The 1,153,433-nt window shown below is 42.9% G+C and overlaps 1 protein-coding gene, 1 non-coding gene and 1 pseudogene across 2 annotated transcripts; 2 read left to right on the top strand and 1 right to left on the bottom strand.

The window, feature by feature from the left end:
* The first annotated feature begins 256,684 nt into the window (after window positions 1–256,684).
* On the top strand, window positions 256,685–256,757 carry Trnaa-cgc. The gene has a single exon. It is a non-coding gene; the product is annotated as a tRNA-Ala (tRNA).
* A 64,104-nt stretch (window positions 256,758–320,861) lies between these two features.
* Window positions 320,862–320,979, bottom strand: LOC124614607 (annotated as a pseudogene).
* Window positions 320,980–624,375: 303,396 nt separating this feature from the next.
* LOC124612850 (glutamate receptor 1-like) lies at window positions 624,376–1,126,523 on the top strand. The gene is made up of 21 exons (XM_047141279.1): window positions 624,376–624,456; window positions 827,480–827,641; window positions 899,778–899,905; window positions 918,116–918,245; window positions 952,724–952,856; window positions 1,006,680–1,006,800; window positions 1,021,977–1,022,141; window positions 1,030,268–1,030,474; window positions 1,048,594–1,048,701; window positions 1,049,357–1,049,470; window positions 1,056,297–1,056,417; window positions 1,062,702–1,062,796; window positions 1,078,537–1,078,861; window positions 1,078,943–1,079,021; window positions 1,108,635–1,108,833; window positions 1,110,831–1,111,075; window positions 1,117,737–1,117,845; window positions 1,117,985–1,118,122; window positions 1,123,258–1,123,332; window positions 1,125,801–1,125,925; window positions 1,126,151–1,126,523. The coding sequence occupies exons 2-20, from the start codon at window positions 827,533–827,535 to the stop codon at window positions 1,125,873–1,125,875; spliced, it is 2,676 nt and encodes an 891-aa protein (XP_046997235.1). The 5' UTR covers window positions 624,376–624,456; window positions 827,480–827,532; the 3' UTR covers window positions 1,125,876–1,125,925; window positions 1,126,151–1,126,523.
* The last annotated feature ends 26,910 nt before the right edge of the window (window positions 1,126,524–1,153,433 follow it).

Genomic DNA, 1,153,433 nt, shown 5'->3' with positions numbered 1-1,153,433 from the left:
AGTTTCAGTTAAATTTCAAAAAAAAAAAAATATTATTTGCAATGCAGTTCCTCCAAGCCGTGGGCAACAATAAGAGCAGAAATTTGACATGCAGTTATACTGAGGTAAGAATTTAATTATGATTTTTGCACAGGGCCAAAGACCGGTATTTCGGTTTAATTGAGTTATCATTATCACTGAGATTTTCTTATCACTGAATTGACTTTCATTTTTTTGTGAGGAACTTATACTTGGGTCAGATTGCGAATCTCATTTTTTTATTGTCATTAAATTTAATTGCTAGAGAAGTTGCGCTCTGGTCCCATTACTATTAAATATTGTCTTTTTAAAAATTTTGTGGGGAGGTTACAAACTCTACACAAAAACCACGAGCCTTGGTACTCAAGTGAAGACCGTAGACCACTGCTTTGTCTGTGGTGAGCGGTAGTCCTTAAATTTGTTATTCTCGGCACACTCTTGACGCAGTGGATTTCGGAATACTGAATTCCCTAACGGTTGGAAATGTGTGGTAAGGTCTTTTAGTGTCGGCGCAAGGCACCACACTTGTTAGGTTGTAGGCTTCAAATCGGCCGCGGTCCGTCAGTACACATCGGACCCGCGAGTTCTCACTGTCGACGCTAGCAGACCGAGCGCCGCCACTCGGCTAAGGCCGGAGCTGGCGAGGCGAGCGCATCGCTGCCGTTGCGCGCTTCGCTTACTCGGCCGTTGAGAGCTCGTGAAGAGGTTTTCTGTGCTGTGGGCGCTGCGGAGAGCAAATTGTCGTGCGTTGTTTTGACAGCGCGTGCAAATTGTCGTGTTCCGCGCCTCGCAGCATGGGAAAGAAGGGTGCGCAGAGGAAACCTGCCGCTACGAGGGGTCCTTCGGTTGCGCAACTCACCGCGTCTGCCGACCGTGCAAGGAACTCCAGAGAAGACGAGTCGCGGCCTGTCCCCCCTTTGTACGTCAAGTGCAAAGGCGGGTGGACAGCGCTGTTCGACACCATGACGAACTGCGCTCGGAACGAGGTGGTCTACGAGTCTGTCGATACAGACTCACTGATCTGCGTTCGAGCCGCAAACGTGGCCGACCACAGGGCGATCAAGGTCGCAGTGGCCGACCACATCGTCGACGCGCCGCCGGTGCGTGAGAAGGCACCTTCCGTAGGAAGGATGAAGACAACTAAGGCACTCCTCAGGCGGTTTCCTTGGTGCTGTGATGAGGCAGCGGTCCGGGAAGGGCTGCTGCGAGCCGGGTTTGGTAATGCAGCCGCAAGGTTGCACAACCCAACCAACAAGAAGAGGGCGCCGCTCTATGCCGTGACCGTGCAAACGGTCGACGGCGGGAGCGACATCTTCGACTTGCGGAAGTTGCTGGGCTTCCCGGTTACGACGGAGGCTCTCCCGACCGCCATGGATCCTCAGCCCCAGTGCTTCAGGTGCCAGGGCGAGGGCCATGTTGCGAAGTATTGCCGCAACGCGGCGCGGTGCGTCAAGTGCTCAGGTGAGCACGACAGCCGCGCCTGCGATCGCGGCAGCAACGCTCTGCCGACTTGTGTCCGGTGTGGCGGCCCGCACGTCGCCAGTTGGCGCGGTTGCGCAGCTTTCTGAAGCCGCAACCGTGGCGGGGGTGGCGAAGCGGCCGCGGCCGCACCGACGCAGCAGCAGAAGAGAAGACGACGTCGGAAACGGCGTAGGGCGCAGAACAGCCCGGCGCAGCTGAGGGACGGCGCAGCAGCAGATCCACCTGCCAGGGGCGGGGACGGCCGCTCGGAAACGGGCAGCCAGGACGCAGCTCGCTCTCCCGTGAAGAGATGTGACCTCGAACTCGGCACCGCCGTGAAGGAGGCCACAGCAGCCCTCAAAGCCGTCATGGCAGCGGAGAGGGCTGCCTTCGCAGCCGCCGTGGTTGCAGAGAAGGAAGAGGCCTTGAGGCAACTGCGCGCAGTTTTCGCCCAAGGCCTCAGCGCAGTCGTACCTGCGAACACTCCTGCGACCTCGCAGAAGGTCGTTCGCGCGCCCATCCCAGCTTTTGTTCCAGCAGCACCGCAGGTGAGAGGCGCAAAGAAGACAACCGCCGCCCCAGAGGAGCCGGTGGCGACGCCGTCCGCTGCAGAAGCCATCATCGCGGGAGTGCGAGCGAACGGCCTGCATTTCACCGACGCTTACGCGGCACAGCTCACCAGCCTGATAAAGCTGCAAGAAGACACCTTTAAGAAGATGCAGCGGAGGGCTTAACGGCGGCGGATGCGCTGCCGCGGCGCCGAACTTTTATGTTACAGGGAGGAAGCCACTGCGGCCGGCTCAGGAGACTACAAGCGAGCCCAGCCGCAGCACCAGCCTGACCCAGCTAACGACCACGCAGCACACAGGTAACGTTGCACGATACCTCACGCCAACCACCCCTCACCTTGCATGCTCTGTCGCAGCTAGCAAGCCGCTACTGCCCTTACCACCCGTCCTACTGTCGCAGAGGTTTTTTTCCCTTGGCGCTGGCCTTGGCACTTTTTTTCCTCTGCTCTTAAAACCGCTACCCTTCTATCATTTTCGACCACTACTATCTCCTGATGGACCATGTTAATGAGTAGCCGTACCCAGACGCATGGATAACATCACAGCCTGCATCCTGTGACGCCTGATTCAAAACTAACATGCTTACGGAGGTGACAGTAGAACTTTTGTGTTGGTCACCACGTTGGTGCGGGCGTGGAGGGGCCCCATCCTTTATAAAAAAAAAATGGTCTTACGAGACAAGCTAGCGCACTGCCCATTTCTACAGCCGACTTTAATAGGAATGGTTCACTTGTTATAGCTTCAGAGATCTCATTTGCAGAGACGCTAGTTAGCATAGCCTTCAGCTAAGTCAGTAGCTACGACCTAGCCAGGCGCCAAATACTTGATCTATATGTGTGTGAGGCAATCAGAATTGTAAAGAAGTATTCGCAGTTCGTTGTATAACTGCACTTGTAAATATTATTGTTCAAAGTCAAAAACAACGTTCACCGCTGATGCTGAATTAAAGCTAAGAATTTAATTGTATTCCTGTCTACTAACTTTCTAATCACCTAAGATGTTCCAGATACATCCCGTCAAGTGTAGTTCATTGATCCTCACGTCAGCCTACGCGATCAACGCGTTCAGTTAATGGCCACACCTCGTGATCAGACTAAGAGTCAAATTGCATGACTCAGCCGGGTCACCCTTTTTCCATGAGGCCCATAGTTCCGCCTCATACAACACATCTTATGGGCCCAAACTCCTGAAGTCATCGCTCCCTAAGCTTACACACTATTTAATCTACCTTACACGATGGACGAGACAGACACACACACACACACACAAACACACACACACACACACAAACACACACACACACACACCCATGCCCGAGGGAAGACTCGAACCTCCGACAGCGGGGGGGGGGGGGGGGGGGGGGGGGGGGCGGCGAGGACCGTGATAAGACGCCTTAGATCGTGCGGCTACCCCTAGCGGCTCCCTAACGGTTACTGAAATGAAATGTTCCGTACGTATAGCACCAGCTACCGTTTCACGTTCAAAATCTGTTAAACACGTCTTGCGAGCACAATCAGGTCGTGCACTTTTTACCCGAATCAAAAAATGGTTCAAATGGCTCTGAGCACTATGGGACTTAACTGCTGAGGTCACCAGTCCCCTAGACCTTAGAACTATTTAAACCTAACTAACCTAAGGACATCACACACATCCATGCCCGAGGCAGGATTCGAACCAGCGACCGTAGCGGTCACGCGGTTCCCGACTGTAGCGCCTAGAACTGCTCGGGCACTCTAGCCGGCTCAAAATAAAACAGAGCAAAGGCAGAATAGTAGCGATTACCCCACATTCCTCCGGAGGCATGAGAACACGGGCAAGACATATCGATGACATTGTACACGAAAGTTTTGTTCGTATTCACATAATAAAGGTAACGAAACAAGCCAGACGATATCAAAAAAACAAATTGACAGATGAGCAAGGCAACGAGTATACTAACAAAAGCAAAAGCAAGATGTACGTCATAGATTAGTTTACTGACCTTTTCACGGCATGAGAGTTGGCAAATGGAACAAGTATGAAAATAGAGATATTGCAGAATCAGCGTGGAGCACGGCTGCGGACTTAAATGGCCCACTTATAGAATTTTACGACCATTTCTAGTTATTAGCCGGTCCTGATCTCACTAAGATATAATATACGGAGTTATTGTCAGACAACGATATTCCTCCGCACTTCACCCAGGGCATCCATTTTCTCATCCCGAAAACACAGCTTCCGGTAGACTACACAATTTCAGAACGATCACGCTTCTTAACAGCGATTTTAAAATTATGACTCACCTCTTAAAAAAGAATATAAAACCGATGCCCTCTAAGATAATTGGTTGTTACCAAACAAGTGCTGTCACCGGACTTTCAATGTTAACAACCATCGCCGAATGCAGCGACTTAATCGATTTAACTGGATATGTAGAACTAAACTGGCACTAGCCTTCCTAGGCTTTGATAAGGTTTTCAATAGAGTCACAGTTTTTTACTACAGGCGATGAGGAAAATGAGGTTTACAACTATTATAAAGCACTGTATTTGCAGAACTACTTCCAGACGCAAAACTAATGGGCAACTCACTTCAAATATTACATTTCGGCGAGGTATTCTTCAGGGATGTTTGCTGTCTACCACCTCGTATGCAATAGTAATTTAGTCGATAGTCTGATCCTTCTACAACAATCATTAAGGATTACGGTCTGAATACGAAAACCTTATGTGAAGCATATGCCGATGACTTAAGCATAATTTTGAGTTTCAGCTAGGAACTTTACTCCACTAAGAGAATCGTTCAGAAGTATATTCTTGCTTGCGGCGCCATAGGAAACAGACGGATGTCTACTCTTATTAGGACCGAACAAGGACTATATACCACCCACGTGGCTCCCTACAACCGAAGTCAGAAACCAGCTCTGAATGATCATCACTGCCATCCATATGGCAGTTAAACTGTTCAGAAAAAGATATCACACGCGTGACTCTTAGAGATATCTGGAAGAAGCTTACACCACATCACGAAATCCTTGTTCACAAAGACTTAATTCTACGGTAAAATTTGCCACATAGCAACAACTTCACTCATCCCCCACACCGTCGCTCACAAACTGATAGCCAGTGTAAGTTGGTACTTGTGGAAAGCTAACGTTTTCGGCTAGCTTTTCACACGGGGGTACTTGACCGCCATAAAGGAGGTCTCGAGCTAAAAAATTTGCAAAAACAATTCACAGCACTGGTTATAAGCACAACCATCAAACTTTCACAGTACGATCTCCAAAACTTTGTTTGTCTATCTGGATCCTGTGCATAGGCGATTCCAGTGAAACTTGCACGGAAGCACATCAACGAACACACAATGCTATCTCACTTTATCGTAAATACGCATCTGTAGAAAAACGGTATCCGGCAGAAACAAAACTTCTGCTTGTAATTGGATTGAATATATGGAAAAAAAATTCACAATGCAATGTGTGATGACAGTCACTTCGATATCGTACGATGTACTGAGTGAGGTCATCTCCACTGAAATAAAAGGCATGACATACCAAATTAAGACGCACGCCGTACCGCACGGGGTGACAGCTATTGGACACGTTAGCGCACGTATTTACCTGCTGAGATGAAACAGAAATCTGGACATGGAATAGAAGAAAACTCTTGTGACTAGAACGACACGATTACATAACCACACATGATATACTTCGCCCTGACTGGAAACTCTACCCTTACGCTACTCTTAATGACTACACTTGCTTTTAAGGCGATTCATTCATGGCCTACATCTGATGAGCAATTTCGTTCTCTTCATTCAGCGAAGCTTTCATTTTAGTTTCACAAATGATTGTCGCCATGAAGACGCAGTTATTTTCAGTCTAGCAAATGAAATCAATTGGTTTTTACCTACATTCTGCGGGAAATTATTGTCTATTTCCAAAAATTTCAAACACATTTCGTTTGTTTCCAGTTTTCAGAAATATTTCAGCTGTCAGAAGCCATATCTGAGAGAACTGTAGTAGAACCGGTTGTTTTCAGGAATCAATCTACCCGGAGGGACTCAAATAATATAGAATATCAAATCAATTACCTTTCAGCCGTCTAAATTGTTGTTTTATTATGCTACCAGTTTCAGCTTAAGTTGTCGGTGGCCCACGGATACCAGGCATTGAACGCCGGCTCCTAGTTTGACTGGGTCAAAGGTGTGAATCCTCCTACACGTCCGCCAGGGGGCCTCAAAATGGCGTAATATACCGCCGAAACAGCCCAATAAAATAACAATGTATACGTCTAAAAAGTGGTTGATTTAACATGCTATACTAAACAGTCGACGTCTCGCAACCGTCTTTGAAAAGATGGACATATAGTCAAATAATATAAGCCATTTTCCTACGTTAAAACATCGTTCGGGTTGTCGCTGTTACGTGTGATTATAACGTTCAGATAGCATTTACAGACAATATCGTCAAAAAAATTTGTTATTTTTGTTGTAATTAAAATTAAAAATCATTAAATTTCAAGATTTGGTCGCCTGATCGAAAACGCTCTGTTACTGGCAGGAGTTTTGGTTACGTCATAGACTAGAACGAATCAATATGTGTATTACAGGAATGTTACCCCAAGTTACCATGTTTTTAAGTAATTTCTCTGCAAACAGGTCACCTGTTTAGCGATGGATGACACATTTACAACATCTATCTAAGAATGGAATGGTGTTTTGTGAACGATGATAGTGAGAAACTTCCGAAAGTTTATGCATTTATACTCCGCCCATTTAGAGCGGCGATGTGTGCAAAGACGGACATTCTCTTCCCTGCTCCATGCAATATAATTAAACTCGCTTAAAACTGAGGAACTGCAGGACGTTTTGCAAAATCTGGAAATCTGTGGTAACGACTATGGGACCAAATTGCTGAAGTCATCGGTCCCTAGACTTACGCTCTACTTAATCTAACTGAAACTAACTTACGCTGAGGACAACACACATACCCATGCCCGAGAGAGGACTCGAACCTCCGAATGTGAGGGGGGGGGGGGGGGAACCATGACAACACGCCCTAGACCGCACGGCTACCCTGCGCGGCCAAAGTTTTGCAAGTGAGTCCGTATCGTATATTTAGGTTGTCAACTATCAGTAATGAACTACGACCCAATGCACAATAAAGTTGTTCTTGGTAAAACTTGGAGCTGATTTTCTAGCGTGTAAGACAGTTAGCAGAGTTACCACACTTTTAGAAGCATTTACGCGAAATACGAAAATAGTGTTAGCAAGAACCCATTGTGGCAGTTGTTTCGATGGTGGGAAGTAATATACGGGATGCTCAATTTGTCACTGAAATATCTCGAGAACGACACATTGGAACCAAAAACCTTGTAATTAAAATTTGTTCGTTACTTGCGGGGCCCCCTCATTGACACCCGCCCCCCCCCCCCCCCCAAGCCCGCATGCTATTTGCTCTTTCCTTTCGCAAGCGTTGTCTGTTTGTCCTAGATCTGAGTATCCTACTTTTAACACGCTGTACAAAAGATTTGCTTGTCTACCTGCATCTATTGCGCTACAGTGGAAAGAAGGCTTTCAACACTGAGGCGTACAAAGACATGGCTGAGTCCGATAATGAAGGAGGATCGACTTAATGGCTTAGCACTGTTTAACACTCATCCTGGCTTTGACTGTACTATTGATGATGTAATTAACCAATTTGCCAGGAAGAATAGGCGTATACAATTCATCATTTAAGAAAGAGAATCACAGTTGTAGTTTTTTTACATCATAAGATGGCTTCGTCTTCTATATGTGTATAATCAGATTAAATAAAATTTTCTTAAACTTTGCATGTGACTTGATTATTTTTTATTACGGCAAAAGTAAAGGCAGCTCAAGTTATCTTTTGCGCCCCCCCCCCCCCCCCTCCTTGTGGTTTTTCTGTATCCGTCACTGACTGATGGGTACATCCAGCGATGCCAAACTGACCCCCCCCCCCCCCCCCCACACCACCGCGTGTTTGGGAGCCGGAAGAGGGCACTTTTAAATCTTAAATGGAATCTCTCATTTGTTATTGCAGATTCGGTTTCTATGGGAAAAAGTACATCAGTTTTGTCTGAACGTTTTTTTCAATTCGCGACAGACGGCGCTGTAACCGGAGATATCAAAATGGCTAGAAAATCATGCGTTTCAAAATGCTGTCCATGGTGCGAGGATAGGACAGGCAATTATTTCATAACATTTAATGGGACTGCACTGCGTGTTATGGTAAGTCGTAGTTGCTAGACAGCCACAGTGGGGTGTCGACATGTCCTCTTTTCGTTTTGTCGGAGGAGTACACCTTTGAGAAAGACTTTACCCCTTAAAGGTTACGAAATAATTGCCTGTCGTACCCTTGCAGCGTGGAGGTGGAAGCTTCATTCAAGTATCATTGGACAACATTTCTAAATATACGATTTTCTACCCATTTTGATTATTTCGGCTATACCGCCGACAGTCGCGAAACGAAAAAAGTATTTAAGACAGAATTTATGTACTTTTTCCGTAGTATCCGAATCTGCAATGAGAAAACTACGTTCCCATTTCAGTTGAAAGTAGCGCCCAGTCCCCCCCCCCCCCCCCTTCGCCACACACACACACACACACACACACACACACACACACACACACGAGTTGGGGGTAGGGGGTCGAGCTTGGTAGCATTGGCTGTCCCCTTCTGAGATGAACATTCAGGGTGTCCACAATTAGTCTCCAACATTTTAATATCCTATATCTTATTTCAGATGGTGGACCTGTGAATCCTGAAGGGGGCATACAGAGCAACTCAACAAGTTTGTGGTGTGCAAATTTGATACGCCAAGTGGCCGTAGTGAAGCTGCAATCAATTGTTTTAGCAAAATGGAGGATATGAAGGAGCGTGCACAAGTGGTCTGGTGGTATGCAGAGACAAAATCGGCGACCCAAGTGCAAAGAAACATTCGTCGAGTTTACAACAAAGCGCCCCCTCGTTCAAGACTATAAAGAACTGGTGTGATCAGTTTTTGGCTACTGGGAGTGTTACGAAAGGGCATGGTGGTGGTGAGCCTGGGATCAGCGAACATCGTGCGGAACAAGTGCGGCTGTCATTCGAACAAAGTCCACAGAAGTCAGTGCGACAGGCAGCACGAGAACTTCGTATGAAACTTTCAACAGTGCACAAAGTGCTTCATCAGCGATTACGTTTGTACGCATATAAAGTGCAGGTTGTGCAAGAAATAAAGCCTGATGATCGACCAAAGCGAGAAGAATTTGCATGTGTCATGTTAGGTCGCATTGCTGCGGACGAAGCATTTTTATCACGCGTGATGTTTACTGACGAGGCAACCTTTCACGTGTCAGGGGCTGTCAATAGTCACAATGTGCGCATCTGGGGTCCGAAAATCCACATGCACCTAGGGAACACACGCGCGACAGTCCGAAAGTTAATGTGTGGCGTGGTTTGATGATAAATCGCATTGTTGGGCCATTTTTCTTTGAGGAGCCGACTGTGGATGGAGCCATCTACCTGGACATGTTGGAACGATTTGCCGTGCCATAGATAAGACCTGCAGCCAAATGTGATATTTCAACAGGACGGTGCACCACCACATTAGAGCCTTGATGTCCGAAAATTTTTAAATGACACATTCCCGCAACGATGGAGTGGCCGTGGAGGTCCAGTTCCTTGGCCGCTACGTTTGCCCGACATAACCTCCCTCGATTTTTTTTCTTGTGGGGTTATGTGAAAGACCGAGTATACGTTACACCAGTAAAGGACCTGCAAGACTTGAAACAGCGCATACGAATTGTCATCAATTCTGTCACAGAGCAGATGCTCCGCAACACATGGCACGAAATCGATTATAGGCTTGATATTCTTCGCGCTACCCGTGGCGCCCATGTTGAAGCGTACTGAACCGTCCACCTGTGTATGAAAACTTGATGAGCTGCTGTATGATTTCCCTGTATTTGTTCGTCAATAAATTGTGTTTCGTCTCAGATTTTATGGGTTCAGATGTTGGAGTCTCATTGTGGACACCCTGTATTTTAATTAGAAATTGTTGTTTGGATTCGATGTGTAGTTTTCAAGATATTTTAGGGTATTGAGATAAACTGAACACACTACTAGATACAGCCTCACATTAATCTTATTCTCAGAAATGGACAACTAAGGAAAAATGCTTTTAATTTTCATACAAACAATCCACATTTTTTGGAAAACATTGCTGGTGCTGAAGGTATCGCATAGCAACACAGTACAACGAGGCGTAGGACGATAAGGTTTTGAACGCAGAGAGATATAAGGCATGTACAACACGCAGGTAGCACAAACGTAAGTGTTGTGATTGTCGTGAGTAAAAACTAACGTCAGTGTCTGAATCAGACTTACTTAATCTTTACGTAAGATGATGAAACTTTGAGGGCTTAACTAACAAGCATCTTAACTGGACAGTACGAAGAATAAAAAAAATTACAATAAAGTATAAAATCTGTGGTTACGTTAATTAGAAAGCTTCTTAAAGGTGATACGTGTGAACAGCGAGTGTGAAAATGTAAGCGTACGTAAACAGCAAGAAATACACAACAATAATCTGTTTCTCACAGATGTGGTGAATTTTTGTAATTGCGATTTGGTTTTAATATAAGTGGACTGTTGAGTTCTTTTTACAAATAAATTGACACATTCCTTCAGGCCGGATCTGAAGCAGCAAGCAACAGATGGATATCTGCTCCTGATCTTCTACAATCTACAGTTTTTACAACTCAGCTGCCGAAGGGTTTACGGAAAATTATATGTAACAACAATTTTCATTGATATTTTAATTTCGTTGAGAGACGCTGTTCTTTCTTGCAACATTGGGACAGCATACCTCGAACGTAAATTAACGTCAGCTTCCGAGTGTAGGAGATTTTAAATTAAGTTAGAAAACTTGTGCATCGACGTGGTAGTATTTTGCCTGTATAGAGCAACCACATTTTACGTGTCTTCCCATTCTTTGGAACACTCAAACAATTTTTTGGAGTTTTGGTGTGTGTATTTGTACAGTGTGGTAATACAAATCATTTGCATTCCATATTACGAAACTTTAAGTTCCGCAACAATATATCACTTACTGTACATGAGCTATAGGAAAGTAGGAACAGCGAGGTAGCCAATGGAGCTTTCAAGTTATTTGAATTTCATTTACGCTCTTTTTTTATTGTTTCTGAAATTCAAGAGGAAAAAAGCATGTTCTGAGCATAAAATGACGTGATTAACCATTTAAGACGATTTTCAGAAAACAGTTACGTACCTTATTCCGCTATGCGAACCGTTTAAGTTACTATACTGACATAGTTTCCGGGGAAGATTATTCATTTAATTTTTGTTTTGACTGTCTTAGAATTCCACGTCAAGTAGCGGAACAACAATGCAGCTAAAGGAACTCTCCGCTGAAGGCTCCTTTGAAGTGCGAAAGGTTGGGCTGTGAGTGCAGGTAAAGGAGGTCCAAAAGAAGGAAAAAACCGTTGGTAGAGCATTTTTCCCGGTAAAGGCACACAGTTTGTCTTCATTAAGTTTCATATCAGCGGTCACCCTCTACAAGGTGAAAAATTCCTTCCAGAAACATATATCCGTCTCTCTACGATTGCGACATTTGAATATCATAGAGAAATTTTGTTCTGAATAAATAAATAAATAAGTAATAAAAGTTTAACATAGCATTACCTGGCGAACAGTAGTCTTACTTTGTTAATTGTTTCTGCTTCTCTGCTAGTAAAGTATGAAACCCACTGGACCAGCTACCAGTATTTCTAAGCATCGATATTTGGGAGTATTTAGTTATTTTCAGTAAGGTCAATCTGGTCCCACGTCGCCTAATTGGATGTTTATACTGCGTCATATTACGCCACTGTGCATATATAGTGTGGTATAATTCTTTATGCAGCCTCTCTATGGTATTACCGACAAACCTGAAACTCACGTGTCGCCTTGTTCACATACGTCAGCTGTACATCGCATCAGAACACGTGTCTCGCTCCCCCGTCGATAGTGGATGTAACTGTCGTCAGGCCAAACATTCGCGAAGGACTAATGCAAACAAGCGGCGAAATTGGAACACGAGCGTTCGCTGAGCAAACGCATGTTAACGCAACACGTGGTGGAAAGGTATTTCACATGCGCACGCATCCACAACACCTGTTGGGAAGATATTTCACTGGCACACACAGTCTATGCGTTTGGCATCCCTCTCGCTCCAGCTATTGACTATCGATTCAATGCTTTATATACACGTTGCCCTTCTCGGTAACTCTTTATTTTTTCGTTGCAAAATGGCTTCCTGCTAGACAAGATTTTTTTGTACAAGCTTCGATGTGCGACAGTTTAATAACCCCGTTACTATCGAAATAAACAACGACCCGTTCTTCGTGTGCAGTAGAGGCGTTACTTTGTTTCCTGTATGGATATCGAAGCTACATCCATCGTCCGGTCTAGTGAGCATAGTGTCTACGAGTATTTTCTGGTGACAGATCAATCACTGCAGTCCAAGCTATGGAATTACTCTTTCCATCGGAAATACCTACGCTGCTGTCGGCGTTGCATTCACGTTTCGGGAAAAGCTTCCTCGCCTTGACTCTCACTATCGTCTTCGTCCTCTGTCATCTCGTTTTCATCATAATTGCCTTGTGCTGCTTTCAACACGTAATGGGACCTCTGTTGTTGTTCCGCCATAGGTATCACCTATATTCTCCATAGGCTTCGTGCCGCCGCCATCATCGCCTGCATAGTCTCACAAAAGTGAACCATTACACACGTATCTTTATCACTTATGCGACGCTATAATGAGCGAGGAACGTGCATCTCTTATCAATTATATTGATACATCCTTTGTTCAAGAAGTCTGTAAACATACAACCAAAAACATCAAACAGTCCATGTTCACACTGATTTTGTCTTAATCTCTCAGTTTTCACAAATATCTACTCTGCGAGCTCCTTGTATTGGGAGTCCATGCCAGTCTCACACTATTATTCTATGTACAGATTGTAAGTACACCTTACAGTGGGACATCCCTTCTCACAGCAATGATTTACCTGTTGCATAAACTTGAGCAGACGACAGATCTTGAATCATGTACGCTGCCTAGGCCAGCAGGACACAGTGCGGCCACCCCCAGAGACTGTTGACCGCCTGGATAGCTTTGCATCTGCGAGCCACTAGTATCCCCTATGCAGCGTGGGTAATTAGGGTGCCACAAAGCCACTCGGGGCATCTTCTGTCGAGCACGGGGGAAGGTGCCAATTGCTCTCGCAGTTCTTCAACCACAATCTCGATCAGAAACTTTACTCCATACGGCACCGTGTCGCGCCAGCCACCATCGACCAAAGGTTCTGCGAATGCCTGCCTTCACCATCGCCATTACTTGGCCCCTGCATGGAAGACGACCAGGAACATGGTATCGGCAATTAATCTTCACTACGTTATTTTGTTCTACTTTCCAAGGAAATATCGGATGTTGATTCTTCCAATATTAAGGTCTTTAACTTATGTTCAGACTTGTGGAAATCCGGTCTAATCACAAACTGTCACGAATTGTAGTAGTGATCAGCTTTTCAAAAGAAGGAGTATTTTGATTGTGATAATATTAATAAGACTGATATACATTGTTTACCAGGTCTGTGTTCTCACTGCTCCTCAACTGGCGCAAAACTTGCGAAGTGGCGACGAGAAATCTTTCCTGTGAACCAAAACTTTGTGTGTGTTTCACACCTCAGGTAGACAGTGTCTCTATGTATGTGACATCTACATCTCACAGACCTTGGTAGCGGATTTTCTCCATCACGTCTAACCCTGCAGATGTTTCTACCCACGTGCTGCTGGCACTCAAAGACATACGAGACCACGCGTGCGCTGGTGGATAGGATGGCTAGCATAACAAAATCCAACCCAGAGCTGTCCAATCGGATTCAGAGGGGCGTCGCTCCCGTTCCAGTTGTTGGACTAGACCAGGGCTTCACAACATACGTGCTCGCGGAGCAAGCTGTGAGCAGCAAGGTGCGAGCACTGAGCAGCGCGAGCACGCTACCCCCACTACCGGACCAGAGCGGAGAGTGGGGAGAGTCACGTGGGGCACACAACAGCTGCCGCCAGTCAATGTAAATCCGCGGCCACCTGCAGGGATATCACTCACGAATTATTACTGCGACAAATGAAACAAATAAAGGAGAATGTACACATGCCACATAATTTTATTAGCTTCGCATTAATTTGTGAACTGTTACACAATAAAAGGTGTCACTGAAGTGTGGGATTCTCGGTTATCTTGTACTTTTTGCCCTTTACAATTGCGTCTATGTTCGGAGTAATTGTTCTTGTGCATTTTAGGCGCAGCGTGCAGTTTAAATTTCGATCAGACAATGCGTTTCTCAGGAGCGTCTTGTTACATTTCATTGCAGAGAACAGTTGTTCGCAAACATTCGTGGAACCGAACATTGATATTATTGTCGCCGCCAGTTTGTGCAAACGAGAAAATCTATCCTGAGGGAAGTGTCTGTAGAATTCCAAAATGTTTTTCTTGTTCTGAAAGTTGTCTCTGTATTCTCTGTCACACTGCAGATCAATAATTTCTTGCTGCAGCTCAGGACGAATCTCTTAAATATTCGCTGAATATGGAGAGAACAGATCAAAATCACTGTCTAGTGCTGTCAGATCTTGAAAGCGCTGATCAACTAAACTATGTGAATAACGATCACAGTCTTTGTGACATCTTGCATGGATGATAATTTAGGAAAATGAGCTAGGTTTCCTGTTTCCAGCTGACTCACGCAAAGTGTCAATTTCATTTTAAAAGCTCGTATTCGAATAATGAAATGAGTAATTAGCAGATCTTTACCTTGTAGTAAAATGTTCAAAGCATTCAGATGGCTAGTTAAATCTGCTACGAACGCGAGATCACATTCAAACGTGCGCGCATTTCCCCTCCCTCCCTACTCCGCGACCTTGCACCTGCTCGCGAGCACGTACCTGAGCAGACGCGAGTACTCGGGCTCAAAACCGGCCAGTTGTTAAGCCCTGGACTAGAAGATCGAGCTCTGGGAAATTTATGTGGCCAGAAAGGATCACCATTTCGTGAGCCATTGTACCACAAGTGACACTCAACAGTGCGCGTTCTTCTCAAACTGTGCACATCCAGAAACTTTTCTTTTACTGCAGCAGTTCTTTCACGGAGACCCTCCCCCTCCCCCCTCCGCCTCTTTTTTTTTTTTTTTTTTTTTTTTTTTTTTTTTTTTTTTTTTTTTTTTTTTTTTTTTTTTTTGACTCGCCAGTTTTCTGACTGTTTTGATGTAGCCCACCACGAATTCCTCTCCTGTGCCAATCTTCTAATGTCAGAGTAGCACTTGAAACACACGTCCGCAGTTATTTGCTGGATGTATTCAGATCTGCTGTTTTATCCTCTACAGCACCTCTGCTGTTGTCTGTCTTTTCCGTTTATTACTTTCCTCCCGATTCTGCAGAGAACTTCTCCTCTCCTTACCTTATGAGACTACCTAATTTTGGGTATTCTTCTGTAGCGCTACATCTCAAATGCTTCGATTCTCTTCTGTTCCGGTTTTGCCACAGTCCATGTTTCGCTACCAAACAATTTTGTGCTCCAGACGTAAGTTCTCACTAATTTCTTCCTGCAATTAAGGGTTATGTATGATACCAGTAGAATCATGTTGCCCAGGAATGCTCTGCTTTTTATGTCCTCCTTGCTTCGTCCATAATGGTTTACTTTTCTGCCAGCGTCGCAGAATTTCTTAATTTCGCCTATTTCTCGTTATTCTCATTTCTGCTACATCTCATTACTTTTGTCTTTTTCTGGTTTGCTCTCAGTCCATATTCTTCACTCATTAGACTGTTCATTCCATTCAACAGGTCCTGTAATTCTTCCCCTCTTTCACAATTGACAGAAACGTCATGAGCGAATCGTATCATTGATATCCTTTCAGCTTGAATTTGAAACCCATTTCCGTCACTGCTTCTTTGATATATAGATTGAGCAGTAGGGGTGAAAGACTAAATCACTGCCTTACACCTCTTTTTAATTCGAGCACTTCTCTCTAGGTCTTCCTGTCATATTGTTCCCTCTATCGACTAGGATAGTGTCGATTCAGGACTTCACTAGATATCCAAGAATAATGCGCTTTACAGCCATCGTGTTGAAACCGCATCTACCGTCTCTGTTGTCATCAAAATCGTTGCACACGTAGGGAGAGATGTTTGCTGTTCGTTGAGCTTTTTATCACAGTTTCTACGTTGCTCTATTTAGTACATTTCTTATAACTAAGACAGGAATTTTCTTCACTCTCATGGCTCTTAACCTAACAAACTATATAACATACCAAGGTTGGAATGTTACATCTCCAGAAGTCCTTCACAGTTATATCTCTCATCTACTAAGGGAGGAATGTTTCCATCTCTGCAGTCTATATTTTATGGCTCTAAAAGTGTCTAAAATTTTAACTTTGTTTACACAAAAATTTCACAGATTTTCCAACTTACACTTATGTTTACAATGGCACTATTTAAGTGACTGATGCTTTTGCAAACAGACGTTCATACTACTCCATATTCAAATTTTATTTCAAGTTCATATGATCCATGTCTTGAATGTTTCTGCGCGTGTCCAACTAACGAATCCAACAGTTCTGATACGACTGTGAAATCTCGAAGACTAGCACTTGTTACCTACTTTAACCATAATACGCACTCAAGCTTTGTCTTGACTTATTGACCTGACTGGGCGATAACGGCCTTCATTAACTTATCCTTCAATTGTTTACTTAGCTTGAGTTTAATATCTGTATCTATCACGTACTTACAAAGCGTCATTCACCTATCTCTGGCGTGTACAAATCACACATTTATTTCCATGCTTCTTATTATTTTAGTTGTTATTAAAATCATTTTTCCTTCATTTACCTCCTACCAAACTGCTATTTTGGGCAATATACTCAGGTATTCATCATTCTACCTTATCTAAATTCCATTAACTCTCTTGGTCTCGTGATCGTCATCAAATTACTTTTCTTATCATATCACCTCATCCCTCCCAATCAGACCACAGTATTCCTTTCCTCATTGAACAATGTGGTCTCTAATGAAACTGACACATATACACCAACCACACCATCCTATGCGCAAATCTTAAATATCTACAAAATCTATGTTATCTCACGTCCATAAGGTGCCGCGAACGCCACAATCCTGACATTTTACCGTCTCTTCGATCTGGCACTCAATGATAGTCCTCCACTTCCGCCCTCGTAAGTACACGTTGTAATTACTTACGAGTTCATTAATAAATTGAGATGACCTGTGAAACAGGCGTGGTTAGCCAAAAATAAAGGGATTGGAACTGCAATGAGCCGTCAGATATAACGGAGAAGCGTATTGTCCTCTTATAATCTGCAGTTTATATTTGTATTACAGTTGTGTTTGGCACTTTACGGTTTAAGACGAGAGCACGCGACAGACAACAGTAGGCGCAAATTGAGACGCGTGTGGCGCGACGCAGAGCAGCGCGCGTTCTTGTAACATCTCAGGTTTAAATGGGATCGCGCAAATTACGACGCGACGCGACTGGGACGCGACCCGCGCCTGCGCCATGTCGCGCGGCGTTGTGGTTGTGGCACAGTTTCTCGCGCCGCGCGTCGCGCGTGCCTCGTTAGCACCGTGGGAAATTTGAGGCGGGGAGCGGAAAAGTAGCCCGGCCATATGCTCACATCGGAACGGCGCATATGAGCAGTGGTAGCATTGCCCATACGATAAATTTTGCCTTACTGTGTACTAGATTTCATTGCCTTTGGGTAGTGTTTCGTTTTTCGCCATTTAAACGCTCCATCTTTCTTCGTTAGTACATTATACTTTTCTGTTATTTATATCTATACAGCTTTGATTTGTTTTTGTTTTGTTTTTCTTCTGTCAAGAAGATGAGCCATTGGCCGCTGGAATTGTATCATATGCCTCCGCGATGTTTTCAGATCGCAAGAAGGGACAGAGGGTAGTGAATAAGGAAGCAAGGAATATTATAAAATCATGTGATTAAGAATCAAAGTAGGAAAGTAAAACACGGTTATCTTCTCGCTGCCTAGTATGCTGGCGTATCTGTACGATCTGTTACAAAAATTTAGAAAGCGATAATCTCCACGGGTGTGAACCCTTTGTGCTCGTGGTAAAAAGCGTCCAAGATCTGATGTATAGAAGTCTCATTGTGATTACACTGATACCGATGTAATAATGTAATACGACACACTGTACTACATGCATGTGAACATCACATTTCCACTACAAGCTAGAAACAGTCGAAAATCAGTCAGAAATAACAATGTTTTAATTGTTTCGCCGTGATGAGAAAAAGCATTTCAATTGTTGCATGCACATTATCAGCATTAATAAACCAATTATACAACAGGCTACACAAATGAAGAAAATGGTCTGTGTTATTACGAAAGTAGGAATATCCTAAAATAGTGTTATGATTAGATATATTTAATTTGTTAAAATGTACTGCTGACAAAGGCAGATCTATTTTCATGACAATGTTTTTCGAACTCCAACTCACAAGGCGCAAATGGCTAGCTTGTGCATTGCTGTTGCGAGGGCCGGCCTGAGTGTCCGAGCGGTTAAAGGCGCTACAGTCTGGAAACGCACGACCGCTACGGTCGCAGGTTCGAATCCTGCCCCGGGCATAGATGTGTGTGATGTCCTTAGGTTAGTTAGGTTTAAGTAGTTCTAAGTTCTAGGGGACTTATGACCACAGCAGTTGAGTCCCATAGTGTTCAGAGCCATTTGAACCTGTTGCGAGCATTATCCTACGTTGCTGACAATACACTGACCATTGTGTTGTGCGACAGATCAGTTGTTTACATTTCTCAAGAACAACTATTTTATTCGCGATCACACATTGTCAGTTTGGCAAGCCGTAGGTGAGTAACCAGTATCTGGCATGTGCCCATCATTCCGCCTGAAGGAACGCTCGTCGTTATTTTAATACTGCTCAGATCAAGAGAAGGAATAAAATCCTTTGGTAACTTTACATTCCAGTCGCTCAGTGTTAAAAATACGATGGGTTACGTGGATTCCACCAAAATTCCAACGGAATTAGCAATCTATTTTTGTGTGAGTTGTCAATCTTCTCTCATTCGAAGAAGCATCACCGTTTGTGAGTAACGGCCACATTTCTCTTGGTGAATGGTTTAATTGCACTTCCTTTGTCACAGTGTAATTTGCCAAACTCATCTTACAGCAGCTATTGAGACAGAATTCCGAAACGGAGTGCCTCATTAAACGAGTAATTGGTAATCACAGAGCTCAATAGCTTACGAAAACCCTCATAGTGTCGGTTTGCAGTAACATAAAAGAAGAAATTTCATGTTTATTTTCGTACTAGGAAGCTCTTGTTTCGCTAGCTGTCGATAACTCTTAAAAAATTACAATCACTGGAGTGAAATAAATAAAAAGGGAAGTATAAGTACTAATCTATCGCCATAGATAAAGTCTCGTGTGTTTACGAATTGACAAAACACTCTCCTACTTGTGTGCTATCATTCGCCAAACTTTCGTTTTAATGTCTCGAGCGGTTTAGGAGATATGAGAGATGTTGCGAGTATTTCATTCTCGCGAGCGTGAGATCGAAAGCGAGCGCGCTACATGGGATCCATTTTCTCGAAATCGGAGGCAGATGGAGACCTCCTCCGAAATCAAACAAAAATTCAGCATGTTTGCTAAATTTCATACGGTGTAATACGCACCAAACGCAAAATCATAGCGACTCCTAATTTTCGTTGCAAACTTTTTGAGTTTTGCGTAGTGTCTTACTAAAATATGTACATAACATTAAGAATGGTCATTAGCGAGTTGATGGGCACTTCGTCACGAAGCTGACATGTAACGATACAAGTAAGGCAAAAATCATATATTTCAGAGAATAGTTTGCGCGCGCTTCGGTTCTGTCAGCGCAGAGCGTCGCTAGTCGGCGAGTGCGAAATATGGTGTACTCGTTGCAATAAGCGCTGCACCCACGCGGCACGTGCGTGTCGCGCTGTAGTGTCGTGTCACGTCACACATACTATGCGCGTCTCAATTTGCGCCAAGCCTTAGGTGAACGTCTTCCATTACGCACCATTAGTAACACTTCCTTCAATTATGTTATCAGTAATCCTTAGCATGAGTCAGCAACAAACTACAGAGAGAGACTTTATGAACGTAAGCCATCTATAGAAAACCAAAAAGGCTACATCCATCACTCTGAAATTTTGAATAAGTAAGACTTTGGAAAAGGATATGTAATTAGGCATGCAGTGTTACGTGGCTTTCCAACAATAATCTCCTGATAAACACTACCTCGTATGATCATAACAGCACTGGACCAAATACTGGAATTTAGCACTTCAGACGCACGACCGGGTGGATATCTGCGTAATTCAACTTTAAAAATACATAGGAAATTTTAGCATTTGCAAAGCTGTATCCCGAAGTCGCTTACCCATCATGTCGCGACAGCATAATGACTCGAGAACGCGGTCCTATCGTCGTTGTAAAGATCTTCGCAGGTAGAAGTGATACTTGCACACTTATTCAAGTAACTTCCTGCTCCTACTCGATACTTGCGGGTAATAATTGTGGAATAACCTGTGGTTACTTAAATGCTGTTTCGGTCATTCAGAGCAATGTCCAAAAGCTCTGGTACTCCGAAAGTACCAAATTAAATATGAAATGAACGTTTCTGCAGATCTTTTATTTACGTTTCCTACCCATAAGGCGGCCCACTAGCGACCTGTAGTCTCGAGTGCAGCTGGTATCACCTCCATTAAACAGTTGCTTCTGCTTTTGGGAGTCTCATTAGACATACATTTTCAAACGAACAAAAACCAACGAAATGTAACAGAAGAAACTAAGTCATTAAGTACTGCTTCTATTACATTCTTGAAGATAATATCAAGGTAGTTCTTAAATTGAAGGATTACGAAAGAGTCCCTGGGACTATTTCATGTTTTCTGTGATTTCTATAGATAATGCATAGCAGACCAGGTGGAAGATTCCCCTTTGACAAAGTCATTCCGTGCGCTTTTAAGCTGACAGGGAGGTCTACATAAGCGTAAATTGTTCTAGAAGCGTCGAGATATCCTCTTCTTTCCCGCACAAATGTCACACCCGTATATTCCCGGCTGCTTTAGTATCGCGCCTTCCAGCTCGTAGCAATGCATCGCCTTCTATACGCAACGTCCAGTCGTCCGCCTGCTTAATGTTATTTCGAGTGCTCCCTCTCATGTTAATTTGACTACTCAGTAAATAGTTTATTCATGTTGCCTTATGGATGGTGTACATTCTTCTCTTTGAATTTAAGTAAAACCTTTAAATCATTATCATTATTACCCAAAATGTTACTTGTGACGTCAAATGAAACTAAAAGAAAAACAGAGGGGAATATATTTGTACATTACTAGGTAACGTATTTGCTACGTCACAGACTGCCTAATGAAGTTCCGGTGCTGGCAGAAATGCGAGATTTTAGGAAGGTGGACGTACTCAAATTATGAAGACGAATGTTGGTGTTTAAATAATATTAGTTGTTAGTGGTAAATGCCTTTAAGCTAAGGAGTAACTACTATGTAGAGCTATTATATTATTTTTATTATTTCTATGACTTTCGTGTACCACAATCGCTCTTAGAGCTGCAGAGAGAAACCATTTCATCTTCTCGTGCGCTTCCAGCAGACAACGCTTTAGCACAAGGTATTTTTGAGACTCTTTCTCAGAACCGATCATACATACTCCGCCGAAATTGTAACTTTCAGCTACCGCTGCTGGCATTTTCTGCTTCTGAGCTTTAGAACGATAGTAAACATTTTCAAGCACATGACGTGAGAAGGCGGATGCGAAGTTATTTGTTTTCTATTAGACGTTTTAGTGAACTCAACATATGCTTCGGCAAGGGAACTTGTACGCATATGTACTTCTCTGGATCTTTCCTATTACCTGTGAGGTAATTCAGCAAGCACTGGCGGTTTACGTGGACATAGCTAATTGTACATAGTTATTATAATTTACTTTCCAGTTTCAGAAACCAATGCCAAGGTACCGTTTTGTGTGTTTAACAATCCATTTGAATTATTGTGCATTCAAAAATACGCGTGTTTAGATTCAAGCACGTGCGTTTGAGCAACAAACAGGATTAGTTTCAGTCCGTAGTTAGATGAAACCCATTCTCATTGCGCACTCTAAAAGATATAATAAATAAATAAAAAATAAACGCACCACGAAGGAATTACACAAATTGTCCACAAATTAATATTCATACAGGTATCGACGGAAAATGCAAAACTGGATAGAAAACACGGGACATGCCGATACCACTGCACAAAATCTTTGCCAATTTCAATCGGTGCACTCAGTTGGACAGTAACTGTCTTGCTGCAGGGCGCGTGAACAATATACACAGATGTCAGCGTGTGAGAGAGGACGTAAGTTGGACTCACAGAAGCCGGTTGGAGTAATTGGCGAAACACTCGACGTCTGAACAGGTGCGACGGCACTATTCGACTATGACGGAACACAGGATTTGGTCAACCTAGAGAGATGACAGGGCGTGAGGGCCGAGCAGTCATCTGTGGGGCACTCAGAGCCCAGAATTCATCATTTTCCGACGTGCAACTGGTGCTTCAGTGGCCGTAAGGACCGTTCATAGGCGGCTTATAGGAAGGGGGCTGAGGTCATGTCGCCCTTGCGTCGACTACCGTTGACCTCTGTATACCAACAAGCCCGTCTGCAGTGGTGTCGGGCACATTCGGCCTGGAATCTTATTGACTGGAGTAGAAGTGTCTTCAGTGAAGAGTTTGAGCCATTGTGACCAATGAATATGTGCCTGGAGACGCCCTGGACCGGTGGGATAACAACCTATCACGAGCCATACGGCTGGATTCCCAGGAGTGATGGTAGAGGTTGTCATTTATTTTCATAGCAGGACCCCTTTGGTTGTCATCCGTGGCACCCTCACAGCATAGCGGTACGTTCTACGACATACTACGCCCCATTCTGTGGTTACGTTTCAGCAAAATATTGCCCACCCGCAAACGGCGAGTATTTCTACTGCTCGGCAAACCCTAGCTTGGCCAGTAAGGTCGCCGGGTTTCTCCACAATTAAGAACGTTTGGGGCATTATGGGAATGACCCTCCAACCGGCTCCATATTTTGACAAAATAATTGGTCAATTGGACAGAATTTGGCACGATATCCCTCAGGAGGAAATCCAACGTCTCCATCAGTCAATGCTAAGCCGAATAACTACTTGCATAAGGGCCAGAGATGGACCAAAGCGTTACTGACTTGGTCAGTTTGTTAAGCTCTTTCTCTTGAACAATTTGTTTGTACATGTACATCACACTGATTTCAGTCCCATCGGATAATTCTTTCCGCGGTGTCGCTTTTTTTCCTAGAGTGTATCTGGTACCCATATTTCATGTTTAATTAGGCCGCCCATTTTCAAATTCACATGTTCGATAGTATTGGTTGAACTCTTTTGTCTTAACACCCCACAGAATCCTATGTGGAGCGGTCCCCTCACGGTATAAGTCACCAAGTTCAGATATTATGAGCAACACAGGGGTATGCTCGAACTCAATGGTAGTGTGGTTAAAATGGTTCAAATGGCTCTGAGCACTATGGGACATAACATCTGAGGTCATCAGTCCCCTAGACTTAAAACTTCTTAAACCTAACTTACCTAAGGACATCACACACATCCATGCCCAAAGCAGGATTCAAACCTGCGACCGTAGCGGTAGCGCGGTTTCAGATGGTAACGCCTAGAACCGCTCGGCCACCCCGGACGGCATGGTAGTGTGACATGAAACACACCACTTCACTACCATGACTTACGTGAGCGATGGAGAGCCTCGGGACCGGTTTGGTATGAGTTCTACACGATGTACAGCTCTCCAGTGTGATCAATGAGCTCATTTAAGGGGTTCGGGTTGACAGTTACCTATTAAAGGGCTGTTTGCAATTCTTAGATAATTTTCTGTCGGTAAGTCTGGAACTTGTCGTTGCTGATACTTTGCAATGATGTTTCTGTAACCACTATCGATATGCTCAGTGTAGATCTTTAAAGTGCGTCTGTCTGAAATTTGGCGAGAACAGTCGGTCATGAGTTGCCTGGCGGTGGCCAGTCAATGTCCGTCCTAATACGTTTCAAACATACACTTGTCCGCGGGCAATTTGGGCTGGTAGACGGTGAAAAGACTTCAATGTTGTGATTCGCTGATGACATTGTTCTCCTCAGTGCAAATTAATAAGAATTACATGATCTCCTGAATGGAATGAACAGCCGGCCGAAGTGGCCGTGCGGTTAAAGGCGCTGCAGTCTGGAACCGCAAGACCGCTACGGTCGCAGGTTCGAATCATGCCTCGGGCGTGGATGTTTGTGATGTCCTTAGGTTAGTTAGGTTTAACTAGTTCTAAGTTCTAGGGGACTAATGACCTCAGCAGTTGAGTCCCATAGTGCTCAGAGCCATTTGAACCATTTGGAATGAACAACCTAATGAGTACAGAATACGGACTGAGAGTAAATCGTAGAAAGACAAAAGTAATGAGAAACAGAAGAAATGAGAACAGCGAGAAGCGTAACATCAGGATTGATGATCACGGCGTAGGTGAAGTTAAATAATTCTGCTACGTAGGCAGCAAAATAACCAATGACGGGCAGATGTAGGAGGACGTCAAACGCACACTAGCACTGGCAAAAACGGCATTTCTGGGCAAGAGAAGTCTACCAGTATCAAACATAGGCATTAATCTGAGGAAGAAATTTCTGTGAATGCAGGTTTGGAACGCAGCTTTATATGATAGTGAAACGTGGACTGGAAGAAAAGCGGAACAGAAGAGAATCGAAGCATTTGAGATGTGGTCATAGAGACGAATGTTGGAAATTAGGTGCACTGATAAAGCAAGAAATGAGTATGTTCTGCACAGAATCGGAGAGGAAAGGAATATGTAAAAAACGGTGACAAGAAGGGATAGGACGACGGGTCACATGTTAAGACATCAGGGAAAAACTTCCATGGTAGTAGACGGAGCCGTAGAGAGCAAAAACTGTAGAGGAAGACAGAGATTGGAATACATCCAGCAAATAATTGTGCTCAACTTGCTATGAACTTGTATCAGTCTGCAAGAATCTGCAAAAGTTTCGTTTTTGTGCGAAGTAATTGGACTGTATATTGTTGCAGCATAAGAAACATTATGTGGTTAGTTCAATGATTTACGTTTCACATGTCTTTCTGATGCCTAAAGACTTGTGTATTATGTTTGGTTAATTCTGAATAAATCATAAAAAGAATTTTCGCATGGTATTTCTCATTTCCATTTTGAGTTACTGAATATTCGACTATGTAGTGCCATGTTGATTGTCTACCGCCATTTCGTGATCAAGCGTTACAAAGTCAATTAATTTTTGCACGTGGCACAATTTGGCAAGTGTTTACTAGCGCAGATAGTTTCCCATAATTACTCTACTAGCCATTACAATTTCTACACTAAGAAGAAATGCAGAAGATAAACGGGTATACATTGGACAAATATATTATATTAGAACTGACATGTGATTACATTTTCACGCAGTTTGGGTGCATAGATCCTGAGAAATCAGTACCCAGAACAACCACCTCTGGCCGTAATAACGGCCTTGATACGCCTGGGCATTGAGTCAAATAGATCTTGAACGGCGTGTACAGGTACAGCTGCCCATGCAGCTTCAACACGATACCACAGTTCATCAAGAGTAGTGACTGGCGTATTGCGACGAGCCAGTTGCTCAGCCACCATCGACCAGATATTTTCATTTGGTGAGAGATCTGGAGAATGTGCTTGCCAGGGCATCAGTCGAACATTTTGTGTATCCAGAAAGGCCCGTACCGGACCTGGAACATGCGGTCATGCATTATCCTGCTGAAATGCAGGGTTTCGCAGGGATCGAATGAAGGGTAGAGCCACGTGTCGTAACACATATGAAATGTAACGTCCACTGTTGAAAGTGGCGTCAATGCGAACAAGAGGTGACCGAGACGTGTAACCAATGGCACCCCATACCATCACGCCGGGTGATACGCCAGTATGGTGATGAGGAATACACGCTTCCAATGTGCGTTCATCGCGATGTCGCAAAACACGGATGCGATCATCATGATGCTGTAAACAGAACCCGGATTCATCCGAAAAAATGACGTTTATTTCTTTCGTGCACCCAGGTTCGTCGTTGAGTACACCGTCGCAGACGCTCCTGTCTGTGATGCAGCGTCAAGGGTAACCGCAGCCATGGTCTCCGAGGTGATAGTCCATGCTGCTGCAAACGTCGTCGAACTGTTCGTGCAAATGGTTGTTCTCTTGCAAACGTCTCCATCTGTTGATTCAGGGTTCGAGACGTGGCAGCACTATCCGTTACAGCCATGCGGATAACATGACTGTCATCTCGACTGCTAATGATACGTGGCCGTTGGGATCCAGCACGGCGTTCCGTATTACCCTCCTGAACCCATAGATTCCATATTCTGCTAACAGTCATTGGATCTCGACCAACGCGAGCAGCAATGTCGCTACAGGATAAACCGCAATCGCGTTAGGCTACAATCCGATCTTTATCAAAGTCGGAAATGTGATGGTACGCTTTTCTCCTCCTTGCACGAGGCATCACAACGTTTCACCAGTCAGCGCCCGTCAACTGCTGTTTGTGTGTGAGAAATCGGTTGGAAACTTTCCTCATGTCAGCACGTTGTAGGTGTCACCACCGGCGCCAATCTTGTGTGAATGCTCTGAAAAGCTTATCATTTGCATATCACAGCATCTTCCTGTCGGTTAAATTTCGCGTCTGTAGCACGTCACTTTTGGCACCGCGTCACGTGATTGCAACGTCACATATTGGCGTCCACTGCCTTGGGCACTATACATAATGTTTTGGCTTATCACTGTAGTGCCCATAGAAACGTACACGTCTTTTCCTAAATTTATCTGTTTTCTGCGTATAATTCCTTTGTAGGTCGTCTGACCCAAGTTCCATCTAGGAGTACACCACAATAGATTTTTCTAAGAACTTTTCGTTCTAGTTTTTTTATGTCATTAACTTTGGTCGTCTCTCTAATAACAGTAGTTTCTGCCGCATACAAGGCTTCTGATAAAAGAACCGACTTGCAGTATCGTAGTTCTGCAGAACGAGATACGCGTACTGCTCTTCTGTTATTGTGATTCCATGTCAATTTGTAAGTATTTTGCGGGTTTGAATATTCCTTCTGTGTTCGACATTGTGACCAGTCTTGTGGATTGGATGGTTTCTCTTAAGTACTTGGAGTCAGTGACCAGTGAGATTTTTCCATACAGTGTTTTCAGTGAATGTTTTCCAGTTGATTTGGTGTACATATACTGGGTTTTTACGTGTGTAATTTGGAGTACAGATTTAGGAGAGTTCATGTGGCTTATCTAGCGCCAGGCTGGCTTCATCTTGGTTGTATGTTGATATAGTCAGGTCATCAGTGAAGGCCAAGCATTTCACAATGACATTTTTTGCGTTCTTTTTTGCAATTTCGATACTTTTGACATGTTTTTCGCAATCTATGTCTGTTTTTTCCAAAATATGCTGAAGAAGAGTGGCGATAAGCTGTCTGCTTGTCGAACTCCTGTGTGAGTTTCCAATTTGTTTGAGATTTCTCCAACGACTTTCACTATTGGTTTGTGATAAAGTTTCTTGGATGATACCTCTGGTCTTTCTATCGACTTTTAATTTGTATACGGTGTTAAGCAATCTTTGTCTGTCAACAGAATCATAAGCTTTTTTGAAATCCACAAATTTTGTTTTAGAATTCCGGAATCGTCTGACTTGTAGTATGGCTTTGAGGTTCCAGATCTGTTCAGTACAGGATCTCTCTTTCCTGTACTCGTTCTGACACCAGCCTGTGGGACCGCTTGGTCTTAAGTCGGTTCAGCAAAACTTTAGATACGATTTTATGTTAGTGGAAGGCGTGAGATTCCTGTATATAAATAGAAGCAGTACCCACAGATAGTTGGGGGCGTATGTCATAAACACCGAGATGAGTGAAAAACAGCCGGATTGCGTATGACGTCTAAATTTATTACTTCTTGTCTACTAACTCTGTTCGCAACATATTTCCCTTGCAGTATCCGCATATGCCACTGAATGTACATACACAAATATATCATTTACTACACGTTGTTCAGGAGGTATAAATTCTGAGATACGTGAAAAAAAAGCATCATGTATGAAGTTTTAATACTTTTATTGTTTACTACAAAGACACTCCTACAACGCAGACAAGATAATAAATCCCTGACTTCTGGAAGCGCTTTTGATAGCTTTCAACCGAGTTGTGCAAACGGTTGTAATTGCAAACGATAGCTGTGTATAGAGATACGAAGAGGCGCAGCCATACAGACTTTTACAAAGCTGTAGCTCCCAGAGTACAGAAACTGTCTGTGAAGATATTTCTTAATTTAAATACTATAGTTACACATTTGTACATTATGCAAGTAATTTCAAAGGTGTTTTGACGAAGACACGGAAATGATTTTTTTTACGATTCTCCAGTGTTCATTTGTTGTTTTCGTTTCTAAAAGAAAACTGTCAAAATGAATATCTGGGCAATGCCGCGTTTGCCATTGGTTTGGTTATAACATGGTATAACTTCACTAGTTGAATTACAGAAGGTGTAGCCACTTTACGAGTTTATCGCATATTTCCACATCCACCGATCTCTTTCCAGTTCCTTATCTTAGGCGAACTTGCTGTCGTCCGTTCTCAAACTTTGACTTTATTTTCTCCTTTTTACACTGGTGAAGGTTTTACACGTAGCTAGTTTTTGGTAACGTTGTAATAAAATGAGAATTTTGGGCCTATCACGGTATAAGTGTATATTTTTATTTTTACAATTATATATTTTATGATTTTGGTTGAGGTGGCTTGAAATATTATGGGATAGCATGAGACTTTTAATTAACTTATAGCGCGATAACACTCGTACGGATATCGGCTGCCCCGAAGTACGTACGATATAATATTTTTTAAACACAGCGCGCGACTCACCGCCTTCTAATAAATAGTTTGCTTGAGCGCTGCTATTTAGAGAAGAAAATATGCATATTCTTACGCAAACTGTAATTATTAATATGGGTCTCAGGGGCTACTGGTTATTTATGTACCAAATTACATAAAGATTAACTGCGATATTGCGGAATGTAATGATTTTCAATATTTCTTGTTCATTATTTTCCAGGCAAAACTGGAGAGAATCTCGTCTGCTGTTAGGCGGCCAAAATGAAACATACTGAACTCATTCAGTGCTGTGAATTTTGGTAACTAAAATTAATTTCAGCTTCGAAATTAATGAAAGATCTAAATTGAGAAGTTACTCGCATTTGCATTTTATAACATGAATCGTAAGCGTAATGGCTGACTAAATCCTGCTAGGGAAGATGAGCTCCCTGCTCTACGAAGTTCTGTAAAAACTTTGTTAATTATAATTAATGGTTGCTATAATGACACGTGATAACTAAGTCAATAATACACACTTTCGAATAACAATTTCTATTATATTTTTCAAAAATACACATGAAACTTACGTTAATTATCAGACAGCACTACAATGACGGCCTACCGCTAGACGAAACAAAACAGGAGAGAAGTTCAATCAAAGCATTGTCTCTGATCTTCATGACCTATGTTACACAGAGATTATACCACAAAAACTGTGTTTGGTTAATTACATCGATATTTGTGTTTGGATAATAATAACTTACGTTCTTTACTATTTGTTATACATCGCGCACACGTACACAGTCTTGAAATAATTTATAATTCACACTCTCATAACAAAAACTCCCTTTCCCTTTCTCCAAATGTCCATTTATGTGACGTACCGTCACACCCGCCTGACTCCAGTCTGTGGGACTGCTTGGTCTTAAGTCGGTTCAGCAAAACTTTAGATACGATTTTATAAGTTACTGGAAGACGTGAGATTCCTCTCTCTCTCTCTCTCTCTCTCTCTCTCTCTCTCTCTCTAGGCAGTATCCAGAAATAGTTGGTGGCATATGTCATAAACATCGAGATGAGTGAAAAACAGCTGGATTGTGTACGACGTTTAAATTTATTACTTCTTATCTATTAACACTGTTCGCAACGTATTTAAAAAATGGTTCAAATGGCTCTTACCACTATGGGACTTAACATCTGAGGTCATCAGTCCCCTAGAACTTAGAACTACTTAAACCTAACTAACTTAAGGACATCACACACATCCATGCCCGAGGCAGGACTCGAACCTGCGACCGTAGCAGTCGCGCGGTTCCAGACTGAAGCGCCTAGAACCGCTCCGCCACGCAACGTATTTCTCTAGCAGTATAATCATATGCCACGGAATGTACATACACAAATATATCATTTACAACACACTGTTCAGGAGGTATAAAGTCTGAGATACATGAAAAAAAGCATCATGTATGAAGTTTAATACTTTTATTGTTTACTACAAAGACACTCCTACAGTGCACCGAGCGAGGTGGCTCAGTGGTTAGCACACTGGACTCGCATTCGGGAGGACGACGGTTCAATCCCGTCTCCGGGCATCCTGATTTAGGTTTTCCGTGATTTCCCTAAATCGTTTCAGGCAAATGCCGGGATGGTTCCTTCGAAAGGGCAAGGCCGATTTCATTCCTCATCCTTCCCTCACACGAGCTTGCGCTCCGTCTCTAATGACCTCGTTGTCGACGGGACGTTAAACACTAATATCCTCTTCCTCCTACAGCGCAGTCAAGATAATAAATCCCTGACATCTGGAAGCGCTTTTGACAGCTTTCAACTGAGTACTGCAAGCGGTTGTTGTTGCAAACGATAGCTGTGTATTGAGGTATGAAGAGGCGTAGCCACACAGACTTTAACAAAGCTGCAGCTCCCAGCGTACAGAAACTGTTGGTGATGATATTTCTTAATTTAAATACTATAGTTACACATTTGTACATAATGCAAGTAATTTCAAAGGTGAAACTTCCTGGCAGATTAAAACTGCGTGCCGGACCGAGGCTCAAACTCGGGAGTTCCCGAGTTCGAGTCTCTGTCCGGCACACAGTTTTAATCCGCCAGGAAGTTTTATATCAGCGCACACTCCACTGCAGAGTTAAAATCTCATTCAATTTCAAAGGTGTTTCGATGAATACATGGAAACGAAATTTTTTTTACGATACTCCAATGTTCATTTGTTGTTTTCGTTTCTAAAAGAAAACTGGCAAAATGAATATCTCGGCAAAGCCTAGTTTGCCTCTAATTTGTTTATAACAAGGTATAACTTCACTAGCTGAATTACAGAAGGTATAGCCGGCCGGAGTGACCGTTCGGTTCTAGACGCTACAGTCCGGAACCGAGTGACCGCTACGATCGCAGGTTCACATCCTGCATAGGGCATGGATTTGAGTGATGTCCTTAGGTTACTTAGGTTTAATTAGTTCTAAGTTCTAAGCGATTGATGACCTTAGAAGTTAAGTCGCATTGTGCTCAGAGCCATTTGAACAGAAGGTGTAGCCACTTTACGAATTTACCACATATTTCCACATCCATTGATTCCTTTCCAGTGTCTTATCTTAGACGAAGTTGTTGTCGTCCGTTCTCAGACTTTGACCTCATTTTCTCCTTCTTAGACTGCTGAAGGTTTTAAGCGTAGCTATTTTTTTGAAACATTGTAATAAAATGATAATTTTGGCCGAAACAGGACATAGGTGGCTCTATTTGTAGCACAATTTCCAAAATAGATTCATTAACTCCTGTATGTGTAATCGTATCCTGTTGACTAAGATTGCTACCGCACTATATAAAAGTGGTTGACATGGAGGGTTCTTCCATTTCACACACCAGCAGCAAACTACGCAGAGTTTCTAAAGTTTCCACGGTGGCCTTGCTAACACGTACCTGGTATTCCGACTGACTGCCAACTACATTTGCTACGGCCGTCTGTTTCCTGCTGGAAACGAGAAGTTCTGTGGCAGCTCACAGTGGAAGGCCGGGCGCGACGTCTGCTGGCGCCCGCCTTACGGATTGCCTCCGCCATCCGGCTGGGAGCCGGGGAGGCGGCTGTCAGCGCTCTCTGCCTGCATTACCGGCCTGTCGCCCTCCAAGCTCATTTCCTACCAGTCGCTCTCCTCTCAGTTCCGATAGCACCATAACCTTCTGTCCGCCTGCAGGCAGGCGCACGGGAGTCGAGCTGTGACGTCCAGGAACAGTGAAATGCCCAAGTTCGAACTTTCCGAAATGTCATGTAGCGCCTCGGTGGCTATTTTATGTCTACTAGTGTACACATTTGGCGTCCTCTAGGACAAAGCAAGCAGTTTCTGACTTGTTTCCCTCCTGAACGAACAAACAATATGCACGGGCAAAAGTCGTAGCAGGTTAACTGAAGATCGTCCACTACACTGTCTATTAATAGTATCCCACAACTTGCATATACAGGATGTTGCGAAACTATCCGTTCAGAAATTTGTGGCAGAGCTTGACTAGAACAAGGGATCGGTTGGTGGGGCATATTCTGAGGCATCAAGGGATCACCAATTTAGTATTTGAGAACAGCGTGGAGGGTAAAAATCGTAGAGGGAGAGCAAGAGATGAATGTACTAAACAGATTCAGAAGGATGTAGGTTGCAGTAGGTACTGGGAGATGAAAAAGCTTGTACAGGATAGAGTAGCATGGAGAGCTGTATCAAACCAGTCTCTGGACTGAAGACCATAACAACAACAACAACAACAACAAGGATTATATGCTCTCTGAAGTCAGCTTGTAGTTTTGTTTGCTGATTTTCAATGTTCTCCATTACACACTGAGCCGTTCTGCGGCTCGCGTTGGTGCTGTTGCTAGGTTGGCGTCGTTTACTTGGTATAGTTACGGTTCTCGTCTGATTTTGTGTTCATTGGGGCCACTCCGTTTGCAAGCGTTGTCTGCCCGCTAGTGGCAGCAGGAGCGGTTATCGATATCTAGTAACGGTAGTACTATCTTTGGGCGACGCTGTGGTGTTTCCGTGTCGTGTGAGTCGGCAGTGCAGTTGGGGGCGGACGAGCAGCCAGGTCCGCGGGCGCAAGAACACGCCGGGACCACTGGCGGCATGCATGCACTGCCGGATGGAAGGGCTGTAATCGCGAGGGGTACAACCTCGTTGTCAAACGGATGCAGGAAGTTTAAGTTGAGTGGGCCTTTATTCAAGTAGTGAAACCTCCACCATTGCGTGATATCGCCATTTGCTTGCGTGTTGCTGCTAGCAGTGTCGCCGAGACGAAGAGCAGCGAGTGGAGGGTATGGTAAAAGCGAACCTAATTAGCCTTCCTCCACTCCTTATTATTAATTGTTACATTCTATATGTTATTATTTGTGAAGTTCAACCAGTGGTATTTTTCCTGCCTAGTGACTACTAACGCCCCAGTTACCTGCCCTGGAACTTACTGTATGTTACGGCAGTGTATTTTTCCTCGCCTTGCCGCTGCTGTCCGGTAAGGCGTGTAGTTAGACAGCTTCCTTGATTTGTGGGCCGGGTTGTGTTTTACACCGGAGTTTGAAGACGTAGTGCTGGCCGCCATTTCCGGCATGGGTGTGTTATCCATCGTTGCATTGGTCATTGCATGTTAGGCGTGTTAGGTAGATTCGGCAAATGAGTTAACATCTCGTGAAGTGAATGCAACTATTGGCTGTCTGTCTCATCGCTTGGGAAGTTTTGAGGGACTTTCCCAGGTCGATCCTTGGAGCAACGTCTGCGGCCCTTCAGTTCCCTCCTCTCTGATTTGGTCAGGTTTGACGATTATTTTTTTTATGTTGAAAATGTTTTGCTAACTGTAATTGCAAGTTGAAGAAACTAACTGGTTCTTAAATGATTGCTATTCACGCCTTCAACCGTGAAACAGTTTTCAAATTATTACTATTGGGGCCTTCAGTCGAGAAATAGTAGAATTTGTTGTCATTAATGCCTTCAGCCGTGAGTGTCACTTGTTTAAAATTTTAAATATACATTTGTAGTCTAGAAGTGAGATTGTGATGATTGTTCTTTAAAATAATGTTTTAATAACTGTAACTGTAAGTTGAAGAAGTTAACTGGTTCTTAAAATATTGCTATTCAGACCTCCAGCCGTGAAACAGTTTTAAATTATCACTATTGTTGCTTCAGCCGAGAAATAGTTTGAATTTGTTGTCATTAAGGCCTTCAGCCGTGAAACACTTATTAATTTAGTGTCACCTTTTATTGTTGTTGTTTCCAAATGAAGTGTACGTGACTGGAAAAAATGAACTAACCAACAATAATTGATTACGGCCCCGTCCACAATCGCGACCCAATCCTGCCTTCGTTGGTACCAGGTCTCACACACTTTTGTAATATTACATCTATGATGATGATGACTATGAGAGAAGGAAAAGTGTGAAACCTGCTGGCAGCACACATACTACATAGGACGTAGGGGGCCGACAAGCTTAATGTCCCCATCTAGCAGACAGATCAGCATCAATACGAGTGGTGTCACATGCCCTCATTTCACGAAGCCTGCAGAGAGGTTTGCTGTTTAAACCAGGACGTTGGCGCAATGTCTGGTGATCGGGATCTTTCCGCCACCACTACTCCTTCCCTTCCCAGCCAAATACTGGTAGTGAAAATTTTTTCCATTACCAGGATGACCACCGGCTACCCCAGGGTCAGTCAGCTTGTAGAATTAAGGAGTAACTCGTTGTGGTGCTGACATAAGCTGTTGTGTCGGTTTCGCTGACTGGAAATGTGTACTGACATTCAGATATCCATAATACGCATGTTTCGGGAACAAGTGAATCCACGAGGTACTCGACTTCACGCTCATCAACAGCGATTCGATGTAAACGTGTGGGCCGTTATTCTCAGTGACGGGTTGATTGGACTGCACATTCTTCCATTCCGTCTCAATGGATGAAGATCGTGGAACTCGTATTGCCAGAACCGCTGGACGACCTACCTGTAATGTTAGACAAAGAATGTACTTCCAGCACGATGGGGCGCCAGCCCATTTCAAGACTGCAGAAAGGAAGGATCTGGGAGCGACCAGCGGGTATCGATGGATCGGCCGAGGTGGCACTGTGGCCTGGCCACCCAGGTCACCTGACCTCACGTGTGTGGATTTCTTACCATGTCATATGAAGCAGCTGGTGTTGTGAAAGCAATAGAAAAACTCGTCAGTAGAATTTACATCGCTGCTGGTACCACTGCAGACGTGCGAGCAATCTTCGAATGGACATACCAGTCAGTGCTCCGACGAAGCACTGCGCACGTACAGACCAATGGTCGAGCAATTGAGAGCAGTTCCTGTGAATCCCAGTGCTGTAATTAGCACTATAAACTACCTTCGGTGTAAATCGTTCTTGGCACCAGAAATTGACATCAGGAATCACATCTACCACAACTAAATATACACACATGCTCATAAATTAAGGATAATGTTGATACATGGTGAAAGAATGCTCTGGTGGCCGGTTTGCGGGTTCAAATCACCTCGTGGTTTGACCTCGCGGTGCATTTGACCAGCGGTCGTCGCACGGTGGCGCTGACAGCAGTCCACATACGCAGAGGTTTGTTCGTGCATGTCAGAGTACGGTGCAGCGGGTAAGTGTGTAGACGTTTCCAGACGTGCTAATGGTGAGTATGCGTGTAGAAAATGGCTCAAATGTCACATATTGATGGCAATATGAGGGGCAAAATGCTAGGGCGACTGGACGCTGGTCAAATACAGCAGGTCGTAACACGGGCCGTCCGTGTGCCACACAGTGTGAGCTCAAGATTATGGAAACGATTCCAGCAGACAGGAAACGTGTCTAGGCGCTACAGTACTGCACGTGCAGAGTGTACAACACCACAAGAAGACCGATATCTCACCATCAGTGCCCGCAGACGGCCACGGATTACTGCAGGTAGCCTTGCTCGGGACCTTACTGGAACAGTTGTCCCCAGAAACACAGTCTACTGATGACTGAACAGACATGGTTTATTCGCCCGGAGACCTGCAAGGAGCATTCTACTGACCCCTGGTCACAGGAAATCCTGTAAAGCCTGGTCTCATGAACACAGTACATGGTCATTGGAACAGTGGTCGCAGGTTATGTTCACGAACGAGTCCAGGTACAGTCGGAACAGCCGGGTTTTCATCTGGCGTGAACGAGGAACCAGATATCAACCCCTTAATGTCCTTGAAAGGGACCTCTATGGAGGTCGTGGTTTGATGCTGTGGGGTGGGATTATGATTGGTGCATGTACACCCCTGCCTGTATTTAACAGAGGAACTGTAACGGGTCAGGTGTGTCGGGACGTCATTTTGGACCAGTATGTCCACCTTTTCAGGAGTGTAGTGGGTCCCACCTTCCTCCTGATGGATGATAACGCCCGGCCCCACCGTTATGCCATCGTGGAGGATTACCTTGAAACAGAAGATATCAGGCGAATGGAATGGCCTGCCTGTTCTCCAGACCTAAGCCTCATCGATCACGTCTGGGATGCTCTCGGTCGACGTATCGCTGCACGTCTTCAAGCCCCTGGGACACTTCAAGAACTCCGACAGGCACTGGTGCAAGAATGGGAGGCTATACCCCAGCTGCTACTCGACCACCTGATCCAGAGTATGCCAACACGTTGTGCGGCCTCTGTACGTGTGCATGGTGATCATATCCCATATTGATGTCGGGGTGCATGCGCAGGAAACAGTGGAGTTTTATAGCACATGTGTTTCGGGACGGTTTTCTCAACTTACCACCGGTACCGTGGACTTACAGATCTGTGCCGTGTATGTTCCCTATGTGCCTATGGTATTAGCGCCGGTTTTGTGTAGTACCACGTTGTGTGGCACCACATTCTGCAATTATCCTTAATTTATGAGCATGAGTGTATTTATTTTGATGTTCTCTACGTTTTGTATCAATCTGAAAGAATAGTTCCGGAACACCCTGCATTTATCAGAAATCGTGTTTTACAACCACCAGCTGCGTGAAGAGACTTGCTGTTACCACAAACTTCGATTATTTCTGAACAGGATCAGGCACAAGACGTCTGTTAAGGCGCGAGGAGTTTGTCAATTACTGTCCTGTGCCATAAATCACGAATCCTTCCTAGTTTGTGCTCTTTTCCATTTCTGTCGGAACGAACTTGTGGGTTAGTAGGCGGCGGTACCCGCTGAGGAATCGGTGTGTGAGGAATGGTGGCATAGGCAGTAATAGGTAGGGTCGCCTGGACGAGGAAGTGCGAGTGCGGTGTGCGGACCTCGGCTGTCCGCGGCTTGTTGATATCTGCAGTGGTCCTGTGGCTGTGACGGAAAGCGCAGTGTGTGTTGTCAGACACCCGTCCTGCCCCGTGGTCTCTATTCTGTAATACTTAGCCAATGAAGCCGGTACTGGAAAGACTTCACTGCAGAATAACCGGCTGTAATGGTGAGCAGTTTCTTGGTTCAGCTTTGCCATTCTGCATGTATGGGTCAGATTTGTGTACATGTCGGCCTTCAAGTGGTAACTGTTACACCCCCGTTCTGTCTCACCCAGTGCACGTTCTGTATAGGCGATAAGCGCCGATATTATACTACTGGCCACCACGAAGATGACGCGCTACAGACGCGAAATTTAACCGACACGAAGAAGATGCTGTGATATGCAAATGATTAGCTTTTCAGAGCTTCCACACAAGGTTGGCGCCGGTGGCGACACCTACAACGTGCTGACATGAGGAATGTTTCCAACCGATTGCTCATACAGAAACAGCAGCTGACCGGCGTTGCCTGGTGAAACGTTGTTGTGATGCCTCGTGTAAGGAGGAGAGATGCGTACCATCACGTTTCCGACTTTGATAAAGGTCGGATTGTAGCCTATCGCGATTGCGGTTTACTGTATCGCGACATTGCTGCTCGCGCTAGCAGTAGAGATGACAGGCATCTTATCCGCATGGCTGTAACGGATCGTGCAGCCACGTCTCGATCCCTGAGTCAACAGATGGGGCCGTTTGCAAGACAACAACCATCTGCACGAACAGTTCGACGACGTTTGCAGCAGCATGGACTATCAGCTCGGAGACCACGGCTGTGGTTACCCTTGACGCTGCATCACAGACAGGAGCGCCTGCGATGGTGTACTCAACGACGAACCTGGGTGCACGAATGGCAAAACGTCATTTTTTCGGATGAATCCAGGTTCTGTTTACAGCATCATGATGGTCGCATCCGTGTTTGGCGACATCGCGGTGAACGCACATTGGAAGCGTATATTAGTCATCGCCATACTGGCGTATCACCCGGCGTGATGGTATGGTGTGTCATTGGTTACACGTCTCGGTCACCTCTTGTTCGCATTGACGGCACTTTGAACAGTGCAAGTTACATTTCAGATGTGTGTACGACCCGTGGTTCTACCCTTCATTCGATCCCTGCGAAACCCTCCATTTCAGGATAATGCACGACCGCAAGTTGCAGGTCCTGTACGGACCTGTCTGAATACAGAAAATGTTCGACTGCTGCCCTGGTCAGCACATTCTCCAGATCTCTCACCAACTGAAAACGTCTGGTCAATGGTGGCCGAGCAACTGGCTCGTCACAATACGCCAGTCACTATTCTTGATGAACTGTGGTACCGTGTTGAAGCTGCATGGGCAGCTGTACCTGTACACGCCATCCAATCTCTGTTTGACTCAATGCCGTGGCGTATCAAGGCCATTTTTACGGCCAGAAGTGGTTGTTCTGGGTACTGATTTCTCAGGATCTATCCACCCAAATTGTGTGAAACTGTAATCACATGTCAGTTCTAGTATAATATATTTGTCCAATGAATACCCGTTTATCATCTGCATTTCTTCTTGGTGTAGCAATTTTAATGGCCAGTAGTGCACGTGGTTTATTATTAGTATTACTGGAAGAGTACCTGCAAGCGTAGTCAGTCTCGCTGGTATGCAGCTGGAGTTCAGCAAGAATGATTAGGTTATTTGTGTTTTGGTTCGCTTCTCCGTGTGATTTGTTGATGGAAACTTTTTTGGATTATTGATCGTGTACTATACAAGTTACTACAAGATTCTGCGTTTCAGACACAGCTGGATTTGTAGTTGTGTTGTTTGACGTTTAACGGAGCCTTCTGAGTCGTTACTGGCCAATTAGCCAATGCATTGAGCTCAAGAAATATGGCTCATATTGGCACATAACTAGCCCATGATCAGTAGGTTTGGTAAAATTGTTCCAGGATTGTTCGTGGGTTTGGGCACTGCTGTGGTACGTCAAATTTAAGCAGCTTTAATATGCTTACTTTAATGAATAAACAAAAATAAATCTAAAATAATAATAATAATGATGGTGATACACTAATTAAACTATAAAATAATTTGAGTTATATGCTGTATTAAAATTTCTGGCCAGATCATAAAGTTTCATTTATCGATTATTTTCAGAACTGCTTGAAGCCTTGTCTTGGCCGTTTGATTACATGTATTGTGTTGTGTGTCAGTAGAGCTGCTTTAGAATACAAGAACGCATCTTTAATAGTTTTTAGTATGCTGTATTTAATGTCACGTGTGGTTGTTGTGTAATAATTTGGCCGGTGTGGCGTGTTTAGAAATTATTCTTTCAGATATACGATTCTCTGAAAGACAGTGAAATTTTTAAACAGTTGATTAGCTTCTCACAGTTATATAATATTTCTTAAAAGACATGAAATGCGCCGTTGACTGTATAGGAGCAATAAGTATTGTATACAGTCAACGGTGACTATGATGTCTTTTAAGAAAGTTTTAAACAGTTGTTAGGAGAATGAGTTGAGTCACTCATATTTTCGGTTAGACAAAAACTCCTACTTTCTTTCAGTGAAAATTTGTAATTGTGTATTAATTTAAATTACTAGATAATGTTTTAAGATTTGCTTTCTTTCATTGCCTGTTATGTTCTCTAATCTTCACAATGTTCTGGTACGAGGGCAGTTTGACAAGTACGGTCAATTTCCATGAAAGAATGGAACATCCCTTTTGCGCCTAGTTTTATTTATTCTTTTTAAACTTATTAACACAGACATAGTTCATCATGCTGCAAGATAATTATAGCAACTAGCGTACATAGCAGACATTACTAACATTTGTTCCACAACATTAATCAACTTCATTCACAGCCAGAGCTAACGTCCTTCTTAACAATACACATTTTCCAATGCCTGCACAAAAGTGGCACTACATAGGTGACGAAGTCATTGCGCCACTTTCCTGTATTTCATTTCCTTAACATTCCATTAAGGTGTTGACGAGTATCTTGAGGACGTCTTGCTGCACTGACTTAAAAACGGCGACCTGTTTCTACTCAGTAAACTCATTCCTCACATTGATCCATGGTTCTTAATTCGTTAGACACTCCTAATGGCTGTGTCTCCGGAAAGAACTGATAAATAATGAGTCTTGTTTATCACTTTACTGTTGTGATTCCACTGAAATTTGTCTGCTGGCGTATGCCAGAGCGTCTCACAATTATGGCATGTTAAGTTACTTGTAAGGATATGTAGTGAAAATAGCTACTGGTATTTCTCTGCTGGCTCAACAGCTGCAGCGCACAAGGGAGAGCACGCTGAGGTTTCCAGAATCGGCCAAAACGTCAGTTTCTGTTTACATGTCTCTTCAGTGGACTCAGCAAATTTGCCAGTGTAACGGGGCGAAGTCCCCAGCTAACTCAGAGATGGATTTCCGTGACGTTGTGGCAGTATTTGGGAGAATCACTCTTGTTTGTGGCGCAGATATCTGTCGATGTCCTCACACAGGCCGCTAGTCCCGGTCCTGAAAATGATTGCATACGATTATGTGAGTCATGAAAAGCTTTTCTTGTACAAACTGCGCGTTTACACTGAGAAACTTAGCGAGGTCAGACTCTAAAGTGCACAAGAAAAATTAGAATACACGTATCTGAGAGTAGGGGGAGAGTGACAAAGTCAGTCCTAAGGAAATGGCCTCTGCTGCTCTCTTCATGATACATATACGTATTAGATTTTTCACCAAAACTTAATCAATTATAATTAATACCTAATAATGTTGAGCGTACACAGAAGTACCACATTTAATTTCTACTGTATTTTTCTACTCACACTATTACACCTATGTTGTATTACTTAGATCACTACGAACCAAATTCAAGAGCTGCAGACAGTAACTTATAACGAGAATAGCGAGATACACTATGGTTACTACTTGCCTCCTCTTCTGTCATATTTGTTAAAGGCAGATAGGAAGGAGGTTTAGATTCCCTTAAGGGATCCCAGAACTCGTAGAACGCGTGACAGACCACTATGACAGCGAATATGGTGCAGGTAACCCATTGTGGGAAGCACCAGCTACAGGCGACTGGGACTCGCTCAAATATTATTCCCTCTTTGACCAACGCTAACACAGTTAACTCCGTCATAGTTACTACTGATAACAGGAACATACATATGCAGTCCATCTTGCCGAATACTGTTCCTTAGCAACAGCTCGATTGCATTTAAAGTCGCTGAACAATAATTGGTAGTGGTTTGTTTATGACTGACTATGTAACGAAATCAGTAAGTGAAAACTGACTGCAACTTTGTCTTCCTTGTAGTCGTGTTACAGTTATTCGAACAAAAATACTGTTGCCTGACTGTGCCGCAAGCCACTCTTTAGGGCATAGCAGAAGCTATGTGAAACCATTATCTGTTGTTGTCTTTCCTATTTCACTGACGAATTACTAACATGAAAGGCTGCTCCTTGAACACGTCTCTTAGCACTGTTGCATGCTCTTCGCTATGGCATAACGATAAGATTGATTTCTAAACCAGCTGTCTCCTATATTTTCCACAACATTTCTGCAACATTCTCAGTGGCGAAATATTACTGGAAGCAAAACTGCCAAAGAGATTTGTGAACAACTGCGTGCTATCTACTACGTTCAGCCTGTGGAGAACTTTGATTTATTTCCACAGAAGTGCTATAAATAGGGATAAAGACAGAACCTGTCGTGTTAAATCTCATACTGCCACATTATATGAAAAGAAACTCAAGCTTTCATTGTTGTATAATGGTATCACTGCGGCGCTCGTTGCAAAAGGGTAGGATCGTTTTCCGTTACTCGACACTCCTGACAACAACTACAGAGATGTTGGTGACATTTATAATTGAAAATGACAGATCGAGTTGACGATACTGTTGTTGAAGAATTCTCGTGATAAACGGTAAGTGAGGTAATACCAGCCTTCTTCAAAGACTGATCGATCGAATGCGTCTAGTTCTCAAAAGAATGGGAATGTGTGCTATTATTTTAATAAAAATATGGCATTTCAGTCTTTGATCGCTATTTTTTTATTTCCAAAAATCCAGTTACAGAGTAAAGTGTCAGTGCAGAACTACTGGTTCGCTGTCATAACTAAAGTAATTTTTTATCTGTTAAAACCTTATATCACAGTTTGGAGAAACCTTATTGGTAAAAGTAAAAAGTGCCCTCTATATGTACTAAGAGGTTATTTTACCACCATTCATATTAATGGCGGATATACTTTTTAGTAATAAGACAATGTTTAAAGAAATAACATTTACATAATCTTTTTTGAGTGCACCATGAACTGAAATAATTTACAATAATTAAAACATTTTTTAAAAAATGAAAAATATAATTAAAAAATTGAGTAATCTTTGGGAAGGTGCATTTCCTCTTGTTTGTTTTGGTTGGTGGTGGAGAGGATTTCCCTATGTGAGGACGTACACACCACCCCGCCATGTCCTCTTCCGCCGCGCCTAATTCACCTCGCTGCCAGTACGCTGAGGGCCGTTCCGCTGCAGCTGGTTCGTATTGGAGCGTGCTAGTATATTCAAGAGTAGCCTAAAACAAGTCTTTAAAAATCTCATAATAATGCCTATGCATTAAGTAGTAGGTCCGGGTTTTTCATTTGGTGAGCGTATATTTCAATCTCTTCAAGCACGTTGAGATAGAGACTTTTTGGAGCGTTAGCTAGCATTTCCATTTGTTCATTTATATTGCTCACTTCATGTTTATTATCCTTTACATGCGCTCCAAATGCTGTCCGATTGCTATGACTACAATGTTCCCCGTATCGAATTTGAAAATTCCGCCCTGTCTGCCCTCTTCGGTTCCTCCCTTCGTCAATGACAAAAAAATGATAGTCCAACCTACGACGGGTATTGCTTTATCTATCTCTACCAATATGCAGCCGCAACAGTGGCGAATTCCAGGACATGCCAAAAAGGCTTCGAATGGTCCACAATGTTTCAAAATATACTACAATATTCGAGAGTGTTCTGGAATGTTCCCAAATGACCTTGGATGTTCCAGTTTGTTCACGACTATTCTGGAATATTCCCGAACGTTCCATTCTTTTCCCGAACTTTCCAGAACATCCCGGATCATCTCGAATACTCTCGAATGGTTTGAAATGTTCTAGAATACTGTCAAATGTTCTGGATAGTTCTACAAGTTTCCAGAGAGCGAAACTTCCTAGCCCTTACATTTTTAAAAGCACGCCTCCATGTAAAAACGGAGACCTTCTTCATGGATGAGGAATAGAGGGCTAGCACACCATATAACTCCTTTGATCGTACCGGGACCCGTTTCTGGCTGTAAGCGGCATGCACATTACACAACTACTCTTATACAATGTATTGATAACTCAAATAACGTGAGTGTTAAGTGAAATCTGACCACCGACTGACTTCACTGCTGGAAACTGATCAACGTAAATAAGTATTGTACACTAATTATTTACTTGTTGATGTGTACCTACAACAGCCTAAGAGTTTTCATATTCACCTCTCTGTTTGTGTCCTTGCGTGGTTTCTGACGTGATTGTTATAAACTCTCAAATAAAAATATGTTTGGTTGTAAGATTTTATGAATTGTTACCCCTTCAGAACGGCAATTTCACTTAGAATCTGCGAACAGGACATAAACGTATAGGGGCACAAGAAGTTGTAGGGGTGCGGGAGGCGTGAGTGAGAGGAACCTTTGTAATTTTATTTAACAACAAGCATGAATTTCCATTTTACATTGAAATCAGAACCACCATAAAAACGTTAAATCATCTAGCAGAGAGGCACAGAAAATAAAATATTTAGTTTCAAATCAAAGTTTGTTCAATCAAGGTAGAATACGAAAGTGATTACAATAATAATTAAAATACAACATGATAGATCAAGACTTACAAGGTGAAAGGAATAGTAACAACACGGGACAATTAATTTGACTGGGAAAGACGCGGATGGAAAAAAATTCAGAGAGAATAGACCAAATTCACAATAACCTCAAAACAAATGCGACCACAGGGCGGAATAAAATTATAAAATACAAGAGACCTAAAATACTCATAAAAGTACTTCCACTTAAATATGCCCACAGGCCCTGCCAAACTGCATGATAACATGAAATAACTAGTATCACTTAGCCTTATTTACCGCAAAACAGTTTTGTTACGCAGTTTATGAAGCACAACTAATCACAAATAAAATTTGGTTCACTGAAGTAATCTTATCCTGTCCCTATTTACGTACTCTGCAAACAAGGGATGTGGATAATATGGAGTTGTGGATCTGCACCCATCTGAAACCAAAACTTCCTAAAAGCAATCTATGAGTCAACCATGGGATTATCAGGCAGTTAGATTCTACATAGTCCAAAGGTAGGCGCGGGATTAGGCGAGCGGTCTAGGGCGCTGCAGTCATGGACTGTGTGGCTGATGTCGGTGGAGGTTCGAGTCCTCCCTCGGGCATGTGTGTGTGTGTTTGTCCCTAGGATAATTTAGGTTATGTAGTGTGTAAGCTTAGGGACTGATGACCTTAGCAGTTAAGTCCCATAAGCTTTCAGACACATCTGAACAGTCCAAAGGTAGCTAAAACTCCCTGGAACCAATCTGCAGTCCTGACCATATGTATAATATTACACTGAAGAATCATGCAGTTTATTCTGTGTTTACGAGAAAACATAATATTTCACCAGAGCTAGTTTGTTGTGCATGTAAATGGAAGTCGTTGAAACAACAGTGCACAATAAGCATACATAATATTAATAAGATACGTCATGCGTTTTTAATGGAACCACTAGTACGCAGGCATGTAGCTGCCCGAGTGTGTGATGCATCTGTTTCCGATATATGACGTGCCATGTGTGCACATAGCAGCTCACGAAACAGACCTCTGTGACGAGGCATGTGCCGAATCGTGTAGTGATGGATATTATTCATAGCATTCATGTTTCAAGTATTAAAAGGGATGTAGGAGGAACTGAATAAGTAAATACACAGTTTTGAAAGACACTATGATTTATCTTTTGTATGTCCATCCTTTTAGCAGGACGTCTCTGGGACGACGGCCGTTTACTATCGTGACAGAAAATAAAAACGCCCACAGCCGTCCTTGAGATTTTATTTTATTTTGTCGCTACCAGTTTCGACGCTTCATTGTGTCATCTTCAGGCTGTTTTGATGCGGTACAGCTTAATACGATCGCCATGCATAACTCATCAGTTGCCAGCATTACTGGATTCGCAGATAACGTGTCAGCACTCCAACCATCAACTGTCAACTGACACGAGAACCATGGTTTATTACCGTCACTGGAAGCTTCTCTGCAGGAACGTTTACATTACATGACCAGGGAAACTCCAGAATCAAAACACTTTGTTCAAAACATAAAAGCGTACAACGCCTGTTGCCCAATGACTTCTTTTGCTGTCACTTCGATCAAAACTAGCAGAGATGAAATCGAACACATTTTTTCCTTTGTAATGTGCCCCACCCATTCTGCTTGCGGCTGTTGTCCACGTTAACTTTTTATGAAGATTTGAGAGAAGCTAAGATTACAATAAACTTTCCAGTTTACTTATCTTTTCACGTACACTTTGGTACAGTTCTTCTTGTCTAGCGGCCTGATTCTTGAAGCTGAAATTCCCACATTTTAGGTCCTCATGGTTGAATTGACCTAAATAAATTCTTAGATTGTTGTTGCAGAATTTATGTTCTTACGTTAATTTATTTTGTCACGTTTTAGTATGTCAGACAGCCTTTTGATTTTTCACATTAACAAAGCCGAAATTACATAGTTTGCACAAAATACAAAAATACGGGCTATCACATCAGCGACATGTTTACTACCCTCTCACTCAGCGGAAATAATAATATTCCAAGGGATTTAAAATTTTTTTTGACAAATGAATTTCTGTTAGCCGGCCGCTGTGGCCGAGCGGTTCTAGGCGCGTCAGTGAAGAACCGCACTGCTGCTACGGTCGCAGGTTCGCATCCTACCTCGGGCATGGATGTATGTGATGTCCATAGGTTAGTTAGGTTTAAGTAGTTCTATGTCTAGGGGACTGATGACCTCAGAAACATAGTAAGCAGTACTAGGTTACGCAACTAATAATAGAAGTTTTAAGTGTGCCAAATAATTGGTGATTTCAAAGATTTAAAAAAAAAAAATTTTTAACAGTACATTCCGAACTAATACTTGTCGATTATAACATCCAAAACAAAGTAATTCCTTTTCATAAATTTTAACTTAACATACTGTGTATAAAATTATATGAAAGTTTTTAGAAAAGCAGCTCTAATAATACAGACCTGTCCAAAATTCGAAAAAGAATACTGGCATCGACAACTACAGTTGAGGAAAAGTTCTGCTACAGGAGGATGCCCCGTTACACCGTCTAATGGCAAATCTATCACATCACCATTGATTTCTAACAAACTGCCATTCCGGTTTAAAGGACAGAAATTTCCAGTCAAAATAGTTTTCAATATTTTTTCTACTTGTTATACTTTAATGTTTATCCTTTTCTCCAACTACCACACAATCTCACATCAACTCCCTGAGAGAAGCGAAGTACCCCATCTTGGATGTGCATAGATAGTTTCAGCTATGAAATCTGTTAATGCAGCAGAAGCCGTTTGCTACCTACATGTCGTTTATGCTGGTCTTTAACTAAACTTTATTTAGCAGTTAAACTTGTGTTTGCTGGCGCGTTACTGAAAATCTGTGTTCTAAGATAATGCATATCTTTCTATACCAGTGTAAGTGAAGCTTTAAATATTTAGGAACATAATTCTTCCATCTAGTACTCATTCCATGAACTAGGTGTTCCTTATAAAAAGCTATGTTGGTAAGCAGTTCTTAATATCCCCAGTTACCTGAATAGGCATCTGAAGGACGTTGTTTTCTTTAAAAAACCAGTAATTTCTATTTCACCCTTTTTGACTCGAAAAACCTTGGGTTGGCTTGATGAGTTGGACCTAAAAATGGACCATCATTTTTTATTTAATTTTATTTCTTAAATCATCTCTGCCTGACAACATACGCACTTCAAATAAACATTAGGTTCGACGCTTCAGCAGTTCTGTAGTGTGCTCCTCAGACATTACTTTATTATTAAGTTGTAATCCCTAGAACTGTGTACCTCTTCTACCTTCTCGTCGTCATAATTTGGACTTATTGTGGGAGGATATCCCCGGCAAGTTCTGATCTGTATACAGTGATTCATAGACTTATTTGAAGTTTCCACGTATGTGGAACATATGCCAACATTTCAGAATCTTTTCTTTTGCCTATGTTAGAACATTCGATTGTAAATGACACTTTGGTCCAATGGTATTAATTAAAAGTTAATGCTATTCAAAAAATTCATGATTGTATGTTGTTTTCTAAATAAAATATTACGGAGTTTTTGAGCGTGCCCCTCTGTGTGCGATATATCTCGAAGTTGGTGCTGTACATGTCGATTGTTTCGTTACGACTCACTCGCATCGCATCCGCTTGTTACCGACAACAACAGCAAAGAAGTAACAGTTCTTAAAACACGGTACGTGTCCTCATTTTGCAGGTTTTTTTAGAAAATAATCCCAGAAAGGCTCCCTTCCTAACCTCTGGCAGAAAGTATTCAGAAAATGAAAGCAGCGTTCTGAATGTATCGATTTTTCGCGTGGCCAGCGCTCTTCCTCGTAATTTATGTGCACAGGTTCGACTTCAAGATATAATGCACACAGTAGCTATCACGGTTTTTTATTATTTGATCTTGCATATTTCGACACTTCTCATGCATTTTAAGCATTTTTCATGCATATTTGCATGCATATTTTAAGGCTTTTGTGATCCATATAATCCGGTCTCTAGTAACGACGTATTATATTGATAGTTGTCGTGTGTGTGCCACTGCGAACGTACTCCACAACAAACGATACTGTCACCGGATCCAGTGATAAACAAGGACTGGTTGTGCATTGACTGCTAAGTATTCGAGGTTATTGGAAACCGTTGCTACAGTAGGACATGGAGGTTTCTTCGTGGTTCATATCTTAGAATCTCATCTCTACAATCAATTTTGAGCTTAACTGTGGTATTGCATTATGTCTCTGTAAGAACAGGCTTGATGAGTTAGTAGACTAGACGTAATGGCCACTGCATTTTTTAGTTAAATAAGTTAGCTGTTGTTTGTGAACAGCTCTCATCTGAATTGTCAAATGTTTACCGATTTCATATGAGCATTGTGACTGTGTACCATTGATGGTGTATCAGTGTGGTGTTCTGCTGAGGAGGATGAGAGGAGGTTGCCAGTTCTCAATGTGGTCTGAAAAGAAGCCCAGTACGACATCAAGTGGTCACCTGATGGGACGATGCAGGATGTACTCTGATGTAAAGCTGTTTTCGCATGGAAAACGGCTGAAGGATAGTCAGACAATTCTAATGAATAACTGTTACAGATTTAATCGTTCTATTGCACCTCAGTTCCACCTGGGGAAACATTCGGCTTTTGTGATGGCTCAGCAGTAACGATGACATAAAGACGCGCAGGCATCTCTGAAACTACCTGGCATGTCGCATCAACACGCATTCACAATGCAAGAACCAGTATTCGGCAAGCTGAATACGTAGAAGTCGCTGAACAATGTTTCTGAGAGGAGAAGTTGAACACTTTCAAAGTTGCACCTTGGCAATGAAGTGTTGATGAGATGGAAGAACTAGAGCCATGAGATGATTGTTGCTAAATCGCTGTAGCTCGAACATTGGCTTAGAGAGCAAAACTGTTGCTGCAGCAAAAATAATTGATCTGGCTGGCATAAACATTGTCAAATTTAGGCACGTATTCTCAGTCATTAGCAGCCACTAGCCGATGGGACGTCCATGCCAGTCGACAACACGATAGCCAGCCAGCTACCGTCACTAGCCTGCCACTATTAGCGAAGGACACTGCCTTTGCTGAATCCAGCGTTGGCAGCTTAGTTACGACGTTTGGCGCATCATGGACGCTCTTAACTTCACTGGATGGAAACGAATGAAGAGTGCATCCCAGGACGAAAAATTCCTGCAGTAAGAACTGATCATTCCGGGAGCTACTGATATTGCATGTTCCAATCAACTTGATATTGTAGCTTGTGTGAACACTGACAACTTCTATCACTTGGGTTCTTTCTTCAAGTGGCAAATGTGGTGAAGGCAGCTACTTCTCACGCGAGGTGTCTGACAGCTGTCGATTTGCAGCATTCCTCTGAAGACTGTTAGAGGCGCTCTTGCCTGGGACCGACTGGTCTAAACGAATGATATTGTCCATTTAGTGGCGAGACAGAGGGAACATTAACGTTTAGCGTCCCATCGAAGAGGCTAATAGAGACGAGCACAGGCTGGAATTAAGGAACGATGGACACGAATATCACATTTACCATTTTAAAGCAACAAACTCGGCAATTATCTTAAGCAATTTTCAATAATCGCTGGAATTGAATCTAGGTATTTGGACCGCTCCTGTACAGAATACGAGTGCAGAGTCTTAGTACAGTACCACTTTACTCGTTGAGGTGACACACTTGTAAAATCATATTGCGTACTGCCCTTGGGTCAGTCATTCGGGTATTAGAGTACATGTGCAGTATACCGTGGATTCTTTTACGTTAAACGACCCTCTCAGGCCTCCAGAGGGCAAATGAGCTAGCTGTCTTCGACATTCCGCGTTTAAGCCATGACGTGATGGTGTGTAGTATGTTCACGAAGGCACATAAGTCGATTAGAGCTGGAAGTCTCACAGACGAGATGGTCACTAAACAAGGAGCTCTAACTAATAATGGAAGAATGTCCAATGCCTTATGGAATTTTCTTATCTTCTGCACAGCTGTATATTATACGTAGGTGCAACAAACGCTGCCCTAGTATGATTCCTTTTTCAAGTATTTTCAGTGCCTTAAGAGCTTGTTCAAAATATTATGAAAGCGTCAACCGTCGATCAGCAACTTTTGCGCAGGTGCCTAAGGAGAGAGAGTAGAAGTCTACCTGTAACGAGTTCGAGAACCATACTTGCGACGTCCTCCTGGAAAGTATTGCCTCCAAACTTTTTATGTGAAAAATCTTAAAGCTTTTTATATAAATCAAACTCTGTTAACATTCTACAGTTTTATACATCGTTTCTACCTATTTACGTCTCAACTTAGTCACCCTAGCGACGAACACATTTCTCGCAACAAGAGACAATTTTCAACTGCGTCTACATCAACTGTACTCAACCGAGTTGAAGTTATGTGGGTGAGGGTACTTATCGTACCACTAACTGATACTCTTTTCGCCGGCCGCGGTGGCCGTGCGGTTCCAGGCGCTCCAGTCCGGAGCCGCGCTGCTGCTGCGGTCGCAGGTTCGAATCCTGCCTCGGGCATGGGTGTGTGTGATGTCCTTAGGTTAGTTAGGTTTAAGTAGTTCTAAGCTCTAGGGGACTAATGACCACAGCAGTTGAGTCACATAGTGCTCAGAGCCATTTTTGATACTCTTTTCCCTGCAGCACTCACAAGTGTTCGATGAAGAGAACGATTATCGGCAAGACTCTGTATTAGTTGTATTAATTTTAATTTCTTGAATGTTTCATCGGGGTCATTTCGCGAGATGCATGCGGTAGGAAATAATATGTTGTCCGATACTTCACGGAGAGCACTCTTTCAAAATCTCAGTAGTAAACTTCTCCGTGATTCACCACGTCTCTCTTGTAGCGTCTGCCAGTGCAGTTTGCTGAACATCTCTGCAATGCTCTCGCGCCGACTAAACGATCCCGAGACGAAACATCTTCGTTGGACCTTCTCTGTCTCTTTTATCAGTACTTCCATGTAACGGTTGAACACCGTTAAGAATCAGTCGAACAAGCTACTTGTAAGCCACTTCTTTCGTGGATGAGTTACATTTTCTTAAGATTCCTCCTATGAATCTCAGTCTAGCGTCCGATTTTCTTACTTTTTGTTTTAAGTGGTCATTCCATTTAAGGTCGCACTGGATTTTGACAATATGTACTATTTCCTGCAATTTGTCATGAATTGTGCAGATTTAAAGTCTGAGGATTCTTCTGGTGTGTATGAAGCAATATCTTACATATATTTACGTTCGGGGCCAACCTACAGTCTTCTGTAGGTCATGTTCCAGGGTGACTCAGTCTTCTGATGTTGTTGCTTTCTTGTATACAAACTCATCACCTGTGAGCAATTTGGAAGAGCTTCCGACACTTTCTACTAGATCATATATATACTCATACATTGTAAACTGCGGTGTTGCTATCACACATTCTTGAGTTACTTCGGAAATTATCTTTACATCTGTCGAATTTGTTCCGGAAAGAGTGACTTCTTGAGTTGTATCTGCGTGGAAGTACTGAATTCAGTCGTAAATATGATCCGATACACATTAGCTCGTATTTTATTTCAATAAACAGCAGTGTAGGATGGTGTTAAATGCCTTCCTGAAGTCAGGAGGTGGGGCACTGACACGAGCACCTGTAATGGGACATCCTCCTCTAACATTACTTTTCCTCAACAGTAGTTGTCGACACAAGTATTGTTTTTCGAATTTGGGAAAGGTCAGTATTATCTCATTGATTTTCTAAAAACTCATATAATTTTATACACAGTACGTTATATTTCAAGCTAAAATTTATGAGTGTAAATTACTTTATAAAATATTTTAGTTTCGATGTTATGAACATAAGTACTAGTTTTGAATGCACAGTTAAAATTATTTTTTAGAAACATTTTAAATTACGGATTACTGCATCTTTAAAATTTCTATTATTAATTACGCAATGCTGTACTGTTTACTATGTTTATTTCTGGATTCATTTATGAAATAATAATCGAAATTAATGACGTAACGAAAACTAGTAGGAGGTGTTTGTTAAGTTTGTTAAGAAAAATTGTAAATCCCTTGGAATATTGTTAATTTTGGCTTTGTTAATGTGCAAAATCAAAATACTGTATGATATACTAAAATAAAAGGAAATCAGTGGAAAATATATTTACATAAAAAATTCTACGACAGTAATCTTTCAGTTTATTTAGTTCAAACTAACCATCAGGACATGAGTTAGAATTTCAGCTTCAAGAATCAGACCCCAAGACAAGAAGAAGTGGAGACATCCCAACGTGACAAACTAAGTAAACTTGAAAGTTAATTGCAATTTTCGCTCTCAAATCTTCACAAAAGACTTTGCTTATTAATTACTTGGACTTGGCATAGTTTAATGTGGACAATAGAGAGAAGAAGGAAGGAAGGAGGGGAGAGACTACACACCGTTGTCTACAGCGTTCTGGATCTCATGATGAAACTGAGCGAGGCTATTTTCGCAAGGCCTCTGTTTGAGGAATCCATGTTGATTTTTCCTAGAGGAGATGTTCGTTCTTCAGTAACGTCATAATTTCTGAGTATAATATATGCTCCATAATTCTACAACCATTTGACGTCAATGATATCGAACTACGATAAACTGCTGCTAGGAGGTGTGTAGGTTCTTTCACATAAGCTTTGCAGAATCTTACAGGTATTTCATCTATTCTTGATGCCTTTACACTAATAAGCGATTGCATCTGCTTTTATAAACCACGATAGGTTATCTTAGTATCTGTCATTTCGACATGTGTTCGATGATTGGAATGAGGGAATTCTTACGATTTTCCGCATTGAAACAATTTCGGAAGACCAAATCCCGTACTTAGGCCTTCTCTCTGTTATCTGCGTGATAGAACAGTGGATTTCGTATCGCTTACCGATTATAGTAAATACCAAAGCCTCTTAGGACTTTCAGTCAGATCGGTAGACATAATTTTTCCTTGAACGTCATAGAACGCTTCTGGCATTGATCTTACGCTCATTTTCGCTTCGTTCAGCTCTTGTTTGACTGCTGGGTACTGATTTCTGTTAAATACGTGACGAAGCTCGCTTTGTTTACGTAGCAGTTTTCTAACATGGCTGTTGAACAATAGTGACTCTTTCCCATCCCTTAAGATCTTTCTCTGAACATAGACCTACATGTCTAGGACACATTGCTCTATGCTTTCGAATTTTTTTCATTTGAGCTTCATATAATCGACCCCAGCTCTGAGTTTCTGATACTGAATACGCAGATACAGTTTATATCCAGTCATTCTTGCTGCGCAAAAATATATTCCCACCTTTTTTAACATCGCTTTTAATAACTGTAGTCACTGTTGCTATCACCGCCTTATGAATAATTTCTTTCCTCTACCTTGTCTGTTTTGTTAAGTTCTGGTCTGTTTGTTGCTAGGAGGTCTATGAAGTTATCTCCAGAATTGGTTCTCTGTCTCATCAGACAATACTTCAAAACAATATCTCACGAATCCCTGACTATGACTTCAGTTTTGATAGCATGACTCTCCCAGTCTATATCTGTCAAGTTAAAGTCACTCCATATTACAACGGAATGATCAGGAAATTAATTAATAGTATTCTTCTAGTTCTCGCTGAAGCGCTCCACTACTATACTCGCTGATCCAGGCAGTGTATTAAAGCTCAAAGTTACCATTTTTGACTAATGTTTGATACTTAACTTCACGCACATTCACATTCGGAAACCGTGATAACCTAGCAACTGCAATAGATACGCCGTCAACATTGGGGACTAACCTATCGGTGCGGTAAATACACTAAAGAGCCAAAGAAACTGGTACATCTGTCTAATATCGTGTAGGGCTCCCGCGAGAACGAACTGCCGCAACACGACGTGGCATGGATTCGAGTAATGTCTGAAGTAGTGCTGGGGGGAACTGACGCCATGAATCCTGCAGGTTCTAACAACCCTACCACAACAAAGGTCAAAATTTTAATAACGATTGTGGTGTTGCTCACGCTGCTAAATACTGCGTTATCGGGCAACAACAGTCATATTACGTGGCAGGTGTCATTAGAGCACAGTTAATAGTCATTTCATGTAAAAATGAAAAAACTAGGCACTCATCTTTTTGTGTTTCCCACGCTGGTCTCGTCGTAAAATCATGGCTCAATCGTTGAAAATCTAGGTGGTTATGATTCCAAGCTCGGATGCAAAGAGACCTAGGTTTTATTCTGCTATATTCAAAAGTTCTGTAGATGCGCTTCTCAAACCATTCTTGAAGATTACACTTTTACTGGACAATGGTGATGCAAAAAAATAATCAGCACTCCGAATTTAAGTTACACTTCCTTTTAATTGCTTTTATTGCAATATCACGTATCACACAAAACATCACTTCACAATACAAAACGTACTTGAAAACATCTTCCTCACATTTTAGAAGCCAACTACAATATGCATCTTTCCAACATGACGTCCACGACTTGACTTTTTCAAGGTCCGACTCTCTAACAACTCAACAACTAACTAACTAATAATCGCCTTCGCGCCCAAAAATCAGAGTTACAAGTACGTCAAAGATCATAGTGACAAAAGAAAGAATAATATCATTGCAATATAAACATATCGATGTATCACAAATGAAATCAATTCTGAATGTTGTCTCAGAAATATGTCAACTACTTTGCAGAAACACAGTAGAATATAGCTGGTATCGAGAGGTTCAGGTGATCTGCCGTAATGGTTACGTAATTAAAGTACCGTTACAAGGTCTGTCCATAAATCGGTAAGACTACAAGAGGGTAGAAAAGTCTTCTGAACAACACGTTGCAAGGCATCCCAGATACGCTCGATAATGTTCATGTCTGGCGAGTTTGGTGGCCAGCGGAAGTGTTTAAACTCAGAAGAGTGTTGCTGGAGCCACTCTGTGGCAATTCTGGACGTGTAGTGTGTCGTATTGTCCTGCTAGAATTGCCCACGTCAGTCGGAAGCACAATGGATGTGAATGGAAGCAGCTGATCAGACAGGATGATTCTGTACTTGTCACCAGTCAGAGTCGTATCTAGACGTATCAGAGGTTCCATAGCACTCCAACTGCACACGCCCCACACCATTGCAGAAATGCAAGACAATAACACTTTTTCTTTCCTGCAATACCTACGGTGAGAATTTTAAGTGATTCATCTTGTATATTCAAATGGTATTAGCACTTAGTGTGTCAGCACTTAAAGATACTGGGCGACGAGATGGTTGTCGTTGTTATTCTTCGTAGTAGAGTATAATTTACAGTCGTATTTTATAATACCTACTACCATTACGGATGTCTCTGATGTCCTGTTACTGATTGTCAACTTTTTCCTAGTCCACTTCCCTATGCGTCTGCGATCACTGCATGTGAAAGCATATGCTAACCTGACGACGAGGTGACACTTATCGCAGTACGGATTGGGCTTGAAGTTTATGTTAAACAGCTTTTCACCTGGGGAACTATTTCGTCTACTATATCGTACCAGAGTGCAGCTACGCTAGAATGGATCGTGGGATTGTTAATTTTGTACCAGATGCATTTCCAGTTTCTGTGAGCGTATTTCTCTTCGACGTGCTTGACAGTCCGTGATTTGGCGATAAGGCTGTATATTTGCCTGATATTAAGCTTTTGTGGCTTTTTTGGCATGAAAATGATTTCCGTGAAATGCAGACGGGCGTATTACAATGTCGTGATGATGCGGCCCATGTTCATCGTTGGAGTCCTGTCGTTGGGATCTAACACATCAAACAATTTTTTTCTATTGTTTGGCCGGTTGTCTTGTAGTATTCTAGCTGGGTTATTAACGAAGATTGCTGAGCGCTAAGATACGATATCTTTGATGCCTAGTCCGCCATTGAGTCGCCCCAAGGTTGTTGTCCTGTAGCTGACTTTAAAGATGTTCCCTTTCCAAATATACCAAGTGAGGAGTAATATTATATTTGCGATAGTAGCTGTAATGGGAATATCGCCGTCATGTGTTTTATTCTGCTTATAGATACATATTGAGTACGGTGACTCTCTCTGTTCAATTAAAATCTCGCATAATGTGCTCTTTGATCTTATGCTATAAAGCGTAACTTTCATTTCCCAATTCATATTGACCATATACTTAAGGTTCTAGGTCAACAGGATCCACAGACATTCAACCTCATTCATGTGCTGCAGACTGGTTTGGTCCTTGTATTCGGTTTGGGAACGTAGGAGCATGATTTGTTGGAACTGAGTTTTGCTGTTGTTGCATCATCATACATTTCTTTTAATTCGTCATCTAACTTTGCCAGCTCTTTCCCTCAACCGATGATAACACTCGCGTCATCTGCGTAAGCGTGGCATACCGTTTTTATATTGTGTGTCTGAAGGATTTGCAGGCAACCATGAAATTTATTTAATGAAGATTCTGTTGCTATGGTGAACAACAACATTGAGAATGGGAGTACATTTCGCACTCTTGGTTTAATCGGTAGCGAGGCTATCAGTTGCCCATTAATCTTCAGATGCAATCCTGTGTCGGCTACGCATTTTTATCGGCTTTATCACTGGCTCTCTAAAATCAATTTTCTCTGTAGACTGAAATAAAAATTGGTCATTAACTCTGTCAAAAGCTTTATTAAAACCCAGAAAAGCTACTGCTAACCTCGTTTTGCAGATGCAAATTAAATTTATAGTTTCTCTGTACTCAGCCACACTATTTATCATTGATCTCTCTGTAGATGCCCTAGCTTGGTAACGCCCAATTACTTTAAGGAGTATTTGTTTTATTCCGTCGTTTATAACGAGATTTAGAAATCTAAAGACGGCGTTGAATAATGTAATAGGATGGAAATTTTTCAGGTTATTACTCTATACAGCCTTTGGTAAGAGAACTATAATTCCTTCCATAAACTGGGGTGGGGAGTGGGACTTCATTTAGTAAGAGATTTTGGTGAGTCCCTTTCTTACATTATCTCAAATCCGTCCGCAAAATTCGATGAGTAATCCATCAAATCCAGCAGATTTCCTCTTGAGAGCGTTGATGATACTACATTTGACGTCTCAGTCTGTTACCTAGTTCTTCGTTATCATCTGAGTCACGATACGACAAGTGAAACAGAGAGAGAGAGAGAGAGAGAGAGAGAGAGAGAGAGAGAGAGAGAGAGAGATACACATAGTGAGTGAGAAGATAAAAAGGTGGATATAAGTGTGTATGATAAATCCCTTCCCTCGAAAATTTCCCTCCTTCATACGTGTCACTGATCTCATTTGTACTGAGATTGCAGTACACGCGAGGTGCCCAGTTGCTTCCACTGACGTGAGTGGACTTCATAAGTTCTGAATAACGTTCACCAACACGCAATCTTTCTTGGGTAGAAAACAACACGTAGGTCGTGAATCCGTTATCTGGAGGCTGTGAGAAATTGAAGGACTTACATCGCACTTATTCATGTCGTTATCTTGCTGGTGAATTGAAATTTAATGGACGTTGTAGCTCTTTTCCTGGAAGACAGTTGCAGATTGGCCATTATCGATTTCATATACATATAAGATACAATTCTCTTTAATTATGCGTCTTCTGACGAAGCACTCCAGTACTGAGCTGCTTTGACGGTTTCCTGTAACGGACATTCTTAGATTAAACGTTATGTTACACCGTGAAGCAACGTGCCTAGAACAGCAAAGTGAAACTTCACCTTCCCTGGCAATGTAAGATGAAGAGGAAAGCGTGTCAAGCGAAAAAAATGGGTCAAGCAGTAACATCTGGGCAGAATTTTAACAAGGGAAGTCCTCTGATACTATAAGTACTCGTATTAAGGGGTACCACGAGCTGATTGCCTCACACCGTGGCCACGATAAAGAGCCCGGGCGTGAAGTCAAAGACGTTGCACAAAGACTGATCAGCTCTGATTCCGACAGCATGATTTCCCTAAGTCCAGGCTGCGGAGATGTTACGATATAGGGCGAACGATAGCTTAATAAGCACAGTCAAATCCCGTATAAGTACTGTTCCTTTTTTCAGTGGTGATACTTAGTGAGCTCCGACCAGACTCGTGGAGGTCATGAAGACTCCAGCGTCGACGACATAGTAACAGGCATCCATGGCCTAGAGAAGCAAATGAAAAAGTTGAAAACAATTAAGTCGCCAGGTCCAGATGGAATCCAAATTCGGTTTTACCGAGAGTAATCTGCGACACTGGCGTATTACTTAGCTTGCATTTATAGCCAGTCTCTCGCTCAGCGCAAAGTGCCAAGCGCCAAGCGACTGGAAAGTAGTTCAGGTGTATAAGAAGGAACCCGTACAATTGCAGGTCGGTAACCCTAATATCGGTTTGGTGCAAAATTCTTGAACAGATTCTGTTCCAATAAAAGTTAACAAACTCCTTTGAGACAGAAAATCTTCTGTTCATAAATCAGCAAAGATTTAGAAAATATTGCGTGTGCGAAACTCAGCTTACCCTTTACTCATAAAATATCCTCCAAACTGTGGATGGGCGGAAGAAGGTAGATACCATATTGTAAGATTTCCGGAAAGCGTTTGATATTTTACTACACTGCAGGTTCCTGACGAAGGTTCGAGCATACGGAACCGGTCCTCAGATTCATGAGCGGCTCGAAGACTTTTTAAGTGATAGGAACCAGTACGTTGTCCTCGACGGCGAGTGTTCATCAGAGGCAAGGCTATCGTCAGGTGTGCCCCAGGGATGAGTGAGAGGAAAGCTGTTATTCTCTATATAAACTGATCAACCAGAACATTATGACTACCGACCTACTATCGATATGAGCCGTTCAAGCGATAACAGCGTCACCTAGCAAGGAGTGACTGCTAGTCAAACAGGCGCACGGAGCATGTAGTATTAGCGAACGTGTTGTCTACGTGCGTAAGGGCGAGGCGCGCGATTTATGTCTGATAGGATAGCCGCAATCAGCGATTTTACAATATTACTCATAAACCGTCTTGATTGCAAAATATTTATTCATATGACCGGTTTCGGTTTCTCTAGAACATGGATGTGACGCAGCATGTGGAAGTTGCTGTGTTTGGACGGGTTAATCCTGTAACCGAAATATCAGATCTGAAGATGGTTCTAGAGAAACCGAAACCGGTCATATGAATAAACATTTTGCAATCAAGACGGTTTATACGTAACATTATCTTAGTTTGACCGAGGCAAATTGGCTCTGAGCACTATGGGACTTAACTTCTAAGGTCATCAGTCCCCTAGAACTTAGAACTACTTAAACCTAACTAACCTAAGGACATCACACTCATCCATGCCCGAGGCAGGATTCGAACCTGCGACCGTAGCGGTCGCGCGGTTCCAGACTGTAGCGCCTTTAACCGCTTGGCCACCTCGGCCGGCTGACCGAGGCAGATTGTGAAGGACTCTCGCTCAGAAAGAACATTTCGTAAACTACACGACATGTCGGGTGTTAGAGTAATGTCTTCAACACATGGCCAGACCAAGGTGAAATCACATCCAGACATATTGGGGTTGAACAGCCATCCCTCATTACAGATGTCGGACGCCGTAGGCTGGGCAGACTGGTAAAATAGGACAGGTGGCGAACTGTGGTGGAACTAACATCAGACTTTAATGTTGGGCAGAGTACAAGTGTGTCTGAACACAGGGCATCGAACACTCCTAACGATGGGCCTCAACAGTCGACGATCTACGCATGTGCCAAAGTTAACATCACGATATCGGCAACTACGACTGAAATGGACACGCAGCCATCGGTACCGGACGTTGCGGCAATGGCAGAGCGTTGCGTGGTCTGATGAATCCCAATACTTTCTTATCGTACCGATGGGAGTGCGCGAATTCGTTGTCTTCCAGTTAAAGATCGCCTTGACACCTGTACTGCAGGACGGACTCAAGTTGGCCGCTTCCCCATTACGCTCTTGGGTCCAGCCATGGGTCCAGCGGGCTTCGTACAAGTGTCGTACACGTGCACCCCTTCAGGACGATCATACTTCCCGACGGAAGTGGCGTTTTTCACCAAGATAATGGGCCATGCTACAAGGCCAGGAATGTGATTAATGGTTCGAGGAACACAGTGGCGCGTTCCAATGGATGTGTTGGCCCCCAGGTTGCCAGATCTGAACCTAATCGAACACATTTTGGATGTAATTGAACGTGACTTGAGAGCTCATCGGCCTCCTCCCCGGAATTTACAGGAATTACGTGACTTGTGTCTGCAGACGTTGTGCAAAGTCCCTCCAGCGACCCATCAAGGCCTCATTGCTTCCATATTATCCGAGCCACGGATGGACATACCGGCTATCAGGTCATAATGTTCTGGCTTATTAGTGTACATATCTGTGGATACAGTGAAGAGTGATTTACTGGTGTTTGTTGATGATGCTGTATTGTACAGGAAGCTGCATTCTTGGAGTGAATATTGGGGGTACAAGATGACTTAGACAGAATTTATGGTTGGTCTGGTGAATGGCATCTTGTTCTAAATGTAGAAATGTGTTAGTTACTGCGGATGGGTAGGAAAAAGCAATCCTGAAATGTTCAAATAGAGTAATGTGATGCTTGAAACAGTCGCATCGATGAAATATTGAGACGTATGAAATGGAATAATGGAATGCGCACGCCAGGTTGATTGCTGGCAAGGCGATCGCTCGACTTCGTTTCGTGGGAAGAATTTTCGGAAAATGTAGCTGAGTTTGGAAAGCTAGTGCGACCCTTTCTATAGTATTGCTTGAGTGTTTATAACCCCCCAGATAAGCAGAGAAGTGTTGCTAGATTTGTTAGCATTAGTTTCGCTGAGGAATGAAATAAATAAGATGTGCATGACAGCTAAGACGAAATGGCTGCATGAAAAATGAGAAGAAATCGAAAAGGAAATGGTAGTCAGAAGGACTGACTCAGCATATAGGAAAGTCAAAAGAATCTTCGGTGAAATTAAAAGCAAGGGTGATAAGATTGAGAGTGCAACGGGATTTCCACTGTTTAATGCATAGGAGAGAACGGGTAGGTGGAAAGAATTCACTGAAAGCCTCTGTGAGAGGGAAGTTTCTCTGATGTGAGAGAAGAAGAAACAGGAGTCGATTTAGAAGAGATCGGGGATCCAGTATTAGAATCAGAATTTAAAACAGCTTTGGAGGACTTAGGATCAAATAAAGCAGAAGGGATCGATAACATTCCATTAGAATTTCTAAAATCATTAGGGAGAGTGGCAACAAACCGGCTATTCATGTTGGTTTGCAGCATGTACCAGTCTGGCAATATACCGTCTCACTTTCGGAATAATATCATCCACGCAATACCGAAGAGTGCAAGAGCTGACAAGTGAGAGAACTATCGCACAATCAGTTTAACGGCTCATTCACACAAGTTGCTGACACGAATAATATACGGAATAATGGAAAACTGAGGACCAGTTTGGCTTTAGGAATGGCAAAGGCACCACAGAGGCAATTCTGACGTTGCGGTTGATTATGCAAGCAAGGCAAAAGAAAAATAAAGACACGCGCATAGGATTTGTCGACCTGGAAAAACGCTCGACAATGTAAAATGGTGAAAGATGACCGAAATTCTTAGAAAAACAGGGGTAAGCTATAGGGAGAGGCAGGTAACATACAATCCGTACGAGAACCAAGAGGAAATAATAAGAATGGACGACCAACAACGAAATGCTCGTATTAAAAAGGGTGTAAGGCAGGGATGTAGTCTTTCGCCCCTACTGTTCAATCCCTACAACGAAGAAGCACTGATGGAAATTAAAGAAACTTTCAGGAGTGGAATTAAGATTCAATATGAATGGGTATCAGTGATACGATTCGCTGATGACACTGCTATCCCGTCTAAATGTGAAGAAGAGTTACATGATATGCTGAATGGAACGAACCGTCTAATGAGTATGGACTGAGAGTAAACCCAAGAAAGACGAAAGAAATGAGAAGAAGCAGAAATGAGAACAGTGAGAAACTTTACAACAGGGTTGATCGTCACGAAATAGATGATGTTAAGCAATTCTGCTAACTAGGCAGCAAAATAACCGATGTTCGACGGAGCAAAAAGGACATCAAAAGCAGACTAGCAGTGGCAAAAAGGGCATGCCTGGTCAAGAGAAGTCTACTAGCATCAAACATAGGTCTTAATTTGAGGTAGGATTTTATGAGAATATGCGTATGGAGCACAGCATTGTATGGTTGTGAAACATGGGCTGTGGGAAAACCGGAACAGAAAAGAATCGAAGCATTTGAGATGTGATGCTACAGACGAATGTTGAAAATTAGGTGGAATGATTAGGTAAGGAATAAGAAGGTTTTGAGCAGAATCGGAGAGGGAAGGAATATGTGGGAAACACGGGGGACAGGATGATAAGACATCTGTTAAGACATCAGGGACTGACTTCCATGGTGCTACAGCGAGCTGTAGAGGGAAAAACCTGTAGAGGAAGACAGAGATTAGGATACATCCAGCAAATAATTGAGGACGTAGTTTGCAAGTGCTACTCTGAGATGAACAGGTTGACACAGGAGCGAAATTCGTGGCAGGCCGCGCAGCACGTACTACAAAATGCTTCGTGAACGGAAATGTGAATTTCTGAAGGAAAGACGACGATGTTTAGACAGCTGACATGTGAGGCCGACTGCATTTTGAGACCAGTGCTGCTAAAACACAGTTCGTGTAAGGACCACGAAGATGTGAGAAATTAGTGCTCTTACGGAGGCCTATATATAGTCGTTTTTCCCACGCTCTGTATTCGAGTGGAATAGGAAAGGTTGGTTCAAATGGCTCTGAGCACTATGCGACTCATCAGTCGCCTAGAACTTAGAACTAATTAAGCCTAACTAACCTAAGGACGTCACACGCATCCATGCCCGAGGCAGGATTCGAACCTGCGACCGTAGCGGTCGCTCGGTTCAAGACCGTAGCGCCTAGAACCGCACGGCCACTCTGGTCGGCGAATAGGAAAGGAAATGGCTTGTAGTGGTACAAGGTACTCCTCGCCATGCACCGTAGCATCGTATGGTGGGTGTCCGCCCCGATAGCTGAGTGGTCAGCGTGACGGATTGCCGTGTTACGGTTCGATTCCCGGCTGGATCGGAGATTTTCTCCGCTCAGGGACTGGGTGTTGTGTTGTCTTCATCATCATTTCATCCCCATCCGGCGCGTAGGCCGCTCAATGTGGCGTCGAATGTGATAAGGCCTGCACCAAGGCGGCCAGACCTGCCCCGCAAGGGGCCTCCCAGCCAATGAGGCCAAACGCTCATTTCCATTACCATATGGTGGCTTGCGATGTATATATGAAGATGTAGATGTAAGTGATGGTGTAGCGTGTGCGATGCCTACGCGCTTATAGGACAGGACGTGGAAGGAGTGGACGAGTGGAGGATTCAATATCATTCGGATAAGGACTAAAAGCCAACTTACAAGAAACGCAGACGCAATCAACACAGCCGTTTCTTTAAAATTATGGGAACGGTTAAACTTCAGCCTGAAAAGTGAGTATTTAAATATCAAAAAATTTATTGTTCAGGATTGATCAACTAAATTTTAAATTTTAAACTGAACAGGGATTAGGTTTGATCAACTGTGGAATACTAAATGGGAAATTGCAGGACAATTAAAATTTCTAGCATTATATCAGGATTCAGGTTTCAAACAGCAATACATGCAGTAAAGTTGCATAATAAACCAGAAAGTACTTTAAATACCCTTAATTAGACAATAGACACCAAAACACATTGATGCAGCACAACAGATTTCTCAAAATCAGCTACTGAAGCCTCAGATCGACTCCGAAGCACAGTAGTCAGGCTGTGACACCCAAATTAGCTGCTTGTAAAAACACAAAGCACAAATTTTAAAACAAAGAGCAGATACATATAATCATACTGCAGCAGTATGCCAGCCTGAGTGGCCCACAGGCTAAGTCAAGCAACTTCCCTTTCATAGTAGTTCAGAAATAAAAGGCAGTTTTTTTTTTTTTTTTTGGTCATCAGTCTACTGACTGGTTTGATGCGGCCCGCCACGAATTCCTTTCCTGTGCTAACCTCTTCATCTCAGAGTAGCACTTGCAACCGACGTCCTCAATTATTTGCTTGACGTATTCCAATCTCTGTCTTCCTCTACAGTTTTTGCCCTCTACAGCTCCCTCTAGTACCATGGAAGTTATTCCCTCATGTCTTAGCAGATGTCCTATCATCCTGCCCCCTTCTCCTTATCAGTGTTTTCCACATATTCCTTTCCTCTCCGATTCTGCGTAGAACCTCCTCATTCCTTACCTTATCAGTCCACCTAATTTTCAACATTCGTCTATAGCACCACATCTCAAATGCTTCGATTCTCTTCTGTTCCGGTCTTCCCACAGTCCATGTTTCACTACCATACAATGCTGTACTCCAGACGTACATCCTCAGAAATTTCTTCCTCAAGTTAAGGCCGGTATTTGATATTAGTAGACTTCTCTTGGCCAGAAATGCCTTTTTTGCAATAGCGAGTCTGCTTTTGATGTCCTCCTTGCTCCGTCCGTCATTGGTTATTTTACTGCCTAGGTAGCAGAATTCCTTAACGTCATTGACTTCGTGACCATCAATCCTGATGTTAAGTTTCTCGCTGTTCTCATTTCTACTACTTCTCATTACCTTCGTCTTTCTCTGATTTACTCTCAAACCATACTGTGTACTCATTAGACAGTTCATTCAGTTCGGCAGATCATTTAATTCTTCTTCACTTTCACTCAGGATAGCAATGTCATCAGCGAATCGTATCATTGATATCCTTTCACCTTGTATTTTAATTCCACTCCTGAACCTTTCTTTTATTTCCATCATTGCTTCCTTGATGTACAGGTTGAAGAGTAGGGGCGAAAGGCTACAGCCTTGTCTTACACCCTTCTTAATACGAGCACTTCGTTCTTTATCGTCGACTCTTATTATTCCCTCTTGGTTGTTGTACATATTGTATATGACCCGTCTTTCCCTATAGCTTACCCCTACTTTTGTCAGAATCTCGAACAGCTTGCACCATTTTATATTGTTGATCGCTTTTTCCAGGTCGACAAATCCTATGAAAGTGTCTTGATTTTTCTTTAGCCTTGCTTCCATTATTAGCCGTAACGTCAGAATTGCCTCTCTCGTCCCTTTACTTTTCCTAAAGCCAAACTGATCGTCACCTAGCGCATTCTCAATTTTCTTTTCCATTCTTCTGTATATTATTCTTGTAAGCAGCTTCGATGCATGAGCTGTTAAGCCGATTTTGCGATAATTCTCGCACTTGTCTGCTCTTGCCGTCTTCGGAATTGTGTGGATGATGCTTTTCCGAAAGTCAGATGGTATGTCGCCAGACTCATATATTCTACACACCAACGTGAATAGTCGTTTTGTTGCCACTTCCCCCAATTCTGATGGAATATTATCCATCCCTTCTGCCTTATTTGACCGTAAGTCCTCCAAAGCTCTTTTAAATTCCGATTCTAATACTGGATCCCCTATTTCTTCTAAATCGACTCCTGTTTCTTCTTCTATCACATCAGACAAATCTTCACCCTCATAGAGGCTTTCAATGTATTCTTTCCACCTATCTGCTCTCTCCTCTGCATTTAACAGTGGAATTCCCGTTGCACTCTTAATGTTACCACCGTTGCTTTTAATGTCACCAAAGGTTGTTTTGACTTTCCTGTATGCTGAGTCTGTCCTTCCGACAATCATATCTTTTTCGGTGTCTTCACATTTTTCCTGCAGCCACTTCGTCTTAGGTTCCCTGCACTTCCTATTTATTTCATTCCTCAGCGAGTTGTATTTCTGTCTTCCTGATTTTCCTGGAACATGTTTGTACTTCCTCCTTTCATCAAACAACTAAAGTATTTCTTCTGTTACCCATGGTTTCTTCGCAGCTACCTTCTTTGTACCTATGTTTTCCTTCCCAACTTCTGTAATGGCCCTTTTTAGAGATGTCCATTCCTCTTCAACTGTACTGCCTACTGCGCTATTCCTTATTGCTGTATCTATAGCGTTAGAGAACTTCAAACGTATCTCGTCATTCCTTAGTACTTCCGTATCCCACTTCTTCGCGTATTGATTCTTGCTGACTAATGTCTTGAACTTCAGCCTACTCTTCATCACTACTATATTGTGATCTGAGTCTATATCTGCCCCTGGGTACGCCTTACAATCCAGTATCTGATTTCGGAATCTCTTTCTGACCATGATGTAATCTAATTGAAATCTTCCCGTTTCTCCCGGCCTTTTCCAAGTACACCTCCTCCTCTTGTGATTCTTGAACATGGTATTCGCTATTACTAGCTAAAATTTGTTACAGAACTCAATTAGTCTTTCTCCTCTTTCATTCCTTGTCCCAAGCCCATATTCTCCTGTAACCTTTTCTTCTACTCCTTCCGCTACAACTGCATTCCAGTCGCCCATGACTATTAGATTTTCGTCCCCCTTTACATACTGCATTACCCTTTCAATATCCTCATACACTTTCTCTATCTGTTCATCTTCAGCTTGCGACGTCGGCATGTATACCTGAACTATCGTTGTCGGTGTTGGTCTGCTGTCGATTCTGATTAGAACAACCCGGTCACTGAACTGTTCACAGTAACATATCCTCTGCCCTACCTTCCTATTCATAACGAATCCTACACCTGTTATACCATTTTCTGCTGCTGTTGATATTACCCGATACTCATCTGACCAGAAATCCTTGTCTTCCTTCCACTTCACTTCACTGACTCCTACCACAGGGCTATTACAAATGATTGAAGCGATTTCATAAATTCACTGTAGCTCCATTCATTGACATATGGTCACGACACACTACAGATACGTAGAAAAACTCATAAAGTTTTGTGCGGCTGAAGCCGCACTTCAGGTTTCTGCTGCCAGAGCGCTCGAGAGCGCAGTGAGACAAAATGGCGACAGGAGCCGAGTAAGCGTATGTCGTGCTTGAAATGCACTCACATCAGTCAGTCATAACAGTGCAACGACACTTCAGGACGAAGTTCAACAAAGATCCACCAACTGCTAACTCCATTCGGCGATGGTATGCGCAGTTTAAAGCTTCTGGATGCCTCTGTAAGGGGAAATCAACGGGTCGGCCTGCAGTGAGCGAAGAAATGGTTGAACGCGTGCGGGCAAGTTTCACGCGTAGCCCGCGGAAGTCGACGAATAAAGCAAGCAGGGAGCTAAACGTACCACAGCCGACGGTTTGGAAAATCTTACGGAAAAGGCTAAAGCAGAAGCCTTACCGTTTACAATTGCTACAAGCCCTGACACCCGATGACAAAGTCAAACGCTTTGATTTTTCGGCGCGGTTGCAACAGCTCATGGAAGAGAATGCGTTCAGTGCGAAACTTGTTTTCAGTGATGAAGCAACATTTTTTCTTAATGGTGAAGTGAACAGACACAATGTGCGAATCTGGGCGGCGGAGAATCCTCACGCATTCGTGCAGCAATTTCGCAATTCACCAAAAGTTAACGTGTTTTATGCAATCTCACGGTTTAAAGTTTACGGCCCCTTTTTCTTCTGCGAAAAAAACGTTACAGGACACGTGTATCTGGGCATGCTGAAAAATTGGCTCATGCCACAACTGGAGTCCGACAGCGCCGATTTCATCTTTCAACAGGATGGTGCTCCACCGCACTTCCATCATGATGTTCGGCATTTCTTAAACAGGAGATTGGAAAACCGATGGATTGGTCGTGGTGGAGATCTTGATCAGCAATTCATGTCATGGCCTCCACGCTCTCCCGACTTAACCCCATGCGATTTCTTTCTGTGGGGTTATGTGAAAGATTCAGTGTTTAAACCTCCTCTACCAAGAAACGTGCCAGAACTGCGAGCTCGCATCAACGATGCTTTCGAACTCATTGATGGGGACATGCTGCGCCGAGTGTGGGAGGAACTTGATTATCGGCTTGATGTCTGCCGAATCACTAAAGGGGCACATATCGAACATTTGTGAATGCCTAAAAAAACTTTTTGAGTTTTTGTTTGTGTGTGCAAAGCATTATGAAAATATGTCAAATAATAAAGTTATTGTAGAGCTGTGAAATCGCTTCGATCATTTGTAATAACCCTGTATATCTAGATTGAGCCTTTGCATTTCCTTTTCAGATTTTCTAGTTTCCCTACCACGTTCAAGCTTCTGACATTCCACACCCCGACTCGTAGAACGTTATTCTTTCGTTGCTTATGCAATCTTTTTCTCATGGTAACCTCCCCCTTGGCAGTCTCCCCCCCCCCCCCCCCCCGGAGATCCGAATGGGGGACTATTTCGGAATCTTTTGCCAATGGAGAGATTATCATGACACTTCTTCAATTACAGGCCACATGTCCTGTGGATACACGTTACATGTCTTTAATGCAGTGGTTTCCATTGCCTTCTGCATCCTCATGTCGTTGATCATTGCTGATTCTTCCGCCTTTAGGGGCATTTTCCCACCCCTAGGACAAGAGTGTGCCCTGAACCTCTATCCGCTCCTCCGCCCTCTTTGACAAGGCCGTTGGCAGAATGAGGCTGACTTCTTATGGCGGAAGTCCTTGCCGCCCATGCAGATAATTTATCAAAATTTAGGCAGTGGCGGGGATCGAACCCGGGACCGAAGACGTTTTGATTATGAACCAAAGACGCTACCTTTTTTTTATCTCATTTTGTTCGCTTTTGTTCGTTTAATCTGCTCGGGGCGGACGTCGTAAGACATCCGTTTAAGTTCGTTGTTGATCGATTAACTCAGTTTTTTTTATTACAGAGGGCTGCTAACCCTCTGACCGAACCCGCTGAGCTACCGTGCCGGCGTCTTAGACCACGGGTACACCTCTGTACTGAATACGTCCACACTTCAATCAACACTGGCACCCTTGAGCAAGAATTCAACAACCATGAGAGTATCCAAAAGATACGACAGAAAGGGCAGTCACTGGTCTATGTTCAACAGAACGCTTCTCACATACGAAGCAAATAAAAGTTATTTAATAATCAGTAAGTAACTTCCACATGAGCGCTAAGGAGGAAACAGTTAAATTTCAGCGCTAGGAGCTAAGACATCCATTAAGAAGCATTAAATTTGTAAGCAGCAGAACTTTAATATACACTCCTGGAAATGGAAAAAAGAACACGTTGACACCGGTGTGTCAGACCCACCATACTTGCTCCGGACACTGCGAGAGGGCTGTACAAGCAATGATCACACGCACGGCACAGCGGACACACCAGGAACCGCGGTGTTGGCCGTCGAATGGCGCTAGCTGCGCAGCATTTGTGCACCGCCGCCGTCAGTGTCAGCCAGTTTGCCGTGGCATACGGAGCTCCATCGCAGTCTTTAACACTGGTAGCATGCCGCGACAGCATGGACGTGAACCGTATGTGCAGTTGACGGACTTTGAGCGAGGGTGTATAGTGGGCATGCGGGAGGCCGGGTGGACGTACCGCCGAATTGCTCAACACGTGGGCCGTGAGGTCTCCACAGTACATCGATGTTGTCGCCAGTGGTCGGCGGAAGGTGCACGTGCCCGTCGACCTGGGACCGGACCGCAGCGACGCACGGATGCACGCCAAGACCGTAGGATCCTACGCAGTGCCGTAGGGGACCGCACCGCCACTTCCCAGCAAATTAGGGACACTGTTGCTCCTGGGGTATCGGCGAGGACCATTCGCAACCGTCGCCATGAAGCTGGGCTACGGTCCCGCACACCGTTAGGCCGTCTTCCGCTCACGCCCCAACATCGTGCAGCCCGCCTCCAGTGGTGTCGCGACAGGCGTGAATGGAGGGACGAATGGAGACGTGTCGTCTTCAGCGATGAGAGTCGCTTCTGCCTTGGTGCCAATGATGGTCGTATGCGTGTTTGGCGCCGTGCAGGTGAGCGCCACAATCAGGACTGCATACGACCGAGGCACACAGGGCCAACACCCGGCATCATGGTGTGGGGAGCGATCTCCTACACTGGCCGTACACCACTGGTGATCGTCGAGGGGACACTGAATAGTGCACGGTACATCCAAACCGTCATCGAACCCATCGTTCTACCATTCCTAGACCGGCAAGGGAACTTGCTGTTCCAACAGGACAATGCACGTCCGCATGTATCCCGTGCCACCGAACGTGCTCTAGAAGGTGTAAGTCAACTACCCTGGCCAGCAAGATCTCCGGATCTGTCCCCCATTGAACATGTTTGGGACTGGATGAAGCGTCGTCTCACGCGGTCTGCACGTCCAGCACGAACGCTGGTCCAACTGAGGCGCCAGGTGGAAATGGCATGGCAAGCCGTTCCACAGGACTACATCCAGCATCTCTACGATCGTCTCCATGGGAGAATAGCAGCCTGCATTGCTGCGAAAGGTGGATATACACCGTACTAGTGCCGACATTGTGCATGCTCTGTTGCCTGTGTCTATGTGCCTGTGGTTCTGTCAGTGTGATCATGTGATGTATCTGACCCCAGGAATGTGTCAATAAAGTTTCCCCTTCCTGGGACAATGAATTCACGGTGTTGTTATTTCAATTTCCAGGAGTGTATATAGACATCAGAAGAAAACAGTAAATGAATAACCAACAAATATAGTAGCAGGATTTTCTCCACGAGCGACTGAGCTTAGCCAAATGTGGCGATAGATTCCAGTGACAATAATAACAGCTTTACGTCAGAAAAGCTCATTTCACAAACACCATACACTAGCAAGCGTGCACTTACAAAAACACAACGACGGAGACGCACAAGGAGGACTTCGTGGCATGCAAGCCACGCTATGAAGTACGTCGCATTAGAATTGAATTATATCATAATGATCTAGAAGCTGTTCATCGAGTGTTTTAAGTGAAGGCTCGCGGGAGGACTGCTTCCGGCTGCGGGTTGTTGGCCGCTATCGTCCCGGAGCTGGAAGGCAACAGCAAAATGCGCCCCTCGGCCTGCAACGACCCGTCCGCTGCCAGCTATCGTCTCCCGGCTTCATACGAAATGGCTCTGAGCACTATGGGACTCAACTGCTGGGGTCATTAGTCCCCTAGAACTTAGAACTAGTTAAACCTAACTAACCTAAGGACATCACAAACATCCACGCCCGAGGCAGGATTCGAACCTGCGACCGTAGCGGTCTTGCGGTTCCAGACTGCAGCGCCTTTAACCGCACGGCCACTTCGGCCGGCGGCTTCACACGATCGCGCTGCTCTGGTCCTCTGACTCGATGTTTTCGAACTTCCTCCGAGGCACGCTCCGCGCATCCGAAGATCCAGCATAACAAGTTCGGGACTACCCGGAACGGCCCATACGACCCGCGTCACGTACCAGAGACCGCACACTCCCGACCGACTGCTTGCAACATTACTTCATTCCCGCTCTTGGGTTCAACTCCAAGAGAGCGAGAGAGCGTGCGCGGCCGGCAAAGACTCAGTGCCATAACTGTGAGACCAGCGGCCAAAGATTAAGCCAAGTCGGCTGCAAACTATCGACTCGTGGCACGGCTCAGTAGGTAAATAAGTCAGTGTACCAGCAGTTTAGCTAGCTCACTATAAGTTTCTATGGCACAGAAAGCCCCTCCCTGTAAGCTCAGACGCTTTAAGCCTCAGCGCCGCCATCCTTGCCGAGACTGATGGGAAGGGCGTAGGCGCTTTCGATCAGCAGCTCATTTCGTGGCCTACCTCCCCCCCCCCCCCCCCAAATATACAGCCGCTTTTCTGTCATAGAGGGAGCCTGCAGTCTCTCCAGCGTTTGGGGGCGGATTCCACTGCCGTTGGCCGCGAGGTCGCAGCGAGACTCAACAGCCGGCCGTTGTGGCCGAGCGGTTCTAGGCGCTTCAGTCTGGAAACGCGCGACCGCTACGGTCGCGGGTTCGAATCCTGCCTCAGGCGTGGATGTGTGTGATGTCCTTAGGTTAGTTAGGTTTAAGTAGTTCTAAGTTCTAGGGGACTGATGACCTCAAATGTTAAGCCCCATAGTGCTCAGAGCCATTTTGAGATTCAGCACGACACCTTACACTTCAAGCAGACCTATCCCCTGCCTCCAGAGTCGTCTCGCCACCTCAATGGCCTTATGCCATCCGTGTCGTCATTGTAGCATCCACGCCAGAACATAAGCTCGTGTCGATGCATTCCTAGCGTGGCTTACACCCATCAAGCCGCTGATTAGGTGATGTAACACATCGTGCAGTGATGAACGGGCTAGCGGGCTAGCAAGGCCGGAAACAAAGGACAAGTTGAGGGTAATTAATACTCATTAATACTCACAAAGGAACTTCCCCATCGCACCCCCCTCAGATTTAGTTGTAAGTTGTCACAGTGGATAGGTCTTGAATAACTGAACACATATCAATCAAGAAAACAGGAAGAAGTTGTGTGGAACTATGAAAAAATAATCAAAATTTACAGAATAAGTAGCCCATTTGTAAGATACGCCACATCAAGGACAGGGTGAGCTCAGGAGCGCCGTGGTCTCGTGGTTAGCGTGAGCAGCTGCGGAACGAGAAGTCCTTGGTTCAGGTATTACCTCGAGTGAAAAGTTTACTTTCTTTAATTTCGCAAAGTTATGATCTGTCCGTTCGTTCATTGACGTCTCTGTTCACTGTAATAAGTTTAGTGTGTGTGTTTTGCGACCGCACCGCAAAACCGTGCGATTAGTAGACGAAAGGACGTGCCTCTCCAATGGCAACATTTGAACGCAAGGTCATATGTCAACCGATTCCTCCACAGGAAAATATGTCTGATATATTCTATACGACATTGGTGACCGCATGTGCGTCACATGACAGGAATATGTTGTCGACCCACCTAACTTGTACACTTGGCGAATGAGTAAAAAGATTCTTATACCTTGCCCGATTTAGGTTTTCTTGTGGATGTGATAATCACTCCCAAAAAAGTGATGAAAACATAAGAGTTTTCACATAAACTGCAACAAATGAATGCAACAGTTTCACAGTTTTCCTGTGCTCTGACAAAACATATGTTTTTAACGTTTTAAATTTTTTCCGTTTAGGTGTAGCGCCCCCATAATACGGCGCAGTTACCTCGCATTGGACGGACAGATAATAACTGTATGAAAATAAAAAATTAAAGTTTTCACTCGAGGGAAGATTTGGACCAAGGACTTCTCGTTCCGCGGCTGCTCACGCTAACCACGGGACCACGGCGCTCCTGCGCTCACATGACCCTTGATGTTGCCTATCTTGCGCATGGACTACTCAGTGTGTATATTTTGCTTATTTTTTTCATAGTTCCACACAACTTCTTCTTGTTTTCTCGATTGACCTGTGTTTAGTTTTTCAAGGCCTATCCACCGTGCCAACTTATAACTAAATCTGAGGGGAGTGCGTTGGGGAGGTTCCCTCGCCAGGTGACAGATTCGGGATCTTTTGACGAGGAACAAAGTGCCACTCAATCCATAAGTCGAATATCAACTTCATTTTGAAGTATTTAAAGATTCTACCGCAAACTGAAGCGTCAAAATAATCACAGAAACGAAAGAAACCTTGTAATCATAATTTCCCGAGGAACCGAAATCCCTGTTGCCGTCATTCTGAGAGGAATTATTAAATTGTTTAAAATTCCTGCGGCCGTTAAAAAGACTGCAGTTTAAAAGAAGCGTCTCATTCGTCTTGAGGCGCGCAAGAACGCAAAACATCCCCACGTCACAACTGCCGAGTCTGAGCCAGATTAGGAATTTCCGGGGCATAAAGAAAGCGGTCAGGCCCGTAGCCTAGCAGGCGACAGCTAGTCGCTTGTCCACTCAGCAAGTTGGACAGGAACTACTTTTTTCAGGCGTAGACATACTAACGTGAGGTACCTACCAGCTGTCAAACTCGGAAGGTCCAACAAGTGCCGTCTCGCCCCCGACCGCCTTTTGTCCAGACGTACGCTCCGCCACGCGACGGTAGAGCTTCTTACAGCCCATGACATCTGACACTGCCTAATAATAATGTTTGGTTTCAATCGCCGTTCCGGTCGTTTGGCGATAGCGAACATTTCGCGATACTACGAGGAAGCAGCAGCATCAACCGTGTGGTAAGGTTCACTAAATTCTGTCACCTTCTCCCCCCCCCCCCTCCCCCGCCCTCCTCCCCTTTTGTTGCCGAAACCTAGTTCACTTGGTTCATATTTCTCTCTCTGTGATTGTGTCTATGTCAATGGAGACTGCCCTCGGTTAACAGTACGTTGATCTGAGCTAATTTCAGAGTATACCTCATTTCGCTAGTTTCCAAACCTTTCATTTGTGTTGCGTTTTCTACCACCTTACCCCCAGTATCTCTTCAAGTCAGTGGCTCCCTACAAGTGGGGTCATGGCCTATGCCTTCTCACGATCTGATGCTAAGCAGTATAAAAACATGAGATCCCGATATCCTATCAATATGTATCTCGGCCATTAAATGCGGCAGGCTCTTTTCATTCACTCCACCTGTAGCAATCAGTTTAGGTGTGGTAGCGCACCGCGACCTGTGATGGCGGTCTTCAGCATGCTGACCTCGACCTGCCTCTACTGCCATCCATCGTAACGTCCGACCCCACGCGTTTTAGTCATAAGGTTTAAAATCAGCAGTAAGTAATCCTTATTTTTTAAAACTTTGTTGGAGAAAACTATCACATTCGAATGTTTAAAGTTAAATATAAAACCGACTAGATGGTAAAGGCTTGTTTATTACAAGGTGACCGGTTTCGATCATCACATGATCTGCTTCAGAGCTAGTTAGGTTTAAGTAGCTCTAATATCTAGGGGACTGATGACCTCAGATGTTAAGTCCCATAGTGCTCAGAGCCATTTGAACCATTTTCTTCTTCAGACTTTCAAAATCATATTGATGGACAATTCATTTGTATAGTTTTGAAGGTCTGAAGATGATATGTGATGATCGAAACCGGTCACCTTATAATCAACGCGCACGTGTCATCTAGCCTGTTTATAATTAATTTTAAATGGTCCTTAATGTGATACAGATTTTTGCCTAACAAGGGGAGGCCGCCAATTGTGAAATTCAGATTCGATTCATACTGCGCATAATATAAGCTCATGGCCAGAGGTGTAATGTGGCAAAGCACCAAGATGCACTTCTCAGCCGTTGTCGAGAAAATCGACAGTTAAAAGAAATCGTTGTGGTGAAATACTCTATGCGATTAACAATTTTCTACAGCGTCGTGGCGCAGCGGTAAGCGCTCGGGTTCGTAATTCGAAGGTCGCCGGTTCGAATTTCGCGCCATGCAATTTTTTTTATTATTAGTTTTTTGTAATTCATATATATATATATATATATATATATATATATATATATATATATATATATATATATATATATAAATTATTAACGAATTGCTTATGCATGTTGGTGAAGACGGATCGCTCTCCATTTGTACCGCCTCCATTTTTCCGTTTGTTTAACAGGGTGTACCAAAGCTCTCCCGTCCGCACTGATTTTCGACGATGTTATAAGTTGCTCTAGAGACCGCATCTACCTTCTTTCGAAGTTAGCAGGCAACTACGCTGTTATGCGGCGGCTCGTTTCGGCCCATTCAACATCTGTCCTTCAAGTGTAACTAGCGAGTAACGGAGTTTATATTTCATACCTGCCACAGCAAGTTTGTGTTCGTGGGGTCTCTATTCTAATTCGAACGTTTGACTTACGCTATACGTATTCGTTTCGGAATATCGTTTCTACGTCTTCCGTTAACTATACGTGGTTAACATTATGAAGACAATTAATAACATTTGTGAAATACAACTTTGTTTGCGGAAAACATAATGATGTTCGAAATCGCTAGTTTTTCCACGACAAACGACTTTCAACAACTTATTATATGCATAATTCTTGCGACTGATTGCCGGTAAATTATATATATATATATTTGAATTACAAAAAACAAATACTAAAAAAAAAAGTAGCATGGCGCGAGAATCGATCCGGCGACTTTCGGATTATGAATCCGACCGCTTATCGCTGCACCACGACGGTGTAGAAAATTAAAAATCGTAGAGAGTATTTGACCGCAACGGTTTCTTTTAACTGTCGATTTTCTCGACAACGGCTGAGAAGTGCATCTTTGTGCTTTGCCACATTATACCTCTGGCCATGAGCTTTTATTATGCGCAGTATGAATCGAATCTGAATTTCACAATTGGCGGCCTCCCCTTGTAAGTACAGTTCGACGGATGACGCAGGCGACAGGGATACGCAGTCACGATAGATTCTAAGCTCCGAAATAATGGTTCTGCTTCTAGCAGTGTAGAGGTTACAAGTCTCTGTGCTTCCACTGCCCATTGTTTCAATGCCGGTGTCACTGACCCTGCTCTTGCTTCTGCTGTAGTCGGTTTATATTACACCTGTGCCGAGAGCCTGTGACAAGGTAACGCCCAGCTCTGTTTGTGCGTGTGTGTGTTTGTGTGTGTATGTGTGTGTGTGTGTGTGTGTGTGTGTGTGTGCGAATCATGCACTTTCAGTTGCGCTGGTAAGACGCTGAGAGCCACGCGCCAGAAGGCATACTGCGCGAACGCGGGGCGGGTTCGTGGCGACGCCTGCTGGGCGACAGGGCTGTGCGCTTCGGAGTGTGCCAGCCTGCCCCGGCCAGACCGTAATGCGCTTACCGCGGAGAGGCAGAGAGACGCGCCGAGAGCTGACGCCGAACCTGTCCCCTCCTCTCACCTGCAGTGCAACGACCGGTGGCTGCGTGCCGACCAGAAGGTAACACCGTTACCTCATACTACCTGTTCCTAGGCCCCTGTGCTCAATAACACAGCGTGACGGAATCAAGACAGGCCACTCCGAACACACGCACCTAGAGAGAGAGTGAGATGTGGGGGGGGGGGGGGGGGGGGGGCGGGGCCAGTAAAAGGAAAGAATTATCCAAATAGGACGGAAATCGGTACCTGTGATGCACATGTACAAACAATCCGTACGTAAACTTCAAACATAGGAATTATACAGCCAACCGGTTGCAAATAACTGTTTGGTACACTGACCAGACCTAACAAAACTCTACCATCTGGTGAGCAAGGTGAATGAGACAGGCGAAATACCCTCAGATTTCAAGAAGAATATAATAATTCCAATCCCAAGGAAAGCAGGTGTTGACAGATGTGAAAATTACCGAACTATCAGTTTAATTAGCCACTGCTGCAAAATACTAACACGAATTGTTTACAGACGAATGGAAAAACTGGTTGAAGCCGACCTCGGGAAAGATCAGTTTGGTTTCCGCAGAAATATTGGAACACGTGGGCAATACTGACCTTACGGCTAACCTTAGAAAATAGATTCAAGAAAGGCAAACCTACGTTTCTAGCATTTGTAGACTTAGAGAAAGCTTTTGACAATGTTGACTGGAATACTCTCTTTCAAATTCTGAAGGTCGCAGGGGTAAAATACAGGTAGCGAAAGGCTATTAACAATTTGTACAGAAACCACATGGCAGTTACAAGAGTCGAGGGGCATGAAAGGGAAGCAGTGGTTGGGAACGGAGTGAGACAGGGTTTAGCCTCTCCCCGATGTTATTCAATCTGTATATTGAGCAAGCAGTAAAGGAAACTAAAGAAAAATTTGGAGTAGGAATTAAAATCCATGGATAAGAAATAAAAACTTTGAGGTTCGCCGATGACATTGTAATTCTGTCAGAGACAGCAAAGTACTTGGAAGAGCAGCTGAAAGGAATAGACACGGTCTTGAAAGGAGGATATAATATAAACATCAACAAAAGCAAAACGAGAATAATGGAATGTAGTCGAATTAAATCGGGTGATGCTGCAGGAATTAGATTAGGAAATGAGACGCTTAAAGTAGTAAATGAGTTTTGCTATTTAGGAAGCAAAATAACTGATAATGGTCGAAGTAGAGAGGATATAAAATGTAGACTGGCAATGGCAAGGAAAGAATTTCTGAAGAAGAGAAATTTGTTAACATCGAGTATAGATTGAAGTGTCTGGAAGTAGTTTCTCAAAGTATTTGTGTGGAGTGTAGCCGTGTATGGAAGTGAAATGTGGACGATAAATAGTTTAGACAAGATGATAGAAGCTTTCGAAATGTGGTGCTACAGAAGAATGCTGAAGATTAGATGGGTAGATCACATAACTAATGAGGAGGTATTGAATAGAATTGGGGAGAAGAGGAGTTTGTGGCACAGCTTGACTAGAAGAAGGGATAGGTTGGTAGGACATATCCTGAGGCATCAAGGGATCACAAATTTAGCATTGGAGGGCAGCGTGGAGGGTAAAAATCGTAGAGGGAGACCAAAAGATGAATAGACTAAACAGATTCAGAAGGATGTGGATTGCAGTAGGTACTGGGAGATGAAGAATCTTGCACAGGATAGAGTAGCATGGAGAGCTGCATCAAACCAGTCTCTGGACTAAAGACCACAACAACAACAACACCGACCTAGGTTTCAACACCTACTAGGGATGTCTGCACCAGTACGAAGTTTTGAGGAACCGTGAAACAGCACATCATGTCAGATGTTATTCCTAGCTAGTCATACGTGACTTTTATTTTGACTTGGCATAGCTGCTCTAATTTCTGACCATTCCTTTCTCGCAATGTAATTTTGCGGTTTCTTACAATTTCGTTCTGATAAAGACACCCATAGTAGGTGTCGAAACCTAGATCAATGTACCAAACAGTTACTTGCAACCGGTTGGCCATACAATTTCTATGTTTGAGGATTACAATTACACAAAAAAGTTTGATGATTTATTGAAAAGAAAGTGCTTCACAAATTGAGAAAGTCAGTAACGCGTTCCTCCACTTCCGCCCTTAATTCAAGCGATTATTCGGCTTGGAGTTAATTGATACAGTTCTTGGATGTGCTCCTGAAGGATATCGTGCCGAATTATGTCCAATTGGCTCATTAGATCGTGAAAGTCCCGAGCTGGTTGGAAAAGGCTTTCTTGTATGCTCCAGACATTCTCAATTGGAGAGAGATCCGGCGACCTTCCTGGTCTCTGTAGGGTATGGCCAGCACTAAGACCAACATTAGAAACTCTGTCCGTGTGGGCATTATCTTGCTGAAATGAAAGCTCAGGATGCCTCCGAAGGTCACCAAAACGGGGCATAGAATATCGCCGATGTACGTCGAGCTGTAAGGTTGGCGCGGATGACAAACAAAGGGGTCCTGCTATGAAAATAAATGGCAGCCCAGACCGTCACCCCTAATTGTTGGACCGTATGGCGGCGGTATCACGCCACTGCCCGGTGCTTCTCCAGACACGTCTTCACTTGGCTCCAGAGCTCAGTTCGAAGAGGGGCTCTCCACTGGAGATAATTCTACTCCAGTCAGTGAGTTTCCAAGCCCCGATGACCAATGAAGACGTACGTATATGGAGACGCCCCAGACAGTGGTGGGACACCTGCCTCCCGCTGAACGGTTCCATAACTTGAAGCGAGGTCTGAGCCGCCATTTCTTTTCACAGCAGGGGGCCTCTGTTTCTCATCTACGGAATCTTAGAGCACAGTGGTAGGTCGACGATATTCTATGCCCAGTTCATCTATGCGATCCTGGGCTTACATCTCCGCATGATAATGCCCACCCGCACACGTCGAGAATTTCTATCGCGTGCGAAAACTTACATTGGCCAGCAAGGTCGCCGAATCTCTCCCCAGCTAAGAATGTTTGTGGTATTAGGGGAAGGACTCTCAGCCGTCTCGGGATATTGACGACCTAACGCGCCAATTGGACAGAATTTGGTAACATACCACTCAGGAAGACATCCAACAACTCTGCCAATCAATGCCAAGCCGAATAACTGCTTGCATTAGGGCCAGAAGCATTATTGATCTGCTTCATCGGCGAAGCTCTTCCTTTTGAATAAATCATCCAATTTTTCCTGGAACTGTAAGCACTTGTTTGTTGGTACATCACATGCAACGATTTCCATCCCAATCGAATAATTACTTCGAGTTACGTCTTCCTTTTCTTTTTTTTCTTAGAGTATACATCAACCTGCGGTTTTCGCCAAGTTAAAGCGGACGACGTGGCCGATTTTCTGACATCCACCAGTAATTAAAGACATTCGTAACTGCCTCATTTCTTTAAGTACAAAGATTAATTCCTTTATTTCATTTCAAAGTCAATTCAAAGACGATTTAAAAGACATAACATGTGGGCAACATGAAACCCTGTCCGGCTGTCAGGAGAAGAGGTCACGTTAAATTCCGCCCTATTGTTCCAAACTTATGTGTACGGGACCGGTTTGAGGCCCGAATGTTATAAGCGGACGCTTCGGGAAACAAGCTGAGAAGGGTGACACGGGCGGTCAAGTGCTCAAATATACACTCCTGGAAATGGAAAAAAGAACACATTGACACCGGTGTGTCAGACCCACCATACTTGCTCCGGACACTGCGAGAGGGCTGTACAAGCAATGTTCACACGCACGGCACAGTGGACACACCAGGAACCGCGGTGTTGGCCGTCGAATGGCGCTAGCTGCGCAGCATTTGTGCACCACCGCCGTCAGTGTCAGCCAGTTTGCCGTGGCATACGGAGCTCCATCGCAGTCTTTAACACTGGTAGCATGCCGCGACAGCGTGGACGTGAACCGTATGTGCAGTTGACGGACTTCGAGCGAGGGCGTATAGTGGGCATGCGGGAGGCCGGGTGGACGTACCGCCGAATTGCTCAACACGTGGGGCGTGAGGTCTCCACAGTACATCGATGTTGTCGCCAGTGGTCGGCGGAAGGTGCACGTGCCCGTCGACCTGGGACCGGACCGCAGCGACGCACGGATGCACGCCAAGACCGTAGGATCCTACGCAGTGCCGTAGGGGACCGCACCGCCACTTCCCAGCAAATTACGGACACTGTTGCTCCTGGGGTATCGGCGAGGACCATTCGCAACCGTCTCCATGAAGCTGGGCTACGGTCCCGCACACCGTTAGGCCGTCTTCCGCTCACGCCCCAACATCGTGCAGCCCGCCTCCAGTGGTGTCGCGACAGGCGTGAATGGAGGGACGAATGGAGACGTGTCGTCTTCAGCGATGAGAGTCGCTTCTGCCTTGGTGACAATGATGGTCGTATGCGTGTTTGGCGCCGTGCAGGTGAGCGCCACAATCAGGACTGCATACGACCGAGGCACACAGGGCCAACACCCGGCATCATGGTGTGGGGAGCGATCTCCTATACTGGCCGTACACCACTGGTGATCGTCGAGGGGACACTGAATAGGGCACAGTACATCCAAACCGTCATCGAACCCATCGTTCTACCATTCCTAGACCGGCAAGGGAACTTGCTGTTCAAACAGGACAATGCACGTCCGCATGTATCCCGTGCACCCAACGTGCTCTAGAAGGTGTAAGTCAACTACCCTGGCCAGCAAGATCTCCGGATCTGTCCCCCATTGAGCATGTTTGGGACTGGATGAAGCGTCGTCTCACGCGGTCTGCACGTCCAGCACGAACGCTGGTCCAACTGAGGCGCCAGGTGGAAATGGCATGGCAAGCCGTTCCACAGGACTACATCCAGCATCTCTACGATCGTCTCCATGGGAGAATAGCAGCCTGCATTGCTGCGAAAGGTGGATATACACTGTACTAGTGCCGACATTGTGCATGCTCTGTTGCCTGTGTCTATGTGCCTGTGGTTCTGTCATTGTGACCATGTGATGTATCTGACTCCAGGAATGTGTCAATAAAGTTTCCCCTTCCTGGGACAATGAATTCACGGTGTTCTTATTTCAATTTCCAGGAGTGTAGTAGTAGTATATAGGGTGCACTATGATTAGTAGCGAAAAGTGACAGAACAATAGAGGCAAATTCGTTCCTCTAATAACTGGTCGCCGGCCGGAGTGGCCGAGCGGTTCTAGGCGCTACAGTCTGGAACCGCGCGACCACTACGGTCCCAGGTTCGAATCCTGCCTCGGGCATGATGTGTGTGATGTCCTTAGGTTAGTTAGGTTTAAGTAGTTCTAAGTTCTAGGGGACTGATGACCTGAGAAGTTAAGTCCCATAGTGCTCAGAGCCATTTGAACCATTTGAACCAATAATTGGTCCGAAAAGTATTTAAGAGACAGTTAGGAATATGTGATACGAATCGCCACTGGCTTCAGTATTAAATATTGTCGTTGTAAGTATAAACTTGTCTGAAATCAGCAATGCTGGCAATGTTTCGGAATTACTAAATATGCCCAGAAATTGGATATACAGCCTAATCCCCGCTGCCCATTTCCCTCTCTTCCTTGTCACTGAGCTTGATCCTCGTTTATCGTTTTGTCAACGACTCCGTGTTTGGGCAATGAAGTCGCTTAAAATGAGGAGTAAATCGTTATGACAGAATCCCCTTTCTGCTGCGTCTGTGAGGACAGTAGCTTCGAATACATCATTTCGCGCACAGGTATGATTACATAGTTTTGGACGATTCATATTCCGTAGTGGTATTCTATTCATAAGCCGATAACCTACAAATACGACCATCCTGTTTTCTATTAAAGCCGATCGTGAGAAAGAAACAAAAACAGCACATATTTCAATGTACAATTTTTGTTTAAAGTCATGCAGAAGGAAAAGGAATATGCATGAGATAAACTTATTTTTCTAACGTGTAAATGCCCTGATAGGTAGTTAAAAATACTTCGAGAAAGGACACGAAACATCACATTTTTCACAGGGCGGCATAGCGCAACATTTTCAGTCTCGTAGATGGTTTTCACAAAAAATCAGTACATTTTTTTCTTAAAAAAATATACAGCTTATATCCGTCTGAATATTCATTATAGTCTGGTGCAAAAATTTCACCTACATCGATCAAGAACTTTTCTAAAAGCGATTCTCCTAATAAACGTTCGGATGGATATAAACTAAACTAAACTCCATCCGAACAGGCCTTGGAAGGCCCAACGGTACCGGCCGGCCGCCGTGTCATCCTCAGCCGTAACTGGATGCGGATATCTACATCTACATCCATACTCCGCAAGCCACCTGACGGTGTGTGGCGGATATGGAGGCGCATGTGGTCAGCACACCGATCTCTCGGCCGTATGTCAGTTTACGAGACCGGAGTCGCTACTTCTCAAACAAGCAGCTCCTCAGTTTGCCTCACAAGGGCTGAACGCACCCCCTCGGCAGACCGCATCGTCACCCATCCAAGTGCTAGCCCAGCCCGACAGCGCCTAACTTCGGTGCTCTGACGGCAACCGTTGGTACCACTGAGGCAGGGCCGTTGGCTTTCAGATGAACATTGGCGCTACATATAAGCCGTTGCTTAACGTTATTATCAAAACTCTCGAAAAGTTCTTGACAAATTTAAGCATTACCTAAAAATCTGAAGTAAATCGTTCAAGAACTTTTAGAAATTCTAGATAATATCGTTATACAATGGCTTGTCTTTATGTAATAGAATAAATATTAAGGTAAAAATGTTATATATATATATATATATATATATATATATATATATATATATATATATATATATATATACGGAATTTATTTGAAAAATCTGTGACCTAACTTCATCCGAACGTTTATTACAATATCGCATAAAGTTGAAGTAAATCGGGTAAGAAATTATCGCTATTTATAGTAACAATATTAAACGACAGCTTGTCTCTATACGGTAGTATAGATGTAAACCTTTCTATTAAGTCGCTGTCTAATTAGGATCAAATTACGTCAAAGACTTACCTAAGCAAAAAATACAATACTACTTCACCATGTTTTATGTTACTGCTTATTGTACTCTTTTAGATGTTACAGGAGATGTTCCACGTCTCCTCCGTCTGTATCAAAATAATAAGTTTAATATAATGTGTGAAGATAAACAACTAATAATTCTCGTGTGTAAATGCACTGGCGTCCAAAATTAAAGCAACGTACTGCTATTTCCCCGTCCTACGTCTAATTCACAATGTATAGTCATACAAACTGTCAACAGACATCATTCTGCACGGAAGATGGCATTCCGATCAACTAACAACCAGGCCAACAATAACGTCTGGGTACCTATCAAGCGGGGTAGTGTTTTCAGGTTAGTCCCGCTCCCACAATCACTGTGTACACAGTATCGCACTGAGAAGATGCCTACAGACTTTGGAAATTTGTGGTGAGGTCTATAGGACCAAGGTACTGAGCTCATCGGTCCCTAAGCTTACACACTACTTAATCTATCTGAAACTAACTTAAGCTAAGGACAACACACACACACACACACATGCCAGAGAGAGGACTCCAACCTCTGATTGGGGCAGCCGTGCGAGCTGTGACAAGGCGCCCAGACAGCGCGGATACACCGCGTGGCAAACTGTTGTGACCCGATGGCTTACTACGAGTCAATCTGTCGTTCTTCGGATGAGGCGACAGTTTATAGAGACTGAAACTACACTCCTGGAAATTGAAATAAGAACACCGTGAATTCATTGTCCCAGGAAGGGGAAACTTTATTGACACATTCCTGGGGTCAGATACATCACATGATCACAATGACAGAACCACAGGCACATAGACACAGGCAACAGAGCATGCACAATGTCGGCATTAGTACAGTGTATATCCACCTTTTGCAGCAATGCAGGCTGCTATTCTCCCATGGAGACGATCGTAGAGATGCTGGATGTAGTCCTGTAGAACGGCTTGCCATGCCATTTCCACCTGGCGCCTCAGTTGGACCAGCGTTCGTGCTGGACGTGCAGACCGCGTGAGACGACGCATCATCCAGTCCCAAACATGCTCAATGGGGGACAGATCCGGAGATCTTGCTGGTCAGGGTAGTTGACTTACACCTTCTAGAGCACGTTGGGTGGCACGGGATACATGCGGACGTGCATTGTCCTGTTGGAACAGCAAGTTCCCTTGCCGGTCTAGGAATGGTAGAACGATGGGTTCGATGACGGTTTGGATGTACCGTGCACTATTCAGTGTCCCTTCGACGATCACCAGTGGTGTACGGAGAGTGTAGGAGATCGCTCCCCACACCATGATGCCGGGTGTTGGCCCTGTGTGCCTCGGTCGTATGCAGTCCTGATTGTGGCGCTCACCTGCACGGCGCCAAACACGCATACGACCATCATTGGCACCAAGGCAGAAGCGACTCTCATCGCTGAAGACGACACGTCTCCATTCGTCCCTCCATTCACGCCTGTCGCGACACCAGTGGAGGCGAGCTGCACGATGTTGGGGCGTGAGCGGAAACGGGGTAACGGTGTGCGGGACCGTAGCCCAGCTTCATGGAGACGGTTGCGAATGGTCCTCGCCGATACCCCAGGAGCAACAGTGTCCCTAATTTGCTGGGAAGTGGCGGTGCGGTCCCCTACGGCACTGCGTAGGATCCTACGGTCTTGGCGTGCATCCGTGCGTCGCTGCGGTCCGGTCCCAGGTCGACGGGCACGTGCACCTTCCGCCGACCACTGGCGACAACATCGATGTACTGTGGAGACCTCACGCCCCACGTGTTGAGCAATTCGGCGGTACGTCCACCCGGCCTCCCGAATGCGCACTATACGCCCTCGCTCAAAGTCCGTCAACTGCACATACGGTTCACGTCCACGCTGTCGCGGCATGCTACCAGTGTTAAAGACTGCGATGGAGCTCCGTATGCCACGGCAAACTGGCTGACACTGACGGCGGCGGTGCACAAATGCTGCGCAGCTAGCGCCATTCGACGGCCAACACCGCGGTTCCTGGTGTGTCCGCTGTGCCGTGCGTGTGGTCATTGCTTGTACAGCCCTCTCGCAGTGTCCGGAGCAAGTATGGTGGGTCTGACACACCGGTGTCAATGTGTTCTTTTTTCCATTTCCAGGAGTGTATAATCAGGAGACCTGGACAGGGCCGACTACATGTCACATCAGAAAGAGTGGACTCTTATTTGGCCGTAAGGACACGACGGTACCGCCTTAGTACTGCACTGCAACTGGCATTTGATCTCGCAACATCCCCTGGACGTTTTCAAACGGTGTACAGAAAGCTTCAGCAGAGTGGCCTATATTGTTGGAGTCCTTTTACCTCTGACGTGTCTTCACAGAAGGGAACGTCTAGAGTGGGGCAATAAACAAGCCTCGTGGATGGTCGAAAAATGGGCCAATGTCCTATTCACAGATGAGTCCCGATTTCGTATGTAGAGTTATTTTCGACGGAATCTCATCTGGAGGGTACGTGGAATACAATTTCGGGACCCAAATATTGTGGAAAGAGACCGATATCGAGGAGGATCTAAAGGGATTACTCGAACACCTCTTCACGAAAATGTAAAAGTGAATCAGCAAGATTTAACTGCTGTCAGGTACCGTGAGGAAATCTTGGGACCTCGTGTTTTTGCGAGGTGCTTTGGGGGTCATATTTCGTACTGATGGAAGATAATGCTCGACATCATAGAGCATGGGTGGTTGATGTTGTTTTGGAAAAGGAAGATACTGCACACTAAGTGCGGGCTGCTCGTTCTCCTGATTCGAATCCCATACAGCATGTCTGGGACGCACTAGGGAGACGGACTGCATCACGTCAGCATTCACCAACTACTATCAAGAATTGCGAGCAGCTATGCGGGAAGAATGGCCGTTTTGCCCTCAACATGAGATTGATGACATCATTCATATTATGTCCGCTACGGTCGCAGGTTCAAATCCTGCCTCGGGCATGGATGTGTATGATGTCCTTAGGCTAGTTAGGTTTAAGTAGTTCTAAGTTCTAGGGGACTGATGACCACAGATGTTAAGTCCCACAGTGCTCTGAACCATTTGAATCATATTATGTCCCGTTGCTGTCAGGTCTTGTATTGGTGGCAGATGCGGTTTCACGCCATACTGAGCACATTAGAAGAATGTGTGTGCAAATCCGTTACGTTGAAAAAAACAGCAGAACATTTTTGTCTGTCGTCACGTTGCATTGATTACGTTCTGTATTCCTTGGATTGTTCCTACTTTACTATCGCCTGTTTATACAGTTTTTTGGCAAAATAAACGCAACCTTGCATACTTTCCATTGTTGCTTTAATTTTGACACGAGTTTATTTCCAACTGACGCCGTTTCAGTGATGGGGACGTCAATTTAAATTGATGCTGCGCCAACATTCGAACCTATGGCCAAAGAGAGAAAAATTTGAACGCTACCACTTAGCTGCTGAGTGAGATTGACATTTCTAACATGAGTAAAAGCTCGCAAGAAAGGTAACTAAAGTCTGCAGGAGGAGGGGGCGGAACGCGAAATGATGTATAGGTTGGTGAAAAAATGTTCTCGAACCGGCCCTTTAAGTGTAATACTTAACACTGCAGAAATTCGTGAAGTTATTATCACTGATACGTAGAGTGCTCAAAAAGTTGACTCTGGGAACTGATATACGCTATAAAGCGATTCGAGGAAGACGATATTATACCTTGAATTGCATCTGAACTTACCCCGTCAAAGGTCCTCGTGGTACGGCAGTTCGCGCGACTGCTACGGTCGCAGGTTCGAATCCTGCCTCGGGCATGGATGTGTGTGATGTCCTTAGGTTAGTTAGGTTTAAGTAGTTCTAAGTTCTAGGGGACTGATGACCTCAGCAGTTGAGTCCCATAGTACTCAGAGCCATTTGAATCATTTTCTCTCAGCCAGCGTAGATTTTCAAATCAACACAAGTGCTTACTGCTACGACTTATTCACTCATAGTTTGTGCACGATGCTTCACCATAACGAAATGTTGCATAGAAATGGGACATCGCTTTGCAGTCTATACCTAGACACCATTCGGAGAACTGTAGCCGCTTCTCTGAATCATTGCCTCGAAGCTGTTGACAGTGCGAAGTGTGGAGAGGAAGAAACGCGTTGGTATGCAGTATTCGCAAAGCACTTCTGCTTCTGGTTCTGTTCGTACATTCAAGATGCTCCGTAGTAGCGCCTGTTTTGTTTCTTACCGTTGCTATAATCTTAATGGCTTTTCTTTCTTTTTCCCTGCTCTGTGTCGGCTGTTTATTTTATTATTCACCTCTCATTGCTGTCGAATGTTAATAAGTAACTTTCTCCCATTCTATCAGCAGTTCATCGTAGATCGCTATGTGACGTCTCTTGGTAAGACATTTACAAAATCGTTATAATATATAGAAATAACAAAAATAATAAACATTTATCTGTATTATTATTATTATTATTATTATTATTTCTTTCCTTTCTCAGACGTTATGTTATTATTATTATTATAATTATTATTATTTCATTACTGTATGAATGGTTGTAGACTATGTATAAAAGGGAATATCAATTTTTCATTTTTATGTTTGTGCAATATTTATGTACCCATATTTCACAAATAACGTCTGTGGTCGGCGAATGCATGTATCGAAGCAGACAGTGATAATTAGAAATAATTACAAAATGCATATTAAATTGCCTGTAATAGTGGAGTAAAACATTACTATCTCTGTCTTCTTGTAGCCGTTAAAGTCGTAAGAGCCTGTGACACTGGCTGGAATGCTTAGGTAGCCTTCGTTTGTCCTTTAATCGAGAAAGACGCCATTGGAGGCTGAGATTAGTAAAAGGTGTTTAATTTCAATTTATGATTTTTTTTAGTATAGAAATTGTTAAAATTATTACCTGTAATAATTTGTTGCTAGCTTGCCCAAGATTTCATTCCAAATTCCTAGCCGTTTACAGCATATTAGGAATTTTTCACGATGTAGAACAGTGCAGCGATCGCGGGAACCACTGCCGCGGCAAATTCAAATTAAACTGAATGAGAGCAGTTTTCCCGAAATATAGCGGGCAGGTAACAGTACATTGAAATTATCTCTTTCAGCTTCCTGGAGACTTCAGAGGGAAACTGTGGATTTTATTACGTCATTTTCAGGTGGACATTGGCAGCTGCTATTATGTTATCATTTACGTAAATAATTCATGAGTGATAAAATTTTAGTTGTGTGTTATCAAAGACTGCTATGCAACACCTATTCTGGCTAATAACATAAAAATCAAATCTCATTTTTTTATGTTTCATGCTCTCATGTTAGTCGTGGCAGTTAATAGTGTTCATATATTTAAAAAAATCCATTGCAGCTTTTAGGTTTAGCCAACGTAACATACTGTAACTTCCGTACAGGTAATAAGAGTAATTTTCAGTGCATTCAAGAGATGAAAGTAGCGAAGGGCATTTTTTTATTCCATAAATAGTTACAGTAATGATACCATGTTCCATATCTAAGAAGCCAGATCAGTGTTATATAAAAATAGTTTGCAAATTAAAGATCGTACGTCCACAGCAGGAAATATTTCAGTGTTGTGCGTATCCCCACATAATAGGTCAAAGTGCATAAAGTTAAAATATTTTCAGCTGCTGAAACTAATTGTGGGAATCGTATTTTATCTGTAGTGCTCGCAACAATAAGCAGTATAAAATTGAAATATTGTGCCATATAAACTGCATATAAAGTAAAAAAAGGGTGTGCGGTGGGGATTACGCGACAGCTAGAGCAACTAAGGGTACCTACGACTAGGGAAAAACGCAGATCATTCCTGTTTTCAAAAAGGGTCGTAGGACAAAGGGACATTACTATATGCATAGGTCGTTAACGTCAGTCTGTTGTAGAATTATGGAACATGATTTATGCCCAAGTGTTATGACGTTTTTGGAGACCAAAAGTCTCCTCTATAAAAATCAATATGGTTTCCGCAAACAGGGACGTTGCGATACTGTTTGCGCTGTATTATAGGTCCACAGCGCTAAAGACTTCGGCGCTGACGCTGATGCCTTGTTTCTCGACTTCAGGAATGTATCTGACACCGTGCCGCACTGCCATTTAGTGAAAAAATACGAGCTTACCGAGTATCGGACAGACTTGCTACTAGATTCAAAACAGATAGTAATCAATAAGGTGCTCTTAATGGACCAAAATCTACAGATGGATGGGTAATAACCGGGGGGTAACCCTTGGATGTGTGATAGTACCGTTACTGTTCAAGAGGTACATAAATAATCTAGTAGCATGAATCGGTAGCTCTTTAGGGCTTTTCGCAGATGTTCCAGTTTTCCATAACAAAGTATGAACGCCAGAAGACAGTATCGATTAGCAGAAAGACCTACAAAAGATTGATGAATGGTCCAGTGACGCAGTTGACCCTGAATGTAAATGGGCTATCACATTGCTCAAACACAGGAAAAGAAATGCACTAATGTACAACTGCACTATTGGAGGCAAATTAATGGAAACGGAAACCACCGAATAATATTAAGAAGTATCAGTCCGGAAAATGATTAAGTGGAATGACCACATAAGACGAACAGTAGGAAAATCAAAAACCAGACTGAGATTCATAGGAAGAATCTTACCGAAATATAACTCACCGTCTAAAGAAGTGGCTTAGAAGGTGTTTATTCGACAGAATCTTCAGTACTGTTAATCAATCCGGGACTATTGTCAAGTAGTGCTGATAGAAGGGACAGGCAAGTTCGACCGAAGAATGGGGCACTTTCGACACGGAATCGTATGGCTGGTGCGAGAGTGTTACAGAGACGATAAACAATATTTCAGTAGAAGTATTTGAGAAGTGGCGCTGCAGATGACTGTTGAACATTAGGTGGACTGATAAGATAAAGAATGAGAAGGTTGTCCGTAGAATCGGTGAAGAAACAAACGTACGGAAAATACTGAGGAGAAGAAGAGACAGACTGATATGACATGTGTTAAGATACCAGGGAATAACCTCCATGATATCAGAGCGATCTGTAGAGGGCAAAAGCAGTAGGAAAAGACAGAGACTGGAGTACATGCAGCATATCATTCAAGACATGTGGTGGAAGTGCTACTTCGAGATGAAGAGTTTGGCGTATGAGAGTAATTCGTGGCAGACCGCATCAAACCTATAGAAAGAGGGCGGAAACATTCCGAATGCTGCACTTCCCCTGGACAAGGCCTGTAACACAATATTTTTATTTATATGTGAGTTTCGCGCCAGCCGCTTACTACATGTGTTCATAGCTTCCTGCTCAGGCTGCCGGCAGTTCGAAAAAGTGATTCATATTTCACTTAAGCATTCACTAAATTCACTTGGAAGGTTATTGTCTGTTTCAAAAAATGTTCAAATAAGTGTGAATTCCTAAGGGACCAAACTGCTTAGGTCATCGGTCCCTAGACTTACACACAACTTAAACTAACTTATGCTGAGAACAACACACACACCCATGCCAGAGGGAAGACTCAAACCTCCGGCGGGAGGGGCCGCGCAGCCCGTGACATGCCGTCTCAAACCGCGCGGCCACTCCGCGCGGCTGTCCGATTCATGGACAGGCGACTTGTTAGCAGGCATCAAAAATCGTCGTATATGTGATACCTCATTAACAAATGGAATATTTCCTGAGAGACTGAAATATTCCAAATAAAGATTATCGCTCTGTCTGATTGTTATCGGTAGATCTGACATATCACTTATGGAACTACTACTCAACTGAAATTTGGTTATAACTGGATGCCGATTAAGGGAAAGCCTTCCCATTATCTGGGTAAAGCTTTCCATATCTTTGAATACTTCAAAAATAATTTTCAATCCCTATATTTTATTTTACATGTCAGTCTTGATTACACAAACTTTTGCGCTTCACTATTACCGTTTTCGGCTACTGTCATCTTCAGATCACAAAATATTCTGATGTAGTATCTACGTCAAACTAAACATGTAGGATCATAGTAACTTAAGAGCACTTACTATGTACCTACATATTTAGTTTGACGTTGATACTACATCAGAATATTTTATGATCTGAAGATGGCATTAGCCGAAACCGGTAATAGTGTATTGTAAACGTTTGTCATCAGGACGTACCTGTAAAAGAAAGAGGCAAAAATATGATCACAGACTCATTTTCAGACTTTGTCTTCAAATGATAAATCCCTGTATTGGCCACTATCTTCTCTGGATACAGTTATTGACAGTTCTGTGCTACACATTCACAATGTTTTTCTTTATGGATTTCTATCGCTTTCTTTGCAATTACATAAGCTGCCTGTTGCTTTTAAGCCGGCCGTGGTGGCCGTGCGGTTCTAGGCGCTCCAGTGCGGAGCCGCGCTGCTGCTACGGTCGCAGGTTCGAATCCTGCCTCGGGCATGGGTGTGTGTGATGTCCTTAGGTTAGTTTGGTTTAAGTAGTTCTAAGTTCTAAGGGACTAATGACCACAGCAGTTGAGTCCCATAGTGCTCAGAGCCATTTGAACCATTTTGTTGCTTTTAAAATCAATTTCATTTCCTACCGTCTGTTCTAAATGGTCAGAAGATTCCTCGGTTTCTGAACTTATGATCCCACCTCTCACGCCAGTTGGGCCGTCTAACCAGCAATTCAGTGTTATTCTAGAGCGAAATTTTCCACTTTCTAATTTATCGAGACAGAGAATGAGATAGTGCTTCTACGGGATTTTACTATGTTCTGTTTGCACCAGCTCAAAATATATTACAGTTGACCTGTGCCACATGTTAAAAAAATGGAGTAGAATGTGATGCTGAGTAATCCAAACGATGCTGGGATTAAATAAAATTTTAGTGACTGGGCGAAATTACGGAGAGCTTCTCAGCAGGCCAATACGTTTTCGGACGTGTACACAGAAAATGGTAAAATTAGGTCTCAGAGCGTGAATACCAATTGCGGGGTAAACTGTTGCTTTGATGTAGAATGCATACATTCGTTTCCAATCAGCCGTGACCGCAGTGGATCTTCACCGTGGACCCCGCTTTCTGAAGCAATCTGTAAGAGGCCAGTGCACCGTTCTCCTCTCGTTTCTTGGCATCCGAAGTCGCTTTAGGGCTTCCCTCTCGCCTCTGCCCTTGGTCCATTACAGAAAGTCCTTTCATGCGCCATTAGTCACCAGAAGTGTAGCCAATTCCTGCTCAGAAGCGAACAGCGTTAACGCGAATCTCTGGCCTGTGGACTCCCTCCATCCTTCCCCTTCATCCCCTCCCGCCCCTCCTCTCCCTCTTTCCGCCACCGCGGCTCTAATGTACTGTTAGTAATTCACTCGTGGGTCCCGGACGTGGCCACAGAAGTTCGCCTGGTAGTGATCGCTGTGAATGCAGCTCCATGCTGCCTCGACCTGCTCGGCCACACTACACAGAGAGAAAACTCTCACAGGTGATATCACGCATGTATATTGTCTTCTCCCGATTCATCACACTTTAAAACAGATTTCATACATGATTTTTTTAAAATCCAATTCGCCTCTCATGGGCCGCGTCTCTTGACGAGTGCTATCTTTTCCACTGAATATTTACGAGGGTGAGTCAAATGAAAACCTTAAATTTGTAATAACAAATAGAAATTTCGCGCCGCTATCCGGTAAGTTACAGAAGAATGCTGAAGATTAGATGGGTAGATCACGTAACTAATGAGGAGGTACTGAATAGGATTGGGGAGAAGAGGAGTTTGTGGCACAACTTGACTAGAAGAAGGGATCGGTTGGTAGGACATGTTCTGAGGCATCAAGGGATCACCAATTTAGTATTGGAGGGCAGCGTGGAGGGTAAAAATCGTAGGGGGAGACCAAGAGATGAATACACTAAGCAGATTCAGAAGGATGTAGGTTGCAGTAGGTACTGGGAGATGAAGACGCTTACACATGATAGAGTAGCATGGAGAGCTGCATCAAACCAGTCTCAGGACTGAAGACCACAACAACAACAACATCCTGTAAGTTGGTAAGCGTGCTACAAACAGCGTGCAGAATGGCCTGTAGGTGGAAGCATAGTGTAGATGCACACATACCGTCGCAGCATCAGTATAAAGATGGCCGCCCCACTTGCGACTTGCACCAGGGAAGAACAGCGTTCGATTTTTGCATAGCGAAAGTGTGGATCCTATTGAAATTCATCGACGAATGAAGGTTCAGTGCGGTGATGCATGTTTGTCACACTAACAAGTCTACGAATGGAGTAGGAAGTTCGCAAATGGTGTGACTTCAGTGGAAGATGCTCCTCGTCCAGGTCAGGCACAAGGAGTTCTGCTCCACTGAACATTGCAGCAGCTGAATCCGTAGTGAAGGAAAACCGCCGAGTGACACTGAATGACATTGCAGCACGTTTACAGATTAGTCATGGGTTAGCACACCACATTGTGCATGATGTGCTCCAGTTTCACGAAGTGTCTGCAAGATGGGTTCCACGGCAGCTGACTCCTGAAATGAGAGAACAACGTATTGATGCTTGTGAAGAACTTCTTCGGCGCTTTGAACGAGAAGGTGATGGCTTCCTTGCGAGAATCGTTACTGGGGACGAAACCTGGGTACACATCCACCAACCAGAAACGAAGAGAGATAGCAGGGAATGACGCCATTCCTCATCACCAAAATCAAAGAAGTTTCGAACAGAACCCTCAGCAGGGAAGGTTATGCTGACTCTCATTTGGGACGAAAAAGGCGTCATTTTGGAGCATTACATGCCTAGAGAGACCACTGTTACCAGTGCATCATACACAGATCTCATAAAAAATCATCTGCTTCCTTCAACCAAATCAAAGCGACGTGGATTGCTGTCAGCAGGTGTCCTTTTGCAGCATGACAATGCAAGGACCCACACTACCCGTACAACAGTTGTAACAATCACAGACCTGCATTTTGAGTGTCTTCCTCAACCACCATACTCACCAGACCTTGCTCCAGGTGGTTTCCATATGTTTGGACCACTCAAAGACGCAATGGGAGGAAAGAAGTTCCGTTCTGATGAAGAGGTACGCCACGCGGTCCATGAGTGGTTGCGCAGACTACCGAAACAAATTTTTTGTAAAGGAATATTTTTAATTCTTTATCTTCGAGGTGAGAATTGCAGACTTTATACCATTATGCTATCAACTTGTAGCTTTCTTTTTCATCAGTCCCAATGCAGATCCTTTCACGTGATGTGCACCACTGCAGGCCTCTTCAGTTGTCCTTCTGCCAAAGCACTCTACACACCCATTTGACGAGGTGATATAGAAGCCTGTATATAGAGGTTCGTTTCAATCGATATTTTAGTTTCTCAGCATTTAACTATTCCTCTTTTTCTTTAATGTTAATTAGATTATCTGAAGATGAATTGGTAAGTGGTCGAAACCGGTAAGGTAACAGCTGTCCCGAGTCTTAATAGATACAATAAAAGAATTCAATTTAAATACACGGTCCCGATGCGTTCCCCTTAGGCAGCTTTGCTGGGCATTATAATTTTCTGAGGGAGACACGTTCTGGTAGCCACGAGTCAAAATTCTTAGTCTCTGCTGCTTTTTAGCGGCCTACAATCAAACCACAGTGTTATCGGAAGATTCTGAGTAAGTTGTATGCACTTTCTAGTTCCAAGTAACAGTTTTATGGATGTTGTTGTTATTTTTGTGCTTTGGTAACTGTGAATTTTCCTTCACTGATGTAACTGAAGACTTGGCCTGTAGACAGTGGATAGTCCATTAGAAACAGACTTATTGCATTTAACATATTGTACTCAATGTGCTTTATTCATGTTAGTTGTTAGTCCACTGTAGGAACCACTGGAACAGACTGGCTAGGGTAATCCCCAGTCCTCTACCAATCGTTTCTGCTCACATCCTGCAGTGGCTGGTATGGGTTCACCCATATACTTCGCATTAGTACCAGTCCGTGTTTGTAGTTTATTTGTGTCTTCTTGTATTTGTGCGTGTGCGTGTCGGTTCACTGACTCTTCACTTTGAGGATCGCTGTCGCCGCCTCCATCTCGCCGCCGTCTTATTGATGTCGCCAACGCAGTTCTCTCGCTGCCTCCGCCACCGCCGCGGTCGGCTCGTCAGCTCCGATTTCGTCACCTCCACCTTCGTCTATCGTCGTAACACCACATCACTCAGGATGTTGCTGCTGTAATTCCCTAATATCCCGGAAACGCCCGTCGCTGGTGAGTTATATCAGCTATCAGTTCCTCGTCTATTTGTCCCAAACTGGATACTCCAAATACCTCCATCGTTTGTACTACACTTTCCCCCTATCAAGCTCCCAGTGCAAGGAACACTTCCTCTGGTTCATCACCATATATGTCCACACTTCCTTTGTCACAGTTTTAACGGGAGATCCTCCTCTAGATTTACCTTTCCTCAATAGTAGTAGTCGATACCAGTACTATTTTTCGAATTTTGGATGGGTCATTATTATTTCAGTTGCTTTTCTGAAAACTTTCATATAATTTTGTACACAGTATGTTACATAACAAGCATAAAATATATGAAAAGGAGTTATTTCTAAAATATTTTAGTGTCGTTGTTATAATCGATAAGTACAAGTTCTGAGTGTACAGTTAAGTTATTTTTTTTTAGAAACGTTTGAAATTATGAATTATTGGCACACTTAAAATTTCTACTGTTAATTACGCAATCCTGTACTGTTTACTATGTTTATTTCTGGATTCATTTGTGAAATAATAATCGAAATTAATAATGTAACAGAAAGTAGGAGAAATTCATTTCTTAAGAAAAATTAATATTGTTATTTCCGCAGTGTCTGAGAGTCGTAAGCATGACTCTGACGTGGTCGGACGTATTTTTGTATTTTTCTGCGAACAATGTAATTTCGAATTTTTTAATGAGGAAAATCACAATACTGTATGATATAATAAAATGTGGGAAAATATGTTTACGTATGCTGCTGCAACAATCTTGAGATTTATTTAGTTCGAACCATTCGTGAGGACCTGATGTGACATTTTTCGGCTTCAAGAATAAGACCCCAAGACAAGAAGAACTGGAGGGAACTCAACATGACAAGCTAATTAAACTAGAAAGTTTATTGTAATCTTTGCTCCTCTCAAATCTTCATAAAAGACAATGTGTAATGTGGACCACAGATGGAAGTAGGAACGACGGGGTAGGATACACAATCTCTCCCTATTTGCACCCACTTTCTTCGTCTACCCTACCCTTCCCATGGGGTCTTCCACACTTCCACACCTTCTACCACATTCTTTGCCTCTCCCACGCCGACCACATTTCCTGGAAATTCCAGACAAACAACAGCCTACCAAGCTATCATGGCAATGCCAGGAACTATAAGCCGGCCGCTGTGACCGAGCGGTTCTAGGCGCTTCACTCCAGAACCGCGCTGCTGCTACGATCTCCATTAGTAAAAACTGACATGGTGTTAACGAACTTTTTTCCGATCTTAAAAACAAATCAAATTATAATTATCTATACTTAAAGACCACTGATGACACTTTACCTCAATAAAGCGAAACACGTTTGCTGAAAAAAAAAAAAAAAAACGCATTTCTGGTAGCTGTAACGACGGAACGATAATATCCTCAAGGATAGATATTTATGGCTTCGTTACCTCTGGGTAGAACACTAGTCCGCAGCATGCTTTATAGCCTTATTACCGATTCAGCGCCGGCCGAAGTGGCCGTGCGGTTAAAGGCGCTGCAGTCTGGAACCGCAAGACCGCTACGGTCGCAGGTTCGAATCCTGCCTCGGGCATGGATGTTTGTGATGTCCTTAGGCTAGTTAGGTTTAACTAGTTCTAAGTTCTCGGGGACTAATGACCTCAGCAGTTGAGTCCCATAGTGCTCAGAGCCATTTGAACCATTTGAACCGATTCAGCAGTGTGATATACTACATCTGTATACAATTTGCTGCTCAAATGTTTCCTGTATGTCTGTATTTTATATTTTCGTCTGACCTTTTTACGAACATTCGCCAGGTAATGAATGAATATGGATATCTTGGTGACGCTGTTTCGGGTTGCCACTATCACTTTTAGGTTTGTGTGTCGCATTGAATTCATGAGTCACTTCTTATCTGTGAATTAACCTACAGGTTACAAGATATCTCACACATAATACCTGTCATGCTTCCCTCGTTTTCTGTTGGTTCAGATTTTTACACTTCCTTGTTCTGATTCTGTTCTGATGTTTTACAGCGCTATGTCTATGAGCTTGAATTGTTCATATTATCTGACAGATTTCCTTTTTATGGTCTCTTATTAGCCATATTCGTCGTTTTTCCAATACACCTAATAACTTGTTAAGTTGTTTCTACATTTATCATTCCTTACAAATTTACGTTAGATATCTGGTGCTCCTCCCCCACCCCCCAATGAACCATGGACCTTGCCGTTGGTGGGGAGGCTTGCGTGCCTCGACGATACAGATAGCCGAACCGTAGGTGCAACCACAACGGAGGAGTATCTGTTGAGAGGCCAGACAAACGTGTGGTTCCTGAAGAGGGGCAGCAGCCTTTTCAGCAGTTGCAGGGGCAACCGTCTGGATGATTGGCTGATCTGACCCTGTAACACTAACCAAAACGGCCTTGCTGTTTTGGTACTGCGAACAGCTGAAAGCAAGGGGAAACTACAGCCGTAATTTTTCCCGAGGGCATGCAGCTTTACTGTATGATTAAATGATGATGGCGTCCTCTTGGGTAAAATATTCAGGAGGTAAAATAGTCCCCCATTCGGATCTCCAGGCGGGGACTACTCAAGAGGATGTGGCCATCAGGAGAAAGAAAATTGGCGTTCTACGGATCGGAGCGTGGAATGTCAGATCCCTTAATCGGGCAGGTAGGTTAGAAAATTTAAAAAGGGAAATGGATTGGTTTAAGTTGGATATAGTGGGAATTACTGAAGTTCGGTGGCAGGAGGAACAAGACTTTTTGGTCAGGTGAATACAGGGTTATAAATACAAAATCAAATAGGGGTAATGCAGGAGTAGGTTTAATAATGAATAAAAAAATAGGAGTGCGGGTAAGCTACTACAAACATCATAGTGAACGCATTGTTGTGGCCAAGATAGACACGAAGCCCACGCCTACTACAGTAGTACAAGTTTATATGCCAACTAGCTCTGCAGATGATGATGAAGTTAATGAAATGTATGATGAGATAAAAGAAATTATTCAGGTAGTGAAGGGAGACGAAAATTTAATAGCCATGGGTGACTGGAATTCGACAAAAGGGAAAGGAAGAGAAGGAAACGTAGTAGGTGAATATGGACTGGGGCTAAAAAATGAAAGAGGAAGCTGTCTGGTAGAATTTTGCACAGAGCATAACTTAATCATAGCTAATACATGGTTCAAGAATCATGAAAGAAGGTTGTATACATGGAAGAACCCTGGAGATACTAAAAGGTTTCAGATAGATTATACACTCCTGGAAATGGAAAAAAGAACACATTGACACCGGTGTGTCAGACCCACCATACTTGCTCCGGACCCTGCGAGAGGGCTGTACAAGCAATGATCACACGCACGGCACAGCGGACACACCAGGAACCGCGGTGTTGGCCGTCGAATGGCGCTAGCTGCGCAGCATTTGTGCACCGCCGCCGTCAGTGTCAGCCAGTTTTCCGTGGCATACGGAGCTCCATCGCAGTCTTTAACACTGGTAGCATGCCGCGACAGCGTGGACGTGAACCGTATGTGCAGTTGACGGACTTTGAGCGAGGGCGTATAGTGGGCATGCGGGAGGCCGGGTGGACGTACCGCCGAATTGCTCAACACGTGGGGCGTGAGGTCTCCACAGTACATCGATGTTGTCGCCAGTGGTCGGCGGAAGGTGCACGTGCCCGTCGACCTGGGACCGGACCGCAGCGACGCACGGATGCACGCCAAGACCGTAGGATCCTACGCAGTGCCGTAGGGGACCGCACCGCCACTTCCCAGCAAATTACGGACACTGTTGCTCCTGGGGTATCGGCGAGGACCATTCGCAACCGTCTCCATGAAGCTGGGCTACGGTCCCGCACACCGTTAGGCCGTCTTCCGCTCACGCCCCAACATCGTGCAGCCCGCCTCCAGTGGTGTCGCGACAGGCGTGAATGGAGGGACGAATGGAAACGTGTCGTCTTCAGCGATGAGAGTCGCTTCTGCCTTGGTGCCAATGATGGTCGTATGCGTGTTTGGCGCCGTGCAGGTGAGCGCCACAATCAGGACTGCATACGACCGAGGCACACAGGGCCAACACCCGGATTCATGCTGTGGGGAGCGTTCTCCTACACTGGCCGTACACCACTGGTGATCGTCGAGGGGACACTGAATAGTGCACGGTACATCCAAACCGTCATCGAACCCATCGTTCTACCATTCCTAGACCGGCAAGGGAACTTGCTGTTCCAACAGGACAATGCACGTCCGCATGTATCCCGTGCCACCCAACGTGCTCTAGAAGGTGTAAGTCAACTACCCTGGCCAGCAAGATCTCCGGATCTGTCCCCCATTGAGCATGTTTGGGACTGGATGAAGCGTCGTCTCACGCGGTCTGCACGTCCAGCACGAACGCTGGTCCAACTGAGGCGCCAGGTGGAAATGGCATGGCAAGCCGTTCCACAGGACTACATCCAGCATCTCTACGATCGTCTCCATGGGAGAATAGCAGCCTGCATTGCTGCGAAAGGTGGATATACACTGTACTAGTGCCGACATTGTGCATGCTCTGTTGCCTGTGTCTATGTGCCTGTGGTTCTGTCAGTGTGATCATGTGATGTATCTGACCCCAGGAATATGTCAATAAAGTTTCCCCTTCCTGGGACAATGAATTCACGGTGTTCTTATTTCAATTTCCAGGAGTGTATAATGGTAAGACAGAGATTTAGGAGCCAGATTTTAAATTGCAAGACATTTCCAGGGGCAGATGTGGACTCTGACCACAATCTATTGGTTATGAACTGTAGATTAAAAGTGAAGAAACTGCAAAAAGGTGGGAATTTAGGGAGATGGGACCCGGATAAACTGAAAGAACCAGAGGTTGTACAGAGTTTCAGGGAGAGCATAAGGGAACAACTGACAGGAATGGGGGAAAGAAATACAGTAGAAGAAGAATGGGTAGCTTTGAGAAGTTAAATACTGAAGGCAGCAGAGGATCAAGTAGGTAAAAAGACGAGGGCTAGTAGAAATCCTTGGGTAACAGAAGAGATACTGAATTTAACTGATGAAAGGAGAAAATACAAAAATGCAGCAAGTGAAGCAGGCAAAAAGGAATACAAACTTCTCAAAAATGAGATCGACAGGAAGTACAAAATGGCTAAGCAGGGATGGCTAGAGGACAAGTGCAAGGATGTAGAGGCTTATCTCATGAGGGTTAAGATAGATACTGCCTATAGGAAAATTAAAGAGACCTTTGGAGAAAAGAGAACCACTTGCATGAATATCAAGAGCTCAAATGGAAACCCAGTTCTAAGCAAAGAACGGAAAGCAGAAAGGTGGAAGGAGTATATAGAGGGTCAATGCAGGGGCGATGTTCTTGAGGACAATATTATAGAAATGAAAGAGGAGGTAGATGAAGATGAAATGGGAGATATGATACTGCGTGAAGAGTTTGACAGAGCACTGAAAGACGTAAGTCGAAACAAGGCCCCGGCAGTAGACAACATTCCATTAGAACTACTGACAGCCTTGGGAGAGCCAGTCCTGACAAAACTCTACCATCAGGTTAGCAAGATGTATGAAACAGGCGAAATTCGTCAGACTTCAAGAAGAATATAATAATTCGAATCCCAAAGGAATCAGGTGTTGACAGATGTGAAAATTACCGAACTATCAGTTTAATAAGTCACAGCTGCAAAATACTAACGCGAATTCTTTTCAGACGAATGGAAAAACTGGTAGAAGCCGACCTCGGGGAAGATCAGTTTGGATTTCGTAGAAATGTAGGAACACGTGAGGCAAAAATGACCCTACGACTTATCTTAAAAGAAAGATTAAGGAAAGGCAAACCTATGTTTCTAGCATTTGTAGACTTAGAGAAAGCTTTTGACAATGTTGACTGGAATACTCTCTTTCAAATTCTGAAGGTGGCAGGGGTAAAATACAGGGAGCGAAAGGCTATTTACAATTTGTACAGAAACCAGATGGCAGTTATAAGAGTCGAGGGACATGAAATGGAAGCAGTGGTTGGGAAGAGAGCGAGACAGGGTTGTAACCTATCCCCGATGCTATTCAATCCGTATATTTAGCAAGCAGTAAAGGAAACGAAAGGAAAGTTCGGAGTAGGTATTAAAATCCATGGGGAAGAAATAAAAACATTGAGGTTCGCCGATGACATTGTAATTCTGTCAGAGACAGCAAAGGCCTTGGAAGAGCAGTTGAACGGAATGGACAGTGTCTTGAAAGGAGGGTATAAGATGAACATCAACAAAAGCAAAACGAGGATAATGGAATGTACTCAAATTAAGTCGGGTGATGCTGAGAGTATTGGAGTAGGAAATGAAACACTTAAAGTAGTAAAGGAGTTTTACTATTTGGGGAGCAAAATAACTGATGATCGTCGAAGTAGAGAGGATCTAAAATGTAGACTGGCAATGGCAAGGAAATCGTTTCTGAAGAAGACAAATTTGTTAACATCGAGTATTGATTTAAGTGTCAGGAAGTCGTTTCTGAAAGTAATTGTATCGAGTGTAGCCATGTAAGGAAGTGAAACATGGACGATAAATAGTTTAGACAAGAAGATAGTAGAAGCTTTCGAAATGTGGTACTACAGAAGAATGCTGAAGATTAGATGGGTAGATCACATAACTAATGAGGAGGTATTGAATAGAATTGGGGAGAAGAGGTGTTTGTGGCACAACTTGACTAGAAGAAGGGATCGGTTGGTAGGACATGTTCTGAGGCATCAAGGGATCACCAATTTAGTACTGGAGGGCAGCGTGGAGGGTAAAAATCTTAGAAAGAGACCTAGAGATGAATACACTAAGCAGATTCAGAAGGATGTAGGCTGCAGTAGGTACTGGGAGATGAACAGGCTTGCGCAGGATAGAGTAGCTTGGACAGCTGCATCAAACCAGTCTCAGGACTGTAGACCATACCATAACAACAACATCTGGTGCTATTTTTCAAGTTGATTCTCTCTCTCTCTCTCTCTCTCTCTCTCTCTCTCTCTCTCTCTATATATATATATATATATATATATATATATATATATATATATATATATATATATTATACCGTCAAATGCTTATAATATTTGTAGACATTAAATCTATAGGGGTAATGTTTGCAGTACATTGACATTCACATTCTTGCTTTCTGTGTGTATGCTGTGTTGTACGTTCATACTATATCTTTCATTATAACCAGAATATTTTACTACGTTTGTGGTTTCTTTTACATACATAGGTTGATATATATCAGTTGTTTCATGTGTGACATCCTATTATATGTTTAGCTGGTATCTTGTAACTTTATTGTATACGCCTGAAGATGACATGATTGGAACGGTGAAACTGGTTGTTTAACAAAACAATGTCAGTAGAATGGCTGCCAATACAGTATTATTACATACTATTATTCTTGCAATGTGGCTCAGGCTAGCTAAAAGATTGGGCACCCCTTATCACAGACTTCAGACAACAGACTGCTTAAAAATATACATCCAAGCTCGATGTTCCCTCCACAGCATTATTCATTAGTTTTTGTTAAAAATTATACCAGCTGTGTCCCACCTTCATCCAGTTTAAATATGGATTTACGAAGATTATTCATTAATGTTCAAGAAATCGTCTGCCTGGTGTATTTCTTGGAGCTGCAGTTGACTATTAGATCTCGCTGCATTTATTTGATTTCACAACACCGCCTGCTGCCACCCAGCACTGACTGAAACCCAATAAATACCTCAACAGAAGGTGTACAAAACCAACCAGAGACAAATGTCTACAATAAATAAGTGAAACAATGAGTTTCCATATAACATCATGTAACAATAAACAGTATCAGAAAAATGTTATAACTCTACATGTTTACTCATTCATGTATACCATAAAAGAAACTGAAATTTTACCGTAATAAATTCCTGTGTATTTCTCGATTTTGCACGTAGTGACTTCCAGCGAACTTTAGCATAATTTCAAACCCCCTCTAAATTTTTTCTGACTTAGTTGCATAAAGTAAAATACTGAACACATTAACTCATCTGTAAAGTAATCAAACATTTAAAGCTGTTTTATACATGAATTAGACTCTTTAAGAATCGACGATTTACTGGTTGTACAAGTTGTACAAGAACACATTTGCAGGTGTTGGTAGCTCTCGCTGCTAGGGTGCGCTCAGAAAGAAAGAGGCTACCTGTGCAGAGGTCCAGTGCATGGCGCCTTGTTATCTAATGGGGCATGGCACACTGGCAGCAGGGTAGGGGCACCGATTGGTGTGGCCCCGCGCCTGCCGGAGAACAGGAATGAACTAGACATTCTTTGCCTGCTTTTGGCTCGCCAGCTGACGTCACATTGTGCTGACATACTCGAGGTGCACTACCGGCAAACTATCTCAAACGATTTTACACAACATAATCAGTAAAAAAAATAATTACTTTCACATTACTTGTAACTTTGTATGTCAGCTTCATGATGCGTCATCTTTTTGTTCCTATCGTTATTCAGAGGGCAGTGGTGATATTTTTTACCTTAATTGTCGTTTGATGTGCTAAACATAGAGTATATTTGTTTATAATCTATTTTAACAGTAATGAGTAGTCTCAAGGCGTTCATAAAGTAACGACTATCATGCTTTTGTAGCCTTGTTATCCATAGCTACACAGGCACCAAATTTGTTACTTTTAACAGAACATTGCTGCATTTTTCCTACAGAGTAGAACTGACCCAGTCAAATTCGTAACTCTGAAGCGCTGAACATGCTGATGACCTTGCCAACTATTCATCAAGGTAGTAACGCTGATTAATTAAAAGATTTTTGTAGTAAGAACATTCACTCCCTCACTCTGTACAGTGATAGAAACGGAAAATGGTATGCTGTTTGTTGAACTTCTTCATGTCAGATATAACTCATGTGTATAAAGAAAATCCTCGGGTAACCTTCACTCCCTGCAGTTCATTATTAAAGAGACATTCCGTTAGACATTCATCTGAAATTGCAACAGAATTGGCGGTTTATTTTCTTCTGTGTTGTTAAATTTTTCTTGTCCAGAGAAGTGTCATCAGTGATGAGTTTTGAGTAGTAACTACATTTACGTAATTGCCACTTTATATTTTGCTTTTTAGCCAAAACACAGTATAGCTATTGCGACAGAGACCTGAAACAGTGTATCTTATTAAACAAGCAAAAGGCGACCGGAGAGTTCAATACATTAAGGAAAACCTGATTGTATCAATCTGCTGTACCGTAAGAGAAGAACTTTCACGCTTATTTTTATACTAGCAGAGTTTTCTTATTAGTAGCTATCAATGACTTTTAAAAATTACAGCATTGGATTGAAAAACTTAAATAAAAACAGTAGATTAAGTTTTATCGATGCAGATAAGAAACTGTATGTCAACCATAAGGCAAAATACTCTTCTAGTTGTGCGCTTTTATTTCCCAAAATCTTGTTTAGATATCTCGAATCATTTTGGAGATATGAGGTATGTTATGAAAATTTCATTCTCGCGTGTGTGCGGTCAGAAGCGAACATGCTACATAGATTGTATTTTGTGGAGGTTGGAGACAGGTAGAACGTCCCAGCAATGTGTGGTGTAATATGTACCAAACGCAAAATCATAGTGACTTATTTTTCATTGTAAACTTTTCGAACTTCACGACGCATCTCACTTATATGCGAATATCAGAATAAGTTTTACCATTAGCAAGACGAGGGGAGCTTCACCATGAAGCTGACGTATTAAGGTATACGTAACGTATAAAAAAAATTTCTTTGATGAATAGTTCCTATAACATCGTGTGAGAAAGACTACAGCCAATGAGTTTCTACCCCTAATGGTACTGTTGCACCTTCACTACACTCCGTGCATCGTGAGAATAAACCTGATGTAAATAAACACAAACGCGATGATTGGTCTTAGGTGCACTAGTGTTGTTACGCTCCTGGAAACAGGTTGCACTTATGTATTAGATATCTTATTCCTGTGTCACTGTCAAAGAAATTTCAAGGTATTCTAATGTATTAACAGTATGGCTACGTAATTTTTATTACATAAATCAAGTACAGTCGCAGTCTCTGTAAACATTACTTATGCTCTGATTGTCGCACTTTCAACACATACTGTGCAAATGGATGACACTGCTTCCTGCTTCGAAGTGATACACACGCGCAGAACACCGGTAAAATTACGAGAAACAAGTTGTCCTTAATGTTTTTCAAAAGATTACGGAGAAAATCGGCTTTCAAGTTGCTTAAGGAGCATATAATTGTGCCGGACAGCGTGGCGAGTCGACACGCAGACTACCGGTTTTCATGCACCCGGCTTTCCTTCCTTCCGGAAAAGGAGAGGAAGAGCCCTGTAAAACATATTTGTTTTGAGAATACATTATGGAACTATGTTTGTTTATTAAAGTGAATATTTGTCTAACTAAGAACTTCTTCTCTCTCATACTACAGCCCTCTACATACACACAGTGAGGGGTTTGTCGCCCGCGATACTACGATGTCTGTACACCTCTCCTACACAGTATACGGCAAGGAGCAGAACCTCCTTCCACGCCGTTCGCCTACCACCCCGTGTTCCCGGCGGGCCTCTGTTGTGCAGGACCTTCTTTCTCTCTCTCTCTCTCTCTCTCTCTCTCTCTCTCTCTCTCCCTCCCTCTTTCTCTCTCTCCAAACAGCGTTGAAAGCAACCGGCGACAGCCTTGGCCCGCCACTCACCCCCCCCCCCCTACCCCCTACCCACCACCCCCTTGCAATAAGGTTCGTTTTCTTAGTGTTTCTGGCTGGATATGAGATTTAAAGAATGCGGTAATAAATACGTTTGTTCTCATAAGCACTTTCATGTCATGCACCTTTATATTTTGAATGAGGAGTTTGAAGACTGACTTTGGCACACGACTGTTACATTAATAACGACGATTCAGTCACATAATTACGTTACTTAAGCTGTCCTTGAGAATGGTAACACAGTGGGGAGAGAAAACGTCGTTCTTAAGATTTTTTGAGACTGTGGAGTCCGCTCAGGAGAAAATAATGCAATCGCTTATCGTCTGATACCTGTCATAATGAATTTTGCCCAGTAACTAATATTCGTAAAACAAAATATTTCGGGAACATGAGGTGGACAAGTCATGGCACATGATAACAAAATCACCCAGTTACTTTCTTATAATGTAGGTGAAATTGAAACGTGTCGAAGATCTTGGTACAACCTTTGTGGTGAATGACAGTGAGGTATTAGTTTTAAATGCTTGTACTTTAAAAAGAAAGTATGGTATTGCTCTGTCCTGTCCAGATAAATAGAACGTAGTTGGTGTCTGGTGGGGCAGCCTAGCATACAAGCTCAGGATGCAGGCGAAATTTCACAAAATCGTCCTTCGTCTCCTGTCTCCCTCCTCCCATCGCTCCACCAGCGGCGATCGAAATTTCCGTGTTGCAGGGCGGCGTCAGCAGCTGAGACGTATTTGCGGGGCAGGAATGTGGCTGCAAGTACAGAGAAGTGGTCTACAAAGGATAATATGTGCTGCTCTATGAACAGTTTCACGAATGCTACTACGTGAAAGCTGTAGCGGTGATTGAATCGCTTTGCGTCTTCCGGGCACTGATACTTCTGAAATAATGTCGGTCAATTTGTGCATGCAGCTACTGAAACGTGTGTTTCCATATTTCCGTTACGGTACACGTTTCGTTTTATTCGCTTAAAAATAGCCAATGCTATCCTCGTCTGTTTTTGCTGTTAATGTGGATGTGATATCTGCATTCAGATTTCATTTGAATTTTCCCCTTCGTCAGTGGAGGTGTGAACAAAAAATGAAAATCAGAGGCCATAACCAGCGAACAATGACACACAATGATCACATTCAGGTCTACTGATAAGGTACAATATTTTTCGGACGGTCAGTGGACTGCTCACGGACTGGTGCAGGTGGCAGAGTGAGGGACTGCTTCCTGCCCGCTAACCGCTCTCCCCTCCCCCTCCCCCTCTCCCTGCAAAACAACTGACTTCTCGGAAGGGAGAAAGACAAAACAATAAAGAGTGAGTTGTCATTCTGAAAGCAGGAGATCCATGCTACGGATACTGTCAGACGTTCTGTCAGCAGCTAATAAATTATTTAGAGCCCCTTTTCGAACATGAGAATGTCGCAAAAAACTTTGCAGTACATTTTAAGTCTCACTGAATTAAAAATAGATTAGATCCCACACTACTAATACATTTTCCTGTAGAAGGGCCGGTGGTACACAAATACTGCGTCATTTTTAGGTTTCTGTACGACAATCGGTAAAAACTGAACCCTTATACGATCGCCTTTTTGTCAGTCTGTCTGATCATAAGTTGAAATTTATATCACACATTGATGTCTTGTGCTCCCTTGACGGTGTACAAAATTGAAGCTCTGAAGTGAGTGCAATCGAAAGATACGGCTATTTACGTCTCATATTTCAACACTCTCAACTTCTCGAGGCCTAGAATCATGAAGTATGGCCAAAAGGATAGTTCCATAATAAAGCCAAAGAAAAAACTCCTAAAACTGTAAATTTATATCACACGATAAAGTGTCATTTTTGATCTGTGTTTATTCGTCCGTCTATTAACACTACTTTTTCTTAGAATCCGGTAAATATATAAAGTTGAAATTTACATCGCATGCTAAGGCCTACGGTCACTTTGCGGTGTATAAAATTGAAGCTTCTAAGTCAGTGCGGTCAAAAGATATGGTCATTTACTTTACATATTTTCATATCCACCATCTCGATCATCAAAATCAATAGGTTTCTTCCCGATGATCTAAAACGGTGAAATTTGGTAAGAGGTAAGGTTCACAGTACTACTAATGGAAAAAATCCGAAGATTGTTGATTTGTAATTGTATCACACGAAAAAAAAAAAATTCTTTTGTCATTAGTTATCCGGCGCCGAACTTAAAACAACCAGTAGCTCCGCATTCATGCTTACTGGGTCGAAATGATAAAAGTCAAACATCAGGCATAGAATGACTTTATTGCTCATGTGACGCGTTTCGGAATTTATCCGTCATCAAGATATCCAGGAGCGATTACTGCAAGTAGATACGGCGTTTCAAGTTGTATGTGAAACAAATACTTGCACACTAGTCTTCAAATGGGATTTCGAGGGAGTGAATAAGGTTTTCTCAGTAACTCTCCTTTCCGAAATATGGTGATGTTGTCAGAGATGGATACTGTATAAGAAAATACGTATTACATCAGCAAAAAGAAAATCGTGCTTGTGCGTTGAGCATAATGCAAGTAACCGATCAAAGCACGCATTTTCTACTGATTTAATCTTTGGTCGTTAAAAGCATGGCTACCGAACACCTCACCGAACAACTCAGCAGCTCATAACCTGTTACCTCGAGACACATGGCATGGAGGATAAATATTGTTTGATCATTACTCTTTATAAGTACTTAATAAACATTATCGCTACTTCAGTTTGACGACTGAAGAAATCTGTATTCGATCCATTTAATTTCTCATAAGTTTCGTCCAGTGAACCATCTGTTCAGTTTGAAATGACTTTTTGCTGTCGGGATGTTAAGCTGCTTAGCTAATCAGTGCCGTAAGTGCTGCAGGTTTTCTCGCAACGAAACAGTTCGCCTCGCAGTCACTTTTGATGAGTTGCAGCCGCGGCTCGCCTGACCACCGGATTGCACCTGCGCCGCTTCTCCCCCCCCCCCCCCCCCCCCGCCCCCTCCAACCCACATTCGGCCATCCCACCCCACGGCGCTGCAGCAGCAGTGAGAGCTCAGCCGCGGCGCACGCCCCATTTGACACAGCCAACCTTTAACACCCCACCCCTGGTCAGCAGTGCAGAATCGGAGCTCTGTAGAATTTTTACTAATCTCTCAGCCTTGGCGGGCCACAGAGATCATTCACTACTATTGCATCAAAAGTGCTATACAACTCGTCACGAAAGTAGGCAGGTCATACCTGTCACTTAAATTATTGACAGTTTATGATGATTTCAAATGTTAGTAAAAATTTCCAAAAAATATCAGACATCTTTATTCTTAGTCAAGAATACGATTAGGTACTTTAAAAAAGAAAATTTTCACCAGTCGTTACGAAAAAAATAAAAAGTTACTTTTACAGGGGAGTTCAATTAAATATTTTTTTTACTTCAGTCTGAGGAAAAAACCACAAACGCCAATGTATTTTCACTCAAAAAATGAAGGACCATTCTCAAATATTATAGATGCGTCTGATACATACTTCATCACGAAGACGTAAAACTGTTGAGGGATAAAAAATTAACTCCTACAAGAAGTGTGACATTGCTTCGTTTATGTAACAAAAATCAGTGTCGCTACTGAATGATTCTGTTTGACTCTGTGGATACTTGCGGCGAGAAAGTCGTTAAGAAAACTATGAAATTAATTTTGTTAACATTTAAGACATAATTACTGTATCGTGTCACTTAACGAACGCGTTTTATTTGCGACAGACTCTATGCGTGACATCGCCTGAGGATGTGCTAGCCGTCTCCGAGATTCTGGTTTCGACGGCTGTCCTTTACATGACCGAGAATTTTCCATAACTACAGAAGAGATTATACATCCTTTTTTTCAACAAAGGATGGGGCCCCTCCTCGCCCACACCAACGTGGTGACCAAACCAAAAGTTCTACTGTCACCTCCGTAAACATGTTAGTTTTTGAATCATGCGTCACAGGATGCGGGCTGTGATGTTGTCCATGCGTCTGGGTAAGACTACTCTGGGTAAGACTACTCATTAACATAGTCCATCAGGAGATAGAAGTGGTCGAAAACGATTGAAGGGTAGCGGTTGTAAGGGCAGAGGAAAAAAAAGTGCCAAGGCAAGAGCCAAGGGAAAAAAACCTCTGCGACAGTAGGACGGGTAGTAAGGGCAGTAGCGGCTTGCTATCTGCGACAGTGCATGCAAGGTGTGGTTGTGTTAGTTCGAGGTATCGTGCATCGTTACCTTTGTCGTTGTTGGAGCTTGTTGCGGCGCTTGCTGCAGTTGCTGCGTCCCTGCAACAGTTCAAGGTCGTTGTGGATTAGTGGGCGATCGGTCATAGATCGGCTCACGGACTGTGTAGGGGGGGGGGTGTGTGGCTGGTTTGCGTGCTGTGTTCAGTACGGTTTCCCTGCGGTTGCCTGTTTTTCGGCTAGTTGCACATCTGGGTTTCCAGTAATAACTGTGTTGCAGGGGCTCGCCAATACTGTCGTGTTAGCGTTCTATAGACCATAGATGTTCAGTTCCTAGCCAGTAATGTCTTCATCCAGCACCAGCAGCAATATATACTATGTAGATGTAGAGCCAATCTATAGGTTATGTTATGTTAACTGGAGACCTAGAAATGACGGAGAGGCTCCTTCCCCGCCGCAGCCGCAGTGGTCCGCAACCCCACGACGACTACCGCAGTCCACTTCACCCCTCCGCCGCCCCACAGCGAACCCAGGGTTATTGTGCGGTTCAGCCCCCGGTGGACCCCCCAGGGAACGTCTCACACCAGACGAGTGTAACTCCTATGTTTGCGAAGTAGAGTAATGGTGATGTATGCGTACGTGGAGAACTTGTTTGCGCAGCAATCGACGACATAGTGTAGCTGTGGCGGAATAAGGGGAACCAGCCCGCTTTTGCCGAGGCAGATGGAAAACCGCCTAAAAACCATCCAAAGACTTGGCCGGCTCACCGGACCTCGACTCAAATCTGCCGAGCGGATTAGTGCCGGGGACCGGCGCTCCTTCCCGCCCGGAAAGCCGAGCGTTAAGACCGCATGGCCAACCGGACGGGCTTATCTATAGGTACTTTCAGGCTACCGTACCCCTTGGAGTCTTCTAACATATTTTTGCTTGTGTGGTTTTGCGAATCTGAAGTTTAGTTCATATAAATTCTATATGCCATAAATACGCAATGTGCAATACTGTAGCTCTTCAGGAGGCAATATCTCTTCCCTCCGTATGAAATTTGTCTGTTGTTTCGTTTCGTGAACTGAAACACGTGAATTTTAGAAGACGAATACTGGACGTTTCCGAGTCGTCATACTGAATTCTGTGTAGCACGAACGTTGCTGGCAGTAGGATACTCTCATCTACTAAGACAGTCCTACAAACCTCTTCTCTATTAAATTCGTTCATTTGTGTACTTTCCTGTTTATATTCCTTTCGTGGCGAATCGAAGCCCACACTACAACTACGGCTTCTGAAGGTACGATAACCCTAATATCTTACACTGTTCATTGTGAGACTCACATGCTTTTGCCATAAGTTTTTATGCTTGGGCAATGTTAATGTTCCACCTTGCTTCATCATGAGCAAGTTTGTCGAAACCGTTAAGTTACTCGATAGTGCATATTTATAGGGGCTTGAATTTTTGGCACTAACAAAGAACTCGACGGAACATATTTTGAGGGGATTTTCCTATGTCTTTACTAATATCTTTATCTTTAAGAAAACAATGATCTTATTTCTGCGAATTAAAGCGATAAAGCCGTTTTAACGCCAAATTCACTTATTTCTCGATAAACGGGTCATTACAGCGAAATTTGTAGAGAATAACGAGCTTGAAGTTGTGTTCCAAAATCATATTTATGAAGAGATGAGGAAGAGGGAACAAAGATTCCTCAACAGGACAGAAATATCTGTTATGTTCAATATTCCAGAAAATCTATTTAACGCATGATGGATGCCAAAGAGTGAAAAGGTTGAGGGAAGGACACACGTTTTCTAAGTAATTCGGCACAAATACTGCCGGCCTTGGCTCCAGGCTTCTTGCGAAACGAAATGTTTGGAATGTTGTTCTCAGGATGGCTGCGATTCCCAAATCGGCCTATCTCGTCATGCTACAGTGCTAATATTCTCGAAAATCCCTAATGACGTCTACTGGCTGCAAGGTTGACTGTACTCCGGCGTCCTAGTCTGAGGTAAAAAAAAATGGCCGCAGTCAATACTGTGTAATAACTATAGCTTGGCACACGATCGGTAGCAGTCGGCAACTCCGTGCAGTAGTGAGTTTAACATGTTCGTTACCAACTGTACAGCGCCGCATTGGCCATTTTTTAACTGCACTGTCGCCTGCTTTGTTAATGAGCTGTAATGTCATTGTGTTTTGTTGCGCTACTTTCATTGTGATTTTATTCGAAAGTGACGGATGATGCAGTTGATGGCGCATTGCAGGGTTACCTTCTACCCCAGTTCAGAGGAGGAAAAACCAATTGACAGTAGTTTGTGGAAGCTCCAAACAAAAGTTTCTGTTGCCTGCACTGCATTCTAACAGTACATGGAGGCGGAGCTTGTTTCGCCCAGCCTCCCACCTCCATCGCAGCATATCTTATACTCTCTTCCCGTTTCCACAACCTCTGCTCAAAACATCAAGTTATAGCTCGCAATTAGTAGTGAAGACAAGTGTTACGGTGGACAGCAGAGCTAAGCAGCTTGCGAGTGAAGATTTATACGTTTCGGGAAGCAATATTTTAATGTGTTAATTTTGTAATGTTAGTATCGGGTAGGAGAAAACATATACTCCATCAGAAACTGCTTTGAGGACAAGGAACATTTAGAACAGAGGTATGCAGCCCGCTTGCTGCAATCCGTACGCGGTCCAAAGCTTGCGTCAGTGCGGCCCAAAAACCCAAGCATCCATCACACGATTGGTGAAAAAAGATAAAAATTCGTTTATGTAAAGTTAGAGTAAATTGAATATTTTCAATTTGAAACTCCCGCCACACGATGTTGTTCTCTCATCAAAACTTGTAGTGTTATATGCGGCTTAAATATCCTTGTCCACTTCCCACGGCCCAGGTAATCTAAAAGGTTTGACACCCTGCTTTACTAGTTCCGAGGTGTATCTTTAGTGGCATTTTCATTTTTTGTTATTTCCGCTAACACGTTAGTTTCGCTTCTTTCATCAGTTGCTCTTCTTTTTCCCTAGCGAATTTCATTCTCCACACTTCCAACTTCTAGACCTTTTTTCATAACGTTTGCAAAGACAGATTGCGCGTGCTTCGCTCGATCTGGATGCTCTTGAGCATACAACAGCACCACTGCTCTAATAGTTTGGCGACATTCACGTTAAACGATTCGACTTTCGTGTACACTGGGAATGTGTCAATGGCATTACGAGCAAGTTACCTGATTGCTACAACAGTAGAACATAGACTATCGAGCCTCAAGCGCACAAGTAAGCATAACAACCACACCTGTTACGTGTTTGCTTGCATTTGGTGTAGTAGGGCAGACGTTTCTGGAACCTCCTCTCATGACAGCGGGAGAGTGGTTTCCGGTGTTGTTATCTTGATATTGTTTGAGCAAGTCCGAAACATTTTATGTCGTTAAAGTTTTCTTAGAAGCTTGTTTCAAATGTCACAAAAAATAAGCGTAGTTCTATCAGATAAAACAAAGTTGATTTTGTAATTAGGTGACTTTAAACAATAAATATTACCGGAGTAAGTAAGGAAATTCGCCATATTGTCCGCTGTAACTTAGTGAAAACCGCATTTCGATATATTTAGGCACTCTGGATATACTTGTTGTGGCGTGTCTTAGCTGCCCCGCCCTGTATGTAATAAACCATTGAGGCCGCCCGCGAAGGCGTTATCTCCGATCATCCGTGCCAGTATAGCGAGCTAATGACATACAGTATTTAAAAACGTAATGAGACATTCATTACTCATGTGAACAAGGTGTCTCCAGCTACATGGGGTCTATTATTCGGTTTTGTCGAATAACACCTTTGAGCATTCTCAGTGTGTTCTGCAGTTCCATGCACAGCACAGCCAGAAATGAACAGTTTAGCTGTAAGTTGCCAGTAACTCGTTTCACCCGGCTTGAGTCAACCTCCGTTTCTGATATACGTGCGATATTGCTGTGTGTAAGTAATTTTCATGTAAGTAATAAACAATATTTGAGTATCTAATGAACAAAATAAGTGGAGTAGAGTTGTATAATGAAATCCGGCTTAACAGGCAAGGAAAAAATGTAGAGAAGTATGAAGTTAAGTGAATGAAGGAGATTAATGTATTTTGTAATACAGTTGTTATATCATAAGCACAAATTCTTTGTAGGAATTATTCAACATTAGAAAGCGTAACGAACTTCAGCCTCTTTACACTATTACAGCTTCTAAAAGAAGTTTCTACATTCTTTTGCCGTCTCTACTCAATTATTAGTTTAGAGTGGTCCAATTGCTGGAGTCCTCAAAAGCTTTTACCCTCTGGGGCACTCTGAAGTTCAGTGGCTGCCATTCCTTGAAGTCTTAATACGCTGCCTGTCACCCCTGTCACCCATCTCCCTTCTTTTTGTTAGTGTTTTCCGCATGTTCCTCTGCTCGCTGATTCTGCGGAGAACATCCTCATTCCTTGTTATATCAGCATGCATAATTTTCAACATCCTACCAGTCACAATTGAAGGTTATTTATTTAAATTATTTCCATCTTCCGACTTTTATACGTTCAGTTTCAAGTTTCCGCATTCACTGTTAGAGATCAATGTTCAGCCTAAAAGGCAGAATTCAGCATGGATGCGGAAACATGAAAATGTTTTTGTAAGTCTGCAGGTTTTCGTGGTGCCCAGAGGGGTCAAACCGTTGATTATTCTAGAGGAAATATGACGCGGCCTAACACCCCAGAAAATTTTAGTTTTAGTGTAACTGAACGTCTAATCTCTTGAAGGCTTTGACTTACACAAATCACTTTCAATTGTAACTGATATCGGATTTTATTTCCTATTAGTTTGTGAAGGAATAGTCACGGAATTTAAGGGCATGCGTTGCGAAATAAGTGCACATTATTCTTCTACTGCACCTCATTTAAAATGCTTCTGTTCTCTTTCTCCCGCTTTTCCTACAGTCCATGTCTCACAAGCTTACATTTCTGCAGTCCACAAGGACATTCTGAGAAATGTTATTCCTTAAATTAATTCCGTTAATTGATACTAGTATATTTATTTTGGCTAGTAATGCTCACTACCGTCTGTATTAGCGCACTTCTTATGCCTTCCTTGTTTCGTCTGTGACATGTTGCAATCACCACTGATTCTCTTTATTTCATTTCACTATACATACTAAGCGGCATTTTCAAGATCCTCATAGGCATCAACAACTCTTAATCACGGCCTTCCCATTAATGTTCAAATGTGTGTGAAATCTTATGGGACTTAACTACTAGGGTCAACAGTCCCTAAGCTTACACACTACTTAACCTAAATTATCCTAACGACAAACACACACACCCATGCACAAGGGAGGACTCGTACCTCCGCCGGGATCAGCCGCACAGTCCATGACTGCAGCGCCGAGACCGCTCGGCTAATCTCGCGCGGCTCCCATTAATGAATAAACTTACTCTCGTTAAGGCGTTTTCTACTGCCGTTGATATTACTGTTTATGACTTACCGTGCTTTCGTTTCACTTATCGTTCCAACTACCTAAGATGAACCTTTCTATTTCTCTAGCTAGCTAGAGCAGGAGCTGGTAAGAGGAGGAGAACGGCCAAGTCACGCTGGTTGGAAGGCAATAGCACATGCTGGTGTTGTGTTTTTGTATGCGTTGGTAGAAGCTGGATTCGAAGACCTTGCTCAACACGAAGATGAAACTGAAGCATCTGGCAGGAAGATGTGTCATTTCCCAGATGCTTGCTTTAAATATTTGTATCTACGTTGAAACGTCCCATTAGAAAAATTATAAATGACTGTGCTTAAACTGACACACAATATTTTTAGCGCAACGCAATCTGACTTTTAATAATCCCTACAAAAGAATGGCCCTGACTTACAATAACCTATACCTTTCATGAATCACTTACCACACAAAAATCTTCGTTACTCAAACTACTGCAATACAGCGTGCGCCAATACTGCCAACAGAATAAAAGATTCTAACTACTGAAGGCACTAACTACTTATAGGCATACTAAGCAAATGGAAGTTCATGATATCCAGTATTACAAATTTACTCTTTCTGGCGGACACACGTCCAGATGGTCCGCTCTTAAAATTCTGCCATCTCTCCCCCCACATCCACCACTGCCGGCGGCTCACCTCCAACTGCGCAACGCTACGCGCTGTTAACACCCAACTGCCCAACACTACAACAGCAAATTCCAACAATGTAAACCAGCCACAGACTGCACAGTCAGTGATTTTCATACAGAGCGCTACGTGGCGTTACCAACATAAAAACCTAAACAGCGTACTTACAACGTGTACTTTCTTCTTCGTTGTTACTTCAGTTTGGTTTATTGTAATTAAAATGGCAGCCATACAAGTACTGAAAATAAGGTTGTGTAATACAAAAGCGTAAAGTTATGGTTAAAAAATGCGTGAGTTCCAATTATGTGGAACGTTCTTGTCGAATGATGTCTGGGGTGATGGAGCCGCAGTTGCAATTCTGCTGACAGTACTGATACTGTTCCTTTTATTAAATTTCCGACCACTAACACCCAATGAAATATAAGTTACCGAAATAACTCTCATTGGTGTGAGAACATGAGGAACAGCTGGTATAAGACGAATTATTAGACCGAATATTCTTCATCGAATAATAATTTCTGATGCGTCTGACGCGTTGAAGCGTGCTACAATATCCGCAGATATGTTCCCAGGGCAGTTCCCCACTCGTTTAACTCAGCTAAAACCGATGCAACAGCAGCCTAGCTGGAACTACCGGGCCCGACTGTGCGCGACTGTCTAAGCCTGCCTCCCCGCCATTGGTTCCCACAGCGCTTTCCTGCAAACGCCCACGTGAAAGAATGCTGTACTTGGTAGAGGAAAAGTTTTGACCAGCAGTTGTGGCATATATAGGGTTGACTGGTCCATACACAACAATCAAGAGGATGTCAAACTACATAGAGATATCATCAGTGGCGGCTGTTATGTAAGAGCACGAGAGTACATGAACACGCTAAGTTTTGACACCTGCGGATATTCTGGTTATTTTTCTTTGAATGCTGATAAACATCAAGTCAATGCGGTAATCTGAGTTACACGGCACTAAATCTACCACAATATGCTACATTGCAGCTCCTATAAATTCTGGGAAATCACAGTCGTGAACACACCTTCAGTTGTGCACGTTTTAAGCAGCTTTTCCTCATGCGCAACTGGTGTGACGTAATTGCCTTACGGCCAAATACGTACGGATTTTATTCATATCTTGCACGGTTCATGTTGTGCACAGCTAGCCCATACCACTCAACTACAAGTTTACGTCTATGCCACTGTGGTAGTACACTGCAGCACAATTTCATCCCCCATTCACTTCGCGTAAATCCCGCTAAACGGTAGCACACTTCTCAGATATGCTAATTCACTCACTACATAGTAAAATTAGATCGGACGTCTGTATATGGTATAGTTATACTTGAATAGTGGCTGGCTCGCGTCATGTCTCTTTTCTTAATTATCATTGGTTGCAGTAATGTTGTACTTTATTTCTTCTTCGGTTACCGCCATAACCTTGCTGTCTTCTCTCATGCACAGACCAGGTTGATTCTCATCAAGCTAGAACAGGGGCTCGTGAGAAATGAAGTGAACGTGAGAGTAAAGAATGGGGTCAAAAATTAGATAAGTGTAAGCAATAGATTAACTGTAAAATTCATGCTGAAGTAGTGAAAGTAAATTATGTCATACAAGCTGAAGATACTTTTGTATTATCAGTTAGGGATGCAGTCATGAAAATAAGTAATGATCAGAGTAAAATTAACAAAAATTGCAAAAACACCCACGAAAGGCAAAACAAACAAGTCGTAGACTTAAAGGACGAAAAATCAGTCCTTATGCATAAAGTATCACGAATAGAAGCTGACTGTAATGGCAATATAAATACGATTCAGGGTCGTTTGAGAGAAATAGAACAGAAGGTAGAAAACGTATCTCATCTAAGTGAGGTGATTAAAAATATAGATAATATGGAAGTTCTTTTAAGGCAGGAACTCTAAATGTGGGTTGAACATGAAAAACGTAAGGGTGTTGTCCATATTAATGAAGTAGTCAGTAATGCTAGCGCTTGCAAACTTATTAACTTTTCTAGCAAAGGCATTATACATCCAGTTTCATTCGTCAGTTTGGGGGCACCATACCTGACAACATGACAGAACAACAGGAAATCAAATTTGTAGTCAGTCGTTTTGAAGGGGACGCAATATCATTGGAACAGGAGCCAGTAACACATGTAAAACATACCAAGAATTTGTCAGAGCATTCTTAAGCCAATATTGATCCACAAGTACACAAAACGGTATAGGAACAGAAATATTTGAATATGGGGCTTTGAAAACAGAGGCTGCGATAGTTATAAGGAGTTCTTGCAGCACTACTGGGAAAGAACCAGTATTTAACTGATACTTTAGGTGAATATGACATAGTAGAAATAATAGTTCTTAAGTTTCCAGTGTCTGTACAGGAGAAACTAATTCATCTCAACAAGAGTGAAGTTAAGAACCTCCTGTGTATATTAGAACAGCTGGACACGCTTTCAGGCAACAGACAAGTGTCGGAAAGCTCGCGTAAAAACAGATGGCGTGCTGACCGCCGCAACGAACGTCACTCAAACAGGAACAGCATGTCGAACAGTAATAACGAACAAGATAGAAGGGAAGTGGGCAGCCCCAAGACAAGACAGAGCAAAGGATTGTGTAACGTTGTTGATACCAAAAAATTACATCAGAAACAGAGAAACCTCATGCGGCAATAGCACTCTTTGCACTGCTAGGTAGCTGACGCCTACCAGGTAGCTCAGTTAACTAACAGTTTACTTCCTTTCGTTTCACGCTGTTAGTTCTTCGCTCTTCATCATTCAGAACTAAAAGCTGTCATCTACCCTTCTTCCCTATTCAAGATAAAAAGATAAAAACATAAAAAACACACAAGAAAGGGATCAACTGAATAGTTAAACAACCCATCATTGACTATAATTATATATAACAAAAGATAACATGCAGTACAAAGTTTGCAAACCAAGTACAGAACCTAGACTATGAGACCTAAAATTATCATCCATACAGGCAGGTTAACACCCTAAAACCTACGTGCAGAATCTTTTTATGTATGTTATGAAAAAGAAAGAAATTACATATGCATATATACAGAGAGAACGATCTTGTATATTTTATTTAGTTAACTTGCAGGTGACGCAGAGGAAGAGGACGACGTCAAACCAAATAAATGGACACAATTAGAACAAACAATACGCAATGGTCCTGAGACGATTAGATTAAACTTTATTAGAAATAATTGGTAGATGGTCTGCGAGTGATTACAAGCTGTGATGAGGTTTCCGCTGCAATACATACATGTTTAGGCTACGATGAGTCCATCAACAGTTAAAGTGATGATGAAAGGGTTTTGGATCGACCAGAGAAGTCGACAACTCGTATATGATGGGGAATAGGATAATAGGCGACGTGAGATTGGGCCACACATTTAGGGACTAGCAGGCGAGATATTTCCGTCGAAGCATTATTATTAATTGTATCATGATGCAGAAATGTTACCCACGCAGCTAATGAATACAAAACATGAATCTCACAGAGGACACAGACAATAATAAGTACTGAGGTACAAATACAAAAAGTATATGAGAAATGTTTGATATATTCGTAGTGTTTACATGTTTAGAAGCAAAGTTCATAATAAGCTACGAGCGAATTAAAGCAACAGGATTTGCTTCGCTATTTTCCTCTGTTATCACCACCTAGGACATCAGCAGTGCTCTCAAAAGACCTGTGAATCTTGTTTGAATACGTACTTAAGTTATCGAATGAAATTAAAACAAACCTGAGGTATAAAATGAGAGGTATTCTCATATCATTTCGATTCTCAATACATAGACGTAAGGTAGCGGTGAGTCGAGCACCGGTATAAACTTGAATGGAAGTGAGCGCTGACTAGGATGAGCCACGCCCCATGTGTAACGGCAAAATGTTAACAGGTGGTGCGAGAGTACGCTCACCGATGAGTCAAGGTTAGGAAAACAAAACATTAACCACGTGAGGAGACAGTTGAAATAAAAGCCCTGTAGTCACCACAGCAGTGACAAAGATTTTGTAAGTATTATTGTATTGGATTCAATGCAACATTGCGTATACTGTAGAACTTCGAAACATTTATGTATGAATTTTATGTAAGGACACTTATATGCTGACATAATGTAGAGTATTTCTGAGCTATGTGATGGTAAACAACATACATCCACGGCCAAGTGCAGGCGTAAGTACAAAAAATGTGAGTGCCATTATGTAAAAGTGAATGGCATTGCGCTGATACTAGATGAAAAACGTGTGTTGTATAAAGATGGACAGCATTGCGCCGACAACATATATTGTTTCGTCCCTATCAAATATAAACATCAGTAAGTGTAGTGAGGGTTTCTGAAGAAATTTAAGGGTCCAGATGACGATGTTTATTGTTGAATAACTACAAAAAATTTAAAGGACAGCTATGAGCTGAAAACCATAAATGATATTTTGTAGCAAGAAGAAGTTCATGATGTAATGTGTGCTTAGTTGAGGTTTTTTGATAGAATTATGTATATGTTTAGCATTAGTAGGTCAACTGTTTTGGTTAATTGGGGTAATATTCTAGGAACAACAATTTCCTAGTTTTTTTTAAAAGGATTTCTATGAATGAGAGAGTATGGGAGCTACTGAGAGATTGGAAACTTCAATTTCTTACTAATCTGGGGCAAAATTTTCTCATTTCCAAACTTGTTAGTTGTGTTCGAGAACAGGCCAGTTTTGGAAATCAAAGAAGGAGGGGGATGTTTGATATTCCTGGCTATGGACGCCAGGATTTTATTTTGCTAGAAGCTCGCGTTAATACACGAAGTAGCGTATGGTACAAATGTGGAGTGAGGTAGTAGCGACAGATGGTATATTATGTACCACTCCCGTGGGAGACCCCGCCAAGTCTACCGAACTTGCTTCTCATTGGTCAGCATGTTCGGGTACTAGGCGCCAAAACGCCTAGCTTCTCTCATTAGTTACTTATGTACTTTTTATTCTATTTAATCCTGTTTATAGTACGACACTCTCTCATGGTTATCCTACGAGTCTATCGTTTTTCTTTATTGAAGTTCATTACTTTTGAGAAACATAAGAGTAACGCTATTGCAACCGTAGCGCTTCGGACACCTTCGGGTCGGTTTGGCGTGCCTAGATGAAGTACTTCGGCTGAGCTAGTCAATCTGTTTCGGTCGTTCTGCAGAGCCGTACACGTTTCTTGCGTTCTGAAGACTGGACACGTATCTCAGTGTCGTACGTTACTTAGATGTGAATATGTAATAGTCACTCTGTTTCGCGTGTTCTCCAGAGCCGGACACGTTGTATTCTAAATCGGGCATAACTTAGTTGTGAATATGTAACACTCACTCTGTCTACTTCGTACCGGAGAGAGGGGAATGTGTGTCATTTCTCGGAAGTTGGATAGAAAAAGCTACCAAACAACTAAGAAAGCTATGTGGTGTGTTGTAAAAGTCAGTGTAAATGTGTTAATATTTGAATAATAACCAAACAGGAGACATTATGAGGACTACAGATCTTGCCCTCTGTAGATACATAGGCATCTTGGCATCCAGGCATCCAGCATAAAGTACGAGGGCAGTTCAATAAGTAATGCAACACATTTTTTTTCTGAAACAGGGGTTGTTTTATTCAGCATTGAAATACACCAGGTTATTCCCCAACCTTTTAGCTACACAACACTATTTTTCAACGTAATCTCCATTCAATGCTACGGCCTTACGCCACCTTGAAATGAGGGCCTGTATGCCTGCACGGTACCATTCCACTGGTCGATGTCGGAGCCAACGTCGTACTGCATCAATAACTTCTTCATCATCCGCGTAGTGCCTCCCACGGATTGCGTCCTTCATTGGGCCAAACATATGGAAATCCGACGGTGCGAGATCGGGGCTGTAGGGTGCATGAGGAAGAACAGTCCACTGAAGTTTTGTGAGCTCCTCTCAGGCGCGAAGACTTGTGTGGGGTCTTGCGTAGTCATGAAGAAGGAGAAGTTCGTTCAGATTTTTGTGCCTACGAACACGCTGAAGGCGTTTCTTCAATTTCTGGAGAGTAGCACAATACACTTCAGAGTTGATCGTTTGACCATGGGGAAGGACATCGAACAGAGTAACCCCTTCAGCGTCCCAGAAGACTGTAACCATGACTTTACCGGCTGAGGGTATGGCTTTAAACTTTTTCTTGGTAGGGGAGTGGGTGTGGCGCCACTCCATTGATTGCCGTTTTGTTTCAGGTTCGAAGTGATGAACCCATGTTTCATCGCCTGTAACAATCTTTGACAAGAAATTGTCACCCTCAGCCACATGAAGAGCAAGCAATTCCGCACAGATGGTTCTCCTTTGCTCTTTATGGTGTTCGGTTAGACAACGAGGGACCCAGCGGGAACAAACCTTTGAATATCCCAACTGGTGAACAATTGTGACAGCACTGCCAACAGAGATGTCAAGTTGAGCACTGAGTTGTTTGATGGTGATCCGTCGGATCATCTCGAACGAGTGTGTTCGCACGCTCCGCCATTGCAGGAGTCACAGCTGTGCACGGCCGGCCCGCACGCGGGAGATCAGACAGTCTTGCTTGACCTTGCGGCGATGATGACACACGCTTTGCCTAACGACTCACCGTGCTTTTGTCCACTGCCAGATCACCGTAGACATTCTGCAAGCTCCTATGAATATCTGAGATGCCCTGGTTCTCCGCCAAAAGAAACTCGATCACTGCCCGTTGTTTGCAACGCACATCCGTTACAGACGCCATTTTAACAGCTCCGTACAGCGGTGCCACCTGTCGGAAGTCAATGAAACTATACGAGACGAAGCGGGAATGTTTGAAAATATTCGACAAGAAATTTCCGGTTTTTTCAACCAAAATTGGCCGAGAAAAAAAAATGTGTTGCATTACTTATTGTTCTGCCCTCGTACAATCACAGGTTCGAATCGACAGCGTAGCAGTCTCCGCCGAAGAAGGTCCCACGACCGTCGAGATGTCTTCTGCGCTGGGGACACAACTTTAGATGATGACAGGTTGGTGGAAAGAAGGGTCAGAGATTCTTATTCAGTCTCTCCAGATCTCTCCAGCTTCCAGATCTGACTTCCATAGGGACTCATAATTTATAGACGGAACATTTGTCTGATGTGATAGAAGAAGAAATAGGAGCCGATTTAAAAGAGATAGTGAATCCAGTATTGGAGTCATAATTTAAGAGCGCTTTGGAGAAGTTAACAGCAAATAAGCAGAAGGGGAAAGATTACATCAGAATTTCTGAAATCATTGGGGAAGTGGTAACATAACGACCATTCATGTTGCTGTGTAGAATGTAAGAGACTGGCGACATACCACCCGAATTTCGGAAATATATCATCCACACAGATTCGAAGACGACAAGAGCTGAGAAGCTCGAGAATTACCACACAATCGGCTTAACAGCTCATGAATCCAAGTTGCTGACTAGAATAATAATAGATGAATGGAAAAGAAAACTGAGGATGTGTTAGATGACGATGAGCGCGGCTTTAGGAAAGGTAAAGGCACCAGAGAGGCAATTCTGATGTTCTGGTTGATATTGGAAGCAAGACTAAACAAAAGTAAAGACACGTTCACAGGATATGTCGACCTTGAAGAATTGTTCGACAATGTAAAATGGTGCAAGATGTTCGAAATTCTGAGAAAAACAGGTATAAGATATAGGGAGAGATGGGCAATACACAGAATGTACAAGGAGCAAGAGGGGATAAGAGTGGATGATCAGGAACGAAGTGCTCGGATTCAGGAGGGTGTAAGACACGGATGTGGTCTCTCGCCGTTATATACAATCTGAATATTGAAGAAGCAATGATGGAAATGAAAGAAAGGTTCACGAGTGTAATTAAAATTCAAGGTGAAACGATATCAATGATATGATTCGCTAATGACGTTGGTATCCTTAATGAAAGTGAAGAAGAATTATATGATATGCTGAATGGAGCTGCAGAGTACAGAATATGGACTGAGAGTAAGCCGAAGAAAGACAGAAGTAATGAAACATAGTAGAAATGAGAACGGCGAGAAATTTAGTGTCAGGATTGATTGGCAAGAAGTAGATGAAGTTAAGGAATTCTGCTATCTAGGCAGCAAAATAGCCAATGACGGATGGTGCAAGGAGGACACGAAAAGCAGGCTACCACTGTGAAAAAAGGCATTCTTGGCCAAGAGAAGTCTACTGGTATCAAACACAATCCTTAATTTGAGGAAGATATTTCTGAGAGTGTACATTTGGACCACAACATTGTGTGGAAGTGAAACATGGACTGTTGGAAAACCGGAACAGATGAGAATCGAAATACTTGAGATGAGGTGCTGCAGACGTATGTTAAAAATTAGGTGATCTAGTAAGGTAAGGAATGAGGAGGTTCTGCGCAGAATCGGAAAGGTAGTGTAATATGTGGAAAACACTGACAATGAGAAGGGACAGGAGGATAGGATATCTGTTAAGACATGAGGGAAGGAGCTGTAGAGGGCAAAAACTGAAGTGGAAGACAGAGATGGGAATACATGAAGTAAATAACTGAAGACGTGGTCTGCAAGTGCTACTCTGAGATGAACAGGTTTTAAGAGGAGAGGAATACGTAGCGGGCCCCATCAAACGCGTTAAACTAGTGATGACTCAAAAGAGAAAAGAAGCCCATTTGAGGCGCTGAGAACCATCAAGCGCATCATAGTCAATTGTCTGACTGTAGCATTTATTCATGGTTCTGACATCTGTTGTTCTTGTGGTGGGACAGGTTTGTCTGTGCTGTAGGCCCGCATTGTATACATGAAGTTTCAAGAAAAGCTCACTGGTTTCTCTGATATTTACTTAATGTGGGGTCGACGACGGAGTGCTTTTGCTTCTTATCATCCTTAGCGCCTCCTTTAAATCCTTGTTGAGTGACCATGCTGGTAGATAGTACTACTGAGGAATCGGCTTTCGCGCGCAGTGTCAACTTGATTTCCGTTCAATCTGTTGAATCCGTTTTAAGTGCTAACAGAATACAAAATTACCAGGAGCCGCAGAGGATCTAGGGCTACCCAGACCAGATCCCTTGACTGGGAAGTGCCGAACTCAAATAACAGTGACTACAAGTGAACATTTAACAAAGAAGTTTATAATAAGCCTAGGTTATTGTGTGGGTGCAACGTAAGAACGTCTGATTTTCAGTCCGAAGTTAATTTATTAATTAATACGTGTGTTAGGGAGCTTGCATATTTCTCCGAAAAGAATAAAAAAGCACGAAAACTCCAACTTACACAAAAATGCGAAACGGAGAACACGCATCAAAAGGTTAAATGTTAATTAGTTCTTGCCCTAAACTGTACTTAATTATGTACAAAGCAACAAAATTCCACAAAAAGTCAGTGTTTTAGACAAGTTTTACGTATTTTATTATTATTGGCAGGGGTTGTAGTTGCGCAAATATTTTGAGAAGCAAAACTGTTATACGCAGATGCTATTATCTTCAGACTCTTATATTTATATGAACTTAAAAATCTGATAACACCCAGAATGTATAGCCAGAGCCGCCATAGGACACCAGAACACGAATTGACGAACGAAAAATACAGAGTGAGAGTTGGCAACACTACACAGAGCAAATAAACCACACCGAAACGAAGTGTTCAGGGGGACTTCGGTGTTAAGTCTAAATGCGTTCGTAAAACGCCGAAAATCGACATCTTGGGTACAAAACCACCTACGTACAGGTGCAGGATGGCACATATGCACTAATAAGATGACAAATCGTAGGCTCGAACTAGCATTAGTTTAACATCACGAAACTCGTGCTTTAAAAGATTTTTTGTCGCCTAAAACAAAAAAACAAAAAATTAACAGAAAACTGTAATGTAACAAATTAGTAATTGCCAGATGACGCAAATAATATATATATAAAAACAAACTATTCTAAAGTACTGTGGATCCTTCAGAAACAAAAGAAACGAAACGCGTGTCGCTGAATCAAAACAGCCTTTCATTTAGTTGCATGAAATGATGCACTTCAAAAGACTACAGAAGAAACTGGAAAATGACGGGTTCTCCTCCACTACACTTACAAAGAAATAATAATAAAGAGAAGTTGAGTATTAACATTTCTCATTTAAGCTCACTTTATCAAGAACATTATTTTTCCTGGAAATCGGTTTCTTGACAGCATACCTCTTTGTGACTGTGTCGGTTTGAAATTTATTGCGTTCCTTTGTCTATTGGGAGTTCGCGAAAGAGAACACCCCTTCGACGTTGGCATTATGACTTGGAATAGCGAAGTAATTTTCTGCTATTTTCAATAATTCCAAATAAAATTCTTCATTATGCGCTTGCGTGGCTCAGTGTGTGTAGGAGCGACACGCGGGTTTGGTATTGGCTGATCGGCATAACATAGTACTTTGTCTCATTTTCTCTGCCGCTGCGTGGTTGTGACATTATGTGTTAAACTCGTTCGTCCTAAGAAGGAAAGCTTAGGAAACAGTCATAAGAATAGTACTGATGGGTACATCTAGATATGCTTATGGAATATCTCCTTATTCCTTATTTTTATTCCTTCCCTTACCTCATTAGCTTGGAACGGTCTTTTGTTCTGCGTTCTCTACTTCATCGCCAAAAAGACTTAACAAAAGCTGGACAGGCACCTGACTTGTATGTATATAGCTGGACACAATCTTAAAAAGGTGAACACCTGGCAACCATTTTTGTGTAGTGAAAGATATGCTTGTGAAGTTACATAGTCGTAATGCGCAATTTTTTTAATTCTATCTCTCTTTTGTGATGGATTTTACGGTTTAAGGGGGGAGCTTTCATGAAATCGGTCAAAAATGATAATTTTCAACTTACTTTCTATTTATTTATTACCGGAACTCATGGGTGGAATCGCATCCAAATGGCCTGAAAAATACATAAATGTGTGATGCGACATTCCTGCCACGCACAATTTTTGAGGCAACACTTCAATAATAGATCGGTGAAAACAAATTCTGTGGAATACTTTCAAGCAGACTTGCACAGGATACACCTACAAGGCTGTGTTATGTACTCTTTCTCTTTATACATCATCCTTGAAACAATAACATCCAAAAACTTTATTTATGAAGAAGCAAATCAATCCAACGACTTCATTTATGAAGAAGCAATTCTTGTTTTGCCACGTACTCATCTGCTACAGTTGTCAGAACTGCTGCTTATGATGGGAACGTAGGGAAGACGGAGGTATTAGAGAGAATGGGGTTAAGATAGCAAATTTCAGTCCAGACATCTTGAGAAAAACAGATTCCCCAGCTCTCTCTAAGGTCTGAGGCTAAAAAGTCAGTTAAATTCTTGGTAATGGAAAGACGGCAGAAATTAGAAACCAGAAGAGATGCATTGAAGGGAAAGAGGATACTGAGTACAAATCTGTGGCCTTCTGAAGAGGTGGCATAAGAAAAAAAACGTCAAGTTGAACTTTAAATTGTATTTATTGAAAATTATCTTTTTAAAGTTTATGTACCTTATTCTCTGAATCTTTTAGGACTAGAAATGCGAATTTTTTTCACTTATTGCCATTAATACAATAAATGTTGTCTTAAGAGTAATTTTTGAAAATATGAGCGTAAGATATGGGGCAAAGTGCTTCGAGTTTTGTATGAATTTTATATCTACATCTACACAGATACTCCGCAAGCCACCGTATGGCATATGGCCACTACTAGTCATTTCCTTCCCTGTTTCACTCGCAAATAGACTGAGGGAAAAACGACTGTATTTCTCCGTGTGAGCCCTAATTTCTCGTATATTCGTGGTAGTAGCGCGCAATGTATGTCGGCTGCAGTAGAATCGTTCTGCAGTAGCTTAAAATGTCTGCTCTCTAAATTTCCTCAATAGCGTTTTTGGAAAAGAATGTCACCTTACCTCTAGGGATTCCAATTTTAGTCCCTGAAGCATCTCTGCAACACATGTGTTTTTCAGACCTACCGGTAACAAGTCCAGCAGCCCGCTACTCGACTCTTTCAATGTGTACCTTTAAACTGGTGTGGTACGGATCCAGAACACTCGAGCAGTACTCAAGAATAGGTCACAACAGCGACCTATACGCGGTCTCCTTAAGAGATTAACTACCTATATTATCCCTTCATTTATGTGGTTATTAATTATTATTATTACTAAGTGGAACACAAGAAAGGGATTATATATATATATATAAAAGTACAAAGATAAATATTAAATTATGTTTCGAACGAGCGCCAAGCTCCGTACAAATTATTTCAAATGCTTTCGGCGAAACGTAATGCAGGCTGAGTTCACTGACCTAGAATAAATCGTATCTTTGAAAGAATGCATTTTTTGACGAAATAAAATTAGTGAATATTTGCACTTTAGTTAATTGAATAACTTGAAATGATTCTTTCTGCTCCGGCTGTGGTGATAAGTTACACAAAATATAAATTTAAATACGCCACGTAATGGCAGCCAATTGTTGGCATGTCAAAGATCACCGCTGCTCGCTTCGCAGAGACTGAAAAAATGCTAAATAACTTCTTGCAACTATTAATTCAGGAAGAATTGTTTGCAACACAATGCACTCACTTTTTTAAAATATATTTCCACTAAGCACAGAATACACACTTGAATTATTCCTTACGTACGAGAACAAATAGAACAAAAGCTACCGCTTTACAATAGCAAGCGTACCTTACATACAGCAGAAGAAATGATCTGACCCGAAGTGATTTTAAATATCTTTTTTCTCTTTTATATAATGACAAAGATAATAATGTTAGCTTCGAGAACGTTATGCACTACGATCTCATGTAATATAAATAATGTCTTTTTATTACATTGCAATCGATATAGTCTTTCTTTTAAGCTAATTTAATTCATTTTCAAAATTAATTTGTCGTTTATGTCCATATAATATTATTCAGAGTCCTTTTATTATTTACTTGAAATATATCGGCTTGAATATTTCAAAAGGGACGCTATATACACTTTCCTAAAATTCTTCCGACAAACTGAAGTCGACCATTCGCCTTCAATACGACAGTCCTCACATTTTTGTTGCACTTAATATCGCTTTGCAGCCTTAAGCAGAGATATTTAAACGACTTTATTGTGTCAGTAAGGACAGTACCAATGCTGTAGTCGCGTTAATTGACATTTTTCTACTTTTTGAGCTAGGTGCCATTCGCCAAACCAACTAGCAGTTTTGTCTAAATCATCTTGTATCTTCCTAGTCATTCAACTTACTGTACACCACAGTATCATCACCGAACAGTCACAGATTTGTGCTCACCTGTCCGCCAAATCATTTATGAATGCAGAGAAGAACTGTGGTCCTTTCACACTTCCCTGAGGCACTCCTGTCTCTGATGAACATTCGCCGTCGAGGGCGACATACTGGGTTCCATAGCTCAAAAAGTCTTCTAGCCACGAACTTACGTGTGAATCTATTCCACATGCTCGTACCTTCAGTAACAGCCTTCAATGGGGCACCGTGTTAAAACGCTTTGGAGAAATCCAGAAATATGCAATCTGCCTGTTGCGCTTCATCCATAGTTCGCAGTACATCAAGTGAGAAAAGGGCAAGCTGATTTTCGCATGACCGATGCTTTCTAAAACCATGCTCATTTGTGGACATAAGCTTCTAGATCCCAAAAATATTTATTATACTCGGACTGAGACTATGTTCAAGGGTTCAGCAGCAAACCTAAGTTACGGATATTGGTCTGTAATTTTACGGATCTATTCTTTTACCTTTCTTATATATAGGAGCCACCTACACTTTTTCACAGTCGCTTTGAACTTTGCGCTAGGCCAGAGATTCACGATAAATGCAAGCTAGGTAAGAGGCCAATGCCATAGAACACTCTGTGTAAAACCGAATTGGTATTCCATCCTGACCTGGTGATCTAATTGCTTTCAAATCTATCAGTTGTTTCTCTACACCAGGGATACTTATAAATGTTTCGTCCATAAGTGAGTCTGTCTGATGGTCAAATAACGGTATGTTCGTACGATTCTCCTACGTGAATGATTTCTTAAACGCGTAATTTAAAACTTCGGCTTTCGTTTTGTTATCTGCAGCTGCCACACTAGCCTGCTCAACAAGGGACTGGATGGAAGTGTTAGATCCGCTTAGCGGTTTTGTATAGTAGCAGAACGTTCGCAGATTCTGTGACACAACTTTTGCTAAGATAAGACGGTGGTAGTGTCATATGCTTCGAGCATACATATTTTCAGATACGCACGAATCTATACTAACCCTTGCTTGTCATCGTTTGTACGTTCTCTTTTGAACCGAGAGTGCAACAGCCTTTTCTTTCTCAACATTTTCCGAATTGCGTTATTAAACCATGGTTGATGTTTTCCGTCCTTAATCCATTTACTAAGCACATAACTCCCGGACCAGATTTACAGTCTGCTTAAGCTTTGCCCACAATTCCTCTACAGCCATCATACTGGAACTAAGACATTTCAGTTCATTGTCCAAGTGAGATGCTAACAAGTACTTATTTGCTCTTTCTAAAAGAAACACTCTCCTACACTTCTTGAATGATTTATTAACTTTCTCAACCATAGTTGCTAAATGACATCATGATACTTAATCACCGTTTCTATACTGACGTGTCGATAAGGTACGTTTCATATGTAGCTACAAGGTCTACGATATTTCCATTACGTGTGGCCTGCTGCACTAGCTGCTCAAATCGATTTTCAGAAAAAGTATTCAAAAGTATTTCACACTATTGTCTGTCTGTACCATCCCCGCAACGAATCCATACACATTAGAGCCTATACTCGGTAAGTTAAAGTTGCCTCCAATTAGTATTGCGTGATCTGGGTATCTACGTGATTCTGACGGTAGATTTCCTTTGAATAACTCTAGCACTGTCACAGCGGAATTGGATGACCAGTAATAACATCCAGTAATTAAATTGGGCTTACCTACACCTGTTACACGCGACCAGATAACATAAATGTCATAACATCTATCTCAATTGAGACAATACTTTTTATGAGGTGCAATGAACACTTTCCCTTCTATGGCCTCTAATCTGTCTTTCCGATATACCTTCCATTACTCGTTAAATATCTCACAGCTCTCCACTTCTGGTTTCAGGGAGCTCCCGGTCCCAAGAATAAGCTGAGAAATTTTCTGGAAGGCAGTAAATTCGGCAACTTTGTTACGATTACTTCGACAACTTATTGATAAATTTATTACAGTTGAAGTTTCTTTACTCTGAACGCGGTCTGATTTCCCCTTCTGCGTATCATGTGCACTCCGCAAGTACTCTGCTACCCAAGTAGCTGCTTCCTTTGTCTAGCGCACCCCTCACCTGTGAATAAGAGTCCTACGAACACTAACACGATAACGCAGGTCTAGAAATCTGCAGCCACATCGTCACAGAGTCGACGAAGTCTTTGGTTGAGGCACTGCACTCAGCTCCTAACATAAGGACCCTGATCAAGTCTGGGAGCAATCCTGCAAACTGCACACCTTCGCCACCTCCGCCAGCCGTGCGTGAACTGAAGATGACCTCAGAATCCAAGCGACAGACGTCGTTGGTGCCGCGTGAGCCACAAAAACACATCCAGTACACATTGGCTTTCTTTCCAGCCCTGAACTCTGTCTAAGGGGCTGCATAACGTGCGTAATGTTGGAACTCCTGATAACAAGTACACCCATCCCCCGGTGTACTTGTTCGGACCGTGCTAAAGCAGCGGCCACATGCCCACTCACAGGGAGAATGGGCGAGGCCAGTTGGCCAGTCTACACACTGGCCTTCCGCCTCGAGTGACGTGAGCGCGTTACCACCCACCCCTCATCCAGCTGTGCGGTTGGGTCCAACGCATCGGGTACATTAGGTGGTGAGTCGGCAGCAGAGCCCGTGGGTGAAACAAGCGGCAGCTGAGGTGTCCCTTACGAAGTGCCAGATTCTCCGCCACCGCTACAGCCCTGGCAGGAGCCTAAAGGTGATTGATTGCAGCCAAAAGCGCATTCAGCTGTTCGCGAATTGCTGCCAGCTCCTGCTGCGTGCGTACACAGCATGCACACATCCTACCCGTCCTCGAAAGTCCAACTGAAGAAGTAAATTGTAAAAGCAGATAGAAACCTAATATCCATCTTGCTACGCTCCCGATGTACAACAACTGAACGCTGATTCCTTATGAGCCATGTAGCTGGCTCTTCAGAATAAATTAAAACTGTGCTACAGATAGAACAAATTTACTTTTACAAAAAATGAAATTAAAACTCTTAAACAGAAAATCAGACAGGAAATTTAAGAAATATACTACGAGTAGGGTGACCTTACGTCCCGATTAATTGGGATTGCCCCGTTTTTTGAGGCTCTAAAATATGTTCCGACTTCTTTTGAAAAATAAGCAATTTGTCCCGATTTTCAAGGATTATTTTCAGACATTTACAAAGTGGTTAAAATATTTTCTGAGTGTCGATTTTATAAACTATCAATTGAAACTGACATTCCGTACGTTGGTACCCCCTGATAATGCACAGCTTAAGCACTATAATTGTTGCGAACTCTTATTTTCTTTGCTTTTGCTTGCCATCGTTGTCAGCACTCAGTATCAGTTTCGTGAAGTGCTAGCACGTCGTGGCGATGCCGAAACGAAAATCAAAGTTTTCGGAAGAGCTTCAGAGGAAATTTCCTTGCTTCACTGCTACAGACAATGACTGATCAGCAAAATGTAACGTATGTAACTGTGCTGTATCCGTGTCTCATGGTGGTGCTGCAGATCTCAAGCATCACATGGAATCAGAGAAACACAGGAAGAATCTTCGATCGGCAGGATCCTCGCAAAAAATGACGAGATATTTTGTAACTTCAAATACACAGGAACAGAAAAACGTTGCTGCAGCAGAAGGAACCCTGTCATTTCATGTTGTTAAACACCACCAAAGATATCGTTCTAATGACTGCAGTTTTCAACTAAACAAACAAAAATTTTCCTGATTATAAGATTGCAGAAAATGTTTCGTGTGGAAGAACAAAGTGTGAAGCAATTATCAACAATATTACAGCTCCGCATTCCCAGAAACAGGTAATAGCTGCTGTAAACAGTGCAAATTACTTTTCGATATCTACTGATGCTAGCAACCATGGGCATCAGAAAATGTTTCCTGTGATAGTTCAGTATTTTTCTGTAATTGAGGGTGGACTGCAGACGAAATTGCTTGATCTTGATGAATTGCAGAACGAAAAGTCCGAAACAATTTCCAGTTACCTTTCTCATGTTATACAGTCATTCAGTATCGTCTCAAAGTGTGTTGCATTTGGTGCAGACAATACTAACTGTAATTTTGGGGGGTTAACGAAGAAAGAGGGTAATAATGTTTTCACACATCTGAAAGAAAAATTAAAAAACTCTTTAACATTGTTGGCATAGGTTGTCCAGCACATGTTGTTCATAACACACTTCAAAGTGCGTGTGATGTTTTACCTGTTGACATTGACTGCATTATCATGAAGTTGTACAATCATTTTCATATTTTTTCTATTCGTGTTGCAGAACTCACTGAGTTCTGTGAATTTGTTGGTGTCACTTACAAAAATTTACTTTCCTTTTCCTAAACAAGGTGGCTTTCATTGTTGCCAGCCATAGAAAGGATCTTGAAAATGTATGAACCTTTGAAATCTTACTTTTTGTCACAATGTAAGTCAAAGTGCCCTGCAACCTTAAAGAGTTTTTTCATTGATCCTATAAATGAATGTTATTTACTTTTTGTACATTCACAAATGAGTGTTTTCCAACAATCCATTCTGAGCATTTAGAAACAGAGTAATTCCGTATGTGAAGTATTAGCAGTCTTAAATAAAGCTTTGATAAGTCTAAATTCAAGGAAACACGAATATTTTGTACCACTAAGTGTAAAAAAACTGCTGAATGATTGTGATGACCAGTCTGTTAAGAAATTTGACATAGCAGTATCAACGTTTTATGATGCTTCATTAGACTATTTATCCTCATGGTTACAGGGAATAGCTGAGTTTTCTGTATTCTCGTGGATGATGCTCACACAACCACTAGAATGGTCAGTAGTTGAAAATACTTTAATGTGGCTACATGAAAAGGGCATTCTACTAAATGACAGCCTCTTATTTGATGAAATAGTTCATATACAGTCATTTGTAAAACAACAAGTGGAAACAGACAGTGGACAATGGAATCAGTTGATGGCACATGAAAAATGGTGTAGTTTTTTCAGATCTTACCAGTGTAATGAACAGTTCAGAGAATCGCTTAACATAGCGCAGTACTTCTTTTCACTCCCTGCCCACAATGTAAATGTTGAAAGAGTTTTCAGCTTACTATCGTCACAGTGGACAGATGAGAGGAATAGATTTACGGTGAGGAGCGTTAAGTGTATTTTACTGACCTGTTTAAACTTCAGTAAATACAGTTGCAGTGACTTCTCTTGATACCTATTAGGCAAACCTGAGTTGCTGAATGAAATTCCATCTTCGAAGAAATATGATTGCTGTGTGGAATCCACAAAACCAAAAATATCTTGTGTTCACTATGAATTTTTTTGTATCGGTTGTTACTGTATGTCTTTCTACATTCTGTGTTATAAATATTACATTTCTTAATAAGTAAATTTCTTAAATCTTGAAATATACTTCTTTCCATTCTTTGGTTTTGTACACACACACACACACACACACACACACACACACACACACACACACACACACACACACACAAATATCATTGAAGGCTATATTTGCAGAAGAAGAAGGAATGTTAGCATTAAAAGTGATATGTAACGAGAAATAAAAATTGTCCCGCTTTTTGGCCAAGAAAATGTATGAAAGTCCCACTTTCGTCCGAAGAAAATATAGTCACCCTAACTACGAGGGAACACAGGAAAGTATAAACGCTTAACTTGCCGCTCTTGGGATGTGTATCAGTCGAGAACTGGAGGCCCTACAGAATTATGATTAATAAAAAATAATTAAAGTTCATCTATTCGGCATAATCGAATAACCTTCATGAAAGAAGTTCACTATGCACAAAGAGATTAAGCAGAGGAAATTTTGTGGATATCTCTTGAATAGTTTATGAGAAAATTTACACATTTATTAATTTTTGAAAGCAAAATTTTTAAATTCCATAAAAAAGTTACAAATATATTAAAATCCAATGATCTTGACAGTAAATGTGTTAACTTCAAGTAAAGTATGCAACAAAATCTCATTGGTGGGTCTTCAAAATTGTGGATTTAGCGCATCTTTTAAGAAGTGTATGTTTTCCATGAACGTCCCTCCTTGACGTTCTTACATCGAAGGTGGAAACTGAAACGGTTGCGGTACTCTAAGACGAGAGTTAGCTCTTGCGGGCAATTGGCGCACCTCGTCCCTGCCTAGGTCGAATGCAGGCCCGTGCAGTGCAGTGCACTGCGGGCATCTCATCCCGCAACTCATCTGGCTAATGGGGCGGTCGTGAATGGTAAACAGGCGACCAGACAGCTAGCGGCGCCGGAAAGGTTACGGTCACTGATAGAGCGGAGGAGCCCATATAGTGTGATGATGCCGGTACGTGCACCGGATTCCTGTAAGGGACTCCTCAAATCTACGTCAGTCTGAGAAAAAAAAGAAGAGCGTACTGACTGTACGACGGGTGACGCCGTGGCTTCCGCCTATAGGGAAAAGAACTTCGCGAATTACTAGGGTGCATTGCCGAACTTCATAGTAAATATAACAAAATTATCATTTTTTAAAATAAAAGGAAAAGTTGTTATAGTATTCTTCTTGAACTCAATGCATTTGGTCCAGAACGCGAAAGTGTTTTCACTTACAAAAATAAAATTGAAGCGTCTCTTACATAATGCATTTAGTTACTTCTGTATTTAGAAACCCTTTTCATTCGACGACAATGTCTTACTATCCGGACGAGATTTCGATGAATCATCAGGCAGTTTCGATGCGGCCCGCCAGGAATTTCTCTCCTTTGCGAACCTCTTCATCTCAGCATAGCACTTACAACTTACGTCCTCATTTATTTGCTGGATGTATCCCAATCTTACCTCACACACCACCTAATTTTCAACATTATTCTGTAGCATCACATCTCAAATGCGTCTATACTTTTCTGTTCCGGTTTTCCCACAGTCCCTGTTTTACTACCATACACTGCTGTGCTCCAAACGTACATTCTTAGAAATTTCTTCCTCAAAGTAATACCTATGTTTCATACTAGTGGTCTTCTCCTAGCCAAGAATGCCCCTTTTGCTAGTGCTAGTCTGTTTTTGATGACCTCCTCGCTACAACCGTCATGGGTTGTATTGCCGGCGAGATTACAGAATTCTTTAACTTCATCTTCTTTGCGATCATTAATCCTGACGTTAGGTTTGTCGCTGTTCTCATTTCTGCTAGTTCTCATTGCTTTAGTCTTTCTTCGATTTACTCTCAATCCATATTCTGCGCTCACTAGACTGTTCATTCCATTCAACACATCCTGTAATTCTTGTTCACTGTCACTGACGATAACAATGTAATCAGTGAATCTTATCATTGATATCCTTTGGCCTTGGATTTTGGAATATTTTTAATTTTGACTTGAGCACGCCTGCTCGAAATTTTGACTACCGCCTTCTCTCAATGTAACATAACAGTTGATCAGAATTGATTGTGATGAAATCCTTAGAGGTGTTGAAACCTATGTCAATGTATTAGAAAAATTATTTCCAGTCGGTTGTATGAGTTATTTTACCGTCGAAACTTATAAAAGGTTGCTGAAAGACAGCCATTTTCAGAACTGTAATTAATTAACTACGTATTCGGTATGAGCCACATGTCTTGCTTTAACAAATATTAACGCTATATCTTTATCGAAACCGCCGCGCAGGCCGAGGTGGCCGTACGGTTCTAGGCGCTGCAGTCTGCAACCTCGAAACCGCTACGGTCGCAGGTTCAAATCCTGCCTCGGGCATGAATGTGTGTGATGTCCTTAGGTTAGTTAGGTTTGACTAGTTCTAAGTTCTAGCGGACTAATGACCTCAGAAGTTGTATCCCATAGTGCTCAGAGCCATTTGAACAATTTTGAACCAAACCGCCGCAGAGAGCGAACTTCACTACCGCAAGTAAATGGTTCAAATGGCTCTGAGCACTATGGGACTTAACTTCTGAGGTCATCAGTCGCCTAGAACTTAGAACTAATTAAACCGAACTAACCTAAGGACATCACACACAGCCATGCCCGAGGCAGGATTCGAACCAGCGACCGTAGCGGTTCACGTGGTTCCAGACTGAAGCGCCTAGAACCGCACGGCCACACCGGCCGGCTTACCGCAAGTAACATTAGCCCAAATCAGTAACCACGGACAGGCCAGAATCGTCTTTCACACTTCGTAAGTCAAAGTTTAGATCCAGAAAACTAGATAGCGTTGTATTCTACAGTAAGCGTAGTATGGCTTCAACAATAAAATGCGAACTGCTGGTTCCTAACGCCGTGTAAGATACTTATTTATGGAAGAAGCTATTGGGCATTTCGACATGAAGTGCTGATCGCTGCAGGTATGACTGTGGCGAAACAAGGGACCGTACAAACAATATCGCCACTACTCTCTGAGTACGAGTCAAGGTAGCTATTGTGATGGAATAGTACGAGTACACTCTGGTTTTTACATTTTCTCAAGTAGTCAACTACGAATATGATTAAAGCCAATGTGTCTAGTAAAAATGCAGGCGCCATTGCATTTACCATTTTGTCTACAGCTCTGTAACGGGGATGTTTCTTAAAAAGCCTTTCTAGCCTAGAGATGTTAAGTTCATTTAAAAAGAAAAGACACTGAGGTTTGTAACGTATCCCTTATTTGCAGATGAGAGCGCACATTACTTTATTTCCAGCTTCACCTACATGAAGTGAAAGTCTCAGCGCTGCAGTACGTTAGGAATAAGGAGCAGGTGGTAGTTTCCCACGCTGGCTTGCAAAGGCAGTTGGCCATCTGGCGCTTTCAAAGCCAGTGGAATGAGAAGCTGATGCAAAAATCGCTCGTGACGTCAGCAAAGAGATGCGTAGAGAAAGTATATTTATTCTGGCGAGAATCAAGTAATTGTTATTAATAAATATTCGCTAACAAAAGATGCCTTTCGCCACTCATACATTATGAGAAGTCCACGGGTCATAAATAGGATCTTTCAGTAGTTTTGCATTGCCAGGAAATGTTGATATTAAGAAATGAATGAATAACTTTGGTATAAACGAAGATATACTTTCTTATACGAACTATAGTGATTGTTTGCTCGGCGGAGGTTCGAGTCCTCCCTCGGGCATGGGTGTGTGAGTTTGTCCTTAGGATAATTTAGGTTAAGTAGTGTGTAAGCTTAGGACTGACGACCTTAGCAGTTAAGTCCCATAAGATTTCACACACATTTGAACATTTGATTTGATTGTATGCTCAAGTTACTGTGAGCCATAGTCGGCAGATGTCGATAGGATGCCTATCGATCTAACCATGAAGAAGATCATGCTCTCTTACCGTTAATAGTTAGCTTATAATCAGTGTAAACATGTTCATTTTAAGGTGTTTCTTGAATGAACGCCCCTTAATGGCATCCTGTGTGAAAATTATTACCGCAAGAAAGCTCTTTCTGCTTCATTAAGCAAGCAGTAGTCTTACACTTTTAGAATCCGACTGCGCTGTTGCGGCTGTGCAAAGTGACATAAAACTACGAGAGCATATCCACATAACAGGTACGAAGAACTCCTATACTGCGGCTCATAAAGTCAGTTCAAGGACGGACTGGCTTATTTATAAAAATACTCGGATGGGAGAGCGTGGCCATATAGTACACCTTTTATACCACCATCTACGGACTCCGCTGCTGGTGGTTTAGTACGAGTGGGGGGGCTCCTGCATGCTGTAAAATGAAAACCGCAATACGGATCTAATACCATTGCCTCCGGAAGAATTTGTGTTTCCTAAAACCACAACTGTCCTTTAAAGGGACATACCCGTACCTGCGCACACAAATGACGAAGCGAGCACGTCAACCCGTCGAACGTCCACTGCTCTCAGTAGTGCTGGAAACAGAGGGATTCAGAAGAGGAGTGAGGCTGTGTATCGCTTTTCCTGGCACCGGAGGAATGAAAATTATAAAGAAGTGCACAAGCGCTCACAGAACACTGAAATTCAATTGCAGTTCGGATGCTCATTCCGATCTCTGTGGCAATGGGTGACGTCAGTCTGTAATAATGATGGCGTCCTCGTAATAAGCAGTGGTATCGGTAATGCGATGTCGCGATCCAGATGGCGCCAACGAGGTTCTTCATTATTTGAATCGCTTGTGCGCACGTTGAATCTTGCAAGGCTCACGTAGTGGTCTCGTACAATTTGACATTCATTGATGAAGTTCGGTTCTCTGCAAGCGCTCTCCTGTGCACTGCTCTCCTTTGCTCATCTATGGAACACCCCACTTACTGAAAGCAGTTTCAACACTGCTGAGTATAGTGGACGTTGGAAGAGAGACGAAGCCCAAAATTCGCAGTTAATGGGAGATAGTCGCACACCCACGTGATGAAAGAGCTTACACGTTCACACGTCGAACGTCCACTATTGTATGTATTGCATGTGAACCGGTGACCTATAAACGACGGAGATGCTCCGTCCCCGCCGCAGCCGCAGTGGTCCACAACCCCACGACGACTAACGCAGTCCACTTCATCCCTCCGCCGCCCCACATTGCGCGGTTCGGCCCCCGGTGGACCCCCCCCCCCCCCCCCCCCCCCCCCCCCCCCCCCCCCCCAAGGAACGTCTCACACCAGACGAATGTACCCCTTATGTCTGCGTGGTAGAGTAATGGTGGTGTAAGAGTACGTGGAGAACTTGTTAGCGCAGCAATCGCCGACATAGCGAAGCTGAGGCGGAACAAGGGGAACCAGTCCGCATTCGCCGAGGCAAATGGAAAACCGCCTAAAAACATCCACAGACTGGCCGGCTCACCGGATCTCGACACAAGTCCGCCGGGCGGATTCGTGCCGGAGACCAGGCGTTCCTTCCCACTCCGGAAAGCGTGCGTTAGGCCGCACGGCTAATCGGGCGGCCCAGAGTATTCTAGGCACAGGCTCATAGCAGTTGGTTTCTCCTGTACTTGCTCAAACCTCTGAATCGACTTACTCAGCAGGAACATGTGGAAAATATTGACGGTAAGAAGGGCGAGGGTGATAGGACATGTGTTAAGTCATCACGGAATAATTTCCACGAAACTAGAAGAACGGTACAGGCTAAAATCTGCAGGGAAAGGCAGAGATTGGAATAAATCGAACAAATGACTGAGAACGTAGGCAACGAGGGCTACTCTGAGATGAAGAGGTTGACACAGGAGAGAATTAGTAGTGGTCCTCATCGCATCATCAGAACACTGATTACTAAACAATCAGAAAATTGTCAGGAATAATTAAAGTGTAAAAAGTGGGATGCAGAAGAACTGATGTTCTCTTAGGTTGTAGATACCAAGGTAACTAATACCACAGCAAGTAGAACAGTTGGGGAGGAGTAGCCATCCTTAAAAAAGACGACTATAAAAATTAACAAATCTAGGCCTAAGTACAAAAATCGTGACAGGGAAGAAATCTTGGGCAAGAGAAAAAGGTGGATGTCTATGGAAGATGTAAATGCAAATATGTTATGAAAAATAAATGAAAGCGGCCACTTGCATAATTTAGAAATGAAATCAGTAGGAAGTCCAAAGTAGCTAAGCGTCCTAAAAAAAATTTAAACACATCGAATATTGAACGATAGTGAGAATAATAGAATCAGTAAACAGAAAAGTAAAAATAACTTCAGGTGAAATTGAAAGAAGGAACGTCAACATTGAGGGCACAGAATGAATTCGACTGTTGAACTTGGAGAGAGCAAATAGCTGGAAAGAGTACATTAAGAGCCTTCACAAAGTGGAGAAACTACAAACACGTGTGATAAAGATATGAATGTACAATCTCCACACTCAGTGGTGCATCTGCTACGTTAAATCCGATATCAAAATAATTCCACACCCAAAAGTTTTCACCTTGGGAAAAATTAACAGTGCCCCTAGTTAATATATATCTCGTTTGCTACAAGCTGTTTTGTGCAAGCCCGTTCTCCAGATGCCTGTCTAGTTTCTCTGAAAAAGTCGTCCAGATGCGCCACCCTAGAGCCTTAAGGTACAACAGCTACCAAAGTGGCGACCGACCTACAGGACTAGGTTCTCCAGTGTGCGGAGAATCGCCCTTTGCACGCAGCATGTCTCAGCAGATCACGAGGCACGTTATCCCTTGGGGCCACCTCTCTCTTGCCAGCAGGTCATCCTTTGGTTTGATGCGTCTCCAAGGCTCGGGCAATATTTCAGCCCAGCACAACATACAGACAAAGTATTCACAATTAATCCGGTTTACGTAATTAGAGGGATGGCTTGACCTCTACAATCATCTATGTCCCATTTTAATGCAAAAGCTTACACTACTGAAGAAAAAAAGAAAAAAATTCTCACTATAGCCTGACTGAAAAATGATTAATAGGCTCAAAATGTTTCAATGCAGAAATAACACAGCCAACCGGTTGCAAACATTTTTAATACACTGATCTAGGTTCCGACACCTCTAAGGATGTCTGCATGAGAATGAAATTTTAACACCCCTATAAAATAGTAAATAGAAAACTAAGTTCGACAAAACATTAACAAGATAAAAGGCTCGATGTACTCGAAGGGCTGGAGATTTTAAAGCATACTTCTATGAACGATGGCCTCATCCGCAATGAACAGTTACAGTTACGTAACAAATTGTTTTCAATGGCTTAAATCTACTATGCGCAAAACTTTGATTCCTTTATTTCTTACTATTTTTTTCCTGTCCCGAGACATCTTTTTCTTCAAATCTCGTGTAGATATGTATTACTAAAGTTTCCTTCATGCCACTGTATTTTTGGACTGTGCAGCTCTTTGTGTAAATGTTCCATTATGTTCAGTACTTTATGTAATGGGCATTTCTGTAAAGCCTAATAGACGGCTCTCAGTTGTACTACATTTGCTTGACTATTCTGTACTCTCAAAAATACAGTAAGCTCTCCTTGTTGAATTTTGTTTTTTTATAATTAATTGTTGTTTAATTTGATTATATCTGTTATAATGTCTCAAATGGGGATATGTCACTGCCCCGTCCGATAGGCGGTCCAACTTCTGTCCTGCTTTAGTAGCAGCCATGTAAGCCACTTGGCCGATCAGTCTGATGTTTTTCATTGCAAGGTATACGCACCAAAGGCTGGACTTGAGCATGTCAGCTCGTAACTTTGACTATCGCCTTCTCGCAATGTAACATTACGTGAGAAACCTTTCTACGTTGTGACACTTTACAAAAAATGGTTAAAATGGCTCTGAGCACTATGGGACTTAATATCTGAGGTCATCAGTCCCCTAGAACTTGGAACTACTTAAGGGGCTCCGGAAAGGCTCAAAATCATGAAAAGTTCAATTTTTACTTTTTTGCGTTTTCTGAATCTGCAGACTATTACCTTTTAATAGATACATAATTTATTCAATTCCGAAGACTACAACTATTTTTAATTTTTTTTTGAAATGTGTTCTACATGGGCGTGACCACTGTGGCGCTGTTAAACTGCTGTCAAATGGTGTTATTATTAACGTCCGTGTTCATCAGGTACATTTTAGTGATGTGAGATAAAGTATGTGTTGTGACTAACCTGTGATGGTTCAATATATATCGCTGGTGTGATTGTCGATTGTTTCATGTTTATTTACTCTGTCGTTATCTCGAAAATATTCGTAATTAATTCTGTTTCTTGAGTCTCTGTTTTGTTGAAGTATAATAATGAGTAAAAGTAAAGTTATTAGAAATCCTCTGAAGGCTTTTAAGAAAAGGAGAATTGTTGGAAAGCCAAAGGTATGTGTTATTACTGTAAACAATAAAGACGATAACCAAGTGAGTGAGCCTAACCTCTCAAGTACACCTGCCCATAGCAGTCAAAGTGGGAAAGAAAATACTTCACAGAAGAAGCTTGGTTCAATGAGTGAAAACTATGAATGTTTTATGGGCGAATCGGATGTGAATGAAATATTTGATATGTCTGTTCTCAAAGGAATTTTTTCAAACTGTGTAAGATGTATTCATTGTAGTGAAGTTGGTCTGGAACTCTCCATAATAAAGCACGTAGGACTTGCTAGTGAAATACAACTGAAATGTGATAAGTGTTCATACATGACCACCTTTTGGAACAGTGTTGCAGTAACTGCAACTGAAGAAAATGGTAGCAAAATCTACGAACACAACAACGAGCGATGCTTCCTTTAGACAAGGAACGCCTTCGGGCTGCAGACAGGGCTGTAAAGAGTCTAGAAATACAATCAAGAGTAAACAGGAGGAGGAACAAGAGGAAGCTGCAGGAGGAATTTGCAGAGGATGAAGATAATCCATCCTATGGACCTGGAATGCAGTAAAAAGTTAGTCCAATCTTTGTCGCTCGATTCCCAAAACTTTTATTTTCTCATACTAATTACATGTTTTCTAAGGATCTTCCAAACATATTTGTTTCAAACTTTCCGTAAATGCTACACAGTACCTTCTGCATAATTTAACACAACCTTTTTCCAAAAAACTGTATATTTTTGAATATATAAATAAAAAATTGCAAAAAAATGTTGTGAATTTTCATTACAATTGAAAAAAAATCATCTTAAATAACTGAACTAAAATTTTGTAAAATCCCTGTGTTAAGTTGTAGCCCATATTCCAATAAATAATCTGTAAAAAGTTCAACTTCCTACCTCAAATACTTTGTGAGGAAAGATGTAATTTATAAGCGTTATTTTAACATTGCAAGTATAGGGCGTTCCGGAGCCCCTTAAACCTAACTAACCTAAGGACATCACACACATTCATGCCCGAAACAGGATTCGAACCTGCGACCGTAGCGGTCGCGCGGTTGCACACTGAAGCGCTTAGAACCGCTCGGCCGGTGACATTTTTCACCTTTGTTAATGTTTCCTCAAACTAATTTTTTTCTGTATATTATTTCATAGGGTTGTCAAATTTCATTCTGATGAAGACATCCTTGGGGATGTCGAAACTTGGATCAGTGTATTAAAAAAATACACTCCTGGAAATTGAAATAAGAACACCGTGAATTCATTGTCCCAGGAAGGGGAAACTTTATTGACACATTCCTGCGGTCAGATACATCACATGATCACACTGACAGAACCAAAGGCACATAGACACAGGCAACAGAGCATGCACAATGTCGGCACTAGTACAGTGTATATCCACCTTTCGCAGCAATGCAGGCTGCTATTCTCCCATGGAGACGATCGTAGAGATGCTGGATGTAGTCCTGTGGAACGGCTTGCCATGCCATTTCCACCTGGCGCCTCAGTTGGACCAGCGTTCGTGCTGGACGTGCAGACCGCGTGAGACGACGCTTCATCCAGTCCCAAACATGCTCAACGGGGGACAAATCCGGAGATCTTGCTGGCCAGGGTAGTTGACTTACACCTTGTAGAGCACGTTGGGTGGCACGGGATACATGCGGACGTGCATTGTCCTGTTGGAACAGCAAGTTCCCTTGCCGGTCTAGGAATGGTAGAACGATGGGTTCGATGACGGTTTGGATGTACCGTGCACTATTCAGTGTCCCCTCGACGATCACCAGTGGTGTACGGCCAGTGTAGGAGATCGCTCCCCACACCATGATGCCGGGTGTTGGCCCTGTGTGCCTCGGTCGTATGCAGTCCTGATTGTGGCGCTCACCTGCACGGCGCCAAACACGCATACGACCATCATTGGCACCAAGGCAGAAGCGACTCTCATCGCTGAAGACGACACGTCTCCATTCGTCCCTCCATTCACGCCTGTCGCGACACCACTGGAGGCGGGCTGCACGATGTTGGGGCGTGAGCGGAAGACCGCCTAACGGTGTGCGGGACCGTAGCCCAGCTTCATGGAGACGGTTGCGAATGGTCCTCGCCGATACCCCAGGAGCAACAGTGTCCCAAATTTGCTGGGAAGTGGCGGTGCGGTCCCCTACGGCACTGCGTAGGATCCTACGGTCTTGGCGTGTATCCGTGCGTCGCTGCGGTCCGGTCCCAGGTCGACGGGCACGTGCACCTTCCGCCGACCACTGGCGACAACATCGATGTACTGTGGAGACCTCACGCCCCACGTGTTGAGCAATTCGGCGGTACGTCCACCCGGCCTCCCGCATGCCCACTATACGCCCTCGCTCAAAGTCCGTCAACTACACATACGGTTCACGTCCACGCTGTCGCGGCATGCTACCAGTGTTAAAGACTGCGATGGAGCTCCGTATGCCACGGCAAACTCGCTGACACTGAAGGCGGCGGTGCACAAATGCTGCGCAGCTAGCGCCATTCGACGGCCAACACCGCGGTTCCTGGTGCGTCCGCTGTGCCGTGCGTGTGATCATTGCTTGTACAGCCCTCTCGCAGTGTCCGGAGCAAGTATGGTGGGTCTGACACACCGGTGTCAATGTGTTCTTTTTTCCATTTCCAGGAGTGTATTTGCAACCGGTTGGCTGTGTTATTTCTCCGTTGAAACTTCCTTTCTCAGAAAATTATTTTGAACAATTCGTTCATGAGCCCACTCGAAGCGTAAATGGTTGCGAAAGCATACTTGACCTCTTAGCAACAACTAATCATGAACAAATAGGGATTATCATGACGGAGCCGGCCGATGTTACCGAGTGGCTCTAGGCGCTTCAGTCTGGAACCGCACGACTGCTACGGCCGCAGGTTTGAATCCTGCCTTGGGCGTGGATGTGTGTGATGTCCTTAGGTTAGTTAGGTTTAAGTAGTTCTAAGTTCTAGGGGACTGATGACCTCAGATCTTAAGTCCCATAGTGCTCAGAGCCATTTGCAGTCATATCATGACGGTTACAGGGATTAGCAACCACAATGCAGTTGCATCTACGCTGAGTACCGTAACACCCACAACCATCAAAAACAGTACAGTACATATATTTAGAAAATCTGATAAAAATGCTCTTAACTCCTTTGTAAGCGACAGTCTCTACTCCTTTCGTTCTGATCATGCAGGCGTAGAAAAAAATGTGGAATGATTTTAAAGAGATAGTATAGACGACAGTTTAGAGATATATACCACATAAATTAATAAGTGATGGTACTGGTCCCCCATGGTACACATAACGTGTCAGATCGTTGTTTCAGCAGCAAACAAAACAGCATGAAAAATTTAAAAGAACGCAAGTTTCGCAGAAGTTCGAAAGAGAGCGCATACTTCAGTGCGAGATGCTTATAATAATTTCCACAATGAAACTCTGTATCGGAATTTGGCAGGAAACACGAAGAGATTTTGGTCGTACATAAAGCACACCAGTGACAAGAGGCAGTCAATACCTTCACTGCGCAATAACAACGGTGAAGTCACTGATGACAGTCCCACTAAAGCAGAGTTATTAAAAATGGTTTTCCTAAACTCCTTCACCAAAGAAGACGAAGTAAATATTCCTGAATTCTAATAAAGACCAACTGCCAAGATCAGAAACATAGACGTATATAGCCTCGGTGCAGCAAAGCAGCTTAAATCACTTAATAAAGGCAAGGCAGTAAGGTTCTTTTCAGAGTATGCTGATGCAATAGCTCTGTATTTAGAAATTATATGCAACCGCTCGCTCACAAAAGATTCGTCCCTGAAGTCTGGAAAGTTGCTCAAGTCACACCAATACCTAAGAAGGGAAATAGGAGTAATCCGCTGAATTGCAGGCAATGTAGATTTGCAGTAGGGTTTTGGGATATACGTATATTTTGTTAGAACATTATGAATTACGTCAAAGAAAACGATTTATTGACCTATAGTCAGCACGGATTCAGAAAATGTCGTCCTTGTGAAACACTAGTACCTCTTTATACTCAAAAAGAAATGAGTGTTATCAACAGGGAATGTGAAATTGATTCCATGTTTTTGATTTCCGGAAGGCTTTCGACACCGTTCCTCACAAACGTCTTCTGACTAAACTTCATGCCTATGGAATATAGCCTCAGTTGTGCGACTGGATTCGTGATTTCCTGTCAGAAACGTCACAGTTCGTAGTAATAGACGGAAGGTCATCGAGTAAAACAAAAGTAATATCCGGCGTTCCCCAAGGAAGTGTTATAGGCCCTCTATTCTTTCTGATCTATATTAACGACATAGAAGACAATCTGAGTAGTCCTCTTAGATTGTTTGCAGATGATGTTGTCATTTACCGTCTTCTAATGTCATCAGATGACCGAAACGAATTGCAAAATGATTCACATAAGTTACCTGTATGGTGCGAAAAGTGGCAATTGACGCTGAATAAAGAAAAGTGTGAAGTTAGTCAAGTGAGCACTAAAGAAACCAGAAGAATTTCGATTACGCGATAAGTCACAAAAACCTGAATGCTGTAAATTCTACTAAATACTAAGTAATTACAATTACAAATAACCTAAACTGGAACGATCACATAGATAACGTTGTGGGTAGAGCAAACCAAAGACTGCGATTCATTGGCAGAACACTTAAAAGGTGCAACAGGTCTACTAAAGAGATTGCTTCCACCTCTCCTGCTCTCCCTATTCTGGAGTATTGCTGTGTGGTGTGGGATCCGCATCCGGTGGGAGTTCAAAGAAGGGTGGCTCGTTTTGTTTTATTGTGAAATAGGGTAAATAATGCTACAGGCATGATACGTGAAATTGAGTGACATTCATTAAAACAAAGGCGATATTCGTTGCGACAGCATTTTCTCATGAAATTTCAATCACCAGTTTTCTCCTTTGATTCCGAAAACATACTGTTGGCAACCACTTACATAGGGAGAATTGATCTTTACGATACAATAAGAGAAATGAAGACTCGCACACAAAAATTTAAGTGCTCGTTTTTTCCACGCGCCTTGCAAGAGTGTAACGGTAGAGAGACGGCTTGAAGGTGGTTCAGTGAACCCTCTGCCAGCCACTTAATTGTGAATAGCAGAGTAATCACGTAGACGTAGATGTAGATGTATATACATTAGCTGAAAGACAGTCATGGTCATGACTATAAGTTCAACAGACAAGAAATTACTCCTAGAGCAATCGTCAGAAGCATAATTTAATACCTTGATAAACGCCTAGATTATGTTAGAAATGAGTCAACAGGGTTGTGCAGGTACGTCGCAACCAGGTTAAGGATACAGGGTACTAATAAATGGTGGAAATATCGAAATATTTTAATGACTTTATTAAATTCTATAGTCTTTCCTGATTACATTGATAAATAGGTAGAAAGTAGTGAAGCTGAAATCTTTATAAGAGCAGAAAGCTTTCTGAAGCCGGAGATAAATTCTGCCGAAATTTTTACAGAAGCACAAACCGTGTTCAGAAAGGATAGATTAAATAAAGTAGGTGGTGGTGTGTTTGTATCTGTTGGTAGTAGTTTATCTTGCAGTGAAGTTGAAGTAGATAGTTCCTGAGAATTACTATGGGTAGAGGTTATATTCAACAGGCGTACTAAAATAATAATTGGCTCCTTCTGCCGTCCCCCCGCCTCAGATGATATAATAGCTGAATGGTGCAAAGAAAACTTGAATTTCATTACAAATAAGTACCCCACTCATACAGTTATAACTGGTGGAGACTTCAATCTACCCTTGATGTGTTGGCGAAAATACAAGTTCAAAGCCGGTGATAGACAGAAAACATCTTCCGAAATTGTACTAAATGCTTTTTCTGAAAATCACTTTCAACAGTTAGTTCTTGAGCCCACACGAATTGTAAATGGTTGCGAAGACACACTTAACCTCTTAGTCACAAATAATCCTGATCTAATAGAGAGCGTCATGACGGGTACAGGGATTAGTGAATACAAAGTCATTCTAGCGAGGGTCAAAACCATATCAATCAAAACCACCAAAGATAAACGCAAAATATATCTATTTAAAACAGCAGATAAAAATTCGCTTGATGCTTTCCTAAGAGCGAGTCTCCATTCCTTCCAAGCTAATTACGTAAGTGTAGACCAGATATGGCTAAAATTCAAACATACAGTATCGACAGGAATAGATAGATTCATATCGCATAATTTAATAAGAGACGGGACTGATCCACCATGGTACACAAAACATGTCAGAAAACTGTTGCAGAAGCAACGAAAAAAAGCATGCCATAATTCAGAAGAACGCAAAATCCCCAAGACTGGCTAAATTTCCTGGAAACCCGAAATTTAGTGCCGACGTCAATACGAAATGCTTGTAATAGCTTCCACAATGAAGTATTGTCTCAGAATATTGTAGAAACCCCAAAGAGATTCTGGTCGTTTGTAAAGTACACCAGTGGTAAAAGACAGTTAATACCGTCACTGCGCGATAGCGATGGAAATGTTACCGATGATGGTGTCACTAAAGCGGAGTTACTAAATACAGTTTTCCGTAATTCCTTCAGGAAAGGAAACGAAGTAAATACTCAAGAATTCGAACCAGATGTTAGCATGAGTGACACTGCGAAACAACTCAAATCACTTAAGAAAGGCAAGTCTTCCGGTCCAGATAGTATACAAATCAGGTTCCTTTCAGAGTATGCAGACACAATAGCGCCTTTCTTAGCAATCATATACAACTGCTCACTTGACGAAAGGTCTGCTCCTAATGACTGGAAATCAGCACAGGTCACCCCAATATCCAAGAAAGGAAATAGGAGTAACCCTTTGAATTACAGACTCATATCACAGACCTCAATTTGCAGTAGGATTTTGAAGCATATACTGTACTCGAACATTATGAATCACCTTGAAGAAAATGACTTATTGATACATAACCAACACGGATTCAGAAAATATCGTTCTGTGCAATACAGCTAGCTCTTTAATCCCATGAAGTAATGAGTGCTGTCGACAAGGGATGTCAGATCTATTCCATATTCCTAGATTTCCAGAAGGGTTTTGATACCGTTCCTCACTAGCGACTATTAATCCAATTGCGTTCATGTGGAGTATCGTCTCAGTTGTGTGACAGGATTCGTGACTTCCTCTCAGAGAGGTTACAGTCCGTGGTGATAGACGGTAAATCATAGAGTAGAACAGAAGTGATATCTGGCGTTCCGCAAGGTAGTGTCATAGGCCCTCTGCTGTTCCTGATTTATGTAAATGATCTAGGTGATAATCTGAGCAGCCCCCTTAGATTGTTTGCATATGACTCTGTAGTTTACCGTCTAGTAAAATCACCAGACTATCAGTTCCAATTACAAAACGATCTAGAGAGAATTTCTGTATAGTGCGAAAAGTGGCAATTGGCACTAAACTAACAAAAGTGCGAGGTCATCCACATGGGTACTAAAAGAAATCCGATAAATTTTGGGTTTACGATAAGTCACACAAATCTAAGTCTGTCAATTCGACTAAATACCTAGGAATTACAATTACCAGCAACTTAAATTGGGAAGACCGCATAGATAATATTATGGGGAAGGCGAAACAAAGACTGCGCTTTGTTGGCAGAACGCTTAGAAGACGCGACAAACCCCCTAAAAAGACAGTCTACATTACAGTTGTCCGTCCTGTGCTGGAATATTGCTGCGCGGTATGGGGTCAAAAATGGCTCTGAGCACTATGGGACTCAACTGCTGTGGCCATCAGTCCCCTAGAACTTAGAACTACTTAAACCTAACTAACCTAAGGACATCACACACATCCGTGCCCGAAGCAGGATTCGAACCTGCGACCGTAGCAGTCGCACGGTTCCGGACTGCGCGCCTAGAACCGTGAGACCACCGCGGCCGGCGGTATGGGGTCCTTACCAGGTGGAATTGACGGAGGACATCGAAAAAGTGACAAGAAGGGAAGTTCGTTTTGTGTTATCGCGCTATAGGGGTGGGAGTGTCACTGGTACGATACGCGAGTTGGGGTGGCAGTCACTGCGGCGAGATCTATTTACGAAATTTCAATCACCAACGTTCTCTTCCGAATGCATAAATATTTTGTTCACACCTATCTAAGTAGGGAGAAATGATTATCATAATAAAATAAGAGAAGCCAGAGCTCGAACGGAAAGATTTAGGTGTTCCTTTTTCCCACGCGCAATTCGAGAGTGGAATGGTAGAGAAGTAGTATGAAAATGGTTCGATGAACCCTCTGACAAGCACTTAAGTGTGAATTACAGAGTAACCATGTAGATGTATATACATTATAGGGTTTCAAATGATAAATGATCTGTATTCACCGAATTTTAAAGTTATGGTCATGTATGCCGCCACGCCCTCTTTGTTTCTGTTATAGAAACCAGTATCATTTCGAAAAGAACTGTGAACTTTCTGTTTCCAGCGATTACACATATGATATATTGCATATGTTGGTAACAGTGCAGGTTTCTAGTGTCTGTAAATGATTATCTTTGCTAGTATTTCCTATTTACTTTCGTTTCGCTGAAGCAGTTTGTTCACTTGTTCCTGAATGTTTGATGCCCAAGTCTACATTTATATGTGGAAGTACATATCCTTTGGTGTGCAATAAATACGAACTATACCACGCATCAAGATATTCAATAAAAGGAAATTCCGTGGTAACCAGTTCACAAACAAAGCAAGCCACACTGTTGAAAGCCACCTGGTGATTCAAATTTTTGTGTTAACAATGAGGCTCTTTGTAGTGGATTTGTCGTTGTTGATGTGGGCATCTTATCTTCTTTGATGAAGGAAGTGGCGAAATGTAAACAATTTGATGGTGTAGATTGTCTGGAAATAACCGAACAACAAAGTATCAGGAAGAGTTTAACGTCAAAATTAGTTGTTCTGAGTAGATCCTGCAATACGTCTACCTATAAAATGATTTCGAACATTGTGCATAATTCATATGATGTGAATTTGAAGTTAGTTTATGCAATACGTGCAATATGAAAAGGAAAAAAGGCTGCTCAAACGTTTTGTGGTTTGATAGACCTTCCTCCTCCTCCCAGTAGGTTCAGCAAGTACATAAAAATACTTTATGGTGTCTTGAAGGTTTTGTCTAAAGCATATAAAGGCACATTTGCATGCCGAGCGTGAGTTTCCGCGGAAACGCGAAATATTAATTAAATAAATAATCAGTGACAAATAAATAAAGCCTATGGCACACAACTGCAGCGCTGTGTCGCTGATAAAACAAAAGCACAATTACGTTACTCTTATGTTTGATTAAGAAAGAGAGAGCTCTGGTTGAAGTGGTGCGAGTAGCACGTATTTTTTTTTATTGTCTGGCACACCGCCATATTTCATGTTATAGAAGAATACTGCGAGTTGCAACCACACTAGGCACTCGATTCTGTAAAGAATTTATATTTATAAAAGTAAGTAGGATTATGAACTGTAGGCTTATTCATTGAATATATCTGATTTAACTAACTGTGTAACTTTTTTAAGTTTAGTAGACAATCACCTCTGTACGACGTATTGGCATGGCTGGCAATTTATTGTAATATTGAGATTTAGATTATGAGTCCGCACCTACCGCAGCAGTCTTTGGAAACGATTTATTACGAAGTCCGATTATTCAGTTTTATTTCACGGTCAACTACGAGTAACATTGCCTTTACGAAAAAGCCATTGTCAAGCGTCTGATACCGAATAATTAAACGTCCACGTTCCAGATAAGCCAATACAATTGCAATCACAATCACCATCATACAGATAGAATAATTAACATATTTAAAATAACAACATTTTTATTTATTTATTTTATTTATTTTATATTGGCGACTGCGTGTCGGACTTATTATTTTGTCATTTGTTACATTGTTCTCTTTGTTTCATGTAAAAAATCAACTTTCTGGACCTGGACGTCAATGTATGAGAGATAACAAAATCTGAAGATATTTTCCAATTCTGAAATTTTGCGGGAAGACGCAATGAAACTTCCAGCAAAATAAGGTAAGACGCAGCATCTTTGCATTAGCAGGCTTGACCAGACGTATAATTCAGTGTATTAGCTTTTCAGTAAATTCTGTAGTGTTTCTTTTCTGCATAACAGTTTCAGTGATAAATTTCATTCTCAGTACTTTTCCCTACATAATAACGTATGCAACAATACCAATACACGAGTGTACAATATGGCCGACTTCTGTACGATATCATGTAACATGGCCAGCAGCCATTACCAATAATCTCAAATTCAGTTTATATTTTTAAATTAACAGACAGCCATTGTTGCTACGAGCGATTCATGCTCAACTACATTTTATTTTAAAATCAGTGTCAAAAATTTTCTTGAAACATATATCACGTGTGGCATGGTAATAACTAGAAAACAATACGCAAAAATGGAACAGCAAGGGCGTACTATTCAGACGCAATCCGACTCGGACGTGAGACAAGTGTTAGAAAATGATTTTACGACAGCAACCGGTAGTGACGATTCATCAAACATTGACGCAAGTGTTGACGAAAATTTTGACAATAGGCCGTCCACTACAAAAATTTCAAAATCTCAATCAGAGCCCATGTTAATGCATGACGTCACGTCTAATGACGCGGCGGGGGCAGAGACCTTGCAAACGGTAAACATTGCCGACATGTTACAAATGCTAATGAAACAAAACGCAGAAAATATGGCAACCATAAGGAAACAGAACGCCGAAAACATGGCAACCTTAAAGGCACAATTAGAGACACAAAATGAACAGTTAAAAACACAAAATGACGAAATCAAATCTGATCTCATAGCAATCAAGATAGGTAATGACACTTTGTGTAAACGTGTGGAACTTATAGACGCCACACTGACCAAACAGATGACCGAACTCAGTACTAAATTTTCCCAGCTTAATACGAGACAAGAAAAGACTACAACTGACGTAGCACTTTTACAGACGCAAGTAAAAAACCTTAATGTCACGTGTGAAGTTCTTACTGAACAAATTCAAACATATCCTTCAGTACATGACAGCCTTGAAAAACGAATTACTGACGTACAGAATAAATTTGACAATGTTGAACAACACCTGACTGACATCTTACAATCAGATGCCACAGCTCATTTTCAAAATATTAATAAAGAATTTCATGATTGGGTTGAGAACAAAGACAAACATTTTGATAGATGCTTACGTGAAAATTTACCAACAATTGTGCACGACTCCGTAGCGCAATACATTACTAATAACAAACAGCTGATCAGTGACGCAGTACAATCCGTCACTGCACCCATGAGACAATTCACCGATCAACTACAGTCTGAATGTAACGAAAATATCAGTCAAAATGTACAGTTCAGAAACCAATATACATTCGAGTATGATACACACATTCCGCACACGACAAATACACAAGAACAAAACACACCACGACTACAACACATACCACGATGTGGAAACACAAACACAAGCTATTATCATGGTAAACCACAGCAACATTATCGTAATTACTCGCCAGCTGAACATACCAGTAATTACAGTGGAATAAATCCATATCACAATGCGAAGGAAGATGAAAGCTTAATGAAACACAGGCAATTTCAGATTTTTATCCCAGAAAAACGAACCATTCATCCGGTGATTTTTCTTAAATCTTTTAGTAACGCATTTCCACGCACTTGGAGTGACCGGAAAAAGATTTCATATATTGTCGGTTACATCCAAGGCGATGCAGCTGTCTGGGCATACAGTCAAGCTGACGTATGTACCACGTACAGTGAGTTTGAGCGTGCTTTTCTGAACAAATTCTGGTCGCAATCCGTCCAGGAGCGACTCAGAAGACAAATTTTAGAACCTGAAACTTTTAACTGTAAAAATGGTAACTTACGCAGATATTTTGAAAAATACTTGAACATGGGACATTTTTTAGACGAACCAGTCGCAACGCGTGATATACTCCGTGCGTTGAAGGCCAAATTGCCTTTCAACATTAAAGAAAAACTCCTACATATTCCGGATGACGATTCAGATTATTTTTTAACAGCTTTAGATTCGGTTGACATGTTACTTGAAGATCAGCGCTTCGCGCGGCAAAACAGCAGCCACAATGTTTACACTAGTGGTATGCAAAACATGCAGGCTTGCCAACACAATTCTGGCGCGCCCACAGTTGGATACGCGGTACAACAAAAACAGCAAACTCACATGCCGTCTCAGTACGGAAATCAAAATCAACACGCGTATTCCAATACAAACAATAGTTACAACAGTAATAACATTTCATGCGGCAATCCATACAAAAGGCACCGCGGTAATAACTACAACGGTAACAACGGATACAAAGGTAATAACAAAAACACAAACAGAAATAGAAATAATAATAACTACGAGGCAAGACAGCATCAAGGTTGGACTCGTAACGATCAGTACTTTCATTCAAACTCTGCTTTACCACAGCAGCCACCAGGTCAAAATTGGAGCATACCTTACGACCGACAGGTAAGTTATAATGCGCAACAGCAACAACAACCGCAAAAGTTTGGAGATCATAATAGGCAATATCCGAATGTGAATATAATAGAAATGACACCTGATGCACAACCTCAATCTGTGTCAGTACCTAGTACAAATGCTAATCCAACAAACTAGAAACAGTCACTACTTTGCCCCAGGTCGTGGCTGAAGAATTCTTGGGGGGCGACTTCAATGTTAATCAGTTATTTGACACCACACTTGAACAACAGAATAATGATATGCCGAGTAATTCTAAACAAAAACCACCTGTTTTATTTATAAGATACAACCACAATAACAATATATCAGATGAACTTTTACAAGACAGTACACAATGTCGTTTAAACACAAATGAAATTGTATTAGCATCTACTACTGGTGTAGTAGGTGGGATTCCAACTGCTATTATCCTAGATACAGGTGCAGCTGTGAGCGTTTTGTCTTTTAATTTCTATAAAAAGATGTGTGAATTGGAACCTGTGCCTGAGTTTCCTGCCCAAAACTGTAAAATAACTACTGCACTAGGTAATAAGTCATGTAGGGTTACGAAGCAAGTTTTTGTAAACGTTAAAATAGGTAATGGAACCGTACAATGGCCATTCCTGGTTGTACAAAACCTTGTGACAAATTGCATATTAGGAATAGATATTATGAGCGAGAAGGACTGCATTATAGACTTCTCCAAAGGTAAACGTATTTTAAATGATAAAAGCAGTGTAATTATTGTTGATTTGGACAGGAGAACTCTAAAGCATGACAAACACTGTACAGGGTACAAGGTTCAGTTAGTACTTCACAATGACATTCAAGACATGCAAACACACTCATCTGACACAGAGCTAATGGACTTGAAAACATTGCTTGATCATAAGATAAGTGAAGCTACAGCTCTCAGTGTACATGAACATATAAAACTACAGGAAGTGTTATCCAAATATTTACAAGTTTTTACCAAACGATTAGGTGTTATCAACACGTATGTGTACAAGATTGAAGTTAAGCCTCACAAGATCTTCTACCATAAGACATATAACGTACCGTTATCTCAACGACCTGCTGTGTGGCAAGAATTAAAACAAATGTTAGACTGGAAGGTCATTGAACCATCCACCTCACCTTATTGTAGTCCTCTACTTGTTGTCAAAAAATCAAATGGAAGCATTAGGTTAGTGTTAGACGCACGAGCTATTAATGAAATAATTTTACCGGTTCACACAAAACCTGAAAATTTAGAAGAGCAATTACAGAAATTTCTAGATGCAAAATATTTTTCCACAATAGATCTCGCTAATTCGTTTTGGCAGGTGGGTATCACTCCTGATTCTCGGAAATATACTGCATTTATGTTCGGGGGCCGAACCTATCAGTTTTGTGTTCTACCCTTCGGACTGAATGTCAGCTCTGGGGTATTCATTACAGCCCTGGATACCGTGCTTCGCGACGATTTAGTTGAGGCAGTCACACACTATGTAGATGATATACTGATAGCTACACAATCTTGGAATGAACACGTTGACACACTTCAAGGAATTTTAGAAAAATTTGCACAAGCTGGAGTCACAGCCAACCTAAGAAAATCAAAATTTGGTTGCAGTGAGATAAAGTATTTAGGACATATCATTAATTCACAAGGCCATACAGACACTCTACACACACGCACAAAACGCGAGGAATCGAACATTTTCTCTCTCTTACTATTTTGAATATTTATTGAGTAGTGAAAACGCCTGGTCTTGCCTACTGATGTAATGAATGTTGTGTCTAACCTATCTTAATTTCAGATGACATCACAAAAAAACATCGATAATATCCCAGCAAAACCGCTAAAGAGGATGTAAATATCTGCAATTCATGAAATCAAATGTGACACAATGTAATAACCTATAGCGATGTAATGATGATGTAAACATGTTTATGTGCAACTATATTATGTTTATGCTAAGAAAATATGTGACGTGTGTATGTATAATTACTTATTTTTTTTAACTGATGTATAGTGTAACTGTTACTATGTAAAAATTTGAACAAAACGAGTGCCAAAAAAGACATTGCATAGTGAACCACTGTTCACGGACATTAACGAACATTACTAACTCTGCAACTACGCGGAAACCTATGTGAAAGAAACTGTTAATGCCATTCATTATGCAGCGTATCAATGTAAACGCGATGAACGATTTCCTTGATTAATAACTACGAACATTTAGGTGAGCTATATTCAGCAAAAAAACTGAAAATGTGAAGTGCATAATTCGTGCATCGTCTAGTGACATTACTACAGTACCCAACTTCAAGATGTTAACTGGATTAAATGGACACAAAGTGCCTGTCCAGAATACAACACGACGGGTGGAAGAAATTTGGTTGGAACTTCAGGGAATGAAATGTTCTCGAAATGTGACGGACACTCTTACCTGGACTGTCCAAGGATCGACGCCAGCTATGTGCCGTCCGAGGTTCTGCAACCAAGCTTCCACGGAATGTAAAAAACGAACTGCACGTGGACCAATTACTCGACGGGTCACGTCTGATCTGTAATAAGCAATGCTTTTAGTCACAACCAACTGCATCACTACGACTATAATGGAAATGAGAAATGGACACGCTTATGTATTAATCACGTTGTTATACAACGATGTTACTGTGATCAAAAAACTTTACCACGACAATACTAACCTGTAAAAAAATTATTGTGCAGCGGATGAATATGAACTGTAATAATGACACGATGTGTATAGGTCTACGCACCTGAAAAATACGGACATTTTTCTTTGAAGTATTTCAAAACAATACTATGTAACTAAGAACATTCAACAATCTAAGTTGTATTGTGTTATAACAAATATTGTAAATTTAAAACTAAGTTACCTGTCATAGAATGTAGTCTTCATATGTAATCTTGGTTGAATATTTTCTTTGTGCAACGACTGAAAAACGCGCGCACACGAACAATATGAACTGCAATACTGTGCCGCGTGATCTAACTGTACGATATAACGGCAGTGCCGCAGTTACACAGACGCTTCTGCGCATGCGCGCACTCTATCTGCCAACATAAGAACTTTTACGGCGCACCCGCGTCATTCAAATTTTGTATATAATGTGTATAATGTGTAATGTAAGTCATGTAAATAGTTGTAGATAACTTAGATTTTCTTGCGCCTTTAGGTGAATTGCTCGCCTGCAGGTGTGTCCTTTCGCCTCGCAATTCAGGGGGCAATATAAAGGCACATTTGCATGCCGAGCGTGAGTTTCCGCGGAAACGCGAAATATTAATTAAAGAAATAATCAGTGACAAATAAATAAAGCCTATGGCACACAACTGCAGCGCTGTGTCGCTGATAAAACAAAAGCACAATTACGTTACTCTTATGTTTGATTAAGAAAGAGAGAGCTCTGGTTGAAGTGGTGCGAGTAGCACGTATTTTTTTTTATTGTCTGGCACACCGCCATATTTCATGTTATAGAAGAATATTGCGAGTTGCAACCACACTAGGCACTCGATTCTGTAAAGAATTTATATTTATAAAAGTAAGTAGGATTATGAACTGTAGGCTTATTCATTGAATATATCTGATTTAACTAACTGTGTAACTTTTTTAAGTTTAGTAGACAATCACCTCTGTACGACGTATTGGCATGGCTGGCAATTTATTGTAATATTGAGATTTAGATTATGAGTCCGCACCTACCGCAGCAGTCTTTGGAAACGATTTATTACGAAGTCCGATTATTCAGTTTTATTTCACGGTCAACTACGAGTAACATTGCCTTTACGAAAAAGCCATTGTCAAGCGTCTGATACCGAATAATTAAACGTCCACGTTCCAGATAAGCCAATACAATTGCAATCACAATCACCATCATACAGATAGAATAATTAACATATTTAAAATAACAACATTTTTATTTATTTATTTAATTTATTTTATAAGCATCTACGAAACGTGTAGTAAACGAAACTGTAAATATTAGTGGAACCAGGGACATTGCTGTAGCACTTGATGGGATATGGCAACGTCGAGGACATCGTGCCTTGAATGGTGTAAGTGCTACTTCTCTGAAGAATGGAAAAGTTGTGGATGTTGAGTGCTTATCAAGCACTGCCACACCTGCCACGGTAACACTGAAGGGCATATTGAAAATCAGTGTTCTAAGAATTACGATGGTTACGGTGGAGGTATGGACTGTGAAGGAGCTCTAAAAACATTTCAGAGGTCGGTGCCCGTTGATAACGTTAGATATACGAAGTACCTAGGTGATGGGGATTCTAAAGCTTTCAATAAAATTATTGAGTTCAATGTTTATGGTGATACCTTGGTAACAAAACTGGAGGGTTGTGGACATGTGCGAAAGAGGATGGGTCCTAGAGTGAGGAAGCTACGAAGAGAAATGAAAGTTCCTATTTTATCGAAAATCTCTGTCTGGCGGACGCAGGTTGACAGAAACTGAAATAGACCTTCTTCAGAGCTATTATGGACTGGCCATTAGGCGAACTGCATCTCTGAATGATGTTACAGAAAGGAGAAAAGCTGTATGGGCCACCTACTTTCATAAGTTGTCCACAGATGACCACCCTGTTCACAGACTTTGAGGTAAAGGAGCAGATTCTTGGTGTGGTTACCAAAAAGCAAAAGAAAGTTGTCAAATATACCACCATAAGCATTCTCTTCCTAAGCCTGTTATGAATGAAATAAATCCTATTTTTAGAGACCTGAGTGACCCCGTTTTGCTTTATAAATGTCCTAATGGGCGCACTCAGATTACAAATGAAAGTTTCAACCATTGCATATGTGAAAGATTACCAAAGAATGTTTTTGTGGAATTAAATACATTAAAAGTTGGTGTATTAGATGCAGTGGTATGATTCAATGATGGAGTGATGGTAAGGTTGGAAGTCATGAGAAATTTAGGCATAAAATGTGGCTCTAATATGGAAAATTAATTGCTTGCGTGTGGCAGACATTGGGTGCATGAAGCTGAAAGATTCGCTGTTCAAGTTAGCAAAGAAGCAAGAAGTGATAAAAGGAATTCCAAGAGGAAGCTAGAAGATGAAGAAAAGCTGCAGGATGAAGACTATGCTTCAGGAATGTTCTGAGGCATAGTTAAATTGGACTCACATCATCATTCGCAATCTCCCGCAAGTTGTATTTTTCATAATGCAGGTACAAATATTTCCTAAAGTTTATGAAGCATTGCTCTAATTTTTTTCTGTAACTTGCAATAGTCCATACTTATGTAACAGACCTAAGATTTATTGCAGATTCAACTAAATTATAGAAAAAATAACAATTTTATTAGGAAAAAAATTATAAAAATTAAAATGTAAGATGTGATTTTTTAAATCCTTGTAATATACATAATAGGTGGAATTAAATAGGTCTGTTACCTCAGCCATCATATCATGCATATCCAGTAAAAGTTTGATCCCCTTCAAATGTATAACATTAGCTAAATGGTACCTCAATTTGAGGAAACTTTTTGGGAAAAAAAAGTTTCATCAATTTCCTTGTAATTTTTTAATAACCCTAACCACGTTTAAAAATATTCAAAATACTTCTAATTTGTTTAAAAAGTGTGCTGCATTCCCTGTTGTGAACAAAAAATCTGTAAAACATATACATTATAAACACTGCCTGAAAGAAATTGGTGTAGATTTTTACATAGTACTGAGCCGGAAAAGTACCCTGTACCCTTAAGACACTCTCTGAGGACTTGATGGCGCATTTCCACCACATTGGGTGACACTGATCTCCATGTTTTAACCGCTATTCCAATCGGTCCCATAGATTTTGTATGGGGTTCGAATCAGGTGATTCTACATTTCAGTCGATAGGTAATAGGGTGCAGGAGTGTTCAGAAAACCTATCACACCTTGATGAACTTTTTTGTTGTTGTCTGTATGTGCCTCTGCGAGCAATGGCTTCGTGCGAAGTGAACGACTCGAAATACTCATTGCATCCTGTTAGTGGCGCAATAGTCTCCTGCTAACATGTTGCGATGAACCTTCATTCACCGCCTGAAGCAATTACTGTCGGGTTTCAAAGCAATTTTGATGCACAAGCCGTAAAACGCATCTCGGATCCGTCTCAGTCAAGACCCATTTTTGACCACAGTTCTGACGTCCTATTTCGCTGTCACGTCTGTAACACCACTGCTTGTAGAAGCGTTGAACAGTCGCTACGAAGCACCAACAAACACTGTATGGCGACGGTCATGACCAAACACGATTGCCCCTTTTTGACACTTTTTCATGTTCTTACATGCGTCCCGGGCTTGAGCATCGCCACTTCTTAAATTTTGAATAAAAATCGTCATTAATGACTGCTGAAGACTTCCGGCAAAAGAAGTCAACCACGTTGTCAAGGATGGCGGAGGTTCGGACAGAGGAACAAGACACTCTCTTGCCCTTGGGGTGGGAAACTGCCCCTAAGAGGCAGACAAATAAACGGCGATCAATGGCATGAGGATGCAGAATCCAATGGAAACCACTGAATTAAAGAAACATAACGTGTATTCACATTTAAAAATTTTTTTTTTCAAACTCGTTTTCTGAACTGCTTTGATGACGCTATGAATTTCTAGTATGTGCCATCTTCATCTCAGAGCAGCAGTTCCAACGTACATCCTCAGTTATTTGATGGGTGTGTTTCAGTCTCCGTCTTCCTCTATAGTTTTTACCTTTTACAGCTCCCTCCAGTACAATAGAACTTATTCCCTGATTTCCAAACGGATGTCCCACCATTGCGTCCCTTATTCTCGTTAATATTTTCCGTATATTCCTTTACTCGCCGATTCTTCGGAGAATCTCCTCACTGCATATTTCTGTTCTTTTCTTTTCCGGTTTTTCCAGAGTCCGTCATTGACTACCATAGAATGCTGCGCCCCAAAAGTACATTCTCGGAAATTTGTATCTCAATTTAAGGCCTACGTTTGATACTAGTAGACTTCTCTTGGCCCGGCATACACTTTCTGCCAGTACTAGTCTCCTTTTGGTGTTCTCCTTACTCCGACCGTCTAGGTTATTTTGCCCCGAGGTAGCGTATTTCATTAACTTCATCTACTTCTTGGTTACCAGCCCTGATGCTAAGTTTCTCGCTGTTCTCATTTCTGCTAATTCAGATTACTTTCGTCTCCTTTGATTTACTCTCACTCTATATTCTGTACTCATTAGACTGTTCATTACATCAGCAAATCCTATAATTATTCCTCAGCGTCGCTGAGGATAGCAATGTCATCGGCGAATCTTATCACTGTGTTCTTCTTTTACTTCAATAAGTGCTTCCGTAAGTGCTTCTTGGATGTGTAGACTGAACGGTAGGGGCGAAGCACTACATCTCTATCTTACACCCTTTTTAATGCGAACACTTTGTTCTTCGTCTCCCACTCCTGTTATTCCGTCTTCGTTCTTGTACATATTGTATGTTACTCGTCTTTCCATATAGCTATCCTCCACTTTTCTGCGAATTTAGACCATGTTTCACAATCAACCTGCTCATTCCAGATTTCTTGCTATTTGGTACCTTTACAACCACATATTGGCCGAACTGAATCTTATGTAAAAGACTCATGTCATTTCATTGAGAAACTGAAGGGACTGACTTTGGCTCGCGAGGATATTCTTGTCAGTTTTGACGTAGTGTTCCGCCTAACGAAGTTATGGTTTACATAGCGGATGTTTTCCCAGCAGATTTGACTGCTCTTTTCAGGCACTGTCTCACCTCTAGTCAGTTCCAGTGGGAGGATGAGTTTTATGAGCCGGTTGATGGTGTGGCCATGGGTACCCATTGAGTCCTACGATTGCCAATTTTTACATGGAAGAATGCGAACAATTTGCTCTGGAAAACGCGAGTAAGAAACCATGTCGATGGTATCGATACGTGGATGATACATTTGTGGTTTGGTCACATGGCAGAAAAGCTTTAGAGGAATTCTTTTGTTATTTAAATAGTATAAATCCTAAAATCCAGTTTACCATGGAAATGGAGAAAGACAATGCAATATCCTTCTGGGATTTCTTCGTTATGAGACAGACTCATGGCAGCTTGAAACACAAAGTCTTTCGGAAGGTTACACATACCGACAGATACTTGCATAAGGATTTCAATCATCCGCAACAGAAACGAGGTGTAATTGAAAGTCTAATGGACACAGCTAAAAGGATACCTGGACGCCGAGTTAAAACACCTAAAGCAGGCTTTTGAGAAGAAGGGGTACTCTAGTAAGGAAATAAATAGTGTTTTGTGACCGAATAACAGAAGGCCTAAGGACAACCATAGGACACAGAGATGGAAGAACACGGTTTCTCTATCCTTCATCAAAAAAGTAACGGATAACATCGGAAAGATATTTAGGAAACATAACGTTCGACCGATTTTCAGACCAACTAGGAAAATAGACCAAGCACTTCCTTCCGTTAAGGATAAACGTCCCCCCCTGACTGCAAGTGGTGTATACATGATTCCGTGTACATGTGGTAGGGTCTTCATTGGAGCTACAAAGAGAAGTGTGAATACACGTTCGAAGGAACATAAAAATCTTTGCCGGCTGGGGAAAACAGACAAGTCAGCCGTGACGGAACATGCTCTTCAGTCGGGTGATCATGTAGTGAAATTTTCGGAAACTGAAGTTTTATGTACTATGACGAACTATTATCCACGGCCATATAGAGAAGCCATCGAAATATATAAACATGAGGATAATTTTAACAAAAAAGAAGAAGCTATGAAACTCAGCGACTTATGGACAGTGGCGCTACAAAATCGATGAGAACTTTTTATCTTTGACGTACTATGATCGATTGTTGTATTTTTCCTTGGCACGGATTATCTCTACTATCACGTGAAATCCAGACCACGCCCACTTTCCACGGTATTTAGTCCGTTCTTCGACGTCCGACTCGTCAGTCGGCAAGACTCAGCACAACCAGGAGCACCTGCGAAGATGTCCAACGTAGCTTTGGACGAAACGTCAGGGATAGAACAGTTCCATGGACCACGGACATACAACCCTGAAGATTTATCTACAGCTGTGTGGATGATGTTTTTCCGAAAGTCAGGTGATAGATTGCCAGACTCATACATTCTACACAACAACGTGAACATTCGTTTTGTTGCCGCTTTCCTCATGGATTTCAGAAATTATTTTTGAATGTTTTCATCCCTTCTATCTTACGTGATATTAAATCTCTTTTAAATTCCGTTTCTAATACTGGATCCCCGATCTCTTCTAAATCAACTCTTGTTTCTTCTATCAATCATCAGACAAACCTTCTCCTCATAGAGGCCTCCAATGTACTCCTTCCACCGATCTGCTCTCTCTCTCCTCTGGATTTAGCAGTGGAATTTTCATTGCACTCTCAGTCCTATCAGCCTTGCTTTTGCTTTTACTGGAGGTTCCTCTGTCTTTTCTATGTGCTGAGTCAGTCCTTCCGACAATCATTTCATTTTCGATTTATTCACATTTTTCCTGCAACCAATTCGCCTTTGCTTCGCTGCACTTCCTGTTTATTTTGTGTCCAAGTGACTTGTATTCCTGTATTCCCGAATTTCTCCCAAAATTTTTGAAATTTCCTTCATTCTTCATTGAAATGTAGTATTTATTGTGTTACAAACGGCCTGTAATTTAAAGGTGTCGTAACGATCACTCCAGTGGCAATGTATTTCCGACTAGTCCCCCATTCGGATCTCAGGGAAGCCAACGCGCAGGTGCCCAGGAGAAAAAGATTGAATATGCAATTACAGGGTAGCTTTCTTCCAGTCAGAGAGTGGAATATCAGAAGTTTGAAATGGTAGGGAAGACAGAAAATCTGGCAAAGAAAATTCAGAGGTTCAATCGAGGTATATTGGTAGCCAGTGAAGTGAAATGAAAAGAAGAGATCGATTTCTGATAGGATACTACAACTGATGCAGGATTGGTTATGAATAGGAAAGTATGCCAAAGAGTGAGTTACTATGAACAGTCCAATGGTGTGGTCGCTCTCGTCAGAGTCGACAGGGGAGCAACAACAACAACAGTACAGGTATACACACCAACGTAGCAAGCAGATAGAGAAAAGTCTACTAGTATCAAACAAAGGTCTTAATTTGAGGAAGAAATTTCTGAGAATGTACGTTCGGAGCACAATGTTGTATGGCAGTTAAATATGGAGTCCGGGGAAACCGGAAAAGGAAGGAACCGAAGCAACTGAGATGTTTTGCTACAGAAAAAATGTTGAAAATTAGGTGGACTGTGAAGGTAAGGCACGAGGAGGTTCTCCACAGAGTCGACGAGGAAATAAAAATATCGAAACATTGAAAATAAGAAGGGACAGGATGATATGAATGCTTTAAGATGCCATGGAATAGCTTCCACAATGATAGATGGAGCTGTAGCCGGTAAAAGCGATAGAGGAAGGCAGAGATTGCAATACATTCAAGAAATAACGACGGCGATTGCAACTGGTATTCTGAAATGAAAATGTTGGCACAGAAGAGGAATCCTGCTATCCGCATCAAACTTGTCAGAAGAGGGATGACCCATGAAAGCAGCTCTGCCAAGCCAAAATAAAACCCTATTACTCTGATAATTAAGAAACACTTTTCAAGAATAAACAGCTAGTATGAAAAATAACACAGTTTTGAATTAGGAGTGATTAGATGATTTTAAAAACTTATGTACTGAGACAGAAGAGTAAATTTTGATAGTTAATGAAATTAAATACAGGAAAGCCCTTGAAACTGATGATACAAAAATACAAGTCATTAAACATCCGCATGAAGCTTCTTTTTCCATAAAAATGGAAATGAACGCATGGCATCGTTGGCCGGGAGGCTCCAACTGGGGAAGTTCGGTCGCCAAGTGAAAGTCATTTCAGTCGACGCCAGATTGGGCGACTTGCGAGCCGGTGATGAGGATGAAATGATGATGAGGACAACATAACACACAATCCCCGAGGGTAGAAAGTCTCCAACCTGTCAGGAATCGAACCCGGACCCGCTTGCATGGGAGGCGAGCACATTAGCACCCAGCTAAGCAGGCAAAATCTTTTTCCAGTAGAATTCGTCTCGTTCCAACTGTGTGATACTCTCCGCTTCATTCTCATTATATCTCTCTGAGTTCTGTCTCTGGTAATTTGTTATAAGTCGAAAGTTTGTTAATGGTGAGTGAGCTCTCATTAACAAATTGCTGATGACGTAGAAAGAACTTACATGGAACATGCCACCAGTACGGGGTACTGCCGATAGTAAGAAAACTGAAGTCAGAGACTGTTTTGAGACAGTCTTCTGCATCGGACCGACATTCTGGAGGGTTCATAAGGAGTGAAGTTGGACTACAAACGAGTATCAGAAAGCTGTTAATGGGTGGAAACTTGCCTTTCGCAGAGTAGTGTTCAGTAAATACGAGGGGCGTTCAGAAAGTAAGCTCCGATCGGTCGCGAAATGGAAACGACTATGAAAATCCGATAAAGCTTTTCACAGATGTGTTGGGTAGTGTCTCTAGTATAACCCCAGTTAGCATCACGTCGCTCTTCTCATTTCTGAGCTCGCAGTGGATGCGTAAAGATGTCTAGAAAATAGTGTCTGCCGCCAAGTACGAGGGCCTGGTGAGAAATTTCGCCTGAAGCTATGCAGCTAACATTACATAACTGTCGTGCTGTTTCTTCTTCAAGACAATTATCAGCCGCATTCTGCAGGGGCAATGAAGATGCTCCTGCATCGTTTTCAAATGGAAATGTGAGATTACCCACAATACAGTCCGCAATTGTCTCCCCCTGAGTTTCATCTCTGGTCACATGAACCGCTGTCTTTGAAGACAACATTTTGACACAGACAACGAGGTGTAGACCAGCGTGGAGAATTGGCGGAAAGCACTGGCGGCTGCCTTCTATGATGAGGCTATTGAAAAGTTGGTACAACGCTATGACAAAAGTCTAAGTCAGAACGGCGACTACGTAGAGAAGTAGCTGAAAGGTGTAGCTAATTGTTACAAGTAAAACATTTCTGATGTTCACTGTGGTTTCAATTTGGCAATCAATCGGAGCTTACTTTCTGAACAGGCCTCATAGATTGAAGGTGGAAGTGACGCGGAATTTTCTGTAGAAGTTGAGGAGACGCTGTAATAGTGGTGTCTTCCAGAACTCGGATCACCTGATTCAAAGCCGCCTTCTGGGCTGCCATGCTCGAATGAAGTAATTTTATGATTAGTGCCAATGTCACTACAACTGTTTATTACTGGGAGTTATGGATGAAGGTAGAAAAGTATTACAGATTCACAACTGACCCACGAAGTTTGTAAGAGTGATTGTGAGGCAAGAAACAACGGCGTTGCCAATGCACCGGATGCAAGTCAGAAAGTGTACTACGAAACTGAAATTTTTTAAAAGAGTATGTTAATTTGTTTTATTTATGCTCTGTTCATATATGTGATGTGTATTGTGTCATACATAAGTAAAAACTTGTTCTTTATCTTTCGAAGGAATTAGATGTATGAATAATATCAGCTAAAATGAAGTACAAGAAATTATAGCATTGATAAATTTTCATCTCCTTCATCATTGTTGTTAGCCCTTTCCTTTTCTGTAACGTATTTTTCACTTCTGCCACACACACACACACACACACACACACACACACACACACACACACACACACACACACGCACACACACACACACATATATATATATATATATATATATATATATATATATATATATATATATGTGTGTGTGTGTGTGTGTGTGTGTGTGTGTGTGTGTGTGTGTTGCAGAAATGAAATATATACAAGAATATATATATATATATATATATATATATATATATATGTATCATTTTGACTATACGATGCGAACATTGTTACTTTGATTGCTTTGAAATTTGTAGCAGTGTCACAAAAAATAATAAAAATGATGACAGACTTGCAGATAAATAATACCAGTTATTGAAGAGTGATACATTCCGTAAACACATCATTATCTAATTTACTTTTCGGGTGTAATTGTATCATTTTACTAATTTTCATTTATGGTACCTTTTTGCTTCTTTATTATTTAAATACGTTTTTATTTTTATTACGCTCGTTTATGTGAATAAGCATAATATTAAAGTACCCGTTCTCACGTCATTTACGAAAATAAAACCTCAACAAATACATAATACTAGGCGACAAGGTATAAAGCAATTGTGTGTGCTTCAGCTTAAATTAATTCTAATGAAGGAAAGTGGCTGCTAGTCGCGATTCTTAAATATCACTTCATTCAGCCCACTGTTGTTAGAAAAGAATAACGAATCCTAAAAATGGCAATAAAAAGTACGCAAGTGTGTTCAACGTACCATTTCGTTTGCGGATAAAAGAATCAAACAAAGGAGATCTAACGCTAAAACCTCACTGTTATACCTTGCATGGACGCACACGTATTCACCAAGAAGACACGCACACACACACACACACACACACACACACACACACACACACACGAAAATAGAAGCACATGCAAATCCGCATTGTGCGTATTTCCTGGGGTAAAGATTTAACTGAGTGGCCTTAGATCTTTCGGTAAGAGAATGGAGAAAACGTCAAAGGCTAACGAGCACATGTAGTAGGCAGAGTAGCAGTTCAAGCCAAAATCAGCCTAATGACGCGACGCGGAGGCGAGGCGTCTGCATAATAGCCCAACCCGCACACGGCCGTTTAGGTAGGCTAACATATTCACTTCTGAAACTAATGCAAACTACACCATCCGAAAGAACCAGATATTGCTGCTTTACATGGGAGTACTTTAGCGCAGAAGCGTTTGAGTGTCCATTCCTGATGTGGACTAGCATAAAAGGGTGATTGCAAAAGTAGCACGAAGGTCCACGAAAATTCGCTCTGTGAAACGAAATGGTTCCGAGTATTGTGATGCCATGTCGCTTTTACTGAACTCTGTACGTATAAATTTTTTAGGTTACAGAAAGGCATTCTGCCACTCTCTTTGAACAGAAATACCGTTATGTGACCTTTGCCTAAGCCGCGGCCCTAGAAAGAGAACCAAAAAGTGTCTCCGAAAATACGAGCAACTGAAAACTATGTTAAGCCCTGCATAAATATAAAAGAAAAATGTTAGCGGAAAAAGGAGGCACCGAACACCTGAGAGGGAATCCTATATCGGCCGCCCGTATTCTTACGTGGAATGGGCTTTATACATCTGGAGTTTTATGTGGGCGCTGCGGTCCCTTTATGCACGAGGTCAGTAATGTGCTATTTAGAGTTAGACCGAGCGTCATCAGTGTGTTCTGTGAGTGCTTTGCGCATGCAAGACTTCTGAGCGCCGAATATTGCTAAGTCTCACTAATATCTCGACGCAAAGGATACAAGAGAGTGGTAATTAAAATCTGCCGCCGTTGGGTGAGTGAAACTGAATAAATCCATTCGTCCTGCAATCACACTGAAATTGACTATCGGCAGAAGTGTAAAGAAATTTACAAACCGCATCCAGTGACAACAGAAAATTAATTCAGTACGATGAGTGCTTCTGGTGGTCTGAGTATGATAGTAACTACTAGCAGAACGTGTTATTTACCTTGAAACAACAAATATTTCTTTCAGCAGTAGTAATACAGTGCTCCGAAAGTCACCTGACAGTGTGCGACGGAGAGTAATTCTCGTACCACTCATTGACCCTTCATTCTATGGTCCACTCGAGTGTGATTGTCGTTAAGCCACTGAGCCAATGTATCAGCCCTAATTTCTCCTATTTTGCCATTGTGGTCATTTCTCGAGACCTATGTGGGAGAGGGTAATACGTTATCAGACCTCTTCCGTAAAATACTCTCTCGAAATATTGATATTAAACCTCTCCGCGATGCACAACGTCTCTCTTGTAGCGTGTGTCACAGCAGTTCTGTGATCATCTGTGTAACGCTCTCGCACCTATTAAACGTACCTGTGACGTTGGATCTTCTCTATCTCTTCCATTAGTCCTATGTAGTGAGGGTCGCAGATTAATGAACAGTACACAAGAATCAGTCGAAACAAGCAGCTTGTAAGCCACGTCTTTCGTGGGTGAATTATATTTCCCTAAGATTCTTTCTATCAATCTGGGACTGACATCTTCTTTTCGTACTATTTTGTTTTGTGTGGTGACTCCAAGAAGTTGTGGTAAGTACTATGGGACCAAACTGCTGACGTCATCGGTCCCTAAGCTTAGACACTATACTTAATCTAGCTTAAGCTAACTTACGCTAAGTACAACACACACACCCATGCCCGAGGGAGCACTCGAACCTCCGATCGGGGAGCCGCATGAACCATCACTAGGTGAAATCAGACTGCGCGGCTACCACGCTCGGCTGTGGTCATTCCAGTTAAGGCCGCTCCAGACAGATGTTCCTAAATATTTTAAGCTGATTAACGTCTGTAGCGATTCGTCGTCTCCAATGTAGATGTACTGTAATTGGTTTCTTTCCCTATGTATGTGGAAAATGTCATATTTATTTACGTTCAGGGTCAAGTGCTAGTGGCTCCACAATCATCAATCTTCTTTGGATCGTTTTGCAGATAGAGAATGTCTTTTGCTGTTGCTACTTTCTTATACACAGCTGCATCATTTGCCAACAGCCTTAAAGAGCTTTCAACGCCTTCTACTAGACCATTTACATACATTTTCAACGACGACGGTCCTGTCACACTTCAGCCGAAATTACCTTTACATCTGTCGATTTTGTCCTGTTAAAAGCAACGATATCAAACCCGTCACCAAGGAAGTCTAGAATCCAGTCGCAAATACGATCCCACGCTGGTTAAGGTCGTGGTTTTCTTTTCTAAAATGATTCAAATGGCTATGAGCACTATGGGACTTAACTTCTAAGGCCATCAGTCCCCTAGAGCTTAGATCTACTTAAACCTAACTAACCTAAGGACATCACACACATCCAGGCCCGAGGCAGGATTCGAACCTGCGACCGTAGCGGTCGCGCGGCTCCAGACTGCAGCACCTAGAACCGCTCGGCCATCCTGGCCGGCTTTCTTTTCTACAAAACGTCAGTGCTGGACAGTTGCAAGTAGAATGAGATTTTCACTCTGCAGCGGAATGCGCACTGATATGAAACTTCTTGGGAGATTGAAACGGTGTGCTGGAGCGAGACTCGAACTCGAGACCTTTGCCTTTCGTGGGCAAGTGCTCTACTATCTTTTTTTTCATTTTGTTCGATACAGTTCGTTGCGTTTGGTCTGGGTGGGCATCACATGAAATCCGTTCAAGTTGATCGTTGATTCTTTGACTCGGTTTTTTTTATTACAGACAACACGCAGCCCTCTTACCGAACACGCTGAGCTACCGGTATCTGAGCTACCCAAGCACGACTCAGGCCCCGTCCTCGCAGCTCTAGTTCTGCCAGTACTTGCCCGCGAAAGGCAAAGTTCCAGAGTTCGAATCTCGGTCCGGCATACAGTTTTATTCTGTCGGGTAGTTTAATATCAGCTGCAAATACATTCCAATATGGAGATCAATTGGCCACTGCAGTCATAACTGACGATGTTGTCGTGACAACTTGAGAAGACGTAGGGATCCTCTGCTGCGGAACACGATGTACAACACTGTGTACTGTGCAGTGTACTCCAAAACACTTGGGCCTGCATCAGCATTGTACTCTGTGGTCAGATCTGTCACAGATAGCCACCTGTACTGGTTTAGAGAGCGATCAAGCAGCCGATCCCTTTGTTCTGTGATGAGGTATGACGCTTCTTGTCGCCCATCGTGGTTTCAGCATTCTTCAACCACTTTCCACGGATGCTCACGCGAACACCTGACCAGCTTCACTGTTTCCGAGATGCACGCTCCCAGCACTGGGCCTCAATAATCTGGTTCTTTGTTTTTTTCCTTTATTGTTATTTTTAAACCTGTTTACAGGCAGGCCAGCAGCAGCATACTACGCCGCTCTTTGGCCTCAGAGAAACACAAAAGATACAAATGAAGACATTGAGAGAAAAAGCATGGTGGACATAGAAACGGAGACAAACACTTTTTAAAATACATGGAGCCGTTCACGGGAGTAGAGTCTAAGATAACATTTGTTCAGACACTTGGACACAGACAGAGACGAAAATTGTCATACGCGAACGTAGGTGCACAAAACGAATAACACTGAACCACTTAAGCACAAAACGACGGCACACACAGAACACGAGGCGTTGATCTCCGGCGCGCGAATGTTCACTAACCGTGTACGAGTCCGGAGGACCTGCCAAGAGAGGAGGAGGGGGGGTGGGAGAGGGAGAGGGGAGAGCAGATGCCATGGGCAGGGGTGGTAGGGGGAAGGGAGGAAGGGGGAGGGGAAGCCCGGGGGAAGAGGGGTGGAGGGAGGGGAGACGGATGCGATAGGCGAGGCGGAGAGCATGGCGTTCAAGGATTTGTAGGGATTTATAAAAGGTAGGGGGGAGTGGAGATCCAGGCCGGATGGGCGTAACAAAGGATAGGGCGGATGAGGGATTTATAGGTGTGGAGGATGGTGGAGGGGTCCAGAACCCACGTACGGCCGGAAAGGAGCTTGAGGAGACGGAGTCGGGAGCGTGCCTTGGCTTGGATTGTCCGGAGATGGGGAGTCCAGGAGAGGCGACGGTCGAGGGTGACGCCAAGGTACTTAAGGGTGGGGGTGAGGGCGATAGGACGACCATAGATGGTGAGATAGAAATCAAGAAGGTGGAAGGAAGGGGTGGTTTTGCCTACAATATCGCCTGGGTTTTGGAGGGATTGACTTTGAGCAACCACTGGTTGCACCAACTGGTGAACCGGTCAAGATGGGATTGGAGAAGGTGTTGGGAGCGCTGCAGGGTGGGGGCAAGGGCAAGGAAGGCGGTGTCATCGGCAAACTGGAGAAGGTGGACGTGGGTGACGGCGGCGGCATGTCCGCCGTATATAAAAGGTACAGAAGGGGAGAGAGGACGGAGCCTTGGGGCACACCGGCGGAGGGAAAAAAGGTGTAGGAATCCGTGTTATGGATGATGACGTAGGTAGGACGGTGGGAGAGAAAGGAGCCGATCAGACGAACGTAATTAATGGGGCGAAGGTTTGGAGCTTGAAGAGGAGACAGGAATGCCATACGCGGTCATAAGCACGTTCGAGGTCCAGGGAGAGGAAGATTGCGGAGGGACGGGAATTAAGCTGTTCGGAAAGAAGATGAGTGAGGTGAACGAGAAGGTCGTTGGAAGAGAAGGATGGCCGAAAGCCACACTGGGTAACGGGAAGGAAGTGGTGCTGGCGGAGATGCTTGTGGATGCGGCGGGTGAGGATAGATTACCGGACCTTGCTGAAGACCGAGGTAAGGCTGATGGGACGGTGGGAGGAGACGGCGGACGGCGGTTTGCCAGGTTTAAGGAACATCAGGATACGGGAGGTTTTCCACAGGTCGGGCTAGTAACCAGTGGACAGGACTACATTATAGAGCCTGGCCAGGGTGGAGAGGAAAGAAACAGGAGCTTCACGAAGGTGACGGTAGGTGACACGATCGTGACAATCTGGTTCTTGTGAAAGTGGCTTAAATAGCGTAATAACCCATTTACGCCAGTTATCGTAGCTAGAATTATAATCCTTTCGTCTCTGCTCCGATCATATACAGAGTGATTATAATTAAAGTTAAACTTTCGGCTGCTGTAAAAATAACGCCACTGGTCAGAATGACGACAAATTGCAACGAAATATTATCAGAGAAGGAGGTAAAACGTACGGCAGGAGAAAAATAAATAGTTACATAATGTAGCAATAGATGGCGCTGTAAGCATCATAATTTAATAGTGATACTCTACAAATTACAAATGAATCATGCAACAAAGCCTAAGGTTTACGTTTTACGGTAAACAAACTGCACTACTCAGTGTGCATTGGTGTAGGAATGTGATACTGTTAGTTACGTAATCGAATTCACTAAGGCAAGGTCATATCATATCGGATGAGAAAAATCGGTTTTTAATTGTCTTGAGGCCGAAAACCGCATAAAAAGAATCAATCACATCGGTTTCTAATTGTTTTGAGACCAAAAACAGCATGAAAGCATCAGTCAAAATCAAAACGGATTATTAATTTCTATGTGACTGGTGCCAATCATGTTCAATATGCTGTTCACCGTTTTCTGCAACAAGTTGAAATCGAGAAACAGCATGTTCCACAACAGAGCGAAGTGTTTCAGAATGTGTTGCGCAGTGCGTGCCTTCAATGCAGCTAAGTTTGCAGTCGGAACACTGAACACAACATCTTTCAGATAGCCCCACACCCAGAAGTCACACGGATTAATATCAGGTGATCAGGACTGCCAAGCTGTAGGGAAATGGCGGATGATAATTCTAGCATTCCCGAACTGGCGCTTCAGCAGCTGCTTAACTGGATTTGCAATGTGCGGAGGTGCGCCATTTTGCATTAAAATGATCCCATCCACACATACACGTTGCTGGAGAGCTGGAATCACGCGGTTGCGCAAAAGACACTCATAGCGCTTACCAGTGACAGCACAAGAAACAAAACCAGAAGCACCGGTCTCTTCGAAAAAATAGGGCCTATAATAAATGGTGCCGTAAACCCGCACCACACAGTGACCTTTTCAGGATGAAGTGGTACAGGTTGATTTGCGTGTGGATTTTCTGTCGCCCATATTCGACAATTCTGTGCATTGACATATCCTGTCAGATGGAAGTGGGCTTTGTCTGTCCACAAAATCTTCCACGCCAAATCATTGTCTATTTCCATGCGAGCAAGAAACTCTAAGGCAAAGGTTTCTCTTGCTGGCAGGTCAACAGCAAGCAACTCCTGCACATAGGTAATTTTGAATGGAGAGCAAAGAAGGATGTTTCGTATGATTTTAGGCACCGTGCTCATGGGTACGTGCAATGTTCGGGCAATTAATCATGCACTACACGTTTGCACACCACCACTCGTCTCCTTCTGCACTGTTGCGGCCACTGCTTGCACTGACGTCGAATCAAATCGTTTTCTCCCTCTACCAGGTTGCACATTAAAAGAACCATTCTTTTCGAATTTCCGAATAATTTTCTCCAGACCCATTAAGTGTCCGGAACTTCCGCAGAGCGACGTGTGAACAGTCATCATTCTTGTAATACAGCTTTACAGAGCGCGACTCTGCCTTGAGACAATCGTGGCGAACGTCGCAGATACGAAAGGAGGAAAAGTCGTGTACCCCGCGTCTTTCTACCTCCTTCAGTGGGTCGTGCGCGTGACAGGTGTTTTCATTTACGTATTCTGACACTTACAGCGCCATCTATTGATCAATTTTCACACTATTTTTTTTCTTCAGCCATACATTTTCCACATTCTCCGATAATATTCCGTTGCAATTTGACTTAATTCTGAAAGATTTTTGAAAGTTTAGTCACGATCACCCTGTACTTCTCTTACCGTGCTCGCGCCCTCAGCTCCACCAGTCAGCATACGACTTCGTGGTGGGCAGTGGTCATAATTTTTGGCTCATCTGCGTAAGTGTGTGAACATGTCCACCAGAACAGACACCACACATACACAATTGAAAAAAAAAAAATATTAGGGAAAGTATACGCCAGACAGGTTCACAGGAAGTTTTTTAAGGATATGTAATTCATCCTCGAAACTTATAAAAGGCTTACAAAACACTTTTTAGACTGATTGTTGAGTGTTGCTCGTCGTCTGGGACAATTACTAGGCTGTATCCTGTAGTCGGCGCGAAAGCGTACTGGGGATGCTCAACATGCTCACTTGGCAGACTCTAAATGAGAGGCATTGTGCATCGCGGACTGGTTTAGATTTGGAATTCTGAGTGTGTACTTTCCAACGAATGTAGGACAACTCATTACTTCCTCCCACACACAAGTCGCGAAATGACCACAATACGAATGCGCAGACCTAGCGACAATCATTGACATTTGCGTTTCACGAATGGAACGGAGAAGGGGGCAATAGACAATGGTTCCTCAGGTACCCTCTGTGACAGAGCGACAGGTGAGTTGTGGAATATAAAAAAAGCCAAGGATACGGATTAAACCTCAGAAACAGTACACAGTTTCAGTCTGTCACAAAGTTTCGAAATAACGCATAAACCACTTTATAGTAGAGGATTCATTCAGACTATAATCTCACTTTCACAATCCACGGTACACACAACTCTTTTTTTCCTATTTCGTCATACCTGGCAGAATTAATGTGGCAATACTGATAACAGCTGACCTGTTTAGTCACCCTTCCCCTACGTCCTGGCGTAAGTTGATAAAGCTACGTGTCAGTTCCAGTCGGTGTCTGACGATCTTTATTATGAGTCACGCCCCTTAACCCATGTGAACGCCTCAAACTTAAGCAGAGAAGCGCCCCCCAAAGGAAAGAACTCCAGAGCACATTGCCTACCACTGGCTTTCTTAACAACTTTAGAAAGAAGACTCTGTTAACATGAGAGCCGTTGACGCCTTTGTGGAGTCTGATTCTATTCAGTTGCTCTGCTGCCATAATTAAGTTGACACTTTATTCACTGAAAATATTTATCTAATGAAAGTGTGTGGATACAAGTTCAAGAAAAGTACGTCTGCTTTGAGTCAGAGTCAGAGTGGTTATAGTTTTGTAATCACCAGGCAGGGAAACGTTCTCACAGATAATACAAATATTACAACACTACTGGCCATTAAAATTGCTACACCAAGAAGAAATGCACATGATAAACGGGTATTCATTCGACAAATATATTATACTCGAACTGACGTGTCATTACAATTTCACGCAATTTGGGTGCATAGATCCAGAGAAATCAGTACCCAGAACAACCACCTCTGGCCGTAATAACGGCCTTGATACTCCATCAAACAGAGCTTGGATGGCGTGTACAGGTACAGCTGCCCATGCAGCTTCAACGCGATACCACGGATCATAAAGAGTAGTGACTGGCGTATTGTGCCGAGCCAGTTGCTCGACCACCATTGACCAAACATTTTCAATTGGTGAAAGATCTGGAGAATGTGCTGGCCAGGGCAGCAATCGAATATTTTCTGTATCCAGAAAGGCCCGTACAGGACCTGCAACATGTGGTTGTGCATTATCCTGTTGAAATATAGGGTTTCGCAGGGACTGAACGAAGGGTAGAGCCACGGGTTGTAACACATCTGAAATGTAACGTCCACTGTTCAAAGTGCCGTCAATGCGAACAAGAGGTGACCCAGACGTGTAACCAATGGCACCCCATACCATCATGCCGGGTGATACCCCAGTATGGCGACGACGAATACACGATGTCGACAAATACGGATGCGACCATCATGATGCTGCAAATAGAACCTGGATTCATCCGAAAACCTGACGTTTTGCCATTCGTGCACCCAGGTTCGCCGTTGAGTACACCATCGCAGGCGCTCCTGTCTGTGATGCAGCGTCAAGAGTAACCGCATCCATGGTCTCCGAGCTGACAGTCCATCCTGCTGCAAACGTCGTCGAACTGTTCGTGCATATAGTTGTCGTCTTGCAAACGTCTCCATCTGTTGACTCAGGGATCGAGACGTGGCTGCACGATCCGTTACAGCCATGCGGATAAGATGCCTGTCATCTCGACTGCTAGTCATACGAGACCGTAGGGATCCAGCACGGCGTTCCGTATTACCCTCCTGAACCCACCGATTCCATATTCTGCTAACAGACATTGGATCTCGACCAACGCGAGCAGCAATGTCGCGATGTGATAAACCACAATCGCTATAGGCTACAATCCGACCTTTATGAAAGTCGGAAACGTGATGGTACGCATTTCTCCTCTCTATACGATGCTTCACAATAACGTTTCACCAGGCAACGCCGATCAAATGCTGTTTGTGTATGAGAAATTGGTTGTAAACTTTCCTCATGTCAGCACGTTGTAGGTGTTGCCACCGTCACCAACCTTGTGTGAATGCTCTAAAAAGCTAATCATTTGTATATCACAGCATCTTCTTCCTGTCGGTTAAATTTTGCGTCTGTAGCACGTCATCTTCGTGGTGTAGCAGTTTTAATGGCCAGTAGTGTATTATTACTATTGGTTTTTTCTTGGTTTTCGACCTAATTCAAACGATCCTATCGTCTTTAACCAGCCTCGCGCACTAAAGACTGATTTAAACTAAATGATGATTGACGTCGTCCCCACATAGACGCAGGGAATCGAGTCTGGAAAATCAACTAAATAAATGTGGAAATGATGATCTATCAAAGGAAATTAAAGGAATACTATACAAATATACGTCAGTGCCTATATTATTTGTATCAGAAATAAAAGTGCAGCGTAACTTCTGTGAAAGAAGCAATTGCAGCATTTGAACTCGAACTGCGACAGCAGACCGAGCTGAGCAAGTGAGAACGAATTATGGATTGCTAACCCAAAGCAGCTTTGCAATATTCAGTACTCTAACCTCCGAAACGAACAGTACAGGTCCATTCCACATCGTTTGTTATAAGACTCTAAGCATTACAGTGTTAACAAAGAGCCAAGAACTTCACGGACTGCTGAAATTAAGACGTTAGACCAAAACTATATTACAAGAAGGACTTCGTAATACCGCACATCCATTCCGCGCTTGCTTTCCGACTCCCTCGTCGGCGGCGGGACGTCAAACCTTAGTATACACAGTGGAATGTCTTCACCGGTTTTCCGCCTCGGTCCACTGTCCCACTATACTTCTGGTGTAACTCGTTCTGGAGAAAGACAAAGGGGAGAGATAATCTCAGACTAACACATTTTTCCGCTGCAATGAACATCTGTGCTGTTTAACGGGCGCCTTGTAAGGGACTCGTGGCATACGCAAACTTCGTTTAGTCTCGCAAGCGTTCTGGTATGACTTTTTTGAAAACACAACGTCTGCAAAGGGAAGAAGTCCTTTACAGCTCACGCTTATAACTTGCCACAATTTTCCATCGCTACGTATACTTTGCTCCTGAACATAAACATGACTTGATCTACACACCATCTGGATGACCTAGCTCAGTGAAGACGTATACAGCAGTTAGCAGAACATTAAAATGATATTTCTGCCTTGGTGAACACTGTAAGGCACAATAAATAATGAAAATGGCAAATACCACGGACAAATGGTCATAAATTGAACAGCAGTCGTGATTAACTGCAAATATGAGGTTGAAAAGGTAATTACGATAGAACTACCGCTGCAAGTAAACACTGCCCACCAGACCGTGTTGGTATCGGACATCGTTTGTGAACATGTGTGTGGTATACTGTGGTCTATACTAGTCAGAGGATCTATTGAACGGAAGAGAATGTCAGTTTCCTATAGTGTGCTCCATCCAGTCATCTCCGGTGTTATCATAGAGGACGATGAGTATGCCGGATGCCTGCCGAATCAGATTGAGGATGTACTGGCCTAGCAGGGTCTGAGAATAGGGTGCAGGAGTACAGCTGACGAAAAAGAGCGAACGCCCTTACACACAGTGTCTTCTGACGTACATTACATTTTCTCTGAGGGTAATATCTTTTAACGGGCTACTGTCGCTCTTATCTTTACGTTGTCAACCGATTTCGTTCTTAGTCAAACACCTCAGTATCTTCTGGGGCCAGTTCACCAGTTTCACACTACAGAGCAGAGGATGATCTCAAACTTATCACATAAAACAGAGATAGAATGTACCAGAGAGTCGTTGTCCAAACCAGATGCCGATTGCGACGAGACTTCGATACAAATTGTGTCAGGAAGTAAGGCAGTAAGGATTTGTCGAGTTGTGTCTAATTTCGCCCGGCAGCTGTTTTCCGATGAGGTGACAACTAATAAGGATAACTACAAACGGAACAGAGAAGTCCCACCTCCAGAAACTATGAATATTCTGGTACTACTGGCTGTCAAGAAACGCTTAAAATTTTGCCAGATAAACATTAGGAGGTCGTCCGCTAGCGAAGTTGATGGAGATAATACATCCTTGTGTAACTAATGTTACTGCTGTAGATTTGTGGTACCCTGGCACATCGTAGTCGTCACCAAAACAGTGAGAATTGTTGAGTGTACGGATATATCACGTGAAGCATCGTGGGTGGTGGTGTGTGTACCAATTCTTTATAAACACCTCTCATTAGAGTTGCCTACATGCAGGGGCAGGGCAGGGGCGGGCGCAGGGTCATTTACTTTATCACTCTATTCAATGACTGCAGCACTCTTAACTGTCACATCGTTATCGTTATCAGTGTCAAGCCAGTCCCCCTCCCTTTTTCCCTCCCCATCCCTCCTGCTAGCCATAACGCTGTATTAAAGTAATCCAAGATAACACAAATAGCCCAATAGTATTAGCGGAAAATTAAAAACTACGTCTTCCTTCCATAATCTTCAACCAATTACGGTGCACCTCTCATTATCCCCAGCCAATCATAGTGCAGCAATAAAAATTAAAAAAATGCAAGATGACGGAAATAGCTTAATTTTGTTAGTGGAGAAGGGAAACGGATGTCCTCCTTATCTCCAGCTATTCGTAGCACAGTATTAAAAATCCAAGTTGATGGAAATAGACGAACTGTGTGCATTATTCCACACACCAACTCCTCTTTGCAACAAATCAGCTCATTGTTTTCAAAATATGTGTACGAAAGACACCAAATAACATTATTTCAGACATACACATCCCTATCTCCAACCAGTCAGACGAATAATACCAAAAATATATTAACAGAGCTAAATAACACTTAAAGTCAAATTCCTTCTTCTGTGCAAGTCTTGTAAATACATTTTCATGCATTTAAGTTGTAGTGTTGGCAGAAGAGCCAACACTATGTGTCCAGAGGAGGCCGAAATGCACGCGTTTAATTACACGCTGACTGGCGTGAGGTCTGGAACAGGACAATATCTTGAGAATTGCAAATAAAGTACGTAGATGATATAATACTTAACTTTAATCCACAATTGTACAACATCTCTCTTGATGATACATACTTCACATAATAAATATCAATTGAATACGGCGCCTTGCTAGGTCGTAGCAAATGACGTAGCTGAAGGCTATGCTAACTATCGTCTCGGCAAATGAGAGCGTATTAGTCAGTGTAGCTTCGCTAGCAAAGTCGGCTGTACAACTGGGGCGAGTGCCAGTACGCCTCTCTAGACATGCCGTGTGGTGGCGCTCGGTCTGCTATCACTGACAGTCGCGACAAGCGGGTTCGACGTATACTAACGGATCGCGACCGATTTAAAGGCTACCACCTAGCAAGTGTGGTGTCTGGCGGTGACACCACATTCCTCCCCCGCAAATCGGCGAACGGTTGTGTTATAAGGCTTCCGCCCGCCGTGGGGAGGACCCCATGTTGACGTATGCGACGAGGTGGGGAGCCTAACAACAGACGAGGCTGTGCCACCCGCACCCGGCCATTCGGTCCGAGGGGAGCTAGGAAACACCTGAAAACCTAGTCCAGGGTGCACGCCAACATGCGGTGTATGCGCCCGTAAAGAGACAGGAGGGGCCGTAGGGTCGACCTCCATCGGGGCGGGGCAGCCGACGGGCGAAGACGACATCTGGTCCGGAGCGGGCAAGAGGTCCATGTCGGAGGACAGCTGGTCACGGGAAGCGATCGACGGCGCGTGACCCAGGGAGACGCTTGGTGGCTGCAGCGAAGCGTCCACTGCGGGCGGCGGCGGCGGGAGAACAGGCAGCGGCGGCGGCGGCGGCGGCGGCGCGTCGCCACGGGGCAAAATGGAAGGCAGCGTCGGTAACACCTGGGGATGGGGCGAGCCAGTATATGGGTCTCCAGGGCGCTGACCGGACGGCACCGTCGCTGAAAGCAGACGGGGAGCGGCAGAACCCGTGCGACGACAGAGGCGCAGCTGATTGAGATGCCGACGCACCTCACCAGAGGCCCCCAAAACCAGATGCGTAACGCGGCCGAGGCAGCGAAGAATGCGCCCTGCGAGCCAACGCCGTGAACCTCGATAGGTGCGATAGTATACAACGTCGCCTGGAGCAAAAGCGGGTGGCTGCCGCTGCACAGGAACCTGATGCGGAGGATGCAGCAAAGACATCAAGGTTCGATGAGGACGACCGTGGAGTAACTCAGCCGGCGAGCGACCATCTCGGGGCTGAGAGCGATACGAGGACAAAAAGAGCAATAACGCGTCCTCCCGAGAATGCGACTCATTCAACTTCAACATCTGTGACTTGAAAGTCCGAACCTATCGTTCAGCGGCACCGTTTGAGTGAGGCGAAAACGGCGCGGACGTCAGATGTTGAATACCATTGCCCTTGCAGAATGACTGAAATTCTGCGGACATGAATTGTGGGCCATTATCGGAAACAATAGTCTGTGGAAGACCTTCAGTGCAAAAGATAGCGGATAACGCTTGGATGGTGGCAGATGACGACGTGGAAGACATCCGGACAACAAAAGGAAAATTACTGAATGAATCGACCAGAACCAACCATCGAGCATTCCAGAATGGACCAGCAAAATCGACGTGTAAGCGTTGCCAAGGGGAAGTGGCTTTCGGCCATGCAAAGAATTTCCGCGGTGGGGTGGATTGTTGTTCGGCACACGCCATACAAGAAGAGCACATATTCGTAATCGCAGCATCGATTCCGAACCAAGTACAGTGCTGACGAGCAAGTTGTTTCGTTCGCACTATACCCCAATGTCCTTGGTGGAGAAGCCATAAGACAGAGGACTGTAACAAACGTGGGACCACGACCCTGGACTGATCATTATCAGAACGCAACAGCAAAACACCACATTGAACAAAAAGTCTCTCCTTGTGAGCAAAAAATCGGCGAACCAACGGATCCTCGATCCGGGACTTTGACAAGGGCCATTGGGTAGCAATAAAACGCAAAACGGTAGCAAGGACAGGGTCAGCAGCTGTGGCCGTAGCTACACGACGAAAATCAATCGGAAACGATTCGACCACGTCATCGGTTTCCGAATCAATGAACATGCAAGCAAGTTCGGAAGAATCGAATGCTCTATCCTCAGCAACAGGCAAACGGGACAACGCATCGGCGTTTCCGTGCTTAGCAGTGGACCGATACAAGATATCGTAGCGGTACTGCGAGAGGAAAATAGACCAGCGAATGACTTTCTGCGCTGTACGTGGAGGTACAGGCTTGTTCGGATGAAAAAGCGATGTCAAAGGTTTGTGGTTTGTGATGATGGTAAAGTGACGACCATACAAGAAATCGTGAAACTTAATAACACCAAATACGAGAGCCAAAGCTTCTTTCTCGATCTGTGAATAATTTCTTTGCGCAGACGAGAGCAATTTGGACGCAAAGGCAATAGGGCGATCATGCGAGCCATCTTTGTGCGCAAGCACAGCACCGATCCCGAAATCCGATGCACCTACCATTAACAAAAGGGGTTTCTGGGGATCGAATAGCGTAAGGCAAGTACTAGAAAGCAACGCCGATTTCAACTGGCGAAAGGCGCGTTCGCATTCCGTCGTCCAGACAAACGGAATACCTTTACGGCGTAATCGATGAAGCGGAGCTGAAATGGAAGAGGCATTGCGCACATAGCGATGGTAGTAATTTATTTTACCCAGCACACTCTGTAGCTGCTTCAAATTCTGCGGCGAAGGCAAGTCTTGTATGGCACGGAGGTGCTCTGGAGTAGGATGTATGCCTTGGGCATTCAGTACATGTCCCAAATATGGTAAGTCACGAGCAAAAAACACACATTTGTCCTTCCCCAAGCGAAGACCATTTTGTCGCAAGACCTGAAATAATGTTCGGAGGTTGGCTAAATGTTCTACTTCCGTTTTTCCGGAGATCACAATATCGTCCAGATAGTTTGCTGCAGTAGGGACCGAGGCACAAACAGTTTGCAGATATTGCTGAAACAATGCAGGGGCGGATGCACACCCGAATGGCAGTCTTTTGAATTGATATAAACCAAGATGCGTGTTAGCCACCAAAATGCGCTGGCATTCTTCGTCCACTGGCATTTGCAAGTACGCATCTGCTAGGTCCAACTTGAAAAAATATTTACCCGGGCACAGTTTGTCAAAAAGATCTTCCAGGTGGGGTAAAGGATAAGTTGCAATCACTAGTTGTGGATTCACTGTAGCTTTGAAGTCCACACAAAGTCTCAGTTTTCCGGAAGGTTTCGGTAAAATTACTAAGGGTGATGCCCAGAGAGAAGCCTGCACACGTTCAATCACACCTTGTGACTCCAAGTCGTGTAATGTTCTTGCGACCTCGTCACGCAATGCGTGGGGAACATTGCGCGCTCTGAAAAATTTCGGTTGCGCGTTTACTTTCAGTTCCAAATGTGCGGTATAGTTCTTACGCAACCAAGGCCCGGTGCAAAAATGTCTGCAAACTCTTCACATAGACGAGAAACACTGGCTGAAGGCACAGTCTGGTTCACTGATAGGACCTGATTGACTATAGACAAGTTAAACAACTGAAATAAATCTAAACCAAACAAGTTCACAGCAGAAGAAGAACGAAGGACGTAAAATGACACAAGTTTTGTTTGTCCCTTGAATGTTGCAAGAAGGCTGCACTGTCCTAACACAGGGATATTCTGACCGGAATAACTATTTAACTTAACATTTGTGGCATGCAACGGAGGTGTGCCCAGTTGTTGGTACGTGTCTTTATTGATCAATGAAACTGCAGCTCCGATATCGAGCTGGAATGGGACCACGTTGCCATGAATGTCCAAGTCTACAAAAAGTTTATTGTCCTGCTGACGACAAGATCGACTGTCTCGTGCAATTTGAACAGACACTGGTACAGAATCACTTGCTAATTGACGTGACTTCCGGCGATGTCGACGCACACTATTGGTGGGACGAACACAGTCACTGATAGAGAAAGTGGCACTGGGCGGAGTGGAATTAACTACATGAATTTCCATGGGCGAAGGTTCACAAGCCTAAGTATTCTTGGTTCGATTCTGGTGCGAAGCAAAGGGCCTGGAATGGTTGTGAGTGTCTGATCTGACCTTTTTCTGGCAAACACTCTGAACATGTCCTTTTTTATTACAGAAAAAGCAAATAGCTTGGCGTGACGGGCAGTTCTCACGCGAATGTCTAGTAGCACACCGCGGGCATGATTTCACTGCATTTGCGTGCTTGCGCGGCACACGTGGCTGCGCGGACGGGCGCGAGGGCTGTTTACTGTTCCGTGCAGCTCACCCGGCGGGCCGGTTAATGTGACACACAGCTGGCGAAGTTTCAAATGATTCCTGAGCAAAGTCAAGCGTGTCTTGCCTATCCAATATATCTATCACTTGTTGAAGGGAGGGATTGACTAGTTTCAAAATCTGTTCCCTTATACGAACATCAGAAACGTTCTGTGCAATTGCATCACGCATCATAGTATCTGAATAAGGGAGTCCACATTCACACTCAAAAGCACAATCCCTAGTAAGGCCTTGCAAAGTTGCAACCCACTCCCGATTAGTTTGACCGGCCGTACGTTTTGTACGAAAGAACGTGTACCTTTTTGCAACTACATTGACTGATTCCTTGAAATATGCATCTAATGCAGACAAAATTTCGTCGTAGGACAGAGTTGCTACGTCGCGTCAGGGAAGCAATTTCACTATCACACGGTACGTCTGGACGCCGACACATGATAATAAGCGAGGCTGCCGCTCATTAACTTGAATTCTGTAGGCGGAGAGATGGAATCCAAATTAGCGTGACCACTCCGTTCAGCTTTCCAGTGCCGCATCAAACGGACGAAAAGGTGGTGCAACTGCATGTTGTGTCTGCGGTAGCGGTGGAGCGGCGGCTGCCGCATCGTTTTGCGTTGCACGTTGACCCTGGACAAGCTGTCCAAGGGCATCCAATAAGGCCTGCGTCTGCTGATTCTGCAAGCTATAAAATTCGGACAGTACATCTGGAGATTGTGGCGAAGCCATGACACAAGTAAATTAAGGCAAGATCAATTGGTACAACCGCGATTTAGCTCGTCGCCAATTTGTAGTGTTGGCAGAAGAGCCAGCCAACACTGTGTGTCTAGAGGAGGCCAAAATGCACCGTTTAATTACACGCTGACTGGCGTGAGGTCTGGAACAGGACAATATCTTGAGAATTGCAAATAAAGTACGTAGATGATGTAATACTTAACTTTAATCCACAATTGTAGAACATCTCTCTTGATAATACATGCTTCACATAATAAATATCAATTGAATACGGCGTCTTGCTACGTCGTAGCAAATGAGGTAGCTGAAGGCTGTGCTAATGAGAGCGTATCGGTCAGTGTAGCTTCGCTAGCAAAGTCGGCTGTACAACTGGGGCGAGTGCCAGTACGTCTCTCTAGACCTGCCGTGTGGTGGCGCTCGGTCTGCTATCACTGACAGTGGCGACACACGGGTCCGATGTATACTAACGGACCGCGGCCGATTTAAAGGCTACCACCTAGCAAGTGTGGTGTCTGGCGGTGACACCACATAAGTATTACATACAGTTCAGGCGCACAAGTATCAATGCAGAAGAGCGATCTTCACGCTAGCTAATCACATGTTGGAAAAAGTCGTTTTTATTCCCCACAGTAAGCTATAATTTGCATCCCCTTAATCCTCGTTATTTTACAACATCCAACTGAGTAAAACAACCAATTCTACGACGATACTATTGTATCACTTTTGTTGTATTTTCCTCAGTTTTACGTATTTTCCATCAATTTTTATTATTTTGCCAGGTTCTCCGCAAATTTCAAAGCTTTTTATCCAGTTATTTCAGTTCTAAACCACTGCTCTCGACGACTCATCACGTCAACAAAACCTGTCATCGCAACAATCTCGTGATGCTACCAGCAATGACATTCCACCATGGTTCTCGATTTCTGTATCATTTCTAAGCGCCACCCCGTTGATTACTTTGCGTGCGCTGTTTATATGTGGACATATCGTGAACCCTGTTACACTGCATACATCACATGACAAAATTACTCTTCCGTGGTGTAGGAAACAGCCAGTAGCAGAGAGGAGTTGCAATAACTACGCCGCGCGGTGTAGCCGTGCGGTTTAGGGCGCTTTGTCACGGTTGGCGCGGCTCCCCCCGTCGGAGGCTCGAGTCCTCCCTCAGGCATGGGTGTGTGTGTCGTCCTTAGCGTAAGTTAGATTAAGTAGTCTTTAAGCCTAGGGACCGATGACTTCACCAGTTTGGTCCCACAGTCATTACCACAAATTTCCAAAATCTACGTTTATTAGCCAAATCACTTTACAAATTACGTAAAATTTTGTGACTGGCCATTTCTCCCTACGTGGATGGGGGTCACACTGCATTCTCGCATTCGTAGGACAAAGCTGGAGATTGACAGATCTCACCAACATCTTTGATGCTTACCACCCCAACAAAAGATTCATATTCATAGCAACACACTGCCCTCTATTTCGAAACGTGCTGCCTCTTTGTTGAACTTTTTGGCTAAGGATTCTGAGAAAAACTCTAAATGGCATCTCTCTCAATGCATCTTGTAACTGTTCGTCTTTAACCAACCCTCCCGGCAATACTGTCTCCAACTCAAATTGGGACTGGCCAGAAGTAGGAGGGCAATATACACGTTACATTCGCTGTCTCGTGACATTTTGTTTTCGGAAAAAGCATAAACCGTATTCCAAACTTGCACACCAGACATACCTTAATGATATGGACTGGTATTCTCATTCCAGTACCGCAACTGTTATCCATTCCAGTACAAACGATCAGCCTAGACGCATGCGGGCTGAAGAGGTTAGTAGATATGAGCCCGATACATCTGAGAGTGTTGTGGTGATATAACAGAACAAGAAGAAACGTATGGTTTATGTATGGTGGAGATCCAGACGGAAGGAGCCTAAAAAATTTTACGTAAATCACTTGTGCTATCAGTTCAGGAGTAATGTGCTAGTGTTCGGAGCCTATACAAGGTGTTACAATAAGGTACGGCCAAACTTTCAGGAAACATTCCTCACACATAAAGAAACGAAATATGTTTTGTGGACATGTGTACGGAAACGCTTAGTTCCCATGTTAGAGCTCATTTTATTACTTCTCTTCAAATCACATTAATCATGGAATGGAAACACACAGCAACAGAACGTACCAGCTTGACTTCAAACACTTTGTTACAGGAAATGTTCAAAATGTCCTCCGTTAGCGAGGATACATGCATCCACCCTCCGTCGCATGGAATCCCTGATGCGCTGATGCAGCCCTGGAGAATGGCGTATTGTATCACAGCCGTCCACAATACGCGCACGAAGAGTCTCTACATTTGGTACCGGGGTTGCGTAGAGAAGAGCTTTCAAATGCCCCCATAAATGAAAGTCAAGAGGGTTGAGGTCAAGAAAGCGTGGAGGCCATGGAATTGGTCCGCCTCTACCAATCCATCGGTCACCGAATCTGTTGTTGAGAAGCGTACGAATACTTCGACTGAAATGTGCAGGAGTTCCATCGTGCATGAACCACATGTTGTGTCGTACTTGTAAAGGCACATGTTGTAGCAGCACAGGTAGAGCTTCCCGTATGAAATCATGATAACGTGCTCCATTGAGCATAGGTGGAAGAACATGGGGCCCAATCAAGACATCACCAACAATGCCTGCCCAAACGTTCACAGAAAATCTGTGCTGATGACGTGATTGCACAATTGCGTGCGGATTCTCGTCAGCGCACACATGTTGATTGTGAAAATTTACAATTTGATCACGTTGGAATGAAGCCTCATCCGTAAGGAGAACATTTGCACTGAAATGAGGATTGACACATTGTTGGATGAACCATTCGCAGAAGTGTACCCGTGGAGGCCAATCAGCTTCTGATAGTGCCTGCACACGCTGTACATGGTACGGAAACAACTGGTTCTCCCGTAGCACTCCCCATACAGTGACGTGGTCAATGTTACCTTGTACAGCAGCAACTTCTCTCACGCTGACATTAGGGTTATCGTCAACTGCGTGAAGAATTGCCTCGTCCATTGCAGGTGTCTTCGTCGTTCTAGGTCTTCCCCAGTCGCGAGTCATAGGCTGGAATGTTCCGTGCTCCCTAAGACGCCGATCAATTGCTTCGAACGTCTTCCTGTCGGAACACCTTCGTTCTGGAAATCTGTCTCGATACAAACGTACCGCGCCACGGCTATTGCCCCATGCTAATGCATACATCAAATGGGCATCTGCCAACTCCGCATTTGTAAACATTGCCCTGACTCCAGAACCACGTTCGTGATGAACACTAACCTGTTGATGCTACGTGCTGATGTGCTTGATGCTAGTACTGTAGAGCAATGAGTCGCATGTCAACACAAGTACCGAAGTCAACATTACCTTCCTTCAACTGGGCCAACTGGCGGTGAATCGAGGAAGTACAGTACATACTGACGAAACTAAAATGAGCTCTAACAGGGAAATTAAGCGTTTCCGGACAAATGTCCACATAACATCTTTTCATTATCTGTGTGTGAGGAATGTTTCCTGAAAGATTGGCCGTACTTTTTTGTAACACCCTGTATAATGGAGGTATTACATAGAGAGAGATGATCGTAGAACATAAACGTACATTCGTAAGGCTACACGGTTCTGTGCTTAAACGTGCTATGGTGTTAAAGCAGTGTGGTTTCCGATATAATATGTAGCTGTGGAATGCAATGATGGTAGTACTCCAATGCAGGAGGTATACTTCCAAAATCTGAAATACATTCGCACTGCAAGTTTTCTATCCGACTCATTACGGTGAAAAACTTCAAGATGATAAAACTATTACCGCCTACACTAAGGTAAAAAAATAGATTCCTTGTGGTACATCCATTATATAGGTTTCCAAATAATTATAGTGCCCAATGTTAATGTCCAATTACAGTTTCAAAATTATGATATGCTCGCATCAGTCTTATAAAATGGTGGTCAGCAACGGAAAATGCATGAAGCAGTGGCATATTATGAGGAAATAGAAAACTACATGGCAGTGATTTTTACATGTGGAATTACACGCCATACTGTACTAACTCAGTCTCTTCCAAAAACAACAGCTGTCAAGAAAATGTATACATAGGGATTGCAGTACCTCACAAACCCCTCTCACTGACTTATAATCACTGCAGTTATGAAACCCGAATTATTTCCAAGACGTGATAGGGAGGTGGAGTGCTTTACATGCATCTTTGTTCGTCTAGAGCAGGGTGCCAAAATAGGTTTGCCGTCGCTTTGGTGGACATGATTCATCACACAGGCTTTGGAAGTCCTCTGCTGACTGTGATACGATGATGTTTGCTGTTAACGATTCAAGGTAAATAGCGCTCTAAATCACACCCAGAACATGCAGTTGTATATGAGACGAACGCAGGTAATACAACACAACTAATACAGCCCGAGAGAACAACGAAAAAGAAATGGTTAAATGTTTGATAAAAGATCTCATCTCCGTCTCTCTAGAATGCATCTCCAGTCTATCTGGTTACACCTCCTGTCAACTTTTTACTCCACTTACTTTCTATCTTCTTTTCGCGCAATTCCATTTCAGTTAACAGGCAGATGGTACTATTTTCTGGGAAAGCGTCCAAGACAGCAGTCAGCTTGCATATATTCCTGTTACCTCAGACACATAAACTTCAGAATGTTGTTAAAACCCATGCAGCAACTGTTCTGTAAGGTATTTATTAGCTGATACTGGATGGTTGTGATTGGTAGGGAGTACAGGGAAGTGTATTTTAAATACTGTTTGTTAGAGATTAAACATGCGATCCATTTTCTAGTTGCATCAGTATATGATGCAACTACAAAATGGATCGCGTGTTTAATCTCTAACACCATATTGTAGCTGCATATTGCAATCCCCAGTCTGCCAATACGTTGCTCTTTAGTTAAGGAAGACGTAAAGTTTATCATGGCCACATGTCCAGACACCACATAAAAATCTATAAGGTGGTGAACTCAGTGATCTGTTGAGGGATTTAGATCTTCCCAGGCATTAAGCGGAACTCTTGGACTTACCAATGCGGTAGAGGAATCTCCTCGCTGGCACAGTATGTGTGTCTACGTTCCGGGATCGTCAGAAAAACTTGGGTATCACAACATTCTGCAGTGACATTGACGGTTTCTTGGAAGACGTGAACATTACATACAAACCATACGAGCGGAGACTCTTTGTAGATGGCTAAAAATTAAACTGAAAGCAATACAGTTACACAGTAGTAACGAAATACCAACCACCCCTGTCCCGTATTCTGCTTTTGCAAAAGAAATTTACATAGTTAACGTGTCAGGATTGGCCAGAAAGGGAAAGCAGTAGGCACCCTTTGAGGTGAAAAATCAAATATATTTTAGCTGCATGAATTTTTAATGCCATAAAAAGGACAGGCAGGCCTGGAGAAGCCGCCGACACTGAAGGGGCTGTCGCACAAGAGAGCAGGAGAGGAGGGTGTCTGGTAGGGTCGGAAGCTGCCAGCAGAAGAGACCGGACGGCTGGCTGCGGTCCCACCCGCACTTGACCACCTCCAAGCCTCGCTATTGGTCGGCCAAATCGAAGACGAGCAGTTCGGTAGCGTTACCTCGTCAGCAACACGTGAATTTAGCTGCTGATGGTTCAACACGTGAGTTTCAAAGTGGTTATGTCCGGTTCTGGGCAGCGTGACTAAGACGTTGCAAAAAGCCGCCAGGGAGAAGGCACTGACGAACATCAAGTAAAAAATAAATGTCAAATTTTTATACTAATAAATCCATTCAGTAACGGCCCCCACTGTTCAACACTATGTTGAAATTCTTTGCAAACTCAGTTAATTACAATTGGCACGAATGGCTGGTACGTGGAGATGTCAAAGTCTTTGCAGAAGGGTTACACTAAGTTTTGCTGCTACCTGTGTGTGTGGGAAAGCTGTAGAAGAGGAAGACATTACACGCACAGGGAATGGCCTCCACTAACAGTTCTAGTGCCTGGATAAAAACATAATGCGGATGAACGCCTACTGAAATGGGACGAAATTGTTCCCCACCAGTGTTCACTAAGTTGGGACTCATGACAGCATTTGTTAAGGCTGTGTGTAAGATCCTTTCATGATACAGAACAGGGAACATCACAAAAGGATATTCCCTGGTCCACAGATATGCCAGCAGTTGTAGGACACCCACTTTGAGTGCTATCTAACCTCTGATCAGCTGCTTGCGTGGCATTGATTTCGATACGTGACAAAATTGATCTTGTAAAACAGGAGAGCCGAAAATTACAGGGACCTTGTGGACTAACTCATTCATACTTATAAGGTCATTGGCTGTAACATGACCTTGATGATGCACTTCTTTTACTTCCACCTTAATGTGTTCCCAGGGAACTGTGGTGCGTTCAGCGATGGTCACAGTGAGTGGTTCCAACAGAACAATTCTCTCATGGGACAGTGGTGCGCGGAATGGAGGACTAGTATGTTGGCTGATTTCTGATGGATACCATACTGAGATGCTGCAGACGCCACCCACAAGAGGACGGCAAAGGAAAGGCGTGAATAAATTAGGTGTGTTCAATGAATATATATACGTATCCTATTGATTATGGTAGCTATATATGTGAAACGTGAAACATGAAGTCCCAGTGAGAAATGAAGTCCCAACTTAGTTGTAATCTTGAAGTAGCAGACAATTTTAGTCGGGGTATTCGTGTTCAGCGTATCAAAATCTATAAATACTGTCTAGTTTGCTTCCTGCAAAAAAATCCACTGTGGATAAGTGTTGTCAGTCAAGACAGAGTGAGGATTGATCGTCGACTTACTTCTGCCGTAAGCGATTTTCCGACGTAAAAAACTACTGAACAATTACAGTAATTTATTGGACATGTAATTATTATCGTAAATTCGCAAAGGGAATTTTTGTTATTGCACAGACATTAATTAAGCTGCTACGAAAAGGTGTTAGTCTTCTGTGGACAGCCAAAAAGCATTAGAGAAATTCAGGGAGATATTAATATTAGATCCTGTGTTAACATTCCCTGGCTTTTAATAGGGATTCCTATTTTCGTGTAATGCCTCCAGCAATGCTTTAGGTTGTATTTTAAGTCAGAATGTTGATGGGAGGGAACATCAGGTGGCAGACGCCTCCAGACAGTTCAAAAAGGTAGAAACTAATTAATCGACAACTGTAAAAAAATGTTAGCAGCTATTTATGGAATCTCTTATTTTCGTTGCTATTCGTACAGTCGGAAGTTCAATATTTACAGAACTTGCGTCGTTAAAATGGTTATAAAGGCTGAAAGACCCATCAAGTCGGTTAACGAGATGGGTGTTTAGACTGAGTGTGTTCGCCTATGAAGTAACTCACAACTGCTCATGCCCTTAGCAGAAAGATAGCAGTTTTACATGTAGTAAGTGGAAGCCAGGAAGACTGGATAAAGGCACTATCAGCTAACAATGAGTGTCAATCATTTCGAACGTGACCTTAGTTTAAAATACAAGGAGGCTTGCTACGCAGATCTGTTGTTGTTGTGGTCTTCAGTCCAGTGACTGGTTTGATGCAGCTCTCCATGCTATTCTATCCTGTGCAAGCTTCTTCATCTCCCAGTACCTACTGCAACCTACATCCTTCTGAGTCTGCTTAGTGTATTCATCTCTTGGTCTACCTCTACAATTTTTACCCATCACGCTGCCCTCCAATACTAAATTGGTCATGTCTTGATGCCTCAGAGCCGTCAGTTGCTGCCGAGTGGTTCTAGACGCTTCAGTCCGGAACCGCGCTGCTGCTACGGTCTGAGGTTCCGAATCCTGCCTCGGGCATGGATGTGTATGATGTTCTTAGGTTAGATAGGTTTAAGTAGTTCTAAGCCTAGGGGACTGATGACCTCAGATGTTAAGTCCTATAGTGCTTAGAGCTGTTTGAACCATTTTTGATGCCTCAGAACATGTCCTCCAACCGATCCCTTCTAGTCAAGCTGTGCCACAAATTTCTCTTCTCCCCTGTTCTATTCAATACCTCCTCATTAGTTATGTGATCTACCCATCTAATCTTCAGATCTACAAATCTACAAAGTGCCATTGTAACCCCTGCAGCATCTGGAATCGAAGTGTTACGTCAAGCGCACGACCATATGAGGAGCAACTATTCAAAACGTATAATGTCCGCTGATTCAAATTTTTCAGGAAATGTGAAACACTGATATCTACAAAACTATTCAATGGAACATAATGCCGTTTTCACTATTAGTTCCGTGTTGGGATATTGAACTCGATTCCACTTTGCAACATACCAAAATTTGGATAGGATGGCTACAAAATCAATTTATGTTTTGGGCAATATACGTTTTGATCGGTCACCTAAGACAATACATATTTTGATGGGTTTTCAGTATTAAATCTTCATTAATTCACACGAACTTTAATAACTGAAAAATAATTATTAACTAGCAGTAATTTTCAATTGCTTTACATTAACTGTAGAACGTAGAATGTAACATTAATATTTACTTCACGTAATGCTACAAAGCCTTTAATTACACAAAAAAACTGTTCGAGACAATAGTTTGTCTTATGTCCACGTTTTGCCGATGTTGTGAGTGACCTAGAAGGGTCATCGAAGTAATAATGAGTTTCTGTTTTAAATTTTATATCCTGATCACTAACACTCTTCAGTATTGACTTTTTCAAAATTTTTCTTTTTACTTCACTGATACCATCTATCGTTTTCCATTTCTTTGGGAGTTCTTTATAGTTCTTAAGCTCCCAGTTTTTTCCAATTACCCACATTTCCCCACATTGATTACAGATCTGTACATACTTCTCTGGATTCAAAATTTCTGGAATTTGGCGCAGTACTCGCTCAACTTGTCCAGAGACCCTGTTTGCAGGTAAAAAAGAATGCCCAAGGCCTACAAAATAGAGATACGCATCCCTTATATGTAATGGAGAACTTTTCAGTAGCCAGAATGCAACAGCATAAATCAGATGTTGATTTTTATCCTGGCCACCGCATCCATCAACAAATAGTTTGACAGATGTGGTAGTCCGGCCAAATAGTCCGGTCAAACTATGTTTTAGAAAGAAAATCTGTGATGGCTGATGGAATTTCTCGTGGCCCTCTTCCAGCTTCAGCTTTACTCCATACATAGAAAACAGGTTGTGTCGCTATATTTGTTACACAGAAGCTATAAAATGCAATTTTGTTGGGTGTAATATGCCTCACCAATATTCAGTTTTGGCAGAGGTTGGGCTTGCTGCAAGTCAAATGCAAAGGTTTACATCTATGTGGCGACTGCTTCAGTGATTTATGAAAAGGTCGAGCTTTTTGACCATGAGCACGAAGTTCAGTGATTAAATTCTTCTCTTGATTTGTATCTACAGCACTTTGAATTTCATGCCGCGTTCTAAGGCAATAACTTCATCTATCACTGCGAAAAGCCAAATTGAATTTGGAGTTGAAAATTCTGGTGAAAAATAATTTTTTAACTTTGATATCAGTTGCTTCCGAGTTGTTGTGTAATTTTAAAAGCTTGTTTATTTAATTCACAGGAGAGATGCAGCGTTTGGCTTTTGTTCCCATTGTAATGGCAGATTGGATAAGGATTCTACCACATGCTTTCTTTTAGTTTCATACTTTAAAATCTTATTATCACCCCCTTTTATCTGTTAGTCCCTCTCCCAGATGCAATTCCTTTCGCAGTGGTATTTAGTCCTGTTTGTCTAATACCGAAGTGTTTCTGAAAAGAATGCAGCACATACAAGAATTTCCTCACACCCTTATTTCACCTGCAATTTACAAAATCCCATATTAGAGCTGTGTTTTGTGAAAGAATAATATTCTTCATGTAGATTAGCACGATGGAACATTAACTGCAAGTGTTCCAGAATATGTTGGATCATTTCCTGTTTAGTATCGGTGCAAGGATACACTTCACTAAGAAGAAAAATTAAAATGAAAACTAGTGCGAATCTGTATTAAATTCCAAACTTGCATGATATTTCACTGGGACAGCTGTTGGTTTTACTTTGGCACTTTCTCCACTAGTGCGCTGTCGCTTTGGACTGCTTACATTCAGAAGATACAATATTTTTTGATCTTCGTGTTTTATATTTTCTTTATAGAACTTTTACTGGGATAGAGCAGCAATTAAAACGCTCCTCTCTATGTTGGCAGGGGTGGTCAAAATCAATTAAATGAGGATCTTTATCACATATCTAGGACAAAAAGAATGAAGAATGCTATTTATCGTGGCATTATTTACTGATGAATGTTACGGAAACGAATTGTATTTTTCTAATAAGAAAGTACAAACAGAAGATTTACCTGATTTCAGTTTCCACTTGTATTTTTTATTTCTTCTTCATTATTTTTCCTGTTCCACGATCTTTACGCTCCTCCCCTACAGTCACACTTTCCTCTTCTAAATCAAATGAACGCAGTAGACACAAAACACAACAGAACACTACTGCTATGCACTACTAACAATAACGAATTTGCTAAAGCGATTCAAACAGAGCCAGAAGACAACAATGTTGGCTAAAGCTTTGTACAGCCGTAAGCATTGACAAAAGTTAAAGTCGACAGAGCTGCCAAAGTAGATGAAACAAAAGCAAACTGAAACGTGAATGGTGGACATTACACATTCCGATTCATTCAGTCATGTCGACAACATATGATTTGTTTTAACTGCTCATTCAAGGTCCTTTTTTGGTGTTACAATATACTGACGCAGTCTGATTGGTGGGTCATGCTACGAAGGACTGAAGGACGTGTAGCTGAAAGATTGTGGCGGGAAATCTCTTCGCAGCGATGTAGAACAGTATGTAAGAAACTGAGTCCCGTATGGAAGAAGGGAAATGGGAACATCAGAAAAACGTAACGTACCTTATGCACTTAAATTTTGGGGTAAATAGTGTGAATTCTCATATGCAATGGACGTATATTGTTTTTGTTACTTGTGTTGCTCTTAATTTTCTTTACTTGTCATGTTCTGTGTTTAAGTTCTCGAATCAACGAGGGAGGGGATTAACGGTACTTCTTTTTCTCCGAGGAATTAAAACTCTCGTGTGAGAAATTTAAGATTCAGTTGCAAACAGTTAACACAAGTAATACCACGAACGCTAATACGTAAGAAATGAGGCTGGCTAGACGCAGGAGACAAACTACAAATAACTGTGTTCGGAACGTCGGATAATCTGGATACCGAGAGTTTAAACAGCACTATGGGAAATGTACAAGAGGAAGCTTATTACTAAAACGGTATTGAAATTAATAAAAGAATCACAACATTACTCCTAAAATACCAACAATGTATCAAATAGAGAACTAGAGAAACTACATAAAGGTTAAGCAAACTAGGTGAGAAAGTGGTAATAGCTATATTATTACGAACCATAGCAGGCGGATAAGACGACGCAGGGACAGGTCGAAAAGCTGCATGAAGCTGTACATTACGCTACTCAAGGGAAATTCGTTGAAAATTTATTAAATCCACAGTAAATTTTGACCCCATTACACAAAGCACAGGAGACCATAAGTTGTACCTACGGTATAACAAGTAAGAATATAGCTTTATTTTGTTTTATATCTGATGCGAGAGTGGATACTAATCAAGTTAAACTGAGCATTAAAATACACTTTTCAGTAGTAGATATAAACGCTAAATACCAGTGCCGCACGGCACATCCATACCCGATTAAACTGAATACACCTGGGAAATGGATACAGATACAAACTCAGGAAGTATTATTAGTTTCTAGGCGAAGAGATGCTCAGGTCATTATGTCTGTAGGAGATCTGAAAGACTGTGTTAGAGAAAATGTTATTATTTGTCCAACAAATGTGATACAAATAAACCGATCAGGTGAGTTGCAGTTGTTTTTCAGGAGAACGTACACAGCAGATAAAAGTCTTAGCTCCTCAGCCAAAAATGGCGAATATTGGATATCAGTGGATTTTCTCCTTATTTACATCTAAAACAGTAATTATCACATCCTATTGAAACGATAAACCAACTGGGATAACGAAACTAGAATTACAACGCAATGGATTATTAATTAATCAAACTAGATGTGTAGTAGAGAATACAATTTCTCCTTCCAGCTACCATTATAGGCATAACTACGATTAATGTGTCTCAACCAATGTTTTATTGGCCGGATGAACTATTACACATATTTCCAAACCAACACCTGACTTGTGTTTGTGATACCTTAGATTCCACTTTGCTAGAATGCCTAGAAAAATTAACAACTTCAGAAAAAGGACAAATGTCAGTGAAGTGAATATTGTAATTTGTGAAACATCATAAGAAATGTAGACACAATACAATTACTTTCAGTGTATCAACGAGAAGCTTAATTTTGATGCTATTGTTTATTTATGTAACTTACTTTTGTATAAAGTATATCTCATTCAGATGAGATAATCATACATGACATACATGTGGAATGGTCCCAAGGTAGTAGTGAATAACGTAAGTGGGAAGTATAAATAGTGTATGCAACCTGGAGAGAATGACAAACTAGACCAATGAAGCTAAGATCCAAAACCTACATTTTGAACCAACCCAGAAAACCATTATACAGTATCGTTTTTTAAGAAGTGGAAGACAGGTATAGTCTAATTAGTAAAAAGCCAAAGAAATGGAATTTTGTTAAAGAAGATGGATTTACTTTGGCACAGAATAGTATGGGTTGGACATTAAAGATTTTTACTAAAACTCATCAACATTGCCACAGGCAAGACAGAGCAGAAGCAGGAGGTGAGCCAGTATATTGCAATTGGGTCAGGCCCTTGACACATTATGACCCCTTCTGCCAAGTGAGAATCCAAATTCAGCATCAAAAATACTATGACAGAACCATAGGAAGCAAGACAAATGCTTCCACTAGCTCATTATATGAGTACATGGCGCAAGAGACTCCACCTCTCACACAAGAGCACACAGTGAGGAATTGCCACCGCAGTTAGCAGTTTGTTAAGTGAATATGGCAAAATAACGAGGGTATACACAGACCTTAAGGACTCAGCCTTGTGTCATACCCGCATATTAGCTACCTTTAAATAGACCACCACTCTAGCCCTTGTCGTGAGTTGATCGTTGAGATTGATGGCATTCAGAGTAATACTACTCGATTTCGTGGTTATGATACTGTAATGACTCATTTGTCCTAGATGCTCCAGCACAATCTATGAACTAGCCAATGTTGTACTCGAGGTGATGGTTATCACCTGACGAACTTAATTCAGTCGCCACCTACCGTCTACTGATAGAGAACTTGACTCTCTTCTGACAAGACCACATTGCAGTGAGCTGCTAGCATTGGACTTCAATACAGAAGTCAGGCACCTCTGGGTGATGAAAACTACCAGACCAGAAGGGTGGAAAGCAAATGACGACATGACTACCAACACCAGTCACACCCCTGATGCGTCATCAGGGGTCATCGTAGAATTTGGAGTGGGACCGAGAAAACTCCAGCGGCCAGCTTGAGACCGCTTCTCACTGGGAAAAGGCGACACCTGCTCGCTGGCACCTCGCTGCAGCGCCAGGATAGCTAACGCTTCACATGATATGCAGATACTGAGCTGATTGGCCAGATGTCAGCTAGAATCACTCGCGTAGCTGAATGAAGCATCATCTGAAGCTGGTGCAGAAGAATGATGCTTTGCAGACATTGTGAATAAATGATTAAGTCTATTAATGCATTTCGAGCATCGAAGGTGCCTGTCAATTTGCCAACAGCTCTTACTTCATGGAGATGTATCTCTGGTTGGCTCCTCTGTAGTGATATACGAGACGAGCTACACTTTGAAACTTCCCCTTCAAAAATTAAGCATAACTTTTATGGTAAACTTCTACGTTATTTGATTTTCAAACAGCTGAGCAAAACTGAAGGTACTCAGACAGCTCTCTCTTTACTTATTCTGATCGTCACTAAACTGACACACAATATTTTTTAGCGCAACGCAGTCTGACTTTCAATAATCCCTACAAAAGAATGGCCCTGAGTAACAATAACCTATTCCTTTCATGAATCACTTACCTCACAAAAATCTTCGTTACTCGAACTACTGCAATACAGCGAGCGCCAATACTGCCAGCTAAATAAAAGATTCTAACTACTGAAGGCACTAACTACTGATGGGCATACTTAGCAGATGAAAGATTTTGATGGAGAACAAACAAAGTATTTACCTTAATAGTGTTCCGAGGTTATAATATATATATCAGTTCATGACTTCCAGTCTTACATATTTCCTTTTTCTGACGGACACACGTCCAGATCGTCCGCTCTGAAAACTCTGGCATCTCTCTCCCTTCATCCACCACTGCTGGCGGATCACCTCCAACTGCACAACGCTACGCTCTGTTCTAGACTTGGCCACTGTTTCTATGTTTCGATACAGTGTATCGATACGTGGAACTGTTTCAATGTTTTGGAACGGCTGTGGTTCACTGTTTCGAAACAGTGGTGTTTCATTCCGCCCCTGTCTCGGATAACCGCACCAGATTCGATCTCGAGCCAGACACAGAAACTGTATCGTTGTTTCAAAATAATGCTGTTTCAGTCCACCTGCGCTTGGAACGGACTAATTGTATCGAAACAGTGATGTTTCATTCCGCTCTGTGTCGTACGAGATTCGGGCTCGGCACAGACACTGAAACACAACATAACACTTAATGAAAAACTTTCAAGAGTGGCGAAATATTTTTGACAAGCAATAGAATGAAGCTTAAGATATCCGAAAATAAAGCTTCGTTTCTAGCTGACTGTCCTTTGACGATATGGCGTAACATCTGCTTTATAAACACTAACCAAACAATGAAACAACGCATACTATTCAAATTCAAAATAATCAATATGTGAAAATCATTCGGTTAAATTACACTTTTTTTTATAACATACGCTTCTCTTTTCATGTACAGTAATCGTATTAAGAAACGCAAGTAAGCCTACAACATTCTGAATAAAAAAAGGCGTAGAGTGACAGTTATAAGATATATACATAAATTTGATCTAGGTATAATTGCAAGCAATCGGTTTGACATATCACTGATAGTGCAGTGGTGAACGGGAAGGGCTGGGAAACATGGTGACTTTATAGTAACGGTCCGAAACACCTTGAAAGGCAAAATTTTTTCTGTTATATTTTGTTATTTATTCGAATTATTTGGTGTTATCTGTGAGTCTATAGTCACTGTGCCTATTATCCACAATGATTCCCTTTGTGTGCATGGAAATTAGCAGGATGGGTATATTACCCATACTAACGGAATGTGGGAATCCCAGTAGCATATTCGTTGTTTCTGCAGTTTGCTCCCACCTCCAGTTCCGTTCGTGGCGGTTCTTTTGTCTTCAGCTATGGCTGTCCTCAGCCAATTGAAAAGTATGTAAGTCACACAACACGAAAGCAGCGCATTTGCTGCAGGAAATACGAAACTGCCAAGACTCCCAAGTGATAGTTTCATACTTTCTGCGAAATGATTAGCGCTCTCGCACCTCATTTGTGTTTATATGGACATCCTTATACAGTAGACATTCAAGGTGATAAAATGTGTAGGTTTATTAGATTACAAAACACAAACTGTTTCACTGTTTCGAAACAGTGTATCGAAACATTACATTGTACTGTTTCATTTGTTTCGAAACAGTTACATGTTTCAGTTTGCCCATCTCTACTCTGTTCACATCCAGCTGCCCAACACTACACAGGCAAGTACTCCAACAATGAGTCCAACCAGCCACAGACTGCACATAGCGCAGTCAGCGATTTTCATACAGAGCACTACGTGGCGTTACCAACATAAAAACCTAAACAGCCTACTTACAACATCTGTGAACTTTTTCGATGACCACCGTTAATTCTATCTGCTAAGCATTCCATACTGCACAACAATACTCTAGACCAGCAGAGACAAACGTAGTGCAAACTGTCTAGTTGATTTGCTGTATCTTGCAAGTGTTCTGCCAGTAAAAAGCAGTCTTTGGTAAGCATACACCACAACTTTTCTGCGCAATAGTTCCAGCTTAAGGTGGTTTTAATTGTGATTCCCAGGTATTCGTGTGAATCGACAGCCTTTATTAATGCTTGTGTGTTTTTTGAGTAACCATAATCTAACAGAATATTGAACATCTCACATCTTTTATTGGTCAATAAATCAAACAGAATATTTTTGATAGGCACTCTTGTTGAGCGTCTTACATCTTATCGTTCACGGCCAACTGTCCCTTTCGGCGTCAAAAATATGTTCCAATTCATTTTGGTCTTCCGCTAATTTTATTAGACGGTAAATTATAGAATCATTTGATAATAATTTAAGAGGTCTGCTCAGATTCTTTCCTAAGCCAGGTATATAAACTACACTATTGGCCATTAAAATTGCTACACCGAGAAGAAGTGCAGATGATAAACGGGTATTCAGTGGACAAATATATTATACTAGAAATGACATGTGATTACATTTTCACGCAATTTGGGTGCATAGATCCTGAGAAATCAGTACGCAGAACCACCTCTGGCCGTAATAACGGCCTTGATACGCCTGGGCTTTGAGTCAAACAGAGCTTGGATAGCGTGTACAGGTACAGCTGCCCATGCAGCTTCAACTCGATACCACAGTTCATCAAGAGAAGTGACTGGCGTATTGTGACGAGCCAGTTGTTCGGCCACCATTGATCAGACGTTTTCAGTTGGTGACAGATCTGGAGAATGTGCTGGCCAGGGCGGCAGTCGAACATTTTCTGTATCCAGAAAGGCACGTACAGGACCTGCAACATGCGGTCGTGCATTATCCTGCTGAAATGTAGGGTTTCGCAGGGATCGAATGAAGGGTAGAGCCCCGGGTCGTAACACATCTGAAATGTAACGTCCACTGTTCAAAGCACCGTCAATGCGAACAAGAGGTGACCGAGACTTGTAACCAATGGCACCCCATACCATCACGCCGGGTGGTACGCCAGTATGGCGATTACGACTACACGCTTCCAACGTGCGTTCAACCCCATGTCGCTAAACACGGATGCGACCATCATGATGCTGTAAACAGAACCTAGATTTATCCGAAATAATGACTTTTGCCGTTCTTGCGCCCAGGTTCGTCGTTGAGAACACCATTGCAGGCGCTCCTGTCTGTGATGCAGCGTCAAGGGTAACCGCAGCCATGGTATCCGAGCTGATAGTCCATGCTGCTGCAAACGTCGCCGAACTGTTCGTGCAGATGGTTGTTGTCTTGCAAACGTCCCCATCTGTTGACTCAGGGATCGAGACGTGGCTGCACGATCCTTTACAGACATGCGGATAAGATGCCTGTCATCTCGACTACTAGTGATACGAGGCCGTTGGGATCCAGCACGGAGTTCCATATTACCCTCCTGAACCCACCGATTCCATATTCTGGTAACAGCCATTGGATCTCGACCAACGCGAGGAGCAATGGCGCGATATGATAAATCCTAATCGCGATAGGCTACAATCCGACCTTTATCAAAGTCGGAAACGTGATGGTACACATTTCTCGTCCTTTCACGAGGCATCAGAACGACGTTTCACCAGGCAACGCCGGTCAACTGCTGTTTGTGTATGAGAAATCGGCTGGAAACTTTCCTCATGTCAGCACGTTGTAGGTGTCGCCACCGGCGCCAACCTTGTGTGAATGCTCTGAAAAGCTAATCATTTGCATATCACAGCATCGTCTTCCTGTGGGCTAAATTTCGCGTCTGTAGCACGTCATCATCGTGGTGTAGCAATTTTAATGGCCAGTAGTGTAAGAACAGCAGAATGCCTTCAACACGTCCTTGCGAACCCTAAACATAATTTCCGATTCACTAGATGGCATCGTGTCGATTGCTACGAACTCTGGTCCTCCTGGAAAGAAATGCAAAATTCTTTCGGAACGGAAGCAGAGAAGAATGTGCCTGCTGAGTTCAGTCATTACGAGCATTTCCCTTGATAGAAAACGTTGCAGGGCCTCAGACCAAAACAGTTTTGTGCCTCCAAGGAACAATGAGATGTTATTACACTGCATGCGTCGCAAGCTGCATTTTTGGCGCACGCTTCAAACCTGCTGCCGACGTTTGATCACTACAATGTCGTACTGAATCGTTGAAATCAGTTAAGTTATTCCACATTCAATGTGCATTTTGTAATATGCTGGTTTATGTTCCTTTGGAGGGCATTAGTAGCAGCTCAAACACAGATCTATTGCTAGATGTGGAAACTAGTACATATGCTGGTTTATGTTCCTCTGGAGGGCATTAGTAGCAACTCAGACACAGATATATTTATAGATGTGGAAACTAGTACACCCGGACGTATTTCACTAGCCAGCCCATTTGTCGGTAACAGCACACGCCTCCGGCGTTGCGCCAAACGGACGGCTGTGCCCCGTCGCCGAGGAATGAGAATAACTGAATGTAACAATTAGGCGTCTCGGTGCGGCGCGGCACGGCGACGTGATGTAATGCGAGCGCACTTTCCCCGTAATTAAGCCGGCGGCGCGCTGGGGGGCGCCCACGTATCCCGCGTCTCCAGCAGCAGTTCCAGCTACGACTCCAGGCGCCCTCGCTGGAGGCAGTATATCAGCCGTCGGCAATTAGCGCGATGGACGCCATTGAACCAGCCGCCCCCCCCCCCCCCCCCCCCGCCATCTACCCCGCCAACCCTACCATCAGTCTACCTCAGACATGCTCTCCGCCTCTGCCGCTGCAATAGAATACAATACGCCATTCTATCCATGGTCACTGCAATGCAAGACCGTGTTTAAATACATAGTTCAGATTCTAAGTCGTCATGTCCTTTTTTAAGGATGAAATGGGCTTCATAAAAAGATTAACTGAATCGTTTTCTGCAATAGTGGCAACCATTGACAAGCGGCCTTAACACGTTTACATGATTGAGAGGTTATAACTTTTATGATCAATATGAACACAAAGTCGCGTATAGATTTAGAGGAAATGTCCGAACACCGCTTACATTTATACAGCATTAGCGAACCCGACAATACTCACAACTGCTAAATGTATCTGGCAATTCTATATCCATTCTCCTTTTCTCCTCTCTCTGTCCGTCTCCTCCCCCTCCCCCTCCTCTCTTTGTCCATTCCCCCTCCTCCTGATCCTCCTCCTTCCCCCTCTCATTGTCCATTTCCTCCTCCTTCTTCCCCCCTCTCATTGTCCATCTCCTCCTCCTTCTCCTCTCCCCTCTCACTATCTCCTCCTCCCTCCCAGTCTCTCTCCATTTTCTCTTCGTCCCTCTCTCTGTTCATCCCTTCCTTTCCTGTCTCTCTTTTTATTTTCTCCCCTTCCCCTGGCCGCGCCATCTCCTCTTCCCCTGTAACCTTGAGCTTTGTTTATTGGATTTGCAAACGAAACCTTGACAGGGAAATTAAGTCACTAAAAAAATGGGTAAATAGGTTTGGATCATTAATACGAGTACAAGGGAAGAGGAGAGATCTCTTCAGCTAGTAGATCATTGATTGGATTAGCTTCAGCGATAGTATCTCTCATAGCTTTTATCTGTGAATGGGCCCATGACTGCAGCGCTTTAGAACGGTTCAAATGGTTCAAATGGCTCAAGGAGGAAGAATATATGTAGAAGAAACAATATGTCTAATGGTTGAAATGCCCTGATATCTAAGTTAAAACTGACTTCGAAGAAGAAAACGAAATCGCGCATTTTTCACAGCTCAGCACATTCTTTCTCGCAGTTGGTTTTAAGAAAAAATCTGTACATTAGTGTTTAAAAAGCAGAAATGCGATTAGTGAAGTCAATGTGCCAAGAACTTTTAAGATGATTTGATAGTATGATTCCTACTTGAAATATCACGTACCTGCTCGCTAACCTTGTATATTACATATTCGCAGCCTATGCCTGCTTAGTGCTTGAGAAGATTTGGAATTACAGTGACCAAGAATCTTTCGAGATATTTTCTGATAAATATTCCTGCTATTAGTGAAGTCAATGTGCAAAGAACCTTTAAGATGATCAGTTAGTATGATTCCTATTTGAAATATTACGTACCTGCTCGCTAACCTTGTATGTTACACATGCGCAGCCTATGTCTGCTTGAGAAGCTTTGGAACTACATTGACCAAGAATCTTTCGAGATTTTTTCTGACAAATATTCCTGTTTATGTTTTCGAGATTTTTTTGGATAACGTTTTCAATTTATGTTCGAGAAATACCCCTGAAAGAATGTTAGAGTATCAATATAACTTCGAAGTAAATCGACCAAGTACTTTTAGAGGTGTTTGAAATGCCGTTAATCAATGACTTGTCTCTATACAGTGAGTAAATACAGCCAGTGTCGTTCCAAATGATTATTAGAACATCTTGTGTAAATTTGAAGCCTATCATTCAAGAACAATTCGAAATTTTTGGTAACAAGTTTAAACAACAACTTATTTTTATGAAGTAGTATAGATTTGTTTGTTAAAATAAGTACTGTTTTTATGAAGTACGAAGGGAACTCCTGATAAGGGTATGTTAACATTGCAGATTGATTCTCATTGATATATAGGAATGTCTTGGTCGCAAATCGTTTTACTCCATGCTCATGACGCGTTCTCAGTTCCTTTTATTAGATTTTCTGTATGTATTTAGTGCCTGGCTGGCTAATGTATTTAATGCCACACATCTGAAGCTAATAATTTTGAAACACTTCATGAATGCGGAATGGAGAGGTACTTAGTCTATATATTCTTACTACGCTCTCTGATGACCCTCCATTTGTAATATTTTATGCTAGAATTACTAGATTAAAGAAAATCAATAACTTCAATTTGCGACTTTTCGTGTAGTTGCTAACTTCCGTAACGACATTCCACCTCCAACTACTTACATTCCTCCGAAAAATCAAAGAGTAGACTTATAAAAAAAGTTAGGCTCACTTGCTGCGAATTTCAGAAAACATATTTTCATCTCACATTTTGAAACCCATACTGTTAAAAACAGGAATAACCACGAACAGGCGCCTATGGAATCAAGACGTGTGCTACGCCCACAAAACTAACACTCAGGTCAGAAATAGGAATAGACCTAAAGAGGAGCTCTTATACCTTAGCAACAAAACAAGGGCACTATCTCCACAAAAGTTTTTCTATTCGTGATATGAATTAACTCTGAGTAGTGGTCGCTTCTTCTTACACAAAACATACTGCAAGAAACTTTAACCACTTGGTTTATTTCTTCATGTCTGTTAGAACTGACAGTATGGACCATACGAACTCCCCCTCAACGACCTCATTCATGCTGACAGGATGAACGGGCATGACTATGCCCTCAAGATACACAGGAAAACGCGACTCACAACTGTTTTCGACAAAATCGAATTTGGCAATTTCAGCCCTGCCTACATCTTCTGTATGGTCACTAGTATTCAAGGAGTCCAAGTCGGTCGATTAAGCGCTTTATTTCATAATCGCGAGGCCTATGGAACGAATCTCGCTGCACATCACTTTGTTTTTCCTTCCCACGTATTTCTAACAACAGATTTATTATGACCAAGCAAACTACCAATATGCATCTTTACATTCTTTATCTTTACCCTGAAAAATCGGAGTTTTCTCTAAAATTTTGGGATCCACAGTGAGCCGTTTTCCCTGTATCCCTACTTCGGAGAACTATTCATTTTTCATCAGGTTTCTTTCCAATGGGACTGTAGGTACATTCATCGACTGTGATCTTTCAAATGATGGAGCACAGCAATCAGTCGTTCTTTTCTTCCAGGTTTTATTAGGCAAATCCATATTTCGGCTAGTGCCATTGTCAACGCATTACTTCATTGTATCAGTGCATGTTCTAGTACGACAGTCCTCTGTTATTCCGGCTTCTGTTACAGCCCGTTCAAGACTCCATTCATGGTGAGTGCAAAAGAACCGGGTTTTGTACGATGTAAGTCTGGAGATTGGAGAGGGTCTGGCAGCGTGTAGGATTCAAGTACGAGTAATTCCTGCAAAATGTAATCCCCTGGTGCACCCTTCCTATGTTTATTTTTACAGACAGGTGAAGAACCCTGTAAAACGATCACAAAATTGCACGTACGTCATCTAACAAAATAAACAGCTTCCAGAGACGACTGTGCAAAAATTTAATCAATTGTAGAGCATCCATTGTCTGCTCTAATATTCGGTGATATGCTTCAATATATGTGGTACGTCCGCAACTGCGATGATGGCCAAGAACCGTTTAGGAAAGTAAGCAAGTTTTTTCGCAATAGAAACATTGCAAAAAACCGACATACATGCAAAAGTTAGGCTTCCATTCCGAGTGTTCTATGTCGCATTAGTTATTGGTGGCGAAACTGAAGTTCCGACTTCAGCCGCAGTCGTGCATCGACATAATTTCATTCGATGGCGACACCAAGGCTCGAACCTGGATTTACCGCTTTACGCGAGTGGTGTAGGCTATCCGAGCAAGCCTCTCCGCCAATCCCAATTGCCAACATATCGCTCACTTCATAGTAGCGTCCCCTGTCCGTTACTGTCACTGGTTACAAACTCCCGCTTATTCTCGCAACAAGTTTACATCAGCTCTGAAAACCAAATCATTGCCGTCAATGCACATAATCATATTTATATGTGTGGTGTTAGCGTGAGGCTGCGAGCAGGAAGAGTAATGGACAGTAGTGTGAGGTAAGTTAGGAATTTTGGTTAGATGGGAAGCGTGCTTGGATATCCGAAATGGTTAAGGCGGTCACTTGCGTAAATCTGGAAATCCAGGTTGAAGCCCAATTCCCGCACAAATTGTCATTTGTCGCGACCGAATTTATTTCGATACCGATTGCGGCTAAAGTCTGAATTTCAGTTTCATCATGTATATGTACGGCTACAGGATCATAAATGGTTTCTGTTCTTTCAGACACACACCACACATACCTGTATAGTATTAATTAATGTGTTCCATGTTTCTAGCATTTGTAGCAAGAAGGTGTTGGAGGAGGTGGTGAAGGAGGAGGAGGAGGAGGAGGAGGAGGAAGAGGAGAGATTAGTGTTTAACGTCAGGTCGACAACGAGGTCATTAGTGACGCAGCATAAGCTCGAATTAGGGAAGGATGAGGAAAGAAATTGGCCGTATACTTTCAATGGAACCATTCCGATAGTTGCCAGAAGCTGTTTTGGGGAAATCATAGAAAACCTCAATCAGGATGGCCAGACGCGGGTTTGAACCGTCGTCCTCCAGAATATGAGTCCAGTGTGCTAACCACTGCACCTCCTCAATGTTCATGTTCAGTATTGTCCTGTTCCGTGCAGTGTTCTATAGGCTACACATTATGCTTATCATAATTGTAGATTAAATAACGCAAATAAAATTTATACTGGTTTGATTGAAATGCATCCTTTCTTTTATTTGAAATCTCCTTACGAAAATTGTTTTTCTCCATTTTTCAGAATAAAGATTAGGGAAATAATAAGTAAATCGTTAAAAATTCGTAATCTGCTTAGTAATAACAAGTCTGTTATTAGAACGAAGTGAGAACGAAGGAAACGTACCGGCAGCTTTATTTGATCCAGGGACCTCGCTCTTATAAAACTGAACTTTTAATCGCTCGACTGCAGACTCCTTTAATGTTAGCTACCATACAAATTATGTAACCACATCTAACATTTTCCAACTCGACTTTCTCGAAAACAGTTGAGAATTGCGTTTAGATATGTAGAATTCCTAGTCGTGTCCTGAACACGCGGTCAGTACGAATCAAATCGGCGAGGCGAAGTTCGTACGGTCCCCTTGTGATTCATTTTTCCAGGTTCAAAAGCAAAGCTCTCATGAAAAAAGTAAATTTCTGCGGTATTCCCCTCGAAGTCTTCCGGAGTACTAGTACAGATAGGACTAACTGGAGATGCTGAACATTTACAGAGAAGGGTAGCACACACGGTCAGAGGTTTGTTTAATCCCTGGGAGATTGTCACAGTGATACTAAAGAAACTAAACTGGAAGACTCTTGAAGATAGATATGAACTATTCCAAGAAAGTCTATCAAAGTTTCAGGAAGTGTATTTGGTTCAAAAGGCTCTGAGCACTATGGGACTAAACATCTTAGGTCATCAGTCCCCTAGAACTTAGAACTACGTAAACCTAACTAACCTAAGGACATCACGCACATCCATGTCCGATGCAGGATTCGAACCTGCGACCATAGCGGTCACGCGGTCCGGACTGCAGCGCCTAGAACCGCACGGCCACCACGGCCGGCGAAGTGTCTTTAAATGATTATTCTAGGTACATACTACAACCCTCTACGTATCACTCACACAGGGACCATAAGATTAGACCAATTACTGCACCAACAGAGGCATTCGAACAATCATTCTTCCCACACTCCATATGTGAATGGAACAAGAAGAAACCCTAATAACTGGTAGAAGGGGACGTACCCCAACCCATGCACCTCATGACGGTTTGCAGAGTACATATGTAGATGTAGATGAGTCTGTACAGTAATCGTCTGTACATGTGAGCAGCCCTAATTATTTCATCAACGTCCTGTTTGCAAGAATACCATTTAGATAAGATGCTTCCAAGAGATATGAAAAAAGATCAACCCATTCCAGTGTTGTGTCTAAGATGGAGATATTTAACACAAGACGTGTTAATCCTGGGGCAGGTTGCAGCAGTAACATGGTTTTTCTCGCCATTGATTTTTTTTATATAGGGTAGTTCTGTTACCTGGGTAATCTGAGTACATCTTTGTGAATGAACCCTAGCCAGATTGAAGAGATTTCCATCAAAATGAAACGGTTCCCACGCCTTGGTTGTTCACAGACAATTTATACAGCCTGGCAGCCACATGCAGTGCAAACTTATTGGGAATGAAACCGATGCAGAGTTACTGAGACATACTTCTCCAGAAACTTCAACATGAATATCTTGAACCAATTCTACTTCGCATTCAGGACATCTGATATGTCTCAGTACCTCCCACGTGGCAAATCTAGCTACTGAATTGAATGCTTTTTCCAGGTCATAGAAAAGTAAATATAGAAGCTTCTGCTGTTCTGTGCTTTTTTCCTGGCATTGTCTAGCATAGATCATATATGTTGTGCGTCTGGAGGTTCGGAAACCACATTGAGATCCTGGCAAAAATCATCTCTGATATAATTTGGAGCCAATTTAATAGAATTCTTGTGAGAATTTTACCTGCAGTTGACAGTAGCAATACACAATGGTAGTCCAGAGACGGTGTGAATCCGGCATGGTTTATTTCGAGAATCAGCGTCTGATCTTCCCTCGTCCTTACGCAGGAAATCAAGAGATCTATTGTTCTTTTTGTAGACATTCCCTCGTTGGAGAGCCCGCTGAACAAACGAACTACTCCGTAGCAAAATTACGAAATAATCGGCTTGGTGTCTTCAAGGAAGCAACTCGACGTTCGTCAGGACTAGGTGCACCCATGGGAATCCTAAATGGGATACATACATCCGCACTTCAGTTCACTGACCGTTGCTTTAAAATATGACACCTATCTCTGTTCTTTCTTTATAACTTTGATGTCCGCTCCCCATTAAAAAGTTGGCTGTGAGCACTATGAGACTTAACATCTGAGATCATCAGTCCGCTAGAACTTAGAACTACTTAAACCTAACTAACCTAAGGACATCACACACATCCATGCCCGAGGCAGGATTCGAACCTGCGACCGTAGTGGTCGCCGGTGCCCATTATTCTACAATGTATGAGCCTGTACCATTATAACAAGAGCCGGCCGAAGTGGCCGTGCGGTTAAAGGCGCTGTAGTCTGGAACCGCGAGACTGCTACGGTCGCAGGTTCGAATCCTGCCTCGGGCATGGATGTTTGTGATGTCCTTAGGTTAGTTAGGTTTAACTAGTTCTAAGTTCCAGGGGACTAATGACCTCAGCAGTTGAGTCCCATAGTGCTCAGAGCCATTTGAACCATTATAACAAGAAATGGTAAATAGTATATTACGCCATCTCAAATGAGGTTCTTTTTTAAAGGCTGCTGGTTTCATAAGACACATTTTCCAATTTCAGGCATTTAATCCTTGACACCACTATACATGCAGTCTCGGCAAACAGGGTCGGGTGGCAGAATGTCGTTGCCTGACTAATCCTCTATACGATTCATTGATACAGAAGTTGTCTACAAAATTATCGTTTTTCGTTAACACAATTTATTAGTTCAGCGAGTTCCATAATCTCACAGTAGATCATAATATTTTTCAAATGGAAAGATATCTAAATAAAGAACCTTCTCTTGGGTCTTCGGATGTGATGTACTTATTGTATTGTATTAAATCGGGGACCTAGAAACGATGGAGAAGCTTCGTCCCGACGTAGCCCTCAGTGGTTCACAACCCCACAACATGCCACACCAGTCCAATCACCCCACCTGCCGCACCACACCGAACCCAGGGTTATTGTTGTGCGGTTCGGCCCCCAATGGACACCTTCCCCCCCACCCCCCCTCCCCCCCCCACCACCCCCGCCCTTCGAGATCGTCTCATACCAGACGAGTGTAACCCCAAACGTTTGCTTGGTAGAGTAATTATGGTGTACGGGTACATGGAAATGGTATTTGCACAACAATCGCCGACACAGTGGAACTGAAGCGGAATAAGGGGAACCGTCTCGCATTCGCTGAGGTAGATGGAAAACCGCCTTGAAAACCATCCACAGCCCGGGCGGTATACCTGACCTTGACACTACTCTGCCGGGTGGATTCGTGCCAGGGAACGGTACGCCTTCGCGCTTGAGAAGCAGCGCGTTAGACCGAGCGGCTAGCCGGGCGGCCTTTGTGATGTATGTGTCACATCCCTTATTGATAAACTGAATATTCCGAAAACGAGAGGTAATGTTCCTACATAAATACAAAGTACACCTGCTCCACTTTGAAGTGTAAGAGCCCCTAAAGGTGTTCAAACAGGGGGGGACTTCAGCAGGATAATTACCAAGGTGTTCCACGACGCATGGCGTCGTCCTTGAGATTCCCAAATAATCTGTTTAAAGAATGCTACATCATATACATGGGATGAATTTCAAAGTTACACCACTCAATAGTCCTCATAGCCCCCCTTTCCCCAACTACGTGGACATATTGTCAAGTGATGAGAGTAGTACACACTTTTCGTAACAAAAAAAGCTTAAATTCCCTGTCCGAAATAAGAAACCTTGATAGCTTTTAGGGGATGTTTTTAGTAGCATAATTCGCTACTCACAGAATGCCACTGAGACATCGATTGTGGTGTTTATATCTGTATACTTTTAATTAGTAACTGCAAAGGCAGTGGCGATACTGAATGGGTGTAGAAGTCAAGTCTCCTCCCAAAAGGAAAAAGAATGAATTGCACAGGCTCTTGGAACTTCGTTCCAGCGGAAAGTGAGAACTTGTACTCTCTGTTATTCAGACAATATTAACATAAAAATTAGCTGCATGTCTATGTTGTAGCTGAAAACTGCAGAAATATGTGCTAAAGAAAGGAAACGGAAGCGAATGGTAGATGGCGGATTACCTGACCCAGGCCCTGAAAACCTCTTGCGACCTGCGGGCCTGATTCACACTCTTGAGCTCTTGGGCCACCTCGTCACGTGACGCGACAGCAGTGATCCTAGCGCATGCAGTCACAAATACAGGGTCCGAAACGTCGGTGTCTGTAGGTTAATCCGCCATGCGAACAATTTATCTCTCAAAACTCGTGTTTTAGAGACTACATTCATTTTGTGTTCACCTCTGAATTTCTTCCTCAGGCCAGACTTGAACCCAGTTGTGGTCCGGATGCGGATCTAGGGGCAACGGTTACCTACACGTGACATGAGTAAATGACACAACCCCTCCCAGCAGCACAGAGGAATGTAGGATGACTATGCAGAAGATGCACTGAATCCCGAAAGCGGAACACGGTGAAGTCGAACAACTTCGCTATAAAAGAAGAGTAAGGGAGGGAGACACACACACACACACACACACACACACACACACACACACAGAGAGAGAGAGAGAGAGAGAGCGAGAGAGAGAGAGAGAGAGAGAGGGAGTATGACAAGGGATGCAGTCAGAATAAAAAGTTCTGCTGTAGTGAATATTGTTGTAGAGCAATATTCACAGTCCTAGCCGCTCTCTACAAGGCGCAGATCCACGCGTATGTGATAATTATGATCCCCTTCGTACATAAGCCAGGACCATCAAGGCAACTAGCTCAATTTTTGGGATTAGTTCTTATATTGGTCGTTTATCACCCACATCAAGTGTATACACAAAAAAACAAAACAAAAAATAAGTTTGTTTCTATGATGCAAATCCCTAACATTAAAATTAGTAATATCATTCTTTGATATACATGTGCTCCAATTATATTTGAAGTAGTATTTGCACAAATGTATTCTTACACTAAAGCGTTTATTAACAAGTTGAGAGCGAGGAGCTGGACGAGGAAGATAACATAACAAGAAAATATTCATATGAAAGAAAGTAATTACTTTACTTGGTTGTCCATTGCAGTAAGTACTGCATCAAAACCAGAAGTGCTGCACAAGTTCATAGCCGTGAGGTTTAGCAATAAGTACAAGGAATTAGTCAGTATCCAAAGTGACACTTACAACATTTGTAGCAACGTGTGTTAGTGCAGACACTTTACAATTAGAACACACACTGCGCATGGCAAATATCACAATTTCGCTCAGTAATCAGGCCGTACATGGTAACCACCAGGCTGTGCTGGAAAGTAACGCCTCCAAAATTTTATGTGAAAGCTCTTAATGATTTTTAAATAAAACGAAGGTTGTTAACTTTCAACATCGTCATTATTTCATTTATTTGCATAGACGGCTCCGAACTGCAACGTGTAACCTGACGATATGTAACGGTATTATGCCGGTGCGTCATAAATAGCATGCTGTAATCGAGTTTCGTTTTCGAAGAAATCATCCACACGTGGAGCACCCTTCCCTTCAGCACAGCAATATGAGACCACACATGAGTGGTGCGACATCTTCAAAAGCCTGGTGTTCATTTGTAATGTTCATTAAATAAAATAAGAAGAACTTTATGATTACGTTGAATGAATACATGTAACGTTCTCTATAAATATTTATTTTCTGATTGCGTTGAATGTATATCTGAACTGTGACATGGACACTAAACTCGAATTATCATGTAGCGTGATCTAAGTGCAAGTGATGTGCTTACTCTGTGTTGTTGTAAGCAAAACATTTATATGAACTGACTGGGCAATGTAACTCTCAGTACCAATAAAGAAATACAGTAACTGCAAAATACATCAGCCCCTTAGGTACTGAATCCTGTGGCCCTGTTCAGGGCTGATAATTTTGGTCCCTGTGCACATAACAAATGAATTAAATTGTCATAGCTCTAAAGCAGCAACGGTGGAACGCGATATATTCTGGTCTCAGCGATGTGCTATGCTAGCTGTAATACTTTGAAATACACATGAAATTGTTTTGGGTGACAAATGAAAACATTTATCAAAAATTCAACTTCTGTGAGAAACATATTATCTGGACAGGGAGATGGTAAAGATTGTGTTGAATTACTAACACTGAGTTTTTTATAGCAAAATTATATTGCAAGTTAAGTTTTGCTTTTCAAAGAAGTTTGGCAACTGAAGTTACTTTGGTCAAAACAAAGTGTATCATATTCACTAACTGATTCACGAACAGCGAGATTGATACAGCAAGTATTATCTTACCTCACTAAACCAGCATAAATGCAAATCATCAGTCCTGTTAACAAATTTTAGAAACATTACAAAAGTGAAATATCTAATTAGTCTTTTCATCAAATCAGTGTAATTACATTCTGGGGTTTCTTAACAATCACAAATTATCAGCCAGCTCGTCTATACTAACACACTGGCATAACAAAAATCATAATTATTTAACATCTTTACCTTGCTTGCATGAAGAATTACGGTTACATGTTCAACAATATTGTCATACCTAAATTTAACTAACACCTTCATAGAGCACATAACAAAAACTGCCTACTCTATCGTCTTTCGCTCACAGACAGTACCTACAACTATGCACCCTGTGCTCTCTTACTCCAAAACTACAATCTCTGACCAGAAGCAGTATCTTTGGCTCTGCTGTCGTACACAGTCAGCGATATGCATTATAAAGCCAATCAGACACACACATCGTTCATAATATAATACTTTCGTTTGAACTTACATTAACATTATTGTCATATTTGGGTGTCACATACAACTGTTCCCCAGTAGACTCCCTTCACAACCCTCCAGAGGGGTTTAACAAATTTGACAAATATTTCGAAGTTCCTTGTACAACAAATTATCACATTACTGATGAGGAGAAATCTTGACTGGTATAAAAACATGACAGTGTAGTCCTAACGACCTTTATGAAGTAACATGTCACGATTGTACAAAAAAAAAATCTATCTGTATAACATCATTTAACGTGAAAGAAATGAGAGTGCCAAGGTGCACAAACATTGATCATAATCTGGTTATAATCTGGGAAAATTGTCTCGTAAACAAGGTTGCTGACAAGTAAATCATCAGTTTACACAAGATAATGGTATAGGGTTGGGTATGGGAAAGGAAGAGTCATGCATGAAACCTATGAGCACGTTGAATTGACTACAACATGAAGTCCATTTTTTTTTTGTTTTGTGCTTGTTCAACAACTCAGTAATGACCAATATGGATGGCATTCAGTGTACCAAGGCATCTGAACTCCATAGTATTTTCCTCAGTCATGTGCACAAATATTAATCATAACCTTCTTATAATATAGGTACTCGACAGCAAATTACCAACAACCACAGTTGGCAACTATCATAATGTGAGTAATGTGATGGCTATCATCATCACTGCTTTTCAAAGTGGAGATTCTTCTGAGAGCCAAACGACATATATAGTCACTTATGTAGAAGTATGAATACCAGTAATAAATTGCTCCAATACCATGACCAGAGGTAGGAAACTGGATAATGGAAGGTATGAAAAGGTAAGAAATATAAGGTGCCTATGTCAACAACGAGCAATCTATATGATCAGAAAAACTTCAGTATCCTAATGAAACCATAGACTGGATGATGCAACAGTGCTTTATGTCAGAGTGAACAGACGAAATGTAAGTGAGCTCTTAATAAGACAAAATCAATAAGTGTGGCATCAGGCTACGAATTAGACATAATGTGAATTAACATGACAGAGAACATCACTTGTTCGTTATGTAACACTCTGGCTCTCAGTGACCTTGTATATGCAGGACTGCGACATTATTACTTAGGTAAACTAACAGTAAAATCAAGAATTCATGCAATTCTTAATATTTCAAAGGATCATATCGAAAGAAAAAAAAACAATCACAGGCTCAAATTGTCTTTTCTACATACATAAATGCTGATCTAAATAGCTATAAAATGTCTGAGGCTCCAAGTGGCCTAGTTTTGTGTGAAATGAATGCTGACCTTAATAACTGAAACATGACAGAAATCATCTTTGTGGTTCACAGTGGCCTAGTTTTACATGAAATAAATGCTCACCTTAATAGCTGTAAAATAACTGAGGCTCCAGGTGGCCTAGCTTTACATGAAATAAATGCTGACTTTAATAGCTAAAATGATACAGAAATCATCTCTGTGGCTCAAAGTGGCCTAGGTTAACATGAAATAAACACCAAAGCTCAGAAATTATCATAAAATATCGTGTATCTGTAACTTGACATGTCACTCAGAGGCCTATGCATAAATCATAATGAGAATATGTAACTTAATATGGCTTTTACAAGAACAAAGTTCATAAATAGCAGTATTCTATGGAAGTATGGCTCTATAAGGCCTATATGAGTACATATTAGATGGGTAGAATCTTAGAATCAAATTATGGCATTGTATGAACAAAGAGCCAAAATTACGTGGAAGTATGGCTCTATATGGCCTATATTAGTATATATTAGACGAACAGAATCTTAGAGTCAAATTATGGCATCGTATGAGTAAAGAGCCAATATTTGTAGGTTGTGTAGCACCCTTGGGCTTCATAAATTTCAGTACATTAGATAATCTGTATATCTAACAATGTGCATATCTACATGGAACGACATGGAAATAATTGATAAGGACAATGCACTTAAGCTGTAAAGAAAAGATTAACAGTCAATCATCATTCGTCTTGCGTCACGAATTGCTATGGCGAAAGCAAAGAAAACATGTGGTTGTAGTACATGCAAGCATAAAGACAGCAGTACTGAGTGCAATCTAGCTTACTGATTAGGTATATGTAACATATCACAGTGAATAATGAGATAAATATGCAATGATGAGAGTGAATTGCAGAAATAGTGGAGCCTGGAAATGTGATTATTAACCTGGAAAAAAGGTATGTAAGACAGATTTTCCTAGAAAGGACAAAACATACACAAAATACATGTTATCATCATACAATATCATTATAGAAAAATCATCACTATATCAATATAAACCTCAGTATTAGAGTGCAGCTCATGGCATGAACATTCGTTACAAATCAGTATTCCATCATTATTCCATAAAATTGGTGCACCTCAGGGCATGAAAAATCATTAAATATTCTGATAATTCTCTTATAACTAACACAAAATATGGATAAAAATTTCCTTAATCCTAAACATTTACAGGCAGTCTGAGTAATTTACGTAGTACACTGACAGGAAAATGTTTGTAAAGGCCAGGCAGATAACAGTGAGCGAAGTGTCAATGACGTTTATTATTCCATAAAAGATGCTTATGTCATGCTTTCTATGTAATGCCTTTCCTGCACACCTTTACTGGTGGCACTTTTCACACTTCCATGTGCTTCTATTTTCTAGCATAACTGTCGTTTCAATACAATGAGACTTCGGTACATTGATGCTGCAAAATATACAGCATGGATTAGTATATGCAATGGACATGAGTTACACGGTACGTTGAAATCTTAAATTTATGTAAGTGAAAGCAAGTAAACTAGTAACGTTTTCAAATACAAGAGATATTTACCAATACAGAGCACAAGACTAGGCATAAATGAAAATTGGCAACATCATGAAATACTAAAAGTGACTAACCTAACAAAAAATGTACTTATAATTCATCAGGCAATAGCGTAAAAGTCAGTAGTAATAGCATGTTGTATAGGGTGTGCAATGATGAGAAAGTGGAGTAGCATAGCCTCATAAAAAATAGTACATTACATGGTATTAGAAAGTCATAATGGCACCAGAAATAAATGGACATAAAATATATAGAGGCTATATACAAAAGGACACAAATTCTTATTATGAGAAAAGAAAAGAAATGTTTGCGTTACAGTTTGCAGTGGTCAGACCACCCAAGAGATGATATACGCAGGACAGGTCAAAATAAATGTTGTCTCTTTCAGTTGTTGTTTTCATGCACATGCGTATGAAAACAGAAAAATGTACAAGGTCTAAACTTACGGCAAGAGAACCGACCTGCAAGATTCTCCCCACCGAATTTGTATAAGCATAGGAAGTGTATCAAGTAAACGTCTGGTGTGTTTTATAGGTTTGTGGACTCTCACGTAGAACCAAAGTTAGAAAAGAGAGACGGAGGGGTGGCACAGGCAGGATAAAAGAGCTTGAACTGAGTGTGTGGTAGTTCACTTGTGGGAATCCAGCCTCGTAAATTTATAGCAGTGTGTCAATACAAGATACATCCGTTCTGACGAAGTTCTTGAAATCCTGGGGATCTTCGGGCGTCAATTCTGTAACTAACAGGCAGTATATGTCCCTACCTTCACCCCTTCTTCTCAGCGGAATAAGAACCCAGTCCCCACTCCTGGTATTACGTCATCGTTCTGCCCTTGCTCTAACGACTATGGAGGTATTGTCACACCAAGTGTTGCGTAGATAACTGTGTTCTCCACGTGCAAAATGCTGGGAACGTTGATTTTATTACTCATTGTACCATCATGACATAAAATGTACACTTTAGTCCACAATTCATTATAATCGTAATTTCATTCTAGACAACAATAACTGCCTAATAAGTACGAACATAGACGTTTCAGAAGTTTCAGTATAGCTAAATAGCAGCTTTACAAATCATCGTCACACTAAACGACGTAAACAAATCTGCAGTTCGAAACAGATTCCCTTGAGACTCCGGTGCTGACTTACGTCAGGTGAGTTTTGTAATAGGGCTAAAGAAAAGTTGGCAACTGCAGACTGTACGCTTCTGGCGATGGTGCAGAACTGTATATGACAGTGATTTGTGTAAGACCGTCTTGAGTGAACGAAGTCAGAGATATTACTGAAGCAAGACTGCTACTGATACGTTCGAACTGATACACGGCTCAGATATGTCTCAGCTATTTTTGGAAATTTGTGATAAGTTCCTATGGGACCAAACTGCTGAGGTCATCGGTCCCTACGCTTACACATTACTTAATCCAGCTTTAGCTAACTTACGTTGAGGACAACACACACACCTATGCCCAAGGGAGGACTCGAACCTCCGACGAGAGGAGTCGCGCGAACCGTGGCGAGGCGCCCAAGACCGCACGGCTAGCCCGCGCGGCTCTCAGCTATTTCCTCTCTTTGAGGAATCGACCGCTTAATCGGTCACTTACTAAAAAGCAACAGCACTAACATTTCCTCTTCGTAGCAATGGCACATCTGTTTGTGTAGGCAGAAGTTCTGAGGCAAGCTTATACCACAAATAAATAAAGGACATTCCCCATTGTTCGAGACAACAATATTCTGTATGTGTTAACAAGGAATCTCGCCTCCAGTCCACACAATTTGTAGTTACATATCTCGACTCTATAGGTTTGCAAGTTTTATTTCAGAAAGATTTGTCTAATTTGTTAGGAAGGTCTTCATCCTCTTCCTTGCAGGAGTTAGGAAATAATTATACCTTATCGAGCTTCATGTGACATATTGTTAGTGATAACTCCACGGTTCCCGTTGTTATCTCCGAGGTCTCTTGCGAGCAGTATTGTACAGCAACATTTGCATGCAATACCTCGGATTCCCCACTCTAACAATGTATTGTTTCAATTTAGCACTTTATGATACTATTCTTTATGGAAAAGTCATTCAATTTCCTCCAAAAACTTCGCTTCTGACTCCGTCCAAGGGCGATACTCATGAATTATTTTGTGGAAACTCGGATGGCTGGAACCTTGATTGATCTTTACCTGAAATTAACAGAGACACTGGTTTTCATTTCCACTGAGGTGGGCAACCATTCTCGTTATCTTGTGATATTTGATTATGTACTCTTTGCGTGTTACATTTTTCAAGGCGACTTATACTATAATTTTACACCAGACTATTTTTATCCTTCAGTAAGCCAATACTTCGGTCTTTTTCGTCGACATGTTAAGATTTTATTTTCTACATAATTTATATAAAGTACACATCGACGTTTGAAGTTTACCTTCATTATCCTGGGTGGTGAAATAGAAGCAATTAATGGGTATCTCCGGTTCAAAGTAATCACTTGATAAACATAGTTTTCCCAATGTCTTATCATCTGATCTCAATAAATGCTAAATAATGTCAGTGATGAACTCCAACTATGTCTGATGGCTCTGTATAGATCCCGTAAATCCTCGACTAGTCTGTATTGTCAATGTTATATTACTATGGAGACTTCATGCTCATTTGATGACATGCTGTAGGTAGTCGATCAACTGTTAAAATTCCATAGGAATTCTCCGTTGACCATATCCAAAGCTTTTCTTACAATATACAAATGTCAAGGAAATCATTCAAAGAGTTCCTCTTGTGTTGTATTGATAGCTCAAGACGAAACATACTATCGAGACGCAACATATTACCGGTACAGGAAACTCCTTTCCGTTCAGTCTGTTTTGTTTTTCACAGAACGTTGTCCCTGCCTTTTTGGGAAATATCGACTTTAATCTAGTTGCAGGTCTTGCAAACCAAGAAAACTAAAATGATACTTAACAAATTTTCGAAATAATTTACCTTTCGTTAAAAAAAAAAATCGGTGTCTTAGGTGTTAGTACCTAGTGGCTTGTAAGTCAGGCTGTATGCCAACATTTTTCTACTAGACATAGGAATATTGGCTCGAAAAGAAGGTCCCAAAATTTTGGTAACTTTGCAATAAAGCAACCTGGTCCTGTGCATTATACTTCATGCTGTTACATAAACCGAGGTTTAACATTTCTCGCGCAAACTTTCCTCATTTTTTGATTTGATATTCCCTTAACAAATCAAACGTTATTATCCGTGATTAATGTTCAATACAGCTAATGTCATCAATACCTCTGTCAGGTCGATTTACAAAGATGTAACACCGTCTAACCCTCCGATTTCAACAGACTAGACATACTAGTCGGCGACCGCTCAATATAAAGTGATAGAAGATTATACCTGTCAGGGCCACAACTTAATACATTAGTAACTTGGATCCATAGCAGATGTTCTTGAGAAAGAAAATTTTTGCAATTTGTGACGGTGCCCAAATAATATACAGGGTGAATCACCTAAAATTCGCACAGCAGATATCATGGAAGTGAGAAATGATAAGTGCTGCTGATGCGTGGTTTCCATAGAATGAATTGGTAGTAAAGGGGCTTGGGTTGTTAGTCAATAAACAGTGTAATAATATTTTTTGTGCAAGCATACACTTTTTGAAATGGAGCAATCCCTGACTAAGAATAGGGTATATTAGTATGACAGTGGTGTTTCTTGCACGATTCGAGAGCAAGTCATCTACGAGGTATAGTATTTTTTAAGTTTCCCGACCGACATTTGTTCGTGCCATTCTACTTGTTAGTTGTTAGATACAAAGCTGTTATGTTTGCTTATAGTGTGGTTGCGTGTTCCTTGAGTGCGCTGGGCCTTGCTAATCATTTATTGTGTGACAGTCGAAGCAGTAGGTTATGAGTGGACTGGGATTTACCAATACAGAAAAAGAAAACACGAGGAGGTAAGAAGAATGCAGCTCGTTCTCGTACGGTGTATGCGGCAAGATATCCCAATAGATGTCAGCCATCTCGGCAGTTTTTTTATCAACGTCTGCAACCAGTTACATGAGAGTGGTGGCGTAGCACCTAGTTAACGTAATAGGACACAAGCGACGAAAAAGAGGAGCAAATTAATATTCTTGCTGTTGTTGCAGTTGGTTTGCACGTTAGCTAGTGTCCTGTGCGTTCTCCATCGATGTAGGTGCCATTCCTTACACATCTCCTTCCATCAAGAGCTGCATAGAAATGATAATGAAAATCGTGTTAACTTCTGTACGTGTGCTTTAAGGCCGGATATTCCAGGTGTTGTCATGTATGTTGTTTAGTGATGGAGCCACATTTACCGAAATATGCACTATTGGTCTGTGGACAATCCTCGTGGGCTTCGTCATATGGAACTTCAGAGCCCATTGACTTTAGTGTGGTCTGGGATAGCGAACCATTAGCTCATAGGCCCGTTTTACATAGACGAATACTGTACGCAAATATCGCAGCCTCCTAACAGACCATCTCCCATGGATGCTGAAAAACGTTCTTCTGCAGATTAGGAGGAACCTATGGTACCAACGTGACGGCTGTATAGCCGTAGTGCCCGAAGTACTATAGCATGTCTTCACAAGATGTTTCCAGATCGTTGGAGTAGACGCAGAAGGCCTGTACTTTGGCTGGCCCGCTCCCAGAATTTGACGCCTGTGGAAATTTTTCAGTGGGAAAAGACCTGTCTCCAAGGGCATACCAACTACACCCAATGATGAGCAACGACGTATCACTGTAGCCTGCTCGGGAATCTCCGCCGAAAAGCTAAGAAGTGCGCGGCAGTCGTTCCATACGAGACTGGAAGAGAGAATTGCCACTGCCGGTGTTCATTTTGAATACAACCTGTAATGGTCAGTTGTCTCGTTACTGGTCAGGATCCACATAACTAGTGTATGCACTTCCGTTGTTCGTTAGTGTGTGCGTGTGCTACCACAGGTATTGTACAAGTGTCATAGTGATAACGTTTAAAATACTTTGTCTCGTACACGCTACGCAACAGAATCCTGCAACAAACGCCAGTGTTATTCTCATTCACTCTAATTTTACTTTGTTAATGTCAATAGGCGTTGTTCCATCTAAAAAAGTGTATCTTTGCACAGAAAATACTTTTGTAAGTGTTATTACAATTTGTTTATTGGCTAATAATAGGAGCCGCTGACTACCAATCCATTCTGTGAAAATCACACATCAGCAGTATTTTCCATTTCTACAATATATGCGATGCGAGTTTTATGTGATTCACCCTGTACATTAAGGTGACAAAAGTCGTGGGATACCTCTCAGTATCGTGTCGGACACTTTTGACCTGCATAATACAGCATCTCGACGTGGTATGGACTCAACAAGTCGTTGGAAGTCCCCTGCAGAAACACTGAACTTTGCTGCCTCTTTAGCCGTCCCTAATGGGGAAAGTTTGCCGGTGCAGAATGTTGTGCACGAACTAACTTCTTGATTATGTTCCATAACTGTTAGAGGGGATACTTGTCGGGCGATCGGGGCGGCCAAATCACTAGCTGGAGTTGTCCAGAACGTTCTTGAAAACTGTAGTTGGAGTCCGAACGATAGCCGCATTCGGGAGGACGACGGTTCAATCCCGTCTCCGGCCATCCTGATTTAGGTTTTCCGTGATTTCCCTATATCGCTTCAGGCAAATGCCGGGATGGTTCCTTTGAAAGGGCACGGCCGATTTCCTTCCCCATCCTTCCCTCACCCGAGCTTGCGCTCCGTCTCTAATGACCTCGTTGTCGACGGGACGTTAAACACTAATCTCCTCCTCCTCCTCCTCCGACCGATAGCGGTCCTCTTTAGGCTTGTTCTGTGCACCTGCTTAGCGTATTCTCAGACAGACAGCGTTCAGCGTGCCCTGAGCGCACTGTTGTGAGTGCCGTAACCAATGCGAGCATGAAACATGATCGTAGCGAGTTGTTTAGGGAATTTAGATATCATTTGTTGCGAGCTGTCATCGCTCAAATGGTTCAAATGGCTCTGAGCGCTACGGGACTCAACACCTGTGGTCATCAGCCCCCTAGAACTTAGAACTACTTAAACCTAACTAACCTAAGGACATCACACTCATCGATGCCCGAGGCAGGATTCGAATCTGCGACCGTAGCGGTCACGCGGTTCCAGACTGACGCGCCTAGAACCGCACGGCCACACCGGCCGGCCTCTTCGCTCATTGCGATGGTAAGTGATACATTGTTCGTAAGCGAGCGAGAGACATAATTCGCAGGATATACGCTTTCTTCATGCGGAAAACATACGCATGCGCGTACCGCAACTGACGCGTGGAATCGTCAACAATGCAATCCTCGTCCGTGCCTCGACATGCACCAACCGCCATATTTCATGGATCGGACTGTAGCTGTGAATAATTGATTCCGGTGACATGCATCGTTGTTTGCGAACATGGAGTCCATGAATGGCTGCAAATGATCTCCAAATGTCCCATTATAGCCACTTCCAGTCAATGATCGGCTCACTTTGACCAGAGGGCCCAGTCCACTCCGTGTAAACAAAACCGACACGATTTTGTAGCCGCCATCAGTTTGCACAGTTCCTTGTTGACAACATGGATCCATGGCTTCTTGGGGTCTGCGCCACACTTGAACACTACCATCTGCTCTTACCAGCTGAAATCTGGACTGATCTGACCAGGCCACAGTTTCCCAGTGGTCTAGGAGAGATACTGCAGCCGATGTCATGCTGTTAGCAAAGGCAATCGCGTTGGTCGTCGTCTGCCATTAACGACAAATATCGCCGCATTATCTTAACGGTTACATTCACCGTATGTCCCACATTGATCTCTGCGGATATCGCACGCAGTATTGCTTGTCTGTGAGCTCTGACAACGCTACGCGAACGCCGCTGCTCTCGGTCTTTAATTGATGGTCATCGGCCGCTGCGTTTCCGTCGCGAGAGGTAATACCTGAAATTTGGTATACTTGGCACATTTTTGACACTGTCGATATCGGAATTCCATAACGATTTCCGAAAAGGATTGTCCCATGCGTCTAGCTCCAACTACCATTCCGGGTTCAAAGTCTATTAGTTCCCGTAGTGCGCCCATAATCACTCATGAGTCACCTGATTACAAACGACAGCTCCGCCAATCACTTCCCTTGTGTACTTGTCTAAATTACACGACCGCCATCTGTGTATGTGGGCATTGCTAACCCATGACTTTTGTCACATCAGTGTGAGGTTTGAGTTCAAATCACAGTCATTTTCATTCGGCTCGTATTTCTGTTATATTTTTTCTAGTCATGTGAAAGATAATAATTCTATTGTAATTGTTAATGAAATAAATGTTATTATAGAAAAAGTGTATGAGAAACTGAAAGATAGAGAAATACCAGAAATAATTATGAAATAGTTTTGGTAGGTTCCTCAATAGGAAACGTGACGATCACTCGTTCAAAATGGCAATATATTTTAAATTTCCATTAATTTACGTCTATGGTAACAGACGTTTTGTTCACAGATTACCGGTTTCGGTCTATAATGACCACCTTCAGATCCGTGTTTTATAAAAACAGTGTCCAAATGCACTGTGTTTGCTATAAAAGACAGATCTGAAGATCGTCATTATAGACCGAAACCGGTAATCTGAGAACAAAAAGTTTGTCACTATAGACTAAATTAAAGGAAATTATATTTTCTGGGCGAAATCCCTTAAAAAGGCGTAGAAAATATAGAGGACCCAAATCGGGTTATAGAAGTTCGTAGGCAAGTGAGCTCATCGAATTTTTTCTTTGTTCATCCTCTAATTGCTTTTATGTAAAGTAAGAATATGTAAAATTTGCAACACATTTAATTCTCTTTCAAAAGAGTAAATAAAAAAGTAAAATAAAAACGTGAGTAGAATAGACGAGCATGGAATCTGACTACAGTTTGAAGGCGGCATATAAAACTTAGCCACTACTTCATCAAGAGTCTTCCACTCAATTACATCTCTGCTGAAGTTCTTCGATTTCCCAAAAACTGTAAGACTGCCTACCCTAATATGTATGAACAATAACTTTGGATGAAATTACAGTGAAATGTACACCCATAACTGCATACGGGCGTTGATATAAGTCAACGGTGACATTTGAAAATGTGTAACCCGACTGGGACTCGAACCAGGGATCGCATGCTTACATGGAAGACGTTCTATCCACCTGAGCCGCCGAGGATACAGAGGATAGTGCGACTGCAGGGAGTTATCTCCGGCATGCCTCCCGTGAGACCCACATTCCCAACGTATTGTCCCGCACTACATTCATAGTGGGTCTCCCCATTATACTCATTACTCGCGGCTTTTTTGCCGATTCCTTTATTCATTTTTCTACAACGAAGGCGTTGTTTCCCATATACCTCTACAGGAATTATTTTCTAGTCTCGGTCGGTGTTATGCCGATGTTGGTCGAAATACGTAGATCTCAATGTTTGAACTTCGTCTGCAGGTATTTCACAATCATAAACTGTTAAGGAAGTATTTAGAGGGGATTTTATAAAGTGTAAATAACGCCTCTAAAAATTAAAGTTACGTAATTCATGTTTTGTTTATTTGCAAGTATAGGTCAGAAATTGTGGTATACACTGTAATTTCAGCGGCGTGATACCGTAGCACGCCACTAGGGGAATCAAAATAAAATGGTTTAGCTTATTGATGAAGTACTCAACGATGACGGTTCGCCTCGCTGCAGCTTCGTGGACGTCGTGTGACTTCTATAGTTCTCATGAGGCTGGGACAAGGGAATTACGCTGCGCATCTATATCCATTCAAGATTATCACTTCTCAACACTGTGATAAGGACTAAGCGGTAGTAGTGGATCTAACTGCATCATACTGGCATGTTCCAAATACCCGACTGCACAATCAGTCTGGCATAAGAAACTGGTTGCGAGAAGCTACCCCCTCCCCACCAGTGTTCCTGTTTACTTCATCGTTTTGGTGAATATAACTTGCTCACAGACTATCTGAAAGCCAGCGGCACCCAAATTTAATTTATGACTTGCTGAGGTTTTTGTTTTCACATAGCATCAGCACGGTGCATAATCGAGTGTGTAATTTTTTGTTTTAATTTGTGTACAGACCTCTATTTTTGTATTAAATTTTCGTTATTGATCTCTTGCGCATTTTATGTCACTGTTCTACTGGCGCTATTGTACATGTCGTTGTTTGTATTGTGTTTCTCATTTTTTTGTTTTTCTTTCACTTTAAGAACAGCTGTCTGTATGCTTCATTTCTCACATTGTTGTATGATGCTATTTGCAGTTTTCTTCTTCAGATACTGTATTACTTATTGTATGATGTACGGTGTTGATCCTTTCATGTTTTGTCTTTTACTTTAAGAGCATATGCATGTTTGTCATAATGGTGTTGTATATTGCTGATTGTAAGTCTGCTCTAATGTCACTGTTAAAAAATGGCTCTGAGCACTATGGGACTTAACTTCTGAGGTCATCAGTCCCCTAGAACTTAGAGCTACTTAAACCTAACTAACCTAAGGACATCACACACATCCAGGCCCGAGGCAGGATTCGAACCTGCGACCGTAGCAGTCGCGCGGCTCCAGACTGTAGCGCCTCTAATGTCACTGTTATCACTGCCCCCACCTGTCTTATGTTTGTCTATTTGAGCTTTTATGTTACTTTAAGAATGTGTTTGTTTGCAGTCTTCGTAATTTTGTTCTCATCTGCTGGTTTTGCAATTATGTTTCGTTGGCACTTTATATCCGTTGTTGACTGTATGGTATTGTATTATATTGTGTTGTATTAAACCAGGGACCTAGAAACGATGGAGAGGCTCGTCACACTGTAGTCCACAGTGGTTCACAACCCCACAACCGGCCACAGCAGTCCACCCACCCCACCATCGCCCCACACCGAACCGAGGGTTATTGTCCAGTTAGGCCCCCTGTGGACCCTCCAGTAACGTCTCATAACAGACGAATGTAACCCAAAATGTTTGCGTGGTAGAGTTCAAATGGTTCAAATGGCTCTGAGCACTATGGGACGCAACTGCTGTGGTCATAAGTCCCCTAGAACTTAGAACTACTTAAACCTAACTAACCTAAGGACATCACACACATCCAGGCCCGAGGCAGGATTCGAACCTGCGACCGTAGCGGTCGCGCGGTTCCAGACTGGAGCGCCCAGAACCGCTCGGCCACTCCGGCCGGCTGCGTGGTAGAGTAATTATGGTGTAGCATGCGTGGAAACGATGTATGCACAGCAATCGCCGACACGCTCTAACTGAGACGGAATAAGGGGAACCAGCCTCCATTCACCGAGGTAGATGGAAAACCACCTTTAAAACCATCCACAGGCTGGCCGGCACACCGGACCTCGACACTAATCCGCTGGGCGGATTCATGCTGGGGACTGGCAAGCCCTCCCGCTCGGGAAGCAGTGCGTTGGACCACGCGGCTAGCGGGGAGTACTGTATGGTACTTGTAATCCAGAGCCAAAATAAAGAAATAAAATAAATTACTTAAGGGGTGTTTGAGATTTCAGGGCATACCTGGGCTACAGACATGTTGCTCCAAACAAACAAACAAAATATTAATTACGTATTGGACCAGAGAAGCAGTTCTCACGTTGCCGTTCATAATGGGAGCAAAGCTAAAGAAAAGACAAGTTCATAGGATTTGTCGATATGAAAAAAAAAGCATTCGACAATATAAAATGGTGCAAGATGGTTGAAATTTTAAGAAGAATTGGGGTAAGCTGTAGGATGAGATGGGTAAAATATAATATGTATAAGAACCAACAGGGAACAATAATGGTGGGTGAGAAAGGACGAAGAGCTTGGATTGAAAAGAGTGTAAGACAAGAATGTAGTCTTTCGCGCCTATTGTTAAATCAATACACCGAAGAAGCAATTACGGAAAGAAAAGAAAGCTTCAATAGTGGGATTCAAATTCAAGGTGGAAGGATATCAAAAATAAGATTCGCAGATGACACTACTATCCTGAGTGAAAGTGAAGAAGAATTACAAAATCTGCTGGATGGGATGAATCGACTAATGAGGACAGAATATGGATTGAAAGTAAATCGAAAAAAGGCGAAAACAATCAGAAACAGTAGCAAAGAGTATACCGAGACACTTAACATCGGAACTGGTGATCATGAAGTATTTTATGTTGGGAATTCTGCTACCTAGGCCGCAAAATAAGTGATGACAGACGGGGCAAGGAGGGCATCAGAAGCAGACTGCCATTGGCACAAAGGGCTTTCCTGACCAAGAGAAGCCCACAACTACCGAACATAGGTGACACACACAGTGGTTACGGTTACTACAAGCCACACCACAAGTTGGTTGGTTGTTGGTTGTTTTTGGGGAAGGAGACCAGACAGCTAGGTCATCGGTCTCATCGGATTAGGGAAGGATGGGGAAGGAAGTCGGCCGTCCACAAGTTGGGTAATGGGGCCAAATTTCTAGTAGTTTACTGTCGAGTTCAGATTTTCACACACAAATGTTTTATTCATATCTTACAGAAACTAGCAGTACGGCAATAAACAGCCTTTTAAACATGCCGCTAACGGCAATCAAGTAGTTTATAGCAATACAACAATTTGAAATTTTTAAAGAACATTAGTAAACAGGCTACTAACGTAAATACAGAACTTTGTTAATAAAGTACGGTGAGGTAGTGAAGCTACCAACACCGCCATTAAAAAAAAAAAAAAAACAAAGGTCTCAGCAAACACACGATTAATGGCAATAAAGGAATGGAGTAATTTAAAAAAGTTTTTAAACAAAAGTGTCCTTGACTATCATTAGAATATAACAGATATGACGGACCCGTGTAAGGCGGCCACAAATCACCCACTCAGGGATGCTCAGGCTAGGCAGAATACTGACCAGTTTAAAAACGCCCGTAAACACAATTGACACTCTCAGGCTGGTCACTGCACCGACTTTAAGCAAGCGAAAACTTGTAATAAGATGGCTTAACTTGCTGACACGAATAGAGCTAACATAGTGCAAGGAAACATTACACCCCACAGTCCTGGATGAGCAACCACATGATCAACCAACAAGAAGCATGAATTTACTCGAAACACACGACAGAATAGCGAAACAATTAAGCTGCCAAAACTAAACCTCCCATCAGGCAGTAATGAGAGGAGGAGGAAAGAACACTGTCTTCAATTACACCGGTGCCGGGGACAGGGAACCCGATCGCCGGAGGCCACAAGGCAGAAGAGACACTGGTTACGCAAACTTATTACTTAATGATTAAACCTTCCACTAACTTAACTTGCAATTATGCTCGAACAGGCAGTACACGACCTCCGATGGCAAGGCTCCACACATCCGACCGCGCACGCGTCGCCAGCGTACCCAACCAACAACGACTCAAAGGAAGGCCTCAGCGCTTGTTCGTGACGTCACGTCAGCTAGGCACGGCGAACGCCAGGTCTGTTGCAGGCAGAAACGCCTGGGCGTGCTTATCACTATAAATCTCCTATTTTTGGACAAAATGTTTGGTATTGTTTTGGATTCTGCAGTTTTATTTAGATGAAAGATTTTCTTACTATCGTAAAGCTACAAATGAAGATCGTAGTTCTGTATTACTGAATCCTGTCGAAACAAACGTAGATCAATATGAGAAGATGCTTTGCCCCATTGCAAGCTTCGGAAATTTTACATTCAAGTAACTATATTTACCAGATCCATTTTCTTATCGAAACTTACCCCAACCCCCTTACAATGAACTCGTTTCTTTTATTTATTTATTTTCGTTTGACATAGTCACTGGAAGTGTGAACTAATTGACATGTGTAAATGTCCAACTGTGCCAGTCATTAGATTACAGTCGTTTTCAACGAAAGGAATTCTAAACAGGAAACAAAATAGCTTCATACATCGAAAATACTGCTGAGCTTAAACTTTTTTAAACATGCACATTAGAAAAGATAAATATTCCCCTCCTGCAACTGAAAGGAGAAACTTTATAAGATAAAAAAACTTTATTTGATAAAACAAGTATCTCTCTTTTGCCTCTTCTTCTGTCCCCCACACCCTCACCCAACGTGTAGAATCGCAAGATATTTCATTAACATTCAGTGCTCCTCACCCCATAGTCAACCAAGATACCTAAAGAAGAGCATCAATAGGTTCACAGTTTCTTGTAAAAGCAACCCAGTACAAACGTAACTTCCTCAGATTTGCAAATAAGGCAAAGAAGCACGAATTCTGTTGTTGCTGGACCATGAAGTTGTTTTTGTATGTCAATCCTTAAAACAGGTGGATATTTAAGTTCAGGAGTACACTATTTGTTAAGAAGTGTAATGAAGTGCACAATTAATTCATTGCAGAAATCTCTCAGAACAATGTGTGTTGGTCAACTACCTCCAATAGTTTCACATTTTCCTGTGTCAGAGAGGGATACACCACCATTATGAGTGTGCCTGCAACAGAGCTGGCGTTCGCCGTGCCTAGCTGACGTGACGTCACGAACAAGCGCCGAGGCCTTCCTTTGAGTCGGTGTTGACCCAACACGCCACGGTCACGCGACAACACGCTCTGCCACCGGAGTTCACGTCTTCTCTGCAACGTTGACGGGTAGTGACCGCTTCTTCATGTTAGGTGTCTCCTTTTTAAACTCCAGTGTTGAAACGGAGGACTTAAAGAAGCTTGTTAACGTCCCACCAAGGTGAAATGAACAGCAACTACTCGTGAGGCGATTCTGTATACAACCAACCCGCGGGGAGCTCTTCCGTCAACTCGTTACACACAACCGACATACATCACTTGGCGACTCGGTACAACCGACCACGCCTGGTCCGCGCTGGCGAGCCACACTACCCTCGCGTGTCCACCAGACTCTCTGAGCGCACGCCCCTACTTCTGCGCCACCACACGAAGTTACCACCGGTCAAAGATCTCACTTCCTCCATAGCAGTTTCCCGGAAGCAAAACGCAGATATCGATAGCAGAGGGAAAAGACAACCAAGCAGCCGCTTAATGACAGACAACATATCAAAAAACATGTCAGGGGAAGAAAAGGAAAACCAATGCAATTTAAACACAAGGTGTAGCACGACTCGATACACGCCTCAATAGACCTTAATTTGAGGAATAAATTTCTGAGAATGTTTGTTTGGCCCACGGCATTGTGCGGTAGTGAAAGACGGACTGTGGGAAAACCGAAGCAGGAGATTAGTTGGTTTGGGGAGTAAAGGGACCAAACTACAGGCTCAATCGTCCCTGTTTCCTAACACAAACAAGTCTCAAGGTGAAACAATTCCCAAAAGGAGACATGGAAAGTAAAAGGGCGTAAAAGTAACGGGAAACCTCGCCGAAATAGAAAACGAGAGAGGCGAACCAAAATGGGAAAACGTACACTAAAAGGAAAAGTAATAGAAGGAGCTGTCTGATAACAAAAATAAAAAAGGATGAACCAACACACTAAAATCTCCAGTCTAAAAGACAAAGCGAGGTGAACACAAGTAGGGACAAGATGAACACCAAGGCAAAGAAAATGCAAGGAAAGGGTGAGGAAGAGGTGAAATGCAGGGTGGGCGGAGGCCTAGGAGAGAAGGCCAGACGCCCACCTTTAGATTGTGTGATAAAAACCCCTCCCACGAATAAAACGTAAAACAACATCAGTCATTGAGACATTGTCTCCCAACACTATTGCCAGTGTGGTGGAAGAGTTAAAAATCCTCCGCAGAGCGGCTATTTTGGGCAGTTCTACAAGATGTGGACGAAAGTCATAATGCGAGCCACAGCGACACTTACGTGGTCATCGTGACGGAGGAGGTGATCGTGTGTTAGCCAAGTATGGCCGATGTGGAACCTGCAAAGTACAACGGAGTCCATGAGAGTGACTGAAATGGATAACCGCCAGCCATTCGTTGTCTCCTTGATAACAAGTAGATTATTTGGTGTACTGAGGGTGCGCCATGCTGTATCCCAGATCGTGGAACCCTTATATCGGAAGACCGAAGCCGAAGAGAATCGAAGCATTTGAATTTTGGTACTATAGAAGAATGTTGAAAATTATGTGGACATAACCTGGGGGATGAGGAGGATCTCCACAGAATCGGCAAGGAAAAGAATAAATGGTAAACAATAACAAAAGAAAGGGACAGGATAGTAGGGCATGTGTTGAGATATAAGGAAATGACTACTGGGTGCGAGAGGAAACTGTAGAGGATAAAATCTGTAGGAAAAGACAGAGGTTGGAGTGCGTCCAGAAAATACACTACAGGCCATTAAAATTGCTACACCAAGAAGAAGTGCAGGTGATAAACGGGTATTCATTGGACAAATATATTACACTACAACTGACATGTGATTACATTTTCACGTAATCTGGGTGCACAGATCCTGAGAAATCAGTGGTTCAAATGGCTCTGAGCACTATGGGACTTAACATCTATGGTCATCAGTCCCCTAGAACTTAGAACTACTTAAACCTAAGGACATCACACAACACCCAGCCATCACGAGGCAGAAAAAATCTCTGACCCCGCCGGGAATCGAATCCGGGAACCCGGGCGTGGGAAGCGAGAACGGCACCGCACGACCACGAGATGCGGGCTGAGAAATCAGTACCCAGAACAACCACCTCTGGCCGTGATAACGGCCTAGATACGCATGGGCATTGAGTCAAACAGAGCTTGGATGGCGTGTACAGGAACAGCTGCCCATGCAGCTTCAACCGATACCACAGTTCATCAAGAGTAGTGACTGGCGCATTGTGACGAGCCAGTTGCTTGGCCACCATTGACCAGACATTTTCAATTGGTGAGAGATCTGGAGAATGTACTAGCCAGGGTAGCAGTCGAACATTTTCTGTATCTAGAAAGGCCCTCCCAGGACCTGCAACATGCTGTCGTGCATTATCCTGCTGAAATGTAGGGTTTCGCAAGGATCGAATGTAGGGTAGAGCCACGGGTCGTAATACATCTGAAATGTAACGTCCACTGTTCAAAGTGCCGTCAATGCGAATAAGAGATGACCGAGACGTGTAACCAATAGCACCCCAGACCATCACGCCGGGTGATACGCCAGTATGGCGATGGCGAATACAAGCTTCCAATGTGCGTTCATCGCCATCCCGCCAAACACGGATGCGATCATCATGATGCTGTAAACAGAACCCGGATCCATCCGAAAAATGACGTTTTGCCATTCGTGCACCCAGGTTCGCCGTTCAGTACACCATCGCAGGCGTTCCTGTCTGTGATGCAGCGTCAAGGGTAACCGCATCCATGGTCTCCGAGCTGACAGTCATCCTGCTGCAAACGTCGTCGAGCTGTTCGTGCAGATAGTTGTCGTCTTGCAAACGTCCCCATCTGTTGACTCAGGGATCGAGCCATGCGGATAAGATGCCTGTCATCTCGACAGCTAGTGATACGAGACCGTTGGGATCCAGCACGGCGTTCCGTATTACCCTCCTGAACCAACCGATTCCATATTCTGCTAACAGACATTGGATCTCGACCAACGCGAGCAGCAATGTCGCGATGTGACAAACCGCAATCGCGATAGGCTACAATCCGACCTTTATGAAAGTCGGAAACGTGATGGTACGCATTTCTCCTCTCTACACGATGCTTCACAATAACGTTTCACCAGGCAACGCCGATCAACTGCTGTTTGTGTATGAGAAATCGGTTGTAAACTTTCCTCATGTCAGCACGTTGTATGTGTTGCCACCGTCACCAACCTTGTGTGAATGCTCTAAAAAGCTAATCATTTGTATATCACAGCATCTTCTTCCTGTCGGTTAAATTTCGCGTCTGTAGCACGTCATCTTCGTGGTGTAGCAATTTTAATGGCCAGTAGTGCAACTGAGAACGTAGGTTGCAAAAGCTATTCTGAGATGAAAAGGTTGGCACAGATGAGGAATTCATGGCGAGCCGCATCAAACAAGTCAGAAGAGTTATGACTCAAAAAGAAAAAAATCATTAATGCATGGCAGCAGAAAATACTTACAGCTTTTAAAATTAACAATACAATTCAAAACATAATGCTCTTTTCGGTTTACCATTTGATTTTAATGCAATCAGCGGGAGTGAGCCAATCCAGGTCAATATATTAATCAACAACAAAACGCTAGAGGGTGTCAACAATATCTTAAATCTGACAATGAGTTTCGACATTACCTTCCCATCATGTCATGACTTCAACGGCAGTAGGAGATATATGAACCTTTGTACCCTCTTTATGATGTTTTATGTTTCTCCTCAGTGTCTCGTGTTGACTCTTCTTTTCTGTTGCCGACGCAGGGCGCAGTACGTAGGCGGGAAAGAAAGCGAGCAACGAAAGACAAAAATATCATGTGCGATTAAAAATTTTTAAGGGATTCTTTAGATGATGTATGCAACCTCAGACTTCATGCTCACTTCCATTAATGATTCAGCATCGTATCAGCAGTAGGAGGAGAACGTGGGCGCCAGGTGGAGAGAAGAGGTAAACGGCCCGTTGCGTGGGCAGGGATGACGCAAGCCCGGCTAAAGAGCCCCGCCCGGTCCAGCTGACGGTAGATTGATTTCTACCCGCAGGGGCTGCCTGCATCCCCTGCCTCGGCTGACGGACGCATTAATTAACCGGAATAACGCGCTGCCCGCCCTATTTTGTTACCGGTCGTATTAGCAGAAAATGGTCAGATGGAGCAGTACGCATCAGTGCCCTCCAATGGTCTCGCCTGAACTGAAGTTGGATGCGGTGCCTGATTTCGAGTTCACAACGCAAATACTGCCGCTTCATTTGTATACAGCGTTCTGTTTATTGGCTCAGCTTTTTTGATTTTCGACAGTAATTGGTTAATTAAGTATTTAAATGCCATTTCATTGTGTGAACAACAAGTGATCGGCGTGCGGAATTACTTTGTTTCTGCCTGTGAACAGCGTTAACCTATGTAAATCTATTTCCAGTTACGGACCGTCTCCACAGTTATTAGTAATGTATCGGGAAATAAATAAGTTTCCTAGGAACATTTGCATTGCGAGGCATTTAGTTAATATCTGTTTCAAATTTTAAATGTTCAAGCTCTGTTTCAATATAGACTTCTACACAGACATTATTTTCTCACAAGTGTCTGGATACTCATCTGGAAGTGAGCAATAAATATCGCGAGAGATGGACTCGCAGGTATACAAAGAATCGATGATGTGTTGTCGAAGGGAAGCAGTGACAGAATAATGCGTCGGTCAGAAAAGAACGATGAGTTACAAATGGGCAAATCCTTTAGGGATGTTCCAATCCTTCTACAGCTGCCAAGTCGACCATGGGAACGTAAAGGAACAGCCACAGCTAAATCAAGACCAGACAGAGTTAAAAATCCGTCGCAGAGCGGCTAAAAGTGGGCATTCCAACAAGATGTGGACGACAGTCATACGGGAGCCATTGCGACACTTAAACGGATCATCGCGACGGAGGAGGTGACCGTGTCTCACCATGACAGGAGTATTTGAGCAATGCGGGCCGAGGCAACGGTCGCAAGAGGACCGATCTCCGGACGGCCACGATGGAAAACCATCGTGTTCGGCCTGTGGCTCTGACGCATCATACTGTGTGCGCAGTAGCAATTTGATCAGCAGTTGGCACCGCAGTGACACAACAAGGGCAGCCCCGAGCCAGACGCCCTGTAGTGAATGTTCCACTGACCCCCAAACCATCGCCATTTGCTACTTCAGTAGCGTCAAGCGAGAAATTGGCTTCAAATGGTTCAAATGGCTCTGAGCACTATGGGACTCAACTGTTGAGGTCATTAGTCCCCTAGAACTTAGAACTAGTTAAACCTAACTAACCTAAGGACTTCACACACATTCATGCCCGAGGCAGGATTCGAACCTGCGACCGTAGCGGTCCCGCGGTTCCAGACTGCAGCGCCTAGAACCGTACGGCCACTTCGGCCGGCAACCGAGAAATCATTGGAGAGCATTGTGGAGGTATTTTCCGATGAAAGCTGATTCTGCCTTGGAGCCAGTGACTTCCGAGCGTTGGTTACAAGCAGGTCAGTTAAGGACCTGCAACCAACTTGTCAGCATTAGACACACTGGAAGTACACCTGGAGCTGTGGTCAGGGGTGCTATTTCGTATGGGAGCAGGAGCACTCTCGTCGTTATCCCACGAACCCTCTGTCTGGTGATTCGACTTGTGCTGCCGTTCATGAGTAGCATTCAAATGGTTCAAATGGCTCTGAGCACTATGGGACTTAACTTCTAAGGTCATCAGTCCCCTAGAACTTAGAACTACTTAAACCTAACTAACCTAGGGACATCACACACATCCATGCCCGAGGCAGGATTCGAACCTGCGACCGTAGCGGCCACGCGGTGAATAGCATTCCAGCGGATATTTGCCAACAGGATAACGCTCGCCCACGTACCGCTGTTGTATGCTAACATGATTTGCAGAGTGTCGACATGTTGCCTCGACTTGCTTGATTACCGGATGTGCCTCCAGTAGAGCAGGTAAGGGATTTCATCTGACGACAACTCCAGCGCCATCCATAAACAGCAATAACCGACCTGTAATGACTGACCAAGCGCAATAGGCGTAGAAATCCATCCCACAGTCTCACATCTGCCGCCTTTACAGCACAATGCATGCACGTTTGCATGCTTGCATTCAACTTTCTGGCGGTTACACCGGTAAGTAATGTACCAGCATTTCACATTTACAATGACTTATCTCGCACTTATTTTAATCTGTGATGTTGCAATGTGAATCACTTCAATATCTTACTTAGATAAATGTATTACCGAAAATTCATTTTTTTTACTCCTCGGCTCTACAGCCCTTGAAGGGCCTTGGCCTCCATCACAATATCCTGCCATTCTATCGGATCCATGGCTTTCCGTCTCCATCCTCTGACACCCAGCTTTTTCATGTCTCCTTCAACTCCATCCACCTATCTCTTTCTGTGGCGTCCCCTCCGCCGTCTGCCTCCAGCCTTACCATCAAAAATCCTATTACGTGCTCTGTCTTCTTCCATTCTCACCACGTGCCCTGCTCACCGAAGTCTTGACAATGTCATGTTCTTCAAAAAGGTGTTGTAGTTCTGCATACGTACGAATGCGCCAACCTTCTTGATCATATATAGGGCCATAAGTTCGCTTGCAGACGCGGAAGTGTTAAGACGCGCTACGCGGTCGCTCTTCCGTGTGCATCTTGTGTTTACCTGCTGGTGCACGCGCGTAACAGCTTTCGTTTGGTACGGTTTTCTGTTAGGCACATTAACACCTGACACTACTATCGGTGACGGCAAGCCCCGCCATGTACGGCGGGGTGTATGGAGAAGGGGATGGTGACTTCGACGCCCCTATGGGACAACATCAACAACAACCACCAGCCCAGCGGCTACATCCAGATGCAGCACCCTTACCAGCTCCTCCAGGAGCTACATTGGACAACACGACGGCTGTGATCATCCACTCGTTAGCAGTTGTTCGGGGAGAATCTGGAATACAGCCGGCAGAAGAGCATATGGATTTATCGGAACAGGATTCCTCCAATTTCTCCGCTATGAGAAACAAGCGACAAAGTGAGGTCAGTCTGGATTTAAGAAATTCCAAAACCTTCATAGCAGACGCTAATCAACTCTTACCTGTAACTGACGTTTCAAATGTAGCTGACCCCCCTGTAGCAACTGCTTCTGGGCTCACTCCTAACCAACATGCAGCAACTAACACCCCTCCTGTGGGACCTACACCTACTCCGAGGTCTCTCAACTTTTACAAACGTACAGATAGGGGACCATTCATAGTTTACATGGAATGTTTGGACAAAAACTTAGGCCGCTTGCACCCTATTGCACTAGGGAAAGTATTCCATATTTCCTTGCCAGAAGCGAATAATTCTATACTTAACATTTCTTCAGCAGAAAAAACAAAAGTTAAGGTGGAACTGAAAACCCCAGATAAGGCTAATTTCCTAGTTACCAGTGAGAAAAATTAAAATAAAAAAATATAGAAGCTTACATTCCTTCCTTTGTTGTCCATAAGCTGGGAGTAATCAGGAAAGTAGACATCAACCTTGAAGAAGCGGAGATTTTGGAAGCAGTACAATCTCCCTTCCCTGTTGTAGGCGTTAGGAGGTTTACGAAGAGATATGATAAAGACCAAATCGTTAAATTGCTGACCTGTTTGTTAACCTTCGACTCTCAAACCTTACCGGAAGCCGTGTCTATTCACGGAACAAGATGTCCCGTAGACCTTTATGTACCAACTGTCAGGCAGTGCTTTAATTGTCTTCGTTACGGGCACATCAGCAAACAATGTCGATCTCAGATGAGATGCATTAAATGTAGTGGTTCACATAATGTTGAATCCTGTGTCTCACCTATCACTATCTGCGCTCATTGCGGGGGACAACACGCATCCACGGAGCTTTCCTGCCCGGAATACCATATACGGCGACGAGCTCAAGAATTAGCTACGTTCAACAACATTGACTTCAGGGATGCGCTGTCTATTGCTCGTATGCCAACCTATGCATCCGTCACCGGGGTTCAGCAACATCACTTGCCGGCTCCGATCATTCCTGCTCCAACAAATTTGAACACTCCGGACTTTCAAAACCCACAACTCTTCCCGCCGCTGCCCGCCGTAAGCATGCAGAGTCAACAACGCGGAAGTGGGGACGCAACTCAGTCTGCAACTGTGCCCCAGCAGACACACGTCGCTTACCGGCCTCCCCTGCGGCAGGCGCAAGTAAACAACCAAAGTAACGTTCGTGAGTGGTCTCAGTACCGCAGCCTGTTATATCCCACGCAATATTCATTCACTCCTATCAGCCAAAATCCATACCAGCCTGCTGCTCACAGATTAGCAACCCCACAAGCGCCGAATCAACGACAGCCTCAAGGTCATGCTGAACTTATAGATAAGATAATAAATGTGATTGATATTGTCATGCAAAACATGAGACAAAATAGTGCTATGCACAATTCTGTTATCCGGCACCTCGTTACTGGCATATTTCAATCTCTCTCGCCCTAAATTATGGCGGCTTTAAAAGTACTGCAGTGGAATGCGAGATCGCCTAATTCTAATAGAGAAAGCTTGCAACGAGAACTGTTCGTAAGTCAGCCTGATATCGTTCTGTTATGTGACACTTGGTTCAAATTCGAACGAACTGTTAGCTTTCAAAATTATCCTATGGTAAGGGAAGACCGTCTCGATGGGTGGGGCGGCGTAGCTATACTGGTAAAAACTTCGCTGACGCATCGACCACACCCGTTACACGTACCTGTCATCAACCTTGAATTACATCTACATCTACATTTATACTCCGCAAGCCACGCAACGGTGTGTGGCGGAGGAAACTTTACGTGCCACTGTCATTACCTCCCTTTTCTGTTCCAGTCGCGTATGGTTCGCGGGAAGAACGACTGTCTGAAAGACTCCGTGCGCGCTCGAATCTCTCTAATTTTACATTCGTGATCTCCTCGGGAGGTATAAGTAGGGGGCAGCAATATATTCGATACCCCATCCAGAAACGCACCCTCTCGAAACCTGGCGAGCAAGCTACACCGAGATGCAGAGCGCCTCTCTTGCAAAGTCTGCCACTTGACTTTGTTAAACATCTCCGTAACGCTATCACGGTTACCAAATAACCCTGTGACGAAACGCGCCGCTCTTCTTTGGATCTTCTCTATCTCCTCCTTCAACCCGATCTCGTACGGATCCCACACTGATGAGCAATACTCAAGTATAGGTCGAACGAGTGTTTTGAAAGCCACCTCCTTTGTTGATGGACTACATTTTCTAAGGACTCTCCCAATGAATCTCAACCTGGTACCCGCCTTACCAACAATTAATTTTATGTGATCATTCCACTTCAAATCGTTCCGCACGCATACAGGAGTAACTGCTACCAGTGTTTGTTCCGCTATCATATAATCATACAATAAATGATCCTTCTTTCTATGTATTCGCAATACATTATATTTGTCTATGTTAAGGGTCAGTTGCCACCCCCTGCACCAAGTGCCTATCCGCTGCAGATCTTCCTGCATTTCGCTACAATTTTCTAATGCTGCAACTTCTCTGTATACTACAGCATCATCCGCGAAAAGCCGCATGGACCTTCCGACACTATCTACTAGGTCATTTATATATATTGTGAAAAGCAATGGTCCCATAACACTCCCCTGTGGCACGCCAGAGGTTACTTTAACGTCTGTAGACGTCTCTCCATTGATAACAACATGCTATGTTCTGTTTGCTAAAAACTCTTCAATCCAGCCACACAGCTGGTCTGATATTCCGTAGGCTCTTACTTTGTTTATCAGGCTACAGCGCGGAACTGTATCGAACGCCTTCCGGAAGTCAAAGAAAATAGCATCTACCTGGGAGCCTGTATCTAATATTTTCTGGGTCTCATGAACAAATAAAGAGAGTTGGGTCTCACACGATCGCTGTTTCCGGAATCCATGTTGATTCCTACAGAGTAGATTCTGGGTTTCCAAAAACGACATGATACTCTATCAAAAAACATGTTCTAGAATTCTACAACAGATCGACGTCAGAGACATAGGTCTATAGTTTTGTGCATCTGCTCGACGACCCTTCTTGATGACTGGGACTACCGGTCCTCTTTTCCAATCATTTGGAACCTTCCGTTCCTCTAGAGACTTGCGGTACACGGCTGTTAGAAGGGGGGTAAGTTCTTTCGCATACTCTGTGTAGAATTGAATTGGTATCCCGTCAGGTCCAGTGGACGTTCCTCTGTTGAGTGATTCCAGTTGCTTTTCTATTCCCTGGACACTTATTTCGATGTCAGCCATTTTTTCGTTTGTGCGAGGATTTAGAGAAGGAACTGCAGTGCGGTCTTCCTCTGTGAAACAGCTTTGGAAAAAGGTGTTTAGTATTTCAGCTTTACGCGTGTCATCCTCTGTTTCAATGCCATCATCATCCCGGAGTGTCTGGATATGCTGTTTCGAGCCACTTACTGATTTAACGTAAGACCAGAACTTCCTAGGATTTTCTGTCAAGTCGGTACATAGAATTTTACTTTCGAATTCACTGAACGCTTCACGCATAGCCCTCCTTACGCTAACTTTGACATCGTTTAGCTTCTGTTTGTCTGAGAGGTTTTGGCTGAGTTTAAACTTGGAGTGAAGCTCTCTTTGCTTTCGCAGTAGTTTCCTAACTTTGTTGTTGTACCACGGTGGTTTTTTCCCGTCCCTTACAGTTTTACTCGTCACGTACCTGTATAAAACACATTTTACTATTGCCTTGAACTTTTTCCATAAACACTCAACATTGTCAGTGTCGGAACAGAAATTTTCGTTTTGATCTGTTAGGTAGTCTGAAATCTGCCTTCTATTACTCTTGCTAAACAGATAAACCTTCCTCCCTTTTTTTATATTCCTATTAACTTCCATATTCAGGGATGCTGCAACGGCCTTATGATCACTGATTCCCTGTTCTGCACTAACAGAGTCGAAAAGTTCGGGTCTGTTTGTTATCAGTAGGTCCAAGATGTTATCTCCACGAGTCGGTTCCCTATTTAATTGCTCGAGGTAATTTACGGATAGTGCACTCAGTATAATGTCACTCGATGCTCTGTTCCTACCACCCGTCCTAAACATCCGAGTGTCCCAGTCTACATTTGGTAAATTGAAATCTCCACCTAAGGCTATAACATGCTGAGAAAATTTATGTGAAATGTATTCCAAATTTTCTCTCAGTTGTTCTGCCACTAATGCTGCTGAGTCGGGAGGTCGGTAAAAGGAGCCAATTATTAACCTATCTCGTTTGTTGAGTGTAACCTCCACCCATAATAATTCACAGGAACTCTCCACTTCTACTTCACTACAGGATAAACTACTACTAACAGCGGCAAACACGCCACCACCGGTTGCATGCAATCTATCCTTTCTAAACACTGTCTGTGCCTTTGTAAAAATTTCGGCAGAATTGATCTCTGGCTTCAGCCAGCTTTTTGTACCTATAACGATTTCAGCTTCAGTGCTCTGGAGATACGAACTGCCCACAAAACCTTTACAGTTGTCTCGTTGTGTAACGCTCCCCATCACAGTATCGTGGAAGATGACTGGAGACAATTAATAAGTCAGCCTCGTCCTCCCTTTATCGTAGCTGGAGACGTGAATGCCCACCATGTAGCGTGGGGAGGAGACGTGACAGACAGGAACGGCAGGACCTTGATAAGCGTTATGGAAGATAATAACCTAGTGATACTCAACGATGGCTCTCCACCTATGATAACTTCACCTCTCCGTAGACTCTCCGCAGTTGATGTAACTCTTTGCACCCCTTGCTTTACTGAAATATCTAATTGGTGCGTTAAAAAGGATTCAGTGGGATCCGATCATCTCCCAACAGAGATTCACATTAACATCAACGTCTATACTACGCACATCAAGGAAGCCAATTGGGCCTCTTATAAGGAAACGATTCGGCGGGCACTCGCAAATACGAGACGTGACTTACGGGACGAAGATGCATACCCATTTTTACTCAATGCTATCAACGTCGCAGCTGGCATCAGCATCCCTAAGAAAAAAGAGTTTACAGTAATGAAGCACCGTTCTCCTCCTTGGTGGAATTCTCAATACTCTCGGGAAGTTGCGAAGCGACGACTCGCCTTGAAAACCTATTGTCAGAATCCTTCATTGGACAACTTCTTGGCTGTGCAAAAAGTGAATGCGCGAGTTTACAAATTCCTGAAGAAAACCAAGAAGGACAGTTGGAAACGATTTTGCCTGTCCCTAAATAATGAAACGTGTATGGCAAGCATCTGGCATAAAATAAAAGCTTTTAGAACAAGAAGGCTGTCTTCCTTCCCTCCTGCTGCCACGGCCTGGTTAGAGGAATTCATAGATACAATCGCTCCCTCCACGGTGCCATTTTTAAACCATCGGTTCCCTGCTGAAGATGACCGCTATCATGTTCTCCTTCGTCCTTTCTCTAAAGAAGAACGAAGCTATTAAAGTATCGAGCGACAGTTGCTCTGGCATTGATCATATACACTACTCTATGCTTGCAAACCTGCCTATAGAAGCGAAAGACTTTCTCTTGAACATTTTTAATCAATACTGGATGAAGAAAGACCTCATATCAACATGGAAGACGCAAGTAATAATTACAATTCTCAAAAGTGGTAAAGATCCAAATGTCGGTACTAATTATAGACCTATTGCCTTGTCGTCGTGTGTTGCAAAAACACTGGAACGAATGGCAAAAAGGAGACTAGAATGGTGGCTTGAAAAAAGTAATTTGTTGCCTCGGAGTCAATACGGCTTCAGAAAAGGCAAAGGGACCATGGATAACCTGTTTTTGCTTAATATGGATATCACGTCAGCCTTTCAAACGAAAGAGACAGTAGTGGCAGCTTTTCTTGACGTTAAGGGTGCATATGATCATGTACAAATACCGACACTCTTGGACAAGCTGGCAGGATTCGGAATTCCTTCACAGATGATCTACGGTATCAGTACCCTGATTACTCAAAGAACGACCTACGTCCGTTTCAAAGGTGCCATGATCGGACCTTTTTATGTCTCCCAGGGCTTGCCGCAAGGTGCAATTGTAAGTCCTCTCTTGCATACTCTATATACGCACGACCTAGAAGGCAAACTTACTCCCCCCACAAAAATCCTATAGTATGCTGATGATATATGTGTTTATTCTACTGCTGCTTCATATCTTCAGGCCAAAACGGCATTAACCACAACCATCGCACACATCGATGAGTGGCTCTCTATCAATGGGCTGGATATCTCGGCTGAGAAATCAGCAGTCGTTCCCTTCTCCAAGTCGACGACTGCTCGCACTGAAGATCACATTACCTGTGGCAAGTGCACCTTCCAAATAAAATCTCACGCTCGATTTCTGGGGATGATTTTTGACTCTCGGTTAAGCTGGGCGCCCCACATCCGATCCACCGTTACCAAGTGTGAAGAAGGTTTAAATGTAATCAGATCACTCACTCGTGTCTGGTGGGGAGCGCACCAGAGTGTTTTACTCACCATATACCGAGGGATAATTCGATCTCGATTAGACTATGGCTGTCAATTCTACCACACTGCGTCAAAGACACATCTCTCCAAATTAGATACTCTTCAATATAGAGCCATTCCTACATGTCTTGGAGCCATGCGATCGGACAAATTCTACATTAAAGGCATGGCCATTATGGACAGTTCCGTCTATCAAAGTAGAGACTGCATTTATCGACTGTGGATTGCATCCCACAGAAGGAATAAAGTGCCAGCCGTTTGTGCCAGCTTTGACACTTGGTCACTTGTCATACATTCTATACGGCGTTCAGCGCATCTACCTGTTTTTTAATATGATCTTCAAACGCTCTGCTCCCAGATCACAGTCCATTATTTAGGTACGACCTGGATGGACAGTACTAATGTCAACGTTGGCTTCAATCGTCTCGTTCAAGCTCAATGGCCGGGTTTTCTCTGTGTATATACCGATGGCTCCAAAATTCCGCTAGAAGAGTGTACAGGATGCGCTTTTTTCTGTCCTCAGATCCAGATCCGCAAAACCTTCAAACTGCCTACGAGCACTTCTATTTTTACGGTGGAGACAGTGGCAGTTTTGGAAGCACTTAATTTTGTCTCTAGCACTTCCTTCCCCAAGATATTGATAGTATCTGACTCGCAAAGCGTTCTTAAAAACATTCGGTACAGTCGATGGAACAAAACAACCAACATATACTTGGTCTTTTCGACATTGACCGTCAGGCCAAGTTCTCTTGCACCTTTCTCCAGTTGTTGATAGGCTTCGCCTAGCACAGCAGTGTATCGTGCGAGTAATGCCACATCGTCAACGTAGGCTAGGTACTGTAGTGAACGATTTAAGAAGGTTTCTCCTTTATTTGACTCTATCTGACTTACGACTTATCTTGGATGTGATATCGGAATATATTCGCAGCACACGCAAGGGCCAGACGATCCATTTGTTGTGGGTATCCTCTATAATGATGAAGTTGATGCATTAGCCAAACAAGCGGCAACCTTAGGCACCGTCCTGGATCTGCACCTTACTTATACAGACTACTTACGTGAAGTCAAGGATCACGCAAGACAACAATGGCAGGAAATGTGGAACGTTTCTCAACAGACAAAAGGCGGTTATTACGCAGTGATACAACCTCGGATTCTTTCACAGTCGTGGTTCATGAGGAAACATCTGGACCGATCCACGATTTCCACCATCGTGACTCCGCTTCAGTCATGTCTCTTTCCCACAACATCTACGTCGGATCAACGTTTACAGTTCACCAGCATGTGAGTGTGATCCTGAGTCGGAAGCTGATGTCAACCACATCTTCATTATGTGCCCCAAATTTGACCGTGAACGGTTGGTCTTTCTGAAGACATTACTGAGTATGGGCTACCATCTTCCTCAATCAGCTTCTTCTCTTTTGTGTACTAAAGACGTTCGTCTATATTAAGTGATAGTTAAGTTCATCAAGAGTACTGGTTACAATCTGTAGGTTCTAATGGTGTACGTAAATTATAAATATGTCTTGCTGATGAAGCTATTTCAGAATTGGTGTGAATTGTAAGCCAAGACACTTTTAATTATTTTCCAATTAAATTCAATTTTTAAAACATTATGTACAAAACTGTAATAGTTAAGCTTTTTATTCTTGTAAATATGCATTTCTGTATTTGTTTATTCAGTTATGTGTACATTGTCACTATGTGTTGCCGATGGCTAAATTGAGTACACACTCAAAGGCCAAATAAAGAAAAAAAATAGGGCCGTATATTTTACGCAGCACCTTTCTCCCCCAAATGCTATGGATCCTTTCCTCATTTACAGTCATGGTCCACGTTTCGGCGCCGTACATAGCAACTGGTCTTATATTTGTTTTGTAAATGAGGATTTTGGATATTCGTTTTAGAAGCGAACTCCTAAGCGTGGGTAATGCGGCAAAGTAGCATCTGTTACCTGTTGCTATTCTGGATTTTACCTCACTGCCAATGTCATTTGTCTCAGTGATAGTTGACCCAAAGTACTTGAAGTCTCTCACCCTTTCAAACTCCCTGTCGGTTATCCTGAGATTTGGTAGGTTCTGTTGGTAGGTCATTGCCATATACTTGGTCTTTTCGACATTGACTGTCAGGCCAAGTTCTCTTGCACCTTTCTCCAGTTGTTGATAGACTTTGCCTAGCACAGCAGTGTATCGTGCGAGTAATGCCACATCGCCAACGTAGGCTAGGTACTGTAGTGAACGATTTAAGAAGGTTTCTCCTTTATTTGACTCTATCTGACTTACGACTTTTCCTAGGCAAAGTTGAATAGCAATGAGGAGATATCGTCACTCTGTCTGAGTCCCTTCTTCACTTCCACTTCTCTGGAGATTTCGCTCTGTATTTTTACTTTACAGTTGGTTTCGCTGAGGGTCATCATAGAAAGTTTAACGAGCTTCTTAGGTATTCCAGCCTCTTCCATTACATTCCGCAATGCCACTCTTGAGATGCTATGATAGGCTTGTTTAAAGTCGATATAAAGCTGGTGAATGTTAATTTGATATTCGTAACATTTTTCAGGTAGTATACGCAATGTGAATATCTGGTCAGTTGTTAACCTATTTCTTCTAAAGCCACTCTGATAGTCTTCAACTCTCTCTTCCAAATATGGAGTATGCCTGTTGGTTAGAATCTTGGAGAAAACTTTATATGTAATATTTAGTAGGGAGATTCATCGATACTTCTGGCAGTTTAATTTGTCTCCTTTTGTATGTATGGGCACATTATAGCTGTTTTCCACTCCTTTGGCTTGCTCTCCTCTTGCCAGATATTCAGTATTATTTGATGAATTGTTTTCCACAGCGTTTCCCCACCATATTTGAGCAGTTCGGCCCGAATCTGATCTCTCCAGGCTCCTTATTGTTTTTTAAGGTCTTAATGGCTTGCATCACTTCCCCCAGTGTAGCTTCTGGTGTTAAAACCACTGGTCCATAGTAAGTTAGTTCCACCAGTTCCTCTAGCTCAAACCCTTTTACTTCTTGGTTCAGCAACTCTTGGAATTACTCTACCCACCTGTCAAGTATTTTATTACTCTCCCCTACCAAATCCCCTTCTTTGTTCCTACACATATTTGTTCTGGATTGGAACCCAGTCTTTCCTTCTTTACTCTTTTGGTACATTTCACGACTTTGCTTCTCTTCTCCTAGCTGTTCAAGTTCTTCAAGTTTTTTCTTTTCTAGTACTCGTTTTTTCTTTCTGCAGACGCTCTTCACTATATGGCGCTTTTCATTATATTCATTCAGATTTGCTCGAGTTCTTCTCTGCAGTAATTTCATTCGTGCGATATTGCGTTCCTCAATTCTTCTCATACATTCTTCGTCAAACAAATCTTCCTTCCTTTGCGCCCATTCATGTCCTAAAACCTCTCCAGCTGCCTCGAAGATTGCAGTTTTACATCGTTTCCACATTACTTCTATATGTTCATTTGATGTGTCGGTATCATTCTTAATCCTCTCTTCTATTTTAGTCTGATATGCTCTCCATATTTCTTCTAATTTCAGTTTCTTAATGTCAAACCTCTTTTGTTTGTGGCCTTTTTGTTTACTCAATAGTGAGATCCTTTATCTATATTTAATTCGCACTAGATGGTGGTCTGAATTGTAGTCAGTCCACGTTGGCTCCTAACATCCATTATGTCCGATCCGTGTCTCCGATCAATCACTATATGGTGTATCTGATTTCTGGTTTGTCCATCTGGTGAAATCCATGTTTCTTTGTTTGGGAAACATGTTCTGCCGAATGTTTTTACTCATAGCAAAATCTACAGTCCTAAGTCCATTGCCGTTTGATATTTCATGGAGGAAATGTCTTCCTATATTTGGCTGAAAGGCCTCTTCTTTCCTGTTTTTACATTCCTGTCTCCTATTAATATCTTGACATCACGTTTGGGATCCTGATCATACAGCTGTTCTACCTTGCTATAAAACTCGTCCTTTTGTTGTTCTTCTGCCTCCTCTGTGGGTGCATGTACATTTATCATTGTAATGTTGAAAAATTTTCCCCTTAATCTTAGTAAGGACATCCGATCATTGATTGGTTGGAAGCACATCAACCCATGTTTCAGTTATTTAGTGTCCACAAAACCTGTTGCAAAGGTATTCATCCTCCCGCCACTATAGAATGTAGTGAAATATCCTGTTTCCATTATGTCACTCCCCTTCCACCTAATTTCCTGGAGAGCCAATTTTTGTGTGCTGTAGTTGTTTACTTGCGTTGGCAACTAACGTAGGGCTCCGGCTTGGTATAGTCTCCGCACATTCCATGCTCCTATGTACATTTCTCTAATCCGTTTTTTGTTTGTTAGGGTCTTCATCGAAATATCTGTCTGGATTATTCCTTTGATAGCATTCGCAACAATTGATGTTTTACGGGGTCTTTGTTAATCTTCCGCCCAACCGTTTGGAGGGTTGCCCCTTACAGCTCGTAGGTTAGCTGGCACCATGTTCAGGGTAGCATCCTTAGCCTTTGTAGGTCCCTCTACTAACTGCAAGGCAGCAGGTGATTGGTATCAGGTTTACTACCTTATGAAGACTGGCTTCACCATGCCTCTAGAGCCCTCCCAGCCCTATGCTGCAGGATGTTAAGAATGATAAGGGAAAGGGATAGGCTTAGGATAGGATAGGACACTAGACAGGAGATAGGTCGTTGCGGGGCACACTTTTTCTGGCTCCTCTCCATTGGTCTGTACGGCGTGGATGGCACTGCTGCTAGCTACGCTACCGCCGGCATAGCCCTCCGGATCCAGAGCACGCAAACCCCTTCGCCCGCAAGAACAGTGCTACGTTAAGACGGTATCCCCTGAGGAATCGATGATGTGTTGTCGAAGGGAAGCAGTGAGAAAATAATGCGTCGGTCAGAAGAGAACAACGACTTTTTTTTTTTTATCAGTCTACTGACTGGTTTGATGCGGCCCGATACGAATTCCTTTCCTGTGCTAACCTCTTCATCTCAGAGTAGCACTTGCAACCTACGTCCTCAATTATTTGCTTGACGTATTCCAATCTCTGTCTTCCTCTACAGTTTTTGCCCTCTACAGCTCCCTCTAGTACCATGGACGTCACTCCCTCATGTCTTAGCAGATGTCCTATCATCCTGTCCCTTCACCCTATCAGTGTTTTCCACATATTCCTTTCCTCTCCGATTCTGCGTAGAACCTCCTCATTCCTTACCTTATCAGTCCACCTAATTTTCAACATTCGTCTATAGCACCACATCTCAAATGCTTCGATTCTCTTCTGTTCCGGTTTTCCCACAGTCCATGTTTCACTACCATACAATGCTGTACTCCAGACGTACATCCTCAGAAATTTCTTCCTCAAATTAAGGCCGGTATTTGATATTAGTAGACTTCTCTTGGCCAGAAATGCCTTTTTTGCCATAGTGAGTCTGCTTTTGGTGTCCTCCTTGCTCCGTCCGTCATTGGTTATTTTACTGCCTTCATTGACTTCGTGACCATCAATCCTTATGTTAAGTTTCTCGCAGTTCTCATTTCTACTACTTCTCATTACCTTCGTCTTTCACCGATTTACTCTCAAACCATACTGTGTACTCATTAGACTGTTCATTCCGTTCAGCAGATCATTTAATTCTTCTTCACTTTCACTCAGGATAGCAATGTCATCAGCGAATCGTATCATTGATATCCTTTCACCTTGTATTTTAATTCCACTCCTGAACCTTTCTTTTATTTCCATCATTGCTTCCTCGATGTACAGATTGAAGAGTGGGGGCGAAAGGCTACAGCCTTGTCTTACACCCTTCTTAATACGAGCACTTCGTTCTTGATCGTCCACTCTCATTATTCCCTCTTGGTTGTTGTACATATTGTATATGATCCGTCTCTCCCTATAGCTTACCCCTACTTTTTTCAGAATCTCAAACAGTTTGCACCATTCTATATTGTCGAACGCTTTTTCCAGGTCGACAAATCCTAAGAAAGTGTCTTGATTTCTCTTTAGCCTTGCTTCCATTATTAGCCGTAACGTCAGAATTGCCTCTCTCGTCCCTTTACTTTTCCTAAAGCCAAACTGATCGTCACCTAGCGCATTCTCAATTTTCTTTTCCATTCTTCTGTATATTATTCTTGTAAGCAGCTTCGATGCATGAGCTGTTAAGCTGATTGTGCGATAATTCTCGCACTTGTCAGCCCTTGCCGTCTTCGGAATTGTGTGGATGATGCTTTTCCGAAAGTCAGATGGTACATCGCCAGACTCATATATTCTACACACTAATGTCAATAGTCGTTTTCTTGCCACTTCCCCCAATGATTTTAGAAATTCTGATGGAATGTTATCTATACCTTCTGCCTTATTTGACCGTAAGTCCTCCAAAGCTCTTTTAAATTCCGATTCTAATACTGGATCCCCTATCTCTTCTAAATCGACTCCTGTTTCTTCTTCTATCACATCAGACAAATCTTCACCCTCATAGAGGCTTTCAATGTATTCTTTCCACCTATCTGCTCTCTCCTCTGCCTTTAACAGTGGAATTCCCGTTGCACCCTAAATGTTACCACAGTTGCTTTTAATGTCACCAAATTTTGTTTTGACTTTCCTGTATGCTGAGTCTGTCCTTCCGACAATCATATCATTTTCGATGTCTTCACATTTTTCCTGCAGCCATTTCGTCTTAGCTTCCCTGCACTTCCTATTTATTTCATTCCTCAGCGACTTGTATATCTCTATTCCTGATTTTCCCGGAACATGTTTGTACTTCCTCCTTTCATCAATCAACTGAAGTATTTCTTGCGTTACCCATGGTTTCTTCGCAGCTACCTTCTTTTTACCTATGTTTTCCTTCCCAACTTCTGTGATGGCCCTTTTCAGAGATGTCCATTCCTCTTCAACTGTACAGCCTACTGTGCTATTCCTTATTGCTGTATCTATAGCGTTAGAGAACTTCAAACGTATCTCGTCATTCCTTAGTGCCTCCGTATCCCACTTCTTTGCGTATTGATTCTTCCTGACTAATGTCTTGAACTTCAGCCTACTCTTCATCACTACTATATTGTGATCTGAGTCTATATCTGCTCCTGGGTACGCCTTACAATCCAGTATCTGATCTCGGAATCTCTGTCTGACCATGATGTAATCTAATTGAAATCTTCCCGTATCTCCCGGCCTTTTCCAAGTATACCTCCTCCTCTTGTGATTCTTGAACATGGTATTCGCTATTACTAGCTGAAACTTGTTACAGACCTCAATTAGTCTTTCTCCTCTTTCATTCCTCATCCCAAGACCATATTCTCCTGTAACCTTTTCTTCTACTCCTTCCCCTACAACTGCATTCCAGTCGCCCATGACTATTAGATTTTCGTCCCCCTTTACATACTGCATTACCCTTTCAATATCCTCATACATTTTCTCTATCTGTTCGTCTTCAGCTTGCGACGTCGGCATGTATACCTGAACTATCGTTGTCGGTGTTGGTCTGCTGTCGATTCTGATTAGAACAACCCAGTCACTGAACTGTTCACAGTAACACACCCTCTGCCCTACCTTCCTAATCATAACGAATCCTACACCTGTTATACCATTTTCTGCTGCTGTTGATATTACCCGATACTCATCTGACCAGAAATCCTTGTCTTCCTTCCACTTCACTTCACTGACCCCTACTATATCTAGATTGAGCCTTTGCATTTCCCTTTTAAGATTTTCTAGTTTCCCTACCACGTTCAAGCTTCTGACATTCCACGCCCCGACTCGTAGAACGTTATCCTTTCGTTGATTATTCAATTTTTTTCTAATGGTAACCTCCCCCTTGGCAGTCCCCTCCCGGAGATCCGAATGGGGGACTATTTCGGAATCTTTTGCCAGTGGAGAGATCATCATGACACTTCTTCAATTACAGGCCACATGACCTGTGGATACACGTTACGTGTCTTTAATGCAGTGGTTTCCATTGCCTTCTGCATCCTCATGTCGTTGATCATTGCTGATTCTTCCGCCTTTAGAGCCAGTTTCCCACCCCTAGGACAAGAGAGTGCCCCTGAACCTCTATCCGCTCCTCCGCCGTCTTTGACAAGGCCGTTGGCAGAATGAGGCTGACTTCTTATGCCGGAAGTCTTCGGCCGCCAATGCTGATTAATTATCAAAATTTAGGCAGTGGCAGGGATGGAACCCGGGACCGAAGACGTTTTTGATTATGAATCGAAGACGCTACCCCTAGACCACGGGTGGCGCAACGACTTGCAAACGGGCAAATCCATTAGGGATATTCCAACTCTTCTACAGCTGCCCAAGTCGACCATGGGAACGTGAAGGAACAGCCACAGCTAAATCAAGACCAGACAGACACCATGACAGGACTGCGAGCAATGCGGGCCGAGGCAAGAAGACCGGGCTGCGGACGGCCACGTGGCACAACCGAGAGGGAAGACCATCGTGGCGTGTGGGCCTGACGCATCATACTGTATCTACAACAGCAATTTGAGCAGAAGTTGGCACCACAGTAACACAACAAGGACTTCCCCGAGCCAGCCCCTGTAGTGTGTGTTCCACTGACCCCAAACCATCCCAATTTGCGACTTCAGTAGCGTCAAGAGAAAAATCATTGGAGAGCAGGTCTGTTATATTTTCCGACGAAAGCTGATCCTACCTCGGAGCCAGTGATGGCCGAACGCTCGTTAGAAGCAGGCCAGTTAAGGCCTGCAACTAAGTTGTCAGCATTCGACACATTGGAACTACACCTGGAGCTGTGGTCAGGGGTGCGATTTCGTATGAGAGTAGGGGCACTTTCGTCGTTATCCCACGCTTCCTGACTGCAAATCTGTACATCTGTCTCATGATTCTACCTGCTGTGCTGCCATTCATGAACAGCATTCCAGGGGATGTTTTCCGACAGGATAACACTCGCCCACGTACCGCCGTTGTAAGCGAACATGTTGCCTCGGCTTGCTTGATCAACGGATTTGCGTCCAGTAGAGCAGGTAAGGGACATCATCAGACAACAACTCCAGTGTCATCCATAAACAGCAATAACCGACCCGTAATGACCGACCAAGTGCCACAGGCGTGGAACTCCATCCCACAATCTCACATCTGCCGCCTTTACAATAGATGCACGTTTGCATGCTTGCATTCAACTTTCTGGCGGTTACACCAGTAAGTAATGTACCAGCATTTCAGATTTACAAAGGCTTATCTCGCGCTTATTTCAGTCTGTGATCTTGCAATGTGAATCACATAAATATCTTACTTAGATAACTGTATTACCGAAATTGCTTTTCTCTATGTTAATAATTTCTGCAGTTGCGACCTTTTTCCCTTTGTGTATTTCGGAAGTAAATTCTAAACGACGCTTGAGGTCCTAAATAGAGTGATGCAATGGACAGTGCGTTGCTGGAAACGAGTAACTTGGCGTGTTGAATCACTCTGTACCTTGTACCAATCTGAAGGTGCTGGATCTCGAAAATTCCTACAGAACGCTACCTACTATCAACGGAGAGCCATAAAGCAGCATCTGTGAGGCAGTCAGTGGCTTTTGGACCATAGTATTCCTGCATCTAACTGGATGGAACGCATTTTGGATGAGTTAGAACGTCGACCCCTGCGTTCAGCATCATAACATCTGGTTTCGGTTCTTAGGGAACAGAAGGTCATCATTTCTCTACAGACATTCCGACACCCTGTAACCGTCTCATTATATGAAATGATAATTACATCAAGACCCTAAGCTATCGACAGGCGTTGATATACATCAACGGGGACAGTTGAAATTGTGTGCCCCGACTGGGATCTCCTGCTTACAGAGCAGACGCTCTATCCATCTGAGCCACCGAGGGCACCGAGCGGGGTGGCGCAGTGGTTAGCACACTGGACTCGCATTCGGGAGGACGACGGTTCGATCCCGTCTCCAGCCAACCTGATTTAGGTTTTCCGTGATTTGCCTAAATCGTTTCAGGCAAATGCCGGGATGGTTCCTTTGAAAGGGCACGGCCGATTTCCTTCCCCATCCTTCCCTAACCCGAGCTTGCGCTCCGTCTCTAATGACCTCGTTGTCGACGGGACGTTAAAACAACACTAACCTAACCTAACCACCGAGGGCACAGAGGGTAGTGCGACCGCAGGTATTTATCCCTTGCACGCTCCCCGTGAGACCAACATTCCGAATTTAATGTCCACACACTATATTCGTAGTGCCCCTGCCCATTACACTCATTACCAGCGGTAGACAATCTTACGGAATCCCGTAAGAGTTCGGGCAATGCGTGTTTATCCAGCACAGAAGAAGAAGGTCAATGGCCGGTTAGTCACAGAGAGAAAGAACAGATACCATCTTCATATTCACATTATATGTTTCTGTATCAAATTTAGCCCAGAATTTACTTCCCACTCTACAAAAATTCTACATGCTATCAGAACTATGTACCCACAAACTGTTATATTATTTAAACTCGTACGCTAACCATTGACTAAACAGAACCTAATTTGAATTGAGCCAGAACTGGTCTAAATACAACGTGCTTTATATTAAATGCGCAGCTGAAGTAAAACAATTTCTGGCCCAATCAAAGTTTCCACTTACCTCGCGTCTTGATAACATTGCTGCAGATTTCTCGAAAACACAACAGCGAACAGCAAGCACACAGCGGCTAAGCTAGATTTCTATTTCTAAATAAATATTGAGTCTGTTGCATACCACGCGGTGCAACGTAGCAGTGCATCGTAATGAATCTCATTCAAACGGTGGAATGGGGAGATGAACTATTCGTAGGAAATGACATTCCAAGACAATGCAGTGTGTATTCAAAAGGGCAGAGTAAAAATTTCGCTTGATCTCTACACATAACATTGGTCTCAACAATACTGCGCTTAAGAAATTGTCCATTATCACCGTTGGCTGATCTTTAAGTGATCAGAATATCTGTAATCTCTCGAATGGAGTAATTGAACTCAATTTCAGTGTTTGAATTGCTCATAAGCGTGGAATGACTCAGCTTTTTCTGGTGCCAGCATAACCTCAAAATGAAACGTACGGAGTGGTTGATGTAAGAGAGAGACCAATAAGAATTGAGAAATGAACGTCAAGAGAATGACAGCATACTCCACCGTGAACTGAGCGATCGCAGAAAAAGTAAAAAGGCTCGTTAGTTAGCAAACTTTTGTTTACCAGCAAATGTTTAAGAGACATTTAACTATAGTTTTCAGCGGCACTATTATACTATCACGTTTACGAATGCGCGCTCTGCGCCGGAGGTTATCTTCGCTCGGAGTGTATATGAACCCAAAGTGATTACATCCCAATGAAATAAAGGAACTCCTGGCTGCTATCACTTCCATTCGCTGGTCATTATGAAGCTGTAAAACTTGATATTATTAATGTCCTTTGCTCTTCCTGCTTTCGCCGGCCGGAGTGGCCGGGCGGTTCTAGGCGCTACAATCTGGAACCGCGCGACCGCTACGGTCACAGGTTCGAATCCTGCCTCAGGCATGGATGTGTGCGATGTCCTTAGGTTAGTTAGGTTTAAGTAGTTCTAAGTTCTAGGGGACTGATGACCTCAGAACAAGTCCCATAGTGCTCAGAGCCATTTGAACCTCTTCCTGCTTTCCACCGTTGATTCTGATATACGAAGACCTATGACAAGGTATGTTTGTTGTGTTGTATTATTCAGTGCAAAGGATGGTTTCTTGCAGTTCTCCATGTTACTCTATGCTGTGAAAGTTCATTCATTTCCGAGTAACTGTTACCACGCAGACTCTTATGAATGTGATTGCCGTAGAGATCTCTCCTCCTCCTGCTCCCCCTCCCCCTCCCACCCCCTCCCAACACAAACGTCGCTCCAATACTACAATGCTGGTCACTTGATGTCTTACAACGTGTCCTGTTAACCGATCATTTCTTTTGCTCAAGTAGTGCCAAAAATTTCTTTTCTCTCCATTTCTGATCATTACCTCATCATTACATAAATACCTATCTTTTTTCCGCCGTATCGACAAGCTCCGGCACGAAATGAAGAACACAAGAGCAGAGAAGGCTGTGATACGACGTCAGCCAATAGCCTGCTGACTGGGACCGCACCACGAAGACGAGATTATAGGCGCCGCTCCTGCCAGCCTCGGCCGCACAGTTTGTAGACCGGCAACAGATGAGAGCACCACGATAGCAGTTATTAGTGGTCTATATCCATTGCTTACAAGGACACTGTATGTAGCGACGGACACTGACTGTTTGCATGTCGCCCATCGCTTTCGACATGTTCTTGTAAATACGAAGGTAGGTATTGTCAATCTTCTTTATTGTAAGAAAAACTACTAATTTAATTCTCTTGAATTGTTGTATAGCATTCCCAGAACGAATCATCCATCAGGCACCCTACAAGAGACGAGTGGGTTGGTTCAAATGGTTCAATAATGGCTCTGAGCACTATGGGACTTAACTTCTGAGGTCATGAGTCCCCTAGATCTTAGGAGGACTTAAACCAAACTAACTTAAGGACATCACACACATCCATGCCCGAGGCAGGATTCGAACCTGCGACCGTAGCGGTCGCGCTGTTCCAGACTGAAGCACCTACAACAGCTCGACCACAGCGGCCAGAGAGACGAATGGGCAGGAGCCACGTTGGCGATGAGGACTTACCAACAACCCCGCGCCTGATGGCCACAGAATTTTTTGTTTGCTGGTCTTTCTTTGCAGCGGCGCTTGGAAACTTGTGGTGAGGTCTTATTGGACCGAAATGCTGAGGTCATCGGTCCCTAAGCTTACCCGCTGGTTAATCCAACTTAAACTAACTTACGCTAAGGACAACATATATACACACACACACACACACACACACACACACACACCCATGACCGAGGGAGGACCCGAACCTCCGTCGGCGGGAACCGCGCGGACTGTGAAAGGCGCATTAGACCCTGCTGTTACGCCGCGCGGATCTTCCAACACGGACACACTGCCTATCCCATCCCCTGCTCAAGCGCCACAGCCACAAGCGTTAGATGCCACACAGCTAATTCAGATGTTTCAGTTCCAGACGCAGCACATATCTGCACTACGCACAACGGTGCAGCAGCAACTGGATAACGGTGCCCGCCCGACGGCAGAAGCAACACCTACAGCAACACCTACTCTTGTACCACCTTTTCGACCGTTTCATGAACAAGACGAGAAATGTATAGGGTGGTTGTCCTAGTTAAGCGCACCTCCCAGCTCACAGCGTGCCCAGTACTGTTAAAAGCCATTATTTCTTATCCACGGTATTTAAGTCCGGCCATCTGCACAATCTGGCAACACTGTAAGATGGGGGAAGTGTTAGGAGGAAGTGCTGTCTACTTCCGAGTTGATATGGGTGGAGTGAGCTCGTGGTCTTGCGGTAACCGTCGTGCATTCTAAACTTAGCGTCGCATGTTCGCGTCAAACTGTTTTTTTTTTTCTTTTTTACCACATTTCCGTCTAAAGATATGAGTCTGATTCAACATCGAAGACAATTCGCTTAACATTCTACCCACCCGCAATAACAAGTATTCCAGAAACAATTCCGCAGGACAGCTCGTGGCTGCGTCGTGATCGTAACAGCTTACGCTCGAGCGATTCCTCGCGCTGCAGCGGCTACCGGCCATCGGCCAGGCGCCACACGCCGCCTGAAATCCGGCGCCGCCCATGTGAAGGCGGCGCCACGCTGTCAGTGTATGTATCAATGCCATTTTCGAATTTTAAGTTCTAGTTATCATCTTGTAGCTAAGCATTGGATTTTGCATACTTGAAAATCATGAACTACAGTTAAGCATTGTAAAATTGTGTAGCAAGTGGAAAAAGGAGTAACATCTGCAACACAACGTTTACTGTTGTTATAACAGAGGGGTGAATGTAGAGGAGGCAGCTAGAAAGATTTGAACTGTGCGTGGAGCCAGTGCTTTTGGGAAAAATACACCAGAAAAAGATATTCTTGTTTCAACAAAGATCGTTCTGGCATGAATGACTTTCCACATTAAGGAAGTCTCGACTACTGATATATGTGACAGATTACCATTTTACCATTATGCGACATGTGCGTTCGACAGGCAAAGTTCAGAAGTCTGGTGTAGGAGTACTGCATGCTCTAGTTCGAAACAACAAAAATCAACGGAGTGACTATTATTGAAAGTCATCAGGTCACTCATTGAGCATTCCTATGCAGTACTGTCACTGGTGACGTGTTATGATGCCTTTATCGTAAACTTCCTAAGAAGAAATGAAAGGCTGAGCCCCACCAAAAGACGTAGACTAGAGTAAAGTGTCGTGTGAACATAATATTTTACATTTGACAGCTCCATAAGTTTGTTTTGGACTACGAATTCTGCCCCAAGGGGTGTGTGCAACACAGCTGGAATTTGTTGTCAACAACTGAGACACCTTTCGGTTGCAGTGTAAGAAAGTCGAGCAACAAAACTACATCACCTATGCTACTGCATGATAACTCACTCTGTTGATTTGAGAAACAAAACTATCCAGGAGATTGATAGGAAAGTCGTCTCTCGGGCACTTGTATTGACAGGGAAGTAGTCAAAAAAAATGGTTCAAATGGCTCTGAGCACTATGGGACTTAACATCTGTGGTCATCAGTCCCCTAGAACTTAGAACTACTTAAACCTAACTAACCTAAGGACATCACACACATCCATGCCCGAGGCAGGATTCGAACCTGCGACCGTAGCAGTCCCGCGGTTCCGGACTGAGCGCCTGAACCGCTAGACCACCGCGGCCGGCAGGGAAGTAGTCTCCAAGCACTTGTCCCTCTCGTCATATATTCGTAAAATTTTACCTTTCGCGCTCTTGATCGATCAACCGTCAAGGCAATTCATTTCTAGACGTATATTCTCTTAAAACTACACTGATTTAATGACATCGTTAGAACCAGTGTGTTTCTACAGGCGTAGAATTTGCAAACAACATTAGCATAGTCAGATTGTTGCAGATATCGTGAAAGAAAATTCAGCTGCTGATTAATTTCTCTTTGATGATTACTGTTGGGTTTAGTAAAATAATGGAAAATGCAAATAAAATATTCACTGTACTAATACAAATTAAATTCAGTTTACTACAGAAACATCACGACGGCAGTCTATCTTAATAAAGCACTAAGTTCAAAAATGGTTCAAAGGTCTCTGAGCACTATGGGACTTAACTTCTGAGGTCATTAGTCCCCTAGAACCTAGAACAAGTTAAATCTAACTAACCTAACGATATCACACACATCCATGCCCGAGGCAGTATTCGAACCTGCCTCCGTAGTGGTCGTGCGGTTCCAGACTGCAAGGAAGCATTAAGTGTCTGTAAGACGATTGATCCTATTGTAACACGAATTAGTAGGATATTACCGACTTTTGACTTCGAAAATATCTGTATTTACATCATTTCCTGTATCATTCGCAAGTATTATGAAAATGTGCCATTCCATAGATAAAATTATGCATTCACAACAACAAAAAATATGTCGGCAGAAAACAAAAGTGGCATTATGAAATTGGCAGTACCGTAAGGTTTTAGATCTGACAGTAAGGTTACTGGAAGTACCAAGACAAATTTTGCTCGAGCGCTGTCTTACGATTCCCTTATTGAGTTTGTATCTGCCTGCTTGTAGCTCTACTACAAAAGAATAAAAAATCTGGCTTTCAGCGAGTCTCGAAAGGCGAACGAAAGAAGCTTGCACCTGGTAGCCAAGCATGTTACCTGAGAAATGGTATTTTCCTAAAGTGGGAAGACATCCTTTAATGGTAGAATTGTTGGCAAATATCAGTCAGACGTGTGCCGTTGGTCTAAGCGCTTCGGTGTGTTGCATTTTTCTACAGGTTTTTTCTCTCCCAAAGAGTGAGTTGAAGTCTCCCTTTAGTATTTTCACGCCATCTTGGTGACTTTTGCTCATAGTGTTTTCGTATGCGATCCAGAATTTTTTGACATTTTTGATGTTTTTCCTATTTTCGATGTTGGTGGGGCCATGTGCATTGATGAGTGTTTATTTTTTACTGGGGCTCTGAATGAGCATAGTCATGAGTCGATTGTTGATGGGTGTGATTTCTTTGACAGACCTGATGATAGATCTGTGTTAGAGAAAAGCAATGCCGAATATTGGTACGCCTTTCGCTACCTTTTGTTGTATTTTGCTCTTGAAGATGCAATGGTTTCCTTAATGCAAGGTTTCATTCTCAGTTAGTCGTGGTTCTTGAAGAGCAATGATGAGAATTTTTTGTCGATCGAATTATTATGTTAAATTATTTAGTTTTCGTTATTTGGATCAATGTATCGATATTTTGTTTTATAAAAATGGTCTTATGTATATGAAATCTTATGGGACTTAACTACTAAGGTCATCAGTCCCTAAGCATACACATTACTTAACCTAAGTTATCCGAAGGACAAACACACACACCCATGCCCGAGGGAGGACTCGAACCTCCGCCGGGACCAGCCGAACAGTCCATTTCTGCTGCGACTCCGACCGCTCGGCTAATCCCGCGCGGCGTGTAGTTTTCAAATGTTTGTTTTCTGCTTGTAGGGAAATTTACAAGAGATCTTCAATATTCTCTGCCGTGCTAACCCGGCCTCCCAAAAATCCGAAATACCAACTCCCGCCTGTCGACCGTCTGCACAGTTCATGTTTGCTTGTGTTACATTGGTTTGGCTTGGGTGAGTCCAGGACAAGAGGGTGTTGAAGCCTTTGGAAACAAATATTTTCAGCCAAGCTCATTGAGCTAACAGACGGTGACCAGAGTAGCGGTGGTTTTCACTCAGACGTGCGTGGATTTTGAGTTCAACGGATTGAGTAGTCGTTGAGGATTGTGTTAGTATTTGGTTCACCCCAAGTATTTGATTTCCTCGGTACCACCCATATGGCGGAGGGTTTCCCCTATCGGCCCCACGGGATTATTATTATTATTATTAAAAAAAATGGTTCAAATGGCTCTGAGCACTATGGGACTTAACATCTGTGGTCATCAGTCCCCTAGAACTTAGAACTACTTAAACCTAACTAACCTAAGGACATCACACACATCCATGCCCGAGGCAGGATTCGAACCTGCGACCGTAGCAGTCCCGCGGTTCCGAACTGCAGCGCTAGAACCGCACGTCCACCGCGGCCGGTTGTTATTATTATTATTATTATTATTGTCATTACGTCATCAGCAAATCCGATATGCTGCATCCTCCACTGAAATATATGTGCATTGTTCGAATCAGTACTTCCATCACATAAATTATATTATAATTACGTTACATTGCTGCTAGTAGACATATTTCTCACTTTTTCTTGGGCAGTTGCTACCTGTTACTCCATCATAGGAATTTATGTGCGCAGCATTGTTGCAATACAGACGTTCAAATTATCCGATTTCTCTAATTTTAATTCGATATCAGATCGTTCTAATCGGATTCAGCCAGTCAGGCTTAATGTGGATATCCGAATACGACTCTCATCATCTGATAGACTGGGTAAACCACATTCTTAATCGGACGGTTGAATCTAGATCACTTAGTTATGACACGGCCTGAATTCTTAAACACTGTGAAAAATAATAATACAATGTGCTTATTACTAATATTTTATTTAAATATAAATATATGAACGGACGAGATAACAGTTTATTCACAGGAGCAGAGCCCCATCCATCATAGCAGAGCAGTGCGAAATTGGTTTCAGGGCCAAGAGAGGATAAAGCTGTTCCCGTTTGTTCCACGATCACCGAACATCAACCAGGTAGAGAATATGTGGGCAGAGGTAACAAGGTCATTGCCATGTGGACCTACAAATGCAAGCGACCTTTGGACGAATATTGAAAACGTATGGTAAGAAGTAAACCATCACGCTACGCTGTCGACAACTTAATGAAAACGCCTTCGAGAAATCTTACGTAATGATCGTGGGTGGGTTGGTTACTAAAAGTATACTCGTCCACAAAACCCATGTGGGCAATTATCTCATAGTCGGTCAAGCTTTGCTTTGTCGCAGCTCTTCAGATACAAGTCCATTTACTTTCAGTCTCCTCCTTACGATTCTTGCAATGCAAGGTAATAGAAAAATATCACCCACTCGACGCCAACTGAGGAATTGACTGGTGCATGTGTTGTTCAATACACAGTAGTTGTCACCCTCACTGGAATCAATGACTGTGTGTGTGTGTGTGTGTGTGTGTGTGTGTGTGTGTGTATGTGTGTGTGTGTGATATTGCAACAAATATGACCTCAAAGGATTTTAATGCGACGGGAATTTACAAACTGAATTTTTACCCAACCCACGACCTGCATATTACGTTACGTTAAGTAAGATGTGTTAACTCCATAGTATCGTTAGCAGAGACAGTGCGCTCTTGTTGCCGAGGCTGGCGACAAGTGCAGCGATTAGCAGTGCCCAATGCCGCCGCGATTTGTTTATGTTGGTTGGGCGTGGACACTGCAGCAGACGCTTCGCCATAAACAGATAGAAATCACCTTGGCTCTGACTGCAGTGAGCGGATATCACTGCCTGCGTGTTCTTATAGTAACCAACGTGAGACTCTACTCACAGGTGCCATGGAGCAATTGCAACGGGTATCATGTCATTAGTCATCAGAATATTAACCAGTGATGAAATGTCCACTCTATTTGAATCCCAAGAAAATAGGAACCTTCTCACAAAGGAATGGGAGGTGTTATCAAAATTTATCCAACATACAAAAATTAACTGCAGGGATATCATGTATGCAGTAGTAGCACACAAGGAAATATTATGTCTTGGAAGCGTATATTTCATTTCCTCTTCTCATATTAACGCCGCCCTTGTTTTAGTATGAAGTGAGAAAAAAACATGAAAAACTAATGTTCCTGAGAAGCATATCAGTAATTTCCTCTTCACATATCATAACTTTTATTTTAGGATGAAGTAAAAAAACAAACAGTTTAAGTTTGTGAAGCATAATATGATACAAGATTCTTATCGTTGTCGCTATCGGAAACGCAAAAAGCAGGGAGCTGTCCATTCTTTTGTACAACAGTCTGTCTCCTTTCATGCATTACTCCCGCAGGGAGATTCTTATTTAAGGACTTTTGGGCATCAAGTTCTTCAGCAGAACAAGCCTCATGTTATTGTACTAATTACGGTAGGGAAAAAATGCAACAAAGACGATTTTCCCTAAAGCTGTGGGGATATTTGCAAATGTCTGTATTCAGCAATGACTGCCAGCTACCATAACACTTCACAGGCAACACAACTGTGCGTGCACTTCAGACTTCATTCAGTAAGATATCTGGAGATGGATGGAAACGTCAAATTAACGTCACTTTCCGAGTCGTATTCAATCCAGAATGAGGTGTTATTAAGGTAGTTCAGCGTACTAGCAATTACACTTTTATAATTCCCATATGAGTATTCCGATAGCCAAAAGAACCCGTTAGTGTGAAATTATCGGGAACTGCATTAATATCAAACTGCAAGAACTTGAGACAATACGTGGACTCTTCGCTGGGTGACCTGTTACTGTTATATAGTATTCTCTCCGTCCTAGGCGTAATGCAAATGGAACTTCGGACGCGCTTTCCTCTATTCTTGACAAACATCAGCAACTTGTAATCACTGCGAATTACAACTGCGTGTTGATATGGCTCAGGTTGTCAGCAGTTGTGGTGGTGTTATACTGTCAACTGCTTTCAGTAACGTTAATGGTGGCACACATAATTTAGCGCTGACTACCTACTTAAGTAAAGATAGTGTTTTGGCGTCGTCGCTTCTCTTTATTTGGCCTCAGCTTGAGTAATCCGATTTAACCAACATAGTACTCCATTCGCGGGCTGCTAATGATACAGTATGACTACAGAGATCATCGTGCGGGTATTACACGAATTCTGCAATGAATTGCTTAACAAATATTACCCTCAGCTATGCAGCTGGAATGACTCATTACACAGGTACTCTGTGTTGCACTTGGTTAAGGGATCAGTTCGCTGCAATCCTGCTTCTACTCTTCGTAAATACTTGTATACTTCATAAATGGTTCAAATGGCTCTGCGCACTATGGGACTTAACTTCTGAGGTCATCAGGCCACTAGAACTTAGAACTACTTAAACCTAACTGACCTAATGACATCAGACGCATCCATGCCCGAGACAGGATTCAAAACTGCGACCGTAGCGGTCGCGCGGTTCCAGACTGTACCGCCTGGAACCGCTCGGCCACACCGTCCAGCATACTTGGATACTGACCATTCGTTATTTGAGTAAATATGAAGTACAATCTGATTTGCATTTTATGACATGGGTTAGCGCCGGCACAAAGCAATGACTAAGGGTTGGATGCCGTTGAAGTCCCGTTACACTGATGGGAAGACAAATGTTCACGAATCACCTCTATTGCCTCAAGAAACAATTGCATCTTAAATATCGAAGGGCCGACGTCAACACTGTCACAGCGCTTTGAAATTCAGCTAAGACGGCAGATGAATATTTGTGACCGACTGGGCTTCGAACCTGGACCTCCTGCTTACTAGACAGACATTCTGACCACTGTACTATTATTTATTTAAAAAAAGTTTGAGATGACTTTCAGCACCAGGTAGACGGAGGCAAAGAGGGCAGGGGTCGAAGATCCGAGGACTGGTTTCAACGCCTCCCCCAAATCTGTCACTGAGCAGCTGCATTATTCCCATGTATTCCATGTTTGCACCCATATCTACCTTTAAATTGTGGAAAAAATTGACGTAGTAATTAAGGTAAAATAAATTACAGATTGCCGCCTCCAATGGCGTCGTTCCTTGTAGAACATAACTTGTAACAGTGAAAAGGGAGACGGATAAATACATAACAAACATTCATTCAGAAATATATTCAGTTTTCAGTTATTATGCTCATAACCACAATCCGAGTTGGAGTCTCTCTTCAGTTACAGCTAACCAGTGCGCACCTATTGGACTATTGTAAGAACCGAGATGCAGTATTTTGGATTTAAAATTTTGTAAATTCTTTGTAAGAACTTATGAGACCAAGCTACTTAAGTCATCGGTCCCTAAGCTTACACACCACTTAATCTTACTTAAACTAACTTACGCTATGGACAACACACACACCCATGCCCGAGGGAGGACTCGAACCTCCGACGGTGGGTACTGTCGGGACGCAGCAGCCAACCTCTTTCCAGCACCTAACTACACACGCTCCTCGTCAGACGCAAATTCCCATCTTTCCCGCATACCACATGCGCATCTCTTTCGGGAATGTCCGAAAGGGAAGTCACTACAAATCCGGGTTCGATCCTGATCAGGCACAAATTTTCATCTGACGCCGTTGTTCTATTTTAATGCGCTAGACAGCCTGGACATCTGTCTTTCAATCTGTAATCGATTAACAAGGCTGTGTACTTCGATTCGTAGTGTCTGTTCTTTCGGAACACACACATACACACACACACACACACACACACACACACACACACACACACACACACACACACACACACGCACATTTTTATCTTAAGTGCTATTCGGAAAATATTTGGCAACTCAGTGATAGTGCCGGACTGGAATTGCATCAACCCACTCATTTCACTAGATATAGTTGTAATTTTCTGAACAATTCCTGTTTAATAAGTGACAGCGACCGTGTCTCTCATCGTTTACTTTGTTGGAAACCTGCTTCTCTCTGCCCTAGCCTATACTATAGCAATGAGTGATTGCTCACATTCTTGATAGCTCACTGGACGTGCTACAGCAACTGTAGCCAAAGATTCAAATCCCGCTGGAAAAATATGTTTCAAGTCAGATGGTTTGCTCCTCCCGCACTGTCATTGAAAACGATCACAACGAAATTAAATATAGGTATCCTATGGAACCCTTGAGTTCGTACTCAGGTGCTGTGAAGATGAAAAAAGTAGTTTTTCACAATTATCAGATGACAGATGGAATTTGTCAGATTCCACTAATAATTACTGCATTATTAACTGTTGATCACAGGCGCTGTTCTGCCGCTTATTGTAACTGTTATTTGAATGTTAGAGCTCGAAGAATAGAAACATCAAATGTTCGCCATATGGAATGTTTGAATTCACCTTAAGTCTTCACGTTTCGAACAAAGGCGGAATATCCATCAGGAAAGGTGACAACAATAAGCCAGGCCATGCCTGTCTTCTGGTGGATGTGCCAATGACAGTGATCTCAATAACAATATTTTACAGCAAATATACATTGCCAACTCAACCACTGGAGAAGTTCCAAAACTGTGAATCGCGTCTGGTGAATACGCTTTCAAGGTTTCTGTCCGAATAAGTCAGTAAAACACAAATAATTGCCGCAGTTATTAGTTTATGACATTTTGTTTGCAATCAGTGCATCGATGTATTACAAGTAATTGCACTCTAGCCCCTAAACCTAGTTACAGAAATTCGAATAAGGCTCATTGACATATAATGAGGATCTTGCGGCCCTTGCCACCCGCAACTTTGAAACGAAGCTATAGTCACTTCCGAGTTCACTCACAGAACACATCAGCTGGTATCCTTCCTGGCGGTATAACTGAAACTTGGCAACAGCGCAGAATATGTTTGGCAACTTTGTTACCGACGAGTTACTTCCTTGATGGTACAGAACTATCCTGCTAAATTCACTTGATATTATCGTGTCATTTCAATTTAATACTGAGTGATTTTCGCTTGAGACGCGACATAAGGATATCAGTTAATCCTTTTGAGTCCACAAAAGTCGTTCCACATGGGAAATACAACTACTGTCGCCTCTTATGTTGCAGTTTATCTGCCATAGAGCTTACTGGGTCAATAAGTAAGTAGGAGACACCGCGCCTATTTGCTAGCTCGTAGGTAACGTGCTTGCCTGTCAGGTGCATGCTGCCTCTGTTCGCCTTTCGAGCCTCGCCGAAAGCTAGATTTTAAATTGTTTTGTAGCAGGGCTATAAGCAGGCAGATACAAATTCAATGAGGGAATCGTAAGACAAAGCTCTAGCAAAATTCGTCTTGCTTCTTTTAGTAGCCCTTAGTGTCAAAGCGAAAACCTTGGGGTACTGCTAAATTCATAATGCCACGTTTTTGTTTTCTGCCGACATATTTTTTGTTGTTGTGATTACATAGTTTTATCTATGAACTGCCACATTTTCATAATACTTGCGAAGCAAATCATGTGAATTAACACTTCACCAACTTGTTGGGAAGGTGGAAAAAGCACTACCCTTTCTGGATGCTCTCTGTCTCTTCCTGGATGTCGAGTAATACGACCTTCAAACAAATGGTTAGAGATGAATAACCTAGTGGTGAATGAAGTCATAGATGAGCTGAATGTGGGGGCTACTCTTGAAAAGAATAAGTAGACCATCTATTCACAGTAAGACTTAGAAAATTTGCTAGTACTGTTAAACCTATGTGCACTGAACATTGAGAAAAAGCATTTAAAGACGAGCCCCACGAAAATTGGTGTAGTATTACTTTTGGGGAAGCATGTCCAGCACACATAATGAAAAATTATGTTTCTCGATGACACTTTAGAGAGGGTTGTAGTGTATCTAGAGGTAGCCCTGGATGGAAAACTACACTCCTGGAAATTGAAAAAAGAACACATGAACACCGGTGTGTCAGACCCACCATACTTGCTCCGGACACTGCGAGAGGGCTGTACAGGCAATGATCACACGCATGGCACAGCGGACACACCAGGAACCGCGGTGTTGGCCGTCGAATGGCGCTAGCTGCGCAGCATTTGTGCACCGCCGCCGTCAGTGTCAGCCAGTTTGCCGTGGCATACGGAGCTTCATCGCAGTCTTTAACACTGGTAGCATGCCGCGACAGCGTGGACGTGAACCGTATGTGCAGTTGAAGGACTTTGAGCGAGGGCGTGTAGTGGGCATGCGGGAGGCCGGGTGGACGTACCGCCGAATTGCTCAACACGTGGGGCGTGAGGTCTCCACAGTACATCGATGTTGTCGCCAGTGGTCGGCGGAAGGTGCACGTGCCCGTCGACCTGGGACCGGACCGCAGCGACGCACGGATGCACGCCAAGACCGTAGGATCCTACGCAGTGCCGTAGGGGACCGCACCGCCACTTCCCAGCAAATTAGGGACACTGTTGCTCCTGGGGTATCGGCGAGGACCATTCGCAACCGTCTCCATGAAGCTGGGCTACGGTCCCGCACACCGTTAGGCCGTCTTCCGCTCACGCCCCAACATCGTGCAGCCCGCCTCCAGTGGTGTCGCGACAGGCGTGAATGGAGGGACGAATGGAGACGTGTCGTCTTCATCGATGAGAGTCGCTTCTGCCTTGGTGCCAATGATGGTCGTATGCGTGTTTGGCGCCGTGCAGGTGAGCGCCACAATCGGGACTGCATACGACCGAGGCACACAGGGCCAACACCCGGCATCATGGTGTGGGGAGCGATCTCCTACACTGGCCGTACACCACTGGTGATCGTCGAGGGGACACTGAATAGTGCACGGTACATCCAAACCGTCATCGAACCCATCGTTCTACCATTCCTAGACCGGCAAGGGAACTTGCTGTTCCAACAGGACAATGCACGTCCGCATATATCCCGTGCTACCCAACGTGCTCTAGAAGGTGTAAGTCAACTACCCTGGCCAGCAAGATCTCCGGATCTGTCCCCCATTGAGCATGTTTGGGACTGGATGAAGCGTCGTCTCACGCGGTCTGCACGTCCAGAACGAACGCTGGTCCAACTGAGGCGCCAGGTGGAAATGGCATGGCAAGCCGTTCCACAGGACTACATCCAGAATCTCTACGATCGTCTCCATGGGAGAATAGCAGCCTGCATTGCTGCGAAAGGTGGATATACACTGTACTAGTGCCGACATTGTGCATGCTCTGTTGCCTGTGTCTATGTGCCTGTGGCTCTGTCAGTGTGATCATGTGATGTATCTGACCCCAGCAATGTGTTAATAAAGTTTCCCCTTCCTGGGACAATGAATTCACGGTGTTCTTATTTCAATTTCCAGGAGTGTATTATGAACACCTCACATAAAGAATATTTTCCACTGTGAAAGATGATCTTACAAGCACTAGAAGCTGCTGCAGGGTAAACTGGAGTCTAATCCCAGTACGTACTGGATATATATCCCTGCAAAAAGACCAATCATAATTTATAGGCCTATAATATGAACAAAGTCGAACAGAAGGTGGCTGCTAGGGAGTCTGGCAAAGTGGAGAGACTGGCCTGCTTTCACAAACAGATGTAATTAGCGGGATATCCACTCTTGCAAGGGATATTATGCTAGACATGCCCACCTTACACCTGTGGCTTAAAATGGAGGCAGCGGCAGGGACATAAAGGCTAAAAATTCGAAATAACTGGATATAGTTAGAATATACGGAAACCCAAATCAGTAAGGCGATGGCTGGGGAAATGCCGACTAACTACACAATAACGTCTAGCTGTTTCAAGAAACTTTGCCATGTAACAGCTGGAAGCAGGGAGCAGTGGAAAAACGAACCACCGCACCGTGCAGGAGACATAATATAGTGGTTTACTGACAGGTCGAAAACAAATGAAAGTACCAGGTCTGGTGTACTGCCTAGAATCTCTTTAACGAAGATGGCCACAGTATTACACTTTTTTCCGTCAGGATGTGCACGGAGGAAAATTAGAGTACACCCTACAAAAATCGTAGCATCTACTTTTATTCAGACAGCCAAGCAGCTCTGAAATCTGTATCAGCCTCTGCAACTAGATCGAAGGTCGTTGCAGAATGCCATGAAGCATTTTCTTTCGGACATGTCCGAAAGAACAGACACCACACATATATCCATATACAGGGTGTTTCAGGAGGAATAGTATATGTTTTAGCAGCTTCGTAGTACAGACGAAAAAAATTCCATATAAATGCGTCCACTTTCTATTGAGTACAGAGATACTACTGTTAGTACGTAATGCTAACAAACTCAAATCAAAGGCAAACGAGGACATTCAAAGTTGATTTTCAAAAATTCACCAACCAACTTCAATGCACATTTGACTTCTCTCGATAACACCACGTGTAGCCTTACTGAGGTCGTCTTTGCGTTCTTTTATGAGGATTGCACTATTCATAACCCGAACGATCAAATCGGCTCTTGGGTTTACTTTTTATATGTAGACTTCGCCTCTAACCATCCCCGCAGGCAAAAATCCAAAGAGATAAGGTCCGAGGACCTTGAAGGTCAAGAAAAGTGCCCACATCTAATGATCCACCTTCCGGGAAATGTCAGGTTCGGATAATGTGTCACCTGACCACTAGAATGTGCAGCAGCCTCGTCATGCTGGAGGAACGTACGCATTCTTGTAGCCAAATGAACCTGCATCTCGGTTCTTACAATAGTGCAACAGGTGCGCACTGGTTAGATGTAACTGAAGAGAGACTCCAACTCGGCTTGAGGTTAAGGGCGAATCCCAAGCGCATGGCCACAAACAATTGGGAGCGGAAACTTAAAGTCATCGGAACCTTGTTGAAGGACCGTGACATGCGATTGTTAGACCGACTGCAGAAAGTTCACTTTATAAATACATACATACTTAGCAAAATATAGCAGCAGTCTTACCGATACTGCAGGTCACTGCACATAAAATATTAGCTGTAGCCTCTTGGTATGTGTGGAAACAAAATATCTTCAAAATATTCCTCAACACGGCGACTTTGCACAGGCAAAATGGAGGACTTGGAGTTAAAGACGTGCTTTTAAACTAATACATGCCACTAAGACAAGCATCACGAAACTTCTGTTCCTCTCGTTAGATCCTGGGGATAGGAAAGCTCCTGTTAATGTAGCATGCCAGCCTAGATTACGTCCGAAAGCACTATGGCGATTGGACCTGTATAAGACTTCCACCAGCACAAACCAACACTAGAATCGTCTATGATTATATTACCACACATCGTCTTCACAAACCAATTCCGGTAAATTAACCTACAAAAAACTGGAGGAACGTCTGGAAAAATATCAACAGTAAAATTCTACCAACTAGAGTCAGTGCCGTATGGTGCAACGTTGTAAACGAAACCATCCCCTCAGCGGAACGATTATGGAAAATCAAATTGAGACCATCTCCATACTGCGACAAATGTCGGCTTGTAGAGACTGTAGAGCACATCTTCTTATGTTAAAATAGAATCAGAATTTGGAACTGGACTAGGAAAAAATTAGAACTAGCAACAGAACCGCAGAAATTCATATACCAGTAACTGAAACTTTACAACCCGACTGGAAATGTTACCCGTCCGCAAAGAATAACAGTTATTCGTGGCTTCTGGGACAGTTTGTGTTTTACGTCGTAACGAACAGAACTTAGAAGAGTACATGTTTTATATTGCAGAAGAACATTTTACGCTGAAGAAGAATAGCAAATATAAGGAACGGTTTCAAATTTTCTTATCTATTGCTTTATGTGGGCTACGAAGAGGTGACCAGTTTTTTTGATTAGGAGCAGAATACTATTCTTTCACTTTCTTTATTCCTGGAATATTCATTTACATTGGTTCTAAAATCCGAACTGTTCTAATTTGGCAAAACCCCTCCGGCTCCGAAATTTTTTTCATTTGTGGAAAAATATAAGGCTTCCTTACAGACCTCATATGCATCCAGTGCAAAATAACTTAAATTCTGAATATATTTCTGAATGAATGTTTGTTATATATTTTTCCACAATTTAAAGGTAGATACGGGTGCAAACATGGAATACATGGGAATAATGCAGCTGCTCAGTGACAGGTTTGGGGGAGGCATTGAGGCCAGTCCTCGGATCTTCGACCCCTGCCCTCTTTGCCTCCGTCTACCTGGTGCTGAAAGTCTTCTCAAACTTTTTTTAAAGAAATAATAGTACAGTGATCAGCATGTCTGTCTAGTAAGCAGGAGGTCCAGGTTCGAAGCCCAGTCGGTCACAAATATTCATCTGCCGTCTTAGCTGAATTTCAAAGCGCTGTGACAGTGTGGACGGCGGTCCTTCGATATTTAAGATGCAATTGTTTCTTGAGGCAATAGAGGTGATTTGCGAACATTTGTCTTACCATCAGTGTAACGGGACTTCAACGGCATCCAACCCTTATTCATTGCTTTGTGCCGGCGCTAACCCATGTCATAATATGCGAATCAGATTGTAGTTCATATTTAGTCAAATAACGAATGGTCAGTATCCAAGTATACTGGACGATGTGGCCGAGCGGTTCTAGGCGCTACAGTCTGGAACCGCGCGACCGCTACGGTCGCAGTTTTGAATCCTGTCTCGGGCATGGATGCGTCTGATGTCATTAGGTCAGTTAGGTTTAAGTAGTTCTAAGTTCTAGTGGCCTGATGACCTCAGAAGTTAAGTCCCATAGTGCGCAGAGCCATTTGAACCATTTATGAAGTATACAAGTATTTACGAAGAGTAGAAGCAGGATTGCAGCGAACTGATCCCTTAACCAAGTGCAACACAGAGTACCTGTGTAATGAGTCATTCCAGCTGCATAGCTGAGGGTAATATTTGTTAAGCAATTCATTGCAGAATTCGTGTAATACCCGCACGATGATCTCTGTAGTCATACTGTATCATTAGCAGCCCGCGAATGGAGTACTATGTTGGTTAAATCGGATTACTCAAGCTGAGGCCAAATAAAGAGAAGCGACGACGCCAAAACACTATCTTTACTTAAGTAGGTAGTCAGCGCTAAATTATGTGTGCCACCATTAACAGTAAGCAGTTTGAGAGCATAACACCACCACAACTACTGACAACCTGAACCATTATCATCACGCAGTTGTAATTCGCAGTGATTACAAGCTGCTGATGTTTGTCAAGAATAGCGTAAAGCGCCTCTGATGTTCCATTTGCATTACGCCTAGGACGGAGAGAATCCTAAATAACAGTAATAGGTCACCCAGCGAAGAGAAGAGTCCACGTATTGTCTCAAGTTTTGCAGTTTGATATTAATGCAGTTCCCGGTAGTTTCACACTAACAGGTTCTGTTGGCTATCGGAATACTCATATGGGAATTATAAAAGTTTAATTGCTAGAACGCTCAACTACCTTAATAACACCTCATTCTGGATTGAATACGACTCGGAAAGCGACGTTAATTTGACGTTTCCATCCATCTCCAGACGTCTTACTGAATGAAGTCTGAAGTGCACGCACAGTTGTGTTGCCTGCCGCATGGATTCTGTGAAGTGTTATGGCAGCTGGCAGTCATTGCTGAATTCAGACATTTACAAATATCCCCACTGCTTTAGGGGAAATCGTCTTTGTTGCATTTTTTCCCTACCGTAATTAGCACAATAACATAAGGCTTGTTCTGCTGAAGAACTTGATGCGCACAAGTCCTTAAATAAGAATCTCCCAGCGGGAGTAATGCATGAAAGGAGACAGACTGTTGGACAAAAGAATGGACAGCTCCCTGCTTTTTGCGTTTCCGATAGCGCCTACGATAAGTATCTTGCGTCATATTATGCTTCACAAACTTAAACTGTTTGTTTTTTTACTTCATACTAAAATAAAAGTTATGATATGAGAAGAGGAAATGACTGATATGTTTCTCAGGAACTTTAGATTTTCATGTTTTTTTTCTCACTTCATACTAAAACAAGGGGGCCGTTAATATGAGAAGAGGAAATGAAATATACGCTTCCAAGACATAATATTTCCTTGTGTGCTACTACTGTATACATGATATCCCTGCAGTTAATTTTTGTATGTTGGATAAATTTTGATATCACCTCACATTCCTTTGTGAGAAGGTTCCTATTTTCTTGGGATTCAAATAGAGTGGACATTTCATCACTGGTTAATATTCTGATGACTAATGACATGATACCCGTTGCAATTGCTCCATGGCACCTGTGAGTAGAGTCTCACGTTGGTTACTGTAAGAACACGCAGTCAGTGATATCCGCTCACTGCAGTCAGAGCCAAGGTGATTTCTCTCTGTTTATGGCGAAGCGTCTGCTGCAGTGTCCACGCTCAGCCAACATAAACAAATCGCGGCGGCATTCGGCACTGCTAATCGCTGCACTTGTCGCCAGCCTCGGCAACAAGAGCGCACTGTCTCTGCTAACAATACTATGGAGTTAACACATCTTACTTAACGTAACGTAATATGCAGGTCGTGGGTTGGGTAAAAATTCAGTTTGTAAATTCCCATCTCGTTAAAATACTTTGCAGTCATATTTGATGCAAAATTTATTGTTGGTTGTCTCTCTAATGTTAATAGTATTGATCGTGGAGTGGATGAGATTTTTCAATTACCTTGCATTCCAAGAATCGTAAGGAGGAGACTGAAAGTAAATGGACTTGTATCTAAAGAGCTGCGACAAAGCAAAGCTTGACCGACTATCAGATAATTGCCCACCTGGGTTTTGTGGACGAGTATACTTTTAGTAACCAACCCACCCACGATCATTACGTAAGATTTCTCGAAGGCGTAGGGGCATTGTTTTCATTAAGTTGTCGACAGTGTAGCGTGATGGTTTACATCCCACCATACGTTTTCTATATTCGTCCAAAGGTCGCTTGCATTTGTAGGTCCACATGGCAATAACCTAGTTACCTCTGCCGACATATTCTCTATCTGGTTGATGTTCGGTGATCGTGGAACAAACGGCAACAGCTTTATCCTCTCTTGGCCGTGAAACCAATCTCGCACTGCTCTGCTATGATGGACGGGGCTCTGCTCCTGTAAATAAACAGTTATCTCGTTCGTTCATATATTTATATTTAAATAAAATATTAGTAATAAGCACATTGTATTATTATTTTTCACAGTGTTTAAGAATTCAGGCCCTGTCATAAATAAGTGATCTAGATTCAACCGTCCGATTAAGAATGTGGTTTACCCAGTCTATCAAATGATGAGAGTCGTATTCGGATATCCACATTAAGCCTGACTGGCTGAATCCGATTAGAACGATCTGATATCGAGATGAAATTACAGAAATAGGATAATTTGAACGTCTGTATTGCAACAATGCTGCTTACATAAATTCCTATGATGGAGTAACAGGTAGCAACTGCCCAAGAAAAAGTGAGAAATATGCCTACTAGCAGCAATGTAATGTAATTATAATATAATTTAAGTGATGGAGATACTGTGTCTAACAATGCACATCTATTTCAGTGGTGGGAGGATGCACCATATCGGATTTGCTGATGACGTAATGACAATAATAATAATAATAATAATAATAATAATAATCCCGTTGGGCCGATAGGGGAAACCCTCCGCCATATGGGTGGTAACGAGGAAATCAAAAACTTGGGGTGAACCAAATACTAACACAATCCTCAACGACTACTCAATCCGTTGAACTCAAAATCCACGCACGTCTGAGTGAAAACCACCGCTACTCTGGTCACCGTCTGTTAGCTCAATGAGCTCGGCTGAAAATACTTGCTTCCAAAGGCTTCAACACCCTCTGGTCCTGTACGGTCCTGGACTCACCCAAGCCAAACCAATGAAACACAAGCAAACATGAACTGTGCAGACGGTCGACATGCGGCAGTTCGAATTTCGAATTCTGGGGAGGCTAGGTTAGCACGGCAGAGAGTATTGAAGATCTCCGGTAAATTTCCCTACAAGCAGAAAACATGCATTTGAAAACTAGACATCGGTACATTGATCCAAGCACGAAAAATAATAATAATCTCACAAAACAAAACTACCAACAAAAACTTCTCATTCTTGCTCTTCACGAACCACGACTCACTGACAAGGTTTCACACCTTGCATTACGGAAACCATTGCATCTTCAGAACAAAATACAACAAAAGGTAGCGAAAGGCGTACCAATCTTCGGCATTGCTTTTCTCGAACACAGATCTATCATCAACTCCGTCAAAGAAATCACACCCATCAACAATCGACTTATGACTATGCTCATTCAGAGCCCCAGTAAAAAATATACACTCATCAATGCATATGCCCCCACCTGCATCGAAAATAAGAAAAATGTCGAAAAATTCGGGATCACATTCGAAAACACTATGAGCAAAATTCACCAAGATGACGTGAAAATACTAATGGGAGACTTCAACTCTCCATTTGGAACAGAAAAAACCTGTAGAAAAATCATTGGTACAAATTCAACATACCGAAACGCTTAGACCAACGGAACACGTCTGACTGACGTTTGCCAACAATTCTACTACAAAAGGATGTCTTCCCACTTTAGAAAAAAACAGTTCCCAGGTAACATGCTTGGCTACCAGGTGCAAGCTGCTTTCGTTCGCCTTACGAGACTCGCTGAAAGCCAGATTTTTAATTCTTTTGTAGCTGAGCTACAAGCAGGCAGATACAAACTCAATAATGAAATCGTAAAATTCGGCTTGCTACTTACAGTAACCCTTAGTGTCAGTGCGGGAGCCTAACGGTACTGCCAAATTCATAATGCCACTTTTGTTTTCTACCGACATATTTTTTGTTGTTGTGAATACATAATTTTTATCTCTGAAATTCCACATTTTCATAATACTTGCGAATGATACAGGAAATGAAGTAAATACAAACATTTTCGAAGTCCAAAGGTAATATTCTTCTAATTCGCGGTAAAATAGGCTCAATCGTCTTACAAACGACATAATTCTTTATTAAGATAGTTTGCCGTCGTGATATTGCTGTAGTAAGCTGAATTTAATTTGTATTAGTACAGTGAATATTTTAATTGCATTTTCCATTAATTTACTAAACCCAACATTAATCATCAAAGAGAAATTAATCAGCAGCTGAATTTTCTTTCACGATATCTACAATAATCTGACTATGCTAATGTTGTTTGCAAATTCTACGCCTGTAGAAACACACTGGGTCTAACGATGTCATTAAACCAGTGTAGTTTTAAGAGTATATTCGTCTAGAAATGAATTGCCTTGAAGGTTGATCGATCAAGAGCGGGAACGGTAAAATTTTACGAATATATGACGAGAGGGACAAGTGCTTGAGAGAGGAATGCTCAATGAGCGACCTGATGACGTTCAATAATAGTCACTCCGTTGATTTTTGTTGTTTCCAATTAGAGCATGCAGTAGTCCTACACCAGACTTCTGAAGTTCGCCTGTTGTATGCAAATGTCGCAGGATGGTAAAATGGTAATCTGACACATATATCAGTAGTCGAGACTTCCTTAATGTGGAAAATCATTCATGCCAGAACGATTTTTGTTGAAACAAGAATATCTTTTTCTGGCGTATTTTTCCCAAAAGCACTCACTCCACACACAGTTCAAATCTTTCTAGCTGCCTCCTCTACATTCACCCCTCTGTTATACCAAAGTAAATGTTGTGTTGCAGATGTTACCCTTTTTTCCACTTGCTACACAATTTTACAATGCTTAACTGTAGTTCACGATTTTCAAGTATGCAAAATCCAACGCTTAACTGCAAGATGATAACTTGAACTTAAAATTCGAAAATGGCATAGATACATACACTGACAGCGTGGCGCCGCCTTCACATGGGCGGCGCCGGATTTCAGGCGGCGGGTGGCGTCTGGCCGATGGCCGGTAGCCGCTGCAGCGCGAGGAAACGCTCGAGCGTAAGCTGTTATGATCACGACGCAGCAACGAGCTGTCCTGTGGAATTGTTTCTGGAATACTTGTTGTTGCGGGTGGGTTGAATGTTAAGCGAATTGTCTTCGATGTTGAATCAGACTCATAACTTTAGACCTAAATGTGGGAAAAAAAATTTTAAAAAAAAAGTCGGACGCGAACATACGACTCTATATTTAGAATACACGACGGTTACCGTTAGTCCACGATCTCACTCCACCCATATCAACTCGGAAGTAGACAACACTTCCTGCTAACACTTCCCCATCTTACAGCGTTGGCAGATTGTGCAGATGGCCGGACTTAGAGTTGTGAGGGGCGGTCAGTTTTATTGGCCACCTTAAGTGAACGACTCGGACTTAGTCTCTGTGGCGGCCGGCCGGCGGTCAGTTTTTATTTCTAAGACTGTACATATACAATCCGTATGTTTTCACCGTAACAAGTGTGCAACAGGCATTCGCAAAACTGCCTCGTGAGCAGTTTCTTCAGTGATAACGAGTCGAACAAACTTTTTGTTCAATTACTTCTTTGTGGGAAACGTGGGAAATTTCAGTTGGACACGGGTGCCTCGGTCACATTGCTAAATCGTCACACATATTAACCGCTAGGATACCCATGGCAGTCAAAAACTAGCACATAACTGACAGCTTACAATGGAGAACACATCCCCGTTCTCGGAACATGTACTTTTCCTGCTATGTATTGCTCACATATGCGAACAGTGACTTTTACAGTGCTACAATCACGCGATGTTGAAAAGATATTTGGTCTTGATTCTTTTGATTTGTTTGGCTTTAACATTCAGGACAATGTATTGTCAGAGTTTACATTCCACTCAAAAGACAGTGTACCTAGCTTGCTAAAATAATTCCTGGAACCCTTTTGCGAAGGTTTAGGCAAAGCTAATAATTTTATTGCACATGTTACGCTGAAAAACAATGCTCAGCCGAAATTTTGCCAGGCCAGAACTGTTCCCATTGCATTACGGGACAAAGTCGCTGCTGAACTTAAATATTTGCAAGATAGTGGATTTATGCACCTATATCAGCTAGTCAATGGGCAAATCCACTGGTTTTGCTCCCCAAACCTTCAGGTCGCATTCACCTCTGAGTTGACTTTACGTCTACGGTCAACCCACAGACTATGATTGATACTTATCCATTGGCACGCCCAGAGCATCTTATGGATACCAGAATGAGATTTTCACTCTGCAGCGGAGTGTGCGCTGATATGAAACTTCCTGGCAGATTAAAACTGTGTGCCCGACCGAGACTCGAACTCGGGACCTATGCCTTTCGCGGGCAAGTGCTCTACCAACTGAGCTACCGATTCACGACTCACGCCCGGGCGTAGAGCACTTGCCCGCGAAAGGCATAGGTCCCGAGTTCGAGTCTCGGTCGGGCACACAGTTTTAATCTGCCAGGAAGTTTCATATCAGCGCACACTCCGCTGCAGAGTGAAAATCTCTTTCTGGAAACATCCCCCAGGCTGTGGCTAAGCCATGTCTCCGCAATATCCTTTCTTTCAGGAGTGCCAGTTCTGCAAGGTTCGCAGGAGAGCTTCTGTAAAGTTTGGAAGGTAGGAGACGAGGTACTGGCAGAAGTAAAGCTGTGAGTACCGGGCGTGAATCGTGCTTCGGTAGCTCAGTTGGTAGAGCACTTGCCCGCGAAAGGCAAAGGTCCCGAGTTCGAGTCTCGGTCGGGCACACAGTTTTAATCTGCCAGGAAGTTTCATCTTATGGATAGTTTGCGCGATGTACGCTATTTTTCAAAAACTGATTTGCGCGACGCATATCTGAAAATAGCACTTAATGAAGAATCTCGAAAAGTGTGTGTAGTAAATAATCACTTGGCTTGTCAGCCGGCACGGTAGCTCAGCGTGACCGGTCAGAGGGCTAGCTGCCCTCTGTAATAAAAAAAAAACTGAGTGAATGGATCAATAACGAACTTCAAAGGGCGTCTCGGAACGTCCGCCACGAACAATTGCAACGAACTATAACGAACAAAATGAGATTAAAAAAAAAAAAAAAAAAAAAAAAAAGTTGGTAGAGCACTTGCCCGCGAAAGGCAAAGGTCCCGAGTTCGAGTCTCGGTCGGGCACACAGTTTTAATCTGCCAGGAAGTTTCATCTTATGGATAGTTTGCGCGATGTACGCTATTTTTCAAAAACTGATTTGCGCGACGCATATCTGAAAATAGCACTTAATGAAGAATCTCGAAAAGTGTATGTAGTAAATAATCACTTGGCTTGTTTAAATATTTGCGATTGCCTTTTGGCAGTGCTTCCGTACCCGCCATTTTAAAACGTATTAGGAACAGCTGACTGTGCAAGTACCAAACTGTTCAAAATATTTGGACGGTATTGTAATAGCAGGTCGTACACCTGAAGAACATATTGCAAATTTACGTGCTCTGTTTCGTATGTTATCTGAGGCTGGACTGAAGTGTAAAATGGACTAGCGTGATTTTTTTTAAAACCTGAGTTGCAGCATCTAAGGTGTACATCCTAATCAGTCGCATTTGTTAGCCGTACCAGATTTGCCAGTTCCTGGCAATATCAGAGAACTGCAGTAAGTTTTAAGGAAAATGAACTATTATATTCTGTTTATACCAAATGCTACACAAATCGCAGCACCATTGCATCGCTTGCGTCACAAGAATGTCCTCTTTGTCTGGACAGATGAGTGTCAAGCAGCTTTTTAAAACTTTAAAATTCATTACTCTGTGATCGATGCTTAGTTCACTTTCTTCCTGACAAACGTGTTGTACTGCAAGTTGACTGCCGACCGCGGTGGCCAAGCGGTTCTAGGCGCTTCAGTCAGCGACTGCTATGGTCACAGGTTCGAATCCTGCCTCGGGAATGGATGTGTGTGATGTCCTTAGGTTAGTTAGGTTTAAGTAGTTCTAAGTTCTAGGGGACTGATGACCACAGATGTTAAGTCCCATAGTGCTCAGAGCCATTTGAACCATTTTTTTTTAATAATAATAATAATAATCCCGTGGGGCCGATCGGGGAAACCCTCCGCCATATGGATGGTACCGAGGAAATCAAATACTTGGGGTGAACCAAATACTAACACAATCCTCAACGACTACTCAATCCGTTGAACTCAAAATCCACGCACGTCTGAGTGAAAACCACCGCTACTCTGGTCACCGTCTGTTAGCTCAATGAGCTTGGCTGAAAATATTTGCTTCCAAAGGCTTCAACACCCTCTGGTCCTGTACGGTCCTGGACTCACCCAAGCCAAACCAATGAAACACAAGCAAACATGAACTGTGCAGACGGTCGACAGGCGGGAGTTGGTATTTCGGATTCTCGGGAGGCCAGGTTAGCACGGCAGAGAATATTGAAGATCTCTTGTAAATTTCCCTACAAGCAGAAAACAAACATTTGAAAACTACACGCCCCGCGTGATTAGCCGAGCGGTCGGAGTCGCAGCAGAAATGGACTGTTCGGCTGGTCCCGACGGCGGTTCGAGTCCTCTCTCGGGCATGGGTGTGTGTGTTTGTCCTTAGGATAATTTAGGTTAAGTAGTGTGTATGCTTAGGGACTGATGACCTTAGCAGTTAAGTCCCATAAGATTTCACATACATAAGACTTTTTTTTTATATTTTTTTTTGCAAGTTGACTCTTCCTCTTACGGAATTGGTGCAGTGCCTTGGCAAAAAATTGATAAGAAACACATGCCTATTGCTTTCGTTTCAAAAGTGTTGTCCGAAGCTCGGTGTAACTATTCTCAACTTGAGAAAGAAGCAATGGTTATAGTGTATGGTGTCACCAAATTCCACCACTATTTGTTTGGTAGAAAATAGTTCTACTTAGTAACGGATCAGAAGCCTTTGCAGTCCTTGTTTCATCCGACGAAACCGGTTCTTGTACAAACTGCCCAAAAACTGCAAAGATGGGCTTTGTTGTTGTCTCAGTACCAGTACGAGATTGTGTATCGTCCGACAGCTCAACATTGTATTGCGGAAGCGCTTCCACCTCTTCCGATTGGCACTGATGCAGACTTTCACGCTTCTGCCGCATCTTCTTGTCACATCGATGCTCAGGATTCTGAATTGCTTCAGTCTTTTCCGCTGAACTGTAGGAAAATTGCACAGGCCACGGAAGCTGATTCTGATTTGAACATTCTACTAACATAAATTCGCCCGTCTTGGCCTCACTCATTAAATAGCATAAGGAACTCTGTAGTGCGCCGATACAGGCCGTCGGCATAGCCTCGCTGTACACAAAGGTTTGATTCTTGTTCAAAATGACAGTGGACAGTCACGTGCGCTGATCCCTAAGTATTTGCAAAAAGGAGTGTTGCAGTTGCTTCATCACGAACACTGGGGAATTGGTTGTACGAAAAAGTTAGAGCGTCGACACTGTACTTGGCAGGGTATGGACTTCCAAATAGAACACAGATGAGGTCACAGCGTCACGCATGTGCGGAAACGCTCCGCCACAAAAATTCTTTGCTTGGCCTAAATCGCAATCGCCATGGCAACGTGTGCACATAGACTTTGCGGGACCTCTTTGAAACACTCGCTGCCTGATTGTGGTTGACTCGCTAAGCAAATTTCCTTTTGCTGTGGCAGTGAACTAGACAACGTCACCTAGAAAAATTCAGGTGTTGTCCTCTATCTTTTGCCTAGAAGATTGCCTGAAGTGATGGTGTCAAGCAACAAACCTCAGTTCACGTCAAATGAATTTGAAACATTTTGTGAAAGCAATGGTATGCAGCATCTAACTTGTGCACCATTCCATCCGAAGCTTCAAGCTCATACGGCCAAATTTTGCTCCCCACACATCAGGGATGAAGCATTACAATTGTTTCTCGCGTAATATCGTTCGTGTCCACGAGATGGTCCACCGCCCGCGGAATTGCTTCACGGCCGCCGTCATCGAACACTGTTCCACCCTCCTTAGCATCCGGCGCCGAAGGAAGGCCGCAAGTATCGCTTCGCGCCACATGATATTCTCTTTTACAGGGATTTTAGCGGCAGCAGACGGTGGGCGCTAGGTGAGATCGTACGTCCGCTTGGTGCTTTCATGTATCTTCTTTCAGGTCCAGATGGCTTGCAGCGCCGCCATGAAAATCAAATTCGTCTCTGTCACGTGGACGATGACCTTGGAGTGTCTCTTCCAACAGATTCACGGGTCCAGAGAACAGCGCGACCACAGCAGCCTCCAGAGTGTGTCCTCACGACATCGCGGGACGACCTCATGGAGGCAGAGCCTTCTCCCCGTCTGCATCCTCTCATCCCACGGGTGGAGCTGGACCCACCCACACTGCAGCAGTCGCCGCCTTCTGCATCTGGTTCCTGGCATCGGGAGGAGGATACGTACCCTTCTGGTCGTTTTCTGGTGGCCGTTTCCACCAGAACACAGGCCGGATGGCGGGGCACGACCGGAAGCTTCACGTCCCCTGCAGCCACAGCTGCCGGTCCCGTGAGGTGCCTACCTTCCTGGGTGGAATTTTCCGGCGTATCGACAAGCTCCGGCACGAAATGAAGAACACAAGAGCAGAGAAGGCTGTGAGACGACGTCAGCCAATAGCCTGCTGACTGGGACCGCACCACGAAGACGAGATTATAAGCGCCGCTCCTACCAGTTTGTAGACCGGCAACAGATGAGAGCACCACGATAGCAGTTACTAGTGGTCTATATCCATTGCTTACAAGGACATTGTTCTTTATTGTAATAAAAAGTGTTTATGCGATTTTCTTGAACTGTTGTATAGCATTCTGAGAAAGCGGCATCCTTTAGGCACCCTATACGATACGAGTGGTAGGACCCCAGAATCTTCACCAGTATTCCGTAGTTCCACATTTCAAAAGATTCTATTTTCTTCTTGACTGAACTGTTTATTGTTCAAGTTTTACTACTATACATGGTTACACTCCAGACAAATACCTTAAAAAATTTCTGTTCTTTAGAAACTGTTTTCTTGCCATTGCCAGTCTACAACATTTCATATCCTGTCTATTTCAGTTGCCATCAGTTATTTTACTGTCAAAACAGCAAAACCTGTCTACCACTATTAGCGTCTCGTTTCCTAATCTACGTAATTCCCTCAGCATCAACTGAATTAATTCGACTACACTCCATTACTCTCTTTTGCTCTTGTTGATGTTCACCTTACATCCGTCTTTCAAGACACTGTCGATTCCATTCAACTCTCTTCCAAGTCCTTTGCTGTCTCTGACAGATTTATAATATCGTCGGCAAACATCAACGCTTTTATTTTTTCTTCCTCGAAGTTACTTCCGTCTCCAATTTTTTTGTTTCCTGTGTTGCTTGCTCAATGTGGGATAGGTGACAACCTTGTCACACTCCCTTCTTAACCACAGGTTCCTTTCCAAGTTGCCCAACATTTATAATTGCACTTCACTCCTTTTTTTTTTATTTTTTTATTTTTTTATTTTTTTTTTTTTTTTTACCCCTGGCCGCTTTTAGAATTCGAAGAGTGTATTCCAATCTACATTGTCAAATGCTTTCACTAAGTCAACAAATGCTGCAAACGTAGTTTTGCCGCCCCCTAATCTATGTTCTAAGCGAAGTGCGTTCAATCGGGAAGAAATCGCACTGTACTCTCACACCAATTTTGTACAATTTTGAACCTATCTGCTTATTACTAATGAGGAATATGAATATTTGACGACTCAAATGTACTGCCATACCCAAAAGTATCCGAAATACAACATAAAAAACCAAAACACATAAGAGAAAGAAAACATGTAATTTAAGTAAGTAAAAATTACTCAAACATCCAAAGAAATTATTAAATTAAAAACAGGAGCTGAACTGCGTTTCGACTGATTTACATCCAGACCACACAATGTAGCGGCCTGCAGGTCCTCTACTTTCCTTGAAGTACAGTCGGTGGGCTACACAGAATGGATACCACAAGAGATCACAAAAGAAAGCTGTTCTTTGAGGTAATCAGTTCAGATATAAACAAACACTAAGTATTGTAAATACTAGAAAATGCATCATTAGAGATGGGAGAGTCCTTAACGCTTATAAATTCATTTTTATTACTATATTTGATATTTCAAAATCACTACACATTCATTAGAATTTGAGTTAACTAATTTTGTCACATAAGTCAATCCAGCAACTTCAGAAAAAATTGAATATTTTTGCGAACAACAGATTTTGAGGCAGCATTTGGACTCTTAAAGTTCTATGACAGTTCGGAGTATTTTTATTCTTTAAAACGCTCTCCCACAGCTTAATCGTCGTTGTCCTCCTAAGCAAATAATTCTAACCACGAATTAAAATTCATGCATGTCATAGGATTCGATTCCATTATTCGTAGATTATAAACTGACTACCGTAACCACTACCGCATTCTACCGATCACCTACACAAAACTTTAAAATTGTGACATGTCGTCTAAGATGTTACACGTTTTCCATGAAAAAGAAATCACTATGCACGATCTGGCAAAACGGCACGATGCAGAAGTGTATAGGGGAAATTGTATCAGTCTTCTCGAGCTCTTGTGCAAATGTACCTGCTCTAGCAGACAGTCTGCCTGCGGCAGCGATGGAGTACGAACCTCCTTGAGTGCGGCGCGCTGTGGCTGAAAGTGTTTACGTTGCCGTGGCCAATCACGAGCGTACAAAGTTCTCTTAGCTGAATTTGTGGCATTCCAACTTGCAGACTAACAAGGAATAATGACTCAAACGAACCGAAAAGTTTTTGAAATATTGGTTACTGTAATAAAACTGAGTTTCTGCTGGTGTTAATATTTCGAAACAATTATTTATTTAACCGATAGTTCGATAATACTAACAACTGTCAGCACACTTTCTTCGGAAATGGAGTTATTACATTCTTCTTGAAGTTTGACGGTATTTTGGCTGTTTCATCCATCTTCCACACCAGGTGCAATAGTTTTCTCATGGCTAGCTGTGCCTAGCATATGAATAGTGCTGAATTATCGTCTATTCAAATGGCCTTGTTTCGACTTACGTCTTTCAGCACTGTGACAAATTTTTCTTGTAGTATCGTATCTCCTATATAAATCAACATTCACTTCCCGTTCTATAAAATCGTCCTCAAATTCATTTCCCTTGTGTAGCTTCTCTATATAACATTACAACCTTTCAGCTTTGTCTTCTTTGCTTAGTACTGGGGGACAAGGAAGGAGCCTCCACGCGTGCGCTATCTGAGATAAGAGACCGAGAATCATCTGTCAGATAATGCCGGCGTCCCGCGGAAACGTTGCAATAAAAGACAACGGCCAATCCTTCCAACACCGGAAAAGCAAAAAGAATGGGCCCTTCTCAGAGCCAACTCTGACGATTGCAAGCCTAAACGTAGAGGGTATCACCAAAAACAAACAACAAATCATATCACAACTTTGCCGCACGCGCAACTGGGACATACTGTGTATACAAGAGACACACAAGAAAGAAGGGGCAATAAGACCAGAAATAAAAGGAATGAAATTAGCCATAGAAAATCAACACCCTAAATATGGCAGCGCTGTCTTCACAAAACCTGAGATGGCCATAATATCAACTAACATAACTACATACAATAACATAGAATTACTGACTTTCGAGTGTAGCACCTTCACCGTAACGTAATTATACAAGCCACTCGGAGAGAGGTTCAACTTGACTTTGCCGCCAAACTTCAACAACCAGAAAACACAGTTCATCTTAGGAGACTTCAACTGCCACAGCAAATCGTGGGGCTACAAACATACAGACGACAACTGACATAAATTAGCGCAGTGAGCGGAAATAAATAACTTATCCCTGATCCATGATCCCAAGCTACCATGCTCGTTCAGCAGCAAAATCTGGAAGCGCGAATACAACCCTGATATTTGTTTTGTAAGCGCAAACGTGGAAGACCGATGCTTAAAAACTGCATACGCACCTCTTCCTAAAACACAACACCGACCTATCGGAATCCAAATATACGCTACATTGAGAACAACGAAAATACCATTCCGCAGACGCTTCAACTTTAAAAAATCTAAATTGACAGAATATGCTGTGGAATTGGATGCAGAAATAAACAATCTACACCCAATTCCGTAAAATTATCAAACTTTCGTAGAGACCCTCCAAAAGATATCTCGAAGACACATACCTCGAGGCTGCAGAGAGCAGTTCATCCCAGGTCTCTCTGACGAATCCAAGAACATCCTGAGGGAGCACGAAATGCTTTACGAACAGGACCCCTTTAGTGAAGAAGTAGTCCTATGTGGAGAAACACTAATGGAAATGATTAGTGAATCAAGACAAAGGAAATGGGTCGAAACTCTGGAAAGAATGGATATGACCCACAGTAGCAAAGCCACTTGGAATTTAATAAAAAAACTTAATTGTGACTTTGGGACAGCTAAACAATGCTCTTCAGTAACACCCAATGAAATTGCACATCAGCTCCTACTAAATGGAAAACCCAACAAGAATATCAGAAAATAAAAATCAGCAGAATTCAGAGTCAAGAGTCAAGCATGTTCGAAATACCATTTACCATGGAAGATCTTAATCACGGAATGAACTCAATGAAAAATGGGAAAGCAGCGGGAGTTGTCGATATATGCGTGGAACATATCAAGCAGCTCGGACCTAGTGCCAAGCAATGGATCCTGCAGTTGTTTAATCATTGCTTAAAAACGTGTAAGATCCCAAAGATGTGGAGGAAATCAAAAGTAGTGGCGCTACTAAAACCTGGGAAAGACGCAGAACTACCGCCCAGTAGCACTCCTGTGCCATCTGTACAAACTGTACGAACGAATAATCCTAAACCGTATAGCAAATATCGCAGACCAAAAGCTCATTCCCCAACAGGCTGGATTCAGACCCGGGAGACCATGCACCAGTCAAATCCTAGCACTCACAGAACACATAGAGCAAGGGTTTGAAAACAAACAAATAAGAGGTGTAGCATTGGTGGACTTCAGTTCTGCATACGACACCGTCAACCATAGAAAGCTCATGGAAAACCTGTACTGTACATTTAAGGATCATCAGTTCACAAAAACCATCGAATCTCTGCTGCAAAACAGACAGTTCTATGTAATGCTGGACGGAAAAAAAGCCGATGGCGTCGACAAAAGAACGGTCTCGCCCAGGGCAGTGTGCTGGTGTCGTGCTGAATGGATCACTGACGTACAGATATCACTGTGAGAAAACCTGCCAAAAAGTTGCTGCCAGGAACAATATTTTAAGAAAACTGACGAATAGTAAATGGGGAGCTAGTCCGACTGTATTACGAACAACTGCTCAAGCACTTTGCTTCTCCACGGCAGAATATCCATGTCCTGTATGGTCCCGATCCACAAATGCCAAAAAAGTCACTACAGTCCTTAGTGAAACATGCAGGCTAACAACAGGATGCATGAAACCCACTCCACTTGGGAAAATATACAAAGCAGCTGGATTCTCATCTCCTGAATCCCGACGAATTGCGCACGAACATGCAGAAAAATTTAAACAGATTTCCGACGAGCGCCACCCGCTGCATGGTTCTTCATGTGGACGTAGCAGACTTAAATCCCAGGTGTACCCTTGACGAACTATGGCTTGAGAAGAGAGAAACATTGGACTTGGCCCGACATTGGGCTGAAAGGCTTTGAAACAAATCTCCGGACACGAAAAAGTAAAGTAAGTGCTTAGTACTGGTTTTCCATCTGAGCTCCTGATATTCACACAGCAACTTCTCTTTTTTCCAAAGGCTTCTTTAGTTTTCCTTTAGGCGGTATCTAACTTTCTCCCATTTGTGAGCTAACATCCCAAAGATGTTCCGGATCATACGTGGTTCCCCTTCATTGAAATGCATTAGCTCAAACTCGTCTAGGGGTTGAACTGCCGTGTCGCATTATACTCCCTAAGTTAGACACTTGTGACTCTTTGGTTAGACTGTCTTGTGATGGAAAGTTAATATAACATACAATAACAGTAATAATAATAACAGGAAGTAAATTAACGACCCATAAATGATGTAGGCCACACAGTTGCGATTTGGTTGAATAATGTTTATTCAAAAAGCAAACTATTAGCGAAAGTGGTCGTATTTAGATTTACTGTTACTCTCGAGCGCATATCCGATTTACACGGTTCGATCATTCACAATCTCATCGCGAAACAAAAGTCCGACACTCCATCTCGTCATTTACATGAAAGGTTAGAGATTTTCTAAGTCGTTTCACTTCCTAGCTGCCTAAAGACCGATTATCCGCTTTCGCGTCTGCACCAGCACTGTACCCTTTGGTGTCTAGACCAGAATTGTCCCTCTGCCCGTCTCCGGCCGCGTTTCCCGCGCGCCGAACATACTCTCTCAACTCACTAGTGGAGTTTCCTTTCCTGAAGCCGTCCATCTGATTGGCTACAGCTTATTCCACATTATTTGACATTTTAATATATTTAAATATCAAAGCTTGACCACTTTCACGTTCTAAATAAAGTAACAATAATATCCATTGTTAAATTCTTTTACATAAACCCAATACAATTTCCTTCTTAACTTTGAATGACACAGCCTGTAGCCTTGCGCCAAAGTGCTTTCTGATAAATAAATAAAAAACCAAAGTAACTATTATGCACCAAACTTTACAACAAATATTCTAGTACCTAATGATTCAATAAAGTGTCATGCTGTCATCGTTCGATGTGCTTTGCGTGGAGGAAATGACTGTCTGATGCTTAACTGAAAATACTGACAATTTAAATTTACTATATCTTGTAAACAAATCAAGTTACAGAGTTGATATTTACAACATTTTTCATTTTAATGATGAGCTTTTATATGAAAAGTCGATCGTTAAGACCGACTTTAACAGTAAATCCTAAACTATTATAGATATGATCAATATTCAAGTTTTATTGGGATCACCATGAAAATTTATGGAGGTTGGCAGATTAAAATTACTGTGGCTTCATTCACTGAATTACTACAGAATTAAATGCTTTCCATAAATGTTTCCTTTTATGGCCGATTTTAGGTCCGCCATATTTAACACTGCTACGTCTCTTTGGCCACAAACTCTTCTACTGGGTTTCCCTATGACGCAGATTCTTGTCTGTCTCACTCCCACACTACAGAGCTTAGACCTCAATAGACAATAGACGTCTGTGACTTTCTCCATCTCGTGGTGAATCTGCGCCCTTTGTGGCACCCGGTCCTGGGCGACGGGGTTCGTTTCACAATTGCTGTAGGCTGATTCTTACGGTCGTATATTTAAATGAGAGCGCAATGCTCTTTAACTCACACAGTGACACATAACAGCTGTACAAAAGGGAAAAAAAAGTGGAGAGAGGGAGAGTCAGATGTGCAGTGCACTATGTATTGAATATGTCGTTAATGGTCTCCAAATCGACTCTCAGTCCAATATTATTTCTTCCTTCTCTTATCCTTCTCCGCATTACCACGAATAATATTCAACTCTCTCCATTCGTACTGGAAATGCAGGACATGCGAGGGGCCTTACGGGTACAACACAGATATTCCGCTAAAGGTTACTAACCTGTTATTTCGCCTTTGGCTCAGCGAAGTTGTTGACTTCAGGTCGCGAATCGTCGTTCTTGTAGAGAGGCTGTAAAATAGTTGGTGAGGTGACTAAGGCTCTCGATTATTCTATGAGGGGCGTTCATTAAGTAATGCAACATTTCTTTTACTCGGCCAATTTCACTTGAAGAAATGTGGAGTCTGTTGTGTGACATCACGGAGTATTCTCGCTTCAGTTCTTATAATTTCACGAGTTTTCGATAGGTGGCGGGGCTATTTGTAACCTTCAAAAAGACGTCTGTAACGGATGTGCATTCCAAGCTAAAAGCTGTCATTGAGCATCTCTTGGCGGGAAAACAGAGCATTACAGATATCCACAGACACTTTCAGAATGTCTATGGAGACCGGGCAGTGAACAAAACCACGGTGAATCGTTAGGCGAGGCGTCTGTCATCATCACTAGTAGGTCACCAAACCTGTCCGATCTCCCACGTGCCGGCCGGCCGCACTTTGCTAGGACTCCTACAGAGTTGGAAAGTGAGGATACTCTCATTCGAGGTGATCTACGGATCACAATCAAACACCTCACTGCATAACAAGACGTGTCTGTTGATAGTGCTGAAGCGCTCTATTTGAGGTACTCAAAGTGTGTGTCCGCTGGCTTCCTCGTTGCAAACAGAGGACCATAAAGAGCAATGAAGGACCATCTGTGGGGAGTTAGCTACGTGTCAAGAAGCTGATTGTGACAACTTTTTGGCGAACATTGTCACAGGCGATGAAACATGGGTTCATCACTTCGAACCGGAAACAAGCGGCAATCCACGGAGTAGCGGCACACTATATCTCCTCCAGAGAAACAGTTCAGAGCCACACCCTCAGCCCGTCGTGTCCTGACATAGGTGGGAGAGGGAGAAAAGGGGTTACTGGCAGTCTGCGCTCCCGAGCGGTACAGAGCAGAAGGCAGAAGGACAATTCACAGTGAAGGCATTTGATTGTTTTCTTCTATCTGAGCCAACACTGGTACAGGCATTTACCAATTGCAGGTGGTGACACTTGGTAGGGAACTCGTTGTGGAGACTCTTCGACAAACAGGGTTTTGAAATAGTTGTTTATTCCAGACAGGACTAACTAATACATTGGAGGCTAGTTCTAGGGCTAGAAAAAGCATGACTAACACTGTTACAACAGAATCCAGTGCAGAAGTCACAGTAGTCTATACTAACCACAGTAGCAAACACTAGCACCATCTTAACGCAACAACGTAGCTGCAAAACAAAACATACTGATTGTGACACTGTTCACTGAGGCATTCCAGGTGAGAGAGCAGACTTTCACGGAGCTGGACCGAGGCTGGAGTCGCTGGACACGGATTCAGCGCCCAGATCATCTGACTGAGAACTCCGCAAAAATGTATGGGGGCACTGTTTTTCCCACTTAAAGCCACCCAGCCAATCCCGTAGGTCTCTTGCCGGTGCCTGCCAATCACGGTTTAGCTGAAAGCTAAACGTAACTGCTCTGCCAAATAAGGCTTGCAACATTATTTTTATACACCATTTAGCCCCTCCCCTCGGGCGCCCCGGAGTGGAGACTGCTAGGTCAACAGTTTTTTTGGCGTTTTCGCTCTATTTATAACCCTTGTGAGTCTACTGACGTTGTTGTTCTCAGGGCTGGTATCAAGCTGGCTTTATCGCTAATACATGTCTGCTTGTTGTTCTATGGTGGCAACCTACCACAGCGTTTAGACGACATATGAAGTTACATGTTAGTTCCTTGAAGAGTAACTAGCGTCCTGGGACCACGTCTGGGGGCGTTTGCACTTTCGCAAGGCTCTCCCCTTACGGTTTACTTCATGTAACAGTATCTCTCCCAGTTTCGCCTGCCCTCAGCATCGTCTCTACTTCCGCATCTTGGAGCGTCTGTCTTCCTTTCTCACAGCTTCCATATAACACTACAGTAGCAAGGAATAATCAATATATTACAAGCCGATAAAGACATAACGACGGTCCTCTGATTCTCTGAAGAGGTCTTTCTGATGTCCATCACAGTGCAACTACCAACTCGAAAATGTACTGAGCTAGCCCCCGTCCACAAAAATGCAAACGAACTTGTCCATGACAATGCAAGGCCTCACACAACTCTTCGTACTCGAGAGGAACTCACGAAATTTTACTGGACTGTTCATCCTCATCCACCCCGAAGTCTGCATGTCACAACTTCCGATGTCCATGTGTTTGGCCGAATGAAGGATGCACTCCGTGGGATGAAGTACGTGGATGATGGAGAGGTTATTGATGCGGCAACATTTTGGCTCCGAAATGCACCAGTAGAGTTGTACCATGTGGGGATACACGTCATCCTTGTAAGGTGACGTAGCGCCATCGCATTGAACGGAGATAACGTTGAAAAATAGGTATCTGTAGCCAAATGTGTGGAGCATAATATAATGTACTGGAATCTTGAATATAACCATCCTGCTAAAAAAAAATTTAAAAAAATGTTGCATTACGTATTGAACGCCACTGATAAATGATCTGATAAGTTCCAACTTAGGGATGCCAATAGCTTTCCTCTTTCATATCCAGCACACGAAACAGATAAAGCTATAAGCTGCCAGCAAAACGTTACAATGTTACACGTTTCATTGTTCATATTGGAATCAATCACAATGGTATTACATTAAGTCTTGTGAGAAACATATTTACAGGGTTATACACGCTGTTATGCTGCCTCCTCTGTTTTACACACAGAGTCGCGTTATTTGAATACAGTATTACGTGACACACATCCCAGAACTTAATTGCGTGGCCAGTAACTCCAACCGTACCGTGCAGCCCATCGCTCCAGGCTGACCAGACAGCCCAATTCACTTTGCTTCGGTGCTCACTTTTGACCCGAGCCGAAATCGCACGAAGTGCTTCCTCCGAATATCGTCGTTATAATATTAAAGACAATTGTTATAAATCTGTGATCTGAAATAAGTCGGATTAAAGATTGCTACTGAGACCGTTCGAGTAAAAGTTGTACTATCCTTTAACAAACATTAATAAACGAACTAAAAAATTTGGCGCGCTGGCCCGTGAATCGACAGCCAATCACCTTATCCTCCTATTGAACTGGCGCAATGTCTCACCGAATTGGTACTCATTATACCATCTGCTGTCATCCACTCACCCTGTATCTCACGTCGTGTCTCATCTGTTGTGATATCTGCCAAATTGTGGAATGAATCGTGGGAAAAAGTCGTACGGCTCCAAAGCCAGAAATATCGCACATATCCTCCTGGTGAGATTTTCGAAATTGGATGGATCTCATTGACAACGGATAACCTTGAAAATTGTTATGATCATACAACTGTGAAGAAATGTAACAAAGCGAAAGAAATTTTTTAAAATTAGTTTTCCTGAGACTCTGCCGCAATTTTAGAATTTCTAAAGCACAACATCTTAATTTTTAATTGAAGAAACTTTGATGCTTACTTCATCAACTTGTTAATTTGTATTGCAGACTTTTAAACTTCAATTTTTTCGGCCGAAATTAAGTTGTTAGCAATCTTGTTACAATACTGAACAATAGAACATTGACTAATGTATTAACTATAAATCATTTATCTGCCAGCACAGTCATTAAATATTTTGTCACTTCAGTGATTTTTGTAAAATGCAGAATCTAAACAGATTGATACAAAACATCTCGTCAACAGTGCTGTCCTTTTAACGTTGTCATGAAATATTTCCGCCGTTTTGTATTCGAAGTATTTGTCAAACACTACACTTAAACATATTATAAAAAAATTTTTAGACGTTCCTTTAACGTCCATTTTCAATCAACTTTACACATAATAATTTTTCATTGACGTGGAGATAAGGGATCTCTTTAACTGACATAGCATCTGGGAACTGGCGCGTACAGTCCAGCGACACTGGTGTACAACACGTGAACCTGTCATCTGTATCGTGGGGAAGCACTGACTAATCTCGGTTTTTCCCAGGCTGCAGCCACATTCGTCATTCTGACTCCTTATTCTCGACTCCAACGTCAGCGTAGAGGACTAGTCCATAGTTACATGAAAAATATAAAGTAGTATCAATAAGTATAGGGTGACCACATTCCCAAAATCAAAACATGTCACCTAAATTAGAAGTCGAAATGAACAGTCATTTTCTGGAAACTTTTTTTAACACTGTTCCTATCTAGTAGATATTTTCTCAATGACTTGGTTTGTGCTACAGCTACGCAGATTATCGTACCAGTCTGTTAAAATTCACACTAAAAGTATGTCAGAATATCTTGCATTAGTAATCGAGTAAATATTTTATTGTTTTACTGTTGTCACAAGCACACACTTTATAATACTTTCATAAAATGAAATCTTTAACTAGGGTAAATAATGATTCTTATTTACGTAGGTTATTTATTTTTCATTCTCAACAGGCCTGGAAGTTTCACCGTTGGTATTTTCTGAACAATATTTTTTGTTAAATTTTGCAAAAGAATGTATGTCCTGCTGCAGTTTGATATTTTCAAACGGAATTTTATAAAAGCCCACACATGAATTACCTTGAAAGTAAATCTTAGTTATACTTATTTCCTAAACATTTTCCACTATAGATCTTTTCATTAGTTCATAAATTTGGGACGTATGGTCACCCTAAATTAGTTACTTAATTTACGTAAAAATTTATAGACATCAAATTATTATAAATTCCGTTAATACGTTTGTCCACTAACAGCTCCACTATCTCATGACGTAAACCAAGTAAATGTCTTTCAATTACTTTCTTTTAACCTTACAATCTCAACATGAAGTGCAAAAGTCAATCTCTTTTTTAAAGCGCGTACCTGCAGCTTGGTCTGAGACTTTGCACCAGCTGGCAGCTAACACCAATGGCAATGGTCGGTCATTAGTCATACGAGTTCACTCTCCTAGGAAGATCTCCCTCGTGTTTTAAATTCGGCTGACAACCTGTCACCGTGGCATACTTGCCTCACATTACGCATCGTACATATGCAGTTATTACATACATTGAGGCATACCGTTAATATGCATTTCTGGTAACACTAATATCGTTATCTATAATTACGAACATCACGTTTCAGTGTGACTTTCATTTTTTTAATGTAGTTTCATACATCTTAGTCGTTATATTTTGCCTTACATCGACATTCCACTCAATCCTCCGTACGGTTCGTGGTGGAGGGTACCCTGTACCACTAATTGTCATTTCCTTTCTCGTTCCATTCGCAACCAGAGCAAGCGAAATAATACTGTCTATTTGCCTCCGTATGAGCCGAAATTTCTCGTATCTTATCTTCATGGCTCTTACTCGCAGTATATGTTGGCGGCAGTAGAATCATTCAGCAATCAGCTGCAGATGCCGCTTCTCTAAATTCTCTCAATACTATTCCCCGAAAAGAGCGTCGCTATCCTTCCAGGGATTCTCATCTGAGTTCCCGAAACATCCCCGTATCAATTACGAGTTGTTCGAACCTACCGGTACCAAATCTAGCAGCCCGCCCATAAAATAGTGCGATGTCTTCCTTCAATCCGACATGGTGCGGATCCCAAACAATCGAGCAGTACTCAAGAAGAGGTCACACCAGCGTCCTGCATGCGGTCTCCTTTATATTTGAACTCCACTGCCCTAAAATTCGCCCAGTAACCCTACCGCACTCCTCATATGTTTGTTCCATATCGTATCGGTTTTCCACGTTACGCCCTGATATTTAAACCTCTTTACTGTGTCAAACAGGACACTAGCAACACTGTATCAGAACACTATAGTTTTGTTCTTCCTACTCATGCGCATTAACTTATATTTGTCCACATCTACGGCTAGCTGTCATTCATCATTCCACCTAGAAATTTTCTCTAAGTCGTATTGTTATCTTCCTGAAATCACTCAATTTCGAACCTTACGTTCACCACAGCATCATCACCAAACAACCACAGATTGCTGCCAACCCTGACCACCGAATGGTTTATGTATATAGAAAACAACAGCTATCCTATCACATTTCCCTGGGGCACTCCTGACGACACCCTTGTGTGATGAGCACTCGCCACCGAGAACAAAACACACCGTTCTATTGCTTAAGAAGTCTTCGAGCCACTCACATGTCTGTGAACTTATTCCATATGCTACGAAATATGCTCCTTAACAAAAACAGCTCTTTTCACGAATTATGTAGACGTAAAGACGTGATTCACAGTTTTTCTGAAACAACACCTTCTCGCACTAAAGTAAATGCCTACGATGTTTACATAATCGTCGTTGAAAGACCTAGTTAAACTGCAACGACGTAAGGAGATATTTTAGATCATCAGCCCGATCCTTCCACACAGCTTACCAGATAACTGTAACCCATACAACTGGCATGGGCAAGAAGTCCAAGTATATTCTGACTGCGCTTTTAAGCGAAAGCTATTCCTTCGTATATTTATATATAGCTAACATCGTATTATCGAACATGAAATCTTTCTGTATATGAAACAAAAAAATATACTCAAATTATACCGTACATTTCCAAGCGTGGTACAGTTTCACAATGCTACAGATATTTTTAATAGCACAATGTCCATAGCGTAGTACATGTAATTAATTTACTATTCACATCGTAATCGCGAATAACACTAAAGATAGGGACAAAGCTTTCTTCAGATTGCTTCAAACTAACTATTCTAACAAATTATATTGTTTCGATATTCATAAATTGTAAATATTCCGTACTGGTGAAAACGGTTTCTTGCAGTGATTTGACGTTAACAGAACAAATACGCCAGTATGAAAAATTATGTAAACTGTAGAACCTCCAAAATATTTCTCTTTCCATTTATAATTCTTAATATCGAATGTTTCTATAATTATGGTAAGATTTGTTACAAATAAGTTCTGAGTGGGTATCGGGAGTCAATCTGCGAGAGGTTAATGAGGATGAATTCTAAACGTTAGCAAAACAAACACTTTGGTACAAAACAAGTTTTACACCAGAAACTGGGAAGACACAAATGAATTCATAATCTACATAGAGATAATTACAACATTAATTTCGCATTCTCTTTGTTGCGTATAAGAATCAAACAATAAAGAGTAATTCTTTGATGCAGTGGAACACAAAATATGACATACTTTCCTTAGAAAAGAAATTCTTCAGTTTATTATAGTTCTCGACATCTTGTTTGTCTTAAAGTACACCCTGTCCTCTAAAAATCCAAAAAATATCAGTTACTTCATCAGACTCTTTTTACATTACTTTCTATGGCCCTAGCGTTATTATCACTTTCTGCAGATTGGTAGGGGATTATTTGTTAAGGTAATTTCCTGTACTTAGTCAGTGCAATTCCCTAATATCCCTACTTTTTCCCTCATAACAAGCGAGTGATAATGAGCATGTTCACACTGCATCTTCGCAGTAAATTGCATATCCAGTCTATTAGCGTCATTACAAGAAAGTTTGTTGGTACTCATTATGACGTCATTCTTGTGCCCACGCTGTACCGCCATTCCTTAATCAACGGCTCTTCATGTCCCACTCTGAACTCTAGGTAAATACATCTACTCAGCTGAATGCTTACTTCGTTAGAAGCTTTTGGCGTAGTAGTATATGTTGTGTGGCTGCAGCGTTGTATTTGAAGATATAAGGAGATGCAGTATGCCAACATGTAATGACCATTACTATATTACTGGAAAAACCTTTAGTGGTTTTTGCAACAAGTAAGCGTTGCCCCTCCCCCTCTCCACCCCCTCACACCCCCCCCCCCCCCCGCGTCCGCCCGTAAAATTTCCTTTCTCCTTCTACAATTATTTCTGCATTGTTTTGCAAGTTTTGTAATTTCGTAAGTAGTTTTGATAAAAACAAATTATTTGTTGAAAATTTTTATTGAAACGAACAATATTGATGAAAAGTATTACACTCAACAAATTACATATATCACTGTAGTACAAGAATTGCAAAATGGTAAAGTTCCTAAAAATCTAAAGTAAGACAAAATCTATTACCTCTTGCTCATGGCTACAATTATACACTGATTTTATTATGATGTATCATAAAGAAATGATTTTATTTGTTCCTCATAAATTATTGACTGTCGATAAATTAGTAATTAGAAAGAAAAGAAAAGGAGCTTTAAGATGAGTAATTAAGCCAAACAATCCTTTTGGCAGAACATTGGCAACTGAGCATTATAGCAGAGGTTGAAAATACCGCCTCAGTTGTAAATTATTTTATTTACACACGACCGGTTTCGGACTGTTACAAGCCCATCCTCAGGTGTCGTAGCTGTGCTGTGGTCCCCTACCGCGGCGTATACCAGGCGCGGTGTGCTGCCTATGAGCGCAGAACAGGGAGTTCTGCGGTTGGGGACCACAGCACAGCAACGACACCTGAGGATAGGCTTATAACAGTCCGAAACAGGCCGTGTGTAAATAAAATAGTTTACAACTGAAGCGGTATTTTCAACCTACGCTGGAGTAATGAAGGTTTCATAAAACATTCCTTTCAGGAACTGTGTTATTATTTTAATTTCGCCGGCCGCGGTGGCTGAGCGGTTCTAGGCCCTTCAGCCCGGAAAGGCTCGACTGCTACGGTCGCAGGTTCGAATCCTGCCTCGGACATGGATGTGTGTGATATCCTTAGGTTAGTTAGGTTCAAGTAGTTCTAAGTCTAGGGGAGGGGGCTGATGACCTTAAGTGTTTAGTCCCATAGTGCTCAGAGCCATTTGAACCATGTGAACTGTCATCGTCAACAACGACTTTAGAGTTACTTCAACTTTTGGATAGGTTTAACTAGTTGTGAAAAAAAAATCAAAATATCTAAAGCGATGTTAATGCTCTTAATTAGCTCTTTCATCTGGAATTTGAAAGGTTAACTAGCTCCGCCGTATAAATATATCTTCTGTATCTGGTACCGAAATCACCTGATCATTTTTCAAGATAAGATATAGAGCTTCCATTTCAGGTATTTACTGACAAGAAATTAAAATCATCTTAACAGCAACACTGCTTCGGATGGATAGAGAATTACAGACATCTTTGGCATCCGCACATTTTCTTCCAACAGATGGTTCATATTCTTCGCAACTCCAGATAGCACACTCGATGCTACATCATGGATAACACACTTCCTACGTAGAGATTTGTTAGTTCCCTCCAATTTTATTAATACAGCAGATCACACCGCTAAATGGCACACAAATTCGTAATCAGTATTTCTAAGAAGAACTATAGCACTGTCATTATTCTAGTGACCCAATGTTCATTTCGGTCATATAGTATAACACCTCGTGTACAGAGGCTAAATTATTCTGAAGTACTGTCACAGCTTGAAGCCTAGAAGACCATCTCGTATCGCAGTGCCTCTTGAAAGTCATTTTTGAGAAGATGGAGTAAAATCTTTCCCCTCGTAGTAAACCTACTGGTATAGATGAAAAGCTGCAGTACTTTTCCAAGAAAGTGATAATTAGAACTGACACTTCCTCAGCATGTTCGATGACAGGATTTAGACAGTGTGCAGTACAATACACAAATTTAAGAAGGTCGTGTTTTTGCCATACATTTGCTTGAACACCTTCACGTCTTCCTGGCAAGTTCAAAGTATTATCGAAGCCTTGGCCACGATAGTTTTTTCTCCAGCGCATCACTTCTCCGCTTCTGGAATGTTCATTTTGATAATACCCTTCAGTTTTCTTGATTACTTTGGATAACATCATCAAAATTTTCCTCTGCTGAACATTTCCTGTCCCTCATGTAGACACAGGTAATAATTTGACTCACCTGTTCTAAATGCGCAATAACGAAATATTTAGCGCTTTTTACCGTTCTCAGTGTTTCAAATCGAATCTTATTTCTCAGACTTTCTGTAAACTCTATCTTAATCCCAGGAGAAAAATAGCTTGGTGCATGTTTTCCGCTTCTAAATTTTCTATGCGCACAAACAGTTGAGTATAGTATGACTAATAAGCTCCAAAGTGCTCAAAAGTACACCACAGTTGTTGTCACGGGTGGAATCTGAACCTACCGATAAAGGTACGTTAGGTCCTGGTGCAATGGATAATTACTACTACATCTACAGTACATTTTAGAACATTACGCCACTTTTCTGTTTCAACTAGTATGCCTACTTGGAAGTCGCCGTCAATAGAAGTATCAGCAGCATTTCGTCGATCACATGAACGGTGTTAATCCCAACGTTAAATTGACTGTAGAAATGGAGAAGGATAACAAGCTACCGTTCTTAGATGTTTAGTTGAGCGGAAGGCAGAAGGCGGGGATGAGGAAACATTAATATAAACAGGATGGGTATGATTAAACTTTCGCCACTTGAGAGGACCTCGTCGAAAGACGAGTGATCATACGTCAGTGAAACTTAGTGGAATCATTTGTAAGGACATGCAAAAAAGAAATAGACCAATGAAAGACACACATTTTAATTTACACAAGAGAAAGTAACAGTTGTTGATTGCGTACCATATCTACGTTGGAGGTTACGGAAGTTGCTGGTTCTGACGACCATCTGAGTCCACGACAGCCTGGAGCAGCACTGGGATTGCTCTTTATTGCCCGAAATATCTTAGGTGGGATGTTGGTTGCCCCCCTCGCTACGTCCATGTTCAACGTTAAACGTGTGTTAGTGTCCCGTTGATAAACCCTGTCCTCCACACTACAACACAGCCATCAACCACACCATTTCGAATCTGGTGATCTTCGTGGTCACGCAGTTTGGAACGATAGGCCAATGATTGGGTTTTCTCAAAATGTGTTACCTGGTAACCAAGTGACCTCACGAGCAATGTGAGGTGGAAATCCATCATACATTATTAATACAGTTCTGTGCCGCACATTTTGCTGAGTCAGATCACAGTAACGAGTGCCGTTCACGCTGCATGTCCTCGATGTTCCTGAAAGAAAAATGGACCAATCACGAAGTCTGCAATGAAGCCACACCACACAGTGACTCATTTACTCTGCAGCGGAACTTCATGAACGTTCTTTGGCGGTGAATCCCGGAATCCGACAGTTGGGAGTGTTCACTGCCTCAGTGTGTCGTACTGTATGTGCTTCATTTCTGCACAAATTGTTCCACGGCCACATGTCGTCAGCAACAAAGAGAAAATTTTTCTGGATTGTCTATGCCACGTGGCAAAATCTGCTGAGGATATGAAGTTTGTACGATTACAATTTCACAATGTTCGCAGCATTCTTCAGGTGGTTCAGCATGGAATGTTCAGCTGTAGACACAGCTCCAGCACTGATTGAAGGTCGAACACTATGTCCAGCATTATTAGCCGTGACAACAGTAACTTCTTCAAGAATTTGCGGCGCAATTGTTCGTAGGCCCTCCCCAGAGGAATACCCAAGTGGAAAGTTAATTCGAACTTGTGAATCATGCTCTTCAATCCTGGTGCATAAGGAAGACCACTCCATATTCCTTCAGTATGTTCACACTCGCGAAGAGAGGCAGCACTGTTTTGATAAGACAGTTTTACGAATCAAGCTCTGCTGACTTTGTCCATAACAATATTATCTGTCTCCCACTTTAATGCTTACTGATGTTTGTGTTGAAGCCCTACATCGCCGTACCATTATTGGCGCTTAATGGAAAATTATGGCACTAACAGTAATAAAAATGCAAATATAGCAGCGTATAGTCCGACCATCAAACCTATTAACCTCAAAATGGCTTTTTCATAGGTGGACTGTTTCTTCACTATGTCGCAGCTGATAGTAAAACACAGAGAATACAGTTTACCAATACATATCATTTCATTTATTACGTAAAAGTATTTGAGAGAGTTGAAAGAGTAAAACCATTTCAACTATTAGTGAACAAGGAGCTCCCACATCCTGTAGGTGAGAATAATAGAAATGATTGACGTGAAAACTACTATTAGAATTCTAGTTTGCACAACATAAACTGAGATAATCCATGGCCTTGTACAAGAGTGTTCCGCTACATTTAATTTTTATTTAGATACGCACAGATGGACTAGAGGCAGTTCCATCTCGAGCATTGAGCGGGAAGATCGCTAATTTACCACCTCACCGCAGCGTTGTGCGCATCTGGACAGATTTTCCTCAGTGTATCATCACGTGTGTCACATTGCCTTGTCGGCCATGGGGTCCAAGTGAGTTCTGAGAAAAGGCACAATCAACCTGGATCTTTGCAGTTTCATGACTGACTCGTTGATACCAGTCAGGTAACGTGTGATCAGGTTCTTCCTGCCTTTTTTGAGCCTGTCAAGTACGTCGTTTTCGTTGAGTTTTTGGATCCAATACGACAGTTTGCTTTTGCGTCATGGTTCCAGGTTCCGAAATCGGAAGCATCGTCGTAGTTCCGTAAGAATGGTGGTCCTTGTTAACGTGTAACTGGATTATATCATTTTCTGAGTGTTCTGTCTTCCACTTGAAGTTCATACAGTTTACTTCTGGTCGTATTGTTCCCTTGAGGTGATGTGAGTGGTATAAGATGCAACCTCTGCTCCACTCAACGCTGGTTGCAATGTTGTAGAGCAATCCATTCAATGGAGTTGGTAGTCAAACGTAACATTCCTTCCGAGCTATAGGTCTATCGTTACCTCATTCCTAAAACGTGCTGTGATCAAGTGGCTACGTACTCTCTCTGCATTGAACATGACTATGCATTCATAGAAGTTCGATGTATTCACAGTCTAAAGGGAAAGTATTACCTAACAATATGTCCTCGTCCACTAGTACACAATTATTATTGCAATTACAACCAACAACATTTAAATCTGTGTAGAAAATCAATTAAAACCTTTCGCTGCAATATTTCACTAAGATGGCGGTTAATAAATAATATATATTAAAACTTTTCTCACTTCGCTAAATGCCTTAACATTTGAAAATATTTCTCGATGTTACAAGACTCATTAATATTCACCATTTACCAATAAACTGCGCTGTATATCAATAGCGGTAATGGTTGTGCTCTTTGGTAGCTGATCAGGAAACTTAACATTTATACAGGACGAGAATTACAATGACATAAAACTCCAACACATAAACTCCATTTTCAAATATCAGTTAGCAGCATAACAATATTTTAGTACAGCCTTTTACAGACCTCTGTGTTACGAGTGGGAACAAGAAGAAAGATTTTTCTACAAAATCACAGATAACAAAAGATTAAAATTTTCGTTATCTTTTTACATGGGTATTGTCTGAAATACAATTTCTTGCTAAGTATTAAATTATGTCGTTGGCTAATTTTTTGTTATTTTACTAACGATAAGTCCTTTTTATTAGTATTACTGGAATAGGATCAAAATTCAGTCACATTCCACATACAATGCTGTCGTGAATATTATTTTCAGTGTTTTCCACATATTTCTTTCCTCTCCAATTCTGCGCGGATCCTCATCGTGCCATACTTTACCAATCTACCTAATTTTCAACATTAGTTTGTAGCACCACATCTCAAATGTTTTGATTCTCTTTTGTTCCGTTTTTCCGAAAGTCTATGTTTCACTGTTGCTTTCCTGATTGGCTTCAATCGTAGTGCTGCCACCTTTTGGTTGTCGGACCTTGTTGAGTATTGCAAAACTAACGACTAATTTCAATAGGCATCTTTTGGTTAAGTACTGATCGGTTGCTGCACAGGAAAGGTTGTGTAGAAAGGTATTAGTGGATAAGACAAAAAAAATAGATGCAATACGAAGGAGTTATGCCAACTGACAAAAAACTGATTTTCGTACACGTATCGATGAATAATGCAAAACTGTAAACATTGATGGCCGATGAATCTCTGACGCTGCAGAGCAGTTTCACTGCAGCGCTGTCAAGGGTGTTAAATGGGGGACATGTTGCTACCAGGTCATTCTTTGTGAATTTCATTCCGTGCATTCAGTGGGACAGTGACTATGCTTCGCAGACAGAAGCGTGAACAATAAACGTAGATGTCAGCATTTGAGAGACGGCGCGTAGATGGACTCAAAGAAGCTGGTTGAACTGATTGGCGAATCGTTCAACATATCAATAGGAATGATGCCACTATTCGATGATGTTGGCAGCAATAGGTGAAACATGACCGAACCCTTCGTCAATAAGGAACCGGTCGCCTTAGAGAGACAATAGAATGTTTGGAACGAGCATCAGAGAGGCACTCAGAGCCCCAGAGTCATCACTTTCGTCGATCCAAAGTGGAACTGATGCTTCAGTGACATCAAGGACTATTCATATGTAGCTCACAGAAAGGGAGCTGACCTCACGGCGCCCCTTGGGCCCAAGCTAATTATGTGAGTGTAGACCAGATATGGCTCAAATTCAAAGAACAGTATCGACAGCAATAGAGAGAATCATACCGCATAAGTTAGTAAGAGACGGGACTGATACACCAAGGTATAGAAAACACGTCAGAACACTGTTGCAGAAGCAACGAAAAAAGCATGCCAAATTCAGAAGTACGCAAAATCCCCAAGACTGGCTAAGATTCACGGAAGCTGGAAATTTAGTGCGGACGTCAATGCGAGATGCTTTTAATAGTTTCCACAATGAAATGTTGTCTCAAAATGTGGTAGCAAACCCAAAGAGATTCTGGTCGTATGTAAAGTACAGCCGTGGCAAAAAACAGTTAATATCGTTACTGCGCGATAGCGATGGAAATGTTAGCGATGGAAATGTTAGCGATTATGATACCACTAAATCGGAGTTACTAAATACAGTTATCCGTAATTCCTTTCACGAAAGAAGACGAAGTAAATATTCCAGAATTATAAACCAGAACAGCTGTTAGCATGAGTGACATAAAAGTAGATATCTTAGGTGTTGCGAAACAACTCAAATCACTTAAGAAAGGCAAGTCTTCCGGTCCAGAAGGTATACCAATCAGGTTCCTCTCAGAGTATGCAGACACAATAGCGCCTTTCTTAGCAGTCATATACAACCGCTCACTTGACGAAAGGTCTGTTCCTAAAGGCTGGAAGGTAGCACAGGTCACACCAACATTCAACAATCGAAATAGGAGTAACCATTGAATTACAGGCCCATATCAATGACCTTAATTTGCGGTAGGATTTTGGAGTATATACTGTACTCGAACATTATGAATCACGAAACTTCCTGGCGGATTAAAACTGTGTGCCCGACCGAGACTCGAACTCGGGACCTTTGCCTTTCACGGGCAAGTGCTCTACCAACTGAGCTACCCAAGCACGACTCACGCCCCGCCCTCACAGCTTTACTTCTGCCAGTACCTCGTCTCCTACCTTCCAAACTTTACAGAAGCTCTCCTGCGAACCTTGTAGAACTAGCACTCCTGAAAGAAAGGATATTGCGGAGACATGGCTTAGCCTCAGCCTGTTGGTAGAGCACTTGCCCGCGAATGGCAAACGTCCCGAGTTCGAGTCTCGGTCGGGCACACAGTTTTAATCTGCCAGGAAGTTTCATATCAGCGCACACTCCGCTGCAGAGTGAAAATCTCATTCTGGATTATGAATCACCTTGAAGAAAATGACTTATTGACACGTAATCAACACGGATTCAGAAAATATCGTTGTTGTGCAACACAGCTAGGCTCTTTATTCCCATGAAGTAATGAGTGCTGTCGGCAAGGGATCTCAGATTGATTCCATATTCCTAGATTTCCAGAAGGCTTTGGATACTGTTCCTCACAAGCGACTATTAATCGAATTGCGTGCATATGGAGTATCGTCTCAGTTGTGTGACTGGATTCGTGATTTCCTCTCAGAGAGGTCACAGTTCGTAGTGATAGACGGTAAATCATCGAGTAGAACAGAAGTGATATCTAGCGTTCCGCAAGGTAGTGTCATAGGCCCTCTGCTGTTCCTGATTTATATAAATGATATAGACGATAATCTGAGCAGCCCCCTTAGATCATTTGCAGATGACGCTGTAATTTACCGTCTAGTAAAATCATCAGACGATCAATTCCAATTACAAAATGATGTAGAGAGAATTTATGTATGGTGCGAAAAGTGGCAATTATCACTAATCGAAGAAAAGTGGCTGGCCATCCACATGGGTACTAAAAGAAGTCAAATAAATGTTGTATATACGATAAACCGCACAAATCTAAGGGCTGTCAATTCGACTAAATATCTAGGAATTACGATTACGAGCAACCTAACTGGAAAGACCTCACAGATAATATTGTGGGGAAGGCGAAACAAAGATTGCGCTTTGTTGGCAGATCGCTTAGAAGATGCGACAAATCCACTAAAGAGACAGCCTACATTACAACTGTCCATCCTCCACTGGAATATTGCTGCGCGGTATGGGATCCTTACCAGGTAGGATTGACGGAGGACATCGAAAAAGAGCAAAGAAGGGCAGCTCGTTTCGTGTTATCGCGCAATAGGGGTGAGAGTGTCACTGATATGACACGCGAGTTGGGGTGGCAGTCACTGAAACAAAGGCTTTTTTCTTTGCGGCGAGATGTATTTACGAAATTTCAATCACCAACTTTCTCTTCCGAATGCGTAAATATTTTTTTGACACCTACCTACGTAGGGAGAAATGATCATCATAATAAAGGAAGAGAAATCAGAGATCGAACGGAAAGATTTAGGCGTTCCTTTTTCCCACGCGCCATTCCAGAGTGGAATGGTAGGGAAGTAGTATGAAAATGGTTCGATGAACCCTCTGCCAGGCACTTAAGTGTGAACTGCAGAGTAACCATGTAGATGTAGATGTAGACTACCATTGACCTCTGTACACCAACAAATTCGTCTGTAATTGTGTCGGGCACATTCGATCAGGAACCTCATTGGCTGGAGTAGAATTGTTTTCAGTGATGAGTCTCGCTTCAAATTTAGCCCTGATGAGCAGTGAAGACGTGTTTGGAGATGCCCTAGACAGCAGCGGGATACCAGCCTGAGTGTCGCCCGCTATATGGCCCCACAACCGGGGCTGATGATCTGGAGTATTTCATTTCACAGCAGGACTCCTTCGGTTGTCATCCGCGGAATCCTTATATTACACCGGTACGTCAACGATATTCTGCGCCCCATTTCGTGGCCCTTCGTGGCAAGCCAGCCTGGGCTTATATTTCAGAAGACAATGCCTGCCCGCAAACGGTGAGAGCTTCTGTTACTTGTCGTCGTGCTTGCCAAACCGAACCTTGACCACCAAGGACGCCGGATCTCTCCCCAATTGAGAACATTTGAAGCATTATAAGTAGTGCCCTCCAACCGCCTCGGGATTTTGACGATCTAACCCGACAAATGGAAATCAATTAGCACGATATCCCTCAGAAGGACCTCGAGCAAGACTGTCAGTCGATATCATTCCAAATAACTGCTTTCATATGGGCCAGAGGTGGTCCAACTGTTCTTGACTTGGTCAATTTGTGAAGCTCTTTCTCTTAAATAAATGATCCAATTTTCCTGAAATTGTAAGCATTTTTTGTTTGTACATCTACATCACATCTACAGGTTTCCGTCCGAACTGCTAATTCGTTCATGGTGCGTCTTGTTTTATGTCTTAGAGTGTATATCCCGCGAGTAGGCAAGGCGGAGACCATTTTATTAGCCCGTGCACACAACTTTACCAGCATGTGCTGAAAAAAATTCCTGCAAGCCAGAGGCATAAAACAGATATTTGTTTCGAGATACCATCATGAGCAGAGTGTTAAGTAAAATACATCGTTTCGTGAGAACCTACTGTTCAACAGGCAAACAGGATGAACTAAATATTCAATACTGTTTGAAGCAGTGTTTCACAATCTTAAGCACACGTCTACGGAGTGCACACCGAATGAATTAATGTTGTATAGACAAGAAAGTAATGAGCTGGTAAATACACTCCTGGAAATTGAAATAAGAACACCGTGAATTCATTGTCCCAGGAAGGGGAAACTTTATTGACACATTCCTGGGGTCAGATACATCACATGATCACACTGACAGAACCACAGGCACATAGACACGGGCAACAGAGCATGCACAATGTCGGCACTAGTACAGTGTATATCCACCTTTCGCAGCAATGCAGGCTGCTATTCTCCCATGGAGACGATCGTAGAGATGCTGGATGTAGTCCTGTGGAACGGCTTGCCATGCCATTTCCACCTGGCGCCTCAGTTGGACCAGCGTTCGTGCTGGACGTGCAGACCGCGTGAGACGACGCTTCATCCAGTCCCAAACATGCTCAATGGGGGACAGTTCCGAAGATCTTGCTGGTCAGGGTAGTTGACTTACACCTTCTAGAGCACGTTGGGTGGCACGGGATACATGCGGACGTGCATTGTCCTGTTGGAACAGCAAGTTCCCTTGCCGGTCTAGGAATGGTAGAACGATGGGTTCGATGACGGTTTGGATGTACCGTGCACTATTCAGTGTCCCCTCGACGATCACCAGTGGTGTACGGCCAGTGTAGGAGATCGCTCCCCACACCATGATGCCGGGTGTTGGCCCTGTGTGCCTCGGTCGTATGCAGTCCTGATTGTGGCGCTCACCTGCACGGCGCCAAACACGCATACGACCATCATTGGCACCAAGGCAGAAGCGACTCTCATCGCTGAAGACGGCACGTCTCCATTCGTCCCTCCATTCACGCCTGTCGCGACACCACTGTAGGCGGGCTGCACGATGTTGGGGCGTGAGCGGAAGACGGCCTAACGGTGTGCGGGACCGTAGCCCAGCTTCATGGAGACGATTGCGAATGATCCTCGCCGATACCCCAGGAGCAACAGTGTCCCTAATTTGCTGAGAAGTGGCGGTGCGGTCCCATACGGCACTGCGTAGGATCCTATGGTCTTGGCGTGCATCCGTGCGTCGCTGCGGTCCGGTCCCAGGTCGACGGGCACGTGCACCTTCCGCCGACCACTGGCGACAACATCGATATACTGTGGAGACCTCACGCCCCACGTGTTGAGCGGTACGTCCACCCGGCCTCCCGCATGCCCACTATACGCCCTCGCTCAAAGTCCGTCAACTGCACATACGGTTCACGTCCACGCTGTTGCGGCATGCTACCAGTGTTAAATACTGCGATGGAGCTCCGTATGCCACGGCAAACTGGCTGACACTGACAGCGGCGGTGCACAAACGCTGCGCAGCTAGCGCCATTCGACGGCCAACACCGCGGTTCCTGGTGTGTCCGCTGTGCCGTGCGTGTGATCATTGCTTGTACAGCCCTCTCGCAGTGTCCGGAGCAAGTATGGTGGGTCTGACACACCGGTGTCAATGTGTTCTTTTTTCCATTTCCAGGAGTGTACCTAATTGAAAATCTGTAGAATTCAGACTCCTTTAGAGGAAAAAGTCAGGCAAGCTTTAATCAGGCTCTCGCAAAGACACCTCATAGGAAGAATATATACAGGGCATATCATAATTAATGGCGTAAACGTATACAGTTGAAAGTACACGTTACTAGAAGCAAAAAAGTCTCAGTAAACATAGGGTCGAAAACGCAATCCTTAAGAGCTACGAGCAATTTCTCTTCTTCGGTAACTTGAAGCTAATCTCTTCTACTGCAAGCTCTTTGCTTTCCACGTTTGGGGAAGTAGTAGCATGGATCAAAATAAAAAAACTGTCCGGTAAGTATTTGCTCTATGAGCAATTGTTCATTAGAAGATTTGTGTTTCCAAGTAGCGAAGATGAGCATGTGCTCATAGCTTTTAAGGTATGCATTTTAGAGGGTCCACATTACCATTTCTCAAAATATGGAAAGCAAAGAACTTTCAGTAGAAGAGATTTGCTTCACAATACCAAAGATGAAAAATTGTTCGTAATTCTTAAGGTATGCATTTTCGACCCTATGTTTACTGAGACTTTTTTGCTTCTAGTATAGTGCACTTCCAACTGTATGCGTTTACGCCATTAATTATGATACACCCTATATATCCATGGCACCCCATTTATCTTGACCTCAGTAAATAACTGTTCGTCTAGATGCAAATTACAAAATGTGTCAAGCAAATGTTCTTTAGCCATCAGGAGGACATTTATCACCATGATTGCCTTCGTTGTAGCTTTGTTTTTTACAAAGATATGAACAGCGGTATGAATTTTTTAAATGGCACCCTCTACTTTTTATTCGGTAATTCATTTCCTCTCCTAAATACCTATTCAGAAATGTATCACAGTGTACCATTCACTGAAACACAACGTTGTTGTTGGTGTTGATTGTTGTTGTGGTCTTCAGTCCTGAGACTGGTTTGATGCAGCTCTCCATGCTACCCTATCCTGTGCAAGTTTCTTCATCTCCCAGTACCTACTGCAACCTACATATTTCTGAATCAGCTTAGTGTATTCATCTCTTGGTCTACGATTTTTACCCTCCACGCTGCCCTCCAATGCTAAATTTGTGATCCCTTGATGCCTCAAAACATGTCCTACCAACCGGTCCCTTCTTCTCGTCAAGTTGTGCCAAAAGCTCCTCTTCTCCCCAATTCTATTCAATACCTCCTCATTAGTTTTGTGGTCTACCCATCTAATCTTCAGTATTCTTCTGTCGCACCACATTTCGAAAGCTTCTATTCTCTTCCTGTCCAAACTATTTATCGTCCATGATTCACTTCCATACATGGCTACACTCCATACAAATACTTTCAGAAACGACTTCCTGACACTTAAATCTATACTCGATGATAACAAATTTCTCTTCTTCAGAAACGCTTTCCTTGCTATTGTCAGTCTACATTTTATATCTTCTCTACTTCGACGATCATCAGTTATTTTGCTCCCCAAATAGCAGAACTCCTTTACTACTTTAAGTGTCTCATTTCCTAATCTCATTCCCTCAGCATCACCCGCCTTAATTCGACTACATTCCATTATCCTCGTTTTGCTTTTTTTGATGTTCATCTTATATCCTCCTTTCAAGACAGTGTCCATTCCATTCAACTACTCTTCCAAGTCCTTTGCTGTCTCTGACAGAATGACAATGTCATCGGCGAACCTCAAAGGTTTTATTTCTTCTCCATGAATTTTAATACCTACTCCGAATTTTTCTTTTGTTTCCTTTACTGCTTGCTCAATATACAGATTGAATAACGTTAGGGAGAGTCTACAACCCTGTCTCACTCCCTTCCCAACCATTGCTTCCCTTTCATGCCCCTCGACTCTTATAACTGCCATCTGGTTTCTGTACAAATTGTAAATAGCCTTTCGCTCCCTGCATTTTATCCCTGCCACCTGTAGAATTTGGAAGAGCGTATTCCAGTCAACATTGTCAAAAGCTTTCTCTAAGTCTACAAATGCTAGAAACGTAGGTTTGCCTTTCCTTAATCTTTCTTCTAAGATAAGTCGTAAGGTCAGTATTGCCTCACGTGTTCCAACATTTCTACGGAATCCAAACTGATCTTTCTCGATGTCGGCTTCTACAAGTTTTTCCATTCGTCTGTAAAGAATTCGTGTTAGTATTTTGCAGCAGTGACTTATTAAACTGATAGTTCGGTGATTTTCACATCTGTCAACACCTGCTTTCTTTGGGATCGGGATTATTATATTCTTCTTGAAGTCTGAGGGTACTTCACCTGTCTCATACATCTTGCTCACCAGATGGTAGATTTTTGTCAGTACTGGCTCTCCCAAGGCCGTCAGTAGTTCTAATGGAATGTTAGCTACTCCCGGGGCCTTGTTTCGTCTCAGGTCTCTCAGTACTCTGTCAAACTCTTCACGCAGTATCGTATCGCCCATTTCATCTTCATCTACATTCTCTTCCATTTCTATAATATTGTCCTCAAGTATATCGCCCTTGTATAGACCCTCTATATACTCCTTCCATCTTTCTGCTTTCCGTTCTTTGCTTAGAACTGGGTTTCCATCTGAGCTGTTGATATAACGTTAGTAATTACATAACACAACATTGACTTTGAGCCCGGGATCACAAACTCGTCCTCTTGCTGGAGTTATCGGAAAACAAATGAAAACCAAGTAAAAACGTGACACAAAATTGACTTGTATTCTCCTGTACCATTGCCCAGGAGTAGAACACTCTAATGTGTTCAAAGTGGTGACCCTGGACACCGATACACTGGTGCACTCGTTGAATGAAAGAATTATTTACTGCTTCCAGTGTTGCTTGCTGAAGAGAATTACAAGCAAGCACGATACATTCCTGCATGTCCTCTGAAGTTGTTGGAATATCGCGATAGACAACGTGTTTAATGCATCCCCAAAGAAAAAAGTCCAGAGGGCTTAAATCAGGAGACCAGGCAGGCCAAGTAATGTTCCTTCTCGACCAATCCATCTGGCAGGGTACCTTCAGTTCAGAACACGACGTGCACGTAGGGCATTATGTGCTAGACATTCATCGTGTTGATACCACATAAGCATTCTGGTTCTTAGCGGCACTTCACCCAGAAGAGGCGGAAAATTCGTCTGAGGAAGTTGGCATACGCTGTGCCGTTTAGCCTACATTGATTAAATTAAGGTCAATAATTGTAATACCATGCATCCCACACCAGACGTCATCTCTCTATTGACGTTGATGTTCCACCTGTCTAAGCCATCGTGGATTGTCGCTGGACCAATAATGCATGGTCCTTGTATTTACCTGTTCTTTGTTTCAGAAGGAGCATTCACCGGTAAGTAGAACACTGGAGAAAAAGTTCGGGTTGGCGAGGATTTGCTGCTGTGCCCACTGACAGAAATGTACACGATTTTGGAAATCATTACCATGCAATCCTTGATGTGACTGTACATGGTAAGGATGGAACCGGTGACGTCTAAGAATAAGATGTCTTGTTCTTTCTTGGCTTATGGGAAACCAGTGTCATACAGTTCTTATGTCTCAAGAGAGGTAAATATGGTCCTAGGTCTTTCTTAAGCAAGAATTCCAACAGAATTTCTCGTTTATTCTTTAGGAATATCTCAATACACCTGAGCCTTTTCTCTAATACTGACATAGACAATTGGCAATTTGTTTACCAAGTGACTTTTGTTATATTCCTGTTGGGTCCCTTTATATGACTCACTAGTCTTTCAGCCACTCCTGAAGCTGAATTTGATACTACATAAGGTCTTTCAGGCTACTTTCCACAATGAAGTTCAAGGTTTGCGCATGACAAAGTGCAAGTATCTTAATGCCCTATTTGGTAGCTTTGTTGATAACATATTTGACTAATTCACAAAAGCCCCAAAAAGCGCAAGGTTTTTCATCGGTGGTTACAAACTCACTGTGATTATACATACTGTTGCAGTTAGCTACAAAATCATTCAAAATTGGACGTACTGCTCCAGACTTATCAGATGTCCTTCTCTTCTCTGATTCTTTTATCGTCGAAACAAATATAACAAAACAGGGAAAGGCATCGCCTATAGCTCGTCACAGATATTGGAGTTTCGATTCCTGATCCGTCAATATTCCACATGTCCATTACATATCTGTGGTTAATTTTTTTCAGTCCGGAAAATTAAAGAAACTGAGGAGTGCCAGCATCTCACTTCTGGTCGTTTCTTTTCTAATACCTTTCTTTGTGATAATAAAGGAAATTCTGATTTGAAATGAATGTATTTGCTTATATATTTTACTGTGTTATCCATTTTATCCATGCAAAGTATCTCACTGAATCCAGAAATCTCAGTTGTTACACCCCCGGCAAGACTCTAGCAAAATTTTTACAGTATCTTTACTTCTTCATTTCGTTCATAATGTTAGATGGTTTGGAAAATTCTGTAACTTTGTCACTCACGATTTAAATAATGACAACTGCAGCAGTTACTTACATTGTTGCTAGCACAACGCGTTTCGAGAATTTATTCCATTTTCAAGTGCATTTGTTTACGTGAATGTGTTTGGTGATGTTTGCGGAAATGCACACATGCAAAATCACCAAACATATTTATTTAAGCAAATGCACAAATGAACTTGAAAATGAGAATTAATTCTCGAAACGCGCTATGCTAAACAGCAAAAAATATACAACTGGTGCAGTTTTCATTATTTAAATCATTTTTACTTCTACCTTCGCTTCTGACTGAGATAATAGTTTTCCTAGAATTTTTGTCCCTTCCCACAAACCAATCATCATTAGAATCAGTTTGACAAATAAAATCTTCAGTTTCATCCGACTCGTACCTAGTTCATTTTCAGTTTCATGATCATTATGAGTAATTAATTTCTCTTCGTCGGTAGTACCACTGTCCGATATATTGTATGCATGATTCTCAAAAGCTGGACCTTCATACGCGAGCCACTCGAGTTGCTCAGTGGTTAAGCGCTTTCTTACACATAAATAAAAAACTGTGATGAACTCTGATCATAGGAATGATGTAACTAAAATAAAACACAATATTAGAGGTAGTAACAAAATACTTGCTTGACTAGCAGCACGGCACACTACTAAGTGCTCCAACTGTGACCACATAACACAAAATTTCCTGTTAAACAAATTCTGTATACCAAGATTTGCTAGTGTGCACGCCACACTAGTCAGGATACGAATAGAGGAACAGTGTCAAGCGTCTACAGTGTTAGCAACATGACGAAGACCATTTATATTTTAAGTTTTGTGCATTCTGCGCTCCGGTGCACCCGCGTTAGTGTTACGAGAGAAGATACGCTTATGTAACTATAGTGCGTTAATAAAACGTCCGCCGGCCGAAGTGGCCGCGCGGTTCTGGCGCTGCAGTCTGGAACCGCGAGACCGCTACGGTCGCAGGTTCGAATCCTGCCTTGGGCATGGATGTGTGTGATGTCCTTAGGTTAGTTAGGTTTAACTAGTTCTAAGTTCTAGGGGACTAATGACCTCAGCAGTTGAGTCCCATAGTGCTCAGAGCCATTTGAGCCAATAAAACGTCCGTTAAGAGTGTTCAGGTTGTTTTACTACCTAAATTCTCAGTCTTGATCTACGTAATATTTAAGAGGTTTTGCGGAGTGATTTAATACCTACCATTCACTTTGAAGCAATAGTTAAATGAGTAATGTGTCCTGCGTTAGTATTCTATCTGTGATAGCTGGTTTTCATGACCCTTAATTATTCTTTCATTTAGATGCATTATAGCCTGCACTTCTGACGTAAGTCAGAATCAGAGATTAAATACAACTTTAACTTCATTTGCGTTCGAAAACAGACATACCAAAATTTAGTTATACCTGATCGGGCGAACCACACATTTTCAGGTCTTTTAAAGTATGTGTACGCCGTATGTGCTAAGCACTAACCAATCCGGAATAGTAATTTCCATTTACACAAGTATATCCCTTAATCATTATAATCATTCTTGTCGTCAGCCGTAATGTTTGGGAGCGATATAATTAGTCTGGGAAACTGTTGCTGTTCGCGCTGAAACGCGTAGCCCTTACGAAGACACGGTTTGCAATCTGTAGCACGATTCCGATAAAAGCTTCCGGTTCTTATGTCAGTATTCGGAAGCACAATCCAAATGCTTCTAAGTATCTAGTATTAATCACGTCGAGAATCGTTTCTGCCGCGCGATGTGCCGAGGGTCAATATGAACCTTGCAATGTTCTCGTATGGAGAACGTCAGGTAGGTGGAGGATATGAGCAAGCAGAATAATACACTGCACTGCTCCCCGCAATAAAAAGGGGTACATTATAGCTGTTACGACGCCTGCGAAAACTCTTGTTCATGAAACTGCTCCAAAAATAGAGTTCACAGAAATTCGTAGCTTCGTTGGATGAAGCCGACATACTAGATATCCCGAACGCCAGTGACAAACACAGAAAAGAATATATTAAAAACACTATTGTTAGAAGTGTCACTGTCTGCAACAAAGGATGATGACGCTTGTACTATGCAACGGAGGGAATGGTGGCGGATACTATTTATTGAACTGAACGTTAAGGATCATATGCAGCGTAACTTGCTGTGACAGTGCGAGAGAGAGGGAGACAAAGATATTGTTTGTTACTCTGTGGCGGTCAGCTCTCACATAATTATTCCTAGGATATAGAGCCTTTGTTCTTGTTAAGAGTAATATTAGAAGAGGAGAGCCATTCTTGTGATGTAAAAATCGACGCCATTGCGAGATTTTGATTCACATTGTAAAATATATGTGTATATGGAAGGAAATCGGTTACTAGAATAAAATATTGTTCATTTCAAGAAGGTACGTGTTATTCTACAACCAGCGTATACTTCTATTGTGATTTAATAATAAATACCAGCTTGAGAACAGTTCGGACGGGAGCGTTCAGTTCTAGTGAAATAGTTCGATGCTTTCTTCGGAAAAGAAGTCACTTCATGGATCATTCAAATCCACAATTGTACCTGGACATTTCTCAGAACTGAAAGCAATCTGATTGCTATACAACAGAGCCCCGAAGAATATTTCTCCGTACTTCGGTTACCACTTTCAGCTCAACACGGTATATACAGCACTGGAGCAGATTTCTACAACAGCGGAAGCGTGTAATCGCTATCAGTTTCACACATCGGCCTGTGTACGCTGTATGTATTTACCCAACAGTGAACATACAGTTACTCACACACATAGAAAGACAATACAAGGTGGTGTGGGAAACATTTCAGTATAAAAGTCCTGTAGAGCTAAACAGTAATTAGCGTAGTAGTAGTAGAAGTAGTAAACAAATTTAATTTTTTTCAAAGGAGCAGTTATAACTGCTCCCCGCAATAAAAAGGGGTACATTATAGCTGTTACGACGCCTGCGAAAATTCGTGTTCATGAAACTACTCCAAAAATAGAGTTCACAGAAATTCGTAGCTTCGTTAGATGAAGCCGACTTACTAGATATCCCGAAAGCCAGTGACAAATACAGAAAAGAAGATATCAAAAACACTATTCTTAGAAGTTTCACTGTCTGTAACAAAGGATGATGACGCTTGGACTACGCAACGGAGGTAATGGTGGTGGATACTATTTATTGAACTGTACATTAAGGATCATACGCTAATAGAGTTTGAAACTAATGAACTTTTAATCATTGAAAACTGTGGGCTCTCCAATACACTTGCTAAGAATATGAATTCCAGCGCTTTTATAAAAACAGACATAATGTCTGATGGGATTTTACAATGTTACTTATAATCCGTCTTGATTGCGAAATGTTTATTCATATGAATGGTTTCGGTTCCTCTAGAACCATCTTCAGATCTGATATTTTGGCTACAGCAACCTTCACATGCTGCGTAACAGATGTGATGAAAGAAACTTTATTAACATTCTACATCTTTATTCTTCATGTCTATGGAAACGAACTCGTTAATCCCAGAGAGAGACCAGTTTATTTATACCGTCACTTTAGAATGTTCCACGTTGTTTACGGAGCCACAACCTCACCTCTGCTTGCAATGTTTCATCACTATCGATGTCCTCGAAGGTGTGTGTGTGTGAGTTCTTAGGGACCAAACTGCTGAGGTCATCGATCCCTAGACTTACACACTACTTAAGCGAACTTAAAAATAACTTACGCTAAGGACAGAACACACACCCATGCCCGAGGAAGGACTTGAACCTCCGTCGGGGGGAGCCGCGAGGACCGTGACAACGCGCCCAAGACCGCACGGCTACCCCGCGCGGCCTTCGAAGGTGGTGTTCACGTTTTGGAAATGTATGACAATCGGATGGGGCCAAGTCGGGACTGTGTGGATGATCGATGTCAGTGGACCCAACCCTCCGAATTGTTGCAGATGCTGCAATGCTCATTTGTGATCCGGTATTGTCATGCTGAAGGAGAAGATGCTACATGTATGGACGAACTCTTCGAATTCGTGCTTTCAGTTTTCTGTGGGATTACTGCATGCTCTTTCTCGTGCACTGATACAAGTTACCTTACACATCGCCAAGAATTTAGCTACAATTCGGAGCCATCGGGAGGCAAAGGTTTGCAACTGGCCTCACCGAAGCGGGAAAGTCGATCGAGAATATGCATGACATGTAATAGCTCAGCCGATATTGAGAACAGAAATATAAATGCGGAGGCATTATTTTTCAGTCCACCCTCGTACATTAAGCACTTTGTTTTCAGGCCACAAGTGGCCCATCGGGACCATTCGACCGCCGTATCATTCTGAGCTGAGGATGAGGATAGGAGGGGCGTGTGGTCAGCACACCGCTCTCCCAGTAGTTATGATTGTTTTCTTTGACCAGAGCCGCCACTATTCGGTCGAGTACCTCAATTGGCATCACGAGGCTGAGTGCACCCCGAAAAATGGCAACAGCGCATGACGGCCCCGATGGTCACCCATCCAAGTGCTGACCACGCCCGACAGCGGTTAATTTCGGTGATCTGACGGGAACCGGTGTATCCACTGCGGCAAGGCAGTTGCCCTCGTACATTACGTGCCTCGATATTATTGTTAAAGGAAAAAAGACATTAAGTAGTAGAACTTGAAATTGCTTAAAGTAACGTTACTAATAAAACCAAGTACATTCGTGATTGCTGCACAAAATACTTGTAAGCCGAGGCTTGATGCCAGTTATAAAAGTGGTCTCTCGTATTCATTATTTTGGAAGCTACTGAAAATATTCAGAATACTGTCTTCAGCGTAAGGATCTACAATGGTTGTTACTAGATTAAACGTAATGTGGTTTTGTAATATTCCTTACGCCATCATTCAAAAAAGTTTCGAAACTGGATCAATAAAAAATAGAGAAAAGTTAAGATGGTGGTTTTATTGTTGAAGATGTTCTACATCGTCTCCCCTCAATTGCATAAAACGCACAGAACGTTCATAAAACCATATGAAACTCGCAGAAAAGTCCTTCTTTGGGATGTTGGTCACACTGGCTTGAGTATCTGTAATTTCGTTCAGGCACAGACCCTTCGTGGGAATTCCCGCGCTTCGTCCTATTCTGATACTTTCTTATTACAAAAAGTCTCGTCACGCCTGATTTTTTTTTCTAGAAAGGAATTTTTCACGTTTAGGGTTTTAATCAAGTCACAGCAGACGTCCGCGCGCCTTTTTTTTTCCAGGAGTCAAGGTGAGCGGGACTAACTTGCACACACTTTTTTGTTCTTCAAAACATTCTGGAGAATGCCTGCAACACTTGGTTTATAGTTTTTCTACATTGCGATTTGTGCCACGACATTGTTGACACACTGCATGCTCACAACTGTCTGCTGGAATGCACATCTGTTGTTGCAAAATTCTTAATTGAAGCTACAACGGTAGTGGCATTCTCAATACGCCGGGAACAAAACCAGACTCAAACTTTTTGGACGGATAATGTGTGTGTGTGTTAGTTCACATTGTACCTAGAATATGACTAAAGTTATCCAAAAACCTACTGTTTCACGAATATGTTACTCGTTTAATATTTGTGATGGCTGTGCTTTTATATTTCTATCTTCTCCATAGTCTTCACGTTTTTTTCATTACTACCCCTACATGGAATTTGTTTGTTTTGTTTGTATCTAATATGGAGAGGCTGTTTTGTCTCAGATGCGTGCCAAAAGTGGATGGAATATTCTCAGTCCCAGTTCTTTCTTAATATGAGCATTACAATTTTCTCCTTTTAGCCAGTGTAATATATGATGCAATAATGGCCAACTTCTATAAAGTCAGCCTACGTTGGATATTCGAAACGGTTTTATCATTAGGATGATACCAATGGTATTATTAATATTTGACTTTACTATTTCTGTACCGTAAAATAAATACTATAAATGCTGTATAATGAAACCTCTGTAGAAGCAAAAATTTCGTTTGTAATGTAGACGTGAACTACGAGATAGCTACTAAATGTTGATGAGCGCGGAGCAGTAAGTACCCAACTATGAACATTAAACCGCCACTGACGGAATAACATGGACGTAGGCAAGCCGTAATGAACTCGTTCTACGATCTGGTATTGGAAAGCGAAATTTAATACGGTGGGAATGCAACGAGTTGGAAACTACCGGATAGACTGGTTGAGCTGTGGTATGGCTTACTTTGAACGATCGATGTATGCCGCGATCAAATCGCTGGCTGCTGCATTCTACGTTTCAACTGTAACAAAGGAATGTTATAAGTCGTTGCTTTAAATTTTGTTAACGGACATCAGATTTCTCTCTTTTTTGAACGAACAAGAAAAGAAATATTCTTGCATAAAAGCTTATAAGATTCCAAAAGAATGTATTAATTTCAAGACTGGTATGCCTGATTGAAAAGGGAGGAGACAAGGCTGAAATCCCCCTCCCCCACCCTTCGCCTTATCCTCAGAGTACGAACAGGCTGCAGACTGTAATACTTCCATATAATACTTACCTTTGCGTCTGTGTGATGCCGTGAATATAGACTACAGGTAAGTTTACCACTTAAACAAGCGAGCGACCGTTAAACCCACTTGTTCGATTGGTTTTACTCCATGAAAACTGTGGGTTGAGATTAGTGAACTTATGCCGAGAGCAATGAATTTTTGCAAAAAATCAATTTTACGTAGAAAAGTAAGTATAGATATTTAACAAACGAACGATAGTTAAATGATGTCATTGGTTAGGTTTTAAACCATGTAAACCGTGGGTTGACAGCAATGAATTTTGTGCCAAAATAAACAAAATTGTGTTAAAATAGGTCAGTTTTCCATGTTAAAATGTCGACTCGGCAACCTATTTACAGCCCCCCCCCCCCCCCCCAAAAAAAAGACTAGCGTTTTATGTTTCTACAATCACGACTTCATATCAATTATGGATAAAATCAAATTCAATTGTCCATCGAAATCAGTGTATTTTGTGGTGAAATCATCGAATTTTAGAGTGACATCAGCGAAGTCTGAGTCGAAACAATTGATTTTTGCGCAAAATGATTGAAGTATACAGACGTTTTAGAAAAGCCTCCACTGACGCCAACAGACTGGAGGGCATTACTTTGAAATATAGAAAGGTCTTGATCACACAGTTCTTTATTAACCATTTAACGTTTCAAAATTTTTTCATCAGACTGAAGCTGTGGAATAACATACACAAAAAAATTAATGATAGAAAATATACACATAAGCATGTATCTAAGTACTCCAATATAGAGGAATTGCAGTTATTATTGTACTTACATAAAATCAAACTTTAGTACAAAGCTCACGAAAGTCAGCACATCGACTGAATACAATACAAATCTCATCTCATGTAGGCATGGCAAATGTCAGTGCCGTTGTCTATTCGAATAGAACCAGTGCCAAACTGAGTGTGGCGGTTAAACTATCAAAGAGGCAAACGAAGGCCAGGTGTCGCCAACAGTAACCACAAAAAGCAAGTAAAAGAGTAACTTTAGAAACTTCTATGCACTGTGCTTAAGTACATGTCAGCACATCGTGAACAACTTGACAAAATACTTTTATGATACTTTTATGGAAGAGAAACTGGTATACTAACATATGAAAAGTGTGTCATTAGGTAACGTGACATGTACTTAAACGTAGTGCGTAGAAGCTCGTAAAGTTACTCTTTGACTTGCTTTCTGTGCTTAATGCTAGCGCCACGTACCGATCTTCGTTTACCTCTTTGACAGTTTAATCGGTTCTATTCGAAGAGACGACGGTTCTGCTGTACGACATGCCTGCATGAGATGAGATTTGTATTGCATTCAGTCGATGTGCTCATTTTCGAGAACTTCGTACTAAAGTTTGATTTTATGTAAGTACGAAACTAATTGAAATTTATGTATATTGGAATACTTAGGTACATACTTATGTATACATTTTCTATCATTAATTTTCTTGTACACGTCCTTCCACAGGTTCAGTCTGATGATGAAATTTTGATGCGCGTAACGCTTTAAAAGGAATTGTGCGATCAAGCCCTTTGAATATTTCAAAGTTGTGCCAAATATGAATGATCGCTTGCTTGTACCACGGATGTATTTCTCCGTCAAGTAATGGAGACTGGAGTGCGCAATCACACTGCACTATCGTTGATAGTACACTTGCACGAAGTCGATGTTTGATATTAGACAAAAACACATCTTCTCTTAGTTACAAAAATACCGTCAAAATCTTACGTTAGATCCAGACCAGTAAGGTAATTGTCATGCATGCTCTTACAGTTTCACACTTCCCCACTAATCAAACCTGCTATTCTCGCTTTCTACAGTACAACTTTAAGACGCCTGTATTCCGTTTCGCCTACTTCATTTGCTGCCTTTTTGGTGTTTTGTTTCTTCACCAGACAAATATTATGTCTCTTGAGTTACCTAAGATTTTACTGGAGTTTGACTAGCTGTTCCAAGGCACCTTCTACTACATCGTCTCTCACAGCTGCCCATGCGTCTTCTGTAGTTCCACTTTCGCCTTTTTAGTTACTAATTATCTATTACTTTCTTTGAAACTCTTTACGAACACGGTGTGTTTGGACTCAGTGTATTACCAACGTTCTTCAGATTTTCCAGATTTAATTGTGGTCAAAATATAGGCCAGTGCTCACATATGTTACTGGAACTTTTAGCAATTTAAAATTTGATTTTTAAATGTCTGTCTTACCATCACACAATACGAAACCTTCTAGGTTTAGTAGATGTCTGCAATAATCAAAGTGTGTTCTCTGAATGGTTCCACCATGTGGCTTGCATTCCTCTTACCCTCAGTGAATTTCTACTTCCGTGCCATTCACTTCCTTTTCCTGTTACAGAACTGCAGTCTCTCATTACGAATACATTTTCGCTCTTTTTAACGTACTGAATACATTACCCACTCACACGTTCGTTTAGTCTGTGGTTAAAAGTGCATTTGTACCTATGTTGCCTGTGATGATGCGTTCACTGTGCTGCTCATAGCGGTTAATAGGAATGCCTATTTCCTTATTCATTATTGGACCCACTCCTGCATTTTCCTAATTCATTTTTATTTTTGGCTGATGACCCATTACTCATCTAACCTGGCAGTGCAATTCACTGATTCCCACTGTAACTACACACGTCAAAAAAGTTCCTAATTACCCCAGTCCACAGAACTCTGGAAGATAGACGTTGACTGTGGATATTGTATAACAGACACCGTCCCTTTGACTGTTCAGAGTTGTCACTAAACATGCCCAAAGATGTCAATAACCATGTATGAGAAGAGCCTATGAGACGGAGGGGGTCCGAGAGCCGATTAGTTCCGGTCATTCCACCAGGAAGAAGGTACAAGGCTGTCAGTACCGCGGTTCGATCGCGTCCGCATTTTTACTTTGTGCCAGGAAGGGTTCTCAACAAGGGAAGTGTCCAGGCGTCTCGGAGTGAACCAAAGCGATGTTGTTCGAACGTGGAGAAGGTACAGAGAGACAGGAACCGTCTATGACATGCCTCGCTCAGGCCACCCAAGGACTACTACGGCAGTGGATAGCCGCTACCTACGGATTATGGCTCGAAGGAACCCTGACAGCAAACCACCATGTTGAATAATACTTTTCGTACAGGGACAGGATGATTCAAACAGTGTGCAATAGGCTACTTAATGCGCAACTTCACTCCCGACGTCCATGGCGAAGTCCATCTTTGCAACCTCGACACCATGCAGCGCGGTACAGATGGGCCCAACAACATACTGAATGGATCGCTCAGGATTGGTATCACGTTCTCTTCACTGATAAGTGTAGCATATGTTTTCAACCAGACAATCATCCCTCTAAGGGATCTGCGCCGAATCGCCGTTGAGGAGTGGGAAAATCTGGACCAACAGTGCCTTGATGCACTTGTTCTTAGTGTTCCACGACGAATACAGGCATGCATCAATGCAAGAGGACATGCTACTGGGTATTAGAGGTATCGGTGTGTTTAGAAATCTGAACCACCACCTCTGAAGGTCTCGCTGTACGGTGTTACAACAAGCGTTGTGTTGTATTCATGAGCAATGAAAAGGGCGGAAATGATTTTTATGTTGATTTCTATTCCAATTTTCTATACAAGTTCCGGAACTCTCGGAACGGAGATGATGGAAAACTTTTTTGAAGTGTGTAATCTCAATCTATCCACTTCTCTAACATAACTGCTTGATCAAAGGAAATAAGACACCAGGCCACGATCTGCAGAAATATATTCTTTTTCTAATGATAATATATACGAGAGAAACACGTTGATTTTAATCAGAACTATTTTATCTTCAGAGTATTTTACGGAGGAAAACGCCGTCATCATTAATTGGTAAAGTAGCGTTGCATGCCCTGTCTGTAATCTGATTTTGCTTCCATCCATGCCGCAGCTCCAATGTAGTAAGAGCATGCTGGTTAATGTTGCGACTGCACCTACATACACACTCCGCAATCTACCGCACAGTGCGCGGCGAAGAGTACCCTGTATCACTACCTATTTCATTTCCTGTTCCATTCGTAAACAGAGCGAGGTCATGGTCCCTAGGCGAAATTCACTTTGCCGACAACAGGATACTTTCAGTAGTCAGTCTCAAATGCCGGTTCCGTAAATGTTCTCAATAGCGTTCCTTCAAAACAGCGTCGCAATCGCTCCAGTCAAACCCGAAGCATCTCCGTAACACTTGAGTGTTGTTCGAACCTACCGGTGACAAATCTAACAGCCCACCTCTCAATTGCTTCGATACCTTCCTTTAACTCAAAATGATTCAGAACGCAAACACTCGAACAGTACTCAACAATGGGTCGTACAGATGTCCTGTATGCGGTCTCCTTCCGTAAAATTTTCCAGATAAACCGAATTCGACTATTCGCCTTCCCTACTAGAATCCTCATATGATCATCCCATTTCGAATTGCTTTGCAACGTTACGCCAGGATATTTAATCGACGTGTGTGTGTCAAGCAGCACACTGCTAATGTTGTACTCGATCACTTTGGGTTTGTTTTTCGTACTTATATGGATTAACTTACATATTTACACATTTAGAGCTAGCTGCCATTCATTACACCACCTAGAAAATTTGTCTAAGTCATCTTGTATCCTCCTACAGACACTCAATGACTACATCACACCACACAACATCATCAGCAAACAGCTGCAGACTGCTGCTTACCCTGTCCGCAGTTCATTTACGTATATAGAAAATAAGAGAGGGGCACACCTGACGATAACCTTGTCTCTGATGAACATTCGAAGTCGAGGACAGCATGGTGCTTCTGTTACTTAAGAAATCTTCGAACCACTCAAATATCTGGGAACCTGTTCCGTATGCTTGTACCTTAGTTAGCAGTCACCAGTGTGACATCGTGTCAGTTCTCTACGGAAATCTGGGAAACCGGATTTCGCCTGTTGCCCCTAATCTCAAGTGAGAAAGGGGCAAGTTGAGTTTCGCACGAGAGATGCTTTCTAAAACCGTGCTGATTTGTGGACAGAAGCTTTTCCCTCTCAAGGAAATTTATTGTATTCGAACTGTGAATATGTTCATGTATTGTGGAGTAAACCAATGTTGAAGATGTAGTTATTGTTGTTATTGTTGTTGTGGTCTTCAGTCCTCAGACTGGTTTGAGTAGTTCCCGCCAGGAGATCCGAATGGGGGACTATTGTACCTCAGGAATTATCATTTATCCATACAGTATAGCTGCATGTCCTCGGGAAAAATTACGGCCGTAGTTGCCCCTTGCTTTCAGCCGTTCGCAATACCAGCACAGTTTTGGTTAGTGTTACAGGACCAGATTAGTCAATCATCCAGACTGTTGCCCCTGCAACTACTGAAAAGGCTGCTGCCCCTCTTCAGGAACCATACGTTTGTTTGGCCTCTCAAGAGATACCCCTCCGTTCTGGTTGCAGCTACGGTACGGCTATCTGTATCGCTGAGGCACGCAAGCCTCCCCACCAACGGAAAGGTCTATGGTTCACGGGGGGAGGATGTTGAAGATATTGCTCTGAAATTTTGCATCCTCTTTGTATGCAGGAGTTACCTGTGCTTTTTTTCCAGTCGGAGTTTGTGCTGCGCGACAGATTGGCAATAAATGTAAGCTAAGTAAGAGACCAGTGCTTTAGAGTATTCTTTGTAAAACCGAATCGGGGTTCTGTTAGGACCTGGCGACTTACTTACTTTCAACTCTTTCAGTCCTTTCTCTACACCACGGATGATTATTACTTTGTCGTCCATAGGAATGTCTGTACGGTGGTCAAATGACAATGTGTTTGTACGATTCTTTTGCATTAACAATTTCTTAAATGTGAAACTTAAACTTCGGGTTCACTTTTATTATCTTCTACCGCCAGACCAAATTGGTCAAAGGGTGATTGTATGGAAGCGATAGACGCACTAGACGATTTCATGTACGACCAGAATTTTCTCGGGTTCTCGTCGAGATCTATTGCTAAGATATGAGTTGGTAGTCTTGTAGGCTTCGGCTATCGATCTTTTTACAGACGCACGAATTTCTATTAACTTTTGCCTGTCGTCATTTGTGCGTTCTCTTTTGAAGAGAGAGTGTGACACCCTTTGATTCCTCAGCATTTTTCCAACTGTTGTTAAAACCACGGTGGTTCTTTTCCGTCATTATTGCACTTCTCGGCACTACGTCTTCAGAGTATGATTTACAATCCGTTTAACCTTTGCCCATAATTTTATTATGTCCATCAGACTGTAACTAAATAATGTCAGTTCATTGTCTAAGACGGTATTAACAACTGTCTACCTGTACTTTCTAGCAAAAATACTCTCCTAGCCTTCTTGATCGATTTATTAACTTTAGTATCCAAAGTTCCTATGATGACATTGTCACTAACCCCTGTCTCTATAGTGACGCCGTCGACTAGGCCAGGCCTGCTTGTACCTTCAAGGCCTGATTAGGTACTCATCCACACCATTGAACAGGCACGATATTTTAGTCTGACCTTTCCTTATATAACCTACATCCTCTTCCCGATGTCGCTGAAATATTTATCTTCAGCAACACACTGCTGCCGAAATACTGCGTTGTTTGAAGCACTGAACATGAAGTGTCTATTGATATTAATAATCCAACTCAGCTTATAAACAGTTTTGGACTAAGAAAGAGTGGAATCCTTTCGTTGCCATTGAGAGAAGTTACTGAGATACATCACTGAGGTAAATCATTTAAAAACGCAGAATCGCATATCTAAATCAATCCATCATTTGCTATATACCGCTGTAGGCCAGAACTGTTAGTTATTTAATTGGAAATGTTCCTCAGTTTATTCCGTTGACGCCAACAAGTGATATAACATGATAGATATGGAGAATATTGTAAGGCACGGCGTATTAATAATAACTGCGCGAAGATGGTAAGACCTGTTACTTTTTGTCTTTTTCTCCCCAGAAAGACATATTATCTAGCTCGTGTGTGCCTGGTACCGACACTGACTGCTGCTTAACTACACGATAAGCCGGTCCTAAAGTAAAATGTATATATGTCAAACAATATAGTCCGAACTAAGGTTATCGTGTGTTGTACTAGAGGGCAAGCGACAGAACTGCGAATCCTCTTCTACCAATTCAGTATAAGGATTTATGTTCGCTTCGTTCCCAGTTTCCTGGTGTATAACTGCAATGAGACGTGGTGGGTAGACAATGTATATTCATAGATACATAGGCACGCACCTAGAATGAACATTTATGATGGACAATTTTGTCCTTGAGCGATTTTAAATAAGTACTTCGCAGTTAGTTTCGGAAATTAAAAGAACACAACAAGACAAAATACAATAACAGAAAGCCTCTTCTATGAATTCACTGATAGAGCAGTAGCTTTTAGCGGGTTATGCTCCTATCAATAGACAGTCGTGAACCTCGGGAAACAAGAAATATCCTCAGCAAACAGGTCGAGCGACAGGTCGATATTGCTTACATCGCGTTTCGTGGTGTCACATCATACAGTAATATATCAAAATTAATTTTGTGTACTGCGCTTTCAGCCTAATATTTACGGTGAGCTGCAGCAATGTCGCTATCCAAAGTATTTTTTCTATCATGAGTGTATATCTTATAAACAATACACTTTTTCAGCGTAACTTCATCTGAATCGAAATTAAATCCTGATACTTGCTACTGCTATTTGGCAATGATGCATGATACAAATTACATTAATACCAGTTTTCGTAACATTTTACGGTTTTCTTCCAGCTTTTTCGCTAGTTCTTAGTTAATAACTGAGTGTGACGACGCTACTGCACAAATTATCACATCGATTGTCTGGAAGAACAATAAAAAATGTTGAATTTTTGAACTTGTAATCATAAGACATTGTATTAATCTGGTGATATTTTATTATATGTTTATGAAGAACGCAATCGATTTCAGATAATTACGTCAGGAACACATTTTCTTGTCTTATGTATAATAAAACATTTTCTTTTCCTTTCTGATTATTACTGTTTCATTATTTCTTATTTTTTGGAGTGAATCAGAATTTAGTGTACAAACGAACAGTTATGTCAGCTCATAATTATGAAAGAACGCTCTAATTATGCAATGTCTCAGTATTTATATTATGGAAATGGAAATGAACAATGAAATGGTTCAAACATTACTTATTTTTGATTAGAAGCAGTTCTGCTGTAGTCTTCTTATCAATATAACTTATCTGCTGCCACGGTCGTCGACGAGTTCTGCTACATTTCCCTACAGCCCTCCTATTTAGTAAGCTATTTCAGTCCGTGGTGGATGTTGGGATGATTCTACAAACAAGGTATTTGTTAATTTCAGTCACTAATATGAGCTGCTGAATTATCGTTGTGCCTGCTTAATGTGCCAAACGTTGAGAGGATGTTGAACTCGAGCGCTCTTTTCTCGCTTCCTTTTCGTTATGATCACTCGATCACCTTATTTGTTAGATTTCGTTGTCATAACTCGCGTCTCGAGCAGACAACCTTGGCTGTCTCGTTAAAAGGACTCCGTATATGTTACCGCGGCATCTTGTGAAATAATTAAAATACTGAAGTGTACCAATGTTTCGGCCACGTTTACCCTCAGGAAGGCCACAGAGCCGGCCGCGGTGAACTAGCGGTTCTAGGCGCTCAGTCCGGAACCGCGCGACTGCAACGGTCGCAGGTTCGAATCCTGCCTCGGGCATGGATGTGTGTGATGTCCTTAGGTTAGTTAGGTTTAAGTAGCTCTAAGTTCTGGGGGACTGATGACCACAGATGTTAAGTCACATAGTGCTCAGAGCCATTTGAATCATTTGAAGGCCACAGAAACTCGGCGAGAACGTCGGTATATGTTAGTACTATTAAATATTTTATAACATGACCTGTAGTATACTCAAAATGCTTTTAATCAGATGGACATCGATCACGGAGGTCAACGCACTTGTATGCCTGGCTCAGTACCGAGAATATTTTTCCATGGTCTTTCAAAATGGTTCAAATGGCTCTGAGCACTATGGGACTTAACATCTGTGGTCATCAGTCCCCTAGAACTTAGAACTACTTAAACCTAACCAACCTAAGGACATCACACACATCCATGCCCGAGGCAGGATTCGAACCTGCGACCGTAGCAGTCGCGCGGCTCCGGACTGAGCGCCTTAACCGCGAGACCACCGCGGCCGGCTCCATGGTCCTTGTCTCATAGGTCTTCACACCAATTCATTCTGAGTCTAAACTGCCGATATAACTTATGGCATCAGTAGAATTATCAGATTGCAAATGACTGCAGTTTGTCCTTTTGTAGGATTTGCTCCACTGCCCAGGATTCCCCTGCAACTCAAGTATAGTACTTCGGGACGTTCATTTGCTAAAATAAATTTGGTATTCGTACAGAATGATGGCTGCATCTGCAGTCAGTGATTCAGGCGCTGGACGTTTATCTGAAAATAGAATTAAAAACTTCGACCACTCATTCCTTGGCCCATCCAGACAAATCTTTCCGTGCTTTCACAGAATCGCTTGATGCAGAACTCTGAAATGGTTCCTTTGAGACACACATTATGAAATGTCTTCTCATTCTCTTTGCACTATGAGATTTGCATAACCTCCAGCGATTTTGCCATAGACGCGGTGCTGTGCCCCGTAATTTATTCCTTTGCATGTATCTCAGATGGTAAGTCCACAAAGACTCATTTCCAGCAAATCGGTAAATATAAGTAAAACAAAACAGCTTAACTCCAGCCGCACAGGCCATGGAGGGCCAACGATATCGACCGGCCGCCGTGCCATCTTCGGCCCACAGACGTCACTGGATGTTGGTATGAAAGGGCATGCGGCCAGTACGCCGCTCTCTCGGCGGTATGTCAGTTTATGAGATCGGAGCCGCTACTTCTGAGTCAAGTAGCTCCTCAGCTGGCCTCACAAGGGCTGAGTGCACCTCGCGTGCCAACAGCGCTAGGCACACCAGATGGTCACCCACCCAAGTGTTAGTCCAGCCCGAAAGCGCTTAACTTTGGTAATCTGACGGGAACAGGTATTACCACTGCGGCAAGGCCGTTGACCGGGTAAATATAAGTTCTTTCTGAAAATTAATGGCTCTGAATCTTTTATTCCATTCTCAACGCCGATCCCGGTCATGCATATTGCTCTGATGACTTTCCCGCTTTCCTGACGCAAGTTGCCACCCTCTGCCACTGCAGGACTCCGAAATGCAACGTGTAACATGGAGGTGTGTAGCGTAACTATGTCGGTGTGTGAGAAGCAGTGTGCTGTAATACTGTTTCTAACCGCAGAAAAAGTGTCTTCCTGAAATAACCGAATATAGAAAGCCGTGTACGCTGATGATTGTATCGACATCAGCAATGTGCGACGTTGGGTTGTTCGTGCTCGTAATGAAGTAAACGGTGGTGCTAATCTCGACCTTGTGATAGAGCTCGGAGCGGACGAACGCGTACTGCGATCGAAGATTCTCGTCGGAATGGAGCTGATGCACTCACCAGAGATAGTCGTCGGATAACACAGAAACAAGCCTCAGGTAAGTGTGGCATATCACGAGAGAGTGTATAGGCTAACATTGCAGAACTACGGTACAGGAAACGGTGTCCATGGTGGGTGTCCCCAATGATCACTCCTGTCATGAAACAGAGGAGTTGGGGTTGTTTTGGGTAAGGAGACCAGACAGCGAGGTCATCGGTCTTATCGGTTTGGGGAAGGACGGGGAAGGAAGTCGGCCGTGCCCTTTGAAAGGAACCAAACCGGAATTTGCCTGGAGCGATTTAGGGAAATCACGGAAGACCTAAATCAGGATGGCCGGACGCGGGATTGAACCGTCGTCCTCCCGAATGCGAGTCCAGTGTCTAACCACTGCGCCACCTCTCTCGGTGAAACAGAGGAGACTGGACATATGTCACCAACATTTTTTACGTTTAGAGCGTGAGAGTGATGGTTTCCTCAACAATATTGTGAAATCGATGAGAACTGTGTTCACCACCCTGAACCCAAATGCAAGACAGCATCAGTGGAGTTCCGCCACAGAGGATCATCGACGCTAAAAAGTTCAAGAACATGCCATCAGCGGGCAAGGTCATGTTCACAGTGGTCTGGAATGTTAACGACGTGGTGCATTTGGAATTCATGTCTGATGGCATCATTATACGACCGTCAGAAAAGTGAAAGCACGGATTCTAAATGTTGTTCCAAACACGGAACATCCTCCCCTTCAGCTTGAAAATGCCAGACCACACACGAGAGTTGTGACATTTGCAACAATCGGATGCCTTGGTTTCACTGTGATCGATCATCCTCCGTACAATCCCGACTTGTCCCCATCCCATTTTTATCTGTTACCAAAACTTAAAGAACTCATACAAGGATTTCACTTTAATAGTCATGAATCGGTGGAAACAGAGGTGAGGTTGTGACTCCATCAACACAGTCAAACGTTCTTCAGTGATATCAACAAACTAGTCTCTCGTTGGGAGAAATGTGTTCGTTGTCAGCTCAACTATGTTCAGAAGTAAGTATGTGGACGTGAAGATAAGAAATATACAGGGTGAACACAAAGTCTTACCCTGATTATAACAATTTATTACAGAATAATGGTTTGACATAATAATTTACATTGATGTCGTTACATAGGTTAGTGTTATTATTTTTTTTAAGACCACTTACGTTAGTAAACCTCAACGTGTGTTCCCTTGGTAGCTCGGAGGATGTCCAGGCGGTATTCCAGTTCCCTCCAGATGTTTGTTAAGGTGTGTTCTGTCACAGTACCCACCAGCAGCTTGTATCCTAGACTTCAGTTCGTCGACGTCAGCAACTGGTGTGACGAAGGCTCTGTCCCTGACATAGCCCCAGAAAAAAAAGTCAGGCGGCGTAATGTCTGGAGAGCGGGGTGGCCAGGGTGTTGGACCATTCCTTCCAGTCCAACGAGCCGGAAATGTTTCGTACAGCAAATCACGCACTATCAAATCCCAGTGGGAGGGGGGGGGGGGGCAGATGCTCCATCTAGCTGGAAAATTATCCACGGCTGATATTCTCTAGTTGTGGTGCAATGAACTGTTGCAAAACGTCTATGCAAAAATTTTTAGCGGTAATGGATTTTTCCGCGAAGAAAAACGGTCCAAAAACCTTGTTATGCATGGGGCCACACCAAACATTCACTTTTTCACTGTCTCGCTGTAACTGTACAGTAGCATCTGGACGCTCTGAACACCATATAAGGACGTTATACCTCTTTATCATTCCACTGAATTGCAAGGTGGATTCATCGGTAAAGCATATGTGATTTCAGTAATCGTTAGCGCCATCAATCCTGTTGAAAATCTCAGTTGCAAATTCAGCACGTGTCAGCAAATCATTCGGTTTTCAGGCGTGCACGATTTGCACTTTGTAAGCATGCAACCTAAGCCTTTCATGAAGAATCTTCACCACAGTTGCTTGCGATGTTTGAAGTTCACGTGATGCTTGACGCGTTGATATAGACGAATTCCGCTGAAACGATTGCCGAACACGATCAACAGTTGCATCACTCACACGAGGTTTGCCACTTTGAGGACGATCTTCAACGCTGCCTGTTCCGTTAAACTTTGCATGCCATCGTTTTATTGATATAACATTAGGAGGGCTGCGTCCATAAGAAGCCCGAAATTTAAGCTGAACACTGAGGGGCGATTTCGTTTCGTGAAACCAAAGCACACATTGCGCTTTCTCCTGCTTCGACGCCATTTCGCCAGCAACTAACGTGTGCTAACAGACCGTGTCGGTGTTGTGGAGGACTGGCGCCATCTATTGGTCACAACAACTAGTAACACTAACCTATGTAACGGCATCAAATATAACTTCTTATGTCAAACTGTTATACTATTATAAGTAATTATAATCAGGGCAAGACTTTGTGCTCACCCTGTAGAATACCAATAAACTTTGTTATACACTCCTGGAAATGGAAAAAAGAACACATTGACACCGGTGTGTCAGACCCACCATACTTGCTCCGGACACTGCGAGAGGGCTGAACAAGCAATGATCACACGCACGGCACAGCGGACACACCAGGAACCGCGGTGTTGGCCGTCGAATGGCGCTAGCTGCGCAGCATTTGTGCACCGCCGCCGTCAGTGTCAGCCAGTTTGCCGTGGCATACGGAGCTCCATCGCAGTCTTTAACACTGGTAGCATGCCGCGACAGCGTGGACGTGAACCGTATGTGCAGTTGACGGACTTTGAGCGAGGGCGTATAGTGGGCATGCGGGAGGCCGGGTGGACGTACCGCCGAATTGCTCAACACGTGGGACGTGAGGTCTCCACAGTACATCGATGTTGTCGCCAGTGGTCGGCGGAAGGTGCACGTGCCCGTCGACCTGGGACCGGACCGCAGCGACGCACGGATGCACGCCAAGACCGTAGGATCCTACGCAGTGCCGTAGGGGACCGTACCGCCACTTCCCAGCAAATTAGGGACACTGTTTCTCCTGGGAAATCGGCGGGGACCATTCGCAACCGTCTGCATGAAGCTGGGCTACGGTCCCGCACACCGTTAGGCCGTCTTCCGCTCACGCCCCAACATCGTGCAGCCCGCCTCCAGTGGTGTCGCGACAGGCGTGAATGGAGGGACGAATAGAGACGTGTCGTCTTCAGCGATGAGAGTCGCTTCTGCCTTGGTACCAATGATGGTCGTATGCGTGTTTGGCGCCGTGCAGGTGAGCGCCACAATCAGGACTGCATACGACCGAGGCACACAGGGCCAACACCCGGCATCATGGTGTGGGGAGCGATCTCCTACACTGGCCGTACACCACTGGTGATCGTCGAGGGGACACTGAATAGTGCACGGTACATCCAAACCGTCATCGAACCCATCGTTCTACCATTCCTAGACCGGCAAGGGAACTTGCTGTTCCAACAGGACAATGCACGTCCGCATGTATCCCGTGCCACCCAACGTGCTCTAGAAGGTGTAAGTCAACTACCCTGGCCAGCAAGATCTCCGGATCTGTCCCCCATTGAGCATGTTTGGGACTGGATGAAGAGTCGTCTCACGCGGTCTGCACGTCCAGCACGAACGCTGGTCCAACTGAGGCGCCAGGTGGAAATGGCATGGCAAGCCGTTCCACAGGACTACATCCAGCATCTCTACGATCGTCTCCATGGGAGAATAGCAGCCTGCATTGCTGCGAGAGGTGGATATACACTGTACTAGTGCCGACACTGTGCATGCTCTGTTGCCTGTGTCTATGTGCCTGTGGTTCTGTCAGTGTGATCATGTGATGTATCTGACCCCAGGAATGTGTCAATAAAGTTTCCCCTTCCTGGGACAATGAATTCACGGTGTTCTTATTTCAATTTCCAGGAGTGTATTTAAAAATTGTTAATAATTTTCGAATTAAAAATTCGGAGGCATTATTTTTCGGCAATCCCTCGTATAATGTCCTTGCCAAAGGAGAATGCTGCACCTCTCTTGATGAGTTTAGTATCTTCTAGAAAATAATATTCCTCTTACTGTTTACGCGATGCTCCTATTGCAGCCTTGGACGGTGGGTCGGTGATGGGATTTCAGGATGCTAGCCCAGTAACAAAATTTGCACAAATGTCATCAAACGATAGTGTTCTATGTAAATGCCGATCCACGGTTACGTAGATGCCTAGGCAGTTTAGCGCTTTTAAGTTTTCCATTACTTCAACGATTGCATTATAAATGTTAGCATTTATTAGAATTAGTGGAATTGTTAGTAGTTCTGGTTTAAGCAACCATTGACGTACTGGGGTCTTGGGAATGTAATCAGACAGCAGCGTTCCTCATGAGTCGCACATTCTTCTATAGTTTTCGCAGTATTACATATACCTTAAGTGAGAACTTTTTCTGACCTTCTGTGTCTATTAATTCTTCTGCAGTATTCATTCGCAGGAGAGACTGCTTTACGCCAGGGCACCTTTCCGCACTGGCGCCGTGCCATTTATATCAGTGACAACCTAGCAGTTTGCATAATTTTACGTCTTCCTTTGGGTAATTAAGGAACTACTAGTTTCCCAGATGAGCCACTACATCATTTGCCTAAACTCATTTGCCATTATTTACCGGGTATAATTCACTGAGGAATTCAGGTAATAGCTCTGGAATGTGCTGCTGGAATAAAACGTTCTTGTCGGGTTCCGTGTAAGCAAGATATATAATGTGATGACCTTCATAACCTTAATTACTCTCACAATGAAGGAACCTGGCAGCTGATTTCAGGAAGTTGAAAGAACAGAAATTACATCACGTTCACACTATAGATAATCATCTAGCAAATGTCCAAATAATGACTCACTCGCGATCACTGGTTGTATTTTTTCATTATCAACACTAGTTGATATGTATAAAATGTTTACTACCATAACAGTAAATAATATTTTAAGCCACAAAGGAGTTATGATATGTAGCTGCTAACGGCCATTGGTCTACATCAATGAGGAGAGTTGAAAATAGTACTGGACCGGGATTCAAACCCAGGTCTCCTGCTCAATAAGCAGAGGCTCTGATCACTGAGCCTTGCGGCCCAGTGGGCATCGCATCTCTACGGACTACCCTAGCAGGCCACCCCTCAGAATAAATTCTCAACTTATCCGCACACTACTGACGTAGAGCCCCAACTCATTATCCTCATTGCTCACGACGTTTCCACGATTCACGTAAGAGTTCGACTGTAGTGTGCATCAGCATTGAACGGATGATTGGCCAGTCTCCATTATGTGTGTGGAGTGCAGGATCAAAATCGCGTCTGTACTTTCGGACATGTACAAATAAAATATTTTTCGTCATAGACAGCAAAGACTCCTCCTGACGCCATTTCGAATTTGTTAATAGGTACTAAGTGTGGGACTGTGCAATGATTAGGTATTATTAGTATCTCAGCTTCCCAACGACTTAAAGTCTACAGTACCAGCACTTTGTCCTCGTTATTTGGGCAATTATCCTTTTGGTAGTACCATCATCGTCAGGGAGGACATCAAGCATGAAGGGAAGAAAGAGCTCGAGAGTAACGTTCACGTAGTAGTCGTCCGTTATGTTGCCTACGATTACCACCACAGGTACTACAAAAACCTAGGACAATGTCTACCACAGGATAAACTGCCAAAAACAACATTCGTCCACGATGTGCTGCACATTTAGAGTAACCGTTCGCCTGCATTGCGATCCAGACATGACTGTCGCCTAAGTGTAAAATGAAACGTGATTCATCCGACCGGCGAAACGTTTACATTCATCTACAGTCCAATCTCGATTACCTTGTTCCCACTACGAACGTTAAAGAGGATGTCGTCGGATCAGCGTGGGAACAACTAGGAGTCGTCTGCTGTAGAGCTCATGTTCGACAATATGCGCTCAACCATGTTTTCTGAAACACTTGTGACTTCAGAAGCTTTATAATCTTCTACCAGATCTTCCACAGATCGCCACCTAACGAGCTATGCTGAGCGGGCAAACCATAACGCTCTATGATGTGGCAAAATCGCTTGTCATATATTTATAACTGGAATCGGGCACGACCAGGAGACACACCAGAAACAACGGAAAGATAACAACAGTCATGGACGAACAACGAAAACAACACGACAGAAAGACAAATCCGGGAAATGAACCGAATCGAGAGCCTATCAAGGACCAAGCCAGACTGAGTGCAATGAACAAAACGAGAGCTCAGTCAGAAGACAACTGAGAACTGGGCCTTCTTTTTCTCTTTTGTGTTACTTCATGTCTCCTTGCCCCATGTGGGCGGCAGGGGTGGGGTGGGGGTGGGGGAGCGTGGGGTGGGGGAGGGGGGGAATGCAGCGGAACCATCAACCCCACTTCAGCAAGCTGAAGAAAAAAAAAAGGAGGCATATGTACTATGAAATAAAATCATTTGAAAAGACGAAGTTAATGGGAGAATGTAAGAAATATAATGCTGTCTTGATAAATTGTTGAAAAACACTAATAAAAATGTGGACAGACATCACAGTTAAAACTACTTGTGAAACGCTTGAAGACAACACTAAACACTTGGGAAAAAAGCACATGAAAATGGAACACAGAACACAATAGAAGATATACAGACCATTAAAATTGGAGCACCATACACATTCACTAAAACCTGAAAAGGACGCGCCCTGGGATGGTAGCTTGTATGGGAAAGAAAGATTAGGTAAAGAGGGAGAACAGAGAGTGGTAGCGATGAGAAGTAAGGACTGGTAAGAGGTGGTGATGATAGAGCAATGGCTGTGGGGGACTGGAAGAGAGAGATAGCTGGTACTGAATGTAGAGATTTGAGAGGAAAAGGGAGAGGTGGACGGCGATACCAAGGGCAACAAATGAGGTGATATGGGAGAGGAGGAGGTGGGAGCCCTGAGGGGGCAGATAGATTAGGGTGGATTCAGAGTTGGTAGGACAAGTAGAAGTTGGGGTGCAGCTCGTGGTCTGGGAGAGGGAGACGGTTGAAATTTCTTTGGGAGAGGACATGGGGGGTATGGAAGTGTAGGCTTGGTGGGATGTGTAGGTAGAGGAGCGGCAGCACACTAGTATCAGAAAGGAGAGGGGACACATTAGGACTGTTGGAGTCAAATTTATGTATTGTGTAGGGTATCCAGAGGCGTTCAATGTGTGTGAGGTGAAGTGGAAATTAAATGAATTGATAAAGGATCCTTGTGGGGATGTGGAAAATGGGGCAGAGAGCATGGCGTTCGAGAATCTGAGAGACGTACAAAAGTTGGAAGGGGCAGATACCAGTGCACCATTGGCATAGCAATGGACAGGACAGATCAGGGATTTGTACATGTGAAGGACAATAGAAGGGTGTAGTCTCCATATTCTGCTAACAAGTAGTTTTAGTCTGTTGTGGGCTTTCTGTTGGATGGTTTATAGATGAGGGTTTGACGTTAGTTGCCAGTCGAAGGTTAGTCGAAGGTGTTTTAGTGTGCTAGTTATGGAGATGGAAGGTGCAAGTGGTGGCATCATATAATTATTGCCTGGGTTATGGAAGGGTTAATGTTAAGGAGTCATTGGTTACACCAGGAGATAAACTAAGGTGGATTTGGAGGGATCGTTGGGATTCTGAAGCATACAATAAAAGGTGAAAAAATCGTGTCATCAGCATACCGAAAGAAGAGGATATGAGAAAGTGGTGTGGACATATGGGCAGGTGTAGTAAGGGTGGCAGGAGGGAATGAAACCTTGGGGTGCTCCTGCAGTAGGGCAGAAGATACAGGAATTGGTGCTGTTAACAGTGATATGGGATGGACATGAGGAAGGATGCAATAAGGTGGACATAGTTGGCAGCAAGTGCATAAGCCTGGAGTTTGATAAGGAGATGCGATCCTATGCTTTCTCTAGGCCAAGGGAGACAAAGATGGCGGATTTTCGATTGTTGAGCTGTTGGTATAGAAGAGGGATGTTCAATAGTTGATCATCAGCAGAGAAGGAGGGACAGAAGCCATAATGGGCAGTAGGAAGCAGATGATGGCACAGATCGTGGTGGATGCAACAGGAAGGGACAGATTCGAAGACCTCAATAAGCGGTGTACACTGGTATGAGGAGGTATTAGTGAGGGGTTCGTTCAGTTTGAGGAAAAGTGGGTTTGTGAAGGTTTTCCACAGATCAGGATAGTACCCTGTGGAGAGGATAGTGTTAAACAGGGTTGAAGGATGATGAGAAAGGAAGGAGGTAGGGCATTCTTTGAAGCAGTGATAGGTAATATGGTCTTGATCAGGGGATGTATTGCGTCTTCTCTGGATTACCCGTTTTATGTCATGCAATGGCTGGGCGTTTAATTCTGGTATGTTCAAGTATAAGAAGCTGAGAGCCACAGGTGGGACAGTGATATCTGTGGGAGGAGTCAAAGTGAGGATCGTCAGAAATAGAGAAGATATCAGAGGGAAGGTTGCTGTAAAGGATCAGTTACTGAGGGAGAGGAGTGGTGCCAGTAAGACGGTGAAACGCTTTTCAATACTTGGAAGGTCTTACTAGGAATGTAGCATCCAACCTGGTCTTTGTCTGACGCCAGTCACAGCGTTTCTTGGCACTGAATAAATTTCTAATGTGTCGCTGTAGTTGGCAATGATATGTAGCATGTGAGTTACAAGGAGCGATATAAGCCATGGGATTCACAGAGAAGGAGTAGAGCTTGTGGTGGTTCAAATGGTTGAGAGCACTATGCGACTTAACTTTTAAGGTCATCAGTCGCCTAGAACTTAGAACTACTTAAACCTAACTAACCTAAGGACTTCACACACATCCACACCCGAGGCAGGATTCGAACCCGCGACCGTGGGAGAGTGGTGTGATGAGGATATATGTATTTAGTAGATGCTGTGGCATGAGGGATATGGGAGGATTGCTGGAAGGGAAGGGGGTGGCTTACAATCTGTGCATCTGTGGGTTCATCTAAGCATTCTAGTTGGCATGGGAATGGTCATGGATTGAGACTGGGATGAGGTGCATGGGAACAGGTAGTGAATAGGACATGGTGAGGAGGACAGGTAAGTGGTCACTTCCAAATGGATCAAGGATTTCTGCAGTGAGGCGTCCAAGGAGGTTGGGAGATGCTAGGATGACATCTGGTATGGTGTTGATTTCAGGAAGGGTGTGCTGTGCGATGGGGAAAACATCACTTCGGAAGGACTTTGTAAATTGATGCCACTGACAGAGTTCTGCAGGCGATCTACTGTGGATTTTGAAGTCAGTGCCAATAATATGTGTGAAAAGAGAATGGTTAATGTGAGTGAAAAAGCTATAGAGGATGGGATTGTTAGGTCTGATGTAGAAGGCAGCATAGATAACAATTAGGGCTTTGAAGAAGAGGCTAAGGCGTTTGGTAGGATTATCGAGCGAGGGTTGTGGCTGAACAGGGATGTAACTGTAATGGCGAATTTCTATTCCACCTCTGGCCAGGGGGAGCGGTTTATTAGTGTGGTGGAGGATATATGGAGATGTACAGATGGTCTGGTGTGGTTGGAGGAATATTGAGGAGGAAGTTACCGATATTGCGTTTGCACAGGATATCAATAAAAAGTGTCGTTTTGGTGGGTAGAGAACGAATGTTGCTGTATAGGATGCTATAGTGCTGTCACACCATGATGAGATGCTAGGAAGTGAATTACAGGGTTTAGGGGTGAAGAGGATTTTTATGAAGGTGTTCGGATTTGTGAAGATGAAGTATATCTGGTTTCTGGAGTACATGGCTTGGGTGTTGAGGTGGTATGCTGATTGTGCAGCCATTGGAAGGGGGGAAAATTTTGGAGGACGATGGTAAGTGAACAAATTATATATTCAACAGTGGGAGGTGGGTGGAGGAAGTTGTTGGGATGGATGTCATTATCAATAGGACAGACAGGCACAATTAATTTCTCATTGATGTGTGGGGGTTTGATGTTGAACTTGGTGCAGTAAGTATGGTGAGTGTCATTGTAGGTGTTGCAGGGGGTGGGGAAATCTTAGTTGTTACATGGCTTAAGGAAGTGAGACTGCCCACACTGGGGGCAGGTGGGAGGATTCTTACAATTAGCTGTATGATAGTCATTGTAAAGGACGCATTTAAGGCGTCTGGTGGATTGGATTCGTGGAAGGAGGGGGAGGGGGTATCTGGGGATTTTGAATTTTTGACAGTGGCTGCAGAGTACTCCCTCCATGAGGAGGCGATCGTTAGTGGGAGCATGCTCTGTGAATACTGGGGGATGTGGGACCAGTGTTATTAAAGATATAGTTAGCAAGGTGGAGTTCTATTGAAGGACTGGAAATGAATCCTACAATCACCTCGGGGCCAAGCATCATGATCACAGCAGTGAGGGTGGAAGATGGCTGGAGGCTGGGGTTGTTTTGATGGGGGTAGCGGCGAAGGAAATGAGAGTGGCATGAGCACCAAATTTAACATGGGAGAGGAGAAGATCTGTGTGCAAGTCGGATTGGTTGATTTGATATGAGGACTGAGTCTCTGTGGGGGACAGTTTGGGTGATAAGGTGGGGGACATAGATTTCGAGGGTGATGGATTTGGTGCTTAGGATTAAGGATCACGATAGAAGAGGAGGAAGCTGTGGACAGCCAGTGGAGAGGGGGTGAGGGATAGAGCAGTACCCATTTGTTCAGTGCGATTTGGTTTCATATGAGTGTTTTTGGTGATACTCCTGGTATCTGCCTTGGGTCGTTTGTGGGGTTTTTAGTGACTATGGTATGGAGTGAGGGTTGAGGAATTGGGGAGGATGGAATATGGCGCTGGGCGGGAGGAATGACAGATGGTCTTGGGGGATCTGTTGTAGCAACGGTGGCGCAGCGTGATGTAGCTTATGCTGGTGTTGTGGGGGTAGTGGTTAATGTGGGAAAGGTTGGGAGTGGAGGATAGGCGAAAGAAAATTTGAAGGCTGGGAAGGGGTCACAGGGAGGAGGGGTAGGCGGCTGCTGTGTCTTTGGATGGTGAGAATACTGTAGAGGGTGAGTTGGACATATCCAGTTTTCCCTTATTTTCGTCGGTGTTTTCCACATATTCCTTTCCTCTCCGAATCTGCGCAGAACCTCCTCATTTCTTACCTTACCAGACCATCTAATCTTCAACACTACTCGGAGCTGCACATCTCAAATGCTTCGATTCTCTTCTGTTTTGGTTTCTCCACACTCCATGTTTCAGCACTATATAAGGCTGTGCTCCAAACTTACAATCTCAGAAATTTCTTCCTCAAATTAAGCCTACGTCTGATTTTTCTATTGGCCAGGAACGCCCTTTTTGCCATTTGTGGTCTGCTTGTCCTCCTTGCTTCATCCGTCGTTGGTTATTTTACTGCCTAGGTAGAAGGAATCCTTAACCTCATCCAATTTATGACCACCAATTCTGATGTTAAGTTTCTCGCTGTTCTCATTTCTGTTACTTCTCATTACTTTAGTCTTTCTTTGATTTACTCTCAATCCATATTTTGTACTCATTAGACAATTCGTTCAACTCAGTATGTTATGTAATTCTTTCTCACTTCCACTGAGTATAAAAGGGTCATCAGCGAATCGTATCACTGAGACCCTTTCAGGTTGAATTTTAATTCGACTCCCGATCCTTCGTTTACGTCCATCATCCCTGCCTTACACCCTTTTGAGTCCTAGGACCTTGTTTACGGTCTTCCACTCTTAATACTTCCTCTTGGCTCTTGTACTTGTTGCCCATCTCTTCCAATGGCTTACCCCAATTTTCCTCAGAATTTCGAACATCTTGCATAGTTTGACACTGTCGAACAATTTTTCCAGGTCAACAAACCCTATGAATTTGGTTTGATTTTTCTTTAGTTTTGCTTCCAGTATCGAACGCATAGTCAGAATTGCCTCTCTGGTCCCTTTACGTTTCCTAAAGTCAAACTGATAGTTGTCTAACACATCCTCCATTTTCTTTCCCATTCTTCGGGATATTATTCTTGTCAGCATGAGTTTTTAAGCCGATTGTGTTATAATTCACCAATTTGTCAGCTCTTCCAGTCTCAGGAATTAGGTGGATGGTATTTTTCCGAATATCAGATGGTATATCGCCAAACTAATACATTCTACAGACCAATGTGAATAGTTGTTTTGCTTCCATTTCCCCAAACGATTTTAGAAATTCTGATACAATGTTATCTATCCCTTCTGCCTTCTTTGATCTTAAAACTTCCTAATTTCCTTTAAATTCTGATTGTAATACTGAATCCCCTATTTCTACTAAATCGATTCCTGTTTCTTCTTCTATCACATCAGACAAATCTCTCCCCTCAGCCTTCCACCTAACCGTTCTGTCACCTGCATTCAAGAATGGAATTCCCATTGCACTATTAATGTTATCACCCTTGCTTTTAATTTCACCGCCGGCCGAAGTGGCCGTGCGGTTAAAGGCGCTGCAGTCTGGAACCGCAAGACCGCTACGGTCGCAGTTTCGAATCCTGCCTCGGGCATGGATGTTTGTGTTGTCCTTAGGTTAGTTAGGTTTAACTAGTTCTAAGTTATAGGGTAATGACCTCAGCAGTTGAGTCCCATAGTGCTCAGAGCCATTTGAACCATTTTTTTAATTTCACCGAAGGCTGTATTGTCTTTCCTCTATAGTGTGTCAGTGCTTACGAGAAGTATTTCTTTTTCGATTACTTTATTCCTTTATTCCTGAATTTCCCCGAACATTTTTGTAATGCTTCTCAAATATAGTGAGTGAACATGTAAATGCCATTCTCAGTAGAAGAACTGGGTAAGACAATAGAGATGGAAAGAAACCAGAAACGACATGCTAGGTTAATAAAACCTCTGTATGACCCGCACGTATGAAAAATATTTGGGGAACGTAAGTTGCAATATTCGGAAGACAGACGATTCATTTGTCGCGAAATACTGTTGAGAGTATTAAGAGGTTCTGTGTAACCATTACGTTCATTTGATTAAATTGCGACGCAGAGTCACATAGGATCATATGTGACTCTTACGTAAATTCTGAGCACGTCTTATGTCTCTGCTTTACTAGGTCGCTAAATTGAAAAGATCACTTGTTCAAAATTGTATTCCCTAACGTGTTTCGTGTGCACCTTATAGTATGGACATCTATGTAATGAAGCATAACTACTATGAAGGTACAAGTCAGAAGTATACTTTACATTATGAGTAAATAACCCAGTGCCCGCTGCTTTGCTTGCTTAGACTGTATGATCTGCACACATCTTTTTGTTTTTATTTCATCCAGTTTTTATGTCGTTAATAAATTGCTACACCCTCTATCTAAGGCGGCAGAAGCATGATCTCCGAATGTACTTCCGACCAAAACACGATTGTGGTAGTTTGAGTCCAAGCTTTCTGTTAATCATGACATTTCCGTTCTTGTAGTTATATTTGTGTAGTGACTTTCATCCCCTGCCACCTATTTCTTTATGTCTAGCCGATAAATGTAATACCAGGTTTTGTGGATTTAGCTTCATGGATTTTTTAACATAACAAAATATTTTCTTAAAAATTTTAATCCCCTATTCACACGTTTAGAGTTTGAATTTAGAGAGGCAGTGAAACAGGCATTTCTTTTATTTCTAACAAAGAAGCCTGACACAATTTTTTATGGATGCAGCTTTACAAACGAATCATTCGTTCTTAATAATGATTTCTTTTCAAAAAATTTTCACCCACTGTTTTACTGTCTTTTTTAATAAGGTTCTAAAAATCCCGAATTTTTTTTGTTTCCGACTGAGAAACCAAGCACCAATTTTTGTAATTCTACCTTCAGCAGTGCTGTAATAGCAACATATTTTCAAAACGCCTTTAGTCGCTTACATCAGGCCCTTTGGAGTTCAATTTAGAAACATCAATTCTTAAATGATGCCTACAGTATAAGATCCAGACGCTCTCCAAATTTCAAGTTTCTATCCTGAGCGGTTTGGGCTCTGTGATGAAGAGTCAGTGAATCAGTCTGGCGCTATTTCACCGCCTTAGGGGTTGGATTTCCATATAAAAGTGAAAGACGTAGTTTTTCATTTCTAAACAAGAAGCCAAATAAAAATTTTCACAGATTTAATTTTAAAAATCCTTATTTATTTCCAGTGGAGAAGTCAACCAAAAATTTTCATATTTTACCTTAGACAAAGCTTGAAGAAAGAAATGTTCCAAAAAAAAAAAAAAAAAAAAAAAAATTCATCCCTTATTTCGCCCTAAAAGGGGTTGAATTACCAAAAAGTGAGACGTATCCTTTTATTTCTGGCCAAGAAGCCAGTTCAGATTTTCACAGATTTAGCTTTAAAATGCTATCATAATAAAATACTTCTTGAATCAGTTCATCCTCTGTTCACCCCCATATCGATTAAGTTTCCAAAAACACTGATACACATTTTTTTATTTGCGACAGAGAAGTCAAATACCAATCTTCATAGAGGTAACTTTAAAATTCTTTGTTAGTCCTTCAATAATAATTTCTTTTTCAAAAATCTTTTAGCCACTGTTTCACCCTCATACGGCTTCTGTTTCCAGAAATGTTGAAACACGTATTTATTTATTTCTATATGAGAAGCCAGATACAAGTTTGCCTTAATAGCGACATATTTTCAAAAAAACCTTCCATCCACTATGTCACCCCCTTATGGGTGGAATTTCGGAAATTCTCGTCGTAAACGACATCTGCAGTATAAAATCGACACCTCTCCAAATTTCACGTTTCTGTTCTTAGCAGTTTGTGCTGGGTGGTGATGAGCCACTTAGGACATTGCGTTTTGTATGTACAGGGTGGGACAAATAACAGTGGCCCGGACGTGTGGCTACTATTTGACATTTGTGGCAGCATTAACGGAGGAGGAAATGGGTACTTCCAACATAATGGAGCAACTGCCCATACAGCCGGCCGAACCTTGTAGCACACTTACACAGTCTTCACGCCTGACGGCGTTGTTAGCAGAGGTCAGATTGGTCACGTCCCTGGCTGACCACTCGGGTCAGCTGATGTGTCAGCATGCCATTATTTTGCGTGGAGAGCTCCCAAGTTTAAGGTGTATCGCAACAAGCCTCATAGTCAAGAGCTGCAGCAGAATATTTCGAATGAGATTCGAGCAATTCCAGGATTTCAGCTTCGATCCGTCTTCAGCAGCTTACTGACCAGGTCCCCAAAGTGCCAAGAGATGAATGATGGTCGATTCCAACATCTACTATAGTCAGGACCCAGGATACAGATAATATTTTAAAATATAATCACCTATGGTACAGGACTTCCCCATTACGTCCCACGCTGGGGTGTTATTCCAATACCGGAGAGCCCTGGCAATAGTGACAATTTAGAGGGAAAATAAGCTGAAGATATGAAGTTTGTGTTGGGGAAGACAATGGACTTGGGTAGTTTGTGCAGCACTGTCGACCACAGTGCTGCGCTGATGTAAGGGTCAGCATTTCTGCTTAGTAAGACCTGGATTTGAGTCTCGGCCCTGGTATAAATTTTAATTCACTTCTTCAGCTTCCATTATTATTTACAACTGCGTTTACATGCCACATAAAGTGCTTCAAGCATCAAAACTTCGTAATCTATTCTAGGATTACACTGTCGTGACAATACAACCGCGATCAAGACAAATGAATTCGCTTAAACGTGAAATCAGCCTCATACTTGTCGCTCTCTAAGGTCTAATAGCTAGTAGCTGGGGTTTGGACAAGGAAAGAGTGATCACTATCTAATTCTTTTCGAAGTCGTCTTTCCCCTCCCCTTCTCCACCCGCCTGCCCCATCAACACTCATCGGTCGCCGTCAGTGTATAAACGGTTCACCACCTGAATAACTTCTGGTATTGCGAAGACTTACTTCATGGCAATTAATATACTCTACTCCAGAATGAGATTTTCACTCTGCAGCGGAGTGTGCGCTGATATGAAACTTCCTGGCAGATTAAAACTGTGTGCCCGACCGAGACTCGAACTCGGGACCTTTGCCTTTCGCGGGCAAGTGCTCTACTAACTGAGCTACCGAAGCACGACTCACGCCCGGTCCTCACAGCTTTACTTCTGCCAGTACCTCGTCTCCTACCTTCCAAACCTTACAGAAGCTCTCCTGCAGGAGAGCTTCTGTAAAGTTTGGAAGGTAGGAGACGAGGTACTGGCAGAAATAAAGCTGTGAGGACCGGCCGTGAGTCGTGCTTCGGTAGCTCAGTTGGTAGAGCACTTGCCCGCGAAAGGCAAAGGTCCCGAGTTCGAGTCTCGGTCGGGCACACAGTTTTAATCTGCCAGGAAGTTTAATATACTCTACTGGCTGTCGTTACTTGGATTAAAATATCCTTTCATTTTCTATTCCCTGCGTATAAATACACTGCTGTCGAAAATTAAAGCAACAAACGGAAACTTGCTAGATTGCGTTTACTTTGTCATAAAAGAGTATAAACAGGTGAATGTAATGTAGAAACAATGTAAAGAATACAGAACTAAATCAAATGCAACATGCATAACGGTAAACAAAAATATGTTCTTCCGTTTTTTCCAAACTAACTGATTTGCACACACCTTCTGACAACTGGTAAATGTGTTCAGTATGGGGTGTGACCAGCTCTGGAACTAATAAACGCCTGACAACAACGTGATAGGTTGTGAATGATGTCATCAGTCTCATGTTGAGGCAATAATGCCCACTCTTCTCGCAGAGCTGCTCTCAAGTCTTCGAGAGTGATTGGTTGATGCTGACGTGATGCATCCCGTCTCCCTAATGCATCCCAGACATGCCCCTCTTTTGTGCTGTATCTTTTACTTAGTTTTGTGTTGTCATTCGACTCCAACCTAATCTTTTAGGCTGGAGGTTTTAACGTGTTGCAGAGTGGCTGGCTCATCCTATTCTTTTCGTGATCAGCCAGCCACAGTCCTCTGCTGTGCAGTTTTAATTCCTTCTGCCTTTGTTCTCTCTGTTGGTTTTAATGCTGTGCTCCGTTACCGTGTTGTTTTACCATTGACCATGGAGCTTTTCTTCCCCCGGAATTTTTATTTTAGCGTTTCGCCAGACTGGTGGAAAGTTTCACTGTGCTCTGTGTTTTTATGAAACAAGGGACCGATGACCTTTGTAGTTTGGTCCCTTTAATCTTGAAACCAACCAACCAACCAACATGCTCTATGGGATTCAAACCGGGAGAGCGAGCAGGCCACGCCATGCTTATAATATCTCCCATTGCCAGAAAAGCGTCAACCACCCTTGTTCTATGAGGGCGAGCATTATCGTCTATAAATACGAAGTCTGTGCCCGCAGCACCTCGCAACAACCGCGCATGGGATCCGAAAATCTCCTCACTGTACTTGACAGCAGTTAAATGTTGCTGATTCACCCATACAATTTCATGAAGACGTGGTCCAGTGGTCAACATAATCCCTGCCCACACCATTAGGGATCCACCTCGATATCGGTCTCTTTCCACAATGTTTGGGTACCTAAGTCGTGTTCCACGTGACCTCCACATGCGAATCCGTAGAGAATCGCTCTCCAGACCACATCGGCACTCATCTGCGAAAATAATATTGGCCCATAGTTCGACTGTGCAGGTGGCATGTTGACGGCTCTACTCTAGACGTTCTCTTCTGTGAAGACACGCCAGAGGTAAATAGACAGTAGGTCTCCAACAATAAGGGACTTCTGTACACCGTTTGACTAGATAAAACACGTCCAGGAGATACTGCGAGGTCAGATGCCAGTTGCAGTGCAATACTAAGGCGGTACCTTACAGGCAAATAACGGTCCACTCTTTCTGATGTCACACGTGGTCGCCCTTCCCTAGCCACCGGAATACAGTTTCGGTCTCCATAAACTGTCACTTCATCCGAGAAACAACATAAGGATTCACATTAAGCCATCCGGTCACATCAGTTAACGGCTCTCCTGCTTCCATTCTTCCTACGGATCTCCTGCGCAGAGTCTGGCATGCTTTACTGTACCATGCTGCACCATGTATGACTGTGTACATAGTGATTGTGGATGTGGGACTACCCAGCAAACACTACCCTGCGTGGTAGGTCCCGTGACGTCATTGCTGGCGTGGTTGTCCGTTGATTGGAATGTCATCTTCCGTACTGAACACGATCGTTATGACATCTGTTGAGTTTGTGAGATTAAATCGTGAATTAGGCGCGGGACGGGGAAATGGCAGTTCGTTGCTTTACTTTTGGACACCAGTGTAGTTTCTGCAATACAACTATTTTCATCCGTTGTAGTAGAAGCCATGAAACGGACACTTTTGAGTTATGCCCACAATCTATGTTAACAATACAATGTTAAAATGCAGTGGGATGATCAGATTCTAAAATGACATTACATAGAATATTACTTTGTTACAGCATAATGAAAAGCGCCGGCACGAAGGTCAAGAACGTAACTGCCGAGAAGGCTTCCAATAGTGTTGTACAGGATGGCAGCCAGTCAAGGAATATTTTAGGGAATTGGTTTAAGAAATTTATTTCAAAGGCCCAGTGGAATCTTTACAAGTTTTCTCCCAGAGTAATTCACGCCGTGTCTACGTGACACAAGTCGCTTGCCTTTCGAAACCGAGGCGGTTCTGTCCAGCTAAAGCTGCTGACAGGAGACGCCCTGAGCCCTCTCCTGAAACTGCTGGCGAATTCACGCCATTGGCTTTAGCCAATAGCGTGCGCGGGATACCGATCACGTGTGTGGACGCCGGAGCCACCTGCGGAGCAGAACACACTTGCTTCTCTCTCTTGTAATCCAAACCTTGAGCCGAACAGACGTCTTTTTGAAAGTTAGAGCCTCCGGCTCTGCCTTTCGCGACAGGCCACAACGGCCCTTCCGTTGCCCATTTCACTTCATTATTCGATCTCCTAGACTGTCCTAAACATGCTAACTTCCGACCCTAGGCGCGCCTTTTGTACTCCGTGTATAGAAATATACACTCTTTATTGTACTTAATTTCCTGTTTTGTCATTTAACGGCAGCCCTGGATGCCCACTATCAAATCATGACCGCTCGACGTCCTGTACACTGCCGCCACGAGGCATATTTAACAGCCTTCTTCCCACTTCCCTGCCAAGCTATACATTAACATCGGTTGCAGAAGTACCTAGTAAACTTCCCCTAACTTTACACCGTGTGCTGTCTACGACTGCACGACGACAGAAGCAGCCTCTATCCGAAGAGAGTATAAGCGCCACTGCCGCCAGCCCTCGTCCGGACAGTAGAAGACGCACAGTGACACACACGGACAATAATAGACCCAGACTAGAAGAGAGGCACTAGAACAGCCGTTATCAGTAATCCATATGAACTTGTGTGAATTACTCGTATGGACATTGTGTATAGCGAAGGGCATTGATTATTTGCATGTCGCCAATTGCTTGCGACCCCAAATTAAGTTCTGTCAATCTAGAACCATTAATGCGATTTGCATCCTTAATCCGTCCCATCCTCTGTTATGCCAGTCCCACCTGGATATCTGCCCCCCCCCTCCCCCAAATTCTATAAGTCCCTCCAGATCCTTGAGCGTCATGCACTCCGCCTCGCCTTCCGTGTCTGCCTCCCGTCCCCCACATGGTTCCTCTATGACCTCATTCCTTTCCCCCATCTGCTCCTATTCCTCGAACATATCCGCATACTCTACACCTCCCGCCGCCTTAATCCCCCTCACCCCCTGGTTGCTCCTCTCCCATCCCCACCCCCTGCCACGTCTTCACTGTTGTGTCCCCCCTACCCTCCATCTCTACATTCTTCATCTCCTTTTCCAAGGTGGCTTCCATCAACTCCCCCTCCAGGATGATGCCCTCTCTCCCTCCATTTATCCCTCCTATCGACTCTGATCCTCACTCCCCCTCCTTTCCTCTGTCCTTTTCCGAGGCTCCCTCTCCCCCCCTTCCATTCTCTTTTTTTCTTTACCCCACCTACCCTCTCTCTGCCCCCCTTCTCTCCCCCGAGTCCGTTTGCATTTCCCTCCTCTGCCTTTTCCCATTCCCTCTCGCATCTGCCCTGCCCCTCTCCTCCCTTATGAGTCCTCTCCCTCCTTTGGTCCCCCCCCCTTTTCGTTTTTTTTCCTCTCATCCCTCCTTGTTTTTCCTTCTCATCCAGGTCTCCCCCCCTCCATCTGCCCTTGGCTAGGGAGTGTCATCTTTATGCAGTGTTTTACAGTGAGTGTTTTACAGTGAGTGTTCAGTGTTGTGTGTCTTTTGAGAAGTGTTGCGAACGGACGTTTGCTGGGTGTGATTTTTATATCTCTTGCGAACAGAAACCAGACTGTCGCCATGTTTTTTTAATTGTGTGTCTACTATGTGACTTGTCTGATTCCTGTGTATTTTATAAGCCTTGCCAACCCCTTTGCTTTTATTGTTTCTTTTCTTCTTACGTTTTTAAAAAGTCTGTAGACTGTAGAACGCCGTACTAAGCTGCTGCCAGCCCGCCCTCTTGGGGGGAATCGAAATTCAATAAAGGAAAAAAAAGTGGTTTCCTTGAATTGTTGTTTAACCATCCGAGAAAGCAGCATCCTAGGCACTATATGAGTGGGCAGGACTCCACATATTACTAGAGCATACTCGCTCTTAAGCTTGTAGATGACATGTTACGCCACAGCAGTTTAAGAAACTGTTACCGTCATTCAAATTTCGAGGCTTTGTTACAAATCCAGCGATAAGGTGTGAAAAGTCACTATGTATAAACGTGGCAGTCATTGTGGTTACAATAGCTTCTGTAGTCTTTTACCACAGGTTCTGTGGTTTGTGATACAACTAGTGGCTGATTAAGGTATTACACTTGAAAATAAAATCACCAAGAGCACAGAATTCGCTTCCCGTAATTCATAAAAAGGCGCACCACGCGCTTTTTAAAACAATGGAAGTATCTCTGGAAACACCGTAGGAACTATTGCACCAGATCGTTTACGGTATCTGAACTACTTTGAAAATGGACAGCCAGAGCAATCTGATACAGCACAATCGGAAGAGCTGGGTAGTGGCTGCAACATTGTGGCATCGAGAGCGAAACAAACGCAAAATTACGTCCTTTGGCGGATGATAAAATTCTCGGCTAATTCATGGTCTGCCTTTGATATCGAGAAGCAGTGAAATTACCGAGCTTGGCAATTACGTCCTGCCAACAGTGCGTTAATTGCCACCCCAAACCCACTTTGAGAGCAGCCGTGTGTCAGCCGATCCGTCCAATGAGAATCCGTAGTCCTTCCTGACAGTGTAGTCCCGTCCCTGTAAGCGGTTTCCTTTTACGAGTTTCGAACATGTTTGATTGGGCAAGTTCCAATCTTTGTTCTCTGCTGCAGCACGTGTCCTCTTGCCCGAAAAGAAGCATGGCTGGCATTCATCCGAAATAACTCCTTCTGCGCTTTGAGTACAGTTCGATAACCAGTTTCACTTCTGGTTTAGGTCCGACTTCTATTAGTTTCTCAGAACTCATATGCTTTGAACGGTACAGTGTTACTTGTCTACCTATTCGATTGTCATAGTTTCTCTACAGATATTTAATACTCTTGAATCTCAGGATACTTAAGAACACCTGGTATTTTGGAAAGATCGAACAATTCAATTCTTGTGCAATTTAATAAAATTCTATAGTGTTTCCTGACTACATTCGTATAAAACATAATTTGGGTATAGTATGAAAAATGACCAAATTAAATTTTAAAGTTAGGTTCTTGTGCGCTGCTGCTTATTTCAACTACAGAAATCCACTGGCACGTCACAAAACAATTTGAAATTTTTGCTTCCAGCGTTTCTGTTTGGGATATGTTGTATTTGTTCGTAACACTGATGGTTTCCAGCTGCTGTAAATGATCATCCTTGCTCCTGTTCACCTGTGGTTTGGTGAAATGACTTCTTCCCGTCTTCTGAAAGTTTGTTGCCTAAGTGCCGCATATATTTACGGAAGAAGATGTTCTTTTGTGTGGAATGCTTTTAGTGATGGAGATAGCTAGGTGGGAATTATTGGGAAACTTAGGGATGAAATGTGGGTCTAATACGAAAGACCAGTTAGTTGCTAGCCAGTGATAGGCTACTGGAGCTGGAAGCTGAAATATTCTCTCGCGGGTTAACAAAGAAGCAAAAAATGTAAATTGAGAGCTAAGAGGATGCTCGAAGAAGAAAAACTGCAAGAGACTGAAGACTGTGCTTCAGGAGAGTCATGAGGCACAGTTTAATATAACTCTTATCTTCATTCGAAATTTTTTGGAAGCTATATATTTCAGAATGCAGGAACTTATACCCCTTGAGGTTTGTAATTCATCGTACTAATTTCTTTCTGAAACTTGGAATTGTCGGTACCTATCTGTTAGACTAAAAATTCATTGCAGTTTCAACTAAATTACAGAGATAAAAATTTAAATTACGAAGAATATTCTAAAATTTGAGTAATGAGGTACAACAATATTTTTCCAAATTAACAAACTTACTGTACGGAACTGAATATGATTACTTATTCATCACGGTAAATGATGACAGCCAAAACAGTCCAGACCACGGTTTCGGTATATACAGGGTGTTACAAAAAGGTACGGCCAAACTTTCAGGAAACATTCCTCACACACAAATAAAGAAAAGATGTTATGTGGACATGTGTCCGAAAACGCTTAATTTCCATGTTAGAGCTCATTTTAGTTTCGTCAGTATGTACTGTACTTCCTCGATTCACCGCCAGTTGGCCCAATTGAAGGAAGGTAATGTTGACTTCGGTGCTTGTGTTGACATGCGACTCATTGCTCTACAGTACTAGCATCAAGCACATCAGTACGTAGCATCAACAGGTTAGTGTTCATCACGAACGTGGTTTTGCAGTCAGTGCAATGTTTACAAATATGGAGTTGGCAGATGCCCATTTGATGTATGGATTAGCACGTGGCAATAGCCGTGGCGCGGTACGTTTGCATCGAGATAGATTTCCAGAACGAAGGTGTCCCGACAGGAAGACGTTCGAAGCAATTGATCGGCGTCTTAGGGATCACGGAACATTCCAGCCTATGACTCGCGACTGTGGAAGACCTAGAACGACGAGGACACCCGCAATGGACGATGCAATTCTTCGTGCAGTTGACGATAACCCTAATGTCAGCGTCAGAGAAGTTGCTACTGTACAAGGTAACGTTGACCACGTCACTGTACGGAGAGTGCTACGGGAGAACCAGTTGTTTCCGTACCATGTACAGCGTGTGCAGGCACTATCAGAAGCTGATTGGCTTCCAAGGGTACACTTCTGCGAATGGTTCATCCAACAATGTGTCAATCCTCATTTCAGTGCAAATGTTCCCTTTACTCATGAGGCTTCATTCCAACGTGATCAAATTGTAAATTTTCAGAAAGTGTGGGCTGACGAGAATCCGCACGCAATTGTGCAATCACGTCATCAACACAGATTTTCTGTGAACGCTTGGGCAGGCATTGTTGGTGATGTCCTGATTGGACCCCATGTCCTTCCACCTACGCTCAATGGAGCACGTTATCATTATTTCATACGGGATTCTCTACCTGTGCTGCTAGAACATGTGCCTTTACAAGTACGACACAACATGTGGTTCATGCACGATGGAGCTCCTGCACATTTCAGTCGAAGTGTTCGTACGCTTCTGAACAACAGATTCGGTGACCGATGGATTGGTAGAGGCGGACCAATTCCATGGTCTCCACCCTCTCCTGACCTCAACCCTCTTGACTTTCATTTATGGGGACATTTGAAAGCTCTTGTCTACGCATCCCCGGTACCAAATGTAGAGACTTTCCGTGCTCGTATTGTGGACGGCTGTGATACAATACGCCATGCTCCAGGTCTGCATCAGTGCATCAGGGATTCCATGCGACGGAGGGTGGATGCATGTATCCTCGCTAACGGAGGACATTTTGAACATTTCCTGTAACAGAGTGTTTGAAGTCACGCTGGTACGTTCTGTTGCTGTGCGTTTCCATTCCATGATTAATGTGATTTGAAAAGAAGTAATAAAATGAGCTCTAACATGGAAAGTAAGCGTTTCCGGACACATGTCCACATAACATATTTTCTTTCTTTGTGTGTGAGGAATGTTTCCTGAAAGTTTGGCCGTACCTTTTTGTAACACCCTGTATAAATATACCTTCATCACAAGGAAAATATCTAAAATTACATCCAGCAATGGAGATTAATAAAGCAATTGTGCCAAAGGCGTCGTCAGTAGTTAAATCATCATCTCCATTTATACAAAATGATTATGGACAGAGGGTCGATGCGAAGACAACTTAGCATCAGTACTTCGCTCATGAATCATCGTAAAAGGCATATTACTATAAACATAACTAGGACTACTTTGCTTCTTCGGATAAATTCCACAATGGCAAGTCTTGTAGGCGACGACATCTCTGTCAGCAAAAGATTCAAGTCCAGGAAGTGAAGCGTTTTCACAACGGACGATGGCTAGCGTAAACCACCCACTGCCAGAATTTCCAGTAGCGACGTCCAGACGAAAATTAACCCTGCAGCCACGGAAGAATATACGTCCATTTAGGATTACTGCTTGTGCTGTTCGATTTCCTCCAAGTTTACTCAAATGGTTCAAATGGCTCTGAGCACTATGGGACTTAACTTCTAAGGTCATCAGTTCCCTATAACTTATAACTACTTAAACCTAACTAACGTAAGGACATTACACACATCCATGCCCGAGGCAGGATTCGATCCTGCGACCGTAGCGGTCTCGCGGTTCCAGACTGTAGCGCCTAGATCCGCTCGGCCATTCCGGCCGGCCTCCAAGTTTATTCTCGAGACTAATACTATGTTAGTAGACAGGCATGCGGTGGCGGCGTTGACGATACACACGCCTAGCTAGTAGGTGATGCAACCCGCCCGACTTGGCTCAGCGCTAGGCCGGCGCATCAAGATACGCGTGCTGCTAGTTCCACTACAGCACGCGTACGGGATAACTCCCGCCTGCTGGTGCCTGGACCTCTGTAACCACTAGATGTACATCGCGAAACGGGGGCTCAGGGATGCAACAGTTTGAAAAAATTCGAAAACATAGTGTCGCACTGCCCGCTGAGCTCGCAGAACCTACAGCGCGCGTACCCTGGTGCGCCGGCCCAGGGCCGAGCCAAGTCAGGTGGGTTGCGTCACCGACTCGCTAGGCGCTCAGCAGGCAGTGCGGCACTATGTATTCGTACTTTTTCAAACTGTAGCATCCTTGAGCCCCCGTTTCGCTTTGTACATCGAGCGGTTACAGAGGTCAAGGATCACACTTTATTAATAATTGTAGTAGAAAGTAATATCTCCAATTACAATTACATTTTCAGCAAGTACACCAAGTATATCTCCATTTATACAACACGATTATGGACGGAGGGTCGATGCGAACACAGCTTAGCATCAGTACTTCACCCATGAACTATCGTGACGATAGTGTCACGATAGTGTCACGATAGTTCATGGGCGAAGTACTGATGCTAAACTCTGTTCGCATCGACCCTCCGTCCATAATCATGTTGTATAAGTGGAGATGATGTTTTAGCTACTGACGACGCCTTTGGCACAATTGTTTTATTAATCTCCATTGTAGGATGTAATTTTAGATATTTTACTTCTGATGAAGGCATATTTATATATACCGAGACTGTGGTCAAGAATTTTAATAAATCTTTATCCTGCGACTGTTTTGGCTGTCTTCATTTACCATGAAGAATTTCAACAGTTGCTGTTTCAGCCATGTTTAAAATCTTGAAATTACTTATTCAGGCATCATGTCACACATATCTTGTAAAAATGTGGTCTTCATCATATGTAGTTAGCCATATTTGTAATTTTCCGTTTAGGAATGGTCAGTTGCCTGAACGATTAAGGTACTCAGTAGTAAAGCTGCCTTATAAAAGGGGAGAAAGACAATATGAAACCTGTTTATACGCCTTGAGTGTTCGCTAAAGTTATTGAAAAGACTGTGTCTGTGAGGATAATTGATCATTCCATTTCACATAATTTGCAGTCAACTCGACAGCTTGGTTTTGGAAGTGGTTTAACAACTGAAACGTCTATTCTCTTTTGACTGTGAGATACTGAATGGATGAAACAAAAGGTTTCGAACGCTAGGCATCTTTTTTTATTTAACTAAAGCGCTTGATTGTGTCGATCAGAAAATATTGCTCCAGAAATTGGACCATCGTGGAATACGGGGTACACCTCACAACTGGTTCATCTCTTACTTCAAGAATAGACAGCAAGAGGTCATTCATCACAGTATTGAGAATGGCTATGATATGAGGTCTGAGTGAGGCTCAGTTAAATCGGGAGCTCTTCAGGCATCAGTCCTGCGGTCTCTCCTATTCCTTATTTAAATGAATGATATGCCCTCTAGTACTGCAGGTGATTCTACAATTTTTCTATTTGCTGATGACACTAGCTTGATAGTAAAATACGTTGTGTGCAGCGTCGGCACTGTTTCAAACAGTGCTGTTCAAGACATAAGTTCATGGCTTGTAGAACATAAACTAACGCTAAATCACAGTAACACTCAGTTTTTACAGTTTATAACATACAATTTAAGAAAACCTGGCATTTTAATTACACATAATTGACATATGATTAGTGAGACTGAACAGTTCAAATTTCTAGACATTCAGACAGATAGTAAACTCTCGTGGAAAGCCCTTGTTCAGGATTCTGTTCAAAGACTCAGTACTGCCATTTTTACTATAAGAACAGTACATGAGGTAAGTGATACATCGACAAGAATAGTAGTATGTTCTGCTTATTTTCATTCGATTATGTCTTGTGGTTATATATTTTAGGGGTAGCTCTTACCATTATCAAGGGTACTTTTGGCTCAGATACGGGCGGTTCGGGCCACAAGTGGTGTAATTTCGCGAACCTCTTGCCGATCCCAGTTCATTAGTCTGGATACTAAGACATTGGCCTCTCAATATATGTATTCTTTAACGTCGTTTCTTGATAACAGCGTTATCTTATTCGAAAGAATTAGCAGCTTTCACTTGGTTAATACTTGACAGAAATCCAATCTGCATTTGGATCGCACCTCCTTGACTGGTGCAGGAAGGCGTACAGTATTTTGCTGTATCCATTTTCAATTAGATACCTCAAAAATTCAAAAATCTTAGCAGTAATCTAAGCGCTTTTACACCAAGCTGAAGAGTTCTTCATCGGTCACTGCTTCTATTCTGTCGACGAGTTCCTTAAAAAATTAAACTAATTCCTGTGTCACAATGTTCATTGCATTTATATAAACTTACAGCTTTTCGCCTTTTAGGATTCATAAACATTTTATCTTATCTACTATTACTTTTCTGTTGTAATTTCATGTGCTGATACGTTCCATGACCGTGGAAATTTGCTCCTCAGGTTGGTCCTACGGAACTGGAAGTGTGAAATAAATTAAAAAAAAAAAGCAGATAAACACATGTGTGTAATGGGATTAAATGCTACCTGAATTTGAGGAAGTATTTTACAAAATTGTGCAAAAAATTTTTTGTTTTGGTTTTTCATAAACATCAGTATGCCGTAAGTTATTCAAATTTTCTCTACATTCTTTAGAGGGTATTTTGCATTAACTGCTGTAAAATTCAAAATGTAACAGATTCAGAATGAATTGTGCGTTGAAGAATTGTGCGGTCGCAGGTTCGAATCCTGCCTCGGGCATGGATGTGTGTGATGCCCTTAGGTTAGTTAGGTTTAAGTAGTTCATAGTTCTAGGGGACTGGTGACCTCAGATGTTAAGTCCCATAGTGCTCAGAGCCATTTGAACCATTTTTGACTAACCTGTGTCATCAACTGATTTATTGATCCGCTTCTTTCTATGACATTTCAAAAGGGCGTGCTGAAACGTAGTGCTTCCAAATTTTGTATCTGAAAGCTTTTACAGCTATTTAAATAAAACAAACATTGTTAACATTATACACCTTTATTCATCTTGTCTACATATTTATTTCTGAACTCAGTCACTCTGGCGACGTACACATTTCTCTCAACGAGTTTATATTATCACTGTGGAAGTATGACATTGTTGGCGGAGCGACAACCACTCTTTTGCTTGCACCACATCATCACTATCAAAGTGGTATCCTTGAAGGCGTATTTTAAGTTTTGGAAACAGATGAAAACCGGATCGGGCCAAGTTGGGAGGGTGTGGAGGCTGATCGACAAAACTGAACTCAAGGTGTTACCTCTTGCAGATGTCGCAGCACTCGTGTGTGATCTGGCATTATTACGTTGAAGAATATGATACTCCATGTGTGAACTAACTCTTCCCGATTCATGCCTTCAGTTTCAGGAGTATCTCCCACGCACCGACATATTTACGCTGTACAAAGCCATGTTAAACGTACCGTTCGGAGCCCTCTAGCGGAAGAAGGCTGCAAATATGTACACGTGAGGAATAAAGAGAATGATAATAACGTCTGTTTTATTTTTAAAAAATCTTTAATAATCTTCACATAAAAAATTTTAATGCACTAGTTTTCAGCGCGCCTCGTGTATAGTTTCCGTGAACGCTTGTCCACTGGATAATAGAGTGCTAGTTGTCTACTTATTCGATTGTCATACATTTTCTACAAATATTTATTGTTCCAGAGACTCATGATACTAGATCCCATAAACTGATTGAGTGATTCACTTGTTTGTGTTTAGCTTTCATGCTGAGCTGTGTGCTAAATGGAGACTCCCGAACTTGGAGGTCCTTCATAGTGCCCAACATCCGAGAAACAGTTACACCAAGGTTACCTCGAAATATGAAATGTAACGGACCAGAAAAGTAAGAGAAACACTTACACAAAAACACACGCACACACACACACACACACACACACACACACACACACACACACATACACACACACCATCTTCCATAAGGAATTAATAAATATTAGTTCTATGTACAACACAGCCAGTCGTAAAATTTCGCATTACAGTAAACAAATTTTCTTCATTAGGTTCCATATGGTAACAGATGGCAAACTGTGAAAGGAAAACAACTGTACTACAATATATAAAAAAAACAAGAAAACCATAGCAGGTGGTAACAAAGTACACACAAATTTTTTTTTTCAAATTTGTAATTTCTTAAAAACCCAAAGTTGTATGTGCACAGGCAGTAAAAGTATTTTTCCTCCTGTTTAATAGAAAGAAGATAAAAGCCTCTGGTGATGCTGAAACTTCATCGAAACCTGCCTGGGTAGTAGAAGCAAAGAAAAAATTGAGTTTTGCTGCTGGCGGACCCCTCCCAGGTACAAATTTTCTTGTAAGCAAACACGGACAGAAGAGCTTCAAACTCAAGAAGATTAAATACACCGATGAGAGTTTTTTGCTAAAATATAGCGATGAATGTGACACGTTTCCTTACCTATGCAAGTAATTGTTAACGTCTGTAGCTGTCAAAGAAATACACCGAGTTTTTTTAAAAGTATAACTATATTTTTTCTGTGTCATCCGAAAGAGACTTCGAAGAGGAATTCGGTGACATACTACGTGTGGAAATCGTTCAGATAGTGACAAGACAAGAACGCAGCAAACCTATGTCCTCCTGTCAGGAATAAAGGTCACACAGGAATCCACCCTGCTTTACCAGACGTAACCTGACACGTAACTCTGGTTCCCCACAGATAATTACACATACTCTACATACTCTCATAAGAACTTTTGTACATCGTTGGCTCGGTCATTCAAATGGTTGAAATGTCTCTAAGCACTTTGGGACTTAACATCTGAGGTCATCACTCCCCTGGACTTAGAACTACTTAAACTTAACTAACCTAAGGACATCACACACAACCATGCCCGAGGCAGGATTCGAACCCGCGACCGTAGTAGCAGCGCGGTTCCAGACTGAAGCGCCTAGAATCGCTCGTCCACAGCGGCCGGCGCCTCGGTCATTCGGGAATCAAAATGTGGTCTTTGTAGTGGCGTAGCAAGACAGCCACGCCACTCGGAAGTAGCCGAAAGGCACGCGTTAAGCTCACGCAGGCTGGCGTGAGGTCTGAAACAGGATACGTAATGAATGCTATAAAGAAAAGTACGTAGCTGCTGGAATACTTAACTTTAATCCACAATTGGTGAAATTGGTCTTGTTACTGCACATGCTTCATTAGATACATAGCAAAGGATAAATGGCGCCTTGCTAGGTCGTAGCAATTGACGTAGCTGAAGGCTATGCTAACTATCGTCTCGGCAATTGAGAGCGTAATTCTCAGTGAACCTTTCCTAGCAAAGTCGGCTGTACAACTGGGGCGAGTGCTAGTAAGTCTCTCTAGACCTGCCGTGTGGCGGCGCTCGGTCTGCAATCACTGATAGTGGCGACACGTGGGTCCGACGTATACTAATGGACCGCGGCTGATTTAAAAGGCTACCACCTAGCAAGTGTGGTGTCTGGCGGTGACACCACAGTCTTCATACTCAACATTGAAGTTTTACGTGTGGGGAATTTTAAACTAAGAAGTCCACAAGGAAGATATATGCCGCATAACGAAAACCTGTATTGCTAAAAGCCCAGCTGACATTCAACGTGCAGTGTTTTCTGGCTGGAACCGTTCATAGCATGTATCAATCGGAGTTTCAACTTTTTTAGCACTTGATATGGCTTAATAACGAACACACGAACGGTACCTGAGCTACAAGTCTCACTACATTTGATGCTGCAGGACGGGGCTTCCAAGGACTGGACAGTGGATTGCTGCGCTGTTTACGTGACAGCATTTGCTCAAGTTACACACACATCAGTTAGCTGAAATCCTCTTCGAAGGCTCATTCTTATCCTACAGGAGAAATTTTTGACTAAACGCTGGTGCTGGTGCGGAAAACGAAAGAACGAAAATAACTGTCGCATGATGTAGCATCGACAAGAAATACTGCTCTGTGAAATATTGACCATTTCCAGAAAGAGCTCCAACAGCATATAACAGAAAGTGACAAAAAGAAATACCACGCTTTCATCCTAAGACAGTAATTCACTAAAGTTACCGTGACTGATGACAGTCCTCATTGACATTACAAGAGTCGGGAAATGTTTTTAAATAGCGTTTGTGACCACCATAGACGGCAATATATGCTCTGCATCCTGTTCCTATGCTGGCCACAAGGTTGTCAAGGACTTATTATGGAAGGGCGTGTTACAGTACGTGTTCCCTAACCATCCCACACGTGCTCGACGCAATTTCGGGGAACGTGCAGGTCAGTACCTTCGCCAAATAGCCTCTCTCACCAACAGCTCCACAAGCGCTGTTCACGCGGTAGCGTACCTTCTTTAGTTCAAACAAAAAAAATATTTCGTTCCACAATTTGCAGCTACAATGTTAAAATTACCTAGTACGTCCAAAAATTCATAATACTCTTCGTTCTAATTTAGTGAAAACAGCACCCCGATGTTTTTACTTATTTAGAAATTAATATTACTTGCACACACTGTATATTACGCCGACAGAACAGCTGAACACGTTTTCTAATTCTCTAGAAAATCTATTCTACTTCTACACTCACGCTCATAAATTAAGGATAACTGCAGAATGTGGTACCACACAACGTGGCATTACACACAACTGGCGCTAATAGCATAGTCACATACGGAACACACACGACACAGATCTGTAAGTCCACGGTATTGATGATAAGTTGCGAAAGCCGTCCCGAAACACATGTGCTACGAAACGTCACAGTTTCCTGCACATGTACCCCGACGTCAATATGGGATATGATCACCATGCACACGTACACAGCCCTCACAACGGGTTGGCGTACTCTGAATCAGTTGGTCGAACAGCTGCTGGGGTATAGCCTCCCATTCGTGCACCAGTGCCTGTCGAAGCTCCTGAAGACGTGCAGCGATACGTCGACCGAGAGCATCCCAGACATGCTCGATGGGGTTTAGGTCTGGAGACCAGGCAGGCCACTCCATTCGCCTGATATCTTCTGTTTCAAGTTACTCCTTCACGATGGCAGCTCGGTGGGGCCCTGCGTTATCATCCATCAGGAGGAAGGTGGGACCCATTACACCCCTGAAAAGGCGGACATACTGGTGGAAAATGACGTCCCGATTCACATGACCTGTTACAGTTCCTGTGCCAAAGACATGCAGGGGTGTACGTGCACCAATCATAATCCCATCCCATACCATCAAACCACGACCTCTATACGGGTCTCTTTCAGGGACATTAAGGGATTGGTACCTCCTGGTTCACGCCAGATGAAAACCCGGCAGATCACTGTTCACACTATACTTCAACTAGTCCGTGAACATATCCTGGGACCACTGTTCCAATGACCATGTACTGTGTTGTTGACACCAGGCTTTACGGGCTCTTCTGTGACCAGGGGTCAGATGAATGCACTTTGCAGGTCTCCGGGCTAATAAACCATGTCTGCTCAGACGTCTGTAGACTGTGTGTCTGGAGACAACTGTTCCAGTGTCTGTGGTAAGGTCCCGAGCAAGGCTACCTGCAGTACTCCGTGGCCGTCTGCGGGCACTGATGGTGATATATCGGTCTTCTTGTATTGATGTACACTGTGTACGTCCCGTACTGTAGCGCCTGGAAACGTTTCCTGTCTGCTGTAATCGTTGCCATAATGTTGAGAACACACTGTGTGGCACACGTTGGCCCGTGCTACGACCTGCCGTGTTTGACCAGCCCCCAGTCGCCTTAGTGTTCTACCCCTCATAACTTCATCATTATGTGTTCTTTGAGCCATTTTCAACACACAGTCACCATTAGCACGTCTGGAAACGCCTGAACATTTACCCGCTGCACCGTACTCTTACATGCACCAACACACCTCTGCGTATGTGGACCGCTGCCAGCGCCACCGTGCGAAGACCGCAGGTCAAATGCACCGCATGGTCATAGCTCGAGGTGATTTAAACCCGCCAACCGCCCACCAGAGCGTTGTTTCACCTGGTATCAGCATTATCCTTAATTTATGAGCATGAGGGTACTTCCCAGATTGCACTATACTTCCATCTCTGTGTCGTATATTGTCGACAAAGTACATGAATAACTGGCAAGCACATTCAGTTGTGTTATCCTTTAGCAAATAGTGCAATATCAAGAATTTTACTTAATAGTTGAGATCACTAAAGAACTCTCTGGCAATAGCATCCGACTAGGATATACCTGGCTCTAAACTTCGTAAATCAAGAAATTCTTCATCCCCAGATCTCCACCTGTAAGTGGAGGACAATTGGTGACGTCAGATCCCTGGACACCAGACTCTGTACCCAAGTCCTGAGCTAAATTCCAACTGAGGGTGAACAGAGTTCAGCAGAAATTTAAATTAGGAGACATTTCCCTGTGTATCACAGGTGCGAAAATTTATGTATGGACCCTAGTCGTCTATAACCGACCGCACGTGCGTTACAGCAATTGTATTGACTAATCAAATAGTAATCGAAATGGACAAAAATGTGGAACTACTCCGAGAAGCTCTGTTTATTTATTGGGAAATAATTTTTGTATTTTAATAGTTTGTTTGAGGTACTCTTCGGGCAGAATTACTGAGCAGAAATCCAAACACTACAAAAGGTACTGCATGGAACTGCAATACCCGTACTGAGTGCCAAGGGGAATCTCAATGTACTCCATTCCACTATACTTCTGTGGAGGTCCAAGACAGCAGTTATAATTTAAAAAAAGGGGTGAGTAGACAATAATTGTGGTGTCACCGCCAGACACCACACTTGCTAGGTGGTAGCCTTTAAATCGGCCGCGGTCCGTTAGTATACGTCGGACCCGCGTGTCGCCACTATCAGTGATTGCAGAACGAGCGCCGCCACACGGCAGGTCTAGAGAGACTTCCTAGCACTCGCCCCAGTTGTACAGCCGACTTTGCTAGCGATGGTTCACTGACAAATTACGCTCTCATTTGCCGAGACGATAGTTAGCACAGCCTTCAGCTACGTCATATGCTACGACTTAGCAAAGCGCCATTACCAGTTACTATTGATGCTGTAAAACATGTACCGTCAAGAGCGATGTTCACCATTTACGGATTAAAGTTAAGTATTCCAACAGCTACGTCCTTTTATGCTAAAGTCTAACTTCCTTGCCTGTTCCAGACCTCACGCCAGCCTGCGTGAGCTAAAACGTGTGCCTTTCGGCTTCCTCTCATAGTGGGTTGGCTCTCTTGCCAATCCACAACAATAATTAAGATAGCTAGAAGACACAGGATTATCCTTTTAAATGAACAATGCACAGAAGTTTAAGAGAATAACACACTGTGGAAGAGAGAGATTTTTACATGAATATTAAACGTGAAAGAAAAATCCTAGGCAAGACTTCGAGTGACAAAAGGCAGAAATGACAGAGATATAACAGAAGCAGAGGACGTCAAAGAGGTATGGCCTGAATACGTGCAGGATCTATGTGAGAAAGAATTCCAAACTGATGAGGATGATGATGGTGAAGTTCATGTGATTTCAGAACCAGTGACAGATATTCTGTAAACAAGTCAAGCCCTACAAAACATTGTTAAAAACAAGGCTAGTGGACAAGATGGAATTCAAGCAGAATTGTTCAAAATCATCGGAATGAATACAGTAAAAGTGTTACATTCAGTGTGTCAGAAAATACGAAGAACCTAACAGTACCCAAAAGACGGGAAAATCCCTGTATTCATCCAGATTGCAAAGAAAAAGTCTCTAAAGACTGTTCAGCTCACCGAAAAATTACGCTTATCTCACATGCTAGAAAAGTCATGCTGCAAATCTTACAAAACAGTAATCGGCAGTATAGGACCGAGAAGCACCTGAAGCTGGATTTTGTAAAGGAAGACGAACCAGAGACCGAATTGCCGACATCCGATGTATAGTGAATAAGGCAAGAGAATTACAGAAAGATGTATATCTGAGTTTTATTAATTGTGGTATACCTTTGAAGGTGTCATTTACGAAAAATTACAGGAAATATTCAAAAACATGGGAAAATCTGATCACCTCATTTACCTCATACGGCATTTATACTTTGACGAGTGAGCCACGGTGAGAACCACATCGGGAGCAACTTAATGGATCAAGATTCAGAAAAGAGTACGGCAACGCTGCATACTGTATATTCAGTATGTATGCAAAACACATTGTAACACCAGAGCTCTAAGGCTCTATTAATTTAATTTGCCTTTTTGTGTTTTATTTAACATTCTGTAGCTAAAATGTTGTAAATATTGTTTGATTATATCAATATCACAAGACTGTTCGCTTTCTCCTTTGTAAAATCTTTGATGTCCTGGTAAAAACATATGCAATGTATTGTCTTTATTACTTAAACACTTTCCCTCACTTGGAGGAAGACAGAACTTAACAGATATATCTGGAATTTGCGTAAATTATTTTTTTGTAGAAATGTCAATATGTGCAAACGTTTCGTTTTATTTAATATGTTTGGTTGCTGTTATGTAATTGCTGATGCTCACTTAGGGTTATTAGTTCTTTATATGTATAATAGGTGGTGTGGTTCCTCTCGGGAACGGAACGATGCAGTGCGCGGAATATGTGGTTGGCATGAAGGAAGACGTGGAACACCGAGTTAGTCGGAGACGAGCTACTGAACCGCCTACACCTCATGTAACAACCGTGGATTGTGCTGGAGCCGAGAGAGGCTTGCCGGCCGGGGTGGCCAAGCGGTTAAAGGCGCTACAGTCTGGAACCGCGCGACCGCTACGGTCGCAGGATCGAATCCTGCCTCGGGCATGCATGTGTGTGATGTCTCTAGGTTAGTTAGGTTTAAGTAGTTCTAAGTTCTAGGGGACTGATGACCTTAGAAGTTAAGTCCCATAGTGCTCAGAACCATTTGAACCATTTTTCGAGGGAGGCTTTTTCGTGCCGTTTTCCAATGTGCCAAAGTCCCGGCTGGATGGATAAGTAGCTAGAAATATTCTGTAATTGGTATCTATCATCGCCACCAAGAAATGACAGAGTCCAGCATTTCTATCAGCAAATCCACTTACCAACATGCACTCGCCATCCCTTTGGGCATTCACTATAACGAAATAGAAGAATCGTATAAATGTACAGTGAAGGATCAGCTCACTGGATGTTTTAGTGTGCTCACATATAACGTAACTTATAACTGAACTTATGTACGTACCTTGATTGTTTCCTTATCACAACACCTCTCAGGTTCCTCTCCGTAACTACGATTACCGAGTGTCCTTGTTCTGGAAACACGAAAGCTTCAAAGCCATACAGTTAATTAAGTGACGTTGCTTGAGATTTGATAAGAAGGGAGTATTCAGATTTACTGTGGAATTGGTAAAATTGTGAGAGGTAGTAAATGTAGCTTTATGAAAGCCCCACAGTGATCGAAAGAGTTTCGTTTTATGGACTTTCAAAGTAACCTATAATCATTGACTTGAAAATAGAAGATTGTGGTAATAAAGACAGACAACAAATCATCTTGAAGTTAGTTCTAAAAGTAAATATTACTAAAATTTGGCTTGAAATGTTCTTCTTAGTAAACAATTTGCTGTTACTTTTAAAAATTAAAAGTTCTTAAAACTGAGGCTTATAAAGATTTCCTTAGTTAGTGATCATAGTGCTGCCTGTTGTAAATCGCAAAAGGTAAGTCAGAGTCTTATAAATGTGTCAACTTTGTGTCTCACTGCAATAAAGGTTGAGAACTGTAACTGTGTGCTTGCTAAGTACTTGCTCCTCTTGTGTACTGAAAGTGCATATTAAGAATCTAATAGGATTCGCAGTTTGTCTATTGTACTCGTGCTAGATAATAATGAACAGAAAGACCACTGTCTACGAAAACAGTAACTTCTTTTATCCAGAGGACAGGGTGAAATAGTTTGCTAGTGAACTCTTTTGTTATTCCCACGTCAGATAGAAAAGTAGCTGGTAAAAGAGAGACTAAACCCATGCCCAATTTATGATTTTGCAGTGAACTTTATTCGCATTTCATGTCAGACAGGAAAGTGCTTGAAAAGTGATACTAAATCTATGTCCACTTTATAAATTCATAGTAAATATTAATAGTTATATTATTGAAACCATTCAGTTTGACTAAGCCCTGAAGGCAATAGGGTGTGTCATGATCTTTTGTACTTATCCAAATAGCCTGTTAGAACTTTCGTTGACGTCAACTTATGTTAGTGATAGAGTTCATTTGCACTCTCGTGTGATAAAATATAGGCTGTGTCTACCCATTAAAGTTACTCATATTTAGTTTCTTGTACAAAAATGTTACCTATTATTATGCCTAATAGGCTGGCGACGGTTTTCTTTATCATTTGGACAGTACGGATATGCAAAATATTGTTTGCTACGTAATTCTGATTTTCACTTCTGATAAGCCACACCGTTAGGTAGATCACGGTCAACACAACAAAATTCCTTTCATAGGGTAACACTGCACTGTTGCTTTATACCATAATTGCTTTAACAAGATAGTTTCATTATACGATCTGCCTCCAACTTTAAGGTTATAGTATAGCAGTAGCAGCAGTGGTAGTGTTATAACATGTAGATGATCCGGCACTGATGACAGGAAGAGGAGTTAAAGATCCTCTTACTGAAGGTACAAGAAGAAAGTGCGACTGCTAGTCCAATGCTGAATGTAAAGAAAACGAAAATTATGGCAACTACTCCTTTCATGGTACAGAGGAGGCAATTTCTATTTTCAATTATCTAGGCTCCCAGATTTCTGCGGGTGGTAACTGCAGCCAGGAAATCAAGAGACGCTTTTTTCTTGGCAGAAAGGCAATTTCCAACCTTGACAATGTTTTGAGGAATAGTGACATAATGGTAACAACAAAGAATAGTATAGTAGGGACTATGGTATTTCCAGCTACGAAGTACGGATGTGAGACCTGAACCATAAGAAAGGCTGAACGGCTTTGAATAGACAACGCTGTATTGTCGTGATTTAGCGCAAGGAGAAAGATCACGTCAATATTTCACTAAATGAAGCCAGATAGCAGCTTGGAAGATTTGATAATGAAACGAAAACTGGCCTAATTTGAGCACATTATGGAAAAACATGATTATCTGGAAAAGACGTTAATGCTGCGGAAGATTGTAGGCACAAGCAGAAAAGGGCGGCAAAGGATGAGAAGTATCGACCGCATCGAAGAAAATACGTATTGCAACCTGCAAAGTCTGTGGCAGAATGTGTAAGTCAAAGTAAACTGACTGTAGATATGCAACTAAGGAGTAAAACATTACAACAAATGTTCCACACGCCCGCCGTTCATGTGAAGGCAGGCATAATCATCTCATCTTATGGATTCTCGTACACGCTCAAATATCCTAGGCGTGTTCCGAATACACAGACAACCATTCATAATACGTCACCGGAGTTCATCGACATTATCTACAGGGATGGAATGCACCAAAGCCTCTAACAATCCCTGCATTAAAAAAATCCATGCTGGTCAATTCGACGACCCAGAATGCTATGGCGTCAGTGGGCCATGACAAATACACTTGTTATCAAAAATTCATACAACGTATTCCCAAAGAGGCACATGAAAGCCTGCCAGTGCAGCATCACGAATGCACCACACACGCATCCTTTCACCGTAAGCGACATCGCCCAAAACGTAGCCTTAGACATCAACAGCGTCGTAACATTGGCAGAACTGCATTTGTGGATCCTTCCCAATGGGAAAACATTGGGTTTCGGACCTATGTTTATTAGGAGCATTTGCTTTTTATCATTATGCTCTATCGTCCCTTTCGTTTATACGTATGATAGTCAAACACTCTGTATAAATACCGAGTTTAGAAACTGAAAGCTGTTAACAGTTGCGCCGTGTGATTTATGGTATGGGCCCTACTGGGGAAAGACCAGCGTATTGTAAACAACCACATGTTTGTCTGGAATAAACCAAAGTATTCTGAAACTAATTATTTCATTTAAACAAGGAAGTAAAATAAGAAAAACGTAATTATTTAATTATTGGTGAATCTGAATAGCGAAAGTAAGGCTGCTGCTGTCGGATAAATAAAGGAGAAGATGTTTACGCTGAATCGTATATACACGGTGTGCTGTTCAAAGACTCCAGAAGGAGAAGCATTACTGCAGTCTTGTACCTCATCTCTTTCTTTATGTCCCCGTCGCTCACCATTTAGAAAGCTTACCTGCAGTGTATAGGGAAGCGGGTGCAGGTGACGCTATCGGCAGTGCTGTGTCCGCCGCGTCAAGAATTAACGATCGGCAGCATTTTTGTTGCTATTCGGGACAAGTAGGTTGTATAGTATATTAGCCATCCTCAGCAACTGTAGTTGTATACTACGAAATAATAAGCAGCGAGTGGCATAAAGGGAAATTTAATTTCTTCACCGGTTTCGGGCACTTAGTGCCTTCTTCGGAAGGTTATACCTATCGCATTACTTGCGAGTGTCAACAACACTACCACGGAATTTTGCTGTATGCATCACACGAGGGTAAACCCAAAAGTAAGGTCTCCTATTTTTCATAAGTACATAGACCTGTATATTTCTGCAAGGTTTACATCAGTTTACAGCTTGGACATTTAGCTATTTTTCGACACAATCACCATTTCTGTCGATACATTTTTTTGTAGGCGCTGTAGCAGTTTTTGTATACCCATGTCATACCAGCTCGCAGAAATGCTGTTCAGAAAGCTATAAACCTCATCTTTCACCCCGTCGTCGGAGCTGAACCGCTTTCCGACCAAATGTTCTTTAAACCTAGGGAACAGATGACAGTCACTGGGCGCCAAGTCAGGACTATAGGGTGGGTGCGTGATCATGTTCCACTGAAACTGTTGCAGGAGAGCAACGGTTTGCCGAGCGATGTGTGGGTGAGCGTTGCCATGGAGAATGTTTACACCCTACCTCAACATACCTTTTCTCCGGTTGTGAATTGCGCGTTTGAGTTTTTCTGAGTCTCACAGTACCCTTCAGCGTTAATTGTGGTCCCAGCGATTCAGCTCCGACGACGAGGTGAAAGAAGAGGTTCATAACTTTCTGAACAGCATGGCGGCGAGCTGGTATGACACGGGCATAGTAAAACTGCCACAGCGTCTACAAAAATGTATCGACAGAAATGGTTATTATGTCGAAAAATAGCTAAATGTTCAAGCTGTAAACTGATGTAAACCATTGTCGAAATAAACAGGTCTATGTACTTAAAAAAAAACCGGAGACCTTTCTTTAGGGATTACCCTCGTATTACTGACTGTCGCAAATAATGCGATAGGAATAACCTTCTGATGAAGGCAATAAGTGCCAGAAACCGGTAAAAGGAATTAAATTTCTTTTACGCAACTGGTTGCTTATTATCTCGTCTTACAGAAGTAGGTTGTGTTGCGGCACACACGATTCTATCCCGATTCTCTCTCTCTCTCCCCTACACTGGACAGACTCACTCTTCGACAAAAGAGGGTGCATTGAGGAAGGACAGGCCATCTACGTAAGCCGTCGGCACACGGACAGTGCATCCGAACGTTGAGCGTTGAGCGTGCCGAGTTTCTGACGTCATAGGTCATAGCGTGGAATAGCACGCTCGGTAGTCTTTCCGAACGTGCAGAGCAATATCTGGCATGCCAGATATTCTCAGCGTGCGTCTGAGGGTTGACCAATGAGATGGCACAACGCCACCTACGTCACAAGCACGTCGTCTCCCTTCGGTGCAGAGTTGTGAGGCGCCATATTGGCATTCATTTCAAGCCTATATGTATATATGCCGTTTCTGAGCACCAGCAAATTGTGAATCGCTGGAAAATCCGTTGTCAACTGTGTGATTCGTTCCAATAAAATAATGAGAAACATTATATTCGTGGCAAAAGAATTATTGTAACTTGCGCCTTACGAGAGTAGGCTATTTGAAGGTTGCAACACACTGGAGATCCACCCAAAACGCATTGTTCTTGGTACAATTTGTCATAATTAAATTTCAATTAGTAACATATCTGCGATTAAGATTTTCAGCAAGGTGTAACAGAATATGATTTGACAGAAGTGGTGTCATGCTGGTTTAGCAGTCGGCAGCGTGTTCGGTCAGAGAGCTGGTTGGCGTCTGTAATGAAAAACTGAGTGGAAGGATCAACATACGAACTTGACCGGATGTCATGTGACGTCCGCAACGACCAAACAAAACGATTGATAACAAACGAAATGAAAAAAGGGAAAAAAGGGAAATGAGAAGCGTCACTGTCCTCGAGTGAGTTCATTGTTGGGCGGTGGTTCGCGTCTTCACACTACTCGATTTTTATTCCTAACATTCGTGTTTTCATTATGTTCTGATATTTTATTATTAATTTAATATGAGTATATACGATAATATTTGATGTTATGTAAATATAAGTTCACCTTTTTTGAGGGGTGACTTTGCTCGATTGGCTTAATCTACAGGACAGCTTTCGCTACTTGTATGAAGATATTTTGCTCCTTTTTCTTTAACACTTCGTAATTCACATGTTGCAAAGATTCTGCTACTGGGTAGGTACTGTGATCAAGTAAGACTGACCTTGGGGATTTACTAAAATGTAGGAATGATGAAATAATGTTTATCTTATGCGGAGAAGTATTCCAAATTTGTAACGCACTGTTTGCAATGGAACTTTTATAAGCCTGTGTGCTTAATGATTGAACATGGTACTTTCCTTTTCGTGGACGATGGAGGAAATGTGCCTTTTAATAGAGCTAACGTGGGAATTTTACGCGCGCCCGTTGAGTAAACAGTGTGATTTACGAACTAGAAACATCCCTCGACTGCCTCTGGAGTGCGTTGCGATCGCGTATACCACGTTGGGGCCCACGTACCGTATGCACAAGTCGCATCGTTCCTGAGCGTTCAGCAGCACGTTGAACTTGGCACGCTCAACGTTAACGTTCGACAGCACGGTCCGTGTGCCGACGGTTTTAGGCGGCAGAACAGTTCCTCGATGACCTCTGAGCCAGTATTGCAATACACTTGCCTTTAAAATATTAGCTACAGCCACCGTACCCATCTGCAGGGGCGTCCAGTGGTATGCTATCAGAGATTGTACGACGGGGTGCTGAAAAGTAATGGCTTTCGAATTATTTGTGTAGAACCTCGTAAAGATTTTTAAATAAACTTTATTGCTAATCAACATCTTTCTTCTTCATGTCTACATATTTATTTCACAACTAGTCATCCTAGCAAAGAACACATTTCTCCGAACGACAGACCAATTTCTTGATACCTTTACTGTCCAATGATTGACTTTGTTGAAGGAGCCACAACCTCACTTGTGCTTTCACCACTTCTCACTATCAAAGAGAAGTTCTCAAAGGTGCATTTGAGTTTTGGAAACAAACGAAACTCGAATGGGGCCACTTCGGGACTGTATGGAGGATGATCAATGACAGTGAACCCAAGGTGTTGGATTATTGCAGATGTCTCAGCGTTCATGTATGGTCTGGTATTGTCATACTGAAGGAGAGGATGCTCCATGTGTGGACGAACTCTTCTAATTCGACATCATCAATAATAACTGCTAGGTTGCTCTCGTAAAATCAGGGTATATACTGTGAATCACGAAATTAAAACTGCAACGGGGACGGGAGTGACCACTCTTTGTCTACGTATAAATGACGCAATCTGCGGAAAGTATATGAGCCGTGCTGACCCCGACTAATGCGTTGGTTTAAACCATTGGGTTGTTGCGGTTATGCCGTGGTTCTTCCTGTTTCTACGTGTGTATCGATATTCGCACCTTGTACTATCTTTGGTCTGGTGCTTATGGTTTCTGGCTAGCCGGTGTGTGTGGCAGTCGGTCGGTTGGTATGGATCAGCGAGGAAATCTCAGCGCGGCGCAGAGGACCGGGCCCGCTGGTGGTCTCTACGCAGTGTGTGGGAGCTGTTCCGATTGCTATGGGGTTTGTGGTTCACCGATCCAGGACATCAAAGTTGAATCGTGGTTTCATTAGCGAAGCCAGACTTCGCATTGTGTCGTTGGTTTTCATGGTTGGCTGTTGGGGGGTATTCCCATGAGCAACAGAGAGTGTTCGAGTTGGTTTGGCCACCATCCGGTGTTTAACTGTATTTTGGTTATTTGAAGTCCAAGTGCACCAGCGGAGTTTTCTTCCTTGTGGCTGTTTGCATTCCGGTTACCTGCCCCGGCCGCTGACGTAAAATTCAGGCAGTGTCCTTTCCTCACCGTGTTGTCGCTGTACGACACGTGTGTGTAGTTTTGACAGCTTATGCATACTTGGTTGTGGGCGGCTACGCCTTTTACGTTTTGGCTTTGGAGCTGCTTGTGGACTGGTCGGATGGAAAGCAAGTCGTCTTGTTGGTGGGTCCGTTGACTCTCTCTTGGTTGTGTTGCCGGCGGATCGGATAGAGTTAGGCCGACTACCTGTCTCCCCTAAGCGAACGTTAATATTTCAAGTGCAGACCGACCCCCGGAAACTTCTGAGCGCTGCTGGCTGTACTGCCTTTTTTTATTGGTGTTTGTGTATTTTAATGGATTATAGCCGATGGTTTGAATTTTATGTTTTTCTTTAGATTTTAAGTATTGCAACTTCATTCGCTTTAAAATTGATAGTTTTTTACTTGTGATGTCTTGCATTGTTTCGGCCTTCAGCATCATTTAAAATATTTTTTATTTGGGATAAAGCTTTGGGCCTTCTGCCTACTAAAAACTATTTTAGTTGTTTTAAGTAATCGGCCTTAAGCCGTTTTTAAATTAAAGTTCTTGTCTTTCAAGTATCAGGCTATGTGGGGCCTTCAGCCTAATTGAAGGCAAGGTCTTCTGCCTCGCGTTTTTTTTTTTTTTTAATTAATTTTACCGGCAGTCCTATATCGTCGGCCTGCAGCCGTCTTTAAATTAAACTTGTTTGCTTTTCAAGTGTTAGATTTGTTGGGCCTTCAGCCAAGTTATACAACATACTTACATGAGAACTTCTGCCTTCTAAATATTCTGTTTTGAGTCTGAATTTTAAGTTAATGGCTTCAGCTGTTTTTAAATGTTTGTGGTTGTGCCCTTAAGGCATAAGATAGTGTGGCCTGTTCAGCCGATAACTAAGTTCAAAAGTTTTTGCTGTATTGTTTGGACAACTAAATAAAGATATATGTGTTTGAGTGTAGCTGACAGCCCCCTTTTGGCCCCTTTTCACAATTCCAACTACTTGGTCTGTCCTGCAGACTTAATCAGGGCGTTTCAGTATGGTTCCACGGTTCCTCAGCTAAAAACCTGGAAAATAGCGTATTCTTTTTTCCTCGGTTGATTAAGAAATCCTTTAATTAGGTTCATACAAAGTAATTCTTTGAACAGTGGGGCTGCTGGTTGACAGGGAGTGAGCGTTTCAGTAGCCGTTAAGTCAGCTGGCGTAAGCGGATTATTGCCGTCCGGCTGGGCAGACATTAAGCTAAGTGGCTGCTGCGTAATCCGATTACGCACTCACCGCTACACCGTCACCGAGGAAGTGAAAAGCGCGTGTCGAATGGCTCTCTTTGGTGTTGTAACAACAGTGAGTAACACTCCTATCAGAAGTGTATTTATCCAGTCTCTCCAGCATCCGGTGATGGTCTCATGCTTAGTGCCGAACGAATCGGTAACATCCTTTCCATAATTTTGATTTACGGACTTTTCAGTACGAAAGTGTGTTGTCTAGCACTACTCTCGAACGCAGCGTCAATTTTCGAACCGAAAGTACTGAAACAATCATGTAATAAAAAATGCGTATGCGTACAAATGGCGCACTTCTTTCCTGGTAGATGTTATAGGCATAAAACAACGAGCTTAAGATATCCGTTTACTAAACAACAGCCGGCCGTTGTGACCGTGCGGTTCTAGGCGCTACAGTCTGGAACCGTGTGACCGCTACGGTCGCAGGTTCGAATCCTGCCTCGGGCGTGGATGGGTGTGATGTCCTTGGGTTAGTTAGGTTTACGTAGTTCTCAGTTCTAGGGGACTGATGACCATAGATGTTAAGTCCCATGTGCTCAAAGCCATTTGAACCATTTTTTTACTAAACAACACATTCAGACTTGTGTGATGCAAAGATTTCACAGCTGCTATTGAAGATGTCGATGGAATTGCAAAATATGTACCTTTTATTCTCAGTTATAAGGTGCAGGAAGCAAAAATCGCCACTTCCTGCTGCATCTGTTCTGTCTGGTTAAAAACACACCTTTCACCCTTGCAGTCGAAAATTAGTTACTGTAGTAAGTCATTTCATTACTGATCATTCGAGTGCTGAAATGCTGTATCATTTTCATTTCCTATATAAATAAATTACTATTTAGTTATTTATTACACTGTATAGCAACATAAGGACAGTAAGAATGTATTTGTTTGACCTTGCGAACTACGAGAAACTGGATCACAGTATGTTTGCGAATTTGAAAATGGAATCTACGAGACTAAATGTACATTTATTGTTTTAGTAATTGCATTTGACTTTTCTGTCTGGAAGATAAGAAATTGCACCTAAGTTATCTGCCAACAGCGTTTACATACATTGACTTATATTTGTGATGATACCTGTGTTCCCTGTAGGCGATATTGTAGTCGCTAAATTCTGAATTTAGTCGACGAAAGGAGAAAATATAAATGGTTGGATACTGAAGCAGGCAACAGAAAACTGAGACGTTTTAAAATGAGAATGGCGGTAACTGCAAGTTGGCGAATCAAGAATAGCTCAGTTGTAAAATTATGGAAACGACTGATGCCGTGTTTATGAAAATTAGAAAAACCTTTGGAGAATAGAGAAGCAGCTCAATGGATATCAAGAGCTCTGATGTTACGGCAGTTAAAAGCAAAGAAGGGCGGGAAAGCGTTTAGGAGGAGTATACAAAGGAAACAAACGATTATTCTGCGGAAAGGGAAGACGAAGAAGTAGATCAGGATAACATGGGAAATAAGATACTTAGGGAAGTGCAATGAAAAAGAAAAGGGAAAATTCCTGTCGCACGTCCCTCAGATTTATTGTTAAAATGGCCTAGCGAATCGCCCGTTAAAAACTAAACACAGATCTAGGATGAAAATAGGAAAAAGGTGCACTGAACTGTGAAAAGAGAAGCAAAATCGAAACATTTGATCGTCCAAGCTCAAGATGTGCAGTACGTGCGAATTTGAATATCCACGGCGTCATGGTTATGTAGTCACAGTACGGAAAGGTGGGGAGGGGGGGGGGGGGGATCTGTGCTCAAATATTCTTCGTATCCTCCACCCCACCATTTTTTCACAAAATTATGAACTGTTCGTCCGATCATTGACGTGTGAGACGTGTCGTGGTGTAACGCCTGTTTGCAACAGCGAGATGCATAAAATGGTCCTCCAGATGTACGTACCTCCTATTTGTTCTACACAAGTACCACACTTTATGACTCTTGAGTTCCGTTTTGGAAGTTTTGGTTCTGGAATTCCTTTGTTATAATATAGTTTATTTATTGTTTTCATTTCTATGAGAGACCTACGCAGCATCTCACCTGCCCTCTCAGTCACATTTACTTGAGATTGAAATATATTATTACCACATGACTCATATTCTATAACCAGTGTACAGTGTTAGAATTGCCAATACTACAGAAGGAAAACAGACACGTCAGTGACCGGACGGAAAGTTTATAATTTTGTGGGAAAAATGTAGGCCACGAGCGAGATTCGAACACGGATCCTCCGCTTTGTAGTGCAACACTGTGACCACACAGCGCGACGCCGAGTTTCTTAGCTCAACATTGCAGATCTTGAGTTCAGTGTTTCTATTTTGCTTCTCTTTTTACAGTTCAGTACACCTTCTTACTGTTTTCATGCTCGATCTGCGTCTTTGACGGCCTACCCACTAGGTCATTTTACCACTAAATCTGAAAGGGGTGGGGGGGGGGGGGGGTTATGATGGGGCGTTTCCGCTGTGAGTCGAAATAAGGCTGTAGACAATAGTTCCTCAGAATTATTAAGACACGTGGGAGATCCAACCATGCCAAAAAATATTCTACATCTACATAGATACTCTGCAAGCTACCGAACTGCCCGTGGCGGACGGTACTCTAGCACAACTAGTCATTTCGGTTCTAGTTCCACCTGCAAATAGAGCGACGTATGAAGGACTGTCTGTATGCCTCCGCATGAGCCCTAATTTCTCGTATACTATCTTCGTGGTCCTTAAGCAAATTGTATGTTGACAGTAATAGAATCGTTCAGCAATCAGCTTCAAGTGCTGGTTGTCTAAATTTTCTCAATAGTAATCCTCGAAAAGAACGTCGCACTCCCTCCAGGGATTCGCATTTTAGTTCCCGAAGCACTTTCATGTTGTTCGAACCTAATGGTAAGATCTAGCAGCCTGCCTCTGGATTGTTTCGATGACTTCCTTTAATCCTATCTGGTACGAATCCCAAACACTCGAGCAGTACTCAAGAATAGGTAGCACCAGCCTCGTATAAGCGTTCTATAGGTGAACCACACTTTTCTAGAATTCTACCAATAATCAGAAGTCGACAATTCGCTTCCGCTATCACTGTCCTCACATCCTTGTTCCATATCATGTCACTTTGCAACGTTATGCCCAGATATTTAAACTACTTGACCGTGTCAAGCAGGACACTGCTAATGCTGTATCTGCACATCACAGGCTTCTTTTTCCTACTCATCAGCATTAACTTATGGTTTTCTATATTTAGAGACAGCTGCCATTAATCACACTAGCTAGAAAGCACAGCATATCAACAAACAAACGCAGATTGCGGCGCTCACTTCCCTGGGGCGCTACTGACGATACTCTTGTCTGTGGGACCACTAGCTGTCGAGGACAATCAATATACTGGGTTTCCATAACTCAAAAAGTTTTCGAGCCGCTCACATAACTGTGAACATATTTCATATGGTCGTACCTTTGTTGACAGTCTGCTATGCAGAACCATGCCAAATGCTTTCCGGAAATCTATAAATTTGGAATATGCCTATTGCCCTTCATCCTTAGTTCGCAGTATATCATGTGAGAAAAGGGCAAGCTGAGTTTCGAGAGAGCGATACTTTCTAAGTCCATTCCGATTCGTGGACATAAGATCCTCGGCCTCAAGACAATTTATTATATTCTCACTGAGAATAAGTTCAAGGATTCTGCAGCAAACCGAAGTTAGGGAATTGGTCTGTAATTTTGCGGATCCGTTCTCTTACCCTTCTTATAATCAGGCGTCACCTGCGCTTTTCTCAAGTCGATTGGGACTATCTACTGGGTGAGAGATTTGCGATAACTGCAAGCGAGGTATGAGGCCGAATCCGTACTGCACTCTTTGTAAAACAGAACTGGGATTCCGTCGGGACCTGGCAACTTATTTTCTTTTAATTCTTTCAGTTGTTTCTCTGCATCCGGTGTGCTTGTTACTACGTTGTCCATACGGGAGTCTGTCTAATAACGGTATGTTTGCACGAGTCTCCTGCGTGACCCTTTCCTGGAATGCGAAATTTAAAACTTCTGCTTTTCTGTCTTCAACTGCCACACCAGAAGGGTCAACAAGGGACTTGATGCAAGCCTTATACCCACTTACTGATTTTACATAGGAGCAGCATTTTCTCGGTTTCTCTGCCAAATCTTTTGCTAAGATATGATGGTTGTAGCTGCTGTATGCTTCGTACACAGACGTTTTCACAGACGCAGGAGTGTCTACTAAACTTTGCTCGTGATCATTTGTGCGTTCTCTTTTGAACAGAGATTTCAACAGCATCTGCTTTCTCAGCAGCCCCCACATTTCCTGATGACAACATCGGAGAGGAGGGTGCTATCGCCGTATCTGTGTCGTCATCATTAAGCCGCGCCCAGTGTGGCGGAGATGGACTGGACCCATCGGTTACGACGGCTACGGCGGGAGTGCGAGGGGGTGTGGGGGCTGACAGTGGAAGCGTAAAAGCAGGCTGTTGCAACGAACCTGAAGTGGAGGCTGACTGGCAACCTGCGCTGGAAATCTGGATCCTCAGGACACCGCATGTGGAGGAGGCAGCCAATGGGATGGGGTCGCCTCCAGAGCAGGTGGCGACAGGTTCGAGGCTGGTGGGGGGAGTGGGAGGGGGGCACAGGCTAAGGCGACAGATGCCGCATCCGCGAACGGTAGCTTCCGGCGGCGAGTGGGGGAGCAACTGATCAAAGTGGCGAGCCACCAGCCGGTCCGTACGTACGACACAAAGACGTCGTCCCTGGCGGCGGACAACAGGGGCCGGTATCAACTTGGGGCGGCGACCAAACCTTCGTTCCCTCACCGAAGATCCCGGCACGAAGTGGCTGGGTGAATACGACCGCGGCAGGTGGGTTGCAGGACGCAGGTGGAGGAGCGAGAGTGGCTGCCGACCGTGAAACAACTCTGCCAGGCCCCGCTCCCCCATAGGCGTGAAGCGATAGGTGCTCAGGACACGTGAAACTACCACTTTAACTTTTCTTTTTATTAAACACTGACCTGCAGAATTTTCCCTGACAAAGACAACTCAGACTTAATCTGTCCATTTGTTGTCCACAATATATAAGCCCAACGCAATCTTACTGCTGTACATTGACAACATGACACAAAGGAATGCCCCTGTATTACAAGAAATCCTAACAATAACAAAAATCCAAAAAATATGAAATTGAAGAAATGTGAAACTACTTCCAAATCTGTTAATTGCCTAAACTCATTTCAATCACGAATTCCGATATTGCAAATCCGATTTTTTTTTCGTAAATCACTTACCTCACAGAAAATCTTCATAAGATGAACTACAGCAATTACAGCAAGTAGCAACAATTGCCACCTAAATAAAAGGATTCTAACTACTATAGACTTTAACTACTAGGAGGCATGTGGTTAGCAAAAAGAACGATTTTGTTGAAGAGCAAACAATGTATTTAGAAAATTTTACCTGATCATGTGACATCCAGTTCCAAAAATTATATAGTTGTCAATAATTCCCCTTCCCCAACATTATCAACAATACATCCATCCTCATACATTTTCTTGCGTATTTTATTATAAACACATCATTTCATCTCGCTTTACAATGCATGTCCTACCAACACAGAGTCTCGACTAAGAATATTATTTCCATACACTTCCCCATGCACTCGATAACTGCTAGTCCGTCCAACAACAGAATCTCTTGCCGAGGACGCAGAGCGCTGTCAGCGATATTAACACGTATCTGCTTAAGCAACAGTAATGCTTTCCTTTGTACACGAATGCACTTCACCTCATTACTTCCCTATTTCCCCCTCCTTAAGTCTCCCTCCCCCAAAACTCGCTATACTAGTAAACATCTACTTTACACACCAAGATATTAATGAACATCTGCACATATCTTCATTCCTTTTGCCCACTTTCCTCATGTTTATCATTATTATTTTTTTTTTACTGTTACTATTATTACTTTTATCATAATTTGTATGTATAGCAACTGTTGTAAAAATACTGCCAGTACTTACTTTATTAGGTCTTAGTCATTATTCTTCATTCATATTGTGACTAGAGTAATCTAATTTTCTTATTTAAAGTATTGTCATGATGTAACTCTGATGTGTGAAATGCTGCATGTGTGAAACACTGGTCAGATGTAAGAGAGGGCCTGATGGCCCTAATCTGATCAGGTTAAATAAATAAATAAATAATAAATATAACGCTGCCAACATACAAATGGGCTACTTAAATAGCCCCCTGCTCCGCTCAAAAATTTTACAAAGTGATTTGGGCAGAGGCCAAGACGTTAAAATTTTTATATTAACAATATCAAATAGTAAAGATGCACACAAACGTTAAGTAATATGCTGTTGGTCAATAGAGTAAAAATGCCCCTCTCAGTCCCTAAAGATATTCATAATGATTCATCAGAAAAGAAGTCTACGCCAGTTTTACCCACAAAGGCTGAGCAGTATATGAAAATCCACAAGTAAGCAGTGCACAACCATGCAGTCTCGAAGAAGTAGTGTTGTCCTCCCAACGGAAACACAGTGCTGACTCTTGACATGAAGACATAAAGATTGGTAATGGGCCACAACAGGGGAGACCCACAGTATTCCTTGTAGAGGTTATGGTAGTATTGAGCCACCAAAGGTGCAGACCAACTGTGGTCCTTGTATAGAAGGCCAGCAGCCATCCGCTGCGACTGTGTGGGTGCACAATCGCAATTGAATAGTCTTGAGGATAATATAGCAAGTGCATGAACCACCACTTGTGGACTCACAATTTTTTTTGCAATATCCTTAAAACCAGGAATGCTGTTAACCAGTCCCTTGCTGAATAATTAACACACGTGGAAGCACTAACACAGTCATATAATCTCTGACATTTGATACATATAGTATGACCAACAGACAAATGTATGCAGTACAAGGAATCCCTACTATTCACCTAACTTGGAGAACTGGTGTCTATACAATTACAGATTTACTACATAAGAATACAATTACAAATGTAAAGAAAATACCATTGAAGTAAAGAAAATAATACAAATAACGTTTGCAATTATACAGTCTTCGCCAAAAGAAAAGAAATAAGCAAATACAGGATTATTACAGGAATTATGACATAAGCAAATAACTGAAAAATGGTAATATCGGCAGAATCATTAACTTGACACATGAATATTAAAAGAAAATCTAACAGAATAAATAATGTCTTACCATCTTCCAAAACTAAAGTGCATGGTACAAAAACAGAGATTGGGTTTGAGGATAACAGTATTTCTCATTATATTGAATGCAGACTAGTATTAAAAGGAAAAAAGTCTACCAGATTTATCATATCAGGTAAACACAAAGAGATGAGACAAAAGGGTACATGCAAACATATCAGAATAACACGAATGGAAAGTACTAGATCTATTTTCAAGTATAAATGTGTCAGAGTGTAAGTGTAACTGTAACTGCAGTACTTGTGGTGTGCATTACATACCTCTCTTTAATTTTTTTCCTGTAATATACTTCATGCCCACACCTCCTTTACTTTTAACCAAAACTACTTCATTTCTAACCAAAACTTCATTTAATTCTCGCAGACCTCTCTTACTTCAACATTTGTTTTCACTAAGCACGCTAATCTGTATTTATACTTTCAACTAGTGGTTATACTTCCCTATTTTTCTTACCTCATCATTCGGTTTCCAAGAAAATCCTACGTAAACCTCTTGTCACTATAACCTAATTATGTCTGCTCATTTCCTCTTTCAAAATGATTGTCCCTCATTATACAACACTCTTAGGCCAGTGCATTTCTTCCCAACTCATCACAGCTCATTTTCTTATGTAGCATACTCTCTCTTAAGCTCACTTAAATCTACTGAGCTTAGAGACATAAACGAGAAAACGAGGCAATGCAGCAGCAAACAAAAAATTAACACAAACTAAAACGACAAAAATGCAAAATAGCAAAGCAAGCTAGCAGCATATCTTAATTAGCAAAGTAAATGCAACGTTACAACTAATATAAGGGAATATGCAGCAAACAAGAAAAATAAATCAGTGGTAAAACGGGCTTAGCACAGTAATATAAAGTAAAATTCAACACGACACTGCCTAACAAATAAGAGCCTGCCAATACATAACCTATGACTAAACAGGACAAAGCACAAGAAGAAAAAATATTACAGTACAGACAGCAATGCAGATAAGATAAATATGTGTAAGCTTACAATAGCATGTGTGCACTTGCAGCCGGCCAGGATGGCCGAGCGGTTCTAGGCGCTACAGTCTGGAACCGCGCGACCACTACGGTTGCAGGTTCGAATCCTTCCTCAGGCATGGATGTGTGTGATGTCCTTAGGTTAGTTAGGTTTAAGTAGTTCTAAGTTCTAGGGGACTGATGACCTCAGATGTTAAGTCCCATAGTGCTCAGAGCCATTTGAACTATTTTTTTGTGCACTTGCCATCATCGAAACTATGCAAAGCTCCAGCACAAAGAGCAAGATTTCTTCTATCTACCATGAGGTATGCAATGGTTCTGTGTCACATCTTAATACTAATGTGGTGTACCACAGCAACTGTTTCTATCAAGAAAAAAGTTACCAAGTTCTTGAAAAGAAAATTATCTATGCAGTTCCTGTTACTAGTCCCTTCTCGTTCTTATTGTTCTTTCCTGTCCAAGTGCTCTTTTTTTTTAGAATATGGAGAGCAAAATTATTATTTAATGGACCTTATTCGTGTGACATCCAGTTCCAAAAATTCAATAATTCCACTACCCAAACATTATGAACGACATTCATCATCATACATATCCCTGCATATTTCCTTATAAACACATCATTTCATCTCACTTTACATTGCGTGTCCTACCAACACAGAGTCTCCACTAAGAAAATCATTTCCATACACTTCGCTTTCAACTCCCTAACTGCTAGTCCGTCCAACCACTGAATCTCTGGTCGAGGGACCAGAGTGCTGTCAGCGATATTAACACAATCTGTAGTGCTGCCAATATACAAACAGGCTACTTACAAACGGAAACAGGCGTCGTCCGGCGAAGTTTCTTCATTTGGGGCTTTAACGTACGCACCAGACGTTTTGCCTCGACGTTTGATTGAGGGTGGAATGGCGGAACCATAACACGACGAATGTCGTGACTGGAGCAAAACAACTGAAGAGTGTGAGAAACGACTTGGGACCCATTATCGGAAAGAGTGGTGGGGAGCAGTCAGCTAGTGAGACAGTGTAGGGTCCAATCAGTGAGATTAATGTGGAGCCTGAACTGTTCGGAGGGGAGTGATGCTGGATGGCTTTGTGGTATGCTCCGACCACACGGTGGCTGAAGACTTCAGCTTTTATGATTGCTGGCAACAGATTCAATCTGCGGTGATAAGTCAAAGGATACGAAACAACAACTCACAGAAAAGTATGGAAACTTCTATTGAACTTCTGAAATATGAAATATTCTTTTGAAATCAAGAGCGGAAACATGATGTTGGAAGTGTTTTCCACGTCAAAGTATTGCATTGTGGCATTCTTTATTCGTTTTTCCAGGTAGCTGCGCGGTCAGTGCGGTAGATTCTAAAACGATAAGGGTTCAGGCTCGATTCCCACTTGTGTTGAAAATTTTTTTCACTCGCTGACTGGGTAAAGTGTTGTGTTTACTTTCATATCGTCAAAATTTGTATTACTATTGCGGTGGCTGAATGGGTACTTCCCGCCAATCAATAAATCGGAAAAACGGAGCCTTCTTTACTTTCTGTTGTCATGGAAGCGAAAAGCTTTATATATTAGTAGAGTATGTAAATCCACATGTGTACATGGTGTACACATTTTTTGTAGCTTGTGAAATGTTTTCTTAAGGATGCGGTCTGCGGCACCGTTGCAGCAGCCTAGAGTAGAATTTTCGTAACGCTCATTACAGACAACAGATGCGAATTTTGAAATCAGATGAGCTACCATTCATTTTTTTCGAATAATCCAGCATCTACTTTTTAGAATGAATTAGGAATGGACAGCCCATCTCCAGTGTGCATACTTGCTACAGGGGGCCTCAAGTGCCGATGCAGTTCGCTGTTGATTTAAGTACACACGCAATCGGCACACTCACACTAACATGCACTAGTAGCAGGATACAGCAGAGGTGAACAAATAAAAAGTTCAGTCGTTATCTGATGTGCTTGGGCGGCGACTGAGCTTTCTATTGGTTCACCTCCATTCCTGGTAGTTTCCTGGGCGTTTGACAAAGCAATGTCATGTTTTCTATGAGTGGAAAGTGTTCTCATTCTATTGTCTGCATGTTTTCACGTTTATAATAATTTTCCGAAAAGCCTATGATAGCAACAGTCTGTCGAAACTGGTGATTGTGAACTAAAATAAAAATACCAAATGATCTCTGCTGCACGAGATTTTCATGTTCAAGAACTTCTTAATCTCTGTATCAAACAAGGAAGTCGAACTAAATCTAAATCTATATCTAAATTCATAGTCTTCGTACCACTGTGAAGTGCGTGCAATGTACACTCAATGCTGTACCATACATTAGGGTCTCTTCCGTTCGCAGTCGCGTATGGAGCCCGGGAAGAGCGACTTCTTAAGTATCCCAATAATCAGTCTAATACTATACGAGCGATCTCTACGGGAGTGGTACGTCGGAGGCTGAAGAATATTTCCAGATACTGCAGTACTGGTCCTTGAAAATCTGTAAGTAGGCTTTCGCAGGGTAATTTGCCTCTATCTTCAAACGTTAAATGCTTTTATGTATAACGTGACGCTCACTTGCGTATCAAACTAATCTGTCAGCATTTGTATATCCACTGTTCGTCCTATATGGTATGCGTGCCATACGCGAGGGAGGCATTGTAAGATGGGACACCACTGTTATTTATCAGTAGTCTTATCCTATCACCTGTCTTGCCTATTATTGGAGCTGTTTATTCAGTCCATTTTATTTCCCTACGAATTGTTACATCTAGGCGTCTCCATCAGCTGACTGCTTCCAGCATTGCCTCATTGATGTCATGCCTCCGCCGTGGTTTGCAGAGTATCTGTGTAGACGTAGAGGTAGACATGTAATACCACCTCTCAGTACTTTTGTGAACCGCACTTCTCAGCTTTACACTAGGTTGCAAATCTTATCGCCACTTTCAGATCTTATAGAGGTGTGACTGGATAATTATGCAACTTTTTTTAGATTCTACTTCATTACAGACGAGTGGACCACTTGCAACAGATTTGAAACTGCTATTGATGTTGTCTGCCAGGTCGTTAACGTACAACATAAACATCAAGGTCATGATGAACGAAGACACCTCTGACAGCTGGTAAAACTTGGTTTTAATCGACCACCATACCAGTTTCATTGCTTACAGCCGCATCTTCAAGTGCAACCCAACGTTCTTGGTTCACCTATGATGCAATAATGTAATAATTTTGGTGTCTATGAAAATGCAGTCGTAAGCCGTGAAACCTGTAGGGTGGTCGATTGAAATCAAGTTTTACTAGCTGTCAGAGGTGTTTTCATTTATGGTGACCTTCAGGAGCTGCGGATGCCCTCTCCATAAAACTGTTTGTGATGAACAGAAAGAGTTCCAGTAGACTTTCCTGGAACACGCCTTAAACTCCTCCTGTTTCTACCCATGAGTCGTGTGGATAATAAGAAACCGTCACATAAATAAGTGGTGGTTGAAAAATACAGGAATTATTTACAAAATAATGGAAAGACTGGTAGTAGCCGACCTCATGGAAGAACAGTTTACGTCCGGGAAACAAAGAAACTAGCAAGACAGCAATGACCCAAGACGTATCTTAGAAGATACACTAAAGATTTGCAAACTTAATAGTTAATTTTTGTAAAGAAGGGAGCAGCTACCAGCCACTGACTATTTCCGCAAATAACGTCGTTACAGGTTTCGAACCAACAGGTTCATCTTCAGACTGCTGTTCAGTGTTTTACATATTTTGCTATTCACATTAGTTGTCGGCTTTTTTCCCCCTCCGTGGGTGACGATGCCCCGATAAAAATAAAGAGGGTAAAGAAAAGGTCGCTTGCTTATTTGACTCTATATCTAATAACGAATGAAAACGATGTAAACAAACCTCTAAGGTAGAACTGTTACAGTTTTCGGTTACTTATGTCGAAATTCTCAGGTCTTTATCTTGCGGAAATTTCAATGTAAGGAAACTAAATTTGTAAAACACTTCTACCTTAGCGATTTGTTTACATTGCTTTCGCTGATTACTACACTCATGCTCATAAATTAAGGATAATTGCAGAATGCAGTGCCACACAACGTGGCACTACACAAAACTGGCGCTAATGGCATAGGCACATAGGGAACACACGCGGCACAGATCTGTAAGCCCATGGTATTGGTGATACGTTGAGAAAACCGTCCCGAAATACACGTGCTACAAAGCGTCCCTGTTTCCTGCCCGTGTACCCCGACATCAGAATGAGATATGATCACCATGCACACGTACACAGGCCGCACAACGGGTTGGCATACTCTGGATCAGGTGGCCAAGCAGCTGCTGGGCTATAGCCTTACGTTGTTGCACCAGTGCCTGTCGGAGCTGTTTAAGTGTCGTAGGGGTTTGAAGGCATGCAGCGATATGTCGACCTAGAGCATGCCAGACGTGCCTGATGGGGTTTAGGTGTTCCTGTTCCGAATTTTACTGCTTTCACTACACACGCTGGCAGATGACATTCACCGGGCATTCGCCATAACTCCCCCCCCCCCCCCCCCCCGCCCGCCATCGCATCGCGACATTATGTAATTATGTACTGTGATTCGTCACTCCACACTGCCTTTTTCCACTGTTCAATCGTCCAATGTTTACGCTCCTTACACCAAGCGAGACGTCGTTTGACACTTACCGCATGATATGTGGCTTATGAACAGCCGCTTGACCATGAAATCCAAACATTCTCACCTGCCGCCTAACTTGCAGTGGATCCTGATGCAGTTTGGAATTCCTGTGCTATGGTCTGGATAGATTTCTGTCTATTACACATTGCGACCCTCCTCAACTGTCGGCGGTCTCTGTCAATCAACAGACGAGGTCGGCCTGTACGCTTTTGTGCTGTAGGTATCCCTTCAAATTTCCACTTCACAATCGCATCGGAAACAGTGGACTACGAATGTTTAGGAGTGTGGAAATGTATGACACAAGTGACACCCAATCATCTGACCACGTGGGTCCCGCGGAGCGCCCCATTCTGCTCTCTCACGATGTCTGATGACTACTGAGGTCGTTGATCTGGAGTACCTGGCATTAAGTGGCGCCACAGTGCACCTAATATGAAATACATACGTTTTTTATGGGGGGTGTCCGGATACTTTTGATCACATAGTGTATGACGGCCGCGCGCCCTCATTCTGCCCGTTGGATACTATGGACCGCCAATACAGCCGCGGACTTTTTCTTTCTTTCTTTTTTTATACGAGATGTCGCTCGGCGTCCGTGACAGTGTGCTGTTGGTTAACGCCTATCTACATCTACAGAACTACTCTACAATTCACAATTAAGTGCGTGGCAGAATGTTCATGGAACCATCAAGCTATTTCTCTAGCTTTCCACTCCCGAACAGTGCGCGGAAAAAAAGAAACATCTAAGTCGTTCAGTGCGAGCTCTGCTTTGTCATATTTTACTACCTTAAGTGGGCGCCAACACGATATTATCGCATCCGGAGAAGAAAGTTGGTGATAAAAATTTCGTGAAAAGAACTTTCCACAGCGGAAAACGCAGTTGTTTTAATGATTGCCGTCCATCTCGCGTATCATATACGTGACACTCTCTCCTCTGTTTCCGGGTAATAGAAAACCAGCTGCCCTTCCCTTCTTTAAACATTTACAATGTCCTCTGTCAGGACAGTCAAGTGTAGTGTAGGTAGCAGACAGTGGATATGTTAGTAGGCCTGTGGCATCTTCAAGTGTTCTGCCAATAAAATTCAGCCTATGGTTTTCTTTCCCCCACAGCATTATCTATGCGATCGTTCCACTTTAAGGTATTTGTAATGATAATCCCCCAAGTGTTTAGTTAAATTCACAGCCTTTAGATTTGTGTAACTTATCGTACAACCGAAATGTAGTGGATTCATTTCAGTACTGATGTGGATGACTTCACTCTTACTCTTACTCGTACCCTCCTGGTCCCACACACCGCGGTCGGTTTTTGGCCTCATCAAGTAGCATCTTCGGTCTTCGTAATTTTCTTTCCTTGCTCCCAGTACCTGGAGATCCTTTGCAAACTGGTGTCTCAATCTCATTTTCGACCGACCTAGAGGTCGTCGTCCTTCCGGTTTGTTCTCCGAGACTTCTCTCAGTGACGATACCTGTCCTCTTCTATATACGTGGCCGCCCCATCTTAATGTTCTTGTATTTGCTTCGGCAACCACATCTGGTTAATTGTAAAGCTCCCTGTTCGTTCTTCTTCGCCATTCTCCTCCATCATAGATTGGATCAAGTATCTTTCTCTCCGTGTATTTATCTCTTCTGGACTGATTGTAGTTTTATATGTTCTTACACATAAAAACAAATTGGATGACATTAGTTTGTTGCGTGAGTATGATGCTCTGGATGCCGCTTTAATTCTCGCCTATATTTATTGCTTCACATTTTTTGTTGACTACTACTATCCCCAGATATTTAAACTCATCTACTTCTTCGAACATGTGGTTATCGATCTGCAGAGTTTCCCGTTGTTTTGTTCTGTAATTTCTTTCTATCCTTGTGAATTTTGTTTTCTCATTATTTACTTCTAGTCCAGCATCCTTTTTCTTTTTTAAAGAGTATTTTAAATTACCCGGATTATCAGCGATTGGTGCTACAAAATCCGCCAAGTCAAATATGTTTAATTTTTTTTTTCATAATGCGGAGCCACAGTCATAGTATATTTCTTTAAAGTTAGTACCACCATTTGACTGTTGTTTATTTACAGTGTTATATTTACACTAACACAATCATGATTTCGGCTTCAAAGCGCCATTATCAAGTGTTTTAAGTGTTATAAACTGCCTGCGATGGCATACTGTCTTACTAAAATACTCTGTTAGACACATTGTGTATTTTAATACGACAGTATGCCATATTAGGCAATTTATAACGCTTAAAACACTTGATAACGGCACTTTGAAGCCGAAATCATGATTGCGTAAGTGTAAATGTAACACTGTAAATAAACAACACTCTAATGGCGGTAATGACTTTAAAGAAATTAAAGTGTAATATGTTTATTTTTGTTCTTATTTTGATTCCCTCTTCTGCTTCACTTGGTGCGTCTAGCGCTTCCAGTGTTACAATGTTGAGCAGGAGGGGCTATATTCCTTCTCCTTGTCTGACTCCTGTTTTTATGTCGAACGCCTTGGAACACTCTCCATCCATTTTCACTACCCCTTGCGAGCCTTTCAGTGTCACCTTCACAAGATTTATAATCCTCTTCGGTATTCCGAATCCCTGCGTTGTCTCCAAAAGTTATCCCTGGGTATACTGCCATAGGCATTCTTAAAATCAGCAAATAGTATTGCCATTGTTTTGTTGTACTGTACTATTTGGATACCACTTCTTTCAGTATGAATATCTGGTCAGTAGTTGAACGATTCTTCATAGATCCTCCTCGTTTCTCATTTATTATCTCTTTTAAATATGTTTCTAATTTTCTATGGAGGAGCTTGGAGAACACTTTGTACGCGGCGCTAATTAATGAGATGCCTCTGTAGTTTCTGCACTGCTGTTTGTAGCCGTTCTTATGAATTGGTATTATTATCGCTTCTCTCCACTCCTCTGGAATTCTTTCTTCGTTCAAGATGTTCGTTACAAGTTTGTGTATTTGTTTTGTAATTTTTATTCCCCCCTTCTTAAACAATTTAGCTGTTACGCCATCTCTCACTGGAGCTTTGTTGTTTGTTTAGTATTTTGATTTAGTCTATTGTCTCTTCCATTGTCGCCAGTTCCACGAAGGGTTCTGCACTCAGATAATCATGTTGTTGCTCCGCTTCTGCACTTTTATCTTCAACATTTGGAAGCTCCTGAAAATATTCTCTCCAAATTTCCGTACCTTTGGATCTTTCCACAATTGTATTGGCACTTTAATATAAATGCCATACATCCGTGGCGTTTATCTTTTCTGAAAACTCTGGCTGATCTGTAAAAATCTCTTGTATTCCTCTGCTCTTTTGATTAAACTATCGACATGGTCTCTCTCTTTTTCTTTCTGAGAAGATTTTTAGTTTCTCTATTAACATTTTCATATGCTTCTTAACTTTTGTTGGAATCCTTTTGTAGGTATTTTTCCTTCGCTGCTATTCTTTGTCTTATTTCTTGTTCTTCCGAAAACCATGCATTTTTCTTTCTTGTTTTTCTATTGTCGCATACTTCTAGTGCCGCTTCTTCCACATTTGTTTTTATCATTTCCCAGTTATCTTCAATGTCAAGGTTGTCTTCCGTTGTTACAATATCAAATTTGTTATGCAGATTAATGACAAACTCCTGTGCTTTGCCGTTATCCTTTAATCTATCAATGTTATGGTTATTATGCTTCCCCTCCCCCCCCCCCTTGCTTTTATATGGCTGTTCTTTGCCGTAACTCTGCTACGACTAGATAATAGTCTGTGCCTGCCTCAGCTCCCCTTATGGCTTTCACATACATTAGACTGCTTTTATGTCTGTACCATGACATGGTTTATTTGGTCTTTTGTTCTTCATTCTGGTAATACCCAAGTTACCTTGCGAATGTCCTTCCGAGCAAAGTGTATGCTCATAATCCTTATGGTGGCAGCACTTGCACAGCTTTAGTAGCCTTACTCCATTATCATTACTTTCAACATCCAGGGTTTCAGTCCCAACTATTCCTTTCCAGATGGTCTCTCTTTCAACTTTAGCATTGTCATCGCCCATAATGAGTTTCATATCATATCCTGATGTCTTACGAATTCCCTCTCCGAGAATTTCATAAAAACTGTCTTTCTTTTCGTCCTCGGCTTCCTCACTTGGGGCATATAGTGTAACTGTTGTTATGTTTGTGAATCTACCTTTTAGTCTCTTGGCAGCTATTCTATCATCAATCGGTTGGAAATCAGTTACTTCAGCTGCTAAACATTTGCTGGCAATAAAACCTACTCCCTTCTGGAACTTTCCACCTTCCGACCCACTGTAGTATAGTATGTGCCCGTCCGTCTCCAGTTTTTCTGTTCCTGGATATCTAACTTCTTGCAGTGGAATAAAATCCATGGTCGAGTTCTTCTGACAGAATATTGAGAGCTCAAGATGTTGGCGAAATCCTAATGTTTCACCATCCAAATCGTAAGTTCTTGTTAGTAAGCCGTTTTCTATGTTTCTTTGCGTATTTAAAGTCAAATGCCACTTTTCACACCATATAGGTATCATGTCTGAATTTAGCAGTTGGTTTTGATCATCTGACTTTAAGAGACGACTAATGGCAGCATCATCCGCAAACAATCTAAGAGGTCACATTGTCTCCTAAATCGTTTATATAGATTTGTAACAGCAGAGAGCCTACATTGCTTTCTTGGGGAATGTGAGGTATCACTTCTACTGTACTCGATGACTTTCCGTCAGTTACTACTGACTGTGACCTTTCCGACAGGAAGTCACGAATCCAGTTGCACAACTAGGACGCTATCAAACGATGTTAAACCTCAGCAGAATGTCACTTCCTGGTTAGAATATTACCTTCCCATTACACTGTTTGCTTTTGCTTACACTCCACAAAATCACAGAAGCCAGCACAGCCTCACAGGATATAGGAGACACCTGAAAATTCATGTCTGATGACAGCATCATATGAATTCAAAGCCAAACAAATAATGGACGTCAACAGGGAGACAGCCAACACCACTGATAACTGACCATACACCATTCAAATTGAAACTTCCTGGGAGATTAAAACTGTGCAGGACCGAGACTGGGACTCGGGGCTTTGCTTTCCGCGGGAAGAATGCTCTACCAACTGAGCTACCCAAGCACGACTGACGACCTCTCCTCACAACTTCACTTCCCCCAATACTTCGTGTCCTACCTTCCAAAATTCACTTAAGTTCTCATCTCTCGCAGAAGAGCTTCTGGGAAGTTTGGAAGGTAGGACACGAGGTACTGGTGGAAGTGAAGTGTGACGATGAGTAGTCAGTCGTTGTTGATAGCTCAATCGGTAGTGCACTTGCCCGCGAAGGCCAAAGGTCCCGAATTCGAGTGTCAGTCGGGCACACAGTTTTAATCTGCCAGAAAGTTTCATATCAGCGCACACTCCGCTTGAAAAATTTCATTCTGGAAACCAGTAATATTTTCCAAATCTTGTTCTCGGGTATCGAATTATAGGAGCTAGTTTCTGGTTTTGAACAGTACCTTTTCCAGTAAGAATATCAAACATTTTCAAACTCTCTGTAGACGCGAACTTCTTTATCCTTAGATCATATTTAACAGAGACCATGATGAGTGGAACGCTCTTTTGATATTAAATCTTTTTTAAAGTTCTCCAAAATATGGACTACACTCACCAGAAGGTAGGACAGCAACTGATTTCCTCTTGAAGGAGACAATTTGCCAAGTGAAAACTTTCATTGTATTTACGGCGAACAAAGGGACTGAAATATGCCTTATATGTAGACACAAATCTTAACATGAGAGGGTTAAAGCTAACTGTTACACATGGCTATTGTACTTAGACATAACCATTGTATACGGAAATGTTGTGTGGTATTACCTTGATGCTCCTTATTCTTATCGTTGAACTAAGGTGTGTTTGATTCGAAAGAATTTCGATCAGTTTTACAAATAAAAGCTGCAGTTTTTGTACAATGTCATCTTATTTACTATTTCAGTTAAATTGTTTTTTTCACAAAGCATTTAGTACCTCACAGTTAAAGTCAATACATTTCTGGTGTTTTACATCAATGGAACATTTCTTTGTCCCAAATAAGCTAAAGTACAACCACTAACACAAAGATATTCGCTATATTTTGCTCTCTTATTTCAAAAATACTAACGCCACTATAACTGCTTTACATGTAGATTGCTTCCAGAGTTTTACATGTATAGTATGTTAAAAGTGGTTGTTACATTTGTTTTTCAGATAAAGATACCAGGTCTGTTGTATGATTTCCATGCGAAATCAAAAAATGAGGTACATATCGATGAAACAGATAGACGGCATATTAAGCTCTTTGCACTGGCATACCAGGAAAACTTTTTCAACGATAGCGCTGCCTACATAAAGTTCATTACACAGCTGTCTATATGAATCGCTCCAAGGATGGGTCACAAGAATCTTTAATAAACGCATATATATTGCCTTTAATGGAAGTGGGAAGACGATAAAGATTTAACTGGCACAAATAAACGCTTCTCACTATTTCTTAAACAAGTATCCCATCAGATCACGGACTGCAGATTTCACTAATGCTCAATGTTCTCAAATTTTTACTGTCAATGAGGATGATTCTTACCTACCATTTTCTCTCTGGTCGTGCTTCATACCCACATTAAGGGTAATTCTTGCGATAAGGAATTCAGTGCTCTATCAAATGGCGATGTAGAATAGTACTGCTACGGAAAAATGGAAAAATGTTTCATCATGCAAACCATACAAAAAGGCTATGACGTAACTTTGGAACTTCGCCAGATACAACCTTCATTGCATCAGCACTGGCTCGAATATCTGTGCGAGAGTTGCCGATAAGCGAGTTCGGATGGAATTTTTTTACGGCAACCACACAGTATCTGTTTATCGGAGAGCTTTCAGATAAATATAGGAATACGATAAGTGACGAAATATGAATGCAGCGACTTTCACAAATCAATAAAGAATGTGAGAGTGCAACAGTACTGACACTTTTCCCTATAACATGGTGTAGAATAAATTGCAAAGCTGCATTCATAAGGTACTTTTTTTTGCACATAACATCTTTTGTGGTTGTTCACCTTATTCGTCTTTACTTTTCATTTTGCATTTTCACGAAATACTTCGTATTTTCTACAATATCACACTTAAATGTAACAAATTATATTCCTTTTATTTCCCATTACCTACGTTCCACTTCAGTAAGGTGCCAAAGGGCCGGCCGGTGTGGCCGAGCGGTCCTAGGCGCTTCAGTCTGGAACCGCGCGACCGCTACGGTCGCATGTTCGAATCCTGCCTCGGGCATGTATGTGTGTGACGTCCTTAGGTTAGTTAGGTTCAAGTAGTCCTAAGTTCTAGGGGACTGATGCCATCAGATGTTAAGTCCCATAGTGCGCAGAGCCATTTGAACCATTTTTGAAGGTGTAAACCGCTAAACGTGTGATGAAATTATCTTCCTCAGTCATAAGACGGTTTTAATTCTCGATATTTATTTTAATATACTAATAACGTTTCGATCGTGTCATTCTCTAAAGTGTTATTTCGAGCAGTTTCTGAATTTTTGCTGATTAAGTCCCCTTATTTAAAATTCTCTTCCAGTGAGCTATTTAACTTTCCCAAATGGTCTACTAGAGATTTTAAACTCCTGTTTATTTGTTTTGGTGTCGATCCATTTCAATTTTTCCCCTGCAGTAAATAGAAAAATTTGTACAGATCATAATTTAATTATGGACAACAGCTAATCTAAGAGTCACGAAAAGAGAGCGTGTACGTGGAAGAGAGCTAGGGACACTGAGAGGCTTTAGACTGATTACAAAACAGAAACACAGAGATTTCGAAACCTAATTATGAACTATGTGTCCAGGGCCAGGTGTAGACGCTGATTGTAATTTGTTATGAACTGCAGGAAAATCTGGAGAGGGTATAGGAAATTAAGGAGATATGAGCTAAATAATGTGAACGATACAGAGGTCGTTGATGGTTTCTGACGGAGAATAAGGCAACGTTGGACCGAAACAGCGAAAAGAAATATAATAGGAGAAGAATGGGTAGCCTTGAGGAATCAAATAGAGTTTACAACGGAGGATCGAATAAGCAGAATGATAAGCCTGATAGATGTCCCTGTTTAACATAGAAGATACTGAATATAATTGACTAAAATTGTAAATATTGAATTCAATTGACTGAAGAAGGAAATATGAATGTGCACAAAATAATACAGGTGAAAGGAAATATGGACTTCTGAAATAGAGACACAAAGTGCTAGATGGTTAAGCAGGAATGGCTACAGCACAAATGCCAAGCTGTAGAAGCATTCATGACTAGGGAAAGGACACATGCCACCTTAGTAAAATTAAAGAGGCATTTGGAAGAAAGACAGGTTTATAAATATCAAGAGTTCAGATGGCAAGCCACTGCTAAGCAACGAAGGGAAGTTGAAAGGTGAAAGGAATGACCAGAAGATCTAATTATGGGTAACAAACTTCAAGGCAATATTACAGAATGAGAAGAGGAAGTAGGTGAAGATGAGATTGGAGCTACGATAATGCGAGAATAATTTTACAGACAACTGAAAGCCCGAAGTGTGCCCGCATCTCGTGGTCGTGCGGTAGCGTTCTCGCTTCCCACGCCCGGGTTCCCGGGTTCGATTCCCGGCGGGGTCAGGGATTTTCTCTGCCTCGTGATGGCTGGGTGTTGTGTGATGTCCTTAGGTTAGCTAGGTTCAAGTAGTTCTAAGTTCCAGGGGACTGATGACCATAGATGTTAAGTCCCATAGTGCTCAGAGCCATTTGAACCATTTGAACCCGAAGTGTAAACAGGGTCTTTTAAATAGTCGATATTCCTTCATAATTGTTGAAACCTTGTGAGAACCAGCCATGAAAAAATTACTCCATAATCTGTGCAATATATCTGAGGTGGGCGAAATACCCTCAAACTTCAAGAGGGGTATGATGATTCCGGGCGCTGACAGTTATTATTTCTACCGAACCACCAGTTTCATAAGTCATGATTGCAAAATATTGACACAAATTATATGCAGAAGAATGAAAAATCTGGTAGAAGCTGACCTCGAGGAAGATCAGTTGGCTTCCTCAGAAATTTAGGAACGCACGAGCGTTATTCGTTCTTTTAGAGTGTCGGTTGAAGAAAAACAAACCTACGTTTGTAGCATTTGTAGATTTCAAGAAATCTTTCTACAGTAATGACTAGACTTCATTCTCTGAAATTTTGAAGTTACCAGGAATACAAAACAGAAATAGAAATATTATTTACAGCTCGTACACAAGCAAGTTATAAGCAGTTATAAGAGCCGAAGGACGTGAATCGGAAGCAGTAATTGAGAAGGTAGTGAGGAAGTGTTTTAGCCCATCCCCGATGTTATTCAATAGACAGGATTTTAGCCTATTATCGATGTTATTCAATCCATACGTTTAGCTTGCTCTGAAAGAAACCCGAAGGAGAAGATTGGGAACGGAATAAAGGCTTAGGAAGATGAAATAAAAACACTGAAGTTAGCCAATGACGAGGTTATTTGGTCAGAGGCAGCAATGGACTTGAAAGAACGGAACGAACAAGGATAATAGAACGTAGTCGAACGAAGTCAGACTATTTTTAAATATTTAGAATAGCAAATTAAACACTAGACATAATAAATGACTTTTGTTATTTCGCTAGCAAAAAAATTGATGATGGCTAAACTACAGAGGATGTAAAATACAAACTGGCAGTAGCAAGACAAATATTCTTGAGGAAGCGAAATTTGTCAACATTGACTTTTTTCTTTTTATCTTCTTTTTCTGTCTTCTACCTGTCTTCTTTTTCTCTATTTTGCTTCTACCTTCTGCACATGCATAAACTAGTCTCACGCTGTGATTCTGTCTGTATGGTCTTGCTAATCTACTGCAGGGATTTTTAAATAGTGTTCAGGAAAAAGATTGATTCACAAGGAAATAATTATAAATATTAATACAAATTTTCTGAGCTATCATGAATTAGAAAGTATCTCGCCACTGTCAGAACGATGACATTGCCATCTAGCAGCGAATGACAGAAGTCCTTGGAAGCACAGTCCGCACCATGCTCCTTACCAGTGTAACCTTGCGAGAGTGGTTTGTACGTCTGTTATGTGAAGAAGGATGCTTCGTGCTAAGTTACGTGGCAGAGGACGCTTTGTAACAATTATGAGTGGCAGAGGGTGCTTTTTAACAATTTAAAGTGGCACATTGCACAGTGCTTCATAATGATGTTCTGTGGCAGAAGTTACTTCGTACCAATGTTTTGTGCCAGATGGTTCTGCTTACCACTTTCTATGACAGAGGGTGTTCCGCTTCGATTTTTTGTCAGAGAGTGCTCTGCATCAATCTGGTATGGCAAACATGGCTTCTTCTTAATGAAGTCCCATGGCAAAGGGCACTTTACATCTACGTTGTGCTGCAGAGAGTAAACCCTATCATATTGTGTGACAAAGGATGATTTATAGCAGCGCTGCATGCCGGAAGATCCTTCATAGTTATGTTACTTTGCAGAGGGTGCTTCGTGCGAAAGTTGAGCGGTGGGTAGTGCTTCTTTCCGATACTATGTGGCAGGGGGTACTTCATACAACTGTTGACGGTTGAGAGTGCTTCAAACTATTACTGATAAGCAGAGGCTGCTTCATACTAATGTTGCATGGTAGAGCGTGGATCCCACCAAAGGTACGTGGTAGAGGGTGCTTTGTACCACTGTTGCTTGGCAGAAGGTTCTATGTGCTTACGTTGCATGTCAGAACACGCCCTGTAGCTGTTACATGGGGATAAGTGGGAAAAGATCACACAAAAAATGTAAACACACTGAACTGGCGTAGTGGTCTAGTGCTCAGTAAGAGGCCCAAGCTCGTGCCAAACGACATTGTGGTCTTGTGGATACCGGCATCCTGGCGCTGCAGGCTGGCAGCTTGTGCGTTGGACCATATTGTGAATGGGGAATGGTGCTGTGTTCCAATTATGCATGGCACAGGGTGCTTGGTACTAAAGTCACTTGACAGACGGTTCTTCGTACTAATGTCATAGGCTGCTTCCTAGCAATGTTTAGTAGCAGTGTGTGCATCCTACTGATGTTGCGTGGATGAGAGTCTTTTGTAGGGATGTTACGCTGGGGAAAGCGGGTAAAGGTTACACAGAAAATGTGACTCACCTGGGGGTGCCGCTAGAGTTTACTCAAAACAACCTTGGTAACATGTTGGCGTTACTACACCTTAGAAGTTCCGCTGCGAAGCACTTACGTACCCAGCGTACAGTCCCGATGTCTCCCCATGCAATTTATGTATTTTTGGAGCCCTGAAGAAAGATATTTGGCCGCCCGGTGTGGCCGTGCGGTTCTAGTCGTTTCAGTCTGGAACCGCGTGACCGCTGCAGTCGCAGGTTCGAATCCTGCCTCGGACATGGATGTGTGTGATGTCATTAGGTTAGTTAGGTTTAAGTAGTTCTAAGTTCTTGGGGACTGATGACCACATATGTTAAATCCCATAGTGCTCAGAGCCATTTGAACCATCTTTTTGAATGACATTTGTGGCCATAGATTTGCTTCAGACGAAAAGCTGCCCTCCTGAAAACAATAGTGCTATTTTAGGCAACTGCAAACATCTTTCCATGAAAGCAATGATTGACTTGTCTAATATTGAGATAAATGTGTTAACAATTCCGTCGACTACTTTTGAAATAATAAGCAGATTACTCACTTTTTGTCCATATGTTTCGTTTTTATTTGACTTTCCCTTATAGTTACCATGCCAACCGACTCCGACTGCTGTGCCACAGTTTTGGTTGTGAAAGATGAGGCTGACTAATTCCATCAACCAAGGGTAGTGGGGAATATTCAAGTGCCTATTCAGATAGGCACTACATAATTAAGAAATGGTGGTACTATGATGATTGATGGTGCCGATGACGAAGGGGAGGCCAAATTAAAGAATGATGCTATTAGATCAACAGCAAATGTGCACAGGGATGCAATTTCCTTGTTGCTGCTTGTCAGAGTATTGTTTCCACTGTCTGCTCTCATATTGGGTTCGAATTTTATTTATCCAAACGTTCAGTGAAACTGATCTATCGGCATTATGATTAGTAGCTTAGATGATGACCTTTCATTTAATGGTTTGTGAACAACGTGGATGCTTGTGAAGTGTATAACTATTTTCAGCTCCACATTGAACAAATATTGTGAATATAGCATCTTTGGGAAAATGAACAAATAAAAAAATAATATGAAGATTTTCATCATAGCGGATCGACGTCTTCTTCTGGCAGTCCAGGGTTAGGCTATGGCCTTTCTCTGGTCTCACAATCATCTTCCGTCTTCACACACTTTTCCTTGCACCGTGCTTAATAATCCATTGTTAGTCTGGGAATTCTTTGTGGATATCCACGAAATATATATTCTTGCCATTATTATTTGTCTAGGATTGCCTTTTGGGTTATTGGTTGGATTGCTAACTCTTCCCTTATGACTTCGTTCCTAATTTTGTCTTCCCTAGTGCAACCTTACGCAGATCATAGAAATTTCATTTCTGGTGCTTCTAGTAGCCGTAAATCTTTATTTCTCGGCATACAACATTCTGCGCCATGTAATAGGGTAGGAACTGCCATGACTTCACAGAATTTCAATTGCCTGTTTTTCCTTGTTTTCTTGTTTTACCCTTTAGAATTCTTCTTATTGTACCACATATACATGTATTTCAGTGTAAAAGAAAAGCGAAAGAAATAATACATCTAACTACAGGGGTATAAGTATTCTGAATGCTGCTTACGAAATCTAAAGCAGAATAATAGATGAAAGACTGCGAAAGATCTCGGATTCAGCTTTAACGCAGAAACAATCGGGTACCGGTATCCAAAAGAGGAGATCTTATTAGATGAGATTTTTGCCCTGTAACAGATAATTCGAAAGAGACGACAATTTAATCTGGAAACTTACCAAGCATTTGTGTGTTATGAAAAAGCTAAGATTCTGAAAGCAGCCACAACGCGCACTTAATACTTTTTATTACTGATTTTCTCTTCAAATGAATAAGAGTATCTTCAAGATATACAGTTTAAATGGGCTGACAGCATGAAAGATTATACTGCATGTGCCAATGTATTTGAACTTAGGTTTAAAGTACGTGTAAAGTACGTTAGTAAATCATGACATTGACAGCGCAAAAGATACTGATGATGCTCTTGTTCATTCACAGAGTGAAAACGGTAAATAAAAAGCTACAAAGCACGACTCGTTGCAGTTTTCAAGAACTTAGTTTTAACAGTCAATTGCCCTGCAGGCAATGCCTGTCTGTTACGAAAAATCATTGGACAAAATTCACAGAGATAGGCTGTGGGCCATAACATGAAGAAGAGTTAACCCTAAACATCTGATTCAAGTCGCAAAAAAACCAACATTTCATTCAAGTTGCAAAAAACCTATCTATGAACACTAGAGTTAGAACTGATGCGGATAAATAGGTAACACCTGAAATAACACAAATAAAGGATTAAAACAAGGGTGCATCTTGTCATCAACACTACTCAGTATCTATACAGATGACATGACCAGGGAATGGAAAAGCAATAGAACACCACCAGCCATAAATATTGCGAGGAATAAATGTATTGACCCAAAGTTATTTGCGGATGATCAAGGCAGTGACGATAAATTAGAAATAGCATTACGTAAACTAAGTGAGATACGTGGGAACTACTGCCTGACTACATTTATAAATAAAACTAAAAACATGACCTTTTTAGGTATTCACTCAGTATGAACAAAAATAATCATCAATAATAAACCAGTAGAACAGGTGGCCAATTTCAAGGGTTTAGTATGTGACATGTTGTTGTTGCGGTCTTCAGTCCTGAGACTGGTTTGATGCAGCTCTCCATGCTATTCTATCCTGTGCAAGTTTCTTCATCTCCCAGTACCTACTGCAACCTACATCCTTCTGAATCTGCTTAATGTATTCATCTCTTGGTCTCCCCCTACGATTTTTACCCTCCACGCTGCCCTCCAATACTAAATTGGTGATCCCTTGATGCCTCAGAACAAGTCCTACCAACCGATCCCTTCTTCTGGTCAAATTGTGCCACAAACTCCTCTTCTCCCCAATCCTATTCAGTACCTCCTCAATAGTTATGTGATCTACCCATCTAGTCTTCAGCATTCCTCTGTAGCACCACATTTCGAAAGCTTCTATTCTCTTCTTGTCCAAACTATTTACCGTCCATGTTTCACTTCCATACATGGCTAAACTCCATACAAATACTTTCAGAAATGACTTCCTCACACTTAAATCTATACTCGATGTTAACAAATTTCTCTTCTTCAGAAACGCTTTCCTTGCCATTGCCAGTCTACATTTTATATCCTCTCTACTTCGACCATCATCAGTTATTTTGCTCCCCAAATTGCAAAACTCCTTTACTACTTTAAGTGTCTCATTTCCTAATCTAATACCCTCAACATCACCCGACTTAATTCGACTACATTCCATTATCCTCGTTTTGCCTTTGTTGATGTTCATCTTATATCCTCCCTTCAAGAAGCCATCCATTCCGTTCAACTGCTCTTCCAAGTCCTTTGCTGTCTCTGACAGAATTACAATGTCATCGGCGAACCTCAAAGTTTTTATTTCTTCTCCATGGATTTTAATACCTACTCCGAATTTTTCTTTTGTTTCCTTTACTGCTTGCTCAATATACAGATTGAATAACATCGGGGAGAGGCTACAACCCTGTCTTACTCCCTTCCCAACCACTGCTTCCCTTTCATGTCCCTCGACTCTTATAACTACCATCTGGTTTCTGTACAAATTGTAAATAGCCTTTCGCTCCCTGTATTTTACCCCTGCCACCTTTAGAATTTGAAAGAGAGTATCCCAGTCAACATTGCCAAAAGCTTTCTCTAAGTCTACAAATGCTAGAAACGTAGGTTTGCCTTTCCTTAATCTTTCTTCTAAGATAAGTCGTAAGGTTAGCATTGCCTCACGTGTTCCAGTATTTCTACGGAATCCAAACTGATCTTCGCCGAGGTCGGCTTCTACTAGTTTTTCCATTCGTCTGTGAAGAATTCGTGTTAGTATTTTGCAGCTGTGGCTTATTAAACTGATAGTTCGGTAATTCTCACGTCTTTCAACACCTGCTTTCTTTGGGATTGGAACTATTATATTCTTCTTGAAGTCTGAGGGTATTTCGCCTGTTTCATACATCTTGCTCACCAGATGGTAGAGTTTTGTCAGGACTGGCTCTCCCAAGGCCGTCAGTAGTTCCAATGGAATGTTGTCTACTCCGGGGGCCTTGTTTCGACTCAGGTCTTTCAGTGCTCTGTCAAACTCTTCACGTAGTATCGTATCTCCCATTTCATCTTCATCTACATCCTCTTCCATTTCCATAATATTGTCCTCAAGTACATCGCCCTTGTATAGACCCTCTATATACTCCTTCCACCTTTCTGCTTTCCCTTCTTTGCTTAGAACTGGGTTTCCATCAGAGCTCTTGATGTTCATACAAGTGGTTCTCTTATCTCCAAAGGTCTCTTTAATTTTCCTGTAGGCAGTATCTATCTTACCCCTAGTGAGATAAGCCTCTACATCCTTACATTTGTCCTCTAGCCATCCCTGCTTAGCCATTTTGCACTTCCTGTCGATCTCATTTTTGAGACGTTTGTATTCCTTTTTGCCTGCTTCATTTACTGCATTTTTATACTTTCTCCTTTCATCAATTAAATTCAATATTTCTTCTGTTACCCAAGGATTTCTACTAGCCCTCGTCTTTTTACCTACTTGATCCTCTGCTGCCTTCACTACTTCATCCCTCAAAGCTACCCATTCTTCTTCTACTGTATTTCTTTCCCCCAATCCTGTCAATTGTTCCCTTATGCTCTCCCTGAAACTCTGTACAACCTCTGGTTCTTTCAGTTTATCCAGGTCCCATCTCCTTAAATTCCCACCTTTTTGCAGTTTCTTCAGTTTTAATCTACAGGTCATAACCAATAGATTGTGGTCAGAGTCCGCATCTGCCCCTGGAAATGTCTTACAATTTAAAACCAGGTTCCTAAATCTCTGTCTTACCATTATATAATCTATCTGATACCTTATAGTATCTCCAGGGTTCTTCCATGTATACAACCTTCTATCATGATTCTTAAACCAAGTGTTAGCTTTTTTAAGTTGTGCTCTGTGCAAAATTCTACCAGGCGGCTTCCTCTTTCATTTCTTAGCCCCAATCCATATTCACCTACTACATTTCCTTCTCTCCCTTTTCCTACACTCGAATTCCAGTCACCCATGACTATTAAATTTTCGTCTCCCTTCACTATCTGAATAATTTCTTTTATTTCATCATACATTTCTTCAATTTCTTCGTCATCTGCAGAGCTAGTTGGCATATAAACTTGTACTACTGTAGTAGGTGTGGGCTTCGTATCTATCTTGACCACAATAATGCGTTCACTAAGCTGTTTGTAGCTCCTTACCCGCATTCCTATTTTTTTTTATTTATTATTAAACCTACTCCTGCATTACCCCTATTTGACTTTGTGTTTATAACCCTGTAGTCACCTGACCAGAAGTCTTGTTCCTCCTGCCACCGAACTTCACTAATTCCCACTATATCTAACTTTAACCTATCCATTTCCCTTTTCAAATTTTCTAACCTACCTGCCCCATTAAGGGACCTGACGTTCCACGCTCCGATCTGTAGAACGCCAGTTTTCTTTCTCCTGATAACGACATCCACTTGAGTAGTCCCCGCCCGGAGATCCCAATGGGGGACTATTTTACCTCCGGAATATTTTACCCAAGAGGACGCCATCATTATTTAATCATACAGTAAAGCTGCATGCCCTCGGGAAAAATTACGGCCGTAGTTTCCCCTTGCTTTCAGCCGTTCGCAGTACCAGCACAGCAAGGCCGTTTTGGTTATTGTTACAAGGCCAGATCAGTCAATCATCCAGACTGTTGCCCTTGCAACTACTGAAAAGGCTGCTGCCCCTCTTCAGGAACCACACGTTTGTCTGGCCTCTCAACAGATACCCCTCTGTTGTGGTTGTACCTACGGTGCGGCTATCTGTATCGCTGAGGCACGCAAGCCTCCCCACCAACGGCAAGGTCCATGTTTCATGGGGAGGAGGATGTGACATATGTTATGATAAAGATACAAATATACAGAAAAAAACCTGATACTTACTTGCGGACCAACGTAAAATTTTAAATTTTCTCCACTTTGCTGGTGAATTACGATTTTAGTCGAGGACCAGTCTACCTTGTCTCAAATTAACGTGTTACAATTGGGTGTTACCAGTGTTGAAGGATGACCTCAGTGTGGCGTGTGTGGGGAGCTATGGATTGGGTTCCCTGTACCACTGTAAATGCGGACTTAAGAATGCTTACTCAACAAAATCATTCTTTATTATTCGACGGATGCGAATGCTGCGCCACCCGTTGCTGGTGGCCAGCAAGTGAAATGAGTAGAGACAGCAGACTGCTGCAGCAGCATATCACAGGCTGGCATCGACAGTGCCCAGCGTCGACAGTGTTCTTGTTTATGCATGCAAGTCAGGTATCAGCTCCACGACTCAGCGAGTCTTAGCGTCTGGGCTAGCATACTCCCCACAAAACCCGAGATAGCTGGCAAGAATGTGCAGACACCCTGGGTTTAACCAAGAACGCTCACAGACCCAAGTGATAGATGTAGGCACCCAATGGACGGCCGCACTTCGGTGGATGCAGTTCGAAGCCCAGAGCCATCAGGACAAACTGACGGCTTCAGTGACTTCGCCTAGTTGGTGATCCTGCTCGATGAGGCTGCAGTGACTTAGGTACATGTTCGACTGTTGATTGGCCTGGAGACCGTGCTGATCAATCACGTCAAAGCGATGCTGCGACTAACTGAGCCTTGAGTACATATATATTGGCTCCAGCAATGTGTTTGATGACAGGAGGTAATCTCTTGTCACATAATGAGCGATGAATAGGCATGTAGTGCTACAGCGTGTACCAAAGTCCATCCCTGACACTTCAGCACCAAGCTGCAACCTGCTGCCCAAACACTATTGGCCAGATCCAGAATTATTTTGGTGGCTGTTGGCTTACTACTGGACTGGATGCACAGGTCGACTTGAAGCTGATGCAGCAACAAATTGATATGTATTACACGTATATTCACGCGATGTTTATTCTGTCAGAGATGTCCAACCGAAAAGACATGGCACATTATTATGATTCAGCAGTCATCAAGTTCAACATTCAGGGAAATTTCTCTGATGGCACCAGCATTAGAACATTGAAATTGATCAATGACGCAAATTGAAATTTTTCGCTGGACTGAAGACCAGATGCTCTATTTCTCTAGAACGGTTTTCTTAACTGGCTTGGCCATCTAGATGCGGTATCTAGCCAATCTAAATTCCCAACTCGTCATACGCCAACGTGGCATACATGTCCACGTGCCTCTCATTTGCAGCATGACCTGTTTACCCAGGAGAGGAAACGAGACCTTGCGTGTATCCACGCTGGAGGGATTATGTATAGCTGGCAAGCGTATATTCGTAGAAGTTTTACATTCAAGTGGGTGTGGCATCTGTTCTGTCAAACAGGTCACGCTCCGAGCGGAACGCTAGTGGATAGGGACGCCGCTTTGGCGTGTGATGAGATGGGTGTTTAGGTCATATGGAAAGTGTGTCCGAATGGTCAAGCCGATTAAGGTAACCGTTCTATAGAGGTAGAGCATCTGGGTTTGAGTCCAGGCAACTAAGGCAACTGTTCTAGAGAAGAGAAGCATCCGGGTTCGAGTCCCAGTTTAGTGCAAATTTTAAACTCAAAGTTGATTAATTTCATTGCCCTAACATGGCTGCCATCGGAAAAATTTCCGTGAATAATAAAGTAGTTGTGACCTTCTACATCATCCATCATCATCAAGCTATGTCCTCTTTGATACTAGATAGTCCTACAGCTATTATGTGAACAATAACTGACATTTGCTGTGCTAATGGAGGAGCCACTGAAGTAAAACCCAGGTAGACAATGATTAGAAAGTTTATTAATAAACCCTTTAACTTCAGTTTCCTTCCAAAAGTTACCATTACATCAAAAACATGACAGTGTTTTATTAAGTCAAGTTCTCACCAAAAGCGACAATATAGTCTTGATTGGCTGAAAGCGAAATTGAATGGCAAAACTGAGTTCAAGAAGCGCAATGAAATCAAAATTTACTATCATCCAGTCAAGTTGATGGACCAATACCAATGCCCATAAAGTCCAGACTCCAGAGGCCACCCCTTGGCACGGTATGGCCATGGTACTGGTGATTACACATAGCAGAGGTTTCCAGTAAACGTCAAAGGACCTGTCAGCTCAATGATTCCTAAGCGAGACTGATGGATGAACCGCTACTGTGATCAATGGCCTGGCTCAAAACTCTCTCTGGGAATGAACTAGCTTGGTAATGTCTGGGCACCAGCCTATATACTGTGGAGTTGGCTGGATACCGCCAAACTTCCTTTCGTCCATCTGACCGAAAAAGGGCAACTAACTCCATGGGCCCACCAATCTCTTGTGGCACCCTTGGTGCTATCTGCCAGCCAGATGGGTAGTTGTCATATGCTGAGGTGGCCCATGTGCTGTGCTGTGTAAGTCATCCACTGAATGGTATGTGATTAGTTGCTGCGTTAGAGAGTGAAGAGTGCCGACATAGCATTCCTCCTGCCCCTAATGGACGAAAGGAAGTGTCACACCTCAGAGTCTCAGGTTGTGATGGTCTTCCTGCTGGTAGCCTACAAGATCAGTGAACACGAATAGCTGCTCTCAGAGACCATGGGTGTGGGCACCAGAGTCATGAGAGGTGTGGTTCCATCTGCTTCTGTTGGCTACATCGCAGTCTATGATATGTGTCTGTCACATAATGAGCTGTGACAATACTACAGTGACATACAGCATCTGTGCCAGTTCATTTCCAAGTTGCAGCCCACTGCCCAAATGCTATTGCAGAAGTGTCTGACTGGAATAAAAAGTAGTGCAAGATTTCCAGAGGAGATTGATGCTCTGTGAAGGCACACTTGGTTGATATGTTTTCAGCTTTTGGAGTCATCCTGAAGTAGTACTTCATACACATGACCCTACCCAACAGCTGTGTAACACAAGAAGGCACCCAGTGTTACTGGCCCTGGGGAAGTATGAGTAGCCAGCTTCATCCTGTTGAGAGTATCACTGTCAGCTTGGACGCCAGGAAGATGGGGATAGGGAGTAATTGGTAGACTTATAGAAAGTCATGAGATATGTGGCCTGCTGTGTGGTTTCTCAGCCAGACTAGAGCTATCTTGCTGTGTAGTTTCTCAGCCAGACTAGAGCTATCTTGGGAAGAATGGAAGGAAAGAAGCCAAGAATAATGTGAGTGCCTCATCAAGTGCATGGTGGTGAAACTTTTCCAATTGAGTTTTAAATGTGTGGACGGACCTCTCCATGAGACCATCAGTGGCAGTCTGGAACAATGGCAATATTAACTGGTACAAAGGCCATTCTCAGAACAGATAACGCCAAATGCAGTTACTGTGAATTGGGGGCTATTACCTGTACTGATAGTTTTTGTCAGCCCTTCACTGGAGAAAGCGCTTGAACTGTTTTTTCTAATAATATCAAAGTTTTTTGTAGCACATACGAGTACATGATGCCTGCAACAATGACGACTAGTCAAGAGTACCCAAAGAGGCTTGCGGAATGACCAAGTTGTGAAATGACCACCGAAATGCAACCATTGTCCAATTGAAGCAATAAGATTCTGTTGAGAGTTGATGTCGCATCTTGAAGATACCAGTAAGATTACACGTAGTCCACTCCTGGCCAACTGTGGTTCACTAGTCTCTTAATTTTCTAGATGACTACAACATTTGGAGACCAATAGGTGCTGCTGACTGCAAAGGGAAACTGTCCACCACTTGTACTGGTTTGTTGTCAATGTGAAAACAAAGCTGGTGCTGTGACGAAAACTGGTTCTTGTCCAAGAAGCAGTCTTAATAGTATATCGAATTGGCATGGCAGATCTTCTGCACAAGAAGCTAATTAATTTTAAACATTTTAAATTTTTTACTCTTGCTGGAAAATGATAAGGACATTTAATGAATAGGGAATTAAATACATCCAAGGCTAATATTTTTCATTGTGTTTTTAGGTGGAATGTATATTAATCCTCACACTCATTCAGTAATTCATTCAAAAACTAGATTCTAAGGTATTTCAATGTTCAACCATATTATGTTGTGTTACTGTGTGTGACAAAACTCTGTTTTTTTAATACATGTGACATGACTGCTAATGTTGGTGTGGATGCACAATGTGATTTCTATGTAATATGAATGAATGGATGGATTTTTGGGGACGCTTGAGGTATGAACGAAGGCATGGATGATTACTGATAGGAATTAAAGTGTGGATGACTTTTTGATTTCAGATATGGGTTTGACGTTTCTGGAAGGGGTTGCTTTATTGTTTGTTAAATTTAATCTTAGCAACACCATAACTAAGGTGTAAGGATCGTATCAATGAGAGTATTATGAGAATGAATGAATCAATGGATATTGGGAAATTAAATTAAAACTGGAAAATTTAAAGGATAAACAAAGACCACATACTGATGTTTTTCTGTCGTTGTAATAAAATTTCACACACATGAGAGCTATGCATGACCTCAGTTTGATGGTAATAAAGTTTCAAAACAGTGAATTTCTAAATATGGAATGTTTTATAAAGAATAAATAATTACGTGGGTCCGTAATCCCTTTACCAACTATTCCATCCCCATTACCATGAGAATGTAATCAAATGACAGCAAATAATATAACTCTTTCTAATGTCACACTATGCCTTCCCAGAGTTAGAGGTGATAAAATGCATCGGTCTATTTTCTGGCTGATCCGTTTACTTTTATGTTACTTTCCATAACTTTGATTACATAAGAAAGCAAGAATTTGAAAGAATAACAGAATAAGACATATAGTGAGCTCCATTATATCCCACCCAAACATCGGTAATTAACTGCATCTCTTGCACGGTCAGCGTATGAGCAATTTTAAAATCCGACCATGTAGTGAGGATAGGAACTCATGGCCATCACTGGTCTTTCTTCGAGTTTCTCTGGGCAGAGGAAAGCAAGATGGGGGTCTTCCCTGACGCATGCAGCGTGATATCAGGTCAGTTGCCTCATTTCCTTCTTACTAGTTTAGGTGAACAGTTTCAGAATTGGATTACCGTGAGGACACTGACAGATATCTTCATTTTTGAGATTAATGAGACAGGTTCCACACATAGCAAGGACAGGTACTGCTTCTCTTCCATGGTTAACTTAACCAAAGATTGAAAAGAAGTAGCTTCAGTGGTTTATTGGTAGATTAGCACAATCTTTACAGTGGGTGTTTGAATGATTAGTACTGTGTTGGGAATTTCTGGCGCTTCGTGAGTGAATTTTACCTCGGTTTCTGGAGGTGTCATGTGTAGTTCCTTATACATGCTCGGGTAAGCTGGCACAGTCCTTTTGTTATGATTGGGCTGGAAAACTGCTTAATACTTGGAGATTATCATCCAATCAATATTGGTATTTCTATTTAAATTGATCCGTAAGTTACAGTTTTGTTCGGTAAGGTATTTCTTTCTTTGTGACGAGGGTGCACATATGTAAGATATAGTTCTCCAAACTTTCTTGTGATTTCAGTTCAACTTTCTATTAGTCAAAATTATTCTTTTGGTGAGCACTATCACCTCCAGTAATTCTGTTTAAGTTGCATCGATTTTAATTATGGTTTATTTGTGATCTGTATACACTTAGTGCTAAAGAGTGTTTTGTGGGGTCCTGGGCACTCGTCGCTTATAGGGTGCCTAAAGGATACTGATTTCTCGGGTAGCTACGTAACAATTCAAGCAAATCACGTTCATAGTTTTTATTTCAATAAAGCAGATTGACAATACTTACCTTAGCATTAACAACGGTGTCGCAAGCGATGGGCGAAATACAGTAAAGGAATGTTCTCTGCTGTAGATAATGACCATATAAGCAATTCATATGGATCACACGTCACTGCTGTCGTAGTGCTCTCCACTAGGCCAGATCTAGTATTGTGCTCATACTGTGCCATTTAGTACTGTGCAGAGCTAGTACTGTGCTAGTGTGCTCTGCTATCAGTACTGAGCGTCTGAGGCTGGCAGGAGCAGCGCTTATATTCCCTTCTTGTAGAGGCCGCTCCTGTCGTGGTGCGGTCCTAGTCAGTGGGCTATTGGCTGACATCGTCTCACAGCCTTCTCTGCTCTTGCGATCTTCGTTATGCCAGAACATTCCTCCGCCCCCTCCCCCCGCCACCCCCGCAAAGCGATTGGCCATCGTCGTGAAGGGAGTGTGACCAAGGCGCGGGAGGGAGGAGGGTGGGCGCATCGCCGGACCGGAAGCTGTGGCTACACGGGACGTCAAGCTTCCGGTCGTACCCCGCCATTCGGCCTGCGCACTGGCGGAAATGTGCCCTGGAAAACGACCAGTAGGGTACGCGTAGACCTCCTGATGCCAAGAACCAGATGAAGAAGGCGGCGACTGCTGTGTTGTGGGCGGGTACAGCTCCATCGGTAGGACAAGAGGAGGGGGAGGAGGTGAAGGCTCCGTCTGCATTGGGTTGTCTCTGGTGGCTGCTGTGACCGCGCTGTTCTGTGGACCCGTGCGTTTGGGGGAAGAGACACTGCAAGAACATCGTGCACATGACAGAGGCGAAGTTGATTTTGATGTCGGCGCTGCAAGCCATCTGCACCTGAAGTAAGATTGATGCAAGCGCCAGGTCGACGGACGACCTCGCCTCACGCTCAACGTCTGCTACCGCTGGAAACTCTGTAAATGATTATATCGTGGGACGCAAAGGGAAACTTGTGGCCTTCCTTTGGTGCCGGAAGCTGAGGAGGGTGACCGTGAAGCAATTCCGCGGGCAATGGTCCATCTCGAGGGTGCGAATGATATGAGGCGAGAAACAGTTGCAATACTTGATTCCTGATGTGTGCGGAGCAAAGTCTGGCCATTGGCTGCTTGAAGGTTCTGACAAAAAGTTCCACTTCGGCTTTTGACTGTGGATGGATCGGTTGTATGACATTTCATTCACAGAATGTTTCAAATTCATTTGAAGTTAACTGAGGTCCATTGTCTGACACTATTACTTCAGGCAAATCTTCTAAGAAAAAAATAGAGGACAACACCTGTATTGTGCTACGTGACGTTGTCGAGTTCATTGGCACAGTAAAAGGAAACAAGCTATACGAGTCAAACAAAATCAACCAACGAGGTCAAATGGCTCTGAGCACTATGGGACTTAACTTCTGAGGTCATCAGTCCCCTAGAACTTAGAAATACTTAAACCTAACTAACATAAGGACATCACACACATCCATGCCCGAGGCAGGAGTCCAACCTGCGACCGTAGCGGTCGCGCGGTTCGAGACTGTAGCGCCTAGAACCGCTTGGCCACCTTAGCCGGCAGCGTTCCAAAAAGATCCCGCAAAGTCTATATGCACAAGTTGCCGTGGCGATTGCGGCTTAAGCCAAGCAGAGAATTTTTGTCGCAGAGCAGATTGATTTTCCACACATACGTGACACTGTGCTATTTGGGCGTCTGTACTCTGCCGAGTACAGTGTCGGCGCGCTAACTGTTTCGTACGAACAACCCTCCAGTGTCCTTTGTGGAGTAACTGCAACACTTCTTTTTGCAAAGCTTTAGGGATCAACACACGTAACTGTCCACTGTCATTCTGAACAAGAATCACACGTTTCTGTACAGAGAGGCTATGCCACCGTGCAAAGAATCGGCGCACTGCAGAGTTCTTTACTGGTATACAATGCAAGGAACAAGGCCGAGATGTGCGAATGTGTGTTAGCAAAGTGTTCAAGTCTGGATCAGCTTCCGTGGCCAGTGCAGTTTTATTATGGTTCAGCTGAAAAGACTGGAGCAGTTCAGACTCCCGAGCATCGAAGCAGCAGAAGCGTCAAAGTCTGTGTCCAGGCCAATTGGAAGGCGTGAAAGTGCGTCCCCATTACCATGTCAACTCGTCGGACGTTACAAAATCTCGTACTGGTGTTGAGATAATAGAAAAGCCCATCTTTGCAATTGTTTGGCAGTTCGTACAGGAACCGGTTTCGTCGGATGAAACAAGGATTGCAAAGGCTTGTGATCCATTACTAAGTAGAATTTTCTGCCAAACAAGTAGTGGTGGAATTTTGTGACACCATATAAAACAGCCAAAGCCTCTTTTTCAATTTGTGAATATTTACAATGAGCTTTAGTGAACACTTTTGATGCGAAAGCAAGAGGCCTGTCTTTATCACCATTTCTGTGCGAAAGTACTGCACCGATTCTGTAAGGATGAAAGTCAACTAAGCATTGATCACTGAGCAATGCATCCTTAAGTTATTGAAAAGCTTCTTGGCACTCATCTGTCCAAACAAAGGGGACATTCTTGCGCCGTAAGTGATGCAATGGAGCTACGATTTGTGCTGCATTCGTTATGAACAGAACATAATAGTTCATTTTCCCTAAGGCTGACTGCAATTCTGTTTCTTTGCGAGGAACTGGCAAGTCTCGTATGGTTAAAAAATGCGACTGAAGAGGATGTACACCTTGAACGTTTGTGACATGACCAAGATACTGCAACTGGGGTTTAAAAACATCACATTACTCCAGTCTACACTTTATTCCTGCATCACATAACACACGAAATAAAGCATGCCAAGCTGCAATGTGTTCTTCAGGTGTACGATCTGCTACGACATTATCGTCCAAATAGTTTGAACAGTTTGACACTTGTGGAGTCAGCTGTTCCAAATACAGTTGGAAAACTGTGGGTGCGGAAGCACTGCTAAAAGGCAAACGCGCATATTTAAACAAACCCATATGTGTATTTACTATACACACTTTTTGAGATTCTTCATCAAGTGGTATTTGAATATACGCGTCGCGCAAAACCGTTTTTGAAAAATAGCTTCCAGCGCCCAATCTGTCCATAAGATCCTCTGGGCGAGGCAAAGGATAAGTATCATTTTCGGTTTGTGGGTAGACCGTAGACTTAGAGTCTGTTTCGTCTGTCTTAAATGATATTCAACATATATTTTTTCCATTTGATTTCATATTTTGTTTGTGCGCAATTTCTACGACTGTAAGCAATATAAAAGGTGAGTCGGGAATTAAATGGAGGTTTTCTGTCCTGAGATCGGCAGTTATGTAAACGGTCTGCCTAATTTATTATAATTATTGATTTTGTAAAGCCAGAACCCATTCTTCAGATACGATGGTATCACCCATTCGTTAATCCATTTCATAACTTTGATTATAAATCACGTATTTGAATGAGTGTGGAGTGTTCTGATTGCCAGGACGTCCAGCGAGCAGTAGCGATTCAAGATGACAAGTTTTGTCAGCTCACGCATTTCCTTTCACATAAAAGCTATTGGCAGTGTATCGCTTCGTCCAATCAACACTAGGTAGTCACAGCATAACAAAAGAACGTCATCACAATGTCCATAAAATCGTTTGCAAACTCACTTGACTAACATCCATAGCAACGACAAGAATTTCGAAAATGGTTGCGTAACATCGACCTGATCTTTCCATGCTATACTATGCAAGAATATACACACATTAGAAAAAAAGAAATATTGCAGGACCTCGGTTACGTGGGTTCCGGAAACTGTAAAGAAAATTGGAATAGAGATCAACATAAACATCATTTCCGCCCTTTTTATTGCTCATCAAAACCACATATTGCGTGTTGTACCACAATACAGCGAGACCTTCAGAAGTGGTGGTCTAGACTGCTGCATACACCGGTACCTCTAATACTCAGTAGCACGTCCTTTTGCATTCGTCGTGGTATGCTAACCACTAGTTTATCAAGGCACTGTTGGTCCACATTGTCCCACTCTTCAACGGCGATTCGCCCTCAGAGTGGTTGGTGGGTCACGTAGTGCATGAACAGCCCTTTTCAGTCTATCCCTGGCATGGTCGAAAGGGTTCATGCTTGGAGAACGTCCTGGGCACTGTAGTCGAGCGATGTCGTTATCCTGAAGGAAGTCATTCACAAGATGTGCGCAATGGGGCCGCGAATTGTTGTCCATGAGGACGAATGCCGCGCCAATATGCTACCAATATGGTTGCACTATCGGTCGGAGGATCGCATTCACGTATAGTAAAGCCGTTACGGCGCCTTCCATGACCACCAGCGACGTACGTCCCCACATAATGCTACCCCAAAAAATAAGGGAACCTCCACCTTGTTACACGCGCTGGACAGTGTGTCTAAGGCGTTCAGGCTGACCGGACTGCCTCCAAACACGTCTCCGACGATTGTCTGGTTGAAGACATATGCGACACTCATTGGTGAAGAGAACGTGACGACAATCCTGAGCAGTCCATTCGACATGTTGTTGGGCCCATCTGTACCTTGCTGCATTGTGCCATGGTTGCAAAGATGGACCTCGCCAGGGTGTTGGGAGTGAAGTTACACATCACGCTGCCTATTGCACACATTTTGAGTCATAACACGACGTCCAGTGGCTGCACAGGGTGGCTTTGCTGTCAGGGTTCCTCCGAGCCATAACCCGTAGACAGTTGTCATCCACTGCAGTAGTAGCCCTTGGGTAGCCTGAGCGAGGCATGTCATCGACAGTTCCTGTCTCTCTGTATCTCCTCCATTTCCGAAGGGGACTGTTGACATCACATGTTAAGTCCCTTTGTGCTTGGAGCCATTTGAACCATTCCATGTCCGAACAACATCGCTTTGCTTCACTTCGAGATGCCTGGCCATTTCCCTTGTTGAGAGGCCTTCCTGGCACAAAGTAACAATGCGGACGCCATCGAACAGCAGTATTGACCGTCTAGGCATGGCTGAACTACAGACAACACGAGCTGTGTACCTCCTTCCTAGTGGAATATCTGGAACTGATCGGCTGTCGGACACCCTCTGCTCCTCATGCATGGTTGTTTACATCTTTGGGCGGTTTTAGTGACATCTCTGAATAGCCAAAGGGACTGTGTCTGTGATACAATATCCACAGTCAACGTCTATCTTCAGGAGTTCGGGGAACCGGATTGATACAAAACTTTTTTTTAAATGTATATAGATTGCTCCATGTTTTCTGGATGCACGAAGAAATGCAAGGAAATTTACAAAATATGTGCGTGAGAAACCCAAATCAATTAACTACTGTGAAGTTACTTCAATTTACAAACGAGGAAACGATGACAGAACTTAGAGAGAAACATGAGCGACTGTGAAACACTAGTCAATACCATGTGTGCATGCAGATCACAAAATTTAACAAAAATTACTGGAGCGGATAGCGCTCATCAGAACAATAATTATGACTGATAGAAAGTTAAGCTTAAACAGCGGAATTAACTAGAAATGTTGAAGAACCCCGCCTCACACTTGCGTAAACTCGACACTAAGAGATATTTAATACCGCACAAAAAATAACGCGACGATGAGTTTAAAATGAAATACAAACCTTAACTCTATGAAAACACCGGGTTAGGAGTACTCCATGTTCCTGGTAGTAACATAGTTCTGCCTCTCCTGAAGTCCATCCAACAACGTGGAAGGGAGTACACAGAGACATATCTAGAAACTGTGGTAAAATTCATTCGGGAACCGACCTCAATTAAGTGAGTGTATTAATCAACTGGAGTGCCACCACAAATTTTTTTTTAAGTGCTCGCTTAGCGTCTGCTGCTTTACTCGTGTAGACAGTATGATCTACACATATTTTTTTTCCTTCAATCGAATTTGTCTGTTGTTACGCCAACTGCTCACGTATAAATCCACACACTGTAATAGAGTTAGTGGCCCCTTACATGGCTGCCAGTCTTTGCATAGTTAATGTATTCCAGCGACTTTAATTTAATTTTGCAGAACGAGTAAAAAAATGAAGGAGACTAATCGGGAAGCGGAAGTCATTCTTTCATACCGTATTGAATTCTCTCATCTCAGATAGATATTGCTGTACATGGAACTCACTTAAACGTATTATCTATTTTGTCATCAGCAAAGTCAACTTTGCGTAGTAATTTCAACAAAACTTACTTTTGTTAACATGTATACTTACTGCTTACCTACATGTTTAGTTTGACTTCGATACTACGTACATCAGGATATTTTATATGTGTGGTTGGCATACATAGCTGTTAATCATTTATGAAGATAACAGTAGCCGAAATCTGTAATAGTGAAGTGTAAAAGTTTGTGTGATCAAGACGGGCCTATAAAATGAAGTACCAAAATCTTATCACAGGCTCATTTTCAGATTTTATGTCTTCAATTGATATATTAGGCGTACTGTAAAGTTAAAGCTCCGTATTAATTTTTTTCTATAGTTCCGATACAAAGCCAATTTGTCTTGGTGATTTAGGTCACAAATTTCAACACCGTCTAGTCAACTGAAGTACCACCGTAAAAATTCTAAAAATCAACCGATAACAAATTTTAACTGCATGTTCTCAACATGGTTTAAGATAAACCGTTGGACCACAGCAGCATTTCCCCTGGTTTGGTGTGGGCCCCACCTAGACAACCGTAGAAGTGGCGAACTCTGCCTCTATCCTCAGGGCAGCTCCATTCGAAAAAATTGCTGTTAAATTTGTAACGGTCACTCAAGGCACGAGGCCTGAAGCCACTCTATACACATCAGATGAGACTGACCTCGCGAATTCATCTGCGCAGAGAAACTCGAAAAGGCATACCAAAGAAAACATGAGTTCCTACCTGAGCCGTGGTAAAATTTGCTGTTTTGAAGAGCGCGCCGCAGCACGTAGTGTAAAGCAGTCGCTCTCCATTCCTGCGCGTGACACCATTGTGGCTATCGCAGCTTTGGTGTCTCCCTCTGATGGGAAAGCGGAAAGGTGGCCTGTTCACATGCATTTAAGGAGCGCTATGAGCTCGGCAGGCGATCCCTCCAACTTAACTCCCGTCGGTTCGCTATCTTTGTTTCCCTTGATTTCCAGAACGCCTATGACCGTGTCTGGCATCCCGGGCTCCTCTTCGAACTCCAGACCTATGCTCTCCCCATGAACTTCGTCCGTCTCGTTGCTTCCTTCCTCTCCCATCGTCCCTCCTATGTGACTATCCACAATTCCAACTCCTGTACTTCCTACCCCTCTGCCGGCGTGCCACAAGGTTCTGTCCTTTCCCCTCTCCTCTATCTCCTGTACACTGCTGATATGCCCAAACTTCTCCCCCCCATTCATCTTCTCCAGTTCGCTGATGACACCGCCTTCCTAGCCCTTTATCCTACCCTTCAACGGTCCCAATGTACCCTCCAAACCCATCTTGACCAGTTCACCGCTTGGTGCAACCAGTGGTTCCTCCTTGTTAATCCCTCCAAGACCCAGGCGATCATCATAGGCCGCACCACCCGCTCCTTCCGCCTCCATGATTTCTACCTCACCATTTATGGCCATCCTATCCACCTCACTCGTACCCTCAAATACCTTGGCCTCACACTCGACCGCCACCTCACCTGGACTCCCCATCTCGTTACCATCCAAAACAAAACTCCCAACCGCCTCCGCCTCCTGAAACTCCTGTTCGGCCGGATGTGGGGTCTGCATCCTTCCACCATCCTTCACACCTAAAAATCCTTGATCCGCCCCATCCTTAGTTATGCCAGCGTCGCTTGAATTTCCGCTCCTCCCCGGTTCTATAAGGCCCTCCAAATCCTCGAACGCCATTCACTCCACCTCGCCTTCCGTATCCGCCTTCCGTCCCCCATGTGCATCCTCTACGACCTCATCCCCTTCCCCCACCTTCTCCTTTTCCTTCAACACATCCGCACACTATATCTTGTCCACTGCCTTGATCCCCCTCACCCCCTGGTGTCTCCCTTCCTCTCCACCTCCAACCAGTTGCCGCACCTTTACCATTGTGTCCCACTCTCTCTCCATCTCCACACCCTCCATCTCCTTTCCCAACACAACTTCCACCATCTACCCCTCCCAGATGATGAGCTTTGCCCTGACATCTACCCTTCCCACCAACTTCCCACCATCTTCCTGCCTCCTCCTCAGGGCTCTCTCTCCTCCCCCTCCCTCCTCCTGAGCGGCTTCCCCCTCCTACTCACCATCTCTTGTGCCTCCTTACAGTGTCTCTGTGCTCCCTCCTGCCCTGTCTTCCCTCATCCTCTCCCGCCCCACGTGTCTCCTGCCTCTTCGTGAAACCACTGATGCCCCTCCTCTCTTCATCCCGCCGCTTCCCCAGCTGCCCCGTGCTCTCCCCTCCTTTTCCATCCTCTCTGACCTTTCCCTCGGCAGGTCCCACCTGGCAGTTTTATTTTAAGTGTGTTGTTCCAAAGTGTTTTTAATACTGTGACCGACCTTTAACCTGTGTGTGCGCATTCAGTGTCTTCTCTGTGTTTTAAGACACGCCAACTGTGTTTTTTAACTTTCTGGTGACCTTTTTTAACTGTCCCCCTGAATGTCTCCATGTCCATGTATTTTTACCTCTATTTTCTCCGCTTACTCTGTTTTATGTTCCCCTTTTTTATCTCCTTATGTATGTATCATTTTATTCTTGTTCTAGTTGTCGTGTCACTCGGCTGAAGAGTGGCGAATTGTGCCGCTGACAGCCCTCCCCTGCCCATATGGGGCAGGGGAATGAAATCACAATAAAGAAAAAAAAAAGAAACCTCGATAGGCGGCGAGTCTAGTCAGTTGGTCAGCCGGTTCAGTGTGGGGCAGTCAGTGTCTGTCTGTCGTCCAGAGTGCTAGTGTGTGTTAGCCCGCCAGTGTGGTCGAGTTTGTTCACACAGTGGTCATTGGCGGTTGGATCGATCGGTTGGTCGGTCGCGCACTGGGACACAAGATGACTTGTCCGTCTTGAGCGTCGGTGCATGTGAGGTCGCCACGTCAGTCCAGTGGCCCGTGCCGTATAGCGAGGCGTAGTGGCTTAGAGGCCGACACGAGAGCGGCAGGAGTCAACCCACGACATCGGTCTGGCCGGCGAGAGCTGCGACGCCGTGAGACGGGAGCTCGGCGCGCCTTCCTGGGTCCGTTGAAGCGGCTGGCAGCGGACGGTTCGGGAGAGCGATTTGGGCGTGCTGCGCCAGGTCTTCGGCAGTCATCGCAGTTTATTAGAAGTTAAGTGATTCGTGATATGTTGTTTCATTTACTTGTTAAATTCTACTTGTTTTCTTGGTCAGTCTCTCGTCCCCAGCTTGGTCGTCTGTCTCCCGTCTGCATTTGTTAGGCAGTTAGTGTCTGTCTGTCTGTCGGTCTGCCGTACTTTAATAGCTGCCTCTGTCATGTTTGCCGCATTCGGTGTTAACGAATTTATTGCTTGTTATTGCTTGAAGTGTAACGGCCGAATTCCTGAAATATGTTTTTATTTTGACTATCATCTTGAGAGGCGGTATATGTGTAATGAAGAGGATGTTTGTATACTTTATGTAAGACTGAATTTCATGGGTTTTTATTTAAATGGTCATTTTAGCATATAAAGTTGCCACCCTTCCACCGTAAGAGTTTTTTTTTTTATTTAACCAAGTAGCACCTTCGCTGGAAAGCTAATTTTTTCAATGTTAGTGTTTTGTACCATTTGCATCCCTCCTACGGGGTGCATAGTTTACGAGCTTGTGTAAGTTGTTAATATTTTTAGTTTAAAGTAATCTGGTGTGTTGCAGATTTGCATCAGTGTAGTGTTTCAGAGGTTGTTGTGAGCGGTCGTGACTAGGGCCATGTCAAAAGGCAGCGGCAAGGTTTTCGGCCCGAAAGCTCATACTATCAATATTTGTTCTTTCTGCCTCTGAATAAAATTGTAACTTGATATTTTTAGGGTGCTTTCTGATTATAATTTTAAATCTGTTTAAAAAGAAGGGCTTTTACGAATAAAATTTCCATTTGTTGAAAGAAATTTAATTCGTTTTCATCAGTTACCCACTGGCAACTACTTCCACGCTCACATAGTGTGATTAAATGTGTTAATGTTCTTGATGAATCGCTAGTAAATAAAGCAAATTCTCAAGAAAAGGTTTTGAAAGTAAATTCACGGTTCACTGTCCTTACCGTATGGTTGGGACTTCAAATTCTCTGAAACATTGCGTGTGCAAGAGATACACTTAATTAACCAGAAATGATTTGTATTTATGGAAGCTAACTACTTAGGATACTTATTTGTTAGTTTGTATGTACTCGTAATCGATCAGTTGGAAATCAATATAAAAGGAAACGAGTCAGCCAGAAAACTTCATTCCATCCGAAAGCATCTACGCCTAGCACGTCTTAAACATAACATTTGGTTAAATTTCTTTCGTCTGAAATTACCTCGGAGTGCCGTTTAAAATTTTGTTTCTGTGACGACCTATAGCCTCTTTCTACATATAGGCTGGCCAGAAACGGTCCGAAGAGCTTGTAGGGGTGTTGCAGGGGAGTGTGTTCTGTGAAATAATTGTTTGATACGTTGCACTGTTTACGCGTTATTTAACATTTAAGTTACCCAATCAAGTCGTCGTGCTCGCAGATTCAAGCATCCTGACAGAGACAGTGTCGTGTTGTTTCCTCAAACACATCCAACGAAGCCTCTGCCCAAATACCTTAAATTCGTCACTTCCGAAGAAGGCACATTTTAAATGGTAATGAGCATCTGGACAAGTGAAAACTTGTGAGTCACAGCATTTTAGCGTGTGCAAGTGCTTGAATCTGCTCGCGAAACGACCTGATTGTCTAACTTAAATGCTAAATAACTCGAAAACGGCGCAACGTACATATATTTTTTTCCTTAACAATTATTTCTCTCCCCTACAACAGACTTACAAGCTTTTCTGGCGCTTTCTGACCACCCTGTATAAATGGAAATGTGCTTCCTTACTCACGACTCATCATCGCTCAGCGCAAACCGCTAAGGATAGAAACTTGAAATTTGGAGAGGGTGTTGATCTTGTACTGTATGCATCGTTGAACAAGGGATTTTTTGAAATTCCTCTCCTAAGTAGGTGAAACAAGAGATGAATTGATTTTTGAAAACATCTCGCTACTAAGACGACTTTGAAGCTAGAGCTACAAAAATTGGTATTTGGTCTCTCTGTCAGAAATAAAATAAATACGTGTTTCAGAAATTTTGGTAATTAAACACATAAAGAATGAAAGTGTGGGAGACATATTTTTGAAAATAAATAATTATTAAATAAGTACTATAGCATTTTAAAGCTATAACTATGAAAATTGGTATTTCATTACTCGATCAGAAATAAAAAAATACGAGTTCCAGTGTTCTTTGAAATTCAGCCCCTAAGGGCGTGAAATATCGGATGAAACGCTTTATGAAAATACTCTTTATTAAAGCACAATCGTTTTTTAACCAGGGCAAGTGCTGCTGCAGAGTGGCGTCTAAGTTGAAACGAAGTTGAGAAAATGTAGTTTCATACTTCGGTTAATTTTTGGAATTTTTTACGGTGCTTCTTTAGTTCATTAAAGGGTGCTGAAATTTGTGAAGTAAATTACCACGACAAATTGGCTTCGTCTAAATTACACGGTAAAATTGAAACGTAGCTTTAATTTTTCACTACACCTAATATATGCTTTATAAAATTAGTTATGTTGTAATTAATACGCAAACAAATCATTACAGATGAAAAAATGGGTACTACATTTAAAAGCGATCGATGTACTGGAATAACCGTTAGAGATGAGAGAATTAAGTATTGGGTGTAAAACTGGTGTTAATAACTGCAGAACCATATACCTGATTTGTCTCTTTCTTTTTTAACTCACTTTATGACATTAAATTTAACTCATTGGAGCACATATTATGGGAAGACTGGCAGTCATATAAAAGTTACTAACTCTGTTATGGTATGTGGATTTACAACGGAGCAATGAGTGTAACAACATAGAAATTCGATAAAAGGGGAAAAAAATCAGACCATGCACTCTACGCGAGCGAAACAGCAGGCGGTTAGTTAGTACTTTGTAAAATATAACGTGATCCTTTACCATAATTTCGTTTATAAAATACTGCTATTTAGCTACATAGACTGAATATGTCAATTTTTGGGTAAACAGCACCTGACTTTTTTTTAAATTTGCGATGTTGCAATGAACGTTTCTGGGTTAGGTATTCTGTTCATATGTGAACATGCAGTATTATCGTTTGAGATCCATGAGAACGGTTTTGGTACATTTACGTAGGCAGTCTTTCGTGCCCGAAGTCACTGACGGTAAAAATCATAAGAGTGTCTTCGCATTTCATATTCCTCTTCATCTTCTTCTTCAGTAATCGACATTTTCATTCGTTTTCTGCTGTCGCCAATTGTCTTAAGTGCCGAAAATTAATTTTATGATCATTAACAAAAGATCATAAAATACTCCTGGACAAAGACTGATAGATATTTTAGGCAGCCCGACGAGAGACGGTGGTGAATTCCTTGTCTTCCGGTTCCTTCTGCAGGAGCAATAAGAAAAGCATGGAATTTCTCTCTGTTTGCTTTTATTCCTTCGTATCGGGTCCGCAGTTTCATGTATCTGATAAATTAATTTTTCTATTGGCGCTATGGCCGAACGTCCTTCCTGTTGTCACAGTCAACCCAAGAGAATGAAGTCCTTTGTACCATCTGTCTGTGCATTGTGTCAGCTCCGTCATGTGTTTTATTATACACTGAAGAGCCGAAGAACCTGGTATTCAAATACAAAGATATGTAAACAGGCGCCGGCCGGAGTGGCCGAGCGTTTCTAGGCGCTACAGTCTGGAGCCGCGCTACCGCTACGGTCGCAGGTTCGAATCCTGCCTCGGGCATGGATGTGTGTAGTGTCTTTGGTTAGTTAGGTTTAAGTAGTTCTAAGTTCTAGGGGACTGATGACCTCAGAAGTTAAGTCCCATAGTGCTCAGAGCCATTTGAACTATTTTTTTTTTTTTTTTTTTTTTTTGTAAACAGGCAGAATACCGCGCCGCGGTCGGCAACGCTCATGTAAGACAAAAAGTGTCTGACACAGTTGATAGATAGGTTACTGCTCCTAAAATGGCAGGTTATCAAGATTTAAGTGAGCTTGAACCTGGTGTTATAGTTGGCGCACGAGCGATGGGACACAGCATCTCCGGGGTAGTGATGAAGAGGAGATTTTTCCGTTCGACCGTTTCACGAGTGTACCGTGAATATCAAGAATCCGGTAAAATATGAGATTTGCGCCATCATTGCCGCCAGAAAAAGATCGTGCTAGTACGGGACCAACGACGACTGAAGAGAACCGTTCAACGCGATAGAAGTGCAACCCTTCCGCATATTGCTGCAGAATTCAATGCCGTACCATCAAAAAGTGTCAGCGTGCGAAACATTCAACGAAATATAATCGATATGGGGCTTCGGAGTCGAAAGCTCACTCGTGTGCCCTTGACGACTGCAAGACACAAAGCTTTACTCCTCGCCCGTGCCCGCCGACACCGACATTACACTGCTGACGATTGGAAACTGTTGCCTGGTCGGACGAGTCTCATTTCTAATTACATCGAGCGGATGGGCGTGTACGGGTATGGAGACAACCTCATGAATCCATGGACCCAGCATGTCAGCAGGGAACCGTTCAAGCTGGTGGAGGCTCGGTAATACGACCCTGACAGGTGACACGTACGTAAGCATCCTGCCTGATCACCTGCATCCATTCATGCCCGTTGTGCATTCAGACGGACTTGGGCAATCCCAGCAGGACAATGCGACACCCCGCACGTCCAGAATTGATATGGAGTGACTAGAGGAACACTCCTCCGAGTTTAAACACTCCCGCTGGCCACCAGACTCACCAGACATGAATATTATTTAGCATATCTGGGATGCCTTGCAACATGCTGTTCAGAAGAGCTCTACATCCATTCGTACTCTTACGGATTTATGGGCAGCCCTGCAGGGTTCAAGTCTAAATTTCCTCCAGCACTGAATCAGATATTAGTCCAGTGCATTCCACGCTGTGTTGCGGCCCTTCTGCGTGCTCACGGGGGCCCTACACGATGTTTGGCAGGTGTACCTGTTTCTTAGCTCTTCACTGTATTTTAACGGCCCCTGTATGCGTTTTAGGAGGCATAGATATGGGATCAGCCTAGCATTAGCCTAAGAAAACGAGGAAAATAATCTAAATATCATACTCAGGTATGACGTCAAATGTCTGTGTAGATTCTAACCGGGTTTAGATTCTTCTCAATCTCTCGCAAGAGAGGACACTGCAAGTTAAGCTATTTTTCCACATTTTATTTTTATGTTCTTCTCCAGAAAATTTTCTGTTTCGTTGGGCGGTAAAACTGATCCAGTTTTCTTGATAGCTACATATTTGAAAAGCTAATATCTTATCGTGGAAAAGAAATGCAATTTGAACACATCATATATCTATTGTGGTGATGAAAAAATGTATATACGAAATGGCTTAGTGGTGACAGCAGATTGAGTAACATGCAACAGACTTTAAGATACTCTCCTCTCGCTATATAGTGAAGTTAATGGCCTTAGAGCCATATAATCGTACCAGTTTTCGTTCTGGGGGAAAAGAAAGTGTCTGAACGTAGATGGATAATAGCCAATAACGCAGTTTCGTTCGCTCATGTGGGGAAAGTAGCTGGGGGAGATTATTAGTAGAAGAACTATCTCCTCTTATGATTTTTTCATTTGTTAGGGTATATTGTACAATTATGATTGCCGGGTGATAACGTACTAAAACATTGGCATCTTAGCTAAAAAGGCCAAAATTATAAATACATAAAATATAAAATAATAAGAACCAAAATCAACCAATAAAGGGAAATATGATCTGAAATTGTGAAGCTTGTGACTTAAAATGTTTTGTTGTTCGTTGGTGCCTACTTGTGGGTCACAAGGGCTGAATCAGACAATGGCTGTACATGTCATCGTAAAGTTTCCGTTAGAGGGCTTTGCTGCAGGGCATATATAACTAAGTGCGACTCTGATGCGGATATATAAGCAATACCATGCAGGCAAAGGGGTTGGTGTGGATATCGAAAGGAAACTTTTTGATCGACCATTCGCTTAGCATAAGTTTCGTATTTTGTTATTGGTACTATGCGACTCTCATTTTTATAGAACAGATATTTCTTACAAAAATGTTGTTGATTTTTTATTAACTACCAATATTTTCCATTAGTGTTTGTAGTTTCATGTATATGTTGCCTTAAATAAACGCTGTCGTAAATTAATCCCTTGTTTACACTACCTCCAACGCAAACCACACTCCATGCAGTCCCTGCGTCACAAATTGTATAAAGGACATTTAGAGGAGGAGTGCATACATTCAGACCTCCATCTATATTTGAAAAGCCACCTTACAATGTGTGTTGGTGGGTACCCTCGTCACCATTGTTATTTTTCTCCTTTTTTTGTTCCATTCTCTAATGGTGAGTGGAAAGAACGACTGCCGATAACATTCCATACGAGCTGTAATTTCTCTGATCTTTTCGTCGTGGTCACTTTGCGAGTCATATGCGAGAGGAAGTCATATGCTGCCCGACTGTTCTTCAAACGTTTGCTTCCGGAATTTCAACAGCAACCTACTGCGCGATAGCCAACGCCTCTCTTGAAGTGTCTACAACTGGAGTTTGTTGCACATGTCCGTATTGCTCTCACGCTTGCTTAGTGTTGCCATGGTGAAAGGTGCCATTCTCCTTTAGATATTATTTTTTCTGCTTGGTGAGGGTCCCAGTCAAATAAGCAGCTAAGGTACCTCACCAAGGGTGTAGCTGCAATAGAGACGACGCCGAAAGGCCGCTACCTACCCGCTGTAAAGGTTGTCAGCAGCAAGCCACAAAGCACGAGATACAGAAACAACTATGAGGAAGCAACCTCAGTGGCACGACTACAACAAAATTTTAGCAAAACTGCTTTCTCTCTTTCACTCTCGGTTATCACTACCTGTCCATTGAGCATACTCCACAAATGGATGGCTAAAGAATTTTATCGAATGATTCTACATCTTTGCACCAACTGTGGGAAAGCTCCTTTTATGGCGCCACCCAACAACAAAAGAATAAAAATCACAATTTAAGCCCCCAGTAAGTTATAATCGGGCAATCGTAATAGGACAGTATAACAAATTTAAAAAATTGTAAGAGGAGACAGTTCTTCTGACATATCCACCAGCTACTCACTACTGCTACAAACAACAGGAATACTCTAAGCTGCCAAATCTACAGACAACAAACATCAACACAAAATTCAGAACACATCTTCAACATGATAACAGAACCCATACAATAGTTTAACACGTAAGCCGGCCGATGTGGCCGAGCGGTTGTAGGCGCTTCAGTCTGGAAGCGCGCGACCGCTACGGTCGCAGGTTCGAATCCTGCCCCGGCAGTGGATGTGTGTAATGTCCTTAGGTTAGTTAGGTTTAAGTAGTTCTAAGTTCTAGGGGACTGATGACCTCAGATGTTAAATCCCATGGTGCTCAGAGCCATTTGATCCATTTTTAACACGTAAGCGTGATTACAAACAGACTCATTCTCACACGTCGCTGAAGACGAAATTACCCAGGACCTCTTGAAGAGGATCCCAGTATAGAACCCGAAACGTATAGCAGAAGTCTGAACAGGAACATGATCGAGTCTAATCACACAAAATATTTTACTTCCAGTTTCAGATCATATTGACAATAACATCTGACAACCTTGCCTTAGTACTGCAGTTACATCGCTAACGTCGCATCTTTTGGAGAGCATCGCCATTTGGCTCAACTTTTTTGTTGGAAGCTTGAATATCTCCTACGTGCTGCAGGAGTAAACGAGATGAGGTATTCTTTCCACGTCGCACTGGTGTACGGAATATGACAATTAAGAAGAGTAATTGGCCAGTCACGTAAGCTCCGCTTTTATTTGACGAGAGACGCAACAAAACAAGGGCAACGTGCCGGCATTGTGTGTGCGGCTGGTGCGACAGGCGCCATTCTGCCGCCAGCTTTGGGAGAAGGCGACGGGCGGCCGTCTGGTGGCCACGTTCGCCGCCCGCGCCATTAATCTTCCTCAGGGAGGCGAGCGGCGAGCGGCCATCACGTATTCCACTCAGGCCGGACATCAGCCACGCCGCTGACGTAGGGCGTCTCCGATCGTGGGCAGTGTATAATCACCGTATCTGCTCCGTTACCAGCAGACTATTTGTTTCTAAAACGTAAACTGTCACAGAACTAAAACTTCTTGTTGTGAAAGTCGGACGGTTGCCTCGTTTGGATGAGATGCTAGTGCAGTCAAACGGATGAGTCAAAAATTGTTGTTCACTGCCTAGTGCTACACAGAAAGCCGTATGATGGCGTTGAGGGCCGGTGTTATTATAAGCACAGCATACAAGCACAGCAGAAATGTCTGGCGAGTCATTTTAGCAACGAAACGAGAACTGAGAAATCCAATGTCGAAAGTAATTCGTAAGCGTCTCTCGTACGTTTCATCGGTAGAGCGGTACTGCTTTTATTATGATATTTTTGGGTGTTGCCTATGCCTTGTGACGATACGTCACATCAAGGGACATTTGGCGAAAGGGAAAGGAAGTTTTTGTTGTGCGACGTGTCAACCATAAATTATCTAAAGACTAAGTACGTCTGCGCGATGTATAACAAATACACTACTGGCCATTAAAATTGCTACAACATGAAGATGACGTGCTACAGACGCGAAATTTAACCGACAGGAAGAAGATGCTTTGATCTGCTAATAGTCAGCTTTTCAGAGCATTCACACAAGGTTGGCGCCGGTGGCGACACCTACAACGTGCTTGTTGTGGCGTAACAAGACAGCTACGCCACACTAAAGTAGCCGAAAGGCACGCGTAATCTCACTTAGGCTAGATAGAGGTCTGAAACAGGATACGTAATGAATGGTAGCAAGAAAAGTACGTAGCTGCTATAATACTTAACTTTTAATTTTTCCTTGTTGTATACATCGTTCTTGATGAGACATTTCATACGATAACTATCAAACTATGTAAGGCTAATGGTGCCTTGCTAGGTCGTAGCCACTGTCTTAGCTGAAGGCTATTCTAACGGTCTCTCGGCAAATGAGACAAAGGCTTCGTCAGCGTAGTCGCTAGCAAAGTCGTCCGTACAACTGGGCCGAGTGCTATTCCGTATCTCGAGACCTGCCTTGTGGTGGCGCTCGGTCTGCGATCCTGACAGTGGCGACACGCGGGTCCGACATGTACTAATGGACCGCGGCCGATTTAAAGCTACCACCTAGCAAGTGTGGTGTCTGGCTGTGACACCACAGTGCTGACGTGAGGAAAGTTTCCAACCGATTTCTCATACACAAACAGCAGTTGACCGGCGTTGCCTGGTGAAACGTTGTTGTGATGCCTCGTGTAAGGACGATAAATGCGTACCATCACGTTTCCGACTTTGATAAAGGTCGGATTGTAGCCTATCGCGATTGGGGTTTATCGTATCACGACATTGATGCTCGCGTTGGTCGAGATCCAATGACTGTTAGCAGAATATGGAATCGGTGGGTTCAGGAGGGTAATTCGGAACGCCGTGCTAGATCCCAACGGCCTCGTATCACTAGCAGTCGAGATGACAGGCATCTTATCCGTATGGCTGTAACGGATCGTGCAGCCACGACTCGATCACTGAGTCAACAGATGGGGACGTTTGCAAGACAACAGCCATCTGCACGAACAGTTCGACGACGTTTGTAGCAGCATGGACTATCAGCTCGGAGACAATGGCTGCGGTTACCGTTGACGCTGCATCACAGACAGGAGTGCCTGCGACGGTGTAACCAACGACGAACCTGGGAGCACGAATGACAAAACGTCATTTTTTCGGATGAATCCAGGTTCTGTTTACAGCATCATGATGGTCGCATCCGTGTTTGGCGACTTGGCGGTGAACGCACATTGGAAGCGTGTATTAATCATCGCCATACTGGCGTATCACCCGGCGTGATGATATGGGGTGCCATTGGTTATTCGTCTCGGTCACTTCTTGTTCGTATTGACGGCACTTTGAACAAGGGACACTGCATTTCAGATGTGTTACGACCCGTGTCTCCACCCATCATTCGATCCCTGTGAAACCTTACATTTCAGCAGGATAATGCACGACCGCATGTTGCAGGACCTGTACGGGCCATTCTGGATACAGAAAATGTACGACTGCTGCCCTGGCCAGCACATTCGCCAGATCTCTCACCAACTGAAAACCTCTGGTCAATGGTGGCCGAGCAACTGGCTCGTCACTCTTGATGAACTGTGGTATCGTGTTGAAACTGCATGGGCAACTGTACCTGTACACGCCATCCAAGCTCTGTTTGACTCAATGTCCAGGCGTAACAAGGCCGTTATTACGGCCAGAGGTGGTTGTTCTGGGTATTGATTTCTCACGATCTATGCACCCAAATGTCGTGAAAATGTAGTCACGTGTTAGTTCTAGTGTAATATATCTGTCCAATGAATACCCGTTTATCATCTGCATTTCTTCTGGTGTAGCAACTTTAATGGCCAGTAGTGTAATAAAGATTGTAAGTTATTATTATAAAAACTCAAATATCGGCGTAATTAACAAAACAGAGTTTTTTCTATAATCTCTGTGTAACATAGGCCATGAAGATCAGAGGCAATGCTTTGATTGAACTCTCTCTCCTGTTTTTGTTTCGTCTAGAGGTAGGGCGCCATTGTATAGCAGGACGGTATTTAATGTATGTTTGGTTGTAATTTAGTAAAATATCCTTACAATTCTTATTAGAAAGTGTGTATTATTGACTTAGTTTTCACCCCTCATGATAGCACCCTTTAATTCTCATTAACCAAGTTTTACAGATCTTCGTAGTGCAGGATTTAGTCGCCCATTGCGATGACTGTATTATTTGATTAAAATTTCATGTCATAATATTAAATGTAAATGCGAGAGACTTCTCAATATTGATCTTTCATTAGTTTCAAAGTAAAAAGAGTAGTGATAGATTTCATTTACTAAAATTCACAGCACTGAATGAGTTCAATATGTTTAATGTTGGCCGCTTAACAGCCGATGGGATTCTCTCCAGTTTTGCCTCGCAAATAATGAACAAGAAATATTGAAAATCATTCCTTTCGATAAGCTCCGCAATATCTCAGTTAATCTAAGTTAACAAACCATAAAATATGTTGTTGTTGTTGTGGTCTTCAGTCCTGAGACTGGTTTGATGCAGCTCTCCATGCTGCTCTATCATGTGCAAGCTTCTTTATCTCCCACTACCTACTGCAACCTACATCCTTCTGAATCTGTTTAGTGTATTCATCTCATGGTCTCCCTCTACAATTTTTACCCTCCACGCTGCCCTCCAATACTAAATTGGTGATCCCTTGATGTCTCAGAGCATGTCCTACCAACCGATCCCTTCTTCTAGTCAAGTTGTACCATGAACTTCTCTTCTCCCCGATTCTATTCAATACCTCCTCATTAGTTATATGATCAACCCATCTAATCTTCAGCATTCTTCTGTAGCACCACATTTCGAAAGTTTCTATTCTCTTCTTGTCCAAACTTGTTATCGTCCATGTTTCACTTCCATACATGCCTACGCTCGATACAAATACTTTCAGAAACGACTTCGTGACACTTAAATCTACACTCGATGTTAACAAATTTGTCTTCTTCAGAAACGATTTCCTTGCCATTGCCAGTCTACATTTTAGATCCTCTCTACTTCGACGATCATCAGTTATTTTGCTCCCCAAATAGCAAAACTCCTTTACTACTTTGTCTCATTTCCTAATCTTATTCCCTCAGCATCACCCGACTTAATTCGACTACATTCCATTATGCTCGTTTTGCTTTTGTTGATGTTCATCTTATACTCTCCTTTCAAGACACTGTCCATTCCGTTCAACTGATCTTCCAAGTCATTTGCTGTCTCTGACAGAATTACAGTGTCATCGGTGAACCTTAAGGTTTTTATTTCTTGTCCGCAGCTCTTAGTCGTGCGGTAGCGTTCTCGCTTCCAACGCCCGGGTTTCCGGGTTCGATTCCCGGCGGGGTCAGGAATTTTCTCTGCCTCGTGATGACTGCGTGTTGTGTGACGTCCTTAGGTTAGTTAGGTTTAAGTAGTTCTAAGTTCTAGGGGACTGATGACCATAGATTTTAAGTCCCATAGTGCTCAGGGCCATTTGAACAATTTTTGTGTCTTCTCCATGGATTTTAATACCTACTCCGAATTTTTCTTTTGTTTCCTCCACTGCTTGCTTAATATACAGATTGAATAACATCGGGGATAGGCTACAACCCTGTCTCACTCCCTTCCCAACCACTGCTTCCCTTTCATGCCCCTCTACTCTTACAACTGCCATCTGGTTTCTGTACAAATTGTAAATAGCCTTTCGTTCTCTGTACTTATCCCTGCCACCTTCAGAATTTGAAAGAGAATATTCCAGTCAACATTGTCAAAAGCTTGCTCTAAGTCTACAAATGCTATAAACGTAAGTTTGCCTTTCCTTAATCTAGGTTCTAAGATAAGTCATAGTGTCAGTATTGCGTCACGTGTTCCAACACTTCTTTTTAATCCAAACTGATCTTCCCCGAGGTCACCTTCTACCAGTTTTTCCATTCGTCTGTAAAGAATTCGCGTTAGTATTTTGCATCCGTGACTTATTACACTGATAGTTTGGTAATTTTCACATCTGTCAGCACCTGCTTTCTTTGGGATTGGAATTATTAAATTCTTCTTGAAGTCTGAGGGTATTTCGCCTGTCTCATACATCTTGCTCACCAGATGGTAGAGTTTTGTCAGGACTGGCACTCCCAAGGCTGTCAGTAGTTATAATGGAATGTTGTCTACTCCCGGGGCCTTGTTTCGACTCAGGTCTTTCAGTGCTCTGACAAACTCTTCGCGCAGCATCGTATCTCCCATTTCAACTTCATCTATATCCTCTTCCATTTCCATAATATTGTCCTGAAGTACATCGCCCTTGTATAGACCCTCTATATACTCCTCCCACCTTTCTGCTTTCCCTTCTTTGCTTAGAACTGTGTTTCCATCTGAGCTCTTGATATTCATACAAATGGTTCTCATAAAATATATAATTATAAAAATAAAAATGTATGATTATCCCGTGAGGAGGTTCTACGCAGAATCGGAGAGGAAAGGAATATGTGGAAAACACTGATAAGGAGAAGGGACAGGATGATAGGACACCTGCTAAGACATGAGGGAATGACTTCCATGGTACTAGAGGGAGCTGTGGAGGGCAAAAACTGTAGAGAAAGACAGAGATTGGAATACGTCAAGCAAATAATTGAGGACGTAGATTGCAAGTGCTACTCTGAGATGAAGAGGTTAGCACAGGAAAGGAATTCGTGGCGGGCCGCATCACACCAGTCAGTAGAGTGATGATCAGAAAAAAAATCCCGTGATAAGTGCCCACACATAAATAGATAGATATTCCGTGATAACCTGTGCATGATACATACGAAATAAAAGAGGCATGGTGCATTTATAGAAGCGGAAGTTTATTGAAAACGAGACACAAGGAAAGAAAGTAAGAAAATCTCTCCAGAAATTACTGCAACCACTTGCCTTTTGTTTGATTATTCAGTTTTTATTTTCCTTTGTTTGTTTCGAATCGCCTAGCGATTCATCATCAGATGGTACACACAGTATGACAATTATTGAGTTATATGAAAGAAAACGCAAATTAGTTGGAAACTGTGGCGTGCACACACTTTATTGAACATCTGAACGTCACTAAAGATATTTGGATGTAGGTTATGACGTGTTCGATGTGCCTGCCATCATTGGCGATGATGTGGCGCAGACGAGTAGAGAAATTCTGCATGACCTGCTGAAGTGTCGGAACTTCGATGTTATCGATGACCTCCTGACCGGCTGTTTTCAGCTCAGCAATGGTTTTGGGGTTATTGTTGTTCGCCTTGTCTTTAATACAGCCGCACAAAGAGGAGTCACATGTGTTCAGATCTGGAGAATATGGTGGCCAGCCGAGGCCCACGCCAGTGGCTTCTCGGTGCCCTGGTGTCAGAGTGCGGTCCCCAAAGTGCTCCTCCAGGACATCGTACAATCTCCTGCTTGGATGGGTTCGAGCTCCGTCTTGCACGGACCACATCTTGTCGAAATGAGGATCACATTGAATACTGCGGATGAAATCATCTTCTAAAACCTTCACTACCGTTCGGTAGTCACGCTTCCATCAAGGAATAATGCACCAGTTATTACATGACTGGATATTGCCCACCACAAAGTCACCTGCTCAGGTTGAAGAGACTTCTCTATAGCGAAATGCGAGTTTTCAGTCCCCAAAAAGGGCCAAATTTGCTTACTGACGAATCCATTCAAATGAGGGTGGGCTTCGTCTTTAGTCCAAACCATAATGTGCATACTAGTCTCCTTCATACCCGCGGCCAAACGTGAAGTTTGAACGTCCTAACGCAAACCGTTTAGAAGCTAAGACGGATGTTAGCAGCATTATGAGGTCGTTTATCTGGGGCGAATTGAACAAATGAAACATGTAAGCACTGAACGTGGAGACAATTATTTGGATTATGAGATAGATTTAGACCTGGGCTGGGGAAACAGCTACCCACAAGCAGCACGCTAATTTTTGCATGGCTCGCTATGAACGTCAGAAAAATCAGCCTTGAACAGATATTCACTAATTTCCAATAGGACGGCCACAACGGTACGCATGCGCACTACACTGTGTAAATACTAATCGCACAAACAAAGTTGAAACTTGGTGCCGGGGCGATGTGAACGACCGTAAAAGCATTTTCCATTCACTTACTGAGATGCAGTCATATTACACTGTGGGAGGCATATTTAATGCTGTGACATCAGATGACTTTTACAAGTGTGTGTCTGCAGAAACATTTCATTGTGTGAAGAAATTTGCTGAGAAAATATTATCTGTATTTGGGTCAACATGTATTTGTGAGCAAAGTTTTTCTAGCCTGTAGAACAACAAGAGTAAAATAGGCATCTAGCTGACCTTTGAAAGACATCAACGTGATGAGAATCTCAAGTAGCAGTCTCACTATTTATTTAAAAAAATATCGTAGAAAAAGGTAATAGAATACGTTTGTCTAATTAAATTGATTTTAAAAATAAATGTACTTTTAGCTATAGATGATATGAAATTAGCACAATAAGCAAATTGATTGAAACTGCCACTATTTTGTTTAATTTACATTAGTTGCTTTTATGGAAAATTTATATATTTTCTGAAATATAACGTTAAGTAATGAACACAATCATTTTAAAAGGCGCGGCCCTCCACTAACCTCCGCTTCCACAGTGTGGCCCCCAAGGCAAAGCAATTGTCCACCTCTGATTTAAATGCATCACTTACAGTTATTGGTATCTGTTGTCCGCCCCGATAGCTGAGTGATCAGCTTGACGGATTGCCGTCCTACGGGCCCGGCTTCGATTCCGGTCTAGGTCGAGGATTTTCTCCGCTCAGCGACTGGGTGTTGTGTTGTCTTCATCATCATTTCATTCCCATCCGGCGCGCAGATCGCCCAATGTGGTGTCGAATGTAATAAGACCTGCACCAAGGCGGCCGGACCTGCCCCGTAAGGGGCCTTCCGGCCAATGACGCCAAACGCTCATTTCCATTTCCATTGGTATCCGTTGATTTGTTCTTGATGTGCACATTACTTTGGAAAACGTAATGTTGTTTTCCAATGACGTTAATTTTATAGCGCTTCACAAACTTTGCCACACATAACAGCTTCCACATGCTTTACAAAACGAAAATATACCCAAGACCGTCACTAAATCTATGTCCCAGATTTACTGTCGGGGCAGAGAGTTTCTTTGTTCAGAATCCGTATTGGACATTGGTGGCAGTAATTATAAATCTATTTACGGTATGTTCGTTACTACAGAAATAACATATATTTATACTGCAAATTTTACAAGTGCTATTTATGAAATCTGTCAAACTATGATGATATTTCATCTACAATTTTAGTGCTGAAATTGCGTTTGACATTTATGTTTTCTCTTACTAAACATGGTTCATTACTTGCGAAATAAACGTTAGAGTTCTGCTTGAGGACTTATTCTTTTCTTTTTATGGTAAAGTGTTTATTATTTAAAAAAGGATCTCCATAACCGTCATTCAATTTATCCCTCTGTGAGACAAGACGGTAAACGCCATCACGGAAAAATCTTTACAAATGCCTGCAGAAATAAGATTGTACCCTGGCGTACACCTCTTCTCCCAAATCATTTTGATAGCCACGAACGTCTTTCTTCAGGACTCCACAAATACGGAAATCACATAGGGAGAGATTGGAACTATTGGAGGATGTGTAACTGCTTCGCATCTAAACCTCTGCGGCGAAGTAGAAACAACCTTCGGAACATGTGGGCGGGCTATGTCTTGTGAACGTTGTTCTCCTACGCTGGAGAGGTTTTTCTGCGAAAAGATATTTGCTTCGGAAGAAAAGGTGCACACCTGGGTATAATCATGTTTCAGTAGGCAAACGCAAACCTTTCTCCATGAAGGCATCCGCCGTCTTGTCTTGCAGTAGGGTAAATGTATTAACACTTACGGCGATTACTTTTGCAATAATAAACAGTTTACTTACTTTTCTTCATTCTGTCTCGTTTTTATCGGCTGTCCTTCACATGTTCACTTTAATACGAACAGAGCAGGGCGCAGATAATATCAATTACACATTTCGATGGGACGTACACTGAAACCGTTCACTGTCTACATGCAACCGATCGTACCATAGAGAGGTTGAGTTTAGACTAACGTACCACTGACTCGTTAATATTCCACTTCTATTCTGAAAATAGTTCAGTGAAAATAACCAACTGCAGTTTACTTTTGATAACTGTTAATCGTACATGTGCAGCGGGACCTATTTCTTTATTGTTTCTTATTGTACGATAAAGTTCAGAATTTTATTATGACCAAGTACTGATATTAAGTTTGTAAGTATTGGCGTGGTACTATTGGTAAACACGTTTATACACAGAATTAGATTTTCACTCTGCAGCGCAGTGTGCGCTGATATGAAACTTCCTGGCAGATTTGAACAACGTGCCTGATCTAGACTCGAACTCGGGCCGTTTGCCTTTCGTGGGCAATTGCTCTACCGACTGAGCTATCCAAGCATGACTCATGACCCCTCCTTACAACTTCAGTTCCGCCAGTAACTTGTCTCGTACCTTCCAGACTTCACAGAAGCTCTTCTGTGAACCATGGAGAACTAGCAATCTTTTCTTCCAGGAGCGCTAGTTCTATAAGGTTCACAGAAGAGCTTCTGTGGCGTCTGGACGGTAGGAGACGAGGTACTTGCATTTGTGAAGCTGTGAGGGTGAGTCGTGAGTCGTTCTTGGGTAGCTCAGTCGGTGCGGGTACTGTAGCTCAGCGTGTTGGGTCAGAGGGTCGCTTGTTCTTATAATAATAATAATAATAAAAAAACTGAGTAAAGGAATCAACGATCCACTTGAACGGATTTCATACGACGACCACCCGGACCAAACGAAACCAACAACACCTAACAAAAAATAAAAGGCAGTAGAGCACTTGTCCGCGAAAGGCAAAGATCCCGAGTTCGACTCTCGGTCCGGCACACAGTTTTAATCTGCACGGAAGTTTCATGATTATACACAATAAACGTAGTACTGTTCACTAATATTACTTACGATTCTCAGTAACTCAGAAGGGTACCGCACCTATTAGTCATCTTCGATTTCGTCCAGATTTATGGTATCTTGGCCAGAAATGAAAGTGACATAAGTGTGAACTCCAGATGGTCAAACATTTAGAAAAAATAGCAGTTCTGGCCCCAGTCGGGTGACGAATGAGCTATTTTTGTTACGGTGAATTTCAGACAGCGGTTCGCACAGCAGGAGGAGTAAAGAACACCAGTGGAAGGATCTTGAGGTCTAGGCCCTAAGCTGACTTTTTTCTTATTTTCAATCTTTTACGTTACCTACGCAGCAAATAACCGCTGAGGTCTGTGAAAATAAGTTTCCACAAAAGTTTTTTATTAAATGAGATCCTTCTATTGTTCTGCAGTTCATGATTTACATGTCATGAGGATTTTTTTTTTTTTTTTTGAGTGGCCAGTTTTCTCACTGATTTGATGCTGGCAACCGCGAAACCCTCTTCTGTGACTCCCTTTTCCATCTCAGATTGGCACTTGCAACGTACGTCCTCAATTACTTGTTGGCTGTATTCCTCTACAGTTTTTACGCTTCACGGCTCTCTCTAGTACCGCGGAAGTTACTCCTGGACGTCTTAACAGCTATCCTGTCACCCTGTCCCTTCTTCTCGTCAGTGTTTTCCGTATATACCTTTCCTCGCCGAATCAGCGGAAAACCTCCTCATTCATTACATTATCCGTCCACCTAATTTTCAACGTTCTTCGGTAGCACCACATCTGAAATGGTTCGATTCTCTTCTGCTCCTATTTTTCCACAGGCCATAATTCATTGCCATACAACGCAGTGCTTCAGACGTACATTCTCTGAAATTTCTTCCTCAATTTAAAGCGCATGTTTGATAGTAGTGACTTCTCATGGCCAGGAATGCCCTTTTTCCCAGCGCTAGTCTACTTTTTTTGTCCTTCTTGACTGTCTTAGGTTATTTTAATGCCAAGATAGCAGAATTCCTTAATGTCATGCAATGCGTGATTACAAATTTTGATGTTAAGTTTCTTGTTGCTTTCATTTCTGCTACATCGGAATCCTTGTCTATTCTTCGATTTTCTGTTAATCCATATTCTGTGAATACTAGACTATCCATTCCATTAAACACATCCTGTAAGCCTTCTTTATTTTCACTGACGACAAACAATTTTAATTCCACTCTTGAAATTTTCTTTTATTTACGCCATTCTTTCTGCGATGTAAAGGTTGAACAGTAGGAGTGGAAGACAACATCCGTATTTTTCACCCTTTTTAACAGGAGCACTTCGTTCTTGCCTTTGCAGTGTTAATATTCCCTCTTGGCTCTTGTACATATTGCTTATTACCCGTCTTTCCCTATAGCTTACCCCTATTTTTCTCAGTGTTCCGAACACCTTGCACCATTTTACATTGTTGTTAGCTTTTTCCAGGTCGACAAAAGTCAAAGACACCACCCATATACCAAGGGTGCGCCACCGTGTGGTTATATTCATCGTACAAGAGGAGTAATTTTCTCGGCATCTTGTAAACGCTATAAATGGAACTTTTTTGCACATCATTGTTCTTTTAATGTGCCGACACAAAATCAGGACTTGTTTTATATTCGCAATAGGTTCTCTCTCATCGCAGAGTTCGCTGAAAATCGTGAATAATGTTGCTGGAAGGTAAGAATGAAACTAAAGGAATATGAAGTCCTGTACGCTTTAATTTCAATCCCTTCTAGACAATTTATTTGTTGTGCCAGATATTCCCTTGATATTCCTGTTTACACCTTCTACGAGTATATTAATGAAAACAGTACACTGAGCATTATTTCGGTTTACTTGGAGTGTACGTAACACCCCTCGAATTACTGTTCTGCACTCTTTCCCCTGCTCCAACCGCTGCCTGGAAACCACGTTAACGTAAATGGCTTATCTCTTCTGTCACTTTCATTTTTGGCCAACCCGTACATGTGCCATTAATATGGACGGAATGGGTGATGACGAGAAGGCGAGATCTCATTGTCAGTCACATATATCTTGATAAGAATTTACTTTCGCGTGAATGAAAACACTGTGAACACTGAACGGTTTATTTGTTAACAAACATAGGATACTCTACCCTAAAGCAATCATCCCATTCCTCACAATACTCCGCAGACATTGCAACCGAACATTAATATAAACACTATCACGATCCGCATAATGCGATTTACATCACGATACAGCTCAGGTTAACCTGCACACTTGCATTCTGACACACACTAACTACGTCGCGTCCGCAAAGGAGAAATTGAGCAACTGGTGCGTCAATGGCCAAATCTGGCGACAATGCCTCAAATCAAATTACAACCGCCACGCCGATAACATTAGATACTGCTTAAGGTAAAATGATAGTACTCGTGGCCGTGCGGTTCTAGGCGCTTCAGTCTGGAACCGCGTGACGCTACGGTCGCAGGTTCGAATCCTGCCTCAGGCATGGATGTGTGTGTGATGTCCTTAGGTTAGTTAGGTTTAAGTAGTTCTAAGTTCTAGAGGACTAATGACCTCAGATTTTAAGTCCCATAGTGCTCAGAGCCATTTTTTGATAGTACTCGAATGTTGCTGGTCTTCTTACTACGTAAAATGTTAGAGGAGGGAAATATTTTACGTGAATAAACGACAGCAAATGTATGAGGCGCAACGTGTAGTCATACAAACGAGTTGAACTATTCTGATCACTGGCCACCACGCGATCGAATACCGCCTTGTGTCCATACGTGTCTGTGACAGTAAAAAGACTGTACAAGCGGAGCGGCGACTAATGGGGTATCATTCTTGCGACGGGATTTGAAATGGGAGATGCACTGACAAACTCAACTTCGACGAGGGACGATTATGGGTCAAAAGTTGGGAACGTGACTCTCGGAAACGCTGAAGCTTGTCGGATTTTCGCGTGCTACTGTCTAGCATCTATGGAGAAAGGTTGACGGACGGTGGAAGAACGAGTGGGCAACAAACTGTTGGACGTCCGCGTCTCATCATAGCCGCTCTCTGGCTTACCTGCACGTTATTGTGAACCGCCTGAACCGTTTCAGTAGCCGTGTTTTGCCTGACGGTAATAGCTTATTGTAGCAGGATACGAGGCCAGAAACGTGCTACTCTCCTCCCTAACAGGCCATGAGGGCCCAACGGTACCGACCGGCCGCCGTGTTATCCTCATACCACAGGCGTCAATGGATGCGGATAAGTAGGGGCATGTGGTCAGCACACTGCTCTCCCTGCCGTATATTAGTTTCTGAGAACGGAGCCGCTACTTCTGGATCAATTACGTAATTATTCATACAAGATGGTATGAAATATTACAGTTAATGGCAAGGTGTGTGGTTTGAGAATGGACGTGTCAGCCCGAAACCGGTAACCACTACAGCTGAATTTTTTATCGGTGCAATTGAGATGGACGAAATAAAAAAAAAATCCTATTTCCTCAGTACTGGACCTACCATCTCGTGGCAGCATGTTACAAGATCGACACCAGTTCTCCCTTGGGCTGCATGAGATGTCCGTTCCTGTCGATACGTCATCCGATTTGTTTGTTCGGGGTCTGCATCACAGACTTATACCAGCTCATAATGGTGCGTTTTTCGAAGCTTTTCAGTATGACGATGTCTGTGACCCTATTGTCAGATTGCTTTGTCGTAAGTCGCCGGGGATGAATGATGTGCCTCAGGAATATTACCTGCGTTTTTGGCACTGTAGGGTTGCTTTTAATGAAGTGATGAGGGAGGGGAGGGGGGGTTGTGCTGACTCGTTTATAATTGGAAAAATTGTATTCATTCCTAAAAGTTCTGGTCACTGCTACATTTCGTCCGATTACCTTATCAGATTTTAATTAAAAGACCTTGACGATGGCGATGAATAGAAGGTTGTCTGCGTTGCTGGGGGAGATTGCCGCTGACCATCAAATATTTCTCGTTGTTCTATTCTGACCCTTCTGGCTGAATATTGTGATGTCATATCGGTCGCCGCTGTTACTTCCGTCGCTGCTGCATTGACATTAAAAAAAAAAAAAGTTTAGCCGAGCGGTCTGTGGCGCTGCAGTCACGGACTGTGCTGCTGGTCCCGGCGGAGGTTCGAGTCCTCCCTCGGGCATGGGTGTGTGTGTTTGTCCTTAGGATAATTTAGGTTAAGTAGTGTGTAAGCTTAGGTACTGATGACTTTCGCAGTTAAGGCCCATAAGATTTCACACACAATTCAACATTTAAAAAAAGGTAGCGTGAAGGATTAGTAATCAGAACGTTCTGGTTCCCAGTTTCGAACTTCCCAACTGCTTGGATTTTGAATAAGTGATCAGCAATGGCGGTCGAAGACTTCTGGTATAAGAAGTCAACCTTGTTCTCCCAACGGCCTTATCAAAGAAGGCTGGGGAGCGGAACGATGGTCAGTGGAAAGAGGATAAGTGCACTCTCCTGCCCTTGAGGGGTAGGGGGGGAGGAACTGCCCTTAAATGGCGGAAGAATCACCAATGATCAACGGAATGACGATGCAGAAGGCAATGGAAACCACTGCATTAAGATATGTGGCCTTTAATTGAAAGGGTGTCATGATGATCTCTACACTGACAAAAGAGTCCGGAAAAAGAATGAATGCGTAAGGAAGTGCGATAACTGTTAAGGAATGCTGAGATATATTTGAAGTTCTTCGAAGGTATAGCTACTGCGATAATGAATTTCTCAGCAGACAGTTCTATTGAAGAGGAACGGACATCTCTAAAAAGGACAATCACAGGAGCTGGAAAAGAAAATATAGGTTGAAGGAAAGTACCAGAAGAGATACTTCGGTTGATTGATGAAAGGAGGACGTACAAAAGCGTTCAGGGAAACTAAATAATTCGAAAATTCGAGTCACTTAAGAAGGACATGGAAAGTGCAGGGAAGTTAAGGCGACATGACTGCTTAAGATTTCGAAAAGGAAGTGACTGTCGGAAGAACTAACGCAGTATGCAGGAAAGTTAAAACAAACCTTTTTTGAAATTAAAAGCAAGGGCGGCAACATTAAGGGTTCAAATGGTTCAAATGGCTCTGAGCACTATGGGACTTAACATCTGAGGTCATCAGTCCCCTAGAACTTAGAACTACTTAAACCTAACTAACCTAAGTATATCACACACATCCATGCCCGAGGCAGGATTCGAACCTGCGACCGTAGCGGTCGCGCGGTTCCAGACTGTAGCTCCTAGAACCGCTCGGCCACTCCGACCGGCAACATTAAGGGTACAATGGGCATCTCACTGTTAGTGGAGGGAGCGGGTAGGTGGAAAGACTACATTGAACGACTCTATGGGAGGCAGGAATTGTCTGATGACGTGGTGAACGAAGAAGAAGCAGTCGACAGCGAAGAGATATGGCATACAGTACTAGAATCAGAATTTAAAGAGCTTTGCACTACTTTAGTTCAAATAAGGCAGGAAGATGGTAACGTTACGCCGGACTTTCCAAAATCGTTGGAGGAAGTGACAACAAAACGCCTGTTCAGGTTGATGTTTAGAATGTATGAGACTGGCGATGTATCTATACATCGAAGAACCAACGACAAAAATTAAAGAAAGGTCCAGAGTAGCGTTAAAATATAAGGTGAAAGGATATCAATGATAAGATTCTCTGAAGGCGTTGCTGTCCTCAGCGAAAATGAAGAAGGATTACAGGGTGTGTGTGGAATGGAGTGAACGGTACAGAATGTGGATTGCAAATTGGAGAAAGATTAAAGTAACGATAAGTAGCAAGAAGGCATAGAGCGAGAAATTTAATATCAGAATTGGCGATCATGAAGTTAGGAAATTCTGCTAACTAGGCAGCCAAATTAATGCACGATGGATGGTACTAGGATATAAAAAACAGACTAGGAGTGGGAAAAAGAGGAGCCTACTACTATCAAATACTGGTCTTAATTTGAGGAAGAAATTTCTGGAACTGTACGTTTGGAGCACAGCATTATACGGTAGTGAAACATAGACTGTGCGACTGAACTCTTTTCAACACGGGTTCGGTGGCGCGACGGCAGTAAACTATAACATCGCACTAAATCATGATCGATAGCGGCTGCCACCGTGCAACGCGTGAACACCACTCGAGTTAGCAACAATCTTACTTGGATTGACGTGAAATCCAGTCAACCGGAGTTATCACGGTTTGGTAACTCGAGTTGGCCCGTCTCTAATCAGGCCCTCGAGCTTAAGTGTGTGAATCCTCCCGCAGCTCACGAAAGGTTGCCAATGCCTGTCGAAGAGCATAGAAGGCGCGAGCCATGAGGATAACGTTCAGTTTGTTCTTGAGTGTCGAGGATTACTGCAAAGATGTTTAATTCTTATGGTAGCTTATTGAAAATGGATACAGCGGAACAGTGCACGCCTTTACGCACAAGAATTAAGGATGTGCCATCCAAATTAAGATTGGGTTTCTCCGTATTATGAAATTGCTGGTCTCTGCGTATTATGAAATGGCTGAAAGTTGCTGATTGTTGGGAATTCTCATACTGTTACTAACAAACGACATTAAAGGCCAATGTCAGAAACCTCAGACAAATGAACATGGGTCAACAAGAGTTTCCCAAACTTACACCACATATTACTCGCACCATCAGATTTTGAGCCAAAACCAGCATTCGTAAATTGTAAAGATCACCCAAAAAATATAATGTAAACGTATAAGCGAATGAAAATGACTAACGTTGATTAATTTTCCTGTAGGACTTACCCGTACTGCAGGTACTGTTATAATGATAAATTCCTGAGCATAATCTTCCCATGACTGCTTACCGCTTATCTGAACACCTAGGAATTTGAATTGCTCACACTCAATAATCATATGCCTGATTTGGTATTCAAAATATTTTTAATTGAATTGTGTCTTAAAAACTATATACGTTTTTACAGTGCTTTAACATCACTTCATTTCTCTAGTCGTCTGCCCTGTGTAACTGAGTGGTCAGCGCGACAGAATGTCAATCCTGAGGGCCTGGGTTCGATTCCCGGCTGTGTTGGAGATAGCCCAGGGACTGGGTGTTGTGTTTTCATCATCATAATTTCATCCCGAACGACGCGCAAGTCTCCGACGTGGCGTCAAATCGAAAGAATTGCACCCGGCGAACGGTCTATCCGACGGGAGGCGCTAGTCACACGACATTTACATATTTCCCCAGTTCGTGCACTTTTTTAGTCAATCCAGTGTCTCACAGAGGAAAGAGATTATAGCATTTTCAGTTGTTAAACTACTTCTAATTGTAAAACTGAACTGTATGTTTGACAGGAAATTATTTGAAATGAAATGATCAATTAGCCCTATATAAACAGTCTTTTAATAACATTTATAAACACCGATTGCATAAAAATAGGTGTAAGCTGTGAGGAGGGATCCTAAATGGCGCTTGGGTAGCTCAGCTGATAGAGCTGTTGTCTACGAATGGCAAATCCCGAGATCGAGTCTCGGTTTGACATACAGTTTTAATTTGCCAGTAAGTTTCATATCAGTGCACACTCCAATGCAGAGCAATAAATTCATTCCAGGTCTACAACCGCCTAAATTATTCCTTTATCTCTTTTTAATAAAGGAGTTTCACTACTGAGCAATATAATCGTTCAGAAAAGTGACCATTCCTAAAGAAAAAACTGTAAAAGTGGCTAGGTTCTGGGCTACTATATATAGCACTGTGCTTTAGAATCCTACTAGATACCTCATCACGCCAAGAGCCCTTAGTTCCCAGGGATTTAATTATCAACGCAGTTTCCTCCTGGGCAGTATCATGGAATTATATAGCGGATAGCAATAATGGAAAGTCGTTTTGTAATATTGTTACATTATTGCCTGAAGAAATTAAGATTTTATTTCTTCAACTGGTATGTCCCGAGGGTAAGTATTTACTACTGTAAATGGACTGGGGTGCAGAACTTAATGACGAAAGTAACTTTCACACGATGTTTACTGCCAAATAAAAAACGCTCGATGAAAGTTGGACCACACATACAAAGAACTGTTAAGTAATATTACAGAAGACAAATGAAAGAAGTACACAATAACACGAGCAGAAATGAAACTTCTGTCGAAAGACTACAGTTACGCTGAATTTATGATGGTCCCCTGGACACTGCAAAAGGTCGGACATGGTTGTTAATACGGCGTGTGATCGCCACGGAAATCAGTGCATTCTCTACAACATCTCAAATGCTGGCCACGGGGAGGGTATGGCGCTCCATGCCACCACCAGCGCTGATGGCAACTGTTGGATGGTTCAAAATGGCTCTGAGCACTATGGGACTTAACATCTCAGGACATCAGTCCCCTACACTAAGAACTATTTAAACCTAACCAACCTAAGGACATCACACACATCCATGCCCGAGCAGGATTCGAACCTGCGACCGTAGCGGTGGCGCGGTTCCAGTCTGAAGCGCCTAGAACCGCTCGGCCACGCCGGCCGGCTTGTTGGATGGTCGTTGGTGCATGTGCATGTGCCGCATTACCACTCGTCAACGCATACCACACGTGCTCGATGGGATATAAGTCGCGGATATTCGCTGAATCTCCTCTCATTCCAAGAGTTCCTCCACTGTCCGCATTGTTATCCATAAAAATGAAGTCATCGCCGAATGCAGCACGAAAAGGACGCACATGGAGAAGAAATAGTGTCACAACAACGTTGACCCGAGATTGTATTATGTTCAAACACTTGTGAAAAGCAGTAAGGATGTGGGGAGTCGGAAGTGGTAGACTTATATTCCCTGACTCTTCAGAAAAATTTAACAACTTTAGTTCAGTACCGTAAATTTACATCAAGCACACACTGGTAACCTCAGCACCTTTGTTGAAGTAATATAGTTATTGCACTTTAACAACTCCAGAATCAAAATACTGCAAAGATGGTTTCAGAGGCGCCGATAAGTAAGGTTACCAAGAGTTATTTAAATACACCTCAAACCAAATTAGGCCACGTATCAAAATTATTTTAAAAACATCAGAGGTAAAACAGTTTCATTGGTGCCACTAAGTAACAATGTTAAAAGATTATCTGAATGCGTTAAAAAGCGATTGCACCATACATGAAAAATTTTCTTAGTGGTGTCAGTAGTACAAAATAGTTTCATTGGTGCCTTTAAGTAACGGTAGCGCCACACACAAGCTTCTCAAATCAATTGCCAGAAAATATTTTAGAAAGACCCGTATTCCAAGTAGTATAAAGTACAAAAGAAAAAAGGAAAAGAAACAACCACCGTCCGAACACACCTTGGAGGCCCAACAGTACCGACCGGCAGCCGTGTAGTCCTCAGCCCTTAGACGGCACCGGATGCGAATACGGAGGGGCATTTGGTCAGCACATCACTCTCCAGTCCGTTGTTAGTTTCCGCTACCTGTGCCGCTATTTCTCGGTCAAGTAGCTCCTCCATTGGTCTTACAAGTGGCCCGCATTTCTCAACAGCAGTCGGCAGATTCGGACTGTGATCCAACCAAGAGCTAGGAGAGTCCGACAGAGCTTAACTTCGGTGATTCGTCGGGAACCGGTGTTACCACTGTGGCAAGGCCGTTGGCAGCTTAAATGACACCCAAGGGTTATGATATGTATGAGGCGGAACTATGGGCCTTATGAAAAAAAAAAGGGTGACCCGGCTGAGTCACGCAATTTGACTCTTAGTCTGATCACGAGGTGTGTCCATTAACTGTACGCGTTGATCACGTAAGCTGACGTGAGGATCCATGAACTATACTTGACTGGATGTATCTGGAACATCTTAGGTGATTAGAATGTTAGTAGACAAGAAGACAATTAAATGATTAGCTTTAATTCAGCATCAGCGGTGAACGTCGTTTATGACTTTGTACAATAATATTCACAAGTGCAGTTATAAAATGAACTGCGAATACTCCTTTACAATTCTGATTGCTTCACACACATATAGATCAAGTATGTGGCGCCTGGCTAGGTCGTTGCCACTGACTTAGCTGAAGGCTATGCTAACTAGCGTCTCTGCAAATGAGATCTCTGAAGCTATAACAAGTGAACCATTCCTATTAAAGTCGGCTGTAGAACTGGCCAGTGCGCTAGCTTGTCTCGTAAGACCAGCCGAGTGGCGGCGCTCGGTCTGCCAGCGTCGACAGTGGCGACTCGCGGGTCCGATGTGTACCGACGGACCGCGGCCGATTTGAAGCCTACAACATAGCCAGTGTGGCGCCTTGCGGTGAGACCACAGGTTAACTAACGAAGGACGCCAAGGGCTCGGCATTAAAACTTTGTCAGAAGTTGGTATTTAAATTTGGCCTTTGGAGCCAGAGGTAGTCCGACGAATTTTACATAGGTAGAATACGGTTAGGTTTTAGAGCTCTAAAACTGAAAAACAGAAACGTTGACATACATAAAACAGCGTCTACAGTATCTACATACGATCTAAGACAAGGTACCAGTTTTGCTCCATTTTCCGTTTACCATTTAAGAACCGTGATTAATTAATCAAATAAATCCATTGTTAACTCAAAGAATTAAGCACTAAAATAGTCTAATATAGGTTGATGCTCAGACTGTGTAGTTGGATCTATTGAGAACACTCAAGGCACACACGAGTTACCACTGGCACTACATATTGGAAGATTATAAATAAAGGAACACTTAAATACTGACGTAGGTAGCTCCCGTGAGAACTGTCAACAATGAATCCCAGGAACATATGTTCATTCTCTTTGTCCCGCACTAAGATGTAATGCGGTAGACGGGAACTCACCAATCACTTCCGTAGTACGAGTATGACAATACACGCCACAATGGTCTCGCAGCAAGGATTCTCAGTGAAGTAATTTCACGGGGCAATTAGAAGCAGCCTTCCCCGCAACCGACAGTTTCATACGTGAGTACCGCTCACATGGCTACCTCCAAACAGGAAACTTACGGCTCTTACGAGGAAGGCCTAACACTCACCCCTGTCCTGGACAGTATCATGATCGTTGGGGTGAAATTTATGGAAAGGACACGGGACTGGATGGCGACATTGAGGTAAGAATAACTTCCAGCCGCACAGAGCACTGTGGCAATGCAACGGCGAGAGTTGAAAGTTTGTACTGGATGGGTTTCTTAACCGCCTCGACTGATGTGTTGGTAAATGTGCCAACACCTTGTAGATAGAGGAGGCCGGAATGCACGCTGTCTAACGCAGACGGGCGTGAATTCTGGAACAGGATAAGTAGTGAATTCTAATAAGAAAAGTATGCAGCTCCTCGAGTACTTAACTTTTATCTATCCTTGTTGGTTTACAACGTTCTTGATGAGATATTTCATACGATAACTATCAAACTATGTAAGGCTAATGGCGCCTTGCTAGGTCGTAGCCATGGACTTAGCTGAAGGCTATTCTAACTGTCTCTCCGCAAATGAGAGAAAGGCTTCGTCAGTGTAGTCGCTAGCATAGTCATCGTACAACTGGGGTGAGTGCTATTCCGTATCTCGAGACCTGCCTTGTGGTGGCGCTCGGTCTGCGATCACACAGTGGCGACACGCGGGTCCGACATGTAGTAAATAGACCGCGGCCGATTTAAGCTACCACCTAGCAAGCGTGGTGTCTGGCGGTGACACCACATTCCTCCCCCGCAAATCGGCGAACGGTCGTGTGATAAGGCTTCCGCCCGCCGTGGGGAGGACCCCATGTTGACGTATGCGATGAGGTGGGGAGCCTAACAACAGGCGAGGCCGTGCCACCCGCACCCGGCCATTCGGTCCGAGGGGAGCTAGGAAACGCCTGAAAACCTAGTCCAGGGTGCACGTCAACATGCGGTGTATGCGCCCGTAATGAGACGGGAGGGGCCGAAGGGTTGACCTCCATTGCGTCGGGGTATCTGACGCGCGAAGACATCATGTGGTCCGAAGCGGGCAAGAGTTCCATGGCGGAGGACAGCTGGTCACGGGAAGCGATCGGCGGCGCGATCGGCGGCGCGTGACCCAGGGAGGCGCTTGGCGGCTTTAGCGAAGCGTCCACTGCGGCTGGAGGACAGGCAGCGGTGGCGGCGGCGGCTGCGGCGGCGCGACGCCATGGGGCAAAGTGGAAGGCATCGTCGGTAGCACCTGGGGATGAGGCGAGCCAGTAGATGGGTCCCCAGGGCGCTGACTGGACGGCACCGTCGCTGAAAGCAGACGGGGAGCGGCAGAACCCGTGCGACGACAGAGGCGCAGACGATTGAGATGCCGACGCACCTCACCAGAGGCCACCAAAACCAAATACATCGCGCGGCTGAGGCACCGAAGAATGCGCCCTGCGAGCCAACGCCGTGAACCTCGATAGTTGCGATAAAACACAACGTCGCCTGGAGCAAAAGCAGAAGTCTGCCGCTGCACTGGAACCTGATGCGGCGGATGCAGCAAAGACATCAAGGTTCGATGAGGACGACCGTGGAGCAACTCAGTCGGCGAGCGACCATCGCGGGGCTGAGAGCGATACGATGACAAAAAGAGCAACAACGCGTCCTCCCGAGAATGCGACTCTTTCAACTTCCAACATCTGTGACTTGAAAGTCCGGACCAATCGTTCAGCGGCACCGTTTGACTGAGGCGAAAACGGCGCGGATGTCAGATGTTGAATACCATTGGCTTGGCAGAATGACTGAAATTCTGCGGACATGAATTGTGGGCCATTGTCGGAAACAATAGTCTGCGGAAGACCTTCAATGCAAAAGATAGCAGACAACGCTGGGATGGTGGCAGAGGACGTCGTGGAAGACATCCAGACAACAAAAGGAAAATTACTGAAGGCATCTACCAGAACCAACCATCGAGCATTCCAGAATGGACCAGCAAAATCGATGTGCAAGCGTTGCCAAGGGGAAGTGGCTTTTGGCCATGCAAAGACTTTCCGCGGCGGTGCGGATTGTTGTTCGGCACACGCCATGCAAGAAGAACACATATGCGTAATCGCAGCATCGATTCCGAACCAAGTACAGTGCTGACGAGCAAGTTGTTTCGTTCGCACTATACCCCAATGTCCTTGGTGAAGAAGCCGTAAGACAGAGGACTGTAACGAACTTGGTACCACGACTCTGGACTGATCATTATCAGAACGCAACAACAAAACACCACGTCGAACAAAAAGTCTCTCCTTATGAGCAAAAAATCGACGAACCAACGGATCCTCGATCCGAGACTTTGACAAAGGCCATTGCGTAGCAACAAAACGCAAAACGGTAGCAAGGACAGGGTCAGCAGCTGTGGCTGTAGCTACACGACGAAAATCAATCGGAAACGATTCGACCACTTCATCGGTTTCCCCATCAATGAACATACAAGCAAGTTCGGAAGAATCGAATGCTTCATTCTCCGCAACAGGCAAACGGGACAACGCATCGGCGTTTCCGTGCTTAGTAGTGGACCGATGCAAGATATCGTAGCGGTACTGCGAGAGGAAAATAGACCAGCGAATGAATTTCTGCGCTGTACGCGGAGGTACAGGCTTGTTCGGATGAAAAAGCGACGTCAAAGGTTTGTGGTCTGTGATGATGGTAAAGTGACGACCATACAAGAAATCATGGAACTTAGTAACACCAAACACGAGAGCCAAAGCTTCTTTCTCTATCTGTGAATAATTTCCTTGCGCAGATGAGAGCAATTTGGACGCAAAGGCAATAGGGCGATCATGCGAGCCAACTTTGTGCGCAAGCACAGCACCGATCCCGAAATCCGATGCATCTACCATCAACAAAAGGGGCTTCTGGGGATCGAATGGCGTAAGGCAAGTATTAGAAAGCAACGCCGATTTCAACTGGCGAAAGGCGCGTTCGCATTCCGTCGTCCAGACGAACGGAACACCCTTACGGCGTAAGCGATGAAGCGGAGCTGAAATGGAAGAGGCATTGCGCAGAAAGCGATGATAATAGCTGTTTCATATTCTGTGGCGAAGGAAAATCTTGTATGGCACGGAGGTGCCCTGGACTCGGATGTATGCCTTGGGCATTGATGACATGGCCCAGGTATGGTAAGTCACGAGCAAAAAACACACATTTGTCCTTCCGCAAGCGAAGACCATGTTGGCGCAATACCTGAAATAATGTTCGTAGGTGTGCTAAATGCTCGTCGGCTGTCTTTCCGGAGATCACAATATCGTCCAGATAGTTCACAGTAGTAGGGACCGACGCACAAACAGTTTGTAAATATTGCTGAAACAATGCAGGGGCGGATGCACACCCGAATGGCAGTCTTTTGAAGCGGTACAAACCAAGATGCGTGTTAACCACCAAGACGCGCTGGGATTCGGCGTCCACTGGGATTTGCAAGTACGCATCAGCTAGGTCCAACTTGGAAAAGTATTTACCCGGGCACAGCTTATCAAAAAGATCTTCCGGGCGGGGTAAGGGAAAAGTTGCAATCACGAGTTGTGGATTCACTGTTGCCTTAAAGTCCACACAAAGTCTCAGTTTTCCGGAAGGTTTCGGCAAAATTACTAAGGGTGATGCCCAGAGAGAAGCCTGCACATGTTCAATCACACCTCGTGATTCCAAATCATTTAATGTTCTTGCGACCTCATCACGCAATGCGGGGGGAACATTGCGCGCTCGGAAAAATTTCGGTTGCGCGTTTACTTTCAGTTCCAAATGTGCTTCATAGTTTTTAGCGCAACCTAAGCCCGGTGCAAAAATGTCTGCAAATTCTTCACACAGACGAGAAGCACTGTCTGAAGGCACAGTCTGGTTCACAGATAAGACCTGATTTACTATAGACATGTTAAACAACTGAAATACATCTAAACCAAACAAGTTCACTGCAGTAGAAGAACGAAGAACGTAAAATGACACAAGTTTTGTTTGTCCCTTGTATGTTGCAAGAAGAGTGCACTGTCCTAACACACGGATCTGCTGTCCTGAATAACTTTTTAACTGAACATTTGTGGCATGCAACGGAGGTTTGCCCAGTTGTTTGTACGAGTCGTGATTGAGCAATGAAACTGCAGCTCCGGTATCGAGCTGGAATGGCATGACCTTGCCATTAAAGTCCAAATCTACAAAAAGTTTATTGTCCTGCTGGCGACAAGAGCGACTGTCTCGTGCAATTTGAACTGATACAGGTACAGCATCACTTGCTAATTGACGTGATTTCCGGCGACGTCGACGCACACTTTTTGTGGGACGAACACAGTCACTGTTAGAGAAAGTGGCACTGGACGAAGCGGAATTAGCTACATGAATGTCCATGGGCAAAGATTCACGAGCCTGAGTGTCCTTGTTTCGATTCCGGCGCGAAGCAAAGGGCCTGGAATGATTGTGATTGTCTGATCTGAGCTTTTTCTGGCAAACACTTTGAACATGTCCTTTCCTATTTCAGCAAAAGCAAATAGCTTGGCGTGATGGGCAATTTTCACGCGAATGTCTAGTAGCACACCGCGGGCATGATTTCACTGCATTTGTATGCTGGCGCGGCACACCTGGCTTAGAGCATGGCGGCAGCTGTGCGGACGTGTGCGAGGGCAGTTGACCGGGCCGCGCAGCTCGAGAGCGCCCGGCGTTTAATGTTACACACGGCTGGCGAAGTTTCAAAAGATTCCTGAGCACAGTCAAGTGTGTCTTGCCTATCCAATATGTCTATCACTTGTTGAAGGGAGGGATTGACTAGTTTCAATATCTGCTCCCATATGCGAACATCAGAAACGTTCTGTGCATTTGCATCACGCACCATAGTATCTGAATAAGGAAGGCCACAGTCACATTCAAACGCACAATCCCATCCTCGTCGCCAATGATGTCTTGGTAAATGTGCCAACACCTTGTAGATAGAGGAGGCCGAAATGCACGCTATCTAACGCAGACGGGCGTGAATTCTGGAACAGGATAAGTAGTGAATTCTAATAAGAAAAGTATGCAGCTCCTCGAATACTTAACTTTCATCTATCCTTGTTGGTTTACAACGTTCTTGATGAGACATTTCATACGATAACTATCAAACTATGTAAGGCTAATGGCGCCTTGCTAGGTCGTAGCCATGGACTTAGCTGAAGGCTATTCTAACTGTCTCTCCGCAAATGAGGAAAGGCTTCGTCAGTGTAGTCGCTAGCATAGTCGTCGTACAACTGGGGCGAGTGCTATTCCGTATCTCGAGACCTGCCTTGTGGTGGCGCTCGGTCTGCGATCACACAGTGGCGACACGCGGGTCCGACATGTACTAAATGGACCGCGGCCGATTTAAGCTACCACCTAGCAAGCGTGGAGTCTGGCGGTGACACCACATCGACCATGCGGACACGCTTTCCGTCAGACCCAAAGTCTCAACTCCCCGCTCGCCACATCGCGGTGACTCTCGTCCTTTAACCCCCTACTGGCGGATTTCTGATTCTCTAGCAGTTCTCACGTTTGTTGCGCTTCCACACTGAAACTTTTATCATCAAAAAGCCGTCATGCACAAAGAATTATAGGTATGAGTGGCACTTGTTCGTCGGACTTATCCAACAGAACAGGCACCACTCATATCTACTGTATTATGTGCTCCAAATATACCAAGCCCTTCTGTACTATCTGTTTGTCTGTCTCTGTCTCTGCTGTGAATGTTCGGCGTCTCCAGACTGCCCGTCCAGAAACAGCATGTGCTCTTGGCTACTCAAGGAACTCCAAGTCACAACATCGCCACCAGTTTACCTACAAATATACAGTATATTGGTACGAACATGTCAGTTGGGTGCTCAGTACGTCCATGCAACATTGTGTCTCCCCCACCATAAGACCTGGAACACAATGTTCGTCAATGTTCGTAGGTGCATTACGTGTTCCCATCTCTCGCCATATGAGTGTACGTCCGGCATTTGTCATCTCCATGAATTCGACAACTAGCGCTAGCACTGTAAAAGCACTTGCTCCAGTCTTTTGTTGAGAAGGCTTGTCAGACTTGATCTACGGTTTACTTCCACAGAATTTCAATAATTTTTGCAACAAAACAGGATTCAAGGAATCCAAGTGGCATTTCTCTCTTCTTAATTAAACTGTCAAGCCGAACTTCGTGCTTCGCACTTGACAGAATATGTTTTGTTTCTCAGCACCTATGGCAATCTGCCTTTTAACGACGCTTCGCCTCCAGAATTATTACATGGATCTATTTCACTCTCGACCACCTGGGTCAGATGCTAACTTCATAATGAAGTCTCGCAAGAAGTAGGTTTTCTAATTATGTCATTATTTATCCTCGCAAGTGTGAATGCTGTATCATCACAGAGACGACAACTGAGTTTGTCATACTGTCCGACGGCATCAGGCGCCCATCGACACCACCAGAATCAATAAATTTTCATGATTTTTGTGATCGTCACATAGATTTTCATGTTTCACTAACACTGCCTGCATCCTAGAGCGCTACCACGGAGTGGCTCTTGACAATGCGTGACGCAGGGGCAGAGGGGTCGTCACACGGCACTTCGGCATCCGCCACCACTCCCATGGACGTCAGTCACAGACATCGAGCCTGCGTCGGCCGCACAGCCTTCGGTGAAGGTGTTTGGTGCCCAAAGCGCCCACCGGTGCCACTGGATGGGCGTCCTACCCCCAGTTTCTTCCCAACGTTTCGCAAGCCAGATTTTGGGGCACGGCTCGGTTGACACCATCCACCAAAACGGCAACCCCATCAGCAGCACAATGGCACAGACCTTCTCTACGTCATAAATTGTACCCACTCTACGCGACGACTGTGTGCACATTTTTTGTTTTTTTGTTTGTTTGTGGAAGGAATGGTTCAAATGGCTCTGAGCACTATGGGACTTAACAGCTGTGGTCATCAGTCCCCTAGAACTTAGAACTACTTAAACCTAACTAACCTAGAGACATTACACACATCCATGCCCGAGGCAGGATTCGAACCTGCGACCGTAGCAGTCGCACGGTTCCGGACTGCGCGCCTAAAACCGCGAGACCACCGCGGCCGGCTGGAAGGAATGGGGAGGGCAATGAAAGTGCCATCCAGGGTGTCTCCAGCATCAGCCTTCATGTCCCTTGAAGAAACTTTTAAATTTGCCGCCGTGGGCCACTGCTACAAAGGGTTCGCCAGACGCCGCCAGACGGCGCTTCAGTCGCCTCCAGAGAACGCCGAATTCACATCACCTCAATGCCTGCATCTGTGATTAGTCAGCGCGTCTTTTGAAGCCGCTGCACTGAGACTATATTCAAATTGTCCCCATATTATTGTCAGACTACTGTCAGCTGACAACGAGGATACAGACGACAGTGCACTGCTATGTTAGGACTGTTTCAAAATGTCGGGAATCCAATTTATTGATTTTTAAAAAGTACGATTAACAGCCCTCCACATGTGTCAATAAATAGATGGAAAATATATCGGCATATCGGCCTACAAAAGTATTGACTTCACGTGGTAAATATACAGCCAGTTTTAGAGCTGTATATTTATGATTTGATTTATTATTACGTATTCTGTACATTAACAAGCTAGCAGCTTGCATATCCCCAATAGAGCAAGAATTAAAAGAAAAACACACAATTTGAAAATTTATTAGTTAATAGTGGTACATTGTGCAGATGAAAAGGTTGTATTAGAATACGTTTTTGATCGAATGTTCTGTTGTTAATTAACAACTGTGCATTGTCATGCAATATTTCGTTCCAGTTACTCTCTCATACCTTACTTTCTTAATTTGTAATTACCTATACGTAAAAATAAACCTTTTTTCATGCTGATGTAAGAAAATTGCATGGTGAAGGTGAATGTTGCAGTTTCTGTTGGTAGTATTACGTCAGCATTCCCCCTCACAAGTCTTCACCTTCCGTAAAGTTCAATTTTGTCATTTAAATTTTGTCCATCATTTTCAGCAAATGTTTTCGAAGAATGCTGATGCGAAGAAACTGCACACTAGTTGCATTAAAAATTGTTTTTAACGCAGCTGCAATGCTACTTCTTCGCATCAGAACTCTTGTTATTTCATTCACACTGCTACCTCGCCCCCCCCCCCCCACCCTCTGCAATCGGACCTCTTCTCTTGTCCACATATAGCGGACATGGTGAACGCTCAAAAAGCAGTAAACCCTTCTTCACACAGTGAAAGTAAAATTATGTTCTACTACTATTTCAAAAGAAAAGTTTCAAATATTTACCAAAAATCGCAAGAAAAATAATATAAAACAAAAATATTGACACTTGATATTGATTGCATACATGGCTGGAATATGAGGAATCTGTGCTCTTGCTCTCTTCAAAACAGAACATCGAGCGAGACATCTGCTACGCTGTCACTGTGTAAGATGAGATTGAATGTAGAGGTCTCACCTTCAGACAGCTGTTTGCAAACTATCCACAAAGCCAGACACTCTTTCAGTTTCCATATTTTGCAATGTCGTCCACATTTTTGTCAATAAGGAATGCCACATCTGTCTTCTTTCAGCCAACCTGTATGCTGTGGGAACAACATAGTTTACACTATGAAATGTCCATCTTTCTGTGGGAGCCAATGGATCAAAACGTGTTAACATCAGTTTAGTATTTGACGCAGATCTTAAACTCATGGTGGAAAACAAAAATATATACAAGGCTGTAGTCATACACTGCTTGGATGTGTTACAGCAGAAAAACAATGCATGAAACTGCTTATGAAAGAATAACACAATAATCCTCTCCTTGTGACATAGTCGATATGACCCTCATCTAGTATGGGTGACAAAACTTTACAATGGTCTGCGCAAGCAACTTCGTCACTGACCACCTGCTCCATCGCCACATATGCTCGATGTCACCATGGAGACGGTACTATATTGCGATATGTCGGAAGAGAAGGACACAGCAATATCTCATCAAATTCTCTAGCAGATGACGTTAGTGACGTTTTTATAAAATGGTTCAAATGGCTCTGAGCACTACGCGACTTAACTTCTGAGGTCATCAGTCACCTAGAACTTAGAACTAATTAAACCTAACTAACCTCAGGACATCACACACATCCATGCCCGAGGCAGGATTCGAACCTGCGACCGGAGCTGTCGCTCGGCTCCAGACTGTAGCGCCCAGAACCACACGGCCACTCCGGCCGGCTGACGTTTTTATAGTTTGTAGTTTTACTCTGTTGTATTTTATAAAAATATCGAGGAGAGAAAGAGTCATTGTGTTGTCAAGGAAGTCTCTCATTCATTTACACTGTCATATTTGTAACATAGTAATCTTAGGAATATGATAAAGGAAATAATGACATAAGCACTCCGTCTTCAGGCCATAACTGGACCATCGGGACCATCCGACCACCTTGTCATCATCAGATGAGGATGTGAATAGGAGGGGCGTGTGGTCAGCACACCGCTCTCCCAGCCGTTATTGTGATTTTCTTCGACCGGAGCCACTACTATTCCGTCGAGTAGCTCGTCAATTGGTGTCACAAGCCGAGTGCACTCCATAAAACGGCAATAGCGCATTGTGGCCCAGATGTTCACCTATCCAAGTGCCGGCTACGCCCGACAGTCCTTAACTTCAGTGATCTGACAGGAACCGTTGTATCCACTGTGGCAAGGCCATTGCCCAAATCATGACGTGGCTGGGTGAAGTTTACAGGCCTCATTCAATATCGAAGAACTGTAGTTCTCATGCATCAGAATTTGCTTTGTAATTGGTAGGTGCTATTTTTCTCATGGTGGGACATCTCTTATTCATGGAAATAATGTCAATTCAAATGCTATATACAAAGACTGGAGGATTCATGAGAATGCGGCAGGTAAGCGATACTCCAACGAAAGAGGATTTCAGAGATGAGCCGGACACTGCTTCTTCTACATCTAAATGCTTACATCAAATGCCATCATGCAGTGTGTGGTGTGGGAGGTACCCTGTACAACTACTAGTCATTCCCTTTCCTATTCCACCCGCAAATAGTGTGAGGGATAAAGACTGCCTATATACCTCTTTATGAGCGCTAATTTCTGTTACCTTCGCGATCCTTAAGCGAAAAGTATGTTGGCAGCGGTAGATCCTTCTGTGGTCAGCGTCAAATATCAGGTCTGAATAGTGACTGGACATCGTCTTTCTTCCAAGGATTCCCATTTCAGCTACCTGGTGAGTGTAATCACCTGATAAAACCAATTTATTGCCATGCAAAGTGAATCTCAGGATCAATTTAATTAATTAGCCTCTAAATTTGGTATCAGTCATGCCCCTGGCGGTTGGAAGCGAGGATTTGGGTACCACGGGTGTGATTTGGGAGTGGCAGCAGGAATCAGACATTTTCTTCTCATGGTAATATCTTTTAACGAAATATCAATCTCTCATCTACACAGAGAGAGATGACCATTGTAACAAAATCAGATGGATTACCGAATTAATAAAGTGATAAGTAGTATAAACCAGATGTTTTCAACTTCTCTGTGCTGTTACTTTAAGAGACTTCGTACGTGGCGAAGTGTTTGGTTACTTCAAGGGAATTCGAAAGTAAGAAGGCATTCTGAGACAAAGATAGATCTTAGCATTCTGTCATGAGCAAAATATGAATTTAATATTCTGCCCCTGTGATGTAGTATGTAGCAGATATTAAGCTGATCAGAACAGATTTTTTACTGGATGAGAGAATACTTAGAGGAAATATAGCCTGTGCCAAGCCGTTAGAGGATTTTCACGAGTAACGATACATTAGCGACGTGGAAACGCGAATATACCTCGATTTCATCTGTCTTCGAAAATAGCTCGTATAAAAGAGAGAAACCTGCGATTTGCGTGAGAAATTCGGTGGTCAACAACCTTACTATATCGGATTGTGTAAAGTGGATTTTTTAAACTGGCTGGTCTGTGACGGAGAGGAATTCGTCAGAACTGCTGTATACATACAAGCCGCAGCTTTTCGTCTCACAGTGCATTGCAGCTGGTGAGAGTTGGTGTCACGACACTTCGGCTACCAGAAGTCGCAGATTAGCCTGGCCCAATTAGTGCAATTAGGTACAAAGAATGCGCCAATCTGTCTGCTCTTACCTGGCAGTGGGAGCTGGCGAAGTGACCAGTGTGTTGGGTAAGTAGCGACAGAAGCGGACGTGCTTGTTGCGTGAGAAGACTCAATATGACGGGTGTTTGGACTGGACGACTATTCCTCCCATGTAATTTGATTGGTTGATCGATTGGTGACAGTCTCTCCGACGTCTGAGCGTTTGGTACGATGGGCGTGTGTATGCAGGGGGATGGCCTTCAGCTGCCGGCATGGCCGGCGCGGGTGCGGGTCTGTCCAAGGTGGCACGGACGGGGCTATCCTGCAGTCAGCGGATGACGCGCGCTTTGCGATCGCGAGTTTATGTGATAGCAAGGACGTTTTTCACCAAATATGTCCAGTGGAAACATTTTGGTGGAGGAGGGTGTTTTTGTTGTTAAATGTTGGTGCATACAAGACCTGATATATATATATATATATATATATATATATATATCAGCAAACATTCCTCACACACAAATAAAGAAAAGATGTTATGTGGACATGTGTCCGGAAACGCTTAATTTCCATGTTAGAGCTCATTTTAGTTTCGTCAGTATGTACTGAACTTCCTCGATTCACCGCCAGTTGGCCCAATTGAAGGAAGGTAATGTTGACTTCGGTGCTTGTGTTGACATGCGACTCATTGCTCTACAGTACTAGCATCAAGCACATCAGTACGTAGCATCAACAGGTTAGTGTTCATCACGAACGTAGTTTTGCAGTCAGTGCAATGTTTACAAATGCGGAGTTGGCAGATGCCCATTTGATGTGTGGGTTAGCACGGGGCAATAGCCGTGGCGCGGTACCTTTGTATCGAGACAGATTTCCAGAACGAAGGTGTCCCGACAGGAAGACGTTCGAAGCAATTGATCGGCGTCTTAGTGATCACGGAACATTCCAGCCTATGACTCGTAACTGTGGAAGACCTAGAACGACGAGGACACCTGCAATGGACGAGGCAATTCTTCGTGCAGTTGACGATAACTCTAATGTCAGCGTCAGAGAAGTTGCTGCTGTACAAGGTAACGTTGACCACGTCACCGTATGGAGAGTGCTACGGGAGAACCAGTTGTTTCCGTACCATGTACAGCGTGTGCAGGCACTATCAGGAGCTGATTGGCCTCCACGGGTACACTTTTGCGAATGGTTCATCCAACAATGTCAATCTACATATCAGTGCAAATGTTCTCTTTACGGGTAAGGCTTCATTCCAACGTGATCAAATTGTAAATTTTCACAATCAACATATGTGGGCTGACGAGAATCCGCACGCAATTGTGCAATCACGTCATCAACACAGATTTTCTGTGAACGTTTGGGCAAGCATTGTTGGTGATGTCTTGATTGTGCTGCCGGAACATGTGCCTTTACAAGTACGACACAACATGTTGTTCATGCACGATGGAGCTCCTGCACATTTCAGTCGAAGTGTTCGTACGCTTCTCAACAACAGATTCGGTGACCGATGGATTGGTAGAGGCTGACCAATTCCATGGCCTCCACGCTCTCCTGACCACAACCCTCTTGACTTTCATTTATGGGAGCGTTTGAAAGCTCTTGTGTACGCTACCCCGGTACCAAATGTAGAGACTCTTCGTGCTCGTATTGTGTATTCTCCAGGGCTGCATCAGTGCATAAGGGATTCCATGCGATGGAGGGTGTATGCATGTATCCTCACTAACGGAGGACATTTTGAACATTTCCTGTAACAAAGTGTTTGAAGTCACGCTGGTACGTTCTGTTGCTGTGTGCTTCCATTCCATGATTAATGTGATTTGAAGAGAAGTAATAAAATGAGCTTTAACATGGAAAGTAAGCTTTTCCGGACATATGTCCACATAACATATTTTCTTTCTTTGTGTGTGAGGAATGTTTCCTGAAAGTTTGGCCGTACCTTTTTGTAACGCCCTATATATATGTTAAGATCTGTCTGTGGCGGAAATTTCCTTACTTGATTTGCATAATGTTTGAATGTAAAACTCAAAGTGAGTGTTTTAAGGAATCTATTTGACTACAGAAAATTGTTAATGAATTAATCTGATAGGGAAGTGCAAATGGATTATTTGACTCTGTTTGTGATATAGAAATTGCATCAGCTCTATGTTTGTCCCCAGTATTAGCCAACAGGAACACAGAGTTCTGAGGAGAGATGGAAACCTCCTTCTGCGTGTTTGGAGACGTTGGTTCACATATTCACAAACAGGAAGTAGGCTCTTGAGAGATACAGAAAAAGGAAGCAAGTCTGGAATTTACCGAGCAACACAATGCAGCCATTTGATGCTTTGTTTTGTGCTGTGAGATCAAACGAGGCTGACATCTGGTCGTGGTCGGCGATATTTAGTATCGTCATCTGTAATTAGGACATTTGGCGGTTTTTGACATATGTGGCAGCGTCGGGACGACAGACACATGCACGGGACACCCCCAATTGTGGCCACTACTATACTGCACACCATTCCATTCCTCGCTGCTGACAGTTATTACGTCATGGGAAGCCGGGGTGGAGGGAGGCAGAAAAGACCTCTACTTAAGTGGGAGAGCCCTGCCCCCCGCAAACTGATTAAATAAAGAATATGCATCAATTTATTATTGTCATTGATTTGAATTTCGTTTCGTGAGACCCTTTCCTCTCCAGCACAGAGTGAATCTTTTTCCCACCAATTTTTCTGGGAGGATTTGTGAGGGAGGCGGTGAGGGGTGGGACTTCCCCTCGTGGTGGCATTGTGCACTAGCTCAGTCGATCACTGCACGTCATTGTGAGCATACACGAAAATCTTTTATAACAAGACAATACCTCCAATCTGCAGTCATCAAACACACCCACAATTTTCTTTTTCATTCCTCGGTATATTATTCTTGTCAGCATGAATAGACAACTTACCATCAGAACTTGGTAAATATGATGGACCAAACATTAAGAACCCACTGTTTTGTTCTAATTTCAAAGATTTGGGAGTGCGAAATAATTCCACAAGATTGGAAAGATGCCTGAATTTGCAAGATTTACAAAGGTAAAAGTGACATTCCTGACTGTTGTTCTCACAGGGGAACCTCTCTTCTCTCAGCAGCAGTCGAAGTCCTGGCTTACATACTCAACAACCGGCTAACGCACCTTGCAGAAAAAATTGCTGCCAGAGACCCAGTGTGGCTTTCGCCCGAACAGAGGCACAGTGGATGCCATATTTATTGTCAAACAAATGCAAGAGAAAAAGTTAGAGCAACATCAGCCTCTGTTCATGTGCTTTGTAGATCTGAAAAAAGCATTCGACAGAGTCCTGCGGGAAGCTCTCTGAATAATACTAAACAAAACCGGCTGCCCTGACAAAATCATTAACTTGATTAGACAGTTTCATGACAACATGATGGCAAAAATCTACCATGAAAACGAGCTTTCAGACCAGTCTCCCGAGACATGGGGTGTAAAATAAGACTGTGTACTGGCTCACACACTCTTCTCACCTTATTTCGCAGCTGTTATGAGGCACGAAAGCAAAGCCTGCAGTGGTCAAATGGGTCTTGACTTGAGAACAGACAAAAGTGTCTTCAACATCTCTCACCTCAGTACAAAAAGTCGCGTAAATAAAATGTCTATCTTAGAAATTCTTTACGCAGACCCCGTATGCATGATGGCTAATCCTCCTGAATCTCTCAAAACATACATGAACCTGCTAAATGACTCCTGCAGAAAATTTAGTTAAGTCATAAGCATCAATAAGACGCAAGTCCTTCAGCAACCACTCAGGGGTTCCAATACAGACGACTGCAGTATTAAGTTGGACAACAAACATTTGGAAAACGTGTCACACTTTCAATATCTGGGTAACCAAATTAGAAGCGAAAAAAACCTGACAACAGAAATTTCAGTTCGTATAGCCAATGCAGCCTCAATTTTCGTCAAACTGAATCAGCGAGTATGAAAATCACATGATTTCAGATTACAAATTGAAATTGCGGTCTACCAAGCAATAATATTACCAACTTTAAACTACGCCTCGGAAACCTGATGCTGTTATAAAGCTGACATTAGGCGGCTGGACACCTTTCATCTTCGCAGTCTGAGATCAATTCTCCACAGGAAATGGGAAGATCGTGTTTGAAACACGGAGATTTTGCCTCGCGTGAAAGTGCCTGGCATTGAAGCTCTGTTAATGAAGCACCAACTGAGGTAGAGTGGCCATATCATACGCATGGACGACAGTAGATTTCCCAAAGCGGTGTTCTACTCAGAGCTCTCGTGTGGAAAGCGGCGGCAAAGTGGCCAACACCTGCGATATAAGACACCATCAAACGCCGCCTCATAGCCTGTGACATTCCGAGCAAACGTTGGGAGGAGCTTGCGTTGCACCGATCAGAGTGGCGCTCAAATGTACACAAGAGTGTGGAACAAGTGGAGCATATCCACCTAAAAAACCTGGACGATAAACGAAAGCCCTGCAAATCTAAGCCCAAGCCTAACTACATCTGTACGTATAGCTCCACTGGGCAACTGTATTGCACTACGTAGGATCGGATCTTCAAAGAAAAGCTCGGTTTAGCAGGCCACATCCGAGCCCGCTACAATACGGACTGAACGACTGATGGAGTCGCTGTCGCCGGACACAGCGAGGAGCACATGATGATGATGATTCTTGTCAGTAACTTGGATGCAGGAGCTTTTAATCTAATTGTGCAATAATTCTCGTCATCGGCTCTTTCAGTTGGAATTAGGATAGGGAATAAAGTGGTAGAGTAGTAGATAACAGAAATAAGTGGAGGGAACCAGCTAGTAACTTAAGCGATCAATTTTGTAACAGGTAACATTAGATACTGAACAGCCCCTTTTTTACTGACCAGCTGATCATTTAGGACATTAGCATCATGAGAGTGATTTCCATTTCTTAAAGTAAATTCGGCTTTCCCCTTTGAAAACACTTAATTTGGAAAAAAATGGGGAAAATTGAAGAAATCGATGTTACACTACATTTAAGTAGTAATAATGATAGGCTCCTGAGTGATAAGATGGTCAGTAAGAGCCGGGCCTTCTGTGAGCTCATATTGCCCGCTAAAAAAATCGATGTCATAATTTAACAGGTGGTTCTCCTCCATAATACGTATCATATGCTTTTCTGTTTCTTTATTCCTTAAACCTTTTTTGATTATATTTATTCGTGTATACGCAATTTGTAGCCTTTTATGACCTTCACTGCTCTTCTTAAACCAACATTTGTTTTGTCATGTTTGTGAATTTTAACTTTTCTAATACTGTGTACCTTTTGAAGTGGCACTATCCGTTCATACATATTTAACTTACCTTGTGTGCTTTTTGCATATTTCTCGTTTTTTGATGATTGTGCATTTTAATGAGTTTTACTTTCACTTTTAGCCATCACTTTTAGCCACTTTCTTCTATAGCTCTAGGCCCTGCTTCGTCGACGATATGCTGACGCTCACTTTCTCCGTGGTCGTTCCGCTCTACTGTCGCGATCGACATGTGCTTATTTCGTTTTCCAATTCCAATGTGGCCGCCTTGTAGAAGGTTTGCTTACCTGATCTACAGTTTTATGTGACGTACGAGTGGTATTTAGAATTTACAAGGCAATTCTCCTTTAATCAGTTTGTTAAGGCCTCTCCTCTACTTTCATACATTTATCTCTGGTTTATTCCTATTAGAGTCTTACGTATGCCCTTACTTTCTTTTGCTTTTTTGATAATATCTGATGAAGCCTTAACCAGGTGAAACACGTTATCTGTACAAAAATAGCTTTCAAACCGAGACTGTTCCATACACAGTGGTGTATAAGTTTTGTAAACAGGATTCTAGGTGTCATAACTTAGTACTGGTGCGTAAATGATACAGAAGGTTACGAAGAGGTCAATGTCTCGATCGTTCAAGGTAATAAGTCATAGTGATAGCTTTATTGTCGTTGTTAGGTAATGTTTAGTTACTGTATAACAGAGTTTATACCGATGAAGCCCACAAAATAAATTTATCACGTAATGACATCTTAAATGTAACAACCGTAACAGTATCTAAAAGTATTATTCAAAAAATGTTCAAATGTGTGTGAAATCTTATGGGACTTAACTGCTAAGGTCATCAGTCCCTAAGCTTACACACTACTTAACCTCAATTGTCCTAAGGACAAACACACACACCCATGCCCGGGGGAGGACTCCAACCTCCGCTGGAACCAGCCGCACAGTCCGTGATTGCAGCGGCCGAGACCGCTCGGCTAAAACAGTGTTAGTACATTTTAATTTTGTAGTATGCAATGTTGAAGTTTGAACGCGTCTGTTGCCACTTGTGCCGTGTTATTGGTTGTAAGAGGTTACGGAAGAGTCTCTGTGCGAACAGGTGGCGTCCAAAAGGCAGGTATTCTCCAACGAGGAGGAGGAGCAGGAGCAGAGATCGTCTAGATGTACTGGGCTGGCGGAGATACTTAGTGAGCATCATGAAGGAGGTGGATTGTAGTCTATGATACTGTAGAGGGTTGTCTCGTGTATTTGTAATGCCATGGTACTGTTAGGTTGCGGAGAAAAGGGCGGGAGCTAGAGTGTCGCTTTGAGAATATTAACAAGGAATCAGCCATACGTTGCTGTGGCGTTAAGGTGGAATAGTTTAGTATGAAAACAATACAAAGTTCAGGATGTGTAGGCGTTTTGGGTGCACGTTTCATGAAATTAATAACCTTGGTAATTGGCGGAAGAGCAAAATCTTTTGTTTGGGATGGAGTGGAGTATATTAAGATGGATGGGGACAGTCCTTTTAGTTGTTGTGAGAAACGATTTGGCTTTGTATGTCATCTGTTCTAGGAAGTATTGCAACTGGACATTTCCATTGAGACTGTTCGTTTGGATACTGTTTAAGGGCATGAAGATCTGCGCTGTGAACACAAACAGGTGAGGTTTCGCGTTGTGGAAAATTTAGATTGTACGGGTAAGATTGAGATACAGTGGTCTGAATCCGAGTCTCTGCGTTGTAATATGGCCATCGGGAAAATTCTGTTAGTTATTTGGGCAAAGTAGATTTTAAAATATTTACATACTTATTTCCTGGTGCTCACAACCTAGCTGTTGACTGCTCCAACGCACTATGACACTAGTATGTTTCGTTTCATAACGGCATGCATAATTAAACAGAGTCGTCACGACTAGATCCGTGCAGTTTGGTACATAAGGTGTTAATTATTACTCTTCACAGCGTCTCGGCTAGCCAGGAGTATATTTTTAAGTTGGTGCTGAAAGTAAAGTCTCCCTCAAGCCATATGGTCCTTCCCCTACGAAACATACGATTGCTGGCTGAGTACGTATGCAGATGTAGATTCTATACATTCATAACAATAAAGTGTTTCTTCATATCAGCTAATAATAAATGTGGAGTGAATAATTGTAACAATATGAAACAACAACGAAAGCAGATAATATGTCACTCCAATCGATCAATGATTTCTCTGGAGACGTAATCAGTGCCAAAATAGGAATTCACGACAAAAATATCGTGCATGGGCCGCTAACAGCTTTGCCAAAATGCAATCGTTTCGGTCAGGCAAGATTATGTAATGCTCCTTTTTCTTTTGTGAGAACTAGAGGCCCGTTTACTGAATTATTTGTAATACTGGTGTAGCTAATGTTGCTTCCCCAATTAATAATAGTAGTCAATTGTGACAGTATTCCATTAGTGTGACTAAGAATTGAATAACTAACCTTGTAGTACCTGAAGAATAGCGCCTACTAGCATGTTCACTATGTAATGAAATAAACAAAAATACTTGTTTACCTGTTTTGTGCTGACTTTACCAGATATGACGTGTTAATTATCTAAGAACTTTTAGCACTGTACTTGGTAATGGAAGTCTAGATTGGACAGAAGAAAAATACAGTAATATGCAGTCAAATGGATGAGTATTCTTGAAGAGAAATACAGTAAAAAAAATGGCATCGCACAAACTTTGCGCATGGTTGATTTTAGCTCATACATTGAATTAAATTAAATGCAGATGTGGTATCGAAATTTGATTTAAAATTTAAAGCAGAACCATATATCATTTAGTTCTGGAGCTGTAGGGTTTTATATTGGAAGGTGCGTCACACGCGGCACATCCATTCACATCATTGAGCATCGTGAATCATGTGGTCATAACAATCGTCACATCTCACAAGGTATTCAAGATACCGAAATGAGATTTTTTGCACATGATAGCTCGTAATGAGGTAGAAGATACTGAAATCTTTGTTATTTACCGAGAAATGGAAATAACTCTTCCGCAGCAGAGAGAGGTCGGCGTCTCGCGACGCATACAGACCTCCATAGCACTGTAGAAAAACCCTAGTGGCGCAAGTAACCACAGCATCTCAGTGGTTGATTGTATGGGACAGTGCTTTTCGCTATAGTGAAGTTATTGTCGCAGAAACAAAGGTGATTGCTGTATCCAAAAGAGTAAATAATTGTTGCGTTATTACTCTGTGACGAGCTTACGTAGACGTGTGTCCCTTGTGGCAAAACACTCAGACCGTTCCCTAGAACAACCTTTGCATGTTTGTCGATGAAATTCTGGTTGGGCCAATATATTATCTACATACAGATTCACGGTCGAATACAAAGCAACTAAGATATTTGGTAAGTGTTTGTTCCGGTTTGAGTGCTAATACTTGCGTTGCCATGCAGTCAGAAGGAAATTTCTAAAACCAGGAAACACTATCGTAACGTTAGTTTGCACCACTCAGTAACCTATCCCATACATTCATCTATCTTTGTATGGTACATAGCACGTTTCTGGTATTGATAATGCATAAATGCGCAATGACGAAATAAAATGGTTCAAATGGCTCCGAGCACTATGGGACTTAACATCTATGGTCATCAATCCCCTAGAACTTAGAACTACTTAAACCTAACTAACCTAAGGACATCACACAACACCCAGTCATCACGAGGCAGAGAAAATCCCTGACCCCGCCGGGAAACGAACCCGGGAACCCGGGCGCGGGAAATGACGAAATGGATGTGGATGTATTTATATCTTTAATTCACATTTGATACACATAAATATCGTCGCAGGTAATGCAGTTTTCATAAACAGCATTCTAAAATTCACGTCCCAAAGAATGTGGACAGCGAGTGCCGTGAAGTTAGAATTATAACGACATTTCTCAGGCCGCCCAGTGAGGACGCTACAGAAGAGGTCTGCAGTTTAATAAACAGTGATAAATGAGAGAAGCCCTACACTTTGCGCAGCAAAATGGCATCTAAATGCAAATAAGGCTTGATTTCGTATTCTCAAGTCGGGAGACTGCGCTTCCAAGACTTATTGGTGTCACAATGTGGACATAAATCTTTATGGTCCTCCTAAACAACTATTCTGTACGGGAGCCCTTCTTATTGCCTTTGCTTCAGAGTCATAACACGGCAAGTGTCTCTCTGTAGGCAAATAATTGGAGATGTTATCCTTTTCCAGTTTATAGGCATCACTATCGCAAGTTTGTAGCTCACTGCATCACGTCTTATCACTAATATTAAGGAAATAATCTATTTGATTCCATACACTCAAATTTTGTTCGTTTTCTGCGTAATCATGCACAGAGGAACTGTGCTGATGTAAGATGGTCTAAGGTATACAGGTATATGCAGCGAACTGAACTCGAATACCGACATTTCGAAAATAGCAGTTTCTTATCGACTACAGTAGCTACACTGTATCGCTCTGAATCCACAGTTACGCTGCCATATTTGCCTGAGACTTACATCATCTGAAAGTCGACCAAGATGATTAGTTTTGTAAGTTGCGAACTTGACAAGCCATTCTAAAAGCAGTTAACAGTAGCGACACTGATTACCAAAGCGCAAAGAACTTGACAAGACATTCTAAAAGCAGTTAACAGTAGCGACGCTGATTACCAAAGTGCAAACGGCATCTGAAACAAATACTCGTTCTGGAAAGTAGATAAAGAACCAGTGGTGTAATAACACAAGCAGAAACATTTAATTATGGATAGGAGAATGTCGACGAAGAATAACACTCACCTTCAGAAGAATGATTGGCCAAACACTGGATAGGTATGCTCGCAGTAGAATAATTAGTGACGTGAGGGTCTCTCTATGATGCACAATCAACAAATTACCATGGGAACACAATCCATTGCACAGCAGATCTAAAAAAACCTACTGCTACAAATACATGATAAATAAAACGCGTTTTGCAGTTAGAAGGCCGATAACAGACGTAACACAAATTTATCGATAGATCTCTTACAAAACATATGGAAATTTAGGTCACATGTGTACGCTGCCATTGGCACCAAAGCTACTGTCCACTCTCTCAAGAACTGAAACTGAGTGTTGCAAGGCAAAAACAGAAATGCTTAATTCTGTATCCTAATGTCTTTTACGAGGGAGGATAGTGGAGCACAGTCAGATTAATTCCCCAAACATGAGTGATATACACACATCAAATAAACTTTTGCATCACGTCTGTTCCGAGAGTCCCGGAACCTGTACAGAAAATTGGAATAGAGATCAACATAAACATCATTTCAGCCCTTTTTATTGCTAAAGAAAAACATACATTGTATGTTATACACCATACAGCGAGACTTTCAGAACTGGTGGTCCAGATTGCTGTAAATACCGATACCTCTAATACCCAGCAGCACGTCCTCCTGCAATGATGCATGCCTGTATTCGTCGTGGCATTCTGTCCACAAGTTCTTCAAGGCACTGTTGGTCCACATTGTCCCACTCCTCAACGGGGATTCGCCTTAGAACCCTCAGAGTGGTTGATGGGTCACACCGTCCACAAACAGCTCTTTTCAATCTATCCCAGGCACGTTCGATAGGGTTAATGTCTGGAGAACATGCTGGCCACTCTAGTCGAGATATGTTGTACTGGAGGAAGTCATTCATAAGATATACACGATGTGGGCGCGAATTGTCGTCTATAAAGACGAATGCCTCGCTAATATGATGTCGATATGATTGCACTATCGGTCGGAGAAGGGCATTCACGTATAGTGCAGCCGTTACGCCACCTTCCATGAAAACCAGCAACGTAAGTCGGTTCCACACAATGCCACCCCAAAACAGCAGGGAACCTCCACCTTGCTACACTCGCTGGACAGTGTGTCTAAGGCGTTCAGCCTAACCGGGTGGCCTCCAAACACGTCTCGGACGATTGTCTGGTTGAACGCATATGCGACACTCATCGGTGATGAGAACATGATGCCAATCCTGAGCGGTCCATTCGGCATGTTGTTGGGCCCATCTGTACCGCGTTGCATGGTGTCGTGGTTGCAAAGATGGACCTCGCTATGGACGTCGGGAGTCAAGTTGCGCATCATTCAGTCAGCTGCGCATAGTTTGAGTCGTAACACGACGTCCTGTGACTGCACGGAAAGCATTATTCAACGTGGTGGCGTTGCTGTCAGGGTTCCCCCGAGCCATAACGCGTTGGTAGCGGTCATCCACTGTAGTAGTAGCCCTTAGGTGGCATGAGGGAGGCATGTCATCGACAGTTTCTGTCTCTGTGTATCTCCTCCATGTTAGAACAACATCGCTTTGGTTCACTCTGAGACACCTGGACGCTTCCCTTGTTGAGAGCCCCTCCTGGCACAAAGTAAAATGCGGACACGATCGAACCGCGGTATTGACCGTCTAGGCGTGGTTGAACTACAGACAATACAGTCTGTGTCCCTCGGTCCTGGTGGAATAACTAGAACTGATCGGCTGTAGGATCCCCTCCGTATAACAGGCGTTGCTCATGCATCGTTGTTTACATCTTTGGGCGGGTTTAGTAAGTCTCTGAACATTCAAAGGGACTGTGTCTGTAGTACAATATCCACAGTCATCGTCTATCTTCAGGAGTTCTGGGAACCAGAATGATGCAAAACGTTTTTCGGATGTGTGTAGATAATATCCTGGCGTCGAGAGACAGCTGTAATTGGAGAAAATTGCAGTGGCCAACTGAATCCCTATCACATTCCAAATGGAATCTGGGGCTGAAATAGGTCATTTGTTAAACTATATTCTACCATAGATCCGTCGAACGGAAAACAGCACCCAGTAGTTGAAAGAAGGAACAAATCATAACCACCTCTTATAAAGATAACACAAGTGAATCAGAGGATTATTGGCTCGTAGAGGTAAAATCCGACTGTTGTAGAATCTTTGATATTCATACCTCAGCCGTAATCAACTACCTAGCGAACCAAGGACGCTTTCGAAATCTAATCGAAAGCACATTGTAATCTCTCTGTCGGTCGCCTGACAATGGTGTGCTCAGTGTCACATAAGAAGGCTCATACGCATTCTGGCGTGCTGACGTAATGCCTCACGGACCGGCTCTGTCTAAATCGCGGGTTACCGATAACAGGAGGAAGGCCGTCGAGCAGCTGCAACTGGCAGTCATGTCGGACCTGATGTCTGGAAGCACCTGCCAGAATGGAATCGTATTTTGAGCGAAAGTCTGGATTGTCAGATCCACATGGCTGGGAAACACAGCGGTCGAAATGCCAGACGGCCTTGGTTTCACCCTGCTGTTGGTTACCTGCAGCTACACAGGCAGATTGGTGCGGCACACATATATGGACTTGTTTTGTGAGCATCTTATTCCGTACTGTGCGGCGCTTGTACTCTATGGTTCAAGTGACCTACATACTAATGTGTGCTTACTTTATGCCTATGTGCGCTTGTGGCCATTGCGCTTAGTACATTTGGATAATTTCTGGGGGTTGTGAATTATGCTTGTAACACACAGGTAGTGAGCAGAGGAGTTAAATTTCCTTATCTTAACTGAGTCTACTTCGGCGTTCTGGTTGTTATTGTATTCATATGTCTTTATTTAAATTACCAAAAGCGCAAGTGGTATATTTTTCTAAGAGTTCCATACGTGTATATTAGAAATTTTCCGTTAGTGGAAGTCGGGTGGACGTTTTTATGGATTTATTGATATAGCAGTATCTTTTATCATGGCTAGTTTATTTACTAATGTTTCTTCTTATTTGGAACTGCGTGAGTTTCTGGTTCTAGTTAATCCTGATTGCGTAGGACTTGCCATTAAGATCAGGTAGGCGTGAGTGTGGGCCTTCTTGCTCTACTTTGTTGTTGGTACCCACCTCCATATATTTTTTATCAATGTCCACTTCTCCTTGAGTGTGATGGTTCAGTTTTCAGTTATTTATTACAGGCCATTTGTTCATATTTTCGTTATTGACCCTCTTCTCTCATAGTCTGAGCGCTCTGTTTTAACTTAATTATTTATCTCCGAGACTTTATCTGGAGATTAGTTGGGCACTGTGTCGTGAATTTTACTTGTTCTTCTTTTAATCCTAGTCAACTGTTGAAACAGTGTTCTGTAAAATTTTCTGGAGATAAAATAGTCCCGCAATCTAATCTCTGGGTGGGTACTGCGAAAGACACAGACAAGGTGAAGGAAAAGAATGCTAATTTTAACGTAGCAGCTTGGAATGTGAGAATACTGCTCCAGTGTAGCAAACTAGAAAACCTAGGCATATCGGAGATGAGATGGCCTCAACCAAGTGATTTCTTGTCCGAAGAACATAGAGTCATTCACACTGGAACTGACCAAAGTAGACCAGGAATGGGAGGAGTTGGAATAATTTTGAGGAAAAACTATGGCTCACGTCTAAAGGGATTTGTGCAATATAGCTCTAGAATAATACTAATCAAACTTGAAACTAAACCGAAGGACACTGTGATAATACAAGTACACATGCCAACATCCAAAGAAGAAGATGCAGTAGTTGAGGAAACAAACGAAGAAATAAGTAATGCCATGAGAAATGATAAGGGAGGTGAAAACCTGATTGTCATGGGGGACCGGAATGCGATTGTGGGTGAAGAACCGGAGGAAGGAATTGTTGGCAAGTAAGTACTTGGAAGAAGAAATGAAAGAGGAGATCAACTAAATAAGTACTGCTCGAGGCACCAGTTAGTTGTTGCAAACAGATTTTTCCAACATCACAAACGAAGAAGATACACATAGAAGGCCTCTGGAGACCTGAGGAGACAGCAGAGTGATTAAAATCTAGCGAAAGCACGTTTTAGGAACCAGGTAAAAAATTGCAGGAGCTATCCATCTGCAAACAATGGCATTGACCACAACCTGGGACTGATGAAAAGTTCACTCAGATTCAAATGTCTGAAGAGAGAAGACAGAAAAACTTGAATGGGAAGTAGAATAACTGAAAGCCGAGGGAATGGCAAAGCGCTATGCTGACGGAACAGACAACGTAGCAAAAAATTTTCAGCATGGTGGAGTAAATGAAGACTGGGATCAAATTAAATCTACTATATGCAAAGCAGCAGAAAAGGTAGTTGGAAAAACTAAACCAAAAAACAAGAAGAAATGGATTACAGCAGTTGTTATTGAGCCTATAGAAAACAGGAGATTATACAAAAATCCAACTGATGAACAAGCAAAAGCTGAATACTCAAGACTAAGGAAGTTAGTCAATAGAGAAGCTAGGAAAACTCAAGAAAATTTTCTTGAGGGAATGTGCAGGGAATTGGGAAAAAAAAATGCAAACTGGGAGAAGTGATTTAGCCTACCGAACAGCAAATAAAATTTTTAACGAACGTAAAACAACACTGTTCGGCCAAATAAAAATAAAGACGGGAAAATGCTGTTTGGTGAAGAAATGGGGAAGAGATGGAAAGAATTCATTGAGGATTGTATGCCAAAACACTTCTTTTGCAGGAAGTAATACGAAGAGATCACCTAGTAAATGAAGATTACAAGGGAGATGACATTCTGCAAGAAGAATTTGACAAAGCTGTAAAATAATTATGGGACAATAAAGCAACGAGTATTGATGACATCCCTGCAGCACTAATAAAGAATTCTGGTGAAAGCATGAAAACGATGCCGCTTAAACTTATTAGGTCCATCTATAACACAAGGGAGATACTGACAGACTTCCAGAAATGCATCATTGTTCCTATACCAAAGAAGACAGCGGATACAAAATGTGATCAGTACCGAACTCTAAGCCTAATATCACATGCATAAAAAATTCTTGCTTGGTTAAGATCAGTTTGGTTTCAGATGTGGACTGGGAACGAGAGAAGCGATTCTGGCACTGAGACTCCTTATCTAAAAGCAGTTACAGAAGAGTAAATGAACTTAAATTGATTTGGGAAAGACATTTTATAACGTTATCTGGCAAGACATGTTCAGAATGCTGAGGAAAATATGAATGAATTACAAAGATATCCGTGTGGTACTCAGTTGCTATAAGAGTGAGGTGGCAGTGATTAGGAACGGTCACTAGGAAGAAGAAGCAAATATTAGAAAGGGGGACAGACAAGGATGTGCTCTCTTTCCTCTTATATTCAACGCTTACATCCAGGAAACTATGGGGTAAGTTCGAGAAACTACTGAGGTGGGGATCAAAATTAATGGGCAGAAGATAGACATGCTACGTTATGCAGATGTTATTGCTATGGTCACGGAGACAAAATAAGATCTAGAGGAAGTCCTCAGAATAATGGAAAGGATTCTATGCAATCAGTATGGAACGAGAATAAATAAGAAAAAAACTAAAGTGATAGTATGCAGTACAGAAGCAGAATATGAACCTCTGAGCTGGAAGTGATAGAAAAATTTACCTACCTGGGAAGCAAAATCGCAAAGGTTGGTAGAAGCAGGAAAGAAATTGCGAGCAGAATTCAACAGGCCAAAATTGAATTTAATCTCAGGAGGAACTTACTCACCAGCAAGAACATCAGTCTGGAAATAAGGAAATGTATCATGAAAGCTTTCGTTTGCAGTGTGGCCCTATACGGATGTGAAACTTGGACAATGGGAAGAGAAGAGAGAAGATGGCTAGAGGCACTGGAGATGTCCTATAGAAGGATGATGAAGATCAGCTGGAGAGACAAAGTAAAAAAATGAAGAGACGTTGAGAAGAGTACAGAGAACCAGATCCTGTGGAAGCACCTCCATACAAGAAGAGACAAACTTAGGGCCCCTCCTACGACACAACAACATCATTGGAACAATAGCAGAAGGAGTTATTGAGAGAAGGTATCGGCGGGGGCGACCAAGGATATAATACATGCCACAGATCATGAATGGCGTTGGATGTAACACATACGTGGAAATAAGCTGGATAACTAACAACGATACCTTCCATCTAAAACACGTAACAATAAATACGGCAAGAAAAGCAATAATGAGAATCTCTTCTGATGCGATAGGCAATGACGGTATCAGTATAACCATGATTAAGAATGTTGGCGACATCTTAGTACCTGTCTTAACTGACGTATTTAATTTTTCCCTCGTGAACGGAATATACCCCACTGCATGGAAAAGAAGCATAATTCGACCCATCCCTAAGATCGAAGACCCGCAACTACCTAGTGATTACCGACCAATTAGCATATTGCCTGCTGTTTCCAAAGCACTTGAATATATTGTTCATGATCAAACCACTGAACACCGGCATGAATTCAACCTATATGACAAATTGCAATCCGGTTTTCGTAAACATCACAGCACAAACACTGCTTTAATTAAAATAAATGATTACCTGAAATATGCCATCGACAGCCGAAAGGCAACAATATTGACGCTACTAGACTTCAGCAAAGCTTTTGACAGTGTTAATTTTGAGATATTGCTCGGAAAAATGCAACAGCTTAATTTCTCAGATAGTGCAGTGAGATGGTTTGAGAGCTACTTAAAAGACAGACAGCAATATGTTGCCAGCGTAAATGAAAAATCTTCCTGGACACGTGTCTCCTCGGGAGTACCACAAGGGTCAGTCTTAGGACCACTTTTGTTTTCTTTATATGTCAACGATATTTCGTCGGTTCTGTCCTCCTGTAAATATCATTTCTATGCCGACGACCTCCAGCTTTACGTAAGCGTCAGACCTGAAGCTATAAGCACTGCAATCGCTCAGATGAATAATGATCTGTCTTCAGTAGTGACATGGGCGAAAAACTTGGGGCTTAAACTAAATGCAAAAAAGGCACAAGTAATCTTAATAGCCCATCAGAAATTAATAAGTTCAGATTTACGCGAACAGCTGCCTCCTATTCTGCTCGACGGTATTCCAATACCATATCAGAAAACAGTTAAGAACCTGGGTGTTACTTTGGATGAGCCTCTCAATTGGCAGAGAATACAGTCGCAGTGTGCTGGAAGACGTCCGCTTGTCTCTATGCTCTCAAAAAGTTTCGGAACGTATTTCCACAGGATTTGAAACGCCAGCTCGTGCAATCACTCGTTCTACCGAACTTCCACTATTGTGATGTAATTCAACAAGGCATGAATAGTGAAAACAAAAGACGGCTAGAACTAACCATGAATGCCTCTGTGCGTTACACCTGCAACATTCGTCGATATGACCATGTTAGTGCTTCATACTCCCAGCTAGGGTGGCTGCGGCCGGACAAATTGCGTGACTACCACACTCTATGTCTACCCCACTGGCTCCTCGTCGCGCAAACACCCCAGTACCTTGTTTCAGAGATTAAACACCTTTCATGCCATCATAATCGTAACACGAGGTCACTCTTATTTGGTATCCTAACTGTGCCCACTCACAAAACAAAAACTTTTGCAAACTCCTTCTCAGTTGACGCTGTCCGCCTCTGGAACAAACTGCCCCTTACCTTGCGCAAAATTCAATCCACTGCTGCTTTTACGAAGAAGTTGAAGCATTTCCTACTATCGTCCTCATAATGTTTTCCACTAAATTAATGTACATGGCCAATCCTCTCCTCTGTCAAATAGCAAAGCTAGTGTCTCCTATCTTGCACCTTTCTCTTCTTCCTCTTCGTCTATCTCTATTAGCCATGCAGTCTTCTTTTTCTTTATATTTCCTTAATTATGTTTCGTCATGTCTCTATTCTTCCCCCTCCCTTCACCATCAGTCTCCCTCCTACTCCCTGCTGCTAGCACTCCTATCCAAAATCTGTCTCTTTCATAATCTCTAATTATAACAGTATTTATCATCTACGAATATAAACTCTATATGTATGTATTTTTCCAAGTCTGCCTTTGTAATTTTTTTCCACTTTTACTTGCACTAGATGTAGATTAACATGCCTACTAAAACATACGAATGTAAAATAAGTAGAATGCCTGGTTAGATGTAAGAGAGGGCCTGATGGCCCTAATCTTGCCAGGTTAAATAAATCAATAAATAAAATAAATAAATAAAACAGAAGAGCGGAATGGCGCTCTGCTGCAAAGCAACCTCAGGAAGAAAGAAGAAACTCCACTCAGGGTAGGAACACAAAGAAACTTTTTCATTTCACGCATGTCCATATACATCCAGTCCTTGTTGGTCCACTTTCACGCTCTGTCAGTGAAGGGTACGCGAACATTATAAAACAAAATTCTTCATTATCACAGTTCCTAGTCGAATAACTTGTAGGTCCCTGGTTCTTCTTTCTGTACATCCATTTTGCACCGCCTACAAAAAATTCCAGCTTGAAGACTTGTACCCCATATTTCACTCCCATTACGAGAAAACAAAAACCAACACTAAAAAGAATTTACAATAAATTGATCTTCTTCATCTTCGTGAAAGGGATTTTTCACGACCATCATCTTCGTGGTTCCGAGTTAACTGCGACACCTATCTCTTTATCATCATCACTGGAAGATTCATATTCACTCGGTAGGTTTTCAGAATCATAAGGTTGCTCCAATAATTACCCTATTACCGCATCTGATAGTCCTCTTTCCGTAACAATTTCAGTCTGTTGAACAGACAACTGCTATAAAATAATCTATGAAAATGAACATGAGCTTATCACAAGGAGGACTGTTAAACACTCAAAGAAAACCAACGCGAGTCAACAATGGCAAATGACGTAACAGATGCTATGCAGACAGACACCTGGTTTTGAAAAACTGCTTTTAAGCAGAAAGGTCTGCTAGGACCGTACGGGAGGAAACGTGCACCAACACTTCAAAACCGTAGGTAAATTTTTATATTTTTCCAAAATTATAACTAACGTCACAAATTAGGAAAAATCATAACATTTCATTAAAATAAAGTGTATATTTACTAATGGAGAAGATATTAAACATCAAGAACGGGCTTCTGAGGCCCGATGGTAGATAAAGTGTTAAATATTAATCTCTCTTTAAACAGTAAAGACTATTATTATTATTCTCGTGTCAAAAATATACAGGTACATGTAGAAAAATTTTACACAGTTATGATTAAATTACTTTTGACCAAAACTTGGCCACTTCCAGGGCATTTTCTGTTGTTTGTTGATGATCATCTTCTGCACAGGAGGCTGGGCACAATGGACGCCGAAGCATGTGCCGAACTGTCTGTTCTTTTCCACAGTCACACCGAATATCATTTGGATCAGTGTATTCCCATCTTGCCAAGTTAACTTCTGATCTTCCAACTCTGGATCTCAGTGTATTCAGGGACTTGAAAATAAAGAGAACAAGTCAACGACAAATAAACGACATCTGCATTTTTAAATTATTTATGGTAGCAGTGAAGTCGGTAGTACACGTTACTGAAAAAGCGTTATTATTGCTGAGAGTGTGCTAAAAGATTCTGGACCGTAATTACGCATCACTGCCTGTAAAAAAGTATGTTGTTAGCATGGTACAAAAACATATACTGGATTTTTTTTTAAAAATATTTTTGTGGTGGACACAAAGCATCTCTCCCCCCCCCCCCTTTCCACCAGGTCCCACCCCTCGTCCTTGGTAACGTGCTTTCTGAAAAATGCTTTGATATTGCTAGGGTTAATTTCTCGTGCTACATTACATAAGCCGTAGCGTGTCCTGATAATTTGTCTAACTACGGTCAATAATTATTCCTATTTACCAACGTGGCATCTGTATCCAAATTACCAAAAACACAAAGACAGTTTCGAAAATTACGAAAAAATGGGGCTATCAAGGACGTGATGGTCCTATCACGGACATTTACACTGGGATGTTATAAAGTAGCTTGGTGGATCCTTCCCACAAGCTATGTTCGTTTTTCTACTTAAAAAATAACCAATTTTTTTTTGCTGCTCGATTTTATTTTGTATTCAATGTGTTGCTCTGTCATTATGTAACACTTATATGAAAATTTCAACATCTTATTTAGACTTTATTTCACTCAGTATTGCTGTTCAGGTTATCACTTCGGTTTTTCTGTTTACGCCGCGTGGGATTAGCCGAGCGGTCTAGGGCGCTGCAGTCATGGACTGTGCGGCTGCTCCCGGCGGAGGTTCGACTCCTCCCTCGGGCATCGGTGTGTGTGTGTGTCCTTCGGATAATTTAGGTTAAGTAGTGTGTAAGCTTAGGGACTGATGGCCTTAGCAGTTAAGTCCCATAAGATTTCACACACATTGAACATTGAACATTGTTCTGTTTACATTGATGTAATTGGATTAAGGTAACCATAATTTCAAAATATAATTAGTTACACGAATGTGTGGTGTCTGTTCTTCGCGCTCATGTCAGAAAAAACAGACGCCACGCGTCTGATTCACCTCGATGGGCAATGAATCCACAATCTTCAGTGCGGATGCACATTTCGTTCCACCCTCTGTGTGAATCTAAAATTAACGACCATGGAGATATGGTCGGGGACTGCGAATTTTTGGCGCTAGGTGGGAATGAGAGTTGGCTGGGGACTTTCCTGAGATAGTCTGCGCATGGACGATGGACACTGTGTATGGCTGGCACAGTGGTTGACGGAATTTCCTAGTAGGTCGGATATCCTGGGTTCGAGTCCCAGTCCAGCAAACATTTTCACTCGTCGCCACTGATATAATAATTTCTTTTCCTTTCTCCCCCCCCCCCCCCCTCGAATTAAATTTACGTAACATATTGTTAATTGATGAAAGTACTTCAGTTCGCAGCAAGCAAAATCCTTACGCACTAATCAGTATAGCTGGGTGAGGTGACTCAAAACATTAGAAAGTCTGGTACTCCCCTTTTTCCTGTAACGCGTTTTGAGTCACCTGAAAATAACATTGCAATAAATAACATCAAAGCATCAGACTATTAACATTTTCCACGGAAAACTTTGTCATAACTATGACCGCGCGGGGTAGCCTCGCGGTCTGGGGCGCCTTGCTATGGTTCGTGCTGCTCCCGCCGTCTGAGGTTCGAGTCCTCCCTTGGGCATGGGTGTGTGTGTGTGTGTGTTGTCCTTAGCGTAAGTTAGTTTAAATTAGACTAAATACTGTGTAAGCCTAGGGACAGATGACCTCAGCAGTTTGGTCCCCAAGGAAGTTACCACAGACTAAAAAATTTTTTCATAACTGTTGTTGGTTTGCGAAATGTGACAGTGTACCTTTGTAACTACAATTTTTCTGCAGAAAACATCATAACGATTTAATTAAGTTAATTGTATAAATAATTTCATGGAATTTATCCTATTTAGCAATATGGGAGTCATAAGCGAATGCAAGGAGATCAACATCGTAGAAGAATAATTATGAACATCCGTTCTTCTAAATTTCTGATCAGCAAAGTTATCTATAAGCCAAAATTACGTTAGTTCTAGTATTTCACCTAAAACAGTAAAATCCAGCCTAGCTGATTTTCAAAGTATAATACAGTTTACATAACAACAATTTATTCTTACGATCATCTTTAAGCAGTCAGACGTTACCTAAAATTTGGAGTTCGTAGTTTGAAAGCCTACCAGTAGGACCAATTTCGGATGTGTTCCCAGTGTTAATACTACTACTAAGCAGGTTCTGTACGCTCAAATATGTGCACCGACACCTACGAAACTCATAATGTTCAATAACTTTCGAGCGGTATCTGTATGTCAGATGAATGATTATTTTAACTGAAATGTGTGGTAATTAATAAGAATATATATATATATATATATATATATATATATATATATATATATATATATATATATATGAGTGTGTGTGTGTGTGTGTGTGTGTGTGTGTGTGTGTGTTGTGTGTGTGAGCTAGTGTTGATCGTGGTGATTGTCAGTATTGATTGACTTACTTGAAGTACTACGGCCTGTTTTCTTTTCTCTGATAAATAATTACAGGATTGTGCTAAGTGTGAACTGTGACGTTTTTGTGCAGATGTCAACTTTTCTTGCTCCCCAAATGTAGTAATGATATTCGCCAATTAACTGTTGGTAGATAAATGTAGGTGCTGATCTCATTTAATGCGCTGATAGATATTCGTGGTACATAAAGTGGTGGTCGTCATTCATCATTGAACTGTGCCAAGAAAGTCTGTGCTCTTCCTTGAGCAAATACCTTCCTGCACTCATTTAGCATTTTAGCTTCGAGGTGACCAGAAGTTTGTATTACCAATGAGAGACAGCAAAAATCAGGTCAATAATGCTGCAATATGATCGTTTCCTCCTTTTTGCCCTTATAATTTTCCTATTTATGCCTGTATTGAGCCACCTGATGTAGTAGACGCTGAATACCATCCTGAGGCGAAAGCTGTTTACACATTTTGCTCATAAATTCACAGTATAAGAACTACTGCTCGGACGAAGAAATGATAGGAAAACATGCACAAAAAAGGAAAAAACAACTCTCAGTCCCGATACTAACACTGCTTCTTGGGATGTTCCTGCTGCAGAACAACTGGCTACGGTCTTCTGTCTGTGGTCTACCTTCATCCTCAGTTGTTCTTCTGACCCAGTAAAATATGGTGTCTATGATGGCTTGGTGAGGACGGGATTCTCTAGAGATGGATATGGGTGCAGCGTAAGGAGGCTCCTCATAGATATAAGAACCCTTAGGTGCGCTTTCCACCAGTGCAATACCATATGAAATACAATACTCGGATGTGATGGAACTCGCTTTGCTACGTAGAAATAACCATCTTTGGTAGAGCGCAAATAAAAATAGTTGAACGTAAATGAAGCAAAATTTTATCCCTGCATCAACATATTATTTTTAGCAAAGTTTTCACTTTTTGCATAGATTAGCATGTATTCTCCGCTATGCTGGTTTTCTCCTTTGATTCTAACAAAACAATTCGCCGTAAACTTGATTTTTTCACATTTTTTAGGCTACACCACAGCCTGATGATAAACTGATTTTGCTGTTGCCATAGTTATTATGATATTGTGCTACTGAGGGGATACTTTGAAAAATCTGCTGTGCAGAAAGTAGCCGATGGCCAGTTTACAGTTGGTGCATTTTCGCTGAGGGAGGGGAACGATACCTTTTTCCGTTTTGGAGACAGCACCTGGGGTGTAACGGAGGCTGTCCGCGACAAGGTTGGGAGCTATGTGCCACGTGCGGCGCTACTGCTGCTTGCTATGCAGAAGGCGGTGCAGCCTTCGGTTTCTCTTTTTCCTACGCTGCTGATATACGCTGACACGGGAGACGAAAAAAACGAACTTAAATGAAAAGACGCTGGGTTTTTCCCAGTTTATGTTATCCGAGTTCAGGAAACATTGTGACAAGGAATATGAGAGCTGAATTCCTGTCGCTTCAGAATGAGCAGCTGGATGAAGCCGAAATGGACACGTCATAGTTATCCTTATCATGAGCTTCTTCCATTTCTTCAGACATTGTCTACACCTAAGCACTGTTTGCCACCAAGCTCTACACCATCGATTGTGATTGATCTCACTTCAGATCAAGCAATATTTCTTTTGAATATTCCTTGAGGAGAATCATGCACCACACGGCAAAACTAAACAGTTGCAGAAATAATATTCTAGGTTTAATGATATATATCCATTATTTATATATGCAGCTCACTGACTAAAAGTATCACGCTATGTGACCGTAGAAAAACAAACTTTTCATACTTGCATTTTTAATCTCATTCACAAAATTTCACTATCTTACCTTATTGTAATGGGCAGCCGAGTGTGTTCGATATTTATAGATTTGTCAGTGTATACCCCGTACAGCCTTTTCCTTTGAGGTTATTTGAGTTTCAGACAACGGTAAGCTCAATAATGTCCTGTTCAGTAGAACTTATGATGGCAAGTAAAAGTGAAACAGAAACGTGGTTCAGCTTTCACGTTGCTTGACATATCATGATTCGCATCACAGATTGCATGGTATATTATATCAACCCAATGGGAATATGAGGCGTCATGTCGCGCAGCTGTTCTTGCAGCTTGTAGTACCACGTATCTTCCCAGTGAGAACCATCTTGCTGGCCATTTACGTTCATCAGTCTTGAGGGTTGCTAGTGTAATTTCGAGGAGATCGCAGTAGGTGTACCGACATGGTATCTACCGATATCTTAAACTTCCAGTCAGTGGAAGCACAGACTGTACCTCGACACTGCTACTGTAGTGTCAACGGATGTCTCGCATTACTGTCTCACTGTTGGCTGAACACGCATTACAGCTGTCACTGAGAATACCACAGACTGTGACACACCCCTGTCAACATACTCCAGTGGCTCAGGGCGAAGGAGTCTTTAGTTTGAATCTTGGCATGTATGGAGATGGTTTGGACCCAACATTACAGGCCCATAAAGGTGGTAGAGCGCTGAACTGCCCAAGTTCCAAGTTGGCCAGGCAATGGTCGAAGGCTCGAAGTCCAACAACAGCTGCTTTCAGAGGGTCGTTGTGTGGAACACACTGAAAATCACATGTATGCCTAGCTGTTTAATGATGACAAGTTGGCCTCAGCGGGTTGTAATATGCACAGATCAGCCAGAACATTATGACAATCTATCTAATAGATGTTATGTCCACTTTTGGCATGAATAAAACTGACGACCCGTCGTGACCTGGAAACAACGAAGCCTTGGAAGGTCGGTGGAGGGGGTTGGCACCATATCTGCGCACATGTCACCAAATTCGCAAAATTCGGTGGGGGAGGGCGGGGGGGGGGGCGGCGATGAGCTCTGATGTCACGTTCAGTCCCATCTCAGAAATGTTCGATTGGGTTCAGATGAGTAACACACCAACTGCAATTTGCCACTGTGTTCTAAAGACTCCATCACACTCCTGGGACTGTGACATAGCGCATGTCGTGCTGAAAAATACCACTGCCGTTGGCAAATATGATCGCCATGAAGGGGTGTACGTGGCTTACAACCAGTGAAGGATGCTCCTTGGCCGTCATGGTGCCTTGCACGAGCTCCATTGGACCCTTGGTTCCCCATGTGAATGTTCCCCGAGCATAACTGAGCTGCCGTCAGAGTGTCTCCGTTCTGGAGTACAGATGTCAAGAAGCTTTCTCCCTGAGAGACGGCGGATTCACGCCCTCCCATCGACATGGCGAAGATGGGATCGGGATTCATCAGACCATGCAACGCTCTGCCACTGCACCAACGTCGAGGGCCGAGGGTGATGTGTTCGTTACAGTCGCAGTTACCGTTGTCGTGCAGTTAACATTGGCACATGCATGGGTCGTTAGCTGCAGAAGCACATCTTTAGGACTGTTCGGTCCACTGTGTGTTCAGACACAGTTGTACTCCTCTCAGCATTAAAGTCTGGTGTTAGTTCCACCACAGTTGGTCCCCTGTCCTGTTTAACCAGTTTGCCCAGCCAACGACTTCCGACACCTGCAATGAGGGGTGAGAGCTCGACACCGTGACGTCTGGTCGTGGTTTCGCCTTTGTTTGGCCACCCTCATCACAGAACACCTCGTACACCTGACAAGTCATGCATTTCCTGGGCCATCACAAACATCGCTCCTTCCCCATTCTACACATGCACAGCACACTGAGTGATTCTACGTGCACCGTGCCTGTGTTGACTAGCAGTCAGTCCTCGCTAGGTGACGCAACTATCTCCTGGACGGGCGAATTTATAACGATAGTAGGTTGGTGGGAATAATGTTCGGGCTAATTAGAGTAGCTGTCTGGATCTGAGTGAGTCATCGTGCTCCTGTGTCACGTGGAAATTTCTCTAACATGGCCCAGTGTCTAGGAACCCTGCCGTCGTCATGCAAAAAGAGTTTAGTGTCTAAGAAGGCACACAGCAATGGGTTGCTGTGTTCACAGGTTGCTGACAGGTAGTTGACTGGCTGCTGTAGGCAGTTATTAATATCCTACTTACCACACCGTGCTATGGATGTGACCTATGGCGTTATAATATTAATAGAAACTTTAAATTCATTGCAGATGATGCAAGTATCTGTAAAGAGATGCTATGAAAAAATTTTAAACTAACATCCAGTGTGTCGTTGACAAGATAAGTGGTGCGAAGATTGAAAACATGTTTTCAATGTCCAGAATTACAAAACTGTGCACGTCACTAAAATCACAAACTTACTAGCCTAGATCTACAGTATCATCCAGTCACAACCGTAATCAGCAAAGAGTTGCAATGTCTGAGTGCAATGATTTGTAGCGATATGAAACGGAATGAACACATAAGCACGCTTATAAATAAAGCAGGCAATATTGTACGTTTCGTTGGTAGGAAGATGCAGTGCACCAAAATGACCTGTTATACAACAGTGCTGAAGTCTGTAGGCGCAATGGCAATGACAAAAACTGAGGACAGTGAACGTGTAGAAATTTTGCAAGATAATCGGAATTGGTGTATCCAGTGCTGACGAAGGCCCCAGAAATTAAGGACCAGGTAGACAATGGACAATTGGTTTACTGAAATGTACAGACGTGCTCAAAAGTAGCCGAAATTGCATTTCGCCTGATTCGAATGCAACCCAAATAGCGCAGCTGTCTAGCAGGTCCTCTAATCGCCCCTCGGTACAGTCGTTTGACTATTCAAAATGCTTCCAACAAGTCACCACTAGAAAACACTGCTCTGTATCGCAATAACTCAAGATGTAAAGTAATACCAAGGTACTACAAATATCAGGGAACATCTTATCACAGATAAGACGGTTCTTCAGGCTTGTAAGTTCACATTTATTACAATAAATGACATACACGAAATGTTACCACTCTCACTATTACGTCAGATAGGTAATTCACGTAGTAAGTTCGTCTTATTCATGATTTCCTCTTCAAAATAACATACCGTACTTATTATTTAACGCAAAATGACAATAAAAATTTAAGTTATTCACGAGCAGGTAGTTGAGAATATGTATGAACTTCAAATGACACGACGAACCGTCTCGTTCTGCATATGGATTCAAACCCAGGTCATGCAGACTAAGCAAAGACTCCGTGACTGACGGAAACTAACAGTCATTCCTGACTAGGCATACAAAGAGTGATATACCTCGATTTTAGACAGTATCAGTTAGCAAATATCAACTTTAAATTACATAACGTAAACATTGTTAACGGACGCGAATTCCAACCCAGCATCCATTGTCCTTGTTAACGAACTACGAGAGATGTTAAATATTGCTTCTTCACAAGTAACTTACTTGAAATGCCGTGAGGTAAAGCTTTGTGTTGGACAGGGATTCGAACCCAGAACCTAATTGGATTGTCATCGAAGCACAATCAACTGTGACATATCGGATTTTCTCGGCAGTAGCTAGATGTTTTAACTGAAATGACGAGACAAAAAATTAATTTTTTCTTTCCCAGGACTCCAACCTGGCACCTATCGCTGTTATATTCTAGAGTAAACGAACGTTAAAAACGGGTTTGTTACACCAGCAGCGACATGTGAGCATGTTTCAACTAGAAATATGACGAAGAGTTCAGTGCTGACTGGGAATCGAGTCCCACACATATCGTTGTTGACTGCACACAAAGAGACGTCAGCTACCGAATTTTTCTCCACCAGCAGCTAGGAATAACATCCTTGAATTTACAATGATTTCGCAAACAGTTCTGTGTCTCACTGGGACTCAAAAACGACAGATACCGTTAGTGTTGACAACGAATGGAAATACATAAAAAACCACAATTATTACCCACCAACAGACAGGTGTTCTCATGCTACAGCTTGATAATACATAATGAAAGCTTTAGTGCCGGGCAAGGATTCGAACCCTTTCACGCCCAATATGTGGAGATATTGAGGAATCTGCAGTTTTGAACAAACAACAAATTCCAGTCGAGCTGCATTGTCACGAAGGGACCAAATGCCACGTTAAGGGCGGTATGAGTTGCATCCCAGTTCAGAACCAATTTTATCGACATACAGAAGTTCAAATAAATGCTGGAATAAGTGTCCTGTGACCCTACATTGCGTTTGTTACGTCACTAGAAATAAATAACTAGTATAAGAAAGGCTACTGCTGATAGAGTTTCTACGTGACGCGACTTCTGACTTGATTGTGGTTCAACCTAACATCTACTTGGTGGAGAAGTAATGTCATGTTTAACGTGAATTTCAGACCACAATGCCATTATACCTTCTTCACTTGGCGTAGCCAGAAGAGAACAGAATCTGTCTCTCCTTATCAAAAATCATCAGCAGAAGTTGGAATCGAACCCAGACCATAAGTATATGAACCTAGCATCAATCCAAGAGACCACGAAATTCTCTACCTTATCACTGATTATTCTATCATAACAATGTTGCGCCACACTGAATGAGAATTCTGACACACTGACTCCCTGTATTGGTTAGCAGCATGTTCAGTACATTCATTTACTTGGTTGTCCGAATCACCATGAACTAGCTGCCTCGGCTACCCAGTGCATACATTCGACTCTTTTGTAATCAGCGAAATAAAATCTCGTAACTGACATCTACACAGAACTGCCAGCATTGTAGGATGCAGAAATTTAAGCAACAAGTGTTCCTTTCGACTTGAGCTACCCTATTGCGCTATCTGTTAGTTAAAAACGTCGTGAAGTGCAAAAGAAAAGCTGTAACTGTTTGTCTCTCAGAAGTCTAGATCCGGCCATATGCCTTATCTCACGGCACTGTGCAATGTGCAAGTTCTGGAGGAATTATTGTTGAGTTCTGGAGGTGTTGTAGCTATGTCAGCTAGTATCGTAACGGTAAGCGTCGCGCACTGTTGATAAGACGTCGCGAGTTTGGGTACATTCACTGCCACATTTTTTAAAACGCCATACTGCTGTCTGTTGAAGTTATCGATGTAATGGAACTTTGAACATAATTCCTTTCACAAAATAGTCGTATGTGGAAAAAGGACTAACTTCTGCGTCATTTTGTTCTTTTCAGGTTTAATAGATGGCCAGGCTGCAGATGCATCTCGAAACTTTTGTATTATGTATGGCGAGATCGCATCGAGCCAAAATACGTCAGAAAAGTATTTTCTACATCAGCTGTCGTGTGGCAGTGGCATTTTATTCTTCATAAAACCTTGTTTGACAGCTGTAGCTCAGAACAAGTTTTCTACATGCATGTAATCAATAAACTGCATGTGCATTGTTAGACTGTTATAAATAACATCAGAGAATTCGCATATATCGTTGATGATTAATTTCTCTCTCATGTTAACTAATGTTTTAACAACACTAAAAGAAACCATACCAAAATTGTGAACTGTATTATAAGAAATAAAATAAAACTACCCACGATAACCTTACGACGAAAGTCTGTTTCAATAAGACTGGGTATCTGTACACAAATGTGCCTCTATCGGCACGAATTAGTAAAATACTGATCACTTAGATTTCGATTGGGGCTGTGTTTGATTGGTATGCTGTGTCATACTCCAGTGGTATGCAAATGTGGCATTTCATAAATAAAGTTATGTATTCCTAGAAACCCAAAATTTGTTTGTCACCAGCGGAAAGAGGCATTGTCAGTTTTTCACCATTGCACTATGAGCCGAAAGTATTGTCTTGCGATTTCCTTATCGATGTGTGATCTGATTGCTTGTAGCTATTTCACAATGGGGATAAAAACGTTACAGTCAGCAAAACCGGAACCGCAGACCACAACAGACGCTTTCTGTTAGGATAGCACGTTTCCACAGAGCTAGGGGAGAGGCATGCGTCTAGGTCTCCTCTTACGAGACCAGTAGTGCCTAGAACTCGTAAACCGCTATTTAAAGGACGAGATAAGATGCGATTTTCACGTGCAACGACTTTCCTGGGCTGAAAACTGTAAATTTACAATCTTTTGTTACAGCTGAAGCGTTAATAATAACTCAGATTATTCAATGGAAATGACAAGAAAAATCAAGTGAACTTTGAGGCTTAATTCCGTGCACACCAGGAAGTAACTCGTCGATCACAGAGTTACCAAATATACCTTGCCTTGTTGCCAAATCTCAGTTACATTACCAGCAGGAAGCAGACGAACCGATGTGATCCTACAGCGGGCTGGGAAGTGACCATAGTTGGCGTCGCAAAGACGCGACTGCTACGGCCTAGAATACGTAATCCGTCTGATTCACATGTCTGTAACTGGGTTTAGGGACTGGAGTGTAGTTACTAATAATACTCAGAACTGACTGCAAACTAAGCTTCATAAATCAGTAACTCTCATAGTTGTTTTTATATATCTTTCGTAAGTGTACTCAAAACTAAGAAAATCATTGACGAACGTTTTCGTGCCTCGCCGATAGTCGAGCACAATAAACAAATAAAAACAAAACAGGCTGTGTGTGTGTGTGTGTGTGTGTGTGTGTGTGTGTGTGTGAGAGAGAGAGAGAGAGAGAGAGAGAGAGAGAGAGAGAGAGAGAGAGAGAAAGAGAGAGAGAGAGAGATATAGAGAGGGAGAGAGAGAAGAGAGAGAGTGTGAGGGAGAGAGATAAAAATAAAAAGGAATGAGAGAGAGTAAAAAATTGTTGCAAAGAAACTGAATCACGATATGTAAGGAAATCTTTCATTAACATGACACGTTCTACGTCATCACGAAACGTCGTATTCATGATCTATGGAACAAGTATTAATCTAATCTAATCTAATTATATCATATTGCTGACTAGTCACGAAGAGGCACGAATTATAGAAATTTTCGCCAATATCAGCAACCAAATCTAAACTTGAAGAAAAAGATGACAGTTTTTGCAATAAACCGGGACTCCTTTAAAGACCCTTTCGTCCCTGTTAACTAACCACGAAAGATGTGTGATATACCTCAATTCAGAAGGAACAAAGTGTTCATGCATTTAAAGATGAAGCGCATGGTGTGAAGTTCTGTGACGGAGATACGAACCCAGCACGCAATCGGATTGTTAACTAAGTAAAATCAAATGTTAGGTATCGGTTTTTCTTACCAGCTGCTAGATGTTTGAATCTTAAATAAGGATACAAATTTTTGTGCCTGAGCGACAATCGAACCGCACACCTACCGTCCTTCTTTATCATCCACGAACATAGCTTAAGTAACACTTGCTTACTCACCAACAGTAAGATGTGTGCGTGTTTGACCAGAAATAACAACACCTATTGCGTTTAAGTAACACTTGCTTACTCACCTACAGTAAGATGTGTGCGTGTTTGACCAGAAATAACAACAGCTATTGCGATTGTTGGCAACACATGAACAGACATTAAAAATGCACGTTAATTTTCACTAGCAGATTGGTATGCATGTGATAGGGCTTGAAATGAAATAATTAATATTTTTGTACTGGATCAGGATTCGGACCCACGTACTTATCTTTGGAGGAGACCTAAAGAAGATTGCAGTCTTGAGAAAAGGAACGAAATGATTGAACTATACTGTTCCGAGAGACTCAGATCCTCGAAAGATGAGATACGAATTCGAATCACAGTCCAGAACCAAATTTTTCAACGTCTCTAGTTCAATCAAGTACAAGAAAAATAAGAACCCTTTAAATCAAATAAAATAAAATTTTCTAATTTAAGTAAGTTTACTGGAGACAGTATATCTGTTTTCCGTGACTCCGCCTATGTCATTTCCCAACGTAAACCGGCTCTGCCCAATTGGTAATGAAGGAACGTGATGTTTAATGCGGATTCTGGGTAATAACGTGTTTCTCTTGAGGTTACCAGAGGTAAAGTAAATTTGTTTGTGCCTCTTAAAAGTAAATGCCTGAACCCACGCATTGCACCTGTGATAGTTCGTTCCACCATACCCTTGTGGCCACATTTCACAGCCCCAGAAGTGTGCTGTAACGGAAGAAGTGCTTAGCTTACAAAATTAGTCACGGTGAAAAAATGCGAGTCTATTAAATGGTTAAGTAGAAGCAATCTTCTGACGTGGAGATTATGCTATTCTCATGTCAGGTTGACAATCATTTTGAATGTTTAGCAGTAATCTACCCATTGTTGTTAAACTCGTTTTCAACCAATAATTCCCACAGGTACAGGAACACTACTGGTGATACCTCTTAGACAAAATACATATACAGTGCTATAAGACGAATAGATCGACCTGACTCAAACTGTGGGAATTTTTTCAACTTTCGTACCTGGATAAAGAGCTTTTCCTGTTTGAGATATCTGCATAAGACAATTTAAGAAGAAACTAAATTGCTTCAGCTACGACAATGTTTAAAGAAATCGTCTTAACGGCACTAAATCGTGGTTTGTGAATCGTTTACTGGCCGTACTCTGCCGCATTTCGCTGGTTGGAAGGCAAAAAGCTTACTGACAAATTTCACACAAGGAAAAGGGGGCGAAATGTCTCCCACTGGATGGTCATGTTGTTCTATTTAAATGATTACAAAATCAGCTAAAACGAACAGTGAGGCTGTCAGTATACGCACATTAATGTTGTCAGAATGATGTTACACTGTCCTGGGCCTGTAATGATAAAGGGCCCGTTTAGGTCAGGCATATTGTATATAGAAGTGGAAGAGAGAGAACCACTAAATTCTACAAACAGTATGCATTGCATACGCACAGAAATTACTGTTACAGTGTACTTATGGAGCCCAATGAGTGAATTGCATATTTTCCGGTGAAAAAGAGCACTGGCAAACAGTCTTCGCTACATTAGGTTACTTCAACTGGTGTCGCTCTGAGCTAGAATTTATGGTCAGCGACTAAGTATAAGGTCAATGAGTTGGATGCGGGTTTTGCAACTGTGAAATACTTTCCTACGTTATAGAAGTGAATACCAAATCTGAACTAATAATGCGAAAATTTTCAACTTGGATAGCTTACAATGAAAATCTTTCTGTTTATTGCAAAGGAAAACAATAGATTTTCTGAAACATTCTCTGCCATACACAACTTTAAACAGGTCACGTCGACCAAATCTTGTGGAAGAACTGACAGCGACGTATAACAGAAGGCAGTAAGATCCCTTGGCTTTTGGTTTGGCAGTATTCGACAGCCATTTCTAGGCGCAAGAAAATTAAGAAAGGCAGCGCGTTTTTGTTATCAAGTAACGTCTTCATAAATTACTGTAGTGTTAATGTAATCTGCGAGTAATTGATGATGTTTGATATTAACATGAAAAGGACTCCGTAGACAGGGAAAGACCCTCTTCTTGGGCAACTACTTCTATAATGACCAAAATGCATTAAATGATCTTCAAGCACATGTGTTCCAGCAACGGTATGAAGAAAATGATAGTAACAATGACGGTAATAATCGAATTATCCGGTAACTTCACACTTCACAGTGGATTTTCTCGAAATATGAAATTTGCTGAATTAGTTAATATTTCAAAATGGCTTTACATCGAGGCTATGATGCCTAGAAGAGTCTTTACGTCATGCTGACATGAGAGTAGCATAATCTCCACGTCAGAAGATTGCTTCTACTTAACCATTTAATAGACTCGCATTTTTTCACCGTGACTAATTTTGTAAGCTAAGCACTTCTTCCGTTACAGCACACTTCTGGGGCTGTGAAATGTGGCCACAAGGGTCTGGTCGAACAAACTATCACGGGTGCAATGCGTGGGTTCAGTCATTTACTTTTAAGAGGCACAAACAGATTTACTTTACCTCTGGTAACCTCAAGAGAAACACGTTTTTACCCAGAATCCGCATTAAACATCACGTTCCTTCATTACCAATTAGGCAGAGCCGGTTTACGTTGGGAAACTTACTTAAATTAGAAAATTTTATTTTATTTGATTTAAAGGGTTCTTATTTTTCTTGTACTTGATTGAACTAGAGACGTTGAAAAATTTGGTTCTGGACTGTGATTCGAATTCGTATCTCATCTTTCGAGGATCTGAGTCTCTCGGAACAGTATAGTTCAATCATTTCGTTCCTTTTCCCAAGACTGCAATCTTCTTTAGGTCTCCTCCAAAGGTAAGTACGTGGGTCCGAATCCTGATCCAGTACAAAAATATTCATTATTTCATTTCAAGGCTTATCACGTGCATACCAATCTGCTAGTGAAAATTAACGTGCATTTTTAATGTCTGTTCATGTGTTGCCAACAATCGCAATAGCTGTTGTTATTTCTGGTCAAACACGCACATCTCACTGTTGGTGAGTAAGCAAGTGTTACTTAAGCTATGTTCGTGGATGACAAAGAAGGACGGTAGGTGTGCGGTTCGATTGTCGCTCAGGCACAAAAATTTGTATCCTTATTCAAGATTCAAACATCTAGCAGCTGGTAAGAAAAAACGATACCTAACATTTGATTTTACTTAGTTAACAATCCGATTGCGTGCTGGGTTCGTATCTCCGTCACAGAACTTCACACTATGCGCTTCATCTTTAAATGCATGAACACTTTGTTCCTTCTGAATTGAGGTATATCACACATCTTTCGTGGTTAGTTAACAGGGACGAAAGGGTCTTTAAAGGAGTCCCGGTTTATTACAAAAACTGTCATCTTTTTTTTTTCAAGTTTAGATTTGGTTGCTGATATTGGAGAAAATTTCTATAATTCGTGCCTCTTCGTGACTAGTCAGCAATATGATATGATTAGATTAGATTCTGTCTCTCTCTCTCTCTCTCTCTCTCTCTCTCTCTCTCTCTCTCTCACACACACACACACACACACACACACACACACATACAGCCTTTTTTATTTTTATTTGTTTATTGTGCTCGACTATCGGCGAGGCACGAAAACGTTCGTCAATGATTTTCTTAGTTTTGAGTACACTTACGAAAGATTTATAAAAACAACTATGAGAGTTACTGATTTATGAAGCTTAGTTTTCAGTCAGTTCTGAGTATCATTAGTAACTACGCTCCAGTCCCTAAACCCAGTTACAGACATGTGAATCAGACGGATTACGTATTCTAGGCCGTAGCAGCCGCGTCTTTGAGACGCCAGCTATGGTCACTTCCCAGCCCGCTGTAGGATCACATCGGTTCGTCTGCTTCCTGCTGGTAATGTAACTGAGATTTGGCAACAAGGCAAGGTGTATTTGGCAACTCTTTGATCGACGAGTTAATTCCTGGCGTGCACGGAGTTAAGCCTCAAAGTTCACTTGATTTTTCTTGTCTTTTCCATTGAATAATCTGAGTTATTATTAACGTTTGTTTCGAGATGCGTCTGTAGCCTGCCCATCTATTAAACCTGAAAGGACAAAATGTCGCAGAAGTTAGTCCTTTTTCCACATGCGACTATTTTGGGTTGAGAAGTGAAGGGAATTATGTTCAAAGTTCCATTAGATTGATAACTTCAGCAGACAGCAGTATGGCGTTTTAAAAAATGTGCCAGTGAATGTACCCAAACTCGCGACGTCTTATCAACAGTGCGCGGCGCTTACCGTTACGATACTAGCTGACACATAGCTGCAACACCTCCAGAACTCAACAATAATTCCTCCAGAACTTCGCATTGCACAGTGCTGTGAGATAAGGCATATGGCCGGATCTAGACTTCTGAGAGACAGACAGTTACAGATTTTCTTTTGCACTGCACGACGTTTTTAACTAACAGATAGCGCAATAGAGTAGCTCAAGTCGAAAGGAAAACTTGCTGTTTAAATTTCTGCATCCTACGCTGCTGGCAGTTCTGTGTAGGTGTCCGTTACGTGATTTTATTTCGTTTATTACAAAAGAGTCGAATGTATGCACTGGGTAGCCGAGGCAGCTAGTTCATGGTGATTCCGTCAACCAAGTAAATGAAAGTAAAGAAGATGCTACAAACCACTACAGGGAGTCAGTGTGTCAGAATTCTCATTCAGTGTGGCGCAACATTGTTATGATAGAATAATGAGTGATAGGGCAGAGAATTTCGTGGTCTCTTGGATTGATGCTAGCTTCATATACTTACGGTCTGGGTTCGATTCCAACTTCTGCTGATGATTTTTGATAAGGAGAGACAGATTGTGTTCTCTTCTGGCTACGCCAAGTGAAGAAGGTACAATGGCATTGTGGTCTGAAATTCACGTTAAACATGACATTACTTCTCCACCAAGTAGATGTTAGGTTGAACCACAATCAAGTCAGAAGTCGCGTCACGTAGAAACTCTATCAGCAGTAGCCTTTCTTATACTAGTTATTTATTTCTAGTGACGTAACAAACGCAATGTAGGGTCACAGGACACTTATTCCAGCTTTTATTTGAGCTTATGTATGTCGATAAAATTGGTCCTCAACTGGGAATGCAACTCATACCGCCCTTAACGCGGAATTTGGTCCCTTCGTGCCAATACAGCTCGACTGGAATTTGTTGTTTGTTCAAAACTGCAGATTCCTCAACATCTCCACATATTGGGCGTGAAAGGGTTCAAATCCTTGCCCGGCACACTTCGTCGTATTATTTCTAGTCCAAACATGCTCACATGTCGCTGCTGGTGTAACAAACCCATTTTTAACGTTCGTTTTCTCTAGAATATAACAGCGATAGGTGCCATGTTGGAGTCCTGTGAAAGAAAAAATTAATTTTTCGTCTCGTCATTTCAGTTAAAACATCTAGCTACTGCCGAGAAAATCCGATATGTCACAGTTGATTGTGCTTCGATGACAATCCAATTAGGTTCTGGGTTCGAATCCCTGTCCAACACAAAGCTTTACCTCACGGCATTTCAAGTAAGTTACTTGTGAAGAAGCAATATTTAACATCTCTCGTAGTTCGTTAACAAGGACAATGGATGCTGGGTTGGAATTCGCGTCCGTTAACAATGTTTACGTTATGTAATTTAAAGTTGATATTTGCTAACTGATACTGTCTAAAATCGAGGTATATCACTCTTTGTATGCCTAGTCAGGAATGACTGTTAGTTTCCGTCAGTCACGGAGTCTTTGGTTAGTCTGCATGACCTGGGATTGAATCCATATGCAGAACGAGACGGTTCGTCGTGTCATTTGAATTCGTACATATTCTCAACTAGCTGCTCGTGAATGACTTAAATTTTTATTGTCATTTTGTGTTAAATAATAAGTACGGTATGTTATTTTGAAGAGGAAATCATGAATAAGACGGACTTACTACGTGAATTACCTATCTGACGTAATAATGAGAGTGGTAACATTTCGTGTATGTCATTTATTGTAATAAATGTGAACTTACAAGCCTGAAGAACCATCTTATCTGCGATAAGGTGTTCCCTGATATTTGTAGTACCTTGGTATTACTTTACATCTTGAGTTATTGCGATACAGAGCAGTGTTTTCTAGTGGTGACTTGTTGGAAGCATTTTGAATAGTCAAACGACTGTACCGAGGGGCGATTAGAGGACCTGCTAGACAGCTGCGCTATGTGGGTTGCATTCGAATCACGCGAAATGCAATTCATGTCGTTCGGCTACTTTTGAGCACAACTGTACTACCGTTTGTGGAAACTGCAACATCCAGAAGAAACGCATGAATTCAATTAATTTAACAGCACAGTTTAGGTACATGAAAGGTGGCAAATGGTTGCCTTTTCAAATCTGTACATGTTTTTCGAGCCGTACTATTCAGTATGTCGTGTGGCCAACACGCGCTGCAATTAGAGCTGGTATACGCCGTGGCATTGATCAATGAGGTTCTGAATACGTTCCTGAGTGATGTCCCTCCACGCAGTTTGTATCCGAGCCCATAAACGATTGACACCAGTTACTGGAGGACCGTGACGCACCAGGTGCCGACCAACCATATCTCAGACATGTCCGATGGGCGACATGTCTGGCGAACGTGCAGGCCAGGGAATCAATGGTGCCCGTCGCTCATCGAAGACGGTCTGTACATTCGTCACAATATGTGGCCGGGCATTGTTCTGTTGAAATGTTGCCTGTGGAGATGCCTGAAGCAGGGGCAGTACGTCAGACTGCAAAACCTTCGTTAGGTACCGGTTGCTGTTCAAAGTGCCCGCAATACGTACGAGGCGAGATCGGTTGTTGTAAAAAATGACGTCCCAAACCATCACACCTGGTGTTTGCCCGCTATGCTGCTCCACAATGCAGCCCTCCAGGTTGCGCTCACCACGGTACCCCCGACCACGCAAGGTTTTTCAGATGTAAATGATGTGAATCACCTTCCGTTCGTATTGCGCCATGTTTGCTGTTATCGACATTGCATGTGGTTACGCTCTTTGTTATCGAGCAAGAGCTACGTGTGTAGCGCCTCAGAGGTTGCATTTGGCGAGTTCAGACCCTGTCCCAGGCACAGTAGGCTCTTTTGGAGACTTGGTCTGTCGGTGAAGAGGGAAGTCTCCGCTTGGTAAGGATAGCTCCTTCTCCACTCAAAGCGGAAAATCTGGGCCGGCGCCTTCAGAGCAGTGAGTTACCAATTGCACGATGTTGGTGTCGGGGCCTACATGAGCCAGTGGGTGAAGGAATCGTGGTGTCATGGGCAGCTGCCAAAAGAATATTGGTCTACCAGTTGCCTCTTGGGATATTCCCTGTTCAACCAAAATGAACTGAACTTGGTAAGCGTGTTTGAGAACATTGCCTGCTGCTGTAGACCAGTGCCACAAGGCTGACTTTAAGATACAGACCAAGCTGTTTACTGTTGTTGCTTAACCTCCCTTGACACTGAGTTGCGGACGGTTCCGTTTGCTTGATGGTTGTTATTGGTTCCGACACATTTAAAAGCAGTGGATTATTTATTGTTATATGTTAAATGGCTTGCGTCCGTTTCATTGTTCTCGTGATCGCAGTTTCAAATTAAATATTTTTGTCTTAAGCTAAAAATTCCTTATTTATTAGTTTGAGTATTAGGGTGAAAGGGGAGAAAAGATTTGAATGATATGGTTGGTTTGATTTTTCTCAATGTCTTACCTTAAGATTTTTTTCCTAACTCGACAAATTTGAACCTAGTTGTACTACATATGTGTTAGATTTACTAGGACCTATTGTTGGTGCTTTCTCATTGGAAGATAATAGCTCTTGCCATCAGATACAAGTACCGTTCCTTCAATTTCCTCTTATTCTGAATTGAAGAGTTTAGTTTGTTCGGCAATATCATGGAAGGTTGTTTGAAATATAATTCTGGTTGGTGGGCAAAGCAATGTGTAATTTGGGTAACTTCGAAGAGTTTCCCGCTTTGTGAATTTGTTATAGCGTAATTGTTACATGTATCTCATTTCTATGTATTAGAGGTATCATTGATTGTCCTATTTGGCCGGATCCTGCAGAACTGCGTGTCCAGTACTTTGAAACGGTACCAGGTCCTAGTCCAGATTACATTTGGATGCTTTTAAAAGGAAGCTAATTGGGCATCTGATGGACATTATAATCGTGCTGTAATCCTTTTCCCTATCTAGTATTCGTTATTCACGAGCACAGTGGTGGTTTGTTTTAATAAAATTGCTCTTATGTGAATGACGCTTATTTAATTACCTTGTCCTACCACTCCCAAAGCACTCTTCACCACAAAGATGATAATGAGGACTTATTTCTTGATCTGACTTTAACTTCGTTGCTCTGGCGTCAGTGTCTTGGAAACGAATGTAACTGGACGTTCGACAGCACCGACTTTATGGGAAACATTTGCTCCCGATACATAGTTGGTCGCATCTGCCGCCGCTATTACTTACTTGGAAGACTCATAGGCCATGAGACAAGTTGAGTGGAGAATAGCTTCTTTAAGATTACAGAAAGGTTTGTGACACACAGCTGTCTAGTTTAACTTAACATTCTTATGCAGGAACTGATGGCTCAGCAATGGCTGACACCTGACTAATAAATTTTCTATAAAAGTCAAGCAGGCCGAGTATGGATTGGTTAGTGACACTGGTGGCGGGGGGACTCTGAATGGTCTCTATATATTGTGGGATGGCCCATATTCCTGATGTGCTCAACAAATGACATTCTACCTGAGGCACAAAGAAACAATACTTTCCCTTACTTTAATTTGGGTTTGACCATTATAGCACGCTGAACAAGGAATATAAGTTTTTGCCAAGATCTTGTACGTCCTTCCCAGTAACAACGATAACGTCCAAATAAATTAGTGTTCCTGTCAGATCCCTTCTAAGGTGCTGTAGGAAGCATTCGAATGGAGAATGCCAAAGGAGAATCGTTTATATCGGTAAAGACCAAACCGTGTGTTGAGGATCAAATGTATGTTGTTGGTAAGCATTGCATAATTCAATGTTAGCAAAAACCTTTCCTCCAGCATGGAATGGCATACTGTCTTCTACTTTGGGAACGGAGTGGCATCGATGAGAGACTGGGTTGTGACGATGACCTGAAAATGTCTCTAAATCCTTAGGGATCCATCTGGTTTGTCACCGGTTACTGTAGGGGAAATGGTGGGTCAGGATGCCAGCATCATACAGGCATTGTATCTCGAGGGGAAGTGTGTCACTCAATGCAAAAAGAACTGGGCATTGCTGATGAAAGTAATGAGCCATGCAACTCATATCTGGTGACGACAGTTGATGGAGATGAATAAGTGAAGAATATATTGAACAAAGGTCCTTCTGATATGAGCTGGTCACAAATGGTCGGATACTGTTTGTAGAGTCGAGGACTTCCAACGCAAGGGCGTTGAACAGATCCAACCACAAAATATTTGTTGCCCCCATTAGATCGACAACGAAGATACTAATATTTTAGAGCGCTGCCTGGTACTGGGCTTGGGTGCTGAACAGCCCGTTGATCTCGATGGTATCGTTACTGTAGCTTTCTACCTGATTAACAAACGTTTGTAGATGAGGGCATCAAAGTTGGTGACATGTTTTCCAATCGACAAAGATTGCTGAGGATCCAAAGTTCGTAGTCCATCGGAGATTTAGAGAATGGCCTGAGCATAGAGGATGTTAGAACTGTAAATACGTCCTGTATCATCTGAACTGTAAACTTGAGGGTTCAAGTAGACACAAATGACATATGGGTAAATGGCAGACTTCACCTTTGTGACCATTCTTGCCACAGACTGTGCATTTGGCAAGATGAAAGTTTTTCTGACGTGTGATACAGACCCCCACGAATTCCTGTCCTGTGTCAAACTTTACATCTCGTAACAGAACTTGCAACACACACTTTCAATTACTTGGTGGATTAATTCCAATGTCTTCCTCCGTAGTTTTCACCCTCTACAGCTCCTTTTAGTAGCATGCAGTTAGTCCCTGGTGCCATAATAGATGCACCACCATCCCATCTATTCCTGTTGTCAGTGTTTTCCATATATTCCTTTCCTCGCCGATTCTGCGGAGAATCTCCTCATTCATTTCCTTATCAGTCTACCTAATTTTGAACATTATTCTGTAGCGCCACATCTCAAATACTTCAATTGCCTTCCAGGATGGGATTGTTTTCTTGAGAGGTCTGTAGTCATGTAGAGTGAGGAGCTGTCCATCATGTACTGATATACCATTTAAGATTGGGGTGACAGTGAAGTTCTGGTATAAACTTACATCTAAAAATATATTGTTCATCAGAGATTGACAGTCAGGTGTTATCCTAGTAGGAAAGTCAACCACCAATGTAGAATTGTAGAAACTCCACAAGTTCTGGAGCTCTCCTTTGTTGTTGTATTTGGTTGCAAAGTTGACATTAAAGTCCCAGAGTAAGATAATGTCATTATTTTTTAAAATAAGGTTGATAGTAACAATTCAAACTGCACCATAAAGACTGTGAAATTGGTACCTGGTGCCCTGTAGACTGTAACCAGTATTAATTTTGAACTGTTTAATGTCACTTCTACTGCACATACTTCAAACTGCTGGTCAATGCAATATTTCCTTACATCTAGATCTAAAAGTTAAGTTATTTTTAATGAAAATAGCTACTCCACCTATTCCCATGCTATGTCTACAGTAGTAGGTGGCAAGGCTATAACTGTCTATATGTAATGTTTCAATTCCTTCTGTAATATGGTGGTCAGAGAAACATAAGATCTGAGCTTTGTTCATAAATTATTTTTTTCATTTATGTTAACTTCTAATTGATCTAGTTTGCTTCTTATTCCCCTTATGTTTTGATGAAAAATGGAGAAATTGTTTGGGTTATTACCTATTTTGGTGTTTTCTTCTTTCTCATGCCTGTGGTTAAAAAAATCCTTCAGATGAGGAGGACACACAACTTTACGTTTACCTACTGTTCTCTGTGACGATGTTGATTTTTCTTCAGTGTATGCTGCTTTCTTTACTGAAGTGAAAGCCTATGTTTGATACTAGTAAACTTCTATCGGCTGAGGACGCCCTACATGTCAGTGCTAGTCTGCTTTTTATGTCCTCCTTCCTCTGTCCATCATGGATAACTTTGCTGCCTTGGTAGCAGAAATCCTTAACTTCATATACTTCGTGATCAACAATTCCGATGTTAAATGTATCGCTATTCTCGTTTCTGCTATTTGTTATTACTTCCATTTGTCTTAGAGTTAATATAGACCAATATTACGTACTCATTAGACCGTTCCATTCAACAGATCCTGATTTCTCTTTAATCTTGTTACCATTATCAACTGCAACATGAGAATTGCCTCTCTGATGCCTTTACCTTTCCTAAAGCTAAGCTGATTTACATCTAACATCCTCAATTTTGCTTTCCAATCTTCTATAAATTGTATATTCCTGTCAGCAGCTTGGTTGCATGAGCTGTTAAGCTGACTGTGGGTAACTCTCGGACTTGTCGGCCCTTGCAACCTTCAGAATAATGTGGATGATGTCTTTCTGATAGTCTGATGGTATACCGCCAGCCTCACACATTCTACACTCCTACGTGCATAGTAGATTTGTTACCACTTCCCCCAATGATTTTAGAAAATCTGACGGTATGTAATCTATTCCTTCTACTTATTTGATCTTAAGTGTTCCACAGTTCTTTTAAATTCTGATTCTAATATTGGATGGCCTACTTCTTCCCTGTGGACTCATGTTTCTTCTTCTATTACGTCTTCAGGCAAGTATTCCCCCTCTAGAGACCTTCAGTGTACTCTTACCTCCTGTCCACCATGTCCCCAGTATTTAACAGTGGAAGTACGATTCCAGTCTTAATGTTACCGCCCTTGCTTTTAAATAAACCGAAGATTATTTTGATTTTCCTGTATACTGAATTAGTCCTTGCGGCAGTCGTTTAATTTTGGATTTCTTCGCATTTCCTATGCAGCCGTTTCACCTTAGCTTCCCTACACTTATATTTACTTCATTCCTAAGTGACTTGTATAACTGTATTTCTGACTTTCATTGAACATTTTTATACTTCCTTCTTTCGTCCATAACATCTTCGCATTTGCTTTCCTAGTACATATGTTTTTCTTTCCAACTTCCGTAATGCCCTTTTTAGAGGAGTCCATTCCCCATCAAGTGATCTGTCTTTTGAGTTATTCAACACCACCGTATCAATAGTCTCAGAGAAATTCAAGTGTATGTCTTCATTCCCTGGTCTTTCGTATCCAATTTCTTCGTGACTAGCCTCTTGAACTTCAGCATACTCTTCATCATTATTTAATTGTGATCGGAGTCTATACTTACTTCGTGTAAACCTTAAAATCCAATATCCGATTTCCAAATCTCTGCCTGACCACGATGTAATCTTCCCTTATCTCTTGGCCTTTCCTAACTATACCTCTTCCTCTTGTGATTCCTGAAAGGAGCATTCGCCATTACTAAGTGAAATTTATTGCAGAACTCAATCAGTTTCTCTCCTCTCTCATTCTTACTACCAAGCCCATATTCTCCTGTGATCCTTTCTTCTATACCTTCCCCTAGAACCACATTCTAATCACCCAAGAGTATTAGATTTTCACCTCCCTTAACATAATGAATTACCAGTGCAACATCACCATACACTTCCAGTATCTCTTCAGCTTCTGCTTGCAACGTCGGTATGTATACCAGAACTATTGCTGTCGGAGATGTTTGCTTTTGTTTCTGATCAGAAAAACCCTCAAACTGAACTGTTCTCAGTTGCTGACTCTCTGCCCTACCTTTCCATTCGTAACGAATCCTACTCCCTTATACCATTTTCTGCTGCTGTTAATATTACCCTATACTCATCTGATTAGAAATCCCTGTCATCTTTCCATTTCACTTCACTTACGCCTACTGTATCTAGATTGTGCCTATGCATTTCCTTTTCCACATTTTCTAGCTTCCCTACCACTTTCCCGGCACATAGAACGCTTTCTCTTCATTGTTTCCATCTTTTTCTCATGGTCACTTTCCCCTTGCCAGTCCGTCAGGGAGATCCATATGGGTGAAATGTCTGTGATCTTTTGCCAATGGAGAGATCATCACGACACTTTTTCAGTTACAGCTTACATTTACAGTGAATTCACGTAATGTGTCTTTAATGTAGTGGTTTTACATCGCTTTTTGCATCCTGATGCCGTTGATCTCTGCCCATTCTTACGCCTTTAGGGGCAATTTCCCACCACAAGGACAAGAGTGCTCTGAACTTCTTTCCGGTCCTCCGTCCTCTTCGAAAAGACCGTTGGCAGACTAAAGATGAGTTATTCCGCCGAAATCTTTTGGCAGAAGTTGTTGATGATGTTTCTTTTTCAAAGTAGTAGCGAGGTTCGAGTCAGGGAGCGAGGAAGTTTTGATTACTAGTCAGAGAGACTATCCATAGGCCAAGAGCTTGTGTGTTACAAAACATTCCTGCACGAGAGCAGCTGCTGGGATCGCTGTCTGCCCATATTGTCTTTGATGGTGGCCAGCAACTCGGGCCAGTGTTTTAGCTAGGGATGAGGTTTGGTTCGGCCAGTTGTACTGGTGACAAACACTTTGGAAGTTAGCTTCAATGCTGCTTAAAAACTGATAAACTGTTCAGTCTGAAGAGGGTAAGATATTAAACGAACAATGTATCCTTGGACTTGAGGAAGTCTCCGGAAGTCTTCATCCAGATAGTGGATGAGGGTCATATCCCTAACGGGCGAATGTCAGGTAACACTGCTTGCCCTGAGGATTTGTACGTCGAAAACGGCAATCTCTCGAAAGGCCTTGTAACCTTGCTATCCAATGCCTATATAACTGTCCATCTATGGCAGCTGAAAAATGTACTTGAGAGTCAAGTAGGTTCATGCGATTTGACCTCTAGGTTGTGCTGTTGTACGAGGAGGAGCACTTCGAGACTTTTGTAGGCCTAAACGAAAGCGAGCTGCTGGACGTCACCTATACTGTCTTGTGTGCCATGAAGTCTTGTCAGATGTACTTGTCAAACAACCGTAATGGCAGGGACACCCTTCGGAATACTTCTACCAGCAGACCGATGAGTGACACGCAGTTGCAATATTCGCCACGGGTGATCTTCTCTAATAACAACTTTCCAGCATGTTGCGTCATTTGGAGAAGCAGCAAAACTTAGGTAGGAGCAGATGTGTTGGAATGAAAAATGAATGTCAGTTCACTCTATACTTGGAAAAGACATGAAGGAACACTGTCTATTGTGGCACAGCACACACGTGGAAGTGGAGTTCACAAACAACAAACACTTCATCACGACATCACTGTCCCGCGCTGATTGAGATGCCCAGAAATAAAATCCGTGCCAGATAATGAATAGCCAGTTCATTAAAATAAATATAAACCCAAGTGTGCTTCCTGAGGTTTGATTTACATCACAAAATTAAAATGAGTCACAGCAAAGAAATGCACAAATACGTTTACTTGGCAAAAATAAATAAACAAAACGTCCTGTTGTCACTAGGAACTGAAAGTTTTATGACACGACACGGGGATGGCCAAACTACCAACGTCCACAACGGTCCCAACTGCAGAGACCAAGTCTCGGCATGGCTCTAAGATGGCTGCTGGCTGCTCCATGTAGCGAAGAGTCTCGGAAAGAAAAGCAGGCACTGAAGATCTTGCTGGAAGACAATTACAGGCGAGTCTCAGAGCAATGGTAATGGTAGGCACTTGGCCTAGAGAGCACGTAAAGGATAACTGATCTAGCGCTTTTGGGCACTGTCTTAAATAAGGTGGAGGCCACAGCGTACTGCGAGACTAATTTGTGGGGACCTGACCCTGGAGGTCTGCGAGGACGACGATCTCTTGTGGTGAGCCTGCTGTCACCTCTGGGCACCCGTGCACTTTAAGTTTCTGTGCTGGTGCTTGCACAAGTGGCCCCTGCAGCTAGCGGTATAGGCCACCTGTGATGCCAAGCTGATAATGCGGAAGGCTTAAGAGCCCCATCGCTGGAGTTATTACACTACTGGCCATTAAAATTGCTACCCCAAGAAGAAATGCAGATGATAAACGGGCATTCATTGGATAAATATATTATACTAGAACTGACATGTGATTACATTTTCACGCAATTTGGGTGCATAGATCCTGAAAAATCAGTACCCAGAACAACCACCTCTGGCCGTAATAACGGCCTTGATACGCCTGGGCATTGAGTCAAACAGAGCTTGGATGGCATGTACATGTACAGCTGCCGATGCAGCTTCAACACGATATCACAGTTCATCAAGAGTAGGGACTGGCGTATTGTGACAAGCCATTTGCTCGGCCACCATTGACCAGACGTTTTCAATTGGTGAGAGATCAGGAGAATGTGCTTGGCAGGGCAGCAATCGAATATTTTCTGTATCCAGAAAGGCCCATACAGGATATGCAACATGCGGTCGTTCAGTATCCTGCTGAAATGTATGGTTTCACAGGGTTCGAGTGACGGGTAGAGCCACGGGTCGTAACACATCTGAAATGTAACGTCCACTGTTCAAAGTGCCGTCAATAAGATCAAGAGGTGACCGAGACGTGTAACCAATGGCACCCCATACCAGCACTCCGGGTGATACGCCAGTATCTCGATGACGAATACATTCTTCCAATGCGCGTTCACCGCGATGTCGCCAAACACGGATGCGACCGTAATGATGCTGTAAGCAGAACATGGATTCATCCGAAAAAATGACGTTTGCCATTCGTTCACTCAGGTTCGTCTGTGATGCAGCGTCAAGGGTAATCGCAACCATGGTCTCCGAGCTGATAGTCCATGCTACTGCAAACGTCGTCGAACTGTTCGTGCAGATGGTTGTTGTCTTGGAAACGTCCCCATCTGTTGGCTCAGGGATCGATGGCTGCACGATCCGTTACAGCCATGCGGATAAGACGCCTGTCATCTCGACTGCTTGGGATACGAGGCCGTTGGGATCCAGAACGGCGTTCCTTATTACCCTCCTGAACCCACCGATTCCATATTCTGCTGACAGTCATTGGATCTCGACCAACGCGAGTAGCAATGCCGCGATACGATAAACCGCAATCGCGATAGGCTACAATCCGAACTTTATCAAATTCGGAAACGTGATGGTACGCATTTCTCCTCCTTACACGAGGCATCACAACAACGTTTCGCCAGGCAACACCGGTCAACTGCTGTTTGTGTATGAGAAATAGGTTGGAAACTTTCCTCATGCCAGCACGTTGTAGGTGTCGCCACCGGCGCCAAACTTATGTGAGTGCTCTGGAAAGTTAATCATTTGCATATCACAGCATCTTCTTCCTGTCGGTTAAATTTCGCATCTGAGCACGTCATCGTCGTGGTGTAGCAATTTTAATGGCCAGTAGCGTATTTATTCAGTCACTCAGGGAATGAGGTGAACACATTCTACTTGCAGCCTGGCTGCCCCTATCTCCGCTGCCAACATTAGAGCAGCTCAACTTGCCGCAACGGAGACGCAAGAGTTCAAGAGCACTGAAGCACAGTGGTTAAAGCACGGCAGCTTGATTTTCCACAAACCTGGCAAGTTTCATGAGACCAGCCTGCTGCACCTGATAACAGTTACATTATCAATCCAGCGTGTTCAGGCAGGTATATGTTTGGCTAAGTAGTTTCACTGCAGTTCATTTATCATAATGATTGAAGCTGGAATAAGAACGAACCACACTTAAACGAGATTGAGGAAAGATTACGACCCGGTAAATACATACCAGTCCCAAAACAGGGCCGGAGTCTAGCAGGAGAAACGTTATCGTGTGTTTATGAGTCAGCTTCAAATAAATTGGTAGGTGTCTCGCTATGAAATTCAATAAATTGTTACTCAACACTGTAGCTGCCCTCCATCGATATGCAGTCGTCGACTTGCCTGACGTTAGATATTGATATTGTCGTCTACTATATATGCCCGACTTTTCGTTATATCTACACATCAGAGGGAGCAGCCACAAACATCTTCAATGTAACGGCGACCAAATTTCGGGTGTTCGTAATCATAATTAATGTTGACTTTTTGTACAGTCCATTACCCTTCATTTGTTGCTGTATTATCGAAGACAAGATAGATAATAACGTCTTTGGATGTTAGTTATTATTTCGGCTTCCTATTTACGTCATAATTTACGCTTCGTAATATTTCATAATCAAACCTTCCTTCATCCAGAGATACATTTTGCAGCTTGTCTATGATTACATGTGAACAATACACACGCTATTGTGGAAATCACTTTAGTTTTTTATTAAAAACACTTAATAATAATGAAATGATCATGAATGATTGTATTTTGTACATAGGGAAAAGGAAGGTCGATCCTACAATTACTCTCAGCTATTACGGTAACAAAAATGTCCTTGATTTTTATAGTTCGTCACACAAAGATATTACAGCAAGGACTATAGTCCATTACTATACTTCGCTACAGCCATTCAAACTTCGTACGTTTTTACTTTCAGAAAGCTAAGAGCATAATTCCATTCTTATATTAAATTTAACGTCCCTTCGTATAGTTCACAGATCCTATTATCGGTTATTCTGCATGTAATCGATTTTAGTACTGAGATCTACTTTTTCTCGCGCACACAATTTCTCAGATATTCTTAGTCCTTGGCCTTACGGCAAAAGTCTGTCCCATATTAATTAACTGTAGTCAATTTTCTTGTTTAACAAAAGTTTAACAAAAATGCCCTGACACCTTCCGCAGCATTTGACACCGAAATATCGCACGCCGGAGCTACGTAGACTTATTTAGAGCGCAGGAAACAAGAGAACTAACAACAACCGTGCAAGGTTTATATAGCAGAATTTAGAAACAAACCCTCTTTGATTTCCTGGAAGCACTACTTAGCTGCGGGCATTATTCTGATGAGAGATTATTTATCGATAATTTAAATTAAAACTTTTCCAGTGCTATCAGTTATTTCCGATATTATCGATCACCTCTCCGTTATATGAGAATAAGCCCGATAATTTTGTTCTCAATTAAAAGAGCGGTTATAACACTAATTCAGGAACCTCGAGTACGTTTGTAAATTTGACCTGTAGTTTCCTCACTCCATAACTATTCTGAAACAGAAGATAGACTGAATGGCTGACAAGTGAGTGGAAATGAGAGCTAAGGACTTGAGGTCATTTGACTATATATTGGCTTTCCAAATTTAGGGCAAACATTGATTGAAATATGGCTCAGAGGATATTAAAGAAGACATTCCGGTTGTTCGCAACGTAGTGCGAAGAAACCTTAGTATGAAAGAAAATCTTCTTCTTTCAGACATGTAGTTTTTTAATTCACATAACGAACCACGTGTTTGCTAAAATGCTTTTGAAGAATTTACAGTGATCTAATTTCGCCACTTAGAATGAATTCAGCGAACCTGCAATACACATACTGCAAAAAATAATTAGAATTGGTATCATTTGGGTTGTAATTTGCTGAAACTTACAAAAGTTTTACAGAAATTAGACTTCTGAAACCCAACTTTAGTTTAATATAGAATTGTGTGGTCTAGACGTATCCATGTTTCATAGTTGTGCCGAGTCTGAATAGTCGCCTGTCTCTGCTTTCAGAGATGATTCTGATACTGCAGCAATCATGTATTGGAAGTGACCTAAAGGGAAAAATGTGTATTCGAAAATGTACGAAAAAAGGACAAATAAAATCCACAATATTCTATCCAAAATTGTCTAAAATAAATACATATTCTATTTGAGCCTCGTCTTGTGATACTCGGATGAAGAAAGACTTTTCATCAATTTCCGAACCCTACTCTTAACACTACAATGAAAGTGTGCATAGTGAAGTGCTACGTAGCGTAGCTCCGTGGGAAACGGGAAGGCAAGCAAAATTCCTTTAGACTGTTTTGGTTGGTCACAGCTCGGCTTTTATAGCAATAAAGCAGTGAAATCTGGATTCGCCGTACAGAGCGGATCTGGTTGTGGTTGTGGATGGGGCCAAATCAGTTACTGTTACTTGCACAAAACACGCAAACTGTATTTTCCTGAAGACACTTAATCACACATGCCCTTAAAAGGATTCAGAACAATACGGCTGAAGGTTCGAACACAAGTTATTAAAATTGCTTCAAGGAATACACACGGCGGAATGCCTTACTTAAAAAAAGGAAAAAAAATACATAGAAGCCCGGATGAAGGCCACATAGTGAACATTGAAGAACTGAAGGCTTAAGGTCTGAATAAGAAAGAATTAAAATAGAGTAAAATATCCTTTTTAAAATAAGTTTTAAACAATTGAATCTTGAAACCTTAATTTAAGCCGGCTGAAGGCCTTATTTTAAAATTGAAGCAACTGAATCAATAGACGGCAACCCGACCCGGGCCTTGCAAGTACTTGAGACTGAAGGAAACCACAATTTAAAAAAATAAATAAAAAAGTAAAAAAAACAGACAATGGTGCTCAGGAGTGCTCCATGGGACGGTCTGAGGAGGTTGCTCTAACGTAAGGTTAGGTGAGATAGGTAGCCAGGAATATGATTAAGTAATAAGATGGCAACCCGACCCAGGGACGGCTGAAGGACCGACCAACAACCTAATCAATTCCCTTCCGCCCGACCAACGGCACGACAACGGAAATTGTCAGAGAGGACGAAGATACCAGCAACACTACGTCTTCAAATATTGGCGTCTAATTACACCCAAGGCGCAATAACCGGTCAAAAATATGAACAACAGTAAAGGCTGCCGAACTACACGCCGTGCCGGACTCTTTCCCAACCGACACTGCGCAGACAGCATTAACGTAACTGCTCAGTCGACATCACACAAGCTAGACACAGCTGCACGAAAACACTTCTACAAGAACTCTAACAATCCTAAAAGCAGTCACTGTGGAACAACAAGGACGAATCACAAGTCGAGAACCCATAAGGGGTAGGCCACCACATACACGTCGTTCGATGAGAAGACCGACCGAACGACCAACCAAGAACATCCCCACTCAAGTCATGTGTGTCGGCGACGGTCGGGCGAGTCTCGCTGCAGCTCCATCCCGACTCCTTGATGCCAGTTCGGAACTCGGTGACACGACGACCCGTTTCGGTCCCAACCGTGCAGAGGGAACACTTGCCCATTTTCGAACCGACATCTCTGCACAAGGAAGGAACCGACCCACGTCCCGCAAGATGACCAACTGATGAGGCCCAGAAACGGTCAAACAACCAAATACACATCGCCCCATGAGACGACCGACCGAACGACCAACCAACGGTAGTCCCTGCACAAGTTTCCTTCCGTCAACAGTGCATGTGTGTCCCCAAGGTCGAGTGAGTACTGGCTGTGCAGACCTCCCTGGAGCTCCATCCCGACTCCGTCCGGACGGACGACGTCCCGGAGACACTGGCTCTGACCCAACCATGCAGAGGGAACACCGGTACCTCGGCCACCCGACATCTCTGCACATGGAAGGAACTGGCCAAAGTCCCGCAAGATGATCAATTGAAGGGACCCAGAAGCGATCGGAAGACCAAATACACGTCGTCCAATGAGACGACCGAACGACCGACCAACCAACGATCGTCCCTGCTCAAGTCTCCTGTCGGACAGTGCATGTGTGTCGCCAGGGGTCAGCGAGCACTGGCTGCCAAGACCTCCCTGGCGCTCCAACCCAACTGACTTCCTACACACGACGACCCGGAAATACTAGCGGTCGTTTCAAAGATGGTACGACAGAGCTCTTATCGATAAGCGCTGCTGCTGCCACTCACGGGCAGGCAAGCCAGCAAGTCAGTGACGCTAGTAAATGGAATAAGAAACGGGACGGCAGTACCGCAAAGACAAGATGTCAAGCAATAAATGGCACAAACACGAGCAGCGCACTGCTCAGACAGCATGCCCAAATGGCTGGTAAACCGCAGAAGCTTGCCTGCCTGGCTAACAGAGGTGCACGGGCGGGCTGCAAACGTAATACGTATACCTCTGCTCAGGGACCATAATGGTACCGAAACAGAAAATCTCAGAAGCAAGGTCGAAATACTGATTTTGGTCTTCCGAAATCGTTCAACCGCGGATGATCGTACCATTCCTTCTTTGAATTATCACAGGAACGTCAAAATGGGACGTATTTAGTTTAGTGATCACAGAATAGAAAATCAAGTGAAGTCGTTTATCAGTGGAAAGGCATCCGAAGTATACGAGATGGTTCAAATGGTTAAAATGGCTCTGAGCATTATGGGACTTCACATCTGTGGTCATCAGTCCACTAGAACTTAGAACTACTTAAACCTAACTAACCTAAGGACATCTCACACATCCATGCCCGAGGCAGGATTCGAACCTGCGACCGTAGCGGTCACGAGGTTCCAGACTGAAGCGCCTAGAACCGCACGGACACACCGGCCGGCAGTATACGAGATACTTGAGGTGCTCTACTGACGTAATACAAAAGAACTAACTCCACTCCTACCAGCAGTCAATCGTAGATCACTACTGCAAAGAAAGAATGCACGAATGTAAGGATCATTCTCGTTTTAAAGAAGGATCAAACAGATGCAAATAATTATAGGCTGGTATAGTTTTCGTCAATTTATTCTTATATTATGGAAATGGTATTACACCTTGCGTATCTGAAGGATTATACATTCGTATCGATCTGTAGCTGTATTAATAATACGAAATTTATTCACCAATTTTACATGAGTTGTATTTTTGTATGTAAATTATAACGGATGGCGGGGACAAAGACCCACTGAAATTTTTTAGGTGAATTGTCTGAAAACTACCTTGAGCAGTTAAACAGACTCCTGACGATAACATGTTAGACCTTCTGGTGACAAACAGACCCGAACTATTTGAAACAGTTAACGCAGAACATGGAATCAGCGATCATAAAGCGGTTACAGCATCGGTGATTTCAGCAGTGAATAGAGATATTAAAGAAGGTAGGAAGATTTTTCTGTTTAGCAAAAGTGACAAAAAGCAGATTTCAGAGTACTTGGCGTCTCAACGCGAAAGTTTTATCTCAAGTACAGATAGTGTTGAGGATCAGTGGACAAAGTTCGAAACCATCGTACAATATGCATTAGATGAGTATGTGCCAAGCAAGATCGTAAGAGATGGAAAAGAGCCACCGCGGTACAACAACCGTGTTATAAAACTGCTACGGAAGCAAAGGGAACTTCACAGCAAACGTGAACATAGCCAAAGCCTTGCAGACAAACAAAAATTACACGAAGCGAAATGTAGTGTGAGGAGGGCTATGCGAGAGACGTTCAACGAATTCGAAAGTAAAGTTCAATGTACTGACTTGGCAGAAAATCGTAAGAAATTTTGGTCTTATGTCGAAGCGGTAGGTGGATCAAAACAAAATCTCCAGACACTCTGTGACCGAATGATACTGAAACAGAGGATGACAGACTAAAGGCCCCTGTAGTTTCTCTTCTAGATTGTCGCACAGATGACAAAATGGTAGATATCGAAATAGAGGATAGAGGGATAGAAAAACAATTAAAATTGCTCAAAACAGGAAAGACCGCCGGACTTGATGGGATACCAGTTCGATTTGACACAGAGTACGCGAAGGAACCTACCCCCCCCCCCCCTTCCCTTTCTTGCAGCGGTGTACCGTAGGTCACTACAAGAGCGTAGCATTCCATAAGTTTGGAAAAGGGCACAGGTTATCCACGTTTTCAAGAATAGACATCAAACAGGTGTACCAAACTATAGATCTTTAACGTCGATCAGTTGTAGAATTTTGGAACACGTATTATGTTCGAGTATAATGACTTTTCCGGAGTCTAGAAATCTACTCTGTAGGAATCAGCATGGGTTCCGAAAAAGACTACCTTGTGAAACCCAGTTCGCGCTATTCGCCCATGAGACTGAGAGGGCCATAGACACGGGTTCCCAGGTAGATGCCGTGTTTCTTGACTTCCGCAAGGCGTTTGATACAGTTCCCCACAGTCGTTTAATGAACAAAGTAAGAACATATGGACTGTCAGACCAATTGTGTGATTGGATTGAAGAGTTCCTAGATAACAGAACGCAGCATGTCACTCTCAACGGAGAGAAGTCTTCCATCGGAAAAATCGAAATAAAATGTTCAAACGTATCTACGTTCTGTATTTTAATTTAAAAAAACCTACTGTTACCAGCTGTTCGCCTAAAATTGTGAGCCATATGTTTGTGACTATTACAGCGCCATCTATCACAAAGCGAAAAAAGTGGTCCAACTAAAACATTCATATTTCTTTACAGCGCCATCTGGTATCCCCCTTCGATCTAGACAAGTTTCGTTCTTTGTATTTTGACGCTTATTTCGTGAGATATTTGTCCTGGTCACGATCAATGGCCCACCCTGTATATAAATGACCCTGTGGATAACATCGGAAGTTCACTGAGGGTTTTAGCGGATGATGCAGTAGTATATCGATTGGTTGTAACAATGGAAAATTGTACTGAAATGCAGGAGGATCTGCAATGAATTGACGCATGGTGCCGGGAATGATAATTGAATCTCAATGTAGACAAGTTTAATGTGCTGTGAATACATAGAAAGAAAGATCCATTATCATTTAGCTACAATATAGGAGGTCAGTAACTGGAAGTAGTTAATTCCATAAATTATCTGGGAGTTGGCATTAGGAGTGATTTAAAATGGAATGACCATATAAAATTAATCGTCGGTAAAGCAGATGCCAGACTGAGATTCATTGGAAAAATCCTAAGGAAATACAATCCGAAAACAAAGGAAGTAAGTTACAGTACAATTGTTCACGCACTGCTTGAATACTGCTCACCGGTGTGGGGTCCGTACCAGATAGCGTTGATAGAAGAGAAAGAGAAGATCCAACGGAGAGCAGCGCACTTCGTTACAGGATCATTTAGTAATCGCGAAAGCGTTACGGAGATGATAGATAAACTCCAGTAGAATACTCTGCAAGAGAGACGCTCAGTAGCTCGATAAGGGCTTTTGTTGAAGTTTCGTGAACATACCTTCACCGAGGAGTCAAGCGGTATATTGTACCCTCCTACGTATATCTCGCGAAGAGACCATGAGGATAAAATCAGAGAGACTGGAGCCCACACGGAGGTATACAGACAATATTTCTTTCCGCCTACAATACGAGACTGGAATATAAGGGAGAACCGATAGGCGTACTCAAGGTACCCTCCGCCACAAACCGTCAGGTGGCTTGCGGAGTATGGATGTAGATGTAGATGTAGAAATATTGCCTATTGGTAACACTCGAAAGTGTGTGCCAGGTAAAGATCTCGAAGCCGTCGATTAAACCATCTCAGCTATGCATGCATGTCTTTTGTAACAGACATTGTTAAGTATGTATTACAAGCCTAGACGCGCGAAATGACGATAATAACACTAATCTTGAACACGTTTGTTTCATTAACATTGTTGTGGCAATCCACGTAATGTTACGTGCGTAGACAGTGTGGCATACGGAGGTGTGGATTAGTCTGGTAAGCGTGCACGGAGAGGAGAACTTGTTATGGCGACCGATTCCGGTAATTAAGATATCCGAGTCCGACTCTCGATCTGGCAATAAATTCCTGAGGATCGCCAATAGTAATATTTCCATATCTAATACAGTTAACGTCAAAAAGAATTCTCAATAGGCGAAACTCCATAATTTATAAGTATGACTTAGTGTATAACTCAGCATTCTCCATGAAGCTATTCACAGATGATGTGGAAGGTCACAACGCCAGAACATTCCAGCGAAATGCAGGAAGACATCCAGGGTATCGATAATTACTGAAAGGCCTGGCAGTTTACAGTAAACGCAAATAAAATTATTGCCCAGAAATAGAGGAAGATATCCATTAAAATTTTATTATGCTATCGTCTATAAAATACTGGAAACAATGACAACCGTAAAACGTTAAGACTTATCGTCCAGGGCGACCTAAATTGGAACAGCACGTTTAAGTGCGACCAGAGCAGTTTCAGAGCCCAATAAGGATGAAAATGGTTGAGGCGTTCATGACCACTTGCTGGCTTTTGTTTACGTTTTTCCTGAGGTTTCTCCTGAACAATTGGCATTTGCAAAGGTTCGGCATCCATTGCTGGTGGCGAGACTTAATCAATCCTTGAGAAACATCATCAACATTTTCTTCTGTTACTTTTTCTCTATCTACATGTATTATAACATCAGTAATTTTGGTAGCCTTCAGTGGCAACCACGCGACCGCTACGGTCGTGGTTTCGAATCCTGCCTCGAGCATGGATGTGTGTGATGTCCATAGGTTAGTTAGGTTTAAGTAGTTCTAAGTTCTAGGGGACTGATGACCTCAGATGTTAAGTCCCATAGTGCTCAGAGCCATTTGAACCATTTGGCAGCCGATTGGTGAATGCCTGACGCTGCAGTGCAATTTCACCAAGCAGGTAATAAGGATTTTAAATAAGGAACATGACGATATCAGGGCACAAAGTACTGTAATCAGATGGACAGTAAGTATGCGTCGCAGAGAGGTGCGTGACCAATATATGCAGATGTCATCATTTGAGAGAGGACATGTGGTTGGATTCAAAGAAGCCGGTTGGAATAATTGGCGAATCGCTCCATATTTGAATAGGAGCAATACCACTATTCGATTATGTAGGCTGGAATGAGTGAACCATGGCCTAACACAGAGTTAAGAAAGACGCGGTAGACAAAGAGAGATGAGAGAACAAGAGGAGCGAGCAATCGTCAGAGAGGCACTCAGAACCGCGGATTCGCCACATCATCGATCCGAAGTGCAACTAGTGCTTCGGTGACCACAAGGACCAGTAACAGGTGGCTCACAGAAATGGGACTGAGCTCACGGCGCCCCCTGTGCCGACTGCCATTGACCTCTGTACATCAACAAACTCGTTTGCACTGTCCTCGGGCACATTCAGCCTGTAATCTCATTGACTGCAGTTTGAGTCAGGCTTCGAACTGAGTCCCGGTGATCAGCGAAGAGTTGTCTAGAAACTCTCTGGACAGCAGTGGGAGACCAACCTGACTGTCTCACGAGATACGGCCCGAGAATCAGGAGCGATGGTCTAGGGTGCCTTTTCTAACCACAACGCGACTCCTTTGGTTGTTATCCACGACACCCTTAGAACATAGAGGTAAACCCATGATACTCTACGCACTGGACTTACTTTTCAGCAGGATAATGCCCTCTAATCTCAAGAGTTTCTACCTTGTCACCGAGCTTGCCAAATCCTACCTTGGCCAGCAAGGTCGCCGAATCTCTCCCAAACTGAGAACGTTCAAAGCACCCATGGAAGGGCCCTCCAACTTGCTCGGGATTTTGACGATGTAACACGCCAATCGGACAGAATTTAACACAGTGTTCCTCAGGATGAAATCCAACAACCCTGTCAATCAATGTCAAGCAGAATAACTGCTTGCACAAAGGCCAGAGGTGGACAAGGGCGTTCTGACTTGCTCAGTTTATGAACCTATTTCCCTTAAAAAAAATCATCCAGTTTTTCTGAAATTGTAATCATTTGTTTGTCTGTACATGTGTAACATATCTACCGTCAATGTCCATCCCATTTCGGTAACTCCTTAGTGGTGCATCGTTTTTTGAGTATGTAAGGAATAGTAATGGACCTCGAGTTGGTCCCATCTCCTCAGTCACTAACATTCTCTCTTATTCCAACATTGACTGAATCATGCAGGATAGGATTTTACATTCTGTTTGCGAGTTATGAATCGAACTATCATTGGTAAAGCCATCATTTCCATAAAGCTTGAATTATTCTAGGAAAGTAACACGATCTACGCAATCAAACTCCTTGGTAAATACCAACCGTCGATATTTTGTTATTTAATGCTTGCAATATTTGGGGAATGAATTTACAAATAGCATTCCGAGTAGAGCAATATTTCTCGAATCCAAACTGCGATTTGTTAATTGTTTCTACCTAAATGCAAGGCTACCCTAGAGCAAATTAGTTTTCGAATATTTTGGGAAAAGACGTCAATAGAGGAAGTCTCAGTTCATCTTTGTTATAAAGAACGGATTATTTTAATTTCATCTGTTAACACATATCCTTTCATTCTAGGTGTACGTACACACTCAGCAATTAACCGCAACGTGTGTAGTGGAGGAACGCTTTATCATTACTAGACAATTCCTTTTCAGTTCCACTCGCGAATAGAGCGAAGGAAACGGGACTGTTTATATCCTTCCGTATGAGCCCTTGTTTCTCGTATATAGTCTTCTTTGTGCTTACGCGAAAAATGCGTTGATGGAAGTAGAATCGTTCAGCAGTCAGCTCCAAATGCCGATTCTCTAAATTTCATCAATATTGTTCCCCCAAAAGTACGTCGTCTTCCCTCCAGGGATTCCCATTTGAATTCACGAAGCACCTCCATAACGCTTGCGAGTTGTTGGAACCTACCGGTAACACATCTACTAGCTCGTCTCTGAACTACTTCGATATCTTCCTTTAATCCGACCTGGTATTCATCCTAAACACTCGAGCAGTATTCACGAATAGGGCGGACTAACGTCCTCCATGCCATCTCGTGTACAGATGGACCACACTTCCTCAAGGGTCTCCAAGTAAACCGAAGACGACCAATCACCTTCCCTGTCACCATCCTCAGAAGCTTATTTCGTCTGATATATCTTTATAACTATACCCCCAAACATTTAAACCCTCCGTTACTAGCGCGAAAATTCGTGACATCGTCACTCACGCGGATTACTGGTGTCATCCACAAAGCAAACGGTCTAGTTGTACACTTTGAACGGTCTTAATGACTGGTTTTATGATTTTTTATTACATCTAAATACAATACATTTAATATTTGTAAACAGTATAATATATTCTAAATTGATGATCTAACTTGGAATGAAGTGGAAGAAGCCATAAAGAGGATGAAAGGGGGCAAGGCACCAGGTTGGGACGAAGTAACAGTGGATATGATACGAGCAGCAGGAGAAGTAGGAACCCAGTGGCTATACAGAGTGCTGAGGGTGGTGTGGAAGGAGAACAGAATTCCTGAGGATTGGAAGAAAGGAATTATAGTCCCGATCTTCAAGAAAGGGGATAAAAGGAGATGTGAGAACTACAGAGGAATCACCCTGCTATGCCACTGTGGAAAAATCTATGAAAAGATCCTGGAGAAGAGAATAAGAAGCAGTATTGAAAGTAGACTGCAAGAGGAGCAGTATGGTTTCAGACCGGGAAGATCAACAACGGACCTCATATTTGCGGTAAGGCAACCGCAGGAAAGGCACTATGAGTACGGGAAGGACTTAATCATGGCCTTTTTAGATATTGAGAAGGCGTATGACAGTATCTGTGGGGACAAGCTCTGGGCTGTGCTGAACGCAAAAGGGATAGATGAAGAGATAACACGAAAAGTCAGAAAAATGTATGAGGGAAGTGAGAGTTGTGTGAAAGTGGGGAGGGAACGTACTGCATGGTTCAAGCTGGAAAATGGGCTGCGACAGGGAAGTGCACTTTCGCCTTTATTGTTTATTATTGTTATGGATGAAATCCTACAGCAAGTATCAGATGCAATTGGAGATCATAAAATGTAAGCAGTGCTTTTTGCCGATGACCTGATGTTATGGGGAAATTGCGAGAAGGAGGTGCAAGAGCAGTTAGATGTGTGGGAGGCAACGGCAGCACAATATGGAATGCATTTCTCTGCAAAGAAAAGTGAAATAATTGTCACAACAAGGAAGAAGAATAGGCTAAATGTGGATATAACTTGTGGAGGGGAAAAACTACAAGTAGTAGAGAACTTCAAGCACCTGGGAAGCATGATTTAAAGTAAGGGGGGAAACGCAATGGAAATAAATGAAAGGTGCAGAAAAGCAGGGCAGTTCTACAAATGCATTAGGGGGCTTATTTGGAGCAAGGAGGTGCCACAGAAATCCACGGGAATTATATACCGAACCTACTTTGTCCCCATATTGGCATACGGAAGTGAGACATGGGTAATGCACAAAAGCGACAAAAGTAGAATACAGGCTAGTGAAATGAAGTTCCAGAGGAGCAGGTTGAGTGTAACAAGACGAGACAGATTGCGAAATGTGTATGTGAGGGAAAGACTAAAGGAGGAACCAGTACAGGACAGGATAGAAAAATCAAGACTGCAGTGGTATGGACACATGAAGAGAATGGATGAGGGAAGAATTCCAAAGAGGATGTTTGATCTGCAACTGGAGGGGAAGAGGCCCAGAGGAAGACCAAGAGATAGATGGGTGAAGGGAGTGAAGGAATGTGTGACGAGAAGAGGAGAGAACTGGACGAAGGTGGAAGAGGGGGAATGGTGGAAAAACAGAACACGATGGAGAGGCTTGTGTTCCCGACAGACCCAGCCAGTGGCTGGAAACTGTCCAAGATTATGCTAATATATTCTAACGTTTGATACAGTTTGACCATTCGAAGACCATTATCTTCAGCTGAATTACTGACATAACATGGTCCCAGTCCTTGCTCCCCGACGTACGGTTCTAAGTTCAAAGTGTAAGCTGTTTTTACATCAACCAAAGCAAACACTTTTAACCCATACTTTGCTGGTTTGCTAGGAATATATTGCCTGAACAGGCAGTTTCCTGTAAATGCGAAAAGCTGTTCGTCAATAGTAGGATATTCACAAGATGAAAAATATTATTGGCAATTGTTCGTGAATAGTTCAAGTACCTCTGTGATAGCTATGGTAGCAGCCAACTTGTCAATCTCTCTGCGAACACCTCTATCACGGCTTTATCAAACTTCCGACATCTCAACAGGAACCTGAATCGGTTTTCACTTATGCATAAATAACATGATTTAATTCCGTTTCCCTATAAATTATCCCACAATTTCGATATACTCTTCCTAGAACACCACAAAGATCCACACAGATATAACAAGCCAATGAAAGCTCTGATCTCTATCGCATCTGTTTCTTTAGCACCCCTTTCCCTAGAGAAGTTACCACCAACTTAGTTGATGTATATCTTAGTGCATGTTGCAATAGTGCTTATTATGTTTTCATCCAAGAACAAATTCAGAATTTCTATTTCTGTCTTTTTTACATGAGCTTGTTTTTGGGTCCAGGCAAATGCGTAATAAAATTACAAGATCTGCTTCTAACATTGGTAGGATATTTATTTTTCCTTCGTTTAGTTATTCCATCTTTCCGTAAAAAAGTGCATTCTCTTGGGTTACTTCTGCCTGTGTTTGATATTCATCATTTTGTGACACTTCTTGTTCTGTTCCTGAATCATGAACGCTTTCATGAAGAGAATCCTCAGCGCTATCACTGTGAGCATCTTCATCACTCAGCTCATTGAACCATTCCAGCCATACATTAGGATCTCTACTTAACTCTGTCCGAGGTTTGTTGCCTTTGATATTTCTTCCACAATTTAAAAATAAAGAGAATACTGGGTAACACGGAACGTTGCTGCATTCACTTTCAATACGTCTAAATTTACGCACATGAAAGATCGACTGAATCTAGGAAAGCAGTAAAGTAATACAGACTTACTTTCTTTCAGATTGCGGAAGCAGAGCTCGCGAGGATGACAAGTGTCCTCCAGACTATAATAATGTTTCATAAACAATGTATCTTTCGTAACTGAAAGGCATCAATGATTGGAGCTAACAGCCGGAGAGTTAACAGAAAGGTATTGAAAATGGCGCGACCTCAATCCAGCGCGGTAAGACAAAATGGACAAATATATTATACTAGAACTGACATGTGATTACATTTTCACGCAATTTGCTTGCAAAGATCTTGAGAAATCAGTACCTAGAACAACCACCTCTGGCCGTAATAAAGGCCTTAATACGTCTGGGCGTTGGGCAGACAGAACCTGGATGGCGTGTACAGGTACAGCTGCCCATGCAACTTCAACACGATACCACAGTTCATCAAGAGCAGTGACTGACGTATTGTGACGAGCCAGCTGCTCGGCCATCATTGACCAGACGTTCTCAGTTGGTGAGAGATCTGGAAAATGTGCTGGCCAGTCGAACATTTTCTGTATCCAGAAAGGCCCGTAAAGGACCTGCAACATGCGGTCGTGCATTTTCCTACTGAGATGTAGGGTTTCGCAGGGATCGTAACACATCTGAAATGTAACGTCCACTGTTCAAAGTGCTGTCAATGCGAACAAGAGGTGACTGAGACATGTAACCAATGCACCCCATACCATCACGCCGGGTGATACGCCAGTATGGCGATGACGAATACACGCTTCCAATGTGTGTTCATGTTGCCAAACACGGGTGCGACCATCATGATGCTGTAAACAGAACCTGGATTCATCGGAAAAATGACGTTTTGCCATTCATGCACCCAGATTCGTCATTGAGTACAACATCGCAGGCGCTCCTGCCTGTGATGCAGCGTCAAGGGTAACCGCAGCCATGGTCTCCGAGCAGATAGTCCATGCTGCTGCAAACGTCGTCGAATTGTTCGTGCAGATGGTTGTTGTCTTGCAAACGCCCCCATCTGCTGACTCAGGGATCGAGACGTGACTGCACGATCCGTTACATCCATGTGGATAAGGTGCTTGTCATCCCTACTGCTAGCGATACGAGGCCGTTGGGATCCAGCACGGCGTTCCGTATTATCCTCCTGAATCCACCGATTCCATATTCTGCCAACAGTCATTGGATCTCGACCAACGCGAGCAGCAATGTCGCGACACGATAAACCGCAATCGCGATAGGCTACAATCTGACCTTTATCAAAGTCGGAAACGTGATGATACGCATTTGTCCTCCTTTCACGAGGAATTACAACAACGTTTCGCCAGGCAACGCCGGGCAACTGCTGTTTGTGTATACGAAATCGGTTTCTCATGTCAGCATGTTGTATGTGTCGCCACTTGCGCCGATCTTGTGTGAATGATCTGAAAAACTAATCATTTGCATATCACAGCATCTTCTTCCTGTCGGTTAAATTTCGCGTCTGTAGCACATCTTCGTGGTGTAGCAATTTCAATGACCAGTAGTGTATTACGCTAAGCGGGGTAGCCGCGCGGTCCGAGGCCTGCTTCGGGCATGGGTGTGTGTGTTGTCCTTAGCATAAGTTTAAGTTAGATTAAGTAGTGTGTAACCCTAGGCACCGATGACCTCAGCAGTTTCGTCCCATAGGAACAAATCCGAACATTACGGGTTTGTTCAACAGTATTAACTTATACTTTTCTGCTTTGCAGCTAGCTGCCCTTCATAACTCCAACTAGAAATTTTGTCTAAGTCATGTTGTACCCTCCTACAGTGACTCATCGTCGATACCTTCTCGTAGACAAAAGCACCGTCAGCAGACAACCACAGATTACGGCCAGGTCTTACAGTTACTGTTTTCCATAGAGTCCTTTCGTTGCAGATTTTGAGAAGAACCTCGTTACTTGTGACGCCACTTAATATTCATCATCCCGCATGGAAGGTACCACATTAAGCTTCAGCAGTGCCTACGCCAGAGATAGTGTGCCTCACCTCAGAAAGTGAGATGCGTAGGAGGCGGCGGCGTCAGGGAGTGGGAGCGGGTATCGACGTGGCTGGCTGCTGGTGGCTGAGGCCTCGGGCAATGGAGGCGGCCAAAGCCAAGGCCCCCGAGCGGCTTAAGCGGCCGCCAGCTCAGCACGAGTGCCCGGCCGCGCTGCTTACAGCCTCTCCACGCCAGCTCTGCCCTTCTCCAGTCGCCACCTGCCGGAGCGTATGCTGCCGACAGCGCGAGCTTCGGGACAGCGGGAACAATGAGTACACGAAAATGTGAGACGTAACCGCCAAGCCGCAAATTGAAAGAGAGAGAAGAAGAGAGAGAGAGAGAGAGAGAGAGAGAGAGAGAGAGAGGGGGGGGGGGGGACATACGAGCATACTGTAAGCCTATTCCCCTGAAAGTTTTTCCCGTTCATACCTCCTCTGTGTTATCATAGACGACGTGTCACTGACCTCATTTGTATTAAGACTGCAGTAGAGTCGAGGAGCACTTCTGCTTCCACTGCCCTGAGTGGAATGCATAATGTTCAACAACCTGCATTCTTCTATAGTTCTTCTTCTAGTTCTTCTCCTCGGAAAACAGCACGTAAGTCGTGAATTCGTTATATTGTGGCTTTTATAAACTCTTAGCGAGGAACTCATATTGTTGTCGTTGTGGTCTTCAGTCCTGGTTTGATGCAGCTCTCCATGCTACTCTATTCTGTGCAAGCTTCTTCATCTCCCAGTACCTACTGCAACCTACATCCTTCTGAATCTATTTAGTGTATTCATCTATGGGTCTCCTTCTACGATTTTTACCCTCCACACTGCCCTCCAATACTAAATTGGTGATCCCTTGATGCCTCAGAACATGTCCTGCCAACCCATCCCTTCTTCTAGTCAAGTTGTGCCACAAACTCCTTTTCTCTCCGATTCTATTCAATACCTCCTCATTAATTATGTGATCTACCCATCTAATCTTCAGCTTCTGTGTAGCACCACATTTCGAAAGCTATTCTCTTCTTGACTAAACTATTTATCATCCACGTTTCACTTCCAGACATGGCTACACACCATACAAATACTTTCAGAAACCACTTCTTAACACTTAAATCTATACTCGATGTTAACAAATTTCTCTTCTTCAGAAAAGCTTTCCTTGCCATTGCCAGTCTACATGTTATATCCTCTCTACTTCGACCATCACCAGTTATTTTGCTCCCCACATAGCAAAAATCATTAACTACTTTAAGTGTTTCATTTCCTGATCTAATTCCCTTAGCATCTTCCGAATTAATTCGACTACATTCCATTATCCTCGGTTTGGTTTTGTTGATTTTCATCTTACATCCTCCTTTCAACACACCGTCCATTCCGTTCAAGTGCTCTTCCAAGTCCTTTGCTGTCTCTGACAGAATTACAATGTCATCGGCGAATCTCAAAGTTTTTATTTCTTCTCCATGGATTTTAATACCTACTCCGAATTTTTCTTTTGTTTCCTTTACAGCTTGCTCATTATACAGATTGAATAACATCGGGGAGAGGCTTCAACCCTGTCCACTCCCTACCCAACCACAGCTTCCCTTTCATGCCCCTCGACTCTTATAACTGCCATCTGGTTTCTGTACGTATTATAAATAGCCTTTCGCTCCCTGTATTTCACCCCTGCCACCTTCAGAATTTGAAAGAGAGTATTCCGGTCAACATTGTCAAAAGCTTTCTCTAAGTCTACAAATGCTAGACACATAGGTCTGCCACTCATGTTGTGTATATAATTAAATCAATTAATTTGTTTATATGGGATGCCATTCGCTTTTTATTAGCAGAATACGAGCAATTGCACAATTAGATTCCACCTTATGAATCACAAATAACTAGCTTTCTTCACACGTTCACAAACTATAAGCCGGCCGGAGTGACCGAGCGGTTAAAGGCGCTACAGTCTGGAACCGCACGACCGCTACGGTCGCAGGTTCGAATCCTGCCTCGGGCATGGATGTGTATGATGTCCTTAGGTTAGTTAGGTTTAAGTAGTTCTAAGTTCTAGGGGACTTATGACCACAGCAGTTGAGTCCCATAGTGCTCAGAGCCATTTGAACCAATTGAACCACAAACAAACAAAACAATGAACCGCGTATTTGCGTAGTTACAATCAATTTTTTGTCAGTTACTCATCCAAATAAGCAGCGATTGGTACTTGAGTCCTTAACCGATACCATATAAGGCAGACATTGTGTCTGTCTTCCGAGACTGCTGAACCAGCTCTGATTTACAACCTACACATTACTAATTAAATCGTAACTCATACCGACTGCGAAAGACAACACGTCTGTCCTCCGAGCCACAGTCGACACGGTAGTTCACCGTGTGCGGTCAGAGAGGTGACTGGTGTCTGTAGTAAAAAAACTGAGTGAAGGGATCAACAAAGAACTTTACCAGATGTCATGTGGCGTCCGCTAAGAAAAATGCAACGAACAATAACGAACAAAACGCAAAAAAAGAGAGACAGCCGAACCAGATCTGATCTTAGAGCCGAACCTCTTCTCCCGCCATCCAAGTTAGGCGTGATCCGATCTCCGAAGTGCTTCGTCTGCCTTTTAGTTTAGCAACTGTTTACTATTCTGCCGGTAATTAACACTTTTGAAATAATGGAATGATAGCCTGCTATTGAGAGATGATTTTACATGAAACGCAAGTAGATAAACTTTTAAATTTTTTCGTTTTAACAATAGAATATTATTACTTTGGCGCGCAACTTCCGAACCCAGGAGCCAATCTCGGAGAAGGACCACAATTTAGACGATCGTTCTCACGATACTCGTGTTGAACAAACTATCTGTCATCGATACCTCACACCACATTACCTCACCTTGCCACCGCAGCCTTCTCAACTCCTATAGGAAGAGCTGGTTGTAGAATATGATGGCTGTCAAGCTCTCTAGAAGATGAAGATGCCTAGCTGAGTGTGACTGCGGGCATCACTTTAGATTCATTAATCCTTGAACATACAAATGAGATCGATTTGTTGCCTCATCCACTTTCAAGCTATCTACCACTAAAATTGCAACATCAGGAATGATAGAAAATCATGAAATTTTACGCTGGTAAGAAAGACTTAAGGTCGGAAGTAGCTTTTGCCTGTGTCTCACTCCCAAATAACATAGCTCGATAAATCTTGGACCACACATTGAAAGAACTGCTGCAGTACAGTACATAAGATAACCGAAGAAATAAGCAATGAGACGACCAGAAATGACAGGTACAGTGAAGTCACTATCATTCACGATGGTCTCCTGCACATTACAAAAAAACGGGACATGGTTCTTAACAGGAAGTGTGATCAACATGCTTACTCTGCAACATGGACCTTTACTGGACACAAAGTTGGTGAGGAATTCTCCTCGTGGAGCGTTCCATACCGCCAACAGCGCGACTTCAAACTGGTGGATGATTCTTGATGTAGGTCGACGCGTTGCAAAACGTCTCCCCAACGCATACTGCACGTATTCGATGGGATTTTAGTCGCGGGAATAGACCGGCCAGCCCATTAGCCAAATACTCTCTCGTTCTGAGAAGTGCTCCACCTGCCCGGTTCGACGGGGTCACGCAGAGTCATCCTTAAAAATGAAGTCGGGCCCAGTGCACCACCGAAGGAGTACAATGTAGTAATAACACTGTCGCTGTTAGAGGTCAGTGTGCCCATGCAACGAGATGACTCCCCACGCAGTAACAGCGGCGCCACCAGAACGATCATTTTCGACAATTTTCCAGCGAGGATTATTTGCTTCCACCTGTCACCATATAATGGTGCGTCCACCAATGTCGAACATGATCGTTTTGGTGGTCTAGGTGTAATGGTGTGGGGAAGCAAAATGTTGCGTTTGCATACTGATCACCAAATCTTTGAACACAGTGCACTAACCAGCCAATGTTATCGTGACACTGTAGTCCTTTACCGTGGCGTCTTTTATAGAATGCACTGGGCCCTAATTTCATCTTTTGAATAGCAATGAGTCACCGCGTCGTACCTCGCTAGCGGAGAAGCACTTGCCACGATATGATGTTACGTGAATGGATTGGTCTGCCTATACTCCTGACTTAGATCCCATAGAGTACGTGATGAGTGCGTTGGGTAGACATATTGCAACACATCGAAGTGCACTATCTACTATCTAGGAGTTGTCAACCGCACTGGTGGCGGAACGGAACGCCGTACCAGAAGAATGGCTTACCACCCTTATGGCCATCATGGCAGCAAGTTTCAGGGCATACACTGTTCTGCGTGATGATACCATACCTAATTAAGAACCATGTTTTGCCTCTTGTAGTCTCTAGAGGACCATCATGAGTCGCCGTGCGTTCAATGCAGTTATTGTCTTTGAGTAGAATCCTGTTCGTCTCACCGAGTATTTGTTTCAGTTTTTTGCTGTGCTATACGTACTGCAGCAGTTCTTACCATCTGTAACACAAGTTTCATCGAGGTATGTTACTCGACAGTGATACACCTTGCCAAAGTTTCTTTCGTCAAGCTTTCCACGGCAGTGTAGGTAGCTATCATGCGTATAGAGCGTAATACACTGTCAATGCAGGAATAGAACTAAAGTACAGGTTTGATGGAGGATTATTCAACCAGTCCAGATTCCATTCAAAAAGGTTCACCAGTACCACTCGTGTGACAGAGCTGCAGTATGCTGATGACAATGCCTCTCCAGCTCATTCACCTGCAGAGTTGCAGCTGTCAGTTGATTCCTTCAGCAGGGCGTACGAACGATTTGGTCTCTCCATCAATATTCCAAAGACAAAGGTGATGGCGCAGCCAACTCCTGGCTCCTCCGTTCCTGACTTCAGCATATCCATCTATGATACACTCTTGGAACAAGTGGACCATTTCCTCTACCTGGGAAGCATACTGTCATCCAACTGCTCATCTGGAAAAGATGTGGAGAATAGATTACGTGCTGCACATGTAGCATTTGGTCGTCTTACAAAGCGTGTCTTCCTGAATAAAGACCTAACACTATACACCAAACTGATGGTGTACAAAGCTGTAGTCATTTCCACTCTGCTATATGGTTGCGAAACCTGGACGTTATATCGTTGCGATCTGAAGAAACTAGAACGCTTCAACCAACAGAAGCTAAGATATATCATGAACCTGAAATGGGATGACTTCATATCCAACACGGCTGTTCTAGAGAAAGCAAAAATGCATAGCATGGAAGCTCTTATCATTGGGCATCAACTCAGATGGGTCGGACATGTCCAACGGATGAAAAATGACAGACTTCCACGCCAAATGCTGTACAGCGAACTGAGCACAGGTAAAAGGCCACGAGGTGCCCCTCTCAAACGTTATAAGGATCAGTACAAGAAAAATCTGAAAAACTTGAACATCGATCCGAGTAACTGGTCCACAATAGCAGAAGACCGAAGTCGCTGGCGCTCAGTTACCTCAAATGCTCTTCAAAACTTTGAGCTGGAACGTCGAAGAATGGAGAATGACAAACGCCAGAGACGTAAACTCCTCCAGGCTCAGCCACGTCCTCCACCTTCCATCAGCTGTAATGTCTGTGGCCGCCTGTTCCACGCTAGGATTGGATTGTTAAGCCATCAACGACACTTCCACGCCTGAACCGTGACAAAGGAAATCTCAGGAGAGAAATGAAATCTCGGATACGAGTATCAGCCGACGACGACGACGACGACGACACTGTCTAGTCACAATAACGTGAACACTGCGTATATTCGACGTCAATGTGCAATAACTGCTCAGAGACGGCAGGTGGCAGCACTACCAGTGAAGGGTACTGAGCCGTGTGCAGCTCGCGTTGATGCCGTTCATAGCTTGGCATCTTGTAATAGCGATAGTGGCGTCTCGTTTTCTTAATGTCTTCACTGGCGCCTCTACGTTTGCTCGCCTTGTCTGTCCGTGAGTGGCAGCAGCAGCGCTTATCGATAGTGCGTACTGTGGTACCATCTCTGGAGAGACCTCTAGTATTTCCGGGTCGTCGTGTGTCAAGCTAGTTGAGTTGGGACGGAGCAGCAGTGAGGTCCGCACAGCCTGTATTCAACCGACCGCTGGCGACACACATGCTCTGTCCGACGGAAGGATGTGGTCGCGAGAGTGCACGACCACGTCAAGGACCAGATTCAGTGAGTTTTAGTTGAATGGGCCGTCATCTCCGTGTAGTGCAATTTTCAGCCGTGTGTATGTGTCCGCCCGTTGAAGTGACCTCATGGCAATAAGTTGTCAGTGGACAATTTGTGGTGTCACCGCCAGACACCACACTTGCTAGGTGGTAGCTTTAAATCGGCCGCGGTCCATTAGTACATGTCGGACCCGCGTGTCGCCACTGTCAGTGATCGCACACCGAGCGCCACCACACGGCAGGTCTCGAGAGACTTACTAGCACTCGCCCCAGTTGTACGGACGACTTAGCTAGCGATGCAACACTGACGAAGCCTCGTTTATTTGCAGAGAAGATAGTTAGAATAGCCTTCAGCTAAGTCAATGGCTACGACCTAGCAAGGCGCCATAGCAATTGATAGTTATCGTATGAAGCATGTCTCATCAAGAACGATGTATACAAATAATGGATTAAAGTTAAGTATTCCAGCAGCTACGTACTTTTCTTTATAGCATTCATTCAGTATCCTGTTTCAGACCTCACGCCAGCCTGCTTGAGTTTAACGCGTGCATTTCGGCCTTCTCTAGCTATACAACACAATTTATACTGGAATGTTTCCTGTGCTGACTTAAGTGGGGATGACCGTTGGTTGGTCGTTCGGTCGGTCGTCGCAGCGGACGACGTGCATTTGGTCTTCCGACCGCTTCTGGCCTCTCTGTGTTTGTGCCGACTTATAATTCGTCCATGTTGTTTCACAGTGACCGATTTTATTATTGTGAGTTGTTGATGAAATTGTTGTCCCTGATCTGTGTGTATCTTGTCGTTTTGAGTGAGAAGTTAGTTTAATACTGACTGCGTACTGGATTTACTGAGGGGGTTGCGAACGGACATCAGCAGCGGGGACGTCCGTGCAGCGCAAGGGGCAGCCGGGGCCGCTGGCGGCGTGCTGCCACTGCTGGATCGAGCAGGGTAGCTCCGAGGGCGATGACTTTGTTACACACCGAACCCTGGATGTGTAAGTTGATTTGAAGAGTTAACTGCTAATGTAACCTCGACTGTTCTGAGATCTCGCCTTTGTCAGTGGGTTGTTGCTCCCAGGGCCGCTGAGCCTGGCAGCAACGAGTGAAGTGCTTCGCCGCGGTGGAATATTGCAACGGTCTTTCTCTACTTGTTATTCATCATTGAATTTAGTATGATTCTTATTAGTAAAGTGCAAGCAGCGGTATTTTCTGCCTTGCGGCCACTAACGCCCCAGTTACCTACCCTGGAGGTTAGCGCACTTTTCCGCCAGTGTACTTTTCCTTGTCGTGTTGAAGCTGTCCGACACGGCGTGTAGTTCTACAGCCTCTTGTATTGTACTGTGCACATTTTTTTTTTGTTGGGAGTTCTACCTTGGTTCTATTGTTTCCTTTGACCTTGGGTGTTTTCTGAAGACGTAGTGCTGTCTGACTCTTCGCTCTTGCCTCAAAATATTCCATCGTTGTAACGGTGATCGGACGTTAGTGGATTGGTTAGACAGTCAGACGGCGCTTAAGCTGCCCCTAGTTTGAGTTGCCATCCTGTTATGTGAGTACTTGTCTCACCTTACCTTATGTTCGACCTACCTTCCCAGGCTGACCCTTGAAACACTTGCTGAGAACCGCTTGTCCTGATTCCTTGGATACCTTTGTTTAACGATACTTGTAATTTTCTAATTATTGTTGTTGTGGCCTTCAGGAGAGCAATAATTTCACTTCTTTGGTAATAAGGCCTTCAGCAATGTTACAGCATCTTTTTTTAAAGCAAACTTGTTTTAAAAGCAAGGGATTCATTTTAAAAGGGCTATTTGGAATTGTTTTCCCGACTTCTAATTCAGGCCTTGAGCCGTTTGTTATTTGAAATTGTCTGTGGCCTTGCCGAGTAATTCTTTCACTTCTTTTATAATAAGGCCCTCAGCCGTGTTACAGTTTGTTTTCAAACGAAGTATTTATCTTAATATGTGCTATGTGGAATTGTTCTTCTGACTTCTAATTGAGGCCTTCAGCCGTTTGTTGTTTGAGATTATTGTTGGTGGCCTTAGGCTCTAAAATAGTGGAATTTTTGTCATGTGATAAGGCCTTCAGCCATCAGCCATCATATGGTCAAATCTGTTTTTTTTTTTTTTTTTTTTTAAGAGATTGCTTTAAAATTTAAATTTCTTTAAATCAAGTTTACGTATTTGTTGTGCAACCTAGAATAACTGATCATGGCCCCATCCACAATTGTAACTTTATCCTGTCCCATCCTGAGAAACCAGCACTCAGGTACGAAAAGCATGTCAGGAAGGGTGATGAAGAGGGGGAGGGGGCGGATGCGGTAAGAGTGCAGTCGTTCTCTCTGGAACGAACGGAGCGATTTATCTGACGTCCTAAATGGCGTGATCATTGGTTTTGGACAACGGGGCTAGGCATTTCCGAAACGGATTAAGCCACAGTGGTTAACGTATACCATGCATGGCAAAATGGCGATATCCAAAATCGGTGTAGAGGCAGCTGTGGTGCATCACGGGCCACAGATGCGAGGGCTTGACGACGGCTGCGGAGATATGTACGGGCGAATAGCTCAACTGTTGAGCAGCTAACCAACCTGGTAAACCAGTGGGTTACCAACAATGTCTTCTAAACGACCGTTCAGCGAACGTTTCTGCGTATGGGCTTCCGTAGTAGACGCCTACTACGCATACTGTTCATCGGCGGCGAAGGCTGGAATTTGGACGCCACTGGTCGTCCACTGAATGGCGACAGGTGACCTTTTCAGTTGAATCACGTTTTATGCTCCTTCGGACAGATGGTCGTTGAGTTGCACGGCGTGAAACGTCTGAAAGCCAATAACCTGCAACAATCATCGGAAAGGTCCAAGCCGGAGGACGGAGCGTCATGGTCTGGAGAAAGCTTTCATGAAATTTCCTGGAGATCTCTTCATTTTGGAAGGCAGAAAGGATTAACACAATTTATCATCTCTCCTGTGGGACCATGTTCACCCGTATATGAGGTTCCATTGACCTCAGTACGAAGGCATCTACCAGCAGGACAATGCAACGTGTCACGCAGCCCGCAGTGTACGTGTAGGGATCGAAAAGCACCGGGATGAGTTTGCCGTACTCCTCCGGCCACCAAACTCCCTGGGTAACCCAATCGAGAATCAGTGGGACCGACTCGATCGGGCTGTTCGCGGCCTCCATGGATTCTCAACTGAGGAACCAAACGTTGCTGCCCACGGCACTGAGTTAGCGTGACTCGCCATCCACGTCGGTACGTTACAGAACCTGACTGACTCTCTTCCTGCAGGTCTCGCCCTGCAAAAGGTGGTTCAAATGGCTCTAAGCACGTCTGCGGTCATCAGTCTTAAACTTAGAACTACTTAAACCTAACTAACCTAAGGACATCACACACATCCATGCCCGAGGCAGGATTCGAACCTGCGACCGTAGCAGCCACGTGGTTCCGGACTGAAGCTCCTAGAACCGCTCGGGCACCGCAACCCCCGCAAAAGGTGGTTATTTCGGTCTTTTACAGGTGGTCACGTCAGTGTGACTGGACACTGTGGAAAGATACTTTAAAGTTGAAGGCTCAAAAATGTACTACACAGAACTGCTATCGTTGACAGCAACTCTTGCTCTAGCCCGACTGACCATCGATCTAAACTGAACGTGAATACCAAATTTCACTAATCGTAGTGGCTGGTGAGTGGTGGCATTGTAGACTCTTTGATATTCTAGACTCACATGTTCTGCATGGGTGTGAGGTCTAGAGAACGTGTTAGCCAGAGCTGCAGTAGAACACTGTTCGTACCGAGGTAGGGCAGGACAGCACGGGCACGGAATGCACAGTATACAGAAATTCTTCCAATCCATATGTGGCACACAGCAAACCAGTGTTTAACAGTATTGGTTAAAAACAGTCTTGGTTGCAATTTTATTTTTTTCAACTACGCGTTTCGCCTTATTTAGGCATCTTCAGGCTGACCTTCATAGAAAACAGAGAACAAATGCATCTACTTAAGAATCGTGATCGCGTTGTGCAAACTTGGATAACCTAAAAGCATGTACAAACAGATAAAATAGTGAAAGAGCGTAAACCTTTATTTGGTATTTCTTAAATCGATCCATTTGACAGTGTAGCCAAAGGGCATCGTCGAATACATCAGGCCGACATCGCCTTCGTTAAACTCAGTAAAAACTAGAAATATAAAATAGTAAAAACGGATAAGAAAATTCACCAGTGACCGGACACTCAGAAATGATTACATAAAAAAACTAAAATTTCAACCAAGACTGTGTTTAACCAATATAGTATGCAGAAAGCAAAGGGCGGCTCCTTTAATTTGTGTGAAGTCAAACGTTGCGCTCGACGCCATACTGAAACCGGGTAAACGTTAAACGATAAATGCTTACTACTACTCCTCGAAATGGACTTGATTAAGTAACCAAAGTAATATAGCAGACTAAATGAAAACTTTTACGAAAGGAAACGCTAATGAAACATAATGTGATAAATATTTAGTTTAAAACTTACCACGTAAGCTGATTACCGTTTCATGTGCAACTTGTAGCCTGCTACTTCTTTTAGCTTCAGATGACAATTAAGCTACGTTGTTTTGTAAATATCGGATTTTTCCATGCAGAAATTTTATTTTACTTCTCAGTTTTTCTTTTGTGGGAGTGTGAGCCGATTTCCAACAGAAACAGCTGTTACGGGACTCTCTGTAGGAATTTCAGTGTTTGTATCAGTGCTGCAGTTTTCACTCATGCTTTCAGTCTTAAAGTGACACATTTACATGCACATTGGCTGAATAGCCCGAAATTAATCCGAAATAAACTGGTGTGCGCTGATAGCCGAATTGGTTTATGCTACTGCCTGATACGCCGAAATCTGGGTTGGATTTTCGGTCCCGCACAAATATTTATATGTCTATAGCTATACCTAACGCAACTGATTCCAAGATATTCGTAGTCAGTGAGTTATTTCGACTTAACAAAGGTATTACTTTAAATAAAGACAGTAGACTGCATTAAAATATAATTTATGCTAATATTTTCAATTAGATCCAGACCTATAAATTCACTATAACATATCATGTAATAAGAATAATATTCGTTATATAAATGATGGTAAATGTCGCAAATAAACGTTGTTAAACTTTGTTCTGAATATAAGACGTGCTCTAGCTTTTCCATTAAGTAAATGTTGTTGTGGAATGTCTTCATCATCATTTTCTTCCAGCAGTAAGCAGGGCCTACAGCAGTAAATCTCGATCACTAATTTGACAAACGTGCATCAACATGTACGAACTGTTCACGGCTGAACTGCAGGTTACTTGCACTTGGAGCAGTCAGGCAGCGATCCCAAATAAAGTTTTTTTAACTTCTATTTTCTCCATACTGTAGTGAGGTGCTGCTTTCCTTCCAGCTTTAAAAGCCGGCAGTGGTGGCCGAGCGGTTCTAGGCGCTTCAGCCCGGAACCACGTGGCTGCTAGGATCGCAGGTTGGAGTCCTACCTCGGGCATGGATGTGCGTGATGTCCTTAGCTTAGTTAGGTTTAAGTAGTTCTAAGTTTAGGGGACTGGTGACCTCAGCTGTTAAGTCCCATAGTGCTTAGAGCTATTTGAACCAACCAGTTTTAAAAACAATTTCGATTGTTAGCTACATTTATTAGATAGCAACTTATCACCTAAAATTAATCAGATGCAAAGTCGCCATTGAACATGTTTTTCACTGAAAACCGTCCAAATTTTATGCTGCGGAGTACTAGGAACTCACAGTAACTGTGACCAATATCGAACAAACTGACACTCCATCTTCGAGCGGTTGTATAAAACAATAAGATACGAAAGAAATCAATCAGTTGTAAACTTCAGTTTGTTCCTTCAAAGTTGAATGAGAGATATGATATACAGCAGTGAAGAAAACGCGCAAATGCAAAAAAATCGATTTTAATTTTTTAAAGGGCAAGGAGAATCTCTATCGAAAAACGAACTGCAGAAGTTGATAAGGTTTGGCTTCATTTACAAGCAGTATATTTGACTGTTTACTTAGGTTTTATTGTTTACAGTAAGAAAATCGAAAAACTCATTTTTGCTCGTGTATTTCTACAGCCGCTTTTCCGTATGGTCTCTTCTCTTACTTACTTCTTTTCATTTTATGTTTATAACTTTAGCTTGTAGGTAAGCCTAGCAGCTAAATGAACAATTCATAAAATAAACAAAATGCATCCGTTCACCTTTGACTGTTCATTCAGTTTCAATACTGGCAGACTTCATGTATGCGCACTGAATTTTGGCGCATGGGTTGTAGCTCACTTTCCATTTGTATACCCTCTATTCTGCGGCACGGCAACTTCCGAAGTATTGCGTAAAGTTTTTGAGTGAAAGCGTCAAAAAGACCTTTATTCCTCTACTGCAAAATACATGTTTGCTTTATTGACACTTGGCAAACAACGTGGGCACGTAAACAGTCTAGATTTCATCTTCATAGATTTACGAAAGGCGTTTGTCACTAATCACATTTTCGCGTACTAACCAAGATGACGTGGTAGAGAGCCCTTCAGTGATCAAGCAGGGTTTGATTTGTACAGCGTATTTTTGTTTGTCGGCATACCATATGGTCGTGTATCATTTAACATTCCGGGTGTTGTTCCATTCTAAATTTCTCGCATTACTTCGTTGTGTGTCTAACGATGGAGCAGTCCATTATAGCGCAGCGGGTGCTAACTGTAATGACATTTTACCAGAAAGACGAGGTTATGTGGCAAGTGTGACATGTATGCGCACGATACTTGGAAGCAGTGAATGGATCGATACTTCCCATACTTACTGTAAATTTCAATGTAACATGTTCAAATGACTCTGAGCACTATGCGACTTAACTTATGAGGTCATCAGTCGCCTAGAACGTAGAACTAATTAAACCTAACTAACCTAAGGACATCACACACATCCATGCCCGAGGCAGGATTCGAACCTGCGACCGTAGCGGTCGCCCAGCTCCAGACTGTAGCGCCCAGAACCGCACGGCCACTCCGGCCGGCGAAACATGTTCGACAGTGAACTTTTAGAGTTAACGCGCCCTCGTTCGGGCCGATCTGCGCTAAACACAGCGGTGGTTATACGATGTGCATTATCAGCCTCACATTATTTAGTTAACGCAACATCTGGAAGAAGCTAATCAACTGAAATGGCGAAATTTTGTTGAATGGTATCTGAGAAGACGATAGGAAGACGACGCTTTTGCGAGTAACGTCACATTTATTTATGAGGAGCACTTCCATTTCAGCGGAGTCCAAATAAACAGCACTGCAGTGTCTATGGTCAGAAAATCCTTTCATGCTTCAAGAGAGGCAAATGATCCATGGTGAGTGACAGTTTGTGGGCGCTTTTCGATGTACGACATCATGGGCCACTAATCTTTTGAAGATGAGTCAGGACTGTCGGTGACAGTTTATTAAAACCGATACCGTGCAATGATAAGGGACTTTTTTGTGACTTCATTACAGTGGAATTGAATTTCAAGAGTCGTAAAATGTAAAGTTAGAAACACCTTCAGTCGTCTATATTTTCAATGTCATTCAATATATAGACGACTAAAGATGTTTTTAACTTTATATTTTTTATTTTGGCCATCCGAAGTACCTAAACAATCTTTTACAAAGATGGAGGTCCAGAGATTCAAGAGTTGTTCATTCAACCTTTGAGGGAAGGAACAGAGTTGCTCCAAAGGCGGTTTGCGGATCGCCTCAGCACGCGTAACTGTGAGAAACAATCGCCATCAAATGGTTCAAATGGCTCTGAGCACAATGGGACTTAACATCTGTGGTCATCAGTCCCCTAGAACTTAGAACTACTTAAACCTAACTAACCTAAGGACATTACACACATCCATGCCCGAGGCAGGATTCGAACCTGCGACCAAACGCGGTCACGCGGTTCCAGACTGAAGCGCCCAGAACCGCACGGCCACAACGGCCGGCAATCGCCATCAAGGACATGCAATTTTTTCCTTAAGATTGTCTTATAACATTAGTGTATAAACCTCTAAACATCGACGTAGGAGGAAATTCAAATGGTTCAAATGGCTCTGAGCACTATGGGACTTAACATCTGAGGTCATCAGTCCCCTAACTAATCTAAGGACATCATACACATCCATGTCCGAGGCAGAATTCGAACCTGCGACCGTAGCGGTCGTGCGGTTCCAGACTGAAGCGCCTAGAACCGCTCGGCCACACCATCCGGCAATGCTGCACTCCAGATGTATATTCTCAGAAATTTCTTCCTCATGTTAAGGCCTATGTTTGGTATTAGTAGATTTCTCTTGGACAGGGATATCCTTTTTGCCATTGCTAGTCTTCTTTTGATGTCCTCCTTACTACGTCTGTCACTGATAATTTTACCTCCAAGGTAACAGAATTCAACGTGTTGTTGGCGACATGGTAGCAAGGTCTTGTGAGGCAATCACAGCGAATTTGATGGCCAGAGTTCTTGCATGCAAGAACAGAATATGAGATCGTAACGCAATGATTTTCCATGCCTTTAATAGGAAGGCGTGATGAACATTTTTACATGTTTTTAATGTGTTCTGCTAAAATAAAGTTCAAAATTTGATATATCAAAACCGACGCGCCTTTTAAGCACCCTACATTTTCTCAGATAGGTGAATGAGCTGAGAAATACTTGACTAATAGAATCCAGTTCATTATATTGTGGAAAGAAAGTTGTACAAGAAACGAATGTAACATTGAGTGTTCTTGAAGAAATGATATAGTACCTCCACGGTCGTCAGTATATTTGAGAGAGATAGCAGATAGTATCAGCCAGTCAATAAGATTGTTCGATGACGATGTTGTTGAGTACAGGAAAAATCGTTGTTGGACGATTGTAAGGAATTGTAGAAAGATTTGGACAAAATTTCCATTCAATGTAATGAGTGTGTCAGGTCTCTTTAAATGTAGATAAACGTAGCAGATCAGTATGTAAGTATTTGTGGATAGTATTAATATGAAATGGGATGATCTCATAAAACCACTATCAGCGAAGGCGAAAGCAAGACTTAATTGTTGAGAGAATTCAAGAAAAATGCAGCCCATCTACAATGGAAAATGGCGGAGAAGGCGCTTCTGCTACCAATTTTAGAGTATTCCAGTGATTTGAATCATCATCTAGGCACGAATCAGCCATCGAACGAACAGAGTAATTAGTGGAGTAAATAAAAGATACGTTCGAAAGTGGAATTCCAGTACTCGCTGAAAAAATGTTGCTGATAACCTTAGCTAATGATATTCCCATCCTCAGAGAATGAGAGAAAAAATCATGAGAGCAGCTGAATGGAATGTATAGTTTAATCAGCACATAATATGGATTGTGATTAAACTAAAGAAAAATGAAAGTGAAGAGTAACAGAAGTGAGGCTAGCGATAAAGTTATCAAAACATGATAAAAGAAGTCTACTGATAATAAGAATGGGCCTTAATCTGGAGAAGAAATTTCTGAGAAAATGCGTTGGAGTAGATTATTGTTTGGAAATATGGGGAACACCGCAAGGGATACAATCGAAGTCTTTGAGATACGGTGTTAAAAAAGGACGACGAAAATTCAGTGGTCTGAGAATGAGTTGGTACAGGACGGTAGAATATGTGTCAAGACATCAGGGGTTATCTTCCGTGGTGCCACAGGAAGTTGTAGAAGGTAAAATATTTAAGGAAAGACAGAGATTAAATTAAAAAAAGAGAAAACAAAGAAACTAGACTGGTTTGATGCGACTCGCCAAGAATTCTTCCTTTGTTCCAAACTCTTCATTTCAAGGTAGTCCTTGAACCCATGTCTTCAAATATTAATTGGATGTACAGGGTAACTATAATTAAAGTTCCAGTTTCAGAACACTGTAAGAAAAGTACTGCTGCCTATAATGACCTCAGATTTGATGGGAATTTTATCGAGGAAGGGAGAAAAACGAAAATTTTTCTGTAAGTAATACACTCCTGGAAATGGAAAAAAGAACACATTGACACCGGTGTGTCAGACCCACCATACTTGCACCGGACACTGCGAGAGAGCTGTACAAGCAATGATCACACGCACGGCACAGCGGACACACCAGGAACCGCGGTGTTGGCCGTCGAATGGCGCTAGCTGCGCAGCATTTGTGCACCGCCGCCGTCAGTGTCAGCCAGTTTGCCGTGGTATACGGAGCTCCATCGCAGTCTTTAACACTGGTAGCATGCCGCGACAGCGTGGACGTGAACCGTATGTGCAGTTGACGGACTTTGAGCGAGGGCGTATAGTGGGCATGCGGGAGGCTGGGTGGACGTACCGCCGAATTGCTCAACACGTGGGGCGTGAGGTCTCCACAGTACATCGATGTTGTCGTCAGTGGTCGGCGGAAAGTGCACGTGCCCGTCGACCTGGGACCGGACCGCAGCGACGCACGGATGCACGCCAAGACCGTAGGATCCTACGCAGTGCCGTAGGGGACCGCACCGCCACTTCCCAGCAAATTAGGGACACTGTTGCTCCTGGGGTATCGGCGAGGACCATTCGCAACCGTCTCCATGAAGCTGGGCTACAGTCCCGCACACCGTTAGGCCGTCTTCCGCTCACGCCCCAACATCGTGCAGCCCGCCTCCAGTGGTGTCGCGACAGGCGTGAATGGAGGGACGAATGGAGACGTGTCGTCTTCAGCGATGAGAGTCGCTTCTGCCTTGGTGCCAATGATGGTCGTATGCGTGTTTGGCGGCGTGCAGGTGAGCGCCACAATCAGGACTGCATACGACCGAGGCACACAGGGCCAACACCCGGCATCATGGTGTGGGGAGCGATCTCCTACACTGGCCGTACACCACTGGTGATCGTCGAGGGGACACTGAATAGTGCACGGTACATCCAAACCGTCATCGAACCCATCGTTCTACCATTCCTAGACCGGCAAGGGAACTTGCTGTTCCAACAGGACAATGCACGTCCGCATGTATCCCGTGCCACCCAACGTGCTCTAGAAGGTGTAAGTCAACTACCCTGGCCAACAAGATCTCCGGATCTGTCCCCCATTGAGCATGTTTGGGACTGGATGAAGCGTCGTCTCACGCGGTCTGCACGTCCAGCACGAACGCTGGTCCAACTGAGGCGCCAGGTGGAAATGGCATGGCAAGCCGTTCCACAGGACTACATCCAGCATCTCTACGATCGTCTCCATGGGAGAATAGCAGCCTGCATTGCTGCGAAAGGTGGATATACACTGTACTAGTGCCGACATTGTGCGTGTTCTGTTGCCTGTATCTATGTGCCTGTGGTTCTGTCAGTGTGATCATGTGATGTATCTGACCCCAGGAATGTGTCAATAAAGTTTCCCCTTCCTGGGACAATGAATTCACGGTGTTCTTATTTCAATTTCCAGGAGTGTAGAATATACAAAATAAAAGACGGTTACGTGGTTGTTACAACTGTTTCTCGGTTTGCGTGTGAGACGGTCGGTATGACTGTCTTAATGCAGCATCGCACACTGCTGTTAAAGCTCTTTACAAGACAGCACGCCAGTGCCTCATTTGAAGTTCCGGACACTCAAGGGTACGTAAAAGTGGTACGTCTGATGACTCCTATGGGTCTGGAGAAAATGATTAAGAAATTCGAAAAGACAGTTACTGAAGTAGAATGTGTAGAGGGAGGAAAATAACTGATAAGACGCCAATAGAAGATATACCCGCAGCATATCAGGTCGGATCGAGCAGTAGTGCCAGAATTTTGGACTTACCGGCGAACATAGTGCACAAATTTCTACGGAACATAGTACATTGCTATTCATTCAAAAGTATCCATGTTCAGGAGGTGCTTCACGCTGACCTGCCAGTAAGATAAACGTTTGCTCTAGAAATCCTCGTTACAGTGGACGTGGACAACAAATGGCCATGGGAACCTTCTGCAGTGACAGACGAGGCCCATTTCCATCTCTAAGAACATGTCAAATACACAGAAATGCAGAGTACGGGCAAAGGAAAATCCTCTCACAGATCAGCCATTATCGCTTCATCCTGCAAAGGTTAACTGTGTGGTGCGGGCTGACGATATCGTTTTTCGTAGGGCTAAATTTTTTCGAGGAGATGGGTCGTGTGAGTCCTGTTACCTGTACCGTCGCTGGTAAACGTTTTGAGAGTCATTTGCGCACCAGCGTGATCCCAACCCCTCACAGTGTCGATGATGATGACGGTGGTGTTTGGTTTTTAGGGCGCTCAACTGCGCGGTCATCATCTCCCGTACAAAGTCCCAGTTTTGACACAGTCCAATTTTTACACAGTCCTATCTAGCCACTGTCACGAATGGTGGTGATGATGGTGATGAAATGATGAGGACGACACAAACACCCAGTCCCCAGGAAGAGAAAATCCCCAACCCCGCCGGAAATCGAACTCGGGACCTCGTGATATAGAGGCAGCAATGCTAGACAGCGTCGATGTATGGATATGATCAGATTTACGCAAGATGGCGCTCCTCCGCACATTGCAAACTCAGCGAAGCAGCTGCTGCCGAGGCATTTGGAAATGCTAGAATTACCAGTAGTCATTTCCCTACAGCCTTGCCGTACAGAACTGCAACTTTAATTATAGTCTCCCAATATTACAATCTCGGCCTTCCCCAACAATTTCTAGCCCCTACAGCGGGCTCTTCAAATTATTAGACCATGGGAGCCACATATCAAGTTTTGAATCTCCCTGGCTGTGTGATTTCTCTGAAAGATGCTATGTTTAGTGTTCCGATTACAAATGAAGCTGAATTGAAGGCATACATTGCGTAACGTATTCTAAACGTCACACCTGTTACACACAGAGCTGTGGTGGATCATGCAGTTCCTCGATTTCAACTTGTGTCAGAAAACAGTAGACAGCATATTGAACATGTCTTGCCCCACCCACACTACAGTTATAAACCGTTTTAGTTGTTGTTTTTCGTGCGATTGTTGGCCTCAGGACAACTGAATACCGATTTCAAGCCGTTTTTCGTGGTTTTTGGCCTCGGAACAATCAAAAACCGACGTCATTGTTGCTTTTTATGCAGTTTTTGGCCTCAGGACTATTAAAGACAGGTTTTTCCAACCGATACGATATGACCTTGTCGTGGTGACTGAGCTTAACTGACGTTACAACTTACTATTGACGGGTAGAGTAGTGCGTCATGTACATTAAGCAGTACGTTTGGTTTAATACGCAACTCACACGATGCGTGTCGTATTGCGATTCATCTGTCATTTCTCCCAAAATCCATTCACATTTTGATGCTTACAACGCCATCAAGTTGTATGAGTTCCGTTTTTATATCATTTCCCCCTTCTTCGATAATATTCCGCTAAAATTGGACGTCTTTGTGACCAGTGGTTTTTATTTTACAGGGTTTTCAAACTGAAACTTTAATTATAGTCTCCCAATATTACAATCTCGGCCTTCCCCAACAATATCTAGCCCCTACAGCGGGCTCTTCGAATTATTAGACCATGGAGCCACATATCAAGTTTTGAATCTCCCTGGGTGTCTGGATAACACATTTTCTCAGAAAATAAAGAAGAAAATTATGATGGAAGTTTATTGTTGTTTAACATAAAAACAGTAGACAGTAAAAACCTCAAGTAATTCTTACTACTTTTCAGCACATTTGGGGAGAGGGAAGAAATTTATCTTTTGAATACAAAATTCTGTAAAAATGTGAAGCAGTCTGCTTTAAGAGTACAATACCTCAGAAATGTTCGTCACTAAGGTTACTTCTATATTTAGATTTTGTAAATTTCATAGAATAAAATGAATGCTCTCACCTGTGGGAAGCGCAAAACACAGATAACATACCTCATGCAATGTTTTCGTCTTGCGTGGTTTTATTACAGAAGAAACTTGCAAAACTGAGCAACGCTCAGGCTTTTAAACTTGCCCTTTAAGTTGTCAGCAGCTCGCAGATAGTGGTTTTCATTCACAGTGCTCCGCGAACATCGTCCATTTCACAAGACAACAGTTCAATACTTTGTTGTCTTTTTCTATAACTAAATATTTTAGGGCCCACGTACGCCACTCAGTATCCACATTTCACCTTTTACTTTCAACAGAGTTCAAGGATCCGTAAGAAAGAAAACCTGAACGTAGCAAACACAGCCAGGTAGTCGCCGTCAACTACATGCAGACCGCTCCAGGTGGCATCCGTTATTTATTAACAAGTGAAGGCAATGTACCTAGCGAACTCAAGTGGATGAGTATGCTGCGTATTTCTTGCGCAAATGTTTTTGCTTCAAAGAGCTTAAATTATATTCTACAGAATGTGTTATAGTCGCAAAGGAAAATAGAATCATGATGCCTAGCATAGGAAAAGAAAAGTTTAGGTGTCTCAGTTTGTACGTAAAATGTAATTCGTGGAGGAAGTGCACTTAACACTGACCTGCAGCTGCAATTTTCCTTAGCACTAGTCCAAATATTGCACACATGTTTGTTGAAGCTCGTCGCTAGCTTCTCATTAACACTGCAGACGAAATTTAGAAGCAGAACACTAACCACCGCCGACAAACATATTCTGAAGAAACGATAGCTTTTACCGTCTGGTTGTAAGCAGCCAGACAGTGGCGTTAATGATTGATTTCAGTTGCTGCTTCATATCATATAGTTTCTGATGTGGCATATGTGAAGCACTTCATGGATTTTATTAAATTACGAATAATAAAGACAATATCAATAACGTATGATTAACGAAATTAGAGATACACATACAATATGTCACTAAGGCTATTTGATAAAATACGCTATATACTTTGTTAGAGTGCAGATGGTCGAATCCTTAGTAAACTCTTTTCATTTATCTACTGTTGTACCGGGTTGTCATAATTAAACTTTTCCTATTTAACACACTATAAACGAAAACTAATTGCTGTGCAAGGACCAAACTTGGTATCACTAATACCAATTACATGGAGGAAAGAACTAATGCAATACAATTGAAACACTTTTAATATTGGGTTAGATAGAGCAGCAATCAGTCGTAGAATTAAGTTGCTTTAATATGACATTTATAGTCACCACGCAGATCAGATTTCGACCTGTGTCAGGTCATTATCAACGCTAAAACAAATACAAGAGTATATATTACAATGTGATTTACAAAAGTTATAAGTCCATCACATCGTTGTCTTTTAATATTAACATTACATACCAGTGCGGAATTGTAGCAGTTGTTCGTGCTCAAGTGCTACGGTACCTCACACCATTACATACCGGTCCTATTTCTGCTATGGCGCCCGTCAGTGCCCAGATGAGTCCGAAAGCGCAGGCCTGTCTTTTTGCACAGCAGAACGAGGCATGCCTCTAGGTATGCTGGCTACCTCTCTTGGTATGCTGCGCTTCAGATCAGCACATGTGTGAATGTTCCCATGGTAAATCCTGCTCTTCAGGTAGTCCCACAACGAGAAATCACAGCTCTGGGAGTGAGATCAAGTGATCGTGCCGGCCAAGCATTTGGAAACGATCGACTGATAATTCATTCGTTTTGACTGTGTTTCGGAGAAACAGGTGAACTTCACGAGCGAGCGGTGGGGCTCTATCTTGCGTGAAAACGGTTTAGTTCAATGCGTCTCTTACCTGTAGGGTGGATATGACATGCATGGGAAATACAGGGTGATTCAAAAAGAATACCACAACTTTAAAAATGTGTATTTAATGAAAGAAACATAATATAACCTTCTGTTATACATCATTACAAAGCGTATTTAAAAAGTTTTTTTTTCACTCAAAAACAAGTTCAGAGATGTTCAATATGGCCCCCTCCAGACACTCGAGCAATATCAACCCGATACTCCAACTCGTTCCACACTCTCTGTAGCATATCAGGCGTAACAGTTTGGATAGCTGCTGTTATTTCTCGTTTCAAATCATCAATGGTGGCTGGGAGAGGTGGCCGAAACACCATATCCTTAACATACCCCCATAAGAAAAAATCGCAGGGGGTAAGATCAGGGCTTCTTGGAGGCCAGTGATGAAGTGCTCTGTCACGGGCTGCCTGGCGGCCGATCCATCGCCTCGGGTGGTTGACGTTCAGGTTTCATAACTAACGTTTTTCGTAGGACTCTCCACACAGTTGATTGTGGAATTTGCAGCTCTCTGCCAGCTCTGCGAGTTGATTTTCCTGGGCTGCGAACAAATGCTTGCTGGATTCGTGCTACATTTTCATCACTCGTTCTCGGCCGTCCAGAACTTTTCCCTTTGCACAAACACCCATTCTCTGTAAACTGTTTATACCAACGTTTAATACACCACCTATCAAGAGGTTTAACACCATACTTCGTTCGAAATGCACGCTGAACAACTGTCGTCGATTCACTTCTGCCGTACTCAATAACACAAAAAGATTTCTGTTGAGCGGTCGCCATCTTAGCATCAACTGACGCTGACGCCTAGTCAACAGAGCCTAAGCGAACAAATGTACAACTAAATGAAACTTTATAGCTCCCTTAATTCGCCGACAGATAGTGCTTAGCTCTGCCTTTTGTCGTTGCAGAGTTTTAAATTCCTAAAGTTGTGGTATTCTTTTTGAATCACCCTGTATATCACAGTAACGCTGGCCAGTCACAGTGCACATCTTGAACGTAGCTGTCAGGTCACAGCATACGGTGACACGTTAACCATACACAGTAACTTCATGTAAAGTGACTGGAGGTGAAGATCCCTGCACTAAGCAATTCTGTGTGTTTACCACACCCGTCAGAGAAGAATAAGCTGCTTCTGTGCATAGGATGGTCCAGTGTCAGCCCTCGCCAACTTCAGTACTTGCGAGAAAGTGGAGAGTGAAGTCAACACGTCGTTGTTGAGTCCTGTGGTGCAGAATGCTGTACGATATCGATCTTGTGCGGATATCATTTGGTTGGAAGCACATTCCGTACAGGGGACCACGGGATGGTCCACTGTCGTGCCACAGCACGGGAATTGCGAGCAGCGTTGTCTGCCATAGCAACAGTGATTTCATGAACCACCTGTGGCGCAACCGGTCGTCGGCCTCTTTCCGGAACGACGAGCAGTTTCCTAGTTGACTTGAACTTCTTCATCATGCTCCGTACAGCAGGTGGAAAAAGAGGACCTTTCCGTAATTCTTTCAGGCGGCGATATCTTCGAAGTGGAGCTGCAGCATTACTGTTGTTTTGATAATACAGCTTCGCCAAAAATACCTTGCTACTTTTGTCCAAGGTCATGTTGACACGTCAACAAGTGCACTGCAACTGGTCAGTGTAACGCCCCAAGGACAGGAAACCACAAATAACAATCTTTGTGTAAACATAAAGTAGGTAAGTGAGTCATCTTGACAGTGATGGCAACTACTGACGATAAATTCTACACTAGTAATATTTTGATTAACACCTATATCATTCAAATACTGAGAACAGCATCAAAAAGGGGAGATAAAAGGAAAAGATTATCATAGATTCTGTCAAACATCTATAGAACAAATTCAAAACCATAGGAACGAAGGTTAAATGCAAGAAAGTAAATCAGTCAAAAATAACATTTACCATGTAAGAGAATTTTAGCCGCCTCGAAAAGGAAATTCAATGCGACTACAGTGCAACTCGGATATGGAAATGTTCAGTTAGTTAGTTGCTCTTGAGTCGCTCTAGAGTACTTCTGCGATAGCTGTCTGGACGATAACGCTATTAGATTTCTTCAGTTTCGGAAGTTTGATAATTCTTGAGGTAGAGACTGAAGTATTGCTCAGTCATTCGACTGAAGAAAGTTAATCTTTACCGTTCTCAACGCGACTATATAGTAAGGCGAATGTTAGACCTCAATTGAGTGATATTGGTTTATCGGACTTAGCCTTCGTGCTGATGAACAGTTACAAACCTTGAGAGCAATGGATCAACGACAGAAACAAAATTCGTCGTCTTGAGTAGGACACAATAAAACGAAGACGCGAAGAAAGGCAAGTATGCCGATATGTCAAAAGTTGTCGTCAGCGTTACGATTACTGAACTGAACAGAAGTTAATCATGAATGGTACATCGGTGTGCGGCTGTTGTAGGGACAAACAATTAATTACAGAAAGAACAATAAAATCTGGATCAAAAGATATATCCTACGTGTCGCCGACCTCATTAAACGGACAATACAATGTGTATTAAACTATGTTGATTGACTGTTTAAACATTTTATGTGACTAAGTTAGTACATGAATAATGGACATTGGAAAGTGATTAGTTTAAACCACTATTAAGGCGTATTAAAGAAAGATTTACTCAGCATAAGTTATCTCTGGAGTTACGTCGGACTATTGTTAGAAACTTGACGTAGCAACGGCATAGTAGACAGCAAAACTTCATCCTCGCTATGTACGATGTGAAATAGGATAGTAATGATGAAATCAAGACTCAAGATTTTATTTCATCACGGAACTAACCGGACATAAGACTAAAAATAAAAGATTGCAGTTTACCAGTTCGCACAATCTGAGAAGACTGTTGCGGACAGATAACAGAATATTTCTAAACCACGCGAGGAGTTGTGTTCTTATGAGAGCTACAAGTGCTGTTCCACGTCATACCGACAGGGACGAACATCGCTACGAGTCACGTCTCCTGCCGGCGAGTGAAGAAATAGGGAAGGGACGTCACATGAGGTGTGTGAGACTATAAATGACGATGACTTATTACGACACCTGGTGGCCATAGTTGGAATTGGACGGTGGCGCTATGGCGCGTGGAAATCATGCATCCCATACCCTGGACATTAATTCCTGCCAAGTTTGATACATGCTTAGCACGGGAAAGATCATAATTGTCTCGGGGTGTATGGAGAGCCAGAAATCTACTGCAATACGTCTCTGTGAAGAAAGTTCCCAGAATTGTTCTCTACGTACCTGCAGAGATAGTTGGCCTTCCCCGGGTATGCACGTATTCCAGAGTCTTAAGAGTCCATCTCCTCCGTCCCTTCTCCCTGCCCATCTCCGCCTCTCCCCCCCCCCCCATCTTCTCCACCTGCTCTCTCTAACCAGTTCCCTCTCCCCCCCCCCCCCCCTCTGTGCATCTCCTTCTGCCCCCTCTCTCTGTCCATCTTTTCCTTCCCCCTCTAGTTATCCACTTCTCCCTCCTCCCTTCCTTTGTCCATTTCTTCCCAATCCTCCTCTGTCCATCACCTCCTTCCCCACCTCTGCCCATCTCCTCCTCCCCACTTCTCCCTCTACGTTATCACCCTATCTAAATAGGAGGTTGATGATTCCTACCCCCAGTGTATTTCTTTGCAGATCGTAACCATAAGGGACGTGAGCCGTGCACCGGCTCGCGTTTGTACCGTTGACAGGTTGGCTTCGTGTATTCGGATTGTGACCTGTCCTTTTCTTAGTGCGTTCACTGGCGCCAGTACGTTGCTCGCTTTGTCTGTTCGTGAGTGGCAGCGGCGGCGTTTATCGGTAGCGAGTATTGTGGTACTATCATTGGAGCGACCTATGATTGTTTTAAAAATGATTTTGGTATTTTTCAGCGTGTAATTGTCTTCCTCATTTATAAGTCAGGCCTTCAGCCATTAATTGTTCTGAAGTATTGCTCGTGGCCTTCAGCCGACAAATAATTTGAATTCTTTCTCAATAAGGCCTTCAGCCGTCAGTGTAGCTTGGGCTACAGTCAATTTTTTTAATGATTGTTTCAAAATTATTTTGGTACTTTTAACTTGTAATTGTCTTCCTCATTTGTAATTCAGGCTTTCAGCCACTAATCGTTCTGAAGTATTGTTTGTGGCCTTCAGCCGACAAATAATTTTGAATTCTTTCATAATGAGGCCTTCAGCCGTTAGTGTAGTTTGTGTTACAGTCCGTTATTTAAATGATTGTTTTTAAAAAATTATTTATTTAAATAATGTGTACGTATTTACTGTGCAACCAACGGAAACTGATTAGGCCCCGTCCACACCTTTTACTGCGTTCCCTATGTCCCACATATCAGGGCGATCGAAAAGTTTCCGTTCGAAGGCCTTACAGTGCAGAATCTGTATGCCAACCAGCGAATATCGCCTCGAGCCTTGAAGGAATCATCCCACCCACCCAACAGGTATAAGATAATATTTTGGTAAAATACCGTGTCCTACCCCGTTAAGAACTCAGATATGCAGCCCGATAAACATTCTTTATTCTTCGATGGATGTCTATCGGTGTTTTTCCTTCGGCAGCTGAGAAAAGAATAACAGTACGTTGGTCCTGTTTGGATGCATTTGGTAATGATGTCCACGAAGTTCAAGTTCCCGTATTTACCGCATGTGCGTCAGAAAGACGCGAATACCGCACTAATCACTTGCTTACAAGTCGGCATTTATATACCCACATCGGGGTCGCGCTACGTTGCATATTCGCCGCAGCAAGACCCTCAAACGGAAACCGCCACGTATAACACGTTCACCACTTGTGCACACGTCAAATCTATTTCATATATTTCACAAGTATTTGTACACTTATTTCACCTGTATATTTCACCCCGCTGTTTCGTTTTCACGCAGCTCAGTGTTTATGGTGCCGTATTTTCTGAACTATGTGTCGTACAATGACATCATTTCGCAGGTACATGCATGGTATATGTGTCTTCTGTCTGGTAAATGTGTTGTGCATAGAGCTAACAGTAAAGAAGTAATAAATAAAAACGGCATTCATAATGCGGCAATTTTTCACGCATCTCGGTGTTTATATCGCCATAGTTAATGAACTGTGTGTCGTACCACGATGTAATTATGGTGGTACATTCAGTGGCACTTGGGGACACTGCAGAATGTGTCGCCCCAAATACATCTGGTACTTAGCAACAAATTAAAACGTCATGCTTCATGTGGCAGCGAAAATGTAGTAAGCGATTAATTTGTTCATCACTTTTTGGGGTTTTCAGCGAGAAAAAGGTCTTGTGTAAGTTACTACTCACTCATTCTTAAATACTGAATGAAGAAATTACGGCTACACTGCTTTTCGCCTTCAACCGCATCTCTTTGATTGGTATATATGTGTAAGATAGCCTACCTGTTAAGTCAGGATATACGCATCTTCTTTTCAAATTTAATTCAGATCCGTCCAGTCGTTCATCGTGAAGCAATAACACACACACACACACACATAAACTTTCGGATTTTTGTTATACTAACGAACTTGCAATTGCTAAATATGTATGGGAGTTTTATTTGCGTCCCATTGTCCCTTTCCGCTCTCACTCTGTCCATTTTCTCCTCTCCCTATCTCTGTCCTCCCCTCACCCCCCCCCCCCCCCCGACTCTCTGACCTTAAACCATTGTTATTGTTATTGCTAACGAAACATTGATCGGGAATTGAAGTCGCTTGGAATGGAGGCGTGAACTGCTTGGGATCATTAATACACAAGATCTGAGAAACCTCTTCTGCTGCTGGATCTGTGAGGATAGTTGCTTCAGTGACAGTATTTCACATAGTTTTGATCTGCAAACGGACTGGATTACAAAGTTTCGGATGGTTCAGACTCCGCAGTATTATTCTAATCATAAGCCGATAAACCCTAAATACGACTTTCCTGCGCTCTGCTAAAACACAGTGACAAAGAATACAAACCAGTATATAATTGCATGTATAATTGTTGTTTGTTCAGTGTTAAACATAAGGAGAAAGAATATATACGTCAGAAATAGCTTGTCTAATCTTGAAACGTGCTGTTATTGCGTTAAATCTGACTGCGAGAAAAAAAAACTAACCCGTACTTCTTTTTCAGCAAAGCACAGCACACCCTTACGTACGTCACATGTTAAAAGATATGTGGCCTACATCCATCCAAATCTTTATTAGAGCATCGTGTAAACCTCTGAAGTAAATTGGTCAAAAAATGTTCGAGGTTTTTACTAGCAACTTTTCCTCTTTAGATATATATTAAAAAATATTTAGCCTAAGACTGTCCGAACATTAATTAGCATTTGGTGTAAAAATTTGGAACAAATCCGTTAAGAACTTTTGGAGCTTTTTGGTAACAACATTAAACAACGACTTCTCTTTATATGGTGGTACAGATATAAGATAAAAGTGACGCAGCAGCCATGTAATGAATTTTTAATTTTAATCAGCGTGACATTTGTACTTGTTTACTTTCAAGGAAATTTAGTGCGCTTTTCTTTTTTTATAAAAAAAATTAGGAAACTTGTGTTCAGTCACTATGTTCGTGATTGCGGCAAGCATCAAGAAGTTTTATTCTCTTTCTCACGTGACAGGTAGGATCTTCGAGTGGTTCGTCAATTTTGAACCACTGATATTTCTTTTCTCTCGCCATTGTACTGTGGATCTCTTAAATCCCAGAAGCAAGTATGGTATCGGTAACATTACATTCTCTTGAGACCACTCCATCGCTCAAGCAGTTCCTGTCAGCAACAACAAAAGTGGTCAAGATAAATAGACGAAAAATTTCTGTACTGCCAACGCCGAAGCGGAGAAGATGCTAACTTTCTTTGAGGGTTAGCAGAAAAATCGACACCCAACGGAAAACGAGCGAACGACTGCCAATGTGAACCACGCGACACAACGCCGATTGCACATGCGCACCTAGCGTTTACATGAGAGAAAGAGTTATTGTTCGCTTTTGTACCTTCGCTTACGGTCGCATCGGTGTAAATGAAGCTTCAGAGTTAAGCGAAAAAATCGTGTACCACTTCAAAAGCTTTCGCTCAAGTAAGGGCCCGATTAAATCCTTTTGCAGGCCAGATGCTTTCCTTCTTGTTTTCCTACTTTACAACATCATTTACTTCTATATTAGGAAACTCAATGCTAGTGATTTTGTACGGACCCTTATGCTCCAAATTAAATGTCCTTATCTCGTCTATCTTCTTACACGATTTCGTATGAGACTTAATCAACTCAAGTCGCCCAATGAATATGTAATTGGACGAACGATTTTCTCACCTACATCTTTTCGTGGACTAACCTTACTCTCCAATGTTTGCATTGCCATGTGTAGTTTGTCTTCCCATGACATAATAGTTCTTGGAACATCTCTTATGAGTTCAGCACAAATGGTTTCAGGTTCCTGGTTTAGTAAACGTTCACAGTGTGCAAAACCAGTGGATACATGTGTTAGTTTGTTGAACACACTATGAAAATCTTGAAGGTATCCCTTACAGTGACTATTCTTGTGATGAAAATAGGTCCGAGACAAGCAGTTGATTTCCTTCAGTACATAATCTGCAGTGAATGAAAGAAAAATAATACAAATCAACAGCACTTCACACTGACTATGTCGGAAGCCAACACCAAATACGCCTTCAGTTCATCAATGCACAGCAGTAATCTCTATTACTCGTTAGTTGCTCAGAAGTAACTAACAGGTGTCACATTAGGTGTGTTTTGTGATAACGACAACTGTTAATTAGTTTCGTTATGCAGCATGATACAATATACTTATTGGTCGCCTTATTAGTGTTAATACAACACAGGACGCGTTTCTGTTATTAATATTGTTACGCAGGTTCCTCGATACTTAGGTTTGCTAACTTGTAGAGTGCGCCGGCTGCGTCTTGATGTGTGGCTTCAGCTCTGCTGCCGTTCGGTGGGGTAGGGACTAGATGGTGACGGATGCTACTCTTGACGCTCCGTTAGTTTGATATCAGCTATACTGCTGCGTCGCGGCGTGAACCGAAGCTGATCTGCTACGGACTTAAGATGTCATCTTCCACGTTCCGTCAGTGGTGGAGAGATCAACTCTTCTGCGGCGCCGCAGTATCAATCATTGCCAACGGCTCAGATCGTGACTTGTTCGTCTGGTATGGTGGGAAGCTGGTACAGTGCTATTACCACTTCTTTGACCACAAGTTCTTTGCTTGCACTCAGCCTGCTATTATTGCGACAGGAGTTACTGGGCCCCTCTGGTTTCTTGCCTGTCACACACACGCTATTTGTTACGTCACAAACACTTGAGAGTAATTTAACAGTCGCTGCAATCGGCACCTCTAATCCGAAAATTACAAGTCCCAAAACGTGGTCACCGTCTACGCCAACATACTTTTGGTTAGTATGAGAGGATATGTATGTATGATGATGTTTGACGACCGTATACCTATTTAATTCCCACTCACCTTGTGCTGTTCAGACCACGTTCGCATCTTCCCTTGCAGTACTGCATTGCAACGATGCTGGAACGTCCCTGCAATATTCGAATAATTATAGCGGGGAATGGGGGAGGGAGGGCAGGGTGCTTCACTACCGAGTGACGTCACATGACTCTGGTAGAACTCTGATTGCTATTAATATTGTGCACTTTACACGGCTGCATTGCACACTCTAAACATTTTATTCTCGAGGGTACATTCACATCCATTCACTGCAATCCATCAAGGCAATGTTCGTGGCAATGTAGTTACTCCATTTCTGACATGACGCGGTGTGGTATTGGAGATGCGCACGAACGAGTGCACATCGATAATTATACTTTTGTCACAGTTTCTACAAAATTTTTGCGACGCAAGATTTTCGCGGTTTCGTCGCATTAGACAGCCAATCACACACACTCATCACTTGGCGCCAACCGTTAGCAAAACGCGCCAGACAAATACGAAACAAACAGCGCCACCTAACTGTCGATAGCAGCGGTGATACTGGGTGTAAGCTTACACTGTGATTATTGTTCACTTTCGCTGAGGCTAGCAATCTTAACATTGAGATACTTTCACCTTAAATTTTAGTCCCTCTCAAGAGCTTTTCTGTTGTTTTCGTCATAGCATCTTCGTGTTTTGTTTCAGCAGTAGGAGAGAAAGACTACACCCATGTCTTACACCGTCACTTTGCCTGTAGCTTACGTTTCCTTTACTTATAATTTCTGACATCTCGCATCATTTTACATATTGGAATTTTTTTCTACTGTGAAGGTGTCTCGATTGTCCTTTAAGTCTTACTTCGTTATCAAGCGTGTCACAACTGTTCTCAGAAACCTTTACATTTCCGAAAGCTAAACAAATTTTTATCCATCTGAACCTCAAATTTCTTTTCTATTAGTATATTTTTCTTCTCAGCAGTTTGGATGCATCAAATGTTAAGCCGATTGTGCAATAGGTCTGGCGCTTATCGGATCAAGCTGTCTGCAAGATTGTCTGGACAACATTTTCCAGAGTTGGAGCTTTTTCTCAAGTCTTACACATTTTTCACATTAACTTGAATTGTAGTTTAGGTGTCACGGCGTCCAGTGGTTAGATATTTCGAAGGAATGTTATCTATCCTTTCTGTTAAACCCTGACTTCGACACTGCATCAAGTATCTTCCATATCGACTCCCGTTTTTCTACTATCGTGGATACATCTTTCCACCTATTCGCTCTTTCATCTGCGTTAGACAACGGAATTCCCCTTGCAGTCGTACTGCTGCTTCCTTTGCTTTCAATTTAACAGACTGTTATTTTGACTTTTCTATATTCTTAATCTCTCCTTCAAACGACTACATTTTCTTTTTCGATTTTTTTAACATTTTTAGCTTTGGCTTCGTGCACTTTCCATTTATTTCATTCCTTAATGACTTATTTTCCTGTATTTCTGCCTTTCACCGAGATGTTTAGTACTTCGTGAGTTCAGTTCAGTTGAAGTATTGCTTCTATTACCGAAGGTTTCTTCGTAGATACCTTCCTAGTACCTTGTTCAAAGATTGCTCTTTATAGAGATTTTCATTCTTCTTCAAGGAATTCAATATCACAGCATCGACAGACTTAGAATTCCATCTCTGTATTTCCCAGTACTTCAGAAGACCAATATTTTCCCACTGATTCTTTCGAAACAGTCTCTTAAACTTCAGTCGGCCTTTCAGCGTTACTGAACTCTGTTCTTTCTATATATGCTCCTGCATACTCTTTACAATCCAGTATCGGTTTATGGAATCTCTGCCTGACCGTGATGTAGTACAGCTGGAATCTTCCAGTGTTTCTAGGATTTTTCCAAGTATAGCTGTTGTTCTTGTGGTTTTTGGTAAGCCTATTCACTATTATTGGCTGTAATATATTCAATTAGTTCTTCTCCTCTCTCATTCCTTCTGCCAAGCTCATATACTTCCATAATTCTTCTTCAGTTCCTGCTCCTAATACTGCGTTCGAATCCTTCGTGATATTATCATGGTTCTATAAATACTCAATTAGCCGTTATCGTACACGGCGAACAAAAATGTGGAAACACAACGACGCGCCACAAACGCAACACAATAAAACGACTAATACGGTGTAGGACAACAGCTGGCATTCAAAACAGCTTTCATTTGTCACGGCGGGATTAAATAGAGTTCCTCTATGGTTTTCTAGGGAATATTATAAAATTTTTATTGCAAAATAGTGTCAAGTTCAGGTAACATTATGGAGGTACATAGCGATCACTCGACCTTATTTACAACTTACACTACAAAAGGTCAATAATGTTGAGATTTGGTATCTGTCATGGCCCTGACAATCCCAGTCCTGAATGATGCGAGCTGTGTGAACAGCACACCTATCTTCTTGGAGCGCAGCAAATCATCACCATTGGAAAACAAACGTTCCACCATGGATGGGCCGCACGGGAATACCGTGCGGTCTGAAGGCGTCTTGTCGCGGTTCGTGCGGCTCCCCCCGTCGGAGGTTCAAGTCCTCCCTCGGGCATGGGTGTGTGTGTGTCGTCTTTGGCGTATGTTAGTTTAAGTTAGTCTAATTAATGTGTAAGCGTAGGGACCGATGACCTCAGCAGTTGGGTCACATAGCCCTTACCACAAATTTTCAATTTTTACCATGGGTGGACCTGACCAGCGAAAATGATCGCATAATCCCTGGCAGTAATGCAATCTTACAGTAACCCTGCGGTCCATGGAGTACCACGATGTGGCTGCCCAAATCATCACCGAACCTACATCTACATCTACATGGGTACTCTGCAAATCACACTTAAATGACTGGCAGAGGGTTAATCGAATCACCTTCACAATAATTCCCTTTTATTCCACTCTCTAACAGTGCGTGGAAAAAACTAATGCCTATATCTGACCACGTGAGCTCTGATTTCCCTTATTTTATTACGGTGATTGTTTCTCCCTATTTAGGTTGGTGTCTTTGAAATATTTTCGCGTTCAGAGGAGAAAGTTGGTGACTGAAATTGCGTGAGACTATCCCGTCGCAACGAGAAACGCCTTTGTTTTAATTATATTCACCTAGTTACTGTATCATGCCAGTGACCTCTCTCCCCTATTACTCGATAATATAAAACGTGCTGCTCGTACTACAAAGCAGGACGAACAAGCATAGTGTAGGCAGCAGTCTATTTAGTAGATCTTTTGCATCTTCTAAATGTTCTGCCAATAAATCGCAGTCTTTGGTTCGCCTTCCCCATAGCATTTACTATGTGTTCTTTCCAATTTAAGTTGTTCGTAATCTTAATTCCAAGGTATGTAGTTGAATTTGCGGCCCTTAGATTTGATTAATTTATCGTGTAACCGAAGTTTAACGGAGTAATTTTGGTACTCATATGGACGACCTCTTACTTCTTATTATTTAGGGACAACTGCCAATTTTCGCACCATACAGATACCTTTGCTAAATAGTTTTTCAATTGGTTTTGATCTTCTGATTACTTTACTAGACGACAAACAACAGCATAATCTGCAAACATTGTAAGACGGCTGCTCAGAGTGTCTCCTAAGACGTTTATACAGATAAGGAACAGCAGAGGGCCTATAACATTACCCTTGGGAACGTCAGAAATCATTCGTGTTTTACTCGACGACTTTCTGTCAATTGCTACGAGCTGCGACCTCTCTGATAGGAAAAATGGTTCAGGTGGCTCTGAGCACTATGGGACTTAACATCTGAGGTCATCAGTCCCCTAGAACGTAGAACTACTTAAACCTCGACATCACACATATCCATGCCCGAGGCAGGATTCGAACCTGCGAACGTAGCGGTCGCGCGATTCCAGACTGAAGCACCTAGAACCGTTCGGCCACACCGGCCGGCCTCTGATAGGAAATCAGGAATCCAGTCTCATAACTGAGATGAAATTCCATAAGCCCGCAATTTGATTACATGCCGCTTGTGAGTGTTAAAATCCATCTGGGAATCCAGAAGTAAGGAATCAATTTGGAATCCCTTATCAATAGCACTCAAACACTTCGCCATGTTTCACTCTTGGGACGTAAAGTTGGCCTGAATTAGCTCCATAGTCCTGGTCTGATGGCTTTGATACCACGTTTTCCTGTTTAAGGCTTTTGCATAGTGGATAAGTGGTTTGGGAATTCCAGCTTGCTCTGCAGTTCGTGGAGTTTTGGTGCTGATAGGTTTTGCTAGTGCGACATTCAGTTCAGCATCGACTCTTACAGCAGTTGTCCTAATAATTTTGTTCACAATCCTCTTTAATGACCATCGTTACGGTTCCTCAATACGTATTTTCGGTCGCGTTGTGAGATAGCGGATGATGTTTAACGCTGTGCCTGTGTGCGATATACATACGGTTCCTCTTTAAACATCAAACACTTCGGCTACCTTAGTTGTGGAAGTACCCAACACACGAGCATCAACCATTTGCCCATGTTCGCTTTCACTTAGTTCCTACATAACGCACCCACTACTACACAGATCACTGTTCCGATCATGACGTACACTTGCAATACACTGATGACATTGCAGAGGTGCGGCTCGTGGTCAAATACAACAGCGCAACCTGCTGGCCTGGTTAACATCTACACCTAAGCTCAAGTATGTATTTTGCGCCGTGTTTCCAAATATTTGTCTGAACTCTCTATGTTCCCGAACTTAATGTGTAAGCGTTGGTTTGTTCTTGATAATGATGAGAACAACCTTATCGCTGAACTGTTCAGTCACGCACTCTCTCCCCTACCTCAAAAACTGTTCAAATGTGTGTGAAATCTCATGGGACTTAACTGTTAAGCTCATCAGTCCCTAAGCTTACACAATACTTAATCTAAATTATCCTAAGGACAAACACACACACTCATGCCCGAGGGAGGACGAACCTGCGCCGAGACCAGCCGCACCTGCCCTACCTACCTATTCATAAAGAAGCCTACTCTTTTAGCATTCTCGACTGCTGCTGATATTACTCTATATTCGTTGGACCTGAAATCTTTATCTACCTTCTGTTTCATTTCACTGCCGCCCAGTATGTCCAGACTGAACCTTTGCATTTCCCTTTTCAGACTTTCTAACACCCCTGCCACATTCAGATTTCTGACTTCATATGCTCCACTTCATACAGTGTTACCATCGCGATGATTACCAAATCTTCGTGTCATGGTTACCCCATTTCTGAATATTCATGTCGTGCAGATAAACACTGTGTGTCTTTAATGCAGTTGTCTCCATTGTATTCTGCACACTTATACTCATGCTGTTGATTTTTGTGGATTCCCCCGCTCTTTAGGTGAAGTTTTGTCCCCAACGACAACAGGATTCCAGGAATCTCTGTACGCTCCTTCTCCCCCTCTGAGAAGGCCGTCGGCAGAATGAGGGTTACTCCTTATAACAGAAGTTTTTCGTCGCCAGTGCAGATGACTTTTATTCAAAAAATGGTTCTCGATCCCATGACCCGGGAAGTTCCGTTCACTAGTCGAAGACGCCTCTCCCAGTCGACAGCCCTCATAGAGACAACGATTAGTCAAAGATGTTGGTCATAAGTGCTCTACGGATAAGATGAGGAAGTCGTGGTACCAGGCATCAAAGGAGTCAGAAGACGACAAAAAAAATCTCATCTCGCTAATAATTTCATAATTGTTCAAGAAATCTTATACTCATTTTTCAGAAGGGTCTACATGCTTTACCCAATTCTTCTGGAGTTAAATTTATAGGTGTCTTAATGTAGGCTGATAACATTTGACGTATTTTATTCATTACGCCTTACCTCGCTGTGTATCTCATCTCCAAAAATCCCCCGGAGCTTTGGTACGAATTTTGTTGTACTTGAGAGAAAATGGTGGATTTAAGGCTGCGAGGAGGGGATCGTCAGTCGTGCATGGATAGCTCGGTGCCCGCACGGTAGCTCTGTGTGTTTGGTCAGAGGAGTGGCCAACTCTCTCTGTAATTTAAAAAATAAAGTTTTCATCGATGGAATTTGACATATATCAAGCGGCATCCGCACAGAACTTGTGAAGAAAAACGATGAAGCAGCAGATAGAAAGAAAGAGAGAGTAAACAAAAAAATGACAGTGTAGCACTTGTCTGAGAAACTCAAGAGACCCAGTTTCGAGTCCCGGTCCACCACACATATTTAATTTACTAGCAAGAGTCAGAGATTGAACAGTTGCTGTTGATTCAGCTAGACGAAGAGTGTACGACGAATTCATGCATTAATTTTATTATATCTTATGTTCCTTACGCTACATACCTTGTATCATAGGTAACTTCAGCACTCTATTCCGAATATGAATTTAAAGTTGAAGTGTTTAAATGTTTTACGCAAAAGCTTTGAACATTGATGTAACAATTGGGAACATTTTGTTGAACCCGAATGCATCTGTATTCATAGTTACCAGCAAACACTGATGTCGGGAGCCAAAGTGGAGATTCGATGTAGCGCATTCCCGATGAGCAGCGCTGGATTCGCCTTTCGACTGCCGTCCAGATGCATCAGAGTTTGACATCCTGGAGACAGAAACTGCCAAGAGGATGACGTCCCGCTCGCAGGCGAACCCAGACGAATCTGCTGTTGTTGTGGTCTCTGTTCCACAATCGTCAGTTTCTACTACGTCGTAGTGACTGTTTACACAGCCTGCACATTGTTTTATTCATAGCTGACATTTATTAATCCTTTCATTCGCTCTGGAGATGTTATACGCTACGGTGTCCAGTAGTTCCCATTTTCTGCGAGCACAATACTGAAAACATCGTGCATCAAGGTAAGCATTGCACATTTCATATGGATCTGTAACATTCCCTTGCTGTGAGTTTTTCCAGACTTCAGCCCTTTTGCTGTTCGAACTCGTACCCATTTCCTTCTAACTTCCTACAGGCAATCAGTAATCTAGTTGTACTGGTGGTAGCAGTTTTGGACTAACGCGTGGTCCCTTCGGCTGATTTTAGGCTATTTTTTACAGCCATCCTCCGCGAGGCCCAAAACTGACTGTCCCTCAGGCGATGGTTTGATTGATACATCACCAACAACGATTCACTAACTATGAGCTTTACCCTGACAATATCTCAAAAAGTTGAATATCGTTTTGGAAAGTTGCGAAACCACCCCTTACGCGGCATGCAGGTGTTTGTTACGTAGCATACGAGCCTCGCACGCAGTGGTGACTGAAGAATTCGCAGCATTTCAAAATTAATTTTTAAACATAGTTTTCTTAATTTAAAAATTATTATCTTCTTTACAATAATGAGACTTAAGGCTTGTGATATGCTGTGTACTGAAATATACTCCTTGCCACTTCACGTCATGAATGCTAACTGAGAAGCGAGGCGTGTGTCGTCTAGCGGCTTGTCACATTTATAGCGAGATGTCAGCCAACTATTGTTACCAGTGAATTAGGACTGTGAGCAGATAATTACTGGAAGAGGATGCGTGCAATGTCATACCCCAGTTGCAAAATGAAAGTGAATCATAGTTACTATAAAGCTGGTAGTATCCTACGTAGAAGTTTTGTTTAGTATACAAATCAGCATTGTGTTTGAGTGTGAATGTCCGAGGTAGTTGAAACACTCGTACCGGAATCTCTGCTTCACAGTAGGAACGTTTCAGGCTCGGACTATAGAAAGAAACAGAAATTCCACATAAGAGGATAGAGAACACGACGCTACATATATATTTTCGTTCTAGCGAATAATGGCGATACACAGAAATATAAAAATTAGCACCAGTCCCTAGGAACCAATGGGGAAGTGAGTCTGATTGAGATATGTAGACTTCTTATTCTTTATTAGGTGTCGCTAATGGAGATAACATTGGGTATTTGAGAGTGGGCTAGCGGACAGAGATTTTTAGGTTCAATATTTGATTAGACACTGGGAATCTGCAAATGTGAAGACGTTCCGACACCAAGGTGCGTCTGATGATCGACGGCTGTGGCTCTGCGTTACAACAATTCGAAAAGGGCTAGAAAATAAGCAAGGTGATAAACGATAAACTTACTCTTTCGATTTATCGAGTTGTATCCTAGTGTCAGCAACTACATTTATTCCACTTATAGGTGTAATAATACTATAATAGTCGTCAGAATACCAGATTCTGCATCCCGCTATTCAAGAAAAAAGTATTTTCTATTTGTAGCAAATATTCTGTTTGTAACATCAGACCACTGTATTGCTAATCGTAGAATAGATCTATTCCGACGGGGTACTATTTGATCGATGACACAGGAGGTCGTGATACGACTAAGTAAGAATGAACCAAAAAGAAAATTCAGACTGACCGGTAGAAGAGTCTACGGCTAACGGAACGGGCCGTACTTTTCCACATGCCAACTTCAAAACAGCATCTGGCATGTCACCAGCAGCGGCGCTAGTAATTTGGCGGGAAGAAGACATCACAAGCTTTTTTATGACTGTAAAAGTTTACAGTTATAACTATACACTGATCGACCAGAACATTATGACCAACTACTTAACAGCAACTTTGGCACGGACTGGACCGATGACCATAGCAGTCTGGTCCCTTCAACCCGAGAACCAAATTTGGCACTGACGAAACTGGCGACGCTTCGTGGCATGGAAGCCCTTAGGCCTTGGTAGGTCTGTGGATGAAGCTGGCATCACATCTACATGCAAAGTCACCTAACCCCTGTAAATTTCGTGGAGGATGGCGACGAGCTCTGACGCCACGTTCAATCACGTCCCAGGTGTGTTCGATCTAGTTCAGATCTGGCGAGTTGTGTTGCCAGAACATAGACTGGAACTCGCGACTGTGTTCCTCGAACCACTCCATCAATCTTGGATCCTTGTGAAATGCGTATTATCTTGTTGAAAAATGCCACTACTGTTGGAAAACAGGATCGTCATGAAGGGGTGTACATGTTCAATAACCAGTGTGCAATACTCCTTGGCCGTCATGGTGCCTTGCACGAGCTCAACTGAACCTATGGATGCGTTCCGCAGAGCATAATCCAGCCGCCGTCAGGTCGTCTCCGTCCCGATGTACAGGTGTCGGGGAACTGTTCCCTGGAAGACGACGGATTCGCGTCTTTCCATAGGATTGATGAAGAAGGTATTGGGATTCATTATCCCATGGAAGACTACCATTGCGCCAACGTCCAGTGCCGACAGTCCCGTGCCCATTTCAGTCGTACTTGCCAACATCATGGTGTCAACATTGGCACGTGAATGGGTTGTCGACTGCAGAGGCCCATCGTTAGCAGTGTTCCGTGCACTGTATGTTCAGGCACACTTTTTCTCTGCCCAGCATCAGAGTCTGATGTTAGTCCCATCGTAGTTCGCAGCCTGCCCAGCCTACGACGTCCGACATCTGTAATGAGGGTGGCCGCCCGACCCCACGACTTCTGGACGTGATTTTAAAGTCTTCCCCATTCTACACACCGACAGCACCGTCACTGATGCTATATGGACCGTGCGTATGTCTGGCTAGCAGCCATTCGTCGACAGGAGACGCTGCTATCGCCTGAACGGGTTTATATCGATAGTAGGTCGCTGGTCGTAACGTTCTGGGTGATCAGTGTATATTGAACTGTAATTAGAAACAATATAAGGGCCTACAGGCTAATTTTACAAATGAGTTGAGAGAACATGCCGACCTGTAAATGGTTAGCTGTTTACTTTGGAGCATTGCTACTCAAAAGCGTTCTTCCTTAAACTTAGGCATGTATGAACATAAATACAATCACTATTGAGGACCATATCAGGACGATGCGATTCCACTCCACATAGTTCCCTTTTCGCAAGCTTCTGTGCCTAACTATTGGTTAATAATGTTGGGTAGAAACAGTGCCGCATCAGGCATATGTGTGATTATTTTTATGAGACAATATGAAGAATTTCGTGTCATTTAAATTTGTAGAATGATAAATGTATACAGTTCCACAGCCTTAGATATTGTCAGTCGAATGCCAGGAACCTTTGTATTCAGGTCTCACACCTTCTCAAGAGATTCGATCTGTATTTTCATCCAAATGTTCGTTATCTGACTTTATTTTCCAATATAGGGTGGGACAGATAAAAGTGGGCAGGACGAATGGATCCTATTGGACGTGAATGTTTGCATTAAAGGAGGAGGAAAAGATCTACAGGTAATTCCGACAAGATGAACAAACTATCCATACAACCGGGCAAACCTTGGAGCACGTTTAAACAGACCTCACGTCTGACAGAGTTTTTAGCAGATGTCAGTCTGGTTGCAGCCGTAGCAACCACCCAGGTCACCTGATTTGTCACTATGCGATTCCTTTGTGTGGGGAGCCCTCAAGTGTATCACAACAGCTCTCTCTGGTTTCAAGAACTGCAGCAGAACATTTCGGATGAGTTTGCAGCAGTGCAGATTCCATCCGCCTTCAGCAGCTTGCTGATCAGGGCCCAAAAGTACCATCACATGAATGGTGGTCACTTTCAATATCTGCTATAGCAGGTAAGTACTGTATTTCTTTCCCTCTGTTTCTTTGTACCCTGAAACTCTGTTCTCCGGACCACTTTTTTTGCCCCACCCTGTTGTTATGAATGACAGCTGTCGTTACTGTTAGTCTTTAAGTTCTGTAACATTTCTTAACGTAGAGGGAAAATTCTAGCTATTTCAGGCTACTACAGTCTTATCGAAAGTCGATTTCTTGATTAACTTCAAACGCTAATTTACTTCAAACCTTGTAACTAAAGTATTAACAGCTGTATAAACTAAGTGTGATTATTTCATCAATACTAAAAATATGGCATCTCTTCTTTTGTAATTCTAACAAATACCTCATCGTACAGCTGATTACACAGTTTCAAACTTTCTTTTCCCACATATTCTATCATTTTTGATCATACCGCAAATGAGAATGAACTGCTAGGAAACAGAACGGGCAAGTTAGTCTGAAACTGATAATCAGCAACAAGGAGGAGGCATCACGTTTTCGAAATCCTTCAGACACAAGAGTGACATAGGACGAACAAGAGTTGCAGGCCACGAAAACCCAGTTTCTGACCTCGGTCAAGATGTACTGCGGACAGAGGGCGCAGTAGGCGTAGCGTCGCGAAGACGGCTGTGTGCAGTTTGTCGCGTGCTGTGGTCGCCGCTACGCCGAAACAGACCATAAATCCGAGACGTGCCCGGCACACTAAGGGGCGAGAAAGATGAAAAGAGTTTTTCTCTCGTGCATACTTTCTTTAAGGTCTTGAAAAGAAAGCGGAAAAAGAAGATACCGATGCCGAGATATTGGAGATTTTCTTTTGCGAGGGTATGCAGTTTTCTCCCACGAATGGTCAGCTGCTGGACCTTTGGGATTTAGAAAGTTATGATGTAAGATCTGTCGATTAGTATACGTTTCCAAAAGCTCTCTAAGAGCTCTGTCACAAAGTTAGTCGATATCTAAACTGAGTATACATTTTACTTATTGACTTTGGCGTGTAATAATTCCAGGAATAATAAAGCTTTGTAGGTAGGTCTCTTGCGAAAATAAGAACTGAATACCATTGGAAGCTAAATAAGAAAGCAAAGGAAGGCAATGTGTAGTAATATTTTTTAAGTTACTGCACGGATTTTATTTATTTAACTTTTTACTAACGATAATCCATTACCTTGCCAAATACTTCACTGAGGTAACTGGAAAATTCTTGATCTCATCTGATATCAGTGATTATAAGATTACTCATGACACTTGCTTCTTTCACGTGCATGTACATAGCATAAATTCTGAAACTCTTTGGATACGCTATTTAAACATCTATTCCAGTGGAATACAATATGAGTACCTATCCAGTGTAGTACGGAATTGATGACAGGCCGAGCATTCCAGGGACCAATAACATAAATCTTTACTGATTGCCAATGACGTTTTTATATACCTCGAAAGACAAGCTCTTCCAGTGTCTTGACATAATAACTTTTCTTTAGATACGCAGGCCACATTCGCATTCACGTTCTTACGGAAACTCGTTATTTCAGTACATACGGTATATAATTTGACCTGCGATAAACTCGTTTCTGGAAGAGCCTGGATGTGGACAGGCCTCGTCGCCATTGATGACGGAGCAAATGCACCTCTGAAAAACGGCTGAAATGATGACAATATGACACATTGGCACCATTGTACGCTAAAAACTTTCCTCCAATTCGGATTCTAAGACCGTATACCCATTAAAAAGGTCCCTCCCCGTACCAGAAGAACATAAAGTACAAACTTGTTTTTGTGCAACGCTCATGTGATTCTACTACTGATTTTCCCGCAACGGAAATTAGGTAAACTGCGGCAGCATTCGTTCACGGGCACCAAATACTAAAAACAATTCAGGTAGAGTGATGACATCAGTGTGGTATGTGACCATCCTCGAAAACGTGTCCGCAGCTCATGGTCGTGCGGTAGCGTTCTCGCTTCCTGCGCCCGGGTTCGATTCCCGGCGGGGTCAGGGATTTTCTCTGCCTCGTGATGACTGGCTGTTGTGTCATGTCCTTACGTTGGTTAGATTTAAGTAGTTCTAAGTTCTAGGGGACTGATGACCATAGATGTTAAGTCCCATAGCGCTCAGAGCCATTTGAACAATTTTTTTGAAAACGTACCGTAAATGTAAAAGTGTTACAGGACTGTATGCTAACAGAATGGCAGTACTACTAGCACACTACTTCTGCAAGAGTGCACGAGATTTTAATTGATACACATTGCCGCATCAGAAGATACACTGAAACGCCAAAGAAAGTGGTATAGGCACGCGTAATTAAACACAGAGGTAGGTAAACAGGTAGCCTTTATAAGACGACAAGTGTCTGGCGCAGTTGTTAGATCGGTTACTGCTGCTAGAATGTCAGGTTATCAAGATTTAAGTGAGTTTGAACGTCATATTGCAGTCGGCGCACGATCGATGGTACACAGCATCTCCGCGCCAGGAAGTGGGTATTGTACCGTACGACCATTTCACGAGTGTACCGCGAATATCAGGAATCCGGTAAAACATATCTCCGACATCGCTGCGGCCGGAAAAATATCCTGAGAACGGGACAAACGACTGAAGAGAATCGTTCAACGTGTCAGAAGTGCAACCAATTCAAAAATGGCTGCAGATTTCAGTGCTGGGGAACCAATAAATGTCAGCATGCGACCCATTCAACGAAACATCATCGATATGGGCTTTCGGAGTCGAAGTTACAATTGTGTACCCTTGATGACTGCACGACACAAAGCTTTACTCCTCGCCTGGACCACTGTCATTGGAATGTTGATCACTGGAAACATGTTGCCTGGTGGGAAGAGTCTCGTTTCAAATTGTTTCGCGCGAATCGAGGTGTACCGGTATGGAGACAACCTCATGAATCCATGGACCCTGCATATCAGCAGAGGACTATCAAGCTGATGGAGTCTCTGTAATGGTGTGGGGCGCGAGCAGTTGGAGCGATATGGGACCCCTAATACATCTAGATACGACTCTGACAGGTGATACTTACGTAAGAATCCTGTCTGATCACCTGGATCCATTTATTGTGCATTCCGACGGACTTGGACAATTCCAGCAAGATAGTGCGGCACCCCTACTCCACAATTGCTACGCAGTGGGTCCAGGAACACTCTTCTGAATGTATGCCCTTCCCTGGCCACCAAAGTCTCAAAACATGAGCATTATTGAGCATATCTGGGATGCCCTCAAACGTGCTGATCAGAAGAGATCTCCATTCCTCGTACTCTCACGGATTTATGGACAGCCGTACAGGATCCATGGTGTCAATTTCCTCCATTACTAAAAAGACAGTAGTCGAGTCCGTGTCACGTCGTGCGTGCTAGCGATGGCCTTATACGATATTAGGCAGGTGTACCAATTTCTTTGGCTCTTCAGTGTGCGATACACTTTTTGCCTGCAAATGGCACATAAAATGTTTGCGGTTGAAGAATGTGGATAATTACGATGACGTCACAGTGCCCAGTGAGTGGATAAATTAAAACCACAGCGAAAATCTGATGAACCTTTGCGTTGATGTATTGCGCAATGTTAGTAGTATACCTGCCGATCGTATCACGTCGCACTTTTTTACGTTCCGAGTGCACAGTGAACATGTAAAGTTGTCTAGAACAATAGAGTCTCCCGCCAAGTGTGAAGTGCCAATGTGATTCGATTACTTCACGCTGTGCGTGGTGGGGTGGGGAATGGGGGGGGGGGGCAGACTGGTTGCAGCTTGACTTCATGCACCGCACATAACGTGATTGTCATTCGTGACACTCCATCAGCGAGTGGATCCGGGGATTGAGAAAATCGTTTACGACTGGAAAATTAGAATACGCTAAGAGGAATGACGTCATCAGGCGTGAACTCGGGCGTACGCTGCACCTCAAACATTACGTTCATGCACCGTTTTCAATCGACACCTTACAGCCTGGGCCTGGCTACCTCTGATTTTCATCTCTTTGCCCACATGAACCGTTGCCTTTGAGGACGGCATTTGAGCACACGCAAAGAGCTGCAGACCAAAATTGGTGGAAAGCACAGGCAGCTACCTTTTATGACGAGTTTTGGAATGCTCATACAACTCTACAACAACTGTCTTAGTCGGTGCGGCTACTATACAGAGAAATAGTTCTAAGGTGTTGCTAAATGTTCCATACTAAACACTTTTTACTTTCACTACGATGTACATTTCGCGACTGGTCAGGCCTTGACACAAACAAAAAAAATTCCTCGTAGGAGGTCGATGATTTTATTTTGGTCTACGTGTCTCAAAATGGAATGTATTAAACTGAAATATGACATGTTTGGCTGCCATAGTTTCAGCTAGAATATCATATCTGTACAAGTTCACTTCGAATAACTATACGAGCCAACACAGGCTCCTCCTGATTTATCGTCGATAATTGTTCTGCCAGTCGTCACTTTTTTATTTTTATTTTTCGTTATTAACTTCAAGAAATAGCGAGATTAATTATAGAGCCTCGATTACTTTTGCAAACTGGAAATAAACTAAACTGGATTACCATTTCCGATATTTGCGTTGTAGCCGAGGAAAATTCTGTGGAAACATTGGTCGGAATGGGAGATCCCTAGCATTTTTTATTTATTCCTGGAGTAATTCTACCCCATCCCACTGTCCAGGACATGTACCGTGAATAAGCATCACATTAAATGAAACGCCTGAAAACTACAGTTTTTTTTAACTACAGTGCTCATCAGTATCTCGAGATGAGAGCCGGCCTTTGTTCCATCTACTAATTTTTGAATGATATTTGTGTGATTAATAGTAATTAATATATTGGCAAACATTTTACTAGTCATTTTAGCTTGAAATTTATTATTCTTATTTGTATTTGGATTATGAGTAGCTACACTGATTCTGTCCTTTCACTCTAACACTAGTTTCCTGCATCTTCCGGAACTTCAGCTAATACGACCCCACGCAATTCTTGCTCTGTCAGTTAAGTTTTTTATTTTATTTTAGTTTCATTTGCTTATCGCAGATCGAATCGCTCACGTCCTCGTGACGATCTGCTACTTGGTTTAACATGTTGACTATCTCATTGAGAGCTCAGTAGCGTGATACTTGAGGGATTCAAGACTCCAGACGCGTCCATTATAAGATTCACCAACAATCAACCGTAAATCTGTCAACATATTCGAAGAACTTGGAGTGTAATTATGGCACAGGAAAGTCTGCGAGCGATGGAGACAAATGGTCTCTGTCTATATAATTTTGATGGCTCTGAGCATTATGGGACTTAACATCTGTGGTCATCAGTTCCCTAGAACTTAGAACTACTTAATCCGAACGGTATATGCTGCTCTGCTGTATTTTCTCTATTTACCCTGGCGCTTGCTGTCCTTCGTTCGCCGTAGCGTAGCGGTTAGAAACTTGATCTGGCGATGTGGTGGACCTGTTTGATTCAGGAAGGTTCTGGGACTTAGTTTTGGAATATCTGAAAATTCTAGAATGTACCATGTATGTACAAATATTAGCTCTTCTCTGCTGATGCAGGTAAACCACCACCGTGTGTACACAAAAAAAGTGCTTTCGGTGTGATTTGGTAGCTCTTATTAACGACTGTACTCTCGCAACTGGAACTTGTTTTCCAACTCTGTATAATGATACTACTTCTGAAGGTTTCCTGAAATATCGTCAGGTTATTCCTAGGCGAATTACATTCCACTGATTCTCGAAAATATGTATTTGCGGCTGTGTGTCTCGCGTAGTCGTTCGGCTCAGGATCTTCAAAAACGATATTTTATTGTAGTGGCTGTTTCGAGCGATTTTTCACCAATCGTGTCAAAAACTAATTTTCAGCCAATACATACACTGTAATTTTGTTTGTGGGGGGGGGGGGGGGGTTAACTACCAGCCCCTGCACTGACTGACGATCTACTTCTACATACATTCTCAGCAAGCCAGATTACAGTGCATGGTAGTGGTATTCTTTCCAGTCGCAAATGGAGTGAGGGAAAACCCAGATATATATTTCCTTACGAGCCCTGTTTCATCTGGTGTTGTCTTCTTACGCGAGACGTGTGTTGGTGGCAATCGTTCTGCAGACTCTCGCAAATGCCAGTTCTATCACTTTTTCAAACTGTTTAGCGAAAACAAAAAATGTCTTCTCCCGTACGGGGATTCCCTTTTGAGTTCACGAAACATTTCCATAGTACGTATTGATCGAGTATGCCTTAACAAAGCCGCACGGAATGGCCGCGCGGTTAGAGGCGCTATATCAAAAATTGCGCAGTCACTTTCGCCGGAGGTTCGAGTCCCCCTCAGGCACGGGTGGGTGTGTTGTTCTTAACATAAGTTAGTTTAAGTAGTGTGTAAGTCTACGGACCGATGACCTGAGCAGTTTCGTCCCTTAGGAATTCAGAAACATTTGAACATTTGCCTTAACAAATCTAACAGCACGCCGCAGAATTGCTTCGGTATTTTTCTTTTATCCGGCCAGGTGCGGATCCCACACCTCGACCAGTAATCATGGATAAGTCGCCGTTTCCTTTATGGACGGGCATTATATTCCTTGACTCCCAAAAAACTGAAGTCGACAATTTGCCATGGACAAGCGACATTACGTGCTTCGGTTCCTTTGCAGGCGTTCTTGCAGGTGACTATAATTACCTGATGTTGCAGCTTCTTTGTAATCATTGTCACTCACAAAGAGCATTTAATTTATGACCGGCGTTACTAACAGTGTACACATGTCGCAAACAGAAGTGGCTCGTAAGACTCCCTTCTGGAATGGTGTTAGCTTCTTTCATATCTGATGTTTCCCCACAATTGAGAAGGACTTGTTGAACTTGTTTGCTGGCAAGTCTTCAGTCACACCGTAACTTTAATACGTTAGTGTGTATGTTCTTATTTCATTTCAGTCATCGACAATTCAGAACCTATTGGCATACCTTCAGGAAGATAAGGAATACGTCGTGAACCTGTAAGCGGCTTTCTATAGCGTTTATAACTTCTTGGGCGAAACGAACGATGTGAGATTCAAAGGGTCACAGTCTGCGGAAAGCTACAGAGGAGATGTTTTTTCACTGTGGTGATTTCAAGACTACAGGAAGCAGATTCTTAAAATAGATTCACATTATCAACGTAGGGATTTATCTATGCACTTTCATTACATGATACTTGATGAAATCGGGAGTTACATGAGCCTATTACGGCTCTCGTGGTATGTTACATAGCGGCAACGACTTACGACAATTCTAGTCGAAATGCGCCTACATAGGAATTTCACCGACAGTCTCTTCATGTTCTTTTTTGTGTTACCCCGTATACTGGTAGTAACCGATCGCCACACAATCCCGTAAGACATTCCACTTGGACCAGAAATGTTCCTTATGAGCAGTGTCGGCCGGATGTTCGACAACATGTGCGACTTTACTGACTACAGTACTGTTTACGGATACATATAAAGTGGTCCTCTCCCCTGTTCTTGAGGAGAGGACCAAAAAACACAATATCAAAAATTACTACGAGGAAATCGCGTGGTGTGCTGAGCAAAATTACATAGAGGCTACATTCTTCGTTACACATTTGTTCGGAAATAAACAAACGACATAAAACTGAAGGCAACCTTGAATTAATAAATTTTTACTCTGTTAATATCAACATACAGAATGGCAAATAATACGCCGCCGCTTTGACGTATGTGCAATTAAAGTCAGCTGCCAAACAGTTATCAGACACAAACTCATTTAAATATATCAGTTTACATGTAATACCTTGGACTTTAAAACTGAAAAATATCCACCGAAATACAATCATTCATATCTTTAAAACCAGACCTTTATTTTCTCAGTTTCCTCCGCCACCACATCCAGACTGTGTCTTACCACTTTTCTTGGATTCTAACTATTTCTATCTTTTCTAAAACGAATCACTCCATTTCTATCTATATTTTGAACCAAAGCATTGCCATGTTCTCCTTTATGCAACGAGCCTTGTAACTACTCAATAACAGCTGTCCGAAAAAAGTTAAATCTAAATAGAGGATAAAAGCTGCTATTATAAAGTGCGACTTCTATATCTGCAATATGAATCACACGAGTCCTCTAAACACATCTTATCATTGTACCGTTTTATCATTCCTCGTTATGGCGTATCTCTGTTCGTCTTTTCTTCTATTGACCATCTTTTGCGTACGGCCGGTGGATCACAGTCAACATCGTTGGCCAAAATATAAACTCATTTCCTGAGGTTTCATTTGACAGTGTGTTGCTAACTTCATCTCAACGCATCCACGTCTTTCCATCTACAAGTGCAAATAGGAGAAAACTCGGTCTTATATGACAAAATTACTTACTTCATACAGGGTTACCACCTACCTTAAAAAAGTATATAAACGGGAAGTGTTACAAGATGGACATCTTGATGCGACCGTTATCCAACTAATACCCCAGTACTTCCTTGTGTGAGGGGTATATTGATTAAAATTTCATCCCCCTGTTAGCCGCCGGGCGCGGTGGCCGAGCGGTTCTAGGCGCTTCAGTCCGGAACCGCGCGACTGCTACGGTCGCAGGCTCGAGTCCTGCCTCCGACATGGATGTGTGTGATGTCCTTAGGTTAGTTAGGTTTAAGTAGTTCTAAGTTCTAGGGGACTGATGACCTCAGATGTTACGTCCCATCGTGCTCAGAGCCATTTGAACCCTGGTAGCCCTTTCCTTGACTGGAGATAAATGGTTCAAATGGCTCTGAGCACTATGGGACTCAACTGCTGTGGTCATCAGTCCCCTAGAACTTAGAACTACTTAAACCTAACTAAGCTAAGGACATCACACACATCCATGCCCGAGGCAGGATTCGAACCTGCGACCGTAGTAGTCGCGCGGTTCCGGACTGAGCGCCTGAACCGCTAGACCACCGCGGCCGGCGACTGGAGATAACACTGCCAATCCTACAAATGAAGAATGGTGTGAATACATGATGGTTATTGATGCGTCCAGCGTAACTGGAGCTCTTCAGAAGGAGGTCTCAACACAGCATGCTCAGCTTAGTGCAGCCTTCCATATTTTACGAGAGGTCGAATAATTGGTACGAGTTCCACGGGAACCTCATACCGACACATACCTGATTATTCTCGTATTCGTGAACCGGCCACGCGTACATTCGAAAAGTGTATTTTAACTCTTTATGAATCTGAAGCAATATTATCGGTGTTTATTCGATCTTTTGATCTCTGTCGTGCTCCATAAACTCTCTTTATTTGCTATTACGTCTGTACAGTTAAAACCTAGGTTCATTATATTTAGTATTCTTGGAGATCTGAAATTTTCGGACATGTCTTAAAGAACAGATTTCATCTTCATATATATATATATATATATATATATATATATATATATATATATATATATATATATATGGTGGTCCATTGGTCGTGACAGGACCAAATAAGCGTCAAACGAAAAAACTATAAAGAACGAAGCTTGTCTAGCTTGAAGGGGGAAATGAGATGGCGCTATGGTTTGCCCGCTAGATGGCGCTGCCATGGGTCAAATGGATATCAACTGCGTTTTTTAAAATAGGAACCCCGATTTATATTACATATTAGTGTAGTGTAAAGGAATATGAATGTTTTAGTTGGACCACTTTTTTCGCTTTGTGATAGATGGCGCTGTAATAGTCACATACATATGGCTCACAATTTTAGACGAACAGTTGGTAGCAGGCAGTTTTTTTAAATTAAAATACAGATCGTAGGTACGTTTGAACATTTTACTTCGGTTGGTCCAATGTGATACATGTACCTTTGCGAACTTATCATTTCTGAGAACGTATGCTGTTACAGCGTGATTACCTGTAAATACCACATTAATGCAGTAAATGCTCAAAATGATGTGCGTCAACCTCATGCATTTGTCAATACGTGTAACGACATTCCTCTCAACAGAGAGTAGCTCGCCTTCACTAATGTTCGCACATGCATTGACAGTGAGCTGACGCATGTTGTCAGGCGTTGTCGGTGGATCACGATAGCAAATATCCTTCAACTTTCCCCACAAAAAGAAATCCGGGGACGTCAGATCCGGTGAACCTGTGGGCCATGGTATGGTGCTTCGACGACCAATCCACCTGTCATGAAATATGCTATTCAATAGCGCTTCAACCGCACGCGAGCTATGTGTCGGACGCCCATCATGTTGGAAGTACATCGCCATTCTGTCATGCAGTGAAACATCTTATACTAACATCGGTAGAACATTACGTAGGAAATCAGCATACATTGCACCATTTAGATTGGCATCGATAAAATGGGAGCAAATTATCATTCCTCCCATAATGCCGCACTACACATTAACCCGCCAAGGCCGCTGATGATCCACTTGTCGTAGCCATCATGGATTTTCCGTTGCCCAATAGTGCATATTATGCCGGTTTACGTTATCGCTGTTGGTGAATGACGCTTCGTCGCTAAACAGAACGCGTGCAAACAATCTGTCGTCGTCCCGTGGCAGAAATGTACACGACGTTCAAAGTCGTCGCCATGGAATTCCTGATGCATAGAAATATGGTACGGGTGTAATTGATGTTGGTGTAGCATTCTCAACACCGACGTTTTTGAGATTCCCGATTCTCGCGCAATTTGTGTGCTACTGATGTGAGGATTAGCCGCGACAGCAGCTAAAACACCTACTTGGGCATCATCATTTGTTGCAGATCATGGTTGACGTTTCACATATGGCTGAACACTTCGTTTCCTTAAATAACGTAACTATCCGGCGAACGGTCCGGACACTTCGATGATGTCGTCCAGGATACCGAGCAGCCTACATGGCACACGCCCGTTGAGCATTTTGATCACAATAGCCATACATCAACACGATACCGATCTATTCCGCAATTGGTAAATGGTCCATTTTAACACGGGTAATGTATCTCGAAGCAAATACCGTCCGCACTAACGGGAGGTTACGTGATACCATGTACTTATACAAAGTGAAAAAAGTGGTCGAACTAAAACATTCATATTTCTTTACGTACTACACGAATATGTAATAAAAATGGGGGTTCCTGTTTAAAAAAACGCAGTTGATATCCGTTCGACCTACAGCAGCGCCATCTAGAGGTCAACTATAGTGCCATCTGGTTTCCCCCTTCAAGCTAGACGAGTTTCGTTCTTTGTAGTTTTTTCGTTTGATGCTTATTTCGTGAGATATTTGGCCCGGTAACTATCAATGGGCCACCCTGTATATATATATATATATATATATATATATATATATATATATATATATATATATATATATATATATAAGGCTCACCGCCCATTTGACCATTATATATATATATAAGGCTCACCGGCCATTTGACCATCTTCTGTGCAGATGCAGAAACAGTGCCCGAACTCTTAAGGGAATCGGCAAAAAGCCGCGAGTAATGAGTATAATGAGTCCCTGCGGTCACACTGTCCTCTATGTCCTCGGTGGCTCAGATGGATAGAGCATCTGCCATGTAAGCAGCAGGTCCCGGGGATCGAGTCCCGGTCGGGCCACAAACTTTCAACTGTCCCCGTTGACTTACATCAACCCTTGTATGCAGCTAGAGGTATTCGTTTCATTGTAATTAAAAAAAAAAGGAGAAATGATGATAGTTTTCAGTAGTAAACCTGGACTTAAGAGTCACTTGAAATATGTTTCAGAGGCAATAAAGCTAAATTAATTGCACTTTAAATGTTTTTTACGAGTAGGTAGAGTCCAGAGCGTCCGATACGTTCTTACCAACTTACACATACTGCCTCCAAGATTGAGTTACACAGTTTCGTTTCGTAAGTATTTTAACGGCGTTTCTTCATGCTGTTTTTCTTTACAGAACCAGTATCTAGTAACATAGAGTGGATGGACCTCACGAAGCCTATCAAGGTAGGTGGACTGAAATTTCTACACCGAAACTAAAAGCGTGGATTTATATGTGGAATTGTAATCTGAAGTAGATGTATGAGGTTAGAGGGAAGAACCTGCCCTACCGCTTATGTGCATTTAGCGTCTGGCAACAGTAAAATGCAAGTGACCCTGGACTTCAAAAGCAACTGTCGAAAACTCGAGAAAGAAAGACCAACACGTGTGTAGAAAGATCTGCGGACCTGAAAGGTAAAGGAACGTAAAATCGATGCAGATTCGTTGAAAAGAGATCAATATTAGCGGCGTGTTAAGAAGCAGCGGGCCGAGACATCTGGATAGGGACAAGTGACCATAAATCTTAAGTACATCTGACACTCGGCCGAAATTGGAAACGGCTACGTGACGTCTGTCGCACGTGTGATGCTATCTTTGTCTTGACCGATAGACCTACTAAAGCTTTGTTAAGGATTTTATCGCAGCCAAATATTTGTGACAAGTAAGGCTACAAATATGGCTGCTCCTTGTTTCATTTACTACAATGTAACTTGTAGTCTTAGGTACATACCTAATCACACCCTCGAAAATCGCAACGCTTTCCAAATAAACATCAAAGTATTTTCATAATAAATCTGTCGTTTTACCTGCAGCAACTTAAGCTGTACGCTTAGGTTCCTGCTTAACTACATCTCCTGAAATTCCGACATACTTGAATAAGAAACAGTCAAACATTTGTGTTAAAAGTAATATTAATGTAATCGCTGGTTCTTTCATTTGGAGCAGTTTCATCTTTCGTTTCTCAATCAGAGCGAAACCATAAAATGGAGGGAATTCATTACTGGGAGAGCACGCTCTTGTATATAAATAGCGTTGAATATTACGGAACATACGTCTGTTAAATGAATAAGAATCTGCCAGAACGTGTTACAAATGCGAAAATTGAAAAAAAAGTATATCTGCACATTCCTAGTGTCAAATCTACTTTTTTCTGCTCCACAGAAGCACGTCTTCTACCACACGACCACAAGAAATATACATCAAGTACTGCTTTATAATTGTTGATATGAAATTTTGTTAGGGATGTTACGGAAGTTGTCTCAGTAACTGACGTTCAATTATAATAAATCGCACCTGGTGTGATACATCTTCATTGTGCCATAACCGTCGTAACACGTACGCCATAACACGTAAACAACTGAAATGCGATGAATCCAATCCGACGGCTCAAAAGTAGTGAGCAAGGAATGTCATGTGTCCGTTTCCAGTCAGCGAGTGCCAGATGTACTTTTAGTCACTCGGGACGAGGGTTGCGGGGGGAGGGGGAGGGTGGATGGCGCTGTGACCCATAAACTATACCAGCGCTGGAAGAGATTTACGGATGGATTAACAATTACGTCTTACCATGCTGTCGAAACGGAAAAGTTAAGTAATATTTCAGTCCGTTTGCTGTGCGACTGTGGAAAACCTTTAAACATGAAGAAAAACGATAATTTTGTGATAATTGAAGAGAAACTAAGAGTAAATTTGAAAGACAATATAGTTGTACCGTAAGAAGGGAAAATATCGAACACAGGTGTAAATATTGATGGGAACAGTATATTTCTCCTCTGATGCCAGTATCAGTGAATGTAAGCTGTTATCTCGTGAATGCGTTTTGTTATTTAGACTGTAAGAGGTCCATGACTAAGGAATTTATTGTTAGTGCACTCGAGCAGATCAGGGAGTTTACGGAATTAATGTATTGGGACGTTACAATATCTTACTTGTTTGAAGCCAATTCGGACATACATTGTTGCATTTGGAAGTCTCAATTGTGGTGTGTGGCAACTTTCAGTGCAGTGAACACGTGTTAGTTATTTTTATGTCAATACTTTTGTCATTTTACTAGAAGAACATAATTTCCTTATAATTACCTTATTTAATGTTCAGAAGGAAATGTATCTCACTTGCATTAATTTCTATTTCAAACTATTTACTTGTTTCTACAAACTTTATGGAATATCATAAAATGTCACGGAGTTATAAAAGGAGGCTTGGTGCTCTTTTGAAACACAGTTATGACTTCCAAAACCCGAAAAAGCAGTTGCTGCTATAAGATGACGAAAATTGTTGTACAGAGAAGCACCAAGAAATTTCAACATATCATGTTGAATATCAGAATATAAACACATGATTTGAAGGAAACAGCTAAATAGGCAGTTTGTCGGATCACAACAGAAGTGGGTGCCAAAAAAGTGGAAGTCAGACTTCTGTGTCCATTTCAAGGCAGCAGGTCTTTGTTTATTTCTACTGAGATTCTAGATGATAATACTGTAGACAGACGCCAAATTGTCAGCGAGTTGCTGACTCATAGAGATGAAAAGTGGAAGTTTTTATTCAGTGAGAATGAATTGTAGATTTCTTTTATGCTGTGAGCAGATTGTCATTATTAATCAAATAGTTTCTAAATATCAGTGCCAAAGTTTTTCTAAACATGTGTCAAATGTTTTCTGAACCCATGTAAATTATTTTGTAATCAAGTGTTTTATTTGCTAAGATCTGTTTACTTAAATAATATTTTCAAAATGGCTCTGAGCACTATGGGACTTAACATCTATGGTCATCAGCCCCCTAGAACTTAGAACTACTTAAACCTAACTAACTTAAGGACAGCACACAACACCCAGCCATCACGAGGCAGAGAAAATCCCCGACCCCGCCGGGAATCGAACCCGGGAACCCGGGCGTGGGAAGCGAGAACGCTACCGCACGACCACGAGATACGGGCAATAATATTTTCCTTTCATGCTCTTCGATCATATTATTTTTCATTGCCATCCAAATATCTCTCACTTTTATCACACGAATTTAATATTATTTGCGAAGCTATCTTAAAGTATATTAAAATACCCTCTGATCTTACCCCCATATAACGGTAAATTATAGCATAGGTGGTGAATTGCAGATTGATATGTCAGAATCAAATAATGTTGGCTGTCCACATTCGATGTCAATTAATAATGGATAAGTAAATGAACAAGACAAGAGGGAAGATGATGCTAATTTTGCACCATTTCTTGTGAACGAAATAAAAAGGAGCTAAAATCCAAAGCTGGTGTTAGGTTCACAGATGTACACCATTTCTTGTCAAAGGGGTAAAAAGGGAGACGTAATTCGAATCTATTCACCAATTGCTATTCGAGAAATTAAAAAAGGGGTCGGTGTTTGCAAGTGATGTATAGTCTACACCTTTTACCTAGATAGAAATAAAACGGATCTAGGCGCTACAGTCTAGAACCGCGCGACCGCTACGGTCGCAGGTTCGAATCCTACCTGGGGCATGGATGTGTGTGCTGTACTTAGGTTAGTTAGGTTTAAGTGGTTCTAAGTCTAGGGGACTGATGATCTCAGATGTTAAGTCCCATAGTGCTCAGAGCCATTTGAACCATGTGAAGAGAAATAAAAAAGGAGCCAGTATCAGAGGCTCATATGCAGAAAGATAATACTTCAGTTATGTTACAATATTATGAAACAAATGTGGGACTTTAAAATCAAAATGAATGGATTCTAATATAAATGGATTGGGTCCTTATTATGAATGGGAAATTTATGGGTTGGTTCTGAGATTAACCAGAGGTTTACTTAACAGTCAGCAGAATTTCATGCTAAGTTGAAGACTTTTAAAAGTGAATTGTATGGGGGAAATGGAAAATAAAATTTCTAATTTAATAGATTCATTGAAAAGTGACATGACACAACTTAAAATTAGCTTCAAAGGCCAACATTCTCAAGCGAAACAGGATGTAATAATGCTGTAGGGACCGCCATCTGCCGGGCTGGAAACCTCAACTAATTCGTCAGCATGCAGATCGAGGACCATTTTTTTTTCTCGTTAGTCTTCTGACTGGTTTGATGCGGCCCGCCACGAAATCCTCTCCTGTGCTAACCTCTTCATCTCGGAGTAGCACTTGCAACCTGTCCTCAATTATTTGCTGGATGTATTCCAATGTCTGTCTTCTTCTAAAATTTTTGCCCTCTACAGCTCTCTCTAGTGCCATGGAAGTCTTTCCCTCATGTCTTAACAGATGCTCTATCATCCTGTCCCTTCTCCTTATTAGTGTTTTCCAGACATTCCTTTCCTCTCCGATTCCGCGTAGAACCTCCTCATTCCTTACCTTATCTGTCCGCCTAATTTTCGACATTCAATATTATTTCATTTATTACAGAAAGTGGAAACCTTTGCTGATTCTTCAACGTCGACTGGTGGCTACGTAATCAGAAGAAGAATCCGCTGAATGCAAGAGCGGACTCACAACTGCCGAAGACACTGCACCAGCTCTGAGTGGAAGTCGATGGCACCTTAATGCGGTGCTTCCACCGCCCGCTGGCGAAGTAGGCACATCCTGTTGGTAGCTTTGCTCGAAGATAGCGGTGAGCACGAAGTGTGTGCTTTGACTGACACGCCGTTTTGTTTTGATTAACACGCTGTTTCCGGGAGTACTTAGTCCCTCACTACTCAGTTCCTCCAAGATCACTGCCCACATTGTCGTCTCAGATGGACCGCGAAGTTGGATGACGTGAAGACGTGCTGAATGCTGAACCTGGTCCCCTTCAGACCCGAGCTGCACTGGAGATTAGGGCAGCTTTTGTCCTGGACCAGAGTCGTGCTGATAGGTTCTTGGACTGCCTATCACTGTTGGCTACTGTGCTGAAGTCAGTATTGGACGCTGGAGTCCATCAGTCGTGACTTCGGATCGCTGATCATTTCATAGGACAACAAGTGTAAGACCAACACTAGGACAGTCTCACACTCAAGATGTTACCATATCACAACCAGACTACTGAGTGCCAACAACATGAACGCGATCCTATTGATCGAGTGGTAAAACCTAGTGGGGTGGAGTGTTAATGTCTACATCTACATCCATACTCCGCAAGCCACCTGACGGTGTGTGGCGGAGGGTACCTTGAGTACCTCTATCGGTTCTCCCTTCTATTCCAGTCTCGTATTGTTCGTGGAAAGAAGGATTGTCGGTATGCCTCTGTGTGGGCTCTAATCTCTCTGATTTTATCCTCATGGTCTCTTCGCGAGATATACGTAGGAGGGAGCAATATACTGCTTGACTCTTCGGTGAAGGTATGTTCTCGAAACTTTGACAAAAGCCCGTACCGAGCTACTGAGCGTCTCTCCTGCAGAGTCTTCCACTGGAGTTTATCTATCATCTCCGTAACGCTTTCGCGATTACTAAATGATCCTGTAACGAAGCGCGCTGCTCTCCGTTGGATCTTCTCTATATCTTCTATCAACCCTATCTGGTACAGATCCCACACTGCTGAGCAGTATTCAAGAAGTGGGCGAACAAGCGTACTGTAACCTACTTCCTTTGTTTTCGGATTGCATTTCCTTAGGATTCTTCCAATGAATCTCAGTCTGGCATCTGCTTTACCGACGATCAACATTATACGATCATTCCATTTTAAATCACTCCTAATGCGTACTCCCAGATAATTTATGGTATTAACTGCTTCCAGTTGCTGACCTGCTATTTTGTAGCTAAATGATAAAGGATCTATCTTTCTGTGTATTTGCAGCACATTACACTTGTCTACATCGAGATTCAATTGCCATTCCCTGCACCATGCGTCAATTCGCTGGAGATCCTCCTGCATTTCAGTACAATTTTCCATTGTTACAACCTCTCGATACACCACAGCATCATCCGCAAAAAGCCTCAGTGAACTTCCGATGTCATCCACAAGGTCATTTATGTATATTGTGAATAGCAACGGTCCTATGACACTCCCCTGCGGCACACCTGAAATCACTCTTACTTCGGAAGACTTCTCTCCATTGAGAATGACATGCTGCGTCCTGTTATCTAGGAACGCTTCAATCCAATAACACAATGTGTCTGATAGTCCATATGCTCTTACTTTGGTCGTTAAACGACTGTGGGGAACTGTATCGAACGCCTTGCGGAAGTCAAGAAACACGGCATCTACCTGTGAACCCGTATCTATGGCCCTCTGAGTCTCGTGGACGAATAGCGCGAGCTGGGTTTCACAGGACCGTCTTTTTCGAAACCCATGCTGATTCCTACAGAGTAGATTTCTAGTCTCCAGAAAAGTCATTATACTCGAACACAATACGTGTTCCAAAATTCTACAACTGATCGACGTTAGAGATATAGGTCTATAGTTCTGCACAAGGAGAGGCTCTGTTCTATGATGTAATGCATAATGATGGAACTGATTACGCTCTCCTCGCGGTCTTGAGTTCCGCTACATTTGCTTAACGAATTCATCACAGTGTCTTCACTGCTTAGTTAAACTGTTGCTAGAGTTAGACTGTTGCTAGACGTTGTTGAATGCTGCCTAGTGTGTCTTACGTAATGTTACGAGAGTGACAACGGCGGTTCGGTCTGCACTGTTCTAATCATTTCCAGCTAAATTTCTCGCACTCTCGCCTAATAATGTCGAGGTGGCTGCCTTCCTGGCCTAGTAATGCTTCTGAAATGTTTACGCTTCCCGGCTGGCAGCTGGCGGATAGCAGCACTTCCGCATGATTAACGCCAGCCGTTCGAACTTACAAATTTTGTCGCATAAGAATGCTACTGTATCAGTGAAAAGCGGGTTAGCAGATCATACAAAGCAATTTGCTGGAGAGGACAAACAGTTTAGAGAATAATTACCTAAGAGACTTTTAACAATGAACAATATAAGTTGTATTTGCAGATGAAATCATTAATAAATGGGGCGGCTATGAGTTGTATAGAAAACAAGGAACGGCCTTTTGTCTATGATCAGGATGCCGCTGTATTCTCTGCTGTAGTAAAGGCTGATTGGCATTCATAAAAATAATATGACATGGAGGTAAAAGAAAAGGAAAAGAACAGAATAAGAATTCTGGTAAACACTAAATATATTCAAGTAATTCTCACAAACAATTAGGGCCTATTTATAAAATGTATAACTTACATAAGTAATTTTCTGACGATGTTGGTGCGATAAGATTTCAGCCTGTCCTGTGATCGCTTCTTGGTTCGCGTCTATACAAAAAATTACACTCATAATCTTTCTCTTTTTTTCGATGCAATTCATTCACTGTTTAACACTTTTATAACAATAACTTGCCGATTTACAGTATAGAACATAAATTACTTGAATTTTACCAATTAATAACTGTTGTCTGCACGTTTGCAAGACCGCTCATTTTTATGGCTCACAATCGACCTTTTTTACCCTTTCCCATTACAAGAAGAAGTGGGATAAAATCTGAAGATCCACAGAAGGTTTTACCGTCATATTTTTTATGTAGATCCAAGCGGAACGCTCAGTTCAGCTTGTGTTAAAATGTTTTTCTGACTGCGCAGTCGATGTATTAGCGTTTGTGCTAGATGCGCATTTTTATAGTTACGTAAATTATATAAACCAAATGTCTTTCAAAGAATAGGTCTCATAAGTTGATCATTTAATACGTAGCTTGGTGAATGCGTTTCCAAGGATAGTTATGGCTTTCACAAGACGAAAAGCCCTATAATATTACAGGAGCCGCCATCTTGTCGACCTAAGTTTAGACCAACTGTGATCGAAGAGAAATTACATAGCATGAAGTAAGGGCGGAAAGAGATTATAGGTGTTGGTACATTATCTCTGAATTGTAATGGACCGGCCGGCACCTGTCTGCGGTGTTCTATCACTGCAGTATAAGGGCTTTCACATCACTTCCTCTAACGCCAACTTCCTCTAATACGAAAACAGAAACACATGCACCTTTCAAGGTATGAGTGATTAAAAGGTATTTATTATGCACTACTCAAAGGAATTAGGGGAACATGACTTTGGCGTCTGTCATACTCTACTGAACACCAATTTGGGATCGGGTATGCACCAAATTATACTTTTATCTTTCAAAAATTAAGTACACAATACATTATTACATCCTCGATGGTTTGCATAAAAAGAATTGAAATGTAAGACATGTGTCGAGTACAAAGGGGAAACAATCATTGATCCCATCATCCTGGGTGGTTTTCATTGGACTTTCAGAGCCCTCTTGGGGTATTTACCATTGTGTTATTCCTATTTGGCATCCCCCATATAAGTCTACGGAGGTCTCCCTGTGGTATCTGTCCCCATTCTTTAATGAGAGCCCATGAGAGTTCTTGGAAAGTCTGAGGTGAAACAGGACGACCACGTTTGTCAAGCGTGTCCCACAGATGCACGATGAGGTTTAGGTCGGGATTCAACCCCCAGCCATTCCACTGCTTCTTCGCGAGTGAGTACCGGTACAAAATGGTTCAAATGGCTCTAAGCACTATGGGTCTTAACTTCTGAGGTCATCGGTCACCTAGAACTTAGAACTACTTAAACCTAACTAACCTAAGGACACCACATACATCTATGCCCGAGGCAAGATTCGAACCTGCGACCGTAGAGGTCGCGCGTTTCCTGACTGACGCTCATCACATAGACCCTGGCATTAGGAATAATTTAGGGCTACCACCGTATGTAACAGCCACCACGTGGCTAACGGAATGATTTTGATGTATTGCCTCGCGACACTGAGGCCTCCAAACAACATCACACAGCCTTGGAAATCTGTCGATTTTCTCGACAACATTTGGCGTGTACCGCATACTGCGTGTACCACGGCTATCACGTTGCGTCAAAGGATGTTTGAAGTCGTATATGACGAAGAGTCCAGTTGACATGGGAACGACAGAACTGAGGGTGAGCTGCAGGATGTCGTGTCAAACGGGCTACTCGAACAGGACATCCTTGGTCGCAAGGTCCTTTTTCGTAACCTATTCATTACAGTGTGATCGGATACAGCGGCACCAGTGACCTTTCTGAGGCCGTCTTGTAATCTTCTGGCGGTATCCGAACAACGCCGCAATGCAGAGGTGGCCAGATATCCGTCTTCAAGTGGGGTTGTAATGCATCGGCGGCGTTGAAGAACTCGCATTGTGTACTGACCGTGTGTGGTGTGTCCACATCCTATAGATGACTTCTGGAATGGCATTGGCATCTACAACAGCACGACCGAAAATCTATCCTTTTTGGATCAAACAGACTGCCCTTGCAACTTCCATTGCATTAAAATGTCGCAAAACATCTGCTTGAGGGAACAAAACATCCACAAATACCGTCTGCCATCTGCGTACTACAGTAGAGAACACTGGGATACCGGTACTCACTCTCTTCTGAGGGTTCATCGGACACTGTAATGAGTAACACAGCCAGTAGTGGACGAATAGTATTTATTGTTGCCTACATTGACAATGAAGCTCTCAGCCATGCAATAACATCATAGGTCCAGTCTGTATGAAAGTAGGTTTAACGTACCCGACGTTGATTCACGCTTTCCACGAATTCCTTTGAACAGTGTATTTTAAAAGCTGTAATTGAAAATAGATCAAGTGGCTAGACAATAATACCGTGGCCTTATTGTATTTTACAACCAGCAAGACACAAAACGTCACCTAGAACAAGCAACTTGGAATTATAGGCAAATGTTCGTCATTAAGTGTATAGATAAATGTTGGTTTGCCAAATGATGCTGCTATATGTCAGAATCAGGTATATAGCTAAAATCGCTTTCCTTGCCTTCCCTACAACTCCTACTAGTGAAATGGTGTACTCAGATATTCGTACTTCTGTTCCTTTCTCGATAGCACTTTCACAACACAGTACGGTAGCCATGAATTTAAAGGACCGAAGACTACGTCCAGATTTTTTGCTTCAGATATCAGTAGCTATCACTGAATGGAAAACTACGAGTTTAACGGTTAATGAAATAAGTTAAGCGCGGATTAGATTAGATTAGATCAGATTAGATTAGATTAGTACTTGTTCCATAGATCATGAATACGACACTTCGTAATGATGTGGAACGAGTCAGGTTAATAAAATGTGTCTATACAAGATATTACATTAGACAAAATATTACATGAGGCTTAATATTTCTAATTTTTTTGTGGGGGTTGGGAAATTACCCACTTACTACATCCAAGAATTCATCTAATGAGTAGAAGGAGTTGCCATTAAGAAATTCTTTTAAGTTCTTTTTAAATGCTATATGGCTACCTGTCAGACTATTGATGCTATTAGGTAAGTGACCAAAGACTTCTGCGGCAGCATAATGTACCCCCTTCTGAGCCAAAGTTAGATTTAACCTTGAGTAGTGAAGATCATCCTTTCTCTTAGTATTGTAGCCATGTACACTGCGATTACTTTTGAATTCGTTCGGATTGTTAATAACAAATTTCATAAGTGAATATATATATATTGTGAGGCTACAGCTCTTTAAATAAGTATCTGCAGGAGGATCTTGAATGAGCTACAGCAATTATTCTGATTACACGCTTTTGTGCAATGAACACTCTTTTACTCAATGATGAGATACCCCAGAATATGATGCCATACAAAAGCAGAGAATGAAAATAGGCATGGTAAGCTAATTTACTCAGATGTAGATTGCCAAAATTTGCAATGACCCTAATAGCATAAGTAGCTCAACTCAAACGTTTCAGCAGATCCTCAGTGTGTTTTTTCCAGTTCAACCCCTCATCGGAGCATGTTAATTCGTTGTATCTCTCCATTCCAATTTCCTGTGCCGCGGCTGCAATCGCCGACTTTCACAGTTGGTGAGGCTTACACAACGAGCTCCCACTGGCCACTGACAGAAATTCCATTTATACGGAGAGCTCTCGTATCTCAGCTTTGCGTGAAATTATAATCCCGCTTGCTCCCCAGCAAGCTTGCTTTGTCTATAAGGTTGACAAAAGCCGCCCCAGCAGTCAGCATCATATCACGTTCCAGCCTTTTGCACGCTGCTGACAATGGCCGGAATTACTGCCAGCTCTTCACGAAGCAGCGAGCAGCGGCTTTTCGGCGTCCACAAAATGTAAATTTAAATTAATCCATGTTATATGGATGTTGTTTGAGGCCTGCCACTGTATTATAAGATTATGTGGAATATTTTATACTGCTGCAGTCACTTTTCACTAATATTTTATTAGCGCAATGCATTTCGGCAGCATGCTGCCATCATCAGGTGCTTTATACAGTTACTTATACATCAACTGACAGGTTATGTACATTATCTGTCTGTGCCAGTGGAGTTAAGAATCGCAAAATAAACCTGTGTAAGGATAAATCTGTAACAGTGTGTACATTATGTGAATTGCATGATCCGGTAATATATATTAATACGTTTACTTATATTTTTGTAGGCGATTTCATTTTCTGTCACATAGTGCACAGTAACAGGTAAATCACAACTTAGCATTTTCACAAACATCTGTTTACAACTTTCCAAAGAGTTTTAAAATCTAAGATAAGCAACTTACAATTTCAAAGACTGTTTACAACTTTCAAGAGGGTTATAAACTGTAAGTAAAACTACTTACAATTTCAAAGACAGTAATATACACCTGTAGTGAAGATGAAAATTTTTATCTAGATGTCTTGGCAATATGGAGAATGTTATATAGATAATTAATAAAAAACTATTCTGTCAACGAAATAAACATTTCATTTTGGAGAAGTTTTTGAAGAAGTTAACATGATTACTTTCAAGCTTATAATTTAACAATACATCTACCTGTGATGTGCCATGAATGAAGATTTCCAGTTCTTCGTATGATGTCATCTATAATTATTAACAGGGTGTAGTTATTAAAATAATTAGCTAATTCTAGGTGTATGTTCATAAGTTTCTTGTTGAGCAGGTCTTTCTTTTTGTGAAGACGCTTGATTTCATATTCCAGCCGGTATTCCTCCAATTTTTGCTTTCCAGTCTGTTGTAGAGGTGCTGTTATCAATATTAATCCTCATGTATCTGGCAGTCATGGTCTGTAGTTTACATTCCTTGTTGAAACGTAAGTTAGCTGCAGTATTAAATTATAAGCTTGAAAGTAATAATGTTAACTTTTTCAAAAACTTCTTCATCATAAAATGTTTATTTCATTTAAAGTATAGTTTTCATTAAGTATCCATGTAACATTCTCCCTACTGCCAATATGTCTACAGAAAAATTTTCATCTTCATTACAGGTTTATATTACTGTCTTTGAAATTACCAATAATTTCGCATGGATTTTATAACCCTCTAGAAAGTTTTAAGTTGAAACTTCTGGGCTGAGAGGCCTTGATCGATGTATAAAATTTCCACCTGACGTTTCGTCTCCATCTGCGGGAGACGTCTTCTGAGGTCGTCCAGCTACTGCTACTGAGGCTCCAGGTACTCTCGCATTTATAGAGCGCATAGAGGGCACCACCATTCGTCACGTGATGCCGACGGTATGCCTATCTTTGGAAGGCGTCATCTTTCTCGATTAAGAGTAATCGATTGTCATTCTCCTGGCGCAACGTCGACATCCATATTTTGTCTAACTTTAAAACTTCCTCTTTTCTATTAAAATTGTTATGGTGTTTGTGAATCTCTATTGCTTCTCTATACTTGCGCGCGTAATAATGGGATGTTCGTGCTAGAACGCTTGCCTCATTAAATTTAATTTCGTGATTCCCGTCTCGGAAAACGTGCTCAGCTACGGCCGATTTTGCAATGTGTCCTAAGTGACAGTTTCTTTTATGTTTGGCTAAGCGGGTGTTTACACTTCTTTTCGTTATTCCAATATATACTTCAAAGTTGTAAACAGTCTTTGAAACTGTAAGTTGTTTATGTTAGATTTTGAAACACCTTCGAAAGTTGTAACAGCCGTTTGTGAAAATGCTAAGTTGTACTCTATCTGTTACTGTGCTATGTGTGCCATAAAATGACATCGTCGACAACAATGTAATTAAACGTATTAATATACACTCCTGGAAACTGAAATAAGAACACCGTGAATTCATTGTCCCAGGAAGGGGAAACTTTATTGACACATTCCTGGGGTCAGATACATCACATGATCACACTGACAGAACCACAGGCACATAGACACAGGCAAAAGAACATGCACAATGTCGGCACTAGTACAGTGTATATCCACCTTTCGCAGCAATGCAGGCTGCTATTCTCCCATGGAGACGATCGTAGAGATGCTGGATGTAGTCCTGTGGAACGGCTTGCCATGCCATTTCCACCTGGCGCCTCAGTTGGACCAGCGTTCGTGCTGGACGTGCAGACCGCGTGAGACGACGCTTCATCCAGTCCCAAACATGCTCAATGGGGGACAGATCCGAAGATCTTGTTGGCCAGGGTAGTTGACTTACACCTTCTAGAGCACGTTGGGTGGCACGGGATACATGCGGACGTGCATTGTCCTGTTGGAACAGCAAGTTCCCTTGCCGGTCTAGGAATGGTAGAACGATGGGTTCGATGACGGTTTGGATGTACCGTGCACTATTCAGTGTCCCCTCGACGATCACCAGTGGTGTACGGCCAGTGTAGGAGATCGCTCCCCACACCATGATGCCGGGTGTTGGCCCTGTGTGCCTCGGTCGTATGCAGTCCTGATTGTGGCGCACACCTGCACGGCGCCAAACACGCATACGACGATCATTGGCACCAAGGCAGAAGCGACTCTCATCGCTGAAGACGACACGTCTCCATTCGTCCCTCCATTCACGCCTGTCGCGACACCACTGGAGGCGGGCTGCACGATGTTGGGGCGTGAGCGGAAGACGGCCTAACGGTGTAGCCCAGCTTCATAGAGACGGTTGCGAATGGTCCTCGCCGATACCCCAGGAGCAACAGTGTCCCTAATTTGCTGGGAAGTGGCGGTGCGGTCCCCTACGGCACTGCGTAGGATCCTAAGATCTTGGCGTGCATCCGTGCGTCGCTGCGGTCCGGTCGCAGGTCGACGGGCACGTGCACCTTCCGCCGACCACTGGCGACAACATCGATGTACTGTGGAGACCTCACGCCCCACGTGTTCAGCAATTCGGCGGTTCGTCCACCCGGCCTCCCGCATGCCCACTAAACGCCCTCGCTCAAAGTCCGTCAACTGCACATACGGTTCACGTCCACGCTGTCGCGGCATGCTACCAGTGTTAAAGACTGCGATGGAGCTCCGTATGCCACGGCAAACTGGCTGACACTGACGGCGGCGGTGCACAAATGCTGCGCAGCTAGCGCCATTCGACGGCCAACACCGCGGTTCCTGGTGTGTCCGCTGTGCCGTGCGTGTGATCATTGCTTGTACAGCCCTCTCGCAGTGTCCGGAGCAAGTATGGTGGGTCTGACACACCGGTGTCAATGTGTTCTTTTTTCCATTTCCAGAAGTGTATATTACCTGGTAATGCTACTCACGTAATGTACACACTATAACAGATTTATCCTTCCACACAGGTTTATTTTTCGATTTTTAACCCCACTGGCACATACAGCAAATATACATAATCTATCAGATGATGCACAAGTAACTATATAATGCAACTGATGATAGCGGCATGCTGCCGAAATGCATTGTGCTATTAAAATATTAGTAAAAGTGACTGCAACAGTATAAAATTATTTCACATAACCTTATAATACAGTCGCAGACCTGAAACAACATCTATATGACATGGATAAATATAAATTTATTACGCTAAGCGAGGCAAAGAGGTTAAAATACAGTTACAAAAAACATGAAATAGAATCTCCTCAAAACTACAGCTAACTTACGTTTCAACAAGGAATGCAAACAACCAAACATCACTCGCAGAGTAGTTTTCATTAGGTATCCATGTAACATTCTCCATATTGCCAATACATCCTACATAAAAGTTTTGATCTTCACTACAGGTATATATTACTGTCTCTGAAATTGTAAGTAATTTCGCTTAAATCTTATAACCCTCTTGAAAGTTGTAAACAGGCTTTGAAATTGTAAATTTTTTGTGTTAGATTTTAAAACTCGTTGAAATGTTGTAAACAGACGTTTGTGGAAATGCTAAGTTGTGATTTATCTGTTACTGCGCTCTGTGTGCCATAAAATGAAATCGCCAACAAAAATGTAAGTAAACGTATTAATACGTATATATTACCTAATCATGGTATTCACATAGTGTACACACTTTAACAGATTTGTCCCTCCACACAGGTTTATTTTTCGATTCATAACCCCACTGGCACACACAGCTAATGTACATAACCTGTCAGCTGATGTACAAGTTACTGTATAATTCACCTGATGATGGCAGCATGCTGCCGAAATGCATTGTACTAATAAAATATTAGTAAAAGGTGAGTGCAGCGGATAAAATTATTCCACATAAAATGAAAGTTATGGAGTGCTGTTGTACGTATATATTTCGTTTCCGCAGAGACAGGTGTTAATCGATGTTCAGCGCAACTCAGTTCTCAATGTATGATATAATGCTATGACGATGTGTTCTTATGGGTAACTTTCATAGTTTATTACATATCGAAACATTCTAAATCGCCGTTAACACAAAACGTTGCTTCACAGTTTCTGCTCTAGGTTAGATATCTTATATACAAAAACAGCTGTCCTCTTCGTTAATAAGTATATCGTTGTCATTTAGATGACAGTATACATGCTACATTCCTCGGAAAACTTCGTGTGTTTACATTTACAAAATAAATCAGATCGGAATTATTAAAAGGAAATTTTGTCACAACAACGTAAATAGACGTTACTTATAATTAAAACTATGGAAACACACATAACGGCATGTTATTACTGGACATACAGTAATTCATCAAAAGTATCCGAACTGCTATTAGTGCACATTAACGCGGAGTGTAAACGCTTTTGGCGACACTGCCAATGAGGTGTCTGAATTTCTTTGGAGGAATGGCAGCCAGCTGTTGTACAGTTGTTTTCAGCTCCAGATTCTGGGTAGGTGTGTTCATTTCAGAGGTGTTATTGTCCACAAACAGTGGCCTGATAGATGCTGCTTTGTTACAGAGTGCAAGTACATTCTGAGATAGTTATCATCTCTGAACTGTTTCTCTGCTGTACGCAGTACTAGGATTGTTGATATATTTAAAAATATCGGGAATCATATACATCGATATTTAAAAAAGGTATCACTAGCCCTCGATATAGCCAGAAAGTACCGATGTATCGATATATTGACTGAAAAAATATCGACGTACCGGCCTATAAGAACGTCGGCAACAAATTGTAAACATACAGCAGGCTTTAGAGCTGTACGTTTAATTATTGATTTATTATTACATATTCTGTACATCAAGAAGCTAGCAGCCTGCTTATACCCGTCAGAGCAATAATTGGAAGAGAAAAGATGCACGTTCACGTTTTGCGATAACCAATTTGACAATTAGTGACAAAATAAAAGGTGTCAGTAGAGTCCTTCATTCGGTTTCGTCACATATCGGACTTGTCCGGGGCACTTCATGCCGACTTCTCTGTTTTTTCATTTCTGCAAACGCCAGCGAAGTAGAAGTTGTAGTGTCAATATTGCGCAGTGAAGTTAAACTTTGCAGTTTCTGCTGGTGGCGGCGAGTGCTGATTACGTCAGCATTTCCCTCACACGTTTCCGCCCACCGCAAAGACCAATCTAGTATCAAGATTTTTATTCGTCATTTTCAGCAACTGTTTTTGAAGACTGTCGATATGAAGAAATAGCATGCCAGTTTCGTAGAAAATTGTTTTTTAACTTCCTTCACACAGTCAAAGAGAAAGACTGGACGTCACAAAGCTCATAACGTCGTGAGACTCCTCACAAAATGAAATTAATACTACGTTCTACTAGAATTTCAAAAGAACGATTTCAAATATCTACAAATATTGCGAGAAATATGCATATAAAATAGAAATATCGCCACACGACACAGCCATTTAAATGTCAATGTATCGGTTAACTAGATATCGCCAATAATTATCGATGTATCGATATTTAACAGCAGGCTTATGTAGTACCAAGTGCAGTAAAACGTGTTCGCATCCTTCCACATTTAGTGTTTTAGTAATTGCAATAAAGGGACCACATATTAACCACGAAAAACATCCCCTTTCCGTATCACACTTCTTCAGTACTTCGCTTTTGGCACTGTTCATGACAGCAGGTAACATTTTCCAAGCATTCGCCGAAACCAAACCCTTCCACCGCATGGGCACAGTGTATAGCATCATTCGTCCTTCCGAATCACCCGTTGCCAGTCATCCACTGTCTACTAGCGCCACTCTTTGTACCATCTCCTGTGTCCTTTAGCATTGACTCAGAAGAGTGTGGCTGAAACTAGTTATTGTACACGTGAGAGCTTTTCACGCTCAGAGAGTTTTGCGAGTAATGCGTGCCGTGTAATCAGCGCCGAGGGTCAGTTCGTTGACAGTGTCCGAGAGCGGGGCAAGAGATCACTTAGTCGCACTCCGCGAGTTTAGACCTCTCGTGTAGACGTCGAACTTCATCTGTCAACAGCTGTTCGCGGTAGCTCTCAGACAAGAAAAGCTATACCACCTGACAGTATTCAGTAAGTGCCGAGCGGCCATATTGCGTCGAGGATGTGTGCCACATTTCACAGGTTTTACGCCACCGCATTTTGGTAATATATTTTGCCGTAAAGATTCACGAATAGCCTGCTTCAAGGCAAAATTTGTGGCCCTAGCATGTTTCTGAGGACAGAAATTTCCACAAATAGCAGTAGCACTTAGCCCACTTCGAAAGTTCTATACTTAAACAATACAACGCAACAGAGAACTTATAAAAAGTCATAGATATATTACATTGAAGCAACAAGCGAAAAAAATTGTCATCCAGAAGATCAGATCCTACGTTAACTTGAATGTGAGACTAGTGCGTAACACATTGGGCTGCACACACACACTGCAGCTAAGAGCTCTATAAAATTTGCCAGCAATGTCGGGACAGTCGATACTTCTGCCGTGATACACAAAGTGAAGTGAGTGTCGGGAAAAATGCGATGAAGAAAGCTGCCTGGAAGTGGACTCAGGACGAACTTGTGCATTTAATTAATTTCTATACACATCAAAGAAAGGTTTGCATCACCTCGGTTCCGAGAGTTCCGGTACCTGTACAGAAAACTGGAATAGAGATCAACATAAACATAATTTCCGTCCTTTTTATTGCTCATGAAAACCACACATTGAACTTTGTACCACCATACAGCGAGACCTTCAGAGGTGTTGGTCCAGATTGCTGTACACACGTGTACCTCTAGGGCCAGCAGCACGTCCTCTTGCATTGATGCATGCCTGTATTTGTCGTGGCATACTATTCACAGGTTCATCAAAGCAATGTTGGTCCAGATTGTCCCACTCCTCAACGGCGATTCGGCGTAGATATCTCAGAGTTGTTGTTGGGTCACGTCGTCCATAAACAGCTCTTTTCAATCTATCCCAGGTATGTTCGATAGGGTTCATGTCTGGAGAACATGTAGGCCACTCTGGTCGAGCGATGTCATTATCCTGAAGGAAGTCATTCACGAGATGTGCACGATGGTGGCGCGAATTGTCGTCCATGAAGACGATTGTCTCGCCAATATGCTGCCGACATAGTTACACTATTGGTCGGAGTATGGCATTCACGTATCTTACAGCCGTTACGGCTCCTTCCATGACCACCAGCGGCGTACGCTGGCTCCACATAATGCCACCCCAAAACAGCAGGGAACCTCCACCTTGCTGCACTCGCTGGTCAGTGTGTCCAAGGCTTTCAGCCTGACCGGGTTCCCTCCAAACACGTCTCCGACGATTGTCTGGGTGAAGGCATATGCGACACTCATCGGTGAAGAGAATGTCATGCCAAGATGAACCTCGCCATGGGCGTCGGAAGTGAAGTTGCGCATCATGCAGCCTACTGTACACACTTTGAGTCGTAACACGACGTCCTGTGATTGCAGGGAAAGCATTATTCAATATAGTGGCGTTTCTGTCAGGGTTCCTCCGAGCCACAATCCGTAGGGAGCGGTCAGCCATTGCAGTAGTATCCCTTGGGCGGTCTCAGTGATGCACGTCATCGACAGTTCCTTTCTTTCTGTATCACCTCCATGACCGAACAACATTTCTTTGGTTCACTCCGAAACGCCTGGACACATACCTTGTTGAGAGCCCTTCCTGGCACAAAGTAACAATGCGGACGCGATCGAAAGGAGGTATCGACCGTCTAAGCATGGTTGAACTACAGACAACACGAGTCGTGTACATTCTTTCTGGTGGAATGACTGGAACTGTTAGGCTGTCGGACCCCCTCCGCCTAATAGGCGCTACTCAAGCATGGTTGTTTACATCTTTGGGCGGGTTTAGTGACATTTCTTAACAGTCAAAGGAACTGTGTGATACAATATCCACAGTCAACGTCTGTCTGCAGGACTTGTGGAAACCTCGGTGATGCAGAACTTTTTTTGGCGTATCCACAAGGAACGGTCAGCGTTGTGTGTAGTGTATAAATGATTTTCTTTTGACATATGACCATGTGTAGACTTCGTCACCTACGTCAGTTACAACACACTTCAAAATTATTTAAACTCTTTTTAAAATTTGTCTCTGAATGTTTCTTGAACGAAACAAAACTGTAATTAAAACATCATCATCTGAGTCGTATGTGCAGAATTACGTCACTCAGTCCAATTGGTTTGCGCAACCTTTTTCAGTTTAGATGTCGTTTGTTTCTCCTCAGAAATTATATTAATGCAAGTTATCTGCTTTAATAGATATTAGAACCACATTGAATAGACTTTCAAGACTCAAACTCGCGATGAACGTTGTCAAAAATTAATAATCTTGTCAAATAAATTACGTAACATAATTCTTCATAAATAAATTCTCGGAACACGTATTTAAACTTCAGTTAGCATCCACTGATTTATTATCTTCCTACATATAGACGTGAACCTGAGCCTTGACAAGACAGAACTGAACACTTACAACATGATTAAACTTTCTATGACGTCATTGTTGTAGAAACATTACAAATTCTCAATTTTTCAATTTTTAGAAGCACGACGCAACAACTCGGTTTCAGGATCTTCTGTTGCTCTTTGGCTGTCGACCCGCCACGTATAGTGGCCAGCAATTTTCTCTCTGGTCCCGGCAGCGAAGATGCTGTCTCCGTTTGTTGCGCCGCCCTCTCCGTACATGAAACACAAAAAATACATACAAACTTTAGATATTTCACAACAATTACAAATATTACGAAATACATAAACAAAACACTAAATTAAACTTATATTCACCTGCAATCTGGGCTGACACTGGTGGATGGGTGACGCTTCAATTTCGCGTCACACTACATGTGGAATACGCAGTTACTGAACAACAGGTACCGTAATTTTTGGCTGAAACGTTTGGACAATTTAATACCTCTACAGAAGAAATTTACGAGAATATCGGAAAATTTAAAACAAAGAAACACGCAAATTATTTTTACAACTTAGATTAATTAGTATAGAGAACCAAACGAAGCTATATTAGAAAGTAATGTCTCGGAACTCGGAAAATCGCCGTTTAACTTCAGGTAATAAACTGGTTCCTATAATTGTTATGACGCGGTATTTATCCATTAGTGATTATATTAGGTGTTCATGAGGAGACCTTCAGAAATTGACAGGGGAGTTCGTTAATATAAGGAAAAACGCCCAAATAATTTTACGTCCAGAAAAGCTTCATTTACCAGACATCAATTCTAATTGGATTTTAAAATGGTATGCATATCATGACGAAATTATGTGTCATTTTAGTTCCTCGTAATTGTTACTTTACCAAGCATTAAAGAGAATAAACGTAGCTAATAGTAGAAAGCGGTCTGCTCTAACACTAATGGATTTACGCCTAATAATGTCTTGCTTGACAGATATGTGTCCGATTATAAGGAGTAACTCTCCTAGCTCCATCGCTGACATTCTCGTAAAATTTCTACATTGTTGTCGACCTTCCATGACAAGCTCTACCGTAAGATTCTTGCATGCTCCAGAATCACCCCGCCGCCTAATCCATTCTCTTACCCAAAACAAACACCCTCGTTTACGTTGTCTCCTCGCCACTAAAGGTATTAAAAGTGCAGCTGCGGCACGACGCTCTTCCACCGCAGCGTCTTCCTTCACGCACGGAACTCCGACTGAAAATTCTCGCTGAGAGTGATCTCTCAGCCCTCACAGGCTCTGTCACCCTGCTGTGTGTAAACGCTTACAACATCTGCTCTACCAATACCCTCACTTACAGAAAGTACTCGCAAGTAACTATCAGACAGTAACTATCTGCGAAATTTGCCCCAATTGCAACCAATTCTACGAACATTCTCTGATAGTTCCAAACTGTATGAAAGCAATAACTCTGACGTGTATCTCAGCTCTTATGAAGAAATATTCGATCATTGTGCACCATTGCTTTTGACTTCCTACACACAGTGATTGTGCTAGCTCGACTGAAAGTAGGACTTTAGAACTCACGAGCGGTTCCTTGCGATTGTTTAATGCGGTTTTCTACAACTACCATTGGCAATGCTCGTTGGCTGCTGTCCATCGGCAAATAACGTCTACCTGGTCTTGGTTTAGCTATGGTTGTTCCTTCGCGTTTCCACGTCACAATCACGTCACCCACAATGGACGTTGGTACCGTTAGAGGGGTTGATATATCCATGATAATTTGTTACTTAGGTGAACGCCAATGAGTAGCCCACGTTCAATGTCGCTGAGCTCTCCTGTCTGACCCATTATACTGTTATTGCTTCTCTACCAACAATACAATACTCCCGCATCATTCTGTATTGGTGTTTCCACCTCTCGTGACATCTGGTGGTGACATGTGCATGACATTAGGGTGGCCAGATACTTTTGATCGCACATTGTGCATACGCCAGCCTTCTGTGTAATCTGAAATAAGTGAGTTACAGACTCATCAGCAAAGGGTTATTTAAAAATTGCACGGTCATGTTGTTGAATTTGTTTACTTACTCGTGCGTTTTCCCGATGAGTAATCGGATGAGCGAGACGAAGTCTTTGCCCATAGTTAAGCAACGGCCTTCTTCGCATCTCGCCACTGTACTGGCGCTCTGTCTATCACGTCGACTGAACGCCGTCTCAGATGATCTAGCTGTCAGTCGCTGACCACCGATAACTGGAGGGTGGATATCCAACAGCAAGTGCTGGCATTTATGTAGGACGTGGACGCTACAAGCAATTGCCGAAATTGAACATTAGTTTGAGGGGCACTGTGTGACGTTCTTCTATCAATTTACATGCCTTACTAACATGTCGCTCGGATTTGTTATAAGAGGGCCTTGACATTGCGTCTGCTGTTTGTCATCTGCAGAAATAATAGGCAACACCGAGTGATAAGCTGTATGGACCTTCCTGGTGAGCACCTCAATGTGTAAACTGTTATTCTGGACGATCCGTTGGGTCGCAAAGTTTCTTATATTGTGTGTATTAGCCTTCAGTTCACCCTGATGGTACTTAGAAGTTTACTGGTTGCGCTAACTTATTATTGATAGTTTTTTATCTCAGTTTTTTCTGTCTATTGGTATGGAGCCCTATTGGCAATTAATGAATATTGTATAAGTAGTTTCTGCGAACCAGTGTACGCACAGAATAATGGAAGTTCCATTTTCTGGTGGTAGTAGAAGCAATGTGAGCGTTCTCCTTCAAATTCTGTTTATGCACTCTTTTATTAGACTATCCTCAGTAATCTCAATTTGAAGTCAAGCTATGAACATCTATTTACACTGCTGAAGGTTTATCTCTCTATATTACATGGCGCCAAAGACTTCTGTCTCATGGTTCTGCAGTCATCCTCTTCCATACTTTCGGCTCGCAGAGGTGATACACTGCTCGCATCGCGCGTGTGGCTCAAGCAGAGCTCGGAATTTGTAGATTGTTTCCTTTGGCTTGAAACCAAGTGAAGGCTCTTAACCAAAGCCTTCGTCTTGTTACGGTCTTCGCTGCAGATTTCTAGACCTGCGTTATCGGGTGCTTATGTATAGGACTCCACTTGATAGATCGCTGGTGGACTACGCAAAGGAAGCAGCTATGCGGGTAACAGACTACTTGTAGAGTGCACATAAGAGTTTTTTACCCTAGGTGGTAGTTTGAGGGATTCAACAGTCGCCAGTCGTCATTCGATAGACAGCAAGGGAACTCAGACAGCGTTCAGAGTAAAGACACTACGACTATCAGACTTTTATCAGGAAATTGTAAAAGTATTCGTAACAATGTTTGCGAATATATTGTCCTCGAGAAAGGTTCTCAATCTCAAATTGTTCTTGCAGCCGAGAGGTGGCTTAAACCTAAAGTGGAAACCTCTGAGATATTTGGCGAGTCGTGGAATGTATAATGGAATGACAGGTTAGAAATTAGACTTATATATTAAAACCTTCAGCTGCTGACGGGCGTTGATATATATCAACGGGGACAGGTGAAAATGTGTGCCGCGACCTGGACCCGAGCCCGGGATCTCCTGCTTACATGGCAGACGCTCTATCCACCTGAACCACCTGGGGCACAGAGGATAGTACGACTGCAGGGACTATTTCGCACACGCCTCCTTACATGTCCACACACTACATTCGTAGTATCCCTACCTAACACACTCATTACTCAAGTCCCGTAAGAGTTCGGGTAATATGTGTGCACCCGCATAGAAGAGGAAGGTCATGGCCGGTATTGCCAGAACTATATACTTATATGAATATGGTGTCTGTTCTTTCGGACATGTCCGTCAACCATGTAAGCAGGAGATCCCGGGTTCGGGTCCAGGTCGGAGCACACATTTTCACCTGCCCCGTTGATATATATCAACGCCCGTCAGCAACTTAAGGTATTAATATATAAATGTAATTTCATTCTAGACGGCTGCAGGTTATCAATCGTGTCTGTTCTTTCGGGCATGTCTGACAGAAGAGACACCATATCAATATAAGTATAGACAGGTTAGAGGTCATAGTTGGGGCACTGTTCATTGGAGTCCACAAAAACACATTTTCCCAATTGAGGTCGAAATTGAATGTGGCAGTGAAGCTATGTAAGCTATGTATCTGATCACGTATAACGGGTGTAGATCAAACAACGTTAATTGTTGGACGCTTTTACCGGCCATCCAATTTCGCTGTGACAGTTCTGGAGTGATTTAAAGAAAGTCTATGGTTTGTAGCGCGTAAATACCAAGATCGTGCAATATTAGTTGGAGACGACTTTAACCTACCGAGTATAGACTACGATGTCTATGGATTCATTGCGTTGGTATAGCCAGACAGTCGTGCGAACTAGTTTTGAACACGTTTTTTTGAATACTGTCTTGAGCAGCTAGTTCGGCAACCTACACGCAATAGAAATATCTTAGACCTTGTAGCTACAAATAGGCCGCACTTTATCGACAAAGAATAAAAACAGTGATTAATGATCATGAGGTCATTACAGCCACTATGGTTACGAAAGTTGATAAATCAATCAAGTAGCCTAGGGGAGTGTTCCTGCTGGAAAGAGATGGCTCTGAGCACTATGGGTCTTAACATCTGTGGTCATCAGTTCACTAGAACTTAGAACTACTTAAGCCTAACCAACCTAAGGATATCACACACATCCATGCCCGAGGCAGAATTCGAACCTGCGACCGTAGCGGTCACGCGGTTCCAGACTGAAGCGCCTAGAACCGCTCGGCCACCCTGGCCGGCTGGAAAGAGATGATAAGCAGTTGTTAGCATCTCATTTAGACAGTGAATATGGAAGGAGGCTGTTGTATTTGCCATGACAATTTTCAGGTAGTTTTGCCCATAGATGGGAATGAAACAGTGTATTTGATAAAAGTACTCAACCTCTGTAGTATCGATATAATCATACTCTTTGTAAGTCTGTTCTTGAGACCACCGATGTTAGTCATAGAGGTTACTTCTTTTGAAGAGAGTAGCATGTAGTGTGTGTTGGACAGTCTAGCAATGTAGCCAGTTTGAAAAGGATGGAAGCTGGCCCGCCGTGTAGTGGAGGCAGCATTGTTTGAGAAGGACTTTGTACTAATATGTGTTGAGAAAAGAAAGCGAGGTTATATAAGTAGAACGTTAAATAGGGAAATTTCAAGGTAACTCAGTTTATATATATATATATATATATATATATATATATATATATATATATATATATATATATATATATACATATAGCTACTGTTAAGTTTAGTTCCTTAGTTCTTACATTCCCAAATGTGTTTGTATACGTGCATCACCCATCGCGAATTGTGTGCTGCAGATGCATTTTTATGAAAAGTGATAAGATATCGTCTTGCAGTGCTCATCGCAACTACGGCAAATGAAATTTGGTTTCGGACAGCCAAATTAAAATTTCTAATAGCAGCAGGTTGCAGAACAGACTAGCCTTCCGTGCGCCCAGGTAGGCTAACAAATTTAATTATCAATAAAATTCATGAAATTACAATGAAATAGAGACACCTAAGTGTATACAGGCGTTGATATAAGTCAGCGGGAACAGTCGAAAAGGTGTGCCCCGACCGGGACTCCAACCCGGGATCTCCTGCTTACATGGCACACGCTCTATCCATTTTTTTTTTTTTTTTTTCATTTTGTTCGTTGTATTTGGTCGAAGCAGACGTCACATGACATGTAGTGAAGTTTGTTGTTGATCTTTTCACTCAGTTTTCTTTTTATTACGGAGATACGCCAGGTCTCTGACGGAACACGCTGAGCTACCGTGCCGGCCTTTCATGGTCTATGTCCATTACGACTTACCTAGTTATGAAGAACATGCATAGCGTTGTCAACAATATGCTCTTGGTCTTCATGCCATTATTCAGCACTCGTAGATCATTTTTGGATATGTTTATCCCACATTGTTACTTGTACGTTAAAATACGAGATTCATTCAATAAGCAATGTAACGCATTTTTTCCTCGGTCGGTCTCAGTTTCAAAAAGTGTAGAGATAGGTGTGGAACATCGTTGGATATTCCCGTTTTAGCCGCTATAATTTCATGATGTTCCGCTAGGTGTCGTCGCTATACGCAGCCTTCAAAACAGACTCTGTAACGAAGGTGCGTTCCAAGCAGAGACCTGTGATTGAGTTTCTTGTCGGAAAACTACATCATCGCTGATACTCGTCCACCATTTTTGGTACCCAACGGTGTAAGCCGTCTGCGTTCCTCACCGCCTAGCAGAAGATCATCAGTGCGCAATTGTTTGCCCGTTGCGAGGCTGGTCGTGACAATTTCTTGTCGAACATCGCCACACGCGATATTGGCAAATCTCTTCGAACCGGAAACAAAATCGTAATCTATGGAACAATACTACACCATCTCTCCTCCGGAGAAAAGGTTAAAAGTCGCACACTAAGCCGGTGAAATTTTGGCGACGGTCTCCTAGCAATCTGAAGCAGCTATTCTGTTTGATGTTCTCCCTCATGCCGCAATAATCAAGTCGGAAGTGTACTGTGCTACCCTCAGAAAACTCAATCAATGACTTCAGCGCGTTCATCGCCACAAAAATGCAAACGAGCTTCTCTCCAAGATAACGCAAGGCCTCAGACAACTATGTGTACCTGAGAAGAGCTCACAAAACTTCATTAGACTGTTCTTCCTCATCAAACCTACAGCCTGCGTCTCTCATGTTCCAACTGTTAAGTCAATGTAGGATGCCCTCCGTGGGATGATGGGGAGGTTATTGATGCAGCAAGTTGTTGGCTCCGACGTCGACGAGTGGAGTGGCACCATATACAGACCCTCCCAGAATGGTGGGAGATTATGTAGAAAAATAGGGTTCGTAGGCAAAAGAATGGTGAACAATACGGTGTATTGGAAGCCTGATTTAAAGAAACTTGGTTTTAGAAAAAAGGTGTTCCATTACATATTAAACGTCCCTCGTACAAAACGGTATGAATAGGTTCATTATTGATATCTACAATAAGCACTTCGTATGTCGTGTATTGAATGAGATGGGAGTGGCATAAGGAATCTATGCTGAACTGTTCCTACAGCAACGGCATTATTTTTTTTTTTGGTGGGGGGGTGGGGGTCATCAGTCTTCTGACTGGTTTGATGCGGCCACCATGAATTCCTCTCCTGTGCCAGCCGCTTTATCTCAGAGTTGCACTTGCAACCTACGTCCTCAGTTATTTCCTGGATGTATTCCAATCTCTGTCTTCCTCTATAGTTTTTGCCCTCTGCAGCTCCCTCTAGTATCATGGAAGTCATCCCCTCATGTCTTAACAGATGTCCACGCATCCTGTCCCTTCTCCTCATTAGTGTTTTCCACATATCCCTTTCCTCTCCGATTCTGCGCAGAACCTCCTCCTTCCTTACCTTACAAATACACCTAATTTTCAGGATATATCTGTAGCACCACATCTCAGATGCTTCGATTCTCTTCTGTTCCGGTTTCCCCTCACCCATGTTTCACTTTCATACAATGCTGTACTCCAGATGTATTTTCTCAATAATTTCTTCCTCACATTCAAGCCTACGTTTGATATTAGTAGATTTCTCTTGGCCAGGAATGCTCTTTTTGCAATAGGTAGTCTGCTCTTGATGTCCTCCTTGCTCCATCCGTCACTGATTATTTTACAGCTTAGGTAGCAGAATTCCTTAACTTCATTTACTTCGTGACCATCAATCCTGATGTTGAGTTTCTCGCTGTTCTCATTCCTGCTACTTCTCATTACCTTCGCTTTCTTCGATTTACTCTCAATCCATACCGTGTATTCATTAGACTTTTCATTCCGTTCAGCAGATCATGTAATTCTTCTTCATTTCACTCAGGATAGCAATGTCATCAGTGAATCGTATCATTGATATCCTTTCACCTGGAATTTTAATTCCCTTCCTGAACCTTTCTTTTATTTCCATCATTGCTTCTCCGATGCACTGATTGAGCGGTAGGGGCGAAAGACTACATCCCTGTCTTACACCCTTTTTAATACGAGCACTTCGTTCTCGTTCGTCCACTCTTATTATTCCCTTTTGGCTCTTGTACATATTGTATATTACCCGTCTCTCCCTATAGCTTACCCCTATTTTTCTCAGAATTCTGAACATCTTGCACCATTTTATATTGTCGCACGCTTTTTCCTGGTCGACAAATCCTATAAACGTGTCTTGACTTTTCTTTAGTCTTGCTTCGATTAGCAACCGCAAAGTCAGAATTGCCTCTCTCGTGCTTTACTTTTTCTAAAGACAAACTGATCGTCATCTAGTATATCCTCAATTTTCTTTTCGATTATTCTGTGTATTATTCTTGTCAGCAATTTGGATGCGTGAGCTGCTAAGCTGATTCTGAAATAATTCTCGCACTTCTCTGAGTTACCATCTTGTGAAGTGAATTCAATTCTTGGCTGCCTATCTGATCGCTCACGAAAGTGTTTATTGCCAGACCTGCTCAGAGGTCGATTCCTGGAGCACCGTCTGTGGCCCCTTGTGTTACAAAGTTTACCAGCATCTTAGTTCACCCGTTTGATGATCAGTTGCTTGTTATTTTAATTAACCTTTGCTATTGTATTTGCTGTATCTCCTGTCGTCAGCTCTTACAGCCTTCATAATAGTGAGGACGATATTTTTCCAATATTCAGATGGTATGTCGCCAGACTCATACGTTCTACACACTAACCTGAATATTCGTATTGTCACCACTTCCCCCAGTGATTTTTGAAATTCAGATGGAAGTTCTCTATGTCTGCCATGCACCCACGATTAATTTCGCGTAATTCCTTCGGATTTGGAATCCCTCTGGCCGCAAGAGCGCATGATGCGGTACTCTCGCCGGTAGAGGTCAGGGCGACGAGGAGCTCGTGAGGCGGCATGTTGTGGTGACCAAGCGTCTGCCGTGGTCCGATGGCAAGAGTGGAGCCTTTGCTCGCTGCAGGTTTGGCGGGGCCGAATAGTGGTCGCAGCCGTGAACATTCCTCGTTAAAGGCTACTTCTGTGGGACGCAAAGTATTCGGCGTGTCCTCTGCTGTTGAAGGTGCAAGCAGTTTGTCTATTGTGGTGCCGGGTTGGAGTCCGGTGTGATCTTTGCAGGTACTGGACGCGGTGGCGTCTGCTGGATGATGCACGTGGGTTTCCGAGTACGAGCAATCTTCGTGACATCCTTCTCTCAGCGCTCTCTAAGCAAGCGTTTGTCAATGGGCGCTGCATTTTACGAGAAATCACGGTGAGCATCTGATTAGTGTGCACGTCGCTTGGTGTCGCCTGGCGGCTATTTTGACTCCGTATCCTGGTTGCCCGTTGTTATGTGTATAAATGTATTATTTATGAAGGTTTTGCCTGGCAATACTTCAGTTCAATTCTGCCAATATGTGTGGACTTCTGGCTGTCAATATGCCAAACTGATTTTAGAATCTAAGTGTATAGAATGCAGATGTAGTCTTCTGATTTACGAATTGTACTTTATAGTCAGTGAAAATGTTGAATTCTAAGGCATGTCTCTCGTTACCTGTTGGCTAGTATCACGAGCTCGAGCTGTTTACTAAGCTGTTTGCATCTAAAAAAACTAAAAAAGAATCTATGCATTTGTAGTATGTTCAAATTTTACTGAATAATTAACGAGTTGTCTCTGTGTTACAGGATTGGTGATTGTATCTCTTGTTAATTGTGATCTTGTTAGAGATGCCTCAGTGTCATAAATGAAATTTTTAATGAAGGTTTCTAGTACTGTGGTAGCGGCAACCGCAGTCCTGTATTAGCACAAAAGCAAGAATTATTGCTACTGGCGTCGCCCCTGTCAGTCATTGTGGCTACTTCGAAGGCAATTGCATTTTGATAATTACTGGAAATAGCCGAAGGTTGATATTTGTGACATAATCATTTGATCATATGAGTTGCTGTTTGTAATGTAAAAGTATTTTTTTTACTTCATTTAATATTCTCTACTAAAAGGAAATGATTTTATACCGTTGCCCTTTTGAGGTGTTTGCCATTTACTGGTTATTGAAATTTAATCTTTACAGTTAATGATATTCTTGGATGTTTTATTTTAACAATAAGTTCGTTAGTGTTTTTAGAAACGTTAGTAAATTCATAATGGCTCAGTACCTTTCCAATCCACACCAGCTTCCTTCCTATCCCTACTACCATGTTTGATTTTAGGTCCTCCAAAACTCTCTTAAATTATGATTCTAACACTGGAGCCCTTATCTCTCCTAAATCGACCCCTGCTTCTTCTTCTATTACATCAGACAAATCTTCCCCCTCATAGGAGCTTTAAACGTATTCTTTCTTCTGCATTTAGCAGTGCAATTTCCGTTGCTTTTCTAATGTTTCCATCCTTGTTTTTAATGTCACCGAAGGTAGTTTTGACTTTCCTCTATGCTGAGTCTGTCCTTCCGACAATCATTTCTTCTTCGATTTCTTCATATTTTTCCTGTTGCCATTTCATCTTACCCACCATGGACTTCCCATTTATTTCATTGAAAAATGTTCAAATGTGTGTGAAATCTTATGGGACTTAACTGCTAAGGTCACCAGTCCCTAAGCTTACACACTACTTAACCTAAATTATCCTAAGGACAAACACAAACACCCATGCCCGAGGGAGGAGTCGAACCTCCGCTGGGACGAGCCGCACAGACCATGACTGCAGCGCCCAAGACCGCTCGGCTAGTCCCGCGCGGCTTACTTCATTCCTCAGCGATTTGAATTTAAATATTCCTGAGTTTAACGGAACGTTTTTGTACTTCCTGCTTTCATCGATCAACTGAAGTATTTCTTCATTGTAGCAGTGTTTTTCTCCCCAACATCTGTGATGGCCCTTTTTAGAGATGTACATCCGTCTTCAACTGTACTGCCTACTGAGCTATCTTATTTCTGTATCTATAGCCGTAGAGAACTTGGAGCGTATCTCGTCATTGCTTAGTACTTCCGTATCCCACTTCTTTGCGTGTTCATTCTTCCATCTGTCTTAAATTTCAACCTACTCTTCATCACTACTATATTATGATCTGCTCCTGGGTACGCCTTACAATCCAATGTCTGGTTTCGGAATCTCTGTCTGACCATGGTGTAATCTAACTTCCCGCATTACCCGGCCTTTACCAGGTATACGAGTATCTTCTCCTCTTATGATTCTTGAACAGAGTGTTGGCTATTACTAGCTGAAATTTGTTATGAAACTTAGTCTTTCTCCCCTCTCATTCCTTGTCTCAAGCTCGTATTCTCCTGTAACCTTTTCTTCTACTCCTTCCGCTACAGCTGCATTCCAGTTCCCAATGACTATTAGATTTTCATCTCACTTTGTGTACTGTATTACTCTTTCAATATCGTCATATACTTTCTCCACCTCTTCATGTTCATCTTGCGACGTCCGCATGTATACCTGAAATATCGCTGTCGGTGTTGGTTTGCTGTCGCTTCTGGTAAGAACAACCCTAACACTGAACTGTTCACAGTAACACACTATCTGCCCTACTTTCCTATTCACAATGAAAACTATTCCCGTTATACCATTTTGTGCTGTTGTTGATATTACCCTGCACTCATCTGGGCAGAAATCCTGGTCTTTCTTCCATTTTACTTCACTAACCCCTACTGTTTCTAGATGGAGCCTTTGCATTTCCCTTTTCAGATTTTCTAGTTTCCTTACCACGTACAGACATCTGACATTCCATGACCCCGTCTCCTACAACGTTACCCTTTCGTTGATTATTGAATCTTTTTCGCAGGGTACCTTCCCCTTGGCATTCCCCTCCTAGACGTCCGAATGGGGGACTACTCCGGAATCTTTAAATGGAGAGACCCTCATGATACTTTTCAATTACAGGCCACATGTCCAGTCGATACAAGTTATGTCTGCCTTGTCGCCGTTAATTATCTGGTTACCTGCCCTGGTCGTTAGCGTTGTTTTGTGGCAGTGTGTTTTCCTCGCTGTGTTGATGCTGCCCGGCTTGGCGTGTAGTTCGACAGCTTGGCGTTGTTCCCCTTTTCTCTTTGAGTGTGCCTTGACTGTGTTTATATGCTATTTATTAAGACATAATCCTGCTGCGATCCTTACCTTCACTGGTACTTTTGGTTGTCGTGCTGTTAGTCGGGTGGAAGGGAATTGATTAGGCGGTTGGTTGGTTCGTCTGCCGTCTGTAGGTCGTGCTGCAACCCGATTGTTTAGTGTTACGCTTGTCTGTCTGTCTCACCTAAACGGTGGTTGGTTCAAATGGCTCTGAGCACTATGGGACTCAACTGCTGAGGTCATTAGTCCCCTAGAACTTAGAACTAGTTAAACCTAACTAACCTAAAGACATCACAAACATCCATGCCCGAGGCAGGATTCGAACCTGCGACCGTAGCGGTCTTGCGGTTCCAGACTGCAGCGCCTTTAATCGCACGGCCACTTCGGCCGGCTAAACGGTGGTTGGAGTTTCCTCCCCAGGCCGACCTTTGGAACACTTCCGAGCACCACTATTTGTTGTTTGTGAATGTCATTTAATTTAGTCGCACGTACTGTGCCAGGTCTATAGCCGTGTTTTAATACTGTCTGTTTTATGTTTAGTATATGGCCTTCAGCCGAACGTCATAACAACTTTAACATTAGGCCTTCAGCCGTGTTTCATTCAAACTTCTTGTTGCTCTGCATTTAGGCCTTCGGCCGCCTTTGTTTCAGAATCTGTGGCTTTAATATGTAAATCCTTGTCTGTAAGGTTTCTCTTTAATTATCCTGACTCTTTAATTATCCTGAATTCTTGAAACGGCCTTCAGCCGTGTTCTGTAAATGTTTATCTTAACGTTCTCTGCAATTATTCTTGAGTAATTGTTTGGGCCTTCAGCTGACAAGATACTTTAGTTTTTCTGTACTGTGTAAAGGCTTACCTTTAGGGTCTCTCTTTTATTATGTAAGATAAATTTTTTAAATTGGTCTTTCAGTCGAAGAATTAACCTGAATGTTCCTTAATATGGCGTTTAGTCGAAATTTGTAAATGCTTGGCTTTTAAAGAATTTCCTTAGCTGATCTGAAATATTATTTCGGCCTTTAGCCCAGAAGATATTGTAATTTTACTTAAGTAAGGCCTTCAGCCATTACTCTAAATCCTGGTGTTAAAAGCAATCATTTAAACTTATTCTGGAGAAGTTACTTCGTCACTCAGCAGTGAATTGATCTTTGTTGTTTTAAAGAGAAAACTGTGCATTGGTTTGAGCAATGTGTGTTCTTGTATAACTAACAGTAATTGACCTTGGCCCCCATTCCACAACCTGATCCGCTCTGTCCTGCGAAACCAGATTTCAGGATTTCACAGAAACAAGGGTATGTGGAGTAAAATACTGAATAAAGACGTTTTGCAAAATCTGTAAGTACATACCGGAGACAATGGGTCATTTATACTGAGCTGCTAAGCAGTAGTTTAGCTACTCACTGCAAGGTTGATTTCCTTAGCCACCTGGTGACGAAGGTATCATGGCACTTATGTTTGTATCTCCGCTAGGAATGTGAATATTGCCCAGTTTTACATGTGCAGCTCCACGCCAAGGTGATATGTGACTGCCTGGGACAGCGGAGGGGAGTCTGGTGACCGGAGCTGTAACTGCAAAAACATCTTTTGACCAGCCTTGGGGGGCCGTGGGCAGCGGCAGACAAGTCATCGTGCATAGCATTATGTTCGAGTTTGCGCATAGGCACGGCTCCATCTGGACGGAGGACATTGTACCGATGCTGTCACAAAATTGGCATCCAAGCAGGAGAGGAAGGAGTTCGCAGAAGCCAGTCAAGCAACACAATAGCACAAGCTTATGCATTTACGAATCATATTAATGTGCCTAACTGTCAAAAACCTGACTAATCATCTTCTTCAGCGCTGACCGCTGGGAGATATACAGGAAGGGAAACAATGAGGTTTCGGAGGGCACCGTCAGGGATGTGAAGCCAAGCCGACCACAGTGCTGAAGCCAGCTGCAAAAAATTTCTCGATTGACGATCCTTGGAACGAACACCCCGATCGAGGTGATCCCACAAATTCTCGATTGTTTATTATCCGGAGAGTTTGGCAGCTCGGGGAGCGCGGTACACTCATGGCAGTGCTCTTCGAACCACGCACGTACAATACAAGATATGTGATGCGTTGCATTGTCCTGATGGTAAATGCCATCGTGCCGAGGATGGTTCAAATGGCTCTAAGCACTATGGGACTTAACATCTGAGGTCATCAGTCCCCTAGAACTTAGAACTACTTAAACCTAACTAACCTAAGGACATCACACACATCCATGCCCGAGGCAGGATTCGAACCTGCTACCGCAGCGGTCGCACTGTTCGACACTTAAGCGCCTAGAACCGCCCGGCCACCCCGGCCGGCCATCGTGTCTGGGAAAAGCAAACCATATAGCGGTGAGCATATTCCTCAAGGAGGGACGGGTACTTATGTCGATCCATTATGACTTCCTGGATGACGAGATCACCCAGGAAATGCCACAAAAACATTTCACACACCATAACGCTCTCTCCTCCTTCCTGGACACTTCCGCCGATTGTTGTGAGGTATTAGCTTTCAGAGATTTTACGCCATACACCCAACGATCTAATATTATATAAAACGAGATTCGTCTAAAAAAGTCACCTGTCGCCACTCAGTGGATGCCTATTTCCGGTACTGGCCTGCAAATTCCAACCTTCGTCAACAATGAGCAATAGTCAGCATGGATGCCTACGGAGGGCCGTATGCAAAAATGTTCCCTGTAAGGTCGCTGAGAAGACACTACTGGTAGCCCCTTGGTTCACTTGGGCCGTCAGATGCTCAAACGTTGCACGTCTGTTCGTCTGTTACACGTCTCCTTTGCCATCGTTCACCCCTACCATGTATAGCTCCTGTTACACCACAGTTGCCTCAGCGCCTGTTTTTAGGGGCTCAGTTTTGCCGTGAACGATATACTTCAACCACGGAAAGACTTGAACAGTTAACAAACATAGCCGTTTCGGGAATGCGTCTACTCTTGGCCCAAGAGCCAACAGTTTTGGACGTCAGATAAATCGCTTCGTGTCCGCATTACGACAACGCTTGTCCCCCCGACAAACTTTACATAGACTTCACCGCTAGCGCTGCCACTGGCCGTTTGTGAGTGTTACTGCACGTTGACATCGATCATAGGTGGTGATCACATGTATGTGACCAGACAGTGTAGTACGAGGACAGTCACCTGGAAAGGCGAAACCGGAAGAGTGGGGCAGAGCAGTGAAGTGGCCTGGTGGACCGATGGTGGTGGTTTTGTATCAGTACGTGTCAGATGGAGAGGGGAACGATGATTCACATCGTGGGAACACAGCGCGAGTGTAAGTTTGGTTTCGGATACGACAAAGGAGAGTGTGTTAGGTTAACATTGGATTCCATAAGGAAATCTATGCAGCACAACCACACAAAAAAACACTGCAAACAAGGGAAACTCCAGCATTGGTCAAGGGCATTGGCAATATAAATTTGAAACCAGATTTTATTACTGCATATCGATTGCAATCATAGAGTAGTCATCTCCAGTGCAAGATTAAGTCCAGTGGAGTCATATACATTTTTTGCATGATTTTATGAGTCCACTGCAGTCTTGCACTGAAAACGACTACGCAGTGATTTAAATCGATATATACACTGCTGGCCACCGTAAATGCAACACCCTGAAGGAAGAATCCGAATGAAGTGAAATTTACACCATGGGTTTGCAGAGATGAGATATGCAACTGATTAGAATTTCAGCGCAGACGCACATCACGCGCGCCTGTGGCGCCACCTCATAGCGCCATTTAAGGCTTGACGATTTCGGCGAGTGTACGTTCGGCACGTGTGTTTACCTCGTGGTTGTTTCACAAGACGATCAGTTATGCCTCGCAGACAACAGCGAACATCGTTTGATCAAGTATCCGAGTTCGACAGAGGAAGGATAGTGGCTTACCGAGATTGTCGATTATCATACAGAGAAATAGCTAGTCGTGTTGGACGAAATCAAACAACTGTAATGAGGATATGTGACCGTTGGATGCAGGAGGGTACGACGGACCGACGTGGTTGATCGCATTCACCTCGGTGCACCACTGCACGTGCTGATAGGCAAATTGTGCGCATGGCAGTGACGGATCGCTCAGTGACATCCCGAACCATAGCACAGCACATTGCGTCTGTAACGCAACATCCAGTGTCTGCGCGTACCATTCGACGCCGTTTACAGCAGAATGGTCTGTTCGCAAGACGTCCATTGCTTCGTCTACCATTGACGCAGAACCACAGACGTCTCCGTCGCCAATGGTATGATGACAGACGGATGTCGACGGCAGAATGGAATGACGTTGTCTTTACTGACGAGGCACGCTTCTGTCTGCAGCACCACGATGGTCGGATTCGAGTGTGGAGACACCGTGGAGAGAGGATGCTGGACAGCTGCATTATGTACCGCGACACTGGTCTTGCACCGGGTATTATGGTATGGGGCGGTATTGGATATTACTCTCGCACGCCTCTAGTACGCATTGTCGGTACTTTAAATAGCCGGCGCTACATATCCGAGGTGCTGGAGCCAGTTGTCCTTCCTTACCTTCAGGGCTCGGCCACAGACATATTTCAACAGGATAATGCGCGACCACACGTGGCTCGCATTGTCCAAAGGTTCTTCGTCAATAACCAGATTGAAGTGCTTCCCTGGCCGGCTCGCTCTCCGGATCTTTCGCCGATAGAAAACATGTGGTCCATGGTTGCTCAACGAGTGACCCAGATTACATTCCCAGCTGCCACACCAGATGATCTTTGGCAACGTGTGGAAGCCGCTTGGGCTGCTGTACCGCAGGAACACATCCAACGTCTCTTTGACTCAATGCCGAAACGTGTGGCAGCGGTGATCTCCAACAATGGGGGCTACTCTGGCTACTGATTCTGGCAGGAACCACATGTCACAGACGTCTGTAAACGTAATCATTTGATGCTTGGTCAACATGTTATCTACAAAATAAATTTTGTTGTGCTACCTCTTGTCTTCCTTGGTGTTGCATTTACGGTGGCCAGCAGTGTAATAATAAAAAAAAAGGTTTCAAATCTGTATCACCAATTCTGGAGTTTCCCTTGTTTGCAGCTATACGTTTGGTGTTATTAGTGCTATATTGTGTTTCTACTGTGGACATTGTCTCCCTTGTTTTAGCTGTCGAGTGTTAAAGAAGGTGTAGACATTGGCTGGATGAATTTATGGATTTAGACCTAGATGAAATCTTTCCTGGGATATTCTCGTATGCTCCCTTTTCTGTGTTATTATATGCTTATAATAACTCATGCCTCTTTTGTTGTAAGGCTGATAAATTGAGAGAATCTAATTTATTGATATTTTCTGCTGTTATATTACGTAGTGGTATGTTGCTATTTTGGTAAATTAATCTCTGGCCCCTTTATTATAGGGTTCAGTGAATGTAGTGGTACAGCTTATTTACCGGTGGCTAACCTTGTATTAGCCCCCCCTCCCCCCCATGAACCATGGACCTTGCCGTTGGTGGGGAGGCTTGCGTGCCTCAGCGATACAGATAGCCGTACCGTAGGTGCAACCACAACGGAGGGATATCTGTTGAGAGGCCAGACAAACGTGTGGTTCCTGAAGAGGGGCAGCATCATTTTCAGTAGTTGCAAGGGCAACAGTCTGGATGATTGACTGATCTGGCCTTGTAACAATAACCAAAACGGCCTTGCTGTGCTGGTACTGCGAATGGCTGAAAGCAAGGGGAAACTACAGCCGTAATTTTTCCCGAGGGCATGCAGCTTTACTGTATGCATGGAGAGCTGCATCAAACCAGTCTCAGGACTGAAGACCACAACAACAACAACAACAACCGTGTATTAGGTCTTCAGTGACATATCATCAGTAAACCTACCCACACTGTTTAGTATGAGGGGTGTTCAAAAAGAAGTGCAACATATTCTCCTTCTGAACCCAGGTTGGTTTCATTTAGGAATCCAGTACATCACATTAAACCTCTCTCTTCTGCTTACAAGCCCTATTTTTCAAGATAATCTCCGTCGAATGAGACGGTCTTCCGCCACCTTAAAGGGAGGGCCTGTATGCCTCAGGGTACCACTCTACCGGTCGATGTTGAAGCCAACGTCTTGCCGCATCAGAGGCCTCCCCATCATCTAAATACTGACGTATTGGCTCCCATGGAGTGCATCCTTCATTAGAGCGAACAGATGGAAGTCGGAAGACACGAGACTGGGGGTGTAGGGTGGCAGAGAAAGTAGTATTGTGAGATTCTCTCGGTCCGACAGAGTTGTTTGACACCTTGCTTTTTCTTGGAGAAACAGACGTTTGTATTTTTGTGGCAACAAACACAGTGAAGTCTTTGCTTCATTTTCTTGATGGTAGCACAATATCCTTCAAAGTTGATTACTGCAGCTTGAGGGAGAATATCAAACACAATAACCGCTTCAGATTCCCAGGAGTCCGTCGCCATGTCTACCAGCTTACGGTGCGGCTTTGAACATTTTCTCCGGAGGACAGATGGTGTGATATCATTGCTTGGATTGCCGTTTTGTTTCTGGTTCAAAGATATGTACCCATATTTCATCGCGTGTGACGATGTTCGACGAGAAATTGTCACGACCACACTCGTAAGGCGCTAGCAGTTCCGCACAGGTGGTTCTTCGTTGGTCTTCATGGTCTTTTGTTAGGCGGCGAGGAACTTGTGGACGAGTGTGTCACCGATGTTGTGGTTTTCCGCAAAAAAATTAAATAACTGCTCTCTGCTTGGAACGCACCTCCGTTACAGACGCCAATTTGAAGTTTACGTATAGTGCCGCCACCTATCGGAACTTAGTGAAAAAAAAGTGAAAAAAATCGCAGCACCATGAACGAGTTGTGTGACAAACGTAAGTTTGCTAGACGTGTTTCTAGATCCGAAATTTCACACCGGTCGCGTAAGTGTGGCACTAGTAGCGCCACTATGAGGATGAAATCAGGTTTGGTTTAAATAAACGCTGTCACGGTCGTAGGCATTAGTTAATGTTAGTCAAGAATGTCTTTGAGGCGGCAAAGACACCATTATCAACACCTCACTGGGTTTGAACGAGATCGTTTAATAGGGCTACGAGACGCTAGATGTTCCTTCTGCGATACAGCAGAAAGAGTTGGCAGAAAAGTTGCCTGTATACATGACTGCTGGCGGTGGTGGTCACGAGAATGTAGGGTCGCAAGAAGACCCCGGTCCTCTCGGTCAATTGGCAATACTGGGATGAAAGACCACGTTTGGCGTATGGCTCTGGGGCACTGTACTGCATCTTCAGCAGCAATTTGAGCAGCAGTTAGAACCACAGTGAGACAACGAACTGTTAAAAATTGGTAACTTCAAGGACAGGACCAAGCCCGATGCCCTGTAGCGTGCATTCCACTGACCCCAACTTCAGTGGTATCAGATGAGAGATCATTGGGTGGCAAGTGTTGTGTTTTCTGATGAAATATGGTTCTGCTTCGGTGCCAGTGACGGCGTTCTTAGATGGAGGCCAGCTGAATGCCTGCAACCAGCCTTTATGCGTGACACACACACACACACACACACACACACACACACACACACACACACATTGTACTTTCACTTGTAGTTATGGTCTGGGCAGTGATTTCGAGTGGCAGCAGGGGCACTCTCTTGGTTATCCCATCTACACTAATTTATACCTCTGACCTGTGATTCGACGTGTTGTGCTGCCAGTCATGAACAGCATTCCACGGGTTGTTTTCCAGTAGCACAATGCTCACTTACATTCCGCTGTTTTAACCCAAAATGCTTTGCAGAGTGTCCACATGTTGCCTTGGCCTGCTAGATCACCAGATCTGTCTCCAATTGAGCAGGTACGGGACATGATAGAACGACAACTGCAGTGTCGTCCACAAATAGCGTTAACCGTCTCTGTATTGACCGTTCAGGTGCAACGGATATGGAACTCCATCCCACAAACTGACATCCGGCACCTGTGAAACACAGTGCATGTACGTTTGCATGTTTGGATTCAACATTCTGGCGATTACACCGGTTATTAATGCACAATCATTTCGCATTTGCAATGGCTTATCTCACATTAAGCTGTTATCTTGCAATGTTAAACACTGGAATATGTTACTTACAAGGGGACCCTCCATACTGTAAATCACAGATTTTGATGAGCTTCAAATACGTCGTAGAGGCACTTAGCCTGAGTACCTGGCTGTCTGGTATTATAGCGATGGGTCTTGGTTTTTGAGAAAATCGATTTTGAAGATCATGGCGCGCTGTGTACATCTATAACACTACATTTGTTTCAAGTAAGTAAACTTAGAGCAGTGTAAAGGTTCAGCGCTGCTGCGCTGAAGGTGCCGTGTTCGAATTCTGTTTATGTACAATTTTTTTTTTCAATATCGACCGAATATTTCAATTTTATTTCAAAGAATATCAACAAATTGTGTAAGATTTGAGAAATTATAAAGATGTATTCAATTATTAATTTTTTCAAATATTCATTCCATTTGTGGTTCGCAGTTGGAGTTCCAAATGTTCGTACAACGGTGGCTTCTTGTGTTATCTGAAATCGATTTCCACCCATTATTGTCTCCTCTCCCGTGAATACCGTTAGCCGTAACGGGAACCCCAGCTCCTAGTTGCGGCCAATGAGGATGCGAGTTGCATTCCTTTACGTTCGTTCGCGTCTAACTACAGCGTCAGTTGCTCTCTAGTGCCGTGTGATGGAAAAATTCTGTGAAATGGAAGAACCAAGTGCTTCTGCATTAGTACAGCCAGAAGAAGATCCACAAGTAGAGGTTCAAATGGCTCTGAGCACTATGGGACTTAACATCTGTGGTCATCAGTCCCCTAGAACTTAGAACTACTTAAACCTAACTAACCTAAGGACAGCACACACACCCATGCCCGAGGCAGGATTCGAACCTGCGACCGTAGCAGTCGCGCGGTGCCGGACTGAGCGCCTAGAACCGCTATACCACCGCGGCCGGCCACAAGTAGAGGACTTGAACGAAGAATCAAAAGGCGAAATCACAAATGCCATGAAATACGCCGAAAATCTACTCCACGATTTGAATCTCGTAACGAATACACCGCCTAGCGTGATCTCTGCCAATTCCGTTGCAATTGGCGATGAGATATGTATCGCAATACAGGATCTATTGGGCGAAAGACAGATTATTATTGATGATGAATTGATTGATTTCAACGAAGAGATGAATTGGGAGAATTTGATGTGAATCACAAACAGAATGAATATTTGAAAAAATTAGTGAACTGAATATTTCTTTCTGTTTGTTGATATTCTTAGAAATAAAATTGAAAAAGCCGGTTGATTTTGAAAAAAAGTACACGAGCGCGATTCGAATATGGTACCTCAGGCGCGGTAACCCTGAAAGTTTACCGCTGCGCTACACTCGCTTGCTTGAAACAAATGTAATTTTAAGGGTATACACAGCGCGCAATGAACTGCAGAATCGATTTTCTCAAAAACCAAGGCTCGTCGCTAAAAAAACCGGATAGCCAGGTACTCACGGTAAGTGCCTCTACACAATATTTGAAGCGCATCAAAATCCGTGATTTACAGTATGGAGGGCCCCCTTATTAGAGAAATGTATTCCCGAAATTTCACTACTCTACACCAATTAGTTTTCGGTGTACTGATGCCTGTAGTATACGAAAAAATGTTTCGTGTCCGGAGTTTCAGCTAGTTAACCTCTACTGCGTGCGTTCTGCGTAATGATTCTACGTAATCCCTGGGTGACTAAGCGGAAAACCGGAAATTCGTGGCAGTCTAACTGCGAGTTAATGGAATATAGAGTGCACTAATTAGTTTATACTATGTTAATCTTTCATTATTTTCGTAGTTCTTTCGCGTTTGCTACATGAATCGATAATGACCTTCAATTTTTGATGTGAAGAGTCGGCTAAAAGAACGAAAGTTTAAATATTAGACAAGAAGTATGTTAATCTATAGTTATAATTAAGAGACAGAAAATGTAGAATACGTGAAGGATTTATAACTTTATATCAGATAGTGGGACAAAGGAAGGTTAGCGGAGAGTAAATCAGACACTTGGGATATCTTGAACTTCAGACGAACAGGGAAGAAAACCGGTCATGTCATTTTGACAGAAAGCAGCCCGACGTCCACTGTCTCTGCATGATGGGACTGGAGTGCGATAACGTAGCTGATTGCACTGTATGTGACGTGAGGATGTCCATAGCAGGTTACACAAATAAAGAAGCATTTTGTTGAACTAACTTGTTTGTTGGAGCCCTTTCCAGTGGTGTCAATAACACATCGGAAGTTATAGGGTAGTACTCGAGGCAATCATCTCTCTAGCACAGTGTAATAGCTATTACTACAGACAACGCAAACTGGTTGGACATGCCGTAGTATAAAACCGGAAGACAGTCATGTCAGCGATAACAAGAGACTTGTGTTGCTCTTCAGAAGCATAATTAAATGACAGAAAAGGAAAAATGGTTTATTGGAAGATTTTCTTTTAAAAAGCATACAGAATTTCGAATAAATACACACCGCCTACATCTGTCGTTTTTTGTTCATTTTTCGAACTATCGTACAATTTCAGCATTAGGTAACTTCAAGCACATAAATACAATTATTGAGTACAGGATCACCAAAAATCTGTGATGGCAATATTGACATACAGACACTTGCACAATAAATAATACAGCGTCACGGTTTCAGAATTGCTGGGACGGATGTGAAACGTAGAAATTAAACAGACAAAAGAAAAGAAATGTTGGGATTCTGTTAATTCAAAAGCGATTGTCATAGAATACCATCACATGAACGTGAAATACAATCCTAAAAGCAATAAAAATTACTAAACAGTATGTATGCGCACACTAATTACGTATGAATATGTAAGCTGGTGCCTGCAGCATTCGTCACTTTTCTTATTCATTACTTATTGGACTACATTATCAACAGACCTATCAGATTTTAGGATTATGCTTATTTTAATTCAAGTTAGCATGACAGTTATACACGAACGGTTTTCAGACATTTATTGGAGGTAAATGCATACCGGAGCTCTAACAGCATTCAAAGGAAAACTTTAAGGTTCCTGGATATTATCTGCCACAGACAGAAGAGAAATCTCAGAGTGCAAGATCCACTAGAAGTATATGGGCAACAGATTTTGTAATTCAATGACGTACTAAATAGCTCACGAATACACCCTAGTGCCTCTTGCATTTAGCAGTATTGTCTCTTAAGTCAGCGATCTCAGAGGACAATTATACTATCAGAACACACACATTAATACAACCACCTCACAGCGATGTACGTATCTCTCTCTCTCTCTCTCTCTCTCTCTCTCTCTCTCTCTCTCACACACACACACACACACACTCACACACACACACACAGCTACAATTAAGATCAATTAATTAGTCAAACTAATGCTTGTACATGCCTGAGTTAGATTGGATTATGTCGTTATAATTACATTCAGTCTACATGAATACTAATAACACACTGATGATAGCTGCACTGTCAGTTGGAATCTAGATCTGCAATGCAATAAAAAAGATAGATGACATCACGATTAATTTTAACCATCTTTCTCTACTGGATTAATAAACGCAATAGACCAACGTAATACAAAGAAGTAAAGGAGTGGCATATGCTGTATTTTCGTTTCGTGTCGACCTTGAGACAATTCTGCAACGAGTGACTGCACGATAATCAGTTTTTTAGCAATAATTGAAACACTAATCCCACCATGTTGCCTAACGTGCTCCCAGCCGATAATGTCACATTTCTTCTTCTACGACCTACTTCTATGAACTCTACCGTTCCTCTACAGTACTTATTTTACTTTTTATTCGTGCATATGATCTAAAATCATAAAATTGTCTTTAGTTCATGACGTATACGGATTTACAGGTCAGTATATTGAGTTAATAATACGAATTCTACATGACAATTTGAGTCATGTAGTTCACAAAAGTGTGAAATTTAGAGAAATATAATTTCAGTAGTAGACTTTTCCTGCATAGGAGACGTCACTCTGTAGGTAATTTAAGAACATTTTTTATAACGTGTCGTTTAAAAGGCTTGTATTGTAAAATTAAAAACTTGTATTTTGTAGCAGATGGTCGAAAGCAGCAAATTAAAACCTAAAACTGCGAAAACCGCTGTTCCTAAACAGAAAAATAAAATATTGTCACTGCGGATAATACACTATTGTTGGTACTCGTGGAAAGGTATTACGTAGATAGAGTGAGGATTAAACGTAACAGTCAATACTTCGTTTACTGTTTCTATGTTTATAAACGTTAGAGACTGTTTACCACTAATGAAGATTCTTTAAATGATTTTATCACTTGTAACACGCCCATAGGCAATAAATTTTCAAGTCCAGCAAAGCAGTTATATTGTTTTGTGAAGAGATAATTTTATTAAGTGGTCAAATAAGAGCATTTACGTTAGAAAATAAAGTTTTAAATTAATTCAAATTCAGTAGAAGGCTTCTGGTAATGTTTAGAAATACCTATTAGGAATTTTTCAATATGTGTGATAAAGTAGAAACTTACCACGTTGTAATAAGTAGCAGTAGAATCATACGTAAGGATAAAACATGTTTTTATAGGCTATGTTATTGCTTTTCTACGTCGAGTTCAATTTTTAATGTTAATGATTCTGTGAGTTATAAGAAATGAAATCATACTATAAATGAAGTAGTAAATCTATGAAATACTAAACCTAAATCACATACGAACACTTTTTATGAATCATTACAGAAAACCATTCAGAGTTAAAATAGAGAACACTTTTATACTCTTATTATACGACCCTTTTAGGAAAGCAACGGTGTTAAATTCATGATTGTTATTTGTGAACCGTTACTAAATTTGCTCAAAGCCACTTGAAGCACTTACAGGTAGATGTTTTTAAAATAATTATCCAATTTACCTCGAGATTCATGTGTATTATATATGCAGTGGTTTCAGATGTACTCTGTTAACGACGTCTAATCTTTCTACTCGATAAAAAGTTACGAAAAATTTTTCACGTACCATTCGTGATGTATAATTTTATAGAAACACAATAAGTCTTGAAATATAGAACATGCAAGCTTATTTATTTTCAACTACAAATAGTGTCACAGAAATGATACAGGATTTGGGCTGGACATCATTAAAAGAAAGGCGTTTTACGTTGCGACGGAATCTTCTCACGAAATTCCAATCAACAACTTCTTCCTCTGAATGCGAAAATATTTTGTTGACACCAACCTACATAAGGATAAACGTTCACCACGATAAAATAAGGGAAATCAGAGCTCGTACGGAAAGATATAGGTGTTCGTTCTTTCCGCGCGCTATACGAAACTGGAATAGTAGAGAATTGTGAAAATGGTTCGATGAACCCTCTGCCAGGCACTTAAATGTAATTTGCAGAGTATCCATGTAAAATTAGATGTAGAATGAGATCCGGCGATCGCGGTGGCCACGGGGCAGGATCTCCACTTCGACGATGAGAGTATGTGTTGTTCGGGTGCAGGAAGTGGCTGGTACATCGTCCTGTTGAAACCACATCCATTCGTGGATGACTAGGAGAACAATCTTTAAGAACTATGAAAGCACATCCGGCAGGAGCACCATTCAACTTGCACCAGTCAAATGGGGAGGGAATTGGGTGATCTTTGAAATGTTGACAGGGAATCGATGCAAGTGGCCAATGATGTGGGTGGTGGTGGGACTGTCCTCACTCGAGACATGGCTGCGATGTTGCCATGCAAGCACTGAGATGGGCGACCGTCGCTTTGAACAGTTACTGTGAGCGTCCCGGTGGAGGTTCGAGCCTCCCTCGGGCATGAGTGTGTGTGTTTGTCCTTAGGATAATTTAGGTTAAGTAGTGTGTAAGCTTAGGGAGTGATGACCTTAGCAGTTAAGTCCCTTAAGGTTTCACACACATTTGAACAAGTTACTGTGAGCTACGTTGTTGGTATGCTATGTACGCTGTTTATCTCCATAAAACAGTAAATAACATTTCGTACCATTCGTCCCCCATCTCAGTTCAACCAGTCATGGACCCGCAGTCCTCTGTTTCAGTTTGAGACACCCAGTATAGCCGCATCGCTTCGCGGTACACTGCATAAATTGTGTTCAGGAACGTCCACAAACAGTAGCTTTTATATCGTCCCTTATACTTACCACAAGGTAAGTGGAAATTCATTGAGCTTCAGTTCGTGCACTCCTTTCAACTCCTTTCCACGTTTGGTACGGCACAGTGCTCGTGGCGACTACGAAGGTGTGAAATCGCTGATCGTGGTTTTGTTTATAAGTGCAGAAACAATATAAATTATTTCAATTAGTTGTTATTCAGGCAGCTGTGGATGAAGGAACAAACAATTTCCCAACCCATTTTCTGCCGCGTTCGGGTCGAAAGTGGAAAGTCTCTTCGGCAGTTAGCCACCGGCAGCAACGAGGCATCCCCCTTTACTCGTCAGATCGCCCTCTATCGGCAGCGGCGCTACGGGGGCATGTCGGAAGCGCTCGGATGTTCTCGGAAGTGGTCGGCGGCCGGTCCAGCGGCCGCCGCTGCTGCTGGGACGAGGGGCGCGCAGATCCCGCTGTGCGGCCGCGGATGACGTCAGGCAGTGGCTAGCCGCGCGAGTGTCCGCTGAGCGAGTCGCCGCCGGGGCGGCACACCGACGCCGACGCCGACGCCAGCACGTCGCGGCGCCAGCCATGGCGTTCCTCGGCGCCCGCCACGCGCCCGCGCTGCTCTGCCTGCTCGTCCTCTCCGAGCACACGCCTGCCGAGAAGATCCCAATCGGTGAGTATGTCTGCGCTTGCTCTCGCGACGTAATGCTGCGTCGAGTTTGCTCTGTACACGTGCAGCGGTTAACGGCCTACTTGAGTGCGGCTGGGCGTTAATTATAACACTTTCCTACACTTGTTACATTTCGCTGCTCGGTGTAGCATTTCACAAAATTTTATGCTGAACTACAAGCCGTTTCTTCCAGAATGAGCGTTAATCAGAGATAACGCCAATTCGCATAAAGATGGGAAAGACTTTGGTAAACAACAATCTTTTCCAAGTGGACTGTCTTGTCACTGTCTGTACTAGATGTAGGACTACTTGGAAGCAGCGAAGAGCCACCTGTAATATAAAACGATGGAGAAATGAGTGGATGCTGTTGTTATTATTGTTGTTGTTGCGGTCTTCAACCCAAAGCCAGTATGACGTATCTTCCTTCATATCTCCATAACTACTGCAATCCTTGCTCATTTTTACCTGCATATTTTAGTCAAGCTTTTGTCTTCAAAAAGCAGCTTTAACACCCACACTGCACCCCTCCCCCCAACCCCCCGCCCCTCCTGACTACCCATTACGATAGCAGCTATTACGTGATGCTTTCTAAGGTATGCTAGCAACCTATCTCTTCTTTTAGTCAGCCTGTACACAGCGCTCTTTCTCCGATGTTCTCTTCTTCATCAATTACTCGATATGACGATTTAATGTTAAGTATTACTTCGTTAACACCAAGTTTCCAAACCTTCTGCTAATGTCTTTCTCATCCATCATACAACTTTCGCTCTCATACTAGACTACACTTCAAATATCAGAAAATACTTCGTTATATTAAAATTTATATTCAGTATTAACAAATATCTATTTTATGTTCACTTTGCTTTACAAACCATCTATTAACTTCTTTTCTGTTAATTGCACATGCCTCACACCTCATCAGGATACACTTCGTATACTTCCCGGAAACACTGCTTCGGTGTCAGAATAGCAAGTTTCGCTTATTAGTTGTACTGTTTCATTTCATAATGAATTTTCTCAGCGTCGCCTGCATAATTCTTTTGATATTGATCATAAAACCCTGTTGAAAGACACTGTCCATCGTGTTGAACGGATATTTTACATTCTTTGCCGTCTTTGACTGAATTACAATTTCAGCGTAAAACGTTAAATTTTTATTCTTTCTCCCTATACTTTCATTCTTTCTCTTAATTTGTCCCTGGTTTCCCATACCGTTTGAACACTATACGTGGGGGTACACTGCAGTGCTGCCTCGCTCCTTACCGATGTCCAATTACGAGTATTTACTCGAGTCGTTTCATAAAAAAAGTGACACTGATCGAAAACACGCAGTACGCTCCACTCACGAGCAGGGAAATCCGGTCTCGGTAATACTCCTGAGGTTGTGATCAAGTCAATCTCCCTCCTGTATCCGTTATGCCGGTGATGCTAGTAGAGAGTCTTTTGTGGCATTTCGAGGCGATGAGACGAACATACAGCAAGCTACTGCTCTCTTATGATCTTCAAGGAGTTCTCTGGTTACCACGCATTGCGTGTTACAGCAACTCCTGTCATTTGTTTGATTTTTCGTAATCATCGTAACTTTCTGAGCGGAGTCAAATGACTGAATTTCATTGATGTTTATTACAAAACAACACCCTCGCTTTCGTCACGCTAGCTTGCATCAATGTCTTTTAGCAAAAGATGGAAGCCACAACGATAATTGTTTGTGACGTCGTCGTCTAGGTCATCAGAGACATTCCATAACAGAAGTGTCATACAGTCATTAGTAACATTTTATACAGCGTAGCTTCCTGTACAAAGCTTCCAATGCCGATCCAAATTGATGGGACAGATATTTTGGTTCAGTAACTATTCTGTTGCTTTTGACGATGCACACGCACTACTCGTGGTGGAAACATAAACGCTGGAATCTGATGCCGTGGGCATGTTGTATCGTGCCACAATCTTAATTCATTACTCCTGACTTCTACGAAAATTGAAAGAATAATTTAAAAATGCTGGGGCTCCAAACAAACATCACTTTATTTCATGTTTACATGAACGAACTCCGCTTTTCTGGCTCAGTGCCCCACGGGAAACGGCAACAAACATCGTATCAAAATATTCTTCTTCTAATGGGGCTCTGGAAAGCTGTCTGTTCAAATACAGTTCTGTTTTTCGAAACTCAAGTTGCATCATAAGACTGTTATTTGCAAATGCTCTGAGAAGTTGTTGTACAATGATGTTCTCGCGACTTTACTTGCCTAAACTTCCATTTCAGTGTTTGAACCGTTCTTTTCTATATATGAACCGGTTCTGGATATACTATCCGTGATACCTTTTACAAATTTAATTTAGTTTTACCAGTATTAGTACGCCAAAAAACATGATCTAATGGATGTCATTGGATTTATAGACATTTAAAGTAAAAAGCAGTAGATTATAAAATACCAAAATTAAAATTAAAATTACATTAATAATATGAAATGACTGTCATACGTTACTTGATTTCAGAAAGCTGGATAATAACAACCAAAGAAAACACGTCGCTGGTCCAAATTAGTGAGGATCACGCAGCCATTAGTTTGGAATGACTTTGGGAAACCATAGATAATATAAAAAATACTCGGTCACTGAAGAAAGCGTGACTCCTCTTTACATTAGTAGCTTCCCCACACGATCAAGTGGAGCTGAATTATTCATTCGCACGTAACATGTTCCTACATATGACTATTGAGTATTCGAAGAAAGAAGACTAGTGTTTAACGTCTCGTCAAAGACGTCGGCACTAGACAACGGCCCGGAGGAGGGAAGAATGCAGAAGGAACCATCCCGGAATTTGCGTTAAGGGATTTAGAAATCCACTGTAACCTAAATGTCAATGGTCAGACGGGATTTCGAATCATCGTCTTCCAGAATGCGAGTCACGTGCGCTGACCACTGCGTAGCCTCACTCGGTTTAAGTAGTCGTGTGTTAAAAATATATTTCTACTTTTCTGTTAATTTCAGTGAGCTCCAATCACTGCAACACGATCCGTTCCACACGGATGTAGTTTAAATTAACTGGTTCCACGCCACATAAATAAATAAGAATTACGTATGCCAGAGGTCGGCAGTTTCTGGATGAAATTTCATCTTACAGGAATTATGTACTCAATGTTCAGCTTATCTATAACCATTAGATAAATCAAATCTTATTTATCTGACAGTGTCTTCATAGTTTCACCAATTAACAAATGAGGACAGAGTTTCTACTCTTTAATGACAATACCTCTTCGTGTAACTAAAACGTATCCCATATTTCTTGGCCTCGGTTAATCCGACTAAAGAACTAGCGTATTTAACAACACTGATAGTAAAAGCATAAAATGTGACATTGTATCAACGCTGCATACTTACTGGTAGTTCTTCTCTACCAACAACAAACAGTAGAATTCGTTTACACTTTGTTTTGTTTGGTTGAATGGTTCGGGAGTATTTATTAATTTATGAAAAATATGTTGACCTGACCCTACAGGTTAGCGGAGAGCTCTAATGCATTGCTTCCTGGACTCGGGGTAGGCGCGCCGGCTCTGAATCGAATCCACCCGGCGGATTAACGACGAGAGCCGGTGTGCTAGCCAGCCTGGAGGTGGCTTTTAGGCGGTTTTCCTCCACATCCCACTAGGTAAATACTTGGCTGGTCCCCACGCCCCGCCTCAGTTACACGCCTCGAAGACATTTGCACACTTTCCGTGGTTTACACTAGACGCAGGCAGCTGGGGTCCACCAATTCCATCCTGAGGGGGGGGGGGGGGGGGGGTATGGGATGGCGGCAGGAAGGCATCCGGCCACCCCTTAAAATTACCCATGCCAAATCTGACTTAAACATGCAGACCCTGTAAAACATGCAGGACACAGGCATTAGCAAAACAAGAAAAGTACATTGGCCTGAAACAAACAGAACACTGAAGATTTGTAAATTGCATAACTTTTTCCAAGTAACAGAATATACACTGAAGTCGGAGTGCTACTCTTATTTCTTGTTTTCCTTTTGTAAATCTTCCTGCTCTTTCCTGCAAGGTTTTTGTGCCACAATTATGTTCTTCAGGCCAGCTTATTCGAAAGCTTCTTCGGGGCATTAAGAATCCTTAACTTTTATTCTATGCAGATGGCTTGGATAATGTACTGTCCTAGTAGCACCCTATTTAGCAATGTTACACAAATTCTCAGAATGTTGGGGATATTTGCATACTGATGTACATGCACGCAATGTGCAACGAACTAATGCGCTGTTGTCACTTAGGAAATGTGTAGACATTCAAGTAACGAAAATCATTAACTATAAGTCGAGTACTCGATTGTCGATCAAAATTCCCTAGGGAGGTGAGAGAGCATAAAATCCCGGGCATGTACCTATTTATCGGAGACTTCTGCATGAAGATAACTCCGGCAGTGAGTCGGAAACGTCAGGTCACCGATTCCAAATCACCTCGTCTGCATAAATGCAGAATAGCTAGTTGTATATTTATCGCGCTGAATGTAATGATTCTAGCATGAGTTCCCATGCCACAAGGAATGCCGCTGAACGCAACGCAGCTCTTTCTATACAGCTCTTCACATGGATCTTCTAAAATGCCCACAAAATCCGCTAACAAACGTAAACGTTAACACGTAGATAATGATTTGAGCTGAAATCCAATCCAGAGATGTACTGGAATTTGTGGTATGGAACAGATCAGTCTCCCACCTTTCCATGTACTCAGAAAGAAAGAGGAATATTAATTCGCTGGTTTTCTCACTTATTACACTTACAACTTGACTGAAGTGGCAGCGATGCTTGAGTTTATCGCTGCCAAATACGTTGCAGACGATTAGTGGAGCATTAGAAACTTTAAACACCTCCTGATGATATACGTAGAAATGTTATATCACATACGTGAAGCCAGTTTAAAGGAAATGATCAAGTTGGTTTCCTACAGGATACGGCGTGTTGAGGACATCATATCATGGCCTTTATTATGGGTACTACGCACTTCTACATCTTTAATTCTGTTCCAAGTAAATGCACTTAGGCATATAAAGTAAAACAACAGTTTCAGAAGTAGTGACGTAGGTTAAATTTGATAAAGATGTAATGCCGCTTGATATCAAGGAATTAATTGACTAAATAACAAAAAGGAAGCCCTCCATTGTGGTTCTGGACAACAAAAAGTTTTTTGACGTTGAAAGGTGAGAAAAGACGCTCAAATTTCTAACAAGAGTGTGCGTAAAGTAGATTACCTGACGAATCGTCTACAGAAGCCACAAAACCCGCAACTCCAGTTGAAAGTGTAAAATCAAATAGATCTGAAGGATGTAACGCAGAGTTGAAGATTATCAATTTATTTATTTAGACAAAAATGATGAAAAATACGAGTAAATCAAAAGAGAATATTGACTTGATGAACTTAAAAATCTGGCTAACAAACAAAATAAATAAACTAAGCAGAGAGAAGATAATGAATGTGGCACCTATTGTAAGAGACAAGCGTAATATGTACTGCGTATGAATTTTTTTCATGCGATGTTAATGTGATAAAATATTTCTTGCGGCAAGAAGCTCCTCCAGATTTTAGTGCATAATATGTACTAATTACAATAAAAACTTACTACGCCTTCTGCGAGAGGTGCTACAGAATCACTTGCCAATGAGCATTGTACACACATCAGTATTAAATTTCAGATGTAATAGTTTCCAGCATTGTAGGACATTAGGTGGGTCTTTTGGACAAGGGAGGCAGAACAGAGGCTCACGACGAGTCTGTCTGCCCACCGCGTTTTTGGTTTCAGGTGAAAGCGCGCCCAATTCTCAGCGGCCCATTCTGTCTCTCTCTCCTCTCTCTCTCTCTCTCTCTCTCTCTCTCTCTCTCTCTCTCTCTCTCTCTGACACACACACACACACACACACACACACACACACACGCAAACACACACACATACACACACACACACACACATACACACACACACACACACACACACACACACACGCACACACACACTTCCACCCACTTCTGTCGAACTGAGGCAGAACGCAGTCCTTAAGAGCTGCGATGATGTCAACGTGACGTTAAAAACTAAGCTTGTTTCTTATTAAATCCTATATTGCTCGTTGTCAGATACTCGTTGCATGATCTGTTCACATATTTAGAACTTTCTCTAGCGAATTAATTCAAAATGCGAAATAATAAACCGGCTTTTTTCGGTGACTCATCAATCCTTCTCGTTTTTCGTTTCAACAAACTACCAAGAACTACTTTCGTTCTTCGTTAATAGCACTCATGCGACTTATTTACTGTATGGATTCTATCACAACATCCTTATTGGCTTTTCTATCTGGTCGTCATGGTATCCCCTTCGCAACAGACTGCTCTCCGACACATCGTTTTTGGATCAACGTTTTGACAAATTTTTCCCTCGTTTCCACACTGACTTCTTAAATGTAAATTGTTGCGTCCGGATGACATGAATATTATTTATTTTGTAACTTACTCGCGATCTACATTGGGAACCCATACGCAACACTAAGTACATATCTACCGCCTGACAACTTGTGCAAAATATGTAATAATATGCACAAAACTTCTTCATTAACCAATTTATCTGTTAGTCAAGAGCGTATCGAAATTCCTGCGGTGGTTTCTGAGACTGGTCTTCGTATGCAGACAGAACACCTCCACTGTAAACTTTTATAGAGTGGTTTACATAAACTTTCTACTTGAATCAATCTGTCTACTTGTGAAAACCATACTGAGATCCTTATAGTATTTCCTGAGATTAACCCTCACATACAGACTGAAAAATTTAGCTGGTGACTTCAATTTACAGTATGTACAGAATATATGGTACGGCATCTGGTCAACATTCGCTGTTCTCGGGTGTTTCAGCGGTTATTAAAGTACCACTTTTCCAAGCGGATGCCGCCTCCTCTCTATCTGACTAGTCCATAACTCCCATCATTTCCACAAGATGTTACTCCAAATACCAGTTAAATATGGAACAGATAACAGTACATATGTTACACACTGATTGTTACTATAAACAGTAAATTGTATACACCACCTTTCTTTGTGAATCATTCTGTTTCTAAGTCCCTAACGTACTTCCTGAGGTTAACCTTCACAGACAAAATGAAAAAGTTCGCAGGAGACTTTAATTTCTTAATGCGCTAACCCTTTCCCCAATGCTTCGCCCTCATATGTGTTAGACACATCTCCTCCATCCTGTCTTTGTCCATCTCTTTTTCTCTCTCTCTGTCCTCATCATCCTACCTCTAACGCCTCCTCCCCACTCTTTCTGTCTCTTCATCTCCACCTCCACCTCGCTTTCCACTTCCTCCATCATCTCTGACCATATCTTCCTCCCTCTCTCTCCTCCCTCTCTTTTTTTTCATTTCCAGTTCCCCGTTTTCTCTTTCAACCTGCCCACTACCCATCTACATATTCCCCCTGCTACATGCCTCTCCCCTCCGCCCCAATCTCTATCCATTTCCTTTTCCCCCACACGTCCATCCTCTCCTCTATCCATCTCAATCCCTCCTCTATTGTGTTCATCAATATGTATAGCTGCTGGTATACAAGTTTAATAAAGCAGAATTATACTGCTCCTATAACATGCTTGCCATGCAGGGAAGGCTTCACGTCAAGGCCTCGATAGTCATGTATTGTCACTCTCATACAGGTCGCCATGGAAAGCGGGTAACCAGGCCAACAGTACTAGAACACAACACGTCTGTCATGAAAAGCAGCCTACATGGCAGGGCCCAGAAACAATATCTTGCTCCTGACATGTAGGCTGCCCTACTTGTCTGGTCGATTTGGCAGGCTGGTAATGTTCCAACAAAAGCCTGTTCTGCAGGGCAGCCTCTACGCAAGGACCAGGAAAAAATACAGTTTTGCCCCATTTCCTTTCATATTGGAGTTAGGCCGTTATAAACCCCACAGTGATGATATTCGTGAGGCCTGTTGTTTCCGTGAAAAGTTTGGTTAAAATCGATGCAGAGATTTGGAAGTAAATCCTGGATGTAAACACATACATCCCTGTGAGACCTTAACTTTTCCCGGCGAATCGAATGTTCAAATAACTTACGGGTTTGCTGCCGGGTAACGTCGTCGAACACCGCCGATATTTCGACAGGAGCGCACCCAGCCATTCTCAAGGCACAATTGCAAGGAAGAAAAAATGTGCAAGCAAATTTAATAACTCGGTTCACAGAGGAGAAACAAGGAAGACGCCACACACAGAACAAGTGTCAACACAACCAAAGATAACCAACATCAGAAATATCGATAGTTACTATTAATCAACACGTGAGGTAGCACTAATTATGCCCCTCTGTTTTTTGATGAGAGACAGAGCCGGATTCCAAGCAGCATTTAAAGAAAATCCACCATCTCTGTTAATAAGGTTGATTGATAGTCTGATTTCAACAGCTACCTTAATAACACTGTCCCAATAGCTGGACGTGCAAGCCAGAATCTCCGTGTTGTTGTATTCCATAGGATGACGATGTCAAGGCAATTTTCTGCAATAGCGGATTTGCTCGGCTGTTGTAAGCGTGTGTGACGCTTATGTTCAATACACTGGTCTTCCACAGTCCTGATTGTCTGACCAATATATGACATACCACAACTGGAAGAAATACGATAGACCCCAGCCTTACGCAAACTAAGATAATCTTTTACGGACGCCAACAGGGCCTTAATCTTCGATCGTTGCAATTTCAAGAACCCTTACTGTTTGTAAACTCGAAGTTTGAATGGAATACTTACAATTTCTATTAACGTAATTTGGTCTTATTTTCCATACCCCGTCAAAGACAATTTTATATGCATGATCTGGTGTATTAGATGGGAGGAGAATTGATAATTCCTCGTCTCGTGTAACGAAAACATGTAATGTAGGGCCAGAGTGTTCTTCCCCTTCGAGGTCATCCGGTTTCGTGTCTCTATTAAGGGTGGAGGAACTGCCGGTTCGAAAGAAGTCCTCCCTGTCGCCCGCCACAAAGGCACGAGGACGAGTTGACTGTGACGAGCCGGCAGGAGCAGAACTGCGGCTAAAGACGCGGCCGGCGGCTCTTTCGTCGGGGCGGAGCGGCGCAGCCAGTGTCAGGGGGCGAGTAATTTTATTTGCGACAGTCGGGCCGAGGCGAAGCTAGCGGCGGGGTCGCCCAAAGGGCTTCGCTGATTGGCCGAGAGTCAAGGCAAATGGGAGAGGTGAAGCACCGATCTCCCTCTCTCTCTCTCTCTCTCTCTCTCTCTCTGTCATTTTATTCCTCGGTCGTCTCACCAGAGCACAGCTCCTCTGCGCTCGATGTAAATGCGTCGCGGGTACAATCTCGCCACGGCCCAGCGCGAATTTCGGAAGTGCTGCGTGTTACGTGGCCGCACGCACGTGCGTCCGCGGTCATTATGGTTATTCGCGGGCAGGCTGCCACGCCCACGTGTCGTGACGCTGGAGGCTGTTGTTAATAACGACTGACATTTCACTATAACCGGATTAAAAAATTATACCAGTATCGGCGGTGTTATATTTGCGCTACCTGGAAGAGCGTTCATGAGTTCCGTTTCTAAATGTCAAACTTTGTACTAGGCGACGAAGGGGACTGTACACACAGCCGTAGCGCGAAATATTTGAAATTGCAACATCATGACACAGCAACAAGTCTGATAACAGGTTTCAGGCGGAATAGGTAAATTACGTGGTGATTCATCACGTTGGCTCCCATCACCACTTGAAAAATAGACACAAATTTTTGAAATATGGCTAAAACATTGCGGATGGTGAAACCGACCTTCCCGGAAAGACGAACGACATCATACCACAGAGATAAAATTTAAAAAAAAATGGAGGTCCATTTTTCTGATTGGAGGTTTGAGAGACTTCGGCTGTTCACTTATGTTATAAAATGGAACACCTACAGACGTCTTTTAGATGTTATTTATTATATGGCTACCAGCTTTGGTGTTTCTGTACACCATCTTCTGGTCTTAATTGACGCTGAGGGTTTATCTCCAATCGTACACACGATTCCATCAGTGGCCAACATCTATGAACTCCTTTTCGCAAACTACCTGTAACAACGATGTTGTGTGATGGTTGGAGACACAACATGGTTTTTACAGGTAGGCTACCAAAGTCAGTTCATAGATGATAGCCACTGATGGAATCGTGTACATTATAGGAGATAACCTCACTCAGTGTCAGTTGAGGCCTGAAAATAGCGTACTTGTAGCCATAAAATAAATAAAATCGCAAGAACTGCTGTAGGTGTACCATTTTGTTACACAGAAAAATATTAATTTCTACATCAAGGGTAACTGATTGTCCTTGTAGGACCATAAAGTGCAGAAAAGCTGAAAATGTGGAAACATGGGCGCGACATATGTGAAACACCCCCTAACCAAGTTACTGGATAACTGCTTTCGTCATGTTATTGGCAAGCGTTCATGCAGTGTCGTATAGTTGCAGCACTTTATGCTGCTCACTCGGTCGTTTTTCATCAGAGACGGTAATAACGCGTTTGCGTTGCTGGCAATAAATGTCAGTACTTGTCGCTATATTCATAGGAATTGCAACGGACCCCTTAAACCACCAGACGCTTGACACCGTTTTTGTATGCAATCAGAAACCATTCAGAGTGTTTGTACTACATTAGATCTCAACCATGTATTTATTCATCCCATTTTTAGTTTAAAACATACATGTCTCTCTCTAGTGATGCACAAATATTTACTTGTAGCCTATAGAAGTATTCCATTTAACGTCACTGTGTCTTCGATCTATCTTCCAGTCTTGGGCAGATAAGCTCATGTCGCATTCTGACTGATTAAAAGTGATTAGTGAGAACTGAAGTGATATCATACATGTGTTTAAAGGTTTAAATGTGTTAATATTTCGTCTCAGTTTATTAAGATTACATACACTACGTGTTCGCTTACTTTTCTGATGGTGAAACTACACTACTACCAGCAGCGTAACGCTATAGCAGCTCAGGATACAATATAGTCTAACGTAAATTGCATTTACTCAGCTGCACAGAGACAAAATCTTCAAGGAAATATTACTAGCATCGGGAGATCGTCATCTCGGCAGCATTACAAACGAATTAAAGTGCTCAGGAGGTCATACCCAAAACTACCTGAACGACATGAATCGCATACCGTCTGATTTGCTTTCAGCCCAAATAACATAGCTGTCTTGCAGATCCTGTGACCTCTTTGCAGTACAGTCAATGACTATACACATTGGATATCACAATAGATCACTAGAGAACACTTTTCTCTAAGGTAATCAATCCAGATGAAGTCAGTACCATGATGTTTCAAATTCTAGTAAACGCGTCATTGGAGATGAGACGGTCTTAACGCTTATGAACTCAGTTTTATTACAGAAAGTCACATTTCTAAATAATTACACCCACACTAGAATCTAAGCTGAAAAACTCCGTCACAAGTCATCCCACCAATCTCTGGGCAAAATGAATTATTTTTGAAAACACGAAATTTTGAGTCAAGCTTCTCTAATAATTGGAAGAATTTTGGTGTTTAAAACGTTATCCCACACCTGTGAAAAGTCGTTCCTGGTATGAGTGGTTTGTCATAAACTGGATTTTGAACCAACCAGCTGTTAACAGCGGCAAGGGCTCGATGAAAACCTCAAAATTAACATCGTATCTGCAGTAATCTCTCTGTACCCTTGGCTGAGCAATTATTTGTCCATATGGGAAATGGGAAATTTGTGGTAAGATCTTATGGGACCAAACTGCTGAGGTCATCGCTCCTTAAGCTTACACACTACTTAATCTAACTTCAACTAACTTAAACTAAAGACGACACACACACACCCATGCCCGAGGGAGTACTCTCACCTCCGACGGAAAGAACCGCTCGGACCGTGACAAGGCGCCCTAGACTGCTCGGCTATCCCGCTATGTCTAAAGCTTAAACAACATGACGAATATTTTTGTTCTGCATCTGTATTGAAACCAAGCACCTATAGCCATTGGAACTAAGCAAAGCTTTCGTGAATGACCAACACTAGAGCATAGTAATGTTCGTCATTGCGAACTAGGCGTGAAGAGTTGTCGAATATCGAACTTTTCACCATCACCAGTTAACAGACCTGAACTTGAACATTTCTGTGCTCTGCATGGAATCTTGTTAAGACCCTTACGTCCCTTTTAACTAACAACGGAAAACGTTTAATATACACTCCTGGAAATGGAAAAAAGAACACATTGACACCGGTGTGTCAGACCCACCATACTTGCTCCGGACACTGCGAGAGGGCTATACAAGCAATGATCACACGCACGGCACAGCGGACACACCAGGAACCGCGGTGTTGGCCGTCGAATGGCGCTAGCTGCGCAGCATTTGTGCACCGCCGCCGTCAGTGTCAGCCAGTTTGCCGTGGCATACGGAGCTCCATCGCAGTCTTTAACACTGGTAGCATGCCGCGACAGCGTGGACGTGAACCGTATGTGCAGTTGACGGACTTTGAGCGAGGGCGTGTAGTGGGCATACGGGAGGCCGGGTGGACGTACCGCCGAATTGCTCAACACGTGGGGCGTGAGGTCTCCACAGTACATCGATGTTGTCGCCAGTGGTCGGCGGAAGGTGCACGTGCCCGTCGACCTGGGATCGGACCGCAGCGACGCACGGATGCACGCCAAGACCGTAGGATCCTGCGCAGTGCCGTAGGGGACCGCACCGCCACTTCCCAGCAGATTAGGGACACTGTTGCTCCTGAGGTATCGGCGAGGACCATTCGCAACCGTCTCCATGAAGCTGGGCTACGGTCCCGCACACCGTTAGGCCGTCTTCCGCTCACGCCCCAACATCGTGCAGCCCGCCTCCAGTGGTGTCGCGACAGGCGTGAATGGAGGGACGAATGGAGACGTGTCGTCTTCAGCGATGAGAGTCGCTTCTGCCTTGGTGCCAATGATGGTCGTATGCCTGTTTGGCGCCGTGCAGGTGAGCGCCACAATCAGGACTGCATACGACCGAGGCACACAGGGCCAACACCCGGCATCATGGTGTGGGGAGCGATCTCCTACACTGGCCGTACACCACTGGTGGTCGTCGAGGGGACACTGAATAGTGCACGGTACATCCAAACCGTCATCGAACCCATCGTTCTACCATTCCTAGACCGGCAAGGGAACTTGCTGTTCCAACAGGACAATGCACGTCCGCATGTATCCCGTGCCACCCAACGTGCTCTAGAAGGTGTAAGTCAACTACCCTGGCCAGCAAGATCTCCGGATCTGTCCCCCATTGAGCATGTATGGGACTGGATGAAGCGTCGTCTCACGCGGTCTGCACGTCCAGCACGAACGCTGGTCCAACTGAGGCGCCAGGTGGAAATGGCATGGCAAGCCGTTCCACAGGACTACATCCAGCATCTCTACGATCGTCTCCATGGGAGAATAGCAGCCTGCATTGCTGCGAAAGGTGGATATACACTGTACTAGTGCCAACATTGTGCATGCTCTGTTGCCTGTGTCTATGTGCCTGTGGTTCTGTCAGTGTGATCATGTGATGTATCTGACCCCAGGAATGTGTCAATAAAGTTTCCCCTTCCTGGGACAATGAATTCACGGTGTTCTTATTTCAATTTCCAGGAGTGTAGCTTCAGGTAACAAAGCTTGCGCCTGTTTAAAACAGAGCGCTATGGTGTAAAGTTTTGTGATGGGATTCGAACCTAGCACGTGATGAGATTGTTAACTAAGTAAAATCTAATGTTAGATATGGAATTTTTTCACCAGCAGAGAGATATTCTAATTTGAAATGAGGATACAATATTTTGCTTGACCGAGTACCGAACCCTGCACCTACCGCCGTTGTTTTCTATCCGCGAATTGTTTGTTCTCTAACAGTTAGATGTGTGCATGTTTGACGAGCAATAAAGGCATCTATTGTTACTGTTGACAACACATGAAGAGCCCTTAAAAACGAAAATTATTTATCACTAGTAATTCGGTGTGCATATGCGAGGCTTGAAAAGAAAGGAAACGATTAATATTTTTGTGCTGGACCGGGATTCGAGCCACATATGTGGGTTTCGAGAAGACTTATAGGAGCTTGCAGTCTGGGGGAAAACAACGAAATGACCGAACTATGTCGTTCCCTGTGGGTCAGATGAAAATAAAACAAGAGGCCTGAAGTGACCATTGGTTCATTACATAAAATAAAGTTTCTGTCATAAGGAAGTTCGCTGCTGACAGAGTTTCTGATTACCTCGACTTCCGCCTCTGTCCCAGCCGGTAGCGAAGGGATATGATGTTAATAATGCGGGTTCTGAGCTACGGTGCAGCCTGATGTTTTTCACTTGGCATTATTAGAGAAAAAGGAGATCTATTCCTGTGTGTTTAAAATAATTGACGGATATGGAATCTGAACCCATACCTAGCAACTAAGAAACTAAGATCAATCCACGAGACCGGTGAAAACCGGATTTAATCCATTAATGAGTGTGTCGTAATTTCTCATCACATACTGCTACGTGCGTGCTTGAAGGTATCATTTAATGCTTCTTTGTCATTTTTAGAAGCAGTTGCCCAAAAACAGGTAAATATTTGTTTGGCAGCAAATGGCTGCGCCTTTCTGTGGCAAGAGGAGCGTTGTTGTTGTTGTGGTCTTCAGTCCTGAGACTGGTTTGATGCAGCTCTCCATGCTACTCTATCCTGTGCAAGCTTCTTCATCTCCCAGTACCTACGGCAACCTACATCCTTCTGAATCTGCTTAGTGTATTCATCTCTTGGTCTCCCCCTATGATTTTTACCCTCCACGCTGCCCTCCAATACTAAACTGGTGATCCCTTGATGCCTCAGAACATGTCCTACCAACCGATCCCTTCTTCTGGTCAAGTTGTGCCACAAACTTCTCTTCTCCCCAATTCTATTCAATACTTCATCATTAGTTATGTGATCTACCCATCTAATCTTCAGCATTCTTCTGTAGCACCACATTTCAAAAGCTTCTATTCTCTTCTTGTCCAAACTATTTACCGTCCATGTTTCACTTCCATACATGGCTACACTCCATACAAATACTTTCAGAAATAACTTCCTGACACTTAAATCAATACTGGATGTTAACAAATTTCTCTTCTTCAGAAACGCTTTCCTTGCCATTGCCAGTCTACATTTTATATCCTCTCTACTTCGTCCATCATCAGTTATTTTGCTCCCCAAATAGCAAAACTCCTTTACTACTTTAAGTGTCTCATTTCCTAATCTAATACCCTCAGCATCACCCGACTTAACTCGAGTACATTCCATTATCCTCGTTTTGCTTTTGTTGATGTTCATCTTATATCCTCCCTTCAAGACACCATCCATTCCGTTCAACTGCTCTTCCAAGTCCTTTGCTGTCTCTGACAGAATTACAATGTCATCGGCGAACCTCAAAGTTTTTATTTCTTCTCCATGGATTTTAATACCTACTCCAAATTTTTCTTTTGTTTCCTTTACTGCTTGCTCAATATACAGATTGAATAACATCGGGGAGAGGCTACAACCCTGTCTTACTCCCTTCCCAACCACTGTATCCCTTTCATGTCCCTCAACTCTTATAACTGCCATCTGGTTTCTGTACAAGTTGTAAATAGCCTTTCGCTCCCTGTATTTTACCCCTACCACCTTTAGAATGTGAAAGAGAGTATTCCAGTCAACATTGTCAAAAGCTTTCTCTAAGTCTACAAATGCTAGAAACGTAGGTTTGCCTTTCCTTAATCTTTCTTCTAAGATAAGTCGTAAGGTCAGTATTGCCTCACGTGTTCCAGTATTTCTACGGAATCCAAACTGATCTTCCCCGAGGTCGGCTTCTACTAGTTTTTCCATTCGTCTGTAAAGAATTCGTGTTAGTACTTTGCAGCTGTGGCTTATTAAACTGATGGTTCGGTAATTTTCACATCTGTCAACACCTGCTTTCTTTGGGATTGGAATTATTATATTCTTCTTGAAGTCTGAGGGTATTTCGCCTGTTTCGTACATCTTGCTCACCAGATGGTAGAGTTTTGTCAGGACTGGCTCTCCCAAGGCCGTCAGTAGTTCCAATGGAATTTTGTCTACTCCGGGGGCCTTGTTTCGACTCAGGTCCTTCAGTGCTCTGTCAAACTCTTCACGCAGTATCGTATCTCCCATTTCATCTTCATCTACATCCTCTTCCATTTCCATAATATTGTCCTCAAGTGCATTGCCCTTGTATAGACCCTCTATATACTCCTTCCACCTTTCTGCTTTCCCTTCTTTGCTTAGAACTGGGTTTCCATCTGCGCTCTTGATGTTCAGACATGTGGTTCTCTTATCTCCAAAGGTCTCTCTAATTTTCCTGTAGGCAGTATCTATCTTACCCCTAGTGAGAGGAGCGTATGGAATATTTATTGTTTCCATGCCTAGGGAATACTTTTCAAGTTGATATCAGACGTTTCCAAATACTCGTAGATTAAATTACAATGAAATGAACACCCTTAGCTGCTTACAGGCGTTGACATACGTCAACGGGGACAGATGAAAATGTGTGCCCCGACCGGGACTCGAACCCGGGATCTCATGCTTACATGGCGGACGCTCTATCCATCTGAGCCACCGAGGACACAGAGGATAGCGCGACTGCAGGGATTTATCTCTGGCACGCCTCCCGCGAAACCCACTTGCTCAACGCATTGTCCCGCAATACATTCGTAGTGCCCCCGCCCATTATACTTATTACTCGCGGCGCGTTGCCGATTCCCGTAAGAGTTCGGGCACTGTTTGTGCATTCGCACAGAAGAAGAAGATGGTCAAGTGGCCGGTGAGCCTTCACTATATATTTACTAAGATGGTATCTGTTCTTTCGGACATGTCCGGGATCTCCTGCTTACATGGCAGACACTTTGTATGCTAAAACTGGCGATAAACACCACTTTTAATGCCAGGGGATGTTAACGTCTTCTGTTATAGGACACGATCAATATGTCCGGATAACTTGGTCGACGCCACCTATTTCAAATAGTACAAGGGTCAAAATATTGCAGAATATCAACTGTTTTCCGTTGCGATAAACTCATTTTACGTAGAATGAGATTTTCACTCTGCAGCGGAGTGTGCGCTGATATGAAACTTCTTGGCAGATTAAAACTGTGTGCCCGACCGAGACTCGAACTCGGGACTCCCGAGTTCGAGTCTCGGTCGGGCACACAGTTTTAATCTGCCAGGAAGTTTCATTTTACGTAGTCCAAGTTCACATTTTCTTGGAATTACTGTTGGGGTAATATCCACTTCAACAATGTAGAAAAGTATCTCAACGAGTTTCGTCTGTTACTGATACCGACGTAGGGAAGATAACGTCTGAGAAAAAGAGCTCCTATCACAAGGACGCACAGACGGTAGGTTAATAAATGACCACAAAAATATTTTTCTCGTGTGTATACTTACAAATTAACAGTTTACGCTCTTTTTATTTTACTTCTTGCTTCTTGCCAAATTTCACGATTGTCAGTGCGAATTATCCTGTAGGTTTTAATGACTTAGTTTTTGAGTACGAAAATGTGTGCCGTAATTTCCTGCGTCCTGTGATTGCATTGAATTAGAAACTTCAATATTTTATCCATCCTCAACTTCTGTAGTCGTATACATGAAGTAATAAGCAATAGTCATATTAAGGAAATTTAACTTCTTTATCCGTTTCCGCCACTTACTGCCCTTCTTCAGAAGGTTGTACCTGACGCATTATTTGCGGGAGTCAACAAGTCTGCTGTATGCACTTTATTGTTGACACACGTAAATAATGCGATAGGAATGACCTTCCGAAGAAGGGCGCTAAGTGCCCGAAACAGGTAAAGAAATTAAATTTCTTTTATGCAATTTGTTGCTTAGTGTTCCATTACAAGCTCCAATTCATTACGTCACCTAGGAGTATTAAATAATATGTGACATAAATTTCAACTTCATTCATACACTCGTTCCTGAGAAGAAGTATTTTTAGTAGTCGGACAGCAAACTGAACTTTTAGGAGTTTTTAGCGATAGAGGTACCGGTATGGAATCCCTAATAATGTGAAAAGATTACCAGCAGACCCACATTAACTCACTAACATGTCTGCAATTTCGTTGTGATCATAGTCCCATGCTGAAGAAAAGGACGAAAAGTGGAGGATTTACATCCCGTCGACGACTTGGTCATTAGTGACGGGGCACAGAGACGAACTGCCGAAGAACGAGGAAGAAAATCAGCCGTGTTCTTGTCAGGGTATCCTTCAAGACATCTGCAACAAACAATTTCAGGAAAAACCCGAAAATCTTAATCAGCATGTCCGGGAGGATAATCGAACAGCCGTCCTCCCAGATTTTACGAATGCCCACTTCAACATTTCCCACGCGAAAATTTAGGACGTAGTGGCACAAAGAAAACATATTACAAAAGAAAACCTTTAGACGCTTTGAGGACTGCAGTTTCACAAGCCATGAATGTACCTGAAGTATCACGCAAAGATTATGATGATGGTTCCAATATACAGCCAGTCTCAACAATAACGTCCACATCTGTGCTGAATGATACAGTGGCGTTGCGTAATTACTTCAATACAATTAAGGAGCATAGTGCCAGATGGAAGAACGCGCATGTGATTAAATCTGAAAAAAATAAAGTTTTGTAGAAATTGTTACTGTGAAAAATGAGTTACATTGTTACTCATTCTTTTTCTAAGTTAAACCTGTCTTGCACATATTCGAGATAGCTAAATATGTCCCATGATACTGAAAAATAATGAACAACTTTCTACTTTTCTTTAAATAAAGCCTTAGTCTTTAAGAGTGGACAGTGTTGCCAATAAGCAATTTCAAAGAAAGACAATCAAACCTGTTGGTATATCTTGAATACACCAATAATATTTCCACAAACAATCCTGTTGGCAGAACATCCACAACTCAGCATCACAGCGGAGGTTGAAAATACCGCTTCAGTTGTAAATTACTTTTATTTCACACGACCCGTTTCGGATGTTATCCGCTACTCCCTGTTCTGCGCTCGGGGACCACAGCACAGCGAAAGTGTCTTGATATCATTTGTATATATTTCCCTACCCAAGCAGTCGTCCGTAGTACTGGCTGGTGCCACTTGCGCATTGACATAGGTTTCATAGCACCTAGCCCGAAAATTATCTCCCATCTTTTGCTATTTCCAGTACGACACCTTAGGATGGGCTTATAACAGTCCGAAACCGGTCGTGTGAAAATAAAGTAATTTACAACTGAAGCGGTATTTCCAACCTCCGCAATAATATTTCCAATGAAAAATTTCCGTGGCATATTTATTGGAACTGGCATTGCTGCGGATGCAAATCATCATCAAAAGAATGGTAAGGAGTGGTAAGAAAGATCTCCTGTACGATAGAATAAGTAGTTTCAATACACCAAAAGCACTTTCTTCAGAAAAAAATGGTGATAGCTGAGTTACCAGTTAAGTTATTGTATGCAGATAGGCCTGTGGGAGCTCTTCAGTATTTGCGTCTCCTTCCAGACATCTATTTGCATAAATCTATATCTTTTTTTACAATTTCTCAGCCCCATTGCCATGTTTTTGTTGCAGATTGGTAGGCGTTTTTTCTAAGACTGTTATTTCAAACTATATTTTTCCCAATACTGGCTGTAACGATTTGTCCCACTTTCTATTCATATGAGCGTCTACGTTATGTATTCTAATCTACGAATACGTTTTTATTAATATGATAACGGCATGATTACGGCTATATTATTGTTGTATCATAAGTACTAAGCTCTAAAATAGTGTGCACACCAAAGAAAGGTAAAAAGCAGTTTACTTTTTAATGTAATGTAATTTAAGCTAAATATCTCGAAACCTCAAATAACAATTTTGTTTAGAGTAGCTTTTGATAAATAATTATGTACTGTAGACGGGAGACACCATTTGATAACGATTTTAAGGCTTGTTTACTGATGGGACGAGCTGTCCAAGCCGGCCGGAGTGCCGAGCGGTTCTAGGTGCTACAGTCTGGAACCTCGAGACCGCTACGGTCGCAGGTTCGAATCCTGCCTTGGGCATGGATGTGTGTGATATCCTTAGGTTAGTTAGGTTTAAGTAGTTCTACATTCTAGGGGACTGATGACCTCAGAAGTTAAGTCTCATAGTGCTCAGAGCCATTTGAACCATTTTTTTTGGAGCTGCCCAAACATTCCACAGGTGTATGCACCCCTCGCACAAGAATCCTCAATTGTGTAATGAACATACGATTGCTCTGGGGTGTTTTACTCCCTCGACAAACTGCATACTGGTGATGCTGTCCTGTTCACCTTACTGACAAAGAGCCTATAGTCTGTCCATCTTAAGACAATGAGGAAATCATCAAATGCCATATATGCAGAAATATCAGAGCTGAATCTTAAATAAGTGGCGGAATGTAGTCTTCATTGCTAAAGAGGGATATATTGAGTACTCGTATTTGGAGCCACTGCCAGACGGCGATTTTCCACTGTTCACTTAATGTCCGTGTATTTATGCTGGGCTGAAGTATTTGGGCAACTTCTCTGCTTATCCTTTCCTACCAACTTGGTGTTCAATCTCTGACGACCTAGACATTGGTGGCGTACTAGACCATAATCTTGCTTCTATACCTTATTCACATATAATCCCGCTTTAGTTTACAGTATTATCTTAGTCGCACATTCGGCTGTAGGGGATAGGCTAATACAATCTAGGGAACTTTGCGCAAAGTAACCTATTTGGAGGTGATGAGGTTTTTCTCAGCAGTATACGGCAAACTGTCGTGGTCATACCTCACCCATATAGATATAGCATTATACGAAGCACAGTGCTTAAGAAGTCACACATTTATCTCTCCAACGTGTGTACGAATATCAATGAAATAATCACGAAATAACAAGTGTAGAGGAAAAAGCAGAAGATTGTTTAGAATTCCAGCATTTCAAAATTAACAACACTCATGTAGAAATGCACCACGAGCAATTATCATGGTGTTGTAATATAAGATAACCACACATGTAATCAAAATTGTAAGTGTTTGGGTTAGTATTATAGGTGACTTGTTTTTATTTGTCGAGGGTGGTATCACATGAGAGCTTGTGCAGAAATTTCCAGCATAAGGTAACAGTAGCTCTACAGACGCCAATAGCTGCGGATAAGAGAGCGTTTAAATACACGTATAGGTATAAAGCCTACCATTTAAATCTTTTCTGTAACAAATTAGTTGACATTTGTTCACGGTAACAGAAGCAATTAGATCTGAAGAAGAGAAAGCATAAGCTCATAAAATGAATACGATAACCAAACTAGAAAACTCTGCTTGATTACACTTGCATGATTTACTTGCTAATCTAAAGTAACAGAAGCTGGTTCGGTTCACAATACGGGACGAATGTGCATAAACAGTGAAATAACCGTAGTACTTTAAAATATGTTTCATTTTACGACTTACAAAGTCCTTACTAACTAACTGCACATCTTTTTCTCTATAAGCTTCCTGACCATTCATATGAAAGATGCTTTATAAGACATCTTTCTAGTTCTTAGTTGGCGCTGAATGTATTTTCCTTCTCAGAACTTGCGAATTTCCAAGAGAGTAACTACCGAAGTAATCTGCTACATCGTATTCTGGTGCATTGTTTATTATCGCACACGGAGCTGCTTCTATCAGCTTAATCACAGGGTCCATCTTTGCTATAAAGAGTTAACGGTGAATGTGATCCATGGATAGCCAGATTACCGACTTATCAACGAAGTGTGTGTATTTCATCCGTACAAGAGTGACACATGATGGCACGCGCAGAAAGTAGTAACTTCATACCGATTTCACTTTCGTTCCGAGAAACAAGCAGTCAAGCTGATTCAGATGGTCAGTAACCTTTCTTTCCTTTTCTTCACTACTGCTCGCTTGATAGACTATCATCATGTCTGATCACAACAGACACTGTCGGAAACTATACTGTGTGTTCCAGAAGACTCAAATGAACAATGTGGTCCAGTCACGTGAATATATGTGATTAAAATTTCCATGTTTTGTTCGATCTTAATATACAGCATATTTAATGTTTCATTTTTATTTCTGCTGGTTCTATAATTCCCTACTTATATCATTACAGATTTCCAAATAGAAAGAACAAAACGTAAAAGTTTATTAAGTTTAAAGCCCTAGAGACTTGTTTACTATGAAACCACCGATTTAATAAGGACTACAAGAGCAATCGAAGCATCATCAGGTAAGAGATCTTTAGGTAAGAGAGAGAGAGAGAGAATGAGGGGGTGATAATCGATACTTGGTGCACCCTCTAAATAGTAAGGACGAATTTGAAATTGGGTCATTTTGTTATATGACAGTTGGCAGTCGTGGTTTTCTCATGTTTATTATCTGCGAGCCGGCCGGAGTGGCCGAGCGGTTCTAGGCGCTGCAATCTAGAACCGCGAGACCGCTACGGTCGCAGGTTCGAATCCTGGCTCGGGCATGGATGTGTGTGATGTCCTTAGGTTAGTTAGGTTTAAGCAGTTCTAAGTTCTGGGGGACTGATGACTTCAGAAGTTAAGTCCCATAGTGCTCAGAGCCATTTGAGCCATATTATCTTCGATCCTTCCAATTAGTAGCCTGATAGCTTTTGCATGGTGAACATTGGTGTTTGATGTTTACTTATGACATGGGGCAGATGACAACTGAGCAAAATATTGAAGTGATATAAAGTTATGACAAAAATAGTAAAAGTCCTACGGCAACCGTTCGTGAACTGCGTTTGACACTTGGAATTAATGCTGCTCCAACCGAATTGTCACTTCGGAAATTGATCTAGAGGTTTGAGACCACTGGTTCTGTTTCAAACATGAAGAAAACAAGACAACCGGGTTCTGTTCGAACGCAAGAAAACATTGCTCTCATAGTTGACAATGTGACCGTAAGCCCCAGAAAATCGGTTTGCCGACGAGCTCAACTGAATTTCACTGCAATAGATCCCTGCAGAAGGTCTGAAAATACATGCGCACGAGATTCAACTCACGCAAGTGTTGAAGCCTGTAGATCATGGAAAGAGACATAGATTTGCTCAATGTGTCTTGGCTCGATAAGCGGAGAACGAGAACTTAACAAAAAGAATAATTTTCTAAGATGAGGCTCACTTACATCTCAACGGGAACCTCAGTAAGCAGAACTGCAGAGTTTGGGCTAACGAAAATCCGAGAGCGATTGTGGAAGATGAGATGCATCCACAACGCACGACTATGTGATGTGATTTCTGGGCGGGAGAAATGATCGGCCGGCACATTTTTGAAAATGACGGAGGAGCTCCCGTCATTGTGAACGGCGACTATTACCAAAACTGGCTTTCTGTAAGGCTTTTCCCTATTATTGATGAAAATGTCGATTTTTGATCTCAACACGTTGGTGCGATATGTTACACAACCCGTGAAACGATTGCTCTGCTGAGTGAAAAGTTTCCTAAAAAAATTATCTCTTTGCGTGGCAGCCAGGAATGCCTACCAGACCAAGTGATCTTAACTACGCCTTGTGACCTTTTTCTGGGGATTTGTGAAATCAAAGGTGTGCATAAACAAACCACAAACAGCACACCAACTGAAGGATGAAATTCAAAGGGTTATTAATGGCATTCCATGTTTTTGAACGCGTCATCGAGAACTGTAACGAACGCATTGCTATTTGCAGCAAGCCCTTGGATGTTCATATGAAGGACATAATTTTTCATATATACATGGGAGGCGTAAGTCAATGTGTTTGTAAAAAAGTTACATTTTCAGTAAATTTTGTATGTTCTACAGCACTTTAATTTTCGTCCCTACTTCCCGGACATCCTCTACAATTGTTCAGTTACTCGATTTTTAATGAAAACAACGAAACAATGTACAATATGTATAAGTATAGGTCCAAATCGATTTAATCTGACTAAAATAAACGTAAAATTGTACTAGGGAAGTTGCGTATCACTGAGATTCTTTGGGAAGATCCTACAGAAACTTGATTCCCCAAAACTAAGGCAGCTTCCAATACTCTCATTTAATAGATTCATGAAAACTACTTGGTTGTATGGGACACGTAGAAGTTACGAGCAATAGAGATATAGAAGAGATCTAAGCACAGCACCACGACTCGTCAAGGCATCGTCTAGGAACCACAACAGTAGCAAAGATACACGTCTCCTGTGGCCGATGATACAATATATGTAGTACGCATTAAGTAGATGTTTACATTTGGAGATCTGAGAATGTACATTCCAACAAGAATTATAAATCACGTTCCTTCGTCACACATATACTTGAGAAATAATCATGTCGGTGAAATCAGAGAAATTAGAGCATATATTTGGAAAAGAACGAAGTGATAGCGTTGCAGAAAGTACCTTCCTACTCATACCGCAAGGTTTAGAAATGGATGTAAGATGTGAAGTCCGCCTCCGTTCCTTCGCTCCTCGTATAACATGGCTTTACGAAAGTATTTCTGTTCTATGCAAGACAAATCACACATTCATAGTTGACTATATATTAAGAGTGGAAATTTCAAGTACATACCATTAAGTAATTCTCTCGGTATAAACATTCATCTAAGGACGTCAGACGGGCAGCCAGTGGCATAGTATATAAAATAAACAGATCTCTCAGACAATAAACCAGCTAATTTATTCTCGGAAACGCAAGTTCTCTTCCATTTCAGAATGACTTCATCAAGTTACCTGATTCGTAGATTTAAGAAAAGTATCTCATGTAATCACTGCCATAGTCACAATACGACGTCCAATGTAATGTTAAACTAAATTTTAATTTGGAACTTTAATGACTGAAAAGGTTACATACCTATAAATCACAAACAGCTTCCCCGTCTGATCGAGCTCCCGCGTTAATCAATCAACCTTGGCATTACTAAAATAGCAAATACAGATTCATGTTGAAGGCTGTACAGACAGATGCTACCGTCCCAGCTTGGAGCTAGTGCAGCGATGAGCTGAGCGAAATCACTGAGAGTGAGTAGAGAAATGTTTCACGAGTTAGTTATTAACATTTCAAAGAAGTGGAGTGTGGAGATGGCGTGTGAACAGCTCAAACCTCAAACCACTCCCTCTCCTGTGCAGTTAGGCATGCCGATGTGAAGCCACGAGCAGGTTGTGAATAGCGATACACGAATTGGAAATGTGAGAGCACTTGCCAGTCGGCCCCGGCGACATCAAAGAGCACGTTGGTAAGCTGCTAAGCACTAGAAATCTTTGCCTCCAGCAAGTGGGTCGATCATTCTATGACACTTCGGTTTAGGCATCACGCGCTTCACCGACGGTGATGTTTGTGTTGATCCATCAGTGGACATAAGCGGATCTTGCGTAAGTGATGACTGGTTGCGTGACGCCGTATTGTGATCTCATCGTATAGTGGATGTCCACCTACCTACGAAGGTGTACGTAGTGTTTTCTGAAGAATACAGTTTCATCGCGCCCTTGAGGGCCGAAGAGATACGGGTTTGACGCTACCGCACTGACCGCATTCCAGCGGCTGGCATTGCTGTGAACTAAGTGAACAATCGCCAGTTGTGATAATTCTGGGTCTGATTAGACGCAGCATCAGACTCGACTCCACCGGTAGTAATCGATACATCAGGACGTTTACTTTGAGAGAGATATCGCCCCTAATCTCTAATTCTGGCAACTCGACACGTCATATATCATCAGGAAAATGTTAAGCCACAAGTCGCGATTGATATGCTGGGCTCCTTCGGAGAAAAGTGTTGTTTCTGATGTGGCATGTTTTGTTCACAAAAATGTGTGCGAAATCTTATGGGACTTAACTGCTAAGGTCATCAGTCCCTATGCTTACACACTACTTAACCTAAATTATCCTGAGAACAAACACACACACCTATGTCCGAGGGAGGACTGGAACCTCCGCAGGGACCAGTCGCAGAATCCATGACCGCAGCGCCCTAGACCGCTCGGCTAATCCCGCGCGGCGCATGTTTTGAATCCAACGTGTCTCATGCTAGCATTCCTCTTAAATGATCTAAAGATATCACGGAAAACCTAAATCTGGATCGCCGGACGGTGATCTGAATCGTGTTACTGTCGAATTCTAGTTCAGTATTTCATAACTAGGCTACTTGGATGTGTAGGACGTTTAGAGTGTCCGACTGCACTGTGCGAGGGCTTAACAAGCCTATGGTACGAAAATCATTGGATTAACGCATATCTTCGTCCCTAAAGTGCTTTTCACAATAACTTATTTATTCTCCTCATGTTCCTTATAGGAAAGGGAAGAATTAACGGATCAGAGAACCGTTTAATCTGATGACTTTTCATATACATTAATAATATTTGTTAATTTTATTTGCTACGGTCTGACAGAAAACACTGTTATGAACTGTAGATGCAGTCTAAAATCCTAGCGGTAATCAGCCGTTAGATGGGTTAATCGCGTGGAACGAGTTCATAGCAAAATTAATGTTATGTAAAAGATGTAATGTAAGGAATAATTGTAGGTCTGGAGGGAAATGATAACATGAATTCTGTAGGGCGGACCATAAATGCGTAAGAGTGTGGAGATCCCTTCTGAACAACACGTTGCAAGGTATCCCAGATGTGCTCAATAATGTTCATTTCTGGTGAGTTTGGTGGCCAGCGGAAGCGTTTGAACTAAGAAAAGTATTCCTGAAGCCACTCTGTAGCAATTCTGGACGTGTGGGGTGTCACATTGTCGTGCTGGAATTTTCCCAAATCCGTCGGAATGCACTGTGGACATGATAGGCTGTAGGTGATCAGACAGGATGCTTACGAATGTGTCACCTGCCAGAGTCCTATCTAGAGGTATCAGGCGTCCCATGTCACTCCAATTGCACACTTCCCACACCATTCAGAGTCTCCTGACATGCAGGATCCATGGATTCATGAGGTTGTCTCTATACCCGTACAGGTCTATCCGCTCGTTACAATTTGAAACGAGACTCGTCCGACCAAGATAATGTTTCCACATATCAGCAGCCCAATGTCGCGGTTGACAGGCCCAGGCGAGGCGTAAAACTTTGTGTAGTGCAGTCATCAAGGGCTCACGAGTGGGCCTTCGACTCTGAAAACCCATATCGATGATGTTTCGTTAAATGGTTCGCACGCTGACTCTTGTGGATTGCCAGCAACGAAATCTGCAGCAATTTGCGGAAGGGTTGCACTTCTATCACGTTGAATGATTCACTTCAGTCCTCGTTGGTCCCGTTCTTGCAGGATCTTTTTTCCGGTCGCAGCGATGTCGGAAATTTGATGTTTTACCGGATTCCTGATATTCACGGAATACTCGTGAAGTGGTCGTACGGTAAAATCCCCACTTCATCGCTACTTCCGAGATACTCTGACTCATCACTCGTGCGCCAATTATAACATCACGTTCAAACTCACTTAAATATTGATAACCTGCCATTGTAGAAGCAGTAACCGATCTAAAAACGGCGCCAGCTACTTGTTGTCTTAGGCGCTACCGACCTCAGCGCCATATTCTGCCTATTTACGTGTATCTGTATTTTATCTGTATTTTTTGCGTTGCAGTGTATAATATATCACATCACTGAAATACGGCATTGGTTCTAAGGAAATTTCGAAGGGAAGAAGCCTTGCACAAGAAGGTAAAAGTGGCTTACAATACTCATCACTTTCCTTTTTTTGTAACTGTTTATGTTAGGGCTACTCTGAGATGGAAAGGTCGACACAGGAAAGGACGTCATGGCGGGTGGCATCGAACCGTACACAGCACTGTTGACAAAAAAAAGTAATTAAAATGATCAGATTAGGTCCATGTTCCCTCTTCCAATGGACCAGAGTTTAACACGTACAAAAATATTTACAGTACAGAGCAACTACTCAATCGTGTTAATTTTATAAATGGTTGTCACAAACTACTCAAGATCAACCGAGGTAACCAACGTCTTAAACAGGACCCGAAAATGTACGATGTATAGCAACCTCAAGGAAGTTACTGTTGACACAAAGGCTACTACATGTACTATTTACAGGGCGGAGAATGATACTCAGAAACTCACCTACAAACAAATGTTAGAAGCCAGTTCGAAACTAAAAAGAGCGCGGTCAATAGAGCGACAATAGACTCATAGTGACAGGATGATGATGTTTCAATAATACAATAAGAACAAGGAGGCTAAAGCTAACAAGTAGACATATGTGCTTTTTAATCACAAAACGAAGCCTTAATAATAGTAATGAAATACCGTAACACAGTGACGAAAGCCAAATATTTATATGCATGAGAATGGTTCAGCTGGCTCTAGCACTATGGGACATAACATCTGAGGTCATCAGTCGCCGAGACTTAGAACTACTTAAACCTAACTAACCTAAGGACATCACACACATCTATGTCCAAGGCAGGATTCGACCGTAGCAGCTGTGCAGTTCCGGACTGAAGCGCCTAGAACCGCTCGCCTCCAGCGGCCGGCGCGTGGGAATGGGTCACAATGAATTTTATGCTGGATGAAATACTTACTGGTTGTACATCCAACCGTTGCAACAATATTTAAATTAACATGGTCTCGACACCGACTGAGAGCGTCTTCATCAGAAAAAGGTAACAGTTTAAAAACGGGTTTAAGAGCAATATGCTTCTCTCAAATACAATAAGTTCTTAAAACCATGTTGTAATACTTATTATTTACTTGAAAGACGGCTAATTTGAAAAATAAGGTATGCAATACAACCTACATACGTAACAGAAACGCAAAGGTCAGTCTTCGTTGGACACCTCTACCGTATATACGAGAAAAAATTAAAGAAACAGATATTATCGTGTAACTGGAAAAATAAGTCAACAGTATCGTGAATTACAGTTTTATAGCTTTTTCTTAAAATACAAATGCACAGCACGCTCTTGGTGTATTTACGTCTCGGCAACAAATGATGAAGATGTCGTAAGATAATAATAACAATAATAGTAATACTAATAACATTCTTAGTAACGAACATACATACAGCGACCGATAAACAGTTCACAATGCTGATGAATTGCGAGAAAAGAAAATACAAATAAATTTAAGTAATAATGAGCGATTTCCTTGCAGGTGAGGTGAAGTCTTTGCAGCAGCAGGCACCTAATGTGAACATGGTGCTGTTTATCCAGATATACCGTTTGAACACCAGCGGATGTAAGCGTGTCACTGTCAGTCTGATATCGAATAGGGTGCTCTACCCATTAGCAGTATTTGGAAACCCTCGATTTATTAACCTTAAAGTAACTTTATCCATGGATGATGTGTCAATAAACGATTCTAGGCGCTTCAGTCTGGAACCACGCGACGGCTACGGTCGCAGGTTCGAATTCTGCTTCGGGCGTGGATGTGTGTAATGCCCTTAGGTTAGTTAGGTTTAAGTAGCTCTAAGTTCTAGAGGACTGATGACCTCAGATATTAAGTCCTATAGTGCTCAGAGCCATTTTGTGGCAATAAAGATTTTGGCCTTGTTCTACGGAACCTCTTACACCCCCTCGATGATGATGGATGAAAATGCAAACTGTTGAGGGCACATCCCTGGTACAGCTAAAATATTTAACAACAGAGAGTGCATCATCTACAAGAGCAGACTTTTAAGAGTTTAATGAATGCCAGCTATGCAATACAGCATAAGTCAGAGTTTCGACAATGGTGGCAATTATATGTCTACCGATTCTACGAGACATTCTGGAGTAATCTAATGGAGTTGGCTCGCCAAACTTTCCTCATATCGGAAGAATCCATAGCTCAACTCTGGAGTGGATGCTGTGCATCGATAGAAGTTGAAGCCCATGATTAAGCATTACCAGGTGTGGACACTGAACCATGATCTTATTTAACCCTTGAGCGGACGCGCCGTGCTTCAGCGCCACTTTTGATAACACGAGATGGCGCACGATACACATTGTACACATTTAAAGGATAGTTGTCTTTATGTTACCAAGGTAGACACGTATGAGCAAAGTTACAGTTTATTCTTAGTTTAATTCAACAACGATAAAATAAACTTACAGTGTATGAGGTATAGTACTGTTTTATTAAACAGTAATAAAAAATAAACTTTCATTATATCACTCTTATGCTGCGTGCGAGTGTTACCGCACAGAAATGATCCACTCGCGGCGTTAAACAGCACAGTTTCTTCAGATGCCAGCCAACCGCTTATTCTATTACTAATTGTGTCGTAGACAACTGCCTCATTATGAGATTTTGCTGCTAACTCATAATCTGAACTATTTTCTTGCATGGATTGTAATTTTTTTCTTGCGTGGCTCACTGTTTATTTTATGTTACTGCTTCCCACTTGGAAGTATGACAATACAACTTATCACTCTTTTTACTTGATTTAATAATGAAGGAATAGGTAGGGGCTCACAACTGTAAAACAACAATGGAACCGTCAAGACAATGTTATATATAAGTGCTTGACGCACCTTACGCATTGCACTCGCTCAAGGGTTACGCTTTTTGTATACCCAGATATATGCAAGGGTTTATAAGACCCCTGCATTCCAATATAAACAAACAGCTACCACCATGACCGAATGGACGAAACAAACTCAGCACAAGGGTCTTGTATTTAGATACTGATCCTTCGGTGGTGAAGCTGGAAACCAGAAGAACAAGATGCATGGATCACTACTTCTGGATATAACACGTGCTTTGGTTATTGAGCCTTTCGACTCTGGGAAGACTGATCTTGTTCTAACACTGTTCACACAGTCCGCTTCTACCTTGTATATCAGCTACTACATGAGTTTATTCACAGCTGTGAGGAAGTAACCCAACAGGCGTTAAGCTAACGCAGCGACATTCGACCGCCTGAAAAAGTAAAGCGGAACAGCGCATTAATATTTGACGACGTCGCAGTGCAAAATCAGGACGAGATCCATATTTCTGCTCTGGTCGCCACATGCAAGTCAATATACTTTATTCGAGCCAGACGTACTCAAGGATCCCGTAGCACTTGGTCCTGGCTAATGCAAAACTTATTATCGCTTTCAAACAGAACGGTCTAAATTTAAAGCGTATTTACAAAACACCTTGAGGAACTGACACGTCTCTCAATGAGTTATTTACCATATTACTCACACTGTGGCTTTCTGGTTATGGATAAAACTACGAAACTGAAGGAGGACCGATATAGATGAAACTTCAATGAGATTCTGCATCAAAGGCAGTGTATCAATATGTAACTGTATCAGTACACCGTAGACTATGAACAAATATGCATGGTCAGATGGCGCAAAGCACAAGCACGTGTTTGACGCAAAATAGGGCAATTAATGCTCAATTAATGGAACTTGAAAGTCTTGTTGAGGCGAGGGCTGTAAACGTTGATGTGTTTAATGCTCGAAAACAGCAACGTGAACTATACGACAATGAGAAAAGGGAAGAAGTTAACGCAAAACTAACAGATATGCGCATCTATGTCTGTTCGAAGAGTAACATAAGATGGATAGAAAACGCGGGGTCAGAGGGACGAAACGATATGTGTTACGTAATCCTGCAATACGTTTAACCGAGAAAACAATAAGAGATGAGGAAAAGGAATTAAAAAAAAGCAAATATTCTTACAAACGTCGAATGTCAAAAAGTGTACACCGAAGTATTCAGAAGCGTATGGTGAAATTTTATGCATGAAGAAGGCACGTAGGACCCCAAAATGAAGAATGAACGCCTGAAAGAGTGACAAATAGAAAAATATAATTAAACCAGTGGTAGCAGTTGCAGATAATGCGGGTAAAGGGGTTGAGGTTCAGCATAAAAGACAGAACTGTCTACCTCTAGACTATACATAGGGTGTTTCAGTGGAAGATTTTCCCTCTGTAACATACAATATAATAGATGACGGAGAAAACGTTTTGCCGTATGTCAACATAACAAATGTTACACATCCTGAGGAGCTATGATTATTTATTGCGTTATTTTCCAAAGAGATATAGCAAACAGATACAATTTTGAATGGAACAATAGTTTTTTCTATCTTGCACCGGAATTATCGAAACCAGCTGTGCACAAATCAATTTAAATCACATTCCTATCACGTTTAGTTGGGAGCTACAATGCTTCAAAGTTACAGGGACCGATACCACACGCTGTACATAGTACGTGACTATATGGTGATGAACGTTCTGGCGGCAGAATGCTGATTTAAAACAGGTGTTAAATGTGTGTCCACGTTCTTGAATGCACAGCGCAAAGCGCCTTCTGAAGGATGTGTGGACGAGATGTAAAGTCGCCGTTGTCACGGAGCGACATGCTTCCTCGATACTCTCTTTTCGATCTTCTGGAATTACGAAATTCGTGATAAAAAAACCACGATTCTGTAGATATCCTCAAAAACTACTGGTGGTCAATAGGGTGACAGCGCGAGCCGTTCATGAGGACAACGATGCCCCAACCGTCTTCCAGGAACTCTGTTGTTTAGTTCTTCCAGAACAGCATGCGCACAATGGTTTGGGTGACCATGGTGCTGCATCCGCATGTGGACTCTGATGTCTAGACACACATGTTCAACAGGAGCACCCGACCTATCGACCAGTGGACCTGTAGAGTAGTTTGGACCGATTATCTCATCGCCAGGGATTTCACACAATACACTGACAGACCACAGACGTTGATTTTCGACAGGTCATACCCACCGAGGATTGTCTGCGGCCCAGTTGTACATGTCATGACGGTTCACTGCACCCTACTTTGTGAACGTGGACTCATAAGAGAACACAACACTGTGAAGGATGCCAGAGTGAAATTACCCGTGGCCCATCCACAGACAACAGCTCTCCTATTGAAATCTTTCCCATGTAGCTCCTGGATCAGTGACAGGAGGCACAGGTGAAACCTCTGACCCCGTACTATACGTTACACAGCTGTAAGGCTGGTACCAGCCGCGGCAGCAACGTATCATGACATGGGGATAGTGGTGTATTGTAGCTGAAACGAACAGCCCCGTCTCCTCACTTCTTGCAGGCCCTCGTCTGTTACTGCTGCGACTTCCCAAGCTGCCTATTTCCCGCAGTAGTTGTCAGCACGTAGGAACATAACGGTTGCCGGAGCTCTTCTCCTATGATACCTCATGGTAAACGCCACGGCTGCTTCAGTGGCATCGTGCCGGCATTCGCCGAGCATCAGCAATATGTCAACGTACTCGTTGTACGCGTATGCCATCTTCATCCGACGTCAGTAAACACCGCACACTGAATCCCGCTTGTCTCTGTGGTTCGACCTGTCGCTAATGCGGCCGTGTACCTCGACAATCCGAAGTCTAACAGCGCATAGAGGAAGCTTGTCGCTCCGTAACACCCAAGACATTACATCTCGTTCGCGGCACCTTTAGAAGGCGCATTACATTATGTACGGCGTGTGGAATCAGCCACAGAAACTTTGAAAGGTTGTAGTTCCCAAACTAAAAGTGGTAGGAATGTGATTTAAATTGATTTGTAGACAGTTGGTTTCAGTGATTTCAGTGCATGATAGAAACAACTACCTTTCCATTTAAAAATTCTATAATTTTACTGTAACTCTTTGGAAAATAGCACAATAAACTATGTTCATAGCTCCGCAGAAAGTGTAACGTTTCTTATGTTGACCTGCCGTAATAAATTTTCCTGTCACCTGTTAGTTTGTAAGCTAGAAAGCAGACAACTCTACTGAAACAGCCTGTATATTACGATGATCCGAATGAAATCACAGATTAATTACGATTACTTGCAGCATCAGCTGCCGCGTGGTACACCGGTCACACAAACGAAGTATTATTAGTCATACTTGAGCTTCGAGGAAGCGGCATCATCGAGCAACTGTGGAGACAGTTGTTCATGAGTTTTACTGACCTGTCTGTCCATCATTTCGGCGCAGATATGTGATAGTACGAGGATTGGATGATTTGCGGCAGGCTGATGTCGTAGATATGCGAGACCACTAACGATCGAATAACGGTTTCAGGTGCATTCTAATGGTCGCAGATACATATTCCAAATTTGGTTGGTCCGGCCCTAGTTGTGAAGGTAAAAACGGGCAAGGAAGTTTTGGAGATCTTTGAAGAATAACTACAGGCACGAACGAATCGGTGTATCAACAATCTTCAGACCGACCATGAAGGTGAAATTTACAAAAGACATTTCAAAAGGGTAAGGAAACGACAGGGAATAAATCGCTACTCATCATTCTCCCACTTCAAAGCTAGTATTATCTACTGGTTGAAAAGGAGAATCTAAAACAGGACGTGGATGAAATTTAATCTCCAAGGGATGTAAAAATTACTACACATACTACCAAAAGTCACTGGCGAGTGTCATAGCGCTTCTCAGCATTCAGTTAAAAGAGATCTATCGGTGTCCGTGATAATGGATTTCTAATACACAGTATACAAACGTATTAAGATAAGAACGAGGAACTAGTGCAATGGCTCAGCTTCCCATCAAAGCACAACAGTTTGAGGAATGCTCGAAATTTGCTGTATAACAAGAAATGCAAACCACAAGTCACCCAGTAGCTTAACAAGAGTTCTAGGGAACGTGTCAGCTGAGGTCGAGGCGGGATTCTTGAGAATCTACCACTCAAACTCCATATCCCTGGATACAGTTCGTGTGGACTTGCAACGAAATTGAGACTGCTTCTAGTTCGTGGTGATAAGGGTATTAATATCCTAGACAACAAAAGCAAAAAGTACGATAATTCTTAAGCTAAAAATAGAAACCAGACCAAACATTAGCTTTTAAGGATAGGTAGATACGTTGAAGAAAGGATGCTGGTATAGTACAACGTATTGCTTTTGTAATCAATAAAGCAATGCGTGTCCCACTTAAATTGGGCACTGGAATAACCCTCAAGCAAATTACGAATGGATCTCGTCGCACATAAAGAAGAAGAAAAAACTGACGAGATATTTAAAAAATAGCGTCGAATCAGCTCTGACAGCAGAAAAAGGGGCTTTGAGGCAGAAAGGAGAAAGTAACATATGTGTCAAAATGCCCAGAGTCTTGCCAAGACATCTGGTGGAATACGTATCTAATCCCTGCATTTACTGGGCTATCACCCATTGGTTCGTTAGGTGGAGGAAGCCGCTACCATATTTCAAACAGCAAATAATATCAGAAACGCTGAACAGCCCAGAGGCATAAAAGAGCCATGGAGGACATCGCTATGGCTAATGGCCTGTATCAAGAACCATGCACCCGTGGTCTAAGGGTACCGTCTTTCATTAGTGGTCATAACATTCTCGGTCCCGCCTTTTGAACGAAAATCAGCATTGGTGGCCGAAGATTTCCGGCACAACAAGTCACGTGCATTCTGGTTCGTTGGTTGGTTTGGGGGCTAGGACCAACAGCGAGACCATCGGTCCCATCAGATAAGGGAAGGATGGGAAAGGAAATCGTCCATCTCGGAATTTTCATGAAGCGATTTAGGAAAATCACGGAAATTCTAAATCGGGAGGCGGGTTTGAACCGTTGTCCTCCCGAATGCGACTACAGTGTATTAACGGTTCACCTGCATTCTGCCAACGGCCTTGTCAAAGAGGGAGGAGAAGTGGACAGAGGTTCAGCCTATGTGATGGGAAATTGCACCTAAAGGCGAAAGAATCATCAATTATCAACGGCACGAGGATGTAGTAGGCAATGGGAACCACGGCGATAGACACGTGGTCGGTAACTGAAAAAGTGTCATGACGATCTCTCCATTGGCAAACGATTCCGGAATAGTCCCTCCATTCAGATCTCAGGGAGGGGTATGCCAAGCAAGGTGACCAAGAGAAAAAGCTTCAATAACCAACGCAGGAACAACGTTCTACGAGTAGGGGCGTGGAACATCAGAAGTTTGAACGTGGTAGGTAAGTCGGTAAATCTGAAAGGGGAAATGCTAAGGCTCAATCTAGATATAGTGGGCGTTAGTGAAGTGAAATTGACAGAAGACAATGATTCAAGGTCTGACGAGTAGAGGGTAACATCAATAGCAACTGAAAATCGTATAAAGGAAGTACGATATGTTATGAATGGGATGGTAGGACAGAGAGTGTGTTCAGTGGACAGTTCAGTGACAGGTTTGTTCTCATCTGAATCGACAGCAAACCAACATCGACAACGATGTTTCAGGTATACATGCCAAAGCCGCAAGCGAAAGGTGAAGAGATAGAGGAAGTATATGAGGATATTGAACGGGTAATTCAGTACGTAAAGAAATATGAACATCTAATATTGCTAGGGGACTGGAATGCGTTGCAGGAGAAGGATTAAAAGAAAGGGTTACGGGAGAATATTGTCTTAGTACTAGGAATGAGGAAGGAGAAAGACTAATTGACTTGTGCAATCAATTTCAGCTGTAACAGCGAATACTCTGTTCAAGAATCATAAGAGAAGGAAGTGTACTTGGCAAAGGGCGTGAGATACTGGTAGATTTCAGTTATATTACAACTTGGTCAGACAGAGAGTCCGAAATTAGACACTGGATTGTAAGTCAAACCCAGGATCAGGTTTAGACTGAGGTCACAATGTAGTAGTGATGAAGAATAGGTTGAAGTTCAAAGAAGAATCAATACGCAAAGAAATGGGATACGGAAGTATTAATAAACGACGAGATACGCTTGAAATTCTCCAAGGCAATAGATACTGGAATAAGGAATATCTCAGTATGCGGTGCAGTTGAAGGTTAGTGGACATCTCTAAAAAGGGAAATCACAGAAGCTGGAAAGAAAAACATAGGTAAAAAGACAAGAATAATGTACAGAAGTATGGAAAAGAAAGTCGAGACGTGTTAGATGACGATTAGTTTGGCTTTAAGAAAGGTGAAAGCACCAGAGAGGTAATTCTGACGTTGCGGTTGGTAATGGCAGCAAGACTAAAGAAAAAGCCAGACACGTCGATAGGATTTGTCGATCTGGAGAAAGCGTTCAACAATTAAAATGATACAAGATGTCCGAAATTCTGAGGAAAACGGGGACAATACACAACTTGTAAAAGAGCTAAGAGAGAATAATAAGAGTGGAAGACCAAGAACGAAGTGCATGGATTAAAAAGGGTGGAAGAAAACGATGTAGTCTTTCGCTCCTACCGTTCAATCCATAGAGCGAAGGAGCAATGAAGGGAATAAAAGAGAGGTTCAGGAGTGGAATTAAAATTCAAGATGAAAGGATATCATTGATAAGATTTGCTGATGAAAATGCTATCCTCAATGAAAGAGAAGAAAAATTACGTGCTCTTCTGAATGGAATGAACAATTCAATGAGTACAGAATATGAATTGAGAGTAATTCGAAAAAAGGCGAAAGTAATGAGAAGCAGCAGGGACGTGAACTGTGAGAAGCTTAAAATCAGGATTGACAGTCACGAAGTAGCTGAAGTTAAGGAATTCTGTTACCTAGGCAGTAAAATGACCAATGACGGGTGGAGCAATGAGGACATCAAAAGCAGACTAGCACTGGCAAAAAGGGCATCTCTGGCCTAAAGAAGTCTACTAGTATCAAACATAGGCTTTAATATGGGGAAGAAATTTCTGAGAATGTGCGTTTGGAACACATCATTGTATGATAGTGAGGCTTGGGTTGTTTGGGGGAGGAGAACAGACGGCGAAGTCATCGGTCTCATCGGATTAGGGAAGGAAGTCGGTCGTGCCCCTTTAAGGGAACCATCCCGGCATTTGAATGAAGCGATTTAGGGAAATTACGGAAAACCTATATCCGGATGGCCGGACGCGGGATTGAACCGTCGTCCTCCCGAATGTGAGTCCAGTGTGCTAGCCACTGCGCGTACGATGGTGAAACCTGGACTCCAAAACAGAAGAAAATCGAAGTATTTGAGATTTGGTGCTAGAGACGAATGTTGAAAATTGGTGAACTAATAAGGGTACGAATGAGGAGGTTCTGCGCAGAATCTGAGAGGAAAGAATTATATGGGAAACACTGACAAGGTGCACGATCATAGGACATGTGTTAAGAATTCAGGGAATAACTTCCAAGGTACCAGAGGGAGCTGTAGAGGGTAAAAACTGTAGAGGAAGACGGAGACTGCAAACATAGGGTAGCATAACTAATGTCACTAAGGTAAATATTAAACTGCATCTAGAGAGCTGCTAAGTTGTAGTGATAACTCCTGGCAGCAAATAAACTCGTCAGATAAGTCAAACTTCCGAGATCTTGTGGCGTGTTTATGCAGGTTACATTGCCCGAGGCAATGTGGAAGTCCGAAGAATGTGGGATTATCAATTTAGATGTTTGGGAGGGTACCGGTGATTTAAGGCACCTGAAGAATTGTGTCGTTATTTCACCGAAGGGAACCAGGTGTTGCACAGCTATCGACGCTACCAAATCTCCAGTTCATACCTCTGCGGATATTTCTGTCTAATGTTTGTCCTGACGATTGCATTTAAACGAGCAGTATGCACGTCACCCTCTCATTCACAATTTAGATACAATGTCGTACGCTCAAACTCCAAAAGAATTTTCGTCTAAATTAAAGGCAAATTACTTTCTTCGAATAGATCTGGACAGAAGGAAGTGGATCGGTCTGCAAACATAGGATAGCATAGCTAATGTCAGTGAGGTAAATAATAAAATGCATCTAGGAAGCGGCTAAATTGTGGTGATAACTCCTGGCTGCTGCAGCATTAATGATTTAAATGCAAAACTAAAACAATTTTTAAAAGGATTTGAGCTACATGCGTAAGTTAATACGTTTAAAACAGAGAGAAAAGCAATGGGAGAGATAGTGGACTTAATTTACAAAGATTCAATAGCATCGCTACTAGGTTTATTATGAGGACAACTGCTGGAGCATAATACTGATAAATTTTAAAAGTTTAATCAGCCAGTGAACATACTGCCTGTCCAACGATTCGTGTAGGGTGTAATAACGCAACGAATTCGTGCTTTAACGACAGATTAGTGCTTACCATTTACATAGTCTTAAATACTGTGAGCCCTGGTTATACAGGGTGGTCCATTGATCATGTCCGGGCCAAATATCTCACGAAATAAGCGTCAAACCAAAAAACTACAAAGAACGAAACTCGTCTAGCTTGAAGGGGGAAACCAGATGGCGATATGATTGGTGGGCTAGATGGCGCTGCCATAGGTCAAACGGATATCAGCTGCGTTTTTTTATATGGGAACCCCCATTTTTTATTACATATTCTTGTAGTACGTAAAGAAATATGAATGTTTTAGTGGACCACTTTTTTCGCTTTGTGATAGATGGCGCTGTAATAGTCACAAACGTGTAAGTACGTGGTATCACGTAACATTCCACCAGTGGGGACGATATTTGCTTCGTGACACATTACCCGTGTTAAAATGGACCGTTTACCAATTGCGGAAAAGGTCGATATCGAGTTGATGTATGGCTATTGTGATCCAAATGCCCAACGGGCGTGTGCTATGTATGCTGCTCGGTATCCTGGACGACATCACCCAAGTGTCCGGACCGTTCGCCTGATAGTTACGTTGTTTAAAGAAACAGGAAGTGTTAGCCACATGTGAAACGTCAACCACGACCTGCAACAAATGATGATGCCCAAGCAGTTGATATCCGTTTGACCTATGGCAGCGCCATCTAGCAGGCCAACCATATCGCCATCTGGTTTCCCCTTCAAGCTAGACAAGTATCTTTCTGTATAATTCTTTCGTTTGACACTTATTTCATGAGATATTTGGCCCAGTCACTATCAATGGACCACACTGTATAATTGCAGAGGTTCCTAGTAAACTGATATATCTTCCTGTGGCCGATCAGGCTTTAGCACATCTCAAGCTGTTGAAAATATTAATGGGCTTTCTTAAAACCAGCTGTCGAATTTTGATGAACGCTCAGCATGAACGCTACGATTCTACACTGGTGTCCAAAATTAAAGCAACGGACGTAAATTTTGCAAGTTGCTTTTATTTTGCCTCGAAACAGTGTAAACAGATTATAGTAAAGTAGAAACGATGTAAAAAATACAGAACGCAAACAACTGCAACACGCATGACGGTAGACCAAAATGTTCTACGAGTTTTCCAACTTAACGGGTATGCACACAAATTCCGACAACAGGTTAATGTGCTTAATATGGGGTGTAACCACCTCTGGCAGCAATACAGGCTTGACAACGACGGGGAATGCTGTGAATGATTCCATCAATCTCGTATTGAGGCAATAATGCCTATTCTTCCCGCGCGAAACTTTGGTGAATGTTGACGTGATGTAACCCGTGTCCCTAGGGCGTCCCAGACATGCTCTGTGGGATTAAAACGGAGAGAGTAAGCAAGCAATGGCATATGTTCAGTATCTTCCGTTTCCAAGAAAACGTCGCCCTCTGTGCCCTTTCAGTTCGAGCTACATCGTCCGTCAGTGCGAAGTCTGGACCCACAGCACACCGCAACAACCGCACTTGAGGTCCCAAGATTTCGTCACGATACCTGACAGCTCATTAACCTTGTCGATTCATCTGCACGATTTCGTGAGAAGTGTTCGAGTGATCGACATAATCCCTCCCCACAATGTTTAGGTCCCAGAATCGTGTTCCACGTTCTCTCCAGATGCGAATACGCCGAGAATGGCTCTCCAGACCAAATCGGAACTCGCCTGTGAGAAGAACATTGGTCCAGTGTTCGACTGTCCAGGTGGCATGTTGGTGACTCCATGCTAGACTTTCCCTTCTGAGAAGACGCATCAGAGCTACACGTACAGCAGGTTTCCCACAGTAAAGTGCCGAGACCTTCTCCACGCACCGTTTGCCTCGATGCAACACGTCCAGTGGATGCTGCGACTTGAGTTGCCTCCTGCAGGGCAGTGCTAAGAGGGTCCAATCGTGCCCCTGCGAGCATATAACGGTCCTCTGTTTCCAATTTCACACGTGGTCGGCCCTTCCCTCATGTTCGGGATACAGTCTCGGTCTCTACAAACTACTGCCACATTCGGGAAACAAGAGAACGATTTACATTAAGCAGTCGGGCTACATGAGTTTGCGACTGTCCTGCTTCCATTCTTCATATTCCCCTCCACCGCAAAGGGACTAGAGGCGTCTTCCCTGTGCTATATTGCACTGTCCATGCACACACCGATTATGGATATGGGTCTACCTGGCAAACACCACCCCATCTGATAGGTATCATGACATCATCGATGACGTGACTGTCTGTTGACCAGAATGCCACCTTTCCTGCAGAATGTGATCGTGCGGACATCTCTTGACAGTTTGTATGATTACATTGTGAATTAGACGTTGGACGGGGAAGTAGCGGCTTGTTGCATTAATTTTGGACGCCAATGCAGTTCTAAGCGCTACAATTAATACGTCCTACGGCAAGGAGAAGAAGGGCATAATATTATGCTGTAGAGATTGGTACGGAAAGTACCGCACCTGTCGCTGACAGTCGAAGAGAATCTGAAACTTTTACTTTTTCTTAGTTCAGGAGTATAGCTCCCCTTTCAGTTCTTTGGAGTTCTTTGAGTATCTGATCCTTTCGCAGTCATCTGGCCAAGCGTGGATTCTTGAAGACTTCTGCGCAGCTGGAAACACCTCGCTTTATTGTTCTAGAGCTAAAAACAGTCAGAAAGCGAGTCCTGAAAATGATTCAAGCTTATTTGACAACTTTAATGTAACCAATGGAGGAGTTTACCTAAACTGCCAGTTTTTTCCATACAATAATTTACAGCCTAAATGAAGGAAAGACTTATTATGGTTTCGAGTTCACGCTTAACCCGCACTAGTTTATGGAATTATGACCCCCTAGTGATGATTGATTGTTCAAAGCAAGCCGTCGTCTCTGTGCAATACTGCCCCGATGATGACTGTTTAGCCGGCCGGTGTGGCCGAGCGGTTCTAGGCGCTTCAGTCTGGAACTGCGCGACAGCTACGGTCGCAGGTTCGAATCCTGCCTCGGGCATGGATGTGTGTGATGCCCTTAGGTTAGTTAGGTTTAAGTAGTTCTAAGTCTAGGGGACTGATGACCTCAGATGTTAAGTCCCATAGTGCTCAGAGCCATTTGAAGCATTTTATGACTGTTTACACACCGGGAGTGGATGTTGTTCTACCTGACAAACACTACCCCGTTTGATAGGTACCTGGACTGTGGATGCACGTACTGAATTCGAATCATCCAAAAACTTTCCTAAGGTCACTGCACCATAAGCATTAAAATTTCACGACGATCTTTTAAACTAGAGCCATAAACAGAAATTGTATAACATGTTGTGTAAATGTAGAGGTATTCCACAATATAAAATGGATTGTGCAACGATGCCTCAAGTAGCAAAGGTAGATGCAGGCAAATTTTTTTAAAGCGGGTATGGACGATTTTAGGTTAAAGATGTAGTTCCTTGCATTCTCCGACATTGGACAAATATTAATGAGGTACTCAACAGTTATTGTATCACCAGAACATTTTGTCTCAGTGAAGGGTTCTGAAATTCGAATAACGGCGTCGTGGCTGACTCGATTTTACTGTGAAAACTACTGGGATGATGAAGCGATGGCGTATGAAGATATACTGTAGTCTCCCTGAGCGTATGGTCATACAGACAGCGTATTTTAGACGTATAGAAAATTTCCTGCTTTCAAGAAATTTTATAATGTCCGTCTATACAGTCGGGGATATTCAGTGAGATGGTTGCTCTCTTGACTCGAAAAACTTGCGTGGAATGTTGATGGCCTTCACAGCTAAAACATTCCAATGAGCAACCTGAAGGACAATGATACCTTACACAAGAAGGAAGATCAATGTCGTATTTACGGCCTGCCTGTGGATAGAAAAGTAGAAACCACATAGAGGTAATCGTTTTCTAATGCGGAAGTTCCGCGGTGCAGCTCACACACGTGGAACTGCAACGATACATACCTGTCTTCTTTCGTAATTTGAACGGGTATGATGCTCATTTCCTCTTTGATCACTTGGATGTTTTTCGGTTGGAGAATTATACTATCAATATCGTACCTGACGGTATAGAAAAATACATTGCATTCTCCATGACATGACGCCAAGAATATCAGCCTGCTTCCTCGATTCACTACGATTGATGCAGGCACCTCTTCAGGAATTTACTGAGACGATGCGTTGAAGGGATTTTGATAACATTCGATCTGCATTTCCCCGCAAAGCAAAATTTCAGCATATGACGAAGTCTGCAGTCATTCCAATTCCATACGAACACTTTGATAGGGGGGGGGGGGGAGACTCCGCAAAACCAGTCGCCTGATATAACCATATCCACCAGGAAACTCACAGGCACCAGCGTAAGAGACGCTGAGTATAGGCAGGCAGTGAATGTTTGGCAGGAGTTCAGCATATCTGCTTTAGAAGGTTATATTAAACTATACATCGTGACAGATGTGCGCTCGCTCGCAGAAGATTTTGAGAGAGTCCGAAGTGTATGCCTGGGAACATGCACTCTGGATCCGGCCTTCTATTACCCCACGCCAGGGCTTCTGTGAGATACAATATTAAAAAAGAAAGGCACATATCAACCTCGAATTGTTGACTGATGCTTGTATGTTGCTTTTTTTGAACGCAAGATTTGCGGAAATGTTTGCCAGTACGTCTATAGTTAGGCCAAGGCGAATACCTCTGGACTGAGTAACGACGAGACGAGGCCATGTGAGGATTTGAGGTACATACTTTACTTGGAAGTGAAAAATCTCTACTGACAGGCCATGCAACAATCTCTACCAAATGGATCGTTCCGATTGCTGTTCAAGGATAAAATCGACAAACTGAAGGATTCGATCCTTGCTATGGCTGCTGATGACGGTAGCGAATATGTCCTGGACGCAGATCTGGAATATTCGGCCGATTTGCATGACGCGCACAATGCCCTGACCATCTAGTCTCGCAAAATGGTTCCGTCTCCAAGCTGGTGACAACGCTGGGAAATAAGCAGAGATACATTCTGCACTAGGGAAACCTCCAGCAGTGTCTGAGGTTCGGGACGTGACTTCTTAGAACCACCCTTGCCATCTTCATCAAGCAGCGACCCTCGTATATTGATTTAAACACAGGAAACAAGGCTCTTGCGACATGTGGTTTTGCAAATGACAGTTTAGGTGCCACCCAGAGACGGGATAACGGTGTGCGTCAAGCGGCCTCACAGTCGCTCACAATCGAAGACCATAACGGATGTCTGTTTTCTGATGACGAATCTCCTCATGTGGTGCAGAAAACAGTCGTTCGGTCGTGGGGCCAATACGGTAATACCGCGCTGTTCGGATTAATATATTTTGTGTGTTTATGTGTACGTTTGTGGTTCTTCACCTGTTGCTGACATTCCCTATAGAGTATAAATATTCTAAATAATTAAAAAATCTTCGTCTAAATTGTATCTGCTATTTAATCGGCTGCTGTTACGTAAATAAAATCATTCTGCATTTAATATGCAGTCTGTCTGAAAAACAACTGTAATGTATCTCTGTGGCTGCTCACGACACTCCTTTTATAAGCAACCAGTGGGTGCAAGCCCCGAGACACAAACGTACAATGATAGCCTGATGAATATAGACGTAACTTTTAAATAAAATGAGTAGAAACACGCTGAAAGCGGAGACATATAAGTCGTTATAAGATGATAAGGTAACTGACCAAGGCTATCACCTCCACTTACACTTCATTGAAAAGAAGTTCAGCGGCCAACTGAAATTCAGTTTCAAATCACACCACAAGGCGGGGACGGTAAGTACTTAACCGTCGGTGCGGGACAGAAATCATAGGTGGAAGGAAGACGCGAACGGTTGACTGACGAAGTAAAACTCACAAAAATATATGCAACAATATTTGCCCTCGTAAGTCACATCAGCTTGTAGTCTCTAAATAACTATAAACAAAGCAACTAGACGATTTGGTGAAAAAAATTAATGTCACTAAGAATGACACATTGAACATTACAAAATATTTACATAACCTCACGCTGTCTAAAGTTAAAATAATTTAAAACACGCAATCCACTATCAACTCTATGACAGTTACTAAATAGAAGCTATTATTATTTCATACGACCGACACACTCCTCAAATCACCTGGCCAGACATACGGACAGGGAACAACAACAACGGCAGGTTGGACCGAGCCCGATGCAGAAGTTTCAAGACACAAACACGCGCAAGAAGCGAAACAGTCACAAGTATCACGTCCACAGCGAGGAGCAAGATCAGTTTTTACGAATTTCGGGTGGTCCCGGCACCGAAGCAACGAACTAAAAGTGTCTCAACGAGCATCCGAAGCCACTGTGCGGTGACAAACAGTCGAAAAAAACGAGGGAACTCCAGGAGATGTATGGGCAACGATGACCTACCGCTAGCCTCCAGACTCAGTCGGCCTAAGGAACGATGTGTCTACTCTCGTTTCCGGTGCACGTCGCTCGTGTCCGAAAGATGCTCAGCCAGACAAATGTTGGAAGGCACACAGGCGGTAGAACAAACAGCACGCCCGTTGCTCCGCAGACCTGTGATGTCTGTGCTACTTCGGAAAACAGCCTCAACGCCAGTCGCGGTGAACCTGCCACGGTCCCTTCACTCCAAATATCCAGGAGACGTGGCGCCACTTATCTACCGCGCAACGCTTCAGTCAGTAGCTGTTATCGTGATTAGAAATGTCTCTGCAGTTGTGCAGTAATTTTTTCCGAAAGAAAATGCCTTTAGCTTACGGCAAATAATGGAGAAGTGTTATGAGTGGAACAGGGAATTGTATCTATGCTTTATAGATCTAGAAAAGGGATATGACCAGGTTCCTAGGAGGAAGTTATTGTCTGTTCTACAAGATTATGGACTAGGAGGCAAACTTTTGCAAGCAATTAAAGGTCTTTACATGGATAGTCAGGCAGCAGTTAGAGTTGACGGTAAATTGAGTTCATGGTTCAGAGTAGTTTCAGGGGTAAGACAAAGCTGCAAACTGTCTCCACTGTTGTTCATATTATTTATGGATCATATGTTGAAAACAATAGACTGGCTGGGTGAGATTAAGATATGTGAACACAAAATAAGCAGTCTTGCATATGCGGATGACTTAGTTGTGATGGCAGATTCGATTGAAAGTTTGCAAAGTAATATTTCAGAGCTAGATCAGAAATGTAAGGACTATGGTATGAAGATTATCATCTCCAAAACGAAAGTAATGTCAGTGGGAAATAAATATAAACGGATTGAGTGCCAAATAGGAGGAACAAAGTTAGAACAGGTGGACGGTTTCAAGTACTTAGGATGCATATTCTCACAGGATGGCAACATAGTGAAAGAACTGGAAGCGAGGTGTAGCAAAGCTAATGCAGTGAGCGGTCAGCTACGATCTACTCTCTTCTGCAAGAAGGAAGTCAGTACCAAGACTAAGTCATCTGTGCACCGTTCAATCTTTCGACCAACTTTGTTGTACGGGAGCGAAAGCTGGGTGGATTCAGGTTACCTTATCAACAAGGTTGAGGTTACGGATATGAAAGTAGCTAGGATGATTGCAGGTACTAGTAGATGGGAACAATGGCAGGAGGGTGTCCACAATGAGGAAATCAAAGAAAAACTGGGAATGAACGCTATAGATGTAGCAGTCAGGGCGAACAGGCTTAGATGGTGGGGTCATGTTACACGCATGGGAGAAGCAAGGTTACCCAAGAGACTCATGGATTCAGCAGTAGAGGGTAGGAGGAGTCGGGGCAGACCGAGGAGAAGGTACCTGGATTCGGTTAAGAATGATTTTGAAGTAATAGGTTTAACATCAGAAGAGGCACCAATGTTAGCACTGAATAGTGGATCATGGAGGAACTGTATAAGGGGGGCTATGCTCCAGACTGAACGCTGAAAGGCATAATCAGTCTTAAATGATGATGATGATGATGATGATGATGAAATGTATTGTATCTAATAATAAACCATGAGTTAATTTACCATATACCTCTGTTATTACTATAATTTGATACTTCCACAATTAAAGGTATTGCAGGGTGCGAGCAAATAAGGACTAAATTATAAAACATTTTTATTGTTTCACATAGAGTCATTTAGCCGAAATAAAATATCCACAAAATTGTTGATTATATATTTTGAATTCAGCCCGAGATGTACAGTCGTGGACAAAACGAGCGAGACCCTCGCCTTTTCGTTATGCTGATCCGCACAGCTTTAAAGTCTGCTACACAGTATAACAGGCCAGGCGACGAAGTGGTACCAACATACTATGCACAGGCGTCAAATTGACAAACTATCCGAACTTTGTCAGACTGTTTTCAATCATGTGTAAGACTATACGAGGGTTGGAACCTAAATAGTGGCAACTATTTATTCACAACCGATACAAAAGAGTTGCATGTTTGCACCTGTTACTGTCCTTCAAAGAAGTCACCAGCGTTGTGTAGAACCCCGTTGGCATCGATGTGGAATGCGTAGTATACTGTTAGCAGAGCCTGCTCTGTTGATCGTGCGAATGGAGCGATCTACTGCCTGTCGAATCTCTAGAACAGTTCTGAAGCGAAAGCCACGAAGCAGCCAAATCAAAGTTACAAGGACTTTGGATGGTACAGTACTTCCCAGACCCATCGACCGAACAGAGCAGCCACGGCTTGTGCTGTATGCGCCCGCACATTGTCATGCAAAATGATGGGTGGGTTGTGCAGAAAGTGTCGCCGTTTCTTTCGCAAAGCTGGTCTCAGGTGATGCTGCAAAAACGAACAGTAATAGTGTGCATTGACGGTCTCGGGTGGAGAAAAGTAATGCGTTAGAATAACACCATCACAGTCGTACACGAGAATCACCATAAATTTAGACCGCTCCATTCGCACCATCAGCAGAACAAGCTTTGCTAACGGTATATTACGCCTTCCACATCGATGGCAATGGGTTCTACACGACGCGGTGACGACTTTGAAGGACAGTAACAGGTGCAAACATGTCACTCTTTTGTATCGGTTGTAAATAAATAGTTGCCACTATTTAAGTTCCAATCTTCGTATTAATGCTGATTTGTGTGTTAAACACAACAAGTAAATATAAGATATAAGTGAACGAAGAAACGCTAATTAGTATGAACTGTACTAATAAAAATGAACTTCAGCTTATCGAGATAAGACAGATGTTCTAGTAAGCCAAAGTACCCCGGATCGTTACGAATTAGCAAAATATTATGCGCATCCAGCTGCGAAACAGTTTGTGTCAACGTTCAGACCAGTCATAGTGAATTACCGTTGCTGACCTAAAATGAATGCGTGCAAATTTAGCAATGCGTGAAGATAACGAAATTCAGTCAAAAATTATTCAGTACCACAATTATTGGCAGAAGCGGAAAAAGAAAGGCAGTAACAAGTATGAAATTCTACAAGAGTTTCATATTGACATCCACAGGGCGCCAGTACAGAATAATGGTAGCAATAAAACGTATTGGGGGGCGCGAGAATTTCTTAAAATTGCTTTACTGATAATCTATCTGCCACCATAGAGATTATTGCAGTAGCAAATACCTTTCACTACGCTAGCAGACAAACCAGGCAAACAGCTTTCTATTGTTACTCCACACATGAGTAAGCCGGCAATATCGCAATGAAAATGGCAAAATGATCTGCAGTTTCTGTTGCATAGAGCTTTCTGGACTCTAAAACATGAATTTTCTACCTTTATGTCACCGCTTATGTGACAATCATTCGGAATGTTTATCGAAATAACAAAATACTATTATTAGCGAGTAAATTTAGTACGACACCAGGAAATAAACGGCTTTTTTTAGGCTTTATTTTGTGATTGCTAAACAGTGCTACTTCATGAGACATGTCCACATGTGGATAAATGTCAGAGGTGTAAAAAATTTTGAGAGGCGCTGAAATTCTCTGGAACAGTAACGTATTTCAGACAAGAAGATGATTTTTAGTTCATTTCATCTTAACCATTCACAGTATGCTTTGAGATTCTAATCTATGAGTTCATTTTATTATTATGCATCTTCTCTTCAGTGAAAGTGATCGGTAGTAAGTTTCAAGATATAAAAAATAACTGGAAGTTTTTAATTTGTGGAATAGCGTATTTAACAATTAATATTTTCAACAAATCTGTAATTATATGACATATTAAGAAGCAAAAAAAAAAAAAGAAAAAAAATGGCGTTGTGGAAAGATCAGGTTGGGCTCTAAAGAGTGACGACGGTCAAATAGCAAATACGAAAATATGGGTATCAACTATTGTTGATGGTGAGGAGCTATAATCGATATGCCACTGTTCTGTAAGTACACTCCTGAAGTTTATCGTCGACCCTAGGACTGAAACCGATACTCTGTTTTACGTAAAGAATATAACCTTAAAAATTTACTTAGCAGCGCCGAATATTAATACACTGTATATAGATCAAGAACCTAATCCCACTGCCTTTAATTTTATTTTCAGGGACGACATTGAGACAGTAAATAACAAGAGGAATTACAGAACTCTCAGAATCAATATAGACAATTCAAGTGTCCAGTGGATTCAAAAGTTTGCTATAATAGCGAATAATTTTAAGAAATTCTCGCGCCCCCCAAAACGTTTTATTGCTACCATTATTCTGTACTGGCGCCCTGTGGATGTCAATATGAAACTCTTGTAGAATTTCATACTTGTTACTGCCTTCCTTTTTCCAGTTCTGTCAGTAATTGAATTGACTTACGTGTGGCACTGAATGATTTTTAACTGACTTTCTTTATGAATCTTCACGAATGCTAAATTTGCACACTTACATGGTAGGTCAGCACCGACAATCCCCCATGACTGGTCTGAACGTTGACATAAACCGTTTCGCAGCCGAATGCGCATAATGCTTTGCTAATTCGTAACGATCCGGGATACGTTGTTTTACTAGAACAGCTGTCTTATCTCGATAAGCTGAAATTCATTTTTATTAGTGCAGTTCATACTAATTAGCGTTTCTTCTTTCATTTATATCTTATATTTACTTGTTGTGTTTAACACACTAATCAGGATTAATATAGTCTTACACATGATTGAAAACAGTCTGACAAAGTTCGGATGGTTTGTCAATTTCACGCCTGTGCGTAGTATGTTGGTAACACTTCGTCGTCTTGCTTGTTATGCTGTGTAGCGAACTTTAAAACTGTGCGAATCAGCATAACGAAAAGGCGAGGGGCCTCGCTCGTTTTGTCCACGACTGTACATACATAGACATTCACTCTCCACTTATTTTATAGTTGCAAGCTCATCAGAAAAATGTGTGTGAGGTCTTATGGGACTTAACTGATAAGGTTATCAGTCCCTAAGCTTACACAATACTTAACCTAAAGTATCCTAAGGACAAACACACACACCCATGCCCGAGGGAGGACTCGAACCTCCGCCGAGACCAGCTGCACAGCCCATGACTGCAACATCTTAGACCAAAAATGGCTCTGAGCACTATGGGACTTAACCTCTGAGTTCATCAGTCCCCTAGAACTTAGAACTACTTGTACCTAACTAACCTAAGGACATCACATACATCCACGCCCGAGGCAGGATTCGAACCTGCGACCGTAGCGCTCGGCTATCCCCTCGCGGCGCAGGCTCATCATTTACACACTGTCGGACCTGAGGAAAGCAGGTATTGGTGCATTGCTCCACCTGATCGATATTTACACTTTCACTACACAGATACGCAACATATTCATAGTATGCTCCTCTCACATACTGGCGCCAATGACACAATGTATCAGTGGCAATGGATATAGCACAGTACAAGTTTTTCAGTTTAACAACACCATGATGTTTTATATATGTTTCCGAGTCTCATGAAGTTAATTCTAGCACTGCCTCACTATACATCTATAGACACATAACGGTAAACGTATGAATGTTAGTAGGGGAGTGAGATTTGTCATACTCTATTTGCCATCTTCCTACCTATATTTTCCATCATGCTGCAACGATAGTCCCACTCATAGCACCAGTATTGTGCTTTAGCACCGGAACTTTCTGCATTTTCTACCTCCATAACTACTCAAAAGTCATTTTTGGGATGCCAGAACTACATTTATACAGTTAGAACTACCTACTGTTACATTTCCTATGTTAGTGAGTAACAATGCTCTTGTGGGACTTGACTGCTGTGGTTGGCATAGTCGAACGACACCAGGTTCGAAATGTCGGAAGACATCCCTCGTTCAGGACTGGATCAGGCGCTCGTTGCAGCTGCTCTGCTCGTGCAAACGCATAGTCTAACAACACCGAACATTCAGCTCAAGCTGCTGATGTGCGTCTGTAACAATTGTAGGAAAAAATTAAGTGTAATGAAACATACACACTTAGAAATAATATTAATAATTAGAGATGGATTGGCATACATGCTGATATCATGGTTCATATCAGATGATCGATGCTACTGTTGGCGCTTCATTCTGAACAGTTACTTGAGTTATCTAGGTTTGCGTTGTACTTAGGAGGACTGCTAAGGTAAGAATGAGAAGTTTCTCCGTGGTTTAGATGAAGAAACAATTACGTGGAAAATGCTGACAAGAAGACGGGAAAAATTGATAGGACAGGTATTCAGATATCAGAGAATAGTTTACATCGAATTAAATGCAGCTGCACAGGACAAAAACAGTGGAGGAAGACAGAGGTTGGAACAAATCCAACAGAGTAAATTACGTTGAGTTCGAGTGGTATTCTGAGAGATAGAGCTTCGCTCAAGTGAATTCGTGGCAGGCTGCATCAAACCAATCAGAAGACTGACGCCTCGAAAAAGAAATCTTAATAATTATAAAATCTTATTTTCTGATTTCAATTATTAGATCTATAACTTCGCGTCCGCCGTTTTGCAATAGACTGCAGTAGCCGCAAGTGGGGTTCAGGTGGGTGGTCATAGGTGTAATATAATAAGCGTAAGTATCTGTAGCCAGCCGGAGTGGCCGAGTGGTTCTAGGCGCTTCAGTCTGGAAGCGCGCGACCGCTACGGTCGCAGGTTCGAATCCTGCCTCGGGCATGGATGTGTGTGATGTCCTTAGGTTAGTTAGGTTTAAGTAGTTCTAAGTTCTAGGGAACTGATGACCTTAGAAGTTAAGTCCTATAGTGCTCAGAGCCATTTGAACCATTTTAAGCATCTGTAAACATAATGCCATAAAAATATTGGTCTATTTGTGATTGCATCACAAGGTTGTTCTCGATTAAGTACGTCAACTTACGTACCCATTTCTCGCCATTTTCGGGAAGGTTTAATTGTCTGCCTTAACATGAAGAAGTCTGCGGCTGTGGCTCTTAAAATGCTGGGTAAGACCAATGGTGAGGGATCTATTAGTGGAAGAAAGTGCAGAGATTGTTTTCAACGCCTTAAGAACGGTGATTCTGAAGTCGAAGACCGGCATGGCGGGGGAAGACAGAACTTTTTCGTAGCTACTGAAACAGACGAAGACAGTTACAGGACATGGTTATCTAAAGCAATTCATGCGTTCGAGCCCAGCAGTGAAACACATACGGCCACAATACAGCGATAGACACGTAAAGATAATGTTTTAGCTGGTCATTGCTCTACCCCATCTCGCAAAACCAGTCAAAATATACATGGAAACGTTGAAATGAGAAGTTCTATCCTTCCCGCCGTATTCACCATACATTTCTCTCTCTGACTACCACCTTTTGCGATCAGGGGCATACAGTCTGGCTGACCACCACTTCCGATCATATGAAGAAGTGCAGAATTGAATCGATTTATGGATCACAAAAAAAAAGACGCCCAGTTCTTCCGTCACGGGATTCGTATGCTATCAGAAAGATGGGAGAATGTAGTGGCCAGCGATAGGCAATACTATGAATCATAATTTTTTTGTACATTTTTCACAATAAAGTCCCGAACATCGAGAAAAAACGGTGGAAGCAAAGATGTAGACCTGGTATTAAAACACGTGTTGTTCACAAATTATAGACTCATTCATACATACAGGCTGGGAATGCTAACTACACCACTCTTGCTACTGGCAATCTTTTACTTACGATGAACATTGGCAGTGTTCGGACTTCCAAAAATTTTCGGATGCTGGATGCTCCAGTTGATCACGTTATACACGACTGTTATCGAAATTTAACAAGCGTTTAACATGCAACTGATTCCTTATTGTCATATATAATTTATTTTTATTAACTGTATTTAATATACACTGACAGAAAAAAAAATATCGAGATCAAGAAGGAGTTGTGCGACATCTACGAAAGATGGTAGGGGTGTTTCTACAACTGGACGAAGATGCCTGTTTAAATTTCGCGCCAATCTCATACGAATGGCGCTAGTAGTGCCACTATAATTATTCAAACGAGATTTGTCTAAAATACACGCTGTAACGGTCGTGAACTTTAGTTATATTTGAGTTTGAACGTGGTGAGTTAATGTTAGTAAAACATGCCTTTAAGGTGACAAGACGCAATTATCAACACCGAGTTTGAACGAGGTCGCGTACTAGGGCTACGTATTATTGGAGCAAGACTTGACAGAAATGTGGCCACTGTAAATGATTCCTGACAACGGTAGTCACGAGAATGTACGGTCGCTAGGATACCGGGCCCATGGACTGCCACGCGGCCCTACCAAGAGGGAAGACCATTGTGTTTGGTGTTTAGCTGTGGCGCGTCGTATTGTATATGCAGAAGCAATTTGAGCAGCTGTTACAAATCGGTTTCTTCATGGACTTCTGTGGGGTCAAGCGAGAACTCATTGTAGGGCGGGCTGGAGGGTTGTGATTTCTGATGAAAGCTTTTTTTGCCTCAGTGCCAGTGATGGATGACCTGTGTTTGCTAGAAGGAGGCCAGTTGAGGGGATGCAACCAAATTATCTGTGTCCTAGACGCACTTGACTCACACATGGAGTTATGGTCTTGAGTGCGATTTTGTATGACAGCAAGAGCACTCTCGTGGTTATCACATGCATTCTGACTGCTAATTTGTCCTTCATCTAGTGATTCGAGCTGTTGTGCTGCCACTCATGGACAGTATCCCATAGGGTATTTTCCAACAAGATTACGCTCGCCCACATACCGCTGTTGTAACCCAACATGCTCTACAGTGTGTCGACATTTTGCCTTGGCATGCTGTATCACCAGTTCTGTCTACGATCGAGCACATACGGGACATCATCAGACAACAGTTCCAGCATCATCCACAAACAACATTAACCATCCGTGCATTGGGGCGAGAAAGTGCAACAGGCATGGTACTCCATCCCACAATCTGAAATCTGGCACCAGCACAACACAATTTCTGCACGTTTGCATGCTGTAATTCGATATTCTGGCAGTTACACCCGTTATTAATGTACCAGCATTTCGTATTTGGAATTGCTTATCTCGTACTTATATTAACCTGTAGTCTTCTGGACAACCCCTTCTATTTCATGGGTGAGTTTCTGTTTCAGAACTGGTAAAAACATTGCGCCTCTAAATGTAGTTGCACCTCTAAATGCAGTAGGACTAAAAATTTCAGTAATATTAATATTCGCGCTATTCATGTGTGTATATACACTCCTGGAAATGGAAAAAGAACACATTGACACCGGTGTGTCAGACCCACCATACTTGCTCCGGACACTGCGAGAGGGCTGTACAAGCAATGATCACACGCACGGCACAGCGGACACACCAGGAACCGCGGTGTTGGCCGTCGAATGGCGCTAGCTGCGCAGCATTTGTGCACCGCCGCCGTCAGTGTCAGCCAGTTTGCCGTGGCATACGGAGCTCCATCGCAGTCTTTAACACTGGTAGCATGCCGCGACAGCGTGGACGTGAACCGTATGTGCAGTTGACGGACTTTGAGCGAGGGCGTATAGTGGGCATGCGGGAGGCCGGGTGGACGTACCGCCGAATTGCTCAACACGTGGGGCGTGAGGTCTCCACAGTACATCGATGTTGTCGCCAGTGGTCGGCGGAAGGTGCACGTGCCCGTCGACCTGGGACCGGATCGCAGCGACGCACGGATGCACGCCAAGACCGTAGGATCCTACGCAGTGCCGTAGGGGACCGCACCGCCACTTCCCAGCAAATTAGGGACACTGTTGCTCCTGGGGTATCGGCGAGGACCATTCGCAACCGTCTCCATGAAGCTGGGCTACGGTCCCGCACACCGTTAGGCCGTCTTCCGCTCACGCCCCAACATCGTGCAGCCCGCCTCCAGTGGTGTCGCGACAGGCGTGAATGGAGGGACGAATGGAGACGTGTCGTCTTCAGCGATGAGAGTCGCTTCTGCCTTGGTGCCAATGATGGTCGTATGCGTGTTTGGCGCCGTGCAGGTGAGCGCCACAATCAGGACTGCATACGACCGAGGCACACAGGGCCAACACCCGGCATCATGGTGTGGGGATCGATCTCCTACACTGGCCGTACACCACTGGTGATCGTCGAGGGGACACTGAATAGTGCACGGTACATCCAAACCGTCATCGAACCCATCGTTCTACCATTCCTAGACCGGCAAGGGAACTTGCTGTTCCAACAGGACAATGCACGTCCGCATGTATCCCGTGCCACCCAACGTGCTCTAGAAGGTGTAAGTCAACTACCCTGGCCAGCAAGATCTCCGGATCTGTCCCCCATTGAGCATGTTTGGGACTGGATGAAGCGTCGTCTCACGCGGTCTGCACGTCCAGCACGAACGCTGGTCGAACTGAGGCGCCAGGTGGAAATGGCATGGCAAGCCGTTCCACAGGACTACATCCAGCATCTCTACGATCGTCTCCATGGGAGAATAGCAGCCTGCATTGCTGCGAAAGGTGGATATACACTGTACTAGTGCCGATATTGTGCATGCTCTGTTGCCTGTGTCTATGTGCCTGTGGTTCTGTCAGTGTGATCATGTGATGTATCTGACCCCAGGAATGTGTCAATAAAGTTTCCCCTTCCTGGGACAATGAATTCACTGTGTTCTTATTTCTATTTCCAGGAGTGTATATCATGTGGGCCGGCCGCTGTGACCGAACGGTTCTAAGCGCTTCAGTCCGGAACCGGATTGTTGCCACGGCGTAGGTTCGAATCCTGCCTCGGTCATGGATGTGTGTGATGTCCTTAGGTTAGTTGGGTTTAAGTAGTTTCTAAGTCAAGGGGACTGATGACCTCAGATGTTAAGTTCCATAGTGCTTAGAGCCATTTGAACCATTCTTATATATCCTGTAATCCGACTTGTTCCACATCATATCGATAAAATAATGGTGAAAATCATCTACGGAACATTCCCTACGAAAGGCAAAGGTCCCGAGTTCGAGTCTCGGTTGGGCACACAGTTTTAATCTGCTATGAAGTTTCATATCAGCGCACACTCCGCTGCAGAGCGAAAATCTCATTCTGGAAACATCCCCCAGACTGTGGCTAAGCCATGTCTCCGCAATATCCTTTCTTTCAGGAGTGCTAGTTCTGCATGGTTCGCAGGAGAGCTTCTGTAAAGTTTGGAAGGTAGGAGACAAGATAATGGCAGAAGTAAAGCTGTGAGTACCGGACGTGAGTCGTGCTTCGGTAGCTCAGATGGTACAGTCTGCCTTCGGCAGTGCTACGGCACGGACGTCTGTTTACGTCCCTGCCGGAGACGTTCGTGCTCGCGCAGTTGTTTACCTCTTCGGCGTACTCGCGCGTTTAGACGACTCGATATAGAATGGCACATGCATATCGAAAGTCGACTCTCAAGATTAGTTTTTCGAATGAATACGCGAAACCGAAAGCCTACGAAATCGAAAGGTTCCTACGAGACGACGTTAAACTTGACTACAACGAACTTATCGGAATACACCTCTCCATAGTGAGCAGTGTCGTTTACGTCAAGCTGATTAACGATGCAGTATGTGACAGAATCATCCGAGATACTAAACATGGCCTCAAATTTCGTCACTCTGATGGACATGTAGGAGAAGTAACTATTGATCACGCAGGACTGGGCTTACGAAACATACGTATTTTCGAACTTCCCTTCGAGGTTCCGTCTGACTTGGTCGTTGACGCCTTACGCCCATATGGAAGAGTGCTCAGCCACGTTGAGGAAAAATGGTCCAACTTCACGACTTACCCAGTTCTCAATGGGGTGCGTCAAATCAGAATAGAACTGACACAACATGTACCCTCGTACTTGTTCATCGGCGGATGTAGAGCTATCGTCATCTACGATGGACAACCCAAAACATGCTCAGGCTGCGGGAAAGAGGGCCACGTCCGTTCCGAATGTCTGCAGCGGAGGATAGTCCAAGTTCCAACCGGCGAACCCGTGCCTCAGTCCACGTTGACGCCGCTGCCACTAACGTACGCGGACGCGTTTCGAACTGATCCCATCCCGAAGAATGACCAGCTACTGAATACTGACAGTTTACGGCAACCGACTGCAGCAGAGACCGCCTCCAGTGACGAAACGACGCACACTTCTACCGCTCCGGAGACGACGACGCCCTTAACTGAACGGAAAGGATCGGTAGGAGATATGGAAATTGATCCTGCGGTTGTGCCAACAGCTGCTTTCGTCCCTGAGCACCAGGAGTCACTTCCGCACTCGGATACGGAGGCGCACACGCGCAAACAACGATCGCCGAAGCGCCACAAAAAACGACGACTAGCGCCGTCGGATACCTGCTTACTGCAGCCCAAGTCAGACGGACTTGGGTGTAACGTCGATGCAGTGCATCCGGATGCGCAACGAGAGGTTCTACCTCCCACACAGCTGTACGACGCGAAGCATGCTAGACAGGTGTTGAATACAGACACACCGGACGGAAAGCCGACGGAAGGAGTCCCTCCACCCACCGCAGCAACGCCACCGCCTTCGGTCAGCCAGGCCGGAGGAACACGGCGGGAGCTGGACCACCAGCACAGGAACTGGGCCGACGAATCCGATACTGACCCACAGACCGACGACGCACCCGCCATGGCGAGTGCTGCGTCCACCGGATGTTAACCACGCAGAAGATGCAGACTGCCGCACAGACAGCATGTCGCCGAGCAGCGGCACACCAATTCACATAAGCGTTCATGTGCGCTTTACGCACTGAGGACCAGCGGCAGGCATATCGAACGGCCTCTATTAATATTAATACGATCAGAGCGCCTGTCAAATTGCAATTACTACGAGACATGTTGCGTGCGTCGGACGTCGACATCGTTCTTCTGCAGGAAGTATATGTCGAGAGCTTCCCCGACATATACGAGTACGATACATACATTACACCTACTACCGACGGCGGAAGTGGAACAGCGATACTTCTACGTAGCGGCATAGTAGCCGAGGACGTGGTGTACCTGCCGTCAGCGCGAGGACTGGCGCTCACAGTGCTGGGAGTACGGGTCGTTAACATTTACGCACCGTCGGGGTCTGACAGACGGCGCGATCGATCCCGATTTTACGCAGAGGAGATTGCAACACTATTCGTAGGTCGGTATGAACATGTCTTATTTGGAGGCGACTTTAACTGCGTGCTTGCACCAAGAGATCAACACCCACGTTACACTTCATGCCCGGAGCTGCGGCAACTCATACAGGACATGAATCTCATTGATACATGGGAGACGATACATGGCGACAGACGTGGATACACCTACGTTACGAGTCACTCTGCCAGTCGTCTCGATCGCATTTACGTAACACGTCGTCTCGAAGCTGCGATCCTCGATGCGGAATTGTGGCCTGTCGCCTTTTCAGATCACATAGCATATATATGCACGGTCTCCCTGAGACGTCAACAAGTGTGGAGGAGTCGCAGTGTTTGGAAACTGAATACAGCACACCTCAGGGAACCGGAGTGCAGACGCTTAATCGAAGACACTTGGCACGTGTGTGAACGACGCCTCCCGACATATCCGACGACATTGCAGTGGTGGCTGGAATGCGTTAAGCCTGCATTGCGCCGAGCGTTAATTGCATACGGAAGAGAGCAGGTGATGTGGAGGCGACACACGACGGAATTTTATTTCACGATGCTCCGTGAACTTTCTGTACAAGCACCTTCACAGGAGCGTCGTGCCGGTATAAAACGAGCACAGGCCCAAATAATTTCAATAACGCGCCGCCGTCTGGAGGGTGTCGCAATCCGTGCAAGGGCCTTTGAACGAGTCCATGGAGAATCACCGTCGATGTATCACATTGTCAGAGAAAAACAACGTAGCCGCAGAACCTTAATACAGACGGTCGTACTGCCGGATGGACGCCGTATGACAACGCAAAAAGACATTGCCAACGCTTTCGTGGAACACTACGGTCATCTCTATGACGAAGCGGAACACGATCAGGCAGCCTTTCATGAGGTCCGACGAACGCTCTCTGCGTGTCTCGACGAGTCGGCCAACCTGGAGTTAACAGGAGAAGTCACAGGTGACGATGTAATGGAAGCGATTGATAAGGGAGCGTCGCACAAATCGCCGGGGCCCGACGGGTTTCCGTTAGAGTTTTATCGTACATTTAAAGATCTTATGACTCCACGATGGACTGCCATGTACCGCGAATTGATGTCTCCCAACGTGCCTCTTCCACCCTCCTTCGTGGAAGGTATGATCATCCCCATCCACAAACCATCTGGCGGCACAGGGATACAGGCCTACCGGCCACTGACTCTTCTCAATTGCGACTACAAGATCTACGCCAGGATACTTGCAGCACGCTTTAAACGCGTGATACGCCAAGTGATTTCACTCGACCAAACCCAGCTAGGAGGAGCTAGCAATATACAAACGGCACTCAGCGACTACCGCGATGTTATCGCACTGGCAGCAACATGTCGTCTCCGGGGTGCTTTGGTATCGATAGACTTCGATCGCGCATTTGACAGGCTGAGCCATGCTTACCTCACGGACGTGATGAAGCAAATGAAGTTTCCGGAAAGTTTTGTCACCGTCGTCATGCGACTACTCCACGGAGCCGCATCCAAAGTGCTCATCAACGGACGCTTGGTGGGGCCCATCACCATCTCACGATCGGTCAGACAAGGGTGCCCGCTGTCAACGATATTGTATGCCATCGCAGTCGAGCCGCTGCTCTGCGGGCTCCGGAATCGACTCCAAGGAATGACGATAAGGCACAACACGTTTATATGCAAAACATACGCGGATGACCTAGTGTTTTTAGCACGCTCAGGCGACGAGGCAAGAGTGGCCTTGCATTGGATTAATTTGTATTGTATGGCTACGGGAAGTCGCCTGAACATGGCAAAGTCGGGAGCGATGAACATCGGGAGAGGACTCCCACCAGGAAGTGTAGCACAATTACAGCCGATTAACAAGATGAAATGCCTAGGAATTATCTTCACTACAGACGTTCGACGCACGGCGGCACTGAGTTACAGACATCTTCTGCAAACAATTCGTGCGAGTGTACGAAGTCACAGGTTAAGGGCACTGGATATGATACAACGGGTCACCTTTGCCAACACTTATCTAGCTTCTCGCATCCCCCACCTGGCACAAGTTCTTCCTATGCCGGTGGTGTTGGCCCGTCGAATCCTGGCGGCACTGGGATATTTTGTGAGCACGGGTCTGCTTTTTAAGGTCGGATACGAAACCCTCACGCTTCCTCGTAGTCGTGGAGGTCTTGGACTAGTCCACGTACGCGACCGAGCAGTGGCTATTTATGTAACCACAATGATAAAGATGTGGACACGACACCAGACAAGTCTGACGGGCACCTTGATAGACGAACTCGCTCCACCTTCACGTTCGGCTCCAGTAGCGGTGTCTCACATCTCACCATCGCTTGCCCATATGCGAACCTTCTTTGTGGAACACAGTTATCTACATCTGGAACTACCGACAACCAGGACGGCAACGGCTCGTGATATATATCAAATCTTAACTCGACGACGGCCGAATAATGCCGTAGAGCGCCGCCAACCATCAGTTACGTGGTCAGTGGTATGGCGTACCGTGCACCACCCACACCTTGATACGGGAACGCGCGCACTGTGGTATCAGGTGGTAAATGGGAAATACGTGACTCGTTCCAGATTGCATGCAATTCATATGGCGGACGAGCCACTGTGTCCGCAGTGCAATGTAATAGACACAGAGGAGCATCGCCTGATATGCGGACCTTCGGCGGACGTATGGTATTTGGTCAAAAAAATGATGGCCTTCCTCCTTCGGGTGGGGCCGCAAGCAATAGAACCACGGATACTACTTCTCCCAGATAGGACATATTATCCCCGAACAAAGACAAACGCAGTGACCTGGATTCGAGGTTTGACTGTGCGTTATCTTTTCCGAGACGGCAGTAAGAATGTGCTCGACTTTTGGGCCTTACTACAAGATCATCACTCACATCCGAGATATCGAACATATTACGCAAATTTTTTAGGGAGTGCCTTGCTTGATCCCCCACCCAGTTGGGGTGTCCCGGGTAGGAGAATGTAATTATTGATTATCAGTATCAGAACAAGAAAGGACCAGGACAGTGGAGAGGATCCACAACCACACGTGAAGACGTACCCGACACCAACGAGAGGTATAACGGGATTAGCGAGGTCCGCGCCCAAAGAGGAATGTAGACCGTTATTGTTTTGTACTGACAGAAGCAGGATGTTTTTTTTACGTAAAAAAAGTTCACGTATTTACGTTTCCCAGAAATATTTTATTTTATAAAAGTCGTCTTCCTATATATTAAAAAAAATGCTAGAAGCAGTTTATGTTTGTTATTGCTACACCGGACTGCAAACAAAAAAAAAAAGTCCACTTATTTACATTTCCCAGAAAAAAAAAGTTTGTAGAGCACTTGCCCGCGGAAAAAAAAAATGTGGTCGGCGTGACGGATTGCCGTCCTCTGGGCCCGGCTGGGTAATAAAAAAAAGATGGTAGAGCGCTTGCCCGCGAGAGGCAAAGGTCCCGAGTTCGAGTCTCGGTCGGGCACACAGTTTTAATCTGCCAGGAAGTTTCATATCAGCGCACATTCCGCTGCAGAGTGAAAATCTCATTCTGGAAACAAAGTTTTCTAATCAAATGAGTATAGGGTAATATCAACATTAGAAGAAAATGGTACAACTGGAGAAGATTCGTTACGAATATGAAGGTAGGGCAGAGAGTGTATTACTGTGAACACTTCAGTGATGGAGTTATTCTCATCACAATCGACAACAAGCCAACGACAACAACGATAATTCAGGTATACATACCGACGTCGCAAGCTGAGGATGAAGAAATAGAGAAAATACATGAGTGTATTGAAAGTGTAATACAGTACGTAAAGGGAGATGAAAATCTAATAGTCATGGAGGACTGGAATACAGTTGTAGAGGAAGGAGTGGAAGAAATGGTTACGGTAGTTATGGGCTTGTGACACGTAATGAGGAAGGAGAAAGAGTAACTGAGTTCTGTAATAAATTTCAGCTAGTAACAGCGAATACTCTTGTCAAGAATCACAACAGGAAGAGGTATACTTTGAAAAGGCCGGATGATGGGGGAAGATTTCAGTTAGATTTCATCATAGTCAGGCAGAGATTCCGAAGTAAGACAGTGGATTGTAAGGCGTACCCATGAGAAGATATAGGCTTAGATCACAGCGTAGTAGTGATGAAGAGTATGTTGAAGTTTAAGTGATTGGTCAGGAAGAATCAATACGCAAAGAAGTGGCATACGGAAGAACTAAAGAATGACAAGGTACGCTTGAAGTACTCTAAGGATATAGATAAAGCAATAAGGAATATCTCAGCAGGCAGTACAGTTTAAGAAGAATGGACATCTCTAGAAAAGGCAATCACAGATGTTGGAAAGGAAAACATATGTAGAGATTAGGTAACTGTGAAGAAACTTTGGGTAACGGAAGAATTACTTCAGTTGATCGGTGAAAGAATGAAGCACAAAAATTCCGGTGAATCCAGGAATACAGAAATGCAAGTTGCTGACGAATGAAATAAACAGGCAGTGTAAGGAGGCTAATACGAAACGGGTGTATGAGAGATGTGAAGGAATCGGAACAGAAATGACTGTGGTAAGGACTGACTCAGAATGTGAGAAAGTTAAAACTGCCTTCGGTGAAATTGAAAGCAAGAAATTCCAGTGTTAAATGCATACGAGAGAGCGCATAGGTAGGAAGAGTACATTAAAGGCCTCTATGAGGGGTAAGGTCTGTCTGATGTGATAGAAGAAGGAACAGGAGTCGATTTAAAGGGATAGGGGACACAATATTAGAATCAGAATTAAGGAGAGCTTTGGAGGACCTAAATTCAAATAAGGCAGAAGGAATTGATTACATTCCATCAGAATTTCTCAAATCATTGGTGGAAGTGGCAACAAAACGACTATTCACGTTGGTATGTAGAATGTATTAGTCTGGCGACATACCATCTGACTTTCGGAAAAATATCATCCACACAGTTAAGATGACTGCAAGAGCTGGTAAGTGCGAGAACTGTCGCACAATCAGCTTAACAGCTCATGCATCCAAGTTACTGACAAGAATAATGTACAGAAGAAATAAAAAGAAGAGATGTTAATTTGGCTGTTAGTTTGGCTGTAGGAGGCACCAGAGAGGAATTTGTGATGTTGTGGTTGATAATGAAAGTAGTACAAAAGAATGATCAATACATGTTCATAGGATTTGTCGACGTACGAAAAGTGTACGACATTGTAAAATGGTGCAAGATGTTCGAAATTCTGAGAAAAATAGGGGTAAGCTGTATGGATAGACGGGTAATATACAATATGCACAAGAGCCAAGAGGGAGTAATAAGAGTCGACGACCAAAAACGAAGTGCTCAGATTTAAAAAAAAAAGGTATAAGACAGGCATGTAATCTTCCGCTCGTATTTTTCAATCTGTACATAGAAGAAGGAATGATAAAAATAAAGGTTCGGAGTGGAATTGAAATTCAAGGTGAAAGGATCTCAATGAAAGGAATCACTGATGACATTGTTATCCTCAGTGAAAGTAAAGAAGAATTACATGATATGTTGAAGTGGTTGAGCAGGCCGATGAATACAGAGAATCGACTGCGAGTAAATCGAGGAAAGATGAATGCAATGAGAAGCAGAAGAAATGAGAACAGCGAGGAACTTAACATCAGGACTGATGGTCACGAAGTAGTTGAAGTTAAGGAATTCCACCTCCTAGGTAGCAAAATAGATAATGACGGACGGAGCAAGGAGGACATCAAAAATCGGACTAGCACTGGCTAAAAGGGCATTCGTGGCCAAAACAACTCTACGAGTATCAAACATAGGTCTTAATTTAAGGAAGAAATTGCTTTAGAATGCGCCCTTGGAGCACATCATTGTATGGTGATGACACATAGAATTTGGGGAATCTGGGACAGAAGAGAATCGAAGCATTTAAGATATTGTACCAGAGACGAATGTTGAAACTTAGGTGGATTGATGAGGTAAGGAATGAGCAGGTTCTAAATTTTTTAGTGATACGTAATTCCAGGATAAGCTCGAAAACGTGGGCCCGAATTTATCTTTCAGATCCTAGAAATCATTCCCATATTTACAAATGATTTCTTCCACATTTTCACCATTGTTTTTGCAATAACCAAGATCAGATCAAATTTTGGAACTCGTAAAACTAAGTGTAGATTGCAATAAAATTATGCTAAAGCTTGGTGTCAACTCCCCGCTTAGGAGTATGTTTCGTAGCATCTGTCACTAAACCACGCTTTAAGAGTTTATGTTTTGGTCTGATGGCTGCAATAGCCGAAACGTCTTATTTAATGAAGATTTACCAACTAACTAGAAGGATTTAGTCGCAAAAGTCCGTAATGATCAATAACTAGGTCCGTACTGGTAGAGGTGAATGAATCTCAGCTTCATATTTCAGGATCTCAGCACAAAATTCGTTTTAAAACGAGCTCAGTTTCGTTATTATCTGATATTAACAATTGTTCACTACCTAAACTGCATGAGTTTTATCTTCAGATATACCCTGAACAGATCTTTACACATTTCGCAACGTTGTTTACGTCTTGAATTTCAAATACGTGCAATAGCAGATGTACTCAGATACGACACTGTTTTGATGTTACCTAGCGATAAACTATATTGCGTTCAGAATTATTAGTCAAGTCCTTGTTAGACGGATAGAGACATTCACAATATCGTGGCAAGTCATATCACCCAATAGAGAAGCGTTCACCCAAGCAACCCGATACCTCACCAAGTGTAGGCAGCGTATGAGGCATTACTGTTAGAAACAAAGGAAATGTATGATTCCACTGGTTATCACTACTGTAAAAATAAAGTTGAAAGTCATTCTAAAGGGCTCTGAAAAAATTACGCTTTTGGTATGCTAAAAGGTGCTGTGGTTCGGGGTAAACGTTAAATTCCAGATGTGCTTTATGATTCAGCTGAAATGTTGAGGGAGAAAGGGAAGGACAGGGTATGCCATCGCAAATAGCACACATAGTGAACTGCGTCATCTAAACTTGCTTTTAGGTTTAGAACAGCTTTATCATTACGTCGCTGGTAAAAGAATTTCTGTTATTCAACTAGCTTCACAACCAACTTCCTATGCATGAGCTTCATTCAGGACTGCGTCAAAAATCATCGGCGAAGCATCTCTGTGGGCATGTGTGACAAGGAGAACTCCAAACCGCATCGTATGAGATTTCGTTACTCTTCGTGGTACCGCAAACACTACAGCGTGTGATTCGTTAACACTTAACTGTCTTAATTGTTTCAGTGACACTGTTGATACAGGTTCAGCGATTTTTGTACATATTTTAAACAGCTTGTAATTATGTTTTTGTAAAAAATCTGCTGACGAAGTACATACAAGCGTTCACTGAAATTGGTTAAGAAATGTGGTATGTTTATTTGATAACTTTGCAATACTAATTACGAATATAAGTTATATTTGAAGGTATCCTCTGAATGGTTTGTTGCGGTCCGCTACGAATTCCTCTTCTGTACCAACCTCATGTCAGTTATAAAAAAATATCGTTTAACGCCCTTTTTCACACCGGTAATCGCGTCGAGAAGGTTCTTGAGCAGTCTGTTTTGTCTCCTGAAACCATCCTTCATGCAGTTTCTTCTTCTTCTTTTTCTTCTGCTGCTGACTATGGTTGCCCCTGTGTCTGCCTCATTCCGTGGATGTACTAGATCGACTGCTGTCCCATCTCTTGGGTGGTCGTCCAGTTAGTCGTTTCCCTTGCGGTCATCCACGTTTACAAATTTTGCCTAGTGTTGAAGGGTCCATCCTTTCCACATGATACTTCCGATTTTTGTTTATTTAATTTATATTCTGTACTCCACATTGTTTCCTTATCGACACATTTGTTCTTTTGTCCCACATGATTACTCCTTGGATCTGTCTTAGTACCTTCATTTCCACCACCACTGCATATGTCAAAACAGAATGAACGGTTATTTTATAAGTTTTTATTTTTCCCTCATTTGTCATAAATTTGTTTCTCCCTACCGTATGTTGCAGACGTTCGGCTACGCTTACTGCCTTTGTTACTTGATTTTTCTCTTACATGGCTAAGTCTTTATAGTTCTTGGTAACAGTCCCTAGGTAATTAAAGCTCCTCACTTGTTCAGCTGACACACCATCTACTTTTAATTTACATCGTACGGGTGATTCTAAAGTTACCATGCTCTAAACTTTTTAATATGAGATTTCCATGTTATATTGCTTAGCTGCTTTATTAAACTTGTGAAGTAAAATTTCTAAATTACCCTCATTATTTGCTATCAGTGCGACATCATCAGCATAGCATATAATAATTACCTCTTTATTTCTCGTTTTATAGGCCAGTTACCTTCTTGCGTCATCAATGATGTGGTCCATTACTAAGTTGGACGGGAGTGGACTTAATGAGACTCTTTGTCTAATTCGTTTATCTTTTCGTTTTGTTACTTGTATATAAATTTTCTCTTGTCGATTAAGGTTTGATTTATATCCCTTTTTGCTAATCTTGTCAAAGGCTTATGACAAGTCAAGGAAGCACATGTAGGCTGGGTCATTAAATTTCATGGATTTCTTCACAGTCTGTCCTAAAGTGAAAAAAAGCATCTATTATGATCGTCTTTTTCCTGAATCCTTGCTGTTCTTCTGCTATTTCAATATAACTATGCACTCTGTCTGTAATTATTGATGTTAACAGTTTTAAGGTTGTATCACGGAGCATAATTTCGCCGTAATTGTCTACTTGTTTCTTATCTCCTTTTTTGCACACTGCAATTGTAGTACTTTCTCTCTATTCTCTTGGTATCCTGCCTTCCTTCATGATATTATTAAACAAAATCTGAAGCTGTTGATATAAAAAAACGTAATTTAAGATAAGTTTCCCACTGTACTTTGCTTACATTATGTTCATTAATATCCTTCTTTTACCCTGGGGCATCCAGTATAACTTCTTTTGTGATCCACAAAGGTCTCATTCCATACCTTTGTATATCGCTCTCAAAAATCCTGTTTTATTTTCCAAATATCAGCGTTCATCCTTGTACGAATGGCCTTATACGCCGTATAACCTTCTTTAGTTTAACTATCTGTCTAATTTAGGAATTCTTTCTTCTTCTAAGTAGTAAATTCTTTAACATCTTGGTTAAGCCATGGTGTTTAGTATGTTGTGCTGCCTACTATCACATTCACACTTTTCATACCTAAAGCTTCTCGTGCTACCTCTTGTATATTCGAACTCATAGTACTCCATCTAGCTTCCACGTCTTGTTCGTTTATACATAGTTTCTTACAGATTATTGGCTGTAGTCTAGGTTGTGATGAAATCGATAACCGCGCGCTGACCTCTTCTGTAACTCCAGATGCATTTTTGCTACAGCTAATGGTCAAAGTATGCGTCATTAATTCGTAAGTCGTCCAATGCAACATAATAAATTAGGTCTTCTCACTTCCATTTAATTCTGTTTCATTAAATCTCCGTTTAATGCCTGGAATCATCGAATCGCCAACACGTCTACAGAAATCTCCCATGAGCAAGATTTTTCCTGTTTTGAGAGTAGTATCAATTGCAGCTTGGCGATTATTACAAAAGATTTCTCTTTATGGTTTACTTCTTCCCACATCAAATGCTTATACAGAAAGTATGTATTTTCGGCGCACATATATATACTTCAGATTGATAATTGATAGTTTCCTCCTCCCTCTGAGTTTCGACATACTGAATAACACTGTACTGCTGTCTATGACAATAGTCGTAGGAAGGACAGTATGATCTAAGATAAAAGTCGAAACAACCTTTAGTGGAGTTAAAAGTATATATATATATATATATATATATATATATATATATATATATATATATATATATATATATGGAAGTAGTGTATTGAACGCCTCTTTGAGGGGGGAAGATTGGTCTCAAAACATGATAGAAAAATTGGAACTCTAAGGGGAAGTCACAGGGGATCCAGAATTAGTGTCGGAATTTAACCAAGTTTTTGAAGACTTGCGAGCAAATAAGACATAAGGAATAGATCATTGACGCAAGCTGCAAACGAACAAGATTTAAAACTGGTGTGTAGAATCAATGACACAGGAGGCATATCATCAAGCTTTTGTAAAAATAGCATCCACACAATCTCGAGGACAGCAAGTCAGTTTAACGGTTCTCGCATCCAAGACGCTGAAAAGAATAATATGCGGAAACATGGAAAAGATAACTTAGAATTTGTTGTACGAAGATTTGTTTGGCTTTAGGAGTGGTAAAGGCACCAGAGAGGTATCTCTGACGTTGTAACTGATAATGGAAGCAAAACTTAAGAAAAATCAAGCCATCTACAAACGTTTTGTCGACATAGAAAAAGTATTCGACATAGAATAGGGGTGCAAAATGTTCGAATGTCAGCGAAAAATCACAATAAGCTATGAGAAAATATTACAATATACGGTATATACGTGAACCAAGAGAAAAAAATAGGAATGGAAGACCAAGAACGAAGTGCTCGGATTAAAAAGGATACAAGGCAAAGATGAAATTTTCGCGCCTGATGTTCAATCTTTTTGTCGAAGAAGCAATTATGGAAATAAAAGAAAGTTTCAGATTTGGGATTAAAATTCGGGATGAAAGAGTATCGCTTGTGGCACTGACGTCCTCAGTGAAACTAAGGAAGAATGCAAGACCTTTAGAATGGAATGAAAATTGTAATAAGAGCACGCTATTGATTAAGGGTGAACAGAATGTAAAGGCAAGTAATGATGATAGTGTGAGACTGGTGATAAAAGCATAAAAACTGATGGCCTCAATTAGCACTTGACGGGTGAGGCAAGAACAACATAATAAGCACTCCAGCAGGGGCAAAAAGTGAATTCCTGGCCAAGAGACGTCTCCTAGTATCAAACATAGGCGTTATTTCAAGGTGGTTCTTAGAGCGTAGGTTTGTAGCACAGCGTTGTACGGTAGTGAATCATGGACTATGGGCAAACTGGAACAGAAGAGAATCGAAGCATTGGAGGTGTTTGACTGCAGAAGAATACTTAAAATCAGGTGGACTGAAGGAATTACGGGTGCGTGAGCAATTTGAAATTCATGTCGGTTGTGAGCGAGACTTTAAGGGTGACTGTCGTATACGTGTTTGCTGATTCGTATGGCTGTCTCGTGAATAATTCAATATTAAAAGAGGAGATGAAAGTGGGTCAGGTGGGATTACACGCATTGCACGGGGTTCCTACAACAAAATCGAATAACTTCGTTGAAAGAACCCAACGGAAATTTACGACGATTTGAGTGAGGTGTGTGGGAACAGTGTAGTGGATCGTAGCAGAATATCGCGGTTGTCTGTCTGTTTACGTGAAGGTCGGTTAAGCGCAGAGGACTCCCTAAAAATGGAAGGCCATGTGAAAAAGACTACACGTCTCACTTTACTGTTAACGACATTTTGAGAGAGAAATAAATGAGAAGAAACTGCATTTGAGGTCAGAATGTCTGTCACTTCAGTTTGAAGATTCACAACTGAAAAGTTAAAGACGAGGAAAGTTGCTGCCAGATGGGTTCACTATGATGTGCGTGAAGAGCAGAAAGCAGGTCGCAAAAAAATCACAGTAGAATTGCTTCGTTATCGAACTGAAGGAGAACAGTTTCTGGAAAGGATTGTTGCACTTAATAAAACCTCGATACAAATTTTAAGCCGGAAGTCTCAGTCGTCAGAGTAGAAAAGTTCCGACTGCCCACGCCAGAAAAAATTCTGCCGCCAACTTTCAAAGGTGAAAATAACGCCGATCTTTGTATATGACATGCTAGAAGTCATACCTATAAACAGAATGCCCGACTGGCCGTCTATAAGTGCTTCGTGGTACAAGCTGTTTGTTCAAAATGTTTTCCAACCGAAAATTTGTCAAAGAAGGCCTGATATGCATGCAGTTGGTGACCTCATTTTGCACGATAATGCAAGACCGCTTATGCCCTACCAGTGAGAGAAACGCTCGGCTTTCCCATCCATCAAACAGTCCTAATATGAGTCCATTGGAAATCAGTTGGAATATAAGACATTTTCTTGAGATCGAGAAGCTTATGTCCACGAATCAGCATGGTTTTAGACAGCATCGTTAGTGCAGAACTCAGCTTGCCCTTTCCTCATATGATATTCTGCGAAATATGGATGAAGGGCATTGCATATTTTTTTTTGGTTTCCAGAAAGCATTTAACACGGTTCCCCACTGCAGTCCGTTAACGAAGGTGTGTAACAAATTCACAGCTATGTGAGTGGTTCGAAGACTTCGTAAGTTTCAGAATGCAGTATGTTGTCTTCGAAGCCAAATGTTCTTCAGAGACAACGGTATCTTCAGTAATGCCCCATGGAAGGGTGATAGGACCGCATTTGTTCTCTGTATACTTAAACGATTTGGAGGACAGAGTGGGCAGCGATATGTGGTTGATTGCTGATGATGCAGCAGTGTACGGTAAGATAACGAAGTTAATGGCCTGTCGAAGATAAAAAATGACATAGACAAAATTTTTAGTTGGTGTGATGAATGTCACCTAGATCTAAGTGCAGAGAAATGTAAATTAAAGCCGACGAGTAGGAAAAACAAACCCGTAATGTTCGAATACAACATTAGAAGTGTCCTGCTTGACACAATCACGTCGTTTAAATGTCTGGGTGTAACGAATCAAAGCGATGTGAGATGGAACGAGCATGTAGGGACTGTGGTAGGGAGAGAAAATGGTCGACTTTGGTTTATTGGGATAATTTTGAGTAAGCGTGGTTCATTTGTAAGGGAGACCGCAGAGATGACGTTTGTGCGACCTATTCTTGTGTGTTTGGACCCGTAGGTCGCATTAATGGAAAATATGGTGTCACCGCAAGACACCACACTTGCTAGGTGATAGCCCTTAAATTGGCCGCGGTCCGTTAGTATACGTCGGACCCGCGTGTCGCCACTGTCAGTGATTGCGACCGAGCGCTACCACACGCAGGTCTAGAGAGACGTCCTAGCACTCGCCCCAGTTGTACAGCCGACTTTGCTAACGATGCTACACTGACAAATACGCTCTCATTTGCCTAGACGATAGTTAGCATAGCCTTCAGCAACGTCATTTACTACGACCTAGCAAGGCGCCATTACCAGTTAATATTGAAATTATAAAACATGTATCAACAAGAGCGATGGACACCAATTATGGATTAAAGTTATTACATCAACTACGTACTTTATTTGCTACTATTAATTCCCTTAACTGTTCCAGACCTCGCGTCAGCCTGAGTGAGCTTAAGCGCGTGCCTTTCGGCTTCCTCTCATAGTGACTCGTCTGTCTTGCCAAGTCACAACACAGGACATCGAAGCAATTCAAAGGCGGTCTTCTAAATTTTGATATTGATAGGTCTGAGAAACACCTAAGTGTGAAACGTCCCCTTAGGAAAATTTATGAATTACTGTGCTGTTAAACCTCTTACGTTATTTGATTTTCAAACAGCTGAGCAGAACTGAACGTACTCAGACATTTCTCTCTTTACTTATTCTGATCAACACTAAACTGACACAATATTTTTAGCGCAACGCAATCCGACTTTCAATAATCCCTACAAAAGAATGGCCCTGACTGACAATAACCTATACCTATCATGAATCACTTACCTCACAAAAATCTTCGTTACTCGAACTACTGCAATACAGCGAGCGCCACTACTGCCAGCTAAATAAAAGATTCTAACTACTGAAGGCACTAACTACTGATAGGCATAGTCAGCAAATGAAAGATTTTGATAGAGAACAAACAATGTATTTTTGCCGGCCGAAGTGGCCGTGCGGTTAAAGGCGCTGCAGCCTGGAACCGCAAGACCGCTACGGTCGCAGGTTCGAATCCTGCCTCGGGCATGGATGTTTGTGATGTCCTTAAGTTAGTTAGGTTTAACTAGTTCTAAGTTCTAGGGGACTAATGACCTCAGCAGTTGAGTCCCATAGTGCTCAGAGCCATTTTTTTGAAACAATGTATTTACCTTAATAATGTTCCAAAGTCATCATATACGTGGTGAGTCACCTAACATTACCGCTGGATATATTTCGTAAACCACATCAAATACTGACGAATCGATTCCACAGACCGAACGTGAGGAGAGGTGCTAGTGTAAATGGTTAATACAAACCATTAAAAAAATGCACAGAAGTATGTTTTTTAACAGAAACCTACGTTTTTTAAATGGAACCCCGTTAGTTTTGTTAGCACATCTGAACATATAAACAAATACGTAATCCGTGCCTTTTGTTGCATCGTAAAATGTTAATTACATCCGGAGATATTGTAACCTAAAGTTGACGCTTGAGTACCACTTCTCCGCTGTTCGATCGTGTGTATCGGAGAGCACCGAATTACGTAGGCATCCAAAGGGAACGGTGATGGACCTTAGATACAGAAGAGACTGGAACAGCACATTATGTCCACATGCTAACACCTTTTTATTGGTCTTTTTCACTGACGCACATGTACATTACCATGAGGGGTGAGGTACACGTACACACGTGGTTTCCGTTTTGAATTACGGAGTGGAATAGAGTGTGTCCCGACATGTTAGGCCAATAGATGTTCAATGTGGTGGCCATCATTTGCTGCACACAATTGCAATCTCTGGCGTAATGAATGTCGTACACGCCGCAGTACATCTGGTGTAATGTCGCCGCAGGCTGCCACAATACGTTGTTTCATATCCTCTGGGGTTGTAGGCACATCACGGTACACATTCTCCTTTAACGTACCCCACAGAAAGAAGTCCAGAGGTTTAAGATCAGGAGAACGGGCTGGCCAATTTATGCGTCCTCCACGTGCTATGAAACGCCCGTCGAACATGCTGTCAAGGGTCAGCCTAGTGTTAATTGCGGAATGTGCAGGTGCACCATCATGCTGATACCACATACGTCGACGCGTTTCCAGTGGGACATTTTCGAGCAACGTTGGCAGATCATTCTGTAGAAACGCGATGTATGGTACAGCTGTTTGGGCCTCTGCAATGAAGTGAGGACCAATGAAGTGGTCGCCAATAATTCTGCACCATACATTTACAGTCCACGGTCGCTGTCGCTCTACCTGTCTGAGCCAGCGAGGATTGTCCACGGACCAGTAATGTATGTTCCGTAGATTCACTGTCCCGTGGTTTGTGAAACCCGCTTCATCGGTAAACAGGTAGAACTGCAACGCATTCTCTGTTAATGCCCACTGACAGAATTGCACTCGATGATTAAAGTCATCACCATGTAATTGCTGATGTAGCGACACATGAAACGGGTGAAAGCGGTGACGATGCAGTATGTGCATGACACTACTTTGACTCAGTCCACCGGCTCTCGCAATGTCCCGTGTACTCATGTGTGGGTTCATGGCAACAGCAGGTAACACACCAACTGCACCCGCTTCTCCTGTGACGGGCCTGTTACGGACCCGTTTGCGTGCTACGACCACACCTGTTGCATACAGTTGGCGGTAGATGTTTTGCAATGTGCGGCACGTTGGATGCTCTCTGTCCAGGTACCGTTCTGCGTACACCCTGCAGGCTTCTGCTGCATTTCGTCGACACTCGCCATAGATGAGTATCATCTCCGCCTTTTCAGAGTTCGAATACACCATGGTCACAGTTCCTACAACACTACACTATCACAGACGTCTGGTAACACGGTGTACTACAGTTGGTCTGCGTGCGGAGACGAATGCAGAATAACAATAGCAGCAAGCGCTACATGCGGACACTGCGACAGCTAGACCAAATCTCAACAGTGCACTACAGCAACACTCGCAAACACGGTCGTCATCGTAAACATGTCCCTGCAGATGCTGTTCGCCGACCGTGGCCCGTGTCTGTTACAACACGCAACTGAACGTCGGAGGTTTCAAGCGTCAACTTTAGGTTACAATATCTCCGGATGGAATTAACATTTTACAATGCAACAAACGGCACTGATTACGTATTTGTTTATATGTTCAGATGTGCTAACAAAACTAACGTGGTTCCAGTTAAAAAAACGTAGGTTTTTGTTAAAAAACATACTTCCGTGCATTTTTGCATGGTTTGCATTAAACAGTTACACCACCCCCTCTCCTCACGTTCGGTCTGTGGAATCGGTTCGTCAGTATTTGATGTGGTTTACGAAATATATCCAGCGCTAGCGTTAGGTGAGTCACCCTGTATATATCAGTTCATGATATCAAATATTACAAATTTACTCTTTCTGATGGACACACGTCCAGATCGTCCGCTCTCAAAATTCTGCCATTTCTCTCCCCACATCCACCACTGCTGGCGGCTGACCTCCAACTGTGGAACGCTACGCGCTGTTCATATCCAACTGCCCAACACTACAATGGTGAATATTCCAACAATACCTACCAGCCACAGACTGCACACAGCACAGCCAGTGGTTTTCGTAGAGAGCGCTAGGTGACGTTACCAACATAAAAACCTAAACAGCCTACTTACAAGTGTTGCGGAGGTGCTTGGGAAACTGAAATGGGAATCCCTGGAGGGAAAGCGACGTTCTTTCCCAGGAACACCATTGAGAAAAGGACCATGAAGATAAGATACGAGAAATGAGAGCTTATATGGAGGCACATAGACAGTTGTTTTTTTTTCCTCGTTCTATTTGAGAGTAGAACAGGAAAGGAAATGACAAGTAGTGATTCAGGGATTCCTCCGCCACGCGCTTTACGGTGGCTTGCGGAGTACCTATGTAGATGTAGATGTTACCCAAATGTAAGGAACAACTCCGTGTAAGACGATTTGACGGAAGTGCTGAATCTTCAGTGAGGTGACTCGCGTAATCACACAGCCCTAAAATGAAGGTGGGCTACACGGAATACAGAAGTTGCCAAAGCGCTGGGAAGGTGTCAATCGAGATTATGTTGAAGGCGTGTAACCGTGTCTTATAAAGTAATTTCTTTGGTCTATCATACCGTGTGCAGATCCTCTGAAATGACACTCATATTGAATAGTGTCTTTATCACACGCCTGTTATACTCCAGTGCCTTCATCTTTCCATACTGTGGATGTTCACATTACATCCTCTTTTTCGTCTTTAATGCTTGTCAAGGCAACAAAAGGAAGTGAGTTGCTCCGGTTAGTTTAGAACAAGCGTACAATTAAAGGAACAGTCAGAATACACATTCTTACATAAAGATGAGCTACTTCATCCCTCTACGTCCTTGTGCTATCTCACCCCCATCTGCTTTTCACGCTCTACTGCTTCCTCGTATGCGCGAAATTAGAGGAATATTTGTCTTTGACTTTTTCTAGGATCGACGCCAGCAGTGTCAAGAGCTGGGAAAACTATTGCTTCGGCAAGCCGTACTTTCCAGTTCCTCTTTTTTTCCCCCCTGTGGGTCTGATTATAAATCTATGATGCAAGTGTAACACGGCGTGTAGGACCGGTCGGGACCCTGTGCGGTGAAGCGTTGAGCTGGAGGGCGCGCGGCCGGCCCAGCTCCAGCTCCAGAGCTGGAGGGCGGAGTTGTAGCCTGGAGAGGCGCCAGCGGACTCCGGCCAACTTGCGGCGCAGCAAACAATGAGGCGTCCCTCCCTCCGGCCGCCGCTGCCTTTTTAATTTGCTCTCCATTTCGCAGAAATAGCGCTCTAGTTGGGCAGCAGAGATAGACCGGTCCCAAATAATCCTTCGCAGTTCTCAATGGACCCCAGCCCGCATGAATTGCTCCTGTGGCGCTTTTTCTGGGCCTCGGACGCCCTCGACGAAAGCGGTACTTACTGAATATTATCTTCTTACGCTAGCTCTGCAGATTAAACATTCGTGCTCGCAATATAGTTGTATGATGAGTGAAGATCTACCGTGCGTTAACACCAGATTAGAGCTTGAAGCACACAAAAACTATCAAAAGAAAAACATACACTGAGGTGACAAAAGTCGTGGGACAGCGATGTGAACACACACAGACGGCGAAAGTATCGCGTAGACGAGATATAAAAGGGCATTGCACTGGGGGAGTTGTCGTTTATATTCGGGTGAAAACGGTTCCGACGTGACCATGACCGCACGGCGGGAGTTAACAGACGTTGAACTCGAAATGGTAATTAGAGCTAGTCACGTGGGACATTACATTTCGGAAATTGTTGTATTCCGCGATCAACAGTGTCAGTAGTCACCCGGGAATAGCAAATTTAGGGAATTACCTCTCACCACTGACACCCAGGGGCGACAGCCTTCAGTTAACGACTGAGAGCAGCGGTGTTTGTGTAGAGTTGCCAGCATTAGTAGACAAGCAAAACTCGTGAAATAACCGCGTAAATCAATGTGGCAACATATCCATTAGGACATCGAGGCAAAATCTGGCGTTAATGTGCTTCGGCAGCAGACGACCGACGCGAGTGCCTTAGCTAACACCAACTCATGGCCTGCAGTGCCGCACATGGGCTCGTGAATACAGTGGCCTGCCAGTTGAGTCCCAATTTGAGTTGCTAATAGCTGATGTAGGGTTCGAGTGTGGCGCAGACCCCACGAAGCCATGGGCCCAAGTTGTCCATGTGGTGTCACCGCCAGACACCACACTTGCTAGGTGGTAGCTTTAAATCGGCCGCGGTCCATTAGTACATGTCGGACCCGAGTGTCGCCACTGTCAGTGATAGCAGACCGAGCGCCACCACACGGCAGGTCGAGAGAGACTTACTAGCACTCGCCCCAGTTGTACGGGCGACTTAGCTAGCGATGCAACACTGACGAAGCGTCGTTTATTTGCAGAGAAGATAGTTAGAATAGCCTTCAGCTAAGTCAATGGCTACGACCTAGCAAGGCGCCATAGCAATTGATAGTTATCGTATGAAGCATGTCTCATCAAGAACGATGTATACAAATCATGATTAAAGTTAAGTATTTCAGCAGCTACGTACTTTTCTTTGTAGCATTCATTCCGTATCCTGTTTCAGACCTCACGCCAGCCTGCTTGAGTTTAACGCGTGCATTTCGGCCTTCTCTAGCTGTACAACAGTCCACAAGGCACTGTGCAAGTAGGTGACCGCTCCACAGTGGTGTGATCAGGATTCTCATGCAATGAACGGGGTCGTCTGGTACAATTGAATCTTTCATTGATGGAAATGGTAATGATCGGTTACTTGGAGACAATATGCGCCATTCACTGGCTTCACCTCCGCAAACATCGATAGAATTTTATGGGTGACAATGCTTACGTCATCGTACAAAAAATGTTCGTGACAGGTTGAAGAACATTCTGGACATTTCGAGCGAATCATTTGGTCACTCAGAATGATACAATTCGTGAAAAAAATCCTTCAGCTGTAACATTTTCGCAATTATGGACGGCTATACAGGCAGCAATTCTCATTATTGCTGCAGGGTACTTCGAACGACTTGTTGAGTCCATGCCATGTCAAGTTTCTGGCAATACGCAGGGCAAAAAGAGGTCCGGCACGACATTAGGAAGTATTCCATAACTTTTGTCACCTTAGTTCAAAAAAATGATTCAAATGGCTCTGAGCACTATGGGACTTAACTTCTGAGGTCATCAGTCCCCTAGAACTTAGAACTACTTAAACCTAACTAACCTAAGGACATCACACACATCCATGCCCGAGGCAGGATTCGAACCTGCGACCGGAGCGGTCGCGCGGTTCCAGACTGTAGCACCTAGAACCGCTCGGCCACCCCGGCCGGTTCATCTCAGTTTAATCAACTCTATGTAATTCTCTTCAAATAGTTCAAAAGGCTATAAGTACTATGGGACGTAATATCTGAGATCATCAGTCCCCTAGACATAGAACTACTTAAACCAACTAACCGAAGGACATCACACATGCCCGAGGCAGGATTCGAACCTGCGATCGTAGCAGCAGCACGGTTCCGGACTGAAGCGGCTAGAGCCGCTCGGCCACAACTGCCGGCTGTAATTCTCTCTGAAGGGGATTGAAGAGGATACCCCTTGTTGTACGAAATAGAGGGTGTAACGAAAGATATGGTGAAACTGTCACGAAATGTGAAACTTCAAGGCAGATTAAAACAGCGCGCCAGACCAAGCCTCAAATTCTGGATATCTGCCATCCGCGGGCAAGTGGTTTGCACGACTCACGACCCCTTCTCACAGCCTTACTTCCGCCAGTTCATCTCCTACCGTACAAACTTCCAAATGGTTCAAATGGCTCTGAGCACTATGGGACTTAACTTCTGAGGTCATCAGTCCCCTAGAACTTAGAACTACTTAACCCTAACTAACCTGAGGACATCACACATGTCCATACCCAAGGCAGGACTCGAACCTGCGACCCTAGCGGTCGCGCGGTTCCAGACTGTAGCGCCTAGAACCGCTCGGCCACACACGCCGGCTACAGACTTACAGAAAACGTTCCTCACGTACCCTGAGGAATAAAATATGTTATATGGCCATGGATCAGGAAACGCTTCATTTTCACATTATACCTTATTTCCTACTTCTCTTATAATCGCGCTTATCGTGGGCCGACCTCTGTGGCGCTTTAGTCCGGAACCGCGCTGCTGCTACGGTCGCAGTTTCGAATCCTTCCTCGGGCATGGCTGTGTGTGATGTCCTTAGGTTAGTTAGGTTTAAGTAGTTCTATGCCTAGGGGACTGATGACATCAGATGTTAAGTCCCATAGTGCTTAGAGCTATTTGAACCATTTGCTTGTCGTGGGAAAAAGAGAGAAGCAGAACGTTGCTGCATTACATGAGACGTTTTCTTATATGCAACGTTTAGACTCACCTCCTAAATTATATTTGGTTAGAATTTACAGCAAGTTGTCAGTCTTAGGCTCACGGCCAACGTTCTGATTCAACGAAGGTAATGTCGACATGCGATTAACGTCGCTGGTCTACTATCGTCAAGCACGTATATCAGCTGTTTAGTATTCATCACGAAAATTGTTTACCGTACAGTGCAATGGAAGTATACTCAGATGCCACGGTGGTAGATGCCCGTTTATAGATAAGTGTAGTACATTTTCTGACGGACATGTCCAACGGATCAGACATCTCTTCCAATGGCATCTGGGACATATAATAACTGGAGGAATAGAAAGGAAATGGGATTGGAAAGAGATAGGAAGTAAATAGTTATTTCTAGCTGCACAGGGGATAGCGGCATTGCAACGGCAAGAGCTGAAATTTATTTCAGACCGGGACGTGAACCCAGATGCTCAGCTTCTCTAAAACAGCTGCCTAAACCGCCCATCTGGACATGCTTTCTGTCAGACCCAAATTCCGACATCCTCCTCGCCGTACAGCCCCCCCCCCTCATTCCTCCCACTAAGCCCTACTTTCACATTTCTGATTCCCGTACTATTTCCTTACCTTGGTTACGCATACACACGGAAGCTTTTTCATCATACAGATTTCACGCCCATAGATTTATAGGTAAGAGTGGCGATACGATCTAGACGAATATCGTATGGATACGATGTTGTACCTGAAATCCTACGGGAATTGGAAAACTGAGTAGGGGTTAACGGGCGAAAAAAAAAAGCGTGTCCAGATGGCCGATGGTGTTAAATCAGCCAGTGTAGAGGAGCGGAGAATCTGGGTTTGAGTCACATTCCAGCACAAATTTTCATCTCTCGCCGTCGCTATCCCACAATGCTCTATGCCGCTGGAAGTCGCTATATCCTTCCTACTTCTTCCTGATGCCGTTTAATTAGCATTAATCCTTTCAACACAGTTATTTATGTAGAAGGTCCTTTGCTGTATGAATTAACAGGTAGCAACGGCCGCGAGCTCACCATTTGTATCGGGAGACATTTCCAGAACGAAAGCGCCCCTACAGGATGCCGTTTGAAACAGTTGATCGTCCTCTTTGGGAGCGTGGAACGTTTAAGTGCATTACTTGCGAGTTGGGGAGAGGAACTTCTTCGTGTGAGGGACGACAATCCTGGTGTCAGCGTAAGACAATAAGCTGCAACATGTAATGTTCACCATATGGCTGTCTCTAGAGTGCTACATGAGAACCGCCTGTATCCGTACGTTGTAAAGCCTGTGCGGGCACTAACAGTTAAGCCTAGGACTGGCAGATAAGCCTCATTAATACACTGACCTCTTTGGAGGTGTTATGGGTACATTGCCTTGGGATGAAATATTCTCCAAACGCTATTGTGGCTCATTGCAGTAGTTAGTGTGGAAAGTCTCCTTGTCGAGATTCCTGGAGAGCGTTCGACTGTTTCCTGCACCACATCTTCAACGAAAGATGTAATATGGGCAGGTATACCCTCTCCTGCGCAGCACACCGATCCGTTTCCGCGATCTGAAGACAGTAATTGCCAAAATTTGCATGCCAGAAGGGCGTCTTGCTCCGACTCATTAACCCTCTAACGTTTGCTGGGTACATTGCGACCTATACAAGTCGAAGGCAATTGCAGATCTTATCATTTATTTAACAGCGTCGTTGTGTTGTCCACCAGTGGTGCTGTCGGCGGCAGCTGTGTCGGACGATCCCTGTGAATCTCGAAAGCCACCTAACGCGAACTTTCATCATGCTCCAGTTGGAGCTGGGAAGTGAACTGACTAGTTCTCACACCGAATTCTGCGAGCAGAACTCGAAGAAGTTCTGACACTAGCAGAGGATGATGAGCCACCCTAGTTGCTGCTCTCTTCCCTCGTAACATTCATCCTTCTTCGAGAGCCAATGCTAGCCTCTTGCGAGCAGTCATCCAATTGTGAAGCGTCCTCCCACTTCCCAATAATCTTCTAAAACTCTGACGTCAGACCAGGCTAACCAATGTAATTCCCACATTTTCGTGCTTAGAGACCTACCGCTAAAGAAAGAAATGCGTTTTGGCTCTGTCCTGCCGGTGCTTTCAAGCAGCGTGTTAACAATTTGTTTCCTACGACGACACACCAAAGGTTCCTGTCTTCTTTATATGTAAGGGCTATTCGGAAAGTATGTTCCGACGGTCATGAAATGGAGACTACTGTGAAAATGCGATGAAATTTTCCACACATGTGTTGGATACTGTCGCTAGTATGCCCGTCGATCGCGACATATCGTTCTTTTCGCACAGTGAGCACTTAAAGATGTTTAGAAAGCAGTGTCTCCCTCCATGTACGAGAGCCTCGTGAGAGATTTTATGCGTTTTGTTCTTCATGACAATTCTCGGCCGTACTCTGCAAGGGCAATGAAGATGCTATTGCAGAGTTTTCGCTGGGAAGCGTTTCATCTCCACATCACAGCCCGTAATTGGCTCTTCCTTTCATCTCTGCTTACATGAGGCGCTGGCTATGAAGACAATATTTTAGCACAGACAACGAGGTGTAGACGAGAGTAGAGAATGGGCGGAAACCACAGACACCTACATCTACATGGATACTCTGCAAATTACATTTAAGTGCCTGGCAGAGGGTTCATCGAACCACCTTCACAATTCTCTGTTATTCGAATTTCGTACAGCGCGTGGAAAGAATGAACACGTATATCTTTCCGTACGAGCTCTGATTTCCCTTTTTTATCGTGTTGATCGTTCCTCCCTATGTAGGTCGGTGTCAACAAAATATTTTCGCATTCGGAGGAGAAAATTGGTGATTGGAATTTCGTGAGAAGATTCCGTCGCAACGAAAAACGCCTTTCTTTTAATTATGTCTAGCCCAAATCCTGTATTATTTCTGTGACAGTCTCTCCCATATTTCGCGATAATACAAAACGTACTGCCCTTCTTTGAACTTTTTCGATGTACTCCGCCAGTCCTATCTGATAAGGATCCCACACCGTGCAGCAGTAATCTAAAAGAGGACGGACAAGTGTAGGCAGTCTCCCTACGAAGAATGTCTAAACTGGAGCGGCGACGATATAGAGAAGCATCTGTAAGGTGTAACTAAGGATTGCAAATTACTTCTTTTATGTTTTTTACAGTGGTTTCCATTTCGTGACCGATCGGAACTTACTTTCCGAATAGCTCACGTATATGAAGTTCCAGCTACTTTTTTTTTTGTTTTGTTTGGGACGAGAAACTTGCATTCTCATACTTATAGAAGCCTCACATTTTGCCTGCCATGTTCTGCGGAAAGCATAGAACCATAAATACCTGTAGCTTTTAACAGGGCCTGCGTAGTCCACAGGTGTATTGCTCTCCTATGGGCAAGCTGCAACATCTTCTCTGCAATCCCCACCCAAAGCTCATTGTTGGTCACCTTCTGTGATCTTTATTGTACTTTACAACGCCTTCACCATAGAAAAACGTCTTAGGAAGGAGCGGCGGTCATGTCGTGCAGGATTACAACGATGGCGTTACCTGCTGTCAGCATTTTGTCGGCTCGCGACAGATGTCCGCTCGAACTGTGCAGTGCACACAGCAGCCTTCGCCGAACGCTTTCCTACTTGGTGTCGGCTTTACCTTTGCAACCTGCGTTAGTGCCCATCGGCCCACTTTGATTGCTGTCTGTGAAACTACCAGCCCAGCAAAACATGACTCTCATAAAATAAAATGCCTACAAGTATTTCATGTATTGATAATCTCTACTGGATAATCCTTAATAGATATGAAAAGATACGCTACTTTCAAATCAAGTTAATTTGATCAACTTATCACTCTGTATAATTTGCATCTCACATATCGATAATGGAAAGTCGATGAAACCGTCAGTTTTGCCGTCTTTCAGCTAGGTTCTCCAGGCAAAACAAGTCGACAGCGTTTTGCACGTGACATAGCTAGACGGAGGATTACGTACCTGCCACCATGCCCCTTATACCGACGACGCCGACCGGAGTAAACAGCCGAGGCAGCCGCGCCGCCAAACTTCCTGCACTGCCTCCTTCGAACTGTATCAGTTTCGCCTCCGTGCACGCCAGACAAGACCGGAGCCTGCTTCGACCTAGACGTCGAACTTCGGCGTGATGCTTCTCTGCCATCAGTAATGTATCACTCAATTATTCACTCTTCGCAAGTCACACTGAGGTAGCTTATTCACTTCTCACGTGCACAAAATAATTCGTGAAGTAGCCTTCCAAAGTCGTTCGACGGCAAATGAACATTATTTGTTAATAAAGTTGATGTTGTGTGACAAATCATTTCGTAAGCAGAAACTGCGTTCAAAAGGTGTAAGGTCGACAGTTCCGGAAACGGCGGCAAAGTGCACGGCAATCGAGAATTTAGAGACAGCGATAGGATTACGGTGGAAAGGTGCAAATTTTGTCCCCCAGATTTAATGCCTTCCAATAACTTTTAATAGCAATGTATCCAGATATGCAACCGTGTGATCTTCTTGGTTTTTTAGATCACCGTTTCGGTCATAGTAGCAAATGGCCTTCATCAGCTTTCTATATTTACAGAATAGTCTTGATGAATAAAACAACGACGCAGTCACATATCCGGCGACGTTTTACTACAGATGACAACAGTAAAGGAAACCAAAGTTTGCACATCTTTAAAATTTCGGAGCTGAACCTTAGGGATTTTTCATGAATAAGTATTATACACATTTTCAGTTGGCGTCATAGCCGTTACCTACAAGAGGAGCGAACAGCTGAACTGTCATCTAGTCTGCTCATTTTCTGCACACGCCAAGCGTTTTTTTTAGAAATCTTTGTACAGGTAGCGAGAGCGCCTACTATAAAGCAGCGTTGTTAGCGTAACTGGCTAAATCGACCAACTAAGTGTCTGCTCGTACAGCAAATGGTTCCAGTGGCTCTGAGCACTATGGGACTTAACATCTGAGGTAATCAGTCCCCTAGAACTTAGAACTACTTAAACTGAACTAACCTAGATGAGCATGTGCCAAGAAAGATCGTAAGAGATGGAAAAGAGCCACCGTGGAACAACAACCGCGTTAGAAAACTGCTGCGGAAGCAAAGGGAACTTCACAGCACACATAAATATAGCCAAAGCCTTGCAGACAAACAAAAATTACGCGAAGCGAAATGTAGTGTGAGGAGGGCTATGCGAGAGGCGTTCAATGAATTCGAAAGTAAAGTTCTATATACTGACTTGGAAGAAAATCCTAAGAAATTTTGGTCTTATGTCAAAGTGGCAGGTGGATCAAAACAAAATGTCCAGACACGCTTTGACCAAAATGGTACTGAAACAGAGGATGACAGACTAAAGGCCGAAATACTGAATGTCTTTTCCCAAAGCTGTTTCACAGAGGAAGACTGCACTGTAGTTCCTTCTCCAGATTGTTGCACAGATGACAAAATGGTATATATCGAAATAGATGACAGAGGGATAGAGAGACAATTAAAATCGCTCAAAAGAGGAAAGGCCGCGTGACCGCGGGACCAGTTCGATTTTACACAGAGTACGCGAAGGAACTCAACCCCCCCCCCCCCCCTCCCCCGCCCTCCTCTTGCATTTTTGGAACACGTATTGTGTTCGAGTATAATGACGTTTCTGGAGATTAGAAATCTACTCTGTAGGAATCAACATTGGTTTCGAAAAAGACGATCGCGTGAAACCCAGCCCGCGCTATTCGTCCACGACACTCAGAGGGCCATAGACACGGGTTCCCAGGTAGATACCGTGTTTCTTGACTTCCGCAAGGCGTTCGATACAGTTCCCCACAGCCGTTTAATGAACAAAGTAAGAGCATATGGACTATCAGACCAATTGTGTGATTGGATTGAGGAGTTTCTAGATAACAGAACGCAGCATGTCATTCTCAATGGCGAGAAGTCTTCCGAAGTAAGAGTGATTTCAGATGTGCCGCAGGGGAGTGTCATAGGACCGTTGCTATTCACAATATACGTACATAAATGACCTTGTGGGTAAGATCGGAAGTTCACAGAGGATATTTGCGGATGATGCTGTGGTATATCGAGAGGTTGTAACAATGGAAAATTGTACTGAAATGCAGGACGATCTGCAGCGAATTGACGCATGGTGCGGGGAATGGCAATTGAATCTCAATTTAGGCAAGTGTAATGTGCTGCGAATACGCAGAAAGAAAGATCCCTTATCATTTAGCTACAATCTAGCAGGTCAGCAACTGGAAGCAGTTAATTCCATAAATTATCTGGGAGTACGCATTAGGAGTGATTCAAAATGGAATGATCTTATAAAGTCGATAGTCGGTAAAGCAGATGCCAGACTGAGATGCATTGGAAGAATCCTAAGGAAATGCAATCCGAAAACAAAGGAAGTAGGTTACAGTACACTTGTTCTCCCACTGCTTGAATATCTCTCACCAGTGTGGGATCCGTACCAGATAGGTATGATAGAATAGATGGAGAAGATCCAATGGAGAGCAGCGCGCTTCGTTACAGGATCATTTAGTAATCGCGAAAGCGTTACGGAGATGATAGATAAACTCCAGTGGGAGACTCTGCAGGAGAGATGCTCAGTAGCTCGGTCCAGGCTTTTGTTGAAGTTTCGAGAACATACCTTCACCGAGGAGTCAAGCAGTATATTGCTCCCACATACGTATATCTCGCGAAGAGACCATGAGGATAAAATCAGAGAGATTAGAGCCCACACAGAGGCATACCGACAATCCTTCTTTCCACGAACAATACGAGACTGGTATATCAGGGAGAACCGTAGGGTGACTTGCGGAGTGTGGATGTAGATAGGTAGATAGATAGAACCTAAGGAAATCACGCACATCCATGCCCGAGGCAGGATTCGAACCGCTCGGCCACCCTGGCCGGCGCTCATACAGCGTTCGAGGCTCGTCCTCCATATTTTCCTCCAATGCACACGCATTTTATTATCCTTCAATCGCCGGTGACGACCCTTGCAACGTATGCATTTGAAAAATATAGTTAATTTAGTTGTGTACAGCATCGAACAAGCGTCCAGTGCTTTTATGAAGTGCTAACAACTCGATCATGCGTAGTAACGAAAAGAACGGTCTTCAAGATACTACATAGGAAATCAATCCATTGCAGGCCGGTGTGGCGCAGCGGTTCTAGGCGCTTCAGTCTGGAACCGGGTGACCGCTACGGTCGCAGGTTCGGATCCTGCCTCGGGCATGGATGTGTGTGATGTCCTTAGGTTAGTTCGGCTTAAGTAGTTCTAAGTTCTAGGGGACTGACGACCACAGATGTTAAGTCCCACAGTGCTCGGAACCATTTGAACCATTTTTTTGAAATCAATCCATTCCATCAGTAGGCTACACAGCTTCGGTGTAAGTACTGTAAATATTATCCGATGTAGGTGCAGCCCTCTAATGACCTCGTTGTCGACGGGACGTTAAACACTAACTAACTAACTAAGTAGGTGCAGCCACATTTTACTTCACAGTCATGCCTGCATGAATATACCAAGAAATCTCCATTACTATTCCCTGTTGTATCTCGACTATATTCGATAGAAACATATGCTTTGTAAGAAAATACAAGAGGTGGCAGAGCGGTAAAAACTGTTGATACTCGAATGCAGTAAAAGCAGACTTTAAGTCCGCCACCTTAGACATTTCCGATGACACTAACGCCTTGTATCGTATTCAGTATTTTAAAAGTTGGGGACAATATTTATCGAGGACCCTAAAGAAGTCCATTGTGATGGAGTAGCACTTGTTATGTTGTGTATGACTTCGTACCGAACGGTAGGAAGAGATGGGCGATAGAGTGGAGCATCAACTGTCATAGAAAAACGTGAGCAGAAGCGATTATCGAACAAGTAAACACAGTACACTAAAGATTAATTTAAATTCTTTTTCTCCAAATGTATGACGACTCATTACAAACAATGCTACAAGGAATAAAGTCCAGCTCTCAACGTCAACAAGGATGAAGTACTGCTGTTGTGACTAGGTGACATGTGCGTAGCTTCATGTAGCGAAGATGCTCCAAGTGCGTCGCGCATTCTTGCGAATGGCTATCTGGCTACCGCCATCTCCTTTGTTGCGACAGCAGAGGGCGCTCGAGGTACCTAGCTGCAGGAGGCGTGGCTCTGTGGGCATGCGCCATTGGGTCCGCCAAATCCCGCTCGAGTGCTATCGGCATCTGACGGAAACTTGAAGTTCCATAGTCAACTGTGACGCCTTGGAGTGGTTCTGATACGTGGTATCAAGTGTTACTCCTAAGAATGAACTACAATATTGATCTTCAGTAATGGTAGAGGTATAGAATGATTCGATTCCCACGTGTCCACTGGCTGTCGTATGGGAACTGAACGTACCTGAAAACCACGACTACAGAGAATGAGCTGACTGGCATTCAGATATTGTAATATGGGTTGGTAGGAATATTTAACCTTAACTCAAGTACACTTCAGTGTCAATATCCGCGAAGAGTAAATGATTATCCAGGGGCTCAATAGAAATTTTTGAGTGAAATATTTTTAATATTTTTTAAATTTTTATATTTTTAATTTTTTTAATCTTTTATTTTTTTAAATATTTTTTTAAATCTTAAAATGTAAAGAAACTATCCACATTACAGTATTTTCAAAGAATGGGTGTAAAGTACCCTCCACCCCCTTCCTCCCTTTGTATTGCGAGGATTAGTAATGCTATTTATTTACTACCCAAATAGCTCAGTCATTTACATTAATTGTTTGAAAAAAAGCAGCCAACAACTAATGTAAACAAAAACAAACGTGACATAAACGTCAACAGCCATCTGAAGATGAAACTATCTGTTAGCAACCGATATCGGCGATATTTGTGTACATAAATAGCAAAATTAATGGAGACTGCCTGTTGTTCTCTTCTTTGCAAGGTTCATCTTGTATTTTGTACGCAGTCACAGTTTCAAAAATATTTATTTTCGGAAAAACAGTGGGAGGAAAGTTTTTATTGCAACTGGACTAAACAAATGCCACTTTTCATATCTTTTAAATTTAGAACTCCACAGAGAAGGCCTCCTTGGCACAAAAACCATGCAGCGCCTGTTAATACATGTTTGAAAGACTTTTTCAGTGGTTTAGCACATGGATCAAGTCTAGGGAGATGCCATAGAGTTCCGAGAATACAACCGAACTGCAATCGCATGTTTTCTTTCTTTTATTTTTTTTAAAAAAATGCGATCTCAGCGTTTTCCGTTTCCATTTCTCATGCCGTCATATACTGCCCTTACCCAGGGAATGGCACTCCATCACCCGCCAGCCAATACGGTTAATTAAATCTGGCATACAGTTGAAACTATGTGGATTGACATTCCCTCATCAGTCATGCAGTCTCACCTCGACTTGTTGTCCAACCGGGCTAGAAACGTTCTTGTTACCAGAGCTAATGGATCTGCATAAATTTTGTACTCTCGTTGGATCCAAACCACCTACAATCATGAATTATTCCTATTATGCTTAATAGGCACAATAAGTGAAGTTTCTGAATACGCTGCCCTTTCTGTTGTTTCCGTTTTAGTGCACAGGAATGTATTTACATTTCCAACTGCTTCACTTTAGCCACCGCGTTAGCTGATAAATTTTATTGCTGTAAAAAAGGTGCCTACGCGAAAACCTAGCTCAACGCTTTTACGGGTCAGTACACTTCTTGTAAAATTGTACAATTTAGTTTTTGACATATTGGTTGAGTGCTACTTTGTTGTTTCTGTAACAGATTTTTAACCATATTCTCGAATCTGATATTTAATTTCACCTCTTTGTCTTTGAAGTACATGTGTTCTAGTGGCCAACAGCGTAAGTTTTAGACCAACATAGGTTTTGCTTTTAAAACTGTTGACACCGAATTTTCAGGAATGTTGATGGCTTCCATCACACTGAGGTTTATATCTGAACCGCGACTCAAAGTGATGAGAGATTCAATTACAAAACAATTTCGAGGCACCAAAAATTGGTGCTACAAAAAATTAAATGTTTCGGCTGCTGTACATGTAAGCCTCTCTGGCCAGGCGTACCATCGATATTATGGATATTTTGACGCTGCACTTGGAACGCGTCCAGGCGTTAGGAACGCATATAGGTAGCGCAGTAGCGTCGTAACACACATGAATCAGTGGTGTAGTGGCCTATCCTGCTACTCGAAATCAGAACATCAGTTTTTATGTTTCTGGCAAGCCGTATCGCCTCTCCCTCTCTTTCACTTCCACGTTCGAACCACTAGTATTTTTCTCTCATCCTATCTCCACTACGAGTTTATCTTTTTACAGTAACAAGCTAAAGTTATTGAGAAATCAGACGCTTTATTTTGGCTGTTAGGTAGGCGATACGGTTCCGACTAGAAGCTTATTGTACCACTAGCGGTCGTAAATACTGTAAATTCTTAGCAAATAATTTGAAATATTACTACGCAGTAAGACTGTCGGCCAGTGTCATCCTTCTAAAGCTTATGCTCAAATTTTCAGACAAATGCGTCGAATATAACTACCCGCGTTGTACGATTTTTCTGAGAGGTTTCGTAAGAATTCAAAATTACGTACGTAGCACTACAAAATATTTTGAGAATGAAAACATGATCCAAGAAGGCTGCATTTTTTACTTTCCCTGCAGCTTGTCAGTTTCAGCCGTCGTTCATCTTCAAGCACGTCTCTTAAGCTTCCTGCTTCATTTCACATTCTAATAAGTTGGTTAGTTGGTTGGTTGGTTTGGTGTATAAAGGGACCAAACTACAGGGTCATCAGTCCAATAAGTTAGACTAGCGATGTATTATGAAGCGCAATGAAGCTGGAAGCTTAATATATGTGCTTGAAAATAACCCACGGTTGTTACTTGCTAACTGCACGGAAAATAAAAGGGATACAGTCTACTTGGATAATGTTTTCATTGTCAAAGCACGTTGATGCTGTAGACACTCATAAAAATAAAAGTTTCAACTGAAACAAATTTTTCCTTAAAACAAATGGAGTACGACTAAGATAATTATTTATTCCTTAGCACTGAATTTAGACGAATTCATTATGCAACTCCACGTTATCTGCTGTGAAGTAGTTGAAAAAAATTATGTCGTACTGAAAGACTATCGTCTCTTTTTTTTGAGATTTTTCTGTTGTCTAACACTGACAATAACATACACAAAAAAAATTGAAACCGACAATGGCCCTAACACTTTCACGCAAAAAAGGACTTCTGCATATTTCCTGTGCTGTTCGGCGAAAGTCAAGGTTTAGAGGTTGCAATCGGTGTTGGGCTATCAGGAGGTCACTGATCTCATTCCCGTCTTGAGCAGTTATTTACCATTTGCAATTTCTGGAATCTTATGGGATTAACCGATTAATGGAATGCTGTAATTTTCTAGAAGATTCTGTGAGCGTACAAATAGCAGCACTCTACGCTGGAACAGGCGGTTCAACTCCGTCTTCATTTTCATGTGAGTTACGTAAATGAGCCTTCAGTGTAAAGTGTTACATTTTGTTAACGATCGTCCTTTCGTAGCAAATTGATGACAACTTGCACTGTCAGAAGAATGCGAAGAATTTCTCCATTATGGATATGCGTACTGGTTACATGCAGATCAAGGTTTACAACACTTGAAAAGTTTCACACCACTGGAGTCCCGCTGCGAATTCAAATGAGTGCCGTTTGTTCTGTGCAACTTCCAAGCCATCTCTGAACTAATGGCAACCTGCTTCAATTTCTTAAATGCACGAAGTACGTTTGCTAGCTGATAAGTTGTTTTCTTTAACCCATTTGAAGAGCAACTTAGTTCCTCCAAACTTGTAATGAATCTGAATGCTTTTTCATCGCCTAATATATAAAGAAATAGCTACTGAGGCACATAGCTAACGCTACCTGAGTCCTGCCTGATCGTGAAGAATTTAGGAACTATAACAGACTTTCCAATTCCTCTGCACATACGTGATGTGAGAGGCTTTGTCGAAATGTCCTCTTACTACCGAACTTTCATAATTAACAGGGAAACGCCATTTTTTTAGAATTTGAAGTAAAAACAATCCTTTTGTATTGCTAAGGAAGCACTGACACCTTCAACAGCCCTGGGTAATTACTTATGCAACTAGAACACTCACAAAGTCAGAGCAGAATTACTCCATAACTGAGAAAGCAAGCCTTGTAGTTGGCTGGACAATTAGGACTTTCCTACCTTATTGTTGTGACGCCCCATTCACTGTTGTAACACTATGCTATCTGGCAAGCCCGAAGGATCCACCATGACCATTGTAAAGACTGGTTCTTAAGCTTCAGGAATATGACGTCACAGTAATATACAAAAACGAAAGAAAACACAAGGATGACGATTGTCTGTCACGGAATCCATTGAAGGAACATAGCTCAGATAAAATTTCAGTCATTGGGACACTGCAACTGAACAAACTAGCGATCCACTGTTACCGAAGACCAAAAAGATCATAAATAAGAAACGAACTGTCAAATAAGATTTCAGCTAGATAAAAGGAACATGTGTTAAGCGGAATTATGAACCAATGAGATGGCAATAACTGATCTTTATCGCAGCTTATTAACAGTGAAGTATTTCTACCACCCTCAAAGTTCAGGTCACCTGTAATTTGTGAAAGAGGTACCACTGGCTAGGCGTCTACCAATCTGTTAGACATAATGAAACCCACGACGGCCTCAATTACCTGCAAGACACCTGGTATCAATTCCTACTGCAGTTGCTCTTCGTCACAGGATTGGAGGTGGCCTGTAGGGAAAGTTTCCCAAATCGACGTGTGGGATGAAATAACTAGTAATTTACTAAAGAAAAATCGCCAGGCAAACGTGTCTTTAGAATTTATTTTATTTAGGCGACCAGTTTCGGCATCTTATTAACGCCACCTTAACTCCCTGTACTGACTGTCAGATACATCGGTACTTGCATAACTGGAGCCATTGTATCTGGATTCAGTGAATTCGTTTTTGGACTGTTTACTCCCGATGAAAACTGTGTGTACCTGCAGAAGTTATGGAAACTGGCAGGTTTTGTGGTTGAAGACATAATTTTGAAGCGTGTAGCACCATGGGTTTTTATTCCTGATGGTGGAAACGTTTTTCAGTCGAAACATATTATAAGTAATTTCACGATGCAACATTGGTCACAGGATCGACGAATGACCTCACAAACTATTTTAATATGAAGTTATAAAACATATTGTCAAGACATTTTGAAGTCGAGCAGCGTGTCTAGTGTCTAACAGCGCTTAACGTGATAGTTCATGGTCTAGAGGCTGAAACGAGGGTGGGGCTGTGTTTCTATTTCGCTCTGACAAAAGTACAGGGTTCTAGGACCAGACAACTTATCGTCATAAATTTTCGTATGGAGATCGCAATACTTAATTCCAAGAGGAAGCACAACTGCAGTTTATCACCGTGTTTCAGAATTTTCTAGAGGTCGAAACATTAGAGTAAGATCTGTTGGAGCGTCATATCGACAGATACCCCATCTGTTGGAGCGTCATATCGACAGATACCAGAGACAGTTGGTTGTAATACAATGACTGGAATCAGCGACTGCTTGTAGGATGGACTCAGAACAACAACCTAGCAAGAACATGGAACGTTTCGTTATACAATGACTATATCGTGAATGCATCGTAGGACTGTTCCACTGGCTCCGACGAGTAGGTGCATGCGCACAACTGAAATCCGGACAGAAGTTACGGCGCACCATCGTGAACATATTACCGGACGCTGGGTTGAGTTGTCGAGTTGCATTGCATCGCGTACCACTGACATCAGATACGGAACACAGATTTATATGACGCAGAGCCAGAGTAAACAGAGGCACCGTGTGTCATACTGTGGTTCTCGGAGATGACTCTCGAATCAGTTTCTGGTGGTTAGGGCAACTCTAATATGTTTGTAGATGAGCTGTTTGAAGGTCACAGGAGCAGCGATTCATGAAACCCAAACCTATATCCCGGAATCATGATGAAGATGGGGGTTTTGGATTGGGGATCCGTGATTTCCTGTCAGATCGATCAGTAAAACTGAAGTGAAATCTGATGTTCCCGAAGAATGTGTTATATGTCCCTAGTTTTTAATCTATATTATCGAATGAGGAGAGAACCTCTGCAGCAGTCTCAAGTTTTCTTCAGATGATGCTATCGTTAACCGTCCTATACAGTCATCAGAAGATCAAAATGTATAAACAAATGATTTAGACCGGATATCTGCACTGTGTGGCCGGCCGCTGTGGCAGAGTGCTTCTAGGCGCTTCAGTCAGGTACCGCGCTACTGCTACGATCGTAGGTTCGAATCCTTCCTCGGGCATGGATGTGTGTGATGTCCTTAGGTTAGTTAGGTGTAAATAGTTCTTAGTTGTAGGAGACTGATGACCTCAGATGTTAAGTCCCATAGTGCTTATAATCATTTGAACTATTTGATTTTGGTTCCGTGTGAAAAGCAACAGTAGATAGTGAACAGCAAAATAATTTAGATCCTTCACATGACTGCTAAAATAATGGGTTAAATTTCTCTTGCACGATAAATCATATAATTTTGAAGATTGTAGATTCAACAAAATATCTGAGAACTGCTATTATATACAACTAAAATGGAATAACCACATATAAAATGTTGTGGTTAAGGCGATCAAAAGACTGCGTTTTAATGGAAAAACACCTAGAAGATGTAACAAATCAACAAAATAGGCAGGCAGTCTGCATTACGCTTGTCCGTCCTCTTCTGCAATGACGCTGCGTTGTATGATTTCCCTATAATACAGGAATGACGGAGGAGGTCGAAAAAGCTGAAAGAAGTACAGATCATATTATATTTCGCAAAATAGGGGAGAATGTGTCACAGATGTGATACAAGACTTGGGGTGGCAACCAATAAAATGTTGCAAAGTAACTGTGTGGACGATGTGGCCTATTTTACACCATATTTTAGATCTATTTGACGATGCTGTGCTGAGTATATTTGTATGTTCTGACGATACCATTACGGCCTTATCACATTAGGACATGGTGTAGCACAGTTCTCAAGGTGGTCATTACTGACTGAAACCGGTCATCGTCAAAGGAACTGATATTGTGATCAAAGACTGGAATAAAGAACATTTTCAACAAAACATAGCCGTTTTTCATGCGGCCAAATATTTTCACTAATTCTCTGTAATCAACATTCTCCTCTTAATTTCCAAATTTAAATGACCCCGACCTATATAGGAAGACATGACCACCACAATAAAGTAAGAGAAATCAGTAACCGCCCATGCTATTAGAGAGAAGAATAGCAGATAAATTGTCTGATAGTAGCAGTTGAATATCCTACCAAAGAATCAGAGATTAACCATGTAAATATGGATGTAGAGGTAGAAGCAAACATAGTCTTATTACACTCATATGGGCACGCACATAGGCTTAGGTATCGGGGCATTGGTAACGGACGCTGAACGTATTTAGAAAGATCGACTATACTGCTTAGTTGCGGTACATGTTAGATACAACCCATTATATGACACACAAGTTAATGCTTAACGCTTTTGCGCGAGGTATGGCTAAGCATAGTGTTGATGAAATCCTGTGGGGAGATTTCGTGGGATCCATAGTATGCTTACAGTCTTACAATACACGCACGGCGAAGTCCATACGTAGTTGTAACCACCATCATGAGTGTTCGGCTCTAGCACAGATCTTCACATGTAGCTCTCCATGCAGTCCTGTCACTTGCTACCCTCTTCGTTCTCTCAGTATTGTTTTCCACCCTTACTCTATCCACAATCTGGTTTCTTCTGCGTCTTATTCCAGCATTCACCATTCAGTAAACAATCCACTCTCACCTACAGGGTGACGCACGAAATGTGTTACCATTTTGTTTTTGAATATAAACTTTATTGTCAATACAGTCCGAAAGGAACATATACTACAATGAAGAGCCGTCCATGGAGATTTGTTCTAACTCAGCACATGCTCAATATGTCCACCATTTCGTTTCCAAACTTCCTTCAAACGTAACACTGAAGTTAGTGATTACCCTACGGCACATGTCTTCCTTAATTTCACTGCAAGCTTGAAGAATAAGTCCTCTGAGCTCCATTAAATCACGTGGACGTTTCGGGAAAATTTTTCCTTTAGGTACCCCCAAAGAAAAAAATCACATGGATTGAGGTCCGGACTATTTGGGGGCCAATTTTATCCATCATTGAAGCGACCTGGAAACCTGCGTGAAACGATCCGCATGTCGAAATGCTCGTGTAAAATCTCCAACACAGTGTTTACAGTATGTGGTCTCGCTCCTTCTTGCATGAACCACTGCGTGTTGAAGTTCAAGGCAGTAGCAAGAAGCTTTGGAATGTAGCTATTGCGAAGCATGCTCAAATAACGCTCGCTGTTCACAGTTTCTTCAAAGAAAAAGGGTCCATTAAGTCCGTGACTGGAAATTGCTGCCCACGCTGTAATCCTCGGAGCATAATGTTGTCGTTCATGAAGCACTTGTGGGTTTTCAGTGGCCCAAAAACGTACATTTTGTTTGTTAACGACACCGTCTAAATGAAAATGCGCGTCGTCTGAAAACCAAACGTTGTTGAGAGTTTCTTCCCTATCCTCCACCCACTGAGCAAACAGTAGTATCCGCTGCTTGTGTTCTTCAGTGAGCTTCTGTGCACAGGTCATCTTGTATGGGTACATATGGAGGAATGCGTTGAACGGAGCGTCTGGATATTCCCAGTTGCACTGCTGCCTTTCTACACGATTACCCGGGACTTCTCTGTACAGCGACTCGCACCGCTTCAATATTCTCCGGCGAACAAACAGGCTTAGGCCGAGGTCGCTTCGCTTCCAATACTGTTCCTTCCTGTACAAATTTATCGTACAACCTGTGGATGGTCTTCTTGCAAGGGACCAATAGTGTGTTAAACTGTTGTCGAAAACGCCTCTGAGTCACAATAATGCTTTTCGTTTCATGAAAAATAAACACAACTGCCGATCGTTGCTGTGTCGTCAGTCTCCCATTGTCTGCCATTGCTGCTTACTAGTCTCCTAGCGGCAGTATCGTGAATTACACGTCATTTCGTAACTCATTTATTTTCCCAAGCTCTGCTGGTACTGCTGTAGAAATCCTAGTGGGATATTTAATGTGCGTCGTAAATTGTGAAAGAAACAATTGGTAACACATTTCATACGCCACCCTGTATGTCAGTCGTAATTCCACCTCCTGACTAAAATTTCTCTCCCTTCCTTCACTCTCCTCAGCACCTCATCTTTTACTTTGTCTGCCCATTTATTTCTTTCATCCACCTCCAAATCCACATCTCAAATGCTTCTATTCTTCTTTCTTCCTCTTTCCTGGGTGTTCACGAATCAGCTCGTTATAATGCCACGCTCCATACAAAATATATCACCATCCTCTTCCTCAAGTCCCTGTCCGTTGACCCACATTATAAGCATAGTCTGCTTAGTAAATACCTCCTTGGCAAATGCTGTACGCGTTTACAGCTCCATACTGCATCTCATTTCATTCGTTACAAAGTCGTTGTTTAGAGGCACTGGTTTATACGGGGGGCGTTTGAAAAGTCCGTGCAAAAATAAAAACTACTTGCATGTGTGGGGTAAACCTTTTTTATTTTCGATATAGTCTCCTTTTAGACTTATACACTTCGTCCCACGCCGTTCTAATTTGTTGATCCCTCCCGAATAATAGGAATTGTACAAGTCTGCAGAATAGCTATTAGCTGCTGCAATCACCTCCTCGTTTGAATAAAATCTTTGCCCACCAGCCATTCCTTCAAATTGGGGAATAACTAGTAGTCCGAGGGAACCAAGTCTGGAGAATAGGGGGGATGTGAAACGAGTTAGAATCCTATTTCCATTAATTTTGCGACCACAACTGCTGAAGTATGTGCTGGTGCATTGTCGTGATGGAAAAGGACTTTTTTGCGGTCCAATCGCCGACGATTTTCTTGCAGCTCGGTTTCCAAACGGTCCAATAACGATGAATAATATGGACCTGTAATAAGTTTTTGCTCTCAGGAGGATAGTAATGTATCCATGTTTCATGCACAGTGACGAAACGGCGCTTAAAGTCCTGCGGATTCTTTCTGAACAGCTGCAAACCATCCTTGCAACACTTCACACGATTCCGTTTTTGGTCAAGCGTGAGCAATCGCGGAACCCATCTTGCGGATTGCTTTCTCATGTTCAAATGTTTATCCAAAATATTATGCAGCCATTCATTCGAGACGCCCACAGCACTAGCAATCTCACGCAACTGAACTCTTCTGCCATCCATCACCATATGAAGCATTTTATCAATGATTTCTGGAGACGAAACCTGCACAGGGCGTCCAGAACGTCCACCTCACTTGCGCCCATATGGTTACTCCGAAATTCTTGAAACCACTTATAAACTGTTCTAATCGAAGGTGCAGAGTCACCGTGATGTTGATCACGCTTCTCTTCAGTCTCCTGAGGCGTTTTGCCTTTCATAAACTAATGTTTAATCACCACATGAAATTCTTTTTCGTCCATTTTTGGCAATCACTCGACTTCCTTGATTCAGACGAAGGCCAGACACAAAGAAATAGGCCAATATGTCTGAAACATGTTGTGCGTTCTTTCGAAAGATACTACTAACTAAAGATGACCTCGATACGTGCCCTTGTTAAGGAGGGAGGCAACGCACTTTCCCTTTACAGAACTGGTTAAAATGAGGTATCGACCTCATTTTGAGCAGTTCTGTAAAGGGAAAGTGCGTTGCCTCGCTACCCTAACCTGGTTTTGCACAGTTGTTGTCTCCGGGGAACTTCCCCGTGAGAGCTACATTAAACAGTTCTGCCACTTCCGCTGCGAGGCCGACAACGTCGCAGGTATCAGTCCCCATCTCCGCCGTTTGTTACACCCTATGTTCTGCTTTATTGCAGTCGAAAGGTTGGCAATAGTGACTTTTACCCGCAAGACACGGCCACGAGTGGTGATGAACCACATGTGGATCGAATCCACTGGTATGGCAAAAGGTCAGCCATCTTTTTTTTAGACTGTTTCACACACTACTATCGCTTCAACTAGTAAGCAGTTAAAACACAAAATCACACTGAACGATAATTCGAGAATACATAGACAATCTCTTCCATCTCAGTATAAGTACTGATTTGATGAAAGAAGAGGCAAAATCTCGAGATATAAATGAAAACCGTAAGAAACGAGTGAATAACTGCGCAAACAAGAAACAAACACCATCCGAACAGGGCGTGAAGACCCAACGGTACTAACGGACCGCTTTGTTATCCTACGCCCTTAGGCGTCACTGGATGCGGATCCGGAGGGCATGTGGTCAGCACACCGCTCTCCCGGCTATTGTAAATTTTCGTGACAGGTGTCGCTACTTCTCAATCAAGAACTTTGAACTTCTTCGATGTACTCCGTCAGTACTACCTGGTATGGATCCCACACCGCGCAGCAGTATTCTAAAAGAGGATGGACAAGCGTAGTGTAGGCAGACTCCATAGTCGGTCTGTTACATTTCCTACATGTCCTGCCAATGAAACGCAGTCTTTGATTAGCCTTCCTCAGAACATTTTCTGCGTGTTCCTTCCAATTTAAGTTGCTCGTAATTGTAATACCTAGAAATCTAGTCGAATTTACGGCTTTCAGATTTGACTGATTTTCCGTGTAACCAAAGTTTAACGAGTTCCTTTTAGCACTCCTGTGGATGAGATCACGCTTTTCGTTATTTAGGGTCAACTGCCACCATTCAGATATTTTTTCTAAGTGGTTTTTGCTCTTTCTTTTGATCTTCTCATGACTTTATTAGTCGATAAACGACAGCGTCATCTGCAAACAACCGAACACGGGTGCTCAGATTGTCTCCCAAATCGTTTGTATGTAATACTACCTTGGGGAACGCCAGAAATAACTTCTGTTTTACTCGATGAATTTCCGTCAGTTACTACGAACTGTGACCTCTCTGACAGGAAATCACAAATTCAGTCACATAACTGAGACGATATTCCATAAGCATGCAATTTCACTACGAGCCGCTTGTGTGGTACAGTGTCAAAAGCCTTCCGGAAATCCAGAAATACGGAATCGATCTGAAATACCTTGTCAATAGCACTCAACACTTCGTGTGAATAAAGAGCTAGTTGGTTTTCACAGGAACGATGTTTACTAAACCCATGTTGACTGTGTGTCAATAGACCGTTTTCATCGAGGTAATTCATAATGTTCGAACACAATATATGTTCTAAAATCCTGCTGCATATCGACGTTAACGATGTGGGCCTGTAATTAAGTGGATTACTCCTACTACCTTTCTTGAATATTTCCGTGACCTGTGCAACTTTCCGGTCTTTAGGTACGGATCTTTCGTCGAGCGAACGGTTGTATATGATTGTTAAGTGTAGAGCTAATGCATCAGCATACTCGGAAAGGAACCTAATTGGTATACAGTCTGGACCAGAAGACTTACTTTTATTAAGTGATTTAAGTTGCTTCACCACTCTGAGGATATTTACTCCTTCATTACTCATATTGGCAGCTGTTCTCGATTCGTATTCTGGAATATTTACTTCGTATTCTTCTGTGAAGGCGTTTCGGAAGGCTGTGTACAGCAACTCTGCTTTGGCAGCTCTGTCTTCGATAGTATATCCATTGCTATCGCACAGAGAAGGCGTTAATTGTTTCTTCCAGCTAACATACTTCACATACGACCAGAATCTCTCTGGATTTTCTGCCAGGTTTCGAGACAAAGTTTAGTTGTGGAAACTGTTCATCTCGCATTGAAGTCCGCGCTAAATTTCGAGCTTCTACTGAAGATCACCAATCTTGGGGATTTTGCGTCTGTTTAAATTTGGCATGTTTGTTTCTGCAACTAATATCGAAATATAAATAAGCGCAGTGTAGAGGACGCTAGGCATAACCTGCGTCTCAACGTTTTTTATTGTTTCAGTGATTCTAACCACTACAAATCTATGCCGTGCGCTCCACTCTCTGCTCTCGCCCTAGATACATCTTTGGCAGAAGTACGGTGACAACAAATTGCAAGTTAGATCGGGAAGAACGGCTATAAAGAGCCACGAGCAGCGTACTAGGGAAAAGCTGAAAAGAGTCGCGACGCTGCGGCTGCTTGAAGAAGAAGCTGTTGGGCACCGTAGGTACAACGTGGGAGGGTTGTGTACAGTCGTAATTGCTTCAAGATTGAGCCGTCCGGTGGAAGGCAAACAACTTGTTTTTTCTTCGTTGAGAATGGCCGTTATTCATAGCCACCAACTTGAGTGTGCTATAACTTGGTCGCTCCTCCATTCTTGATGGCTGTTGTACTTCTCGACGTAGTACCAACTACAGATAATTATCTAAGACTTTTCCGCTTTACCTTCTGATCTATACATATTTACTGTTCCGGAGGCCAGAGTGATATTTTTGTCTGGTCTTGAGGCTTGATCAGTTGATAAAGGAATCCCACATCTGTTTGTAATTATTTTCTCTCGAGCGTTTAGATTAGTGTGGTACAAAAGTTTCGTACTTTGTGAACTTGTGGAGTTACGTTCCGTTCTGTGTACATTGCAGTAGTAACATTTCTACATAAGTAATCAAAGACTAACTGTTCTGTACTTGCTGGTTTTTCTGTTACTGCTGAGTACGTGTGATAGTTTAGCGCTGTCGGTATTTTGAAAATCGAAGACTGTGGGTGAACAAGCGCACCTCTGCTTGTCCCTCTCTGTGGCGTCGGAATAAGGATTTCGTGTTTTGATTTTCCTAATAATTGATTTATGAAGTAATTTCTCTTTATTTAAGTTACAGTATTAACCAGGGTACACGACTGACGACCGAACTGATATTCTTTCTGGCCCTGACGATTACTGGCCAGGGAGGCGGCACAGTGGGCGCCATTGGCATATTCTAAATTTTGAATCCTTGTATCAGGACAAGAACGCCTACGGCGCAGTTCGGTAAAAATATTTATTGACTTAAGAATTGTCACTCAGCTGGCATGGGCATCGTAAGTCTTCCGTTAATCTTCTGATTTGTCGATTCTCTTGTAAATAAGAGTGAGACTGGAAGAGTAAGTTTAATGCTGTTTATTAGGTTATTGTGCGTTGTTGTGTGAGGCACCCACAGCAACCTACAATAACTTAAGAGATTAAACAACATTAAACTTACTCTGTCAATGCCAACTGTGAATAACACACGCCCATGTGAGGCACCCACCTCGTGTCTTATTGACTGTTTCTCTTAAATGGTCGCTGAGACGCCCCTTCTAAACCCGCAGGACAGGTCAAGTAGTTTAAATTGTGGAAAGGGGAAAAAATAAGCGGCTGTCAGTACACTCGAACATACAACCTTTTATTTGATCGAACATTACAAGAGCCAAGAAAATAAAAAAAAAAAAAAAACAGCTTTCGTTTTGGAATCTTAATTAGCGGCTGAATGCGCCGTACAATCTCATGCCTTAAGGACAAGGCAACTTTAATTTAAAATCGGCTGAAAGCCAATAACTTAAAGCTCAACCAAAATCAGAAATTTAAAAGGCAAAGCCTTATCTTAAAACAGTTCCTTAATTAGGCTGAAGGCCCAAAGAATCTGACACTTTAAGAGCAAACAACTTAAATTCAAAATCGGCTGAAGGCCCAACACTTAATGGTCAATAACATTACTTTTAAAAATACCAAAGCCTCACATAAAACAATTCTTAAATTAGGATGAAGGCCCAAACCATCTGACACCTTAAGGGCAAAACAACCTTAATCTAAAAGTAGGCTAGAAGCCATACAAGTACAAACAACAAGAAAAAACAAGAAAAGGCAGTACACCCAACCGTGCTCAGAAGGTCCGAGGGTCGGCCTGGAATTCAAACATTAATCCTCGCTTAGGTGAGATAGGCAGTCGGCCCAAACATTGACGATCTGACGACAACCCAACCGACAGACAGTCAACGGACCCACCGACAAGCTAACCTCCACTTCACCCGACCAGCACAAAACAGGGAGTTCAATGGAACAACGTAGAAGGTATTGGCGTCCATAACCAATTATACATTGAGCAGTCAAACTACTCACTGTGCTGGACAGTGGCAACACGATGAGGCAAATACATTGCCTGAATTTACGTCAACGGCCAGGACAGGTAACTAAAACGTTTACGGTCACAAGGCAGAAGATTCCGCTGTGCACTTCAATTCAAATAACGAAGTACAGTTAAACTCCACCAGAGAGTGGCTAAAATTTGCAAACTTGAAAACACACGTTGTTGCTCGCAGGAATATCCCAACAGCCGACCAAAAACTCCAAACGACACAATGTGAACAGTCGTGACTTGCTTGTAGATTAAGTCAAAACTCAACTTTCATGTCCAGGATCGGTGAGCCACGAACCTCGTAATAATGGGAGCAGCACCACATACTCTCGACACCGCATAGAGGCCACCAGCGGGCCCGGCCAAACTACGCGCCGAGGAAATTTCCTCGCTGCTTCACGCCAACCGACCAACTCCCCAGGCCCGGAAAAGGTGAAAGGACCAAGTATACGTCGGCCGATGAGACGACCAACCGAACAACCAGCCAACGGTCGTCCCGCTCCGATCTCCATCCGCCGGACAGTTCACGTGTGTCGCCAGCGGTCGGCGACCACTGGCTGTCGGCGCCTCACCGGCGTTCCGTCCCCCGACTTCACTGCTGCTGTGTCCCGACTGCACGGCTAGTTGGTTCCGAACTGACTGCCAGACTCACGACGACCCGGAAATACTATCTGTCGCCCCAGAGATGGTACGACAGTGCACTCACTTATCGATACGCGCTGCTCTTGCCTCAACGGGCAAGTAAGGCAGGAAGTTAGTGACGCCAGTAAATAGAATAAGAGAACGAGGAGGCAGTACCGTAATAGAAGATGAGAAACAATAAATGGCATGAACACGAGCCGTGTACGGGTCAGTCGCATTATATGGTATCCGTTACATTGAGATGTATGTTGGACCGGCTTAATTTAAAGAATCGGTTACACCAGAAAAATTGCTACTCGTTTAGCTGTTCACACATATATACAATGATCAGCCAGAACATTATGACTGTTTACCTAATAGGCGGTATGTCCACCTTTGGGACCGATAACAGTTGCGACGCGTCGTGGCGTGGAAGCAATAATGCACACCTGCACACACAATTGTCCTAATTTTCGTAAATTTACTGGATGGGGGCGACAAGCAATGACGCCACGTTCAATCACATCACAGATATTTTCGATCTGGCGAGTCAATTGGAACTCGCTACTGTGTTCCTCGAACATCTCCATCACACTCCAAGTTTCGTAGTATGGCGCATTATCTCGTTGAAAAATGGCACTGTCGTCGGGAAACCGCCATGAAAGGGTGAACGTGGTCTGCAACTACGATATTCGTTAGCCGTCATGGTGCCTTGCACGACCTCCACAGGGCCTTGTGCACCCCGTAAATGTTACCCTGAGTACAATGCAGCGCCGCCAGCTTGTCTGAAGGAGCTGTTGCGCTGGAAGACGATGGTTTCGCGTCCTCCGATCGGCATGATGAAGAAGGTATCGGAATTATTGTGACTTGGCAAGACAGCCAAGCCACTATGAGGTAGCCGAAAGGCACGCGTTTAAGCTCACGCAGGCTGGCGTGAGGTCTGGAACAGTTAAAGGAGTAGAGTCTAGTAAAAAAAGTACGTAGCTTCTGGAATACTTAACTTTAATCCATAATTGGTGAACATCGGTCTGACGGTACATGCATCACAAGATAAATAGCAAATGATAATGGCGCCTCGCTAGGTCGTAGCAAGTGACGTAGCTGAAGGCTATGCTAACTATCGTCTCGGCAAATGAGAGCGTAATTTGTCAGTGAACCATCGCTAGCAAAGTTGGCTGTACAACTGGGGCGAGTGCTAGGACGTCTCTCTAGACGTGCCGCGTGGCGGCGCTCGGTCTGCAATCACTGATAGTGGCGACACGCGGGGCCGACGTATACCGCGGCCGATTTAAAGGTTACCACCTAGCAAGTGTGGTGTCTGGCGGTGACACCACAGGAATTCATCATACAATGCAACGCTCTGCCACTGCGCCACCGTCCATTGCCGATAGTCATGTGCCGATTCCAGTCATACTTGCCGATGTTGTGATGTTAACACTGGCACTTGCATGGGACGTCAGCTGCGGAGGCCCATCGTTAGGGATGGATCGGTGCACTGTGTGTTCAGACACATTTGAACTCTGCCCAACATTAAGGTCTGATATTAGTTCCGCCACAGTTCCCCGCCTGTCCGGTTTTACCAGCCTTCCCAGCCTACGACGCGGAAGTTTATGAATGGTTGTTTAATACATAAGTGCACAACGGTAAAGGAGGGATGGTGGTTAACTTTTGAAAAGGAATGTACCCCACCATCTAGGCGTACTAGCCGTTGTTAGCTTTATGAACGAGAAGAAAGTTTCAATGTACGGTAGGTAATGAAGTTGTTACCAAGTTAATAGCAACCGCAAAGCAGCAGCAGGCAAACAGAGCTGTAATACCAAGAGGGAATATCGACCTCGTAAATAAAGATCGCACAGATGTGCCGAAAAAATGCAGTCTGCAAGGGTTTTTCGGGAAAATTTACTTTCAGTTTTTGTTTATTCCTGCTTCGCGTCCGCGATTTAAATCGCCCCTGGGCATCTAAATCGCGTAAACACTTCACAAAGTAAAAGCACGCGTCCCTGTAGGGCGTTATTGTATGTCGATAAACTGACACAGGCAAACACCCAGACCGTGGAGCGTGTAACGACAGAACAAATAAGAGGAGTGTTTCACAGTGTGCGTGCTGAAAAAGGAATCAAAGCACACAGAGCGTAATTAGTTCAAACGCGGTTAACAACGTTCAAATAAGCGCGCTACATACACAGTCTCACCCATAGGATTGTGGACAGCTAATATTTTAGAGCGAGTTGTTCACGCTACTTTCAGTCGACAAAATGCGTTGTGGCAGTTTCGTTGTTAGTACTCATTATCTTCCTTATAAAGATAAAGTGTTAGACTCATCTTCAAAGGTTTTTAATGTGGCATGGGTTAATACGAGTTTTTGTGCCTTTACAGAGCTTAAAACTGATACCTAAACTATTATGTTATGGTTTCAGTTCTCCGTCAATATATGTCTGAACACTGAGTATGACGTCAGAACTTCCAGTTCTTGGTTGTTTCGTGTGCGAAATATAATTTAATCAAGTCACTATCTTCTTCCCTCAACACTCTGTCTCTCTATGTTCTCAGCGTATGTAACCATGTAAATCTGAGTATTTTGCTGTACTGTCCTGTTGCGTGTATTTTATCTCTTGAGTACTGTTTTACTACAGATCTTCCTTGAGTTTTGTGATCAAAGATTGTTATAGTAAAAATGAAGTATTATTTTTTTTTATAACTTCTTTCGCTCATTCAGTGAATCTGTCTGAAAACTATTAATCTTTGCTTTGCCATTACTTCTATTTTCATAATATGTTTATTCATTTCACAGTACCTCCTTCTGAATATCTGTTGTATGCATTAGATCCATGAACTTTAAATATTTGATTCTAATTTGCGCACTCTATCCAGTTTATAACTTATTCCTGAACTTGAAGTAACATATAAAATTTTGATTCGGTTACCGTATTTTTATGAGTAAGGAGATTATGATACACCAGTTGTCCTTTGTCCTAATGTGTGATTTATTTATGGACTCAGCATGTTTCAGGAAGACATGATCTCATTATGAATTTCTTTAAGCAGGGAAGACACATATCATTGCTTCGTGTTATTTTGCATAGTAACGTACATGTAATTAAATATTGTGTGCATGTCCACGTAGTCTTACATACTTTAAAGGTAGTATGCCATTATGTGTTATCAAAAATAAGCAAGTGAGAAACATGCGTTGTCAGACATATTAGACTCCCCGTCATACATACCAAGGTGTAACATTCATAATTTGGGATGCTGTGTATATTGTGGAGCATTTCCCATGTGACTAGCACCCGAGGATACCTGCACAGATGGCCTACTTCAGGGGCAATGATGTAATTAATGACCTTGAATTCATGATGCCATAAAATAGCGATTATTCGAAATTTAAAAATCCAAGATTGCATTGGCAGGACGTTTAAGAACTGCAAGATGGTGCTGGTGGCAAATACTAAAATGGAAGAAGGCGAAGGTGGAAAATTTAAAATATTCTTGGAGTTCATTAGAATTAAAGAGACAATGAAAGCACAATATTTTTACCTAAAACTTAATAGGCCAATCAGCGTGTGCAGCAGACTATTTTTCAAAAGTACCTAAATCTTCTGGGCCATATTTCAAATAAATTTAGATACACACGTGGGTGTTGCGTACATTTATATACATTGTTCAGCATAGACTACTACATACATTTTGTACAATGTATTTATATTTTCCTATTTAAAATTTTAACACATTTACACACATCATAATTATTTGCTCAATTAATAGGTCTGTAACGCCTACAGTGGAAAAGAAAAAGAAATAACCACACTAGAAAATACAAAAAAACACACACTGCAAAAAATTATGAAAAATGCATTAAAAAAGCACAATAAAAATGGAAGTCAGTCACAACACAAGAGAAATGCCTTGCATATGATATACCATCGTTGCCTGTGTCTAACTGCATCTTTTACAGCGGTCGTCTGTTAGAGGATTGTGAATACCTACTCCTTCCGTCGCATCCTTGGGCATCCTATTCGGCGTTTTCTCCTCTTGGGCATTTTCCAGCAGTTTGAAAATGGAGGACTCAGTATGGGAGAGATCCATCAGATTCAAGGATGTGGCCAAACAACTGTAGCCTCTTCTGACCTAATATTAGGCCAAGGTGTGGCTTTCCAAATCGCTGGTGAAGATCCTATTTTGCTCTTAATTCCCATTTTAGATGGGTCCATCGACCTTTTGAAGCACCTTCCTCTTGAAAGGACACTTTTTTTTCTTCAGTCCGTTTTCAAACCTGCACCACGCAAGTAACGAGCAGCCCTTAGTGGCTCGCCATCACAGTTTTGTCTTTAATATTTTGCGATTAATGCCCTTTTGGCATATTTATTATTTTATAAATGACATGTAAGTACTGCCAGTCTTTTACGACGATTTCGTACTGATACTCTATCATACATTTTTAGTCTTAATTCTGTGACCATGTTATAGAATATAGACCATTCTTTGATTTAATTTCTGAGGAAGAAACTCCTAGTAGTGTCGAAACGAGGTTAATTTATTAAAAATAGTGGCCGCGGACTGATTTTCTATCGATTGAAAGAAAATAGAAGCAGACAGGGCTAAACTGGCAGCATAATTTTGTAGTAAACCAACTGATAAAAGGCATTATACTGTATACGGTAACCGATTTGAACTGACGGCAATGTGTGAGTGAGTGGTTATTCACCGGTAGCTCCTATCATACTTTCGGAGTTATTCTTGGTGGCAATAGTTAGTGACTAATCCTGTATATGTGACGATGCTGGTGCTAATTTTGCATTTAACATTTGACGATGGCACTACGGCTGCAGTACATTAGGACTTTGTTTTTATAAAACGGATCTGAAAATGGTCAATTAGTTTGTAATCATAGACGTAAAGTAAAGGAAATTTATTTCATTCTACATTATCGAACGCTTTTTCCAGGTCGACAAATCCTATGAACGTGTGTTGATTTTTCTTTACTCTTGCTTCCATCATCACCCGCAAGGTCAGAATTGCCTCTCTGGTGCCTTTTCGTTCCCTAAAGCCAAACTGATCGTCATCAATTTTCTTTTCCATTCTTCTGTATATAATTCTTGCCAGCAACTTGAATGCATGACCTTTTAAGCCGATTGCGCAGTAATTTTCGCACTTGTCAGCTCTCGCAGTCTTCGGAATTGTGTGGATTATATTTATCCGAAAGTCAGCTTTTATGTCGCCAGGCTCATACTTTCCACACACCAACGTGAATAGTCGTTTTGTTGCCACTTCTCCCAATGATTTTAGAAATTGTGATGAAATGTTCTCTATCCCTTCTGTCTTACTTGACCTTAAGTCATCGCAAAGTTCTCTTAAATTCTGATTCTAATACTGGACCCCCTATCTCTTGTAAATCGACTACAGTTTCTTCTTCTATCACATCAAACAAATCTTCTTCCTCATAGAGGCCTCCAGTGCAATCTTTCCATCTATCCACTGTCTCCTCTGCATTTAAAGTGGAACTTTCTTTGCCCTCTAAATGTTAATATCCCTACTTTTAATTTCACCGAGCCGGCCGAAGTGGCCGTGCGATTCTAGGCGCTGCAGTCTGGAACCGCGAGACCGCTACGGTCGCAGGTTCGAATCCTGCCTCGGGCATGGATGTGTGTGATGTCCTTAGTTAGGTTTAACTAGTTCTAAGTTCTAGGGGACTAATGACCTCAGAAGTTGAGTCCCATAGTGCTCAGAGCCATTTTAACCATTGTTGAGCCAATTTCACCGAAGCTTGTTTTGATTTTCCTATATCCTAAATCAGTCCTACCTACAATCATTTCCTTTTGAATGCTTCACATTTTTCATGCAGCCATTACGTCTTACCTTCCCTGCACTTCCTGTTTATTTAATTCATCAGAAACTTGTATTTCTGTATCCCTGAATTTCCCTGACCTTTTTTATACTTCCTGCTTTCATCGATCAACTGAAATATTTATTCCGTTATTCATGATTCATTCGCAGTTATCCTCTTTGCACCTACGTTTTTCTTTCCAACTTCTGCGATTCCTCTTCAACTGTACTGCCTACTGAGGTATTCCCGATTTGCTGTAGAGAACTTCAAGCGTATCTTGTCCTTCCTTAATCTTCCGTGTCCCACTTTTTGTATATTAATTCTTCCTGATTATCTCCTGAACTTCAGCCTCACTACTATAATGTGATCGGAGCCTTTATCTGCTCCTGGATACTCCTTACAATCCGGTACCTGATTTCGGAATCTCTGTATGACCATGATGTAATGTATATCAAACATCCCGTATCACCAGGCTTTTTCCATCTCCTCCTCTTGTGGTTCTTGAACAAAGCATTCGCTACATATTACTGAAATTTATTACATAACTCAATTAGTCTTTCTCCTCTCCTATCCTTACCCCAGGTCCATATTCTCCTGTAACCTTTTCTTCTACTCCTTCCCCTGCAACTGAATTACAGACTCCCATGACTATTAGATTTTCATATCCCTTTACATACTGTATCACCCTTTCAATATCCTCATATACTTTCTCTATCTCTTCATCTGCAGGTTGTGACGTCGGCATGTATACCTGAACTATCGTTATGGATGCCTTCCTGTTGGGGGCGAATCCCACTCCCGTTATACCATTTCCGCATCTGTCTAAGATTGTAATGTCTTGTTAAATATGCATCAGTGCCACCAATGATATAAATGTCGACGCAAAGAAGTATATTTCTACATGTGAAGTAATTAATAACACTGTCAGCAGTATGTCTGTATATACTATGTATATAATTGCGACCGGTTTTGATGGTACAATCCACCATCGTCAGGTTTCTCCAGAGTAACTGGTGGTCGTATAACCAACGGTAATCAATGCTGTAAAAGTAATGAAAAAATCTATGACTAAAAAATCGCTCATGTATTGTGTGTCTAGTGCAGCTCACTAACAGAATGAAGTTTTAACTTCTTTGTTGTTTAATAATCTCGCCGAATAATGTGAGACATTTCCTCTATGCGACACGACCCTATATTTCTGCGAATTTATCTCGTTTTGTTGGTCCTGTCGTTTCATTTCATCTATTAAACGCTCCACAGTGACTAGGAATTTCGGTTAATCACTGATACGTGATGGAGTGTTACAGTGATCAACAAACGGCGCCTCTGTGGCGACAGGGTTGAAAGATTTATAAGTGTCCCCTCAACTTTAACCTGTCATCCAGTCACTCAGATGTTAATGCTCTGCCTCTTGGCTGTCAGATACTTCTCCTCCTGGCAGGGTTGTAGTGCTCTACATGTTGCATGGAATCAACAGAAAACAGACACGGGAAAAACTACAGTCTTTGCGAGGCCTTTTTCGACGGTAACTTGAAAGTATATTGTGATCAACCTTTTTAGGCAGCCGTGTTGCGGAATTTTTAGTATCATCATGAAAATTGGCATAAATGGTGACATAATAAAATGTAGAATTATGTCTGGTCTTCTAGAGTCTACATTCTCTGACGTCACTTTAATATTTACATCACATTGGCATGTGCTAGTCTTGAGTAGGTCTGCTTTGGGCCGACTCTACCAGATATGATGTGCTTGTATAACAATGTGCTGCATTTCTACAAGAAATTTATATTAATGCTAATCAAATCTGTTGAACTGTGTATTTCTCATCCTGCACAGTATACAGCAAAATGATGTTAATGGTCTAACAAGTAAGTGCATATCTCGTAATTTTGTGTCAGCTTTCATATAAAACATGTTTTTTCAAAAAAAATTGCTATGCATTTTATTCTTTACATATTCCTATTTTTACCACTTTACATAATGGCGAGACAGCCGAAATATAGATTGTACACAAGAAAAGTACAGTAATACATAGTCAAATTGATGTGTATTCTTCGAAGTAGACATATTCTATTTGTCCATTACCACAGATTTTTCATCTACTATATTTGAATTAGTTTCTAAATTACCCCACACTTCCCCGTTATCTTTAAGCAGTTTGCCCAGGACTTCTCCCTAATTCATAATTAGCCTGAGCATCTAAGCGACAATAGAATACATTGCTGTGCCCCAGAAGAGCTTCAGAGAGTGCTGGTAGAGCTTCGTATTAAGTTCTGTGTTTAATTTATTTCTTTACTCACCTAAATTGGAATTAATTTCATACCCATAATTACCTTCATCTCAGGTCTCTGATAATCTAGTTTTGCACCCATGGCGGCCAGCAACTGGCCGAAAATATTTCGCAAGTCAGAGTGTGCAACAGCTGGCAGCGTCGTGTCTGTCGTTGTTTCTGCAACTGGCGGTGTCGACGACTGCCCGTTGGTTCCCTCGTTCTCTGCGTGCTATGCTGCAACGGTAGAAGCAGCGGCATCAAGGGCATCAAGGAAGCGGTGTCCCTATCCTCAGCAGCGCCACAGGCGCCATAGATATTCGGATCAACCTGGTGCGGCGAGTAGCCGTGTACCGTGGTTCTACTCAGTGCTTTAGAAAATAAAAATTACAATCTCACAACAGTTATTTAAAGGAAATAGGAAGCCCGGGATCACTGATGATGGACAAGCTTGTAATTGTTTTGCAATTTTAATTTGACTCAAAACAGACTTTATTATAAACTTCAATTCGGACATTTGCCCTCTTAGTCAAGCAATATACAATTCTTCACTTTGATTGAATTACATAAACACGAACAAGAATCATACTATTTTGCGTCCGCAACCAAAATCATTGATAGTAGGCAAGGTGAATAATCAATCACAAACAATCGTTGTTGTTTAACCATATCTCAAGAGAATAATAACACTACACACTTCCACCCAAAGTTACACAGCCACATAATACCACAACTTCATAAGAACAAAGAGATCGTAAAGCTTAATAAAACTGAACTGCCCACATAAAGCTCCACAGTGAAACATCCTTATACTAAAAATACAAAGTGGGCCAAACAAGGTTGCAAAACTCGCACAGAGGAGTAGTAAGTTGCACGTTCATTAAAGATACACAAATGATTAACATAAGTGTTAAATAAGAATAGCTTGTAATAACCAGTAAAATGACTTACAGAAACGCTAACATTAAAAAATTGGCCTCACTTAACTAACGGACATAATGACTCAGAATGATTCCCAAATTGTACTTAACTTTAGGGAACAGCGTTAAGGCTCATAGCAGTGTTTGGAAGCAATAACGCTACTGCAGGGAGGCAATACGAGCGTTCACTCCCCACGGCTTGTGCACAGGGTCACATAGCAGGCGGTGTATATTTATATATAATCCGACCGACCCCACAATGAGCGGTCCTGACAAGAATCCATAAGCACGCCGACGCCAGGGAACAAGCAGTCTTAACAAACGACCTGCAGCACAAACAGATTGCAATGAAGACAAGGTCAAATCACAGCCACACTGGAATATATAATAAGCACGCTCCCAAACTATTATGGAGCAATACTCTAACATTACCCGTCTGCCAGTAAATTAGCAAAGAACTTAGAGATCACTTCCAGTTGCCTTAACACACTTTCAACATTAAATAAACATACCAAATGCGGCCGTGACAGATGATTAAACCATTAACTCTACGGCTGCCGGGCACGCACACAACCGCAGCATGTCCCGAAGCGCACAATTTGTCCTAAAACAAGTTAAAATTTGCATGAAAACCACTTAAAACACACACCCCATGGATGATCAGAAGCGGAATGAGGAACATCAGCCTCCTTAAAATAGCCACTGTGGAACCAAGTTAAGAACCATCTCCGGCAGTTACTCATGCCTGAATAAGTTTCAACAATCTTCTTAGTTAAACACAGAATAAAAGTCATACTTAACTTGGAGCATGCAAACTACGAGCTGGGAAGCTGATCAGCGTGAAACGACGAACCCACCGCAATTTAGCACGTCAAGCGCCCAATGATCGGCACCTTACATCCGGCGCGCGCCGAAAGACAAGGGCGGCGAGCACGGCGAGGCCAATGCACCACGGTCAGGGACGCAGGCTTGTTTACAACACAAGTTGGCTCGTTGAACGCCGACCGGAGACTCACTTGTCACACGTTCAACCGGAAACCCGCCGTGGGAGCAGTCAAAGATAGCAGGACATCCGAATATCGATATCAGCGATGTAAGTGGAACACCCTAGCGCCAGCCGCCACGGTTCAAGTCGTATGCCATGACAGAAAAGGATCAACGCCCTTACACATTGGTACATCAGCATGGCCCTTCGGCTCCCCCGTGCAGGACGTTGAACTTGCCCCAGTAACAGTACAGGCTACGACAAACAGAGTCGGCTTCTGCGAAGGCTAGGGCTTGTACAGCCCATGTAGAGCGTAAGGCCGGTATCCTTATCCTTCAGCCACGACGGCTCCTCTGCTTCATAATCCCTCCCTCATAGCTCTAGTTAGCGAATATGTAGGCAAGAAAGGAAAAACACTCTCTAGGATTAGTTGGCTGATTTGAAAACTTCGGCTGCCACTACAGTGTGGCTAGTAGTAAACGTATTGCTATTCAGCCACCGCCGCTGGCTAAGCCAATTACGGCCAGCAACTAGTTGGATCTTCTAAAAGTGACAAACCGGACGTGAATAAGACTGCCTGGAAGATTTCTTACAAGAGAATACTAGACAACTGCAGCGTAAGTCTCCATACATTTCTTCTTCGCCGATTCTGCAGGGAACGTTCTCATTTCGTACGTAATCAGTTTGCTGAATTTTCAACATTCTTCTGTAATACCACATTCAAATGCTTCGATTCTCTTCTGAGTCGGTTGACACACAGTGTAAGTCCCACTACCACACATTGTTCACTGATGTTCGCCCGTGCATGTTTCTTTTCTGTGTCTTACAGTGCCTCAGCGAGTACCACTTCTACTTGAGTACAGACGAAAACATGGGCTCCTTTCCAGATGCCCATACACTTAGCTGACAAGAAAAAAAGATCGCAGAAAGGTGTCATGTGTGCTACTCAAGAGGAAAAAGAACTGAAAGTGCATGGTACTGTAAAAAGTGTGGCGTTTCTTTACGTTTGGAGGACTGTGAAACGTCCCCTTTTTGAAGAATTATACAAGACTGTGCTTTAACTGACACACAATATTTTTTAGCGCAACGCAATCTGACTTTCAATAATCCCTACAAAAGATTGGCCCTGTCTGATATTAACCTATACGTTTCACAAATCACTTACCTCAGAAAAATCTTCGTTACTCGAACTACTGCAATACAGCGAGCGCCACTACTGCCACCTAAATAAAAGATTCAAACTAAGGAAGCCACTAACTACTGATAGGAATAGTTAGCAAATGAAAGATTTTAATAGAGAACAAACACTGTATTTACCTTGATAGTCATATTATATATAGCAGTTCATGACAGATTCAAACTGTGGTGTCACCGCCAGACACCACACTTGCTAGGTGGTAGCTTAAATCGGCCGCGGTCCATTAGTAGATGTCGGACCCGCGTGTCGCCACTGTGTGATCGCAGACCGGGCGCCACCACAAGGCAGGTCTCGAGATACGGACTAGAACTCGCCCCAGTTGTACGACAACTTTGCTAGCGACTACACTGACGAAGCATCGCTCATTAGCCGAGCAGATAGTTTGAATAGCCTTCAGCTAAGTCCATGGCTACGACCTAGCAAGGCGCCATTAGCCTTACATAGTTTGATAGTTATCGTATGAAATGTCTCATCAAGAACGATGTATACAACAAGGATTAAAAGTTAAGTAGAATAGCAGCTACGTACTTTTCTTGCTACCATTCATTACGTCTCCTGTTTCAGACCTCTATCTAGCCTACGTGAGATTACGCGTGCCTTTCGGCTACTTCAGTGTGGCGTAGCTGTCTTGTTACGCCACAACACAAACTAAGGAAGGCACTAACTACTGATAGGCATAGTTAGCAAATGAAAGATTTTAATAGAGAACAAACACTGTATTTACCTTAATAGTCATATTATATATAGCAGTTCATATATAGCAGTTCTCTCCCCACATCCATCACTGCTGGCGGCTCACCTCCAACTGCGCAACGCTACGCGCTGTTAACATCGAGCTGTCGCTGCCCAACACTACAATGGCAGACAACAATGCAAACTAGCCACAGACTGCACACAGCACAGCCAGTGATTTTCGTACAGAGCGCCAATAAGAAAACATAAACAGCCTACTTACATAGCCCCCATGCTCCCCACAAAAAGTTTTACAAATTGTTTTGGACAGTGGCCAATACAGATTTGAAAAAAATTTTCATAATTACAGTAAGAAAGATATCAAATGCACACACTTATCGATACACTGTTGGTCAAAAGCTAAAATTTTCTCACAGTCCGTAAAGACAGTCCTGATCATTCATCACAGTAAAATTGCAGTGTTTTTCTCAAAGTCTGAGCAGTAAAAGAAAATGCACACGGAGGTAGTGGGTTTCCATGCAGTCTTGAAGAAGTAGTGTTGTCCTTCCAACGGAAAGACAGTGCTGACTCTTGACATGCTGACAGGTAATGGGCCACAACAGAGCAAACCCACAGTAGAGTCATTCGACGTTTTGAAGAATATTGGTAGGTAGGTCATCACAGAGTAGACCCACTGTAGTCCTGGTAGAGATTACGGTATTGGTGGGCCACCAGAGGTGCAGACCCACTGCAGTCCTTGTAGAAATAATGGTAATGGTGGGCCATCAAAAATGCAGACCCACTGTAGTCTTTGTAGAGACGGCCAGCAGCCATCTGTTGCAACTGTGCAGGTGCACAATCACTATCGAAGAGTCTTTCGGACAATATAGCAAGTCCATAACCACCACTTGTGCACTCACAAAGTTTTTGGAATTGTCCTTAGAACCAGCAATGCTGTCATCCAGTCCCTTGCTGAATTATTAACACACGTGCAAACACTAACAGTCCCTACTTGTCACATATTGTCCATATACTATGACCAACAGAAATGTATGCAGTGAAATGTAACTTAAGTTGAAGAACTGGTGTCTATACAATTATAAATTTACAATATGAAAATACAATTACAAAGGTACAAAATACATCATTAGAGAACATAATAGTACAGATAACATTTGTAGTAATATGGGCTTTACAAAAGAATAGAAATAAACATGAACATCAGTGTTACAAGAATTATGACATAAGTAAATACATAAAAGATCAGAATAGCTTTTGAAACATCAACTTCACACATGAGCGTTAAAACAAAACAGAATAAATAATGTCTAAAATCTTTACAAAGTAAATAACATATTATTAAAGCAAATTATATTTGAGGATAACAGTATTCCTCATCATAGTTCATGTAGCTGAGTATTAGAAACATTCTACAACATAAGTCTTATCAGACAAACATGTTAAGACAGGAAGAACATAAATACACAAGGGTCCACAAACACTTTCTTTACTTCTCGGAGATCTCCCTTCGTTCTTCATTATTCCCAAAAGGTCCTATCTATACCTGCTTTCTGTACTTTTTTCGTATAACTTCTCAATGCGTTTCTTCCAATTCATCGCAACTCATTCTCTTATATAGTCTACCCCCTCTTAAGCTAGCTTAAATCTACTGAGCTCAGATGCTAGACTAAGGGGCGAGGCAATGCAGCAGCACAAAACAATTAACACAAACAGCAATGACAAAAAAATTCAGATTTGCAAAGGAAGCAGCATTACAGAAATTAGCAAAGCAATTGCAATATTACAACTAATATAAGGCAATGTGCAGCAAACAAGAAAAATAAATCTAGCTTAGCAGAGTAACACAAATTAAAATTCAGTAGCACTATGCCTGGCAAACAGCAGCAGAAAATGAAATAACTTATACCTAAACATGACATAGCTCAAGCAGAAAAAATAGTACACTAAAGATAACAATGCAGATAAGGGAAATGTATAATCACATCTTATTGTCTAAGTAATTAAAGTGGTGCACCACAAGAAGTTATTCTACCAAAAAAGTTACCAAGTACTTGAAACGAAAATTATGGAATCAGTTCCTGTGAAGGTAAATGTCTTTTGTGCTTCCTCATTTTTTGAAATAATTATTATTTACTTGATCTATAGACAGAAAATATTTATATTAGTACATCTATAAAATTTTATTTTAACCATTGCTGCAGTGCAGCTAGAAACTAGATATTAAACAAAATTAGCAATCTCTCAACTAGAAAGACAATAGACGTAAAATGTTTCTTATCATTTCATTAGGCATTTTAGTAAATACCATAAATTAAGAGCTCCACAGTGTAATCATATGTTTTCAAGTTCGAGCGTGTCGTATTTGCGATGCTTTCTACAAAGGAATGTCAATAGCGAGGATAATGGCCTCCTTTTTTTTTTTTTTTTTTTTTGCACCTAATGGCTTTCTTTTGTCAGACATCTACCTCTCAGCTGGGCGCCCAAAACGCATTACGCCAAGGTCACTTACCTTTCTTGCTGAAATATGTACGACGGCAGTTTCCGCCACAGTGACAGTCTCATATTATAATATTTCACAGGTCAAGAATTTGGGTTACACATCTGTAGAAACAAAATCCTATAAATATAACAGCGTCCAAAAAATTTTCGCCATCATTGTGATACATTCACGCATATACACACATTTCATAACTCTTAAAGCACGATTCTTGGTTTCCAACAACCTTTTCACAAACCAGAGTCCCTAACCACTACTCATTATTCCTTACCTTATTCGTCAACACTTCTTCAATATTTCATCATTACAGATATGTAGCATAATCAAATAACTCATATAGCATCAGCTTACTGATCATAAACATACCGCAACAGCATAATACACATAGTCATCGTAATAATATCATAACACCTCAGTCAACTCTCAAAAACGTCGTAGCTTTCTGCAATAATTTAAAAACCTAAAAAAAATTCTCTGCTCATTTCAATAGTGTCATCTACCTCAATCATACTTTAAACATCGTGATCCCATACCAAATATATCATTCAAACCTCTCATAGTATCACAATGGTTCCGAAAAAATATGAACAGTTCACAAAGTACAGACAAAATACAATTTCATAAGTGTGAAATCATTCAACTGTGTAATTGTGTAAACGTGTGTCACTGATGTAGTAAAAAAATGTTTATCTCTCAGTTAAATGATAAGATAGCGGTGTAATTTGTGTGTTAGAGAAATAAAGTACCGATGTGTAAAGTTGTATAAGCAAATACCATATTAGCTAGGGCTCCTTGTGCTTGCCAAACACATGGTACACAAAGTAGGCATGTATCCCCCTGAGGATTAATGTAATTATACCCTCAGGTGTTACAGATTACAGCAATGGAATGAAATGTATCACGGAAAACCTTTGTATCATTGTACTTCAAATATCTTTAAAAATAAATGATTTAAGTACCAAATTAATCACTCAAATACGTGTACTGTAGCGCTAAATGTGCGTCTTGCTGTAAGATAATCTCTCTAGAAGTGTCGTAGGTATCGTCCTCCAAAAGCTAAGTTCTGCAGAAGTCAATGTACTTACCTCATGATGAACAAAAGTGAAATGCTTTGCGTATAGATATCTTAGTTATTACGCTTATTGCCGTGATGAGGAAAGTACTGTGCTTTAACGTATTGTTGTGCTACGGAAAAGGCTGTCTCCTTGCAGCTATAGCACAAACGTTACTACTAAAACATGTTTTACTTTCGAGAATAATTCAGAAAAACTGTGCAGAAATAAAACAGAAACACTGCAAATGCAACATTGTAAATTGTCACTCATTAGTAGCGTCATGATAAAACTGTGTAGTTGTCACATAAACTAACCACTGTGTCGTCTGGTATCTCACAGAAAGTACTTTAAATCCAGAATGTATTTTCAAGTAAACCAAAATGTTGCATTAAAATCTCATTAGCAGTACCAGTATATGTTCTATGTATGTAAGCCTTATAGTCGTTACGTAATCGTGCAACTAACAAGCAACGCAATCTGACTTTCAATAATCCCTACAAAAGAATGGCCCTGTCTAATATTAACCTATACGTTTCACAAATCACTTACCTCACAAAAATCTTCGTTACTCGAACTACTGCAATACAGCGAGCGCCACTACTGCCAGCTAAATAAAAGATTCAAACTAAGGAAGGCACTAACTACTGATAGGCATAGTTAGCAAATGAAAGATTTTAATAGAGAACAAACACTGTATTTACCTTAATAGTCATATTATATGTAGCGGTTCATGACAGTCTTACAAATTTCAAAACTCCGCCATCTCTCTCCCCACATCCATCACTGCTGGCGGCTCACCTCCAACTGCGCAACGCAACGCGCTGTTAACATCCAGCTGTCGCTGCCCAACACTACAATGGCAGACAACAATGCAAACTAGCCACAGACTGCACACAGCACAGCCAGTGATTTTCATACAGAGCGCTACGTAACGTTGCCAATGAGAAAATATAAACAGCCTACTTACAACTGTTATGATACCGTTATCCATATTGAAGGAAATCGAAGCAGAAAGACAAGTTTGGCGAACAGTATGATAGGGAAGGAGAAAGCGGACCCTGTAACGTGAGTTCGCAAGCAACTGAAACGGCTGAGTGAATTTAGAGGGAGAAGAAAACCTTTCGGTGATCATATAGCTAAGGCTTGGCATGGAAATGTTCGTTGCGTGTGACAAGTGGCCCAGCGAGCTAAAAAAATTACGTCAGTGTTAGCAATTGTGAAGAAAATACAAGTATCGTGACGTAGTCTGTACCGAAGACAAACTGCAGATGTTAAAATTTTCTTTTATATTTTCGACAATTTGTCTATACGTTTCATTTGAAGTATTAAAATAAGTAAAACATAGTAAAAGTGATAATAATACGTTTCGTTTAGAATTTCAGATGTTATTTTGCTGCCGTCTGCTGAGAAATACATGTCTGATTGAGCTTGATCCATTGACAGACATAACTCAATTCTGGGTTTGAAACCATTATTTCCCATGACGGGCACACGTTTTTTATGGTGGGGATGTAACTGCTGCTCCATCATTACTCTGTTTTCTTTGAACTGTGTGCTTCACGGAGAAGATGGCAGGTACTTCTACTCCCACACGATCCATCAGCATCCTTCCGGTTACTACTACGCTAGCAATTCGTTATCAAAAGTATGGCCATCTACCTTTCTCACAAGATTATATATAAGGGATTTGTTGCGAAATTATCGCCTGCACTATGTTTCGGCTCACCGAGCACTGAATCCTGTTGCACTATATATTAATTTGCGTCTGCATGCACTGTCAGCTAGTAAAGTTCCACACGTTGTCAGCGAACTGACATATGGTGAGAGAGGGATATGTTTACGACCGTATTACTTACCCACTCACCTGTACTGTCCAATTCACGTTCGCTTCTTCCTTCTTAGGTCTGCAATGAAACGAAGATGAACTGTTGCTACAACAACCAGTTTACTACGGATGGAATTAAGGTGGCACTAACCTACCGGATGATGCAACAAAGGGCTGCAACGTTCTCAAACGAATTTACAGAGGGTGAAGAAAAATTCGAGCACTTGGATTTCGCAGCGCGATTCCTCATATAGTTGCAGTACAAAAATGTCTGTCGCAAACTTTCGTCTAGTGCATATTTCCGGCAGTAAATGGACGTCAGAGATTGGCAACCTGGCAACACTGTAATCATATGTACGGTAACTATACCTGTCAGCATTTAGGAGTAATGTCGTGCAGTTGGTACACTCGACTGTGTTTCCTGTTAGCATGCAGAAGGTTGAGGGTTCGATTTTGAGCTCAAGTGTATTTGGTTTTATTTGCCAGTTTCAGTCTGCCATATAATACTCTAATACACACGATTTCATAAGCCACACATAGTACAGCGTTTTGCAACAGTATCTACAACAGAAGACAAGTCAGAAATGGATAGTTTAAACAAAACACCTGTCATAGGACAGAATAAATACAGAAACAAAATCAATTTCGAAATGCTATAGATGATTCCACAGTTACATAGCTCAACATCTAATAGTCATCTATACTACATGCACTAGGTCAGCTCTGGTTAGTGACCAGTGGCAATAATAATTTCCATATTAATGACCGCACGACATTTACAAAAGAATACATTGTCCTCAGAGCAGATGCTCAAAGCGACCCTCCCTGCACGTCCAAACTTAGCGCGACCCGCTGTATCACACAGCTCTGGACACTCTGCAACATCGCTGCATCCACAGATACACGAGCTGCATGATCATCCGCTATCACTTCTTCCACATGCGTTGACGGAATAGAGTACACGTGCTCCTTCAAGTGTCCCCACAGGTATAAATCTAGGAGATTTAGGTGAAGTGAATGTGGGGGCCATACAACTGGACCTCCCTGACCGAACCATTTCCCTGGAAATGTTCAGTCTAAATACCATCGTGCATTAATTCCAATGGGTTGAGGTGCACCATCGTGTTGGAACCATAACCAGTTCAGAACATGAAATTGAACATCTTCGACTGCGTCAGGCAGAGGAATGCCGGTCAGACAATTAGTAGGGACCCAAACTCCTGTCTTCCTGTATTCCGGTCCAGACGTTGATGCCAAAGCTGATAAGAGCGGCACACCAATGGGGACATTGTGAATGTTGCAGACATCCTCGCGAGTGGATGCTGCTTCATCCGACCATATTACAGTATTTATACACTCGTCGTTGATCCTTGTTGTTGTTGGAGCCATTTACAGAACTGCATCCGCAGAGGGTGGTCTGCAGGATGCGGGTGTTGAAATAAAGAATCATGACAGGAGTGCAGCCAGTGCCCGTGCAGCACGTGAATGGCAGTGCGTTGCGAGGCACTCAGCTGCCTTGCTACGCTAGACGTACTTCGCTGGGTGCTTGGTGTATGACCTCCAGATTAGTTTCCTCAGTGGCTGGAGTACGGCGAGTCCATGGACAACCTTCATCGCGCGGTGGTGGAAGCAGAGAAGGCAAAGCTCCATACGCCGAAACGTTTATATCTGGGTGACGTCGACCAGAATATCTAGCAGCCTATTCACGAACGGCAACACCAGTCCGATTATCAGATATACCAAGGACCGGAAGAATTTCCGTATATTCATCGTTTGCGTATACCATACGTCTGCTACACTTTTATAGAATAAACAAAAAGAAATGCGGGAGGCCTCCCGTCGGCTAGACCGTCCGCTTGGTGCAAGTCCTTCGAGCTGACGCCACTTCGGCGACTTGCGTGTCGATTGGGGTGAAATGATGATGATAAAGACAACACAACACCCACTCCCTGAGCGGAGAATTTTTTTTTTTCAGATCGTTGTGTTTTGCCGTTGCGGACGTCACATGACATCCGTTAAAATTCGTTTGTTGATCCTTCCACTCAGTTTTTTTTATTGAAGAGGCCAACCAGGTCTCTGACCGAACACGCTGAGCTACCGTGCCGGCTACCACTCAGCTACCAGGGGCGGACTACAGTAATACTAATGCATGGAGATGCCTACTAAATAGCACGCGCTTATCAGATTCAGTGATGAAAGGCATAATTAGTAGTTGCGTGGTGACAATACATGCAAATGGTATAATAATAATGGCGTGTGACGAGGGCCTCCAGACGAGTAGACCGCTCGCCTGGTGCAAGTCTTTCGATTTGACGCCGCTTCGGCGACTTGCGTGTCGATGGGGATGAAATAATGATGACTAGGACAACACAACACCCAGTCCCTGAGCGGAGAAAATCTCCGACCCAGCCGGGAATCGAACCCAGGCTCTTAGAATTGATAGGCTGTCGCGCTGACCACTCAGCTACCGGGGGCGGACATGCAAATAGTAACCGAATGTGGAAATTATTTTCAAAGCATGTTGCAAGCCCTACTGATGATATAAGGTCCTAACGAAATGGCATGCAATGTGATAACAGACTATTGGCGGAGAATACACGGGAAACAGGGTTGGAATCGAGGGGACGCAATGTGAAAGATTTCTTTAACAGTTCACTAATGAACACGATTGTACTTCAATTTCTGCGCTCGTGGTACGTAGAAGTAGCCTGTAGAAGACTCACTGTAATAGCTGTATGATGATTAAGTCTCCAGATACCGAACCACGCAGAATGCATTTAGCAAACAGAAACAAATACGTCTCGAACCAGAATAGAGCCCGCGACTTCCTGCATGCTAACCCAAAGCGCTATCCACTGCACCTACTGCGCGGCACTACTCAAATACACTGACAGACATAGGTACCGTACCTGTGACTACAGAGTTGCCAGAGTGCGAATCTGTAATGTACATTTACTACCGAAAATATGTGCAAGATTACAATTTGTGAGAGATTTTTTGTATGCTAGGATGTGAGGAAATGCTGAGTGCGCGACTTTTTTCCCTCTTCATATATTCCTGGGAGCCTCATTTGCATTCAGTTACTACAATCCACCAAATCTCTGTTCTTGGGCACAGTAATTAATAACTGCGTCCACGTGACGGGACAGTTTTATGCAAACGTGCGTTCGTATTTCTTGTGATTTGTCTCAACTTTTCGTGTTTCGTGAACCATCTATTCTGTTACGTGTTGTCTACCTCATAATACAAATCAATAAACACTTTTTAACTTTTCGTGACACGGGTTCTTTCATAGCTTCGCCGCGTGGGCCAACCTATATTACACTGACGTGACAGTAGTCATGGGCTAGCGATATGCACAAATACAGTGGCGATAATATCGCGTACGCAAGATGCAAAAGGGCAGTGCATTGGCGGAAGTGCCATTTGTTCTCGAGCGATTCACGTGAAACGTTATATGAATGCGTGATGTCTGCTCTTTTGGAGATAGACACCACTCGTTGATATAACTGATTCATCTCGATGGGCAATGGATCCACCATATTTAGCGCGGGAATATCCAAGTAGCGAGCATGGCGGACTTGGGCAGGGACTGCGGATAGCTGACACTGGATGGGATTGTCGGTCGGCCAGGGGGCGTTCCGAAATAGGCCACGCAGTTACGCTAAACACCGTGTCCGGGTGGCGAAGCGGTTAGAACTAGGAGAGCGCAGGCTCGAATACTGGTCCGGCACAAATTTTCGCTCGTCACCGCTGATGCACAAAATCGTGATGGATCTGATATTAGTAATCCCTTCCATTCCTTTTATCTCTCCCCCCTACTCCTTAAATTTACATAATTACGTGAAAAATTTTCTGATGTGATTATCGTCACATGGCGGGAATTAGCAGACTTCGAACGCGGAATGGAAATTGGATCGAGACGCATGGATATTTCAAATTCAGTATTTTGTGATCCAGAGTGTCAAGAGTTTGCCGAGAAAACCAATTTCAGGCATTATCTCTAACCACGGACAGTGAAATGGCTGATCATTTAGGCTCAACGACCGAGACCAGCGGCCTTTGCGCAGAGCTGTCAGTGTTAATAGACACGCTACATTGCGTGATATAACTCCAGTAATCAATGATAGGACGTACGATAAACGTATCCATTACGACAGTTTATTTAAATTTGGCGTTAATGGGGTAGGGCAGCAGACAATCTATGCGAGTACCTTCGCTGGCAGAACATCACTTGCAGGCCCTCTTTTGGGCTCATGGCCATATCGGTTGGACCCTAGACGATTGGAAAACCATGGCCTGGTCAGATGAGTCCCATTTTCGGTCGACAAGAGCTGATGGTAGGGTTCCAGTGGGGACCCGAGTTGTCAACAAGGAATTGTGTAAGCTGGTGATGGCTCCATAAAGGCGTAGGCTGTATTTAGGTGGAATCGACTGCTCGTCTACTCGAAAACCTGCAGCCACTGATGGACGTAATGTTCTCAAACAACGATGGAGTTTTTATGGATGACAATGCGTCATGTTACTGGGCTACAATTGTTGGCTATTACTTTGAAGTACATTCTGGGGAATTCGAGCTAACGAGTTAGCAGCCCAGAATACCCGACATGAATTCCACGGAACATTTAGGACACATAATAGAGAGGTCAGTTAGTGTAGAAAATCGTGCTTCGGCAACACTTCCGCAATCACGGACTGCTGCGTGGGAGGTATTTTGCAAACACGGCTAATATCCTCACAGCAGTTCGGCGGCAGGAGGCACACTTTGATGGCAATGTCAACGGGGGATTTCCAGCGATTTATTGAGTCCATGCCACGTCGAGCTGCTGCACTACGGAGGTCCAGAAAAAGGTATGACACGATATTAGGAGGTATCCTATGACTTCTGTCACCTCAGGGTACACTCTACACATTGAATACCCACACTTATTACTCTTGTCATCAGCTGTTACAGATTTATACGGCAAACAAAAACAATGGTAACGGCGCTGCACTATCAACCTCAAATACGATATACAGCGTTCACTACGACAAACAGTGGTGAGTATGGTATGTTCCACAGTCGACCACATACGATCGATTCCATATTCCTAGATTTCCAGAAGGCTTTTGATACCGTTCCTCAAAAGCGACTATTAATCAAATTGCGTGCATATGGAGTATCGTTTCAGTTGTGTGACTGGATTCGTGATTTCCTCTCAGAGAGATTACTCTTCATAGTGATAGATGGTAAATCATCGAGTAGAACAGAAGTGTTAACTGGCGTTCCGCAAGGTAGTGTCAAAGGCCCTCTGCTGTTTCTGATTTACATAAAGGATCTAGGTGATAATCTGAGCAGCCCCCTTAGATTGTTTTCAGATGACGCTGTAATTTACCGTGTAGTAAAAACATTAGCCGATCAAGTCCAATTAATCCGATAAATTTTGGGTATACGATAAATCGCACAAATCTAAGGGCTGTCAATTCGACTAAATACCTGGGAATTACAATTACGAGCAACTTAAATCGGAAAGACCAAATAAATAATATTGTGGGGAAGGCGAAACACAGACTGCGCTTTGTTGGCAGAACACTTAGAAGGTGCGACAAACCCACTAAAGAGACAGCCTACATTACACTTGTACTTCCTCTGCTGGAATACTACTGCATGTTATGGGATCCTTAACAGATAGGATTGACGGAGGACATCGATAAAGTACAAAGAAGGGCAGCTCGTTTATCGCGAAATAGGGGTGTGAGTGTCATTGATTTGATACGCGAGTTGCGGTGGCAGTCACTGAAACAAAGGGACGGTTTTCTTTCCGGTGATATCTATTTAGTAAATTTCAATCACCAAATTTCTCTTCCGAATGATAAAATATTTTGTTGACACCCTCCTACGTAGGGAGAAAGGATGATCATAATAAAATAAGAGCAATCAGAGCTCCAGCGAAAAGATTTAGGTGTTCCTTTTTCCCACGCGCCATTCGAGACTGGAATGGTGGAGAAGTAGTATGAAAATGGTGCGATGAACCCTTTGCCAGGCACTTAAGTGTGCATTGCAGAGTAACCATGTAGATGTAGATGTAGAGACGACTATTTATTGTTTCTTAATGTTGTGGGATCAAGCTCGAAGCATGTGACTCACACCGCTGATTGAGTATCAAATGTTTCTCTCGGGTATATTAATCGTCTCCATATTTTTCTCTCTCAGGATTTGGTGCATCTTGCAGCAAGGTATAAGTTTTAATTTAGGTTTTAACAACAAATATATTTTCAGATAATTTTACCACATTTTGGGGCTATAGACATATAATGCTTTTCAAATGAAAGTGCCACTATTTGATCGTTTATTCTACCGTACAGTCATGATTTCAGGCATTGGCCATTTTGAAATACCGGAATGTTGAGCATAATCGCACTTCTGCGAGGGTCATTCTGCAAGTCATGCCAAGTATGGTATATCATATGATCATGTGGCACCCTGTAATCGCAGTAAGTACAGTCGAAAGCCTGCGACAAACGGTACCGAAATCAATCAACTGATTCTATTCGAGGATGGCTCGGTACCAGCGCCTGAAACATTCAGGTGAGCTCGGCCGTGCTACAAGATAGATGTGTACAGCGATGGGCATGGGAAAACTTCCCACACACATCCTACCCACCAGATCTTAGTCTATGCGTATTGGACTTCATTACACAACAGAAGAAATGTTTGCGTGAGAGGTATTTTGCAAACATGGTTGATATCCTCACAGCACTTCGGCGACAGGTGGCACACATTGATGGTAATGCCAACAGCTTTCAACACCTTTCCCATCGTTGGCTGTTCTGTGTGGATACACTAGGGAACTATTCTGGAGGACCGTAATTGATTTTGATTCATTTTGTTAAAATGCATGTCTTTCATTGCAACTTTTGCCCTAACCTTCTGTACTCGAATCCCACGTTATCTTGTCATTCAGATATACACTGCGTTACCTGTCTAAAGAATCTCGTGGAATTACCATGTTCTTGCTTTATAGCAGGATATGCCATAGTTGCCATGACTTATGAAATGACTCTCGTATAAACGAAGTCATCCTCAAAATATACTAAGCTTGGTTATGTAATGGAGGTGTCTCACAACGTACACGAATATGTTGTCGTTTTCATGATGTGACACCTCCGCTATGTAACCAGCTTTAATATATATCGACGATCATTTCTTTTTTGCAAGTCCGATCATGCGCAATATTGTGTTACTTGAAAGTGGCCTAAGGCCAAAATCATTATTGTGCATTAGAATAAACGATATACACAGTAAATGACAGAACTTTAATTCAAAAAGATTTTAATAGGAAATTTCGATTTATTCCAACAAGAATTGAGAACCGAAAGATGTAGCATGCTATTACTTACAAGCTGGACTATCTCTTGTTTCGCAATATCTTCTCAGATGTCGTGAATCACAAGTTTTATGAAGACTGCAAGCACCCGTTTTCAAAAAGACTTCATCGTTGTCATTCCCATTTTGAGCAGGGATATACTTCCCTCCCGAACATTTTGGAATTTGGAAGGGGCAAGTGGTGGCGACCTAACGTCCTTTGCTACTCATGGGAGCCTGTTGAATAACAGCAACTCTGATTTGTAATACACTGCAGATTTTTGGAATTAACAAATCCCTCTCTTTCAGAAATGCTTTGTTGCTGTTGCTCATCTGCATTTCACATTCTCTCTACTTCGGTCATCCTCCATTATAGTGTTGAACATAAGCAAAACGCGTCTACTACGTTCAGCGTCTAATTTCATAATCTAATACCCTGATTTATTTCAGCTATCCTCCATTACCTTGTTTTAATTAGTTTGATGATAAGCTTATAAATTCTTTTGGAGACGCTATTCATTCCATTCAAGGCATCTTCCAAATCCTTAATTCTCGGTTTACTTTACCACCTGGTTAATGTGCATATTTATTGATGTTGAGTAGAATTTTTCTGACAGCTGGTAAAATTGGTACACAATCTGTTTCGCGGTCTGAAGCTGCATTATCAGGCGCAACAACGTTAAAAGGTCATATGTGTACCCATCGCTCTTAGTCAAATTATGTTATTTGGAGAATATTACCTGCATTACATTGACGAAGGTAGGATATATTGGCGAATGTATTCACTGAATAATATATCTTGACTAGTAGTAATGGATACACATACGACCTTTTAACATCAACTTGATGAAAGAGCTTAAGGCCACGAAACGGTTGTGTATTAATAAAACAACAATTTACCAGCTGTCATTCTTCCTAACATCAAGCACTTCTACAGCTGCGGATGCCCGGAATATAGAATATTTTGTGAAATATTTCATGACATCATGGATATACTCCATCAATGACCCGCCCTCTTATTCACCACTGCCTCTCTTTTTTCTAATAAATACAGTCTAGATCGCAAATCAGGTATTTATAAGAAGTGTCCATACTCGCTGCTGTGTGATATTAATTTTTATTTCTTTCGCTTTCACTATAGATATGTTTCGGCTAAATTGCCGCTATCGAGTGACCTGTGGTACTGTGTTGGTGACATTATTTTCATTATACATTTTTGTGTTGTTGTAGAATACTGAACATGGATTGCTTGACAAACTAAACGTAAGTAGCAATCCATACTCTGTGTTCAACTACAACATAAAGATATATAACGATGATTATGTCTCTCATATTATACCACAATAAACTCGATAATGGTAATTTAGCCTAAACAGATCTGTAGTGAAAGGAAAGGAAATAAAAAGTAATATCACACAGCAACGAGTATGGACACTCCTTACAAACACATCAGTTACTGACTTATACTAGGCTGCAGGCCGTGTGGACAATAAACTGTACTTTAGTTCCTTCACATTTTTCTGACGGGCTTTAGCGCTCTATGTTTTACTCTTTACAACTTCAGAATTTTAAAAAGCGCATTGCAGTCCCAATTTTTAATATCTATTTCTCAGTCTCTTAATGATATAAATGTAGGTTACGGTTTCTTCATCCTGTCTATGGCTTTAGTAGTTGCTCTCGTATTCCTACATTGCTACGGAATCGAAATTGATCCTCCCCACGTAGGTTCCTATCAGCAGTTCCATTGTTAGTTATCGTATTAATCTTACTGTTTGGTAATACAACGGGCAGCGTATACATTCCTTGGTGTTGTGATTTTTAGATTATTCTTGACGTCTAAGAGTATTTCGCCCGACTCTCACAGTTTGCACATGACTTGGAACATTAATCGTGGTTGGTTAATGCAAGCATCTTAATAGCTTCTAGTGAATTCGTTTGTACCAGGTTCTTTGTTTAGAATTCGAGATTTAAGTTCTCTGTCATATTACTCCATTTCACGTTCTTTCCTTTTCATTTATGTAGCCTAGATTGTAATAATTCCACGCCTCTCAGTTGCTTGATGCAAATCATGCAATCGGACGCCACTTCGGCGACTTAGGTATCTCTAATCTACACCAGTAATCATATCGGGGGAATGTGGCCTGCCGGCCCGAGTGACCGATCGGTTCTAGGCGCTTCAGTCTGGAGCCGCGCGATCGCTACGGTCACAGGTTCGAATCCCGCCTCGGGCATGGATGTGTGTGATTTCCTTAGGTTAGTTAAGTTTAAGTAGTTCAAAGTTCTAGGGGAGTGATGACCTCAGATGTTAAGTCCCATAGTGCTCAGAGCCATTTTTTTAAGGTGGCCTAGTGTAGCCAGGAATCTGAATCATGTATTGTTGCTGGTAAATCTTTACATCATTTATAGATGAATGCTAGGTTGATGGCAGTCTGAAATATTCTGTGGTCCGACTGGGATACAATCCCGTGACATTCCGGTATGCATTCTACACCTTGTGTAGTTGTCATTGTTCTGCTCCGTCGCCAACATCTTAATGCTTTTAGTATGTGTTGCAAATTTTTTGCTCTTGTTACGCTAAATATCCTAGTGTACACCAAACATAAAACTGCAGGGGTAATAATAATAATCTCTTAAATGAAGCCAGCACTCATTATGATAGTTACTACGATATCTACCAATGTTTACTCTGTGGCATGTAATGGAGCACTCTTCAGAAGTGTATCAAATCCACAACCGCCGTGACTGTACTGTATTTATTATTACTATTTCGTCCAGGGTTACAGGTCCACAGCTTCACATGTCTGAAGAGTAAGTAACACTTAACATAACGTTTATTAGCAATACAACAAACAAACAAAGTCCTAACAGGCCTTGAAGACCCAAGGTCCGACCGGCAGCCGTGTCATCCTCAGCCCTTAGATGTCACCGGATGCGGATACCGAGCGATATGTGCTGAGTACACAGCTCTTCGGGCCGTTGTCTGTTTTCGTCACCTGTGCCGCTACTTTTCAGTCAAGTAGCAACGGCTGAGTGTACCACACTTGCCAACGGCACTCGGAAGACCCATACAGTGACCCATACAAGTGCCAGCCAAGTCAGACAGTGCTATGCCGTTCGCTTACTAGCAATAGCAGCCATCACAAATAAAATTCTTGATAAGTGCAAGTAGAATGGCTTGCGAAATGTTCCATACGAACTTAATTATATATACAGATAGTCCATTCATCATGGGTATCGAGAATTTCAAGGGTTGTTGCCTTTTATCGGTATCGATACTGGCAAGATGTTCGTCTACATGTTCCCGAGAAAAAGGGGTCTTATCAGATGGATATACTGTCGGACAACAACCGACAATTTTTTTTCCCATGTAATCTTACGAATTTGCAATTTTCGCACTGTTTTTCCTTTATTTGTACTGCGAAACCTTGCTTCGTGCCAGATTTCCCGGTTCTAGGACAACCGGAAGTACGCTGAGTTTGGGAGTACCAAAATTTGTGATTTAAATGGCCGTATCTTCCGATTTCATTGGCTTAGAAGCTTCAGTTTATTACACTGCCTACAGGCGTTAATATGTGACCTAGCCATTCCTGAGAAATAAGGGTTTTTAATAGACGGGTGGATAGACAGACCGACAGAAGGACAACAAAGCGATCCTTTAAGGGTTCCGTTTTTATGTTTGGGGGTACGGAACCGTTAAAGCATGTATCTGCTGTACCTCAATATGGCCGCCGTCAGCTTTGCTACTATACCGTTAATAGGACGTAGGAATGAGAAACATCATCAGAAGATGTCAAGATAAATAACCACCTTTTCCTTTCATTATTCTGTAACTGTCTGCCGAAACTGTCTATAACTGCCGAGCTCGTAACTTTTGTAGTTATGGCTTATGACGTCATTGATATGGCGTCAAGCAAGATGTACATGAGATTTCACAATGTATTTTGAAGCAAATAACGATTTACAGAATTTGAGATGACGTTTAAGGCCAGTTTCAAGCGTGCTTAAGTGGATAAAAATCGAATTCGGACATATTCAGAGATTTTCCATTATTTTTGCGTGCAAGTCATCTTCATGATACGTTAACTGAACTAGGTTGATACTTGTCTAGAAAGGCTGAAAGCATATCAGAGTGATAGTTCAAATGGCTCTGAGCACTATGGAACTTAAATTCTGAGGTCATCAGTCCCCTAGAACTTAGAACTACTTAAACCTAACTAACCTAAGGACATCACACACATCCATGCCCGAGGCAAGATTCGAACCTGCGACCGTAGTGGTCGCGCGGTTCCAGACTGTAGCACCTAGAACCGACCGGCCAGCCTGGCCGGCCCAGAATGATAGTCACTACAAAGATGACAAAATAAAAACTATAGAGAATGTGGTTCAAATGTATACGAAATTGAGTCTAGACGCTGACTTAGCGAATTCGAGATATTTCGACAGTTACACATGAAATTTTATGGATGTTTTAATTGTAAATAGAAATAACCACACTTTCGGGTGAAATAAATAGGTATATCGAGAACTTCGAGTGTGATACTTCAGTTGGTGTGAAATTTAGAGAAAATATTAAAAAGAATTTGAGCATTACTCATATATTAGGCGGATTGGATTAGTTCATAGGAAAGCCTATTATACCAATGCGAATAAGAGGTGATTCTGATTTTCGATAAATGTTAGTAATGTTGCGGTCAATTTCGAAGAAAGAAACCAAATGCGAAAAACTGAATAACACAGAAAATGTAAGTAGAAAGAGAGTTACGAAAATCTTTGGATGATTGCAAGCTACGGTATTTTGTGTTGTTGCCGAAAGTGTCTGTTGCGTTGCGTAAGAACCTAACTTTTGTATCACTTAGATACAGATCTAATGGTTGCAAACGCTCTCAGATTGCTAAACAGAAGCCGAGACTCCAACATAATTATTTAACAATCACACTGTTTCTGCACTTCCTTTCTCTTTTCATTTTACGATCTTTTGGGAGTAAGTAGGCCTAACAGTAACCGATACAGCAGCCTTTGTTACGGAATGCCGCCGGCACTGAGCGGCACAGTGCAGACCGCCCAGCCACTAGCTCTAGATGAGCTCCCTGCTGTGAGAAATGCTCCTGTCACCGCCTCCTCCTCCTCGTCTGTGACGTCACGTCACGCTGCGCCAGAGAATGAGGGCGTCCCCTGACGTCAAGCGAGCTGTGTGGCACCCAGCACCCGAAACGCAAGATGCTGCACCTCATACTCCATTGCCTCCTGTTTTTGAATTCTTTAGTATGTTGTCTGTCTCTGTTTATCGGTAAATTTGTTTGGTACGTTATTATTTAACAGCTGTTTCATTTTACCTTTAAATGTAAAGGGAGTGGAAGGGCTGACCCAATAAAGTGAACATTTCAATTCCAATGGGTTTATTAACTCCTCAAAACGATTTAACAGGCGCCAATTGGGCAAGATTTTTTTAAAGAGACATTCATTACATAAAATCGTAAGTTAATAAAACATTTCCCATAAACATTAAGGACCGCCAATCAGGCGTAATATTTAATAAACTCATTATATAAGATCATAACCAGGTTAGCAAGTTATTAGCCCACAATCTACCACCTAAAATTGACAAAAGCCAATAAGGCTGAATTTAACCATAACTTTATCAAAACTCTAGTTAAGACAGTTTATTTAAAACCCTCTTCATTTCTAAACTGTACAGGTAAAGTAACAGTTGACACGGGGCCCCGGATTTACAGAAATACTCAAAACACATATATATTAGACGTAACTTGTCAATCTTCCAGAGCGAGCAACTTGTGAGATGAACCTTTGTGGCATACAAAGTTACAACTTTGTGCAACGATCAATGTGTAACAACGGAAGCAAGGTCCAAGCTTATAAGGCCGAAGTTTAACCACGAACGGTGGAACCGACTGAGAGAAGTAATACTTAACTTCGAAACAAGACGTGGCTCCGTTTGCAACCCCATGTCGAGTAGACCAAAATGTGAAGCATGGACACGCTACCGAAGAGGACCACGAGCTCAGGCGAAGTCCATCGCCCGTAAGCCAAACTTGTAATCTAAAGGGAAACCCTTTGCTTCGGTTGCCCGCTGCCTTAGCTCACTGAAACACAGACCACACCCAACAGGAAGGAGAAAATCTTATCTTAGTCTAAGGCGCTGCAGTCATGGACTGTGCGGCTGGTCCCGGCGGAGGTTCGAGTCTTCATCTACATCTACATCTACATGATTACTCTGAAATTCACATTTAAGTGCTTGGCTGAGGGTTCATCGAACCACAATCGTACTGTCTCTCTACCATTCCACTTCCGAACAGCGCACGGGAAAAACCTACATCTAAACCTTTCTGTTCGAGCTCTGATTTCTCTTATTTCATTTTGGTGATCATTCCTACCCATGTAGGTTGGGCTCAACAAAATATTTTCGCATTCGGAAGAGAAAGTTGGTGACTGAAATTTCGTAAATAGATCTCGCCGCGACGAAAAACGTCTTTGCTTTAATGACTTCCATCCCAACTCGCGTATCATATCTGCCACACTCTTTCCACTATTACGTGATAACACAAAACGAGCTGCCCTTTTTTGCACCCTTTCGATGTCCTCCGTCAATCCCACCTGATAAGGATCCCAAACCGCGCAGCAATATTCTAACAGAGGACGAACGAGTGTAGTGTAAGCTGTCTCTTTAGTGTCCTGCAAATGAAACGCAACCTTAGGCTCGCCTTCCCCACAATATTATCTATGTGGTCTTTCCAACTGAAGTTGTTCGTAATTTTAACACCCAGGTACTTAGTTGAATTAACAGCCTTGAGAATTGTACTATTTACCGAGTAATCGAATTCCAACAGATTTCTTTTGGACCTCACGTGGATCACCTCACACTTTTCATTATTTAGCGTCAACTGCCACCTGCCACACCATACAGCAATCTTTTCCAAATCGCTTTGGAACTGATACTGGTCTTCGGATGACCTTACTAGACGGTAAATTACAGCATCATCTGCGAACAACCTAAGAGAACTGCTCAGATTGTCACCCAGGTAATTTATATAGATCAGGAACAGCGGAGGTCCCAGGACGCTTCCCTGGGGAACACCTGATATCACTTCAGTTTTACTCGATGATTTGCCGTCTATTACTACGAACTGCGACCTTCCTGACAGAAAATCACGAATCCAGTCGCACAACTGAGACGGTACCCCATAGGCCGGCAGCTTGATTAGAAATCGCTTGTGATGAACGGTGTCAAAAGCTTTCCGGAAATCTAGAATTACGGAATCAACTTGCGATCCCCTGTCGATAGCGGCCATTACTTCGTGCGAATAAAGAGCTAGCTGCATTGCACAAGAACGATGTTTTCTGAAACGATGCTGATTGCGTATCAATAGATCGTTCCCTTCGAGGTGATTCATAATGTTTGAATACAGTATATGCTCCAAAACCCTACTGCAAACCGACGTCAATGATATAGGTCTGTAGTTGGATGGATTACTCCTACTACCCTTCTTAAACACTGGTGCGACCTGCGCAATCTTCCAATCTGTCGGTACAGATCTATCGGTGAGCGAGCGGTTGTATATGATTGCTAAGTAGGGAGCTATTGTATCAGCGTAATCTGAAAGGAACCTAATCGGTATACAATCTGAACCTGAAGACTTGCCCGTATCAAGCGATTTGAGTTGCTTCGCAACCCCTAAGGTATCTACTTCTAAGAAACTCATGCTAGCAGCTGTTCGTGTTTCAAATTCTGCAATATTCCATTCGTCTTCCGTGGTGAAGGAATTTTGGAAAACTGCGTTCAATAACTCCGCTTTAGCGGCACAGTCGTCGGCAACAGTACCATCGGCTCCTTCGGGCATGGGTGTGTGTATTTGTCCTTAGGATAATTTAGATTAAGTAGTATGTAAGCTTAGGGACTGATGACCTTACCAGTTAAGTCCCATTAGATTTCACACACATTTGAACGTTTGAAAAATCTTAACCTTAATATTTAAGATTGACCAGTAAATTACCCTATAAAATCAAGGCTAAACAATAACTAATTTCACTCGCAAGTGCTTCCTTTAAGAGAAATAGTACTTGATAGCAACACGGAGTTAGAAATGAACTGACTGAGGGAAACCAATGCTCACTAAAACTTAACAACACATATCTGCAAATACATCAATATTATGCGGAAGCCGAGCACACGCCTAGGAAGAGGCCTCGAATGAAATCGAACAAAGATAATGTCACACGTCTTGCAACATCTCACTGTACCAAGAGCGATCACAACGACAGTTAACTAAGCGCTCTTAGTTAACAGCGTACTTAACTTGGTGTCTTGATGCTGGGGCGATTTTGCCAAGTTGTCAATCCATCACTTCGCAAGATCATAATAGCGTGTTTCTACAAGGAAGCGGGCACATCCACAGCTCACGAGATTGCCGGAGAATACACAGCGCCGCCAACTCCCGCCGACTCTAGTACAACCACGTGGCAACCGCCGCCCGGCCTCAGGCACGCCGTCTTCACTTCTGTCCGCCAGGGAACCAACCAACTCGCGCACTTATGCGTAACGTTCCCAAGCGTTGTGTCCTCCCCTCCTACTTGCGGTCGGCACTCCCTTATATCTCGAGCCGGCCCAAGCCCAAAGACAAACCTCTGCACTAGGAAATCTATCGTACTCATGTCAGAGATACAACTGGCGCCGGTCCCGCCACGGCTCTTAATTAAACAGTTTTTGATGTTGCTGAGAAACGGTCATACAATAATATTAAATGAATACACCGCTACAAGACCGAGTTGTTTATTTAATTAGGACCCAGGTGTCGGCTCTTTATGCCATTTTCTAGTGACTAAGTCTGCCTTACTTACGTGCGAACGAACAAATACTAAAAATTCTTCTTCATTTAAATATTGTCCTGTGCTCTGCCGGTATGCCAAAACCGAGCCGCTCTGTCTAAAGCGTCTTGTCGCGGTTCACCCGACTCCCTCCGTCGGAGGTTCGAATCTTCCCTCGAACATGGGTGTATGTTGTTGTCCTTACCGTAAATTGGTTTAAGTGGTGTGTAAGCTTAGGGACCGACGACCTCTGCAGGCCCCATAAAACCTTACTGCAAATTTCCAAGAATTTCCAGAACTGCTTCCTTCTCTCTTCCTCTCCAGGTGCGCCGACGGCACGGCCTTCCTACTCCTTTATCCCATCCGTTAGGAATCCAAACACTCCATTCAACTCAATCGGTCTGGATAGAAACAACGACTCCTCAATGTACTCCCTTCCAAATCGCAGACAATACTTGTATGAAGAACATGTCGCAGCTTCCACAACTTCCATAGCGTTAGTAACCGTCCTATTCCATTAACTAATATACTAAAATACATCGAACTAACGCTTGACTTGAAAGTAATATGAAAACCGCATCTGCGAACCACACAACGAAAGGCTTATAGTAGACAAAACTTATTAAACAGCGGAATATAGGGACTGCGTACCTCCACCATACTTCACACCTACAAATCCTTCACCGGGCAAAGTCTCCTGGATGTTCACTCCTCTAGAATTTTTCAGCTACCTCCAAATCCATGAGTGACACGCCTTCAGTACCCATCTTCCATCACCTACAATGATCCCGAATTTCCATTCTCCAATCTCTCTGGCAGAACACCATCTGATTTCAATATTTGCTACATCAGCCGCAAATTTGACACCAACAACTCTATCGTTTCATCCTTGATTACAGCCCTTATATTCTGCCACGCTTATACCAACAGACCCCCCTCCCCCCAACCCCAGACTTACTCTTACACTCTCCAACATCCCAAACTTCAGATGTCTCTCCATATCCGCCCATGAGATCCAGCCACACTTAATCTCATCCTCCCAGCTTTGAGAGACAACCTACATCCTTTCCGTGTCTTCGTTTCCTCCTCTCCCTCTCACTTTTCTCCTTCCGAAATACCCCTTATAGCCCCAACTACTACTAAATGATCTAACTGAGCAACTCATGCTCACCATCTCTCTCCCAAATCATATACTGAGCCTTGCCACTTCCTGCGTCCGCCCAACGCTATCCAGCCATACATCAACTGATCTACATCTATATCTACATCTACATTTATACTCCGCAAGCCACCCAACGGTGTGTGGCGGAGGGCACTTTACGTGCCACTGTCATTACCTCCCTTTCCTGTTCCAGCTTTGAGAGACACACCTCATCCTTTCTATGTCTTCGCTTCCTCATCTTCCTGTCACTTTTCTCCTTCCGAAATACCCCTTATAGCCCCAATTACTACTAAATAATCTAACTGAGCAACTCATGCTCACCACGTCTCTCCCAAAATATATGCTGAGCTTTACCACTTCCTGCACCCGCTCAACTGTCGTACTCCTTACGTGGGATATCCCAGAAATGTTGCAATAAGCTACGAGGGGCTGTAGAGGAAGAAATTGAGGATAGGAACCAGTGCCTGGAAACATCATACGACGCCGCAGAGCGTTGTAGTTAGAAGTGGAGGTGTCTGGCACCAGCCCATTCCTTCACCAGCGTCGACGGCTCTGTACTCTGACGCATCTTAGGCAGAACGTCTCGCAATGACGTTTGTTATACAGTGGTAGCGACTGATTGTCATGATCGTTGTTGGGGAAGCTGGAGCTAGCTGCGATGTAGAAAGGCTGGGCAGTAAGCGCTCTGCTCTGCCATTGGCTGGCCTAGTGACGTCAGCGTGGAAGCAAACGCTCACAAGCAGACGACACGGCATGCGCGTTTACGTCAAGTTTTTGGCGGAAGATTTTGTTTATACCAGAAATGAGATGTCTAAACTGCTTTTCTGCTGCTAAAATATTACAGTTAAAACTGATGAGTTATATTCTTTCGCAGCTTATGCCTCACACATCGGTAAAATCTCAGATCACAACCACACTGACACACACTTGAAATTCGAAACCTCGGCTCAAATAAATCAGAAACTATTCATTTAATCGCATTGAAATGAATTTACTTAAAGAGCTCGAAGTTGCACACACTTGTTTCTAAGAACAGCATTCCTTCTTTCTAAAGCCGCTATAGTATTCAAATGGTTCTAATGGCTCTGAGCACTATGGGACTTAATTTCTGAGGTCATCAGTCTCCTAGAACGTAGAACTACTTAAACCTAACTAACCTAAGGACATCACACACATCCATGCCCGAGGCAGGATTCGAACCTGCGACCGTAGCGGTCACGCGGTTCCAGACTATAGCGCCTAGAACCGCTCGGTCGCCCCGGACGGCTGACAACAATCATTGCGAGACATTCCGCCTACGGTCCGTCAACGTACAAAGTCACTTTTGTAGCTGAGGTAGTGACCTAGAGACATGTGCCAGGCTCCAGAACTTGGACGTTTCGCAGCGCCTTTACATGACGTTCTCGGACACCCTCTACAGATCCTCGACGTTCATTACAACATTTCTGGAACACACTTTATATAATCACAGTCGATCATATACTGCACTGCCTACGTCTGCCGAAAAAACACTGATGGTGTCAGTCTGTAGGTATTCTCAATGATCTAGAAATCCACATCACTGATCACAGTGGACCTGACACAAACACTACCTCTACTTCCGTTATTGCTGCACTCCAAATCGAAATAAAAAAACCAGCACGGGTAGAATCTTACAATAACCTGAATTGTTTTCAAAAAATAATTTTTCTTTCAGCAGGAATGACGTGTCGCTGTTGAATAGTGTGGGAGAAGAGATACAGGTTACATTCACTACGCGATTTGATGGCTGATTATGTGCCACCTCGAGCAGCACTGTTTCCTCCACCTTGATAGATCAGTTTTTTCGAAGCGTTGCATTGGAATCTCGAGAGAGCGGACGGCCTGGGTACACGTTTGCATTGATCGCTGTCATCACCGAGCTGGTGGCAAGCACGGGCAGCTGCGTGGGCTGCTGCTGAACTGAGACCAACAAGCGAGTTCTGGGCGGGGCCAAGAGGAAGGGCCTCGACAAACTGACATGCTGTGCTACACTCAGGTCGATGTCACAAACGGTCACCGCGGGGCGTGGTCAGTGTGCGGACACAACAGCCTGATGGATTGGTAGGTGCATTTTCCCTGTAGAACGGGCAACGACCCTAATGTAGGTGGAGAAAGGGGTTTTGCACGTCAGGCGGAGCGTGAATTAAGTGCTTTAATAACTGACTGTTCCACCTGGTCGTTGAGTGCCTGGTACTATGCATTTTGTCACCCACTTGCGTACATTCGCTAGCAAACAACATTCTGCATGGAAGTACATTGTTGTTGTGTGACAGAGGGGTGAGGTTGTTAATAGATGGTATACGGGAAGTGCGAGTGTGTGCGCTGTGCTCGAGAGCCAAGTAAATTCTCAATCTACACTCTGTGCACATAATTAACTGAATTAGAAAGTGAAATTGTTTGAACTACACCTTGAGTGTAATTCATTTAGTTTGGTAGTCGTTCTGTGTGAGTGAGCAATTTTATATGATATTGTACAATAGTTTATTGAGACATGTACACAGATAGTTTGATAGAGCATTGTGGGTATTTGTTGAGGTAGTTATCCGGTAACGGTAATAGTAGTAGATGAGTAACTGATCCCAGATAAGCTTAAGAGTTGTTTTGGAAATTATATGTTCACATGCAGAAGGTTGAATCTGTTATAATAAGTGTTTATGGCCAAGGGTCTTGAATTTTAAACTGATTAGTGCTCTGTGTTCATCACATGTCTTCCTTTTACAATTCTGGTATCACATTTTTGTTTTTCTGTTTATTTTTCTTTAAAATAGTGAACATCTCGCTTTACTGTTAGATATTCTGGTCTACCTAGAAACACAGTGTCTGCTTTCAATATTTATCCCAAATTTCTCTTATACATTCAATCTTGCTCTTAGGTATGGTCCAACCGAATTTCATGCCATTTCATGAAGAAAGTTTCTTCGTGGTCTCCCTACTTCATTATTGGAAAGGGTAAATAGAACCATCGTGTTTATCTCACTTTGATCCTAAATGTCACAGAAAACTCTTGTTGCTCGTGCAGTGGTGTACGTTTTGCACAGTTGAACAAAAGTGTCAGTACCACCTTTTGTTTTATTGTGTGAAATTTTCATTTCAGGTCTTCCTGCTGTTTTGTCGATGTCGTTTGAGTAGTGCATGGTAGGGAACAAGAGTAAAACTTAATAGTTCATTGAGACATATGACAGCAGCGACTTATTCATATCAAACGCAAATTGTGTTTTCCCGACATTTTCAGAATAAAATGATTCTGGTATATCAGGCTTATTTCTCTCTCACAGTTCCCAGCATTATCAAACCAAAGTTTGCAATCATTGTACGATAAAGAGGGAGTAATGAAAACCATCTGACAACATTCTGGTTTCTATTAGTGGCATGAAAGGGTTCTGATAACTTTCCCAAATAATAAGATGGGCCAGCTTCATTTTTTTCTGTTACTACCTTGCCAATATATGGAATGGCGTTTAGCATGTGATAACTCTTGAAATGATTCAACGTCAAAATCTTAATTCAATTTTGGTCACATTTTGATTATATATATATATATATATATATACAGGGATTTGGTGTTGCCAATAAATTTAGTACAGACGTCCCGAACGGATGCAAACTGATCTTCTTGTTTTCTTTGCATGGGAGTTGCTTTATTATCATCTTAGACAACTATTCAGTAATTCAAATCGCCTTTGTGAAGTTGTGGCACGAAATAGGGCAGTGTAAAAATTTAGGAGACCACAGTTCTCGTAAATTTGTTTAAGAAACCTTGTTTACTTCGCTGAGATACAAGAGATCAATGGCAGCTCCTATTTGTACAATATTAGTGCTATTATGGCAATGCGGCGGGTTTTCGACTGAAGAACATTTGTGACTAATTTCTTCGTACGTGTAATGCATTACGCAAATCTTCATCTGTTCTGAGCCTTTTACTCATTGTAGCTGATCTGCACAAATCATCAATACGGACTTTACACTGGGCTACCACACAACAGAAGATTTTAGTTGAAAAAGATATAGTTTGTAATAGAACTTTTAGGTATAAACTGGGAAGAATTAGCATGTAGTGTAATATGTATCTAAAGCACAAATTTTTTATGTATTTCAGTGTTACATTACTTATTAAATTACACATTTTCTGTCTGTTTAAATGCGCTAAACGGAACTCACTGGGGATATGAAGACCCCATGGACGATCAACAATTTTAACAATTTGTCATTGCCACTACAACAACATAACTCTTTGTATTAAAATTACATACATGTAGGCACTGTTACCAACATAATATTCATTAAGTGTCAATAAACTGTAGCCAACATATTCTTTGTATCACACAATAAAAATACACCAGGGTTTCTAGGACCTCTGTGTTAGGTGTGAGGGTTAAGGACCTTTAAGGACTACGGAGGGATATATTGCTTTACTACTTCTGTATTACTGCTCTGATAACCAGAAGCTTCTTTTATGTTTAATAATACAATTGTTAAACTAAGCCGCATGTGTGCACAACCCCCATCCCGATTACCACTCAACGTAAATTCTATGCAACAGCGCAAGATGTGTTTCTCATTCCTGCTCATGGTGGTAGGTTCGTACCGTTTGAATTTAAAGTAAGTTTAAAGATCGGATCACTTTCAGATATACTGCTTCAAGGTACGCACACAGTGTAGACAATGAGCTCTGATCAGTGTGCGGTACAGGAACGCATGGCGCGGGAAATGTCTCGAGTGCTACGTCGTCGGGTACAGTTCAACGTGTGGAAGGACGTACTGTTCAAAGTAAAGAACGCAGTACGTCCGTGGATTACCACAATCAGCCCTTCTAATTGCAAACACACTAACTTCTCACTGCCGCTGTTGTGTCTGAATAAAAATTGTATGTGATGTCGTATTTCTAATAAAGACAGACGAAGGAGCAGATCGAAAATTGAAGTAATCTTGAAATTTATTTTATATGCAAAAGGTTTATGTACGAACATGGGGCCGGCCGTTGTAACCGAGCGGTTCTACGCGCTCCAGTACGGAACCGCGTTGCTGCTACGGTGGCAGATTCGAATCCTGCCTCAGGTATGGGTGTGTGTGATGTCCTTAGGCTAGCTAGGTTTAAGTAGTTCCAAGTCTAGGGGACTGATGACCTCAGATGTTAAGTCCCATAATGCTTAGAGCCATTTTGAACCGAACATGGATTCCTTATCAAAACTTCTACTAAGCCCCCCCCCCCCCTCCCTCCCAAGCTTCAACCCACAAAAGCCCGAAAATACCCTGTTTAAAAACTAGATACCAAAATGTAATGTGGGATTGACCGCTAGATGTCAGGAGAAGTGGACCCGCCAGCATAGAAGGATGCAATTCGGTGGAAGTGTTCGGGTTTGGCGAATGCTGGGAGAACGTTACCTGCAATCATGTATACTGCTTACAGTGAGGTCGATAGGTGGCTTTAGAGCACCTGGTAGCGGGAGTAGAAAGATCAGACCCATTTAAGGGTACAATATAACAATCCCTTTCTACTTCTTTTGTTCACCACAACATACTAGCATAATACCACCGTGCACTAGTCTCAGCATAGATATTTAATTCATAGTTCGAAGCCACAAACAATTAGCACATGACGTGTAACACACAGTAATTAAAAGCGTAAATTCTTAAGAAAAACAGAATATTTGTATATGAATGCCTCAATGTAAGACAAAATCACTCTTGTACCGTGAACAGACAGGCACGTCTAGTGAAATTGTACTTCAATTAAATTTATACTTCAGCTTTTAAAAAATCACAGTTCCATAAAACAAACTGACCAACAGAAGGAGACTACCAGTCCCTTGTTAAGGGAGTTTTAAGCACGACAAAATTTGACAACATTTAAACCGAACTTATCTCAGAGAATAGCAGAAAAAAATGCTTCAATCAATAATTTTAGCTTGTTTATTCTGCAGTCTCATGTGTCCAGTACAATCAGTAAAATAGCATGATTTACAACGAAAATTTTTTGTCATCAACGTTGAGTGTTTCACTACGCTGCTTGAGAGAGCGTGGGTTCCAGTGACTGCCCCTGACGGCAGCAGCACCAAAGGCAGCCTCGGACACGACACGGACAAACAAACTGAGCTCCACAACATATGGTAAAACCAATAAATTTATAGCCAAGCGCTGTGACTCTTGTGAAGCCGTCAACGTGTTACTCAGCACTAATCTAATGCAGCAAACACTAAATCAAATCAGAGGAACCAACTGTTTCGTCAGCCAATGTGACTGAAAGGGTTCTAGGCGCTTCAGTTTGGAACCGCGCGACCGCTACGGTTGTAGGTTCGAATCCTGCCTCGGGGATGGATGCGTATGATGTCCTTAGGTTAGTTAGGTTTAAGTAGTTCTAAGTTCTAGGGGACTGATAACCTTAGATGTTAAGTCCCATAGTTCTCAGAGCCATCTGAACATTTTTGAACCAACTGTTTCGTTAAATACCACACAGTTCATATAGTGGATCATACAAATTTTCGGGAAAGGAGGTGAAATGTAACTATGACTAGTTGACTCATAATGGCATTGCCGCAGTGGTAATACCGGTTCCCGTCAGTGAAGCGCTGTCCGGCTTGGCTAGTACCTGAATGGGTCACCGTTCAGGTCCTGCGAATGTTGTTGAGAAGCGGACTGCAGTCAGTCCTTGTGAGGACAATTTAGGAGCTGTTTGATTGAGAAGTAGCGGCACAGGTCACGAAAAGTCACAACGGCAGGGACAGTAGTGTGTTAAACACATGTCTCTCTTTATGTTAAACCTGAGACGTCTAACGTCTAAGGATGACACTGCGGCCGGTCGTACTGTTGGGCCTTCACATTCTGTTCCGATGTTTTTTTTCTTTTTTTCGGCTTCTACTTTTCGTCTTCACATAACCACAGAGTACAACTCAGGCTATAAAAACAGTGGGCAATTAAGAGGCTTAAGTAACGTAAGTAACACAAAATACCAGTAGCGTGCAGCTAACTGTGGTGTCACCGCCAGACACCACACTTGCTAGGTGGTAGCCTTTAAATCGGCTGCAGTCCATTAGTATACGCCGGACCCGCGTGTCGCCACTGTCAGTGATTGCAGACCGAGCGCCACTACACGGTAGGTCTAGTGAGACGTCCTGGCACTCGCCCCAGTTGTACAGCCGACTTTGCTAGGAAAGGTTCACTGACAACTACGCTCTCATTTGCCGAGACGATAGTTAGCATAGCCTTCAGCTACGTCATTTGCTACGACCTAGCAAGGTGCCATAGCATTTGATATTATTTTATATTGTGGTTATAACATGTACCGTCAAGAGAGATGTTCTACAATTGTGGATTAAAGTTAAGTATTACATCAACTACGTACATTATTTGCCACTATTAATTCCTTTAACTGTTCCAGACCTCACGCCAATCTGCGTGAGCTTAACGCGTGCCTTTCGGCTTCCTCTCATTGTGACTTGGCTGTCTTGTCAAGTCACAACACTAACAGATTTGAAATTTACGGTAATTATTTACGAATCACTAACAGAAACTACAGGACCTTAGCGTTTTTCACTGACTCCACGTTAAAACATTTTACATGGTACGTGCCTAGCACGACCATAGAAAACTCATTCTAAACGCACAACCAAGTGATTTAAATATGTGTAGCAGTATAGAAGGGGCAGAACTCGGGCACTGGTGAGCCAGAAAGTAAGGTAGTGCACTCACAACATGGCATAGTTTCCTACAGAAAAATAATTGCCAACAACTATGTATTTTGAGGCACAGAACTTAAAACGACTCACTCGCTAGAAACGACTGCGTCTGTAAAAGCAGAATGAGGGTTGGAGATACTGCGTGACGCCAGGTCTAACCGGCCATGGACAGCAACGGCTTTTACTGCGGACGCTGACAGTCCCGCTACGCTAACGTGGCCTCGCCGTGCCGACACTCTCACAAGGGAACCTCCCCATCGCACCCCCTCAGATTTAGTTATAAGTTGGCACAGTGGATAGGCCTTGATAAACTGAACACAGATCAATCGAGAAAACAGGAAGAAGTTGTGTGGAACTGTGAAAAAATAAGCAAAATATACAAACTGAGTAGTCCATGGGCCACATAGGCAACATCATGGACGATTTCAGTTCAGGAGGGCTGTGGTCCCGTGGTAGCGAGAGCAGCTGCAGAATGAGAGGTCCTTGGTTCAAATCTTCCCTCGAGTGAAAATTTTACTTTCTTTATTTTCGCATAGTTATTATCTGTCCGTTCGTTCATTGATGTCTCTGTTCACTGTAATAAGTTTAGTGTCTGTGTTTTGCGACCGCATCGCAAAACCGTGCGATTAGTAGACGAGAGGACGTGCCTCTCCAATGGGAACCAAAAACATTTGATCGCAAGGTCATAGGTCAACCGATTCCTCCACAGGAAAACACATCTGATATATTCTATACGACACTGGTGACGGCATGTGCGTCACATGACAGGAATATGTTGTCGACCCACCTAACTTGTACACTTGGCGAATGGGTAAAAAGATTCTTCTACCTTGCCCGATTTAGGTTTTCTTGTGGATGTGATAATCACTCCCAAAAAAGTGATGAAAACATAAGAGTTTGTCACATAAACTGAAAATAAAAAATTAAACTTTTCACTCGATGGAAGATTTCAACCAAGGACTTTTCGTTCCGCAGCTGCTCGCGTTGCCACGAGACCACGGCGTTCCTGCATTCCCAAACGCCTTGATGTTGCCTATCTTCCCATTAACTACTCAGTTTGTATATTTTGCTTATTTTTTCACAGTTCAACACAACTTCTTCATGTTTTCTCAATTGATCTGTGTTCAGTTTTTCAAGGCCTATCCACTGTGCCAACTTATAAGTAAATCTGAGGGGGGTGCGATGGGGACGTTCCCTTGTCAGAGGTGTCGCTCCTGTGCGTACGCCGTGTCCTACGTGAGCGACAGAAACGAGCGACAGTGGGCGACAGCTTCAGGCGACGAAACACAACCGCAGGTGTAGTTACGGAAGTGTCCTACGTGAGCGACATCTGTGTCGCTGCCTGTCTCCCGCTGCAACTGGCAGCAAACGCGTTTGAATCTTGTCGCTGCAGCACGCGCCACACAGTGCGACAGCTATGTGTCATCTCAGCAAAGCAGTGGAGTGGATGCGACGGCAGCCATGAATTAGTTAACATCCGATTTTAAGAAAACTATTAGGTGAAAAAATTTGATTCTTCCGCATTTTATAGCTTGATATCTCTAAACGATAAAGGTCTGAATTTATCTTCGTTATTCGTCATAGTTACTGTGCTGCACGAAATTGAGTACGTGGCTACACGAAAATTTTAAGAAATTGCAGAGGTAAAATCACATTGCGTAGACTTTCCGTATAGTTCATTTAAGGACATCCATTATTGCGTATGAAATGTAACCAATATATCTAAATTGTATTTAAAGTTGCGACCGGTTTGATATGTCTTTTTATTCTTGAGATATTGGTTGTTATATCTGCGGGCGGCTCGCTCGCGGCGCGTCCGAACCTTTCCTGCGCTTCGGGAATCAAGTGGTCGTAAGAGTCGTTGTATCTCATAAACGGTTCAAGATAGCGAAAAGATAGAGTTTGGAGATGACAAAACTCAAAAAGGACTATTTTATTATATGATTAACACTCGATACGTTTTTGTAAACGGCTGAGCAGAACCAAAACAATACATCCTATAACTTACACCGTAGGTTTTGTCCAAACTTTCATAGCCAATCAAAGTGAGAGAAACGGGTAAACGTGGTATCAAAGTGACCAGCATGAGGTCTAGTTTGGCATGAAAATATTTAACTGCTTGAAAGTCATCACGGTAATTAACGAAAACTTAATTAATAATCTGAGGAAAAATTGAAATATTTCACTAAACGCTGCTGCCAAGCTATGTAAATGAAGTGTAAAAAATTTCATCTGTTCAAGACCTAGCTATTTTGCACATAAAAAGATACATTTGTGCGATATTTAAATGTCAAAAAGGCACACTTCGAATCAAGTACAGTAGGAAGGGAAACGAGGAGTCAGTAAGATCATGCTTTATGAGTAAAACTTGAAACAAAAATTAAAAACATCAGTGAAATATTTTATGAAATGATTCGTGTAAGAGAAATAAGTAGATCAGAGAAACATTCTATGTGCCTTTGAATGATGCTCAAAATCATGAACAGAAAATGTGCACTAAGAGTTTCCCTAATATTTTTTATTTCATACTTTTAGACACATGATAACACAAAACGTTTGACTCTCTTTTCAAAAATTTTCTACGCTTTACCTTTACAGACGATTTAGAGTAATTGATACGCTTGGCCTTAACACTGACTGCTGATTAATTACGTTCGCAACATCAAATATCTGTAAAATTTCATGGTTCATTATAATTTATTACGAATTAAATGTATGTAATATACTGGGATAGATGTTAAAATCAAGTTCTTCAGCAAGACCTTAAAAACATACTTAACGATGCAATGTAAAAAGTATACATAAAACCTAGTATGCAGAATAGTAACTGAGTCAGTAAATATACAAAATCTAACAGGAATCGAACCCAGGACCCTTTCCTAAGACGTAATCAGGAGCTGTAAACGCTACCCCTACACCACAGGTAGATGTGGTATAATGTTATCACCATTTTTATTTAGCTAGTTAGTCATGTAGTAGTCATTCTTCTTCACTTATTGGCTGTTAAAAGTTCTTGATCATCTAAAAAACACATTCGTATTTAATTTATTGATGGGATAGTCGAATGCTCCTCTGCTCATTCACATGTATTCGAAGAATTTGTCTGCTGATCTTCATAGTTGATATTTATGAAATTCTCCATTGAGATTGCTCCCTTTGTAGATTCCATGTACAGCATTTCTTTTCACTTTATTTTCTTACGTAAACCTAATTCTGTAGCCTTACTCTCCAGCTACAGAATTCTACAAGTTAGGGACGCCATTTTATTGAAACAGCTGGTTGCCTCTGAGCAGCATCTTGTAGCACGAAATAGTCACTCGCACGCAGGACATCCAAGCTTTTCGCCTGATGAGGCTCCTTGTCGCTGGAGTGTCGCATATCCAGAAGTCGCTCCCTGTCACTCGCTTCTGTCACTCACGTAGGACATGGCCTAAGATGCGGAAGAATCAAATTTTTTCACCTAATAGTTTTCTTAAAATCGAATGTTAAGTAATTCATAGCTGTCGTCACATCTGCTCCACTGCTTTGCCGAGAAAACATGTAACTGACACTCTCTGTCGCGCGTGCTGCAGCAACAAGATTCAATCGTGTTTGAATTCAAACGTCGCTAGCTACAGTGGGAGACAGGCAGCGGCACAGATGTCGCTCATATAGGACACTTCCGTAACTACACCTGTGGTTGTGGTTTGTCGCCTGAAACAGTCGCTCCCTTCTGTCGCTCACGTAGGACATGGCCTTAGCCCAAACCAGCAGTGGCGCTGCACTGCTCCAGGACTGAATGCTCGCTGCAATTGGCGTAGCTGTACCAAGCTCAATACACGAGCCTACCACCCTCTCCTGGACGAGCTCATAACTCCCTCGATCCTCTCTGGAAACCGACCTGTCAGACCGTTTTTTTAACCTGTTTACAGGCAGGCCAGCAGCAGCATACTAAGCCGCTCTTTGACCTTAGAGAAACACAAAAGAGACAAATGAAGACAATGTGAGATAAAAATATGGTGGACATATAAACGGAGACAAACACTTTTTATAATACATGGAGCCGTTCACGGGCATAGAGTCCAAGATAAAATTTGTTCAGACACTTGGACACATACATAGACGAAAATTGTCACACGTAAACGTAGGTGCACAAAACGGATAACACTGAACCACTTAAGCACAAAACGACGGCACACACAGAAACACGAAGTGTTGATCTCCGGTGCGCGAAAGTTCACTAACCGTGTACGAGTCCGGGGACCTGCCAAGAGAGAAGGAGGCAGGTGGATGAGGGAGAGGGGAGAGCAGATGCCATGGGCATGGAAGATAGGGGGAAGGGGGTAAGGGGGAGGGGAAGCCCAGGGGAAGAGGGGTGGAGGAAGGGGATGGGGGAAAAGGAAAGAGAAGGTAGGGAGGGTGCTGAAAGGAAAGGACACAGGAAAAGGGGGGAGGGATCAAAGTTGATAGGAAGGGTAGATGGAGGGGAGGAGGACATCATCAGGGAGGGGGAGCTGGCGGAAGCCACCTTGGGAGAGGGTAAGGAGGGTGGAGAGATGGAGACTGGGTGGGACGTGGGAATACAGGTGTGGCAGCGGGTGGGGATGGGAGAGGGTGGGTGAGACAATCGGGTGAGGAGGATCGAGTTTGCGGGAGGTGTACAGGATGCGTATCCTTTCAAGGAAAAGGATGAGGTGGGGGAACGGAATGAGACTGTACAGGATCCGCGTGGGGGAGGGGAGACGGATGCGATAGGCAAGGCGGAGAGCATGGCATTCAAGGATTTGAAGGAATTTATAAAAGGTAGGGGGGGGGGCAGAGATCCAGGCCAGATGGGCGTAACAAAGGATAGGGCAGATGAGAGATTTATAGGTGTGGAGGATGGTGGAGGGGTCCAGACTCCACGTATGGCCCTAAAGGAGCATGAGGAGACGCAGTCAGGAGTGTGGCTTGGCTTCGATTGTCTGGAGATGGGGCATCCAGGAGAGGCGACAGTCGAGGGTGACGCCAAGGTACTTGAGGGTGGGGGTGAGGGAGATAGACAGTGAGATAGAAATCAAGATGGCGGAAGGAAGGGGTGGTTTTGCCTACAATGATCGCCTGGGTTTTAGAGGGATTGACCTTGAGCAACCACTGGTTGCACAAAGCGGTGAACCGGTCAAGATGGGATTGGAGAAGGTGTTGGGAGCGCTGCAGGGTGGGGGCAAGGGCAAGGAAGGCGATGTTATCGGCAAACTGTAGAAGGTGGACAGGGGGTGACGGCGGCGGCATGTCCGACATATACAGAAGGTGCAGAAGGGGGGAGAGGACAGAGCCTTTGGGCACACCGGCGGAGGGAAAAAAAGTGTAGGAATCCGTGTTAGTGATGGTGACGTAGGAAGGATGGTGGGAGAGAAAGGAGCTGATCAGACGGACGTAGTTAATGGGAAGGGCGAAGATTTGGAGCTTGAAGAGGAGACCGGAATGCCATACGTGGTCATAAGCTCGTTCGAGGTCCAGGGAGAGGACGATTGCGCAGCGACAGGAATTAAGCTGGTTGGATGGGAGATGAGTGAGGTGAAGGAGAAGGTCGTCGGAGGAGAAGGATGGCCGAAAGCCACAATGGGTAATGGGAAGGAGGCGGTGCTGGCGGAGATGCTGGTGGATGCGTTGGGTGAGGATAGATTCCAGGACCTTGCTGAAGACCGAGGTAAGGCTGATGGGATGGTAGGAGGAGACGGCGGACAGCAGTTTGCCATGTTTAAGGAACATCAGGATACGGGAGGTTTTCCACAGGTCAGGGTAGTAACCAGTGGACAGGACTACATTGTAGAGCCTGGCCAGGATGGAGGGGAAAGAGACAGGAGCTTCACGAAGGTGACGGTAGATGACACGATCGTGACCAGGAGTGGTGTTGCGTTTTGTGCGGAGTGTAGCAATGAGATCCTGTGTAGTGATAGGGGCATTGAGTTCCGTGTGTGCAATGTTGTCCAAGTACTGGAAACCAGGTGCAAGGGGAGGGACAGAGGTGTCAGTTCAATCGCGGACATCCGGGAAGAGGGAGTAATCGAACTGGGGATCATCGGGGATGGAAAATACATCGGAGAGGTAGGAGGCAAAGTGATTGGCCTTACTAAGGGTGTCAGGGAAGGGGTGATCATCATGGAGAAGAGGATAGTAGGGGGAGGGTTAAGTTCCGGTAAGGCGACGGAAGGCTGACCAGAACGTGGATGAGTTGGTAGGTCGGTTAGCATTTAAACAGGTGCATGTCTGTCGCCAGTCCCGGCGTTTCTTAGCCGCGAGCAAATTACGAATGTGTCGCTGGAGTTGCCGGTGGCGTCGTAGTGTGTCCGGGTCACGCGTGCAGAAGAAGGCACGGTAGAGACGGCAGAATTCACGGAGGAGGAGGATGGCCTGTGGGGATAAGGTAGGACAGTGGGGGTGGATGGTGACAGTAGTGATGTGGGCCTCCACGGCCTCAGACAAGGTCTGCTGGAGAAAGGAGGCAGCATGGGTTACATCGTCAGGGTGGTGGTAGGTGAAGGGGTGGCTATCGACCTGGGTGGAGAGGGTATCTCGGTAGGCATTCCAGTTGGCATGGGAATAGTCATGGACATACTTAAGGGGAGGGTCATTACGAGGGTCGGGGCGGGGGCGACGACCATCTGAAACGGTGAGGAGGACAGGGAGATGGTCGCTACCAATAGGCTCCAGGACATACACCATTATGCAGCGAAGGAGGTTGGGGGAGGAAAGGATAACATTGGGAGTGGAGTTGGATTCGGGATGGGTGTGCTGGGGGATGGGGATGAGGTTGCCTTGAAGGGGGGAGAGGAACCGATGCCACTGCCGTAACTGGGCGGCGGAACGACTATGGACGTTAAGGTCGGCGGCAATCATGTAGGAGGAGAAAGTACGGTCAATGTGAGAGAGGAAGTCGAAGGGAATAGGGGCTTTAGGGCGGACATAGATGGTGGCGCAGGTAACGGTAAGTCTGGGGAAGAAGAGACTAAGGATTAGGTGTTTGGTGGGGTCAGGAAGGAGAGGTTGGAGCCGAACGGGGACCTGGCGGTGGCGACCAATGGCTACTCCACCACGCACAATCGGGAGGGGATTATCGGAGCGGTGGAGAAGGTAGGGCAAAGTGTGGACGGTGTGGTGGGGTTCGAGGAAGGTTTCATTGAGGATGAAGGCATCCACATGGTGGGTGGCAAGGGTGTGTAGGAAGAGGTTCTTGTTGGCAGGAAGGGAGTGGATATTGTTGAAAAGGATACGGTGCTGTCGTGCCATGACAGAGATTTAGACGAGGGTGTCAAGATGGGAGAAGGTGAAATGGGCCTGGTTGTTGGAGTAGGTGGCGTACATTTTTAGTTGGAAAACGGAACGGGCGGCGAAGGATGTCTGTTGGAGAGTGTGGGGGCGCTGAAAAGGATGAACATTCTGAAGGACGATGGTGAGGAATCTGATGATGTCCTCAGCGGTAGGGGGTGGGCGAAGGGAATTGCTGTGAGGGGTGGGGGCATCCAGAGAGCAGACAGGAACGGTGAGTTCAGGAGTGGTAGGAGGGGGTCGGGCCTTACATTTCTGGGAGTAAGTAGGATGAGGGAGGTTATGGGTATTACAGGAGGGGGGGACTGGAGATTGGGGCACTGCCATAAAAAGTGGGCTTGCCTACAGTGCGGGCAGGTGGAGGCCTCATGGCACTCAGATGTCGAGTGTGCATTGTACTGCAAGCACCTTTGGCAGTGGAGGGATTGAGGAGGGGAACGGAAAGGGTCAACCTGGTAGCGTTGGTGAAAGAGAAGGGCACCCTCCTTCAGGAGACGGTCGATGGAGGGTGCGTGTTCAGAAAAGACCCACATAAGGTGGGTGGGGCCGGCTGAATTATGGATGCGGCGAACCGCACGCACCTCCAGATGGGAATGCGCCTTGAGCTCTGCCAACACCTCCTCCTCCATGATCACCGGACTAAGCTGAGTGATCACAGCGGTGAGGGTCGGCGGGCGATGCCGGGGTTGGGGTTGGTGGGAGGGAGGTGGGGAAGGAATAGGGGTGAGGGAGGCATTAGGGCCAAACCGGGTGACAGGGATGCAGGAAAGGATATATGTGTGGAGGGTAGGGCTGGGGGAGGAGATGAGCACCGAATCATGACGAGGAGTGAGGAGGGAGATGGGGGCACCAGGAAAATTCTGGCGAAGGAAGAGGGTGAGGTTCCAGGCCTCAAGAAGGGAGGCATCAGGACGGGAGAGGAGGTAGCGGTAGGAGGAGGGGGTGAAGGAGGAGGAGGAGGGGGCAAGGACAGGCGGGGAGACATCCATGGCATCATGGGCTGTGGAAGGGGGACGAGGCGAAGCCTTTTTGGGAGTAGAGGAGGCAGGGGTGCCACTGGGGCGCTTGACGGCGGCGGAGGAGGTGTGGGGGATGGGAGCGTCTGGAATGTGGCGGGGAGTGGCAGGTCCCGGTGCTGGAGCCGGCGCCGGAGATGGTGAGGGCGATGGCGAAGGGGATAGTGAAGACGATGATGATGATGGTGAAGGGGAGAGTTGAGCGTGGGCCGTAGCCCGCCGGGCGACCGCCCTAGAGGGGGCCACAGAAACGGAAGGAGCAGAGGGAGGAAGTGGAGGGAAGGCATCAGAGGAGGCGCAGGAGGGAGGAGCCGGGGATGGGGCGACAAATAATGAGGGAGATGGGAGAGTGAGGAGTGGGGGGATGGACTGAGGGGGGAGTGATGCGGCACACCACGTGATAGTGGTGGCGGCGGTGGAGGGGGATGTGTATATGATGGCAGTGGTTGTGGCAGTAGTGATGATGGTGGGGGTCGACATTATGAGAAGGGTAAAAGCACAGGACGGGACAAAGAAACAAATGAGGGACAGACAAGACGACGAGAAACACAGAGTAGAAGGGACGGAGAAACTATGAAGGGGACAGGGGCCGAAGCCCCACCCTGCTGCTGCTGGCGGGGGAGGCGACCTGGCTGGCCGGCCGGTGGGGATGCTATTGCTGCTGCTGCTGCTGTTGGACGCTGTTGGCTGCTGGACGCTGGCTGGGACCGCTGCTGGACGCTGGCTGCAGGCTGGTGGCTGCTGGCAGGAACCGCTGCTGGCTGCTGGCTGGGACCGCTGCTGGCTGCTGGCTGGTCCGCTGCAGGGTGGCTGGCACCTGCAATACACCTAACACTTCGATTAGAACCGAAAGGCCAATCGAAGGGCGGTATCCTTCCGGATTACCGCCGGAGATCGTCAGCCCGTCTTAGCCCACTCCTTTCATACTTCACGTGGCCGTCTGCACCACAGCAAAGCAAGCTAAGCGAAGAGCCAACACACGTCTGGCACCAGAGATAAAGAGGAGGCGCCGCAGCTCAGAAGCACTGACACCAGGTGATGTTACATTACAGTACGAGGACGATTTTCGAGATTAGATTGTGGTCTCCTTATTGCGCTTAAGAAAACAATAAATGCAGCAGAGTGACAACAGCTTTTACTGCTTTGTTTACTGCGTACAGTAGAGAAACAGTTCGGAGACGATGAGTGCTGTGTCAGCACGTCAATGCACCCTGTCTTAAAGCACTATCTCTGAGGCAACGAGGCCCACTAGCCGCCAAGCTTCTTCTTCTTCTTTTTGCTAACTAGGTGACCCACTGTTTCTGCTGCTATCGTATACAACCTACACGGTCACTCCCGACCGTTATCCCGTGGACACTCATGGGCGTAATCGCGGTCTACTTTCATTTAAACACCTCCTCGCCTACAGCGAGAAATAAGCCCCCCTGAACTGGGCGGAACTTCATCTGTACCCCAATAGTCACGGTAAATACCACCAAAGGCATACACTTTAGCCCTGCACACACGTAGGCGCACTCGCGAATGTCGACAGCGTTCGTGGCGGTATACGACTACGTATTCTATGTAGCTCTACTGCGTCTGTGAACAGTCGTAGTGATGAATTATGGCATCTACGAGATCAACATGTACAGTCAGGTCCAAGCAGTGTCTAAACTCAAATAAGGCTCCATTCATTCAGGTGTAGCGATGGATTCGCTAGTGTTTATTGTTGATCAGGAGGAAATATTGAATACGTCACAGTGATGACCCACGCAATAAGGGCCCTGTGATGATACGTATTTCACGAGGAAAAGAATGACATTTAGACATGCAAACATCCGAATGCCGTATACGTCCGAGAAAAAAATGACGAATTCTGGCGAATGTCAGGCAGTCGTTGGTGAACCAACACGTGATAGACGCCTTTGCACTCTTAACGCAGATTTTAAAAAAAATCCGTAATTTTATTTAGGAAATATAGAACACAATGTTGACGTCCTTATGTTTATTACGAAGATTCCGAAGCAAACATTAATCCGTATTTTATTTGCCCTTCCTGGATTGTTTGACTGTACACTGGATACCATGGAACCGCAAGAGTGTCGTTGGAAGAACTCAAAATAGATGGCTTGATAACCTGAAGCTTTTGGCTAGAACATGACGGTTTCAGGTGGACAAAAACATTGGAAACGTGTGGAGGAGACCTATATAGAGCAGTTGACTGAGGGAGGCTATTGAAGAAGAAGAAGAACAAGATTATTTGACTGCATGAGTACCAGTTATCAATATCCTTAATGTATCGAGACATTTGAGTCACATTAAATTATTATTAGTGTTATTATTAACATTATTATGCTGAAAACAATCCTGTTGGAAGAACATCCGCAACTGAGCATTATAGCAGAGGTTGGAAATACCGCTTCAGTTGTAAATTTCTTTATTTTCACACGACCAGTTTCGGACTGTTATAAGCCCATCTTCAGGTATCTTAGCTGTACTATGGTCCCCTAGCGCTGCGTGTATCAGGCGCGGTGTGCTGCCTATGAGCACTCCCTGTTCTGTGTTTACAGGCAGCACATCGCGCTTGACGCACGCAGCGCTAGGGGACCGTCAAAATAAAGAAATTTACAACTGAAGCGGTATTTCCAACCTCCGTTATTATGCTGAAAGGTATATCTGATGCTGTTGTTACGATTAAAAAATGGAAATCGGGAATAAGTCTCGATCTAAAGAGTATCTGGCGACACCTAAAGTAAGCCAACGGGTAAAGTTTCTTGAAATGCGTTTGAGGTCTACATCCACATTTACGTCATTAGTCTGGAATTCTCACTTGAGTGTTTGGCAGAAAGTTCATGGATCTGCTTTCGGACTCTTCCTAGACTGTCGTACCCTTTAATGTTAAAAGTGAGTACCTAAATCTTTCAGTGTAAGCTCGATTTCTCTTCTTTTGTTATGATGGTTATTTCTCCCTATGTAGCTGGGAGGCAATTGAATATTTTGTCATTCAGAAGAAAAATTACAGAAACGTAAGAAACTTTATTACAGCAATTCCCTACAAACAGAGAAACCTAAATCTGTAAACATATTTCGGCAGCCATCATTTTGACAAGAATTAATAAATTGTTCAGTATGGCGACGGCAGTTAAAATGATTACAGTTCAAACCGAGCACCTCCTTGGTACTGAGCCGCCCACGAAAAGAGAACTTCCCGCCGTCCCAATGGCCGAGACTGCGCCAGACTAGGAAACCTATGCTGCAAACACGAAGCGACTAGTTCTGTGGTCCAGCAGGCGACAACTGGTCGCTTGACCAAGCAGCAAGTTGGCACACAAGTGTGAGGTTATGACTAGATAACAAAACCGCTAGCATCGCCGGTCCGGCCTATTCTGTGACGCTTTCCTGGAAGGTCCACCAGATGCAGTCTCGCCCGCGACCGCCTATTGACCATAGGTACGCTCTGTCGTGTGCAGGTAAAGGTTAACGGTCTGCGACTTCGGGTCCAGTCTAATAATGATGCTCGGATTCGACCGCAAGTTCACTAACCGCAAGTATTACCTTATACTATGTCAGAGTAGTAACACAGCCACGCCGTAAGGTTCATAGAATTCCGTAACACCTCCCCCTCCCCCCCTCCCTTTGTTGTCGAAACCTAGTACTTATGATTCAGTATTGGTTCAAATGGCTCTGAGCACTATGGGACTTAACATCTATGGTCATCAGTCCCCTAGAACTTAGAACTACTTAAACCTAACTAACCTAAGGACATCACACAACACCCAGTCATCACGAGGCAGAGAAAATCCCTGCCCCGCCGGGAATAGAACCCGGGAACCCGGGCGCGGGAAGCGTGAACGCTACCGCACGACCACGAGCTGCGGACGATTCAGTATTCTCTCTCCGAAGTGTTATCAGTTAAACATGTGCAGCTACAGGTGAATACTATTTCTATATGTCATTCTTTAAATGTGTTTATGTCAGTGGAGGCTGTTCTCAGTTAACAGTACGTCACATTGTCCTAATTTTAATCTGTTTGTATTGCTTTCTAATTTTTTGTGTGTGTTGCGATTTCTACCCCTTCTCCCAGTATCCATTTAAGTCAGTGGTCTCCTGCCAGTAGTGTCATGGTCTATGCCTTCCCACCGTCTGATGGTGCAGATATAAGATCCCGATGATTATTAATATGTATCTCACCCGCTAACTGGAGCAAGCTCTTTTCATTCAGGTCATCTATGATACGAAAACTGCACTTGTCAGTTTAACCATGTTAACGCAAAGAGTAGTGTAGAGATCTTTTTAGTAGATTCGTGACATCTTTTACGTTTCTGATAGTAAAACGGTTTTTTGTTCGCCTTCCACACATTTTTTTCTGCGTGACGTCTCCAACTCGAAACTGCTAAAAAATGGTTCAAATGGCTCATAGCACTATGGGACTTAACTTCTGAGGTCATCAGCCCCCTAGAACTTAGAACTACTTAAACCTAACTAACCTAAGGACATCATACACATCTATGCCCGTGGCAGGATTCGAACCTGCGACCGTAGCGGTCGCGCGGTTCCAGACTGTAGCGCCTAGAATCGCTCGGCCACCCCGACCGGCCCGTAACTGCAATCCCCAACTGTTTACTTCCATCGGCGACGTTTAAATTTCTATGATTTATTGTGCAAATGAAGTTTAATGGAATCTTCTTATTGGTGGTGTGTATGACTTGAATTTTATAAAAATTATTCAGTGTCACCACTTTTCGCACCTTTAATAAGTAGAGATGAAAAAACCGACCCCTTGAAATCGATGCCGGAGTTTTAGTTCTGAATAACCGATATATTTCGGTGTTCGTTTAGCCTCGGTTATAACAGCGATTTTTATTTTTTACTAGCAACATAGCAAACAATTGAAATATCAATTTTCCATAGCAGCAATGCTAAAACTGTTCGTTTTTAAATAAACCTTTTAAAAAAAATGCAGTAATTTTTATTCGTTAAATTTCCATTGGTTTGGAATAATGCGCTATTATAGGAAATAAGAAAAGCGATTACTGATACTTTAACAACGACACCAAGAGAAAGGAGCAACAAACACATGGCGCAAGAACTGTTACAGCAGTAATGTTCCTGTTGCGTTTGTCGAGGCTTCAGGTGAACGTGTACATGCAATGTGCCAGACTTAGCCCCACGTGGTCTGTACGGTAGTTTGTCGCTGTTGTCGCCTGTTTAATATATTGTTATGGGATTTTAATTAATATTATTTATTTATTTATTATTATAAATAAATACTCTTTATGTGTGTTTTTATTTCAATTATTTGGTTTAGTCATTAGTGTTAGTTGGTTCAGCTTAGTTCCTCTTTTCCTTTTAGCTTTTCTCTCCTGAAAACTTGCAAAATATAAATATTTAGTTTTAAAAACCACAGGAGAGCAAGAGATGTATTCCGCAGGGGCGATCTCGTGGTATTCCTCTTCGTTATCTGCTCCACCTGAAATTTCTAGAACCTTTACTCGCTACGCAGATAGTTCGCCACAACTGTGTGCTATGTTGTTTGATGAATCTGGATGATACATCCAACAATTTTGAAAGTTAAGTAACTTAATTCGGAGATAATTTATCGACGAATTCTGACCATGGAAAATGTAGGTTCGCACTATCGTTCCAAACTTCACCTCCGAGCGATCTAGATATCGTAATATCTGTACCATCATAATGAACTAATTTCGGTATGGGGATATACACACCTCGAATACTTGATGATAGTTATTGGATTTTATTTTGAACAAAAGACTATTTGAACGTTTACTATACACCGTAACTGCGTCTCACAACAATACAATCTCTCTCCTCCTCTCGGGCAAGGATGCGTATGTCGTCCTTAGCGTAAGTTAGTTTAAGTTTGGTTAAATAGTGTGTAAGCTTAGGGACCGATGACCTCTGCAGTTTGGTTCCTTCAGACCATACCACAAATTTCCATATTTTCTCTCCTCCTCTCACACGTTCGATCTCCCCATTTCCTTCACAAATAATCCCGTAAAGACAATTTGTAGCTCGGTAAGACACAGAGATTCGTTCATAGTACAGAACAACCGATTCTCGCAGTCGGTGTATGCCATACACCACAATATCAGGTCGTCGCATCCAAATAAGTACGTGGTGCTGCAGGTTGGATCCCTGAGAGTGTTATCTAATACGAGTGCCTTATCTTGTTGGTGTCTGAGCGTGTTATCTAATTGGAGTGCCCCATCGCTTTGGTGTCTGAGCAGCCATTATCCCAGGGTACACCGGGACCCGGGCCATGCCAGGCGGACGCGGGTCCACTATGGAGAAGCTCGCGGAGCAGCCCTCGCGACCCTGAGAATTCGAGTGCCCTATCGCTTTGGTGTCTGAGTAGCTATTATCCCAGGGTAGCTGAGAAGCCTTTGGTGTGCGCAGTCCCCTCGTGCCGGGACCGAGCAGTTATTACCCCAGGGTAGCTGAGAAGCCTTTGGTGTGCGCAGTCCCCTCGTGCCGGGACCTTGGCGATGCCAGGCGGACGCGCGTCCACTATGGAGAAGCTCGCGGAGTAGCCCTCGCGACCCTGAGACCCATGCACCGCCACCCTTCGGGGAGAACCGCGTCGGAAACGCCGGAAACGCCGCTCGTCCCGGCCTCCCGTCCCGCACAATGCTCCGCCCACCTCGCAACGGGCGAAGGATCGCTTGAATCGCGCCAACCGCCACAAATCGCCGGTGGACACCACCGGCCCTGAAACCGATCATCATGAAGACTGTCCACCGTCGCGTGTCAGGGTCCGTTCATCCGCGTCGTCGTCGTCGTCCGACGATTCACCTGACTGCCTAGTAATTGATCTTTCTCGTATTGAGGCGACGAACACATCGGCTCTGTCTGACCACCACCCGGCTGTACCTGCACCTCCCTCTACGCCGTCCCGCCACCGTGGCGAGTCTTCTGGACACCCTGACCCAGTCGGAAAGTCCTCTGGCCGTCGCTCCAGACGCCCCTCCGACCATGCGGGCTGTGGTGCCAGCAGATCGTATTCCGATACCTCCCTACCGGGGGACACCGCACCGGATGGTCCTGTGGATGAGGAAATGGCTCATGCTCCCGACCCTCCTTCTCAAGAGATCCCGTCAAGCCCTCTGAAGAAAGAGAAGATACCCCCCCCCCCCAATTGTGATATATAATGTCACTAATTATACGAAACTGAACACTGAGCTCCAGCGGCTCATTGTCGGCCAATTGAGAGCTGTTTACCAAAAAGATCATGTGAAATACCTGCTTGATGGTAGGGATGACTATCTTACCATTCTCGATTTCGTAAAATCAAAGGCGATGCCTTACTTTATCCACCAGACGTTGGGTAATCGCCGCACCAAAATCGTCATCAAGGACTTGCCACCAGAGGTTACGGCAGAGGAGGTCAAGGAGGAACTGCTTCGACTCGATTTCGAAGATCCTTTGGTCCACCAGTATAGCAAGAGGAATCCTGAGACCAGGGCATTGATCCCCTGCCCTACCCACGTCGTCTCCCTTTCCCGGAGGGAGGACATAGAGTGGATTTACCAAATCCGGTATCTTCTGTACACGAAAGTCCGGATTGAATCGTACGAGGGCCGCAATGGGCCAGCCATCTGTCGCAAATGCCAACGTTTACGACATACTGGGAATTACTGCTCCCTGCCGTTGCGGTATGTTAAGTGTGCTGGCCCACATTTAGTGGAGAACTGCACACTCCCTGCTTTGGAGAAACCTACCTGTGCCAGATGTTTGGGAACGACGCATGATCCCCACCACATGGCATCCTGGAGGGGGTGCCCTGTTTACCAGAAGGCACTGAAGTCTTCTCGTCCGCCCAAAAGGAAACCAAGAACAAATCGACCTTCCCCCATTGCTAAGGGACATGACCAGCTATCCTGTTTTGCGGGGTCAGACTGGTGCACTGTCCTCAGCAGCCACTCTGGTACCAGCCACTCAGGCACCAGATGGTTCAGTGGCTCCTGTGCCCCTTCCTGCCCAGACTCCCACGACATCCTTTGCTGCTGCAGCTCGGTCTCCTCCTCATTGTCTGTCTTCCGTGACGGCTCTCACTGCTCACCAACTACAGGAGCCAGCTGTAGCTCCCTCCAGTCCATCTGTGGCTCTATCTCAGCCCTCTGCCCCTACCCCCACTCTGCCTACTACTACACTTGCACCTGCACGCCTTAGGGGCAAGCAGAGCACCTGGGACCCTCCCCCAATGGGGGAGATTGATGCGTCCTTTCGGGCGAACGTGCGCGAAATCCTCCAGGTCATCTCGTTTTTCACGAAACCCCACATCCGGGCTGTTGTTCGTGACACTGCACAAAATATCCGTCAGTCGGAGGACGGGCTCTCCAAGGTCATCGCCCTAGTGGAAGGGCTTAGTCAAATATTGTTGTAATGGCGAATCGACCTCCACACCACCACCAGCCCCCTCGGGATCTTGTCACTTGCATTTTTAATGCCAATTGCATTAAACGTCTGAAGACAGAATAGAACACCTTCCTCCATGACTATCGTGTGGATGTTTTACTGGTCACAGAAACACACCTCAAACCGGCAGACGATTTCCGCCTTCGCAACATGGTGTGTTACCGATCTGACCGCCTCGACCGCCGTGGTGGAGGCACAGCTGTATTCCTCAACAAAGCTCTTGTCCATACCCAAGAGACTCTCCAGCCAATGGAACACATAGAGGCCACAGCGGTTACCTTCTCCACACGCCTTGGTGCCATTACCTTTGCAGCAGCGTATTTGAGCCCAAACAAGCCACTGCTGGAAGCAGACCTCTGCACATTGTTATCCTGCGACAGGCTCATCACTGGGGCAGATCTCAATGCCAAGCATCCAGCTTAGCATTCTCGCGTGTCTAACCCCAAAGGCCGTCTCCTCCTTGACCTGGAGGATACCTTAGCACTATCAGTCTATGGCCCCCACGAACCTACCCATATCCCAGTCCGTACTAACTGCCAGCCAGACGTTCTGGATGTGGCCATCTTCAAAAACATCACCGCTCAGTTCTCACTGGAAGTTCTCCATGAACTGGCCTCTGACCATGAGCCAGTACTCTTGCACCTCACCAAAGCTGCCCTTTCATTTGATGTTCGTTCCACTGCGACCCTCACCAATTGGGACAAGTTTGCCAGGGTACTTAATAACACCACTCGACACGACCTCGATTTGACAACACTGGCCAATGTAGTCCGTGCTGTGGATTACCTTACCGCCAAAATGCAGAAAGCAGTGAAACTCTCTACCTCCACTGCACCTCGAAATTTAACACCCCTGGACGACTTGCCACCTCTGTTACGAGAGCTGAATGTGCAGAAGAATCGCTACCGTCGGAGGTGGAAGCAGTTTCGTGACCCTCAGGACAAACGCCAAATGAGACGCCTCCAACGCGAATTCAGCCACCGGCTCGCTGAATGGAGGTCTGAACAGTGGGAGGACAGGATGTCCACTTTCCTACTCCACCAAAAATCTGACTGGGCTGTCATTCGCACCCTGCAGCGTTCTAAGCCAGCGACTGACCATCCTATTCGCACAGCAGCGGGCTTGTCATATGATACCCTGCAAATTGTGGAAACGCTGGCAGATGCGTTAGAGGCCCAAAACCGCCCTCTGGTCCAGGACCTTTCTCCGAACGAACTTCAGGAAGAACATGAAGTCCTGACAGCTGTTGCTGCTTTCTGCAAACGCCCACCTCAGTCTGCTCCCCTTCTTACGTCCATGGCAGAAATTCAGCGCATCCTTCGACGGAAACGTGGCCGGGTGGCCCCTGGATTGGACGGAATTTTAAATGAACATCTTTGCCACCTTCCCCGCACACCACTCATCTTGTTCACCAAGATTATAAACTGTTGTCTCACATCTGACGTTTTCCCCCCTCAGTGGAAAAAAGCCAAGCTGATTGCGATCCCCAAGAGGTTCAAGGACACTACAGTCCCCACCAACAACAGACCCATCAGCCTCCTAAACACTATGGCGAAGGTCCTTGAATCTGTGATCCTTCACCGACTTTCCCAACCTCTTGCAGCAGCTGGGACAATCCGTCCTGAACAGTTTGGATTCACTACGCACCTCTCTGCTGAACTTCAGGTCCTACAGATCACTGAACACATCAGCAAAGGCTTTAACACTGCCAAGTCGACAGCTGCCGTTTTTCTGGACTTGCAAAACGCCTACGACAAGATCTGGCAAGACAACCTCGTACACAAGATGCTGACATAGACCGCTGTACCAGATATTTATGTCAAGATCGTAGATGACGTCCTCCGTGGTAGGACTTCCTAGTGGCTCAACGGGGAATGCGTTCTGGCATTCGCCAATTGTCGGCAGGCACTCCACAACGATCAGTGCTATTTCCCACCCATTTTAATATCTATGTCAATGATATGCCGGTCATCCCCGAGTGCCACCTTGCACAATACGCTGACGACACAGCACTATACACCACTGGCCTCATTACTGACGCCGTCGTCGGCCGCCTCCAGCGAGAGGTGGACGCCACTATCACCTGGTGCCGGACAAACAAAATAGCTCTCAATGCCGCCAAAAACTACTGCAGTTTACGAAACGGCGCCCAGTCCTCCGCCGCAATATCTCGATTGCAGGTGTGCAGGTGCCCTGGTCCCCGACAACCACCTATCTCGGGGTCCAGATGGACCACAAGTTGCTCTTCCACTGTCATGCGGAGTATGTCACCAACAAGGGGCAAAAACTAACCAGGGCTTTGTACCCGCTCTTCCGCAGTAGGGAACTTAACCTGCATACCAAGCTCCGCATTTACCGAACAGTTATCCTGCCTGCCCTCACGTATGGATCTGCTGCATGGGCCACGATTAGTGTCACCAGGATGCGGACATTTCAGCGCCTGCAGAACAAGGTGCTCAGGTGGAGCCTGCACGCCCCGCCACTCACGAGAATTGTCACTCTCCACGAGGAAGCGGATATCGTCCCCCTAAAGACGACCATAAGCAACAACGCGCGGCGGCTCTATGAGAAAGTGGATGCCTTGCGGGACACTGTCCATGGGTTACGCCACGTTGGGACCACACTTCCACGCCGCTGGCATCGACATCCGGTTCCCCTAACCATCCTAGAGGAATCGGATTCCGACCATGGCTAACGATAGGCCTGGCACGTCCACCACGGACGCATCCTTTGGCGGGACTAGTCCCCATTCTACGTCCAATACTTTCCAACCACACCTGCCCACGTTAGGCTAAATTTTTCTGGCTGACTCATGTAGTACTGTCACCGTCAGAGGGTGGTACAGGACTACTAGTCCCACCGCCACACCTCCAAAGTGAATTGCAGTGACGCAGTCACTGTCCTGTGTATAAATTTACTGCCTCACCAACACAGTTAGACCGCAATAGACCGGTGATGCTGTTTTGTAACATACCACAAAAAAAAGTACTTAGTGATTTTCTGGAGTTTAATAGCATTGTTATGGAGTAGATGAAAGAGGTAGTATAATTGGGGTGAAAGAAAATGAAACAGTTCGTTGGTAGTATATGATAAAATTAGGAGACAGCTGAGTTGCTGCCTATGTTTACATATTGTGCCTGTATATGTTTGGAGCCCTTGACAACAGACATATTAACACGAATATCATAGCTCTTCAACCTCACCATTTAACAGTTACTACTGGAAACGCCCAAATAGTAGTAGGCTATGATCCCCGATTACAACATTGTTTCCGAGCGGAGTTTCGAAAGATTAGAATCAACAGGAGAATGTGTGTTGTGGTGTGGTCTTCAGTCCTGAGACTGGTCTGATGCAGCCCTCCATGCTACTCTATCCTGTGCAAGCCTTTACATCTCCAAGTAGCTATTGCAACCTACATCCTTATGAATCTGCTTAGTGTATTCACCTCTTGGTCTCTCTCTATGATTTTTGCCCTCCACGCTGCCCTCCAATACTGAACTGGTGATCCCTTGATGCCTTAAAACATGTCCTACGGATAGACTCCTTCTTCTAGTCAAGTTGTGCCACAAATTCCTCTTCTCCCGTACCTCCTCATTAGTTACGTGATCTACCTATCTAATCTTCAGCATTCTTCTGTAGCACCACATTTCTAAACCTTCTATTCTCTTCTTGTCTAAATTAGTTATCGTAAATGTTTCACTTCCATGGCTACGCTCCATACAAATACGTTCCGAAAAGACAGCCTGACACATTTTTTCGATGTGAACAAATTTCTCTCCTTCAAAATCGCTTTCCTTGCCATTGCCAGTCTACATTTTATATCCTCTCTGCTTCGACCATCATCAGTTATTTTGTTCCCCAAATTGCAAAAGTCATGTACTACTTTAAGTGTCTCATTTCCTAATCTAATTCCCTCAGCATCACCCGACTTAATTAGACTACATTCCATTGTCCTCGTTTTGCTTTGTTGATGTTCATCTTATATCCTCCTTTCAAGACACTGTCAATTCCGTTCAACTGCTCTTCCAGGTCCTTCGCTGTCTCCGACAGAATTACAATGTCATAGACGAACCTCAAAGTTTTTATTTCTTCTCCACGGATTTTAATTCCTACTCCGAATTTTTCTTTTGTTTCCTTTACTGCATGCTCAACATACAGATTGAATATCATCGGGGATAGGCTACAACCCTGTCTCACTCCCTTCCCAACCATTGCTTCCCTTTCATTTCCCTCGACCCTTATAACTGCCATCTGGTTTCCGTACATAGCCTTTCGCTCCCTATTTTACCCCTGCCACCTTCAGAATTTGAAAGAGAGTATTCCAGTCAACATTGTCAAAAGCCTTCTCTAAGTCTACAAATGCTGGAAACGTAGGTTTGCCTTTCCTTAATCTAACTTCTAAGATAAGTCGTTGGGTTAGTATTGCCTTACGTGTTCCAACATTTATACAGAATCCAAACTGATCCTTTAAGAGGTCGGCTACTACCAGTTTTTCCATTCGTCTGTAAAGAATTCGTGTTAGTAATTTGCCACCGTGACTTATTAAACTGATACTTCCGTAATTTTCACATTTGTCAACATCTGTTTCCTTTGTGATTGTAATTATTACGTTCTTGTTTAAGTCTGAGGGTATTTATCCTGTCTCATACATCTTGCTCACCAAATGGTAGAGTTTTGTTAGGGCTTGCTCTCCAAAGGCTATCAGCAGCTCTAATTGAATGTTTTCTACTCCTTGTTTCGATTTAGGTCTTTCAGTGCTCTGTCAAACTCTTCACGCTGTATCATATCTCCTATTTGATCTTCATCTATATTCTCTTCGATTCCATAATATTGTCCTCAAGAACATCGCCCTTTATAGACCCTCTATACACTCTTTCCACATTTCTACTTTCCCTTATTTGCTTAGAACTGGGTTTTCATCTGAGCTCTTGATATTCATGCAAGTGGTTCTATTTTCTCCAATGGCCTCTTAAATGTTCCTGTTGCAGTATCTATCTTAATTCTGGTGATATGCGCCTCTACATCCTTGCATTTGTCCTCTAGCCATCCCTGCTTAGCCATTTTGCACTTCATTTTTGAGACGTCTGTATTCCCTTTTGCCTACTTTATATAGTGCATTTTTGTATTTTCTCCTTTCATCAATTAAATTCAATATTTCTTCTGTTACCCAAGGGTTTTTATTAGCCCTCATCTTATTACCTACTTGACCCTCTGCTGGATTTACAATTCCATCTTTCAAAGCTACCCATTCTTCTTCTACTGCGTTTTCCCCCTTTCTTGACAATCGTTCCCTAATGCTCTCTCTGAAACTATCTACAACCTCTGGTTCTTTCAGTTTATCCAGATCCCATCTCACTAAATTCCCACCTTTTCCCAATTTCTTCACTATTAATCTACAATTCATAACCAATAGATTGGGGTCAGAGTCCACATCTGCCCTTGTAAATGTCTTGCAATTTAATACCTGGTTCCTAAATCTCTGCCCGTATCTCGAGGTCGTGCGGTAGCGTTCTCGCTTCCCACGCCAATGTTCCCGGGTTCGATTCCCGGCGGGGTCAGGGATTTTCTCTGCCTCGTGATGGCTGGATGTTGTGTGCTGTCCTTAGGTTAGTTAGGTTTAAGTAGTTCTAAGTTCTAGGGAACTGATGACCATAGATGTTAAGTCCCATATTGCTCAGAGCCATTTGAACCTAAATCTCTCTCTTACTGTTATATAATCTATCTGAAAGCTTCCAGTGGCTTCTGGCCTCTTCCATGTGTACATCCTTCTCACATGATTTTCAAACCAAATGTTAGCGATGATTATATTATGCTCTGCGCAAAATTCTACCAGGCGGCTTCCTCTTTCATTCCTTATGCCTATTCCATATTCGCCTACAACTTTTCCTTTTCTTCCTTTTCCTACTATCGAATTCCAGTCACCCATGACTATTAAATTTTATTTTCCCTACACTATCTGAATAATTTCTTTTACCTCACCATACATTTCATCAATCTCTTTGTCATCTGCGGATCTAGTTGGCATATAAACTTGTACTACAGTGGTAGGCGTATGCTTGGTATCTATCTTGGCCACAATAATGCATTCACTATGATGTTTGTAGTAGCTTACCCGTATTCCTAATTTTTTATTCATTATTTAACCTACTCCTGCATTACCCCTATTTGATTTTGTATTTATAACCCTGTATTCACCTGACCAGAAGTCTTGTTCTTCCTGCCACCGAACTTCACTAATTCTCACTATATATAACTTTAAGCTATCCATTTCACTTTTTAAATTTTCTAACCTACCTGTCCGATTAAGGGATCTGACATTCCACGCTCCGACCCGTAGAAAGCCAGTTTTCTTTCTCCTGATAATAAAGTCCTCCTGAGTAGTCCCCTCCCGGAGATCCGAATGGGGGACTATTTTACCTCCGGAATATTTTACGTAAGAGGACGCCATCATCATTTAACCATACAGTGAAGCTGCATGCCCTTGGGAAAAATTACGGCTGTAGCTTTCAACCGTTCGCAGTACCAGCACAGCAAGGCCGTTTTGGTTAGTGTTACAAGGCCACATCAGTCAATCATCCAGACTGTTGTACCTGAAATTACTGAAAAGGCTGCTGCCCCTCTTCAGGAACCATACGTTTGTCTTGCCTCTCAACAGACACCCCTCCATTGTTGATGCACCTACGGTACGGCTAACTGTATCGTTGATGCACGCAAGCCGCCTCTCCAGCGGCAAGGTCCATGGTTCAACGGGGGTGGGGGATCGGTGAGGCGGGGGGCGGTAAATACTGTTAATTTTTTGTGGTATTCATCTGCTTATCACTTTTATCACTTTTTGAGACAAGCAGCGAATTATATTTTCTAGTTGCCTATTTAATATTTCGACTCTATTTATCTTGTAACTGACAGAGTCAAAGTTTTTCAATCTTCGTTGGATTTCTACGTTCAGTACGGGAAATAATGGGAATAAAAAAAAACCAAAATCGGTTCTACATGTACATCTACATCCATACTCCGCAAGCCACCTGACGGTGTTTGGCGGACGGTACCTTGAGTACCTCTATCGATTCTCCCTTCTATTCCAGTCCCGTACTGTTCGTGGAAAGAAAGATTGTCGGTATGCCTCTGTGTGGGCTGTAATCTCTGTGATTTTATCCTCATAGTCTCTTAGCGAAATATACCTAGGAGGTAGAAATATACTGCTTGACTCCGAGGTGAATGTATGTTCTCGAAACTTCAACAAAAGCCCATACCGAGCTACTCAGCGTCTCTGCTACAAAGTCTTCCTCTGGAGTTTATTTATCATCTCGGTAACGCTTTCGCAATTACTAAATGATCCTGTAACGAAGCGCGCAGCTCTCCGTTGGATCTTCTCTATCTCTTCTATCAACCCTGTCTGGTACGGATCCCACACTGGTGAGCGATATCCAAACAGTTGACGAACAAGTGTACTGTACCCTACTTCCTTTTTTTCGGATTGCATTTCCTTAGGATTATTCCAATGAATCTCAGTCTGGCATCTGCTTTACCAACGATCAACTTCATATGATCATTCCATTTTAAATCACTTCTAATGCCTACTCCCAGATAATTTATGGAATTAACAGCTTCCAGTTGCTGACCTGCTATATTGTAGCTAAATGATAAAGGATCTTTCTTTCTATTTATTCGCAGCACATTACACTTGCTACATTGAGATTCAATTACCACTCCCTGCACCACGCGTCAATTCGTTGCAGATCCTCCTACATTTCAGTACAATTTTCCATTGTTACAACCTCTCGATATACCACAGCATCATCCGCAAAATGCCTCAGTGAACTTCCGATGTTATCCACAAGGATTTGGTCACAGAGTGTCTGGATATTTTGTTTTGAACCACCTACCGCTTTGACGTAAGACCAGAATTTCTTAGGATTTTCTGCCAAGTCAGTACATATAACTTTACTTTCGAATTCAATGAACGCCTCGGGCATAGCTCTCCTCACACTACATTTCGCTTCGCGTAATTTTTGTTGGTCTGCAAGGCTTTGGCTATGTTTATGTTTCCGGGCGGTTCTAGGCGCTACAGTCTGGAACCGCGCGACCGCTACGGTCGCAGGTTCGAATCCTGCCTCGGGCATGGATGTGTGTGATGTCCTTAGGTTAGTTACGTTTAAGTTGTTCTAAGTTCTAGGGGACTGATGACAGAAGTTAAGTCCCATAGTGCTCAGAGCCATTTTTGTTTATGTTTGCTGTGAAGTTCCCTTAGCTTCCGCAGCATTTCTTTCAGAAATCGGTTATTTTGCGCGGTTAAACTGGCTTACAGAAAAACCATTGGACTCGGAAAACTGTTGACTCCGCGATAACCGCCAGCCCTTGTTAGAAGCCAGAATACTGAGTCCCATATGTGATACAAGTTGTGATTAACTGGTTGCTGGAGTCTGCTGTTCATGTCGGGGGGATTTTGGCGCCTCGTGTCGCCCATATGAGTTGGTGGTGGTGGCGGCCCTGGCAGGAAGTCCTGGCGCGGCGCCAGCTTGGGAGGGCTGCAGCTGACACAGCCGCCATTACACCCTGTCCTACCAGCGCAACCTCTGCTCCCCACGGAATTACTTCGTGCGCACTCTCAGCGGGCCTTAGGCAGCGCGCAAACGTTCCGCGAATGCCGACCGCAAAGAGACTGAGCAGCCGACACTGTAGCCTCCACACGTGAAACAGCCACCGCACGTGTGACTCTAAATTCAGACAAATACAGGGCGGCGCAGGTACAAGTAGCCCTTATAAGTATACAGTAAATGCAGTGAAATTACAGAAACGAAGAGCTGAAACGGATTTGCCATTTAGCTGCAATGAACAAAAAAGTGAAAAATTCATTTATAGCAGATGTTGGAAGTGACCGCCTGCAACCACAGCACACAGCTGTGCACTTCTAAGCGTAATCGGCTGTACCCCGCGTAATGTTCGGATATCGGTGGCGACAACTTCACTGCTACATCTACATCTACATTTATACTCTGCAAGCCACCCAACGGGGTGTGGCGGAGGGCACTTTACGTGCCACTGTCATTGCCTCCCTTTCCTATTCCAGTCGCGTATGGTTCGCGGGAAGAACGACTGTCGGAAAGCCGCCGTGCGCACTCTAGTCTCTCTAACTTTACATTCGTGATCTGCTCGGGAGGTTTTAGTAGGGGGAGGCAATATATTAGATACCTCATCCAGAAACGCACCCTCTCGAAACCTGGACAGCAAGCTACACCGCGATGCAGAGCGCCTGTCTTGCAGAGTCTGCCACTTGAGTTTGCTAAACATTTCCGTAACGCTATCACGCTTGCCAAATAACCCTGTGACGAAACGCCCCGCTCTTCTTTGGATCTTCTCTATCTCCTCTGTCAACCCGACCTGGTACGGATCCCACACTGATGAGCAATACTCAAGTATAGGTTGAACGAGTGTTTTGCAAGCCACCTCCTTTGTTGATGGACTCTCCCAATGAATCTCAACCTGGCACCCGCCTTACCAACAATTTATATGATCATTCCACTTCAAATCGTTCGGTACGCATGCTCCCAGATATTTTATAGAAGTAACTGCTACCAGTGTTTGTTCCGCTATCATATAATCATACAATAAAGGATCCTTCTTTCTATGACTTTCAGTTGTCTTTCAACCCCTTTGCTGTGTATGGATTTCATTCATAGACCTTGCTCATTAAATGTACCTACAGGAAAAAATCACATGTTGTTAGATCCAAAGAAATGGTAGTGATAAATGTTTGCTGACAGTTCGTTCGTCAGTGAAGATATCATGGCGTCGTTTCTGGCATATCTTAGACGTATGGGATATTGCCCCAACTTGCTGAAGAACCAGTATTGTCTTTAATATTCAGTGAATTGGGATCGAAAATTTCCTTATATGCAGCCGTGTTGAGCGTAGTGTAAAAAAATATCGGTCCAATGGCGAGCGTTCCTGTTGCACCGCACCAAACGCTGATTTTTCTATCATGGAGTGTTTGTTGATACACAATGTTAGGGTTCTCCGTTCCAGTACCTCTTGCTCTGTCAATTCACACGACCGCAAAGATAAAGCTACGCTTTATCCCTCATGATGTAATGGAAAGAGTCGACAAACTATCGTTGTTGTTATTCAGAAGCTACGTGCAGTAATCAACACGTTTTGTGATAGTCATCCTCATGTAACTGCTGCTCAACCGTCACATGATATAGCTTGAAATTAAGAATTTTCATTATCCGCTACTTACATGCGGCTGTTGGCCCAATTTACGCGTAGACTTTTTGGGCGGCGAATATCTGCAATAGCTTCTGGTGCGCGAACTGAAGGAATTCTTTGTCGTTATAGGGTTGTAACCTCCCCGTGAAAATAAAAAGAGATTTATATTTAAATGTTAATGGACATCGTGCTAAACGTAACCTACCAGCAGAAATAAAAGAAAAGTCTACGATAATGAAAACGAGCCAAATATTTGATCCCCACAAAAATTATAGAATAATAATGACCCAAATGTAAACTCGACACAAAAATTGAGAAATGAAATTTAATCATTAAACCCACAATAATCGGGCAGCATCGCTGACCTTAGGTCCTGTGCAATAATTAATCTGGTAAATTGAAGGGCAGCATCGCTGACCTTAGACCCTGTGCAATAATTAATCTGATAAATTGATTCTGGGAGGAAAAGCATAGGAAATATTGTTTCAATTGGAATGATTCTTTTCTTAAAAACGATTGCTTTGAAAACAAAATTATTATTGGGGCATTTCTTGAACAAATTAATTACAATTAACAGATGTTATTGGCTGAGCGCAATGCTGTTTCATTACCATTGATAACAATATACCTCGTCCTGAATCGTGACCAGAGACCCATGTCGACGCCCGCCGACTCCTCACACACGACTACTGCCTCGCGCGCCCTACTAGCACTGACTGACTGCAACTCACAACTGCAACTCGCGACTCCCTACACGCAACTGAACTCTCGCGCAGTCAAGCGCAGACTAGCAACGATAAACAATTCTCTGGTCAGAGATTCTGTCATGCCTCGCCATCGCTGGTACATATGAGACGTACGCGTTTCAGGGTTTGCACAGATTTTTAGATGCGTCAAAAAATGTTTCAGATGACTCTAAGCACTATGGGACTTACCGTCTGAGGTCATCAGTCCCCTAGAAGTACTGAAACCTAACTAACCTCAGGACATCACACACATCCAGACACGAGGGAGGATTCGAACCTGCGACCGTAGCAGCAGCGCGGTTCCGCACTGAAACGCCTAGGTGCGTCAGTTTGTATACCAACGCTGTATAGCTCTCTTTGCTGATAGTCCCGGTAGTTGACCATGAAAATCTCGCTAGTTTCCATAATAGAATCTGTTTTCACATGTACTTCCACAATTACAATTATTCAGATGTTCAAATGTGTGTGAAATCTTATGAGACTTAACTGCTAAGATCACCAGTCCCTAAGCTTACACACTACTTAACCTAAATTACCCATGCCCGAGGGAGGAATCGAACCTCCGCCGGGACTAGCCGCACAGTCCGTGAATGCAGCGCCCCAGACCGCTCGGCTAATCCCGCGCGGCATGCAATTATTCTTCTACCAGGAAAGTAATTTTCCAGACCGCAAAGAGGAACGTCTGACGACACTGATGAAATAAACTGAAATGTTGACTCCCGCCGGAGGTTCGAGGCCTCCCTGTTGTTCTTTGCATAGGTTAATTTAAGTTAGTTTAAGTAGTGTGTAAGTCTGTGGACCGATGACCTAGGCAGTTTGGTCCCTAAGGAATTCACACTCATGTTCACAGATGAATGTTAACAAACAATTATTGCATAGAACTGTCCATCGTTGTAGCTGTTTATTTCAGAAGCTGAGGTACTGCATTCGCATTCAGAGGAGTGGTGGGCTACGTTTAACTGCACCAACAAGTACCACACGGCTTTCGTGAAGGCAGACTAAGGCTCTTTCTGTTATCCACATCGATTAGGGATTTCATTTATGATGGAAAGGTGTTGCCAACTATATTGTTTGTAACGCTAGCAGTCAGGAAACCTACCAATCGCCGAAGCACGTTTTGCCTCGTACCTCTTTTTATAGCGGTTTTCGATTCTAGGCGCAGATCCGCCTCTTATTGCTTGTCCTGGCTACAAACTTTTTTGAGTCAAATTTTTCTTATTGGCTCGAACTATTTATTAGGGCGTCTATTTTTAAGATTCAGTTATATAAAGTGTGCCATTTACGATATAATTATACAAACTGTCAACAGACGTCAGTACGATCGTGTTCTGCACGGAAGGTGCCTTTCCAGTCAACGTACAACCGTGTCAACGATGACGACGGGCACGTATCAAACAGGGTAGTGTTTGCCGGTGCAGTATGCCACAAGGAAGACGCCTACCAGACGCTCTGCGGGGAAGGCCATGAGAAGAGTGGAAAAAGGACAGTCACATACTGAAGTGGTCCGATGGTTTAATGTGAATCGTTCTGTTGTTTCTCGGATGTGGCGACAGTATATAGAGACCGAAGCTGTATCCCCAAGACGAGGGCAGAGCCGACCACGAATAACATCAGAAGGAGAGGACCGTTCTTTGGCCGAAAAGGGACTACGGTATCGCCTTAGATCTGCAAGGCAACTAGCATCTGACCACAGCATGCACTGGACGTGTTATATCGAGTCAAATGGTGTACATACAGCTTCGGCAGAGTGACCGAGATTGACAGAGACCTGCTGTATGTGTACCTCTGATTCGTCTTCACAGAAGGGAACGTCTAGACTGGAGTCGTCAATATCCCACCTGGACGATCGAACATACAGGGTTATTACAAATGATTGAAGCGATTTCACAGCTCTACAATAACTTTATTATTTGAGATATTTTCACAATGCTTTGCACACACATACAAAAACTCAGAAAGTTTTTTTAGGCATTCACAAATGTTCGATATGTGCCCCTTTAGTGATTCGGCAGACATCAAGCCGATAATCAAGTTCCTCCCGAACTCGGCGCAGCCTGTCCCCATCAATGAGTACGAAAGCATCGTTGATGCGAGCTCGCAGTTCTGGCACGTTTCTTGGTAGAGGAGGTTTAAACACTGAATCTTTCACATAACCCCACAGAAAGAAATCGCATGGGGTTAAGTCGGGAGAGCGTGAAGGCCACGACATGAATTGCTGATCATGATCTCCGCCACGACCGATCCATCGGTTTTCCAATCTCCTGTTTAAGAAATACCGAACATCTTGATGGAAGTGCGGTGGAGCACCATCCTGTTGAAAGATGAAGTCGGCGCTGTCGGTCTCCGGTTGTGGCATGAGCCAATTTTCCAGCATGTCCAGATACACGTGTCCTGTAACCTTTTTTTTCGCAGAAGAAAAAGGGGCCGTAAACTTTAAACCGTGAGATTGCACAAAACACGTTAACTTTTGGTGAATTGCAAATTTGCTGCACGAATGCATGAAGATTCTCTACCGCCCAGATTCGCACATTGTGTCTGTTCACTTCACCATTAAGAAAAAATGTTGCTTCATCACTGAAAACAAGTTTTGCACTGAACGCATCCTCTTCCATGAGCTGTTGCAACCGCGCCGAAAATTCAAAGCGCTTGTAGCAATTGTAAACGGTAAGGCTTCTGCTTTAGCTTTTCCCGGAAGATTTTCCAAACCGTCGGCTGTGGTACGTTTAGCTCCCTGCTTGCTTTATTCGTCGACTTCCGCCGGCTACGCGTGAAACTTGCCCGCACGCGTTCAACCGTTTCTTCGCTCACTGCAGGCTGACCCGTTGATTTCCCCTTACAGAGGCATCCAGAAGATTTAAACTGCGCATACCATCGCCGAATGGACTTAGCAGTTGGTGGATCTTTGTAGAGATTCGTCCTGAAGGGTCGTTGCACTGTTATGACTGACTGATGTGAGTGCATTTCAAGCACGACATACGCTTTCTCGGCTCCTGTCGCCATTTTGTCTCACTGCGCTCTCGAGCGCTCTGGCGGCAGAAACCTGAAGTGCAGCTTCAGCCGAACAAAACTTTATGAGTTTTTCTACGTATCTGTAGTGTGTCGTGACCATATGTCAATGAATGGAGCTACAGTGAATTTATGAAGTCGCTTCAATCATTTGTAATAGCCCAGTATTTTTACAGATGAGTCCCGATTTCGTCTGGAGAGTGATTTTCGACGGATTCACGTCTGAAGCAGCAAGACTTCGGGAGCTAAACATCGTGGAAATAGACCGATATCGAGAAGGATCCGTAATGTTGTGGGCAGGGATTATGTTGACAATTCGAACACCTCTTAGTGAAATTGCATGGATGAATCGGAGAGGTTTAACTGCTGTCAGGTACTGTGACCAGATATTCGGACCTCAAGCGTAGTTGTCACGAGCTGCTGTGCGCCCAGACTTCGTAATGATGGACGATAATGCTCGACCTCATAGAGCACGGGAGGCTGACGTTTTCCGTTTGAATCCCATAGAGAGCGTCTGGGATGCACTAGGAAGACGGGTTCCATCATGTGATCACTCACCAATCAAAAATGGTTCAAATGGCTCTAAGCACTATGGGACTTAACATCTGAGGTCATCAGTCCCCTAGACTTAGGACTACTTAAATCTAACTAACCTAAGGACCTCAAACACATCCATTTCGAGGCAGGATTCCAACCTGCGACCGTAGCAGCAGCGCGGTTGTGAACTGAAGCGGCTAGAACCGCTCGGCCACATCGGCCGGCTGCTCACCAACCATCCTCTAAGACTTGAGAGCAGTACCGCAGGAAGAATGTGCATTACGGCCTAAACATGAGACTGGTGATATCATACACAGTATGCTCCATCGTTGTAAAGCCTATGTTCCTACCAGAGGCGCTCACAACCCGTACTGTTCTCTTTGTAACATGGTTCTAGTAAACAGTCTGAAATCATTGTCCTTTCTCGCGTCTGCTTTACTTGTCATGTCCCTTGAGTTTTTATACGAAATAAAACGTGAGTGTTTGCAAATGACGAACAGTCGTATTTATGTGGATAGAAAAATTTCTGATAGTACTCCCAGTCGTGAAAAAGACCCTTGGATTGGTAAGTGGAATCTATTTAAGTTCGTCAAAATGAATGTGTTTCGAAATCGGCGAAAAATAGGCCAACTACACGCTGCTGGCACTGCCGACTGAAGGGTTGTTCGGTGTCACTATTAAAAAACAGAAGCTGAAACATTAAACGCTTGTTTTTTTGCAACATAATATTTTTTAGTTGGCGGGAGCTGTAACTCATGAAATGTATAAGCAATTACTTTATACCTTTTGCTAACGTGTGAGTCGGCGGCTTTTTACTGCAGTACGTAGAAATTCTGCGGTATATTTTAATTTTGATGTTTATTGCATGTTTTTGTAATGAATTTCATGTCGAAAATTCGACGCGCAAGTCACCGAAGTGGCGTCAAATCGAAAGACTTGCACCCGGCGAACGGTGTACCCGACGGGAGGTCCTAGTCACACGACATTCACATTTTTATGTCGAAAATATTTTCTCGTATTTCAGAATCCTACCAATTTGTTAAAAACAATTTTTTAAATATACCTACGTAATAAATTAGACAATATTCTCAATATCAAAACATTTCCTGAAATGTTGTTGTACGTGGAACATGGGTGCGTCCAGAGCTCCCACCAACCGCCCTTGCACTCCGCAAAGGCCTTCCGTCGATGCCACGTACTGTCCTCCAGAAGCAAATTTTTTACTTTAAAAAGCAAGTAACACAATCGTAAGAGTGCACAATAAAGGTATAAAGTCAATTTTGTAAATTTTTTGTTATTTTATTGAAAAAATCATGAATATCAGTTGCAAAATCGAGTGTCACTATGGTGTACGCCTTCAGAATTTCTGTTTGCTCTAAATTTTCTGAGAAGTATTGTTTCATGATGATTTATTTGAAATGGAAAACCTATTTACTAACTTAGGCATGAACTATGAGATACGCTTGTGTGAATGTGAGATGTTATGAGGGACGATTAACTTCAAATAACGGACAAAAACATAAATCTCAGGTTTCTGTTGTAGTAAAGGAACGTATCAGACAAAACTTAGGAAATATGACGCTGAAATTCCTTGATATGGAGCAGTGATTCTGAGTTTGAGTGTAATACATTTCATTGACAGAGGAAACCTTCTATCCATAAATCAGCTTGTATTTAGAAGTATTTGTGAGTACGAAACTCAGATTGCCCTTTTCTCGGATAACATCCTGCGAACCACGGATGAAGGGGAACATGCATATTGCATTTTTCTAGATTTCTGGAAAGCATTCGACACAGTGCCCCATGCAGACTGTTAACAAAGGTCTCTGCATTCAGAGTACATACTCACGCATGTGACTAGCACGAAGACTTTTTAAGTAACACAATTCACTGAGTTGCCCTGGACGGCGAGTTTTCACTGAAGACAAAATGCACTCTAGATTTTTTTTTATTTGACTTGTAGCATTTTGTACCGATCACTTCTTTGTTCCAATTACAGAATGCTTTCTGAAATACTGAAGACAAGGGTGTCGTCAAGAGTGCCAGGGGGATGTCTGACAGGACCGTTCTTTTTCTGTGTATACAAGGCGTGCTGAAAAGTAATGACTCCGGGTATCTTATGGGAAAACGTATAAAGCTCTTTAAATAAAATAAACGATATTAACATTCTAAATCTTTATTCTTCACGTCTAGACATTTGCAGCCCTCTGCCGCTAGAGGGTTCTGAATTGTGGCGTGTGACATTGTGGTGTGTAACATAACTATGGCAGTGCGTGTGAAACAGTGTATTGTAATGTAGTTTCGAATTCGAAGCACCCTCTGCTTCAGCATGACAATGCCAGACTGCACACAAGCACTGCGACATCTCCAACAATCCGATGCCTCGGGTTCACTGTCATCATCCACCATACAGTCCCAACTTGGCCCCATCCGATTTTCATCTCTTTCTAACATTTAATGACCTTCTTTGGAGGCTTCAGTTTAATAATAATGAAACGGTGCAAGCAGAGAAGAGGTTGTGCCCCTGTCAGCAAAATCAAACATTCTAGAGTGACAGTATGAACCAACTGGTCTCTTGATGGGTGAAATGTGTTCGCCGCTGTTAAATGTGTTCGCCGCTTGGGTAACTATGTTCAGAAGTAAAAATTTAAACTTGAAGAATAAAGGTGTAGATGTTAATAAATTTTATTTCGCTTGAAAAAGCTTAAATTTTTTCTACATGAAAACTCGAAGGCATTAATTTTCAGCACGCTCTCTTAGGTAAACGATCTGACGGAGAGGACGACTGTTTCCTGATGACCGTGTTCTGTATGGGAAAATACCGTCGTTGAGTGGCAGTGTGATCATAAAGCATGAGTTGTTTTTTTTTTGTGTGTGTCTTCAGTCTTCTGACTGGTTTGATGCGGGCCGCCACGAATTTCTTTCCTGTGCTAACCTCTTCATCTCAGAGTAGCACTTACAACCTACGTCCTCTATTATTTGCCGGATGTATTCCAATTTCTGTCTTCCTCTACTATTTTTGCCTCCTACAGCTCCCTCTAGTACCATGGAAGTCATTACCTCACGTCTTAACAGATGTTCCGTCATCATGGCGCTTTTCAGTGTTTTCTACGTATTCCTTTCCTCTCCGATTCTGCACAGAACCTCCACATTCCTTACCTTATCAGTCCACCTAATTTTCAACATTCTTCTATAGCATCACATCTCAAATGCTTCGATTTTCTTCTGTTCGGTTTTCACACAGCCCATGTTTCACTATCATACAGACGTACATTCCCAGAAATTTCTTCCTCAAATTAAGGCCGATATTTGATATTAGTAGACATCTCTTGGCCAGGAATGCCCTTATTGCCATTGCTAGTCTGCTTTTGATGTCCTCCTTGCTCCGTCCGTCACTCGTTATTTTACTGCCCAGGTAGCAGAATTCCTTAACTTCGTCTACTTCGGGACCATCAATCCTGATATTATGTTTCTCGCTGTTCTCATTTTTCTACATCTCATTACCTTCGTCTTTCTTCGATTTACTCTCAGTTCATACTCTATGCTTATTAGACTGTTCGTTCCATCAGCAGATGTAATTCTTATTCAGGATAGCAATGTCATCAGCGAATCGTATCATTGATATTCTCTCACCTCGAATTTTAATTCCACTCCTGAAACTTTCTTTTATTCCCACCATTGATTCCTCGATGTACGGATTGAATAGTAGGGGCGAAAGACTACATCCTTGTCTTACATCCTTTTTAATACGAGCACTTCGTTGTTAGCAGCCCACTCTTATCATTTCCTCTTGGCTGTTGTACATTTTGTTCATGACCCGTCTCTCCCTATAGCTTGCCCCTATTTTTCTCAGAATGTCTTGCACCATTTTAAATTGTTGAACTGTTTTTCCAGGTCGACAAATCCTATGAATGTGTCTTGAGTTTTCTTTAATCTTGCTTCCATTTTAACCGCAACGCCAGAATTGCCCCTCTCGTACATTTACTTTTCCTAAAGCCAAACTGATCGTCACGTAGCGTATCCTTAACTTTCTTCTCCATTTTTCTGCATGTTATTCTTGTCAGCAACTTGGATACATGAGCTGTTAAGCTACTTGTGCCATAATTCCCGCACTTGACAGCTCTTGCCGTCTTTGGAATTGTGTGGATGATGCTTTTCAGAAAGTCAGATGGTATGTCGCCAGACTCATATATTCTACATACCAACGTGAATAGTCGTTTTGTTGCCACTTCTCCTAATGATTTTAGAAATTCTGATGGAATGTTATCGATCCCTTCTGCCTTATTTGATCTTAAGTCTTTCAAAGCTCTTTTAAATTCTAAATCGACTTCTGTTTCTTCTTCTATCACATCAGACAAATCTTCCCCTTCACAGAGGCTTTCAATGTATTTTGGCCACCTATTCGCTCTCTCGTCTGCATTTAACAGCGGAATTCCCATTGCACTCTTTATGTCATCACCTTTGCTTTTAATGTCACCGAAGGTTGTTTTGACTTTACTGTGTGGTGAATCAGTCCTACAGACAACCATTTCGATTTCTTCACATTTTTCATGCAACCATTTCGTCTTAGGTTCCCTGCACTTACTATTTATTTCATTCCTCAGCGGCTTGTTCTTCTCTATTCCTGAGTCTTCCGGAACATTTTTGAACTTCCTTCTTTCATCGATCAAGTGAAGTATTTCTTCTGTTACCCGTGGTTTCTTCGCAGTTATCTTCTTTATATGAATGTTTTCCTTCTCAACTTCTGTGATGGCCCTTTTTAAAGATGTCCATTCCTCTTCAGTGGTACTACCTACTGAACTATTCCTTATCGATGTATCTATACCCTTAGATAACTTCAAGCATATCTCCCCATTCCTTAGTATTTCAATATCCCATTTCTTTTCATATTGATTCTTCCTCACTTGTGTCTTAAACTTCAGCCAACTATTCATCATTACTATATAGTGATCTGAGTCTATATCTGCTCCTGTGCACGTCTTACAATCCAGTATCTGATTTCGGAATCTCTGTCTGACCCTGATGTAATCTAATTGAAACCTTCCGTATCTCCGGGCCTTTTCCAGGTATACCTCCTCCTCTTGTGTTTCTTGAACAGGGTAATCGCTATTAGTAGCTGAAGTTTATTACAGAACTGAATTAGTCTTTCTCCTCTCTCATTCCTTGCCTCAAGCCCATATTCCCCTGTAACCTTCTATTCTACTCCTTCCCCTAGAACTGCATTCCAGTCTCCCATGACTATTAGATTTCGTCTCCCTATACATACTGTATTAAACTTTCAATATCCTCAGACTCTTTCCCTCACTCTTCACCGTCATCTTGGGACATCGGCATGTATACCTGAGCTATCGTTGTCGGTGTTGGATTGATGTCGATTCTGATAAGAACAGCCCTATCACCTGACTGTTCACAGTATCATACTCTCTGCCCTACCTTCCTATTCATAAAGAATCCTATTCCCGTTATACCATTTTCTGTTGCTGTTGATATTACCCTGTACTCATCTGATCAGAAATCCTTGTCTTCTTTCCACTTCACTTCACTGACCCCTACTATATCTAGATTGAGCTTTTGCATTTCCGTTTCCATATTTTCTAGTTTCCCTACCACGTTCAAGCTTTTGAAATTCCACGTACCAACTCGTAGAACGTTATCCTTTCGTTGATTATTCTTTCTTCTTATCGTTGTAATCTCCCCCTTGGCAGTCCCCTCATGGAGATCCATTGAGATAAGCGACTTTGACAAAGGACACATTATCTTCATGCATAGCCTGTGAACGAGTATCTCGAAAACAACGAAGCTGATTGAATGTTCACATGCTACAGTCATGAGCATGTACGGAAAGAGGTAGAAGGACAGTGAATCTACCATTAGGTGGTAAATGGTTGGAAGTCGGCGACTCTTCATAGAACGTGGAGTTCGGAGGCTTGTCTGCTCTTTAGAGTAGGGTAGAAGCTGATCTGTCGAATGAGCACTATGCTGGTGCACGCGCAAGTATTTAGGAGCATACCGTTCATCATACGATATTGAAGCTGGAGCTCCGCAGCAGACCACATCTACGTGTTCACATACTGATCCAACGACATCGTCAATTACGATTGCAATGTGCATGGGACCATCGGTGTCCGACCGTCGATCAATGGAACCTTGTAATTTCTTCGGCTGAATCACATTTTTTCAACACTAGATCGCCGTCATCGAGATGAACGGCGGCTCGAAATGTACAGCGCGCTTCGGACGCAGGTTTGTGGGAGTAGTCTTCTCCTGCCCTTGCTTGAGACCTGTGGCTGTAATCGCAGACACCGACAGCAGCGAACCACCTGCATCCCTTCGTGCTTGGTATCTTCCCCGACGGCGATGTTATCCGGTCCGGTATGTCCGTGTCTCGGAGCCAGAACCGTGGTACAGTTGTTCGAGGAGCATTGTAGTGAACTTACGTTGACTTCTCGACGACCATATTCACCTAACGTAAATCCTACGAAACCCATCTGAGTCGCTATCAGGCACCATCATGGCATACGCAAATTAGCGGCCCGTTATTTTCGCGAATTACATAACGTGATCGTAGACATTTAATGCCACATACCTCCACATACCGACGACAAACTGATACGTACAAACAAGCTATTAAGCAGCCTCATCAGTGTATATCTCGCATAAGAACTGAGAAAACAAGATAAATGAGGACTCGTACTGAAGAATTTAGGCAGTCGTTTTTCCCTCGCCCCGTTTGTAATAGCAAAGGCAGTGATTAATATCACTGCAGGGTACGTTCCGCCACACGCAGTGTGCTAGCTTCAGGAGTTTACCTGTGGGATAGGTATAGAACAATAAATCGGAGATGTTGCAGTGAGGGATGGAGAGGAGTGAGGCCTAACAACAACAAAAGTACTAACCAAAAGTTCCATAAATATTGGTCAGATAAAAATTAAATTTTAGTACTGGAAGTTGTGTTATGTAAATGTTTGTATGTGTTCTGTTAAGTCGTCGTCCTAGCACGTCTTGTGACGCTGTAGCTGATTAGTGTTACCAAGATGATTTCTCCGTTACACTTCCATAAAATGGTTTTGTGATTACTTTTCTCAGATTAGAAAAAAGGTGGTTCAAATGGCACTGAGCACCATGGGACTTAACTTCTGAGGTCATCAGTCCCCTAGCCTTAGAACTACTTAAACCTAACTAACCTAAGGGCAGTACACACATCCATGCCCGAGGTAGGATTCGAACCTGCGAGCGTAGCAACAACGCGGTTCCAGACTGAAGCGCCTAGAACTACTCGGTCACAGCGGCTGGCTAGAAGAAAGAATACAATAATACCTCCGATAGGAGCGTCCTGAGCAGAGCACTGTGTTGCACCGAATAATGCTTTGAAAAATATTTGCTGTATCACCAGTGCGAATAGTATCTCTTAATAGAAGTTTATTAAAATTGCTTTTCTCATTCGTTCATCGTAAATGAAAACTATTTGTTAGACATTAGCTAGTAGAGCGCTAAATGTTAGTCATTCTTAATCAGAAATGATAGCTAGAAACAGATATCAACACTCAAATCCGGATACGATCTAACAATGCCATTTCAGATTTGTGTAGCATAGATCATTTATTAGTGAATTGTACAACACACACAGAGTGATTAAAAAAGTATTCCACATTTTGGGAGGTAATACTGTGTACCAAAACAAGACGTAAATTACCTGTGAACATAGGCTCTAAAATGTATCCCTTAAAAGCTTAAGCATTTCTTCATCGTCTCATAGCTCTTAATGTAATAGCGTATGTATTTCAGAGCCTATGTTTTCTGCCTATTTTAACTTGTGTTGGTCCGCAATACCACCTCTCAAAACATGGAATACATTTTTTTACGCTCTGTATATAGAATGTACGCAATTTTCCAAAAATATAGTAGAAATATTCCACAAATGCGTCGCTCAGTAGTATAATCCAAGTAAGATTTCGCGAAATTATATCCTAGTTATCTTTAAGATCATTCCGTGCATAATTCCTTCGGTTATAAATTTTCATAATGGAATTTTAAGTTCTGTCCCGTTGCTTTCAGAAAATAATAATGAACTATACAGGGTCTGCCTTCTTGGTTTTGTTTAGTTCCCAAACATGTTTCACCGTAATAGAGACATCTTCAGTGCCTTTTTTTCTTTTATTGTCCTTGAAATACGTAGATACAATTTCATTGTAGGTTAGGAATGCACTCACAAACGTTTTGTTGCTTAGATTACATATTACATATTAGGCAGGAAAAGAAGGAAATGTAATAGGTGAATATGGAATAGGGGTAAGAAATGAAAGAGGAAGCCGCCTGGTAGAATTCTGCATAAAGCATAGCTTAATCGTAGCTAACACTAGGTTCAAGAATCATGAAGGAAGGTTGCATTCATGGAAGAGGCCTGGAGATACTGGAAGGGTTCATATAGATTATATAATGGTAAGACAGAGATTTAGGAACCAGGTTTTAAATGGTAAGACATTTCCAGGAGCAGATGTGGACTCAGACCACAATCTATTGCTTATGAACTGTAGATTAAAACTGAAGAAACTGCGAAAAGGTGGGAATTTAAGGAGATGGGACCTGGATAAACTGACTAAACCAGAGGTTGTACAGAGTTTCAGGGAGAGCATAAGGGAACAATTGACAAGAATGGGGGAAAGAAACACAGTAGAAGAAGAATGGGTTGGATTGAGGGATGAAGTAGTGAAGGCAGCAGAGGATCAGGTAGGTAAAAAGACGAGGGCTAGTAGAAATCCTTGGGTGACAGAAGAAATACTGAATTTAATTAACGAAAGGAGAAAATATAAAAATGCAGTAAATGAAGCAGGCAAAAAGGAATACAAACGTCTCAAGAATGAGATCGACAGGAAGTGCAAAATGGCTAAGCAGGCATGGCTAGAGGACAAATGTAAGGATGTAAAGGCTTATCTCACTAGAGGTAATATAGATACTGCCTACAGGAAAATTAAAGAGACCTTTGGAGAAAAGAGAACGACTTGTATGAATATCAAAAGCTCAGATGAAATCCCAGTTCTAAGCAAAGAAGGGAAAGCAGAAAGGTGAAAGGAGTATATAGAAGGTCTATACAAGGGCTGTGTACTTGAGGACAGTATTATGGAAATGGAAGAGGATGTAGTAGAAGATCAAATGGGAGACATGATACTGCTTGAAGAAGTTGACGGAGCACTGAAAGACATGAGTCGAAACAAGGCGCCGGGGGTAGACAACATTCCATTAGAACTGCTGACAGCCTTGGGAGAGCCACTCCTGACAAAACTCTACCATCTGCTGAGCAAAAATGTATGAAACAGGCGAAATACCCTCAGATTTCAAGAAGAATATAATAATTCCAATCCGAAAGAAAGCAGGCGTTGACAGATGTGAAAATTACCGAACTATCAGATTAATAAGTCACGGCTGCAAAATAATAACGCGAACTGTTTACTGACGAATGGAAAAACTGGTAGAAGCCGACCGTGGGGAAAATTAGTTTGGATTCCGTAGAAATATTGGAACACGTGAGGCAACACTAACCCTACGACTTATGTTAGAAGATAGATTAAGGAAAGGCAAACCTACGTTTCGGCTTTTGTATACTTAGAGAAAGCTTTTGACAATATTGACTGGAATACTCACTTTCCAATTCTGAAGGTGGCAGGGGTAAAATACAGGGAGCGAAAAGCTATGTACGGAAACCAGATGGCAGTTATAAGAGTCGAGGGACATGAAAGGGAAGCAGTGGTTGGGAAGGGAGTGAGACAGGGTTGTAGCCTCTCCCCGATGTTGTTCAATCTGTATACTGAGCAAGCAGTAAAGGAAACAAAAGAAAAAATCGGAGTAGGTATTAAAATCCATGGAGAGGAAATAAAAACTTTAAGGTTCGCCTATGACATTGTAATTCTGTCAGAGACAGCAAAGGACTTGGAAGAGCAGTTGAACGGAATGGACAGTGTCTTGAAAGGAGGATATAAGATGAACATCAACAAAGTAAAACGAGGATAATGAAATGTAGTCGAATTAAGTCAGGTGATGCTGAGGGAATTAGATTAGGAAATGAGGCACTTAAAGTAGTAAAGGACTTTTGCTGTTTGGGGAGCAAAATAACTGATGATGGTCGAAGTAGAGAGGATATAAAATGTAGACTGGTAATGGCAACGAAAGCGTTTCTGTAGAAGTGAAATTTGTTAACATCGAGTATAGATTTAAGTGTCAGGAAGTCGTTTCTGAAAGTGTATGTATGGAGTGTAGCCATGTATGGAAGTGAAGCATGGATGATAACTTGTTTGGACAAGAAGAGAACAGAAGCTTTCGAAATGTGGTGCTACAGAAGAATGCAGAAGATTAGATGGGTAGATCACATAACTAATGAGGAGGTACTGAATAGGATTGGGGAGAAGAGGAGTTTGTTGCACAACTTGACTAGAAGAAGGTATAGGTTGGTAGGACATGTTCTGAGGCATCAAGGTATCACCAATTTAGTATTGGAGGGCAGCGTGGAGGGTAAAAATCGTAGAGGGAGACCAAGAGATGAATACGCTAAGCAGATTCAGAAGAATATAGCCTGCAGTACGTACTGGGAGATGAAGAAGCTTGCACAGGATAGAGTAGCGTGGAAAGCTGCATCAAACCAGTCTCAGGACTGAAGACCACAACAAAATTATGCATAAATGGCTAGAGGACAAATATATATCAATAGGGGAAAGATAAATACCGCCTAAAGGAAAATTAAAGATACCTTTGGTGAAAAGAAAAGCAGTTGTGTAAAGAAAAGCAGCTATGTGAATATCAAGAAGTTATATAGAAAACCAGTTTTAAGCAAAGAAAGGAAAGCTGAAAGTTGGAAAGAGTACGAGGGGGATCTATACAATGGAGATGTGGTTGAGAGCAGTATTATAGAAGTGAAAGATGAAGTAGATGAAAATGAGTTGAGAGATATAATAGTGCAAGAGGAATTTGAAAGAGCACTGAAAGACCTAAGTCAAATCATGTCCCCAGGAGTAGAAGACATTCCTTCAGAACTAGTAATAACCTTGGGAGAAACAGCCAGGACAAAACTTGTCCATCTGGTATGTAAGGCGTATGATACATGCAAGATACTCTCAGACTTCAAGAAGAACATAATAATTCCAATTCCAAAGAAAGGGTAAATATTACTGAACGTCCAATTGAACAGATCACGGTTGTAGCATTTGTAGACTTAGAAAAAGCTTTTGATTATTCTCAGACTTCAAGAAGAAAATAATAATTCCAATTTCAAAGAAAGGTGTAAATATTACTGAACTTCCAGTTTAACAAATGATGGTTGTAGCATTTGTATACTTAGACAATGTTTACTCGATACTCTCTTTGAAATTCTAAAGTTAATAACTGTAAAACACATTGAGCAAAAGGCTGTTTATAATTTCTGGTGATACCAGTAGACAGCTATAAGGGTCGAAGGGCATGAAAGGGAATCAACTGTTGAAAAGAGAGTGAGACAATGTTATGGCCTATTCCCAATGTTGTTCTCTCTGTACATTGAGCAAGCAGCAGAGGAAACGAAACCAAAATTTGTGGTAGGAAATAAAGTCTAGGGAGAGGAAATAAAAACGTTGATATTTACCGATGACGTAATTCTGTCACAGGCAGCAAAGAACTTGGAAGAGCACGGAATGGACAGTGTCTTGGAAGGATGATATGAAATGAAGATCAACAAATTCAGAACAAGAATAATGGAGCGTATTCAAACTAAATCAGTTGACACTTACCCAATTAGATTAGGAAACAAGACGCGCGAAGTAGTGGATGAGTTTTGCTATTTGGGCAGCAAGATAACTGATGATGGCCGAAGTAGAGAGGATATAAAATGTTGACTGGCAGCGACGAGGAAAGCGTTTCTGAAGGAAAGAAATTTGTTAACATCGATTATAGTTTTAACTCTAGGAAAAACCTTTTTGGAAGTTTTTCTGTATTGTAGTGATGTATGGAAGTGAAAAATGAACGATAAACAGAACAGAATAGACCTAGAAGAAGGACGCTATAACCGTGGTCAGCAGTGGCTTTTTACAATATGACGCGGTACCATACCCAGATAAACTTTATGTCGAAGAGAATAGAAGTTATTGAAATGCGGTACTACAGAAGAATGCTGAATATGAGATAGGTAGATCAAGTACTCAATGAGGAGGTTCTGCATAGAACTGGAAAGAAAACAAATTTGTGGCACAACATGATCAGAAGGATTCGGTTGATAGGACATATTCTGCGACATCAAGTGATCACGAATTTCGTTCTGGAGGGAAGCTTACAGAGTAAATATCGTAGAGGGAGACCACGGGAGGAATACAGCAAGCATATTTGGAAGAATATGGGTTATAGTGCTTATTCGAAGATGTCGATGTCTGCACAGGATACAGGAGCATGGAGAGCTACATCAAACCAATCTTTGTATGGAAGACAAAAAACAACAGCAACCGCTTACATATGTATTTCACCTATGTTATATTGTGTGTAGCCTGTGGCAGCCGCTAGAAGTCACCCAACTCCAATAAAATAGTGGGATGTGCCCCTTTATATATATATATATATATATATGTGTGTGTGTGTGTGTGTGTGGGTGTGGGTGGGTGGGTGTGTGGGTGTGTGGGTGGGTGTGTGGGTGGGTGAGTGTTGGTGTGGTTGAGTTTATGCAAGTTTATTTTGTATTATTTTATAGCTTAGGGTGTTGAGTAATGTTCTGCTGCTCAGTACTATTTTGACCATTCATAACACTTTCGCCCTGTAAGGTAGATTTCTTCATGTAATTTTCTTCTGTCGTTAATTAGTGATACAGGGGACAATTTTTTAAGAGTTACAGATCTCTTTCTTTATATTTCAGAAACCTCCCTCGTGCCTTTATCATTTCTAACGCCAAACTGATCATCTAACAGAGCCTCAACATCCTTATTCTTCCTTCTGTATACTGTCCTTGTCAGCAACTTGTATGCATGAGGTATTAAGCTGATTGTGTGATAGATCTCGCACTCGTCTACCCTTGATATCTTCGAAAGTCTGTGGTTGATAATTTTCCGAAAGTCTAATGGTACGTTACCAGTCTCGTGAACTCTACACACAATAATCGTTTGATTGTCACTTCCCCCAGTTCTGACTTTAACACTGGAGCCCATATGTCATACTATCGACTCTAGTTTCTTCGTCTACCATCAGAAAAGGTCTCCCTCTCATGTAGGCCTTTATTGTACCCTCTCACTGCACTCTTAATGTTACAAACTGCATTTATTCTCACCGAAGGTTTTTATGACTTTTCTGTATGCTGAGTCAGTTCTGCAGATGACTGTTTCTCTTTCGATTTTCTCACATCTTTTCTGCAGCCATTTCGCCTTGGCTGCCCGGTACTTACTTATTTTACTCCTAAGTGATTTTTATTTCTGTTTTTCTGTCTTTCCATGAACGTTTTTGTACCTCCTCCTGTCATCCTTCAGTTGTAGTATTTCTTTGTTACTCATGGTCTCTTCGCAGTTACCTGAATAATCAACATCTGTGCCCCTTTCAGAGATGTCCATTCCCGTTCAACGGAAATGCCTGCTTTCGTGTTCTTTAGCGCATTATGCATATCCTTAGCGAACCTGAGACACCTCTCATCATTCCTCAGTATTTCTGTATCCCACTTCCTTCCACTCCTTCCAGGCGATTCTCTTAAACTTCAGTCTACTCGTCATGAAGTGTGATCTGAATCTCCATCTGCTCCTCTGTACGCCTTACAATCCAACATTTGATTTCAGAATTTCTCTCTAACTACGATGTAATCCAGCTGGAACCTTACCATGTGCGCTGGTCTTTTCAAAATAATACCTCACCCTCCTGTGATTCTTGAACAGAGTATTCTCTTTCACTGTCTGAAATTTATTGTAGACCTCAGATGGTCTTTATTCTCTCTAGTTCCTACTGCCAAGCCCACATCCCCTTGACCACATTTCTCCTGATCGTTGTCCTACCACCACGTTCCATTACCTCATGATTATTAGATTTTCGACTCCCTCTACATACTGAACTACTCATTCATTCATATACTTTCTGTACCGCTTCAGCTTCTGCCTACGACGTTGACGTGTGTACCTGAAATAACGTTGTCGGCGTTGGTTTGGTGTCAAATCTGATGAGAACAATGGCTCACTCCCTCCTCTACTATCCGATTCCTAACTAATCCTACTCTTGTTTACAACTTTCGGCTGCTGTTGATATTTCCCGAGATTCGTTCGTCTAGAAATCAGTATCTTCTTTCCACTTCACTTTACTGACGCACACTCCAGCCTTTGCATTTTCGTTTTCAGATTTTATAGCATTCCTATTACGTTCAATCTTCTGGCATTCGAATAGTAGAGTGTTATTCTGTCGTCGGTTATTCCATCTTTTTCTCATGTTTACCTCCTGCTTCGAAGTACCCTTAAGGAGATTTGAGTGGTGGATTAATCTCGAATCTTTTGCCGGTGGGGAGATCATCTTGCTACTTTTCCAATTACGGAAAACATCTCTTGTGGATTTGTCGTTAAAGCAGTGGATTCAACTATCTACTTTAGTCTCATGAATCTGATAATTCCTCCTTTTAGGGGCAGTTTCTCAACCCAAGGGCAAAGGTTTGCTCTGAACATTTGTTCGCTCCTCCGCCGTCTTTGATAAGTCCATGGCAGAACGAGTCTGACTTGTTATGCCGGACATCTTCTGCCACCATTGCTGATGACTTTTATTCAAAATTTAAACATTTTCTAGATTTACCGGGGCCACAGCATTGGTAAATTTGTAGTCAGAGACGCTACCACAGGTGAAATAAGAAAAGAATAAGAAACCACTGAAAATGCTACGACTTCGGGGAAACATTTTTTGGGATTCAACAAAAAGTAGAACCACGTTGTTGCAAGAAGGCGGACGCTATAAAACGTGTAACAGAACGAGGTTTCAAGAATTTGGTAACTTGTAGAGGATGAAATCAGAGGAATGAACAGCCGGAAATATGAAAAAAAATGTTTCTGCATTATAAAGCACTTCCAATGCACTTGGTAGGCTAAATAAAGCACCAGAAACAGCAGTCGGGAAAACGGTTGTTGGCAGTAGAGTAAAATCAGATACTGTAAACGGAATCCATGTTATCACTACCGCAGAGTAAATTTTCGATATGACGACCATCAGTTTTGTTACATAACGTTCTCAGATTCTCTGAAAGATATCATGCCCTCTCCTGATAGTATCAAACGCTGTAATGATGCGTTCAGGAAGCTCAGGTACTATCCCTGATGATTCTGAGTACACAAGGGATTTTATGTAACCTGAAGGTTGAAGTCAAGAGAGCGCACAGGACAAGGGTACCCCCTTCGGATGACTCTCTGACCGCAGCTGTCTGTGAGGTATGCCTTGGCTCGACGATCAAAGTGAACTGGAGCACAAACGTTCTGAAACTACAAACTAGAGCACTACAGCAAGGGAACGTCCTCCAGAAGTTCAGGTAAGGAACTCTCCAGAAAGTTCAAATACCATGCTGCACTCATCTTCCAGTAAGGTGATCTCCAAGAATTCCAGTCCAGGTAATCGCTGAGAGTTTCACCAGGTAACTTCTCTTACATGAAGTGTGTGAATGTTCAACAACACAGTGGTGGCTATAGATAGTCCAGTTATTTTCACGTTTGCGCTATAGGTGCCGAATATAATCCAACATAAGCTCCCTCATTTTTAAAACATATTCTGTTACACCCTGTATCACTCGTTACCGACACCAAATGTTTCCTTTTCATTTTCTAGATTTTATTTGTTTATTTATTATATATCTTAGAGCATAAGGATTTAATTAGCACAAAATCAGACCCCAGAATAAAAGTTTTAAAGCGCAATCTGATGATGGCTTTTTGATGAGAAACTGCTCATGGCTATATGTGAGTAAAACATTTACACAATTTTATCATTAATCCAGCTTTTATCTCGGTATTTCCCAACTGCATTTCACACGAAGGTGTAGTGTAGGATTTAGTTGGAGTGAGGCTCAGACTGTCACATGCGCAGATATGAGGCTTAGTGTAACCATTATTTTATTACGCATCAAAAGTTCAACCGACAGAATAGTGTACTTACTTTAAAGTGCATTATATGTACCTGTAGCCCGAAATAACCTTCAGTAGAGCTAAAATAATCAACAGCATAATCATCCTTATAACTATAGCAGAACAAACTCGAACACAGAGGAAACTGGGCAACAACATGTACAATCTATAACGTAGGGTAAATGTCCATAGCAAGAAATAGTAAGTAAAAAGCTCATTCTGCCAAAGAACAAGGAATACTTAAAATTATCTTGGATCAGTCTCACTTCACCTTGATTACTGCTGTCACTAGACAAGTAAGACACCAAGATACCCATAACGCTACCGAACTACCCGCGCTTATGTCTAAATTAATCCATGTCCAGTAACAGATGTGAGATAAAATAAATATTTTGTATTTATAATAAATCTGTAAAACTGACGGGTTTGCCTATTTGTTTGTTTGAACACGCTTCTCCAAAACTACGAATTTTCATGGGGTTTTAGCTTGGAGCACCGTACAGGCTTTACTCCATCACAGAAGCGTCACGAAAGAAAACGACCTGGCGATTTAAAGCTTTGCTAAAACCATCTTATCTGGCTGTTTCTCTGTTTGGAGAGGTTAATCTCCTAAATGGGTTTTTCCCAGGTAACTTGAGGATAGCTTGCGATACCGTACAGGCTTTGATTCATGCAAATCGGATCATGAAGAAAAGAAAATACCGTGATTTAAATTATTATTTAAAACAGTTTACACATATCCAAAACTGTCGACACATTTCTAGTGATTTTTGAGAACTGCTCTCCATTAGATAGTTCTAAACTTCTAAACTGGGTACTAGCAGTAGTAGGCAGTCCAGATGGCTTACTAGTGGGATAAGGATATCATGTAGAACAAAGCGGGAATTATATCAAAAAGTTAGAAGTAGTCACAATCAAGCTACAGTAGCCCATTACACGGTATTATAAGGTGCTTAAAAATACTAGTAAGAAGGCAAAGAGTGTGTGGTACGCAAATGGAATGGCTAATTCACAGAATAAAATTATAACCATATGGTCAGTTGTGAAGGAAGTTCCTGGTCAGCAGCACAAGGTCGACGATGTAAAGTCATTTCGTAGTAAAAATACTTCTGTTACTGATAAGTCGGATATGTGTACAGAGTTTAACAGTCATTTTCAGAGCATCGCTGGTGAATTATTGTTGGTGAATTAAATAAAAACTCAGTTTCTACAAGGAATCATATAACTCTCTTGGAAAATGCCTTTCCGAGATTTACGTCTGAAATACTCCTCTGTGATACTGACAACGGGAAGATTGAGTCAATAATTAAATCACTGAAGACCAAAGACTCTTATGGGTATGATGGAGCGCCTAGGAGAATATTAAAGTACTGTGTTGGACATATTAGCCCTGTACTTAGCCATATTTGTAATTTTTGCTTTAAGAATGGTCAGTTTCCTGAAAGATTAAAGTACTCAGTAGTAAAGTCACATTATAAAAATGGAGAAAGGAATATGTAGACAATTTAGACCTATTTCTATGCCATAATAGTTTTCCAAAGTTATTGAAAAGGCTGTGTAGGTAAGGATAATTGGTCATTTTATATCATATAATTTGGTATCAAATGTACAGTTCGGCTTTAGAAGTCGTTTAACAACTGAAAATGCTATATTCTCTTTTCTCTGTGAAGTACTGGGTGGATTAAACAAAAGATTTTTAACACTAGGCATTTTTTTTTATTTAACTAAGGCGTTTTATTGCGTTGAGCACAAAATATTACTGGAAAAATTGAACCATTACGGAATACGACGAGTAGCTCACAATTGGTTCACCTCTTACTTTAACAACAGACAGCAAACTGTCATTATTAACAGTGCTGAGAATGGCTGCGATGTGGGGTCTTAGTGGGGTACGGTCAATTGGGGAGTGTCATATGAAGCTGTGTTGGGGCCACTCCTGTTCCTTATTTATACAAGTGGTATGACCTACAGTACTATGCGTAATTCCAAAATATTTCTGTTTGGTGATGGCACTAGCTTCGTAGTAAAGGATACTGTGTGCAACATTTGCTCTGTTCCAGTGGAGTTCATGACATAAGTTAATGGCTTGCGCAAAATAAACTAACGCTAAATCACAGTAAGACACAGTTTTTACAGTTACTAACACACAATTCAACAAAACCCGACGTTTTAATTTCATAGAATGGACATATTATTAGTGAAACTGAACAGTTCAAATTTCTAGATGTTAAGATAAATAGGAAACTGTCATGACTGCCATTTTTACTATTCGAACGGTATCTGAAGTAAGTGATTGTTCGACACGAAAATTAGTCTACTTTGCTTATTTTCATTCGTTTATGTGGTATTGTACTATATTTTGGGTAACATTTCCCATTCTAAAAGACTATTTTTGCCGCAGATATGGGCAGTTTGGGCAATAAGTGTGTAAGTTCGCGAACCTCTTGTCGTCCCCTTGTGGGGCGGCGGGTGGAATTGTTGTCTGTTATATCAAATATAAAATGTTCCTATTATTTATGCTGTTGTTTTGCCGTTCTCAACACTGGCTTTCTAACTACAATTTTGGCAACCAGAAAGTGATTAGCAAAACGTGAAGCCTGTAATTAGAATTCCTAGTACCCACTTCATCTGAGAAATACACTTATAGGTACAGCTTATAGCTCTGAGGAATTAGGAGATTGTCTGGGATTCATAATAAAAAACGATCGTGTAAAAACGTTCTCTATATTCTGAGAGTCACAGATGAAAAAAAAAAAAAAGAATCCACACAATCTGACTAACAGAGCAGTTCAGAGTCTAGTGCGCAGATGCAACTATAACTGTCCTAATTAAATGTTTAAATGAATGCTCACCATAATTTGATGATAATGTTCATCAAACGCCACGCTAAATAATGGTAGAATGTTTGTCCTGCGACGGCACGTGAAAATACCACATACGCAAACTGCAGATAGATAATTAAAGTCATCCCAGAATTAACACTTCACTCGAAAATGATTTCATGGTTACGCGTATCCCGAGTAACTTAATACGGCATCCGAGGCTGTTTATAGCAATGATACCGACGCGACGCGACTCCCGACACAGATGGTGTGCTATTCAGCGTCTGGAGAGAACTGGGGCCTTACTAGTGGTGGGCAGGAAATCGCGTATCTGTTAGAAATCACAGTGATTGAGAAGTCACAGATATCACAATAACAACTTTACAAAATCTAACTGCGATTTCAGTCACAGTTAGCAGTCGCAAGTAGCATTTCACATTCAACGCCGTGAGCCGTCTGTTGGCCGAATTCCGTACTGCTTTCTGCGATTTCAGTGACAAATCGCGGCTAGAAGTCGCAAGTAGCAACTAAAAAGCGTAGTTAACAGTGCCATCTGTTGGCCAAAGTTCGTACTACGCTCATCTCTGCGACACGCTATCGAGTCTAACTGCGACTTCCGTGACAAGTCGCAACTAAGAGTCGCAAGTAGCAACTAAAAAGCGCAGTTAGCAGTGCCATCTGTTGAGCAAATTTCATACTATGCAATTCGCTACCGAGTCAAACTGCGATTTCTGCGACAAATCGCAACTAGGGGTCACAAGTAGCAACTAAAAAGCGCAATTAACATTCTTTTCCTAGTGCCATCTGTTGACCGACGTACGTACTTCGTTACGAGAGCCTTGTGCCTCACGAGATCGACGTGCTGTGTGTGACTGTGTGCATAATACTGAATATGAAGGGCTTATTTCAATAGTGGTACAAGTCCACTTTTGTTCATTTTGAGATACAGAGTCGTAAAGTTAAATGAGTGCTGAAAAATCTGCAGTTGAGATACCAGAAATATTCAAGCATATGGCTTCTTGCTAGAGATGAACCTTTGTTTATGATCATTAATTTCAGAAGCATTATAGACAGAAAAGTGGAGATAATGGACTTGTACCACTATTGAAATAAGCCCTTCATATTATATGACGACATGCACATTCAGCGTCAGTTATGGTTGGTCAAACACAGCTGTGACTCTGAATGTATTATATTAATAAGAAGCAACATTGCCTTTTTCTCCTGAAAATATCAAGTAACGTAACAAATGTGTCTGATTCTGCTTCCAATATGACAGTTTTGGTTAATACTCCACATGCCTACAGGACTTTGCAATGTTAACACAGCAGAACGCAGACACCTGTATAAGTGTAGTGACATAAAAACAGTATTATTGTGTCATATGAATGCCTCACTTTTGTTTCGACACAGTTCAAGAGTCGGGAGAAAAGCGTTACACCTGGTGTTCTACATGGCAACTTCACACACAAGAACTTTTTGCCGACACTACTACCACCTACATAAGTAAGCTTTTCCTGTGTTACTTTCAAGTAATTCACTTAAGCTATTCCTGATTTAACTGTAAGATCTGTACTTCCCACTTTCGTATCAACAGCCTCAAAATGCATATTGTAGACTTCAGGATATGTTACAGGTCAGTGTCACACCAAGATTGTGGAGATAGAGGGGGGGGGGGGGGGGCGGCATGTCACTCTCCAACAAGTCTTTACCAATAAATATGTGGCGGAAAATTACGGGTACAGGACGGCTTAACATGTGGAAAATGAGATTTTCATTATTCGCTCACTGTATTTAACATTTATTATTCCTTTAAAATCGCACAACAACTTCAATAAAACACAGTTTAATCACTCATCTGCACACTTATTTCGCAATAATGTCACTTCTAAACTGCAAATCCTCTAAGAGCTCTCTTGAATCTTCACGAGTCTCTCCCAACAGCCTTGATGTGGATAAATACGTACATCAACCAGAACTGTGTCTGCAAAATCACAAGGATTATTAAACAATTTTTGCTGTCACTAATTACAAGCAATATAATTGACAGAGTAGATTGCTAATATTTGCTGTAATGAAAGCCACTCAATGGGGTATATTTCACATTTGCAAGAACGATCTCACTTAAGTCCATCGAAACACTTAGAAACTAACCTCTCGTCTGACGAAAACGGTCTAAAGACGCAGTGGCAATTTCTCCAGATCTGCTGACAATGATATTTTGAGTTATCACTTTACTGAGTGACTGAAATGTAGTTCGGGTACCTGAGAACATAATAATATGTTAGAATTCATTTTCTAAACACGAACTATTACGGTACTGTATGGCTACTTACATATTAATTACACTATTAATATTTTCACAGTTATTTCTTTAATACAAGATTAAAGCCAACGGAAGAACAAATGTAAAACATACTTACCAATGACAGGTTTGTTGAGATGCAATTTTCTGTGTGGACGGATGTAACTTTTTCATATGGTGGTAAGTCGCAGAAATCGCAGGAGTCACAGAAATCGCAGAAGTAGCAGAAATCACAGAAGTAGCAGAAGTCACAGAAATCGCAGAAGTCACAGAAATCGCAGAACTCACAGAAGTAGCAGAAGTCACAGAAGTCGCGGAAGTAGCAGAAATCGCAGAAATAGCAGTGGCGGAGGGATACGCGACTTGGGTTCCTTAACTGCGACTCTTAACTGCGACAAATCACAGTTAAGAATAACAGATACTGAAAAGTAGCATTCACAGAAATCAGTGATATTGGAAAATCGCAGTTAAGCCCATCACTAGGCCTTACTCTCTCGCGCAGCGTTCTTATATATAAAGCCGGCTAAGGGAACGCCTGATCAAATCGGCTCCCCCGACTAGCCGCTGGGCTAGTAATGCACCACATTAAGTTATTGAATAAATCATTGCTTCCTTTGCTGAGGGCCGATGAAGCTCTCAATTTAAATATGCATTCATCACACAGTTAAGTAATCATAATAAAAGTTTGACGTAGCTAAGTCAATTATTTTGGACGAGAGAATTAATTTAATTACACTACACGCAGTAGACGAGCTCTGAACTTGCCCTTTGGAGATACGCTATCGCTATAGTTTTATAGTTATTCAATTGAAACTTCTCACATCTTTATGATTATGGCGAATCTCCCTTCTACTTAAATTTAAACATCCTAGCCTTATTTATTAGCCTACTTAATCTATCTTGCTTCCTTAATTTTTAAGACAAAAACCAGAAAATCATGAATTTCAACTAAAATTTTAATTTGTGAAATCCAAAGTACTGTTTCTATTAAATAATTATGAAGAAGGAATCTAAATATAAATTTTTAAGTCTGTAGCTGTTTTCGGTTGCGCCAATGATTTTTACAGAAAAACATCCAAATTTCGAAAATGGTTAAAGTTATTGAACTGATATTCAACACATATTGATTTAGTATTACTCCTGACATGCTAGAAACGTTTCAGGTTATTTACTTGATTTTTAAAGTATTGCGCAACATTTATGACGTCAGAGCTACGCTGGCACACAATGGAAAGACTGATGTGAATTTATTACGGCGTCAGTAGGCTGCTTCCCTACACCCTGTTCACTAGTCTGGGTCCCTTGACACTGATCTCTCAATAAATATTCTTTACTGTCGTTTCTTTTTAACAATATCACTTTTTTCCCAAGAATAAGCAGCTTTCACTCGGTTAACACTCTTCAGAAATCCAATCTGCATTTGAATTACACTTCCTTAAGTCTTGTAAAGGTGTGTAGTATACTGCTGTATCCATTTTCAGTGAGCTACTCCAAGAATTCAATAATTCGCCCTGCCACCATCCACTGGAGCAGCCATCACCGCCTGTCTTGTGATCCAGCAACAGCTCTAGTTGTCCGACAGTTTAATTAAGGTACTTCTAGCTATCGACCCAGAGGGAATTTACCGACGTCAAGTGCCAGCAGCCAGATGTCGGGTCTAGGGTTCGCTGCCTGGATGCCATCGCTTCTCTCATAGCCTGCTGCTGGGCAGGTCACCAGCACGCCCTGCTCTCGGCATAGCCGTGCCAGTCTCCATAGCCGCCACCTGACACAACTCTACCGTTGGGTCATAATGAGCATTTTGGTTTCAAGCGACCATACGATATAATAGACTTCTTTACCATAATTCTCTTATGTACATATTTAAATGACAGTGCGTCAGTTTATTGACCAGAGTTAGAATTGTCTATACAGCAGTAGTCTGCTGCGATCCGTGAGCTGAGTCTCAATGCAATGTTCTGTTGTTTCTGTTCCTTATCGGGAAGTATCATCTAATACCATTACCTCTGGTTCTTGAGCTGTACGGGAGACGAAGGTGTAACTGGCTTTAGCGTTATTTTTTTTTTATCGATACCATTACTCACTGAACAACTTGTTGACTGCAAGCGAGCCTTTCAAACTCCCTTAATTAATTTTACAGACCTCGAATAAAATTCGGCGAGATCTACAATCTGGTGCGCATTGCACCGAGAGCAGCCGTATTCCAGCCACTGCTTTCCTTACAGGAATAGGTGTTTTTAGTTACTGATGTTAAATTCAAATTTTCGAATGATTTCAGGATCAGACCCAAAGTCACAAAAGGCAATTACAAAAACTTAATTAAATATTTTATTTCATATTATCCATTATTCGAGACTAGGAGATAATTTAGCTCTGCAGTGCTGTCGAGGACTGTGGTTTCGTCAGAACAGCCAACCTGCAGGACGTGGCACAGGATTTCCATTGTAGACTGAACCTAATAGAGGAATCAACTGCTCCCAAGTAATACTTGTCTGGATTTGCTTTCGTCTTCATTGTAAAGGACCCTGCGCTATTACAGTAATATGTTAGTGTCTTAGTATCTTCTTTTGCAAACAATCCTTTGGGAAGGTACGATAAATCAATATTCTTTCTCCTTCTTTGTTTTCAATGTAGTTTCCTTCAGATCTACACTTCTTTCATTCTTTGAGAACGTTATTTCTTCTGCTCTTGTATCGATTTTCTTCCAGTTCATCATCATTTCTGTTCTGGAAGCCTGTAGTTTGTCTCTTATTGTGCCCAACTTGACTCCTACGTTTTCGATGTAACCTCCTACTTTTCGCAGCCATAATATTTTGCATTTGCAATTGCTTAGTAAGTCGAGGAACAGTTTCGTTGTATTGCCATTATTAATTGTGCGTCTGAATTAGTATATAATAACTGAATAGAAATACGATTCACGATAGATCAATTTTTATTTAATTCAATTGCCTACGGTGAGTTACGTATTATAAATGACTGAAGTGACGTCATAAATTCACTGTGGATACATTGATATATTGTCAAAAAAAACTCAACAACCACTCAAAAAGTTTTGTATTGTGGCAGCCATAGTCAAGAATTCTACCATAAGAAGGCAGCAGTCAGTTCAACAAAGATCCACCAACTGTCAATTCCATTCGGCGATGCTGTTCGTAGTTTAAAGCTTCAGAATGCCCCTCTAACGGGAAATCAACGGGTCAGCCTGCAGTGAATAAAGAATCTGTTGACCACGTAGCTCTCAGAAGTCGAGGAACAGAGCAAGCAGAGAGCTTAACATACCACAGATCTTAACGAAGCGATTGAACGTAAGCGTTACCGCTTGCTTTTGATACAGGCGCTGACTCCCGATGACAAAGACACTTTGAGTTTTCGGTACAGTTGAAACAGATACTGGAAGGGAATGGGATAAGAACAAGATCTATCTTTTTCAAGTACCGATGGACTGGATGTGGTGGACCCATCGATCATCAATTCGTACCATGGGCTTCACGCTCTTCCTACCTAGCTCTATGTGATTTTTGTGGGTGGGGTTACGTGAAAGATTGAATGTTTATGCTTCCTGTACCAAAAAACCCCTCTCAGTACTACGAGCTCGCGTCAGTAGAGCTTTTGAACAGTCTATTAGGGACGTGCTGTACTGAACTTGAGAAGAAACTGATTATCGATATCTGCATATTCAGTGGAGTCAAATATGGAGTAGCAGTGATATGTCAGAAGAAAAAGCTTTCAGAATTTTTCTATGTCTGCTCAAAGCCCTGAGACAATTTGTCAAAAAATATAGCTACAGAAAATCTGTGAAAACGCTTCAGTCTTTTACAGTAATCTTGTATATTTAAGATTTCAGAAAATTTCCTTACCACTTAGAGCACATTTCTGCGTTTCTGCTATAATGTTCCCCCCTCAAGCGAGGTGATGAAAAGCTGCACCGATATTAAAATTCCTCTCACTCAGTTTCTCCCGCTAAACATGTGACGTAGTCTCGGTTTTCAACCATTGCAGCCACTGTACGTTGTGATGTAGCAGTGAACTCTGAGGCGATGATATGAGGACACGAACATCTGGCTGAGACCCTTCAATCTCCATCCACACATTTTCTCCTCGTAGCATACAAGCCACATAGCTACGTGGCGTACGTGCAAGATTATGTTTCTGTTGAAAAATAGCATCATGATATAGCCACATGAGAGTTAGCGCATGAAGATGCACGATATCCGTGACGTGCTACTATACCCTCAGAGTTCCCTTAATCACTACTCCCTGTGACCTGACGACATACCCGATGACTGTCAATACTGTGACGTCATTGAGTAACACTACTGTGTCCCTCCAGATTGTCGTCGTGCTCGTGGACAATCGTCATCCAGGTAGTGCAGAACGACAACTCATCACCAAACACAATGCGACGTGAATCATCAGTAGTTCATCCTTTCTCGATCACAATAGCACACAAAACGAAATCGTCTGTGTTATAGGTTAGCAGCAGCCTATGGCTAAGACGGCATTTTCCTAATCCAGCGACTGGTAGTTTCTGTCCAATGATGCAGGGAATCCATTATTGCTCTATGCTGTGGCCGCCCACTTAGGAAGTCGTAGCGCCTACTGCATCGGCATCCCACTTTACGTCCAACTATCACGGGATGCCTGTATCACAGGGTGTATATTCATCAGGACAACCTACATCGTCTGTGTTGTCAAAACAAATACTTACCGACGGCGACAACACAACACAACACCAGGTCTCCACCAACGGCCGCCAGGGACCGCTACACGTTCGTGGAGCCTGCGGAACAGCTTCACCACAGATCGCAGCTAGCGTAGGAACTACTTTGCTACTCCAGTAACGTGATCGCAAATAGCTTCGGCAGATACATCGGCCAATGGGCTTTATAAGGCGGCGCACTGCCGGCAAAACGCAGTTCGACGCACCGCACTGAAGGATACAGAGCTGCGGCCACGACCAGACACGTCTTCTAGCTGGCCAATCTCTTGGTATAGTCGATGAACCTCTTGACGTTGTAGAATTGTTTGTGTTCGCTCCCGGTGAAGAGTCGGGTCTTTTCTATTATTATTATTATTTGTTATTTTGTATTTGTGTCGACCCGCAGTTGGGATCGATTCGATTGTTCATTTTGAGATTGTGTTATTGTTTCTTTTTGGTGAGTATAATAAATTGTTTTCAGATTTGTTTTCCGCATTTCTATTTTGCTAGTTCAATTCTCAGATGGCAAGTTTGTATGTGTAGGCTCTACGATATGCTTGTTGCATTGTACGGCGATCCTTCTTTGCAGTAGTCAGACGTGGTCGACCAGAACCGTGACGACGAGCATATCTGCACTCATGTTCCCAATCTAACGTCGGGCCATCGTCACATCTGAATGCTCCACAAATCTGGATACACCTCTGTCAGACCAGCTGATCAGACTAATACCCACAGTGTGGCACCTTCCACTGTCAGGTGCTGATAACACTGTCTCACAGGAGTATGTGCCATCTCCATGTCCTTCGCAATGAGCACGCAGCATCTGATGGTGCTCACGCTTCTCATACATCTTGCCAGGCCATGTAACACATTAAACACTAATACACCCTGGTGGGAGTTATACAAGATAGAGAGAATAGCAGCCATTAACATTTACATACCTACCAATGGTGTGTGTACGTTTATGAAGCTCCATTCAATTCGACTGTGTGTTGTGGGTGCTCCACAATTTTTGGCCTATTGTACAAATATGAGAAAACCTGTTGTTTAATTTCGTTACTCATTTTCCCGTTCCAGGTGCCATCTTCGAGCAGGGGACGGACGAGGTGCAGACGGCGTTCAAGTACGCGATGCTCAGCCACAATCAGAACGTCACCGGCTCTAACAGCCGCCGCTTCGAGCTGCAGGCGTTCGTTGACGTTATTAACACTGCCGACGCCTTCAAGCTGTCCAGGCTTAGTGAGTATACTTTGCTACAGGGAAGTGCAAGGTGAATTGGGAAAGTACATTTTATGGTAAACAAATAAAAAGTAAGATACGAGCTAAACATTGTAATTTCTGGAAAAATAACTTCTGACGCCGTTTATAAACCTGCTAGTCTGTGTCAGTGGAGGAGTCTCTTTAAATCGATATTGAGATACCCTAAGTTTCAAAATGTCATAAAACTCAATGTTCCTGCAGAGAAGGAACCATATTGTTCAGCCTACAAGTCTTCACTTCGTAATGGCACGCAAGGTAAGATTAAATTCATTCTGACAGGCACGGAAGCCACGATTTATTTCAATAACCTTCATACATCGTTCACACAATCTGTTATCTTTCGGGTTTATCTTTCTGTGAAAAATCATCCGCTCAATTTACTTTGAATCATAACAATCTGTCTGATAGTTTTCGAGATTGTATGTCGAAATTTGTGACGAAAAAGAGGTGGCTTACTTCTCTGGCTGTTCGTCAAAGAGACATATGGAAGCTATTCACTGTGTCCGTGATGTTTGTCTACCGCATTCCGAATAGCAGGAAGTTCTATACCCTGTGATGACAATTTGCAGAACGGATGCATCTGACTCACTGTTGTCTTGGAGTAGCTCTCAGCGTCCATCCATGTGCCCTCGAGACACCTGTCAAATTTTTTCTTTGTTAGCCGAGGCCAACGACCTTGGAGCATGGTAACAGCGGTTCCAGTCAGATTACCGAAGTTAAGCGCTGTCGAGCTGGGCTAGCGCTTGGGTGCCGAGCGCAGTTGGCAGGCAGGGTGCACTCAGCCCTTGTGAAGAAAACTGAGGAGCTACTTGTTTGAGAAGTAGCGGCTCCAGTCTCGTAAACCGACATACGGGCGGGGAAACGGTGTGCCACATGCCCCTCCATATCCGCATCCGGTGACACCTATGGGCTAAGGATGACACGGCGGCCGGTCGGTGCTGTTGGGCCTTCGTGGCCTGCTGGGGCGGCGTTTAATGTAGTTTAGTTTCTTTTTCAAAACTGCATACAATTCCGTTAACAGTGTTTTTACTAATCTCTATTAACACTCTTCTTCTTGCCAATCTCGGAGGCAGCTCCGGTTTTGTAACAGCGTCATTAATCATTGATCGATTACATGTCATTGAATGTAGAACCAGATTTCAAACATCGTAAACGATTTTTCTAGCAACTTCGAAACGTTAGGACCTATCGTAAACAAGAGACTGCCATGAATACTTCTTTTTTTTTATTTTTTTTACCACGTATATCTGGGGTTATTTGTCCCCGTCCCACTGATTTTTGCACTTTGTAACAAAACGTCATGTTTCTCCATTCCACCACACTCGGCCTTCGTAGACATTGTATTCGGTTCGCCTAAGGAATTTACCTCAGCTTAATGCGTTCATCGTTTCTCGACGGGAATGATGCATATGTTCAAATTAGTAACACATTTTGCTAATTATTTATAGCTCAATCCAAGAAAACATTTAAAGCATACCGTTAATTTTACATGTTCTGTGGATTCTTTTCCGTCGCTAATTTCGATATGCAAGCACTGTCTCGAAATGTTTTAGACAGATCCTCATGATTCAAAGTAAAATGAGCTGGTGATTTTCAAAGAAAGGTAAACCTCAAGAATAAGAGATTGTGTGAACGATGTATGCAGGTTGTGAAAATAAACCGTGGCTTCTGCACTTGTCAGAGTATATTTAATATTCCCTTGCCTTGCGTTTCATTACGAAGTCAAGTCTTGTAAACTGAAGAATATTGTTTAGTCTCCATAGAAACATCTAGTTTCGTAACTTTTTGCCAGTTAATGGTGGCTGTTAACGGTTTTTTGTTTAGGATTGCTCGTGATATCTGTAAGATTTTTACTTGACTTTCATCACCAGTAAACTTGATATACTCAGGCATAAAGTGTTAAGTATCAAGGAGTTCACGACGTCCATGTGGGTTGGATGTAATATAATACACGGCCTGGTATTACAGAGCAATAGCATTTATTTGAATTTCTTACCTCCATTTACGTTTGTATCCGTACGACTGCACTGCATTGCACTGCCAAGCCGAATAACCCGAAGAACTGCTTGCATAATGGCGAGAGCTGGACCAACGCGTTGCTCATTCGATTTAAGTGTTTGAAACCAGTAATAGATGACTCGAACACTAAAAGTTATATAGCATCTCCCGAGTGGATTGGTAATGACAATACTGGGCAGCTCCCGCGTCGTGGATAGGCTCTGTCAGTGTAATGGAGGTATTTCTGTGTCTATTTCTCGCCAGGGAAGCGTAGTACACTACATACTTTTTTGTTGGGTAATACTCTGTTTCGTTTCCTCTACCTCTATACCTACTACGTAATTACAAAAGTCAAGGTCATCTTCAACAACATGATTATCATCTTCACCGTCGTCAACCATTGGACATCCACTTTTGCGGAATGTCACCTCCAGTTGGTGATCGTGTTGTGCATCTTCCGTTACCAGCTTACGATGTCCTTAAAGTACTCTTGTACATTCAGTGCATACTAAGCAAATTTCACTTCCTTCGAGAACTAGACGACGAAATTATACAGATATTTTACTTCGCGTCTCACTTCATCTTGTGTATTTATGATATGTCTCTTACGACACAAGGAACGTGACAGTAAACAGCAGACACTTGTGTGGAGTATTCACTCACGAATTGTTGAATGAGAGACAGCTGCTTACTAATGTAACGTTCCTGGCTTGGTCGTTGGCGTGCGGATATGCTATCGATTCGTCCGTTCCTAATGAACTCTGCCTGGCGCTGATAAATTAAATTGGACCGTGATTGCTAACAGATACATCAGATACCTTCTCCCACTGACGTACGTGGTGATTCCAGTGGCGTAATTCATTTACATATCAACCAATTAGAAAAAAGGGACCAATTGTACTATGAATGAAAAAGAGGAAGAATCGTAATTAGATCTTGTAAATGTTATAGATACAATTGCATTCATCATACAGCAGAGAAACGTAGAGCAAAGTATATTTAACATATGGTATAAGATAACTCACTTGGGTCAATTTAAAATTCTGGTCTGCCGCATGGTAACAGTAACAAGTGGAACTAGAGAGAGGTGTGGTGTACAATAATTACACCGTTGTTTGAATGTGATAAGCTGAAGTACTATCTGACTTGGTTTATTCTTTGGCGTACTGCATCGTCGGATGAGTTAATAAGCAATGCGTAGGTTTGCAAGGCCATTACTGGTCTCAACTAACAGCATTATTTATAAAGTGGAATGAGAATGACCACAAGTTCAAAAAGATTTATTTATCATGGCGTCGAATGAATTCGTCGACAAGGCGATGAAGAGATAGAAGCGTCGAGATCAAATCTTTATACAGTCTGTGTTTCCCTACAACGAGATGCAGCACCATGTTTTCGTTGTCGTTTGTTTAGGAGGTAGCATAAACCTTTCTCCCTTGGGTGACAATGCATAAATAGGGACGTCAAATTATGTCAAAGTTCGCCCGACCATGTTCTACCTCAACCACTAAAAATGTTTCTTGAGAATAGGACAGTGACAGTCAGTGGTAACTTAAATTAAAAAGCTGTTTTATGAACTTCGGTAAGTACGGGCCTACACGGCGCAACACTATCAAAGGCTCACTCTTTCGAAACCCCATTTTTGTCTCTCATTCTGACGCAGGTTTGAAATTGGGCTCAGAGGCGTCTACAACCTTTTTCTGCAGTGACGAAAAAGCATGGCGCACTGCGGCGATAACCTCGTGCTTGGCAACGATTCCAACACCAACGTTTCGACACGTGCAAAAAGTAGGCCAGAACTCAGAAAGTCATGTGAGGTGTAAGGTGGGATAATGTTGTCACATTGGCACCAAATGTCATCACAACGTGTCGCACCCCCTGTTGCCAACATTTCCACCTTTCTTCTAATATCTCTGCGATGGAGGTCAGGATCACGACGTCTATCGTTGAAATCGTTTCATTTGGCAATGGGTGTCCAACGAAACCATTGCAGACGCACCGACGCTCAGAACTGTAACGCAATGACCTCAGGGGGTGGCACACAGGGCGTCAATGAACCCAACCCTTTTCTTGATTCACACACATTTCGCGATCGTAAACGGCAGTTCGCCTTGCGTTCTTGAGAACCTTTGATTCTTATAGAAGGGTTGAATCGTCCAAGGCATTTCAACGCTCTCAAGGATGATCAAGAAAAGTGTCATGCTGCTCATTGCGGTGAGAACTGTAGTTTTCGACAGCGAATTGCGTGGAAATCAATGCCCCAAATAAGGGATGGTTTCATTGATGACATTTACGCTGTACACTAAGGCCTTTTCATTTCGATTCTGAACATCGGTGTGTCCGAAACACCTAGCCTCACACAAGAAAACCCCACAGTTTCAACTGCTGGGCATTGCGGTGATTCTGACCTCCATAACAGAGGCGTGAATAGAAGGCGTGAAATGTGGATAAGAGGGGTTTGCGACGAACTTCCCAGCGTGTAAAACGCCAACGGTAGCAGAAATATGGTGAAATCTGGCGTCAGTGTGATATCATAAACCCACCTTACACGTCGCTTGAACTTCTGAACTCTGACCTCTTTTTTCGCATATGTCGAAACCTTGGCGTTTGAAGCATCACAGAATCCGAGGTTAGAGTTGCAGGATGCCACGCTTTTCCACCGATGCAGAGGAAGGTTGTACGTACCTTTGGGCTAAATTTCAGACCTGCACCGCAGTGGGGGAAAATAACAAGGTTTTGACTGGGTGACGCTAATTATGTTGCGCAGTGTAGTTGTAGGAAAATCAATAATATCACGGTGCAGAAGGAATACTGTAATGAAAAGGAATTTCGGGACATAATGATCCACGTAACATCCTCAAGGCAAGCAACTAACTATACAGCCGGTCTGTAAACCGTCCCACACTTTATGTTAACCTGTGCCAAAACACCACCAACAATGCGTCGAATCAGCATTGCATCATCTGGTGGGTATCCGGTCGCAACCAGACAGACTGGCAGGCCCGATAGCCTATCAGTAACGAAGGAATTAGTGAAGAGATTGATGGCACAGTGCAGTGGTCTTACGTGTCATTCCACAAAGCCTGTGCCGGCCATGCTCTTCAGGTTCAAATGGTTCAAATGGCTCTGAGCACCATGGGACTCAACTGCTGTGGTCATCAGTCCCCTAGAACTTAGAACTACTTAAACCTAACTAAGATAAGGACATCACACACATCCGTACCTGAGGCAGGATTCGAACTTGCGACCGTAGCGGTCACGCGGTTCCAGACTGTAGCGCCTAGAACCGCACGGCCACTCCGGCCGGCTGCTCTTCAGGAAGCAAGTGTATACGTCCGAGTGATGTGGTGTAGTCGTAATGCAACTACCACCATTCGGGAGGACGATAGTTCAACCTCTCATTGGTTGTCCTTGGTTTCACTAAGCTGAACATGATAATCCTAGGGCAAATCTTCGAGAAGAAGAAGTATGACTTCTGTCCCCGAACTTCCTGAACCCAAACTTGCCCTTGATCCCAAGTCTCGGGGCGCTAACGGCTAATTTTCCTTTTTCAGTACATTGAAAGGATATACATTATGTGATCAAAAGTATCCGGACACCATGCTGAAAATGACTTACAAGTTCGTGGCGCCCTCCATCGCTATTGCTGGAATAGAGTATTATGTGGGCCCACTCTTAGCCTTGACATCTTTCTCGCAGGCATACGTTCAATCAGGTGCCGAAAGGTTTCTTAGGGAATGGCAGGCCATTCTTCACGAAATGCTGCACTGAGGAAAGGTATCGACGTCGGTCGGTGAGGCCTGGAACGGCGTTCCAAAACATCCCAAAGGTGTTCTGTAGGATTCAGGTCAGGACTCTGCGCAGGCCAGTCCATTACAGGGATGTTACTCTCGTATAACCACTCCACCACAGGCCGTGCATTATGAACTGCAAGCCCTCTCCATGAAAATACACGCCCACATCATAACACCACCGCCTCCGAATTTTACTGTTGGCACTACACACGCTGGCAGATGAAGTTCGCCGGGCATTCGCCATACCCACACCCTGCCATCGGATCTCCACATTGTGTACCGTGATTCGTAATTCCACACAACGTTTTTCCACTGTCCAAGTTCTCTCACATGCCACCTAACTGTCGTAGTACTTGTACTGAATCCTGATGCAGTTTGGAATTCCTGTGTGATGGTCTGGATAGATGTCTGCCTAGTACACACTACGACCCTCTTCAACTGTAGGCGGCATCTGTCAGTCAACAAAGTCGGCCTGTACGCTTTTGTGCTGTGCGTGTCCCTTCACCTTTACACTTCACTATCACATCGGAAACAGTGGACCTAGGGATGTTTACGAGTGTGGAAATCTTGCGTACAGACGTATGACCCAAGAGACACCTGACCACGTTCGAAGTCCGTGAGTTCCACAGAGCGCCCCATTCTGCTCTCTCATGATTTCTAACTATTACTGAGGTTGCTGATATGGAATACCTGGCAGTAGGTGGCAGAACAATGCGCCTAATACGTAAAAGCTATGTTTTCGGGGGTGTCCAAATACTTTTGATCTCATAGTGAACATTGTATTCTTTGCTCTTTAACCATGTGACAGCATATAGAGATTAAGTCGGGTAATGAATAAATTAAGTACCTCAGGCAACTGCAAAATATAGTAGTGACTGTGGGATTGAAAATATGTGTATCAGTTTCATTATAGGTTTGTATGAGTGATCTGTGACAGTTACGTTCAGATCCAAAATGTTTCATTAAAACATCTTCAGGTTGAAGCTCATCTGTCTTTGCTTACTTACAAATTAATTTGCTTTTGGAAGAGGTTCGCCTTGAGCAAAACACATTTTTTTCAGTTGCATCTACCACCGTTGTCATTATGGATAAAATAATTTTGGGTATTGAGCTGCGTCACTTCAAACTACTAAACCCACTGAACTGTAGACTTTTCGATTTACCTCTTGCGACCCTCTTCAGGGCCGTGAAGAGGACCGCAACAAGTCGGTCGAAACATCGGCTGCTCAGTCGGTTTGGTAGTTACAATGGCGCGGTCCAATAATAAAAATTATTTTATCCAAAATGTGTAGCTGAAGCTACAGCATTATCAGTGGGATTTTATTTTTGTATATTGTACAACAGAACTAATGCTATTTACTACTTGAAAACCGAGAAGAAATTATTTACTACTTGAAAACATAGAGGAAATTATTTACTAATTTGAAAAACAGATACGGTTTTGTATTCACATCATGTTACCACACGCTGTGTGTTTCCTGTTTTTCTTATGTTTTACAGTTCTTTCCTTTCAAGTCTGTCATTTGCCACCACATGGAACTTGATGCAGAAAAGTTATTTATTTCGAAATTTTACGACTGGGAAAGTCGTGGTTAGTCTCAAGTCTTCTTTTTATGTCTGGTTGTGCAATACGTTTCACTTAGTTTTCCTGGTTTTCCACTTTCCTTCACTGTAAAAAAACTGCACTATTTTACAAAGATAAAATAAGGGAAACAAGGGCTTCTAAGGACGCATGTAAAAGTCGTTCTTTCCTCGAACTATTTGCTGGCACATTACCATCCAGCTAAGCAGGACACTGTAGATGTAGAGGAAGTAGAACACGAATGTGAGAAATACAATGAGTTATTTCAAAAGTGATAAGTTTTAACTAATATATTAGGAAATTTGTGTTTTGGTTATGAGTTGATTTGTTAACTTTTACGGCAGTTTCAAAATTTGTTGCACTTCTTATTATTAGAGACCGTCCCCGTGTAAAATTTACCACAGTGACCACAGGACTTACTTTCTTGATGCTGAGACTGCAATGCATAGGGTTTGCAGTTGGATCTTACTTGATTGAAAACAGAAGGAAAGACGGGATAAACGGTATGAAAATAAAAAACTAAAATTTCACCACCAGATGGTACTGTAAGCGGCAGATGATGCAAATTAAAAGACGTGGGGTTTATGGCTGTTCATCAGTTTTCCATAGCATAGTTAAAAACCGCCGGCCGATGTGGCCCGAGCGGTTCTAGGCGCTTCAGTCTGGAACCGCGTGACCGCTACGGTCGCAGGTTCGAATCCTGCCTCGGGCATGGTTGTGTGTGATTCCTTAGGTTAGTTAGGTTTAAGTAGTTCTAAGTTCTGCGGGACTGATGACCTCAGATGATTTGAATTAAAAACTGATGTCATTGTTGCTCAAATACGGCAATTTTCTTATCGCCAGCCTTTTGACTCGTTCGATACTTACTGCGCCAACCTTGCAATTGCAACCTACATCTTGAACTTACATTATTTGCCGGATGTATTACAATCTCTGTCTTTGTCTTCTGATTTTACCCTCTACAGCTCCGTCTAGTACCATGGAAGCTATTCTCTGACGCCTTAATAGGACACAGATGTCCTTCCATCCTGCCCCTTCTTCTTGTCAGTCTTTTCCATACATTCCTTTCCTCGCTGGTTCCTTGGAGAACCTCCTCATTCCTTTCTTTATCAGTCTATCGAATTTTCAATATTCTTCTGTAGCACCACATACCAAGTGCTTCCTCAGAGTTCTGTAATCTTCTTCGCTTCCACAAAGGATAATATCATCAACGAATATTATCCCTGATGTGCTTCACTCAGAATTTTAATCCCACTATTGAACCTTTCTTTTATATCCGTCATTGCCTCTTTGTTGTATTGACTGAACACAAAGAGCGGAAGACTGCATTCCTGTTTTACGCCCTTTTTAATCCGAGCACATCATCATTGTCTTACAGTCTGATTGCTCCCTCTTGATTCTTGCACATATTGTGTAATACATGTCTTTTCGTACAGCTTACCCCGCGTTTTATCGGATATTCGAAAATCCTGCATAATTGTACATTATCGAACGCTTTTTCCAGGTCAAAAAGTGCTATGAATATGTCTTGAGTTTTTCTTCAGTCTTCCTTCCATTATCAAGAGCAACTACAAAATCATCTCTTCGGTGCTTTTACTTTTTCCTAATACAAACTTGTCGTTAAACATATACTCAATTTTCTTTCCCAATCGTCTGTTTATTATTCTTTAAGCAACATGGATGCATAAGCTGTTCAGCTGATTGTCCGATAACGCTCGTACTTATCGCCTCTTGCAGTATTCGGAATTGAGTGGACAGGAAATTTGGAAATAATTGACAAGTTTCTATGGGAACAAACTGCTGAGGTCATCGGTCCCTAGGCCCACACATTAATTAAGCTGACTTTAACTAACTAAAGCAAAGGACAACACACACGCACACACACACACACACACACACACACACACACACACACACATATATATATATATATATACATACATACCCGAGGGAGGACTCGGACATCCGACGTGGGTAGGCTCTTGAACAGCCGCGGCAAGGCTCCCGAGACCGTACGTCTACCTCGCGCAGCATTGTGTGGATGTTTTTCCGAATGCCTGATGACATAACGGCAGTCTCGTACATTCTACACACCTTCGTGAATTGTCGTTTTCTTGCCACTTCCGCTCCAATGACTCTAAAAGTTCCGACGAAATATTATGTATCCCTTCTGTCTTATTTTATCTAAAGCTGTCCAAAGTTCTTTTAAATTCTAATGCCTGATCCTCTGTTTCTTCCCTGCCGACTCCTATTTCATCTTCTATCTCATCATCAGGCAACTCCTCCCCATCATAGACGGTTTCAGTGTATTCTTACCACCTATCCGCTCTCTTTTCTACATTTAACAATGGAATTCCCATTGCACTTTTAATGTTACCGCCCTTGCTTTTAATTTCTCCAAAGGTTGTTTAGAGTTTTCTATAGTCTGAGTCAGTCTTTCCGAGATTCATTTTTTTCGATTTCATCACAATGCTACATGCAGTCTTATCGTTTTAGCGTCCTTTAACTTCGTATTTATTTCATTCCTAAGTGACTTGTAGTTCTATATTCCTGAATTTCCTTGAACAGTTTGGTACTTCCCTCTTTCATCGATCAAATGAAGTGTTTCTTCTATTACCTATGGTTTCTTCACAGTTACCTTCTTTGTGATTGTCTGGTTTGGAAATTTCCTATTCCTCTTGAGGTGAACTGAGTACTGAGCTATTCACCACCGTAGTACCTATAGCCTCACAGAACCTTTGCCATATCTCTTTCATCCTTAGTACTTCCGTATCACAATTCTTTGCACAATGATAGTTACTGACTAGCCTCTTAAACTTCAGTGTACACTTCATCATTATTAATTTGTGATCTGAGTCTATAACTGCTCCTGGGTACACCTTACAGTTTATTATCTGATTTCGGAATAATTGCCTCACCATGATGTAACATGACTGGAATTTTTCTGGATCTCCCTGCCTCTTCCAGGTTTACTTCTTCTCTTTTGATTTTTGAACAAAATATTCGCTATTACTAACTGAAATTTAATGCAGAATTCAATTAATCTTCCTCATTTCTCATTCCAACTATGAATCTTATATTCTCCCGTATAAGTTTCATCTATACGCTCCCCTACAACCGCATTCCAATTATCCATGTCTATTAGGTGTTCAGCTCCCTACACGTACTGAATTACTCTTTCAGTATTCTCATATACTTCCTCTATCTCTTCATCTTCTGACTGTAACTTCGGCATGGATACTTTAACTATTACTATCATTGTTGGTCTGCTGTTCTTTCTGATGAGAGAAATCTTATCACTGAACTGTTCACAGTAGCTGACGTTCCGCTGTTCCTTCCTACTCATAACTAATCTTTCTCCATTATACCATTTTCTACTGTTGATGATACCCTTGTTATCTTTCTTTTTCACTTCAGTAACCCCCACTATATCTAAACTGAGCCTTAGCAATTGTCTTTCAGGTATTCTAGCTTCCCTACCGAATTACAATAATGTGCTATGACAGCGTATTTTCATTGGACAAATTTCAGATTACTTCGCTATTTCGTGTTTTTCTAACTTGAAATTTTAGTTACATGTATTTCTGAAGAATAACTGTTTACATCTGTTGAAACTGTCGCTAAAGGTTGAGTAAATCCAGTAAATCCACTTTTTGTTGCAACTGGTAGGCTGCATTGATTTCATTTATTGATCTCTAATCGTTGCTCAAGCGCAGCCGTGTTCAAAATATTATGTCAGTTGTTTTATTAGCACAATATCTTTCTGTAGCGTAGATCCATTCTATCAGATGTATCCGATCTCGAACCTTTGTCCTGTAAACAATGTCCTTGATAAACAACCATGCACTACAATCCAACGGAGTCAGACTGGGGCAACCAGGGGCCAGACAGTGTGCCCCCCCCCCCACCCCAACCGCCCATCCTCGCTGTTCCTATTCAACACTTAGGAAACGTCTCGTGGAGAAATGTGGTAACATCCTCATGGTAATGGGGTGGGACACCATCCTGCTGGAAAGTGACATCAGGCGGCATCTGTAGAACTGCATAGTTGGTCAACATGAAGAGATGGATGTACCCTGCCACCGGCGCCCATGAACCATGCGACTCAGCACTGTTTATGAAGTAATGAGGACCACATCGTAAAGGGTGTTCTATAAGATTGCGTATTTACTCAACAATATAAAATGACGAAATCTTTCTGGGACCGTCTGCCCATCTCCATCAATATAAATTGATTGCTCTGGGAGTCACACAGTCTACAGCCGTGACTGCACTGTTTTTGCTGTGGAACGTAAAATTCAGGTAGACCAACGAGGTCACCTAGTCAGAAAACAAAAACATATATATATACACTCCTGGAAATGGAAGAAAGAACACATTGACACCGGTGTGTCAGACCCACCATACTTGCTCCGGACACTGCGAGAGGGCTGTACAAGCAATGATCACACGCACGGCACGGCGGACACACCAGGAACCGCGGTGTTGGCCGTCGAATGGCGCTAGCTGCGCAGCATTTGTACACCGCCGCCGTCAGTGTCAGCCAGTTTGCCGTGGCATACAGAACTCCATCGCAGTCTTTAACACTGGTAGCATGCCGCGACAGCGTGGACGTGAACCGTATGTGCAGTTGACGGACTTTGAGCGAGGGCGTATAGTGGGCATGCGGGAGGCCGGGTGGACGTACCGCCGAATTGCTCAACACGTGGGGCGTGAGGTCTCCACAGTACATCGATGTTGTCGCCAGTGGTCGGCAGAAGGTGCACGTGCCCGTCGACCTGGGACCGGACCGCAGCGACGCACGGATGCACGCCAAGACCGTAGGATCCTACGCAGTGCCGTAGGGGACCGCACCGCCACTTCCCAGAAAATTAGGGACACTGTTGCTCCTGGGGTATCGGCGAGGACCATTCGCAACCGTCTCCATGAAGCTGGGCTACGGTCCCGCAAACCGTTAGGCCGTCTTCCGCTCACGCCCCAACATCGTGCAGCCCGCCTCCAGTGGTGTCGCGACAGGCGTGAATGGAGGGACGAATGGAGACGTGTCGTCTTCAGCGATGCGAGTCGCTTCTGCCTTGGTGCCAATGATGGTCGTATGCGTGTTTGGCGCCGTGCAGGTGAGCGCCACAATCAGGACTGCATACGACCGAGGCACACAGGGCCAACACCCGGCATCATGGTGTGGGGAGCGATCTCCTACACTGGCCGTACACCACTGGTGATCGTCGAGGGGACACTGAACAGTGCACGGTACATCCAAACCGTCATCGAACCCATCGTTCTACCATTCCTAGACCGGCAAGGGAACTTGCTGTTCCAACAGGACAATGCACGTCCGCATGTATCCCGTGCCACCCAACGTGCTCTAGAAGGTGTAAGTCAACTATCCTGGCCAGCAAGATCTCCGGATCTGTCCCCCATTGAGCATGTTTGGGACTGGATGAAGCGTCGTCTCACGCGGTCTGCACGCCCAGCACGAACGCTGGTCCAACTGAGGCGCCAGGTGGAAATGGCACGGCAAGCCGTTCCACAGGACTACATCCAGCATCTCTACGATCGTCTCCATGGGAGAATAGCAGCCTGCATTGCTGCGAAAGGTGGATATACACTGTACTAGTGCCGACATTGTGCATGCTCTGTTGCCTGTGTGTATGTGCCTGTGGTTCTGTCAGTGTGATCATGTGATGTATCTGACCCCAGGAATGCGTCAATAAAGTTTCCCCTTCCTGAGACAATGAATTCACGGTGTGCTTATTTCAATTTCCAGGAGTGTATATAAAAGATGACAAAGACCTGTAGCTGCCACTTCGTATGTTTCCATAGTGCAAAAACCTATTCCCAAGGTACACGCCTCGACGCAGGTGACGTCCACCACCAGCACTTGTACTTGCACCTATATATCCCAAAGCAAAGTGACAAAAGACATAGCAATCCAAGCAGCTACGACAGAAGAAATCGGACACATTTTTTGCAGTGAGGGTCGAGAAGGCACTCCAAAAGTAGTGTGATTCTCAATGCTCCCTTTCCCTCAACATCTCCGAAGGGAAAGGGTACAGGCAGGGAAAGGATCACGACGTTCGTGTTGAAAGTTGCGCCGGGTATCATCAGTCGCCATTCTGGCATGTCTGACTGATGTGGAGCACATCTTGGATTTCGATGTCTCGACATTGGACCCACGTATCCCGTCAGCCACACCGCTGAAATGGCTTGGATTCTCCGGTGGAATATGAGTAGATACAGGACTCATCCGGAGGAATTGAGACTCCTCGCACAGGACAGATTTTTTTGCCTGTTTCCAAGAAGATCATTTGGCTGACGCACCTGTGTTTGCAGCCTGCTCTACAGAAACTGATGACGTGACGAAATGTGGGGTATCAGTGTTCGTGTAGGACACATGCCACTTCTAACCTGTGCTCTTAGCCACAACGCTACAAGCACTTGCTGTACGGATAGTGTCCTATGTAGTCATCACCTTGTGCTCTGTGTAGCTACCATCTCACGAGCCTGTTGGCAGTGAGATCCTCACACACCTTCTTGATAAACTACCCTGATCCTTTCGGCACCTTTTTTTCTTATTTTTAGATGTCAGTCTTCTGACTCGGATTTTATCTCCGTTTACAAAAAAAAATGGCTCTGAGCACTATGGGACTCAACTGCTGTGGTCATAAGTCCCCTAGAACTTAGAACTACTTAAACCTAACTAACCTAAGGACATCACACACATCCATGCCCGAGGCAGGATTCGAACCTGCGACCGTAGCGGTCGTGCGGTTCCAGACTGTAGCGCCTTTAACCGCTCGGCCACTCCGGCCGGCTCTCCGTTTACAGTGATTAAGCAGGCCGCTCTGTCCTTCTCCCGAACAGTGGCCCCTGGACAGGACTCCCGCAGCAGTTTTCAGTTTATTGTGCGGAACTGTATGCCACCCTGAGGACTCTGGAACTGATGAGACGGCATCGTGCCAAGAAATTCCTCATCTGCTCAGATACTCACAGTGCCTTCTCGCTATTGACCAGATGCACACAGCAGATCTGAAGATGCAAGAAGACCGGGACGGTCTTCTTCATTTGCAAAGGTGGGACAAGGAAATATTTTTCTGCTGGGCCCTGGGGCGCATAGGGATTCGACGAACGAACTCGCCAACTCGGCTGCCAAGGAGGCTTCCTACCTTCTACCTCCTTCTCGCTGCCCAGTCCAACTGCACACTGTTACCACATTAGTGATCAAGAAGACCATGTGTTGATGGGGCACTCAGTGGGTGAAAGTGAGGAATTATAAGTGACCGTGGCTTACCTCCTTCGATCACAACGATCTCAAGGAATAGCCTTTACAAGGCACAGAGTGTGACATTGCCCATTGACTCATGGTGTCCTCTCACGTCGCGAGGTGCCCCCAGTGTTTCACAGATGTGGGACACAGCTGTCCCCATATTTTGACTGAATATATTTTGTGGACAACCTGAGGGCTCATCCGGATCTCTCGCATTGTCAGGCCTCTCATTTAACTGATAATGATGCGACTGTGGTTCGTGTCTTAAAATTTTGTGTGATGTCCGAAATTCTTCCTGAAGTATTGGCTGTGAGATTTTAGTGCGTCCCAGAGTGGTTTGGTCATCCATTATTTCTAAACAGTCATCCAGACACAGTCACTTATCCCCTTTTAATCGTGTATTTTGTCGTTGATTGTATCCAGTTACCCTACTGTGTTTCGTCTGAATTTTTTTGAGGGCTTTTTTAATGGCGCCTAATCGGGGTTGTCTTTTCACGTCTTGTGTGTGAGCGCAACTTGGTTTTCCGATTTACTATTATTTTTTAACAGATTTTGAACAAGCTTGTCTGTATATCATTCATACATTGGCGTTGATGACCTTGCTGTTTAGCGTCCTCACCCTCAAATCATCATCATCGTCATTTGTCTTTTCACGTCAGCAAAATAAAGGAGCCCCCACAACTATAGTGCCGTTTGAACACAGACTCAATGTAGTTATTTATGTAGCGTATGTGGTTTCCAAGTACAAATGGTTTCATGTTTAAATACATACATATAGATAAAGATAAAATCAACATATATTGTTGTTGTTGTTGTGGTCTTCAGTCCTGAGACTGGTTTGATGCAGCTCTCCATGCTACTCTATCCTGTGCAAGCTTTTTCATCTCCCAGTACCTACTGCAACCTACATCCTTCTGAATCTGCTTAGTGTATTCATCTCTTGGTCTCCCTCTACGATTTTTACCCTCCACGCTGCCCTCCAATACTAAATTGGTGATCCCTTGATGCCTCAGAACATGTCCTACCAACCGATCCCTTCTTCTGGTCAAGTTGTGCCACAAACTTCTCTTCTCCCCAATCCTATTCAATTTTTCCTCATTAGTTATGTGATCTACCCATCTAATCTTCAGCATTCTTCTGTAGCACCACATTTCGAAAGCTTCTATTCTCTTCTTGTCCAAACTTCCTGTCGATCTCATTTTTGAGACGTTTGTATTCCTTTTTGCCTGTTTCACTTACTGCATTTTTATATTTTCTCCTTTCATCAATTAAATACAATATTTCTTCTGTTACCCAAGGATTTCTACTAGCCCTCGTCTTTTTACCTACTTGATCCTCTGCTGCCTTCACTACTTCATCCCTCAAAGCTACCCATTCTTCTTCTACTGTATTTATTTCCCCCATTCCTGTCAATTGCTCCCTTATGCTCTCCTTGAATCTCTGTACAACCTCTGGTTCTTTTAGTTTATCCAGGTCCCATCTCCTTAAATTCCCACCTTTTTGCAGTTTCTTCAGTTTTAATCTACAGGTCATAACCAATAGATTGTGGTCAGAGTCCACATCTGCCCCTGGAAATGTCTTACAATTTAAAATCTGGTTCCTATATCTCTGTCTTACCATTATATAATCTATCTGATACCTTTTAGTATCTCCAGGGTTCTTCCATGTATACAACCTTCTTTCATGATTCTTAAACCAAGTGTTAGTTATGATTATGTTGTGCTCTGTGCAAAATTCTACCAGCGGCTTCCTCTTTCATTTCTGTCCCCCAATCCATATTCACCTACTATGTTTCCTTCTCTCTCTTTTCCTACACTCGAATTCCAGTCACCCATGACTATTAAATTTTCGTCTCCCTTCACAATCTGAATAATTTCTTTTATTTCATCATACATTTCTTCAATTTCTTCGTCATCTGCAGAGCTAGTTGGCATATAAACTTGTACTACTGTAGTAGGTGTGGGCTTCGTATCTATCTTGGCCACAATAATGCGTTCACTATGCTGTTTGTACTAGCTTACCCGCATTCCTATTTTCCTATTCATTATTAAACCTACTCCTGCATTACCCCTATTTGATTTTGTGTTTATAACCCTGTAGTCACCTGACCAGATGTCTTGTTCCTCCTGCCACCGAACTTCACTAATTCCCACTATATCTAACTTCAACCTATCCATTTCCCTTTTTAAATTTTCTAACCTCCCTGCCCGATTAAGGGATCTGACATTCCACGCTCCGATCCGTAGAACGCCAGTTTTCTTTCTCCTGATAACGACATCCTCTTGAGTAGTCCCCGCCCGGAGATCCGAATGGGGGACTATTTTACCTCCGGAATATTTTACCCAAGAGGACGCCATCATCATGTAATCATACAGTAAAGCTGCATGCCCTCGGGAGAATTACGGCTGTAGTTTCCCCTTGCTTTCAGCCGTTCGCAGTACCAGCACAGCAAGGCCACTTTGGTTATTGTTACAAGGCCAGATCAGTCAATCATCCAGACTGTTGCCCTTGCAACTACTGAAAAGGCTGCTGCCCCTCTTCAGGAACCACACGTTTGTATGGCCTCTCAACCGACACCCCTCCGTTGTGGTTGCACCTACGGTACGGCTATCTGTATCGCTGAGGCACGCAAGCCTCCCCACCAACGGCAAGGTCCATGGTTCATGGGGGGGGGGACATATATTATAGCACATAAATAATGACTCGTCTTATGGACATTCAATTAAGGATAAAGTACGCATACACAGGTTGCTACAATAAGGTATCTTGTCATAGATAAGATAAAATTATCATACAGAAATTGTTGCTATAAGGTCATTCAGCAATCACATATATGGAGCTATAGAGTCTCTTTAAAGTTCTATGTAGGTTTTCCATCCACTCGGCGGCTGCAGGGGAGGCTGCATAAAGTTCTCGAAAGGATCCTTTAAACGCACGTTTAGGGCATTCCTGAATGATGTGCTGGATCATTTGCTCTGGATGTCCACAATCGCACTGTCGTGAATCTCGTATGCTCCATCTACAGAGCAGCTCGCCACTTCTGCCATGACCAGTTCTGAGTCTATTGCGTATAACCCAAGTTCTTCTTGGCAGGTCTGTACCAGGTAGGTTTCCACCAGGTGATATTTCATTGCAATTGTTGGATAGTCCTGTCTGAGACCATTCATTTTTCCATGAATCCATAGCATCGAAAGACGTAGCCATAAGGTTTTGAGCTGTTCTCCATGGTGGTCGTCTAGATCTTAGTCGGAAAAGATTTGGGGCAATGTCCTGATGGATTGGAAGGTTGGTATTGGAGGAGATTTTACGCCATTTATTAACTAAGGTGGTTTGCCGCCTAAGATGTGGTGGAGCTATACTGCAGAGAACAGGAAGCCAAGGTAGTGGGGTGGATTTAATGGTCCCAGTTATGGATCACATGGTATTGTTTAGTTGAGTATCCACTTTAGACGTGTGGCTGCTGTTAAGCAAAACAGGGCTGCAATATTCCGCAACAGAGTAGACTAGCGCTACAGAAGAAATCTTCAGAGTATGTACATCAGCTCCCCAGCTAGTATTGGCGAGCTTTTGAATAATATTATTTCTTGTACGTATCTTAGCAGCAGTACCTATTAGGTGTGGTTTGAATGTAAGCGATCTATCTAATTTAATACTAATATATTTTGGGTTTGGTTTATGTTTTAACTTTCTACCAGCAAAGGTAAGGGATTGGGTTGCCTGTTTGTTGTATAAATGAAACACTGTAACTTCTGACTTTATTGGGTTAAGAATTAATCTACAAGATATGAAATATTTACCCATTACTCCGAGGTCTTGGTTAAGGGAGTTTTCACACTGTTCAAAACATTCATGTTGCACAGCCAGGGCCATGTCGTCTGCGTAACAGAACCTCCGCGCATTTGTTGTTGGTATGTCGCTTGTGTGCACATTGAAAAGTAATGGTGCCAATACAGAACCTTCTTTCCTTCTAGATGAACTACAAGGGTTCTGTTGCTGAGGATATCACTTAGTAATTTGTACAAGGTCCGGCAAGGGATAATCTCAAGTATCTTGCTAAGAAGACCATGCCTCCACACAGTATCGTATGCAGAGGTTAAATCTACAAATGCAACAGCTGTTTTAAGTTTCCGTTCATAACCGTTCTCGATATGTGTTGTTAAAGCCAGTACTTGGTCGCAACAGTTACGTTGCGGTCGAAAACCAGCCTGCTCGATGGGGATTCTTTCATTCAAAGTCGTCCCAATACGGTTATACAAGAGTCTCTCCAAGAGTTTGAAGCAGGTAGTGCTAAAATAGCATCGATACCGGGGCATTCCGCCGAAGACCATCGTTGGGCAAGACGGTCATTCGTCTCTGATCAGTATCTTACTAAGTGCACAGTCTAGGTGCAACCGATGTCAACGCCCGAAAATGTAAACTTAGGACGGAGGGAGGGGATTTAATCAGTTTCTTCGGTCGAAGGTTCAAATGGCTCTGAGCACTATGGGACTTAATTTCTGAGGTCATCAGTCCCCTAGAACTTAGAACTACGTAAACCTAACCAAGCTAACGACATCACACACATCAATGCGACCGTAGCAGTCGTGCGATTCCGGATTGAAGCACCTAGAACCGCTCGGCTACTACGGCCGGCTTCTTCGGCCGAATCGGGTGACATTCACAAGCTCACAACGTGCATTGTAAGAAATCGTTAAGTTTAGTACAACAAAGGAGTTTGGCACATATCGAGGATGAGAAATATAATGACAGAACTATGTCTCGGAATATATGGTCTAAAATAACTATTTTATCGGGAATTACAGGTTTCGAACAACTTAAAGGTGGAATAATAACTAACCGAACGGTATCTTACATTAAGCATCTTCAGCTAACTGTCTATACTTAAAATTTTTCGTGTCATAAAGAATAAATGTGTATCGGATATTTCAGGCAGATATTACAACCTCGAAAATTGTGTGTTCAGGTGAAAAAGATGGTGCATATTAGTGTTTATTGCTAAGATTACTGTAGTGAATGTGTTTTGTTTCGTGATATTTGGGCATTATCAGTCTACGAATTATAATTAGGGCTTGCTGGTATTTTTATGTCCGTAGTGTAGTGATTCTGGTATAGAAAGTTGTTTTAAAATATGGTGTAGGTGTTACCAATATTCAGTACTTTAGGTGTTTGTAGTATCTTATTCTAAAACTTATATTTGTCTCTCACGAATGTGTTGGGTGGCAGTCATTAAAGGTAAATTGCATGCGTCTGTTTGCAGAATTTGTCTCAATTTGTATTGAATGTTTGTAATCTTGCGCCGGCCGGAGTGGCCGAGTGGTTCTAGGCGCTTCAGTCTGGAACTGCGCGACCGTTACGGTCGCAGGTTCGAATCCTGCCTCGGGCATGGATGTGTGTGATGTCCTTAGGTTAGTTAGGTTTAAGTAGTTCTAAGTTCTATGGGACTGATGACCTCAGAAGTTAAGTCCCGTAGTGCTCGGAGCCATTATGTAATCTAGCATTTAAGTTTGGTAGAACGTTTCTCTTTTCCTCTCATGCATTCGTAATACTTATCTGGTTATTCCAATAACTGAGGAAAGAGTTGGGAAAATATTCCAACACCCTTGATAGAACAGATTCTAACTTCCTTAATCCCGCCAAAAATTGACGAAGGGGATCGGACCAAGATGTCGGTTGATGTTAATAGCGACCTCTGGCGACGCCATCTGACGACCGTCTGTCACTGATACCGCAACAGCAGCCTTAGTCGCATACACCGGTCAGTGTTTTCTTCAGAAGTCATATGCCATTTTTGGAGTCATCAGTTCTCTGAGAGGTTTGACGCGACCCGCCACAAATTCCTCTCTCGTGCCACACTTTCCACCTCAGAATAGCACTTGCAACCTACATCCTCAATTATTTGCTGGATGTGTTCGAATCTCTGTCTTCCTCCAAAGCTTTTACCCGCTACAGCTCCCTCTAGCACTATGGAAGTTATTCCCTGATGTCTTAACAGGTCTCCTATCATCCCGCCAATTCTTCTTGTTAATGTTTTCCATAAATTCCTTTCCTCGCCGCGTCTGTGGAGAAACTCCTAATCCCTTACCTTATCAGTCCACCTACCAAACCTATAGTTTATAAAAAAAGATATCAATTATTACCAAATAACTGATAATTTTAGTGATCCATAGTACAGTAAGTGGGCTCAGAATACTGAGGTTTTCTTAATAGTTCATCCCTTCACAAGGTTCTCGGTGTTGGCTGAAGTTCGACCCATTGCAAGGTTCGCTTTTTCGGCCTGATTTCAGTTGGCTGGAACTCTTTCAGTCAGCATTCCAAATGACGAAATTTGAGAACGATTCTGAGTACAGTTTTTCGCTTTACGACCCAAAAATAAACCTCTAATGTCCCAGATCAAAATGCGAATACTAGTTAGTATGTGTAACGGTAAGTAAATCCATATGTGGAGCACAGAAGATTTGGGTGACGAGTAATGTTATTCCGAGTCTCTGAAATATCACAATGTTCTGCTACACTTGCTGCCACTTTACTTACTTGACTTGATTATTTTTACTCCGATGTGGAGCATAGGACACATATCGGAGCTCTCCATCTTTCCCTGCTCGTTGCATCTCCTTGATGTCACTCCAGGAGTGACCAAAGGCTGCCACCTCAGCTTCAACAGTCCTGTGCCAGGTCGACCTCGGTCTGCCTCTTCTCCTTGCTCCTTGTGGGTTCCATTCTAACCTGCTTTGGATTATGTTGCGGGCCTCTGCTGACGGCGTGTGTCCAGTCCATCTCCATTTTCTTTCTTTTACGGTTATCTCGGCTTTCCATTGTTGAGTGCATTGCCATGTTTCTTGGTTTGAGATAACATTTGGCCAGCGTATTCCCAGTATAGTCCTCAGACATTTATTGCTGATGGTCTACTCTCGTTTTAATTTGTGCCGTCACCTTCCACGTCTCGCACCCGTAAAAGAGATTTTAAGCTTTAGCTTCAACAATATTTCACGATATGTCCAAACTGGTCGGAGCTGGGCAAAGGCCCCTTTTGCCTTTTTGATCCTACTTTCGACATCTTCTGTCTCTCCTCAATTTTTGGAAACAATACTTCCAGATAACAAAAGCTCACCACCTGCTCAATCTCCTCTTCTTTCATGGCTAGTTCATTCTTGCTCTTACTGTTCATTCTAAGCTGTTAAGTCTAAGCCGTGTTTATTTTTAATTCAACTCTCTGAGCTTCTGTTTCCAGTTCCTTAAACTTCCCACTCATATCCTTGAAAGTATGGGAGAGAAGCAGATGTCGTCGGCTAAGTTCAGGTCCTCCAGGCGATCATATCTTCCACTATCTACCTCTTCTTTCCTCTCGGGTTACCTTCTTCATGATACCATCTAACGTCAACAAGAATAACAGTGATGAAAGCAAATAACCCTGCGTTACACCAGAATTTAAAATGAATGGTTCTGCGAGATTTCCATCATGTTTCACCTTGCAAGTATATTCTCTGTACACAATCATCACGATACCGATGATCTTTGGAGGTACTCTGTAACCCTGCATTGTTTTTCAGATGGCTTCAAGCTGCACCCTATCAAAAGCTTTTTCAAAGTCAACAAAAGCCTGATACAAAGGAGACCAGAATTCCATGGACTGCTCATTAATGATCCTCAAAGTGTTGATTTGGTCTGTGCATGATCTGCTTCCTTTGACCAGTCTTTTCTTTCCTTAGCTTACTGTCCGTGGGCACTCTGAGACGGTTTAAAGCAAGCCTTGAAAATATTGCCTCTTGATGGATTAAAATACCCGCTAATATTGCTTTCAAGACAGCGTTGTTTCGGTTGCGTAGCCAGTATCGGACGACTGTTAGGTATAGCTCGAATCGAAACATTTATCGGGTAAGGCAATGCTTGGTCTGTAGCTTAAGTACGTTCGTTTGAGGAATTATAGTAAAAATCCGTTTCAAAATGGCTATACAGTCGAAACTCTGGAGCAATGAACGCGGAAAAGATGGTTGCCTTAATCCATACAGTAACAGTTTCTCTGGCAGTGTGTTATCGTTGAGATGATTGGTGGTGGCATTGGAGTCTATCGCAACTAAAATATTAGCTCAGATACACTTCAAAACGTGTGTACCTAAAAATTTATTACAAGTTACCAGCCATATAACAGAACTCTTTAAACTTTCAATAGTCGCCATACAATCTATGTACTGAGAGTCACATGTATCTACTGCAGGCAAAAGTAATCAATGTCTTTCACGTGGAATGGCAACGTCTACGAACTGGTGGAAGGCGTCGCCATGGATAGTCCTCTTAGTTCAGTGGTGGGCAACTTCTTCATGGACATTTCGAAGCACAGGCACTGGATTTGGCACCTTGTAAACCTAAGGTGTGGTAGAGATACGTCGATGATACCTTCGTTGTCTGGAGCTATGGTGAGGAACAGCTCGGTGACTTCCTGAGACAACTGAATAACCTCCATGCCAACATAAAATTTACCATGAAAGTAGAAAAGGACAGAAAATCTACCGTTTCTAGATATGTTGGTCACAAGGCATAGTGAAAATCTGAGACACAGAGAGTATCGAAAACCGACACACACGAACCGATACCTGCACAAGCTATCAAATCGCCACCCAAACCAGAAAAAAACATGATTAATACTCTCAAAACGCGAGCAAGACCAATATGTGAGCCGCTATAATTCAGACGTGGAATTCAGCACCTGGAAAGTGTTCTGAGGAGCAATTGGGACTCCACAAGTGATATTAGAAGTATAACAGAGTAAAACACACGGTGAAGTGACACATCAGAGAAAGAAATGTCGGGTACGGCCTTTCTACCTTGAAGTCCCAGGGTATATAGGACAGAATCGGCCGCATATTGCGAAAACACGGCATAAAGACTATTTACAAGCCGAGAAAGATAATCAAAGAGTGTCTCAGATCAGCAAAGGATAAAAGGGACCCACTGCAACGGCTGGAATATACCGCATACCATGCAAATATGGAAAAGTTTATGTTGGAATGACCGGACGATCAATTAACACAAGGGTCACGGCGAAAGACTGTTGCAGGTAGCAAGTGGAGAACAGCACCGGAAATGACTGTGGAGAAGCCGTTGGACGTTGACGCGCCAGATACATATAGTCTGCGGTCGCAACCTCGGCTCCAATCCACCACCAGCAATGGAGGGTGAAACTTCGACAATGTCAGCCACTCGTGCTGGCGAAAGGTCAGAAAAATCATGAGACGATTGTCGGCTGAAGAACCAGAGACAGAAGCCAACAGGCAGTTTGTCAACAAGTGCTTTTTTGTAAAGATAGTTCGGAATTATACTGAAAATGATATTGACTGTAATCATTAGTAACAGCTGGTATAATCTACGTAAGTGCAACATATCATCTTGAAAGGATTTGTGCTTCACTGAACTTGCTGTTATCTGATAACAAAGTAGTGGTTGTGGTATTTAATGGAAAGGACAAGAGACCGGAATTGTAATGAACGGGGAAATAGTTAAGTAACTTATTTTAAATGCTGAGGATCTAATTATTGCATGAAGAAGCTCATGATTACCTTGAGAGTGCACACGGAGCGAAGGTCAACTACGTGCGTGTGCGTGTATGTAAGCTACAAACATGAACATCTGTTCTTACCTTTGTTCCAGTTGTCGTTGGATAGCACAGCTCAATTGTTCTTAGGTATTTCTCGGAACATTTCAGATGACATACATATACATACAGTAATTTCTCCAGTGTCAGATTGATATAATCAACATGGGGTGAAGAAATTTAACATAATAAATGATGCTATTAAACATACATTACAAAGGATAGTAAGAAAATAGACAATTCCGAAGTTGTACAAAACACACATTCGAATGTATAAAGTACGGAACTGAAAGCTGATTATAACATAAAAAAAGCACAAGGATCAAGAATGGAGATACGATATTTCGTAGAAACACAGCAGGATAGACATGGTCGATAATAAAATACAGAATTTATAGCACAATCGTTATTTACATCTGAAGATAATGAATAGAGAAGGACGTGCAAAGATATATCACTGGAATAATAATAATAACTATAATACTATAAGCCATGACGGCCTGGGGAAGTCTTCCAAATTCAGTTCACTTCCTCGTCTTTCGTGTCCTCCGTGTCCCTAAGCCAACGGTACGCAGTCTTTCCCCCAGATCGTCACCCACCGTACTACGAAACGTCGCATGGCACTGGGTGTATCATTGCGGTGGAGGATGACTAAAAACCGAGACACAGATTCAAATCGAGAGAAGGATTTGCATTAACCTGTATAAAAAGCATGTACGGATCCATGGTGGCTGGGAGGTGACGGGGGAAGCTAGTATACAAGGACGTACTGAAAAGTAATGCTTCCGAAATTTTTATTTTGTTCTCATCACCGGTAAAGGTATCGTTGTAAACCCTTGCCGTTAGAAGGCTCCGAGCTGTAGCGTTTAACATGGCGGTGTGTAACGCAACGATGTCAGTGCGTGAGAAACAAACTGCTCTAATAGAGCATAAAATGTGGCTCCAACTAAAATCCATAGAAATTTGAAAGCTTTCAGTGGTGATGGTTGTATCAACATCAGTAATGTGCGATGCTGTGTTATTCATACTCGTACGGCAACAGACGAGACTCATCGCAATAGGGTTGATGAACTCAGCAGAGAAAATCGTCGGCTAACACAGATACAACTCTCCGTAAGTGTGGCACATCACTAGAGGTTGTGCAGGTCGTCATTGCAGACCCGCGGTACAGAAAACGGTGTGCACAGTGGGTGATCGAATGCTCACTCCTGACATGAAAAGAAGACGACTGGACGTGTGACAACAGTTTATTAATTTACCCAAGTTGAGCTCGAAGGGACGGTCTGTAGTGATTACTTACGAGAAGAAGAACTTTTTTGCCGAGATCGCAGATAACCTGATTAATGAGATCACAAGAACTGCCACAAACTGTTATGCAAGTAATGCAACGTCAACCCATAGAAGAACCAAATGACAACATACCTTCATAAAGGTTATTACAGACGTCTTGTGCCATACATACAAAATCTGTCCATTGAATTTCCAGGTACATAAAACATGAAACGAGCGATGCGTTGGCACTTCAAGATTAATATTACTATGTTCATCACAATTCGCCAACATATCGTTCCCATAACGTAAGTCATGCCTACCAGGGCGCCACAAGACTCTAACTGTCAACAAACCAACGCATGAGATGAAATGACTAGAATCACAACAGGTGTCGTTGCAGAACGTAGAATCTATCAGTAGAAGTCAAATACGTAATTTAAGTACAAACACGATTCCAAATACCCATGTACAAAAAGTTCTGAAGTATTTATAAAATATATCCGATGATTTCTTCATGAATGAATACTGGTACGAAATTCTGTACACCGTATTTACGGTATTGATATATCATTACAAAACTGCGAGTGCCTTTTCTGGCAGAGTAAGGGACAAAGGAAAAAGAAGATTTTTGAAACTTATCATAAGAAACAGAAGTCAGAATCTAGGCTAAAAAAATTTTTGTAAGTTATTAAAATCAAAACACAGCGCTCTTTCATCCAATATCTGAAGCTAGCGCAACCAGTCTGAAAATTATACTATTATAGTGTAACGCATCATAATTAGTGGACCAAAAACATTAGGTTATTGCATGACCAATATCAGTGCCACGAATATTACGTATGATATCAACGGAAAACGGTCAAAAATAATTGCACTCTGCATCTTAGACTCACTGCATGGACTTATGTAGCCAAAGGATACCGAACATGAGAAACCAAAACTCAATCCTGACGCACAAACCTACAAAAGCTCATTCGTTACATTATACTAATATAAGTTATGGACTTACATGTAAGTTCATACCAAGGAATATAATGATGTAGCCAATTATCGGTCTTCACACATCAACCTACAAAAAGGCTATCCAACGTGGATAGAAACTTGAATAACCCTTTACGATGCGCCACATACCCGGCAAAAGCAAAAATAATTAATAAAAAGTTACTTAGAAACTTCACGCAACAGACTGTTTTATTGCACCGTCGTAGTTCAAGGTCTACGAGCACTAAATATGATGCGTTGCAGTATAATGGTATAATTTTCAGATTGGTTGCGCTAGCTTAGATACTGCGTGGACCACTGCTGTATTTTGATTTTAATAATTTACTAACAAAGTTTTTAGCATAGAGTGTAACTTCCGTTTCTTATAATAAGTTCTAAAAATCTTCTTTTTCTTTTGTAACTATGTTGCTTACTATGCGACACTGTCAAAAATGGTACTTGCGGTTTTGTAATTATATAGCGATATCGTAAGTATAGTGTGCAGAGTTTCGTTCCAGTATTCTGTCATGAAGATATTATCAAAAATATTTTATAAATATTCCAGAACTTTTTATATGTGTATATTTGGAATCATAGTTTTTAAATTACGTATTTGACTTTTACTGATACACTCTATGTTCTGCAGCGACACCTGTTGTGCTTGTATTCAGTTCGTCTCATGCGTTGGTTGTCGACAGTTATAGTCTTGTGGCTCCCTGGTAGGCATGACGTGTTGTATTATGGGAACGATGTTTTGGCGAATTGTGATGCACATGGCAATTTTAATTTTGACGTGCCCACTCATCGATCATTTCATGTTTTATGTACCTGGAAATTCAATGGAAAGATTTTATGTGTAGGTGGCACAAGACATTTGTAATAACCTTTATGCGGTTATGTTGTCATCTCTTTCTTCCATGGGTTAAAGTTACATTACTTGTATAGCAGCTAGTGGCACTTCTTGTAATTTCATTACAGATCTAAAGATGGTAACTAAGTTTTATCGAACCCTTCTATCTCCAATTAAGTTTTTCTAGCGATCTCGGCTAAGAACTCCTTCTCCTATGTGACAATAATTACTTTGGCGTTTCGAGTGTGAAGTTGATGGGTTTCTTAACAGCGTTGTAATTGATAATGAGAGCTGGGCTCACCATTTTGAGCCAAAAACGAGAGAGCGTGAATAGAGTACCGCGCCAAGGAATCAGCAGGAAAAGACATGCTCAGAGTGCTCTGGGATGTTCAAGCCGTGGTGTATTTGGATTTAATGCCTGAACGTACCACCATAACCCGCGAGAACTTCAGAAAACTGCAAACACGACTTCAAAGGGTTGATCCATAGTTGGAGCACCCTCTTCTTCAGCATGACAGGCCAGATCATCCTCGAGTGCTGCGACATCTGCAACAATCCTACGCCTTGGTTTCACTGTCACCGATCATCCTCTATATAGTCCCAACTATGTCCCATCCGATTTCAGCTGTTTCTAAGACTCACAGAACACCTTCGTGGACTTCACTTTGATAGTGATGAAGCAGTTCAAACAGAGGTGAGGTTGTGGCTCCGTCAACAAAGTCAAGCATTCCACAGTGGTGGTATCAACAAACTGGTCTCTCGTTGATAGAAATGTGTATGTCGCAATGGTGGCTATATCGAGAAATGGATATGTAGACATGAAGAATAAAGAAGCAAAATGTCGACCAAATACCTTTCTTTTGGAAAGATTTGAGGATTTTGACATAAAAAGTTCGGAGTCATTACTTTTAAGCACGCCCAGAAAATGTAGCCTTAAAATAACGCTTCTCGAAAATGGCAGGGATGTTTTTCGAATCAATGTGTCAGGATCTTTCCGGTGGATGGTCTTATGACCTGATGGTCTTATGAACTGATCGGTTACATTCCAGCCGGATAGAAGCGCACATTCGAAGGCTGACCCTATCGGCTGTCAACAGAAAGTCTGTCACGGTTTGTTGGTGCACATGCAGAACCGACGACAAATCACAGGAAGTTGAATAAGGGAAGACATAAAGGATATAAAACCCAGTAAAGGAAAAAATAAACAACGAAACTGACGTACCGAACTTAGTGAAACAGCTGAAAGAAACAGCATTCGTCTCACTTAAATTAAACAGTGCTCATACTCACAATCCTAATATGAGTGCCCAGTTAAACTTCATGACGTCAAAGTTTCGAGAGTTTGTTTTTTCTTATGGTTGTTTTTGTTGTTGTTGTTGTTGTTGTTGTTGTTGTGGACTTCAACCCAGGGACTGGTTTGATGCAGCTCTCCATGCTACTCTATCCTGTGCAAGCTTCTTCATCTCCCAGTAACACCTGCAACCTACATCCTTCTGAATCTGCTTAGTCTATTCATCGCTTGGTCTCCCTCTACGATTTTTACCCTCCACGCTGCCATCCAATACTAAATTGGTGATCCCTTGATGCCTCAGAACACGTCCTACCAACCGATCCCTTCTTAAGTTGTGCCACAAACTTCTCCCCAATCCTATTCAATACTTCCTCATTAGTTATGTGATCTACCCATCTAATCTTCAACATTCTCTGTAGCGCCACATTTCAAAAGCTTCTATACACTTCTTGTCTAAACTAGTCATCGTCCATGTTTCACTTCCATGGCTACACTCCATACAAATACTTTCAGCGAAGACTACCCAACACTTGAATCTATACTCGATGTAAACAAATTTCTCTTCTTCAAAAACTATTTCGTTGCCATTGCCAGTCTACATTTTATATCCTCTCTACTTCGACCATCATCAGTTATTTTGCTCCCCAAATTGCAAAGCTCTTTTAGTACTTTAAGTGTCTCATTTCCTAATCTAATTCCCTCAGCATCACACGACTTAATTCGACTACATTTCGTTATCCTCGTTTTGCTTTTGTTGATGTTCACCTTATATCCTCCTTTCAAGACACTATCCATTCCATTCAACTGCTCTTCCAAGTCCTTTGCTGTCTCTGACAGAATTACAATGTCATTGGCGAACCTCAATGTTTTTTTCCTTCTCCATAGATTTTAATACCTACTCCGAATTTGTTTCCTTCACTGCTTGCTCAATATACAGATTGAATAACATTGGGGAGAGGCTACAACCCTGTCTCACTCCCTTCCCAACCACTGCTTCCCTTTCATGTCCCTCGATTCTTATAACTGCCATCTGCCATCTGTTTCTTATGATTAGTACATTAAATTGTTGATGCATGTTCTCATATTTTCGGATGTGGCAAAGCTTTTCATACAGTATATTTCCGTAAATTGTATTTCCATGGGCATGATACACTGTCTGCTCACATTAATGTGGCCGCCTGTAAAAAGCCTCAATAACCAGGATTTGCAGCGCAGACCCCTACGAGGCGCACAAGAATAGATTCACCAATGAAGAAAGAAACGCGATTTGTGTGAAACCGCCACCTGTCCTCACTCAATGGACGCCCAGTTGCGGACCTGGCGTTCAGATTCCAGCCTTCGTTGCCGATGAGCAGCAGTTCGCATAGGTGCAAGAACCAGAGAACCAGGCATCTTGTTGTGTACATAGTTCCACGTAGTCAGCACGTACACAACTTTCCCACTAGAGCGCACCCCGCTAAGCACAACAGCGCAGGCGCAGCGCTCGTCCCTCTCTGCACTGCGAGATGGCGCTGCCTTAGAGACGGACCAAATTCTGCTTCCTCCGATCCGCGTATTAATATGTAACACAGCCAATGAGATTGCTGCTAACATAGAACCATTTCTCCTCGCTGGTCACACTCGCGCAGTGATCCATGAACGGGCGAGGTATTATAACGAGTGTACAGACCTCCGATTCGTGAGACTGCGTCAGTCTGTACCAGTCTGTATTAGTCTGTACCAGTCTGTACGAGTTCTACATTTGTCTGTACCAGTCTATAGTCAAGTTGCAGTCTGCACCTAATAAGACTACCATTTCCTGTACGTAGCCTTGAAGATAAATGTATAGACACTTTCGTCAAGTAACAGAGATATCTGTGAGAATAAGATTAACGTACCAATACCACAGGAACTTTAGATTGTCAATTGTAAATAGCATCCAGAACCAAGTTAAGTAATTTTATGCTTGATATTGTTTTAATAAATGTGTGTGAAAATTAATCAAATTCTGTTTAAAGTTGGTCACCGTCAATCTGCTAGTCTAAGCGTGCAAACGGCATTTCTATCGTCTGACCTAACGGCAGAAGATTATCACGCCTCGATAAGACCACGAGACATATTGCTGACACTCTCCTACTTCATTAGAGAGAGGCATTAAGGAGCACCCTTCGCTGAACGGTGGTTGAGCTGTTGGCAATTCCTTGGTTCATCTGGACGGTCAGTTGTTCAACAGTTCCATGTCTATTGAGCCATACACGCAGGTTCGAATCCTGCCTCGTGCATGGATGTGCATGATGTCCTTAGGTTGGTTAGGTTTAAGTAGTTCTACGTTCTAGGGGACTGATGACCACAGATGTTAAGTCCCATAGTGCTCAGAGCCATTTTTTTGAGCCGTACACATCTCCGCACCCGCCAGTCAGCCCTGTCATGTATGGCCCGAGGTGCACCACAGCTACCTCAGACCCGGTTTCAGGTAGCACCATTTTGTCATGCACAGTGTACTGTAACCAAGGCAGCACGCGAACAATTCACAAACTTAGCCATTTCGGAAATGTTCTCACTGTTGGCCCGAAAGCCAATGATCATGCAGTTCTGGTCGTCGGCTAACTCGTCCATTCCCGCAGTGCAACGACTGCACTGTATTCCACGTTCCCCCGACATACTTAATATAGCCTCCACTTCTAGTGCTGTCATCTGTGAGTCTGACGTCGAATATAGGTGCTGGTCGCACTAATGTGGATAGACCGTGTATAAGAGCGATGTACTGATGTAAAGAAATTAAAACCATTATATCAACACATTTTATTTATTTTATTGTTGTTACACCACTGGCCGTTAAAATTGCCATACCACGAAGATGATGTGCTACAGACGCGAAATTTAACCGATAGGAAGAAGATTCTGTGACACGCAAATGATTAGCTTTTCAGAGCATTCACACAAGGTTGGCGCCGGTGGCGACACCTACAACGTGCTGACATGAGGAAAGATTCCAGCTGATTTCTCATACACAAACAGTAGTTGACCGGCGTTGCCTGGTGAAAGGTTGTTGTAATGCCTCGTGTAAGGAGGAGAAATGCGTAACATCACGTTTCCACTTTGATAAATGTCGGATTGTAACCTATCGCGATTACGGTTTATCATATTACGACATTGCTGCTCGCGTTGGGCGAGATCCAATGACTGTTAGCAGAATATGGGATCTTTAGGTTCAGGAGGCTAATACGGAACGCCGTGCAGGATCCTAACGGCCTCGTATCACTAGCAGTCGAAATGACAGGCATCTTATCCGTATGGCTGTAACGGATCGTGCAGCCACGTCTCGATCCCCGAGTCAACGGATGGGGACATTTGCAAGACAACAACCATCTGCACGAACAGTTCTACGACGTTTGCAGCAGCATGGACTATCAGCTCGGAGACCATGGCTGCGATTACCCTTGACGCTGCATCACAGACAGGGGCGCCAGCGATGGTGTACTCAACGACGAACCTGGGAGAACGAAAGGCTAAACGTCATTTTTTCGGACGAATCCAGGTTCTGTTTACAGCATCATGATGGTCGCATCCGTGTTTGGCGACATCGCGGTGAACGCAAATTGGAAGCGTGTATTCGTCATCGCCTTACTGGCGTATCACCCGATATGATGGTATGGGGTGCCATTGGTTACACGTCTCGGTCACCTCTTGTTCGCATTGACGGCACTTTGAACAGTGGATGTTAAATTTCAGATGTGTTACGACCCGTGGCTCTACCCTTGATTCGATCCCAGAGAAACCCTACATTCAGCAGGATAATGCACGACCGCATGTTGCAGGTCCTATACAGGCCTTTCTGGATACAGAAAATGTTCGACTGCTGCCCTGGCCAGCACATTCTCCAACTCTCTCACCAATTGGAAACGTCTGGTCAATGTTGGCCGAGCAACTGGCTAGTCGCAATACGCCAGTCACTACTCTTGATGAACTGTTGTATCGTGTTGAAGCTGAATGGGCAGCTGTACCTGTAAACGGCATCCAAGCTCTGTTTGACTCAATGCCCAGGCGTATCAAGGCCGTTATTATGGACAGAGGTGGTTGTTCTTTGTACTGATTTCTCAGGATCTATGCACCCAAATTACGTGACAATGTAACCACATGTCAGTTATAGTATAATATATTTGTCCAATGAATACCCGTTTATAATCTGCATTTCTACTTGGTGTAGCAATTTTAATGTCCGGTAGTGTATAATTAAAATCGTTGGAATTTCTATTAACAGACATCCACACTTTAAAAGTGTGGGTCACTGCTAATAGAAATATTTTCATGGGAAGGGAACAAGCAGTAGCTCAAAACTGCCAAGGGGGCTCAACAGGCCGATGATGAGATATATTTCAACACTGATGGGACCTGCAGCGGCTTTAAATCCAGCAGTGAGACAGTCTAGCCGAGCGGGCTCTGCCTAGTGCGTCGGAAGAAACAGCGCTGGGGGGGGGGGGGGAGGAGGGGGGTGCAGACGACAGGGAGACGTGGGGCGGAGAGGCGCCTGGCGCCGGCAGCTGTCACCGCTGCGAGTGACGCGGCTTCCTGTCGCGTCACGTGATAATGGCGGCTACTCGCCAGCCTGCCTACTGCGGCGTGTTTGTCTTACTCCTGCCGGCGGACGGACGGCCTAGAAGCTTACAGCAGCCATAAGTGTAACTGGGACTCCACGTGATGTTATGTGCGTAAATACAGTACTGGCAAAGTGTAGTACACGGTTATTACAAATGATTGAAGCGATTTCACAGCTCTACAATAACTTTATTATTTGAGATATTTTCACAATGCTTTGCACACACATACAAAAACTCAATCAAGCCGATAATCATGTTCCTCCCACACTCGGCGCAGTGTGTCCCCATCAATGAGTTCGAAAGCATCGTTGATGCGAGCTCGCAGTTCTGGCACGTTTCTTGGTACAGGAGGTTTAAACACTGAATCTTTCACATAACCCCACAGAAAGAAATCGCATAGGGTTAAGTCGGGAGAGCGAGGAGGCCATGACATGAATTGCTGATCATGATCTCCACCACAACCGATCCATCGGTTTTCGAATCTCCTGTTTAAGAAATGCCGAACATCATGATGGAAGTGCGGTGGAGCACCATCCTGTTGAAAGATGAAGTCGGCCCTGTCGGTCTCCAGTTGTGGCATGAGCCAATTTTCCAGCATGTCCAGATACACGTGTCCTGTAACGTTTTTTTCGCAGAAGAAAAAGGGGCCGTAAACTTTAAACCGTGAGATTGCACAAAGCACGTTAACTTTTGGTGAATTGCAAATTTGCTGCACGAATGCGTGAGGATTCTCTACTGCCCAGATTCGCACATTGTGTCTGTTCACTTCACCATTAAGAAAAAATGTTGTTTCATCACTGAAAACAAGTTTCGCACTGAACGCATCCTCTTCCATGAGCTGTTGCAACCGCGCCGAAAATTCAAAGCGTTTGACTTTGTCATCGGGTGTCAGGACTTGTAGCAATTGTAAACGGTAAGGCTTCTGCTTTAGCCTTTTCCATAAGATTTTCCAAACCGTCGGCTGTGGTACGTTTAGCTCCCTGCTTGCTTTATTTGTCGACTTCCGCGGGCTACACGTGAAAGTGGCCCGCACGCGTTCAACAGTTTCTTCGCTCACTGCAGGCCGACACGTTGATTCCCCCTTACAGAGGCATCCAGAAGCTTTAAACTGCCCATACCATCGCCGAATGGAGTTAGCAGTTGGTGGATCTTTGTAGAGCTTCGTCCTGAAGTGTCGTTGCACTGTTATGACTGGCTGATGTGAGTGCATTTCAAGCATGACATACGCTTTCTGGGCTCATGTCGCCATTTTGTCTCATTGAGCTCTCGAGCGCTCTGGCGGCAGAAACCTGAAGTGCGGCTTCAGCCGAACAAAACTTTATGAGTTTTTCTACGTATCTGTAGAGTATCGTGACCATATGTCAATGAATGAAGCTACAGTGAATTTATGAAATCGCTTCAATCATTTGTAATAGCCCTGTACGTAAACTTAACCTTACTTCAGGAATCTATTATTCGCGTATTATAACAGCTGCGCTTCATAACGTCCTACATACAAGGCTTCGTCGACAACCTTCTCCTACACATCGACTTATCATTTGGAACCGCCATCCTCCTCCCTTTCTCCTTGTACAACCGCGTCAGATTTCACTACTATTTGTAATAAACACTACATACGAATCTTGCACCCTCTCAGTTTGGCGCCCAAAAGCGGCGGCGTATGTCGTTAGGGCCTTAAACCGTCACTGCTTACGCCTACCGGATATCAGTGCAGTGACCAGCCTCCAACATCAAATCGAAATTTCGAGGGAAAGTTCCTACGAATCTGTTCTTCCCATTTTGCGTTAAGACTCAATATTTTAGCCGCGTGGGATTAGCCGAGCGGTCTTAGGTGCTGCAGTCATGGACTGTGTGGCTGGTACCGTGGCGGTTCGAGTCCTCCCTCGGGCATTGGTGTCTGTGTTTGTCCTTAGCATAATTTAGGTTACGTAGTGTGTAAGCTTAGGGACTGATGCCCTTAGCAGTTAGGTCCCATAAAATGTCACACACACTTGAACAGTTTTCGACTCAATATTTTATTTTTCACGCGTTTCCCCATTTTTTACACATTAATCTGGAGTGTTGCTTGAAGCCTCGATTGTCAATAGTTGATGTCACAGATGCAAATCAATTCCTCAAGAGAGGTATAGTTTCCCTCCATAGTTAAGTACAGCAAAGTCATAGCCCGCCCAGCTAGCCGCGCGGTCTAACGCGATGCTGCCCGAGAGGGAATGGGTGCTGGTCTTCGGCACGAATCCGCCCAGTGGATTAATGTCTAGGTCCGATGTGCCAGCCAGCCTGTGGATGGTTTTTAAGGCGGTTTTCTACCTTCCTCGGCGAATGCAGGCTGGGTCTCGTATTCCGCCTGTTACACCGTGTCGTCGATTGCTGTGGAAACACCGTTTTCTTGTACACACACACACACACACCACGATTACTCTCAAATGTTCAAATGTGTGTGAAATCTTGTCGAACTTAACAGCTAAGGTCACCAGCCCCTAAGCTTACACACTACTTAACCTAAATTATCCTAAGGACAAACACACACACCCATGCCCGAGGGAGGACTCGAACCTCCGCCGGGAACAGCCGCACAGTCCATGACTGCAGCGTCCTAGACCGCTAGGTTAATCCCGCGCGGCCCACGCTTACTCTACCACGCAAACATATGGCGTTACACTCGTCTGGTATGAGTTCCCGGGATGTTGGGAGGAGGGGGGAAACCGCACAGTAACCCTGGGTTCGGTGTAGGGCAGTGGTGGGGTGGGTGGACTGCTGTGGCCTGTTGTGGTGTTGTAAAGCATTGAGGGCTACGGCGGGATGAAGTCTTTCTGTCGTTTCTAGGCTCCTGGTTTAATACAATACAATGCAATACCACAAAGTCTTAGTTATATCAATACGAGAAGCCATAGAGCATATGTTTATTATTGTCGTGGTGGAGCATGATGGAGGTGTGAAATCGTAAGGCTATTGTAAGTTCATATGGTTCAAATGGCTCTAAGCAGTGTGGGACTTAACATCTGAGGTCATCAGTCCCCTAGACTTAGAACTACTTAAACCTAACTAACCTAAAGACATCCCACACATCCATGCCCGAGGCAGGATTCGAACCTGCGACTGTAGCGCTCGCGCTGTTCCGGTGTGAAGCGCCTAGAACCGCTCGGCCACAGCGGCTGGCCTATTGTAAGTGAGTATATGGCTGTATACCCTAACTTTATTGCAAAACAAAGAAAGAAAGGCGTAAATTGTCATAATGTAACGCTGACGTGTAGAATGCTAAGTGCAGTACGCCACATCCATCTCTCAGCGATGTGGAATGCCACACGACGTAGTCACGTCACGTCAGTCGGGCAGGCTCTGCCCCTTTAGGCTGAGTGTGTTTCACCTGAACTTTCAAGCTGGTTGCAAGCCATGTGCCACACCTGTTCCGCTGCTGTCCAACGGTGTCACGTACACTGCATGCCGCTGCGGCTGTTTCTCATTTTTTATGCGGCTGCTATTGTGAGCGGCACAACAGCTCCCTTCATTTCATTCCTCCCCGCCTCTCTGTACGATTCCAATGAAATGAAACGTGTACAAATGTTTGCGTGAGTTTTAACTTAACGTCGTTTGAATGGGAGAATAGAGTGGATTTACTCATTTTTCTATGGATTGTGTCAAGGCCTGTGTTGTTGTGCATAGCTTTGTGCTTGAGACAGACGGCTATGCAACTGAATATACAGAGTGTTTCACAATGTTTCGACGATTTCAGATTTGAATAACGAGTCCCAGAAACAAGATATACCAACAGTTGCGCCGTCAATTGGCAGTGCGGAGTATCAAGTTTCATCCCATATTCAGTTCAGTAATCATGACGTACTGGTCGAAGCAACTTCGTGCATTCTCGGTGGAGTGTTATTTTCGCTCCGGTGAATCTGTCGTGCGCGTGTAACGTGGCTTTCATAAGCATTTCAAGATTCACCTGTGATGCCAAATTCCTGCTTATGGATCATTAGTGCATCGAATCGAAAGTCAAATGGACCTCTGGAAACGGCCGAACTCCCGAGAACATCGAACTTGTACGTAGCAGTTTAAAGGCGCGCCCTAGTCGTTCGTTACGAAAACGAGCCCAAACGGTGAACACGCCGACGACGTCCATTCACTGCATCACGTTGGGTACTGTGTTCAGCCTGTGTTTCGGCTGTGCTCCGACTGTGTCAAGAAGCTTGCGTTCGCGATTGTTCTCGTCCTATTCACTTTGCGTAGGCGTCAAGTATTTCGTTTTCACACAGTCTGCTGTTTCGCTGCTGTGTCCATGCCGTGCACCTACTGGGCTGTAAGCTATGTGTCGGGAGAGCGATTCCACGACATTTGATATTGGTGCAGCGGGAACACAGTGTGTCATGTGGAAACTACTTCGAGGCGCTGGTACGTCGCCTACTGGTTATCATTCTGTATTCCCCTCTCTCAGAATTTGCCCGACCTGCTAAGAATATCTCTCTCTCTCTGTCCTGTCTGACCAACACTAGGTTCTGCTTGTTTCTCGTAAGCATGGACGAGGAGCTCGTAACACTCGTTGAAGAGCATCAAGAACTGTACGATTTTTCGCATAACGATTACGACTAGTCTTGTCAAAGATTTTGTTCGCTTTCATTCTCAGTTTGCACAAAGCAGTGTGCCAATTCAAATGATGTAGACGCAGTGAAACACGATTTTCGAAAAGGAGAAATTTTGGCTAACAGCCGAAAATTGTTATGCTGCTAGCTGTAAATTACAAAATCAACAGCAGTAAAAAGTGGTTGCTGCTAACGTTTTGTTATTAGTAGGAGTAGTGGTATTATTTCAAGTATTACGTACACTAGTAAGTGCGTCAGTACGTGTCTCTATAAATACATCGATACTTTGAACTGAGCTAGTTTCCTTTTCTTATCTTCTGTTTCTGTTAGAGCGTTAGAACTATTAAGTAGACCTAATTATAAAGAAGCTTAAGTCGATAAAAAAGAATTTTAGTACTGTAAAATCAATATATGGCAGTGTTGGTATTCAAAAAATATTTAATTTTCACATTTTACTTGTACAAAACAAAAATAGTCGTTAATTTCAATGTATTTTACAAGTCAGTTCAAAAATGTGTCACCATTTCCTACCCCTTGAGACCATAAATTCCTTCCATGGAGTTAGCCGGAAATCACTATCGTCAGAGCGGGCGTGAATACCAACACGATGTAGAGGTCCAAGTACGGTTTGTACGGGAAAAGTGTCGTTAGCCGGTTGACCTGAAACATTTCTCAAAAAGTTGTGTAACGCAAGATGAACAAAAAGGAATCACATCCTCACTTTTAGCTTGGACTTGTGGTCGGCTCTTATTGCCTTCGAAATCCTTAAACCAAGATTCCAGAGGTATTCTGCACAACTCGTTTGGAACTAGAGAGGCGGCACTTTTGGGCTTTGATGTGTTTTGTGAGCCTACATTTCGAGTGTACGGTCTCATCAAATATTTTCTCAGGGGAAACGCTGCATCTCTAATTGTAACGAACTTTAGTTCTCTTTACCCTAGGGAGGTAATACTGCAGCTGGTACGTTAATTCAGTTGCGGTCAAAGATTGTACCCACTAAAAGTTTGTCAGAGAGTCCACCATCAGTGACTTTCTCATATCCTCCAACATTAACGCAATTAAATTTACAGTTCGCGTCCACGAGTACCTAGGGAACTACAGAAAACGAATCTTTATAATTATAGTAGAGACATACACTGGTTTGCTGAACTTATATGAACAACTGTTATCCGTCGGTAGCACTTACACGGTTAGGAAACATATCGCTAAAATCCTCAGAAATCTTCTTCCACGCTGACTCTGTTGGCTATGGCATTTCAATCGCCGAGAGAAATTTCCAGGCGACCTTACAGGTGGAAATCACGATCCGGTGAACTGATGCAGGGGGTATTACGTAACTGAAGCACATAGAAATTCCCACAAAATATTTACAAAACAGTAAATTGAAACGAATGAGCAGAGTAAACAAAACAATAAGCAATCAATGATAAATGCGTAAGTATATAAGTCGTAATTACGTATAAAACTAATGGTACGTGCAATTGGAAGTTTTTAACTTAGCTTTACAGACAGTTTTTATTCGGATGCAATAGACTTTTTCCCCATCGTTTGTGACTATTCTGAAGTTCAAAACAAATTTTTGACTTTGGTAAAACTCGCTCTAAAATACTTCATGAATTTCAGAAGATGATCAGAAACGCTGTTAAATATCGTGTGGAATTCTCTCTCTTCTTCTCTAACTCTGAATAGACGTTTCTCTTTTCCCCGCTGCTATTTCCTTCTCAACAGAACTAAGTCCCAAGAGTCACAACAACCTCCTCGTCTATTTTCTCCACTGGCGACTGAACTCAGCTCATACACGGCAGTTCATGTGGGAATGTGGGGGACGTGTCACGGCAGGAGCACAGGTGCCCTATGTTCAAAAATGGTTCAAATGGCTCTGAGCACTATGGGACTTTTACATCTGAGGTCATCAGTCCGCTAGAACTTAGAACTACTTAAACCTAACCAACCTAAGGACATCACACACATCCATGCCCGAGGCAGGATTCAAACGTGCTACCGTAGCGGTCGCGTGGTTCTACACTGAAGGGCCAGAACCGCTCGGCCACATCGGCCGGTCTGTGCCCTATGTAGAAATCGGCCCTAATCTAGTGTGGTCTGCATTTGGTGACGCACAATTTCCAAACGTGCTTGTGTAGAATGGCCACATCATTTATCTGATATGACAGTGCCAGAGTTTTACCTATGGGGTTGTCTGAAGGCGAGAGTGTACTCCGATCGGCAGAGAAGCTTCTAACACTTGAAAGAACGAATTCACGATGAAATTTTCAGAACTACTCTAGCAGTTACGAAATATGCTTTCAATGAAACGCCTCTAGTATTGTGTAGCCACGAATAGTCGTCATTTGTCCGACGTAGACTTTCATAAATAAACTCGAATGCATGTTGAGCCTTGTGTAAAATGTTCAACTATGTTTCAGGATTAGGTTATGAATTTTTAAAATTTGAAGTCGTAAAAACATTGTGAAACAGCCAGTACATTAACGATAACTGGGCTTGAACAAATGCAGGCAGCTGGACAGGCACATCGAGATATTTCAACAAATAATGTGAAGATCGTAATGATGGATTACTTTTTTACTTCAGCCCGGTCTGTAAATTGGAAATTTCTTAAACTGTAATAGTATAAGAGGCCATACAGGGGCGAATAAACCAAGGTAATAGGCAAGAGTCTACTTTATTGCATACTTCTTATTATTTATGCAGATAACGCCATTCGAAAATGAAAGGAAAGAGCGCCAGAAGGGAGTCATACAATAAGTATGTTAACATAGTATTATATGCTGATGCCACTGTATTAATGGCATATTCTGAAGGCGAACAGTAAAATTCCATGTTTCAAAATGTATTGGAAAGGATCTTAATTTTAAGACTACACTACATAGGACTAAGGCAATAGCGTTTCATGTGAAATACCCAATACGAAACAGAATTGTAACTGAAGTTGATATTTTGCAAGAAGTGCAACGTTTATTTTTACCTAGAGAGTTATATTGCTTTCAACTAAGATAAGAATGCACGTGTTAAATTACAGATATATCAGAGTGGATTCGGTTCCATAAGCACAACATTAAAAACATACAAGAAGAATCACAGAAATTAAATTCTGTAAGTTGATTGCAGTACCTGTTCTAGGGTAAGGCAGTGAAACATGGAGCATGAAGAAGAAAAGATTCTTGTCTATTCAGGCTCAAGAAATGAAATTTTTGTGAGTAGTCAAAGGTTGCACTGCGTTGGACAGTGTAGCAGTATCTAATAACCATGTAATTAAATTATAAAAAATTAGAAATAAAGAGATGTTATTTAATTATATAAATGAGGGTATATGTCTGTACTGAAAGTTGTTGAATGGGAAGTTGTGATACTTGTGGATGCAGTCTTTTAATACAATCATTTAGTTCACAATCGCAGCGTAATTAAACCGGCTTCCTATAGAGTATGTTTTCAAAAAGAACTGTTCTCTATTATTGTAAGTTTTGCTAATCAGCTATGGCAGTACCTTGTCTCTCTTATTTTGTCAGAGGCGATGACGTATGAATTGCTCGTTCGGATCCTGTGTAGAAGTTCGGTGGCCGTGCAGTTATACGGACTTCATTGCCTTATTGGAGAATTCTTTTTCTGTAAGGTTTTTTTCGGGACAAAGCTTGAAACATCTTCTGATACACATTTTTCTCTTCTGTAACTCACATATAATTTCACTTCATTGAAGTACACACTTTTAACATTAACTTCAGAACTGAACGCGCAATTGCAGTTATACATAATACGAGGTGACATTGTCTGCCATCTCTCTGCTGCCCCGTTAACTGACAACTCACGACTGACAGTTCGTGACGTCTGCCTGGGCTAATCACAACAAGAAGAGCTCAGCTCAGAGATATACTTATCTTATTCAAAGACTACTCGTAACTCGTTCTTAATCAGTGACAAAACGGCATTCTCTGGCGTCCTCATGCTGAAGTTGAGTAAGTCTATATACTATTTCAGATAATTTAATTTAATTGCATTTCATTGACAAAATAAAGGTAATTAAAGGAAGAATTATGTATATAATTAGTCTTTCACCAGCTAACTACTTATTGTCATTACGACCTGATGTCCCGTTTCAACAGGGTTCTTAATTAATTTTTTTCTCGTATGGCGAGGGCCCCCGTCGGGTAGGTCGGTCTTTCAATTTGACGCCACTTTGGCAACATGTAGGAAAAAAAAAAAAGGTTCAAATGGCTCTGAGCACTATGAGACTTAACATCTGAAGTCATCAGTCCCCTAGAACTTAGAACTACTTAAATTAACTAATCTAAGGACATCACATACATCCATGCCCAAGGCAGGATTCGAACTTGCGACCGTAGCGGTAGCGCGGTTCCAGACTGAAGCGCCTAGAACCGCTCCGCCACACCGGCCGGCGGCAACCTGTAGTCGAAGAGGATGATAGAATGATAATGAGAACCGCACATCACCCAGTTCCTGGACGAAGAAAATTCCCCGACCCAGCCGGGAATCGAATCCGGGCCCAGAGGATTGACAATCCATCACGCTGATCATTCAGATAACCTGGGACGGACAAGGTTCTTAATGAAAACGTACGACAAGGACTGAATATTTTCATAGAAAATTGCAAAATAAAAGAAGACAGACAAAATTAAAAGGAGCAGCTGGCCCGAACGAAAGAAACAAGGATTGTAAAGATGGCCATACAACAGAAATAAAGAGAAAATATGTACGTAGGATGGCCACCTAAGAGATGGAACTAATTCTTCACCTCCTTCTTTTTCGATAACCCTGCTGTTGTTCACTTATCTCATGACTATGCAGAGTAAATGACCTAATACGATCAGTTGTAGTCGATAATGTTAATGCTACTGACTGAGTAGAGTTGGAAAGCATTAGGTACAGTAGTAAGTGTAGCGCATCAAATGGTTCAAATGGTTCAAATGGCTCTGAGCACTATGGGACTTAACATCTATGGTCATCAGTCCCCTAGAGCTTAGAACTACTTAAACCTAACTAACCTAAGGACAGCACACAACACCCAGCCATCACGAGGCAGAGAAAATCCCTGACCCCGCCGGGAATCGAACCCGGGAACCCGGGCGTGGGAAGCGAGAACGCTACCGCACGATCACGAGATGCGGGCTGTAGCGAATCCCCCATGCGCAGACTCCACATTCGCAGCCAGTATGCAGGCAAAGTCCACAGCTAGTGGTATTGCGGTAGCGTTCTCGCTTCCCGCGCGCGGGGTCCCGGATTCGATTCCTGGCGGGGTCAGGGATTTTTCCTGCCTCGAGACGACTGGGTGTTGTTGTGTCGTCTTCATTATCATCATTCATCCCCATTACGGTCGGAGAAAGGCGATGGCAAACCACGTCCGCTAGGACCCTGCCTAGTACGGCGGTGTGGGTCTCCCACATCGTGCCCTACGCTCCTCGGAGTATGGGACCTCATCATCATCACCAACATCAACCTCATCATGCAAGCGAATAGAAATGCGTGGCATCCGCGTGGTGGTAGGCAAGCACGTGACTTACGCGGCTGCGTTATCAGGCGAGACAGCAACGGTTATCTTCGCAACCGCCGGCCGCGGTGGCCGTGCGGTTCTGGCGCTGCAGTCCGGAACCGCGGGACTGCTACGGTCGCAGGTTCGAATCCTGCCTCGGGCATGGGTGTGTGTGATGTCCTTAGGTTAGTTAGGTTTAAGTAGTTCTAAGTTCTAGAGGACTTATGACCTAAGATGTTGAGTCCCATAGTGCTCAGAGCCATTTGAACCATTTTATCTTCGCAACTTCTGCCAACATTCGTGAAAGGCATTCGCCCTCTCTTTCGCACACCGCAACTGCGTTCTGACCTCGCCTCTGCAGGGCTCTACCGCACACTACCCGCGTGAGAGTCATGTAGATTGGCATAAAAAAAATTTAAAAAAATTTAAAAAAACTTTACTGTGCATATGAATTCTCCCTCAATAGATATTTCTACTTTATTCATCTACAGACACTCTCCGACAACAATCTCTGTATCCTGTACAGCATCCTCTAGTTACATGATATTCCTTGGAAGAGAAACGTACAGGAGCAAATTAAAAAAAAAAAAAAAAATGTGTGACTAGGGCCTCCCGTATGGCAGACCGTTCGCCGGGTGCAAGTATTTCGATTGGACGCCACTTCGGCGGCTTTGGCGCCGATGGGGATGCAATGATGATTAGGACAACACAACACCCAGTACCTGAGCAGAGAAAATCTCCTCCCCAGCCGGGAATCGAACCCGGGTCCTTAGGATCGACATTCTGTTGCGCTGACCACTTTTTTTTTCTTTTTTTTATGTTAGAAAATTGTAAATTGTAATCCCAATTGATTATGGTGAAAATAACTCACTCTATAATACTATTGACTGCATCAACGGAACGCAAAATATTCTTCCATTAGAATTTAAACAAAAGTGAGAGAGAAGCAAAGTAAAAAGTAAAATAGGAAATTAAACTTCTTCAGTGATGCACGTCTTTAGCATGAGAATAGTTTTTCCCTACTATTCTTGTGCTGTGGCATGACTCCTGTTACTTCTTGGGAAAACATGCTTTTTCGGGGTTCTGTTGAGGCCTTCACGGCTACCGTATCGGTCCCGGTCCCGGGGCACACCCTCAACAGCAATCCCCTACATTGGCAGTCTATCTTGTTCGGTCGATTTCATATTATTTAGGTATTAACCGATGCCTTGTTTCTAAAACAAAATTTGCATCATATTTCCGAACTTCTTTTTATGGTCTTTGTTCTGGTATATTTTGAAGTATTCGTCTTTCATATATTCTCGATATTCTTGTAGATTGTCGTTGTCTTTGTTGTTAACAACATAATTGACAAAATTTCCGAATAGCCACAAGATGACATTGTTTTTTTTTTTTGGGTGGAAAGGAAATTTCTTCTGGGAAGAGTATATCGTTTAGTGTGATTTCTCTTCCATCGGTCCGTTTGAGAAAAGCGACTTGCAATACAATGTCATTCCAAATATTCTTGTATCCATTACAGCTGAAGCGATGCTTTAAGGAGTCCAAATTGTGACATTTTTGGCACACATTGGTTGCTTGTAGTCCTATTGAATACAGTTTTTGATTGGTACTAATAACGTTGTTGACAACACTGTATCATGACGCTTGCACTTCTGTAGTCAGTGTTTTGTTATTTATATTAGTCCATGTTTTTCCCAGTTTTTGTTGGGATACTTCAGCTCCATTTTATTTTGGTTTTCCAGTGATTGTAACTTCTCTACTATATATTTACTTGTCCTCTTATTTTTGTCTGTTAAAAAGCATGTCGAGTAGCTTAATTCTACATAAAAATCTTTAACATGCTTTAGGTTGTAATTTATGTTGTGAACATCTACTGGCGGCTGCATGCTTCCGGGTTTGAGAAGGTGAAATAGAGCGGCAGTTATGCTGTTCGGCTGTGTCTCTGTAAGTTTTAGCGTTCTTTTAGTGAAGAGGGCAGTGTTTTTCCTCCGAAGGTCTGTCAGCCCTAGGCCTCCGTTTTCGGGTCTCGATGTAGTCGTTCCTACTGCTACTCTAAAAATATGGCCTTTCCATACGTATCGACAGTTTGTGTTCATTATAGATTTCACTATGTCTGGAGGTGTTGGTAAAATCTGAGCGACATATGGAGCTTTCGAAAGAACTGCACAGTTTGTTTAATTCTTTGCTTGATATTTAAGTCTCTCGTTTCATGCAGTATTAAGCTGCCTCTGATTTTTCCTAACACCTGCTTCCAATTAGCAGCCGTTGTTCTTAATGGGCAACTGTAAAAAGTTATGCCCAAAGCAGTGTGACGCTCGACCCTGTTTGCCCACGTTAGCTGCACATTGTCAAGACCCTGTAAATTTAAAAAGGAACTTATCGTTTCATTCATCCTCGCACCACTTGCCCTGCTATTAAGCAATAACTTGTCTGTTAGCCGGGCACAGTCATCATCGCTCCTTACTAGAACTCCCACATCGTCAGCGTATGCATTTGTAACCGTCTTCAGCCCAGCTATTGTTATACCTTCTAAGGTTGTGTTCAAAAGCTGTAAAAGGGGTTCCAGAGGAACCATATAAAACAACATGGACAGGGGACTTTCCTAAGGAACTTCACTAGATATCAGTACTTCATTAGTATATTGTCCATTGATCGAGATTTTGGTTCGTATGCCTCTGACGATGTTCATTAAAACCGCTATGTTGTCATCATTGAAACCTATGTGTTTCAAGGTTCTGAACAGATATCCGTAGTTGACTGTCAAGCCCTTTAGCAAAATCAATGAAGGCAATGCCTCCATTCGCTGATGATGATGAGAAAATAGAAATGATGTCTTGATATTCGCATACAGTCTTAAAAATGGTACGTCTGGGGAGACACGTCTGGTAGCATCCAATGACTTTTTCTAAAATCGGTCCCATTCGTTCTTTAATTACACGTGCAACTACCTTGTAATCTGAGTTCATTAGACTGATCGGCCTCATTTTAGTAATATCTTTCGTGTCCGTTCTCCTTCCCTTTGGAAGTAGTACAGTTACACTTTCCTTGAAAGCAGCAGGAATTTCCTCTTCCCTCAAGACGTCATTATCTACTTCCGTGAATTGGGAACCTATTAGGTGCCAAAAAGTCCTATAAAACTCCACAGGCAGGCCGTCTGGACCTGGAGACTTACGTGAAGGTGAAGATTCGAGTATATCAAAAACCTCATCATTCGTAATTCAGCTACCGGAGGGGGGGGGGGGGACACAGGAGCAAATAAAACCGTGGGAGACGCTGTTGTAAACGACTTGCAAATGTAATGCACGCCTAATTTTGCGGGTGGTCCGGGCCCCACATCAAAAGCGGTCGATTCAATTCCAATATACGCTGTGTGTCTCATGACTGAGACAGGTAGCTGTGTTAACTAACACTTTTGGAGAGGGCACTGAATAAAGCAGGATATGTGTTGAGCGTAATTCTTTTGCTGAAGCAGTACATCACCCCGACTTCGCAGGAACGGAAACACAATGCACTGGGCGATGTTCTGGGCGGTTATTTATTCGTATCTTTATTAAAGTTGTAAGTGGGCTGATTGGGTTTTTCTATTGGTAACGCCACGTAGCGCTCTGTATGAAAATCACTGGCTGTGCTGTGTGCAATCTGTGGTTGGGTGGCATTGTTGTAATATTCGCTATTGTAGTGTTGAGCTGTTGGATGTGAACAGCGCGTAGCGTTGCGCAGTTGGAGGTGAGCCGCCAGCAGTGGTGGATGTGGGGAGTGAGATGGCGGAGTTTTGAGAACGGATGATCTGGACAGAGACAGTAAATTTGTAATATTGGATATCATGGACTGATATAGATATTATGATTTTTGAGCACTATTAAGGTAAATACATTGTTTGTTCTCTATCAGAATCTTTCATTTGCTAACTATGCCTATGAGTAGTTAGTGCCTTCAGTAGTTTGAATCTTTTATTTAGCTGGCAGTACTGGCGCTCGCTGTATTGCAGTAGTTCGAGTAACGAAGATTTTTGTGAGGTAAGTGATTTGTGAAAGGCATAGGTTAATTTAGTCAGGGACATTCTCTTGTAGGGATTATTGAAAGTCAGATTGCGTTGCGCTAAAAAATATTGTGTGTCAGTTTAAGCACAGTCATGTATAATTTTTCAAGGGGACGTTTCATATGTCGACCCTTAGCCTAGGATACCTCACTGGAATCTTCTGATTTTTTCTTGTAGTTTGTGTAATTAGTGTAGCTTTTGTCTATTGCTAGCGCGTAATTGTAGAGAGAATCTCCTTAGTAGTTGTAGTCTTTCATTGTTGTACAGTAAAACAGTTGTGGCATGCATGTAGATTTGCACAAAGTATTTCGCAGCTGCGCTTGCAATTAAGTACGTATTATTTTCAGTGCTATTTTAATGTGTTTTCTTATTTTGCTCTTCAAATTGTGCTTTTCTGTGTTATCGTGTGAAATACGTGATAATTATAGCGTGTGAAAAACGTAACAATAGGCTACAAAGTAAACTGAGAAATAATAGTGACGACGAGCGTAGCTTATCAGCACCACTGTGTAATGAATTAACAGACATTCAAAGTAGTAATTTGGCAATTGTGCATAGGGAAATGGAGCGGGCTGCAAATAATGGTGTAGACAGTGAAACAATTAGTGAACAGGGAAGCATTATCGATCGATCGGTCGGCAACAGCTCGCCTCAGGAATTTGAAATGGCAGGACACAATCTTGCAAATACTGTAGATTCAGGTTTTGCGTCCCCACCGTTTTCTCAAATAAGTCAAGACACATTTTCTGCTTTTCAAAATGCGAATATTGCCGGTTCAAATGCATTGCCGAATAGCACTGAGGAACGTGTTTGAGACATCAGTGCATTGTTATTACAGTTAATGCAACAAATGGGACAAATGCTAGAAAAGTTAGACGCAACACTTGAACAAAATCAGAAACAAATGGGACAAAATCTTCAAAAGTTAGACGCAACGGAACAAAATCTTCACACCACACTTGAACAAACACGTGAAGATTTAACTACTGAGTTACATAAAATCGAATCGAAATGTCAAAAAGTCTGTAATGACGTAAAAACACAAATTTGTGAGCATTTCCAACCTATTTTTTCGTGGCATGAAAATACATTACAGAATCACGAAGCAGCCATAAAAGAACTGCAAACTATTGTTCATGAAAATCATGAGACCTTGCAAGCTGAAATTGACTCAGTTGCATCTACCGATTCGGTTACGCAACTTGCAAAAGCTCAGGAGAACTTAAAGGACACAGTAGGTACGATTTCAACACAAATGGACACTCTAAAACATGGTTCAGAGAAACACACTGAGGAAATAAGTACACTATCGGAGAAAGTAGCCGAACTTTCGGATCAGTTCACTAACTTATCTACAAAGGTAGATGCTGATCTGAATGACACAAGACCTGTAGCCATCACTGACACAGAAGAGTATGAACAAATTAAGAAATTCAAACAAAATCTGAATAAAATTAATACGCAACACAAAAGAGAAATCCGGGAAGAACAAGATCAGTTGGCACAAGTAATACAAAAATTACATATTTCAGAGGACACTCGAGAACCAACATGGAAAGAGGGACTTAGAATACGGAAAAGCCGCAAAATAATAACACAGGGCATTTCGGAAATTATGAAAGAAATTGTCAAGGTGCACCGAATTTTGAGATGGAACCGCCGACACGACGTAACAATGACCGATATGCGACTCGCCGACACGATGATTTTGACTATAAGCTGTTTATTACTACACTTAAATTCAAAACATTTAAGAATTCTGGCAACGACATTCATCCACAAGCGCGGCTTCATCAATTCTCTCATTGTTCTCCTCCCAACTGGTCATTAGAGCAAACATTAGAATTTATGTGTGGCTACTTAGAGAATGAACCAGCTGTAAGAATGCGATCGGTCATTCACGATTGCCACAGTGAAGGAGAATTTTACCGTGCCTTCCTCTCAGCATATTGGTCTCAAGAGACACAAGAACGAGTAAAACATAGCATCATAATGATGAAACATTTCGAACAATCTGAATTTTCCAGTCTTGTGAAATATTTTGAAGACATGTTGCACAAGAATCAGTATCTGTCAAACCCTTACAGCCCCTCAGAACTCACCCGCATTTGCTTAATCAAATTGCCTGAACATTTACGACATATTATTTTGGCAGGACGTTGCAAAGACGACATTGAAGCTTTCCAGGGACTGTTAAAAGAATTGGAAATTGACACTGACAATTGCGGAATGCGTAAACAGGAGCACAACAATTACAGGTCACATCCGTCACAATTCCGCGATGAAAGAAATAATAACTGGACACGACAAGGCTATTCTTACAACGCAAATCGTCACCAAAACAGACACCACCCTTATGACAACCGTTGGCAGAATAATAGTTACAGAGAAAGATCGCACTTCCGTAGTAATAAATATCACAGAGACAATGAGAGAAACAGACAATATGGGAACCAAAATAATTATTATCAAGGGAGACAGAATAACTTCAGACGCAACGGTCCACCGCGCAGTTACGACTCCGGGAGAATTTCTCCACCACATGTCCGACAAACAAGAAACTATGTAAACTACCGACAAAACGACAGACCTGAATTCCATCAGAACTGGTGTGATTCAAACAGGGCAGGGCCCTCTCGGCAAGGTGAATTTGTAGAAGTTAGGTCTCCTAATCCCAATAACGACGCGCGCCAACAAAGAGACAGACAATGACTCGCACCGCAGGCAGCCACGTGCGCCGGCTGGCTCAGCGAAAAATAACATAGACGCTAACCTTGAGAAAAATTTTAGCATTCCTTACCGACATATACAACATGACAATTGCGTTTAAGTTGTAACTCTGCGTACTACGAAGGGTAAAGGTTTGCACCACATTTCACTTGTAAAATCGTTTATTGGAAGATAACCTGCTTTTTAACTTTGTCTTTGCCATAAAACTTTTCACTTCACAGTACTAGTATGCGTTGTCAGACTTTGAAACTGTTATCATGCAACAATGGTTTGAAGTTAACTATCCAGTCTAGAACCAAGGGAACATATTTAGACAGTAATTACCACTGCATTGTTATAGTGAAAAGGCGCCACAGTGTTATTGTGTGTGTACATTCTTGCTTGTTAATTGCACGATTACATAACTACTATAAGGCTTACATCCTTAGAACATCTACTGCTAATGAGATTTTAATGCAACATTTTGGTTTAGTTGAAAAGGCATTCTTTATTTGAAGTACTTTCTGTGAGATTAAAGATGACTTAGTATTTGGTTTCTTTGACAGCTACACGATTATAATACGACGCTACTAATGTGTGACACAATTTACATTGTTGCTTTTGCGGTGTATCTGCTTTATATCTGCACAGTTTTTCTGAATTCTTCTGAAAAGGAAAACATGTTTTAGTAGTAATTTTTGTGGTATAGCTACAATGAGACAGCCTTTTCTGTAGCACAGCAATACGTTACAGTATAGTACTTTCTTGATCATGGTAATGTATGTAATAACTACAATATCTATACACATAGCATTTCACTTTTGTTTATCATGAGGTAAGTACATTGACTTCTGCAGAACTTAGCATTCGGAGGACGATACCTATGACACTTCCACAGAATTATCTTGCAGCAAGACGCACATTTAGCGCTACAGTACACGTATTTGAGTGATTAATTTTGTACTTAAAACATTTATTTTTAAAGATTTTTGAATAACAAAGAATGTTTTCCATGATACATTTCATTCCATTGCTGTAATCTGTAACACCTGAGGGTATAATTACATTAATCCTCAGGGGGTACACGCTTACTGTGTGTACCATGTGTTTGGCAAGCACAAGGAGCCCTAGCTAATATGGTATTTGCTTATACAACTTTACACATCGGTACTATGTTTCTCTAACACACAATTACACAGCTATCTGATCATTTAACTGAGAGAGACAAACATTTTTTTTTTTACTACATCAGTGACACATGTTTACGCAAGTACACAATTGGATAACTTCACACTTGTGAAATTGTATTTTGTCTGCACTTTGTGAACTGTTCATATATTTTTTCAGAACCATTGTGATACTAAGAGAGCTTTGAATGATGTATTTGGTATGGGATCGTGATTTTTAAAGTACGTTTGAGGTAGATGACACTATTGAAATGAGCAGAGAATGTTTTTTAGGTTTTGACATTATTGCAGAAATTTGAGATTTGGCTGAGTTTTTATGATATTATTACGACGACGATGTGTATTATGCTGTTGAGGTATGTTTATGATCAATGAGACGATGCTATATGAGGTATCTGATTATGCTATGTATTTATTATGATGAAATATTTAAGATGTGTTGATGAATATGTATCTGTGTAATAAGGTAAGGAATAAGGAGTAGTGGTTAGGGACTATGACTTGTGAAAAAGGATGATGGAAACCAAGAATCGTACTTTAAACAGTTATGAAATGTGTGTAAATGCGTGAATGTATCACAATGCCGACAACATTTTTTGGGCACTATTATATTTAAAGGATTTTGTTTCTACACATTTGTAATGCAAATTCTCGACCTGTGAAATTTTATATGAGACTGTCACTGTAGTGCAAACTGGTGTAAATGATTCGGTAAGAAAGTTAAGTGACCACCTTCACGTAACGCGTCGTGGGCACCCAGCTGCGGGACAGTCGCCTGGAAAAAAGCCATTAGTGTGTGCCTTTCAGAGGCACAGGTGGAGAAAAAAGGAGGCCATTATACTCGCTATTGACATTTCTTTGTAGAAAGCATCGCGAATACGACCGCTCAAACTTCAAAGCATATGATTACACTGTGGAGCTCGTAATTTATGATATTTACTAAAATGCTTAATGAAATGATGAGAAACATTTTATAACTATTGTCTTTGTAGTTGAGAGATTGCTAATTTTGTTTAATATATAGTATCTAGCTCCACTGCAGCATTGGTTAAAATAAAATTTTATAGATGTACTAATATATATATTTTATGGCTACAGATCCAGTAAATAATAATTTTATGATCTACTTCCAAAAAAACGAGGGAGCACGAAAAGACATTCCCTTCACAGGAATTGCATAGATAACTTTTGTCAATGACTTGGTAACTTTTTTGGTACAGTAAGTGAAGGTGATACATCACTCTAGTGTTAAGATGTGATATAGGTATTAGACATGGCCATTTTTACTGTAATATTTTTTCTGTTTGAGCTTTGTCATGTTTAGGTGTAAGTTGTTGCATTTGCTGCTGCTGATTGCCATGCATAGTGCTACTGAATTTCACTTTGTATTACTCTGTTAAGCCAGTTTTACTACTTATTTATTTTTCTTGTTTGCTGCACATTGCCTTATATTAGTTGTAATATTGCATTTGCTTTGCTAATTTATGCTGCTTGCTTTGCCAATTTCCATTTTTTTGTCATTGCTGTTTGTGTTAATTGTTTTGTGCTGCTGCATTGCCTCGTACCTTAGTTTAGCATTTGAGCTCAGTAGATTTAAGTTAGCTGAAGATGGGGTAGGCTATATAAGAGAACGAGTTGTGATGAATTGGAAGAAATGCATTGAGAAGCTCTAAGAAAATGGTTTGGCAAAAAAGTAGCGTACAGTGGAGAAAAACTATTTTTGAAAGAGGATGTGAACAGAATACAGAAAGCATGCTTGGATAGGATTTTTTTGGTGGAAACAAATGTTGAAATAAGACGAAAGATCTATGGAATGAAGTTTTGGGTTGGACTGCAGTACCATATGTTACACTGAAAACAAACCCTGTCCTTTCCTCCTGTGTTATTCTACTATGTGTTTGTGTACTCTTGCGTATTTGTGTTTTTCCTGTCTTTATGTGTTTAGCTAAAACGATTTATGTTGTAGAATTTTTCTAGTACTAAGCTACATTCACTATGATGAGGAATACTGTTATCCTCAAATATAATTTGCATTTATAATATGTTATTTTCTTTGTAAAGATGTTTAGACATAATTTATTCTGTTCTGTTTCAATGCTCATGTGTGAAATTAATGTTTCGAAAACTATTCTCATTATTTTATATATTTACTTACGTCATTATTCCTGTAACACTGATGTATATGTTTATTTCTATTCTTTTGTAAAGCTTGTATTACTACAAATGTTATCTGTATTGTTATGTTCTTTAATGATGTAGTTTGTACCTTTGTTATCGTATTCTCATGTCGTAAATTTATAATTCTATAGACACCAGCTATTCAAATTAAGTTTCATTTCACTGCACACGTTTCTGTTGGTCATAGTATATGGACAATATGTGAGAAGTAGGGACTGTTAGTGCTTGCACGTGTGTTAAAATTCAGCAAGGGACTGGTTAACAGCATTGCTGGTTCTAAGGTCAACTCCAAAAACTTTGTGAGTGCACAAGTGGTGGTTTATGGACTTGCTATATTGTCCGCAAGACTCTTCGATGGTGATTGTGCACCTGCACAGTCGCAACAGATGGCTGCTGGCCGTCTCTACAAGGACTACAGTCGGTCTGCATCTTTGATGGCCCACCAATACCCTTATTTCTACAAGGACTGCAGTGGGTCTGCACCTCTGGTGGCCCACCAATACCATACTCTCTACCAGGACTACAGTGGGTATGCTCTGTGATGACCTACCTACCAGTATTCTCTATAGGCCCCTTGGCTCAGCAGCTGTTGTGGCTGAGCACCCGAAGGATAGTTTCGAAAATATTTCGAGTAGATTTCCCCTCCATGTTATAGTTGTGGGTGGAGATTTTAATTTGCCGGATATAGACTGGGAGACTCAAACGTTCATAAAGGGTGGCAGGGACAAAGAATCCAGTGAAATTTTTTTAGGTGCTTTATCTGAAAACTACCTTGAGCAGTTAAACAGAGAACCGACTCGTGGCGATAACATATTAGGCCTTCTGGTGACAAACAGACCCGAACTATTTGAAACAGTTAACGCAGAACAGGGAATCAGCGATCATAAAGCGGTTACTGCATCGATGATTTCTGCCGTAAATACGAATATTAAAAAAGGTAGGAAGATCTTTCTGTTTAGCAAAAGTGACAAAAAGCAGATTACAGAGTACCTGACGGCTCAGCACAAATGTTTTGTTTCAAGTACAGATAATGTTGAGGATCAGTGGACAAAGTTCAAAACCATCGTACAATATGCGTTAAATGAGTATGTGCCAAGCAAGACCGTAAGAGATGGAAAACAGCCACCGTGGTACAACATCCGAGTTAGAAAACAGCTGTGGAAGCAAAGGGAACTTCACAGCAAACATAAACATAGCCAAAGCCTTGCAGACAAACAAAAATTACGCGAAGCGAAATGTAGTGTGAGGAGGACTATGCGAGAGGCGTTCAATGAATTCGAAAGTAAAGTTCTATGTACTGACTTGGCAGAAAATCCTAAGAAATTTTGGTCTTTTGTCAAAGCGGTAGGTGGATCAAAACAAAATGTCCAGACACTCTGTGACCAAAATGGTACTGAAACAGAGGATGACAGACTAAAGGCCGAAATACTAAATGTCTTTTTCCAAAGCTGTTTCACAGAGGAAGACTGCACTGTAGTTCCTTCTCTAGATTGTCGCACAGATGACAAAATGGCCGATATCGAAACAGATGACAGAGGGATAGAGAAACAATCTAAATCGCTCAAAAGAGGAAAGGCCGCTGGATCTGATGGGATACCAGTTCGATTTTACACAGAGTACGCGAAGGAACCTGCCCCCCCTTCTTGCGGCGGTGTACCGTAGGTCTCTAGAAGAGCGTAGTGTTCCAAAGGATTGGAAAAGGGCTCAGTTCATCCCCGTTTTCAAGAAAGGGACGTCGAACAGATGTACAGAACTATAGACCTATATCTCTAACGTCGATCAGTTGTAGAATTTTGGAACACGTATTATGTTGGAGTATAATGACTTTTCTCGAGACTAGAAATCTACTCTGTAGGAATCAGCATGGGTTTCAAAAAAGAATGTCGTGTGAAACCCAGCTCGAGCTATTCGTCCACGAGATTCAGAGGACCATAGACACGGGTTCACAGGTAGATGTCGTGTATCTTGACTTCCACAAGGCGTTCGATACAGTTCCCCACAGTCGTTTAATGAACAAAGTAAGAGCATATGGACTATCAGACCAGTGATTGGATTGCAGAGTTCCTAGATAACAGAACGCAGCATGTCATTGTCAATGGAGAGAAGTCTTCCGAAGTAAGAGTGATTTCAAGTGTGCCGCAGGGGAGTGTCATAGGACCGTTGCTATTCACAACATACATAAATGACCTTGTGGATGACATCGGAAGTTCACTGAGGCTTTTTGACATGATTCTGTGGTGTATCGAGAGGTTGTAACAATGGAAAATATCACTGAAATGCAAGTGGATCTGCAGCGAATTGACGCATGGTGCAGGGAATGGCAATTCAGTCTCAATGTAGACAAGTGTAATGTGCTGCGAATACATAGAAAAATAGATCCCTTATCATTTAGCTACAAAATAGCAGGTCAGCAACTGGAAGCAGTTAATTCCCTAAATTATCTGGGAGTACGCATTAGGAGTGATTTAAAATGGAATGATCGTATAAAGATGATCGTTGGCAAAGCAGATGCCAGACTGAGATTCATTGAAAGAATCCTAAGGAAATGCAATCCGAAAACAAAGGAAGTAGGTTACAGTGCGCTTGTTCGCCCACTGCTTGAATACTGATCAGCAGTCTGGGATCCTTACCAGATGGGGTTGATAGAAGAGATAGAGAAGATCCAACAGAGAGCAGCGCGCTGCGTTACAGGATCATTTAGTAAACGCGTAAGCGTTACGGAGATGATAGATAAACTCCAGTGGAAGACTCTGCAGGAGAGATGCTCAGTAGCTCGGTACGGGCTTTTGTTAAAGTTTCGAGAACATACCTTCACCGAAGAGTCAAGCAGTATGTTGCTCCCTCCTACGTATATCTCGCGAAGAGGCCATGAGGATAAAATCAGAGAGATTAGAGCCCACACAGAAGCATACCGACAATCCTTCTTTCCACGAACAATACGAGACTGGAATAGAAGGGAGGACCGATAGAGGTACTCAGGGTATCCTCCGCCACACACCGTCAGGTGGCTTGCGGAGTATGGATGTAGATGTAGATGTAGATTCTTCAAAACATCGACTGACTCTGCTGTGGGTTTGCTCTGTTGTGGCCCATCAGCTGTCTGCATGTCAAGAGTCAGCATTGTCTTTCCATTGGAAGGACAACACTACTTTTTCAAGACTGCATGGAAATCCACTACCTCCGTGTGCATTTTCTTTTACTGCTCAAACTTTGAGAAAGACACTGCAATTTTACTGTGATGAACGATCAGGACTGTCTTTATGGACTGTGAGAAAATTTTAGCTTTTGACCAACATTGTATCGATAAGTGTGTGCATTTGATTTCTGTGTTTGTGTAATTATGAAAAATTGTTTTAAATCTGTATTAGCCACAGCGCAAAACAATTTGTAAAATGTTTTATGGGGAGCATGGGGGCTATGTAAGTAGGCTGTTTAGGTTTTTATATTGATAACGCCACGTAGCGCTCTGTATGAAAATCACTGGCTGTGCTGTGTGCAGTCTGTGGTTGCGTGGCATTGTTGTAATATTCGTTATTGTAGTGTTGGGCTGTTGGATGTGAACAGCACGTAGCGTTGCGCAGTTGGAGGTGAGCCACCAGCAGTGGTGGATGTGGGGAGTGGGATGGCGGAGTTTTGAGAACGGATGATCTGGAAAGAGACAGTAAATTTGTAATATTGGATATCATTGACTGATATAGATATTATGATTTTTGAACACTATTAAGGTAAATACATTGTTTGTTCTCTATCAAAATCTTTCATTTGCTAACTATGCCTATGAGTAGTTAGTGCCTTCAGTAGTTTAAATCTTTTATTTAGCTGGCAGTATTGGCACTCGCTGTATTGCAGTAGTTCGAGTAACGAAGATTTTTGTGAGGTAAGTGATTTGTGAAAGGTATAGGTTAATTTAGTCAGGGCCATTCTCTTGTAGGGATTATTGAAAGTCAGATTGCGTTGCGCTAAAAAATATTGTGTGTCAGTTTAAGCACAGTCATGTATAATTTTTCCAAGGGGACGTTTCAAAGTATCGAGGATTTAGGAAGCTATGTCTCTCGTGGATGAATTACATTTTTCAGGCTTCCAATAAAACCCAGTTTGGCATTTTCTTTCTCTGCAATTAATTTTCAGTGAATCAATTTACCTTCCTGCAGAAGCATTTACAGTTGAAACCGTTTCCCGGAAGACAGTGTAGATCGAAAAATAATGTGTCCTTCTGCTTACTTATAAGCTATACTTTGTGACTCAACTTTCCCACCGAGAAATATGGGGCAGTGGCTAGTACATTTAACTCGCATTGGGAAGAACGAAGCCACAAACCCTTATCCTCTCATTCAACTTCAGGTTTTACGTGATTTCCTTAAATCACTTCAATCAGATACCGGGATGTTTCCATTGAGAAGGCCGTGTCGGATTTCCCTCGCTATCCTCTCGTAATTCGAGTTTGTGCCCCGACTCTAACGATTTACTTCAACTTTACCTGTGAAACCTCCCCTTAGAAAATTTTTATAAATGACTGTACTGGTTAACGTCTTACGTTATTTGATTTCCAAACAGCTGAACAAAACTGAACGTACTCAGACATTTATCTCTTTACTTATTCTGATCATCATTACACTGGCACACAATATTTTTTTTTAGCGCAACGCAATCTGACTTTCAATAATCCCTACAAAGGAATGGCCCTGACTGACAATAACCTATACCTTTCATGAATCACTTACCTCACAAAAATCTTCGTTACTCAGACTACTGCAATACAGCGTGCGCCAATACTGCCAGCTGAATAAAAGGTTCTAACTACTGATGGCGCTAACTGCTGATAGGCATAGTTAGCAAATGAAAGATTTTGACAGAGAACAAAGAATGTATTTACCTTAATAGTGTAACTCTTCAGGCTTTCCCGACGATCTAATGACATCTTGGGTTGTCGGGTGTTCTGCCGGATATCAGCGTCGTACTTGCACGATATTTCGCTCACGTAGCTCGTAACCTTCATCAGGTGCGACCAGAGGCTGCTCCTCGAGTGGACCTGGTCCAGTATTTATGCCTATGGCCTTCCCCCTCCACCAACGGCTGCAGGCGCTTCCTCTGTGGTCCGCGCCCATTCCCTGCGACCTGCTGGAGCGTTGCTGCTCCGTTTTCCGTCCGCTGCGGTTCTAGGTATTCCCTCTGCGGTCCGCGCCCACCACACCCGCTCCTGGGGGTTTTATCTACGGTCTGGGGTACCAAGCGTTCCCCCTGCGGTCCGCGCCCGCTCACCACGACCTGTTGGAGCGTTGCCGCCCCGTTTTTCGTCCGCTGTGGCTCTGGATGTTCCCTCTGCGGTCCGCGCCCACCAGTCCCACTTCTGGGTGTTCCATCTTCGGTCTGGTGCGCCTGGCAGTCCGTCAGGTGCTCGTTTTCAATCTCCATGTCTCTGGTTCTTCTGTTTGTGCAGTGTTGCAGCTGGCCCCGTTGCTCCTTTAACAATTCCAGAGCCGGATCCCAGGCTCTGCTTAGCTGGTACCCTGTGTCACGGTTCATAAGATCGTCAGCCATTTTAATTTCTATCGATTCTCTTATAACACTGTCCCAAAATCTGGGTGTTTGTGCTAAAATCCTGGTATCCTCATACTTCATGGCATGATCTAGTTCTAGACAGTGTTCAGCAATGGCTGACTTAGTCACCTGTCTTAATCTAGTGTTCCTCTGATGTTCTTTGCACCTGATCTCCACAGTTCTTGTCGTCTGGACAATGTAGGACCTGCCACATTGACAAGGTATATTGTAAATCCTTGGTTTTCGTAACCCCAGGTCGTCTTTGACACTCCCAAGCAGTCCCCCAATCTTGTTGGATGGACAGAAGACACACTTGATATTGTGTTTACGGAGGATCCTACTGACTCTGGCAGAAATAGAGCCAGCACAGGGCAGATATGCCACCTTCTTTGTTTCATCTTGGTCTTCTTCAGGAACCTGTGGTATAGTGGCTGGTTGGAGTGCCCTTTCAATTTGTCTGTCCGTGTATCCATTCTTGGAGAAAACTGTTTTGAGACGTTCTATCTCTATAGGTAGATTCTCTTGGTCTGACAGGGCACGTGCTCTGTGGACCAAATTCGTCAGAACCCCATTCTTCTGTGCAGGGTGGTGACAGCTGCTAGCCTGCAGATATAAATCAGTGTGTGTTGGTTTTCGGTACACACTGTGGCCAATTGATCCGTCTGCTTTCCTCTGGACTAGTACATCCAGAAATGGCAGCTGGCCATTCTTCTCCAGTTCCATGGTGAACTTGATATTAGGGTGGCATGAGTTAAGATGTTCAAGAAACTCATTGAGCCTGTCCATCCCATGTGGCCAGATCACGAAGGTGTCATCCACATACCTAAAGAAGCATGTGGGCTTAAATGTGGCTGTCTCCAATGCCCTCTCCTCAAAACTCTCCATAAACATGTTGGCAACCACAGGGGACAGTGGGCTGCCCATAGCTACACCTTCAGTTTGCTCGTAATATTGGTTTCTGTGCAGGAAATACGTGGATGTCAGTGTATGACTGAACAGGTCCAACAGAGCACCGTCAAATTTCTCTGCAATCAGTTCTAGTGAGTCCTTCAGTGGGACCCTGGTGAACAGCGATACCACATCAAAACTAACCATGATGTCCGAATCTGTGCTGTGCAGTTGCTTGAGGCGTTGCAGGAAATCTTCTGAGTTGCGGATGTGGTGAATACATTTGCCCACATATGGAGACAGGAGACCTTTCAAGTAATTGGCTGTTGTGTACGTAGGTGCCCCAATATTAGTGCAAGTACGACGCTGATATCCGGCAGAACACCCGACAACCCAAGATGTTACCTTAATAGTGTTCAAAAGTCATAATATATATAACAGTTCATGACACCCAGTCTTACAAATTTACTCTTTCTGATGGACACACATCCAGATCATCCGCTCTCAAAACTCCCCCATCTCTCTCCTCACATCCACCACTGCTGGCGGCTCACCTCCAACTGCGCAACGCTACGCGCTGTTCACATCCGACTGCCCAACGCTACAATAGCAAATATTCCAACAATGCAAACTAACCACAGACTTCACACACCACAGTCAGTGATTTCATATAAAGCGCTACGTGGCGTTACCAACATAAAACCCTGAACAGCCAACTTACACCTGCCCTAAACGTCTATTCTGAGCGATCCTTCAATGACTTTGCTACAACGTCTTGCCTTGACCTACGATAGCATCATACGCGAACACGTTCCGCTTTGATCCAAAACATACGAGGGACGTTCAGTAAGTGAAGCTGTACATGTTTTCTGAAAGCAGGTTGATTTTATTCGGGATTCCAGTACACCATGTTATACCTCACCCTATGGGCTAAAAATCCCTATTTTTCAACGTTAATTTCCATACAATGCGACTGCCTTACACCACCGTATTTGGAGGGCCTGTATGCCTCGCATTCCACGAGTCTACTGGTCGACGTCCGGGACAACGTCCAGCCACACCAGTAACCTCCCATCACCCACGCACTGCTGTCCGCGGAGTGCATCTTTCATTGGACGAAATAGCCGGAAGTTGGAAGGTGCAACATTCACGCTGTATACAGTAGATGAGAAAGAACAGTCCAGTGCAGCGTTGTAGGCTCCTCTACGGCGCGCAGACCTGTGTGAGGCCTTGCGTTGTCATGGAGAAGCAGATGTTCGTTTGGATATTGCGACGACGAACTCGCCGAAGTCCAGCACTGTGGTGGCGATGCCGACGACGCCTAGCCCAAAGACTCACCGTGCTTTTGTTCACTACCATGTCTCCGCAGAGATTCTGCAAGCGCGAATATCTGCGATGTTCTCGCTCTCTCCAAAATAAACTCAGTGATAGCTCTCCGCCTGAAACCCACCTCCGTTACAAATGCCATTTTGAAGGCTACATATAGAGTCGCCAACCACCGGAATTCCATGAATCTATAGGGCTGATGTGGGAATATTTCACTACGTCCCACAGCTAATTCGGCATTTTTTCAACCGTAACTGGAGGAGAGAAAAAACTTTTTGCGTTACTGACTGAACACCCCAGCAATTTCGTGAGCAGCAACGGTCGTATCTCGCGGTTTTTCACTGTTATGTAAGCCGTGCTTTTCGTCTGCTCAGACGCTCTTAATTTACCACAAAGGTAGTCCGATTTTACGTAAAGCCATATTTTGTTCATTAGGCTACCGCCTGCAAGTGTATTAAACGCTTCCTGATTGTTAAATCCTGCCTAGTCGTCGAATATGTGGTGTCTAGGAAACCTGCTTTCTCGGATCACTAGACAACAATTCAAAGAAATCGTAATAATGAGTTTTATTACGAAAAAGTAAATGACAGTACTTAACTCTGAGAATTAAAGAGATGTGTCGCAAGCAAAGAGAGACAGGCACAATAAACAAGTTTCTTCAGTATATACAATTCCTAATACAAGCGCAGTAATACAGTTGACGCTTCTATTCAGGTCGCTTGTGTTGCAGATTCTCTTCGTCTGAGCAGCGACCAGTTGGGCGCTGAGCTTATGTCCTCTTCACATAGAGGACGCTTCTGTCGCGTTGTCGTCCTGAAGATGTGTTAATATTTGACGTTAAAGTAACTTATTAGTGGATTTTTATTGATCTCAATCTTTCTTCCTGTGTTATTGACTCGAGTGTTCTATTATTTGTGAGTTTGCTTTCGTCGTTCGTCTAAGCCTCGCGCCTCAGTAGTGTGTTTACATTTTGCGGCGTGCACTGCAGCTGTAGCGGTTATAAGCTAAGTACTGACAAACTTATTTTTGCTCTGTAATACAGTTATTAAATTTTACTAGATTTCAGTGGTATTGCGTGCCGTTTGTGGCGAAATAACGACCTAATAAACTTTTGTAATAGTTCGATCGCTGTGTTTTTTAGAGTTTTCAGTGTGTTGAAGTCGTTTAGTAAATTTCGTGCTTTAGTTTTCAACTGACGTTTATTATTCTTTCTATTTAAATATTTCAGTAAAAATTTCATTCAGTGTTTTAACTTCGCTTACTGTTACAGTGGTCGTTTTAATTTTTTGGTTTTAGTTTGTAATTTTGTGAAGTTTTGCTGGTATTGGTATTGGCTGTGTTGTAGTAGTATTAATACAAGTAGCTGCTTTCTTAGTAGGCAGAGAATTTCGAGACCATTATTGTTAGTTCTTAAATAGTTCTACTGGTGTAACTGAACTTTGGTAACGTAGACGTATAGTTTTTTTTCAGTAACTGTAAAATTTTTCCATGAGTGAAAAGTGTGGGCTCTGTCGTAGGTTGGTGAGTAGTGGATTACGGTGTGAGATTTGTTCAAAGTATTTTCATTGGGGAGAATGCAGTTGGGTAACCAGTGGTCATTTTAGGGAGATCCTCTCCTGGGAATATAGAATCTGTAGTAGAAGCAAGTTAATAGAGGAGCAGGAGCGTAAGATCTGTGCCCTTCAGGTGCAGTTACAATGAGCAATGGAGGAACTAGATAGGTTGAGGAGGGTGAAGGGTGGTGGGGAATGGGAACTGACAGTTGGCAAAAAGGTAGCTAGGAAGAGGAGGTATTCAGACAGTTTTACTTTGCATACATGCAATAGATACAACCAACTGTCAGAGTTGAGTGGAGAGGAGCCTCGTGTAGCTGTGGATGTAGGGAACTTGCAGCAGTCCTCAGCAATTAGGAGGCCAAGGTTATTTACAAAGTCTAGCAGAAAGAAGGTTCTGCTGCTAGGTCGTTCCCACGGTAGAGGTGTGGGCCAGCAGTTGCAGGAAGTGTTGGGGAGTGAGTACCAGGTCACCAGCATTGTGAAGCCGAGTGCAGGGTTGGCTCAGGTGACTGAAAACATAGGGAAGTTATGTAAGAATTTTACGAAGGAGGATCAGGTAGTGATAGTGGGTGGAGTAGGGAACAGTCTCGATAGGGAAGTGGTGACTTGGTTAAGATAGCAACTCAAACTGGTGGCACAAATGTGCATTTCGTGCAACTGTTTAAGCGTCATGATCGGCCTCACCTTAATGTGGCCGTTAGGCGCGTTAATGTGGGGCTGGGGAGGGCACTGATGGCGGAGGGCATGGATCACATCTCAGTGGTACCAGTTGGGTCTATCGGTAGATGGGGTTTCACTAGGCATGGCCTGCACCTCAATAAGTATGGGAAGGGGAGGCTGGCTAAGCTTATAGGTGACAGTGTAGTGGGTGGTGGTGGTGGTGGTTGTGGTGGTGGTGGTGGTTGTGGTGTCACTCATGGAAAAATTCCTGTTGTAGTTGGTGTTAGAGCTGCATCTTTTTTAGATTGAAGTCAGCTGATAGGTATACCTGCTTAAAGGAAGTCCCTCTAACGAAGGGCACACCTTCAGAAAATGTAATGTTTCCAAGTAGAGAAGGAATTAGCATATTTCATCAAAATATAAGAGGTATTAGAGATAAAGTTAGTGAACTGCTTATAGAGTTAACTCTGAAATTATTGGTACATCAGAGCACCACTTAAATAATTTGATAATTCAGAGGTTTCCTTTACCAGGCTACAGATTAGCTGGCTGTTTCTCAAGGAGTTCCTTGCGGGGTGGGGGAGTGGCTCTGTACTTAAGAAACAGTAATTCATTTGAGTCCATAGACGTATCACGACACTGCACTGAACAGATATTTGAAAGTTTTGCAGCATTAGTTGAATTTAGTGAAACTAAACTTCTAATTGTTGTTGTTTATAGGTCCCCTAATTCCGACTTCAAGGCATTTTTGCTTAAGCTAGAGAGGGTTCTTGATTCACTTTATAGGAAGTACCAGAAAGTAGTTATATGTGGTGACTTCAATATTAATTTTGTATATGATTGTGCAAGAAAAAGGATCTTGGTAGATCTCCTAAATTCATATGATCTGATGCAAATTGTGATTTTTCCAACTAGGGTTCAGGGGAACAGTAGCACAGTCATAGACAATATTTTTATTCATTCTTGATTACTAGATGGGCATTCTGTTAGTAAAAGGGTGAATGGCCTTTCAGAACATGATGCACAAATTTTAACACTAAAAGGCTTTTGTACTCAAACCAATGCCATATTTAATTACAAACTATGTAGGAAAGTTAATCCAACAACAATAGAGAGTTCTTAAAACTTGTCAAGAACAAGAGTGGCAAGATGTTTATAGTGATAGATGATAAATACAATGCTTTCCATAACACATTTCTCATGCTCTTTGAGAGTTGCTTTCCATTACAACATTCTAAACGGGGTACTAGCAGTAATAGACAGCCAGGGTGGCTGACTAGAGGGATTAGGATATCATGTAGAACAAAGCGAGAATTATATCAAAATGTTAGAAGTAGTCACAATCAAGCTACAGTAGCCCATTACAAACAGTATTGTAAAGGGCTCAAAAATGTTATTAGCACGGCAAAGAGTATGTGGTATGCAAATAGAATAACTAATTCACAGGATAAAATTAAAGCCATATGGTCAGTTGTGAAGGAAGTGTCTGGTCAGTAGCACAAGGTCGATGATATAAAGTCAGTTCGCAGCAATAATATTTCTGTTACTAATAAATCAGATATATGTACAGTATTTTATAATCATTTCCTGAGCACTGCCAGTGAATTAAATAAAAATTTAGTTCCTACAGGAAATCATATAAATTTCTTAGCAAATGCCTTTCCGAGATTGATGTCTGAAATACTCCTCTGTGATACAGACAAGAGGGAGATTGAGTCAATAATTAAATCACTGAAGAGTAAGGACTCTCATGGTTATGATGGAGTGTCTAGCAGAATATTAAAGTGCTGTGCTGCACATGTTAGCCCTGTATTTAGCCATATTTGTAATTTTTCCTTTAGGAATGGTCAGTTTCCTGAGCGATTAAAGTACTCAGTAGTAAAGCCGCTTTATAAAAAGGGAGAAAGGGATAATGTAGACAATTTTAGACCTATTTCTGTGCCATCAGTGTTTGCAAAAGTTATCGAAAAGGCTGTGTATGTAAGGTTAATTGATCATTTTATATCACACGATTTGCTATCAAATGTACAGTTCGGCTTTAGAAGTCGTTTAACAACTGAGAATGCTATGTTCTCTTTTCTCTGTTAGGTACTGGATGGGCTAAACAAAAAGTTCGAACGCTTGGTGTATTTTTTTGATTTAACTAATGCATTTGACTGTGTTGATCACAAAATATTGCTCCAGAAGTTGGGCCATTACGGAATAAGAGGAGTAGCTCACAATTGGTTCACTTCTTACTTTAGCAACAGGTTGCAAAAGGTCATTATTCACAATGTTGATAACGGCTGTGATGTGTGATCTGAGTGGGGTACTGTCAAGTGGGGGGTGCCCCAGGGATCAATGGCAGGGCCACTCCCGTTCCTTATTTATATAAATGATATGCCCTCTAGTATTATGGGTAACTATGAAATATTTCTGTTTGCTGATGACACTAACTTGGTAGTAAAGGATGTTGTGTGCAACTCTGACTCGGTTTCAAATAGTGCAGTACATGATCTCAGTTCATGGCTTGTAGAAAATCAACTAACGTTAAATCACAGAAGACTCAGTTTTTACTGTTTCTAACACACAATTCAACAAAACCTGACGTTTTAATTTCACAGAACGGTCATATGCTTAATGAAACTGAACAGTTCAAATTTCTAGGTGTTCAGATAGGTAGTAAGCTGACGTGGAAAGCTCACGTTCAGGATCTTGTTCAAAGACCTAATACTGCCATTTTTACTGTTCGAACGCTATCAAAAGTGAGTGGTACTTCGACACATAAATTAGTCTACTTTGCTTATTTTCATTCACATGTGTGGTATTAATTTTTGGGGTAACTATTCCCATTCTAGAAGGATATTTTTGGCTCAGAAACGGGGGGTTCGGGCAATAAGCGGTGTGAACCTCTTGTTGACCTCTTTTCACGAGTCTGGGTATTTTGACATTGGCCTCTCAATATGTATATTCCTTATTGTCGTTTCTTGTTACCAATATTAGTTTATTCCCAAGAATAAACAGCTTTCACTCGGTTAATACTCGGCAGAAATCAAACCTCCATTTGGATCGGACTTCCTTAACTCTTGTGCAAAAAGGTGTGCAGTATACTGCTGCATCTATTTTCATTAATCTGCCACTCGAATTCAAAAATCTTAGCAACAATCCACGCCCTTTCAAATCGAAACTGAAGAGTTTCCTCATTGGTCACTCCTTCTATTCCGTCAAGGATTTCCTTGAAAAATTAAGCTGATTCTTAATGTATTGCTGATAGCGTTTACTTAAACTTATGGACTGACTATTTTCAGGTTCATGAATATTTATTTTTATCTGTTTATTACTTTTATGTTGTAAGTTCATGTACTGACACGCTCCATGACCTTGGATATTTGCCCCTCAATTTGGTACTACGGAATTTGACGTGTAAACTAAAAAAATAATAATAAATGGGTCGGTCAGTGTGCAATGGGCTGACGACTTGTCACAGCCCCCTATGCTCTGTCCTCTACTGCCGTGCCGGCGCTTGACTTTACGCCATAACACTGACAACCAAGGAATACATCAGCTAGTCGACCACTACGACCTGCCTTATCAATTCATAAAAGACCAGACATTCACAGGATTACTGTTTATTCCGTATATTTCCAGTTGATAATTCACGAGCAGAAAATCTGTTCCATTTTACACAAATGATTGACGTTAGGAATGTATGACTACAATTTAGCGCATATGTGTGATGACCATTCATCAGAACGGTAAAAGTTACATGAATTTACATGACAACTTTAAAATTTTCAGGAACAGTGCTAATGTGGGAAGACATGGTTTTGTTCCATTAGTCGAGAATAAAGGTCATAATAATCTTTCTCTTGTCTCAAGGAATAAAACAATACCATTTGACGGCAGCACTGTTGCTGAAAATTTGAATGTTGTCATTTGAGTTCATGTAACTTTTACCATTCTGATGAAGATCGTCTTAGAGCTATCGATATCTGGTTAATGTAATTTTTTTAAAATAAGTTGTGTGTAACCGTTTGACTGTTACACTTTATATAATTGCCATTAATATTTCATCAACCTGCTCTTTCATACTAGTCAACGGAGGCAAGGATTTCACTGGTTATTCAACTAAGAAGTAAATCGATGCTTTTCTCGTCTATCACATTATCTTTCATTACCCATTTTGGACACTATTCTTCATTTGTTTCTATTTCACAACAATCTTTTCGTTGCTACGTACCTGACACACCATCGTCGTCATCATACAGTATATTCAAACAATGCATTCCTCTGCAGTCATCTTGCCAACCAGTTTTCTCTATTGATATGTCAGATATTTTTATAGGAGCGTTTATTAATAATCACAATAGAAATATCTGATGATTACCGGTACCGATTTAGTAGCAAACCATCTTCCGATAACACCTTCCATTACGACAGTAATGTGACAAGTCAAGGAGCTTTTGGTATGGAATTCAGTAGCATAACATACGACGTGCTTATTGCAGCCGTTGAGGATGAAATGATGTGGAGATTATTTGCTAAAAGTATGAAATCGATAAAATAAAATATCTGTATTGTGAGATCGAGAGTTCATTTATAGACGTTTAAAATAAGGAGTGATCGCGGGTTCTCCATGCAACTACATAAATTTGTAATGCATCCTCCGCTGTATTCCTTACCAGATATCCCATTAAATTCGATTTTTCTGTTAAAAGTTTTTTTTACTACTTTCACCATAAACTATATCGAAAATTCATAAAAGAACTTTTTCCCCATTCTTACGCTTCTGTTTGTCTTGAGTCCAGACAGCCAAACTGCGCTCATTCAGACTGCCTTATAAGAAAAATAAAGAAGAAAAATAAAGAAGAAAAAGTGCAAAAAGCATGATTGCATTCAGTAAATCAAAGATACTTGTCGAACCTAACTTAAAAAACTCCTATACTTTCGCAACTGCTATTTATTTATGTTGGTTCCCCGACGAACGACGCTGCCACAGGCAGGTAGCAGGAGGAGAAACGACCCTTAAGTGTTACTACAACCGAAAAAACTGAAACACAATAATATTTAAATGTGGTGATTACGGAGTCAAGACCAGACGTCTTAGAGCATCCGCATACACATAAAATCAATCCGTGGCTTCTACAGCAACCTGTGTGAAGTAATGTATTTTGGAAGATGAAATCGTCAGCGGGAAGCACTACCCACGTGAACGAATGAATCTCGTCACCTAAAATCGTTTCAGTGGTCTTGATCAAATGAAACCCTCCAAGCCACTATATGTGAAACGCCCCTAACCCGTTAGGCAGAACAGGTTGGGGTCTGTTTTATCTCAAAATTGTAATGTATTGTAATTTAACAACACATTTACAACCAAAGCGGCACATAGCCGAACCTTTGCAACTACGAGATTCAAAGTGCAATTCTTTCACGGTTGAAGGCCTCCATACAAGAAACCTTGAAAATCAACAACATAAAAATGCAGTTACAATAGCAAATAAAACAACTACGTACATACATCACAAAAAGGTGGAAAGCAGATAGATAGACAAACACAAACAAGATGCAATACAAACTGCTGAAGGCCCACAAAAAAATTTCAGGATTTTAAAATAAATTACCATAACCTTTCAAAGGCAGAAGGCTGCAATGTTTAAGCTTTAAAGGTAATTTTAAGAATAAGGTTCCAAGGCTGAAGACCCACAACTAATTTTCCAAAATTTAAAAAAAAAATATAAGCATAAGCCTTAAGTTTTAAGTAGATGAAACCGGACTAAAGGAAAAGACAACACAACGGCAATAACTTTTCAGCAAATATCCACTTGCCGGAATTCAAACTTACTTACATAAAACACAGTAAAACCAAGAATTTTTCTTTTATCATTGGCTGTGATAGATTATAAACAGACAATTAAACACCGGTGCGAAAGACAGTAAAGACAACAGCACTCAGAAGCCTCCAGGGGGTCGGTCTGCCCTCGTTCACTTAGGTGAGACAGACGGTGAGCCCACCTACACTTGATCCGTCAGAACCCAACCAAGGGACAGCCACGGACCGACCGACAAACGACTTGCTTGCCACCAATCGGTACATGAGAAAACAAACACAAAATTTTACGGGCGTGATTATCCACAATGGATATGTATATGCATTACGCTGTCAGAACTACTGCCTGGGCTGGTGGCGCCGTCCTAGTAGAACACGGGCAGCAACGATATATCGCACTCAAAAACTGTTTAAAACACTGGGACTGTTGCACCGAAGAACATTCTGTTCTGTTGTGAGGTAGTACAGGGTACGTAGTGCTAAGAGGAAAACCATTGTCTCTATAGTCTGACAACCTGGTTTCAGTTGCCTGTTTAAAAAATCTGTTCCAGAAACTGGAAGTGTTGGCAACCATCATAGTCTGTTCAATTTCATCCCGTGTCCCTCTTTTAAGCAAAGTTCTACAACTGCCGCCTGACAGTGTTTTGTTCACCATTCAAAATTATATCACAACTCGGCTCTGTGTAAGACGATTTTGGGCTTAGGAAGCATGATATATATATATAAAATTCCATAGGATGGCGGGGCTCAACAGCAGCAGCTGCAGCAGTGTTCTACTGAAGACTGCGGACTGTTGGATCGCCGAACTACCGTATCATGTTGATTTTAGAATCCGGGAACAAACCCGAGAAGACGTTTAATGCTTACCAGTGTTGAAAAAATGTTTTTCGAAAGTCTGAATCATGCTATTACCTCCGGGTGAAATCCAAATTATGTTAACGATCCTTTTATCGTGTTTGTAAAGACAGAGATGTCCTTCTGTTCAGGTCATCAGTCGAACAAAAGTAATAAATAATTCTCTGTAAATTGTAAGAAGTCATTTCGGGTGCAACACTGAAAGTTATACTCCCCCCTTTTTTGCATATTTTGCTACGTCGATTCAAAGACTTTTACAAGTAAACAGTTTCTTTTAATCTGTGGTCCTGAAGACGGAGATAAAGATGCAGAAACAACAATTCACTCATAATTATCACTGGCATTGTTGCATACGAATGTGTCATAGTATACATCGAGTACACAATCAACTCTGTTTTTTCACTGAAAATGATAGAGGTTTGCATAAATCCTGACTGATTAGCTTTATACGGAGCTTTTAGGGGATAACAAGAAGCTTCGTCTTCACATCAACTACAGATTTCTCTGTAGTACTACCTATTAATGACATCTTCCCTAATATTTACATCATCTAAACTTCGTAATTTTTGCGATTTCCTTTTTCATATAATTTCCTGAATGTGTTTAACCATGTCGATGAAGCTTGGAAATCAGTAATGTTCATCATTTTCTGAGTCGTCGTTCAGTCACATGAATCTCCCTCGGTAACAGTGCGTGACTCTTACGATCAGTTCTAAATCTTTCGAATGATTTTTGTTTCACACGTCTGCGAGTTTCACTTTGGCACATATTTCGTACTGCGTGTAAATCTTTCCTCCATTTATACAACCCGAGCTCAGATCTTATGAAACGAAAATGGCTTTTCACACTGCTTAAATTTAACGGTTTTCTTCTTCATTCGTTTACCCAAATACTTTACAACATTTTCTTTGTCGCTGAAAGCTGCTACTCTACATGTTTTCTTTGGGCTTGAGAGGTACTCTGCTTTTGTTCTGGGATCTCAACAATCTTGATCCGAACAATTCAGAGCATTGTCCGTTTAATTTCCTGTTTCTTCTAAAGTTAACACAATTTGTAACGAAATATTGACATCACTGGAATGAACAACCAAGAAATTAATTAATAATAACACATATGCAGGTCTTAAGAAGATCTAGGTGATTTCAGTTGCATACCATGTTCTTCATACTTTATCATTTCAAGGTTGAAAACATTGATATGATTCCACTCTACTGTAAAATTCTGAAACCTACACAGAGCAGGCATATGCCGAGAAGTCTCAAAGAAAATTAATTCTGTTTTATCTCCATTGCTAACCCTTTGCGATACCACAAAAGCAATTGCTAATTATTATGGATATTAAATGAATTGCAGATTCGAACGAATAAAAATTGTGAACAATTGTGTCAGAGTAACTATCAACGGAAAGTGAAATTAGAATTATAAATCACGATCGCGTTGCGCCACTTCATCTGTTTACCGAGGAGCCGTCAATCAAGGATATGTACCTATCGTGTTGCGCATACATTGTCTGATACACCTACAGCAGGGCCGTAAATGATGGAAATCAACTCAGCAGTGTTAGTCTACAAAACAAATCCGTGATAAAACCGAGCAGAACTGAATGCAAACTTGAGTGCAAAAATTAAAGCGTTCGTTATCATTGTCGACGGCAAGTTCTGTGAGTGAATGGAATAAAGCGCACAGCATATCGACGACAATTCCACCGGAGTGCAGACGCTTTCAGTGTACATATATGGGAGCTAAGAAATCAATCGAAAAGCAATTACTCTGTAACAGGCCACCAGATACACCATATTCTTCATACCAAAAAACTCAGAAAATGCCGATGCACAACCACCACAGTTTAGTTGGTAAATTTCTGACTCCACACACAATGTACTCTTTTTTTCTCATACAGCTCGTATTTTTACCGTTTTTGTATCATTGGACGTAATGCGATGTATGTGTCTTTCAGATACTGTAATTGATGGTATTCCACAAATATCTGAAAGCCCTGGGGGCAGCAACTACTAAAAATATTTTCAATTATTTTGCATGACTTCTGTGGTGTAGTTGGAAGTACCTAGATTTAATGGAGACGCATATCTTTGTGTTTCAGTCTGCAGCCAGTTCTCGAGGGGAGTATTTTCGCTACTCGGAGCCGTCAGCCCGGACTCGTTCGACACGCTGCATTCCTACAGCAACACCTTCCAGATGCCCTTCGTCACGCCGTGGTTCCCAGAGAATGTAAGCAGACCGATAAATTTGCTTCCAAAGACCAAATAGATTCTAGAATTTTAGTGCGTCGACTGTGAAGTTTCATATGTGGCACTGATAAGAAATTTTGAAGAAGATTTAGTGAACATTTACGTAACAAGTAGCAGATTAAACGACATTCTGCTTTTTCTGAGCACATAAAATCTAGTGGCCACCGGCCCCCGAAGTTGAAGAATTTACGTGTACTCCGTATCGCCCACAAAGAAAAAAAGCTATATCTTTTAGAGGAAAGAGAATTTCTTAAGGATTTCGGCGCAGGGAAAGTTAGATTACTGAATGATTAACTGCTTAGCAAAATGAGTTTCATTATGATATTATGATACCCACTACACTAACCTACTTCCATGTACTCCACTTTCGCCTAAAGGCGTCGGCAACTCCTGAATACCGCATCATCACGTGGTTGCATATCCACAAGGCGTTGCCTCGCCGGAATGCATCGATCACAGTTTGAACGACAGACGGCAGGGCAAGCACCATCAGAGGTCCTCCGTGTCGGGGGCCTATATCCTCCGCCGTGACACGTGTACGGAACTGAATCGCCACATCTTCCTCGGCGCCCTTGCTATGTAAGGCGCTGCTAGCCAACACGTCGGCAGTTCACTCTACCGAAGCTCTGGGCCAATTCATGCTCCTGCTCTTAGCAGCCAGTATGTCGAGCTCGGTCGGAAGCTATCGCAGCGGGATCTACGACTTTCCAGCGATATCTTGAGACGTATCTATCGACAACTATGCTGAACACTCCACTTCCATTATTAGGGATTATCAGTGGCGTAGCCTTCAACTCCTACTACGTTTATTCCCTGCATGTTCCAGGCGTATGCCTGTTAGTGTCTGAGAAGTTGAGTCATTTTTAATTGAGAAGAGTTTCTCATTTGTTATTAAATCTCTCAAATGTAGTAATTAACCTTTGTTTTTGTTTACCTGAGTCTCATCATTGCTTATTAAACATCTCCCCGTGGGAGATGTAGCCCTTAGCAATACTTCTTTATCCTGAATGTGATGCTACATTCTTCCCTTTATCTTTTAACTGATTTTTTATGTTCTGACTTGTTATGTTTTACTGTCATTTTGAGTTTTATTGTTAGGAAGATTTTAACAGTTTTGTACTTTATACAGGTAAATTTATCCCTACACCGCTTGTGTCTTTGCACTTATTATGTCACTGTGCCCACACTAATTTAATTTTAATATTTCTAATTTTCACCTAATTTATTGTTTTTCACATACGTAATTCAGCTGTGCAAACGGTTTCATTTAAAATCATCACTTCTAAAAATAAAGAATGCCACCATCTACAAGTCAGAAGAATCCAATTTTGTCACGAATCATGATATACTATGAATCAGTATAATTATAGTGTGTGTGTGCCTCCTCGTATTCCCTTGACTACTTACTGCTTTCAGTTCAATTTCAGTTAGTATTTTATAAACCTGGATTGAGCACACAACATTATTGTGAGTCAGTTAATTTCTTCAGCGAGCGTAGTCGGGCGCTCCTTGGCTACCGCCTTATTATCACGTGACTGTCGTAGAGCACACTGCAAGCGGGGAGATGCTATTGGTCCGCTGCCCGCGTCGAAGACATCATGACTCGATCAAGTGATAGAGTTCTGCAACATTTCCATACATATAAACACACACAAAATTCCACGTACCGGCACACCACTGACCACTGAGCAGTAATGTTATATAAAAATCGTGATGATCACGTAATTATAAATTAACATGGACTGCATTGGCATTCCGTTGCAATCTGTTGCTGCGTAAGCTGAACTTCAGTCTCATTTTACTGATGCAAGAGGTGGAGAGCCCAGCAGTTATTTAAATAGCAATCTGTCACTGGAATCAGGCACAGTTATTAAGAGCTTGGATTTAAATTCTGGGGAGAATGGTCCAACTCTCCCTCTTACCATGAAGGTTTAGCTTTTCAGTGATTTTTCTGAATTTACGTGCCACTTCAGGAATTGTCTGACTTACATTGTGAGTGTAATCAAGACATCGTAGCAAACATAATTCAGCACGTAGTTCTTAACAGAGGGAAATGGTCGCAAGCGATAGTAACTTTTACCGTACTCAAAGTACATTTACGACACGCATTAATGAAGTGGTGGACAATGTCGGAAGCTCCATGGGGTAGTTTGTACGCAAGGAAGACAAGATGCCCGAAAATTGAAGAAAAATGCGTACGGAACCGACGCTTGGGGAAGGCACTTTCATTTAATGATAGGCGTGTATCAAAACGTGCAGAGATCCTTTATTTGATTATCGACTGTCGAATCATTAGTTGACACATTCACTAGCAATAAGTGATAGATTGACATGTGATTTCTCTAACCGACACGAAAAAAAGAAGGAACTGTTCTTTCCGAAGAGCAATAGCCATTTTCATTTTCCATCCTTGGAACTTACGAGTATGTTCAAAAAATGTGTGTGAAATCTTATGGGACTTAACTTTTAAGGTCATCAGTCCCTAAGCTAACACACTACTTAACCTAAATTATCCTAAGGACAAACACACACATCCATGCCCGAGGGAGGACTCGAACCTCCACCGGGACCAGCCGCACAGTCCAAGACTGCAGCGCCCTAGACCGCTCTGCAAATCCCGCAGGGCTACGAGTATGTGTCCTCCTTCCTAGTGACCTTCGTCAACGAGTCCCTAAACCATGAACTTACTTCTTTCTGTCCATAAACAAGACTGGCAGTTAAAGTCATGTCCAACCAGCAGTTTTCCTAAATAATTCAAGATTTCTTAAAAATGGATAAATGTATTTCCTGGTCCGTCTTTGGCAGGCAGCACTTTGTTTAAGTGTTGAAAGGGCATCAAGTACCAAAATTATTTCCTTCAACATTAGTCACAGGAACTGACAGTGGAATGAAAAAGTGCGTAAAGTGAATGGCAGACTGAGTCTCGTGCGTAAGGCCTGTAGCTCCCAAATGTGATTTACGGATGCTATACGTTATTTTGAGGCCCCTGATTGGTTTTGTTAGCAGAAGTGTTTGAGAAGATTCTAAGAATAGCCGACTGACTGGAGTTTTAATTTGTTTTTGGTGTTTTTCCAGAATCTAAGTATACCCACATTTCAGTCACCAGTCCACCTTGCTACAAGACGGCCATTCCGTATCATGGAAAATTCTAAGTGTCAACGCAAGTGAAGCATTATATAACTTCTATGGTAAACACGATTGCAGTAATATTACATAAAATCCGACGCCCATACCGACGTTATGCCTGAAAGACCCGCACGGAATAGGCAAAGAGATGCAGGTGAGAAGCGGTGGTAAACTGTTACTGAAACTTATACAACCAGCACCCCAACCAGCTTCCCAGCCTTCCCCTGTGAGTGCTGCTGTGGCCTTACAAATATTTGTAGACGTTGCTCCAAAAATCACTAACGATAGTGACCAAAGGTAATGCTGATTTGCATCTGTACACGCATTACCAGTCTTTAACAAAAACCATTAACCATTTTCACTTAATTTGTTTTGAGAATTTAGTAATAGATTATACCACATAAACCATTTTTACTCTGCTGCGGTGTGTGCTCATGCCGCACATGAGCTCGAACATGGGACCTTTCCCTCTCGCAGTTACCCACGAAACACGTAGGTTCAAGTTCGGATCCCTGTCCGGCTCACAGATTTAATCTGCCGGGAAGTTTCAAATTAAAACTCTTCATCGAATGAAAAGCTTGGCGTTAGGAAAAGTCATCTTTCTAGTTCGGTCTCAATTCGTGAATCCGACTCTGTAAGGTTAACTTCTGTTATTCGTGAGGCGAGCTTCTCATAGAAACCTGAACCTTACTACCGAAACTCTGAATCAACCTTACCACCGAAACTCTGAATATATTTTTTTTTCTATTATTAGAATTTGGTTATCATCTCCACTTACGCATTTACGTAATTTCATTCCAGATACGCACTTACTTCACCTTCTATGGCATTTTAATGGAGTGATATGTTCTGGTTCTGCGAGCCGATGAAGTAGACACAGAGTGTGGTACTCACATAACTTGTCTGGCCTTAGCCGTTTCATACAGCCAGATGTATGAGGCATTGACATGGTCAATTAGGCGAATTTTCCAGCTTTCATTCTTACCTCTAACCATTCTCAGTCTTCAATACAGATGGTGTGAAACGTTAAATCGCAATATAGATGTCCCAAGGCGTTAATTACAGCAAAAATTTACATTTCAGAAACTGGAAATATGTTTCGAACTATCTGGAGAGAAAAGGTGAAGTCTTCGTGCATGTGGTTTCAGAATTTACCTCCAGCAGGTATTCATACCGTTTAGGGATACCGCCGAATAAAGTAAGAGAAAATTGTACGTGAACACAAGTTTAAAAACTTCTCGTGAGGTATTAAAATTACTTACTTTTATCCGGAACTTAAATAAGGCTGGAAGTCATTGGCATAGAAATTATCTTTTCAGAGGGACAGAGATCGGATTGGCTTATGAGGTGAGTAATAATGACCACAGAGCCAACCCCTCTAGAATTTCTGGGGAATTAGATTTAAGAACGTATATCACTCAAGATAGGACACTGAAGCTTCTACAGTAGCTTTCAAAACATTTCTGATAATAATATCTGTGGAACGTTTGTGAGCAGAATGTTAAACTTTAATATTATCAAATGGTTTTTCTGAAATACAATAATTTTAATATTGCTGGTCTCTTCTTGGTCTATTTTAGGTCATCAATGTATGTTTCACGTCTTTACTGTAGATAATAAACTCGATTATAGTGTGGCCAAAACAGTTTCCTTAAACAGAGTGTAAGGGCTCCTTGTGAACCGCTACATGGTTCTATAAATGTATAGAGGCAGTTTCGCCAACATTTGCGACCGTGTGATAGTGTGGACCCCGGCCGATGAGAGGATTTAGGCATTGTCTTCCCTAGGGCGCCAGTGAGTACGGATGCTCTGAGTAGCATCTCTGTTTGCTGATTTGAAATGTGTGAGAGATTTGTTTGAGCTGCCGGTAGTCACTTTGGTGCGTGGCATTGATAATCGTGCCGCACTAACTATTTCAATCAGGGAAAGGTGTTAATTTCAGTAGTATTTAGTTTATTGGATGAGATCTTTCGTGAGCGCTGCCACCACGTGATGTACCGCTTTAGTTAATTTAGCGTATTATGTATGAATGTGTCGTGTGCTTTGTGGAATGCTTTTGTTAAATTTTATTTAACTTACCGTCCAATTTGTGTTTTATTCCCACGGACATAGTAGCCTGTACTCTGGTCCACGCCGTGTGTTTCTTTGTAAACCATGAGGCTCCAGTTCCACCTCTCGTGTTCGAATTAAGGCTTCAGTTTCATGACAGAGTAGGTGTGTTCTTATTCGGTAAACTTCTTTACAAAATTACTGAGTTGTATGAAATTTTAGAAGTGGACTTTTTCTCTGAAATTGACCGTCGCGCTATGATCCAGTGAGCTTACATATGGAATAGGGAAGCTTTTTTCTAAATTCAATCTTTCGTTGTGTGAGCGGTCAGTGTGAACTTGGTGTGGGTGATCTTGATAAATCGTATCCAGTAATTTAGCAGTCTTGCCCCACATGTGTCGGTCCAGATGCTGCGCTGTATAATGTGCCACGTGTCGATATTCACGCGCTAGCTTTCCAGGTACTGTATTTTAACTTCTGTGTGCATATTACTGTCAGTCAGGAAATAAATGTGAATTATTGCTAAATTCTTTTGTATTACATCTCACAGCGCCATTCCTCTCCCTAGTCAGGATCCTTAAAATCAGTCACTTTGCACCTCCTCTCAGCAATGTTTCAATTTAGCTTTAATCGTCGTGAATGAAGTAATCTGCCCCAGACTGTAGGCCGCCGTTTTCTCAGGGACGTTGCACATCACGAGCTTAAATACAGAGCTATAGAACGCGTCGTCCGCCGCAGTTTCAGTCATTGGTCACTTCAAATCAGCCATCGACAGAGGATCTCGCATTTCCGACATATCTCGTTGCGGCTACTTCCAACACTGCTGCGCGTTCGCATTTAACATTTGTTAACTGTTTGTGTGTCACCTAAAACCGAGCTAAAGTTGGCAGCCGATGTGGCAACACTGTAGCGGCAAGTGACTGTCGTCAACTATCAAGTAATTTTAATCGAACTGTAGCTTGTCAATGCTGAGAACGTGCCACGATACTGGAGAGAATTCATCTCTGATGATCATACATTCCAGAATGATGGCCGATCCTCAAAAACGCTAATCACTGCACTGACAGGGCACCATCAAGATATGCTCAACACTGTCACGAGTGAAGACAGCTCTCACTACTAAAACTGATATCCGCTGGCACCGCCTTTTCCTTGTTACAAACACACACTGCGTGCCGACCGTATCGGCGACTGTAGCAAACTTGAGGTCTTAACAGCCGGAAACACGCCATCCAGCCACTGGTCACCTGACTCTCTAAACCCCGGCTAATTTCCGGCGACACTGAGCAAGCAGCTAAATAACGTACGTCTCTGCCCTCGCTACCCCCAGGAGGAAAAATTAAGACTGTGGTCGATCAAGCCAAGGAGATATCAAGGTGCGGCAAGATCGATAACGACGACTGAAGGAAAATACTGCTGGTGCACAGTTCAGCACTAAATTATAGTCGCCAACTTCTAAAGATTCTTGGAGGGATGAGTAATCATGAGACAAAATTTTTTTTCGGTTTTCTGCAGCAAACAATGCTATTCAGTCGAATGCATTCAGTTTCTTGTAAGGGAATATAGATTCGAAAAGCAAGCTAACTATTTAAACAAAAGTGCACCAGTTCAACAACACTTTGATGTTAGCTATTATTTCAATCAGAAGACTTATCGAAATTTTAAAAGTCTGTGTTGATGCAATATGTACAGGAAAAAATTATTCGTAGCCACTTATTGCTTCTTGGCTATACTCCTTATTTTTATTCAACATTGATTAGATGTACTCGCAAAAAGTACCATAGCTATTCCTAAACTACACCGCTCGTTAAGCATACAATAGGCGGGAACCAGTCAAAAATTGGAAACGTTACAGAACCGTCCGCATATACAAAGCTACAGTACTGTCCATTAAAATTGCTTCACCACGAAGATGACGTGCTAAAGACACTAAATTTAACCGACAGGAAGAAGATGCTGTGATATGCAAATGATTAGCTTTTAAGAGCATTCACGAAAGGTTAGCGCCGGTGGCGACACCTACAACGTGCTGGCAGGAGGAAAGTTTCCAACCGATTTCTCATACACAAACAGCAGTTGCCCGGCGTTGCCTGGTGAAACGTTGTGGCGGTGTCTCGTGTAAGGAGGAGAAATCCGTACCATCACGTTTCCGACTTTGATAAAGGTCGGATTGTAGCCCATCACGATTACGGTTTATGGCATCGTGACATTGCTGCTCGCGTTGGTCGAGATCCAATGACTGTTGGCAGAATATGGAATCGGTGGGTTCAGGACGGTAATACTGAACGCCGTGCTGGATCCCAACGGCCTCGTATCACTATCAGTCGAGATGACAGGCATCTCAACCGCGTGGCTGTAATGGCTCGTGCAGCCACGTCTAGATCCCTGAGTGAACAGATGGGGATTTTTGCAAGACAACAAACATCTGCACGAACAGTTCGACGACGTTTGCAGCAGCATGGACTATCAGCTCGGAGACCGTGGCTGCGGTTACCCTTTTCGCTGCATCACAGACAGCAGCGCCTGCTATGGTGTACTCAGCGACGAACCTGGGTGGACGAATGGCAATACGTCATTTTTTCGGATGAATCCAGGTTCTGTTTACAGCATCATGATGGTCACATCCGTATTTGGCGACATCGCGGTGAACGCACATTGTAAGCGTGTATTGGTCATCGCCATACTGGCGTATCACCCGGCGTGGTGGTACGGGGTGCCATTGGTTACACGTCTCGGTCACCTCTTGTTCGTATTGACGGCACTTTCAACAGTGGACGTTACATTTCAGATGTGTTACGACCGGTGGATCTACCCTTCATTCGATCGCTGCGAAACCCGACATTTCAGAAGGATAATGCACGACCGCATGTTGCAGGCCCTGTACGTGCCTTTCTGGATACAGCAAACGTTCGACTGCTGCCCTGGCCAGCACATTCTCGAGATCTCTCATCAATTGAAAACGTCTGGTCAATAGTGGCCAAGCAACTGGCTCATCACAATACGCCAGTCACTACTCATGACGATCTGTGGTATCGTGTTGAAGCTGCATGGGCAGCTGTACCTGCACACACCATCCAAGCTTTGTTTGACTCAATGCCCAGGCATATCAAGGCCGTTATTACGGCCAGAGGTGGTTGTTCTGGGTACTGATTTCTCGGGATGTATGCACCCAAATTGCGTGAAAGTGTAATCACACGTCAGTTCTAGAATAATATATTTGTCCAATGAATACTCGTTTATCATCTGCATTTCTTCTTGGTGTAGCAATTTTAATGGCCAGTAGTGTACTATCTTAGTCTAAACTCAAAGTCTATATTACGACAATAAATGAATAAGACGATTTTCAATATGTGATTTGCAATATATGACAATAGAGTTCGCGAACAACATTTAGATCGCTAACTACTACTTGAATCAGTAAATTTTGGTGTTATGGATATACAGCGGGGGGAAAAATGTACGGAAATACAGTGAGAAGTGTATGCGTGAACACAAATGAGATGCTAGCCAAGCCTGCAGGTTGCTCTGTTGTGTTTGACCACGAACTGCATCTGTGCAATGCCCTCAATATGTAGCCACCTTCTGGCAGAGCTAACGACCTAGAGTGAAACATGGCGGAAGTTAGGTTATAATTTGAGCAGCCATATTGTGGTGTACGGGCACCATGGATACTCACAACGTCGCATTGCTGCAAAGGATTATGTGACCAGTTTCCCTAATCGGTCCATCCCATGATACAATGTTTAATCTCCATAGGTGATGCTTTGTTCGAAGACTACAGATACCCTGTTCACACAGCTCGCATAGTACAGAAAACGTTTCACAAGCTGAGAATGAATTGTGGCATCTCCGCTCTTTACTATCGTCACCACACCTCAGTCCTACTGACCCTTTGTGATCTACTTTGGAGATAAGGGGGCGTTTAAAATCCACCTCCAACATCGTTACCTGAACATGCCACTAATTTGCAGAGAGAATGATGTGTGATTCCCATGAAAACCAGAAAAAACTCTGTATTTATCCATTCTGAAACGACTGGAAGCTGTTTTTAACACCAACTATTTTTCCGCAACGTATTAATCGTGGAAATGTGTTGTGTTTTGATTTTACCATGTTTTTATACATCCCTGAATTCTGCTGGTTTCGCAGGACGGAGCGGATAAGATTATAGTTGTGGAAAGGGGCCAAAATCCGTTACTGTCAGTTGCATAAAACATAAAAACTTTATTTTCCTACAACAATCATACATGCCCTTAAAGCATTCAAAAACAATACGGCTGAAGGCCCGAATACAAGTTATTAAAATTGCCTAAAGGAATACACGGCTGAAGACCTTAGCTACAAAATTTTATATAAAAACTCGGCTGAAGGCCACACACTGGAGATAGATGAACTGAGGCTTATGGCCTGCAAAATAATGATTTCCAAAGAGCAAAGCTTTTTTTAAAATTTAGTTTGAGGAAGAATCTTCTAAGCTTTCATTTAAGGCGGCTGAAGACCTTATTTTAAAATTAAATAAAATTAATAGGCGGCTGAAGGCCTCGCAAAGTACTTGAGACAAAATCACAATCTAAAAACAACAGAACAATGGTGCTTAGAAGTGTTCCGAGGGTCGGCCTGAAGAGGTAACTCTAACGTAAGGTTAGGTGTGGTAGGCAGCCAAGAACAAGTTTAAGTAATCAGACGGCAACTCGACTCCGGGACGGCTGAAGGACCGACCAACAACCTAAGCAATTCCCTTCCGCCAACCAACGGCACGATAACGGAAAATATCAGCCTAAGAGGAAGATACCAGCAGCACTACGTCCTCAAGATTGGCTTTTAAATACAGCCAAGGCACAATAGACTCTCAAAAATATAACTACCACCAAGGCTAGAATGAAATTTTCACTCTACAGCGGAGTGTGCGCTGATATGAAACTTCCTGGAAGATTAAAACTGTGTGCCGGACCGAGACTCGAACTCGGGACCTTTGCCTTTCGCGGGCAAGTGCTCTACCAACTGAGCTACCCAAGCACGACTCACGCCCGGTCCTCACAGCTTTACTACTGCCAGTACCTCGTCTCCTACTTTCCAAACTTTACAGAAGCTCTCCTGCGAATCTGCAGAACTAGCACTCCTGAAAGAAAGGATATTGCGGAGACATGGCTTAGCCACAGCCTGGGGGATGTTTCTAGAATGAAAATTTCCACGCTACACTCTACTGCTTGGGTAGCTCAGTTGGTAGAGCACTTGCCCGCGAAAGTCAAAGGTCCCGAGTTCGAGTCTCGGTCTGGCACACAGTTTTAATCTGTCAGGAAGTTTCCTAACACCAAGGCTGTCGAACTACACGCCATGCCGGACAGCATCAATACAGCGAGGAAACACATACTGGCTGCTCTGTCCCAACCGACCGACAGCCTACTCCAGTATGCAGACAGCATTGATAACTGCTCAGTGCAAATCACAAAAGCTACACACAGTTCTACGTAAACACTTGTACCAAGAACTCCGACAATCCTAAAACCAATCACTGTGGAACAACAAGGAGAAATCACAAGTCGACACACACAGAGTTTCCATAAGCGGTCGGCGACCAAATGCATGTCATCCGATAAGACGACCGGTTCTGCTGGTTCGCAGGAGAGCTTCTGTAAAGTTTGGAAGGTAGGAGACGAGGTACTGGCAGAAGTAAAGCTGTGAGTACCGGGCGTGAGTCGTGCTTCGGTAGCTCAGATGGTAGAGCACTTGCCCGTGAAAGGCAAAGGTCCCGAGTTCGAGTCTCGGTCGGGCACACAGTTTTAATCTGCCAGGAAGTTTCATATCAGCGCACACTCCGCTGCAGAGTGAAAATCTCATTCTGGAAACATCCCCCAGGCTGTGGCTAAGCCATGTCTCCGCAATATCCTTTCTTTCAGGAGTGCTAGTTCTGCTGGTTCGCAGGAGAGCTTCTGTAATGTTTGGAAGGTAGGAGACGAGGTACTGGCAGAAGTAAAGCTGTGAGTACCGGGCGTGAGTCGTGCTTCGGTAGCTCAGATGGTAGAGCACTTGCCCGTGAAAGGCAAAGGTCCCGAGTTCGAGTCTCGGTCGGGCACACAGTTTTAATCTGCCAGGAAGTTTCATATCAGCGCACACTCCGCTGCAGAGTGAAAATCTCATTCTGGAAACATCCCCCAGGCTGTGGCTAAGCCATGTCTCCGCAATATCCTTTCTTTCAGGAGTGCTAGTTCTGCTGGTTCGCAGGAGAGCTTCTGTAATGTTTGGAAGGTAGGAGACGAGGTACTGGCAGAAGTAAAGCTGTGAGTACCGGGCGTGAGTCGTGCTTCGGTAGCTCAGATGGTAGAGCACTTGCCCGTGAAAGGCAAAGGTCCCGAGTTCGAGTCTCGGTCGGGCACACAGTTTTAATCTGCCAGGAAGTTTCATATCAGCGCACACTCCGCTGCAGAGTGAAAATCTCATTCTGGAAACATCCCCCAGGCTGTGGCTAAGCCATGTCTCCGCAATATCCTTTCTTTCAGGAGTGCTAGTTCTGCTGGTTCGCAGGAGAGCTTCTGTAATGTTTGGAAGGTAGGAGACGAGGTACTGGCAGAAGTAAAGCTGTGAGTACCGGGCGTGAGTCGTGCTTCGGTAGCTCAGATGGTAGAGCACTTGCCCGTGAAAGGCAAAGGTCCCGAGTTCGAGTCTCGGTCGGACACACAGTTTTAATCTGCCAGGAAGTTTCATATCAGCGCACACTCCGCTGCAGAGTGAAAATCTCATTCTGGAAAACGATAGTGCTCTTATCGATACGCGCTGCTGTTGCCACTCATGAGCAGGCAAGGGCAGGCAAGCCAGTATGTTAGTGACGCCAGTAGATCGAATAAGAGACGAGGCGACAGGTCCGTAAAGACAACCTGTCAAGCAAGAAACGGCATGAACACGAGCCGCGCACGGCTCAATCTGTATTTATTCAACAACTCCATGGCTCCAGATGCACGTGATAAATGTTAGGAGGCTTTCTTCCTCTACATCTACGGCCGCACTAGTTTAAAAACAGGTGTTGTCGAAGATCTCTAGATGCTTTATTTAATTCTTCCTTGTCACTTTCTAAGCATACTATCGCGGTATATGATCTCTAAAGGTCTATCAGGTCAAATTTTCGGGGCTTACAAAACTGTGACCATTCGTGTTGCCCTTCTTTGTTTGCCAACAGTATCAGTTGTATGTCCGATCTGGTGCGGCTCGCACAACTTAAGCAGTATTCTGGGTGTGGTCGCAAGTGTGTAAACTGGCTGCCTTTTTCTAATATCCTGCCAGTGAAGCGAAATCTACACCGGCTCTACCTACGGCTAATCCTACATGACCGATCCATTTCGTATCCATACAAATTTTTATACGCAGGATACCACGTCGTTTTCTTGTTTTGTGAAGGGAATAATTTTATATATTTAAACATTTAAGTTACCATATTTTAACCCCTTCAAATTTTATCGACATCTGACTATATATTTGTGCAGTGTAATTTATAAATTACTTCGTTACAGATAACTGCATCATGTGCGAAAACTGCAAGGGTACTATAAATATTGTCTGCTAGTTAATTAATATACATTGTGAACATCAAGAGTCGCTACACACTTCCCAGGGGTACTCCCTAACTTACTTCAATATCTGTCGATAACTCACCATCCAACGTATGATGTCATACCCTTCATACCAAGAAGTGGTCACTCCAGACGCAAATTTCTCTTGAATCCCCATGTGACAGTGAGAACGCATAGCTTACGTCAGAATCGTTTGTGCTTGAATTAAGAACCTGTCTTCTGCCTACAACTGGTCGGCACAGCTCTCTACAGTACAAGTGATCCGTCACATTGGCAAATCATGTACACCCGCAAGGAACGTATACAGGCAACAGGTGATCGACTATGCTTGTCTGTCACACGATTGTGGTACATATTTAGATGTAAAAGATGCTATTCTAGTATGACGCACTTCTCAGGTGTTTTCTAGAAAACGAGATTTAAAGATTTATAGTCCTCCTGAACACTTAACGAGAGCCGCAACCGTCGAGGAGTAGCATCGACGCGCGCTAGAAATCTGTACTTACTGCGTTCGACTCACATCGGTTTCTTTCCAATCTTCCACCAAACGCATATATTGCTGTAACGAATCGTGTATCTTCTGAAGCGAGCAAATAATAGTAATGGTGATCGATTTGACTATGAATCCAAAATAAACTCATTGAAATGATTCAGTGGTGAGTGAATGAAGGACAATAGCATGTCCTTGAGGATCACACTGAAAACCCTTCCACTTAAGATCTATATTCACAAAAGGAACTGCACTCTCTTGTGTGGTGTTTAATCTGATCCTTGAGAAAATCTTAAGAGAGAATATAGTTGAAGAGTGTAATGGATTACAGCTAGTAGGTGGCAGACGTCGTAGTGATAGTGAGGGAAAGTGAAAAAATCTAGGGAAGATTTTGAAAGGTGTTGACATGCTAGTAAGTAAAGCAGGACTAGTCATCAATTCAACAGAAAAAGCAAAGCACACAAGTAAGCAGAACGAAATATTCACAAGAGTACTTCACAGGTAACACTTTCAAGTCTTTTGATCAGTTTAAGGACCTGGGAAGCTGATAAAATTGTTGAAGTCAAATATTGAAAGAAATTTTGCTAGGCCCATACGCCTATATAGTTTGAGTCATACTTGTCAATTTAAAGCCTTATCATATTGCAGAAAAGTGAAAATTTACAGTGCCATTATAGGTCCCAGCTTGACGGACTTAATGAAAGGTGAACCACTTATGGTTGGTACACTAAGATACAAAGCTAATGTACTTTAGTTTGCCCCTTCATACAAACAATCCCTCCTCAGTCATTCAAAATTAGGTCACTGACTTGCACAGTGTTTGCACAAGTAGTGGGTGGAGTGTCTTGCTGTTTCCTCTTCCTTCACGCTTGTTCCATCGCTTTATAATTGTTCGATCCACAGGTAGTGAATGAATATCTCCAAGAATTTTGAGTCGCGGTGCACCTACAGAGCACGAATATTGGATGAGAGAACGCAGTACGTCAATGGTACAAATGGAGAACGCCACAGCTATGTTTCCTTCACATGACGTGGCAAAGCCGAGATCGGCAACAGGGGAAGAGAACATGACATATAAGATTTCTCCAGCACACTAAACTATACGTCTTAAACATGATCAGAACAAGAGTACTGATACCTAATGACATACCCGACTATTTAGTTAAGCTTCAATCACTCAGTAAAATAAGAAATGTATGTTTTGCCTGTATTTTATGAAGCTGAGAAATGTTGAGTCAGGCGGTTGGTGCTACCTGTTTCTCACTATCTTTTTTGAATTCCGTTTAATATTAACCAATGCACGTTGTAAGTCACGCTCAGAGTTCCCTCTTACTATCGTACACCTACGGCTTGTGGCGATCGGAATGGGTATCTTAAAGTTTTTCACCAGTGATGATTAACACTCGGGACCAGTCATTCAACAAAACTATTACCAGCCGTATTGTCTTCAAGGAGCCAAACATATTGTATTCTAACTGAAATTTAACTTTCTGAAAGTATTTTTTCTTTCTCCGAAAATAGTCTTAGAGCTATGCTTTTCAAATTGTCGGCTTTTCAAATTAGGAATACAGCTGCTGATTAAATTTGCTACTCACCGAACAGTCCAAGGGTTTATTGCAGGATCGTGGTGTCCTATGGAACAATATTTCGGCGGTCAGACATGTCGCCATGGTCAAATGTGCTAATGAATTGAGCTACTGAGCATCGCATCGCAGATTAATCGTTGAGTTTCTGGAAACCGGGTTTTGTGTAGTTTGCAGACCATTGAACTATGAATCCGGAAACGCTTGTTGAAACTTGTTCTGCAACTATTCTGGTTGGCGACGGGTTTGCTGTTTATCTGTAAACAACAGATTCAACATTTACGCAACAAAGCAATACTAGTGTTGTACTTTCCCGCAAGGCTACATTGAGAAGATGCAGAACACGCTATAGGACGACTCCTACAGAAAGATAAACGCTGACCCCACAAAGAAGATGGAGATAAGACTAGGACTCTTCTCAAGAACACAGATTTACCAGAGAGTGTCGCCAAGAAAATATTATCTCGACGACCCGCACTTCTTGCACGTCCAGCATTCCGCTCCGCTGTTAGCAACAGTAGGGTACCTACATATTTGCTAGCAAAATACCCGACGGAAATACTTAGCCCTTATGAGGAAATGCCTTTATCAAATCAACAATCCTGCGGATTTTGTACGATGCCTTTACAACATCAGTGTGGTAGACTCAGACATTGTGATGAGTTTTGACGCCGTTTCGTTACAGTGTCACAAGGGCTTAGTTGTGAGAACTACGAGAAGATCACCGACCTCTTGGGGGGGGGGGGGGGGGGGGGGGGTATGGCAGCTGATTCTGATGTAGGGTATATGGTGGAGGCAGAACACACATACCCTATTAGTTTGCATGATGCGCACGCTGATTTGCTTCTGTGTCCAGAGCCACTAGTTCCGCGAGGAGGCTCCATGCCAAAACTGATGACAACACTGGGGGATAAGCGGAGATACATCTTTCATTATCGTAACCTACAGTAGTGTCTCAGCTGGGGTATCGAGCTGGTTAGAATCACCCTATCTCCTTCAAGCAATCCCCCTGGTTGAACGAGTATATCGACTGGAATACTAGACAGTGAGCTTCCATGACGTGCGACTTTCAGAAATATTTTTATGAATGAGTGAATTATTCAATTTTCGGTAAAACAATGGAGAATTTGAGGGAACAAGGTGAAATTTTGATTAGAACAGAATGGGACGGGAGTTATGGCGTAAGGAAATGCATTGCCAGACAAAATTACTTTGTATGGATACAGACAGCTTCATCTATTTGGTGAAGAACTGCAATCCTTATGAAGTAATGAGGTGCCATGGGAATGAATTCGACATGTCCTCAGCGTCCCGACCTCAAGTACTTTTAGTTTAATAGAGAATACCATGCTCAAACGGAAGGAGTCGCAATGGGCAGTCCACTCTTGCCTGTGGTCGAGAATTTGGTTCAAATGGCTCTGAGCACTATGGGACTTAACTGCTGTGGTCATCAGTCCCCTAGAACTTAGAACTACGTAAACCTAACTAACCTAAGGACATCACACACATCCATGTCCGAGGCAGGATTCGAACCTGCGACCGTAGCGGTCACGCGGTTCCAGACTGAAGCGCCTTTAACCACACGGCCACACCGGCCGGCAGGTCGAGAATTTGTATATGGAGTACTTCGAGGATGAAGTCGTTGCGTCATCCAAACCGAAAACCACTTTTTTCCCTTTATGCAGGTGACACGTTCATCATCTGGCCCCATGCAAGGAATAAACTCCTTGACTTCCTTACGTATTTGAACTCCATACGCTCCAACATCGAATTAATTATTTAGACCGAAGCAGCAGGAAGATTACCATTCCTGGACGTGATCTTCAAAAGAGGAGCTGATGGTACATTGGGCCACGGTGTGTATCGGAAGAAAACTCTCACTGGCCTGTGTTTTCATGCAGACAGCTCTCACGAAGCTACGCAGACAAATGGGGTACTAAAAAACTAGTGTGTAGGGGACGCAATGTTTCACACTCAAAGTCTGCCCCCGGTGCCGGAAAACCTCAGAACCGTGTTCCAAAAAAGTGGGTACGCAGAATGGCAGATTAGTCGCGCTCTCCGCCCCACCACAACAGAACAGCCTGTGGAGACAGAAGAAGTCACGGAGGTAAAGGCAGTCACTGCCTTTATACCGTTCAGTAGTGCACTGTCGAGAAAAATCGGAGACATGTTGAAGAAGCACCGAGTGCCCGTCCAGTAAAACACGAGCATTATTCTAAATTGTCAAAGATGGTCTCAGTTTGCGGTTGGCCGGCGTACGCCAGATTCTGTGCCAATGTGTAAAGACATATATTGGACAGGCAGAGGGCACCGTCGAAGATCGTTGCCGAGAACACCAGAGGCACACCCAACGTATCCCAACATTTCAGCAGTGGCAGAGTACTGTTTATTCGAGAATGACGTGATGGGGTACGAATGAACCATGATCCGGGCACAGACTTCCAAATACTAGGAAAGTGTCGTTAGGGAGGTCGTATAAATTCGCACGAGGAATAATCTTATCAACCGAGAATGTGGCTGTAATCTCAGCAAAATTGATGAACCAATACTGAGTTTAATTAAGAAAACTATCAACAAATAGAAGTATCTGGAGGCCAGGGCGGACAGAGAACTTAAACCTGTGCTACTATAGACGCCGACGCTAGCGTCTCCGCGACCGCCGATGCGCGGCCGCGGGCGCGGACCGCGGAGGGAGCTGCTCGCGGGGCATGGTATATAAGTCGGTCCCACGCTCTCAAGCGCTAGCACGCCTGACGTTGGTGACATGTCAGATCGAGAATTATTGTGCCCGTTGGACACCACGAACCGGCAGTACCCGTGGACTGTTCGATCAACAAATACACCCGGAGAAACTGAGTATCACAAATTTACTGCAGATTGGAAGTGCTGACTGCAAACACTGGATTGGCAGAAAAAGAATTAAACAGAAAAGTAAAAGTTGACTGTAGTGAATCTGGTGAACTGCACAGAGTTCTCAAAACAAAACTGTGCCTGTATATGCCTTCTGACATTAACTTCACACGCAGAAAGCCTTCAGAGCTCTGAAGACTGCAGTGGATGGAGCTAGCATGTATTATACGTCAAGTTGTTACAGTGTTATTCCACTGTGAAGATGATTAACGATCAAAAAGTGATTTTGAATAAGTGTATTGTAAGACAGCACAGTGTTTACCATGCATTTCTTCCAAGACAGCGTACTGTTATTATGTTGGCGAAGGTGGAGTTAACCTAATAACCATTAAAATGTGGTCGGGTACTGATGATAGAGATTATTTCCCTAAAATCGATTAGGGTCATGACTCTGCCACAGTCGAATACTTTTCGTTTTTGTCCCTGGGGACCACTGCCAGCTACAACGTACTGCTCGTTGTCTGTTCCAGGCGTTGGCCCCAACGTCCGGCCTGCTGGACTACGCGCTCAGCATGCGGCCCGACTACCACCAGGCCATCATCGACGTGGTGAGGTACTACGGCTGGACTAGCGTCGTCTACCTGTACGACTCCAACGACGGTGAGCTGCATCCCACTTTAACACATTAGTTCAAAGCACATAGATTATGATTTAAGGGAGAATCTGTGGGTTTTCCAAGAAATTCGAGCAGGGCGGGAGGCGGGTGGAGGGGGGGAGGAAGCTATCATTTTCCATTTAAAGCTTGTTGTTGCTGTTGTTGTTGTTGACTCCAATCTAAAGCGCAGTGTGGTGGAACTCTCCATGCTACTCTGTCCTGTGCAAGCTTCTCCATCTCCCAATAACTACTGCAGCTTAAATCATTCTGAACTTGCTTACTGTATTCATATCTTGGTCTTCCCCCTGTGCAGTCTTCTCCATCTCCAAATAACTGCTGCAGCTTAAATCACTCTGAATCTGCTAACTGTATTCATCTTTTGGTCTCTCGCTGCGAATTTTACCTCCCACACATTCCTCCAGCGTTAAAATTGTGATCGCTTGATGTGTCAGGATGTTTTCTATCAACGAATCCCTTCTTCTAGTTATGTTGTGTCACTTACGTCTTTCCTTTCTTTCCTGTCGAATCCTTTTCAGTACCTACCCTTTAGTTACGTGATCTACCCATCTAATCTTCAGTCTTCTTCTGTAGCATCACATTTCATTCTTCTTCTGTAAACTGTTTATCGTCCACGTTGCGCTTCCATACATGGCTACACTCCCTACAAACACTTTCAGAAAAGACTTCCTAACACTTAGATCTATATTCGATGCTAAAAGATTTCTCTCCTATAGAAACGCTTTTCTGGTCATTGCCTGTCTGCATTTTATATCCTCTCTACTTCGGCCATCATCAGTTACTTTGCTGTCCGAATAGCAAAACCTGTCTACTAGTTAAAGCGTCTCGTTCCGTAATCTAATTCCGTCAGCATCACCATATTTGATTCGACTACATTCGATTATCTTTGTTTTTCCTTTCCTTGATGTTCATCGTATATTCTCCTTTCAAGTGACTGTTCATTCCGTTCAGTTGCTCTTCCAAGTCCTATGGTGTCTCTGACAGAATTACATTTAAAGTTTACAATAGCTTACATATGTAATTTATTGACTAAAAGCCTTCGTGACACCACTGAGGCTGTGTTATTTGCATTAATGTTTTATTCTTCAGTACTGGTCGAATTCTTCCACACAGACGTTACCAACAGTCATGTAGGATAAAGTCTCAAATTGTACCACTTTCAGCATTTTTATGATTTTAATGAAGTCTAATATACGAGAGCGTGCTGAAAAATATTTCCTCTGAATTTTTTGTGAAGAGACTTAAGACTTTTAAATAAAACCAATGTTACTGACATTCTGCACCTTTATTCTTATTGTCTACGTACCTACAGCCCTCTGCCACCACACGCCTCCGAATTGTAGCGTGTAACATGGTGGTGTGTGGAGTAACTGCGGCAGAACGTGAGGGACACCATGCTGTAATAGATTTCGTCCTCACACGTGGCACCCTCTCCTTCAGCATGACAATACTAGATAGCACACGAGCACTGTAACATATGCAACAATCCTACACCTTGCGTTCACTCTATCCAGGCATGGGCAATCTTTGGTGACACCTGAGGTGAGTCATATACTAATATAAGCTAATGAGCCGAATCCTCACGTGACGCAACGATGAAGTCAATACTATAGGGTCCTTGACGTTTAACGTTTATGGGGAAACACAGCGATACGTATTAACCCAATTCCCTATACGCCACGACAACTGACAGAGCCTCAAATCATTCGTTTTTGAGGGTAAATTCATTTATATTGAGCCTTTCTTCACATGTTTACTTTTATTTATGCACCATGAATGTTTATTCACTTATAATGTTTTTACGACAGCAAGCTTAAAACTATCCGTTGCAAAATACTGCAGCGCCTTGCTCTCCCTCCCACAAATTACTTCCGCTGGCAGCGTTGCAACCAATCGCGAGCAGTACCCGGCCCGTGAGTTGCCGATTTCCCACCAGCAGTCCCGACTTGGCCCATCTAATTTTTATCTGTTTCCAAAAAGTAAAGAATACCTTCAAGCACCTCACTTTGATTGTTGTGGACCTCCGAAGGCAGAAGTGAGGAAAACTGGGAGAAATATATTCGATGCCAGAGTGACTGTTGAGCAAACAATATATAGACATGAAAAACAAAGATGTAGAATGTTAATAACATTTGTTTTGTTTTAATAGCTTTCCGAGTTTCCACATAAAAATGAGGAGATATTACTTCTCAGCATGCCATCGTACATTATTAAAATATAATACCAATAATGTGTAGACCAGTCTCAGACACATACGTCGAAAATATCGAAAATAAACGTTCAATTTAAAGCGTATAACACAATAGATAGAGGTGCAAAGTAGTAAAATTCATCAGCAGGACTTCTTAATTGTGCCACTGTTATAATTCGTACTGCTAAAATACACCTCCATTATGTAAAACATTAAGCTACTTTTGCAATTACACTGAACACCCAATATCAGCTACTAATTCAGGTTTGCAGCTATCACTTACTTTCGCACATTGGGTATGGAATCGTACACAACATTTGACGAACTTAATTTATTCGTCTTGGTAAATTTCGAAGATCTTGTAGAACCAACTCGAAGACCTGTGACCAGTTTTCATTTTACCGGTTTTCGTTTTCTTAGTCTCTCTTTGTCTTTCTCAGATTGTTTGTCAATGAGGAGCCTCTCCTAAGGACTACGAATGATCTCAACAGCAGACGCTGCTGCTCTGTTTCTTATTCTTTTTTGTAGACTAGAGATAGGAGAGATGTCTTGTGGGCTTACTAACACTCTCCTACTACAGGTTCGTTTTGTGGGAGCTGAGGAACTCAGGAGTGTATAATTTCGATTAGTCTGATTTTCGTGGAAGTTCTTGACTTGTCTATTCACTCATTTCATCCAACTTATTTCTTCCACATGATCAGGTATTGAATTTAATTAGCATGATATCCGAAAACCAACAAACGTGTGGATCGAAAGATCAGATTCCAGTTTTGGAGAAGCCACTGACAGCATTTTGTACGGTCTCAGCCCTACCACATGGATCTTCTAACAGCTCAGAAATACTTGCTGTCAGGATCTTGTGAAGCCACTTGTCAGCTGCTTTGTTGTAATGAGGTGCAAAAGGCTTAAAATATGCAACGACTGTTGGTGTGTGTAAACAGGCAAAGCATGATTACTCTAATACTACTAGCTAAAGTTCTAACAAGCAACACATACAGCATTACAGTATGTTGGTAGATTAGTTGCTGTATAGAATAGGTGGATAAAATATATATAGCAAAAATGATTTTAAAATGCACAGGCGCAGTGTGTAAGAAACGTGGTGCTACAATTTTAAGACGATGCTATGCTTTTTAAAGTTAATTTTTTCTGCACAGACACTAGAGTGGTTTTAAATGCTTATGTTCAATATTACTACTGAACAAGTACGATTATATTCTTACAAATTACAGACAGACTTTACATATCCAGAAATGTACGTATGCTTAGCTTCACAAAAAATATTTACTTTCTCAGAGCACAAGATAAACTTTAACCGCTCTATGGCAAAATTGTCACTGGTTTGTCGAGCTGTTAATGAAGAACAACTTGATACAGCCTAATACACGGTCTGTCTAATATACGGCATTACCATGCAGAGTAGTTTGCTGTATATGTTAGTGGCACCATATATAATATGGTGCAATTTATAAGACTTTATCCTACAAATGATCCCCTGTAGCCAATACCAGAGTAAACCTGAAACTATTGTTAAAAAGTAAAATATAGAAACCTGTTCCACTGGAACATAGCCATATATGGCTGTCAATCAAATTGCGTCAAATAATAATAGCTCGCTCAGCTCACGTTTATCCTCAAAGTGGAATACACAATAAAAATTCCATTGTCTGAACCCGTATAGGCCTAAACGATGAGTCGTTCGGCTACCTGTCTTGCGGGCTAAATCAAAAAAAATTCCTGTGTGGGAGAGGAACATCAAAGATATCATACATCAGTACAGGAAAGTACATTTAATAACTATATTCCGTTTGCTAATAGGTGCGATCACAATAACCTGTTACTGTTTGTTGCTTTACAACCTTTAGTCAACTGGTAACGTCCGTGAACAACAGCACCTTTATTTACGACTGTGTGTATCCTCTGATGTTAGTAAGTAGATGGTGATATGTAAGCGACACTTTGTAGTAACCACGTGGTTTAAATTGACCAGTGGTGACGAATCACATACTTTATTCAAATGCATCAACAGCGGCGTTTCATGAATATGAACACAAGTGCAAAGAAAACAACGTAATTTATTAAAAGTGAAAAATTCAAAAAGTCATTAAATTGTACTTTGAACAGTGATGAAATAGCGGATATGGGTAGATTGAATTTTCTTGTAGTAGAACGAAAACTCATTCACAGGTGTCAAGCGTGGTACAAGGGAGGATACGTTAAATACTGTCAGTATTAAAATGGTCAAAATATGTAAACCAGTTCCGTATAAACCACTTAAAGCACTTAATTCCACATCGATAAATTAACGAATATTTATGCCTATCTTCATTACCGTCACTAGACATTTAACAACTCGTGTAGGAAAAAGGAGTGCTTTAAGCTTTACCATGACATTCCGCAATCAGCCTTAGGCACACATGTTACCGCTGCCAGCTACTGCAGTTGGTCGTCGTCCCTTGCGTCTCCAGTCTCACTGAATTGAGAAAAGAACTTTCGTTCCTAAACCATATATTTCCCTGGCTACATATCTCATCCACCCCTCTTTAATATTCATTGCGGTTATCAGTGCTCCTTTCAGGTCACTTTATTGCCAGATCAATCTGTTTGAAACAATCTAGCAATTCCCAAGATGCACGTCTTCATTTCTCGTTTAACAACAGTAATTTTGTACATGGTTTCATATTTAAACATCCACGTCCCACTACTGTAAGTCAAATCTATTAAATCATTTATAGTAAACTTTTTGTTTCAGATGTATAAGACACTTACTTTGAAAACTGTTTAATCTGCCAAAAACGCTAGAGAATAGTTTTTACACTTTTGTCTAGTTATTTTGAATGTTACTGATTTAGTTATTCATTCATTCAGTGTGTAGTGGAACTGGCAGCAGGACTGGAGCCTGGGAGCGATTAACTGATAGTTGGGTTTTTTTTTTTTGACAACAAGTTTGAAAATACAAGAACAGATTATAAATGCCTGTCATTATCAACTGGAGGGTGATCATGAATTCAAAGTAAAGAGAGCTTCAGACAAGAAGTTTTCACTGCCGGCAGTCAACTCAGACACCTGCGGCACTTCTTGATGGTACCCACCTTTATGACTCTTTGCTGCCATGAGGACACAATTATATTTTGTAATGGTTTACTCTCTTTTCATCATGAGTCCGTTACGATGATACAAAAACAAACGTGCGGTTTATTGCACAGCATGATTTTATTACGTGTAAACTGAGGATCCGAAGATGGTAGCTTAGCCCTGCCGAAACCAGCAATCCAGTGTATCTACTTGCGATCAAGGCAATAAAAATTTCATATCTGGAGCTTTCTTTACACAACAGATGACCACAAAACGGTTATCAGTCACAAAATTCACTTGATATCAAACAATTGAGAAGTTACACACGATACTACACAAAAATCTCATAAACAAACGAATTTTGAATTTGTTCAGTTCAGAACACCGCCCCTCCTGGCAAACTCCTGAACTGTTACATATTTAATAATATTCCTTCTATGCATTACTACCAACACCTGACATGTGTCCTCCATACATATTATAAAAATGAATGTATGTACGTATGCGTGCATCATATTCTCTCCTAAACTACTGGACTGGTGTCAACCAAATTTGGTAAAGATATCCCTTACTGTCAGGCAACAATCGCTGTCGGGGTAAGAACCGCGTACCCGCTATAGTTCAGGAGAACGCCGTCCCAAGCAGTGAGATGCGTGAGAAACTCTCTCATCATGCATGACGTTTCAATTTATTACTTCTATGGTACTATCTATTCGCAATACACGCATGCTGCTGAATGCACATACAAAATTGTATCAAGGTACCAACAACTCGGACAGCCGAATTAAATAAAAGAAATCCATGAAATCTGGCAGTACTTTTGATAGCGTTCAGCTGCGAAGCATAAACGGTTGCAGGCGAAAGCAGTAGCCATCTACAGAGAGACGAAGAGGCGTTGTTATAGACAGCAACTGCGCCCAATGTACAAAAACGGCCCGGGATCATGTTTCTTAATATGGATGTTGTACTTATACATCTGTACATTTTGAAAGTTTCATAGTACGGCTGTTTCACAATTTCAGTGGTGTTTTCACAAATATATGGAAATGAAATATTTTTCGATGCTTCACTATAAACACAGTTATTTTATTTATATTTTTGTCTCTAACAGAAAATTGGCACAATGAATACCCGGTCAACCCCTACTTTGTCAGATAGTATTAATAATAAACTGAGACATCTTGCCTGCTGCTGAAGTTTTACGGCATGGGCAGAGAAATTATGGTAAGAGATAAACTTATATTTTGTGAGCGATGTTAGCGAGAAAAAAATTTGAAGAGATTTGAAATTATCTGTAGAGTTTTCGGCAAGTCGCTCTCATCCCAAAATACTGGATGAATATAGTGAGTCAGCTGTGTCAAGACATAAGCACAGTTTCTGTAAATAGTAGTTTAATTACTTTCTTAAAATTTTAACTTAATATTTCACCTCTTAATGAGTAGATCGTAACAACATTTGAAGTTTTTAAATTCGGTTGATAGTTACGATGCCCGCTTGAAGCTCTTCGATATAGGTCCTGGAACTTGCACTTTGTGATCGGTTTAGATGTTTTTCAGTCTTTGTTGCACATTATTATTTCTTACTCTGATTACGTGTTTCGGCTAACTGCCATCATCGAATCGAATACTTTAAAATATCAGTACAAAGTAAGCACCTATACACCATACGAGTATGTACTATTTGACGAAGTTCTCTATAACGATGTTTTAAAGCATTCGATTCGACGATGGCAGTTAGCCTAAACACGTAATCAGAGTCAGAAGTAATAAAGTGCGACCAAGACCGAAAATTTTTGTGGTTTTGCGTAATATTGATCCGTTAAGACAAGTTAGTCTCAAATTCCTGGTGTCGAATGTGTTGGACATATAACTGCAGGGCACCTTTGATGTTGACAACGTGCATAAACGACTTGTCAGATAGGATCAGCTGCAGTATCCGATTGTTCACTGGCTGTTCTACAGCAAAAGAGACAATGTAGCAGTAACTAACTGCAGACAAAAAATTTCTCAGTCAATCCAACATCTCTTAAAAGTTTAAATAGTTGAATTATAAAGAGTGATACACTATGTAATCAAAAGTATCCGGACACCCTCAAAAACATACGTTTTTCATATCAGGTGCACTGTGCTGCCACATACTGCCAGGTACTCCATGTCAGCGGCCTCAACAGTCATTAGACATCGTGAGAGAGCAGAATGGGGCGCTATGGGAACTCACGAACTTCGAACGTGGTCAGGCGATTGGGTATCACTTGTGTCATACGTCTGTACGCGAGATTTCCACACTCCCAAACATCCCTAGGTCCACTGTTTCCGATGTGATAGTGAAGTGGAAATGTGAAGGTGCTCATACAGCACAAAAGCATACACGCCGACCTCGTCAGGCTGACAGAGACCGCCAACAGCTGAAGGGGACGTAATATGTAATAGGCAGACATCTATCCAGACCATCACACAGGAGTTCCAAACTGCATCAGAATCAACTACAAGCACTATGACAGTTAGGCAGAAGGTGGGAAAACTTGGATTTCATGGTCGAGTGGCTGCTCATAAGCTACACATCATGCCCGTAAACGGCAAACGGCGCCTCACTTGGAGTGACGAGCGTAAACATTGCACGATTGAACAGTAGAAAAACGCTGCGTGGAGTGACGAATCACGGCACACAATGTGGCGATCCGATGGCACGGTGTGGCTATGGCGAATGCTGGTGAACGTCATGTCCCAGCGTGTGTAATGCCAACAGTAAAATTCGGAGGCAGTGGTGTTATTCATGGAGGGGCCTTGCACCCCTTGTTGTTTTGCGTGTCTCTGTCATAGCACAGGCCTACATTGATTTTTTAAGCACCTCCTTGCTTCCCACTGTTGAAGAGCAGTTCGGGACTGACGATTGGATCTTTCAACACGATTGAGCACCTGTTCACAATGCACGGATTGTGGCGCAGTGGGTATACGACAGTAACATCCCTGTGATGGACTGGCCTGCACAGAGTCCTGACCTGAATCCTGTAGGACACCTTTGGGATGTTTTGAAACACCGGCTTCGTGCCAGGCCTCACCGACCGACGTCGATACCTCTCCCCAGTGCAGCACTCCGAGAAGTCCGAGAAGAATGCGCTGCCATTCCCCAATAAACCTTCCAGCACCTGATTGAACGTATGCCTGCACGAGTGAAAGCTGTCACCAGAGCCTAGGGTTGACAACACCGTACTGAATTCCAGCATTACCGATGGAGAGCGCCACGAACGTTTAAGTCATTTTCAGCCAGGTTTCCGGATACTTTTCACCACATAGTGTAGCTTATCACTGAAATAGTGACGTTGGAGCATTTATGATACACACATCTGATGAAAAGTACGCTTACACTCCTGTTCACTGAGAGATTAAAAATGGCTCTGAGCAGTATGGGACTTAATATCTGAGGTCATCAGTCCCTTAGCCTTAGAACTACTTAAACCTAACTAAGCTAGGGCCATCACACACATCCATGCCCGAGGCAGGATTCGAACCTGCGACCGTAGCAGCAGCGTGGTTCCGGACTGAAGCACCTAGAACCGCTCGTCCACAGGGGCCGGCTGATATTCACAATGAAGTGCCTGGCAGAGGGTTTAATGAACCACCTTCAGGCTGTGTCTCTGCCGTTCCACTCTCGAACGGCGGGCGGGAAAAACGTGCCCTTAAGTTTTTCTGTGGGAGCCCTGATTTCTCTTATTTTATCGTGATGATCATTTGTCCCTATGTAAGTGGGTGCCATCAGAATGTTTTCGCAATTAGAGGAGAAAACTGGTGATTGAAATTCTAAGAGAAGATTCCGTCGCAAACGAAAAATTCTTTCTTTCAATGATTGCCACTCAATTCACGTATTATGTCTGTGGCACTATCTCCCCTATTTCGCGATAATACAAAACGAGCTGCCCTCCTTTGCACTTTTTCGATGACATCCGTCAGTCCCACCAGATGCGGATAACACATCACACAACAATACTCCGAAAAATGGTTCAAATGGCTCTGAGCACTATGGGACTTAACATCTATGGTCATCAGTCCCCTAGAACTTAGAACTAGTTAAACCTAACTAACCTAAGGACAGCACACAACACCCAGTCATCACGAGGCAGAGAAAATCCCTGACCCCGCCGGGAATCGAACCCGGGAACCCGAACAATACTCCAGAATAGGGCGGACAAACGGGGTGTAAGCACTCTTTAGTAGACTTGTTGCACCTTCTAAGTGTTCTGCCAATTCTATTTTTCTACAAATAACATACGAAATTCACTACAACTTTATGAAACCGCACTTGGTTTTCTTTTATTATATTACCTTTTAAATGTCATATCAATTAAATAACGTGACCAGTGATGAAAAAAGTAAGTTTCGGCAGGATTCGTACTGTCGCTTCATCTACGACCCTTTTGCTATGCGCAATTGCTAACCAAATTTTTTCAGATAACTTGATATTCACTAAGACTTCATGGAAACATACGCGATTTTTTATATTATATTACCTCTCAAACGTCCTAAATTAAATATGACCAGTGACGAAAAGTATGTAAATTAAAAAGTAAGAGCGAGCGGGAGTCGAACCATCGCTTCACACAAGCTTTTCATACGAGGCTCGAACGCTAATTGCTTTTTTTTCTCCCTCCAAAGCACTTATTTAAGGCAGTCAATTAGAAATAGAACAAAAATCATTTCGACACAAAGGGTTAAATAAGAAAAAGTTAGTTAAGGAATAGGGAGTCAATTTTAACGTGCCCTCACCTTTTCTCCTCCGTCACTTCTAAATCGTGTAATATTTAAATCTATACAACAGTGTCCACAAAAAAAGGATTTCAGCTCATCCTACTCCTTGTCGATGAAAAATAAGATACAGCATATTAGAAAAAGCTCTCTATAACGTGGCATCCTGAGCCACGTCCAGTGTGCAGTGGCTATATATTGGGAAAAGGCACTCGGATCTGCGTCGTATCCACTCACCATCACGTAGTGGACATAATGTCCAACAATCCACATGATGGAATTGTTCTTCGATCGGGGAAAGAAAGTTGCATCGGGACGCACGAGAATCTCCCCCGTGATAGCCGCCTCCGGCGTCCTGAGAAGAAAAGCCAGTTGTCGGTGAAGCCATCGCCAATGGCCATGACTACAGGAGATCAATCGATGATATAATGTATTAGTTTCATGGCAACGATTGCAGGTATCCGGCACACTGAGGCCAATACGAAAGAAATCACACGTTGGTACGTACAATATCATGAACAGCTTGGTACCACGAGGACGTCACTTCCATCGTGAAAATCTGGAGGCTAGCGTTAGACGAAACAGTCTTCCAGTTCGTTTCTGGAGACAGGGCTTCCACAGAGGAAATGCTATGAGAAATTAGTAAGCGGCATAACAGCATTTGTTGGGGGAGATTCGCTTGGGAAAGGATACTTACTCCTAAATAACTGACATCAAGAAAAAAGTCCTTAACGTGCTTTAGTTTATAACTAATCCTACCAATATCTATTGGAGGTGTCAAAATGGCCGGTCGGATACAGTCATGAAGGCGAGCTGTAATGACTGGGGTGGGGGGCGCGCGTAGACATGTTGAAACGGTGCAACTCTAATGTCAGGGAGGCCCAAACCTCCCAGCAGACGGGGGCGCGCTATGACCCCCATAATGCACTATAAATATAGATTTGCGCCAGATAAACCAGCCAGTTAAACTTTGCAACTTGCGGTACATCAACGGAGGAAGTGGAAGGATTTGTGCAATAAAATGAGCCTTACTTAACACATACGTTTCCATGGCCCGGTCCTTATGAAGAAGTGAGAGAGCGATGCGCGTGTTTAATGATTTCTCCCTGAATCTTATCCGTGACAGACTTCCAGTTTATCGTAACCATCTTTAGCGGACAACTGTCAATTATAACACCAAACGATCGATGTCGGGTGACCTTCAGAGCCCATGGAATTTCAACAGCGTCAAATCATCGCGAACTGAGTAAGCGACATTTCTGGGCATTAACATACGCTCCCGTAAGACGACAGAAAGAATCCAAAACTTCCTTCAGCAGCGGTATATCATCAGGGGTACGGAGAAGAACCATAACGTCGTCAGCATATGCCCCAACGGTAAATCTTTCTCCCAACAGCGACCAGCCACCCAAACGAACAGTTATAGATCGCAATAAGGGTTCCAGAAACAGAACGTAGAGCGATATAGATAATGGACTCCCTTGAAGGACACCCTGACACACCGCGATGGGGGAAGTAAGATGGCCATTTAAGTCAATGGGCACCCGAATACCAGTAATTAAAGAGCTAAACAACCGTCATGCAGTATCGTTAAAACCAACATCGTCAATACTCACATTAGAAATCCACGATTAACGTGATTGAACGCATGGTGAAAATCAATGAAAAGCACAGCGCTTGGCACGGAAATGGCAGAAGCAATCGAAATTAGATCACAACATTCAGTAACGGGAGTCAGGAGAGTACGAACCAGAAGACAACTTTGAAGGTTAGCGATGATGGTAGCCCACAAGACCGATAGTCTGCTATTGACCGCTCGCTCCACTATTTTATAATCGTAGTTGAAGAGGGTTATCGGGCGGACCTGATCCACACGCAAACGTCCCGGTTTCTTGGGGATCAGGACAATTTCAGTAACCTTAAAGCTGGGCGGAATAAGGCCTCTGTGGAATACTTCATTCACCATAGAAGTTAAGCCAGCCGGGGTGGCCGAGCGGTTCTAGGCGCTACAGTCTGGAACCGCGCGACCGCTACGGTCGCAGGTTCGAATCGTTCCTCGGGCATGGATGTGTGTGATGTCCTTAGGTTAGTTAGGTTTAAGTAGTTCTAAGTTCTAGGGGACTGATGACCTTAGAAGTTAAGTCCCGTAGTGCTCAGACCCATTTGAACCATAGAAGTTATCGTATCTCCTACCAGGGGCCAAAATCGAATACGAAATTCTTTGCGAAGGCCATCGAAGCCAGACGATTTGTGGGAGGGAGAACGAGCCACAATACCAAGTATATCATCGCGATGGAATACAGAGGAAAACCTCTTCCTGGAGAGCTGGCGTAACAACACTATCAAAGAGGAAGGTAGAATCAACACACGACAGACCGTTGTATCCACTTCATTGTAAAGTTCGGAAAAGTACCGGTAAAGTTCACGCATGATATGAGATTGGGAGGACCATTCACGACCATTTAAAGAAAGAATAGTAGTAAGTCCTCCCTCGTGTATGGGTGTGTGTCTTTGTCCTTAGTATAATTTAGGTTAAGTGGTGTGTAAGCTTAGGGACTGATGACCTTAGCAGTTAAGTTCCATAAGATTTCACACACATTTGAACATTTTTTGATCTACACGACGTAAGACGCAGTTAAAATGCCCCCCCCCCCCCCCCCCAACGAAACTTTACGTGGGTTCCGTCGGAGTAAATAAACAACTTCTTCCTTATAAAACCGCGCACGGTCGGGTGAAAGATCGGATCCAGACGGAGCGTAAAGAAAAATTAAGGTGAGGTCATAAAAACTACAGCCTATACCGCGACCATCATCTAGCGTTTCGAAGTCCATCAGCTGGGATTCCATCTCTATAAACCGAAGCCATACGGGTAGAATTTTAAGGCGCGACATTGAAAAACAAAGTATCCAGGAAGACAAAACACATCAAATAACACCTCTGGCAAACACACGATATCAGCTTGGGAATCGTAAATAAACTGGCGTAACGCAGCAAACCATGATTGGGAGCATATCCTATTAACATTGACGGTTAGAAACGTATATGCCTTCATCCGTTAGCACATGTAAGGTCAATGAAACAACACTAGGGAAAAAGCACTCATCACGCCCTTCTCAACGTCCGGAGCCGGTGGAAAGAAGGTATAATTCTAATCCTCTTCACCGGAAGCCGAGAAATCCTTGTTTTTCTTTTTACGACGCGCCGCTGCACGTGCAGGTTGAAAACGCTGTTTCACACCACTCCGTGAAAACAAATGCTCTTGATGTGGTAGCGTTGGGGGCACGTAGATCTCCGATTTGATAGAGGGGCCATCTCCTTGCACTCACCGGAAAACGGGGAGCACAACCCAGAACGACTTACAGCAACAGCAGGTACAGAAGAGACTGGTAATGCAGTGCCATTGTCGGATTCCATCACCTGATCATCAGGACGAGAACCCGAGGAATCCCGTTGACCCACCGTCTCAGCGTGGAGGAGGGGTGGTATTTCACTGGAACACTGTGAAGACTGGCCAGCTAGCAACGTCTCTGCGGGGACATCGGAACTCACGGGAACCGTCGCGTCTACATGTGAAATGGGGGACGCAGATACAACGCACATTTCAACATCAACAGAAGCAGCTACATGATCTCTGGTAATACTGGAATCACAATTAACGGCAGTAGACAACTCGTTACCGCCATAATGTAAACCCTCTGTCAACGCCGTTTCAGAAGAACGAGACTGGAGAGGGACGCTCTCGAAATCTGTACCGTCCTCAGTCTGCCGGCGTCTGACTTGCACTGCAGGAGCCGTCGTCCCCTCATGGACAGAGGTAGCACCGGGACGCGCCGGTAACGGTGGAAATTCGCGACGAGTAGAGGTAATGTTGCCCCAACATCGCCTAAAGCTGGAGATTGACTGTCAGTAGACTGCGAAGACACTATGTCTGCTAATGTTAAAGGAAGACGTTTTTGATAATAGAATGTCAGAACAGTAGAACGGCGCGGACAATCGGATCTGAGTTGACCGCTTTCGTTTCTTGCCCTGCATACGTAACATGGATCCGGTAACCACAAACAGTTAAGTTGCGGAAGTAATACTCTTTTTAATGCACATATCCACAGTCCGGATACCATTATAACACTGGAAGCGATGTTGTGCTGGCCAGCGTTCCCATCGGATATGCCGTATTGCTCCAGACGGAAGCAAAGCTGTTTTGAGAAACGAATCGTCGACCTCAGGAGGAAGGTTACAAACTCTAACCGGAGTATACTCGAGTGCCGCAATTTCAAGGAGGACTTGTCTAACGGAACCTTCTCGATGTGTAAACAACACCGAGCCTTGCTGGCCACGGCTTGTGCGTTGGTTTAAACCTTCACTGTTACTCTGCGTTTGGTTTCCCACGGCTATTGCAGTTATGCCGTGGTTCTTCCTCTTTCTACGTGTGGCAGCAGCGGTGTGTATTGATATTCGCACCTTGTACTATCTTTGGTCTGGTGCCTATAGTTTCCGGCTTGTCGGTGTGCTGCAGTCGGTCGGTTGGTGTGGATCAGCCGGGATATCTCTGCACGTCGTAGTGGGCCCAGCCCGCTGGCGGTCTCTGCACAGTGTCGGAGTGTGTGGGAGCTGTTCCAATTGCTACGAGGTTCGTGGCTCACCGACACAAGACATCAAAGTTGAGTAGTGATTTAATTACCGAAGCCAGTCTGTTCACATTGTACCGTTGGTTTCCGTGGGTGGCTGTTGGGGAATTCCCTTGAGCAACACCGTGTTCGAGTTGGCGAAAGTTTGGCCACTTTCGGGTGGAGTTTGACTGTATTTTGTTTATTTGAAGTGCAGCAGCGGAATTTGCTGCCTTGTGGCCGTTAGCGTTCCGGTTACCTGCCCAGGACGCTGACGTAAAATTCAGGCAGTGTCCTTTCTTCAATGTGTTGTCGCCATAGTTTTGACAGCTTATGCATACTTGGTTGTGGGCGGGTACGCCTTTTACATTTTGGCTTTGGAGTTCCTTGTGTACTGGTCGGTTGGAAAGCAAGCCGTCTTGTAGGTGGGTCCGTTGATTGTCTCTTGGTTGGGTTGCCGGCGGATCGGATATACTCGAGCTGACTACCTGCCTCCCCTAATCGAACCTTAATATTTCAAGTGCAGACCGTCCCCCGAAAACTTCTTAGCGCCGCTGGCTGTACTGCCTTTTCTTATTGGTGTTTGATTGTGTATTTTAATGGCACATAGCCTATGGTTTGAATTTGCATGATTTTAGTTGGGTTTTAAACAATGGGCCTTCAGCCACTTTAAAATTGGAAGTTCCTTACTTCTCAAGTCTTCCATTGTTTGGGCCTTCACCTTATTTAAAATAACGTTTTTTTGGATAAAGCTTTGGGGCTTCTGCCTTTTGAAAATTCTTTGTAGTTGTGTTTTTCAATCATGGGCCTTCAGCCGTCCTAAAATTTAAATTCCTTTCTTGTTAAATCTTAGATTGTTTGGGCCTTCAGCCGCATTAAAAAAAAATTAAGGATAAAGCCTTGGGCTTTCTGTCTTGTAAAAATTTATTGTAGTTGTGTTTTTGAATCATGGGCCTTCAGGCGTTTTAAAATTAAAATTCGTTACTTGTCAAGCCTTAGATTGTTTGGGCCTTCAGCCTCATTTGAAATATCATTTAAGGATAAATCTTTGCGCTTTCTGCCTTTTGAAAATTTATCGTAGTTGTGTTTTAAATCTTGGGCCTTCAGCAATTTTAAAAATTAAAGAGGTTGTGTGACATATTCAGTCGATAATTAAGCTCGGGAATTTGCGGTATAATGTTTGGGCAACTAAATAGAGTTATATGTGTTCGAGTGTAGCTGACAGCCGCTCATTTTGGCCCTTTTCCTCAATTCCAACCACCTGTTCTGTCCTGCGGATTTAACCAGGTGTGTCAAGCAATTTGGAACCAACCAGAGAGAGAAGCCGTTCTACTTGAACAGGATCATGAAACTTCACAAAGAATGCATACAAATCAGAGTCAATGTAAGCAGTATCTACCTGATCAGGTGTAACACGGATAACATCAGCCAACCCATCGTGAATTTCTAAGGAGCCAGGTTGAACACGACGCGTACTCTTGTCAAAGCTGAAACGAACAGTAGCTCGACGATGAACAGACTGAGAAGACTCGAGAGAAGCCATGACGGGGGCAGAAAACTCCGCGGCCGATAGAAAAACGACAACGAATTCCGCTACGCTACTACTATGTCACTCTGTCCGATAAACTAACAAGACTGAGTAGCTTCGACACAAGCGGCGCTGCGGCACAGACGAAAGTTAACTACGACCTGCTCGCTTCATGCGCAATGCGACACTGTCAACGAATCGCAGTCTTTGGTTTGCTCTACTCACAACGTTATCTATGTGATCGTTTCAGTTTAGGTTATTTGTAATTTTAATCCCTTAAAAATTTTGTTAAATTTACAGCCTTCAGATTTGTGTGACTTATTGTGTATTCGAAATTTAGCGGATTTCTTTTAGTACTCATGTCAATAACTTTACACTTTTCTTTATTCAGGGTCAATTGCCATTTTTCGCACTATACAGATATTTTATCTAAATCGTTTTTACAAGACGGTAGATGACAGCATCATCCGTAAACAAACTAAGACGACTAGTCAAATGGTTCAAATGGCTCTGAGCACTATGGGACTTAACATCTGAGGTCATGAGGTCATCAGTCCCCTATGAACTTAGAACTACTTTTACTTAACTAACATAAGGACATCACACACATCCATGCCCGAGCCAGGATTCGAACCTGCCACCTAGCGGTCGCGCGGTTACGGCTAGTCAGATTGCCTCCTATGTCGTTAATATAGATTAGGAATAATAGAGGGTTCTATAAGACTTCCTTGGGGAACACCAGGTATTACTTCTGTTTTACTCGATGACTTTCCGTCTATTACTACGAACTGAGACCTTTCTGACAGGAAATCACAAATCCAGTCGCACAACTGAGGTGATATTCCATAGGCACGCAGTTTGGTTAGAAGAGGCTTGTGAGGAACGGTGTCTAAAGCCTTCTGGAAATCAAAAAATATGGAATCAATTTGACATCCCCTGTCGATAGCACTCATTAGTCCATGAGTATAAAGAGCTACTTGTTTTTCGGAAGAACGATATTTTCTGAATCTGTGCTGACTATGTGTCAATAAATCGTTTTCTTCAAAGGAACTTCATAATGTTCGAATACAGTATATGATCCAAAACCCTACTGCAAATCGACGTTAGTGATATGAGCCTGTTCGAAAGAAAGCAGTAGAAGTCCTTCGATTCTGATTTTGTCAATGTAGTGGTTCCAGGTTATGAAATAGCAATAAACTTAGCTATTACGGGTAATTTTTAAGGTCTGTAACTTTGTTGTCTTAGCACAGATATAATATATTGTTGTCGTGTGATGAGAGGGTGAGGCGGGGGGGGGGGGGGGAGGGGATTATGTTAATAACGATGAGTAATACCACTACCTGTTGATTAGAAATCTATACGTATACTTTTTATTTCGCAGTGCATTGTTGGTGTGAAATTCAGTGCGTAATTTAAACAGTTTACGGTCAATACTTTTAAAGTAGATAACAATGACAAAGAACATACGAGTACTAACAGAGTTAGGCGAAATACTGAAGTAGGCGGAAATTTATACCGTACACCCGATAAAATTATTAACACGTTCCCTTCTGTTATTAGCAGAGAGAACTGATAAAATTTCGCGCAGAGGTTTCCTATATTAAAACTGACTCTGTCAATGAATTCCAATTTTCTGGATGAAAGGCTGTTTAATTAACATCTGCATGAAATATTTCGCTTGATGAAGGGTTATATATTGATATGACTACCACAAAAATTTGTTACATGTCGACCAACCACCAATTACACGTAGATAGCCCGCACTACGAATCTATCTCCCGTACCGCATCCACCACCCCTCCTCGCCACCCCATCAACAATTATTTTTCCGGTTTCAATCCATCAACTTGAATGTTAAAATCCTATGATATCAAACTTGCTGCTAACGCCAGAGACCTCTACTCCGCAAACTGAATAGACTCACAGTGCAACATATTTACTGCTTTAGTAGCTGAGGACCTAGTGTTGCCTGGGTATGTACTTATTTCAGTACTCTATCGGTCCATCTCTTCCTTCCCTTACGTTTATCTGCTCCTTGTCCCTTTCTCTGTCTGCTCCTGTCCCCTTTTTCTGTCAATGTACTCAACCCCTCTCTCTCAGTCCATCTCCTCGAACCCACCCCCACCCCCCCTCCGCCATACCTACTCCGAAAATATCCATGAACAACAGCCGAAATTTGTCATGGCGTACTGGTTCATCTTGTACAATTGCCTGATAGGGAGGAAGATACAATTATTACGGACATAAACACGTAACCTATATGTAGAAGCTTTATTGACATTCCCTATACATTTTTTTCTGACTTCTTTTACAAGGGACTCCTTGTGTGCAATGTCGCGAAAGGTCAATGATATTCACAGCATTAGACGTCCCACATACTGCATACCAAACAGCTACGATGTTGCCTGCTAATGGCAACAGCACGGGGGTGTGGGGGTGTCCAATTAAGAGCACAGCGTGAAGCGACGGAGCGTAGTTGAACTGCTTAATCGACGAGTAATTTACAACAGTGCTACAATACTAACGGTGTTGACACAAAGCAGACCAATGACAACGATAAACAAAGCAAACATTGCGTTATATCTACAACAACAGTTGCCAAAGCTGAGCCGGCCGGAGTGGCCGAGCGGTTCTAGACGCTAAAGTCTGGAATCGTGCGACCGCTACGGTCGCAGATTCGAATCCTGCCTCGGGCATGGATGTATGTTCTAGGGTCCTGATGACCTCATAAGTTAAGTCCTATTGTACTCACAGCCATTTGTTGCCAAAGCTGACATTTCGTCAGAAACAAACCCCACGAATTTCACAGAGTGAGAAAGAAGCGGCAAATGAAATATTAGATTTTCTGCAAGATCAGTCAGTGGAATGTGCTGTGTTGTATACGCTCGATAACGCACATGAGGAGCTACAACGAAGACGATATGTGCTTAACAAGTGAAAGTGATAGTAAGACAAGTGTCTAGCCGTGTAGTTCCCCATCCTTGTAGGATAGAGCCACAAATCCCGTCTCCAATCAAACGTAGTAAAGGACACTCGTTGTCAAGGAAGCGAGTACTGAACATAATTACGTACATGAAAGGTCATTGCAAAACAGCAGTTACGAACACGTTTCGAATAAGCCCTCAGGAATATGACCGTATACTGCATAAGAAAAATTATGGCTATTTAAGGGAGGAGAAGGCGAAGTTGTTACCAGACTGTTGTTTGTGAGTATCAAGGGTGTTCGATACAATTTACAGGATGTGTATGATTGTGACCTACTACGTCATTCACATTAAATCGCGGGAAATTTATTGCAGTGATTTCAAGAGAAGCGGTGGATGGTTGCATTACTTTAAGCAGTGTTCCAAAATTGCAAGACGTGTATTTTTTATTTTATTTATTTATTTATTTTTTTGCTTCAGTCATGTCTCCTGACTGGCTTGATGCGGCCTCTCCTGTGCCAACCTCTTCGTCTCAGAGTAGCACTTCCAACCTACGACATCAATTATTTCCTGGATGTATTCCAATCTCTGCCTTCCTCTACAGTTTTTGCCATCTACAGAACCTTCTTGTACCATGGAAGTCATTCCCTGATGTCTTAACTAATGTTTGCAAAACCAAACAATGTTCAAATGGCTCTGAGCACTATGGGACTTATCTACTGTGGTCATCAGTCCCCTAGAACTTAGAACTACTTAAACCTAACTAACCTAAGGACATCACACACATCCATGCCCGAGGCAGGACTCGAAACTCGACTGTAGCGGTCACGCGATTCCAGACTGTAGCGCGTATAACCGCACGGTCACTCCGGCCGGCTCAAACATAATATCTTATGGGATAACAGCAATCAGTGATTTTATAATGTTACTTAAAATCCATCTTGATTGCAATTTTTTTTTGCAAATTTTTTATTCATACGACCGGTTTCGGTTATTGCTTACCTTATCAGTCCACCACATCTCAAGCCCTTCGATTTTCTCTTCTTCCGGTTTCCCCACAGTGCCTGTTTCACTACCATACAGTACTGTGCTCCAAACGTACATTCTCAGAAATTTCTCCTTGGAAGACGTAAGATAACGAAATATCACACAAAGCGTCAAGCTGACGATTCACGGCAAACTGCGTAATCGGCCCGAAAATATGTATTTGAGATAAACAACGGCATCCTATGGAATTTTTTTTCAACTGCGACCAATCGGGATTTGAACAGGATATGCATATGAAAGAAATCCTGGAAACCAGAGGTACCAAGACAGTTGTCTCAAGATAAACTAACATCAGTGCCTTGACGGAAGCGTATACAATTACGCCGACAGTTAATCTGGATGGTAAATTGGCTGGAAGGTTATTTATTGTGCTGCGAGATGTTGAGAGGTGCTCTGTCCCCTGAGATTATATCTCGGTGTGTGATCTTCCAAGAGTGGGAAAATGGGCGTAAGAGAACTGCGACAATGGCATGAGCACTGCTTTTTTATAATAGCTGGCCAAAATAAATTGCTTTTGCTCGATTCTTGGACTGCATATAAAAACCACACACTTTTAAACTATCCATCCTGAAATGTGTGTGACATTGCAGCTCATACCACATGGAACCGTTCGACAAATTCAGCCACTGGATAGTTGTTTTTTTCCGTGCTTATAAAACATATTATCGTATTATCTGCAGTTACGGCCAGTATAGGCACTATCACGATGAGCTCCGCGACACTTTCGCATTCGATTGCATGCCATCACATGCCATCATTTCTCATCACCCCGTTACACCATTACGATTCCATTCTTTAAAAGTGGATACCTAGCTGAACGTCCTTCACCGTTTGTAACTCCCAAGGAGTTCGCCTGCGATATTGATGGTGCGAACATTTGTGATTACTGCGGCGTGCTGTTTTTCAATCGGTGTACATGGTGCACGTTAATAGTTTGTTTTGAACATTTATTGAACATCGACGATGTCCATTTTTTTAAATGTAACACATACATCCCATAGAAAGTTGATCTCTGCACTTCATGGACACTCATTTTCTGTTACACTCCTGATTCACATGGTGATTCATTGGCAGCTAATATTTTTCCTGTCATGATTGTTAACACAACATTACTGAAGGGTGAACTTGCGACTTCGCACTCATGGGGTTCTTTGTCAGTCACTTTTACCATATGCTGCGTATGGCTTATGTTTTTTGAAGTTGGCAAATGCTCCTCAAAAACCAGTTATAATTAAAAATGTGATGCTTATACTGTAGTTACAAGAAATGAAAAAAACCTGGGTGGATTCAATCAGGTCACAAACACGAAGTTATTGCTTGAAAAAGTATTGCACCTAGACAATTCTGTATACAGCATCATGTTTATCAGAAGCGTGTTTCATATAAAAGTTATTTCTTCATAATTATTAAGCTGTATTATGAAGATATAACCGTATGGTGTCAACTGAAGACGGGTGGAAACCTGAAGCATAACTTGGCACAAATACTGTAACATAAAAATTAGCTGCTTGCTGTATTTCTTCAAGTATCCACATCTGCTCATCTCAACCAGTATGGTTGAGTCCATACATCTTACAAATTTTGACCCACGAAACAAACAAACCTTATCTGCGGAAAAAATCAATATTTGGGTCAACGTGTGTAAAACTCTTAATTCCTCTCTCTCAAACCCCACCCTAAGGGGAAAGAGGGAGAGTTTCAGTTTTAGTGAATCAAAATTTTCAGAGTAATTAAGTATTTTTTATTTATCCGTAACCATTTTCCAAATAAAAATGAGAACATGGATTTCTTGAATTACAGCACCAACTACCAAGAATCAAACAAATGTTTAAGACAAAGTATACGTAGTTTTTTTATTAAGAATCTGCAATAAAAAATGGAGATTCCAATTTGAAAATTTAAAGTTGCCTCCCGCACCACGCGCAGGGGGCTGGGGTGGTTGGCTAATTTTAGCACCAGCAGATGTGCCCCTCGAAAATAATCATCTTTGGATTCTACACATTTTTTCTTGTGAACCTTATTTTTAGAGGTTTTCTGGTTGGTCAACTTAAAATTTATACCCTGTATATATACAGGACGGTCCATTGATAGTGACCCGGCCAAATATCTCACGACATAAGCATCAAACGAAAAAACTGCAAAGAACGAAACTCGTCTAGCTTGAAGGGGGAAACCAGATGGCGCTGAGGTTGACCCGCTAGATAGGTAACGTATCACGAAGCAAATACCGTCGACACTGGCGGAATATTACGTGATTCCACGTACTTATACGTTTGTGACAATTATAGCGCCATCTATCACAAAGCGAAAAATGTGGTCCAACTAAAAGATTCATATTTCTTTACGTACTACACGAATATGTAATAAAAATCGGGGTTCCTATTTTTAAAAAAGCACTTGATATCTGTTTGACCTAATTAACCTATGGCAGCGCCATCTAGCGGGCCAACCATAGCGCCACCTTGTTTCCCCCTTCAAGCTAGACAAGTATCGTTCTTTGTAGTTTTCTCGTTTGAAGCTTATTTCGTGAGATATTTGGCCCGGTCACGATCAATGGACCACCCTGTATATATATGTCAGTCCAGTGCGGAATATATATATATATATATATATATATATATATATATGTGTGTGTGTGTGTGTGTGTGTGTGTGTGTGTGTGTGTGTGTGTGTGTTTGAATTCCGCATCTTCTCGTAAACTACTGGACTGACTTATAAAATTTTAGAAGGCCAATTTAGGCTATTTTAATAAGCAATTTGTTCGTCGCGGGGTGATAAGTTTCTACACTACATATAAAAGAAGATTCAGTAAAGGAATTTCATGAAAAGCTACAAAGCGTGATAAATTTTGAAGAATGTATCAGCACATTTCGTAAAAAGTAGCCTGTGGTCTCCAGTGGCTCGTTACAGAGTAGTATTGTAATTATGATTTATTCAGTTCTGTTATCACAATTATCTTCAATTCGGTGAAAATATATTCATATCAGTAGAACAGCATGTTGTAATACGCAATCAACAAAATTTTTTAGTGTGCTGATATTTAGGGTGCATATGCTCAGTTGCAAAACTAGTGTGATGTGCTTGCAGTCGCTGCGCGAACATTTGAGCACAACGTCGTCATGACGCTTTTCCATAGCAGTCATTGAACTCGCTGATGAGATGCACATCAGCCGATTCTTCATCAGCAAATACACGCGTACTGCAGTGTGTACAGTTCATGCAAACAGACGTGAACACCGTAAACGAGATACGCCGTACACATCGTTCAGTCGACCGCCAGCGTGGGACGTGTTGCCATCGAATCAAGCGGAGCGCTCCTCTGGTACAAGTTAAAGGGCAAAGATATTTATAGTAAAACACGAGAAGTTGTTGAAAGTGTGAAACAGTTTATGGCGAAAGAAACTGCACTAGGTGCTCCACTGAAACTAAAATCCACTTTGAAACGAGAGGTCTAAGCAAATGGTGCATAGGTTACATCCATTTGGCAAACAACAGGGGACTGGAATGAGACCAAGCGAGTAAATCCGCGATATTTTCAAGCTGATAACGAGTTCGGATAGTTTTAACAAGCAAGACTTTCTCCGCGTGGTGAACAGTTTATACATTACATTTGAAATAAGACCCACTAAAGGAAAATCGTAGAAAATTACAAAGTTCAGTAGATTTAGTTGGATGTGTCTACAAGGTTCGTAAAATTGTTCACAACCTTGGTTTTAGGTGAAGTAGGACGGAAAATAATTCAAAAGTTCCCCAAGAATAAATTAGTATCAGAGCACAAGGAATAGCTTGCTTAAAAAGTATTCGAAAGTACAGGCGCGAGTATCTTCAAATTGTCTGTATGGACGAAACATATGTTAATACTTGTCCCGTAGTATTTTACGGATGGAGTGACAGTTCACTACAGCATCTGTTGAAACGTGTTTCGAAAAGAAGCATTATTCTCAACATCGATGCGGCAGGGAGGACGATTTTGTGGCTAATGCCTACGTAAGATTTAAATCTGGTCAGAAAAAGGGAGATTATGACAACAACCTGAATTTCTCTAATTACGGAAAGTGGCTCAGGGAGAGATTAATATCTAATCTGCTACGTCCTACTGCCCTCGTTGTAGATAAAGCCCCTTACCGCAATAAGCAACAGACTCGTGCTCCAACATAAAGCTCCACGAGGAGAGGTTGGTTAAAAGAAGAGGAAATTTCTTTCCACAAGGACATGCTCAGACCTCAGTATGCACTGATCAAAATGAACAAACCAGGCCCCATCACTTATAAAACAGACAGTATTTTAACCGAGCATTGTAATATAGCTGATACGGGCAACAGTCAAGAACGGTGTTTCTGAACGCAATGTGGCATTCAGAATTAACACTAATAGATGAACAAACTACTTCCATAACAGTAGAGGATTTGAAGGAACGATCTAGTACGTAAATAAAATTGAAGAGCAGTGTAATTCAAGTGAATGTTTACTGCACGAAGTGCTGTAGATGACCATGAATGTGGGAAGTGGTACAGACTCGAATAGTAGTAGTCATAGTGATGAACCAATATTGACTCGCAGGTGGAAATGAAAGTGAATGAACTTACACCGTCAGCTGAAGAGAAACGTATACGTCTATTGAAAATGAAGAAACCTACCATGCTTTCAGTGTGAAAATAGCCACAGTGAAATGTGCGTAATATTACGTCAAACGATGAACTGTATGGTTTGTAATGTGTAGTTGTGACTGAATTACTCACAAGATCAGGGAACGTGTTTTTAACAGTGAAGCTACTGTTTACGACCAAGTTATACGTTTCACATGGTACAGTTTCTTATGTATGCTCGTGCCGGCTCTAACCTCTTTGCTTTTCCACTCCCTTGCATTTTCCCTCCTGCGCAAGCGTGTGCTCCTCTGTTTGCATGAAGTGTATCGCTGTTAACGTACAACTAACACTGCAAGAAAAACAAAACCCGGAGACAACGCAGCGCAGCACGGAATGAAAGCTTGAGGACCAAGAGTAAAGTAGGCCTTACTCTTGTCAACAGAAAGTACCGTGAGTGAATGAATGGAACAAGTCTTGTTTCCAAACAGAACACACAGCGCTTACCGTCAACATTTGCACTATTGCGCAGCTAGTTTCATTACAATACCGATACAAGCCGTAAGAAAGTACACGCAAGGTAATTTCAGTGTAATGGGACAGTTGAAAACATGAGTCACTTACAGGGGATAGGAAAAATAATGTGAACAGTGCTAGTACTTGGATGGTTGTGTTTGACGGTCAACAACGAAGGCACGTGTCACGATGGACTGAGCATGTTCAGTACGGACTAGGCATCACTGCACGTTGTTTACGAGTAGTACACACTTCGTATCTGCATTTGGAGGCCGAGGTAGACGTGCAATGAAAGACGTAACAGTGTTCCAAAGATGGCAGATTATGGGGGCTCGATAAACTGGCGCGTCAGTAATCATGACAGCCAACTTATTGAATGTTTCAAGAGCAACTACAGAGAAACACATTAATATTCGGACACTATGATATGTTTACCTTGTAGCATCATAACTTTATTCGTGACAAAACAAACGAAACATATAACCAAGTATTATATTGCGTGATGTGTCTTGTAAATAATAGCATAAACGTTATTAAGATAACGTACATAATTTCTTTTGTAATACTATTCAACTACAACTCGGTCCTATGTTCACGTGACTTTCCAGAACTAATCCTTTCAAGAGAAGAGTTTTTGGAACATAAAATGTTTGAATATCTTGACGGGTAGCCATTCTGTTTCATTAGTTCTTTCAAACGCTGCGGCATACGCAAATGATCTTTTTTAAATAGTCCGCATGTAGATTGTGACTTCTTTTTTTCTAATACCTCGTTCCAGTCTCCCCTCCCCCCCCCCCCCCCCCCCCCCCACACATGCTTAAGACTTTGGCCAATTGTACAACAAATATTCCTGCGCAATGCGAGCCTTATGTTTCGGGTCATTGTCCTGGTAAAACTTGAACGTTTTTGATATCCCAATGTTTTCAGCACTTTACCGTAAATCGTTGTTTAATATGTTCAAATACACACATTTGTCCATAGTACTGTCGATGGACACCAATTCGCCCGGGCCGAATATCAATATACAGCCCGAGACAAGAACGCTGCCACGTCCATGCTTTACAGCCGGTTTAATATTTTTGACTGTAAATTCTTAGTTGTTCTTCCGCCACACCATCCTTGGTCCACCCGACACAAAAACGTTAAATTTACTTTCGTCGGCATAAATGACGTCGTTCCACCATACTTCTTAATAAATTTCCTGGCAAAGTACAATCTCTTTCTTCGATTCTGTACATTCCTATGCGGTTTCTTCCTGGCCTCTCTACCATTTAGGCACTTCCGTTCAATGAATCGTTTGAGGATGTACCTTCTTGCCGGTCTCGTTTAGCAGTTCACTTGCTAATCTAGGTGTACTGAGTGTAGGATCCTTCTTTTTTTCATGTTAGCTGGCTCTTATCACGTGCATCCAGTTTCGGTGGCTGGCCCTTTTGCGGTATAGAGTCGATACGGTCCTCATTTTTTGCGTCGTCTGACGATATCTGTCACAGTACTCTTACTTATGTCGAGCGTGGCAGTAATTTGTTATTTGTGATTTACCTTTAGAGCTGTGAAAAATCGCAGGCTGTCGTATCTCACGGAGTGGCCGAGCGGTTCTAGGCGCTTCAGTCTGGAACCGCGCGACCGCTACGGTCGCAGGTTCGAATCCTGCCTCGGGCATGGATGTGTGTGATGTCCTTAGGTTAGTTAGGTTTAATTAGTTCTAAGTTCTAGGGGACTGATGACCTCAGAAGTTAAGTCCCATAGTGCTCAGAACCATTTGAAACATTTTTTGTCGTATCTCAAAACTAGTATTAGCTTTGCGTGGCATCGTAGCGTCTGGACAGACGACCGCGCTTGTAAACATACACTTGCCGTCTGACTAAGTATTTACCTCGGTGTGAACGGTGAAAACAAGTGTGGCACTGCCATCAGTCCGGATATTAAAGTAACGGGACCATCGAAGAGTGCTTTATTTCAATCGTATTATTTAACAAGTGTTATACGTTGTGTAAACGTCATTCATACTATTATTTACTAGACATCTACCTTCATATAATACCTGGATATATTTTTTTTATTCAGAATACAGTCATGATGCAGCAAAGTGAAAATCTCTTAGTGTCCGAATATTAAGATTAGTCGCTGTAGTTCAACAGTCATGACAGCCTACATAAAACATGGAAAGACATCATCGTGTAAACATAATGTTGGCGCAAATCAAAACTGAATGACAGAGATCGTCGTACGCTAATACGAAGTGTGTCAAAACAACACAAAACAACGGCGGCTAAAGTGACTGAGGAGCTCAATAGCCGTCTTCGAGACCCCGTATCTATCGATACTGGTCACTCAGAACTCCATAAAGCAAATATTCGTGGACGAGCTCCTATCGAAATCACGGAGACAATCAACGCAAAGAAGCTTAAAACATGGTGTCAGAAGCATAAATCCAGGACGGCTGATCAGTGGAAACACTTCTATTAGTCCGACGACTTAACGTTCTCGTTATTCCCAACATCGGGCCGAGGTTACGTCTGGAGAACGCCGAAAGAAGCTTACGATCCTGATTGCTTGAGTCCAACGGTTAAGCATGGAGGTGGAAGTGTGATGGTGTGGGTAGATATATCATGGTATTCTGCTGGTCCCATCATTACTCTCAAAGGCCGTGTTACAGCCAATGATTATGTGAACATATTAGGTGATTCAGATGTTTCCCAACTATGGTGCCATATTTTAGTACGATAATGCACCCATTCTCACAGCCAGGACTGTGAAATCGTGGTACGAGGAGCATGCAACTGAAGAGCAGCGTATTCTCTGCGTAAAACAGTCCCCGGACTTCATCAATATTGAGCCATTGTGGTCGGTATTGGGGCACAGACTCCAGAGCAGATTTACCCCTCTCCCGTCACTACAGGAGTTAGAAGAGGTTCTGATCGAAGAGTGGCATAACATTCCGTTGGAGACTATACAGTCATTATATGCCTCTATTCGGAACATAATCGCTGCTATATTACTGACAAATCGGTGTCCGACCCCTTAATAATAAACTATTCCCAAGTAGTACAGGTGTTCACATTATTTTGCCTAGCCCCTGTGTACCTAAATACTCGAAAAATATCCCTTAACAACTTTTGAAATATTATCAGTGAAGTTCTGTGTCACCCGGTATATATATTTGTATTCTGATTTTTTGATTTTTATTTGGCGTGATACTAAAGGTTCTACAATTGGGCCATGGACCAATGCCGGAATGCATACCACGTGTTAGCCAAGACTGATCATGTAAGCAACATTTTATTATTTCGAAAGTAATCACCTTATCTGTAAGTATATTTATCCCACTGTGAGACAACACGGTCAATTACTTTGTGGAAATCTGTTTGTGGCTGCATACGCAACCAAGATTGTATCCGGATGTGTACCTCTTCGTTCGAAGCTTATCAGCGGCCACGAATGTTTCTCTTCGGGTCCCCAAAAGTATGGAATTCCTGTGGGGAGAGATCGTGACTGTATGGAACATGTATAACGGCTCCCCAGCAAAACTTCTGCTGCGTAGCCGAGACAACATTTGTAACATGTGGGACCCCCTTACACATTCTCCATACAACCCTGATCTCTCGCCATACGATTTCACTAGTTTGGGAGCCCTTAAGAACGATATTCGTGGCCGTCAATTTGCTTCGGACGAAGATGTGCACGCCTGGATACAACCATTCTACAGTAGGCAAATGAAAACATTTTTTCATTAAGGCACTGACCATCTCGTTTCACAATGGAGTCACTGTATTAACATCCATGGTGATAATTTTTGAAGTAATGAACATAATACTTATTGTGGTGTGCGTACTGTAAGACCTTCGGTACACACACCATCAGATTATTTGACTTGTCGCTCTAACGAAGTAGGCGAGTGTCAGCAATATGTCTCGTGGTCTTATCGTGGCGTGTTTACCTTCTGCCGTTAGGTCAGACGATAGAAATGCCACTTGCACGCTTAGAGTAGCAGATTGACGGTGACCAACTTTAAACAGAACTTGATTAATTTTCACACACATTTATTAAAATAATAAAAATCACAGATATTACGTAACTTGATTCTGGATGCTGTTTACAATTGACAATCTGAAGTTCCTTTGGTCTTGGTACATTAATCTTATTCTCACATATCTCTGATACTTGACAAAGTGTCTATTCATTTATCTTCATGCCTATGTACAGGAATATAATCTTACTAGGCGCAGACTGTAACTTGACTATAGACTAATGCAGACTGACTAATCGGAGGTCTGTACACTCGTTATAATACCTCGCGCTTTCAGGTATCACTGCGCGAGTGTGATCCGCGAGGAGAAAAGGTTCTACGTTAGCAGCAGTCTCATTGGCTGCGTTATATATTAATATGTGGATCGGTGGAAGCAGAATTTGGTCCGTCTCTAAGACAGCGCCATCTCGTAGTGCGGAGATGGACGAGCGCTGCGCCTGCGCTGTTGTGCTTAGCGGGGCGCACTCTATTGGGAAAGTCGTGTACGTGCTGACTACACGGAACTATGTACACAACACTTATCTTTTTCCATCTATATTACTTCCATTTCACTACTCCTTACGTATCCAGAGAGGTACATATTTCGAGGTGCTATTTCCGTTAATTTTTAACGGACAATTCTGTGGCGACGCAAGCAATTATAAGGTTTATGGCAGCTGATTTACACATTTTTTTAACTGTTTACTTTTCAGGCATTAGTTTAAGAGGACATAACGTGGGTGAAATTTGATGAAATTGTAATGACCACTGTCTCGGCGTCACGATAGCAGCTCTCATAAACGTTAGGCCTGCTGTACCAAATCTAAGGAAGCACAGAACAATAATATCAACCACCGAAAATGTTGACTTTGACCACTGACGTACGCAATATATTCCACTCGTATTTATCATATCATTAGCTCTTGTTATACGACTTTTCATGTCTTTGGAAGTCATCAAAGTTTCCTTATAGCCTTCTTGTTTTAATTTTTCCCTTAGATGTGTTACTTCGGTTGAGCATGCGTCCTGTATTGCGGAGAATGGGCGGACCATACATTGACCTTTGGTGGCTGCGTTAACAATGTAACATATTACTAGTTAATTTTTGTCTCAGAATAACCTCTAGCAATGCCACGCCCGACGTAATGCATTATCTATACGCTACTACTCGTCTATTCAACATCCCGCCAATAATGGCGTGCCACGGCTATCTTTCAGCCCCAGCAAAACTCTTTTGGCATCTCGTTCTAATCTGTGCTGTAACTACGTAGACCACGTATTTAAATCTGCCTTAGTAATTTATGCAAAACATTAGCTTCTCGCGGCATTTTTATTGACAGAACGATCTACTGGCGAATGGCCGGTACGCGGTATCGAACGGACAAAATATTGCGGAGAGCAGCCATGTCTCCACCAATAAGTGCGCTGACGATCTGACATCCTGGAGGCGTGCGAGTGACGTAGCCCTTGGTCCATGGAACTTTGTACTTGTAGAAGGAGTTGCCATAGGCAGTCAATTCTCGCTAGTAGTCGCAAACTTTTACATGGAGCATTTAGAGAAGGGAGCCCTACATTTAGCAATGAGCAAACACACTTGCTTTTTCCGTTACCTGGGTGAGCCAGTCTTTATTTGGACACAATGAGTTGATCACACATATGGATTCGAGACATCCCAACATCATCTAAGTTACGGCGGAGGTAGAGGATGTTGGAGCAATCCCCTTACTGAATGTTCTGCTTGAAACAAGAGCATATGACATTTCGAGCCACAGAGTTTATTGTAAGAGAAACACACGGACTTATACCTGTACACGGACAGCTGCCACGCCGGCCGACGTGGCCGTGCGGTTAAAGGCGCTGCAGTGTGGAACCGCAAGACCGCTACGTTCGCATGTTCGAATCCTGCCTCGGGCGTGGATGTTTGTGATGTCCTTAGGTTAGTTAGGTTTAACTAGTTCTAAGTTCTAGGGGACTAATGACCTCAGCAGTTGAGTCCCATAGTGCTTAGAGCCATTTGAACAATTTTTTTTGACAGCTGCCACCACCCGGCAGAGAGGAACAGAGTGCTCAAGACACTTGTACACAGGGCTCATAATCTCTCGGACATAGAACAACTCCCATGAGAAACAGACCATCTGTAACCATCTACCAGAAGAGAGGATGGCTATGCAGAATAACAGAACCGACGAGTCCTATGCTCCGCTACAACACTACGACAGAGAGAGAAGAAGAACAGGATAAAGAAGTGACCGCAGACTCTATCCCGTACGTTGCCCTTCTATCGAATTATTGGAATGATCCTGGACTAGAACTAGCACACGAATGAGACGATATAGCATAAATAGAGTTTTGGTGTACTACACACATCAAAAAAAGTTTTTCATCATCTCGGTTCCGAGAATTCCGGAACCTGTACAGCAGATTGCAATAGAGATCAACATAAACATCATTTACGGTCTTTTTATTGCTCTTGAAAACTACACATTGCATGTTGTACCACCATACAGCGGGACCTATAGAGGTGGTGGTCCAGATTGCAGTACACATCAGTACCTATAATACACAGCAGCAATTCCTCTTGCATTGATGCATGCCTGTATTCGTCGTGGCACACTATCCACAAGTTCATCAAGGTACTGTTGGTCCACATTGTCTCACTCCTGAACGGCGATTCAACGTAGATCCCTCTGAGTGAGTCACGTCGTCCTTGAACAGACTTTTTCAATCTATCCCAGGCACGTTCGATAGCGTTCATGTCTGGAGAACACGCTGGCCACTCTAGTCGAGCGGTGTCGTTATTCTGAAGGAAGTCATTCACAAGATGTGCATGATGAGGGCGCGAGTTGTCGTCCATGAAGACGAATGCATCGCCAGTATGATGCCGATACGGTTGCACTATCAGTCGGTGGATGGCATTCATGTATCGTACAGCTGTTACGGCACCTTCCATGACCACCAGCGGCCCACATTACGCCAGCCCAAAAGAGCAGGGAACCTCCACCTTCCTGCACTCGCTGGACAGTGTTTCTAAGGCGTTCAGCCTGACGGTTTGCCTCCAAACATGTCTCGGACTAATGTCTGGTTGAAGGCATACGCGACACTCATCGCTGAAGAGAACGTGATGCCAATTCTGAGCGGTCCATTCGGCATGTTTTTGGGCCCGTCTGTACCGCGCTGCATGGTGTCGTGGTTGCAAAGATGGACCTCGTCATGGACGTCAGGTGTGAAGTTGCGCGTCTTCCAGCCTATTGCGCACAGTTTGAGTCGTAAAACCACATCCTGTGGCTGCACTGAAAGCATTATTCAACATGGTAGCGTTGCTGTAAGTGTTCCTCCGAGCCATAATCCGTAGGTAGCGGTCATCCACTGTAGTAGTGGCCCTTGGACGGCCTGAGAGGGGCATGTCGTCGACAGTTTCGTCTGTATTTATGTTCTCCATGTCAAAACAACATCGCTTTGGTTCACTCCGAGACGCCTGGGCACTTCCCTTGATGAGAGCGCTTCCTGGCACAAATTAACAACGGATGCGATCGAACTGCGGGTTTGACCGTCTAGGCATGGTTGAACTACAGATAACACAAGCCGTGTACCTCCTTCCTGGTGGAATGACTGGAAATGATCGGCTATTGGGCCTCCTCCGTCTAATAGGAGCTGCTCATGCATCGTTGTTTACATCTTTGGGCGGGTTTAGTGATACCTTTGAACAGTCAAACGGACTGTGTCTTTGATACAATATCCACAGTCAACGTCTGTCTTTAAGAGTTCAGGGAACCGGGGTGATGTAAAACTTTTTTTTGTGTGTGTAGCCGCGCGGGATTAGCCGAGCGGTCTGGGGGAATGCAGTCATGGTCTGTGCGTCTGGTCCCGGCGGAGGTTCGAGCCCTCCCTCGGGCATGGATGTGTGTGTTCGTCCTTAGGATAATTTAGGTTAAGTAGTGTGTAAGCTTAGGGACTGATGACTTTAGCACTTAAGTCTCATAAGATTTCACACGCATATTTTTATTTATTTTGATGTGTGTATATCCCCCGTCACATCGGAAAGGAGTATGTAGGTCAAACGGTATGCCCACCGTGAATAAAAGCTGCTCACCTATTTACTACAGACATTTACGTCGGTGGCTGCAGTTCACTATTTGTCCGATTTTAACGCTATGGAATAACACTGTACCAGACTTTTGGCACTAACATCCGTGTTGTAAAGGAAGTCGCTCGGTGAAAAGATGGTGAGTGGTCAAAATATGTACTAGATTGGTGCCCAGTTAACCAAAAAAGATTAAGGGGGAGGCCACCGGACAGATGGTGCTGAAAGACAGCTGGACTGAACTTACAACGGGAAGCCCAAGATCGGCACAAATGGAAGAATCTGTAGGGGTCCTAATTTGCTCGTCAAATAGGCCGCATCACCAAGTACTCGAATTGGCTGATGATGATGATGAACATGATCATGAATTCACATTAGGATTTCTATTTTCTTTTCGTGGATCACTTCACGCGCATTTTAGAACATTCCAATAAATAATTCCGAGGTACCGCTGCTTCATGGTTCAGTTAAAGGTGAGCAGGTCATCGACTTCCGTTGCAAACAAAAACAGAATCCAAGCACATTCTAGGTTTCAATTTTCTGTCTGGACCTTACTGTCGCAGAAATAACAGTATCTCTGTCCTCTATTTCTGATCAAGGATTGCAGAAGGTTCTCTTCGATTGTGAGGCAAATGCTAAAACTGAAAATCCCCTGTACTGGATTCCATCCAATTTGGCATTCACTCCACCCGTCAACCAGCCCGCCTGATATTTGGATAAAAAATAAATAAAGATGAGAACTTGGTTTTACAATTGGTTACATCTCGAATAGCTTACTCTAGCCTTGATGAGAAGAATAAAACATATTACAAGAAAAATAAAACCGCCTGTGTCTGCTATTTGTGAACTATTTATAAGCCAATTTATTTGCAAGCTAAAGCCTCTTTATTACTAAGCGATTAGCTACGGCTACTGAAGTTCCACGTTCGATTCACGGGAACTACCTTAGGATGTTCTGTCTGGGAATTGCCTGGAACATAGTCTGCTCAGTCGTTTACGGTCAACCGTGAAGCTGAGCTAAAACAAGAGCAGCGACGATTATACAGAAGCCGCTGAAGTAAACGTTCTCCCTCATTATTTTATTATGTCATGTTTGCTGTTGGATACCCTAGGAACATCAGTTGTCAGTAACATTTACTAGTCTACAACTGAATCGTTCTCCTGTTTTCAGGTCTGCTGAGGCTACAGAACATCTACCAGAACCTGCGTCCTGGTCCGAAGGCTCTGAACGTAGCAGCCGTGAAACGAGTCCAGAACGCGTCGGAAGCCATCGACTACCTGCACAGCCTGGAGGAGGTCAGCAGGTACTGCGGCATGCCAGAACTACTCAGAAAAGCCATCGCCTTTTACAGGGTGTACCCTTGCCACATGTATGTAAAATGCTTGACTATTCACTGGAGAAACTGCCGTTGAGGGAACACGCAAATCCATACATATTATAAAAATGTGTGAATATGGTGTCCGAAAGAACAGCTACCATCAGTGACCATGCTGCTCTCTTAGAATGAAATGATAATTAAATCAAGACCCTAAGCTGTCGACACGCATTGCTATACATCAATGGGGACATCTGAAAATGTGTGCCCCGACCAGGACTCGAACACGGGATCTCCTGCTTACATGGCAGACACACTATCCAAGTGAGCCACCGAGGACACAGAGGATAGTGCGACTGCTGGGATTTATCCCTTGCACGCTCCCCATGAGACCCACATTCCCAACTTAATGTCCACACACTACATTCGTAGTGCCCCTGCAAGTTACACTCATTACTCGCGGCAGACAATGTTACCGAGGCCCGTAACAGTTCGGGCAATGCGTGCACATCCAGCACAGAAGAAGGTCAATGGCCAGTTAGCCTTAACTATATAAGATGGTATCTGTCCAAAAGAATAGATACCATCGGTGACCATGCAGCTCCCTTGGAATGAAACGATAATTAAATCAAGCTGTCGACAGGCGGTGATGTTACATCAATGGGGACGGTTGAAAATGTGTGCCCCGACCGCGAATCGAACCCGGGATCTCCTGCTTACATGGGAGACGCTCCATCCATCTGAGCCACCGAGGGCACAGAGGATATTGCAACTGCTGGGATTTATCCCTTGCACAGTCCCCGTGAGACCCACATTTCCGACATGTGCGAGAGAACAGATACCATCTTCTTACAGTTAAGGCTAACCGGCCATTGACCTTCTGTGCGGATGCACACACATTGCCCGAACTCTTACGGGAATCGGTAAGATTATCTGCCGCGAGTAGTGAGTGTAATGGGCAGGGCCACTACGCATGTGGTGTGTGAACATTAAGTTGGGAATGTGGGTCTCACGGGGAGCGTGCAAGGGATAAATCTCTGCAGTCGCACTATCCTCTGTGCCCTCTGTGGCTCAAATGGATGCCGGCACGGTAGCTCAGTGTGTTCGGTCAGAGGGTTAGCTGCGTTCTGTAACAAAAATTAAGTAAATGGATCAACTAAGAACTTCAACGGGTGTCAGGGGACGTCCACCAGGAAGAGATACAACGAACTATGTCAAGAAAAAAAAGATGGATAGAGCATCTGTCATGTAAGCAGGAGATCCCGGGTTCGAGTCCCTGTCGGGGTACACATTTTCAGCTGTCCCCGTTGATATATATCAAGCCTGTCGACAGCTTAGGGTCTTGATTTAATTATTATTTTATTATAAAAATGGATTTATGTGTTTGTGTATGTACCACATCTCGCTATAAACCACTGCAGTGATTTTAACCACACTTGGTACACATATCCCTTACTGTCACATAACAATCGTTATTCGGTTAAGAATCACATGCCTCTCATAGTTCAGCGTTGACGATGAAATTTATTAATTCTGTGCTACTAATTCTATTCGCAATAAATTTCACAGACAGTATTCAAATAGACCACTAAATGCACATAAGAAGTTATATCATGGTACCACACATATGATATGTCATTTCATAAACACTGATGCGCCTGAAAATTGGCCGCCTTATGTAAGACGCTTAAATTCGTTGCTTATTTACTACTAGCTCTATTCACAATAAATTTTTCAGACAGTATCTACACAAAAATATCACCACACGGTCTGCTGCAGAGCGACAATTTCATTCTCGAATTATCCACATTTGCCGCTGAATGAATCTACGAAATTATATTATTGTATGACACGTAGGGCAGGAGATATGGCGTGATAAACACTAAGCTGCGTGAGAAACTTCCACATCATGCATGAAGGTTGAAAACATTTTTTCTTTACTACTAATACACGCCTACAGTCGAGTCAACTTTAAAAAATCCCTACAGCTGGCAATGCTTTTGGCAGCTTTCAGCTGCGAAGCAATGGGTGCAGGCGAAAAGGAGTTGCCATAGTGACGTTTAAAAATTCGAGTTCTACACACGCGAAGCAGGTGTAACCGTACAGAAACCGGTATACTGTACTTACACATTTGTATACAACTCCTGTTTCTTTGTACGACTGTTTCATAATCTAAAATGAGTTTTCACGAAAATATCGATTTTTTTCGATATTACACTGCAAATATATTTAATTTTTTTGTTCTCGTTTCTTGTCGAAGACTGGCAAAATGGATATCTGGGCAGTCAGGAGATAATAAAGCACTCGCACCATGAGCATTGTTTCCAAGCTGAGTGAGAGATACGACGAAGAATAATTCGAAATGATAACACTTTGAGAGAGCAGCGCTGATACATATTGCGTCGTGCAACTACACCTTATTGTTCCCGGTAGGTGAAAAGTCCTCTCCGTTAGAATTGGCCAGAAATTTCCCTGTGTGTATGGTTCTGGATTCCTAGTCAGGCAGCTTACATAGCCACACATACTACTACAATATTCCTCAACTGAGACACGTGCAGTGGAGCGTTTCCAATTTCGTTTCACATATTTTCTATCGGAGACTGATCAGGTGATACTGTGAACAACGGAGAGCGTTTGTACGTTTTTGATGATCCCTGCACATAGCAGCGTGTAACATAACCATCATTAACCTCACCTATTAGGCGTGTGCATAAGTTCGCAGCGTTTTTCCGTAAGTTTAATAACTACAAGAGATACATATCACAGAGGTTTGAGTCATGAATAATATATTTTCCGTCAATATTTGCAACAGCCTGCCAAATCTGGAGTAACTTTTCGATTCCGCAACTGTAGAAATCCATGGTTTTATGGCGAAGAAACCATCGGCAAATGTTCGGAGCGCATTTTCACCCGGAAAAGAAACTGCCTGAAGACTGTTCGCTCGAGAATGGAAAAGGTGAATGGGTGCGCAAGATTAGGTGAATAATGGGATGGAGAATTGATTTCAAGCCCAAATTCCGTATCAGGTCTGAATATGGTCAAAAACTGACCGAAAATGATAATCGCAAAGATAAATTTGTTTTTTTTTTTGCTGTCGATACTGTTTATGTTCATTTTAAAGTACTCAAATCCAGCCTCTGTTCTCCTTGAGATATATTCTCAAAAATTACCCAAACAGAAGAATATCCGATAAATGTTTCAACTTGCCCACTAGTGTCCACCGCTCCACTCACTATATACAAATGACAAAGTAACAATTTGTAAACTCAAACAGCAACAGTAGATGACAAATAAAAGAAAATGGCAGTTGACAAATAAACCCATAGCAGCCGGAATGCCAACACGCAAAACAAAAATGCTACGAACTTATGCACCAACGCATTATTAGCCGCGGCACCTCACAAAGTAAGTTTAGGGAAGCTGTACACAGTTATTAGCTATGAAAGGAGCAATATTGACACGAAAAGTTACCCATGTCGGTCAACTCTAAGCACCTGACACGAGCTGCCGCTTTCCTGGCTATCTTTTCTTTTGCAGTTCAATTACACAATCTGAAATTTGAAATGAAGATGGAGACAGGCTGGTGATAAACCCTCCAATATTTCGTAAAATCACAGTTACCGTTATCAGATAATAGTACTCGGCTAGTATATCGACCCTCACAAATTCGAATAGGCTCTGCCAGTAAATACATTTTGACAGAACTAATTAAAATTGTATACTTTTAACGACATACGACTTAACAGATGTCCTGTCATCCTGTCCCTTCTCCTCCTCTGGGTTTTCTACATGTTCCTTTCGTCTCTGATTCTGCTCAGCACCACATTCTTTACGTTATCAGTCCACCTAATTTTCAACATTTGTTTGTAGCACCACATCTCAAATGGTTCGAGTCTCTTTTGTTCCGGTTTTCCACAGCCCATGTTCCCATACAAGGCTGTGCTCCGAACGTACGTTCCCAAAAATCTGTTCATCAAACCAAGGCCTATGTTTGATACTAACATACTTCACTTGGCCAGGAAAGCCCTTTTTTCCAGTGCTAGTCTACTTTTTATGTCCTCCTCGATAAGTCACTGGTTATTTTGCTGGCTAGGTAGCAGAATTCCAACTTCATCTTTTTCGTGACCATCAATCCTGATGTTAGTTTTCTCGCCGTTCTCATTTCTTTTCATCCAACGAACGTGCCTTGATTTTTCTTTACTTTCGCCTTTCTCCCATTTACTCTCAATCTACACACTGTACTCGTCAGACTGTTCACCTCATTCAGCAGATCATGTAATTTTTCTTCTCTTCTGCCGAGGGTAGTACTGTCATCAGCGAATCGTATCATTGATATCCTTTCACTTCGAATACTAATTCCACTCCTGAACCTTTCTTTTATTTCCATTACTGATTCTTCGGTATTTAGATTGAACATTATGGGCAAAAGTCTATATCGCTGTCTTACACCCTTTATCATCTGAGCACTTCGTTCTTGGTCTTCAAAAATGGCTCTGAGCACTAAGCGACTTAACGTCTGAGGTCATCAGTCGCCTAGAACTTAGAACTAATTAAACCTAACTAAACTAAGGACATCACACACATCCATGCCCGAGGCAGGATTCGAACCTGCGACCGCAGCGGTCGCACGGTTCCAGGCTGTAGCGCCTAGAACCGCACGGCCACTCCGCCCGGCATTCTTGGTCTTCCACTCTTTTTATTCCCTCTTGGCTTTTGTTCATGTTGCATTTTACCCATCTCTCTCTATAGATTACCCCGGCTTTCCTCGGAATGTCGAACATCATGCACCATTTGACACCGTCGAACGCTTTTCCAGGTTGCCGAATCCAATGAACGTACCTTGATTTTTCTTTAGTCTTGCTTCCAGTGCAAACTGCAACGTCAGAATTGCCTCTCTGGGGCCTCTACCTTTCCTAAAGAGAATATGATCGTCATTTAACTCATCCTCAATTTTCTTTTCCATTCATCTGTATATTATTCTTGTAAACACCTTTGATGCATGTGCTGTTAAGCTGATTGTTCGATAATTCTCGCACTTGTCAGCTCTTGCAGTCTTTGGATTTGTGTGGACGGTATTTTTCTGAAAGTCAGATGCTATGTTGCCATACTCATACATTCCAGAAACTAACGGGAATAGTCATTTTGTTGCACTTCCCACAATGATTTTAGAAATTCTGATGGAATGTTATCCATCCCTTCTGCTTTATTTGATCTCAAGTCCGCCATTTTTTTTTTTTTGGTCATCAGTCTACTGACTGGTTTGGTGCGGCCCGCCACGAATTTCTTTCCTGTGCTAACCTCTTCATCTCAGAGTAGCACTTGCAACCTACGTCCTCAATTATTTGCTTGACGTATTCCAATCTCTGTCTTCCTCTACAGTTTTTGCCCTCTACAGCTCCCTCTAGTCCCATGGAAGTCATTCCCTCATGTCTTAGCAGATGTTCTATCATCCTGTCCCTTCTCCTTATCAGTGTTTTCCACATATTCCTTCCCTCTCCGATTCTGCGTAGAACCTCCTCATTCCTTACCTTACCAGTCCACCTAATTTTCTACATTCGTCTATAGCTCTTTTAAATTCTAAAACTCGAGCCACTATGTCTTACAAATCGACTCCCGTTTCTTCAAATACCACATCAGACAAATTTTCCGATTCATAAATACCTTCAACGTACCCTTTCCACCTGTCCACACTCTCCTCTGCATTTTAGAATTTTCGTTGCACTCTTAACATTACAACCTTTGCTTTTAATGTCACCAAAGGTTGTTTTGACTTTCCTATATGCGAAGTCAGTCCTCGTGGCAATCATTTTTTTTCGATTTCTTCACTTTTTCATGCAGCCATTTCATTCCTCAATGAGTTGCACTTCTGTATTCCTGAATTTCCCTGTACATTTTTGTTCTTCTTTCTTTCGTCGATCAACTAAAGTATTTCTTCACAGTTGCCTTTTTGTACATATGTTTTTTTCCAACTTCCGTTATTTCCCTTTTTAGAAGTGGCCACTTCTCCTCAACTGTACTACCTGCAGAGCTACTACTTATTGTTCCATCTATAGCCTCACAAAACTTCAAACGTATCTCTTCATTCTTTCGTATCCCTCTTCCTAGCTTATTGATTCTTTTGACGTATGTCTTAAACTTCACTACTACTACTACTACTACTACTACATTGTGATCTGAGTCTATGTCGGCTCCTGGGTACGCCTTACAATCCTGTATATGAATCGGAATCTCTGTCTGACCACGATGGAATCTAACTGAAATCTTCCCGTATCAGCCTGCATTTTCCAAGTATACCTCCACCGCTTGTGATTATTGAACAGAGAATTCGCTGTTACTCGCTGTTACTTCTGAACTCAATTAGTCTATCTCCTCGTTTGTCATTCCCAGTTCCATGCCACATTCTTCTGTAGCCGTTCTTCTACTCCTTCCCCTACGACTGCATTCCAGTCCCCCATGAGTATTTGTTTTCATCACCCTTTACGTACTGTATTATCCTTTCAATGTCCTCACATACTTACTCTAGCTCTTCGTTTTGCGACGTCAGTATGTATATCTGAACAACCGTTGTAGGTGATGATTTGCTGTCGATTCTAACAAGAACAACTCTATCATTGAACTGTTCACAGTAACACACACTCTGCCCTACCTCCTTATTCATATCGTATCCCACTCCAATCACATTATTCTCTGCTGCTTTTGATATTAATCTAGACTTATTAGACGAGACATCCTTGCCTTCTTTCCATTTCACTTCTCTGACAGATACTATATCTAGAGTGGGTCTTTGCATTTCTCTTTTCAGATTTTCTAGCTTCCCTACCACGTTCAAGTCTCTGATATTCCACACCCTGACTGTAAAGCGTTATCGTTTCGTTGGTTATTCAGTCTTTTTCTCACGTTCGCTTCCACATTGGTAGTCCCCTCCCGGAGATTCAAGTGGAGGACTATTCCGGAAACTTTTGCCTGTTGAGGGATCATCATAACAGTTTTTCCAATTAAAGGCCACATGTCCTGTGGATACATATTATATGTCTTTAATGCACTGGTTTCCATTGCCTTCTGCATCCTAACGCTGTTGATCATTGCTCATTCTTCCGCCCTTAGAGGCAGTTTCCCTTCCGAAGGACAAGAGAGTGTATTGAACCTCTGTCTAGTCCTCCGCCCTCTTTGACAAGGCCTTTGGCAGAATTAGGGTGATTTCATACGTCAGAAGTCTTCGGCCGCCGATGCTAATTATTAATCAAAATTTAAGCGCTGGCGGGTTTCGAACACGGTACATATGCACGGAAGGAAGCATGTAGTGTCCGGTCTGAGACTAAAATTTAGTTTCAACTGAGGTAGTGAACTCATGGCAAGAGGTCTGGGATCATCGCAAGGTTTCTGAGTTCCCTAAAATATACAGGGTGATTCAAAAAGAATACCACAACTTTAGGAATTTAAAACTCTGCAACGACAAAAGGCAGAGCTAAGCACTATCTGTCGGCGAATTAAGGGAGCTATAAAGTTTCATTTAGTTGTACATTTGTTCGCTTGAGGCGCTGTTGACTAGGCGTCAGCGTCAGTTGATGCTAAGATGGCGACCGCTCAACAGAAAGCTTTTTGTGTTATTGAGTACGGCAGAAGTGAATCTACGACAATTGTTCAGCGTGCATTTCGAACGAAGTATGGTGTTAAACCTCCTGATAGGTGGTGTATTAAACGTTGGTATAAACAGTTTACAGAGAATGGGTGTTTGTGCAAAGGGAAAAGTTCTGGACGGCCGAGAACGAGTGATGAAAATGTAGCACGCATCCAGCAAGCATTTGTTCGCAGCCCAGGAAAGTCGACTCGCAGAGCTAGCAGAGAGCTGTAAATTCCACAATCAACTGTTTGGAGAGTCCTACGAAAAAGGTTAGTTATGAAACCTGAACGTCAACTACCCGAGGCGATGGATCGGCCGCCAGGCAGCCCGTGACAGAGCACTTCATCACTGGCCTCCAAGAAGCCCTGATCTTACCCCCTGCGATTTTTTCTTATGGGGGTATGTTAAGGATATGGTGTTTCGGCCACCTCTCCCAGCCACCATTGATGATTTGAAACGAGAAATAACAGCAGCTATCCAAACTGTTACGCCTGATATGCTACAGAGTGTGTGGAACGAGTTGGAGTATCGGGTTGATATTGCTCGAGTGTCTGGAGGGGGCCATATTGAACATCTCTGAACTTGTTTTTGAGTGAAAAAAAAACCTTTTTAAATACTCTTTGTAATGATGTATAACAGAAGGTTATATTATGTTTCTTTCATTGAACACACACTTTTAAAGTTGTGGTATTCTTTTTGAAACACCCTGTATTTTTAGTCACCAATTTAGCTTTATGACGCGCTGTGTCTGCGTGATGGGCACTCCACGCTTGTGCAGGCTGTCGCAACTTGGAAATTATTGCATCGTGCCACCTGACGGCGTCAGCAAATTGCAAAATGTTATTTTGTCATACTAAATCCTTTTTAACTGCAAGTGAACCACGGTATTTTTTTTTTTTTTTTTTTTTGTATACTGCAGGTATGAATTAAAATGTATGGATTTTTACGCAAAGTAATATAAAGCTGTTTGCTAGGATGTGATACGATTGTGTGTTAACCTTATAGACTGAAAAGCCAAAGAAACTGGAACACCACCTTAATATCGTGTAGGGCCTCCGCGAGTACGCTGAAGTGCCCCAACAGTACGTGGCATGGACTCGACTAATGTCTGAAGCAATCCTGGAGGCAACTGACACCGTGACTCCTGCAGGGCTGTCCATAAATCGGTAAGAGTATGAGGGTGTGGAAATGTCTGCTGAACAGTACATTGCAAGGCATCCCAAATGTGCTCAATAACATTCGTATCTGAGGAGTGTGGTGGCCAGCGGAAGTAGAGTGTTCCTGGAGCCACATATGGCAATTTTGAACGTGCGGGAAGGCGCATTGTCCTGTTGGAATTGCCCCAGTCCATCGGAATGCACAATGGACATATATGGATGCAGGCGATCAGACACAATGTTTACGAACGTGTTACCTGTCAGAGTCATATCTAAACGTATCAGGGGTGCCTTATCACGCCACCTGTACACGCCCGAGACCATTACAGAGCCTCCACCAGCTTGAACAGTCCCGTGCTGACATGCAGGGTACATGTATTCATGCACCATTCACTCGATACATTTGAAACGAGACTCGTCCCACCAGGCAACATGTTTCCAGTCATCAACAGTCCAATGTCGGTGTTGAGAGGCTCCGAAAGTCCATATCGATAATGTTTCATTGAATGATTCGCACGCTGACACTTGTTGATGGTACAACACTGAAATTTGTAGCAATTTCCGGAAGGTTTACACTTCTCTCACGTTGAACGATACTCTTCAGTCGTCGTTGGTCCCGCTCTTGCAGGATCTTTTTCCGGCGGCAGCGATTTTGGAGATTTGATGTTTTACCGGATTCCTGATATTCACGGTACACTCGTGAAATGGTAATACGGGAAAATCCCCACTTCACCCCTACCACGGAGGTGCTGTGTCCAATCACTTGTGCGCTGACTATAACACCACGTTCGAACGCACTTAAATCTTGATAACTGGCATTGTAGCAGCAGTAAGCTATCTAACAACTGCTCCAGACACTTGTTGCCGTATGTAATCGTTGCCGACCGCAGCGCCGTATTCTACCTGTTTACATATCTATGTATTTGAATATGCATGCTTATAACGGTTTCTTTGGCCCTTCAGTGTATTATGTGTACCTTTTTTCTTTATATGAGTGAAGTGCCTACATCTGTCAAAGTATGTAAATAAAATGACAAAAATTTCAGACGTACAAAACTGGTTTTATATAACAGTCACACTGTTGTAACAAGGAGAGTAAGGGAACCAGCGCAAAAATGCTCCTGATGAAGTACAAAAAAGAGGGAATATGCTTCCATTTATATGGGTCTCACAGAAAATCGGGAACCAGCTGCCTCAATATTCAAAAAAATGGGTCAAATGGCTCTGAGCACTATGGGACTTAACTTCTGAGGTCATCATTCTCCTATAACTTAGAACTACTTAAACCTAACTAACCTAAGGACATCATACACATCCATGCCCGAGGCAGGATTCGAACCTGCGACCGTAGCGGTCGCGGGGTTCCAGACTGTAGCGCCTAGAACCGCTCGGCCGCCCCGGCCAGCCCTCAATTTTCTCCTTCATCAAAACTTTCGGTACGCGAACGTGTTCGAGGCTTCTCGTGGTGGAAGAGGGTAGCGAGACAATGACGATGGAAGAGAGAGAGAACACAGTGCCAGTGCTAGAGAAGGAGACCTCGATGATGGGAGAAATTGGCAATGAAAGAGAAATACAGACGGATGAAGACAATAGCATTGGGAGCCAAACAGAGAAGAGACAGTGATCGCCGGTGAGACACAGTGGCAGTTAAAGAGAAAGAGAGAGGGATGGTGATAATAGCAGTGGGAGTACATGAGAGAAGGGACAGAGGAAATGAAACAAGAAGGATGAGTGAAGAGCATACAAAATTTCTCCTGATTCCCTATCCACACGAGGTAACGTTAGTGGTCTAGTGGTTAGAACACCAAGCAAGCCATTTCCAAGGACATGTGTGGAGAAGAGTCTACGGCGGTTGACGAGAAGACTGCCGACTGTAAACGGATGGAAGAGAGTAGCAATGGAAGAGAAAAAGAATGGGGCGAGGTCAATGACAGCGTGACAGAGACTGAAATTAGCAGAGAAGAAGACAGTGGCAATGAATGGTGAGGAAATTGGAATAAGGTTTGAAGCAGCTGGTTCCCCACTTTCCTTCAGACTTAAAGAGAAGTGTATTCGCCTTTTGTGTGGTACGATTGGTCCGAGAGGAGCATTTTCCAGCTCGTTGAACATATGAGCATACGAACATCAGCTACGCCAAACATCGACTGAACACCCTTGTTACTTCGCTGATGTACTGAAGTGACGGACTGACATTGCGCGTCCACTGCATGACAGCTAGCAAAGCTTGGTGGAAAGTGCTCCAAGCTCTGGCATGCTATGCAGAGCCAACTGAACACACAAAGTTGTAGTGCAGCCCTCTGATGATGGAACCAAACAGTTCCACTGGCTGAAGCATGTACGACTATAATAATGTCAACGTATCAGTAAAGAGTTTCACATCTATCAGTTTCATTTTTGTGTGCTATTCTGTTTTGTAAACTGCTGCCTATAGCGGTCGTCTCTTGGGCTGCTTACAGAGAGTGCGGCAGAACCGAATACGCAGTTTTAAGGAGCAATAAAAAGTAAATCTGGATGTATTGAGAAAAAAATTTTTTTTTGTTTTCTAAATTAGTACAATATACAATTTTACATTCATTTGGTTTTGAACATAATGTCCTCAAGATGGCGGCCGCTAGCATCAATACATTGTTGTAGACGATCCCTGAAGTTTCGAGCAGGTTTTGCACACATATCGCAGGATACGGCATCACGTCGTCAATATTCCGCTCTTTTGACTATGGTAGGGCATGAGGGGGTTTTTTAAAACCTTTTCCTTCAGATATCTCCAAAGAAAGTAGTCACAAATGCTCAAATCTGGTGACCGCGGAGGCCACCCGACATCATCCCTCAAAGAGCCGTGGCGTCCCGGAAACATTGCTCTCAAAACATCAAGTGAAATTTGAGCTGTGTGAGCAGTAGCTCCATCCTGTCGGAACCACAAGTCCCCCCTGTCCAATTTCTTCAACAATCTCGTTCACTGTGGGTTGCACAAAATTTTTCAACATTGAAACATGAAGTGTGAAAGTCACTGTCACGGTCACTCCTTCCTCCTCAAAAAAGTAAGGGCCTACCACGCCAAATTGTGATATGGCACACCGCACTGTCACTTTAGGAGAGTGTTGCGGTCTCTTATGACTAATTCGGGGGTTATTTTCAGCCCAGTAGCGAACGTTTTGCTTCTTCATGCACCCATTAAGATTAAAATGTGCCCTGCCGCTACTCTGAAGTAACTGCATTCGCAGGGATCTGCTCACACAGATTTTGACAGTTGGCGTAGTCTGCTGGGCGTAATTCTTCACCATACATAATTTTGAAGGGATGGAACTTCAAATCGCATTGCAGAATCCTTAACTGCGGTCTGCAATTCAGGATGCAACAGCATGTCGTCGAGGAGAACGTTGCGGCGATTGTTGAGCTGATGTTCTCACCCGCTGCGCGTTTTATGGCGTTCTGATGGATCTGAGCCGGCCACGTGTATCTATTCTTAGTGTGCTACCAGTTTCCTCCAACTGCCGAAACCAGGACCGAATTGTGTTTGCATTAGGAACGCCATTGCTGCGTGGAATATTGAAATGTCGCCGAAAAGCTCGTTGTGTACCGATCACAGATCTGTTGTTTTCATAATAAGCGCGAACGGCAAAACCACGATGTACTCCGGTCCAGACCATGCTGACTACTGAAATGGGGTCACCGACTGAAGAAAGACAAACCAGATGCAACTACCTATCCCCAACACAACCCCAGCGGTAACCGATAGAAACTGCTTAGTCTGTTCTGCCGCACACTGTATTAACCAGTACGTCGGTTGAGGATGAAGGAAATAGAGGAGTGCTTCTTCTATAATAGGCAAACTGGACGTTTTACTACTAACAAAAGTTCTACATCTATGTACATCCTTACTCCACAAGCCATCATGGTGGAGGGTACCTTGTATTCCTAGTAGTCATTCTCATCCCTTTTCCACTCGAGAATGAAGCAAGGGGAAAGCGACAGTCTGCATGCCAATAATCCTGTCCTTGTGCCTCTGCGAGGACAGGTCTTAATTTGAAAATTGAACCCGAAACCGCAGAATAATACTAGCCTAAAAGATGTTGTCAATAATTTGTACCAAGATTAAATAAATTTTGCGAATCTAAATAAAGTAAAGAAAAAGGTTCAAATGGCTCTGAGAACTATGGGACTTCACATCTGTCATCAGTCCCCTAGAACTTAGAACTACTTTAACCTAGATAACCTAAGGACATCACACACATCCATACCAAAGGCAGGATTCGAACCTGCGACCGTAGCGGTCACGCAGTTCCAGGCAGAAGCGCATATAGCAGCTTGGCTACAGCGGCCGGCTAAATAAAGTAAAGTCTATCTTTAAGTGCAGAAGAGAGCTGCTTGTGATGAGTGTTTACTTCACTACAGCTTTTATGGGGAGTATGAATAATTTTAGGCTAGACCTATGAGTTTGCAAGCCCAGCTTCTCATGTGCCTAGGATAGAAACTTACCCTTCGCTTCGGCTATTATAATGACGATTACACTGACATGTTGGTCTTCTCAATTATGTAAACAATGACAGCAGTATACGAAAACAAACACATATTCAAATTATACTTTGTTATTTCAATTTCCGAAAGAGCACGTTACTCCTACACAATTACAGTAAAGCTTTTAGCTTTTTATTAAAGTGACGCTGTAGCTCCCATTTAATTTAAAGTAAGCAGTAACACAGTCCACACACATCTTGTTCCAATAGTAGTAATAAGAAATCGCTTGACCAGTGATCTTCCTTTTTGTACACACACTCACTCGCGGGACAGTTAGGAAACCTTTGTAATTATCTTTAACGTAAAAAAATTGAGTTATTTAAAAGTGTTTGAAACTTCGGGACACTTTATCAAAATGTCAGTGGGCTTACCACCAGGCGACATACTAGTGGATTCAGACGTACTTCCTTATCTTAATTTTTGACATCTCAAAATCGGAAAAATGTATGAATGTAGACAGAAAAGCAATTTTTTGTGTACAGTACTGGTGTTCAAGCCATCACTATTGCTTCATCTTTTGTCCACTTACAGACACGCTGTTTTACAATATACAAATATCGTATATAAAAAGAAAACTGTATATTTCTAGATGCCACTGAAAATGCCTTGGAGTAAAAGACGAAACGAGCCTGGAAGAAAGAAAATACATTGCAGCAAGGAAAGGCACAGTCACCTTTCGAAAAAGGAAAAAAATAGAGTTGTCGTGGCTGCACGGGATTAGCCGAGCGGTCTTAGGCGCTGCGTCATGTACGCTGTTTTACAATATACAAATATCGTATATAAAAAGAAAACTGTATATTTCTAAATGCCACTGAAAATGCCTTGGAGTAAAAGACGAAACGAGTCTGGAAGAAAGAAAATACATTGCAGCAAGGAAAGGCACAGTCGCCTTTGGAAAAGGGAAAAAAAGTAGAGTAGTCGTGGCTGCGCGGGATTAGCCGAGCGGTCTTAGGCGCTGCGTCATGTACTGTGCGGCTGGTCCCGGCCGAGGTTCGAGTCCTCCCTCGGGCATGGGTGTGTGTGTGTGTGTGTGTTTGTGTTTGTCCTTAGGATAATTTAGGTTAAGTAGTGTGTAATCTTAGGAACTGATCACCGTAGCAGTTAAGTCCCATAAGATTTCACACACATTTGAACATTTTTTTTAGTAGTCGCAGATTTTTGTGCAGTGGTAGGGAGGAGTGCGATGAACAACACACTAAAATTCCTGACCTTGTGGTCAGAGCGTCGGGGTCACTTCTTAAAATTTTTCATGAATAACTAAAAAACCACGGCGTGTAAAGAAAAATATTTCTCAGTACAAAATTAAACTACAATAATTTTCCTACAAAAAAGATTCCTTTGAAAGGGCACGGCCAACTTCCTTCCCCGTCCTTCCCTCATCCGCTCGATGCCAGCTCCTGCTACTGGGTTGTCAGACGTTTCAGTCGTCATTGGAATCTATGCACGAGGTGGTCGCGACGTTGAACCTCACGCCCATCTCACTCGTCGACTAAGGCCTTCCTGAGGGCGTACAGCACTTATGCATCCAGTATGAACGACGACCGAAAAATTGCGTGAGGGCAAGGTGAGCTGGACTTTACTCGTAAAGCTGTTTCATCAAAACAACAGTAACAGTGCTGCTGCTCTTTGCGAGTATCGGCACATTAAAGAAATACGGAGACGTCCTCTTTCCGCATAATTGAGGAGTTACAGCCGGCCGCTGTGGTCGAGCGGTTCTGGGCGCTTCAGTCCGGAACCACGCCGCTGCTACGGACGCAGGCTAGAATCGTGCCTCGGGCATGGATGTGTGTGATGTCCTTAGGTTAGTTAGGTTTAAGTGGTATTAAGTCTAGGGGACTGATGACCTCAGATGTTAAGTCCCATAGTGCTCAAGAGTCATTTGAATTTTTTGAGGAGTTACAATTAACTGGTGATTTGGGAATAGCTTCAGAGAGTGGCCTACAGCCAACTGCCGCACAAATTGTTGAAGAAGATACTTTTGCCATGTCTGACAACACTGGACACAACGTGCTATCTTCAAGCAGTGCACGAGGTGTGCATGACACATCAACACTCCACGGCCCACTGTTCGAAAAGATGTTTCGGGCAGCAGTAGAGCAATCTATAGTGCGGTTCCAACCTGTCGAAGATACATGTGGTCGTCACAGTCAGCAAGTTTTGTAACCTGGAACGTAAGCATGGTACACAATTAATAAATGTTACCCTCCCGTGTAGAAATAAAAAATGTGATTCTCTCAGTGGTTTATTCGTTATTTCTCTTCCGCATGTCCTTCATTAATGTTACCACAGAATTTCATTGTCCTATGATGAATAGTTTTTCATGGGACTGTCTCAAGTAGGTCGGCAGGTTTAATTATAACCGTCCTGTAGATACAGATTTTCCCCTGCGGCCTGTTCCAGAAAACGAGACTACGATTAAAGGTACACTCTTGATTACTTACATGTAGAATAGATAGTAGAAAGAGGTAGTGCATTTCTGACCCTTGCTGCATTCATAAATTAACAGCAGGTAGGGGAATCAGGGGCAGAACGGGGTACAAAGTTGAAAACCTCATTATCTGACGGCTTATCAAGTCCGATGTCAGTTGTGTCTGCCGGGAGTAAATTTGCATCGGTGAATACCGATGGGTCCGTGGGCCATATTCCAGTAGCTTCGAAACCTTTAATAGCGGTTTTCACCTTTGCACTTCTGATGAAAACTGAACCAAAAAGCGTTGAAATTTGAAAGAGAGTTACAACAACTTTCCCTAGGTTGCTTCGTAGTAATTTTCAAAGCTCATCACTATAATGAAGACTTAACGACTTCATAAAAGAAACATCAAGCGGCTGAAGTCTGTGAGAACAATGTGGTGGTACACATAGCAACGAAACGCCACTATCCCTCACATATTCTATAAAGTCAATGTTATTGGTACGTGTTGAGCGGCCATCTAATATAAGAAGAACAGGGATGTCTTTTGATGCCTTAGAAAATCTCACAAATTTTCGAAACCATACAAGGACTGACTGTGGTCATCCATCCGGTGCTGTGGACCTCAGCTCAACCTCCTGGTGGCAGTCCTAACGAATTCTTTCTGCTTCTTCTTGAGTGGAAAAATAAACATTGGGGACATGTAAGCTCCGCTTGCTGTCGTACAAATGAGGCAGGTTACAGTTTCGCCCCTTTCTGCAGATGTTAACGATCCTACTTGACGTTTCCCCTTGCAAGATATGATCTTTGATTGGTTTTTGGGATTGACCGAAACGCTTGTTTCTTCACAATTAAATATTTGAGAAGCCATTAGTTTGCGTTTTTCAGTTACATTTGGTAGTAACGAAAAAAACCTATTGACAGCTACTTTATTAAAATCCACGGCTCTTGCACCAGATGTTGCTTTGCGTTTGCGAACAGATAAAGTAGAATGTCTTTTAAGGAACCCATTGGCCCAATCTTCGCCTGCAATTTTATTTTTAAATCTAAGAACAATGCCATTTCTTATAGCCAATTGATAAGTTAGGTTACGCAAGCCTTTGACTGTTAAGCCGAATAACCTAACCTCCATTCTTTTTAAGTACTTAACTAGCTGAAGTTCCTGTTCTTCTGTAAAAACGTTTCTAAAATTTCCAGTCATTTTATCAACTTTGTAGTCAAGGTTTTCCCTTTTTTTTAACTTATCTTTCCAGAGTAGTCTTGGGAACGTCAAATTGGTTTGAAGCCTTGAAATATCCACAATGTCCAGAATTAACTGCCTCCACAGCATTGTTCATGGCCTCAGCAGACAATGACTGCCTATTTGCTTTTCTCTTATGTACTCTAACCATCTGAAATTGAAATAAAAATAGATTAGGAGCCTAATAAAAGCGACCTCTTTTTTTAAAAAATAGCGGGGCAGAATGGAGTACTTCCTCATTCCGGCCCTGGTACATGGTTTAGGTTATGGAGGTAAGGCCACTAAACAAAGATACGAAAACAAACATTTAACTGCATGAAACTAAAGATTATTAAACATATTTTAAGCATCTATTGACAATAGCCATACAGTAATTAAATTGGTATACCTTTTCTTGCTTCCATTTCACCAGAAGTTACAACGCAGGAGCAAAAATTAGCACAACGAAAACTTCACGATCCAACGCTTACGAAAACCAAACAAACTGTCAGGACTAGTTATACTTACTGCCGATCGTTGGTAGCACCTCCTCGACACGAAAACACGTACATCTTCATTCTGCCCCGGTACCCCGTTCTACCCCTGGTTCCCTTATATAAACCTGATCGAGAAAATTAGCGGTAGTAACGAAGTAATGACAGACAAATAGTTCAGCGAGGTAGCGAAATCTCCTCATTGACCAGATTGTGCCGCCGTTCTTGCGAGACGGAGGACAGATTCGGACGACAGGATCGACCACTCGGCTAGCTCATTGTCAGGAAGAAATGTCTCACACTGAGGACTGAGTCGTAAAGGGTAAATCCTGAGTTATTTATTTGACAGTCAGACTTGATATGCAACGGCTGGACGTTAATATGGAAACACCGCTAGGAATACATTCTTGAACATAAATGCAGATTCTAGCCGAACCTGCAGGTTTCGCTGTTGTATTTGGCGACGAACAGCGCCTGTGCAACGTTTTTGTCCTTGCAACTGCCAGTTGTGTCCAGAACAGCGTTCGGTGTTGTAGTGAGTGCATTATGTCGGAGCTAAATCCAAATGAATTCGAACGTAGGCAAATTGTTGGTGCTCGTATGGTGTTCGCTACCGTAACCAAGATAGTCGAAGCAAGCGTTTCGAGTTTGAAGAGACACCATATTGAAGATTTACACCACACAGAGGGAAAGCGGAAGGCATCATCCACCAAGTCACAAGGCGGACCGAAGTCTCGACTGAGTGGTCGTGATAGTTGGTCATTGAAGAGGATTGTGACGAAAAATAATAGAACAACAGTTGCAAAATGGCTCTGGGCACTATGGGACTTAACATCTATGGTCATCAGTCCCCCAGAACTTAGAACTACTTAAACCGAACTACCTAAGGACAGCACACAACACCCAGTCATCACGAAGCAGAGAAAAAAACAACAGGTGCTGAGCTGAATGTCGTATTCTCGAACCTTGTCATCGAAACATCATGAGCTCCATAAGCAGGGAGTTGCAGGGCGGGCTAGGATTCCATAACCACGCATGTCACGCAAATGCCTGTAGCTGAAAAACATGGCGCCGAAGCCATAAAACTTAGACTACGAAGCAGTGGAAGAATGTCATTTGGTCGGATTAGTTCTGTTTCACACTTTTCCAACTTCTGGTCGAGTTTACATCATAAGAATGAAACATGATTTGGGAAGCTATGTAGACCAAGGTTACCGTACAATGTCGTATTATTGTCAAGGTTGATCACTTGTTCCCCCACGTTGGCGCTGAGTTCGAAGACAAGATCCCTGTGCATACATCTCTTATCGTCCAGAACTGTTTCCGTGAGCACGACGATGAACTAATGGACTGTTGCATCTTCCACGGCCACCACTCATCAGATATCAATATTATTGAGCGTTTATTTACTTTGGGGAATATCTCCACCATCGTTACGTCTACATCGATGCACCGCAAGCCACCGTACGGTGTTTGATTGGAGAGTACCCTGTACCACTGCTAGTTCTACTAGAGCGAGGGAAAAACGACTGTCATATGCCTCCGTATGAGCCCTAATTTCTCGTATCTCTGTGGTCCTTAAGCGCAATGTATGTTGGTGGGAATAGAATCGTTTGGCAGTCAGATTCAAACGCCACTTCTCTAAATTTTCTCAATAGTGTTTCTCGAAAAGAACGTCGCCTTCGCTCCAGGGACTCCCATTCGAGCTCCTCAAGCAACTTCGTAACACTTAAGTGTTATTCTAACCTACCAGTAATAATTTTAGCAGGCGGCCTCTGAACTGTCTTCCTTCAGTGCGACCTGTTACTGATCTCAAACACTGGGATAGTACACAAGAACAGGTCTCACCAGCGTCCTATATGCAGTCTCCTTTACAGGCGAACTACTCTTGCCTAAAATTCTCCCAATAAACCGAAGTCGACCATTCCGCCTTCCCCACCATAGTTCTCACAAGCTCGTCCCATCTCTCATGTCTTTGCAACGTTACGCCCAGATATTTCAACGATGTGACTGTGTCAAGCAGAACCCTAGTAATTCTCTATCCGGACAATACAGGTTTGATCTTCCTACTCATCCGTATCAACTTATTTTCCACATTTAGGGCTAGCTGCCATTCATCCCACGAACTGTTAATTTTTCTAAATCGTTACTCAAATTCGATACCTTACCATATACCACGGAATCATCAGCAAACAACCGCAGATTGCTGCCCACCCTGTTCGCCAAATCATTTATGTACACAGAGAACAAGAGTGGTCCTATCCCACTTCCCCGGGCCACTCCTGACGGTACCGTTGTCTCTAGTGGTTGAAATGGTTCAAATGACTCTGAGCACTATGGGACTAAACATCTGAGGTCATCAGTCCCCTAGACTTAGAACTACTGAAACCTAACTAACCTAAGGACATCACAGGATCCGAACCTGTGACCGCAGCAGCAGCGCGTTTCCGAACTGATGTGCCTAGAACCGCTCGGACACAACGGCCGGTTGTCTCAAATGAACACTTGCCGTCGATGACAACGTACTGCGTCTTCGAGCTACTCACATATCTGTGAACTTATTGCACGTGCTCGAACCTTGGTTAAGGCCTGCAATGGGGCACCGTGTCAGATGCTTTCCGAAATTCTAGAAATATGATATCTGCCTGTTGTGCTTCATCCATAGTTCGTACCGTATCAAGTAAGAAAAGGCCAAGCTGTGTGTGTGCCTTCTGAAACCATGTTGATTCGTGGACATAAGCTTCTCAGCCTCAAGAAACTTTATTGTATTCGAAATTGCCACTGTATTGCAAGAAGAATGGTATAAAATTCCCCGGAAAACCGCACAGGGCCTGTATTTACTCATTCCGAGGCGCCTGCCCTACATCTTATTAAATACGATAATGTGTTTGTGGCTTTCGCTTATTTCTGTTCACCTCCTGTACCTACCACATCAACAGCTGTATACGTTAGATGGCTGCAAATAGCGTTCGTTTAGTGTCTGCGCATATTTCTGCTCCACACATGACGTTTCATTCCACTGTGATTTATTGTATGCAGCGGCTGCGTAATAAATATCGAGATAAAAACTGTAATTACTCGTATTTTCTCAGGTGATTTTCTTTTCCGTGCTGTATCTCAATAGATAACTAGTAAAGAAATTCATGTGAGTATATGAATCATTCCAGGAGCACTACCCATATTCACTTCCTAGATCCTGATTCTACTGTCATCATGTCTTTAAATACGCAAGGCAGGGTCATGAATGGTATATTCTCTTGAAACAACTAAACTATCGGGCCACTTATGCACAAAAATATTTGAAGTTTCTCTGCGTTAGTACACTTTGGCCGGGATATCGCATTACTTTCATAAGCTCGTTTCCTTTCCATCAATTGATTTTGACACCTGGAAGTTGACGAAGCAAACAGTTGAAGGAATCAAAAAATACTCCAGGTTTTTCCTTAAATAACTCTGTCTTTTCACAGTTGATGGAAAAATCCCTTGCTGTCGTGAAGCAGTTGTTACGAAAAGCCAGGCGCGAACGATGTCTATTAAACTACAAAGTTGGTAATGCCACGAAACTTAGTACTGAGCAGCAGGCGACGCGCGAGTTTCATTCTTCGGCGCTGACAGACACATTTCTCTTCTTCCACTCTTTCACGTAATCTAGTTACTTGAAATGCAATTACCGAGGCACAAATTCCGTTTCAAAATCTCCATAGCTGGGGCGTGATGGGAAGTCTGTAAAGTACCTTTATACTTTCGCGGCAGGCGGAGTCGTTTAATGGAAGACCGTTGTCAGATCGTTAATGAACTTAAAAAGTTGAAAGCAGAATACTGTAGCACTTGAATTAAACTCTCGTTTCTTTTATGCAGAGGTCCGCACTCATTGACTCATTAATTTACTGGGTACTGACTGTTCTGAAAAATGCAAAAAGGTAACCGAAGCTAATATAAAACAGCTGATAGTTGTAAATATTTTCGGATGTTAAAGTATCGAATCTTTTTGATACAATTTTAATTTGTTTCGAAAATGTTAATATGCCCAAAACAGAAATGAGACGAGAATAAAACAAAATCTAGCGTCCAAGTACCTACGTTTGGCTGCCTTTCCATAGTGTAAATCGGTTTCTATCTGCTTCTTGCGTAATTCGCTACTGATTGAGCCCGTGGTAATATATTCGATGTCAATGTGTCTCCCACGTATTTTTCAGAATCGTCAGCAACCGAACGTTTTGCGTTTCAATTAGATGAATGTCACTTGAATATTCTTAGTTTACCAATCACCGACAAATAATGTATTACCAGCAGTTTGAGTTGCATAGTCAATGATGCCACGTGGCTATCTTTGTAGTTGCATGTCACGTCAATATGACTACTGCGCCAGTATACTGTTGAAGACAACTACAGAAATAAATAATCCAACTACCATAACGGTATTTGTTAGAGGACTCAAATAGGAAATAGAACTCTAGTACAAACGTACACAAATAACTTCCTAGGACGGGCAACTTCCAATAATAAAGTCCACAACTTCACAACGAAATTAAAATCTTATAGCGCTTTTTAGAAGCTTTATCTAACACATTGTATTCCGAGAAAATTTCCTGAAAGTCCGCTGTACTGTAAGTGGTACCGCTCATTGATGACTGCTGTTGGAGGTGACGCGCTCGCTTCTTGGCGTGATATTCAATCGTGGATTTCAGTAAACCCGCTGTACTCACTGTGAGCTGAGTATAGATTGATTGCAGAGGGACTGGTTATATAATCACGAGAGTCAGTACACTCTGTCTGCGTCATTGGATACCTCCATCCTTAATAATACGCTGCCTGCTCATTGATTTCCCACACAATGTGTTGCTCTACGGCTATTGATATATGGAATGCGTGAGTTGTAGTTCCGTCAGCAGTGGTGACCTCTTAAGGCAGCCTGGCTACCAGTCTTGTCGGACAGCCGCATCTGCTGATTATGCAATCGGTGACACTGCGCCATACACCGGGATATCGGCCAACGAACGCCGGTGGACGTAACAGTCGAATAATTCCATATCAAAGGAATAAGGCTCCTGTTGGAGCAGAAAAAAAGACTAGTTCGTTCCTCCCTGAAAGACTCTGACAAAAAAGTGGGGAACCAACTCCCTCAGTCCTTCATCATCATTCCGCCTTTTTCGCCAAAGTCCTTGGCTAACTTATTCGCGCCCTTTTAACACATAAGATTCTAATTCCTTAAGCTCTTTTGCTACCATCTACATAGGTCTCTCTCATAATGCCTCCTTCTCCCGATGAATTAATATCGCACCACCACTGTCTATTACCTCGCTTCCCCTCTCTCCTTTTCTCAATCTTTCTCACTGCCACAGTCTTCTAAAAAATTCCTAGGGTACAACTTATTTTTTACTCTAGACTCGTTTATTTAAAATTTTGGTCTAAAAAGAGCCTTTACATATAACTACACGTTAAAGTTCCCGGTCTCCATTGTTCTGTATTTTTTATTTCCACAGTATAGTTCCCAATACTTCTATCTCCATTCATCTCTCTCTCTCTCTCTCTCTCTCTCTCTCTCTCTCTCTCTCTCTCTCTCTCTTTTACTGTCACTGTCTCTCACTGACCATCAGTATTTCCTTCCTCTTTGGCTCGCACTACGATTGTCTTCATCCACTTATCTTTCTCATTCATGCCACTTTTCTCTTCCATCATCATTGTCTCCTCCATCTTTCGCTCCCACTGACACCGTCTCCTCTCGTTATCACTGTCACTGTCTCTCTGCTACTCTGTTTCACTAGAAAAAAGCACAAGACGTAGACGCATGGCTGACGACAAATGGAAGTTTGTGCCTGGCTGTGAGTCGTGCACGGGTGACCAAATGGTAAGTCGACAGCTCGCAATAAACGGGAAATCCGGTTTCGAGTCCCGGTCTGGCATAAATTTTCATTGTCGTCATTCCATTCTACAGCTGATGGTTCTCCTTATTTGCAAATGCAAATTCATTTAATGCACAAAAAATTTTGGTGAGGAAAGCAGAATGAGGATTGAGGCAGCTAGTCTCCCACTTTTCTGTCATAGCCTTTTAAAGAGGAACATATTTGCCTTCTTGGTGCTCTGACAGTGGAATTTTCCGCCTGTTCCGTTTTTACCTGTGCTGCAGAAGGGTGCACTGCTTACATGAAATGCATTGTATAGGTTTCGGAAGACTGTTGATAATACAGGGAGAGTCACGTAAACGGTTTCAGATATAGAAACGAGGTTTTCGGCAAATTATAGTACGCTAAGAAGCACGCAATTTGGTATGTAATAAAGAATCTTCTCTCGGTATCGATCGAGATACTGAAGCAAATATGATTTTATTTTAATTGAACGATGTACTTTCTTTAACGGCACGCGGAAGCGCTTGAAAAGACGGTAACAGTGATATAATACCTGTTAATTTTGAGGTTGAGACTCTTCGCGAAAGAATCCAAGAAATATTCTAAAGTTCAGAAGAAAGTCTAGTGAAATCGGCTATTGCTTTATATATACGCTCATGCAAGGTTACATTGTGTCAAGGCTTTCGACTGTTTACTTGTCTGCATTGCAGAACTAGCGGGAATTGTGTTGTCTATCGGCAAGTCATTTCTGCGCCAGCATTTCCTTCACGCAGACACTCACAGAGGTGACAAAACTAATGGGATATCCACTTATAATGTGTTGGCCCTCATTTTGCCTGGCGTATTGAAGCGCGGACTCAACAAGACGTTGAAAGTCCTCTGTAGAAATATTGAGCCATGCTGCCTTTCTAGCCGACCATAACTGCGAAAATGTTGACGCAAAAGATTGTACATGAACTGACCTAGGGTTATTGCCCATAAGTGTTCGATGGGGTTCGTGTCGGGCAGTCTGGGTGGTCAAATCATTCGCTGGAGTAGTCCAAAACGTTCTTCAAATCAATCTCGAACAGTTTTTGTTGCCCGGTGACATGGTAGATCGTTGTTTGGGGAATGTGAAGTCAAGAACGACTGAACATTGTCTCTACGAACATAACAATTACCAGTCAGTGATCGTTTCAGTTTGACCAGAGCACCCAGTCAGTTCCATGTGAAACGCAACCATTGTGGAGCCACCATTGTGATGCCATCACCAGCTTTCAAAATGCCTTGTTGACAACTTCGTCCATGGTTTAGTTGGTCTGCACTACACCCGAACCCTATCAACAGCTTTTGACATCTCAAATCGGGCCTCATTCGTTCAGGTCACGGTTTTCCAATCCTCTGTCGCCCAGTCAGTATGGTCACCAGTCCACTTCAAGCACTGCAAGTGATGTCCGTACCAATAGCTGAACGATCAGCGCTTTGGAATGCCAAGCACGGCGGCCCGGGTTCGATTCCAGGCTGGGGTGGGAGATTTTCTCCCCTGTCCTGTCATCATTTCATCCCCATTGTCTACGCTCAAATCGCCAAATGTGGCGTCGCACTCAATAAGACTTGCACTCGGTGGCCGAACTTACCGTCTGAGGACTCCCGGCCACTGACGCCATAACATCATTTCCATTGCAAGTGATGCCGTGCTGTTGGCAAAGGTACTCGCGTCGGCCGTCTGCTACCACAGTTCATTAACGCCACATTTTGCTGTCCTAACGGATATGTTCGTCGTGCGGCCACATTAATTTCTGCGGTGATTTCATGTTTTGTTGCTTGTCTGCTGCCACTGACAAATGCTGCTGCTCTCGATCATTAAATAAAGGCCTCCGGCCACTGTGTTGCCCAAGGTGAGAGGCAACTCCTGAAGTTTGGTATTACCGACAGTTATTGACACTGTGAATATGGAAATGTCTAATTCCCTAACAATTTCCGAAACAGAATATCTCATGTGTCTGTCTACCATTCCGTGTTCAATTTCTGTTAACTCTTGTCTTGCGGCCACAATCACTCCAGAAACTTTTTTGCATGATCATAGAACGAAGGTTTTCAGGGCATGTGTTAACACTTCCGGGCTGAGATGCCGTGCTCCATACGTAAGGCTCTCCCTGACGTTTCGCCTTCGACTGCGGAAGGCATCTTCCGAGGACAATCGGCGAACGGCAACGAGAGTGCGAGTGAGCGCCGTATATGTGATCCATCCAGAGGGCGCCGCTGTCAATCACAGGACGCACAAAATATGTGAACCAGCTCACTTAGATGATGAGATTGAACACCTTATAGCGACCTTCAAGAAGAATGGGTATTCCAACAGAGAGATAGATCGTGCACTACGCCGTAGACTGACAACCAGGACAGACGAGGATCGACACCAACCCAAGCGGAAAGATTTCTTACCATTCATCAGTAAGGTCACTGATAACACTGGAAAAATTTTAAGCAAGTCCTATGTGTAAACTGCTCTCAGACCCACCACGAAAATAAAAGAATGTTTAAGATCCGCAAAAAATCTTCTAGGTACAACAGGTGTCTATAAAATTCCGTGCAGTTGTGGAAAGTTCTATCTAGGGGCAACAAAAAGAAGCGTCAACACCCGTCTGGATGAACATAAAAGGATCTGCTGCCTAGGACATATTGGTAAATCGGCTGTAGCGGAACATGTGTTTCAGGAAGGTGATTATGAAATAAAGTTTAGTGAGACGACCGTCATAGCAAAGACATCGCATTATTATGGGCGAATGTACAGAGAGGCCATTGAGATTGTCAAACACTGCAATAATTTTAATAGAAAAGATGAAGGCATTAAGCTGGATAAGATATGGATGTCAACATTGCAGCAACAGTGTTACAATCGATTCATTTCAATTGAGAAAGTTGGCAATATCAGAGATCATAGCACAGCCGACTTCACTTGATTGAAAGCGGCGCACTCTGGATGGCTTATATATACGGCGCTCACTCGCGCTGTCGTTATCCCCTCCATCCTTCCTGTCTGCCTTTGCTACCCTGTACAATGTCCTCTCCACTGGATTTTACCCCGACCTGTGGAAGACTTCCCGTGTCCTGCTGTTCCCTAAACCTAACAAACCCCCCTCTGATACCTCTTCCTATCGTCCCATCTGCCTCACCTCCGTGTTCAGTAAGGTCTTCGAGGCCATCCTCTCTCGCCGTATTCACTGCCACCTTAACCAGCACCGCCTCCTTCCTCTTACCCAATGTGGCTTCTGGCCTTCCTTCTCCACCGACGACCAGCTCCTTAACCTTACCAATATTGTTTCCCTCCAACTTAAATCCCGTCGCTCCGCTATCCTTGTTTCCCTCGATCTCCAGAACGCCTATGACCGTGTATGGCATCCCGGGCTCCTCTTCAAACTCCAGACTTATGCTCTCCCCATCAACTCCGTCCGTCTCGTTGCTTCCATCCTCTCCCATCGTCCCTTCTATGTGACTATCCACAATTCCAACTCCCATACTTTCTATCCCTCTGCCGGCGTGTCTTAAGGTTCTGTCCTTTCCCCTCTCTTCTATCTCCTGTACACTGCTGATATGCCCAAACCTCCCCCACCTGTTCATATTCTCCAGTTCGCTGATGACACCGCCTTCCTAGCCCTTTATCCCAACATACCCTCCAAACCCATCTTGACCAATTCACCACTTGGTGCAACCAGTGGTTCCTCCGTGTCAATCCCTCCAAGACCCAGGTGTTCATCATAGGTCACACCACCTACTCCTTCCGCCTCCATGATCTCTACCTCACCATTTATGGCCATCCTATCCACCTCACTCCTACCCTCAAGTACCTTGGCCTCACACTCGACCGCCAACTCACCTGGGCTCCCCATCTCCTTACCACCCAAAACAAAGCTCACAACCGCCTCTGCCTCCTCCTGACCAGCCAGACGTGGGGTCTGCATCCTTCCACCATCCTTCACACCTACAAATCCTTGATCTGCCCCATCCTCTGTTAAGCCAGTGTAGCTTGGATTTCTGCTCCTCCCCGGTTCCATAAAGCCGTCCAAATCCTCAAACGCCATGCACTCCACCTCGCCTTCCGTATCCGCCTTCTGTCCCCCACGTGCATCCTCTACGACCTCATCACCTTCCCCCACCTTCTCCTTGAACACATCCAAACACTATATATTGTCTGCTGCTGTGATCCCCCTCACCCCTGGTGTCTCCCTTCCTGTCCACCCCCAACCAGCTGCCGCGCCTTTACTGTTGTGTCCCACCCTCTCTCCATCTCCACACCATCCATCTCCTTTCCCAATGCAACTTCCACCATCTACCCCTCCCGGATGATGAGCTTCGCCCTGACATCTACCCTTCCTGCCAACTCTAACCCCATCTTCCTGCCTCCTCATCAGGGCTCCCTTCCTTCCTCCTGAGCGGATTCCCCCTCCTAGTCCCCCTCCATCTCTTGTGCCTCCTTTCAGTGTCTCTGCACTTCCTCCTGCCCTGTCTTCCCTCTTCATCTCCTGCCCCAAGTGTCTCCTGCCTCTTCGTGTACCCACTGCTGCCCCTCCTATCCCGCCGCTTCCCCTGCTGCCCCTTGCTCTCCCCTCCTTTTCCATCCTCTCTGCCCTTTCCCTCGGCAGGTCCCGCCTGGCAGTTTTATTCTTCGTCGTGTGTGCTCCAACTGGGTTTTAAGTGTGTTGTTCCAGAGTGTTTTTACTACTGTGGCCGACTTTTAACCTGTGCATGCCCATTCAGTGTCTTCTCTGAGCTTTGAAGAATCGCCACCTGTGTTTTTTAACTTTCTGGTGACTTTTTTTTAACTGTCCTCCATGAACGTCTCTGTGTTAGTCTATTTTTTACCTCCATTTTTCTCCCATTATTCTCTTTTAAGTTCCCCTTTCTCGCCTTATGTATGTAACATTTTATTCTTATTTTAAGTTATCATGTCACTCGGCTGAAGAGCGGCGGATTGTGCCGCTGACAGCCCTCCCCTGCCCATATGGGGCAGGGGAATGAAATCACAATAAAGAAAGGAAAAAAAAGCGCTGTCGTTGCAGTTCGCCAATTGTCCTCGGAGGATGCCTTCCGCAGTCGAAGGCGAAACGTGAAGGGAGAGTCTTATGTATGGACCATGGCATCTCAGCCCGGAAGTGTTAAGTTTTTTGCATGAGTCACCTGAGTAACTGAGTAAACATGATAGCTCCGGTAATGCAATGCCCTTTTATACTTGTGTACACGACATTGCCGCTATCTGTGCACAGACATATCGCTTTCCCATAATTTCTATCACCTCAGTGTATACATCCTTGAGGAGAAGTTAGACATGCTACATTTATACGGAAAATGTCAAGCAAATGCTGTCGAACTGGTAATGGAAAACTGCTGATGAAGCAGTAGTAGTTTCCACGAAAAGCTGGAAACGTACACACATTTTAAATAGTTTTCCTATGTTCCATCAGGTGCGCCAGAAGCTCGCATATCTAACCTATGCCATGCAGACATCACAACTGACCCTGTATCTACGTTGGCAGGCCTGTGTTGCTTTACATATCGACAGAACCAGGCATCTGAGCTCTCCTTGGCTTTGTTAATAACACAATAGCCGCCTCTGGCCAGCTTTCTTTCCAACTGTAGAGCATTTCTCGGACTCTTTTTGCGAAATGCTGCCACATCAATACTAGTAAGCCCAATAATCGTGGGAAACCTCATTTCGATTTCTGGAACCAGTCAGGAAACGAAAAGGGTGCTACATCTTACATGACTCACCCTATATACTTTGACACATACAAACAACAAGTAACCACACATATATAAGGTAAAGAAAAAATAGTTTTCTTTATATTTTTCTGGACACTTTCTAAATCGCTCGCAGTTCATTTAAAACGCCCGGATTATGATTTATACTTCAAAAAATTAAAAATGTTACTAAAAATATAATTATTATCATTATTTGCAGTCTTTACAGTATTACATAATTTTTGTGGTCTTTTTACATTAAATCCTGGCATGCTAAGACTCCTTTTCATTCCATTTTTGTCACTGTAGTACCGCTTCGTGCATATCTGTATCGCCGAGAAGTGCTTATTGTCAGAGACAGGGAGTCATTAACTGTTACTGGAGACGAAAGGTTGTTTAAAAACAGTTTGGTGACTTAAGAACCCTTCAGATGATTCTAGAACCTTTACCACGTGTTCACAACGCCAGTTAATACTACATCTGCTTCAGACTGAATATTATGTGCAAATGTTACGTGCGTAAATTCGGTATCTATGAAACTCTGGGTCTCGATAATGAATAACGACATCGAGAAAAGTTTCAAGGTTTCCGGAGAACATTATCTCACGAGCATATATTAACAATTTTGACGTTATTTCATGAGTAGAAATTAGAGAAGTGCCCACCCGCACAACTGGTGCTTTTGGTACCGAGAAATCGTATAGTTATTCCAGTGTATATTGAAAGCGGATACAGGTTTTTGGGAATGGGACGATAGTTTTTCTAGACGAATGTCTAAAGAATGGACTGTTACAGTTTGAGACATTTGCTATGGTCAGTTAGTTAAACAACTGCAGCTCACGACGAAAAGACGGCTGAAAACGGGTTTTTACTGTTTCTGAATAAGTACAGTAACTTTGAACCACTACTTCTCGGTAACTGATAATGATATCAAAAAACGTGTAGAATTTCGCCGAGAACATCATATCAAGAATATATGGTACAAATTTCGATAGTCTGCCATAAATAAAAATTATAGAAGTGGCCATACCCACAATTTGTACTTTTCGTACCCAATAATCATCGTCATTCGGAGTTTTCCTGAGGCATCCCCCAGCAACATACGGCGCTTTTATAAGCCGCCACTCTAGAACGTACCTAATACAAAGGAACCAACTGATTTGCTCCATTTGCTTGGGCTTGAGGAAGTGTGTTCAAATTTAGGCTCTGTACTGCTACATTGTTCCCGTTATTCCTATATACAAATAGTTACTAGGCTAAGGACTGGCCAAAACACTTGACGCCTTATGCCCGAAATCAACAGAACCGGCTGACATACGAACTCCAGAGAGGGGAGGGGGGGAAAATGCAATTTCGCAACACGTTACAAAATAGTGGTTATTACAAACCTTTCATAATGAGCTGATTTTTATACACATGACAACTTGGCTTGAGATCCAACGTAGAATGAACGTGTTTCATTGCAAAAAGAATCTTTAACACCTGAAGATGACAGCATAGTCTGTCGAAACCGGTTGTTTTAAATGAAGAAATATCTATGCGATCTTGGCTGTTGAATATTTATAGCCCTTGCGTGTTCTTAAAACGAGATATACTTTTCTTTAGGTTACTGATGCAAGACGTAGAACTGAATAGTCTGCTATGGGCCCACAAGCACTGAGAATTTCTTGAGGAAAGTATGCCGTTTTTATTAATGAAATAAACACGTTTGTTGTTAGCTAATTTAAGACCCTTTGGCATTTTCAAGCCAGTTCTAATATTTGTGTCACATTAAAAAACTGCAATCACATAATATCTTAAAATATTATGTGACATCAGATTTTCACTGTTACACGAATAATAGCTGTAGCTTGAAAGTACCCAACGCTGTGAAATTATCGAATAGCGAAGGTATGATATAAAGTATACATTTCAAAAATAAAAATAGCCTACGAAAGAAAATTGCTTCCCTCAAGAACACAGAACTCAATTTTTATTACTTTTCCGGAATTTCTAACAGTTTCATTATGTTCTTATTCCGGAAGGCAGTTCCTCTCTTCATCTGAATATAGCGCAATTGGCTCTTTTTGAGTAGCATTATGTAAATCATAATCCCAGAAGTGGATCAACGCTATTCCTTGCCTCTTTATTCTCTTAGGTTAACGCCAGCAATAAGCAATATAAATAACAACTCTGGTATAATCCAGTTAAAAACGAGCAACAATGATACCTCTACACATTTTTTCACTCGTTCCCTGGTGGCAGACAATAGCGAGGTTATCAACACACTGAGTGCTTGTGCCATTGCGTCTGTGCCTTCTGGTCAGCCTTCCCACTTTTGATCAGCCATCCGTTTCCACCCTGCATCGTCTGTATTATGATCGCTTCAGTATCTGACTGGGTTTATCTCCACTGTAGCATTCCAAAAATATGGTTGAGATTGTCGTGACAGCGCGTTGTGTGGCGATAGCGCATTGTGTGGCCTTGATCTTTATTTGACCTCGTTCACTTCCTCGGCGAGTTGAAGTAACATAACGCTCTTGTACTTCGAGCCAAGTCAGTTCGTTGAAAGTGTGTGTTTCGATGAGAAAAAGTTTCATCGTCTTCTGACGAAGGTGTCGAAATGGTATCTGCATAGGAGATGCAACACGGCAGGCAGACCGTCCACTCAGAACGGGCGGATTGAACGGCAGCGCGAGGCTGTAGGGTTCCCGATCACACCGGGACTAAAGCCGGGTTCACACACACAACTAATGTGGCGCCACAACTTGTGGATTTCTGTACCAGCATGTAAGTTACCGTTCACACAGAACGCCACAAATTTTACGTAGTTGCACAGTTTTCGATATGGCATCAGTTGAAATCATATGGGCATGTGTGAATTTTTAGTGCAGGTGATGGCATTAGAGTTGTCATATGAGTTAAATACAAGGAAGACAAAAGCCAAATGTTGGACCCGAAAATAGATTTCTCACAGGGATAAATCAGAGGTCAGAAACACATGTATGAAAAGAAATAACTCTCGGAGACGAAAATGCTGTCTACAATGTCATGTAAATATTTTTCTCAGACACGCCACTCTTTCAATATTTTAGAATCTTGTTGTATTTGTTGATATAGGCATTTAGAATAAATAGTTGAACACCTGCCACATCACACTCTGGAGCTATTTCCTTCATATAATTCACATTTTATATCATGGAGAGCTCGAAAATCACGAAGTTTATATGACTCGCTTTTTTCGTTACTTGTTTTAAGTTATTTATTTATTCATCCAAAAATCTTTTAAGATTGTAGGATACGTTACTAGTTTACAAGCATTGCCTCCCCCCCCCCCCCCACCCCACACACACACACACACACACACACACACACACACACACACACACACACACACTGCCGCAGAAAATCAAACACAGGTTGCCATTCTTGTAGTTCCATAAGCTACGAAATCTTACTTGCCGAACTCTGTTTTTACTTTTTTCAGTAATAAGATGAAAAAACTCAGAAATCTATTGGAGAACACCATTAATTACTCCATGTAACTGCAACAGAACGCTCGAGTTTCAAAATATTGCCACCAGGGAGCAATAGTGGAAGGAAAGTGGCGCGACAAAGTACAACCAAGTAAAACTTTTTGTGGTTTCACAAAAGATGTATCTCTAAAGATGCCCCACTAAAAATTGGGCCCACCGTTCCCCCAATTCCCACTTGTCCTGTGGTAAGAGAGGGGCTGTGCGCCACACTGCATTGCTTATATAAAGACACCGAAACATCGTTAGAAGATGATGGAAGGACCGTTCATCGAAACGTCGCGTCATTTCCACGTATTCGTTGGCTGCAAGCTGGAGCACTTTAAGACACTTACGTTTATCTTTGTCATTCATTTCCAAAACTGCGACTTCTGGCGGGGTACAACAATAGGTGAGAGATTACATTTTGTTTCAAATATACTGTCATGCAGTACGAAGTTACGGCTCGTTCATTTCCCTTTTTTGGACAAAGACATTTTCTCATGAAACTCCTTCTGTGTGTACTGTCGTACCATTTTAATTATTTTATAAGTTGACTCAACTATATACCCAGTAGGACGTTTATGAGTTTGACATCGTTTTTGGAAGCCTACATATTTCCATTGACAACATTTTATTTAGAACTAGCGTTTTACTAGCGTTTTCACATATTTTGCACACAAATGCGATTCATTCGCTGCTGTTTCACTGCATACGACTCCACTGCGCATGTTAAATTTACCTGTGGCATTATCCTAGGTCCAGAACCAGGTTCCGAAAATTACTCTTGGGACCGCATAAATAAGGGACAAACTGCATTTCACACATTTAAATTGTAGTTCACTTTAAATATACAGGAAAGATACACCAGCAGATGGTTTTACAACGTTTCTACATATCCCCATCTGAAAAGATAGCAAGGGTATTTTATTCCAACTCTGATATTATACAAAAAATGAGTCATAGATATATCAGATTTTACGTGTAACCTGTACCTGATCGTAGGAGGAGGTGGGGAACATAACACACATATCAACTTTTATAAATACGATGCAGTGCCGAAAACTGATGCCTGCGAATTTCTATGTGAAATTCGTAGTGGTTTTTAAGTGAAACTAACGTTATCAACATTCTACATGTTTATTCTTCATACCTACATAATACGTGCAGCCATCTTACTCCAGAGGAGTGATAACTGTAGCTTGTAAATGGTGCTATGTAAGGTACAATGCGGGTGCGTGAGAAACAGCGAGCTGCATTCAACTTTCGAATTCGAAGAGATCATCCACATATGGAGCATCATAACAATGACAGTCACACACGAGCGCTGCGACATCTGAAACAATCCGACGTCTTTGGTCCGTTGTCATTGATCAATTTTCATGCAGTTCCGACTTGTCCCCAGCCTTTTTTCATCTGTTTCCAAACACTTCCCAGGACTTCAGTTTGATAATAATGAAGTGGTGCAAGCAGAGATGAGATTGTGGCTCCGTCAACAAAGTTATACACTCTGCAGTGACGGTATCAACAAACTGGTCTCTCGTTGCGAGAAAAGTATTCGTCACCAGAGTGACTATGTTGAGAAATAAATATGTAGACACGAAGAAGACGGTAGAATGTTAATAACGTTTGATTTATTTAATATGTCTGAAGAGTTTACATACGAAAAATTCGGAGCCTTATTTTCAGCACGCTTTCTTTGGTATATTTTGTATCAACTGGACAGACTGAACATGTAGCGTTTCTGCAGCTGTTGTGGCCTCAGGTGCTGTACTCCTTTCGAGGACGGATGAAAGATAGCTACAGACGCTTGACTGCAGCACTTATTTTCGAACGTTCCAGCTTCTGCTATGCTGTTAGTGTTTATCAGTTTTGCCAGTAACCATTTCTGAGATATTAACCTGACATATAGCAATTATATTTTCGCAGAGTAATTTTGAAATTATTTCACGATTTAAAGTACCAGGGAAGCAGGTTGCTAGCCTTACTTGCCCCGAGTCGCACTGAGTTTTATCCCTAACGGTTGAGGGACTAACCGGTGGATTTGGTAGTCTTTGCCGTATGAGCACAAAGGTGACCACGCCTCAGAATATGTCCGAGATGCCCAGCCTTATTCCAAAGTAACTGGTATCCCGACTGTCGGGACCACTTGCTTGGCCACTCATACGTTGCCCGTGGTTCATGAACTAGAACAGATTTCGAGGTACAATGGGATAGGAATGATGATGGAAATAGGATCACATTTGAGGAGGTGGAGAAAATGGTCAATAGATTGCAGTGCAATAATGCAGCTGGGGTGGATGAAATTAAGTCGGAACTCATCAAATACAGTGGAATGTCAGGTCTTAAATGGCTACACAGGATAATTGAAATGGCCTGGGAGTCGGGACAGGTTCCATCAGACTGGACAAAAGCAGTAATCACACCAATCTTTAAACACGGAAACAGAAAAGATTGTAACAACTACAGAGGTATTTCTATAATCAGCGTTGTGGGTAAAATCTTCTCAGGTATTGTTGAAAGTAAAGTGCGAGTATTAGTTGAGGACCAATTGGATGAAAATCAGTGTGGGTTTAGGCCTCTTAGAGGTTGTCAGGACCAGATCTTTAGCTTACGGCAAATAATGGAGAAGTGCTATGAGGGCAACAGGGAACTGTATCTATGCTTTATAGATCTAGAAAAGGCATATGACCGGGTTCCAAGGAGGAAGTTATTGTCTGTTCCACGAGATTATGGAATAGGAGGCAAACTTTTGCAAGCAATTAAAGGTCTTTACATGGATAGTCAGGCAGCAGTTAGAGTTGACGGTAAATTGAGTTCATGGTTCAAAGTAGTTTCAGGGGTAAGACAAGGCTGCAACCTGTCTCCACTGTTGTTCATATTATTTATGGATCATATGTTGAAAACAATAGACTGGCTTGGTGAGATTAAGATATGTGAACACAAAATAAGCAGTCTCGCATATGCGGATGACTTAGTTGTGATGGCAGATTCGATTGAAAGTTTGCAAACTAATATTTCAGAGGTAGATCAGAAGTGTAAGGACTAAGGTATGAAGATTAGCATCTCCAAAACGAAAGTAATGTCAGTGGGAAAGAGATATAAACGGATTGAGTGCCAAATAGGAGGAACAAAGTTAGGACAGGTGGATGGTTTCAAGTACCTAGGATGCATATTCTCACAGGATGGCAACATAGTGAAAGAACTGGAAGCGAGGTGTAGCAAAGCTAATGCAGTGAGCGCTCAGCTACGAGCTACTCTCTTGTGCAAGAAAGAAGTCAGTACCAAGACTAAGTTATCTGTGCACCGTTCAATCTTTCGACCAACTTTGTTGTATGGGAGCGAAAGCTGGGTGGATTCAGGTTACCTTATCAACAAGGTTGAGGTTACGGATATGAAAGTAGCTAGGATGATTGCAGGTACTAGTAGGTGGGAACAAGGGCAGGAGGGTGTCCACAATGAAGAAATCAAAGAAAAACTGGGAATGAACTCTATAGATGTAGCAGTCAGGGCGAACAGGCTTAGATGGTGGGGTCATGTTACACGCATGGTAGAAGCAAGGTTACCCAAGAGACTCATGGGTTCAGCAGTAGAGGGTAGGAGGAGTCGGGGCAGACCAAGGAGAAGGTATCTGGATTCGGTTAAGAATGATTTTGAAGTAATAGGCTTAACATCAGAAGAGGCACCAATGTTAGCACTGAATGGGGGATCATGGAGGAATTTTATAAGGGGGACTATGCTCCAGACTGAACGCTGAAAGGCATAATCAGTCTTAAATGATGATGATGATGATTCACGATTTAATAATCTGAGAGCTGATTTTCAACATCTTTACCTTTCTTCGGGACTTTAGAGCTGATTTTCATATGGTTCTATGGAAATATGATGTAAAAAAATTATACCTGTCACACGGCCAACTCGAAAAACTCTGTCGATTTCCTTACTCTGGAGAACATGGCTCATACATCTATTATATTTTCGCATAGTAATTTGGAAATTATTTCACGATTTAATTACCTGACAGCTGGCTTTTACCATCTTTACCTTTCTTCGCGAGTTTAGAGCTGATTTTTATATGGGTCTAGGGAAATGTGATGTTCAAAGTTATATCTGTCACACGGTCAACTCGAAAAACTGTCGATTTCCTTACTCTGGAGAACATGGGATCAAGATCTTCCTTGTTCGGAAATTGTCATTGTCTATACCGCACTGCACATGGCATATTATAGGTGTGACAACAGTTGGGTTGGGTTGTTTGAGGGAGGAGTCAAAACGGAGAGGTCCTTGGTCCCATCATAGGAAAGAACGGGTAAGGAAGTCAGCCGAGCCCTCTCAAAGGAACCATCCTGGCATTTGCCTGGATCGATTTAGGGAAATACAGGAAAACCTAATTCAGGATGGCCGGGCGCGGCATTGAACGGTCGTCCTCCCGAATGCGCGTCCATTGTGCTAACCACTGCGTCACCTCGCTCGGTGTGACAACAGTGAATTACCGCTTATGGAAAGTAGAAACGTAAACAGCATTAGGATACTGCTAAGTTCATCGTATTGTTGGCCGTACAGGAATTTATGTGACATGAATATCAAACAAAATTTAATCAGATTTAATTTCTACTGCAATATCAGTGAGTCTCTTCCTGAAGCCACGAGTAATATTATGTGTTGTTTTGAGCTGAAGTTATATTCAGTTCGTCACCCAGCGAGCTTCCTCGGAGAGTGTATAGGTCATGAAAAGTGGGGGATCCAGAAGGGCGACGAACTCTGTACTTTATAATACGCCTCATATTTACGTCGACAAAACTCAACAAAACTCCTCCAGAACTAACATCTCACATTATTCTTCTGCAAGCGTATTCTTTCGTATCTCGTCAGGGTCTATCGCACTATCTCTTAATATCAGGCGACGAATCTCTGCGTTAACAGATGCAGGTACTATAAGGATAGAAATTTTGAATCCATGGAAAATTCCTTTGTTATTAGTACTATGAACAGTGGATTACCATAACAAAAATCACATAAGTGAAAGCAATGACAGACGAAAACGAAAGGAAAACGAATAATGTATTCAGCATCTCACGAAGAACTGCGTTTAAACCTACAAAAAGAAAAGACGATGATTGGATAAGTGGTGCACGAAATGGGTTGTCATTTCTATAGCTGCACTGAACAATGGCAATTAAAGAGTATATTTCTTTTCCGTGCCTTTCTTTGGCTTTTTTCTCCTTGTCAAATTATATAGATATCACAACGGAAGGCAGTGAGCTAAGAGGAAGAAAAAGAAAGCAGAGTTCTCTTGCTTCTAAAGGCACTGGGTAGTTGATAAGCGCAGTGTTGGCAGTGCTCGTTAAGAGCGTGCTTTGTGACGCTGTTAGTCGCTTTTGCCTGTGGCTTAACCTCTCCCGTCGCTGGTTGAAGGAAAGCTTCACCTGGAAGATAGGACAAACGGCAGAGGGAAGTCACAATGACCTTTCTTTAGCTGCCGTTCCGCAATGTCCACTGCGTTCCTTTTAAATATGCGTTTAGGATAAATCCACGGTAAAAACCTTACAGATTAACTGCACAGTGCAATTGGCGTAAATAATTTCTGATTATGTTACCACACCATGATGTAAAAAATGTACTGGATTAAGCAATGTTTCATTCGCGGTTACAATGGGCAACTTCTGGATCACAGAAGAAAGCCACTGTAGCCGTGGCCGAAACGTTGGTTTCTTCAGTGCAGTCTTTTACATCATGACGCGGCGCCATATTCAGAAATTTTTATCGTCAACTGACTCTAGCCGCGGAGGCCTACACAGGTCGTTGGCTGGCTGGTTTGTGAGAGGGGGGACCAACCAGCGAGGCCATCGATCTCATCGGATTAGGGAATGGTTGGGAAGAAAGTCAACGTGCCCATTCAAAAGAACCATGCCGGCATTTGTGTGAAGCTATTTAGGGAAATCACGGAAAACCTAAATCTGGATAGCCGGACGCGGGTTTGATGACCGGACTTGGGTTTCAACCGTCGTCCTTTGGAATGCGAGTCCAGTGTGCTAAATAGTGAGGCACCTCGCTCGTTCTTACGCAGTTATATATGCATAGTTCAAGTTTTATTCTTTAGCGACCTTTAGACAACCCTTGGATACCAGCATAGTATACACCAGTGTTCATCGTTGCCAAGTTTCTACTTGCATGTTAGGGACACTGCTTCTCGTGTTTTCTAATAATCTTTCAGCAGTTACTTTGTAAGACGCTAAGCTTATAATGGCTGCAGGTAATACAAATATAGTGACAAACTGTAAGTCAAGGACAGACTTAGAGAGGGCTCGTAATCAATTTTCATTGACATTAAGAAAATACAGCCGTCCTGTAACTGTCACTGCTTTTAAAACATTCACTAATATTATTCAGGAGGTGATTCCTAGATTTCCATGGCGTCATCTCAGAAGATATCAGTGTGAAGTATAACAGGGCCACCAATAGGCCGATAAAATTCTTAGAATTATTCACTGAAGAGCCAAAGAAAATGGTACACCTGTACACCTGCCTAATATCGTGTAGAGCTCCCGCTAGGACCAAGAAGCGCCGCAACATGACGTGACATGGACTTGACTATTGTCTAAAGTAGTACTGAAGGGAAGTGGCAGCATGAATCCTGCAGCGCTCTCCATAAACCCGTAAGAGTACAAAGGGTGGAGATCTCTTCCGAACAGCACGTCGCAAGCCATCCTAAATACGCACAGTAATGTTCATGTCTGACGAGTTTGGTGGCCATCGAAAGTGTTTAAACTCAGAAGAGTGCTGCTGGATCCACTACGTAGCAATTCTGGACGTGTGGGGTATTGCACTGTTCTGCTAGAATTGTCCAAGTCCAGCGGAATGCACAATGGACATGAATGGATGCAGGTGATCAGACAGGATGCTTACGTACGTCTCACATGTCCGATTCGTACCTAGACGTATCAGAGGTTCATATCATTCACACTGCACACGCCCCACACAGTTACAGAGCCTCCACCAGGCTGAACACTCCCCTGCTAACATGCAGGGTCCATGGAATCATGAGGTTGTCTCCATATCCATACATATCCATCCGCTCGATATAGTTTGAAAGGAGACCAGGCGACGTGTTTCCAGTCACCAACAGTCCAATGTCGGTGTTGATGGTCCGGGCGAGGCGTCAAGCTTTGTGTTGTCCACTCATCAAGTTTACACGAGTATGTCTTTGGCTCCGGAAGCCCACATTGATGATGTTTCTTTGAATGCTTCGCACGCTGACACTTGTTGGTGGCCCAGCATCGAAATATGCAGCAATTTGCCAAAGGTTCGCACTTCCGCCACGTTGAACGATTCTCTTCAATCATCGTTGCTCCCGTTATTGCAGGATCTTTTTGCGGCTGCCGCGATGTCGAACATTTGATTTTTTACCGGATTCCTGATATTAACGATACACTGGTGAAATGGTCGTACGGGAAAAGCCCCACCTCATCGCAACCTCGGACATGCTGTGTCCTATCGCTCGTGCGCCGTCTATAACATCAAGTTCAAAGTGACTTAAATCTTGATAACCTGCCATTGTAGCAGCAGTAACCAAACTAATAACAGCGCCAGACACTTGTTGCCGAGCGCAGCGCCGTATTCTTCCTGTTTACATATCTCTACATTTGAATACGCATGCTGATACCAGTTTTTTTGGCGCTTCAATGTAACTTTACCCTAAATTAAATTCGAAGCAGTGTTTTTTTAACACTTGTTTCTTATACATAATATATCAGTTACATTTTGATTACTTTTATTCTGAATTGTCATTATGTGTCGATTTTCCCGTAACTACTCGTTCCAAGTGACAGTTTTGGGGTCCAAAAACATGAAGTACGAGTTATATGTGATGTAAATTGAAAGAAATTTAACGCAATTCCACAAGCGTGATGAAACTGTCGCATTTGGGAGATATGAATTTTCTGCCAATTTTTCATTTTTTACATAGGAAAACTAGCATTTGTCAGAGGTTTGGAGGGCGCATGGGTGGAGAAATCTGACGACTCACTGATGATATCATCAGTCATCTACTCTGTACCAGAATGCTCTCAGTCTATCTACACCCTTGTAGTTACCAGAACCTTTATGAGTTGTCATGTAGTACAACAACGGTTCACTATCACATCCGAATTTCCGAAGTACCTGGATACTGCAAGATTCACTCAACCATTCAAATGGAGACTAACAATGACTACTCTTTTGGGATCTGTCACGTGCTGATAACGATGTGCTTCAGGAGCATGCAATAACTCAGTGTCACAGAAATCACTTAACGTCTGATTGGTTTCACAAACCGTATACAGTCTACCAGGACTGGCATAACAACACTACACAGCAACAACGTAAATGCACTTTGGTGGCCATTCGACCTGCTAGAGAAAGACGCAATTCTAGCCATTTTCATATGCACCAACAATGTGTACATGTGAGGTGTTACATTGGTACTGAACCACATCCAGATACACACACACACACACACACACACACACACACACTGTATATATATATATATATATACGAGGCCTGTTCAGAAAGTAAGCTCCGATTGATTGCCAAATTGAAACCACAGTGAACATCAGAAATGTTTTACTTGTAACAATTAGCTACACCTTTCAGCTACTTCTCTACGTAGTCGCCGTTCTGACTTAGACTTTTGTCATAGCGTTGTACCAACTTTTCAATAGCCTCATCATAGAAGGCAGCCGCCAGTGCTTTCCGCCAATTCTCCACGCTGGCCTACACCTCGTTGTCTGTGTCAAAATGTTGTCTTCAAAGACAGCGGTTCATGTGACCAGAGATGAAACTCAGGGGGAGACAATTGCGGACTGTATTGTGGGTAATCTCACATTTCCATTTGAAAACGATGCAGGAGCATCTTCACTGCCCCTGCAGAATGCGGCTGAGAATTGTCTTGAAGAAGAAACAGCACGACAGTTATGTAATGTTAGCTGCATAGCTTCAGGCGAAATTTCTCACCAGGCCCTCGTACTTGGCGGCAGACACTATTTTCTAGACATCTTTACGCACTCACTGCGAGCTCAGAAATGAGAAGAGCGACGTGATGCTAACTGGGGTTATACTAGAGACACTACCCAACACATCTGTGCAAAGCTTTATCGGATTTTCATAGTCGTTTCCATTTCGCGACCGATCGGAGCTTACTTTCTGAACGCCCCTCGTATATATATATATATATATATATATATATATATATATACTGGGGTGACCTAACTCGTAGTATAGCGATGATAGGTGGTGGTAATATCACGGACACGAGGTATAAAAGGACAAGGCATTGGTGAGTCTGTCACTCGGGAGATTCATGTGAAAATATTTCCGACGAAATTTAACAGACTTTGAATGCGGGATGGTAGTTGAAGCTAGACACATGACACATTCCATTTCGTAAATCCTTAGGGAATTCAGTATTCCAAGGTCCACAGTGTCAAGAATATGTCGAGAGTTCCACGTTTCAGGCAATACTTCTCACAATGGACAACGCCATCGACCTTCACTTAACGACCGAGAGCAGCGGTGCTTGTGTATAGTTGTTAGTGCCAACATACAAGTGACCCTGCGTGAAATAAGACATGCGACGAACGTATCCTTGAGGACAGTGCGGCGTAATCTGGGCTGCTGAGGCAGCAGACGACCGACGCGAGTACCTTTGCTAACAGCATGACATCGACTGCAGCGCCTGTCCTGGGCTTGTGGCTATTTCAGTTGGACCCTAGACGACTGGAGGACCGTGTCTGGTCGGATGAATCCCGATGTCAATTGGTAAAAGATGTCGGTTCTGAAAAGCTGACGTTAGGGTTCGAGAATGGCGCAGATCCCACGAATCCATAAACCCAAGTTGTCAGCAAGTCACTATGTAAGCTGGTGGTGGCTTATTAATGGTGTGGTCTGTGCCTGCATGGGCTGAGCGAGTAGCACAGTGGTCAGCACACTGGATTCGCATTCTGGAGGATGACAGTTCAATCCGGCAATCCAGATTTAGGTATTCTGTGATTTCTCTAAAACGCTTAAGACAATTTCTGGGATGGTTCCTTTAGAAGGACACGGCAGATGTCCTCCTCCTTCGATCCATACTTCGAGCTTGTGCCCTGTCTCTATTGACCTCATTGTCGACCAGATATTAAATATTAATCTCTTGCTACTGGGTCCTCTAGTCCAATTGAACCGATCATTGATTGGCAGTGGTTCCGTTCGTGTACTTGGAGACCTATTGCAGCTATTCATATTCCCAGCAACAATGGAATTTTTTTGGATGACATTGCTCCATGTCACTGGGCTACTATTGTTTGCGAGTGGTTTGAAGAACATTTTGCACAATTCGAGCGAATGATTGGCCACCCAGATTGACAAACATTAACACCAATGAAAATTTAGGGGACATAATCGAGAGGTCAGTTCGTGCAAAGAATCCTGCACCAGCAACGCTTTCGCAACTATGGACGGCTGTAGTGGCAGCATGCCTGAGTATTTCTGCAGGGGACTTGCAGCTACTTGTTGAGTTCGTGATACGCCGAGTTTCTGCACTAGGCCGGACAGAAGCAAGTACGACACGATATTATGAGGTAATCTATGGCTTTTATCACCTCAGTATATCGCATTCACAGTCATGTTCAGAAGAAACAGAACACCTCGAACGACTAGAGGTAGGACGTTCATATTCTACAGAAATGCTTATCCTTTGAAACATGTCGGCCCGCGGGTTCAAGATCAACATCGATATCGCTGCGCAACAGCCCCTACCGGCAAAATGTGCCTGCAGCTCTCGTTGTCGCTTTAAACTGAAGGTAATGGATCAGTGTGACTTGAGCAGACTAGCAAGCTACCTCGCGAGCAGTACCATCAAGTCAGTGTGTCTGAAAGTAGGCGCAGTATTGGCGTGAGAATATCTGATGGATATATCCGGGAATCAGCTGCTCATGTGGGAAATGTGTTTCGGCAGTGCAACGGCTGTGTGCAGAATGGTTTACGCCCCCTCCACCCCGAGAAGATCGACACTTTAAACAAATGACACCTCATCCTCGACTCTGGTACAACAATGGAACAGTGGAACACATCGTACACTATCAGGGGTGACAGGTCATCGCCGTTTACTGGGGGTGCATTACATGAGAGTCGTCCATTCCTCGCCTACCTTCGACGAATGTGCAGGAACATGCTAGACGGCAATGGTATATGGAACGACGTCACTGGGGACAGGAATGGCATCAGATAGTGTTTTCTGCTGAATCCGGTTTCTATTTGTTTGAAAAGGATGGCGGCCTTTTGGTTTGCTGCTGAGAGGGGGGAGTGGCATCACACTGACTGCACTTACATTCAAGGTCTTATGGTGTGGGGTGCTACTGGGTACAACCACAAACCACAGCTGGTGCGTGTCGTGGGCATCCTGCGAGCTGTAACCTTACTCTTTCTGCAGAAACACCTCAGACACTGCTTTCAAGCACGATAATGTAAGACCACAATGCATTATAACGTGACTTCTTGGTGTCATGTCACAGGAAGTCAGCTTTTTGTCCTGCCCCGTCCGATCACCAGACTTGCCTCAGTCGAAAATGTGTGCGATGTGGTGAACTAAAAGGTGCAACTGTGTGTCCTAATGCCAATCATCGCAGATGAACACTGGAACCAGGTGAATGTAGCATGAATTGGTATACCACAGGACATTATTCATGCCATATTCGGGTCGATGTCATCACCCATGGAACAAATTATCAGGGCCCATGATGGAGCCTGTGCCTACTAGGCAACAGGACACATCCTGAAACGAGGTGACTAAAGTGCAAATCACTTCTGCAGAACATCCTGTGAATATGAACGTCCTATCTCTAGTCGCGCAGGGCGTTCTGTCTTTTCTGGATGTATCAGGGTGAGTTGTTACGCACTTCCTATCTATTGTTTTGGCAGGTATTTGCAATTTCGTTTTTGCTTCACTTAGCTGGAGTTAGCCCAAATAAGTGTTTCTGATCACCTCCTCGATGTAGCTTCCAGTGTCGACAAAGAGGGCACTCACTTTCACGTTACAATGAAATGATTTTTAAAACAGAGTTCCACATCTCCATCAGTTGTTCATAAGCTGCTCAGATTTTATTCTATGTATTTTACTGTTCCTTTTATTACATTTCGATAAACTTCGTAGTCTGAACAACCACAGTCACGATTAATCATTTTGAGAAATAAGACTGCTTCGGCTGCAAAATCCTTTTATTGTTAGGCAGTATGGGCTTTAGAGCCACATCTTCTGCTTTAATCAATTTTATCAACGGTTTCGTTGGGTTCCAGTTCTATTCGAAACGACTTGCGTTCTGCCCACTCGGTGCCCAACATGCAACACATCTCTGTTACATGCCCCTTAAAATTTGTACTTTGATCAAGTGCTATTACCAAATTGCTTAGTTCTTGGACCAGTGCCTGCTCAAATTGCTTAGTGAAAGTGCGATAGATAGTTTCGTTAGCTCCCGAACTTAGCAGTATATTCCGTTCAGAATCCTCCCTCGTGCCTCACGACATTTGCGCACTTCGTTGGGATCTGAATCTACTTTTGAAACCACCTTTTTCAGTTTAGCCCAAGCTATTGCATGAAATTTAGCCAAACGATTGTTCAGTGTATGCTCTATGTCCGATTTTATCTTTGCCGCTTCTACTGACACATGGTAATTAACTATCTACAATTGAGATTTCATACAAAAAATTGTTATACAACTATGCCTCTTCGTTACCCTTGCTGATCTCATTCATAAACTCCATCTTAAGACTACGTACCTTTTGAACTAATGACAATAGTAACACATTTTGCTTGTGTGGCTTTACATCTGAATCCTACTGTTCCACTACTCATTTATCATTTCTTGACTTTCATTAATACCTGTAGGCACTGAATCACTCAGACTGATTTCTAGTAGTTCCACTTTCACTGGTTCTAACGATACATTGCTGGGTGCTGCTAACCCCGTTTCCTCCTCACAAAAACTCTTGTTGAGTACTTATCATGGGAGCAGACTTTTGTGCTGTTCCATTCTCTCGTAATTCTACCCATGTCAATTATACTTCTATATCACTTGGTGAAGTGGAAATTATTGGTCTCTGTCAGTACCGGCTAATCTATTTTCTAATTTCTCTAACACATCTAACAGCTGGTAAAGGTTATGAGAGCTTAGGTTTGGATGCAACTGACGACGTGTCGTCTGCTATCGCACAAGCTGGCCCTGCTGTGGAGTGAAATGCCTGCCGTTCTGGCCTGCAATGCATTCTCCGGACTTACTGACGTGAACTGCAGTGATAGAGTCGCGCCTGGCAAAAGCTTTGCGCATTTTCTGACATCGTGTAAGTCTGCGTAAGTTGTCACAAATCTATATATACTTTGGCAAAACCACACAAATTCACTTTCTACGTGACTTTACTTGCTGTGATGTTAACTTACCACGTGCAAACAAAAGCTTAATATGTCATAACTGCCCAGGTGACGTTCCCACATGTCTGATCATTCATTCTAACAATGGCGCATCTCTCTGCACTGCTGCCCGTCCTGAGCATCAGTGATGTTACACATCCATTGTAATAACTTACATCGATTGCTCTATGAGAACTACATGCTTTCAGAACTACGTTTAACAGAATCTACCTTACCTCTTAACTATATCTTTCTCCTGTACTACTTTGCCCTTCTGCGCTACCATGGACTTTGCTACAAGGACATACTGAAGGGGTGTCAATATCTGCAAGTTACGCAGTTATTTTCCTTCGGACACAGTAAACTTCACCAGCATTGGAGCATTCCAAAACGTGTAATCAGAGTCCACGTCACCAATGACTTGCCTTTTCGTAACTAACATCGTAGTGCTACTCAACCATAGTGGCCCAGACTCGCCTCTGTCTCCCGTGAATTCAGATCAATGACATGAATTAAACTTCAAATATCTCTTGATTCTCCATTTTTATCGCGATACTGTTTTCACAAACGTTTTTCTAATCACATTTTCTATACATCTAGATGTGATTATACTTATTTTGGCATCATAGATCCGCAGTGTTTCGCAGATCGTTCTTTAGTAATGATTTATTCGGTTTGTTACTGGTTGGGTTGGGTTGTTTTTGGGGAAGGATGGGGAAGGACGTTGGCCGTGCCCTTTGAAAGGAATCATCCAGGCATTTACCTGGAGCGATTTAGGGAAATCACGGAAAACCTAAATCAGGATGGCCGGACGCGGGATTGAACCGTCGTCCTCCCGCATGCGCGTCCAGTGTGCTAACTACTGCGCCACCTCGCTCCGTGGTTTGTTATTGTGACTAACCTTGTTTCCGTGAGTATACGTTCACAACAGGGAAAATGAGACTTGCCGAAACGTACAATACAAATCGCAGAGTAATACAACAACCCTCACAACACTGCAAAAGTACAGTGATGAAGTTATCTTATGTTCGGGAATGGCTCTGCATAGCTTCATTATGCGTTCAGTGAATCCTTTCACGAGGTGCATATCGGCTAAGTTTCATCAGTAAACCTATCCATACTACACCTGTGTATCACTGAGCATACGCAACTAACGCTGATGGAAATAAAATTCTAGAGAGTATCTCGCAATACTGACTGCAGACGTGAAGGCAATAAGTTAAACAGGGAGTTACTGTTTTCGGCAGGAACTGCTATGAGCGAATCTGAATGAGACATATTGTGTACCTTCGGTATCTGCAATGTTTCGCTGTATTTTTAGTGTAATTAAGATACAAAGTGAAATGGGGAAAGAAACCAAACTCTATGGTGAGTCACCGAAGCCCATGAGCCCCTTTTGCCAACATATGCAAAATATATCTCTGAATAATCTCTGCTGGTTGCGGTAGCCGAGTGGTTCTGGGCGCTTCAGTCCGGAACCGCACCGCGCGACTGCTACGGTCGCAGGTTCGAATCCTGTCTCGGGCATGGATGTGTGTGGTGTCCTTAGGTTAGTTAGGTTTAAGTAGTTCTAAGTTCTAGGGGACTGATGACCTCAGATGTTAAGTCCCATGGTGCTCAGAGCCATTTTAATAATCTCTGAGAGTTTGTCAGTGCAGTTCTCGTTTACCATTTGTACATGTAGGATGTCCCAAAGAAGACCAATAAGGCTCATTATGTTATGCGGGATGGCAGACTGATCGGGTTTTAAGGAGGAAGCCATATCCAGAAACCCACGGGTTTGGCACTGGAGATCGTCAAAGTCTGAGAACGAGCGGTTTTGACGGTTTGTTCCGATTTGTTTTCGTGATTGAATACGTAAGGTATGCAACCCTTTAGCCATCTGTGTACTGCTGATGGTCGACCTGAATTTAGTATCATTGCAGTCTGACGTGTACCATTTCGCAACTGCAGAAATGACCGACGTGGCGCTTGCATACGACAAAGGGGATTTTAGTGGGGATGCGGTGCAAGATTGTATGCGTAACTGTTTCGAAACAGACGTAACCCACATCATTCCAAGTTCGCCGACATCGGCAGACGCTTCAGGGAAGCCAGAAAGTTGCACACAGGTAATTTCTGCCTGAGGTGTGACTACTGTACAGTAAAACAGCAGAACTTCGTGTTCGTCACTTGCGAATACCAGCTCCAGTCTATAGCCTGTGTTCTGGTAGGTGCCAAAACGTACTCGGTCCGAACGCAACTGTTGGAGGAGGATGTGCTGACAGTGTTCGAAGTGGACCCAGCCACCAGCAATCGACAGGTGACACAAACGATGCTCACGGATAAAAGTGTCATGCAGCGTGTCGCCCATGAACACCGGCTCCTTCCAAACCATCTATAGAAAATCCAGATGTTACTGGAGGAGGACTGCCGTCAAGGGGTATAGTTTGCGCAGTGGTGTCTACAACAATGCGTACTTCAGGTACAATTCCCGAGATAGGTGCTATTCATGGATGATTGCGCCTTTAATAGAGACAGCATACAAAAGTTTCACAGCTTACATGTTTGGGTGGATGAAAATCCGTCTGCGCAAAGGATTCAAAATCACAAACACAGGGTCGTTAACATCTGGGCGGAATAATTTGTGACCATATCATTGGGTCGCATATACTGCCAGACAAACAGGACTGATCTATCTCACAATTTATTAGAGATATTTTGCTAACGCGTTGGACGTAATGCCCACAAAATGTTCAGATGGGCATGCGGCTGGACTACGGCGGAACTCCAGCACACTTTGATGTCATATGCGGAGTCATCTCAACGCCGCATAACCAAACAGATGGATCGGTGGAGATGGACTAGTTCCATGGCGAGCAGAGTCACTAGATGGACATTTCTCGACTATTTTATAAGGCGTAGTATGAAGAATATAGTGTATGTCACACCTTTAACCTCAGCGGAGGACATTTCTGCTCAATTCCACAGAGCAACAGAAATACGAGGGTTGTCCAGAAAGTAAGTTCCGATCGGTCTCGAAATAGAAATCACTGGGAAAATCCGGTAAAGCTTTGCACAGATGTGTTGGGCCGTGTATCTAGTATGCACGCGATCATGCCGCGTCGCTCTTTTCAGTTTTGAGTGAAAAGTGAGCACGTGAACATGAGTAGGGAATAGCGTCTCGCGCCAAGTATGAGGGCCTGGTTAGCGATTTCGCCTTTGTCATGCAGCCCACATAGCACAACTGTCGAGCAGTTCCTTCTTCATTTCAATTCTCGGCCGCACACTGCAGGAGCAATGAAGACGCTCCTGCAGCGTTTCCCATGAGAAGTGTTTGATCACACACAATGCAATCCGTATTGGCTCTCTCTGAGTCCACCCCTGCGCACAAGAACTGCTGGCTATGAAGACAAAATTTTTTCCACAGACAACGAGCTACAGACCAGTACAGATAACTGGCCGAAAGCACAGGCGGTTGCTTTCTATGACGAGAATAGTGGAAAGTTGACAACACTACGACAACACTTGAAGCTGGGGCGGTGACTATGTAGAGAAGTGGGTGGAAGGTGTACCTAACTGTTGCTAATAAAACGTTTCTGGTTTTCACTATGGTTTCCATTTCGCGACCGATCGGAACTTACTTTGTGGACAATCTTCGTACTTCTAAGACACCGTACGTATTGGCTCGTGCGCGTTAGGCTCAGCACCGCCGATGTAGACTCTGCACTGACGTAGGAGGTACGCATTTAAAAGTCCATCTGAAGTGTAGACAGCATGGTGTTTTTAATATTTGGTTTATTGATAATGTGGAACGCACATCTATTTCAGCATCTCAGACGTTGACGCTCTCTAGCGCCATACTTGAAAACCGATCACTATGCTTTCCCACACAACATACTAAGCGATGTAGGTGTTTTTTGGGACACACTATAGCAGGGTTTTCGGAAATTCCTGTTACAAATTTCTCGGAGAGAGTACAAAATATTTTGAATAGGAACCCAAGTATGGAAACGTACCGATTCAGTTCAGATGTTTAACTCATCCATTTCTGCTTGAGGAATTGAGTTAGGCATGACGAAGTGTAATTATTAGTTAAATTCCAGAGGAAACATATCGAAACATCCATTTATCACTTGAGCACATTTGTTTGTATTAACACTTGAACATTATGTGTTTACATTATAACGAAACAAAAAGAAACCCAGCATCCTGTACGTACAGAACAGTACTGATGCGTTACAACAGCGGCTGGATGTGGTCACCAAAAACGTTGTTCCGTGCAGTATGCCCACAAAGCATGTTCTGGTACGCACTCTCCATCACACCTGGCGTCTCTTCAATTTCTAGCGCAGAGGCCAGAATGCGTAACATCATATCATCCTCTGTCTCTACAGCAGTCTCGTAAATCTCGCAGCAAGACATTATGTGACATAAGGTGACCGTCTGACGTAGTACACATCATCCGTCTACCGTAGTGCATTCTAGAAGGAGCAACTCTGAGACTTTACATATATGAAAATAGTTTCTGTTCTTTCGGATGTGTCCAAAAGAGCAGATACCATCTTCGTGTATATATATATATATATATATAGTTAAGACTCACCGGAGATTTCACCATCTTCTTCTGTGCGGATGCATAAACAGTGCCCAAACTCTTACGGGAATCGGCAAGAAAAAGCCGCGAGTAAAGAGCATAATGTGCAGGGGTACTATCAATATAGTGCGGGACTGTTGTTGTTGTTGTTGTTGTTGTGGTCTTCAGTCCTGAGACTGGTTTGATGCAGCTCTCCATGCTACTCTATCCTGTGCAAGCTTCTTCATCTCCCAGTACCTACTGCAACCTACATCCTTCTGAATCTGCTTACTGTATTGATCTCTTGGTCTCCCTCTACGATTTTTACCCTCCACGCTGCCCTCCAATGCTAAATTGGTGATCCCTTGATGCCTCAAAACATGTCCTACCAACCGATCCCTTCTTCTAGTCAAGTTGTGCCACAAACTTCTCTTCTCCCCAATCCTATTCAATACCTCCTCATTAGTTACGTGATCTACCCACCTTATCTTCAGCATTCTTCTGTAGCACCACATTTCGAAAGCTTCTATTCTCTTCTTGTCCAAACTGGTTATCGTCCATGTTTCACTGCCATACATGGCTACACTCCATACAAATACTTTCAGAAACGACGTCCTGACACTTAAATCTATACTCGATGTTAACAAATTTCTCTTCTTCAGAAACGATTTCGTTGCCATTGCCAGTCTACATTTTATATCCTCTCTACTTCGACCATCATCAGTTATTTTACTCCCTAAATAGCAAAACTCCTTTACTACTTTAAGTGTCTCATTTCCTAATCTAATCCCCTCAGCATCACCCGATTTAATTTGACTACATTCCATTATCCTCGTTTTGCTTTTGTTGATGTTCATCTTATATCCTCCTTTCAAGACACTGTCCAATCCGTTCAACTGCTCTTCCAAGTCCTTTGCCGTCTCTGACAGAATTACAATGTCGTCGGCGAACCTCAAAGTTTTTACTTCTTCTCCATGAATTTTAATACCTACTCCGAATTTTTCTTTTGTTTCCTTTACTGCTTGTTCAATATACAGATTGAATAACATCAGGGAGAGGCTACAACCCTGTCTCACTCCTTTCCCAACCACTGCTTCCCTTTCATGCCCCTCGACCCTTATAACTGCCATCTGGTTTCTGTACAAATTGTTAATAGCCTTTCGCTCCCTGTATTTTACCCCTGCCACCTTCAGAATTTGAAAGAGAGTATTCCAGTTAACGTTGTCAAAAGCTTTCTCTACGTCTACAAATGCTAGAAACGTAGGTTTGCCTTTTCTTAATCTTTCTTCTAAGATAAGTCGTAAGGTTAGTATTGCCTCACGTGTTCCAACATTTCTACGGAATCCAAACTGATCTTCCCCGAGGTCCGCTTCTACCAGTTTTTCCATTCGTCTGTAAAGAATTAGTGCGGGACTGTAAGTTGAGAATGTGGGTCTCACGGGAGGCGTGCCAGAGATAAGACCCTGCAGTCGCGCTGTCCTCTGTGTCCTCGGTGGCTCAGATGGATTGCTGGCGCGGTAGGTCAGCGTGTTCAGTCAGAGGGTTGCTCGCCCTCTGTAATGAAAGAACTGAGTAAAGGAATCAAAGACCAAGTTGAACGGATGTCTTGTAACGTCCGCCCAGACCAAACTCAACGAACAAAAAAAAAAAAAAAAAAATGAAAAAAAAGATGGATAGATCGTCTGCCATGTAAGCAGAAGATCCCGGGTTCGAGCGCCGGTCGGGACACAAAGTTTCACCTGTCCCCGTTGACGTATATCAACTCCTATATGCAGCTAAGCGTAATGATTTAATTGTAATTTAAACTCTGAGTCTTTTCTGTTTCCCTCTGCAGACGTGGTCGCGTTACACATCCAAACTGAAACCGTCGCAGAACGGAAACTGTTCGTTTTCGGACATGAGTTCCTGTTCAAAATGTTATGCGACCACTACTTCGTGCAAGTCCTAGAAGTTTTTAACGGGAATTTACGAACATCCTGAGCATAAATGATGAAAATCAGTGTGTATACGAGAGGAATTTCCAGTTCCAGTCTTTGCCTGGTAACTACGGGAAACACTCCCGAAAAGCCTTGTCGAGACTAGGAGATCTGAGCCAGTTTTGACTGAGTTCTGAGAAATCCTAGACAAAACCATGAAGCCGAAGTACGTTTGACTATCTCTTAATGAGTTTGAAGACTTGCTCCAAAGGTGTATCTTACCTGCGGTGTTACAGTTGGCAGGCCATACACCGACCGTATTGTCGCTAGTCTCGTGCTTATACAGCTGTGATACTGGCTGTGATACCACTGATGCACACTCCACCGCTGCATATGGCAATGTTCAGTGTTTTCGTTGTGTGTACCCTGCTACTGCTGAGCCCCGCGACAGCCGGTGTAGACACTGTACCAAGATACAAACTTGCGACTGTTATAAATTTTAATCTCCATTACATCACTTTATTGTGTTTACGCAAAGAAATTCTTATATCCCTTCTGACGACAGATGCCGTGAAAAGTCTCCAGTTTCCCTTGTATTTTCAGTCTTGACTTGCTTCCTGACAACTGTATCGGCTCACCTGTCCAGACAGTTTCTCTTACCGGGGGGGGGGGGGGGGGGGGGGGGGGGGGGGGGTAGGGCGACGCATGGCAATCGAACACTATGGTTCAGAAACCCACTGGGTTTTGGGCCAACGTGGGTATCAAGGACTAAGTAGCGTCTTCTTCGGCCTCTACGACACGACAAGGCATTCAGATCACTCTCCCACTTTATATTCTAATGGTCTTCCGTGGACGACCGAAGTCACATCGTTTATGGCATTACAGAACAAAGTTTGTACGATATTCCACTAGTGTGCTATTTATTATTAACTACATTGGCGTTAGCTGTCTTTGCTGGTACTAGATTCCCCTGACGATTGTGTTGTGGTGCGCAAGCCAAATGTAATGCAAATTTTGCAGTATAACGGTCTGATGATTTGTTCAGTAACATAATTGGCAACCAATGCTGTCCAATCGCAATAAAGTCATAAGATGTTCAATTGACTCTTTTATTAGAACATGTTACGCGTTTCGGGATTACACGCATCTTCAGAAATCACAAACTTCAACTCCTTCCTAACCGACCAGGCGTACAGCCTTGACAACTCAAAGAAAGTGTCCAATAACATATGGCTATAACTGCGACACAGGCAGAGTTGAAGAAGTCAGTTAGTTGCCAATTATTAACATAGAAACGATCGCAGGCCTCAGACGGGATTTTATGTCCTTTATATCGTTCAGTAACATCTGCACAACGTTAACTTCAGTTCAAAATCTCGAGAAGCTGATTATTTAAAAAGTAACCGAAAATGTGTTATGTAATATACCTGACAAAGTTGTTTGTCGCAGGTGGACCAACAAGTACGTTGTCTTGGACTGCCCCACGGAGATGGCGAAGGAGATCGTCGTGACTCACGTACGCGACATTTCACTGGGCAAGAGGACCTACCACTACCTGCTCAGCGGACTGGTGAGTCAAGCGCCAGCCGACACACGTCACATTGTGCACAGTACCACTGCTTAACTTCTCTACGTGGAACTTCGTTATCGTTTCTGTACTGAAACACTTGGTTCAGCTTATAAACGCTGCGTAGAATATTGGAAATAAACGTAGGAAATAAATACAGCAACTATCTTTAGTAGAGATTATTTCGGCCTAACTGGTATCTAGCTGCTTATATTGGTTTGGCTTCAAGTCTTGCTACCTGATTCGGAGACTTCCACGTTCGTCTTGGCAGAGTGTGTATGTAAGAATAATAAACCTGACGTTCTGATTCAGACAGCCCAAAGGGTGCTGTGGATGTGATTTCTGGTGCTCATTTGAGTCAAATTTACTAATCAAGACTGTAACGGATGAAATCGAATCAAATCGGTTGAGACGGTACGGAAATGTATACCGTTTGGGTGAGAAATGATGGGTTCCACCAAATAAAGAAGATTTCCATAAAGAACATGGGAAGAGGGAGTCGAAAGGGATTCGTCACAGAGGAATTTTCAGGTGGAATATTCTAAATATTGGAGACTTATACGTTACGGTGCGAGAAAAAGCTGGCTGTAATATCGCAATATAAAAAAATATTGCACTCTTAAAAACAACGACAAGCTGTACAAAGGTAGTTCGTACTTAAGTTCAGTCATTCTCAGATCGTTCCACAAGTCTTTCCCTACAAGTTACCTCTTGCCTCTAAATGAATAATTCACTGGAAAGATTTATCGACGGGCCGATTAATTAGTAGCTAACAAGATAATATGTGATTTTTCGTACTCAACAGCTGCGACACCGAGGCAACCCACAGTGATGAACAATGCAGCTCATTAAAACTTCTGTTGCTTTAATTGAGATTACCTAATTATGGTCCATCATTGGAAAGTTTCCTTTTAATTGGTACTGGATAAGGCCAGTGAGCAAAATGCCCGACGTCATTGTTCGAAAGCAATAACCGATCAAACCCACGCCATTCTCAACTTAAAATATTACGAAAAGCGAGGGAAATGATGGGATAGAATATGCAGGGGCGTTTCTGACTTTCTGTTGTAATACAGTTAACGAAAGAACACGGATAGTGGTCGATTGCTCCACTCCGAACCATCCGCCGCCAGCATCTCATGCTTTTTCGCTGAAACTCATTTAAAAGATACAATACAAATTTATTAAATGATATGCAGAAAGTATGGTTGTCACCCTGAAATAACGAATTCGACTAATTATGCTGAAATAGATGATGATTAAGCTACCGAAATTGCACTCAACTTACTCGTACATCTGCTTCGTACAAGGAAACACACGATAAAAGTGCGAGGATTAAGTAAAATCGTCTATCTTTTTTTCTTAGCAACGTTGCCTTAACATGTGTTACAGTTCTGGAAAATTCTTCCAATGTAAATATCCACTGAAATGACAAAAATATTCACAGATTTATAGATAATGACACATTTCATCAGCTATATTTAGTGGTACTTTACTCACCTTTTAAAATAGATCACTATGGACATCAATTATATAATACGAAGATAATAAGAGTAAATGGAAACACTTCACTCTATTCTGAACATTGTTTCCATTTACAGATGTGTTGGTCAGCACATAGCTATCAATACCAAACATAGTTTACTTCAGTTATTTTAAAATGTTCGGACAAGTTGTAAGTTGTAAGAATAGAAGTTAAGGATGAAGGAAAACGAGACCGTAGTTGTGGTTTGTACAATTCTTTATCGACTTGTAGTATCGATGAACCAAACGAACTTTAGCTATGGAGAACAGTCTCCCCCTGCCCCCAAATTTCTATTCGCGAGTGGCAAATGGGAATGTAAATTGTCAGTAAGCATCTAATCACATCTGCATTTTTCTAATTATACCGTCATGATCATTACTCGAGATGTCTGTCGAAGGAACTAATATGTTCCTAGACTAGCCTTGGAGTTTATTCTCCTGAGATATTAAAAGTAAGAGCAAAGCAAAAACCATTTATTTTAATGATTACTACAGAGCACTACTTACCCTTTCTGTGACGTCTTGTACGGACTATGTAACATTGTTATGAAACTCCTGTTTATTTTTTCTTTCGCTTTCACAAACCTAACATGTCGTAATTTACATTCTAACTAACAATACACGGGAACCAGCCAGTACTCAGTTTTCTAAGTGACGCTTGGTTAGTGTAGTCTGATAAATTTCTCTGGTACAATTCTCCCCCAATTGTATTTACATGTCAATTGTCGTTGTATAACCGAACTTGTGATTGATTCAAATGACTGATCTGAAAAATCCAACAAGAAATGCGTTCACCCACTCCATTGTTACGTGACGGAGACCGGAAGAAACAATATATCTAAAAATGTCCAGGATGAGCGTAATGAAGTTATTGGCATGGGCCACCGTTCTGAAATATTGTTGTCATTTAGTATAGAACTTATCTGCAGCAGTTCTGCTACAAACGCCACTGACGAATCGTGACATAGTGACTTAGATGAAGGGGAGGGCGTGAACAAAGGTTTTAAATGGGTCGCAATACAGGATGGTTTTATGGAGCGAAGAGTCGATAATTAGGATAGAATATTGATATTATCGTCTTCAGTTCGAAGGCTACTTTGATACACATCTCCATGACTGTTTGTCCTCTTACATCTCTCTTCATGCCTGAGTAACTACCGCAATCGACATCCATTTGAACCTGCGTACTGTGTTCATTAGTTGGTCTTCTGCTAAGATTTTTACCCTTTAAAGTTCCCTTCATTAGCAAATTTACGACTCCTAAAAGCATCAGCAAATGTCCTAACAACCTTTCTATTCTTTTTGGCAAGTTACGTCATACATTTCTTTTTTTACCAGTTCTATTCACTGCATCCACATTAGTTATTCGTTCTACCTCTACTATTCACCATTCTTCTGAAGCGCCACGTTTCAAGTACTTCCATTCTCTTCTGGTCTGAACTGTTTATCGTCCACGTTTCACCACCATACAACGTTAAACCACACACAGCCGGCCCGAGTGGTCGAGCGGTTCTAGGCGCTACAGTCTTGAACCGCGCGACCGCTACGGTCGCAGGTTTGAATCCTGCCTCGGGCATGGATGTGTGTGATGACCTTAGGTTAGTTAGGTTTAAGTAGTTCTAAGTTCTAGGGGACTGATGACTTCAGATGTTAAGTCCCATAGTACTCAGAGCCATTTGAACATTTTGAACCAAACCTCACACAAACAACGTCAAAGAAGTTATTCGAATGTTTAAATTTATGTTCTATATTAGCAAATACCTCTAGTTCCGAATTGATATTTTTGCTGTTGGCAGTCTACATTTTAGATCCTCTCTACATCACCCATCACTAGTTAATTTGGTGCCCTAATAGCAAAAGTCAACTATTAATTGCAGTGTTTCATTTCCTAATCTAATTCTCACAGAATCTTTTGATTTAATTCAACAATATTTCATTACCATTGTTTTACTTTTGTTGGTTTTCATGTCATAGCCCCTTTTCAAAACATTATACTTTCCATTCAACTGCTCATTCCAGTTATTTGCGTCTCTGATGGCATTAAAATGTCATCAGCAAGTCTCAAAATTCTTAAATTCTTCACTGTCAACTTTAATTCCCTTTCTAAATTTCTGCTAGAGTACCTTTACAACTTGCTCTATGTACAACTGAGTAACATTTCTCAACCACTCCTTCCCTTTCATGTTTTTCTTATCATGGGCCTAGTTGCAGTCTGGTTTCTGCACTAGGTGTAGATAACTTTCTATTGTTGTTTTGCCTTTAAAATTTCGAAAAACACAGTCCTTGCACATTATCGAAAGCTTTCTCTAAACCTACAAGTACTATAAATTAGGCACCTTTTCTTTACTCTATATTCTAACTCGTAGTAGTAGTTTGGCATCTATGACTTATTCGACTGACAGTGCATCAGCATTTAAACTTGTCAGCACCTACTTTGTTTGGGATTGCAGATACTACAGTTAGCAGCGACATCATCACACTTGTAACATTGTACCTGTGACATCTGTGTACTGATATATATGATCTGAATACCATTTAAAGACCTCACCATTGCATGTTATGGGGTTGTCACATGTGAATTACGCTACAGTGCAAACTAACCATTTCCTCTCACGTGGCCACCAGTGGCGGGTGTTGTGTAAGAGAACAAGAGCAAGTAAACACCCTAATTTTGACAACTTGCGGAATTATTGGTTATTTGTCTTTGAATGCTGTTAAACGTAATGTAGATGCGGTAATGTAAAATACATGGCACTAAATCTATCGTGCTTCGCTACATCGCTCATCTTCTAGGTTTTGTGAAACTTGGCATCAGGGTCACCAGTACATTTTCAGTTGAGCACGTTTTAAGGAGCTTTTGCGCAAGTGCAACTGGCGTGATGTAATTGCATTATGGGCCAAATGCTTACAGCTTTGATAAACAATGTGCACGATTCACAGAGTGCACAGCTAGCCCTTACCAATCAAATACAAGTTTATCTCAGTGCTACTAAGTGGTAGTACACTGCAGAAGATTTTTATCCTCTTCCACTTGGCATTAATCCTGCTAGTCAGAAGCACACTCCTCAGATATGTCAATTCACTCGATATATAGTAAAATTAGATCGGACGTCAGCATATGTTACAGTTATACTGATAGAAAATTTTGTCTGATTCTGAATGAGATGTATTATATTAAGTTTAGGATATTATATTAATCCATTTCAGGCGTTGAGAACGATAAACCAAATAATCGTCGATTATGAGACTATAGAATTTATTCGTGTTTCTGACATCTGTTGATCGTATGGTGGGTCAGGTTCCATACATAAACAATTCTCGAAAAGCTGTCTCTTGGTTTCCTTGGCATTCTCTTAGATGTGGGATTGAAGACAGTGTACTTTTAATCCTTATGGTTCTCAGCGCCTCATTTGAATTCTAGTCAAGTTTCAATGATGGTAGACAGTACTACTTGTATTTAAGCATTTACACCAATGGCAGTTTGTATTTGGAGCTGGTCGTTTACTGTGCTATCAAAACAAAAATAGCCAGGGAAACTAAGCCGCAAAGGAACTAGGGCATCCCAGACCAGATCTGTTGACTGAGAAAGTGACAGAATGAAATACGGGTGATTATAAGGGATCATTTAACAAAGAAGTACATAATAAGCGTAAGTTGTTGTGTGGGTGGAACGTAAGAATGTCTGATTTTCAGCCCATAAGTTAATTCTTTAACTAATACTTGTGTTAGGCGTCTGCACATTCGTTCAAAAAAATTAAATAGCACGAAAACTCCCACTTACACAAAAATGCGAAACAGGAATTAGCGAAAGATTAAACATTATTTAGTTGTTGCACTAAATTGTACTTAAGTATGTACAAAACAACATAAGTCCACAAAAATCATTCTTTTTTCAGACGGGTTGTGCATATTGTTATTATCATTATTATCCGCGGCTGTAGTGGTATATATATGCTGATAAGCTTGATTGTTATATAGCACATGCTGTTATTTTCAAATACTCATGTATATCTGAATCTCAGAATTTGTGAACATCCAGAATATGTACTCATGAGCCGCCACTGGTGGCCACCGATCATCGTGCATGGTGCTCGGTGATAGATGACCAGAGGAATATTTTTATTTGCTTTTATTCTAGTAATCATCCACTGACTTTTTTACAAACACAGTGCCTAAAAAAAATAAGTGGAATACCGACAAGAAAAGGAGGAAACCAACTGAAATTTTACGAGTTGAGCGAGAGTGAGGTGTTGTATTACAAAATGGAGTCAAATTTATAAATAACTAGAAAGTATGAGCGCACTTGGCAGTATGATGTTGCACCCTGTGATCGCTCAATGTCATTCAATACCATCAAGACGACATCCCTCGATCGACGTTAGCACTCGTGTTGTCGCTCATCTTCATACATGGCAGTGGACGTTTGAAAATTCATGACGCTAGCTCAATTGTCGTCAGTTGATTTAAATGTTATTCCCGGCTGACTCTTAATTCAATTACTGCCACGGGGGTGAGGAGAAAGAACACATCCTGGTGTTACCAGCATTATGTATATTTAGATGTTCGATTAATCTGAATGGTTTGCAATGTTCCAGCGATTCTATTCGATCTCTATGCTGATGTACCGACAAGGACCATTTTCGCAGATAAACATGCAAGTACGTAATGGATGTTCAGTTTCTCAATATAGTTCGTCGCACTCGCATTATACATCCACTGTAAGAATCATTTCATGCATTTACATTTTTGGTGTCCCACAATATTGGTTGGCTAAATATTATGACGATACGTTGTATAAAACTTCCACAGATATTGTTTATCATGTAGTCAAGACTTCGTAATGTAGCCAAAATCGTGCATAAAATTGAAATGTAATTTGTTTATTAACACTTTTCTTTTCACTGACTAAATATGAAATATGAATCGGGATTGGAGATGATGATCCTATCCTTTTCAGTATTAGAATGGTCAATATCGTGTTCTGAATAACGCGTATCATATAATGTCCAAAAATTTACACGACCCAGGCTCTCAATTCGGCACTTAAATGTCTATTCTTCGCTCTCGAAATGTTCGATGTGACTGTCTTTCACACGCAGGGTTCAATTTAACGGTGTATGCACTGTTTTTAGTATTTTAGGTACCCGTTAATTAATATCTGGTAGTTAATAAGCGAACTATTTTTATTCTGGTGCGTTGTTTGTATCAGTTACCCCCGCAACCGTCCAAGGATGAGATTCTCTTAATGCTCCGCGCAGACGCGTTTCACAATTTTATAAAATGCAGAATTACGTAAACTATAGCTTTCCGTTGCGTACAACTTTCGTGGGTTCCACAACCATAATAGTTTCCCAAGAGTATTTTTCCCAGGTAACACAAAGTTAGAATTATGTTGTCGGAATCATTTTCACTTCACCCGACAATAAACGTCTCTGATCACCTCGTCACACGTAATGTATTTTAAACGTGCTTGAAGAGTCTTCAAATAATCTCCTTAACGAATTTCGCAGTCGCGTACCACTTTTTCATCGGCTGGCCCGATCGCAATAACTGCAGGTAGAGAGCTCAATAATGTGTTACCTGTTCTTTTATATGTATTAAGAAACAAACGCGCCCCTATCTCTTTCTGTCCCGCTTGGTCTTTGCTACTTTGCTTTATTACTTTTCATTATATTGCTTCTTATTAATACTGTGCAGTTATTAAAATTTCGTATTACTTTCCCCTTTTCAATTCTTCCAAAATAAAGTCCATTTATCCCCAATTTTAATTAATGTGATGCTAATTGAGACGCCTGCCCGCATAGTACCGTTATAACCCCCGCTGGTCTGGATGCATGCACTGATTTAGTGGGACGGGTGTCATAAAGCTGAGGTAGGCTGGACGCTAACTGTTGTAATTAGTGTCTGATATAGTACTGTGATATGGTTGGGAGCAGGATACAGGGGCTGCTGGAGTGGAAGGCTGAGCAACAAATTGAGGATAGAATGTAAAATTTAATTTATTACGCAAGAAAATTCATGCAAGGTACTGGTAACAACATATTGACATACAACTTGTTCAATTTAAATGTACATCAACTGATTTAACATGAATCAACAAGTTATCTAACATCAAACAATATGCAAATATGAGATTTAAACCTTTCCCAAAATTTTAATGCTCGTAAAATGTTATTACGAAACACAGAAAATTACCAAACTGGTCACTGTATTTAAGCCTTTCATAACCTAATGGGCAAAGTGGCTTACAGGAAATAACATCACAGACGTACACCAATATCTGCCCTTACAGCACTGTTTTACGTGACCTTGTGTGCCACAATGATTCACAGAACCAACTCATATAGTTAAATGGTAAATATTACCCACAATGACGCTTGCGTTATAATCTTACGTAGCACACCGATTTACCAAGACAATGCAATTAATGCCAAGTACAGTCTGGTCCAGAATAACGAGTGCCTACCACTGATTAAACTACGCAGAATCAGTAATGAACTGTTTTACAAGGCAAGCACATCCAGTTCAGACAAGTTCAGAAGACAGTGCCTCCATTAGAATTATACCGCAAAAATCCATCAATAGTCGTAGGCCAGACGGTGATTCGAAAAGGATTGATAACAGGTTACCGCACTGTTGGCGGTTGGCACTAAACCCCTGGCGATAGATGTGTGGGCCAGAAACCCCGTTGCAACAGGAGCCGTTAACAACTGTACCCACAGAACTCTTTCTAAACCACACCGTTAAATGACGTCAAAGGGGTTTCCAAAACAGTTTAACGCTCAACAGTAGTGCGTAAGAGAAAAGAACAAAAAAAACACACACGGCATTTACAATTAGCCTTGAATTATTCCTAGCTGTGGTTAAGATTGAATTAATTTTAATCCAACAGGTAAGCTGTGGTGTCACAGTAGACTTAAACTTTACTTGACTAGCGTGACAATTTGGGCGTCCCTTAACTGACATAAGTTCAGTAACAAACTGAAATGCAATTTAAAGACACTCGAGTAAGAGTATTGTGAAGCACTTCATCAACAACTTAAGCAAACACGCCCACATAGGCACTCCAGTTCATACGTAAATCAACCAGGGCACAAGTCAGTATTTCGACATGCGACGTGGGAACACTCACTGCTCAGCAGCGCAAGGCAGAATACGACAGAAAGAAGTCTCGCTGTAACTCCACCGGATGAAGATCCACCAAACTAACAGCTCACCTTTAACAATATTAACCAAATGCCGCTAATAAGGTAATGGCCAGAATAACACCAGCCCGTAGCCACAGCGTGAGGAAGGTTGAACTCGTAAACAGAACGAACGACAGCGAGTCACCGCAGCACCTCCAGTTCCGCTGCTCGGCCGGCCCCAATGCAACTGCCACACTCACGCCACTTGCCGACGCGACTTCCGCGGTCTTTCGGCGTCGCTCCACACAGGCTCTCTCTCTCTCTCTCTCTCTCTCTCTCTCTCTCTCTCTCTCTGCCTGAGACTCCCATTCGGCTTCCCGCACGGAATCCCAGAGGGCGCACCAACCCGCGCACTGCAAAGAGGATCGAAAGTGATCGAACACACTACACCGGAACAATCAAATCGCAGGAGCACAGCATAGAGTAAATATCTCTGGAGTGAGCATTGCGTTCTGCGCATGTTGTCAACATTAAATCAGGATTGTCACGTGTTTTCGGGACTTCGCTGTGCGTGTGTGCTTTCTGCAGCGTTTGAAGTTTATAATATCAAGAGTTTTTGTTGTGTTTCACCGTTTGTTGATAGTGTAATAGCGAGGGTGAATTACTGTTGTTGCTACGGATGCAAAGAAAAATATGTGAAAGGAGGGATAATAACGTTTCATGTGTACATACCGTGTAGCTCTAATTATAGTTATCATATTATTAAGAGACACTGTATATGTTTAAAAATTTCTAGACGCCTTATAATTAAGGCTTGATTCTGTAGACCTATTTTTCTACGATTTTATGACTATATAACAGATATTACGCCTCGTACAAACGCTTACAAACATTCGCTTCCTCTCGTAAATTTGCTAGTGGAACAGGAAAGGGAATGATTAGTTGTTTCAGTTAATACTATCCTCCATGCATTTATCAGCGACTTGACGATTATGTATATAGATTACTCAGTCTATTATTTATTTAATAAACTGGGAGCAAAAAATGCGTTAAATAAATACCTCAAAGTGCCACCAATAAGAAAAATTGTGCTTTAGGTCGCAAAAACGAGAAAATAAATACGCAGAAATACAAGAAAAAAGGACGAATTAGCAGGGATATAATCGCTAATGTGTGGCAAATTCGACGTGTTTCGGACACTTGCAAAAGTACTAGCGTACTGTCAAGACGTTTTGCAGGACTATCACTGCAAAAATGTACGTCAGGCTCTGTACCAAAAATTGAGTGCATCTGAACTATGACACCTATCGCAAAGAAGCAGAATGTAATATCACTTGCCCTTAAAAGTTAAGTAGGTGGTTTATTCCCGGTATCAAATGAATACTGTTAAAATATCTGCGCAACATATGTAAATAATCCACGACACGTACGAAAAGAATCCGTCTGTACTAGGGATGTAGTGACATTCTAAATATACAGGGCGCTATATGAACAAACACACGACGTCCCGAGATCACGTGACCAGCCCGGCAATGTATGTTGACAACACAAAATCTGTTCTGCGCATGTGTATGCTCACTCCAGAGATATTTACTGTATGGAGCACACGGCACATACTGAAAAGACCATCTTAATGAAGATTAACGTTATTATTACGCCACCACTATATACGTAAGACATCGTACCCATTCTTCGTCAATTCGTGAGTTATACCTACGAAGATCGTATCTCGCATGCATACGAAGAAAACTAAATGACTACAGAGACCTATACGCTCTCGCGGTCAGAATGTTGGCCTTTGTCATATTAGCTACCAGACAGACACTGTAATTTACAGATCCCAGGTTCGCGATCAGCTGCAATCGGATTCTTCTATTTCTCTGAAATCAGGCTAAACTGCAGAATTTTTACGATCCGTCTTCTCGGCTGGTCACAAAGTTCTTCCTATCTAGAACTCACTTAGCGCATCAAATGTTCGAATGTGTGTGAATTCATAAGGGACCAAACCGCTTAGGTCATCGGTCCTTAGACTTACACACTACTTAACGTAATTTAAACTAACATGTAAAAACAACACACACATCCAGGCCCGAGGGAGGACTCGCCAAGCCTCTTTCAGCACATTGACTATTTAATTTGCAATATTCTTTACTTATCGGTGATGTATAGACATATCATTTCATTAAATTTCAAACATTTGCACTTTTTGTTTATAATTCGTTAAATTGTTGTCACCATAGGTCACAACTACTTCAGCGCAGTTCAGTGATGTAGTCTCTGATACGTAACGTCCACCTCCAAAATTAAATACCACACGAAAGAGCCAAAGAAACTGGTACCCCTACCTCATATCGTGCAGGTTCCTGGCGAGCACCCAGAAGAGCCTCAACGCAGCGCGGCATGGACTCGACTAATGTGTGAAGTAGTGCTGCAGGGAAAGGACACCATGCATCCTGCAGGGCAGGCCATAAATCCGTAAGAGTACGAGGGGTTGGAGATCTCTTTTGAACAGCACGTTGCAAGGCATCCCATATATGCTCAATGCTGTTCACATCTTAGGAGTTTGGTAGCTAGCGGAAAGGTTTAAAACTCAGAGGACTGTTTCTGGAGCCATTCTGTAGCAATCTGTGACGTGTGGGATATCGTATTGTCCTGCTGGAACTGCCCATGTCCGTCGGAACGCACAATGGACATGAATGGATGCAGGTGATCAGACAGGATGCTTCCTGAAGTGTCACCTGTCAGAGTCGTATATAGAAGTATCAGCGATCCCATATCATTCCAACTGCACACGCCCCACATCATTACAGAGCCTCCACCAGCTTGAAGAATGGTTCAAATGGCTCTGAGCACTATGGGAATTAACATCTTAGGTCATCAGTCCCCTAGAACTTAGAACTACTTAAACCTAACCAACCCAAGGACATCACACACATCCATGCCCGAGGCAGGATTCGAACCTGCGACCTACCAGCAGCGCGGTTCGACTGAACCGACTAGAACCGCTCGGCCACAGAGGTCGGCCCAGCTTGAAGAGTCCCCTGCTAACATGCAGGGTTCATGGATTCATGAGGTTGCTTCCACACCCATAAACGTCCATCCGCTCGATACAATTTGAAACGATACTCATGTATCATTCAACATGTTTCCAGTCATCAACAGTCCAATGCCGGTGTTCACGGGCCCAGGCGAGACGGAAGGCAATGTGTCGTGCAGTCATCAGGGGTACACACATCGATGATGTTTCGTTGAATGATTCGCACGATGACACTTGTCGATGGCCCAATACTGAAATCTGCAGCAATTTGCGGACAGCTTGTACTTCTGTCACGTTGAACGGTACTCTTCAGTCGTCGTCGGTCCCGTTCTTGCAGGATCCTTTTGCGACCGCAGCGATATCGCAGATTTGATGTTTTACCGGCTTCCTGACATTCACGGTACACTCGTGTAATTGTCTTACGGGAAAATGCGCACTTTATTGCAACCTCGGATTTGCTGATTCCCATCGCTCGTGCGCCGACTATAGCCCCACCATCAAATTCACTTAAGCCTTGATAACCTGCCACTGTAGCAGCAGTATGCGATCTCACAACTGCACCATTCACTTGTTATCTGCCGACCGCAGCGCAGTATTCTCCCTGTTTATACATCTGTGTATTTGAATACGCTTGCCTATACCATTTTCTTTGGCTCTTCGGTGTAACTGGCTTTAAATCTCAGCTCGCACTTAACCGAACTGTTTAAAACGTTCTAAAGAATATTTCAATATCAATTTTTAGGTTCAACTGATTTCTTATCAGCAATCAGTTAAGCGAAGTCCAGCTGTCCACTCATGTAAGTTTTTATAAACCAAAGATAACTTCCACTTGCTCGTTAGAAAGTTAAATCTTGCCTTTAGTTATTTATTTTAGTGAAATTTCAAGACTTTTTCCAGTCCCACTGCTTTAAAAGCTACTCTTCATAAAATTTTCAAGACAAATCAGAGTGCTTGGCGACACTGGCCCTGTGTGGCCGAGCGTTCTACTGTTGAAATGGCACTAAGACACTGTCGGACGAGACATAGCACACATGGGCGCAGGGAGTTCATGAGAAACCGTTGTTCGGCACAGCTTCTACCAGGCGTAGTTTGAAGTCATACCCGATAATTTCCGATACTATAACGGCAGGAGTAACACCGCTGTGCCTCTCCGTAGCATTTAGAGGATGGGAACTGCCCCATATCGCTGCCTTACTCGCCGACTATGGTCGTCCAGGGTAGTGCTGATGGACGAGTCATACGTGAGCACGGTGCGACGTCATTCATCAGTACCACTCCCAACTCGACCGTTTGGGCTGTAGTGTTAACGGCAGACTACCCCCGGGTCTGTAATTTTCTTGTCCAGCTGCCACTAGTCTCCGACCAATACTGCAAGTTTATACAGAATGATACAGGACGTCCATCATTTGTTCTCGTACGACAGGCTCATGCGTGCTAGGTACACAACATGGCGATCCTCCCTTGTGCGTATCATACGTGGTCAACTAGAACCTTGACGATGGGCAGCGCGGTCTTAGGCGTCTTGTCACGGTTCGAGGAGGTTCGAGTCCTCCCACGGGCATGGGTGTGTGTGTGTTGTCTTTAGAGTAAGTTAGTTTAAAATACACTCCTGGAAATTGAAATAAGAACACCGTGAATTCATTGTCCCAGGAAGGGGAAACTTTATTGACACATTCCTGGGGTCAGATACATCACATGATCACACTGACAGAACCACAGGCACATAGACACAGGCAACAGAGCATGCACAATGTCGGCACTAGTACAGTGTATATCCACCTTTCGCAGCAATGCAGGCTCCTATTCTCCCATGGAGACGATCGTAGAGATGCTGGATGTAGTCCTGTGGAACGGCTTGCCATGCCATTTCCACCTGGCGCCTCAGTTGGACCAGCGTTCGTGCTGGACGTGCAGACCGCGTGAGACGACGCTTCATCCAGTCCCAAACATGCTCAATGGGGGACAGATCCGGAGATCTTGCTGGCCAGGGTAGTTGACTTACACCTTCTAGAGCACGTTGGGTGGCACGGGATACATGCGGACGTGCATTGTCCTGTTGTAACAGCAAGTTCCCTTGTCGGTCTAGGAATGGTAGAACGATGGGTTCGATGACGGTTTGGATGTACCGTGCACTGTTCAGTGTCCCCTCGACGATCACCAGTGGTTTACGGCCAGTGTAGGAGATCGCTCCCCACACCATGATGCCGGGTGTTGGCCCTGTGTGCCTCGGTCGTATGCAGTCCTGATTGTGGCGCTCACCTGCACGGCGCCAAACACGCATACGACCATCATTGGCACCAAGGCAGAAGCGACTCTCATCGCTGAAGACGACACGTCTCCATTCGTCCCTCCATTCACGCCTGTCGCGACACCACTGGAGGCGGGCTGCACGATGTTGGGGCGTGAGCGGAAGACGGCCTAACGGTGTGCGGGACCGTAGCCCAGCTTCATGGAGACGGTTGCGAATGGTCCTCGCCGATACCCCAGGAGCAACAGTGTCCCTAATTTGCTGGGAAGTGGCGGTGCGGTCCCCTACGGCACTCCGTAGGATCCTACGGTCTTGGCGTGCATCCGTGCGTCGCTGCTGTCCGGTCCTAGGTCGACGGGCACGTGCACATTCCGCCGACCACTGGCGACAACATCGATGTACTGTGGAGACCTCACGCCCCACGTGTTGAGCAATTCGGCGGTACGTCCACCCGGCCTCCTGCATGCCCACTATACGCCCTCGCTCAAAGTCCGTCAACTGCACATACGGTTCACGTCCACGCTGTCGCGGCATGCTACCAGTGTTAAAGACTGCGATGGAGCTCCGTATGCCACGGCAAACTGGCTGACACTGACGGCGGCGGTGCACAAATGCTGCGCAGCTAGCGCCATTCGACGGCCAACACCGCGGTTCCTGGTGTGTCCGCTGAGCCGTGCGTGTGATCATTGCTTGTACAGCCCTCTCGCAGTGTCCGGAGCAAGTATGGTGGGTCTGACACACCGGTGTCAATGTGTTCTTTTTTCCATTTCCAGGAGTGTAGATTGAATAGTCTGTAAGCTTAGGGACCGATGACCTCAGCAGTTTGGTCCCATAAGATCTTACAACAACAAAATTTCCTTGACGATGAGCATGCCGAGCCTCACATTCCCGCTGTCACATCCGAATGCTACACAAATCTGGGAGGCTGTATACTGCACAATTCTACTAGCTGACCATATGGAAACCACAATGAGGCCCCCTTTCAAATTGTGTCAGGTTGTGTCTCACACAATTAGGTAGTATATCTGTATCGTTAACAGTGGTCACTCAACATCTGACACTGTTCACACCCCTCATATATCCTCCCAGACCTCGTGACAACACTAAACACGAACAACCCTAACGCATCCTAGCGACCGTCATACGAATCACAGAGAACTGAACATTTTTAAACGACGTTCTGGCAACGTCACGCTTTAGACGCAAGAGACGCTGAAACAGAACAAGGACTGAAATGTTGCAGATAATGGATGACCACTGGGAGACAGACGTGACGGAGTACGGCGCCGTCAACATCACGGGCTTCCGGATCGTGGACGGCAGTCGGAACTTCGTGCGCGACTTCCTCGATGGCTGGAGGAAGATCGACCCCAGCACGTCTCCAGGCGCGGGCCGGGACTACATCTCGGTGAGCAACCAGTACCACAATACAGGTTCATTCATCTAATTTATCTGAAGTACGGAATGGATAAAGAAAGAAAGAGTATGGGTCGGAATTCGTGACTTCCAGCCACACAGGGCATTGTGGTAATGCAATGGCGAAAGTTGAACCCTTCTACCAGACCGCGAGTCGGACCCGGAATTACCGCTTCTAATGAGCGGTTGCCTTAACCGTTTCGGCCATCCGGACACGGTCCCTGACAGACTCAGATCTCCAACTTATCGCACGCAGTAACCCGCTACTTGCAAATTACTGATTCCCGTAGGTATTCGGACGATATTAGTGCATCCGCACTGAGACAGAAGTCAAGGAGTCGCCGTACTCTTACAATGATGAAATATCCGACAGAACAGACACTTCCTAAAATATACTCTACTGGCCATTAAAATTGCTACACCAAGAAGAAATGCAGAAGATAAAGGGGTATTCATTGGACAAATATATTACACTAGAACCGACATGTGATTACATTTTCACCCAGTTTGGGTCCATACATCCTGAGAAATCAGTACCCAGAACAACCACCTCTGGGCGTAATAACGGCCTTGTTACGCCTGGGCATTCAGTCAAACAGAACGTGGATGGCGTATACCGGTACAGACGCCAATGCAGCTTCAACACGATACCACAGTTCATCAAGAGTAGTGACAAGCGTATTGTGACGAGCCAGTTGCTCGGCCTCCTTTGACCGGACGTTTTCAATTAGTGAGAGATTTGGAGAGTGTGCTGGCCAGGGCAGCAGTCGAACACTTTCTGTATCCAGAAAGCGCCATACAGGACCTGCAACATGCGGTCGTGAATTATGCTGCTGAAATGTAGGGTTTCGCAGGGATCGAATGAAGGGTAGAGCCACGGGTCGTAACACATCTGAAATATAACGTCCACTGTTCAAAGTGCCGTCAATGCGAACAAGAGGTGACCGAGACGTGTAACCAATGGCACCCCATACCATCACGCCGGGTGATACCCCAGTATGGCGATGACGAACACACGCTTCAAATGTGCATTCACCGCGATGTCGCCAAACACGGATGCAACCATCATGATGCTGTAAACAGAACCTGGATTCATCCGAAAAAATGACGTTTTGCCATTCATGCACCCAGGTTCGCCGCTGAGTACACCATAGCAGGCGCTCCTGTCTGTGATGCAGCGTCAAGGGTAACCGCAGCCATAGTCTCCGAGCTGATAGTACATGCTGCTGCAAACGCCGTCCAACTGTTCGTGCAGATGGTTCTTGTCTTGCAAACGTCCCAATATATTAGGGATCGAGTCGTGGCTCCACGATCCGTTACAGCCATGTGGATAAGATGCCTGTCATCTCGACTTCTAGTGATACGAGGCCGTTGGGATCCAGCACGGCGTTCCGTATCACCCTCCTGAACCCACAGATTCCATATTCTGCTAACAGTCATTGGATCTCGACCAACGCGAGCAGAAATGTCGCGATACGATAAACCACAATCGCGATGGACTACAATCCGACCTTTATCAAAGTCGAAAACGTGATGGTACGCATTTCTCATCCTTACAAGAGACATCACAACAACGTTTCACCAGGCAACGCCGGTGAACTGCTGTTTGTGTGTGAGAAATCATTTGGAAACTTTTCTCATGTCAGCACGTTGTAGGTGTCGCCACCGGCTCCAACCTTGTGTGATTGCTCTGAAAAGCTAATCATTCGCATATCACAGCATCTTCTTCCTGTCGGTTAAATTTCGCGTCTGTAGCACGTCATCTTCGTGGTGTAGGAATTTTAATGACCAGTAGTGTATATATATTTCGTTCATCTAAGCTGTTGACCTAAGCTCTTCTACTATTTATGACTTCATAATTCTGTATTAACCCAAACGAATTCTCATGAAGTCCTCAATTACTACCTTTAGTTCCTTTTCATCATCGTCATCTACGTTCGTCTTTAAAAATTAGGACTTTCGGCCTCTTAAGGCTCAGAACAAACGTTGGTCTTTGTGTTCTGTTATAGTTGTAACAGATTCCGCATTCAGCATTTGTCCAAAACCGGTGTTCTTTCATGGCACCTACGAAGTGGTGGAACATCATCTCTGACGATTTGATCTGTCGTAACAGATTTCATGTTGGGTCCAGCATTCGCAACCACACAGCAGCAAAGGGAATGTTATTAGTTTCCAAAATTTAATTAATATTTGTTTGTGTAGAGTACCTTTTGAAGTACATTATGTGATTCCACGTAAATGTCTGAATTAGATCAATTTTACCTCTAAACCATCTGGCTTGGGATATTTAAAACTGCATCCTAGGTATATAAAGCCTCCCACAACTCTGATTTAATTGCTCATGTATAACAGTTTTAACTTTTGGAGGTTCCATACAAACAAAACAGGAAAACAATCATATACACATGAAGAATGGAAAAGGTGCACGATCTGATGTGTAACGACAAGAAAAGCGACCTGCTAACGTTACCTTGCCGGGCACTTGCCAAGAAAAAATACGATAATCATCAGTAAGTAATCACATAAATACAATTGCATAAGTGGTAATAAAATGTGTAAGTTCATCTGGAAAAATGTGCACGGTCTGATGTGTAACGACAAGAAGAGCGACCTGCTAACCTTACCTTGCCGGGCACTTGCCAAGAAAAAATACGATAATCATAAGTAAGTGTTCATGTGAATATAATTGCATAAGTGGTCATAAAATGTGTAAGTTTATCTGTAAAAATGTGCACGGTCTGATGTGTAACGACAAGAAGAGCGACCTGCCAACCGTACCTTGCCGGCACTTGCCAAGAAAAAATACGATAATCATAAGTAAGTGTTCATGTGAATATAATCGCATAAGTGGTCATAAAAAAATCAGGAAATGGCACTACAGTGTGATAAATCATAAAGTATGTTCATTCAATAAAAGGTTTGATGTTGGAGACGTGGTGATTCCCTTTGGTTTTTCTGGTTCTCAAAGTTTCGATGTGTACTACATTGAGGTGAGGAATGCTGCGAATTCGATATTGACCTGCATATAGAAGCTCAAATTTACTACATTTACTTTTTCCTCTATTAGATAAATAATGTGTGCGTACTAAAATCTTGTGTCCAATGTGAAAGTCACGGCGTGTACAAACCTGTTTTTGCTGTCTTCTCCGGCGCTCTGCGGCACGTTTGATGTTCTTCAGCGCAATGTCAATTATTTCATGGTGTAGTAGTCGACGAGATATACGAAAGGTTACTAATTCGCTAATTTTGTTAGGTGGTTCAACATTTTTCAGTATAACAGTCGGAGATAGCATAGTAGATTCATTTGGTATGGAATTAATTACATCCTGGAATGAGAGTATGTGTGTGTTCCAATCAATATGTTTTTTATGGCAGTATATTCTGCACAGTTTACCAATTTCTTTCATTAATCGTTCACAAGGGTTCGAAGAAGCATGGTACCTGGATATATAAATCGGAGAAATGTTTCTAGCTCGTAACATACGTGTCCATATAGCAGATCGAAACTGTGATCCATTGTCGGAAATTACTTTCAGTACATGCCCTACATGAAATAGAAAATGTTTTACAAATGCTTTCGAAACGGTTTTAGCAGTAGCTTTGCGTAACAGAGTGAAGGTAACGAATTTTGAAGTGAGTTCAACAGCGACAAAGATGTAGCAAAAACCTCTATTAGTTCTGGGAATCGGACCAAAAATATCTACAGCGGCCATGTGTCTCAATTTAACAGGTACAATGGGATGTAATGGAGGAATATGTGAAGTCGTATCTGACTTAGCTTTCTGGCAGATTTTACATGACGCTAAAACTCGTCGAATACGTTTCTCCATGTTGATAAAATAACAGTTTTGTCTCAGTATAAGAAAACATTTTCTGGCTCCGTAATGTGCGTAACTTAAATGAGTATACCAGATTAATTTGTTAACAAGTTCGTCAGGAATGCATAATAACCAATTGTTGCTGTCAGGGTGAGAGCGGCGAAACAGAATGTTATTGGGTACAGTGTAATGGTTTCTAATGGTAACATTATTCCTATCTTGCCAAAGGTGTTTAATTTCTTTCCACACGTTGTCTTTACTTTACTCTTGTGCTATGACTTGTAATGACGACGAAATGAAATTTTCAAATGCAACTTGTTGAATGTACATGACGCTGAAATTTGCTTTGCAGAAGTTGGTTGCGATGTCTTGCTGATCGTTGCTGAGAGAACGGGATAGTGCGTCTGCTACAATATTTCGTGTACCGGGAATGTGAACAATTGTAAAATTAAATTCCTGCAAATAAAGTTTCCATCTGCTTAATCTGTCGTGTGTAAATTTAGCCGAAAGTAAAAACTGTATAGCTCTATGATCTGTGTAAACGGTTGTATGTCTTCCATAAAAAAATGCCGAAATCTCGTAAATGCCCATACAACACATAATGTTTCAAGTTCTGTAACAGAATAATTACGTTCAGCAGGTGACAGAATGCGACTCGCAAAGGCTATGTTTTTAATTACTGTAGTGTCATCTTCTTCAATTTCCTGAAAAATGTGTACGCCTAAAGCGGTGTTAGAACTGTCGGTGGCAATGAAAAAATTTCTAGTAAGATCTGGATGTGATAAAAGTGGTGCATTCAACAAGGCATGTTTCAAATAACATTTTCGTGAACAAGATTCTGTGTATCTGAAGTATTGCTTACATTGCTGGAAGATGCAGCCTGTACTGTATCTAGTCAAATTCTATCTGACGTGCTATTATTTTCGCAAGGATGCTGTGGCATTTCAACTAATTGTACTGTTCTGTTATTTCTTCCTGACGTATTACGTTCGGGATGATACCTACTGTCTGGTTCATTCATGATAATATGTTGTTGCGGATGATTCTGCTGCTGATAAGACCGACTGTTATTAAACGTACGCTGAAAATTGTGCTCATTATTTTGACGTCTGTCATGATAGTCATTTCTATACGGTGCATTGCGATAGGAATTGAAATGGTGTGTTTTCTGTACGTACTGATTTCCTTGTTGCTGTGCGTTACTATTTGTTGGGGTCGACGCTATACGCGTAGGCGGCGAAACATTAAAGCTTGGTTGACCTTGCAGACTGAATTGTTGGTTAGGTATGCTAACCGGTTGGTTTTGTTGATGGGAAAAACCTCTATTGTTACCAAAATGCGTTCGCTGTTGCTGATAATTTTACACATACTGATGATTAAAATTTTGTCTTTCATTAAAATTACGCTGGTAGTTTTGGAGTGCCTAATGAAAATTGTCACTTTAATAAACTTGTCTTATCGGGTTTTCTTTACTTATTATTAATCCTAGATAGATCGATAGTTGAAGAGCTGTTCTGACAGATATAAAGGATAGTAGAAGAGAAGGCAGCAGTGCAGAAAACTAAAGATGAAATAGCACTACTACAGCTCGGGGCCCTGTGCACGCTACGGCACGTATTCATCGAAGCGTAATGAATCCCCTGAGGTCTATTACGCGCTGCAAATAAATTTTAGCTTTTGCATTACAGGCAATTCCGGTGAAAATTCAAAAACAAATTGTTGTATCCAAGCCAATGCTAGTTTCTGCATTACACGAAATGCCGGTAAAAATTCTAGAGCAAATTGTCGTATCCAGTTCAAAGCGTGTACCTGTGCTCTGTCATTTTTAAATACCTTAGATTTTCTTACGGATGAAAATTGCTTATAATCGACGTTATCGTCTCTGAATGTGTGAACAAGTTCAGGATTGCATAAGAATCTGTTTGTCTGTGTCTTTTCGGAATCTAACTCACGTATTCTCTGTAAATTACCTAAATGATACTGGCTGTGTGAGTGTGAGAAATGTTCGGAATGCGGCGTATGCTGTGACGTGTTAGTGACTGAAACATTTTTCATCTCTGTCGCTTCAATACGTTCGTCAATTTGGTTGATCTGTTGTTCAAATTTATTATCGACTTCCGTGTCCAGAGTGCATGAAACTTCTGCTGACATTAATTTAAACTCGTCGCGTATCTGTGTTGCGTTTTCTGAACATTGTTCAGTGACTGCATTAATTTCATCTCTAAGTGATTCTGTTGTGGCTGCATGTGTATTATTTAATTCTTGTGCAACAGATCGAACTTCTCCACTACTGTTCCTAGCACAAGCCTCAATTTCGTCACGTAATTGTTCTTTATTATCATGACGTTGTACGGTAACGGCTGTAATCTGTTCACTAAGTTGTTTGTTCTGTTTATTAAGGTTGTCGTGTTTTTCGTTCGACTGTTTGAAACTTTCATGACATTGTTTGATCGACCTGTCATATTTTTCAGTGAGTTGTTTAAAATGGTTGTCGAGTTTTTCATTAAGTTGTTGTTTGAGATTTTCATTATTTTCATCAAGTTGTTTGAAGTTGTTGTCTTGTTTTTTATTATGTTCATTAATTTGTAGCAACAATGCCATAATTTGATCCAAGCTAATATTACCTACTCTATTCTCTGTGCTGTTTGATGGCGTACCTGCAATTGTCATATTTTGTGTAACCATTTGGTCATTCTGTGATTCCCGAAAAGGTTTGCCAATCGGATGTGCTCTGTTTGGCACTACACCGGAATTAAATAAATCTGACGTATTCTGACTACACTGTTCATTTTCGTTAAAAACATTTATCTGTTCGTTACGTAAATTTTGCATACCGGGTGTGTCAAGCTGGGTAGCGTTCATTGTAGCAGATCGTCCCGCGTCATCAATTGTCTTTAAATTAACAGAGGACATAATTGAATCTGTTTGCTCATTATTAGCATTAAAATCATTATTAGTGGTCGGTACGCACTGGTTGTCAGTAAATGGAGGATTATCGCTATTACACTGAGTGTTGCAAATATTATCGGTCAAGCTATTCGAGTCGGCTATTTCACTCATGGCACATCGCGATGTACTGTTAACAGTTTTTCGCGGCATTTTCACTAATCAAAATTAAGCACAAATGAAACAAGGATAATGCAAAAATGCAACAAACACAATTACAACAGAGAGCAACAAATTGCCAATGATCTGTGAAAGCAAGAGTGACAAATTAGTAAATGCGTTGCTCCAGATGCAAACTACGTTTCAGTAAATAAGAGCAGATATATGACTACTTATCAGAAGATTCACAAAGAAATACGATCCTGGCCGGATGTCGCCAAGTGTAACCTCTTCACAAAAATATTAATTAAGTGAACCAAGTTTAACCTCCCCACGGAAATATTAATTTAAATGAATTTTATATATTGGTTCCCATTCATAATCTGTGTGCAGAAATGCATTCACATTCAATGTACCCACAAAATTCTTTTCTCGTTTAATGTTAAATTCGAAACAGAAAAATTCCGAAACCACAAAACAATAAAAAAAATTCAGTAACCTGGTAAATTTAATGACGACAGCAGCGCTGCGCCTCGGCCCTGTATTCTGAATAAAAAAAGTAAAAAATTATTACCTCAATAAAAACCGCGAATATATCTGCTCTTACCGAAAAAATTTTCGGGACAGCTCCGTGAAATGCTGGCCTATGCTTTGTGACTCATGAAAGGAATTAATTATTCATTGGATAAAGTCTTTAAATTGAAATGAATGCTTTTTTTAAAAAAATTACTTTATATTATAAAAATTATTATTGGGGCATTTTTTGAAAGAAATTGGATGACAGTTGACATACTTTACCAGATATGCGCAAGGCTGCTTCTTTACCTTCTACAATAATACTCATCCTCCAGAGTCCCTACCAGAGCAGACTGCAGACAAGCGCAGACACGCGCCGACTACCGCACACTACCGCCGACTCATGCAGACTACTACAGACTACTGCAGACTGATGCCGACTACTGACAAGCAACAACTAACTACATACTGCTCTCTGGTCAGAGACTCTCCTAAGTCTTGCCTGCTGCAGGCAGCGCATATAGCGCATACCTCTTACAACGATAATAATAATAATAATAATAATAATAATAATAATAATAATAATCTCATATTAATGTCCAATATTAGTGCCTGGTTATTTTGATAGTGTATATCCATGTGAGTTATGGATTTGAGAATCTGCTGATGTTGATCGCCTTTTCGTAGTTTAATAAACTGTGGGTAGGTCTCAGTGTGACAAATGCTCTCCTTTACGAAGGCCCCCGCGGCGCTGATGTACGACGCCGTCTTCGTGCTGGTGGAGGCGTTCAACCGGCTGCTGCGCAAGAAGCCGGACGTGTTCCGGGCCAACTTCCGCCGCGGCCAGGTCTTCAACAACGGCAGCCGCGGCATCGAGTGCAACACCAGCAAGGGCTGGGTCACGCCCTGGGAGCACGGCGACAAGATCCTGCGCATCCTCAGGAAGGTACGTGGCGCGGAGTTACCAGTTACGCGGTGCTTTTTGGTACCTAACCTACAGAGCGGAGTTCCTCGCTAAAAGCCCACTGTTTCTGCTGGGCCTGGTCATCGACGTGCCGAACTTGTACAGGCGACAGAGGAAACCCTAACTGAGAAACAAACAGTACTGCTTGACTTTAGCAAGGCTTTTGATACAGTTGACTTTGATATATTACTAATTAAAATGAAACAGCTGAATTTCTCAAACAGCGCAATACACTGGTTCGACAGCTACCTCAGAAACAGAAGTCAACAAGTCATTTGTGGCTCGGGGAAGTCGTCTTAGAAAAACCTGCGCTCTGGAGTTCCCCAAGGCTCCGTCCTTGGTCCATTACTCTTCTCGCTGTACATTAATGATATTTCTTCAGTGATTCACTCCTGCAACTACCATATATATGCCGACGACATCCAACTGTACATAAGTGCAAGCCCCAAGAACATTGCTGACACAGTTGCGAGTATGAACGCAGATCTTTGCTCTGTTTCTCGATGGGCACAGAACCAAGATCTGACACTAAACCCCAAGAAATCCCAAGTCATTCTTATATGTCATCTAAAGTTAATCAGCCGGTACTTTCGCGAAACAGTCCCTCAAATACTCCTCAATGGTACCCAACTAGCATACCAAAATACAGTAAAAGACCTTGGAATAATCATGGATGAACACCTAAACTGGGAAGAACAAACAGTCACAGCTTGCCGGAAATCGCTCTCCTCCCAACATGCAATCCAAAAATTTAGAAAATATTTCCAACCCACGTTAAACAAAAATTAGTCCAAACTCTAGTCTTGCCCAATCTTTACTATTGTAATGTAGTTGAACACGGCACAAATAGTGAAAATTCGAGATGCCTCGAGCTAGTGACGGATGCTTGCGTTAGATACGTCTGCAATATACGGTTGTATGCTCATACCAGTCCTTCATACTCCCAGCTAGGTTGGATACGTCCACATAAGTTACGCGATCTCCACATGATATGCTTACTTCTTCGATTTCTTAGTCACTGGTGCCCCCAATACTGATCTTCTCACATTAAACACCTATCATCATTCCACAACCGCAATACCAGATCGGATACGTCTAGCATCTTGGCTGTACCTTCACATAACACAAAATCTTTCTCCGTGTCATTCTGTATCTCAGGCATACGACTATGGAACGCGCTCCTCTGTGATCTGCATCTTATCCAGAACCACTCGACATTCAAGAGGGAACTCAGAACTTACATATTAGGGACGGTATAGCCACCATTGTTGTGCCCCCCTCATTTCTTTCTTTCTCCTCTCCATCATAGCTTCGATTTTTACCATTCTATTTCTCTTCCTCTAACCTAGCTACCTCTTCTGTATCTCTTTCACCCCATTCTATCGTCTTGTGTCTCTGCTCGATGTGAATAACTCACAAGCTGCAAGAACATAACGAGAAAATTCCCAACTAGCAATAGGAAAGTAATATGAAACCAATATGAAAGTAAAATATGTTTACTTTCATATAAATAGTCATTACTATTATTGTTATTATTATTATTCTCGATTGTTATAATTATTTTTTGATTGTTATCATTATCCTTGTACTACTGTCATAATGTCTAATTTTTTAACATAAATACTGTATAACACGTGGTATGTCCATAATGTTCTGTAAAAACTGAAATTCGTTCAATCTGAGTATGCCTGGTTACGTGTAAGAGAGGGCCTGTAGGCCCTAATCTTACCACGTAATATAAATGAATAAATAAATAAATAAAGTGTAACAGCGGAACTGGAAGACACGTTCCTGTAGTACTGCATGCTGCAGTCTTTATGCCGCGATTATTCTCCATGTAGCGAGGGACGTTACCAGTGTCCTGTAAATTCCAGCTATATGCTCTTGACCTCCCAGTTAATCATTCAACTGAATTCGTAACCGTCATATGGGTTGAGAACCTGGTGCTACTTAGTACACCACTCAATCACATCTGGCTCATATAACCAGAAAGAACAATTATTTCTTACATCCAAAGACGAGTAGCTGTTACTTATTTTCGAAGTCTCCTGGACGTCAACTTTACGCAAGATAAACAAGACTACATACTGTTTGTTCTTTCTTGCCTTATCCCGTTACAGAGGGTGTTCGAATGTTGCCTTGCACAATGTGTGCTCCATATCTCTCGTCTATTTAAAACGTTTGGTTCATGGGTTCCCGGGAAACTGGAACTCCACCACTCGTCAGCACTGCTTTGGGTGAACTCGGGCGTAAGGTAGTATTTGATACCATCACGGTAAATATCATTCTACGTTCCGCATGAGTATTAAAGGAACATTATAGTTGCCACCCATTACACGGTTCCTGTCAAACCCAAACTCTCTACCTGTTTTGCGCAAGTAGCCTCCCTTCCACTAACCCCTCTGCTCGTAGCGCTCGTAAATTGCTGCAGGAGTTCGAATGATGAGGTGCATCTGCAGTGAAAGTATCTACAGTCGTCACGCCACAGTCGTCGGACATGTCCAACAGAACACACGCAACTACAGCAGCCGTAAAACAACTTTATTACGTGAAATCAGGAATTCCGTCGCCTACAGGCATTGAAATAAATCAATGGTGAAGTCTAAATACTTGTGCTCTACTGGGACTCGAGTCCAGATGCTCTTCCACATCACTAGAACAGTTCTCTTAAACGGCTCAGGCATTTGGACACCCTTCCTGTCCAACTCAAAGACTGAACCTGTCACACAAAGGTAAAGCCCACTTCCACTAGACCCTCTGCTTATGGCTTTCGTAGAGTCCTAAAGAAGTTGGAAGATGTTGTGCATCCAGAATGAGAGTACCTCGAGCCATCTGTGACATATATGCACATAGATATGTCGTGGGTGTCCCCGCTCACCAGCTACTATCAACCCCGTCCTCAGTGGTGTGTGTTGAACTATACTACATCAAATCAGGACCTCAGTCGCCTGCAGGTACTGAAATAAATCAATGGTGAAGTTTGAAAATTTGTGCCGGACAGACCACTGTTTGGACAGGAGCTGTAAAAGAACTATATTACGAGAAATCACGAACTCAGTCGCCTTTCGGTATTGAACTAAATCAGTGGAGAGGACTGAACATTTGTGTCAGACGCGAATACTCCGCTGCATGTCTAGACCCATTTCCTTAGTCGGCTCAGCCACACGGACATTCCTCCTGCCGAACCCAAATTCTTGACATGTAACGCACATGTAGCGCCAGTTTCAACTAGGCTCTCTGCTCATAACATTCGGAAAGTCCTGCAGGAGTGCGGAAGATACAATGCATTCACACTGAAAGTACCTGGAGAAGTCATCCCATATACACTCATGCTCATGCATTAAGAATAGTGCTGCTACAAGGTGAAACAACGCTCTGGTGGACGGTTTGCGGGTTTAAATCACCTCGGGGTATGACCATGCGGTCGCACGGTGGCGCTGGTAACAGTCCACATATGAAGAGGTGTGTTGGTGCGTGTCAGAGTACGGTGCAGCGAGTAAGTGTGCAGACGTTTTCAGACGTTCTAATGGTGACCGTGTGTTGAAAATGGCTCAAAGAACACGTATTGATGACGTTATGAGGGTTAGAGTACTAGGGCGACTGGAGGCTGGTCAAACTGAACAGGTCGTAGCACGGGCCCTCCGTGTGCCACAAAGTGTGATCACAACATTATGGCAACGATTCCAGCAGACAGGAAACGTGTCCAGGCGCTACAGTACAGGACGTCCACAGTGTTCAACACCACAAGAAGGCCGATATCTCACCATCACTGCCCGCAGACAACCACGGAGTACTGCAGATAGCCTTGCTCGAGACCTTACCACAGCCACTGGAACACTTGTCGCCAGACACACAGTCTACAGACGACTGGACAGACATGGTTTATTCGCCCGGAGACCTGCAAGGTGCATTCCACTGACCTCTGGTCACAGGAGAGCTCGTAAAGCCCGGCGTCAAGAACACAGTACACTGTCATTGGAACAGTGGTCCCAGGTTATGTTCACATACGAGTCCAGGTATAGTCTGAACAGTGATTCTCGCCGGGTTTTCGTCTGGCGTGACCCAGAAACCAGATAACAACCCCTTAATGTCCTTGAAAGGGACCTGTATGGAGGTCATGGTTTGATGGTGCTGGGTGGGATTATGTATGATTGGTGCACGTACACCCCTGTATGTCTTTGACAGAGGAACTGTAACAGGTCAGGTGTATCGGGACGTCATGGGTGCAGTGGGTCCCACCTTCCTCCTGATGGATGATAACTTAGTGCCCCACCGAGCTGCCATCGTGGAGGAGCACCTTGAAACAGAAGATATCAGGCGAATGGAGTGGCCTGTCTGTTCTCCAGATCTAAATCCCATCGAGCACGTCTGGGATGCTATTGGTCGGCGTATCGCTGTACGTCTTCAAACCCCTACGACACTTCAGGAGCTTCCGACAAGCACTTGTGCAAGAATGGGAGGTTATATCCCAGCAGCTACTCGACCACCTGACCCAGAGTTTCCCATCCTGTTGTGCGGCCTGTGTACGTGTGCATGGTGATCATATTCCATACTGGTGTCTGGGTACATGAACAGGAAACCGTGGCGTTTAGTAGCACATGTGTTTCGGGACGGTTTTCTCAACTTATCACCGTGGACTTATAGATGTGTGTCGTGTGTGTTCCCTATGTGCCTATGCTATTTGCGCCAGTTTTGTGTAGTGCCACGGTGTGTGGCACCACATTCTGCAATTATCCTTAATTTATGAGCATAAGTCAGTGTGGATATTTGTTTGGGATATGTCCTCGGCTCCCGGCTACAATCCCCACCGTCCTCAGTGGCTTGTGTCCTGTCGGACATGTCCGACCGAACATACACCACTGATTGTACAGCTGAGATGAGGAAACTATATTACGAAAAATTAGGAATGCATTCTAAAGGCATAAAAATAAACAAATGGTGAAGGTCGAAAATTTGTGTCCAAGTGGGAATTGAATCCGGGTGCTGAACATCTCTAGAACGGTTACCTTAATTGCCTCCACGCGCCAAATGTGTCATTTACCAACTAAAAAGTTATACGCAGCAATGGTCAATGGCGTACTTTTAGTTTATTTTCTTTCCCACGAAATAACTGTGTAAAAGACATTATCCAGTCCACCTACGCTTCATTCAAAAATTGTGGTCGCAAACCTACATGACTCTTTCTCCTGTTTAGGACACCAATGCGCAATCTTCTCGTACTCGAATTTCAGAAAGACGACTCTAAACTTCCTATTCTCAACAGCACTTCAAAAAGTGCCCGATAAGCTCATTTCTTGCATATTGTGTAAGAATTTGTGGAAGAATCGCTCATCCCAGTTGGCTTCACGTCAGGTGGACGCAAAATGCCTTCACCCTGCACCGATAAGACACAGGAAACAAAGGTGCTTCGTTGGAATTCTTTGCGTCTGAATGGGAGATAAAATCAGTTCAAACATTTTCCTCGATCGGGCTGCCTTCCGAGAACTTACCTCACTGTGCACAATGTCAAATGCAGAGCGTTTTGATAACTATACCTGGGCTTAGTTGTATTAATGACCCATTATTTGTTACGGGCGAGTCTCCATGGTTCATTATTTTGACGTTTGAGATGGACTCGTGTTTGTGCATTGCGTTCCTGCAGCTTATGGAAAATGTTTTCTGCAATTGCGAGGAGGGCACCAGATAGAACGGTAATGGTTTTCAGCTAAGCTTTACCAGGTGATAGGAAATGTTACCTCTGCCGTTGACTGCGGCGGCTCAAACGTCTGCCTGTATCCACAGCGAGTCTTACATTCAAGTTCACTTGTACGGACTGCGGATTGTGTTGCTTCGGTTAGAGTGTTAGCTACATTTCTGTTAATAATTGCTGTACCGTCATCTATACGTACATGATTACTCTGTAATACACACTTGTTTGGCAAAGGAAAAATGCAATCATTTTCAGTCTCTTTATCGTTCCACTTTCGAACAGCACAGAAAAAATAAACATCCAAATCTTCCTGTTAGAACTCTTATGCTGTATATCACGATATTTCTCCCTGCGTAGTCGGTAGTGAACGAAATGTTTTGCCTTCAGAAGTGAAAGTTGGTAACTCTAATTTCGTGAAAATATCTCATCGCAACGAAAAATTCTTTGTGTTAATGATTGTCATTTCCATTCGCATATCATAACCGTGACGGTCTCTCCACTATTTCGTGATAATGTAAAATAAACTACCCTTGCATGGAAATTTTCCATGTCCTCCGTCAATTTATCTTGTTAGTATCTCACACGGCGCAGCAAATTTAAAAAAAGAATGAGATTTTCACTCTGCAGCGGAGTGTGCGCTGGTATGAAACTTCCTGAAAAATTCAGAATATTTACCTGACCGAGAATCGATCTCTTTGCTTTAGACTTCTTTTTAAGGCTACTGGACTGGTGGGTGCTCAGGGGACAGGGGTCGAAAACAGTCTGAGCTACCCATGTAGTACAGAAGACCCGTCCTCACAGCTTTACTTCTGCCAGTATCTCGTCTCCTACCTTCCAAACCTCACAGAAGCTCTCCTGCGAAACTTGCAGAACTAGCACTCCTGGAAGAAAGGATATTGCGGAGTAGAGGATCTAGAAAATCTGGAAAGGGAAATGGAAAGGTACAGTCTGTGTGTATTTGGATCAATGCAGTGAAATGGAGAGAAGACAAGGATTTATAGTTAGAGGATTATAGCCCAATAACAACAATTGTAGCAAATGGGACAACTGTAGCAGGATTCTTTATGAATTAGATCTTATTGCAGAGATAGCTGCTATGAACAGTTAAGTGGTAGATATATTCTAATCAGCATTGATAGCAGAACACCACCAATAAACGTATCTCGCAACAATGTGAAGAGAAACAGAAAGTGTGTGAGGGTGTTAAACGGGGAGTATGTAATGGGATAAAATAATGTTGTAATTATGGTTGACTGGAATGCGGTAACAGGTGAAGGAACAAAAGACCGATTTATTAAGAATCTGGGCTCAATAGCAGGAATGAGAGAGGAGAATGACTGACTTCTGCGACAGGTTTAAGTCAGTAATAGCGAAAATACCGTTAAAGTCACTAGAGGAGGACGGATACTTGTAAAAGGTCCTGAGAAACGGAATGAGTCTGGCAGAAATTTCGAAATCAGGTATAGCATTCTAAGCTTTATCCAGGGGCAGATACAGATTGATCGCAATTTAGCAACGATGAAGAATAGCAGGAAATTTAAGAGAATGGTACGGAATAATCAGTGTGGAAAGAAGTGGGATACTGAAATACTGAAGAATGATTTTCTGTGTGAGGGCAAGAACTCGTCTGACGACATGATAGAAGAAGAAATGAGAGTCTGTATGGAGGACATGGCAGACCTAGTATTAGCGTAGTAGGACAACACAGCATGGGATAATCTGCGATCATATAAGGCAGAAGTGACCGCTTTATAATTTATAAACCAATGCGGGGGGTGGAAACCAAACAACTATTCTTGTTGGTACGTACGAGGTTTCGTCAGAAAGTAAGGAATGATCGGTCGCGAAATGGGACACAATGAAAATACGATGAAGTTTTGCACAGGTGTGTTGGGAAGTGTCCTTAGTATGCCCGTCGATCGCAATACGTCTTTCTTTTTGGTTCTGAGCACAGAGGGATATAATATAGATACCTAGAACAATAGTGTCTCCCGCTAAGTACGAGCGCCTGGTGAGAAATTTCTCCTGAAGCTATGCAGCCAACATTACGTAACTGTCTTACCTTTTCTTCTTCAAGTCAATTCTCAGACGCATTGTGCAGGGACAATTGGAAATGTTTAATTACCCGCAATACAACCCGTAATTGTCTCCCTCTGAGTTTCATCTCCACTCACATGAACCTCTGGCTATGAAGACAACATTTTGGCACAGACAACGAGCTGTAGGCCAGCGTAGAGAATTGGCGGAAAGCGCTGGCGGTTGCCCTATATAACGAGGCTTTTGGGAAGTTGGTACAACGCTACGAAAAACGCGTTAAGTCGCATCGGCGACTATGGAGATAAGTAGCTGGAAGTTGTAGCTAACTGATCCAAAATAAAAGTTTTGATTTTCACTGTGGTTTCCATTTCGAGACCTATCGTTCCTTACTTTCCGAATAGCCCTCGTAGAATGTATGAGACGGGAGACTTACCGCCATAATCTCAGACTTTCAGAAAAATGTGACCTGTACAAACCAGAATATAGTTAGGGCAAATAAATAGAATTATTTCAAAATCAGCTTTCCAGCTGAAGCACCTTAGTTTGTGCCAAGAGCTGCAGAACTGAAATAAAATGAGGTTCTTGTTAGATATCGATTAGTTCGCTTTAGAAAAGGTAAAGACGCAAGAGAGGGAGACTTGACGTTGCGCTTGATAATGGGTTGAAGACGAGAAACGTTCATAGGACTGCTTGTCCTAGACGAAGCGTAGTGCTATGTAAAATGGTGGAGGATGCTCGAAATTCTGATAAACGGAAGTTATACGATATGCAAAAGAACCAAGAGAGAAAAATAAGAATGAAAGACTAAGAACGAGAGAAGTTCTCGGAGTGATTAAGACGGGTGTAAGACAAGTATGCAACCTCTCGCCCATAATGTACAATTTGTTCATCGAAGAAACATAATAAGGACTAAGACTGAACCAAAGGCAATCGGACGAAATGAGAAGAAGCCGAATTTCAATTAGCGATTAAGCTGACATCACAATTGGTTTCCACGAACCAGGGAACTATAAGCAATTCTGCTTCTTTTAAAGCAAAATAACTCTTGGCGGACGAAGCAAACACATAAAAGGCAGACTAGCACGAGAAACGAGAGCATATCCCGCCCAAAGAAGTCTTTTAGTATTAAACATAGGCCTTAATTTGAGAAATTTTTAAGAATGTACGTTTGTTTGGCAGTGAATCTTAGGGAAATCTCGAAATGTGTAGTACTGAAGCTCTTGAGGTGTGATAATACAGAAGGGTACTGAAAATTAGGTGGGCTCATGTGACAATGAACGAGGAGGTCCTTCGCGGAATCGGTGAAAAAGTAAGTTATGGAAGACACTAAAAAGGAGAAGGGACCGGATGATAGGACATGTTTCATGACGGCAAAGAAAAACGTGCATGGTACCAGAGGGAGCTGCAGAATGAGCCCTTTACTCCCATACAATTTTGCCTTCTTTGGTATTCTCTAGTGGCTTGGACGTTTTGGGGGACCTTCACTTCTTAGCAGTCTAGAAATCTTTGGCCACCCCCATAGGTCAGAGGTCAGCATGTCTCACCGTTATTCGGGCACCCGGGTTAGATCCTGGTACTGCGAGTGGTTATTCCTTTGGGGGAGAAGGAGAACAGAGTGAACTCAGCTTTTTGATCCCAGTTAAGGGACTGTTCGAGTCAGAAGTACCGGCACTACGGTCTGGGAAGCTGTCAAAGACCGAGTGAGCTGAATGCTGACCCTACGTCCCTGAAAATTCATGCGAATGACGGGTGATACTGATTGGCCCATCGCGGTAAGTAGATACAGATTTACCTTTAGCTGCTAGAGCTTCAGCGCCATTCAACGATAAGGTAATTCAGTCTATTTGTCTTCTTTTCTTGAAGGAACATTATGAAAGATAACTCACAAATTTCCAAGAAGGTCCCTTATGACCATCTCATACTCCGATAACCTTTCATGCTGCTTTCATAGTCTTCTTCACATAATCAATGGTGTTCTTTCCAATTAGCTCGCAGGAATGTGGAAGACTTGTGATCGCATCCTGATATGCTTGTTTTAATAGATATTCCTCGAAAAGTCCAATTAGCTCGCAGGAATGTGGAAGACTTGTGATCGCATCCTGATACGCTTGTTTTAATAGATATTCCTCGAAAAGTCTGAAAGATTTGTTATGCAGGGACGTAGCCTGCTACATTGCGCCTCTGACGCCGAGATCAGTGGTCAAAGTGGCACCAGGAATGGCCATTTGAATGAAAAAGAAAAATAAAGAGTAGCTGAAGACTTGCAATGTATCCAGTAGTTTCTGCAAGAGACATTTGTAAATGATGATCATCATAATGGAACGTTTTTCTGTTGTTACATTTTTTCATGCAATAGTGTGTGTGTGTTCGAACAGCTAACGCGAACGCGATGGGATAGAATTGTTTGATTCACCTCATATTTTGACTAGTAGCCTCCCCATCATTCTCCAGACTCTACATGTAAAATAGGACAAAGTTTTGACCTGATTCTCTCGAACACGAGGCTACTGCTTTAACTGTTGCGTTACTACATTCGATTTGTCAAAGCAGTTAAATGCAAACACATTCCATATGTGTCTCACATCTGACCCAGTCTGCTGCTGACGTCTTTCTAGCTATGACTTCTCTGCTTCTTTCTAGATACAATAATTCTTCCAACGCTTACCTATTCCACGACCAAGTCTTTCCTAGCTATATGTTGATATTCATGTCCGTACTGCATCACCTTGGTCTTTATTCTGAACATCTCCCATCACTCCTTTTCTTTTTATTTATTATTTATATTTTTTCATCTGTAGGACACACAACCATCACCACCTTTAACCCAAATTCTTTATCAAGCCGCGTGTCTATTCTCTATCACAGATCTTTTAATCTTCTTACATACAGTCAGAAGATCCTTGTTTCAATTATCCTTAGCGCTGCTACCTATTCCTCTTGATCTTTAAATGCTATTCTAAAATTTTCTTTTATCTCCATCATATGGTTTTCAACGTGAAGGTACATATTGTATCTGAAGTGCTTGTCCACCTGATGAGATTAATTACACGTAATGACACGAACCTAAAATTAAGATATACACTACATGATCAGTAGTGTCCGGACACTTACTTGTGGGCATTAAAGTGGGATCTGTCAGTCGCCCTTTATGACGACTTGCCTTATCCAAATTCAATGAGGTGTCTGAAAATCTGAGGAGGAATGAGATCCCATTCTTCCTCAAAGGCCGAAACAAGAGGATGTAGTAACATTGGACGCTGGGGCTGGAGTGAATCGTCTTAATAATTTATACTGGTCGATTGTCCGTCTTGTTGCCGTTAACGTTTTAATTGATCGATATCGGTTCAACATGAACAATCTCTTAATAATACGCGACGTAGCACATAAATTTTCTGATAGTTGGACGGGTTACTCATGTAAGCGATACATTCAGATCTGAGAATGGTTCATGTTGAATCGAATTCGGTCATTTAATAAAATTAATACAATCAAATTAGATAATAAATCAGTCTGAAAACCACTGAGGGGGGATTTGTTCTTCAAGTAAATATTTGCATAGTTCTAACTCATAAAAAAGGTTTTCCATCTGGGTGAGGTCGGTATTCTGGGTGTGTCAGACCATATCAATAATGTAACTGTTCAAAATCCGACCTCTCGCAGGTTCTGGTTTATTACAGGGTCCTCTGGCATGGTGATGCAAACAATCATCTTCCCCAAACACTTCCTCTTCTGTACACAGCAGACCTTTTTTTTTTTTTTTTTTTTTTTTTTTTTTTTTTTTTTTTTTTTTTTTTTTTTTTTTTTTTTTTTTTTTGAGCCATCAGTGTTGTGACTGGTTTGATGCGGTCCGCCAACATTCGTCTGTAGCACCACATCTCAAATGCTTCAATTCTCTTCTGTTCCGGTTTTCCCACAGTCTACGTTTCACTACACACAATGCTGTGCTCTAAACTTGCATTCTCCAAAACTTCTTCCTCAAATGAAGGCCTATGCCTGATACTAGTAGACTTCTTTTGGTGAGGACTGCCCTGTTCGCCATTGCTAGTCTGCTTTTGATATCTTCCTTGCTCTGCCCGTCATTGGTTATCGTGCTGCTAAGGCAGTAGCACTACTTAACTACATCTACTTCGTGACCATCAATCCTGATGTTAAATTGTACGCTGTTCTCATTTCTGGTACTTCTCATTGCTCGTCTTCCTTCGATTTACTCTCAATTAGACTGTTAATTCTATTCCACAAACCATTTAATTTTTCTTCACTTTCCCTCAGGATAGCAATGTGATCAGCGAATCATATCATTTATATCCTTTCACCTTGAATTTGAATTTCATTCCTCAACCATTCTTTTATTTCCATCAGTGCTTCTTCGATATATAGATTGAACAGTAAGGGTGAAGGATTACGTCCCTGTCTTAGCCCTTATTGTTCCTTCTTGGCTCTTGTACATATTGTATATTATCCGTCACTCCCTATAGATTACCCCTATTTTTCTCAGAATCTCGAACATCTTGCACCATTTTACACAGTCGAATGCTTTTTGCAGAGCGACAAATCCTATGAAGGTGTCTTGATTCATTTTAGTCTTGCTTCCATTATCAAACGCAACGTCAGAATTGCCTCTCTTGTTCCTTTACCTATCCTAAAGCCAAACTGATCGTCATCTAACACATCTCAAATTTTGTTTTCCATCCTTCTGTGTATTATTTTTGTCAGTAACTTTGATGCCTGAGCTCTTAAGCTAGTTGTGCGACAATTTTCGCACTTGCCTGCTGTTGTTATCTTCGGAATTGTGTGAATGATATTTTTCCGGAAGTCAGATAGTACGTCGCCGGACTGCATTGTGATCTCAGTCTATATCTGCTCCTGTATATGCTTTACAATCCAGTATCTGATATCGGAACCTGTGTCAGACAATCATGTAATCTGATTGAAATCTTTTGGTACTTCACGGCCTTTTACATATATACATTCTCCTCTTGCGATTCTAGAACAGAGTATTAGCTGTTAGTAGCTGAAATTTATTACAGAACTCAATTAGTCTTTGCCCTCTCTCACTCCTTGTCCCAAGCCCATACTATCCTGTAATCTTTTCTTCTATTCCTTCCCCCACAACTGCATTCCAGTTCCCGATGACTAGCGGATTTTGATTTCCCTGTACATACAATATTACCCTTTTAATATCCTCATATACTTCCTCTATCTCTTCCTCTTCAGCTTGCGACATCGGAATGTATACCTGAACTATCGTTGTCAGTCTTGGTTTGCTTTCGATTCTTACAAGAGCAATCCCGTCACAGAACCGTTCACAGTAACACACTCTCTGCCCTACCTTTCTATTAATGACGAATCCTACTCCTGTTACAGAATTTTCTGCTGCTGTTGATATTATCCTACACTCATCTGACAAGAAATCCTTTTCTGCCTTCCATTTCACTTCACTGACACCTGTTATATCTAGACTAAGCCGCTGCATCTCTCTTTTCGGATTTTCTAGCTTCCGTAACACGTTCAAGCTTCTTACATTCCACCCCCAGAATTGGTTACTCTGTCTTTTTCTCATGGCCACCTGCCCTTTAGCAGTCACCTCCCGCATATCCAAATGGGGACTATTTGGAATCTTTTGCCAATGGAAATACCCTCATGGCACTTTTTCAATTATCGGCTGCATGTTTGTAGATACACTTTATGTGTCTTTAATGCAGTAGTTTTCGTTGCCTTCTGCATGCGCATGCCATTGATCACTGCTAATTTTTCCGCCTTTAGGGTCATTTTCCCACCCCGAGGACAAGAGAGTTCCCAGAACCTCTGTGCCCTCTTGAACCCTCTTTGACAACGCCGTTAGCAGAATGAGGGCAACTTCTTATGCCTGAAATCATCGATCATGAATGCTCATTATTAACTGAAATTTTAAGCGGTGATGGGTTTCGAACCCAGACCCGAGAACGTTTTGATTACTGATCAAAGACGCTACCCCTAGAGCACGTGTGCGTTTGCAGTCCACGGTGCTGGAATATAAACAAAGGTGACAAAAGTCGTCGGATACCTCTGTAGGATGACCAAATGTAGTGCGAAGAGTTAGAAGGCACTGTAGTAAGACTCGTCCGAGCTTTTTAAGTGATTTATTGTTTCCAACTACAGTGCGCCCGTTCCTCTCGATCTGCGTCACTGGGTCCCACAGCGTTGAGGACACCGCTTCACTGTCTGAGAAATGGCTTCACACGGAATTGCTACCTCAGTGACCTGTGCATGCACTGTGTATTGGCCTTGTACACCAGTGGAGTTGCGTCGTCATCAGGATGCCGGCAGCTGGCTCAGCGGTCTGCATTCCTGCCGACTCAGCGCTGCTCGGTGTGAGCTGCAGGCGGCCAGCTGCGTGCTTCTCGCTGATCTGGCTGAAATCGTGGTGACAACAAGCGCACACTATCCGGTGTCTGAATCTGCGGCCCTCGCCTTGGGATGCCTCCGGTGTGTGTTGCAAACCAGGACGACTTCGCACGGTAGTAAGCCATGGAGTGGCCCTCCGCTGGCTGGCTATGGACCCGACGTCGGCCTGAGAGGGTCTAACGAGCGACCCGCCATGGCTTGGAACGCTGGCGCCCCATCTGTTGCTGTATGTAGATGGTGGTGTGACAGGCCCTGCTGTCCAGGAGAGCTGCCACACTTGAATGAATCTCGTTGCAAATCCGCACCTATTTATATGTGGCTGTGCACCTCTGTTTTGCCATATGAGCCGCTTTGCGTCATGTACTCATAACATGCTAAGTTGGCCAGCGGGCCACTTCTGCCTGTGATTTGCGACATGCAAAACCGCTACGTATACTCTTTCAGCAATTTGACGGCGCTGTGGCCTCTATTATACTTCGAAACTGTCGGTATGAGTAACTCACTGCGATCCGGCCCGCACCTGGCTGTAACTTGTACCCAGAATATTGCACCAAACTAACTTTCCCTATTCTAAACGGTGGTGCCACTACACTTCTTCATATCTTCTCGAACGTCCTATTTGCAGGTGTAGGGCAGTAACTTGGAATGATATCAACTCAAAAATTCGTTGGCAGACCTTGCAGAAATAGTGAGCTATGCTACCTCTATAGCTGTCCATTACTGCAAAAGTGTCGATGCACGAAGTTTTGCACGAACTGACCTCTTGTTTATGTTCGGTGGCATTCATGTTGAACGATTCTGGTGGCCAAATCATTCACTAATTGTTACGAATGGTCTTCAAAATAACCGTGAATAATGGTGGACCGCTGACATGGCGCACTGTCATCCACAAAAATTCCAACGTAGTTTGGGAATAGGAAGTCCATGATTGGCTGCAGACAGTCTCCGAGTAGCCGAAGGTAACCATTTCCAATCGAATGATCGGTTTTGTTTGGCTGGAAGACACAGTACATTCAATGTAAACATAGCCGGCACCCTTATGGAGTCACCATCAGCTTTACCAGTGCTTTGTTGTCAAGTTGGGTCCGCCGCTTCGTGAGGTCTGCGCCACACGCGAGCTCTACCATCAGCTTCTACGACTGATCATGTGGCCAGGCCATGGTGTATGAGGGGCTGCTCGACTATTATACCATTCCCTTTAATTCCCCACAGACAGTCACTGCTCTAGCTAGATTACTGTTAGCACTCTGGAGCTCACAAGTGATAGCTTCTGCTGATGTCATGCTGATTTTCACAACCACCCTCACCAATGCTCGACGGTTGCCGTCCTTCAGTACATCACGTCTACCGGGTCTTGGTTTAGCTGTCGTTGTTCCTTAGGTTTCCGCTTCACAATCACGTCACCGGCAGTTGACCTGGGCAGTTGACCTGGTCAGATTTGTTACACTGGTCAAATCCAATTACCAGTCCACGATCAAAGTCAGTGAGCTCTTCTGGCCAACCTATTCTGCTTTCACTGCTTCTCTAGTGACTTCCACCCTGCGTCCGCTTCTCGTGACATTTAGTTCTCAATTCTGCATTAAATAGGGTGTCGAAGTAATTTGGTCACAGGCCACAACGTGGAGGCGGGAGTGTCCTTGTGACTGAATCGAAGACCGTGTACCTTACGGTGAACAGGACACATACCCATTCAAGGAACCCACTCCAATAAAACCCGATCCTATATGAGAGTCCATAATGTTAAATATCTGGGAGTAAACTTTACAGCGGATGAATCGTGTGAGGCAGAAATCAAAGCAAGGATTCAAGTGTAAATCTCTCGTACTTTAACCTGAGTTCTTCAGCCGCACAAAACGTTCATCAGATCCATAGAGCTATATGTTTACGATACTTGGAGTGTCCCAGAAGAAGTTTGAGCCGTGTGCGGCTCACGTTCTTGCCGTTCATATCATAGAGTCTTGTAATAACGGTAGTGGTGTCTCGTTTTCTTCTTGTGTTAATGGCGTCACTGAGTTTGCTAGTATTGATTGTCCGCGAGCTGCAGCAGCAGCGGTTATCGATAGCCAATACTTTGGTACGACCGCTTGTATTTCCGGATCGTCGTGTGCGTCAGGCAGTTCGGCTTCGGACGGAGGAGCGAGGAGGTCCGCATCACGTGGGCAGGCCGGGATCACTGGCGGAGTGCAGGCACTGTCGGATCGAGGGGCTGTAGCTAACGACCGAATCCAGGACGTTTGAAGTTGAGTGAACCTTAACCAGTAGTTAAACCTCCACAGTTTGAGATCTCTCTGTTGTTTGCGTATTGCTGCTCCCAGGGTCGGTGAGACCAACTGCAGCAAGAGGAGTCTGTCATTTTGGCGGATGCTATTAGCCGCCTTCTACTGCTTGATATTAGTTTCAATTTAGTGTTATTATTTGGTGAAGTGCAACCAGCGGTATCTTACTGCCTAGTGGCCGCTAACGCTCCACTTACCTGCCCTGGAGGTTAGCGTAATTTGCGACAGTGTACTTTTCCTCGTCTTGCCGATGCTGTCCGGCATGGCGTGTAATTTGACAGTTTCCTTGACTGGGGTATGGATAATTGTTTTCCTTGTCTATTTTGGTTCCTTCTGCCTTTTGGTGTTTTAAACACCGCTTTCTGAAAGCGCAGTGCTGTCTGTCATTTCGCTCTCGCCTGAAGTATTCCATCGTTGTATTGGTTATCTGGCGTTAGGTGAATTTGCTAAGAAGGTTTATCGGCGTTTAAACCGTCTCTAGTTTGAGTTGCCCTCCTTAGGTGAATATTACTCTTGGCTACCAGTCTCACCACTTACACAGCTGTAGTAACCTTCCTCAATTCGATCCAGGGAGGAATGTCTGTGGATCACTCCGTCTTACTTGGTCAAGTTGTCATAATTGTTTAAAATTTACCTTAATGTTTTAACGTGTAACTGTCTTCCTTATTTGTAATTCAGGCCTTCAGCTGTTGAGTATTCCGAAGTTGCTTGTGGCCGTCAGGCGACAAATAATTTTGAATTCTTTCTTAGTAAGGCCTTCAGCTGTCGTTGTTGTAAACTCTTTTGAATTGATTTTTGAAAATTATTTGCTCAAATAAAGTGTATATGTTTACGGTAGCCAACAGTAGCTGATTACGGCCCGATCTACAATCGTTGCCTTATCCTGCCTCTCCCTGACTACCGGGTCACAAAGTCACAAATAATCCTCCGTTTCCGAGCTGAAAGTCTTAAGGAAGATCTATGGTCCGGTACAGATGACGTCACAGCGAAATTGAGGGTCAAACGTAATTGTGAGCTGGTTGAAATTTACAATATGCCAAATACTGTAGACGTGATGAGAACCACACCGCATGTATGGGCTGGACCTGTCGCTAGGATGAACAAACACAGTTGGAACTTTGAACTCCATGGAGTTTACTCCCTGTGGAAGAAGATCACTAGACAGACCAAAGCAAAAGTGAAGAGATGGAAACCATGACCTTCTGCAGATTCGCGCGGAGGATGACTGGTGAAAGCGAGAAAGAAAGAAGATCCAGTGGAAAGAGGTGTGTAACAGCGTAAGGTCCTCTCGGCGTAATCCCATAAAGTGAAGCAAGCTCAGGTCGGTATCACTAAATTTTGCCCAAGTGAATCGCACGACTAGATGGAGACGAAACGGATACTGCAATCAGAAGAGCTACGTTATATAGCTGCTAAATATATTCTGCGTTGATGATGACATATCAGAAAAATGAACGCCACAGTAGTTGCCGGTGGAGGATTTAAGCCTACATTAGCTTTATTTTTGTGTTCGGGCTTCATATTCTAGAGGAAATACAAAGTCAGTAAGTCAGCCTTCATCCTAACGGGTATATAAAAACGTGGTGAGACCACGCAAAAAATTTACTAGAAGTAGTTATATTAGAATTTCACTATCTCTTATCCACTGTAGAAATGAAATTATTTTTACAGTAAATAACTGCTCTGGGAAAAAATCGATATTGTCGTATTCGCAGGTGGAGCTGGAGGGTCTGACTGGTGAAGTGCGGTTTAACGACGACGGTCGTCGCCGTAACTACACGTTACAAGTAGTCGAAATGACAGTCAACAGCGCAATCGCTAAGGTGAGTACCATAAAAGTTTCCTGTAAAGTGCCATTGGCCTGTAAGATTCTTATCCTGAGTTGAAAAGCACGGCTTACAACGCGTATTCTAGCTCTTTTACTATAGATGGAGCCAACACGCCGTCTACGTCTTTACGAATTCTTTCAAAACTTTACGTAGATCATGTTGTTGATTCAGATGTTCCCAAAAATTGAAAAATCGTTTTTATGATACCTGTTATCACTTCTGTCGCCTTGTCTATTTCGATCATAGATAACCCTTCCGAATCAAATATGAATTTGGACGATCTTTTGAATGGTGTAGTAGGACCAAGAGATCAAAATATTTCAAGAATTCAGAGAGGGAACGATCGAATTATAAAACTTAGCAACAACAGGATTGAAGAAGTCGTTTCTGACAAAATAATTTCATAAAGAAAATTTAATTCCATTGAGTTCCTCAAGACAGGGCTTTTGCAGAGGGATGAAAATGAAGACGTAGTCAACGCTTTAACCAGATTATTAAACTGAAAGTTGTAAAGACTTCTACTGAAGGACGTGTCTAGCTCACGGAGGGCTACAATTAATAATTTTCAAAGAATACTGTTTCTTATTTTAACTATCGATTTTTGATTTAGTTTCTCACTCCACTTACCTGTGAAATTGGTATATTTCAGGTAGCTGAATGGTCCGACGAACTGGGTCTGACTCCTGTAGCTGCCAAGTACATGAGGCTCAGAACGAGTTCGGATAGCAAGAAGAACAAGACGTACATCGTGACCACCATAGTGGTGAGTATTTCAAAATCACAAACACCCCCAATACACTTTTGACTGTAACGAGAGGCTTTTGATAAATACTGGAACACATTTTTTTCTCGGCAAATTTCAGTTGAAAAAATGCAGAATTTGTTGTGGAAAATTGTGGAATATTTCCGTTCCAGTCCCTATAGTTTCATTAAGTTCTGATAGGTGGCGGCACTAATTCAGCCTTCAAAATGGCTTCTGTAACGGAGGTACATCCCAAGCAGAAAGCTGTCATTGAGTTTCTTTGGTCGAAAACCAGAGCATCCCGCATGTTCATAGGCGGTTGTAGATTGTCTACAGTGACCTGGCAGTGAGAAAAATGACGGCGGGTAGTTGGGTGAGGTGTCTGTCATCATCGCAACTCGGTCGCGCTGGCCTGTCCGTTCTCCCGCATACCGGCCGGCCTCACGCAGCTGTGAGTCCTGAAATAATGGAACGTGCAGACACTCGTCCACCAGCGCCCGCTGGGTACCCCGCCGCCTAATGGAAGACCCTATAGGGCAACCAAGGATCATATGCGCGGAATGCATTGCGCGCTGTGAGGCTGATCCTGACAGGTTTTTTGTCGGAGATCGTCACAGGCTAGGAAACATCGGTTCGTCAATTCGATCCGAAAACAAACGCCAACGCTCTCGGTCGTTAAGTGGAGGGCCATCGGCCACTGCGTTGTCCGTAGTGAGAGAAAACACCTGAAATCTTTTGTTCCTGGGACTGACACTGTGGATCACGAAATATTGAATTCCCTAATGATTTCCTATATTTAAAATAATAGGAAAGTCACGATCACTTTAATCGTTTATTAGATGACCGGTTTCAGATCTGAAACGTGGATTTATGAAACCATGTAGACATCATGGCACATGAGGCAGACCGTCTTATAAAATCATTGTCACAACCAACAAAAAATGATTGCCATGTGCCATGGTGTCCATATGGTTTTATAAATGTTAATCCACGTTACAGATCTGATGATGGCACCTTCAGAGTGCTGAAACCGGTCATTTAATAAGCGACTGAAACGATCGTGGCTTTTCAGTTATTTTAAAATCAGAGTGATCGTCCCACGACACACCATGTGTTCACTGCAAGATTTCCTATATGGTATGCCCCGTGCGTCTAGCTCCAACTACCATAGCGCAGTTAAAGTCTGTTAAATCCCGTCGTAGTGCCATAACCACGACGGAAACGTTTACGCACAGAATCACCCGAGTACTGTACAGAGCGTTAAGTGGAAGGGCTGGGGATGAGGAATTAGGCGTAATACAACAGTTCTAAGCATAATTTTATTGCAACTAACCATCCACTAAAATCCACTTATACTCTTAAAACCAAACTTTTAAAAACAACACGAAATAATTGATTAAAAACAATATGTCAAAAAACTTTACAATGTAATGTTTAATTTAATTTAATTTGGTACCCTGGCAAAGAAAACTTTACAACCAGAAATTAATATAACACTATATACTATCACAATTACTGCAGTTCCTCATTAGTCTATCTTTGCTCGATTCAAACAGTTACAAAAGACAAACACAACTTTCAGAATTTGTCCCTGGAAGAGACACAAAAATAACCATCTGAATATATGAGTAACATGACAAGTTTTCGGACTCCCCTTCCTGCAGAGTTCTCTTACAAGGGAACCCTCCATACTGTAAATCACGGATTTTGATTCGCTTCAAATATGTTGTAGAGGCACTTACCCTGAGTACCAGGTATCCGGTTTTTTAGCGACGGGCCTTGGTTTTTGAGAAAATCGATTTTGAAGTTCATTATGCGCTTCGTATACCATAACATTAGATGTATTCTGAGCAAGTGAGCGTAGCGCAGTGGTAAAGTTCTACGGCTAATTCGCTGGAGATACCGTGTTCGAATCCTGTTGCAAATATGTTTTTTTTTTTATTTGATCCTAACGTTCAAAAACGAGTAGACGAATTAACTGGGATATACAGAAATGTAGTTGTGTCCTGCACGAAATGCGGGAAGTTCACGAAACTGGTGTACGAACAATTTTTGCGTTCTGCAATTCTTCCCTACGCGGGACAGAAAAAAAATGTTTGTACATTATCGATACGTGGGGAGAGCAAACCGAATTAACTTTATACGATATTCACTGATGAAAATAAAGCGAGCACCTGCACCCTGAATGAAGGTTTCCCACCAAAATGCACTCCTTATTGCCAACCCTGCGATGTTCATTTTTACTGACAGGTGAAAATCTTCACGAAAATTATTCAGAATGCTCCCGACTTGATGAAAGACAATAGAGAGATCGCTTCTACCGAAGATTCGATAAAATTACATACGCTAATGCTTCATCAATTCAGCGCACCTAATTTTGAAAGCATGATTAGATACGCATGGTTCGCATCGAAATTAGCGGATGAAAGAGAAATCTTTTTGAATGCAAAACAATTGTGTTTACCGGTATCGCTCATGAAGAAACCGTGCGCCTGCAAGACGGTTGCTTTCGTAAAATGCGCGTGGTGCTGCGAAAATTTGTGCTTCGTTTGTTTCTATGATAAGTATCACCCACAATACTGTTCTGGCACATCAAGCTGTGTGGACAATGAAAAATAAGATTTTGTAATATTGTGAGACAGAAAAAATTTATAATGAATATATTTTTATAATTTGCACACCTTACTCTGTTTGTTGATATTCCTTGAAATAAAATTCAAAAATGCGCTCGATTTTTTTTAAAAAAAAAAAAAAAAAAAAAGGACACGAGCAGGATTCGAACACTGTACATCCAGCGCGGTAGCCGTCAACCTTTACCGCTGCGCTACGCTGACTTGCTCGAGATGTATGTATTGTTACGGGTATAGAAAGCACGCAGTGAACTTCGAAATCGATTTTCCCAAAAACCAAGGCCCGTCGCTAAAAAGCCGGATAGCCAGGTACTCAGGGTAAATGCCTCTAAAACATATTTGAAACTCATCAAAGTCCGTGGTTAACAGTATGGAGGGTCCCCTTGTTAAATATACGCCACAGCTGATCCACATAGAACATGCCCGGTATTCAGACCCCTGGGTGACGACCGTTCCAATCACCACAGCTCACTTTAACTCAAAAAGGTTAACGACCGGTATTATCGACGGTGTCACCGATCCGACGATCCCGATCACGTCGTGTAGCAGGTTGACGCAGTCCGTCTCGCTGCATGGTTGCAACCGTCCTCCTCGTATGGTCCTCATGGCAGTCGGCAGAGGGCGACATCTGTGTGTCGCCGGTCGCGCCACACTGTAGTACCGACGCGGGAAGGTTGCGAGCGGCATTCAGAGGCGTCGGACATGTGGCGATGATACCTTCGGCACAGTACACATGTATTCCCCTTTTCTACCCCGTGTACGCTATACTAGCGACATCTGTATGTGTATATATCACTATCCCACAACTTTTTTCACCTCAGGCTGTATTTTCCTTACCATATCACGTATCTGCAACACCCCCCAAGTGACATTCAGTTCTGTGGTGAGTAGAGTCACAATGTTTTACCTCATCGCTGTAGCTCACTGTTTACAGAATTGTATGAGCTTCAAAAACCAACTCCAACAGACCTAATGAAATGACCCAAAAAATCCACCCATTGATTGTAATAGGTTTCAAAATCAAAAAAATGGTTCAAATGGCTCTGAGCACTATGGGACTTAACTTCTAAGGTCATCAGTCCCCTAGAACTTAGAACTACTTAAACCTAACTAACCAAAGGACAGCACACACATCCATGCCCGAGGCAGGATTCGAACCTGCGACCCTAGCGGTCGCTCGGCTCCAGACTGTAGTGCCTAGAACCGCACGGCCACTCCGGCCAGTAGGTTTCAAAATCATCCGAATTAATTTTGTGCAGTGCTTTCACTGGTACTTTGGTTCATCTGCCCCGCATCCTGGAAACGCTTCCGTTTTAAGGTTTTCATTTGTAGGTAACAGGAAAATGTTACACGGGACCGGACCCACCGAACTGAGTAAGTACGAAACAAGTCATATTGTTGTTAGCCAAAATCCTCCTGCTATTCAATGCTGCCTGACACGGAGCGTCGTCCTGATGCCATTATGAGGACAATTCGCGCTGGAGAAGGCTGTTGAAGACAGTAAATCTCGATGACTGTGCCAGTCTAAGCGGCAAATTAATGATGCTCTTTGATGTTCCAGGAATACTGTTGCTCGTCGTTCACTATCATTCGTCGAAGAAATCTACTACCCACGGCGTAGCATGTATTAGTGAGCTGCTAGTATTTCACAGTTTCGACGAGATTGTTACTGCGAGACCGACCACTCCGCCGATGGCCAAGGCCCTCGATGGCAGAGCTGCGAGCCTCAGCTCTCTTGTTATAGCTGTTTGCCACTGCCGTCGGTCTGTTGTGTAGTATTCACTTAGACCAAATTGTGGAAGTCAATGGATGCACTGGCCAGCTGACAGCTGCTGTCCCGGATACCTAGAACCACAGCCACGCGTATCACCACAATCTCCAGACGGCGTTCCTGCAGCCAAAGCTGTTGTTTCGTCATGGTCCATTTAACCTCCGGTAATGTACAGTGCTACGCAATTGCTGTGTTAGTGGGGTGCAGAAGGAGTGCAACATTGATATTCCACGCAATGCTCATCCACGGAGCCTCAGTTTTAATCATCGAAGTCATACCACAACCGTAGGTCATTTTAAGGACTCCAATGTTCCGCAACACCAGATGATTCATCAAAGATGTAAGAAGTCTTAGACTGTGAACGGGAAAACGGCTTCTTGAAATTCCCGGAGGATTCTGGATATCTTGCTTAAGAAGTTGCCAAAACACGGAAGAAAAGCTAGCTGTGAATCATACTGGTGCACTATGCTCCTTATTCCATTGCTGGTCTTTTAGCTGATAGTCCTTGCTAATCTGCCAGGCACGAAATCGATTTAAGCTGAAACGTGCTCTTGGACGGGCAAGTTGTCTACGAAAATTGTGAGTAATTTGTATACCAAAAAGCATGAGACAGTGATAGTTTAAGATAAGTTAAAATTTGTGCGCGCGAACTGAATAACCTAGAGAGCTATCATAATTCCCTCTAAACTGACTGTCCAAGAATGGAAAACTGTCTTTTCTGTTTCCATTGTGATTTGGATACTATCATGAATGGAGTTTAGATGTTACAAAAACTCCATTATTTTGTCCTTTTCATGGTGACACACTATGACAGCATCATTAACATTACCCCTGAAAAGAATTTGGTCTGAGGGCGTTTCCAGGGTTCCAACCTAAAAATTCGCGATAAGAAATTTGGTCCTACAATGAGAAACTAGATGCCTTCTACAGGTCTTCTACAGCAGGTGTATACTTGAAATATCTTGCATAATAACGAATGGCGACGTTACAATCCCGGAACATCATCGGGTATTCAGTGCGCCGAGAAAACAACTTGGTTTATGAATTCATGAGTGACAATCCCTATAAACCCATAATGACTTCGAATACATGCGTGTATTCCCTTCTTCAGTCGCAGTGATGAAGCAAGATTCTGGCTCAAATGGAGCTTGTTTTCTGGATTATTTCAATGTCAGGATTACATCTTGCTACCCGTAATGATTTTTCATAAAAAGACAGAACCAGTTGTCTACTATACTTTCAATTCTTAGCAGACATACGCACCTAAAGCTCCCTGTTTATCGAAAAACACGTGTTACAGTAATTTTGATGCTTCATTCTCGTAGTTAATGGACGTTGTGCCCACACTTCTTACCCCAGAGGTAAGCGATCACTTTTAAAATTAGAAAACCATCTAGAAACCACAGGTAAAGCCATACATGGTTGACACCATATTCCCGGAATTTATTAACTAATTAAAATGCCCCTCATGTCTATTTTTCCGTTGTGAGAGGCATTGAAAACCATACAGTGAAGGCTTTCACGACCGGATGGGCCAGCCGGGGTAGCCGAGCGGTTCTAGGCGCTGCAGTCTCGAACCCCACGACCGCTACGGTCGCAGGTTCGAATCCTGCCTCGGGCATGGTGGTGTGTGATGTCCTTAGGTTAGTTAGGTTTAAGTAGTTCTAAGTTCTAGGGGACTGATGACCTCAGAAGTTAAGTCCCATAGTGCTCAGAGCCATTTGATTTGACGACCGGATGTTTCTGGTGGCGAGAACTCTTCCGGGTTGTATGGCCGTGGTCCATAGAACTCTTCTATCCCTGCCGTTTCGTCCAAAGCTACGTTGGACATCTTCGGAGGTGCTCCTGGTTGTGGTGAGTCGGCCGACTTAGCACAACCAGGAGCACCTCCGAAGATGTCCAACGTAGCTTCTGACGAAACGTGAGAGAGTTGCATGGGCCATGGCCATACTACCCTGAAGAATTCTCGGCAGCTGAGACATCGAAAACATTAGAGCATAGAGCGATGGTCCACAGCCGCGCGGGATTAGCCGAGCGGTCTAAGGTGCTGCAGTCATGGACTGTTCGGATGGTCCCGGCGGAGGTTCGAGTCCTCCCTTGGGTATGGGTGTGTGTGTTTGTCCTTAGTAGGTTAAGTAGTGTGTAAGCTTAGGGACGGGTCACCTTATCAGCTAAGTCCAATAAGATTTCACACACGTTTGAACATTTTGATGGTCCACATTGTCAAATACAGCGGAAGCGGTGAAGGGATATGAACTAGCCTTTGAGTTACTCAAGAAAGTATCCCAGGACTTAATTGAAGTAATTAAGCGAAACCTTAGGGATCTTCTAGACGACCAGACGTTTATTAGGAACTCAGTTCTTCCATTTAGTGCCCTCTCGTTTTGGAGTCACATGATGCCGTGCGACTTGAAGCATTCCACAGTGATGTATGCGTTGTTTCCAGGAGGAGCCGTACGTAATGATCCGGACGGAGGAACCAGGAGAGAACCTGACGGGCAACGACCGCTTTGAGGGATACTGCAAGGACCTGGCAGACCTCATCGCCCAGAAGCTCGGCATCAATTGTAAGTGTCGCTTCTGAACTGTTTCTCCTTGAGCTACAGTTATACAACTTTTGAGACGGATTTTCTCGGATTTGTAACTCAGTTAAGGGTGTATTTGTGGTAAGCAGTTGCTGCCAGGTTTGTAGGAAAACAGATATACCAGTACATTCGTGCGTTTCGACGAATGTGCAGTTCGCCTTTGCTCTGGCATTACAGCAGTCTAATACAGAAATTTACTATAAACTATGACCTTATCCTCAAAATTTCGCTCAATCACTTGAGGTAAATCCTGAAATACTTTCTTCAACCACAATATTACAGTGCCGACGTAGGCAAGGTTCGAATCCAAATTCTTCTCACTATGTAGTGAAACGCCATGCTTAGGTCCGCAGGACAGAACAGGTACTTGGACTTGTGGAAAGGGGTCAAAAGGGGGCTGTCAGTTACACTCAAACACGCATAACTTTATTTAGTTGTCCAAACAATACAGCAAAAATTTTTGAACTTAGTTATCGGCTGAATAGGCCACACTACGTTATGCCTTAAGGGCACAACCACTTAAATTTTAAAAACGGCTGAAAGTCATTAACTAAAAATTCAGACTCAAAACAGAATATTTAGAAGGCAGAAGGCCTCACGTAAGTTCTATAACTTGGCTGAAGGCCCAACAAATGTAACGTTTGAAAAGCAAACAAGTTTAATTTAAAGAGGGCTGATGATGTAATACTGCATGCAAAATTAATTAAAAAAAAAGACAAGGTAGAAGGCCTTATCTTCAATTACGCTGAAGGCCCCACGCATGAAAGACAAGAACTTTAATTTAAAAACGGCTGAAGGCCGATTGCTTAAAACAACTAAAATAATTTTTAGTAGGCAGAAGACCCAAAGCTTTATCTGTAAACAATATTTTACACAGGCTGAAGGCCCCAACAATCTAAGATTTAACACCTAAGTAACTCAAATTTTAAAGCGGTTGGAGGCCCATTGTTGAAAAACACAACGACAATAAACTTTCAAAAGGCAGAAGACCCAAATCTTCATCTAAAAAAATATTTTAAATAAGGCTGAAGACCCAACCAATGCAAGACTTGACAAGTAAGGAACTTTCAATTTTAAAGTGGCTGAAGGCCCATTATTTAAAAGCCAACTAAAAGTATACAAATGCAAACCATCGTCTATAAGCCATTAAAATACTCAATCAAACACCAATAAGAAAAGGCAGTACAGCTAGCGGCGCTCATAAATTTCCGCGGGTCGGTCTGCACTTGAAATATTAACGTTCGCTTAGGGGAGACAGGTAGTCAGCCGAAATGTACGATCCGCCGGTAACCCAGCCAAGAGACAGTCAACGGACCCACCGACAAGACGACTTGCTTTCCACCTGACCAATGCACAGGGAACTCCAAAGCCAAACCGTGAAAGGCGTAGCTGCCCACAACCAAGTATGCATAAGCGGTTAAAAACTACACACACGTGTTGGACAGCGAAAACACGGTGACGAAAGGACATTGCCTGAATTTTTCGTCAGCAGCCAAGGCAGGTAACCGAAACGCTAACGGGCACATGGCAGCAAATTTCGCTGGTGCTCTTGGACTTCAAATAACCAAAATAGAGTTAGAGTCCACCGGATTGTGGCCAAACTTTCGCCAACTTAAACACTCACTGTTTCTCACGGGAAGACCCCCAACAGCCAACCATGAAAACCAACGGCACAATGCGAACAGTCTGGCTTCGGTAATTAAATCACCACTCAACCTTGATGTCCTGGGTCGGTGAGCCACGAACCCTGTAGCAATGGGAACAGCTCCCACACACTCCGACACTGCACAGAGACCGCCAGCGGGCCCGGCCGATTGCGCCGTGCGGTGACTTCCTGGCTGATCCACACCAACCGACCGACTGCCCAGAGCCAATACGCCGACAACATTTAAAATAACTTGTCAGAATCACACAAACTACACAAAATTCACGAACACTTGCACGAAGAACTAGACAATACTAACGGCAGTGACTGTACAATAACAGGTACGAATCACGTGTCGGCACACACAGCCTACCAATAAGCGATCGCCAGCCAATACACGTCGTCCAGCAAGACGACCAACCGACGACCAACCAAAGTAGTCCCCGCTCCAGTCATGTGTGTCGGCAACCGTTGGGCGAGTCATGGCGGTTCGGACCTCACTGCTGCTACGCCCCGACTGAACGTGTGCCGCATGCCAGCTCAAACACTGCCAGATCCGAACTAACTGCTGGCACATTCCAACCCACTGGCAGATCCGAACTAACTCCGAACACACGACAACCTGGAAATAACAGCAGTTAGCAGAGATAATACGACAGGGCTTATATCCATAACCGCCGCTGCTGTCGCTCACGGGCAGGCAAGGCGGCAACTCGGTGACACCAGTAATTGAAATTAACATAACGGGGTGGTAGTACAGTAAAAACAGGATGTCAAATGAGATAAGGGGCGATCCCAAGCCACACATGGCTCATGTAGGAAATTAACACCTTTTTCTTTGATCACTGCTTTTACCATATATAAAAAGTAATAACCCGAAACCAAATGAGCTCCTCGTCATCAGGTAACCTCCGAAAAGTTTCGCTTATAATGCAAACGTCTTTCTCAGTACAAAAGGCTGCATTTTCTATACATCTTTTACACTACTTGATATGTTTACACATGTATTTCTATATTTACACTTCTAGAGCAACTTTCAGTATGTGATGGAGGATACTTCTTAACTCGTGATTCACACTTTTCCTGTTCAAGTCACGGATACTTCCAGGAAAGACTACTGTTGGTAAATTTCTGTATCATTTCGAATATGTTTCATTTCCCTTTCTTGACCTTTTCACCAGATATATATTGTAGGAAGGAATATGTTCGTTGACAACATAGGATGGACCCTCGGAATTTAAGTTGAAAGAACCTTGGAGTTGTTCATCCAACTCCCGTTACAGAGGGCATAAGAAACTGGAACGGATTTCAATTAATGATGTTCGAGCTATCACCGTCACAAATAACGATTATGCTTAAGATGTATGTATTCAGGTCACTCGCAGTATCCGATTTTGAAAGTTCAATGAAGTCGTCAATCTAAGAGCAGGTGCCACGTTAAATAGATATTACATACATTCAACATATATTCAATTTCTCGCTTCAGTTATTCTGACTGCAAGCACACCTGTTGAGGGGTCACAAATCTGTACGCTTAGGCACCCCGTATTCATACCGTAAGCGAGCAGAAGCGAGTACATAGGCTTTTAGTCACATACTTTATACGTAGTGCAATTTATTCATCAGTGAAGTGTGCTCGACAGCCACAGAAGTGCAGACTAGTGTTACACTCTGCAGTTTTTAACTTTTCATTTCGTCATTCACGAAAAGTCGACGAATATCATTCTCCATATGAAATGGCGGGTGTCTACTATTGGTTGACACGTGCCTAGCGAAGCATGTGTCGAGAACTCCCGGCCACATGCTGCCGGCTGTACTGCAACACCTGAAACAGGTCTTGCGTCGGAATGGCTCCAGTGATACACAAATTAAAAGGCAATGCGAACAACGTGTTCCACTGAAAGAAGACGACAAAGGAACAAACGAGCGGCTTCTCTACCGTACGGGGCACCACCAACAGCCAAGATCACTAGGATTCTGATCAAACATCATGTTACGACTACGTGCGTTGGACAAAAACGCGGAAACACATCACCGTTCCTAATACGGCGTAGGAGAACAATTGACATTTAAAACGTATACCATTCTTCCTGAAAAACAGTAGCAATTGCATGTGATGATGATGAAGGTGGATGGCGATCGCGCACCTTCTCTCCAAAGTAGGCCATACAGGCGCAATAATATTGATATTTGGTGAGTGTGGCGGGCAGAGGAGATGCGGCAATTCGTCCTCGTGCTCACAAAACCAGTCCTGGACGGTGCGAGTTGTGTGAGCAGCGGCTCTGTCGTCTGGGAACACAGATCAGCCTTGCGGAACGAACACTGCACCAAGGGACGGACCTGAACACTTAAAATAGTCACATAATCCTTAGCCCCAACGAGACCTTGTACAGTACCCATGGAGCCCACTGAACACTACGAAGCCGGCCGAAGTGGCCGTGCGGTTAAAGGCGCTGCAGTCTGGAACCGCAAGACCGCTACGGTCGCAGGTTCGAATCCTGCCTCGGCCATGGATGTTTGTGATGTCCTTAGGTTAGTTAGGTTTAACTAGTTCTAAGTTCTAGGGGACTAATGACCTCAGCAGTTGAGTCCCATAGTGCTCAGAGCCATTTGAACCATTTTGAACACTACGATATGGGAGCCCAATTCATTACCGTACCCCCACCATGTTTCACTCTTGGCATGTAAACCTGTTCAGAAGTTGGAAATAGTGTGCAACAAGACTCATCTGACCAAATGACCTTCAATTGTTCCATAGTCCTGGTTTCAAGGCTCCGGTTGCGAGAAGTTGCATCACTGATGAGTGGTTTCCTGCTTGTGGAGCTCCCTCCGCGTTGTTTTGGTGCTGACAGAGTACGTGACAGTGACATTCAGTTCCACAGTGATAGGGCGGGTACAAGGCTGCGTCCAGGTAGCGATACGCGGAACACTCCAGATACGCATTAGGCTGACAGAGAAATCTTCAGTCGAGGAGGAATGCAATATGCTCGATTTTGTACGATCAGGGTGCTGTGCGGGGCAGCATAATAATGAAAGTCATCTAAGTTCGAACAATACCCCATAACAGTGACCGTGGCCACCAAGTGGGCTCTGGTTGACGGGAGCTACGGGCCGAAATAGGCTGCGAGCTGTCGCAGCCGAGACAGATTACGCTCAGACTCGCCCTATGGCGGTGGAAGAGAGCTGACCGCTGTTAGGCGTCACTTGTTTGAAAACGACCCATTTTCTGTTTCGACACTTCACCAGAAAGTGATAGGAGTGAGACAGATAGATATATGATGGCCTGTGTACGCATCTGGTTTTACTTTTTTTTGGTAGTTGAGTTTCCTAGGAGAGATGGAAGGCTGCGGGTAAAACCTCGCGAAGATAAACGTTTAACATCTTAAAAAATGTTTCGAATACATAAAACAGATCAAAAAACTATTTTAAAAATATACACTTTTGTGGAAACTTTAATTATTCGAAGAAAAAAGGATCACTATACATGGAAGCGTGCTGCTTTGTTATAATAGTATTGTTGTAGTAATCATCATTCTTTTGGAATCCTTTGGCACTATGGGCAACAACTAAGTTGGTGAGGGAGAGGAGGGAAAAAAGGGGCAATGGATGAATGGCTTGAGGTGGAGCGTTGTTGATTAGCGCTTGAAGTCCGGCCTTGCGGCCGAGCGGTTCTAGGCACTTCAGTCTGGAACCGCGCGACCGCTACGGTCGCAGGTTCGAATCCTGCCTCGGGCATGGATGTGTGTGATGTCCTTAGGTTAGTTAGGTTTAAGTGGTTCTAAGTTTTAGGGGACTGATGACCTCAGATGTTAAGTCCCATAGTGCTCAGAGTCATTTGATTAGCGCTTGAAGAAGGGTATATCTGTGGAGGAATTTCATTGCTCGGTAGTGGGGATTGGTACGGGTTCCGGCGGGAAAGGATGGATAGGGCGTTGAGTATGGATACAGTCACCCCTAACACAGCAGCTTACCGAGAATGATGAAGAGTAGGTGGGATATTTGGTGCTGGCGCTGGGTTTTCGGATTAATATAGGATTAGAAGGTGTCCCGAAGAAAATGTGGAATAGAGCGGGAGTTGGGGGAAGGTATACGGATACTGTAGGTGCAGTACGGTGCTTGTTCGTCTAGGATTTCAAGGGATTTGTATTACCTGGAAGAACTGGAGATCCAGGGAACACAGGCATATGCTAGGATGGGGTCGCTGAGTGTTCTTTAGGTGAGGGTAATAGTAGAGAACATAGACGAGAGAAAGTAGCTTTACTCAGTTATGATGAATGGTAAGAGGGCGTGTATGCTATGTTACTTTTCTGTCAGCGGTTAGTCGTTACTTTGTTAGTGAGAGGAATAGGTTGGCTGTGGATATAGTGGTGGAAACCTGGACGACGGAAACGCCTAGTGATGCTGCCAGAGATAGTGGCTTCCCTGTTCCTTTGATATGCTTGAATTTGACAAATATTACAACACTCGGTGGGAAGATTAAAATGGCGTTAGGTGTTGAAAAGTTGTAAAGTACGAGTTGCCTGTAAACCTGAGAACCTCATGTTGGTTCAAAGAGATCATTGGCATGTATAAACTGTTTACGTTGTGCAGAGAGCCTCTTACAGGTGGTGTCCTGTTGCAGACGAGCTGAGGATAGTGAAGGACGGCCAATACGGAGCGGAGAACCCGGATGTGGAGGGAGGCTGGGATGGAATGGTGGGGGAGCTCGTCCGCAAGGTAAGCAGCCGGCTCGGCATGCTGCTGCATGGACTGAATGAAAATATACTCAGACCATATTCTATGACACGTAAGTTGCACACTTCATAAAGATTGTGAACTATTATTTTACCATCCATTAATCAAAGCGTTGTTAGACATTTTAAATTTTTCTTCCTCTTCTTGCATCCCTTTAGTCTTGTAAATTGTTAAAATTCATGGTTAAATCTGCAGCTGTCATTTATTTTGCGCAATTCGCCACTGGTTTCGGTCAATGACCATTATGAAGCTTTGCCTAAAACGAATAAATTGCGATTAGAGATTACATAGTTAACAGGGAGATATGACGTTAAATACTATTTCACCTACTGCCGTAAACGGAATAAAAGTTAAACCATAATTTGAACAATAGTAATCTGCTCCTTTAAGTCCACCATAGGACGTAAAAATGTATACCAATAATAACTGTGTACGATAATCTTAGTCAAGAACCAGGTCCACATCGAGAGCTAGTAACACACCGACGAATGTAACTAGGCCAAAAAGTCAACGATACAGTCAAAGACATCACCATATCAGAGATAAAACTATAGTATGTAATAGCTTTCAGTATTAATTTACTAAGAGGTACATTATGATCTTTGGTTACAAGTAAACACTGAACATTAGTGAGCGAGATCGTGAAATTCCATATACACAAATGTAATACACAAAGAAATGCCACACTGGCAACGATTGTAATCTAAAATACAACGTAGCTGTTGCAAATAAATCTACTTAAATCATATTAAACCATTTAACGACATCAGTACACCAGATAAGCCCACAATTTCGAAATTTTGTATACTACAAAACATCTCAGTTGCCGAAAAATAAGTTAGCTAATACAAATTACTGGGATAGGATGTTGTAATGTTAACAGATAAAATGAAAACTTGATATACTAGCAAGTAAACATCAGCTTACAAAATGATGCATCGTAAAGTTTCATACGCAGTGTGAGTATAAAGAAAGCCAACCTCAACAACTTTAGTCTTGTAAATGAGCTACTTGTACTAAAGAATGCATCTTGAGACATCTATTACAAGCTCAGCAACAATAACAGACCACCTTCTCATCGTTTCCGAATAACTGCCACGTAAAACATTATTTATGTAAGTCTGCCGGTCATTGTTTGACTATATTTAGTAATTGAAATAATGCATTGCAAACCACCAGCTGCAACTACATCATTTTATCCCTCTAATGCTTCAGTTCACAAAATTATCGTCACTGGAGAGAAAGCTGGACATTAGTGATTGAAACACACACACACACACACACACACACACACACACACACACACAAACTCACACTCACACTCACACTCACACACACACACACACACACACAACTCATAGGGAGGTCCATTGATAGTGACCGAGCCAAATATCTCACGGAACAATCGAAAAACGAAAAAACTACAAAGAACGAAACTTGTCTAGCTTGAAGGGGGAAACGAGATGGCGGTATGGTTGGCCCGCTATACGGCGCTGCCATAGGTCAAACGGATATCAACTGCGTTTTTTTTAAATAGGAACCCTCACTTTTTATTACATATTCGTGACGTACGTCAAGAAATATGAGTGTTTTAGTTGAACCACTTTCTTCGCTTTGTGATATATATATATATATATATATATATATATATATATATATATATACAACAGTAACTCACTACATATTTCCCACGGTCTTGGTTCATGTAACATTTGCTAATCATTACAGCAAAGTCGGTACAAGCTTGTGATCATGATTTTCTAACATAAGTTGCCGTATTGTTTAGCAAATACTGCGTGAGCCAAATTAGAGGTAAGTTCATAGTGAGGTGTGGCCTGGGCTCCCAGTTGGTGCACATCGACAGCGCAGAAAGATAAGTATATAGCTTCTTTTCTGTGTTTACTTCGTAGATTCTTACATACATTGCGTGTGAGTTTCGACTAGGAGGTGTAAATTCGTGTAAATTCAGGCAGATTGTAGCGCAGTCGTTAGGCATTTGTACAGGTTAGTTCATACATTCTTTGCGTGTTTCCCTTGTGTTATCTAGGCACGGGCTCATGTTTCTGTAACTGTTGTTCAACATCGACTAGAATGGACAGGAACTGTGATTGCTGTGTTCGGATAAGGGCTGAGTTGGCATCCCTTTGCTCACAGCTGCAGGCGGCGCTGACTTCGGTCGAGCAGCTTGAGGCTGTTGCCAATGGGTACCACTGTGGGGAGCCGGACTTGGGTATCACGGGGATGTCAACCTCGTCCAGTCTGTCCCCAGATTGGTCTGCCGCTGTGGTTGCTCCGATTGCTGCCTGCAGTGGGGCTGAGCCCTCGCCTGTGCTTGATTGGGAGGTTGTTCCAAGGCGTGGCAGGCAGCGAAAGACGTTCCCGGAGGCTGATCAGAAAGCCTCCCCGGTGCGTTGCACAAGAAGGTTTCAGGCACTGTCTCTGGCTGAGCCAGATGCAGCTGCCTGCCCTGTTTCAGAGAATGATTCTCAGCCTTCAACGTCCGGGCAATCACAGAGGGTGGGCTTATTGGTAGTGGGGATCTCCAATGATAAACGCGTAATGGGGCCCCTTAGGGATATGGCGGCTAAGGAGGGGAAGAAATCCAGTGTGCACTCCGTGTGCATTCTGGGTGGAGTCATTCCTGATGTGGAAAGGGTCCTTCTGGATGCCATGAAGAGCACAGGGTGCAGCCAGCTGCAGGTGGTGGCACATGTCGGCACTAATGACGTGTGTCACTTTGGATCTGAGGAAATTCTCTCTGGATTCCAGCAGCTATCTGATTTGGTGAAGGCTGCCGGTCTTGCTTACAAGATGAAGGCAGAGCCCAAAATCTACATCATCGTTGACAGAACCGACTGCGGACCTTTGGTGCAGAGCCAGGTGGAGGGTCTGAATCAGAGGCTCAGACGGTTTTGCGACCCTGTTGGCTGCAGATTCCTTGACCTGCGCCATAGGGTGGTGGGGTTTCATCTACCGCTGAATAGGTCAGGAGTTCACTACACTCAGCTGGCGGCTACACGGGTAGCGGAGGCTGTGTGGCGTGGACTGGGCGGTTTTTTAGGTTAGAAGGCCTCGGGAAAGTACAGGGTGGGCTGCAATCTCAAAGGGTGCATGGCAAATACAGGACCTGCTTGGATCAAGGAACAGTCGGAATTGTAGTTGTAAATTGTTGTAGTTGTGCTCGGAAAGTCCCTGAGCTTCAAGCGCTAATAGAAAGCACAGAAGCTGAAATCATTATAGGTACAGAAAGCTGGCTAAAGCCTGAAATAAGTTCTGCAGAAATTTTTACAAAGTTTCAGACGGTGTTCAGGAAAGATAGATAAGGCAGAATTGGTGGTGGAGTGTTTGTGTCTGTCAACAGTGGTTTATCTGGTGGTGAAGTCGAAGTAGATACTCCGTGCGTATTGGTATGGGTGGAGGTCATACTTAACAGCCGAACTAAGTTAATAATTGGCTCCTTCTACCGACCCCCAGATCCCGATGATATAGTTGCTGAACAGTTCAGAGAAAATTTGAGTCTCGTAACAAATAAATACCCCACTCATACGGTTATAGTTGGTGGGGACTTCAAACCTCCCTCGATATGTTGGCAAATTCATAGAGATAGTAGGAACAGCAATTGAGAGATTCATACCTCATAAATTGGTAAGAGATGGAACTGATCCCCCATGGTACACAAAACAGGTCCGAACGCTGTTGCAGGGGCAACGGAAAAAGCATGCGAAGTTCAGAAGAACGCGAAATCCCGAAGATTGGCTAAAATTTGGCACGGACTTCAATGCGAGACGCCTTTAATAAGTTCTACAACGAAACATTGTCTCAAAATTTGGTAGAAAATCCGAAGAAATTCTGGTTGTATGTAAAGTACACAAGCGGCAAGACGCAGTCAATACCTTCGCTGCGCAGTGCCGAAGGTACTGTTACCGACGACTGTGCCGCTAAAGCGGAGTTATTGAACGCAGTTTTCCGAAATTCCTTCACCAGGGAAGACGAATGAAATATTTCAGAATCTGAAACACGAACAGCTGCTAGCATGGGTTTCTTAGAAGTAGATACCTTAGGCGTTGCGAAGCATCTCAAATCGCTTGATACCGGCAAGTCTCCAGGTCTAGATTGTATACCGATTAGGTTCCTTTCAGATTACGCTGATACAATAGCTCCCTACTTCGCAATCATATACAACAGCTCGCTCACCAATAGATCTGTATCTACAGATTGGAGAATTACGCAGGTCGCACCAGTGTTTAAGAAGGGTAGTAGGAGTAACCCATCGAACTAGAGACCTATATCATTGACGTCGGTTTGCAGTAGGGTTAGGTGTGGCAGGTGGCAGTTGACGCTAAATGACGAAAAGCGTGAGGTGATCCACATGAGTTCCAAAAGAAATCCGTTGGAATTCGATTACTCGATAAACAGTACAATTTTCAAGGCTGTCAATTCAACTAAGTGCCTGGGTGTTAAAATTACGGACAACTTCAGTTGGAAAGACCACATAGATAATGTTGTGGGGAAGGCGAGCCAAAGGTTGCGTTTCATTGGCAGGACACTTAGAAGATGCAACAAGTCCACTAAAGAGACCGCTTACACTACACTCGTTCGTCCTCTGTTAGAATATTGCTGCGCGGTGTGGGATCCTTACCAGGTGGGATTGACGGAGGACATCGAAAGGGTGCAAAAAAGGGCAGCTCGTTTTGTATTATCACGTAATAGGGGAGAGAGTGTGGCAGATATGATACGCGAGTTGGGATGGAAGTCATTAAAGCAAAGACGTTTTTCGTCGAGGCGAGATCTGTTTACGAAATGTCAGTCACCAACTTTCTCTTCCGAATGCGAAAATACTTTGTTGAGCCCAGCCTACGTAGGTAGGAATGATCATCAAAATGAAATAAGAGAAATCAGAGCTCGAACGTAAATGCTTAGGTGTTCGTTTTTCCCGCGCGCTGTTCGGGAGTGGAATGGTAGGGAGATAGTATGATTGTGGTTCGATAAACCCTCTGCCAAGCACTTAAATGTGAATTGCAGAGTAATCATGTAGATGTAGATGTAGATGTAGATGAGGTGAATGTGTAAATCATGAATGTCCAGCTTTCCTTCCAGTGATGATATTTTATGAACGGAAATCGCTACAGTGGTCTGCAGTGCACTATTTCAAGTAATTTGAAATGTGTAGATCGTTTCTTCGAGAAAATATAATGTATTTAGTACCTTGATGTTCTGGATTCCAACTGACCTACAGTCTATTAACAGAAAACCAGCCCGCCTGCACAACCGTTCGTGTTCAAATGGTTCAAATGGCTCTGAGCACTATGGGACTTAACTTTTGTGGTCATCAGTGCCCTAGAACTTAGAACTACTTAAACCTAACTAACCTAAAGACATCACACACATCCATGCCCGAGGCAAGATTCGAACCTGCGACCGTAGCAGTCGCGCGGTTCCGGACTGAGCGCCTAGAAGCGCTCGGCCACCGCGGCCGGCAACTGTTCGTGTTAAGCGCGCTTCCGGAACGGGGAGCAGCTCAGACTCCGGATTGAAAATGCCCGGAGGACTGACGACAAGTATCGTATGCTGCCTACACTGATGCGGGTTTTAGGCGATTTTCCACACCCCACGAGGTAAATACCCAGCTGAAACCGAAGTCCCGCCTCAGTTAAAGGTTCGCTTGGGTAACACTACATACAGACTGTGCTGTTCAGATTTCCGTCCCAGGGCTAGTGGGGTGGCGACAGGAAGATCATTTAGCCATCCGTTAAATTAATAATGCCACTTCCGTTAGTAACCAAGCCCATGCGGGACGGGCTCAACAAATTGAAGATGCTAATTAAAAATCTTTTTTACATTTTATGTTTCCTAGACTGTTGCTTGTGATGAAGAATAAGCTGAAGTGTAAGAGACTAGTTAGGAAGAATCAGCCCAGAATTAACTGGGATACAGAAGTACTAGGGAACGAAGAGATACACTTGAAATTCTGTGAGGCTACAGATAAAGCGATAAGCAGCAACTCTGTAGGTGGTTCAGCTGAAGAGGAATGGGCGTCTCCAAAAAAGGCAATCACAGATGTTGCAAAGAAAAACATAGGTACAAAGAAGGAAACTGTGACGAAACCATGAGTAACGGTAGCAGTACTTCAGCTGATCGACGAAAAAGGGAAGTACGAAGAGATTCAGGAAAATTCAGGAATACATGAATACAAGTCACTTAGAAGTGAATTAAATAGGAAGTGAAAGGAAGCTAAGGCGAAACGGATGCAGGAAAAATGCGAAAAATCGAAAAAGGTATTATGGTTGGAAGGACTGCCTCAGAACTTAGCGAATTCAAAACAACTTTTGGCGAAATTAAAAGCAAGGATAGTAACATTAAGACTACAACGGGAATTCCACTCTTAAATGCAGAGGAGGGAGAGGATAGGTGGAAATAGTACACTGAAGGCATCCATATAGGGAAGATACTTGTCTGGTGACGTGGTAGAACAAACAGGAGTCGACAGGGAAGATGTAGGGGGTCCAGTATTAGAATCAGAATTTAAAAGAGCGTAGGAAGACATTAGAATAATGCGGAAGGTATAGACAATATTCCATCAGACTTTCTAATATCATTGGGTAATGTGACAACAAAACGTCTATTCACGTTGGTGTTGAGAATGAATGAGTATGGCGTTATAATATCTGACTTTCGGAAAAAAATCATTTACACAATTCCGAAGACTGCAAGAGCCAACAAGTGCGAGAATTATCGCACAGTCAGCTTAACAGCTCAGATATCCAAGTTGCTGACAAGATACATGGTGATTATAATTAAAGTTAAGCTTTCAAAATGCTGTAGAAATAACACCACTGGTCAGAATGACGTCAAACTGCAACGGAATATTATCGGATAAAGGGGAAAACGTATGGCAGAAGGAAAAAATAGTGTGAAAATTGATCAATAGGTGGCGCCGTATGTGTCAGAATACGTAAATGAAAACACCTGTCATGCGCACGACCCATTGAAGCCGGTATAAACACGCCAGGTACACGGTTTTTCCTCCTTTTGGTCGGCGGCGTTCGGCATAACTGTCTCAATGCAGGGTCGCGCTCTGCTCTACACACGTCGCTCTTCAGAAGTTCCGGACACTGACGAGTTTGAAAAAAAGGCGTGAGTCGGGAGAAACTGATTCGGAAATTCGAAAAGACGAGTTCTTTTGGTGTACAACCCGGTAGAGGGAAGAATCGAACTGATTCGACGTCAGTGGAAGCAGTTGCCTCAGCAATGCAGGAGGAGACGAGTGGTGGTGAGCAAACGTGTAGTGCACGGAGAATTGGACATGCCCGCAGGTACGGTGCGTAAAATCCTGCGAAACATTTTTATTTGCTATCCATTTAGAATTACCCATGTGCACGAGTTGCTTCCTGTTGATCTGCCAGCGAGAGGGACTTTTGCTTTAGAATTTCTTGCTAGCATGGAAGTGGACAATGATTGGCCGTGGAAGATTTTGTGGACAGACGAAGCTCACTTCCGACTGACAGGATATGTTAGTACACAGAGTTGTCTAATATGGGCAACGGAAAATCCACACGCAAATCTTTTATCACAGGGCCATATTTTTTCGAAGAGACAGGTGCTTCCGGTCCTGTTACCTGTACCGTCACTGGTAAGCATTATGAGTGTCTTTTGCGCAACCAAGTCATTCCAGCTCTCTAACAGCGTGGATGTGGTGGTGGTGGTTGTTGGGATGTTTAAGGGGGACTAAACAGCTAAGGTCATCAGTCCCCCATTCCAAAAACAAGCGAGACAAAGTCGCAGAGCAGATAAAACCCCAAGGGGAAGGAGACTGCCCACCCCCCCCCCCCCCCCCCAGGTGCTAAAGAACACAAATTAGCCAACGAACACTACAGAAAAGAAGAGTACAGACGGACAGAAAGAAATAGAAGAAAAGAAGATGGCCGGAGACTGGTTGACTGACCACGACAACAAAAAAGGGAAAGAGTCAACCATCCGATGAGACACCAAAACAGCAACAAATATGGAGAGACGCGAGGACAAAAGACACAGAAATGGAAAAGTGCAGGACCCCCCTAAATGGATCCATAAAAAGGACTAGCACGGATAAAATGTAAAACATTGTCAGCCATGGAGGCATCGTCGCATAAAATCTGATCGCTGATCGGGAGCCGTGAGGCCGATCTCCAAAGCTGGGGTGTCGAGCGCCCCTTTGGCCAGCCTGTCAACACGTTCGTTCCCCGGGATGCCAACATGACCTGGCGTCCAAACCAAGACCACCGAACGTCCAGAACGGGCAATGGCGGATGTGTTGATGAGATCATTTTTAAGCAAGATGGAGCACCTCTGTACATTTCAAATCCAGTTAAGCAGATGCTGAAGCACTATTTCGGAAATGCTAGAATTGTGAGCCACCGTTTCCCTACAGCGTGGCCGTCCCGATCACCTAATCTCAATCCGTCTGACTTCTGACTGTGTTCAGTTTTCTGATTGCAAACTTAGATGCATTGAAGGCACGCATTGCGGAACACATTCTGAACGTGATCCCGGAAACACATCGATCAGTCGTGGAACATGCTTTTTCTCGATTTCAACATGTTGCAGAAAACGGTGGACAGCATATTGAACATGTTTTGGCCAGTCACACGGAAAATAATATTCCGATTTCATTCTGATTGATGCATTTTATGCAGTTTTTAGCCCCAGGAAAGTTAAAAACCGATGTGATTCATGCCTTTTTTTGCGGTTTTTGGCCTCAGGACAATTAAAAACCGATTTTTCCCATTCAATGTGATATGACCTTGCCATGGTGGATGGTCTTACGTAACTAACAGTATCACACCTACACACCTATGCACACTGAGTAGTACGGTTTGTTTAACGTCAAACGTACAACTTAGGCATTGTTGTATGATTCATTCGTCATTTGTAGTCGACCACTATTAAATTCTGAGGCTTACAGCACCATCTATTACTACATTTTGTAACCATTTCTTTTTTTCCTGCCATACGTTTTCCGCTTGTCCGACAATATTCCGTTGCAATTTTACATCATTCTGACCAGTGATGTTGTTTCTACAGTGGTTTGAAAGTTTAACGTTAATTATAACCACCCTGCACGTAAGAATGGAAAAGATAATTGAGTATGTGTTAGATGACGATCAGTTTGGTTTCAGGGAAGGTAAAGGCATTAGAGAGCCAGTTCTGGCACGACACGTTCATAGCATTTTTTATCTGGAAAAAGCATTCAGCAATTTAAATGGTGCATGGTGTTTGAAATTCTGAGAAAAATAGGGGTAAGCTCTGCGGAAATACGGATATTATATAATGTGTCCAAGAGTCAAGACTGGGAGGCATAGAACGAAAAGGTCAGGCTAAAAAGGGTGTAACGCATGGATGTAGTCTTTCGCCCCTACTCTTCAATACAGATATCGAAGAAGCACTTACGGAAACAAAAGCAAAGTTCAACAGCGGAATTCAAGTTGCAAGGATATCGATGATACGATTCGTTGATGACATGAAGAAGAATTACAGGATCTGCTGGATCGAATGAGTAATCTGTTGAGTACATAATATGGATTGAGAGTAAATTGAGAAAAGGGCAGAGTAATGAAAAGCAGCAGAATTGTGAACAGCGGAAAACTTAACATAAAGATTGGTAATCACGAAGTAGATGAGTTTAAGCAACTCATCTACCTAGGCAACAAAATAACCCACGACGCACGGAGCATTGCCAAAAAGGGCATTCCTGCCAAGAGACGTCTGCTAGTATGAAACGTAGGCCTTAATTTGAGAAAGAAATTTCTGAGAATGTGCGTCTGGAGCAAAGAATTATATGGCAGTGAAACGTGTACTGTGGGAAAATAGTAACAGAAAAGAATCGAAGCATTTTATATGTGGCGCAACAGAAGAATGTTGAAAAGTAGGTGGACTGATAAAGTCAGGAATGAAGAGGTTCTCTGGAGAATCGGGCAACAAAGGATATATAGAAAACACTGAGAATAAGAAGGGTCAGGATGGTAGCACATTTGTTACATCATGACGGAATTTCTTCCCTGGTATAGGGAGCTATAGAGGGTAAAAACTGTAGAGGAAGAAAGAAATTGGAACACATCCAGCAAATAATTGAGGACGTAGGTTGCAAGTGCTATTATGAGATGAAGACGTTGGCACAGGAGAGAAATTCGTGAAGGATTATATCGATCCAGACAGAAGACTGATGACTCAAAAATCTATTGCTATGGGTTTACAGTTATTCAGGTTTCCTTTGGCAAAAAGTATAGAGATTCAGAATAGAGTTAACTGCTTCATTAATTTCATGTCGCAATCTAACGTAAAAAAATCTTCAATCTTTACTGTGGAAATATTTCACCCTGCATTTCGGAAGCCTTTACGAGGATTTTATAAAGGGGTGCGAAGTCATAATAAGAAGAGACGGTGGAAAAATGACCTCATATAAGGGATGTTCAAACAGTAGATGGGCAATCGTTTGTCTATATAGTTGTGTTTTTACCCATTGAGGTTCCCCGTGGACCGTGGGAAATCTAATAAAAGAACTTCGTGTTAGACTGCCGTCAGAAGGGACACATTGGTGTAGAAGGAATATGGACACTTCAGACGATTAATGAATGTGCACCTGTTGTCAAGAAACAAATAACGTAGCTCAGTAGTCGAAGTGAGGATGCAAATCACAATAGTTTAAATCAATAATTAAGTGGAATATTGATCACAGCATAAGACACAAAATGTTCTGTAAGCTATGGTACTTTCTGTCATTTAACATCTTAAGAATAAAATTTTCTGCTCATTTCCTAGGTTGAGAAATGCCATTTCGCGTCGTACTACTAAACAGCTGGAGAGAGTCACATCCTTACAAATTCTAAGGAATAAGAAACTGATGTCTCTCTCTGGACAACAGTTTTTTCCGGCAATTTCAACTCCTCCTACATAGCATAACTGACGAGGGAACGTGGTCTGAAGCCGTAAAATACTTTAAGGGATGCAGTTGTCCAGAAGCTGTAATTAATCAATAATTTCATTTTAATCGTTATGGATTACAGAATTTAAAAAATGCTGCTTCAAATGTTACCTGTTGTATCGCTGAATCGCATGTCGATTATAAGCTAATGCATTCTGGTGATGTGACAATAATGACCGCATATACTACATCCCATAAAAGATTAAATATGTCATGCAAACAAATACAACGATGTTATGGGGAAGACGAATGAAAGACTGTGTTTATTGGCAGAATATTTAGAAGTTACAACAAAGCTACTAAACATATTGCTTGTCCTTCCTCTTCTCCGGTAGTATGTAGTATGGCATATTTACCAGGCTGGAATGAGGGAGGATATGGAAGAAATTCAAAGAAGGGCAGCTCGTTCTGTATTGTGCGAAATATGGGAGAGAGTGTACTAGTATAATATGGGTGGCAATGATTAAACCGAAGGCGTTTTTAATTAAACGAAATTTTTGTCACCAACTTTGTCATCAGAATATTTCGTTGACTCCCACCTACAAAGGAAGAAACAATCATCATAATTAAATAAGAGAAATCAGAGCTCGCCGGGAAAGATTGAGGTATTCATTTCTTCTACGTGCTTTTTAACTGTTAGAGCGTGGTTTGATAAGTCTGGTAAAAAAGCAAGATGAAATGTTTCATTAACACTTCACCTGAGTTCTCGATATATTGAGAAATATACACTTGGTCCATCCAGCAACCACCAGCTTTTTCATCCCATCAGAAAAATAGGTTTTGTCGGTCTCTGCAAAATACTCATTGAATGCATTTAATACTTCCTCATTTGACAAAAATTTCATCGCAGCAACCGGAATTTCAAATTAGGGAACGGGAAGAAGTCGCCTGGTTAACACAGTTGACGAAGTAGCAATTCAAAGCCAAATTCATACACTTTCGCCATTCTTATTCCTGGTGATTGGAATGGTGCGTTATCCTGGTGAAAGAGCACTTATTTTATGTGCCAACCTTAGTCCTTTTGCAACCAACGGAAGTTCCAGACGTTCCGTCAATCAAGCTTAAATCGGTCCAGTTACGGTTCTGCCTTTATCCAAGTATTCTACGAGGATTGTTCCTTGAGAGTGCGAAAGAACCGCGACTATCATCTTACCATCTCATGGAATGATCTTTACCTTTTTGGTGAAATTTCTCCAAGCTTTGCCCATTGCTTTTATTGCTGTTTTCACTCTGGTGTGTAATGATGGATTCATGCTTCATCAGCAGTCACACATCGGTGCAAAGCGTCTTGTGGATTGCGAATGGACACCGCTAGACTTTCTGTTGAAATGTGACGGATGCGCGTTAAGTAGACTGTGAGCAGTCATGGTACCCACATCGCGTACACCTTGTTCACAGTCAATTCACCGCGTAAGACATTATATACTCGCTCAGTAGAATGCCTACGGTCTCAGCAACTCCGAATTTTTATTCGGCGGTCTAGCATTATCATATCACGCACTATGACAATGGTTTCCTTTGTGATGACCTCAGGTGGACGGTCATGAGCCACTCCACGCAGCTCTGTTTTGATTTCTGCGGCAGTCCAACCCTTCAAATGAAAAGGTTTCTTAGATGCACGGAACTTCGTTTTTCCATTTTCATTCGTAGTCGACACATTGACCAATTCAAACGGCTGTCAGCAGTGAACTGTAAGCTGTACATTGTTGAAATTTTTTATACAATTCTTGGAATAATGAAGCTTACCAACCATGAAGGCGCAACAAAAATGTTCCACTCTTTCACGGAAATTCACCAGACTTATGAAGTCACCTTCTGAAATTGCAGAGTATTCACGTACATGTAGATGTAGCCGTAGTTGTAGGAGGGTTGGAACTTTAATAGTGACAAAATATATACGTGTTTCAAAGTTTTACTGACCTTCAAAGTAGGCACTAGCTTTGTGTATAACCTGTTGCCAGCGATGTGGAAGTCGTAGGATACACTTAGCACTCCCAGGTGTATTGACAGTTCGAGCGGCGCCGTCTATTGCCCGACGAATTTGTAGCAGTTCTGAAGCGAATGCCGTGAAATGTTTCCTTCAGTTTAGAAATCGAGCTGAACTCACGAGGACTTGTCAGATGAGTGCAGTAGGTAGTATAGCACTTACCAGGCACATCAGTCAAACAAATCAGTAACAGCTTGCACTGTACGTGCTTGAGTATTGTCCTGCAAAATGATGGTCAGGTCCTGCAGAAACTGTCATTATTTCTAAGCTGGTCGCAGGTTGTGTTCCAAAAGTAAACAGCATAGAGACAGAAGTGATGACACTTTCTGCAGGACCTGACCATCATTTTGCAGGACAATGCTGAAGCACGTACAGTGCAAGCTGTTACTGATTTGCTTAACTGATGGGGCTGCTAAGTGCTATATATCTACATCTACATTTACATACATACTCCGCAATCCACCATACGGTGCGTGGCAGAGGATATCTCGTACCACAACTAGCATCTTCTCTCCCTGTTCCACTCCCAAACAGAACGAGGGAAAAATGACTGCGTATATGCGTCTGCGCGAGCACTAATCCCTCTTATCTTATCTTTGTGGTCTTTCCGCGAAATATAAGTTGGCGGCAGTCAGCCTCAAATGCTGGTTCTCTAAATTTTCTCAGTGGCCATTCACGGAAAGAACACCTCCTTTCCTCTAGAGACTCCCACCCGAGTTCCTGAAGCATTTCCGTAAAACTCACATGATGATCAAACCTACAGGTAACAAACCTAGCAGCCCGCCTCTGAATTGCTTCTATGTCCTCCCTCAATCCGACCTGATAGGGATCCAAAACGCTCGAGCAGTACTCGAGAATATCCCGTATTGGTGTTTTATAAGCGGTCTCCTTTACAGATGAACCACATCTTCCCAAAATTCTACCAATGTACCGAAGACGACTATCCACCTTCCCCACAACTGCCAATACATGCTTGTCCCACTTAATATCGCTCTGCAATGTGACGCCCAAATATTTAATCGATGTGACTGTGCCAAGCGCTACACTGCTAATGGAGTATTCAAACATTACGGGATTCTTATTCCTATTGATCTTCATTAATTTACATTTATTTATATATAGAGTTAGCTGCCATTCTTTACACCAACCACAAATCCTGTCCAAGACATCTTGTATCCTCCTACAATCACTCAACGACGACACCTTCCCGTGCACCACAGCATCGTCAGCAAACAGCCGCACATTACTATCTACCCTACCCAAAAGATCATTGATGTAGATAGAAAACAACAGCGGACCTACCACACTTCCCTGGGGCACTCCCGATGATACCCTCACCTCCGATGAACACTCACCATCGAGGACAACCTACTGGGTTCTATTACTTAAGAAGTCTTCGAGTCACTCACATATTTGAGAACCAATCCCATATACTTGTACCTTAGTTAGGAGTCTGCAGTGGGGCACTGAGTCAAACGCTTTCCGGAAGTCGAGGAATATGGCATCCGTCTGATACCCTTCACCCATGGTTCGCAAGATATCATGTGACAAAAGGGCGAGCTGCGCTTCGCGGGAGCGATGCTTTCTAAAGCCGTGCTGATGCATGGACAGCAACTATTCTGTCTCAAGGAAATTCATTATATTTGAACTGAGAATATGTTTAAGAATCCTGCAACAAACCGATGTTAAGGATATTGGTCTGTAATTTTGAGGATCCGTCCTTCTACCCTTCTTGTATATAGGCGTCACCTGCGCTTTTTTTCCAGTCGCTCGGGACTTTACATTGGGCAAGAGATTCGCGATAAATGCAAGCTAATGCAGTAGTGTACTCTCTGTAAAACCGAACTGGAATCCCATCAGGACCTGGCGATTTATTTATTTTCAACCCATTCAGCTGCTTCACAACCCCAGGGATGTCTATCACTATGTCCTCCATACGGGAATCTGTACAAGACTCAAACGGCGCTATGTTTTTACGGTACTCCTGCGTGAAAGATTTCTCAAATGTTAAATTTAAAATTTCAGCTTTCGTTTTGCTGTCTTCCGTTGCCAGGCCAGACTGATCAGTGAGTGGCTGGATGGAAGCCTTCGACCCGCTTACCGATTTTACGTAAGACCAGAATTTCCACCGAGGGAGGTGGCGCAGTGGTTAGACACTGGACCAGCATTCGGGAGGACGACGGTTCAATCGCTCGTCCGGCCATCCTGATTTAGGTTTCCCGTGATTTCCCTAAATCTCTCCAGGCAAATGCCGGGATGGTTCCTTTCAAAGGGCACGGCCGACTTCCTTCCCCGTCCTTCCCTAATCCGATGAGACCGATGACCTCGCTGTCTGGTCTCCTTCCCCAAACAACCCAATCCCCAGAATTTCCTTGGGTTTTCAGCAAGATCTTTGGTGGTTGTAGGTGTATACCATCCACTGCACTCCCCTGACGTAAGCGCTAGTGAGTTCAACTCGCTTCAGAACTGCTACAATTTCGTCGGGCAACAGACCAAGCCGCTCGAACTGCCAACACAACTGGCACTGCGAAGGGTATCCTACGACTTCCACATCGCTGGAAACGGGTTATGCACAATGCTGGTGACTCTAATTTGAAGGTTATTAAAACTTTGAAACACGTATCTATTTTGTACGAGCTGTAAATAGATAGTTGTCACCATTCAAGTTCCAACCCTCGTAGTTGATATCGAAGTCTGCACGAATGTGATGCTACACAAGTAATTTTGTGTTATGATCGCAGTACGAGTCATGATAAAATCATTGCGGTGTGCCACCAGGAGGCGGACATCGCGATCGCGTCGATGACGATCACGTCGGAGCGGGAGCGCGTGATCGACTTCAGCAAGCCGTTCATGTCGCTGGGCATCAGCATCATGATCAAGAAGCCGGTGAAGCAGAAGCCGGGCGTGTTCAGCTTCCTGAACCCGCTCAGCAAGGAGATCTGGGTGTGCGTCATCTTCTCGTACGTGGGCGTCAGCATCGTGCTCTTCATCGTGTCGCGCTTCTCGCCCTACGAGTGGCGCCTGCTGCAGCCCGCCTTCCAGGAGCCCCCCGGGCTCGCATTCGTCAGCGGGCCCGGACCCTGCCCGGCCGACGGCGTCGTCGGCATCGGCGCCGTCGGGGTCGGCGGGGGCGGAGGTGCGGGCGGCGGGGGCGGCAAGGATCCCGCCGGCGGCGCGCTCACCAACGAGTTCAGCATCCTCAACAGCCTGTGGTTCGCCCTCGGGGCCTTCATGCAGCAGGGCAGCGACATAGCGCCCAGGTCAGCCTCATCCTTTAACTCCTAGTCACCTCAGACTGTGCATTTTCTGGTGTACGAGGTTTGTCCGGAAAATACGTATAAAAGTTGAATAATAACTTTATTTTACAATTATTCAGGTATTACAATATGGTCTCTGATGTGTCGACAGAAGTGCCGACACAGTGTTATTTTGAGGGGGCCGATAGGCACGCTATAAGCTCTCGCAGAATATCTACATCTACATCTACATCTACATTGATACTCCGCAAGCCACCCAACGGTGTGTGGCGGAGGGCACTTTACGTGCCACTGTCATTACCTCCCTTTCCTGTTCCAGTCGCGTATGGTTCGCGGGAAGAACGACTGTCTGAAAGCCTCCGTGCGCGCTCTAATCTCTCTAATTTTACATTCGTGATCTCCTCGGGAGGTATAAGTAGGGGGAAGCAATATATTCGATACCTCATCCAGAAACGCACCCTCTCGAAACCTGGCGAGCAAGCTACACCGCGATGCAGAGCGCCTCTCTTGCAGAGTCTGCCACTTGAGTTTATTAAACATCTCCGTAACGCTATCACGGTTACCAAATAACCCGGTGACGAAACGCGCCGCTCTTCTTTGGATCTTCTCTATCTCCTCCGTCAACCCGACCTGGTACGGATCCCACACTGATGAGCAATACTCAAGTATAGGTCGAACGAGTGTTTTGTAAGCCACCTCCTTTGTTGATGGACTACATTTTCTAAGCACTCTCCCAATGAATCTCAACCTGGTACCCGCCTTACCAACAATTAATTTTATATGATCATTCCACTTCAAATCGTTCCGTACGCACACTCCCAGATATTTTACAGAAGTAACTGCTACCAGTGTTTGTCCCGCTATCATATAATCATACAATAAAGGATCCTTCTTTCTATGTATTCGCAATACATTACATTTGTCTATGTTAAGGGTCAGTTGCCACTCCCTCCACCAAGTGCCTATCCGCTGCAGATCGTCCTGTATTTCGCTACAATTTTCTAATGCAGCAACTTCTCTGTATACTACAGCATCATCCGCGAAAAGCCGCATGGAACTTCCGACACTATCTACTAGGTCATTTATATATATTGTGAAAAGCAATGGTCCCATAACACTCCCCTGTGGCACGCCAGAGGTTACTTTAACGTCTGTAGACGTCTCTCCATTGATAACAACATGCTGTGTTCTGTTTGCTAAAAACTCTTCAATCCAGCCACACAGCTGGTCTGATATTCCGTAGGCTCTTACTTTGTTTATCAGGCGACAGTGCGGAACTGTATCGAACGCCTTCCGGAAGTCAAGAAAAATAGCATCTACCTGGGAGCCTGTATCTAATATTTTCTGGGTCTCATGAACAAATAAAGCGAGTTGGGTCTCACACGATCGCTGTTTCCGGAATCCATGTTGATTCCTACGTAGTAGATTCTGGGTTTCCAGAAATGACATGATACGCGAGCAAAAAACATGTTCTAAAATTCTACAAGAGATCGACGTAAGAGATATAGGTCTATAGTTTTGCGCATCTGCTCGACGACCCTTCTTGAAGACTGGGACTATCTGTGCTCTTTTCCAATCATTTGGAACCCTCCGTTCCTCTAGAGACTTGCGGTACACGGCTGTTAGAAGGGGGGCAAGTTCTTTCGCGTACTCTGTGTAGAATCGAATTGGTATCCCGTCAGGTAAAGTGGACTTTCCTCTATTGAGTGATTCCAGTTGCTTTTCTATTCCTTGGACACTTATTTCGATGTCAGCCATTTTTTCGTTTGTGCGAGGATTTAGAGAAGGAACTGCAGTGCGGTCTTCCTCTGTGAAACAGCTTTGGAAAAAGGTGTTTAGTATTTCAGCTTTACGCGTGTCATCCTCTGTTTCAATGCCATCATCATCCCGTAGTGTCTGGATATGCTGTTTCGAGCCACTTACTGATTTAACGTAAGACCAGAACTTCCTAGGATTTTCTGTCAAGTCGGTACATAGAATTTTACTTTCGAATTCAATGAACGCTTCACGCATAGCCCTCCTTACGCTAACTTTGACATCGTTTAGCTTCTGTTTGTCTGAGAGGTTTTGGCTGCGTTTAAACTTGGAGCGGAGCTCTCTTTGCTTTCGCAGTAGTTTCCTAACTTTGTTGTTGTACCACGGTGGATTTTTCCCGTCCCTCACAGTTTTACTCGGCACGTACCTGTCTAAAACGCATTTTACGATTGCCTTGAACTTTTTCCATAAACACTCAACATTGTCAGTGTCGGAACAGAAATTTTCGTTTTGATCTGTTAGGTAGTCTGAAATCTGCCTTCTATTACTCTTGCTAAACAGATAAACCTTCCTCCCTTTTTTTTATATTCCTATTAACTTCCATATTCAGGGATGCTGCAACGGCCTTATGATCACTGATTCCCTGTTCTGTACATACAGAGTCGAAAAGTTCGGGTCTGTTTGTTATCAGTAGGTCCAAGATGTTATCTCCACGAGTCGGTTCTCTGTTTAATTGCTCGAGGTAATTTTCGGATAGTGCACTCAGTATAATGTCACTCGATGCTCTGTCCCTACCACCCGTCCTAAACATCTGAGTGTCCCAGTCTATATCTGGTAAATTGAAATCTCCACCTAAGACTATAACATGCTGAGAAAATTTATGTGAAATGTATTCCAAATTTTCTCTCAGTTGTTCTGCCACTAATGGTGCTGAGTCGGGAGGTCGGTAAAAGGAGCCAATTATTAACCTAGTTCGGTTGTTTAGTGTAACCTCCACCCATAATAATTCACAGGAACTATCCACTTCTACTTCACTACAGGATAAACTACTACTAACAGCGACGAACACTCCACCACCGGTTGCTTGCAATCTATCCTTTCTAAACATCGTCTGTACCTTTGTAAAAATTTCGGCAGAATTTATCTCTGGCTTAAGCCAGCTTTCTGTACCTATAACGATTTCAGCTTCGGTGCTTTCTATCAGCGCTTGAAGTTCCGGTACTTTGCCAACGCAGCTTCGACAGTTGACAATTACAATACCGATTGCTGCTTGGTCCCCGCATGTCCTGACTTTGCCCCGCACCCGTTGAGGCTGTTGCCCTTTCTGCACTTGCCCAAGGCCATCTAACCTAAAAAACCGCCCAGCCCACGCCACACAACCCCTGCTACCCGTGTAGCCGCTTGTTGCGTGTAGTGGACTCCTGACCCATCCAGCGGAACCCGAAACCCCACCACCCTATGGCGCAAGTCGAGGAATCTGCAGCCCACACGGTCGCAGAACCGTCTCAGCCTCTGATTCAGACCCTCCACTCGGCTCTGTACCAAAGGTCCGCAGTCAGTCCTGTCGACGATGCTGCAGATGGTGAGCTCTGCTTTCATCCCACTAGCGAGACTGGCAGTCTTCACCAAATCAGATAGCCGCCGGAAGCCAGAGAGGATTTCCTCCGATCCATAGCGACACACATCATTTGTGCCGACATGAGCGACCACCTGCAGATGGGTGCACCCTGTACCCTTCATGGCATCCGGAAGGACCCTTTCCACATCTGGAATGACTCCCCCCGGTATGCACACGGAGTGCACATTGGTTTTCTTCCCCTCTCTTGCTGCCATTTCCCTAAGGGGCCCCATTACGCGCCTGACGTTGGAGCTCCCAACTACCAGTAAGCCCACCCTCTGCGACTGCCCGGATCTTGCAGACTGAGGGGCAACCTCTGGAACAGGACAAGCAGCCATGTCAGGCCGAAGATCAGTATCAGCCTGAGACAGAGCCTGAAACCGGTTCGTCAGACAAACTGGAGAGGCTTTCCGTTCAGCCCTCCGGAATGTCTTTCGCCCCCTGCCACACCTTGAAAAGACCTCCCACTCTACCACAGGTGAGGGATCAGCCTCAATGCGGGCAGTATCCCGGGCAACCACAGTCGTAGTCCGATCAGGGGATGCGTGGGACGAGCTGGCCGTCCCCGACAAACCCCCATCCGGACCCCCACAGTGATGCCCATTGGCAACAGCCTCAAGCTGTGTGACCGAAGCCAACACTGCCTGAAGCTGGGAGCGAAGGGATGCCAACTCAGCCTGCATCCGAACACAGCAGTTGCAGTCCCTATCCATGCTAAAAACTGTTTTGCAAAGAACGTCTGAACTAATCTACAGAGAGCGCAAACAAATCGACAAAATTTGAACGGTTATTAAAATACAAGATTGCCTAGTAAATGCAGTAATGCTGCTACTTGCGCACTGCTGACACTGCTCGGCGGCGGAAGGAGACTACGCGAATTTACACTATTCAGGTACTAAAACGCGATGCTACAACTCTCAAATACTATAATACGCCCGAAATTTATGAATTAAACAATGCAAGTATCAAAAACACGCAAAGAAATTAAGAATTAAACTATGTAACAAATGAGTGAGCTAGGAGTATACGACTTGCTGCTGCAGCTGCTTATCCAACGGCGGCAGGGAGCACACTGACTGTGACCAACCGACACTGGCCGTTCAAAACAAAACAGTAGTCTGAAACAGGACGCTCAATGAATTGCTATAAAGATAAGTACGTTGCTTTGGAAATACTTAACTTTTAATCCTTGTTGTATACATCGTTCTTGATGAGACATTTCATACGATAACTATCAAACTATGTAAGGCTAATGGCGCCTTGCTAGGTCGTAGCCATGGACTTAGCTGAAGGCTATTCTAACTGTCTCTCGGCAAATGAGAGAAAGGCTTCGTCAGTGTAGTCGCTAGCAAAGTCGTCGTACAACTGGGGCGAGTGCTAGTCCGTATCTCGAGACCTGCCTTGTGGTGGCGCTCGGTCTGCGATCACACAGTGGCGACACGCGGGTCCGACATGTACTAAATGGACCGCGGCCGATTTAAACTACCACCTAGCAAGTGTGGTGTCTGGCGGTGACACCACAGTCTCCTTCAAAATACTTGCCCTGAGACGCGATACACTTTTGCCAACGCCATTTCCACTGTTGATAACATTGCTGAAAGTGAAACTTCCTGGCAGATTAAAACTGTGTGCCGGACCGAGACTCGAACTCGGGACCTTTGCCTTTCGCGGGCAAGTGCTCTAACAACTGAGCTACCCAAGCACGACTCACGCCCCGTCCTCACAGCTTTACTTCTGCCTGTACCTCGCCTCCTACCTTCCTAACTTCCTACCTTCCAAACTTTACAGAAGCTCTCCTGCGAACGTTGCAGAACTAGCACTCCTGAAAGAAAGGATATTGCGGAGACATGGCTTAGCCACAGCCTGGGGGATGTTTCCAGAATGAGATTTTCACTCTGCAGCGGAGTGTGCGCTGATATGAAACTTCCTGGCAGGAGAGCTTCTGTAAAGTTTGGAATGTAGGAGACGAGGTACTGGCAGAAGTAAAGCTGTGAGGACGGGGCGTGAGTCGTCCTTGAGTAGCTCAGTTGGACAGTCCGGCTTTCGCCGCCGTGCAGTGCGGACGTGTTGTTATTTCCGCCTGCGGAGCGCGCGCGCTCGCTGTTGTTTACATTTCAGCGACCGTCACTTACGTGTCGCTTACGTGCACTAGAATCATGGCCAACCGTTTTCGAAAATCAACTTTACGTTTCAACTTCTGCAACGACTACGCACGACCAAAGGCCTTGGAAGTGGAACGCTTCCTACGCGACGTTGCTAAGATCCCGGCTTCTGACATCTTGGGCATCCATTTGTCCATATTAAGCAGTACTGTGTACGTCAAAGTCGTCAATGACGCGGTATGTGAAAAAATACTTCGTGACACCAACCATGGATTACGCTTTTGCCACGCCGACGGGAATGTCGGAGCGGTCACCGTCGACCATGCCGGCTTAGGAATGCGCACCATACGAGTTTTCGAACTCCCGTTCGAGCTTCCGGCGGAAGACGTTATCGCGGCTTTCCGCCCCTATGGCACTGTACATGGCCACACTGCCGAACGCTGGGCGCAATTCCAAACGTACCCTGTTCTTAACGGTGTACGGCAGATCACCATCGACCTCCATCGCCACGTGCCATCTTACCTGCAAATTAGCGGGTGCCGCGCGGTTGTCATATACGACGGCCAACCCAAGACCTGTTCTGGGTGCGGCAAAGAAGGCCACCTCAGATCTGAGTGTCTTCAGCGACGAATCACCCAATTGCCAGCCGCTACCGTGGCACCTCCGGCTCCGACGACGGTTTTACCGATCACCTACGCATCGGCGCTCTGTTCTCCTCCCACCGGCCGCCGCCCATCGGACCATGCACCGGTGACCCTTCCAGCTGCTACGGATACCGCTGGGGCTGACGCGTCGCGCTCAAAGCCTGACGCTACTCCGGCGCCACTACCAACAGCGACGACTTCCGACACCCACCCGCCTGAACATATGGACGCCCCGTCATATGACGTTCCCGCGACGGCCTTCCTCTCAGAGCGACGCGACTCCCTCCCGTCTTCCGACACGGAGGGACGAACCCGCAAACAACGTTCACCTAAGAGGCGCAAGAGGAGGCACCGTACGGTCTCTGAACGAGACGGATCACCACCCCCCGATGCTCCAGAGGCCGTCCGACCCGACGAGGCCTCGGAGAACCTACACGACGATACGAATGACGACAACATGACGCCGACTGTGGATACGTCGATGCCTACTCTACTGGCTCGCTCAGGTGCTCCTGAACCAATGGACTCCACAGATACGACTGCCGCAGAGACGTCCTCTGCCCCTACGACGGAAGTGGAACGTACGACCATCACAACGACAACGCCTTCAATGGTGTGGAGTGAGGACATCGATGAGGAGCCGGACCACACGCTGGGGACAGAGTTACCCCAGACGGAAGCATCGTTACGCCGCTGATAATGCCGTCAGGTGGCGTACGGCACGACTCACCGTTGCCTCGTCCCTCTTCATCCTCCGCCGGTGGAGTTCCCCTCCACGGCGGGTCACGGCTCCAAACCTACCGAATAGCGACGATCAACACTAACACCATTAGCTCACCCGTGAAACTTCAACTGCTGCGAGAGATGATATGGGCGTCGGACGTCGATATCGCACTACTACAGGAAGTACACCTGGCCACACTACCAGACGTCGCGGGATATAACACTTATCCTTCTCCTGGTGACCACCTGGGACGCGGCGTAGCCATCTACGCCAGAGAAGGCATTCCAGTGGCCGATACCACATACCTTCCATCTGCCAGAGGCATGGCCGTCACCGTCATGGGAACGCGTATCATCAACATTTACGCTCCGTCAGGCTCCACCCGCAGACGCGACAGGGCCCTCTTCTATTCAGAAGAAATCGCTCCTTTGTTTCTTGGACGCTGCGACCATTATTTGCTTGGGGGTGATTTTAATTGTGTCTTGCACCCTAAAGATCAAGTGCCCCACTACAACACCTGTCAAGAACTGCGTCTTGTCGTCCGAGATCTGTTGCTCCGCGACACTTGGGAAGTTCGCCACGGCGACGCGACTGGACATACTTACCAGACGAGTCACTCCGCGAGCCGCCTTGATAGAATTTACGTCTCTCGGGAACTCACACCTGCAGTCCAAGGTGCAGAACTTTGGCCCCTGGCCTTTTCGGACCACTGTGCCTACATCTGCAACATTCTCTTCCCCAAGCAAGTGGTCTGGCGTAGTCGTGCACCGTGGAAGCTAAACACCTCCCATCTTCATGATCCCGAATGTCTTCAACGTGTTACCGAGACATGGGCCACCTGTGAACGTCGCTTACTTAAATACTGCACGGCCTTGACCTGGTGGCTAGAATGTGCCAAACCTGCCATTCGACGTACTTTGATTCAGTATGGAAAGGAAGTTGCTATGTGGCGCCGGCACACTACCGACTATTTCTACGCCGTTCTCCGCGACCTGGACGCCCAACCGCCCACCCCCGACACCCAGAGGGAACGCAGCAGGATTAAGGCGCAAATTGTAACTTTGGCACGCCGTAGACTGCAGGGGGCTACGGTGCGAACCCGACGTCAAGATTCGGCGGAACAAGAACATCCGACCATGCATCATATCGCCTCCGATAGGAAACATCGACGACGACAACTCATCACCGAGATCACCACCTGTCGCGGCCAGCACGTCACTTGCCAGGCCGAAATCGTCAGTGCCTTTGTCGACCACTACCGCACAATGTACCAGGAGGAGACTACCAACAACCACGCTGAGGAGTCTGTGTTACCACACGTAACTCGCACCCTCACCAGCGACGAAGCGGACGAGCTGATGGAGCCCATTACGCGTGACGAAATCCACGATGCAATCAAAAAAGGTGCTCTGAATAAGTCACCTGGTGTCGACGGATTGCCGATAGAATTTTATCGCGCTTTCTTCACACTAATGGCATCACGGTGGACAACGATGTTTAATGAACTGCTGACGATAGGGAACGCCGTACCGCCGTCCTTCGTCACGGGAATTATTATACCCATCCACAAGCCGACACCAGGTGTGACGACAGCACATTACCGTCCCCTGACTCTGCTTAACGCAGACTGTAAAATTTTTACACGCCTACTGGCAACGCGATGCCGCAAGATCCTGCCTAGCATTCTATCCCCGGAACAGACAACTCCGGGCGGCTCAGTTAATATACAAACGGCCACAGGAGAATGTCGCGATTTAATTGCACTGGCAGCGGCGTGCAGACTCCGCGCCGCAGTGGTTGCCATTGATTTTGACAGCGCATTCGACAAATTGCGGCATCTTTTTCTGTTCTCAGTGATGAACCGCATGGGTTTTCCACCAGCCTTTGTCGACGTGATCCAGCGCCTGTACGGCACCGCCGAATCTCTGATTCAGGTTAACGGCCGTGTGGCGGGGCCAGTGGCGATCCGTCGTTCCGTACGGCAAGGCTGCCCACTTTCGACCCTACTGTATGCCATAAGCCTGGAGCCACTCATCGGGAGTCTGACGAGCCACCTTTCTGGTCTCACTTTGCGACAGCACAGTTTTCGATGTCGTGCGTATGCGGACGACCTCCTCCTCTTGATCCGCTCACGGAGTGAAACACACACGGTACTTGATTTGATATCAACGTACGGCACTGCAGCGGGCAGTAACATGAATGTGGCTAAATCCGCGGCGATGCCCATTGGACGCGGCCTCTCACACGAAGACTTAGCTCCTCTCCCGTGTGTACAACAACTACGATATCTTGGTATCATTTTCACCTCCACCGTGCGCCGCTCCGCTGCCATCAATTTTCGGCGTGCACTCCAAACTATCCGCACGACGGTGCGACAAAATCTTCTCCGACGACTCGATTGTTTACAACGTGTCCAATACCTCAATCAACATGTGGCGGCCAGAATGGTCCACATCGCACAGGTCCTCCCGCTGCCATCAACTATTGGACGCAGCCTCCAGGCTGCCCTCGGATACTTCCTTACGGCCGGTACGATCTTCAAGGTCCGCTGCGACACGCTCACCCTTCCCCCGCGAGTAGGAGGCCTCGGCCTTGTCAATGTGCGACTCCGAGCGGCGTCCTTGTACATGTCCACCATGCACAAGCAGTGGCACGGGGGCACCTCCCTTACGCGCAGCTTGCTGGAAATTCTTGTGCCCGCGACCATAACACCACCAGTACCAGTCGGACACATCAAGCACCATTTGACGCACATTTCTGATTTCATCGTCGACTTCAGTTATGCTCACACACACTTACCGACCACGCGTTCTCCTCGACTTAAAGATTTTTACACCCCTCTCCTTCGTTCCATATCCAGCAACAATATCGAACTGAGACATCCGTCCACGCGGTGGCCAACGGTTTGGCGTCACATCCACCAGCCTTTTCTTCCCTCCAACGTCCGGGCAACATGGTACCAAGTCGCAAATGAAAAATTCGCCACAAACCATCGCCTTCACGCCATCGGACTACAGGACTCTCCACTTTGTTCCATTTGCCACCTCGTGGATGACGATGTCCATCAACTGACTTGTACTGCCACCAGTGACGTCTGGAAACTTGCCCGACAGTTCGTTGCTTGTTACCTCCGCGTTCCGCCGGACTCGATTGACCCACGGACTTTTATCCATCCTGAGAATACTTATTTCCCCGCCTCCAAAAATCATGCGATTGTATGGGTCAAGGGATGGACGATCACCTACATGTATAATGGTGGCAACAAATCACGCCTTGATTTCTGGCAGTACTTACAAACCGCCCACAGTGAAGTCGAACAGCGACCGCGCTACCGCGCCTTCTTCGCAAATTACCTACACGCGATCTTTACTTCACCCCCGCTCAGTTGGATGGTGCCACACGCCGACAGCACTCCCGCCCCCCCTGCTGACATCTGAGACTCCCCGCGCTACTTTCTACATTGTAACCCACAGTGGAATAGGCGCATGGACACGCGCCTCTTTTCTTTAATGCACTACCCCAGACAACACTGGTTTTTCCCTCACTCCACTGTATATTGCTTCACACCTCTTGGATTACATCAGACTTATTATTCTTTTTTTCCCTACACCATGTTCATAAAAAAAAAAAAGTTCCTCGCCTTGTACGAGTATATTGTCTTGTGTTATTTTCGCCGGAAGGATGGCATTTCTGTTGTATTTAAGTTTTTACCAATAAAGATCTTTTTTTTCATTTACCCTTTTCCTGGTGAAATAAAAATATAAATAAAAAAAAATCAAAAAGCTACTTTGAGGGAGTGATTCAGGGACGGGAGGGGGGAGACATCGCGGCCAGGCCTCTGGTTTCGACCCCTGCCCGCCTTGTCTCCACCTACCCATATCTGAACATTCTTTTACACAAAAAAAAAAAAAAAGTTGGTAGAGCACTTGCCCGCGAAAGGCAAAGGTCCCGAGCTCGAGTCTCTGTCAGGCACAAAGTTTTAATCTGCCAGGAAGTTTCATATCAGCGCACACTCCGCTCCAGAGTGAAAATCTCATTCTGGAAACATCCCCCAGGCTGTGGCTAAGCCATGTCTCCGCAATATCCTTTCTTTCAGGAGTGCTAGTTCTGCAACGTTCGCAGGAGAGCTTCTGTAAAGTCTGGAATGTAGGAGACGAGGTACTGGCAGAAGTAAAGCTGTGAGGACGGGGCGTGAGTCGTGCTTGGGTAGCTCAGTTGGTAGAGCACTTGCCCGCAAAAGGCAAAGGTCCTGAGTTCGAGTCTCGGTCCGACACACAGTTTTAATCTGCCAGGAAGTTTCATATCAGCGCACACTCCGCTGCAGAGTGAAAATCTCATTCTGGATTGCTGAAAGTCTTCAGTTGTGATGTTGTTCACTTGCTGTGTCGTTTCCGCCTTGATGGCTTCCACATCTCCCAAGTGCCGCCCCCGAAGCACCATTTTGCATTTCGGGAACATGAAGAAGTCACACGGGGCTAAATCGGGTGAAATGGCTCTGAGCACTATGGGACTTAACATCTGTGGTCATCAGTCCCCTAGAACTTAGAACTACTTAAACCTAACTAACCTAAGGACATCACACATATCCATTCCCGAGGCAGGATTCGAACCTGCGACCGTAGCAGTCGCGCGGTTCCGGACTGAGCGCCTTAACCGCGAGACCACCGCGGCCGGCTAAATCGGGTGAATAAGGCGGGTGATCTGTCACGGTGATTGAGCTTCGGTCCAAAACCTCGCGCACAACGAGTGACGTGTGAGGGGGAGCATTGTCGTGATGAAGGATCCACCTGCCCCCTTTTGCCAACTCCGGTCGAACTCGGACTACACGACGAATCAATAAAAACAGTCAATATTGTCTTCACATTGGACGTTGATTTTCGCGACTTTTTTGTCCTCGGTTCTCCTGCCAGTTTCCATTCTTTGCTTTGAGATTTGAGCTCATAGAATTGGTGAACCAGGTCTCGTCTCCAGTGACGACTCGGTTGAGAAAGTCTCCTCGTTCCTGTGCTTCCAACCAATCCTCACAGCACTCAACCCTCTTTGCTTTCCTTTCTGGCGCCAAGAGCTTCGGTACGATTTTCGCACACAATTTGTTCATTTCAAGTTTTTGTGTCAGAATTTCGTGATCGATTGTTTTGGGGATTGACAGCTCGTCAGCAATCCTTCTGTCAATCTACGGTCTTGAAGAACACAAGCCCGAATTCGTTCAACATTTGCATCGGAGCTCGATGTCGACGGGCGTCCTGGGCGAGGGTCATCGTTCACTTCTTCACGGCCACCCCGGAACCTTTTTAACCACTAGTTCACGGTTGGTTCCATCAGAGAATTGTCTCCGTAAACCTGTTTCAAACACTCAAATATCTTGCTGCGTTTCTTGCCTAGCTTTGCAAGAAACTTGATGTTGACGCGCTGTTCCTCAATCAGAGAGAGCTCCATGCCGACGGCAGGTGAAAAAGGGTAACTGTCAACAAGCTGCCGCACACTCCCACCTTCACGCAGAGTGCTCTGACTCGAACTGAGCGTTGATGGGATTGATTACAGCAGTAGTCCCACCTGGCGGTGACTTCAACTTGTAACATAAAGACATTATTCAACTTTTATACGTATTTTCCTGACAAACCTCGTATAATCCAGTTGGCGTATCAGTCTCGCCACTACAGCCACTGTAACATCAGATCATGAATTTCCTGGCGTCCACCACAGTGGACATGTCACTCTAAGAACTATAGACCTAATGACCTCAGGACGTATGTTTCTTGATGATCAACCCATTGAGGAAGTCAGTTGTATTGCTGTAGCACAAATAAATAAATCTAGCGAAGTGATAAACTTCGATTTTGATCGGCTTTGAATTTATTTTAATGTAGAGCAAAGTATGTCACACGTTTTTAACGTGCCCGTAATCCCTAAAGCGTTGAAAAACCCCCCTTGAAAACTCAAAGCGCATTCATGACTTTTTAACCCAAAAAATCTACGCATCCTTATTTTTGTACGGATTTACAATAATATTACAACAATAATGTTGAGACGTGGGACCAAGGGAAGGCAGGGAAAGGTGTGGACGGGGCCTAATCAGTTACCGTTGGTTGCACAGTAAACACATACACATTATTTAAGGAAATATTTAAAAAAACATTCTTTTAAAAACATTGACTGTAACACAAGCTACACTAACGCCAGAAGGCCTTATTAAGAAAGAAATCAAAATTATTTGTCGGCTGAAGGCCACGAGCCATACTTTAGAACAATTAACGTCTGAAGGCTTGAACTACAAATGAAGAAGACAATTACACGTTAAAAATACCAAAACAATTTTTAAAACAGTCATTTTAAAAAATTTACTCCCTGAAGGCATTATTAAGAAGAATTCAATTATTTGTCAGCTGAAGGCCACAAGCAATAGGAATAATTTTATTTTTAAACAATTGACATAATCAGACCAAATAGAGAAGGGGGTGATCCAGAGACAGTGCTCCAAGGATCGACATGGGAAAAGTTCCTAAAGCTGCGTAAGCGGTGAGACAGGTAGCCGAGCGTTATGCTCACGTAACAGGATGACAACTCAAACTGGGGTCAGTTTAAACGTCGACCAACCCTCTTACCAAATCCACCTAACATACGATAACCAGTAGGACGAAGAAATAATTCAGGCGAAGGAGAAGTGACAGACAGCACTGCGTCTGCAGAATCCGGCGTTTAAAACACCAAAAGGCCGAAGGAACCACTCCACAAATGCAGTACGCAGACAGCGTTAAAATAACTGCTCATTCAAACACACTAGATACACACGGACCCGCGAAAACAATTCCACCAACAACTCAAATAATTTGTTAATAATAGATTTCAGTTATCAGTCGTGCTTATTAAATTTTATTGGCAGATCTAGATTTCAGAAATAAACTAGCCATTCCCAATGCACTATCATTTTTGATCAATGCATGTAATGCCTGTTGGTCGGGCTTCATCCACAGTTCATTGAAAGGTGCCAGTATGAATCGTCGACTGACAGCTTACTGCCATGAGGTCATTTCCACAGACGGACACACACACACAAGTGAAGGTTGCACTACTCGAATATAACGATCCATTATACTTAAACTCGCTGAATCCGGACCTCGACGTGGTCGTGCACTCTGGCGACCACACCCTTCCATCGGGCAGTGCGTACATCGCCAACTCCCTGGGCAAGTACTGGTGCTGTCGGACCTCACTACTGCTCCGTCCCAATTGAACTCGACACGCGACGACCCGGAAATACTAGAGGTCGCTCCAAAGATAGTACCACGGTACTCGCTATTGATACACACCGCTGCTGCCACTCACGGACAAACAATGCGAGCAAATGTGTTGGCGCCAGTGAACGGACTAAGAAAACGAGAGGTCACAATCCGAATGCACTTCGCCAACCTGTCAACGGCACAAACACGAGCCGGAGCACGGCTTAAATGTATACATAGCTTCCAATAAAACATAATTAAATCTGAAGAGGTTAAAATTTGAAAACTAAAACACACATCAAACGGAAAAAACGCACTGCGGCACGAGATATTGTTAATTTCAAAAAATTAAAAGAAAATATACAGGGTGTTACAAAAAGGTACGGCCAAACTTTCAGGAAACATTCCTCACACACAAATAAAGAAAAGATGTTATGTAGACATGTGTCCGGAAACGCTTAATTTCCATGTTAGACCTCATTTTAGTTTACGGATGAGGCTTCATTGCAACGTGATCAAATTGTAAATTTTCACTATCAACATGTGTGGGCTGACGAGAATCCGCACGCAATTGTGCAATCACGTCATCAACACAGATTTTCTGTGAACGTTTGGGCAGGCATTGTTGGTGATGTCTTGATTGGGCCCCATGTTCTTGCACCTACGCTCAATGGAGCACGTTATCATGATTTCATACGGGATAGTCTACCTGTGCTGCTAGAACATGTGCCTTTACTAGTACAACACAACATGTGGTTCATGCACGATGGAGCTCCTGCACATTTCAGTCGAAGTGTTCGTACGCTTCTCAACAACAGAGTCGGTGACCGATGGATTGGTAGAGGCGGACCAATTCCATGGCCTCCACGCTCTCCTGACCTCAACCCTCTTGACTTTCATTTATGGGGGCATTTGAAATCTATTGTCTACGGAACCCCAGTACCAAATGTAGAGACTCTTCGTGCTCGTATTAAGGACGCCTGTGATACAATTATTTCGAACGAAATAATGTTTCGGCAGTTCTTGGTGCACCACTGTAACATACCTTAAAAACCACAGAACTTTTATGCGAAATTCTTTTTCATATCTGTTACCGATTCAACAGTATCAATTCAGAAATATTGAACTCTGCTGTTTTTTTTTTTTTTTTTTTTTTTCGAACGAGTTGTTTCACTCTCTCAAAGGTCTTTGTAGGCAAGTATAAATCAATATGAGTCTCATATTTTGCGCTACACTACAACAGATTCGAAACCGATCGAAATCGAATTGTACCTCTTGCCTAGGTTTACTTACGACGTACTTTTCCCTGTGTCCAACTCAGAATTCTGGAAAGCATTGGTCATGGTGTCCCACTGCAGACTGCTAACAGAGGAACAAGCATAAGGAATAGGTTCCCAGATATGTGAGTGGCTAGAAGAATTCGTAAATGGCAGAACCCAGTACGTTGTACTCGACGGCGAACGTTCATCATGGACAAGGGTATCGTCAGGAGTGCTCCAGGGAATTGTCATAAGACCGGCATTATTTTCTAAATACGAAAATTATCTGGCGTACAGGGTGGGCAGCTGTCTGCGGTTGTTTCCTGATGACGCTGTGCTGTACGGAAGGTACCGAAGTTGAGTCACTGCAGAGGTAGATAAAATATCTAGCTGGTGTCGTGAGTGGCTGCTAGCTCTAAATGTGTAAAAGGGAAGTTAATGCGGATGAGTGGAAAAGCAAACCCGTAAAGTTCGGAAGCAGCATTGATAATGTCCTGTTTCACATAGTCAGGTCGTCTAAGTATCTGGGAGTAACGTTGCAAAGCTATATGAAACTGAAGGAGCATGTGACGATTGAGGCTGGGAAGGCGAATGGCCGACTTCGATTTATTTGGAGATTTTTCTTGATGAAAGGTCGACTTCGGTTTATTGGGTGAATTTTGGGAAGGTGTAGTTCATCTGTAGAGGAGACAGCGTATAGAACGCTAGTGAGACTTATTCTTCAGTACTGCTCGAGTGTTTGGGGTACCTACCATGTCGGAATAAATGAAGACATCGAAGGAGTTCAGTGGTAGATTGCCAGATTTGTTACCGGTAGGTTCGAACAACACGGAATCCTTGAACAAATGCTCAGTTCGAATACAATAAACTTTCATGAAACATAATCTTATGTCCTTGAATGAGCATGGTATTAGGAAGCATCGCTTTTGTGGAACTCAGCTTGTCCTTTTCTCACGCAATATACTGCGAACTATAGATGAAGGGCAACGGACAGATGCCATATTTCTAGATTTCTGGAAGGCGTTTGACACGGTACCCCATCGCAGGCTGTTAGCGTAGGTACGAGCGTATGGAATAAGTTAACAGATGCAAGAGTCGCTCGTAGAAAGGTGTCGAAGATGAGTGCCTGTAGTAAGGAACATCCATCAGCAAAGGTTTTGCATCATCCCGGTTTCCAGAACTCCTGAAGATAGACGTTGACTGTGGATATTGTATCGCAGACACAGTCCCTTTTACTGTTCATAGATGTCACTAAACCCGCCAAAAAATGTAAACAACCATGCATGAGCAGCGCGTATTAGACGGAGGGGGCCCGACAGCCGATCAGATCCAGTCATTCCGGCAGGAAGAAGATAAGCGGCTCGTGCTCTCTGTAGTTCAGCCATGCCTAGACGGTCAATACCGTGGTTCGATCGCTATCGCATTGTTACTTTGTGCCAGGAAGGGCTATCAACAAGGGAAGTGTCCAGGCTTCTCGGAGTGAACCAAAGCGATGTTGTTCGGACATGGAGTAGATACAGAGAGACAGCAACTGTCCATGACATGCCTCGATCAGCCCGCCCAAGGGTTACTACTGAAATAGATGACCGCTACATAAGGATTATGGCTCGGAGAGACGAGCCCTGACAGCAACACTACCACGCTGAATAACGCTTTTCGTGCAGCCACAGGTCGTCGTGTTACGACTGTGCGCAATAGGCTGCATGATGCGCAACTTCATTCCCGACGTCCATGACGAGGTCCATCTTTGCAACCACGACACCATGCATCGCGGTACAGATGGGCCCAACAAATGGCGAATGGACCGTTCAGGATTGGTATCAAGTCCTCTTAAGAGGTGAGTGTCGCATATGCATTCAAACAGACAATCGTTGGAGACGTGTTTGGAGGCAACACGGTCAGGCTGAACGCCTTAGACACACTGTCCAGTGAGTGCAGCAAGCTGGAGGTTCCCTGTGTTTTGGTGGAAGTATGTGGGGCCGACGTACGACGCTGGTGGTCATGGAAGGCGCCGTAACGGCTGTACGATAAGTGAATGCCATCCTCCCACTGATAGTGCAACCATATCGGCAGCATACTGGCGAGGCATTCGTCTTCGTGGACGACAGTTCGCGGCCCCATTGTACACATCTTCTGAATGACTTCCTTCAGGATAACGACATCGCTCGAGTAGAGTGGCCAGCATGTTCTCCAGACATGAACTCTACCGAACATGCCAGGGATTGGTTGAAAAGGCCTGTTTATGGACGACTTGAGTCACCAACCACTCTGAACGATCTACGCTCAATCGCCGTTGAGGAGTGGGACAATGTGGACCAACAGTGCTTTGTTGAACTTGTGGATAGTATGCCAAAACGAATACAGGCATGCGTCAATGCAAGAGGACGTGCTACTGGGTATTAGAGGTATCGCTGTGTACAGCAATCTGGAGCACCAGCTCTCAAGGTCCCGCTGTTTGTTGGTACAACATGCAGTGTGTGGTTTTCATGAGCAATAAAAATGGCGGAATTGATGTTAATGTTGATCTCTATTCCAATTTTCTGCACAGGTTCCGGAACACTCCGAAGCGGGTGATGCAAAGCTTGTGTGTAGAAGACAGACAAATTTCTAGTTCGTGTGATGAGTGGCAGCTAGCTCTAAATGTGGAAAAGTGCAAGTTTGAGGACGAGTAAGAAGAACAAACGTGTATTGTTCGGATACAGTGTTCCTAGTGTCCAGCTTGGGCCGTCAAGTCATTTAAACATCTGGGCGCAACGTTGCAAAGCGATGTGAATGGAACGAGCATGCGAGAACTATCGTAGGGAAGACGAATGGTCGACTTCGGTTTATTGGGAGAATTTTAGGGAGGAGTGGTTCACCTGTACAGGAGATCCCATATAAGACGCTGGTGCGACCCATTCTTGAGCAATTCAGAGGCGGGCTGCTAGATTTGTTACCGGTAGGTTCGAAAAAAAAAAAAAAAGTGTTACTCCGATGCTTCGGGAACGCAAATGGGTATCCCTGGAGGGAAGGCGACGTTCTTTTCGAGAAACACTGTTGAGAAAATTTAGAGGACCGGCATTTTAGGCTGACTGCCACACGATTCTACAGCCGCCAACATACACTGCGCGTGAGGACCACGAAGATAAGATACGAGAAGTTACAATTGATACGGGGGCATATAGGTATTCGTTTTTCCTTCGCTCTCTTTGAGAGTAGAACGGGAAAGGAAACGACTAGTAGTACAGGGTTCCCTCCGCCATTCACCGTACCGTGACTTGCATATTATCTACGTAGATGTAGATTGCTACGGAGACGCTTCGGGAACTGAATGGGAATCCCTGGAGGGAATGCGAAATGTTTTTCGAGGAACACCATTAAGAAAATTCAAACAATCGGCATCTTAAGCTGATTAAAGAATGATTTTGCTATCGTTAAATGTATATTTCATATGGAGGCATAAAGACAGTCGTTCTTCACTCGCAGGAAAGGAAATCATTAGTAGTGGCACAGGGTACCCTTCGCAACGCACCGTGCGGTGTCTTGCGTAGTATGTATGTAAACGTAGATGTAGTTTTAAGGTCGGTATCTTCGCCGCAAGCCTGAAAATAGAGAACACGGATTTCCTGGTTACCAGCCCTGTGGACAGGTCAGTCTCACCACTATAGCTGTAGCAACCTCAGAATGTGTATTTCCTAGTTACCAACCCAGATGAAAGGTTAATTTTACCACTGTAGCCCTACCAACATTAGAACGTGCATTTCGTCTCACCCAACTCAGTGGGTAGAATGTGCATTTTCTGGTGTCGAACTTACTGAAGAATCTCTCTTCGGTCATATACACTCCTGGAAATTGAAATAAGAACACCGTGAATTCATTGTCCCAGGAAGGGGAAACTTTATTGACACATTCCTGGGGTCAGATACATCACATGATCACACTAACAGAACCACAGGCACATAGACACAGGCAAGAGAGCATGCACAATGTCGGCACTAGTACAGTGTATATCCACCTTTCGCAGCAATGCAGGCTGCTATTCTCCCATGGAGACGATCGTAGAGATCCTGGATGTAGTCCTGTGGAACGGCTTGCCATCCCATTTCCACCTGGCGCCTCAGTTGGACCAGCGTTCGTGCTGGACGTGCAGACCGCGTGAGACGACGCTTCATCCAGTCCCAAACATGCTCAATGGGGGACAGATCCGGAGATCTTGCTGGCCAGGGTAGTTGACTTACACCTTCTAGAGCACGTTGGGTGGCACGGGATACATGCGGACGTGCATTGTCCTGTTGGAACAGCAAGTTCCCTTGCCGGTCTAGGAATGGTAGAACGATGACGGTTTGGATGTACCGTGAACTATTCAGTGTCCCCTCGACGATCACCAGTGGTGTACGGCCAGTGTAGGAGATCGCTCCCCACACCGTGATGCCGGGTGTTGGCTCTGTGTGCCTCGGTCGTATGCAGTCCTGATTGTGGCGCTCACCTGCACGGCGCCAAACACGCATACGACCATCATTGGCACCAAGGCAGAAGCGACTCTCATCGCTGAAGACGACACGTCTCCATTCGTCCCTCCATTCACGCCTGTCGCGACACCACTGGAGGCGGGCTGCACGATGTTGGGGCATGAGCGGAAGACGGCCTAACGGTGTGCGGGACCGTAGCCCAGCTTCATGGAGACGGTTGCGAATGGTCCTCGCCGATATCCCAGGAGCAACAGTGTCCCTAATTTGCTGGGAAGTGGCGGTGCGGTCCCCTACGGCACTGCGTAGGATCCTACGGTCTTGGCGTGCATCCGTGCGTCGCTGCGGTCCGGTCCCAGGTCGACGGGCACGTGCACCTTCCGCCGACCACTGGCGACAACATCGATGTACTGTGGAGACCTCACGCCCCACGTGTTGAGCAATTCGGCGGTACGTCCACCCGGCCTCCCGCATGCCCACTAGACGCCCTCGCTCAAAGTCCGTCAACTGCACATACGGTTCACGTCCACGCTATCGCGGCATGCTACCAGTGTTAAAGACTGCGATGGAGCTCCGTATGCCACGGCAAACTGGCTGACACTGACGGCGGCGGTGCACAAATGCTGCGCAGCTAGCGCCATTCGATGGCCAACACCGCGGTTACTGGTGTGTCCGCTGTGCCGTGCGTGTGATCATTGCTTGTACAGCCCTCTCGCAGTGTCCGGGGCAAGTATGGTGGGTCTGACACACCGGTGTCAATGTGTTCTTTTTTCCATTTCCAGGAGTGTATTTCCTGATATAAAACCCAGGTGAAAGGTCAGTTTCATCGTGGCAGCTCTGAAAAGCTCAGAAAATGCTTGTTCAGGGGATCAACCTAATGGGTAGGAATGTCTCACTACTGCAGTTGTGACAACCTCGGTGCATGCAATACCTGGGTTCTAGTCCAGATGACCAGCCAGTTTCACCACTGTTGTCCTATAGACCACAGGAAGCGCGTTTCCTGGTGTCCAATCCAATGGGAAAATCAGTGTCACTGATGTAGCTCTGACCAAAAGAGATCGTACGTTTCCGTATTTCCACTGGAGTTGATCCTAATTTTCTGCACTACATCCTATAACTGATCTTGTCTTTAGCAGAAGTTACTGCCAGTTTATTCTCTGGACTGGAACCTAATACCGTGCTATAATGGCAATTGAATCATACGCAGAAGTATTGTGTGCTGCATTGGCTGTAGCCAGGGAACTGAATTTTGTTTCAACAAGGCCGAGAGAAAGGCAAGAGGTCAGTTTCTCATGTACACAAATGTTACGGTAAACACGGGACACCTTCGTAGCATGGAATTTCATTTCATATGTTAGCTTCGTGATAAGTTTGTACCTTGATAGTATTGTCTTTTTATTTACTTTATTTTATTTTATTGTTCACATAATTGAAACCAATACACTTAATACTCATAAGTAATGAAATAAAGGGGTGGTTATGCGAAAAGTAGGCGACTGAATACTTCCCCAGGTGTTTCAGTGTCCCAGATGCCACACGTCTTTATGATCTGTAGTGGCCGGAAACGTGGTCTCAATCAGCAGTCTCCAAAGAAAAGTTTAGTGCAGTGACCAGCTAGCTTCGTTTAGGTAAAGGAAAAAGGATTTATATTATTTCTTCAGTCCAAGTGTAATAATTCAATTCCGAAAACTTCTAGACCTTATAGTCTTGCGCACAAAGCTTGAATAATTTCGTAGTAGATACCCGCAAGCCCAAAACTAGCGTTTATTCAAAAAACGTCACCGTATTCCAACAAAAGATGCTCTATTGTCTCCTAGTACAATACAACTCCGAATGAAGATAATCATGTGACTGAAACAATTCAGCAGCTTTGGGCCGAATACATTGAAGTCAGACAAAAACATTGAAACTGTGGAATACTGCTCACCCAAATTATTTTTTCGTATCTTCATTTAATTTTGGCAAAAAATAAATAATCTCTGTGAATAATCTTTGTTCCTGATGCGGCAAGATTCGGCAAAGGGCCTCCTCGTTTCTTTTAAGTGCACCCAGGTTTCAACAAACCCCTCGACTCTTTTTTTTTCCGGTATACATTTTGTCCATGATTGAATTACATAATGTGTCGGTCGATCATGGACAAGGCAGAAATCGAGAGGGAAAAAAAACGCTGTTTCATAATTTTGTTCTGCGAACGTACATACTCATACACTGCTGTTGTTACTTGACTCGACCAACACGGAAGACAGGCGATTTGTCAGGTTAATGTGTATGGATAAAAATCCTATGTCAAGATTGCTAAAACTCCTTTATTGATTACTGGTTTCAGCTCATGGAAGAGCTATCTTCAGATCAAAAAAAATTATTACTTATTCTCGTGTGTATCAGCCACCAGGCATCACAATCTTCATAATCTGTTGAGCTGAATCGCTCTGGTTATCGTTTACAAACTTAAGTTCTTTGAGTACTCTGACAGCCGTAATGCAGCTGTTTACTGCAGTGTTTCGTGTGATACGCCTTATTTACATCCACACATGGAATATATGACAGTTACCTTTGTCAGTCACTTTGCATCTAAACACAAGTGTGGCAATATGAGCACTGCAGACGTATAAGGTAAACGTTGTACATTACGTAACCATGACGAGCCACTTTAATTGCCGGTCGTGGTAGCCGAGCGGTTCTAGGCGCTACAGTCTGGAACCGCGTGACCGCTACGGTCACAGGTTCGAATCCTGTCTCGGGCATGGATGTGTGTGATGTCCTTAGGTTAGTTAGGTTTAAGTAGTTCTAAGTTCTAGGGGACTGATGACCTGAGAAGTTAAGTCCCATAGTGCTCAGAGCCATTTGAACCATTTGAACCACTTTCATGTGTACGCAACAAGACCGATTCAGCTGAACAGATTATGACGATGCAAGAGACCTCGTGGCTGATACACATGGAATTGAGCAGTAATTTTTATTGATCTGAAGATGCATCATCAATGAGTTGAAACTGCTGATCAGTAAAGGAGTTTTAGCGATCTTGACTAGGAGTGTTATCTACACTTTTTTCATACATTTGTACCTCAAATGGAGGCCTATGTTTCATATTAGACTTCTTTTAGCGAGGAATGTCGTATTGTTATGAGCTTCCCTGCTATTTCTGACCCTCTTGCTTCGTCCTTCGTGAATTATTTTCCTTCCAAAGTAGCACAATTTCATCACTTCACCTACGAAGTCTTGCAAGCGTTATTATGTACAGAGCGGTCACAGATTTTGGACTGTACATTTTGGATTTCGTTTTCGTATACCTTGAACATAAATTTACGAAGCGTTTGGATGTGAAGGCAAATTTAATTTGTATGAAGGCAATCTGTGGGAAAATTTACAGTAGTCAAGTGAAATAGTCAAAATGAAATGCAGACAAAGAAAAACTGCATTCCTGAAAAGTCGAAAAAAGCTAAGTTTCAAAGTGAAATCAAGACTGTTTCGACTGCAGCGTAGTCTAGGAAGGAGGGGAGAAATTGTTTTTTGAATACGTAAAAAGATGTAATATATGTCATCACCGACTTTTTTTTAGTCATGAGTCTTCTGACTTGTTCTTGTATTAACATTTTCATCCCTGTGCAGCAATTAGACGAACGTTTTCAGTTATTTGTTACTTGTGGTCCAATACATGTCTTCCCCTGCAGTTTTTAACCTTGCTGTTACTTCTTGCTGTCTTAATTTATGCCATATCTTCCTCCTCCGTCTTATTTTCATTGCTTATTTTCGATATGCTTATTCTTCCCCGATTGTGCGGAGAACTTACTCATTCCCTACCTCATAAGTCTACAGTCCACCTAATTATCAATACTTCATATTCAGCCTCATCTGAAACATTTCGATTTTCTTCGTCTGTGCTCTCACAGTCCATGATACAGTATCATACAATGCTGTGCTCCAAACATCACTGATCAAACTTTGTTAATAAAAGTGAAATGCGTCTGGTCTAACATTCAGTTAAACTGCAGTTCACTGAAAAAATTTCTTCCTCGATTAAACTCCACAGCAACAAATGACACTACTATCATTATGGTGACTAGTATGTCCCTCTAATCCGTGTGCGGCCGATGCACAAGGAATCCAGATGTCTTGTAATGATCGGTTTGAGTAATCTCTCATACAACCTTTAGCACTTTGCTTGCAGTAAATGCTTGCAACAGCTTCCGTGATTCACATCTAAAATACGAGACTAACAAATGTAGCAGACTATTATAACGACAGGTACTGTGTATTCTTGTCAGAGGATAGCATTTATTTGAGGTTACATTTAATTCTTTCTTTCAATAAAATGACGGTGTACCTATGCATTCACATTATGATATTGATTTGAACATACACGGCCGCTAATTATCAGACCATTGTAAACGGTAAAGTAACACACAGCAAGTCTCACCTCTTCTATCATTGCTTCACGGCAGCAGCTATGAATCCTGCGGTCGCTGCACTCGAGAACAGCGGAAGATGGGATATTAAAAAAGTTTTCTCAAACTTACACATTTCGTGAAAGTCTTCTCGCCTTTGCGCGCAACTTACAGATGTAAAACAGGAGAAGCACAAGGCTGGCTAAAAACTGCTCCCACTGGTAAAATTCCGAGAAGTTTCACGTCCGGCTCACATGTTCGGAGATGAGCCGTTGCTTCTTTCGTGCCAGAGACATTTGTTAAGGTACAGGAAATCTCTAGACGAGACTTCTTTTTTTAAGAAAACAACAACTTATATAGTGTAAGAAAGATGCGAAAGCATGAAGCAGAAAAAGAAAACTTGACAATGTATTATCAAGAAATCGAGAAATAGTGCTTCACTCATTCCATTCATTTCACCCACTCAGCCTCTGATTAATAATGTCTTTCAATCCATACGCGCAAATTTTGACGGTTTCTTCTTCTAGCTCCTTTTTTTCAGCTTTCGGAAAAAATTTCTGCGAATCACAGGAATCTTTGCCGTCTCCTACAATTTTCGCTCTCTACAGATTCCTGTAATGGCACAGAAGTTATTCTGTGACGTCTGGACACTTTCCTGTCATTCAGTCCCTTCTATTAGTTAAAATTTTCGATGTATTAATTGCTCGTCTTTATTTCGGAGATTCTTCTCATTTCTAGTAACTACACTTAATTTACTGAAGTCTTTTGTAACCCCACATCTTAATCCTTCGTATACTACAAATGATTAATATTGTTTCTTAAGTCTATTCCTGTGTAAGGTAGTTATCAATTAACGGATACTCATTTCATAGGATGCTGTAAATCTTCCAAATTGTCACAGGCAATAAAAATGTCGTGAGGGAAACTTAACATTCATATCATTTCATCCTCAACTTTTATGCCACATTGCTTTATCTCCTTCAGTGCAACTTCGATGTATAGATGGAACAGTAGAGGGGAATTACTACATCCTTGCCTTACGCCCCATTCAATCCCATGACTACTGTTTCTATATTCCCTTCTTAGTTCTACATAAACTCTTTCTTTACAGCAGATACCTATTTTTCTGAGGTTTTGAAATATCGCGCGAACGAATAATTTTTCTAGGTCGTCGGATCCTACCAGAAGTTTAAAATAAATCCAATTTGGTATTTTTTCTGAGAAAAGTTCATTCATTAATGTCATGAACGACTATTTTTTGACACGAATAGTGCACAGCCAAATAGCATTTACAAACTCAGACTGTACAAGGCAGAGTGATGCGACCGACATAATTGTTATGTTATACTTTAACAACCTGGCAGATGTCGCTTTTTCTGAGTTGAAAATTTTCAAAAGTGATAGGTTTACCTGTGATGAACTTCTATTTTCCAGAAATTCTTTTCTTGATATTGCCAGTCTGAATTTTGCTGCGTAAATAAAAAAAACTCATCATTTCCCTTCCCTGAAGCAAATTTGTGAGATATTGCTAATGGTTTTCCTACTGATATTCCCGATTTAAAAGCGATCGTCAATCAGTCGAAGATGACTGTCAACCATGGAGTTGATATTCCAACTGGCATTTAGGTTATGAATTTTTGTGCGCCAGCCATAGAGAGGGCTTACAGAAAAAAACTGAATCTTGACTGGTTTAGTTCATGACATTTTACCAAACCGCTGTAGCCAAAATTTTTTCTCAGTTCAGTAACCTCAAAGCAAAAAAGAAAAACTTCCGAACATTTGAAAATAACTATTTGAACTAGGTGAGGATCAGCTACATAGGCTTTACGGATAATAACATCATTAGTAAGTGAAGTGGATTTACAAGGGGTTCCCATGCCCATTTTCTCATCGTCTCGACGCAGTGTACAAGTGCTGTTCACTGAGTCCCTCGATTAGAATGAATAGTGTATTTCGAATGGTGGCTTTAACTTTCATTTATTTTACCAATGTAAGTTAGCACCACCGATAAACCCCTTAAGTAAAACAGTACTAACTAAAGCCTAAAGCACGTAGTACACTTTAAGACAAAATAAGGACGTACCACTAAGGAATTATACGAAAGAGACGGAAATAGATAGATGTGGTGTATACATACAGACAAACAAATGAATACAATTTCAGACAAATTGGATCATTTATTCAAGAGAGAGAGATTAAAAAATTGAATATGTCAGTAACACATGGTCCTTCACTTTCCTTCATGTAAGCCATTATTAGTTTGGCATTGACTGATAGATTTGTTGGACAACTTACTGAAGGCTATCGTGCCAATTTCTGTCCAACTGGCGCCCTTAGGTCGTCAAAATCCCGATGCCATTGAAGGGTCTTGCCACAATGTTCCAAATCTTCTGAACCAGGGAGAGGTCCGCCGACCTTGCCTACCAAGACAAGCACGAAAACAAGGAATAGAAGCTCTCGCCGTATGCGGCTGGGCAATAGCTTACTCAAATGTAAGTCCTGGATTGCTTGTCGAGAAGAGAAACAAAAGGGGGCGTAGGATATGGCCTGGAATCTCACTCACTGGAGTACAATTGTCTTCAGTGGTGAGTTCTGCTTCGAAATGAGCCTTGGTGTCCAGCAATGTCTGGAGATGCTGCGGGCAGTGGTGGATACAAAACCGGTAGCCACCCTCCATACTGCGCAACAACCCAGAATGTTGGTCCGGGGTTCCAATTCTTTTCATAGCAGAACCCTTTCCGTAGTCAACCGCGCCACCCAACAGCACAGCGGTACCTCAAGCATATACACTACCCTTTTTTGTTTGTTTTCTTTTGCTCTTTTCGACAAGCAATCCCGGACTAACATTTCAGCGAGATATTGCCCACCCGCACAAGGCGAGAATTTCTACTCCTTGTTTTCGTGCTTGTCTTGGCAGGCAAATGGACGCATCTCTTCCTAGTTCAGAACGTCTGGAGCGTTAAGGAAAGGCCTTCCAATCGTCTAGGGATTTTGATGATCTAAGGGCGCCAGTTGGACAGACCTTGGGATGATATCCGTCGGAGTACATCCAACAAATCTGTCAATCCACGTCAAGCCGAATAACTGCTTGCATAAGGGCTAAAGGTGGACCAATGCCTTATTGACTTGCTCAATTTGTGAAGTTCTTTCTTTTGAATAAATTATCCAGTTTTTCTGAGACTGCCGGCCGGTGTGGCCGAGCGGTTCAAGGCGCGTCAGTCTGGAACCGCGTGACCGCTACGGTCGCAGGTTCGAATCCTGCCTCGAGCATGGATGTGTGTGATGTCCTTTGGTTAGTTAGGTTTAAGTAGTGCTAAGTTCTACGGGGCTGATGACCTCAGATGTTAAGTCCCATAGTGCTCAGAGCCATTTGAAGCATTTTTTTTTTTTTTTCTGAAACTTTAATGGTTTGTTTCTCTGTACATGTATATCATATCTACAAATTTCCATCCAATTCAGATAATTTCTTCTTCGTACGGTGGAGCGTAATGGTTTTCTTTTTTTAATTTAGCTAAGAGCCTATCGACACAGCGTATAGCTTTACGTATCAGCTCATAAGATATACATATAAGGGAGCTCACGAAACAAGTCAGTATGTCTGAGCAATTCGACTTTGCTCGTGATTTCTCTAGAAACAAGTAACAAACCGACCTCCAATGCCGCTTTTTGTGCATGTAAGCTGATAGATTAACAACACAGACTCGCTGGAAATGGTATTAATTCTGAGCAGTTCCCCGTTGCGTCCAATTTGCACCTAATCGCCAGCATATGCCCATGAATATTCATCTTCTAGCAATCGACGAAACCAGTCGTTGCTTAGCTGCAGGCAAAGAGGCCATCTCGCTCTTTCGTAACAGCGTACGGATCCGCTACGAAGTAGGAGAAGCTTTGAGAAGAATTTGCACATCGCAACTGTCTGTCTTACTCAGAGCGGAAACTTTGAAGTGACTGGAACTAGAAGAGTGTCTGCAGATACCTACGTTCGCATTGCCGTTGGTATAACGGCATAATTGATAGAAATCAAGCGAAAGGGCAATAATACTCATAGGTGTCACTGAATACATAGAGGATATACTGCAGACAAACTCTCCTGCTGCAACTGAAGTAGAATTTATCAGTAATAAATAAAGTATGTTGTCATTTTATTTGGTGGTTAAGACAAAGATAAATAAATGCTAACATTAGCCGGTCGTGGTGGCCGAGCGGTTCTGGACTCATCAGTCCGGAATCGCGCTGCTGCTGCGGTCGCAGGTTAAAATCCTGCTTCGGGCATGGATGTGTGTGATGTCCTTAGGCCAGTCAGGTTTAAGTAGAGGACTGATGACCTCAGACGTTAAGTTCCATAATGCTCAGAGCCATCTGAATCATTTTTTTGCTAATATTAATTCATAAAAATTATGCCAGACATTCAGTGTTTTTAAAAAAGATTTGTCTGGCTTCACAAGACTTCACCGGGGTGAATTTTAACTTATGTAAGGAAAGTAAGAGATTATCGTGGTACCATTAATAAGTTGTCAATTCGTATGGTTGCTTTTAGGCGTCTCGGGAGGAGCTAGAGCACTCGCATATTCTAATGGCTTTTGATGTAAGTGCTAGAATATTAAGAAAATTTTATTTTTCAATAGGACGTGCCATCACTGCAGTGGCACTTCCCACATTTAACAATGAGCTTCCAGAACGATGAGTCTGATCTTGTGCTCCGTCATTGGCTTCCAAGGACTCTTGATCGATAGAACGATGGATCTGATCTTGTACTGGGCCGTTAGCTGCCAGGGGCTCCTGATCGCACACTCTTAGATGTTTTCTTAGCTAAAAGTTCGTGTAAGAATCTGCCGGTGTGCGTCCCCTTCCAGCAACTTTGGGGGACTTCCGTGCCCCATAGCAACAGGTATCAATGCAGTAATTCCATGCGCGCAAATGTATGGGACGAGTTTGATTACAGTCCGCATTTTTTGTCATGTGTTCAGTGGAGAACACGTTGAACATTTGTGGAAAATAAATGAAAAGTGACTCCAAGTGCACTCTTGTAAAAGACATACGCTTGCAATATCGGATGACTTTTTTGGCATCAAAACTTTTGCAGTCCTATGCATTAGTTAAAATATATCCGTAATTCTGCCTTTAGACGTATAGAGTACATGCACGTGTAAAATCGGACAATTCTTTTGTATGGAATAACTTGGAAATCCTAAGCGTAAGTTAAAATTCATCCCTAATTCCGTCTTCATTCTTGCAGAAGACACAGTCTTGACAAGCAGAATTAACTGTTTTCAAATACTCTCAATAACGTGCCACATACCGGAACTATGAGCGGAGGGAAGACTGAGTATAAAATGGGCTTCATTGTCTATGACATTCATCATTCATGAACGTTTCTAGTTTTAGTCTTAGATGGAGCTCAGAGTGCCAATTTGTGTGAAAACGTGGACCTCGAACATGGGCTTGAGCTCTGCAGCGTGGTGCGCAGGTCGATCTCGGGCCGCATCGTGGGCAGCGTGTGGTGGTTCTTCACGCTGATCCTCATCTCGTCCTACACGGCCAACCTGGCCGCCTTCCTCACCGTCGAGCGGATGGTGGCGCCCATCAACAGTCCCGAGGACCTGGCCTCGCAGACCGAAGTCGAGTACGGCACGCTCTACCACGGCTCCACCTGGGACTTCTTCAGGGTAATCAAGGACACGAGTTGTCCTCCTACACTGCTTAGTGTTTCTTCGAAATATGATATTGGTGAATGAGTACGAAATCGCGTCGTGTGTCAGAACACGCTACCACATAACGTTATTTCTCACCTTTCAGCAGAAAAAACATCAGCTGGAATCGCTTCCTGTTACAAAACAGTCTTGAGATGTCCGATGTTATAAAAGAATTTAGGAATAATCTTCTCTGTAGAATATCTGTATGATGCGTCTCACAGATTACGCCCCCATTGAAATGGAATACGTAAAAAAAAAAAAAAAAAAAAAAAAAAAAAAAAAAAAAAAAAAATGTAACCTAGTGCTAATACAGTAAATATTAATGGAGGCACGTTTTCGCTTTCATTCTCTCACTTCTTTCTTCTAGTTTATTTATCAACTATCAGTTTTGACAATACTTTACATTCCTGACATATCTGCAGCAAATCGTCATTCGTGCCACTAAAATCTTTCTTCGAACATGCGAAACCAAAGTACGCCTGTATGTGCTACCGCATGCCCTACTATGCTTCTTCCCTTCTTGTGATAGGACTCATTTACAGAATTTTGTCTTCTGTAGTAATTCCTGGGATTTTATTACTTGTCGCTGCTTTCGCCCTTTGATTTTTATTTATGAAAAATGCCGAGTTTCTTCACGGTTCAGAGTTCACGCTGAACTCTATGTTGCCCTCTGTCTGTCTTGGTAAGTCAATTGAACCATAAAAAGAAGACTAAGCCATATCATTTTCAATTGGACCATCTTTAATAAAACACTGTGGCCTTCAAACAAACTTCGGCTTGATTACAGCATTAGCTTTCAAATATTAATTCTGATATCACTATTCTTTCTTTATTGACCACGTATTTTTATCGTACAGATCCGTGCCGTAAACATATAGATTTGGATTATATCATTATTAAGTCTCACCATCAATCGGTCTCTTAAAAAACGTGTCTTCGCATACCATTCTTCTGGTCTTTCCTGAAACTTCCTGACAGATTAAATCTGTGTGACTGACCCGCAGTCGAATCTAGAGCCCTTGTTTTTCGCGGGCAAGAGCTCTACCGTCTTGAGCAATTCGGCCAATACTCACCACCCGCCAGTGCTTCAGCCTCCGAGTCCTATTTGGTTCGGCACACGGACTTAATTTGCCAGAAAGTTTCAACAGTGAAAATTTAATTTCGATTTCTTTCTAGCTTTTTCCTCCCTGCCCACTTTCACAGCCCAGAGTCCCGTGCTTCAAACACAGAGCTACGGAAACGTTCTTTATCAACCTCTGCCCAATGCTTACCATCAAAAGGTGACTTTTTTTTCACGAAAGAAAACACATCTTCACTTGTATCCGCCTGCTAAACTTAGAAGTCATTAGAGTACAACACCTTCTCAGAGAGCACGCATGTCTCTCAGTACTTTGGGAGTCCTGTGGACCTTGTATATAATCCATTGATACTTTTTCTCAGCACTCTGTGCAAAAATGTGAAAGTATATCCAGATGACGGCCGACATTGAAGGCTTGTATGTAAAGTTCCTTTTCCTATTTATATCCTTCCGTTCCTTTTCCTATTTATATTCTTCCTTTCCTTTTCACTCGATGATCACAACGACTTTTGCCATAGCACCCGAAGAGCTGCTCGCACCTTTCTCGAGCTCTCCTAAGTCTGTTAATCTTTTAAGTTTGTGCTCATGTACTGAGTCATTGTTTTAGCTCGTAATTCGTGATTACTTTTCCTCTACAACCAATAAAATCCTTTGATCCCTTCTAGAAATCTCATTTACGTTTTGTAGATATTGTTTGAGTCAATCTATCTCATTTCGTTACCACCGTTATTCCAATGTTCTTGTATCTTCCCACTAATGCCCCCCCCCCCCCTCCTTAATATTTTTACCACATTGTCCTTACTGTAAATTACTGTCATACGTAACGAGCAAAAGTCTACCACCTGTTAAATAGGAGTGTTCTGTTTACGGACTACATTGTTTTTCGTTGCAGCGGTCACAGATCACGCTGTACAGCAAGATGTGGGAGTTCATGAACTCACGCAAGCACGTGTTCGTGCGCACGTACGACGAAGGCATTAGACGGGTGAGGACCTCCAAGGGCAAGTACGCGCTGCTCATCGAGTCTCCCAAGAACGACTACACCAACGAGCGGGAGCCGTGCGACACGATGAAGGTCGGCCGCAACCTGGACGCCAAGGGCTTCGGGGTCGCCACCCCCCTAGGCTCGCCCCTCAGGTACTCCACGTGTGTCTCATCTGGAGCTACAGCTCACGGCCATTTGTACGCCCATGAATACTCTGATTCTGGTCTCTACTGGATTTTATTTACTTGCTACAGTGTTTCACACGCTTCATCTCACGTGCACTCATGCTCATAAATTGCGGATAATAGCAGAATGTGGTGCCACACAACATGACACTATACAAAACTGGCGCCAATAGCATAGGCACATAGGGAACACACACGACACAGATCTGTAAGTCTACGGTATTGGTGATATGTGAGAAAAACGTCCCGAAACACATGTGCTACAAAACGCCACTGTTTCCTGCGCATGTACACCGACATCAATATGGGATGTGATGACCATGCACACGTACACAGGCCGCACAACGAGTTGGCATACTCTGGAGCAGGTGGTCGAGCAGCTGCTGGGGTATAGCCTTCCATTCTTGCTCCATTGCCTGTCGGAGCTCCTGAAGTGTCGTAGGGGTTTGAAGACGTGCAGCAATACGTCAACAGAGAGCATCCCCGACGTACTCTGTGCGGTTTAGGTCTGGAGAACAGGCAGGTCACTCCATTCGCCTGATATCTTCTGTTTCAAGGTACTCCTCCACGAGGGCATCTCGGTGGGGCCGTGCGTTATCATCCATCAGTAGGAAGGTGGGACCCACTGCATCCCTAAAAAGGCGGACATACTGATGCAAAATGACGTCCCGATATACCTGACCTGTTACAGTTCCTTTGTCAAAGACATGCAGGGGTGTGCGTGCACCAATCATAATCCCACCGCACACCATCAAACTACGACCTCCATATAGGTCTCTTTGGGGTTTGGTATCTGGTTCGTCGTTCACGCCAGATGAAAACTCGGCGAGAATCATTGTTGATACTATAACTGGACTCCTCCTGGGACCACTGTTCCAATGACCATGTATGTGTTCTTGACACCAGGCTTTACGAGCTCTCCTGTGACCACGGGTCAGTGGAATGCACCTTACAGGTCTCCGGGCAAATAAACTACGTCTGTTCAGTCGAATGTAGACTGAGTGTCTGGAGATAACTGTTCCAGTGGCTGCGGTAAGGTCCCGAGCAAGGCTACCTGCAGTACTCCGTGGCCGTCTGCGGGCACTGATGGTTAGATATCGGTGTTCTTGTGATATTGTACACTGTAGATGTCCCGTACTGTAGCGCCTGGACACGTTTCCTGTCTGCTGGAATCATTGCCATAATACTGAAATCACACTTTGGCGCACACGGAGGGAGCGTCCTAAGACCTGCTGTGTTTGACCAGCCTCCAGTCGCCCTAGTATTCTACCCCTCATAACGTCATCAAAATGTATTCTTTGAGCCATTTTCAACACACAGTCACCATTAGCACGTCTGGAAACGTCTGCACACTTACTCGCTGATTCGTACTCTGACGTGCACCAACACACCTGTGGGTATGTGGACTGCTGCAGCGCCACCGTGGGGCGACCGCATCGTCATACCCCGAGGTGATTTAAACCCGCAATGTGCCCACCAGAGCGTTGTTTCACCATGTATCAGCGTTATCCTTAATTTATGAGCACGAGTGTATATTGACATAAATGTACAAACTCAGTCGAAAAGCTGTCAGAAGTGGTAGTAAGGACGACAACAGAGAAAATAAACGGTTCAGTAAGTGAGTGCTCCAATAGGGAAGACGACAAAGTACTCGAAGCTCTTAAGTTATGTATTCTACAGTCGATGATTACTAAATGATTTTTCTTATTTTGTTCCATACTACAACCTCTGGAAGATTGTGGAGTTCTGCTTCACCCTGTAGAGCCTGCAAATCACTGTACAGTGCTACCAGGCAACTGCCTGTCCTTTTCCATTAATGTATGAAGAGAGTAAATGTGTCCCTATGTGACTTTACACCTTAGAGTCTCATGTTATTCTGATTGTTCTCACACGAAATATGCAAGTGCTTGGTCTGCCTCAAACGGAGGTGTTCCAGGATCAGCCAGCGGGATTTCTCAAGAACAACATTGTCTTCCTTTACAAAGATTCCCCTTGAAGACTCACCAGATTCTCTGTCAACAGTTACGGCCTTCATCGACCTGTTACGGTTCAAATGGCTCTGAGCACTATGGTACTTAACATCTGAGGTCATCAGTCCTCAAGAAATTAGAACTACTTAAACCTAACTAACCTAAGGGCATCACACTCACCCATGCCCGAGGCAGGATTCGAACCTGTGACCGTAACGGTTGCACGGTTCCAGACTGAAGCACCTAGAATCGCTCGGCCACACCGGCCGGCACCTGTTACGGTATAAGCGACTTGTCTGTATCTCTATTGGACCTTTACATCCCGTGAATTTAGCTTTACCTGATTTCTTTGAATTAGCATGCATTTATCTGGACGTAAGTCGAACTTCTATTCAATTTATCAACACTAGAAATATTGTCCAAGTCATTTTCCATTTCCGTGCCATCTCCTAACGGTGTGACGTTCCTGTGGTTAACATCGCCATTAACGAAGACTCTGAAGCTGCTGTTGACCATATCGCTTTTCTTTCGAAGACAATTGATTTCGTCTTTGGCTTCTGTAGAACTTCTAATTTCTGTATCACAGCTCATTTTTGAAGTCGATTATATTCACAGTCGACTTGGAGGTTATTTATTTCGCAACATTGCAGTTTCGGCCTTTGGGCCATTTTCAAGTGGTATCGCAAGAGATTTTATTTCAGTATATGTGAGACTTTAAAATCCTCTGGCGGGTATACATGTCCTTTACAAAATTTTACATGCGAGTTCTAACATATATGCAGTTAATACATACCGTAGCTACAATAAATATTGCTTACGTTCGTCTGTGCATAAGGACTCGATAAGCAACCTGAGCTATCAGTAATCGGAATCTAACCTGCATAACACTGTGTGCGTGTTGTATGAGTGTCAGTTTCACTGTCATTTAAGCCCTCAACAGATCGTTACATGAAAAACTTAAAACTAACATTTGGATAAGCTATCTGACTGAGTATTTGAATAAGAATTTACAAGTGATACAGAATCTGACTTGTGCAACGGAATTTACTGGATTGGAGGACATGACATGTTGTGGTGTGTCAGTATCTCTGTTTTGGTCCTAAGTTTTGCACTCACCTCTTTAGATGACTGCCTTTTTCCATGTGGTTTACAACAAATTGAAGCAGCATGAAACAGCAGCGGCTAAAGATTATTGTTACTAAGAACGAATTTAATAAATAGGTGTTAGCTTGGGCCTTGTTAACTACTAAATAACTTGTAAGAAGCTTCAAAACGGTTCAAATGGCTCTGAGCACTATGGAACTTACCATTTGTGGTCATCAGTCCCCTAGAAATTAGAACTACTTAAACCTAACTAACCTAAGAGCATCACACTCACCCATGCCCGAGCCAGGATTCGAACCTGCGACCGTAGTGGCCACGCGGTTCCAGACTGAAGCTCCTAGAACCTCACGGGCACACCGGCTGGCACTTGTAAGAAGGGATTTCATAAATTAAGTCTATTTATAAGCTTCAGAAATCATCTTGGCCAAGTATTAATAATGGCGAAATGCCTCACAATGACTGTATAAGTATCAATAATGGCTGAGTGAAGGATTAACAAATTATTTCTTAAAATACTTCACCTAAGGTTCGGATGAAGACCATATACTGAACACAGAAGAGACAAAATTCATACACAGCTGAAGGCCTGACGCAGTACTTGCGACAAAATATCACAATCAAGAACAACAGAACAGTGGTGCTCAGAAGTGTTCCAAGGGTCAGCCTTGGGAGGAAACTCTAGCAACAATTTATGTGAGACAGACAAACAAGCGTAATACTAAATAGTCGGATGGAAACCCGACCCAGGGACGGCTGAAGGACCGACCAACAACCTAATCAATCCCCTTCACCCGACCAACGTCACAACAACTGAAAATATAGCGACGGCGAAGATACCAGCAACACTAAGTCTAAATACAACCAAGGTACAATAAGCACTCAAAAGTATGAACAAACATGAAGGCTGTCGAACTACACTCCGTGTCGGACAGCATCAACACAGCGAGGAAACACACAACCGCTACTCTGTCCCAACCGACCGACTGCCTACTCCAGTACGCTGAAAGCATTCATCTCCTCAGTGGAAATCACAGAAGCTACACACAGTTCCACGTAAACACTTGCACCAAGAACTCCGACAATCCTAAAACCAGTCACTGTGGAACAACAGGGAGAAATGACAAGTCGACATACACAGAGTTTCCATAAGTGATCGGCGACCAAATTACAGTTCGTCCGATGAGACGACCTACCAACGGTCGTCCCCACTCAAGTCATGTTTGTCGGCAACGGTTGGTCAAGCCATGGCTGTCCGAACGTCACTGCTGCTCCGTCCCAGACTCCCTTGATGTCCGTTCGCAACTCGGACACACGACGACCCAAAGACACTGGCTCGGACCCAAACATGCGGAGGGAACACCGGCCCATTGGCGACCCGACATCTCTGCACAGGGAAGGAACCGACCCACGTCTGGCAAGATGACCAACTGACTAACCCCAGAAACGGTCAAAAGACCAAATACACGTCGCCCGGTGAGACGACCGACCGAACGACCAACCAACGGTCGTTCCTGCTCCAGTCTCCTTCCGTCGGACAATTCATGTGTGTTGCCAACGGTCGGCTGATCGCACCTCACTGGCGCTCCGTCCCCACTGAACTCCCGACAGACGACGACACGGAAACACTAGCGGTCGCTCCAGAGATAGTACGAGAGTGCACTTATCGATAAGCACTGCTGCTGCCACTCACGGGCAAGCAAACCAGCAACTTAGTCACGCCAATAAATTGAATAAGAAAAGAGGCGACAGTACCATAAAGACAAGGTGACAAGCAATAAACGGCTTGAACCCGAGCCGCGCATGGTTCGGAGATATGACGGGAACGACCATTCAAAGCAAAAATCCGGCTCTAAAATTCATACCATAAAAGCTATGAGCACTTGCACAGTAGAGGATATGTGTTTCACAGAAGCGAAGATGAAAAATTTAATAAATAAGTACTTAAATAATTGAGGTATTATGTAATGAACAGTCCTGACACATAGTGAAGGGTATGGGTTGCGACGCTCCGTTGGTCTTAGGATCTTTCCCGTCACCTGTTGTTTCTTCCATTTCTAAAAAACGAGAAAATTGCCAAGTGAAGTTGCACCACTTTTCAGAGTCCGTGTGAAACTATATGCCTCTATGAAGGGTGCATAAATAGTTTCAGAGTACCGGAGGAAGGCATTGTCATATCACCACAGCAGAACTACGTCTTGTAAAGCACTACAGTGTTTAAGTAAACCATTGGGTCTAAAATAGCTTTGCTTCCTTTAAAGCGTAAAAAATACAACAAAACTGCTTTTTTCCAAGTGGCCTTAGTGGTTGTACTATCGAAACGACAGTTCGTCGAATAGTGCTGGTCGTCCCAACTCATACAATGTAATTAAGCACGAACTCTGATTAAAATTTGCACTACAAGATGAGATGGAACACTGTGTCACATCGAGAGACGTCAGTGCAGAGTTTTGGAACTGAAACATTTCGTAACGAACACTGTCAATACGGGAAAGAATTCATAACATTTCCTGCAACAGATACAGTGCACGGCAAAAAATTGTGGCGGAAAACGGATGGCAATCTGCTAAAATAGTGCAGAACATTGGCAGTTTCCTATCAAGAAAATATCAAATGGTCTTATAAAGAATTTTCCGTCTTTCTACAATAACAGGAGTAAATGCAATTATGACACTACTGTCTAACCCAGGATTAAAAAAGTAGTTACAGCGATATTCATACATAAAATACCGAAAAACGGAGAAATTAAATGAAAAGTTCGAAATAAAATTGTGACAGAATAAGACAGTTTTTAGATTTTGAATTGGACTGAATTTGAGGTGTAGATGATGTGGAACAACAAAGGAATCATTGTCCGAAATCTCGATGGGTACTAACGATTTTCAGTCTTTTGCTGAAGACAAACTTGATTTCAAAATCTTAAACTTTTATTCATAAAAAATGGCGATTTTCTAGAGAAGTAATATACAACGATTTTCTTTTTTGGAAAGTTACCACTCTGGTATATTAAAACATGAAATTATATAAAACCTCCTGGCAGATTAAAACTGTGTGCCAGACCGAGACTCGAACTCCCGAGCTCGAGTCTCGGTCCGGTGCACAGTTTTAATCTTCCAGGAAGTTTCATATCAGCGCACACTCCGCTGCAGAGTGAAAATCTCATTCTCATTAAATTATATAGTTTTAATATATTTGTGTATAGTTTTAATATGCCCTAATGGTAACTCTTCTAAAATAACAAAATTTCTCATGAGGTGTTTTACAGAAAATTGCTCTGATAATTAATTTGGAAACTTCAAAATGTAAAAACATTTTATAAATGATGGTGTGGAGCAGTAAGAATCTTTGGATTTGTAATTAATTTGTAACTATTTTTATTCAATGATGACAAGTAATGTTTTTATTCGTGTAAATGAATAATACTTTGAAAAATATTTTGTTTGTTTTTCACAAACAATGAACTGTAATTTTTATCCGTATTTGTTATTCGTCCTTCGAATAAATTTTGTCAAACCCTGCTTGATTTCAGCAGTAACTGTCTCATGTCTGTATTGTAGGGAGAAAATAAATTTAGCAGTCCTTTCTCTGACCGAAAATGGCGAGCTAACAAAACTTAAAAACCGTTGGTGGTACGACCGCACGGAATGCAAGCATAGTGACAAGCAGGTAAGGCGGCTTCAATGACGCATAACGTAGGCTTACCTTTCTATTTTTTTTGTGGAGCTAAGAATTTGTGTTAAACAGCATAAGTGATGTTTCTCATGGGCCTTAAATCTACGACACCCTTCTAATGTCTTTTTTGTAGGATGCATCTCGAAATGAACTTTCATTGAGCAACGTCGCTGGTATATTTTACATCCTGATTGGAGGGTTGCTGTTTGCTATGGCTGTGGCTCTGTTGGAGTTTTGTTACAAATCTCACGTCGAAGCGTCTAAATTGAAGGTGAGTTGTCACATTTTGCCTTATACTACAAGTGAAAGTTATACTTCATATATTATCGCCATAGATTTCAAAATACAAGATGAATCACAACATCACCGTCAAACTTGTTGAGAGGGAACTTTTGAGTGTTTTGCTACAAAGGACCCACAGTCTCCAACGGGTCTTTAGAGAGCATACAAGTTTTGTGACCACAATAACCCCGTTGCTGTGAAAATCAGATCAATGAAGAAACCTGTAAAATGCAGTAACCAAAGCGTAGGACGCACGAAACAAAGTAATGCAAGAAACTTCAGACAAAAAGTGCTGTGATGCGTTTGCAGTTCGTATGGTAACAGCTCGGCATGGTGTTGTTGTGCTTGTCTTCAGTTGCCTTTAGTGAACCCATACACGAGATGCTTATCGCTTAACTCTTTATCTGAGTAAAACTATCCAGAGTACTGTTGTGTACCGCTGTTAATGCTCAACTAACTCTGAAGAAGAGTAAAACCCTAGACAGAACCGAGCAACAGTAAATGCCAACTTCAGAACAACGAGTTAAAGACCGCTGTAGTCTTGTCAACAGCAGGTACCGTGAGCTAGTGGAAACAAGATACAAATTTCATACTGTCTGCATCTGCACTTTTGTGGCTTGTTTTCAGTCAGTACAGATACGGAGCTAACTGAGGAAAGAAACCGAATACACACATCAAAAAAAAATTTTGCATCACCTCGGTTCCGAGAGTTCCGGAACCTGTACAGAAAACTGGAATAGAGATCAATATTAACATCATTTCCGCCCTTTTTATAGCTCATGGAAACCACACACTGCTTGTTGTACCACATACAGCGAGACCTTCAGATGTAGTGATCCAGGTTGCAGTACACACCGGTACCTCTAATAACCAGTAGAACGTCATGCATGCATGCCTGTACTCGTCGTGACATACTATCCACAGGGTCATCAAGGCACTGTTGATCCAGATTGTCCCACTCCTCAACGGCGATTCGGCGTACATCCCTCAGAGTGGTTGGTGGCTCACGTCGTCCATAAACAGCCCTTTTCAATCTATTCCTGGCATGTTCGATAGGGTTCATGTCTGGAAAACATGCTGGCCACTCCAGTCGAACGATGTTGTTATTCTGAAGGAAGTGCACGATGGGGGTTCGAACTGTCGTCCATGAAGACGAATGCCTCGCCAAGATGCTGCCGATATGGTTGCACTATCGGTCGGAGGATGGCATTCACTTATCGTACAGCCGTTAAGGCGCCTTCCATGACCACTAGCGGCAAACGGCGGCCCACATAATACCACCCCAAAACAGAAGGGAACCTTCACCTTGCTGTACTTGCTGGACAGTGTGTCTAAAGAGTTCAGCCTGCCCTGGTTGCCTCCAAATATGTCTGCGACAGTTTTTTTGAGGGAGGGCACATGCGACACTCACCGGTGAAGAGAACGTAATACCAATCGTGAGCGGTCCATTCGGCATGTTGGTGGGCCCATCTGTACCATCCTGCATGGTGTCGTGGTTGCAAAGATGGTCCTCGTCATGGACGTCTGTAGTGAAGTTGCGCATCATGCAACCTATTGCGCACAGTTTGAGTCGTAACAATACGTCCTGTGGCTGCACGAAAAGCATTATTCAACATGGTGACGTTGCTGTCAGGGTTTCTCCGAGCCATAATCCGTAGGTAGCAGTCATGTACTGCAGTAGTAGCCCTTGGGTGGCCTGAGCGAAGCATGTCATCGACAGTTCCTGTCTCTCTGTATCTCCTCCATATCCGAACAACATTTCTTTGGTTCACTGCGAGACGCTTGGACACTCCCCCTTTTTGAGAGCTCTTCCTGGCACAAAATAACAATGCGGACGCGATCGAACCGCGGTATTGTCCGTCTAGGCATGGTTGAACTACAGACAACACGAGCCGTGTACCTCATTCCAGGTGGAATGACTGGAACTGATCGGCTGTCGGACCCCCTCCGTCTAATAGGCGCTGCTCATGCATGGTTGTTTACATATTTGGGCGGGTTTAGTGACATTTCTGAACAGTCAGAGGGACTTTGTCTGTGATACAATATCCACAGTCAACGTCTATCTTCAGGAGTTCTGGGAACCGGGGTGATGCAAAACTTTTTTTGATGTGTAATTCTCCAATGAGCCACCGATGGCCGTGAGGCCCTCGTACCAGAATAGACAGAACGCAATTCTGAACAATCTCTTCAGTTCTGATACATCTGCATGTACAGTTAGTAGTGCCACGTGAAGGACATAATGAGTAAATATGAAAGAAACTTAACGTTCGTATTAATGACCACTTACATTTGGAGGAAAGTGAATTGTGAGTCAAGAGTGAAACCTACTGAAGTGCAGGTGTAATTATATTAGTGTAAGGAATGAAGGAGACAATTGTTTTTCCTTCAGCTGAAATGTCAGTAAATTTCCTCTTCAACCAGTATTATCATTTCAAACAGTTATTTAAATCTTGCCAGCTACAGCGACGCGCACACAGAAGGAGTAAGGAAACTAAAATTACTATAAGATAATCGTAATAAAGAAGCCATAGACAGTGGGTTGTACCGGCAATAATTTACAAAAACTGCTGTATCTGTGTCGCTTGTACAATGTTCTCACTGTTGGAACTTTAGGAATTTTTGCCTGCGGTACAATCACAGCTGACTTCTCGCAAGATTTTGGGAACTGGACAGTACAGAAAGTCGAAATTAATAAGGTGGCAGAAACGATACGAAGATCAGAGAGAGCGATCACATATTTGTCAATAGGAAACTGTGATATCGTGTGTCCGGATAAACTCACTCTTGAACATCGTCCACCTGTGTAGTCTTTTGTGTAATGGATGTATACTAGGGGGATGAGGAAATTTCAGTACGAACGCAGTCACAAACATACAATGTTCCACTGATCAGTTCACTTTGAATTGTAAGTGAAATTACGAGCATACGACTGAAGTGAAGACTGCAACGGACAGGTGTGGAGCTGTCATTCTGTTCTGCCAAGTTACTGCTTTACTCTACCATTCTGGTGTTGTGTGTTCGATATTTTACCATCGAATGCAAGAATCCGTCGGAGGTGACGGTTACCGCAGCTAGGTGGAGGAAGTTACTGAACACTCTTTATTATTCATCGAGCCAATTACAGGTGGGCGCCCTTGTCTGCCTTCGTGTAGGTACAGTGGACGTGGCTGAAAACCACGTTCGTTGTTCTGAGGCAGCGCACTTACTTCAACGGTGAGTAAGAGTGGCGGTCCGCAGCTCGTGGTCGTGCGGTAGCGTTCTCGCTGCCCACGCCCGAGTTCCCGGGTTCGATTCCCGGCGGGGTCAGGGATTTTCTCTGCCTCGTTATGACTGGGTGTTGTGTGATGTCCTTAGGTTAGTTAGGTTTAAGTAGTTCTAAGTTCTATGAGACTGATGACCATAGATGTTAAGTCCCATGGTGCTCAGAGCCTAAGAGTGGCGGTGGTGGATGTGGCGGTAGGCAAGTTGGAGCTACTGCAGCATTCTTTCAGGCCGTGACAAATGAGATTAGCATAGGCGTCGGCGGCTAGGCGAAGGCTTCACTGTACTCCATGGGCAGCCCTGTGGTGTGCCTATGTTGTCGAACCTCGGACTGCGAAGATCATGGCCGGCAGCCGGCTGGAGGATGCCATTTAGTAACTGTACAGGGGACCTTCCGCCACTCACCACACGATGGCTTCCGGGATATGTATGTACACGTAGACGTAGAACGGACACACACGTCCGCGCGATCTGTTGTTGAATTCTTCGCTGACCCCTTCGCTGCTGGTAGGCAGCTATTTGTAGCACCGTCGCGCTGTCAGGCGCCTGTAGCATGCGTATCCGACTGATGCGATGCGTCGTTACCGGAATCTTCCCAACCGTTGACCTAATGTTTGGGGCAGTTTTTAGGATGGCTGTGTTGTCAGACGCATGGATTTCGGACGCTAAGTAAATTCTTTGGCATCGCGGTATTCCGAGTGCACCGCAGCGTATGGAACAGACCTGCTCATGGGCCAGTATGAAATAAATTGCTACCCATCTCAAAAATGGGTCAAATGGCTCTGAGCACTATGGGACTCAACTGCTGTGGTCATAAGTCCCCTAGAACTTAGAACTACTTAAACCTAACTAACCTAAGGACATCACACACATCCACGCCCGAGGCAGGATTCGAACCTGCGGCCGCAGCGGTCGTGCGGTTCCAGACTGTAGCGCCTTTAACCGCTCGGCCACTCCGGCCGGCGCTACCCATCTACAGAGAAAGTGCTTGTTATGTCCTTAGCCTAGACAGGTCACGTAATTTAACATGTGGGGAAGGAGGAAGGGACACTATTAAATATCACACCAAATATAGCTTAAAATGTAGCTCATTTGAATGTGTGACAATCTGCTACTTCTTTGTACATCCCGTTGTAGCTGATGCTTTCAGTGACCCACCCAACCCCGCCAGAGCCGGAAAAAATATAGAAAGAAAGTCTATGTCCCGCCTTAAGAACATGCCTTGACTGTGCCAGATTTCATGCTGTTGAATAACTGCAGGTGTTTGTAGTCATATAGCTGATTCTTCATAAATGAAGAACCATAATAGCTGTTAAATGATACTTTATTGAGCCACGTTCAGATATACCGTAGATCTGTGTATCGTAATGGGGAAAAATTAAAAATAGTATTGTCTGCAGCCCAAATTGGAAAAAAAGATGCTGTAAGTAACGGATACGAGCACTCACGATCCATTCATATGAAGTCCAGACAGGGTTTAAACGGATGGCCCAACGTTCCCAGTCAAATCACAAGGGAACGGTAGTCAGGTAATAAAATCGGCGGAACGATGGAGTCGACCACCCCATATAGTAAATATCCGTTGTTTACTACATCTCTTTTTATTGTGAAGTACAGACAACCCCTTTTTAAATTAATTTTTCCCCATTTTCTACTAGAGAAATACCTGAGGTAGACGCTACAGCTGTGAAACTGGTCGTTTCAGTAAAAGATCATTTAACAGCTGTTGCGTTCGCCATTTGTTAAAATGTATTTCCAGGGCTGTAGCTCCCCACAGTATAAAACATATGGATAAGTGTTTAAACGTACCTTTATCTATTATAAGATATTTAAGATTTTTTTGATAATATTTTTTCTTTACAGATGTCACTGTCTGATGCCATGAAAGCGAAAGCAAGGTTGACAATTGGAGCAGGGATCGATTTTAACAATCAAAGGGTAAGGTCAGCTAGATCCTTTTGCGAGTGGTACTTCATACAGTGAAGCTCGGAATACATCACAAAGAATATCAATGCTTGGTGCAACGACCTATTAGAAGGAGATATGGTCTGAAAGTCTATTAAGAATACAATAAAGTGCTAGTTACCTCATTTGTGCACGCGCTCTGGACAAATTCAGTACCTCTGTTTCTCGAAATGCGTTCTGATCTCTCTCTCTCTCTCTGTCTCTCTCTCTCTCTCTCTCTCTCTCTCTCTCTCTCTCTCTCTCTCACTCTCTGTCTATCTCTTAACTGCAATAGTTTCATTCAATATGAATACATAAGTTACTGAACATGTCAACATTTAGTTTTTTAGTTTTATGTGTAGCCCATTGATGGTACGAGAGATTAATACAGTAAATTTGTCGAAATGTTGCCTCTGCATCCTAATAGGTATCTGACATTTAACGAATCGTCAGTAGTTTCTGCATGAGATTGTAGAGTATAAAATTCAGATTTTTATTTTCATCTATGTTTGTTGAGTAAATGAAGATTCTGAAATACCAAGTACTACTTACTTACTGATTAAACAGCTGAAAAAAGTTAGAGGAAGCTATGTAGGAGAAGGGCTTGTAATAGTTGTTTTTTGAGGCACTTATTTAACTCTTTCATTCAAATAAATCACAATAATTAGTCAATTTTATGCGTATGTAGCATTTGTGTATCCTTAATATCTATTACCATACCGTAAATGTGTATTAAAATGTAGGTTGTGTCTGTTGATGATGCAGTATCACCACATGACTCAAGGTAAGACTTTCCTCTTCAGTAAATGGTTAACATAACCAAAAATAATAAAATGGTAGCGAATCTCACATAATGTTTATAAAGAAAAACGTCTGTTATAATTACTCACCATTTAACTTTAATTCTATTTGTGTGGATATAGTTGGAATAACATTGAATAAAGAAAGAACACTTACTTTTTGGTAAAAAAAGAATTATATAGAATTATATACGTAGGAAATTGACATAATTGATCTTTGCTAATGTAACAACAGCTGACTATACTTATGTCATAGTAAACAATTTTTTGCGTCGAAAAGATTGAATTTAGAGAGCAAAGACCAAAGATATAAGAGTGGCTCAAGGTAGAAAATGCCAGCTCAATGTACAGCTCAACGTACAAAAGTGTGTGTGCGTGTGTGAGCGAAAAATGTAAGTGATGAAAATTACTGCTGGAAATTATGATAGCTGCAGCCAACTACTGTTCTAAACTGATTGAGATTAATACAGAACATTTTTATGAGCATGATATATGTTTAGGTAATGATATTGTGCAGGAGATAAGAGACTCGTAGCTTTTCACTATTAATATACAAAGTTCAAACTTCTAACATTGAATTCACTGAATATACATTGCGAATAGATCGATGTTTCTGGAGCTTCTTATATCAGCATACACTGCCCGATAGAAGAAGTGAAGCACTTGGAGGTCATGGCCTAACGTAAATGTAACTTCGTACATTTATAAGCCATCGACTGGTCCGTAAATAATTAGAGATGAAATTTTCTGTGACAGAACGGCCAGTAGAGTACGTTAGCGTCGTGTATTTAAAGTTGTCATCAGGCTCGCTATCGTCGGCGAGTATGCTCGCGTACTTCCAATGTTTTCGAAAAACACAGCTGTGTTACATCTGGTATCGTGGATTCGGAAGACACGGGGGACAACCTCAGGTCACGGGTGGCAGTGAGAGAAAGGAACTTGGACGGCTCAAAGATAAGTCACGGGACTGTGTCCTCGCGTGTTATCTCTCATATGACAGTGCAGTGGTACCAATTTACTACAGGACAATGCTCGTCCACACATGATACTAGTCTCCATGAACTGTTTGCATGGTTCTGGCTTTGCCTGTGACCTGTATGATCCCCAGATACGTCACCGATACCCGGTACAGCATGTGTGTGATCAGCTCGGACGTGAACTCCTTGCCAGCACCAATGTCCACAATATCAAGGGCCAGCTACAGCACTTGTGGGTCAGATTGACATAGGAAATAATACAACGGCCATACGACACCCGTTCCAACCGAATCAGTGCATGCGTCGAAGCCAAAAAGGATGCAACGTCATACTGATATGTCGGATAGAACTACCAATCTCTTTGTAGGTTTGACTCGATTATGGAGTAACTGCACTAACATCACGTACCCTCTCAGCTGTGAGGTTTCATTTCGTTTCCTCCTCACCTTCTGAGTGGTTAACATCTTGTCAGGTAGAGAAATTTGATCTCTACAGACTTTTACCTTTGGAAACTCAGTTTTAGTATTGTTAAAACCGAAATAAACCCGAATCACCAAAAATAAGGAACACAGCTAACCACGAATTGTAGCTGTACGTGTTCAGCTGTTTCACTAAATAGGTGATATCATTAAATTATAAGAAACAAGTAATTTATCCCTGCTTAATTATGTGTTCCTCTTTTCAGTACTACACGCCAACCCACCAGATAAACAGCATTGATAATGATCAGCTGCACAGCAACACACACACTCAAGTTTAATTGAGTGCTATGTACTTGTATATCTGGACGTCATAAAAATGAACAATCTGGTTTGTATCACAGTTACGTAGAGTACGTTATTGTTCTTCCCTTGTAAATACCATTTCAGTCTGAAGCAGTTCACATAAATTTATACTTAACAATAACTCACAAAAGTTAGAGGGTTAATGCATGTCCCTGCTGATCATAATGTAGAATATTGTTATTGTTTACCTCTGACTGTTTCAATGGCGTTAAATGTAGATTCTCGGCATATCCAGTAGTTTATGTTTCAGAACTGCACTGCACTCGTCAAGAAAGAGGGGGACACTTCAACACGACTAATCAAGAGATGTTCTACGCAGATATATGTGTATCTCTGCGACTTGTGATTGTTTACTGCTCCAGGAACCACAGGAACCACTGAGTGCGCATTCCTAGAACTGTATCAGAGGATGGTCGACTTCTACAACTTTTTTCCAAAATACAAATCAAAGAGACAATTTGTATGCAACTTACTTAGAAAATGTTAATTAGAAAAGGTTAATTAGTTGAGTACTTTCGATCCTCAACTTACTTGTATTCCATTAATTCTTCAAAGAAATTTTAATATTTGCGTTGTGTGAGTTAAAGTCATGAGATGCATACAAATTTTTTCTTTCAAATATATCATAGCCTAGGGAAAAGATGCTTGTGTTTCATTGTACAAAGATATTTTTGACAAGCTGTAAAATATTTTAAATAATAAGAAATTTTTACATGGATTATCAGCTTGCTAAAGAAATGCTCCTCCCTTGTTCCTTTAAAATAAGCGCCCGGCATGCCGAGGCAAAGTTTGAACCCCACACTCCCTTAATATCTACTCTCCCACTGGAGACAGTATCGTCTCGCCATTCACAGGTCTTTTAATGAGCTTGGAACGGCAGTTTTAACATGTGCTTTTCAGCACAGATCAGCTTGCCACTTTCACGTGAATAATTTATTGCATGAAGAAGTCAAAAGCTTTTTAAAATCAAACAATGGAAACTCCAGGTAGGAATATCAACACTGTTGGAAAAGACACATTGTTACTTACTGTAATGAAGTCACGTTAAGTTGCAGACAGACACAATTGAAAGACACATAAAGCTTTCGGCCACAGCTTTCATCAACAAAAGAGAAACACACACCATTCATACCTATAGCTAAGCAAACCTCATGCACACGTGACTGCCAACTCCAGCATTTCAAGCCAGAATACAAACTTTTTAGATCTGCCTAAATGAAGGCAGAATTAAATGACTGGAATGTGGCAGAGTCTTTTCATTCTCAGAACGTCGCTTGTAACAACACCAGTGCTTTGTAGATTCAGAGGAGGAGGATACGTTTAGATACTAGGGAGATCACCAAAATGTAATTATAGTAATCGGTTGTGTGGTCGGATGAACACAAGCAAAGGCCACCTTCAGTAGCAAAACACTGGATAGTGAAATTAGTTTTCGATTTAATAACAAATCAAATGTATATACCATCTTTCAGTTTCCTACAACGCAGGGAACATAGCAATGAAAGCCGTTTGTTATCGTGAATTACATAACTGTTGTTACGGCACGTGAAAGGGCCAGTGTCTTCTGTAAGTATATTTAACGACCTGTGAGGGTCATGAATCTTCAAACTGATCAGACGACACTGCAAGCATATTCCTAACGGTTAGACACGTTGCCATAACAAAATAATATTCCCCGTTTCCTTGCGTTTTAGTTTCTCATTTTTAAATTATTTGTTAGTATTTTGAGAATTGCAAAATCATTCGTTCTGAGATTCAGTTGTCACAACGGACCCAGGAAAACACAAATGAATATATAGTGCATAGGCTACTGGTTTCGGATAGAATACTAATGTCTTCCAAATTTTGTACATGGCTGGAACAGAAACACAAGGATTCGTGAAGAAGTAGTAAACAGCCTATCACTTGCTAAATGGAAGGTTTATTTGAACCTCTTGACCATGGTTTCAACGTTTAAGAAAACATGTTCTTCAGAAGTAGTCCGTAGACAACTTACATGTTTAGCGCAGGTTGCGCTAAGAAAATAGCCAAATGGCGTCAGTAAAACATGGAGGAGAAATTTTACATTTTACTGATGCCTTTCGGCTGTTTTTAACATACCTCCGCTACAACATGTAACACCGCTATCATTAACATCCTTCTGGCGAAACTGTTTTTACAAGCGTTGAAACAATGGTCAAGAGGTTTAAAAAAAACTTCCATTTTACAACTGATTGGCTGCTTACTATTTCTTCACGAAGACTAATATCTTTAATTAAACGAGAAAATAATATTAGTTGACGTGCTCAACGTACTGTCTTGTACAGTGATGTACTTTGTCTCCAAAAAGAAGATTCCGACCTGCCGTAGATCATCATTAACACTCTTGTACAAGCATATCGACCAGAAACCATTCAACTATCATGGTTGTAAATGACTCAGAATAGCAGGATTGTAAGTCAACTACGATTGACGCTTTAAAGTCAAAAGTCAACGGTTTACTTTCTTTCTTTTTTTCTTTTGGTCATCAGTCTTCTCAGTGGTTTGATGCGGGCCGCCACGAATTCCTCTCCTATGCTAACCTCTCCATCTCAGAGTAGCACTTGCAACCTACGTCCTCAATTATTTGCTCGATGTATTCCAATCTCTGTATTCCTCTACAGTTTTTGCCTTCTGTAGCTCCCACTAGTACCAGAAAAGACATTTCCTCGTGTCTCAACAGATGTCCTATCATCTTGTCCCTTCTCCTTATCAGTGTTTTCCACATATTCCTCTCCTCTCTGATTCTGCAAAGAACCTCTTCATTACTTATCTTACCAGTCCACCTAATTTTCAACATTCGTCTGTAGCGCCACATCTCAAATGTTTCCATTCTCTTCTGCTCTGGTTTTCCCATAGTCCATGTTTCAATACCATACAATTCTGTAGACCAGACGTACACTCTCAGACATTTCTTCCTCAAATTAAGGCCGATATTTGATAGTAGTAGACTTATATTGGCCAGGAATGCCCTTCTAGCCATTTCTAGTCTGCTTTGATGTCCACCTTGCTCAGTCCGTCATTGGTTACTATACTGCCTAGGTAGAAGAATTCGTTAACTTTATCTACTTCCTGACCATCAATCCTGTTATTAAGTTTCTCGCTGTTCTCATTTGAACTACTTCTCATTACCTTCGTCTTTCTTCGATTTACTCTCAATCCATAATATTTACTCATTAGACAGTAATTACATTCAGTAGATCATGTAATTCTTCTTCACTTTCACTCAGGATAGCAATGTCATCAGCGAATCGTATCACTGATATTCTTTGACCTTGAGTTTTAAATCCACTCCTGAACCTTTCTTCTATTTCCATCACTGCTTCCTCGATGTACAGATTGAACAGTGGGGGCGAAAGCCTACATCCTTGTCTTAACCCTTCGTAATACCAGCACGTCGTTCTTTTTCGTCCACTCTTGGCTGTTGTACATATTGTGTATGACCCGTCACTCCCTATAGCTTACCCCTACTTTTTTCAGAATTTCGAACATCTTACACTATATTACATTGCCGAACGCTTTTTCTAGGTCGACAAATCCTATGAACGTGTCTTCATTTTCCTTTAGACTTGCTTCCATTATCAACTTCAATGTCAGAATTGCGTCTCTCGTCCCTTTACCTTTCCTAGAGCCAGACTGATCGTCATCTAGCGCATCTTCAATTTTGTTTTCCATTCTTCTGTATATTATTCTTGTATGCAACTTAGATGCATGAGCTGTTAAGCTGATTGTGCGGTAGTTCTCGCATTTGTCAGCTCTTGCAGTCTTTGGAATTGTGTGGATGATGCTTTTCCGAAAGTCAAATGGTATGTCGCCAGACTCATACATTCTACACACCAATGTGAATAGTCGTTTCATTGTCACTTCCCCCAATGATTTTAGAAATTCTGTTGGAATGCTATCTATCCCTTTTGCCTTATTTGATCTTAAGTCCTCCACAGCTCTTTGAAATTCCGATTCTAATACTGGATCCCCTATCTCTTCTAAATCGACTGTTGTTTCTTCTTCTATCACATCAGACAAATCTTCCCCCTCATCGAGGCTTTCAGTATATTCTTTCCACCTATTTGCTCTCTTCTCCACATTTAACAGTGAAATGCCTGTTTCACTCATAATGTTATCACCCCTGCTTTTAATGTCACCAACGGTTGTTATGACATTCCCGTATGCTAAGTCTGCCCTTCCGACAATCATTTCTTTTTGGATGTCTTCATATTTTTCATGCAGCCATTTCGTCTTAGCTTCTCTGCACTTCCTATTTATTTCGTTCCTCAGCGACTCGCATTTCTATATTCTTGAGGTTCTCGGAACATTTTTGTACTTCCTCGTTTCATCGATCAGTTGAAGTATTTCTTCTGTTACACAAGATTTCTTCGCAGCTACCTTCTATGTAACTATATTTTCCTTCCAAACTTCTGTGATGGCCCTTTAGATGTCCATTCCTCTTAAACTACTCCTTATTGCTATATCTGTAGCCTTAAAGAACTTCAAGCGTATCTGGTCATACCTTAGTCCTTCCCTTCTTTGCGTATTAATTCTTCCTGACTTATGTCTTAAACATCAGCCTACTCTTCATCACTACTATATTGTGCTCTGAGTCTACGCCTGCTCCTGGGTACGCCTTACAATCCTGTATCTGATTTCGGATTCTCTGTCTGACTTTGATGTAATCTATCTGAAATCTTCCTGTATCACCTGGCCTTTTCCAAGTATACGTCCGCCTATTATGATTCTTGAACAGAGTATTCGCTATTACTAGCTGAAACTTTTGTCTTTCTCCTCTCTCTAATCTTTCTCCTCTCTCATTCCTTGTCCCAAGCCCCTATTGTGCTGTAACCCTTTCTTCTACGCCTTCCCTACACCTGCATTTCAGTCTCCATTGACTATTAGATTTTCATATCCCTTTGCGTATTGTACTCCCCTTTCAATATCCTCATCTACAGCTTGCGACGTCGGCATGTATAAATATAAATGAACAACTGTTGTCGGTGTTGGTTTGCTGTCGATTCTGAGAAGAAAAACCCTATCACAGAACTGTTCACATTATCACACTCTCTGCCCTACCTTCCTATTCATAACGAATCATAATCCTGTTATACCATTTTCTACTGCTTTTGATATTACCCTATACTCATCTGACCAGAAATCCTGGTCTTCTTTCCATTTCACCTCACTGACCCCCAGTATATCTAGATTGAGCCTTTGCATTTCCCTTTTCAGATTTTCTAGTTTCCCTACCACGTTCAAGCTTCTGACATTCCACGCCCCGACTCGTAGAACGTTATCCTTTTGTAGATTATTCAATATTTTTCTCGTGGTAACCTCCCCCTTGGCAGTCCCCTCCCGGAGATTCGAATGGGGGACTATTCCGGAATCTTTTGCCAATGGAGAGATCATCATGACACTTCTTCAATTACAGGCCACATGTCCTGTGGATACACGTTACGTGTCTTTAATGCAGTGGTTTCCATTGCCTTCTGCATCCTCATGTCGTTGATCATTGCTGATACTTCCGCCTTTAGGGGCAATTTCCCACCCCTAGGACAAGAGAGTGCCCTGAACCTCTATCCGCTCCTCCGCCCTCTTTGACAAGGCCGTTCGCAGAATGAGAGAAGACTTCTTAGGCCTGAATTCTTCGATCACCAATGCTGATTATTAATCAAAATTTAAGCAGCAGCGGGATTCAAACTCGGGACCGAAGATGTTTTGATTATGAATCCAAGCCGCTACCCCTAGACCACTGCGTGCAAAGTGCGATGGTTATTTGGTTATACAGTGGCACTAAAACGTCACATAATTCATTATGGGCAGAATGTTTTATGAAGATCAGCAGTCACTGATCAGAACGGGTCGAGAATGTAAAAGCATTGTGAAGGTAGAACTTTGATTCCATTCCTATAAAAAATCCTTCTGACCTTCTTTCTGTGTAGTGGCAACGGTGTAGAAAACAAATAATTGGTATCATTTATTTATTTTTAAATATAGACACTGAAGTGCCAAGGAAACTGGTACAACTGCGTAATATCGTGTGTGGCCTACGCAAAAGTGCCCAACACGAAGTGCCGTGGTCTGAACTAATATCTGAAGGAGTGCTGGAGGGAACTGACACCATGAATCCTGAAGGGCTGTCCATAAATCATAAGAGTACGAAGGGGTGGAGATCTCTTCTGAACAGCACGTTGCAAAGCAAGCCACATATGATCAGTAATGATCACGTCTGGAGAGTTTGGTAGGCAGCGGAATTGTTTAAACTGTGTTCCTGGAGCCACTCTGTGGCGATTCTGAACGCGTGGGTGTCGCATTGTCCTGCTGGAACTGCCCAAGTCCGTCAGGATGCTCAATGGACATGAATGGACGCAGGTGATCAGACAGGATGCTTCTAACCGTGTCACCTGTAAGAGGCGTATCTAGACGTACCAGGAGTCCCATATCACTCCAACTGCACGCGCCCCACACTATTACAGAGGCTTCATCAGCTTGAACAGTCCCATGCTGACATGCAGGTTCCATGGTTTCATGTCGTTGTGTCCATACCAGTACACGTCCATGCGCTCGATACATTATTAAAGGAGAGTCGTCTGCCTAGGCAACATGTTTCCAGCCATCGACACTCCAACTTCGTTTTTGACATGTCGTCGGGAGTAGATATGTGAGCCTTCGGCTCCGAAAGCCCATATCGATGATATTTCGCTGAAAGGTCCACACACTGACACTTGTTGTTGGCCCAGCATTGAAATCTGCAGCAATCTGGTCCCGTTCTTGTAGGATCTTTTTCCGGCCGCAGCGATATCGGAGATTTGACGTTTTATCGGATTCCTGATATTGACAGTAAAGTTGTGGAATGGTCGTACGGAAAAATTTCCATCGCTATCTCGGAGGTACTGGGTCCCATTGCTCATTCGCCTATTATAACAGCACGTTCAAACACACTTAAATCTTGATAATCTGCCACTGTAGCAGCAGTAACCAATCTAACAACTGCGCTAAACACTTGTTGCCGACACAGCGCAGTATTCTGCCTGAACATTTTTCTTCAGTCTGATGTAGTAGTTCCCATCACGTCTCCCTTTATTGCTCGCTTAGCGATTTTCAATACCTGATCCTGAGTAGTTGAATTCTCATGCCTTTCTTTGGCGCTCCATTGTATGACTCCAGTATTAATCACACATATTTCTGAAATGCATTGTAACATATTGAGAAATTATTACATATGAAAAAACATATAAATGTGCTAAGAAAATAAATGGTAGTAAGTAAATATGCATCATCATTATCATCACCACCACCACCACCACCATCACAACCACCACCATCATCATCATCTACGCCTACATCTACATGCATACACCAGAGCCCACTATACCTTGCATGACGGAGGCTACCTTCTATCAATACTAGCTTTTCCGTCCCTCGACCCCCTCACAAATGGAAAGAAGGCAACGACATCATTTGAGACCGTCGGAAATGGAGCGAGGAAAAAACGACGCGTGGCATGCCATCGTACGAGCCATAATTTCTCTTGTGTTTGCAGACCTAACGCGAAATGTACGTTTGTGGCAGCAGAATCATTCTGCATTCAGCCGCAAATTCACATTGTCTAAAAGTTCTCAAAAGCGTTTCGCAAAGAACGTCACTTTCCTCCAGAGTTTCTCATTTGAGTTCACAGAGTATTTCTGCCATATTCCCGTGTTGAGGGAGCCTAAAGCTAACTAATTTATGAGGAGGCTTCCAAAAGTAATCTACACTCCCGGAAATTGAAATAAGAACACCGTGAATTCATTGTCCCAGGATGGGGAAACTTTATTGACACATTCCTGGGGTCAGATACATCACATGATCACACTGACAGAACCACAGGCACATAGACACAGGCAACAGAGCATGCACAATGTCGGCACTAGTACAGTGTATATCCACCTTTCGCAGCAATGCAGGCTGCTATTCTTCCATGGAGACGATCGTAGAGATGCTGGATGTAGTCCTGTGGAACCGCTTGCCATGCCATTTCCACCTGGCGCCTCAGTTGGACCAGCCTTCGTGCTGGACGTGCAGACCGCGTGAGACGACGCTTCATCCAGTCCCAAACATGCTCAATGGGGGACAGATCCGGAGATCTTGCTGGCCAGGGTAGTTGACTTACACCTTCTAGAGCACGTTGGGTGGCACGGGATACATGCGGACGTGCATTGTCCTGTTGGAACAGCAAGTTCCCTTGCCGGTCTAGGAATGGTAGAACGATGGGTTCGATGACGGTTTGGATGTACCGTGCACTATTCAGTGTCCCCTCGACGATCACCAGTGGTGTACGGCCAGTGTAGTAGATCGCTCCCCACACCATGATGCCGGGTGTTGGCCCTGTGTGCCTCGGTCGTATGCAGTCCTGATTGTGGCGCTCACCTGCACGGCGCCAAACACGCATACGATCATCATTGGCACCAAGACAGAAGCGACTCTCATCGCTGAAGACGACACATCTCCATTCGTCCCTCCATTCACGCCTGTCGCGACACCACTGGAGGCGGGCTGGACGATGCTGGGGCGTGAGCGGAAGACGGGCTAACGGTGTGCGGGACCGTAGCCCAGCTTCATGGAGACGGTTGCGAATGGTTCTCGCCGATACCCCAGGAGCAACAGTGTCCCTAATTTGCTGGGAAGTGGCGGTGCGGTCCCCTACGGCACTGCGTAGGATCCTACGGTCTTGGCGTGCATCCGTGCGTCGCTGCGGTCCGGTCCCAGGTCGACGGGCACGTGCACCTTCCGCCGACCACTGGCGACAACATCGATGTACTGTGGAGACCTCACGCCCCACGTGTTGAGCAATTCGGCGGTACGTCCACCCGGCCTCCCGCATGCCCACTATATGCCCTCGCTCAAAGTCCGTCAACTGCACATACGGTTCACGTCCACGATGTCGCAGCATGCTACCAGTGTTAAAGACTGCGATGGAGCTCCGTATGCCACGGCAAACTGGCTGACACTGACGGCGGCGGTGCACAAATGCTGCGCAGCTAGCGCCATTCGACGGCCAACACCGCGGTTCCTGGTGTGTCCGCTGTGTCGTGCGTGTGATCATTGCTTGTACTGCCCTCTCGCAGTGTCCGGAGCAAGTATGGTGGGTCTGACACACCGGTGTCAATGTGTTCTTTTTTCCATTTCCAGGAGTGTATATGTTATTTTGCGAAAACAGGTAACATTTTCAGTTGTTTAATAGAGTCTCTGTGAAGATAAGGTCGGAACCTCTACCAGTCGTTTGGTTCCAAGACGGAGAAAATCTGTTTCCTTGTCACGGAGCCAGCTGAGAATCGCTGTGACATCATCCCCATCTTTGAATCATCTGCGATCTTTGCCGATCATTTCCTCGATTGCTCAAATATTGTCGCCTGTAGTTGACGTCGATGGCCTTTACCCCAGATCAACCCCGTTTCACTACGGGTGGACGCGACATTGCTTTGTGCCCGTACACCGCCGTAATTTCACGGTGATTCTGTGTGCGGTTTAGATGTTTTGTCAACAAGAAACGGTCTTTCCCGCGTACGTCATCTCTGGAGCACGTTTTCAGTGACGCACTCTTCTAGACCATTTCATGCATCGTGGCTTCCACACGTAGGTTCAAATGGTACAAATTGCTCTGAGCACTATGGGACTTAACATCTGAGGTCATCAGTCCGCTAGAACTTAGTACTACTTAAACCTAACTAACCTAAGGACATCACACACATCCTTACCCGAGGCAGGATTCGAATCTGCGACCGTAGCGATCGCGCGGTTCCAGACTGTAGCACCTAGAACCGCTCGGCCTTCCACACGTAGGTGTCCCTGTCGTTCTTGCATGCTTTCTGTTTCCATGCACTGACCTTCGAGTAGGTCGTATCTTACATCTCTGACTGCACAATTGCAAACCTCCGGCCAATCTGCCATCCGTTTGCCAGGTTACGATTATGCTAGTCTTGATTTATTTTTGTTTATAGTCCAATCCATACACTGAACATTTTTTAAATCTGATATAGTAGTTCCCACCATGGCTCACTTTACTGCTCGCTTAGCGACCATCAGTTACCGATTTTAGATTTACTAGTTCTGAATCCCGTTGTTAGCAGCCAATGCTGCTGACATACACTGACTGAAAGCTTTCCGCTTCAGAGTCAACGGAAAAATAGCTACAAACCTTATTTAGTCTATCAAACGCATTATTGGTTATCTTTTGCTCTTATATTTATTCATCCTCCCCCTTTCCACCAGTCTTCAACTGGACTAATGCAATTCATCATCTGCCGGTTCTGTTACGTCCTTGTTAATTTTAACACTTTTTTTTACGAAGCGTTTGTTACATATTGGCTTACCAAATTGTAATTATGAGTCTTACTTTCGAATTTTCTCATTGAAGTTCTTCTCTTCAGATATAATTTTAGTTTGTACTGGGTTGAACACTACAGTGTCATCTGCAAAAGGAGAGTGAGTAGTCTCGTGACTTCCACGTCGTCCGGTCCGACATGCGGAACACAGACTCCAGTACTTTAGAAAGTACAAACGAAAATAAGAGCAGTTCCTCAGGTGATACAGCATGTCAAGAAATACTTGCTGATGACAAATTACATTCTCGAAATATTGCGATACAAACACAAGGGATATGGACGGCATTCCCGAGAGGACGTGATGCAAAAACAGCTTTGGAAAAATAACAGTTTTTGCGGGGAAGATGTCGGCCACAGACTATTAGTAGGAACAACCATGGGGATTCAATGTTGGATGGCTGGGACTGATTAACTAGAATGAAACCTCTTTCCGATACGTGTAAGTAAGTTACTCTAAAGAAAATAATTCATACGTTAATGGAGTTCTATTAACTTATAACCCACTTTATTGAATGAAATTACAGGCCGTCAAACATATGAATATGACCCACCGAACTGAGTACTAGCATATCTGAACGAGTAATAATTTTGATGACGTAGACAGCAGTTTTTGAACTAAACTTTCATCTTCCTGCGAAATCAAGATTGCAAATGGTACGCAGTAATACTTTTGCGTTACGTATGTTCACACACAACTATAATAAATCAATACACATGGCTTACCACACAGTTATAATGGAATAGACATTAATCTCTTAAATACAATTAACAATCAGGTATAATTTAATGTCATCAAGCTAAAAATAAAATCAACAATCTTAGAGAATACAAGCCTTTCAGCTATGAAATACTTCAACTCAACGGTATACTGCAATATGCTCAAACAACAAGCAACATGATCCTATGAACGTCTATGGACTAGTCCAAATAGCGAGAAAAATCGTTACCTTTGCGTATAACACAATTCGGCACCGCTCTTATCCTTCAAAACTGGTCACTTCCGATAAACCTCATGCAACTACAACCAGTCAATGAAGCTTACATAAAGATGCCATCGGCCACTATTCACGTGCAGTTACCCGCCTCAACAGCCACACGGAAACATCGCCCGATGCATGCAGCGGCACCCGCCAAATTGGAGGTCTAGCGTGCAAGATTTCTCCAGTATCGGCCGTAACTAGTACACAAAATAACATTAATGCTTGATCGAAACCGCTCTGCAGTGATACGGCCAGCAGCGTCTTTAATGGTGAGCGACGCGATTGCTTGGTACGTCCAGGCCGAGGGCTCAATGCAGAAGGACGCTCCACAGATGTGTGAGGTACGCCGCAGCTGCCACTTGGCGGCGCCACAGTAGCGCTGCTCCCAGCGCCACGCTGCAGCGAGTGGCACGATGGAGAACTCATGCTAGCGCAGCTCATGACCACCTGCAACGGCGCGCAAATGGATGTGGGATAAAAGCAAAGTGGAAGACATAATTATATCAGTAAAGGGAATCAAGTAGAAGTGTGCGGGACGTGAAGCCAGGCTAATGGATGCTAGATGTACTTCTAGCGCTCCAATTGTAACATCCTAATGTAAGATGGATGGCTGATAAGCATGGAAGCCTGACTGAGATTTTCTAGCATCGTTGGTTATCAAAAAATTCGTGATGATGACAATCTGAGTGTATGTCGAATCTTCATTTACATCTACACACACAGTTCGCAAGCAACCGTACGGTCCTGTCCCGTTCGCAAATGGAGCGAGGCATAAGCCTCTGTCTATAAGCCTAAGTATGAGCTTTAATTTGTCTTACCTTATTTTGTGGTCCTTGCGCGAAATGTACGATTGGCGACGGTGGAATCTTTCTGCAGTCAGCTTCAGATGCCGATTCTCTAAATTTGTTCAATAGGGTCTCCCAAAAAGAGTGTCGTCTTCCCCCGCAGACACTCCCATTTGAGTTCACGAAGCATTTCCGAACCACTCACGTGTTGATTGAGTTCAGCGGTAGCAAATCTAGCAGCACACCTCTGAATTTCTTCGATTTCTTTCTTTAACCTGACCTGTTGGAGAACCCAAACACTCGAGCATTACTCAAGAATGGGTCACAGTAACATTTTAGAAGTGTTTTAGTTCATAGATGAGCTACACTTTCCTAAAATTCTCCCTATAAACCGAAGTCTACCATTTCACCTTTCATACTACCGTCCTTACGCGGAGGTTCCACTTGATATTGTTTCGCTTATGGTATAGGCTTCTAAACTCTTATGTCACCAGACCCTTTCAGTGAGAGTTGACAATAGGAAGACATCAAATGTCATATTGGCCAGAGATACTGCATACCGCAAGGGCTAGAATAATATTTAGACATCCCATGAAAATTATTGCTCCCGTTTCATTGTAGAAGACGAAGTTATAACAGTAAAGGCAATCAGATAGAAGTGGGTGGATTATGAAACCAGGATAGTGGACGGAAGACGTACCAATGAAGGTCTTCTCTTCACTCCAAAAGAAAATGTGTTAAATGGATACCGCTCAGTGTCATCCCACAGCAGTCGAAACAGGTATATCACATGTCAATATTGATTTTATTGACCACATTTTATTGTGAGTCACATACAGAAGCATTTCAACCCCACGGTTAATGATCTCGATAAAGAAAGAAGAGAAAATTCCACCTTCTATCGGACCTCGTTGCTCCAGTACCCTCGGTATTGGAAGATGTTCTGACCTCTTTATTGAGTCGAGTTCTGATGGCGTGAGAAGGGTCAGCTACAGAACGATAGTTGTCATTATTATTCATGATCTCTTCTTTTAGTACCTCTAATTCACCTTCTGCACTACGGCACCAAAACAGTGTGTTGTGAGTTGAGGTTTCAGTTTATGATGTGCTCCATTCCATACACGATCTGTCACCTGGTTGGATTTGTGTGCCAAACTTACATTGGAAATAATTTGGGGTCACCCTTCTTGAAGTAACTGCTTGAGTGGACCTGGCAAGCAGTGCCACTAGAGCGTGCCCTCTGCTTCTCCACCTTTCGCAGTTGGGTCAGGTGCTGAAAGAGCCCGAATTTATTGAAGCTATTAAATGACGTAAATCGTTTTGCAATTATTCCACCTTCTATCGGACCTCGTTGCTCCAGTACCCTCGGTATTGGAAGATGTTCTGACCTCTTTATTGAGTCGAGTTCTGATGGCGTGAGAAGGGTCAGCTACAGAACGATAGTTGTCATTATTATTCATGATCTCTTCTTTTAGCACCTCTAATTCACCTTCTGCACTACGGCACCAAAACAGTGTGTTGTGAGTTGAGGTTTCAGTTTATGATGTGCTCCATTCCATACACGATCTGTCACCTGGTTGGATTTGTGTGCCAAACTTACATTGGAAATAATTTGCGGTCACCCTTCTTGAAGTAACTGCTTGAGTGGACCTGGCAAGCAGTGCCACTAGAGCGTGCCCTCTGCTTCTCCACCTTTCGCAGTTGGGTCAGGTGCTGAAAGAGCCCGAATTTATTGAAGCTATTAAATGACGTAAATCGTTTTGCAATTATTCTTATTTTAATCGCAAAGTATTTTCAATGCAATTACTTTTACAATTGCGGGTGACACAGATCCCAATATATCGTAGCTCACAATAAATCGTTACATGTACTGCTGCACTGGTTTCACATTATATACTCGAATGACAGTATTTTCCCTTTGTTCGGGTGTTTACATTCTTGGCTGTGCCCTTTCCTCCATGACTTCCAAAGTACCGCCAAGCCGCAACCTCAAATCTTATTGAGACGCCCTGCCAAACCTGTAGGACAGGACAGGTAGTTTAAATTGAGGAATGGGGGCAAAATAAGGGGCTGTCAGTTACACTCGAACATACAACTTTATTTATTTGACCAAACATTACAAGAGCCAAGAAAATTAAAAAAAAACAGCATTAATTTTTGGAATTTAATAACTGGCTGAATACACCATACAATCTCATGCCTTAAGGGCAAGACCACTTCAATTTGAAATCGGCTGGAAGCCAATAACTTCAAACTAAAATCAAAATCAGAAATTTAAAAGGCAGAAGGTCTTATCTTAAATCAGTTCTTTCAATTAGGCTGAAGGCCCAAACGATCTCTCAACTTAAGACCAAAATACCTTTTACTAAAAAAAAGGCAAAAAGCCTTACCTTAAAACATTTCTTTAATTAGGCTGAAGGCCCAAACAATCTAACACCTTAAGATCAAAACAACTTTAATTTAAAAAATCGGCTGAAGGTCCATCACTCAAGACTTAAACCAAAATAAATTTTTAAAAGGCCAAAGGTCATACCTTAAAATAGTTCTTTAATTAGGCTCAAGGCCCAAACAATCTGACACCCTAAGGGCAAAACAACTTTAATTCACAATCGTCTGAAGGCCCAGCACTTAAGACTCATCAAAATTAAATTTATAAAAAAAGAGCAGAGACCTTACTTAAAACAGTTCTTTAAATTAGGCATAAGGCCCAAACAATCTGACACCTTAAGAGCGCACTCCGAGCGCACGTAGGCGCCGCCAGCGGCCCTATCAAACCACGCGCCGTGGAGATTTCCTCGCTGCTCCACGCCACCCGACCAACTGGTCGCACACAGCACAGCCAGAAACTATAAGCGCCACGCCAAAGATAGTACAAGGTGCGAATATCGATTCACACCGCTGCTGTCATTCTCGAAGTCGCAACAACTGCGGAAGACTAAACACAGAATAGCGACCAAGGTTTAATCCAACACATAACATAAGCCAGCCACGGCTCACATATTAGCGAGCTTCCACAGAAGACAGAGACGCGCAATGGCCATTGCCCTTGTCGATATGCTGACTACTTCCATTTATATCCATCTGCATGTATAATGAACCAGAGTGTGCACAGTAGGATATTTCACGCTTAACAACTATATAAACTACCTTTTAAGTTCTTACAGACGTCTTTCGTTGGCCTAAATGAAGTGGAACATATTCCGCAGAATCACCATGTCACATCACAACTGCTGGGGTATCTGTCAGAAAGGATTACTTTGATTCAACTACTAAATTCAGGACATTATGAGAGGAGAAGGGGGCTAGGAAAGTAAATATGGTCTTAAAAAAAGCACACTTTGTGAACAAAACCTGAAAAAGAAAAGATTAAAGAAATAGGTCAAATACTCTGTGAAACGTTTTGTCTAAAAATTAGAAATTAAGAAGATTACAGAAACCTTTGACGCATCTTTGAATGATGATCTTAATCATGTACAGAAAATGTGGTACCGGTTAAGAGTTTAAAATACAATGTTCAACATAGATTCTTAAAATTTTAAAGTGTCTAGAGAATTTTTGTCTGAGGGGGGGACGGGGGCAGAAGTAAACGAGTAGACCTTACACTTTGGTGTCGTGTGGCCTACACGTACACTGACGGAAAGAGAATTGCAACACCAAAAATATAATTAATGTACAATAATGATATTTCTGGAATACGTTTGTATTGTTGTTGTGGTCTTCAGTCCTGAGACTGGTTTGATGCAGCTCTCCATGCTACTCTATCCTGCGCAAGCTTCTTCATCTCCCAGTACCTACTGCAACCTACATCTTTCTGAATCTGCTTAGTGTATTGATCTCCTGGTCTCCCTCTACGATTTTTACCCTCCACGCTGCCCTCCAATGCTAAATTTGTGATCCCTTGATGCCTCAAAACATGTCCTACCAACCGATCCCTTCTTCTAGTCAAGTTGTGCCACAAACTTCTCTTCTCCCCAATCCTATTCAATACCTCCTCATTAGTTACGTGATCTACCCACCTTATCTTCAGCATTCTTCTGTAGCACCACATTTCGAAAGCTTCTATTCTCTTCTTGTCCAAACTGGTTAACGTCCATGTTTCACTTCCATACATGGCTACACTCCATACAAATACTTTCAGAAACGACTTCCTGACACTTAAATCTATACTCGATGTTAACAAATTTCTCTTCTTCAGAAACGATTTCCTTGCCATTGCCAGTCTACATTTTATATCCTCTCTACTTCGACCATCATCAGTTATTTTACTCCCTAACTAGCAAAACTCCTTTACTACTTTAAGTGTCTCATTCCCTAATCTAATCCCCTCAGCATCACCCGATTTAATTTGACTACATTCCATTATCCTCGTTTTGCTTTTGTTGATGTTCATCTTATATCCTCCTTTCAAGACACTGTCCATTCCGTTCAACTGCTCTTCCAAGTCATTTGCTGTCTCTGACAGATTTACAATGTCATCGGCGAACCTCAAAGTTTTTACTTCTTCTCCATGAATTTTAATACCTACTCCGAATTTTTCTTTTGTTTCCTTTACTGCTTGCTCAATATACAGATTGAATAACATCGGGGAGAGGCTACAACCCTGTCTCACTCCTTTCCCAACCACTGCTTCCCTTTCATGGCCCTCGACTCTTATAACTGCCATCTGGTTTCTGTACAAATTGTAAATAGCCTTTCACTCCTTGTATTTTACCCCCGCCACCTTCAGAATTTGAAAGAGATTATTCCAGTTAACGTTGTCAAAAGCTTTCTCTAAGTCTACAAATGCTAGAAACGTAGGTTTGCCTTTTCTTAATCTTTCTTCTAAGATAAGTCGTAAGGTTAGTATTGCCTCACGTGTTCCAACATTTCTACGGAATACAAACTGATCTTCCCCGAGGTCCGCTTCTACCAGTTTTTCCATTCGTCTGTAAAGAATTCGCGTTAGTATTTTGCAGCTGTGACTTATTAAACTGATAGTTCGGTAATTTTCACATCTGTCAACACCTGCTTTCTTTGGGATTGGAATTATTATATTCTTCTTGAAGTCTGTGGGTATTTCGCCTGTCTCAAACATCTTGCTCACCAGATGGTAGAGTTTTGTCATGACTGGCTCTCCCAAGGCCGTCAGTAGTTCTAATGGAATGTTGTCTATTTCTGAGGCCTTGTTTCGACTCAGGTCTTTCAGTGCTCTGTCAAACTCTTCACGCAGTATCCTATCTCCCATTTCATCTTCATCTACATCCTCTTCCATTTCCATAATATTGTCCCGAAGTACATCGCCCTTGTATAAACCCTCCATATACTCCTTCCACCTTTCTGCCTTCCCTTATTTGCTTAGAACTGAGTTGCCATCTGAGCTCTTGATATTCATACAAGTGGTTCTCTTCTCTCCAAAGGTCTCTTTAATTTTCCTGTAGGCAGTATCTATCTTACCCCTAGTGAGACTAGCCTCTACATCCTTACATTTGTCCTCTAGCCATCCCTGCTTAGCCATTTTGCACTTCCTGTCGATCTCATTTTTGAGACGTTTGTATTCCTTTTTGCCTGCTTCATTTACTTCATTTTTATATTTTCTCCTTTCATCAATTAAATTCAATGTTTCTTCTGTTACCCAAGGGTTTCTATTAGCCCTCGTCTTTTTACCTACTTGATCCTCTGCTGCCTTCACTACTTCATCCCTCAGAGCTACGCATTATTCTTCTACTGTATTTCTTTCCCCCATTCCTGTCAATTGTTCCCTTATGCTCTCCCTGAAACTCTCTACAACCTCTGGTTCTTTCAGTTTATCCAGGTACCATCTCCTTAAATTCCCACCTTTTTGCAGTTTCTTCAGTTTCAATCTGCAGTTCATAACCAATAGATTGTGGTCAGAATCCACATCTGCCCCTGGAAATGTCTTACAATTTAAAACTTGGTTCCTAAATCTCTGTCTTACCATTATATAATCTATCTGATACCTTTTAGTATCTCCAGGATTCTTCCATGTATACAACCTTCTTTTATGATTCTTGAACCAAGTGTTAGCTATGATTAAATTATGCTCTGTGCAAAATTCTACCAGACGGCTTCCTCTTTCATTTCTTCCCCCCAATCCATATTCACCTACTATGTTTCCTTCTCTTCCTTTTCCTACTGACGAATTCCAGTCACCCATGACTATTAAATTTTCGTCTCCCTTCACTACGTGAATAGGTAACATATTTAAGTGATTAACACAGTCAAAATCACGGATTAATGTAAACGTGAGATAAAACATTGCAGATGTGAAATGCTCGTACAGTAACAAACAGAGTGTTGAGTGCAAGCATTCAAGCGTGCATACATTGCGTCTTACAGGTGCCGAATGTCAGTTTGTAGGATGGTGTTCTACGCCCATTGAACTTGGTCGATCAATACAGAGACGCAGAGACAGTTCAAGCTATTTGTGGATGACGCTGGAGTTGTCGTCCGATGATTTCCCATGTTTCATACCTAAGCGATTGGAGTCAGTTCTGGTGACTGTGGAGGGCAAGGCAAAATGTCGACTCTCTGTAGAGCATGTTGGGTTACAACAGCGGTATGTGGTCGAATGTTATTCTGTTGGAAAACACCACTAGGTTGCTGTCCTTGAATCGTAACACAACACGTCGAATCACCATCTGGACGTAGAAATTTGCAATTTGGCTGCTTGAGTTAACCACGAGAGTGCTCCTGCTGTCATACGACACGCCCCAGATCAGGTGCTGTTCAGTGTGTCTAGCATGTAGTCAGGTTGGATGCAGGCCCTCAACTGGCCTCCTCCTAACCACGAATGGGCCGTCAGTGGCACCGAGACGGAAACTACTTTCATCAGAAACTACAGCAGACCTCCACCCTGCCTCCAGTGAGCTCTCGCTTGACACCACTGATGTCGTACGTGTCAGTGGTTTGGGGTCAGTGGAATGGACGCTACATGCCATGCTGTAGAGTCATACGCCGAACACGATGATCTTCCCTCCCGATAATGCCACGTGGCCATCTTGCGAAATTTTCGAAGGAGCTTGGTATAGAGTCTAAACACCTATCTTCCTTCCTCCCAATGACGTTCCCCTAAACCATCGGTGAGGTAACGATTATGGGTATGATAATTCCAGAATCATGTAGCAGTTTGTAGCACCTACGAGAGCGTGCTGGGGAGTTCTGCCTCCGAATTTATTATTCTGTTCTCAGTATCGGTTGAGCTCTTACGTATCATGCATATTACTTGGTCGACTTTCCCATTAATATGCATGTTGTAACCCTATGCCACTAATGGGTTCTAATTGTAGCGCGTAACATGGCGGTGTGTAACGTAATGATGCCGGTGCTTGAGAAACAATATGCTGGAATCAAGTGTCCAACCTCAGAGAATTTGCCTCCGATTGAAATCCGTACGATGATCATTGTATCAACATCAGTAACGCGAGACGTTGGGTTGTTCGTGCTCGTAATGAACGAAATGGTGGTGGTAGCCTAAACGTGCGGGGTAGAAAACGGAGTGGACGATCGCATGCGGCAGCCGACGAGACTCGTCGGAATCGGGCTGATGTACTCACCAGAGAAAATCGTCGCATAACACAACACAGCTCTGGGGTATGTGTGTCACGTCACAAGACATAAAGACCATCATTTCATTACTGCGGTATCGAAAAACTAGAAAACTGTGTGCATGGCGAGTGCCTCTAATGCACTTGGATTCCTTAACAACACCGCGACAGGTGATGAAAGATCGGTTCTTTTGTAATCAACTGCTTTGAGTGACTTCTTGCGAATAATTAAAGTGAAAACATGAGAGCAAGACAAATAATTACAGCCTCATCACAAAGGGACTGTTTGCATTGCTATATTTTCAGACAATGCCAGAGAAATTCAACGTTCTGTTCTGGTCATGTTATTGGAGACAAGGGAGACACTACTTCTCAAGGGGTCTCATCTACGTACACTGTTTAATCAAAAGTATCCGGACAGTTTATTAGTGAAAAGCTATTGAGGGTGTGTCCACCCTTCGTCTTTATGAAGGCTTAACCCTGCTGGAAACACTTTCAATTAGGTGTCTGTCTATGTGTGCAGGAATGGTAGAACGCTCTTTCCCAAGAGGATCAAGGGTCAGTGTAGGTAGCTGGAGCGAAATCAACGTTCACACTCATCCCAAAGGTGTTTCATTGGTTTCAGTTTTGAACTTTGAGCAGGCAGTTCAATTTCAGGAATATTATTGCCCACAGACCACTGTCTCTCAGACGCTGCTTTATAAAACGACATACCGCAGTGTTGATACAACCCACCATAGTCTCCGAACTGTTCCTTCACTATAACGTGACTAGGCAAATGTCAATCACTGTCCACTGCCGGTGTGGCCGTGCGGTTCTAGGCGCTTCAGTCTGGAACCGCGTGACCGCTACGGTCGCAGGTTCGAATCCTGCCTCGGGCATGGATGTGTGTGATGTCCTCAGGTTAGTTAGGTTTAAGTAGTTCTAAGTTCTAGGGGACTGATGACCACAGATGTTAAGTCCCATAGTGCTCAGAGCCATTCGTAATGAAATCACTGCGTGTGTAGTAGTCTGTGCTCCGTCGTGTCAGGCACCTTAAATCATGACATAGGAAACATATTCAAGTCAATTATTAATGAAACACAAAGTGTGTCTATAGTGTATACTTAGAAGAAGCAATGAAGGAAGTAAATGAAAAGTTGATGAGTGGTAAAAAGATTCAGGGTGAAAGATGTCAATGGTAAGATTCGCTGATGACATTACTACTCGCGGTGGAGGTGAAGAAGAAAGACAAAATCTGTTGAATAGAATAAACAACGTAATAAGTGCAAAACATTGTTTGAGAGTAAACCAAAGAAAGACGAAAGTAATGAAATGCAACAGAAATTAGAACAGCGCGAAACTTAAAATCAAAATAAATGATCACGTAGTAGACGAACTTAACGAATTCGGCTACCATAAAAGCAAACATAAAAGCAAAGTAACCACTGACGCACAAAGCGACGAGGACATAAAAAAATTGACTAACACAGGGAAAACGAACATTCCTGGCCAAAGGAAGTCCATTAGTATCAAACGTAGGCCTTAATTTGAGGGAGCACAGCATGAACTCTAGGAAAACCGGAACATTAAAAGGTCGAAGAATCGGAGATACGTTGCTACAGGAATATTGACTGTTAAGGTAAGGAATGAGGAGGTTCTCCGCAGTACAGGTGAGTAAAGGAATATGGAGGAAACGCTGACAAGAAGAAAGGACAGAATGACAGGACATATGGTAATATATCAGAGAATACCTTCCATAAGTTGTTGTGGTGGCTTCAGCGCCTATGGCATGGTGATAGAAGAGTTGGAAATTCCTAGTAAGTGATACACAGTGTGGAGAAACAATGTTAAACTGTTCAAATTTGGTGGGCATTGTACCCTCTCAGCTGCCTACGTGTACGGCAATAAAAATTGCGCCTATATTACATTTTAAAAGTCTTACGATAGTCAGGTGTTCGCTTTCAATGCGAAATCCGTCTAAAACCTGAAGGATACTCGCCGAGCAATTGAGAGAAACAAGTTGAAAATTATTAAGGCAAACAGAAACAAATGACTCAGAGAACAGGATATGTTTGTAGACATAATTGTGCCCATAATAAAAATGAAGTCATAGTAGGTGAGGCACGTAAGCAGGCTAACTAATCTTAGATGGTCCAAGGAAGTTCAGAGAAAAAAATCCATGGATGATACCCTGTTAGAAAGGCAGATGAAAATGTGGGACATAACTTCGTGAAGTTGAGGACTGTATAGCATAGTAAAGACTAGACGAGTCTTTATCTAGGAATGGACGTAGAAATACTGGTGATGAAGATGACATTCTAATGTCACCATTATCGAATAAATTTACAATAGCTCTCCTCTCTGCCCTAAGTTTTGTAACTCGTTTAACATCTTTGAAGCAGTGATTATCCAACTTTCACGAGCATTGGAAGCTACTGTTTTATGTCGCTGAAATCCTTCATTTTCCCAGGAAATCATTCATGTTCTAAGAAATCAGTGTATTGCTACATCAGGCAAAGGAGCTTGCAGTACAACAGGTACTTGCTCCAATCTATCCAGTGGTCCCCGATGTTCACAGCAAGTTGTGCTTATATGTAGCTCGAAATGTGCCAGCGCAACCTCACGATGGAACTTAACGTTCCGCCACACGTCAACGGTCACTAACTCTACCAATTACGTACTGCAAGTATACCACTGTAAATGTCTGTCACTTGCTGTTAGAAACACCAGAGTACTAGGAAGCTCTGCCTTTACCAACCACTCTTGTGATTAGGCTGCCTGCTGATCACGAGAACCTGCTAACATCACCGTTCTGGTCCTCACCGGCGGTCTCTGAAGTCGCTCATCATCACAACAGAGCCCTCTCGTCATTGATATATACGGCCGGCGACCCGCTCAAAAGCAGGCTTTGACTCCCGTCCGCTGGGATGGCATAGCACCGAAGAACTGAGACCTTGGACGTATTGCTTTCTGTATATAGAAAATTAAAAATACGGTCTTATACTGTAGGTAGTATTTAATAAATATACTGAAGTCGTCATGGTCTTTATTATGTCCTGCTTCGAATGAGCTCACAGAGAGCTCAGATTCATAACATTGGACAACCCCACTGAGCTACAAAAGGCAGCGTTTGAAAATATAACCAAAGGCCATGGTCTGCTGAAGTGCGAAACCTTCTAGTGTACGCAGGTCATGCCGACAAATAACGCCCTTCATGAACAGTGATAGTATGCAGTAACTTACGCTACCCTGCTCCAGTTAACTGTATTAGGGAATTAAAGGAGTTGGAAGACAACTGACTAAGTCAAAATATTCAGGTAAGCTTTTGTTGTTTGTATCTTACAGTAATCGGACGTAGCAACTCATAACTTACGATGTGATTAGCCGGAATTTGTAAAGCAGGTCTCGTCTGTGGAAGCGACATCTTTAGGTTTTTGATTAAGAGACCATACACAATTAAATCACATGGTATAGAAGTCAGGTGTCCAAGTGCTTGAATCTTCTGAAGGTAATCTACGTGTAAATTGTGCTTCTGAAATACCTTCAAGTGTAGCCATAGCAAATTTTAATTGTTGAAAGTGCATCACTAAACCTTGCTGTACCTTACGGGGAAAATCCTGTATCTAGACATTACGTCGTCCAGCAGCAACAAAATCAAGACGAAAATTCGCTAATGCATAATTGAAGTGTAGCTAATGTGTTGTGCCGATGTCTACTGTTTGGGAACTTACGTTCGTAGATACGACGCACTTCTCATCGTTTGTGCCTCGTCCTATTGTAACACATACACATGTAAATGAACTCAAACATTCACAATTTATACTCGCCTTCTACACAGAGCTATTTAACATAAATCTGCAAGGGAAACTCGACTCTGAGGTATCTACTGGTGAAAGGAACATTCACTGCTAGTATCTGACCAGCATGGGCAGAATGGCCAGTGATGTAAACTTCGCCAGACTTCGCGTCATTGTTTTGAATTAAATTTCAAACATCGCTGCGGTGTCTCCTAAAGGGATGGCATGTGATGGTTATCCATCCATCGTGTGGGCCGTGAATCTCGAGGTCATCTTGTTTCTATTAGAGCGTAGGATACATGACAGCATCAGGTTTCAACTTCTTACTTCTCTCAACATCATACACTCTATACAGGATGAGAGATGCCAGCTGTGCTCGACGTGCCTCTTGGCTGTTGCAATTGTCCGCTTCGGGTGGACCAACCGAGAGCGAGGTCGCTCGCGATACAGTGAGATGCGATAACGGAAACTAAAATTGTGGGCCCTAGCAAATGGGTCTTACATGGTGGTTCACCCAGAAATGTGCGGCTGGTCGCGGCAGAGGTTCGAATCCTCCCTCGGGCATGGGTGTGTGTGTTTGTCCTTAAAATAATTTAGGTTAAGTAGTGTGTAAGCTTAGGGACTGATGACCTTAGCAGTTAAGTCCCATAAGATTTCACACACATTTGAACATTTTTTTCTCCCAGAAATATATTAATGAATGGATAATTGAAGAGGGTGATCACCTAACGGAACGAAATATCAGGGCAGAATGAACCACAATATACGACAGCGTGCTGAAAAGTAATGCTTCTGAATTTTCTGCTCTGTCCTCAACATCGGTTGAGGTATTGCGTTTCGTGTATATTACTCGGTCCACTTTCCGCTTCGCTAATGTAAGCTACTACCATCTGCCACTAGAGGACTCGGAATAGTAGCGTGTAACATGGCGGTCTGTATTGTAACTACGACTATGCATAAGAAACAGCGTTCGGTAGTCGAGTTTCTAACCGCAGAAAACGTTTCGCCGACAGGAATCTATAGAAGAATTAAATTTTACCGTGAGGGTTCCTAAACAACATTGTGACAAGTGTTGAAAGCTGGGCCACCATTTTGACCCTGAAAACAAGACAGCATAAGTGTGGAGTTCCGCCAAACGAAGTATCACCAACGCCAAGCCCACGCCATCAGCTGACTAATTCATGCTCACAGTGTTCTAGGATGTTTAAGGTATGATTCATGTGGAATTCATGTCTCAAGGCGCTACCTTAAGGTCTGAAAGGTAATGCGAAATCGTCAGAAAACTGGAAGCACGGATTCCAAGCGTTCTTCCCAACTCCTTCAACACGACAATGCCAGACCACGCACGAGCGCTGCGACACGTGCAACAATCCGACGCCCTGGGTTCACCGTCATCGATCATCCTCTGTAATTGTCCCCATCCGATTTTCACCTGCTCCCAAAACGCAAAGAATACCTCTGGGGCTTCACTTTGATAATGATGAAGCGGTGCAAGCAGAGGTGAGGTTGTGACTCCGTCGTGAAACTCAAACATTCTACGGTGACGGTATCAACAAACTTGTCTTTCGCAGGGAGAAACGTGTTCGTCACCCAGGTGACTGTCTTGAGAAATAAGTATGTAGACTTGGAGAATAAAAATGCAGAATGTTAAAAGCGTTTGTTTCATTTCGAAAGCTTTAAGAGCAAAAAAAAAAAAAAAAAAAAAGACTGAGCCATTACTTTTCATCACGCCCTCCTATTAAAATCGTCTCTGTTATGACACACATGAATATGAGCTAATGACAGAATGTTACTGTGATAGATAACACAAACGGAACATGAAAACACGTTAGAAATGTAACGTTATCTTAGAAAAATATAAAAATGACAGTGCTGGAAAACCTCTTACGTTATTTGATTTTCAAACAGCTGAGCAAAACTGAAAGTACTCAGACATTTCTCTCTCTACTTATTCTGATCATCACTAAACTGACACTCAATATTTTTAGCGCAACGCAGTCTAACTTTGAATAATCCCCACAAAAGAATGGCCCTGACTAACAATAACGTATACCTTTCATGAATCACTTACCAGCTAAAAAAAAAGACTAACTACTGAAGGCACTAACTACTGATAGGCATAGTTAGCAAATGAAAGATTTTGATAGAGAGCAAACAATGTATTTACCTTAATAGTGTTCAAAAGTCATAATACACATATATCAGTTCATGTTATCCAGTCTTATCCAGTCTTACAAATTTCCTCTTTCTGACGGACACAAGTCCATATCGTCCGCTCTCAAAACTCTTGGCATCTCTGTCCCCACAAACACCACTGCTGGCGGCTCACCTCCAACTGCACAACGCTACACGCTGTTCACATCCAACTGCCCAACACTACACAAGCGAATATTCTAACAATGCCAGCCAGCCACAGGCTGCACATAGCACAGTCAGTGATTTTCATACAGAGCGCTACGTGGCGTTACCAACATAAATACCTAAACAGCCTACTTACAGAAATACTGAATAGATCTAAACTAAGAACTGAATGACTTGCCAAAGTCCGTGCGGGATAGTAAATGGGAATGATCATCGTCAATAAGAAGACAAGACCATAATAGGCGCACATTGATGCTTCGAGTTGCCCCATGCAAAAAACTGAACTAAACCGTAGTCATAAATTTAAGCGCATAAGGAAAAATAAAGAAATCACAGAACTCAGTCAACCCGAAACAACGCGTTCACAAACAGTTCATGCCTCTCGTTCTCCGCCCGTCTATGCTGCAAGCTCTCACCGTACTTTTCATAGGAGAGACAGGATACTTTCTCGCTTACCAGTTCTCTTTGACAAGCCCGTTGGCTTTAAATCAAAATGGAACTTTTTATTCCCTTTTTTGGAGTCATTAGTCTTGTGACTGATTTGATACGACCCACCATGAATTCCTGCCTTCTCCCACTTACGTCCTGCCTCCTCAATAATTTGCTCGTTGTATTTCAATCTCTGTCTTACCTTATAGATTTTATCCTCTAGTGCTCCCTCAAGTGCTCTAATTATTCCCAGCTTGTCAGTCTTTTCGTGCACCATCTTGTACCAGAAACGTAAGATCTTACACCACGGAACACGTGACACTTGCAAATGAACTGAGTTTCGTTAATGTGTTAACAGTTTTCCCTGTCTTGAAAGTGTCACACAAATTTCCATTTTCAAGACAGGGAAAACTGTTAGCACATTAACGAGACTCAGTTCATTTGGAAGTTCACATGTTCCGTGGTAGAAGTTCTTCTTACGTTTCTGGGTAGAAGACACTACACGACCGAAGAAGTTAGTCTTAACCGTCAACATGTTATATAACTACTTTTAAAAGTATACTGAATTTTACTCACCACAAAACTCTGTAACTGAAGACCTAACAACACACTCCAAATAACTTGAACATAATATAAAGCATTTAAAGATGCAGAAGTCGCAATAAATAGAAACGCTGCACAAAACACAACCACGTGTCTCACAAAATCAATAACAGAAGAAAAAAACGGAAAAAGTTCATAACGGTTTCTAATGCATGTTCTTTCATGTTGTCCTAAAATCAATCATTAGACTGAAACACAGACCTGGAAAGATCACGTGTTGCAATAGTGTGCTGCTCTGGGATGAAGAATCTGTGACACGAACACAAGTCGTGGCTGGCTGCGCTAAAGCAGTCAGAATACTGACAACGTAAAAAATGGTGCTAAAAATAGGGAAGTATGGATTCGATGGACTAGAAATGGCATGTAGAATATACTGATGCTAAATGAATCACGAATTTTAGACGTTATGTTATAACAGTTGGTAGTTTTAATTTAACAATCGATTTCGTTCACACCATGATCTTTCTCGAACCAGAAAAGATGTGTTTTACGGTGCCCAAGGATGGTCAGAATGCGCTAATATATGATGCAGTTCCTAACTTTATTGAAGTTTTTCTACACTGTCTACACAAATATTACTAACTAGCTGAGAAACACGACATTTCCCGGGTACTCATTTTGCCAATTTTCTGTTAGAAACGGAAACAATGAACGGTAGTGGTACAATATCGAAGAAATTTCA

Source organism: Schistocerca americana, chromosome 4, assembly GCF_021461395.2.
Source record: "Schistocerca americana isolate TAMUIC-IGC-003095 chromosome 4, iqSchAmer2.1, whole genome shotgun sequence".
Lineage (NCBI taxonomy): Eukaryota > Metazoa > Arthropoda > Insecta > Orthoptera > Acrididae > Schistocerca > Schistocerca americana.
The sequence above is the reverse complement of the archived record's forward strand: the minus strand, read 5'-3'. Positions and strand labels throughout refer to the sequence as shown.

Coding starts and splice junctions, on each gene's coding strand:
- LOC124612850 (XM_047141279.1), top strand. CDS start 827,533: ATGCTCAGCCACAATCAGAACGTCACCGGCTCTAACAGCCGCCGCTTC. Junction 952,857..1,006,679: donor AGCCTGGAGGAGGTCAGCAG/GTACTGCGGCAT, acceptor TGTTTGTCGCAG/GTGGACCAACAAGTACGTTG. Junction 1,079,022..1,108,634: donor GGCAGCGACATAGCGCCCAG/GTCAGCCTCATC, acceptor CGTGGTGCGCAG/GTCGATCTCGGGCCGCATCG.